General features: G+C 63.8%; 78 protein-coding genes and 6 long non-coding RNA genes across 196 annotated transcripts in view; 39 read left to right on the top strand and 45 right to left on the bottom strand.

Moving 5' to 3' along the window:
• LOC114514591 overlaps nt 1–13,470 on the top strand; it is a 20,480-nt gene extending 7,010 nt beyond the window's left edge. Inside the window, exons 4-5 of the long non-coding RNA XR_004904462.1 lie at nt 3,527–3,535; nt 12,833–13,470. This is a non-coding gene — a long non-coding RNA (uncharacterized LOC114514591). The remainder of the gene's footprint in view (nt 1–3,526; nt 3,536–12,832) is intronic.
• On the top strand, nt 11,875–12,511 carry LOC114514589. 2 transcript variants are annotated; one of them, XR_004904463.1, is made up of 3 exons: nt 11,875–11,947; nt 12,073–12,156; nt 12,431–12,511. It is a non-coding gene; the product is annotated as an uncharacterized LOC114514589 (long non-coding RNA). The 2 variants fall into 2 exon arrangements; XR_004904464.1 differs by having other exon boundaries at nt 11,907–11,968.
• Nucleotides 13,471–19,762: 6,292 nt separating the features above from the next.
• LY6E (lymphocyte antigen 6 family member E) lies at nt 19,763–22,775 on the top strand. Its single transcript, XM_028533800.2, has 4 exons — nt 19,763–19,900; nt 21,382–21,481; nt 21,686–21,805; nt 21,895–22,775. Exons 2-4 carry the CDS (start codon nt 21,430–21,432, stop codon nt 22,116–22,118), a joined length of 396 nt encoding a protein of 131 aa, XP_028389601.1. The 5' UTR covers nt 19,763–19,900; nt 21,382–21,429; the 3' UTR covers nt 22,119–22,775.
• Nucleotides 22,776–33,476: 10,701 nt separating this feature from the next.
• On the top strand, nt 33,477–36,589 carry LY6L (lymphocyte antigen 6 family member L). The gene is made up of 4 exons (XM_036031472.1): nt 33,477–33,702; nt 34,033–34,158; nt 34,276–34,392; nt 36,278–36,589. Exons 2-4 carry the CDS (start codon nt 34,044–34,046, stop codon nt 36,502–36,504), a joined length of 459 nt encoding a protein of 152 aa, XP_035887365.1. The 5' UTR covers nt 33,477–33,702; nt 34,033–34,043; the 3' UTR covers nt 36,505–36,589.
• A 14,836-nt stretch (nt 36,590–51,425) lies between these two features.
• LY6H (lymphocyte antigen 6 family member H) lies at nt 51,426–53,753 on the bottom strand. Its single transcript, XM_036031471.1, has 4 exons — nt 53,567–53,753; nt 52,974–53,101; nt 52,226–52,345; nt 51,426–52,002 (listed from the first exon to the last, which is right to left on the bottom strand). The coding sequence occupies exons 2-4, from the start codon at nt 53,038–53,040 to the stop codon at nt 51,767–51,769; spliced, it is 423 nt and encodes a 140-aa protein (XP_035887364.1). The 5' UTR covers nt 53,041–53,101; nt 53,567–53,753; the 3' UTR covers nt 51,426–51,766.
• An 8,321-nt stretch (nt 53,754–62,074) lies between these two features.
• GPIHBP1 (glycosylphosphatidylinositol anchored high density lipoprotein binding protein 1) lies at nt 62,075–64,809 on the top strand. The gene is made up of 4 exons (XM_036031468.1): nt 62,075–62,591; nt 63,171–63,320; nt 64,195–64,308; nt 64,408–64,809. The coding sequence occupies exons 1-4, from the start codon at nt 62,357–62,359 to the stop codon at nt 64,641–64,643; spliced, it is 735 nt and encodes a 244-aa protein (XP_035887361.1). The 5' UTR covers nt 62,075–62,356; the 3' UTR covers nt 64,644–64,809.
• Nucleotides 64,224–70,170, top strand: ZFP41 (ZFP41 zinc finger protein). Its single transcript, XM_036031463.1, has 2 exons — nt 64,224–64,308; nt 68,562–70,170. The coding sequence occupies exon 2, from the start codon at nt 68,737–68,739 to the stop codon at nt 69,610–69,612; it is 876 nt and encodes a 291-aa protein (XP_035887356.1). The 5' UTR covers nt 64,224–64,308; nt 68,562–68,736; the 3' UTR covers nt 69,613–70,170.
• A 4,174-nt stretch (nt 70,171–74,344) lies between these two features.
• On the top strand, nt 74,345–78,310 carry GLI4 (GLI family zinc finger 4). 2 transcript variants are annotated; one of them, XM_028533769.2, is made up of 4 exons: nt 74,345–74,486; nt 75,273–75,434; nt 76,657–76,761; nt 77,280–78,310. In XM_028533769.2, exons 2-4 carry the CDS (start codon nt 75,311–75,313, stop codon nt 78,203–78,205), a joined length of 1,155 nt encoding a protein of 384 aa, XP_028389570.1. In that variant the 5' UTR covers nt 74,345–74,486; nt 75,273–75,310; the 3' UTR covers nt 78,206–78,310. The 2 variants fall into 2 exon arrangements, with proteins under 2 accessions (XP_028389570.1, XP_035887355.1); XM_036031462.1 differs by lacking the exon at nt 76,657–76,761.
• A 10,891-nt stretch (nt 78,311–89,201) lies between these two features.
• Nucleotides 89,202–90,950, top strand: ZNF696 (zinc finger protein 696). The gene is made up of 2 exons (XM_036031685.1): nt 89,202–89,353; nt 89,801–90,950. Exons 1-2 carry the CDS (start codon nt 89,202–89,204, stop codon nt 90,858–90,860), a joined length of 1,212 nt encoding a protein of 403 aa, XP_035887578.1. The 3' UTR covers nt 90,861–90,950.
• Nucleotides 90,951–113,414: 22,464 nt separating this feature from the next.
• RHPN1 (rhophilin Rho GTPase binding protein 1) lies at nt 113,415–124,575 on the top strand. 4 transcript variants are annotated; one of them, XM_028533611.2, is made up of 15 exons: nt 113,415–113,624; nt 118,091–118,206; nt 119,092–119,223; nt 119,440–119,515; nt 120,090–120,167; nt 120,637–120,761; nt 120,867–121,033; nt 121,158–121,351; nt 121,709–121,865; nt 121,944–122,054; nt 122,384–122,578; nt 122,988–123,064; nt 123,228–123,374; nt 123,455–123,616; nt 124,218–124,575. In XM_028533611.2, the coding sequence occupies exons 1-15, from the start codon at nt 113,544–113,546 to the stop codon at nt 124,428–124,430; spliced, it is 2,031 nt and encodes a 676-aa protein (XP_028389412.1). In that variant the 5' UTR covers nt 113,415–113,543; the 3' UTR covers nt 124,431–124,575. The 4 variants fall into 4 exon arrangements, with proteins under 4 accessions (XP_028389412.1, XP_035887369.1, XP_035887368.1 ...); XM_036031476.1 differs by having other exon boundaries at nt 121,947–122,054; XM_036031475.1 differs by having other exon boundaries at nt 121,709–122,054.
• Nucleotides 121,238–127,209, bottom strand: LOC118501806. The gene is made up of 3 exons (XR_004904465.1): nt 127,198–127,209; nt 124,988–124,993; nt 121,238–121,368 (listed from the first exon to the last, which is right to left on the bottom strand). It is a non-coding gene; the product is annotated as an uncharacterized LOC118501806 (long non-coding RNA).
• Nucleotides 127,210–151,251: 24,042 nt separating this feature from the next.
• Nucleotides 151,252–153,599, bottom strand: MAFA (MAF bZIP transcription factor A). Its single transcript, XM_028533771.2, has one exon. The coding sequence runs from the start codon at nt 153,079–153,081 to the stop codon at nt 152,014–152,016; it is 1,068 nt and encodes a 355-aa protein (XP_028389572.1). The 5' UTR covers nt 153,082–153,599; the 3' UTR covers nt 151,252–152,013.
• A 6,699-nt stretch (nt 153,600–160,298) lies between these two features.
• Nucleotides 160,299–203,498, bottom strand: ZC3H3 (zinc finger CCCH-type containing 3). Its single transcript, XM_028533713.2, has 12 exons — nt 203,394–203,498; nt 200,741–202,034; nt 199,476–199,672; nt 188,474–188,627; nt 172,644–172,831; nt 168,879–168,921; nt 168,632–168,793; nt 168,474–168,543; nt 166,654–166,785; nt 162,724–162,908; nt 161,845–162,200; nt 160,299–160,388 (listed from the first exon to the last, which is right to left on the bottom strand). The coding sequence occupies exons 1-12, from the start codon at nt 203,479–203,481 to the stop codon at nt 160,357–160,359; spliced, it is 2,901 nt and encodes a 966-aa protein (XP_028389514.1). The 5' UTR covers nt 203,482–203,498; the 3' UTR covers nt 160,299–160,356.
• On the top strand, nt 203,471–212,114 carry GSDMD (gasdermin D). 3 transcript variants are annotated; one of them, XM_036031485.1, is made up of 12 exons: nt 203,471–203,476; nt 208,172–208,252; nt 208,999–209,213; nt 209,342–209,534; nt 209,961–210,129; nt 210,251–210,356; nt 210,580–210,632; nt 210,906–210,984; nt 211,118–211,293; nt 211,377–211,518; nt 211,626–211,699; nt 211,832–212,114. In XM_036031485.1, exons 3-12 carry the CDS (start codon nt 209,003–209,005, stop codon nt 212,069–212,071), a joined length of 1,443 nt encoding a protein of 480 aa, XP_035887378.1. In that variant the 5' UTR covers nt 203,471–203,476; nt 208,172–208,252; nt 208,999–209,002; the 3' UTR covers nt 212,072–212,114. The 3 variants fall into 3 exon arrangements, with proteins under 3 accessions (XP_035887378.1, XP_035887377.1, XP_028389413.2); XM_036031484.1 differs by lacking the exon at nt 203,471–203,476 and having other exon boundaries at nt 207,883–208,252; XM_028533612.2 differs by lacking the exons at nt 203,471–203,476; nt 208,172–208,252 and having other exon boundaries at nt 208,928–209,213; nt 210,580–210,633; nt 210,910–210,984.
• Nucleotides 212,115–214,686: 2,572 nt separating this feature from the next.
• Nucleotides 214,687–221,660, bottom strand: MROH6 (maestro heat like repeat family member 6). Of its 4 annotated transcripts, XM_028533722.2 has the most exons (14): nt 220,021–221,660; nt 219,653–219,805; nt 219,321–219,475; nt 218,562–218,679; nt 218,200–218,384; nt 217,983–218,120; nt 217,756–217,870; nt 217,501–217,644; nt 217,258–217,431; nt 216,873–217,040; nt 216,518–216,637; nt 216,173–216,275; nt 216,022–216,087; nt 215,555–215,884 (listed from the first exon to the last, which is right to left on the bottom strand). In XM_028533722.2, exons 1-14 carry the CDS (start codon nt 220,264–220,266, stop codon nt 215,646–215,648), a joined length of 2,124 nt encoding a protein of 707 aa, XP_028389523.1. In that variant the 5' UTR covers nt 220,267–221,660; the 3' UTR covers nt 215,555–215,645. The 4 variants fall into 4 exon arrangements, with proteins under 4 accessions (XP_035887372.1, XP_035887374.1, XP_035887373.1 ...); XM_036031479.1 differs by having other exon boundaries at nt 214,687–215,884; nt 216,022–216,275; XM_036031481.1 differs by lacking the exons at nt 219,321–219,475; nt 219,653–219,805; nt 220,021–221,660 and having other exon boundaries at nt 214,687–215,884; nt 216,022–216,275; nt 218,558–218,641.
• A 288-nt stretch (nt 221,661–221,948) lies between these two features.
• On the bottom strand, nt 221,949–225,206 carry NAPRT (nicotinate phosphoribosyltransferase). Of its 2 annotated transcripts, XM_028533738.2 has the most exons (13): nt 224,941–225,206; nt 224,633–224,760; nt 224,470–224,552; nt 224,188–224,318; nt 223,967–224,082; nt 223,505–223,701; nt 223,291–223,431; nt 222,956–223,040; nt 222,779–222,859; nt 222,579–222,681; nt 222,341–222,495; nt 222,150–222,257; nt 221,949–222,063 (listed from the first exon to the last, which is right to left on the bottom strand). In XM_028533738.2, exons 1-13 carry the CDS (start codon nt 225,161–225,163, stop codon nt 222,001–222,003), a joined length of 1,614 nt encoding a protein of 537 aa, XP_028389539.1. In that variant the 5' UTR covers nt 225,164–225,206; the 3' UTR covers nt 221,949–222,000. The 2 variants fall into 2 exon arrangements, with proteins under 2 accessions (XP_028389539.1, XP_035887376.1); XM_036031483.1 differs by lacking the exon at nt 222,779–222,859.
• A 1,185-nt stretch (nt 225,207–226,391) lies between these two features.
• EEF1D (eukaryotic translation elongation factor 1 delta) lies at nt 226,392–239,059 on the bottom strand. Of its 4 annotated transcripts, none has more exons than XM_028533749.2 (8): nt 239,000–239,059; nt 230,730–230,853; nt 230,368–230,439; nt 227,473–227,572; nt 227,286–227,386; nt 226,974–227,195; nt 226,593–226,787; nt 226,392–226,486 (listed from the first exon to the last, which is right to left on the bottom strand). In XM_028533749.2, exons 2-8 carry the CDS (start codon nt 230,844–230,846, stop codon nt 226,448–226,450), a joined length of 846 nt encoding a protein of 281 aa, XP_028389550.1. In that variant the 5' UTR covers nt 230,847–230,853; nt 239,000–239,059; the 3' UTR covers nt 226,392–226,447. The 4 variants fall into 4 exon arrangements, with proteins under 4 accessions (XP_028389550.1, XP_028389548.1, XP_028389549.1 ...); XM_028533747.2 differs by lacking the exon at nt 239,000–239,059 and adding an exon at nt 232,325–233,470; XM_028533748.2 differs by lacking the exon at nt 239,000–239,059 and adding an exon at nt 232,325–233,469 and having other exon boundaries at nt 230,730–230,850.
• A 459-nt stretch (nt 239,060–239,518) lies between these two features.
• Nucleotides 239,519–242,061, top strand: TIGD5 (tigger transposable element derived 5). Its single transcript, XM_028533721.2, has one exon. It carries the CDS (start codon nt 239,520–239,522, stop codon nt 241,419–241,421), a length of 1,902 nt encoding a protein of 633 aa, XP_028389522.1. The 5' UTR covers nt 239,519; the 3' UTR covers nt 241,422–242,061.
• Nucleotides 242,062–245,234: 3,173 nt separating this feature from the next.
• PYCR3 (pyrroline-5-carboxylate reductase 3) lies at nt 245,235–249,082 on the bottom strand. Its single transcript, XM_028533781.2, has 6 exons — nt 248,945–249,082; nt 247,482–247,546; nt 246,787–246,966; nt 246,268–246,480; nt 245,881–245,973; nt 245,235–245,714 (listed from the first exon to the last, which is right to left on the bottom strand). Exons 1-6 carry the CDS (start codon nt 249,039–249,041, stop codon nt 245,532–245,534), a joined length of 831 nt encoding a protein of 276 aa, XP_028389582.1. The 5' UTR covers nt 249,042–249,082; the 3' UTR covers nt 245,235–245,531.
• A 728-nt stretch (nt 249,083–249,810) lies between these two features.
• On the bottom strand, nt 249,811–256,860 carry GFUS (GDP-L-fucose synthase). Of its 7 annotated transcripts, none has more exons than XM_036031492.1 (11): nt 256,749–256,858; nt 255,792–255,948; nt 255,338–255,452; nt 254,210–254,338; nt 254,049–254,122; nt 253,700–253,833; nt 253,516–253,580; nt 253,100–253,166; nt 252,906–252,985; nt 252,605–252,704; nt 249,811–249,961 (listed from the first exon to the last, which is right to left on the bottom strand). In XM_036031492.1, exons 2-11 carry the CDS (start codon nt 255,935–255,937, stop codon nt 249,861–249,863), a joined length of 1,011 nt encoding a protein of 336 aa, XP_035887385.1. In that variant the 5' UTR covers nt 255,938–255,948; nt 256,749–256,858; the 3' UTR covers nt 249,811–249,860. The 7 variants fall into 7 exon arrangements, with proteins under 7 accessions (XP_035887385.1, XP_035887379.1, XP_035887384.1 ...); XM_036031486.1 differs by lacking the exon at nt 249,811–249,961 and adding an exon at nt 250,449–251,537 and having other exon boundaries at nt 256,749–256,860; XM_036031491.1 differs by lacking the exon at nt 249,811–249,961 and adding an exon at nt 250,449–251,537 and having other exon boundaries at nt 256,756–256,848.
• A 3,339-nt stretch (nt 256,861–260,199) lies between these two features.
• Nucleotides 260,200–270,639, top strand: ZNF623 (zinc finger protein 623). 4 transcript variants are annotated; one of them, XM_036031629.1, is made up of 3 exons: nt 260,200–260,338; nt 267,471–268,229; nt 268,398–270,639. In XM_036031629.1, exons 2-3 carry the CDS (start codon nt 267,547–267,549, stop codon nt 269,056–269,058), a joined length of 1,344 nt encoding a protein of 447 aa, XP_035887522.1. In that variant the 5' UTR covers nt 260,200–260,338; nt 267,471–267,546; the 3' UTR covers nt 269,059–270,639. The 4 variants fall into 4 exon arrangements, 3 of the variants coding, with proteins under 3 accessions (XP_035887522.1, XP_028389545.1, XP_035887521.1); XR_004904499.1 differs by having other exon boundaries at nt 260,201–260,338; nt 267,471–269,378; nt 269,469–270,639; XM_028533744.2 differs by having other exon boundaries at nt 260,201–260,338; nt 267,471–270,639.
• A 6,459-nt stretch (nt 270,640–277,098) lies between these two features.
• On the bottom strand, nt 277,099–279,582 carry CCDC166 (coiled-coil domain containing 166). The gene is made up of 2 exons (XM_028533613.2): nt 278,457–279,582; nt 277,099–278,364 (listed from the first exon to the last, which is right to left on the bottom strand). The coding sequence occupies exons 1-2, from the start codon at nt 278,895–278,897 to the stop codon at nt 277,204–277,206; spliced, it is 1,602 nt and encodes a 533-aa protein (XP_028389414.2). The 5' UTR covers nt 278,898–279,582; the 3' UTR covers nt 277,099–277,203.
• A 5,206-nt stretch (nt 279,583–284,788) lies between these two features.
• On the top strand, nt 284,789–290,623 carry MAPK15 (mitogen-activated protein kinase 15). Of its 3 annotated transcripts, none has more exons than XM_028533752.2 (14): nt 284,789–284,913; nt 286,049–286,147; nt 286,356–286,385; nt 286,493–286,583; nt 287,243–287,373; nt 287,463–287,626; nt 287,798–287,937; nt 288,578–288,635; nt 289,097–289,234; nt 289,328–289,433; nt 289,542–289,737; nt 289,832–289,965; nt 290,086–290,214; nt 290,359–290,623. In XM_028533752.2, exons 1-14 carry the CDS (start codon nt 284,845–284,847, stop codon nt 290,545–290,547), a joined length of 1,674 nt encoding a protein of 557 aa, XP_028389553.1. In that variant the 5' UTR covers nt 284,789–284,844; the 3' UTR covers nt 290,548–290,623. The 3 variants fall into 3 exon arrangements, with proteins under 3 accessions (XP_028389553.1, XP_035887507.1, XP_035887506.1); XM_036031614.1 differs by having other exon boundaries at nt 284,895–284,913; nt 287,317–287,373; XM_036031613.1 differs by lacking the exon at nt 284,789–284,913 and adding an exon at nt 284,938–285,077 and having other exon boundaries at nt 287,317–287,373.
• A 773-nt stretch (nt 290,624–291,396) lies between these two features.
• On the bottom strand, nt 291,397–303,239 carry FAM83H (family with sequence similarity 83 member H). Of its 3 annotated transcripts, none has more exons than XM_036031583.1 (5): nt 302,568–303,239; nt 296,540–297,001; nt 295,687–295,851; nt 295,487–295,611; nt 291,397–295,298 (listed from the first exon to the last, which is right to left on the bottom strand). In XM_036031583.1, exons 1-5 carry the CDS (start codon nt 303,186–303,188, stop codon nt 292,436–292,438), a joined length of 4,236 nt encoding a protein of 1,411 aa, XP_035887476.1. In that variant the 5' UTR covers nt 303,189–303,239; the 3' UTR covers nt 291,397–292,435. The 3 variants fall into 3 exon arrangements, with proteins under 3 accessions (XP_035887476.1, XP_028389508.1, XP_035887477.1); XM_028533707.2 differs by lacking the exon at nt 302,568–303,239 and adding an exon at nt 299,382–299,533; XM_036031584.1 differs by lacking the exon at nt 302,568–303,239 and adding an exon at nt 298,869–299,314.
• Nucleotides 303,240–304,533: 1,294 nt separating this feature from the next.
• Nucleotides 304,534–312,701, top strand: IQANK1 (IQ motif and ankyrin repeat containing 1; the record flags this gene model as incomplete). The annotated part of the gene is made up of 12 exons (XM_028533614.2): nt 304,534–304,651; nt 305,813–305,946; nt 306,046–306,210; nt 306,291–306,482; nt 306,553–306,678; nt 311,170–311,309; nt 311,381–311,435; nt 311,569–311,661; nt 311,761–311,869; nt 311,972–312,065; nt 312,136–312,270; nt 312,362–312,701. Coding segments are annotated over 12 exons (1,665 nt in total), but the record flags the coding sequence as incomplete, so codon positions are not given.
• Nucleotides 312,702–312,971: 270 nt separating this feature from the next.
• On the bottom strand, nt 312,972–328,791 carry SCRIB (scribble planar cell polarity protein). Of its 10 annotated transcripts, none has more exons than XM_036031574.1 (37): nt 328,604–328,791; nt 327,351–327,468; nt 327,170–327,248; nt 326,994–327,083; nt 326,852–326,908; nt 326,689–326,752; nt 326,521–326,595; nt 326,299–326,443; nt 325,940–326,058; nt 325,522–325,721; nt 325,280–325,446; nt 325,067–325,197; nt 324,854–324,976; nt 323,829–324,020; nt 323,056–323,436; nt 322,377–322,439; nt 321,845–321,934; nt 321,382–321,459; nt 320,534–320,851; nt 320,346–320,426; nt 320,003–320,257; nt 319,701–319,811; nt 319,313–319,606; nt 319,041–319,229; nt 317,183–317,293; nt 317,047–317,094; nt 315,610–315,663; nt 315,195–315,278; nt 314,961–315,068; nt 314,707–314,866; nt 314,504–314,633; nt 314,214–314,369; nt 313,990–314,132; nt 313,875–313,912; nt 313,674–313,748; nt 313,437–313,488; nt 312,972–313,357 (listed from the first exon to the last, which is right to left on the bottom strand). In XM_036031574.1, the coding sequence occupies exons 1-37, from the start codon at nt 328,760–328,762 to the stop codon at nt 313,215–313,217; spliced, it is 4,881 nt and encodes a 1,626-aa protein (XP_035887467.1). In that variant the 5' UTR covers nt 328,763–328,791; the 3' UTR covers nt 312,972–313,214. The 10 variants fall into 10 exon arrangements, 9 of the variants coding, with proteins under 9 accessions (XP_035887467.1, XP_035887466.1, XP_035887464.1 ...); XM_036031573.1 differs by having other exon boundaries at nt 314,214–314,405; XM_036031571.1 differs by having other exon boundaries at nt 313,674–313,912; nt 314,214–314,405; nt 322,377–322,421.
• Nucleotides 328,792–329,540: 749 nt separating this feature from the next.
• Nucleotides 329,541–341,576, bottom strand: PUF60 (poly(U) binding splicing factor 60). 6 transcript variants are annotated; one of them, XM_028533733.2, is made up of 12 exons: nt 341,446–341,576; nt 336,947–337,030; nt 334,792–334,887; nt 334,589–334,678; nt 333,711–333,761; nt 331,531–331,692; nt 331,365–331,457; nt 331,008–331,221; nt 330,732–330,922; nt 330,460–330,595; nt 330,033–330,268; nt 329,541–329,954 (listed from the first exon to the last, which is right to left on the bottom strand). In XM_028533733.2, the coding sequence occupies exons 1-12, from the start codon at nt 341,467–341,469 to the stop codon at nt 329,655–329,657; spliced, it is 1,677 nt and encodes a 558-aa protein (XP_028389534.1). In that variant the 5' UTR covers nt 341,470–341,576; the 3' UTR covers nt 329,541–329,654. The 6 variants fall into 6 exon arrangements, with proteins under 6 accessions (XP_028389534.1, XP_028389535.1, XP_028389531.1 ...); XM_028533728.2 differs by having other exon boundaries at nt 329,550–329,954; nt 336,947–337,027; nt 341,446–341,565; XM_028533734.2 differs by lacking the exon at nt 333,711–333,761 and having other exon boundaries at nt 329,545–329,954.
• Nucleotides 341,577–345,395: 3,819 nt separating this feature from the next.
• Nucleotides 345,396–352,466, bottom strand: NRBP2 (nuclear receptor binding protein 2). 2 transcript variants are annotated; one of them, XM_028533754.2, is made up of 18 exons: nt 352,081–352,464; nt 351,586–351,708; nt 351,402–351,503; nt 351,205–351,294; nt 350,969–351,009; nt 350,776–350,870; nt 350,628–350,651; nt 350,474–350,557; nt 350,344–350,399; nt 350,169–350,264; nt 349,057–349,189; nt 348,863–348,965; nt 348,691–348,741; nt 348,482–348,617; nt 347,481–347,534; nt 347,320–347,383; nt 347,139–347,194; nt 345,396–347,057 (listed from the first exon to the last, which is right to left on the bottom strand). In XM_028533754.2, the coding sequence occupies exons 1-18, from the start codon at nt 352,201–352,203 to the stop codon at nt 346,995–346,997; spliced, it is 1,494 nt and encodes a 497-aa protein (XP_028389555.1). In that variant the 5' UTR covers nt 352,204–352,464; the 3' UTR covers nt 345,396–346,994. The 2 variants fall into 2 exon arrangements, with proteins under 2 accessions (XP_028389555.1, XP_035887523.1); XM_036031630.1 differs by lacking the exons at nt 345,396–347,057; nt 347,139–347,194; nt 347,320–347,383 and having other exon boundaries at nt 347,484–347,584; nt 352,081–352,466.
• A 1,468-nt stretch (nt 352,467–353,934) lies between these two features.
• On the bottom strand, nt 353,935–369,202 carry EPPK1 (epiplakin 1). Its single transcript, XM_028533616.2, has 2 exons — nt 369,159–369,202; nt 353,935–364,862 (listed from the first exon to the last, which is right to left on the bottom strand). The coding sequence occupies exon 2, from the start codon at nt 364,805–364,807 to the stop codon at nt 354,569–354,571; it is 10,239 nt and encodes a 3,412-aa protein (XP_028389417.1). The 5' UTR covers nt 364,808–364,862; nt 369,159–369,202; the 3' UTR covers nt 353,935–354,568.
• Nucleotides 369,203–369,534: 332 nt separating this feature from the next.
• On the bottom strand, nt 369,535–371,026 carry LOC118501837 (microtubule-actin cross-linking factor 1-like). Of its 2 annotated transcripts, none has more exons than XM_036031639.1 (4): nt 370,411–371,026; nt 370,238–370,322; nt 369,995–370,119; nt 369,535–369,879 (listed from the first exon to the last, which is right to left on the bottom strand). In XM_036031639.1, the coding sequence occupies exons 1-4, from the start codon at nt 370,663–370,665 to the stop codon at nt 369,763–369,765; spliced, it is 582 nt and encodes a 193-aa protein (XP_035887532.1). In that variant the 5' UTR covers nt 370,666–371,026; the 3' UTR covers nt 369,535–369,762. The 2 variants fall into 2 exon arrangements, with proteins under 2 accessions (XP_035887532.1, XP_035887533.1); XM_036031640.1 differs by having other exon boundaries at nt 370,403–371,026.
• Nucleotides 371,027–371,904: 878 nt separating this feature from the next.
• LOC118501902 lies at nt 371,905–375,049 on the bottom strand. The gene is made up of 8 exons (XM_036031686.1): nt 374,612–375,049; nt 374,408–374,530; nt 374,057–374,178; nt 373,672–373,982; nt 373,296–373,501; nt 372,940–373,132; nt 372,690–372,846; nt 371,905–371,986 (listed from the first exon to the last, which is right to left on the bottom strand). Exons 1-8 carry the CDS (start codon nt 374,840–374,842, stop codon nt 371,905–371,907), a joined length of 1,425 nt encoding a protein of 474 aa, XP_035887579.1. The 5' UTR covers nt 374,843–375,049.
• A 31,304-nt stretch (nt 375,050–406,353) lies between these two features.
• Nucleotides 406,354–457,811, bottom strand: PLEC (plectin). Of its 19 annotated transcripts, none has more exons than XM_036031559.1 (33): nt 457,617–457,811; nt 429,478–429,539; nt 429,208–429,222; nt 429,001–429,090; nt 428,047–428,124; nt 427,862–427,954; nt 426,793–426,959; nt 426,030–426,145; nt 425,840–425,946; nt 425,635–425,754; nt 425,460–425,555; nt 425,158–425,285; nt 424,808–424,901; nt 424,270–424,424; nt 423,837–424,152; nt 423,685–423,762; nt 423,440–423,601; nt 423,156–423,260; nt 422,631–422,726; nt 422,365–422,490; nt 421,553–421,705; nt 421,293–421,447; nt 421,080–421,206; nt 420,808–420,991; nt 420,566–420,723; nt 420,296–420,474; nt 419,099–419,237; nt 418,649–419,005; nt 418,488–418,571; nt 418,236–418,340; nt 418,045–418,143; nt 413,762–417,142; nt 406,354–413,682 (listed from the first exon to the last, which is right to left on the bottom strand). In XM_036031559.1, exons 1-33 carry the CDS (start codon nt 457,807–457,809, stop codon nt 407,464–407,466), a joined length of 13,737 nt encoding a protein of 4,578 aa, XP_035887452.1. In that variant the 5' UTR covers nt 457,810–457,811; the 3' UTR covers nt 406,354–407,463. The 19 variants fall into 19 exon arrangements, with proteins under 19 accessions (XP_035887452.1, XP_035887456.1, XP_035887457.1 ...); XM_036031563.1 differs by lacking the exon at nt 457,617–457,811 and adding an exon at nt 455,706–455,847; XM_036031564.1 differs by lacking the exon at nt 457,617–457,811 and adding an exon at nt 442,594–442,689.
• Nucleotides 457,812–459,488: 1,677 nt separating this feature from the next.
• On the bottom strand, nt 459,489–471,551 carry PARP10 (poly(ADP-ribose) polymerase family member 10). Of its 3 annotated transcripts, XM_036031591.1 has the most exons (12): nt 471,324–471,551; nt 468,219–470,426; nt 467,881–468,062; nt 467,541–467,795; nt 467,232–467,468; nt 466,549–467,150; nt 466,226–466,432; nt 466,007–466,103; nt 465,070–465,684; nt 464,837–464,970; nt 460,230–460,404; nt 459,489–460,154 (listed from the first exon to the last, which is right to left on the bottom strand). In XM_036031591.1, the coding sequence occupies exons 3-12, from the start codon at nt 468,053–468,055 to the stop codon at nt 459,808–459,810; spliced, it is 2,844 nt and encodes a 947-aa protein (XP_035887484.1). In that variant the 5' UTR covers nt 468,056–468,062; nt 468,219–470,426; nt 471,324–471,551; the 3' UTR covers nt 459,489–459,807. The 3 variants fall into 3 exon arrangements, with proteins under 3 accessions (XP_035887484.1, XP_035887485.1, XP_035887483.1); XM_036031592.1 differs by lacking the exon at nt 468,219–470,426 and having other exon boundaries at nt 471,324–471,410; XM_036031590.1 differs by lacking the exon at nt 471,324–471,551 and having other exon boundaries at nt 468,219–470,672.
• On the top strand, nt 470,773–474,067 carry GRINA (glutamate ionotropic receptor NMDA type subunit associated protein 1). The gene is made up of 7 exons (XM_028533770.2): nt 470,773–470,927; nt 471,926–472,307; nt 472,391–472,503; nt 472,576–472,776; nt 472,900–473,028; nt 473,142–473,285; nt 473,364–474,067. The coding sequence occupies exons 2-7, from the start codon at nt 471,950–471,952 to the stop codon at nt 473,511–473,513; spliced, it is 1,095 nt and encodes a 364-aa protein (XP_028389571.1). The 5' UTR covers nt 470,773–470,927; nt 471,926–471,949; the 3' UTR covers nt 473,514–474,067.
• Nucleotides 474,068–484,307: 10,240 nt separating this feature from the next.
• SPATC1 (spermatogenesis and centriole associated 1) lies at nt 484,308–501,034 on the top strand. Its single transcript, XM_028533725.2, has 6 exons — nt 484,308–485,809; nt 493,188–493,514; nt 494,245–494,514; nt 494,634–495,131; nt 495,260–495,399; nt 500,624–501,034. The coding sequence occupies exons 1-6, from the start codon at nt 485,575–485,577 to the stop codon at nt 500,951–500,953; spliced, it is 1,800 nt and encodes a 599-aa protein (XP_028389526.1). The 5' UTR covers nt 484,308–485,574; the 3' UTR covers nt 500,954–501,034.
• LOC118501840 lies at nt 497,863–500,647 on the bottom strand. Its single transcript, XR_004904503.1, has 2 exons — nt 499,523–500,647; nt 497,863–498,793 (listed from the first exon to the last, which is right to left on the bottom strand). It is a non-coding gene; the product is annotated as an uncharacterized LOC118501840 (long non-coding RNA).
• Nucleotides 501,035–502,284: 1,250 nt separating the features above from the next.
• Nucleotides 502,285–505,111, top strand: LOC114514555 (sphingomyelin phosphodiesterase 3). The gene is made up of 7 exons (XM_028533753.2): nt 502,285–503,803; nt 503,899–503,971; nt 504,203–504,343; nt 504,424–504,513; nt 504,600–504,663; nt 504,747–504,882; nt 504,957–505,111. The coding sequence occupies exons 1-7, from the start codon at nt 502,976–502,978 to the stop codon at nt 505,047–505,049; spliced, it is 1,425 nt and encodes a 474-aa protein (XP_028389554.1). The 5' UTR covers nt 502,285–502,975; the 3' UTR covers nt 505,050–505,111.
• On the bottom strand, nt 505,112–515,778 carry OPLAH (5-oxoprolinase, ATP-hydrolysing). 3 transcript variants are annotated; one of them, XM_028533705.2, is made up of 27 exons: nt 515,527–515,778; nt 513,809–514,032; nt 513,544–513,735; nt 512,956–513,055; nt 512,754–512,877; nt 512,436–512,631; nt 512,193–512,358; nt 511,947–512,085; nt 511,802–511,869; nt 511,403–511,668; nt 511,163–511,275; nt 510,904–511,074; nt 510,554–510,691; nt 510,326–510,464; nt 510,097–510,209; nt 509,732–509,883; nt 509,153–509,313; nt 508,961–509,062; nt 508,715–508,889; nt 507,224–507,408; nt 506,950–507,096; nt 506,719–506,853; nt 506,387–506,536; nt 506,107–506,264; nt 505,850–506,010; nt 505,566–505,663; nt 505,112–505,324 (listed from the first exon to the last, which is right to left on the bottom strand). In XM_028533705.2, exons 1-27 carry the CDS (start codon nt 515,768–515,770, stop codon nt 505,178–505,180), a joined length of 4,164 nt encoding a protein of 1,387 aa, XP_028389506.1. In that variant the 5' UTR covers nt 515,771–515,778; the 3' UTR covers nt 505,112–505,177. The 3 variants fall into 3 exon arrangements, with proteins under 3 accessions (XP_028389506.1, XP_035887478.1, XP_035887479.1); XM_036031585.1 differs by lacking the exon at nt 515,527–515,778 and adding an exon at nt 514,514–514,610; XM_036031586.1 differs by lacking the exon at nt 515,527–515,778 and adding an exon at nt 514,372–514,504.
• Nucleotides 515,779–520,492: 4,714 nt separating this feature from the next.
• EXOSC4 (exosome component 4) lies at nt 520,493–522,568 on the top strand. The gene is made up of 3 exons (XM_028533780.2): nt 520,493–520,819; nt 521,842–522,048; nt 522,160–522,568. Exons 1-3 carry the CDS (start codon nt 520,649–520,651, stop codon nt 522,517–522,519), a joined length of 738 nt encoding a protein of 245 aa, XP_028389581.1. The 5' UTR covers nt 520,493–520,648; the 3' UTR covers nt 522,520–522,568.
• A 1,097-nt stretch (nt 522,569–523,665) lies between these two features.
• Nucleotides 523,666–527,023, top strand: GPAA1 (glycosylphosphatidylinositol anchor attachment 1). Its single transcript, XM_028533723.2, has 12 exons — nt 523,666–523,863; nt 524,070–524,249; nt 524,332–524,443; nt 524,606–524,753; nt 524,834–524,935; nt 525,023–525,219; nt 525,292–525,488; nt 525,579–525,732; nt 525,896–525,991; nt 526,145–526,335; nt 526,415–526,585; nt 526,725–527,023. Exons 1-12 carry the CDS (start codon nt 523,790–523,792, stop codon nt 526,966–526,968), a joined length of 1,866 nt encoding a protein of 621 aa, XP_028389524.1. The 5' UTR covers nt 523,666–523,789; the 3' UTR covers nt 526,969–527,023.
• A 4,100-nt stretch (nt 527,024–531,123) lies between these two features.
• Nucleotides 531,124–533,600, top strand: LOC114514573 (cytochrome c1, heme protein, mitochondrial). 2 transcript variants are annotated; one of them, XM_028533773.2, is made up of 7 exons: nt 531,124–531,283; nt 531,900–532,096; nt 532,186–532,312; nt 532,399–532,556; nt 532,642–532,802; nt 533,088–533,188; nt 533,289–533,600. In XM_028533773.2, the coding sequence occupies exons 1-7, from the start codon at nt 531,155–531,157 to the stop codon at nt 533,391–533,393; spliced, it is 978 nt and encodes a 325-aa protein (XP_028389574.1). In that variant the 5' UTR covers nt 531,124–531,154; the 3' UTR covers nt 533,394–533,600. The 2 variants fall into 2 exon arrangements, with proteins under 2 accessions (XP_028389574.1, XP_035887529.1); XM_036031636.1 differs by lacking the exon at nt 531,124–531,283 and adding an exon at nt 531,339–531,742.
• A 1,096-nt stretch (nt 533,601–534,696) lies between these two features.
• On the bottom strand, nt 534,697–538,577 carry SHARPIN (SHANK associated RH domain interactor). Of its 2 annotated transcripts, XM_028533759.2 has the most exons (9): nt 538,344–538,577; nt 537,857–538,031; nt 535,958–536,095; nt 535,736–535,877; nt 535,562–535,652; nt 535,324–535,477; nt 535,123–535,244; nt 534,907–535,035; nt 534,697–534,826 (listed from the first exon to the last, which is right to left on the bottom strand). In XM_028533759.2, exons 1-9 carry the CDS (start codon nt 538,539–538,541, stop codon nt 534,743–534,745), a joined length of 1,233 nt encoding a protein of 410 aa, XP_028389560.1. In that variant the 5' UTR covers nt 538,542–538,577; the 3' UTR covers nt 534,697–534,742. The 2 variants fall into 2 exon arrangements, with proteins under 2 accessions (XP_028389560.1, XP_035887527.1); XM_036031634.1 differs by lacking the exon at nt 535,958–536,095.
• A 60-nt stretch (nt 538,578–538,637) lies between these two features.
• MAF1 (MAF1 homolog, negative regulator of RNA polymerase III) lies at nt 538,638–542,280 on the top strand. Of its 3 annotated transcripts, none has more exons than XM_028533775.2 (8): nt 538,638–539,555; nt 540,294–540,419; nt 540,524–540,652; nt 540,728–540,893; nt 541,028–541,149; nt 541,231–541,350; nt 541,486–541,623; nt 541,754–542,280. In XM_028533775.2, exons 2-8 carry the CDS (start codon nt 540,337–540,339, stop codon nt 541,773–541,775), a joined length of 780 nt encoding a protein of 259 aa, XP_028389576.1. In that variant the 5' UTR covers nt 538,638–539,555; nt 540,294–540,336; the 3' UTR covers nt 541,776–542,280. The 3 variants fall into 3 exon arrangements, with proteins under 3 accessions (XP_028389576.1, XP_028389578.1, XP_035887530.1); XM_036031637.1 differs by having other exon boundaries at nt 539,437–539,555; nt 540,304–540,419; XM_028533777.2 differs by lacking the exon at nt 541,486–541,623 and having other exon boundaries at nt 539,246–539,555.
• A 53-nt stretch (nt 542,281–542,333) lies between these two features.
• On the top strand, nt 542,334–550,952 carry WDR97 (WD repeat domain 97). Its single transcript, XM_036031687.1, is given in 22 exon segments — nt 542,334–542,547; nt 542,739–542,854; nt 543,023–543,651; nt 543,757–543,878; nt 544,061–544,757; nt 544,829–544,971; nt 545,060–545,296; nt 545,372–545,462; nt 545,669–545,801; nt 545,888–546,009; nt 546,226–546,286; nt 546,456–546,605; nt 546,716–546,895; nt 546,959–547,108; nt 547,205–547,288; nt 548,086–548,538; nt 548,612–548,797; nt 548,875–549,072; nt 549,167–549,288; nt 549,362–549,524; nt 549,887–550,330; nt 550,333–550,952. Coding segments are annotated over 22 exon segments (5,115 nt in total). The 5' UTR covers nt 542,334–542,396; the 3' UTR covers nt 550,816–550,952.
• Nucleotides 550,953–555,498: 4,546 nt separating this feature from the next.
• On the top strand, nt 555,499–559,709 carry HGH1 (HGH1 homolog). The gene is made up of 6 exons (XM_028533765.2): nt 555,499–556,880; nt 556,977–557,077; nt 557,174–557,272; nt 557,474–557,565; nt 557,651–557,773; nt 557,851–559,709. The coding sequence occupies exons 1-6, from the start codon at nt 556,078–556,080 to the stop codon at nt 558,028–558,030; spliced, it is 1,398 nt and encodes a 465-aa protein (XP_028389566.2). The 5' UTR covers nt 555,499–556,077; the 3' UTR covers nt 558,031–559,709.
• Nucleotides 559,181–563,581, bottom strand: LOC114514563 (testis-specific serine/threonine-protein kinase 5-like). Its single transcript, XM_028533762.2, has 8 exons — nt 561,518–563,581; nt 561,097–561,204; nt 560,723–560,925; nt 560,580–560,635; nt 560,183–560,315; nt 559,983–560,098; nt 559,528–559,662; nt 559,181–559,452 (listed from the first exon to the last, which is right to left on the bottom strand). Exons 1-8 carry the CDS (start codon nt 561,719–561,721, stop codon nt 559,181–559,183), a joined length of 1,227 nt encoding a protein of 408 aa, XP_028389563.1. The 5' UTR covers nt 561,722–563,581.
• Nucleotides 563,582–564,936: 1,355 nt separating this feature from the next.
• MROH1 (maestro heat like repeat family member 1) lies at nt 564,937–607,529 on the top strand. Of its 5 annotated transcripts, none has more exons than XM_028533700.2 (44): nt 564,937–565,053; nt 572,212–572,316; nt 573,251–573,329; nt 573,422–573,567; nt 574,680–574,811; nt 575,155–575,317; nt 575,538–575,636; nt 576,035–576,186; nt 576,600–576,740; nt 576,951–577,043; nt 579,161–579,239; nt 579,359–579,472; nt 582,034–582,107; nt 582,850–582,972; nt 586,220–586,327; nt 586,509–586,653; nt 586,763–586,803; nt 587,012–587,153; nt 587,469–587,521; nt 587,947–588,054; nt 588,384–588,503; nt 588,737–588,859; nt 589,554–589,700; nt 589,782–589,808; nt 590,818–590,940; nt 591,120–591,199; nt 591,282–591,393; nt 591,501–591,596; nt 592,142–592,246; nt 594,857–594,992; nt 595,099–595,211; nt 595,462–595,614; nt 598,762–598,916; nt 601,341–601,506; nt 602,054–602,250; nt 604,346–604,483; nt 604,943–605,057; nt 605,342–605,488; nt 605,691–605,879; nt 606,241–606,396; nt 606,469–606,603; nt 606,679–606,781; nt 606,847–606,912; nt 607,339–607,529. In XM_028533700.2, the coding sequence occupies exons 3-44, from the start codon at nt 573,308–573,310 to the stop codon at nt 607,422–607,424; spliced, it is 4,923 nt and encodes a 1,640-aa protein (XP_028389501.1). In that variant the 5' UTR covers nt 564,937–565,053; nt 572,212–572,316; nt 573,251–573,307; the 3' UTR covers nt 607,425–607,529. The 5 variants fall into 5 exon arrangements, with proteins under 5 accessions (XP_028389501.1, XP_035887472.1, XP_035887474.1 ...); XM_036031579.1 differs by having other exon boundaries at nt 564,975–565,053; nt 576,948–577,043; XM_036031580.1 differs by lacking the exon at nt 564,937–565,053 and adding an exon at nt 565,123–565,268 and having other exon boundaries at nt 576,948–577,043.
• Nucleotides 607,530–607,645: 116 nt separating this feature from the next.
• Nucleotides 607,646–626,847, bottom strand: BOP1 (BOP1 ribosomal biogenesis factor). 2 transcript variants are annotated; one of them, XM_028533716.2, is made up of 16 exons: nt 626,699–626,847; nt 624,995–625,183; nt 620,283–620,369; nt 610,363–610,517; nt 610,165–610,282; nt 609,987–610,088; nt 609,707–609,919; nt 609,459–609,620; nt 609,304–609,384; nt 609,156–609,225; nt 608,943–609,075; nt 608,682–608,862; nt 608,319–608,607; nt 608,136–608,220; nt 607,947–608,054; nt 607,646–607,865 (listed from the first exon to the last, which is right to left on the bottom strand). In XM_028533716.2, the coding sequence occupies exons 1-16, from the start codon at nt 626,783–626,785 to the stop codon at nt 607,712–607,714; spliced, it is 2,214 nt and encodes a 737-aa protein (XP_028389517.1). In that variant the 5' UTR covers nt 626,786–626,847; the 3' UTR covers nt 607,646–607,711. The 2 variants fall into 2 exon arrangements, with proteins under 2 accessions (XP_028389517.1, XP_035887488.1); XM_036031595.1 differs by lacking the exon at nt 624,995–625,183.
• Nucleotides 611,938–613,784, top strand: SCX (scleraxis bHLH transcription factor). Its single transcript, XM_028533789.2, has 2 exons — nt 611,938–612,654; nt 613,445–613,784. Exons 1-2 carry the CDS (start codon nt 612,109–612,111, stop codon nt 613,481–613,483), a joined length of 585 nt encoding a protein of 194 aa, XP_028389590.1. The 5' UTR covers nt 611,938–612,108; the 3' UTR covers nt 613,484–613,784.
• A 161-nt stretch (nt 626,848–627,008) lies between the features above and the next one.
• Nucleotides 627,009–643,351, top strand: HSF1 (heat shock transcription factor 1). The gene is given in 14 exon segments (XM_028533743.2): nt 627,009–627,301; nt 638,577–638,685; nt 639,008–639,144; nt 639,372–639,496; nt 640,554–640,629; nt 640,709–640,770; nt 640,854–640,950; nt 641,042–641,178; nt 641,262–641,468; nt 641,470–641,532; nt 642,684–642,789; nt 642,865–642,924; nt 643,000–643,069; nt 643,146–643,351. Coding segments are annotated over 14 exon segments (1,572 nt in total). The 5' UTR covers nt 627,009–627,184.
• Nucleotides 643,352–644,691: 1,340 nt separating this feature from the next.
• Nucleotides 644,692–652,847, bottom strand: DGAT1 (diacylglycerol O-acyltransferase 1). Of its 2 annotated transcripts, none has more exons than XM_036031605.1 (17): nt 652,536–652,847; nt 648,547–648,634; nt 647,501–647,541; nt 647,310–647,395; nt 647,171–647,223; nt 646,853–646,958; nt 646,626–646,739; nt 646,451–646,522; nt 646,250–646,353; nt 646,130–646,168; nt 645,998–646,039; nt 645,867–645,911; nt 645,678–645,790; nt 645,514–645,579; nt 645,348–645,435; nt 645,192–645,254; nt 644,692–645,083 (listed from the first exon to the last, which is right to left on the bottom strand). In XM_036031605.1, the coding sequence occupies exons 1-17, from the start codon at nt 652,748–652,750 to the stop codon at nt 644,928–644,930; spliced, it is 1,491 nt and encodes a 496-aa protein (XP_035887498.1). In that variant the 5' UTR covers nt 652,751–652,847; the 3' UTR covers nt 644,692–644,927. The 2 variants fall into 2 exon arrangements, with proteins under 2 accessions (XP_035887498.1, XP_028389556.1); XM_028533755.2 differs by having other exon boundaries at nt 646,451–646,531; nt 652,536–652,765.
• A 2,749-nt stretch (nt 652,848–655,596) lies between these two features.
• SCRT1 (scratch family transcriptional repressor 1) lies at nt 655,597–661,775 on the bottom strand. Its single transcript, XM_028533772.2, has 2 exons — nt 661,102–661,775; nt 655,597–659,203 (listed from the first exon to the last, which is right to left on the bottom strand). Exons 1-2 carry the CDS (start codon nt 661,214–661,216, stop codon nt 658,257–658,259), a joined length of 1,062 nt encoding a protein of 353 aa, XP_028389573.1. The 5' UTR covers nt 661,217–661,775; the 3' UTR covers nt 655,597–658,256.
• A 144-nt stretch (nt 661,776–661,919) lies between these two features.
• Nucleotides 661,920–663,464, bottom strand: LOC114514458 (basic proline-rich protein-like). The gene has a single exon (XM_028533617.1). It carries the CDS (start codon nt 663,462–663,464, stop codon nt 661,920–661,922), a length of 1,545 nt encoding a protein of 514 aa, XP_028389418.1.
• Nucleotides 663,465–672,380: 8,916 nt separating this feature from the next.
• Nucleotides 672,381–674,312, bottom strand: TMEM249 (transmembrane protein 249). Its single transcript, XM_036031688.1, has 6 exons — nt 674,304–674,312; nt 673,710–674,052; nt 673,444–673,538; nt 673,158–673,353; nt 672,916–673,001; nt 672,381–672,635 (listed from the first exon to the last, which is right to left on the bottom strand). The coding sequence occupies exons 1-6, from the start codon at nt 674,310–674,312 to the stop codon at nt 672,447–672,449; spliced, it is 918 nt and encodes a 305-aa protein (XP_035887581.1). The 3' UTR covers nt 672,381–672,446.
• A 237-nt stretch (nt 674,313–674,549) lies between these two features.
• On the bottom strand, nt 674,550–677,563 carry FBXL6 (F-box and leucine rich repeat protein 6). 5 transcript variants are annotated; one of them, XM_036031621.1, is made up of 9 exons: nt 677,124–677,563; nt 676,706–676,864; nt 676,487–676,550; nt 676,060–676,191; nt 675,878–675,985; nt 675,761–675,793; nt 675,380–675,611; nt 675,045–675,291; nt 674,550–674,771 (listed from the first exon to the last, which is right to left on the bottom strand). In XM_036031621.1, exons 1-9 carry the CDS (start codon nt 677,534–677,536, stop codon nt 674,621–674,623), a joined length of 1,539 nt encoding a protein of 512 aa, XP_035887514.1. In that variant the 5' UTR covers nt 677,537–677,563; the 3' UTR covers nt 674,550–674,620. The 5 variants fall into 5 exon arrangements, with proteins under 5 accessions (XP_035887514.1, XP_035887512.1, XP_028389542.1 ...); XM_036031619.1 differs by having other exon boundaries at nt 675,380–675,629; XM_028533741.2 differs by having other exon boundaries at nt 675,680–675,793; nt 677,124–677,562.
• Nucleotides 677,564–677,622: 59 nt separating this feature from the next.
• Nucleotides 677,623–683,815, top strand: SLC52A2 (solute carrier family 52 member 2). 4 transcript variants are annotated; one of them, XM_036031633.1, is made up of 6 exons: nt 677,623–678,181; nt 678,311–678,536; nt 678,647–678,762; nt 679,153–679,517; nt 679,612–679,735; nt 679,837–680,275. In XM_036031633.1, the coding sequence occupies exons 2-6, from the start codon at nt 678,407–678,409 to the stop codon at nt 680,047–680,049; spliced, it is 948 nt and encodes a 315-aa protein (XP_035887526.1). In that variant the 5' UTR covers nt 677,623–678,181; nt 678,311–678,406; the 3' UTR covers nt 680,050–680,275. The 4 variants fall into 4 exon arrangements, with proteins under 4 accessions (XP_035887526.1, XP_028389557.1, XP_035887524.1 ...); XM_028533756.2 differs by adding an exon at nt 683,528–683,815 and having other exon boundaries at nt 677,626–678,181; nt 678,647–679,517; nt 679,837–680,059; XM_036031631.1 differs by having other exon boundaries at nt 677,627–678,181; nt 678,647–679,517.
• A 3,591-nt stretch (nt 683,816–687,406) lies between these two features.
• On the top strand, nt 687,407–697,486 carry ADCK5 (aarF domain containing kinase 5). Of its 2 annotated transcripts, XM_028533727.2 has the most exons (15): nt 687,407–687,676; nt 691,683–691,789; nt 692,094–692,243; nt 694,915–694,990; nt 695,100–695,300; nt 695,406–695,546; nt 695,646–695,759; nt 695,855–695,986; nt 696,064–696,147; nt 696,255–696,336; nt 696,419–696,497; nt 696,574–696,665; nt 696,740–696,992; nt 697,058–697,174; nt 697,259–697,486. In XM_028533727.2, exons 1-15 carry the CDS (start codon nt 687,665–687,667, stop codon nt 697,362–697,364), a joined length of 1,746 nt encoding a protein of 581 aa, XP_028389528.1. In that variant the 5' UTR covers nt 687,407–687,664; the 3' UTR covers nt 697,365–697,486. The 2 variants fall into 2 exon arrangements, with proteins under 2 accessions (XP_028389528.1, XP_035887505.1); XM_036031612.1 differs by having other exon boundaries at nt 696,259–696,497.
• Nucleotides 697,477–708,431, bottom strand: CPSF1 (cleavage and polyadenylation specific factor 1). 2 transcript variants are annotated; one of them, XM_028533704.2, is made up of 37 exons: nt 708,147–708,431; nt 705,434–705,461; nt 705,199–705,341; nt 705,013–705,093; nt 704,731–704,882; nt 704,505–704,651; nt 704,272–704,411; nt 704,081–704,191; nt 703,902–703,995; nt 703,716–703,803; nt 703,503–703,625; nt 703,219–703,270; nt 703,038–703,132; nt 702,893–702,967; nt 702,726–702,806; nt 702,564–702,653; nt 702,244–702,354; nt 702,000–702,141; nt 701,750–701,928; nt 701,529–701,665; nt 701,279–701,453; nt 700,982–701,188; nt 700,792–700,881; nt 700,575–700,718; nt 700,342–700,494; nt 699,643–699,759; nt 699,480–699,570; nt 699,328–699,412; nt 699,114–699,255; nt 698,881–699,033; nt 698,625–698,801; nt 698,463–698,529; nt 698,338–698,385; nt 698,102–698,257; nt 697,892–698,021; nt 697,668–697,806; nt 697,477–697,588 (listed from the first exon to the last, which is right to left on the bottom strand). In XM_028533704.2, exons 1-37 carry the CDS (start codon nt 708,288–708,290, stop codon nt 697,541–697,543), a joined length of 4,335 nt encoding a protein of 1,444 aa, XP_028389505.1. In that variant the 5' UTR covers nt 708,291–708,431; the 3' UTR covers nt 697,477–697,540. The 2 variants fall into 2 exon arrangements, with proteins under 2 accessions (XP_028389505.1, XP_035887475.1); XM_036031582.1 differs by having other exon boundaries at nt 705,199–705,256; nt 708,147–708,258.
• Nucleotides 708,432–710,140: 1,709 nt separating this feature from the next.
• SLC39A4 (solute carrier family 39 member 4) lies at nt 710,141–714,745 on the bottom strand. The gene is made up of 12 exons (XM_028533619.2): nt 714,074–714,745; nt 713,412–713,696; nt 712,710–712,905; nt 712,479–712,621; nt 712,220–712,391; nt 711,804–711,976; nt 711,489–711,635; nt 711,287–711,412; nt 711,041–711,095; nt 710,800–710,952; nt 710,506–710,693; nt 710,141–710,411 (listed from the first exon to the last, which is right to left on the bottom strand). The coding sequence occupies exons 1-12, from the start codon at nt 714,695–714,697 to the stop codon at nt 710,283–710,285; spliced, it is 2,391 nt and encodes a 796-aa protein (XP_028389420.2). The 5' UTR covers nt 714,698–714,745; the 3' UTR covers nt 710,141–710,282.
• Nucleotides 714,746–720,935: 6,190 nt separating this feature from the next.
• Nucleotides 720,936–725,279, bottom strand: VPS28 (VPS28 subunit of ESCRT-I). 2 transcript variants are annotated; one of them, XM_028533785.2, is made up of 10 exons: nt 725,172–725,279; nt 723,591–723,657; nt 723,043–723,071; nt 722,911–722,948; nt 722,676–722,765; nt 722,024–722,129; nt 721,842–721,943; nt 721,444–721,497; nt 721,279–721,370; nt 720,936–721,204 (listed from the first exon to the last, which is right to left on the bottom strand). In XM_028533785.2, exons 2-10 carry the CDS (start codon nt 723,625–723,627, stop codon nt 721,087–721,089), a joined length of 666 nt encoding a protein of 221 aa, XP_028389586.1. In that variant the 5' UTR covers nt 723,628–723,657; nt 725,172–725,279; the 3' UTR covers nt 720,936–721,086. The 2 variants fall into 2 exon arrangements, with proteins under 2 accessions (XP_028389586.1, XP_035887531.1); XM_036031638.1 differs by lacking the exon at nt 725,172–725,279 and adding an exon at nt 724,981–725,135 and having other exon boundaries at nt 723,591–723,663.
• A 263-nt stretch (nt 725,280–725,542) lies between these two features.
• On the bottom strand, nt 725,543–736,861 carry TONSL (tonsoku like, DNA repair protein). The gene is made up of 26 exons (XM_028533706.2): nt 736,786–736,861; nt 736,593–736,688; nt 736,286–736,428; nt 735,663–735,846; nt 735,223–735,352; nt 734,878–735,049; nt 734,685–734,799; nt 734,026–734,171; nt 733,782–733,934; nt 733,510–733,635; nt 733,227–733,410; nt 732,175–732,257; nt 731,992–732,081; nt 731,607–731,679; nt 731,360–731,523; nt 731,153–731,276; nt 730,349–731,046; nt 730,168–730,244; nt 729,654–729,807; nt 729,483–729,561; nt 728,788–729,089; nt 728,446–728,617; nt 727,693–727,865; nt 727,206–727,279; nt 726,747–726,880; nt 725,543–725,794 (listed from the first exon to the last, which is right to left on the bottom strand). Exons 1-26 carry the CDS (start codon nt 736,808–736,810, stop codon nt 725,601–725,603), a joined length of 4,065 nt encoding a protein of 1,354 aa, XP_028389507.1. The 5' UTR covers nt 736,811–736,861; the 3' UTR covers nt 725,543–725,600.
• A 3,193-nt stretch (nt 736,862–740,054) lies between these two features.
• Nucleotides 740,055–751,571, bottom strand: CYHR1 (cysteine and histidine rich 1). The gene is made up of 4 exons (XM_028533766.2): nt 751,027–751,571; nt 743,160–743,398; nt 742,281–742,492; nt 740,055–740,782 (listed from the first exon to the last, which is right to left on the bottom strand). The coding sequence occupies exons 1-4, from the start codon at nt 751,357–751,359 to the stop codon at nt 740,391–740,393; spliced, it is 1,176 nt and encodes a 391-aa protein (XP_028389567.1). The 5' UTR covers nt 751,360–751,571; the 3' UTR covers nt 740,055–740,390.
• Nucleotides 751,572–752,450: 879 nt separating this feature from the next.
• LOC118501838 (cysteine and histidine-rich protein 1-like) lies at nt 752,451–754,027 on the bottom strand. The gene is made up of 2 exons (XM_036031641.1): nt 753,410–754,027; nt 752,451–753,217 (listed from the first exon to the last, which is right to left on the bottom strand). Exons 1-2 carry the CDS (start codon nt 753,500–753,502, stop codon nt 752,732–752,734), a joined length of 579 nt encoding a protein of 192 aa, XP_035887534.1. The 5' UTR covers nt 753,503–754,027; the 3' UTR covers nt 752,451–752,731.
• A 525-nt stretch (nt 754,028–754,552) lies between these two features.
• Nucleotides 754,553–761,862, top strand: KIFC2 (kinesin family member C2). Of its 4 annotated transcripts, none has more exons than XM_036031593.1 (18): nt 754,553–754,894; nt 755,067–755,148; nt 755,330–755,484; nt 755,613–755,751; nt 755,911–756,035; nt 756,114–756,176; nt 756,260–756,388; nt 756,762–756,839; nt 756,955–757,069; nt 757,145–757,254; nt 757,709–757,817; nt 757,927–758,084; nt 759,731–759,835; nt 759,921–760,042; nt 760,129–760,252; nt 760,357–760,486; nt 760,559–760,833; nt 760,938–761,862. In XM_036031593.1, exons 1-18 carry the CDS (start codon nt 754,796–754,798, stop codon nt 761,190–761,192), a joined length of 2,373 nt encoding a protein of 790 aa, XP_035887486.1. In that variant the 5' UTR covers nt 754,553–754,795; the 3' UTR covers nt 761,193–761,862. The 4 variants fall into 4 exon arrangements, with proteins under 4 accessions (XP_035887486.1, XP_028389515.1, XP_028389516.1 ...); XM_028533715.2 differs by having other exon boundaries at nt 754,554–754,894; nt 760,577–760,833; XM_028533714.2 differs by having other exon boundaries at nt 760,357–760,833.
• On the bottom strand, nt 761,856–763,616 carry FOXH1 (forkhead box H1). The gene is made up of 3 exons (XM_028533761.2): nt 763,372–763,616; nt 762,937–763,041; nt 761,856–762,821 (listed from the first exon to the last, which is right to left on the bottom strand). The coding sequence occupies exons 1-3, from the start codon at nt 763,543–763,545 to the stop codon at nt 761,997–761,999; spliced, it is 1,104 nt and encodes a 367-aa protein (XP_028389562.1). The 5' UTR covers nt 763,546–763,616; the 3' UTR covers nt 761,856–761,996.
• Nucleotides 763,617–766,386: 2,770 nt separating this feature from the next.
• Nucleotides 766,387–781,312, top strand: PPP1R16A (protein phosphatase 1 regulatory subunit 16A). Its single transcript, XM_028533746.2, has 11 exons — nt 766,387–766,520; nt 776,055–777,114; nt 778,185–778,255; nt 778,335–778,480; nt 779,365–779,468; nt 779,544–779,668; nt 779,748–779,873; nt 779,966–780,041; nt 780,129–780,258; nt 780,410–780,575; nt 780,776–781,312. The coding sequence occupies exons 2-11, from the start codon at nt 776,856–776,858 to the stop codon at nt 781,148–781,150; spliced, it is 1,578 nt and encodes a 525-aa protein (XP_028389547.1). The 5' UTR covers nt 766,387–766,520; nt 776,055–776,855; the 3' UTR covers nt 781,151–781,312.
• A 777-nt stretch (nt 781,313–782,089) lies between these two features.
• Nucleotides 782,090–785,970, top strand: GPT (glutamic--pyruvic transaminase). 2 transcript variants are annotated; one of them, XM_028533724.2, is made up of 12 exons: nt 782,090–782,200; nt 783,272–783,437; nt 783,558–783,647; nt 783,724–783,832; nt 783,973–784,106; nt 784,256–784,499; nt 784,629–784,708; nt 784,785–784,921; nt 785,009–785,183; nt 785,288–785,443; nt 785,544–785,656; nt 785,732–785,970. In XM_028533724.2, the coding sequence occupies exons 2-12, from the start codon at nt 783,276–783,278 to the stop codon at nt 785,820–785,822; spliced, it is 1,491 nt and encodes a 496-aa protein (XP_028389525.1). In that variant the 5' UTR covers nt 782,090–782,200; nt 783,272–783,275; the 3' UTR covers nt 785,823–785,970. The 2 variants fall into 2 exon arrangements, with proteins under 2 accessions (XP_028389525.1, XP_035887520.1); XM_036031627.1 differs by lacking the exon at nt 782,090–782,200 and adding an exon at nt 782,351–782,826.
• An 87-nt stretch (nt 785,971–786,057) lies between these two features.
• Nucleotides 786,058–788,424, top strand: MFSD3 (major facilitator superfamily domain containing 3). The gene is made up of 5 exons (XM_028533758.2): nt 786,058–787,251; nt 787,606–787,753; nt 787,831–787,955; nt 788,023–788,132; nt 788,209–788,424. The coding sequence occupies exons 1-5, from the start codon at nt 786,234–786,236 to the stop codon at nt 788,380–788,382; spliced, it is 1,575 nt and encodes a 524-aa protein (XP_028389559.2). The 5' UTR covers nt 786,058–786,233; the 3' UTR covers nt 788,383–788,424.
• Nucleotides 788,425–788,553: 129 nt separating this feature from the next.
• RECQL4 (RecQ like helicase 4) lies at nt 788,554–795,010 on the bottom strand. Its single transcript, XM_036031587.1, is given in 23 exon segments — nt 788,554–788,858; nt 788,952–789,060; nt 789,198–789,345; nt 789,419–789,599; nt 789,673–789,842; nt 789,924–790,053; nt 790,133–790,370; nt 790,459–790,721; nt 790,799–790,940; nt 791,013–791,192; nt 791,268–791,447; nt 791,525–791,608; nt 792,047–792,183; nt 792,261–792,353; nt 792,431–792,559; nt 792,648–792,770; nt 792,895–793,021; nt 793,102–793,259; nt 793,262–793,889; nt 794,183–794,323; nt 794,542–794,642; nt 794,745–794,778; nt 794,843–795,010. Coding segments are annotated over 23 exon segments (3,705 nt in total). The 5' UTR covers nt 794,927–795,010; the 3' UTR covers nt 788,554–788,733.
• Nucleotides 795,011–795,123: 113 nt separating this feature from the next.
• Nucleotides 795,124–798,987, top strand: LRRC14 (leucine rich repeat containing 14). Its single transcript, XM_028533745.2, has 4 exons — nt 795,124–795,499; nt 796,658–797,011; nt 797,190–797,774; nt 797,864–798,987. The coding sequence occupies exons 2-4, from the start codon at nt 796,683–796,685 to the stop codon at nt 798,429–798,431; spliced, it is 1,482 nt and encodes a 493-aa protein (XP_028389546.1). The 5' UTR covers nt 795,124–795,499; nt 796,658–796,682; the 3' UTR covers nt 798,432–798,987.
• A 339-nt stretch (nt 798,988–799,326) lies between these two features.
• LRRC24 (leucine rich repeat containing 24) lies at nt 799,327–802,033 on the bottom strand. The gene is made up of 4 exons (XM_028533620.2): nt 801,776–802,033; nt 801,352–801,630; nt 801,030–801,198; nt 799,327–800,374 (listed from the first exon to the last, which is right to left on the bottom strand). Exons 1-4 carry the CDS (start codon nt 801,941–801,943, stop codon nt 799,443–799,445), a joined length of 1,548 nt encoding a protein of 515 aa, XP_028389421.1. The 5' UTR covers nt 801,944–802,033; the 3' UTR covers nt 799,327–799,442.
• A 1,260-nt stretch (nt 802,034–803,293) lies between these two features.
• On the bottom strand, nt 803,294–805,827 carry C7H8orf82 (chromosome 7 C8orf82 homolog). Its single transcript, XM_028533786.2, has 3 exons — nt 805,651–805,827; nt 804,997–805,045; nt 803,294–804,742 (listed from the first exon to the last, which is right to left on the bottom strand). Exons 1-3 carry the CDS (start codon nt 805,810–805,812, stop codon nt 804,297–804,299), a joined length of 657 nt encoding a protein of 218 aa, XP_028389587.1. The 5' UTR covers nt 805,813–805,827; the 3' UTR covers nt 803,294–804,296.
• A 647-nt stretch (nt 805,828–806,474) lies between these two features.
• Nucleotides 806,475–861,920, bottom strand: ARHGAP39 (Rho GTPase activating protein 39). Of its 4 annotated transcripts, XM_028533708.2 has the most exons (12): nt 861,758–861,919; nt 841,924–842,088; nt 838,629–839,060; nt 831,793–831,876; nt 822,411–823,782; nt 820,781–821,342; nt 813,692–813,784; nt 810,909–810,982; nt 809,423–809,622; nt 808,737–808,828; nt 808,142–808,311; nt 806,475–807,971 (listed from the first exon to the last, which is right to left on the bottom strand). In XM_028533708.2, exons 2-12 carry the CDS (start codon nt 842,001–842,003, stop codon nt 807,777–807,779), a joined length of 3,354 nt encoding a protein of 1,117 aa, XP_028389509.1. In that variant the 5' UTR covers nt 842,004–842,088; nt 861,758–861,919; the 3' UTR covers nt 806,475–807,776. The 4 variants fall into 4 exon arrangements, with proteins under 4 accessions (XP_028389509.1, XP_028389510.1, XP_035887482.1 ...); XM_028533709.2 differs by lacking the exon at nt 813,692–813,784 and having other exon boundaries at nt 861,758–861,920; XM_036031589.1 differs by lacking the exon at nt 838,629–839,060.
• Nucleotides 861,921–865,326: 3,406 nt separating this feature from the next.
• ZNF251 (zinc finger protein 251) lies at nt 865,327–873,111 on the bottom strand. 6 transcript variants are annotated; one of them, XM_036031609.1, is made up of 6 exons: nt 872,983–873,111; nt 872,171–872,219; nt 871,796–871,928; nt 871,254–871,367; nt 868,055–868,162; nt 865,327–866,972 (listed from the first exon to the last, which is right to left on the bottom strand). In XM_036031609.1, exons 2-6 carry the CDS (start codon nt 872,201–872,203, stop codon nt 865,516–865,518), a joined length of 1,845 nt encoding a protein of 614 aa, XP_035887502.1. In that variant the 5' UTR covers nt 872,204–872,219; nt 872,983–873,111; the 3' UTR covers nt 865,327–865,515. The 6 variants fall into 6 exon arrangements, with proteins under 6 accessions (XP_035887502.1, XP_035887500.1, XP_035887501.1 ...); XM_036031607.1 differs by having other exon boundaries at nt 871,796–871,967; XM_036031608.1 differs by having other exon boundaries at nt 872,923–873,059.
• Nucleotides 873,112–873,253: 142 nt separating this feature from the next.
• Nucleotides 873,254–874,984, top strand: COMMD5 (COMM domain containing 5). The gene is made up of 2 exons (XM_028533784.2): nt 873,254–873,654; nt 874,112–874,984. Exon 2 carries the CDS (start codon nt 874,168–874,170, stop codon nt 874,840–874,842), a length of 675 nt encoding a protein of 224 aa, XP_028389585.1. The 5' UTR covers nt 873,254–873,654; nt 874,112–874,167; the 3' UTR covers nt 874,843–874,984.
• Nucleotides 874,985–878,225: 3,241 nt separating this feature from the next.
• On the bottom strand, nt 878,226–889,771 carry ZNF7 (zinc finger protein 7). Of its 6 annotated transcripts, none has more exons than XM_036031600.1 (6): nt 889,307–889,771; nt 888,517–888,731; nt 888,371–888,415; nt 887,805–887,931; nt 885,615–885,731; nt 878,226–882,557 (listed from the first exon to the last, which is right to left on the bottom strand). In XM_036031600.1, the coding sequence occupies exons 3-6, from the start codon at nt 888,371–888,373 to the stop codon at nt 880,786–880,788; spliced, it is 2,019 nt and encodes a 672-aa protein (XP_035887493.1). In that variant the 5' UTR covers nt 888,374–888,415; nt 888,517–888,731; nt 889,307–889,771; the 3' UTR covers nt 878,226–880,785. The 6 variants fall into 6 exon arrangements, with proteins under 6 accessions (XP_035887493.1, XP_035887494.1, XP_035887495.1 ...); XM_036031601.1 differs by having other exon boundaries at nt 888,523–888,731; nt 889,212–889,327; XM_036031602.1 differs by having other exon boundaries at nt 885,615–885,728; nt 889,212–889,327.
• A 4,855-nt stretch (nt 889,772–894,626) lies between these two features.
• RPL8 (ribosomal protein L8) lies at nt 894,627–897,188 on the top strand. The gene is made up of 6 exons (XM_028533778.2): nt 894,627–894,726; nt 894,958–895,104; nt 895,184–895,325; nt 895,599–895,817; nt 896,656–896,771; nt 896,991–897,188. The coding sequence occupies exons 2-6, from the start codon at nt 894,967–894,969 to the stop codon at nt 897,147–897,149; spliced, it is 774 nt and encodes a 257-aa protein (XP_028389579.1). The 5' UTR covers nt 894,627–894,726; nt 894,958–894,966; the 3' UTR covers nt 897,150–897,188.
• Nucleotides 897,189–898,003: 815 nt separating this feature from the next.
• On the top strand, nt 898,004–910,039 carry ZNF34 (zinc finger protein 34). Of its 5 annotated transcripts, XM_028533736.2 has the most exons (6): nt 898,004–898,384; nt 903,029–903,126; nt 905,407–905,494; nt 905,803–905,929; nt 906,342–906,461; nt 908,130–910,039. In XM_028533736.2, exons 3-6 carry the CDS (start codon nt 905,462–905,464, stop codon nt 909,491–909,493), a joined length of 1,644 nt encoding a protein of 547 aa, XP_028389537.1. In that variant the 5' UTR covers nt 898,004–898,384; nt 903,029–903,126; nt 905,407–905,461; the 3' UTR covers nt 909,494–910,039. The 5 variants fall into 5 exon arrangements, with proteins under 5 accessions (XP_028389537.1, XP_035887508.1, XP_035887511.1 ...); XM_036031615.1 differs by lacking the exon at nt 898,004–898,384 and having other exon boundaries at nt 902,296–903,126; XM_036031618.1 differs by lacking the exons at nt 898,004–898,384; nt 906,342–906,461 and having other exon boundaries at nt 902,296–903,126.
• Nucleotides 910,040–914,067: 4,028 nt separating this feature from the next.
• On the bottom strand, nt 914,068–922,421 carry ZNF250 (zinc finger protein 250). Of its 4 annotated transcripts, none has more exons than XM_036031625.1 (6): nt 922,349–922,390; nt 920,403–920,517; nt 918,927–919,013; nt 918,576–918,702; nt 918,276–918,389; nt 914,068–917,160 (listed from the first exon to the last, which is right to left on the bottom strand). In XM_036031625.1, the coding sequence occupies exons 3-6, from the start codon at nt 918,966–918,968 to the stop codon at nt 915,845–915,847; spliced, it is 1,599 nt and encodes a 532-aa protein (XP_035887518.1). In that variant the 5' UTR covers nt 918,969–919,013; nt 920,403–920,517; nt 922,349–922,390; the 3' UTR covers nt 914,068–915,844. The 4 variants fall into 4 exon arrangements, with proteins under 4 accessions (XP_035887518.1, XP_035887519.1, XP_028389540.1 ...); XM_036031626.1 differs by lacking the exon at nt 922,349–922,390 and adding an exon at nt 921,483–921,501; XM_028533739.2 differs by lacking the exon at nt 920,403–920,517 and having other exon boundaries at nt 922,349–922,421.
• Nucleotides 922,422–926,570: 4,149 nt separating this feature from the next.
• On the bottom strand, nt 926,571–942,030 carry ZNF16 (zinc finger protein 16). 4 transcript variants are annotated; one of them, XM_036031598.1, is made up of 5 exons: nt 941,887–942,023; nt 940,194–940,335; nt 939,050–939,248; nt 930,275–930,361; nt 926,787–928,635 (listed from the first exon to the last, which is right to left on the bottom strand). In XM_036031598.1, the coding sequence occupies exons 3-5, from the start codon at nt 939,237–939,239 to the stop codon at nt 926,876–926,878; spliced, it is 2,037 nt and encodes a 678-aa protein (XP_035887491.1). In that variant the 5' UTR covers nt 939,240–939,248; nt 940,194–940,335; nt 941,887–942,023; the 3' UTR covers nt 926,787–926,875. The 4 variants fall into 4 exon arrangements, 3 of the variants coding, with proteins under 3 accessions (XP_028389818.1, XP_035887491.1, XP_035887489.1); XM_036031596.1 differs by lacking the exon at nt 940,194–940,335 and having other exon boundaries at nt 941,887–942,026; XR_004904497.1 differs by lacking the exons at nt 926,787–928,635; nt 940,194–940,335 and adding an exon at nt 929,016–929,371 and having other exon boundaries at nt 941,887–942,030.
• A 227-nt stretch (nt 942,031–942,257) lies between these two features.
• LOC118501839 lies at nt 942,258–945,364 on the top strand. Its single transcript, XR_004904502.1, has 2 exons — nt 942,258–942,679; nt 945,060–945,364. It is a non-coding gene; the product is annotated as an uncharacterized LOC118501839 (long non-coding RNA).
• Nucleotides 945,365–945,953: 589 nt separating this feature from the next.
• C7H8orf33 (chromosome 7 C8orf33 homolog) lies at nt 945,954–952,127 on the top strand. The gene is made up of 7 exons (XM_036031689.1): nt 945,954–946,015; nt 949,044–949,155; nt 949,244–949,289; nt 949,389–949,567; nt 949,743–949,827; nt 949,970–950,116; nt 950,672–952,127. The coding sequence occupies exons 1-7, from the start codon at nt 945,954–945,956 to the stop codon at nt 950,809–950,811; spliced, it is 771 nt and encodes a 256-aa protein (XP_035887582.1). The 3' UTR covers nt 950,812–952,127.
• Nucleotides 952,128–966,380: 14,253 nt separating this feature from the next.
• LOC118501807 lies at nt 966,381–978,464 on the top strand. The gene is made up of 3 exons (XR_004904466.1): nt 966,381–966,392; nt 972,950–972,952; nt 978,380–978,464. It is a non-coding gene; the product is annotated as an uncharacterized LOC118501807 (long non-coding RNA).
• Nucleotides 978,465–978,706: 242 nt separating this feature from the next.
• Nucleotides 978,707–982,776, bottom strand: LOC118501903 (histone-lysine N-methyltransferase PRDM9-like). Its single transcript, XM_036031690.1, has 4 exons — nt 981,902–982,776; nt 981,494–981,733; nt 980,858–981,157; nt 978,707–978,765 (listed from the first exon to the last, which is right to left on the bottom strand). The coding sequence occupies exons 1-4, from the start codon at nt 982,275–982,277 to the stop codon at nt 978,707–978,709; spliced, it is 975 nt and encodes a 324-aa protein (XP_035887583.1). The 5' UTR covers nt 982,278–982,776.
• Between the last annotated feature and the right edge of the window lie 1,530 nt (nt 982,777–984,306).

Consider the following 984,306-nt stretch of genomic DNA (forward strand, 5'->3'; position numbering starts at 1 on the left):
AACTTGACAGCACCGGCCTGCTGTGCGTGTGCCACTCAGCCCACCAGGGGACGTGGGGGCTCCACACCCACTTCCACAGGAGGCTGGGCTCCCGCCCCATGTCAGGCCCCAACCCCGAGGGCCTGGCGGGTTAGGAGGGGCCGGGCCCGGGGGAGCCCCCTCTGCAGCCCGTGGGGAGGTGCCCACACCTTCCCTGAAGCACCTCCTCCAGGCCGGCTCCCTGCCCTGCAGCCCCCGCCCCTGGGGGCGCCTGCTGTCCTGGGCCCCTGGGCCTGGAGGGCTGGGACGGGACGCCCTCCACAGGCCGTGAGGTCCATTCCTCCCCTGGGTCGTCGTTGCTCCGTCTTCCCCTCTGCGCACCTGCTCCCTCGAGCCCTTGCTCCCACCACGGGTGGGGTGGCCAGCGCCTCACCTCTCCCCTGGGCCCCCCCCCAAGTCTTCCCTGGGAAGAAGTCTCCCTCCACTCCCTGACACCCTGGGGCTGAGGATGTCCTGGGTGTGCCTCTAGGGCCCCCACAGAGACCGTCAGGGTGGGAAACTGAGGCTTGGACAGGGGACGAGCTCCCACCCTGGGGTGCTGCCCTCACCCCTCAGTTGGCAGGTTGGAGGGGACCCCACGTCCCAGCTCAGGCTTCCTCGGAGGAGCAAGTGCGGACCAGGGGCCTCTCCCACCCGAACTGAAAGGGAGGCTCAGCCCCACCCCTAACACTGAGGCCCGCTCCCCCTCGCCCCAGGCTTTGGGGCAGCTGTGAAGAGGTGCAGGGCCTGGGGCGGGGATGTGCCCCGTGGGACGGCAGCTCTGGGGACAGGAAAACTGGAAGCTCCAGCATCCCGGAGGGAACCCCCTCCTTCCTGCCAGGACTTTGGGCCCACACAAACCTCACCTGAGGGTCCCCCACAGCACAGACACAGGCAGGGCCCTCGGGCACTTGGGGAGCTGTGGGCACAGGCCTTCCTCCTCTGTCCTGCATTCAGTGTCTGTCCTGCTGGCCCTGCCGCACAGCGGGGGGCAGGAGTCCCTCAGCCCCACACCCCGCTCCCTTTTCCCTGCAATGGGGAGGTGCCCCCCTCCCCCCATGGCCCCGCGGCAGGTCCCACCGGAGGGAGGCGCACAGAGGGTCTGGGGTAGAGCCGTGCAGGTGTGGGGGTGGACGCATGTGTGTGGTGTGTGGTGTGCGTGGCGTGCCCACTCTGTGTGAGGTGTGTGCCGTGTGGGGGTGGGCAGTGTGTGCGTGCTGTGCGTGTGCGGGGCGGGGACACGGCACCAATGGAGCAGCCAGGGCTGGCACCCAGTGGGCCCCACCCTGGAGGCCCCCAGGATCCCCTTCCCAGACCGGCACCCTGGGTCCGTCCCTGGGTGGGTCCTGTCAGGAGCAGCTCGAGACGGGGTGGGGGGGGGGGCACCTGTGACTCTGCAGGCCACAGGGCATGGGGCTGGGGTGAGTGGGGTGGGGTGACTGCAGCCCCCCGAGAACAAGGGCACCTGGGGCAGGGAGTCCCCCCTTCCCCGCTGTCCACAGGGAGAGCCCCAAGAATGAGGACAGAAGTCTTCCAGGAAGGGAGAACAACGACCAGAAAACAGATTCCACCCCCCAGTCATGGGGTCTTGCCCCCCCAGCCCCCTCCCCCCAGGTCCCCTCCCCTTCCTGAGTGGGTTGCCCAGCACTTCTGAGAGTGCAGGGTTGGCCAGGGGAGGGCCAGGGTGGCTGGGGAAACCCCTGCTGTCCCCCCCTGTGAGCCAGACCTCGGTCACCCGAGGACCTGCACACACTGGGGAAGGGAGTGGGCAGCAGGGACTCCACTGTGACACAGCAGGGGGCCCAGCCAGGATGGGGAGGGAACAGGGTGCTCCAAGGTCCGGGACCCCAGGGGCTGCATGAGAGCTGTGTCCATGTCCGTGACCATGACCTCTGTGAGGGCGTCACACCCACAGGCAAATTGCTGTGGGGAGAAATATACCTGAGGCCCAAACCTCCACCCTGGCCGGTGTGGCTCGGTGGAGTGAGCACCGTCCTGTGCCTCAAGGTGTTGCCTGTTGGACTCCCCGACAGGGCACATGCTGGGCTGGTGGGCTAGGTCCCCAGTACTGGGTGCCAGAGGGTCAGCCTCACCGGATGTTTGTCTCCCTTCCTTTCCCCCTCCTTCCCCTCTGTCTAAAAAGAAGGGAAGGAAAAAAGATCTCCTGCCAACACAGAAAACCTCTCCACCTGCCCACTGTGTTATTCAATCAGCACTAAAGCAGGTGAGGGCCTCCCAGGCCAGGGGCCAGGAGGTCCCCATAATGGGCAGCAACCAGGGGGCCACCTGCAGCACTCTGGGGCCCCTGCAGAACTCCACCAGCCTCCAGGGCGGGGCCCTGGCAGCGCCACTGGACACAAGCAGTGCCTAGGAAACCCACCTGTAGAAAAGGTTGAGATGTGTCCCAAAGGGGCAGAGAGGAACCTCACAGTGACAGCCTTTCTGAAGGGCGGAGGGAGGGAGGAGGGTGGGGAGAGGGATGTTCTTTCAATCACTCACTCATTCCTTCATTCACTCACTCACTCATTCATTCACTCATTCATCCTGCAGTCCTTCAATCACTCATTCGTTCATCACAGACTCCTTCATTCATTACTAGCTCCTTCATTCGTCACCCACTCATTCACTCACTCTCACTCACTCATTCACTCACTCTCACTCATTCATTCACTCACTCATTTGTTCACTCATTCATTCCTTCGCCCATTCACTCATTCATTCACTCACTCACTCATGCAATCACCCACTTCCTATTCACCCATCCATTCATTCACTCTCTCTCACACCCACTCACTCCCTCAGCTAAGGTGTGCTCTCCACCCAGGACTCCTGTCCCAGCTCACCTGGCCTGTCTCTGCCCCCCTCTGCCTTGCCCCATCTTCAGTGCCTGTCCCACGTGTCCATCCAGAAGGCCTCCCCCACCCCTGCACCATGCTGGCTCGTTGCCTGAGACACCCCACATCTCACGGACACCCGGAATTTGACCAGCGTCTGCCAGTGTGCATCTGCCCCCTGCTGTGGCCCCACCTGGGCCTGAGGAGGGTCAGGGCAGCAGGTGGTTCCCCGAGGGATGCAGGGGCTCCTGAGGGAGGGGGAGAGCCTGACAGGCACGTGGGGGCAGCCTGCCTCCCGGCTGCCTCTCACGCTCCTGTGCACAGGAGTGCAGGCCCCTCGTGTGACACATCTCCTCAGCTCAGGGGCAGGCTGGTGAACACAGGAGGGTCCTAGGGGTGGGTGTCTCTCGGAGAACCCCACATGGGGCTGTGGAGACCCATGGGGCCACCCCCCACTCCACACAGGGGAGAGGGCCCGGGTGGGGGGTGGTCAGATCCTCCCTCCATGGCCCAGACCACTCGTGCATGCAGCATGCAACTCCCGTCTGCCACTTGAGGCTGTTCCTACAGTGGAAGCCCTTTCAGTCTCGGCAGGGAGTCCTGAGAAGTCACCCCAAGGATTAAAGTCCTGGACTGGGGGTTCCTGTGTTGCTTTCAGGACCGTGGACTGTGAGATGGACTCAGTGGCTTCCGATTCGTCTTCTTAAATACAGGAGAGAGTGGGAATGAGGTGACCGGGGTAGGATAGAAAAATACGGAGTAACAGCCCTGGCTGGTGTGGCTCAGGAACTGGGCGCTGGCCTACAAACCAACCAGAGAGTTGCTGGTTGGATTCCCAGTCAGGGCACAGGCCTTAGCTGTGTGCTGGGTCCCCAGTAGGGGGCACCCAAGAGGCAACCACGCGCTCATGTTTCTCTCCCTCTCTCTCCCCTTTCCCCTTTTCCTAGAAATAAAGAAATGACGTGTTAAAAACTAAAAAAGAAAAATACCGAGTAACAATGTACATATCTTGTGCATAATAAAAAATTCATTTCTTACAGGGTGTTTCCTCTGGCCCAAGCCGGCCCCGCCCACAGCCTGAGCCCCACCCACCCGGCAGAGAAAACTGGGTCCAGGGGCCCAGGCCAAGGCAGGATCGGGGTGTGGGGGTCTCAGGGGGACTCCCCGGCGTTGCCAGACCCTTAAGGCAGCAGACAGGTGACAAGGTCAAAGCGCCTCGAGGCAGGCGGGACATTGAAGGTTGTTACCACAAAGCCGTTGTAAACTTCCCACCGTCTGTTCCCCCACATGGCGCCCGGGGACAAGAAGCCTGTGTCAGAGGGATGTACAGCCCCCCCCGCCCCCCGCCCCTTCCCGCCAGTGCACAGCGGAAGGATGCCGGACCCCGCCCCGCCCCTGGTCCTGCCCCCCTCCTTGCAGGGGCGGGGCCCTGCTGCTCAGCCAGAGGCTCCACCCTCTTCAGGGACCCCCTTATCTTCCGTGGGTCCTCCCGCCAGTATGTTCCCTGCACCTCGCACTGTCCTTCGGCTTCTGCCAGGGCCGCGGGAGAGGATCCACAGAGTGTCCGGGACATTGGATGGCCGGTTCGCTGACTGACCACCGCCTCCTGGGTGGACAGGCCAGGGCCACTCAGCCTGCACCAGGGTGCTACTCGCACGTTGGCCTCCAGAGGGCGCGCGAAGGCCGCGGGAAGGGGACTGGCACCAGGGACAAGGGCGCAGGCCCCGCCCTCAGGCGGGGAGCTGGGAGGGTTCTCGGCGAGGCCTCCAGGGCCAGGGAAAGCAAGGGGAGATCTGAGAACCTGGGGACGGGTGGGATCTGCAAGGCCACTGCCTGCGGGGATGCGGGGGTGCGGGGCTGTGCCTAGGAGCTCGGTGTCCCCGTGCATCACCTGACACCTCCCCTCCCACCAAGGGACGCTATTTCAGGGAGCCCCGCCCCGTGTCCCCAACTATCACCCCCCAGAGCAGGCCTCCGGGTCGCCACCTGCCATTCCCAGATCGCTCTTAACCAGGAGAAACGCACAAGGGAGGTCTCCGCGCTCCAGTCCCTTAAGGTCCCACTAGGTCAACCCCTCATCTAGGGAAAGGGGTCTGTGCTGTCTGGAGACCCCGGCGGACAGGAGCCTGCGGTCCGCTCCTCTCAGAGAGCCGTCCCGGGGGTGCGGGCTTCAGAGCCCTCCTCCCCTCGCTGAGCATCCCAGGCCCCCTGCACCCGCCGGCCACAGGCAGCTCTGGGGAGGCCGGGCCCGTGCACACGGGCCAGTGAAGGAGCCGGGGCGCCGGCCCCCCAACGCCGAGCCCCTGCACACTGGCGCTGAGGCTCGCGGTCCCCACAGCGCCGTCCCTCTCGCCAGGCGCATCCCCACTCAGATGCCGTCGCCCAGCTATTTACTGATCACCAAGTGCCCGCCAGGCAGGGTTGGAAGCTGGGCAGATGCCCACGGCTCCATGGCAGGAGGAGGAGGGCCTCCCCAGGTCGGCACCCAGCACAGAGGGGAGAGCACAGGCCTGGGAGGCTGGAAGGGGAGTCCCTGTTCCTGGACTGGGTGCCCTGGGGTGAGTGTGGGTTCCAGGAGGGGCCTGAGGCCCCTGTGTGTGGGGCAGGGGCTGGGGGCTCCCAGCAGCACTTGGGACAGTGATCTGAGAGAGGGAGGCAGGGCCAGCCTGAGAGGAGGGTGCTGAGGCTTTCAGAGTGAGACCTGGGCCCAGGCAGGTTAGGCAGGGGGTTCAAGGTCACATGGTGGGCACGACCTCACCAGCTCCTCAGACTGCTCCCCTGCTCACTGAGCTGCCCCCATGGCCACCCCCCCAGCTAGAGCTCAGGCCAGCACCAGGTCCAGGGTCCCTGCCCAACCAAGGGACACAGCAAAGGAGAGAAGTTTAGGGGCCAAGGGGTCATTCCAGGGCCTCCTGGACCAGCCTGGACAGCATGGGGACCCAGGAGCCGGCCACATGTGGAGGGCAGTAGGTGCTGACACCAGGCAGATCCTCGGTGGGGCTGGGGGCTCGGAGGTTGGGACAAGGGAGGGCTGGTCCCTTTGCAGCCTGGGGGACACCTGCTCCTAGGAAGTGTGCATGTGGGAAAACAGTTAGCCAAGACCAGGGCCACCTCCGCCCAAGGGCCCCGGGACAAAGTGGGGCAGGAAAAGCAAAAAGCACTCCCTGTGCAGGGACAGCCAGCAGAAAATGGGCAGTTCCTTCTCACAGCCAAAGCACCATGGTGACTGCAGAGCTTCCTGGGGCGGGGCTAAAGGAGAGGAGGGACCCCCTCCCAGAGGCTGGCCTCAGAGACCCAGGGTGGGTTGCGTGGTGTCTGTGGCCCTCCCACTGCCCAGCCCCTCCTCCCTGGGGACACCCTGTGGCCCACACAGAGCCATGCCTTCAGGCTCCAGGGAAAACACCCCTGAAGATTTCCCAGGCCCATTGTCCCCTGTTTCTGTCATTCAGGGTCACAGAAGACCACACTGGGAGCTGACCTGGACCCCAGCCTCTGAAGACACACTCACACACACACTCACTCGCACACACTTGCCTAGGTAGGGCCCTCACAAGGCACCTAATGTGCTCTGAGACCCGGCTTACAGGATGGCCAGAGGGTCGGTCTTCTCACCCAGGCCCATCCTGGCACCCTGCCTGCCTGCCTCAGCCCTCCCCCTCCCCTCGTGTCCCCTCCCCTCACCACCCTGTCACTCTCTCTGTGGCACAGCCAACACCCAGGAGGGCTGAGGGAAAGGCTGAGGTGTGACAGCTCTCTACAGGTCCTGTGCTGTGAGTGTGAGGGCTGAGTCCCTGGGCACAGGCACGTGACCTGGACTTACAGACCCATGGAGGGGGGGCCCTGAGGGGAGGAGGGCACCACCGTGGACTCAAGGAGGGGAGGGCCCTGACCACAGGCTCAGCTGCCCCAACCTTGCTGGTCCCTGCCTCCAGACCAGAAAAGAATGTGTCTGTGAGTTATGAAATACACTTGTCAATATAAATAATGCTAATTTCTTTTCTTTGTCACCAAAAGTGGAAAATTCTCATTAACTTGGGAAACAATACATGCTATTTGTAATAAAAGGGGTCAGTTATGGTGTACAAGTGAAAAAGCCAAAAGCTCCCTTTGCTTTTCCAAAACCAACTGTAATTGGCCAACAGAAACCACAGACACAATCGCACAGTGGGAACAAATTAGTTGTTTCCTGCTCTGGTATTCTTTTCTTTGTCATTCTGATTATTGTTTTGAAATGTTGTTACAGAAAAAGCAAATTCCTTGCCATGGCTGGCATAGCTCATTGGATTGAGCGTGGGCTGGAACCAAAGCATCAGAGGTTCAATTCCCAGTCAGGGCACGTGCCTGGGTTGCAGGCCACGGTCCCCAGCAACTGCAGATTGATGTTTCTCATTCTCTCTCTGTTTCTCCTTCCCTTCCCTCTCTAAAAATAAATAAATAAAATCTTTAAAAAAAGAAAGAAAAAAAGAAAAAGCTAATTCCTTTCTCAATTTCACCGTGATCAGGTCTATAAGTGTGTCATTTTGAGTATTTCTTTGTCATTTAGAGAGAGTCATTGTTTCACTCTGATGCATTTGAAAAAAATGTTACATCTTCAGGAAGGTCTGTGGAAAGGACTCTGCCTTATTCTAAAATATGGCTTTCTGAGAATAACTTTTCAGATTATTTCCTTGAAAGAAGTCGGTGTTTGTGGGGCTCTGGAGAAGGACTGAATTCACAGAGATACTGGGAAATAATCAGGCTAAACAGGAATCAATAGTGGGACTGAATGAACTGGGAATAATTACTGTTGTTGTGGCTTTGTTCAAAATATTGCTGAGTTTTACACTGGTTTTCATCCAGTCATCTGGTAAATTCTAGCCATGTTGAAGCAGTTACATTTCTCTCCCTACTGGATCCCTCCAGAATTTGGAAACTGATCATGAGAGAGAAGTATTATTTTCATGGCAGTAGGTTTTCCCCTGAATTGGATAGGAATCTGATTTTCTTCATTTCCAATTGTGGACTTGTTCAGCAAGACTTTGACTGGAATGTTATGTCTCTCTCAAACTCGGGATGTCAACAAAATTCTTTAAAGATGAAAGACTGGAGGTGATAAAGGCCCCCTGGAGACACAGCCTGGTACCGTGCTGATTCATATGGTTCATGGAGGCCTTTCAGGTAAGGAGCAAAGGCTGCTTTCTTGGGAGGTGGCAGGAAAGAACCTCAAGACACTTTGGGGACCTGGAGAACTTAAGGAACTGAACCATAACAGCAGGTACTGCAGGCAAAGTCGGGTGGCAACTGAGTAGCTTGGCTTCTCTGCCCTGTGGGAATAACTCAAGTTCAGTCTGAAAATTCCTGGTAACATTGCTACAAAGTAGACTTAAAGAAGCTCACATGACCACTTGCTGTTCCTGTTGTGCTCACCTAATAATCAGGCCAATTGAAACGGGACTTCCGACTTCCAGCAAGATGGAGGCATAGGTGGACGCACCGTACCTCCACGCACAACCAAGATTAGAACCACAACAACTTAGAGCCAGAATAACACCCTGAATGACAGAGAATTTATCTGAATGGAAGTCTGACAGCCAAGAAGCTGAAGTAGACTCGTTCATCCAGACCAGTACAAGGGGCAGAGAGGAGGAGCCAGAAGGGCGCAGGTTGGCGGCGCTCGGAGATCGGGGAGAACTTGGCACGAACTTGGCCCGCAAGCCATCCGGAGCACGCAAGAACAAAGAGGTGGACCCTGAGTACGCAAGCAGCGGCTTGCCGACCCAGTGAGGCAGTGGTTGCGGACCAGCCAGAGCTCACAACCCAGGATCCCAGAGAAGGGACTGAGATCCCAGGAGAACGGAACTACCGCCATTATTCCCTCCCGCCCCCACTCCTGACCCCCCCCCCTCACATATAACGTCACAATCTAGCGACTGGGGTGCCCAGCCCCGGTGAACACCTAAGGCTCAGCTCCTCACTGTAAGAAGGACGACCTGACAAAAAAAAAAAAAAGGAGGAACAGGGAGAGAGAGATATGTGTCCAACAGAGGAACAAATCAGTGCCCCAGAACTCATCCTTTTGAGCGACCAAGAAATACCCAATCTATCAGATGCACAGTTCAAAACACTGGTGATCAGATAGCTCACGGAATTGGTTGATTTTGGGGCAAATTAGATGAAAAAATGCATGTTACCATAAAAGAGATGAAGGAAGATGCACGGAGAGCCAATAGTAAAGGCAAGGAAACTGGGTCTCAAAACAATAGAGTGGACCAGAAGAAAGAAAGAACCAACCAAGCAGGAAAGAATGAAGAAATAAGAATTCAAAAAGAACGAGGAGAAGCTTAGGAGCCTCCAGGACATCTTTAAACGTTCCAACATCCGAATTGTAGGGGTACCAGAAGGGGAAGAGGAAAAGCAACAGATTGAACATGTATTTGAACAAATAGTAAAGGAGAACTTCCCCATTCTGGCAAAGGAAACAGACTTCCAGGAAATGTAGGAAGCTCAGAGAGCCCCAAAGAACTTGGACCCAAGAAGAAACACACCAAGGCACATCATCATTACATTAGCCAATGTAAAATGAAGGAGAGAATCCTAGAAGCAGCAAGAGATAAGGGGACAGTAACCTACAAAGGAGTTCCCATCAGACTGTCAGCTGATTTCTCAAAAGAGACCTTATAGGCAAGAAGGGACTGGAAAGAAATATTCAAAGTCATGAAAGACAAGGACCCAGATCCCAGATTACTCTATCCAGCAAAGCTTTCACTTAGAATGGAAGGGCAGATAAAGTGCTTCTCAGATAAGGTCAAGTTAAGAGTTCATCATCAAAAAGCCCATAGTATATGTAATATTAAAGGGACTTATCTAAGAAAAGAAGATAAAGAAAAATGTGTATAGCAAAAGGACAGCAAACTCACAATTCTTAACAATCAGACCTAAAGCAAAACCAAAAGAAATTCAGCAAACAACTAGAACAGGAACAGAACCACAGAAACAGAGATCACATGGAGGCTTAGCAACAGGGGGGTGGGAGGAGGAGAGAGGGGAAAAAGGTACAGAGAATAAGTAGCATAGATTGTAGGTTGAAAATAGATGGGGCAGGGTAAGAATAGTATGGGAAATCTAGAAGCTAAAGAACTTATAAGTATGACACATGGACATGACTAAGGGGGGATATGGGTGGGAGAGGGTGTACAGGGTGGAGGGGACTGAAGGGGGGAACACGGGACAACTGTAATAGCATAATCAATAATAAAATATATTTTAAAAAAAGAAATAGAAAGCAAAAAAAAAAAAAGAAAGAAAGAAATGCAGTGATCACCGAGAATAAAAATGTGCGTGTCCTTGCCAGGGGAGAGAGAACCGTTTCTGGAAGTTATGGAATAAACCAGTCAATCTAGACAGTGCCACCTCCTGGACTCCCAGCCCAAGTGGAGGCCTAGGCAGAAACCCTTCACTTCCCCCCACAACCAAAACAAGGACAACAACCAGTTTGAAAACAGAAACAACCAGAACTGCCAGAAACCCGAGCTGTTGGAAGACCAACCCCCGAGGAGTGGAAGCACAAACAGTCCACAGACAGCGGGAGAGGGGGAGGGGCAGCTGGTGCACAGGGGAGCGGGCGAGGCGGGGGCCTGCACAGCAGGTGGTCCCACACTTGCGTGAGGATAAAGCAGAGGAACGACCGGGGAGTGGGTCACATCTGGCAAGGAGACGCACTCTGGACATGTGCACGGGGGACCCCAGCAGCCAGGGCTGCAGAGCAGGGCCACCCGCCCATGGGCTCCTGGGGAGGTTCCCCACTTGCTGCCAGGGGTGGAGGACACCTGTGAGGAGACCCAGAGGGAGGAGTCCACCCCTCCCAGGCACCCCTGAGGCAGGCTCCAGACCTCCCCCGAGACGGCTGAGCTCCAGCCCCAGGGAGCGGCCCCACACGGTGCTGGTGTCCTGGCGGCCCCGCCACCGGAGGTCAGCCCACTGGCCCCGGGGCCCCTCTGCCCGGGAGTGACTGGCTCTGGGGCCTCTGCCTTGTAGGTCTGTGTCGGCTCCCCTGCCCAGCCCTGTGCCCGGGCCCACAGACTGAGACTCTGGGCCTGGGGTGGGTCACCCCCATTCTCGTGTGTGGTGTTACTGCTGCTGCTTGGTCCTGAGTGATGAGTGTTGTCACTAGGCTGGCGTGGGTTTGGCCTCGGGCAGCCATGCCCCCCCCCACCCCGGCCTGACGGTGCAGCTTCTCTGGGCTGCCACTGGGGCCCAGCTGAGGCCGCGGCGGTCTGCAGGGGCCGGGGCTACAGCCGGGGTCGTGCTGCACGGGTGCTCTCACCCGGTGCAGGATGCCTGGCGCTCCACCCAGTGGCCGTCCCCACCCGGCCCCTGCTGCTGCCCCACTCACCGTGGTCGGACCACCCGCCCTGAGGCGGGCTGGGCGTGTGAGACTGAAAACCTTGGTTTCCACCCACACGTGCTCGAGACCCACTGAGGATGGGTTCCGTGATGTGCATGGTTCCCGGCGGCAGTGAAGCCCACGGACAAACACGTGTTAGCGTGTGAGGTGTTTTCTGCTTCTGTGCTTTCTGTGGAGGTCCTTCCTGGGCAGCCCCTGGAGGACCCCGGACAGACCTGGGGACAGGGACTGGGGCCGGGGCAAGGGAAGGGAGGTGGGTCACCGCACGGCTCAGGGGAGGCAGACCCGGGCCACCGAGGGACTGTGTAGAAAGCCACCCACAACCTCTTAGAAATTCCCCAAACTGCAGAGGTTCACCCAGTCTTCCTCGAAATCCTACAAGCACCCATCCATCACCCCTCCCCCAACTCCACCCTGGATGGCTCCACCCCCCCTGCCCTGGATTTGGCTGGCTGACACATGGCTTTGGTGCAGGAATTACCTCCAGGGGTTAAAGCTGCAGGAAACGGCAGGGACGAGCTTGTGGTGTGGCCTGTTGTCAGGCCCCTGGGGCTCCTGAACTTCAGAAATAAACACGCCTAACTCATAATTCCATGGGTGGGGCACAAAGGCTTGAGGGGGCAGGCGGACCCGGAAGTGGGTGGTGGATATATCAGGGCCAGCGGGGAGGTGGGTGCAGATGCTGCGGGGCTGAAGGAGGCTGAGGCCAGCAGTGAGCACACGGCCGGTGCAGGTGGGAGGAGGGGGGGGAGGTGAGCAGGGGGTCAGCCAGGGAGGGTCAGGGCTGTGGAGGGGAGGCCAGAACCTGAACCTGGGACCGCCCCCCCCCCCCCGCAGGCACCCCCCTCGTGGCACAGCATCCAGGAAGCATGAGAGGCCTCCATCTGGTCCTGCTGGCGGTCCTGCTGTGCTCGGACCACGGTGAGTGCCCGTGCCCAGAGCGTGGGCACAGACCTGTCCAGACCCTGACCAGACCTGTCCTGGGAGTGGGGGTGGGTCCTCAGTCCCCTGTTCCTGGGCCCTGAGGGGTCTGTGCTCCCTTTCCCGGAGGGTGGGCTCCCCGGGTCCTGGGCAGGGGCCTGGAGGCGGCTGCCCAGAACCCAGACTCCAGTTCGGGTTGTGGTTGTTGTCGGCGGGAGTCTAAAGCCATCCTTCCTGTCCTCTGAGCCTGGCCTGTGTCCCCACCCCACCACAGTCCTGAGCCTACAGTGCTACTTCTGTCCTGGGGTCCAGACGATCACGCAGTGCGATGCCGTGACCTGTAAAGAGGGACTGAACGTCTGCTTCAAGGGCTACAAGGTCACTACCTGGCAAGGTGGTGAGTTCCCTGTGCCCAGAGCGTGGGGCTGGGTTCAGGGGGCCTCCTGGAAGGGGTGTGGGTGTGTCAGGGGCCAGGTCCCTGTCACCTGGGGCTGCTGCCTGTCCCTGCCTCCCCGCCCCCTGCACTGAGCAGCCTGCAGACGCCTCCAGGGGGAAGGGGAGGGGGCTCCCAGCTCATGGAGGGACGGCCAAGGGGAGCTGGTGACCACGGCCACCCCAACAGGGACAGAGGGGGCAAGAAGCTCCCACAGCAGGCACTTTTTCCCTCCTGCAGGAGAGAAGCTCAGCATGCAGCAAGAGGGGTTGTTCCACTTCCTGTGAGGAGGTTTCCAACAGACTAAGGCAGTACCTGGCTCAGGCCCAAGAGCCAGGTCCACTGGATAAGATATTCCAGAACCTGGGTCCGCTGGCCCCCAAGTCTGAATTGCAGGATGTGTCCTGTTGTAAGACGGACCTCTGTAATGGGGTGTCCCGGGCAGGGCAGAGCCTCTGGGCCCTCGCTGGGGGGCTCCTGCTCAGCCTGGGGCCAGCCCTGCTCTGGGCCCTGCTGTGAGGACCCGCCTCGGGCACAGAAAAGGGTGAGGGCGGCCGTGTCCAGGCAGCACCCACGGGGCCCCACGGCGAGCTGGCTGTCCCACCCACACTGGCCCGCTCAGACCTGGGAGCGCTCGGCCAAAGGGCTGAGCTGCCCTCCTCCCAGTGCAGGGGCCCAGAGAAAGGGCGGCCGGCCCCCCTGCACCGACCCGGCTGTGCCCACAAGCCTGTCTGGTTTGCCAGCAGCGACCGTTCACCTCTGCCCCACGAGGCAGGCACCACCTGCTGGGCAGGGGCCCTGGGAGAGCCGCCCCACAGCCCCTCCTGCAAGTTCCCCAGTGTGCCCCCCGCAAAGAGATAATAAACTTGGCAGCCCCCGCCTGCTGTGCGTGTGCCACTCAGCCCACCGGGGCCGTGGGGGCTCCACACCCACTTCCACCAGAGGCTGGTCTCCCGCCCAATGCCAGGCCCCAACCCCGAGGGCCTGGCGGGTTAGGAGGGGCCGGGCCCGGGGGAGCCCCCTCTGCAGCCCATGGGGAGGCGCCCACCCCTTCCCTGCAGCACCTCCTCCAGGCCAGCTCCCTGCCCTGCAGGCCCCGCCCCTGGGGGGGGCTGCTGTCCTGGGACCCTGGGCCTGGAGGGCTGGGACGGGACGCCCTCCACAGGCCGTGAGGTCCGTTCCTCCCCCGGGTCGTCGTTGCTCCGCCTTCCCCTCTGCACACCTGCTCCCTCGAGCCCTTGCTCCCACCACGGGCGGGGTGGCCAGCGCCTCACCTCTCCCCAGGGCCCCCCCCCCAAGTCTTCCTGGGGGAGAAGTCTCCCTCCACTCCCTGACACCCTGGGGCTGAGGACATCCTGGGTGCAGGTCTAGGGCCCCCACGGAGACCGTCAGGGTAGGAAACTGAGGCGTGGAGAGGGGACGAGCTCCCACCCCAGGGTGCTGCCCTCACCCCTCGGTGGGCAGCTTGGAGGGGACCCCACGTCCCAGCTCAGGCTTCCTCGGAGGAGCAAGTGCGGGCCAGGGGCCTCTCCCACCCGAGATGAAAGGGAGGCTCAGCCCCACCCCTAACCCTGGGGACCGCTCCCCGCACCCCCAGGCTTTGGGGCAGCTGTGAAGAGGTGCAGGGCCTGGGGCGGGGATGTGCCCCGTGGGACGGCAGCTCTGGGGCCAGGAAATCTGGAAGCTCCTGCATCCCGGAGGGGACCCCCTCCTTCCTGCCAGGACTTTGCCTCACAGAAACCTCACCTGAGGGTCCCCCACAGCACAGACCCAGGCAGGGCCCTCGGGCACTGGAGGAGCTGGTGGGCACAGGCCTTCCTCCTCTGTCCTGCCTTCAGTGTCTGTCCTGCTGGCCCTGTCCCACAGCGGGGGCAGGAGTCCCTCAGCCCCGCACCCCGCTCCCTTTTCCCTGCAATGGGGAGGTGCCCCCCTCCCCCCATGGCCCCGCTGCAGGTCCCACTGGAGGGAGGCGCACAGAGGGTCTGGGGTAGAGCCGTGCAGGTGTGGGGGTGGACGCACGTGCGTGGTGTGTGGTGTGCGTGGCATGCCCACTCTGTGTGAGGTGTGTGCCGTGTGGGGGTGGGCAGTGTGTGCGTGCTGTGCGTGTGCGGGGCGGGGACACGGCACCAATGGAGCAGCCAGGGCTGGCACCCAGTGGGCCCCACCCTGGAGGCCCCCAGGATCCCCTTCCCAGACCGGCACCCTGGGTCCGTCCCTGGGTGGGTCCTGTCGGGAGCAGCTCGAGACGGGGTGGGGGGTGGGGGCACCTGTGACTCTGCAGGCCACAGGGCATGGGGCTGGGGTGAGTGGGGTGGGGTGACTGCAGCCCCCCTAGAACAAGAGCACCTGGGGCAGGGAGTCCCCCCTTCCCCAGCTGTCCACAGGGAGAGGCCACAAGAATGAGGACAGAAGTCTTCCAGGAAGGGAGAACAATTACTGGAAAAGAAAACAGATTCCAGCCCCCAGTCATGGGGTCCTGCCCACCCCCAGCTCCGTCCCCCAGGTCCCCTCCCCTTCCTGAGTGGGTTGCCCAGCACTTCTGGGAGTGGAGGGGCAGCCAGGGAAGGGCCAGGGTGGCTGCGGAAACCCCTGCTGTCCCCGCTGTGAGCCAGACCTGGGTCACCCGAGGACCTGCACACACTGGGGAAGGGAGTGGGCAGCAGGGACTCCACTGTGACACAGCAGGGGGCCCAGCCAGGATGGGGACGGAACAGGGTGCTCCAAGGTCTGGGACCCCAGGGGCTGCATGAGAGCTGTGTCCATGTCCGTGACCATGACCTCTGTGAGGGCGTCACACCCAGAGGCAAATTGCTGTGGGGAGAAATAAAACTGAGGCCCAAACCTCCACCCTGGCCGGTGTGGCTTGGTGGAGTGAGCACCGTCCTGGGAATCAAAGGGTCGCTGGTTTGAGTCCCAGTGGGGTCACATGCATTAGTTGTGGGCCAGGTCTCTAGTACACAGTGCTTGACAGGCAATCACACATTGATGTTTTTCTCCTTCTCTTCCTCCCTTCCTCCCCCTCTCTCTAAAAATAAAACCTAAAAAAAAAAAAAAAGAAAAAAGAAATCTCTTCCTAACCCAGAAAAGCTCTCCACACCCACACTGTGTTATTGAATCAGCACTAAAGCAGGTGAGCGCATCGTAAGTGTGTCTGTCAGAGACCCCGCATCGGGCTGTGGAGACCCATGGAGCCACCCCCCACTCCACACAGGGGAGAGGGCCCGGGTGGGGGGTGGTCAGATCCTCCCTCCATGGCCCAGACCACTCGTGCATGCAGCATGCAACTCCCGTCGGCCACTTGAGGCTGTTCCTACAGTGGAAGCCCTTCCAGTCTCGGCAGGGAGTCCTGAGAAGTCACCCCAAGGATTAAAGTCCTGGACTGGGGGCTCCTGTGTTGCTTTCAGGACTGTAGACGGTGAGATGGGCTCAGTGGCTTCCGATTCGTCTTCTTAAATACAGGAGAGAGTGGGAATGAGGTGACCGGGGTAGGATAGAAAAATACGGAGTAACAGCCCTGGCTGGTGTGGCTCAGTGAACTGGGCACTGGCCTACAAACCAACCAGAGAGTTGCTGGTTCGATTCCCAGTCAGGGCACAGGCCTTAGCTGTGTGCTGGGTCCCCAGTAGGGGGCACCCAAGAGGCAACCACACGCTCATGTCTCTCCCTCCCTCTCTCTCCCCTTTCCCCTTTTCCTAAAAATAAAGAAATGAAGTGTTAAAAACTAAAAAAGAAAAATACCGAGTAACAATGTACATATCTTGTGCATAATAAAAAATTCATTTCTTACAGGGTGTTTCCTCTGACCCAGGCGGGCCCCGCCCACAGCCTGAGCCCCACCCACCCTGCAGACAGAACTGGGTCCAGGGCCCCAGGCTGAGGCAGGATCAGGGTGTGGGGGACTCAGGGGGACTCCCCAGCGTTGCCAGACCCTTAAGGCAGCAGACAGGTGACAAGGTCAAAGCGCCAGGAGGCAGGCGGGACATGAAACTCTGTTACCACTAAGCCGTTGTAAAACTTTCCATCTTCCGTTCCCCTGCTTGGCGCCCGGGGAGGTGAAGCCTGTGTCAGAGGGATTTACAGCCCCTGCCCCGCCCCTTCCCGCCAGCGCTGAGCGGAAGGATGCCGGCCCTTGGCTGCCCAGGTCCCCTGGGGCGCCACCCCGGCTGCTCTGGAGCCCCAAGTTCCCCCCCCCCCCCCCCGGCTTCTGCCCTCCCTCCTTGCAGGGGCGGGGCCCTGCTGCTCAGCCAGAGGCTCTACTCTCTTCAGGGCCCCCCTTGTCTTCTGTGGGTCCCCCCGCCACTATGTTCTCTGAACTGCCCACCGTCCTTAGGCGTCTGCTTCCCAGAGCACCCAAACTGACGCCCTCCCCACCCGTCCCGTGCTGTCCTCTCCCCACCCACTTCCTCCATTCTCAGTGGCACGGAGAAGTCAGCCAGGGACAAGGGGTGGCGCACGGAGCCACACGAGGGCCCCGTGACCAGGGACAAAGGGTGTGCAGGAGAGCCCAGAGCTGGCAGCCTCCAAGGCGCCTGAACCCGCCCGGGCCTGTCTCGGAGGGCAGGCCTGCTCCATCCCCATGGCGGCAGGCGGGCTCAAAGGCGCCCTCCCTGACTTTCTCCTCTCCCATCCGGGGTGCGGAGGGCTGCATTTCCCGCCTTACCTAGTAGAGAATTTACAAATCACTGCAAAGGCCTGGTGAAAAACGACCCAGGTGACTTCTCTGAGCCCGAGCTGCTGCCCCCTGCTGGTCGAGTGAGGCGACCACAGAGGTCAGACCGGGCCGGGGCCTGGGCCTGGGGCCGCGTGAGCCCCGCCCCCTCTGCCCAAGAGCGACCCCTACCGACGGGAAACCCGCCGGCCGGGCCGAGGGCTCAGAACTGTGTAGCGGAGAGAGCCTGGAGTGAGGCTGCCCAGCCTCCCGCCCTTTGGGCTCCCCTTGGCCAGAGACAGCTGGTTTCTGCCTCCCAGGTGCACAGGGTCGGTCCTGGCCTTTGCTGGCTGCTCTCCAGCCTAGCGGGGCCCCAGGCAGGGCTGCAGGGTCCTGGGGCCAGAACCGGACCGGGCACGCAGGCCCACTGCCCAGAAGGACAGCTGCGGGGCCTCCACGGCGGGTCTCTTCCCCACTCCCAGGACACCTTGCACAGCTTGAAGCAGATCTGCTCATGAGAGGGGAGGCACCCCAAGGCTGCGGGTTGGGTTTGGGGGCACAGGGACCTGACCGGAGCCCAGAGGAGGAACGGCCTAGAGGCCTCGAAGGTAGAAACAGCTACAGGGAAAGAATGATGCTGGCCAGGCCCCGGATCCACCGAGTGTCCGGGAGATTGGAGAGCCAGCCGGCTGACTGATCACCGCCTCGGGGTGGACCGGCGAGGGCTTCCAGCCCTGCAGCGGGGTGCTACGCGCACTTTGGCCTCCAGAGGGCGCGCGAAGGCCGCGGGAAGGGGAGTAGCACCAGGGACGGGGACGCAGTAGCCGCCCTCAGAAGGGAAGGTGGGGGCCGCCCTGCGAGGCCTCGGGCGAAACGATGGGGGTGCTGGGAACGTGGGGGCAGACGGAAGCTGGTAGACCACTGCCTGCCGAGACGCGGGGGTGCGGGGCTGTGCCTAGGAGGAGCAGGGTCTCCCCATGCATAGCCCCTCCCAGCCGGGGGGCTGCGGTAAGGGAGCCCCGCGCCATTTCTCCACCCACCAGCCGCCAGAGCAGGCCTCCGGGTCGCCACCTGCCGTTCCCAGATCGCTCTTAACCAGGAGAAACGCACAAGGGAGGTCTCCGCGCTCCAGTACCTTAAGGTCCCACTAGGTCAACCCCTCATCTAGGGAAAGGGGTCTGTGCTGTCTGGAGACCCCGGCGGACGGGAGCCTGGGGTCCGCTCCTCCCAGAGAGCGGTCCGGGGGTGCGGGCTTCCGAGCTGTCCTCCCCTTGCTAAAGGAGAGCAAGGGCCTCCGCGCGGAGGGTGACCCCAGAGACTCTGGGCGCGTTGGGATGGAATCGAGGCCCTCCCACTGCCCAGCCCCCCCTCCCCCCGCCAGGGGGAGATGGAGAGAAAGGTTCAGGTCTGAGCCAGCCTCAACACCAAACTCTCCACCTCAAGGAGCCACAGAACTCTGGAGCTTGAGGGGACGGTTCAGTGCCTCTTGTGCCAGCCACACCCCAAACAGCCACTGTCACCAGACCTCCTGCTTACACTCCTAAGGGTGTGTGTGCAGCACCCTGGCGAGTTCACCTGCCTCCCCGGTGTCAGGGGCCCAGGGACAGGGCCCCCCTGCCCAGCAGGGCAGCAGTGGCAGGGGCAGGGCAGACGCCTAGGGTCTGGGGCACAGGCCACAGCGAGTCTGAGCCCACGGTCAGATGGTAAGGTCTGTGTGGACAGGAGGGGCCACAGGGTCGCAGCAGGACAAACTACAGGGCCCGCAGAGGGCTGCGGGATCGGTGGTCCCAACAGCCACCGCTGGGATGTGCCCTGGCCGCAAGCCAGCCCCATGGGGTGCGGGTCAGGTCCGGGCCGGCGGCACACAGCAGGTGTGCCGTGAGTACGCGCTGACAGACAAGGCGCCGAATGGCCACCTGGCCACCGGGGGGGCCTCTGCGTTCTGCCCAGAGAGAGGGTCAGGGCAGGCTGGCCTTGTGAGCGGACCCCTAGCCGCAGACCAGCGAGCACGCAGAAGGCTGGGGTCCGTCCTGGGCAGAGGGTCCTGGCCCGGGCCGGGGCCTGACAGAAGGCAGCCCTGCACCCAGGGGAGGAGGGGTCCACAGCCTGCAAAGGCTGCTTGGGCTGGTGGCAGCTGCTGCCCACACCTCTGCCCAGAAGCCACAGAAACCAGAGGCCCCTCCACCAGCCTCATGCTGTGGGTCCGGTCACCCCCCCCCACCCCACCCGGGGAAGGGCTAACAGCTCCGCTCGAGATGAGCCCTGGCCTAAGGCCTCTCACCTGTCCCTCACCTGTCCCCTCACCGCCCCCACCCCTGTCTGCAAAAGGGAGCTCAGCTACTGCCCGGCCGTCTGCCTTGGACGCATTCCCTGCGCGGTGCTCGGGCCCTCGCGGGTCCGGCCACTTGTGGGTCTTCCGGCTCCAGTGGGAGCACCCCTCCCCCACACCTCCTCCGGGTCCGGGGACCAAGAGGCAGCGAGCATGTGCCCGGAGGTGGGTCCTCTCCAGCCCCGGCCCCCGCACGCCAGCACAAGAATGTCCGACCCCGCCCGCGCCCGCCCTGGCTCCGCCTCCGGCCCTCCCAGCCAACCGCCCGCGCAGCAGCCCGCCTCGGAGTCTGGCTCGGGCTGCTCGGCCGGGTGGTGGAGCTGCGTCCAGCGCGGTGAGTCCCCAGGCCCGGGCGAGGCGTGCGGGGGGCGCGGAGACCGAGGCTCGGGCGCCGCGGAAGGTGCTCTGTAGGGCGCGGAGGGGATTGAGTGAGGGGGCCGCCTGGAGAGGCGCAGAAGAGGCCGGGCGAGGCTGTGAGTCCGGGAGCGGCTGGGCTCAGCCCCAGTGGCGGAGCCTGCGCTCCCAGCCCCCCATCTCTGCCGAATCTTTCCAAAGATCTGAGGCGGGAGCTGGCGGAGACCACCGCCTGGTACCCTCCTTGGCTGGCAGCCCAGGGCTGCGCAGGCACTGGGGACGCGTCACCCAAACCTGGGTTCCCCGTGGCCCCTCACTGGGGAAGTGGGGTGAGGTTTCCTGATCTGGGAAAGGGCTGGGGTCTTGGCGGCGGTGGGGAGAACTGCCTGCCCCAGGGGGTCGGTGACCCCGGGACCGGAGCTCGCCCGGCGGGCGGTGAGGCCCCCTGTTTGACGGAGATTACGCAAGTATGTGAGGCGCCTAGGTGCCCAGGCCCCGTGCGCCCGGCCACCTGGCCCCTCCTCACCCCTGGGGACCAGGACAGACTCCTGCCTCTCCCGCCGACCGGAGTCGCTGGATGATGCCCGTGAGCCTGGCGGAGGGGTTGGGAGTCCGGGCCCCGGCGACCGCGGCCGGAAGCGCACGGCTGCCCCTTCGCCTGACCCTGCTAACGCGGATCCACTCCGGGCGGCCCAACCCGCCTGGCTGGATGCCTGGCTGGGGACGCTGGGGACGCTGGCCATGACTGTGTGTGGCCCCGCATACCAGAGCTTCTGTGAGGGCAGCTCGGGGCCCCTCCACGCCCAAACCTCACTGGAGGGAAGAGGCGGAAACCGGCTTCTTCCTCCCTGCACTGCCTGGGCCCAGCGCTGTTCTGGAGACTGCCGAAGCTCCCGCTGCTGACCGCCCCCGGCCTCGGCCCAGGCCCGGGCTGGGCAGCAGAGCCTGCGGGCCCACCCTCAGAGTCCCCACCAGCCGGCGCGGAAGTCTGTTTGTCCTCCCGCCTGTGCTCCTCCTCCCTCCTCCCGGGCCTGAGAACCACCTCCCTGGGGGCGAGAAACACCCCTCCCCCGCCCCAGCTGCCCCTGCAGATGCCACCGCGGGGCCCCTCCTCCCACCCTGGGCCTCCTTCCGAACAGAGCGGAAAGCCCAGCTCCTCACCCGAAAGCGCTCTTTCCCCCCCACTGCCACGCGCCTCTGCCCAAGGGGTCAGAGGACACAGGGCAGCCCCCACGGACTCACCCGCCGCCGGAGAAGCGCCCGTGCCCACCGCACCCCCCTTAAGCTCAGCCAGGCTCAGGCTCGGGGAGGGCCTCAGCTAGAGGGGTCTGCACCGAGTGAGGGGAGGGGGGAGCCCCACTTCCAGAAGCTGCAGCCTACCCCACCCCCTAAGTGGGGTCGCCAGGCTCCTTGTGCCACTAGGAGCCCGGGTGCCCCCCTCAAGCTGTGTCTCCGAAGCAGGGGTGTTCTGGTCATGCGAGTCGTGGAGGGGAGCCTGCCCCAGACAAGATGAAGGTCTTCCTGCCGGTGCTGCTGGCGGCCCTGCTGGGGGCGGAGCAAGGTGAGCCCCCCTGCCACGGTGCCCTCGCCTGGACTCCCTCCCCACCCTCCCCAGCGGTGCCCAGGGGTCCTTCCAGGCTGCCTCCCAGGGACCCGCTCTGTGCAACCCAAGAGCCCCCACCCCCACCCCACCCCCGCTCCAGGGGTCCCGCCCCGACGCCCTGCCCTCGGGTGCCCCCTGCAAGCATGTCCCCTCCTTCCGCAGCCCACTCCCTCATGTGCTTCTCTTGCACGGACCAGAAAAGCAACTTCTACTGCCTGAAGCCCACCATCTGCTCGAGCTCTGACAACTACTGCGTGACCATCTCCGCCGCGGCGGGCATCGGTGAGTGCTGGCCCGGGCCCCCACCCCCGCCCCCCGCCCCCGGACGCCCGCCCGCCGCCCCTCCACTCACAGCCCGTTTCCTGCCGCAGGGAACATGGTGGACTTTGGCCACAGCCTGAACAAGGGCTGCTCCCCGGTGTGCCCCGCCCCCCCCAACATCAACCTCGGGGTGGCGTCCATGGGCACCTACTGCTGCCAGAGCTTCCTGTGCAACATCAGCGCGGCCGGCGGCGGGCCGCGGGCCAGCGCCACCGTGCTGGGCGCGGGGCTCCTGCTCAGCCTGCTGGCCGCCCTGCTGCGGCTCGGACCCTGACCGCCCGGCCCCGTGCCGGCCGACCCCCACAGCTCAGGAAGGAAAGCCCAGCCCCACCCAGGCCCCCTCCCCAGTCCCTGCCTGGCCCCGCCCCCTCGGCCTCAGCCCCCACCATCAGGCCTGCTCCCCGCACCTGCCGCCGCCCCTCACAGCCCCAGTCGGTGATGCGAGCCTCCTCGGATGAGGGTCCCCTGGAGCCCGCAGCTCCAGGGGTCGGGACTGGTCTTGGGGAACCCACCCCACCTCAAGGGGCTCCTCCGTCCACCCCAGGGCCCGCCCTGCTCTGGGCCCTGTGCGACCCCAGACGGTGGCGTGTAGTCGGTGCTTCGTGGCACGATGTCTGGGAAGGGGGCGCGTGCTGGGACTGAGGGTGCGCCCAGCCGTGTGGAAGGCGTGCCTGTGTGGTCCCGCTGGCCGTGCTGGGGGCGGGGTGGGGGTAAGCGGCCGGGGAGCCCCGAGCTCCAGCACGGGCGTCTGTCTCCGCACCCCGCACCCCACTCACTGCAACCGCGGCCTCCGGGTCGAGGCTGCCAGGCCCGGCACGCGGCTCCTGCCCGAAACCCCGCTGTGGCCCCGTCTGACCCCCACCCTTCACCCCCACACCGGCGCCCTCCCTCCTGCTGCTTCGTGCCTCAAATAAACAGACGCTCCCTCCCCTTCCTGCTCTGCCGTGGCTGCCTGGGAACCCCCATCCCAGCTGGGTCCTCACGCGGGGTCCTTGGGATTCCCCTGCTGTCCTGCTCTTCCCTGAGGCCCACTTGGGGACAGCGGGGGGAGGGGACCCCCAAGTCCACGGCTAGGGGCCTGTGAGGCCTAGAAGGGAACCGCGCCTCGTGGCTTCCACGTGGGCCTTCCCAGCCGAGTGGGGCAGCACGGGGAGCCGCCTCAGACAGGACAGCTCAGGAAGCAGGGAGGGCGCTTCTGGGAGGGAGGCGAGACCCCGCCCAGGGAGGAGCGGGTCGGACGGAAGACAGCGTGAGGGGACCTGGGCCTTGGGGCCAGGGTGCCAGGGCCAGCCAGGCACAGGGGGAGGGGGGAGCCTGGCGGCCAGAAGGGGGCTCGGTGTGCGCTGAGCAGGACCTTCTGCGGGGCCTGTGGGAGCCCTCCTTGGGGGGGGGCGGGGGGGCTCCCCTGGAGGAGGCCTCGGACTGCCCGGGCCCAGCCTCGGCGGCAGCGGCGGGGTCCCCAAAGGAAGTGTGGCTCAGGCGAGGAGACTGAATCCAGACGCCCGGTGGGGTGCCGGAGGACAGCCAGCCCGGCTGACGCACCGAGAACAGTCGATCTTTATTTTCCCAGGGAGGTTACACAACATTCAGTGTGTGGTGGGATTGTCAAGACAGAAACGGTTACCACAGAAGTAATTCCTGAGAACACAGGTTTTACAGACCAGTCACGTTAAACAAAGAAATAACCGAAAAGTACAGGAAGTCCCACAGGTCAACTGTGTTAAACAAAGGTCGTTTTGACCAAGGGGGTCATTAATCAGTTAGCCAACAAAGCTGTACGGGCACAAACTTTCAGGTGCCAGTTAGTAACCAGGTGTCTATCAAGATTCTAGGGAGTGGTCTAAGTTAAAAGGGTGCAAGGGGTGATTTATAGGTTATATAGAAATCAACTATTAGCCATTAAAATTAAATTTATTTCAATTAAATAGCTAATTTTTGGCCTGTATTTTTTGATTTATACATCTTGGGGAGGGCCATGTTTTGTGGTCGTTTCCATGTGCTGAGATTATTGTTCTCAACTGGAACTCCTTGCTTCTGTACACTCCTGTCCAGGGTGTGGGAGGGGCGGTGGCTCTAATAAACCTTAAGCTCTCGGGTGGTGACTTCCTAAGAAACATTCCCAGCAACAGCTTCCTCTGGCAGCTGGTCTGCCCATAGTTTCGTTTTGTCCTTACCTTCCCAGGTGGGGGGGGGCAGGCAGCACTAGGGCTGCTGGGGGTCTCTGTTCCGTGGTCAGCAAGTCATTCCACGCAGAATCCGAGGCATCGTGCAGATTTCTTGTTACAATGCACAGGTATCTGAAACCCCGTCCCCTGTCGCTGGCAGGGACGGGCATGTGGGAGGAGACACACAGGAGCCCCGGCCACAGCCGCCTCTGCCGTGCAGACGTGTCTCACCCCACCCGACTGTGTCCGAGGTCAGCCGTGGGTCGGCTCCCGACATTAGACCCTGGCTAGAGGGCCGGGGTGCTGCCTCCAAGCCCCCAGCCATCCCTGCTGTGTGCCCACGTCCCCGTGGAAGACCTGCTGGGGTCTTCGGGGACCCGTGGACGGAGGCCCTGGGGCAGCAGCCGGTGGGGCGTGCTGTGGGCGATGTGCATTCGAGGCCGGGGGGTGGGAGACGGGGGTTGAGCGGCGAGGGCTCTCAGCGGGGGTTCAGCCCTTCACTCCCCAGGATGCTCTGGGCGGGGGCGCAGTCCTGGTCGTGCCGGGCGGGCCAGACAGCGTGCCTGTGTCCAGGGACGTGGGACAGTTGTCACCACAGAGGGCCAGGATTCTAGCCTGTCTCCTGGGGCCCCCTGAGGTCAGCAGCCAGGGAGGACCTTTGCACAGGGTGGTCACCGTGAAACCAGAACAGCCTCCTCATCGCTACGCCCACCAAGGAGGGCTGGCAGGCCCCCAGAGCCAGAACGAGACACAGCAAACGGCCCCCGGAGAGGCCACCAGGAGGAGGGTCTACCCCACGGCATCAGTGACCCACCCAGTGTGCAGACGAGGGGACGGGGACGCAGGCCCAGCCAGCCTCGGGGCGGCCTGCTTGTGCCAGGGATGGTGAAAACCGGAATCACTGGAATGGAGCCGCGTGAAAACCAGAGGAACTCAGGGGCCACAGGGGAGCCCTGGGACACAGGTGATGTCACCACAGGAGCCGAACGCCTGAGTTCCGGGTCCTCGCGTAAAGTGCGGGAGTCGCACTGTCCACTCAAGCCACAGGCAGCTTTGCAGGAGGGACAGAGGAAGCCGCCCTGGTGGACAGAGAGGTCTCCGCCAGGAATTTGGGGTGAACTCTGGGGGCTGGGGAGCCCGTGGGCGGGGGTAGGGGGCAGGCCATCTGCACAGCAGGACACTCTGTTCGCGCTGATCCCAGCCGGGCGCCGGCTGCTTTCCCGGTGACACTCACCGGTCACCCCTCCTCCCACGACTACAGAGCTGTCCCCGGTTGCTGAGTGGAAATGGGCGCGGAAGTGGCAGCCGCTTGCCCTGCTGGGTCTGCGACCCTGAGGCCCCGGGCTCCGTCCGCTCTAGGGGAGGACCAAGTCCCTCCCTGGGAGGGACCGGAGCCGGTGGGAGGAGACACCCAGGGCTCCAGAGTTTCGGTTTCCCGGGTTCTGGCAGCCTGGGGGAGGAGCGGTGGGGAGGGGAAGGGTGTGGGGGCCCTGGGGGCGGGGCGGAGGGGAAACGAAAGCGAGTCTGGGGCACCGCCCTGGCATCTGCCCAGGTGGCGGTGAGGGACCAGGCACGGTGCCCCCCGGCTGGGCACAGTGCTCAGGGGTCTGGACTCCCTGGTCCCAGGGCCTGGGTGATAGCCCCCACTCCCCCGCCTCCGCCCATGGTGGGGATCTCTGGGAGCAAACGGGCGTGTCCAGTGGGGTGGGGGCTCCCAACAGGCCCAGAGAGCCCCCATCCCTCCCAGGTGGCTCCCCAGCCCTGCCTCCAGGATGAAGGTTGGTCCCCTGGCCCTGCCCAGCGGCCCACTGCCCCCGCGGCGCCCGCACCTGGAGGGGCCGCCCTGCCGGGCGCTGCACGGCACCCCTGCCTGCCAGGCCTCAGCATCTGCCCGGCCCCCAGAGGTGGGCAGTGCGCCAAGACCATGCTGCAGGGGCCCGTGGCAGGAGCGGACCCGCGGGCCCTGCAAGCCCCCCCACCCCAGGGAGTCTCCGGGACCTTCTCTGGAAAGGGACCTCACGAGGGTGCTCTGGGAGGGACAGTCTGGAGATGTCCGGGTGGGCCCTGTGACTCTGGCGTCTTCAGGTGGAAGGCACTCAACACCTACCTGGGCAGGGAGTGGGAAGTCCCCGAGGTGCCAGGCCGGGTGGGGGTGGGGGGCGAGGGCGGAGGCTGAGCGAGCGAGCGAGCATGGCCGCTGTAGCACCAGGTGGGCGGGGACCCCCGAGACCTGCATGCAGGTGGCATCTGCCCTCACCCCTGGGAGACAGCCGCGGGGCAGCGTGGCAGGGGCTGGCCACGGAGCCCTCCCGCCCCACCCGCACCCCTGCGGGCCCTTCAGACAGCGGTCACTGCGCTTCCCAGTCTCTGGCCCCAGCTGTCCTGCTGTTGTGCGGGGCTGGGGGGCACCTGGAACCTTCCGGAGTCTGAGACCAGCCTCGCGGATCCTGGCTCCGCCCCGGGCCCGGCTTCCCCCAGGCAGGGTGCTCCGGGCAGAGCCCCACTGCCCGCCCGCGAGTGTGCCACACCGACCCGCAGCTGTGGGACCGTGCTCCCGGCCCCACACGGACCGTCTCTGTGACCGTGACCGCGACCGCAGAGGGGCACCGTGGAGCCCAGCCAGCGCCCAGGACTCGGGATGCTGGCAGCCCTCGGGCCAGAACCAGGTGGGCGGGGGCAGGAAGAGAGGGCTCAGGGGCGGGAAGGGCGTGTTCCCCGCACTGTTATCTGCTCGGGGATCTGAGCATGAGAGGGGGGGCCTCCTCCTCACAGGGAGGCCTTGAAGAGACAGAGCTCCTGGCCTGGAGAGAGGGGGGGGGGGGGGGGGGGCGGGGGGGGGTCAGACCCCCCAGCAAGTGACCCTCCGCCCTTCCCTGGAGGGGGGGGGGGCAGGGGGGCCGGAGTCCTGAATCTCTCCCTGCTAATACACAGCCTGTCGACCTAAAATGATAAAACAGCCAGTTATTTTACCAGCGGAACGGGCTCACTCAGGAGTAGCAGAGGCGTTGCCGTTCGGACCTGCCGGCTGCAGGGAGCCGCAGGCGTCTGGAGAGCGGGGGCGCGGAGCTCCACAGAGCAGAGGGGGCCGGTGGGGGGGCCGTCCTGAACAAAACGTCCCTCCCTCGCGGATCGGGTCGCCAGGGGGCCCGCCGAGCAGGGGGGCTGCTGTCTGTGAGGCCCTCGGGAGCCAGGAGGCTCGGCCAGAAGTGAGTGTTGACCAGGGTGTCGTCAGGGGCCTGGGGGTCCGCGGCCCAGCCCACCGAGCCCCCGAGGGGAAGGGTGAGCCCGGGGCGGGTGTGTGTGTGAGAAGCACCCGCCCTGCCTTCTCAGCTCCCAGGCTGGTCTGAGAAGGTGGCCTCCCAGATGCCGGGTGGGCTCGGGCAGCCCGGGCGCGGGCACCCGCTTTCCTAAGTCCTGCAGGAGGTGGTCAGAGGGATAGCTGTAAGATGGACGGATGGACGGACAGGCGGACGGAGATGTGCCGGAGCGACTGGGGACTTCGGGAGGTTACGTTCCCCCTTTGGCGAGGTCTGCGTTAGTGGGTCTCACGGGCCCTTCCCCCGGGACTGCAAAAACTGGGCAGGAGGCCTTCGCCCCTGCCTCCCCCACTGCTGTCGGGGCGCCGGGGGGGGACCCTGTGCCAGAGTCTCCTGCCTGTGCCCCGAGGGGGCTGGGCATCACCCGCTCCCCACGCTGCCCTCGGGGCAGGTCCCCTGCTCCCAGACCGGGCCCCTGGCCAGTTGGGGTGGTGAGTCCGGAACAGGGTTCCCAGGGGCCTGTGTGCCCTCAGCCGCAGCTCCAGGGCCCGGTGAGGGGCGTGGTCCCTGTGGGGCGGTGGAAGGGGCCGCCCAGCAGAAGGGGAGACCCAGGCCCCAGGAAGGCGGGGACGAACCCGGCCACACCAGGGGGTGGGCACCGGCCCCACCCCACCCTCCGAGGCCCCACCAGGCCCCCAGGCAGGGGAGGCGAAGGCCCCTGTGGGGGAGGAACACAATGGTCCCTGTGCCCCTCCGGATTCTTGGCCGAGACCCCCACCCAGGTGCAGGGCAGAGCGAGGGGAGGAAAACCAACAGAAGTTCAACGCTGCGGGCGCCTCCCGTGTGCATGGAGAGACCCCCGAAAACCGAGGGGCTCCCCAAAACGGCCACACCACCCCTTCAACACCATCTCCAGCTAAGGGTCCTAGAAGTCGTGAGTGTTGTGGGGGGCCTCAGTCACGGGAAGATGCCTGGAAAGGCACCGTGGAGAGGAGACCCCGTTGCCCCTGGAGACCCCTGCAAACCTGCGTCTCTGGACCCAGGGGCACCTGCACTCAGGGCCTCGTGGGCGTCGGCTCTTCGTTGCAAATAGCCAGACTGAAATGTCGGGGGACGATTTCTGCTCCCCTTCACCCCTGGGAAGCCCAGGACGCATGAGCTCTCCTCCCTTTTCCGGCCGCCCCCCTCTCCCGAGCTGCCGGCCCGGCGCCCGGCACACAGGGGACCCCCCGGCCCGGTGTGCTCATGGGTCCAGGCCCCTCTCTCCTCCTCTTCGTCCAAGAAACATGCTGTTTCCGTGACGCCGTCCACGCGGCCGGAGGCCTAGGGCTGCAGCTGAAGAGCTGACACTCGCTTCGGATCTGCCTAAGGGCCGCGGGAGGCTGCCCCCTCCCCCCCACCCCGTCCACCAGAGAAAAGGGGGCTCGGGCCCTCAGGGAAGAGGACAGGGCTTGGCGGGGGGGGGGGGGGGGGGGCTGCGGTTGCGGGGAGGGAAAGTGAGTGTGGGGAGCAGATTTTTCTGCACTGACTCACACTGGGGGAGGAGGGGTGTGAGCTCAGGGAGCCTCTGGTTTCCATTTCCTGGAGCTCGGGGCGAGAAGAAAACAGGCCCCAAGGCGGAGAGCACCGGTGGCGGGGGGGGGGGGGGGGGGGGAGGGGGGGGGGGGGGGGGGGGGGGGGGTGCGGCTTCTGCAGGAGGCGCTGCCTGTGCTCGGTCCTGCCCACCCCTCGCTCCACGCCTGCCCGTCCCATGCGCCCCGCCCACGCGCCCACCACACCTGCGCCCAGCTCCACGGAGACACCAGCAGACCCGGGACAGCAGCCGGGCACGGCCAGGGGCCACCGCGGGGAGAGGAAGGGCCTGGGCCCAGGGGTGGGGTGGGGTCGGGTGGGCTGGTGAGACGGGAGGGAGAGGTCAGGAAAATCCCTCGGCAGATGGCATAGACCCGAGACAGACGGCGGGGCCGGGCGGCAGAGCAGCTGGCAGCCAGGCGCCGAGGGTCCCCGGGGCGAAGGCCTGCCAGGAGCCGGACTGGGAAATACAGACCCGGCCCCCCGAGGTGGGGGGCCTCCCCTCCCCTAGCAGCCCCCCGCCCCCCCCCCCCAGAGAGAACGGGGGGCCTGGGCGGCGTTTCGGCTGCAGGCCCAGAGGAGCAGGAACCAGGTGGGCCCCGCCAGGACCAGCTGCAGGGACTGAGCACCCGCTCGCCCGGCCCCAGGTGAGCCCGTGGGGACCACGGGAAGGACCCTCCTGGAGAGCCCGTGACTGTCCTGCTGAGACGGCCCCTCGGGTCCCCGCCTGCAGGAAAGAGAGGCCTCCAGACGGGGGACCCAGCCTGCACCACTCCCTCCCCCCCCACCCCCCACCCCCGTCTCTCTCTGCACAGGCAGGTGTCTCCCACCCTCTAGGGCAATGGGCAGCCCAAGCTGGCCCCAGGCTGACCCCCGAGGCCCCCTGTTCTGCCACGGCCCGTGAGCCGCGGAGCCCCGAGTCTCACCGCCCCGCCCCTTTCCATGAACGCGCACCCCCACGGCCACGCAGACTCGGTGTCGGGAGAACGCGGGGGGACTCGGAGGTGGAAGACTCTCGTCTGAGGTACATGGTTAATAAGCCTCGCAGGTGACGCAAGTGTCACAGCTGCCGTGTCAGGGGGTGCAGGGACCTCGCCGACCCGTCCCAGCCCCCCTGTTCCAGGGAGCCGGGCGACCACCCGCCCGCCCGGGGACAGCTGACCGCCGGGGGCGGGCGAGAATGCCGCAGGTTTTTATTCATCTAATTTTCCCTGAATTGCAAACCCCTCACCGCGCTTTGTTCTCTGTCAGCAAAGGGCCGGCTTGGCGGGGACTGCGGGGCGGCCCGTTGGGGCGCAGACCGCCGCCGTCCTCTCGGCCCGGCCGGCCTCTGGGGGGCGCGCCCACAGAGGCTCCGGCGCTGTCACTGCTCGTCGGGTCTGGGGCGACAGGCAGCAGGAGCGCCGCTCGCGCGGTTCCCCGTCCTCTCCCAGCGCGGGCCGGGAACCCGCGCACACACAGTGCCGCCGGCTCGGGCCCTGCCTGCCGGCGGGGAGCCGGGCGTGAGAAGCCGCGTGGGGGCGCAGACCCCACGCCGGGGTGGCGCGCGCGTTGGCGAGCCCGCAGCCGGCACTCGGGCGTCACCGCGCAGAGACGCAAAGACCCGCTCCTGGGGGGCGTGTCCGGTCGCGCCGACAGGTGTCGCCCAGGTGCGGGAAGAAGAAGAAGGTGAATTCCAGGGAGGAGAGAATGACTCTCGCGGCGCCAGGGAGAGGCAGGAGGCGGCACAGGGCGCACCCTGAGGCTGCCCTGCTGTGCGGACCAGCGTCCAGCAACCTGGTGGCCAGGAAAGCCTTCCAGCACCGAGGGGGAGGGAACAGTGAACCCAGGGAGGGAGGGGGGAGGCCTGTCTCTCCCACTGACTCCGCCGTCCAGAGCCCCGTCCCTCGGGCTGACAGGTGCTCCAGCCTCGCCAGAAACACGAGCTCAGCCTGGGGGAGGGAGCCCTGGAAACTCTGGGCGTAGACCCCGTTATCTGGGGAGGAAGCCTTTGAGACTGCTTTGTCCCCAGGCCTGGAGGGCAGGACAGGGTCCATCGTGCCCGGAGGAAGAAACCCGTTCGTTAACACCGTAGGGTAGTCCCGCCCCCAAAGTGGCACCACCTTCACCTGTGAATCAGCAGGTGACCTCCTCCCCCGCACCCACCATCTAAGTCCGCAGAGCGAAGGGCCCGCAGGCCGGTGGATCACACGGGCCCAGACGCCACCCCCCGCCCCCCTGGTCTCTGTGGGGGGGGGCATGGACACTCCACCGCGTGAGGTCTCCTGGACTCGGGGCGGGGCCCCCGCACCTGCGGGCCCTGCAACAACAGCTCCTCACACGCACTGAGTGCCAGGCGCACTAACGACCGCCTGAAACTAGAAGTTTCCAGCTCTTGAGTCCCCTCCCGTCGGAAGACCCGGGTCTCTCCCGGGAACCGAAGGAAACGTGGACGGCCCGGGAAGGGGGCGGGACTGGAGCCGGGAGCGGGAGTCGCGAGTCAGGGGGAGGGCCGCGACGCCACTGGGGCGAGGCAATGGGGCGGGGGGACGGCAAGGGGGGGCGAGGCAGTGGGGGGGTGAGGCAATGTGGGGGGCGGGGCAGTGCGGGGGCGGGGCAGTGGGGGGCGCGGCAGTGGACCCTGGGCGGTGGGAAGGGAGGCGGGGGCTGCCCAGCCCTGGCGGAGAGAGGTGCTTTCCAGAGAGAAGACAAGGAGAAAACTGGGGCGGTGGCTCACTTGGGGTGAGGGAGGCTGGGTCAGAGCTCCGTCTTACTCTAAAATGTATTTTTGTGGCAAAAAAAATAAATAAGAATAAATTTAAAAATAAAAGAAAGGAGGGCTGCGTGGCCACTGGACACCTGAAGGAGGGCAGAGCCTGGGCATGGGGAGCTGCCCCGGAGGGCCCGGCCCTGGAGGACCCGCTCCGGGAGGGGTGGGAGGGGAGGGCAGCGCCTCCAGCCCGGCCCTGGCCCCAGCAGACGCCGGCCCTGCCCTGCCCCGCCCTCGGGGCACAGACGGTGCTGCTGCCAGGTCCGCGGCTTCGTGCTGGGCGGGGACAACGACCTTCTGCTGACCAAACTCCAGTCAGGCTCCGGAGCCTTCTTCTCCGCGGCCCTGCCTCGTAAAATCCAGTTTTGGGGGAAGAGCCCCCACTCCAGCTGCCTGACGGGCTCCTCGTCCCACTGAGGCAGGAGACCGCGCAGGAAGAACCCTGAGACTGCAACACTGTCACCGGCCAGCTGTCGGCGCCCTGGTTGCCAGGCAGCGCCCTTTACCACCTAGGTGGAGTAAGCAGTAAACCGAGGCAGGGAGGACGGAGGAGACGAGCCTCCCATGCTAACTCACAGCCCTGAGCCTGGTCTGATGATATCGCCAGGTGCTCCCACATCACAAGAGACACTGTGTTAGCAGGGAAGAGCCCATAATTCGAGTTTGGTTAATTGTCTACCTCTGGTCACTGTCTTTCTTACAAGGGAGTCCCTGATGCTTACAGAAAGAGCCCATAAGTAACTTTGGAAATTGTCCCCAAATTTAATTAGCTGCCCCCTGTCACATATGTGTTTGACAACAGGATGACCAAATGGGGTCTGGAGCAAGAATTCGGGTGGACAGACCCCCATGCACCCCTAAATTTGGGTGGTCACGTTCCCCCAGGAAAGCTGGTGCCACATTTACCCGTTAATCAATATGTGACTTTTCCCCCTCCTATCCCACCAACTATGTAAGTCCTGAGAACAAAGGACTCGCTCTCTCGCTCTCAGGGGCTCAGGGGGCTCTTGGCTCTCGGGCCACAGGGCCTCTGGCCACAGGCTGCCCAGGGGCTTGCCGCCCTGGTCTGCAGCCTCTCTCACCCTGCTTTGCCCTGAAACTTTGCCTTTCACCCCCTGCTCTACCTGGTCCTGTTCTCTTCCGTGGCAGCGGCCCACTAATACACTGATGACACACGACCAGATTTGCTGACACGTACTTCTGCACACGCGTCGGCAGGAAGAACCAGGTCTCTCCCGTCAGCACCACCCCCACCCCCCGGTGAAGCCGGACACCTGACCTGCCTTCGGTGAGGGTCCTGCAGGGCCCGTTTGGCTGCCCCGCCCCCACGCCTGCTCTCCGTCACTTTCCTTCGCTGACCCCGGGGTCCCTCGGCAGCTGGTCCCCAGCTGCCAGACGGCCTCGCGGGAGCCCCGCCCCGCCCAGGGCAGCAGAAACCCTCTCTGTGCCAGCAGGTGTCAGTGACCCTTCCACACGGGCCCCGTGAGGGCAGGGCGAAGGGGAGAACTGGCGGGGCCTGGAGGGCGAGATGGGAGCCGCGTGCCCGGGGGTGAGGGAGTCGGGGGGCTGCCGCCCCTCTGCAGGGCCCAGCCCCCCCTGTGGCAGCTGCAGGGCCTCGGCGGCACCCTCTCTTCGGGAGGCTGCTGATCGGCCCTCGCCTGAGCTCTGGGCCCCCCCAGACAGCCCCTCCCACAGGACAGGGGCCCCCAGCACTCACCAAGAGTGACAACAGTCAAGATTTCCTCCACCCGAGCCCCCCCCTCGCCGCCTCCTTCCTGTCTCCCTCGCCCCACCCCTCTGGGCCCTCGGGCGCTTCCTTCCCCGGGTCCCTGCTCCAGGTGCCGCTGGTGACGTTTCTGCCCCTGGGCTGCCCTCCGTGTGGTCTCTGACTGCCCCAATGTCACCTGTTCTCTCGCTCCAATGACCCCCTGCCCCCACCCCCCGCCCTTCAGTCTCCCCACCTCTCTCCACCCCCAGCCCCCAGACCGCTTCCTGCTGCGCCTGCGGGGGGTGGGGGTGGGGACCTCTCCGCTCAGCCACCCGTGGGCCCCGGAGGCAGGGACCCGATCTGGTCCCCGTGTCGCCATGGAGAGAACCAGGCCCTGCCTGGAGAAGGTTTGCTCCAGGGAGAGAAGGGTGCATTCTGGCGGACCGAGGGGAGGGTCCCGGCCCTGCCTGCTGCCCAGCTGGAGCCGGCGGGCGGTGGAGGCTGCCGCCCCCGGGACCCCAGGAGGCTCCCCCCAGGGTGGGAGCCGCGGAGGAGGGGCGGGTGGCCCCCACAGCAGGTGCTCCCGGGAAAGGGACAGCCAGGGGGTCAGGAGGCTGGGAGGAGGGCCAGCGAAGGGGGCTGGGACAGGGGGGAGGGGTGGTGCTGTGGTGGGGGGCAGCTGGGGGCGCTCGGGTGCTGGGGATGGAGCCCGCCCCCTCTCTGTCGTGCCCCCGCAGCCCCGCGCGTCATGGAGGGGGTGCTCCTAGCCCTGTGGGCTCTGCTGGTGGGCTGGGACGCCGACCGGCTCTGGCGCGGCCCCAGGGCCGCCCCACAGGGCCTCGAGGGCAGCACCACACAGCCAGGTAAGGGGCGGGCTGGGCGGGCAGAGGCCGTGGGGGGCCTGGGGGGCTCCGGGCTCTCTCCGCCGGAGCTCCGTCCCGGCGCAGCCCTGTTCCAGCGCCGCCGGGGCTGCCCTGCAGGCATGAACCTGACCTGCTACCGGTGCTTCAAAGTCGCCAGCGAGGCGCTGTGCGCACCCACTGCGTGCTCCCCCGAGGACCGCGTCTGCGTCTCTCACACGCTGACCTTCTCTCTGCGTGAGTGAGTCCCCCGGGGCGTTGGCAGGGGCAGCGCGGCCCCTCCCGGATACTGCTGGACCCTCGGGCTCTCTGCGGGGTGTGGGGGGCGGGGGCAGCTCTCCCTGCTACAGGGGCTCTGACTTGGGGCCCCCCACCCCCTCCTCCTCTTGGAGTGCTTCTGTCCTCGGGGTCACTCGCCCAGGATCTGTCGGCTGGGCAGAGGTCCTGCTGTCCCAGAGTGGACGGGAGAGCGGGACAGCCCGGAGGCTCGGCCGTGGGAGCAGACGCTGCCCCCAGGACCGGCCGCCACCTGCCGGCCCCGCCTGCTGCTCGCCTGGCCACCCGCCCGCAGGGCTGGCTGTGCGCACCTGCTAGGACTCCACTTCACAAACAAGCCTCGCAGGAGGTTGTGCACTCAGGCCGGAACGTGCGCCCAGCCCGCTGAAGTGTCACTGGCCAGCCGCCAGGAGGACACGAACGGCCGGAGACAGCGGGAGGGGGACAGACCATCTGGTGCCCGAGAACCAGGCCCAGGGCCTGCTGGTCCTGCGGACCAGGTGCGCAGCAGCCCTTGGGCACCCGCCGGCTGCAGCAGAGCCGCCACCTCCTGTGTGGCTCCGGGTCCCGTGGGCCCGCGGGGGTGGCCTTCTGTGCGCAGCTCCCCCCCCCCCGCCTCCCCCCCCCCCCCCCCCGTGCACCTGGGGCCTCCCGCCGCGCCCGCCTTCCCGGCCAGGGTGCCGGGAAGCACATGTGGCTCCATTCCTGGGCGTCCTGGGGCTGACCCGTGCATGGAGGCCCCGGCTACGAAGGTGGGCACAGCCGAGGTGGCGGCGGCGGCTCTGCCGTGCAGGTGGCCTCTGCCTCGGCGGCACCAGCAGACAGGGCGGCCCTGCCCCGCTGCCGCCACCGGGCCGCGCCCCGGCACCCTGCTCCCTTCCACCTTCGCCCACGGGCCCAGCCCCTCCTCCGGGTCCTGCCCACACGTGCCGACCCACGGTGGCCGCCTGTCCCTGCCCCGTGCTGAGAGAGGGGACATGCAGGCGGCTGGCGGGGCAGGGGCACGTTGGCCAGGTATTGGTGCCTGTCCCCCCAGTTTTGCTCTCTTTACCGGCCGCCCCACCTCAACTGGGGGCCGGAGGCCGTGTCTGGTGCCTCCTGGGAGCAGGGAGGCTGGGGGTCGCGAGGGCTCTCACCCACAGGCCCCTCGCGTACCCCCCACCTCTGCCAGGGGATGGCCCCCTGAGCCCTGGGGCGGGGGTGGGGCAGCTGCTCAAGGTCCAGACCTGGGGGGACCCTCCGGAGGAGGTGCCCGCCTCTCCCCTGAGAGGGGCCGGCACCGTGCAACGGTCCCGTGACACCGTGTGCAGCAGCGTGACTGGCGTGGCCAGCGCATGCGGAGTGGTGCTGCGAGGAGCAGAGCCGTGGTGGCCCCGCCCCAGGCGGCCCTTCCTGCCACAGCCCGGGTCCTGCTGAGGGCCTTGCCCCCCCTGCCCCCCCGAGCTTCCTTCCACACCCCTGCCGCGTCCTTAAGGGAGCCGCCGGGAGCCCGGAGCCCAGGGCTGAGCGCACACAGGGCCCTGGCGGCCCCGGCCCGTCCTCTCTGCTCTGCTTCCCCCTCGAAGGCCCGGGGCGGCCCGGGGGGGCGGGGTTCAGGTCACAGCTGCCCGTGGGGTCAGACCTGGACCCTGCCTTTGCTGTGACTCGAAGGTGACCTTGGGCAGCAGCCCTGTCCCTGGGCCCTGCAGGCTGTGGGCTGCCACCGGGGCGGGAGGAGCGGACTGGCCGTGCTTGTGCAGCCAGCTGGCCTCTGACCGTGAGGGCCCCGGCCGCGGGGCAGCACCCCCACGGGGCCCCAGAGCCCTGCCTCCTGGACCCCGAGACCACCGCCTGCTCTCTTCTGCAGAATCGGGGGTGAAGGTTTCTCTCAGCAAGCGCTGCGCCCCGCGGTGTCCCAACGCCAACACGGCGTTCGAGTGGCTCTCAGACACCCGGGTGCTCGGCCGGATCGACCGGCAGTGCTGCGGCCACAGCCTCTGCAACAGGGCGGCCCCGGCCCCCGGGCGGCCCTGCGCCCTGCGGGGGGCGCTGCTGCTCCCGCTGGGCCTCGCCCTCCCCGGGGCCCTGCTGTGAGCACCCTCCCTCGCCCTGCAGGCACCCCCGTCCACCCACCCTGGCCCGGGCCCCGCCTCCCTCTCAGCCACACTGGGTGCTGGGTGGGACATCCGCTTCCGAGGGGGGTGGGTGCCACCGCCCCCCACCCCCCCAGACCGGGCACGCCTCCTTCCCCGCACGGGACCCGGCCCACACACACTGGAGAACACGCACAGCCCAGGTCCTTGACGGGGAAGGAGCCTTTCCGATGGGAGGCAGCAGCTCCCTGTACTGGGTTTCTCGTCCTGACCAGGCTGTCCCTGGCGCGTGAGGGGCGGGGCGGGGCGGTCAGGGGCGGGAAGAGCCTGGGCAAGGCCGGACGGTGGCTCCAGCCCTGACCCTGGCTCCAACCAGCTCTGTCCCCGGGCCAACCTCCCCCTGGTCCCGGCCACCTGTGTCCAAGGGGAATCGGACAGAGTCTCGCTGTGAGTGGGACGATGACCTCCATTCCTTCCAGAGACAATAAACTTCCTGTTCAACCGCACCCCTTCCTGCTCCTTCCGCCGCCGCTGCTGCCCACCTTCCCCAGACCCCGGCCCTCGCCCCAGCTCTCAGCGGACCTCCGTGCTCATGGGACCCCGCGCCTGGGTCTTGGGCACCTCTGGACACAACCATCAAGCTGGGCCACCAGCAGCCGAGCATGGGGACAGCCCCTGCGTCCCGGCCCCAGCAGAGAGTAGGCAGCCACCACGGGCTCAGGCCCGGGTCCTCAGAAGGGCCCTCGGCAGGGGTGGGCGGGCCCACCTAGGGGGCGGGGATGCAGAGACCCTGGGAGGGGACCATGGGCAGCGGGGCTGGGTACAGGGAGGGCCGATGGAAGGGCTGGAGGTGCCCGTGCCGGTCCGGCACCTGGCCTGGGGGAGGCTGCACAGGTGAGGACCAGGCTGTCCGGCTGAGCCGGGTCACCCACGGGGCGCCCTGGAGGTTGGGGAGATAGAGGGCAGGGGAGAGCAGGGCCCTGGGCACAGGGACCCGCCCGAGGAGCGCCTGGGGGCGGTCTGAGCGCCCCGGAGGCACAGCGGCCCCGAACTGGAGAGGGGCCTCGGGACCGAAACCCTCAGCAGGCAGCCCCAGAGCCTCCGATAGGGTTCCCGTGGGGCAGCAACTCCCAGGGGCGGGGGCGGGGCGGGGCGGGGGCGACCCGGCAGCCTGCACAGGTGGCCTCTGGCACGCGGCCGGTCTGCGCTAACGCACTGTGGCGGCGGCCCGCGGTGACGGACAAGGCGCCGGGGCGCTGGGCGTGGCCTCACGGCGCGTGATGGCGTGGACGCCGGCGCCGGTGTCTGGTCTGTCTCGGAGGTCCCGCCTTCTGGGCCGTTCCCGGTGGGCATCGGCGTGGTTGTGTGGCGCGGGCGTGCAGGGCCCAGCTGACCCGGGCCTTTTCGGTTAGTCGGAGTGACGCCTGAGCGGGGGCTCCCGAAGACGGGGCCAGTCAGTTCGCATCAACCTCTGCCTGGTGGGCCAGGCCGCCCCGCCCCAGTGCACGGGAGGGCTGGGGCCTCACACCTGCCCCCACGCTCAGCTCCCCCGGCCTGTCCACCCCTCAGCCCCGCCCCCCCCCCACCTGCCCCCAGGGTCTGCACCCCTGCCCGACTCCAGGTCCTCACCCCTGCACCTGCAATTGCACACCTGCCCCCAGCCTCCCAGTAGCCACCATTCCCTCCACCAACCGAGGTGGACTGGCCAGCTCCCGGTGCCCCGGGCCTGTGCGGACCAGGACCCCAGGGCCCCTCTGTGCCAAGGAGACGCTGCAGTTGGCAGGGGCCCCGATTCCCCAGCCCAGAGCAGGAGCCCCGCCTCTTCTCTGCGGTCGCCACGGTGTGCACATTCTCCTGCTGAGTTGAAGCCCCGCCCAGTCCCCTGCGCTGGCTGGGCAGGCCTGTCACCATCCTCCACTCCTGTCCCTCCCCACCAGGCACCAGGGAGCTCTGGAGGCCTGAGCTTTGGGCCACAGCTGAGGGGAAGGGGTCGGATTGCTGGGGGCGGGGGGAAGGTCAAGGGTCTTCCCTCAGAGCCATGCTGGCCGGTCAGAGGGGCTTCGATCCCAAGAGGATGAGCTAAGACCCACGGGCTCTTTCCTCCCTGCACACCCCCCCGCAGGAGGGGTCGAGGGCCGCTGGCTCTGTGGAGCAGCTGAGCTCCAGCGGCCGCGCCCAGCGACCGGAAGAGGAGCCCCGGGGGCCCGGGGAGCTCTGGGTGGAGTGTGCAGCCTGGCGGAGATCCTCCTGAACAGCGTCGGAAAACCCAGGCCGCCTTCGGAGCTGAGCGCCCACGGGCGTGGCGTCCAAGCCAGACACACCACGAACTTCAGCATGAACTTCCGCTGATCTGCCGCCTCGACCAGGGTGTTGGGGGGGGGCGGGGGCTGCTGGGGGCCTGAACACCACACACCCTCCGGTCCCCCGGCTGACACAGAAGCCAGAGCTGCAGCCCGGCGTCCCGGAGCACACCGCCCAAAATCCCAGGCTAGAAACCGGACTTGCCGTATCCGAGGACCGTCCGGGAAACCTCAGCGGGGAGCCAGCCACGGCTCCGAGCAGGCACTGCGGCCTCGGTCCACGGGCTCAGGGGCCACTCCCGAGACAAACGGGGAGACGGGTGTCCGCGAGGAGGTGGGGCGTGAAGAGACACAGGGCGGGGGCTGTGGTGACCCAGACAAAACACCCCCCCGCTGTGCTCCATGGCAGAGGGGGGGGCCGAGAGGAGGAAGGCCCGGCCAGCTGGAGAAGTCGCTGCGACTGAGCCCTCTGGACGGCACAAAGAGTAGATATTTGACAAAATAATAAACAGGGCCTCACGGGAAGTACGGAAACTCCCCACACCTGGCGCCTTAGAATGGAAGGGCAGAGAAGTACAGAAAAGGTATTTGAAGAAACAATGGCTGCCAATTTCCTGATTTTTGAAAAAAAAAAAAACCACAAAGCTGTAATTCAAGCCAAATGAACCATGAAATAACATTTCCTGCTCAGAAAAATGAACTTTAAAAAGAAATAGCCCTGGCTGGTGTGGCTCAGTGAACTGAGCGCCAGCCTGCGAACCAAAGGGTCACAGGTTCGATTCCCAGTCAGGGCATGTGCCTGGGTTGCGGGCCAGGTCCCCAGTAGGGGGCACGTGAGAGGCAGCCACACATTGATGTCTCTGTCTCTCTGTTTCTCTATCCCTTCCCCTCTCTCTAAAAATAAATCAATAAAATCTTTTTTAAAAAATAGCTCATCCTCGGGTACGGATGAGAGAGGCAGAGTAGGATGCATTAGAGCCCCAACTAGTCAACGCAGAGGGAGTGAGGAAGCTGCGCCCCCGCCCCCGCCCCCGCCCCCCGGCAAAACCCCACAGCCGCCGCCGACCCGGGGGAAACTCATCGCAGACCCCAGGCATGCGGGCACAGGGAGGGCGGGGAATGGGGCGTGCGCGTCCTTTCAAAGTGCCTCCCCCGAGGCCCGAGGCCCGTGTTACACGCAGCGGGACAGGTGGTGACTTCGCAGGGGAGACGCCTGGCCGGTGCCACCTTCCCACCACCGGGGAGGGGACCGGTGGGCGTCCCCGTCCCGAGGGGACGCCGGGGGCCGAGCAGGACCCCGACGCAGCGAGCGAGGCGGTCGCCAAGATGCCTGCGCGGAACGCGATCGTGAGCACACAGCAAGCCCAGCTGGTGAGATTTTCCGCAAAATAGTCGGCCGTTACTCCCAAAAGGGTCAAGGCCAGGAACCAGTCAAGACAGGCGGACCGCCTGCTGCTGACCGGAGGGACCGGGAAGGTAAAATAGCCGCCTGGGCTGCGACGGGCCGGCGGGCCAGAGACCGCACCGGGGGCGCCGCCGGCGAGGCCGGAAGGGGGCCCGCGGGCCGGACGGTCGGACTGTGTGGGTGCCAACTTGGTGGCGTGGGTCCTTGTTCTGGAGTTACGCATGGTGCTGAAATTCGAGAAGCCTGTGTAAGGGGTTACCTAGAGCGGTTTCTTGCTCTTGGTTGCAACTTCTTTGTAAAGATTTGAAATTACTTCAAAACGAAAAGCCTAGACTATGAGCCTCGGAACAGAACACCGTCTTTGTTCTTCTTTTCTGTACGTTCAGGAGAATCTAAGTTTTGTCTGGACTACCACCCTTGGCGGCACCCCAGCCGTTTCAGGAGGTGGTGTTTTTGTCTGTGCTAGGTGTGTTTAAAAGACACGTAGGGTTCTCTCTTTTTAAAGGCCGTGTTCATTTGAATTGTGCTTCTTGTTAGCTTTTACATGTGAGAATTTGTGTTTATCTTTTGTTTTATTGATTTCTAACTGAATTGCGTCTGAGTCAGAGACTATGGTCCTGAGATATGAGATAAGGAAGGCCCCTGAGACCCTGGCTGGTGGGGCTCAGTGGATTGAGCACCAGCCTGAGAACCAAAGGCCGAGGGTTCGATTCCCAGTCAGGGCACCTGCCTGGGTTGTGGGCCAGGTCCCCAGTAGAGGCAACCACACATCGATGTTTCCCTTTCTTTCTCCTTTCCTCCCTGCCCCCGCCCAAAAAATAAATAAATAAAAATCTTAAAAAAAAAAAAAAAGGCAGGCCTCTGAGCAATGATAAAACCTGGACACCCCGAACAACATCAAGGACCAGGAGGCCTTGCTCATGCCGGCACATCCACGTGCGGCGGCCTGGGTGTCCGGTCACCGCCATGGCGGGAGCCGGAGGGGGCCCGCCGGACCGCTGCTCTCTCGGACCGTGAACGGCACTCAGTGAACTGTCCTCTCTGGTCCCGGTCTTTGGGCCCCGAGAGGGAACTCAGGGGGTTCTGGGTCCGTCCCGCAGCCCCCTGCGGGCCCCCAGGTGCTCCACCGTGTCGAACCCGGCGTCCCGTCCTTGGGTCTGTTATGCGGGGCGGGGGGACGCATCACGGCTGAGGCTGGGGGTGATGGCGCGCAGGTGGGGGGACCAGCCCCCGCCCCCCCCCCCGCTGTGACTCCGCTCCTCCTCCTGCCTGAGGGGCAGAGGCCCCAGGAGGCCTTCCCAAGAGCAGGGCTGCCCGTCCTCCGTGGGGCGCCAGCTCAGGCCTGAGGGGAGGTAGGGACTGGGGGACGGCGGCCCAGGTGCAGGTGAAGCGCCTGAGGGGCCAGGAGCACGAGTGCAAATGGAGCCGAGGAAATGGGGCAGAGGGAGGAGAGGACAGCGGAATCGGGGTGCATGGTTCTGGGGGTCCTGGAGGGGGCTCTGGGGAAGGCCCTTCCTCTGCCTCCTGACGCAGGCCCAGCCGCCCAGGCCCTGGGAGGGGCGCCCCACAGGCCACCCTGGGGTCGGCCCGGTGCAGGCGGACAAGGCGAGGCCGGCCAGGCCGGTGCATCTGTTCAGTGAGGGGCAGAGGCCGCGTGGGGTGTCGGCCCCTCCTGCTCAGGTGCACACACGTTGGGGGGGGCTTCCCTGAGGCCCCCTGCAGTGCTCGGAGGGGGGGGGCACTGTTACGATGGAGGCTGCAGGCGTGAACGTCAGGACCCGGGTGTCACTCGGGGTGCACTGAGCCTGCAGTCACATGCGCCTTCAGTGGGTGGTGGCGGCCAGCCCTGAGCGTGGCCGAGGCCTGACCTTGCCCCGCCCCCCCCCAGAGGGCCCCGGCCACGCTCCCACTGTCCGCAGGCCCACGGCAGCTCCGCCGCAGGCCGGTCACACACGCCGCCCAGAGTGTCCGGGTGTCCCCCTGAGATGGGCATGGAAACGGGCAAGTCCCTGCCGGGCAGGCCAGCGACGGTGGGGGTGCGTGTGCAGCTCAGCAGCTCCCCACGAGGGGGCTCACGCCCGCTGCCCTGAGAGAGGACTGCAGTGCCCGGGAGAGGTGGGGACGGTGGCGGGGCGCCCCCCCGAGCCCCGGGGCCTTGGGGAGGGGGCGCTGGGGCTCGACACAGAAGGGTGCAGCCCCATGAGAGGCGGGGCCCAGCCACCTGCCCGTCTGTCACTCGTGTTGCCTGTCTGTGGAGGGACAGTCACACCTGTTCGTCGCTGAGGCCTCGTTACTTCGCCGGCCGAGCGCCCCTCCCTCACCAGCGCAGGCTGGGCGACCCTCCGCGTCCTCCCGCCGCACCCAGGCAACCCCACCTCGCTCCCCCCTTCACCCCTCCGTCTGCCTGTGGTGCCGACCCCTGCTGCGCAGGGGGGGACGAAAGCCACCAGCCGCCTCGCTGGCGTGGAAGGGGAGGGGCTGACGCTCTGGCAGGGCGGGCCCCCCTTAGAGTGGGCTGAGGAGTGGGCTGGAGCGGACGGACCTGCCCCCCTGCCCCCTGCTCCCTGCCCCCTGCCCCGGAGGGTCGGTTCGGTTTGCTCCTCCGAATACGCCAGGCGAGGATGCGGATGCCAGCGGCCTGTGGCGCCGCGGCCCCTCCTGCAGGCTCGCCCCGAGGGTCAGGGGCGTCAGACACAGCCAGGGAGTGGAGGTCAGGGCGGAGCCCCCCCGCCGGAGCCCGCCCCCCTGGACACTTGGCCGGAAGGACACCCCCACCTCCCACACGGATACAACCCCGCCCGAATGCAGCGGCACAAGCGCGTGCCCTGGCCTGGATAGGGCTGCCCCCCCTCAAGTTCTGGGGTGGGGGCGGTTTCACCCTTTGGCCTCCGGGCAGAGTCCTGCCCAAAGGACGTTGCCAGAAACCCCAGGATGGCGAGAAGGGCTTGCTGTGCCCCGCGCGGACGCCAGAGGGCGCGCTCTTCCCAGGGAAAGGGCCTCGGGGACCCAGCTGGGCGCCTGCGGAGGGGGTGGGCGCTCAAAGGGGCGCGGCCGCCACGCCGGGAGAGGCCCCTCCTCCCCATCGCCGAGACCCCTGAGGCCGCAAAGGTCAGAGGACAGCCTGGGGTGGGTGGGAGGATTTGCTGGACACTGCGGGGAGACTGAGTCACGGAAGGCCGCCGCTGGTCACTGTGGCCTCAGCCGTGACTCTCTAAGGACCGGGGCCACAGCATAAAGGGACGCGACTCTGCTATCCGCCGAGTGGCTGGGCTGAGCGCGCCCCTACGGGAGGGCGGCTGTCGGTGTCCGTGTTCAAACCCCCCCCCAGCTCCTAATCGGCGAGCGCCTGACCTGCGCGCACACCGAGGGGCTGGCGGGCAGGCCCTCTGCGGAGCCCCAGTCGCAGGACCTGTGGGCCCAGGCAGGGGTCATTCCGGGGCAAGGAGGCCGTCGTTTTCAGTGTCAGGTAGTGAGTGTTATTTTAATCTCTCTGCCACAGCTGCGTGGCGTGACCCAGGGTTCACACCTGTACCTGCAGAATTAAATTAAAGAAAGGGGGTGGGGGACGATGCCGGCAATATTTGGGGAGGCTGATGCAGAACCCTGGGCGGCTGCGATGCTTGTGAAAGCTGGTCAGGCAGGAGAAGAGGTGCCTCTGGCCTTTGAACAGCGACAGGATTCAACGCCGCCATCGACGCACTCCAGATCCCCAGATAACCCCGGGGGCTGCGGCGCACGGGGTGCGGTGCAGCCGGAGGACGGACCGGCCGGGCCGCCGGCGTCGCTGGGCTTCCCTGGAGCCCACCGCAGGAGCCCAGCCCGAAGGGGCAACCGCCAGCACCGGGCGGCCGGCAGGCTCCTGGCGCTCCCCCTCCCACACATCTCACTTCGAGCCCGGAGTTTTACGGACTCTCGGTGACCGGCACACGCCCTGAGAAAGCTGACAACGGGTCCCCTCCCGGCCGAGGGAGAGAACCGATGGCCCCCGGCTCAACGCCCAAACTGAGGGTGGTCCTCGGAGGCCTCGGACAGAGCCCAGGTTCCGTGCCACGGTGCCGGAGCCCCGGCCACGCGGGGAGGGGTTCCCGTGGCCCTCGGCTGCAGGTGCGGTGGGCTCCCGTCTGGTGCCGTCACCACGGAAAGTGAAGTGTCGGACAGCGACCACGGACACAGGGTCGGGTGCCTGCCGGCCGGGCCGTGTCTCACCAGCCAGTCCACGCATACATATTTGCACATTACATGTCTGATACAGGGTCGATCTCCACATACATAAGGGACCAACACAACTCAATAGGAAAAAACAAACCAACTTAAAAATGGGCAGAGGATCCGAACAGAAGATACTCGAATGGCCAACAGGTACGCGGAAAGGCACTCGGTGTCACTAGTCGGCAGAGAAGTGCTCGCCAAAGTCGGTGGGATGTCCCCCCGAAGCTGTCAGAATGGCCACTGCCTGGAAGAGAGCTCGGTGTTGGGGGCATGTGGGCCAAAGGGGACCCCCCCACCCCCGCAGTGCTGATGAGAAGAACGTCAGCGGTGCTGCTGCCGTGCAAAACAGAGTGGCCTTTCCCCAAAAACCAGACGTAGAGCTGCCGTGTGACCCAGCAGCCCCATCCGGGTGTTCATCCCAGGGAAGGGGGAACGCCGTGTCACAGGTCTCTGCACCCCGGTTCGCAGCGGCGGCCTGTGCAACAGCCAGCGCGCACACGCGGGGCACGGGAACGCTGCTCAGCCGTAAAACAAGGAAGGAAATCCACGCCGTCGCAACAGCCCGGAGAGACCCTTGAGGATGTTGTGCTACGTGAGACGCATCAGGCGGAGAGAGAGAGAGACGGCATGATCTCACTTACATGCGGCACCAGAAAGCCTCAGAGAAACAGAGATCAGTTTGCTGGCTGCCAGACGCGGCGGCGGGGGGGGTGGGTGAGACGGGGACGGCACAGACGCCCGGTGAGGAGACCGGCAAGTTCAGGGACGTAACCACTGCATGGCCAGCATGGCGAGCAGGGTTAACAACGAGGGTTGATCTTAACTGCTCCCCTCACACGGGAAAAGCCACTTGTCACTATGTGAGGTGACGGATGCTTCTAAACTCACTGTGGTGACCTTTTCAGGTATGTTGCACCCCTTCGACTGATACAATGTTATGGGTCCAGTACCTCAAAACTGGAAACAAAAGTAACCCAGCTTAGTGTCGCAGGTTCGATTCCCAGCCAGGGTACATGCCTGGGTTGCAGGCCTCGGCCCCCAGCAACCGCACATTGATGTTTTTCTCTCTCTCTATCTCCCTCCCTTCCCTCTCCAAAAATAAATAAAATCTTTAAAAAAAAAAGTAACCCAGTTTTACCTGTGTTTCTGTTTAGAGACACACCTTACTTACTTAGCTACCTTGTAGCTTCAGTAGCACAGGGCTCGCCACCATCCGCACCAGGACCCGGGCCCCAAGGAAGCTCACCCAACCTGTGTATTTCCTCCACGGCGCACACCCAGCCCTCTCCCGCCTTGGAGGGAAGCCAGCCAGCACTTCAGCCCCCGTGCCCGGGGGCTAATTTAAACAGCAAAATAACCAGCAAAAATGCCAAAACTGTGGCACCAGGTAACGCATGCAAAGCACACCTGCCTGGGGCAGAGAACGTCTCCTGGTCGGGCTCAGCTGGGAGCACGCGTGTGGGGTGACTCAGGGTTTCTGCCGTGAAAGCCAGGACGGGGCTTGGTCCAGGAGGGAGGCAGTGGGATTCGGTTGCAGGGAGAGTCAAAATATCGAGATGCGCGTCCAGGAGGTGGGGGAGGTGGAGGAGGGGGAAGTAGGGGGGACGGGCAGGATGGCTGGGCGCCTGTCTCCACCCACCCCTTAGCCGCCCTCTCACCCCGGGGGCAGGGTTCTGGGTGTGCAGAGCCAGGCGAGGCCGCTGCAGGCAGGGCAGGGCAGGGCAGGGCAGACGAGTCAGAGCGGGGAGGCGGGCTGGGGCTTGCACTTCGCAGACGGCTGAGGCTGTCACCAGGGCTGGCTCAGGAGCTGGTTCTGGAGCTGGTGGGTCCCCAGGGGCTGCCACTGCAGGTGTGTTCAGGGTGGTGATGCACAGCGTGGAGGCCACGCCCCGTCTGCACCACTGCCCTGAGCCCTGCAGCCCCACCACCAGCTCTCACACACACACACACACGTGAGCACACACCCGGCCAGCCCAGAGGGGCTCCCCACGCCCTTGTTCCAGAGCCTTGCCTGCCCCCCACTCCCCACCCTGGGCTGCCTTTCTTCCCATGTGCTCCGGAGGCTGCGGGCCTCCTTCCCGCCCCCCCCCCCCCCCCCCGTTCTCTAAGGCGCTGCCCACAGGAGCTGCCAGCAGGTCTCAGGTGTGAGCGGCCTCCTGAGGCCCGGCCGGAGTCAGGCGCACGGTGAGCAGGTCTGGCTTTTCTCCAGCTGAAGGGGAGACTCGGGAACGGGGGCGGGGGGGGGGGGGGCGGCAGTGTGGGGGGGCGGCACCCAGATGGAGAGCAGGTTCACAGGCTTAGAGAGGGCGCCAGGGAGTGAGTCAGAGGGGCCTCGCCGGCTCCTGCCCAAGGTGCGAGGCCCACCAAGGGCCACAGACATTTCTAGAACAGCATGAAAGCGAGACAGACACAAAGGAGAGCGTGCGGTTTGGGGTTTTGTAGCCAGCAAAACCGACGAGCTCTTCTCGGCCCCGATGAGCTGGGGAAGTCTGTCCCCGGGAGCCAAGGCCCCGGAGAGCCCGCTGGCGATGGCACAGGAAGGACCCGTGTGGACCGCGAATCCAGAGGGAGGGGGTCGAGGTCCCGAGGACGCTGCTCGGACACGGCACGGACGCGGCAGGACCATGAGGGGGCTCGGAGGCCAATTCCGAGTGTTCTCAGCAGTGAGATCGGGGGTTACTCTGGGGTGCCGTGTCTGGGACGCGGGATGACGTGAGCGATTGTGAGACGCCAGAAATCCAGGCAGTCCCGTCCACCCCCTCCCGTGTCCCGGGGTTCTCGGCGTGGGAGACGGAGGGTAAGAGCCGGGAGTGACCTTGTTTGGAAGTAAGGTCAGGACCGAGGTGAGGCCGTCCTGGATTGGAGCTGGTCCTCCGCCCGGTGAGAGAGTCCTCGTGAGGGACAGAAAAGGGCCCGCGGGGCTCCAGGGGACAGAGGCCACTCGGAAACAAATGCAGAGATTGGAATGAGGTGGTCACGAGCCGAGGAACACCAGGAGCCCCCCGGAGATGGGGGGGCGGGAGGAATGAGGTCAGACCCCCCCCCAGGGACCTCACCCCTGTCCGCGCCATGACCCCGATGCTGGCCTCCCGGACGGCGGGAAATACGGTCCTGTCCCTTCCAGCCGCCGCTTCAGTGACTTGTGGTGGCTCGTTACGGCAGCCCCAGGGGCTCACGCAACGGGCGTCCCCGCGGCTGGACCCCAGACGCTACTGTCCCAAGCCTGTCACGCGGCGGCTGGTCCTCATGCCCGAGGTCCCTGCTCCTCCCCGGGGCCCGTTCCCTGTCTCCAGTCAAAGCCCTGCTCTCCTCCTCCCTGGGGAAGGCTTGGATGGGCAGAAGATAGACAACAGGTGGATGGATAGTAGATAGATGACGGAAGGTGGATGACTGGCAGGTGGAAGGTGGAAGAACAGGACGACACACAGGTGAGAGGTGACACTGAACTCTGCCGTCCGCCAGGCGGCCTTTTCTCCACCACGGCCGTGTCCGACACCAGGACGAAGCGCTGTGTGTGTGGACGCCAGCTGCGTGGCGTCTCCTGGGACCCGTCCCCACGGCCCCACGTCGCCGGCCCTCTCCCGCTCTCCCCCCGGCACGGCGGCTCCTTTGTTGCAGCTGCTGCTCGGAGCAGAGCGCTGGGCCTGAGCCAGGGGGAGGAGGGGGGCCTCTCCCAGGGGTCTCGGGGGAGCTGACGGCACGGTAACCATGGCGATTCCTGCGTGACGCACACTGGGGACATTTTCACCGAGAACGACTTAATTTGCTTAGCGAGCCGAGTCCTGAGGCTCCTTCCCTGCGTGTCCCCCCGGGGGGCCTCCCCTGGATCCAGATCCCAGCTGTGTCACCTCCGGAAGGCAAATGCTGGTCTTTCTGTCCATCCTGAAGTCTGTCCATCTCACGGCCTGGCCGGGGCAAACGTGGTCCTCGGGTCCCCGAGTCTGGCAACGTGGGCCCCGTCCTCAGGACGGGGTGGAGCAGGGACCCCGCGCCCCCCTTCAGAACAGGGAGCCCTGGGGAGCCCAGTGGGGTCGACAGGAAATGCTGACCCCAGGGGCTCATCACAGCCCCTCCCCGCACACGGGCACCTGGCCCCTCCCGGGCACCCAGCCCCCTCCCGGGCACCCACCACCCCGCACCCACCCATTCAGAATCACCGACCACCGGCCGGGGGGCTGGCTCGAGAGGCTGGGTTCCAGGGGTCTCCGTCCAGGGCTGGGCCAACACACAGCCTCCCCCGTGCAGCCCACCCCGGAGAATGGGGGCGGAGGGACGGAGCACAGCCCTTTCCCCCTCAGGCCCGGACAAGCAGACGTTCAGCCAAAACCCTGACAGCGTCATGCCATCCGGGAACTGGACGCGCGGACCCCGACATCCGTCCGCGAGAACCCGTTGTGAGAAGCGATCACAGCCGTTTAAAAAGAAGAACAAGGAGGGGCGCTGCCTGCCAGGTGCTGAGCCTGCCGCGAGCGCGCCGGAACCAAAGCAGCGTGGCGGGGCCCCGGGCAGAGCGCCCCCTGGGGTCCTGGCAGGCCGCAGGTCAGGAACAGAGTGCAGCCCGGGCTGGTGCGGCTCAGTGGACTGCCCGCCGGCCTGCGACCCAAAGGGTCAAGGGTTCGATTCCCAGTCAGGGCACATGCCTGGATTGCAGCCAGGTCTGCACTAGGGGGCGCAATCACTCATTGATGTTTCTCTCCCTCTCTTTCCCTCCTTTCCCCTCTCTCTATAAATAAATAAATCTGTAAAAGAAACCGGCTGCAGACTTGTGAGGGGACACACTGTGTTACCAGGGTGGGCACTTGACACCAGTGGGGAAGGACTGCTTGCAGAGAACTCGGCTTTGGGACGAACGGCCGCGGCTCTGACGGAGGCCCCGCCCCCGCCCCGCTCTAGGCTGCAGGTGGGCGGGGCCCGGGAACGCAGTCCGCGTGTTTGTAACCACATGGGGCGGAAATATTGCCTTCTCGGATGTGAAACCCAGAAACCGTGGAAGGACAACCGCATGCGGCCCCGCGGAGCCTGAGAACGTGCGTGCACCGCGGAGACGCCGAGACAGACACGCGGACGCGTCGGCGAGCGCGCGCCACGGGAAAGGCTGTTCCGAGCGCAGGAAACGGCCGGCCCTCGGGTCGGTGCGGAAGGACAGACCGCCGACAGAGGGCGCGCGGAGGGCGCCACCTGCCGCTGCAGAGGGAACGCCCGGCCGACTGCGGTGGACGCCGCCAGCGCGCATCACCTTCTGAAGCGGCAGTTCAGTGAGGCTCCAGGCTCTGTCGCCGGGTCCTGGCAGGCCTGCCCGGAGCCGGCGCCGCCCGCCTGCGGCTCGTGAGGGTGGGAGGGGCGGGCGGGAACGCGACATCCTTTTGGAGGCGTCTGCTCCGTGTGTGGCAGGAACCCCTTCTGGCTCCTACTGCTCACTTCTGGAAATCCATCCAGCGGAAACAATCCCGGGAGTCCCCGAAGTGGGGAGGCTGGACTGCCCAGAGCGCAGCCCCGGGCCCCAGCGGGGTGCAGGCGGCTGCATGAACCTCCTTAAGTTTGCTCAGGGGACCCTCAGCCTGCCCCACGGCCACAGGTCTCCCCACACGTGCTGACCCAGACGGACGGACGGGCGTCCTTGGGAACTGCTCAGCGCCGAAGGGCGCACAGCTGCGGCGCGCCCCTGCGCCCACCAGACCCAGTGCCTCCCCCGCACTGTGGGCGGCGTCCCTGCCGCCACGGTCCCTCGTGGGGGTGTCGGGAGGTGGGGACACAGGCCCCGCAGCCGGGAAGCGGGAGCTGAGACCTCACCTCGGGGCTCCGTGCCGTCGCCCCTGGAGCCTCTGCTCACTTCTGACCCGGCAGCCTTCACGGAGCTGGGGGAACGTCCTTCCTGGTTGTTTGAACGCCTCCCTCGAACCGTGAATCCAGCTCGCACAGAGGTGGGCATCAGAGCCAGTCTGAGTCCTCAGGACCCCCGGCTCCCGCTGCCCACTGCGGCGCCCGCTCCCAGCCTCTCCTCAGTCACCTCCCTGAGCTCTTCGCCCCACGTCTCGGCCAGCAGCGCTGTCCCGGGCCCCGAAGCAGCGGGCGCCGGTGGGGGGGGGGGGTCACACACTGCTGGGCGCCGGGCAGGGGCAGGAGGGGGTGTCGCAGAGCACAGAACAGACCTCAAACGGAGTGCAGATGACCTGTGGCCATCTCCACCAGCGGGAGTGGACACCACTCTCCAGTGACCCTGCTGTCCGCGAGGGGTCGCTCACCCCGGACCCCAGATGCCCCTCCACGGCTCGTCAGAGGAGCCTGGTGGGGAGGTCAGGGCCAGCTCTCAGTGGGACCGCTGCCCTTCCTGAGGAGTCCAGGGCCCAGAAGTGACCGAGCCCTGGGCCCACCACACCGGGAAGAGGAAGGACTGGCCAGGGACCGGACCCAGAGGAAGCCTGGAGTGGCCACCAAGTGTCACGCGGTGAGCCTGGGCCACAGGGCGGGCCACACGGCCAGCGGGTGCAGGAGGCCTGGCTGGACTGGGGTGCAGGGACAGGACCACAGAGGCCCGGCTGGAGCAGGAAGGGCTCACCTCCAGGGGTCCTGCCCTGCCTTCCGCCACCCAAAGTGCCCCAGCGCCTCTGTGCCATCCCACACGGGGGTGGGCTTCCCCAGCCCCTGCCCAGGCCCTGGCCTCCAGGACCTCCTGGGGGGCAAGGGGTGTCTGGGGAAGAGGGCCCATGAGTGTGGGTACAGGCCAGGGGCGTGAGCATTGGTGCAGACACTGGCTCGGGGGCTGTGTGCGCACCCACCCTGCATTTGTGTGGGCCAGAGTGAGGCTGGGGCGGCAGGGGTCTCGCCCTCAGGCCCACCCTGAGGCCCTGTCCCCGCCCCACTGCTCCCCGCTCTCGCCAGGCCGCAGCCCCCCCGCCCAGGCGGCCGGCACCACAGCCTCACACCCTGGTGCCCCCGAGCCTTCCCAGCATCCCACTCCCACCCCCTGTGGGCGCCCGTGCCCCCCACGCCCGGGCCGAGAGCCAGCTCTCTAGACGCAGAAGCCACTTTATTCCTCAGCAGAAGACGCCCTCACAGCCAAGCCGCTGAGCGGGGCCTGGCTCAGCCTGGCCGCCCCTCAGCGACCGGAGGTCCCAGCCCCCTGCCCTCGCCCCCAGATGTCCGGCCCACCCGAGGGACGCTGGCGTCCAGCAGGCGCCCTGCTGGCCGGGACTCGGAGCCGTAGGGAGACAGGGAGGGGTGAGGGCCACAGAGGGTGGTGGAGCCCGGCCAAGGCTGCCCCTGCCCCAGCCCGACCGGGCAGAGGAGGGGGCAGCCACCAGCCGGTAGCACGCACTCAGAAGCCCGGGGCAGGAGGCAGGGGAGGGACCTCAGGGCCCCGCCCGGAGGAGGGCGGGCCCCAGGCTGAGCAGGAGCCCCCCGGCCAGGGCCCAGGGGCCGCCGCCCGGCCCGGGCGCCCCGTTGCACAGGTCCTGGTCGCAGCAGTCCACGTCCACCTCCAAGACCCCCGAGTTAATGAAGCCCATCAGATAGTCCGAGAAAAAGTGCCGCTTCACGAAGTCGCAGGAGGTGGCACACATCCTGTTCACCGAGTGGTCCTTCCGGCCTGGGGAGGGGGGGACTGAAGTGGGAGCCCCACGCGGGCTCTCTCTGCCTCGTGCCCGGGCCTGGACCCGGGGGCCCTGGAGCAGCAGGTCTGGGGCGCTGTCCCCACCCACACCGTCCCCAGTGACAGGGAAGGGCCACCGTGGGGGGCAGGGCCAGACAGGACAGGCACCGGTCACACGGCGGGCCCCGATCTCCCCCTGCCGGGCCGGGCCCTGGCTTACTGCTGCTGGGGTCGGTGATGCGGACGCTGGCGCACACCCGGTCGGACGGCGGGCACTGCTTCGGGGTGCACTGGCTGGAGTTGGTGGTCAGGGTGCAGTCCTGGCACCACAGGCCGAGAGCTGGGCGGGCCGAGGGGCAGGGTGATGGGAGGGGCCGAGGGCCAGGCCAGCCGGCCCCCCGCACCCTCCTGCCTGCCCGCCGCTGGTGCTCCTAGGAGAACCACGGGGCTGTGGGCGGCCGGGCAGCCAGCCCCCGGCCGGCAGTGACAGGCCCCCTGAGGACGGGCCCTGGGAGCCCCCTTGCCCCTCCCGGGCTTCCTGGGCAGGCGCACCTGCACACGCGAGCCCCTCACACCCAAGGGGCCCTCCTCCGCACTCCCACCCTCCCACACCCCCTCCTCTCTCGGAGTCCTGTTGGCTCTAAGTTTCCAAGGACCAAACAGGACTTGGGCAGCTAGGTGGGGCTCTGTGAGTGGCGGAGCCCAGGTCCCCCTGCATTCTCGGGGTATCCGTGCAGGACCCAAGGAGGGGCGCCCGGTGCCCCCAGGAGCCGGGAGGGACCCAGGGGGCTGGGAGTGCAGCGGCGCCACCTGGGGCCACGCCAGTGAGGGCCCGCTGGGGTCGCAGGGGCCCAGGAGGGGCCGTGGGTTTGCATGAGCGCTGGGGTGGGCGGGGGAAGGCTGGCGGCCCCACAGCCCCGCTGTCTCTCTCCGGAACCGACCCTCCCGGGCGGCCCACCCGAACTCACCGGGCCCAGAGCACAGCAGGGCGGCCAGCAGCGCCAGGCTGAGGCCCTTCATGGCGGCGGGCGGCATGCTCCCGGTGGGCCTCGCGAAGGCACGGGCGCTGCGGGTCGGGGTCCTCTGGGGCGCGCGCCTGGCAGGGAGAAGCCTGGGTCAGCAGACACAGCGCCCGGCCGGGCCGAAGGACCGTCTCCTTTCCTGGCCTCCGAATGCAACCCCCTCCCGGGAATGCGCCGCCGGGGTCGACCCGGAGCTCGAAGAGGCCCACCCCCAGCCCCTCCCCCAGAGCGCCCACCGCCACGCCGTGCCCTCCGGCGGAAACAGGTTTGCCCTCTGGCCGGCGACCGGCGGAGATGCGCCCACCGCACGCCCAGCCCCTGTGGGATAAGGGGTGTCGGGGCGCGTCCTCTCCTCCTCCCGGTGAGCGGTGGGTGCGTCCGGAGAGGAAAGGGCAAGGTGCGAGAGAACGGTACCTGCTGTGGGCGGAGGGGCGCACGCCAGGTCTCCACCCCGCACCCCTGGGCTGGGGGCCCGGGAACCCCGCGCGGAGCCGCCTCCCTTCGCCTCCCCCCGCCCCCTCGCACGCCTCAGCGCTCACCGAGGGTCGGAGGGTGGAGCGCAGGCCACGGGTCGGGGGGGCGCGCTCACATCCCTGGGGTGTCGGCGCTCGGACGCTCAGGGTGGAGCGGGCGGTGCTGGCGGCGCGGGCAGCGGTGTCCTTCGCTCTCCCTGCGGACCGGAACCGGGGGGCAGCCTCCTCGTCTTTCGGGGAACGCAGCCGCAGACGTGGACCCCGCGCGAGGGGCGGGGCGGAGCTGGGCCGGGGGCGCGAGGGGGCGGGGGCGGCGGGAGACCCGCTGCCGGGGCGCCCGGGGCTCTGAGGTCGGAGCCCGGTCTCTGTCCGGCACCGCCCTGTGCCCTAAGCCAGCCGGCACCACTCGCCCGCGCTCCCTCCACGGCCTCCACCTCCCCCTACCCAGGCGCGGGAGGCATCCCTTCCCCCTCTGGTTGGCTGAGATCCCCTTGGAATTTCTCGGAAGAACGTTGACTCTGAAAGGAAGCGAAACGCACAAAGACGCAGGGAGGGAGAGAGGAAGCGAGCAAAGGTACCGGCGCGAGGTCCGGGTTCACAGAGCGGCAGCCGTGCCCCTCCCCAGCCCCCGGCCGTTCAGGGCGCTTCTCCCCTGAGCGTCCCGGCGACCGCCGCCAGCAGCCGCAGCCAACCCCAATCCCCACACCCTGGGCGGGACGGCGCGGCCCTTGGGCTGCGGTCGTAGCTTTGTCTCTGCCCCCACCCCACCCCCAGCCCCAGCCTCACCCCCACCCAGCTTCTGACCTGCTGCGCCCTGGCACCTGCGCCCGCCGGGTCCGGCTGGAGTCGGCCTCGCTGGGCCCCGAATGAACCGCAGCCACGGTGCAGGCGGGGGCGCCGTTGCTCTCCGCCCGCCCTCGTCTGTCCGGGGAATGTGGATGCCGTGCCCGCTGTCGGCCTGGCGCTGCCCTAGGCGCACCCCCACAGCAAGATGAGAAGAGGGTCGCTGCCCCCCGGAACCTTACGCGAGACAAATGATTGTCGCTGCCATGTCGTCGCGAGACGCGCCACTCGTGGCGTTCGCGGAGCACACGGTGTGCGCGCTAAACCCTTGTGGTGCGGCCGCTCGCGGCTCGCGCCCTGCAGGTGAGGCGGGTTGGCATCCGCCTTGCGGATGCCGACGCCACGCGGCCCAGAGGTTGAGGCCCCTGCCCGAGGTCACACGGTGACCCAGCGGCCAGCCACACGGCCCACGCTGGGACCAGCCACCTGGCTCCCCAGCCTGCACACCTCCCCGCTGTCCTGCCGCCGGGGAGGAGCGGGGGCGGAGGAGGAGACGGACAAGCAGCCCCGTGTCCGGGCCGCGGTTCCCACAGACGCGGCAGGGGCAGCGACCCTCCCACCCGAAGTGTCCGGCACAGAGGGTAAAACCCACCTGCTTCACGGCTTCCAGGTGTCCTGAAGGGTGGATCGCTGTCCAAACCGAGCACGCTGACGTGCAGAAAAGGAGGAAGGAAGGAAGGAAGGAACTCGAGGAGGCCTTGCCGACCTCCATAACTGCATGGGCCGATCCTTAAAATGAATGTCTCCTTTGCTTTCTCTCTCCCTCCCCCCTTCTCTCTCTCTCACACACACACGCACACACACACACACACAGGGTCAGGAGGTCAGGTCTGCCTGGAAAATGCCCAGCCATCATTAATATAATGAGAACAGTTTGCATGACATCGATGTCACCTGGCAGCCGAGGAGCGTGGGCTGGAACGCACGTGTGTGAACAACGACGACCTCACTGCACTTGTCCGTGGGGGCGGTAGGTGCCGTTGAGTGAGCGTGTGTACTGTGTGGTTGTCGTAGTCAAAGTGACTGAGTGGGCAGAGCAACAAATCTGCATCTAATTTGCATTAAGCTTGAACATTCCTCCCCAGAAACTATTTGGATGATTCGGAAGGCCGCAGCTCTGGGCAGCTGGTGACAGGCAGCTTCATCACAGCAACGTGCCTGCTCATGCATCCCGTCTCCTGCAGAGAGTTTTGGAGAAACATCCAATCACCCAGGTGACTCAGACCTGCTCCAGCCCGGATTTGGCGCCCTGCGACTTCTGGCTTTTCCCAAAACTACAATCACCTTTGAAAGGGAAGAGACTTCAGATGGTCGATGAGATTCAGGAAAATGTGACGGGGCAGCTCTTGGCAATCAGAACTGTGTGTGGTCCCCAGATGCCTGCTTTCAAGGGGACTCAAGGTGTCATTGTCCTGTGTACAGTGTGTCTTGTATCTTCTTCAGTAAATGTCTCTACTTTTCACGGCACATGGCTGGACACCTCCTGGACAGGCCGTGTGCGCCCACATGTGTCCCCGTCTGCGTCTCTGCCTCTGCACCCGTGTCCCTGGCCGCAGCATCCTCTGTACCGTGGGGACGGTATGGGCCGTCCCTGGCCTCACCCCTTCCGGCCCCATTTCTACAGACATCACTGATCGCTGACCCCGACTTTGTCTGAGACGCTGAGGCCACGGATGGTATTGTTTTAAGCCCTGAAGTTTTGGGGTCATTTGTTATGCAGCCGAAGATGACACAGGCAGGCGGGGCCTGGCGTGAGCCCGGTGGGGGCTCTGGGGGCAGGAGCCCGCCGTCCCGAGAGTGAGGTCTGAGGGGCTGGGCCTCCACCGCCAGGACCGCAGCTGCTCCCGGAGAGCAGAGACCTGAGCGCCCCCAGGCCGGGCTTGGTTGCCGGGGAAACGGAGATGCCCATCCCCGTTTCCAGGCTGCTCTGCCTTCCTCCTGGGGCTCCTGGGGCAGTCCCACCTGCCGGGACTTCGCACACCGGAACCACGGTCCCTTGGGATTAGCGAAGGAAAGGGCTTTCTTCAGCCGAGTGAGTGAGAGCGGGACAAGTCACCATGCGGCCCTGGCCCTACCCCCAGCCTGGACAGCCCCCACAGGGAGCTGGTGACCGCTGGCCTCGCCCTCCCTCTTCCCAGCCTGACCTGGCCCGGATGCCCAGGTCCTGGCGAGGGGGCCCTGGGCTCCTGCCCTGCTGAGTGACGCTCTGGGGGCTTCCTCGCAGCCTGGGGCGGCTCTCTGGCCATGGCCCACGTCTGATGCTGTGCTCAGGGTCCAGGGTGACTGGCAGGCATGGCCCACAGCAGAGCCACCCCCCAGGTGGGCAGAGCCGAGCACAGTGTCAGAGGCCACCGCTCTCCGGCCGATGGCTGGTGCGGCTGGCTCCCAGAAGCAGGGGGCAGGGCCTCTGGGGCGGCCCGGCGGGGAAGCGGGCAAGGTTCGGGTCACGGGGAGAGGTCGAGGGGAGAGGTCACGGGCACAGGTGCCACTGAGCTTCCTGCCGGCGTTTCTAATCCCTCCAGGCCTTTGAGACTGCGGCCGTGTTACAAAGGGGGGCCGTGTCCCGAAAGACCGGCTGCCTGGCCCCCCTGAGGGCCCGCCAAGGGCCCAGGGGACACTGTGTCACTCACACAGTGCATTTCCTGAGACGGAGGCCATCCCTGACCCCAGGGGCCCTCGGAATAGCGAGGGCACAAGGTGTGTGCTTGGCTGAATGGAGGCCCCCAAAAGATGTCAAATCCTGCACCCCCCACCTGGGACTGTGACCTTATTTGGAAAAGAGTCTGTGGGTGGGGCTAAGTTACGGATCTGGGGAGGAAGGGAGGCATCCTGGTGTCTGTCCTCTGAGAAAGGGGAGGCAGCCCTGGGGCGGAGGCTGGGGAGGCGTGGCCACCCCCCAGGACCGGCGGGGCACCAGGAAGGGTCCGAGTTGCTCCACCTCACCAAGTGTGTGGCTCGTCGCTTGGGGGGTCGGGCAGGACAGAGGAGAAGGCAAGGACGCAGGGCGGGCACAGTAAGACCCCCAGACTTGGATGCCGTGCATGCCGTGGCAAAGGGGGTGAGGCCCGGGGAGGAAGGTGCCCCAGGAAGCATTTTGGGGGGAAGAAAACTGAGGGGCACGGGACTGATGTCTGCCGGGCGCAGAGGACCCCGAGCCGTGACAAGGGGCACACCAGGCGGGGCCAGGGAGGGGCGGGCAGGCAGGTGGGAGTCAGCGCTCAGTGAGGAGCACCCCCCGCCCCCCGTGTGGCCCTGGACGCCGGCTGAGGACGGAGCGGACCACAGCCTGCGGGCCCCCGGCCCTCGGCCCTCGGAGGTTTGAGGCCAGCGGGTGGGGTCTGCCGTTTTCCTGGGGGTCCCAGCGACCTGGTGGTGCTGAGCTGGGGGTGTCGCTCACCACAGGAGCTGACTGAGGGGCTGAGCGAGGAGGGGGTGGGCAGTGAGGGATGCCGGAGGGGGGCGAGGTGTCTCCTGAGACCCCCAGGAAGGCAGGTGGGGGCGTGGACAGCAGGGACCTCCCCTCCCCCTCCTCCCCCTGGGTCACAGCCTCACCCCCTAACTCGCAGAGGACACAGCAGCATCTCACAGGCTCCCGGCATCCCCCTCCGGGCCCCACCCCTGAGGGTGGAGGTGTGGAGGCAGAGAGGCGGGCGGCCAAGAGTGGCCGGGCCAGTGTGACCACAGGAGTGGCCGGCGAGCTGAAGCAGAGGGGAAGGCCACTGGGAGTGAGGGTGCCGAGGGCGGGGGCTCCCCCTGGCTGGGCAGCAGAGGGGAGCAGGTGGCCTTGACCCCGATGGACTCCTGTCCTCAGCCAAGGGCAGAGACAGGACCGCAGGGGCGACGTGACCTGGAGCAGGGAGGGTGGCAAGGGGAGGTGCACGAACACCAGAGGAGCGGGCGTTCGGGGGTTCAGGGGAGCAGGCGGAAAGATCTGGAAGGGCCTCTCAGAGCAACGGCAGCGGAGAGCGCCTGCCTTACAATTTCATCAGCGGTTCCTGCGTGCAAGGGGTGGCAGGCTGCCCCGGCAGACAACTGCCCTCCTGGAGACACAGCCAAGGACATGCTGGGGGGCAAAAAGACCTCGCTGGGTCGGAGAAGGCCAGCGGGCACAGCCAGTGCCGCCCCGCAGCAAGAGGCGGCTGCAGACCCCTGCTCTGCGCCCCATCCCAGGCGCCGGAGGGAGCGACGGGAACAGAAGGAAGGAAGGAAACGAGGGCAATCGCAGGGATTCGTGCAGCAGAAACCGTTCGATAGAGCGCGATGGACGCGGGACGCGAGCTCCTTGCGCCTCTCCGGGACCCCTGGGTGGACCGAGAGGGAGTCTGGGGAGACCTGACGCGGGCAGCGGGTCTGCTCAGTGGCACAGCGCCAGCGGCGAGGGCCCAGCTGCCTCCATTTCTCCGCTCTGTGTCGGGGTGGGGGGTGGGGGGGCACCTACCAAAGGTCTTGGAGGCCCCACCAGGGGGCGCTCTGCACACCACCGGGCCCAGTGGGGGTCAGGAGCGCACCCACTGAACCTGCCGCGGAGGCTGGGGGACACCAGTGGTAGCCTCAGACCTGAGTCCCCTCCCCAGAGCCGGCACCCCCTGGGGCGGTGGGTGGGTCCCCAAGAGGAGGGAGGTGGGTGTTTGGGGCACCGCCTCCGTGCTGGCATTCACCCAAAGGGGCGGAAGCTCACGGCCGCAGCACACCTGCCCACGGCCGCAGCACACCTGCCCACGGACGCTTGTGTACAGCCGCCGAGTTCATCCTCGGCGGCGACACTCAAGGCGGCCGCGGTGCCCTTCAGCAGGGGACAGGCGGACGTCGGCATAAACTGCGGCCCGTGCGGCAACGGAACAGGACTCGGGGCTGGGAAGAAATGAGCTGTCAGCCGCGCGACTTGGAGGGCGCAGTGTGTGACCCCGGCTGCAGGGCGGGCCGGGGGCTGGGCGGGAGGATAAACAGGTGAGCGCGGAGTCACGGTTTTATTTTTAAGATTCCATTTATCCGTTGTTAGGAAGATGGGAAGGGAGGGCGAAAGGCAGGGAGGGAAATGTCTGTGCGCCAGAGATGCCCTGACCCTCCGCCTCCCTCACGCCCCCACCTGGGGGCCTGGCCCGCAGCCCAGGCCTGCGCCGCGGCCCGGAATCAAACCAGCGACCTTTCAGTCAGCAGGCTGGCGCTCAGTCCACTGAGCCACACCAGCCAGGGCGCACAGGGGACTTCCAGGGCAGTGAAATGCTCGTGTGACGGGACGACGACGGACATGCGCCCTCGCACACCTGCGCAAACCCACCGAGTGTGCCCCCCGGGGGCCTGGTGTGAGCCGTGCGCTCTGGGCGGCCGCGCCGCGTGGGTGCAGGTTCGTCGTGCGAACGCAGGTCCGGGCCCCGCAGGGATGTCAGCCCTGGGGGGGGGGGGTCCTGTGTGTGGGGGGGGGTGGAACAGGGGAGATATCTGTACCTTAATTTTGCTGGGAACCTAAGATTCCTCTAAAAATGTCTTTAAAAAAAGTTTAGGACTTGGAAAAAGTCAGTGCTGGCCTGGGCATCGGGGGCCGGGTCCGGGGCGGCTCCGGCTGGGCGCTGCTCCCTGGGCGCCGCGTCCCCCACAGGGGACTGTCTCACCTGCCAGCTCCAACGCCCTGGCCCTCCAGCACGTGCCCCCACACCGAGGGGCCTCCATGCGCCCCCAGGGCGGCCCCCCCCAGGCCCTGGGACCTGTGCTGTCTGCCCTGCTGACCTGCCGGCCTGGCCGTGGTCGCCCTGAGGCTGCAGTCTGTCCTGCCCCTACTCGGTCCACGGGGGCCAGGCCCAGGGACGGGACCAGCGAGGACACAGGATGCGACAAGGGCAGGTGGCCCTTGCGGAGCTCCAGCCTGCTTGGGGGGGGGGGGTCAGGAGCCCTGGGTAGTTCAGTGTGGGGCCCCGAAACCTGCAGGTCAGGACACGAGGGGGGAGTACCAGGCCCCTGGGCCCAGCTGGAGGAGGAGGAGCATGGGGCCCAGGCTGTTGGCAGGAGGGTTGGTCCAGCTCAGGGCATAGGCTGCGAGGGGGCCGGCGGTGGAGCCCCTGCGTGGGCACTGGCAAGCTGTGCCAGTGGCCAGCTCTGCGGCGACCCTCCGGTGCTGCCTGTCACACCGCTGGAGAGAGGTGGGCGTGGCCTGGAGCGTCTGGGCAGGGCGGGGCCGATGTGGGCAGCCCAAAGGTCCTGCGGGCCCAGGAGGAGAAGGGGCCTGGCAGGCGGCCTGGAGGCGGGGCCGCAGGCCCAGACGGCGCCCGGAGCTCACAGCCTCAGCACGCAGGGCCCCTTGCTCCCTTTTCACACGGACGGCGGCGTGGGTGCACGCTTGCCAGCGGGGCCTCATCCGTGCACTGTTTTTCTGGCTCAGGACATGAGCTTCTTCCTTCCTGTCCCTGGCTGCGCAGAATCCCTGCATAGAATTTTTTTTTTAAGATTTTATTTATTTTTAGAGAAGGTAAGGGAGGAAGAGAAACATTAATGTGAACTGCCCTGCAACCCAAGCATGAGCCCTGACTGGGAACTGAACCGGCGACCCTTTGGTTCGCAGGCCGGCATTCAGTCCACTGAGCCACGCCAGCCAGGGCCCTGCATAGACTTTTGAGCGTTTTGTCTGTTGTGTTACCGTCAGTTGAGGGAGACTGGTGTCTGGTGCAATAAAGGACACGCAAGATGCATCCTTGCTGAGCAGGGGCTGGTGCCCCAGGCTGCTGGCGGCGACCCGGCACCCCTCGGTGGGGGCTGGGGGCGGGGCCCGTGGGCGGGGAGGGTGCAGAGCCCGGCCACCCTCTGGGTGGGCACTCTGGCTGCGTCCCCACGTGGCAAGCCCAGGCGTGGTGGGATGAAAGTTCAGCCCCTGCCACAGGAGACCTTCCCTCAGGGAAGGGGATGGGGAGGGCATCTCGGTAGAAAATTAAGGAAAGAAAGGGATTTTCAAAAGTTTGCTTTTCTTTTTCTGCCGCAAGACACTCAACTGCCTTGACACGCAGAAAGAGAGGCCCCCCGTGCGGAAATGGAGCCGACCCGCCGTGAGAGCCAGCCGGTCCGCGTGGGGTCTGTCCCCGGGGACCAGAGCGGGGGCGGAAGCGACGCCAGCACCTGCTGCACGCCGTGTTCCCAGCGGCCGTGCCTGCCGCTGAGGGAGGAGGAGACGGAGTGCGGGGGCGGGGGGCACTGAGCCCTGGGGCGGGGTTGCTCAGACCCACGCGGGAGGGTGGCTCTGGCGGGCGCCCCAGCCTGCATGGGCCTGGGAGCCTCCACGCCCAGCGACAGAAACCAGTGCCCAAGGGACGGCCCCCCGTGTTCCCACTCGGTCCCTCGAGTCTGGGGCGGGCGCAGAGGGAGGAGGTGAAACGGTGGCCGTTGCCTCGGGGCTGGAAGTCAGGGCATGACGATGAGTGTGCGGCGCTGACCCAGGCCTGCAGGCGCCGGGGCTGGCGGTCGCCCTGCGCAGTGGCCGGGCTTCCTGCCCCTGAACTGGACGCGTGAAAACGGTGAAGACGGCACATTGTATGCTGTGTACATTTTACCACATTTTTGTAAATTGGAAAAAACTGAAAAAGACCAGGAGGCAGAAGCAGGGCCAGCCTGGGCCTCTCGCCCAGGCCCCTGAGGGCTCACCTGGACAGCCCGGCTCAGAGGGTGCCCCTGGGCAGGGAAGGGTAGGGTGTGGGTGGGCGGCAGAGCCGGTGAGGGGAGCCTCATTCCAGGTAGCCGGCGAGCAGCGTGTGGGGCAGGGCCGCGTGGGGCGGGCGTGTGCCGTGAGTTCGTCTGAAAGGCTCTCGCAGAGGCCGTGGGAGGTCAGAGAGCCAACTCAGGGTGGAAGGGGCCAAGCCCGTGACCTGCAGCTGCGGTGACGCTGAGCTCCTGCAGCTGTGGGGCCTGGGCCCCGGTTCCCCAGCGTCCAGACACGGGGCAGGGCGTCATCAGGGGTCTCAGCAGCCCAGGGCCAGGCTCGCAGGCTGTGCAGCGGGGGCTGGGCCCCCAAGGCCCACGCGCCAGGCAGCTCGGATGGCCGGACTCCCCAAGGCCAGCCACAGGGACTTCCCTCCCCCGGTCCCTCTGGCTGGTCCCTCGGGTCGAGGAAACCGGCCAATTGTTGGAGGCTGGAGCCGGGGGCAGGGCCCAGAGGCCTCCAGGAAGCCCCCAGCAGTGCCCTTTGCCTCACTTCCCACAGGCCCGCACCCCGGCAGGATGAAGGCGCTGGTGGCCGTTCTGCTGGCCCTGCTGCTGTGCAGACAGCCAGGTACCGGGGACGGGGGCGGGGGGGGGGGTGCGCCCTGCAGCAGGGCGGGGACGGGGACCCCCGCCTGAGGACCAGACCTGGTTTGGGCAGAAAGAGGGAGTGAGGCTGCAGTCTGAGGCCAGAGGGAGGGGGAGGGGGGCCGCCCCGGGCTCCCCCAGACCTCCAGATCTCCGCAGCACCCCCCTCCAGGCCCCCCACCGCCCCAGCCAGTCCCAGGGGAGGGGCATGGGCTCCCCTCCCCTCAGCCCAAGGCTCGACCTCTCTGAAACACAAGCTTCGAGGTCCCCTCCCCTCTCCCAGCCTCAGTTTCCTTTCCTGTACCACGGCCGGGCCGGCCGTCCTGAGGGCTGGGGTGGGGCTGCAGGACAGGGCTGGCCCGGCAGCTGGGATTGCGAGGACGGTGCCTGGCCACACGCGGTGAGTCAGCCTGACCGGGCCAGCGGGGACCGGAGACTGGAGACCGCAGCAGCCTGGGACATGGACGGGGAAAGGGGGGCGGGGGGAGGGGACCGGTGTAGGGGTGGGGGCGTGGTGCCTGCGAGAGTGCGTCCTCTGTGCCTGAGGAGTGGGGCTTCACAGGAGCCCCCGTGCAGCCGGGGCGAGGACAGGCACAGGACGAGCGGGACCACACAGACGAGGACGAGGACGAGGACGAGGACGAGCAGAGGGAGGAGGAGGAGGAGGAGGAAGAGGAGGAGGACGGCGCGGCTGCGGGCAGCAGGGGAGGAGGTACCCGCCCCTCCCCCACCGAGGCACGCGCCCTCTCTTTCAGCGCTTCTTGGGAGCGCCCCAGCTCCCCGGCCAGGTCCGGGGCTGGAGTGGTTGATGTGCACCGTCGGGCACAGGCCGCCTGTGGGCCCGCCTCCCCGTGGGGCGGGGGAGGGGGTCAGGCGGGGGCCCTGACGCTCAGCAGGCAGCACCCCTCACCTCTCACCCTGACCGTGACCTTCAGCGGCCGCCCAGAGCAGGCGCCCGGAGAAGCAGCCAGCAGGGGGCAGGCAGTGGCGCTGGGGCGGAGGGGGGTGCAACGCAGCCCTGGCGCGGAGGGGCCAGTGGATACCTAGGCCCTGGGTGTGGATTCCACCGGAAAGATGCGAGCAGTCTGGCCCCGAGGGACTGGGGGGAGGTGGGACCCCCCGGGGCAAGGGTGTGGACGGGCCCCTGCCGGGGACAGGGAGCCAGAGGGAGAGGAGAACCCCATCCCCACCACTCACCCTGCCACCACCCCCGACGGCTGGGGCCGTCCCTCCTCTGTCCCGCCCACGGGGACGAAGCAGGGCCATCGGCACCTGACCTGACCCGCGTGGCCTGCGGCTCCCAGCTCGCCGCCGCCTCCACCCCCGGCAGGCCCGCCCCACAGCCAGCGCCCGCCTCCACACTCCCCGGGGGCTCTCGGCCCCCAGGCCGGGGCCGGGGTGGGCTCTGCTGGCCAGTCCTCGGGAGGGGGCCTGGCGGGCGGGCCCGGCGGCAGGGCTGGCTCTGCGGGCACCAGCCGAGGCAGGCAGGCGGATGGGCCGGCATCGGCAGGTCCGGAGGGGACGAGGCCGGCCCTGGGAGCCGGGGGCCCGGGGACGGTGGCCACAGCGAGCCCGCCTGTCCCCAGGGCTGCAATGCTACAGCTGCCAGAGCCTGCCCCAGCAGGAGCGCTGCCACCAGACGCGCAGCTGCCGCCCAAGCGAGCCCTTCTGCAAGACCATCGTCTCTGAAGGGGACACAGGTGAGCGGCACGCAGGCACCCGCAGGGCGCAGGCCCTCGTGGGGCCTCGCCCCGACCCAGACGTCCGGGGTGACCGCCCTCTCTCCGCCCCCCTCCCAGGATCCGGTCCTCTGACCAGCTCCTCGGGGTGGTGCTCGGCCGAGTGCAAGCCCATTGCCAAGATGACAGGCGGGACCCTGATAACCATCACCTGCTGCCAGACCAACCTGTGCAACGCCCCGCCCTGGCAGAGCCAGCCCGGCACTGGGGCGGGGGGCCCCCAGGGCAGCCCCGAAACTGTGGCCACCGCCCTCCTGCTCAGCCTCCTCCCTGGCCTCGGGGCTATGGGGTCCTGAGCACGGTGGCTCCCCTCCACCCCAGCCTGGCTCGTCCCCGGGGCCAGCGCCGCATCCGAGGCTGTCCTCTGCTGCCCACCTCTCCCCCCCCCACCCCACCCGCCTTGGAGAATAAACTCGGAGATCCGGCCCCCACTCCTCCCAGGCCCTCTGCGTGTCCTCAGTCTAGCCTCCTCGCCCCCCTCTGCCACTGCTTGCGGGCCTTGGGTCCGGGCCTCGGCCACCCCGTGTGCCTGGGGGAGCCCCACGCCCCTCTCTCCCCAGCTTCCTGCCTCCATCCACTCACCTGCCTCCCAACCCCCCAGGGGGCTTTTGGGAGGGAGGTTGCAGAGGCCGGGCTGGGCAGGAGGTGGAGTGAATGCAGGGGAGCTGACAGAGGAGGAAAGGGTGAGACGGGGCGGGGGCTGAGGGAGGACTTTCCAGCCAGCCCCCGAGCCCGGTGGGTGTAGATTGAGGGGAGGGGGGGTGGGGAGGTCGGTGGAGGAGGGGCCCAGAACAGGCCTGGGGGCTGCTGAGGAGAACGGGGAGTGGGAGGGGGTGGGTAGGGGAACCCAGCCCTTCCTGCGCCACACGGGGCGGCTCTGTCCCTGTGGCTCCCTCGGCATCTGCCCTGGCTGGGCTGGGCTGCACGCCGGCCGCTGCGCCCTTGGCCTTGTTGCCCGCACCGAACTCGGCTTCCCCTAGGGGCCGGTGCCAGGACAGAGCCCCAGGGTGGCGGAGGGAGGTGGCCGGCCTGGGCCTCAGTCCCTCCGTCAGAGCAGTCGCTTGGTGGAGCAAGACTTAGCGGCCCCCCAGGCCCTCACCAGCTCAGCCTCCCCGGGAAGTCTGGAGGCCTCTTCTGCCTGCCGCCTCCCCGGCAGGCGGCACGGCACCGCCCCACCGCTGCACTCCCCGCTCTCCCCTTCCCCTCCTCGCTCATAGGAAACTCAGGTCTAGCTGGAGGTGAGGGGCGAACCCCACTGGGTGAAGGTGGGGTGCCTTCTTCCCCTCTGTCCCTTCTGCTGGCTGGAACGATGGCCAGAGCTCAGCATCCACCTTGCACCATGAGGCAGCATGCAGGGTTCCAGGCAGGGCAGCCTGGTGAAGGGGCCGGGGTCACGGGTGACCTGGAGCCACCACACCAGCCCCACACTGCCTGACCCAGGACCCCGTCGCCTGGGAGTGGGTGCACCTCTGTCACGCTGCAGCTGGTTGTTTCACGGGCTCTCACCCACACCCATGCACGTGCACACTCCTGGGCACGCCCTCCCGCACGGCCCCTGTTAAGGCCTCGGGTAAGGGCTCCGCCCTGCCGCTCAGATGCTGCTGAGGCTTCCCAGTGGGACTCAGGCCCCGCAGGGTGAAGGGGAAGGCCGAGAGGCCACGGCCAGGCCTGGGGTCTGAGTTGGCCGTTCCCCCACCGTGTGACCTTGGCAAGCCCATCAGCCCGCCTGCCTCAGGGCCCTGCTCTGCCCCCGGGCCGGGGCTCAGCCCTGGAGTTCTCACCTGCGGGAGGCGTCCTTTCGTCCCTCTGCCCCTCTCCCCAGCATCGGCATCGGCTCAGCCCTCTGGCCTTTCTCCCTTCGATGGCCCCCACCCCACCCACTGGCCCCGAATGAGAAAGAAACAAGCGAGCCCTCTAGGCTGGACTCCTTCCCAAGTTGCCTCGCCACCGCCCCCCCAAACCAGCCCCTGGGGCTGCGCCGGGGAGCCGAGTCCCGAACTCCCTGGCTCCAGGAGGAAGCTCGGGTGGACACTGTGTTCCCCTCTTTTCGGGGCTCAAACGACCCGCCAGCCGGAGCCTGTGGCCTCTGGGGTCCGCCCGCCCGGGGAGCGGACCTTCCTTAGCCCTCCGTTCCATGCAGCCTCCCACCTCCACAAAGATGCCGGGAGATGCCGGGTCCCCTTCCCCCCCTCCCGCCCCCCCCCCCCGCCCAGATCCATTTTGTCCCGGGTGCCTGAGTGCCCCGCCTTGGGTTACCTGCCCTCCTGCGCTCCCCCCACCCCACCCCACCCACTCTTGGCTCCCGGGGAGTTCCTCCTGCCGCAACGGGAAGCAGGTGGCCGCGGTTTCATTTCCTGTCCTTGTTCCAGGCCTTGAGAATGGGGCAGGGATCCAAAGTAGGATATTCCTGAGTACGGAGATTCTGAGTAGTGCCCGCCTCCCTCCCCGCCACTCCGCCCCGGCACCCCAGGAAGACCCGGGGCTGCAGGGGCTGCAGGGCCCAATGGGCCGGGGCAGGTCCGCGCTCCCAGGACCGGGCAGGAGCTCGCCGAGCAGAGGGGAGAACTCAGGCCAGCACGCGTCTCGGAGCAGTGCCCGGGACTGCCTAGCGGTCCCGCCGGGGCGCGCGCGCCGGCAGGCAGGCGCTGTCCAGCACGCAGGCGCTGGCGTCCGAGGCCGCAGGAGCAGGAGGCTCGCGGTTGTGTGCAGGGGCTCCGAGCGGGGCTGCCCGTGGGACCAGGGCTGGGTCTCCAGGCCTCGGAGAATCGGCCGGGGTGGGGGGCGCTATGCACGGAGTAACGTCGGGAAGCGTGCACTTGTGGCTCCCCCTTACTTCACCATTCCCGCCAGAGAGAACCCGAGAGGAGCGGGACGCAGGGGTGAGTGTGCTGGGGTGCGGGGGAGAGCGAGGGCGGGACCCTGGCTGGTGTGGCTCCGGCGGGCGCCGACCTCCGAGCCTAGGATTCCCGGTCCGCGCACTTGCCTGGGTTGGCGGTTCGTTCCCGGTTGGGGGCGCGCGAGAGGCAACTGACCAGTTTCTCTTCCTCTCTTTCTCCCTTCCCCTGTCTGTAAAAATAAATAAGTAAAATCTAAAAAAAAAAAAAAAATATATATATATATATATATATATATATTGAAAAAAAAGAGCGAAGGGGGGCCGCAGGGGTGCAGGAGGGGGCTCGGGGGTCAGTGAGGGATCCCAGGCGAGTGGGAGGAGCGGGTTCGGGGGCGGAGCCCTCCGCGGCGCACCACCGAGAGGCCCGGAGTCCCGCCTCCTAGAGCGGCCCGGGAAGGGGCGTGGCCCGCTGCTGGCCGCTGCGGCGGGCTCGGCGGTCCTGCTGCTCCGCTGAGCTACCGGTGTGCGGCGGCGCTCAGCGAGGCTGGCGCCCCTCCCAGGGAGCCCGCTCTCCGCCTCGGACTCCCGGGGTCACTCCGGCGTGGCGTGGGCCCCGGCGCAGGGCACCGGCCTCCCCACCTCAGCTCCAGGCGCCGCCGGCGGAGGGCGAGGCTGAGCGAGGACCAGCCCCGCGCGGATGGAGGTGAAGGCGTCGCCCCTGGCCCTGCGCGCGCGGCCCGCGGGGCTCTGTCGTGGGCGGGGCGCTGCCCAGCTCGAGGACCTTCGCATCCCCCTCAGCACAACCACTGGCCCCTGCAGGCCGGGGCCCAGCAGACTGGGTGCATGCTTGTCCCTGGATCTCAAACCGCTGGTGATGCGGTCTCTCCGTGAGGCCCAGGCTCCTGCAGGCAGCTGGAGAGGGGCCCGGGCCGAGCGAGGGTCCTGGTCCCAAACGTAGGACGTGGAGAAGGACCGAGCAACTCCAGTTTGGGGACCACAGAGTAGGTGCTGGCGCGTGGCACACGTCAGCCCTCCCGGACACGGGTGGGGAGGCCTCGTGCCCTGGCAGAGGAAGAAAACGCCGCGGTCAGCAACCGAGCAGGTGCCGTGTACAGAAGCAGGGATGCGGTTCGGAGTGCGGGGGGCGGGGTCCCGGGAACCCAGGGTTCCGTGAGGCCTCGTCCAGTCCGAGACGCTCCTTAGGTGTGCAGACTGCAGGACGGGAGCAGGGAGGCGAAGGGGGCTACATCCCCACGGGCCCCGCCCCTCCCTCAGTCCTCCTTCGGGAAAGAGCTCAGTGTGTCTGCCCAGACGCCCGTCTGACGCTCTGGCTCCTGCGGCCGCCGCGGGGTTGCTGCCTCTCCGCTCTCCCTTGCAGGTTCCTGCTCCAGCCGCTGCGTGAGCCCGGAGCAGTGAGGAGCTGTGTCTGGGGCAGGACCTCGCTGGAGACGCGACCACGAAGAAAGGAATTTGTCCGACGGAGAACGGTGCCCCGCCCGTTCCGTTAGCCCTCACGGGCGCCCCACAGCCCTTCCTCCCCGGGGGACGGAAAGATGGAAAAGCGCACAGGCAAAAAGACGACGCAGGGCCTCAGGGAGCACATGGCTGTGCGGAGGGACGCCGCCAGGGACCGGAAGGCGTCGGGGGCCAGAGGGCCCGGCGGGAGGGCCGCCCTGGCTAGAACGCACAGGAAGGCGCTCAGCCTGAGCCCCCAGGCCGAAGCCCACGTGTTCGACGCCTTCGACGCTTCCTTCAAAGATGACTTCGAGGGCGTCCCCGTGTTCGTTCCCTTCCAGAGGAGGAAGCCCCACGAGTGCAGCGCGTGCGGCCGCGTCTTCAAGCACAAGACGGACCACGCCCGCCACCAGAGGGTGCACACCGGCGAGAAGCCGTTCCAGTGCGCCCAGTGCGGGAAGAGCTTCCGGCACAGCTCGGACGTCACCAAGCACCGCAGGGTCCACACGGGAGAGAAGCCCTTCGCGTGCGGCGCCTGCGGGAGGGCCTGCAACTGCGGCTCCAACCTCCTGAAGCACCAGAAGACTCACACGGGCGAGAAGCCCTACGGGTGCGAGGAGTGCGGGAAAACCTTCGCCTACAGCTCCTGCCTCATCCGCCACCGGAAGCGGCACCCCCGGGGGGAAGCACTGAGCGCGGGGAAGCTGGTGGGGTGGCCCCTCCGGCCATGGCCGCCGCTGCCGGGCACCCGCCGTGGCCTCGGCCCTCTCGCCTGCTCCGGAGGACGTTGGCCTGCAGCCCCTTGGCCCACTGGGTCCCCGGCCCGTCCCCGTGCGGGCGGCAGGAGGCCTGTGGCCCTGAGCCAGACAGCAGTCTTCCAGGAGGACCGCTGTCCCCCCTCGGCTGGCCGCGGCGACCATCCTTTTCAGGCTGCGGCACCAGCCCGTGAACTCAGCCCCGTCCCCAGGAACTAGACGCCCTGTGACATGTGTCCTCTCGGCCCGGCCACCATCCCGGATAAGCGGCCTGATTTACACAGACGGGCCACGTGGGGCAGGGCTCCTCGGGCCTGCAGGCTGCTGCGTGGGAGGTCCCTTCCACAGCCACACCCCGGGGCCCCTGTCTGCCCACGGCAGCTTCCCCCCAGGCTGCATCTCCCACGCAGGAGCCCACGGCACACGGCCGCGGGCCTGGCCCCAGGCCTCAGCTCTCTGTGCAGGTGAGTTCTGCCGCTCTGACCTTGGCCCCCAGGTTCCATCCCACCCTCAGTCACGTCCACGTGCTGGGCCCCGCCTGGGTCTCCCTCGGGAGTGGTCTGTGAGGGGCTCCGCTCTCCGGGGCTGTGCCACTTGTCCCAGAACCTCCAGACAGTCTAAGGGGGCGAGGCGACCGTCAACCCGGAGATAACGAGGCTTTTTATTCGGAAAAGGATGGTAGCTACATTTTCACTCCATCGGACCCAAAACCAACAACGGCTTGAGGCTCTGGGGGCTCTGTCTCGTGAGAGGCCTGCGCTCCGGCAAGACAGGCCCCTCTTCCCGCACGGGAGGGGCTCCGGTGGCCTGGCTCTACTCCTGATCTTTCTAGAAGCTGTGAGGTTGTAGCACCCACCTGAGCTGGGCCCTGGCTGGCCCCAGGGTGTGCGAGGGGCATCCCGCCCTCCACCACTCCCCGCCGCCCGGGACGCGCTCTCTGTTCTGGAAATGAGACCTGATGAGGCGGAACTTCGGAAGCAGGTGCCAGAAGCTGGCCTCACGGAGACACAGACGTGCGACCCCACGTTCAAAGCACGTTCCCGGGAGGTTTGGCAGACCTCGGGTCTGGACTGCCCGCCGGGTGGCAGGGCCACGCCCGTGTCGGAGCTCCCGAGTTCGAGCGGGCCAGTGGCTGGCCCACACCACGTCCCGAGGCACAGGGGTCATGGGCCTGCGGCTCATGCTCGGGCGTCTCGTGGAGACCCAGGGGTGACGGTGCAGGTGAGGGCCAGCCCACGCCTGTTCTCGGCGGGCTCTGCCGCCGCGAGGTCTCCGTCATCGCTCAGCTCCGCCATCACCTGCGACGGCGGCCGCCCACAGCGCAGAAGCGGACGAGAGCAGCCGCGCGCCTGCAGCGTGTGCTCTACAGAGCCCGGCGGGGCCGCGTCTGGCCCGCTCTGGACGGAGGGTGCGCGAGTTCGCCCCCCCGCCCCCGGCCGCTGCGTGAGCCGCAGCACACCGCGAAGCGCGCAGTCACGGGCGGCGCTGCTGCATGGCACGCAGCGTGCGTCCCCACCCGCCCCTTACGCTGTAGGAAACCGGTGGTTTCTGTGCTGCGGCGCTGCACGCCCTCGTGCGTGGGAAGCACTGGTTTTTGGGGCTGCATCGTGACCCACCGACTTCACTATGAATAGTGCAGCGACACATGTCTTTTCCACACTCAGGGCCGACAGGAGGGCCCCCTGGAGGGGACTGACGGGCGGAGGCGAGGCTGGCAGAGCCCTTCCTGCAGGTGCACTGCGCAGGCGCCCCGCAGCGCCCAGACGGCCGGCTCCCCGGCCTCCAGCGGCAAGCCGGTGGGTCCCGATCCTCGTCAGTTCGGTAGGAGGGAGGAAACTCGTGCCGATCAGGTGTCTGGTTTCTGGAGGGGAAGCGGGTGGCCAAGGGCAGAAGCTCTCGGGCTGCCAACCTGACCCCGCGCTCTGGAGACGTGGGACCTTGGGCAGGTTGCTTAACCCCCTGTGCCTCAGTTTCCTCGGATGTGAATGGGGCAGCTGCCGCAGCCCAGTGACCTCAGGTGCACTGGCCCGCCCCGACCAGGGGCCTGAGGGCCGTCCGCTGTCAGGGGTGTGCTCCCTGCAGGCTAACGGCCTTCACTGCCTCTCCCGGGAGGGGACGGCAGCTCCCTGCAACCGAGTCAACCTGGGGAGCAACAGGGAGATACCTAACAAGATAATGCCCTTGGAAGTTTTACAGACACGGTGCATGGTGATTAGAGAAAGCACATGCCTCACCCTGAACAGTTCTCGGTCTTTTTCGGCCCCCTGTCGAGTTGGGTGGACAGATGGGCCCTGCTGCTGAGTCGGCGGTAGCGGTGGCGTCGCAGGCCAACGGCCCAGCCGGGCGCCTCGGGGGCGGGGGCCAGGGAGCCGGGTTCTGCTCCTGCTCCAGCTCAGAAGCCAGGGCTGGCACGTGAACCTCTGCTGTCGAGTGTTTTGTTGTGCCAGTGGCACTCAGCCTGCATTCCAGGAAAAGAAAACCCTGTGAGCAACCCCCCTGAAAAAACACTGAAAGTGGTAACATTTATGAGCTTCAGTGACAGTGAAGATGCCACTCACGGGTGCGAGTGCCAGACGGGCCGCTGTCCCCCTCGGCCCCTGTCCCGGGGAGCGGGAGGGCTGGGGGTCAGAAAGCGGGGCGACCTCCCCTGCCCTTCCGAGGGCGACAGGCGAGTGCAGGGGGCGAGACACCGGACAGCCACCCGTCACGGGGACGGGCGCCGCCGAGGGTCAACACGGACAGGCTGGCTCTTCGACAGGACTGAGCGCTGAGCTCGGGCAGTGCGCCCCAGGAGACACCGGCCTGATCTTTACGGTTCCCAGTGCAAAACCGGGCCACACCGAGCGGCGTGGCATGTGGGACATGCAGCAACACCAGAAGGGAGAGAGTGGCCGTCACCAAGCTCGGGGGGTGCTTCCCCGGCGGCAGGCAGGCCCCCCGGGCTCAGGGCCGGCGTGTTGGTCCAGCGCTCTCGACGGCATCGTGCGCACGCCGAGGCTGCGTGTCCCGCGTGTTTCCCAACTTGAGTTCAGAACAAAATTAAGCGCTTTCCTGGACGCCCTCTTGCCATCCAGGTGTGGGGTCTAAGCCACACCTCCCCGCCTTCCCCCTCAGCAGACTGTTCCCTCACATCTGTGGTTGGCTTTTCCCCAATAAAGGAAGCAAATAGTAGTCACACTTTTTTAAAAAAAGATTTTATTTATTTACTCTTAGAGAGAGGGGAGGGGAGGGAGAAAAAGGGAGAGAAACATCAATGTGTGCTTGCTTCTCGTGCACCCCCACTGGGGACCTGGCTGCAACCCAGGCATGTGCCCTGACTGGGAATTGAACCGGCCACCCTTTGGTTCGCAGGCCAGTGCTCAGTCCACTGAGCCGCACCAGCCGGGCATAACTGCACTTCTTTATTCGAGAAGCATTTCTGGTCTCCTCAGGCTGTGAGAGCAGACTGTGTCCAGAGTGAGATGTTCCCGATGAGACGTGCGTGAAGGGGAGCCTCCGAACTCACAGGAGAGCCCCCACGTTCCTGAGCGCCTCCTCCGAGAGGGATAGAGGTCAAGGACAGGAAGAAAGGAGAGCGGGGTCAGCCTCTCCGGCCGAGGGACAGCTGGGGGCCAAGGCATGGAGAGGGCTGTCCCTGCAGGAGGGAACGCTTCAGGGACACGCTGGCAGGCGTGAGCAGGGCAGCGTTTCATCTGGGGGCCCCGGGAGAACTGGCCTTGACTGCAGGGCCTTCCTGGGACCCCAGACCTCTGCAGGGTGGGCGGGCCCACAGCTGCGTGCTCCCCCCCTGCCCAGCAGGCACCTCAGCTCGGCGTGGGCCCGGTGTCCCGGGAACGCTGCAGGCCAACAACGTCCCCGGCCAAACGCCGGCGCAGGGTCCCAGACCTCAGGGTGCCTCCCCTGGGTCACAGGAGGATGGACGGCAGCAATCCCAGACCAACCTCGGGGCACACTGCCGGCTCCACCTCAGTCTAGCGTGGAGGGCACAGGCACGGCTCCAGGGGGACCTGGTGTCTGGGCGCCGCCCACACAGGACCTCGAACAGACATGGGGAGGCCTGCGATGTCCTGGCAACTTGACATCGATGGTCTCTGTGAGCCTCACCCCCCTCGACCTGAGGGCAGGTGGGGAGCCAGCACCCCACTGAGGGGCAGCAGGCACTGAGGGGTAGGGCTCCGGTCCTCTCCCTGCGGGCAGGGGCTCCTCAGCGACCTGGCCCCTGGTTGTCCTTGCACCCGGGCCCACCGCATTCCAGCGGCAGCAGGGCGTCCCCTGGGCTTCACTTCTAGTGACCTCTTGTGTGGGAGCCTGCACACGCCACCCTCTGGGTCCTCCATGCCCGGGAAACTAAGTGGGTTTGCCCGCTGCTTAGTGCCTGCAGTCCTGACTCCCCCGGGGTCGGGGGGGGGGGCGGGGGGGCCCCTCAGGCCTGTTTACTCAGCGTGCACCTGCAACAGGGGCCAGTCTGTCACCCAGAAGGGTTCGCGGACAACGCCCGCGGGCACGTTTGGTTGTCCGCAACTGAGAGGAGGTGCCACTGGCACCTGGTGGGTGGGGACGGGGACGCTGCTGGGTGTCCCACGGGCGAGGGCCAGGGGTTGGCGGGGCGGGATCCGAGGAGACCCGCAGGTCCGGGGAGCTGCCGGCCAGGTTTTGATTTAGCAGCCGGAGGCTGGGAGACGCAGCTTTCGGCGGAAAGCGGAGCACTTGCTCGGCGAGGTGCCCGTTCGGGCGGCGGAGCCTGGCGGGGCCGGGGACCAGGCGGGGGCGCAGGCGGGCCGAGAGCGCGGCGAGCGGCCGCGGGGAGCAGCTGGAGCCCCAGGTCCGCCCTCGCCTCGCCGGAACGAGCCCGGCGGGGCGGCGCGGGGCGGCGCGGGGCGGCCGGGCACGGGGAGGAGAGGGGCAGGCGGGACGCGGGACTCCGAGAGCGGCCGGTCCAGTGAGTCCTCCCATCGCGGGCCTCGGGGCCGCCGAGGCCGCAGTCCTCCGGGCGCCCAGAGCGGCCGGAAGTGCGCTCGGCCGGGGCGGGGCGGGCGCGGGTTCACTTCCGGCCGGCGCGGGCGCGAGCGCGGCGGCCGCCCCGGGCTCCGAAGGTGAGTGGGCGCCGTAAGCCCTCGCGCCTGGTCCCCGCGAACCCCGCCCCGGGGCCGCCGCGGCCGCGTGACCTTGACCCCGGCCGGGGGGTGACGCGGGGTGTCCCAGAGCCGAGAGGAGGCCTCCGCCGGGGCGGGCGCCCCGACCCCTGGCGCGTCTGGAGCCCGAGGACGGGGACCGCCGCGCCCACCTCGCAGCCGGGGAAGCGAGGCCGGGCCCTTTCCCACCGGGCGGCGGGCACCGGCTCCGCCTGCGAGGAGGGGGGCGGAGGCAGGTCTGCCGGGCTCGGACGGGGCGGGCCAGCCCGCCCTCTCCCGGGGAAGCGCGGGGCGCTCCCGGTGCCCCAGGTGGGACCCCGCGCGCTGGGGCCCGCCCGGCTGTCCTGGCTGCAGCCCCGCCGCGCCCGCTGCCCTGCGGCTCCATCTCGGCGGGAGCGTCCTCGCACCGGGACCGGCACCGGCACCGCAGCGGCCGTTCCCGCGGAGCAGATCAGGGGAAAGCAGCTTTGGCCCCGGAGCGGCTGGGGGGCAGGAGGTCCTTCCGGGGGGACGCGCCTGCTTTTGGGGGGCGAGGCTGTGGGTCGGGTGGACGCTCCAGGCCACTTTTGCGGCAGAGCTTTTCGGCGCGGCTCCTACAGGTGCGCTCCTGTGCCCCGGGGCCCGGAACCGCCCTCAACCCCGCCCCACGCGGCACCTGCGGCGCTGCGTCTCCCCGCCCAGCTCGCGGGGCCCTGCCCCCCACGCGCCCCTCCCACCCCTCATGCTGCCCCCGTTTTCGTTCCCCAGGTCCCGGGAGAGCACACCTTCATCAGGCCTTGGGGACGATGGCGGCCCCGGGGGGCTGTCAGCAGCCCCCTCGTGTCCCGTCCCCTGTGAGTCTCAAGTCACCGGGGACCCCTGGAGCCCACCACCCGGAGGCCCAGCTCCGCTCCCACGGTCGACAGCACGGTACTGGTGCCCCCCCCACGCCCCGCCCGCACCGCTGACCCTGGGGGCGGGACCGAGACAGCTGGGGGCTGGGACTGGGGGCTGAGCTTCGCGAGCAAAGGTCCCTCGGGGATGGCCCCTGGGACCGTGTCTCCTTTGCCAGCGGCATCTGGGCAAAACCAAACGCAGCCTCAGTGCCTAGGTCCTCTGTGGGGGCAGCGAGTCCTCGCATCGCCGCCCCCCGCCCCCCAGACTTTGAAAGTCGCCTCCTGGCTCTGGGCAGGCTGGTTTGGGCGGGGGCGGGGCCCCAGGAACCTTGCTCCACCCCCTGGGCAGGGCCTGGGGTTGTCCAGGTGTGGAATTTGGGGGGCGGGGCGGTCCAAGCCCCAAGCTCATGGTACGCTGGGCCCTGCCTGCGCTCAGATGTCAGGGAGGCCCCCGGGGGCCCATGTCCCCGACCCGTCCTCACAGCCCAGGACACAGATAAGCTGAGATCCGACAGGAGGCGGCGGTGCAGGGTGCCAGGCTCTGGGCAGGTCATCCTGGAGGCTGGGGGTGCGGGGAGGGTGCGCTGGGTGCTGCACAGGCCTTGGCCGGGCCAGCTGCCCTCCCTGCACGGTGGTTTCAGCGCCTTGCCCAGGGCCCCCAGCACCAGGGCCCCTGCCCGTGTCCCCTGCCGCATGCAGTCAGGACGTCGAGGCCCCCACGTCACCTTGTTTCTCACATCACTTCTGAAACGTCCTGGCAAGGCAGGACCTCCTGTCCCCATGCTTTCGATGGGGGTGTGGAAGGCCACAGGGCTCAGACCACGTCAGCCTGCGTGCCCTTGGCCCGAGGCTGGGCGCAGCGAGCCACGGCTCCTCCTCTTGGGAGTCAGGCTGGTGGGACAGAGGGCCTGGGAGGGGCCGTCCTGAGGGCCGTCCTGACGGGACCCGCCCCGGGCTGCACCCGCAGAGACCAGCCCTGGACGGCTCCCGCCCGGAAGGCCCTGAGCCACGGCCAAGGGTCTGGAGACATGGCCCAGGGGGAGGCGGTGCACAGAGCCAGAAACAGAGGTGGGGGCGGTGCCTGGGAGCTCCCAGGGTTGGCCCCGAAGGAGAGAGTGTGGGTGGAGACGAGGCCCTGGGGGGGTGCTGTGTGTTGGGGGTCGTGACCTAGGAGCAGGTGGCATCGTGCAGGTTGCAGAGAGAGCCCTGGACCTGAGCGGGTTGGAGGGAGATGAGCCCCGACCCCCAGACCCCAGGCTCCCTCGGCCGAAGCCCTGGGGTGCTCTCCCAGCCCCCGTGGGAGGAGGAGCTGTCAGGAGACACGGAGGGGGTCCAGGGGGGCAGGGACACCTGCCGGCCGGGTGGGGGAGCAGAGGCTGCCCTGCGCCGGGCTCTGTGCAGCCTCACCGCCCCAGGCGCCACCTCTGCTGGGCCCCTGGGCCCCTCTGGTCCCTGCCTCAGTGCTCACCTCTGCCCCCCCAGGCCCCTTGCCTATCCAGACTCCTCACCTGACACTTGTGGGTGCCCCCCAGACCCCCACAGCCACCTGCCTGTCCCGCTGGGGTCCCTGACTCAGCACCCCTGGCCTCCACTTGTCCCCCAAATCAAGCTCCGGTTCCCAACCCCTCACCCCCACCCACCTGCCCAGGAGAAGCCCCTGGGATGTCCGCCGGGCACAGCTCCCCACCCCACCTGGAGACCCTGCAGGGTCCGGGCGGCACCCTCTGGAGCCGAGGCTTTGGCTTCCCCGGGTCTGGGCCCTGTCAGGCCCGTACTCAGCCTGGCCCCAGCACTGGTGGGCTCCTGCAGGTTGGCCCCCTAGAAGGGCAGAGCTGCCCAGTGGGTGGGCGCTAGCAACCTCTCCCAACTGTCTTTTCAGATTCCGAAGCGGAGCCCGAGCAGGCTCTGCCGTCTCCGCAGCTGCAGGATGCCGGACACGAGGTGGACCAGGACGGAGGGGCACTGCGGACCCTTCTGAGGGGTCTGCCCTGCAGACCCCAGTGTGCAGGCAGCCTCGGACAGGAGGCCGGCTCGGAGCAGCGTGCAGGCCAGCCGCCCAGAGCCGGCGGGTCCTGCCTGCCCAAGAGGGGCGCCTGGCGCATGACGACGCTCAGGCCGCTGGGAGCCTCGGGGACGGCGGGCGGCTCGGAGCTGGGGGACAGCTTCGGCCGGGGCTCGGGCCTCGGGGCGTTGCAGGGCTGCCCGCGCAGCGCGAAGCCGCACCGGTGCGAGGCCTGCGGCAAGAGCTTCAAGTACCACTCGCTGCTGCTGAAGCACCAGCGCATCCACACGGGCGAGAAGCCCTACGCCTGTCACGAGTGCGACAAGCGCTTCCGCGGCTGGTCCGGCTTCATCCAGCACCACCGCATCCACACGGGCGAGAAGCCCTACGAGTGCGGCGAGTGCGGCCGCGCCTTCAGCCACAGCTCGCACTTCACGCAGCACCTGCGCGTGCACAACGGCGAGAAGCCCTACGCGTGCGCCGAGTGCGGCCAGGCCTTCAGCCAGAGCTCCAACCTGCTGCGGCACCGGCGGCTGCACACGGGCGAGAGGCCCTACGCCTGCAGCCAGTGCGGCAAGGCCTTCGTCTGGAGCTCCGTCCTCATCGAGCACCAGCGCATCCACACGGGCGAGAAGCCCTACGAGTGCGCCGAGTGCGGCAAGGCCTTCCGCGGCCGCTCGCACTTCTTCCGGCACCTGCGGACGCACACGGGCGAGAAGCCCTTCGCCTGCGGCGCCTGCGGCAAGGCCTTCGGCCAGAGCTCCCAGCTCATCCAGCACCAGCGGGTGCACTACCGGGAGTAGCGGCCGCGCCGGGCCGGTGGGGCCGGGCGGCGCTCCCACCTCCTCGCCCTTCCGCCTGGCACCGTGCACCCAGCGTCCCCAATAAATTCTTTCTAACTGATGGTAGCCGGAGCCACTCCCACCTGGGCGAGGCCATGGGCTGCTTCCGGTCCCCAAGGGCCTGTCTCAGGGAGGAGCGGCAGGGAGCCCTAAGAGCGCCCCCCTCTGGGCTCCCCGGGGGCTGAGGCCCGGAGGTGTCCTGAGTACCTGGAGCCACACCCAGGGCGTGGTCGGGCACCTCAAGGTGGGTGTCACAGAGGCCCCCACTCATCCTGGCGTGGCGGTGCAGTCCCCTCACGAACCCGGGAGAGTGCACGGGGCTCGTCGTCCCCGCAGCAAGCCCCAGGCCCGGTCTGAAGGCCGCCTGTGGGTCTGCCGCGCCCACCTCGGAGCCATCGGACTCCCGGCCCTGGGAGAGCTCAGCCGGGCGGGGATGGCCAAGCCTCCAACAGCCTGTGCCCGCCCCTGTGCTGCCTGCTCCCTCCTGGGCGGGGCGACGCCACCCTGCAGTCAGGAGTTCCCAGCCCCCCACCCCCACTCCAGGCTGCCACTCGGAGCCGCGCCTCAGTGTTTGCCGCCTGCCGGACTTGGCCCGCAGGGCCCTGTGGTTGAGCCACCACCCCTCTGCAGGCCACGTCCCTGGGCCCTGTGGCTGCTAAGTGCTTTGGAATCCCCACTGGGTGAGAGCCACCTTGGGCGGGGGGCTGGAGGCCACGCTGTCCCTGGACATTAGCTTCCGGGGTCAGAGCACCGCTCTGAGCCATCCTTGCCGGTGCGCGGCAGCAGTGCCGCCCCGGCATTAATTCCCTTCGGCCAGGGAGACAGGCGAAGGTAACGGCCTGCCTTCCCCCGGTGCATGTGGCCATGCCGCCAGGCCTCATGGGGGTCGGCGGAGTCAGCCCAAGCTCCAGAAGGGCCCTGTGCAGCCTCAGCGACAGGACCTAGCAGCACCTTCTGCTCCCGCTGAAGTCACAGCCAGGGGATCCCCCCAGAGTGAGGCAGACAGGAGATCCCGCAGGGCAGGGTTTGCTGGGGGTCGTGGTCCGTGTTTTCCTGGAGTAACTCCTGAAGCCTCGTGTGCAGACGGGGCTGCTGGGCACGGCTCAGGGAGGTCTCAGCACAGCCTGGGAGTGTGCAGGCTGCAGAAGCCCCTTGGGGACTCGGGTGAGACCCTGGAAGGGCTGTGTACCTGGCCCACAGGTGGGGCCCGGTGCCGCGTGGTTAGGGGAGGGGCCGAGCCCCACCCAGCAGCCCAATGGAGGTCTTTCCTGCAGGGCCTTCTGACAGCAGGTCCATTCCACTTACCCATTCCATTCCTTGTTCCAGCTCTACCCTGGGAATGCCCGCCCGTGCACCCCCCTGCCTGGGTGTTTGGGGGTCTCCTGCTGATCTCAGCCAACCCCGTGAAGCAGTGGTCTGTTGGCCTGCATTTTTCTAGGACCTTGTGTCATGGGGTGTGGGGCCCTGCCCCGGGGGAGACGTTCAGGGGCCAGTGGTGGGGCCAGGGTGTCTGGGTCTCCTCCCCAACCCCCCAAGGACTTTGACTTTGGTCCCCGCTGGGGGCCTCCAGCCCCTCAAAGCACGCACCCCTTCACAGGCAGCTGTCCTGGCCCCACGCGGACACCACCTGGACAGGCCACTCCAGCCGAAGGGCAGCTCTGGCTGGGGCGGGAATCTGCCCCTCAACCCCTGTTGTTCCCAGCTCTGCCCTCCGGGGGGAAATGGCCTGGCTGTGCCTGCCCGAGAGCGGTAGGGTCCCCAGGGTTGGAAGGTAGCGTCGTCGTGCCCAGTCCCTACCTCCTGCCCCCTCTGGCTCTCTGCTAAGCAGGCAGTTCCTCCAGCTAATGGCCGTGGGCGGTACGGCTCTCTCCCCAGTCCAGACCGTCTTTCGCCGTCCCTCGGGCCACTCCAACCAGCCAGACCTCGCGCCCCGAGTCCCTGCCACTGGAGCCCAGCGATAGCCTCTGGAGCCGTAAGCTGGATGCCCGCCCCCTCCCCGCCTGCCTCCCGAGGCCTCAGAGCCCTATGCGCCTTGCAGGCCCCTGGCTCCTCCCCCTCCCCAGGCTCCGCCTCTCTGACCCCCTCGCTGAGGTGACGCCCCGTCCAGCACCTCGGACAGCTCCAGGGCCAGCCGGGTCGACCGGCCCGCCCTGAGCTCTCCCAGCCCGTCTGTTCCCAGCAGCGCCCCCAGGCCGGTCCCCTGGGCTGGTCCTCCCGATCAGTCCCCCTGGGCCTGGTCTCCGGCGGGTCCTCCAAGCAGCGCCAAGTGCCCTGCGCACCTCAGCTCCAAGCGCCCCCAGCATGCGGGCCTCTGCACGCTGTTGACATGGGGGAGCAGGCTCAGACAGGACTCCCCCAGCGAGATTCGAACCCGGATCTAGGTTGCTGGGGCCCATGCTTTCGTCCTCCCCCACCCCCAGTTGGCTGTCACCATCGTGGACGGACCATCCACTCGCTAAGACAAACTGTCAGCACAGCCGGTCCCCCAGGCCACCGCTTTTGACCCACAGATCCACGGAGCCTGTGCCAGGCGCTCCGCTCCGCGTCCCCACCGGGCTCAGCGGGTTTCCCAGATTCCCCGAACCCGCCCCGCGCGCACCCCCTCCCCCCGCGTGGGTCCCTTTGCTGCTCTGTGGCGCCCCCTGCCTGCTCGGAGGACTGACAGCTTCCGGCCTGTCTCGCTGAGACTGTTTCTCCGACCCCTCATGTGACCGCGTGGGTCGGTCGCCGCCACGACCCTTCCTCCGCCCCTTTCTTGCGGAGAACCGTCTGGAAGTCTCCCGCTTGCGTCCCTCTGCCTCGCGTCTGCCCCGGCTGTCGTCCCTTGTCCTGCCCTCGCCGCTTTGCTGCGCGAGGGGCCCTCGGGCCCGCCCACCGTCGCCCTCGCGCGCCGTAATTCAGCTCCTCGTCGCTCCTGACCCGGCTCTCGCTCCCGACAGCGCCTTTCTTTTCATGGGCTTACGCGCCGCAAACGCTGCTTTTTTTTTTTTTTTTTTTCAAAAACGTTTTAAGGAAGAACGACAAGTGTACAGCGAAATCCTAGTGAATTCTAACTTGCACCTGAAAGACGACTTTAAAATCCAAGTAGCTTCTTGCTGTGAATGTTCGCTTTGACCCCATTTTGAGGCTGTGCCCCTTGGCCACGCGGCCCACCCCCAACCCACCGTGTCCTTTCTCAGCTGCACGGCCGCCCGTCCCGCCGCCCCTCCCACCGCCGGGCCCCGCGCGCGCGCGCGCCTGCTCCTGGTGCTCCAGAGCCCGCCCGGCCTGTGCGCGCGGCCGCTGTCCGGAGGGGGGCAGCCGCCCCTGCGGGTCCCAGGGCGCCCCCTCTGCACCGCTGTCTGTCCGGCCTGCTCCGCCCCGTTCCTGAGCCCTGAGGCCAGCAGCGGTCCTGCCTCCAGGGGATGCGACCTGTGGTCGTTCCTGTAACAGGAAGAGACGCATCTGTGCTGGGGACACGATCCGGAGCACCAGTGCCCGGGGTTTGTTTCATTTTGTTCTTTTGAAAGTTGATGCGAAGTATGATACTTTTTTTTTTAAGATTAAAAAAAAAGGGTTTAGCCCTGACTGGCGTAGCTCAGTGGATTGAGCGGCGGCGGGCTGTGAACCAAAGCATCGCAAGTTCGATTCCCAGTCAGAGCACAGGCCTGGGTTGCAGGCGAGGTCCCCAGTGGGGGCCACATGAGAGGCAACCACACATCGATGTCTCTCTCTCGCTTTGTCCCTCCCTTCCCCACTATGTGGTTGCCTCTTGCGCGCCCCCTACCGGGACGTGCTGCACCTGCGGGCCTACACTGACAACCTTTTAAGTGCAGAGCCAGGAGCTGGCCCCACCTGGCCCAGCCCTGGGCTGGGCTGGGCTGGGCCGGGCCTGGCGGGGGCTGCTGGCCGCCAGAGTGCCTGGGACGGGCTGGAGCCTGAAACGCCGGCAGGTCGGGGGCTGCGGAGCTCCCGCGGAAGCCAGCGCGGATTGAGCTCAGAAGACCGGGTTATGCGGTGGGAGGAGAGGCAGGCCAGGCCCGTGTGTGGAGGGCGCAGTCGGGAGAGGCGACAGGACCCTCCAGGGGATGAAAGCTCCAAGCGCAAGGCCAGGCCAGCCTGTTGAGTGCCTTGTGGGCCAAGCAGCCTTCAGACCTGAGGTATCCCACTGGGCTGCGGGGTGGGGGTGCATTTCCACTTTTTAGATTTAAAAAATGTGTGTGTTTTGCATAATTTGTTACAAATAAGTAAGGCAGCACGTGGAGCGTGCAGACAGAGTTGACCGGAGCAGTGAGCAGTGACGCCAGGCTGCTCGGGCTGGCGGCCAGCTGGGGCAGGAGCTGCGGGGCTGGAGGGTGGGTGCCGGCTTCCGAGAAAGCTGCGGGGGCTGCCCCCCTTCTGCGCCTGAGCGGGGGGCGGCCTCCCGCAGGGCGCGCTGCCCCGCCCACAGCCACCCTTCGAGCCTTGGGCTGCAGGCGGCCCGGGGTCTGCATTTGGTTCTCTGCTTCTGCGGCCTGAGTCTATTTCTGGGCCAAAAAAGGTAACTGCTCCGGCACTGGGTCAGGACACTCAGACCGCCTGGGCCCTTCCCAGCTGGCTCCACCGTTGACCACCAGTAAAGGGCCAGCCCACTGAGGTCTGGCTCCCTCATCTCATCCCCGGGAGGTGGCAGAGCTGCACGCTCCGGCCCTTGAGCCGGTGGTGTCTGAGATGCTCTGGGCAGTGACAGGAGCCCGCAGCCCCAGCACCGACCGTCGGTGAACCCGGAGCTCCGGGGCCCGGTTTTCTGCCCTCATGGCGCAGCCTGGCCCAGGGAGGGCTGTCACTCTCCTATGCTGAGCGCCAGCCCCCGCCTCTTCGTCCTCTGCACAGCAGCACCTGTCTCTGGGGTGCTGAGGTCAGGCCAGGGGATTCACACGTGTGGGGGGAGTGGACACGCGTGCCGAGGGCTGGGCCCCGCGGAAGCACCAGCGGCGTGTGGCTCCCCCACCCCCACCCCTCTTTGCTCCTGCTCCTCTCCACGGAGCAGCTTCCTGAGTCTGCAGCCTCCTTCTCCCTGGCGCTCTCCTTTCTCCACTAGCACCGACTTTGTCATTCGCTCACTCCGCAGTCAGCTCGGTCACCAAACCTGGACCCACTTCCTTCACCTTATCCCTGCACCTGCCTGGACACAGTGGAGCCTGGGCGGGAGACGCTGGAGCTGCGCCAGGTGGGTGTGTGGGAGCGGAGACCGGCAGAGTCAGGGATTCTGGAATGTCTGTGGGAGTGGGAAGGCGGGCGGCGCTGCTATGAAGATCAGGACAACAGCCTGGGAGGGGCCTCGCACTGGAGCTAGGGACCCTGCCTTTAAGAATCTCAAAAGGAAGCCAACATCGGGGGGACCATCTGCCTGCCACCCAACAGCTTCCCGGGGCCGCAGAGCGCCGCTGAGCGCACTCATCAGGTGGTCCAGGTCGTCCACGGAAGTGCCCACGCCGAGGCCTCCAGGGCAGCTAAGCCCCCAAGTCTCCTTTATCCTACAGCACAGGTGGCAAACACAAGGCCCTTGGCCAAATCCGGCCCCAGCATCTTGTTTCAACTCGGCAGCAGTGCCAAGTTCCTTGCCCCTGGTTAAGGAGTAGTTACATGTGTACAGTCCTAAAATTACATTTGGCCCTTTGAAGGCAACCACGAGGCTGATATCACCCCGGTGAAAATGAGTTTGACATCCCTGGCCTAGAGCATCGTGGGAAGCTGCCTAAAATGTCTTTGCAACTGTTCCAGCAGAGGCCTCCAAGGTAGCTGAGAGCATAGTCCTCCAGAGGCCTAGAGCGTCCAGGAAGTGCCCGCGTGGCGGCCTGCAGAGCAGCTAAGAGCACAGTCCGCCAGATGCCTAGAGCGCCCAGGAAGTGCCTGTGTCGTGGCCTCCAGGGCAGCTAAGAGCACAGTCCGCCAGATGCCTAGAGCGCCCAGGAAGTGCCTGTGTCGTGGCCTCCAGGGCAGCTGAGAACACAGTCCACCAGATGCCTAGAGCGTCCAGGAAGTGCCCGCGTCGCGGCCTCCAGGGCAGCTGAGAACACAGTCCGCCAGATGCCTAGAGCGCCCAGGAAGTGCCTGTGCCGCGGCCTCCAGGGCAGCTGAGAGCACAGTCCGCCAGATGCCTAGAGCGCCGAGGAAGTGACCGCGTCGCGGCCTCCAGGGCAGCTGAGAGCACAGTCCTCCCACAGCCTAGAGTGTTGGCGGAAGTGTCTGCGCCGCGAGTGAGGGGCTTGGCGCTAGGGGTTAGCAGCGGTGACTGCAGGTATGGGGTGGCGGCCAGGTGGGGTGGCTGACGTTAGGGCCGTGTCGAGCGCGACCGTGAAGCGGGGTTTGAGGGCCGCGCGTCCGTCCTGGGGTTTCTCTGCGGAAGAGCCGCAGGTCCGCTGAGGACAGTGGAAGCGGGGAGCATGCGCCGCGGCTGCGGTCAGCGTCCCCAGACCGGCGTGGCGGCCGCCAGGGGTCGCTGCGTCCCCAGTTGCTGGCGTGGGTCAAGCCGCCCTGGTCTTTCTGTGAAATGACCCAATTCACACGGTTTCGCCTACGAACTTCCAGATGGAGTTTCCGTGCAGATAAATCACGATTTCGGCGTCGGGAGGTCCCGGAGGGGGGAGTCAGTGTGACCCCACGGCCTTTGTACGTTGTCCCGTGACCGCCAGGCGCGCGGCGATGAACCGAGTGAACCTTTCAGAGTAAAACGGAGGCTTAAAGTGCCTTTTCTAATTGCTAATGAGGCGGGACAGGTGTGGGACTTAGGTTTGAAGACGTGTCGGCCACTGTTCTTTCGTGGGCTGCGTGTTCATGGCTTCCACCAGCTTTTCTGACACGGGTGTGCCTAAGCATTTTGAGTGTATTACAGTTGCCCCACTTCCCCCCTTTGCCCCCTTACTTCGTGTCACAGGTCGTGCATGTAAGTTCTTCCATTCCACTCTTCATCTCCCCCATTTCCCGCCTGCCGCCTGCGCCCCTTACTCCCTGTACTCCCCCCGCCCCCACTGATAACCCTCCGAGTGATCTCCGTTTCTGTGATTCTGTTCCTGTGCTAGTTGTTTGCTTTTGTTTTTGTTTTTTTTTTAGGTTAGATTGTTGATAGTTGTGAGTTTGTCATTTTACTACACATATTTTTAATTGTCTTTTTCTTAGATAAGTCCCTTTAACATTTCATATAATAAGGGCTTGGTGATGATGAACTCCTTTAACTTGACCTTGTCTGGGAAGCACTTCATCTGCCCTTCCATTCTAAATGAAGGCTTTGCTGGGTGGAGCGACCTTGGCTGTGGGTCCTTGCCTCTCCCAACGTTTGGAGAGGCCCCAGAGTGTCCTCATACTCTGGTTTTCCTTCTTGTTGTTCTGGTCAAATGCTTATTTCTTCCTGATGTTGCAAATCGTTGGTTCGAATCCCGGCTTCCTCCCCCAACCCCCGTCTCCCAGCAGCAGAGGTGTCTGTGTGACACTTGGCGGGACCCTCACCCCTTCCTTCAGGCTGTGGCCCCGCTGCATTCTGTCAGCTTCCTGGCCACCCGAGTTGGGAGCCCTGCATCTGGTGGGCTGGTCGTGTCCTTTCCGCGTGTTTCTTTCATTTGGGCCGCGTTTCTCCGTCTCCCCACCGTGGCAGCCCGTGTGTGTGTGTGTGTGTGTGTGTGTGTGTGTCGGGGCTGCTCCGACTCCCTCCGGAGAGGGGCCTGTTGGAGAGAAGGCAGCTGCAGAGTGTGGGGCGGAGCCTCAGGTGGTGGCAGGGCGGGGCAGGCACCTCACCCCTCTGTGGGGGGAGGCGGGGGGGGGGGTCTGCGTTGCAATAAGTCTGTGAGAACCCTTTACACAGAGTCCTCAACACCCAGCAGTTTCTTCCCCTGACCGCCCCCCCACACTAGTTTCTGCAGCCAGAAGTCATGGGGGTTCGTCCCCCCAGCTCTGGAACCCTGGGCTGTGCGGTCTGGCCAGGGGCTGGGACCCCTCATTCCCACGGTGTCCCCCCCGGTTTTGCCCACCACACATGAAGGTGGGGCTGCCCCACCCGCCACCCCTCCACCCACCTGCGTGTCCCTGCCGTCCTGCCCGGCCGGGTGGACACAGCTTCTCTCCATCTCGGTGGTCGGACTCCGTACAGCTCCCCTTTCAGACAGTTCGGGGTGTTGCCTGTTTTGAGGTCTAGTGGTGACTTTTTCTGCAGGTGTGCCAGGGGGCGAAGCATGTTTACCTCCACTTCCACCTTGACGGAAGTCTCCCCCCGCCCCGTTTTTTATTTCCTTTTGTTTTTAAAAGATTTTTATTTACTTTTAGAGACAGGGGAAGGGAGGGAGAAAAAGGGAGAGAAACATCAATGTGTGGTTGCCTCTCATGTTCCCCCTACTGGGGACCTGGCCCACAACCCAGGCGTGTGCCCCGACTGGGAATCGAACCAGCGACCTTTTGGTTCGCAGGCCGGCACTCAGTCCGCTGATCCATGACAGCCAGGGCCAGTTTCTTATTTTTTTTTTTAATATATTTTATTGATTATGCTATTACGGTTGTCCCATTTCCCCCCTTCTCTCCCCTCCCCCCTGTACCCCCCTCCCACCCACATTTCCCCCTTTAGTTCATGTCCATGTGTCATACTTATGAGTTCTTTAGTTTCTACATTTCCCGTACTATTCTTGCCCTCCCCCTATCTATTTTCTACCTGCCATCTATGCTACTTATTCTCTTTACCTTTTCCCCCTCTCTCCTCCTCCCACCCCCCCTGCTGCTAACCCTCCATGTGCCCTCCATTTCTGTGGTTCTGTTCCTGTTCTAATTGTTTACTTGGTTTCTTTTGGTTTTGCTTTAGGTGTGGTTGTTGATATTTGTGAGTTTGCTGTCCTTTTACTATACATGTCTTTTCTTTATCTTCTTTTCTTAGATAAGTCCCTTTAGCATTTCATAAAATAAGGGCTTGGTGATGATGAACTCCTTTAACTTGACCTTATCTGAGAAGCACTTTATCTGCCCTTCCATTCTAAATGAGAGCTTTGCTGGATAGAGCAATCTGGGATGTAGGTCCTTGTCTTTCATGACTTGGAATATTTCTTTCCAGCCCCTTCTTGCCTCTAAGGTCTCTTTGGAGAAATCAGCTGATAGTCTGATGGGAACTCCTTTGTAGGTTACTGTCCCCTTACCTCTTGCTGCTTCTAGGATTCTCTCCTTCGTTTTTACCTTGGCTAATGTAATTATGATGTGCCTTGGTGTGTTTCTTCTAGGGTCCAACTTCTTTGGGGCTCTCTGAGCTTCTTGGATTTCTTGGAAGACTGTTCCCTTTGCCAGATTGGGGGAGTTCTCCTTTATTATTTGTTCAAATACGTGCTCAATCTGTTGCTTTTCCCCTTCCGATTCTGGTACCCCTATAATTCGGATATTGGAACGTTTAAAGGTGTCTTGGATGCTCTTAATCTTTTCCTCAATTTTTTGAATTCTTATTTCATCATGCTTTCCTGCTTGGTTGATTCTATCTTCCTTCTGGTCCACTGTATTGTTTTGAGACTCAGATTCCTTCCTTTCACTATTGGCTCTCCTCCGCGTGTCTTCCTGCATCTGTTTTATGGTAATCTGCATTCTTTCATCTAGATTTCGTCCAAAATCCACCAGTTCCGTGAGCTTTCTGATCACCAGTGTTTTGAACTGCGCATCTGATAGATTGGCTAATTCTTGGTCGCTCAAAAGGATGAGTCCTGGGGGACTGATCTGCTCTGTTGAAAACATGGTTTGTTTGTTTTTTTCCCCCTGTCTCTCCTTTTTTTTTTTTTTTTTTGGTCTGGTTGCTCCTGTTACGGTGGGGGGCGGAGCCTTAGGTGCTCACCGGGGCTGGGCACCCCAGTCGCTAGATTGTGACATTATATGTGGGGGTGGGGCGGGAGCGGGGCGGGAGAAAACAATGGCGGTAGTTCCGTTTCCCTGGACTCAGACCCTTGTCTGGGCTTCTGGGCCGCGAGTTACTTTTAACACTAAATGTTCTTGTGTGTTGAAATCCATCAGATTTTGGCGTTGCACTTAGCAAAATCATTCCTCAGTCCAAAATTACACTTTTCACTTCTTTTATATTAAAAATTCCGTAATTACCAAAAAACTTGAAAACCTGTAGACACCTGAGGACCAGCTGGAAGTGCTGGCTGGGTCCTTGTGGAGTGAGGGGCTGTGGGCGGGTGTGGAGCCGCCACCACGGACTGTCTGTCCCCGGGCATCCAAGTGACAGGCGGGCACACGGGCGAGGGGGCTCCTTCTGGCCCCAGGGGGCTCCAGCCCCCCCCACTCCTCCTGTCACTCTTTCCCCTCTGCCCTTTGCCCACACAGGTGCCCCCACTCCTGGTGTGTCTGCAGGACGCCGCGGAGGGCCAGCCTGATGGACACATGCGCAGGTGAGGGGTGGGCAGCCAGAGAGGTCACAGGTCGGGAGCTGGGGCCCCCGGTCCAGCTATGGGAAGATGGCTGCCCCCACGTTGTTCCGGCCACAGCACCTGTGGGCCCCACCTCCCAACCCCCGTTCTTGGGTCCCCCAGCCAGAGGCTCCTGAGAACAGGACCGGCTTTGGGCTTCGTTTCCTGGCCCTGAGCAGCGGACCTGGGGCGGGGGGGGGGGGGGGGGAGCGCTGGGCCCTCATCGGGGCTGACACAGCCAAGGGCTCGGGGTCGGTTTTCTGCGGCTGCCGTCACTACACCGTCACGTGACCAGTGCTGGGGCAAGACCACCTTCCCTCACAGAGATTCACCCTGCCCGAGCGTGCTCACGGTCGTGTTCCGTGGGTGACTTGTCCTGCACACCCCCCCCCCCCACAAACACTCCACGGTGCGGCCCCCGGTCAGAGGTCAGCGGAAGCCTGTCGGGCGCCTGCCCACCCGCACTCGTCCCCAGGGCTGCAGCAGGCGAAGTGCCTGACCGTGGGGGGAGGTTTCCTCCGGACCCCGTGTCTGCTGGCCCTGGCCTTGTCCTGGGCCACCGGCCACAGGAGACCCTGATGACGCTGCAGGGACTGCTCGGCCTCCCAGTGCCCCCAGCTTGTGACGCCACATCCCAGATGCTCTTGGGCCGAGGGGACCTCGTTGACCTGCTGCCTCCCCGCGGCAGCCCCCCCGCCCCCGAGCTGTGCCCACTCCGGCCGACATCTGGGTCAGCGTCCTCTCCGCACGAACAGAGCCCTCCACGGTGGCGGGTGGGGGCTCATCAGAGACAGTGTCGCTCCAGGAGCCCAGGGTCGCAGTGGTAGGCGGGCCCGGGACCCGTGCTGTCCACCTCAGTGCGTCCTGCTCCGGCCCCAGGCCGGGGGACGGGGGTGCAGCAGAGCTGGGCCGTCCCCTCCGCTCCTGGGGCCGGAGCGACAGAGGCACAGGCTCAGGTCTCCTGGGGTCACCAGAAGGAGCCTCCAGGTTCTGCCTGCCCCGTCCGTCCCCGTCCCCACGGAGGTTAGAAAGGACGGCCGAGCAGGGACCCCACCCAGGCGCCTGGTGCGCTCTGACCTCTGACCTCATGCCATCTTCCCAGCGTAGCCATAGGTCCCCGGTGCCACCTGCAGCTCGCGTGGGGCTGTCCGAGGCTCGGAGTTCCTCGTGTCTGAAGCCACGCCCGGCCCTCTCTTCCAGCTCCGCTCACGCGGGTGTCCCGCGGCCGCCGGGCTGCTGCGCACGGGGCACAGAGCGCAGGGTCGGCACAGCGGCAGGTGGCTGTGGAGGAAGGGGACGGCCACGGAGAGCAGGCGTCAGGACTGTGCCAGGAGCCTCCCCCAGCCCTGGCTTCTCTGGACCTTCGTGGGAACGAGGAGGCCAGAGAGGCCCTACAGGGGCCGGTTGCTCGTGGGGAAACCAGAGGGCGGAGTGGCCGTGAGAGCATGCCAGGTCCCGCACGGAACGAGGGCCCCGCGGCAGGTGGCAGCGGCCACCGGACAGGACAGCCTCACAGCTGCGGCACCGACGCCGCCAGACCCCGGGGGGCCCGCACCGGGGAGAAGCCCTACGCGTGCGGCGACTGCGGCAAGGCCTTCGTGCACAGCTCGCTCGTCGTCCGGCACCAGCGCACCCACAGCGGGGAGAGGCCCTACCTGTGCCAGGAGTGCGGCAAGGCCTTCAGCCAGAGCTTCAACCTCATCCGGCACCAGCGCGTGCACACCGGCGAGAAGCCCTACAGGTGTGCCGAGTGCGGCAAGACCTTCAGCCAGAGGTCGGACGCCGTCAAGCACCGGAGGATCCACACCGGGGAGAGGCTGTACGAGTGCCGTGAGTGCGGCAAGGCCTTCATCCACAGCTCCAACGTGGTGCGGCACCAGCGGACCCACCACGGGGAGAACCCGTACGCGTGCCAGGAGTGCGGCAAGGCCTTCAGCCAGAGCTCCAACCTCATCCAGCACCAGCGCGTGCACACGGGCGAGAAGCCCTTCGCCTGCCAGGAGTGCGGGCGCGCCTTCAGCCGCAGCTCCTTCCTCAGCGAGCACCGCCGCATCCACACGGGCGAAAAGCCCTACGAGTGCGCCGAGTGCGGGCGCGCCTTCCGGGCCCTGTCCGGCTTCTTTCGGCACCAGCGGGTGCACACGGGCGAGAAGCCGTTCCGCTGCGCCGAGTGCGGCCACGCCTTCCGCCTGAGCTTCCACCTCCTCCAGCACCAGCGGGTGCACAGCGGCGAGTGAAGCCGGGACGTGGGAGCGTGGGGCAGGGACATGCGCGCACAGGTGGGGAGGGGCGCGGCCCCGCTGAGCTGGTGCCCACACCGAGAGCAGACCTCGCTCCCTGCGCGGCCGTGGGGCGGGGCCGGGAGGCCGTCTCGGTGGTGCGCGTTGCTGCCACCGGCCAGTCTGCGGCCTCCTCGCCCGGGAGCGGCCCGAGCGGGAAGTGGAGTCTCGGAGGCGAGTTCCTGTGGGCACACTGCTGGCACTCCCGGAGGAGGGGACTGGCGGCGGTGGCCCGTGTCCACCGGCATCGGCTCCGGTCATTTGCGTGGCTCACACTGTTACTTCCGGCTCCATCCGCACGTGGTGCCGCGTGTAGCTCCTAAGTGTTTTGGCTCCGTGGGGTTTAAGAAACAGTGTTCACTTCAACCTCTGTAACCGCCGTGCTGTCGGAACAGACTCTCTGGCACCCCAGGGCGTCCTCGCGGCCCTCCCCGGCCAACCCCCACCCTCAGAGGTGGGCAGTGAGCCCGCCTGCCCCTGTGGCCCTGGGTGTCCGGGCCCCGTGTTACCAGGACGCAACCGGCACCCGGGGGTCCGCACCTCCGTTCCCTCAGCTTCTCTCCGAGACGCAGCCGCGTGGCAGCAGGGTCGCTGCGGCCCCACGCCCATCTTTCTCCCCGTGTCGGAGCGCGCTGCGCAGCGGGGCGGGAGCGAAGTGAGCAGGCTCAGGTGCCGGGCGGAGCAGCAGCCAGCACCCGCTCCCACGGCACTCCGGGGTCTGCGGCACAGGGGAAGACGTGTCAGACCTTAGCACTTTCAACAAACATTTCCTGTGCACCCCCTGGCCGGGCTCCGTGCCGCTGTTCCGGGGACACAGACTCCCCACGCGGGTGTGAGCGAGGAGCAGGGAGCCTGGGAGAGGCACCAGGAGGGCAGGGGAGGGCGCGGCGGGGGCGGGCTTTCCATGACCACGTCAGCAGGCGGATGCGACCCTGCGGAGCGGGGTGCACTGGGGGTGTGCGTGTAAGAAACATGCCCCCCCCCCGACCCCCAGGACTCACGGTGCGCAGCTCCGGCAGCAGCGGCCTGTGACGCAGACCCACATGGCAGGGCGGTGGGGGCGGCACACGTGTCTGACGCACGGGGAAGGGGAGGGGTCTGGGTGCACGTTGTGAAACTCGGCCGTGGTGACCGGACGGGTCCGGGCGGCCGTGCGGCGCTGGTCTGCTCCAGCCGAGCCGCCGGTGGGACTCCCGGGGCAGCGCAGCACAGGTCCAGGGCTCTCGAGGGTGCCTGGTGGACGTGAGAGCTGAGGCTGCAGGACTGTGCGGGGGGCGGGGGTGGGCGTGGGGACTGCGCTCCCCTCAGCGTGGACTCGCATCCACCTGGGGCGCCGGGGGTGGGGGAGGGGGCAGCCAGGGCCCCGTGCTGAGCCGAGATGCTCAGGTGGGCGGGGCCTGCCGGCGCGTGCTGCCTCCCAAGTGCCAGGAGGAGCCAAAGCAGCTGTTCGTCGGAGGGAAGCCCCCGCCCCACCGCCCCACGCGCGCACGCACTTAGACCCTGTCCTGGTCCTGCTCACAGACCGTCGCCAGGCGCCGAAACCGCCGCGGGAGGCCGGGGAGAGCAGTCACGTGCGGGGTGTGTGAGGACGACGGTCACGGTGGGAGCAGCAGTGACCCCCATGCACGGACAGGCAGGGGCTGCGGAGGGGGCCGTCGAAGACGGAGAGCGCGGTTCCGAAGGGGGCGTCAGTGCTGCGGAAGAAGCCCCGAGTCCCAGGGAGGCCGGAGATGGGAAGCGCATCTCCGATCCGGTAGGAAGAGCAGTGCAGGGATTTAAAAGGAACAGGCCTGGCTGGCGTGGCTCAGTGGATTGAGCACGGGCTGCGGACCGAGGAGTCGCCGGTTCGATTCCCAGTCAGGGCACACGCCTGGGCTGCGGGGCGGGTCCCAGCGGGCGGTGTTCCCGAGGCGGCTGACGGACGTCTCCTCCTCCCGTCCCTAAAAACCAACCACAGTGACAACAGTGAAAACACTAGAACCGGCAGGAGGACCCAACTGGGACGCACACACAGCCCCCCGCGCAGAGGAAAGTCGCCTGCAGACGTGAGAGGCCAGGGCGCCGCGCCAACGCGAGGAGGCGCGAGCCCCGGGGAGAATGGGGGCGGGCCCTTCCCTGGAGGCCACGCCCACCCGGAGAGCAGACGGACAGCTCGCACCTCCGCAGCGGCCGCTCCAGCCCCGAGCTCAGCGGCGCACACCGCCTGCCGTCGCCCCCGCTCCCGTGTGGACGGAGAGCCGGCATGCGGGGGCCGTTTCTAACGTGCAAGCAGGCGATCGGGCCACAGAAAAAGCGGTTCTTCCACCAGCCCGAAGGGACAGACAGTGCGGGGCAGGGTCGCCGCGGCCCCGGAACAGGCCGGCCAGCGCAGCCCCGAAGGTGCCTGATTTCCCGCTGCGGGGCCCCGAGCGCAGCCGCCGAACTCACGCGGGAGCTGGCCACCGCCTCCCGCAGCTTCTGAGCGACGAGAAGGTCGCCCGGGCATCGGCGGTGGCCAGAGGAGAGGCCTCGGTGCCCGGAGGCCGAGCTGGGGCCTGGCCCCACCGGCACGCCCGAGGCTGCTGCGGGCCCTCGCCCCCGGTGGGGACGTGTGTGAGGCCCCTCGATCCGGCGGGGTCCCCGGGGACACTGGTCTCGCAGAATGCCGCCTGCCGGCCTCCGTGAGGCTCCGGGGTGCACCCCTCGGTCTGCACGCGAGGCCTCGTGCCCGCTGGGCCCCCGGCAGGCTGGCCTGTCGCTCCCGTGGGCAGAGCTTCCCGGGCTTCCCTCTGCCCACAGAGGGTGGGCTCCGCGAGGTCGCACGGGTCCAGGTACGTGGTCCCTCTCCTCTCTCCTGCTGTCGTCTCCTGCACGGGAACCACAGACACGCGGGTTCTTGGTGTCTGAGGAGCAGCGTGCGTGGTGGGGACGCCGATGTCGTCACACAGGCCACCGCGCCCCCGACCCTCAGGGACGCGGGAACGGACTGAGGCGGCAGGCGGCCCGAGCACACACTGAGGCGCTCCTGGCGGCCTTCCGAGCCGGCCCCGTGCCTCGTCGGAGGAAGAGCCCACCTGGGCTGAAACGGGGGCTGGCGCGGGGACAGGACGGGGAACGGGCCCCTCACCCCCCCCCCCCGCCCCTAAGACTGAGGAAGGGAGCGGGGCCACCGGGCGACACTGAGGTGGTGGCAGAGACCGAGCCACATGTGGGCCGTAGGCACCGACCCGCGCGTCCGACCCAGACACACTCACGTCTGAGGAGGGACCCATGTCCACCACACATTTTATTTTATTTATTTTTGGAGGGAGGGGAAGAGAGGGAAAAGAGAGAGAGAAACAACAGTATGCAGTTGCCTCTGGCTCACCCCCTACTGGGGACCTGGCCCACTACCCAGGCCCCGTGCCCTGGCCGGGAATCGAACTGGCGATGCTTTGGCTCGCAGGCCCTGTGCTCAGTCCACTCAGCCACACCAGCCAGGCACCACACATTTTGAAAAAAACTAAAAGTCACTGTGAAATATGCCAGTAACTCCATTTTTTAAATAGACAAAAATTAAAAGCAAATGTGAAAAACAAGCACGCAAAGACAGCCCACATCTTTACTCTCAGGGAGACGTGAGTTCAAGCCCCAACGAGACCACCTCAAGCTCTCGGCCCGCCAAGCGTGGGAACGCAGGGCCCAGTGCACCCCCCGAGTAACCACGACCCAGCCGCCCCAGCCCGGGCCCCGAGAAGGGGTGAGTGCTGGCGACAGCCCGGCCCTGGAGAGACCGCGCAGGGAGGGGTGGCAGGGCGGGCGGTGGACACCCGGTACGCGCTGACGGGGGGGTGGGGCGGAGTCCCACAGGGGCCTGTGGAAAAACCGCGGCAGTGACTCAGATCGGTGCACACTCGAGTTTCTCAAACAAGAAAAGAAATAAACTTCCTTGTCAAAGAGTTTCCCCTCAAAAGTTTCTGCTTCCCGGCCTCCCACACCCCTCACCGAGTGCCACGCCCCTTTCCTCAGGACGTGCCTGGGTGAGGCCCCGGCTTGCCTGGCCCCATGCCCTGCCTGCGTCTCCAACTCTCCGGACAGAGACGCGACCAGACCGGGAGCAGTGCAGGGCACGGGGTGTCCTGACCGGAACACGGCCACCGAGCCCTTGGAAAGGCCACGAGAGAGTGCGGCCGACAGCCCCAGGACGGCGGGTCGGGGCCACTGCCCCGCCGGTCGCTGAAGTCGTGTTGGGAAACTCCTTTGGTTGCGTATTCGTGACCCAGTGTTTCCCACAAAACGTGGCAACCTCCTCAGCCACTAAGCTCAAGGTCACGGCTTTGCTGGGGGCGGCAGATGCCTGGGGGAGGGGGGGAGCTTGCACCTCGTCCTCCTCACGCAGCACGCCAGGAGCCAGGCGTCCTGGCCTCGTTCAAGGTCAGGGGTGCATCCTCGGTTTAAAAAGATGAACGCACCGGCACCCAGGTGGACGCCCAGAGCGCACCTGGGGGCTCCGGCAGGCGCCACGGCCGCCTCGCTCGCGTCTCCTGCGTCTGCTCTGCTGCTGCCCCGACGGGGAGCCGAGCGGTCAGCGGTGCGTGCAACCGTGAGCCACGCCTCCCACGGGATCGCTGGGGCACCGAGAAAATGACGTTCAGGCTTCAGAGCGGAACCCTGAGTACATGCAGGCGCTGCAGCCCCCGACACGCACACGCACACGGACACACACACGTGTGCCCCGGGGCAGCGCCAACGGCCAGGACGCAGTGTCCCCGGGACGGCCGTCCAACTTGGGGTGTAAGACTTCGTGACCAGATGCAAAAACCACAGCACCCAGATCAGTCACATCGACGGCGTTGCCGTGGTGATTAGAAAAAAGGCGTTCATGAGAAAATGGCGGCCTTCCGCTCGGCCAGCCTCACAGGAGGACAGAGGACACTCCGCAGACAGCCGGGGCCCAAGGGCGCAGGGCAGCGGGTGCGAAGGGCCGGCCGGGGCACAGCAAACCAACACGTGAGGCCTCTGCCCGCAGGGCCGCCGTCCCACCAACTGCCCGTCCCGGAGCTGGCTGCGTGGCTCAGAGCGGCGGGTGCTAGACCGAAGGTCACGTCAGCAGTGCAGTGAACAAGGAAGTGCATGGTTGTGTGAGTCCCAGCTGAGCCCCACTGGGCACGGGGGCAGGGTGACCCCCACCGGAGCCCCAGGAGGTCCCAGGGTCCTCCTGGGCAGTGAGTGGGTGAGGGGTCCCAAGGGGGGGGCCGCACTGTGTGTGGGCCTGGGCTGGCCGAGAGGCGGGCAGCCTGCTGGGGCAGCACCCGGGGCCTGAGCAAGTGAACTGGCCGAGTGAGAACCACGGGGGGGGGCGGGGTCCGGACAGTGGGAGAGGGCCAGGGTGGCTGGGGTCTGAGAGGAGGAGCCCCGACTCCAGAGGAGCCCTTGGGCAGGGGGTGGGGCAGGGCGGTGGCTCGGTCCCCAGCTCAGTTTCTCATTGAGACACAAAAGCTGGGCCCACCAGCAGCACCTGCGAACACAGCACACGCACGGCCCCCACCCGGAGGGCTGGCCGTGGACAGGGCAGGAAGGCGGGGGCAGGAGTCGAGGGGCATGCTGGCCAAGGCCCGCACACACCAGCGGTGTCTGAGGGGACGCCGGCCGTAGGCCTTCGAGGGCAAAGCCTGGCCTGGCGCCACCTCCCGACCGCCGGGGGGCCCCTGCCGGGCACCTCAGCAGAGGTGCAGTTCGGCCCCCAGACGCTGCCGAACCGGCAGCTGAGACCCCGCACAGGACTGAGCAGCAGAGGCCGGGGTGGCTCTGTCGTCGTGGCGGTGGGTGGAGGCGGCCTCAGGACGAGACCCCCACTGCCCACCAGGACGCAGAGCTCCCTGTTGGCAGGAACGCGGGCTGTCGGGAGGGGGCTCGTAGGAGGGGAAGCGCGGCCCGCGCTCCAGCTGCCGCCACGGCCCTGCTCCTCTTCCCACCCGCAGCACCAGGCCTGGGCTTCATCCTCTCCCACCACAACGCCCCCGCCGGCCGGCCGAGCCTTTACCGTGACCCCATGGAGGTGCACACCAGGGCGGGCACCTGCTGGGGGAGCTGGCGGGCACTCCCCGTCGGGGAACCACTCCTGCCCCTGCACACGCTCACGCCGCCGCTGGGACAGGCGGCGGGTCTGGCTGTGTGGGAAGGGGGCGAGCAGGCTCCTCCAGGGGCCTCCCCAGCGGGGCCCTCGGACTCCCCGGAGTCGCCTGGGACATCTAGAAGGCCGCCCAGAGCCCCCCCCCCCCCCCGGGAGCCGGGGCTGTCTGCATTGGGATGGTTCTTCGCTGAACGAAGGCCTCCCTCCCGTGAGCTGGGCCGGGGGGTGGGGCAGAGGGGCCCAGGGCCCCAGCCTGAGGGACTCTCCAGAGGGCCCTGCTGCTGGCGTGGGCACAACTTGTGTGGCCAGCACTGGACATATGTCGCCCCCAAGGCCGCCACTGAAGTCCCCCACCCGTCTGTCCCCAGGTCTCCCCAAGGCAGAGCTCCACCGCAGACAACGGCTGGTCCTGGGACAGACGGACGAGGCCCCGGTGGTGCCACAAGCAGGGCCTGCTCCGGGCCCCTGGCCACAGGGCCTGGAGACGCACACAACCAGCGGGCCTTTCCCGAGGGCCGCGGTGAGGAAGCCGGCCCCGGCTCCAGGAGGCAGGCAGGACACGGGGCACGTTTCTGGAGACACTGATAGTCTCAGGGAGCGCTGCGGGCAGAGCCGAGCCCCAGCGCGGGGCACAGCGGCCCTCAGAGGGGGCTGGATGCCTGGCTCGCGCCGCCGGTGCTCCCGGAAACTCGGAGGAACTGAGACCCCAGCAGGGAGAAAGCACCAGTCTGAGGCGGCCCACGTGAAGTCTAAACCCAACAGACCTCAGGTCCCACCCCCCTACGTAAATGACAACACTTCACAACATGGAAACAGAGAAACCCACAAATAGGGCTCCCCTGGGGGCCAGGACCCGCCCCTGGGGAGCCGAAGTCGCGGGTTAGGGAGCCACAGCGCGCAGCGCTGCCCCCGCCCCGCGGCACGTTTAGGAACCCAGGGATGGCGGCCGTGCGCTCCCACAGAGTGCGGCAGGTGGCCGGGGGCAGCGGGGTGCCCGTGCCGCCCCACACCCCGGCTCAGCACCCTCCGTGCCTGGCCGTGCGGATCCCCCGCGGGGGCAGGGGGCTTCCACGCACCTCTTGGACCGCAGCCCCACGGAGCCCAAGCAACCGCCCATCCGCTAGGCCGGCTCTGGAAGCCCCGCCCGCGCTGGGCGTGCCCTGAGGCGCCCCTCCTCCCGGGGGCGGGGCCTCGCTGTCTGGGCTGCTGCACGCTGTGGGCAGGCCCCTGGTCCCTTCTGCCACTGCGCACAGACCCAGGTCCCGGTCTAGTCCCGGCCTCCGCTCCCGCCCGGAGCTGTCAGGACACTGGCTCCGGCGGGGCAGCGAGGGCCTGCACACGGTAGGCACGGCGTGTCAGCGCTGGCCACCCACGGCCAGGGGTGCCTCATCGGAACCCACTAACACACGCACACCCTGCTGGACACTCAGACACCAGAGCGCGCCCTCACTCGGGCGTGGAGCTGCTCGGGGACAGAGGCCACAAACACGCTGTTCACCCAGCCCGGGCGGCCTCCCAGGGGAGGTGCTTTTGACAACTGCCCGAGTCCCGTAACTGTCCCAGCCGACCAGCCCCGCGCCCAGGGAGGACCCTGGGAGCTGACACTCCCCCCATCCGGGGTTTGACCACCACTGGCCCCTGGCGGCAGGGATGAGCTGCAGGCCGTCCAGAGCAGGTGCTGGTCAGGACAGAAACACACTCACCCGTGGCCTGAGCCAGCAGCGGGCTGCACGGCTCTGCCACTTGTCAACCTTGGGCAGGTGGCCCCACCCCCGAGTCTCAGCTGCCGGCTGTAAGGTGGGGCTGAGGCACTGTGGGGAGGAGAGGAGTGTGCCCCTGCAGAGCCCGCCCCCTGCGCACACAGGGGGCCCAAGCCCTCCAGCTCAACGAGACCACCGGCTCTCACCACCGCCCTGGCTCTCCGGTTCGCACCCGTGTCCAGGGCTGGAGGCCAGGCAGAGCGGGGTGGCCGCGGAGGCTGGGTCTCAGCACTTGGGGCAGCCAGGTGGCAGTCGCTGCCATTCTAGAAGGAGCCACACGCCGGCTGGCTGGCCACCAGCTAGGACCACAGCCGCTGACACTTCTTAGGCTGTCCCCGAGCTGCTTGCAGGTTTGCACACTCCTTGCCCCAGGGTCCTCATAGAGTCGGGAGTGAACTCCGGCCCGGCCCCCGAGCCTGCAGCAGAACCCTGGGCCCACTGTGCCTCCCGGCTCAGCGGGCTCGGCCCGTAAACAGCACCGGTGCCTGCTCCGGTGCTTCCCCCTCCCTGAGGGCGCTTGGCGGCAGGGCCGGCGGACCCCTCCTCGGGGACCACCTCGCGTGCACCCAGGGCAGCTGCAGCCCCCCCCCAGCACCTCCTCTCGGCCTCGCAACCTCGTCCAGAGCAGAGAGCGCACCCACGAGCGGCCCCCCCCCCCCCGTCACTGGGGTGGAGGGGCCCACGACGAGGGGCTGCCTCTCCACCCGGAGAGGAAAGGGACCGGAGGGCGCGCACACCCCCCACCCCCCACAGGGACGGCCTTCAGAGTGGCGCCCAAACCGAGGCTGCTTCTCCGACCAGCCTTCGGCACACAGCCCGCCGTGCCTCAGCCCCACGGCCGGGGCAGGTCCAAGGGGGAACCCACAGCAGCATGAGCAGCCGGGCCGGACCAGACCACACCCCCCCCCACGGCCCCCCAGACACACACGCACCAGGGCAGGGTGCCAGGAGGCTCCGTCCTAGGCCGATCCCCCGCCCAGGCTCTCCCAACTCGTCCCAGAGCAGGCCCCCGAGCTCGCTCCTCGCCGCCCCCTCTGCCAGAGTACGCGCCCTCGCTTTAAAGCTGGCCGGGGCCGCTCGCCCGGCCGTGCCCACTGGCCGGCTGGTCTGTGCGGGTCTGGAACACAAGTTTACGCGTAAATACTCGAACCCGCTGCTCGCTCACCCGGGGAAGGTGCCCCTGCTTTTCACAGGCTTCTCCCTCTTTCTGAAACACGTGCATGCAGCCCGGACGGGCGGTCCCCGTGCAGAGCACACGGCTCGGCCCCGTCTGAGCACAGGCCGGCCAGCACAAGCTGCCGGACCACTCGGTGCGTCTCCCACCCACGGAGCCCGCGGGGCCAGCTCCCCGCGCCCAGGCGCCCGCCCCTACCCCCTGCCGACCCCACGGTGCCCAGGAGTCCCCGACTTAGGGAAGCGGTCCTCAGAAGAGGCAGCCAGCGAGCGAACATACTCAGAAACAGAAGGCAGGTGCCAGAAACCAGGCGTGACTCAGCCCGATCAGGAGCAGAGCGGCCGCGCACGCAGGCCCACAGGAGGCGGGAGACGAGGAGAGAGGTGAGTCTGGAAGGAGGAACCGAGCGTGCGCACCCCCAGCAGACGGCGGGCCAGGCCGGGAGCACTTTCCACTCTCGTCCGCGTCCTGACACACCGTGACAGGCCGGCCCCTGGAACGAGACGCGTCACTCGGCACCCGCCGTCCGTGACCGTCCCCAGCAGCAGTGCTCACAGGGACCCCGAGGGGAGACAGCCCAGCGTGTCCGTCGACGGGCGGGTGGAAAAGCAGGACGTGGCCCCTGCACACGGCAGACTCGGCCCCGGGAGGCAGGAAGCACGGACACGCCCCACGCAGACCAGTCTCCGGCACGTGCTGGGGGAGCGCGGCCGGACAGAGGACCGACGCGGCCGCGTCTCCTCACAGGAGCGAGCCAGGCCAGCGACCTCAGGGCTGGGGACCGCGGCACGCACGGACGGGGGGGGGGGGGGGGCGCCTTCTAGGAGACAGAACGCTCTGGCGCTAGTGGCGATGGCTGCACGACACCAAGCGTATGCGGTGCCACCGAACTGTGTGCCTGAAGTGGCTGAAGTTGTGACTGTCACAGTGTGTAAGCTTTACTGCAATAAAAACACGCAAGAGGAGAGATTCCGAGACGTTCTGACACCGTCCACCAGAGGAACAGCAGGCCGGGAGCAGAACGCCAGGCATGGAGCGGCTCCTGCCACCGTCTGCAGCACGGACGCCGCACACCGGGGGCCCGGGAGTTAGGTCCGGGCCACTCACATTCCTGTTTGGCCCATCAAGCACTTTTGTAAAATTTCAGCAATGTGCCCTGGCTGGCACAGCTTAGTGGGTTGAGCGAGGGCTGAGAACCAAAGCATCGCAGGTTCGATTCCCAGTCAGGGCACATGCCTGGGTTGCAGGCCACGGCCCCCAGCAACCGCACATTGAGGTTTCTCTCCCTTTTTCTCTCTCTCTCTCCCTCCCTCCCTCCCCTCTCTAAAAATAAATAAATAAATAATAAAAATAAAATAATAAATTTTAAAAAGTACACAGATGCTTTATTAAAAAAATTTCAGCAATGTTTAATGCCGGAGACATTTCACCACAAAAGCCCCGACTCCTGCCACCAGAACCACCAGCAGCCTGGAGGGAGTGGGCTCACACACCCACGCGCCTTCTCGGAAGGGAGCACGCAGCTCACCACAGGGCCAGGGCGGGCAGGCTGGGGGCGCCCGAGGCAGCAAAGGGCGGACAGGAAAGGGGCCCACCCGCCACCAGCCCCCCTGGGGGAGCAGACTGTGGACCCTCGTGACCACCACGTGACGTGACTCAGAAACAGCAGCGCAGACGGCACCCGTCACGAGTGGAAATCCCGCTGGGCAGGACACTGCTCAAACCACCCGACCAGGAAGCTTTGAATCCAGTCGCCGGGAAGAAGACGCAAAGCTTGCCACCAAGGCGCGGACTCATTCACCGCATCCAAGTTTTCAAACGCAGAAGCTCCGGGTTCTCCCACCAGCCGGCTCCGTCCTGCGGCGCGAGGACCCCTCAGGCCACGTCTGACGCAGAGCAGGGAGAGGGCGGGGCCGGGGCGGGGCGGGGCCGGGGGGGGGGGGGGTCGGCACAGACCAGCGCCCGGCGCCCTTCCAACTACCTTTGGTTCTGTCCTTTGAACAAGATGCGGTTTCATCGATTGCTACCAAGTTCACAACGGCTTCTGACAAGACCGATTATTTAAAATGAAACCGAACCGCAGGCGGGACGGAGGCAGGGAGGGCGGCCGGGCCCTCGGGACAGGAGCCGCCCACCTCGGCGCTCCCGCGAGTGAGCAGGAGGGTGAGTTCCAGCCCGGCAGATGGCGGGTCACGTGCCCCCCCCCCCCCACGGTTCCGCCGGGTCCCGGACTTCTGCGCAGGTCAGCAGGTGAGCACAGGTATGCAGGTTCGCAGGTCCCCATGGCGCTGCAGAGGCCAGACCCCGAGGACAGTGGCGAGGCCGCTCGGCGTCATGGCCACGCGGCACCAGCCCCCCCTCACCTCCTGCCCGGGCCCGGAGTCTGTGTCCGTGCGGAGAACGCACTCCTTCTTCGTGCGCTGCTACCGTCACGAGAGAACAGAGTTTGCACACGGAGGGCATTCCCACCTCAGGACCCGCAGCCAGACCTGCCGCTGAGACCACCGTCTGTGCGTCCCGCTCGTGGCCCCTTGGGCGGCCAGACGTGCTGTTCAGAACGCGACCAGGCTCGGAACACCCCCAGCCGGGCTGCGCGCTCCCTGTGGTGCGCAGGCGGCAGCAGCTGAGCGCGAGGCGCACCCTCTGGACCGGAGACAGGTGCTCTTCACGTGGACACACAGTACACGTTGTAAAATGGATCGAAATGACCCGGACACTAAGGCAGGTTTATGGGTAAAAATCCGAGGAACGGACTACACTGAAGACTGTGCCTTTAAAAAGGAAACATTCACAGCACAGACGAGACGCAAACCTGGTCTTCCCCACATCTCCCCGAGTTCTCAGTTTGGCGCCTGCACTTTTTGTTTCTTTGCCTTTTCTAGTTCCATCTGCTCAGTATTCTCTCTCTTCCTTTAATTAGAAAAAGAAGTAAGGTGACTCGCAAAGGAGGAAATGCAAAGCCGACGCTGACCTGTGGTCTTTGACCGGTAGAAACACAAACCGCACGGAGAAGCGATAAGGTCGCCACCGCCGCCGCCTCCAGCCTGATACCCGACTCCCTGCGCGCACCCCCCTGCCCCCCCCCCCCCCCCGTCACGCCTTCCTCCAGCTGCGGGAGCGGCGGGGCCAGGCCTGGACAGGCGCCGAGCTGCCGGTGAACAGAAGTCACAACGCCCGCGGCAAAGGCCACTTCTTCCCCACAGCGCTGCTACCTGGCGAGGGCACCGCCGCACACGGGAGCCCAGGCCATCTCCCACCCCTCTTCCGCGTCCTTCACGGCGCGGCCCCGCTGCAAGGGAACGCTCGGGCGGCTGCGGGCAGTCTCCCGCAGGAGCCTGGGCCACGCGGCAGGGACCGTCTGCGCCAGTCCTGCCTGCAGCTGGCGGACTCCCAACCGCAACGCAGCGACAGCCAAGCCCCAGCGCAGCCCAGAGACCCACACAGGCCTGCAGCCCGCGGTCCGCCCTGGCCGACCTACTGACCCCACAGTATGTGGTTCGTGTCCCCGGGAAGCTTAGTGAACGGGTCTGAGCGTTTCCCCGGGTTCCCTCGTCATTAAATATCACATGTACGTTGAACGCAGGCGCAGGCTGAACGTAGCCACTTTGCCAGGTCTAGCTGCGTACTACGGCTTTGGGTGCGTCCGAGCAAAAGAAAAAACAAAGCAGAGCCGTACGCTGAGGGGTAACACACGCGCACTCACGCGCACGGGGACGCGGAGGGGGGAGGAGGACGCGAGCTCCGCGATGAGGGGCGGCTCCATGGCCGCGGAACCGTGCGGGCCTCCGGGGCCTGGCAGGGTCTGGCGTTCCGCGACCTCGCCCAGGAAGCCCTGAGGCGCGGGCATGCGTCCACAGGAGCCCCCGGGGCCACGGCGGGAGGGGGCACCGCGAGGGGACGGCACGCCCGGCGCTGCGGACCCACCCAGGGGAAGGGGTTGGCTGGGAGCAAGAGCGCGGTCGTCAAGGAGGACGGGGCCACCGCCCCACTGGAGCCCCACTCACCCCGCACTGGCCCTGCGACCTCAGGCTGTGTCCCAGCCCCACGGCAGCTGTTTGGGGCGCCCCCGGGACCCGCAAAGCGGCCGCACCGACGCCCGAGACACCGCCCACACCACCAGCAACCAGGGACGCAAGCGCGCAGCTGACGCCGCCTCGTGCCACGTGCGCCTCGAGGGCGCTGCCGCGGGGGCCGCTGGGAAGGTGGCCAGGACTGCGCGTGCGCCAACCTGCGGGGGCGTGTTCAGGGGGCGGGGCCTGCGGCTCCGACAGCCCCCAGGGCGGGCTCACCGCAGGCTCGCTGTGGGGGTGGGAGGTAAGGGCAGAGCTGCAGGGCCGCCAGGTGCGCTGGCCACCCGGGGAGGGACCGCCCCCCAGCACCGCCCACGCTCTCAGGCTCCTGGCTCTGCTGCCCAGGGCTGTTGGAGCTCACGGGTCTTCGGTGACCTCAAGAGATGGGGACATCGCCACACGTTTTGCTATTTTGAACACTCCCGGGTTGTTTGCGTGTTTGTTTGTTTTCAAAAATTTTCTCCTGTGTATTTTTCCTCGAAGTTTTGTGTGTTTTTTAAAATCTTATTTATTTTTAGAGAGGGAAGGGAGGGAGAAAGAAAGAGAGAAACATCAATGTGCAGTTGCTGGGGGCTGTGGCCTGCAACCCAGGCATGTGCCCTGACTGGGAATCGAACCTGCGACGCTTTGGTTCACAGCCCGCGCTCAGCCCACTGAGCTACCCCAGGGCGCTCCTGGAATGTTTTAGAGACGCCGTCGGACAGGAGCTGTTACAGCCGGTTCGCTGCATGTGCAAGTGTTTTCACGCAACCTGAAGGCCGGGCCTGCGCTGGGTGCTGGGTGCGAGGGAAACTCGGCGTGTTCCTCAGGGGGAACGGGAGCATCCTGAACACAGGCGTGTGCGGCACGGACCTCGGTGCCACCGCGACTGGGGACACAGGGGACCCGCAAGCTGCGTGTGGGAGGCTGAGTAGATGTAGGCAGACGGCAGGGTGGAGGCTGGGCTCCAGGCCCTCAGAAAGCTGCGTGGACAAGGGCACGGCGGGCAGGTGGCCCGCGTGTGCGAGGGTCTGAGGCTGCATTCCGTGGGAAGAGAGCCTGCGTTTGGGTGGGGGGCCCGGGAAGCACGGGTGGGGGTGTGAGGAAGTGAGTGAGGCCAGTTCCCAGTGGTGCGGTGAGGAGCGGGTGTGTGCCAAGGGCTCACGCCCCGCTGGGGCCTCAAGGAGAACCTGGAACACACCTCCAGACCCAGTCACCTGCGGTGGGTCTCCATTCTCGCCTCCCGTTGCCTCCGGGCGGTCAACTCCAGCTCTTCCGGCAAGCCCCAGGCCCGGGCCTGCAGGCCAGCACACCTAGGCCCTGCGAGAAGCCCTCTGGGGAGGTCGGCCATGGGCGCCCCTCGAGGAACTGGAGTGGGTGTCGCCGTGGCGCACTGGGGAGCACCAGCCGGGTTAGGGAGACACCGACACGCTTCCGTTGCATTTGGAGATGGCTGGGCCTCAGTGGGCAGGACGGCCACACGTCGGGGGGCCTGTGGGGAGCTGCCTGCCCCTGTCCAGTGGGAGATGGCAGTGAGGACGGCTGGCTGAGGGTGTGGGAGGCGGGGACGGCGGAGTTCTATTGCCGGTGGGTGGGGCTGCCCTCTGACCCTGCAACTCCTCCTCGGGACAGGAAATGGGCTTAAAAGCCTTTGCCGGGGAACACGGGAGTCTGCCCTCCCGAGCCACCCGTGCCCCTTGCTCGACAGCACGGTTGTGTTGTAAGTCCTAGTGCCTTTGTTTGCGGTTATTAAAGATGCTGCTTGCCTGCCTCCCTAACAAATGGGCGGGAGGTACGCAGCGGCTTTCCTGTGCGGGTGAGCGATGGCCCGGCAGCAGCCTTCTGTCACGCGGAGCTCCGTGTGCGAGCTGGGCCGCTTTGCATAAAGATGGCATCTAATCCACAATCGCGCCCCGATTGACGGAGCCCCACGGAGGCCGCACTCATTTTATTCAGAACGCCGCAGGAACAATAACCAAAAAAGGACACCGTGAAGGCAGCATCGATCACAGGCTTCTCAAAAAACCCCATTGTCAGCACCAGTGACGACGGCATTACCGCTCAGTCACCGAGATTAAAAATTAGTCATACGTGGAAAATAGAAACGGGTTTTCAGGGAGAAGGAAGCTTTGGTTCCACTGAATAATGCCCCCTTTTTTGCTTGGTAAATAAATGATGCAAATTCTCGGATGATCTATATTCACGGGGGTGGCTGTGTCTAGGTGGCCCCGGATCTGGGGTACGAGCCTGGCTGTCAGTCAACCGGCTGGGCAGGCGTCGGAAGTGCCTGGCTTGCTACATCCAAAGCCGCCAGGCAGCACGGAGGGTGCTCCGCAGTGGCAGCAGAGCCACCTCCGTCCAGAATCCAGCTCTTTCAGGATTAGGTCACGAGTGGGTGTGTCCTTGGAATTAAGTGTTTTCCTCACCTGTGCCGCAGGCTACCAGGGAGGCACCGGCCCCCCAAACCCCCGTGAAGCCCAGCCCTGTGCCTTCGGAGCGGCCATGGAGCCCTGCCCGCCAGGCCTGAATGCACCCACCTCTGCCCTCCCAGGGCCCCCAGTGCCCCCTCCTAAGTGGGGGCCTTGCTTCCTGTGTCGCCAACACCCAGAAATGGTTCACAGGCAGTAGGTGTGCCCCCTGCCCCTCGCATGCCCTGCCTGCACCCCATTCCTCTGTCTTGTGTTACCGGGGTCAGACTGTTTGCGCCTCTGTGAAAGGCCGGCTGCCCCACCCCCCAGCTCTCCCTGGACCCCAGAACCAGGTGTCACGCCGTTCTGTGCCCGCCCCCCGTGCAGAACTCCCTGGACGACTCCCCGGACACGGGTGGGGTCACTCCAGGAGGTCCCACTCCATCAAAACAGCCCTTTGTCCGCGTACGTGGCTCTGTCTGCGGCTTCACCCCGCTCCAGCTGAGCAGCCTGCCCCCACCGGGCCTCTGCCCCCAAGGAGCGCCCCGCCTCCCCCAGCCCAAGGCGGGCCCTCGGCCGTGGAATGTGCACGGAGGCTGGGGAGGGTGGGACACAGGCGGGTGCCTCCCCCACTCCCCGTGCCCACGATCAGACCAGCTCAGCGCCTTGGTGCCCGGGAGGGTCAAGAGCACAGACAGGGCCTAGGAAGGTTCCAGAGTGGGGTGGGCACTCAAGGCTCTCCGGCCTCTCCGGCCAGGGCCCCTGGGAGGGCGCCCCGGCAGTGGGGGCTCTAATAAAGCACTCTCTCCATCCCCGAGCGGCTTTTTACATGGGGCCCGCTGCCAGCCCGGCCCCTGCTGGCAGCTCCCCCGCCCCCCCCCCCCCCCCCCCCGTGACTGTCAGCTCGTCTTCAAATAAGAACGGACACAAGTGTCTGCACTCGGGGCCCTGGGCCGCCCTGAGCGGCCCCCGGACTCCGGGGGGATGGATGGCCCGTCTCGCCAGCAAGCCAGGTGCATCTTTTACCAAAGGTGGTTTCCAGGTGATGAATGGCTGTCTCAGGAACACAAAATTGTTGATTGTATTTACAAACAATTCATTTCTCACGTGCTGTCGACGCCTCTCCCCGGCTGATGCATGGCGCGCTATTACCGCCATTGATTAAGGCTTCCGCGGTCCCCGGGCCGCCCGGTCCTGCATCCGTCACAGGCGGGCCGCTCACCCGCGGTGCTCTGTCACGGTCTCTTCGTGCCTCGCGGTTATTTATTTTTCAATTTACGTCGTGTGCCCCCGAAGGGCAGGTGCTTTCCAGGGCTCCAGGGCCTCGGCGGGCCGCTGCCGCGAGCGGACAGGTGCGAGGTGACGTCGGGCTTCCCGAGTCCCGCGCCTCGTTCTGAGACCTGCGGATGGAAGCCGCACTGTGGCCTACAGAGATGTGGGACGGGAGGGTTGGCAGCGTGAACCACCGGAGCATGGGGTTGAGCCCGGAGACCTGGAATCGCCGATCCCCGGCACCTCCTGGGGGAGAGGCGGCATCAAAGCGGCCAAGGTCCGGCCTGGGGGAACTTTCTAGAATCGGCTGCTTCCCCCACGTTCTTCTGTCCAGACCCCTCCCCCTGATGGCATTTTTGGTTCCCCTGTGGCGTTCCCGTGGCCAGTCCCTACCGGGAGACGCGCCGGCGTGCGTCGCCGGGGCGCCCTGCCGCGAGGCCTCACCTGTGATCGCTGCCGCAGGGTCTTGGGCACGTGAGCGAGTGTGGGGATGGCGGGTCCTCACCCGGGACTCGCAGAGACGCAGAAAGGAGCCCGAGTTTCCTCCCCCCTCAAGAATCCGGACTCGCACGTCAGCGCCGAGAGACTGGCCGGCTCGTGTTTGCGGCGTTGTCCGGTCAAGTGCCGGGCAGGCCCCTCAGCGCCTACGCCCGCTGCCCGGGAGGCGCCTGCAGCTGCCGCCCCCGCCCCCCTGCCCGGTGTCTGCCCTTGCGCCCCAGGCCCTGCCGCACCGCCGCCCTCTCGGCGCCCCTGGTCTTTAACTGCAAAGCGCGGCAGCGCACGCTGACACCGACAGGCCCAGCAGCACGGAAGGATTGGCCGGGGGAAGCCGGAGGCCGCGGGCAGGGGCGGAGCCGGCCCCCCTCGCCCGCGCTGCGGTGCTTCCAGACAGTTGCATTTGCGGTTTCCTTCCACGTCTTTCTTTTTCTAGCACCAGCCGGGCCTTTCCCCGCGGTGCGCTGTGTTCCTGGCCAGCGCGCGGACTCTGGTTCAGACCCTCGCGCGAAGCTCTGGCTCTGCGGTCACCTCGCTGCGCCCCCAAGCTCGGAAAGGCTGTTGTGGGACTGTCCGGTCCTCAGGGGACGTTGCTGTGGCATCCAGGGGGTTGTTTTGTGTGGTTTTTTTTAGATTTTATTTACTTATTTTTAGAGAGGGAAGGGAGGGAGATAGAGAGAGAGAGAGAAACATCAATGTGCGGTTGCTGGGGGTTATGTCCTGCAACCCAGGCATGTACCCTGGCTGGGAATCGAACCTGGGACACTTTGGATCCCAGCCCGCGCTCAATCCACTGAGCTACGCCAGCCAGGGCTCAGGGGGTTGTTTTGTGTCTTTACCTCAGTTCTGACAACGTGACGTCGGAAGGCTTGGTTCCCACAAGCAGGCTCGCTGGGCTGAGGCCGGCAGCGCCTTCCAGACCGCCCTCCTGAGCTCACCCCGCACACCCCCGCGGCAGCCGCCCTGCCCCGCACCTGCGCAGCGCCCTGCCGGCCCACGGCTGACTGAGGACGCCTCACAAACACGGCCCCTCCTCCGTTGCCAGGTTGGCCTTCCCTGACCCCTGGTGCGGGAGGGCACGTCTTCAGGGGGCATTTTGGGCTTAAATGTCAGAAAGCCTGACCCGAGTGTCTGGGCTGAACAGGAGATTTGCTCTGTCACCGAACCGGTGAGAAGGGGGCAGGGCCAGGGTCCTCCGCCACCCGCAGTGCGTCTGCCGCGTCCCCTGCAGTCACAGGCAAGGCATCAGGGCAGGTCTCAGTGCCCTGCGCAGCCGTGACAGCGTCTAGGGGCAGGGGAGGCGTGGTCTTCCCCTGCGGGACCCTCCCAGGCGCCCCCAGAAGACACCCCTCTTGCCCACCTGGCCAGCACTCGACCTAAGCCCCGGGTGTGGACGAATCACTGGCAAAGGGACGAGACCAAGGCTACTACTGTCAGTCACCGCATCCTGCCGGCGTCGGAGGCCGGAGGGTGGCCGTGAGGGTGCCCACGGTGTCCCGGGTCGTTTTGCACCCCGCCTCCGACACACAGTGGCCGCCCCGCAGCTCCCATGCCCTTGGGGGTCACACTGGTCTGCACCTCTGGGGGCGGAGACGGCACGCCTTCCCAGGAGCACGTGGTGGCGCCCACGACTCCACCGAGGAGGCGCGAGGGGGACTCTGTGGTGACAAGCAGGGCAAGTAGGCAGGGCCGAGCCCCCGACGGGGCCACAGGCTCCCGGGTGGGGGTGGAGCAGGTCCACGGTGAAGACTGTGGCCTCTCTCCGATCCAGGCAGGCATTCTAGCCCGGTGAGCCGGGGGCCCCTCTCCCGGTCGGGCGTTGCCGGACCAGCCGGGGGAGCGGGGAGCATCCATCTCCACAGGTCCGGGCACTCTCTGTGGGACGACCAAGTCTGGTGCCCTCAGCAGTTTGTCCCCCAGCCCGGCCTCGCCCTCTCCTGGGGTCAGCGTGGGCCGCTGCCTTCCTCCCGGTCTTCCAGCCCCTCCCACCAGGTCCTCTGGGTACCTGCCGCCCCCGCCCCCGCCCCTTGCTGGCTCACGCTCTGCCATTCCTGCGTCTGTGTGTCTGCTCCGAGACAGCCCCTCCTCCTGGCCGGTCCAGAGGCACCCGCACCCTCGTTCTCCTGACGGACAGGCCCCCAGCTATGTGGTTCCTGCCCCGCGGCAGCCCCCGGTGGCCACGGGACAAGGTTCCGAGGGCTTCTGGGGGCGTTTATGCCGTTCTCTTTCCCTCTCCGGAACACAGAGCCCAGTGGAGGAGTAACCGCCTCCCCCGAGAGGCCGAAGTCATGTGGAGACCCAGGCCTGGGTGCCCTCGGGGCCACACACCCCCCTCCGCCTCCCGATGGGGCTCTGGAGAAACCATAGACCCCTCGCTGGCCTGGCTGAGCCACCGCACGGCACGCCGGCCACACGCAGGCGGGGCCCACCCTGGCTCCGAGCCTCCCTCGTGTCCCTCCTGAGCCCCTCAGGGGCTCATTCACATTATCTCCCCCCAAGCACTCGGCTTTATTTGCCGTGTGACTGACGTTAGCCCTTAACCTTCAGTAACCTCCTTCTGTGACTTTGTTTTGATTTGGCTAATTGGTTTTATGTGCGTATTTTTAGCGAGAAACTCAGCTGAGTTTACAGAATTTCCTTCTGTTTATTCCATGCATACGTGAGATGTGTCCAGAAAATGTCCAGCCATTGTTAAAATAATGAGACTCATTTGCACAACACCGGTGTCACCTGGCAGACAAGGAGAGTGGGCTGGAATGCACGTGTGTGAACAATGACGACCTCACTGTACTAGTCAGTCAGTGGGGTGGTAGACACCATGGAGTGAGCGTGTGTACTGTGTGGGCGTCACATTCAGGATGACTGAGCGAGGAGAAGAACGAATCCGCATCCGATTTTGCATTAAGCTCAAACATTCCTCGGTGGAAACTGTTCCAATGATTCAGAGGCCGAAGCTGTGGGCAACTGGTGATTGGCAGCTTCGTCATGACAACACACCTGCTCATGCATGACGTCTCATGCAGAGTTTTTTGCAAAAACATCCAATCAACCAGGTGACTCAGCACCCAGACAGCCCAGATTTGCCCTCCTGCAACTTCTGACTTTTCCCAAAACCAAGATCACTTTTGAAAGGGAAGAGATTTCAGACCATGGATGATATTCAGGAAAATTCGACGGGGCAGTTGATGGCGATTGGGAGGACTGTGTGAGGTCCCAGGGTGCCTGCTCTGCTGGGGACTGAGGTGTCATTGTCCTGTGTACCATGCTTCTTGTATCTTGTGTCTTCTTCAATAAATGTCTCTACTTTTCAGAGCACGTGGCTAGATACTTTCTGAACATACCTCTTACAATGTTGTTTATATATTGTTATTTATAATTTATACATTATTTTATATAGTATTATTAAACAGTATTATTTACATATTATATAATGTCATGTAAGATTATTGACTTTCGCCCTGGCTGGCGTAGCTCAGTGGATTGAGCGTGGGCTAGGAACCAAAGTGTCACAGGTTCGATTCCCAGCCAGGGTACATTCCTGCGTTGCAAGCCAGAACCCCCAGCAACCGCACATTGATGTTTCTCTCTCTCTCTCTCTATCTCCCTCCCTTCCCTCTCTAAAAATAAATAAAATCTTAAAAAAATTATTTTAAAAAATTATTGACTTTCTAGTTACTTTTTAGGTAATCCGCTTTGCCTTTTAATTTCCTTTTAATTCACACCTTATTTAGACATACCTTTTCACTTCCAAATGGTTATGTTTTATTTTGGATGTTTTTTGTGGTCAATTTCTAGTCCTCCCGGGATCGCACGGCACTGCTGAGGAAGGTACATAGTTGCCGAAGAGCCGCTCAGCAAAACAGCTACCTCCCCCAGGGCTCCGCCACCCTCCCCGGGGGCAGCCCCTGGAGTAACCCCCTCAGCTGATGACTTAGCACCGGATTCCACCGTTCTGAGCAACAAGCTTCAGCTTCTGGAATTTGACTTTCTAATTTAGGCCTCATCTGTTGACTTAGCCTTGGGAGGATGAAAGTTCATCATCTTCCACCATCTTCCTCCCCCTCACCCCTCCCCTCCCGCTCATCAACTCAGACTGTAATTGTGCTGGGGTCCGGTTGCCCGAACATCTCGAGTCCGTTGTTATGGCAATGAAAAAGAAACACCCAGCTCAGCCCGGTCATAGTCTAGGATTACTTCTGACTTCCTGCACGCCATTTCTGTTCCCCGGAGTTGAAACCCGTCCTGTGTTGTTGCGGCCGGCGAGCCGCGGAGCTCAGCTTACAGGACGGAGCTCTGGGGGAAGCAGGATCGGGGCGTGGGGGGGGGGGGGGGGCAGGAGGCCGGAGCCCGGGCCCGGCGCCGCACCGCGGCCGGCGGGGTTGGAGTGGGAGGGCGGTCGGGTGAGCTGGGCTGGGACTCCAGAGGAATCTGATGGAAGATTGGTTTCTGCTTCTACTCCGGTGTCCTGTCTCTACAAAGGGTGTGTGTCCGTGGGCGAGGTGAGCCCACAGGACGCCTGAGTGGGTTCCAGAGCCTCCAGGAACGCAGGGAAGTTAGGAGAGGGACGGCGCGGGGGTGGGGGGCAGCTCGTTGCGGGGGCAGCGCCGCACGGAGCGCAGGTTCCCGGACGAGCACAATTCTGGAAGCGGGCCGGTTCTGCGGCCGGTTCTGAAGCAGGTCGCGGACACAAAAGGATTCTGGAAGCAGGTTCCGGAGACTGGCTCTGGGCGTGCAGGCGGCACCCGCCGGCGAGGGGCCGGCCGGAGCGCGCGTCCGCAGCACGGAGAAGAAAGCGGGCATTGTTTGAGACCTCGCACAGCGCTCGCTCCTTCGAAACCGTTAAACCCCCATTGTGAACACTTTCGCACGAGCCTCCGGGAAGGTCCCTGTTGCCGTGGGACGGGGTAGAACCGCGCGGCGGTAACCGTGGAGTCTGCCCAGGGGCCGCGCGCCACGGCGCGTCGAGGGGGTCGAAACTGGCACAGTTTGCGAATTTCGCGTTATTTTTTTCCTTTTCCCCAACTCGGAGCGCAGGAGCAGCGCCCGCGCACGCGTAGTGCGCGTCCCGCGGCAGCCGCTCGGCGTCGGGCCGCGCGGTTACCAGGGGTGACCGCATTCCCCTGGGACTTCTCGGGTGGCTGGGCGGGGCCTGGGTTCCCGGAACCACCCCCCCTCTCTTTCTGATTGGCCGAGGCTGCTGTCCGTCGGAGCCGCCGCTGTCGCCGACTGGGCAGAGGAAAGTTTCGCACACTTGGCTCGGGGCGCCGCGCCCCTCCCTCCTGCCGGTCCTGCCACCCGGGACTAGAGGACAGTTCAGGACCCGGCGCGGCGCCCCGGAGGGACTCGCACGGGCTTCGGCTTCCAGGCGGGCGCGCCCGAGCGGCGGGCTGCGATGATCCCCGAGGAGAAGCAAGACGGCCCGAGCTCCAGCGAGGAGAGCACGGGGCTGCAGGCGGCCGGCAGCGTCTGCAAGGTGGGCGCGCCCGCGGGGCTGGGGGGCGCCGGGTGACGGGGCTGGTGGGGGGCCCCGGAGCCGGCGAGCACGCGGGGCTGCTGATCCGGCGCTGCGTCTCCCGTCTGAGGGCAACGCAAGTCTCCAGGCGGCCGCCTTGCACACGCCGCTCGCCCCAAGAGGGCAAGCTAGGCGTTCCGCTGGGGAAACTGAGGCCGGTGGAGGGCCAGAACCCTCAATGTTTGCCTGCGCTGGCTTCTCTCACGTCTGTTCGCGGTCACGTGCGGGGAGGAGGCAGGAAGAGGCCCCTCCCGTGTGGCTCTGGAATGGGGGGTGGGGGGCTGGAGAGCAGTTCTGCTTACTGTTTTCAGGACGCTCTGGGCTCCCTTCTCTGGCAGGTGCTGGGCTCTGGTCTGTGACAGCCGGGGCCCTAGGGAATGTTCTTGGGCTGGTCATTCCACGTCTCCTAAAACCTCCCTCTCCCCAGGGCTGTCTGGCTTTGCCCTGGGCACCCAGCTCTGTATTTGGTGACACTTTGTGCTGCAGGCGGCTGAAGCCTCCCAGATACAGGAAACAGCTGGAGGATTTCACAGCTGGGGAGTTCATCCTCTCATCGCGCCCCCCCCAGCCTGCTGCACACCCACCCCCTCGTGAGCTCCCTAACCCCCGGGCCCTGCCTGTGGACTGTGGACCACTCCCAGGAGTACTGGGAGGCCCCGGGAGGCCCCAGGAGTGGGTAGAGATCTACCAAGTCTGTGTCTGGGGAAGACAGCGTGTCCTGGCTGACTTGCTCTGTGGCCCAGAAGCTGAGTGTCCCCTGGGGTCAGCTTGAGGCTGCCCCCGTGGTCATGCAAAGAGCTGGACTTCCACGCCTCGAAGTCCTTCAGTCTGGTGCTGGCACCTGCACCTGCGACGATGCCTCGCCCCGCTCCCTCTCCCGTGTCTGGCTGTACAGCGGGCCCCACTGCTCTGTTCCGCTTCCGTGTGCCTGGGGCCCAGGCCTCCCAGGGGGCACAGGGGGGTGTCAGGTGGGACAGAGCTCCGGGTTCCTGGCCACGAGATGCTGACCAGACCCTTGGAGGGGCAGGCTCCTCCCTCCTGGCCCCCGGGAGATGCCAGGTGCTGCAGCACCCCAGGGGGAATGCCAGCCCGGGGCCGCACAGCATGGGTGCTGGGGACAGGAGGCCCATCCCCTCGCAGACCTACAGGGCGGGCTGGCAGCGGCCTTCGGAGAGAGTGCCAGTGGTTTCGTTTGGTCGGAGTGTTTGGGAGGCCGCTCACCCAAGATGCTCCGGAGGGCTCTGCGGACACCCCCAGGCTCTCTGTCCCACTGCCACCTGGGGCGGGGGCAGACACTGTTTCCGGCCTTCTCTCTGGGGTGACCCAGCGGTTGGAGCGTTCTGGCCTGTCCTAACAGGGAGACCCTGGGCTGGGGGCAGGCCGGTGGGGTGTGGGCCGAAGCCCAGCCCAGCCCTGAGTGACACCGCAAACCCTCGCACCCCGCTCCGTTATGTGGTCCGGTGGTTCTGGCCCCTTGGGAAGTCTAACCGCCACCCGCCCCCCCCCCCCCGCCAGGCTGGAGGGAGAGGCTGACCCCACGCTGGTTATGCCGTCCAGAGTCAGGATGGGTCAGCCAGCTGGTCTCATGAAAGCCACGCCTGGGTCCAGGGCCGGGGCCCCTGTGGACCAGTGTGGGTGGTGCCTCAGCTCTGCAGGTGTCGAGAGCGGGTGTCCAGAGGGCACCCTCAGGCCCTGGTGTCCAGTGGGGACTTACCAGCACCAGGTTGGGGCCCGCTGAAGAGCGACCCGGCCCAGCCCAGTCAGCGGGGGCCCTGGGAGTGGGGCTGCCCAAGGTCTCCCAGGAGCCGCAGGGCCAGCTCGAGCCTCAGCCAGGGTGCCGTGGGGGTCGCTCGGCCAGCCTGAGGGCCCTGGTCTGCGGTCTATCTAGTCTGCGGGTGGTTCGGCCACCGTGTCCTGGCTCTGTCCCTCTAACCATGTTTGGTGGGTGGCAGAGGTGGAGGGTGGGAGTACTGGGCTTCGCCCCCCTGGGGCGTCCAGTTCTTCTGTGCTCGGAGGAGGCCCCCGAGGCGGGTGGGCGTCGGCAGGCAGAGCCAAGGGCTCTGGGAGGAGGAGGAGGAGGCGGGTCTGCCAGGCCCGGGAGCCTCTCCCTGGAAACCGATGGAGGCAGGGGGGCCCGGGGAGGGCGTGGGGCCCCTGCTGTTTGTCTCTGGCCCGTGTTGGCCTAACTGCCTCCCTCTGGCCGCCGCCCACACCATTTCCTCCTGGGCCGCTGGGGGCCATGGGCCTCAGGCTTCCGGGCCGCCAGAGCAGCCAGGCCTGTCCTGTCCTGTCCTGTCGGGGCCCCAGCAGTGAGGGGTGGGGGGCCGCTTCACTCCTCCCCGCCCTTCCCACCTGAGCTGGGTTTCCGCAGGGGGCGAATGCCGGTTGCCCGGGGCGCCTGCGCCCTCCCTGCTGGCAGATCCCCCCCACGGGGCCCTGGCTCAGCCGGGGCGGACGAGCGTGAGCAGAGCTTTCCAGGGCGTCCGGCAGCGCCCAGGCCTCGGTGGCAGGCTCCCGCACCTCCACACCCAGGCCACGGCGGCCGGCCTGGCCTGGCGGGAGCACTAGGGTCGAGGCTGCACGAGGTGCCGTGGAGAACAGCGTGGACGCGGCTCTGAGGCTGGGGCTCTCCCACACCCAGCACGTCGCTCCGGGGGCGCGAGACAGCACAGCCTCTGCCCAGCACCGGGCACCCCCACCCCAGGCAACGAGCCATGGCCGCTCCCCCAGAACGCTTGGAACCTGCTGGAAGTTTGCAGTGGGACCTTCCGAGGGAGAGGGGTGCAGCTGCGGCTCCCTCTCCTGAGTCTCAGGCCTCCTCCAGCACAGGGGGGCGGCGTGGGGGGGGGGGGCTGGCATGGGGGGGTGCTGCGGAGAAGAGGCACGGGCTGGCAGGAAGACACAGCCGGTAGGGCGGAGGGAGGAGAACCGTGTTCCCCCTTGCTCCCTGCTGGTGCCGCCGTGAGACCAGCCCCCCACCGTCTACAGATGAGGGCCTGCCCGGGGTCGCATGGCGGGGCGCTCTCCGAGCCACCAGTGCTGTCTCTCCTGGGGTTCAGTGGGGGGCGTGTCCCCTCCCCACAGTTATCTAAGGACCGCTGGCTGCCTCCTGACCTTCAAGTGCCAGGACAGTGCCTCCTTCTCCAAGAAGTCTTCCCTGATTGACCTCTGTGGAGAACGCTGGAGTCCGGACACGTTGGGCCGTAAACCAAGGGGGGGGGGGGTGCCAGCAGCAGCCTTCTCTGGGAGGCCGTTTTTAGGGCGCTCCCTTCGAGAGCCGCAGCAAGCGAGAGCCTGTGGGGGTCTGAGTGAGACACTGGGGGGTGCACCCAGGACAATAAGCCACGCCCCTCGGATGTGGGGAAGACAGCAGCCGCTGCAGGGAGCCCGAGGTCTGCGACACGACACGTGGATAGGACCTCCCTCCGGCCCGTGCTGTGGGGCAGCAGTCTTGGGGGCGCTGTGCCTGCACCCTGCTGACAGGTGGACACTGGCCGGGGAAGGTGGTTCTGAGAAGTCCTCCCTGTGTCCCGGACTGGTGACTGACCACGACAGAAGGTCCGTAAATGGCTAGGAAGTGGCTGCGGCAGACACCAGTGGGTCCCCTGGGGGCCCTGAAAGCCTTTCAGGGTCCCGCTCCCCTCCCCTGCCCCAACGGAAGCCTCTGGCTGCCACCCCCAGCTGCAGGGGTATCGCCTCGATGAGGAGCCCACCGAGGCACAGCTTCCAACTGCCTCCAGGGCCTTCACCTGGGCGCCCACACTCGAGCGGGCCGGCACAGTGGCGGTGTGCGGTGAGGGGCGCCGCCGAGGTGGGCAGGGGGCAGCCAGGAGCTGGGCGCCCCTGGGCTGTGGTTTGGGGGTTTGCCAAAGAGTCCCCTCTGGTCATCCGTCAGCGGGGACAGAGCCCAGCAACAGGGTCAGCGTGGGCGCAGCACCGCACAGAGGGGCGGGCCCAAGAGCCAGCCTCCAACAACCTGCAGGCCTGGGCTGCCGCTCCTGCACCCGCCCTCCCGACCCGATGGCATGCTAGGGCGCTGTGTGGGCAGGGTGGGCCTCGGGGGCTCCGGAACGAAATCCCAGAGTGCAGGCGGATGCGTGCGAGCAGCTGGCCACCGCCTGCCCGGGGCTCCCAGAGCCGCCTGGGTGTCTGGGCAGGGCTGAGACCCGGATCCCCGTCACGCTGCCCCGGGCCCCACAGAATCAGCCAAGCCTCTTGCTGGGGCCCCGGCCCAGCTCTGTCCTGTCCCCGCCGCGTCCCTCCTGGCCCACTGCCCTTCTCTCTGGAGTCCCCGCTGAGCCCCGCCCTTCCCCACGCTCACCCACCCTTCCCCACGGGCAGGGGGTCCCTGGCCCAGCCTGAGGGCCGCTGTGCGACTGTGAGCTGCTGACGGGGCGGCCAGCCCATGACCTGTGACCTCTCTGCAGGGCAGTGAGACCGCGGCACAGGCCCAGCGTGGCCGCCTGCAGAGCCGCAGGGCCCGCATCCACCAGCAGATCAGCAAGGAGATCCGGATGAGGACGGGTGCCGAGAACCTCTACAGGTGAGCGCTGGCCCCCCGAGGCCCTCCAGGGGGCGGTGCTGCCCTGCCGGGGGTCCCCCCACCCCGAGCCGGGCCCGTGCTGGGTGACGAGGTCGGGGCGGTGACCCAGGCAGCGCCTGCTCTCGTGGGCAGGTGTGGGCCAGGGGCTCCCGAGCAGGTGACTGTGGCCAGTGCGTCCTGCCGGGACTCGGGGCAGGCCTCCCACCAGGGTCTGGGGTGGACAGCCAAGGCCTTCACCACCCACCCAGGCCCCCAGCTTGGTGGGTCCCTGGCAGGGGCCAGCTCAGGGCCAGCCGAGGTCCATGCTGGGCTGGAGCGGACCTGGAGGGGCCTTCCTGCTGGTGGGCAACAGGGGGGCCTCTGATGTGCCTGTGGTGACCAGCGGTGGCTTCTCAGAAGAGGAACTGTTTAGGCTGAGCTCTGGCAAGCCACCAGCGTCCCACGGTTGGGGACCCAGGGAAGGCCCCTCCCCCTTAGAGCAGGAGAGCTGCACGCGTGTCCTGGCTTCACACGCACCCCCCCACACCCGTGCTGTGGGTGGGGCCCCGGGGTGGCGGCTCCAGGGCGGGGCTCTGCTGGGCCGGAGGGGCCCCTCCTTCTCCTTAGCAGCCTGAACTCTCTGTCCACCCCATCTGTCCAGCCTTCCCAGTGACCCACGGCCCCTCCTCTGGGCACCGAGATTCGGGCACAGAGGGTCAGACCCCACCCGTCCAGGGAGGTGGGCTTGGAGTGTCCGTGGAGGGCGCGGCACGCCTGTGTCCTAGGGGAGGGGGCGGTAGAGGGTCCTGAAGCGGGGCTGGGGCTGGCGGGGGGTGGGGGGTGGGGGTGGGGGGCGGGGGTAGCCCGCCTGCGGGCTGGCGCTTCACCGCAGCCTGGCCCCCCCAGAGCCACCAGCAACAGCCAGGTCAGGGAGACCGTGGCCCTGGAGCTGAGCTACGTCAACTCCAGCCTGCAGCTGCTGAAGGAGGAACTGGAGGAGCTCAACTGCAGCGTGGACGCGGAGGGGCCTGCTGGGAGGTGCGTGCGCACATGCGATCACACATGTGGAGACGTGGAGACGGGGTGTGACCCAGGTCGGCGCCTGTGGGGCGTGCGTGGGTGTGCAAGGGTGCGTCTCGGGGAGAGGTGTGTCCTGTGCGGCAGGAGTGGGAGGGGTGGGCTCCGTGGCCTCAGGGGCCTCCGGGGACCGCAGGGTCCGGCATCAGAGCCTGGACCCGGTGCTTCTGGTTCCAGCGAGGGAGTCGCGGTGCCCATGATCCCCCTGGGGCTGAAGGAGACCAAGGAGCTGGACTGGTCCGCAGCCCTGACGGTGAGTGCGTGCGGGCCGGAGGCGGGGCCTGGCTTCCTGGTCCAGCCGCCTCGTTGAGGTTGAGCACATGGGGAAACAGAGGCCCAGAGGGAGGGAGGGTCTGACCTGAGGGCTCCCGGCCTCCCAGGCTGTAGGAGGGGCTCGGGGGGGGGGGGGGCGGGGCTTTGGAGGAGATCCCCGCTCGGTCGGCTGCGGCGGAGCCGGTCATCCTGCTAGAGACCCCAGGACGGCCACGGGGCTCCCTGACTCACGCTCCGAGGGTCCCGCTGGCTGCGGGCCGCCCCTGCAGTCAGCCTGTGCCCCGAAAACCCACCGGTTCCCCCGTCCTCATCCGGGGCCGGGCTGTCCCGGGCCAGTTGGCCACTGCTCCTTAGGCCCAGATCAAAGGTGCCTCGGGGCCCCTGCCTGTCAGGGGGCACGTGGTGCCTGCCCACAGGGACTAATAAGGGACCCCGAGTCGAAACAGCGCCGAGTCTCTGGGCCTCCCCTTCCCTCCACCCCGCACCCCCACGGGCTCTTCCCCACGTCGGGCTGGGAGTTTCCGTCCCAAGCCAGCGCGTGCCCCTCCCCCCAGGATCTGATCTCTCAGCACTTCGGAGAGGACGGCGCCTCCTTTGAGGCGGAAATCAAGGAGCTGGCGGACCTACGGCAGGTGGGTGGGCCCCGCCCCGCGGCAGGTGGGTGGGCCCCGCCCCGCCCCGCCCCGCCCCGCCCCGCAGGGGGACCGGCCACGCCCAGTTCTCGGAGAGGCTCAGCCGGGGGCCGCAAAGCGGAGTTCAGTGTAGACGTTCACACTGCAGGAGTCGCCCCCTGGGGGCAGCTCCAGGGACAGCGGGGACATGGGCCCACTGTGGGATCCCCGCTCCAGCATCCCGGGTGTGATGTGCGGCCCCGTGGGGGTGGGGGCTCCGTGCCTGTCCCCTCCCCAGGGACCCTGCCTCCCCCTTCGCGCCCAGTCAGTCTTGGGGGCCCGTGCACGGCCCGCCTGGGGAGAGCAGGTGTGCCCAGCGGGACCCTGGCTGCCCCGCGGGGCTGGGATGTCCGAGGAGGTTCCGGGGGTGGTGTGCGTGCGCGTGCGGTGGGACCGGCCGGCTGGGGCCCAGCCGGCTCCTGCCCCGCAGGCCATGCGGACCCCCAGCCGGAGCGAGTCGGGCCTGGAGCTGCTCGCGGCGTACTACAACCAGCTCTGCCTCCTGGATGCGCGCTTCGTCAGCCCCGCCCGGAGCCTGGGGCTGCTCTTCCACTGGTAGGGCTGGCGGGCGCCCTGGGGCCTCCCCGGCCTGCGTGCACCCCGCTCTGCGCCCTCCCCGTGTGGTCGCGGAGCCCCACCCCGCCTGACCCAACCTTGCAGGTACGACTCGCTCACGGGGGTCCCGGCCCAGCAGCGGGCCCTGGCCTTCGAGAAGGGCAGCGTGCTCTTCAACATCGGGGCCCTGCACACCCAGATCGGCGCGCGCCAGGACCGCTCCAGCGCCGAGGGCGCCGGCCGCGCGGCGGAGGCCTTCCAGAGGGCCGCTGGTGAGGGCGCCCCGGCCCCACAGCCACGGCCAGGGTGCCGGCTGTCCTCCGGGGGCGGGCAGGACGGCCCGGCGTGCGGGGTGTGAGCAGCCGCGGCGCACCGCTGTGAGCGCCCCCTCCACAGGGGCCTTCCGCCTCCTGAGGGACAAGTTCTCGCACGCGCCGAGCCCGGACATGAGCCCCGCCTCGCTGTCGGCGCTGGAGCAGCTCATGGTGGCCCAGGCCCAGGAGTGCGTCTTCGAGGGCCTCTCGCTGCCGGCCCCCGCGGCGCCCCACGACTGCTCGGCCCAGCTGCGCCTGGCTCAGGAGGCCGCCCAGGTGAGGGCAGGCAGGCCCTGGTCCGGGCGGACTGTACAGGCACCCTGCGGGGGCTGTGTCTCCCGCGGGTTCCCCAGGCCAGGGTGTCCTCCTGGCGCCTGCGGGACTGGTCAGGACCCCAGGTCCCCGGTCCCTGTCTCGGGGGCAGCGCCAGTCAACGCAGGACCTGGGGGTGCAGACTCGGGGCTGGGCTCGGCCGGGATGGGGGGCAGGGCTGCAGGGACCCCGGCCAGGGCGCAGGGGGAGGGGTGCAGGCCCCAGGGTGGGAAAGGCGGGGCTGAGGCTGCGGGGCGGGGCCTGGCTGGACGCAGCGTGGAGCCCCCCAGAGGCCCCTCCGTCCTGCCCCGTCGCCGGCAGGTGGCGTCCGAGTACGAGCGGGCGCACGGGGCCATGGCCAGGCCGCCCGTCCAAGACTACGTGCCCTTCGCCTGGACCACGCTGGTGCGCGTCAAGGCCGAGCACTTCGGCGCCCTGGCCCACTACCACGCGGCCACCGCGCTCTGCGACGGCTCCCGTGAGTGCCCCCCCCACGGGCGGGGGGGGGGGCGGCGGAGGCCTGGTGCAGGGGGCTCACGGCCCTCTCTGCCCCCAGCGGCTGAGGCGGAGCTCCTGGCGCTGGAGCAGGTCTTTGTGGGGCCCCCAGCCCCATCGGAGCCCCGGCGCCCCGTGCTGCCCCAGGAGCCCGAGGAGCGCAGGAAGCTCGGTGAGACAGCCTCCTACGGGGTGGGGGGCTGGTGGCCCTCCCCACCCCGTCATTCAGAAATCGCCCCTGCTGGGCATGTCTGGTGTCTCAAAGCTGGGGGGAGGAGTAGCCAACCCCCCCCCCCCCCCGCAGATGCCCCAGTGTGGGGGCAGTGCCCCGAGCAGGAGCTCTGGCAGGGTGGGGGCCCACCCCTGCAGCTCCTGCTGGACCTGCTCTCAGGACGAACCCAGACGCCGCCACCTGCCCTCCTCCTGTCCCATCGGGGCGGGGGAAGGGGGGCTGCGTGTGACGTGCGTGTGCCGTGCGTGTGCCGGCCGTGTCCCGTGCAGGCAAGGCCCACCTGAAGCGCGCCATCCTGAGGCAGGAGGAGGCGCTGCGGCTGCACGCCGTGTGCCGCGCCCTGCGCAGGGTGGATCTGCTGCAGGCCGTGCTGGGCCAGGCGCTGCGGCGCTCCCTGGCCAAGTACTCGGAGCTGGACCTGGAGGACGACTTCTTCGAGGCCACGGAGGCGCCCGACATCCGGCGTGAGCGGCCAGGCCCCTGGGGCTGCACGTGTCCCGGGCGTGGGGGGTGGGGGGACGGAGACCCCCTCTGCCGCTGCGGGCACAGATGCCAGCGCCTCCCACACCCACAGGGTTCTGAGCCCGCAGAAGGGGCAGGGTGCCTGGGGCCCCCCCTCATTGCAGCCCCCTCGCTCTGCATCCCCCTCCCTGCACCTGATTCATGCCCCAGGGGGAGCTGTGGCCTGGGAGACACATGCCCCCAGCCAGGGACCCCCAGGGCTCCCCCACTAAGTGGGGGGCGGCCAGGTCCCGGATGTCCAAGAGGGGCCGGTGTCACCCACTCTGCTGTGGCCAAACCGCACCCAGCAGCATCCCAGGGGTCTGGGGAACCTCGGGCTCAGCGCTGCCCCCGTCCCCCTCTGCTGTCCAGCCAGCACGCACGGGAGGCCGGAGGCCCGGGCCCCCAGCTTCTCCCGGGGGAAGGCGGCTGACATCTTCCACCGGCTGGTGAGCGCCCGCCCCTTGTCCCTGCCTGGGGGTGGGGGGGCCCACACGCCCGGCACAGCAACCCCACCCCACCCCACCCCGCTCCTCGGGGGTCTCTGCCCCAGGACGCAGGGGTCGGGGTGAGGGTGCCCCCGGCCAGGCCTCTGACCACGATGCCCCCCAGGGGCCCCTCTCCGTGTTCTCAGTCAAGAACCGCTGGCGGCTGGTGGGGCCCGTCCACGTGACCCGCGGGGAGGGCGGCTTCGGCTTCACGCTGCGGGGAGACTCGCCCGTGCTCATCGCTGCGGTCGTCCCCGGGGGCCACGCTGCGGTAGGGCCACGCCCCGGCCGGCGGGAGGGGCGGGCGGTGTCCGCCCGGTCTCCGGACCAGACTGCCCCATGCCCCCGCAGGCGGCCGGCCTGCGGGAGGGCGACTACATCGTGTCCGTGGACGGGCAGCCGTGCCGGTGGTGGAAGCACGCCCAGGTGGTGGCCCAGCTGAGGGGCGTGGGCGCCGAGGGCGTGAGCCTGCAGGTGGCGACCCTGCTGCCCAGCACCGAGCCGCCCGGCACGGTGAGCCCTGGGGCTGGGAGGGTGTCCCCACACCCTTGTCCCCCGACCCTGGTCCTCCAGGCCCCGGACATCCGCAGGGGCTGCCAGGGCCTTGGGAAGAGGCTGGTGTCCCAGCGTGCTCCCCCGGGTGGCCTGGGCAGCAGCCACCTGTGCCTCGGCCTCCGCCTGGCAGTGAGCCCCTGCCCTGGACTCGGCCCCAGCTCACCCCCCTGTGGGCCCACGCCCCTGTGAGCCCACCCCACTCTGGGCCCACCCCACTCTGGGCCCATGCCCCTGTGAGCCCACCCCACTCTGGGCCCACGCCCCTGTGAGCCCATGCCCCTGTGAGCCCACCCCACTCTGGGCCCACGCCCCTGTGAGCCCACCCCGCTCTGGGCCGACGCCCCTGGAGGCTCCGGGCGGAGGCGCTGCGGCTCTGCCCCTCGGCTTTCACCCACCCCACCGTGGCACACCTGGGGGGACCCCACCGTGGGGCTGCCCTCACCTGAAACCCCGACCTTCCCCCAACACACCTGCACCTCCTCCGTCACACCCACTAGGCCCGCCACAGGTGGGCCCGGCCAGGGCTGCCAACCACCGCCTGTCTCTGCTCCGACTGCAGGGGGACCGCCGGCCGGCCCTGCGGGGGCTTCTGAGGAGCCAGAAGGAGTGCGGCTGGGAGACGCTGACGCCGGCGCCCGCGAGGGCCAGCCCCAGGCCCCTCCTCGGCTGGAGCCGCAAGGCCCAGCAGGGCCGGCCTGGAGGCAGGCTGTGCCCGGCCCCTCGCCCCCTCGCTGCGGCACCCCCACCCTCCAGCTGCCCCGGGAGGCAGTGAGGGGCGGCCCCCCACACTGCTGCGCCCCAGCCCTCTCCAGCTGGCTGGCAGCAGGGCCCCCTCGAGCCCTCCCCCCCGGAGGACCGTCAGGCCCCTGTCTGCCGCCCAGCCCGGTGCCCGAGCTGCCCATTAAAGACAGTGTCAGGAGACAAGTGTCTGTGCCCCGTGCGGGGGACCGAGTCCTGCACCCACGCGGGGAGGGTCACCGTCTCCCTCCTGGACAGAGTCCAGGGGCCAGAAGGCTGCCTCCGGGCCACCCTGTCCCAAGAAGGGCTGCTCCCCAGGTGGGTGGGGTGTCCAGTGGCCTGTCTTGGAGCCTGAAGCAGTGACCCCTGAGAATGGGGGCAGGGCAGGGTGGGGGGCAGCAGTGGGTCCCTGCAGCCCGGACACCCCCTCCCCCGCCTGGCCCGCAGTGACGCCTGCTGGCACCAGGCCCCCCTCCCCCAGCCCACCTGGCACCGCACAGCATGGACAGGGCTCAGCTCCTCCCCGGCCTCTGAGCCGCCTTCCCGCCCTTCCTTCACACAGCAGCCCAGGCAGGGCCCACTCTGCAACACCTGTCCCTGTCCCCTCCCCTGGCTCCGCCCACCCCACAGCCCGGCCTGGGCACCCACACCACTGCCCCGCCTTGAACCTGCCCGGAGGCCCTCATCCCCCCAGGCCCAGAGCCGTCACCGAGAGGTGCCCCCAGCCCCTGTGGGCTGCACACTCACCCCGCCCCCGTGATCCCAGCTGGGCTCCCTGGACTGTGGGGGCTCAGTGTCCCCGAGCTGCACACACAAGGTGGCCAGCAGGGCAACACTACCCCAAAGGCCATCAGCGGACACACCGCCCCGGGTCTCTCAGAGCGCAGGCCCACAGGGAGGGGAGGCCAGCCAGGGGGAAGCCCACTGGCTGGCCCAGCTGCTCAGGGGTCACCGCGGCCACCAGGGGGCAGCCGCTGCCCACGCAATTGACCGCAGGAGGCGGGATCTTGGGCAGGAGTGGGTTTGGGGTGGGCAGGCAGCGGGAGACTGGCCCCTCCTTCCTGCCGCCTCCCTGCGGAGACTTCATCTGTCCCCCAGGTGCAGTCCCCAGACCGGAGCAGCCCGTGGGGCTCGGCCCCTGGTCCACCCCCCTGCCCCCGAGTTCGAGCTGTTGTCGGGGCGGAGGGCGGGGTGGGTGGGAGCCAGCGGGTGCAGCCAGGGCACAGGCATGTCCCCGTGGCCCACCGGCCCCTCCTGGGGGAATCTGCCCCTCTCAGCAGAACCGGCCAAGGTCACCTCGGCGCGTATTAATTTGATTAATAAAACTGTGCGTCAAGGAGGCCATTACCTGCTAATCGGGGATGACAGGGCTGGCAGGCCTGTCCAGGAGAGGCAGCAGCTCCCTGGCCACCCGCACCCCCTCTGGGCCCCGGAGCTTGGGGGCCTGGGGGGCGCTGGGGCTCAGCCGCAGCCTCCAGCCTCTCATGTGCACGGGGCTGTGCAGGAGACTCCCTTCCCGCAGACCGAAGCCCTTCCCACGGCCGACAGCCCACGGGCATAGCCTCCTGCCTGCCCAGCCCTCCCCTGCCCCGCACACCTGGCCTCTCTCCTGGCGGAACTGGCTTCGCCAGCTCTGCCCCGGGGGAGCTGGGGGGTGAGGCCAGGGGCCCTGGGCCTGGAGGAAGCCAGAGCTTCACCCCAGCGGTCAGTCACGGCCCCCGCCCCACCCTGGGGGCAATGCTGCCCCCCTGGGGACCAGGAGTTGGAGCCGAGGGTGGTGGCCTCGAGATGGCACGGTGGGCGACCCCTGCGACAGACCGTCCTCAGCTGGCGGGGGGCACAGTGCCTGCCCTGTGTGCCTGGGCTGGACAGAGGGGGCTGTGCCCGTGAGGCCCTGCCGGGACAAAGGTACTTCCCAAGTGGCAGTGGCCGCCTTGACCGGGGCAGGATCACAGGTGTGCACACACGTGTGGGTGTGCGTGTGTAAGGTCGGACGTGGGCCTGCCCCGCCCACCCGCCCTGCTCTGGTGTGTCGGGGAATCTGGTCTCTTCTCACGGGCCTGTCCCCACCGGGGGAGCTTCCGCCCGACTCCGGCCCCGGCCTGTGCTCTCTGCCCTCCCTGGTCTCCGGCGGGCACCTCTCAGCCTTCCCTCAACGCGGCCACACCTCGTATCTGGGTTCAGCCCCCTCGTCCTGGCCCAGTCACATCACCGTTTGCCACGGGGTCACGATGGGCCACGGGCCACAGGCAGGGACTGCATCCGCTCATCCACGGCCTCCATAAACACCTGGGCAGATTCGGCGACCTGGCAGAGTGTCCCACCCGCGTGCTGCCCGCGGGGGCAGCAACAAGACACTGCCTGGCTGCCTGGCTCCCTGGCGCCGGGCGCGAGCGGGGTCGAGGGAGCGGGGCCAAGGGAGCAGAGCAGAGAGCGCGGCGGGGCGGGGGCCGAGGGCGGAGGGCCCCAGGGCGCCCGCGGGTCCTCGCCGCTGAGCGCACCGCAGAGGCTCCGCGGCCCACACAGGGACTCCTCACTTTCCAGAGCCGTCCGCCCTGGGCGGGAGGTCGGGGGTGAGAGCGCGCTGGGATCCTTTTTGCTTTGCCAACAGAAAACCGCGGAGAGGGGAAAAGGCAACTCCGTTTCGCTTGGGTCAGCAGTGAGCCTGGCGCAGAGATTAATGTGCGCAAAGGCGCTCGGCAGAAGGGAGTCGGAGCCGCCTGGGGGGCGGGGCGGGGCGGGGCGGGGCTGGGGGGGCTGGGCACAGTGATGGACAGGAGGAGCAGGAACAGGGTCCCGACCCAGGGGACCTTCCTCTGACCCCACCCCCTTCCAGTTCACTCTCTCCTGTGCTCGCATCCTACCCACCTCCGGCCCCCCCAACCCTGGTGCCCTATCCGTCCCCCGTCCCTTCCCCCACTGCCCGGCCCAGGCCCCTCCCCCTCAGCAGCCCCGGTCTGCCCTCCATGCCCCTAGACCTCGGCCGCTGGGCTGAGCCCACAGGAGACGGCACTAGGGACCCACGGCCAGTCTGAGGGGGTGAGACGCCCCAGACTGCGCAGCCGCCTGGGGGGTCCAGAGGCGGGTGCGTGGCCGGTGGAGGTGGGAAACGCAGCGGCTCCTCAAGAGCCGGGGAGGCCCTGGCGCCGCATGGGGAGAGGTGGAGGCCAGGTCCGGGCTGGGGAGCGGGCGCCCTGCTGGGGCCTGAGCCCCGGGGCCCCAGGCAGGGGCCCTGCGGGGTTTGCTGCCGGACCGCAGTGGGCTCAGTGGGGCCCCAGAGGCTTGGCCGTTGGGAGCCCAGATGCCCGAGGAATTACGGGTCTGGGGCGGGTGGTCCCGGGCGTCCCCAGGACCCTGGATCCGCTGACAGGCATCGCCAGCAGAGGCAGGACAGGGCGGGTCGGGACAGGAGAGTGGAGCTGAGGAATGCCTGGGGCCCCGGGAGCCACAGGGAGCGTGCGGCCAGGGGCCCGCCCTGGGGCGGCCTCCAGACCTGGCAGAGGGCGTTGCCGTTGTTTTAAGGCTCCAAGTTCATGGGCATTTGTGAGAACAGCTGCAGGAAACCAGCACGCCAACCTCACACATGTCCCTGTGTCTGGGCCTCAGTTTGTCCTTCTGCAGGATGGGCCTAATCAGACGGGACCTCAGGGGTTGGATTAGAGTGCGGGGCTCGGCCCAGGCTGCCGGAGAGACACCCCCTCGTCGGGAAGGCTGCCCTGCCCCCTAGATTCAGAGAGTCCCAGTGGCCCGAACACCTGCATTTTGGGGCTGTCCACTGGAGGCTGACACCCCACCTGCCCCCCTGCCTGTCCCCCGACCCTGGCCCAGAGCCTCCCACGGCATTGTCCAGGGAGCTGCAGGTGTGTCTGGGGTCCCCGAGGAGAGGCTGGGAGGAGACCCTGGAGGAGGAAGGCTGGGAGCAGGCCGGCAGGGCAGGAGGGCAGCGAGGTGCAGGAGATCAGAGGAAGTGGCCACTCGGTGCCCCCACGGCCGGGGCCAGGCCAGCCCTGCTGAGGGCTGGGGGCGGAGCTGCAGGCCCGGTGAGTGGGGGGCCTGAGGTCTCTCCAGAGGATGGGGGTGAGAGTGGGGCCCAGGAGGCACAGGGCTGCCGGCCGGGGGCCTTCCTGCCCCCACGGGACCCCCGAGCTGGGGGGGCAGAGGCTAGACCAGGGATCTGGGCAGCTGGCACCGGAGGTCAGCCCCTCTGGGGTTGGGAGGAAGGCCTGGGCAGGCCCCTGTCCCCCGCCACTCAGGGAGTGAGGTCTCCCTGCCTCAGTTTCTCGCTCGTCCCCAGCTGCCTCTGACCTGGAGGCCGAGCCGTGTCCTCAGGGGCGCCCACACGCCGCAGCCCACACGCCGCAGCCCACATGCCGCAGCGTCCGCCTGGGGAGGCCTGCCAGCCCCTGGCTCCCGCCCGCACCCCCCACCCCCGCCCCCGCCCCCGCCCCCGCGGTCAGCCAGACGTGCATTACGGCGAGAGTGACTTATCGAGCTGTCAGGGGGAGCATTTTAAGACAGAATTATAGGGGAGAGGAAAAAGATTTTTACCAAATTAATGAAAAATCAATCTGGCTTCAAAAATCCATTAGCCTTCATAATGCGTCGGTTACGGGCGGAGCCGCACGATCCATAGTTGCTGTTAAAAACACCCCCCCACCCCCCGTCGTTCATTACCCACCCTGTGTTTACTTCTGAGACCCACGCCTGCCACCCCCTCCCGTCCCCCTCCCAGCCCCCCGCCCCCCCACCCTGCCCCGCCGTCTGGCTGAGTGGGCCACTGGCCCCCAACGCAGCCAGGGCCCCCGGAGGCCGGGTGAGGCCGTGGTGCGGTGGAGCTGCTGCAGACAGGGTGGGGACCTGGGTACCAGTGGTGTGCTTGTTGGCTAAGGCGGTCACAGGGGTGGCAGCCGGGTGGTGGGCGCGTGGCCAGGAGGTCGGTGCTGTTGGTGATGGTGTGGCTGGCCGTGGAGGGGGGCGGGCCCTGCATGGGTGGCCGAGGAGGCTGCGGTGGTGACAGCCTGTGGCCTGCCTGTCCCTCCCTTCCACCAGAGGGGCCAGGAGGGCCGGGTGGGGCCCCGCACTGATCACCGGCACACAGCCTGTGTGCCGGGCAGGCAGGGGCCCGGCTCCGTCGCGGCCTGAGCCCCCGGGTGCAGCACCAGCCTGCACCTCGGGAAGGGGGCCGGCCGGTTTTCCACCAAACTGGCAAATCTCTCCGCGCCCCAGCCTCCGGGACCCCGGTCTCAGCACCCCGCTGCCCGAGGGCCGTGTCCTCAGCAGCGGTGCTCCCCCCAGCCCTCGGGGGGGAGGCCAGGCTGGCACCTCCCATCCCCCCCACACCCAGCTCCCTGGGGGGGCCTCTTCTGGCCCGGACTCGGCAGGACAGCCAGCTCTGGCAGCCCCCTGTCCCCTGCCCGCCCCTGCCCCTGCCCCACTGCGCCCCCGTGTCCCCGCCCCGCCCCCACAGTATTTTACAAGTGGGTTCTTCCCTGAAGCGTCACCCGGAAGTTCCCGTGGGTGTCCTCTGGCCCCACCCCCACCCACCCGTTCATTCACGCGTCCAGAGCCTCTCCGGGGGTCCTGCCCTGCTGGGTGCTGGCTGCCCCGGAGGGACCGGACCGGATGGAGGGGCTCCATCCCAGCCCCGGCCCCCAGGAGTGGGTGGGCTGCAGGGGGCCTCAAGAAGGAGGCGGGGCCTGTAGGAGTGGGGCTGACCGAAGGGCCCCGGATGGGGCAGGAGGCCTGGGCTGGGGCGAGACAGGGGCGAAGCCCAGAGGTACTTTAGAAGCAGGTGCGGCAGTGGCCTGGGGGTGCCAGGGGCGTGGAGGGGGATGGTGCCCGGGGGCCCGGGGTCTCGGCCTTGGGTGGGGCTCCAGCGGGGCCCCCACCCCCCCAGCCCAGCCCTGCTGGAGCCAGGCAATTGTGGCTGCGGCTGCCGCCTGTGGTCCTGTGGGTCAAACCCCAATTCATCAGCGGTGTGGGTTGGGGCAGGAGGGTGGACGCGGCAGGGGCCCAGCCGCCTGCGGTTTTCCAGGTGGCCTGGCTGCCCGGCTGCGGAGGCTCCCAGACCCCACGCAGCCAACCTGCTCCTCACAATCAGCCCAGTGGACGACTCGGGCCAACCGCCCGTCACGGAGGCGAGCACAGGCGGGTGGGTGACGCGGGGTGGGGGGGCCACGTCGCAGCCCAGCCCCGTGTCTCCGGACCCCTGCGCTGCGGCTCCCCACTCGGTCTCCATGGGTCTCGCAGGGCCCCTCCTCCCCACAGCCTCGCCTCATGGTGTACACGTCCCCTCGCTCTGCCCCTGGGTCCCCCCGGTCCTGGTTTCCATGTCTCATCCCCGGTTCCGTCCCTTCCCTCACCCTTGGACCAGCTGGGCAGCGTGACCACTAGGGCACGGGGTTCGAGCCCCGTCCCACCTGGCCGGGGGCAGAGGTCGCCCTGCCCTGGGTGGGGGGGGCCAGGCTGCGTGTGGGGACGCCCACGCAGGCCTGCTGCCCTGGTGCCAGGGCAGTGTCGAGCACCTGGGCCCTTGGGGCAGGCGGGCGTGCCTCGCCAACCCACCCCCGAGCTCACCCACCCACCCGGCTAGCAGGGTGGGGGGCCCCTCCTTCCCCCGGGCCCCACCGGGCCACCAGTGCCGTCCGATCGAAGCCAGGCACATCCTGAGCCCCGGCAGATCTGCTGACCCAGGCCACCGGCCCTGGCCCGCCCTTCCTCGTCAATAGTGGGCCGTCCGGCACCGTGCTGTCCTCAGCTCCCTGGGGAGCCCGGCAGGGCGACAGTGGAGCCCGGCAGCCACACTGGGGTGCAGCCTCGAGAGCACCTCTCCCGGCTCCCCAGTGGGCCGGCCCCTCAGGGCTGCTGGGTGCCCTCCCCAGGCCTCACTGCCAGGACCCTGCATGGCTGTTGGGACCCTGACCTCCGGCCTCCAGGGCACGGCCTGTCCGTGGGAAGGCCTCGGACACCGACTGCACCCTGGGAGAGATCCCCCGACCAGGGCCGTCTCCATCCGGAGAGCTTCCTAGGAGGCCAGGCCACCCCAGCCCATGGGGGCCACGGGCGGCGAGCTCCCACCGCAGAGGGGTCCAGGAAGAGGACGCAGCCCCACCCAGCCAGCGGGCCGACCTCCCCCACCTGCCTGTCCCTGAGCGCAGCTCTGAGGGATGACGAGGGGCTCTGAGGGCTGCCTGGGGGGCTGGGAGCAGGCTGGCACAGGGAGGGGCCTTTGTGGGGGCCGCCGGAGAAGGTCCGGCAGGGCCGGGGCAGCACCCGCAGGCTGCTAGGCCACCTCGGGGTGGTGGGGGGGAGGGGCAGCTGGGACGTGTCCTAGAACCCGACACAGCTGCTCAGGTCTGCGGGGCTGGGCGCGGGCTTCTGTTTTCAGGCCCAGAGAGGGGCAGAGGCCTGCCCAGGGTCACACAGCATCTGCGTAGGGCCTGGTGCCCTCAACGCTCACCTCTGGGCCCCTTCGGGGCACCCTGTTGGGGTTCGACTAGGAGCCCCCCGAGGGCAGGCCCAGCCTCCACCACCACACCCCCCTGCGTGGGTGGCCACCGTCATGTGGGCAGCCCGGCCCAAGCTCCGGGCCCTGGAGGGAGGCTGTGGGGGCGCTGCACATGGCACACCGCCCCCCCCCCCCCGGCAGCCTGGCTGTGGCTCCGGCCGGGACCGAGGTTTACCTGTTCTTGGGGCTGCGTGCGGGAGTGCTCCCGGAGGGGAGAGCCAATCGATCACCTCAGAGCACGGCTGTCTCTCCAGCTGGGAGGACGAGCAGCTGCACACACCTCGGGGGAGCCGGCGGGCCGGTCGATGGCCCAGCGAGCCGCCCTCCGCGTCCTCCGCGGGCTGGCCGCCAACCCTACCCCCCCCCAGGGCCCGCTCCCTGCCCTGCCCGCTCCCTGCCTGCCCTGCAGGGGCTGCGACCCCCGCAGTGGCCAGATGGTCAGTCTCAAGCCCCCGTGCCAAAGGCCCCGCCTGCCCTGTGGCCAGCAGCCACGGGTGTGGCGCCCCGGGGCGGGCAGCGCGGGCACCGGAGCCGCAGGGGCGAAGCGCCGTAACCGGGCCAAGGGCGGCCTGCTTGTCCTCAACGCCCCCAGCAAGAAAGCACTTCCCTCCGTCCCAGCGCGGCCGCCCTCCCACGGGCCCCTGTCCCTGCCGCCCCACTCGTGATGGGCCTGCCCACAGGGCCCGCCAGGACAGGGCAGGAGGGAGGGAGGGTGGGGCCCACGGTGTGGGGCGGGGGGTCTGGCAAGAACTCCTCTGTGGCACAGCACGGGGGGCGTCAGGCCCGCCACCCTGGCCACTCTTCCCAGGGCGCCGGGGCTCAGCCACAGGACTCTGTCGTCTCCCCAAAGGGAAGCCGCCCCATGAAGCATGCCCCCCGAGGGCATCTGCCAGCGCCCCTTCCTTCCCGTCTCTGAGCAGCGGCTCAGGGGACCCTCGGGGGCTCCTTCTGTGGCCGAGTCCGGTCCTCCCGGCCAGCCCCCAGGTGACTGGAGCTCCTGGTTCGCAAGGAGGCCTGGCCCAGCCCAGGGGCAGCGGGGCGGGGGGTGGGGGGGAGCCCCGAGAGACCGGGGGGGGGGGGGGGGGTGCGGGGAGGGCGGGGAGGGCAGCGGCTGCGGTAACTACAGTCCAGCAGCAAATTGACGTCTCCGGGCGGCGGCGGCCGAGAGGGCTTCTAATGGTCCCTGAAGCCCTCGCTCGGAGGCGCTGGGCTCAGCATCCCCTGCGAGGCCCGGGGCGGCCCCCAGGCCTCCTCCCCCACACTCCTCCCCCCCCCCCCCCCCGCCCGGACCACTGGAGCCGTGGACTGGGGGTGAGGGGCTCGGACCGCTGCGCTGACCCCTTCCTGCCCCGGGAGCCGCCCTGCCCTCAGGGCCCTGCTGGGGTCGGGGACAGACCGGAAGCCCGCACCCCTCCATCCCGCTTGTCCCGGGGCCCACCCATTAGGTGCTCACAGCTGCCTTCTGTCTGCCTAGCCTGGGGGGGGAGGGGGGCATAACCCCCAGGTCCCCAGCAATCACGGACCCTGGGGTCTGCAGCCCCTCTGCCTTGGTCAGGGCTGGGGCCTCTGAGGGCAGCCCCCCACTGAGGGGGGGGCGGTTCGCCCAGGAAGACTGGGAGGGGGTGAAAGGGGGCCGCCCCTCAAGCCAGGAGGGACAGCAGCAGGGCAACCACCGACCCCCCACCCCTGCATCGAACCCCCACAGCCCCACGGCAGCCAGAGCAAGTGCTGTGGGGAGCAGACTGGGGGGAGCAGCCCCCCCTGCTGGGGGGCTGGTCGGCAACACCCCTCCAAGGCCAACCCCCCAGCAGGACCGGAGGTGGACGCTGCCGGGGCTCTGGGCCTCTGCGTGCTCATCACGTGGGCCCGAGGGTACACGGAAGGCCAGCCAGGCCCCAGGCGCTGGGAGGGGGGCAGCCCCCGGCCTCACGGGACTGAGCAGTGGGCGCCGGCCTGGGAGGAGGGGCTGGCGCGATCTGGCGGCTCCTTCGCTCTTCCCAGAGGCCATGGGGGGCCCTGGGCGCAGCCTCGGGCCGGGAACCCCCTGCCCCCTGCCCCCAAGGCAGGCACTTAAGGCCCCGCTGTACCCAGGAAGCAGTTCCCTGGTAGCCCCCACCTGTGGGGAAGCAGGGGTCACACGGGTCAGGCCGCAGTGGTGCTGGGCCCCCCCAGTCACGACAGCTGCCCTCCAGGACCACGCGCAGCAGGCACCTGGGCCCAGGCCGGCTCCCCACACTCTCTCTCGGGGGGGGGACCCCCTCTCAGAGGGCGGGAGTGAGGGGGGGCCTGCCTGGCTCTGTGACCCAGTCACGTGTCACAAGACTCCCCCCACCCCCAGGGTCTCCGGACCGGGCACAGACCCCCCCTGGAAGTGCGTCCTGCACGGCCGGGGCCCGTGTCAGGGTGAGTGACCCCAGGTCCAGCGGAGACACAGGCCGGAGTCCCGTGGCTGCGGGTCCGAAACCTGAACACGGCTGGGCCTTGGGCGTGTCCCGCTGGGTCCCACTGCCCTTGTGGGGTGGGGTGTCTGCGGGGGGTGGGGGCCGCACTGAGGAGGAAAGAGCCTGCCCCCACCCCCCATGCCCCCCACGCCCCCCACCCCAGCCACTGGGCCAAGCCCAGGATTGGTCCCTGCCTGCTTCCTCCCATACGTCAACCTCCCACTTGCCCTGTGCCCCCGCCCCCGCTGCCTGGATTAATTTGGGAAGGACAATGTTTATATTAACCATTCATTTATCGATGTCTGCTTGCTGGGTCAATGGCCAAATTTATCGTCTCCCAAGATGGGCCGTATCGAGCCGAGAGCCTCCTCCCTCCCCATCAGCCTGGGGCGGCCGGGGGCTGTCGATAAGCCGCCGCTGACCTTGAGCCTGCCGGCCTCCGCTGGGGGCCGGGGTCCCATGGGGCAGGCTCTGGGAGCGGCGGCAGAGGGTGGGCCGCTGGGGCGGGGAGGGGGCAACACCTCAGGGCTGCACCCTCCCTCACAGCGGGGGTGTCACTGCCCACACCTCGGTCTGACTCGGGCAGTGCAGGGTCAGAGGCCCCAGAAGGTGGGGCACAGGCTCGCTGGGCTCCTGCAGGGTGGGGGGTGGTGACAGTGGCCCCAGGAGTCACTGCACAATTGCAGAGGCGGTTAGTGCACCGGGGGAGGAGCTGTGGAGGAGCTCAGGCCCCTCCCCCACCCCCGCGGGGAAGGTGGGGGCAGAGGAGCCAGGGGGTGCGGAGGCCCCAGGGCTGGCTGTTGCCACCGCTCTCCTGGCCACGGGGAGGGCCAGTGTCCACGCCTGTGTGGACCTGAGCGTGGGCTGAGGCTCTGCGGACTCGGCTTGGGGGTGCAAGGGGCAGCCGTGCCTCTGGGCCGGCCAGCAGGGGGACCCGGCGGGTGGGCGGTCCCCTCCCCGTGTCTGGGCGGACCCTGTGGGGCTGTCGGGGTGGAAGGCGGCATGGGCAGCGTTCTGCATGGGCTGACGCCCCGCGGCCGGGGCCTGTCCGCAGTGCAGGGCGGCCGTGCGGGGGCAGGCTGTGGGGACGAGGGGCAGCAGGTGGGGGGCCAGGCCGGAGCGGGAACAGAGGGGCCGGGCCGGGCTGAGGAGGTGGGTGCGGGTGTCTTTTGAAGGGAGACCGTGTGGGTGGGAGGGAGGCCGGCCCGTGGCTGCTTGTGGGGCTGGCCCGAGAGGGGGCAGGGGTGCCGACCGGCCGACGGACGCTGCTTCCGCTGGAGGTGTCCTCGTGGGCCCCAGCCCAGGTCCACCCCCTCACGGGGCCCCTTCCGGGTCCTCCCTGTGGCCGCCAGACGGGGCCAGGAGCCCGGCAGGCAGGCAGGCAGAGGCCTGGTCAGCGGGCTCATCTGTCCGAGGACAGGCTCCAGGGCAGGCTGTCGATGGGCCCGGGAGAGCCCCGGCGCCGATGAAGATGCCGCACTTGACCTCGAACCCCCACGAGCCGTGCTGAGCGGCTGAGCGGCTTGTCAGGGAGCAGGGCCCAGAGGGGGGGAGAGGTGGAGACGGGGGTGGGGAGCGGGCCACGGACGGTGTGGGGGAAAGAGAAGGGAAGAGAAACTCAGACAGAAGAGAGAAGAGGGAGGGCACCCCACCCCGACCAGCAGAAGGTCCCGCCTGCGGCCTGTGTCCCCACCGGTGACTCAGGGCTGGGAGCAGGGCTGGGTCCCCTCAGGCCAGAGATCTGGCTCCTCCGTGACCCCCCTGCCCTCTGCCCCTCCGGCGGGGGCAGGGGCACCCGGTGGCTGTTCCCTTTGGTAGATGTCAAAGTCACACAGTCGACGGACTTTGAAGCAGTCCCCACGCGCCCCGGCGGCCCCTTCCCGACCGACCGCTCACGTCTGTGCGGCAACGCTGCAGCTGCCGCCGGGGAGCCAGCGCCACCCGGCGGTGCGCACTCCAGCCCATGGTTCCCGTCCAGTGCTGTGCCTCCCGTGGGCCGGCACCTGTGGACGACGGGCGTCCACCGAGGCGTCACAGTGTCCTGCGGAAGATCTTCACTGACCCCGAACCCCCGTGCCCGGGCTGTGCCCGCTGCCCTCCTGCCCGCCCGGTCCCTGTGCCGGACGGCCACCAGTCCTGTCACCGTCCCTCCGGTTCTGCCTCTGCCTGGGTGTCCCACGGGGGCTCTCCCACGGCACGTGGCCTTCTCGGGCTGGTTTCTTTTACGCAGTGACATGCAGTTCAGGTTCCTCCGTGTCTGTGCATGGCTGGGGAGCTCATGCCTTCGTAGTGCTCAGTGACAGCCCTCGGTCCGCCGGGACCACGGTCCGTTTGCCCGTCACCTGCGGGAGGGCGCCTCGGCCACTCCCGCGTGTTGGGGAGTCTGACCACAGACGCTGTGCACGTCCGTGGGCATTTTCTGCGGACGGAAGCTTTCTGCTCCTCTGGGTACACACCCAGGGGCAGCACGGGGGAGCGTGAGGCGGGCAGAGTTCCCGGCGCTCAGGGCCATGGGCTCCTCCGTGTGTCGGAGTAACTGCAGGTAGCTGTTTGTTGGCTGTTCAGCTTCGGTCCGCCCCGGCTGTCTCCTCCGACACGGCAGGGGTCTCTGCCCTCACCCCGGTTTGCCCGCTCCCTCGGGGGTGGGGACAGCCCCCTCCCCCTGCTGCGGCTGCCCCGTGACAGTGTGGACCCCGTGCGCAGCCGGGCCCTGCACGATCCTGGGGCTCCCAGGGCCCGGGTCGCCCCTCTCCCTCTCCCTCTCGGCTTCCGTCTCTCTCTCTCTCTCTCTCTGCGTCTCTCCCTCCTTCTGTGTCCCTCTCCGCGCCCTCCCGCTGTCCCCCCTGCCCTCGGGCTCCCTAACCCTAACCCTCTCTCTCCCATCCCCGCCCTGCAGGACCCCGGCCCACACTTGAGGGCCGCAGCACGGAGCGCCGGCGTGCTCCTGCAGGCCTCACTTCCGGACCTTCTGGCTGCAGTCGGTCCCTCCTCCTGGGACGACCGGCCCCTGTCCCGCGGCCGCCTCCCTGGGCCTCTCCCCCGCACCGGAGGCCCTGGTCCTGGAATCCACGTCTCCCCTCTTCCGGGCTGTCCCTCCCGCCGTCCGCCCACCCCTTCCCTCAGAGAGGACACACGGAGAGCAGCCGTTGGGGGGCTCTGCACCCCTCAGAATGTCCACTCCCCAGCCCTGGGCGCTGGCTGTGGGGGGGGCGCGGGGGGTGCTCTGCTGCCTCTCCTTTCTGATCTCGTCTTTGTGTGTGACCTGCCCCCCCCCAAGGCTTCGAGGGTCTTCTCTTCACCCTCAGCTGGGGAGCTGCTGTGAGGGCCATTCCGCCCCGTGGCCCAGAAGTGGGGCGCGTCTTGGGTGTGAGCAGAGCCTGGCAGCCTTTCCCCTCCTTGGTGCTCTGGGGGGCAAGCCAGGGGGCCCTTGGGGCCCACCAGGGAGGCTCCCACCCCTCCACGTACAGGAAGGGCACCCCAGCCCCAGGCTGCCCCGCCCCGTTCCCGCGCCGGCAGAGGCCAGGGCACAGGCGGACAGCCAGCTGGGTGCCCAGGCAGGGCTGGGAACCCGCTGTCCTGGTGGGCAGGCGGGAGGCTCTGGGGGTGCCCCCACCCCAGGGCTGAGGTCACCTTCCAATCTCAGCCAGCTGCATTATTCATGGCCGGCAGAGTCGCCTGAAACCCAACCCCGCAGCTCCGGTTCCCTGCGCAGAGCCCGGGCGACCGCCAGGCATGCCTCCTCCCAGCCACGCCGCGGCGGGACCGGGGCTGGGAGCGGTGCGCCTCCTGGGGCCAGAGCAGGTGAGGCAGGCGAGGGTGAGGTCCGGCCCCACGGGGGCACTGCCCACAGCCCCCCGGGCAGGGCCCTGCCATCCCCTCCAGGGGCCGGCCTCTGGCTTTGCTGCCCTGGCTGTAGGTCACCTGGGAGGTCATTTCAGATGCCAGGAAGCCCTCTCTCTTGGCCACCGTCCCTCCACCTCTTGAAGGCCCTCGTGATCCAGCCACGTGGTCAGCTTGGCCCTCGCTCCCCCCTCCCTCCCCAAACCACCTCCCCCAGGGCACATTCTGGGCAGGTCCCGGCTTCCGGGCTGTTCCAGCACTTGCCTGCCCCCCTCCCTGTCCGGAATCCCCCGTCGTAGTCCCCTCGTCTGTGGCCCCCGCCCTGAGGGAGAGCAGCGCTTCTGCCCCTCCCGCCACAGCCTGCCCCTCCCGCCCCACCCGCGCTCTGGCCTCCTGCACGCCTGGCCTGATGCCAAGTGTCCCCGTCAGATTAGGTGGCAGGATCTCTGGGTGTTTGTAAACTTCCACATTCTCAGGCCTGCCCCTGGGCCTGGGATGGGGGCGGGGAGGGGCAGCAGGCGTGTGCACCTCTGATTCCTCCTGGTGCGGGGTGGCCGCTGGGCTGGGGCCTCCGAGGGAGCCTGTCACAGCACCCCCAGGAGGCACACAGGGCCAGGGTGCCTGCAGGGCCAGAGCCGCCGGAGGGCAGGACCCGGTGACCGGTGACCCGGCTGCAGCCGAGGGCCCCTCCTCCAGCCGCGCCCTCAGCCCTCAGCAGCGAGCTCGCCCACGGAGGCCAGAAGGCGTTTGCTGCGACCACCGTGCTCTGCTCCGGTTGGATGGGTCTGACTGGGAAGCACTCCGAGCTGAACTTCACTGCTTTGGGAAAACGGGAACTGCGGGCTGCAATCACAGCTATTTGTTTCAATACGAGGGTATTGGCCCGAGTGGTTTTTTAAGAAGGCTGCACCCCAAGCCCCAACTGGCGTAGCTCAGTGGATTGAGTGCGGGCTGTGAACCAAAGCATCGAAGGTTCGATTCCCAGCTAGGGCACATGCCTGGGTTGCAGGCCACGGCCCCCAGCAACCGCACATTGATGTTTCTCTCTGTCTAGCCCTCCCTTCCCTCTCTAAAAATAAATTAATAAAATCTTTTAAAATTTTTTTTAAAAATAAAAAGAAAAAAGAAGGCTGCACTCCAGAGCCTTTCTCGGAGACCCCCAATCCTGGCTGCACCCCCTCTCAACCCACACACCAGCCACTTGCCTCCAGGATGGATAACAAGGGTCCCCACTCAAATGGTCAGACAATTCCCGTCTGGGCTGCCTTTCCAGGAGCCTCGTCCGGAGTGTCCCCATCCCAGCCCAGGGCCGCAGGACGCCCCGCCCAGGGGCGAAGTCAGGACAAGGCCCCAGGCCCCAAGACCCTTGGGCAGTCGGACTTACCCCGCAGCCCAGGGGTGCCCGGCTGCGGCGCCCCCAGGGCCTGCTCCCCGCAGAGTGCTGCCCCCTACTGACACTGTCACCACCTCCTCCAGGCCCCCCCGCCCCCCCCCCTGCGGGCGTACCCCCACGTCCCAGGCCGCGGCCCCCTTCCCCTGGCCCAGCCACTGCGGCTGGGGACCCCCGGGACGGCGGGGGGGAGGCTGGCCTGGCCCCCCGCAGGACGGGGCGGGCGGCTTTCCGCAGCGGCCCTCACTCGCTGCTGCGCCTGCTGCAGGCAGCCCTGCCTGCTCACGGGCGAGGCCCAATGGCCGCGAGGGGAGGTCTCGGGGGAGGGGGGCCTTGGGTTCCGGGCCCTGCCCGGGGGGCGCTCACAGACAAGTGCTCAGCTGCATCTGAGAGTCTGGGGTGGGGGCTGGCTGCCCCCCCTGCGACCCTACAGCCATCACCCAGGAGCAAGGCCACTCTCCTGGGTCGCCCTCCCTCTCGCTCGTCCCCGTGGAGGCCCCTGCAGCCGCACGCTGGCTGCCCGTGCCCACCCTGCCTCTCTCGGCCTGGGGCGCCCCACCCCGCACCCTCCACCCTGGGCGCAGCGGGACCGGGACAGCCGAAGCCTGACTCCGGGCCCCCGCCCCCGCGTCGCAGCCAGCGCCGCCCCCCCCCCGCCCCCGATTGCGCGTGCGCACAGGCGGCCCCGACGCCGCGCCGCGGAGGGGAGACAGCTGCGCCCGCCCGCGCGTCGGGGCCGCCTCGGGCACCGGCGGTGGCAGCTCGGCGTGTCACCTTCCCTGCCAGCTGCGCGGTGCGGCGGGCGCGCGGCCTCTCCAGATGCGCAGAGCCCACGGCCCCAGCCCGCTTCCTCCGCGGCCACGGGGGTCGGCCCCGGGCGACGCTCTCTGACACCCCCTCCACCCACCCCTGCACCCCCGCCCACCGCCATCTGTCTGCCGCGGAGCCGTGCCAGGCCGCCCCACGCCCCGCCGTTCCTGGGTGCGCGGAGCCCCTGCCCTCCGGAGCGACGCGGTGCGGCAGGGGCTGCAGTAGGGAGGGGAGGTGCCCCGACCCCCCCAAGCACGGCCACGGCTCTGGGCCCTTCCCGTCCAGGTGGAGCCCCGACCCCACCTGTGGCCCCGCCCCGCCCCCTCGCCCGCGGTGGACCGGGCTGGTGGGAGCTGGAAGGGGCCCTCGCGCGCCCAGCCCCGGGGAAGCCCTGTCACCACCGCCCACTTCGCAGAGGAGGAGACCGAGGCTGAGACCGAGGCTGAGACAGAGGCTGAGAGGGCCTTGGGTAGTCCCGGGGGGCGCCCCTCCCCTCCTGCGCGTTGGCTTCTTCAGGGAAAGGAGGGGCGTGGTCCTCAGCACCCGCAGGGCGGGGTACCCCCCAGCCTGGCTGGGTCGCAGCCCAGGGAACTGTGGGCTGGACAAGGGCACCGGGAGTGCGGGGGGGGGGGGGGGTGGGGGGGGGAGTGTCTCAGGACAGACTCCAGCCCCTCCCACCGCACCTACCCCCGGCTTCTCCCCTCTCCCGTCCTGCTCCACCGGCCCACCCCTACCCAAGCCACCCAGCCCAGGAGCCCGTGGTGGTGGAGGGCTGCTCGGAGGAAATGGGCCCAGAAGTAGTGCGGGTCTGGCGCCCACACCTGCCTGTCAGGCCAGGGTGTCCAGGTCCCCTCCACTGATCCGTGGCTGCTTGGAGTGGGGGAGGGAGAGCCTGCGTCCAGAGAAGCCGTGGTGGTCAGTCACAGGTGGGCCAGGTCCCTGCCCTCAGAACAGCCCTCAGGCCAGGACCCAGCAGGGCAGGTGGCCGCAGGCTCCAGCTCACGGTGTCCCCCAAAGGGCGTGGGCTCTGTCCCCAGTCCCACCAGTGTCCTTGGACGGGGCTGCTAAGGGGCAGCCAGAGCAATTGGGGGCCGCTTTGTCTGAGGTGGTCAGAGAGAGACAAGCCAGGCCATGGGGCGGGGGGTGGGGGGGCGCAGGGCGAGGAGGAGCCACAAAGACAGAGGGGTGGGGGCCAGGGAGGGGCCAGGCCCGCAGACCCAGCCGGGAAGGCGGCGGCGTGGGCGGGGCGGGGCGGGGGGGCTGTGGGGAGAGCGGCCGCTGGGAGGGGGCTCGCTCACTGCCAAGGTTGCCCTTCACCCTCCTCCAGTCTCCACCGAGCCGCTAATTAGCATCCTGACCACTCGAGCCGCTAATTAGCATCCTGACCACTCCGTTCATTAGGCGGCACGTGCCTAATTATGACAGAATGCGTGTGCGGGGGTGGGGCCGCTCCATCAGCCCAGCCCCCAGCCCCCCTGGAGGCAAGGTTTATTGACCAGAAAAGACATATGCGGGGGTCTGGCCCCGGCGGGCAGCGGGTGGGGTGCAGGCACGTGGAGGGAGCGGGGAGGCAGGCAGGAGACCCTCGGCCCTGGTGAGGGGGTGGGTGATGCTCCCCCGTTCTCCTCCAGCCCCGCCCTTCCGGTCCATGGAGGCGCGTCCCCCTCGGTCCACCTCCGGCCTGCAAGTTTCTCCCTGAGCCCACCTGCCTGCAGACCGCAGTTTGCTGAAGCTACCCACGGCGAGGTGGCTGTGTGGCCCGGACCCCCAGACTGGAGGCCGCACCCCACCCAGCCCCCTTCTCCGGGGGCCAGTGCACCTGCAGGCTCCTTGCGGCCGCCTCTGGCTGGGGCGGCAGCCGTGCCCAGAGCACTGCCCTCCTGCGCGCCCTCCAACCCGCCCAGCCATGCGCCTCGACTCGTTAGGTGTGCTGCCTGCCCCCCCGCCTCGGTGGCCAGGCCCTCGGGAAACCCCTGCGCCAGGGGCGCCTCCCTGTTTGCTGCCTCGTGGGCAGATGAGTCAGCTGGGCACGTAGTGTCCCTCAGAGGTCCAAGAGGTTGTGTCATGGTGGTTGTGGGCATGGTGGTGGTGCTGGTGATGGTGGTGGCAGCTGTGGTGATGGCGGGGACGATGGAGGCGGCAGATACACGGTGCTGTGCCTGGGCATGCTGCTCACAGGCTTGGGCGGTGTGTGTCCCGACCGCAGCCCGGTGAGTCTGAAGGAGGCCCCCTTCCCTGGGGACGGCACGGCGGGGAGTGGGCCCCAGGGAGCCGGGAGGGTGTTGCCGGGGCCGAGGGTCCTCAGCAGCGATTCCACGGACTCAGGGTTCCTGTGCCTCCTGAGACCCCACCCGCACGGGGAACCACAGGGCAGAGCCCTGCTGGGCCCCGGACACCTGCCCGGCTGGCACACCCCGGGCACCCAGCAGGGCCCCCTCGCTGCTGGAGCCCTCAGCGCCCGCCGCCCAGCCGGGCCCGGGCCTGGGGTGTGACAGGGGCCTGGGGAGGCCAGCATGGGGACGGGGAGAGCAGCTCCACGGGGCCGGGGCCAGGACTACGGGGGCAGGAGCCCTGCTGGGGGTCCCTGACAAGGGAGGCCGGGGCCGCAGGCCCCAGGCCCGAGCAGGCCCCACAGTGACGAGGCTCCCCTCTGTGTGCCCGGGTCAGCAGGCGGCGGAGCGGCGCCGGAAGTCCCTGCTGGCGTGGCGTCCCGCAGGAGGGGCCGCCCGGGACCGCCTGTGAAACCAGGGCCCCCACGACAAGGCCCTCTGGGGGGCCGCAGAGTCCAAGTCAGACCCAGACGGGCGCCGCTCTGGGGGGAGGGGCAGGGCGCGCTGTCCTGGGGCGCACAGCCCCACATGGGCTCCGACCGGGGGCCGGAGCTGGTCCTCCCCTGGCGGCAAGCCAAGCACGGCCGCTGCACCAGGGTCATCGGCGGGGTCGGTCCCAGGCAGAGGGCAGAGCTACTTGGGCTGAGAGGGTGGCAGGCCCCGTGCCCCCCACCCCCTCCACGGCGGGCACTGAGTCAGATACAATTACTCACTCAGTGCATCATAATTACTGCAAATAGCCCATTAAAGAGAAATTATCATCAATATGATATTAGCAGACAGCGGGGAAATGAAGAAAGAAAAGTGCTTATTCTCCCATTGTCCCCTTAATGGGGACAAGGAGTGGGGAGGCAGGGCCACCCCCTGCGTACTGTCCCAGCACCTCCCTTCTGCCGGCCGCCACGAGGAAGCCCGCGGCCCCCACAGGTCCGACGGCCACGGCCCTGCCCGGCACAGGCCACCCACGGAGCCACTGCAGCCCCTTGCCGGGCCCTCCCGCCCGCCCCCAGCCTCCTGGACCCCCCAGGGAAAGCCTTGCAGTAGGAGGGGTCTCTGCCCGGGCCACCCCAAAGCCCCCAGACAGAGCGGGGTGTGGAGTGAGGGAAGGCTGTGGGGTGGGAGCAGAGAGGGAGGACCCCCGGCGGCCGGCGTGCCCGTCATGGCGAGCAGAGGGGCCGGACGGTGGACGGCCGGCCCGAGAGGTCCTCGGGACCCAGGGAGGCTCAGCAGTGGCCTGTGGGTGGGTTGGTCGCCTGCGGTCAGGGCCAGTGGCCTCTCCCAGCCCCCGGGACTGGGCAACAGGACGGGACCTGGGCCCGGCTCAGGGAAGGGCAGGGCGGCCGTGGCCGAGTCTTGTGCCCAGGTGCACCTGTCTCTTGGGCAGGACGGCCACGGGGGCCTCCTGGACACAGGGAGCGGTCACTGGCTAGAGGGTCCCCAGTGGGCACAGAGCAGGGAACAGGCCAGTGCTGAGCACCCCACCCGCGTGCCAGGCCTGGGCTGGGCTGGCTGCGGTGGCAGAGGCAGACCCAGGCGTGTGTCTTGCGAAAGGGCAGCAGTGGGCAGGGTCCTCTGAGGGGCAGTGGCTCTGGGAGCCCTGCAGGGGGCAGGCGAGGGCAGGGACAGGGAGGGAGGGTCTGGGTCCACAGGAGCCGCCAGGCCCACCTGGGGGCCCAGGGAGCCTCAGCGGGCTGTGGGGCAGAGGGCCGGCCGCACTGGAAAGAAGGCCCGGAGGGAAGGGACGAGGGCTGGAGGCAGCGACGGTCCGTGCCGCCCCCCCTTCCTCGGTTTCCCCTTTGAGTGGCCGCGTGCCGAGCACCTCCTCCCCACGCACCTCCGTGGCCCCCGGAGCCACAGTGAGGCCGGCAGCCCCTGCCCTCCCGGAGTGGGGCAGAGTGGACACTGCTCGGTGCGTGCTCAGGAGCGGCCAGCACAGGAGGGAGAGGGCAGCAACAGGGGGCCCCTTGGGGCTCTTGAAATGGGGGTGCAAGACATGAGGAGGCCTCAGAAGGGAAGAGGGAGGGAAAGAGGTGAGCAGGTTCCAGGCCGTGAACGCTACTTTCTAGAGCACCCACCTACGCTCTGTCCGCCTGTCTGTCCATCCGTGTGTCCATGTGTCCACCCCGTCCTCTCATCCACCCACTCGTCCACCAGCAGCTGCCACCCTCATGCCTTTCCCCCAAGTCACCACCCACCCATCCCCCCACCCACCTTCCCACCCCTCTGTCCACCCAGTTTTCAGTCCGTCCGCCCACCCACCTCATATTTACTGCCTGTCTTCCGTTCACCCCGGGTGGCCGGTTTTGACTCCAGGTCCCCTCTGCCACCGCCATGGTGACCGGACGGTGGCGGCGGGGCCCTCGGGTCTGGACCTGGCCCGGACACGGGCGGGGGCCCACTGCCCAAGGCTGTGTGTGGTGGTCCCCGGTCACAGTCGCACCGGAGCCTACGGGCCCTGCCTGCACCCCCGGGGTCTCTCTGCTCAGTGGAATTCAGACCCCAGACGTAGCAGGAAGGGCCTGTTCCCTGAGCATGGCCTCCGGTGCTCGGATCTGGCGGGGGCAGTGCAGGGACAGACCCAGAGTGGGGGCGGGACGCCTCGGCCCCCTCCCCCCGCCCCCCCTCCAGGACCAGGAGCCCGGAGCCAGGCTCCTGCAGCGGGTGGCTTCCATGAAGGACGCCTCCCGCCGTGGACCGGGGCGGCCCCTCCCCTGCGCACCCCATGCTGGCGTCCCTGGAGACGCAAGTCCCTCTCCAGGCCCTGCTCCCTGTATAGAGCGTCTCTTCCAGGAAGCCCTCCCAGACTGACTCGGGACTCGCCCTTTCTCATTTGCCTCTCACAAGGACCCTGTTCGGATGTGAGGGATGGCCAGGGGGTGCTCGGGGTCCTTTTTATAGGTGAGGCGACTAACCCCAGGGCAGCCCGCCACCACTGGTCCTCGAGCCGCCCCTGCTCCTGCTGGAAGTGGGGCGGGCTCGGGCTGGTCCCCACTACAGAGCAGGGGACCCAAGGGGAAACCCGGCCCCAGCCACCTGGCCTCCTCCCTACTCCCCGCCCTGCTCCATAGCAGAGGCCCCCACCCTGTTCCCACCCCCACGGGGGCCCCGTGACCGGCCCCAGTCCCACGCCCTCCCCGGTCACCATCTCCCCAGCCCTTCTCGCCACGTGCACCCCACCACCCCCTGCACCCGCCCAGGCCAGGCCGTGCGCCCCGCACCAGGGCGCCCGCCTGCCGCCCCTCGGCCTGGCCCCGCCCACCTCCCCTTCGCCCTTCCTCCGCACCCGCACCGCCTCACCCTTTGACTCCGGCCGCCCTCACTCCCGGGGCGTGCTGACCGTCTCCCTTCGCGGGTGGGCCGGGCTCCCAGCCCCACGCCCCTGCAGGGTGGCACTCACACCTGCCCCGGAGTAACAGGTGCCAGCGCCGCGCCTCCGCCGGCTCGTGGCAGCCCAGCCAGCGCCTCACACACCGGACACACGTCCGCCAGTCACTGGAGTCACGTGCCCCACGCTGGCAGGGCGCGACCCCACCCTTAGTGACACGGAGGAGGGAGCCCCCCAGGCTGTGGGTGCTGCTCCCGCAGCCCAGCCCCCTCTGTCCCCTCCCACCGGCAGGACCCCCCCCCCAAGGTGGCGTCCCCCTGAGGATGGGGAGGTTTCGGCTGTGCGGTGGCCCAAGGCCGTTGGCGGGGGGCAGCTGGGCTGGAACGGACGGGGCTGAGGTGCGGGCCCCCGCGACTCTCCCACCCCTGCCGGCGGGCTCAGAGCAGAGCGCCCCAGACGTGCGGGTTCCGGGCCGAGTTCAGACGAGCCTTGTGAGGGCGGGGCTCCGGCACTGCTCCCTCCAGGGCCCGGGACCAGGCCCGAAAGCCGGCCCGCTTCCTGGAGTAGGGGGTGATGGAGGGGGGAGGGGAGGAGGGAGGGGAGGGGAGGGGAGGAGGGAGGGGAGGGGAGGGGAGGGACAGAACGCGGAGGGTCAGCGTCCCTGCGGAGCGGGGACCGCCCGAGGCCCCGGGCCCTGCCAGCCCCGCCCCTTCCGGGACCTCCTCGCCGGTCGGGGGGATTCCACTCAGCGTGCCGTCCCATCCCCCACTCCTCTGGCCCCCCACTGCCCCACCCGGCCCCCAGCCCTATGGCCGCGGGGCACGAGGCCACGCCGTGACCGGTGGCAGCCGGAGCCCTCCGCGGCTGAGCGAGGTCACCGCGCATGAGGCCGCGCCGAGCCCGCCAGGAGCAAAGGCCTGGCGCCGCCCCGCCGCCCGGGGCAGAAGGGCAGAACCGGGCAGCGGTGCTGTGCCGCGGACCTGGGGCCTGGTGAACCCGGGGCACGTGCCCCTCCCCCTTTCTCTGCCCTCGAGTCTGCCCCTCGGTTCCCCCCACCCCTCCCCTCTCGCCCAGCGCTGGCCCCTGCGCCCTTCCCGCCGGCCCGCGGGCCTTCCCCACATCAGTGCAGACCCCTCCCCCACTCCAGGTGCGCGGACCCCCCTTTCTCGCTTCCCTCCCTCGTCCCCCAGGTCCAGCCTCCTGCACCCGCTCCTGCCGGCTCCTCTGGCTGTCCCTCCACCCACACCCACCTCGATCTGCTTTTCTTTCAGCAAAACTCCCAAAACCTCACCTTTCACCCACCCACGTCCTGGGCCCTGGGGCGGGGGAGTCGCCAGGCGTCCGTCCAGAGCCCACCTTTCCGGTCCTGCCCGTGCACTCACCTGGGGGAGGCCGCCGCCTCTCGGGCTGGTCCCGCTGCGGCCCTGGGGCACCGCCCTCAGCACCCTCTCTAAGCGGGCGAGGGGACGCTGCCGCCCCCACTGGAAGGCACCCCAGCCCCGCCCCGTGCTGCCCACCCCATGCCCCTCCTGCTGCCCCTGCCTCCCCCAGGTCCCCCACCTGCGTCTTCCCCGGGTCTCCCCTCTCTGCCCACCGGCTCTGTCTCCTCTCAGGCCTCCGGGGCAGGGCCGGAGTCAGGGAGTGCGGCGGCACTGAGACTCCTCCCCGCACCCCTTCCGGGGCCTCAGGAGCTGGGTGCAGGGAGGCCGCAGGGCGGACCTGCACCGGAGCAGCAGGCAAGGCTGGGGGGCCTTCACCGGCCCCCAACTGTCCCCTCAAGTGACGGAAGCTCCCACCCGTCAGCTTCCACTGGGGCCGGGCAAAGGCCGTTTGCTTCCCGACGCTCATCCTGTTCCAGTCCCCAGGCCTTGGGCCGGACAGTTCCGTGGTGGCCCAGGCCAGTGGGCAGCTCGGCCCTGCCCCGGGGCTCAGGAGCAGGTGTCGTCCTGGGCTCTGGTCCTGTGTGCTGGGCGGGTCACTCTGCCTGCCCCCCGAGGGCCTGTGCCCGCTCAGGGCTGGACCTGCGACCCGCTGGGCCGACGAGCCCCGGACGCCCGGCTCAGCAGAGTTTCGGGGGCTCCGGCTGGGGCAGGGCCTGGGGATGCGGGGGACACACTCCGTCCTGAAGGGCGTCCGGACCCTCGCCGGTGGCACCGAGGACCCGGGCTCCGAGTCTCCCGGAGTCCCTGCCAGCTGCAGGAGCAGGGAAGCAGCTGTGCGTGCCCGCTCGGGGGCAGGGTGAGGTGAGGCCCCCGCAGATGTGGGAGGTGAGGCCCAGCTGGCGCTGGGCGGCGGCGGGGTGGTCTCCGCTCAGGCAGCCTTCCCGGGCTGGGAGCCTGGCAGCTGGTGCGGGGGGATGGGGGGGGGCTGGCCCCAACTCTGGGAGGTCCGGGCACACTGTGTGTAGCTACGGGGGCGGGGGTCGAGGGCGCGGGAGTGACCTCCCTCCGGGCCAGTGGCCGGGCGCTGCCGGGAGAAGCCTGGGGTCAGGGGCGCACGACCGGTGCGCTGTGCCCAGTGCGTGTGCGCAGCCCCCCCCCCAGACCCCCCCCCCTGCAGGCCGGCCGGGCGGCAAGTGTGTGCCGCCCTCAGGGGCCTCTGAGATCGGCGTGGGAGAGACCACCACTACCCGCTGCCCGAGGGACGGCTCCTGGGAACTGGAGGTCTCCGCGCGGCCGTCCAGGCTGCCCCGTCCCAGCCAACCCCGGGCACGTGAAGCCCCTTGGGTGGGTCCCTGTGGGCCTCCCAGGAGCTCCTGGGGGTCCCTGCCTGCCGGGGTCTGCTGCTCGGCGTGGGGGAGGGAAGGGCGTCGGACTGAACAGGTGGAGTAAAGGGGCAGGGGAGTGAGCGAACGACCCCCCAGAGGCAGGGTGGCAGCTGGGGCGCTGACCTCCTGGGGGTGGGGGGGGCACGGGGCAGCCTGCGGGCTCACAGGGCCCGGGCGCCGGGGCTCGCCCCTGCTGGGAGTGAGCCCCCGACATCCAGGCAGGGGCTGCGGGACCGAGCGGAGGTTCCCCCCGCAGCCAGGACACAGCAGGCACTGCCCCGCCAGGCCCCAGGCCACCCTGCGAGCTCCCTCTGAGACCCGCGGGGCCCGGGGGGCCTCTGCCGTGCACACACCTGCGCACACACCTGCACACACACACACCTGCACACACACCTGCACACACACACACCTGCGCACACACCTGCACAGACACACACACACCTGCACACACACACACCTGCGCACACACCTGCACACACACCTGCACACACACCTGCACACACACCTGCGCACACACCTGCACAGACACACACACCTGCGCACACACACACACCTGCACACACGCAGCCTCACACGGAGTCCAGGGCAGACAGTCGCCCCTCAGCATCCGTCTGTCCACATCCCCAGGACCCCTGCCCTCTGTTCCCCAGGCCCGGTGAGACCTATGGCCTCTAAGTCTCACACAGCCCCTCCCAAGGAGGCCTGGGGCTCGCCCCCTCCCCGCAGGGGGTGGGAGGCACTGGAGGCTCAGCGGGCGCCTGGCAGGGGAGCATGGGGGTGGGCCCCTGCCGGGCAGGCACAGGAGGGCCCGGAGCCAGAGGTGGTCTCCACAGCTGGCTGTTCTCCTCTGAGGCCGTGGGTCCCCCCAAAATGCTTGTGGAAAAGACGCGTCTCTAAACACAGAGTGAGTGCTCGCCATCCCTGGGCCTTGTCCGAGCCCCATCCTGGGGGAGCCTGGGGGTAGGAGGGGCGGGGGGGGGGAGGGGAGGGGAGAGGAAGGGGAAGGAGGCAGGTGAAGAGAACCCACAAGAGGAGAAAGGTGAAATCGAGCCCCGCACGCTGACAGGGCCCAGGACCAGCCCCCTGCCCGCCCCTCTGGCCCAGCCCCACTCTCTCTTGCCCCTCAGGCAACAGGGAGAACTGAGGTGTCTCCCCTAAACCCCAGCCGGTGGCCCTGCTGTGCACGGGCCCAGGCTTGGCCCCTCCCTGGCGCGAGGCAGCCTCCCGGCCAGGACGCCTGGGACCCCGCATCCTGGGGCCTGAGTCCCAGCTGCTGTGCTGCGGCTGCCCCCTCGCCCCAGCCTCCCCATCCGGCCCCTTTAACCCACTGCCGCCCGACCCACCCTCCTCCGCACCAGCACGTTCTCAGCAGACACCCCCCGCCCCCGCACCTGCCCGCCTCCTGGGGGCTGAGGTCTCAGCTGGGGGTTGGGGATTGGGGTCCAACCTTCTTGCTCTAAGTCTTACTCTAACGCGAAGACGCAGCGGCAGCCTCTTCTCCCAAATCTCTCCAGTGGAGACAATGGAACAAACTCGGGGGCGCGCTCTAGCAGAGCCCGGGCGGCGGGGGGGCGATGCCGGAAAGCAGGCAGCCCTCGCGCCCAGAAGAGCAGCCTGGCCCTTCTCTCCACAAGTGCCGGCCACCGAGTCCACCCTCCAGGGGAGGGAGGTGACGGCGCACTCAACCCTGCATCCACCTGGGCCCCCTCCGCTGGTCGGACCTCCAGCGGAGGGGCCCCTCCCCGCTGCCCACGCCGTCCAGGCCTTGGCCCTTGGGCGGGAGACTCTGGGCTGGGAAGAGTCCCGGACGATGCTCGCCATCAGGACGCCGCGGCCCTGCACGGGGTGGGGATGACCACCCAAGACGGCCTCATTCCGCCGCAGTGGGAGCAGGGACCACCCCGCAGCGGCTGGAGCCGCGGTCCTGCTCCAGGGCTGCCTTGGAGGGGCGGGCGGAGGGCGGCGCCCCGCTCCCCGCGCTGGCCTGTCTGTCCCGCGGACGCAGCCGAGGCAGGGCGCAGGCCCGGGGCCTACTTTTCCTCCCCTCGGGGAGAGGCGCGGCAGGAACGAAAGCCACACAACCACCAGCCAGGCGTCAGTGACGGGTTTTGGATCTAAATGGATTTATTGTTTGTTTTCTCCCCCCTCCCCAGTTTCATAGCAAATGAAAACAGGGCCGACACCACAACAGAACTCGGAGCGAGCGAGCGAGCAGCCATGCGCCCTGCTCCCCGGCTCAGCGGGAGCCCGGCCCGGCTGGGGTCCCGGCCAGGGGCCTGCGCGGGCCAGAGCAGGGCCTCCCACCCTCTCCCCAAAAGCGGTCAGGCTGTTAAAAAAGATGCCACAAACAAAACGGAACACAGTTTAAGCGGGAGTAAAAACACTTTCTTTCCCCACCCCCATGCCGGGAGGTTCAGGCCCAAACCCCCCTCTTTACATTGTTTCTTCTGCTAGAAATACGGTGCATACTTGTTCTTCTGTCACGTCTCTGAAGGTTAAAATAAGACCTGTTTCCCCGGAGTCACAAACACGACGTGGTGCATAGAGGAAGCAGCACGGCCCAGGCCCCCGCCCCCCGTCGGTGCGGCGGGGCGGCAGGACCCAACACGGCCGCGGGGACGGGGGCAGGGGCGGGCAGGCGGGCGGGCCGAGGCCAGGCCCCTCCGAGCGGGCGACACATGCTGGGACACGCGGACGTCCAGGGGTGACCCCGGAGGAAAGTTGAGGGCTTCTTCCGGGGCTTTGTTTTCTCATCACCAAGCCAAATAAATATAAATGCTTCGAAAATAAGACCGTTTTAAATCGGGGAAGTAAAAAAGGGCAAGGATGGGAGGCGAAAGGTAAGGAGGGCGGGGTTGCCGGGGACGGGCCCGGCCCCGCGGCGGGCAGGGCGGCGTGCGGACCGAGACCGCGCCGGCGAATGTACACGTGGGCGCCTGCAAGGAAGTTCGACCCGCGGCGACTTTCCCGGAGATCGCTGCGCTCTGAGCGCGGGGGAGTCGCGGCCCGGCAGCTGCGCGGACCAGGGGGCGGCGCCGCGGGAAGGGGCCTCCCGTCTGGCGCCTGCGGACGTGGAGCCGGACGCCCGGCGCTGGCCCGGCCAGAGACGGCGGCGTTGGCTCCGGACGGCCTTGCGTCCTCGTCCCGGGCCTCGGAGTCCGAGCCTCTTCCCGGCGGCGGCGCGGGGCGCGGTCTCGGGTCTGGAGCTCACAGGAAGAAGTCGGGCGCGCCCTTGGCCCCGCCGGGGCCGGCCTGCGGCGGCGAGGACTCCCGCGGGAAGCTGGTCCCGCCCGCGCCCCCGGGGCCACTGCGGCCCGCCAGCTTCTCGTATTTCTCCTTGTACAGGTCCCGCTCCTTGGCCAGGCGCCCCACCTCCAGCTTCAGCTGCTCCACCTGGCTCTGGAGCTGGCACTTCTCGCTCTCCAGAATGTGCCGCTGCTGCACCCGCTTGAAGCGGCACGACTGCGCGTAGCCGCGGTTCTTGAGCGTGCGCCGCTTCTGCTTCAGCCGGATGACCTCCTCCTTGCTGAAGCCGCGGAGCTGACGGTTCAGCTCGCGCACCGACATGGACACCAGCTGGTCGTCGGAGAAGCGCTCCTCCAGGCGCACGTGGTGGCCTGTGCCGCCCACGCTGGGGCCCGGGCCACCGTGGTGGTGGTGGTGGTGGTGGTGGTGGTGCGCCGCGTGGTGGTGGTGGTGGCTGGTGTGATGCGCGCCGTGGTGGTGGCCGGCGCCCACGTCGTCCGCGCCGCCGCCGCCGCCCGCGAAGCCCTGGCCCCGGAAGGCCTCGTAGGCCGTGGCGGTCGCCGGGTGGTGCGCGCCGTGATGCCCGGCGTGGTGGCCGCTGCCAATGAGCGCCTCCACCGCGTCCTCGGGCGTCAGGTTGAGCGCCTCGGGGTTCAGGTGGTGCTGATAGCCGCTCATCCAGTACAGATCCTCCAGGGCCGGCTTCCCCGAGGCGCCTCCGACGGCGCCGGGGCCCCCGCTGGCCGGCCCCGGGGCGCTCCCGGCCTGCGCCGCGCCGACACCACCCCCTGCGCCGCTGCCGCCGGTGCCCGGGCTGGGCGCGCAGAAGCTGGGCGAGGAGGGCACGGAGGAGCAGGGCGTGCTGAGCGGCGTCGAGGACAGCGAGCCGGGCGGCAGGCGATGGCAGAAGCGTTCGGCCTCCGGGGGCTCCTTCTTCACCTCGAACTTCATCAGGTCGAAGTCGTTGACGTACTCGATGGCCAGCGGGCTACTGGGCAGCTCGGCGCCCATCGCCAGCTCCGCGGCCATCGCCCGGGGCCTGGCCCGGTTGCAACCCAAAGGAGGACGTCGTGGGGGGGGAGCCGCGAGCCTCTCCCCCCCCTCCGATCCCCAGGGCGTCGGGTCCCAGCGGGACGGCGGGTGAGGGGAGGCAGCTCTGGGCCGGCGCGCCGAGCCGATCACGGAGGAAAGTTTCGCGCAGTCAACTCAGGGGCGTCCGCTGGGCACGCCGCCGGCCCGGTCTCTCGCGCCGGCCCGGGCCGCTCCCCAGCGGGCGCAGGCCAGCCGCACTGCCCTGACCCCGCGCCAGAGCCGGGGCAGGTGGCCGGGCGGGAGGCGGTGCATGCGCCACCTCTGGCTGCTGCGACTCAGGGCGCCGCGCCCGCGCTCGGCCGGCCCCGCCTCCACCGCCGAGCGCAGCGCCGGGCGCTCCCCTTTATAGAACCGGGCGCCGGGGCCCGCCTCCTCGGGAGGGGCGCGCGCCCCCGGGCCAATAGGATCCCCAGAACCGCCACCCTCATTTGCATATCCCCATGGCAACCCGGAGCCCAGCTGTCAATCTCCTGCGGGGAACAGCTGTGGGAGGGGGTGGTGATGGGCCGCTGGCTAGAGGAGGGGGCAGGGCCCTCTGGTGGCCACCGCCGGGGACTGCAGCCGCAGAGGACCCGGGGGGCGCGGGGGCGCGAAGCAGAGGGGTGCCGGGCCTGGGGACCGGCCTGCGGTCTCCGGTGCCTCGCGTCCGCGACGGGGCGGCCGGAGAGTCTCGGGGAGCAGAGGGCGCCCCTCGGCCCCCTCGCCGCCCCGCTGTCTGCGACCCCGCAGCCCATTCTCCGGCCCTTCCTGGCCGGTGGGGAGGCCACGTCCCGCCCGCCGGTGTGACAGTGCGGGGACCTTGCGGCCTCCCGACACCGTGACACTGCGGCCCCGCCGGCGCTGCGCGGGGCGCGCGGGTTATTTTTAGCGCGCGGTTCAGGCGGGTTCAGGAATTCAGTCAACAAAGTTGCTGGCACCTCGGCGCCGCGGGATCCGAGGCGCGCGGCGCAGGTGGGGCGGGAGGCGCGCGGCGGGGCGCGCAGCGGGGGGCGGCGTCTGGGCTCCGGAGTCGGGACTCCCCGCCCCAGCTGCCACCAGCCGGGCTCCGGCGCGAGGCAGGGGTGCAGGACGCCGTGCCGGGTCTGGCGGGCACGGCAGGCGGAGATCCGAAGGCTCCAGCGCGAGGAGAAAAAAGCCAGAGCCTTGGTGGCCGCCCGGAGCGGAGGCCCGCCTGGTGGCCCAGGGCTCGGGGACGGCGAAGAGGACGGTGAAGCGGAGGGCACCGGAGCGGGGTCGACGGCGGTGGGAGGGGCCCGACCCGGGGCACGCCTCTGGTCTCTGCGCTGCCGTTGCAGGACTTTCGCAGTGTGAAACCTCAGCGCTCCATGTAAGCGTTTATGCGGAGAAAGAGAAGTCTGGAAGGATGTGGGCAGGACGTCGCCAGCGGCAGCCTAGCCAGGGACTGGGGGCACTTGGCTAACAGGGCTTGTGCCTTCTCCCGGGTCCGAATGTCTGTGATTTATACTAAAGAGTCGTTCGCTTGGGAGTGAAGGCCGCCGCCCGGGACGTCACGGGGGTGGGGGGTGGGCACATCTGTCCGTCGCCCCGCCCCCACATCCTGCACTCGGGCAAAAACTCTCACGTCAGACAGGGCCAGGCAGGGCACCGGGACCCACCCTGCAGGGAGGGCCCAGCAACGGGCAGAACTGAGGCCCCAGGCCAGGTGCTCAGCCTCCAGGCCACGCAGGCCGCCCAGAGCAAAGCGGGTTTGAGGCTCCCTTTAAAGCCTGCACTGTCGGCGGGAGGGGGGCGGGGTCCTGCCTCAGGAGTGAGGCCTGGCCTGCCTGTGGGGAGGGCACCTGCCCTGGGCAGCCCGCGCCCCTGGCCTCTGCCTGGGGCACTGTGGCTGCAGCCTGGCTGTTGGACCAGGCGAAGGTGCAGTCCCCAGCCCAGGAGGACGCTGGGGTGGAGGAGCCCAACCCCAGGGGCCAACGTGGGCCTCCTCACAGCTCCTGGCCTCCGACTATGGGGCCTGGAGCCACAGCCGTGCTCGGGCTGCACGGCACCCCCAGTCCTGAGAGGTGCAACCAGGCAGTCAAGGCTAGGACGGCCCGACCCAGCCATTCAAGCCCACCCAGAGACTCTCCCAGGCCCATGCTCAGCCACCCCCAAGGCAGGTGCCCCCACAATCTGCCCCAAAGGGTGAGGCTCACAGATGCTGCCTTCAGCTGGCGTCCCAGGGCCAGCCTGCCCTCCATTTGCGCATGCGTGAGCACACACACCCCCCCATCCACTCACCTTGTCTGTTCACTCACTCCTCCACGGGGGGCGGCACAGCCGAGCCAGGCAGCTGCCGTCAGAGTGGGGGAGAGGCACGGGGGCATTCGGAGCTCAAGGTCCCCGGACCCAGTGTAGCCTGGACACAGGGGCTGCTGGGGGCTGCACCGGGCACTCACGTCCCCCAGGCCTGGACTTGGCCTGCGTTGGAGCGGCTTTCTGGAGGCGCTCCTGGCCCCCACCCCTGGGCCTGGGAGCAGGCGGCCGTGGGGAGGTCCGTGGCCCTCCGGGGCCCCTGCCAGCCTCTGGGCCCACACCCCGGCCTCTGTGCAGTCTCAGACCCTCTGCCCACTGGCCCCGGCCAGCCAGGGTGGAAGACCCTGGGGAGCCCCTGCACCCGGGCCTCACAGGCCCACCCCTCCTGCCTAGCAGGTAGGCGTCTCGGGCTCTCCGGGCTCGGGGCAAGCGCCAGCCTTGGTGGCCTGGTGGCGGGGAAGGGACTGCAAGGGGGTGCTCAGCTGGGTCCTGGGAGCAGCGGCTGGGAGGGCCCAGGTCCCCCTGCCCGCCTGCCAGGAGCGGCCAGCAGGAGCACTGCAGAAGAGGCGGACGGGGGTGCCCTGTGCCCGGGCCGTGCTGGCCCACCTGCTCCCTCAGCAGCCCCCCCGCCCTTGCCCCAGAGGAGGCTCGTTCCCTTCCGGTCCGGAGCAGCGGTGCGACCCCCTGGGGCCCCTCGCAGCCTTCAAGGCCCCGGCCCTGGAGCCCACGGAATTCCTCGGGGACTTCTCTTGCGGCTTGTAGCTCAACACATTCCCCGAACCTTTACTGAGCTCCTCCTAGGTGCCAGTCCACCTGCCCCGGGGCACCTCCAACCAGGGAGGGGGGAACGGCTGGCCCTGGGCGCCGGCAGCTGGGAGAGCTTGGAGGACAGCTGGAGGCCACAGCTGGGGGCCACAGCTGTGGGCACTGTGTGCGGGCCCACACCCGGCAGATCGCGGGGGCCGTCAGCCGGACCGGCTCCGTGCAGTGTCACCACGCGTGGCTCACGAGGGCTCCCCCCAGCATGGCGGCTGAGTGCGCAAGCGTCCGAAGGAGCCAGGTGCCGTGCCTGGCGTTTCTGTGAGTCCCAAGGGGCACTGCTGGCCCGGGCCCGGCAGCGGTCTGCTGAACGCCGACAGCAGCACACAAGTGCCACCCCTAGTGCAGCCTCTTTGGGGGACAGTCCATGAGAGCTGAGGGTCCGAGGGGAGGAAGTCAACCAAAACTAGTGAGTGAGGTTTACAGTGTTATCAGCTTCCTCTTGCTACTTGGTTACCACACTTACCACAGTTACTATCTCCCAGCCTCTGTGGTCTGGGGCCCCCTCACAGGACTGGGGGGGTCCGCCCAGGGTGCCAGGGTCTCCTCTGGACCTTTCTCTGGGGAAGGACCCTCCAGGCTCCCCCAGGTTGCTGGTGGGACCACTTCTTCGAGTGGGAGGCTCCCAGACCCGACTCCTGACTGGCCGGGGGAGGGGCGCCCTTGGCTGCCCCCCCCTTGACAGCCCCACCCCCAGGGCAGCCCCTCCCCCATGACAGCCCCACCCCCGGGGCAGCCCCTCCCCCATGACAGCCCCACCCCCGGGGCAGCCCCTCCCCCGGGGCAGCCGCACGAGGAGTCTGACATCTTTAAGCGACGTGACCCCGTCAGGTCCTATGGGTGGAAGCAGCCCCAGGTCTCGCCGGCCTCAGGGCAAGGGGCCCCGCCAGTGCGGAAGCAGCAGCACAGTGCTGGGGGGCTCGCCATGGGCCGGCCCCTCCTGCAGCATGTGAGGTGAGAGGTCAGCAGGAGCGGGAGTGGCCTGGCCTGATGCGGGATGGGGTCGGAGCTCCAGGCGACCTCCGGCCTGGGGGCAGGGCACTCTGTGCGGGCCCTTGGACCACGGGGGCCAGGCGGGACGGCTCCGTGAGCGCTCTCTGTGGCTCCCCGGCTGCCCTGGCTGCAAGGCCTGCCCGCTGCCTGATCCTCGCGGTCATGCTCCCTCCGAAACCGCCCAGGAGCCAGCGCCGGGGGATGGGGGGTCAGTTTCGTCCCTGGGAGGCAGCTCCTGAGCTGGGGCAGGCGGTCACCTGGCCAGCCCCCTGCGTGGAGAAGAGGAGGGGAAGCTGCAAACCTCCCTCAGCCGGCAGGGCCCAGCTGGCCCCCCCTCGGCCTCACTCCCTGCCCCAGGCCCTGTCTTCCTGGGCTCCAGGGCCCACCGTGTGCCGGCCACCGTTCTGGGGGTGTGCCCGCAGCAGCCACGGTGGGGGCGCAGGGCACAGGTGCCTCCTTGAGGAGGGGCTCCACTGCCACTGGCACCCCTTCCCCTGTTCAGGGCCCCCCAGACCCACGCCTGGGGGTCCTGTCCGTGCCCCCACACCCCCACCTCAGGCCCCTCGCCTCTCTGAGACGGAAGGCCCCAGGCAGACGCCCAGAAACCCACAGGCGTGGAGCTCAGACGTGGGCCCCGGCCCCGGGTCCCCCTAAAGGAGGAGCCCCACCCCAGCTGGAGGGCCGGTAAGGGACGCTCTGCTGCAGCCGGCGCTCAGCCCACGGGGCCCACTCGGCTGGCCGCACGGCCCCGGGCCCCACCCGGACCACGGGTCTCCCCCGCCACACAGGCGCAGGCCCCTCACGGCTCCTGGTGGCCGCCCTCACTCCCCAGTCCTGGGGCCCGCGGCCTGCCACGTGGGCAGTCTGGAGCCCCAGGCAGCCCTGCCCAGGCAGGGGGCGCGTCCAGGCAAGGGCCTGCCCTTCCTCTGTCTGCGGGTGGGAGTGGCCTGCACCTTCTCCCTCAAGGGTCTCCCCAGGCAAGAGGAGCCCGGAGCGGCCAGTGGGCACCCTCAGCCTCCACTGGGAGTGGGGCTGTCGCCCAGGCCGTCTGAATAGGTCCCCAAATGGGTCATGAGGTGGGGGGCGGGGGACTGTGCCCAGGAGCACAGGGCAGTGAGTGGCCTGGCACCTCCCACTTCCAGGTCGCCCAGCCCCTCTGGAACCTTCCACGCCACCCTCCGCTGCCGGGCCACCTCTGGGCTGCAACTCGGGCGGTGGGTCTTGGGCCCACTCCCTCTTGCCGCCAGGACTCGCCACGTGCACCCCGAAAGCCTTGGCCTTGCTGGAGGGGGACAGCTCCCTCGTGAGTGTGGGGCTGGGAGGGCCGCCCCGGAGAGCAGTAGCCGTGCTGGGCGGGAGGGCGGGCGCCCGGCAGGCACGGTCCAGCTGTCCACCGCAGGCACGCCCGCCCCCCTGGTGTGCTGCTGGCGCCCCCCGGCGGCCTGGGGCGCAGGCACCCGCGCTCCCCATGGAGGGTGCGCAGGGAGCGGGCGTCTGCGCAGCCACAGCTCCCGCGGGCGGAGCCTGCGACGGTCCGGTCACCCCGTCGCCTGCAGAGACGCAGTGTCCAGGGGCCCCCGGGAGCAGGGGGCAGCCAAGGGGCCCGAAGGCTCTGCGGCCCCTGTGTGGCCCTCAGCCCAGGGCCCAGGGCTCCCCCTGGGCCTGCAGCGGCGGCGGGGTGCTGGCTCCCACTGGGTGGGGCCCTCGCTCCCCAGAAGCCACTGCCCCGCCCGACGGGCTGCAGCGGGGCCTCGGCCGCTCGTCGGGCCCCGGGGCGTCAGCGAGGCAGGGCTCCAGCGACCACCCCCGCAGACGACTGACCGCTGCGCCCGGGCGGGCGCCCGCTCTCACAGATGTGCCACCAGCGGCCCCTTCGGCTGGTGCAGACGCCTCGTCTGGCAGGCAGGGCCTGGTGGGTCCTCAGGTGGTGGGCGGGGCCGCGGGGGCCAGTGGCTGCGCAGCTCCCGGGCTCCAGGCAGGGGGCGGAGCTGCAGGCCAGGCAGCGGCCCGGCCCACCCCACGGCCCACCCCACGGCGCTCGGCTGGGCAGCGGAGCAGGGCGGCAGGAGGCACCAGGGGAGCCACGCCCCCTCCTCTGCAAGGAGCGAGGCATGGCCCCGACAGCTCTGTGCCCCTCGTCACACCAGACCCGTCCCGGGCCCCCAAGCTGAGGCCTCGGCCTTCAGCCGGGCCTCCCTGGGCCCCTCTGGGGACGGAGACGCCTCGGCACGGGAGGTGCACGCGCCTGGGCCAGCTGCCTCCTCCTGCGGGCTACCCTGGCCCCCACCTGGCCCGAACACCCAGGGGTCTCTGGAGGGGACCTCAGCCTGGGGGATTCTGCCCCAGCCCGCTGCACCCACATCCCCAGGGCTGCCTCCGGGCCCCACAGGCCAGCTGGCATGGCCATGGGAGGCAGGCTGCGCGGCCCCGGGGCCCGGCTCAGGGAAGCAGGGAGAGCCACCACTCCTGCCCAGAGGCACCGGGAGGGGGTGCTGTTTAGGGCCAGAACCACGGGGGCAGTTGGGAGGACGGGGCTGAGGCCACTGCAGGAGGGGGGCAGGGGTGGGCTCTGTGACCCCCAGGTTCCGCAGCCAGCCCACCCCCAGCCCCCGCCTTCTCCCCAGTGCCCCTCAACCTCAGGGCCTCTGGGCCCTGCAGGCGCCTGCAGGCAGCGCGTGCATGAGCGCTGGCGGCCGGAGACAGTCGGGACAGCGTGGAGACACAGGGCAGAACCTTTATTGCTGAACACAGAACGCCTGCCGGGGGGCCTGGCTGGCGGCCCCTCTCCAGGCGGGAGCTGGGGTGAGGGGGCGGGGCTGCTGGGGCTGCACTGACGGCCACCGCCCCACCCACACCCACACCCACAGTGCGGATAGGCCTGGGGGAGGCCCCTGCCCGGCTCCCCTCAGGGCAGGGAGCTGGGGGCAGTCCCGGGTGGAAGGCTGAGGACCCAGAGTGGGAGAGTGAGGGGCACAGAGGGACTGGGGGGCAGCTTGCAGGAGGGGTGGGGCCCTGGGCTCCCGTGGGTCAGGAGGGCCCCGCAGCCCCCAGGGACGGCGTGGTGGCAGGCAGCGCCCCCCGGGGGCGGCGACGGCAGCAGGCGCAGCCTCCTTCCGGTGGGCACGCGGGGCTGAGGCCGGGCCGGGCTCACAGGCGGGGCTTGATGTGCAGCGGCTTCCCTGTGCCAGGAAGGGCAGAGGTCAGGACCCAGAAGCCCCTTGAAGGAGGGGTGCCCCCACCCCAAAACCCCCTGATGGAGAATCCATTGGCGCAGGGTCTGCTAGAAACTGGGGACAGTAGCTTAGGACAGGCTGCCCAGGGCCTGGCTGCCCAGCAGGACGCAGGCCTTTGGGCCAGGTGGGCCTTGGGCAGCGGGCGGGCGGGCCGGCTGGGGCCGCAGCGCCGGGTGCAGACCGCACGCAGACCCGGCCCACGCTCGGGCCCAGGCCCCAGGCCCTGGTCCTGGCTGCCAGATGCACATGTGGTGGCCGCACGGAGCCTTCCAGGGAGGAGCCAGGGTGGGTGCGAGAGGGTGGCCGTGTGGGGACAGGGCCACTGAGGGCCCCAAGCAGGCTGTCGGCAGGCAGGGGCCAGAGGACAGAGAGCCACACCCCAGGGCCCCGCCCTGTGCGCCCCACACACTCAGGGCTGAGGACTCCCCCTCCCACACAGCCGTCTCACAAGCCGGGTTCCCGTGGCCCAGGCGCCTCTGTGCAGCTGCCCACAGACGTGCCCCGGCAAGCCCACCTCTCCTCCTGGGACCCCTCCTCAGGGCCAAGGGCCCCACCCACCTGCTCAGCTGAGTCCAGAAGCCAGGTCCAGACTCGGGGACCCCAGCCTGCGGCCTTGGCCCTTAGTGGGTGGCGGCTGGAGCAAGTGCAGCCCCGCCTCCTGCCCTGGGGCGCCCCCAGCTCCAGGCCCTGGCCAGGCCGGTGCGGCCTGAGTCGCCTCCCTGGGCCCCCCGGCCACGCCCGCCTCCTCTGACTCTGCGGCTGGCGCCGGGGTCTGACCTCACAGGGCAGGGGCAGCAGCTGCCCCAGGACCCCTGCCCTCCTCCTCCTGCCAGGCCAGCCACAGCCAGGTGCAGAGCTGGAGCCCGCGTCTGAGCGTGCTCCACGGGGCCGTTAGACGCGGCTGTGGCAAGCGTCTTCCATTAGCGTTACGACCGTGACGTACGGCGATGAGGTAACGGCCATATGGCCGCAGATTTGCAGCCCGCCGCGCTGCGTGGAGTTTATCGTCGCTCAGACGCGAGGAGAGCTGTGAAATGCGTGCAGGGAGGGTCGTTGGCGGCCATAAAGCCCTCCTTTCCCCCCTAAACGAGGCTGTGTGGGGCCGTTTCCCGGCCCCGAACGCCCGCCGGGGGAGGGAGCATCTGTTCTCTCCAGGCGTGCGCGCCGGTCTTCCAGAACAGATGAGCAGGAATGGGTGCTTTCTAATTAAATCAGCCCTCGCCGGGGCGGTCGCGCACGGACGCTGCTGCGCTCGCTCCGCGCCCCGCCCGCCGGCCTCTCCGGAGGCATCCGCCGCCTGAGGACTCCGACTGGGGGGGGCCGGTTGTCTCCGGGTGGGGGGGGGAGCCGAAAGACACCTGAAGACACCTGGCCGTGCTGGGCTCTGGGGGCCGCCGCCTACCTGAGTCCTTGGTGGGGGGGCTCCTGGAGGCTGGGGCCCCGGGCCGGCCGCCGGGGCTCGGCGAGGACCGCAGGGAGATGAAGGCGGGCAGCCTGGAGAGGCCGCCGGAGCCGGTCCGTGCCGAGGCCGCCTTCTCCTGGAGGGAGGGCTCCTCCTGGTCCAAGGGAAGGAAGGGGGAGGGGGCGCAGGGGGGGGAGGGGGAGCAGGAGGGGGAGGAGGGGGCCTTGGAGGACGAGGGCGGGGCTGCGGCTGCAGCTGGCACCCGTGCGGAGGAGGGCGGGGGGGCCGGGCCAGCGGCCGCAGAGGCGGGGGAGCTGGACGACTGTCGGGCCGGGTGCTGGGCGGCCGAGGACTTCCTGCGGGGGAGGGCGGGGCAGAAGTGGGGGCGGACTCCCCGACACAGAGGTGACCACCCGTGCGGCGCCCCTTCCCGCCCGCCCCTGACCGCCCCAGCACCGCCGGGCACCACCGTCCGGGTCGAGGCCAGCCCTCGGGGCCAAGGACAGGCTGGCGATGTCGTGGGGCTGGTGAGCCTGGCACCACGCTGACCCTGTCCTTGCCTCCCGGGGCCTGCCCCTCGTCCCCACAGGCCCCCGCTCCTGTGGCTGGGAGCACGGCGGGGGCCCCGGTGCAGGCGCCCTGCCCGGGACGGTGGACATGGGGGGCTGATCGGCCCCCACCTTCCTCCCAGGGGCAGGGTGCCTCTGGAGACCACCTGGTCCTCACCTTTGGGCCGAGGTCTCCTCTCGGGTTTGAAGCGGGAAGAGCTGGGCCCCAGGGTGGAGGGGCTCCCCAGAGGGTCCCGAACATCCTGGGATGGGGGAGGGCTGCCCCCTGCCCCCCCAGGGAGCTGCCGCACGATGCCCACTCTCCGCTCACCTGGACCCGTGGCTGGCGGAGGCTCTGCTCCTGGAGGGCGTGCTGCCGGGCCCGGGGGCCGGGGACGCCGCTGCCCGCCGGCCGAGGCGCTTCCGGGTGCGGTGGAGCAGCTGGCACTGGGCGCCCCGGGGGCAAGAGCCCCCGCGGGAGAAGTCGGGGCACAGCAGCGTGTGCTTCTTCTTGCACTGGGGGGGGGGGACGGGAGCAGCTGGGCAGGGCTGTCCTGCGAGCCGGCCGGGCCCCGGGCTGCAGCGGCCCCACGGCCGTCAGAGGCGCCCTGAGCGGCCCCTGGGCCCCACACTGCCCTGCTGGGGCTGCGGGCAGGCGGGCTGGGCCTGGGGTCCTGCCAGGCTGGGTGGGGGTTCCCGGTTGTTAACCTTCCCCCTGACCACAGCTCACCCACCCTGGAGGAAGACGGGGTGGGGGTGGGGATGGGGGATGGGAGAGGTGGGAGTGGGGGGCTCGAGGCCTGGGGGCACCTCACTGGGCGAGGCTCAGGCCTCAAGCCCAGGCTGTGGCAGGTCAGCCCAGGCCACCACACACCCGATCCACCGCACCTGTCACCGCAGCTAATTATACCCTTGGGGGGCAGTGCTGGGGGGTGCACGGCTTCAACGCCTGCTTCTCCTGGGCCTGCCCGCCCGCCCCTGGTGGGAGCTGTGCACCCCCTTCCAGGGGAGGGGGTGTCCTGTACTCCCACACCCTCTGCAGCGGGCTTAGCGGGCAGGGCCAGGGAGAGGGCCCGGGTGTCGTGAGCCTGGGCACCCCGACTGCCCCTCACGCAGGAACGGGGGACAGGCGGCCGGGCGCGAGCCGCAGAGCCTCTGTGAAGCCCGCCGGCAGAGTCGGACTCAGCTGGCCCGGGCAGCGGCAGTGCCCGCGGTGCGCACCCCCACGCCAGAAGCGCGTGGCTGCACCTGGAACACGGCGCTCCGGACCGGGACCTCCCTCCCCAGACTCGGTCCCCAGAGCCGGGACCCTGGCCTCTCGGGGCGCAACTGCCCGTTCTCTGAGCAGGCTCTGGGCGCTGGGCATCCCTGGCCCCACACCTGGCCCCTGGCTGCCACCAGGGGACGAGAGGCCCGTGCCGCTGTGCTGGGAAGCAGGCGGGAGCTGGCAGGGCCCTGGACACCGGACCTCACACCAGTGTGTCCCCGTGGGGCCAGGGCCACCGCCGCCCGGAGCAGAAAGCAGGCTCAGGCTGAGGCTCCCTCCCTCCGGCCGGTGGCGCCAACGCCCCTCTGCCCTGGGCCTGGCCGCTGGCAGCGTCCGGTGGGCTCCGGGCACGGGGCAGGCAGCAGAGGCACCTGCAGCAGGGGGTGGGGCGCTGTGGGAAAGGGGGCGGTGACCGGAGGACCTCTGGGCGGGGTGGGCTTAGCAGCAACGAGGGCAGACCGTGGCCGCACGCCCAGCCCGTCCCACGAGACGAGACCCGAGCTGGTCTCGGCCTCTCCCCTTTCCAGAGGCGGCCACTAGGACACCCTGAACGTCACACACGGTTCGCACCCGGGAGACCTTCCTACTGGACCGTGCTGGTCCGCGCTGGTCTGCGCTGGTCCACACCAGCCCAAGAACCACCGGAAACACTTGGTCGCGTGGAAAGGACCCCTCCCGTCGCCCGAGTGCCATGCGGGGAGTGGAGCGGTGGCAGGGAGCTCCCCAGGGTGCAGACGTGGGGGGGTCCTGAGTGTCAAAGGCCTGAGAGCTACCCCTAGACCAGGCCCACGAGCCCCCAAGACACCCCCAAAGCTCTGGAAGTAGGGGTCACCGGTCAAGAATCCATGGAAACTCGGTGACACTCAGAACCGAGGTGGGGGAGGGCGGCCGACGCAGCCCTCGGGTGAGCCAGGCCCTCAGAGTCGGGGGCGGCGAGAGGCGGCAGAGGAGGAAAAGGGACGCCTCGAGCGGAGGGGCCGGAGGGCCAGGTCACGACAGCGCCCGGAGGGCGGAGCCGGCCCCTGTGGACACGGACGGACACGCTCCACGGCAAGGCGCAGGGCGGCGCAGGGAGGACAGCGGCCGGGGCCGGGGCCACTCCTCGGAGTGCGGGTGCCCCATCGGCACATTCCGGAAAACCCGGCACGAGGAGAAAGGCAGCCGATCGAGCGCCCCCGCGGCCGTAACAAGGTGGGGTCAGGAGTGACAGGCCGAGGCCGGCCGGCTCGGGCGGCTCCCAGCGACGCCAACCTCACACGCCCCCGGATGGCAGAGCCAGCAGCTCGGCTGAGGCTGCGGGGCAGAGCGGTCTCGAAACCAGAACCTGAGCAGAACCAGGGCCCGGAGAACGTCTCGGCCACTTCCACGATGAAGGAGAAGTCAAGTCCTCCCTGGCCGCACAAAGACCGCCCCCAATGGGCCCGCTCTCCCCCCAGGCCCCCTCCGCCACCCGCGCCCTGCAAGGTGGCGAGTGAGCACGCGGGGACCTCCAGGAGCCGGAGGCGGCACCGCCGGCAGGGAGACCCGCGAAGGGTGCACGGGACTCGGCACTACCTCTGCAGGGCGCCGGCAAGCCCACGGCCACGGCGCAGCACAGGTCCACTGGCCACAGGAGCCGGAGCGCGGTCTGTGCCAGCCAGGGCGGCGAACCAGCCCACGCAGGGAGCTGGCGGGGCTGCGGGGCCCCGTCCAGGTGCTGCCTGGACTCGCCCGTGAGGCGCCGGACGTGCGCCTGCAGCTGATGGCAGGGGAGTGACCCAGCGGCGAGAGGGGCAGTCCGGGGGCAAGGCCCGGCCGGCGGCCCAGCGGGGACACGAGCGAGGGCAGGGTCAGCGCAGACGGGGGAGGCCGGCGGGGGGGGGGCCCTCCCCAGGCAGCCGCGCACCCGCAGGCCGGGGCGTCTCAGGCCGCACGCGGACGGCACCGCGGCGCAGCGTCACAGAGAAACCCCGTCGTGTTTTGGGTGGATTTACGAGTTTGCGTTGGGTCGCTCTCCTGCCCGCCCTGGGCAGCGTGTGGCCCGCGGCCTCCAGAAGGCAGGCAGCCCTGACGCCAAGACAGGCTCCCCTGCAGCAGGCGCCACACCCGCGGGTGAGAAGGGGCGCACGTGAGGGACACACACGAGGCAGGAAAATGACACCTGGGGCGCCGCACCGAGCCACCACGGGTGCCCAGGCGTCTCGCGGCCCCCCCACCCCAGGCACACCCCCTGGGAGGAGCCCCAGGAGACGGGGCTGCAGGAGGAGCAGGTCTCCTCCCGGCCGGGACCCTGCCCGGGGCGGGGCGGGCTCCTCCACGGCGGTCGCCCCGGGAGGCACGGCTAACGCTTCCCCTTGATCCGGGCGGCGTCACGAACCCCCGGGGCCACTGGAGGACGCGCACTCCAGGCGGGAGTGCCCGCTCAGCACTTCCTGTGTCATTTAGAGTCGAGTTAACCCTCCCGCGCCCGGCCGCCGCCGCGCCCGCCGGCCGCCTGCTCAGCGCTTTCCACAGACAGTTACGAGCCGCCATCCATCATGCGGCGGCCACGCGGCGCCCGCACGGCGAAAGCGGCTCGGTAAGCACTTCCTCCGACAGGAGCGGAACTCAAACACAGCTCTGACACCGTGTTTACACTGTGGTGTTTCACAGTGACCACCCACGTCCTCCGAGGGGTCCCACCTGACCCCTGCCACCTGGGCCCCACCGTCCTCCAAGGTGACCTGTCCACTCAGGTCAGGTCCCCGGGTCCCGGCCGCCCACCAGCTGCCGCGGGCTGTGCCCAGGGCGGGAGGGCCCGGGGCCAGCCCCGCACTGACGCCTGTGGTCCACCCCCATGCCCCCACGTCCCAGGAGCCCCCAACCCAGACCGCAGGCCCCTGAGCAGGCCAGCGGGCTGCCTCTTGGTGCCCAGGGGCTGGAGACCCCACAGGTGCCCGGGCCGGGGCCACAGCGCTCTCACGGCCCCGCCCTGCAGGCCCCCGGGGGAACGGGCTCCAGGGAAGGCGCCCTCACCTTGGCGCCCAGCGGGCAGTAGCCTCTGAGGAAGTCGGTGCAGACCTCCGCCTTCCGGGACACGTAGACGTGGCTGTAGGGGCAGCTGCTGTTGCTGCAGATGCCCTTCAGGAAGTAGGAGCACACGGGCATCTGCGGGGGGGGGGGGGGGTCAGTGAGGGCCCGCAGAGCCCCCACTGCCGGGCATCGACCCGCCCCCCGGGCGAGAGTGCCGGGACCCCTGCCCTGACGGAGCAGCAGACGTGTGCCGGCCCGCAGGAGGGCGGCCAGCAGCAGCCACGGGCACCCGGGCATGAGGGCCGCCCACACAACAGGATGGGAGCAGGGCAGGTGCTGGCCCCTCAAGGTGGCTCAGGCCAGGGCCAGACCCAGACCCAGACGTGCAGCCGCCCGAGTCTGCCCCCTGCTCAGACCCCAGGCTGCTGGGCCACACGGGAGGGCAGACCTCCCAGCGGCCTGGTGACGGGGCTCAGCAGCGTCCTGGGGGAAGCGGTGGGCGGGGCCCCCAGTGGGCAGCCCCCCCCCCCCCCCCCCGCCGGAAGCAGCCCAGGGCTGTGGAGGCTCGGCCTGTGGGCAGATGGCCCTGCAGGACCGTGTGGCCCCGGCAGTCCCTGGCCCCAGGCTGGGGCCGGGAGATGTGTGGGGGCCACTTCCCCTCCCAGGGGCGGGGAGCCAGGCCTGAGAGCGGCAGACGGCCTCCGGCCCCCTGCCCCGACCTCTGCGGCTGCCGCTGCTCCAGGGGGCTCCTGCTGGGACCCCAGGACACCCTGTGCCCAGCAGTGGCCCCGCAGGGCTCACACACACCTCCTGGGGGCTCTGGGGGGTGCGGGGGGACGCCCCACCGGTATTCTCCTGGGGGAGGCGGGGGAGGGGAGGACGAGGAGGGAGGGGGAGAGCAGGGAAACGAAGGGCGAGGTGCGTGGCCGCGTGCGGGTCGTCTCTGCTCGTCCTCCAGCCGCAGCCCCGGGCGGAGAGGGCCGCGTGGGGCCGGCGGTGGTGGGGCTGCAGACAGGCCCTTAATGTGGCTTTTGATCTAGAGCCCGAATTAGCTCTAATAAAAAGGGTAATAAAGCCAGCCCGACACCACGCGGAGCTGCTCCGTGCTGCCAGCAGGGCCGTTATCCGGGGAAGCATGCTCGTCTCCATTAACCCGCCCGCACCCGCCGCGTCCGTGCCAACAACAGCAGCAGCGGCAGCTCAGGGCGCGGGCGGCGTGCGCACCGACAGCCGGGACGGAGGGACGCACGCGGCTGCGGGGCCGGGAGCTAATGAGCCCGAAACTGGACGTGAATTTCCAAATTGCTCACAACAGAGTTCGGAGGCTCTATTAGGAGAAAAATGCTGATTCTCGTCAAGCTCCTCAAGGGGAAAAGCTGTTGCGGCAGCATCGCCTCCGCCCGACCCCGCCCCCCGGCCTCCTCGCAGCCCCACTCCGCGCGCTCCCAGGGGCTCCCCAGCCAGCACCGAGCCCCGGCCTCAGCGCTCTCGCCCCGGCGCTGCCCCTGCAGGTCTGCGTGACGGGCGGGCCACCCAGGGGCCCGTGGCTGGGGAGCCTCCGCTGGCCCCACGTCCCCGGCTGCCCCTGCCCACCCACCCGGGGACCGCACCCGCACAGCACGGGCACCTGGGGGCCTCCCGTGTGGCAAGTGGACCCCCTCCAGGTTGGCTGGAGCAGGAGCTGGCCGAACGTACCAGCCCCCACGTGGCCCCACCCCCGTCTCCTCACGGGGGACGCCCGGGGGCAGGGGTGTGTGTGCCCCCAGCCCAGGGAGGGCTCCGGGGCACCCCTGCCAGAACACGCCCGCCAAGCCGGCACTCACCTTCTCCCTGGAGACCTGGTGGGAGAAGGGGCAGGTCCCGTCTGTCTTCTTGCACGTGCCCCGGACGAACCTGCGCAGACCGGGGGGCGGGCGGTGAGGCGGGGCGGACCTCGCGGGCCCGGGCCACCCCCCCGCCCCAGACACCCCCAGGGGGTCACCTGGTGCACACGGCCACCTTCTCGGGGTCGTGGATGTAGGGGCAGCGCTCGCCGCGGCCGCACCTGCCGAAGCGGTTGTAGTAGGTGCAGTACTCCTGCCCCGCCCGGCGCTGCCTCTGCCTGGCCTGCCGCACGATGGCCAGGCTGCGCTGCACGGCCCGGCTGTGGGCGCAAGGCGGGGGGTGAGGCTGGGGGCGCACGGGGGAGGGGGGGGAGCCCGTCCGCCCGGCCCTAGGGAGGTACGTACCTGGCCAGCGCACGGCTACAGCTGCTGGCGGGGTCGGACCGGCCTGCGGAGAGAGGGCCCGGGTCAGGCCTGGCCAGCGCAGGCCCCGGCGGTCTCTGCCCTCGGCTCCAACACCCCAGCCCTCGGCGGGGCCCCCCAGGCCCTGCCCTGCGCGGAGCAGCTGTGGAGCTGTGGCACAGGGACGAGGGCTCCTCCAAGGCCACAGCGGTGGCTGTCCCATGGGTTAACCTGGGGCAAGACATCTCAGGGGTGCAGGTGGGGGGACCTCCCTGCCACGCCCCTCTGCCTTAGGCGGAGCCCGGGACATGTGACCTGAGGGCCCTGGAGGCGCTACCTGGCTCCACCTCAGCCCAGAATGGTGCGTACCCGCTTAAAGGGCTGCAAGATCTAAACAAACAGCAGGAAGGGACGCACGGCCACAGGGTGTGGCCTCCTCACGCCCAGGCAGGGGGGCACTGGGCCCGCCGTGGCTGTGGAGGCCCCAGTGGGCCCAGCAGGCAGGTGCCTGCTCCTCGAAACCATGGGGTGCCTTGGAAGTCACCCTCACAGCCTCAAGCACAAAGACTGAGCAAAGCATCTCCAGGGCACTGAGCGTGGCCCGAGGGGAGAGCGGGGAGGAGCGGTGAGAGATGGGGGCTGCGGGGCCAGGGGTGCAGGTGCTCCTGCCTGCGGGGGGAGCGGGGGGGCCCAGCCCTGCGGGAGGAGGGGCCACACTGACCCTGACCCACAACCCTTGCCTGCCTTTCAGACCTGAGGCCACCCCCCAGGACCCAGGAGGGCAGGGCAAGAGCCTCCTCCGGACGGCCACCACGTCCCCAGTTCCACTGGCACACACGCACGCACGCACACACACACACACGCACACACACGGCCCTTCCCAGGCCAGCTCTGATTTCCACAGGCGACTGCTGGAATGGATCCGGCGGCAGGAGGCCGCAGTGACGTCACGCAGGAGCGCTGGGGCCGGGGGCAGTGACAGAGCTTCTGGGCTGTAAAGGGCCACCCAGCCGCTGGCCCCGAGCTGCCCCGTCGTCAGAGCCGCGGGAAGGCCAGGCAGGCACCCTGCCGCACCCTCCCCGGCGGCCTCCCCCGGGGCCCACTGCCCCCATCCTGCACCCCGACCCTGACGCAGCAGCTCTGCCCCGGCCGGCCCCGCCCCAGGCGGCCGTGCCCCCACAGGCTGGACCTGCACACCCCCTCCCCGCGCCCCGCCCGCTGCTGGGCCCCAACAGCTCCCGGGCGGGCCCTGTGCCCCTGCAGGCCTGGCCCTCCTCGGAGCCCCGTCTCCACCAGTCTGAAAAGGGCGTCTGCGGGCTGGACCGCGGGGCCCCGCAGGGGGCGGGGGGGAGCACGCTGCGGAGCAGGGGGCCTTCAGGTGGCCCAGTGCAGCCCCGGTTCCCAGGCCGGGGGCGCCAGTCCGAAGGGGGGGGGCTGCAGGGGCCAATCCAGGTGGCACGTGGTGCCGCACACCTGCCAGCCGGCGGGTGACGGAGTGCAATTCGATAGCTGTTGCTGATCGCGGTTCCCGGGCTGTCACCCAGGCTGCCGTGACGCTGCGGCGCCATCTGCTCCCGCGAGTGACGGCTGTCGTCACGTGTCCGCCTGTCAGACCGTGGCCCCCGGCCGGCCTCTGCGGGGGGGGGGGGGGGGGGGGGCGCACTCCCCACCCCACTCCGCTCCTGGAGAGGCACCGGCGCGGGCTCCCGAGGGAGGGTTGCAGGAGCGAGAGGCACCTTCCCAGTGCTGCGCGGCGCTAACACCTGCGGAGCGCCACCGGCTCCGACGGCGGAGGCCGAGGGGGCTGAGAGGCGCTAAGAAGCTCAGCGGCAACCGCACCCTGGGAGCAGGAGGCGCTGAGCCGGGGAGGGAACTCGCACTTACTTCCCGGGGATCTTCCCAAAATAGCGGCTGCCGCAGCCCGCCCCCACCGCCAGCCCCCAGCCCCGGCAGCCCCTCCGACCGACCGACCCACCAACCCACCGACCCACCGGGCTCTGGGGCGGGGCCACAGGCAGCCCGCCCTCGGGGAGAAGACCGACACCCCCCTGGGCTGGCTCCAGCGCCCAGCGAGCCCAGAAAGAGGCGTCCGGGAGGGAGGGGGGCGGTGGGCAGGGTCTGGGTGGCAGACAGGCTGGTCGGCCTCCGAGCGTGGGGCCGACCGGGCAGCAGCCACAGAGGGGTGGCCCGACCCGGGCACAGGGGAGGAGGAGAGCTCCCGGGGCCTGCCCAGGGCGGGCCCCGCAGCCCAGGGGCACACAGCGGCTCAGGCAGGGGCACTGGGGCTTCTGCTCTGCCGCGGGGCCGTGGCACACGCAAGGCCTGGCACAGTGCCCGCCCCCAGCACAGCAGCCAGTGCACCCAGCCTCCCGCCAGAGCACGGGGGCGGGCCCTGGGCCCAGGAACGAAGCACAGCCCCGAGGCGCCTGACTGGCTCCAGCTGCTCGCCGGAGCCTGGGAGCCCCCGTGGCCGGGAAGGGCCGGGAGGAGGGGAGCCGCCCCAGGAGGCCACGCTCTCCCGCTGAAGCGGAAGTCCCTCTGACACCGAGGAGGAGATTCATTCCTTCAATTACTCCCCACTCAAGGGGGCTGCTGGTCAGTGGGCACAGCACCGGCGGGGAGCAACTGCCCTCCTGGCAGCGAGGCGCCGGCCACCCACAGGGGGCCCAGGCAGTGCCGGCCAGGTGGGCGGGCCTCAGTGGGCCCTGCCCTCCGGCCCAGCCTTGAAGCTGGGAGTCCTGAGCCCCGGGCTGTCCCTTGGAGGCCACCAGGGCGGGGCTGGCTGGCAGGGCGGTGGCTGTCGCCAGCACAGGCCGGTCCCAAGAAGAGGTCTCCTGGGACCTGGGACCCCGACCCCGTCCTCCTCCCTTTACTGCCTGGAGGCCAGCGCTGGGAAGGAGTTCAGGGAAGGCGACTCCCAGAGCACAGCTCTGACGGGGCAGCAGCTGCCCCCGAGCGCCAGCCCTCCCAAGGCTCCCGGCCTCGGGCAGGCCCTGTGGACCGGACCACACGCACCAAGGCTGCTGCTTTCCAGCTCTGGGGTCCGAGGTCGCCGGAGCAGGACCCGTCGCTGGAGGAGGGGCTGTCCTGACCCAGCACGGTGCCCTGTGAGGGGGCGTGGCCAGCCCCCTGCACCTGCTCCTCCCCCGAGCACAGGGATGGAGAAACTGAGGCACATAGGCAGGCAAAACCGGGGCCGCCCAGGCACCCTGTGCTGCTGCCGGGGAGCACAGCGCTCCCTCCAGGGGAGAAGGCAGCAGGCCAGCCCTGGGGCCGGCGGGCAGGGGAGGGGCTCAGGCAGCTCTTCCCCCCTGCTCCTCTGGGGGCTGTGGGGCGGGGTTGGGGGTGCTGGGCCTCCGCCGCCCCACACAAGCCTGCACTCCTGCCCCCCATGTTTGACGGAAGAAGAGGGGGGTAAAACCGGACTGCAACCAGGGCACTCTCCTAGTCAGTCTGCACAACAGGCGGCGAGCCCGAGGCACCGCCCGTCAGCCTGCCTCCCCCGGCCAGCGTGACCCCGGGGGCCCCGGCCCCATCCGCTGCGCCCAGCTGTCTCCTCTGTCCGGGAGCGGGACAGGGGAACCAGGGGCTGCTCAGCCGAGCGAGAGCCACGGCCCGCCCGAGGGGCCCTCCCTGGGGAAAGAGGCCGCGGAGCCTCCCCACGGGTGCCCAGCCCGCTCCACTGCCTGGGGTTGGACCTCAGCGCCGCGACAGAGGCACCGTGGGCACCGGGATGGGGGCCCCGGACGTGCCGCCGGGGAGCCTCACCTGCGCGCAGGAGGGGCCTGCTGCCGCCCTCGCCGCCGGGCCGGCCGTCCGTCTTGGAGAGCTTGTTGGCCGACACCTTGTAGAGCACCCCTCCGATGCAGCGGTAGCCCCTGTCCCGCCACCGCGGGGGGCCGGGCTGGGCTCTCCCCCCGCCACGGGCGAGGCGCAGGCGGCTCAGCATCAGGGACCTGCAGACACGGGGACACGCCAGTGAGCCAGGCCCCAGGGCCCCGGGCAGGAGGCCTCTGTCCCCTCCGGGGCACAGGAGGCGGCACCTCACCGGGGTCTGGGACCACGTGAACCCCTGAAAGGTCAGGGGGAGGGGACACCCCCCTCCGACAGGCACACCCCCGGGACGTGATGTGACTGCTGGAGCCCGGGAGGAGGCCCCTGCAGACGCCACGGCACCCCCACGCGGCCAGCCCCAGGCCCCCGGCTCAGGGCTGCCCGGGGGGCACCCACGGTGGTCCTGAAGGCTGTCCCGGCTGACTCTCCCTCCCCAGCTGTCACATGGGCCGGCGGCCACCAAGATGAGGGGACGGGGGCGTGCAGGACGGCCGGCAGCCTCATGATTCCGGAAGGGCACGCGGGGCTTACCCCTCAGGGCGAATGTCAGCGGTGACTTGTTTGTGCAAATGGAGCTCAACTCCACACCAGCCCAGACTCTGTGCATACGCTCTGACCACTGAACCTCCGGTGCCCCGCCGGCCAGTCTGGACACGGGGCACGGGTGTCCCGCGTCCACGCTGCCTCCCCCTGAAGAGAGCCGCTGCCCAGGGCGCCCCGGGGGAACCGGCCACAGCAGCAGAGTGAGGACAAGGGGTGTGGGCCCTGCCGGGCCTGCCTTGGGCGCTCGCGGCGGCTCCCCCACAAGTCTGCACGCGGGCCCCCAACTCCACCCCAGGCAGCAGGAAGCCCTCTCCTAGTCACCCAGGGACAAGGGGGCGCCCCACACGGGGCTCTGATGAGTGCCAAGGGCACAGGCAGCCCTTGGGGCATCCCAGCCCCCAGGTGGACCTGCCCGGAAATGAGGGGCCGGGGCCGGCGCCCCGCTCTCGGGCGCAGCTGCCCCCCGCCCCATGCAGCCCCACCACCGCTCCGGTCCTTGGTCGCCCCATCGGCAAACCTGGGGTGGCTCGCCAGCCGCAGCCCCCAGGGCCCACTGGAGGGTTAGTGCGAGCCAGGGAGCTGGCTCTGGGCCGAAGCTGCAGGGTAAGTGCAGACACAGGCGGGAGGAGCGGGGCCTCCTGCACGGAAGCACTTGACCCAGTTTCCCTTAATTAAAACTCAGATCCGCAAACACCAGCCTTGGAGGGAACCAGCCGAGCCCAGGGACCTGGCCACACGCGGCCCCAGCCGCCCCTGCACGCACCCCGGCCGCCCCACGCCTGGGGGAGGTGCCCCGACCTCCGGGCTCGCTGCGGACCCCGGGCATCTGCGTGGCCGGGCCAGGCCGTGAGGAGGGAGGGCAGGGCTGGGAGGGGCCCGCCACCTTGCCAGCCCCTCACCGCGGAAGCCCATCAGCCCCGGGGGCCCAGGGGCAGCTCTGGACCCTTGGCAGGAGCTGTGGCCTCTGTTCTCAGGGCGCGGCTTGGCCCAAGTCCTAATCCCCACAAGCCTGAGCTGAGCCCAGGCCGGTGGCCACCACAGCTGGTCCAGCTGGAGCCCAACAAGCACCTGAGAGCCCTGGGCGCCCCGTTGGGAGAACCTGCTGGTGTCACAGGGCGGCCTGGAGGCGGTGGGCAAAGCCCCAGACCTTGGGGAGGGAGGGCCGGCCGGGCCGCAGGGGAGAGCCCGCCTGCCCGTGGGACGCCGGAGCAGCCTGCAGGCGCACAAAGCCCCTGGTGTGCCCCTGCCCCGGCTGGTGTCCGACTCCCGGCCCGCGGCACCCGCGCCAGGGCCCCGCAGCCCCGCACCGCTGTGGGTGTCACGGCGCTCCGGCACGCCGTCACCCTGACGCCGAGGACAGCCCGGGGCATGGAGAAGAGGGGATGGAATTAACGAGATAACAGGGGCCAGGGACCCAGGGAAGGCAGTTCCCCTCGCTCTCGGGCCCGGTAATTCCTTCTCTACATCGGGGGCCTCCGATCTAAAGGCTTCTCCGGCCGTCCGGCAGGCCCAGGCCGCCAGGAAATTTCATTAACGCCGGAAAATAGGAAAGGTATTAAGCGTGGATAATGAAGGCCAGGGAGGGAGCTGTGCCTTAAGATGGTCCTCTTTCTCGCCTTTGTAATGGGAGGCATGAACTTTCCCTTCAAATCCATTTCTAATCCATTTGAAATACTACAGCAAATTATCTTTCCTCCAGCCCGAAAGCGGCCAGCCAATTTACTCCGAATAGAAGTGACAATGCCCCAGGATTTATCACCATAACCTTGACTACACCGGGTGAGGGCTGGGCCCCCTCGCCCCCCGGGGGGCCGGGGGCCGGGTGGGGGAAGATGACACTTGAAAGAGAAGCGGCGGTGATGGGGAGGAAGGCACACACCGGGCTGGCCGGCCAGAAGCAGCAGCTGTCTGTAGGGCCGCTGCGCGGGGGCCGCTGGAGTGCCCCGGCAAGGCCGTCCCACCGGCCAGGGGCTGGGCAGGCCGCGGCCCCCACCTGCCACGCCGCAGCGGGGGTGGCGATGGGGCCAGGGCAGGCGGGGCCAGGGAGTGGAGTGGAAGATGCCGGGGGAGAGAGACCCAAAGGAAGGGTCAGGGCCTGCGCCAGACGGGGGGCTCTCCCCGAGAAGCCGTGTGCGCCCACTCTGCCGGCCCCCCGCCCTCCACGGGTCCGCCCTGGGCCCCCAGGCTCCGCGCGCCCAGTCCTCCCCTGGCACGGTGCCCCCGGGCCCAAGGGCAGCCTGGCACCCTCCTCCCACGGACCCTGCGCCCGACCAGGTGCGCCGCCTCCCCGCACGGAGCACCTGGCACAAGTGTGCGGTGGGCGGGCTGAGGCCCGGTCACCTGTGGGGGCCAGGGCCGCGGGTACGGCTGCTGGCAGGGGCTCCACCAGGCCCCCCGCCCCTGGGCCGGGGCAGGGTTGGTGAGTGGCCGGGAGGCGGGCAGGCGGCCGGGGAGCAGAGAAAACGGCCGGGGAAGCAGTTTTCAGGAAATGGAGCAGGGTTTTGCGCAGCTCGGAGGCGAGCAGGGAGTGCGCTGTCAGCAGAAGGAGCGGGGGGGGGGGGGGGGGGGGCTCCGCGCAGCAGATCCCAAGTAGGTCAGGCCCAGCGCCGCCGCCGTGACGGCTGCACACCGCTTAAGTGCGCTTTCCGCGGAATCGCTGACGGCCGGGCCCCCTCCCGCCCGCTCCCCGGGGCCCCTCCCAGCCCCTGGGCCCCAGCCCCTGGGCCAGCGCAGCCTGCCCGCGCCCACTCTGCCTGGCAGGGAGGTGGTGTGAGCCCCGGGCCCCTCTCAGACAGAGCCCCCAGCTCAGGGCCGGTGCGGCACAGGGCTGCTCGCCTCCGGAGCCCTGGGGCGTGCCGGGCCGTCTGCAGGGCAGGTGTCGCAGACGGTGCCGGAGGCAGACAGACTGAGCCCTCAGGCGCGCAGCCCCGGCGGCCTGAGAGCTGAGTGGCAGCACCCAAGTGCAGAAGGGGTGCGCGTGGGGTGCCTCGAGCAGGTGTCACAGGGGCCCGGGGAACAGGGCCCAGTGGCCAGGGGCCCCGCGGATGGACGGCGCAGGCCTCCCAGCGGCTGGGGCCGTCCGCCCTGCAGCCGCTCCCCTGCAGGCGCCTGGCTCCCTGCGCCCCCCCGCCTGCCTCTTCCGGCCGGCCGCCTGCTGGGGGCTGTGTGACCGACAGAGGAGCCGGAGGGAGCGGGGCTGGCCCCGAGGGTCACCTGAAGGCCCCCTCGGGCGTCGCCCCGGCTGCCCCGGGGAAAGAGCGGCAGCGCCTCGGAAGCCGGGCGGTGCCCGTCACACGCGCTGCAGCCCAGTCGCGGGCACTCGGCCGGGCTGGTTTATGTGCTCGCAGCTGCGCGGCCGGCGCTCCGATCGATGGACGCATTACAAGCTTCCCCTTTAAGAGCCTAATAAACAACAAGATGGAAAGTAAAATTCTCCATAAAATGACACTTTTAAAAATCCATTTCAGCTGAAGCTATTGGTGTTTTGTACGTTAGCTGCAAAAAACAGGGATTGTTGGGTCTTAACGTCCCCACGAGGGAAGGCAGAGTTCAGCCCGAGGGGCAGGGCCTGGGCTCCGGCGCCCAGGCGGCCCCCCCCAGGCCGGGTGCTCAGCCCAGGACCCCTGGCCGGTGCAGGCTGGCCCTTCCCCTGTGCCCTCACCCCCATCGCTCCCTCCGTCCCCGCTCCTGGCCCTGCCTACCCACCTGCCTACCTTCCTTCCGTCTCCCTGCCTCCCACCCCCATCCAGCCTTGCTCACTGCCCATACCCCTGGCCCCCGGGCCACCTGCCGGGGGCTCCCTGCCACAGGGCGGCTGGCTCAGGCGGCCGGCTCCTGCCCAGAGCCCCCCTCCCCGGAAGCCCTCGGGAGGTCCAGGACTCCCTGGCCCCCGGCTCCCTGGGACCTGGGTGACAGTCCCTACAGGCGGTCGGTCTGTCCTGCACCCGCCCCCCCAAGCACAGTGCAGGCCTGAGGGGCCGCAGGGCATCGTCTCCCTCCACGTCCCCGCCCGAAACCGGGGGGCACCTCCTCAGGCTGACCTGCCCGCCCCCCCTGGGGCCCGCACCCCTGCTCCCACGGCAGGCCCTCCCCGGGCCGCCCCCCGGTGACCGCACCCTGCTCTCCCTCTCACTGGCAGGCTGCGGGCACCCGGCCCGGAGCACACCTGCCGCAACCTGCTGGCCGAGGCCGCTGCGAAAGCCCCGTCCCTGTGGCCGCCTCTCGCTGGCTCCGTGAACGTCCCAGGCCTCTGTCCCCCGCTCCGCACGGTCGGCTGAGCGCCCTCCCAGCCTGACCCAGCCAGGGCCGGGCCTTCCGCCGCCGGGCCCCGGCACACGCCAGCTGCCCCGAGTCGAGGGCCCTGGCCACCGGCGCCCCGTCTCTCCAGCCCCGTCTGAGCCGCGCCCTTGCCCCCAGCCACACTGGCCAGGTTCCAGCCCCACGGCCACAGCTGCCGTCTGCTCCGCGGGCGCCCCTGTCCACCTGGAGCAGCGCGCCACCGCCCGCCTGCCTGGTGACCCCGAGGAGAGTTGCATCCTAGCTGGGGGACGCTGAGGGCGCCAAGGGCCGTTCAAACCAGGGGTGTGTGGCCAAGGGGAAACATCGCAACACCCAGACACCACAAGCACTCGGGGGCCCCGTGCGTCCCTGCTACCCAGAGAGACTGATAAAGTGAGGGGCCAGCACCCACCCCCCCGAAGACCCCAGTGGGACGTCTCTTCCTGGGGCCACAGAGCCAGCGCAGCCTGGTCCCTGGGACTGCGGCAGCGCCCACAGCAACACCAGGGACAGGCCCACGAGCGCAACAGCAGAAGCTGCTGGGAGTCGGAGCGGAGAGGGCCAGCTGCCGCACGAACACGCCCAGGCGGACGGAGACCGGGAGCGGCACCGGCCTGGCACCTGCGTGGTGATGCACAGGGCGAGCGGCCAGTTCCAATAAAACGCGCACCTGTGAGGAGGCAGAGGGACCCAGGCACCCACCCCTGGCCACCAGCAGAAGGTCACACTTGTCGCAGGCCGAGTGTGAACGCTGGAGCAGCAGAGTGGCCAGAGGAGGGAATGACTGCGGTGCAGGGAGGGCGCCAGCACCCCCACGAGAAGACCCAGGAGTGGGCGAAAGGCCCCCGCAGCGGTGGCCTTGAGCGTCGGCCGGCAGCGCACACCCGGACCTCGGCAGGCCGCCGCGCCCACCTGCCCTCACCCATAGACGCTGACCTCCTCGGCTCTGGAGGCCGAAAGTCCAAGGTCACAGTGCCAGCTCCCAGCAAGGCCTCTCCTCCCGGCCTGCAGACCGACGGCTGGAGCCTCGTGCCAGGCCGCACGGCCTCTCCTCGGTGTATCTACAGAGGGTGATCTGGCCCCCCGCCCCCCAGGGAGGCACCTGGTCCCATTGGATGAGGGCCCCACCCTACGACCTCAGTGAACCTCCTCGCTGACCTGGGCAAAGGCCCTGCCTCCGAACACAGCCGCCACACTGGGGTCTGGGCTCCACCCCGTGCCGCACCGCGGACAGAAGGGGTCAGATGCCCAGCAGCACCTGCCGCACAACCCCGTTCCCGTGAAGCTCAGAAACTCTGACCCAGAACTAGTCTCTCCTGACAGGAGCGAGAGGAGGGCCCCCTGTGGGGTGGGCCCCCGCGGCTGGGTGGTGGGCGCACAGGACAGGGGCCACTGACCTGACCCCTGAAGACACAGCCGCAGGCATCCTGCAAAGGGAGGCTGAAGCCGGCTGCAGGGACAAGCGCTTGAGCGTGACGACGGCGGCATCTTTGAACAAGGGGGAAAGCCCAACTGTGCCACAAACGGGACCACCGTGCAAAGCTAAGCCTGAACTTTAACCGTGCACCACGCCCCACACAAACCCCAGCAGATCCAAGTGTCAAATGTAAAGCCTGAACGAGAGGCAACGGAGCTCGCGCGGGCTCGGGCAGGGCTGTTCCGGGTGTCATCCTGGAAGAGCGACGGCGGGGGGGGGGGGGGGGGGGGCAGGTGCAGGGAAGCATGGGCTCTGCCGGAGACCCTCGCGGATGGAGTGTGACAACGGCGGCACTGAGAGCGGGGCGAGCGGCCGAGGGCCCTGCGAGCGCGTCAGAACCGCACCAGGGCGGACGGCCAGGAGGCACAGCCGAGTGCTGGACCTGACCGGGACCACGGACACACGGAGACGTGCCTGGAGGGCCTCCTCCGCGGGCGGCGACGGGTGGCAACGGCGGCCAGCACTGCGAGGGGCACGCGGAGATGCAACCGCTCGCCTCGCCCCCCCAAGCCCCGAGGGGCACCCGGACAGCCAGACCCGCGCAGGCCTGCCCTGGACGAACAGATCTCACTGGGAAAGACAAACAGTAATGACAAAGGGAGCGATTTCAACAGCTGGCCCAACGTGGGGCCTAAATGGTGATCACGTTGTGTCTACCCAACCTACAAGCCAAGAGTCTCCTCCTCCAAGAAGTCTTCCAGGCTGCAGACAACACGGAGGGCAGAGGCCATCCGTGGGAGGGAGCAGGTGGAGGCAGGGGAGGTCAGAGCCGGGCGCCCAAGCGCTGCTGCGGGGGGTGAAGTGCAGCCGGCACCTGCTGCACAGAGGACGGCCCCGGGGGGAAGGGCTTGGCCAGGGCCGTGTCTGGGGAGGTGCTGAGTGCGGGGTGGGCGGGAGCTGGAGATGCGAGGCAGCCGGGTCAAGGCAACCCCTCCAGGGCCCGGGTGCCTACTGCAGACCCCGCCCCGCCCCGCCCACACGCAGGCTGGGGGCGGGGCCTCTGGTGGGCGGAGCCTGGAGAAACCGGAGCAGCGCCCCGCCCCTGAAGGAGCCCAGATCGCAGAGAGGACAGAGCCGGGCGGTAATTTACGCTCCCCCACCTATGCTTTATGGCCTTCTTAATTCGGCTCCTGCTACTATTAATGTAGTTAATGCTGAGATTATATCTATTTTCTGGCGTCAGGCAGTGATTTATTCAAGCCATTTTTCCGGCGGAGGCTCCCACGCTGTTAAATCAAGCGCCTTGCCAATTAAGTGCTGACTCGGGCAGCGGACGCAGCCCTAACAGACATCTAACCGCAAATTAAACTGGGGCGCACTCGGGGGAGCGGGCAGGGCCGCCGCGGGGACCTTGCTGACTCGGAGGGAAGTCGGAGGAAAATAAAGCGGCTCTGCCCGCAGCGCCCCTGGCCGCGGTGGCTGCCCTGCCAGCAGAGGGCGGCTGGGGGACCGGCAGGCAGGGCCGTTGTGCCCGTGATCACAGAGGTGTCTGCACCTGCAGCTGCCACCCCCTGGGGACGGACGCTGAGACAAAACACCAGGGCCTGCGCCTGCAGTGGCAGCAGACCCGCTGACGGCCCTTCCGTACCGCGACCCCGGCCAGGGCCCCGAGCGGCCGGGGAGGACCCCTGGAGGGACGGGGGGGGGGGGGGGCTCGCCCAGGGTCCCCTCTCGGAGGACGAGGACACCGAGTCACTCACACAGCAGTGGGGTGGGGTGAGCGAGGCGATTGCAGAAGGCAGGCAGGGTGGGGGAGGGGAGCGCCGGAGCCAGGGCTGGGGACCCACACCCCCCACCCTCCCCTGGGCCCAGTGCCTCCTTGGGTACGCCCACACCCCAGGGGCGCCTCCTGGCCAGAGAACCGCGGACGACACTGGAGAATGGGTCCTGGGGCGAGGCAGTGGCCAGGTCACCGGGGGCTGCCTAGGGCCCGGGGAGCACTTGCGGCTGGCAGTCCGACGGGGCCCATGCGGCTGTGTGCCCAGGCCCCGGGGCAGCGCCCCCCGAGTCTGCAGAGGCCCTGGCCCAGCCCTGAGCAGGGAAGGAGGGTCGGGGTTCGATCGGCCAACAGACAAGCAGAGGCCACCGTGGCACCGGTCACCCGAGCACCCCCACCACCGCCTCTGACACCGGGTCACAGAGCAGCACTCCAGCGGCGTCCCGCGGTGTCGGCCACCAGGTGCGGGGGGTGACGGGGCGTCTTCCTTCTTCCGGGGGCGGTGCTTTCCTCGGCCTCTGCTCGTCATTTCCAGGGACACCCAGGGGCACCAGCAGTCACGTGAGGGCCCACAACTCGGGCAAGGGGTGGCCTGGGCACGGGTCTCCCCGAGGGTGATCCTCCAACCCGTCCCCCAGGGACCAGCCCCCCCGCCCCGGGCCCTCAGAAGGCCCCCTCCTCAGCAGTCCTGCCGTTTGCAGAACAAAGCTCCTCCCGGGCAAACAGAAGGGACCTCCTCCTGGTGCATCAGGAATCGCTCCACCTGGCCCACCCGGGGCCCGGGGCGGCGCCCGGCCCTGCAGTCCCGCCCTGGTGGCGGTGGTGTCTCACAGGCCCCCTGCCCGGTCCTGCCCCATGGGTCTGGTCCACCAGGAGCAAGGCCTGGGCAAGGAGCACGCCTGCCCGCCGGCCCCTCCGGCCGCGACCCCCCAGGGCAGGCCTGCGGGCTGCTGGGTGGGCTGAGGCCACACCGCGCAGCTCGGGAGGGGCCTCCAGATGCTGTGTGCCCCCAAGCAAGAGAGCTGGGCCCGGGCTCACGGCCATGCAGCAGGGGGGTGGGCATGGGGGCTGTGCCAGCGCAGGGGCAGCACAGGGACTCTCAGCACGGCCCTCCCCAGGGGACAGGGGAAGACACAGACGCCCGGAGGCAATGGCAGAAAAGGCAGGGCAGGGCCCCAGGGGCAGACAAGAGCCCGAGGGCCTGAGAGACACTCGCAGACGCCGGAGACCAGCGGGTCTGGGGGCGGGGCCAGAGGACGAGACCACCCCAGCAGGGACCGGTGGCAGAGCCCAGGCCAGGGAGGCAGAGCGCACTGTGCCCTGCCAGTCACCTCCTGCCTAGCAGCACGGCCTCAGGGACACGGACGCCAGGGACACGCCCAGGCCAGCTCACCAAGGGCCCAGAGGCGGGTGACCGGCCCCAGCGACTGGCAGGCCCCGGCCTGAGCTGGCAGGGGAGAGGGCTCTTGTGCCCGGCACCACCTCCCCCGACGCCCCCTGCAGACGGTGCCCGGCCACCCGGGCCATCGCACGCACACACCGGGGCCCCACCAGGGAGGGAGCAGCAGCACAGACCTCTCGAGGGGGGGCAGCTGTCACAGGGCCAGAGGTTCAGACTGACAGAGGTGGTGTGTCAGCTGCCCACAGCTGCCCCCCACTTTGGGAGCACGGGGCTCCCTGGGAGCTGGGTGGCCCCGGGGGCCCAGGGAACAGGCGCCCGCCCCTCTGCAGTGCTGAGCGCCGTCCTCCGGCACCGCACCAGGGCAGCCCCAGAGCTGCGGGCCCCGTGGGGACCAGGGCCGAACGAGCGAGCAGACCCGGGGTGCCCGGCTCCCAAGGCCCAGATGCCAGAGAGGCTGGCAGGGCGTCCACTGGCCGCCCTCCTCGGCGGGTGGCTGACCACCAGCAGAACCACAAGGGGGGAGGGAGGGAGGGAGGCAGAAGGCCCGTGCGGGTCTGTGTGCCAGCGGGAGCCCGGCACACGCAGGGTGTGCGCTGCCGGCCAGGGCCTGGGCCCGGACCTCTGGACCAGGCGCCGGGGGGTGGGGGGGGTGAGGCTGGTCTCTGCCAGCGACGCCTCGGGCCCCTCGCCCACCGCGCAGGCCACCCAGGAGGGTGAGGTCAAGGCCCCGCATCCCCACGCCCCTGCCGAGCCCCGGCCCCTCCCCAGGCCCAGCGAAGGAGCACAGGCAGGTGCCCCCGCTGCCGGGGCTGCCGACAGCCAGGTGGCCCGCCCGCCCCAGACAGACAGAGAAATAAATGAGTAACGGGCCCAGGCGCGCTTTGAACCGGCTTCCAAATTAAGAGTTGCGTCCTCGCTGCCGGGCCCCCGCAGGCAGGCCCCCACCCCCCGCACGGAGCGGCGCCCGGCCCGTCGGTTAGAGTGATGGAGGCAGAGGGGCCGCCGCGGTCCTCCTTCCTAATGAGCAGCCGAAGGGATCGGTGAGCGTAATCTCACAGGCAGTAATATTTTATATAATCGCCAAGTAGTTTAAATTGAAAACCCCCAACTGAATCAATATTTACTGCATTGAAACGAAATGAATAGTAATAAGTCACTAAGCTCCCTGTCCTGTTTCATAAAGTAAAAAATTATAAAAATGAGCCCGGTGCGCGAGGCCGTCACATTAACTGCTACAGCGCTCGGGGAGCGGGCGCCGCGGCCCCCATAAAGCAGGGCCCTCCAACACCTGCCAGAGGAGGCCGAGGGGTCGCCCCAGCCGGAGCCCGGCCACCAAGGGCTCTGGGGCACCCTCCCCGTCATCTCGGGTCAGGCCTCCGCTCCGACGCCACCCCAGCGCGGGCATGGAGGGAGGGCGGGGCGCTGGGGAACCAGTGTGAGGGCGGAGGGCGGGGCCAGCACGGGCCCTGGGCCAGGGTAGAGCCAGAGCCTGCCAGACCCCACCCCGCCAGCCCAGGAGCCCCGGAAAGACCGGGCGCCCCCCCGGGCTCCATCCCCCAGGGGCGTCACACCTGCAGGGTTCCAGGGGCACAGCAGCACGGCCGGTGCCGGCAGAGATCACAGCCCAGAGGGGCCCCGGGGGAGGGGCACTCGATCCCGCCCTCTGACCCGGGGAGCAGGCTGGTGCAAGGTGGCCTCGGCACAAGGGCTGAGCCGCTGCACCCACCAGCAGCCTCCCGGGCGGGAAACAAGGCCCCTCAGTGCAGGAGGCGGAGGGCTCCGCCCTCGCCAGGTGGAACCGGCTCCCACAAGGCCCCGGCTCGGCCCCAGCTGGTGTGGCCGTGCGTCCCCCCCCAGCTCAGGGTGTGTGGGGGGGTGACCGATCGATGTCCCTCTCGCACAGGGCGCTTCCCTCCCGATCCTCGTCCCCCCCTCCCCCGCTCTCTGAAAGTGAACGGGTGCACCCTTTGGAAGAAAGGGAGGCGCGGAGGACCGAGAGTCTCCCACGAAGGGAGACGAGGGCAGGCCGTGGAGAGGCCGCGGTGGGTGTCCAACACCAGCGGTCACCAGGGGGACGCCGACAGAACCACCGCGAGCCACCGCAGGGGGGGAGGTGAGGGTTGAGGGGACCGTGACGCCCAGCACCGTGCCGGGGCAGAAAGGGAGCCGAGGCCGCAGGGACAGGGCTCTACCCGAAGTCACACCCCCCGACCCGAGTCCCACGTACCCCCCAGGGGCCGCCGCAGAGACCAGAAACAGGGGCCGGCAGCCTGCGTCCACCACGGCCCGGGGGGGGGGGGGGCCTGGCTCTGCACAGGGTGCCTGGTGCTGGGCGGGGGCAGGAAGTCCCAGGGGACGAGGGCCCGGGCGCCTTCCGGGGGGGAGGGCTGGAGCCGCTCTCTCGGGGGGGCAGGGGCAGGGGCAGCGGAAGCCCAGCGAGGAGGAGGAGGAGGAGCACACCCAGGCCGGATGCACCTCCCCGCTGACACCCGGGCAGAGAAGCCCGTGGCTGGGCAGCCAGGGGGTCTCAGGGCAGGGTCAGGTGGTCAGGCCCCGGGCAGCAGGCGGCATGGTGACAGCAGGGCCTCTCAGGCCGCCCAGCGCCGCCACCCACAGCCTCCTGCCCTCAAGCCTGAGCCTCGTGGCAGACGAGCCCAGAGACGCTGCGGAGGCGCCCGAGAGACAGGGTGGGTCTGCGTTGGGCTGGCCCTGGCCTCCACGGGGCTGAAGAGGCGTGACCTCAGCCGAGGGGCGGCGCTCTGGGTCGAGGGGCCACACGCATGCAGAGGGCCGAGAAGAGGGGGAGGGGGAGCAGGCGCACCCAGCCACGGCCCCGGGGAAGGAAGGGTGCAGGGCCGCTGCGAGCTGCTCCTGCGTTGCCCCTGGAGACGCCTCTGGAGACGCAGACTCCCATCAGCACAGAGGCCCCCCCCCCCCCCCCCCCCCCGAGGGTCACCGCGGGAGACTGGGGGACAGGGGTGGGCTGAGCCCCAGGCCCGCAGCCCGCAGCGCAGAGGGAGGAGCCTGGGGCCAGGCGGGTGGAGGGCGGCCTCGGGGACCCCGGCCTCCCGGCGGGGGCCCTGCTCGTCCTGGGCTGAGCCCCCCTTTAACGAGCCGTCAGGCGAGAGCAGCGCTTCGGAGCCCTCGGAGCCGCGGCCCCAACCGCGTCGAGCCGCCCAGAGGTCGCTGAAGGTCCGCGGCACGGGCGCGAGCAAGAGATGGGCGAGAGCCTCCGACGCAGCCACTTGGGCACAGGGCTCATCCGTCCGTCCGTCCGTCTGTCCGCAGACTCTCGTGGGGTGGGTGCGGGGAGGGAACCGGGACAGGCAGCTCAGGGGCCGAGCCGCACCCCAGCGCAGCGGGGACACGTGAACCAGACTGACGAACCAGCTGGCCGCCAGGGAGACCACGGGCAAACCAGAGACCTCACGCCAGGAGCCGCAAACCCACGCTCGTCCGGGCCCGGCCGAAGACCCGGAGCCCCGGGGCCGGTCTGGGCGGCACGGTCCGGAGTCCTCGGGCCCTGCCAGGCCCCCTGTGGGCTGAGGACCCGGGGGGTCGCTGCCACGAAGCTCCCTGCGTGCTGGGCCCCAAGGGACACCGGCCGAGAGCCACGTTCCGTGCACGTCCGGAAGGAGCGGCACCCCCGCCCAGAGCCGAGTGGGCGCTGGCGGGGGGTGTGGGGTGGGGGGAGCAGCAGCTCAGAGCGTGCAGAAGGGACAGGCCTTTCCTGGGAGGGGTGCCAGCTCCGTGGGGGAGGAGAGGGGCCCTGACATGGGGTGAGCCCTCAGGGAACGGGGATGGCGGCGACTCTGGCGCCTGCACAGTCCTCCCAAGGCGTGGCGCAGGACCCCACATGGTGACCCCACTGCCACTGTGAGGGGCTGCGCCGTCCCCCAGCAGGGGGCAGGGGCCTGCCAGCCCCTGGCTGTTGGGTGCGACCCCCGACACCGCCCCACTTGCCCAGGGCCACACGGTGCGCAGCGCCCACCAGGGTCCCAGCCCCCCAGGACGACAGCCCCCAGCACACAAGGCGTGCACCCCCCTCCCCGCAGCGACCACACCCCTCAGTGAGCGTCTGCGGGAGATCGAGGTCCAGGGCCACCAGGCTGCCCGAGTCTGCCTGCCGGCCCCCCCGGGGGTGTCCTCCCTCCCTGGGGGCACAGATCCAGAGGCCCGAGAAGAGCCCCTGGCCCCCAGGCTCAGGCCGACTGCCCAGTGGGACAGCCCCGAGGCCCCTCCTGCCTGGGGAGGGCCCAGGGGCCTGCAGCTGCCCCCGGCAGAGGCAGAGGACTCGGCCAAGACCGGCCAGCTCCAGGGCCTCCCCCCGGTGCAGCTGAAGGCCGTGGGTGGGTGGGTGGGTGGGTGGGCGTCAGACTGGCCCTGGCCTCGGCCCCCGCCTCGGGCCCAGCCCCTCCTGCCACCTCGACGGCCGAGCCGAGGTGTGCACTGCCGACAGCGGCCGGCCAGCGGGTGGGCAGTCGCTCTGATGAGGAGGCAGCCTGGCCGGGACACAGGCGACCTCAGCAAAGGAAGCCCAGCCCACTGGCGGCCAGCCAGCCCTCAGCACCCTGCCCCCCGCCCTCCCAGAAGCCACGGCACAGGCCCCAGCCCAGGGTCCCCTCGAGGTCGCTGCAGGGCCCTCCCGAGGTGGGGTCGCCGTGCCTCCCCGGGCAGGGGCCGAGCCTTCCGGCACCCGGCACCACTCGGGGGGGCTGCACGGAGCCGAGGGGCCCAGCTGCCTGCGGGAGCCTGCAGGGGCCAGTGGGCCGGTGGTGATGCCCGGCTGGCAGCTGGACCTCCCCCAAGGGCCCAGCCTATCCTCCTGACCCAAGAGGGACCCGGCCCACGTGCCCACACGGCTCGTAGGCCCCTCTCCGCCCTGCCGCCCCCCTGACCAGGCTGCCCCCACCACACAGGGGCTCCGGGCACACTCGTCCTGCCGGGCCGGCTCCCGCTTCACGCAGTGACCCCACCACCCCACCGGGCCACAGCTGGACCCAAACCCCCACCCTCACGGTTCCTGGGGGAGGGGCCTCGCTGGGGCCACCCTGACAAGTCACCCCCAGCCCTGGCCGCCCCCCGGGAGAGGCGGGGCCTGGCCAGCAGGTGGGACCAGGCCACCTAGGGCAAGAGGGGAGGCAGGAGCAAGAATCCATAAATCTGAACCTCATTCGTGGTGATCTGGGCTCTTATTAAGTAAATTAACTTAAGTTAATTTAGCTCGACCCTGACTCCCGCGCGCAGTGATTCAGTGAGGGGAGGCTGCATTAGGAAGGGCCGCGCTCGCCAGACAGGGGACGGAAGAGGACGAGACCCACTTAGCGCGGCAAATTAATATGGAAATAGCAGGTGTAAATCCAGCCTTATCGAGAGAATGAAATTGTCTTCATAAATTTGTAGAAATAGTCCCCAAGGATCTTATAAATCCATTTAAAACAAAAATATTGCAAAAAGTGCAGTAAAATTAATTTAACATACACTTCCACCAGCTATCGCCTCCGGAGGCTCAGGCGGCAGGACCCAGCCCGCCGCAGCCTGGCGGCGAGGGAGCAGCGGGGCAGGCCGGGCGCCCACACACACTTGGCCCCAGAACCAGGCCGTCTCGGCGGGCGGCAGGGCCTGTGAGGTGGCGGCAGGGCCCTGCCTCGGGCGTCCTGCCGCTCCGCCCCGCGGCCCGGCCTCACAGCCTCTGGCCAGAGGCCGTGTGCCCAGCTGGAAGCCCAGCCTGGACCGAGGGGCCTTGCTCACGCTGCTCCCCGGGCAGCAGGCTCCCGAGGGCGGCTGGAAGGCAGAGGGACAGGGTCTCCCGCCCACCTGCCAGGGCCGCCACCCCTCCCGCCTCCAAGACGGGGCCTCCCGAAGCCCCCTGGCTGCAGCCTCGGGAGAGGGCCCCAACACGGCCACCCTGCCTTCTGACGCCCTCCTGCGGCTGTGCCCAGGGCGCCCAGGAGAGGAGGCGGGGCCACCGCACCCTGCGCCGCCGGCTCAGCCAGAAGCAGCCGGGCTGCGGGCACAGCACTGCCGAGGGGGCGTGTGCGGCTGCCCCCCTGCAGCAGTTCGCGGGTTCCCGGCAAGCTTGGCTCGCAGGGTCCCGAGGGCGCCCGGCCTCTCTCACCACGGGTCTCTCCCTGACAGACGCCACGGCCACACGCGGCCAGCTGCCGGCCGGCTGACAGTGGGGGCGGGTGCCGTCTATCCGCGGCCAAGACCGCTGAGCAGAAAGACGAGCCCGTTCCCCAGCCGGCAAACTGGAGGCCAAGCACCGGCAAGTGGCGAGCTCAGCCCCACGCCGCCCCTGCCACTCCCGCCCCCACCCCGACCCCCGTGACCTCGGGCCCGCTCACCTGGACAGGGAGAGCCGCCGCGTCCGCCAGGAAGGCAGGGACAGGGGGAAGGGGGCCGTGCTGAGAGGCGACGCTGGGGTCTTCTTGACGATGCGGTACCGGGTCCGGATCACCTTGCTGGCGGGAGGGCTCCGCAGGCTGCTCGGGCGGGCGGCTGCGGAGAGAACCCCGGGCGGCGGTCAGCGGAGGCCGGCAGGGACGCCCGTCGCCCCTCACGGCAGCCCTGCGCCCCGCGGCGCAGGCGTGCCCCTGAGCGCCCCGCAGCCCGGAGCCCCCGGAGCGGGCCGGGCCCCAGCCGCGAGGCGGGGCTCTGCTGGGGCACTGAGGACGCGGCCTCGGGGAGCAGAGCAGCGGCCCCCGGCGGGCGGGCAGCCGACCCCCGGACTCCAGGCCGGCCCCCGACTGCCCAGGGCTCCCTCGGGCAGCAGGGGGGTCTCTCGGGCGGCCCCTCGCACGTGCCCCCCAAGCCTTCGCCCTCCCCGGCTCTCCTCCGCCCTGGAGCCGTTCCCACCACTGACGGGCGTCTGCTGCGCCTGAGCTGCCGCCGCTCGGCCGCCAGCACCCCCCCCACGGCCTCGAGGAACGCGTCCCCCCCGCCTGACGTCCACAGCACGCCGCTCCTGCTGCCCGGGTCGTCCGAGCTAACGCCGCCGGGACCGGCGTCCCGGGGCTGGGCTGCCTCGGGCTCCTCCGCACGGCCCCCGGCCCCCGGCCGCCGGCACGACCCCAGGGCCCTGTGCGGAGAGGGACCGCAGCGGGGCCCCACGGGCTCCTCGGGGCTCTGTCCGCAGAGACGCCCGGGCTGGGCAGCTCGGCCAGGCAGCTGGTCGTGGGTGGGTGGACGTTGGGCTTGTGGCCGCCAGCCTGCCCCGAGGCACAGAGCAGTGCACCGTGACCCATGCCCGCTCCGCTGGGCGCAAGGCGACCTCCTCCCAGCACCCACAGGCCCCTGGCCCAGACCCAGAGCCCCCCACTTCCAGACCACGGAAGCCGCTGCGGGTCCAGAGACAGAAGCAGTACCTGTTGCACCGCCGCTCCAGCCCCAGGCCCAGCAGGCCCCCAGCCCCCGGCCGGGCCTCCAGGGTGGCGCCCAGCCCCGGGAGCTCCTCCCCCAAGGGCTCCCCCAGCGCTCGGGCCCCAGGGCCCCTCCGGGACGGCTGGTGCAGGAGAAGCCCGCCCCGCCCCACGGAGCCGCTGCACTCACATCGACCGTGAGGCCCAGGGAATGCTGGGAACTGAGGGCAGAGACCTCTCTTTCACCCTCCCCCCTTCCTTCCCCTCGGTCGCTGTGTCCCCCCCCCCCCGCGAGGACAGCAGCTGGGGGGCCGGGGAGGAGAGGGAAGTTCAGTGGAGCCACAGGCGCCACGGCATCGCCTGGGGGGGGGGGGGCGCGAGCTGAGGGAGCGGCCCCCCAGCCGGGGCCGCACTCCGCACCCAGCACACAGTGGGCGTCAGGGGACGAATGCTCGCCGGACAAGGTCTCCCCGGCCAGGAGAGGCCAACAAAAGTCAGTCACGGCTGGTCCCAACCGAGAGCCTGAGACCACGAGGTCTCCTGTAAGCTGCTGCCAAGTGCGAGCTGACCCCTCGGCCCCCCGGCCCCCTGCTCCCAGGGTCCCCACATCTGGACAGTCCACCCGTCTCTGGCCCCCCACTGGGGCCCACACCCCGTCCCTGCAGACCCACCTGGGCCTGCCGCCCTGGATAGGCCGAGCACCGGGGGGCCACAGGCCCTCGTTCTGCAGGGCCCCGTCTGCGCAGGCTGGGGGGGCCCCCGCTGGGGCCGAGTCCCTCCTTGGCAGCCTCGTCGCCTCCGTCCCCATCACCAGGAGCCCCTCGGGCTTGGCCCCACCACACGGTGTGGCCGTCTCCAGCCTCCTGCAGGAGCCCCGCCCCCACCCAGCTCTGCGCCCCAGGAGGCCCCGCTGGGCCCGGGCCTGGGGACGCGGCCGCACTCCCGGCACAGCCCTGCGCACGAGGGGCCCGCGGGGGAGCCAGCTTCCCATCAACCTCCCGCGTTCCCCTCGTGCACACCCAGCTGTCCCTCCCGAGAGGACACAAACCGAGTGGACGCCCTTCAAAACGCCAGCCTCCGGTCACTTGCCCCGCCCTGGGGGTGCCGGGAGGCAGGCAGAAAGGCCCCCGGTCCACGCCCCCCCCCCCCCCGCCGTGGGGCTGGCAGCGGGTCTGTGCAGGCGACCACGCCGCCCAGGAGGGTGCTGGTGTTCCCCCCCCACCCGCTGCGGACCCCGGCGCTGCGAGTCCCCTCCGGGGCGCGCTCCCCTGGCAGGTCTCACTCACGTGGAGCCCCTCGCGCCTTTACTGCCGGCGCGGCCGCCGCGGCCTTATCAGGCCCGCACACACGGCCCTCGCCGCCCGCCGCGCTGGGGTCACTGCTAATGACTGATCGATCTCATTAGCTTTCCTAATTAAAAACTTTACTGCCGCAGCGGAAGACAAACCGCAGAAAACTGCTGGCATCATATCTGGACGGAATATGAGCCCATCCATCAGCGGGGCCCTTGCTCCCGCACACGGCGGCCGCCCGGCCGCTCGCATCGCCACGCTCCAGGCCGAGGGGCGGCCGGGAGGGCACGCGGGCCCTCCTGTGCACCGAGCACAGGCGCCGCCGTGGGGGCCGCAGCCCAGCGGCACAGCCAAGGCAGGGGTGCGCTCCTGGGAGGACGCCCGCAGGAACGGACACGGAGCGGAGGGCACGGCCCCTGCGCCTGGGAGCCCACCGCGGGCTGAGCTGTGTGCAGAGCCCAGCCTGGCGGGGCTGCGGTGCCCACGGCCGGGTCCGGAGCAGACGCCACGCCGGCAGGACGCTGGCCCCGGGGAGGGCCGCGCGGGCGAAGCTCTGCTCCTGGGCGGGATGCCCCGCGCCAGGCCCGAGGGCCAGGTCCTGAGCCCCTCCGGGAGGCAGGGCCCAGCAGAAGGGCTGGGGAGTGGCCTCCAAACCCTGCCCGCTCCAGCCTGCCCTCCCTGGACATGGCCGTCCACCAGGGCAGCTCTGAAAGTTGACCCCCTCTGAGCTGTCACCTCAGTGACCCCTACAGCCCTGGAGGCGGTGCAGCCAGGGCTGCATCTGGGGACGAAGAGGACCCTGGACTCCGAGGAAGGGGGACAGCCCCAGGGGCCGCCGGGACAGGCTGTGTGGGTGCAGGCGGTCTGCGAGGAGTGGCCAGGAGGAACGCCAAGTGGGGTGCCACAGAGGAGCGGCCCCGGGGGCCCCCTCCCCCACCCTCGCCCAGGCGAGGGCCGCTGCATCCCAGCCGCTGCCGCCGCCGCCAGAGAAAAGCTGGCCAGGAGACCCCACGGCCCCCACTACTGACCGGGGCCGCCCCCACGAGGGCACACCGCGGTCCCTGCAGGTGCACCGGGCCGCTCGCCCCAGACACACGGCCCGTGCGGGCGGTTCCTGCTCGCACAGCCTGGCCGCCCGACCCCCGCCGTCCGGGACTTTCGTGCCAGCACCTGGCCACTGCCACCCCCGGGCCCTCCGGTTCCGCCCTGAGCCAGGCCAGGCGGGTGTAGACGCAGGGCTGGGGGCCCCCGATGCCCCTCCCTCCAGCTGCTGGGAATCGGCAGCTGGCGTGGGACTCAGCCCAGGACCTGGGGAAGGGCACCAGGAGCCCGGTCTGGCCGGTGAGCTGGGTTAGCGGACACTATTCCTGCCCCTCTTGGCTTGGGGAGGGCAGCCAGGGCCCCACCCGGAAACTGAGGGACAGTCCTCCTTGGGAGAGGTGGGCAGCCTCGTCCCCTCCACACCGAAGCACAGAGCCCACCGCACGGTGCAGCTGACAGGGCGCAGAGGCCGCGGGGCACAGGTGGGAGACGGAGGCCCAGAGAAGGAAGGTGACCACCTGCCCCCCTGGGCCAGGCCGGGGCTGCTCCGGGGGCGGGGCTGCTGCAGGGGCGTGGGCTCCAGGCCCCTCGGAAGCAGAGGCAGGGGCTCCGCCCCCACCGACACCAGCCTGGAAAACCACCGAGGAGGCCACGCTGCAGCCTCCGCCACGGCTGCCAGGCACACCCCTGCGGACCCAGCTGCGCCCCCAGGACGCCCGCCAGGCCCCCGAACAGGCTTTCCCCGCGGTGAGGGCTCTGGCTGCGCTCTGCCCCCAGAGCCCCAGCCCAGGGCCAGCGGTGTGCACAGTGCCCCCCGCCCCCAGGAGGGCACAGCCACGACACCTCGGCGAGCCCCTGACCCGGGACAGCCGCTGGCTCCAGCGCTGGCGGCCGGCGTGCTCGGCCCCAAAAGAGCCTCAGCGGGGAGGTGAGCGCCCCGCCCCCGCGGCGGGGGGAGGCTGCCGGGGCCGCGCTCTAACAAGCGTCAGACGAGGAGGATGACTGGAATCGCAAAGTATGAATTTTTATGAGTCTAATAAATCACTCCACTTTCCCCGTGCGCGCCTGACGGTGCCCAGCACCCCGAAGGCAGGGGCGGCCCTGCTGCCGTCAGACACCCGGGCCCAGGGGCCTGGCGGGTGTCTGCGGGGAGGACAGGGCCCACGTGCCCCACCCACCCTCACACCTGCACGTCGGGGACGGCACGGGCTCCACTGGCCACTCCTCCCGCCCGCGGCCACAGGCCCCAAGGCGCTCTCACCAGCCTCCTCGCAGCCGCACCACCCGGCGTGGGGACCGGCCTCCGGCAAACGGTTACCGATGGCCAAACCCCGCGGCAGGGCCACGCGTCCCCTGAGCAGCCCGCTCTGCAGGCTGAGGGGCGCGGGGAGCTCACGATGACAAACAGCCGCTGTCAGCCGCCTGTCCCGCGGCGGCCGCGCGCCCCACTGTCCCGCTCCACCTGGTGGTTGATGACGGCACCGGCAGCCCGAGACGCGGCGCCGGAGCCGCAGGACTGCCAGGGCCCCGTTAGAAGGAGGATTGACACCCGCTCCCCTCAGACTCGCTCTGGCGACTGGAGCGCCGGCCCGACAATCACTGCGCACGAGCATCGATTGCACGCGGACACCCGGCCCGACGGCGGGGTCTGCCCCGCACCACGCGCTGCGGACTGTGGGTGGCAGGTCCCCCGGCCCAGTCAACCTCCCTGCGGGGCAGGAGAGGGCAGAGCGGGGCCCTCCCGTGCGCCCCAGCTGCCAGCCCGGGGGCAGGTCCCCGCGGTGGAGGAGCCGGCCTGGCAGGGAGGGGGGCCCCCGGGCGGAGCGCACCCGGGCCCCGGGCCCCAGAGGTGGGGGCTCAGCGCCCCGCAGGCAGCCCCCCCTCCCCCGGCCCCTGCCCAGAGACCGGACAGGCTGGGGGTCGAGCCCACGCAGACGCCGGTCTGCCCACATGCACGCCGGCGCCCGCTCTCCGCCAGCAGACCCTGAGGCCTGCTGCCCCACCCAGCGCCCCGTCCACCCTCCCAGAGCAGCCCCGGGGCACCCTGCAGCTGGGGCCTCACCGGCTCCGCGTGCCCCTCGCTCCAGGCCCGCCCCGGACACAGGGCGACAGCCACGCCCTCCTCTGGCCCTGCAGCCGCAGAAGCCAGCAGGGGCCTGCGTCCAGCATGGCGTCAGGGTGTGCGTGGATGCGCCCACACGGCCCCCACGGCCCCCCACGGGCCGGCACACCCACCAGGGCACGGGGATCAGCCCGTGGCACATCGTGGGCCCTGGGGCTCCACGTCAGCCGTAACTCAGAAAGACAAGAGCCGGCCCCGGCCTGTGGCTCGGGAGGCTGCAGCACCGTCCCATGCACCGAGGGCTGTGGGGCCAACCCCGGCCGCAGGACGTACAGGAGGCAGCCGACCGGCGCTTCCCTGTCACGCCGGCGACCCTCGCCCTGAAGTCAGCGGGCCTGTCCCGGGGGAGGGCTGAAAACAGAAGACAGAGCTCATGACGGGGGGCCCACCCTGTGCCCCCCGCACTCGAGGGCCACTCCTGACCTCCACGACAGCCAGGACCCCTCCTCAGCCCGTGTGCAGCCAGCCAGCCGTGCCCTCTCACCTGCGGCCCTCCGCCGGGGCGCCACGAGCCCCCAGAACCCACCTCCAGGCCCCGCCCAGCTGAAACGGTGGGCCTTTTGCCCCGAGGGGGGGCCCACAGAGGGGCAGCTCGCCCCTCCCCCCAGACTCGGTGCTGGGCAGGGAGGGTCAGCCCGTCCTCATCCTCCCGTTCCACAGTCCCCTCCGGGGACCTCAGGTCCACTCCGCGCTGCCCCCCACACGAGCACAGAGCCGCCCCTGCCCAGCCCAGGGTGGCTGGCTGGCCCCACCGCCCCCCCCCCGCCCGGCAGCAGGGGCGTGGTCTCAGCCCCCGCCGCGAACAGCTGGCCTGGAAGGAGGAGCACAGCTGGCTCCTGGTAGTGTCCCCCGTGTCCACAGGCAGGCTGGGGGGGCAGGTGGGCAGCACGGAGCACGGCCACGCTGAGCTCCCAGGGAGCGGCCACAAGCACTGTGCCTCCGCCCAGGGGTGTGTCCCTGAGGCCCGCCAGTGCGGGCCGTGCGGCCTGTCCTCGCCCTCCTCCCCGGGGCGCGGTGCATCCAGAGCTGAACCTCACGGCCCGCCGCCTCTGCCCCTTTCGGCCCGGCCACACGCCACACGCGGGGGCCCGAGGGACTCCGACCAAAGCCCTGTCTCCTCTGGCTCCGCGCACCTGCCCCTGCTCTCCACGGGAGTGGTCCCCGCGTCCTGGGGCCACCGCCCAGGCCGGCCCTTCAGCTCACGGCATGTGCGTGCCTCCCGGGGGGCGACGGCATGGAGGTGCGGGGAAACGGCCTCCAGGCCCCGGTCTGACAGTCCAGGCCCCGCGGGCACCTGCCCCTTGGCCAGCCCAGAGGCCACCCAGGACCAGGGCCTCTGCTCCCCAGGGCCGAGCCCTGCAGGAGGCCCTGGGGGCCTGCCGGCTGGGGGACCAGAAACCAGCTGCACACGACCCCTGGCCGCTCCGGCCCCTCCACCTGCGCACCTGCCCACCTGGTGCCGAGTGTTCAGCCGTTTTTGACCAAAAATGGCAGGACCCCCGTGCCCACCCTCTCTCATCACCCAGCCTCTCCCGGAGCAACCTTTTTGTTTGTTGGTTCGTTTCCCCAGGTGAAAGGGGAGTCCTCAGAGAAAACCCTTCGCCGACGTGGAAGAGGTGAGACAAGAAACAGCGGTAGCACGACGAGGCCTCAAAATCGATGCGTTTGAAACTGCCGTGAGCAGCGGGAAGACGTCTCCGGGGACGTGCTGCATCGCACGGGGACGGCCCCGACGGGGACGGAGGCTGGGCCGGGCCGGGACAGACGCACAGAGTTTTGTAGGTGAACCCCGGCCTTTCCCAGCTCCCCGGCACGCACGGCCGGCCCGCGGACACGGGTGACGGCCCTCCCTCAGCCACTCCCGCAAGCTCGGTGCCCAGCCAGCAGCCCAGCCGCTCTGGGGCAGCTCCACAGAGGCTCCCCTGGGGGCGCCGAGCCCCTCGCACACGCACGCCCCCCCCCCCAGTTCTCTCGGGGAAACTGACGCTCGCAGCCCAGGCAAACGCGAAACTGGGGCCTCCATCCAGCGTGTCTGCAATTCACGCGGGGACCGGGAGGGCGGTGCCCGGTGCCCGCCGCCCGAGCCCTGGTTCAGCGCTTCCCTCCCCTGACGGGGGCGGGGCTGCACGTGCAGCTCGCTGGCGTCTGCGCCGCGGACACTGAACAGCCCGCCACTCACGGCGAGCGCAAGGGGCCACTGGCCCCTCAGCGGCAGAGCACCGGCAGCAGCCCGCCCTGACGGCCGCCCCCGAAGCCTGCACAGCAGCCCAGGGAGACGACCCTGAGCCGGGGCACGGACGCCAGAAGTGGGGGGGGGGGGTGGGGGGCGTGAGGCTGCGACAGCGCCCCGGCACAACCTCAGGATGGGTGCAGGGTGCAGGGCTGCTCCCCAGAGTGGAGAGGAACGGGAACACCATGGGAAAGTCACCGGGCTGGCCCTGCACCCTCCCCTGCCAGGACCCCCCGCGGCCCGCCCTCCTCCTCCTCAGCCCCGCGGAGGGGCCAGGGCCCTCCCAGGGCAGCGGCAGAGCGGCTGCAGGTCCCTGCCCACCTCGCCGGCCGGAAGAGACTTCCTTGGGCTCGCTGGGGGCTCCCGCTCCCCACGAGGCCGGGACCGGTGGCCTAGGGCTCCCTCGGAAAAGGACAATGCCGTGCTGTGCTCCAGAGACTGGCCCGGGTGGGCAGGGCCCCCACGCCAGGCCCCCACGCCCCCCCAGTGCTGAGCCCCGGAGTGTGGGCGCCCACGCCGTCCAAGGCAGCCAGCCTCCAGCTCACGGCCCGCCCGGCGGCCCCGCCCGGCCCCAGGCGGCCGGGGGAGGAAACGCCTCTGCCCTCGGACCCTCTGCGGCCCCAAAGCCCACCCACAGCCCCGCGCCAAGCAGCAGGCTCCCGCCTGGCCCACACCTGCACACCTGGTCAGAGAGGCGGGCCTGGGGAGAGGAGGTGGAGGCTGGCGAGACGCGGCGAGGGGCGTCGGGGTGAAAACGGGCCCTTCCTGTCAGCAACAGCCCTGCCCAGAGGCCGCGAGCAGCCCGCCAGGCCCACCCTCACCCACTGCACCGGCCCTCCCGCACAGCCCAGGACTGGCCCAGCAGGGCCCGGCTCAGGGCGGCCAGGGGCAGGCCAGGGAGGGCGGGGGACAGCCACACCCACTGCCCCGGGCAGGGGAGGCAGCGGGACTCCCCACCTCGGTGACTTCTGGGAAGTGCCCACACCACACCCACCTGTGGCCTTTCCCTGGCGCACCACAGCGAACGCTGCCCGCTGGGCACGGGCGTCCTGCGACCTGCTGCCCCAGAAACGCCCGGCCTGGGGCCCAGGCACAGGTGGGCCGCCAGCCCCAGGCAGCAGGCTCCCCTCCCAGCCTGACCCAGGTGCAAGCGGGCCAGACAGCACCCCTCTGCATGTGGGGCCAGGCCCCGGAGCAGGCATCCGGCCTGCCGCTCCAGGGCGGCCCGAGTCACAGCACTGGGGCCCAGGCGGCCGCAGGAGGACGAGCCCCCAGGCCCCCGGCCCCCGGGCCGCGCCGAGGGAGGCCCTGCCGGGGTCGTGTGTGCCATGCACGCCACTCGCTGTGACTGCTGACTGCCACAATCTCACGGCGGCCAGCGGGACACGGTGCCAGAGGTCTGTGAGAGGCCTCCTCCTCTCCTGCCTCCCCTGGCGCCTGTCCGCCCAGAGTCGGAGGGCCCAGGGTCTCTACGCAGCCGCAGCTCAGGAGCCCCGCCAGCCCGCACACAGCGCGCCCCAGGTGGGCCCTTCTGCAGGCGCCCCTCTCAGGCCCCCAGCTGCAGACAGACAGACAGACAGAGCGTCCCCGGGGGGAGGGAAGAAAGGAAGGCAAGAGGCACGGTGACTGCGGGGGTGAAGACCCCAGGGCCCCCACCCCCCCAAAGTGCCTCCGAGCCCCAAAGAGCCAGGCCCCTCGGGGGACGGGCGGCAGGGAGGGGCGAGGGGACAGGGACAGCCGGAGGAGGGCCGGCCGGCCAAGGAGTCGGGCTGGGGCCGGCGGGGCCCGTCCCCAGGGCAGCCACGGCCGGGCCTGCTGAACAATGCAGTTTTGAATTCAATTAAAGCGATTATCTGTTGTGCCAAATAAATTGTGTACAGCATATATCCTGCGGCACGCTGCACCTCCAGGCTCATTATTCCCTAACTGTTTCCTCCTGTTTATGCGCTCTCAAATTAAACTGCTGATAATATGCGCCAAAATAAAAAATGAGCACACCTTGTCCCAGGAAAATTGATTCTCCCTTCCCCTGAACCGGCGGTTGCCAGGTTTTATACACTCTGTTCCTGGTGATCATTAGTAATTCAATTTCCTTTTTATTAGCCCCTTATCTGCTGAGCAATATAGTGGCAGAGCTGACCTCTTTTGCACGGGTAAATGTTTAAAATCTCTTCCCTGATTAATTTTGCCAGTTAGGAAAAAGAGGAGAAATGGCCCGGCGCCCAGCCATCGCGATGAATAAAGCTTAATGCTGATTGTGATGGAATCCCTCACGCCGGGGAAATTGACTGAACGGGGCAATTACACGGCGACACAAGAGGAGGAGCCCGTCCCCTTCTCCCGGCCGCAGCCTCTCGGTTATTTAAAACAATCCAATTTGCAAGGATAATTATGTATTAGCGTTTTATCTGCCACTTGAAACGAACAGGGGAGTTTGGATACTAGCCCCGCATTAGCAGGTTATTGCTGCAAATTACTTGATATCTGCTTTCTTTCACATAAAGAGGAAATTAGGCAATCAATTACCAGAAGGAGATGGGCCGAGGGAAAACAGGAGCAAGTGCGCCCTCTACTGGCCACCAGCCCGCACGGCAGGGCTGAACTGGGGACTGGGGCTGGGCTTCTGCCACCAGCAGCCACCATGGGCTCCCTTTGCTCTGTCACCTCGAGATGGCGTGCACACTCGCCGTGGCACATGGGACGTGGCCACCAAACGAGGGCAGGTGGGCAGCCAGGGCCCTGCAGCCTAACCTCCTCCCGGCCCCAGGTGGCCCCACGCCCGCCCTCCAGGGACCGCCCCTGTGCAGCAGCTCAGCCCCGCGGGGCTGGGTGCGTCCCGAGCCCGCCACACAGCGGTCAGGACAGCCTCAGTGCCAAGCCAGACGGCCCGAGGCCCAGCCTGCTCGGCCCTAAACCCTGTTACCTCCAGGTCCCAAGGCTCCGGCTCGGGGAGCCGCCACCACACAACCCCCCAGGGGCGCACAGGGCACAGGGAGGGGACACCGCAGGGCCAGGGGCACCCAGATGAGTCCTGGCCCCCAGGACAGCGCCACGGTGGTCGCCTGCCTCCTCTCGTCCACTCCCCACTGCCCCAGATTTACGCAGCAAAGCCCCCCCAACACAGAGCCCCGGCTGGCGGCAGCCCCCCAATGTGCTGCTGCCACCTCAGTGGGGCCACAGCCCAGGACGCGGCCCCCACACCACCGGCGACTCACAAAGAGGGCAAAGCCAACCCTCCCAGGCCAGCACAGGCCCAGCGCAGGGCTCCCCAGAGCCAGTCCCCCCGGAGCCCGGTCCTCCTACCTTCCTTGGTGGGGGGGTGGGCCCCGCCAGCCGGCAGGCCGCACAGCCGCTGCCTGGTGACCTGCGTCGGGCCCTTGGTGGGGGTCTTCTTCTGAAGGGGGCTGCTCTTCCCGCGGAGGGTCTGCCTCCTGCGCAGGCTGAACTGGCTCCTGGCAGTGGCGACGGGTGGGGGGCTGCTCTTCTTGTCCCCCGGAAGGCTGTGGAGACCAAGAACGGGCAGCTCTGAGCAGAGCCCCTCTCCCAGCGGGTGTCTGGCCCACCCAGGTCCCAGCGCCGTGCAGCCGGCCCCAGGAGACCAGGAGACGGCGGCCTGAGCCTGGTGGGTTCCAGCCCCGCCCGCTCCGCCTCCCCGCCAACCAGCGGCGGCGGGGCTTTCGGCTCCTAGAGAGTGGGGAGGGGTCCAGGTCCCGGGGCCAGGGCAGGCGAAGAGCAGAGCGCAGCGGCCACCCCACCCCCCACCCAGTTTGTCCAGCGGGCCCCAGGGGCACTGGGCTGGGGGCAAAGGGGACTGGAAATGCCCAGAGGGGGGCAGCCACGAGCACCCCAGCCCCCTTCATGGAAGCTTCTCACACAGCTCCCCTGCCCACCCTCCTGTAGGAGTGTAGGAGGCCACCGTGCAAGAAAAGGTGGGGCCACCCGCACAGGGAGAGCGGGTCAAAGACTGCAGTGGGACGGGGGAAGCACCTGTGGAGGGGCACTCGCAGCGAGGTGACAGAGGTAGGCCCTGTCAGCGGGGCTACCACAGGTGAGTCCCTGGCCCCAGACCAAGCGCCGGGCCACAGCACCAGCCCTGAGCCTCCTCACAGCCCACAGGGGCAGGGGCCGGGAGACACGTGGTCCCTGGGCCGCCAGGGGGCAGCCTTCCCCCCAGTGGGGAATGGCTCCGGCACCCACACGGCACCCTGCATTCGCTCCGCCAGAGCTGGGCCAGGCACGAAGCCTCCTGCCTGTGGGCCCAGAAGAAAAGCCACCCCAGCAGCCTCTCCCAGCAGGAGAAAGGGCGGGCCCAGGTGCACCCGTGCCCCCAGGCCAGGCCCTGGCCAGGCCAAGCCTCCCTCACTCCGCAGGGAGCCACCTCGTGCCGACTGCCGGAACTCTGCTCACCCAGACCTGGCCAGGCGTCGCCAGCAGCTGGCAGGGGACGCTGCGCTGCTCCCTCCCACACCCCTGCAGGCAGGCTCTCCCAGTGGCTCTGCGCAGCAAGAAGGCGTGCCTGGCCCTGTCCCCCCAGCCCAGGACCCTGGGGTGGCAGCTGGGACACGCACTTAGCACTCCCCCGCCTCTTGATGATCTTGGTGCGGCTCTTCACTTTGTAAGCCGAGAGCCCTGGGGTCTCACTGAAGAGCGGCTTCAAGCCACTCGGTCCCACTGCCGGTGTGTCCCCGGGGGGGGACCGAGATGGGACTGGAGAGAGCTGGGATGCCCGGTCCTTGCTGCCAGCCTCCGACTGCCAACGGAAGGAGGAAGACGAGGCTGAGGGGCTGGCGGCCTTCCACTTGTACTTGCTGGGGGGGGCCGACCTCCTGGGCTTCGCGTCCAGGTCCGCTCTGGGCTGCGGCTTCTCCACGCGCTCGGCTGCGCCACAGGGGACCACGCACGTGTTCTCTGCAGCCACTCTGGGGCTGAGGGCCCTCCGGGGGGCCCGGGGACTCTTTGCTGAAGCAGCCACCCACTTGTAGTTGTTTTTCCGGAACTTGGTTCGGCAGGACACAAGCAGTGAGGCCTCCCGGGCCTGCCTGGGTCCGGAAGCCGGTCTGGCGGAGCCCGCCACAGAGCCAGAGGCAGCTGGCTGGTCTGGGTGGCCGGCGTCCACTCTCCCGTCCCCAAGGAGCTGCGCGGCAGAGCGGGCCACAGGGAGAGAGCCCCCCTTCCGGGCCAGGCCCGTGCCACTGCGTGAAGACTGGGTGGGAGTCAGGAGGCGGGCCCTGGCGGAAAGGGCACTCTCGCTGACGGTCCGCCGGGACTCAGAGGGGCTGTCACTTAGGCTGCTCACGGACTTCACCACCCGGGGCTTGCCGGCCTCCTTCTGGCAGACCAGGACGGGGTCCTCTGGGCCGCAGGTCCCCCTGGCTCCTCCTGGCTTCGAGGGCGGCCGCTGCCCACCAGGGGGCTCACCCTCCCCTTCCCGAGGCCTGGGGTTGCTCCAGGGCCGGTCCTCACATTCCTCCGAAGAGCCCCGAGAGGGCCCTGCAGCGCTAGCCAACCCGGCCTTGGATGGCGGCTTGATTTTGATGACCATGCTCTGATCTGAACTGAGCTGGACCTGCCTCTCCAGGACACACTGCTGGGGGTCAGGATCCCGACTGCCCCCGGCCCCGGGGGCTGGCTGCGCAGCACTGTCGCCAGGTGGGTCCACGGACGCCGGGGGCCGATTCACGAGGGAGTACTTCTTGCGCCACGCAGGCCCGTGGCTGGGGGAGAAGCCCCTTCTGCTGGGACGCGGGTAGCGAGCGCCGAAAGTCCTGCCGCCGCCGTAGGACGGTGGCTGCCACCGGGAAGTGGCCGAGGTGCCTGGGGCGGGTGCATTGCCATGGAGGTTTTTGTAGTCATCGATCAAACCTGGGAAGGTAGAATCACAGGTTTCACCAGAGAGTCGGAGCAGAATCAGCAATGGTCCCTGAGAAGGGCATCCGATGACAAGGCAGCCACAACCCCATCTCTCCTCTGGGCCCCTCAGCGTCTGAGAACCACGGACAGCTTACCCAAACCTCCTGGGCCTGTCTCCTCCAGGAGCCCTTCCCCACCCGCCCCGCCTCGCTGCCACCCCCAGCTGTCCACCCCCCCGCGGCATCCTAGTCCCTCTTTGCTGGGAACATTCTTCTGGGCCCACGGTCCTTTGTGAAGCAGCGTCACCCCGTATGGAGAGACCAACCAGGCCCCACACGTGCTGCCTTGGCAGGAAGGAGGCCCTCTGGCTTGCCCGCTGACAGAAAGGGGGCAAAGCTAGACCTCAATGACCTCCCTGCCTGTCACATGGGACACTGAGTGTCACATGGCTGACAGCCCTGGGCATTCAACACTTGACAGAAATGACCCACAGCCCTCCCCCCAGGAGAGAGGAGGGATGGTCTGGAGCCCCCGCTCCAGCGCAGTGGACTGCCGAGACCAGCGCAGGGCCTTCCCGAGGACACCCACGGAGGGCTGTCCCAGCGCAGGACCACCCAGAGGCTCCGGGGCACTACAACCCGGCAGCTAGCAGAAAGCCCGTCCCCCCACGGCCCCCCAGTTACGTCATTCCCCCACCACCACAGGCCCTGCCCCCACACCCAAAGAGAGCCACGTCCAGACCTGGCGACGCCTCAGGGCGAGTGGGACGAAGCCCAAGAAGCGGCCCAAAGGAGGTACCGGCACACCTAGACTCTCCCCTACACCCCTTTTCCAGTCCTTAAACCTTCTCTTTGTAGGAATAACTCTAAAAGGATTTTTTTAGAGTGCAGAAAGCCCAACTTGCGACTAAAAATTGAAAAGTTTGGAAACTGAGGCCTGGGGAGTCTGGGTCTGGAGTACGAAGGGGGGTGTGACTGCACGGAGAAATGGGGCGTCTGGGAAGAAACACCGCCCCCGCCCGAGTGCGCTTCGCCACCTCGCGCCAGAGCCCCCGCCCCCCGTCCGTCCGGGCCGGGGAGCGCGGGGACGCGGAGGACTCGTCCGCCCGTGGGAGTGGGGCGCCGCCTCCGGCCGGCTAGTAAGCGACCGACCCGCCGCGGCGCCGGAAGGGTCTGCGTTGTTCGCCCACCGAAAGCCGGGTAGAGCGCCGACCCGGCCGGCCCGGAAGCCCCTCCGCGTCTCCCACGTCCTGTCTGACGCCACCTGCCTCCCCACCCGACCCCGCCCGGCCGTGGGGACTGCGGGCGGAGAGCGAGCCCGGTGAGGTGAGGGGAGAGGAAAGACACGCGACCCCCGCCCGGCCCGACCCACCCTGCAGGAGGCGGATCTGCCGCCGCAACAGCTCCTTTTCCTCCATCTCCGGAGACCGCGACGCCCGGCCAGCCCTCCGCGACGTCATCGCCGCGCGACCGTTTCCCTGTGGGCGGGGCGGGGCGGGGCGCGGGAGGCTCCGAGACTGCGCACGGGGGCCGGGCGTGGGCCGGGCCCTCCAGGGACGTACGGTCGCCCTGGCAACGCCGGCGGGATCGCGCACGCGCAGAGCTAGGGACCAGGGGCCGTCAGGACGGCGGGCAGAGGAATCCCTGCTCCGCGCTCGGAGGAGCGGGCTGTAGGTGGTCACCTGCTGGAAGGGCTCTGGCGGGCTTCTCCGCCACCGGCTCTCTCTGCCTGCGGGACCGGGCCGGGGACCCAGACCCGGACCCCGCCCCAGCCTAAGTTCCTTCCCCAGTCCCCACCTGCCCTCCATCTCTAAGCCCCCTCCGCCTACCCAGCCTGCACCGCCTTGGGGATGTCTCCCCGCAGGCTCTCCGGTGGGACAGATGATTGGCAGGCTAGAACCACGCCCCCTGGGTGCCCCCTTGCGGTTATCCCGGTGTGGGGGCAGCGGGAAATAACTGGGAGAGAAATTCGAGAAATGCCCTCGAGATCCCGTAGGTCCTTCACCCCAGCATCACATCCCGCGTGGACCCTCAGACCCTGAGACGGATCCTCCCGGAAGAAAAGGTTATGCCTGCCGTTCCCTTCATCAGGACAGTTCCACGAGGCTCTCAGGGACCACGACGGATGGGTGGCGTGACTTTTCACGGCAGTCTTCCACATGCCCTCCTACTGGGCAAAGCTCGGGCAGTATCCCCGCCAGCGCCTGCGTGGAAGAGACCCCAGCTGGAGCACAGGAGCACACTCACGACCCCTGAATCAGGACCAAGGGGCTGCTTCCCCTGCGGAGGCCCAGTGGGGTGGGCTGAGTGCTGTGTCCCCCACCCCCGGCCGGCAGAAAACCCGGGGTGCTAGGCAGGACGCAGCAGGCAACAGGGCCGGGAACCCCAAAAGGAAGCAGGACGGATAGGGTGCGCCGGGGAAGGTCGCCTTGAGGCGGGGCCTGGGCAGTGGGATTTCCAACCAACTGCGCCGGCCCGCTCCTGTGAGCCTCCGGGTGATCCGAGCTACCAGGGTAGTTTCTCCGCACCGCCCCCGCCACCTCTGCCAGGCCTTCCTGCCCTCCACGCTCCTCCGGATTCCCAAGATGCCTCTGAACCTGCTCTGGGGCCGCCCGAGCAGGGCGCCTGCTGGCTGCCGCCATTGCCCAGCGATCTCCGAACGTTGATTGAGCCCCCCACCGGCAGGGCCTGTGGACCAACCGTCGGAGCCGCAGCCCAAAGGGCACCGGGGTCCCGTCCTGGCCGCGCCCGAGGATCTGGGGCAGCAAGCGGGAGGGGGGCCTCGCAGGGACTCAACTCCCCAAAGGAAAGGACTTTACGGACTTCGTCTGCGCTCAGGCCCCGCCGCCGCAGCCGGGCTGGCACCCCTTCAGTCCCGGCTGCTCTTCGCCAGGGGCACGGCACTCTGCAGAACTGTTAGCTGGGCACGAGTGTCAGGTGGCTCGGGGCCCGGCTGACACCTGGGCACAGGCGGGGCGGGGTGCTGGAAGGATGAAGGGGGCGGGGCTGTTCTGGGCGTGGTCTCCCCTCCGGCTCGCGCTCCGGAGGCTGTGCTGGACTCCAGGGAGCCCGCCGTCACGCCCACCCGCCTACCCGGTCTCTCTACGGCCCTAGACCTCCCGGCCTCCCCAGGCTCGGAGTCCAGATCTAGGGCGGGGCCCACCGAGCCCTCCTATAAAGCGTGGGTGTGTTCCTCAGACCCGCTGCCCCTACTCGGTCTCACGGGGACCTGGCCTCTGCTGTTCCCTGCTGGCTCAGCACGCAGCGCCCTCTAACCCCAGTGACCCATCTCCTCCGCAGTATCTGCCGTCCGCTCCCTCTGCTCGCTCCAGTGCGCTAACCGGGTTGACTCTGAGATCTTAATAACCCGCTCCCTCCCTCTCAGCGACCCTGCCTTCCGCAGCTTGCTTGGCCAGGCACTAGACCCTCGTTCAGGTGGGTGCAGACAGGGGCCCAGAGACTTGTGCTTGCTCCTCCTTAGAGCCTGCCCAGCGTGGCTGGCCCCTCCCCCCGGACAGGCAGAGGCCCCCTCCCAGCCTCCCAGCCCTGGTCACAGCTGGCCATTGGGGTCATGGTGTCCTTGCCAGTTTTGGACCCCCAGGGCCTGCTCAGACCTTGTCCAGGGTGACCTCAAAGTTTCTGCCCCACCCACCTTCGTTCTGCCTTTTCTCCCCGGCAGGCACACTTCCTGCCCCTCAGGCTGACCTCTGTCCTCTCTGAGTCAGAGACCCAGGCGACACCACCGCTCTCAGCAGTGCTGCTTGTTTTGGTTCTTGCTAACGAGCTGAAGACGTAACAAGAAATAGCAGGAGCCAGGCGGCGCCCAGCCCCGCCCAGCCCTGGGTCCCTGCCGCCAGGCAGGTGGGTGCAGTGTGCCACGCTGTCCCCAGTCGCCGTGTGGATGGCACCTCTGCCTCAGACTGAGTTCCAGAGCTGTGCCGCCGCCTCCACCCCATTCTCCCATGCAGCAGCCAAGGCCTTCTAGAAAAATAAACCAGCCCTGGCTGGTGTGGTTCAGTGGATTGAGCGCAGGTTGCGAACCAAAGGGTCACCGGTTCGATTCCCAGTCAGGGCACATGCCTGGGTTGCAGGCCAGGCCCCTAGTGGGGGCCATGTGAGAGGCAACCACACATTGATGCTTCTCTCCCTCTCTTTCTCCTTCCTTTCCCCTCTCTAAAAATAAATTAAAAAAGAAAAGCCAGGCTGGTCAAATCCCTGCAGCGAGGTCGCACCCCTGAGGAGGCCGCCACCTCCTGACCTTGGCCTGGAGCCTGCCCGCTGAAGACACGGAGACGGGGAGCAGCGGCACCCGGAGGAGCTGTGGCTGGGGAGGGGGAGCAGGCCTCACTGCAGGGGGAGGGCCCTGAGGCTGGACGGGCACACGGAGGCACACAACACGTACAGACATGCACACGCCACACAAACTGCACACACAGGCGGACACACACACATTTAGCCCTGCTCAGGCCCGGGGAGCCTCCCGCCACCGTGAGCGAGGACGCCCTCTCCCTCCAGCCAGGGCTCCAGCCGGGGGCCGGATCAGACCTGGGAGTCCCCCGCCAGGCTGCAGAGTGCCCAGCCCCCAGAGGCCCTCAGCTGGCGGAGCCCACAGGCCTGCCCACCAGGCAGGGCCCCCACATGAGGGGGGCCGCAGGCAGGCACCAGAGCAGACCTCCCTGCCCTCCCCCGCCCCCCCCTGGCGGGCGGCTCCTGCCTGCGTCTGGCCCAGGGCCCTCAGCTGTCGGGGACTTCCGCTCACATGGGACAACGGTTCCCTTCTGCGGGACTGGACCTTTCTGGGCGCTGCAGCTGTGCCACCAGCACAGCAGGCCGCCTTCCGGGTCACTGTGACAGCCGTGTGGGAAGAGCACTTGGCACACGTGCTGATGGGGCGACTGAGCGTGCAGAACCTTGGGGGTGGGTGGGCGCACAGGGCCAGCAGCTCCAGTGGGGGCTCCACACCCACCGAGAGGCGAGATGAGGAGTGGGAGGAGGGCCGTGGGGCCGCGCTGCCTGGCACCAGACAGGGCTCGCCTGAGGCCCAGGACGGTGAGGGTGCTGAGGGGCCTGTGCGGGACCTGGGTAGTGTTGCTTAGCCACCCGTTGTCTCAATACCCGCCTTAGGGAGACGGAACTCAGCCCTGGCCGGGTAGCTCAGCTGGGCAGAGCGTTGTCCCCACACACCAAGGTTGTGGGTTCAGTCCCAGTCAGGGCACATACAGGAACCAATCAATCAATGAGTGCGTGGATCGGTGGAACAACAAATCCATGTCTCTCTCTCTCAAATCAATAAATTTTTTAAAAAGATGTAACTCACATGCCACATAATTCACCCATTAAAGTGTAAAACTCCATGGGTCTCAGCACGTTCAGGGTTGCGCAACCCAAACCGCGACCGGATAGAAGACTTTCATCACGTCCCCGCCAGCTAACCCTCCCCCTGCGCTGCCCCTGGCAACCGCCTGCGCCTCCTCTCCATCTCTACGGATTCTGCGGCTGTGAACACCCCCGTGCCGTGCGCGCTGGCGTTGGGGCAGACACTGTCTTCCGAGTTGACTTCTTTCACTCGGGGGGACATTGCGCCGTCCGTGGATGCTGTCCCGGCGTCAGGACGTGGCTCCTTTCTGTGGCTGCCTACCACTCCGTGCCGCCCTGCGCCTACGGGTTCCCCGTTTCCTTTCCGCGCATCAGCCCTCGGACATGGGGGTGTGTCCAGGTCTTGGCGGTCACAGGCAGTGCTGTAGGACCCCTCGTGGGCAGGCTTTGCGTGGACGTGTTTGCTCTCCCTGGGGCCCACAGCCAGGAGTGGGCTGGATGAGGCGGTGCTAACGGCTCCCCGCGGTCGCCCGGTGGTCTAGCGCCGCAGGCGCGGCTCGGGGCTCCCTCCCCCGCACGCCTAACGGGTGTGAAGCCGCATCTCACCGTGGTTCGATTCGCACCTTCCCATGTGCTTGTCGGCTGCTCGTACTTTTTCTTCGAGAAAAGTCTGCTCGGCCCCTCCGCTGCTCCAAAGTTTTAGAAAGAAACCGAGGAGCCCGCGCCGCTGGCGGGCCGGCGGCGGCGGCTCAGGCATTTCCGGGAGCGCGGGGAGGTCTCGCGCAGCCTCCTCTGCTTTCACTTTTGGGTCTGGCTTCCTGCGAGCTGAGCGAGTCCGGAGCGCACTCCGGGTGACCCCGGCCCAGGGCTTCCTCGCCTCCTTCCTGGGCCTGGAGCCTCGGCGCCACGGCTACGGTGAGTGAGCTGCACCCCGCGACCCCTGGCGCCCCAGTAACTCCGCTCTTGCTGGGTGGGACGGCGACCTGGCCCCGGCACCGTCCCAAGACTCCCCACAATCGCGGACCGTTTGAGGAAGCCCGGGGCTCCTGGGCGGGTGGCCCCTCCGCCGGCCAGACGGGATTTGGGCTGGAGTCCAGGGCGGGTCTTCCGGGCGCCCCTCGGCCCTTCTCTGACTTCGGGCCGCCCAGGGGCCCAGCGACCTCCTCCCGGAGAGCAATGGGATGGCAGCTCTGCGGCCTGGAGCCCAGGTCTCCTGAGTCCCGGGTCCCCCCACGGTGGTCCCTAACCCCTGAAATCTCGGCCTTGGACAAGTGGCTCCTGAAGCCGGGGCCCAGAGAAGCCCTAGTGGACGTGCCCAGGAGCTGGGCATCCCGTCTAAGTCCTGCTGTGGACCCCTGGGCCGAGTCCCCAGAGGTGGGGGCTGGTTTCTTCCCTCGCCCTCTGGGCGCCGCCTGGGGTGGGGCAGCCGCCACAGCAGACAGAGCATGGTCCTGGGGTCCCTGCAAAGCCCCTGCCTCGCCCCTCCCTCCGTGGTGGCCCTCCGCCTCACTGGGCTGACGGAGTGATGGAGCCCTTGATGGGCAGCCCGGAGCCCCCGGGTCCCGCCCCCCATCACGCCACGTCCGGGACTCGCTTGGACCCGTCGGGCACATGGCCTTCCAGCCCCTCGGGGCAGGGCCTGACCCGTGCGCCCTCCTCAGGAGCATGTCGTCCGCCTTCGAGCGGGTGGTCAAGAGCGTGGGGCTGGAACTGGACCCGGGCCGAGAGCTCGTGCCCATGCACAGCCTGCAGAGCTCCGCCAGCTTCCAGCCCTACCGCCTCCTGAGCAGGAAGGCCAGCTCCAGGTTCTTCAGACGCTACACGCACGTCAACCTGTCCATCAGGGACATCCTGGAGCCCGACGCGCCGGAGCCAGGTACCCGCTGGCCGAGGGCCGGGAGGGCCAGCCTGCCACCTGCTCTGGGCCCGTTCTCGGGTCCCTGTGCCTGGGGGGACGGGCGCAGCAGGCGGGGGGCGGGGGCCTCAGCTCCGGTCTCCTTCCAGCCGTCGAGCACGTCGGCCCCTTCCACTTCCAAGATGCCGTGGACGGGCATCTGGGGGGCAGCGTGGAGGTGGCGGCCCCGGGGCAGGGGAAGATCGCCGGCGGCGCCGCGGTGTCTGGCAGCTCCAGCGCCTCCATGAACGTGTGCAAGCTGCAAGTGCCCCCCAACAGCTGGGTGGCCATGCTCCGAGAGAGGTGAGCTGTCGGGGCAGGGCCTGGGGAGCCGGGGGGCGACGGAGCCCCCGGTCACTGAGAGGAGGCAGGGCTGCTGGGGTGGAGAGGACCCAGGGAGTGGAGGGGAAGAGCCCCCCGGTGCGCAGCCGCTGGGGGTGGGGGCGGCGAGTGCCTCCAGGGCCAGCAGGCGTCCACCTGTCCCTGCCGGGCCCTCGTCCCTTCTCCCTGCACCCCCACTCGCCCACAGACACGGTCAGGAGTGCCTAGGGCCGGAGTGACGGCCACCCCTCCCCACCAAGCTCCTGGTCCCCTCAGCCTCAAGCCCCTGGTCGTCCCCCTGGTGGGCACAAGGACTGAGGCCCGGGGCAGGAAAGCCAGCGCCTTGGTGGGGGGCGGGGGAGGGCGGCGCGCCCCCCGAGCCCCCGACCCACCTGCCTTCTGCCACAGGCGCCTGCGGCAGCCTGAGCACAAAGTCCTGCGGGAGCTGCGGAGCCGCGGGCACGACGTGTTCGTGGTGACGGAGGTGCTGCAGACCCAGAAGGAGGTGGAGGTCACCCGCACCCACAAGCACGAGGGCTCGGGCCAGTTCTCGCTGCCCGGGGGGATGTGCCTCCAGGTGCAAGTGAGGGCCGAGGGCCGGGAGCATGGCGGGGGAGGGGGGTGGGGGGGGGGGCCTGTCGCCAGGCAGGGCACCTCCCAAGCCAGAGCCCAGCTCTGAGCCCAGATCCACCCTTCAGGGCGAGGGCAAGGGCCACCTGAGCCGGAAGAAGACGGTCACCATCCCCTCGGGCAGTGTCCTCGCCTTCCGGGTGGCCCAGCTAGTGTTTACTGGCCCTGAGTGGGGTGAGTCGGGGTTGGGGTGGCCCCTGGGGCCCAGACTCTGGGGCAGAGACACAGACTGTGAGGCCCGGGCAGAGCCACCAGCCGGCTGGGGGCATGCAGGCATCTGGCCGCACGGTGTCCTGGGGGGGGCGTGCGGGAGGCTGGCAGGGAGCCCCACGGGCGAGGGGAGGGCCGAGGGCCCTGGCCGGCCGCCCCTCCATCTCTGCTCCTGCCCGGCCGCCAGACGTCCTCTTTGTCCCAGAGAAGAAGCGGAGGACCTTCACGCCGCCCCAGACAGGTGAGGCCCCCGGACGCCCCACGGGCTTGGCCCTGGCCGCCGGGCGAGCGCCTGACCCCGGAGGCCATCTCCCGCCCAGTGCGGTGCAGCCAGCGGGAGCCTGAGGGCAGTGCACGTGTGGGTGTGTGTGTGTGCTTGTGGGTGTGTGCACCAGCCTGGCAGGGCCGTGCCCCCGCCCCAGGCCACCCGTGTTGCAGTGGGGGTGGGGGGGGGGGGGAGGCCTCAGCCCTCTCGGGCTCGGCCCCGCCCCCACCCTGACGAGCTCTGTTGCCGCAGGCGACCAGCCGCAGCCACCGTCCTCCCTGTCCTCCCTGCTGAGGTCCCTCCGTGACCACCTTGACTTCTGGTCGGGTCAGTACCTTCCTCAACGCCCCTGGGGCCTCCGGGGGGTGCTCCCTCTCTGCCCCCTGGGGATTTCCGCTTCCTGACCAGGACTCCCCGGGGCCCCGCGGACGCCCGGGTCACGCCAGTCCTGTCCCCACAGACGGGGTTGGTGAGGACCAGAGGGTGTCCACGGAGGACTTCCGGGGCCTGCAGGCCGAGGCGAAGGCCTGGGCGGGGCTCCTGGAGAGCATGTCGAAGACCCTGTGTGAGCAGCTGCTGAGGGGCCTGGGGCAGCTGCTGCGGGACGAGCCGGCCCTGCACGGCCTGGAGGAGTCGGTGAGCGGGGCCCCGCGGCCGGGGGCCTGGGGCCGGGGGCGGTGGCCCCGGCCGCCAGGCTCACCGGCCCCCTGTGCCCCCAGCTGGAGCAGGGCCTGTGCTGTGGGCGGGCGGAGCCCGTGCCCGGCCCGGCGGGCCCCGTCCTCGAGTGCTTGGTGCTCCCCTGCCGGACGCCAGTGGAGGAGCTTGCTGGCCCGGTCGCCTACTTACTGGGAGCGCTGGCTGGTGAGGGGCCCCGGGGGGTGGGGCGTGTGGGTGGGGTGCATGGGGGCGGGGCCGGGGGCTTCTCGGCTGGGCCTTCGGAGCCCCCCTCACCCCAAGTCTCTCCCCAGCCCTGAGTGGAGCCCAGCGCCTGCTGCTGGCCGAGGCGCTGGAGGCCTCGGCCCTGCCGGAGCCCCTCGAGCTGGTGAGGAGGCCCAGAGGGTGGGCAAAGGGCTGGGGCCGTGGGCGGGGGCTGGGGCACCCCTGGGAGAGGGGGTGGGGGCAGGTGTTGGAGGCCCAGGGGCCCCGAGGACAACCCTCCACCGTGTCCCGGCAGGTGGAGGAGGTCTTGGAGCAGAGCTCCCCGTGGCAGGAGCGCAGGGCCCTGTCCCTGCCGCCTGGGCTCCTGGGGGACAGCTGGGGCCCGGAGGTGCCTGCCTGGACCCTGCTGGAGGCCTGCGGCCTGGAGCTGCAGGTGGACGCCCCCCAGGTGGGCTGGGAGCCGGCGGCCCAGGGCTGCACGTGTGCGCTGTACGCCTCCCTGGCCCTGCTGTCCAAGCTGAGCCAGCTCTGCTAGCCGGCGTCCACTCGGGGAGCCCCGCCCGGCCCCGAGGCGCCCACCACAGGCTGCGGGGCGGGGGGGGGGGCTGGGAGAAGTCAATAAATGGGAAGCACGAAGGCAATGGGGTCGCTGAGTGTTTGAAGGGCCCTCTCTCTGGGGGAGGGGGTGGGGATGGTTCCAACAGGACGGGTCTCCCGCTGCCTCGGGGACCTTGAGGACACACCACGGTGGGCGGGGGCCGACCCTGGGCCGGCGGGGGCTGGGGCGCGTGTGGCTGGCCAGCACAGGGACCCCGCGCTCCTGGGGCTGCGGGGGGCTTCTGGAGGAGCTGTGCCTCAAACCGGAGCAGCCGGCCTCCTGCCCGTGCCTCGCTTGCCAGGTGCGTCTGCTCGGAGGCCGCAGGACTCGGAGCACCCCGGGGACCCCGTGCCGTGGGGGACACGCCCTGTGCCTGGGGGTGATGGTGACCGAGCAGCAGGGAGTTTTCTCCTCTCCGGGAGCCTGAACGGCCAGGAGAAGTTCGCCTTTCCCGGGGGGGAGGGGGGGCAGAGTCTGCCTTTCTCCCTGGGCGGGAGGAGGAGGCCCCTGGCCTGTCACGGCGCTGACCAGACACACAGCTTCCGGCCTCACTGGAGAGGAGGGACAGTGGGCGTGGCCAGGACACGAGCCCCCACACGAACCCAGGACCTGAGTCCCACAGTGACATCAACTTTAAAACTGGCCCTGGCTGGTGTGGCTCAGTGGACTGAGCACCAGCCTGCAAACCAAAGGGTCGCTGGTTCAATTCCCAGTCAGGGCACATGCCTGGGCAGCAGGCCAGGTCCCCAGTAGGGGGCGCGTGAGAGGCAACCACACATTGATGTTTCTCTCCCACTCTTCCCCCTCTCTAAAAATAAATAAAATCTTTTTTAAAAAGTGGGTACAGCCCTGGCTGGCGTAGCTCAGTGGATTGAGCGTGGGTTGCGAACCAAAGTGTCCCAGGTTCGATTCCCAGCCAGGGTACATTCCTGGGTTGCAGGCCATAACCCCCAACAACCGCACATTGATGTTTCTCTGTCTCTCTCTCTCTCCCCCCCTTCCCTCTCTAAAAATAAATAAATAAAATCTTTAAAAAAAAATTTTTAGCCCTGGCTGGTGTAGCTCAGTGGATTGAGCACGGGCTGTGAACCAAAGTGTCGCAGGTTCGATTCCCAGTCAGGGTACATGCCTGGGTTGCAGGCCATGACCCCCAGCAACCGCACATTGATGTTTCTCTCTCTCTCCCTCTTTCTCCCTCCCTTCCCTCTCTAAAAAATAAATAAATAAAATCTTTTAAAAAAAATAAAAATAAAATTTTTTTAAAAAGTGGGTACACGAGTTCAGCTTCTGCACCCCGGAAAAAAAGCCCGAGAGGGAAGAGAAAGACAGGTCCTGGCCCGCTGCACCCGCACCCCACCTGCACTGTCTGATTTTTGGCACTCAGGTCCCAGGCCCACCTGGGGCCCGGGCCCCCGGCCACCACCGGGGCTGCTTCAGCACCAGTGTGGAGGCAGGAGGGCTGCCCGTGGAGAGCGGCACGCTCAGATCCACATCCAGCCACCGGTGGTGCCGATGGACCTGGTCAGCCTGGGCACTCACAGACCAGAGATGCCCGCCTGGGGCGGGGCTGTGGCATTGTCACAGCCGTGGGGGCAGCCCTGGTGAAGCAGGCCGTGGAGACACCCGGGGCCTTCCGGGGAGCCCAGCAGAGAAGTCCCCCTGAGGGTCCCATGCCCAGGGCCCAGCAATAGTCTGGCCTTCAGGAGCCTCCTTCTGGTAGGCAGAGCGTCCAGCAGCCTGCCACGGACTGGGCGGGGCCAAAGTAGGGGCGGGGTGGACACAAGACCGTGAGCGGGCGGCTGGCTGTGTTGTGCAAGAGGCAGCCTGGGACAGGGCGGGGTGCGGGCTCCCCACAGAAGCAGCCAGCCCCCCCACCAGAGGTGGGCCCTCCTGTCCCCGGGGCACCACCGTGGGGTCGGCCACGGGCCCGTGCGTCATGCTGTGCAGAGCGGATGAGCATGTGTCTGGCAGGAGTGGGCGAGGGCGCTCACCCTGGCTCCCACTCCTGGCCTGTAAGGAGAGGTGGCTTCCACCAGGGCGGGGGGGGGGGGGGTCCATGAGGCTCCTGCTGAGCCAGACCCCGGTCCAGCCTGCGTCGGGGGGCTCCCTGCAGACTCCTGCTGCAGGACACAACCCAGCCCCACGCGGCCCCCGACAGGTGACGGGCTGGCTGGAGGACGCCCGAGGGGAAGATAGGGCACACCCACTGCCTCCGGCTCCCCGCCGGGGGCCTGAGGGTCTCCTGGCCCGTCTGGCATGTTCCCTGCCCCCCCCCACGCACACTCATGTAGTTTAATCTCATCCCGAACTGGTTCTGTGGGACCTGAGCTGACACTTCAAACCTTGACCCTGGTCCCACACAGACCAAGCCCTAGGATGCCCTGCAAGGGGCCCTGACCCCTTCCTTCCGACGGGGCTCCGACGCTGGCACCCCGTGTTCCTGCCCGCACGAGGCCTTTTCTGTAACCCCAGTCTGAGCCCGACCTTGGACCCGACCGAGTATCTGGGCCACACCCTCAGGCCAGACCCACGCCCCAGACAGACGCCGGGCCCCTCTGATCCATGTGCATTTACTTCAGACGCTTCCCCTAGGAGCCGGCAGGACCCCCGGCCTTCCCCAGGGGCCCCACCCTGCAGGCAAAGGGGCTGTGTCCACGGAGGTCTCTCCGAGGCCGCAGCTCGCAGGGAGGGGCTTGAAAAGCAGTTCCAGGGGGTGGGGGTGTGCTGGGTGGAGGAACCCACCCACAGCCCTGTGTGCTTGGTCACAGCTTGGGGGGTCTGCAGGGGGGCTCCTTCCCCGAACGTCCCGTCACACCTTCCTCATTTGCCCCCGCACAGGGTGCTGCGGTGCCGGCGAGCGGGCTCGGCCTGGTGGGGGTGCAGGTGCTGGCCCCCACACGGAACCCACAGGTAGCACCCCAGGCCTGCGGTGTCCAGTGGAGAGGTCAGGGAGGCCCTCTGCAGAAGGCTCGGGTGGGGTCCGGTCTGATGGCCGGGAGTGGGGAAGCGTGCGGGAGACGGTGCCAGGACAGGGGGCGACAGGTGTGGGCGGGAGGTCAGGCCAGGACTCGGGCTGGCGAGGAGTGGGCACATGACAGGGCTGGCAGGTGGCCAGCAGGGTAGGGGGGCCAGCCGGGGGGTGGGGGGGCGGCCCAGGAAGCCGCCGGAGCTCCCAGGGCTTCACAGTGTCCCGCGCCAGACCCCTCCTTGGAAGGTCGGACGTCGCGCAGGCCCGGGGCCGGGAGGCCGCAGGCCTGAGGAGGGATGGGTGCGCCCGCAGGCGCAGGGGCTCAGGCGACATGGTGCTCGGACAGAAGCGCTGACGTCCTCCTAAGGAAGGTGCCGCAGCCGCAGGGCGCTCCCGCCGCCGAGGGGGCGCGGCCCTGGGGCGGGCAACGCCAGCTTCCAGCCCAGAGCCCAGGGCCGGGGCCCCAGAGCGGTGGGGTGCCAGGTGCAGATCCCGAGCCCTCCCTGGGCTGGACCCCCACCCAGGGGACGGCCGGGGCCAGGCTCAGCCGGGGCCGGGGCAGCCCCACCGCCCCGCGAGGCTCCGGCGCTGAAAGGGGCTGTCGGGGTAGACGGGCGGGGGCCGGGCGGGCCGGGCGGGGCTCCGGCGGAGACCGGGGAAGCGGAAGCGCAGGCCCCGCCGCCGACAGCCCTGTGCACGGGCCAGCAGCGCCACCTGCTGGGAAGATACCTGCGCAACGGCGGCCACGGCCGGCTCGGGGTCGCTCTGCAGCTGCCCCAGGCCTGCGGGAACAGTACAGTAGCAGCTCAGGAAGGGCCACCAAGCGCCCCAGGACTCCTGGCGCATGCATTCCCGCCCACGCAGCCCAAGCACCCACCGCCCCTCCAGGACGGCACACCCGGGCAAACTGGGCCCTCACCCTGGCACAGGGAGTCCAGCAGGTCCGAGCTGACGCGGCTGGGGCTGCTGTGATGGACAAGGAAGCCTGGGCAGGGCAAACCTGTGAGTGCCGGCCCCACGCTCCCAGAACTCGGGGTGCGAGGGGCAGCGTGCCACCCGGAGTGCCTCACCTATGAGCATGGCAGCGGCCCGGCGCAGAGGGTCCTCCGGGCTCCTCAGGTAGCCCTGGGTCTGGCTCAGGAAGCGGGGCACATGGCTCGGGTACCACTGAACCTGGGGACATAAGAGCTCACGGCAGGACGGGAGGACCGGTTCTGCGCACAGAGGAGGCGAGCGCCCAGGCTGGTGTCCCTGGGGAGCCTCGAGGGCAGGGGTCAGGGCCTGAGGTCTTGGGCCTGCCACCACCTTGGCTGGGAGGGTGGAAAGACTCGGTTTGGGAGGAGACAGTGGCCCCCGCGTGTAGTGGACTGAGTGGGCAGCTGGCCATACCCCGTCACTGTCCTGCCCCTACTGACCAGGCGCTGGCAGACGCGGCTTAGGGCCTCAGGGCTGTCGTAGTGGGCCACAGTGACCACCTCCTCCAGCAGGCCCCAGCGCAGGGCTCGGTCACAGCGGGCCAGGGTCCACTCTGAGCTCTGGGACACGGGAAGGGAAGAGGGTTGGGGGCCCAGAAAGTAGCAGAGGTGGCCGGAGTGTGGCCAGCACGAGGGTTGGGGAAGTCCAGGGCAGGCATCCCAGGAACCTGAGAGCCCGAGAGGCCTGCCCCTGAGGTCCCCGGGGACGTCCCTGACCAGCCGCTACTTCCGGGGAGGCAGTGGGATTGGACGGGGACAGAAGCGCTGGGGCCACCCCGGGGGGGGGGCGGCTGACCTCTGCGGCATCCAGGCTGGGGTCATGCAGGCGCAGCAGCAGCGGCACCAGACTCTTCAGCACCAGCTTCCGCAAGGGACCTCGGAGCCCCACCCGGAGCCCGCCCTGGCCGCGCCGCACCAGCGTCCCGAGGAGCCCGGTGGCCGAGGCGCGCACTGAGTCTCGGGCCTGCGTGCAAGACCAGCTGTCAGCTGGCAGGGCAGAGCCCGCAGCGAGAGGGGCTCGGGATGTCGGCTGTCTGGGGGCGTGGCCTGGGGGTGGAGCAAGGAAACTGCGCCTGTAGGGGCAGGGGTCTAAGGGGGGGAGCCTGGGGAGGGGGCTGTGCCCTGGAGGGGCGGGGCCCTGGCTCGGGGGCGGGGCCTGGGCGGGACCGGGCGGGCCTCACGTCGTCCAGCAGCGGTGGCAGACGCAGCCCCAGCTCCCTGCTCAGGCGTCGCACCGGCGCCCGCGGCTGCAGCAGTACCTTCCTTAGCGCGCCCAGCGCTGCGCCCACGAGTCGCGCATCGCCTTCACCCAACGCACCCAGGAGCGCGGGCAGCAGCACGGTCACGTGTCGCACCTGCGCAGTCTGGGATTGTGGGCAGCCGCCCTCAGCCCCCGCCCAGTCCCACCCGGCCCCGGGCCTCACCTTCCCACGGTTCAGCGCGAGGTGGCCGAGGCCAAGCAGCCCCAGCCAACGCACTGTGGGCTCCGGGTCGCCCTGCCAAGCGCGGAGCCGCTCCAGGATGACCTCCTCCCGCAGGAGCCGCGTGGTGGGCCAGCTCTGCAACAGCTGGGCCGGGGGACGGGGAAGTCAGCGCGCTCACGTTCCTGGTGCAGGTGGCGACGCTTAGGTGCCAAGTCCTCTGTCACCCTTCACCAGCCATCCCGGAAACAGGCTTACCCCAGTGAAGAAGGCCATGGCCGTAAGGCGCTGGGCGTCGTCGGCGCTGCGCAGCCGGGGCAGCAGGTCAGCGAACAGGCCCCGCAGGTGGTGGTCCGCATGGGCCACCATGGCGCTGGGGTGGGGTGAAATGGGAACTCTCCCTCTGCTTATGGCCTCACCCCTGGAGCAGCCCCTACCTGACCACCCTCCTGCCCCTGCCTCTCCCCCTACTCCCCTGCCCACACCTGGCCAGCAGCAAGACGCCCTCCAGGTGGGTGTGGGCTCCCACTAGCCTCCTCCAGCCTCCAGCCTGCTCCATGCACGTGACCACCATGCGGCTGCCGTCCCCGGTGAGCAGGGCCTTCAGGGCCTCCACTGTGCAGCTGGGTGTGGGGGCGGTGGGGGGAGGCCCATGAGGGGGCGGTGCTGGGCCGGCCCTCACCGCCCCAGTGCGTGCCTTACCTGGTGTGGCTGCGCGGTGGCCCACGGTGGGACGGGGCCCAAACCTTGGGGGTGTCGGGGGAGCGTGGGCCCTGGGCCAGCTCGTGCAACTGTGTGACCAGGGCCAGGAGGAGGTGCGGGTAGAAGCCCCGTGTGGCGCCCACGCAGCCTGACACGGACAGCATCTCCCCAAGGGCGCGAGTGGCCTGTGGAGTGAGGAGCCCCCTCAGGCTCAGACACACCGTGGATGCTTGGGGGACGTGATGGATGGGTGGGACTCAGGCGAGACCCTCCTGCCCCTGGCCCCCATGGCCCGACTCACCCGCCCCCTCGGGCTGGGGGTGGGGGCGAATCCCCTGGCAGTGCTGGCTGGAGTCACCTACGGCCAGGGCCTCCTGCTTGGGTCCAGCCGCGCCCTTCAGAGCCCACAGCAGCTGCACCAGCACCTGCCCGTTCACGCGCTGGTTCCGGCTCAGGCTGCGCCACAGCTCAGCCGCCGTCCTGGGGGTATGGGGCCGTGAGGCCAGGCCCCTGCTGGCATGCCAGGAGCCCCCAGGGTGGGGGGGGGGTGACCACCGGGACTCCAGCAGGGGGAGGGACCGGTAAACCATCTCCCGCCCCCCCACAAGTCCCTCCAGCGCCAGAGGAACAAAGTAAATGGCATCTGTGCAGACCACACAGCACGGGGCCGCAGGGACGGCTGCCGCAGTGGTCTGTCTGCTCAGGCCCCGTCAGACCGGCCACGGCGGAGCACACATGGCGTCACAGTCGGTCACTCGGAGGGTGTGGCCGGACACCCTCGCCTGGGGCAGGTCACACCGAGGAGCCAGGGGTGTCGGGACACAGAAGCCGCCTGGTCGCTGACCCTGCCTTACAGGCCCCCCTCACCCCCCCACCGCGCTCCAGAGGTGACCAGGGGGAGAATTTGTGCCCCACGCCAGGAACCCATCACCAGGGACCTCGAGGTGGGAGGGGTGGGGAAGCAGAGGGGGCAGGGGTGGGGGGAGAGGGAATTGGGAGGTCCCGCCCCCTCCACGGGCGGCCACGCTGGGCCAGACTCCACCGCCTCGCGGGAAGGGGAAGGACGCCGAGTGTGGCGGTGGGGGCGCGGCCCCGGGGGGGGGTGCAGGGGAGCCGGTTACCCGTCCGGGGGCAGCGAGCAGGGCAGCAGCGCGCGCACCACGTCCCGGGAGTGCTCCAGGGCCAGCGAGCTCAGCACCCGCAGGGCTGCCCGCCGGGGCCGCCCCTCGGCCAGGCCGGGCACCTGCGCCAGCAGCCCACGCACCAGGGCGTGCACCTGGCGTGGAGAGGCAGCTGTCAGTGGCCGGGCCGCCTGACTCCCGGGCGCTGCCCTCCGTTCCGCCCGTCAGGGGCCGCCCGGAAGGGGCTCCTGCGTGTTACTGCTCGCTCCAGCCGCCCCCCCGCGGAGGGGAGCCAGGTGGGAGTTTCCGGGGGGCGCAAGGGGGGCGCTGACCTGCTCCTCCAGCCGCTCCCCGCGGGCTTCCAGGGCCGAGGACAGGGCGAGTGCTGCCGCCTGTGTCCCCGCAAGGCCAGCCTCTTCCAGGCAGGCAGCTGTGCACAACGCCAGGTCGGAGAGGGCCCCCTCCTCCCAGGAGCTCTGGGGGGGCTACGGTGGGGAGTGGGGTGCATGAAGTCCCCTTGACTCTCCCAGCTCTTCTCCCCGGGCCCCCTGCCGCCTCCCCAACACCACCGGCCCCGTGAAGCGCTCTGCTCTCGCACTGTGCCCAGCCTGCCCAGCCCCCATGCCTGTCCCCAGCTTCCCCTTTCTTCAGTGCCCCTTCCCCGAGGCCGTCCCCTCGGCCTCTGTTCCCTCCCGCTCACCTGACGGGGCCCCTCGGGGGCTGGGTCCTGTGCATGGGGCGGGGAGCAGGGCTCCCGGGCGGCTGGAGGGACAGTGGGTGCACCTCCAGGTTCTGCCTCGGGCTCCAGCTCCGGTTTGGGCTCAGGGTCCTTGGAAGGAGCTGCCGTGCGCTCTCCCTGGCCTGTCCGGATCCCTTCAGCCAGTGCCGTCAGGGTTAGGGCCCCCACGGGGGCCCCCCGGGCCCGGCCCCACACACCCCCAGCCATGGCCACCGCCACACGCAGCCCTCAGTGGGGCTCAGCCTGCAGCACCTGCCCAGGGTCCTCCCAGGAAACCCTGCCCAGGCCTGACCCAGAAGCAGGCGCTGGGTGGGCGGGGCCGGGGCCGGGTGTGGTCCTGTGTGTCTGCTCCGTGTCTGTGGGGGCTGGGGTCCGCCCAGGGGTGGCCCCAGGCAGGGTGCCGCTGGAGGCTTGGGAAGGACCCTGCTGCCTGGGGTGCTGGTGGGGGGGGGCCAGCCCGAGCCTGCGTGCCTGGGGTCTGGCTCTGCCCCCGCCGCCTCGGGGCCCCGGAGAAGGAGCGAGATCCCCGGGAAGGATGGCCAACGTGCAGGAGAAAGGGGAGAAGGGCCCTTGGCCCTGACCTCCACCCCTCTGGGCAAGGGTCCCGGGGAAGGCACGGACAGCCTGGAGGTGGCCCCGGCGGGGTCCAGAAGTCTGGGCCCGGCCCTGCGCTGAGTCAGGTCCAGGCGGAGCCACTGCATTCCTGTGCAGCCAGACATCCTGGGACAGGGGTGATGGGGTGAGCTGCCGCCACCTCTGAGCCTGGGGCAGCCCTGGGCGGAGCCAGTGAGGCAAGAGGAGCTGCACCTGCTGCTTCCCAGGCACCCTTGCCAGTGACCGCCATCCTTGGGGCGCCCCCACCCCCAGGGCCGGCCAGACCACAAGGTTCCCGGACTCGGGCACCTCGGCAGTGAGCACACAGCTGGGCACAGGGGACCTGCAGGTACCTCGGGGCCTGATTCTGCTGCTGCATCTGCCCGCCAGCCTCCGCGCTCCCCAGGGCTGACCAGGCCTCTGTCCCTAATCTCCTGTCACCCTAGCCCAGTGACATAACAGGCATTGCCCATAGTGACCCCAGGGAGCCGGAAGAGCTGGTCGGGCCGAATACCTGGGCGGGCGGAAGTGCTCTGGCAGCACCCCAGCCCGCCAGCATTCCTGCATGCCCTCGCCCGCCCGGGCCACCTCCTGCTGCCCGGGCAGGACAGGCCCCGCCCCTCCCACCGAGCGCGCTCCAGGAGCCCAGAGCCTCTGCCCTGAGCAGCTCCTCCTGGCCCCTCAGCCTTTTCACTGGCTCTCCCTTCCCAGGGCTGCTGGGCTGGGAGCTGGGTCCCCAAGGCTGGGGCCTGGCTGACCCCGAGACAGATGCCAGGATCTGGAGAGAGCCGTACGGGTGGAGCCCGGGGCACAGGGTCCCCCAGGCAGAGCTGTGCAGGCCTGGCAGCAGCAGGGGACAACTGGGCTTCTCTTTGCCTTGGGAACCCCGAGGTGCCCCTCTGACCCAGGTGTCGTGTCTGGACACAGGAGACCCCCTGGGTGGCGCCTCACCCCCACCCTGTGGCTCCCGCTCCTGAGCCCTGAGCCTCTGGCAGGGAGAGGCCTTCCCAGGAACTCCTGCCACTCCAAGGTGGGCACCAGAGCTATCCCCTTCCCCCCTTTCCCTGGGGCCCCGCCCCCTCTCTGACCCACCCACCCCGAGGCCCCGCTCCCCAGCCTCAGTGGCACCCCCGTCACCCTCGGGGACCGGCACAGGGCAACCTCCCCACCCCGGCCAGGCCTGGGCCTTCCTGCAGGCATGAACCCCCCTCTGATTCCCAGCTGCACCCCCCACCCCCCATGCTGCCCTGAGGGTCAGGGGGTGGCAGCCTGGGGGAAGAAAAGACGCAGACGCATTGTGGGGGGCAGCGAGCAATCGTGTTAACTTCGAGCGCCAGCGGGGGGCTCTCACTGGGGGGCCCCAGCACTCAGCCGGTGCAGCAGGGCCTGCAGCTTCTCCGACAGCGCCACCTGCAGGGACGAGAAGAGGGGACGCTGGGTGGCCGCGGGGGCAGAGGGCGCCCGGCGGCGGGGGCAGAGGCGGCTCCTCCACCCACCTGGTACGGTGCGGGCTGCTCCAGCCGCCTGTGATCGGGGCCGAGACGGCTCAGGCCCAGCTGGGCGAAGGCTCTGGACTCGGCCAGGGACGGGAGGGGCTCACACAGCTGGGGCAAGAGGGAGGGAGAGGGCTGGCTCAGGGCCCGGTGTCCGGGCTGGGTGCGGGCGGCGGGGTGGGCCAGGCGGTCACCTGTCCCTGCTGGACCCAGAGCTGCAGGAGCTGCTCCACCTGGGCCGGCTGCACGGTGCAGGGCTCCCGGGCCCCTCGTGGCCAGACCCGCAGCTCCTGGCCGGCCCGGGGCGGGGGCTCCTCGGCCAGCTGCAGCACGTCCAGCAGCAGAGTCCCTGTGTGCGGGCGGCACCGAGAGTGACGTGGGGGCCCGGGGCGCTGGGGGGGGGGCGGGGCAACAACAGGAGGGGCGCCTCACCGTCGGGGCCCAGGAGCCGGAAGGCGGCCTTGCTCCCCGGCAGCGTCTGCTTCTCGGGGTCCTCAGTCAGCTTCATCCGCGGCTGGCCGCCCACGGACACCAGCTGTGGGGCGGGGTGTTGAGAGAGGAGCCTTCTCCCCCTCCCCCACCCCCGCCCCTGCCCCCCACGGCCCGCCCCCGGGCCCCAGGCCCGTCTCCACCTTGTACACGCAGCCCAGAGAAGGCTGGCGGGGGCAGGTGACCACGCTGGTGCCGATGCCCACGACGTCCACCTCGCTGCCCTGGGGGACGTTGGAGGAGGAGGGGCCCTGAGCTCAGGCAGCATGTGTGGGCCCAGGGACCCCAGCCACCCCCACACACCCCCCGCCCCGCCCCACCTCCTGGGCCAGCCGGGCCAGCTCCTCCTCGTCGATGTTGTTGCTGACGGCGATGGGGACCGACTGCAGCCAGGGTGCCTGGAACCTGTGGGGGGGGGGGGGGTTCCCAGAAGTGCTGACCTCACCTCCTGTGGGAGAACCTGCCCTCACCCACACCAGCCCCCGGGTCTCCACTGAGGGAGCCCCAGACTAGAGCTCCCATGGTGGGAAGGGCAGGGGGCAGGGGGCAGGGGGCAGGGTCCCTCCCTCCGCCCCATCCCAGCATGGGTGCCCCTGCGTGGGTCTCTCACAGGCACAGCACCCCGGCCCCCGCCCCGGCCCCGGCCCCAACCCACTGGGCTGCAGTGGTCCGGAAGAGCCCTCGGATCTCCTGGGCTTGCTGGAGCAGGTCGCCGCTGTCCAGCCGCACTCCCACAGCCCGGTAGCCCAGCTCGCCCAGCGCCAGGGCGACGGCCAGGAAGTTGGGGAGGCCGCTTCTGCAGGCAGGGGCAAGCGGGTCGGGAGGCTGCAGCTGCTCTGCTGAGCCCCCCGGGGGTGCCTGGGCCTCACCTCCTCACACTGTAGGTGTCCAGCAGGCCCTGGAAGGCCCGGGGAAAGGCCAGGGCATAGGCCACAAAGGCTGCCCGCTCCCCCGGGTGTGGCTCCTGCACCCCCAGCCCCAGGTGGGCGCACACTCGCTCCAGCCACGCCTCCACGAGGGTGGCCAGATCCACCCTGGGGCCCTGGCCGGCAGCCGGAGCCAACATCTAGGGAGAGGGATCAGGGAAGGGTTGGGGACCCCGAGTGCAAGGTGGGGTCTGGTTCGCACCTGGCTGAGGGTCTGACTAGGGGCGATGCCACCTGCCTGCCACCTTCCCGGTGCAGCACCGGCTACCTGCCCAGAGTGCCTGGGTGGCCCAGCCCCGTCGTCTGCCCTGGAGCAGAGCAGGGACCGGACCACCCCTCCCCCAGGCAAGGGCAGGCCTTAGAGTCTGCCCTCTGGAGTTCAGCAGGGCAGAGAAGGGTACTGACCGGGTCAGGGGGCACCTCGGTGCCTGAGAAGGACGTGACGAAGGAGTGTGCCAAGGTCCCCGCCACCGGCACCCCCCTCAGCTGTCCCGCCAGCACGTTGCTGCTGCAGTCGAAGCCTAGGCCAGAGCAATGGGCAGGGCTGGGGGACCTCAGGCAGTGGGGAGGCGGGGCTCTCAGGCCTGGCCTCCCACTTTGCCGCCCTGCCCTCCCCTGGCCCTTACCCCCCAGGTAGCTGTAGGTGGAGGCCGTGAGGCCCCCGTCAGGGCCCTGAGCGCGCCGCAGCCCCATCTCCAGCAGCCGCTTCTTTGGACCCGCGATCAGGCGAAGGCGCGCCGCGTTGGTAGCGATCAGGCTGTGGGGAGCAAGTGAGCAGGGGACCCTGCGCCTGAGCCGTGGAGGAGCTCACACCCAGCGCACAGAGCCACACCCACACCCGCAAGGGCCGGCCCTCCTCGGAAGTCCGAGCTCCAGCTGGGTCGCGCCGGGCCGCCGGTGGGCCCCACCTGGCATAGCTGACTAGGCAGAGGAGGGGAGTCTCGAGCAGCTGCACCACCAGGAGCGGTCCCGACACCTGCAGCAGCGGTACCTGTGGGCAGGGGGGTGTCAGCTGGCAGCCGCACGACCTCCTTCAGGTCCACCCCTCCGCCCCGCTCAGCCCGCACTCACACCGGGGAAGGCGAGCGAGCCCTCGGGCAGGGCCCGCACTGTCACCCCGGAGCAGTCGATGGCCCGGAGGTGCTCGAAGAACGCGGGGTCAGTGTCTGGAGGCAACACCGAGGCCAGGAACTGCACGTCTGGGGGCGACAACGGCACGCACGGGCTGGGGCAAGCGTGCAGGCAGACGGGGGGCAGGCTAGGGGGCTTCGTTTAAGCACGGGAAAGGCTCGTCGGGGTCTTGTTGGGGATGGGGGCGCTCGTCGAGCAGGAGGAGTCCGTCTGGGGGCTGGGGTGCCTGGCAATGAAGTAGGGGGTACCTGCGTCGCGCAGGTGGAAGGTGCGCAAGAAGCGCACGCAGTCGCGCAGCCCCGCGGCCAGGGCGAATGCGCCGCCGAACGGGCAGTGGCGGAAAAAGAGCTCAAACTCAGCGAGGTCCTGCGCCCGGCCCGCACGCCAGTAGCCCAGCGCCATGGTGGCCTGGTAGAGGTCGGTGAGCAGCGGTCGCGCCGCCGCGCGCCCCTCGGGCTCCTGCTCCGCCATCTTGCCTCGGCGCCCGGACTCCGGCCTCCCCGCCCCGGCTGGCCCACGTGACACCGCCCAGCCCAATAGAGCCCGTATCCCGAGCCTACAAATCACGACGCGCCGCAACCCGCAATCCGGGAGCCCGGAGAGTGGGGACACCCCGGAAGCAACCACCTTCCCCGCAGCAGGAATGGGCGGGATAACTGCCGACTTCTGGATAGGAGAGGGGCCCTGGCGGCCAGACCAGGGCTGACGTGGTAATGTGTCTGTCGTCCGGGCCACCCCAGCTCCTCTCAGCCCCTCGAGGCACGGCGCCTCCCGCCCCCCCAACTCTGCATCGGGTGCAGGGGGTAAGAAAGTGCAGTGGTAACCCCACCTCCAGCTGCACTTCGCCCTGCTGCACCAGAAGCCGACCCTAGCGGGGGGGGGGGGGGGGGGGGGGGGCAGGAGACAGGAGCGGGTCCACACTGAGCTCCTGCGTCTGGGTGCCACACCCCCACGCCCCCCAGCGGGCACCAAGGCCTCCAAGTCCTGCACGGAGCCCCCCACCACTGAGCCGGGCATCCATCCCTGCGTGGTTCAGGGCCCTGGCCAGTAGTGACTGCAGCCCACTTCCCAAGTGGGGGGTGTGGCCAGCATGCCAGCCGGACTGCCTGGCTGGTGGTCCAGGGGAGGGGCCCAGAGTGTCTTAAGCACTGACAGACAGGGCAGGCAGAGGCGGCAGTGTGTGGGGCAGTGGCATGGGGCCTGCCCAAGGCCCAGGTCCCCAGCAGGTGGAGTAGCCGGGCAGTGTGCTGGGGAGACAGGCCTGAGCGAGGGCCGGAGCTGGTGGGGCAGGGGACTGGCCCCAGTGGCAGGCCAGGCTGGCCCCCGGGAACCTCTCTCCTGCACAACTGCAGGCTGGCACTCGGGCTCCTGGGAAGGCAGCGGGGCCAGGAGAGGAGCAAGAGGCGGCCACGTGGAGGGTGGAGGGCTGGGACCCTGCCCGCCCCCATCCGGCTCCAGCAGCTGGGGCGGGACATGGCACTCCATGGGAGACTGAAGACAGCGGGCACCGAGACAGGGCAGGCGAAGGGCACAGCCACGAGAAGGCTGTGCAGAGGCCAAGACAGGGGGGTGGCAGTGGACCACCGATGCAGGGCGGGTGGGGGCCCAGGCCGGACGCCCCCGAGGCCGGGGCCTGGCGGAGAGCTGCTCTCCGAGTGCCACCCACCCACGGGGCCCACAGCAGGACAGGAGCCCGACAGCAGGGGTCTCAGTCTTTAATAGCAGCAGGGGCTCGTGCGGGCCCAGCGCCAGGGCTCAGATCTTGTTGAAGGCCGCAATGTCGACGCTCTGCACCTGTGGAGGGGAGGGGAGGGGCGGTGGTCACGTGGGGCCCAGGGTCCCGGGAGGCCCCCGCTGCCGCGCCCCCACCCCCACCCCCAGTGCGGGCCTGCCCACTCACGTGCTCCTCGAACTTGGTGATCTCCTCCTCCAGCAGGTCGGTGCCCACCTTGTCGTCCTCCACCACACACTGGATCTGCAGCTTCCGGATGCCGTAGCCCACCGGCACCAGCTTGGAGCCCCCCCAGGTCAGCCCGTCCAGCTGGACGGAGCGCACGCAGGCCTCCAGCTGGGCCATGTCTGTCTCGTCATCCCACTAGGGAACACCGGGGAGTGGAGGCTGGGTCAGGGGCCTGCAGCACCGGGGGCCCCCCTGCCGCGTGCAGCAGGGCACAGCCCTCCACAGAGCCCAGGAGCAGCCCAGGAGCCGTCCCGGCCGCCCCTGCCCGCCCCCTCTAGTCCAACCCCAGCGCAGGGCGGAGGGTGGGCGGGGGCCGCTCACCGGCTTCACGTCCAGGAGGATGGAGGACTTGGCCACCAGCGCGGGCTTCTTGGCCTTCTTCTCGGCGTACTGCCGCAGCCGCTCCTCCCGCAGCCGCATGGCCTCCTTGTCCTCCTCCTCGTCGCTGCCGAACAGGTCGATGTCGTCGTCCTCGTCGTCCTCAGCCGCGGGCGCCGCCTTCCCCCTGGGCGGGGGCTCCACTTGGCGCATGGGGGACACGTGCTGCCGAAGCAGAGGGGGCTGACGCCTGCGCGCCACGGCTGGCGGGCCCGGGGGACACGGGGACCGGGGCCGGGGCGGGAGGGCGCTCACCTGGGTCTGGGGGGCTGTGGCCCGGTGGGCGGGCACGCTCTTCTCCAGCACGCTCAGCCGGGCCTCCAGCTTGGAGACGGCCTGCTGCAGGTCCCGCACCACTGCGGGCGAAGGGGGTGTGGTCAGAGCGCAGGGACCCTCCGGCTGCGCCCCGGCCCCGCCCCGCCCCGCCAGGCCCGGGCCTCACCGCCTTTCAGGCTCTGGTTCTCCACCTCCAGGCTGGCGATCCGGGCAAGGAGCTCACTGTGGTCTCCGCCGGGCCCACTGGAGGCCCCAGGGCCTGAGCTCTGCAAGGCAGGGGGAGGGGGAGGGTGAGGGCCCGGCCCCCACCCGCCCCCAGGTCCCCCACTCACAGCTACTGAGAAGCACAGCCCCGAGCTGGGAGGGAGGCCTGTGAGACACCAGGAAACAGCTGGCGTGAGCCCAGCTGGGTGCACGGCCACGCTCCTCCTGGGAGAGGAGGAGGCAGCCCTGTGAGTGAGCAGGAGGCCACGGGGACACCCCCGGCCAAGCACAAAGCCCAGGACTGGCAGCTCGCAGCCCTGGCGACCACGGCCTGGCGGGGTGCAAGGACAGGACTGACGGTCCCAGGAGCCACCTGGCCTGAAGCCTCGGGGGGGCCGGCAGCACAGCCTTGAGCTGCAACAGGAGGGGAGAGCGGTCGAGGGGCTGAGGGGGCAAGGAGCCGCCTGCACCAGCCAGCACAGCGCCCCGCGCTCTGGGCCGTGCGCCCACCGTCCAGCTCACTGAGGCTCACAGCCTGGGAACCGAAGCCCGGCCAGCTGGCGGGCCCACGGGACGCTGCCCCGGGAGCTCGCCTGCAGGACACCACCGGGGCCCAGGCCTGCGTCACACCCAGGGGAAGGGGTCCTGGGATACTGCAGCTGGCCCCTCCCCCAGGGCCGCCGCCCCTCTCAGGGCCCAGTCGTGATGAAAGCCTTGGGCCGGAGGCCCACCCACGCAGCCCCGGGCCGCACCGCTGCTCTGCACCCCCAGAGCACAGACAGGCACCCCTGGGTCGGCGCTGTCCCGGGGCCCACCAACCAGCCTGGTCCTGGCAGGGCCAGCCCAGGGTGGCCAGGGCACCATGTGGCTAGAGAAGGAGCACTGGCCAGCAGTAGGGACCAGGTGGGCTCTGCTCATACCACTCCCCCCTCAGCTCAACTCAGCGCCCTGCTCCGGTCAGTAAACGACATGCCGCCCGCTCTGCAGCCCGGGCCGAGGGCTGCGCTGGACCCACCCGCGCCCGAGTCCCAGCCACCGTCGTCGTCGGCACTCGGCCCCTCTCTGGCCAGTCTCCCAGGGCTCCTCCCACTGCGGGCCCCACAGCTCCTCCCACGGGAGCTCAGAGGCTGGAAGCGGGCAGCAGGCTCACCCCTCAAGCCTCGCCGTGCCTGCTGCCCGGCGGGCACATGTGGTGGGCAGATCAGGGCGGGGGGGCCCTCACGTGCCACCAGGCCCCCCACGAACTCCTCCCCCAGTAGGGACGAGGAAGCAGTCACTGCCCGGACGACAAGCTGCAGGCAGCCGCCTCTGGGCCTCGGGCAAGACCACGCCCCCGAACTTTGAATCTAGAGCCCTCGTCCCCACCCGACCCTGCGCTTGGCACCGGGCGCAGCTGCAAGGAACCTCCGGAGGTGGAAGTCCCCGAGTCTGTTGGGCTCTGCCCCACCCGGACCTGAGCCTGGGGCTGGGCCAGCCGCTGGCGGAAGCCTGGCCACCAGCACCTCAGACGCTGGAGCTCATCTGGAGGCGGGTCTTTACAGAGGCGACCCAGTCACACTGGGGTCGGGGGGCGGGCGGGGGGGAGCCTGACCTGACAGCTGGTGTGTTCTCGTGAGACACGTGGAGGGCACTGGACGAGAAAACAGGGGAAGAGAACGGCCTTCTGCACGGCAAGGAGCAAGGCCTCACGAGGAGCCCACCCTGCCCCTACGCGGTGACCTTGGACCTCAGCTTCGGGCTCCGGGGTAAGGCGTTGTCTACGCCATGTGGTCTGCGGGGCTGTGTCGCCCAAGCCCTGGCAGCGCGCACAGCTCACCCCAAAGGCTGGGACCCAGGGCTGAGCAGCACAGCCAGGCCTGGGGGGGGGGGGGGGGGCGGTGAGCTTCCTCGGTGCCACCTGGGGCCTGTCGGTGCAGCCCGAGCCCCACTGGGCGCCAGGCAAGGCAGGGAGGAGCACGCAGGGGCCACGCACAGCACGGCCTGACGGGCAGACGGCAGCGGCTCCGCTGCCTGGGGGAGACCTGCCCAGGGCTGCCCAGCCTGTGGCCAGGAGCCAGCACACCTGAGCCACCTGTGCAGGCAGGTGACCTCGCGTGGCAAAAGAGACTGTGCAGATGGTAAGCTGAGGAGATGGGAGACGACTCTGGATGGTCCAAGGGGCCCAGGGTCATCGCCAGGACCATGTGAGAGGGTGGCAGGGAGCAAGACGTGACAGGCGAGGGTGGCGTCCCGACACCCCCGGCCGAGGGCCACAGGGCACGGGATGTGAGCAGCTTCCAGAAGCCGGGGAAGGCAAGGAAGGGGGTTCTCCCAGGGAGTCTCCCGAAGGTGCACAGCTGTGCGGACGCTTGGCTATCGGGGCCAGGACGCCCCCCGCACCCCAGAGGGCTTAAGAGGTCCCAGCCCCCTGGCCAGGCAGGCGGGGCAGGTCTGCCACCTCCCAGGGACACGCCGGCTGGCCAGACCAAGGCAGAGGGGGACATGGCCCTGTCCTCCCCTGATCGATCTCGGACCAGCAAGCCAGCTGGGCTGCAGGGGCCCTGCCGGGGCCACGGATGCAAACAGCTGCCCACTCTGATCTGAACTCCATGCCCCGTGAGCCCGTCTCTCCGGGGAGGCCTCCCCGAGCAGGGAGTAAGCAGGAAGGAGGTGCCCGGGGGAGGGAGGGAGGGAAACCAGGCAAGCGCCAGCAAGCAGCAAGGATGCACAGTGAGCGGCCTCCCGTGGCTGAGGCACAGGACCCGTGCAGGCAGGCGCACAGCCTCGCCCTGGCTTCTCCAAGGGCAAAACGACCCGCAGTCCTGGCAGAAAGCCGGGGTGCGGGCAGGCGTGAGGGCGGCGGCGCCGCGGTACTCACTCCGGCCAGGGATTTCTGGATGTTCTCTCTGGCTCTCGCAATGTCCCGGAGGATCACGCTTGCGCCGTTCTCCTGCAGACAGTGCAGAAAGAACCAGTCTTCCATTTCCATTAAAAAAAAAAACTTAATTAAAAAATAATTAAAAAAAAAAAAAACAAAAAAGAAAAGAATCCCGTGCCCCTCACGTGGGGGACGAGGAAGCGACGTGCGGACCAAAGCTCAGCGGGGCAGCGAGAAGCCCGAGGGCCGCAGCCCTGCAGCTGCGTGCGACCTGGCCAGCCCGCCACCACAGACCCTGCCACCGGCAGCTGGAACGGGGCCCTGGGCGCCGGCGCAGCCAGCAGCCCCCGCGCAGCCCATACCTGGCAGGAGGCGCCGGCCACAGGCCCGTTCATCTGCTCGTAGAACCGCCGTTCTGCATCGTCGTACCGGAACTTGTCGAACCAGATCTTCTCGTGCACAAGGAAGTCCGTGGCCATCTTCCTGCTGGGAGGGACGGGAGCTCAGGCGGCCTGGCCCGCACGGGCGCCCCTGCTGACAGCCCTGACGCCAAGGGTGCAGGGCCCCTGGGAGATGAGGCCTCTGGGCTCTGCGGCAGAACACTGCTGGCCTCCCCGGCAGCTCCCCTCACTCGAGGGCCCTGGGACCCGTCCCCGAGAGCAGCGGCTCTCCAAGTGTGGCCAGGCACCCCGGGGGCTCGGAGGACCCCCGTTGCAAGCACACACCTGCGCAAGGCTGGAACTACGCCAGCCAACACCCACCCACACCTGAACGCAGGAGCAGGGGACTCCACTGCCTCCCGTGGAGCCTGACACTGAAGGTGTCAGAACGCCCGAGAAGGCCGCCCGCTCACTGGGTCTTTTCTCACAGGAAACAACTCCTCACTGTGTGCCATGAGCTCAGCGCTAACATTCAATGAGCACCTCCAGCGTCTCTGCCAACGTGGCACTGACCCACAGATAGAGCGAAAGCTCCCTGGGGCCCGAGAGCCCCCTGCCCCATGACGCAGTGGGGGGCAGCCGCAGCCCTGGCCCGTGGAGCCCCTCCGCTCGACAGACAGAAGCGAACCCAGCCCTGCCAGGTCTGTGCTGAGAGCCAGGCCCAGTGCCCTCTGGGTGACGGGAGGTGGGGCTCAGCGGTGAGAAGCCAGCTCCCTGCACCCGGTTCCACACCCGTGCCCCCCGCCCCCGCCTGGCGGGGACACTCCTCACCAGTGGGGCCTGGGCCCCGTCCAACCCTCAGACCGACCTCGCAGAAGGGCATGCCCGCGGGGCTCCTGCCGGGAGTCTGGGGACCAGGCTGGTGCCACTTCCCCAGAGACCCAGGGAACCTCTTCGAGTGCCGCCGGCCTGGCCTGGGGCACAGCCTCCTGTGCATCTTTTCTCCGGTCCGGCAGGTTCTGCCCACCGGCCCGGGAACCTCCTGTGGCCCGGCCCCCAGGGACTGCTGCCGGCACTGCATGCCACTGTCCTGGGGCGAGGCCCCTGGGTCCCCGGGGAGAAAGCAGGTCTGCCACGCCCAGTGCGTGTCCTCCAGACCTAGGCTGGTGGACTGGCCAGCTGGTGCGCCCGGGACAAGTCCCTCATCTCAGAGGTGGCCAAAGACGGCGAGGGAGGCAGGGGTAGACAGATAGGAGGGGCCGGCTCCCAGGTCTTGCTCCCACGGGGCCCCGGGACCAGGAGCCTTCGGGGCTTCCCTGGGAGCCGCCCAGCCAAGGGGAGACCCTGCCTGGGGCGGGTTCCACCCCGTGCTGCCCCTTTCCGCCCTCAACGGCCCTGACCTCTGTGACCCGAGGGGTGACCCCGGAGCCTGCCCTGACCAACCCACTCCTGCATCCAGCCTAGCTGGGCCCAGGTGTCTCGGGCACGGCCCTGCTGGGGCGGGGCAGGGAGGGGGCGCGTGTGGCCCCGGCCTGGGTGAGCCCAGACCAGGCACCCGCCCAGCATGTTTCTCCTACTTGGGTCTCAGACTGGACACGGATGGCCCAGGCCGGGCGCTGGGTCGGCGAGCCAGGGACGTGGCTTCGAGGCGCCAGGCCACGCGCAGGGCCTCGGCGGCATGGTGGCGACACTCCGCACTGTCGTAGGCGGGCTTGCTGAGCCAGGGGGCCTCGGCGTCCCTGTGCAGGAGGTACCAGCAGGGCAGGGCAGCCGGCAGCCCCTCCCCTTCAGCCCGCCGCAGCCCGGCGCGCCTGCTCCCCACGTTGTTGCGGCACCGCCGGTCCCTGCGGCCCCGCCGGGCGCTCTCCGCCTGGAGGGCTCGCTCCTGCACGCGCACCTTCCCCGGGGGGTGGCCGTCAAACAGGGCCTCATAGAAGCCCCTCTCGGCGGCGTCGTACAGGGGCTTCTCCAGCCACACCTCTCGCACCAGCGCCTGCAGACTGCCCCGTGGGGGCTGGCCGTTGGCCGGGGGGCCGGGCTGGTGGCCGAGGGCCAGGTCCAGGGCAGGGGCCCGCCGGCCTGTGTCAGCAGCGCCCAGCCCGCGGCTGCGCTCTGGGGCCGGCAGCAGAGCTTGAGACCGCTCCACGAACGCCCGCTCGGCCTGGTCGAAGGCAGACTTGTTGACCCAGATGCCCCAGGTCACGTGGTGGCAGGCCACCTGGCTCCCGTGGCTGCAGGGACTCCTGGGAGCCAGAGCCGCTGGCCGGGCTGCCTGGGCAGCCACGTCTGCCAGCCTCTGGCGGTAGGAGCTCTCCGCCTGGTCGAAAAGTGGCTTGTCCAGCCAGACGTGGTCGGCCGAGAGGCCCACGAGGGCCAGGTCCGCCCCGTGCAGCCAGCTCTTCGGGGAGCGCTTCCTCTTCTTCTGCAGGGGCTGCCTCCCGTCACAGCTCTTCCCAGGGCCGCCCCCGCAGCCGCCGGGAGCCCCGGCCTCGTCCGCCTCCTCCGCGTCCTCCTGACCCGGCCCGTTCACGGCTGGCGCCTGGGCCAGGGGCTGCTGGGCGGCGGCCCGCGTGGCCTCCTGCTCACGGCAGTGCTGCTCGGCCTCCCCATACTTCTGCTTGTCCTCCCAGACGGTCTCCAGGGCACGGGAGGCCTTCCCGCTCCTCATCTTCCGCGCAGCGTTAAAAGCAAGCACAAGAAGGCAGTTGAGCACCGCCAGCCCCGGCGGCCAGCGCCCACCCCTCCCGCAGCAGCCGGGCTGGCAGGGCTGGAGGGACCGGGGACGACCCCCGGGGGCAGGGGTGGGGGTGCACGCCGTCAGGCGCCACGCAGAGACCCGAGTCCGACCGCGCGGAGCCCAGGACAGCAGCAGAGGAGGAGCGTGCAGACACGGGCGTGCCGGCACCTGTGTCCTCTCAACTGCCGGGCCGCTCTCAAACCTCCCCCGACCCTCGTGCACCCAAGCCCCTCAAAGGGGACGCTGTCTCCGCGCCCCGGGAGGGTTCTCCCCCAGAGCCCCGACCAGGGGGCCAGAGGAGACAGAGCACGCTCAGCCAACCTCTCTTGCGCGAGCAGCACACGACCCCCCAGCGCGTGTGCCCCACGGGACACGTGGGCCCGCTCCCGCTGCCGAGTCACTCCTCGTCCACCTGAAGGTTCAGCTGGGCGTCCCGCGCCCTTGCTACGTCCGGCCGCCTCTCGGGGCACGTTTTAGAGAGAGCACTCGGCAGGCTCTGAGGTCGGCCCCTCACGGGGCGCCCCCCGCCCCAGAGCAGCACACGTTCTGTGGGGCGCTGCCTCTCAGTGAGCAGCGGGGAGCAGCGGGCAGGGGCCCCACCCCACAGGACCACGCCAGGGCACACGATGCAGAGTGGTGGGGCGGGGAGTTGGGTTGGGGGGGGACCCGGGACTCTGAGCCGCGCGGTCCTCACTGGAGGTGACCTCCGCCGTCTGCTGCCCCAAAGCAGTGGCCCCGCCCCCGCCCCACCCCCAGCGTGGTGCCGTGGAAAGGCTGCCAGCACTCTGCCCCCCAAGCACAGAGTCTGGGCCACCGCAGCTGCAAGCGAGGAGCAGCTCAGGCCCGGAAAGCCCCGTGGCTGGCCTGCTCCGAGGGCACGCCCAGGGTCCCTGAGTGCACACTCGGCGGGCCTGCTCCAGCAGGGTGGCTGCAGCCACAGGGAGTCCTCCCAGCCAGGCCCAAACCTGCTGGCATCCTGACCAGCTCCCAGGGCTGGGCGCTATCCCTGAGGTCACCCCTGCCATCCCCTGCTTCTGTGGGCTGCTGGAGCCTAAGCAGGGGCCGACCCTTTCACCCGGAGGGCAAACCCTCCCCTCACTCACCTGGGCACAGGGCTCCGAGCCGGGCCTCTGGCCCTTCCCTAGCACCCCAGACAACGCCGGGACCTGAGCCCTGCTGCTCCGAGGGACGCGGGAGCCGGTCCCACACCCGCCTGGTACTCCAGGGAGAGGCCCCCTTGTACTCTGCAGGGGCACGCTGGGGGCCTTGTGTGGGACATGCCACGGGCCCCTTCCAAGGTCCCAGCAGGTCCCAGGGAGGTGCTGGTTGACCCCTGGCACACTGCTCCCAGCCCGGGGCCAGCACTTACCAAGGCCAGGCTGACGGCAGGGGCAGTGCCGGGAGGCAGGGGCTGGCGCCCAGGAAGCAGGGCATTGTGACATCACTCACTGTCCCTGAGGGGGCAGGGGACTCACCAGGCAGGGCTTACATGCCCTTTGACCTCTGCAATGCCAAGCCCCCTCAGCCATGCCCACAAGGCTGGCCCCCGGTGCCCAAGCCCTGCTGGACCCCATTGGTCTAAACACTTCCTTGGCTTCTGACACCAGCCAGGCTGCGCTCAGAGGGGCCGCAGCTCAGCAGAGGGGAGCCACGTCTCACAGACTGGCGTGCACAGCACAGGGCCTGGGGCCGGCTGGGGCCGAAGCTCCACCCAGTGAAGCGCCTGGACCCAGGGCATCGGAGACGGAACCCTGTGCGTCCAGCCCCTCGTGCTCCAGAGGAGAGAACCAGCCCAGCAGCCTGCCCCACCCCCAGGGGCACTCCTGGCTACGCGGGGTCCCCGGCTCAGGTGACGGGTGCAGGGGCACGTGGGACGGGAGGTACTTACTTTTGCTCTGACCTCCTAGGACAGCATGAAGGGAAAGCAGCAAGGTTAGAGGCGGTCAGACAGGATGGCCCGGGAAGGCCGAAGGGCCCTTTGGGACGCTGCGTGGTGGGGCGGCGTGCACGCAAGTTCGGAGGAGGAGCCGAGGCAAGCACGAGACGGACCCGCCACCAAAACCCAGGAGGAGACGCGCCCGCCCACCCGCCCCCTCTCGGGCCTGAGTGCCCCCACGGTGCCCTGGAGCTGCCCGTGGAGGGAACCCCCGCCCAGCCCCGCCCCCGCAGTGCCACCCAGTCCGGGCTGGAGAGTGAGGTGAGGACGACGAGGCCACTGCAGGGGCCTCGGCAGCCACCAAAGGGTCCCATCTCAGGGACAGAGCCTGCCTTCCCCCTCTGTGTGCGAGAGGATGGAGCTTTCCGTCACTCCAGGCCCGGGGTGCCGCTCCTCCAGGAGCTGGGGGACTGTCCGGTTCCACAAGGCCCTCTGGGCAGACAAGACCCGGCGCCCCACCCCGCCACCCCCCCCACTCCCCAGCAACTCAGAGCCCTGAGGACTGTCCGCTTCCCCCAGCGGGAGGTCTGCCACCCAGCCAGTCGGCGGCGAAGGAAGACACACGAGGCGCCCCGGGGGGCAGCGACAGAAGCTGGTTCCCAGGGGAGGCAGCCGGCCTGTGCGAGTGCACAGGAGGTCGGGGGCCAGGTCCCGGCAGGACAACACCCACCGCGCACGCAGGCATCGTGGACGCGAGGTTCCCAGAGACCAGCTGGGCGGGAGGTGGGGGGCTCTGCTGCCAGCGGGGTGCTGCCTGGAGGCCAGCCACAGCGGAGGGCAGCAGAGTACCACCTGGGCGTGAAGCCAGTGCTGGGGACAGGGCCAGCAGCACCCACAGAGAGGCTCCCGCCTCCCCCTGCCCTGCTGCTAGATCTCTTGGGACATCCCGACAGCCCGCCCCCCCAGCAGCTCACACACAGGGGTCTTGGAGTCCCCACCCTCCCCGCCTCCCGATGACCTGCTGAACAGGAAACCCACCTGTCCTAGGAGGAAAGCAAGTCGGAGTTTGAACGCTTCCCTGGGAGGACGCAAAGAAAGCCCACAGCCCCCCAGTAAGGGCCCCGTGTCCCTGGGGGGCAACCGGACCCTCCCGTCCAGGGTTTCTGCTGGCGGCAGCAGCGGTCCCAGCCTGGAGCTCGGGGAGGAGTGCTCGCTAGAGCAGGGACAAAATATCCTCGGGGGTCCCCACTGGTGGCCGGCTTGCGCTCCTGCAGGGCGATGAGCCGGACTGCCCCCCACAACAGCCCAGCCCTGACCCACCAGGCACACCCGGCCTCTCAGTGTCCCACGCTAGGGGAGATCCCAGAGGGGTCACGCCCTGCCTGGCCCGGATGAAGGCCACTGGCCCTGGAGGAAGGCGAGGATGTGGCCTGCCAGTGCTGTGCCCATTGAGGTGCCAGGAGATGCGCAGCACTGGGTGAGTGGGCGAGGTTTCTGGGAGGGGCAGCCCCCTGCCCACAGCATCCTGGAAATCACTCCCGGGAGCTGTGCGCTCAGGGGTCAAAATGACATCCGCCTCCCATGGGCAGCGGGAGCGGGCGAGCAGGGGCCAGGGTCCCCAGGCCCTCTGTCTGGTGTGGCCGCGCCCAGGGCTGCCCGGGTGTGTTCTGTCTGCAGCGCCCGCCAGGGCAGCAGCAAGCACGGGGACGCTGACGGGGACAGCCTCACGGACAGGCAGCCCGGCGCAGGCGGGCAGGAGGCCCACTGCCTTCCTGGGGTGGGGGGGGTGCTCCAGAGCCCCCAGGTTCCTCCTCACATGCTCTCAGACCTCCGGCTCCCGGGGAGCTCAGCCCCACTGAGGAGCGCAACTTCTCCTGCGGGCAGCAGGGGCCCTGCACCCACAGGGCGCACAAGGGGCCGCGCAGGTCCCCCGGACCCCGGTCCGGCCGGGGCCTCCCGCCTCCACCAGCACACCCTCTCAGGCACTCGTCGCTTCCCCGGCGGTCCAGGGCTCTCACACAGCCGGGGGGCAGGGGTGGGAAAGCACGTCTCCGAGTCCCTGCGGAGCTGGGGGTCCCTGTCTCCGATGCCTGGACTCAGCAGCATGTCACCCACCGCCCACTTCTCACACCGGTGTGTCATCTCAGAACACCCACCAAGGGCAGGGGGGGCAGGGCCCCACTAACGCCCAGGCCAGCATCTCCTGCCTGCCGCCCCAGACAAGCTGACACTGACTAGCCCACGGTGTGGTGGACTGTTCTTGTCAATCTCATAGAAAAACGGCACCTTCAAGAAACCGTTCACAGAGGCCCTGGCCGGGGGGCTCAGCTGGTTAGAGCGCTGACCCAATACGCCAAGGTTGCGGGTTCGGTCCCCTCCCCGGTCACGGTGTGTACAAGAGTCAATCAATGAATGCACAAATTAAGTGGAACTACAAATTGAAGTTCCTCTCTTTCTAAAAGAATAAATTAAAAAAAAAAGAAACCACTCCCCAGAACACCTGTCATGCGCGTGTGCCCACCTTCACCGAATGCTGCAGCCTCACGGAGCTCCCCAAGACAGAAGTGCAGGGGGCCGGACCCCAGCCTGGCTTCTCCGGGGGCAGCCATCCCGGCCGTCCAGGGTGGAAAGGGGCCAGAGGCAGGGTGCCCGCTCTGCCCAGGCTTCCACAAACTGCACAGCTGCCCCGCTCCAAGGGCAGGTGGCGGCAGCCCCCAACTGGCACGGGTCCCAGAACCCTGCTCCGCAAAGGTGACTCGGGGAAGCTGCTCCCGAGGGCTCGTTCCAGGCGCTCCATGAGAAGGCGCTTTTCCAGGGGACGCTCTGTCCTCAGGGCTGGGCACAGGGAACCGCAGACTTGTATTGGAGCCAGCCCACGTCCTGGCTCACCGAGCCCAGGCTGTCACAGCTGCTCCCGCGGCGCCTCTAAGCTGAGACGCCCTTCCCTGCTCCAGGCCAGGCCCACTCCCAGAGGAGCGACAAGCCAGGGCCAAGTTACGAGACCCCCCGGCAATAGGGAGCAGCCCGACGGCTCCGGGGGGGGGGGGCGGGCCTTCAGTCTGGAGCCGCGGACACCGGAGCCTCCGTGGAGTCCCAGCCTGAGCCTTTCCTTCTTCCGCTGCAAGCACCCATTTTCTTTACGGAAGGCATCACCCGCCCTTCCAGAGCCCGGCTTCAACACCGCCTCCTGTCCGGATGCTCCATCCAAGCCCAGCCCAGACCCCGTCCCTCGGCAGTCGCGTCCCCGTTCCTTTCCCCATTCGGGAGCCGTCAAGCTCCCACGAAGGCTGGGCCGGCAGCCAGAAGCCCAGCGCCGGCGCACACCGCAAAGCAAGACCTACAGGCGCGGGCCGCAGCTGGGCGACATTCCCGCCACCCTCCGAGACCCGTCCGGGGCGGCCCCGGCGCTCCCGCGGCCGCCGCACCGCTCAGCCGGCCACGTGGCCCGCGGGCCCCGCCCCTCTGCGCTCCGCCGGGGAGCCGCACTTGGCCCACGGCCCCTAAGTCGCCACGCGGGCCGCACTTGCGCCCCGGTCCCTGACGGCGCGGAACCGCTAACTCGGCCCGGGCCGCCCGCCCCCGGGTCCCTGAGGCCTGCGCGGCGCGTGCGGCTTCTTCCGCGCGGGCCGCGGTACTCACACGCCTGTCAAAGGTGCGGCGACTGAGCAGCAGGGCTCGGCGGCGCGGGACTGCGGAGGAAAGGGAGGGCCGCCCAGGTCGCGCACGGGAAATGAAGCCGCGGGCTCTACCACGCGACGCGGGCTGGGACGCGGGGGAAACCACTTGTGCGCCCGCCCCGCTCCGCCGCCGGAGCCCCAGGCGCGACCCTCTCCGCTGCTGCAAAGACAGTAGCCACACGGAGAGCCCCACGGGGCTCGTTCTTTTCTGGGGGAACCGGCGCGAACAGCTGCGAACAGCACCGCAGCCCGCTCGGCGCCCCTCGAATCTGCGGGCCCAATGGACTCGTCCGGCTGGGTGGGCGGACGGGCCGGCAAACACGGCCAGACGCACGGGGGGCGGGGCCAGCGCGCCTGCTCCACCCCCACCCCCCAAGCGGGCGAGACAAAGGGGAGGGCCGCGGCCAGGCCCGCCCCCAGCGCCCCGCCCCGCGCGGCCGGCAGGGCGGGCTTATGGCTCCCGCGTCCCCGCTGCCGCTGCCATGTACCCCGCAGGTTCCCCGGCCGGCCCGGCCCCGCGCCGCGGCCGCCACCCCCCGCCCGGACGCCCCGCGCCGCCGCCGCGGAACTCCACGCCCGCCGCGGCCCCTGCCGCGCGACCCCGCGTGGCCATGAAGATGGCCTTCCGCAAGGCCTACTCCATCAAGGACAAGCTGCAGGCCATCGAGCGCGTCAAGGGCGGCGAGCGGCAGGCCAGCGTGTGCCGCGACTTCGGCGTGCCCGGCGGCACGCTGCGCGGCTGGCTCAAGGACGAGCCGAAGTTGCGCTGGTTCCTGGAGCAGCTGGGCGGAGAGGTGGGCACGCAGCGCAAGAAGATGCGGCTGGCCAACGAGGAGGAGATCGATCGCGCCGTGTACTCGTGGTTCCTGGCGCTGCGCCAGCACGGCGTGCCGCTGTCGGGGCCGCTCATCCAGGCGCAAGCCGAGGCCTTCGCGCGCCAGATCTACGGCCCCGAGTGCACCTTCAAGGCCAGCCACGGCTGGTTCTGGCGTTGGCAGAAGCGTCACGGCATCTCCAGCCAGCGCATCTACGGCGAGGCCGAGCCCCCGGCCGTCGGCCCCGCGCCCGGCCCACCGATCAAGCAGGAGCCCACACAGCCCCCTGGCGTCCGCCCCCTGCCCAGCCGCGCCCCGGCCCCGCCGCCCCCCGCGGAGGGCGGCTATGGTGACGAACAGATCTACAACGCCAATGTTACCGGCCTCTACTGGAAGCTGCTTCCGGAGCAAGCTGCACCCCTGGGCGCCGGGGGCTGCAGCCGTCGCTGGCGGGGTGACCGGGTGACGGTGCTACTGGCCGCTAACCTGACTGGCAGCCACAAACTGAAGCCGCTGGTCATCGGGCAGCTGCCAGACCCGCCCAGTCTGCGCCACCACAACCAGGACAAGTTCCCGGCCTCATACCGCTACAGCCCAGACGCTTGGCTCAGTCGCCCTCTGCTGCGGGGCTGGTTCTTCGAGGAGTTCGTCCCGGGCGTCAGGCGCTACCTGCGCCGCAGCTGCCTGCAGCAGCGGGCCGTACTGCTGGTCGCACACCCGCCCTGCCGGAGCCGGGCCGCCAGGTTGCCCACGTTGGAGGAGACCGAGGAGACCCCCAGGCGGTTCTGGCCCGAGCCCCTCAATCCCCCGGAGGAGCTGCAGACCCCTGACGGGGCCGTGCGGGTGCTGTTCCTGTCCAAGGGCAGCAGCCAAGCGCACATCCCTGCCCCGTTGGAGCAAGGGGTGGTGGCTGCCTTCAAGCAGCTGTACAAGCGGGAGCTGCTGCGGCTGGCGGTGTCCTGCGCGGGCGGCTCCCCACTGGACTTCATGCGCAGCTTCATGCTCAAGGACATGCTCTACCTGGCTGGCCTGTCCTGGGATCTGGTGCAGGCCGGCAGCATCGAGCGCTGCTGGCTGCTGGGCTTACGGGCGGCCTTCGAGCCTCGGCCAGAGGAGGAGTGTGCTGGGCAGCATGCTGGCCAGGCGGAGGAGGCGGCTGAGCACAGCAGGGTGGTCAGTGACCTCACACACCTGGCAGCCCTGGCCTACAAGCGCCTTGCGCCGGAGGAGGTGGCCGAGTGGCTGCACCTGGACGACGATGGGGGGCTGCCTGAGGGCTGCAGAGAGGAGACCGGCCCTGGCCGGCCACCTGTGCTGGCTTCTGTGGCCCCTCCACTCCCAGCCAGCCTATCCTCTGTCATGGAGAGTGGGGAGGAGGGGGAAGAGGCTGCTGTGCCCACCGCTGGGGAGGCTGTTCAGGGTCTGGAGACAGCTCTGCGGTGGCTGGAGAGCCAGGACCCCCAGGAGGTGGGGCCACTGAAGCTGGTGCAGCTGCGCTCACTGATCAGCATGGCCCGGAGACTGGGGGGCATCGGGCCCTCGCCTGCAGCCCCTGATGATGGGGTGTGACCAAACCAGCCCTGCTGGCCCCCCAGGGGCCTTTGTCCTGCTGCACCTGGAGGGAGTCTCCCCTTTGCCCTCCTCCCCTCCCCTGGGGTGACCCTCCCAAGGCCAGGGGTTACAGGGATGCCAGCTCAGCCTGGCTTGGAGGAGCTCTGTTGGTGAAGGGTCACCCTGCTCCAGTGGTGCCCCAGGCTCCCTCCCGGGGCAGGGGTGGGGGTGGCTGGAAAGAGAGGCCCTGGGCTCATGCTCCTCCTCCCTGGGCAAGCACATGGGGTCTGTGGCCTCAGCCTGGGCCCCTGCGGTACATGCCTGACTCTCACACACTCCACAGCACTTACCAGCGCCCGGGCCCCACAGGGCTGAGGCCTTCTGCCCACCCTCCTCCTGCCCGGTGGCCTGTTCACCCCAAGTCCTGGTGCTGCGTGGTTCTCGTGCCATCTGACCTCGGTGGGGAAGCACACCCCCGGGGTTCTGTTCCTATTGCATTAAGTCCATTTTTACAGATACTCGGGGGGCAGGGGTGGGTTGGGCTGGGGAGGGAGGATGGAGTCAGCCACACGTGGGCACCTGACGCCAGGGGTGTAGACTTCTGTTCCACTTGGACTTTTAATTTTCCTGTTGAGAAAATACATGTTCTGAACTCTTACTCCATGGGGTTAGCATTGGCGTGCAGCTGGAGCCTAGTGACTTGACCAGTGACTGGACAGGCGCCACAGCCACAGCCCACTAGGTCCAGGCCCAGGGCCCAGGGCCACCTGCCTGCCCACAGCAGGTCCCGTGGCACTGACAGTCCTGTGGGACAACTCTCCCGTGCCTTAGCGCCCCCGGGCTCCTCCCCTCTCTGGCACAGTCAAGGGTGTGCCTGCACGCAGGAGCCAGACTTCTGGGTGACAGCGTGAAAGGGGGGAGAGCCGTCTGTGTTTTGGCCCAGCTCTCCCACAGCCAGTCTGCTGTCCTGTCCACTCTGGACGTGGATCCCTGCTGGTGTCCTGAGGCTTGGAGATGCCTGGCCCTCCTGGGGGCTGCCTCTGCCAAGCTGCTGCCCAGAACCCTCATGAGGAGCAGGGGACGGCCGTGAGGTGCTGCCTGCCCCTCCGCTCTCCCCTTGCCCCTGTGGTCGTAGTGTCCAGGAGGCTGCGCACAGGCGGTGTGGTTGTGGAATGGCCGCACCTCGGGGTGGCGCTAGAGGGCGTCCCTGAGCGATTTCCCAGCAAGTTCAACAACATAAACTTTGGAACCACCACCCGTCAAAACACACAAACACACACATGTAATAATATGGCTCAGATCTGAAAGACAAAGGAAAATGTGGAGAATTTGGAAGCAAGGGACATGGGCCTTGGCTGGCAAAGCCCAGGGCAGCTGCTCCTGCCGGGGCCCACCGGCACCTCCCTTGCCAGTCCAATCCTGGCCCAGGGCTTCAGGAACCTGCCTTTTACACTGTCTCCCAGTCCTGGCTGGGACCCAGGGCTGGGAGCCTGCTGGGTGTGTGGGAGGCAGGCCTTGGCCCAGGTGGGCACCGAGTGGGGGTGCCCCTGAGGCTCCACGTGGCAGCCCCTGGCAGGGGCCCCTCAGGCTGCCTCCGTGCTGCTGGCTCTGGCCAAGCCCCATTTCCGGTGTTCCCCGTCCAGCGATCCGTGGGCCCGGGCGGGGGCGCTGGAGCCAGCAGTGAGGCCCACGGCAGGAGCTGGACCTCCTGCCGCCTCTCAAGCTGCTTCACGTTGCACCAGCCCCTCCTGTCCGGGGACCCAGGCTGCACCCCAAGAGGTGGCTCTGGCCTGTCCCCGTGGCCGTGTGTAAAACAAGGCTGGTCCATGCCAGCCTGGGGCCCTGAGAAGCTAGTTTGAATGCCAGTCCGGTGTGGCACAGGGGCCCCTTGCCTCGTGAGGGGCCCATAAAGTCTTCCTGTCTGGAATGGAGGCTCCGGTGCCGTGTGCGTGGTGGGGCGGAGGCGGCAGGCACCTGGCCCTGTGGGCCGTCCCGCCTGCAGGTCATTGCAGTCCCAGTGCTGCCACTTCGTGGCCACTCGGCTCAGTGTGAGACCATGGGCGGCCGGCCGGAGGCTTCCTGTGGGACCCCCAGGTGTGCCTCTGCAGCAGAATGGCTGGAGTGGACCCCAGCTGGCAGCCTCACTGCTGCCACCTGCTAGGCATGTGGGCATGAGAGCTTGCCATCCTGGTTTGTGCTGACCCGGGAATGAGGAGGTGCGTGCCACCAGGGAGGGGTCTGTGTTGATGCTGCTAGAATTCCTCATCCACTGTCTGCAAGCCCAAAACTAGCCCTGGAGGGCTACCCAGTCCTGGCTACAGTGTGGGGACCCCGCAGCAGAGGTGCTTGGGGATGAAGCCATCAGCCCCTCCCCACCCTCTCTGCAGCCCTGAGGTACACTCCCGGCGGTGACAGTCACTGGTCTCCCACACAGGGGCCCTCAGGCAGGGGGGCATGTGCCCAGGCTGCTGAAAGCACCCCTGGCCTGCATGTTTTGAGGGGTGTGGCAAGACCAGACCACAGAGGGGCCCTGCCTGGCCTGGAGGGGCTGGGTGCCTGGGCCCTGGCCCCCCAGTGGCAGATGCAATCTGATTGAGGGGCGAGAGGAAGGGGTGTACCTTCTAGCTGAGAGGCCCACCATCCAGGGACCCCCACCCGTGGGCCAAGTGCAGGCAGGGAAGGCCGTGGGGAGCCCAGGTGGGAGCAGGGCCCTGGGCATAGTTTGGCCCACGATGGGGGTGGCCACGAGTGAGGCTTGACACCAGTGGAATATCCTGGAAAGGACAGTGGGCTGGGCGCTCTGGAGGGGCCCTCTCACACCCAGCCTTACCAGGGCAGGGGGCCCAGCGCGCTTTCTAACAAAGGTCAGACGTGCCGCCCTCACGTGCACCCCACTGTAAAGCCTCACTGGCACAGCTCCGACCCAGCACATGCACCTGGACTGTCTCGCTCACTGCACACCAGACAAGGCCGGAGAATGGAGAAACTGACCACAGGCCCCAGGCTCTCCCGAGAGCCAGTTTAGCCTCGTGGTGGAAGGTGGGACCTGGCTGGCGAGCAGTGGGGCTGCGATCCGGCCCCTTCTTGGGCTGGGCCCTTGCCCAGGGAGAGGCCTGCGGGCTGAGCCCACACTGCTCCCCCAGGAGTGAGAGGGATGCGACACAAGGACCCACTGCCAGGCGGCTGGCGGTGGACACAGGGCTCTCGGGTGCTGGGCGGGTCCCTTGCCTGTGCTGCCAGGCCCCAGGATCCGGCTGTATCGGCCTGCCATTGAATACTGGCCACTCTGTGCTCCAGGACATCGGCTTTATTCCCACCTCCCAGGAAGGACACCAGGTGTGGGGTCGGACTCGGGCCCACCCAGGGTCAGACCAAAGGACGGTGGGAACAGGGCGGGGGCCAGGAGGGCGCCGTTGCGCAGGGGTCCCCCGTCCCACAGACAGGCTCCTCCCCCCAAGCCTCAGCGGTGGGGGTGGCGGCGGCTGTGCGGGCGAGGCGGCCCAGGGCCTCGTGGGCAGTGCTGGGGACGCAGCTGCAGGCGCCCACCCACCCGGAGGCTCCCCAGCCTTGCTCCGGGCCATTCCTGGCCTACTGGTCCGTCCAGGGACGTGCTGGAGGCGAGGTCCTGCGGTCAGAGGCCAGGCCTTGGGACCCTCCAGGACTCCTGACCGAGAAGGGTCATCAGGGCCAGCTCCACCCGCCACCTGCCAGGGGCTGAGGGTCTGGGGGAGGGGCGCAACCCAGCTGCGGCCAAGGACGTGGCCCCTGCTGGCCGAGGCCCATCCTCCCAGCCCGGGGCAGCCCCAGCCCGGCCGCAGGCCAACCCTTGTCCCCGCCCCCGAGCCGGCTGCGGTCGCACAGCTGCTGCTGCTGCTGCGCCGGGGGCTCCGCTCACGTCTCTGCCAGGGGCGCCCCACGGGGCCGTCAGCAGAGGCCTTGTGCCTGGGTGGCAGGGCGGGGGTCCCCACCGCCGAGGGGCACCCCCAGCTCCCTCGAGTTTTTCGTGCAGGAAGCAGGGTGCATCCAGCGGGGCTCCTGGCGATCGCAGAGAACCGCAGTCTTCCGGGAGGGGCCGGGCTGCACCAGGCACCCCGGGGCTGAGGCCCTCGTCCGTCCGGCACCCGCTCCTCACTTCCTGCTGAGCTCCCTGGCCCGGCAGGTGGCGGCCTCCACGGCGCTCATGGTGGCTGCCCGCAGCCCGCCCCGCTCCAGGGCGTGGAGGCCGTAAACGGTGGTGCCGCCGGGCGTGCACACGTCTGTCCGCAGCAGCGCAGGGTGCCGCCCCTGCTGCAGCAGCGTCTTGGCCGTGCCCTGGGGAGAGGAGCGTCGGGGGCCGTGAGTCGGGGGAGGCGGGCCGCCCCTCCGCTCCCCAGCTCGGCCCCACCGGGCAGCAGCTTTTCCACGTGCCCCTGCCGCTCCCAGGAGGCCCGCGGTCTCGGCCCCTTTCACTGGCTCCCCCGGGGCCAGAGCCACTCACCAGCAGGGTCTGGGCGGCGATGCGGTGAGCCAGGCCACTGGGCATGCCCATCTTGACGGCTCCTTCAGCAAGGGCCTCGGAGAACAGGCACACCTGTGGGGGCCGTGGTGTCAAAGCCGACACTCCCCTGGGTGCGCACCGGCCTGGAGAAGGTCCAGAGTGCTGGCCACCAGTCAGGGCCCAGTGCTGAGGCCTGAGCCCAGGGGTCAGCCAAGGGCCAGCTCCAAGGCCCAGGAAAGCAGGGATGCGGGGGGGAAGCAAAGCTCACAGGCAGCTGAGGACTAAGCTGCCAGATCCAGAGGGTGGGTAGGGGCGCTCTCGGGGATTTGCACAGCACTGCTTGGCCAGGAGCCAGCTGTGGGGGACGGGGAACCAGACAACACTTACGAAGGCCACGCCACTGCCACTAAGGCCAGTGTGGATGTCCACTTGGGCTTCGGGCACCTCCTCGCACTGCCCACAGGCCTCCAGCAGAGACCGCACGAGCTCGACCTCACTGTTCCTGGCATGGCACCCACGGGCCAACACCATGGCCCCCTCCTGGACCACGCAGGGCAGGTTGGGCGAGAGCCGCAGCACCCGTGTGGCCGGGGGCAGCAGCTGGCCGGAGAGAGGCGGCTGTCAGGGAGTCCATGTGGCTGGCCTGCAGGGCAGGCGCATGCCTCAGCCAGGCTCCCACTCCTGCTTCCCAGGGGTGGCGCCAGGAGAAATCCGAACCCAAGTTCCCCCCGCCACCTGGCTGCCTCCACAGGCTGGCCAGGGGGCTGTCTGCCCTTGGTCCCACCCCTGCTGAGCCCAGGGAGGGGCTGGTTTAGGGTGGCAGAGGCTGGAAAGCTGAATCTGGCCAGAACACCTACTCGGGGGGGGTTGGAGCCTCATCCCCACCTCACCCCACGGGCCACTCACCTCCTCCAGGGCGCTGAGAGAGACCCCAGCAGCCACAGACACCACAATGTGCTCGGGGGTGACCGCGTGGGCCACCTCTGCCAGGACGGCCGGCAAGACGTGGGGCTTAGTGGCAAAGAAGACGAGCGAGCAGCTCTGAAGCACCTCCGGGTTGGAATGGGTGGTCTGGCAGCCCAGAGCCTGTACCGGGACGCAGGGACCAGGGCGAGGTGAGCGGGCATCTTCCCAGACCACTGCCCTTCTGGCTGGAGGCCACCCTGTGTTCCCGCGGGTCCCTGTGGGTCCCTCCCATTGCAAATGCCTGCACCACCCCGGGACTCGCCCAGACCACCCAGTGCTGCTCAGGACCCAACCCTGAGCCTCACAGACACCCAACACCAGCCCCTCTGTGAGCCCTCCAAGCCCAGTGAGCACCCATGACCGTCCCTGCCCACCCAACACACGCAGGCATACACACACACACATGTGCAGACTCACGCGTGTACACACACCACACTCTACCCTGCCCTGGCCCTGCACAACCCTGACCTTCCTTCTGGCCTTTGACCTCCCTTCTCTAGCCCAGCTAGTCCCAAACTTGAGCTACATCAGCAGCACTCCCCTGGCCTCAAGAAGTGTCTCAGAGAGACAGGAGCTAGAGCCACCCTAGGTCCCTGTGGGAAGCCTCAATTCAAAAGAGTTGGTCCCCAGCTCACCTGGAAGTGACAGAGGTTCCTGTCGGTTGGTGCGCTGGCCAGCACGTGACAGGCTTCCACTTTTCCTGGAAAGGCAAAGGCCTGGTGTCAGTGAGGAGGCTGGGTAGAAGGAGCCAGCCTGGCCTGCCTCTTACTGATGGCTGTCAGGTTCAGTGTACTTGGACCATCTTGGCCTTTGGCTCCCTGAGAACCCAAGTGCCCAGCAGGGGCACTCCGTACAGCCAGGACCAAGTAGTCAGATCCATTTAATTCTGCTCGGCGGTCACCACCGCTGCCTGCTGCTACTGCCGGGCCCAGAGACCCTGCTGGACGCAGGGGCCAAGAGCCTGCCCCATCTCGAGAGGGCAGAGATCCCCGGAGTCCCAGGGACTGGAAGTCCAGAGAGGAGGGGGACGTGGGGGGTAGGGAGGCTCAATGAGGGCCGAGCGTCCCTTGGAGAGAGTGCGTCTGTGTGGGGATGTCCAAGCAGAGGCAGAACCCAGAACGGATCCATCAGGGCAGCAAGGTCCACAGCGCATTCCACACACATGCCAGCACCGAGCTCAGCACAGAAGCTGGGCAGCGGCGGGGGCGGGCAGTGCTGCCGGGTTCCACAGGTGAGACACCTGAGACTAGCACTAAGCTATTTGGTGGCTGACCAAGACCCCTCTGGACTTTGACGTCCAGCTGCAGGCAGGAAGGCAGACTGTTGCCTACGCACAAAGGGTTCTCGCTGCTGTGGAGTGGGGTTAAGACGGCACTGTCAGCCCTTGCAGGAAACCAGTTTCTTCACAAGGGATGATCTGGCCACCGCGAGTGCAGCTGCCACACAAACGGGAGGAAGAATCGGCGGCTCAGAGAGGCCAAGCCACTCCACCAAGGCCAGAGACGTGGCTGGAGACCCCAGGCTCTGCGCCAGCGCTGCCCAAGAGAAGGTTGCTGGAGACACACGTGTAACTACATTTCCCAGCAGTCACGTGAAACAAGTAAGAAGAACCAGCTGAAGTTAACGGTATATTTTATTTAACCCCCAAATAGTATCCTCCCAACACATAACCAATATTAAGAATGACTAGATACGTCACTTTTCCTTTCTATGTGCTAAATCTTCCAGACCAGATACAGATTTTATTCCACACACTGAGCACTTCTCAATTCGGACCAGCCACATTTCAAGAGCTCTACGGGCCACACGAGGCTGGAGGCTGCAGGCTGCCTGGAGACAGCCGACTCTAAGCCTCCTGCCGTGTTCTCCGAGGGAAGCCGTCCCGACAGCAGGGTCCGCATCCGCCCCGTCCCACACCCGCCCGGCCCTGCACCACGCTGGGACTCCAGCGCGCAGGACCCCGGCTGCCCAGGCTCCGCCCCGGGGCCCTGCAGGATTCCTCCCTCTGGGCTGGAAAGCTCGGGCCAGGCATGCCCGCCCCTCCCACATCAGGCTGGCGTGGGACGCCTCCGTGCGACCCACACCCGCGGCGCCCCACCTGCTCGGATGAGGCCGTGCGCGATGGCCTCCGCCATGCGGCCGGCGCCCACGAAGCCCACGCGCCTAGAGCCCGGCTCCCCAGCCGCCGCCGCCATGTTGCCTCAAGGCGCCCCGACCCCCCGCTCGCCAATGGGCTACGCCGCCTCGCCCCCACCGTCGTCATTGGCTACGGGGGCCGTACGCCCCGCCTCTCCTAGCTACTGGTCCCGCCCCCTCCCTGTTCATTGGTCTGAAAGTCTGCGTCAGGGCTCTGGTGGGCGGGGGCACGGGCGGGGAGGTCTCAGGGACTGGAGCCTCGAGGGGCGAGGCCGGCAGTAGTGCGGAGCGGAACACGTGTCCCGGCTCCGAAGGCGGTGGCGAGCCTTGGCAGGGTTCTGGGCGCACGTGTGCAGGTCAGCTCAGTTTCCCGAAGGGCAGCGTGAGAAGCTCCATTCAAAGCCAGCGGGCGGAAAGGATGGCGTCTCCTCCGACCCCGACCCACCGCGGAAGGTGCCTGGTGGGTGTCCCTCGTGGGGACGCTGCAGAACCCTGGAGGCCACCGATCGGTGGTCGCTGTGCAGCTGACCTTGCAGGAGTGGCATCTTTATTTTTAATAGCTCATTTTTTACTATATTTCTTTCATTACCATGTATCCTCCTTCCACTTCCACCCAACCCCCTTTAAAAAATGGATTTTAGAGACATAGAGGGAAACATCAGTTTGCTATTCCACTTATTTATGCACTTATTGGCTGATGCTTGTATGTGCCTTGATGGGGGATTGAACCCGCAACCTTGGTGTGTCCGGACGATGGAAATTGAGCAACACAGGGCAGGGGCCAAACTCTAGCCTGTCATCACGACAGGCCAGGTGCTGGGATATGGGGTCCTGCCAGCCTCCGCGGGTTGGTCTGGATGGGGGCGGGAGCAGCGTTCTCAGAGTGCCCTGGCTCTGTGTTCAGAGCCTGGGAGTGGTGGGCTCGGGTGGGAAGAACAGGACTGCCTGGTCCGAGCTCCCGCCCAAGCCGCAGCGGCGCCTGGTGGCAGAGTCAAACAAGCACAGCGCGGCCGGTGAAACGTGTGAGCTGATTCCCAGCTTTCCTGTGGGGAACTCCTCTGGCCAGCCCAGATCCCGGTTTCCGTGGGCCTCCCGGAGCACTGCAGGGAAGAGGCTGGGGGCTTTTTCTTCTTTTTAAAAATTTTGTATTTATTTACTTTCAGAGGGAAAAGAGGGTGAGAAACATTGATCAATTGCCTCTCATACTCCCTGACCGGGGGACCTGGCCAACCCAAGCATGCATCCTGACTGGGAATTTTCAGTCCCCAGGCCAGTGCTCAGTCCATGGGGCCACCCCAGCCAGTGAGCTGGCCCCTCTCACTGGTTCTGAGGGAGATGGAGTGCTTGGCCAGGGGCCACCCTAGAGACTGATGGGGAGGGCGGGGAGCCTTCCTGTAATTTTTAATTGACTTGGGAAAATTAAGGCTTGAAGATCCAAGATTGTAGGAGGTTTTGTTTGTTTTTTACTGTTCACCCAGGCTAAAATCACATTTTAAGGATAGCTTACTCTTTTTTAAACTCCACTTTGGTTTTCTAAGCTCTTCAACGACAGAATCAACACTGCCCCCCTTCCCCCGTAGCGTGGGGCTCTGCTCTGGGCGGGGACAAGGGTCACACAGCAGCTGAGGTGACAGCTGCACAGCAGCACTCCGGACCTGAGGATCTGTGCTCCATCAGGGGAGATAGTCCCTCTTCGGTAAACACACACAGGACAGCCAGGGGACTCAGGACAGACGATGGTGTGCCCTGCCAGACGTGTCCCACAGGCCTCTCCACCCTGTGCCGGCCCCTTCCCACTGTTCTCACCTGGCCAGTCCGAGCTCCGACTCAGGTGCTGTGCCCTCCACCCTGCCCCTGCGCCCCCACACAGACGGCTCTCATTCCCAAGGGCTGGCTGCCAGGGGTTACGCTAAAGGGCAGACCCAGGTCCTGAAGCTCCAAGGTGTGGGGAGAGAGGGGGCCCCCAGGGGCTTCCACACAGGCAGACGGGCGGCACTGTGGCCCTCCGTGGCACGGTTCAGAGGGCAAGGGCCACCACGGCCAAGGCCTAGAAGGCTGGGAGGCACTACCTCGAGTGGCCCTGGGGCCAGCCCCCAGGCAGCCGGCAGCATGAACCCCTGGGCTTGCCCTAGAGGGGGCGTGGTGACAGGTACAGCCGGAGGAGCCGTTGGCTGGGCTCTGGGAGGGAGGCGGTGGCAGCCACATGTGGGTCGGGAGAGAGCTGGGCGTCATCAGCGTGAAGGCAGCAGGAGGCACTGGGTGACCGCGGCCCTGAGAAGAGCCAGGCCTCAGGCCAGGGGAGATGCCTGGGTCCCAGGCGAGGCAGTCTGGAAGGGGGCTTCGGAGCTGGGTGCTGCTGGGGGTCTGCACCCCAGCGCCAGTGGCTGGGGGAGGGAAGCTGTCACTCGACCTGTCTGGACTCCGCCCAGCTCCCACTGGGAACGGGAGGTCTACCCACTCACCGCCTGCCCACCAGGCCCAGCGGGGCCCCCGAGTCACTCCTGTCACTGTCCACGGGACAAGGGCAGGCTGGGCCCCACCACCCAAGCTGCCACCTGAGTGGGGGCAGAGAGATGAGGGCCAGGACTGGCCCAGCTCTCTCCTGGGCCCCAGGAAAGGCCAGGGCACCCAGTTGCCGTCGTCCCCTCAGATCCTTACCGCTTGGCCGGTCCAAATCCAGACCAGCCTCCCTCTGCAGAGTCCAGGGGCCGAAGAGCAAAGCCCTTGGGGGCCCAGGGCCCCAGCAGGAAACACTGCCCTGCACCCCCCCCAACAGTCCCCCCTCTTACACCTGCAGGCTGCCTGCTTCCGGCCCACGCACCTGCCTCTCTCCGTGTCTCCCCCTCTGCCCCCCAGGGACAGGTGCCCACCCCGGCCAGCAGGGCACCCTGGGCTGAGCTGTCAGCAGTGGGACGGCGCTCCCCGGAGCCGGCGGGGCTCGAGGAGGCATGCCTGGTGTGGGGGACAGCCAGCACGGAGCTGCCACGGCCAGGTCTGTGAAATGCACTTTATTGGCTCCCAGGAGTGGGAGAGCGAGATCAGGAGTGGGCACCTTCAGGACCCGGGCGCCGGTGCTGAGGAGCAAGGTGCCAGGCCTGGCCACAGGCCGTGGTTTCCCTGAGGAGCAATGTGAAGGGCGGCCCCAACGGACAGCAGCTGGGAGCCCCCCTGGGGGAGGGGGTGGAATGTGGGCCCAAGCTACTGGGCAGCACCCTCGGCTCCTGGCAAGGTCTGAGGGCGAGGGTGCCCGCCGCTGGGCTCTGCCCGAGAGCGGCAGGCCGGGGTCTCCGGGGTGGGGCCGGGGGCGGGGCCGGCGGCCGGCCCGTCGCCGCGCTTCACTTCCGGGCCTGCGCGTAGTTGTCGGCGAACCAGGTGCACGTCTCCTTCACGGCTGCAGAGCGCGGTGGGGGGGTGGCGGGTGAGGGCCAGGCCAGGGCAGCACCGACCTCCGCGGGAGGCAGGGGGTGGTCACCCCTCGGTGCCCTGCCGCCCCATGAGGGTTTGGAGATCCAGCCTGCGAGGTGTCCACCCCCAGCCCGCAGCAGGGGGCGGGGCCCAGGAAGGGGCCGTGGAGAGGCCCAGAGGGGCGAGGGCAGAGGGCCGTGGGGGGCAGGGCGCTCACCCTGCTTGAAGGGCGTGAACCGGAACTCCGGAAGGTAGGCCCGGAGTTTGCGGTTGCTGGCCGTCTTCTTAAACTGCCCGTCTGACTTGGTCGTATCAAACTAGGCGCCCGGTCAAGGCCACAACGGAAAGGGCGGCCCCAGCCTCCTCCCAGGCTGCCCTTGAACCTTCTTGCCTTTCCCTGTGGAGCCTCTCGGGGAAACGCAGACCCGCCCTCCAGCCGCCAGCGTGAGCACCCCCTGCCCACCAGGCCGGCAGCCTCACGCCGGGAGGCCCCGGTGCCCACCGGAGCCGGAGGATACGGTGATCTCCCCGTGGAAGTCCATGGCCTCCACCACGGCCTCGGCTGCCTCCCGGATGGAAACCTCGTCCTCCTCGCCCACTGTGACGACCGAGGGGCGAGGGCCAGGTCACGCCCGCTCTGCCGGGCCCCACTGCCACCCACCACCCAGAGATGCCTGCCCCTGCAGTGGGGGTGGGGCTGCGAGGCACCCACCTGAGAGGATGATGGGCTCCACCTCGTTGTACTCCCGCAGGACCCAGAGAAAGAGCCGGGCCAGGTCCTAGAGCCAGAGGCAGGGCCAAGGGCCCCCGGTTACTGCCACATGGGGCCAGAGGCCGCCTCTCCCAAGCACCCCTATCCAGTGGGGGCGCAGCCCAGAGAGCGGGGTCCCTCCCTTGGGGCAGTCCTTGGCCAGCTCAGCTCCATGGACCAGACCCTTTCTCCTGCTGAGCTCAGAGCTGCCCCCTGGAGGCCGGGCGGCGCCTACAGGGACTCAGGTCCAGCTGCTGCTCAGCCAGGGCGTCGGCCCAGATGCTCACCCACCCCCGGGCTCCCCCATGCCCCCCCACAGCCAGAACCACAGGCCCGGGGGGGTGGGCTGGGGGCGGCGGCACACGCCCTGCACGAACCAGTGAGTAGATGAACTGCCTCCGAGGCTTCCCCGTGCCCCACACCGTCAGGGCCGAACCGCCGCCTGCGGGTTCAGGGACGAGCGTGCGTCAGAGGTTGTGCCAGCCCCGCGCCTCCCAGCTGACCCCCGGGGACCCCACCAGGAGGGCGGCCCGGCCAGCGCGCTGGGCGGCGGGCACTCACGCTTGGCCAGGTGCACCTTGTGGATGAGGCCGGGCAGCACGTGGCCGTCCTCGATGTTGAAGTTGTCGTGGGGCCCGAAGACGTTGGTGGGGATGACGGCGGTGAAGGTGCAGCCGTGCTGCTGGAAGTAGGCCCTGCGGGGGGGAGCGCAGTGTCCCCTCCGGCCCTCGCTCCGGGACCCCTCACCCCGCCCCGCCCCGCCCTGGCCGCCTACACACGGGGAAACCGCAGGCTGGCAAAGGAGGGAGATGGGGCCTGGGAGCCCTGCAGGGGTTACACGTCCCCCCCGCCCCCCCGGCCCTCTTCCCCTCTTCCCGGCTGGCCTCAGCCGGGCAGGCTCCAGGAGGACCTGTTCTGCACGTCGATCATCCTCTTGGCATAGGAGTAGCCAAAATTGCTACTGTGCGGTGGCCCGTTGTGGATCTGGGGAAGCAGAGGAGACCGCTGTGGCCTGGTCCCGCCCCCAGGCCCGGCCCCGCCCCCAAGTCCCGCAGGGCCGCGCCCTCTCACCATGGTCTCATCAATGGGGTAGGTGGTCTTGTCAGGAAAGATGCAGGTAGACAGGCAGGAGACCACCTTTTTGGCTCCCACCTCAAAGGCCGAATGCAGGACGTTGTCGTTGATGTGAACGTTTTTCCTCTGGGGGGTGAGGGGCAGGTTCAGGCCCCCCAGGCAGGACCCCAGCCCTCACCTGCTCCTCCAGGGGCAGAAGTGGGGACACACCTGGGCCTGCCTCTCCTAACGGCTCTGCCCTTCCCGGCCTGTGACTTCCAGAGCTAGCAGCCCCCTCCCAGGACAGTAGGAGGCACTGGGCCTCCCCACCCATTGGCTCGGGGCTAATGGCTAGGCCCTAGCCACAGAGGCTGTGAAGGAGGGCAGGGCAAGTAGCTCAGGGGCAGAAACACACCCAGAAACCCCAACCTGGCCCCGGGGCAGAAGGGACCCATCCAGTCACCACCCCGAAAGGAGCTCACCGGGCTCCACTACCCAGCAACAGGGAAACCTTGGGCGGGCCCCACCCCCTCAGGGCCCCGCCCCCGCTTCTGAGAACTGGACTGGTCAGGGGAGAAGGGAGAGGTGGTGGTCAGGCCTGCTGGGAAGGCTGTGACTGATACGCGGGGCCGTGGCCGGAACCTGGTCTGCATCTCTGCCAGCCCAGTGCCCGGTCTGGGGCTGAACCACACCTAGGCCAGCAGATGCCCAGACACGGTGAGGCCCGCCCTCGGACACAGCCCGGAAGCACCCCATTCTCCTTCTGGTCCTTCCACCACGCCCCACCCCCCGGGGCACAGGCTGTAGCCCAGAGCCCTGCTCACAGCTCAGGGCAGCTGGACGGGAGAGGTGCTGGGTGCAGGCTGGGCCCAGCCCCAGGTCACGTGGCGAATGCCAGCCTGGCTTCTCTAAGCCCCTAACCGGCTGGCCATCTCCATGGCTTTTTCTATTAGGCCAAATGCCCCAGGTCCACCTGCATGCCCCTGTCTACATACAGAGCAAGTGGGGGTCACTGGGGCTCCCCATCAGCCTGTGTCAAGCCCTGATCACCAGGGACTTCCTGAGGCTAGAACATGAAAGTGGGAACCTCCAGCCAGGAGGTTCCCAGAACCCAGCTCCCAGTGCTCGGTGGCGGTCCTCACTTACCCAGAAGTCCAAGTTGTACTTGATATTCCGGAACAGGCCTCCCACCATTGCAGCAAGGTGGATGACGTGCGTGGGCCGGACCTTTTCAAAGAGGGCTCGGGTCTGTGCAGCATCCCTGGGGGTAACCGGACCATCGAGGGTCCCTTGAGGCCTCAGGGGACTGGCACCCTGGGGTGGGGTATGGGGAACGGGTGCTGGGTGGGGCCAACGGCGGGATGGGCTGCCAAGAGGGAAAATGGCCAGTTCAGGCCCTGGCTGCGGTGAGGGCGTGGGCTTCCAGGAGGATATGGGAGGGTGTTTGCCTAGCAGCGGAACTGTGCACGCCCCAGCCACACCAGCCACCTGGCAGGGAGGGCGCAGCCATGAAGCCACCGGGCTTTCTGGGGACAGGCCTCGCCCAGCAGCACTCTGTCTGGAGAGGGTGCGGGGCTGCCCCGGGGATGGGCCCACTCACGTGAGATCGGCATCCTTGGAGGAGACGAACACCCAGTCCTCTCCCGGCAGCCTGGCCCCATCTGCCACCACCTTCTGGATGGCTCTGCCCACCAGCCCAGAGCCCCCTGTCACTAGGATCCGCATGGACCCCTGGGGCTCACCCATGGTGGCTGCACCTGTAGGGCCAGAGGGGGTGAGACTGAGGCCCTTGAGCTTCCATCTGGCAGAACCCTGCTCCCCTGAGACACCCCTGCCCAGAGTCGAGGCCTTCATGCAGGCCAGGCCGGCAACAACTGTCCGAAGCCTGGCCCAGGGCAATGCCCCCAGGGAGGGGGTGGCTGCTGGGGAATGGAGACACCCCGCTGGCCTGCGTTATCCCTCCTCCCAGCCCTCTGCCCAGAGATGCTAAGGTGCCCTGGGGCTACCACCCAGCCAAGAGAACCTGTCCCAAGTTCCACCTGTCCCCAGGCCTCAGGGCGCCACCACCCTCGAGCACCCTCTCTTGGGGGCTGGAAATCTGCCTAAGCCCTATGGGAAGGCTCTGACTGCGCTGCAGGCCCCAAATCGGCCCCAACGGGAGGGAGGGGCCCTGCCCAGGTATCCCAACCACGCAGGCAGCCCAGCAGCAGGCCTGTGGGGGAGACCCCAGTGCAGCCAGCCCCCCTACCCCTCCCTCAGATGTCTCTTTAGGTCCAGGGTCACCTACAAGCCCACGGGTCCCCTCCCAGGACCCTCTCATGCTCAGGATCCCTGCCCGCGCCCACGGGTCTCTTCCCACGTCCCCAGGCTCTTCCCGGCCCCCTCCACGCCCACAGGTATCTTGCAGCTAGGTACCCTTCCACGCCCGTCATTCCTGTCCCATGTCCCCGGAGTCCCGACACCCTTCGGGGCTCTCTGGCTACGGTGGAGTGCCCAAGCCCCAGGCCCCAGGCCCCGGCTGGCCACACCGCGGTGTCCCGAGGGGTCTCTCCTGTACCTCACACCTGCTACGCGTCCAGATTGCTACTTCCGGCGCAGGCTAAGTCTCCAGCCGCCAGCCTGGGGCCAGGTGGAGGGGGCGGGCCCGGGGGGGGAGGTCCTTCCGTGGCCTTCTGGGACGTGGAGTCCTCGCGAGGCGCCCCAGTGATGCCGTGAAGTGCTACCCGGGACCGCGCAGAAGTCTGGGAAATGTAGTCCTCACCGGCTCCTCCTCCGCGCGGCGGGTCCTGGGGGGCTGACCCAGGCGCGTTAACCTCAGGGTGCCCGGGCCACGACCGCCTTAACCTAGCCAAAGGTGCGGGGCATGACCCTGCTGAGGAGGATGCGGGACTACGAGAGGAGAGGCCGCACGTCGCTGAAGCTCTGTAGCCTTAGTTGGGAGGAGCGGCAGTTACCACCCCGCGGTCGCTCTCTTGACTGGGTGGGACCAGGGTCTCGGTGCGCTCGCGCTCTGCGCCCGCAGGCCCGATGGTAGCTGGACGCAGGCTTCCAGAAAGAAGCCGCAGGCAGAGCTGGTGGCTCGTGGGGCTCCCCTACACTGTCGCCTCCCCGCGGTCCTCTGGCCAAAGGCAGGCAGACTTCAGGAATGCCGAGATTTCAGTGGGTGATCTGGGCACGCTAATGCACAACAGTCCCAACACACGACATTCTTTGGCTCCTTGATGCTTGGGCAGCATTGGCCAACTAACTTTCATATCGATCTTACTACCACTAGCTTATTTCATATAACTGATTTCATGTTTAGACCCCGTGTTTTCATAGTTTTTAATGTTATTATTGTACATGAAACATTCATACTATGCAGACTTATTCTTTGTAGAATAACTGGCTGAAAAAAGCAATTTAAATAAAACGCAATCTCTGTGCCCTGGCTGGTGTGCCTCAGTGGATTGAGTACGGGCTGCGAACCAAAGGGTCGCTGGTTCAGTTCCCAGTCCGGGCACGTCTGGGTTGTGGGCCAGGACCCCAGCAGGGGGCGGTGGGAGATGCAACCACACTTTGATGTTTCTCTCCCTCCCCTCTCTCTAAAAAGAAATAAAATAATTTTAAAAAGAAAAAACCTGAAAAGAAACAGCCAGAACCAAATGATGACTAGAATTGTTCTGGGCTGGTCTTGCTGAGGCGCTGCCCAGCTGGCCATGGGCCATCCTCCTGGGGGGCCCTTTCATTTCTATAGAGACCTGGAGCAGGTCCCGCGCCTTCTCCCTCGCAGCTGCTGCTCTCAAAGCTTAACTGGTTGAGGTCCAAGCTGCATCACTGCACAAGTGGGATTTGTGATCTAAAGCTTTATTTCTTGGCGAAACTCTTCCAGCACCTCGCGCACCAGAACGGCCTCCCCGGGTGTGGAACCGCTGGTGCTGGGTGAGGAGGGTGCTGTAGTCGAAGGTCCTTCCACATTGCTCGCACCCGAAGGGCTTCTCGCTTTTGTGGACCCGTTGGTGGCGATGCAGCTTCTGCGTGAAGGGCTTGACGGTGTGGCCGAACTCCCCGCATGCTTGCAGCTCATTAGCAGTTAATTAAGCTGTGGAGCTGGGTCGGCGCCGTGCTGACCCGGCTGGAGAAGCGGAACGACGCCGTCTGGGCCTGGCCGCTGGTGGTGGCCGCAGCGCGGGCCAGATTGCAGGGCAGAGACCTCAGCAGACGTGGAGCCCACAGGCCGGTCCGGGTGCTGCCCGGGTCCAGCGGGCACCCAAGGCGGGCCCGCGTGGTCCAGGAGTCGCATCTGCACTGGGCTGAGCGCATTCCCACGAATGTCCAGCCCAGAGGACCAGCCAAAGTGTCCCTCTTCTTTGTCCACACAGGCCCCACGCCCGGCCACGGCTTGGGCCTCGCCTCTTTCTCAATCCTCCCCTAGAGCGGCTCCACCGGCCCAGCCTCCCTTCCGCTCCCGCGACCAGGCCCCGCCCCTGCGCCGGCTTCCGACCCCGCCTCCCGAGTGCGTGCGCTCAGGCCCCGCCACGCCCTGTCTCTAGGGCCTCTTCCGTCGCGGAAGCGCGCTTAGGTCCCGCCTTCTTTTTTTACCGGCTCTGGGTCACCTGGGATTCTTGCCTGACACGCGGATACGGGTTTGGGCGTGAATGTTCTGGTTCTGCGTGTCTGGGTAGATGAGGGAATTAACTGGAATGGATTCTCCTGGAGGCCTGTTGCGGGCAGGCTTGAGAACCGTGTCCCGGACGCTCCTCTTCCTACGACAGCCCGCATCCCACCGAAGACTTGGGCAGCGGCGCCCCGAGCCCTCCCTGCAGAGGACTTCGAGTAACACACTAACGGGCGCCCCTACCCCCCAGGTCTGTGCTTGGCGCAGCCGCCGATGTGTCTTAAAAAGACAAAAAGGAGGCGACTGGCCCGGGTGCCAGGAGCGTTTGCAGTTGTTCGACCTTGAAACTGACTGGAGTCGGAAACATGCTGCTTCCGGAATGAGTCGGCGCCTTCTTCCTCCGCGTGCGGGTGGTCCTGTACACGGAAGCAGCGGTCCGTAGTGGTGAGGCCGGCCCTCCGTTTCTGCTGCGACCATCCTGCGGGGGCCGGGTGGACCCTCACCCAAAACGTGGCTCTCATGTGGACTTGTTGTGACGCCACACACACGTTACCCCGCACCACTCCGCGTGCGCGCGCGCGCACCAAGAGGATTTGAGAAGGTTTCGTACTTAAGAGAAGCAGGCGTTTCAGGGGGCAGCAGGGCGGTGCTCAGAGAATGGCCCGAGAGAGCGCAGAAAACAGACTGGGGCGGGGGTGGGATTGCCACTTGCAGGCAGGGACTAGGAGGGAACAGCTGGGCTTTTTTTTTTTAATCCTCACCAGAGGATATTTTAATTGATTTTAGAGAGGAAGACACACACACACACACACACACACACACAGCAATCCGGTGCCACCGGGCATCAAACCCGCAACCGCTGTGCTGTACGGAACGACATTCCAGCCAACCGAGCCGCCGGGCCAGGGCACAGCCAGGCTTTCTAATCAGCTTGCCCAGACGAACGGCCTCGGGGAGGGGAGAGCTGAGGCTCCAGAGCCGCCAGCGGTATAGCCGCCGACCAGACGCAGACTGTTACATCTGTATGCAGCAGCTCGTGGCTCCAGAGGTCCTCGCGCACTAGCGCAGTGTTCGTGAAGTTCGCACGTTTTGCGTTACCAAACACTCCGCACTCCCCTCGAGCATGTGTATCTGCAGGTGCAGAGGTCGTGCTTGCAGACTCACGCTGAGCGGGCACGGGCCTCTGCCGCGACGCCCGAGCCGCGCCGGCTTTCGGCGTCGGCACTGACGGCTCACCGGAAGCCTGCCCCCTCGTTTACACTGGGGGGCGCGCCACGCGCCGGTGTGCCGGGTCCCGGCTGCGCCCGCCGCCCGCCGCCCGCCGCTCACTCCCTCCGCGCCCCTCCCGCGCGGGGCTGTAAACACACCGCCGGGACGCGGGCGGGCCTCGGGGCGCCTACGGCGGAACCGGAAGTCGCCAGGGCGGGGCCTGGGGCCGGTTTCCGGCCGCGGCGTGCGGGATGCCTTGCGGGCTTTGTCGGCGGGCCTGCGGGGCCGGCGGCCCGGGCTCTAGGTGCGGCGCGCGCCGTCTCCTCGCCGCTGGGCGCCGGGTGAGTGGCGCGGTCCGGGCCGCGGGCGGGGGCGGTAGGGCCCTCCGGTGGGCGGGGCGGAAGGGCCTGCCCCGCATGGATGTCCGGGTGCTTGAGCCTCGAGGAGCGGTCTCTAAGCAACCGTCACGGCCCACCCGCCGGGCTGCCACTCCGGCCCGTAGTCCGCAGCTTCTCTCTGTAGGGAACGTCATGTTGGTAAACTCCCGGCTCCATTCTCTTGGCTCCTTCCGGGGCTCCAGGAGCACCCACCCAGCCGTGGAGCCTCGCCTCTAGCCTCCTGCCTCCTACCCCGTGCGGTGGCCTGGGGCGGGGGGCAGGGGCGGTAGTCCTGTTGTTCCAAACCAACCCCCTCTCCCTGGAGCCCGAGGGAGCTCTGCAGATGACGCGGGGCCGGGCGGGGGCCTTGAGCTGCTTGGTGCAGGAGGAGGTGCAGAGCCGCAGGGCCAGCTAGGCTGAACAAACTTCGTCCCACCCTCGGGCCTGAAGGGGAGTTGCCAGGTGGGGAGAGGTGGTTTGGCCGCGCGGTCCTAGCTCTTTCCTGAAGGTTCCCTGTCTCCAGAGGTCTTCAATCCCCGTGGCCATCTCTCTGATGTCAGGGACATCACACGCTGGCTGCCTCATGGTCATGGGGACCTCAGGGCCTGAGACTTACTTCCCGAGGATGATAGCCTGAAGCAGGCTTTGAACTCAAGCAGTTTGTCTGCTGAGCTCAGGCTCATCATAATCATCCTGCAGCCCTTCTTTCCCCCTGATGTCCAGTCCCAGAGAGTGACAGAGAGATATCTCTGAGCGATGCGGTCCAACCGAGTTCTCAGGCATGCATGCTCCTATCCGGAGATGGACCTTTTGTCCCTGTTACGGCTGTAACAGTGTAACAGCATCTTAATACTGGCAATAGCCATGTTATCCCTTTATGGGAGATGCGGAGAGGGACTGGGGGAGGGGTTGCTTGTTTTTTCACAAGGCTGCACACCCGCTCTAGTCTCTCTCTCCTGGCCTGACGGTGATGAATTCCTGACTCTCCTGGAAAGTCCTGGGAAGGACAGGCGGAGGGGGCATTCAGGAGCCAGAGATGGAAGTGGTGGTCCGGGATGTAGCTGACCCTGATCTGGGCAGAACTCCTTGGGAGCAGTTCAGGGAGCTGTCAGGCGTGTGCAGTGCCGTCTCTGGTCATGGAAGATGACAGGTGAAGGGACACTGGACTTATCAGGAGAGAAGACTGTTGACGCCCATGGGCAGAGCTGGGGAGCAGGAGGAGACGGTGCCGGCAGCTGGTGTGGCCTTAACCAGTCACCACCCTGAACCTCGTGGATGGCTGTGGGGAGGACGCAAGAAAGCAAGGAAAGCGCAGGCCAGGTCCTCCGTCCCCTTCCTCGAGCAGGGACACAGGCACGGGTTGGTGACAGTGGTGGATGGGCCAGGCTCCCATGCAGGTCCGAGGAGCCCCAGTCCATGTGGCGCTGGGGCCCTGCTGCTTTTATTGTCCGAGTCGGGGCTGAAGCAAGCCTTCCTGCTTCCTTCCTTTAGGCCCCAAAGGACCTGGGGCCCCGGATATAACGCCCTTTCACTGTGGGATTCGGGAGCAGTTTCTAGTGCCCCCCACAAGGCAAGGGTCTCTGGGCTGCTCCTGCAGGTTCCCAGGTTCAGCTCCTCCGTTTGCAGCGCGGGGACTGCCCGCCCCTCCACTCCACACCAGCTGTGCATGTAGGCGCTGCGTGTTACGTGTTATCCCGCAAGCTCTGTGTCACCACAGGAGGGTGGGCCATGTCAGCCCAGTACCTCACGGAACCAGAAGTCTGGTGCATTGTTACTTCCTTTTGTTCATTTTATTTTTACTGTTTTCGATTTTTATCTTATGTTTAGAGAGAGAGGGGAAGGGAGGGAGGGAGGGAGAAAAGGAGGGGAACCTTGATGCTCGAAAGAAACACCAATCACTTTCCTCTCACACCCCAACTGGGGACCTGGCCCGCAACCCGGGCACGTGCCCTGACCGGGAATCCAGCCGGTGACCTTTCAGCTCATGGGATGACACCCAGCCCACTGAGCCACGCCAGTCACGGCAAGGTTGCTAATTTTTAGGTGAATGTTTATTCAAAGCAAGGTATATTTAACTTTGAAAACTTCCTCTGAATTTTAAAAATTATGAAAATAATTGTATCAGATACATGTATATGAAGGTGTATTCTTTTTTAAAAAAAGACTTTATTTAGTTTAGACAGAGAGGGAAGGAGGGACAAAGAGAGGGAGAGAAACATCAATGTGTGGCTGCCTCTCTCGCACCCCTACCGGGGACCGGGCCACAACCCAGGCCTCTGCCCTGACTGGGAATCGAAACGGTGACCCTTTGGTTCGGAGGCCAGCACTCAGTCCACTGAGCTACACCCGCCGGGGCTGAAGCTCTGTTCTTGTGATCAGATGCAAGCTGTTTTCAGGTAGTATAACAGTCATTTTATACACAAAAACCTGAAGACACCACTGACTTCCAGAACAAAGCAACATCCTCTCCCCCTTTCTATCCTCACTTGAGGTTGTATCAGTTGATCTTAGAGAGACAGGAACTTGGACAAGTTACTCCTCAACCAGGGGTCGAACCTGCATCCTTCCAGTGCTTGGGAGAACGCCCAGGCTCGGCATGCCTTCCCTTTTTTGGGGGGGGGGGTAAGATTTTATTTATTTTTTAGGGAGAGAAACATGGATGTGAGAGACGTGAGACACCCTATCAGTTTCCTCTAGTGCGCCCCCTACTGGGGACCTGGCCTGCAACCCAGGCACCTGCCCTGACTGGGAATCAGAGTGGCAACTTTTTGGTTCTCAGTCCAGTGCTCAACCCACTGAGGCACACTAGCTAGGGGATGGTCCCTATTTTTAAATTAAGAAAAATAACAAAGCTTAAAATGCAAGCTTACTTTTAAAAATTTTGTTTATTGGTTTTAGAGAGAGGAAGGCAAGAGAGAAACATCGATCTGTTGTTCTACTTATTCCCGCATCGCTGGTTGACTCTTGCGCGTGCCCTGACTGGGGATCAAACCCGCAGCCCTGGCGTATTGAGACGATGCTCCAGTCAGCTGAGCGCCAGGCCAGAGCGATACACGCTCACCCGAGTACCGGTTTCAGCCGGTCCAGGCAAAGCGTCCCCTGTCGGGGACAGGTCCCACCCGCCCGGGAAGGGAAGCCCCTCACAACGGGAATGTGGGCACTGGAGACAGGCAGGCCTGGGTTCGGACCTTAGTTCAGCCTCTTGCTGCTTCAGTGACCCTGGTGGCCGACTATCTTAGTCTCCGCGTCTCACCTGTGAAATGAAGTAGAAGCAACACCTGCCTCATCCGGTTTGGAGGGGTGGTTGCGCTGCGCTGGTCTGTTGTAAAGCACCGTGCCTGGTCCGGGGTCCGGGGTCCGGGGCGCATGCATGGTACCCGCCCCACCGCCCGCCCAGTTCTGAACCTGGGAGGCTCGTGGAGAGCCGAGTAGTCCCTTTCTGCTGGTCCCAGACCAGGTTGGAGTGGCGAGGGCTCCTTGGGCTGAGTGCGCGTGAGCCAGCCCTGCGCGCTCCCAGGGGCATGGGCAGCTGCAGCCGCTCCCCGGGCACCTGCTCCCCAACACTGCGGGCGGTGTGGGCCTCGGACTGCACCCTGGCGGGGAGGCGGAGCTGCGGCGCGCCCAGATGCCTCCCGCACCTGCCCTCCTCCAGACACAGGCGCCCAGTTGCCAAGGACTCACTGAGTGCCTGTGACAGCGATGCCACCAAGAGCACCCTGGCCACCCACCCATGGGATGGCCCTGAAGGAGGCCGGGGGAGGGGCCGGTGCTGCGGATGCTGGACCGCGTGGGGCCCGTCTGTCTCGGAAGGTTGCGCCTGCGCGTGAGTGAGCCGGCCGCGCGGCACACAGCTAGTGGCCCTGGCCTGTTTCCCTGCTGCGGTCTCTCTCGCTTCTTTACTGTTTGAAACATTTCCACAATATGTAGCTTATGGTTCTAACCACTAAAAAGTGAAGTAAAACAGGACATAAGACTGAGTAATTCTGATTTCATAAAATACAGTGCAGAAAACCAGGGTAAAATGTTAACTGGTCATTTAAAACTTTTCTCAACTAGCATAACATATGTTGAAAGATAACTAGTTGAAAGTAATCCTTATTAACAGGAGAAAGGTTTTCTTCAGCCGGGTTAGTGGGCGTTCACCTCAGAGGGCCACCCTCGGTGAGACGGCGAGGCTGGGGTCGCACGTGCTGTGGGGCACGGGCCCGCGCGTGCGGGGCTGTGCGCGTGCACCGGGGCAGCAGCGCCTCGAGCGGCCGGGTAGTCTCTCCCAGGCTCTAGCCGATTCCCGTCGCTCTAACCCGTTCAAAAATGGTGCTTCCAACGAGAAACTCGTTTCCTCCTGTCCCTTCTCACCGCTGGCTGCTGTGCCGCCTCCGCGTGTCCGCCCGGCCAGGAGACAGGCCATGCACACACCTGCCCTCCGTCCCTGTCCCCTGCTGCACCTCCGTCACGCGGTCCAACCGGCCTCAAGGGACGCTGGGACAGTTTGGCATTGGCTGAGCAGCCTGCACCCCCTCAATTTCAGGCAGGACTGCTGTCACTCAGGAAGCACGGGTGCTGGGCAGTCTGCAGCCTCTGCCACTCTCGACCCCACTGGCGCCCTTCACGCCGGCCAGGCTCCGTGGGGGTGCCAGTGCAGCTGCACAGCCACAGGCTCGACTGTGACGGTCCTGGCTGCCACTCGGACGCGCCCACCTAGCAAGAGGAAGAGCCCGGACCCGCCCGCTGCTGGTCCTCAGCCTGCAGACGTGCCCCGGCAGGGCCCACCACCAGGGGGCAGCAGTGCAGGACCTGTGACCCTGCGGTCCCGCTGCCAGCGGCGCCCCACAGAGCGAGGGCCTGACGGGGAGGACGCTTTACGGCAGCTTCCTTCACAGCCCCTCGTTGAGCCAGGGAAGGTGGCCGGGGGCTGTGGTGGGTCCCCGGAGTGGGGGAGGGACTTCTAGAGGCCCACTGAGTGTGATACTGCTGGGCCGGAATTCAGGATCAGTTGGGCAGTGGTGATGGTTCCACAACCACAAGAACATTCTAGAGAATGCTGAAGTGTGCACTTCAAAGTGGTGAGTTTTATGGTGTGTGAGATGTGCATCAATAAAAAATGTCGGCCCTGGCTGGCGGGCTCAGTGGATTCAGCTCTGGCCTGCGGACCAAAGGGTCTCTGGTTCGAGTCCCAGTCAGGGCGCACGCCTGTGGGGCACACAGGAGGCAGCCACACACTGATGTTTGTCTCTCTCTCCCCTTCCCCTCTGTCTGGAAATAAATACGTGAAGTCTTTAAAATATATTCTTAAATGGGCAGCGTGCAGAGCAGCAGACAAGAGAACGCACTGTGCGACTCCACGTAAACTCGCTTCAGAAACGGGCAGAACCCGCCCATGGCGGTGCGGCGCCGCCCGCGGAGGCGGCCTTTCCCCGCAGGCCTGTTCCGAGCCGGCTGGGCTGCGGCCCCGGGCCGGCGGGGGAGAAGGCAGGGCCGAGTCGTGGGTCCCAGATGCTGCGACCCACCCCGGGGCTGGCGTTGCCCACCTCCCAGCTGCTGCGGACGGCTTCATGGCTGTGATCAAGGTGCCAAGTCGGCCGCCACAAGAGCCCCTGGGCCATGGCCCAGCTGGTTGCAGGAGACACGGCAGAGGAGGGTCAGCGAGTTCCTGCCTGGCAGGGAGCCCTGAGGAGCCAACCACCAGCAAGGAAGTGGACACGGCCCCACGCCCGCGAGGGACTGTGTTCTGTCGACGGTCTGTGGAGATGGGACTTCCCAGAGCGTCCAGATGCCTGGGGGACATGCGGGGCCCAGTGCCCATCACGCTGGGCTGGACTTGGGGCCGCAGCACTGAGGTGACAGGTGTGTGCTCCTTTCTGTCCCTCCACCTGTGGTGTGTTGATACCCAGCGACAGGTAACTCCGTGGGAACTGCCCAGGAGAGGGCATGGTCTTGGGGCTGCAGGCCCCTGCCGGGAGGCCGTTCCCAGGGGAGGACTCCAGAGCTGCAGGGAGGGCGGCCCTCTGCCCCCTGGAGCCACCACTGCCTCAGGTCCCCTGCTGTGGACCAGTTCTCTTGTTGGACTTCACACAAATGGAGTCAGACGCAGTGAACCCTGTGCCTGGCCTCTCTGCACAGCCGCTTGTCAGGGGCTCGTGTGCTCTCGGGGGTGGCAGCCCCGTCTCCTTGCTGTGGGCCACCCCATTCTGGCATCCATCCTGAGAGTCCTGGGTGGTGGTGACCAGTGCTGCTGTGAGCGTCCCTGCTCGGGGCTGTGCAGGGCAGGCTCGGTGTCATCGAGCAGGTGAGGGGCGGCTTTAGTGCACGGCTGGGGTGTCTGCTGTAAGCTGGACCAAGAACACTTTAACCCAGGTCACAGGGAGGGCCAAGAACACTTTAACCCAGGTCACAGGGAGGGCGCGGTGTGGGGGCAGGCCAGGGGGGTTGGCAGGTGTAGGAGAAAGCGAAGTTCTCGTCTCGGTGCTCGTCAGCTGCGAGCAGGGGCCGAGTTGGATGCTTGAGAAGAGACTGAAACACAGGAGTGGTCTCCCGGGAGAGGCAGAGCCCTGGAGAAGCTGCCACAAGCTCTCAGAGCTCAGGAGCGAAGGCGGCACGGAGCAGGCAGCATCGCACCCGCGCCCGGTCTTCCCACGCATGCATGACGGGAAGAAGAGGGTGGGGAGTGCGGACGGATACACGAGAGGGTGGTCTGGATGTGTCGGCCCGAATGAGTGTGACACCGCTGACCACGGCACCGGAGCGGGGAAGGAGGGCGGGGGCACACGAAGGAAGCAGGGACAGTGAGGTGGTTGTCAGATTGATCAGTTTGTGTCTGGAAACACGTCCTGACTTGGATAGTCTAAGACATACCCCGCCCACTGGCCACCTGACCAGTGTCCCCTGGAGCTGGGTGTTGGTGCCCAAGGACGCCTTCCCAGGTGGGGGCAGGGGCTGTCTGGAGGCAAAACAAGCACCGTGGTGGTGGCTGCGCGCTGCGTCACGAGTGTGGACAGAGGACACACTTCCCTCTCCGGGTGTGTTTTGTCCCCTCCTGCTGAGGCAGATTCCTGTCTGTCAACAAGGGGAAAGGTGACCTTACTCTGTTTTATTTCAGGTTCCAACGTAGGAGCTGCTGACAAGAAGATGACCCGGGAGCCGGAGCTTCTGAGGATGGAAATCCACACACAACAATGTCAGAAACAGTGATGGAGTCCCCTGCCCCCGAGTCCGAGTCTGGGGGGGTCTCTGTACCTGGAATAGGGGGGCTGTTGGGAACCCTGCAAGGGCAGAGCCTTCGGAGCTCCCTGTCACGGGAGAGCGGTCTCGGGCAGGTGGCAGTCACGCACTGGGAGATCCGAACCGGAGAGGCCGTCCAGGTGGGCGGCGACGCAGGCGGAGGCCCAGTCCCGGGCTCCGGCCCCTTCGTCCTGCAGAGAGAGCCCGTAGAAGAGGACACCCACCTGTGTGAGGCCTGCGGCAAAAGCTTCCCGTTTACTTCAGACCTAGTCGGGCATCAGGTTTCTCACACCGGGGAGAAGCCTTGCAGAGGCGACCAGTGTGGGAAAAGCTTCAGCCAGAGCCCCCACCTTGCTGAGCACCAGAACGCTCACGCCGGAGAAAGACTCTACGTGTGTAACGCTGGCGGGGAGGACTTCGCTCACTGCGCGGATCTCACGGAACACCAGAGAGCACACACGGGGGGAAAGCCGTTCAGGTGCGCTCAGTGTGGGAAAGCCTTCTGCCACAGCTCAGACCTGGTCCGGCACCAGCGCGTGCACACCCGGGAGAGGCCTTTCGAATGCAAGGAGTGCGGGAAGGGCTTCAGCCAGAGCTCGTTGCTCATCCGACACCAGAGAATTCACACGGGGGAGAGGCCCTATGAATGTAACGAGTGCGGGAAGTCCTTCATCAGGAGCTCGAGCCTCATTCGGCATTACCAGATCCACACAGAAGTGAAACAGTACGAATGCAAGGAATGCGGCAAGGCCTTCCGCCACCGCTCAGACCTCATAGAACATCAGCGGATTCACACCGGAGAGAGGCCCTTCGAGTGCAACGAGTGCGGGAAAGCCTTCATCCGGAGCTCCAAGCTCATCCAGCACCAGAGGATCCACACTGGAGAGAGGCCGTACGTTTGCAATGAGTGCGGGAAGCGCTTCAGCCAGACGTCGAACTTCACTCAGCATCAGAGGATCCACACTGGGGAGAAACTCTACGAATGCAACGAGTGTGGGAAAGCTTTCTTTCTGAGTTCGTACCTCATTCGACACCAGAAAATCCACACTGGGGAGAGGGTGTACGAGTGTAAGGAGTGTGGGAAGGCTTTTCTCCAGAAAGCTCACCTCACTGAACACCAGAAGATCCACACTGGGGACAGGCCCTTCGAGTGCAAGGACTGCGGGAAGGCCTTCATCCAGAGCTCCAAGCTGCTCCTCCATCAGATCATCCACACTGGAGAGAAGCCCTATGTGTGCAGCTACTGTGGGAAGGGCTTCATCCAGAGGTCCAACTTCCTTCAGCACCAGAAAATTCACACTGAAGAGAAACTCTACGAATGCAGTGAGTATGGGAAAGATTTCAGTTCTGCTCCAAACTTTAAAAGTAATCAAGATGTTCACCAAGAAGGACTTCCCTTGAGTAAGACCCCCATACATCTGAGCGAGAAACCTGGAAGTCCGGGGGCGCGTGTGGGCGACTCATAAAGCAGTTACTCTCCAGCACGTTGAGCGACGTTTGGCCAGGAGCGGCGTGAGTCCCCTTTCAATGTCTCTGGACGTGTCAGCTTTTCCCAAAGCCACGGGCGGGGCTGCTTTACACGTGGGCCCCCACCTGCTGTGTGCGGTAGTGCCGGGCTGCTGTCCTCAGCTAGGGACGCCCGTCTTCAGGAGAGCCGCCTGCCTGGACAGCTGACTCTGAGCCGGAACAGTCCGGGGCCAGGAGCTAGGTCTGGAAAACAGTTCTGCGTTGGGCTGCACAATCACAGTTCATCCCTCAGTTAAAGCCCTTTAAAGGAGAGCCGTTTGTCTAATCTTGTTCCTTTAAAGAGTATGATGTAGCAAATTTTGATCTATTGGAAAGGCAAGTTGGAGAATGCTTTCTCATGTAAAACCAGCTTGGTTCCCCATGGTCCTCAGGACACACCCTAGGCCCCCCCACTGCTGCACCCACCCTACGGCCTTCTGCGCCCGGAGCCTCGTCTCTCGCCGCTCAGTCCTGGACACGGAGCTGGCGACACAGCACCGCCAGCGGACACTCCCCTTCTCCCAGCTTCCCCGCCTCCTGGCCTCCGTCCCATGTGACTGCTCGCCTCCCCGGGTTTCTGCCGCATCGTGAGTCAGGGCCCGTCCTCCTCTGTTACTGCACTTACTTTGGTATGTTTTCTATCTCTTTCATTATTACACTTCTGCTTGGAGCACAACTGTCGCATCTGATTGGTTTGTCCCTGGCGTCTAGCACAGGACAATAAAAAGCAAACCCCACATCTGTGTAAGTGGTGCCTCTCATGTGTTTGTCCTTTCCGTCCTGCTATTTCCAAAACTTGGACTTGGTCATTGTTGTCCTGTGATCTACTGGTCTTCTGGAAATACCTTTGTGCTTAGCCTGGTTGACGTCTCCTGCTTTCCCTGAAGCCAGAAGTCTCGGGCGAGGGCCAGTGCGAGCCCTCATTCTTCTGCAGTTAGAGCTCAGCCATGACCACTTGCCTTTGGGAGCACGGTCTTCAGCCAGTGGTCTGTGCATCTTTCTGGCTCACTCCAGTGCACCACGTAACTTCTGTCTGTCTTAGCAGTTCCAGGATTGAAGTAAACCCTTCTTGTCACTGTCCCTGCTCTTCGACTCATTTTATCATTTATTTGGAAATGTACTGGCCTGTAACAACCAGTGTGAAGTCTTGCCACTGATGAGGAAGGAAGACGCCATCCAACCTGAGCTCATTCCAAGTCTGGTGGGGACACTGATCCCCACGCGGAGCAAGTGAGGAAGGAGACGCATGTTCCCAGCTGTGCAGGAGCTTAGGCAAGGAGGGGGCTGGTGCAGCAGGGAGGATCTGGGACAGCTTCACAGAAGAAGTAGCATTTGAACTGGTCCATGGTGGTAAGTAGACTTTGTCAGCTAGATAAGGAATGAAAGAGGAAACAAGCAGGAAAAGTCTGTTGCAACTTCTGCCTCCGGTCGGGCTGTTCAGAAGCACATGTGTTTTATTACACAGCAGGTAAATGCCTAGTAAGACCATTTCCTTTTCCGAACATTAACCAAAACAACTCTTTTCCCCCATGAAAGTGCATTTTGAGTTCCTAGCAAATCACAGAACTCTAGGAGGCTTTGGGCAATAAATCATTCACAGAGGGCCTCCAGCCCTCTGTCGGGAAGACACGAGGCTTGATCTGTGGATGCGGGTGCACCAGACCATCTGACCAGCGTTGCTGAGGTCCAGCTTCCACACACAACACCTGTTCTGAGTGTGCAGAATTTTAACCTACGCCCAAAAGTTCCCTTTTGCCCTTTCTCAGCTAATCCCACCCCAGTCCTAAGTGATCACTGTCGGTGTAGATGAGTTTTGCTTGTTCTAGGACTTCATATAAATGGATGCATATAATATGTAACCTTGTGTGTCTGACTCCTTCCATTCGGGCATGTTTCAAAGACTCAACCCAGTGTGCTTACATGTTGCCGTAGCTCTTTCTCCTTGCTGTGTCACATTCGGTTGTATGGATAAACCACCACTTCCTATTCATCTGTTGATAGAAATTTGTGTTTCGAGTTCGGACTTTCCAGTTTGGACTCATGAATAAAACTGCTATGACCACATACTTTTTCTCTCTTGGGTAAATGACTAAGATTTAATCACTGAGTTAGAAGATAACTGCGTTTCTAACTTTATTAAAAATTGCCAACACTTCCTCCATACTGACCGCACTTCACACTCCTCCCACGGCGCGTCCCAGTTCCAGCTGCTCCGCATCCTCGCCGATGCTTGGTGTTGCCACTCTTCTCAAGTTCAACCCTCTGAGCAGTGCGTGCTGCACCTGCATCTCATGCTGAGTGAGCGCGGACATCTCTCCAAGTGGGGTGCGCTTTGGGACCACCCTCGTGGTGCCTGTTCACAGTCTTTGCCTACTTTAAACTGGGTGGTTTGTCTTCTCATTACCAACTTGCAAGACTTTTTTCTAGCCAAGTTTCTTTCCAAATAGTCTTAGGCATTTTCACTTTCTTCATGATTTTTTAAAAGATCAGATTAAAAATAACACTTATTAAGTCAATTTGTGAAGAATTTTTATAGTTTATGCTTTTTGAGTTGTGTCAATATTTTTAAAGCCATTTTCATATTTTTAAAAAAGATTTTACTTATTTACTTTTACACTTAGAGGAAGGGAGAAAGGGAGCGAGAGAAACATCAGTGTGTGGCTGCCTCCTGGGTCCCCTCTAATTGCAGGCTGGCACTCAGTCCACTGAGCCACATCAGCCAGGGGGAGTTTTGTAAGTTCCTTATAAATTTTGGTGACTAACTCCTCATCAGATTTACAGGTGAGTATGTTCTTGCATTCAGTGGTTGTCTTCTCATTTTGTTGGTTTCCTAGCTGTGCAAAATTTTTTTAGTTTGATATAGTCCCATTTATTTTTTCTTTTGTTTCCCCAAAAGGCACACTTTTTTTTTAACCAAAAGGTTGAAACAACCAAAGTGTCAGCAGATGAATGGATACACCAAATGTGTTCCACCCACAGATGGAGTATTGCTCAGCCTTAAACAGGGAAAAAAGTTCTGTGACATGCCACCACATGGATGAGCCTTGAGGACGTGCTACGTGGAATCAGCCAGTCACAAAGACAGACACCGTGAGATTCCACTTTCGCGAGGCACTTAGAAACATCAAACTCATAAATACAGATGGTTGTCAAGGGCTGAGGTGGAGAGGGCAGGGGAAGTGGTCAATGTTTAATGGGTTCAGTTTCTGTCTTGCAAGATGAAGGGTTTTGAGCTTATGTGCACTGTACACCTAAAAATGGTTAAGAATAAATTTTGTTATGAGTATTTTACCACAATTAGAAGTGAGAACAGGACTTCTGGCCAAGATGGAGGCATAGGTAGATACACTGTGCCTCTTCGCACAACCAGAAGGACAACAAATTAAAAAATACACACACACACACACACACACACACACACACACAATCAGAACTGCCAGGAAATAGAACTGTATGGAAGTCTGGCAACCAAGGCGTTAAAGAAGAAACATTCACCCACACCAGCAGGAGGGGCGGAGACCGGCAGCCCAGCGCAGAGGACAGTGGCAAGGCCAGCTGGCAGAGCTGGAGGTCCCACATTTCCGTCGGATAAACTGGGAGGAACAACTGGGGATCAAGACGGACCGTGCAACCCAGGGTCCTGACTGGGGAAATGAAGCCTCGAAACCTCTTATGAGAAAACTAGCAGGGGAGCCTTGGCTAGTGTGGCTCAGTCGACCCAGCACTGGGCTGCTGTGAACCAAAGGGTCATGGATTCGAGTCCCAGTCAGGGCACAGGCCTGGGTTTTGAGCCAAGCCAGGTCCCCAGTAGGGGCCCGGCAAGAGGCAACCACACACCGATGTTTCTCTCCTTCCTTCCCTTCTCTCTCTAAAAACAAATGAATATTTAAAAAAAAAACAAAACCTGTGGGGGTTGGGGCAGCAGAAGAAACTCCCAGCCTCACAGGAGAGTTCCTTGGAGAGACCCACGGGTTCCTAGACCGTACACAAACCCACCCACCAGGGAATCGGCACCAGAAGGGCCCGGTTTGCCTGTGGGAAGCGGTGGAAGTGACTGAAAGCCGGCGGAGAGCCCGGCAAGCCGCCTCGTTCCCTCTGCCGTCCCTCCCGGACCCGCGGTGTCACAAGGCAGCAAGGGGGGTTGCCCGCCCTGGCCAACACCGGAGGCTCCGCCCCTTGCTACCTAGCAGGCGTGCTGAGACGAATATATATGCTTATATGTATGGCCCAGATGCGAAAACAGATCAGAGCCCCAGAAAAAACACAACTAAGCGAGGAAGAGACGGCCAACCTACACGTCGGGCGGAGGGCAGTGCAGGCTCCCAGGCACAGGTCGAGTCAGGGGCCACACCAGGACGGTCAGGGGGCGGGGAGGTTGCGGCCGGTGGGCCGGACCGGGAACAACACACCCCGCGGGCCCGGGGTGCGACCAAGATGGGCGCCCTGGGGGGGCGATGCTTCTGGCGGCGGCGGCGGGAGACGCACTTCCGCTGGGGAAGTTTGTGACCTGCAGGCCCCACCTGCCCGACGGCACCTGGGGGGCGAGGGTCCCGGAGGATCGTCTTCCGGCCTCCGAGGGCCCGGTCCGTGTCCTCTTAGCCCAGTGGCCTCGGCCACGGCCTGTGACTCCAGCCTGGACTCCTCGGGGGCGACCCCGCCGGGAAGGTGGTTCTCGCTGGGTGGGACCACTTCCGCCTGCCCGTGCAGGTGGGACCACTTCTGCCGGATGTCGGTCGGAGCAGTCCCCCGCCCCCGCCCGCGTCTCTCACCTCCACGACCAGGGGTCGTCTCGCTGCCGCACGCCGTCCTGTCCGGGCCGCCCCGTTTCTAACGTGTGACCACAGGACTGTCCACCCCACGTCCTCCAGTCGCTCGTTTGCAGCAAAGCGGCTGGCTTTCAGCGCTCAGACCAGACCCCGCCGTCCTCCGGGGGCGGGCGGTGCCGCGGAGGGGGCGGGCGGGCGGCGCGGACCCGCGGAGCGCCGGCCTGAGCCTAGCAGGCCGCAGCCTTGCCCGCCCCCGTGGCACCGCCCCTTCCGGCGCGGCGGCACCGCCCCTTCCGGCGCGGAGCGGCCCCCGCGAGGGCGCCAGCCCGGGCGTCACGGGGTGTTCCTGAAGCCCGCCCCACCCCGCCGCCCACTGCGGGCGCGCGGCTCCGGGCTGCGTCTCTTGCTCACTTTGTCTCCTGAGACCGGCTGCTCCTCGGCGCCCTCCCGTCCCCAAAGGGCTCCTCCGTCTCCCCGAGGGCCACTGCTGTTCCCGCGGAGGTGGTGTCGCTGCAGAGCACGGCCGCCCCGTGCCCTGCAGGCCGCCCCGGGACCCGGCCCCGGCCGACCCGCGGAGGCGCCCCGCGGCGGTCGATTCAGCCATCTGCCTGCTTCCCGGTTCTCTCTCACGGGGCGAGGAGAAAAAAGAAAACGTTCCTTTACAGCAAGACCGTTGTAGGTGTCACAGGAGAACTTGGGAGCACACTCCATTCTTAGGTGCCGAGTCTGCCAGAGCTGCCAGGAGCCAACCACGGGCGCGGGCTGATTTATCTTCTCTCGGTGCTGAAGGCCGCGGTCCTCCTGGGCGTGGGGAGTTCTGCTATCATTGGGGCGGGAAGGGCTGGTTAGAGTGCTTCCCAGTTAAGGTCAGGTTAAAGGAGTTCATCCTCACCAAGCCCTTGTTACAGGACGTGTTAAAGGAACTTATCAAACAAGAAGATAAAAACTATGGGCAGTAAACGGGCAACAAACTCACAGTTATTAACAACCGAACTGAAACAGAAAACAAACTGAGCAAACAACTAGAACAGGAACAGAATCACAGAAACGGAGCTCACATGGAGGGTTATCAGCAGGGAAGCGGGGAGAGAATGGGGGAAACGGTTCTGGGAATAAGAAGCATAAGTGGCAGGTACAAAACAGACAGGGAGGCTAAGAACACTATGGGAAATGGAGAAGCCAAAAACTCGTATGTCCGACCATGGACATAAAGTAAGGAAGGGGAATGCGGGGGTGGGGGGTGTGCAGGGTGGAGGGGAGTAAAGGGGGGGGGGGAGAATGGGACAACTGTAATAGCAAAATCAATAAAATATATTTTTTAAAAAATGAAAAAGGACTCATGGGCATGGACAACAGTGTGGTGATTGTGGAAGAGAGGGAGAGGGCTGTAAGAAGACTAAATGGTAATGGAAAAAAAAAACACGATAAAATTATTAAAAATTTAAAACACTGCAACTCGACCAGTACAGACTACACTCTGAAGGTAAACAACAAGGGCCATCAGACCGTGTTTTGAAATATCAGAACCATTTACGCTGGATCTCGGGTCGCGTCGGAGGTACAACGTTGACGCCCACAGAAGGGGGGGTGCGCAAAGGGGGAGCAGCCTCAAGAACAGCGCACAGGCTGTGGGCAGTCAGAGGGAAGAACCCTGCAGGCCAACTCGGGGTTCAGCCCACAGGAAGAGCTAGCTAGTAGTTCAAAACTGGTAGCAACAAATAATTGCTTCAAAATACACAAAGTTAATACAGGACCACAAAGAGAAACTGACAAATGCCTACTTCGATGTTTCTTGGGAACTATTTTAAGATTTTATTTTTAGAAAGAGGGGGAGGAAGGGAGAAAGAAGGATAGAGGTATCAATAACGTGGTTGCCTCTCGTGCACCCCCTACTGCGGACCTGGCCCACAACCTAGGCCTGTGCCCTGACTGGGAATTGAACTGTCGACCCTTCAGTTCACAGGCCGGCACTCAATAATCCACTGAGCCCCACCAACCAGGGCTCAGGCATTTTTTCATGGGAAGCACTGGGTTAGAGGGTGTTGAGGACCCCAAATGGCAGAGTCTAGTGGGGCAGGGTTTGTACCCACTTCCTCTGTGTGGGTACAACTTCCTCTGTGTGGTTCGCCCAGCTTACACTGCTCTTGGCAAAAAGGGGCTTCGTTTTCAACCTGTGCTCTGAACTCACACTACGGGGCCCAGGTCCAGTCCCAGTTCCCCACACCATCCTATCCCACGGGCTGTCCAGTTTGGGCCATCAGGCTCATTGTCTGGGTGCCACAGCGTTGTGGCCACCCGAAAGTACATGCACCCACGCTGGTCCTGCCTCTGGCACTCCAGCTCTCCTCCAAAGACCCAGCCATTTAAAAGCCTGCCCTCTGCACAGAGGAGGGAGTTGCTGCCCCGGCGCCAGCACTCGTGGTCCAGGGCCTGGCCCCCTCAGACAGCTCAACTGGCCCAAGCACGCTGGGACTAACACCTGAATGTGCGTGATCCTGGCAAATGGGTGACCACCCAGGGCGCTGTCGGGACAGCGACATTTTCATGGGAACCGTGGATTAGCTGATGTTGTTTTCTCCACACTGGATTTCCTGACTTGGAGCTTTGGGGTGCAGTAATGTAGGAGAATGTCACTGTGCTCAGGAAACACTATTGGAGGTGAAGGGGCACGACCTAAGGAACCTAACCTAAAACCTTTGGGGGGTGCAGGTGAACACAAGCGCGCACACACTGCCTTCCAAAGCTGTAGAAAGCAAAGTGCTAGTGAATGTCGGTAAATGGTATGAAGGGCTTCCCTGCGCTATTCTTGTAATTTTCTCTAAACTGGAAATTATATCAAAATAAAAAATTACCCCCCCCCCCAGAAGAAGCTAAACAGAAAACCTCCCGTGGCTTCCAGTGATACGCCCAACCGCAGCTGCAGGCTGCCCCGCTCCTCCCTGGCCCCAAGCCCCTTTCCTGCTCCCGGCCATCTGGCCACGGGGGTGACGTCTGTCTCTGCCACCACTGTCACACCTAGGGAGCAGGACGCTGATGTGGCCGACTTTCTCTGCCCCGGTGGCATCAGCTGGACATCAGCCAGGGTATGGAGGGATGCTGAGTCCTGGCTGACTCACAGGGCCAAGGGCATACCACGCTGCCTTGCAGGCCAGAGAGTGGAAGCCAGGATAGGTCGTCCCTGGGCCGGCGGGAAATGCTGGATCAGCAAGGCAGGCGGTGCCTCAGGGGCGTGTGTGTATGTGTGGTCACATTTTTATTAACAATTGCACTCACCAAAAACTCGTCCTGTGCACCAATCTCCCCCACCCTGGCCTTCTGCAGCGTCAGTTCACGGTCAGTTCACGGTCTCCTTCGACTGGAGAACTGCAAGGGCCCCATCCAGGAGCCAGGGCGGGACCCAGTCAAAGACGAGACCCGGAAGTCAGGGCCAGCTGGGACCAAGGATGGGACCCTGGAGTCGGAGCGGGGGCGAGCGAAGGATGGCAACCGGGAGTCAGGGAGGGAGGGGGCCAAGGATGGGACCCTGGAGTCAGGACGGGGGTGGGCCAAGGATGGGACCCTGGAGTCAGAGCGGGGGCGGGCCAAGGATGGGACCCTGGAGTCACGGCGGGGGTGGGCCAAGGATGGGACCCGGGATTCAGGGTGGGAGAGGGCCAAGGATGGGACCCGGGATTCAGGGCGGGAGGGGGCCAAGGATGGGACCCGGGAGTCAGAGCGGGGGCGGGCCAAGAATGAGACCCGGGACTCAGGGCGGAATGGGGCCAAGGGTGGGACCCGGGAGTCAGGGTGGGAGGGGGCCAAGGATGGGACCCTGGAGTCAGGGCCGGGATGGGCCAAGAATGAGACCTGGGAGTCAGGGTGGGAGGGGTCCAAGGGTGGGACCAAGGCCTCCGCTTGCAGCAGGTCCTGGTATGGGATCCATGAACTCTCCTTCAGTGAGACCAGCGACGGGACCTTGGAGCCCACACACAACGGGATCAATGACGGGATCCTGGAGAACGCGGTCAAAGAGAACTGAGACGGATTCTGAAAGGCTGTGTGCGACGGGCCGACGGGGTAGGCAAAGGACCCCGGGCCAGAGGCTGACGGTGGCGGTTGCCACAGCGCCGGACCCCTGGCTCCCCGGAGCAGCCAACCATGCACATTTGCCAGGTCCCATGTGTCCTGGTGCTCACGCCGCAGCTCTTCCCGCTGCTGCAGCAGCTGGCGCTGCTTGTCATGCAGCAGCTGGGCCCGGCTGAGCAGCCGCAGCAGCTCCTCCCGCAGCCTTTCATTGTCTGCCCTGATGGCCTGCGTGTGCGTGACAAGAGCGCGCGCAGCCTCCCGCTCCGCGCGCCGCGCCATGGACTGCACGCGCTGGCGCGCCTCGCGCTCGAAGGCCGCCTTGTCTTCCTGGAAGAGCCGCTTCACGCGGTGAAGCTGCTGAGTATGCTCCACGCTCATGTGCAGCAGCTCGCGCTCCAGCGTCCGGATCCGGGCCAGCTGCTCCAGCTGCAGCTCCTACAGCGTTGGCGCCGGTCAGAGCCCGGGTGCCGCACGCACCTAGGCCGCCCGCACCCGCCTGACCCGCCCACAGGCGCGCGCGCACTGGCCTTGTAGGGCTGCAGTTCCTCCACCCGCTGCGCCATCTGCGCCGCACGCGCCTCCATCTCCAGCAGCTGCGTGCGCACCCCGTCCTCGCGCCCGTGATACAGCGACTCGAGATCGGCCCGCTGCCACTGGATCTGCGTCAGGTCCACGCGGTTCTGGTCCTCAAGTCGGACGATGGCGTTGGCGCAGCGCTGCGCGCGCGCGCTCACGTAGCTGGCGTAGAGCCGGTTCTCCTCGCGCAGGCGCTGCGCCTCGCAGTCCAGGAAGGCGTTCTCCTGCAGTATCAGGTCTACGCGCTCCCGGCAGGCGTCCAGCTGCTCCGAGAGCAGCCTGTACTCGCGCTGCAGGTACTGCGCACGCTCTGACAGCTGCGGCTCGGCGATGTCTTCCGTCGCGACCTGCCGGCTCCCCGCCCTCTGCCCGCTCTTCTTCTTGGGCGCCATGGTCCGGTCCTGGGGCACGGGGACGGGTGAGGGCACAGTCCCCAGCCAGCTCCTCCACCACAGCCCTCCTCCTCCCCAGCCTGAATATTCTAGAAGGGGGAGGAGTTGGGGAGAGGCAGAATCAGGAATATGGGGTTATTCTGCAGTCAGAGCACCGCAGCCAACCTTTATTTACGGGCTCCTTTGGGACCTCGCCGTCCATCAGGCTGGGCCCACCTTGAGTAACGTTGGCATTCAGCCCATACAGTCTCCATGGAGACAGAACTTAGTTGCCCCTCCCCACTATCACACCGTTGCTTGGGCAACAGCCCTATTCCCCCAGCTCCAGTCCCCCCAACTCTCTCACTCAAGGGCGGTGGCCGAGGTCCGTGTGCCCGCCCTGCACAGACGGACCCACATGGGGCGGACTTCTGCTTCCAGAGGACGACGTTGGACTTGCTTCCGAGTCCCACACGCAAAGCAGCAGCCCGAGCAGCCCCCAGCTGGCACGCGCCGGACTTGCGGCAGCAGCCGGCGGGTGTCCGAGCCGCGGCGCTTCACCCACACAGCCTCACCTGCACGAGAGGTGTGGCAGAGCCTCTGAAAATTAGGAACACAGTTAAGGCATTTTCCTCCTTGTAAAAAAAAATGTATTTTTTAATCTTCACCCAAGGACATTTTTTTTTCATTGCTAGAGAGAGAGAGAGAGAGAGGAAGGGAGAGAAGCATTGCTTGGTTCCCTCTGGTACATGCCTGACCGGGGGTCGAACCCACAACTTTGGTTTGTGTCCTGACTGGGAATCAAACCTGGAAACTTTTTGGCTACAGGATGAAACTCCAACCAAACGTGTCACACCAGCCAGGGCAAAAAATGTATTTCATAAATAAAAACAAAATGACATAAATGTCAAGGCAATGCAGAATCTCCATTTTAACATTAAAATATTAAAGAAATGCCTGGCTGGCGTAGCTCAGTGGATTGAGCACGGGCTTCAAACCAAAGTGTCCCAGGTTCTATTCCAGCCAGGGCACATGCCTGGGTTGCAGGCCATGACCCCAGCAACCGCACATTGATGTTTCTGTCTCTCTCTCCCTCCCTTCCCTCTCTAAAAATAAATAAATAAATACATAAATAAGTAAAATCTTTAAAAACAAAACAAAAAATATTAAAGAAATGTTGCTGGCCCTGTCTGATGTGACTCAGTGGACTGAGTGCTGGCCTGTGAACCAAAGGGTTACTGGTTCTATTCCCAGTCAGGGCACATACCTGGGTTGTGGGCCAGGTCCCCAGTAGGGGGCGCACAAGAGGCAACCACACACTGATGCTTTTCTCCCTCTCTCCTTCCCTTCCCTCTCTCTAAAAATAAATAAATAAAATATTTTTCTAAAAAAGAAATGCAGCTTATAAACTAAAATAGCATCTGAATGTTGGTCTCAAATAATACAGGCTTTTAATCTATTGGTGCCTGACTTACAGAAAATTTACAAAGGGCCAAGTATAATCAGGAGAAAAAAAAGCACCTTGAACCTGCAAGCAGGGGCTTCACGGAGACCATTTGGTACATTTTCCTCTAGCCCCCTCCAAGGCCTAGCATTTACATACCTGGGTCCCTGCTCTTAGGGGAGCCGCCTGCACCCCACCTCTCGTCACCCTCGAGGCCTGCTGGGGACGCAGTCCCTAATGGACGGATTGCGACGCTGAGACTGTGGGAGGTGGAGACCTGTTCCCTCGGCCGGTCTGGTCCTTCATGGTCTCACCCTGTGCCTCCCAGGCCACACTGCCCCCGCCCCCCCGCCCCCCCGCGGGCTCCTGGCCGCACACACAACCCTCATGGGAGTGCCTGGGTTAACCTTGGCCTTTTAATTTCTGTTGGCCGCTGAGGGCCTCAATGGACTGAGTTTTTAAGTCCTGCCAGCCTCCTGAATTTCCCGGTGATTTGCTCTCACTTTAAAGGTCATAAATGTCTCCTCCCAGGAGATGTATGGTGAGCGTTTTGTTCTCCTCTGTCTGCAGATTCCTCCAGATTGCTTCTCCCAGTACTGAAATGACCAGTTATGCCATCTCGGTGGAATAGTTTGGGAAGCTGCGTGGAAGCTCCGCCCCCGCCCTTCCCCCAGCCCTGGTCCTGCCCCCACATCTAAACCACGCCCCAGCGTGGCCCCACCCCTCCAAGTCCCTCCCCGGCCCTGGCCAGGCCGCAGGCCCAGGTTTGGCCCCAAGCATCTTCAAGCCCTGCACCCTGGCTCAGCTCCCTCCCCCTTGGCCCCGCCCACAGTGGCCCCGCCCTCAGCAGCCCCCAACTTCGCAGGCGTCTCCCCTGCCCACTGGCGCAAGGCCTCGCCTCTGACCCGCCTGCGTCGCAGGCTTTGGGGAGCCTCGGTGGTTCCAGGCGCAACCCCTCCGGGGAAGAGAAGGGTGCCCCGCCCGCAGCCCAGAGGAAGCCGTCTCCCTAGACCTCCGGAGGCCTCTGTCTCGGTGTGTTGGCGAAAGGGTGTCTCTGGTGCGCACCGGGTCCCACCGCTGCCCAAGGGAGACAGAACTCACCTCCAAGGGTCCAGATTCAAAACCAGACGTTACCTGTGACGTTTCTCCCCATCCTCCGAGTCCCCATCCCCATCCCCCCTCCCAACAGACGGTGGTCTTTGTCCTTCCAGCGACCCAGACTAGGTCTCCCTCGGACTCAGGCTGGGGAGGGTCTGGGGTGTCGCTCACCTCTTGGTGGGTCACTGAGCTGCAAAGTCCCTGGGAGGAAGGGGCGCGAACAGTCTGCTCAGCTTCTGCCACGGCCCCTCCCCCACTCCATACCTTGGCCAGGTCTCCTCCCCACAGAGCTCCCTGCTGGGGGTCTATCTCGGACCCCAGGCTGCGACAGAAGGTCCCACTGCCTATTCCTGGGATGCTTCTCACAACACCCCTCTGGCCACTGAGCTCACCACCCTTCCCCAGGGCCCACCCCCTGCCTCGGACACCCTCCCCACTCAGCCCCTGAGACCCGGGTGAGCTCCCTGTCCTCCTCCTCGGGACTAACCCGCCGGGTCCGGCAGGGCACCTGGCCCTGGCGTGGGCACTTCCAGAGGCTCTGCTCCCATTTGACAGATGGAGAAACTGATGCACGGAGCGACTTGTCCAAGGACTTCCGAGAGTACTGGGCCGTGGCTGGGACCTCGGCGGGCCCTTGCCACTGCCTACGCTGCCTCTGGCCACATCCTCTGCCCTGCCCTTCCCCGTGCCCTGGACAGGGACAGAGCCGGCCACCTCCCTTGAACCTGCAGCCGGAAGCCAGCACATGACCAGTGCCCATGGCCTTTGCACCTGCCAGGGCCAACTGGACCTGTGGCATGGGGGGGGGGGTGTTCAGGTGATGACAGAGACCTGTCCTTGGAGCTCAGCCCTGGGAGCCCAGGCAGGTGCTGAGTGGTGGCCCGACAAAGGGACCCTGAGGGGCCTGGCAGTCGGACACCGCGGCCCCAGCCCAGCACCTGGCCCTTTGGTCAGAAGCGGCACGCTGGTGGTGGGGACCAGGGCAAAGGGGACCGTGAGCAGCAACATGACGAGGTCCAGGGGGACCTGGCCGTCCAGTGTGTCCGTCCAGTGCGTCTCTGGCTGGCATGGAGCCCTTGAGCCCCGAGGCCTGGCTGGCCCTGGGTGGGGCATGAGTCTGTCCCTTCCATGTCCCAGGCTGTGTGCTGCCTGCAGGCTGTCCCCACCACGGCCACCGCCACCACCCGAGCTGGCTCTTGGCCAGGCGTTCAGGCCAGGGCCCTTCCTCAGGCAGCCTCCCCTCCATGGCCCGGTACCTGGGGGCCAGGGCCAGGCTCACAGCAGGCCCATGGACAGCCCCAGGTGGGAGCCCAGGTCCAGGCCCTGGGGTGCATCGGCACCCCAGCCTCGGCCGCCCCCGCAGGAAGCGCTCTGCCCTCCCCGCACGCACGGCCCGGTGTGGGCCACACTGCACCCCCCACTTCCCAGGAGCAGAAACAGACTGGAGCCCGTGGGACCCCGGGGTGCACGCCGGGCGCACAGGAGAGCCGGGTGGGGCTCCACGGCACTGGGGGCAGGCCAGCATGACCTGGGTGCCTGTGTCCATAGCCCACACGGGAGCAGGACAAAGCAGAGGACACCTGAGCACACTGGGCTCCCCCAGCGTGGGGGGGGGCGGTGCACAGGACAGGAAGGGCGGTGGCTACAACCGGCACACAGGTGGGACAGCAGCTGTGCCCTCTACTCGGACTTTGACCCTTGGGGCAGGGAAGGGGTGGGGCCCTCACCTGGGCCTGTGGCACCAGAGGGTGGGGCCCGCGTGTTTGGTCTGGGGCAGTCTTCCGCCTGGGAGGCGGGGCAGGGGACCTTCCGGGTCTGGTATCCTAGGTTACAAGGAGGCTGGTAATGGTTGAGGCTGGAGGTTCCCACCAGGTTGTTTCAGCCTGAGGGGTTTGACCTGCCCCCCCACCCCCCCCCACCACCCTCCTGCTGATTCTGCATCTGGACCAGGGCTCCCCTGCTGTCCGCGGACCAGCCCGAGACGGAACGGGCAGTCCAGCCTGCCCCGAAGCCGGGCTGATCGGTCGTCCGGATGCACCAAGGTTGCGGGCTGCACCCAGGGGCAGGGCCCACAGGGACCAATCCATGATGCACAGAGAAGCGGAACAATAAATCGATCTCTCTCTCGCATTAATAGTAATAAATACACGGTCCATTTTTATCTACTGCGTGGTGAGTACCCACCCCAACTTGATAATGCGCTCGCTCAGAAGAGAGTCGAAGGTCACCACCGCCCGTGACCCAATTTCCTCTCCACTAACGATTGATGAGAAGATAAAACCTTCTCCTCAAGATTGACATCTGCAGGCTATTTGAACAAGGGACAGCCGGAGTTGGTAGAAATAATGGCCCCGAGAAAAAACAAAGAACAGCAGTTTTTAAAACAACTAATGGCCCTGGCCAGGTGGCTCATGTGGTTGGGGCATCATCCGGCACCGGAAAAGCTTGCAGGTTCGATTCCCGGCCGGGCCCCGTGCCTAGATTGTGGGTTCAGTCCAGGAGGCAATGGGGTCGACGTTTCCCTTGCACATCGACATTTCTCTCTCTCCCCCTCCCGCTCTCTCTAAAAGCAATAAAAAATAAAAAATATAAAATAATACAGATAATGGATGAGTCAAGTGTTCACTAAAAATTGACTTGATAATCACCGATGTTGGAATAAGTCTGCTTATCGGCCACATTCTCAGAAGCACAATGGCAGCGTCAACACCCCTTCCGGGGTTCGTGGGGGAAGGTGGGGAAAGGAGGGGTTCGGGTGGGCCCGATCACAGCCCCACTCGGGCCTTGGAGCCTCCGTTAGTGAGCCCCGCGCTCGCTCCCGTCAGTCTGTCCGGATGTCAGGGCTGCGTCTGCTCCCACGTCCTCCCCTGGCTCCGGCCCTCGCCTAGCTTCCTTCTCAGCCCGGCTGACCACCTCCCCTCCTCCAGCTTCGCTCTCCCGGCCACGAGGAACCGCCCCAGCACCTGCTCAGTCCGGCCCCTCGCCCTGGGTGGGCCTGGCGCGGGCCCTGACCCCAAACAGCTCTGCAGTGGCGGGGGCTGCCTGCGAATGACCCCCTAACCATCAGCACCACCGCCCCAGGGCCCGGAGGAAGAGAGGCGGAGCGGGGAAGAGCGTCCCAGGCCTGCGCACCGTCCGTGCCACGGCCCAGAGCTGGCAGAGAGGGTTCTGTGGGATGCGGAGGTTCCTGGGGGCAGAGGGCAGAAAAGGGGCCCTTCTCCGGGACCGGGGTTTGGGGCGGTGCCGAGGGGCGTGGTGCGGGAAGGGGCTCCCGGGTGGCCCTGGACCGGGCGGGGCTTGAGCTGCAGGCCCCGCCCCCTCCCTGCGCAAGCTCCCGGGAGGCGCCGCTGCGGGTTCCCAAGGCAACCGGGTTCAACACTTCCAGGCCGGCTGGAGTGTGCAGGTCCCTTGCGCCCACCCGCCAGCATGCACGCCGCCGAGGTGGATCCTCATGTAGCCCAGAGATACCTGCTGAAGCGGCGGCTCGGAAAGGGGGTGAGCCCGGGAAAGCAACCGGGCGTCCGAGGGACTGGGCCACCTGCAAGGCCAGTCCAGGGTCTGTTTCCTCCGACTCCACGGGGACTCTCAGGCTCGCGTCTCGCCTCCCCCACCGACTGGGGGCGTGGCCTTGGGCAAGGTCCCCGGAGCCTCAGTTTTCTGTCATAGCGCCCAAACAGTGCCTACCCCCCGGAAACTTGTCCGGGGACGTGGCTCCAGGAGGCAGGGGACAGCCAGGGCCCCAGTGGCCTCAGGCGTGATCCTGGAGCCGCGCTCCACCGCCGTCCCCACCCTCCTGCCCCTCCTCCCGGGCTGCGTCTCTGGATGCCCACGGGGACGCCCCCGGAGGCTGGGTCCACCTGCTCCCATCGCTGAGGGGGAGGGCAGGAAGGCCTGAGCTGGTACACGCGGGGGGCGTGTGTGAGTCCGTGTGTGTTTGTGATTGTGAGTGGGTGGAATTGTGTGCGTGAGTGTGTGTGTGAAGGTGTGTGACTGTGGGTGTGCTGTGGGGGAGGGGGGAAAGAGCGGATCAGACAGGGCACGCGTGGCAAGCGCGGAGGCCCTGAGGTCAGACCCTGCGTGGCTTTGGGAGGACGAGCAGCGTCGCCAAGACGGGGGGAGGGGTCGACCATGCGGGACTTTGGGGACTTTGGCTTCTACTGTTAGGGACACAGGCAGCCGTGGCAGGTGGCAGCCCGCCCACTGTTGAGGACGGGGGTGGGGGCCAGGTAGGGCGGTCAAAATGTTAGTCTCCACGAACCAGGCAAGACAGGCAGGCGGCTCAGCCTGGCCGGGGGCAGCAGAGGTGGTGGGAGTGGTCACGCTCTGATGAATTCTGAAGACGGAGCCAATGGGATTTGCTGAGAGACGGGACGGGGTGTGAGAGAGAGGGGTCAGGGGCCCTGCAGAAGGGTCCTGCCCCGGAACCCAGCCCACACGGGTCTCCCGCGCCTTTGCCCTCGGTCACCTCCTCCAGAAGAGGCTGGGCCCCCCGGGCAGCCTGCAGGGGTGCGGCGGGGGCCTCGCCGCACTCCCACCGCTCCCAGCAGCCAGGGGGGGACGGAGGAGCCTGTCTGCAGAGCAGCCAGGTGGGGGCGCCGGTGGGCTGGGAGGCTGACCGCTTCCTCCCCAGGCCTACGGAATAGTGTGGAAGGCAGTGGATCGGAGGACTGGCGAGGTTGTGGCCATCAAGAAGATCTTGGAGGCCTTCAGGGATAAGACGGATGCCCAGGTAGTCGAGGGAGGTGTCCTGGGGCGGGGCGGGGGCGGGGTTGCGAGCTGACCCACGCTGCCTCGGCGCCTGGGAGCCCAGCCACAGCCGGGTTCTGGCATGGCCCTGAGCAGCGGTCCCCACGGGCCAGTGGGTGTGCGGGTGAGGAGCGCCAGCCCCTCTGGGTCCTTCTGGGTCCGCACACACTCGTGTTTCTGTCTCGTCCCAGAGAACGTTCCGGGAGGTCATGCTGCTGCAGGTGAGTGGCCAGGGCATCTGCCGGTTTCCCCAGGTGAGCCCCGGCCCCGGGCCCACGGGAGGCCCGGCCCCTTCACCCCACAGCACAGCCTCCGGCCTTCTCCCCAGGAATTTGGGGGCCATCCGAACATCGTCCGGCTCCTGGATGTGGTCCGGGCCGAGAACGACAAGGACATATACCTGGTGTTTGAGTCTATGGGTGAGCGAGGCTGCACCCTCCCCCAGCCTCCCCACTGCCCTGGCCCAGCTCCCTCTGCGTGTCCCTCTGTGGCTCAGGCCCCTGCCGTGGCCAGCACCCTCGCCTCGGACAGCGCCCCTGCGCCCAAGGACAAACGGCTGGCCTGCGCCAGCCCTTGGGCGGCTCCACCCATCCGCTCGGGGCCCCTGCCTCGTCCCTGTTCCCAGCTGCATCTCCTTTTCCTACTCGTCTTATGAGAAAAAGGCATGAAGTAGAGCATCAGAAAGAACCTCCCAGCCCTGGCCGGTGTGGTTGGGTTGGACAGTCGCCCGTAGCCAGAAGGCTGCAGACTCCACACCCGGTCAGGGCACGGTCCGGGAGCGACAGACGGAGGTCGCTCACACCCCTGTTCTCTCAGGTCCCCTCTCTCTCAAAAGCAATGGAAAGCGTCCTCCCGTGGGGATTGTAGAGAAAGCCCCGACACTTCCTCCTGGCTGATCCCAGACGCCTGTGTGCTCCCCCAGGACGAGGCCCCAAGGGTGGCCCGTGGGACCTGGGACTGCAGGCAGCAGGCGGGCAGAGGTGCCCCTGCCTGCCAGGGCTGGACGTGGGGCAGACCTGCCTGGTGCCCCCGGGACAGCCCGCCCCCCACTCACGGACTTGCATGCCCCCCCCCCCAGACACGGACCTGAACGCCGTCATCCGCAAGGGCGGGCTGCTGCAGGACATCCACAGACGCTACATCTTCCACCAGCTGCTGCGGGCCACCAAGTTCATCCACTCGGGAGGCGTCGTCCACCGGGACCAGAAGGTGCCGCCCGTGCCCTGCCCGCTGCCCCCGCCCCGGGCGCGCCCGCCCGCTGCCCTGGCTCCTCACCACAGCCGCCTCCCCTCCCCCAGCCGTCCAACGTCCTCCTCGACGCCAACTGCCAGGTGAAGCTCTGCGACTTCGGCCTCGCCCGCACCCTCGGCGGCCCCCCCGAGGGGCCGGGGGGCCAGGCCCTGACCGAGTACGTGGCCACACGCTGGTACCGGGCTCCAGAGGTGCTGCTGTCCTCGAGACGGTAACGGTGACGCCAGCCTACTCTGCCGCCACCCCCCGCCGCAGGAGCCCCTGTGCCCTCCTCCTGCCCAGCCAGGCCCCAGGGCCTTCCAGCGCCTCCACACAGTCCCTCCCCAGCCCCCCGGGCCCCGCCCCCTGGCACGCCCCTCCCCCAGCCCCACCTCTGCCCCAGGTGCACCCCTGGCGTGGACCTGTGGAGCCTGGGCTGCATCCTGGGGGAGATGCTGCGGGGCCGGCCCCTGTTCCCCGGCACGTCCACACTCCACCAGCTGGAGCTGGTCCTCCGGGCCGTCCCGCCGCCGTCCGAGGAGGGTGCGTGTGCTTGGGGCCCGCTGGGCAGGGGCACAGGCCGTGGGGACACAGGGCGTGATGGCCCAGGACTGGTGGGGAGGCTGATGGGGAGGGGGGCCCAGGAGTCTCGGGGGCTGCAGGAGGAGGCTGGCCCAGGGTGGGAGAGGCTGTGGGTGTCAGGCAGCAGCCAGACCATCGGCAAGGCGGGCCCAGCCAGGTCGGGACCAGAGCCCCAGGCCTCCGAGTGAGGACTCGGGTGGGGTCCCCACCGCTCTGGGAGCTGGGAGGGGAGGTGGGGGAAGAGGTGGAGGAAGGCAGCAGCGGGGACACGGTGGGGGGGAGGTGGGGTATCCATCCTGTTCCCCGAGGGAAGGGGTGAGGCAAGGGAGAGGAAAGGATCAGGTGGAGGACCCCGTTCTCTCCCCAAGTCTCCACTTTGCTAAGTGGACAGGGCAAGGGGCTCCCCCAAGGGCGGAGGCACGTGAGCACGGCCTCATGTTGGAGGTGTGAGGCGTGCGAGGGCAGGCGCGGGTGGGTGTGGGCGGGTCCACACAGCCCCAGGCCTGGAGCGAGGTCCCTCCGGGGGCAGAAGGGACGGCTGGACCCACACCTCCCCAGCTGCCCCACCAGACCACGCCCCCTCCTGCCCCCCGCCCCACAGACCTCCTGGCTCTGGGCTCCGACCACTGCTCCTCGATCCTGCACCTCGTGGGGGCTCGGTGAGTGCTGGCGCGTGGGGGCCGGGCCCCAGCACTCTGACCCTCTGACCGCACCCTTGCCCCCAGCCTGCCAGGACCCCCATACACACACACACACACACACACACACACACCCTGCCGGTCGTGCTGCACAGGCCCCGGTCAGTGCCCTGGCTCAGAAAGGCCGCTGGTCGGATGCCTGGTCAGGGCACCTGCCTGGGTTTCGGGCTGGGTCCCCAGCTGCTCCTCTCTCCCCCCCTCCCCCGCATGTGGGCGCAGTTCAGGGCAGGAACCTGCAGGAGCTGCTCTGAGTGGGTGCGGGAGGGGGGGCGGGCAAAAGGCCAGGTGGGGGTCTGGTGGCCCCTCCAGGCTGCCTGGGGGCTGCCAAGGGTCGGGGGACAGCCAGTTAGGTGGACGGGGACAAGGTGCGGCTGGGGCCGGAGCGGTGGCTGTGGGGAGAGACCCCCCGCTGGGCACCGCAGGCCTCGCCAGGCGCTGGAGGCCCTCCTGCCGGCCGACACGCCCCCCGAGGCCCTGGATCTCCTGCGGCGACTGCTGGCGTTCGCCCCGGACAAGCGGCTCACCGCGGCCCAGGCGCTGCAGCACCCCTACGTGCGGAGGTAGGGGCGGCAGAGCCCCCGCGGCCCGGGCCCCTGGGAGAGGCTCGCTTGACCTGGGCCTGGCGTCCGCGTGCCCGGGGGGTTTCCCCGCAGGTTCCACTGCCCCACCCGGGAGTGGTCGCTGGAGGCGCACGTTCGGCTCCCGGTGCCCGAGGGAGCCCAGCTCACGGCTGCCGAGTACCGCAGCCGCCTCTACCAGGTGCCCCGCTCTGTGACCCCCGGTCCCCCGTCCCCACACCCCCCCCAGGCCTCCCCCAGCCTCAGTGACGCTGAGCCGCGCCGCTCTGAGCGCTTTCCCCTCCCACAGATGGTCCTGGAGCGCAGGGGCGACAGCCGCGACCCCGCCGAGCAGGGCCTGGGGGGCACGCCCCCGCGGACCGAGCCCAGCGTCCCGCTGTCCCAGGCGTGCGCCCTCAGATCCGCAGCCGCCCCCCAGCCGCCCTCCTGCGGGCCCGCGCGCGACCTCGGACACAGCGCTCAGCACGGCCCCGGCCCCGCGCCCGGTGTGTGACCCGAGCAGCCCGTCCCTCGTTGTGGGGCCGCGTGCCGCCCACGGCCCAGGCTCCGGGCCCGGGGACTGATCTGCCGACCCCACAGACGAGCCCCGCGGAGCCAAGAGTGTTCCCAGGCAGAGCTCGGCTCTCCTGCTTCAGCCTCCGTCCCCAGGAGGCCCGGGGAGAGGGGCGAGGCCCCTGGGGGCGACGGCGGAATCCCCCTCAGCACCCCCGTGGGTAGGTCGTGCAATGGTGGGCCCCGGAGGACCCCCCCCCCACACCGCGCGACACATAGTGCTTTTCCCGGGGCCCCCGGCACCGCGGGCCGGCAGTGACCTTCGGCCGCGTGCTTCCCAGGTGAAGCCCCGCATGCAGGAGGCGGCGCCCTCCCTGACCTCGCAGGCCAACGTCCAGGTGGCCATCCAGGCCCTGATCCGGAGCGACCCGGACCGAGGCCCTGGGGCGAGGCCGGCCGGCGTGGGACAGGTGAGTGCGCCCCCTCCAGTCCGCGCGTCCTACCGCGACTTTGCGCCCCTCTCAGACTCGGGGCCCCTCCCGCGGGGCCCCTCCCCTCCCCGCCTCCGCTCCGCCCCGCGGCGCGTGCTCACGAGGACCCCCGACTGCGTGCAGGTCTCGCTCCCGCGTCCCGGGGAAGCCCGGCTGGAGCCCCGTCCCGGCCGGAGGATGTTCAGAGCCTCGGCCTCGCAGGGGGTCCAGGGGGCCGCGAGGGCCGCGCTCGGGGGCTACTCGCAAGCCTATGGCACCGTCTGCTACTCGGCGCTGGGCCGCCTGCCCCTGCTCCCGGGACCCCACGCGTGAGCCGTGATCCCTGCCTGCTACCCAGCCCCGCGGGGCTCCTAGGCCGCCGCCCAGTCCGGAGTCCCAGGATCTGGCCCCGCCCACTCAGTCCGCGGATGTATCCCCCAAGTCCCGGCCCAGCTCTGCTTCGCCGCCTTGGGTCCCTGGAAGTTAGTCGGTTCCTTTTTAGGGAAAATGAGGTCCCCACTGCGGCCCCAGTTACCTCCTCCGATGGAGTCATGTCTGTCCCCAGCCTGCATGCCTGTCTTTTGTCCTCAGAAGCCACTCCCTGAGGTCCCACCACCCCTCTCCCCAGGAGCCCCCTGCCGTTCCCTCTAGGCCCACAGCACCCAGGGCGGCCTGGGGGACACCCGGTGCTGATGCATGAGGCTGGAGGTTGCGGTATATCATGGGGTGGTTATAGATGACGCATATTTGGGAATGTGTTGGAATATTTTGTTTTGTGTTTTATTAACACCACAATGTTCAGAATCACATTTGAGGAGCTGCGTGTTACTCAGTGGGACTCGAGGACGTGAGGGCAGGGCGGGGCGGGGGCGGGGACACCCAGGGGCCCTGAGGGCCCCCAGCCCATGGTCTCTGGCGACCACAAGGCTCCACTTTCCCCACAGGCGCCGCCCCCATCAGGCCGCACGGGAATGTTTGCCATCCAATTCCAGCTCATTGGGCTCTGCATGACCTTTGCCACCCGGACAAAGGTCCCCGCTGTCACCCCCACCAGGAAGGTGGCTTCAGCGACCAGACTGTGAGCTGCTGGGGTGGACGTGTGCCCCCCAAGTCGGACCTGCCGCCTTTTCCCAGCCCCCTTGCTCCTCACGCCCTTCTCCCTGGAGTGATCAGGGTTCTTGCAATTACAATTTAAAAAGCTATTTAAAAAAATAGAAACACTCGTTTCACAATTGTAGCACCTACAGTGGGGAGACTTTCTAAGCATTGGGTGCCAAAATGTGTCATTTCAAATTACAATTACTCTCTGATGTTGAGAAAGATCCGAGAAAGGTAAGTGGGGGGCATCGGTCGGAGTTTGCGGGCTGGTGACAACGAGGAAAGACTGTGGGACAGAGAGCCTGCAGGACAGGGGGCCCGCAGGGCACGGGGCAGGACCCCTGGGACCAGCGGGCTGGCACTCAGCTGCCACCAGGCCGAGTCCTCTGCCTCTACCTCACCTGCTCAGGTATGAGCACGCCACACCCAGCCCACCCGCCTGCCAGGGTGTGCGGGGCCCTTCACCAGGCTGGGGCCCCACGTCACCCGCCCCTGAGGCCTGGTGCTGTCACTCCTGGCCGGGAGCCTTGTGGGGCCAGTGTGGGGGGCAGTCAGTTCTGCTTCAGGTCTTCCCTAGGGGCAGGGCAGCCCTTCCAGGGCACTCTGCCTCCCTACAGCAAAAGGATGGGCCACCGAGAAAGGGGTCAGGAGGCAGATGGACAGGGCAGGAAGCCCCGAGCTGCCTGAGATGGAGACCGTGGGCCCTGAGGTGGGCCAGCAGAGTGCAGCCACAGTGCAGCCAGGAGGCCCTGGGCAGGGGGTGGCCCTGAGACACAGGCCCCCGAGAGCCGGGGACTAAGGCACAGAGAGATGGGTCCCTGAGGTGAGTGAAGGCCCAAAGGGGACCTGAAACCCAGAGAGAGGCTGGAGGCAGATGCCGCAGAGGGAGGCGGGGGCCTGGAGAGCAGGGTGCTGAGCAGGAGAACTGGGGGGAGTAAGGCACCGGGGCAGTGAGCGACTGCGGCCCCCAAACGGGAGGGCAGAGGTAAGAGGCAGGGCATGCGCCGGGGGCCCAGCGGAGCTGTGCTCAGCCAGGCGCCCAACGCCTGGGCTGAGGGCCGGGTGCTCTGCCTGGCCAGAGGCAGTGACGTGGCTCCCTGGCCGGGGCGGTGGGCCCGGAGACTCACTTCTTGCTTTTGAACGTCCCCAGGATCTTGGGCATGAACTTGCCCACCTTGCTGTCCCTGGCATCCTCCTCCGCCGGGCCGTCCCCGCCCCCGCCGCCGGCCTCCTCCTTCTTGCAGAAGACCTCGAAGCGGCTGTAGACGCGCTTCTCCTTGCGCATGCTCTCCATGCGGCGCAGCAGCCGGTCGCGCTCCTCCATGCTGGCTGGCAGCGTGCGGCTGAGCCGGCCCTGGGCCCCCAGGCTGTCGGAGCGGAAGATGGCCGAGCACTTGTCCTTGTCGGACATGTCGGGGGCCAGGCCGCCCGCGGCCGGTGGGCGGTCCAGCTCCGGGCTGCTGTGGGCGGGGGAGGGGGTGGGCGCAGGCGCGCCGCGGTGCTTCTGGCTGTGCGCGCTGATCTGCTCCAGGATGGCCTTCGTGTCGTCCCGCAGGTTGCTGCTGTACAAGGCGTTGGCCGTGGCGGAGGCCGTGCGCGCCCGGGGGCCCCGCTCCTCCCCAGGGCCGGCCTCCGTGCTGTCGCCCCGGCTCAGCGACGGCCGCCGGGGGCTCTCGGGCCGCCCGTTCTCCTGCGGCACCGGGGAGCCGCCCTCGTCCTCCGAGCGCCGCTCACTCTTGGGGTTCAGCAGCTGCCGGAGGCGCAGGGAGCCCTTGCGCAGGACCTCCATGGGGCCAGTGGGCGCTTCCTCCGCGGAGCCGGTCTTCGGGGACTCTCCGGAGAGGGCAGCAGTGAGGCTGCTCCTGCGCTCCGGCACCGCGGGCACGGGGCTTCCCCTGCGCTCGGGCACGGGGGGCACCGGACTGCCCCTGCGCTCCGGCAAGGCAGGGACAGGGCTGCCCCTGCGCTCGGGGTAGGCTGAGGTGGGGCTCCCCTTCGGCTCAGCGGTGAACCCTGCGGTCGGGCTGCCTCTGTGAGCAGAGAACCCGGGCGTGGGGCTGCCCCTCTGCTCTGGGTAGGCCGAGGCGGGGCTCCCTTTCGCCTCGGGGTGCGGCGCTTCCACAGGGGGGCTGTCCCGCCCTTGTGGGGAGGTGGACAGGCCTTGAGACTGGCCCAGGAGGGCCCGGGAGGGCAGCCTGTTGGTGCCGCTCCGGCCCAGCGTGTCGAGCAGCTGGGTGGCCGTGAGGGCGGCAGCTCCTGGCTGCCGCTCGGCCTCCTGGTGCAGCTGCTGCGCGAAGGAGTCGCGGAGGTCCAGCAGGCAGCTCTCCAGGCTGCGCCGCTCGCTCCCCGCACCCCCGGGCCCGCCTCCTCCCGCCGCCACCTCCTCCCGCCACGCCTGGGACACGACGGCCTTGCTGTGGCTGGCAGCAGTGACCGCAGCCCCTGCGGCGCCAGGGTCGCGAGCGGGGCCCTTGTATTTCTCCAGGAGCTCGGCCACCTTGGTGGAGGCGGCAGAGCGCACGGCCTCGCCCCCAGGGCCCAGAGTCTCGCTGACCGCCTGCTCCTTGTGCAGCACCTGCACCTTCTCGGTGGTGGCCCCCGCGGCCCCGCTGGCGCCCTCAGCCTGCGCCGCGAAGATGAGCGAGGAGCGGAGTCGGGAGCTGCGCTGGATCAGCGGGTTCAGGCGCGAGCGGAACGAGTCCTGCTTGGCCAGGCCCGCCTCCTCCAGGCCCTCGCGCTCGGGGCCCTCGCCGCCGCCGCCGCCAGGGCCGTACACCGGGCCCTTGGCCGTGAAGGGCACGGGCACTCGGAAGGCCGAGGGAAGCAGGTCGCCGGCGGCCGCCCTACCCCCTGGAGACGCCAGCACGTCGTCTTCGTAGGCCTCGGTGTCCATGGGCGCCGGCAGGCCCTCCGTGCCGGCGTCGTCGCCATGGCAGCCGCTCAGGTAGGAGGCGAGGCGCCAGTGCCTTAGCCCTGCCCGCCCCTCCGGCCCGACCCTGCGCTCGGGCTCCGCCTCCGGCCCAGTCTCAGGGCCCAGCCTTGCTGTTGCCTGGCAGGGGAAGCGCTGGCCCAGGTTGGGGCGTGGGGCCCCACCGAGTTCCAGGCCCCGGGGTCCGACCCCGAAGGCCGGGTCCGAACCGTGGCGCACCTCACGCGACTCGCTTGATGGCACGTAGTCCAGCCGCTGGTGTCCCTCCAGGCCACCAAGCTCGGGGAAGCGCGGCCCGGCGCCCAAAGCCATGTCCTCGGGGTCTGCAAAGCCCGGGCGGCCAACGCGAAGCTTCTCGAATAGGCCCTGCGGGCGCATGGGCGCCGACTGCGGGTCCCACTGGTAATGCTGCTGGTAGAGCTGGTCGCGGTGGAAGTGGCTGGTCTGGAAGCGGAAGTCGTCGCCGTGGCTGAGGAACGTCTGTCGTGACACCTGCCGCGCAGCCGCGAAGTTCTCCACGGCGCCGGCGGTGCCGTCAGCGGCCGCGTAGCTGTGCCGCTTGAAGGAGTCCATCTCCAGGTGCCGCGCCTGGAAGAAGCCCCGCGGGCCGGCGAGCTCTGCACCTGGCCCGGCCTCTGCGTCCCACCGTCGTGGCTGTGGCCGCAGCCCCGCGTGCGGCTCCAGGGCGCCGCCCGGCATCCCCCCGGGCATCCGCAGCGGGTCCTCCCGGCGGAAGGCAGACAGGAAGTGGCGGTCAGGGTCTAGGAAGGAGGGGAAGCCCAGGCCCTCTTCCCTAGGCGGTGGGAACAGAAGGTGCGCTCGTTTGGGGAAGGAGAAAGGGGTTGGCGCTCCGGTCCCCGGGCCGCCCACGAGGGGCCCGGCCCCCGAGTACGGAGCCAGGGCGTAAGCGTCCATGCGGGCCAGCGCCCCGGCCGTGGGCACCAGCGGCTCAGACTGCGCGAAGAGGATGCGGAACTCCTCATCGAAGCTGGACACCAGCTCACCCTGGAACACGTGCGCCAGGCTGCGGTGGATCTTCTCGAAGGACCACATGAAGCTGGGGGTGGGGCGGGGCAAGAGTCAGAGGTGGGGGCGGGGCCAGAGCCAGGGGGCGGGACCCAGCTGGCTGCAAGGAAGCAGACCGGGCGGGGCGGGGCGGGGCGGGGCGGGGCCGGAGGACAGAAGGGGCTCTGGAGAGGAGGCCTTTGGGCTGGGAAGTGCTGGGGCTGTGGGGGCTGCGCGCACCTGTAGCTGCCACTCATCACCACGGCACAGTCCACCAGGAGGAACTTCTCCTTGACGTTGCCCTTGAAGGACTTCCCAGTGCGGCAGTAGTAGGTGGGGCCTGCCACAGTGCGCACGCGCAGAAACTGGGGAGAGAGGCGTTAGGTGTGTCGAGGGCTCTTCCTCCCTTCCCTGCACACCCACCCCCGCCCGCCACTCACATCCACGTGGTGCAGGTTGACGCGGCACTTGTCGGCCATGTCCAGGAAGTGCTGTGCGTTCATCTCGTCCAGGAGGATGTAGACGGGGACGCGGCGCGCAGCGGCCTCCAGCACTTCGCTGAGCAGGTCCACGTCGGTGAACATGTCCATCACCACGGCCACCACCTGCGGGGTCGGGCCAGCGCCCAGGGCAGAAACCTCTGCTGCCCCACCGTGCTCCGGCCGTAACTCTGGATCATCCGCCAACTACAAGACGGCCACCAGCACCGCCCCCCCCCTAGGGAGGGCGGGGCCGTCGGGAACCGGGCGGGGGCGGGGCGGGTGGCCCACGCGGAGCCCTAGGCAGGGACAAGGCCGGCCCCTGTCGGTGGAGGGCTGCCCTTCAGCTGGGGCCAAGGCAAGACGAGTGAAAGGCCTGCAACCCCCCAACCCTGAGGACAGAGACAGCGGTCTTGAGCGTCTGGACCTGCGGCCGGTCTACGTGGCGAGACGGCCCGTTTGTCTTGGCCAGCCGCTCGGTGGGTATAAGCAGCCCTCAGCCGGGGGTAGAAGAGACAACCACGGGAACAACGGATCCGAGCTGGGAGCCTGCCCGCCCAGGAGCCTGGGCGACTGAGCGCTGACCCCCACCGCCGCCACCAGCAAGCACACCTGTGCGGAGAGGGCAGCCCGGAGCCTGTCTTGCCAGACCCTCGGTGACCCCGGAAGCCGTCCAGGGAGCCCTTGCTGCCGCAGCCCCGCCCCGGCCCCTAAGCCCGCACACTCTCATCTTGCCTCTCACCACCCCCACCCTGCGTGCGCCCAGGTCCCGCTCAGGCCATCTCCCGCTGCCACCGGCCCCAGGGCAGCGCACCTGCTGGGCAGAGCGGATCATCCTTCGGGCCTCGTCCTTGATGCTGGGGCTGTCGGGCGGCGGTGGCTGCACCAGCGTCGTGACCTCAGTGCCCTGGAAGCCGAAGGTCAGGGGCCAGCCCAGGTCAAGCTCAGGCACTGCCTGGTCAGAGTTCATGGGCCAGTAGGTGCCCGAGGAGCCATCCATGTCCACGTTGGGAGGGCTGCCTTCAGGGGGGTCGTGGGTGACGTGCTGTGGGGGCTGCAGGTGGCGGGTCACGTGGTCCAGTTCCTCGGGACACAGGAAGGCAGGCGCGCCCTCCGAGGCCAGGAAGCGGCTGTAGGCCTCCGGCCCGCCCTCGGCCAGTGCGTCCACCGCCAGCCGGTAGTACTCTTTGTAGTGCGGCGGCAGGTACCCGGGCGCCAACGGGTTGTCCCCCTGCGAGGAGCTCTGGGAGCGGCGGGCCATGTTGGGGCCCGGGGCCTGGGGGGAAGGGGAGACACATTACCAGGGCGGCGGCCCTGCGCCCACTACCCACTCCCCCCACCCCCCGTTCACTCGAGGACACACTGTGGAGAGGCTGTCGGTGGCCTTGGAGCTCCGCCCAGGCCCGGGGGCCTTTAGGGTACACCGCACCCCAGGGTGCCCCCCAGCTGGGCGACCTCAGCCGAGTCCTGTCTCCCAGGGCTCTGGCCACCGAACCTGGGCCCCAGGCCCCAGGCAGAGCTCTGGCTCCACCCAAGCCCTACTCAGGGCATGCACTTCTGCTTTAGGGGCCCCTCCCCCCCCCAGGATGACTGTTGGCATAATGAAAACATAATCCAGGCTGGCTTCTTTATTATGACAGTCACATTTCTCTTCTGATTTTATGACGATGACTTTCTGTGGGCCCCTGGCACTGTGTGAGCCAGACAGGCAGAGTGGCCCGCTGCCTGTCCAGCCCTGACGAGGCGCCCAGGGCCATGCACCCTGCCTCCCCGGCTCCTCGCCTTCACCGCAACCTGCGGCTGGCAGGGCTGCCCCGACGGCACACCTGGCCCAAGGTGCGCTCAGTACAGAGCTCGTCACTACATTCCTCTGGCCGGGGGGCAGGTTGAGCCTCGTCCACGGGCCCTGGCCACCCCTGCACCCACCCTACACGGTCTCCGAGCCCCAGGAGGCAGGCCCCTCCCCACGGGCCCCTCCACACCCCTGCAGGCCCGAGCTGCGGCTTCCTCCCCCGTGAGCTCAGAGTCCCGTTCCAGGTCTCAGCCGAGCCCAGGCCTGTGTGGCAACATCTCCTCCAGCCTCTGGTCACCGCCCTGCGCTCCCGCTGCATCAGCGTGGAGTCGGAGCCCTCCGCCGCAGCCGCCGGGCGTCCAGGGCCCCCAGAGAGCCTCTCCACCAGCCCCTCGGCCTTCACAGCCCTGCCGGCCCGGCGGGGGCCTCGCCTCAGCTCCCGGGGCCTGGCCACACGTGTCCCGTGAGCACGTGGACGCCTGTCCTCCTGCCCCAGGAGCCCCACCCCTCCTGCTCCTGCACGCTGGCCGAGCTGGGGGGCGTGCGCCTCTCCGCACGCAGCTGGGCCAGGCTGACCGGAGGGGTTGGGGCGGGGCCGTGTGCAGTGAGTGACCTGGGGGTGGGAAGTGGGGGGCACCTGGGTGCCACTGGGCAGAGCTGCCACCTGGCCCCAGGGGAACCTGCTGGGACACTGCCGTCTCTCGAAGGCGCACTGTCCCCTCTGACCTCGCTGGGGAGGGGCCCAGCCCGGAGTGCCCAGGTCGCACACTCTGGGGGTCCGGGGGCCCGTGGCGGGTGAAGAGCCTGCGCATCAGACAGGAACGGGTCGGAAGGGGGCCCTGCGGCCTCACCCCGCAGCACCACGGCCTCAGTGCCCTCTCCCTCGCCTGTCTCCTTTTGGGGGTCGGCACCCCCGAACGGTGGTCTGGAAAGTGGCCACGCCCCAGCCCAGAGCGGCCGGCCGCCCCGAACCTGCCCTCAGGCAGGGCAGGCTCTTCTCCCACCCGGGGCGGTGACTCAGCAGGAGTCCGTTGCCTGGTGCTGACCTCCGACCTCTGACCCCAGCCTGACAAAGTGCCCCAGGCCCTCGGGGACTTCCAGGTCGTGGATCTGATCTTTTCCTCGCGACAGTAGGGAGGGCAGGGACCTGGTGTCAAGTATGGCGGGGTGAGGGGCCAGGAGGAGGGTCCCTGAGGGAAGAACCGGGGGACATTCGGGGCCTGCAGGTGGATGGGGAGGGATTCGCCGGATGGGCGAACGGACTGCAGTGCTGCAGTTTTCGGGGTGCGCACCGCAGGGAGTCAGTGCCACCCAGGCAGTCAGCGGCTGCCCGGCGCCGCGTTCCCTTCACCTGTCCCGGCCCAGGGACGTGCGCGCGAGAGAACGAGCCGTGGGCCCTCCCTGGACTACAGGTAGGGAACCAGACGGAGCCCCAGCTCTCATGGCGGCCTGGGCGGGGCGCCCCCGGGGAAGGGTCCGGGCCGGGCCCGGCGCTCTCACAACACGCCAGCTAGGCCGCAGGGGCGGAGGGAGTCAGTCCCGCTCCGGCCGACGTGCCCCGGGCTCCTGCCCACCCGGCTCTCCCAGGGCTGGCTACGTGCGAGGCGGCTCGCCTCCAGGTCGGCTCACGCGGCCGCGGCGCTAACCCCCAGCCGCGCCCGTCCAGGTCCCGCACACGCAGCCGCTGTCGAACTCCCACAGCCGGGCTCAGGAGCGGCCCCGGCACAGGTGCCGGCCGGAGGGCCGCCTGGGTGAGGCCGACCTGGGGGGCACCGCGCGTCGACCCTGCTCCACTCCACCCGCCCGGCCGCGGCCTCCCCGTCCCGCGCGCCCCGCCCCGTCCCAGCCGGGGGAGGGGGCCTACCTGGCCAGGTGCGCGGGGTCTCAAGAAAAGGACAGCAGGAGCCGACCGCCGCCCAGCGGCCTCGCGGTCCGGTCGGTCCGGCGGCCACTCCCTGCCGCGGCCCGCCCGCCGCGCGGCCTGATTCACGAGCCCGCCCCCGCCCCGCCCGCTCCCGCCGCCGGCCTGCCCGGGCAGCACCTGGGGGCGGGGCGGCCCCACCCGCGGCGCGCCTGCATTCCTCCGCCCGCCCTTCGCCGCCGCCCCGCAGACCCTGGGCCGCGACTGCGCCCCCGGCCCCAACGTGCCCCCCAGCGGCGCGCCCTGGCAACCCCGCCGGGCGCGCTCGGAGACCTCCGGAGTCCCGAGCCCCCATCTGTTCACCGAAGACTGGAGGTCCCTGCGCCCGACCCCTAACCCTCGCCCCGGAAGTCGAGGTCACTGGCAAGTTCCGGTTCAGTCGCTAGGAAACGGGCCAGCCGGACGCGAGGGGCGGAGCTTCTGGTCCAGCCCAGGAGCTAGGGAGGCAGGTGAGGCAGGTGAGGCTGCCGGTCGGCGCCCAGCTGGGGGCGCGGCTGGGCCTGCGCACCCTGCGAGCACTAGGGAAGCCCCCTACCACTCGGGACGCCCCCCACTCTGGTGCAGACTCGGAGGACTCCCCGCACACACTGATGCCCGCGAGTGCCCGGGACCCTATGGGTTTTCAGGGAACCTGTGCACACCCCCACACACACTGGTGCCCACGCCTGTAGGGGAGCCTTGCCAACAGCGGAAACCTTTCCACAAAGACGGACCCCACATCTACACCAACTCCCACGCACTCGCCGGCCCCCCACAGGCACCCCCAGACCCACTCGCAGAGGCTGCGCACCCCTGTCAGCACAGGGGCGGGACCCCACACCCACCGGCCCCCACACTCCAGCCCTTCTGCCACGCGCGAGGGACCCCCCGGCACACAGCAGCCCACGCACACGTGCAGGGCCCTCCGTGCACACCAGGCCCCGCATGCGCTGGCACCAGGCACACCCCAACGTGCACGCACAAACACGGGGACCCTTGCACACTGGCCTCCGAGCGGCCCCTGCGCATGCGTGAGACCCCACGGGAACACTGAGAGTCCCCCAGGCCCCGGGGACCCTGACTGCGAGGCCGGGGGCCCACGCACAGCCTGCCCTGCTTGCTCCGTTTCCAGGGTCCTTCCGTCACAAGCCCTCAGCAGCCCCCACCGGGGCCAACACCGTAGAGGCCCGGCCCGGGCTCAGACCGCGGCCGGGCAACGGTGCTGCCGTGGGGCGCCCGGCAGTGGGGGAGGTGAGGGGGCCCGGACCCGGCCTGGGGTAGGGGTGATGTCCCAGGGGCGGGGACTTTGGGGACAGCTAAGCACACTGGGGGGGAAGGGTGGCTTCCAGGTTCTGAGCACACCCCTCCCCCTAGTCTGCGTGGCTGAGCCCAAAGCAGAGACCAAAGAAGGCCGGGGGTGGGGGGCGCACAGAGGCGGTGGCATGGGGCTGGGCTCCGGCGTGTGCAGCAGCGCACAGCTGGCCGGCCAGCCGCCCGGTGCTTTGGGGCAGGGAGATGGACACAGGACACCGGCCCTGGGGGTACAGTCAGGACCTGGGACCGGGGCGTGGGCAAGCCAGGGGCGTGGGGGGGGCAGGCGATGGAGGGCGAGGGGGGCGAGCTGTGGCTGCGTGCTCTTGCCCCGTGTTCGGACGCACGCTGTCACCGCACGCACACCTGGGGGCGGGCCGGGGGCCGGGGAGCCGGCGTGGGGCTGTGTCGGGTGCCCGTGGCCCCGAGTTCCCGCCTGGCACCTGCTGACTGTCCGCCAGACCAGGGCGTGCCTGGTGCTGTCCCCGTGGCCCCTTCCACCCTGAGCCCACCCTCCCTCCCCTTCCCACCACCCTCCAGGAGCATGAGCAGTAAGAAGGGGGGGCCTAAAGTGGCCTCAGGGAAGCGGCAGCCACCCACCGCGGGGGCCCAGCGCAGAGCCGCTGCGGGTGAGTGAGGGGGGCCTTCCGGCCCCCGGGTACCCACTCAGACTCTAACTTGTGAGACACACCCCTCCCCGGAGAAGAGCCCCCTCCTCCAAGTCAGGCGTGGGTACGGTGCACTGGGGACTCAGAGCTCAGCCATGCGCTGCAGGCCCTGGGGCTGGGGGGTGGGGGCCCGGGCCAGTGTTCAGAGGGGCACAGCCTTGCACATGGTGGGGGTGGGGCCTGGCTCCATGTGGGGATTTCATCCGGCTGAGGATGCGGCCCACCCTGACCCTCTGCTCCACCGGGCCTCCCCCCGCCCCCCCCCCCCAGGCCTGCTGCTGCGCCCAGGTCACCCTCTCCACAGCCACTTCCAGCCTGGACGGTGACAGCCAGTCCGCGGCTCAGGCCTGCTGCGGGTCAGGAGGGCACCTTCTGCCGTGCCCCTGACGCTGACTGTCGCTCCCCTTCTCCGAGCCCCACTTTTCTCTGTCACGGTCCTCGTGGAAGGTTTCGCTGAGCCGCCAGCCCCTTCCAGGCGGCAGCTCCGGGCTCCTCAAGCACCCAGGCCTGCGTGGGGGTCTGTGCTTGCCGAGGGAGCCCACCCTGTCCCCCAGGGGTAGCCCCTCTGCTCGGGGCGGGCCTGCCGAAGGCCTGGGACCCCAGAGGGCTCCGAGGTCACAGGACCCAGCTGGATGGCGGTGACTGGTCTCCTGCCAAGCCGGGGCGAGACCCGCCTTCCCTCAAACAGCCCCAGCCGCGTCTGCGGGCCCCCCTCCGGGAACGAGGATGCGGCTCGGGTGCCGCCGCTGGCTTCCGCGGTCGAGCCCGGAGCACGCGCTGTAACAAACAGGATGGGCAGGTGCGCCGGGACGCCGAGCTGGGGGCCTGCCCCCCAGGCCGCCACCCTGTCCGCCCCAGGGCTGCCCCGGACCGCACCTGGTCAGGGCACCCAGGGCCTCTGCAGGAACACCTCCGCCTCAGTTTCCCCGAGCTGGCACCCCGTCCCGGCGCCCGTGGCCGGCCGGCCCGGCCTGGGAAGGTGGGCTGTCACGTGGTCCCCGCAGCGCCCTGTGCAGCACCAGCCTCACTGGGCAGCGATGATGAGGGGCCCACAGCTGTCCCGGGGCCAGCCTGCCTCCCGGGCCCCTGCAGGCACCTCTAGGTTGCTCACGTGGTCACCACACCCCCAGCCTGTCGGAGCCTCTGCCAGCCCAGGCCCCCCAGGCCTTACCTGGCCTTGGGCCGGCAGCGCCTCAAGGCCCTCGCTCCGGAGTCGCTCCAGGGCCATGGCCAGCTCCAGCCCCTCCATGCGCACCCAGGCCTGCTCCTCCTGCAGCTGCTGCAGCCACAGCTGCTCCTCCTGCCACAGCTGCTCTCGCCACAGCTGCTCCTCCTGTAGCTGCTGCAGCCACAGCTGCTCCTCCTGCCACAGCTGCATCTGCAGCTGGACCTGCCGTCGCCGGTCCTCCAGCAGCAGCTGCTCCCGGGCCAGGCACAGTGGGACCTCATGGGGCCTCAGCAGCCCGGGGCCCGAGTTGGGCATGAGGCCCCCGACCCGGCAGCCTTCCATGTCCACAGCGGGGACGAGCGCGAGCTGGGACCCGGGAGCAGCGGCCGGCACTGGCCTCTCTGCTGCCTGTGGCTGCTCTGGCCTGGCTGCCCTGGGGTGTCCCCGGGGAGCTGGCTTGCTGCTGGTCACGTGCCCCACAGGGGCCACCCCTGTCTCATCCTGAGGGCCCTCTGCGTGGGAGGGAGGGGGCTTGGCCTCAGGGCCCCGCTGCCCTGCGGCCTGCTGGGCCCTGCCCGCCCTCCTGGCTCGGGCCCTGCGAGCTCGGCTCCGCTTCCCAGACATGGCCCGGGTCTGGTGTCTGCTCCCGGGGCCCAGAGGGCAGCCCCGCAGGCCACGGTGGGCCCTCGGCCGCCGCTGTCCCTCGTGCCTGCCCTGCCCCTCGGCTGGTGCCCACGGCGCCGTGACTCTGGCCCTGGCTCTGCCTGTGGGCCTCGCGGGCCAACTCGGCGAGCCCAGCCACGCCGCGGAGTTTATAGGGACCTGGCGGCGGCGGCGGCTCGCCCGGCGGAGGCTGACTAACGTGCTGACACAGGGCACAGGACGTTATGGGCCATGGGCCTCGCTCGCCGGCCAGACGGGGAGGGAGACGGGAGAGCTGGAGGAGGTGACGCTCGCCGCCAGACCGCCGCTGTGCGCAGGGCGAGTCCCGTCCTGCCCTGGGCGGGCACCCCACCCCCTCCCGTCCCTGGTCTCAGGGCTCAGATGCCAGCCCCCGGGCCAGGAGCTGCACCCCCGCCCGCACTGGCCATCCTGTCGGGGCCCTCCGTGGCAGCAGGCCATCCGACCCCCTAGGGCGGGGGACTGGCCCAGGGCCCCAGGGAGCAGCAGCCCCAGGCCAGCCGGGCACAGCCGCCCAGCGCTGGGAGCCTAGCGGGGAGGACGGAGCCTCCGGCCCAGCCTGGGGGCTCCGGGGGCCCGCCCGCCCTGGGGTCTGGGGACTGAGGTGGGGCCGCAGGGGCCCTGGAGGCCACCCTGCTTGGGGGTCCGGCTGCTGTGCCCCTGGGGCTGGAGCCCTGAGGAGCACCCCCCCCAGCCAGCCTTTGAGCGTGGGGGACATGGGGCCAGCCTGAGAGTCAGCGTCCCCTGGGCTTCCGGCTGCGAGGGAGGCTCCGGACGGCTTCCGCCCCAGCGCTTCCCCAGCCGGGCGGCTGACTCACACCCACGCCCAGGCCCGCCTGCCGGCTCTGCTGCACTGGCTGGACCGGTTCACCCGGCCCGGCCCGGCCCTGCCTGCGCCCCGGGCTCAGCCTTTGCCCCGGAGGCTGGGGATGGGGGGGGAGTCCAGCTGGGACTCCGGCCCTGCACTGGGTGGACACACAGAAAGGGAGGAGGGTGCCAAGGGCCAGCAGCGGGGCACCCGCCAGAGACCCCGGCACACCTGGGCTCCCCAGCCCCCGGGGGCCTCAGGGCCCAGCTGCAGGGCTGCGCTGCCTCCTGGTGCCTGCCGAGGGCTCCACCGCCCCTGCCACACGTGTGTGCCCTGTGCGTGCCGTGTGGGACGCGGCCTGGCCGCTCGTTAAAGCTGTCCGGGGGGTGGACGCGCCCTAACAGCCGGGACGCAGCAGGGGCCCCACGGGCGACCGTACGTGTCTCCTGAGGTCGGTGGGGGGATGGGTGCACACGCTGACCTCACTCACGTCCCGCACCCCCAGCGAGGCCGGGAGAGAGCCGCCAGCAGCTGCCTGCGAAGACTGGCCCGCGGGTGCTGGGGCCCACCACCCCGGAGCGCCCAGAGGCCCCTGCAGGTGAGAGCCGCGCCCCGCCCCGCTCCGCAGCCAGCGGGGGGTGGGGAGGGCTGGGGGCTGGCTGCTGGGAAGCAGGCTACCCCCCAGGCCGGGTCTTGCAGGGTGTGCGTGTGAGTGAATAGGGGAGCGAGCGTGCACGTGTGTGTGCGGCAGGGTGCGTGCGTGTGCAGACGAGCCTGCGTGTGAATGTGCTGGGGGACGAGCCTGTTGCACACAGAGCTGCGTGCCCCTCCCGGGAACAAGTGGGGAGCCCCGTCCTCTCTGCTCCCACCTCCCCAGCACCTGCTTTCCCCCGGGGGGGGGCCAGCCTCACTGGGAACCCCGTCCCCTCACCCTCCCGCTACCCGGGCTTGGGGGCCGGCCCGGCTTCTACCCGGAGCGCTGTCGCCCCCCTGTGGCGGGAGCCGGCCTTGGCAGCCTTCCCCGGAGAAGGGGGCGTGGTGCCCGGGCCTCTCTCCCCCTCCCCGGGCCCAGAGCCCCCGGCCTGAGCCCCGGTCCTGTCTTCCTGACACGGCCTCCACGGGGCTTCCCGGGCGCCATCGACACCTGAACCCCCCTCCCGTGGCCCAGGCTAGGCCCAGCAGCCCCTCAGCCCTCTCCTGAGTGGCACCCAGCCGGTCTGGGGCGGGCCGCACTCAGGTGGCCGGGCTGCCCTGCGAGCTGTGGGGTGGCGCCCCCGCGGGGGCTCCCTCTCCCGGGCCGGTCGGCTGGTGGCTGAGTCCCCGACTCCGCCCTGTGGGCCAGCCAGCCTCGGGTGCGTTGCTGCAGCGCTTCCCGGGCGCGGGTCCCGTGGGGTCCACGGCGGCTTCCCTGCCTCAGCCTTCCTGGGTGTCCCGCCCGTGTCTGCAGCGTGTCTTTCCCCGGGAGGGGCGGGGGGTGCAGCTCAGGGGGCTGGCGGGGTCCCAGCTGCGCCTGGGGCCTTCCTGCGGAGACCCGGAACCTTCCCGTTCGTTCCCGGGGCCTCCTCGCCCCTGCTCCTCCGCTCCCTGCCGGCGGTGGCCGGGTTGTCCTGGCCGGGCCTGCGGGGCTGGGACCTTCGCCCCTCGGTGGGGTCCGGTGGGCGTGGCCCGCCGCTCCGGCCGCGCCGCTCACACACCCGGCGCGGGAGCCCAGCAGCGGCCTGGACGGGAGCCTGGGTCTAGGAGCCCTCTCCCCGCCCAGGGCCCACCGCGGAGGACCAGGCGGCCACCGTCATCCAGTGCGCCTTCCGGCGGCTCCGGGCGAGGGCGGAGCTCGCCCGCCGCCGCGCGGAGCGCCAGGAGTACCTGGAGCAGATGGAGCGGCTGCAGCGGGAGGTGCGGGCCCCCGGAGCCCGCGCCCCGGGCCTGTGGTGGTGGCAGGCCCCGGGGGTGAAGGCGCGGCACCCTGGCCCCTCAGGGCTGTGTCCTCCGCAGGCCTTCCTGACCCTGGTGCGCCGGGAGCGGGAGGCGGCCCGCCGCCAGCGGGAGGAGGAGGCGAAGGCCGAGCAGCGGCGGCAGGAGGAGCGGCAGCGCCAGGCGCGCCTGCTGGACGCGGCCTTCGACGGCAACCTGGGGGAGATCACCGCCATCCTGCGGGAGGTCAGCGGGGCGGGGGCGGGGCATGGAGCCGGGGCGGGGCGGGCAGGCAGCGGGGCGCCGGTGACCCTGCCCTGGTGCAGGTGGAGGAGCTGCTGACCCGCGAGGGCGTGGGCCGCGACGAGGCCGGCCTGGTGAGGCGGCGGCAGCAGCGCGTGGCGCTGCTGGAGTGCGAGGACGCCCGTGGGAACACACCGATGTCCGAGGCGGCGGCGGGCGGGCAGCCCCTGGCGATCAGGCTGCTGGCGGAGCAGGGCGCCAGCCCCAACTGCAAGGTGGGCGCAGGGGCCGCGGGCAGCAGGCGCGGCTCCCGGGCGGGCCCGGCTCAGGGCACCCCTCCCGCAGGGCGCCTTCGGCCGGACGCCGCTGTACCGAGCCGCCTTCGGCGGCCACCTGGAGGCTGTGGAGGTGCTTCTGGAGCTCGGAGCAGACCCCCGCGTGTACGCGGACGACGGGAGCACCCCGGAGCAGGTGGGGGCCTGGCGTCCACCTTGGGAAGGGGTGTTCCCCTCAGAGGTGGGGAAACTGAGGCCGGCTACCTCTGGGATTGGCCCATTCACGCGCCCCTCACTCTCAGCGCGCCCTGTCTCTGCAGTCCCGCTGCTCTGGGCTCCCAGGGACCACCGGGCAGCCACGCCTCTCCCCGCTGGGGCCAGCCTGGCTGCGGGTGCGAGGGCTCTCCCTGGCCGGGAGGCCGTGTCCCACAGGGCCTGTGGGCGTGGTGGGGAGCCGGGTGGCCAAGTGCCACTTATTTTCTTAAAAAAAAAAAAAAACTTTAAAACAAGATTTTATTTATTTTTAGAGAGGGGAAGGGAGGGAGAGAAACATCAGTGTGTGGTTGCCTCTCGAGTGCCCCCTACTGGGGACCTGGCCTGCAACCCAGGCATGTGCCCTGGCTGGGAATCGAACCTGCGACACTTTGGTTCGCAGCCTGTGCTCAATCCACTGAGCTACGCCAGCCAGGGCTTATTTTATTTTTTTAGTGGTAATCTTTTATTTTTTAATTATATTTTATTGATTATGCCATTACCGTTGTCCTGGTTTTTCACCCGTTGCCCCCCTCCACCCAGGAACGCCCCCTCCCCCAGGCCACCCCCCCACCCTGGCTCATGTCCGTGGGTCATTCGCGTGAGTCCTGCAGCCTCTCCCTTCCCTGCACTGCACCTCACACCCCGAGGCCGGTCCACAACGACCTGCTTGTGCCGCTGAACCCCTCCCCCTTCTCCCGCTCCCCCAGCCCCCTCCCACCTCTCCCATCCTGCCGGCCGTCAGCAGGTTGATTACGACGGGTCTCTGTGTGGCCTCGTTGGGACTCTCTGCCCCCTGCACTCGCGTGTCTACTTCTTTCACCAAATTAGGGGAGGTTTCTTTCATTATTTCTTCAAATTAGTGTCCAGTTTCTTGCTCTCTCTCGCCTCCCTCTGACACCCCCGTGACGGGAACGCTGGGCGGCCCGAAGCTGCCCAGAGGCTGCCTGCGCCGTGCGCCTGTTTCTTGTCTGGGTTCTCTCTTCTCCTTCGCGCCGTGAGGTCGTTCTCTGCTTCCTTGTGTTCCAGGTCGCCGGTCTGCTTCTCGGCTTCATCCCTTTTACTGTGGTTTCCCTGTAAATTGTTCTTCATTTCCGTTGGTGTGTCCTTCCTTTCTGACTGGGTCTTTTCTATGCTGCTGAGGTCCTCACTGAGTTCCTTGAGCATCCTGATCACCAGTGTTTTGAGCTCTGCATCTGATAGGTTGTTTATCTCCTTTTTGTTTAGTTCTTTTTCTGGAGTTTTGTCCTATTCTTTCCTTTGGGCCGTGTTTCTTTGTCTCCTGGTTTGGGCAGCCTCCCTGTGTTTGTTTCTGTGTATTAAGTAGAGCTGCTGTGACTCCGTGTCTTGGTCGTGTCGCCTCATGCAGTAGGTGTCCTGTGGGGTCCAGTGGCACAGCCTCCCCTGTCACCCAAGCTGGGTACTCGAGTTGTGTTTTTCGTGTGGGCTGAGTACACGCTCCTCTTGTGGTTCAGCCTTGGTTGCTGTTGGCAGGTCAGTGGGAGGGGTTTACCCAGGCCAGTCAGCTGCAAGGACTGGCTGTGACCACTGACCACCAACCTCTGCCCTCCGTGGAGGATCAGCTGTGCAGGGGTAGGTGATGGTGCTCCGATGTGGTCTGTGGCTGTCCACTGCGTACACTGGCCCCTGGGGTTTCCCAGGTGGTGCAGGCCAAGGTCAGCCCCCACCTGTGCTTTTCCTGGGGCCACCCTGCCTCAGCTATAAAGCAATCTGAGATGGCTGCTACTTGTGCTGGGCTTGGAGACTCCCAGGTGAGGCCAAGCTGGGAATCTGGGCTGGCTGCTGCTAGTTCCCAGCCCAGGGCTCACTGAGACCAACTGTTGCTTGTTTGAGAGGATTTAGGAAGCTGTGATGCATGAGCCAAGACCCGTCATTCATATGGAAAAGCAGTGTGGGTGGGCCCAAAGGTTGGTGGGGCAGAGCCTCAGGGAATCTCCAGGGCAAGCCAAACAGTGTTAGGCAAGCTGGTGGAGTCTCAGACATGGTGCCAGCCTACAAGGTCTGTGGGGGGAGGGCCCAGAAAAGGGACCATGGCCGCTGGTCGCCCTGACGCCAGACACTTCAGTTCCATCCTTCGCGCCACTGGGGCCTTTCAAGCTGCCACCCCGGTGCTGGAGCCCAGAGGGAGGGAGTCTGAGTGGGTGAGTCTGTGGGTGGGCTCTTTAAGAGGAACTGCTTGGGGCTCCAGACGTCTCCTCCACCGACTCAATCCCCCACTGGTTTCTGCAGCCAGAAACTGTGGGGGATTCTCTTCCTGGCCCTGAAATCCTGGGCTGGGGGGCCTGGTGTGCGGCTAGGACCCCTCGCTCCTGAGATACCCCCCCCGAATTTTCATCCACCACACGTGGGTGAGAGGCCAGCCCGTTCCACATCTGTGCTCCTGCTACCAGTTTGGGTGAATGTGTTTTAACTCCATAGTTGTCCAACTTCTAGTCAACTCGATTTCTGCCATTTCTGAGTGACAGTGGTTCTATATTTTAGCTGTAATTTTGCTGCGGTTTTGTGAAGAGACGAGCCATGCGTGCCCGCACCGCCATCTTGAACGGAAGTCTTCCTCCCTTGAACACCCCTGGGTGGGTGCGCAGGGCGAGTGGCAGGCCCTCGGCCTCACAGACCGAAGGAGGCCGGGAGGTCAAAGGGCCTGGCCGCCTCCTCAGAGGGGCCGGGCGACGGGGGGCTGCTCCAGGGTCCGGGAGGGGCCTGGCTCTCGGCTGGTTGTTCTCCACATACACACTCGGGGGCCCTGGGGGCCCCCGAGAGGTCGAGCGTGCTCAGGGGGCTGTCTGAGGAGTGCTGAAGACATTTCAACACAGTCGGTGCCTGGGGTTGGGGGGGCACAGCAGGCCAGGGAGTAAGGGGGGGTCCCAGGGACAGAGCCCTAAGGAGAGCAGCACACAGGGTGGGGGAGGGGTGGGCCAGTGGCGCCTGGGGGCGCCCTGGGTGCCAGAAAGGACAGTCTTCTCAGCCAGCGGCGCTGGCTGGAGCGCTGGGCGTCACGGGCAGGGAAATGGACCTGACCTCTCACCTCATGAGAACAAGGGCCTCAAAACGGACCACAGGTTTGAGTGTGGATGGCCCGGACTGTAGCAGCTTTGGCCGAACACACGAGAAAATGTCCGAGACCCACGGCTGGCCAAGAATTCTTGGACGAAGGGCACGACCCGTGAAAGAAAGAGTCTACGGGTGGACTCCGTCCAGATGGGAAACCTTCGCTCCGTGAGGAAGACGACAAGACAGGCCACAGCCGGGAGGGCATTTGCAGGCCACGAGTCTGAGAGGGGGTCCCTGTGGGAACGGACTCTCAAAGCCCCGCGGTGACCCGGCCCGCCCCCCGGTCTGGAAGTGAGCAGAGGACGCCAGCAGAAGCGCCACTCAGGGAGCGACGGCGCCGGCAAGCGGAGGGGACACGTTTGGCCGCAGCCCCCGCAGGGAGGGCCCCCCGCCGGGAACAACAGAATGGAGACGGAGCCGGGGAGACACGGGTTTGAAGCCCCGGACATGGGACATGGGAGGGTAGACCGGCGGTCCCCAGGGGGCTGGAGCCGAGCCGCGTGGTGGCCAAGCTCCTTGTGTGAGAGGGGCCTGGGCCTGGGGGGGGGGCGGGGGGGCGAGGAAGGGACGTCAGGACAGACTGGAACGGGCCGACTCCCGCGTGGGTCTCTCTCACGCGTTAATTCCGTTTCACCCGTTCACCCGGTCACTGCGGTGGAGGTTTCTTTAAACCACTCAATCCATCCGTGCCGTCACCCACGCAGGCACGGTCTCACTCCTGTCCGCCGCCACGCCGTGCCCTTCCCCCCGTCTGGCCGCTCGCTTGCTCCGTCTCCTGTGGGTCCCCGCTCTGCACGCAGACCGATCTCTGCAAGTTCTTGGGCTCCCTGCATCTCAGCACCCCCCCCCCCCCCCCCCGCTCACAAGGGGGCTTTCCGGGGCTCCCCGAGGGTGCGCAGGCGACTCCTCGGCTAGGGTTCTGGCGGAGTCCTGCCGGTCGGTCGGTGGCCGCTGCTGCTCTCGGGAGTGAGGATTCCCGGTTTCCTCCGGGCGCTGGCGCTGCCGCTCGCCTGCCCAGCTCCCCTGTCTCCCCCCCCCCGCCACCGCTCGTCTGCCGCCCCCCCCACCCCGTCCCGTGCCCACTCCTTGATTTCACACGTTTTAACCCTTCTTCCGTAAAGTACAAGTCAGAGCCGCACGGCTCAACTGCCCGCAAAGGAAACACTCGTGGAGTTAGCAGCTGGGTCCAGCGCCCCGTCCCGTCCCCCGAGAACCCAGAGTCTGGGTCCCTTCATCACTGCCTGGTGGGTGGCTGGGGGGGTGGGGCCTGGGGGGCCCAGTGGCTTCGGCCTTTTCTCCGGGAGGAGCAGCTCCTCCTCCCCAGGCTCCGGCGGTGCGGACCCTGACAGGACCCTGCCACCAGGTGGCCTCGCTGGACGCCGTGGCCGGCGCGCTGCGGTCCTGGGACCTGAGCCTCACGGAGGCCATGCTCCGGAACATGGAGGCCGAGCGGCAGCGCCGGGCCCAGGAGGCCGAGCGGCACAGGGAGGCGGAGGCCCAGCGGTGAGCCCGGGGAGGGCCCCCCACCCCGTGCCCCGCCAAGGGCTGCTCTGACCCGTGCCCTTCCGCCCCAGCATGAACCTCAAGGTGCAGCAGCTGGCGAAGGAACAGCAGCAGCGCCACAAAGAAGTGAGCTGCGGCCCAGAAGCCGGGGCCGGCCGGGTTTGGAGCTGAGGAGGAGGCGGAAGCGGGGGCGGGGCAGGTGCAGGGCGGCGGGGCGTGGGCAGGACCAGCCTGGAAGCCTCAGCGCCCACCGCCCCAGCTGCAGCAGGCCTACTGCGAGCTGAACCGCAGGATCGCCGAGCACGACAAGTGTGAGCGGAGGCGTGCGGGCCTGGCCGAGCTCACGCTGCAGGTGAGCGCTCGCCCCCCAGGCCAACACGGCGGGGCGGCCGGGGCTCTGGGAGCGGAGGGGTGCAGCTGCGGTCCGAGCGGAGTGTGGCCCCTCCCCCAGGCCATCAAGGACGCAGAGGCCCAAGTGGACAGGCTGCGGCTGGAGGCCCAGAAAGCCGAGGAGACCCTGGCCCTGGCCAGACTGGAGCTGCGGGAGCAGACCCAGCAGGGTGGGCGGGGCTTGGGCCGGCCCGGGGGCGGGAGAAGCAGGGAGGGTGGGGCGGTGCGTGGTTGGGAGCCCCAGGGGGCCGCCTCACCCTCTGTCCCCGCAGGGGAGGAGGAGCCCCCGGGGCTGGCGTGCCAGGTCGCCGAGCTGCACGACGTGCTGATGAAGGATGTGGGCGGCCGCCTCCGCGCCGACGGCCGGTCAGTGGCGCAGCCGGGCGAGGGGCAGGCCGAGGGTTTGCGCACCGGCCGTGACTGTGGCCGCCCCCAGGTGGCCTCTCGTCATCGACCCTTCGGGCCAGGCGGCTACCTTCTTGCGCTATCAGGACACCAACTATTTGGACACCTTGAACCCGGACCACCTGCAGCCCGAGCGGGTCCGGCTGGCGCTGCTGGGAGCACTCAGGTGAGGGGGGGAGGGGCACACGCCCCGCCCCGCCCCGCCCCGGGTCGCCGCCCCCGCCCCCGCCCCCGCTCACCACAGGCCCTGCCTGCAGGTACGGGAAGCCGCTGGTGTTTGACCTGCGGGAGGTGGACCTGTTCCCGGTGGTGCAGCAGCAGCTGGAGGCGGTGCAGCCGGGCCTGGCGCAGGAGCTGCTGAGCCGCCGGCTGCTGCAGCAGGACAGGTACCTGTCTCTGCTCCGGCCCGAGGACGGGCCGGAGTACGGCCCCACCCAGTTCCAGGAGGCGCGCCTGGAGCAGTTCTGCCTCTTCTTCGTCACCAAGGCCCGGTGGCCCCCCGCCGAGCAGCTGCAGGTCCTGCTCCCTGTGCGAGTGCAGCTGCCCAGTGGGGGCCGGTAGCGCCCGGCACCAATAAAGCGAAGCCCTCAGTCGGCCGCTGTGTCTGTGTCTGTGTGTCTGGGCAGGGGTGGGGGTGGGGACTCAGCGTGCACGCCCACAGCCCCCGTCAGGCAGGCGGGAGCCCGGTCAGACACCAGTTTGCAGGCACTGGGGCGGGGTGTCCCCACCCGGGGGCCGGCAGGTAGGCTGGCCAGTCCCCCCTGACATGGAGCGGTGGGTGCAGTGAGGGGCTGGGGCCCCCCACCAGGAGCCTGCTCAGCCTCGGCGGGCAGGGGCGGTGGGTGTGGGTGCGCACTCAGACCGAGGTAAAACGTAGTCAATTTTATTCTCCTTAAACCACAAAATAGAGTCTTTGGTTGTACAAACGTCACTAGTTACAGTCTCGCCAGAGGTCCCGGCCGGGGCGCGGTGAGGGGGCAGGCAGTCAGAGGCCAGAACTCCTGAGGGGTCTTCTTTAAAACGCTAACACCCAGGTTAAAAGACTCGGGGCGAGGGTGGTGCTGGAGCTGGGGGGCCCCCACCCCGAGTCTGGGGGAGGGTCCCTGCCCCCTAAGAGGGCACTGGGCCCAGGCCACGGCGACCTGCACGCATCGGGCGGCGGCTGCTGCACAGCGTCACCTCCTCGGGGCCCACGGCGTCCGGCGAGGGCCTGCCCAGCAGCACCATGGCCACCTCTCCGTCCTCCTGCAGGCCTGGTGGGTGGGGGCGGGGGGAGTGAGGCGAGGGGGCCGGGCACCCAGGGTGCCACCCCAGCCTGGCCTGGCCACTCACCCGGGCTGGGAGACGGTTCCAGGGACCTCAGCTCCTCAGCAAAGTCCGGGGACTGTGGTGGGGACAAGGGCTGGGTCAGGGCTCTGCCCCCGACCCGCCTGACACCACCCTCGCGAGCCGGGCTGGGGCGGCCCCGCACCCCAGGAGCGGTCCGGCCCCAGAGAGAGGGGAAGGCGCTGCAGGCGGGGACGGGGCCGGCCGCGGGGCTGCGGCCCAAGGGCCCGGAGGGCCCGGTACCTGCAGGTCACAGACAGGTCTGGAAGAGGGGAGGGCGGCGAACACCCTGTAGTCGAACTTCCTCCCAGACCAGGCCTTGAGAGGGCAGCGTGAGGGAGAGAGGCAGAGGCCGGCGCTGAGCAGGGGGTGGGGGGCGCGGCCTGGGTCCCCGCCCCCGCGCCGCGGGGGAGCAGTGTGGGCGAGGGGGCCGCTGGTCCTCACCAGGCGTCCAGGGGAGGTGCTGGTCTGGGGGCCGAGGTCTGGGGGGACAAGAAACGGGCGTTGGGAGTGGTCTGCGCTGCAGGCCACGCCCCCGGCGCCCCTCGGAGACACGGACCTTCCAAGGGGGTGGGTGACGGGGTGGGCGCGGGGGAGGGGGCCTCGGCCAGCCGCTCCAGGGGCCCGCGCTTGCTCCGGCCCTCCTGGGACTTGCTGAGAACCATCTGTGCACGGAGAGCATCCTGCTCCAGGGACTTCATCCTGCGGAGAGGGCAGCGTGGCAGTGGGCCGGCGGGGCAGGGGCAGTGGGCGGGGCAGGGGCGCGCAGGCCCCGAGCCTCACCTGGCGGCCCTCCACAGGGCGCGCTTCTCTGCCTCCAGGGCCCGGCGCTCAGCGGGGGACAGGGCCCGCTCGGGCACCGGCACCGGCAGCTCAGGGCTCTGCACGCGCAGCCGCTCCTGATGGCGTCGCTCGGCTTTGGCTGTCCGCACTGGGGCGCTGCTCCCCAGGGGCGGCGGGGACGATGGGACAAGCCTGGGTCAGGGGACAGAACAGGGTCCAGGTGGGCGGGGGCCGGCGGGAGGGGCACATGTAGCAGCAGGTGGGTGCCAGGCCCCCTCCCCCAGCCTCACCCTGCGGCGGAGCCTGCGGCCCAGGGAGGCTCCTCTTCCGGCTCCCCGCTGTCGTCCGGGGCCTCGGAGTCCGGGCCCGGGCCCGCCGCCTCCCGCAGCGTCTGCGCCCTCCTCTGCTGCAGCTTCCGGGCTGGGGGCGGGGCTGCAGGTCAGGCCAGTGGGCGGGCCCGGCCCCCGCCCGCCGGGGCTCAGCGCCGGCTCACCTTCCTCCTCCTGCATCTTCCGCAGGTCGTCAGCACCCACCAGGGACACGCGCTTGGGGGGGCCCTCAGCCTGGGGCACCCGCACCTCCAGCTCGAAGTACTTCTGCCGCTCTCGGAAGGACAGCTGCTCCGGGGAGGCGGTGGGCCCGGGCGTGGGGGGCTGCGGGGGGCAGGGGCGGCGTCTGAGACGGGGGGGAGGGGGGGGGGCGCACGGCTCCCTCCCCTAGCATGTGCCTGGCCAGCCCCGCACTCACTGGGGCGGCCTCGTCCTGCGGGGGGTGTGGGCCAGGCACGGCAGCGAAGGTCCTGTAGGCCCGCTTCACGTCGGAGGGCAGCTCGTCCGGGGAGGGCGGGGAGGGCGGCTGGGGGGCAAGGCTCTGGTTAGCCGTGCGGGGACAGCTGTGGAGACTGCGGCCACCACCCGCCCAGCCCACAGCTGTTCCCGCTGATGGCCCCTGCGCCCGCCCCCCGAGGGTCAGGGCACTCACAGCGAGGGGACTGCCTCTGCCCCTGGGGGCCGGGGAGCCCCTGGGCCAGACCTGAGCCAGTGGCTGGATCACCCCCGGTTTTGTCTGCAAAGGGTGGGGGCCGGAGGGGGGAGCCAGGGGTGCAGGGAAGGGGTGAGGGGATGGAAGGAGAAAGACAGAGAGAGATGGAGCCACGGTGGCAGCAGGGCGGGTGACCAGGGTCCCCTTGCAGCAGAGCCAGGGAGCTTCAGGCCACGGGGAGGGGCAGGGCCAAGTGGGCCCCCAGGTGCTGGGCAGGAGACCTGGACCGCCCAGCCCCGTCTGCCCAGGGGAACCACGGGAGCTTCCGCCCCAGCACTGGCCGGGCCCGGCCAGGAGGGTGCCTGGGGCTGTGCACCGTCAGCATGGGCCCCCATCCCACCCGGTGGGTCCTCACCTGCTGGTGGCCAGGGGAGCAGGGCGCCTCAGCCGGCTTCCCTCGGGGGGGCACCTGGGGGAGCCAGGCGGGTGAGGGTCAGGAGGAGCTGGGGGGCTTGCCTTGGTGGCACAGAGGCATGTCCTCAGTTCCCAGACCCGACCGCAGCCCAAAGGACGTCCCAGGGGCCCTGACTGCTGCTCCGCCAGCACCACAGCCCCTCTCAAATGCTGGGGGGCATGGGAGGCCTGGGGCGTGCTGGGCCCCTGCCCTGCGCCCCAAGGCGCACGTCTCTGATGGGGTGCAGCCCGGAGCTTCCCAGGAGAGGGGGACGCTCAGCTGGCCCAGACTGTGGCCAGATGGGGCGGAGCAAGAGTGGGCCTGTGCAGGGCAGGGGACCGTCCCTGCTGCTGCTGACCGTGCCCGGCCAGGGCCCCGGGTGGACGCCCCACAGGGTCGGGTCTGGGGAGGCCCCATGCCCACCAGCCTCCCCAGAGCTTCGCCAAAAGTTGGTCAGAGGACACCGGGCCCCCACCCCTGCCACACGCCTCCTGCTCTTGGCTGCTCCTCGCCAGCGTGCGGGGGAGGGTGCTGCCGGCCCTTTGCACGTCCGGGCACCCCGTCCGCCCACTACCTGTGCTCCTGTGGGGCCTCCCGGTGGCACTGGCCGGACTGGCTTGTAGGGCTATCCCCGTCTCTGGGGGAGTGAGACCCGAACAGCACCTGCCACCCCGCCCAGCCGTCCCTGCTGCCCCTTCCCGTTCCCCATGGCCCCTTGCCGCCCACTGCTCCAGCCTGTCCTCCCCACAGTGGCAGCGCCCACCCCACCCCGAACCCTCCGGGACCCCCGCTGACCACAAGGGGCTCGGGCTTCCCACAGCCAGTCTGCTGATCCCTAAGTCCTTCACAGGAGCCCCCCATCCCTGCAAACCTCCAGTTCTCAGGGATAAAGAGGCACCAGCAGCACCAGCTGCGTGGCTTGGTTTGGAGATTAGGGGGATGTGACCTGTGCCAGGCCAGGAGGGGGCTCCAGCCGGGGCTCCCCTGGCCAGCCAGGCCCTGCGGGCCCTGATGCCAGTCCCCACCCCGTCCCAGCCAGGGCCCTCCCCTGCAGCCTCGGCCCCAGGCCCGGGGCCCCTGTGGCGCCCACCCAGGAGTTCTGTCCTGCAGGTCTCGGCTGCAGAGAGGGAGCTGAGGCAGGGACGGGGCTGACAAACAGGCGGGCAGAGGCCGGAGCTCCAGTGCCACCCAGGGACTCTGGGGCGGTGAGCCAGAGCCGGCAGGCGGCCGGGTGGTGAGGAGGGGCCGCAGCCCAGCCGTGTCGGGGGTAGGGCTGGGGCTGGGGCCGGGGCCAGACATGACTGCCCCCGCCACGCCCACCCAGTGGCGCCCCGAGGAGGGGCCGCCGGTGCAGAGCCAGGGCTGGCGTGCCAGGCCGGTGCAGAGCCGGACACTCACCATGGCCTCCGGTCCCCACGGCGGCGTCTGTCCGGGCGGCTCCTTGTCCTGTGGGCAGAGCAGGTGGCGTTCAGGGGCCCATGGCGCCTGGCTCCCAGCCCTGGGGCGTGGGCCGCGGGCCACAGGCGGCTCTGACCTTGTGGGGGCCCTCGGGGCTCAGCTCCCGGTCAACGGAGGAGACGCTCTCCAGGCTGCTCCTGCGGCCGACGCCGGCCGCAAAGGGGTTGGCGATGACCCCCGGCGACCCCTGAGGAGGCGGCAGGCGTGCGCGTGGGTGAGGCTGGAGCCCCAGCCGAGAGCTGCACCACGAGGCGAGGGCAGTGACGGCTGGGCTCCCGGGGATGCAGGGTGCCACCCACAGGCGTGCCTGGAGCCTGTGAGGGGAGCACCCGGCGGGCCTGGACCCTGACCGAGAGGAGCCTGGCGCCGTCCGAGCTGGGGAGCGGCGGCTGGTGGGCCGGCACGGGTGGCCACGCGCCCTGAGGGTCCATGTCTGCTCGACACCCCGCAGCGGCCTGGGGGGTGTCCGGCAGCCGTGGACCCACGAGTTTCCGGGGACAGCGGTGGCCGTGTGCACACGGCCGCACCCACCTCCGCTGCGGGGTCCTGACCCGGAACGCCTGGCGGCCACGCACACCCAGGAACCAAGTCCCGGCTCCCGAACACCCCTCCTGGGGGTCCAACAGTGCTCCTCGGGGTGCAGGGACTGTGGGGCCGGCAGCGCCACCCCTAACTCGGAACCCCCTCCCTGCCACTGGCGGGGGGGGGCCTTCCAAGACCCCGGCTTGTCGCTCGAGGCAGTGAGTGAGCAAAGGGGGCGCCCAGGGTGCCGCCTGCAGGGCTGGGGACAAGGGCCGCAGGAGACGTTGTGGACGGACGCCCAGAGCCGGGACCATGGGGCCAAGGGAACGAAGGGCGGGGTGACCGAAGTCCCCAGGCTGGCCCTCAGACCAGGCTGCTGGCAGGCACGGAACCCGGGCAGGTGAGGCGAGGCCAGGGAGGAGACGGAAGGAGCCCGGGTACAGGAGTGCCCCCCCTTGTCCCCGCCCCCTGAGGGCACAACCAGGCCTGGAGGGGGCGGTGTGCCCTGCCGTCTCCCGCTGAGTCGCCCAGCTGCCCCAGGAGGCTGCGACCCACTGCGTCCAGAGAGCACCCTGCCCGTGCCCAGTGGAGCCGGGACCTGAGGTGGCGGCAGCAGGAGGGGCCGGCGGTGCAGACCCCACTCCCCGGGCTGAGCCCCAGCCCCTCGTGCCCAGGCGCGAGGAGACGGTTGCGCCCACGTGCCCGTCCCTGGCAGCTCTCCCGGGCCACCCAGAGCAGCAGTCCCCCAATTCTCAAAACGTCAACGAGAAGCTACAGCAAACGCTGGACCACAGGGTGAAGCAGGGCCCACGGGACAAGGCCGCGGTCCCCGGGGCACCAGGGGCGTGGCTGGGAAGGGACCTGGGACAGCGTGGGGAGGCCGGGCCCCTGCGAGGACCCGCTGTGGCGCACAGCCACCCGTGCCCGTGGGGCCCCAGGGAGGGCTGTGGGGAGAACACGGGGACAGTGTGCCCCCGCCCCTCTTCAGTGTGTGGGGGAGGGGCTCCAGGACCTGGCCTGTTGTCCAGGACGCGTGGCAGACGGGAGGCAGGCCGTGGGGCTGGCGGGGGCCCCGCACAGGCCTCCTCTCCGGGGAAGGCCCGGCAGCGAGCTCCTCGCTAAGGAAGAGCTCAGGGGGGCAGGGGTGCCGGGCGAGTCGCCTGGGTGCCCACGCGTGGACGGCACCCTCCCCACTGCACGCCTGGCTCTAAGCCAGCTGGTCCCGGCCGACAGCCGTGCAGGGGCACCCGCGGGGAGGCAGGGGTTCAGCCCCCAGCCCCCAAGCTCCCCGCCCCGTCCCCGAGCCCCGGAGCCCGACACGTCCGCAGCAGGTGGGCCGGGCCGTGTCCCCCGCCCCCGCCCCGTGCTTGGACCCCTGCGGGCCAGCTCGCCACCCGCTCCCGGCCGCTGACCTCGGAGGGGGCGACGCTGCCGGGGTCGAAGCCGTCGCAGACGAGCACGGTGAGGGAGTCGCCCGCGCCGCGCAGCAGCTGCACGGCCTCGGCGTGCGTGAGGCCCAGCAGGCTCTGCTGGTTCACCTCCAGCAGCCGCAGCCCCACCCGCAGGCGGCCGTCGCGCCCGGCGGCCCCCGCGGGGCTCACCTGCAGGGACACCAGGCCGCCGCCTCAGGACCGGCTGCCCCGGGGCCTTCGCCAGCCCCGGGCCCCGGCAGGCCAGCCCTCACCTTGGAGATGAAGATGCCCTCGTCGGTGGGGTCGCAGGGGTTCCCCGCGTGGCCCTTGGCGCCCCCCCGGATGCTGATGCCCAGCTTCTCCCCGGGGGCCTTCTGGACGCAGAGCTCCCGCAGGCCCGGGGGGGGCGGGTCCCTCCGCACCAGCAGCACCAGCTCCAGGCAGGGCCGCAGCAGGGCGCTGACCGCCTCCTGGTGTGTGGCCTCCCTCACGTCCTGCCCGTTCACTGCGAGGATGCGGTCCCCGACCCGCAGGCCGCTCCGTGCGGCCAGGCCCCGGGGCAGCACCTGGGGGGGCGGGGGGGGCGGGGCCTCAGCGTCACGGCCTGGGGGCCCACCTTGCGCAGTGGCACCGGGTCCCCCTATCTTGGGGCCCCCCTACCTTGGAGATGAAGACGCCCGGCTCCTGGACCCCGAACGGGTGGCTGGAATGGTCGGAGCCCCCGACGATGCTGAGCCCCAGCGGGCCCCCGGCTCGCGGCAGGCAGATCTCCTGGGGACACCGGGGGCGTGAGGGGCGGCAGGCCTGCCAGCGCAGCCGGGGTGTGGGAGCGCGGTCTCTGTGCCGGCCTCCACGGGGGGCGCCATGCAGGGTGCACAGGGTCCCCGATGCCCAGGAGTCCCGGGCCTGAGCACCCCTTCCCTCCTGGGAGCCATGGGGCCTGGGGAGGGCTGGGGTCTCACCTCCACTGGGTACGGCCCCTCTAGGGCGGCGGCAAGCAGGCTGGGAGCCAGCCTCACGGGTCCGGGGTCCCCAGGGGTGGCAGTGATGGTGGTGGCAGGAGCGGCAGTGAGGGGTGGAGGTGAGTGCGGTGAGGGGCTGGGAGGAAGGGGCACCCCAGCCTCGCGCTCCAGCAGCAGGGCGATGGTGGGGGAGGCGGTGGTCAGCAGAGAGACGGCGTGGTCGTGCCGGGCCTCCGCCATGTCCACCCCGTTGATCTGCAAGAGCGGGGCCGGTCAGGGGGTCGGGAGGCCCCACGGGGCAACGGGTGGAGAGTGTGCTGGGCGGCCCCGTGCCCCCGCGTACCGAGAGGACACGGTCGCCAACCTGCAGCGTGCCGGCCCGGTGAGCGGCGCCGCCCTCGGCGATGCGGGAGATGAAGATGCCCTGGGGGGGGGCGGGGGGGGGGGGTGAGCCGAGCAGCTGAGAGACGCAGCGAGGAGGCCGAGGCAGGCCCGGCCCCACGCCCACGCCCACCCCGAGGCCGTGCTCACCCCGTCGCCAGCCCGGTAGGGCGTGGAGCCCTTCCCGCCGGCGATGCTGAAGCCCAGCCCCTTCTCGCTGCGCACCAGGCAGGCCACGTGGCGCTGCCGGAGGGGCCCGGGGGCCTCGGGCTGGGGGGGGCGCGGGCCGCCGAGCCGCCGCTCCCGGGGGCTGTAGTCGTCCTCCGGCCGCAGGGGCGCGACGGTGACCGCGTTCTCGGGCTCCACCATGCGCTCCCGCCACAGCCGCATCTGCACCGCGGCGCCCGCCCCCCGCAGCGCCTCCACGGCCTGGTGGTGCTCGGCCTCGTGCAAGGCCACGCCGTTCACCTGCAGAGCACGGCGCGCGTGAGCTCGGGCCACGGCCCCAGGGGGGTGCCGCACGCGCCCTCCGAGGGGGAGAGAACGGGGCACAGGGGGCAGGGCTCCCTGCGGGGCCCCACCCTCGTCCCCAGCCCAGGAGACGCCCGCCCCAGTCCAGCAGCAGGGCAGTCCCGCAACCCAGGGCACGGGGTTACCGCACATTCACCCCCGGCCCGCGAGGCTCCCCGCCCCCAGCTTTCCCAGCTGCTCGGGCGACGTCGGCCCTGCCCGGGCAGCCCCCTCGTGCTCCCTGCCCGCCCGCCAGGGCCGGGCGGCCGGATGCCCAGGCAGGGGCTCCAGGGTGGGAGGCGAAGCCCCGACACGGACCCACCAGCATTGAGACCACCTCTGGGGTCTCCCCCCGAGCGGCGCCCCCTGCAGAGGCCGAAGACCCAGGTGCGTGCAGCCAGTGCCCACCCGGATGGGGGCCTCCTGTTTGGGCGGCCCCTGTCCCCAGGGGCGCCTGCCTGTGGGGCCCCCGAGGGCCGCTGACTCACCTCAAGGAGCTTGTCGCCCACTCGGACCCCAGCCCGGGCGGCGGGGCCCTCCTCAGACACCCGGGAGATGAAGATGCCCTGGAAGACAGGCAGCCCTGAGCCCAAGGGCGGCGCTCGGCTGAGGCCCCGCCCCCAGGGTGGCCCAGGTGGTCAGAGGCCAGGCCTGGGCCCCTGCGGTCCCCCGAGCTACAGGGCGCAGGCCCACCTCCAGGGGAGGTTCTCAACCCAGACTGGCGCAGAGCCACCCTGTGAGGCCCCCCTCCCCTCTGAGGTTCCGCCTGAGTTCAAGTCCCGGCCCAGGCCGGCAGTCAGGGAGAGGGGGAGGCTGGGACCGGGCGGGAGAGAGACAGCCGGACCGACGGACCGACCCCTGGGGGCAGGAGGGGGGGGCAGGGCCCCAGCAGCCCCGCGGGGCCAGGAGGGCAACAGGTGCTGGCAGGGGGCGGGGGCGGGGGCGCCGCACCTCGTCGTCCCCCTTGTAGGGGGTGGAGCCCTTGCCCCCCGCGATGCTGATGCCCAGGCCGCCAGTCTGCCGCACGATGGTGAGCGTCAGCTGGAAACGGAAGACACGGTGTTGAGAGAGGGTTCTGGGGGGGCTGGTGGGGGCGGGGAGGGCCCAGTCCTTGCCAGGGACCCCTCTGCCCAGGCACAGCAGCAGCCAGGCGAGGCGGGCATTGCCGGGCAGAGGGCGGCAGCCCAGGGCTCGAGGAAGAGCGGCCCGAGGGGTGCCTGCTTGTGGGCGGTGAGGCCCGAGGCGCCCTCCAGACGGGTGGAACGGCAGGAAACGTCCCCCACCCCCGGCCAGACTGGCTGCCCCTGCCTGGAGGCCAGCACCCCGTCCCCGCCTCGCCTTCTGGGCTGCAGGGTCAGCGGGCCCCTCCGGGACACAGTGACACGGGGGAGGCAGCACAGGGGTGGGGGAGGCAGCGTGAGAGCCCGCAGCCCCAGAAGCGAGTGGCAGCGGCAGGGTACAGCGCGGAGCGGCCAGTACAGACCTCTTCCTCCTCAATGCGTGCGGGCTCTATCAGCAGGTTATTGGCCTGGTCAAACGACACCCCCTGTCAGGACAGGACCGGCGAGGGCATGCAGGTGAGCCAGCGCCTGGCCCCGCCACCACCGCGCCCGGCCCCGCGCCAGCAGGAAAAAGAGGGAGACGACACCAAGCCCCCAAAGCCTCAGCACCAGCCCCTCGTCCCCGGCGCGTGTGGCTGCTGCTGCTGAGCCACCAGCAGGGCAGGGCAGGGCTGGCGGGTAAGAATGCAGGCCCACAGGGGGCCGGACCTGGTCCCAGATGGACCCCCAGGACCCCTCCGGCAACCACGGCATCACGTCAAGCTCAGGGACGAGCCGCTGAAGTGTCACAGGTGGGTGCCGTGGGGGGGAGGGCGTCCCCAGGGGGCAGGCAGGACCCTGTGGGCCCGTGAGAGGGCCCGAGGGCCAGCAGAAGGGCACAGCGGGACCCCTGCCCCGAGGGAGCCTGTGGAGGAGGCAGAGAGCTGGGCTGTGAGGCCCAGGCCAGGGAGGACGGTGGAGTCAGTGGTTCCTGGGAAGGGCCCCCACACCGAGCCCAGGGTGCCCCCACGACGACACCGGCACAGACCTGGGGGCCTGGTGAGGCCCAGCGGCAATACCGGCCGGGGCTCTGAGTCAACTGGGGGGAGGGGCAGAACCCACCTTGACAGAGGGCACAGAGACCACGGCCTCTTCCTTCTCCTCCTCCTCGTCCTCTTCCTCAGCCACCGCCTCCTCCTCGTCCTCCTCGTCGTCCCCCTCGTCCTCAGCCCGAGGGACCCAGGGGGTGTGTGGGCCGTTGTGCCAGCCCCCGGCCCCCGCCGGGCCCTCGCCGGCCGGCTGGGCCCCCTGCAGCAGGGCCACCACAGCCTCGGGCTGGGGCAGCCTGGAGACCCGGAAGTGCTTCTTGTAGTGGGGCGTGTCTTTGCGCGTGAGTCGCTGCCGCCCAGCCGGTGGCGCCCAGGGGGCCTCGGCTGGCCCGTCCTCACTCCCGCCGTCGTCCCCCGGCAGCAGCAGCGTGTCCTCCGCGAACCGCACCGTGGGCTGCAAGGGGCAGGCGTGAGGGCGGCCAGCCCGGCCCAGGGGCCAAGGGGAGCGGGCAGGGGGTGCAGACGGGGGCTCTGCGGAGCTCCACGGGGGACCGCGGGTGGGGGACCGCGGGTGGGGGACTGCGGGTGGACTGGGAGACCGCGCCTGCCGCAGGCACGGGCTCTGAGCAGGGCCTCTGGGACCGGGAGAGGCCCGGGGGGCCATCTGCAAGGGGGCCTGTGGGGCGTGCCCCCCGCCCCCCCACCTGCAGAGCTCACCGAGGGAAGCGCCCTCCTGGCACCCCACCTGCCCCCGGCGTCCTGCTGGCACCCCCGCTCTGGAGGGCAGTGGAGAGCGGGCACAAGCAGCGCCCACTCCCGGAGGAGTGGCCTCGGAGGGGGACTCACCTCCTCGTAGGACTCCTCCTCGGCCTCCTCCTGGGCAGCCAGCGTGGCTTCCGGGGGGCGCAGCCCGCCCGCCTCCGCCTCCCGCTCCGCCTCCCCCTCGGCCGGCAGGCCCTCGGGCTCCCCCGGGGAGGCTGTGCTGGTGGACAGGTGCGAGTCCTCGCTCAGGCCGGACCTGCTGCTGAGCCTCCGCTCCTGGGGACAGTCGGGTGGGCGGCCGGTCAGGCGGCGAGGGTTGCCTGTCTGCCCTGGGGAGCTCAGCGCCCATGGCTGCCCAGGCCCCTCAGACGAGGTGGGCTCAGTGCTCAGTCACTGTCCCAGGCAAGCCCCACTGCCGCCAAGTAGAACTGCAGGCACAGAACCCCAGTTCTTCGCCGCCGCCCCCCGAAAGCGTTTCTGAAAAAGCCTGCAAAGCGAGGACAGAACCAGATCCCAAGAAACTGGTGGCTGAGAAAGGCCAAAGGGCCTGCCGTGGGCACACGCCCCCAAAGGGGCCCTGACGGCTTCCCAGGGCAGTGGCTGAGCGCTGCACACGGGCCCGCCGTGAGCCCCCCAGGAGGCGCGGGTGCTGGGCTGCACTCAATGGCCGGAGCTCCCCTGCCTGTTCCCAAACGCTCCTGTGTCAGCACCTCGGGGCCTGCCGGGCTTTGGCCCCAGCCCCCTTCACAGAAGCTGGTAACCCCCGTGCCAGATGGGTGGGCACCCAAGGGAGATACCAGCCCACAGGCCCAGATCCCTGTGCCCCCAAGGGCAGAATAGAGCCTGAACCCCCACCCCCCATGCTCCTCCTACCCTGTGTGCCTCCACCTCGAGCTCCCCAGCACCCAGCCCGGCACCGTCCCCCACCCCGGTCCTGCTCCACAGGCGGGCACATCCCCGGCTCTGCCCACCCCCCTTCCGGGCCAGCCCCCTCTGTGGGCCTCCCGCCGACCCTGGACCCTCGGAGGCCCACGCCCAGGACGGGAGAAATGCCCGGAGCTCCCGGAGGGCGACGGCGGAGTCCCTTCCGCGTCGTGTGCCCCAGTCACCTCCTCCGGGGGCGAGGGCGGCCCCGGGCCGGGCCTGCAGGAGGCTTCGCCGCGCCGCTCCTCCATGCCCCGCTTCATCACCTTGAGCTCGCTGGGGTGCGGCGTGGCCCGGCGCTGCAAGCCCTGCAGTGGGCACAGGGGTGAGGGCGGGCAGGGCAGGGTCAGGTGGGGGTGGGGAGCCGGCCACCGCCCAGGGACCCCACCCCCCCATACCCGCTTCTCAGCAGCGGCCTCCTCGGCCTCCTCGTCGCTCGCGGGGGCCCCCAGGAACTTGATGACACTGACGCGGCCGAGAGGGGCATCGCTCCAGCTCTCCGAGGGGCTGCTCCGCTGCCCGGGACCCTCTGCGGGAGGGGGCGTCAGTGTCCAGCCTGCCCGAGGCCACGCCCACCCCGGGCCTCCCCCGCAGCCCTGGCGGCAACCTACCGAGGCCGGGCGGGGGCTGCTGGGGCAGCAGGTAGCAGGTGAGCACCTTCTCCCCCGTCTGGGCGTCGTCCTCCGTCTGGAACCGGAGCATGGGCTGCGCCTGGTTCTCAGCCAGCCACAGGGCCTTCAGGTTGAGGTGGGTGAGCGCGAACGGCAGACTCTGCAGCCTGGGGGCCGCAACAGGTCAGCTCAGGGGCCGCGGCCGGCCAGCTCCGGGGGCCAGGGGGGCAGCGCGCGCTCACCGGTTCCCGGCCACGTCCAGCACGTGCAGCTCCGTCGTGTGGGCGAGCTCGGGCGGCAGGGCGGCCAGGCGGTTGTCCCTCAGAGACAGGACGCTGAGGGCCACGCAGCCCCCGATCTCAGGCGGCAGCACCTCCAGGCGGTTCCGGTCCACATTGAGGTTGGTCAGCTTGGTCAGCTTTCCGAGGGAGTGGGGCAGAGCCTGGCAGGGGGGAGGGTCAGGGGCCGCTGGGAGTGAAGACGGAGACGACGGCTCCCGGGGCAGCCCGCAGGTGGTCCTGGGTGCCCTCCCCTCCCGTGGGCCTCCCACCCAAGCAAGTGGCCGGCTTCCAGCGCAGGGTGGCACCCTGTCCTTGCTCTCGGCCCCCCCGTGCTCTGACACCGACCCCCCCCAGGGACAGAGCCCCGGGCCAAGCCCACCGTCAGCAGGTTCTCTGTGAGGATCAGCTCAGACAGGTTCTCGCAGTCCCCGATGGCCTCGGTCACCTCACACAGGCGGTTCTGGTCCACCTTCAGGATGGACAGCTGCTTCAGCTGACCTGGTGCCGGGGTATCGTGCCAACAGGGCTGAGTGGGGGGGAGGGCCTGCCCCCGCTCTGCCGGCCCCACCCCCTCGTGTCCGCCACCTCTCGAGGTGACGAGCTGTCAGCTCTGCCCGCGAGCCCCTGAGGGCCGCGGCCCCAGCTCAGCACCCCAAGCACCCCGTGCTTGCGGTTACCCCATCCCGACCTCGGCCTGACCCCTCCTCGGGGGCACCTCCGGGCCCAGCTGGCACTGACCGATGCCATCAGGCAGCCGCTGCAGCAGGTTCTGGGACAGCAGCAGGTCCGTGAGCAGCGCGAGCCCCCCCAGCTCTGCAGGCAGCGCCTCCAGCCGGTTCTCGGACACGTCCAGGCACACCAGGCGCCGGAGGTTTCCGAGCTCCTGGGCAGGGTGCAGAGGGTCAGGGGTCAGGGCGCGGCTGACCGGGCGAGGGCAGGGGTGGTCACCCCCTCACTCACCGGAGGCAGTGCCGACAGCTGGTTCCGGTCCAGCCACAGTTCCCGAAGGTTGGGCAGAGCCCCCAGGGTGTCGGGCTGGGAGGACAGGAGAGAAAGCGTGACCAAGGCTCGCCTGCCGGCCCGCCCCGCCCGCCGTGGCCCCTCACAACGGCCCCGCCCTCTCCGCACCAGCACTTCCAGGTCGTTGCCTCCCAGATCCAGCTGTTCCAGCTTAACCAGGAAAGACAGGGACCTGCACAGGACACAGAGCAAGTTTCCTCTCCGGAGTGGGGCCCGAGCCCCCAGGGCCGCAGCCCCCGCGGCCACCAGTGAGGGGCGCCCGGCCACTCACGCCGGCAGAGACTTGAGCAGGTTCTCCCGGAGCTCCAGAGTCACCAGGTTGGCGAGGCTGGAAGAGACCAGGGTGCGGCGTGAGGGGGGCAGGAGCAGGGCTGGGCCGAGCCCCCCCGGCCCCCAAGCCAAAGGACACTCACTTGCCCACGTCCCCAGGCAGCGCCTGCAAGGACACGTCGTTCAGAGCCAGGTGGGCCAGGCTGCGCAGCTGAGTGAAGCCCTCGGGGAGCCTGTGCCGGGGGGGGGGCTTCAGACGTCTGGGCCGGGGCTCTGGGGCCTCCCTCCCCCACCGCCACCCCCGCCGACCGCCACTCACCTGGACAGGGGGTTCCCGCTGAAGTCTGCGATCTCGAGGGCCTTGCAGAACTTGATGCTCTCGGGGATCTCGGGGATGTCTGCGGCGGGAGCACGGGTCACGGGGGCACCCGCCGCCTCCAGGGGCTCGGAGCCCCTCCGGCCACCCCGGGGTCCCGCCCAGACCCGCCCCGGCCCCACACCGTTGCGGGACACGTCCAGCTCCACCAGCTGCATGAAGTTGGCCACCTCGGGCGGCAGGCGCTGGATCTCGTTGTCGCTCAGGCCCAGCTTGCGCAGGTTCAGCAGCCGGAAGAAGGGCTGTGGGCGGGGGTGGGGCCGGGGGCTGAGCCCTGCGGCAGAGGCCCCTCCGGAGCAGACAAGTTCCCAGACCCCGGGTCCCCGGGGCCTCCGCCCACTCTGAGCCGCACAGGGAGCCGGGGCCCTGCCTCGACACCCCAGTCTGAGTGCGGCAGGGAAAGCGGGAGCGGAAGGCCTGCACACCCGCCTCGCTGCACTCCCGGCTGCTGGTGTGCGAGGTCTCCTCGTGTCACCTTGGACACACTCCCTGCTCCTCGGCTGCCACCTTCCCACGGGGCGGGCGTCGCACTTACAACTCAACAGAGGAGCCACCTCCCTCCGAGTTGGTAGAAAGTCCGTTTCCTACCTCCTGTGTACCCTCTGTGCTCCGCCTGCCCCCTGGACCGCCTGTTTCCCTCCCCCAGCAGGTGACCCCTCCAGTGGCTTCTGCCACTGCACCCCAGCAGCACGCCGGGCCCAAGCGAGAACCGGACAGTCACCCCTGAGAATAACGACAGCAGTGAAGCCCCACGGGCACGCGGTGCTGCGTGCAGAGGTTCAGGCCGCGCAGGGGACGGAGTAACAGCCCTGGCGCCTGTGTCCAGCACAGAGCCACACCCTCCGTGGCCGCCAGCCCCCAGGCACCGGCCCACTCGGCACCCCGTCTCGGAAAAGGAAATCCTTTTGTGACTCGCTTCCTTTAGCCTCCGCTGTAAAGCGGCCTTGTGAGAAAGAAACCGGACTGACCCGAACGAACGAGAATAGCAAGAGACGACAGAGGGCAGACCTGTCAGGGACAAACACCTTAGCAGGGGCGCCCTACCCAACCCGGCACCTAGGAGGAAGAGGAAAGCAATTGGAGGAGAAGGCCCGCCCCCCTTCAGAGCAGCCCAGCAAGGTAGTACCCGCGAGCAGGCCGGCTTCACCTTCCACCCTCCTCTCCCCCTCGGGCTCGCTTCCCTGGGTCTTTCAATCTGCGGCTCGCCCTCCAGGTGGGGAAACCACCCCGGCCCGGGCAGGCACCTAACGACCACGGCCACCTGGTGCCGGTGCCGGCGCCCGCGGCGGGCGAGGCTGGCCGGGTGGGGCCGTGGCCGGTAAAAACCGGCCGGGCCGGGCCCTGCCGGGCCGGCGGGGCTCGCGGGCGGCGGCGCACCTTGGGCAGCTCGCGCAGCTGGTTGGCGTCGAGCAGTAGCTCCTCCAGGCTGCGGCTGTAGCGATAGATCTCCTCGGGCACGGCCTGCAGCGAGCAGTGCCGCTTGTCCACGGACTCCACGTGCCGGTTGCAGCGCCACAGCGGGATGCACTTGAGCATGGTGCGGGCGGGCGCGGGTTCGGGCGCGGGCTCCGGTGGCGGGCGGGGGGCGGGGCTCGGGGCTCGGCCCGCATGAGCGCCGGGACCGCGGCGGCGAGGGACGGAGGGGCGGGGGCGGCCCGGCTGCGGCGGCGCTGGGCCCGGCCCGCGCTCCGGACTCGGCCGGGCAGGTGCTCAGATCCTCAGAAGGCGGCAAAGACGGCGGCGGCCCCACATCCCGCCTCACCAGCTCGCCTGCCGCTGCGCCGCAGCCGGAACCGCCGCCGCTGCCCGCTGGACTGCCCCGCCGACAACCGCCGGCCGCCGCGCAGCCCGCCGGGAAGCCGAGGCCCGCCCATCGCCGCCGGGACCGCAACCCCCACAATGCTGTGCGGCGCCAGCGCCTCCCAGGACCCGTAGCGATTCTGCGCACAGACTGCCGGGAAACCCGACCCCCAACCTCAGCGCGAGGAACGACGGGAACTGTAGTCCGCCGCCGGCCGAAGTGCAGCACCCCGCCCGGACCCTTCGTAGCCGACCCGAGGACCGCGCGACCCAGCCCGCCGCCCCTCTCTCGTTGGGCGGATGGGACACACGCCGAAACAAGGGCCCCGGGACAGCTGTCTCCCATTGCCGCCTGGGAGGCGGACCGGGAGCGACCTAGGCAGGGGGAACAGGCACCCTGCTGCCGCCCGTGCCCAGTCCAGCGAACCTCCCCTCCCTCCCACCTCGCTTCTCAGGGAGCCCAGGCGCTCGCCCCCACCCCCGGAGCCAAGAAGCACAGGACCACCGGCACAGGGGCCTTCAGGGCCAGCAGCATCTGCACCTTTATGCGCACGGGCCGCTGGGCCAAGACACTAGAAAACCCGGGGGGGGGGGGGAGCAAGTACAAGTCCTGGGGGTGGGGCCGCGGTCACGCGGAGAGGTCACTGTTATCAAATCGCTCCTGGTCATAGACTTCGGCCACCACCTTGCGGCCTGCGAACCAGCGCCCGTTGAGCGCCTGGATGGCCTTGTGAGTCTCAGAGGCCATAGAGAACTCCACGAAGATCTTGACAATGATCTCCGCATCCTCCTCCTCGCCCTGCTTCTCCTGGTAGATGATGACGCGGTTGACAGCCCCGAACTTGCCACACTCCTCGGTCACCTCCCCCTCCAGGTCGTCGTCGATGTCCTTGGGGTCCACCATGTTGCGCAGCACCATCACTGTAGACTGGGGTGGGGAGGACAGCTGAGCGCTGGGGCAGCCAGACCACACCCCCGCCCCCAGCCAGCGCACCCCGCCGCCCACCTCCTGCTTGCGGAGCAGCTTCTGCATGACCATGTGGCGGGCACTGCTGCCCGAGATGCTCATGTGCTCCTGCTCACTCAGCATCTCTGGCCGCTCTGACTCCGGAAACAGCTCCTCCTCCTCCTTCTCCTTCTTGGGCTCCAGGAGACCCAGCGTCGGAGGGCTGGCGAGGATGGGGTTGACCACTCCCACAGAGGGGATGGTGACCGGAATGGGAGGCCGAGCCGGGGTCACACCTGCAGCAAACCCACCAGGTCCACCAGTGACCTCCGTCCTTCTCAGGGAGGAGCGCTCAACCTCAGCTGGCCTGCCCTGGGTGCAGCGGGCTAGGCCTGGAGTTTGCAGGGCAGCAAACTGAGGGCGGCTGGAGGCAGCAGCCCAGAGAGGAGCAGGGGAAGGAGGGAAGCCTTGGCCCACCCAGGCTCACCTGTGATGACTCCTGGGGCCTGGGCAGCCATGACTGCCTGGGGCAAAGCCCCCAGGGGCTGAGCCAGAGTCAGTGCAGGGGACACCAGTCCGGGAGTGGCCAGGGTACCCAGCACCGCTGCTCCAGCCACTGCTTCCTGCAACCCAAGAGGCCACCACTTTCAGCCCCCAGTCCGGCTGCCTCCACTCTACCACCCGGAGAGCCAGTCCGTCCCCAAAGCACTGGGGGCCTGTTGCCCAGGATGGAACCCACACAACTGCACCAGCCCTCACCTGAGCTGTAATCTTGGCTGTGGCTGCAGCTGCGGCCACAGCAGCAGCTGGCGGGAGGCCTCCAGGTGTGGCAGGTGTAAGCAGGGGCATGGGGGGTGTGACAGCCTTGCCCACCCGCAAATACTGGCCACCCAGGTCAAAGAGGTTCATGGAGGACACGGCATCCTGAGACGACTGGGCCTTCTCATACTCTGCAGGGCAGGAGCAGCAGTGAGGGCCGGCCACGGTGCGGGCTGGGCCTCGGCCCCGGCCCTGCCTCAGCCTCCCCAAGCTCACCAATGAAGCCATAGCCCTTGTGCTTGCCGGTTGTGGGGTCCCGGGCCAGCGTGCAAGACTTGATCTTGCCGAAGGCCTCAAACACACTCTTGATGTCGTCGTCCGAGAGGTCCTGGTGCACGGAGGCCACGTAGATTCGGTTGAAGGCACGCGCCTCCTCAGCCAGCTGGTCTATGATTGGCTGGGCCTGCCCTATGTTGCTGGGCCTGCCCACCTAGGGGAGAGGCAGGAGATCAACAGCCCCCCAGTCAGCCCAGGCGTGGCCACTTCCTGCCTCCGGAGGGGGGCTGCGTCTCCTGGGCAGCTACACGGAGCATGCCACGCACCAGCCCTCAGACCTGCCGTCCCAGTCCTCACCTTGATGTTCCTGCCACCCAGCATCACCGAGTTCATCTGCTCCAGGGCCAGCTGCGCAGCTTCTGGGACCTCGTACTCCACAAAGGCGAAGCCCTGGACACAGGGGCACACTGTCAGGCCCGGAGAGCCCCCGGCCGGGGGTGGGGCAGGGCGGAACGAATCTCACCTTGTGCTTCATGGTGACGGAGTCCCAGGACATGTCAATGCTCTTGATGGGCCCAAAGGGGGCAAAGGCCTGGCGAATGGTGTCCTCACCCAGCTCATAGTAGATGGAGCCCACGTAGACCCGGCACATGATGGCCAGTGCCCGCTGCCGCTGAGCTGCCATCTGGAGCAGGACACAAGGGGAGAGAGTGCCACTGGCTTGTGACGGGGTGGCAGGAGGCCGGGCAGCCCGCTTCCCTCCAGGCCCACCCACGCAGCACCCTTGTGGCAAGGGCTCCCCACGCAGCAGCATGGTGCAGGCTCAGCCCTTGTAGACAGGGCGGTGAGGGTCAGCAGGACCCTACCCCCAGGAAGGAAGACCAGGCCCAAAGGCAGGACACGGACGCACCCGGGCCCGTCCAGGCCCTGGACAGACCGGCAGCAAAGCTGACAGGTGGTTGGGAGGCAGGGCTGCGTGCCCTCCCACTCAGCCCACCCCTCCAGTCTGGAGGCCAGGAGCCTGGGCCGGGTGGGAGACCCTCCCAGGGTCCTGACCAAGTGTTCCGGCAGAAGAGGGAAGGGGAATCGTCCAACCAGAGGGACCCACTGGTACGGAGGCAAGAGGGGGGACAGAAGACAGGGCAGCTACTGCCCAGAAGAGACCCCGGGGGAGGTCGGGAGCCCAGACGGGGGCTCCCTGCAGAAAGAAGGAGGAACAGCTGCTTGTGCAGGGCCAGCTCAGGCAGGGGCTCCGCGGTCTCAAGAGCCCTGTGCCTGACCCCTCACAAGGAAGAACTGCCGGAGCCCACACCCGCAACCTGCAGGGCCCGGCCCGGGGGCACTCGGAGGTGACAGGCCCGGCGGGCCCACGGCAGACACTGCCTCTGCGCTGGGGAGCTGGCCCATCGTGCTCAGCGACCGCCCCAGCCCTCAGGGAAGGGGCTCCCCTCCCTGCCACCTCACACACAACGTGCCAGGCGGGGGGCGCCCACAGCCGCACGCGGTGGGCCGGCAGGAGGAGCTGGGCCCAGGGAAGAGGCCACAGGCCCAGGCCAGACAGAGATGACAGGGCCCCGGCTCTACCCCTCCACCAGCAGGGCCCCTCGCCCTCATACGGGGCCCGTTTCCTTCTTCAGACACCAGCGAGGTAGGGGCAGGCTGGGCCTCCCCTCCCTGAAGGAGGGGTCTTAAAAATGGCCCATAGCTCCCCCAAAGTAGGAATTCCCCCCAAATGGACTCCCTCCTCACACTGGGCTCTCAATAAATAGGCCTTAGGCTCCTGGTTGAGACCAAGGACCCCAAAAGTGGAACCATGTCCCCTCCCATACTAGGTAGCTGAGACGGGAGACCACCTGCCCCTCAGGTCAAAGTTCCCCAAGAAAGAACACGCCCCTCTTCAGTGGGAGCTGCCCAGGAGCAGGTGGGCCGTGAGCCCTCTCCCGACGTCTCCCCGCAGACAGACGCCTCCCAGAGGGGACACCAGGTCTGCCTGGCCCTGGAGCACAGAACCTCGTCACCCCGTGAGAGCGGCAGGCCCGGGGACAGCTCCAGGAGAAAAGGCCATGTTCCCAGAAGGGTCCCTGGCCTCCTCGGCCTGCCTCTGGGGGATGAAAGGGTCTCCTTCCCAGGCTCCTGCACGTGGCGGCCGAGGCCACGGCCACAGCCACCGCCTCCTCCCTGGCCCATTTTGGCCGTGGTCTCTACCCCTCATTCACAGCCAGGCCCAAGGCCCAAGGCCCAAGCTCTTGCCCTTCCCTCTCTCACTTGCTCGGGTCCCCCAGCCCCCCCGCCCCCGTCCATCCGTCCCCCCTCCAGGGTCTCACAGGGCCATGAGTTAGGACCCTTCTTTCCTCGGGGCCTGACCCCCACCCAAGAGCCGGCAGCCTGGAGACTGGCGGAGCTGGGGGCCTGGGTGGTGCGCGCCGTGCGTGCAGGCGGGCCTGGCGTGGGCAGCTACCCTCCTGGCCGGCTGCCCTCCGCAGTTACCTGGCCCTCAGAGCAGATGGAGGCCTCCCCGGGGCGGTCCCAGGTGGGTGCCCGCCCACACCACTGGCCCCGCCACGCCTGGCGCTCTGCTGCGCTCGTCCGAGCTGGCGGGCAGGGCCGGCTCGGGGAGTAAGGTCCCCAGCACGTGGCCGCACTGCCCCCCTCTAGCCCTGACTAAGGACATGAGCCCCGGAAGAAGTGAGCATTTCTATTGACCGATTGCAAAGGTGAGAGAGGATCTCCAAAGCCCATTGTCACTGCTGCCATCTGAAAGACAGTAAAGACAGAGTTCAGTCTGTTGGAGCCGAGCAGTCTCCCGCTCTCGTCACACCTCACGCAGACAGCGGCCAGGCCCGGAGTCCCCGCCCTGCCGGGAGGCCCGCCTGCCTTCCCACACGGCCGGTCAGTGGCGGCCGCTGGCACCTGCCCGGGGGGCCTCAGAGCCCCAGGTGCCTCACCCCGGAGCCTGGTCGGCCGGGGCGAAGGAAGGGAGAGGGAGGGAGAGGAGGAGGGGCGCGCACGAGCAGGGGGCGCGACCAGGGCGTTACCTGGCAGCGTGCCTGTCTGGGGCTGGGCAGGGGGCAGGGGCTCAAGGCCCAGGCACCTGTCGGCCTCGCCTGGCCTCACCGCAGCTTCTGGCCGCAGGTCTACAGCAGGGCCCTACGTCGGCCCCCCAGCCTGTCCTCTCGGTCCTGGGCCCCAGCCCAGGTGGTCTGGACTCACTGCAGGGGTGGGGCCTGACCGCTCTCAGCCGAGGCCGTGGGGACTGGGAGACACGCGCCCCCCAGGCTGCACCATCGCCTGTGCGGCCGGGGGGCGGGGGGGCAACCTGAGGCGACAGTCTGGAGTCCGAGAAGAGGAGCTGGCTGGGGGAGCGGGCAGAGGCACAGAGGAGGGGCGGGGAGGGGCTGTGGGTGCTCAACAGGCAGGTAAGGCTGAGCCACTGGTGGCTCGGGGAGGAACCCAGGCGTCCCAAGAAGGAGTCCTTGAGAAACTGAGAACCACGACACCTGGTGGGGACGGCCGCAGGCGCAGGAGGAGGAAGAGAAGGAAGAGGCGGTGGGGAGGGGTGGCGAGGGCGGGTGGCGGCTCACCTGCAGGTTGGTGAGCTGCTGCTGCTGGTGTGCGATGGTCTGCTTCACCAGCACGCTCTTGATGCTCTGCTCCATGGCGTACTTCTTGGCCTGCGAGAGAAGGTGGTGAGGAGCACTGGGGGGCCCGGCCTGTGGGGCGACGGGCCTTCTCCCACCGCCCCCCAGCTCCTCGTGCCCGGGTGTCCCGGGAGGTACACTCTCACCTTCTGGAGGGCCTCCTGTTGCTCGGGCGTCAGGGGAGGCAGGCCCAGCTTTGCGGCTGTGTTCTGCCCGTTCTCCATCTTGATGGAGTCTGTCCCCTAGTGGGGGAGCAGGGAGACCGTCAACCTGTGGAGCCGGGAGGCCTGCTCCACCCGTCTTCCCGCCCCTCCTTGGGGACAGACGGACCCTGGCACACGCTCGCCTCGATGGCCTAGAGGCTGGTCTCCCCCAGGACCTGTGACCAGGACACACGCTGTGGCAGGCAGGCACCTCGGGGCCCTCGGCCACACCGGAGCAGCTGCAGGGCCCAGGCCACAACAGCCTCCACAGGAACCACCAAGACAGGTGGCAAGTAGCAGGTGGAACCACCAGGCCTTGTGGCCAGTCTGACCTCACAACCTCTGTCTCATGCTTCGCAAGAGCAAAGCCTAGCTGGCCCCCAAGAGGAGGGGAGGGGCCAGGGCTCGGGAGGGTCCAGGGGTCCTCACTCCAACTGCCACCTTGTTGTGGTTGCAGATGGCCAAACTCAGCTTCCCTGCTGGGGAGGAGTGCCAGGGACCACTGAAGGAGCAGTGGGAAGCCTCCCGCCCCATGCAGCACTCCACCCCCCACCCCTGCACGCTGTGCACACCACCCAGAGAGCCCGAGATGCTCTCCCAGGAGACGCAGCCCCAAAAAGGGCTCTAGCCCCTCCACCGAACACCTCCCCGGTTATGTTCAGCCTCCTGGAAGGAGAGGCCAGGAGCGGACCAGCCATGGGGGGACAGAGGGACCGGACACCCAGCAGAGTCCTTGCCAGGCGCTGCATTGGGAGGGGCGGTCACAGCCCGCCGCAGAGCAGAGGGCTCCCAGAGCCGCGCACACAGAGCACAGCCGCCAGACCGCAGGGCGTGTGGGTGCTGGGTGCAAGGGCACACCTGCCTGTCTGCCAGCTCAGGGGCCGAGGCTGCCCGGGGACTGCAAGGAGAGGCCACCAGCAGCTCCTCCAGAGGGGGCGTTCTGCAGCCCCTCGCACGCAGCCTCGGGGGGGACAGCGGAGAGGAGACGCAGGCCCCCAGTGCAGGAGTGATGACGGGCAAAGGTAGAGAGGGGCCGGCTGACCCAACCCCCCACTGCCGCCATCCTGACCAGCACAGAGTGAAAGGGGGGGAGGCCCCCCCCCCCAGTCTGGCCCCTGGAGCTTTGTGCTCTCCACCCTCCCTGCTGGCCCCAAGCCCAGCTCTCCTCAGTGGGAGAGAGGCCCCGAAAGCCAGGAGCTGCACACTAGAGCAGGCTGTCACCATGGTCAGCAATGCCAACCCCCCCTCAGCCCCTTAGAAACTTTTCAATCTCCTCTTTGTCTTGGTAAACAAAAGGCTCTTCTCCCACGACCGATGGCCGACTGCACAGCCGGCCAGGACCAGGGAGGGCTGGGCCAAGGGACGCCCTGGCCCCCTCGCCCGTCACCGCTGCAGCCCCCACAACTTCCCAGGATCCAGGCCACACACCTCAGCCCTTGCATGATTGTGCCTGGACCCAGAGGAGGGCCCAGCCCCCAAGGCCCACTTGCTGAAGCCCCCTGGAGCCCCCGGAGGCAGGCGCTGCCGTGGCGAAGCACAAAGAGCCCCATCACCCAGCAACAACAGGCCCACTCCCCGCACCCCCCCCCCCGGCCGACACTGCCGAGGGCCAGGCGCCGGAGCAGGACAGGGTCCGCCCACACCCACCCTGACGCCCAGAACCCGCCTCGCCTCGCGCTCTGCCCAGCACGTCGCGCTCCTCCACCACTTTGCTCAGACCCGAGGTCTGGCACGAGAGTGTGTGCTGCTGGCTCTCAACAACACTCTGCGGCATAACACCGATGGCCCAGGGCTCACTCGGCTCAAGGCCAGCCCCCCCGACCATCCTCGCCCTCTGCCTGGCACCTGGACACTCTCAAAGCTGCGACCCACCAAAGAAGCAGGTGGACGCTGAGGGGAGAGGCAGGGACAAGGAAGCCGGAGCCAGGCCTGGGGGCGGGCAGGACAGGCGCTCCTGCCCAGAAGGCAAAGAAGAGTGCCCGTGGCCCCACCCGGCCGGCCCCCAGCCGGCTCTCTCTGGGAACAGGGACACACAGCAGGCGGGCGGGCAGGCGGGTGGACAGGCGGGCCTGAGGGCGAAGATGCTTAAGGTCAGTACCTGTGGCGGTTTCCATTTGTCTCCCGCTGCCACCACTGCCGCCGCCGCCGGCTCGGACCCCCCTCCTTGCTGGCCATTGACCTGCTGCAGGCAGGAAGGAGATGCTGTAACGGACAGTCACGAGACCCACCCACCCAGGCCCTCGCGTCGTCCCTGGCTAGGCTCCGCTCCCCACTGACCAGCGAAGGAGGCCGGGCAGGGGCACAGGAAGGGACCAGCTCTGGCTCGGCCCCTGAATGTCTCTGTCTTTAAATTAAACTGAACTTTACTTATTGACTTTGGACAGAGAGAAACACTGATTTGCTTTGCCACTGATCCCTGCACGCACTGGCTGATTCTCGTACGTGCCCTGACTGGGGACTGAACCTCAGCCTTGTAGTATGGGGATGAGACTCGAACTGAGTGAGCGACCCGGTCAGGGCGCCCCTGACCGTTTCTGTCCCTGCCCCACGCCCCCACCCATCGCTCTAGCACACCCGCAGCCGCCCAGGGCCTGGTGGAACTGGGGCGGCCCCTGGACGGCGGCAGGTCCCCAGAGGACACAGGGCAGAGAGCCCAGGAAGGGCAGTCTCCGGCAGGTCTAGAGTGGCCCTCTGGCCACCCAGCTGAGGTCCCAAGGTCAGTTCCTCCCCCGCCATCCAGGGCCCAGGCCCCTCCAGGAGACACCTCTGGGGAGGGCCACCCTCTGAATGGCCGGGCCAAGCAGGTGGTCTGCTCATGCGGGCGCTCCCAGAGCAGTGACACCGTCCAGGGCTCTAACTCCAAAGAGGGCACCTGGGAGCGTGGTCACACCCCAACCTGCACCCGAAGGGGTCACAGAGCACTGCTAGGCACCGTGGAGGAAGGAGCTGTTCCCCACGTGCGTTAGCAGGGCGGCGGGGCAAAGGCAGCCCGGGCCAGGAGGCAGGCCCCGTCACGGGGCCCCAACACCCCCACCTCCATCTCTGAGGCCGCACAGCAGGGACCAAGAGCCGAGTGCACACACCCAGTACTTCCCAGCCCAAGGACGAGGCCCGCAGATATACCGGAGCAGAGGGACAGCCAGGCCCACCCTCGGGAGCCCTGGGCACAACCGATGCCAGAGGCTGGGGTGACTCAGCCAGAGCACATTTCGGGCTCCCCAGCCCCCAGGGAGGGGCAGCGGCACGAGCCCGGCTGCGCTGCAGACACGGCAGCGGGCACCGGCGCGGCGCCCGTCCCAGCCGTGCACCTGGCCTGGGCTGCTCTGAACTCGGTGCCACCGCTGCTTCGAAACGGTGCCCGAGCGTCAAAGGAGAGGGGAGCCCCTGACAGGGGCCCACCCGTGGGCGCACAGCAGCTGGACACGGGGTCAGTCGGACCTGGCGGCCCCGGAGCGGAGGCTGCCCCTCTAGGCCACAGCAAGGGAGCTCTCCGGCCTCTCGGACCCGCAGCAGGGCTGGCCGGAGGGCACGTGTGCACGCGACTCCTGCTCTCCCCCGGTGCCGTGACGGCCGACACGGGGACAGGACAGGGCTGGGGCAGAGGGCTCACAGTGGGGCCACCGCGCTGTACGGCTCACACTAACACAAAGCAGTGCTGAGTGGGAACCGTGACTGAAAAATAAAAGAAAAAAATTAAAAACAAAAACAAAAACAAAGTGCCTTTGTGTATGTGTATATAAAAGTGTATCTTTCGTGATCACAAGTCAACGAATGTGGTCCTGGTGGTTACACTCCAACCACATACAGCTATTTCATCATTGCTCAGGTATGTTCCAGTTACACATATTACAGGTAAACTGAGTGTCAATGAGGAGGAAAAAGATGGAATAAAAGAAAAGACTTTCTGGGAGAAGTCAGACCACGAGGGCCTCGACCAGGACACCCCACCTGGTCCAGGGCGGACACTGAGAGCCTGGAGGAGATGTCATTTATCACCACAGCTAGTCACGCACTGTCATCCTCTGGCAATGAACCCAGAGGGCTTCGACCCCGGCACCGGACAGCAGCGCCTTGAGGGGGTGAGAACCCCCTCCAGGGGCAGTGCAGCCCCAGGGCTCCGGGACCCAGCCCCCAGCCCTGCCACTGGTCCGCAGTCCAGGCTAACGAGGGTTCCTTCCACCCGAACACCAACCAGGGAGAGCAGCTCCTCGAGGCCTGCAGGCCGCAGGCCCTGGACACGGGCCTGTCTCCAAGGGCCGGGGGGACAGTCGGGGCTGCTCCGCGTGTGTGACGTGCTTACGGAAGTCCCTGGCCACAGCGTCCCGCGTCAGAGCTCAGACAGCACCCACCGCTGCCCCCCAACCCGTCCAACCCTCACCAGCAACACGTGGGGCCTGCGGATGCGGCCCATACAGACGGGAGACAGGGGGCACGCCAGCCGGCACCCCGGGCACGGTGAGCACGCACTGAGAAGAAAACCAGCACAGGCGGGGGCGACAGGGGGGCACGCCCGGCCCACAGTCGGGGCAGGGCGCTCCGTGAGGTGCCGCGCAGGCCGGGACCCGCAGCAGGAAGCAGCCATGCCCGTGGGGAGGGCGCAGCGCTCCTGCCAGGCGGAACCCAAGGACGACGGCTCCAGGCAGCAGTGCCTGGGCTGCTGTGGGAAGGGAAAATGGGGCAGACAGGCAAAGAGGCACCCTGCACCTGAAGCCCTCAGCCTGGCTGGGAAGGGGCTGTGGCCGGCTTCCGCAGCCCCAGGAGGGAGGCACGCCCGAGCAGGAGGCACTCCTGCACCTCCCCTCACAAATCACTGCCGGCCAAGTTCCGGGCCCCCCACCACGCCTCCCACTGCGCCAAAGCCAAAGCTCAAGGCGGCAACCAGAGTGGCTGCGCCCGCCCGCAGAGACCACAGGACGGGGACCAGGACAGCAGGGAAATGGCAACTCTTCCAAAAACCTGTCCGCTCCAAGGGCCGGAAGAGGAACGTGTCAGACCGCAGGCTGGACCTCACTCCCGGAGTCCAGGGCGGCTAGCCCAGGTCTCTGCAGGTCGCGTGTACCTATTGGCCCAGGCCAGCCTCCTGAGATTTGGACTGGCGGCAAACACCCCTACCGAAAACCCCAGCTCACAGGGCTCGGACTTGCTGCCCATGTCCCTCTGCGATGACCCCACCCGTCTGGTGCCCTGCCGCGGCTGAGACAGCCCCAGTTCACACCTCAGCCCCAGCACTGGGCGCTGCTCACACAGCCTCTAGCGCCCCCCAAGGCCGGGGCTTCCAGGAGCCTCAATGCCGTGCCTCAGCCTCCCTCCCCTTCACCACCCAATTCCCAACTGCTGCCCGGGAGCCACCAAGTCCTCGGCCCTCACACCTTCCCTAACTTCCCTCTCACGAGGGTCAGCCGGTCCTGTGGCGTCCACAGGAAGCAGGGCACACTGAGAGGGCAGCGAAGGGAGCTGGGGCCCCTCCCTCCCTCTCTGGGAGTCAGTGTCTGTGCCGGCAAGAAGGGCGGGTCCAGCTCCCTCCGAGGTGTCAGACCCCGCTCAGCGCCTGGCGGGGGCAGCCTAAGTACGCTCCCTGACCCTCCAACGAACCCCCATGAGCCCACCCTCTTCTGGTCACTGCATCAGATGCCTTCCCAAACAGCCCTCACCACGCCCCTCTGGGTGCAGGCCGCGGGGAGGGTGGCAGGTAAATAAAGCAATGAAGTGCTTCTGCGGGGGGTCCAGGAGCGGAGTCAGGTAGGGAGGAAAGAGGGGAAGAGGAAGGGACACGGGAGGCTCCGCCTGGGGGCGCTGTGAGTAGGGCTCCCGTCTGCGCCCCTCGCTCCCCACTGCCCTGCACGCGGCTCTCCCGGGCACCCAGTGCAAAGCGCGCTCGCTGCGTGGGAGCTGGCCTCTGGTGCCCGTCAAAGCCCGATCAGGGCCCCCTTGTGCCTGCAAGTCCTCGCACAGCGCTCGGAACAAATTACGAGAGAGCACGTCCTTCCCTTCCTGAGTGGGAACGGCAGGATGGAGTCCCTGATAGCTGGTGACCGCTTCCCCGCACACCATCAGCGGGCAGCAGGTTCTCGGCTGCGGATGCAAGGAGCCCGGGCCACCCTTCCCACGGGGCCTGATCGCGCCCCGCACGCCTCGCACTCCCCTCCACACGAGCGGCAGAAACGCCACCGTTCCCCGAAGCCCCGCCTTCCAGTCTGGGCGACAAGCGCAACCCTTCGGGAAGGAGCAACGACGGCCGCCTGGCTCCTCCCCGAGACGGCGGCTCGTGGTGGCCCCGCGGGAGCCCCGCGAAGGGGCCGGGCCCGGCGCGCTGCAAGGAACCCAAGAAGCGTCCCTGGCACTCGGCCCGCACCGCCCTCCCGCGCCCGCCGCCGGAAGTAGCCGCCTGCGGACCGGAAGCAGCGCCCGTGGGCCGGAAGCTGGGCTGCAGCCCGGCCCCCCCTTCGCTCCCGCTCCGCCTCTGCCTCACGCGACCCGGGGCCGCGGGGCCCCGCGAGCGACCGCCGCGTCCTCGGGGGTCCCTGAGTGCCCTGGTCGGGCAAACGACTCGTTCCCGCCAGCTGAGCGAAGCCCCGCGGCCGCAGGGAGCTCACTTACGAGAGCTATGGTCGCCGTCGCCATCTTGCATCCGTCGCGGCCGCTGAGCGCGCCGCACGCTCCTGCTCCCTCCGCGGTCTCGCGCGATGTAGGTGCTAGTGGAGATCTTCGGGGAAAAGAGGGAACTATCGCGATAAAAGGCCCTCTTTCCCCCCCAACGACGTGGAAGGAGAAAGGAACACGCTGCCAGGGCGGAAGGGGCGGGGCAGGCGGGAGGGGCGGGGCCGGGGCGGGGCGCTGGTGTCGCGGTCGCCCGCCCCGGGCTGAAGACTCTCGTTCTCCGTCCAGTCGATCAGCCTCGGCTGCTCCATTTCTTTTCCTCCTTCACGGAAAAACTTAGGTGCCGTCCCCCCCATCCCCGCACCCAAGAGCAGGATAGAGGTCGGCCGGGCCCCCTCCAGGGCTGAAGGAGTCCCATCCGCTCCAACGGTCGTGAGAGGTGACAAAATCGCCGTATTTCCAAGTCAAGGGGCACCTTCCAATGGGTAGTGTGTCCTCCTTTAATGGGTGACGTCTTCTCTTCCCTGGTGACTCAAAAACAACGGTGCACCTTACAGCGATGGGGTCGTGGGGTCGGCAACACGCAGTCGGAAGACATGGAACCCTCCGGAAGGGCATGCATGCCGTCCCTTAGTCACTCAGCTAACTCCTGGAGGCTCCAGACGCCCCTCCCTGGCGTGGAGCTGCCCTGGACTCGCACCGCTTGCGGCACTCAGTACCAAGACCCTGACTCTGAAGGACCCACATTTGTAATCTCCGGCCCTGGGGCCGTCAGCCCACCAACGTAAGCCCGGCTGACCCAACCAAGTGTCTTCAGCTAGACAGGCCTCTTCTCAAAGCTGAAAAAGAAATAGAGGCGTGGATAGTTAAACAGGGCAGAATGTTTCCACACCTTCCTCTCCTCCAAAATGATGGGGCAGTGGCCCTGGCGGGTGTGGCTCAGCGGATTGAGCTCTGGCCTGGGAACCGAAGCGTCACTAGTTCCATTCCCAGTCAGGGCACCCGTCTGGGTTGTGGGCCAGGTCCCCAGTAGGGGGCGCTCGAGAGGCAGCCACACGACGTTTCTCTCCCTCTCTTCCTCCCTTCCCCTCTCTATAAAAAAAATAAGATCTGTTTTAAAAAATAAAATGAAATGGTGTGGAAATGACTTGATAAAGGCAAAAAAAACCAACGCTGAAACAAGGAGGTGGAATACTGGGGAGCTGCAGGAAGGTGGACAGTAGTGGGGGCTTTAGGGGGGCTGCTGTGGTGCCAAGGGGCCATGAGCGCAAGTGCAGTTGGTAAAGGAGGAGGCCCCAGACCTGTGCGCCCCCCCGGCAGTGGCAGGGAGGCGAGCCCAGGTGGAGGAGGCCCGAGGGCTGGCCGCGGCGGCAGCTCCCGCTGTGAAGGCGCAGGGGTGAGTGGGGCCCCTGCCCTTTCACCCTCCGCCCGCAGGCCCTGGCTGTGAGTCTGCCCCCCAGCACGTGCCACTAGGACCCTCAGAGAGGAGCGCTCCTCTGCGTCGGGTCCAAGCTCAGAAGAGAAGACTGACGGCTGCACAGGGTGCGGGGTGCTCAGGGGACTGGCCCGGCTGGGCCCCTGGTGTCCGCTCACCACCCAGCAAGTCCCTGGGCCAAGATCATCTCACGCTTGCTTTTTCCTCACTGATTTCCCCAGGTTCCCCCTGCCTCTCTCTGTCTCTCTCTGCCTCTGTCTCTTTGAGTCCTCACCTAAGGATAGGTGTACTGATTTTAGATAGAAAAAGGAAAGGGAAAGAAACATCAGTGTGGGAGACAAACATCCATCAGCTGCCTCCCATCCGTGCCCTGACCAGGAATCGAACCTGCAATCTTGTGGTGGATGAGACGATGCTCCAACCAACTGAGCCACTTGGCCAGGGATCCTCTCACTCTTCAGTGCAACTGGGCAGCCTAGGATCACCCACGCCTGAGGAAAAAGGAGAAGACAAAGGAAAGAGACTCAGAAGGAACAAAGACAAAAAAAGCAAGAAGAAAAGCTAAAATTATATCCTTAGCGATAGGGGAGAGGATGTTGGATCCAAAAACAAGAACTAGAGGCTATAAAGAAAGATCATTCAGCAAATGAGAACACGAACTTGCAAATGAAAAATATGAGAGGAAAATGAACAATTCAACAGAAGGGTTGAAAGATAAAGCTGAAATCTTTCAGAATATATAGCTACGAAACCAGACAGCCAGCAGACAGAAAATGTGGTTGTCATCCAGCCGGTCAGTGCTGTCCAGTGCTTAGACCTGGCCAGGCACCTCTGGCCTCCAAGTGGGGTGACAGATGATGGGGCGGGGGCTGGGATTTGCTTTCTTCCCCCATGGGTTGTGTGGGGGCCACAAGCACCCCACAGGTGGCAGCTTCACTTGTGACACTGATACGTAATGGTGGCATTCAGAGTGCCTCTGTGTGGCTGAGCACCATTCTCATTACACACTTCACCTTGTGTGACCTTGAGAACAAGCTGTGGAATGGGTGCTATTATTGTCCCCATTTTCACAGGTGAGAGTGTGCAGGTGCTGACCAGTGTCACGTGGCAGGAAGCAGAGGGCGCCAGGTCTGGGCCCAGACCACCTGCGACGGCCCCTCTCAGCAGCCAGGCCCCGCCTCCAGGTGACGGGAGTTCCAGGAACGGAGGAGAGGGAGCCATCCACAAAACCCGTGTAGAGAAATAGCGTCCAGAGCCGTAGGGTTGGGGTCTCTGGACAACTGACGGAAGGGGCCTGCACCAAGACATGTCGCTGGGAACTTCCACAGCACAGGTCCAAGAGAAGATGGAGAGACAGAGAGAGAGTGAGACAGAGAGAGAGAGAGAGAACGGACGAAAGGTCAGAACTCAGAAAGGCACCGAGTTCTTGGGATGAGAAGAAAACGACACCTTCCACGTCCTGAGCAGAAAGGACCTTCGGCCTCGCCCGACTTTTGTGCCCGGTCACACGGACAAGCAGGCGAAGACCCCACAACTTTCCATGCGTCCTCTCCCGGGAAGCTCAGAGGGTGTTCTTCCTCCAACGGGGCAACAAGGGAAGGGGGAAGCATGGGGCTCAGAGACCCCTGGAGCCCCAGGACGCTGGGGAAGGGGGACCCCGTGCTGACAGCTGTGCCGGGGGCTCCAGACAAGCAGCCCGGGGCGGAGTGGCCATGGTGGGGGATCTGGGAGAAGGTGACACCGAGCGGGCACGTATGCGGCAAACCCCAGGTACTGAGAAGTCCATCCTTCTGCAGGAGGATGTGAGGATGCATTGAGACATGTATAGAAAACTATTTAAACCTCCAAAAAGGCAATTATTAACTCCAGGGAAAACAAAAGGTTGTGCAAAGGAGCAAATACAGCCCTGGGACACCTCGTTCTCCGCTGAGACCTGTGGTAATGACGCTGTGATGACACCTATCACACCGGACGGTACTGGGTCAGGGGGTTGAGGCCAGTGGCTGTGCCCCCCACTGGAGGACACCAGCAGGCGACGCCTAATGTAGGAAAACCAATAAAGAGCAGTGACAGTGTGCGTGTGGTTTTTGTGAAACATGGATTTTAAATGTTGGAGAAACAGCTAAGAGTGAATTTGAAAAGGATCTGGGTTGGCAACTGCATTATTTATTATTATTGTTATTGGCCTAAGGGGAAAAACCCACTGTTAAAAATAATATGCATATAACTCGGGAAAGAAAAGTTAAGGAGAAAACCCCACATAGGCTTGAGTAAGCGAAGCGGCGGCGGCGTGCGGAGCTCTGGGTCCGGCTCCGGCTCCGGCTCGGTCGCGGAGTGATCTCTCGTGCGTCCGACATCGGGCTGGGCACGTCGGCACGAACGAGTCCGACAGCTGAGCCTCGGGACTCCCAACTAGGCACGTAGGTTGTTTTAGGTTTGCGATTTTAGGTTGAAAGGTGTGAGAATTTGAACAATTTTGCGGAGAGTGGAAACGTTTCCGATAACTCGAGCCATCATACTTGCACACTTAATTTATTCGATGTGCCTTGGTTAGCTCGTCCTGTCTCAGGTTTGGTGAGGGTGATGTGGCGGGTGGAGTAATGGCAGCCCTCCCCCCGAAGCCGTCCCTGCCCTGATTCCCCCGAAAGGGCCTCAACGTGGGGGACTCTCCTGGACTATCTGGGTGGGCTCAACCTATTTACAGGAAAGCTTTTCTCTGGCTGCAGAAAGTCAGACAGAGGGTTCATGGGACAGACTCCACCTGCCAGTGCTGGCTTTGAAATGGAGGGTGGGGCCATGAGCCAAGAAGGGCAGCAGCCTCCGGAGGCCGAGGGTGGCCTTCAGTGTACAGCGGGCCAGGGCCCTAGCACTGCAAGGAAAAGAATTCCTGCCCAGCACCCAGCGCCCGGCGCCACGCCTGACCCCACAAGCCAACAGCCAACCTGAAGGAACAACAGCTGGGTTCCCCCCTGGAACCTCCAGAAGGAAATGCAGCTGGCTGACACCTGGATGTCAGCCTGCTGAGACCTGGGCCGGACTTCTGACTTACGGAACTGCAATACATGGGGAGGGTTTTAAGCCTCTAAGCTCGTGGTAACTTCCTATAGCAACACTAGACCACTGATAGAGTGGTCAGCTTTCTCCGTTTGGCATTTGAAATGCTTTAAAAGAACCCTGAAAGCACTAAATTTGCACATGCAATTTAAACTGTTAAAGAGTGTTTATGTTTGAGAGTGGAGGGGCGGTGGTTCCCGAGAAGGGAGACCAGGGCAGTGGGGGCTGGTGGGAGGGACCCGGGGAGGCAGCTGCCGTGGGAAGAGGCGGGGGAGGTCCCTGCGGGGTGGTCGCTCGGAGGACGCACAGTGAGGAGCTGGGAGGACACCCGACGGACCTCTCCAGGCCCAGGAAGACAGGAGAGGAAGGAGCCCTTGGTGTGGGGGGCTGCAGGGGCCAGAAGAGTGTCCACACAAGGGATGGGGGTCCCAGCCTCAGAGCAGTGCAAAAATCAGAGAGAGGCTCCAGGGCGGGTGTGCGCTGGATGCTGGACGGGGGTGCCAGAGCCACACGGTGCTGGGAACTGGGGCTCCCTGCACTGTCTCTGCTGCCTGCTTCTCCTGCCGGTCGTGGCCCCACTCAGCACCCAGCACCCCGCCTGATGCCTGTGGGTGCTTCACCGCTGCCTTGAGGTGGGTGTTCCTCTGTGCGTCTGTGCTACCCCCCAACCGTGGCTCCCTGCAGGGCGGCCCCCCATTGGGAGGGCCCAGTCACTGATCAGACAGCCTGGGGGGTGGGCGGGGCGGCCAGCTGGCAAAGGGAGGCTGTGGGAAGAAAGGGTGAGTGCCGAGGCAGGATGGGCTGGGGGGTCCTCGACCGGGAGATACGTGCGGCCTAATCACACCTCCCGCCCCGATGATGGGCTCCTTTGTGGGCCCAAGCCCACCACCCTCAACCCTAGCCAGGGCCTCTGAGCAGCTGTGCAAGGTGCAGGGAGGGTCCTCAGTAGCAGGGGTGGGGGCCTCAGCCCCTGGGCACACAGGCAGAGGGCGGCCCCCTGTCAGTCCCCAGACCCTCATGCCCAGCTTCCCGACATGGGTGGCTGGGTGCGCCGTCACGGCTAAGCTCCACGGTGCTTGCGGAAGGTGCTCTCCAGGAAGGCGGCCAGCTTGGTCCGGTCGTCCTGCAGGGCAGGAGGTTGGCATGGGGGACCGGTGCAGCCCCCCCTTCACCCTCCCAGCCTGGACACACCCAGCCTGCGTACCTCGTGGACAAAGCCGTAGTGCACGAGCTCGGTGGCGAGGTCCTGGGCACTGTCGGCTGTGGCAGGGGTGCAGGCAGAGGCATAGGAGGCTAGGCATGAGGCCACGGCGCCCCCCCACCCTGAGCTCACCCCAGCCCACCCCAGCCCAGGGTCCCCAGCCCAGGGTGCCCGCCCAGCCTACTTGGGAGCAGGTCATAAGTGAGCTGCCGGTGCAGCCGGTCCTCCAGCACCAGAAGCAGAGTGAGCTGGGGAGGTGAGAGGGTAAGGTCGGCTCCGCGGTCCGCCCCGCCCCCTGCCCCGCCCCCACCCCCTCTCCGTTCCCCAGCCTGGGGCCCTGCTCACGTGCCAGCGCGCCTTGTCCTCGCTTCTCTCCAGGTTACACTGCATCTGGATCACCTGGGGGTGGTGGGGGCCCAAGGTCACCCACAGAGGCTCACACTCAGCAACTGAGGAGCAAGAGCAGAGGCACCTCAAAGGGGCCCCGAGGGACAGTAAGGACTGGAAATGGGGACAACCTCTGAGGGGAGACTAGAAGGCTCCTCTGGCGGAAGGATGCAGAAGAGTTCTCACAGCGGGAGAGAACACCTGACGATGCGGAAGCTGCGGGACGCGGGGGGCAGGGAGAGGCCCAGGCCAGCAGGCCGCGGCCGGAGCGGCAGCGCAGGACGCCCGCCCGCAGGGCCAGGCCGCAGCACAGTGCTCGCGGTGGGCGGGGGACCCCCGCGGTCTCTGCGGGCAGCTCTGCCTGTCGGGCGGGAATCTGGCTGCAGTGCGGCGGGAGCCAAGAGGCCGCAGGCCGGCGGCGGGGGGCAGGTGGAGCATCCAGGTGGGGAACGGAGGCGGCCCGGGTGCGCGCCTGGCCGTGGAGATCACCCAAGGGCAAAGCTGGGGCCCCTGGAACCCAGGGGGCGTGGCCATGGGAAGGGAGACAGGGAGGCTCCCGGCAGGAGGGAGCCTCGCTGGAGGAGCAGTTGGGGAACTCGAAGGGGCAGGCAGGGGGTGCGGTGTGGAGGAGTCACCAGGACAAATGGCAGGGAGTCAGCAAGCCAAGGTGGATCGGAGGTGGAGGAAATGAGACTTCCCAGAAAGGAAGTGCTCTTGGAGCAGGTGGGCTCAGGGGGACAGCCTGTGTGTGGACAGGCCCAAGGGGCTGGGTGTCTACAGTGGCAAGGAGTCTCTGGGAAGGGGGGTACCCCAGCTTCTCATAACACCCCCAACCTCTGGGTCAAGGGGTCAGCCAGGACCTGGTCTCTGGCAGCCTGGAAGAGAGCTGGGCTGCGGGCACTCAAAGGTAACCATGAGGAGGGTACCCCATTGGGCAGTAGACAGGATGGGGGGCTCACCTTTCTGGTCTCTGAGTCAAAGGGTTCTGGTGTTGGGGTCTTGGCCTTCTGGGCCTCCTCTGGGGGTGGGGCTAGGGCTCGGGGCAGCCCCAGGGGCCGAGCAGCAGCGAAGTTCATCAGCGGATAGATCCCATTTCTGGGGACACACTGGGGTGGCTGGGGGCTCAGGCCTGGCAGCCACCTGTCCCCAGCCTCACGCCAGCTCTCACCTGACATCCTCCAGGAATTTGTCCAACTCCAAATAGGAAACCTCCGAGTACCTGGCAAGGGGCATGAGCAGCACATGAGAGCGGCTGGCCGGCCGGCCAGCCTGCCGGGGGGGCGGGACTGAGTGGGGGCTGGCCAGGTGGAAAAGGAGGCCTTGGGGAGACAGCTGCTCACCGCCACTGCAGGGGGGGCCGGGAGGGCCGGGGGATCTCTGCCAGGACTGCGTGAAGGTCCATCAACTTGGTCTTCTCCTCCACCACGTTCTCAGGCATGAGGTCTACAGGCCACAGGAGCACCAGGGTGTTGAACCCTGAGCCGCAGGGCCCCCCCCAGGCCCCCTGCCCGCCCCCAGGCGGCCTGCCCCTCACACTGGTGCTGGATGAAGCAGTGCGCGGCCAGGAGCTTCAGCGAGTGCACCTCGAAGAGCACACGGTGGAAGAGGAGGTTGTGGGCTGAGGGCCGGCGGGCAGGGTCACGGGCCAGGCAGGAGAGGATGAATTCCTAGGGGCGTGGAGGACAGACTGAATGCTGCCCTGGTCCCACAGTGTGGGGACAGGAGGCCCTGAAATCCCCGGGCCCCAAAGGTCCAACCCCATGGACCCTACGTGCAGGACTGCACAGGGGGGCAGCCTGGACAGGGCCAGGCAGCCAGGGTCTGACCCTGCAAACAGAACAGTCAGGCCCTGAGCCTGGAACTCCTCTCACCCCTCACAAACACCCAGGGGTGGGGGGGGCGTTGGTGCTGTCATCCCCCGTTCACAAAGGAAGCCTGCTCAGAGTGCCGGCAGACCAGCCCAGGCCCCCTGGAGGTCACGTGGCCCTGCATGAACCCGCCCACCACAGCTGGCGCCTCCGCTGCTCCTCTCGGCCAGGCCCAGCTCCGGAGGTGACCTTGATGGGTCCTTACTCCCCACACCCAGGCGTGCCCTGCACAGCCTCTCTCGTCTGTCTGGGCTCCACCTCCCCATCAGCCCATCCGGGCCCATCCCTTCCCTCTGCCATCCCCAGAGGCCATGTGGTTAAGCCGGAGAGTCCCCAGACTCTGGCCAGAGTGGCGGTGGGTGCAGCTCCCATCCCATACTCCCTCTGCCTGCCCTGCTGCTCTCCGTGCCCCCCCCCCCCCCCCCCTGAGCCGGAGCCACGTCACTCTAGCCTGTCCTCTGGAGGCTTAAATGCGAGGCCCTGGAGCCAGGCAGGCCCGGTGCGGACACCAGCTCTACCACTTACTCTAGAGCCGTGGACAAAGGACTCGGCCGCTTTATCTATGGAATGGACGTCACAGCAGGGCCCCCACCTATGTCTCTGCGTCCCCGGTAAGGTGTGCGCCTAGAGCCCTCGGGCCTGGAACTCAGCCTGCAGTCTGGGTCAGGCCTCCTGGCAGGTGGGCTGGCACGGGCCTCGGCAGCACGGACCTGTTGCACCTCCAGGCCTCCCTGAAACCCGCCCCCGGCCCTACCTGGAGGGCAGGCAAGCTGCTTACCCGCATGTTGGGGTCACTCAGCGAGTGCCTGGCACGAGCGATGGCCTCCTCTGTGACCTTGGTGTCTCCGTTGGCCTGGATCTCCAGGACAGCCATCTGGAGACAGGGCCGGAGGTCAGGCCCCAGGGGCAGGGAGCTGGGAGGAGGCCGGGTCAGGAGGCCGTGGGGCCAGTACCTCCAGCGCACACATCCCGAAGGAGAAGATGTCCACCGCGGTGCGGTCGGCCACCTCTGAAAGCCGGACAGAGAGTTAGCACCGCACACAGGGCGGAAGCCGCGCTGGGGGCGGGGCCTCCGGGACTCACCGCCGTACTCCGGGGGGAAGAAGTGCAGGTTCCGCGGTTCCTCCTGCTCGGAGTGGATGGGGCTTCGGAGATCATCAGGGAGCGCTAGGGCAAGCGCAGGGATGAGCGGACCAGACCTCTCCACGTCCCTCCATCCCCCAGGGTCCCCACGCACCATTGGAGAAGATGCGGTGCCACACTGCGCAGGGCACAGGGGAGAAAGAGCGGGGTCAATGTGATGGGGCGTCAGGCGTCCTCCTCCCTCGGTTCCCGCTGGTTCCTCCTCGCTGGTCCCCCAGCCCCGCCCCCTGCCCTGCCCGCACCGGAGCCGATCTTGATGAGGCCGTTGTGCTGTATGAAGATGGTGTCACTAGTCAGGTTCCCGTGGATGATGGGAGGGCTGCAGGCGTGCAGAAAGCTGCGGGCCACGGGAGAGGAGAGCAGGCAGAGCTGGGTCAGGGGGCACCAGGGAGGCGGGGCATGGGGGGCGGAGGCACGGGCAAGCGGGGCGCTCACCTGAGCGCGGACAGGATCTGCGTGCACCAGCGCTTCCAGGCCTGTCGGCGGGCGGACGCACTCGGTCGGACCGGCGGGAGAGGCGGCTGGGCCTGTGGTGCCCCCTGTGCCCCCGCCCCTCAACCCCGTTTCCGTTCCCAAAGTTGCCCCACGCCCCACGCCCGGCGCCGTCTCTGCCCCGGATGGTGCCCTGACCCGGCCCCGTCCTAGATGCCAACCCTGCCCACTCCCCATACCCGGGCGTTCATGGCCTTGTGGTTCTTCTTGGTCTTTTTGAGGAACTGCTTGAGGCTGCCCGAGGACACGTACTCCGTGATGAATATGACCTGTGGGGCGGACGGGGCTCTCCGGCTTGCCGACCGCGGGCAGGCGCCTGCCGCCACCCCGCCCTCCCGCCAGCGCCTCGCCCGCCCCTGCTGTGCCTGGGGCTCACCCTAGCGCCTGCCTCGGAGGCGTCCAGCCAGTACTTGTGCAGTTTGACGATGTTGGGGTGGTCGACGAGCACCAGCTGCTCAAACATGGTCTGGATCTTCTCCTGGGAAGTGTGAGTGGGGGGGGGGGTGCAGTCACGCGGTGGTCACAAGAGGGGGGGTGGGGGGGCATGCCGCAGGCCTCACCTCGTGTGCAGAGAAGGCCTTTCTGTCGCTGAAGTGCAGCTCGTTCCACACCACCTCCACCCCCTCTTCCGTGTCCATGGCCAGGAACGTGCTCTGGACCCCGGGCATGTTTCCCTGGTTCACCTGGTGGGGGGCGGGGGGGGGCGGGCAGAATACTAATGTGCTGTTAGCTGTCAGGGGAGGCAGTGGGGACATGGTCTCTTCGCACAAGCTGGAGATGAAGGTCCTGGCCTGCTCCGGGGGGGAAGCTGAGGGCATCCGTGGATGTGGAGCAGATCACAGGAGGCTGAGGATGGTTCCCTGGGGGCCGGTGGCTGGTCCCAGAGGCATGGGGAAGTGATCCTGCCAGACTGGCCCTTAGGGAATCAGGGCTCCTCACCAGGGCACGGGGGCCAGGCCAAAGGGGTGCAAGAAGAAGGTTGCCCACTCGAGGCTGCAGAGATTTCGGGCCTCCTGCTCCCCAGCTTCTCCCTCAACCTCCCTCCTCCTGCCCACCTGCTCCCGCCGCTTCTGCCAGCGGCCGCACGGGCTTTCCTCCAGGATGTCGCTCTCGTCTTCGCTCTCCTCCTCCCGCTCCCGCTCCCGGCCCCGCCTGGGCGCCGGCTCCGGAGCCGCCATGGCTCGGCGGGCCCAGGCCGCCGCCCTCCGTGCGATCTGCCTCCGCCGCCGATCCCCGCCCGCCCTGGCCCAGCTCACAGAAGCACAGCCGGGAGCTGAGCCTCCGCCGCCTCGAGCCTTGACCCAAGCTCCGGGAATTGGGCGGCGCGGATGCGCGGCCAGGGAGGTGGAGCCTGCCCGGCCCTCCGGAGCCACCTCCTCGGGTTGGAGCCGGAGTGCAGCTTCCCAGCCGACAGCCGAGCCCGCGCAGCGCCCGGAGAAGACCCCTCCTGTCCGCGTCTCCCGTCCCGCCCCGGCGAGCCCCCGCCTCGGAGCCACGCCTGACCGGAGGACCCGCCCCGTTTGAGACCCCACCCCGTTCGAGGCCCGTCCACAGGAACCCGCGCTACTTTGGCCACGCCCCTACGAGGCCACACCCATTCGCTTTTCTGGCTCCGCCCCGCAACCCACACCCAGCCCGCGCCCCAACACTAGACCGGGTTTGATTTGAGGCACCACCTTATATAAGGCCTCGCCCCCGACTAGGCCGCGTCCATTCCTGGCTAAGGCCCCGTCCCGTGACCCCCGCCCCGGAGAGTCCCCATCCGTGAGCTCCACAGGGTCCAGCACTCTGCCTCACTTGGGTCCTCCCGCCATGGCCCCGCCCCTCTCAGGCCACGCCCCGGCTAATGTCTCACCTATCAGCGCCCAGGGCCCCGCCCCATCTAGGCCCGGTCCATTCCTAGCTAAGGCCCCGCCCCTCAATCCCCGCCCCGGACGGCCCCCACCCTCGAGCTCCGCCCGACGGAAGCCCCGCCCACTAGGGGTGGCTGGGAACTGGCGGTGCGGTTCAGGGCGCAGCCTCCCGCTTCTCCAGGCTCAGGGTGTTTTGGAGGACGCCCCCCGGAGCGGGTAGAGCCGACCAGCCCGGCCTCTGGGGGTTCAGCGCCGGCCTGGAGGCGCGAGGCCTGCGCGGACCGGGGCGGGCCAGGGGGCTCCGGAACCGACCCAGCTCAGCGCTTGGAACCGCGCGTACTTCCAGTACCACTTCCCTAGCGCATTCCTGTGGCGTACGTCCCGGAACCCGCAGTGGTCTCCAGGCTTCCCCCAGGGCGGACTCAGCAAGGAGTGGAGTGTGGCACAGCCGGCCCCTCCCAGAGACGAGACCCTAGGGTCTGGGGGGAGGCCTGGGGGACCAGCTCCCCTGTGTGCCCCCTCCTGCAAGAATATGTGTGGAGTCAGTGAAGGCGACATGAAACCCACGGACAGGCTGCCAGGCGATCTGATTTATGACCCCAACCTTCCCACGGGACTTTCATGCTTCCCTCTCCCTGGCACTGGGGAGCCCGGGGGCAGCCGGTTCCTCAGGAGGCTCCCCTTCCCTCTGCCTCCAGCCCCATCAGGAGACAAGCTGTGGAATTCTCACCTAAAATCCCCTCCACAACCCCTGCTCCCCTCCCATGGTTTCCTCCCTGACACCCCTATTGTTACAGTTTGGTGGATGAACCTTCAGATGTTTCAACTAAAAAAAAAAGTTTCATTTATACATAAACACTTCTTTGCAAATTATAAAGGTCCTCACTCCTCCAGGGAGTGGCAGTGGCAGGAGACAGAATCACCCTGTGCCTTCGCTGGACAGGCAGTGGCATGGATGGCTGAGGCAGAAGGACCCCACACAGGAGCAATGAGCGAGGCAACTAAACACAGGAACCGGTGGGGAAGGTACACAAAGAGCAGAAGGACTTCCTGGTCGAAAGGAATGCATTTAATAAAAACTGGAACACACAGAATGATGTATACACTTCAGTGTGATAGGTGGAGGTGCCAAGAAAAAGAGTTCTTTCAAAACATGTTTTGAAATAATTCTCACATGAGGACATTTTTCATTGCTTTCAGAGAGAGGGATAAACCTCAACGAAACAGAAGCACTGACTGGTTGGTTGCCTCCTTCACCCAGGGCACCACAGGTGTCTGGATCGAGGGACGGAACCCACACACAACCCACGCCAAAGCTCTGACCAGGAAGCCAACCACAAGCCCTTGGTTGCAGGAAGACTCTACAACCAAAGAAGCCACAGGGACCAGGGCCAAGGAGAAGAGTCCTTTGATGTAAGGGCAGCAGAGTTTATCAATGCTGACCAACGGCCAATGTTCTGTCAGATAAAAATATGTTGAATACCCAAGGGAGAACTGCAAAAGTACCCAGATGGCACCGAGATGACACATGATTATTTTAATGGAAAGGAAAGACCCAAGCCTCTGGGAGTAGAGGAAAACAAACAATGTCAAATGTACAAAACAAGAAACATTATGTTCAAGGTAATTTTAGACCCCTCTGGGCAGAGTAAGATCCTTTGACAGGTGAAAACTAACACAAACAGTTTTTTTATTTCTGAGAAAGAGAAAGAAATAAGAGGCCTGTTTCAGGGTCAACAGTAGCCTTCTGAAGCAGCTGCAGGTAGGTGAGGTTCTCGTGGGTATTGGGGTCGAAGAAGCCCTTGGTGTCGTCACTCGGGTCCGCCAGGACGCGGTTCATCTCCTCGTCGAAGAGGCCGCGCTCGTAGGCCACCTGCACGGGCAGCCGGTGGCTGTGCACGGGGTCGATGATGCCGCCCGTGGCGATCTGGGCCTCCAGCAGGCGGATGCCGTGGTCGCGGACGATCAGGCCCTTCTGCATGGCCTGGAAGAGGGAGACGGGCTGGCCGGTGTAGGGGTCGGTGTAGCCGGTGACCGCACGCTCGGCCGACAGCAGCTTGTCGCGGATCTCGCCGCCCACCACGCCCGCGGCCACCGCCTCGTCCACGGACAGCCGCTGGTTGCGCACGGGGTCGATGAGGAAGCCCGTGGCCGCCTGGGCCTCCAGCAGCACCAGGGCCGTGCCGGGCCGCAGCAGGCCCTTCCACATGGCCTGGTAGACGCTCATCTTCTCCTGCCTGGCGGGGTCGTCCCTGGCGGGCACCAGCACGCCGGCGATGCAGCTCGTGCCCTCCAGGTAGCGCCGCACCGAGTCCATCTTCAGCACCTCCTGGGGGCTCTTGGTGCCCTGGGCCAGGCCCCGCAGGGTCTCGGGGTCCAGCACCCCGGACGAGCCCAGCTGGGCCGCGGACACATGGCGCCGCAGGCCCCGGAAGGACACCTTGCTCAGGCGCTCCTCCGTCTCCTCCACGACCTGGGCGAGGATGGTCACCAGGCTGGGCAGGGCCAGGGCGCCGGCCTCCAGCTGGGCCAGGAGCTCCTCCCGGCGGGCCTGGGTCAGGTAGGAGGAGCACAGGACGTCCCACACGGACACCGGCCGCCCGCGGAACCGCCCTGCGCACACCTCCATGGTGGCGGCACGCAGCTCCTGCTCCCGAGGGTGCCTGGTGGCCCCGCCCTCACCGTGCCCCTGCTGGCCCGGGTCCCCCTGCTCCCGCCGCTCGCCCTGCGCCTCCTGGGCCTCCTCGGCCTCCTCGATGATGGTGGTCAGCCGGCGGGTCAGTGCGGGCAGCCCCAGCGCCCCCGAGCGGAACTGGGCCAGCAGCTGCTCCCTCCTGTCGGCGCTCACGTAGCCGGACTCCAGCACGTCCCACACGGGCACGGCCGGGCCCCGCAGGCGGCCCACCCTGACCTCCATGGTGGCGGCTCGCAGGGCGGGTGGAGGGTCCGCGGCCGCGGAGGCCCCGGCCAGCAGCGCGGTGAGCGAGGCGCCCAGCTCCTGCGCGCTCAGCCTGCCCGCCCGGTACCCGACCAGCAGCTCCTGCCGCAGGCTCTCGGACACCTCCCGGTAGAAGAGCAGCTCCCAGACGGACACGTCCTGGCCCTCGGCGGCGCCCGCCCCCGGCGGCAGGGAGACGCGCACGTCCCGCAGGGCGCGGCGCAGCTCCTCGCTCAGCTGCTGCAGGGCGGAGCCCTGGCGGGCCAGCTGCAGCACGAACAGCCCCGTGTCGGGGTCCCGCACGCAGCGGCGCAGCAGCTGCAGGTAGGTGAGGTTCTCGTGGGTGTTGGGGTCGAAGAAGCCCTTGGTGTCGTCGCTCGGGTCCGCCAGGACGCGGTTCATCTCCTCGTCGAAGAGGCCGCGCTCGTAGGCCACCTCCACGGGCAGCCGGTGGCTGTGCACGGGGTCGATGATGCCGCCCGTGGCGATCTGGGCCTCCAGCAGGCGGATGCCGTGGTCGCGGACGATCAGGTCCTTCTGCATGGCCTGGAAGAGGGAGACGGACTCTCCGGTGTAGGGGTCGGTGTAGCCGGTGACCGCACGCTCGGCCGACAGCAGCTTGTCGCGGATCTCGCCGCCCACCACGCCCGCGGCCACCGCCTCGTCCACGGACAGCCGCTGGTTGCGCACGGGGTCGATGAGGAAGCCCGTGGCCGCCTGGGCCTCCAGCAGCACCAGGGCCGTGCCGGGCCGCAGCAGGCCCTTCCACATGGCCTGGTAGACGCTCATCTTCTCCTGCCTGGCGGGGTCGTCCCTGGCGGGCACCAGCACGCCGGCGATGCAGCTCGTGCCCTCCAGGTAGCGCCGCACCGAGTCCATCTTCAGCACCTCCTGGGGGCTCTTGGTGCCCTGGGCCAGGCCCCGCAGGGTCTCGGGGTCCAGCACCCCGGACGAGCCCAGCTGGGCCGCGGACACATGGCGCCGCAGGCCCCGGAAGGACACCTTGCTCAGGCGCTCCTCCGTCTCCTCCACGACCTGGGCGAGGATGGTCACCAGGCCGGGCAGGGCCAGGGCGCCGGCCTCCAGCTGGGCCAGGAGCTCCTCCCGGCGGGCCTGGGTCAGGTAGGAGGAGCACAGGACGTCCCACACGGACACCGGCCGCCCGCGGAACCGCCCTGCGCACACCTCCATGGTGGCGGCACGCAGCTCCTGCTCCCGAGGGTGCCTGGCGGCCCCGCCCTCACCGTGCCCCTGCTGGCCCGGGTCCCCCTGCTCCCGCCGCTCGCCCTGCGCCTCCTGGGCCTCCTCGGCCTCCTCGATGATGGTGGTCAGCCGGCGGGTCAGCGCGGGCAGCCCCAGCGCCCCCGAGCGGAACTGGGCCAGCAGCTGCTCCCTCCTGTCGGCGCTCACGTAGCCGGACTCCAGCACGTCCCACACGGGCACGGCCGGGCCCCGCAGGCGGCCCACCCTGACCTCCATGGTGGCGGCTCGCAGGGCGGGTGGAGGGTCCGCGGCCGCGGAGGCCCCGGCCAGCAGCGCGGTGAGCGAGGCGCCCAGCTCCTGCGCGCTCAGCCTGCCCGCCCGGTACCCGACCAGCAGCTCCTGCCGCAGGCTCTCGGACACCTCCCGGTAGAAGAGCAGCTCCCAGACGGACACGTCCTGGCCCTCGGCGGCGCCCGCCCCCGGCGGCAGGGAGACGCGCACGTCCCGCAGGGCGCGGCGCAGCTCCTCGCTCAGCTGCTGCAGGGCGGAGCCCTGGCGGGCCAGCTGCAGCACGAACAGCCCCGTGTCGGGGTCCCGCACGCAGCGGCGCAGCAGCTGCAGGTAGGTGAGGTTCTCGTGGGTGTTGGGGTCGAAGAAGCCCTTGGTGTCGTCGCTCGGGTCCGCCAGGACGCGGTTCATCTCCTCGTCGAAGAGGCCGCGCTCGTAGGCCACCTCCACGGGCAGCCGGTGGCTGTGCACGGGGTCGATGATGCCGCCCGTGGCGATCTGGGCCTCCAGCAGGCGGATGCCGTGGTCGCGGACGATCAGGTCCTTCTGCATGGCCTGGAAGAGGGAGACGGACTCTCCGGTGTAGGGGTCGGTGTAGCCGGTGACCGCGCGCTCGGCCGACAGCAGCTTGTCGCGGATCTCGCCGCCCACCACGCCCGCGGCCACCGCCTCGTCCACGGACAGCCGCTGGTTGCGCACGGGGTCGATGAGGAAGCCCGTGGCCGCCTGGGCCTCCAGCAGCACCAGGGCCGTGCCGGGCCGCAGCAGGCCCTTCCACATGGCCTGGTAGACGCTCATCTTCTCCTGCCTGGCGGGGTCGTCCCTGGCGGGCACCAGCACGCCGGCGATGCAGCTCGTGCCCTCCAGGTAGCGCCGCACGGCCTCGTCCTGCTTGACGTCTTCCACGGAACTCTGTCCCTCCTCGAGTTTCTCCAGCGTCTCCTTGGTGATGATGGCCGACTGGAAGAGCTCGGAGGCCGTCACCTGCCTCCTGATGCCTCGGAACCACAGCTGCCTGCTGCCCTTCTCTTTCTCCTCGATCATCACGAAGATGTTTTCCACCACCTTGTCCAGGGCACGCTTCGTGTCTCTCTTGTAGCTTCCCACCAGCTCCAGTTTTTTCTCCTCGGTGACGTATTCTGAGTTCAGCAGCTCCCACACCGAGGGCCTCTGTCCCTTGTACCGGCCGACCGTGACCTCCACCCGTTCGGTCTCCAGGGCCCTGCGCGTGGCCTCGTCCACGTACGGGGATTCCTTCTCGTCGCGCGTCACGGGGAACAGCGTCCAGCCCCCCACCCCTTTCTGGAGGCTTCTGTCCTGAAGCTCCTTGTACGTCACCTTCTCGTGTGTGTTGGGATCCACAAACCTCTTCTTCATGAGCTTCTGGTCGGACACGAGCGGGTACATGTCCCGGCGCAGACAGCCGCGCCCGCAGGCCGCGTCCAGCGGGAGCCGGTGGTGGTGCCACGGGTCCACAACGCCCCCGGTGGCCACCTGCACCTCCAGCAGTCTCAGCGCCGCCTCCCTGTCCACCAGCTTCCTCTCCATGGCCTGCAGCAGCGGGAGCGTGCGCCCCGTGTCGGGGTCCGGGTAGCCTTTGACAGCCTTCTCGGCGTCCCGGAGCCTGTTCTGCAGGTCCTCGCCCACCAGGCCGGAGGCCACGGCCTCGTCCACGGAGAGCCTCCGGTGGGTGTGGGGGTCCAGCATGAACCCTGTGGCCGCCTGGGCCTCCAGCAGCAGGGCTGCGAACCCCGTGGGGATGAGTCCCCTGGCGCTGGCCTCGTAGACGCTCATCACCTCCTGCGTGGAGGGGACGGTCACGCCCGCGATGCAGCCACTGCCTTCTATGTAGGTCTTCACGTGCTCCAGGCCGCCGAGCGCCTGTCCCCCGCGCAGCGCGTCCAGGCTCTTCCTGTCGATGATGCCCGCGTTGAACAGGTCTGCGGCCGTCACGTCCCCGCCGATCCCCGGCACCTTGATGGCCTGGTGTTGCTCCTCTGTCTCTTCGACCGTGGCGGTGACGATCTCCAGCAGCTGCTGCAGACTCAGGGCCTGGGCTCGGTGCTGCTGGACCAGCTCCCGCCGCCGGTCCTCCGTGAAGTACTGAGAGGACAGCAGGTCCCAGACGGACACGCTCTGACCCGCGAACCTCCCCACACGCATGGTCACGGTCTGCAACCGCAGGGCCCGCCTCGTGGCCTCGTCGATGTACACGTACGGCTCTCCTTTCTTCACAATTTGTAGCATGTACAGGCCGGTCTCGGGGTCCTCCACGCAGCGCTCCAGCAGCTGCAGGTAGGTGAGGTTCTCGTGGGTGTTGGGGTCGAAGAAGCCCTTGGTGTCGTCGCTCGGGTCCGCCAGGACGCGGTTCATCTCCTCGTCGAAGTAGCCGCGCTCGTAGGCCACCTCCACGGGCAGCCGGTGGCTGTGCACGGGGTCGATGATGCCGCCCGTGGCGATCTGGGCCTCCAGCAGGCGGATGCCGTGGTCTCGGACGATCAGGTCCTTCTGCATGGCCTGGAAGAGGGAGATGGGCTCGCCGGTGTAGGGGTCGGTGTAGCCGGTGACCGCGCGCTCGGCCGACAGCAGCTTCTGGTAGGTCTCCTTCCCAAACATCCCTGCCGCGAAGGCCTCCTCCACGGTCAGCCTGCGGTTGGCCACGGGGTCGATGAGGAAGCCCGTGGCCGCCTGGGCCTCCAGTAGCACCAGGGCCGTGCCGGGCCGCAGGATGCGCCTGCTCAGGGCCTCAGAGACGCTCATCCTCTCCTTGGTGGCCTGGACGAGGACCCCGGCGATGAAGTTGCCTCCTTCTAAGCAGCGCCGCACGCTGTCCATCTGCGTGACCTCCTGCACGGTCCTCGCGCCCCGGCTCAGCTCGTCCAGCGTCTTCTTGTCGATCACCTGGGACCTGAACAGGTCGCTGGCCGACACCTGCTTCCGGAGCCCCCTGAAGACAGCCTGCGGGGGCTTCTTCTCCGAGGCCTCGACCAGGGCGGTGAGCGTGCTGACCACCTGCCGCAGGGCCGTGGCCCGCCCGGACTGGCAGAGTGCCGCCAGCTCCCGCCGCCGGTGACCGCTGACATACTCCGAGTGCAGCAGGTCCCAGAGCGACACGGTGAGCCCTTTGAACCGCCCGGCCCCGACGGGCACCTTCATGGCCCTCAGGGCCACGGCCGTGTGCTTGTCCACCTCCAGGGCCACGTCCTGGGGCAGGGGCAGCAGCCACAGGCCGGTGTCAGCGTCAAGGACACAGCGCTCTTTGAGCTGCTGGTAGGTCACCTTGTCCCGCGAGCTGGGGTCGAAGAAGAACCGGCGGTCCTCGTCGGTGCCGGTCAGCGCCTGGCTGGTCCGCTCGTCCAGGAGGCCCAGCTTGCAGGCTGCCGCCTGGGGCAGGTGCACCCCGTAGGTGGGGTCCACGGCACCGCCCGTGGCCAGCTGGGCCTGCAGGAGCGGGAGGCCCTCGCCCTGGGGCACGAGCCCCTTCTCCACGGCCTGCCACAGTGAGAGGCGGCCGCCCGAGTAGGGGTCCGTGTACCCGGTCACGGCCCTCTCCGCCTGCCGGAGCTGCTCGCTCAGCGTCCCACTCACCAGGCCGGCTTTGAGCGCGTCTTCCACGGACAGCCTCTGGCCGGTCAGGGGGTCCACGAGGGAGCCCGAGGCCACCTGGGCCTCCAGCAGACTCTGCCCCAGGCCCTCGGGCAGGAGGCCGTCCTTCACGGCCTGGTCGATGCTGGCCTTGGTCCCCGAGGGCTGCAGCAGCACACCGGCCACGCAGCCCGAGCCCCACAGGCAGGCCCTCACCGCAGGCTCCTCGGCGACCTGGGCAGGCGATTGCTCGCCCCGGGCCAGTGCTGCCAGGGTCTCCGGGGCGATGATGCCGGCGTCCAGCAGCCAGACCGCGGGAACCTCGCCCCGTGGGCCGGGCACAGCGACGCGGGCCTGGGCCAGGAGCTCCGCCTCCCGCAGGCAGCTCTGCACGGCCGTCTGCAGCTGCTGCACGGTGGTCCTCCCCGCCCGGAAGTCCTCCAGGAAGCCCCTCCGCTGCTCCTCCGTGAAGTGGCAGGAGGCCAGCAGCTCCCAGAGGGACCTGCCGTCTGCGGCCCCCGGAGTGGCCTGCAGGGTCTCCTGGACCTGCTCGTCTGTGGGCATGGCAGGGGCGCTTTCCTGCAGGGGCAGGAGGTACAGGCCAGAGGCCTCGTCCTTCACACACTGTCCCAGAAGCTGGACGTAGCTGGTGTGTCCCCGGCCGTCTGGCGTGGGGTAGGTCTCGCAGGAGCTGGACAAGGCTGTCTCTGTCTCCTGGTCAATGTAGCCACGCTCGGCGGCCGTGGACATGGGCAGGTGGTAGTGGCCTGCGGGGTCGACGACCCCTCCTGTGGCCACCTGGGCCTGTAGGAGGCGGGCAGCCTGCTCCTCGCGGACCAGGCCCTTCTTCATGGCTTGGAACAGGGACACCCGCTCCCCAGAAAAGGGGTCCCGGAAGCCGGTCACAGCGTGTTCAGCCCGTCTCAGCTGGGCATACAGCTCGGACCCCACCAGCTGCCTGCGCACAGCCTCCTCCACCGACAGGCGCTCCAGGCTCTGGGGGTCGGCGAGGGCTCCGGTGGCCGCCTGGGCCTCCAGCAGCGCCAGGGCCACGCCCGGCCCCAGCAGCTTCTGCTTCATGGCCTGGTAGAGGCTGAGCCTCCGGTTGGAGGACGGCAGCAGCACGCCACCCACGGCGCCCGAGCCACGCAGGTACCTGCGGATGCCGTCCATGCGGAGCAGGGCCTCGGGGCTGACCGCCCCGGCCAGCAGCCGGTCCAGGAGCTCCTGGTCGATGATGCGGGCCTCCAGGAGCTGGAAAGGGGTGACGCGCCCCCGCAGCGTGGGCAGCGTGACGTCCGCGCAGCAACGCGCCGACTCCCTCCGCAGCAGCCTCGCCACCTGCTCCAGGGAGAGCTCCCGCCGCCGGTAGCGGAGCAGCAGCTGCCGCCTCCGGGCCTCGCTGAAGCACTCCGAGTTGAGCAGCTCCCACGCCGACACCCGCCGCCCCTGGAAGCGCCCGTGGCTCGTGGGCAGCAGCAGGCTCTGGAAGGCCCGCCGGGTGGCGCCGTCCACCAGCTGGGGCCGCTCGCTGCTGAGCGGCAGCAGGTAGAGGCCGGTCTCGGCGTCGCGCACGCAGCGCTCCAGCAGCTGCAGGTAGGTGAGGTTCTCGTGGGTGTTGGGGTCGAAGAAGCCCTTGGTGTCGTCGCTCGGGTCCGCCAGGATCAAGTTCAGTGTCTGGTCGAAGAGGCCGCGCTGGTAGGCCACGTGCACGGGCAGCCGGTGGCTGTGCACGGGGTCGATGATGCCGCCCGTGGCGATCTGGGCCTCGAGCAGGCGGATGCCGTGGTCGCGGACGATCAGGTCCTTCTGCATGGCCTGGAAGAGCGAGATGCGCTCGCCGGTGTAGGGGTCGGTGTAGCCGGTGACCGCGCGCTCGGCCGACAGCAGCTTGGCGAACAGGCTGGGCCCGATGACGCCGGCCTGCAGTGCCGCCTGCACGGAGTGCCGCTGGTTTTCCTTCGGGTCGATGAGGAAGCCGGTGGCCGCCTGCGCCTCCAGGAGGACGAGGGCCGTGCCCGGCCGCAGGAGCCCCTTCTTCTGAGCCTCGTAGATGCTGAGCCGCTCCTGGGAGTCAGGCAGCAGCAGGCCGGCAATGCAGCCGGTGCCCTGCAGGTACCTCTGCACCGAGTCCAGGCTGCCCACGTGCTGCGCCGTGGTCTGTCCCCGCGCCAGCTGCTCATACACGTCCTGGCCGATGATCTCTGCCTTCAGCAGTTCCCCGGGCGACACGGGGACCCTGAGCCCAGAGAAGGTGGTCTTGGCGGTGGCCGCGGCCTGCTCCAGGGTGGCCCGCAGCACGGCGGCCAGCTCCTCCACGGACAGCGCCCCTCGCTGGTGCTGCTGCGCCAGCGCCGCCCTCTGCTCCACCGGGACGGCCTCGGAGAAGAGCAGCTCCCACAGGGACGCGGGCTTCCCCTGCAGCCCGCACACCGAGACGGCGGCCGTGGCCGCGCTCAAGGCCTGCCGGGTGCTGTGCTCGATGAACGGGGGTCCCTGTGGCTCCTCTCCACGGGCCTCTCCTGGGAGGGGCAGGAAGGCCAGCCCCGTCTCCGGGTCAGTGACACAGCGGGCCAGCAGCTGCCCGTAGCTGAGGCTCTCCTGCGTGCGGGGGTCCGAGAAGCCGGCGGCCCGTGAGAGGTGCTGCTGCGTCTCCTCGTCCAGGCAGCCGTAGCGCAGGGCGGCCTCCAGGGGCAGCCGGAGCCTGCGGGCCGGACACATGAGCCCGCCCGTGGCCATCTGGGCATCCAGGAGCCTCAGCGCCAGAGGCCGGCCCACCAGCTCCTTCTTCATGGCCTGGAAGAGGGGGATGCGGGTGCCGCTGAAGGGGTCGTGGAACCCGGCCACCGCCTGCTCTGCCTCCAGGAGCTGCCCGTGCAGCTCTGGGCCCACCAGGCCTGCCCTGACCGCCTCGTCCACACCGAGCCTCCGGCCCGTGGCCGGGTCCACCAGAGCGCAGGTGGCGGCCTGAGCCTCGAGCAGGGGCAGTGCGGCGCCCATGGGCAGCAGGTGCTCGGCGACGGCCTGGAAGAAGCTCTTCTTGCAGCCGGCGGGCAGCAGGACGACCCCGGCCACGCCGCCGGTGCCCTGCAGGTAGCGCCGCACCTGGGGGCGGGCGCTCACCTCCTGCACCGACAGCGCGCCCTCCTGCAGGCCCCGGGCCGTCTCCTCATCCAGGATCCCGGCCTCCAGCAGCTCGGCCGAGCTGGCCGCCCCGCCCAGCGTGCGGAAGGTGGTCTGCAGAGGCAGCAGGGCCAGCCCCGTGGCGGGGGACCGCACGCAGCGGCCCAGCAGCTCACTGTAGGACAGCCGCTCCAGGGTGTTGGGGTCCAGGAAGGCCGGCTCGCGCTCCGACAGGCTGCGCTGCGTCTCCTGGTCCAGGAGGCCCTGCTGGCAGGCCAGCTCTGGGGCCAGGCGCACTCCCCGGGTGGGGTCTATCAGGCCCCCCGTGGCCAGCTGGGCCTCCAGCCAGCTCCACCCCAGCGCCCTGTCTACAACCTCCTTCCCAATGGCCTGGAAGAGGGCCAGCTTCTCACCCCCGTAGGGGTCAGGGTACCCAGTGACCGCACGCTCTGCGGCCAGCAGCTTCTCCTTCAGCTCCAGGCCTACCAGGCCGCGCTGCAGGGCCTCAGACACGGGGAGCAGCTGGCCCCGGGCGGGGTCCACGAGGCCCCCGGTGGCGGCCTGGGCCTCCAGCAGAGCCAGCCCGAGCCCCTCCGGGAGCAGGCCCTGCTTCATGGCGGCATAGAGACTCAGGGTCTGGCCCGATGCCGCCACGTGCACCCCAGCGATGCTCCCGGCCTGCGGCCCGGGGGGCGCGCCTGCTCCCTGCACGGCCTTCGTGGCCTTGGGGACGCTGGCCGGCTTGGTGCTGTCGGTGACCAGGATGTCCAGAGGAGAGGCGTGGCCGTTCATGGTGCCCGGCTGGCTGTGCAGAGCTGACTAGCCCGAGATCCGCTGTGTCTGCTCCCTGCGGAGGGGGGAGAGGGTCCATCAGGGGCCCTGGGATGGCCCAGGAGGGTGGTCAGGGGTCAACCCCAAACCCTGGGCGCCCCTCGGGGGACCAGATCTGCACCCAGGTGAGGTCCCTCCCCTCCCCGCAGCCGGCCCCAGGAGGGACCATTGGGCCTCCCACTGGGACCCCAGGCTGGGCCATTGGGCCTCCCTCCCACTCCAGCACCCCCACCGCCCACCCCGCCCACCTCGCCTTCTGGGGGGGCCCTGTGCATTGGCACCTGACCTCCGCCCTGCACCCCTGCAGTGCCCACGCCTCCCGCCACACGACCTTCCCCTCTGCTCCCCAAGGCTTCTCCCCACCGCCCCGTGCCGTGGACGCCAGCTCCCACCTTGTCCTCCTCCCCGTGATGCCTCCAGACCCGCCCCCCAGCTCCCAGCGGGGCTGCGGCCACACCCCCCACGCTTCCCTCTCCCACCCTGGGGCCCCAGCCTGTGCGACCTGCAAGGTCCCCCCTCGGCCCGGCTCTGGACTCCCCTCTGCCCGCCCTGGCCTGCGCCCGCAGTGCGGCTCCTCTGTGCCCACCGCCGGGGCCCGGGGCCCACAGATTCGGGGCCCGTGGCTGCTCCTGCGGGGCTGGGGGGGGCGGGCAGGCGTGGTTTCCGGCCCTTTGGGCCGCGGTCGGCGGGCTGAACGCCCAGCAGCCGCCCGCTGTCCCCCCTCAGCAGACAGCTGTGCGCACGGTTCCCCGAGCAGCGGTGACAGGTGCCTGACCCCTCACCCAGGCCTGCCTCCTCCTCGCTGGGCTGCACCGTGTTCCCCAGAGAGGCGCGTCCCAGCCCCTCGCCCAATCCCTGTGGCGTGGCCTTGCCCAGAGGCAGGGCTTCTGCAGGTGTCACTGGGACACGGTCACCTGGAGCAGGGAGGGACCTGACCCAACATGCCCGGTGTCCTGGGAAGACAGACGCAGGGACAACGCCCGTGGTGCTGGAGGCTGGCTGGCGTGACGCAGAGCACCCAGGGTTCCCGCCAAAAGCCAGAAGCACCGACTTCAGCCTCTGGCCTGTGCGCTGTGAGGACTCGCCTCCGTTGTTCCAAGCCCCGGGGGCTGTGGTGGCAGCCTGGGGCACGGACAGCAGCCGCCCTCCCTGTCTGTGAGCCACGCCCTCCCCACTTCCCCGGAAGTGTCCCCAAAGCCCCCTCCTGGTCCCTGCCCTGCCTCGCCTGTTCTCCCCTCCCCTCACCCCCCGCCAGCTCCCCAGGACCTACACCTCAAACCCCCACACCCCACACGTGGTCCAGGGAGAGGCCCAGGCCTGTGTCTGCCCCCTGACCCCGCTCCACAGCCTTTGCTGAGGTGACCTTGCACTCGAGCTGCCAAATCTGACAAACCTATCTTGGTTGGGTCTGGAGGCCCCTGACTTCTGGGGGCATGAGGCACGGGGCACCCGGTCCCTGGTGACCGAGCTCTGCTCCGTCTCCGCGCATCTGGTAACTCAGAGGGCCCCTCGAGGCTGCCCCAGCTGCCCGATCTGCCATCGAGCCCGACCTGTCCAAGGCCCGAACCACAAGTCCAGCGGCCTCACGAGCAGCCTCGACCACCTCAGCCCCCAGATCCCTCTCAGAGCCTGAGCCCCGAACCCCCAGCTGGCCCCATGGGGGTGCCCCTCCGCCCCGCCCCACCTCACGTGGGGGCCCTTGGCCATCCTGCAGCCTGGAGCGGGAGGGTCAGCAAGGAGACACGCGGGTGGGGGCTGAGACGGGGGCTGAGTCCTGGTGGGGAAACCGCATGGAGCCCGTCCCCACCCCCCGGTGGGAGCACGGAACCCTGCCCCCTCCCTGCCCTCGCACAGCTGCCGGGCGGGAGGCTCCTGGGGACGCCCTGCCGCCGCCGGCCTGCCGTTCGGGCTCGGGCAGTGGGTGCCAGGACCAGACGCGGGCGGGCGGGGCCCCGGGGGTGCTGCTGTGGCTGCTGCTGCTGCTCTCCCGCCTTCCCGAGGGGCGCTGCTGGGGGGTGGTGGGCGGTGGGCGTGCTCAGGGCACAGTGCCCGGCGTTGGGTCAGATGTGACCCGCCGGACGGCAGGAGCCCATGTGGTTGGTGGCCAGCGGAGAGGCGCGGATCTCCCCGGGGCGAGGCGGGCTGAGGGGTCCCACGGCGAGGGAGCCACTGAGGGTGTCTCGGAAACACGGGCTCACAGGAAGTTCCACCGTGTCCCCCAGGAAGCAGGGGTGGGAGCCGCTCTGCCCCGCCGGGAACTCGGCCCCTCCTCTGAAGCACCCACGACGGTGGGTTCAGTCGTCCTGGTGCCAGAGGACGCCCACTCCGCCGGGGACCCAGCTTTGGTCCCTCCAGGCCGAAGGCCACAGCCTCTAGCAGGGCCCTCAGGCCCCTTGTGTCCAGGGCCAGGAGGCCACAGGAGGGCGACCTGCGGGGCCAGGGAGCTGATCAGACCGCCACGAGGAGGCGGGGCCTGTAGCAGGGTGGGGGCAGGGAGTGTGCCCCAGTGGCCTGCCCGGCTCCTCCCCTACGCGGCAGCAAACAGCCACATGCAACTGCCCGGCCCTGGCCTGAGCCAGGGCCTTGGGGTTGAGCGCCTGGGGTGGCCGAGACCCCCTGCCCACCTCCTCCTCACGCGTTTCCCCGGGAAGAGATGCCCATCGGCACCCTGGGGGTGGACGTGGCGTGACCGTGGCGGATGCAGGGCTGCCCTGACGCCCTCCTGGGGTCCCTGAGAGGGTCCCGCAGCCCAGCTCGTCTCAGCCCATCTGGGTCCCCTCTTTCTGCCCACAGGCCACCTGGAGGCACTCCCTAGTCCTCCCTGCGCAGACTCCGCTCCCGGGGCCCAGCCGGCACGTGCTTGGCTGCCCCCCAGCAGCTTCCTGACGCGCACACGCAGGCTGGCGTGCGGCCCGCCCGGCCTTGGCAGGGGCTCCAGGGAGGTTGGAGCGGCGCTCCTGTCCAGTGTGCCCAGCAGGGACAGGACACCTCTCCGCCCATCAGAGGGTCACCTTGGCGGCAGGGCGACCAGGTGGGCACAGCTGGGTGTGGCTCTCGGCCTGCAGGGAGGAGGGGCCGGGCTAGGACGGGAGACCCAGAGGGGCCCCAGGAGGCTCCACAAGGGGGCTTCTGGGGGGAGGGGGCGCCTGAGGGACACGGACACAGGGAGCGGGGGCTGTGTCTGGGCGCAGGCACCTGGAGCCTGCCATGGGGATCCTGGGAAGGCGGCCAGTCATAGGGGGTTGGGCTTTGCAAGACACCGGCCAGGGCCTGTGAGGGGTGTCCTGAGTCCAGGTATGGGTGCCCCGGAGAGGGGGCCCATGCAGAAGCAGGTGCACTGTGGGAAGGGGCCGGGGCCCTGCGGCCGGAAGAGGGAGGCTGAGCAGGACCCCTCCCCCAACACACGTCACCAGCAACAAAGAGCCGCGGAAACCTGAGACTGGAGGCCCCTCCGCGGCTTCCCCGGAATGGCCCCACCTGCAGGGCCAAGGGCACCCGCGGGGGAGGCCATTCCTGAGACAGGCAGGTTCGCATTTTTGGAGGCGGGGCACCACCCCGGAGCCCAGGGTGGGGGCGGGAAGCGCGCTGGCTGTCCACCTGGTCAGCACAGACCCAGAGGCAGGCAGGGACCTTTGCCCAACTTCGCGCGGCAGCTGGAAGGCCCGCCCAGGTGCGGATGTACAGAGAGCAACAGTTCGATAGAATCTCAGCGTCTCAGCCGACAGTGGGGCACCGGACAGCGGAACCCCTCCGCGTCCGCCCCCCGAGGGTCCTGAGGTGACCCCCGCGAGAGTGTCCCCGGGCAGCTCCCTCAGTGCGTCAGCGCCCAGCCCCTCGGGCAGGAGCCACACCTGCCTCTCAATCTGTCAGCCTAATTGCCTCGGCTCCAGGTGCCCAGGTCCTCTCCCGTCGCCAAGGCCCCCTCCCCCGCCCCCTGCCCAACAAGGGCGGGGGGGGGGGGGGAGGGCGGTGAGGAACCGGACCCGACCGGCAGGGCCAGGCCCGCAGAGGCGCACCCGTTCTGCCGGAATCCGCCAGGCGGGAGGGCGAGACCCCCTCCCGAGCGCGCATCTCCCACGCCCGCACGGGGAACCCCAGTCTCCCCACCTGTACCCCCGGCTGCTCCCACGCCGCGCACGAGGGCTGGTAGCACGGAGCTGTGGCCGCAGCGCCCCGCTCCGCCCGGGCCCCCGTGGGCCCGGGGCGGGATAAGCGTGAGCCCCACTCGCACCCCTTCCCCTGCCTCAGCGGCCGAGCCCGGCCGACGCGGCCCAGGTGTTTCGGTTTCGCTCTCTCGGCCCCGGGGTCCCACCTGCGCGCTCCAGGGCCCGTGCGCAGTCCCTCCGCTCGCTCCACGGCCCGCGCCAGGCGCCGCGGGGATTTAAACCTGCTCGGCCCCGCCCTGCGGCGGCGGCCCCGCCCTCGTCTGCGGGCGGCGGCCAGCGGCCAGGTGGGGGCGCGCCAAAGCCTGGTGGGGCGGTTAGGCACGGAGAGCCGACGCCCCACGGTGACCCTTGGCCGGTGGGGGTGGGCGGTGAGCTCCCGAAGGCAGGGGGCGCCCCGAGGCGCCAGGATGGCTGCTGCCGAGGGGCAGGGGCCTCTCCCTCCTGCCCCGGCACCTTTCTGACCTCTGGCCAGGCACGGCAGAGGAATGCTGGGCGGGCGGGCGCAGCGGCGGCACACGGATGCGTTTCACGCCCGCCAGGACGGCATTTGCCGGCATTTGAATGGAGTTTGCAAGGGAAATACGGACCTGTCGGGACAGGGACACACGGGTTTGCTTTGCAAAACGCGACTTTATTGCCCGAGCAGGACTGGAGGGCCGGGGCGGTCTCCGAGTGGCCCACCCCTCCCCCCTCTCTGTGGCTGTGTGCGCGCCTGCTCACTCCCTTGGGGCCGGCTTCCCGAGCTGCTGCTTAATCCTGAGTGGGCCGAGCCAGGCTGTCCTGAGCAGTTCCCTTCCGTGTGCCCTTCCTTGGCCTTGACCTTGAAGAGCTGGGGTCCCTGTGTCCCCAGCAGGCTCCCAGTCCCGTCTGAAAGGGAGGGTCGGGCCTCACCCCAAGGGTCCGGCAGCTCCCCCTGAGCACAGAGACCTCCTGTCCACCCAGAGGTCCCCAGAGCCCCTCGAATGCCCATTCCAGCACCCACCTTCCTGGGCAGGAGACAGCTGGGGGCTCTGAGGATGGGGGACGTGACCTTGGGGGCCGGCCTGCTGGGGACCACGGCCCAGGACAGGAACCTCTCATGGATCTTCTGGCTGGTCCTTCCCTTCGCTGCCCAGAGACGCCGGATGGAGAAGAGCAGAGCAGGTGCTGGCCCCCCCAGGTCAGGGCCTGAGGCCTCCCTTCTGCCGGCCCTGAGGGCTCAGGTGCCCCCGCCCCCAGCCCTCACCTCTGCCCGGGTCATTCTTGACCAGATACTCATCCAGGGCCACCCAGCCACCTCCGACACGCACCATGAGGGAACCTCGGGGCACCTGCACAGGCGGGGGGTGGGTGCTGGGGTCAGTTCCCGCGGCCCTGCCCCGCGCACCGCCCACCAGGCCCAGGCTCACACCTGCTCACCGAGGCTCCCAGGACGCTGGGCCGGCCCCTGGGCATCTGTGGGCTCCTCGGGGTCCACGTCCCCCACAATGGCCAGGCTGGGTGGCTGCCGCTGTCGTCTGAGGGGCCCTGGCCCGGAGCAGTGAGGTTTGGTGTGAACCCACGTCCCCCCAAAGTATGCAGGGCCAACCTCATCCATCCCCAGCCCTGCTCACCAGGTGCCAGGACACTGTCCACGTTGTGGCCGTGCTGGCCGTGGCTCGTGGCCCGGAACATGCCCTGGAGCTGCTTCCTCCTGTGGCCGAGCCACAGCAGGAGGTGCTGCCTGGCCACGAACCCTGGGTGTGTGCCAGCTGCTCGCTGCGGGGAGGGGATGTGGGGCTGGCCGGGCCTGGGTCTCCCTCACGTGTCCATGACTGGGTGGGCTGTGGGTGGCCGGCCCCCGTCCTCGTCCCGCCGGCTCTGCTCCCTGAGGCTCCAGCTCCCTGCGGTAGCCTCCGGCTCAGCTCTTCCAGGCGCCCGCTGCCCTTCTCCCTGGGCCCCCGGGGCAGGCCCTGGCCGGGGCCCCTCAGAGCCAGCGCCTTCCCAGGAGCTCACCCACACAGCTCTAAGGGCCTCAGGGGGCCGGCAAGGTGAGCCCCATGCCCAGCACCGCCCTCTGCACTCCTTGCCACCACCGGCCAGTGGGTGCCCCGGCCCGAGCTGGCGGCTGGGCACCCTGAGCCCCCAGGAGCTGTGCGCAGCCCTGCGGGGCACTCACAGGGCGTAGTCCCAGGCCCCCCGAGAGCAGGGGCAGCGTGCGGACCCCAGCCACAGCTCCCACCTTCACCCGGAAGGGCTCGGCCTCCGTCAGCCCGTGGGGCGGTGCAAACAGGTCCTGCACAGAGGCGAGCGTCACCGTCCCCTCCAGGACACAGGGCCTGCGGCGCAGAGTGGCAGAGGTGGGCGGGGCGCAGGGCTGGGCGGGAGTGGGTGGGCGCCGAGCAGGGGGGCAGGCTGACCTCTCCATCGAGGGGCTGGACAGCACCGCCCAGCGGCCCCTCGGCTTCAGCAGCAGACCCAGGTGGCAGGTGCGCCCCCGGGGGCTCCTCCCCCCCGGGGCGGGGCTCCTCAGCGGCCAGGGGGACGGGACACTGGCTGGCCCACTCAGTGCGGCCTGAGGTGCCTGCGTGGCGGGGAGACCACAGCCTGGCTGGTGCCACGGGGCTGGGCACTCGGGGCTGGGGTGAGAAAGGCCAGCAGGGCTACCCCTACTACGGGTGGACCCGTGTCCCCCAAATTCGCACGTGGAGGCCCTAACCCCTGAGCCCTCAGGACGTGGCCGGGATGGGAAACGTGGGCACTGCAGGTACAGTCAGCAGGAGGAGGCCCTGCCACGGCGTGCGAGCGAGGGCGGCCCCAAGTGTCCTCGTAAGGGGAGCTTCAGACGCCGGGGCACAGAGGGGGGATGGCGGGAGGACGCAGGAAGCTGGCGCGGCCGTCCAAGGAGGACAGGGGCCCGGGGCCCAGCCCCCCTCACCGCCCTCGAAGGCCCAGCCCCGTGCCCCCTACAACCGCCAGCCGCCAGCTGCCGCTGTGTAAGCTGCTCAGGCAGCCCCTGCAAATGAGAGGACAGTCCCGGGTCCGAGGACTAAGGCGGGCCCGGGGGGCCTCAGGGCGGGAGGCGCGGGGACAGCCCAGCGCCCCCCCCCCCCGTCACTGCAGGGGGAGGGGGGAGGAGGGGCAGCACCAGGGTAGGGCCCACTCGGGGACCCCCGGCCGGACCACGCGTGTGCCCTGGACCAGGAGCGATGCCCAAGCTGCTCTTCAGAGTCAAACGTCCGTGTCGTTTGCTCCCGGTGTGTGTTTGCTCTCCGGTCCGTTCACCAGCAGGGGGGCGGGGGGGGGGGGAGCCCTGAGCGGCCTCACTGTGATCTCCGCTGGGGCTCGGCCCACAGCCCACAGCCGAGGTGGGAGGTGCGCCAGGCCCCCTGGGCCTCTCCGCCCCACCCAGGAGAGCGTGGAGGCTGGGCAACCCAGTCCCCGCGGGCCCTTGGCTGCCCAGACCACCTCTGGGGGCTGGAAGTCAGGGCCCGCCCACCCTGCGGGGGGAGCAGGGGAGCCTTGTCCTGGGGACCTGAGGGCACTCAGGGGATGGGGGCTGAGTCTGGAAGGTGCCACGGAAGTCCTCTGGCCGGCCCTGCCCGCCCAGCCCCCTCCACAGAGGGCGGGTCTCCTCTGCAGGTCCTGCCTAGGAGGCCAGCCCCAGCTCCCCTGTGGTCCCCCCTCCTCCCACAGGACCCCTCCCCGGCCCCCCACACCTCCAGAGCACCTCCAGGGCTCGGGCCCAGCCGCCCTCAGGCTGCAGCCCCTCCTCGCCGGCCGCGGGCTCTGCCAGGCCCCACCAGATCAGCGCTGCCGGCCCCCAGGTGGCCTTCAGCCCAGTGTCCTCCTCCCAAACCTCCGACCAGAACGCAGCTGGGGAGAGAGGACCGCCTGGAGAGCCCGGCCTCGGGCACGGCCCCCACCCCGACCCCAACCCCGACCCGTCTGGCCCGGCACACTGCGCACCTGGAGCCCTAGAACCCCCGTCCTGGGCCTGGTCGCCAGTCCCCACCGCGGCGAGCTCTGAGGGCCCTGGGGCGCCCAGTGGCGGGTGCGGCTCCTGGGTGGACTCCGTGTGTGCCCCCACCTGGCCAGGGGCCTCTGCCCACTGAGCCAGCCGCTCCAGCCGCTCCGCCAGCCCGGCCAGCTGGGCCCGCAGCTGCAGGAGGAGAGCAGCGTCGTCCCAGGCAGCCCGGGCCCGGGGCCCACAGCCGCCCAGCCAACCCTGCGGGAGGCCGGGGGAGAGGGGGCAGGGCGGAGACCCCTCCCACGGCCGGCCAGTGTCCGGCCCACCCCGGGGACCACGGGCTTGGCCCAAACACCTGCTCCTGGTCCTCGGACCCTTGACACTCCGAGGCTGCCCCGGCCAGTTCCAGCGGGGCTCCCAGGCTTGCGGGGGGCGAGGGCTCTGTGGACACTGTGCCCAGGCCACGCAGCAGTGCCCGCTGGGCACGCACGGCGTCCCCCGTCAGCTGCGCCAAACCCTGGAGCCGCTCCAGCTGCTCCCTCGCCGGCAGCTCGTCGTCCTCTGCAGCCACGGGGGAGGGAGGGGCTGGGGCCAGGGGCTGGGCACCGGGGGGCCTCGCTCCAGCACCCGGACCACTGAGTTCCGAGGCAGCGCAAGAGGGACTGGGTCCCCAAGCAGGAGCGCTGAGGACACCCTCGCTGACCTGCCGGCCTGTCCCGCCCACCACTCACCGGCGAGCAGCGCCAGCAGCCTCCAGCCGGCCTCCAGGGCCCTGTCCAGGCCCCCCTCGCAGGCCACGGCCCCCGCACACACCTCCTGCGAACACACGCCCACTGAGCCCGAGGCCGGCGCCCCCGCCCCGCCCCGGGCCCCGGGCTGTACCTGCAGGGGCCCTGTGGCCCCCTCTCCGCCTTGAGGCCCCTCCTGGCCCTGCCCGAGCTGGGCTGGGGGCCGCTCGCCTGGGGTCAGTGGCACCAGCAGTGCCCCTCGGGCCTCCTTGAAGCGCTGGGCGGCCGGCAGCAGCTGCTCCAGGAGCGCACACCTGGGGACCGAGACAAGGTGGTCAGCAGCACCTTCCCGGCACCAGCCCCCACCGCCAGCCCCCCATGGCCTCACCTGGCCTCTGCCCGCTGCACCAGGCGGTCCCACCGGGCCTGCAGCTGCTCCGCCGGGCTCCCTGCCTCCCGCAGCGCCCGCTCCACCTGCAGCGCCCGCTCCCCGAGCAGGCGCCGGAGCAGCTGTGGTGGGACACACAGGACCCGGGGCTCAGGGCTCGGGGTGAGGCGGGGCGGCACCCCTGCCCAGCCTCCCACCGCCGCCCCTGTGGGGGGCGCTGGGGCCCAGAGCCCACAGTCCACCCACAGGGGGTCTGCAGGCCGTCCCTGCGCCGCTGCCTTGGCCGACAGCTCAGAGGGGACTTGGGGGCCCCGAGGTGCCCCCCCCGGGCCTGCCCTGCCCACTCTGTACCTCCTGCTCCCGCAGCTGGGCAGCGGCCGCCGCGGCGTCGGGGGCCGGGGGCGCCTGCGAGGCCTGCAGCTCCTCCATGCCGTCCAGCCAGCTGCGGAGAGCGTCCAGGGGCCCCGGGGGCGCCTGCAGCAGAAGCACACTGAGCCCGCCTCCCCCAGCCCCCGGGCCGCCCCACCTCACCGGGCCTGGCCAGCCGGGCCCCACCTCCACAGCCTCCGTCACCACCATCTCTGTCACCACCGTCTCCGTCACCTCTGTCACCTCGGTCACCTCCACGGCCCAGGGGCCCCAGAAGGCCCGGGAGGTCCCCGGCGGGGGTGGGGGTGGGCCCTGGGGAGCTGCTGGTGGGGAGGGGCCCCCAAGAGCCCCGGGGCTGGCCCTGGGGCGGTGCCCGCCCTTCCCCAGGCAGCCCAGCCCCGAGGCCCGGTTCCCCATGAGCAGCCTGGGGGGCCGGGAACACGGAGGGTGGTGGTCTGCAGGGCAGGGCCGGGGGACCCCAGCAGGGAGGAGCTGGGAGCCCCTGGAGTCTGGGCCACCTTTGCCCTTGGCCTTCCCTCGTGGCACCAAGGGCCCACCCGTCCGGCTGCCAGCCCCGCACTCTCTTCTCGGCCGTGTCTCCCGCCAGCCGCCTGTTTCCTGGGAGACGGGCCCCCAGCCCCAGCCACGAGGGTGGGGGAGGGGCTGGGAAGGGGCTGTGGGCTGGAGCTTCTCACCCCTCCCCCTCGGTCCCCTGCTCCACCCCCCAGGCCTGCCCAGCCCACCCACACTGCTCCTGGGGCCTGCCCTGGTGGTGGGGACCGGGGACAGGAGGAAATGGGGACAGGGCCCACTCTGGGGAGCCCTTGGGGCTGGCTAAGCGAACTAGGGGCTCAGGACCACCCCTGGGCTCTCCGCCTCATCCTCTGCAGCCAGAGACCCTCCTCAGCCAGAGCCTGGCCCCCGGGCTGCCTCCCCCCACCACGTGGCCCCCACTGGCCTCTCCCTCCTCCTCCAGCCACCCCACCCTTGGGACTCAGACACCCCACCCAAGGCTTCCTGGCACCCCAGACCTGTTGGCACACCTCGGCCACACCCACACCCACCCTCCCTGGAAGGGAGCACCCCTCCCCCAGCCAGCAGCCCCTCCTCCCAGGCCTGCCACACAATTGGGGGGGGGCCCGCAGGTGGGGCTCCCAGGTCCCTGTGGGTCCCACGGTCCTCACATTCCCACGGTTCTCCCATGTGCTTCTGAGAGCCGGTGGGCGGCCACGTGGGCCCGCCCACTCGTCCACTTGCTATTCCTCCATCCAACCTGGGAGTGGAAGCTGTGTCCCCCAGACCAGCCACGCAGGGTCCCAGACCCTCCCAGGAGCGCCCCCTGCCCAGGGAGGGGGTGCCCTGCCTTTGGGGGGGCCTGGAGGCGCGGACTGGCCCCCACAGGTGCCAGACAGCAGAGCAACATTGCAGGCCCTTGGGCCCGCCTGCCCCCGCGGCCTGTGACCGCTCAGGCCAGACCCTGCCTGGGCTCATTTTTTCCGGGTTTGTGATGCTGTTGTCTTGGGAACATTCCTTCGGAAAATGTTGGGTGCGGTGGGCGGGCGGGCAGGCCCGGGCAGGCGGGGCGGTGTTGTGTGGGTGGACAGGTGGGTGGTGCCGGGGAGGGGCTCACACTCCGTCAGGGCCCACCCTGCCCTTCTCGGGGCCTTCTCTGCCCCCCCCCCCCCCGCCAGGCCAAGGGGGCTGCTGGTGTGTGGGCCCCTCTGGAGCCTCAAGCATGTGGTGCCGGCCGGCTCTGCCTCCCACACAGGCTGCCTCTCGCCCACCCACCGGCCAGGGTGTCCTCACAGGGCAGGGCAGGTACCAGAGCAGCCACTGGGTCTGGCCTCTGGGCCTCTGCCCTGGGCTGTGCCCTCCCCGTGCTCCCCACTCCTCCTCAGGCCCTCCTCGGGGGGGAGGCACAGGCGCCCCTGACTCCCGACAGCCGGTCCACGTGTGCACCTCCCCGCCCAAGACCGGGCTCTGTCTGGGCCTGCACAGGGCTGGCCGGGGGCCTGGGGCTCAGGAGCAGCCGGCAGGGCAGACGGGGGCCACCCCCTGCCTCTCCCGTGCGGCGGTGGGGCCGGGTCCTACGCTGAGCCGGGCGCCTACTGCACAGGACGGTGACACCCTCATGGCAGGGCCCTGAGGTGGCCTTGCCCTCCTCGGCAGCTGGGGCCAGCCACTGGGTGACTCAGCCCGTCAGGAAGGACAGGAGGAGGCAGAGGCCCTGCCCCTGGAGCCTGGGGCGGTGCGCACGGTCCCCTCGAGGGCTTGTCCTCAGTGCTGCCACGGGGCCTGTGCACGGGCCGTGTGTCTGGCCAGGACTGGCCTTCCCTGTGTCCTCTCCTTGCACATCGAGCTGAGGACCCCTGGGCATCCCTTCCCACGGCCGCACAGGACCAGGCGCCCCCCATGGTCCCCTCTCCCACCCCCACCCGGGCTAGGACCGGCCTGGCCCGCCCTGCACCACTCTCACCCCCGGGCGAGGTGAGGGCCACGGGCGCCACCGACATCTGGTGACGGGGCGGGGCCGTCGGAAAGAGTGTGGTCAGAGCTGGGGCTGCAGATAAAGCCCAAGTGGGTCCCACCGACCCCCACGGTGGCAACCCCTCGGCACGTAGAGGGGCGGCTCTAACTGGCAATCGCACTGCAGCAACGGGCCACGGGGGGCCCGGGGGGCCAGTGGTCGGGCTGGCTGCAGCCGGCGGGGGTGAGCTAGCTTCGGCGGGCCAGCCCAACGTGGCCTGGAGCTGAGGGCAGAGCCAGGGTTCGGTGAGTGAGCCTGTGGGGGGCACGGTGGGGGTTGTGGGGGCTGAGATGGCCTAGGAGGGTCAGGAGGGGGCTGGGGCCGAGAAGACCAGGGCCCAGCTGCTCTCAGACCGGGGGCTTCTCCCACGGGGCGGCGGGGGCGTGTGTGGGGGGGCACACGTGGGGGTACGGAGAGGCTCTGCTGCACCAGACACGGAGACGCCCCAGGGAGGAGCCAGAGCGAGAGCGGCCATCGGCGGGTTCCCCGCGCGAGTCTGTGCGACGGAGGGGCCCCGAGGGTTTGGGGACCTGGGGTCCCGGGGGCCTGCACCCCTGTCCCGGGCGCAGCGGACGGGTCCACGAGGGGGGTCCGGCAGACCCTAGGCCCCTGTCGGCCACCAGAACCCGGCTCAAACTGGCTTCTAAAAAGAGAGACGGAGGGAAAAGGGCCTCCGAAGTGTGGGGAAAGGTGTGGGTTCCGTCCGGGCCTGGGCGTGTGCGGGAGGCGACCGAATGCCATCTCTCTCTCTGTCTCTCAGGCTGATCTTCCTCTCCCTCTCTTTCTCCCTGCCCTCCCCTGTCTCTGAGCACAAAATAATAAAACACTCAAAAACAAAGAGAGTCTGTTGACAGAATACCAGGAAGCCGGGCGGAAGGCCGGGCCCGGATGCCGGCCGTGGTGCCGGCTGCGCTCAGCTGGGCCTGCGGCCTGCCTGTGCAGGCGGCTCCGGGGTGGGGGCGGGGCGGGGGAGGGGGGCGAGAGGAGAGGCAGGCCCGAGTCTGCCTGCCTCTGGCGCCCGTGGAGAGGCCTGCGGCAAGCGGCCCGGCCCGCCCCGGCCTCGAGCAGCACCCAGGACCTCTGCCTGCTGCTGGTCTCCCTGCCAGGGCAGGCCCGGAGGCCCACGGCCCCTGGTCGGCTTGCAGCCCGCCACTCCAGGGCCACAGGCAGGGTCAGAAGTTCGTGGCCCGTCCGCAGAGCCCTCCTGGCCCAGCAGGGACCGACGTGAACCCTGGGTGGTGCTGGGGGCTCGGGCGGTCGCCCTGCACCCCAGCCACGTCCGCCACCGTCTTCCCCGAGCTGGCCTCGCGGGCCCCAGCCAGGCGAGCCCGGTCCTCCTGCCGGTTTCTCCGCAGCCGCGATGGCCCGCGTCGCCGGTGACACGGAATCTCGCAGGGGGCGGTGGAGCAGAGAGGGGGGTGGCCAGCTGTGCCCGGGACGGCCTTGGGGAGTGGTCCAGCGGCCGGCCACGCGGACCGGTTCTGCTCATTCTCTTGGGTTTGTTTCCCGCCGTCTGGCTACATCCTCAGCCTAGAGGTGGGTGGCGCAGGCGGCAGAGCAGGGACCCGGCGGGAGGGACAAACCCCCTCGTCTGCCTCCCACAAGTTCTAGAAAAATCACAGCCACTCTCATTGGGTCACTTACTGTTATGGGTTGAATTGTGTCCCCTGCCCCTGCCCCCAAAAAGTCTGGGGGGGACCCCAGCCCGGCACACGGGGACCTGAGATTGTTTGGAGCCCGAGTTTCTGCAGGCGATGTGATCGCGTTGGGGTGAGGTCACGGGGGCCGTGAGACAACCCAGGGACCCGCCCAGTGGTGGTGGGGGCCGCAGGCGCCGGGGGAGCTGGAGGAGGCGGAAGGACCGGGCCTTGGGGTTCCAGGGGAGCGCAGCCCCGGCCTTGACCCCTGGCCTCCGGGCCTGAGACGGGATCTCGGGGATGGAGTCCCCGCCCGCTCGCCCTTGGAGTGGGGACGGAGTCCGCGCCACCTGGCACCTGGCGTGCAGCCCGAAGGTGGGGTGGGCGGGTCCAGGGATGCACGGGGCGGCTGCCCCGGCCAAGGGGAACTGTGCCAATGGGCCGGGGCAGGCGCGGTCAGGAGCTGGAGGAGGTGGGCCGTGACCTCGGGGGCCGTCCCCCGCCCCTCCCTGTCTCTCTCCCCACCCTCAACGCCTTTCCTGGTTTCACCCTCCCAGAGATAAATCGCTGTCACCCAGATCCTTGCCTTGGGTCAATTACAGGGGCCCCAGCCCAGGCCCAGGGTTTGCCCGGCCAGCAGGACACCCCCATAGGGCCACCGTCTCCCAGCAGTTCTCAGGGGGCGGGGGCGCCCTCATTTCCCCAGCTCTCTGGTAAAACCCGTCTCCCCCCTCCCGAGGCCCCCCCAGAACAGGGCCGTGGTCCCTGCCGTGCCCCCAGAGCCCGTCACAGAGCCACACGGTGTGTGTGGGGGGAGGCACCTGGGCAGACGCACGTCTGGGAGCCAGGACACTACACTGCCCCTTGGCGCCGGCCCCCCCAGGGCCTCCCCCCGTACTCCAGGGGACCCGGCCTGGGCGTCCCCTCGGCTCATGGCGGGCTTGCAGACCGCTGCCCCCCTGGACCCTGGGTCTTCGGGCTGTGGCCCCTTGGCCACCTGTTCCCCTCACACCGGGAGGGACCCTGATGGGGGCCATCTCCCGGGGGGCCCGCACACTGGGCAGTCAGTACCCCCCCACCACCTGGTGGCAGGTGTGGGCCCGAGGCTGAGGTCTGGGCCTCCTGCTCCTGCACACGGGCCGCAGGCCGGGGCCTGCTCGCCCAGGCAGTGCCCTGTCTTCCCAGGACGGGGGCGCTCTGCCGCACACGCCCGGCACCAGGGCCTGCGGCTTGACAGCTCCCAGTGCCTGACGGGGAGCTCTGGCCGCCCAGTGGCTGGCCTCCCTGCCCACGCGCTCATCCCGGCCGGCCCGGGCACAGGCCTCCGAGCAGGTCCTCAAAGGGGCCGGGCGCTTCCCGGAGAGGGCTTGGCTCAGAGCCCCCGCAGGGCCCTCCTGTGGGGCGCACCCCGGGCTCCACGTGGGTCCCTCTGTCCGGAGACACCGCACACGGTCAGAGCGGCCGTGTCCCAGGGCAGAGCGGCCACCCCAGCCTGGAGCCGCTGCAGAGCCTGCTCAGCGTTCTGCCCGAGGGGCCTGCGCGGGGCTCAGCAGGCTGGTGCCCCCGGACTTGGCTGCTAAGGACAGTGGCGTGTACGTGGCAGGGGTCTGTCGTGGCCCAGAAACTGAGTCTACGGGGGGCATGTGAGGCTGGCACGGTGCCCCTCAAAGTCATCAGAGACCCAGGCTCCATCCGTTTCTGCTCGCCCTCTCTCAGCCTCAGCTTCCACCTCATGGTCAGTCGGAGGCTGTCAGGGCTCCGGCTGTCACATCTGCATCCCTGTGGGGAGAAGGGGAAGAAGGCCCAGGGCCACAAGAGACTTCCCTCCAGCTGCATCTCTCCCCAGGTGTGACTTGAAGGAGCCCCAGGAGGGACCACACATCAGTATTGACGGAAGTCCCAAGTCCTTCCAGCTGTGGTCTTACTGGTTCTGGGCTTTTTTTTTTTTTAATTTTCACCCGAGGATGTTGGATATGTTTATTGATTTTAGAGACACAGAGAGAGAGAGAAACACTGATTGGAGAGACAAACGTCGATTGGTTGCCTCCTGCACACACCCCGACCAGGGATCAAACCCACCACCCAGGTATACGTGCCCCGACGGGGGGGGGGGGGGGGGCGCGGGGGGCAAGCCAGTGATGGTTCGGGACACAGGGTGATGCTTCAGTCGGCTTGAGCCGCCTGGCCGGGGCAGCACACCTGGCCGGGGCAGCACACCTGGCCTCTCCAGCTGCGACTCCACTCGACTCGGGGTTGCCAGGGCTGCCTGCAGGGCAGAGATAGGAGATCGGGCAGGACAAGGGCTGATAAGAAGCCGAAGTTCAGGCGAGGGTGCGGCTGTGGGGAAGGAGGGGAGCGGGAGCCCAGGACCCAGAGGGAGGAGGGGGCACAGCGGCCTGCATGCACACCGGTCGGTGCGGGGGAGGGCAAGCATCCGTGTCCTGGGGCCGCTGGGACAGGGACCACCAACATCAGCGACCTGTCACCCAGCGGCCCTCAAGGCCGGAGGTCCGGGGTTGGCATCCATCTGGCAGCGCTCCCTCGGGGGCCGTCCCTCCTGTCTCTCTGGCGCCTGGTGGCCCCGGACCCCCCAGGCGTGTGGCCGCCTCACTCCGTCCCTGCTCTGGCTCCACGTCACCTCTCCTGCGCCCCCTCGGACTGACGGCCCCCCGACAACCCAGGACGGTCACAGGCCCGGACCCTCACCCGCGTATACGGCCAAGACCCTCTCCCGGGGAGGGCACACTCCCAGGGGACAGGGACGAGGGTGCGTGCGACCCCCTGCGGCCCCCGTCCCGCCCTCTCGAAGGAGGGGGTGCACACTGGTGACAGCGGTTGGCTGTGTCCCCAAAGGAGATACGTAGAGGTCGTAACCCTCAGTCCCCGTGAACATGACCTTATTTGGAGACAGAACTTTACCGACTTCGTTAGTTGAGATGAGGTCACCTGGAGCAGGGCGGGCTCTGAGCCCGGGAGGGTGTCGTCCCGTAAGAAGACAGCAACCAGGGAGGACGCCCTGTGACCACAGAGGTGGGGCCTGGAGCAACGAGTCTGCAGCCAAGGGTTGCAGGCACCTGGGACAGGGGCCCTCCCGGCCTCCTGGGGGACCAGCCTCCGAGGGGACCAGCCGGGCTGGCCTCTGGGCTTGGGCTCGTGGCCTCCAGACCATGAGAGCACGAGTTTCTGCTGTTTGAGTCCCAGGCTGTGGCATTGTGTGACTGCAGCACCTGGACGTATGGCACCGCCTGCCCCGTTAGCGCCAGCCAGCACCCCAGGTCTGGGCGTCTGCCCGTCCCAGGCCCCTGGGTGGGTGAGCAGAGGGCCTGGAGGACAACCTGGGGGAGACCCAGGACCCCCAAACTCCGTGGGCCTGGCTCTGAGGGACTGGGTCTGGGACCCGTCCTCAGTTCTCATGCAAACCCAGTGAGACCCCAGGGGCTGCCCATCCGTTTTGGTTCCCGGGCCTCACGGCTGCTGCTGAGCCCACCGCGGGGACCCCGCTGGGCCTGGGGCCGCCAGCACCCCTGTATGGGCAGCAGTGAGAGGCCACGGGGCAGGCGGCGCTGCTGCTTGCTGGGGGCTGCCGTGACGACCGCCCAGGGCCCAGCCGGTCTTGGCAGCCCTCCACCCACAAGGCGCCGCCGCTGGGAGCTTGGGGCCCTTCCCGCCGCCCGCACTTCCCGAGCGCCCCCACAGCCCGGGCTGCCGGCGTCTGCTAGCAACGCAACGGGCCTCTGCCCCGCCCCAGAGCCAGCCGGGAGGACCTCCTGGGGCGAGAAGGCGAGTGTGGCCTCCAGGAGCGCCCTAGCGAGTCCCCAGAACCGCCCGTGGGGGCAGCTGCAGGCAGGGCGGGGGGGCGGCCGAGAGGGGGTGGCGGGCTCTCTGTCCTGGCCCCTCCGCCCCCGCGACAGCAGCTGCCACCGAGGCCAGCGGTGGCTCTGAGTCAGGTCCAAACCCCGCACACACTCGGACGGGACAGCATGTGAGCCCCAGGCCTCTCTCTCTCCAGGGGGGTTGGGGAGCCTCTGCCATCATCTTTCTCCCGAGAGTGCACCCACATGGGGGCGGGGGGACGGGTGGGGCCCCTCCCTGGGGCACACACTTGCCAGGTGAGGTGAGCTCAGGCCTGGCCGGCACATGTCCCCTGCACACCTCCGGGAGACGTGCCCGCTGGCAGGGTGACCGCCACCTGAGAGGCTGAACCCCGGTCACCCAGAGCCTGAGGCGGAGGCACCAGGACAGAGGAGGCAACAAACCGCACACACGCAGGGACAGCCGTGGGAGGAGCAGGAACGCGCTTCGGGGGAAGGGCCAAAGCCAAGCGCCCTGGATCCCGCGGGGCGGGAAGGGGGGGCAGCCAGAGGCCCACGCACAAACACACGGGGACTCGAGTCCCCAGGGTCACGGAGGCAGGAGCGACCTCGACCGCAGGGCTCGGGGAGGGTTCCAGGACACACACAGAGGCGACGCGGCCCTGGCACCGGGCGGTGACAGGGAACAGGACCCAGGGCCGGGGACACAGCGGCGGCGTCAGGTTTCCCGGCAGCCACGTGGGCCGCGGGACAATGGCCCGTTGTTCTCACTCCCTGAAGGACAGAACTCCGGGGCTTAGATTTCCACGTCCACTCAAACACCTTCTTCCGACGGGTCACGCTCAGAACAACGTCCTCAGGCCCCCAGGCCCGCTGTGCTGGCGGCAGGGGGAGGGAAGGAGGAAACCAGACGAGGGACGGGCAGGGAGCGGGGGTCCCAGCCCAGGGACCCCGGGAGGCAGGGCCGGCGAAGGAGGGAGGGAGGGAGGGAGGGAGGGGCCGAGGCCGCACCTGCAGGGCGGAGACGCCGGCCGGCCAGAGGAAACCAAGGGGGACCCAGCCCCGGGGCCAGCCGCGGAGCAGCCAACGCGAGAAGAAAACACGGCGTGTTCCCCGTAGAGTCGGCGAAAGACAACGCGACTCGCCCAGCGGGAAGCGGGAACGGGAGATGGAAACGAGGCGGCAGGCGACAGGCATGCAGGAAGGCGGCGGGGAGCGCCAGGCACGCGGGGCCGCAGACTGGACGGAGGAGACCCCAGACCCGGCAGCAGCCACCCGCTGGGCGCAGCCCCTCCTGTCCCCGCCCCCCCCAGCTCTTCTGGCCGGCCGGCCGGTCCGATGGACATGGGACTGATGGGCAGGACACGTGACCCAGTTAACTGACACGTGTTCGCATGGGGCCCACCTACACCTGAGGCCGAGACAGAGCAGTGAGGCACCTGCGACCTTCTGAGCCTAGGACAGGTGAGGGGCCAGGGCCCCGGGCCATGAAAGTCCCCTCTGGCGAGCACGTGGTCCTGGGCGAGGCCCCTCCCCTAAGTCCTTCCTGGGAGAGGCGGGGGCTCCTCAGGACCCCGCAGGGTCTCCGCTGCCTTCGGCTCAAAATGATCTCTGTCCTGGGAGGCCTGGGCTGAGCCCCAGCGGCAACTCGGACCCTCCCCGTCGGCCGAGCGAGGCCCTCCGCACGCTTTTCTCCCGGAAACGCGTTTTTCCATCTAGGTTCCTTTGGGCAGGTGAGGTAGAAGGGTCAAGGTTCTTTCTGGATCTTTTGTTCCTTAAAACGAGTAGCTTCAAATAGCCAATGTCCCGTAGTTTGGGGTGGCAGACCCTGCTTGCCCTCACCCGAGAGGGGCACTCCTGAAGCGAAAGCCCCACGAACGGAAAGAAAGCCACCCTGACCCGTGGCCGTCCGTGCAGGAGGGGAGGGTGTCACTTACGTCCATGGACGGGGCGACAGGACGGAGCACCCGCCTCTCGCTCTCTGTCTAAGGAAGTGCAGGGCCCCCGTGGCACCCCCACGAAGCCGGGAGCCTCACAGCGCACACGAGGCTCCAGCATGACACGCCTGGGCGTGTCGCCTGCTCGTCACCTGTAGAGCCACGGGAGGCCTCCCGCAGACACGGCACACGCGTTTTGAGGCCACAGGGCACACGTGTCTGCCCGTCGATGGCAGAGGCATCTTGGAATATCCCAAGGGTCACTCGCAGATGGGTGGTCCTCTGACCCAGAGGGCTTGGAAGTCATTAGTTGTTGACGAGTTGGTTCCTCAACCGGCCGATCTCCCAGGACACCCAGAGAACCCCGAGAAGCGGCGGCCACAGCGTTTGTCCTCTCCTCCTTCCCCGACAGGGCGTCCCCAGCCGAGTGTGTGACGGGGACGCGGCGGCCCCACCGAGGCCGACGTCTCCCAGTGACCGGGACAGCGAGCTGTGGCCACGCGACGAGTTTGGGACCGAACTGCGCAGCAGCCCCCCTGCCCTGTCCCTTTCCCCATGGCCCCTCGAGCCCTGCCGGAGGTCCCAGCAGCCCGTGCGCCCCCATGCCGGACATGTCCCGTGGCTGGGACACAAGTTTCCATCCATTTGAGCCACTGTCTCCTTGGTCTCCCGTGAGGATGGCACTAATCGGCGTGTCCACGGGTAACTCGGGTTAAAACAGAAGTTACTGAGCAAACTGAAAGGTGCCGAGAAACGAATGGCGATGAACATACCACCTTCGGCGCGGGGGGTAGGTACAGCAGTCTCTTCAAGGAAAGGTGCTGCCCTGAACGCCTTCTCCGGAGGCGTCGACGGGTCAGACCGGACGCGGTCAGCTTGCAGCTCCAGAACTTGGCACGTGGAGAGCGGGACCAACCGACGAAACACAGAGAAGTAAATGAGAGAGGAAATGGACGAAACAAAAAGTCAAAACCAGCAGCAGGTAACAAGCCCCAAAGCTGTGGTTTTGAAGACTAGTGAGACAGACAGGCTTTCAGCGAGGACGAGAAGAGAGGAAGGACATAAAAGCTAAGATGGTGACAAAGACAGGGGGAATAACTGCAGACATAAACAAGGTTTCCGAAAAGCCACGGCACCTGAACGCCAGGGAGTGGACGCGACCCTGAGGCTCCCCCAGCACCAGGACTGGAGCACGAGGGCTGGACGCGCGCGGGGGCTGGGAGACGCAACGGTGGTGACAGCGATGCCCACCGTGGAAGGTCCAGGTGCAGGTCACTTCGCAGGTAAATTGGACCAAACTTGCAAAAAAACCTTTTTTTTTACTAACTCATGACAGTTGTTCGAAAGAAAGAGAAAAAAAGAAAAGAAAAAAGAAAAGAAAAGAAAGAAAAAGAAAAAACCTACCAAACTCCCTTTATAAGCCCCATGTATTCTTTCAAAACCAAAAGGGAGCCCTGGCTGCCGTAGCTCAGTGGATTGAGTGCAGGCTGCAATCAAAGCATCACAGGTTCGATTCCCAGTCGGGTCACATGCCTGGGTTGCAGGCCACGGCCCCCAGCAACCGCACATGGATGTTTCTCTCTCTCTCTTTCTCCCTCCCTTCCCTCTCTAAAAATAAATAAATAAAATCTTACAGGAAAAAAAAAAAAAAAGGGACAGCGCAGAAGCCGGTGCTGGCCCCACCCACTGCGGACGCGGGCACGCGCACGCTGACGGGCGCGCCCCCGGTGAAAGGGGCCGAGTCTCAGAGAACCGGACTCGAAGGTGCGGGCTGCGGGGAGGGCTCCGCCGCGGAGGCTCTGCGCCCCTCACCTCCTTGGCAGACTTCGGGGAAAACGGACGACCTCAGTTGATAAAGGACAGTATCTGATAAAGATCGATACCCGTTCAAGATTATAAAACAAAAACAAACAAAACTGTTAGCCAATAAGCCCCAAAGCATGAGTTTCTTTCTAACTGGCTTGTTCTGGCCTGATAGGAAACGCGAGACGCCTCCCCTTGGGGAGCAGGAAAGGGGGGGGGGGCACAACCACACCCGGAGGAAGGCCCTGGCCAGTCCTCCGAGGACACAGAGGGAACGAGGCGGTAGAAGAATTGGGAGGAAAGATAGAAACCTGTCTTGATGGGCAAATAATATCATTTCTACCTAAAAGAAAAAAAAAGGGCAACAGACTCTTAGGAGCAGATGGGTCTCAAATACTCAGGAAGAGACGACACCCAGCGGGACGTGGGCCCCGTGAGCCCCGCCCTAGGACTCGGGCTGGCAGATACCCCCACCCCCGCCCCCCATCCCAGCCCTCTCCCCCAGACGGACGGGACCGCACTCCCTCCTGCCTCCCGCGCGCGGCCATCCGCTGGGGAGAGACTCAGAAGCCCCGGGATCCTGAGTCAGGAGCCTGCCCTGGTGAGGGGAGCCCGCCTGCTCTGGGGCCCACGCACCCGTCCCAGCTGTCCCGTTTGCACGGAGTGGGCGGGCATGGGGGCAGCCCCGGGGCGGCGGACTCGGCTTGCTGCACGTCCTGTCACGTTTCCACACGTGCTCTGTGGCTTCCACTTGCGTGTTGCTCGGTGGGGGACTTGCAAACGCAAGGCAGCAATCGCTGGGCGACCCTGAAAACCGTTGCTGTTCAGGCGCCGCGAGGTCCTGGGACGCGGGTCTGGTAGGAGAGGCCCTGTGTCCGGTGGGCGGGCACTGGCGGTGGGGCGCGGGGAAGGACGCGGCGTCCGGAGACCCGGGTCCCCAGCTGTGGAAGGGGTGAGTGAGGGTTCTCCGTTCTACTCTTTCCACTTCACTTTTTATTTTTATGTTTTATTTTTAACATTTTATCTGTTTATTTTTAGGGATGGGGAGGGACTGAGAACGAGAGGGAGAGAAAGGTCAATGTGTGGCTGCCTCTCTTGCGCCCCCTGCTGGGGACCTGGCCCGCAGCCCAGGCCTGTGCCCTGACTGGGAATCGAACTGCCCACCCACACCAAATTTGCGGGCTGGCGCTCAATCCACTGAGCCACTCTGGCCAGGGCTCTTTCATCTTTAGTGTGTGTTTGAATTTTCCACTATAAAACGGTTTAAAATAAAACTGGCTGGTTTCTTGCCCATCCGGTTGCAGCTGCCTCGGCATGCTGTGTCCTCAGACCTCTCCTGGACGGGCGTGGGAGATTCCAGACCCTTCTTTTCTCTGCAAACCCAGCTCTCCTTTACGTGATGGAGTCGGAATGTTCCCGTCCCATCCAGGACCTTCGGAATCTTCCCTGGAGCCATTCTGTTGCTTAAAAGGTTTTACCAGGTGCCTCCTTAATCCGCTGGGGATTTGAGCAGGGTGCGCCGCCCTTGACTTGATCCTGGACTTAAGGCTGAGACACACAGGCCTCTGTCGCTGGAAGTGTTCCTGTCCGGGGTTCAGAGCAGTCACCTCTTCCAACTTAAAACGTCCCTGAGGTGACGGGCTGGCTCCCTGCCCCTGGCTTCCTGCTCCCAAACAAGCCCGTTCTGGTCATTGTTGTCGAGGCAACTCTGCCTATCTCTCTGCTCCATCTACTCCGTCTCTCCGTGTGAGTGAAATGCCGTGAAATCCCCTCCGAAGTGGACAGGTCAGTGTTTTGAAGTACATCACGAGGTTGAGCAACCTGGGCCGCCACCCAGTTCCTCCGTTTCATCATCCCAACAGGAGCCTCACACGTTGTAACTCATTCTCTGGCCCCTGCAAACCGAGAACCTACTCTCCGCCCCTGAGGATTTTCCTGTCCCGGGCGTCCACTCTCCTGGGACCGTGTGGATTTCCCTGGGCCTGGCCTCTCGCACACCCACGTGGCAGAACGTCTCAGTACTTCACTCCCTCGTGACTGAACGACGTCCCATTGTGTGGACAAACCACATCTTCTCCACTCGTTAGTCGACAGACAATTGGGTTGTTTCCACTTTTAAACGATCATGGCCTTGACTGGTGTGTGGCTCAGTGGGCTGGGCGTCATCCCATAAACCAAAAGGTCATGAGTTCGAGTCCCGGTCAGGACACGTGCCTGGGTTGCAGGCCAGGCCCCCGGTTGGGGGCGCACAAAAGGCAACCAATCGATGTGTCTTTCACACCGTAAATGTTTCCCTCTCTTTCTCTCTCCTTCTCCTCTCTCCACAAATAAATAAAATGTTGTGAGCAATGCTGTGAACGCCGGTGTATGATTTTTTGTATAGACACGTGCTTTCGATTCTCTTTGAATTTCTCTTCTGTACCGAGGGATGGAATTTCCGGCTCACGCGGGGGCTCCGTGTTTGACTTTCTGTCTCCACAGTGGTTGTATCATCTCACATCCCACCAGCGGTTCACCCACATCCTCACCAACACTTGGCAATTTTCTGTTTTGTCCTTAGGTTCCGGTCGTCCTACGGTACCCTCGGCGGCCCTGGGATCTGCCTCTTGCTTCGACATCTCTTGCTTCGACAGAGTTTGGGCGGGACGCCCCTTCTTTCCAACTGCCCTCCAGCCTCCTTCCCAGTCAGCACCTGCAGAACCACCTCAGCCTTCCTCGGCCCCCGAGAGCAGCCAACACTGTTTTCTTGGCCCTAACTCCTCACTGCCGGGCAACCGCGCGCTCCCAGATTCCTCGGAATCACTCCGCCCGGGCGGAGGCTGCTGTCAGCTGCCAGGCCACCCAGCATCTGCAGGCCTCCCTCAGCGGCCTCTCCCTGAGCTTCTCTTCCCACCCTGACGACGTGGCTCTGCAGGGCGTGGGCCACCTCTTCCCAGAACTGGCCGAGAGGAAGCTCCAGGGAGCCGAGTGTCTCTCAAAGGTGCAAAACCAGCTCGGTGGCCGGTTCTCTTCCAGGACGTGCCGAAACCATCTGCGATGCGGGGGTGATGCTCAAGTTGCCAGGGAAGCCGCCTCGGCCTTGGAGAAGCGCCTGACCCTGGCCCTCATGGCCTGAGTTCTGCCCACACAGCCCCTCAGCTCTGTGACTTCCTCCAGAACCACTTCCTGGGTGAGCAGATGAAACTCCCCAAGAAGACAGGGTGACGCCTGGCTCACCCAAAGGCTCCCCCTCAGGCTCGACCGTGAGCCTGTGGAGCCTGGAGGCCTTTGAGGGGCTCCTCTGCACTCCCTGGGGTCTGTCTGTCTGAGCCTCTCCCTGCAGCCGCTGCACACCCTCTTAGCCATCTGGCGCCTCTCCCATGCCCGGGACCAAAAGCAAACAGTAAACCTTTTTGCAGACAAAACAAGTTAAAAAAAAAGAAGAAAGAAAAAAAGTTGGGATGTAGAGGTTGCATTGAGCCCACAGATAAATTTGGGGAAGGGCGCCAGTTAATGATGTCATCTTTGAGTCCATGAACAATAAAAGAATCATTTATTCAGACCTCCAATTTCTTTCAACAATGTTTCAGAGTTTTCAGTACACAAGCCTCACACTTCTCTGGTGAAATTTATTCCTGAGTCCTCTATCCTTTGGAGTGTTACGTCTGTGGGATGGGTTTCTTCATCTCACTTTGGCTCGCCCACTGTCGGTGTGAAACACCGCTGGCTCCTGCCCACCGGTCTCATTACACCCCGCAGTCTCGCGGACCCCCCTGATCGACTCTAATAATTTTTCGGTGCATTTTCTAGGCTTTTTTTTTTTCTGTGCATAAGATCACATCATCTGCAAACGGAGACAGTTTTACTTCCTTCTTTCCCATCAGCAGCCCTAGGGTCTCTTTCCCGCCCGATGGCCTGGCCGGGGCGTCGAATGGGAGTGAGAGCGGACGCCTTTGTCTTGCTAGGAGCTTGGGGGGAAGCCAGCACCTCTAGCCACTAGGTAAGATGCTGACTGCGGGCTTTTCTTAGATGCCCTTTGTCAGCTGAGAAAGCTCCCTTCTCTTCCTGGTTCGTTCAGCGTTTTGGTCATGCGTGCTGTCGGACATTGTCCATTGTACTGGCTGCATCCACTGAGGATCACGTGGCTTTCTGTCCTCCCCCTGTTCATGCAGTGTGGTGCGTGACGCCAAGTTCCACGGGTGGAGTCTTACGCTCTGGGGTAAACCCCACTCGGCTGCTGGGCACGACCCTTTTTATATAGACTGGTGGGTTCAGCTGGCTAGTATTTGGCGGAGATTGTTTTGTATCTGTGTTCGCAAGGGATGTTGGCTGGTAGGTTTGCTGTGGTGTCTCCGTCCGGTCTGGGTACCAGGGCGACGCTGGCTGTTAGGACGAGGTAGGAAGTCTCGCCCTTTGGGAAGAGTTCATGACTAATTGCTGTTCGCCCTCCTTTAGGCTTCTGGTGGAATTCGGCAGGGAAGACGTGTGCCTCCGGTTTCCCTGGAGATTCCCACTCTGACCCACTGGCAGTTCCTCCGGGCAGGAGTCTAGATGGCGACTGTCTCTCTCTGCCTGGCGCCGCCGGAGTGCTCGGGGCTCCCAGCCCTCCCCGAGCAGCTGGGGGCGGGGCGGCTCTGGAGTCGCCCCATTTCATGGCGCTGTCAAATTTGTGGGTGTGGGTTTGTTTATAGAATTCACTTATGATCGTTTCCGTTTCTGTGAGGTCAGTCATGTCCCCTCTTTCACACAGGACTTTAGCGATTTGTCTTGTCTCTTTTTCCCCGGTCTGCCCCAAAGTGTTTCCATTCTACTGTCTTTCCCAAGAACCAACTTTGGGTTTCACTGATTTTATTTTTTCTACTGTCTTCCTGTTCCCCATTTCTGCTGTGATCTTCGTTACCCCTGCTTGTCTGGGGTTCAGCGTCCTCCTCTTTCCCAGGCTCCTGAGGTGAAAGGCGAGGGTGCTGGCTGGAGACCGGCCCTCTGGCCGGGTGGGCGCTTGCAGCCACCGAGTCGGAGCCCTGCTGCACTGCATTCTGCGGGTTTGGGCCAGTCGTGGCTTTGTTTGTATTCATTTCAAAGTGTTTTCTAGTTTCCCTGGAGATTTCCACTTTGACCCATTGGCAATTTAGGGGCCTGTTGTTTTTTATTCCTACATATTTGTGGATTTTCCAATTTCCTTATTTCTGTGGACATTTGATTTCATTCTGCTGTGGTCAGCGAGCAAGCATCCTTGCGTGACTTCAATCCGTTCAAATGTGTACTGAGACTTGTTTTATGGCCTGACAGATGGTCTGTCCTGCAGAATGTACCCTGCGCCCAAGTGGACCGTGTATGTCTTGTGGAGCGGAATGTTCTGGAATGTTCTGATGGGTCTACAGGGTGCAGGCAGCTTGCACTGCTCTACAAGCCCTGGCTGTCCTTGCCGATCTCTGTGGTTGCTTCACCCATGCTGGGGGGTGGGGGCGAGTTGCCATTTCCAGCTCCTGGTGTTAAATCGCCACTCTCTCCCTTTAATTTTGCCAGTTCTTGCTTCGTGTATTTTTTTATAAGATTTTATTTATTTATTTTAGAGACACAAAGGGAGAGAGGAAGAGAGGGAGAGAAACATCGGTTGGTTGCTTCTCACAGGCCCCCAGCCTGGGACCTGGCCCACAACCCAGGCACGAGCCCCGACTGGGAACCGAACTGGTGACCTTTTGGTCCGAAGGCTGGCGCTCCCTGAGGTGCGCCAGCCAGGGTGTCACGTCACGTACTTTGAGGCTCTTTGTTGGGGACATTTATGTCCATGAACGTCCCGTCTTCTCCACGACTCTCCCTTTCATCGCCAGCAGGTGCTCTCCGTGTGCAGTGACGGTCTGTTCTGACGTTTGCACCCACGCCGGGTCTCCTTTTGGCAGCAGCTCTCTGGGTGGTTGTCCCGGGGGAAGAAAGACCGCGGTCACCCCAGCTGAGGCCAGTCCAGTTCGCACCATTACCGGCCACACCTAGGCACAGCCACACCTCGGTGCTGGTCACTCCAGAACCCCTCAAACCCCGTTCTCGTCGGCGCTCGCTCAGGCCGCGTGGCGCCGGCCGGAACCTGCAGGAGTCACGACGCGGCCCCGCCTCCTCGCTCCTCGAGTCCCGCGCTCGCGGGTTCGGCGCTGGTCAGGTCCGAGTTCCCGAGCGAACCAGCGACAAGTACGGAGGCTCCGCGGCCACAGGCCGCTCCCGCAGCGTCCGCCCCTCCTCCCACTGATGCGGCCGCATCTGCCTGTGTTTCCGCCCTGAACCTCAGTCCGCTCACGGTCCTGCTCCCGGAGACGCCGCCCCGGTCGGGCACGGGTGGAAGCGGCCACAGACCGGCCCCGCGCTGGCGCTGGCTCCCGCTGGCCGCGTGCCTGCCCTTGCTGCTGCTCCGAGTTTCTCGTGGGTTTGGGTCCGCTAACAACAAACTCCCGGTTTTTATGCGTCTGAGAATGTTTTAGCTTTTTTTCACTTTCGAGGAACGATGCTGCCGTCTAGGCGAGAGGAAGAGGCGTGCGCGCGGTGCGGTCGGTAGCAGCCCACGGCCTGTGCGCCTTCCCTGCACGGGGCACCCTGGTCCCGCGGGCGGGCGCCGCTGACACCGCCTGGCACCGCCGTGCAAGCCGCGTCTCCCGTCCACTGAGGCTGCAGGCGGCGCTGCCCCACCCCCCACCCCGACGGAGAAACAAAAACAGGCCACAGAACCTTTGGGGTGCTGCACGCAACCGGGCTTTAGGGTCCCACGGCCTCCTCGCCGGGAAGAACACACGCGTGGCAGGCTTCCCGCAACTTGCTCCTTCCGACCGCGGCGGCGGAGAGCAGGGGGCCCCCTGGCCGGACCACGGTCCCAGCTCTGGGGTCCCCAACGTGGGGCTTCCTTTACGGCACTCGCCGGTCACTTGTCCGTCAGCGAGACTCTGCCAGCCAGCGAGGCCCTTCGGCTGCGTGGAGTTTCCTTGCTCGGGGCCTCCCCGACCCGTGGGGAAGCCGCGAGCCAGCGCGGACCTTGGCCGAGCGCGGCGCTCTGCCGCCATCTGCTGGCGGACTCGCACATCAAACACCGACCCCCACCGCCCTCGAGGGTGGGCACCGGGGAGCCCTGATCAACACACAACGAAAATGAGAGACAGTTGTCTGGAGTGAGAAGGATGTGCGTGTCAGGACCGGAGCCCCCTGGAGGTGACGCTCTGGCGGTCCCTCGGGGAGCCCAGCCAGGCCCCCTGCCCCGGAACCCGTCCGGGAGGAGGGGCGCAGGGGCGCGCCCCCGAGGGCCAGACAGACCGCGCCCACCGCGCGCGCCCAGGGCAGAGCCAGGTCTTCGGCCAGTCGTCCCCCAGCGCCTGGCCGCCCCCGCCCCCCCGTGGGGGCGCTCACGACCGCAGCCCATCCGCACACTCTGGTCCCTCTTCACAGGCCGCGCTCCAGCCCCGCGCCGGCCCCCCTGGGGCCCTCGCGGCTGTGCGGGTGGGGGGCAACCCCCGAAGGCCCGAAATGGGTCGGAACTGGACCCTGGTGGAATCAGGGGGCTTGTGGCGAGTGGGCCCGCGGCTTGTGCCTCCTCCAGGAGGCGGCGCGGGTGCCTGCGGCCTCTCTTGCCGAGCGTCAGGGTTCGCACCCGGCTCCCCTTCGTGCCCCCCCCCCCCCCCGCTGGACCCCTCTGCGGAGCGAAGCCCCGCCCACCCCCCACCTCCGCCACTGTTTGGTTGCCCAGGGCCCTGGTTTGTCCGGGAAAAGCAGGGTAAATGCTAGATTTCTTCTCCAGTATCACAGTTGATTTCATTATCCCCCAATTCTTGGATATTCATGTTGTTTCCAGTTCGTAATTCTTCCATTTTTTGTTTTATTTTCTTGTTATGGTCATAAAACACACAGAAAGTCATCTTAACCTTTTCAGATGCACAGTTCTGTGGCATTAAATGCGCTCACGACATCGTGAGACTGTCACCGCCCTCCGGATGTTGGTCTTGTGAAGCAGAAATGACATCCCTTAAAAAACGACCCTTTACTCTTCCCCCTCCCCACATCTGGGGGCCACCATTCTGCTCCCGGTCTCCACAGCTCCGCCCACCCCAGGCACCTCACCTAAGAGGGGTCGGGCAGTGTTTGCCTTCAGCAGAGCGTCACAGCGTGCCTTTACTTATTTATTTATTTATTTATTTTCACAGAGAGGGGAAGGGAGGGAGGAAGAGAGGGAAACATCAATGTGTGGTTGCTTCTCTCACGCCCCCTACTGGGGACCTGGCCGACAGCCCAGGCCTGTGCCCTGACTGGGAATCGAACCAGCAATGTTTGGCCCCAAAGCAGGGAAGAGAGGAAAATGAAACAGGGGAAAGGGACCAGCCCTTTAAATCACCTGGGAGTCGCTCCAGCCCGGGGGGAAGGGACTTGCGGTGAAGCAGCAGGAGCAGCGACCGTGGCCACTTGTCTCTGCGCCTCTGTGACCAGAAGCAGCAACCGGGGAGCGGAGCACGGACCCCGATATTCGGAGGACACTCTGCATCTCTGCACCATGAAGCTGTCAGCCGTTGGACACCCCGCTGAGCCCCTGCCAGGGCCAGGAGCCCGGACGACAGGCTCCCAGGGCCCGGCCTCCTCCAGGGGACTTCTGCCCTCGGCCCCAGGCCGCGGCAGCGGCCTCTCCGCCTGCCGGGAGAGCCAGTCACTGACCCTTCCTCCCCCACCCCTGTCCATCCCGGCCCACAGTGCGGCTGCCCACAGGCTGGGGCTGCTGGCAGCTCCGGGGGAACTGCACTCAGGGTCAGCTGGAACCAGCAGGGGCCCCAGGGAAGCAGGAGGCCCAGCCATGCCGAACCGGGGCGGGGACCCCGGGGACAGTGCTGTTCCTGGAGGGCACAAGGGACAGAGATGAGAGCTCAGGGGACAGGACACCCGGGACCTGCCCATCTATGAACAAGGAGACCCGCCAGTGCCACAAAGTGGCACCCCCCCCCCCCCCCCCCCCGTGCTGGGGCTGACCCCGAGTGGCCCCGAGTGGTGCTAGGTGAGCGCCTGGAGCTGCCTCCCGCCCCACGCCAGGCCCCTTGCCAGCAGAGCGCTGGTCCTCAGCCCAGGGCTGATGGGCTCAGCTTCCTGTTGGGGGACTGCGCGGCTGCAGGCCCTGAGCCAGGGACGCCCACGTGTCCTGGGGGCTGCGCCCTGTGTGCCAGCACAAGTGTGACCTGAGTGTCCGGGCCCCCGGAGCCAGGTAAGCAAACAGCAGACAGAACACCCGGGAAACGGGACAGGGCCCGCCCGCCGTGGCACTCCCAGCTGCCCCGCCCACCCGGGACGTGCCCTTCGAGACACTCTCCTCGGCTGCTGCCTCCCGCCAGGACCCCCGCCAGGACCCCCACCGCAGGCACGCCAGCAGGGCATCTGGCCCCCGGCAGGGTGTCCGGCCCACGGCCCGCCCGCAGCCCGGGGTGGCTGTGAGGGCGGCCCAGCCCAACATCACAAGTATACTTACAACATTACGAGATGTTTTGTGTGATTAGTGTTGCAACGTATTTACTGTGTGACGCAAGACAGCTCCCCTTCTTCCCGTGCCGCCCAGAGGCCCCAAAGGCCGCACACCCTGTGAGGTTCCCCTGCGCGGACCCTTAACGCAGTCCGGAGCTGGGCAGCCCGCGCCCTCACCTGAAAAACACGGAGGCGTGAAAACGCTCCAACTCCGGTCGCTCCTCCCACTCGCGTGTTACTGACGCCAGCTTCTCCGTCCTTTCTGTTTTAACCTCACTTATCCCACTATGCGACTCCCTCGCGGGTCGGAGGTCATCGGGGTCACGTGGTTTATGTCCAGCTTCACCTCCTGTTCAAGAACTTGGCAAGGTGGCCGCGTCTCCCCCGGCACACGCGTGCCACCTCCTCAGGGCACAGCCCATCCGTAAAAACGCTGGGCCACGGGGGTCGTTGTAAAGTCGGTTCTGGCGTGCGCTTCCACCGCGAGGCGGCCACCGCGCTCAGGTCCCCGCCGGCCCGCCCTCCCCCCAGCCCCTCCCCCAGCCCCTCCCCCCAGCCCGTCCCGCGCCCCACAGCCCCGGCGACCGTGGGCCTGCTTTCTGTCGCTACAGATTACTTTGCGTTTTCTAGGACTTTGTGTCAATGGAATCGAACAACAACAATTACTCGTTTTCCGGCCTGGGTTCTTTCCCTACGTCGACGCTGCGGCGGGGTCGGCAGCTCGTTCCTTTTCGCGTTCAGCTGTGCCGTGCGGCTGAGTGTCTCACGGTGCGGTGCGCGTCCACGGACGTGAGGCTGCCCCGCAGGCCCCGCAGCGGGAGCCCGTCACAGACCCAGCTGTCTCCGCACGGACCCAGCTCCGTCTTCTCCTGGGCGGGCGCCGGGGGCTGGAGCGGCTGGGCCCCGGGGCGGGTGCCGCCGTCTCCTCTGCAGCGCCCCGGCGCAGGGCGGGTGCAGGCACCCTGACCTCCCCGCCCGGGCGTCCGGGCGGCTGAGGGGAGCAGCGTTCCCGCAGCCCTGCAGGGGCCCGGTGACCGGTGTCCTCACAGCCTGGGGACTGGGCCCGACAAACCGTTCCCGTGACGAGAGGTGGGCTCGCGTGCGCGGAGCTAGTGTGTCATGGAGTGTCCTGGCATCTCGCGGCTTCGTTCCCCCCTGGTGCCTAAACAGGCAGGGACTCCCTGCTGGGGGCCGTGGTGATGAGAGAGAAACAGGGGACAGGGGTCACGCAGGGGGCCACGCTGGGGAGCGGGGGCCACGACACGAGACGTGCAGACACACACGCAGCGTGCAGCCCGCGTGGCTCGCCCTCCCGCGAATGAAGGCGCGCCAGGCACCCCGGCAGCTCCGTGAATCGGACTTTTCCGTCGGCACGAACAGCGTGCACCCGCCTGGCCTTGAAGGGCGGCCACGCCCCGAGCCACCCCTCCCCCCCACCAGCTTCGTCTGCGAGTCCAGTGGCCGCACGGCCTCACCGGCGTGGGACACGGCCAGTCCCTTCCAGGCCCAGCTTTCCGGCAGGTGCGCCGCGTTCTCTCTCCCTGCGGTTGAATTTGCTTCGCGGATGAGTGACGGTGTCGGGCACCTTTCCCTGGGTGGCTCGCCGCCCGCCCGTCCGCACGGGTGGAGTGTCTGCTGAAAACTTCCACCAGTTTTAAAACTGGGTGTTTTCCTTTATTAGACGTTTTCCTCGGTATGTTCCAGATACAGCGTTTTGGGTTTTTTTTTTCATCAGTTATATGATTTGCAAGTATCTTTCCCCAGTCTGCGGCTTGTGTTTTTTTTTTTTTTTTAAGTCCTCTCAATGTGATTTGGAGAAATTAAGTTCTTAATTTTAATGATGTCTAATTCAGCAATTTTTTTTCCTGTGGATCATGCTTTTGGTACGATGTTTAAGAAATCTTTGCCTAACCCAAAAATCACAAAGATTTTTCTCATATGGTTTTAGATTTTTAAAATAGTTTTAGATTCATTCCAATTGCAATCGATTTGAGTTCCTTTTGGCATGAAGTTCTTTTTTTTTTTTTTTTTTGCAGAGATACTTACTCATTCCAACATAATTTGTTTGAAAAGAGGAACTTTGCTCCACTGAATTACCTTTGTACTTTTGTTTAAAACCAAACCACAACACATGCACAGTTCTGCTTCTGGACTTTGCTGATTAATTTGTCTATGCCAACACCGGTCCCACCCTGTTTTGAATACTGTCTGTTAATAGTAAGTCTTAAAGGTGGGTAGCAGAAGTCCTCAAATTTGCATTTTTTCAAGGTTATTGTAGCCATTCTTGGTCCTTTGCATGTCCATGTTAATTTTAGAATTAGCTTGTCCATTCTTTTTTTTTTTTCCTCGCCTGAGGGCATGCTTATTGACTTTAAAGAGAGGGGAAGGGTGGGCAAAACAAAGAAGGAAAGAAAGAAAGAAAGAAAGAAAGGAAGGAAGGAAGGAAGGAAGGAAGATCTACTCGAGAGAAAAACATCAACTGGTTGTGTCTTGCATGTGCTCCACAGCTGGGGACTAAACCCACAGCCTGGGCCTGTGCCCAGACCAGGAATCAAACCCACGCACGGCCTTTCGCTGTGCGGGACGCAGCCCGGCCAGCTGAGCCGCAGCAGCCGGGCCTGTTGGGACTGTGACTGGGCTGCACGGACACTCTCCTTCGACTTCGGGGGCGGGGGGGGGGGGGGGGGGGCGGGTACGTTAAGAATGCCTGAGTTCTCTGAGCCCTTGAACAAGGTCGCCCTCCACTGATTGGATTCAGGTGTTTAACATCCATCAGCAACGTTTTGTGCTTTTCACAAACCTCATGCACCTTTTGTCAGAATTATTCCTCAGTATTTCATAGTGCCGATGCTGTTTTAAAAGGATCTTTTAAACGCCAGCGTCTGATTGCTCACTGTTGGAATGTGGCACGACTGACTTTTGTGTCTGGATCTTGTGCCCCGCGATCCTGCCAAATTCACTCTGCAGTTCTCCAGCTTCTCCGTAGAATCTGCTAGATTTTCTACACAGACAATCACGTCCTTGGTGAATAGAGACAGTTCACTTCCTCCTTTCCAAAATGGATTCATTCTATGTTTTGTTGTTTTACCCTTATGGACACTGGCTAGAACCTCTAGTACAATGTTGCCTTCTTCCTGACCCTCAGGGAACACGCTGTCTTTCACCTTGAAATAGGATATTGGATGTAGGTTTCTCGCAGGTGCCCTTTGTCCAGTTAAGGGAGCTCCCTCCTGTTCAAGCTGGTGTAGAATTGGTGTTATTTTTTCCTTACGTATTTGGCAGGATTCTCCAGTGAAGCCATCTGGGCCTGGCATTTGTTTTGTGGGAAGGATCTTAAATGACGAATTCCATGTTTTCCCCGCATGCAGGGCTGTTCAGGTCCTCTCGCTTCCTGGGTGAACTTTGGTAGTTTCTGTCTTTTAAGAAATTCGTCTCTTTCACCTGAGATGTCGAATGCACGGACACGAAGCTGTTCATGGTGTTGCCTCTTTGTCCGTTTCTGCCTGTGGTGACGTCACTTCTCTCGTTCCCAGTGTCGGTGGTTTTTCTCTTCTCCCTTTTAGTTCTGCTAGAGATTTATTCATGTTATTGTCTCAAACACCAGCCGCCCGTTTCGTTGGGTCCCCGCCCCCACTCCCTGTTGTTTTTGTTTTCCGTGTCATCGCCTCCTACGGTCGTCTCCATCCTTCCCTTCACGTTGGCCCCATGTCGCCCTCGTCCTCCCGAGTCCCGAGGGGCCGGCAGAGGCCCGGGCTCCGGGGCCTCTTTTCTGCCGTCGGTGCTCAGCGCTGTGAATTTCTGCTTCAGCTGCATCTCTCAAACCTGAACATTTTAAATTCTTATTCAATTTGCAATCGTTTCTAATTTCCCCTTGATGCTGCACCCCACAGACTGTTTAGAAACTGATCATTTAGTTTGCACATATCCGGAAATGTTTCCAGAATTAGTTTTTGCTGTTGATTTCTGATTTAATTTTACCGTGTCGGGCAACATGCAGTCACTACTTGAACCCTTTCAGAGCTGCCGAGGCTGATTCTATGGCCCAGAATATGTGTGAGTGGACATCCCACGGGCCTTGGGAAGGACTGCATTCCGCCGCCGCCGGGTGGAGAGCTCCCTAGATGCAGAGCAGGTCAGGCTGCCTGTGACGTCACTAAGACTTCTGCAGCCTCACTGACCTTCCGTCGGCCGGCTCTGCCAGGTGCTGAGGGAGGGCGCTGGGACCTGTAAACGTGGGTTTGCCGACATCCTCTTCTGTCACTCCGGCTGTCTGTGTTCTGAAGCACTGCTGTGAGGTGCACGGGAATTGGGTTGTTATATTCTCTCGATGAGCTGACTGCTTAGCAAAGATGAAATAACCTTGTTTATTCTGGTAACATTCTTTACTTTAAAATATATTTTGAATAATGCTGCTTGAATATGTGTGTACAAATATCTGCTTGAGTCTGTTTTCAATTTTTAAAAAGATTTTGTTTATTTTTAGAGAGGGGAAAGGAGGGAGAAAGAGAGGGAGAGAAACATCAATATGTGGTTGCCTCTCGCGCATCCCCTACTGGGGACCTGGCCTACAACACAGGCATGTGCCCTGACTGGGAATCGAACCAGCGACCCTTTGGTTCACAGGCTGGCACTCAATCCACTGAACCACACCAGCCAGGGTATGTTTTCAACTCTTGTTGGTGTATGTATATACCAAGAAGTGGAATTTTTCTAGTTCCTGTGGTAATGATATTAATTTTTGAGTAGTGTTGTATACATTCAATGATTGGTTAGACCAGCAGTTCTCAAAGTGTGGTTCTTCTATTTCAAAGTTGTTTTAAATATCATGAATTCCTTAATATCTGTGTGAATTTTAGAATTGACTTGTTGATTTTTGCAAAGACTCTAGCTGGAACTTTTATGGGGACTGAGTCTGCAGACCAGTTTGGGCGGTACTGCTGCCTGAGCGCTATCGTGTCTTCCAACCCATGGAGATGGGGCATGTTTCCATGCATTTAGCTCCTTAATTTATTTCAACAATACTTTATAATTTGCAGAGTATGTTATGCACTTCTTTTGCTAAATTTATTCCTAAATTTTATTCTCTTTGAGGCTATTGGAATGAAACTGTTTTAATTTTCATTGCTCATTGCCAGAGTATGGAAACATAATTGATTTTAAAAAATATTTTATTTTATTTTATTTTTTAGAGAGGGAAGGGAGGGAGAAAGAGAGAGAGAAACATCAGTGTGCGTATGCCTGGGGTCATGGCCTGCAACCCAGGCATGTGCCCTGACTGGGAATCAAACCTGCGACACTTTGGTTCGCAGCCTGTGCTCAATCCACTGAGCTATGCCAGTCAGGGCAAAACATAATTGATTTTTGTATACTGATCTGGTATTGGCAAACTTGCCAAACCTACTTATGGGTTTTCATTCAGTGGATTCCTTATGATTTGCTGCATGGAAAACCATGTCGCCTGCAAACACAGTTTACTCCTTCCTTCCCAGCACGGAGGCCTCTGATGCAGCCTCCCCGTCCTATTCCCCTGGCTAGAGCCCCCAGGGCGATGTCGAATAGAGGTGGAAGGGGAGGTATCATCATTCACCCTGCTTTGTAAGTCGCAAAGCTTGGCCTAAGCTCCCCTCAGCGCCCCTCTGGCATTAGTGCGCAGAATACCTGGCCCGGGCTCCTTAAAACTGTCAGACTTTTCGAAACAAGGTTTGAGAAACTGTCACAGCCCAGAGGAGCCCTGGTGACATGGTGACTGTACGTGATTCGGTGTCCTGCCTGAGACCCTGTAGCTGGACAGGAGCAGTAGGTAAACAAGTACGATGGGGAAATCTGAATCAAGTGCAGATTTTAGTTTGTGCAAGTGTATTGGCTCGTTAACTGGGACAAGTTTCCCACGTTGCTGTGCGTGCCGTATGTCAGTGGGGGGACAGGGTACGTGGGAACTCTATCATGTACACGGTTTCCCTGTAGACCTTAAAATATTCTAAACTTTGGAGTTTATTTTAGAACATGTGTGTGTGTGTGTGTGTGTGTTGCTATGATGCAGGTTCTGAGCCACGGGCGGTGGCAGGGCTCAGGATTCTGTGCTTCCAGGAGGTCCAGGGCGACACCCAAGCTCCTGACGCATGGACCCCACTTTCAGGTGGACCCCAGTTCAAGAAGCTTTCGCTCTTGCTAACAAGGCGCCTGCTACAGCGTAAGCGCCCTTCTTCGGTAGGCAACCTGTGTTTTCTCTCTGCTTTACAGTCCAGCCTCATTGTCTTTGGTTTTCTGTGATTTTGCTGAAATGTGTGTTTTTCATGTGGATGTTTCCCTCCCCCCACCGTTGGATTTGATTGTGCTCCTTGGACATGATGACTCATGTTTTTCATGAATCCGGGAAACAATTATCAGCTAGTCTTTCTTCAAAAATGACCTCTTCCCATTTCTTCCAGGGCTTTCCCCCGAAGCCCAAGCACACCAGCGCCAGACTATCTTGTCATGTGCACGCTCGTACCGTCGTTCGCGTCCCCTTCTTCTCGTGTCTCCGGAATCCTGAGTCATTCCTTAGACCTACCCGCCAGTGTGCTGGTCCTCAGCTGAGTCCAGCCTGCCCTTCAGCAGTTGTGTTTTCCGTGTGTTTTATTATTGTGTTTCATGCCCAAAATTCCACTCTGCGGTCTTCTTGGTGTTTTTAGTCTTTTATCTCTTGTATTCCCAGTTCTCTCTTCAACAGACTGAGTGTGTATTCTTTACCGAGTAATTCTACTATCCTACGCCTTTTGGCTTCTAATTCTGCTCCCGTTTATGCCGACTTGCTGGTAACAGCTTGTTTCCTATCGTCTCACGGTTTCGAATTGCGAGACCACATGTTTGAGAGCCTGGGTTTCCCTCCCTGAAAACCTGGTCAGGTGCTGCAGGCACGGCCTCCAGAGACCGTGCCAGCTCCCGCCAGGCCCCAGGCCACAGGGCCACATGGACGCCACATTGACGTGGGTGCTCTGCATGGACTTCCCCAGGACACACGGGGGAGGCCTGGGATTGAATGCCCGGTGGCAGCGTTTTCCTGCGGAGCCCCAACGGAATCGAGGGTTTCCTTCCTGCCGCCATTTGCCAACGGGGGTTCTCCAGCCCACGTTTCCATGGGGTGTGGCCTGCTGAGGACCAGACCTCACACGCAGTCTCTGCCGCTGTGGGTCCAAGTCCTGGTGCCTGCCCTGAGGTGCTGGCAAAGCCCGAGGCTTTGGTGTCTAGGGCCAGCGAGCTGCTGGGGGAGGTGCCAGCCACCTCGGGGAAGCCCTGCTCCTTTTCACCCAAGGATCCGCTGTTCTCTCTGGGACCTTGGATCTGTCTGAGAAGGTGTTTGCCAGGCCTCACCTGGGACAGGCAGAGCGGGAGGCTTTCTCAGGTCACCCTGGTCTGTCACGCGGCTGCTCCCACGGAGCTGTCACCGTGAATGCAGGGGCTGCTGGGCATGCACTCCAATCCCTCTTTGGGGGGCGGTGTCCCCCAGATGTGCACTCACCCCAACACTCTTGGCCGGAGGACTGTCACAGGAGGACAGAGCTGCCTCATTCAGGGCAGGCGATCGGCCAGACCCCTTGTCACTGGAGAAGGAACCGCCGGGTGCAGCTCCTGCTGCTGGGACCCGCGGTGTCAGGCTACAGCTGCCCTCGGCTGAAATCACATCTTTGCCCGGCTGCTCCCCGCACCCCACCTACCCCAGCCTGCCTTTCTCACGCCCTTTCCCAGCAGCGGGCCCTCCATCACCCCAGCTCTCGTGCATCGCCACCGCGGGCTCCGCTCCTGGGGGGCTGCCCTGAGATGGGGGTGCCAGTGGTCTAGGGAAGCGCCCCCTGCCATCGGGGTCTGGAGGCGGAGTGCCTGCTGGCCGGCCAGCAGTGTGCCAGGACTGGCGTGTGGCGGTGGACACAACTGGCACGGTGGTGTGGAAGGCTGACCCGTGTCCCCCAAACCCAGGGCTGAAGCCCCGATCTCCAGGCCCTCAGAGTGCGCCCGTGTTTGGAGACGGGCCGTCACGGAGGCGACTGAGGTAAAACCAGGTCGTCGGTGTGGGGCCCCACTCCAGGGTGGCTGGTGTCCTTATCGGAAGTGGAGATCAGGGCAGACACACACAGAGGGATGGTCACGTAAGGACACCGTGGGGAGACAGACGGCCACCTACCCACCCACCCGCCTGCCAGCGGCCCGACCTCGGGCTCCCCCCCACCCCCGCTGCCAGGGCTGCAAGGAAGCGCATGTGTGGCGAATGTTCACGTCCCTGTGCAGCAGCCAGCCAGCCAGCCCGACCCCGGGGTCTGCGGGGGCGTGTGAGAGCACCGAGCTCCGGGACAGGACGGGCGGGGGCCGGCAAGGGGCCTGTGGGCGATGGCGGCTGGGAAGCCAGCCCGTGGTGGTCGCCCGTGGGGCTTGTTGAGCAGGGTGGCAGGGCCCAGCCTCAGAATCCCTGACTCAGTCGACCTGGGCTGGGGTCAGGAATGTGCACGTCACAAACTCCCAGGTGGTCCTGGTGCTGGTGGCCTGGGGGTCACACTTTGAAGACCATTAGCTTAGTATGTGAGGGGGACCCCAAAACCCAGTATTAAAAACCGTGTATTAAGCCCTGGCTGGTGTAGCTCAGTGGATTGAGCACGGGCTGCGAACCAAAGAATCGCAGGTTCTATTCCCAGTCAGGGCACATGCCTGGGTTGCAGGCCACGGCCCCCAGCAACCGCACATTGATGTTTCTCTCTCTCTCTATCCCTTCCTTCCCTCTCTAGAAATAAATAAAATCTTTTAAAAAAAAGTGTATTTATTCTGACATGTTTAAACGTCAGTCACCTTCCAAGTCCTCTCCAGGTGACTCAATGCACCTTCGAGCCACTTTTCTGCAGCTCAAGGCGGCTCTGGGACTGGCAGGCTTCGAGGTCTCGTTTAGATAGCGCTTCCGCCAGCTTTTCGTGTCACCTCTTCCGCATCCGCAACACGTCACCCTCTGAGGACTTTTACATCAGGGAAGTACAACGTAAAGTTTTTCAGGGGGAGATCAGGTGCACAGGGAGGGTGGGGCACGGGGGTCATGCTGGTTTGGGTCAAAAACTGCTGAATGCTCAGCGTGGTGTGGGCAGGTGCGCTTGTAAATCACCCACCGTGAAGTGCTTTGCATTCAAATAATCACTGAAGCCGAATGCTACCACTCACAACGCCAGCTGATACAGGTGGGTTCCTAGAACACTCACCTAGCAGGAGAGGCCTAGACTATGAGGGTCCACCCTCCAGAGGATGAGCCTGAGTTTTCAGGCCCCCCCTTGTGTAGAACCAAAGAAACTCCAACACAGGTGTGGCCGGGGTCGCTGCCCCCATGGAGAAGGCAATCACCTGGCTGCTTCCCTAGCTCCGCCGGCCTCAGAGCAGAGCCGTGAGGGGAGGCTCTCTCGGGTGCCCCTGCACACGAGCACACAGCAGCCCCGTATGTGGACCACTGCGCACCGGGACACGGGCCGCCCGACCCCGGTCCCAGCTGGACGCCCAGAGCACAGCTGGGCCTCGACCCGGGCCTCCACCCCGTGTGGGCAGGAGTGTGGCCCCTGGCCGGGACTCCCGGCCACCCTGGACCTGAGGACCAGGGCCAGATGACAAGGAGGTGCCAGGAGTGGACAGGGAGAGTGGTCCTGTGCCCTGTGTGCACAGGAGGCACCAGCCACGTGGGGCCGGGCAACGTGGCCGGGGATGCTGGCCCTCCAGTGCCTGCACACAGGCACGGCCAGGGCGGCCCAGGCCCAGGGACAGGCATCCCTGCAGGAGCTGTTGGTGGGCAGAATGCTGGGCAGCCTCACACGGAAGCGGCGGACGCCCTGTAGGACCGTGGCGCTGCCCCCCAGTGGCTGGCGTCACCGTGAATCCTGGCCCTCGTAGGTGGGCACGGAGGAGTGAAGGGAGAGCAGCCCGCCCTCCAGGCCCGCAGCGCCCCCTGGGGGTGCGTGCTTGTCCCTGCACTGCAGGCTCTGAGGACACCATGGTGCTCATCTCAGACGGAGCTCACTGCCGCCTGGGACACAGCGAGAACAAGTCCCACTCCACTTGCAGCTGTGGCGGGCACCAGGGCGGCTGGCGCCCGTCCAGCGGACCAGCAGTCAGCCCGGCAGGGAGGCTGCAGTCCGGCGGAATCTCAGGGTGTCCACACCCAGCTGCCACGGTAAGTGGTCCAGGAGAGCAGAGCCCCGGACGAGTGTGGTCACCAGGACGAAGGCCACAATGATGCCTGGTGACCGCCCACGCCCAGCAAGGCAGACAGTGGTTCCGGGGGGCTACAGTTGCCCCCTCAGCCTCTCTCACAAGCTTCCCGAGGGAGAATCCTGCAGGAGCTGGAATAAATCGCGTCTGAGGGTCCAGGGCACGGGCCGCTGGGGCTCTCGACCGTACCTGTCTTAGGAGGGTCCCCCTGCCTGACAGGAACCAACTGACTTCCACGCAGCAGGTGTAGTCAGTGACCACCTGGTACAGGGGCACATGAAACCCCACCCTCAGAGGGGAGGGCCAACCACAAACCCAGCCTAAGGGGCTGAGCGGTGACGCGCCACCACCTGGATGGACAGCAGGTGATGATGCGGGAGCTCACCCGGCCCGGCCCTGCCCTCCACCTCGTCTCCTGCTCAGGGGCCCGCAGCCTGGGCTGCTCCCGCCTGGGACGCGCGGCCTCAGGCCAGCGTCTGTGCGGAAGCCTGTCTCCTGCGCCCCAGGCGGGACCCCAGCGCACACCTGACTCCAGGACAAAAGAGCACGGAGACCCACGGGAGGGTGGAATTGCTTTATTGAGGCGGACGCCGCAGGCCCGCCTATGGTCAGGTTAGTGTTCTGCCCTGAGGCAGCTGGAAGCCGGGCGCCACCACCCGCCGCCCGCCCAGGTTAGTGGAACATGCAAAGCTCGGTCAGAGGGTTGAGGCAGGGGGGAAAGCCACCGAGGCCAGGGGCTGGGCGGAGCAGGAGGGGTGGCGCCAGGCCGGGCCGCCTGGCTCAGCAGACGGTCCAGCTGGCATCTCCGGGCCCAACAGAGGGCCAAGGCTCCCTGGGAGAGGCAGGCGGGTGGGCACCCTAGGCAGGACCTCAGAGGCTCGAAGGGCCAGAGGGGAAGAGAGCCTGCAGAAGCCGCGGCCACCCCCAAGTTCACCAGGAGGGCCCGTCTCCCACCCCAGGCCTGGGTCCTCGGGGCCCGGGTGTGAAGGGGAACACAGAAGGCACTTACTAGGAGCTGAGGCTGAGAGGCAGGAGCCAGAGGCCTGGGGTCTCAGGGGAGAGTGTCAGGGGGCTGGGGGCTGGAGGTGGGGGACAGAGCCTGGGCCCGTTGGTTCTGCAGACTGGACCCTCCCCTTCCCATGGGGAAGGGGCCTCTCTGGACAGGTGGGCAGAGATGGCTGACCCAGGAACCCCCTCCCTCCACGCAAAGCCCGCTGAGCCAGCAGGTCAGTCCTGGGAACAGATGAGAAAGTGCCGGCCCCGAGGGCCCTGCTTGGGACGGGTGCCCCGCTGCCCAGAGCAGCTAGAGCTGGTGGGGCCAGCCTCGGGCCGGGAGACCTCACCCAGATAGAACCCTCCCTGGGCAGACAGGAGGGCTGGGTTGGGGGCCCGGCTCTGGACCTCCAAGGCACCTGGCTGTGGTGAGTGGCAGGTAGAGAAGAGGAAGGACCAGGGGGTGAGGCGGTCAGTGGGGCTGGACCAGCCCTCTCCCCCGAGACACAGGCTGCCTGGACAGCACACACGTGAATATGTTAGTCTGGTCTTTTTGGTTAAACGTTAGGCACCGCTGAGGAGGAAGACACCTTTAAACATTAAAGAGAGAAAGACCCAGCGCCTGGGTGGGGAGCCTGGCCACATGCAGAGCAGAGGGGCGAGGGGCAGGCGGGCGTCAGGCCTTGGCGGACTCGGGGCCCCCCGGGGAGGTCGGGGGCCCCGAGGTGTAGCGGCGGCCGTAGCCCGAGGAGGAGTAGGAGGAGGAAGAGAAGGTCATGGAGAAGCTGGAGCCAGTGGCGTCGAAGCTGCCGCGGCGGGAGCCAGCCCGGGAGCCGGTGCGCGAGCCGGTGCGGGAGCCGGCGGTGGAGCCGGAGCCGCTGATGCTGTAGGGGCTGTAGTAGCCCTTGCTGGACTGGGCGGAGGCCTCCAGCAGCCGCAGCCCGGTGCCCTCCTCCACCATGCTGCGGTCCAGCGCGTCCTTGTAGGAGATCTTGAGCTTGGTCTTGGGGCAGGTGAGGTACTTGGAGTAGGCACTCACGTCGCGCAGCTTCTGGGCGGTGCGGGCGTCCACCGTGCCGCGCTGCAGGGCCTCGTCCAGGGGCACGCGGCCCGGCGCGTCGGGCTCGATCAGGCCGCCGGTCAGGTACTGCACCTCCAGGAAGCGCTGGCCGGCCTCGTAGTAGAGCCAGCCCTTTTTCAGGGCCTGGGCGGCCGACATCTTGGTCTTGGTGCGCGGGTCCTCGAAGCCGCTGAAGGCCTTCTGGGCCAGGTTGATGCGGTCCACCATGATCTTGTCCACCAGGCCCTTCTCGACGGCGTCGGGGACGGGCAGGCGTGCGCCGGTGCCGGGGTCGATGATGCCGCCGGTGCAGGCCTGAGCCTCCAGCAGCCGCTGCCCGGTGATGTTGTCCACCAGGTTGCGGTGCATGGCCTCCGTGATGGACACCTTCTCCAGCGTCTCCGTGTCCAGGATGCCGGCCACGGGGCCCGTCTCCTCGGTGGGGTCGGACCAGGAGGCCAGCTGGGTCCTGGACACGGCCGGGCTGATGGGGTAGGAGGAGGAGGATCCCACGGAGGACGAGCGGGAGCGGAAGCCGCTGGCGTTGCCCGAGAGCATGTCGGCGAACTCAGTGATGGAGAGCGTGCCGGCGCGGTACTGGTCCAGCACGGAGCGGTCGATGAGGTTCTTGGTGATGGCCTCGTCGATGTCGTACTGGCGGCCAGAGCGGCGGTCGATGATCATGGACTTGACCACGCCGTCCGAGGAGGAGATGGTGATCTCCTCCCACTCGCACTCCTGCTCCGACAGCTCCAGGTAGGTCTGGTGGTCGATGAGGCCCTTGCGGTAGGCCTCGTACACCGACATCTCCTTGCCCGTCTCGGGGTCCACGATCACCACGCGGCGCTTGCGCACCGAGGACTTGGAGGACGTCTTCCGCTCTCGCTTCTTCTCCTTCAGCGGCAGGAGGCACAGGCCCGTCTGGGGGTCGGTGATGCAGCGCTCCATCAGCTGCAGGTAGGTGAGGTTCTCCTCTGTGTTGGGGTCGAAGAAGCCCTTGGTGTCGTCCGAGGGGTCCTCCAGGATCAAGTTCATCTCCTCGTCGAAGAGGCCGCGCTTGTAGGCCACCTCCACGGGCAGCCGGTGGCTCTCCTCGGGGTCGATGATGCCGCCCGTGGCGATCTGGGCCTCCAGCAGGCGGATGCCGTGGTCCTTCAGGATCAGGCCCTTCTTCATGGCCTGGAAGAGCGAGATGAGCTTCCCGGAGTAGGGGTCCTTGTAGCCGGTGACCGCGCGCTCGGCCGACAGCAGCTTGTCCTTGAACTCGGGGCCCACGATGCCCATGCGCACAGCCTCCTCCACGGTCAGCTTGAGCCCCTTGATGGGGTCGATGACGTAGCCAGTGGCCGCCTGGGCCTCCAGGAGCTCGAAGGCCGTGCCTGGGCGGATGATGCCCTTCTTCATGGCCTGGTACACAGACAGCCGCTCCTTGGTGGCGTCGACGAACACCCCGGCGATGCAGCTGGTGCCCTCGAGGAACTTCTGCAGGTCCTTGGTGACCTCCTCCACGGAGGTCAGGCCCTCCTGAAGCCGCCGTGCGATGGCCTCGTCCAAGACCTGCGAGCGCACCAGCTCCTCCACGGTGATCTGCTTGCGCAGCCCGCGGAAGGTCAGCTTGCGGGTGTCCGAGAGCGGCAGGAGCAGCTGGCCGCTGTGCTCGTCGCGGCGGCAGCGCCGGAGCAGCTGCGTGTAGCTGAGGCGCTCGTCCGTGGAGGGGTCCACGTAGCTGCGCACCTCGCTGGGCTCCGACAGCTGGTCATGTGTGTCCTTGTTGAGGTAGCCGCGCTGGTAGGCCACCTCCAGCGGGAGGTGGAAGCCCAGGCGCGGGTCCACGATGCCGCCCGTGGCCAGCTGGGCGTCCAGCAGCCGCAGGGCCTCCTCCGCGGGGATCAGGTCCTTCTTCATGGCCTGGAAGAGCGAGATGGTCTGCTCTGTGTAGGGGTCGCGGTAGCCGGTCACGGCACGCTCCGCCGACAGCAGCCGGTCGTGCAGCTCGGGGCCCACCAGGCCCTTCCGCACGGCCTCGTCCACCGTCAGCCGCTCGCCCTTCACCGGGTCCAGCAGGAAGCCCGTGGCTGCCTGCGCCTCCAGCAGCGAGCGGGCCACCTCGGCACTCAGCAGCCCCTTCTTGAGGGCCTGGTAGATGGTCAGCGTCTGCTGGGAGCCGGGCACGTAGACGCCGGCCACGCAGCCCGTGCCGTAGAGGTAGCGCCGGGCGGACTCCGCCTCGAGCACCTCGCGCAGGGTCTTGGTGCCCTCCCGCAGCAGGCTGTAGATCTCACGGGAGATGATCTTCGCCTCGTACAGGTCCTCGGCCGTGAGGCGGCGGCGCACGTAGTCATAGGAGGCCAGGTTCTGCTGCCGGATGATCTCGGTCTTCTCGATGATCTCGATGATGATGATGATCATGCGCTCCTTGGTCACCCGGCCCGCCTGGAAGTCGGCCATCAGCTGGGCCCGCTGCTCCTTGGGGATCAGGTCTGACTGCATGACCTCCCACAGGGACATGGTGGAGCTGCCCTGGCTGCCCCCGCTGGGGATGTCGATCTGCGTCTCCTCGAACGCCCTCCGGGTCTCCTCCTCTGTGTACACCTGCGTGGTCTCCACCACCTCCGCCTTCTCCGCCCCCTTCAGCGGCAGCAGGCGCAGGCCGGTCTCGGGGTCCTCCACGCAGCGCTCCAGCAGCTGCAGGTAGGTGAGGTTCTCGTGGGTGTTGGGGTCGAAGAAGCCCTTGGTGTCATCGCTCGGGTCCGCCAGGACGCGGTTCATCTCCTCGTCGAAGTAGCCGCGCTCGTAGGCCACATGCACGGGCAGCCGGTGGCTGTGCACGGGGTCGATGATGCCGCCCGTGGCGATCTGGGCCTCCAGCAGGCGGATGCCGTGGTCCCTGAGGACCAGGCCCTTCTGCATGGCCTGGAAGAGGGAGATGGTGCTGCCCGAGTACGGGTCCTTGTAGCCCGTGACGGCCTTCTCCGCCGACAGCAGCTTCTCGTGCAGCTCGGGGCCCACCACGCCCGCTTTCACCGCCTCGTGGACGTACAGCCGCTGGTTCCGCACGGGGTCCACCAGGAAGCCGGTGGCCGCCTGGGCCTCCAGCAGCAGCGTGGCTGTGCTGGGCCTGAGCAGGCCACGCCGCATGGCCTCGTAGATGCTCACCTTCTCCTTGGAGTCCTCCAGGTAGACGCCGGCGAGGCAGCCGCTGCCCCGGAGGAGTGTCCGCACCGATTCTATCTCGGACAGGTCCTTCACCGACGTCTTGCCGTCCTTGAGCTGCTCAAACTGGGCCTTGTTGAGGACCTCGGAGGCCAGGAGCTCGCTGGCCGGCACCGGGGCGCGGAGGCCGCTGAAGGAGAGCCTCTGCTGGCGCGTGGTCTCCACCTCCTCCACGATGGTGACGAGGATCTTGATGATCTTCTCCACGGTGACCTTGCCCGTGCGGAACTGCCGCAGCAGCTCCAGCCGCTGCTCCTCCGTGAAGTACTCGGACCTGATGAGCTCCCAGATGGTCACTGTCCTGCCCTGGAAGCTGCCCACGGGGACCTCCACCGTGGCCTTCTGGAAGGCCTCACGGGCCTGGAGCTCGGAGTAAACCTCCGCCTGCCGCTCCCGGGCGGCCTTCTCCGAGAGCGGCAGCAGGCTCAGCCCCGTCAGCGGGTCTGGCCGGCACTGCTGCTGGAGCTGGCCGTAGGTGACCGGCTCCTGGGTCCTGGGGTCAGAGTAGGTCTTGGCGTCATCCCTGGGCGCCGACAGGGCCTTGCTGGTCTCCTTGTCCAGGTAGCCCCGGGCGTAGGCCACGTCCAGGGGCACGCGGTGGCTCTTGCTGGGGTCCACGATGCCGCCCGTGGACAGCTGGGCGTCCAGCAGACGCAGACCCTGCTCCCTGGGGATGAGGCCCTTCTTCAGGGCCTGGAACAGGGAGACGCTCTGCCCCGAGTACGGGTCCTTGTAGCCCGTCACGGCCTTCTCCGCCGACAGCAGCTTCTCGTGCAGCTCGGGCCCCACCAGACCAGCACGCACGGCCTCGTCCACGGTCAACCGGGTGCTCGTGGCAGGGTCGATGACGTGCCCGGTGCCGGCCTGGGCCTCCAGCAGGGCCACGGCCACCTCTGGCTGCAGCAAGTCTTTCTTGAGGGCCTCGTAGATGCTCACCCTCTGCCCGGCCTCCTCCAGCCACACGCCCGCGATGACGTTGGTGCCCCGCAGGGCTCGCCGCACAGCGTCCACGTCGGCGACCTCGCGCACGGAGCGCTCGCCCCGTTGCAGCTGCTGGTAGAGGTCGCGGTCGATGACCCCGCTCTCCAGCAGCGTGGCGGCGGGCACCAGGGCGCGCAGGCCCTCGAAGCAGAGCTGCCCCTTCTGCTCGTGCTCCTCCACCACAGTGATGACGATCTTGATGATCTTCTCCACGGTGACCTTGCCCGTGCGGAACTGGCGCAGCAGGTCCCGCCGCTGCTCTGCCGTGAAGTACTCGGAGTTGATGATTTCCCAGATGGTCACTGTCCTGCCCTGGAACTTGCCAAACGGTGCAGACACGGTGGCTTTCTCAAACACATCCCGGGCCTCTGAGTCGGTGTAGACCAGCTCACCGCCCCTGGCAGCCTGATCTGTGAGCGGCAGCAGGCGCAGGCCGGTCTCGGGGTCCTCCACGCAGCGCTCCAGCAGCTGCAGGTAGGTGAGGTTCTCGTGGGTGTTGGGGTCGAAGAAGCCCTTGGTGTCGTCACTCGGGTCCGCCAGGACTCGGTTCATCTCCTCATTGAAGTAGCCGCGCTGGTAGGCCACGTGCACGGGCAGCCGGTGGCTGTGCACGGGGTCGATGATGCCGCCCGTGGCGATCTGGGCCTCCAGCAGGCGGATGCCGTGGTCCCGGACGATCAGGTCCTTCTGCATGGCCTGGAAGAGGGAGATGGACTCTCCGGTGTAGGGGTCCTTGTAGCCGGTGACCGCGCGCTCAGCCGACAGCAGCTTGTGGTGCAGCTCGGGGCCCACCAAGCCCTCCTTCACGGCCTCGTTGACAGTCAGCCGCCGGTTGCGCACGGGGTCTAGGAGGAAGCCGGAGGCCGCCTGGGCCTCGAGCAGAATGATAGCCGTGCCCGGGCTCAGCAGCTGCCTCTTCATGGCGGCGTACACACTCAGCTTCTCGTTGGCTGGCTTCAGCAGCAGCCCCGCGATGCTGCTGCAGCCCTGCAGGTACCGGCGCACGTCCTCCCGCTGCGCCAGCTCGGCCACCGTAGTGCGGCCCTGCGCCAGCCGCTGCAGCTCCTCCGCGCTCAGGACCCCCACATCCTGCAGCCGCTGGGCCGGCACCTTCTGCCGCAGGCCGTCGAAGGCGTACTCCGGCTCCACCTCCGGGGCTGGGCCGTCGGGCGCATCCCGGCCATTGGGCAGGGCTCTGGTGGCCGCGGCCTGCGAGACGGCAATCTCCTCCGAGTGTGCCAGGGCAGCCCGGTGCTCCTCCTCCAGCTGCTGCAGCCGCTCACGCAGCCTCTGGTTCTCCTCGGCCAGTAGCTTCTCCTGTGCCTGCCGCTGCTGCTCCAGCCGCTGCAGCTCCTCCTGCTTACGCCGCACGCCCTCCTCGGCCTCACGCTGCCGCCGGCGAGCCTCCTCCATGCTGGCCACCAGCTGCTGCTTCTCCTGCTCCATCTGCTGCTGCTGCCGCTGCTGCTCCTCACGCAGCTGCTTTGCCTTGGCCACCTCATCCTGGAACAGCCGCTCCAGCTTGGCCTTCTCCTGCTCGATGAGGCGCTCCCGCTGCAGCAGGCTGTCCTTCTCGGAGAGGAAGGTCTGCTGCAGGGCCTGCGTCTCCTGCAGCAGCTGCTCCTGCTGCACCGTCTGCATCTGTGGAGGGGAAGGGTGGTCAAGGACCTCAGCCCGGGGCCCCCCACCCGGCCAGCCCACAAGCATGAGGGGCCAGTACCTCCTCCGACTTGAGCTGCAGTAACCTGGCTTCTTGCTTGAGCTTCTCCTTCTCGCGCTCCAGCTCGGCAATGGCTTCCCTCAGGCGCTCAGCGTCTTGGTCGCTCTGCTGCCGCTGGATCTCCAGCGTGTGCACTAGCGTCACTTTCTCCTGCGTGGCGAGCTCTGTGCGGTGCAGCCTGTCCCCTATCTCCTCTGCCTGCTTCCGGAAGCGCTGGGCGTCCTCCTCCGCGCGGGCCTGGGCCCGGCTCATCTCAGCCACACGCAGCTTCAGGCGCTCAGCCTCGGCGCTCATCTCCAGCTGCCGCTGCCGCTCCGCCTCCAGGGTGCGCTGGAAGCCCTGCGTCTCCTGTGCGAGCTGCTGCTCCATCTGTTCCTTGTCTTCCTGCAGCCGGCGGGCCTGCTCTTGCGCGAGCTCCTTCTGCTGCTGAAGCAGCTCCGCCTCTGCCTTGAGCCGCGTGGCCTCCTGTACTGCCTGCATCTTCTCCTTGAGCATCTTCTCAGCCAGAGCCCGCTGCTGCGCCAGGTCCTCCTCCGCCAGCTGCCGCAGCCGAGCTGCCTCCTGGGCGGCCACACTCAGCCGTGCAGCCTCCTCCGCCACCTGCTTCATCTTCTCCGCCTCCTCCTCTAAGAAGCGCTGTGTGTTGTCCTTGTCACGCAGGATGAGAGCACGGTTCTCCGCCTCAATGCGCGCCTTGAGCTTGCCCAGCTCCTCCATCTGCACGCGCACGGAGAAGAGCTCCTCCTCCACCTGGCTGCGCTGACGGGCGGCCTCCGTCACCTCCGCCTTCAGCCGCTGCAGCTCTTCATCCAAGATGCTCTTCTGGTGGTCGGTCTCCTCCAGCTTCAATCTCAGCGTTGTCAGCTCCTGTTCCACCTGCGCCTTCTGCCGCAGCGTCTGCTCCGCAAACTTCTTGTGCTTCTCCATCTCTGCGTCGGCCGCCTGCTTCTGCCTCAGGGCTGCCTGCTCTGCCTGCGCCCGCCGCGCCGCCTCCTGCTCCGCTTCCTTGCGCAGCTTTTCTGCCGCAGCCTGCGCCTGCGCGCGGGCTTGCGCCTGCTCCTCCGCCAACTGTTTCAGTCGCTCCGCCTCCTCCACCTGCCGCAGGGACTGCGCCGCCTCCCGCTCAGCCTGCTCACGCGCCTCTTCCGCCTCCTCCGCCGCCTTGCGCGCGGCCTCTGCCTCGGCGCGCAGCCGATCCAGCATACTTTGTTCCTGCTGCAGTGTCTGCTTCAGCTCCTGTTCCTTTTGCTGTACTGCAAACGCATGTGCCTTCTCCTCTGCCTGCAGCCGCTTCTGTGCTGCGTCCTGGGCCAGCTGCAGCTGCCGCGCTGACTCTTGTTCCGCACGCTCCCGCAGGCGCCGCGCCTCTTCCACCTTGGCCTTGAGCCGCTCCACCTCCTCCAGTGCCGCTTTGCGCTGCCGCGCTGCCTCCTCTTCCGCCGCCAGGCTCTTCTGCACGCGCTCTTCCGCCTCCCGGCGCCGTTGTTCTTCCTCCGCAGCTAGCTGCCGCTGCCGAGTGGCCTCTAGCTCCGCCTGCTCCTTGCTACGCAGCGTTTCCTCCGCATTGCTGCGGATGCGCGTCAGCTCCAGTTCCAACTCTGCCTTGCCTGCGGCCGCCCGCTCGAAACTCGACTTCAGGGACAGAATCTCCTCCTCCACCTGCCGCCGCTGCCGCAGCGTGTCCTCCACTAGCCCCTTCTGCCGCTCCAGCTCGCTCTCTGACGCCTTGCGCAGCTGTGCCAGCCGCTCCTCAATGTCAGCCTTGTGCTGGGCCGCTTGCTCCTCCAACCGCCGCCGCTGGAAGGCTTCGTCTTCTGCCAGCCGCCGCAGGCGCTCATTCTCTGCCTCCTTCTCCTTCAGCGCGATCTCTGCCTCCGTCTTGAGCCGCGTAGCCTCGCTGATGGCGGCCAGCTTCTCTGCAAGCACCCGCTCCGCCTCCGCCCGCTGCCGCGCCGCATCCTCCTCCGCCAGCTGCCGCTGCCTCTTGGCCTCTTCCGCCAGGGCGCGCAAGCGAGCAGCCTCTTCTGCCAGCTCGCGGAACCGACTGGCCTCGGCTTCCAGCCTCTGTTTGGACTTCTCGCTGGTGGAGCGTGACTCCTCCTCGGCCCGTGCCTTGCTGGCCAACAGTACCTCCATTTCCGCCCGCACCTTGGCCAGCTCAGCCTCCAGTTCCTGGCGCTTCTGCGTGGCCTCGGCTGCCTCGCGCTGCAGCCGCCCTAGCTCCTCCTCTAGCAGCTGCCGCTGCTGCTCCCCCTGCTCTGTCTCAGCCCGCAGGCGGATGAGCTCCTGCTCGGCGGCCAGGCGCTGCTGCGCAGTGCCTTCCGCCAGCTGCCGCTGCTTTTCTAGCTCCTGCTCAGCCAGCTCCCGCTGTCGCACTGCCTGCTCCTCTGCCTTGCCACGCCGCCGAGCCTCGCGCTCCGCCTCCTCCTTCTGCTTCTCTGCCTCGGCCTGCGCCAGGCTCTTCTGCTGCGCAACCTCCTCAGCCTGCAGCCGCAGCCGCAGCGCTTCGTTGGCCTTCAGCTGCCAGCGCTCCAGCTCCCGCTCCGCCTCCTCACGGGCGCGCTCCGCCTCCGCCTGCTGCTGCGCGTGCCTCTCTGCTTCCTCCCGCAGCTGCGTCACAGTCACGTGCTCTTCCTGCAGGGTGCGCTCCAGCAGCGCCGTCTTCTCCGCGAAGGAAGCGCGCTTGCTCTGCAATTCCACCTCCGCGCTGCGCTGCGCGGTCTCCAGGGCCACCTGCACCTGACGGGCCCGCTCAGCCTCCGCCTGCCGCAGGCGCCGGTCCGCCTCCTCGGCCTGCAGCCGCAGCTCCTCCAGCGCCTGCAGAGCTCGCTGCTTCTCGCGGGCGGCCTCAGCCTCAGCCTTCACGCGCAGGGCCAGCTCCGCCTCCGCCTGGCGCTTACGCTGGGTCTCATCTTGCACCTGACGCCGCAAGCGCTCCGCCTCCTCCTGCGCCTGTCTCTTCTGGGCCTCGGCCTCCTCTGCCCGGGCTCGCAGGGCCTGCAGCTCGCCCTCGGCCCCACTGCGCTGGCGCTCCGTGGTCTCCAGCTGCAGGCGCACCACACGGATCTCCTCCTCGATGCGCAGCCGGCTGCGTTCCGCCTCCTCCGCCTGCCGGGCCTTCGCCTGGATCTCGGCCTCCGAGCTCTGCCTCAAGTGCTGCAGCTCCTCCTGGATGCTACGCTTTTGCTGCTGCGCATCCACCGCCGCCTCCTCTCTCCGCACCACTTCTTCCTGCATGCGCCGCTGCAGCTCCTGTGCCTCCTGCTCCGCCTGCGCCTTCGCCTGCGCGTGCGTCTCCGCCAACTGCCGCTGCTTCTCCAGCGCGGCCTCCACCTCCGCCAGGCGCTCCCGCTCCTCTGCCCGCTGCTGCTCAGCCAGCCTCTGTGGCCGCGGCAGAGAGAGGGAGAGAACCAGAGAGGGCGGTGAGTGCGGAGCCGCCACCAGGCGCGCACGTGACACGGCACCACCACAGTCCACTCACTGGACAGCACGATGGGGGGTCAGGGAAGACAGAGGTCACAGCCCGGCGAGGGGGGAGCGTGCACCCGCCCAGGGCACTCGGGGCAGCGAGCGCAGCCTGGCCCCACAGTGCTCACCAGCCCCCGGAAGGAGGCTCAGGCGTCCTCCCCTCTTCCCGCAGACAGGCGACGCAACAGACGGGGGGAGAGAGAGAGAGAGCAAAGCAGGAGGCTCGCAGGGCCGGCGAGCCGCACCACCACACAGCCCTGCCTGCTCACCGCGCACCCCAGGGTCCCAGGTCCAGTCCCACAGCCAGGCGGAAAGGGACGGGGCAGCCGCCCCGGGACAAGAGTGCAGACCTGAGCCAGCTCAGAAGAGGCGCAGAGAGCCCGCAGCTCCGACCACAGTGGAGGCTGCAGGTGGGCCAGATGGCCAGGCCACCCGGGAGGCAGGAGGGACAGGACGGCTTGGCACCCCACCCTGCCAAGGCACCTCATGACACCCCTGCCTGGCCCCACAACACAGCACCCCCAGCTCTTCCAGAGCAGTGGCCGCAAGGAGCGACGATGGGGAATCCGGAGGCAGAACGCCAAAGGAGCCGGTGGGGCAGCTGGTGGGCAGGTGCAGACACAGAGGAGAAGGAGGAGGTGCCAGCCACCACAGGGGAGCAGTGCAGCGCCAGCCGGGGGGGGGCAGGCCGAGCTCAGGGAGGGGCACTGGTGGCATCAGGCAGCAGGGAGTGGGGGCTGAGCTAAGTGGTGAGAAATGGATTCCCAAGAGCTGCACCTGGGCAGCAGGACACCCCCCACCTCCAAAGGCCGTACCTCCTCCTCCTCCATGCGACGCAGTGTCTCGCTGATGAACCTGATGTACTGGCTGGTCAGCGTGGTCAGCTCGCTGTAGCGCGTGCGCAGGTCCACATACTGGGGGCGGGAGGGAGGGAGGCGGCCGCCAGGTCAGCCCTGCCCCAGCCAGCCGCCCCGTCAGCCACCCCTAGCCACATTCCTTGCCTTACCTCCTGGATGACGCTCTCAGAGCCCGACTGGACCTTGGGTTTCTTGGCCGGAGAGGCCACCGGCTCAAGCTGCGCCTTGTATGTGACCAGCTGGAGCTCATAGTCCTGTGGGGAAATACAGGTCAGCCACCAGCTTGCCCTGCCCCTGACCCCACCAGCCAGGCCTGGGCCTGGGGCCACCCCTGGGGGTTCAGGTCCCGGGGCACCAGCCTTGGGGGGGGGGGGGGCGGTGGCAGGAGCCCGACGCCTCACCTTGATGGCATTGATGTACTGCCTCGCGAACCTCTGGCACTCCTCCACCTTCTCCTCGTGGCGCTCGATTTCCTCCAGCAGCGCCTGCGGGACGCGGCTGTCAGCACAGACCCTCGCCTACCCCGCCCCGCGCCGCCCCCGCCACGCCAGCCCAGGCCCACCTTCTCCTGCCGCAGCTGCTCCCGCACGGCCCGGCTGTGGGCCAGCGGCACGGCCTGGATCTGCTCCTGCCGCTGCTTGGCGTCCCGCAGCCAGGCGTCCAGCGGGTCGGCGCTCTCCCGGTAGTAGCGCAGCTGGCGGCCCAGCTGGTCGAGCTCGCGCTGCCGCGCGTCGGCCTGGGCCAGCACGGCCTGCCAGCGCTCCAGCAGCTGGGCCACCCGCTCGCGCCAGCGCTCCACCTCCACGTCCCGCTCCCCGTGCCGCTGCTGCAGCCGCTGCCCCACCTCCTGCGCCCCCCGCAGCTCGTCCCGCAGGGCGTCGAACACCGGCTGCTGCGCCTCCGCCTGGGCCCGCAGCTTCTGTTGGGGGCAGAGGGGTGGGGGCTGCTTCAGTCTCGGCCCCACCGCTGGCCCCCGCCGGCCCCCCGGGGGGCGCCGGCCTGACAACAGCACCTTCAGTGCGGCCTTGGTGGCTTCGAGCTCCGGGAGGGTGGCGGGGACGGCCTGGGCCTCCTTGAGCTGCTCCTCGTGGACCCTGAGCACCTCCTCGGCCTCCTGTGTGCTGCGGATCACCAGGCTGATGGTCTTGAGCCTGGGGGAGAGCAGGGCCCAGGGCTGGGTGTTAGGCTGGGCTCCTGGCAGCCGCAGCCCCACGTGGTCAGGCCAGCAGCTCAGTGGTCAAGGGGAGTGAGTGCCAGGGGACCTCTGGGACACAGGGCCCCTTCTGTGCCAGCTGCATTGGCCAGATGAGCGGACAGCTGCCCCTGTGGTCTGGGAGCTCTCGCCTTCCAGCCCCAAGGCCGGGCGAGGGGGACAAGTGCCGGCCTTTCTGAAGGAAAGGGGGTGTGCCGCCTGCCAGCAGCACTGTTGGCAACGATGGAACAGCACGTTGGGAACAAAGGGAAGACAGCCCCAGCCTCGGAGAGAGGGCGAGTCCAGGACGGGACGGGGCGGGAGGAGGTGGGGGGACTTCTCTCTCCGCTTCTGAGAGGGAGCGGGCGGACCCTGGGCTGACACGAGCCGTAAAGGACAAGAGAGTCCCCAGGGCGGGGGGTGGCCCGAGGCTGGTGGCTGCCAGGGGCCTTGGGGAGGACTCTCCTTCCCCAGGGGCAGTGGGGCCCAAAGGACTGTGGGGGACGGGTGTCAGGAGACAGGAGGGTGTAGGTCCCCCAGAAGGGCCGCAGCACAGGCCCCTCTGCCATCTCAGCCACTGCCCCCCCACCCCTCCCCCAAGAAGCCTCTCCCCCTCAAGGTCTCTGGTGCCACCCCCCAACTCACTGGGCAAGGGTCACCTGCCCTGGGGGCATTCCTGACCCCCTGGGCCCCTCCTTCTGCCTGTACTTGGTCTGTACTCTCCTCAGACACGCCCAGCTCCTGGGGGGGAGTCACCCAGCCCTCATTCCCACAGTCCCCCCCTCAGGGAGCCGCCCCCTCACCCCAGGTCCGGTCATCAGGAAGCCTCAGGACCGAACCCCTCCATCCGAGCCCGTGACCCCCACTCTGGTCCACAGCCACCACCTCCTGGCCAGATCCCCCAAGAGCCCGCCCGTCAGCCTGTCCTGAGCTAGCACAGAGCGGTCAGGTCCCCCTCTGCTCGCTGGACCCCCCCCCCCCGGGGATCCCAGCCCTGGCCGCCGACGGGGCACTCACTTCTCCAGGTAGATGGCGGAGAGGCTGCGGACCTGCTCCAGCTTGCCGAGGGTCAGCTCCAGCTCTGAGCGCAGGACGGGGGCAGCGGGCGACGGCTCGGGCAGAGCCAGGACCTTCTCGGCCTCCTCAGAGAGCCGGGCGACGCCCTTGCCCAGCCCCTCCACCTCAGCCTGTGCTTTCTGAGGAGAGAGCGGGGAGGCGGGATTAGCACCCAGCCGCAGTACCCCCTGGGGACCCGGGGGGGCGGGGCGTGGGCGGGGCAGCGCCTGCCTGCTGCTCGGCGATGCGCTGGGCGCACTCCCGCGCAGGCTCCTTGTCCAGCGGCAGCCGCAGGCGGTGCACGGTGCGCGTCTCGCAGGCCTCCAGCTGCAGCCGGATGTCCTTGAGCTCCGAGATGCAGCGCTGGCAGCGGGACTCCTCCTGCTCACCTGCGGACACGACCTGCTTGCTCAGGGGCTGCCCGGCCCCCCGCCCGCCGCCCGCCCCCCGGCCCAGGCTGCGGGTGCGCCTACCCTGCTCCAGGCTCTGCAGCAGCTGCTGGTACTGGTGGCTGCAGGCGCTGTACTCGCGCTCCGCCTGCAGCCGGTCCTCGGGCCCGAAGCTGCTGGCGTCCTGGCTGTCCCGCAGGAAGGCCTGGTAGTGCAGCTCCAGGTTGCGCAGGGCCTGGCGCTGCTCCTCCGGCTTCAGCGTGCGGAACTGCGGGCAGCGCGCACCGGGGCTAAGCACACAGGGCGGCCCGGCCGGGATGCCCCGCCCCACCACGCCCCCTGCAGCCCCATCCTACCGTGACCAGGGTCCAGGAGCGGATGAGCTGCAAGTCGCGGCTGAGGCTCTGCCACGCCAGCAGGCTCTTCAGGTCCACGTGCAGCTGGTGCCACAAGGTGACCAGGGCCTGGTGCTGGGCCTCCAGCCTGGCGGGTCAGGGGTTCGCTCAGAGAGGCCGGGCGCCCACCCCCACCACCCACCCACTCGAGGGACCGGACCGCGGACCACACACCTGGTGACGGCCTCCTGGGCCTCCTGGTTGGGCGGGGGCACGAGGAAGCACACCGAGGGCACAGCGGCCTCGCTGCCGCCGCTGCTGACCACCTTCCAGTGGAACGGCTGCACGGGGCCCACCAGCTGGCACTCGTCACCCTTGTGTACGGTCACCTGGGGCAGCCAGGGCTGTCACGGCGTGGCCACCGCCACCCCCAGCAGCCACACCCCCCCCAGCCACGTGCTCCCTGAGCAAGCCCCCCCGGCCGCCAGCCTCACCTCCACCTGCTTGTAGTCGCACACGGCCAGCAGTGGCACTCGGCCCCGCACGGGGTGGGCGGGGTTGCGGGGCTTCAGCTGCACGATGGCCTTGGCCCGCTTGGCGAGGCCCGAGAGGTGCCCCCTGTACTCGTTCAGCTGCTCCTTCTCGTCCTGCGGGGAGGGGGCAGCGCAGACACCGTGGGCCTGGGCAGCGGTGTGTGGAGACCCGCACGCCGGCCCTGAGATCGGGGGTCCTTCCTGCTGCCCCAGCGCAGGGCGCCACGCACCTGGAAGCAGCAGGTCTGACCAAGGCAGGCCCCCGGGGCTCCAGCAGCTCCCACGGACCCCCGTCCTTCCTGCCAAGGCCCGAGGTCACCCTCCCCCGTCCCAGGTCACACGGCATCTTCCAGGGGAGGGTCCCCAGCAGCACTCTGTCCCCTCCCCCCTCTCCCTGCAGGTCACCCACCTGCTCTTGTTCAGCCCGCCAAGGGGCCCACCCCACCAAGGAGTTCCCAAGGGAGCAGCTCGGGAGTCGAAGCTGCCTGCAGCTCTCAGGGCCTCCTGGACCCCCCACCTCCGCTGACCCCCACTCCGGAGCACAGGAGCCCCAGCCAGCAGAGGCCCTGGCCCCTCAGCCTGGCACTGTGCCTGCCCCAGATGTCAGGCCGAGATGCCAGGGGCCCAGCATGGGAGCGAGCTGAGCCAGAGCTGCCGACCCGGGGCTCCAGGGGAGAAAGGCTCCTGCCTGCCCCGGCCTCTCGGGCCCCCACGCCCCTCCCGCCACCCTCTCCCCCAGACCCACTGCCCTCCCCCCTGCACCGCCGGCTCACCTGGGCGTCCTGCAGCAGGTCCTCGAGGCGCGTGACCGTGATGGAGCGGTCGCAGGTGTACTTCCTGCGCAGCGTCTCCTGCAGCTTCCGCAGCCGCTCCTCCGCCTCCCGCACGTCTGAGAAGAACTGCACAGCGGGACGCGGTCGGGCCGGGCCGGGAGGCCGCGGCCCGGGACACGGGGACGGGGCGCCTGGGCCCAGGGCGGGGCCCCGTGTCTGCAGCGGGGGTCTGGGGGCTGTCGGCGAGCGGGCGGGAGCAGTCTCACCTGGAAGTAGGCGGTGTTCTCCTTCAGGTGCGCCTCCACGCAGCAGCACAGCTGTAGCATCCAGCTCCACTGGGTCTGCAGGGCTGCCTGGAAGGACTGCAGCCCCCGGTCCCCGTCAGCCTCCCAGCCCGCCGCCCCGGGTCCCCAACACCCCGGGTCCCCAACACCCCGGGTTCCCACCGCCCCGGGTCCCCAACGCCCCGGGTCCCCAACGCCCCGGGTTCCCAACGCCCCGGGTCCCCAACGCCCCGGGTCCCCGCCACCCCGGGTCCCCAACACCCCGGGTCCCCGCCGCCCCGGGTCCCCGCCGCCCCGGGTCCCCGCCGCCCCGGGTCCCCAACGCCCCGGGTCCCCAACGCCCCGGGTCCCCCAACACCCCGGGTCCCCGCCATCCTGGGTCCCCAACACCCCGGGTCCCCAACACCCTGGGTCCCCGCCAGCCTGGGTCCCCAACGCCCCGGGTCCCCGCCGCCCCGGGTCCCGCCGCCCCGGGTCCCCAACACCCCAGGTCCCCGCCGCCCCCACCTCCACCGTGGCCCGAGCAGGGTGCTCCTCCCGCAGCAGCCGGTCCCCGGTGTTCTGGATCTCCTTGATCTTCTTCTCCTTCAGCTCTAGCTCGCGCATCAGGGCCTGACACGGAGGCGGCGGGTCTCAGAGGTGGCAGCAGAGCCACGCCGCGGTCTGCCGTCTCCCTCCCAGCACCACCCGAGGCCCCCCCCCCACCCCCCGCCGTGGGGCCTGGAGCCGGACCTGACCGGCGGACCCCGAGGACGGGGCGGCCAGCGGTGGGAGGGCGCGGCCCGCCTCACCGAGTAGCTCTCCTTCTTGGCAGCCATGTTGCTGTTGCGCTCACTCCAGTCGAAGCCCACCTCCTCCTCCTCCTTCTCGCTCAGCCACATCAGCTCCTTGGTGGCGGCCGCCACAAAGCCGTGCAGGCTCTCCAGAGACCGCAGGCGGCCCTTGGAGGAGTTCTGGAGGCAAGCGGGGGGAGTGAGCAGGCCGCAGCCCTGCAGCCCCCCAGCCCCCCGCGGCCCGCCGGCCCCCGCTCACTCACCAGCAGCTTGGCGTACTGCAGGTCCAGCCGGCCCAGGCAGTCACGGTAGGCGCCCCGGATGGCTGGGGAGAGCTGGCCCTGCGACGGACGAGCGGAGTGAGGCCCGCGGGGCCCGGCCCCGGCCCGGCCCCCCCCAGGCCCACCCTGCTCACCTCGTCGGTCCGCGCCCGCTCGATCTTGGCCCGGAACTCCTCGATGGACTGGTGCAGGCCGCGGTGGCTGCCCAGCTGCGCCTCCACGCTGGGCAGGTCCACGCCCCACTCGGCGCTGTCCACCCGGCGCTGGTTGTCCTCCACCCAGGCCAGCAGGTCCTGCAGGTAGCGCAGAGAGGAGTCCTCGAGCTCAGGGCGCCGCGAGGTCTGCACCGTCACCTGGGTCACCTGGGTCACGGGGGCGGGCACGCCCGCCTTCAGCCGGAGGTTGTACTCGGTGCGGATGGCCACCAGGCGCTCGTGCAGGCGGTACACCCTGGGGACGGGGAGGAGCCGGGAGGGTGAGCAGGGAACTGGCCGCCCCCTCCCCCCCCCCACTGGCTCCCCGGGCCCCCCCCCGGGGGGGGCGCGGGGGGCAGCGGGTGCAGCCCACCTGCGGTACATCTGCTCGCCCTGCGGGTGACGCCCGTCCTTCAGGGCCTGCACATCGTTGAACAGCAGCCGGATCATGCCGTCCGCCTTGTCCAGGTCCCACTCCACCTCGCCCGCCCGCTGCGGCCCCTTGCCTGCTGCCAGCAGCCGGATGTCCTGCAGGGGGGTCGCCCGGCTCAGGTCCAGCCGGACCTTTGCCCTTCCCTCCTCCCGCCCCTTCCCAACGTGCAAATCGCCAGCCCTGGCTCAGGGGGCCCGGGGCTCTGGTCCCAGGGCCTCTCTCTGGGTCCAAGCAGCCAGACTCTCCAGGGCCTTCTCCAGGGCTCTTGGCCTCTCCCCCAACCCCGCCACCACACCCTCCAACAGCAAGCCCTTGGGTGTCATCGGCTGCTGCCTGGTACCCGGGAGCCAGCTCAGCCCATAGCAAGCAGCCAGGGCTGGCCACACACCAGGAGGGAGGAGCCGGGGGCGACCAGGCACCGCCCCGCCACCAGAGCCCAGCCCCACCCGCCCCCGCCCCTCGCGGGCCCACCCCTCACCGACTGCAGCAGGGCGTCGGCCTGGTTCAGCTGCTCCTCGCACAGCCCGGCCTCCATCTGCAGTTTGCTGACCACGCGCTGCAGACACTCCAGCCTGCACCCAGCACCCGCGGGGCCAACGAGAGGGGGTTGCAGCCTGGCTACCCGCCGGAGAGCAGCGCACGCCCTGCCGCCCCGGGCCTCCCCGCCAGCCAGCCTGCAGGCCGCTGCCTCGCTGGCCCGAGTGTGGGTTTCCCGGCCTGGGGGGGGGATTTCCTCCCCGGGCAGTGACTCACTGGCGGGTGGCTTCCCCACCGCAGCAGCAGGGCCCCACCCGGCAACCGCAGCCTCCCACCCCCAGCACCGCCCACCTCTCGAACTCGGTGCGGAGCTGCTTCTCCCGCTCCAGGATGGCCACGTGCAGCTTGCCCCACTCCTTCTCCACGTCCAGCGGGTGGTAGCCGGGGGGCACCTTGAGCTGGCCTGCTTGCACGGCCCCCTGTGGGCGGAAGCCAAGCGCTCAGGCCTGGGCCAGCAGGGCTGTCGGGGGCCCAGCCCCCCAGACCCCGCCTGCCTGGTCTGGAACCGTCCTTGTCCCTGAAGGGAACAGCCCCTGGACAGCCTCATTCACCCCCGGGGGCCCCTCCTCACCCCTGACGTGCCCCCCACTCACCTCCAGGGACTGGTAGATGACCTTGGACCGGTTCTTGTCAGCCTCCTTGGCTGGAAGCTCTGTCTCCTTAAACTTCAAGAACTGGCACCACAGGATCTGTGGGGACAGCGAGGTCAGCCACCGGGCCCGGGGCCCCTCGGCAGGCGCGCGGCCCCGCCCGGGCGGACAGGCCCACCTCGATCTCCTCGAAGCTGGACGGGAACCTGCGCTCCTCGAAGGCGGCGGTGTGGTGCCGCACCCACTGCAGCAGCAGCAGCACCAGCTCCCGGTACTCCTGCCAGCGCAGCTGCAGCTCCTGGGGGCGAGCCAGGGCCGTTGGGTGCACCCCGCCCCCCCCAGCCCACCCCACCCCCCGCCCGGGCCCACCAGCCGCCACTCACGTTGGCCTTGACCCCGTCCTGCACGTCGGGCACCCGGGGCATGGCGTCGTACAGCGACGAGACGTACGTGATGATGGACTTCTCGTCGGGCTGGGGGACGTCCACGTCTGGGGGCGGTGGGACAAGGGTCAGGGCACCCCTGCGGACAGCAGGAAGGGAGAAGGGAGGGGGAGGGGGCAGCGGCACGCACCCTCAGGGTCCAGGAGCCGCGTCACTCCCAGCTCCCGCTCCGCCACGGAGAAGGCCTGGTCCAGGTTCTCCAGGTTGGCCTGGGCGTACACCTTGTTCATGTCGATGAGCACGGGCCTGCAGGCAGAGTGGCCGGTGGGGTGGGCGGGCAGGAATGGGGGCGGCGAGGCTCCCCCCGCCGGGGGGGGGACTCCCTGATACCCCATAGGCAGCCCCAGCCCCACGCTCCCCTGGAAAAACGCACGCCCACCCCCCTAGGGCCCAGCTCTGCCCGCCCAGGTAGCCCTCTGCACTGCAGGCCTGGCACTAAAGGGCTTACAGGGGCACGGGTGCAGGTGGGGTACACGGAGCAGAGGGTTCCAGTTGGCCGGGGTTCCCCGCAGCCACCTGTCCCCTGGGGCCCAGGTCCTGGGTGGGGGCTGGGGTCCTCTGAGGGCCTCCCCAGCGCAGCCCAGCCACCCAGACCTCTCCTGGGGCACCCACGTGGGGCAGGCGCTCATGGCTGTGAGGAGCAGCAGCCCACCGGCCCTCTGGCCTTGAGGAGGGGCCCAGGGGAGGGTGCGTAGGGTGCGGGTGGGGCTGGCCTGCACCTCCCAGCGAGGAGAGGCTGGCAGGGGCACTCCTCCCCGCCGGCAGCGGGTTCCTGTCAGTGGGAGGCGCCGCTCCGCCACCCTCCCTGCCCTGACCCGTGTGCAGTCACCAGCTGAGCTGCTCCAGGGCGCCCCGGACCCCCAGCCTCACTCTCCAGCCCCCGGGCCGCCTACTTGTGCCGATGGATGATGGCGTTGAAGAGGCGGCCATCGCGCCAGCTGGAGGTGAAGTTGTCGCAGCGCAGGCCCGGGTAGCCCTCCACCATGCGCTGCGACCACAGCAGCAGCTTCTCCTTGGCCGTCATGTCCTCGGACTGGCCGCTCACCTGGATGTCCGAGATCTGCCCCGCGTGGCGGGCAGGAGGCAGGAGCTGAGCCACGGTGCCCCCCCCACCCATGCCCACACCCACCTGTCCGAGGGCAGGGGCGGCCGGGTGCCCAGGTGGGGGTGCATAGGAGCCACCGGGCCAGCAGAGCCCAAGCAGGCCCTCGGGTCCCCTCCTGCACCGGTGGGGCAGCCAGGACCCATCACACTTCAGCCCCACAAGCCCAGGCCACCCCAGCCAGCAGCCGCCAGAGAATACGTCGGAGCCCCCAGCTCCCCCTGCAGACACGTGGTGGATGCCCTGGACGCCCTGGGCGGGGGCGACGTGGCCTGGGGCACACCCTGAACCCCAGCTGCAGGCTCAGGGCTCGCCCACAAACCCAGGCCCGGAAGAGGCTGTCTGGTGGGGGCGGCGCAGGCCGCCCCCCCTCTGGCTGCAGGCAGGGGTCCCGTCGCTGGGTCCGGGCCCAGCCCGCCCCACGGCTCAGGCCCGGGCCTGCCAGCCTGTCTGTGCACCCGCCTGCCTGCCTCGGTCTGTCTGGGGGCCTGCATGCCCGTGTGACTCAGCTGCCATGCCAGCAGGGCTGTGCCTGCCCAGATCTCAGATTTGTGGCTTCCTGTGCAGCCAGGCAGGCAACGGATGAGTCAGCCAGTGCAAGGGGTGCTTCTCCAGAACTTTCCCCGGCAGGCGGCTATACCAGCGGGGCATGCATTCCTCGGCAGGGCGGCTCTGCGGGCCCTGCCCAGCCAGGGCCGGGAGGCACGGGATAGGCAGGTCTTGGGGAGAGAGACCTGGGCCCTCAGGCCACGGAGCTAGCACGGGGCGGGGGTGTGGGCCGGGCGAAGGCAGCAGAAGGCTGCAGTAGCAGGATTCCCAGGGCCCCGGCTGCAGCAGAAGCCGGTGGGCGGCCACTCTACCTGGAAGTGCAGGATGATGGTCCAGATCAGGCCGAGGGTCAGCTTGGGGTTGCCGTCGGCAATGTCATCGTTCCTGATGTTCACCAGCTTCACCTGCAAGCGAGCAGCCCTCGGTCGCACCCGCACCCACAGGCAGCTGGGGGAGGGGTGGGCCCAGGAGGGGCGGGCGCGGGGGGCGGCCTCACCTGGCGGTGTCGGAGGTAGTCCAGGGCAATCTGCACGTTCTGCAGCTTGTGGAAGCGCATCCTCCCCTTCTCCCGGGGCTGGAGGGGGCAGGCGGGTCAGTGGCCACAGAGTGCAGGTGTGGTCCCCACCCACCCTGGGCACCCCCGAGGCACCCGTGCAGTTGAACCTAGGGTCCTCCCCAGGGTGGCAACAGCCCCTCCCATGTCCTCGGTTCGCCCTCCCCGACTGGGAAGGGGCCCATGGGCCAAGGGGCCAGAGGCCAGGCCCAGCAGGGGCCTGGAAGTCCAGCAGCCAGGCCCAGGCTGTGGGAAGGAAGGAAAGGGCTGGGGAGGAGACAATAGCCAGGAAGCCCCGGGCGGGCGGAGGGCGGTGGCACTGGGGGTGGGGTCCTCCTGCTCTTGGTGGCGGGCCCGGTGGGTCTCGGCCTGGCCCTGGGCAGCACAGCGGGCGGCTGGACACAGGGCCTTCTGCCCACCCGAGCGCCAGGCCCCGGTTGGGCCGAACCGGCCGCCGGTCCCGGGTGAGCTGGGCTCCGGCCTTAGGAAGCCCGTGTGCCGCCGCGGCCAGCGGGCCCAACCACTCACCAGGCGCGAGCTCCTGATTATGTCCCGCTCTCTTGGCTGCCCGGCCAGAGCAGGGCAAAGGGTAAAGGGCAGAGGTCAAGGTTCAGAGTCCAAGCAGCAGAGAAACCAAAGCAGAGCAGAGCATGAGGTTACTGTGTCGGGGTTTCGGCGAGGCGAGTGCAGCAGGGCCGTGCGCCCACAGCACGGGGTCGGGGCCGCTCCCAGGCTGGCCTGGCCGTCTGGTCTGGTCTGGACCGAGAGGCCCAGCGAGGCGCAAGGCTGGGCGGGGCAGAGTGGGCTTGCGGGACAGGCCTCGAGGAGGGAAGGCAGGTGGGGCGTCCAGGTGAGGCGGGCGGGGCCGCAGAGGGGGCGGGCGGTGGGGGCACGTACCAGGCTGTCCCCTGAGAGCACCTCCAGCAGGGAGATGAGGTTGTGGCCATCTCGGAGGTCTTCGTACAGGTCACTGATGTGCCTCTGAGCCTGCGGGGCAGGGGTCCGGGTTGACCTCAGGTCCCCAAGGCCACCAACAGGCCCTGGGGGTAGGGGAGCGTTGACCCCAGAAAGCAAGAGGCAGCGGGCCCCCTGAGAGGCACCTACCTCTGCCCTCCAGTGCTACAGGACAGATGAGGAGAGACCAGGAGAGTCCAGGAGGAGGAAGAAGAGGACAGACAGGAGGAAGCAGAGGAGACAGAAAACCACAGGTGTGAGGTGAGAGGTGAGGTCCCAGGCCGGGAGGACCCTGTGGGCAGGGGCGGGGCGACGTGGGCAGGGGCTGGGCAGCTCCGGGTTTGCCTGGAAGGCCAGGGGCACCTCGGTCACCCCCGGCCGGTCTCCTCGGCCCCCACGTGTGCACACACGGGCACCAACCTTGATGAGGTGCTTGTTGACCCACTTGGTGAAGGTTTTCTTCTGCACGCGGTCCCGCTCATCTGGGGGAGACAAGGCCAGGTTACCTGGGGCCTGGGGGGAGCCCCCAGAGACCCTCGGGGGGACCGCGGTGAAGACACAGTGGCTGGTGCCCGCAGAGGGCCTCGGAATCACGCTGCGCCCCAGTGCCCCCCGCCAGACAGGCAAAGCCCCAGGGCCCAGGCCCAGCCAGCCCTGTTGGGCAGGGAGGCGGCAGGGGCACACTCCATCTCCATCCCCCCATCGTCTCCCTGCTCAGAGGGGAGAGTCCGGAGCTGGCAGCCGCGCCCAGAGCCCGGAGTGCGCAAGTCCCAGCCTGCCCCGTCCCCACACACGCCGCCTCCTGGAGCCCCAAGCAGAGGCTCTGAGCGAGACCCAGGCCTGGGCAGGGGCGTGGCAAGGGGGCGCCATGTGGTCTCGAGAGAGTGACGGGCCTCTTCCAGGGCACAGGGACCCCCCCCACCACAGCCCTAGACCCAAGGCCCAGAGGCCGCTGCCAGACCCCCCCCCCCCCCGCCCCCAGCCTGCACCTGGGCCCAGACAGCTCAGAGCCCAAGGCCCCAGCCCCCGTCTGAGTCTGTCCCCCGGATCCAGACCCTCAGAGTCTGCCCCCCGCCCGGAGCCAAGCTTCCTGCCACAGGAAGTGGGCCCTTCCCGCTCAGCCTGCCCTGCCCGGGAGCAGTGCCCGCTACCTTTCTTGCCCTCCGAGGCCCTGAGCACAGCCAGGTAGAGGTTGTCCTCTGAGCTGGTTCTCTTGTGGCCCAGGCCCTGGGGCTCGGGCACGCGGAGCTGGCGCTGAGACATGGCGCCACCCCCGCCCCTCCGCACGCCGTCCCTGGCCCCCAGGTGCCGCGCTCCGAGCGCTCTGTGCTCCGCGGCGGTGGCTGGCGCTCGGCAAAGGGCGCTCGCTCGCTCGCTCCACAGCCAGCGGGCTCAGCTCCCCGCCAGTCGGTGCGGCCACTCCCTGCCGGCTACACTCCCCAGCACCTCCGTGTCCCCGCCCCGGCAGCCCTGCCCCACCCTGCCCGCCCCCCCAGAGGGAGTGTCCCCCCGAGGGAGAGCGCAGACGGCCCCTCCCCCACCGCCACACCCTCACAGACAGAAACAGGAAACCCAGGGGTTTCCTCACCCACCCGCCCGCCGCAGCCCTCGGGGAGGACGGGGTGGGTGTGAGGGGGCCTGGCACTTCACTGCACACAGACCACATCCCAGAGGACATCCCCAGCCCAGCGTGCGGGGCCTGAGTGGGGCTGGACCGGGGGCACCCCCTGGCCACCCCCTCCTTCAGCGAGCACACGGGCGGGCGGGCCTCAGCCTGCTGCTGGAGGGACTCCTCAGCGGAGGGACACCTGGCCTGGGAGTCACACCCCTCCACGGGCCCACAGGCACTGCCAGGGCCCCAGCCCCCTGCGGGCTCCGTTCTGCCCCATCAGGGTCCCCTGGTCCTGTGCGCGTCTGGCCCTCCCCAAAGCTGCCCGTCTGCAGGCAGAACCACGGTGGGCAGGAGCGCACATAGCTGAGTGTTGACTCACCACCGGGCAGGACCGCCCAGCCCCGAACTGAAGAACTCTGCCCCTTGCTGGGAGGGGGCCGCTGGGGGCGAGCACTGGCCCCCCCCCCCCACCAAGTGAGTCAGGGCCGGGGAAGGGGCTTGGGCAGTGACTCACAGGACAGGAAGCCGCTGCCGGGCAGCGGGGGCAGGATGGGTGGGGCTGTTTGCCTTGGGCAGGGTGCACAGATAGCAGCAGCTCCTGGGGCTGCAAAGGTGGGAGACCTTTCCGGGGGCAAAGGGTGCGAGTGCGGAGCTGCCCAGGGCCGGCACCGGGCCGCGCCGAGGGGAAGAATGCACCACTCAGACCGCAGGAATTTTCCAGTCGGAGCGTCTGGCTTGATGTGATCCAGCTGTGAGCCGCCCCCCTTCCCCGCCCCCCAGGCTCCGGGCCTCATTCCGGGAAAAGCTCCCCCCTCCCCATCCGTGCTGCCCCTCTGTGGCCACGGGAGGGCGCCCAAACCCCACGGGGTGGGGCCCAAGCCCCGAGGAGATGGCTGCGCACCCCCTGCCCTCAAATGTCTCAGTCCCCTCCCCACCGGTGGAGAGAGACCCCTTGGCACCACGGACATAGGCACCCCCATCTCCACACCGCCTACCTGGGCAGGGCCTGGAGGAGCTTGGCCACTCAGCCACCCCACGAACCCCGACATCAGCTCTTCACCCCCCAGCACCTTCCCAACCCCTGTCCTTCCCACTCAGACCCTCAAACCAACGCACACCCTCCCCCAGGCTGGCCCAGCCCCCATGTGCCCCCCAGCCAGGCCGCCGGCTCCCCTCAAGGACACGCTGTCCAGCACTGGCCCCTACACATGTGCCTGACCCCTTAACTGTGTGAAGCAGCTGACCCTCTGCCACCAGCCCAGCGTCCCCTAGAGCGGCCGTGGCCCTGAGGGACAGTACTGTAAAAGCACACGCGAGAGCGGGGGCTGGAAGTCCCACAGTGAGTGAAGGCGCGTCGGGGATGGGAAGCCCCAGCGGAGCTCCACAGCGGCGGCAGGCCCGCCCGTGCCCCCCCACCCAGTCCAGGCTGCCAACCGCCCAGTGCCCAGAGGCCAAGGCCGAAGCCCCGCCAGCTGGCCCCGCCCACCGCCCCCTTCTCCAGAGGAGGGATCCGCTGGGGCCTAGGGACCGTTGCCCCGCCTTCCTCCCAGGTGTTTCCGGAGCAGAGCATGGGGGCGGGGCTGCACCTGGGATGGGTGCCGCCCCCTTCCCCAGGCCCGGGCAGCAGTTCCCCTCCTTCGCCGCCCCCGCTCGCCCCCTCGCGGCCGCACCCACCTACGCAGCACAGCTGCCTGTAGAGGTAGCCCCTGCGGGCTCGCTCACAGCCCCCGTCCAGCCAGCACAGCTGTTGCAGCAGGACCTCCGGCGCAGCGAAGGCGCCGCCCGCCCCCCACGTGCTGGCCCCAGCCATGAGCCCCGGAGCCCCGAGCAGGACGAGGGCGCGCGGCACGCTGGTGCCTCTGCTCCCCGGCCCACACGGCGAAGCCCGGCTCTGCGCTCCGCACCCTCCCCCGCTGCCAGCAGCAGCAGCAGCAGCAGCAGCAGCACGGCACGCAGCCCAGTCCCGAAGAACCTGCCCCTGGTGGGGCGCCCCGCCCAGCGCAGTACCGGAAGCCGCACCCCCACTTGGAGGGCCAGGGCCCTACTTGCCCTGGGGGACTGGGGCAGGGGAGGCCGCCCACGGTAACAAAGAAGCCTGGGAACTCGGGGGCTGCCCAGGCTCCGGAGAAGAGGAGCCCCGGGGGACGCCCAGGAGCTGGGAAACTCCCCCCACCCGCCTCCGAGGTTCCCAGCAGGATGCGCTGGAGAGGCTGGGGGAGGGGCAGGGAGCCACTGGCTGAGAACAGCCCGACCACGACAAAGGCACCGAAGCCCCAGGGGCACCACGGGGCAGTGGAGACGGGGAGCCACCAGGATAGCGGCCGAGTGGGAGCCCCTTCCCCACTCGGGGACCGGGGACGAGACTGGGCTGAGCGAGGGCGGGAGAGAGGGCCAAACCCGAGAGGGAGAAGCGGCCCGTGCAGCGCACCGCAGCTGAGTCACACACGCTCGCTCCCCAGCCGCAGAAGCCACGCCTAGAAGCCCCGTCGGACGCAGACCTCACTCAGGTCGAGCAGGTCTGGCACGAGTCTGAGGCCGGCCAGAGGGCGGCCTGGCCACCCCCGCCAAGGCTGAGGCTCCAAACCCCGAGGTGTGCTGGACGCAGAACTGGACACGGCCTCCCCATCCCCACTGGAGAGTCCTCTGGCCGGGAGCCCGATCCCGGCAGCCCCGCCGGCTCCATTCCCTGGAGCGGAGGCAGGCCCCGCCCCGTCCTGTGTGGGGCTGGGCGGGGCTGCGCTGCGCTGGGCACGGCTGTGGGGGCGGCCCAGAGCGGTGACTTTGAGCAGGGGGGGCAGGGTGCAGCCTGGCTGCCCGCCCCGCGTCCGTCCTGGGCGCTGGCAGAGGGCGCACAGGCACCTGCCTCGACTCTGCAGCTCGGCCTCGAGCCGTGGGTGGGACCTCAGACCTGGGCGGCAGGACACCCACACCTGCGGTTTCTGTGTCAACAGTCACCTGGGCTCACCCTGTGCCTTGCAGCTGGGAAGGGGCTCCCTCCAAAGGGGGCCTCCTGCACGGCTGTGCCCCCTGTGCAGACGGAGCCCCGCTGCAGCCCCTCCCCACGGGTCCACCCAGAAGGGAACCACAGAGCACGCCCCGCCCAGAGGAGCAGGCAGGGTCTCCCCGGCAGGGTGGGAGGCAGGGACCCTGTGCAGCCGCTCAGCTCCGGGACTGGAAGGGGAGGGGACGAGGAAATGCCGGGGTGAGAGGGAGGCGGCCCCTCGCCCCCGCCCCGCCTCCGGCCCCCTTGGGCAGGGGCGGTGTTGGCCGGCGCCAGCAGCCAGCCCAAAGCAGTAGCCGCCAGCGGCTTACCTTGCTCATCCTGCGCCTGCCGGCGCCCCCTGCGCCAGTGCCACACGGCAGCCAGGGTGACAGCGTGGCCCACGACCACCAGGGAGGGAAAGAGGCTGCCTGAGGGCTCCATGGCTCTGGGGCCCCAAGGCTCCGGGCGGAGCGGCCGAGGCGCCTTCTGCACTCCCCTGGAGGCTGGCAGCCCCCTCCCTCCCCTGCGCGAGGGCGGGCCAGAGGGGGCCCGGGACCAGGGACGCCCCGCCTGCCCGCAGGACCGCCCTGCTGCACTGTCGGCCGGGCCGAGACTGGTCCCGTCCCGGGTCCTGTCCCCACACCCAGGAGGCGCCCACCGCCACCCCCCCCCTCCCTCCCACCCGCAGCGGTCCCCCTCCCGGGGCGTGCCCAGCCCAGCTCAGCTGTCCCTGCGCACAGCTATCCAGCTCAAGGTTAGCGGGAGCCTTAACCCCTGCGTACCCACGGCCACACCCGCCAGGAGGAGGAGCCCGAGGCGACTCGTGGCTGTCGCGGGGCCAAGCTGCGGCACCCCCAGCGCAGCCTGGCGGCCTCAGCACGGGCCCCCCGCCCCCACCGGGACGGTGACCCCCATGCCCCACACCCCGTTCTGCCCCCCGGGGTGCCCTCTGGTGACAGCTGCCAGGAGGCACCGAGGGGGGAGCATGCCAGCGCCTCGGCCCTTGCTGGCCCCAGGCCCGCAGCGACCCGACCACACCCAGAGACCAGAGCCCCGCGGAGTCCCAGGGCGCCCACGTGGGACAGCGGATGGGGTCCGAGGGAATGGGGGGACGGCCCGGGGTGGCGGGCCGTGCGGGGGGGAAAGAGAACGGAGCCCTGACCCCGGCCCCCGGCCCGGCGGGCCCCCACCTACCCGGCACGACCTTCATCGGGGACAGTGGCGGGGGCTCTCGGGGCAGACGGGAGTGGGCGCGGGGCGTGGGAGGGTCACGGGCCCTCCGAGGCGGCAGAGCGCGGGCAGCGGCAGTGTCGGGAGGGAGGAGGGCTCAGGGCTCGGCCGTGCGCTGTCAGCAGCAGCGCCTGTGTCCGTGGGGGAGGGGCGCGGTGGGCAGGGGGCCCGGGGATATAAATATCCGGGGACAGCGAGGCCCGTCATCTGTCCAGACTTAGAACATGACGTGCCGGGCGAGGGCACCGGGGCCCTCGGCCTTTCCGCGTCCAGCCCGGCCGGGGGGCGCCCACCGGCATCGCCCCGCAGCTCCCACCGCAGCTCTGAGGAGCAGCAGCCTCCTGGCCCAGCAAGGGCCCACGGAGCGGGGGAGGGGGGCACCCCGCCTGAGCAGCAGTGGGGACGCACGTGGAAAAGGTCACTCAACACCACACCTGCCCCCACAGGCACAGACAGCCCCCCCAAGGCCACGCCCCCTCGGCCCGCAGACCGGGCAGCCCCACAGGGAGCCGGGCCCTGCAAGTGTGGCCGAGCCCCCCATTACCGGGCTGTGCTGCCCCCCCCACAGGCACCCCAGCAGCAGCTGTCTGCGGAAGGCCTGGGGCCCGAGGCCATCCTCGGCGGACGGCCCCGCGCCACTTCCTGGACTGACCGGAGATCCCCGTCCTGCCCCCTCCTCCCAGGCCCCAGCAGAAAGAGGGCTGGGGACTAGACGGGTTTCCGTGGCCTCCTGTGGCGCTTCCGTGGCGAGCAGGACCCTAGTCAGCCCCTCACGGAACCCTGTGGAGTGTGCTGCGGCGGCAGCATCATGCGGACGAGAAACCAGGCACAGAGCAGGCGAGCGGCTGGCCCGCGGTCACAGGGGCGGAAAGGGGGGCCCTGGACGTCCCCCTGGCGTGCCCGGTCAGCCTGCAGGGATGCACGGCAAACCGCACCTGGCCTGTGACCGCCTGCGTCGGGGCAGCCTGGTCCACGCGGGCAGACCCACCCATTGCTTCAGAGACTCATTTCTGAAGGGAGCTGGCCTGCAGTGGCTGGCTCTGCTGGCTGGGGCTGGGCTAGGGGGCCTCCAGAGGAGCCGAGGGGCGTGGGGGGCGGGGGGCTGCGCCAGCTCCTCCAGGGCAGTCAGCAGCCTCCTGCCGCCCCCGCGGAGACCTGGGATGGGGCCAGACGCCCCCGTGGCACACAGGCACGCCCCAGGGCAGCTCTGAGCGGGAACCACGCTCATCCTGCATTCCTGAGGCCCGGCCCCCCAGGGTCCGGTCGGAGGCCTCCCCCACCCTGCCCTGCTGGCCCGCAGCCCTGCCAGGCCCTGCCCTACCTTGGCCCAGCTGAATCAGCTCCTCCATGCTGTACCTGTCCATGGCTGCAAGCACCGGCCAGGCCGTTGGGAGCCCACAGAGAGGAAAGGAAGGGAGGCAGGAAGGAGGGAAGGGTGGGAAGCAGAGGGAGGGCTCCCCACCCAGCTCTGGGAGCCCTGGCTCCACCTCACAGCCACCCCTTAGTCAGAGGGGAGCAGAGCTGAAGGCTGCTGACCAATGGGTCAGGCCAGCCTGGGCGGCTCAGTGGGCCCATCAGCCTGCTCCCTCTGAGCCCTCAGGCACAGCCCCCTCCTCTCCACAGCCCTCCCCCACTCTCACCGCCCCAGCCCCCAGAGTGGGTCCTTCCTGTGCACAGCCCCCCACACCGGCTCCACCAGCTGGGGCAGACGCCACGCCCATGTCCCACCTCCGGGGTCCCCCAGGCCTCGTCCCATCAGCCCCGACAGGACTAGACAAAAGGCAAACCTAGCCCAGCCCCAACCCCTGGTGCCCCACGGCACTCGCGGGACCCAGACGCAGAGCTGGGGACCCTTGCGGGAAGCTGACTGGACCCTGAAGTCCTGCAGCCACACTGGCGAGCAGGGCAGCTCTGTGTGCGGAGTCCGCGTCCCCCAAGGCCCGGGAAGGACACTGCACAGCGGGGGGCGCGCCGGAACCACGCACACGTGCACCTTGGCCCCGTTCCCTAGAACCTCCGGGTTCACAGAGACCTGGGAGCAGCGTTCCTCTGAAGTGCGGACGAAGCCCACGCACGAACACCCACCCCGCCACACACACAGCAGACCCGAACTCCGGGCCAGGCCAGCCCCCACCTCACTGGGCCCAGCAGGCTCCTCTCCATCCGTCAGGGCTCAGCTCAGGGCACCTCCTCAGAGGGGCCCTCCCTGATTGCTCCTAACGCTGCATCCTCACTCAGCTTGCCCCCAGACGGTGGGGGCTCCCCGGGCCAGGGAGCGGGTCTGGATCTGACTAGCCTGTGGGTGACAGAGTTGGCAGACACCTTCCCACCCGAGCAGCAGAGCCCCAGGGCACAGGGCGGGGCCGGGGGCACATGTGACTGTCCTGCAGCGTCCACGGCTCCCTGGCCTGGGCTGGACGGGCAGGGGCAGCCAATTTGACCGGGGGTGTCCTGGTGACCAGCGCAGTTGGCCCCACAGGCTCCTGACCTTGTCCTCCTCCCAGGGGGTAGGGGCCACGCGGGTGGGGGGAAGGCACGTCATGGGGCTTGTTACTTGATCGTCACCCTTAGCGCTCGGAGAAGGAGAGGCTCCGGGTGTCACCAGAACCGCCCCAGCCCAGTGTGGAGCCACCCCAACCCCTGCAGGTGGCGAGGAGGCACCGCACCCCCCCCCCAGCAGCACCCAGGTGCTGTGGGGGCCGAGAGCCGCCCTGGGCTCTTGAGCTGGGCCCCCAGGGAGGGGTGCAGGGGAAAGGGGAGCCCCCACCCGCCGGCCCTGACTCAGCCTGGAGCTGGAGTTCATTTCCTGTTGGAAACTCTGAGCTGCCACCAGCGGCGGCTGCGGCTGCAGCAGGGAAGGGAAGACTGAGTCACCTCTGCCAGGACTGGGGGCGCCCCCCCTCTGCCCACTGCGGCCACACCCAGTCCCCCTCCTGGCCCTGCTGCCAAGTGCCCACCGGGCAGCCCTGCGGTCCGAGGTCCAGCTGCGCCAGGAGGAAGAAGGAAGGAAGGAAGGAGAGAGAAGGAGGGAGGGGTCAAGGTCACCACACCCTGACTGGAGAAGGAGCAAGGGCCGGTGCGAACCACTGAGGGCAAGGGTGTGGTGGTGAGGAAGCCGGGGCCCGGGGCCCCTGGGCCGGGACCTGGGAACCGGACGCTAGTCGGTGCGGACCGGCAGCAAGTGCGAGGCACACGCCTTCCTCCCCTGCAGAAACACGGCCCCCCCACGGACAGGAACCGCAGAGGCCCCGGGAGAGCCGAAGGCGGCCCCTCTGCCCCACAATCCCACCCATCCACGCAGAGGGGCTCCCGGGGCCCGGCCCTAGTGGGCCCCACCCAGACCAGGCCAGGACTGGGGCTCCTGCTCAGCACCTGGGCCCCGTTCACCAGGTAAACTGCTGCCCACCCTGCCGGCTGCACTCCACGCCCCCTCCCCAGCCCCTCAGAGATCACGTTCCTCCCCAGGTGTCAAGACACAGAGCAAAGTGGGGTTCAAGCTGGCCTTATGCTGGGGGGCCTGGGCCGCCTCAAGTCAACGCCAAGGCCGGCGAGCTCCGGGAGTGCACAGGACCCACGTCACCTACCTACTCGGTCCTGCCAGCACAGGCACTTAGGAACAGAAGGATGCCACAGAGAAGGGGGGCAGCGAAGGGTCCCTGGCAACCCCTGGGGCAACAGGGCCTGCCCCATCCTCTGAGACCAGCTCCTACCAAAGCTGGCCTGCCTGGTCTACTCACTCCCGCCACCCAGGGCTGCCCCCCAGGCCACCACCAGCCCCAAGCCAGCCAAGCACCCAGTCACAAAATACCACATCTGAGTCACAAAACCACAGGGGCAGGGCAGGGGTCTCCCCCGTCCTGGGGTACCCCCCTCCCCACTGAACAGACGCAAGGTTCGGAGAGGTCAGGCAGGTTGCCCAGCCACACTGCTGGGGAGCAGCTACACCCCATCCATCCCAGCGCCTCCTCTGAGCATGCCCCCGCCGGGGGCAGACAGGCCACTGGACGAGGGCAGCACTGGGGAGAGGGGCAGGGCTGTGCTACCAGCTGGTCCTGCCAGTCTAGGGTCACAAGCCCCACCCCTAGCCCCAGGGTGTGCCTGGGGATGGGCTGGCAGGGGCCCATGTGCTCCGCTGGGCCTACCCGCCCCAGGTCCTCAAGCCAGGAGGAGGAGCCACGTGGTCCAACACAAGAGCACCCAGCACCCTGGGGCAGAGACAGCGCCACCAGCTGGTGTGAGCAATCCCCTCACCCCCACCGCCGCCCCCAGCCCACCAGGCCTAGGCCCCAGCACTCCCTCCCAATGCCCACAGCTGGGCCAGGATGCAGCTGACCTGTGGCTGGGGCAGGCTCCGGGGCAGGCCTCGCCAGCGTCCCCGCGGTGGAAGCAGGCACCACAGGGGGCTCAGGGGCCCCTTCCTCAGGCTCCTTCCGGCGGTAGACCCGCCGCTCCTCACGGGCAGGGTCCCCAGCTGGCAGCTGCCCCCGCTTGGGCGGGCAGCTCAAGGGACCCTGCACGGCCTGCACGTGAGGGGCAGGGCCGCGGCGCGCCGGCATCACCATGGCGACAGGACGGCGCACGCGCTGCAGAGAGGCAGGCACGATCTCCGGCGGCAGGTGCAGGTACTGGCGCAGGTGGGCCACGCCCTCGTTGGTGAGGTACCAGTAGAAGTGGCGCCAGGCGAAGGTCTCCCGCACGAGGCCGCGCGCCCGCAGGGAGGCCATGGCCCGCATGACCTGCAGGTTGCTGACGCCGGGCACGTGGGGGTGCAGGCTGCGGGGCCGCCGGTCCTTCTTGGCCACCATCACACCCTCCCGGAAGAGCACCTCATAAATGGCCCGCAGCTGGTCCAGGGGCATGAGCATGCCTGCCACCATGGCTGCCTGGCTGGTGAGGAGAGGGCGCGGGCAGGGCACAGGGAGGCGGCCGACGAGAAGCCTCAGCACAGGGAGCCGCAGGGGCCTGTGACAGGCAGGCAGGCGCGCAGGCCGGCCGGGTGCTGCGCTCCAGGGCCTGGACTCGACTTGAGGCTCTGGCGCCTGGCTGCCTGGATCCTGCGATTCCTGCCTGCCGGCACTTGGGCCTGCCCACCGCCTGCGCGAGCCTCCCGCCTGCCCTCCCTCCAGGAGGCCCAGGCCGGCCCCCTCTGACTCAGCAGCAGAGCGGCCCCTCCCACCCACAGCCGCCGGCCCCTAGAAGAAGAGTCGAGGGCACCTCACAGGGGCAGCAACCCCCTCGGCTGCCCCCCTCCCCTCCCAGGCCACTCAGCTCCGACGTCAGAAATGACATCAGTTTCTAAACACTTCCTTCCAGGTTCCTCGGACTAGGGGGAAGGGCACAGGAGCAGCTAGGGACCAAGGATTTCAAAGGTGGCAGGTTGGGCAGAGGGAAGCGGAGGGCAGAGGGCAGGAGGGGACCTCAGGCCGGGGCCCCACACAGGGGTGTGGTCTCAGCGCTTTCGGGGCTCACCAGGATCTGAAGGGGGGTGCTGTGCCCTCTGCGCCCCAGGGATCTGGAGGTCTAAGGGAGGAGGACGAGGACTGGGGCGCTCAAGGGTGGGGACGGGCGGGGCTCGTGGGGACCACAGGGACAGCTGTCACAGCACATGGACAGGAGGGCCACGGGCGCCACCGGCTGCTGTCCATCCAGCCATCGCCACCCCCAGCGCCAGGTCTGAGACAATGGCGGCCCATCGAAACCTTCCCAGGACAGATCAAAGGTGGCCCAGGAACAAGGAGTGTGCTCCACAAGGGGCGGGGGCCTGGAGGGGGCCTCCACCCACCCCACACGCAGGCCAGCTGTCGCAGGCCAGGGCCTCTCAGCTGCCACAGGAAATCAAAGTCACCACGTGTCTGCCTCCCCTGGCCCAGGGCGCGGCCACCATGCAGACAGCCCACCCTGCGGGCCCGCCGGACCCACGCTGGTCAGAGGAGTGCCACCCTGGCAGAGAGGGTGGGGGCCCAAGTGATGAAGGGTGCCAACAGCAGGGCAGAGGGGCAGCAGGGCCCACTAGGAGCCCAGGAACCTGGCCGGCCACACGCATCAGTCACCCCAGACATCCCCAGGCACGGGGAGGGGGGGTAAGGATACCCTGTGCCCCCCTGAGACCACCCAATACCTGACTCCCTCGTGCTTCCGCCCGCACTGACCCACACCCGGATCTGCCCCCCCAAGTGGACACACCCATTCTCAGCAAGCCCTGCAGCCCGGGAACTCATTATAAACTGGGCGGGGCGGGGGATCCCGAAGTGGAAGGCGCCTGCGGCTGAAAGGCAGCACGTGGGGCGGGTTTGTGCAGCTAGTTGCTATGGCACCGCAGAGCTCGCGGCAAACACAGCGCCCAAGCCCACGCTGGCGCAGAGCCGAGGCAGAGGTGGCGGTGGAAACTCGGAGGGGACAGCCAAGCGTTCCCACAGCGCTGCCTGCCAGCTCCCTGCGCCACTCTCCCCCGCCCACCCCGCGGCTAGCCCAGCCCGAAGGCCGCCAGCCCCAGGCGGACCAACTCCGGGAGGGTGGGGCGCCGGCTCCGGGCGGGAGTGAGCGGCGGCACGCCCCCTCAGCCCCCGCCGCAGCGCGGGGGACCAGGGCTGTGGCTTCCTGAGCCTGCACCAGCTGCGCTCCTGGCCCGCGCTCAGGCCAGCGGCCCGGCCCTGTACCCAAGAACGCCCACTCCCCCGGCCTGTCCCATGTCCTCCCACGCGGACCTCCCGCCTCCCTCATGGCCACCCCACACATCCCTGCTATCTTCCCGGCAGGATTCCCCGAGCTAATGCCCCGCCTCCTAAGCACCCCACCAAACAACCCACAGCCCCCTCCCAGGACGATTCCAGGCCACATCCAAGGCTCCCCCGGCGCTTGGACTTAATCAGGTCTCCCTTACACCGGCCAGCTCGGGTCCTGGGCCGACCCACCCAGTTCAGTCACACGGGCGCCATCCCCGGCGGGAGAAAGCAGTAACTTGGGGCTCCAAGAAAGGGGGCGGGGCACGGTGGGGAATCCCCGTCCCTCCGACCAGCCCCGCGCCCTGCGGGAGGAGGGGAAAGCAGCCGGGCCGCCCCTCCCGCTCTGCACTCCTTCCCCGCCCACCACGGACAGGGTAGGGGCACGCCCCCCCCAATTCCCTCCCACCACGGCTTAGAGGACGCCCCTCTCTGCCCCGCCCCCGCCCCCACCGCGCGGACCGCAGCCGCAGTTGCTGATTCAGCACAGCCAGGGCCCAGGCGCCCGCACCCTACCCCTCCAGGTTCCCAAGGCAACCACTCGGGGCCCTCGGACAGCCCCCAGCCACCCCGCCCCAGAACAAAGAACCGCAGTGTGGACTCGCCCGGGGCCAGCCGGCCTGGCGCCTCCCCACAGGGATCCCCACAGCCCCGCCCGACCCCTAGGATGCCGGGCAGCAGGCGGGGCGTGGGGTCCGCAGAGTCCGGGAGAGCCGACCAGCAGCAGGAGCCAGCTCCCATCTCCGCCCCGCCCCGGCTGCAGCCGCCCCGCCCCCTAAGGCGCGCTGCAGGGCTGCTGCAGCGGCTGGAGTCGCCCCGCGGGTCCCCGGCAGACCCCACACCTGGTGGTGCCCTGCCAGGGCAGGGGCGTCAGGCCTTCCCGTCCCCAAAACTGTGCCTGGGAGGCAGCCCCCGACCGCTGCCCCGAGGAGGCTGCGCCCAGCCAGAGGTCACAGCTGGGCCGCGCACCCAGCTCGGTCCCCGGCCTGTACCTTTGAGGGAGCTGATCTCCTGCTGGATGGCCCGAGAGGGGTCCATGTCTCCGGCTGCCCTGAGGGCGTCCCCGCCACGCAGAGTCCAGCCCCGCACCGCACTGCCCGGGCGAGAGCCGCAGCCTGGGGGAGGAGCCCGAAGGCATGGGGCGGGGCTTGCCGGCCTGGGGAGGGGCTTCGGCTGATCGATGCCCGGCCCTGGCGCATGCTCTCGGCCTAGCACCGCCCACCCTTTTCAGCCCCCACCTCCCTAGCGCCTGACCCCAACAACTCCCGCGGGATGGCCAGGCCGATACGCCGGATAAGGACCCACTCAGATGGCCCACCTACCCCACCCCACAGTCCCCGAACGTCCTCCGCTGGCCACCCTCGGAGGGCCTTCGGGGCGCTCCTGCACGTGATGCTCGTGCACGAAGCCACCACCACACACTCCCCGCGGAAGACACCCATCAGCCTGGGCACCCAGGGTGAGGAGGGAAGGCGGACCCCACCGACCGCCTGCCGGAGGTCATGCCCTGGGACCCTTGGCTGCGGCTGTCACTACCACAGCTCGTGTCCCAGCCCCCCCCCCCCCCCCCCCGTGCCCCAGCTCCCTGCCCCTGCGCTCTGCCTCGTCCCTTCCCCTGGCACCCTCCTCCACCCACAGGCTCCCGTGGGCTGCCTCACCCCGTCCTGTGACCCCCCATGCCCTCCATGCTCTGAGACACAGGTCCCTCCCGGCTCCGGCCGAGGCCCCAGCCTCTGCCTCGCCCACTCAGCAATCCCGGCCCTGCCGGCCTTGGGGTCCTCCGCGGCTGCAGCACAGTCACCTCCCAGGGGCTCAGGCCAACGCCCTGGGGTCATCGCCCCCGCAGCCAGCCCCACAGACCCTGGCAGCTCTGCCTGCCAGCCCATCGGCCTGTCTCTGTCTCCACCCCCACCCCTGGTCCCAGCTCCAGCACACCCCCGCGCCAGGTCCCCTCCCCCCACCCCACTCCCATTCCCGGAGGGTGGCAGGGTCAGCCCGCTGAGCCACGGGGAGCAGGGTGCTGGTCACTGCCTGCCTGCTGGGGAGAGTCTGCAATGTCCAGGTGGGGCCTGTGCCGCCTCGCTCCCTGGACCACAGGGAGCCTGGGCCACCCCTGGGGCATTGGCCCCTTCTGCACCAGCCGCTCCCCTCCCACTCTGGCCCTCCCAGCTGGGCTGTGGGTGACAGCCTCCGCCCGAGGTGGCCGGCCCAACTCAGTGTCTGGCCAGGCCCGCCTCCCAACCCTTCCTCCGCCCTCACCCCAAGGCCCCTCCTGGCCTCTCAGGGCCCGCAGCCTGCCCGGCCAGGCCCCTGCTCCAAGCACCCACCCTTTCTGCAGGCAGGCCTGCTAGGTGTCCGGTCAGGGCTGGGGTGGGGGACATGTTGGTGGCACAGGTGGAGGCCAGCAGCACCCACAGGTACAGGTCGGTGGGCAAAGAGGCAGGTGCAGCCCCCTGCTGGCTCAAGCCCGGCGGTCCCCTTGCTCCCCCGGCCCTGCCCCCCCCCAGCTCTGCCAGGCCAGGGCACAGGCAGGGCTCCAGAAAGAATGGTCACCAAACCGGAGTAAACAGTAGGGTGAGAAATTAAAACAGGATTTTGTGGTTCCTTACACCTCAATTCCCATTACTTTTTTACGAGCGGCTTCTGGATAAACCTAAATTCAGCCTCTCCCTGAATAGTACTTCCTTATTAAACTTCAAAAGAAACTTATACTTCAATAAACAGACCTAAAAAACTATGGAAATCTCAGCCAAAAAAAAAATCTGTGCTTGTTCTATTTTGAAACTGTATAGAACTGAATTTTACGGGATCACAGTTTGCAGCTGGTGAAGGTGGGGGAAGGACGGGGTGGGTGGCGAGTGGCACAAGGGAATGGGCACGATGTGGTTTTCCCTGACTTTTCAAAACCACAGGGACAACCGTGTGGAGGAGGCCTGTCCCAGGCCCTTAAATGCCCCCTCCAGGCCGGCTGCCCACCCGTGAGCGGCCACTGCCATCACCCGCGTGCAGCTCCCTGCAACCAGGGCTCTGAGAGGGGTGGTGGCAGTCGGAAGGGCCGGGGAGGAGGGCCCTGACCAACCTGCCCCGAACACCAGCCGTGTGCTGGGGCCTCGGGAGTGGGGCGCAGCCACACAGCCCCCCCACAGGACGTATGGAGCCCGTCCCTCGCTCCCTCTCAGGGCAGGCTTCCCGGAGGAAGGGGCAGCCGAGTGGGGACAGAAAGGCAGGCTGCAGCTGGCCGGCAGAGGAAGGGGGGAGGCAAGAGCAAAGCGGTCTGGCCGACACCGGAGCGCGTGGGGACAGCTGGAGGCAGAGCTGTAGGTGTGGACTCACAAGGCCAGGGAGGGCCCCACTGCCCTGCACGAGGGGCTGGCGGCTGGAGACTCAGGGAGAAAAGGCAGCTCTGGCCTCCCCCCGCAGCCCTGGCTTTCGCCGGCCTCCCTGCCCACATCTCACCTTGGGGCCCCAGAAGACAGGCGGTCCGGCTGCACAGCCCCCTGCCCCCAGCCCCCGGTGCCCAGCTAGGGCCCTGTCAGGTTCCCCGGGGCCAGGGACTCGCCTCCTGAGCTCACACCTCAAACCCTCTGGACACTTTCTGCAAATGTAGGAGGCAGGCCACACTGTCAGGGTCCCCGGAACGGGAGACCAGCCCCAACACCTGCGCCAGGCCCCCCCTTCCCAGTTTCTAAGGGACGAAGCACTGCCCCCCCCCCCCGTCCCAGGAGACCCTGACAGGCGTAGCCTCGACACACCCCACCTGCCACTCGGATGGTCCCGCGGCTCCCTCAGCTGGGTGCTCCCCCCCTTCAAACCTGTCCCGCACCCCTGCCGCAGCTGGCCCTGCTGCTGCGGTTCACTGTGGATGGTGGACATGTGATTCGAGTGATCCCGTGAGGGGGACAGGTGGCAGCTGTGGTCCCCGCCAGCAGGCACCGTCCCTCTTTGACCGCCAGAGCTCAGTGCTGGCCTCAGCCTCCAGGGGGGCCTCCAGGCTGGAGTGCAGGAGACCCTCCCTGCACAGGGAGGCCCCTACACTGGGTGACGGCCATGTGAGCCGGACCAGGCCAGCCACCCTGGGTGGCTCCTGAAAGCCTGTGGCCACCAAGCCAGCCCAGGCCAACCACACTGCCGGGAGGGGCTCCTGGGGGTCCTGGGGACAGCCAGAGGGGCCCGTCCAGCCCCTTGCATGCAGCCCAGTTCTGGAACAGCGCCTGAGACCTTGAGAGGGCCTGGGCCCCCCCCTGCGTCCCACCCACTGGGGGGTCCCATCCCTCTGCTCCCACTTGTCTCTCAAGCCTCGTCCTCCCCCACCTCTGCCACCGCCGTGGGCCTGGCCAGCACACCCGCTCACCGCCAGGACAGCACTGGCCCCGGGGAGCGTGTCCCCGTGGGCAGAGACATCACCCCGCACAGCCAGGCGCCCTGCACAGAGCAGCCAGAAGGCTCCCACTCGCAGACCAGGCCCCGCTGCTGCAGCCCTGCGGCCCCGACCCTCGGCCTCGCTCCGGCCCCCAAGGGGCCTCCTGTCCGTCCAGCCCCTCTGCGGTTCCCTCCCAGCAGAGACAGCGTCTCTGACAGGGCTCTGGGCCGTGGGGACAGCTGTCTCACCCTCGTCCCGCAGGCCTGGGCTGGCCAGCGTCCCCACGGGGAAAGGAAGGGATGAATCCTCGCGGCTCAGGGGCGACACGCTCCCCGGGAAGGCCCCGATGCAGCTCTCCTCCACCAGCACAGGAGACGCCCACACGGCTGCGGCTGCGCTGACACAGACGCATCGGCACTGTGGGTTGCACGGAGTGGCCGGTAAACCGGGAAGGATGGTGCAGCGCTGACCCCAGAGCAGATGTCCCCCCAAAACCCACCGTGACCCCTCCTGAGCCCCCCTGCCTGGGGCCACGTGGGCACTGCAGCCCAGCAAGGTGAGGCGGTGCTGTGGGAACCAGGCCACTGGTGCTCTTCCGCCACGGGGCTGCGGGGCCCTCAGGGTGGCGGTCAGGGACCCGCGAGCCCACTCTGCTGCAGGCGGCCAGGCCTCGGCTGCTCCTGTGTGGTGGGGAGGCTGCAGGTGCGCGGGTGGGGCGGAGGCGGGGCCAGGACAGAGGGGCGCGCCTGTGCGGCTGCCATCAGGGCCCCGGGACGAGACGTCGCCCCTCTCAGCACCTAGACAAGCCGCGCTGACCTCCTTGCACGACCAGCACCAGCGAAAGAGCCCACTTCCGACAGACCCCGGAGACTCCCCTGAGCCAGCAGCAGCATAACGGGGGACCTGCGTCAGCCGGGCGAGACAGGCAGTGCTTGGAACGTGATGAAGGAGAACCAGGCGGCACTGAAGTGCAGCCGGCGCGGAGGAAGACGTCCCAAGGCCCCGCCCCTCAGGGCCGGAGCTCCCGAGGCAACGTTTACTGAAACCGCAGCTCCCATCCACCCGCCCGACCCCCACCACAGCTGGGTTTCTGTCCATCACGGCCGCACCTGCGCACTCGCCCTGTCTGGTGTCGGGGGTGGCGGGGTTGCTGTCCACGGGAAGCTCCAGGGCACGGAGTGGGCGGGCGCAGGGACTGAGCCCACAGGGAGGCGCAGCTGCGACACCCAGCAAGCACCGGAGAGACGTCTGTTAGACCCTGTTGACGGGCGCCCCGCCCACACGCTTGCCGTCGGGGCTCTCGGTCGCCGGGTCCCGGTACCCTCCGGCACGTCTCCGCGGAACATGGCACAACCACGACCACGGTGCTCCACCTCCCCACTTCTAACCCACCGTGTGGCGTCTCGCACACCGGTGCCCACCTCTGCGCACACCCCACGCCGCCCCTTCCTGCAGGGGCTCCTGCCACCTGCGCAGGCGGGCTCGCCTCTGACAGGCGCTCTCAGCGGCCTGTCTCCGGCAGCTTCGCCGACGCCACCCGGAAACCCTGGCGCGGGGACTTCTGCCAGGCCCAGAGGTGAAAAATGGTATCCTGGTGGGGAGATAAAGCTCACCTTGTGCGTGCCACTTGACCCAGAAATTCTATTTATAATAGCAGTTACACACACCTAGCCAGCTGCAACGCTGGTTGCCGCAGCAGTTTCTGATGCCAGAAAGTAAAACAAAATAGAAATAGCCTGAATGTTCTACATCAGGGGACGGGTTTAAATACAACAGGGTCACCGTGCAAGGGGATATTCTATTGTAAACTAGTGTCACAGAAAGATATGCATGTTGTAAGAGTCAGCAAAAAGAAGTTATAGGTGTCTAAAATATCTCATCATGCCCTGGCTGGTGTGGCTCAGTGGGTTGGGCATCACCTGCAAGCTCGAAGGTCGCTGGTTCGATACCCGGTCAGGGCACACGCCTAGGTTGCGGGCCAGATCCTCGGCTGGGGACGCACGAGAGGCAACTGACTGATATTTCTGTGGCACATCGATGCTTCTCTCCCTCTCTTTCTCCCTCCCTTCCCCGCTCTCTAAAAATAAATAAAGACAATCTTTAAAGACAAAAATGTTTTGTTTCTTGGAGTGGGTGCTACTGTCTCTGGGAGTGGGTACACAATACCTACAAGTGTGGAGCGGGCTTTGAAGCTGGGCACTGAACAGAGGGGCTGGAGCATTCTGCGGAACACGAAGAGCCTCGATGGCCTCAACAGACGGTTGGCAGAACTCGGATTTTGGTTGTTTAGCTGTTGCTTAGAAGGAAATGAGGAGCGCACCGCAGGGCGTGGGGGAAAGGCGGCCTTTGTTAAATGGGGCGGAAGACGTGGCGGAACCGGGTGGAAAGCAGAGCTTGTCCGTGACGAACCTGGAGACTTTCAGGACAGTGCGCAGGGCGTCACGGGTGTCCCCTGCCGGCCCACAGTGGAGTGCGGGAGGCCAGGCGTGCACGGCGGAAGGGGCTGGGGAGCCAGAACAGGGCGAGCACAGCGATGTAGGAGGCGTGGCCTGTTCAGACCGCGGAGGACGCTGCCGCGCGGGCGGGCAGGCTGGCTGGCAGGAAAGCGCGCTCCGCGCCTAGGGCCGAGGGTGTGACCCAGCGGCCTTCAGCGGAACAGGTGCAGCTCCGACACCTAGGGACAGACAGGGCTCACCCAGGAGAGACCTGTGAGCACCCTCCTCTAACGGCAAGGGTCCTGCGACACGCCTGGGAGACCCAGGGGGTTGACGAGGGTGCTGTGTCAGCAGAGACACTGCCAGCTTGGACGGCCGAGCACAGAGGCAGGTGAAAGGAAGGAAGGAGGGCTGCGGGAACTCTGGCACCCTATGGGCAGGAGGCGGGGCGATGGAGCTACTCGGCTTCACATGGGTGCTACTTTTTTTTTTTAAGATTTTATTTATTTACTTTTAGAGAGAGGGGAAGGGAGGCAAAAAGAGGAGAGAAACATCCATGTGTGGTTGCCTCTCACGCGTCCCCTGCTGGGGACCTGGCCCGCAACCCAGGCCTATGCCCTGACTGGGAATCGAACCAGCGACCTCTGTTCGCAGGCCGGAGCTCAGTCCGCTGAGCCGCACCAGCCAGAGCAGCACGGCTGCTCCTCTCCAGGAGACAGGAGAAGTGCCTGCAGGGGCAGGGCCTCAGGCGCAGCGGGCGGGGCTGTGGGCACGGAGGGGCCAGGGGAGCCAAGGAGGAGACAGCCAGGGTGCCACCAGCGTCCCGGGCCCCGGGCAGGGAAAACGCCCGCTGGCGAGCGGTACCCACGGCCCGCTTCAGCCTGGTTTAGACAGCTTCGGTCAGCCCCGGGCTTCTGAGCTGACGGGACTCCGCTGAGACTCTGGAGGGGGCAGTGCTGGGGGGGGTGATGCACGTGCCCGTAACTGACAGACCTGCAGGGGACCGGAGGGCGGACTGCGGCGGGCTGCACGGTGCCCCCAGGCGCACATCCACCCTGAGCTCCTGCACGTGCCCTTCTTTGGGAAAAGGTTGTTGCGGCTGTACTTAAGCTAAGAATCTTGAGATTCTGGATGACTCAGAGGAGATGCTACACCCAGCAGCACATATCCGTACAGGAGACGGACGGGAGGACACGGGGGAGAGGCCGCGTGACCACGGACGCAGAGCTCAGAGAGGTGCGGCCATGCCCCAAGGAATGCCGGAGGCGCCAGCAGGCTGGACAGGCAGAAAGGAGTCTGCCCTGGAGCCTCTGAGGGGCACAGCCCTGCCGACACCTTGACTGTGGACTTGTGGCCTCCAGACTGTGAGAGTAAGCCTCTGTCGTTGCAGGCCACCACGACTGGGGCCGTCTGCTGCAGCGACCCCAGGAACGTGGTGCAGGGGGCGCTTTTCCGGGCCGTGTGCGCTCTGCAAACACCACGGGTTCCTACGTAACAGTAACAGTGCAGCTCATTGTGTCTTGTGCTTGTTTTATGAGCTGCCCATGTAGCCATTGGTTTATTCAGAAAAGAGAAAAAAAAAAAGATGCATTTCAAAAGTGCAACAGCCCTGACTGGTGTGGCTCAGTGGATTGAGCACCGGCCTGCAAAACAACGGGTCACTGGTTCGATTCCCAGTCAGGGCACAGGCCTGGGTTGAGGGCTGGGTTCCCAGTAGGGGGCACGTGAGAGGTGAACACACATTGATGTTTCTCTCCCTCTCTTTCTCCCTCCCACCCCCTCTGTCTAAAACATAAATAAATAAAATACATTTTTTAAAAGTGCAACATACATATTCATTTGAACAACAGAAAGAACAAAATAAAGATCATAAAGAGCCACATGCTCAGAGACAGATGCTGGAGATGTCACTTTCTGGATTTCCGCCAGCTGCCCCCTGACCGCCCCCCCACCCCGCACCCTGCAGTGCCCCTGCCCCGCTGTCCCAGGCACAGGTGCTGCTCCAGCCCATCTGCCCCACCGGCACTCCCCAGGCCTCCCAGGCTCCAGACTGGCCACCCCACATGCCCTCCTAGGGCCTCCCTTCCCTGTGGCATTGGCCCTGGGTCTGCCCGCGCCCCAGGGACCAGAGTGCGCAGCCGGCGCCCCTGTCCTCTTTCCTCGTCCCAGACCCCTTTGCCTCGGGGCAGCAGTAGAGCTTCCTGCCAAGAGCTGGCCAACCAGCCGGGGATGACCCTTCTGTAGCTAAACCTCAACCCAAGCCCCCCAGGACAGGAAGGGTGAGGGGAGTGGCCCTGCTGGCTAGCATCCCAAGTCTTCCAACTGGGCACTGTCCTCCCCTCACCTGAGAACACTTCCCGACTCCGCCTCCACCCAGCCCACCGGCACCCACCAGGCACCAGCCCTGCACCTCCCTGCCCACTGTGGGCCTGCCTCTGGGCACTGGCCTTGGTGCCAGACTGTGGTGGGTCGGGTTCCCCACTGGCACCTTCCCTCCCTGGCCTGCCTGAGTCCCTGCTCAGGGCCCCCGGACCCTGGCCCCTGCTCCCAGCTGCTCTCAGGCCTTGCCATGCAAAAGACGGAAGCTGGACCCCCTACCTCGTGCCATGCGCAACTATTCATTCAAAATGGATCAAAGACCTAAAGGGAGGAGTTAAAACTATGGAAATCTTTTTTTTTTTTAAGATTTTATTTATTTTTAGAGAGAGGGGAAGGGAGGGAGAAAGAGAGGGAGAGACACATCAATGTGTGGTTGCCTTTCACACAGCCCCCAGTGGGGACCTGGCCAGCATCCCAGGCATGTGCCCTGACTGGGAATTGAACCAGTGACCCTTTGGTTTGCAGCCCATGCTCAATCCGCTGAGCTACACCAGCCAAGGCAAAACTATGGAAATCTTGAAAGAAAAAAAAAAACATGGGCATAAATCTTCATGGCTTTTGGAACAGCCAATAACACCAAAAGCACAAGCAGCCAAGAAAAAAATGGAAAAACTGGGCCCATCACAATGACAAACTTCTGTGCTTCAAAGGACACCATCAAGAAAATGAAAAGAGCCCTGGCTGGTGTGGCTCGGTGGATTGAGCGCGGGACTGCGAACCAAAGGGTCACTGGTTCAATTCCCAGTCAGGGCACATTCCTGGGTTGCAGGCCAGGTCCCCTGGTAGGGGGCATGGGAAAGGCAACCACACATTGATGTTTCTCTCCCTCTCTTTCACCCTCCCTTCCCCTCTGTCTAAAAATAAAATAAATAAAATCTGAAAAAAGAAAAGTGAAAAGACAACCCACAGAATCCGAGGAAATTTTTGCCAGTCACCTATCTGATCAGGGACTTGTATCAAGAACACACACAGAACACTTACAACTTGATCGTGGAAAGATAACAACCAAATTTTAAAGTGGACAAAGGGCCCTGAAGAGTGTGGCTGAGCGGGCTGGGCGTCATCCCGCAGTCGGGAAGGTGGCCAGAGGATCAGGACGAAGGTTTCCCCAAAGAGGACACGCGACGGCCCACGCGCACGTGAGCACGGGCCCCGCAGACGGGGCGTCAGGAGGCACAGCAGCACGCCGGCACGAGAGCCCACTTCACACCCACTAGACTGGACGTCCGCACTCACCGAGGCAGATAACGGCTACAAGTGTGGGCGGCGGCTGGGGGAACGCCGGGTGGTGCGGCGCTGGGAGAACCACCTGGCCATTCGCCAAGAGCTAAACATAGAATGACCGCAGGGCCCAGCAATTCCACTCCGCGGTGTCTGCCCGAGAGAGATGAAGACGTGTGTGCGTCCCCACGGAAGCCGGGCACCGTGCTCGCAGCACACTGTCCGGAACAGCTGGAAGGTGGAAACAACCCGGATGTCCACCAGGCGGTCTGTGAAGTGTACGGCCGCATCACCCCCTCCCAAAACCAAGTGCCAGCCTTCCTTTATTGCTGAAACACGCTCCCCATCACCTGGCCTGCTGGAAAAATGCCGCCATCCGAGTGGCCAGACACCGGGTTGCTACAACCTTCAATCTGTAAAAAAACGCACCAGCAGCGAATCACGGTGAAGCGCCCGTATCTTCAGTGTCCAGTCTGGGCGCACCCACGGGGGCTGGAGGAGATGGGCGTGTGCCGAGGGCCAGGGGATGTCAACATCCCGGAACTGTGGTAACGGGGCCACAGGTCTATCAGTACTCGAAAAACCACTGAATTCTCTCTCTCCCTCTCTCTCTCCCTCTCCCTCTCTCCCTCTCTCTCTCTCACACACACACACACACACACTCACACACGTCACCCCAGCCAATGAGAGTGGGGGCCAGAGTTGTGACTTAAACCGTTTTTCTTCAGACACTTCCATGGTGCTTGTTCTTTGTGTTTTGAGCACATTTTACTTCTGACAGTAAACACAGACCACAAGCCCTCTCCAAAGAGCCCCCGTTGCCTGGCAGCCTCTGCTCCTGCCAGCGGAGCTCCGGCCGCCAGAGACGATGATCCGTGCCATCACCCACTCACCCATGCGAGCACCCTGCAAATGCTGGCTGAGGGCCTGGGGCCGGTGCCAGGGACACAGATAACGGAGCCCAGAGTCCGGGACAGGAGAGGGTAGGACCTGCAAGGAGGGTACCAGGCACCGTGGCCCGGGGCCTGACGGGGAGCTGGCGCAGCCCCTCCAGCGAGCTTGAAGACCGTCACGCTGCCCCCCAGCACACAGACAGGACGCTCGTCCTGGCCGCTCTCCAACCTGGCCTTCTGCGGCCCCGCCCTCCAATCTGATCTGTACTGACTGTTGTCACACTGCTCCCAGCCCTGAGGGGACAACCTTGAACTCGCTCTCGCACTGCCCAGGCCTTCCTTGCTGGCCCCGCCCTCCGCGGCCTAGGCTGTGCCTCAAGCCCTGACCCCACGGACAGGCGTCCGGCCCTGTGCACACAGCACCACTTGAGGGGCTGGGAGGCTCCTTCTTCGCCAGACACCCTTCCCACACTCACCTGCTCACCTCAAACCCTCCCCAGCTCTAGCACACCTGAGCCCGGCCTGGCCAGGCTCTGGTTGGTGATCTAGGAGTTAGGACACCCCTTGCAGCTGAGCTGGCTGGCCACACACCCCGGTGGCCTCAGCCCCACAGGAATCTGCCCTGCAGAAAAGGCAAGGAGGATGGGGAGGGGCTGTGGCCAGCAGGAAACCAAGAATGTTCTGGAAGGATCAGTGACCACCCAGAGACAACTGGGGATTTTCGAGGGGAAAGCCAGGGGTGATGACGTGTCCAGGGTGGGGCGTGGGGTGGGGGGAGGTCACTGAGGTGAGAGACTAAGAGGCTGGACTTCGGAGGGAAGCCCGGAAGCAGAATCTGGTGAGTGAGAGCAGGGGAGGGTGGGGCTGGGGTGGGGGGGGACTGCCAGCGAGGGTCAGAGGCCAGGAGGCAGAATGCAGAGCCCTCCTGCACCCAGTGAAGGACCGAGAGGGGGCACACAGAACGGGGCAGGGGACCCTGAGGGCGGAGCCAGCCCGGGAAAGGGGCTCCTCCACACCCCCAGCCCCTTGCAGTCACTAGCTGGCCGACATCCGGGGCATGCCTGCCTGCCCGCCCTCCCTCTCTGGGGCAGCCTGGCCCTCCAGGGACAGGATGGGCCAGGCTCTCAGGCTTCCAGGAGGTCCAAGGCGCTCACAGCAGCCGGCCACGCGGCCCACAGCCTGGCCCCCTCTAGCCCGCTCTGGGCCACTCCCGGGGCTTGGCCACAGCCCGGCCATGACCGCAGGCAGCTGCCCAGCCCCTCGCCCACTCCCATGGCTCAGGTCAGAAGGTGAGAGACCGAGGGGTGCCTGGTGCGCCCCAGAAGGTCCCCCCTCCTCCTGAGGGCCCAGGGAGCCCCCAGAACCCGCTCTCCTGCTTGGGGAGTCTCAGCTGCCCTGGGGGCCAGGGCCACACGGGGAGCTCACCGTGACGCCGGCGAGCCCACCGAGGGCAGAAGGAACAGGCGAGAGTCACCCACCAAGCCCAGGACGCGGACGGGGCCAGGGTGCCCCAATGTGTCCAACACAACCCTGGCGACCAGGAAAGTGGGGGTCAGCCCGGGCAGGCTCTGTCCACACACGGTGCTGTGCCCAGACCGGAACTGGGGTCCCAGAGCAGAGCGCTGTGTGGGCTGTTCGGTGTCCCCGGCCCCCAAAGAGTCCTGTCCTGAGGTTTGTCAGGACAGCTGTGGCCCAGATGGGCAGCTGCTTCCCTGCCCTGCGCCCGCCCAGGGGCGCCCTTCCCCGCTGTGGGCGCAGTGGTCAGACGCAGAGCCGCTGTCCCAGGGGCGGCTCTACCTGGCCCAGGTGAACGGGTCACGGAGGTAAACAGCCAGCCACCACGCTGTCAAGGAGAAGCTCGCAGCATACCCACACCGCTCAGGACCCAGGGAAAGCTGTTTGTGAAGGGGGGGCGGGGGGCGGGGCAGAGATGAGCCCTGGGCCCAGCACAGCTGCCCCCGAGGTCAGTGGGTGCACAGGGTTCCACAGGCCCCAGGCAAGGCCCCAGCAGGACGGCTCTCCCTGAGCTGCCCTTGGGGGCAGGGCCAGGAAAAGCAGCCGTGTGGAGCTGGAACCTGCTCCAGTCGGCTCTGCCCAGGGCCCACTCCGACCCTCTCCACCTCTCACTCCCAGGCTGGTGCCCCCCTGGGGGTGGGAAGCTGGGGCTGAGTGCAGACCCACTCAGAGCTGTGAGGGTCTGGGCGGGCGTGAAGAGGCCCTGGGGGGGGGGGCGTGGAGCAGAAGAAGGGGTCTGCCAGAAGCCACAGAGCGGTTTCCTCTGGACAGGAAGAGGGGGCTGCCCAGACGTCCCCAGCCCACAGCTGCCACCCAGGGGACAGAGGAGGAATGTAATGGGGGTCCCTGCCAAGGAAGGGCTGCAGCCTAGGCGCCGGCCACTTTGGGAGGTGAGGAGAGGCCACAACTATGCGACCCACTGCCAAGCTGCCAAGTGGTGGCAGCCGCCCCTGCCCCATGTGGGAGGCACCCAGCTGAGGGGCAGGGAACAGCTTAGCCTTGACCCACGTGTCTGCTGAGCATAGACTCTGGACACTGGACACTGGCCGGGAGGCGCCCCTGCCGCTGCGCGGCCCACCCCACCTACCCGCGCCGCGCGATGTCCTATTAAGGACATACCAGCGGGGTCTGCGCCGAGGGCGCCCGCCGGCCTCTCCCCTAGGCGCCGAGACCGCGGGGACAAGCGAGGCGGGCGGGGGACTGGGCTCTGCCTGGGCCGCGATGGGGACAGCCACTGCGGACACGGTGTCACAGACCAGGCTGTCAGGCTGGAGGACGTGCCAGGGCCGGTGGCGCCGTACCTTTGTACCTCTCCCGCACCTCCTCGTAGGCCTGGATGAAATCCTGCTCGTCAGGTGGCGGGCCAAGCGGCAGCAGGGCGGCCATGCCGGCGGGCGCGGGACGCGGCGGGGCGCTGCGGCGGGGAGGGAGCCTCTCTCTAGCCCTGGGCAGCCACTCTGTCCCTGCGGCCGCGAGCGCCACTTAAAGGAGCCGCCCCCGCCCCGCCCCGCACCCAGGATGCCCCACGGGAGGGGCGGGGCGGGGCCGGAGCTGGCTGGCCTTGGGGAGCTTCGGCCGCACGTCCCGGCGCGTCCTGGAGTGGGCTCGGCTGGAGCGGGCTCCGCGGGTCCCGCGTCTGTGTTCCACCGCGCGCGCCAGCGAGCGCACTCCACGTCCCTCCCCCGACCGGGTCGCGGGCCGCCAACAGCCTGAGTTCTTCGCGTCTGGCTCCCAGCTCCGCAGCAGCCCCCTCCCTCGCCAACCCCGACCTCTCCGGGGACCCAGTCGGATCCAGCGACCTCACCTGGCCGCCCCCGGGCGCGCCCCTCCCTCCTCCCTAGAATGCTTCCCTTGCATCCTGGGAGCCCGAGTTAGTATTATCAACACAAAAAGGACTCTTACGACAAAAAGCGAAAAGTTTATGTACTATAACGGGACTGAAATAGGGACTTTTCAGTAAAAATAAAATGGCACAAATAAAAGCCATTCTTTAGGGAGACTAAACTATAATAAAGATTATATAAAAAACAACAAAACAAAAACCAAAAAAATCCATTCTTTTGCACCCGTCAAACTGGAAATTCTCTCAGCACTGGCAAATGTCCTCCTGCCTAGCACGCCCCCCCCCCCATTCCTCTCTGACCTTCCGCACCGCATACCCGTGGCCAGGGGCCCCTCTTCCAGGGGTTGGTACCAGGAAGGCCGGCAGGCTGGCACAAAGGCCCTGCTGTGGGCCGGCGCAGCCCAGCCCAGCCCAGAGCCCACTGTGGGGCAGGGTGATCAGGGGGAAGGCCAGGGCTCGGAAGGACATTCCTGTTGCTTCCATGCGGAGAAATGGCCGCTTTTAAAATCCGCATGTGATGGGGGGGGTCCGGGGCCCACGCGGCCCCAGGGTGGGGGTGGGTGGCAAGCCTTCACCCCGTCCTGCTGTCCTGCTCCTCTGAGTTTCCCCTCACTAAGTCCCGCACTGCCCACAGCACGTCCTCCCTCCGCAGCCAGCCGGCTGGCCTCTCCTTGAGGGCCTCAGGCGACCCTCCCGGCCTCCACAGGGGCTGGTCTGCCCTCCAGGGGCCTCACCATCGTCCAGTCCCAGTGGTGGTGGGGTCAGCCCTCAGCCTGGGCACAAAAACCCTCAAGGGGATGCTCCCTTGCCCAGCACATCCTGGGGTGGCACCCAGCCCTAGGTCACCCGCTTCCCAAAGGGACAGGCTGCTGTCCGCCTGCCAGCCCTGCACTGTCGGAGGCCTCTCCCCGGCCTTCCCCATCCTACTCCCCAGAAAGGCAACTGCTGGAGAGCGAGACTCTGGCACAGGGAGGGGCCAGGGCTCTCACCCACCAGGTGGGCCCTCCTGACCGGCTCCCAGGTGCTTCCGCCGCGCCCATGGTGGCAGCCAAGACCGGGGGGTCTGGAAGGCAGCTCTGCCCCAGGAGCCCAAGACAGTACCACCATGACATTTGGGCACTGGGCCCTTTCCTGAGGCCCCAGCCGGTGCCACCACAGCAAGCGCTCCCGCAGGCCTCACGCAGCAGGCAGAGTGGGGCCAGCAGGTGGCGCTGTGCCGCCTGCCATCGCCCAGGACGGGGAGAGGCCCTCTCTGACCCGCAGAGGTCTCACCTTTCCTCCCAGTCCTACACCTGCCCGGCGCACACAGCAGCAGCTGGGTCCACCGGCTCCTGACTGCAAAGTGAAAGACAATGCCCTTCCGCATTACCTGCAATTCGGATGACTGCCCGCTCAGCAGGGTCCAGGACACCGCCATTGCCCCCAGAGCCACTTCCGCTCCGCCGGCTCCGCTGCGTCTTCCCCAGGTTCCAGGGCAGTGTGTCCCCGGGGCTGGGGGAGCTGCTGCCGCCGCTGGAGCCGTCCTCAGCCGCCGCCCGCACCTCCTGGTCCTCAGCCGACATGGCTTCCTGGAGCGGGAGCGGGAGGGGGTCACGTCTCTGGGGGGCTGCACATGGCCCGTCGCCCTCTTAACCTAGACACTGGCCCCACCCACCACCCTATCAGCTGAACAACGATGCCCACCCGCCTCCTGAGTTCCACCTCATGCACCTACTGGCCACCCACCCTCTGCACCCAGACGTGGACCACCCTCCCCCCACCCAAGCCGGCCTCACCCTCTCCAGACCATCCCTCGGACACCACACAGTGACCCCCCCCCAAGCACTGACCCCACTCACCCCAGTCTATCACTGGGACATTGACTACCCCCCATTGTTGCCCCTCCCTTCTCTTAGTCACCCAAACACTGAGCCCTCTGTGCTGTCACCCATGGGCTCACTCCATCAGAGCACACAGACCCCACCCTCCACCCCAGCACCCCAAACCTGGACCCTGTCTCCTCTAGTCCTCTGATCACTCCTGACCGCTGCCCCTCCCCTCCAGGACCCTCACCCCATCCCCCGGACCATGGCGCTGTACCTCCAAGCTATCTCAGCCTCTAGGACTCCCAGGGCCCAGCCCCAGCCCCAGCCCCAGCCCCAGCCCCGCGCAGTCCCACCGTGGTCTCCGCAGTGTACGCCTATAAATAGCTGGAGCCGCAGTGCCGTGGGCCGCACCAGCTCGCTGCGGCAGGGCTGGGAGCCCGGGCCGCCGCTCCGGCAGCCCACTCTGAGTGCGCGCACACACGCACCGCCGGCGCTGCCAGAGCGCACGCACACCCACTCGCGCACACTCCTCAGCTACCCATCTCCAAGAGCGCTGGCGTGCGGGAGGTGAATGGAGCTCTGTCCCGGCGGGGGTGGGGTGGCGTGGGGGCACAATGTGGGCTCTGTGCCTCGGCCCTCAAGCTAAGGGCTGGGAAGGAGACAGGGGGCACCGACCTGGGGACCACTCTGCCCCGCCTTCCACAGCCTCCTCCACCCCCTTTGCTTCAGCCCCCCGCCCGGCACCCTGCGGCCAGCCGAGCCTCCCCAACGATCTTTCCTGCCCACACCCTGGGCACCGCCCGACCAGTTCCGCAGTCTCCGGCCCTGAGAGGTGGTGTCCTCCGGAGGCAGGATGGGCCGCGACGCAGCCCCTCGTTACTGAACGCCTGCGGACGGATGGCTCCCAGCCCACCCCGAAGCACCCGCACACCGCGCGCCTCTCCATCCCGCCCCAGTCATACGTGCCTGGTGGCTCAGCTCGGCTAGGCTCGGCCGCCGCAGCCAGACTGCTTGCACCCGGAGAGTCGCGGAGGCGACGCAGGCGGGGCGAGCCCGGAGCCCCGCCCCGGTTCCAAACCGAGCGCCGCCCGTAGGATCCGGGTGCCCGAGTGCGTGAGGGCCAGGGGCTCACGGAAGCGGCGGGGCTGGAGCACCAGTGTGGCTCCACCTCAGCGCTCCCACCGCGCACCCCCCCTATCGCCAGCCCCGCCCCGCCACCTCCCAGCGCGTTCAGGGCGGGTCGGTCGGCAAGGAGACTTTGTTGGGGGCGCGTGCTTGACACTAAGGCTACGTGGGGTCGCTCGGGTGCGCGCTGGGTCGGGCCTCGGCGGGCGGCCCAGGACCTCCCCAAAGGGTCATTGGGGTCTGCCCTTTGGCCCCTGCCACTAGCCACGTAGAGGTCCCTCCCGCCTTGCAACACAGGTCGGACTCCGAGCTCCAGCAGGTTCCTCCACCCGGTTTCTCGTTTATTCAAATTACAGCGTCCCGCTCGGGCAAAGTCCGGCCTCGGCGGGCGGGGTCCGGCCATCCGCCCTCCGCCTGGGCTCTGCTGACCCCTGGTGGTTGGGTCGGCCGCCGAGGGGACCGCGCCCCCGCCCTCCTAGTCGCCCCGCGGGTCGCAGCTCCGCGACAGGAGGAAGGGGCGCAGCAGGAGGCGGGAGCTCAGGCAGCGGAGGGATCTGTGAGGCTGTGTGGGGATGGAGCCGGAGCCCGGGGAGCGGGAGGCCAGAGGCAGGGCCGAGGGGGCCTCTCGGGTTAGGTGGCCGCGGAGTGGGCCAAAGGTCCAGAGGGGTTCCCGGAGGGGGCCCGCGGTATGTGCTCGCACGTGATGAGGTGGGTGGGCAGAGCCTGGGTGTCATGAAAGATGACGAAGATGCTGGGCTGGCGGAGGCAGTCCACGGCGCTGTCGTAACGCGGGAGCACGTGGCCCGGGGCCCGCTGAGGGGGCGCCCGCAGCTCGCGGTTTCCCAGGCCGTAGTCGCCGGTCAGCACCCGCGCCACAAACACTGCCTTGTGGCCGTCGGCACTGGGGGGCGAGTAGCGGTTTTGCACCGACAGGGAAGCGCGCTTGGCGAAGTACACGCCCTTCCCGTACAGCGTGCCTGTGGGCGGGACAGGCTGGGGTCAGAGTCGCGCAGGGCGGCAGAGCCCGCGCCTCTGCCCTACCCAGGCCTCACCGTTGCGGCCGCAGAAGCTGCGATTGAAGCCGTACACGCAGATGTCTGGGACGGCGGCCGCGGACGTGCCGTGGTACAGGACGTGCTCGACCGGGCGCCGCTCGCAGCGCTGCTCCAGGCGCTCTCGGTGCAGCTCGTATTGCTGCTGCAGCAGCGGGTGCAGCACGCGTTCCACCTGCCAGGAGATGACAGGGCTGTTTGCACACACACCCACACCCGGGTCTGGGGCCGACGGGACTGAGCTGAGCCAGGAAATCAAGACTCCCGTGTTGGAGGTCAGGGCCTGGGGAGACGGCACAGCTCCGATCGTGCTCTGTCTAGCAGCAGACATTAGGCGGACATTAGCGACCTCGACGGGGCTCCTAGTGGCACTGGAGGGCTCCCAGGGAGGCCTGCAGGTGAGCAAACCCGACCACTCACGGGATCTCGGCATCCACAGCCGGGCCTCTGTACGGACAAGCTGAGCCAGGTGCCCACTCTGCCCACAGGGCTTTGCTCCCAACACCAAGAGACACACCTGGACACTCTGTGCTGGGGAGCCCAGGTGACCAGACAAACAGTCAGCCGTGGGCCAGCTTCTGGGACTCACACAGAGTTTCTAAAGAAATTCTAACTAGTCTCTGCAGAGGGGATGCAGAAGAATGTTATGTCCATTAAACAAGACTTTCTAATGTGAAAAAGAAATACTCTGAAAATTAGCAAGTTCCTACCTTAAGAATGGAATTGGTGAACAATTAACTTTAAAATACATAAAAATTTTTTTAGCCCTGGTTGGTGTGGCTCAGTAGATTAAGTGGCATCCTGTGAACCAAAGGGTCACCAGCTCAATTCCCAGTCAAGGCACATGCCTGGGTTGCAGGCCAGGTCCCCAGTTGGGGGCATGCGAGAGGCAACAGCACATGATGTTTCTCTCCCTCTCTTTCTCCCTCCCTTCCCCCTGTCTCTAAAAATAAATATATAAAATCTTTTTTTAAAATAATAAAAAATATTAAAAAAATTTTAAAGAACGTATACAAGTCCACACCAGGAAAACAAACAATCAAATTTAAAGATGGGCAAAGGACCTGAACAGACACTTCTCCAAGGAAGACATACTGAGGGCCCATAGACATATGAAACGATACTCAGCATCACTAGCCATCAGAGAGAGGCAAACTCAAACCACAATGAGCCCTGCTGCTGTGGCTCAATGAACTGAGTGCAGGCCAGTGAATCAAAGGGTTGCTGGTTCAATTACCAGACAGGGCACATGCCTGGGTTACAGTCCAGATCCCCAGTAGGAGGCACACAAGGGGTAATCACATATTGATGTTTCTCTCCCTCTTTCTCTCTCCCTTCCCCTCTCTAAAAGTTAATTAATTAATTAATTAATTAATTAAATTTTTAAAAATAAGCCACAGTGAGATACCACTTTACACCAGTCAGAGTGGCCATCATAAACAAATAAATAAACAAGTGCTAATGAATGCAGAGAAAAGAGAACCCTAGTACATTCCCTAGTTGGTGGGAATGCAGACTGGTGCAGCCACTGTGGAAAGCAGTATGGAATTTCCTTAAAAAAAAACTAATAATGGAACTGTCTTTTGACCCAGCAATTTCACTGCTGGAATTATACCCTAAGAATCCTGAAATACCAATTCAGAAGAACCTATGTACCCCAATGTTCATAGCAGCACTATTTACAATAGCCAAGTGCTGGAAGCAACCTAAGTGCCCATCAGTAAATGAGTGGATCAAAAAACTGTGGTACTTTTACACAGTGGGATTCTACGCAGCAGAGAGAAAGAAGCAGCTCCTACCCTTCTCAATAGCATGGGCGGAGCTGGAGAGCATTGTGCTAAGTGATATAAGCCAGGTGGTGGGAGACAAATACCATATGATCTCACCTATAAGTGGAACCTAATCAACAAAACAAACAAGTGAGCAAAATAAAACCAGAGACATGGAAATAAAGAACAAACTGACAGTGGCCAGTAGGGAAGGGGGACGGGGAGAAGGGGGGAAAGAAGGAGAAGGGTCAAGTCCAGGAACATGCATAAAGGACCCAGGGACCAGGACAATAGGGGGGTGATTGAATGTGGGGGGGTGGGCAGGGCAGGGGAGAGCAATAGCAAAAAAAATGGGGACACCTATAATTGAACAACGATAAAAAACTTTAAATTTGTTTAAAAGAATGAAATTGCTCAATCAAATCTATTATGCGGGTAGGCCGAATAGTAGGATCGTGGAGATGGAGTTCAGGAGGGACCCAGAGCTAAAGAAAAAAGACTGAGACTGCCAGAGGGCAGGTGGGAGAGGGACTGTGTGACAGGGACTCCACTGGGACAGGGCAGAAGGTGACAGGAGCAAGGGAGGCACTGACGGAAGACGGTTTCCCTGAGCCCAAGGTGGCATCTTCGGGTGGAAAGGATCCCTGAGATCACAAGGACCATGGGGAGCGACGCATCCCTGGCACCTGCCCGCCAGAAGACACCAACCTTCAAAGCGAAAGACTACTAACACCCACGTGCACACCAACGTCAACGCAGAAATGGAAAAAAGAACGGGAAGTCTCACATTCTTACACCGGGCTACTCGCCGCCAACACTGGGTGCTAAGAGACCGTTGAGAACTTTTTTTTTAAACTTTCCAAGAGCAAAAAAATTTAAAGGAAAAGAAAAAGAGTAATATCATTCCAAGACCCGGAGGAAGACGTATCTGGACCCTGAACACTACACCCAGCCAGACTGTGAGCGGTGAGGACAAAATCAGGACACATGAAGATAGGCAAGAACCAGCCGTGATCAGTTAAGTTGATAGAAACGTCTTAAGTAAACACATGTAACTTTTGCTTGAAAAAGAACAGTTGACACCATTATCAAGTTATAGTTGCAAATTAACCCTAATTGTAAAAGGCAAACTACACTTAAAAGTCCAATATGGGTACTGCCCACTGAAGGAGATACTTCTACTGAACAGAAAAAAGATCTATGCAAGAGGCTGACCGGTGGGAGGGGGGGGGGCGATGAAGGGCGACCCAGCAGCCAAGCCCAGCACAGAAAAAAATGGGGAAAGTGAGAAGAATTGAGAGCTGTTAGTCCCTGAACCCTGGAATATCCTCTTCCGTGTAACCCAGTTTTAATCACCGGGATTCCATTTCCCCGTGGTCCCTATGGCTCGATGGTGTATATCTCCATTACCATTGTCTGCCCATCAGCCTCCCGTCCAAGGACGGAGCTCTGTGGTGGCCACACAACGGGAGGAAGCCCACATGCCCACCTTGACAGCAGAACGAAGAGGACGTGACCGGCCACGTGTGAGAGGGAGGATGGAGGAGAAAAGAGAGTGGAAGGCAGGCCGTCCCTTCCTTCCACCCAGGAGGGCGAGCAATGGTTTCCAAAGCTCAGTGCGGGGGAAACACTCAAGTGCACCCTCCAGAGCCAGACGGTGCTGCCGGGAAGACTCAAAGAGCACGTAGCTGACAACATCGGCTGGGGACTCGGGGGTGTGACTGCCATCACAGCCCTCCTCTCCCACAGCTCGGACAGGACAGCTGCTAGGTCCAGGAATGGAGGGAAATGCTCGGTCCGAAGCTTATCAGTCACCTCCAGGAAAGCAGTGGGGCGGGTGGTGGCGGACGGTGGCAGATGGTGGTGGAGAACAGGGCCAGGCCTGGGGAAGGCCAGAGCTTCTGCCTTTCTAACCAGCTCCAGGTTGCCGAGGCTGTTGGGCCTACCCACAGCTTTTCGCACCGAGAGCCAAGCATTCGCCTGGCACCACTGGCACAAGGAACCAGCTCTCATCGCCCCTTCCCTCGTAAGAACGCAGCCCTGCTCTCTGCTCCTGGCACCCCCGTCCCCTTCCTTCCTTTCACAGCCAGCTCATTTCAGACCGGTTCCTGCCCTCACCTTCCAGTCACTCCTCATCCGCCAGCCCAGCTTCAGCTCCAGACAGCTGAGCGGCCGGCAGAGCCTCCTCCCCAGTCCTTTCCTCTGGCCACGAAGATGTTCTGGACCTCCCTGCCCTCCAACTCCCCTCCCCGCCTCAAGGGTCCCGTCTCAGCCTCTCCTCCCTGCACTCCTGGGGTTTCGCTCTGGCTCCCACCCGTCGGTCCCAGCCTTTCGTGAGGCACCTCGTGCTCGGAGTGGCCACACTTAGCAAGTAAAACACAGGAGGCAGCTGTGGCGCTGCAGTCCCCCCTCCTGCTGGAGCCCACCGGCCGTGGAGGCAGGAGAGCCCCCGGCCAGCACGTGCAGTCCTCACAACAGCCGTGAGATGGCGTCCCCACCCTGTGCTCCGGATGAGGAAACGACACAGAGACGGTCACACCCTCGTGTAAGTGGCAAAGCAGAAACTTGCTCAAACCTTTCAAACCCCGGGACCCCCAACCTCTAAGCCCTCGTCTCCCCAACCCAGACTTTGTGAACACCCTCTGGGCAGGGACCAGAGGGTACTCCCTGCTCCCCACCCCCAGCTTCCAGCCTGCCTCACACCAGGCAGCTCCAGGCCAGCGGACCCTGACAGGCAAGATTGACAGGCAAGATGGACAGCCCACAGGCTCTGCAAGATGAAAACGGTCCCATGAGCCCAGGAGGCCAAGAGGCTGAGGAGACGGAGCCTGGACTCACCCGGATGACGCGGATCCTCCTGTGGAAAGTGTCCAGGGTGTCGTAGAAGGCCTGCACCACCGCCTGGAACTCCTGGCTGCTCTCCGCCAGACACTCCAGCCTGCCCAAGGGCCCCTCCAGCCTCTGCGGTGGCACTGTCGCAGGGGAGAGAGAGGACCTAGGCCATGCCTGGGGCTGGGGGTCCCTGAGAGCTGGCCAACTCCACCCTCCCCCCGTCCCAGGTGCCAACTCACGGGGGGTGCTGGACGCCTCCAAGGCCAAACTTGGATCCCAGGGGCCGGCCAGCAGCGCTGCTAAGTGGCGGGCCGCACAGACGGGCTGGACCCCAAAGCCACGGAGGACAGCGCAGTCATTCTGAAGGGCAACACTCACGCCGTGGCACCGCTCTAGGCGGGCACGCAGGTCTGCGGGCAGCACGTGGCCCCGAAGCCCCACTGTCTCCTCTCGGAGGTGCACCTCCAAGGCAGCTCCCAAGGCCCGGTCCAGCTCTTCCAAGTCCTGCTCAAAGGCCACATGCACCGCCAGCTGGGCCTGGCCCCCCGTGCCCCCACCCTCCAGTGCGGTTGGCTCCAGCAGGGAGATGGCCAGTGCTTTCTGCAGTGCAGCAGCCTCCTCCTGCTCAGCCACCTGGTCTTGCGGCTCCAGTGACCGGTGGAGAGCCAGCTGCAGTGCGGCTTCCTCCTCCAGCTGCCCAGGGGCCCCGGTGCCTGGGGCTGGGAGCTCCTCCTCGAACCCAGGTGCAGGCTCCTCCTCTGGCTGCTCCTCAGGCTCCTCCTCCCAGGGCTCCGGGGACGGCCTGCCCTCCCTGTCCAGGCCCTCCAGGGTGGCCAGCCGCTCTCGAACCTTCTCTGGGGACAGAGAGCATCACTAGGTAAGGGGTCAAGCCCAGCCAGGGTGGGGCTGCAGGATAGGAAGTGTCAGAGAATGGATGAAGATGGGGGCGTTAGGAGGTATGGGATCACCAGACAGGTGGGAGTGAAGAGCAGGGCAGAGGATGAGGTCAAGAAAGGGCCACAACACCAGGTCCCCAGTCGGGGGTGCTTAAGAAGCTACCACACATTGATGTTTCCATCTCTTTCTCCCTCCCTTCCTCTCTTTAAAAATAAATAAATAAAATCTTTTCAAAGGGAGGGGGCAAGGCATATGCTGGGTATCCCCAGGGAGCCCTACCTAGGCTCAGATTCTCCTGGTCACTGCCTGTGCTCTCCGGGGGCCACAGAGAGTGGGGCTGGCCAGGGACGGCCTGGAGGGCCTCGGGAAGGTCCACCTGCCAGGAGAGAATGTTAGGGTCCCCTGGGCCACGCCGCTCCCAGGCCTCTGAGCAGCAGCGGGGGAGGCACCAGGCTGAGGGGTGAGGAAGGGGAGGCGCGGGGCAGGCTCCAACTCTACCTGTGCAGAGTCCATGTCCAGACGCTCCGTCCCAAAGACACACTGGAACCGAGCCTCCAGCTCCTGGAGAAGGTGCTGCCCCTCGGGGCCCAGCAGGAACTGGGCACTGCCTGGGTGCTTCAGGCTCAGCGCATGGCAGCTCAGGCTGCCTAGCAGACTTTGCAGAAACTCCTGGGCTGCCTGGCATGGGGCCTGGGCTCCGCAGAGCTGCAGGACCATTGGGGTGGGGGGCAGTTCACAGGTTCAGGGCATAAGAAAGGTACCCAGAGCCCCCAGCAAATGGGGCCAAAGGTGAGGAATCCTCAAAGGTGAGGAATACTCACCCGAAAGCCAGTCATGTCTGATCCTTCCAGTGGGAAGAGGGCGATGTCTCCCATGCCAGCAAGGAGGTCCCCGTGATAGAGCTGTATGAAGCGCATGGCCCCCGGCTCCATCAACAGCACCATCTCCGCCAGCTCCTCCTGCTCCGGTGAGCCCACCTGCTCCGGAGACCCCATGGAACGCTCCGTTGGGCCCACTGGGCCTGGAGACCCTACAGGCCTCGGGCTTAGCACTCCTGCCTGCCCTGGATACCCCACGGGCTCCAGGCTTTCCTTCCCGTCCTGTTCCAAAGCCCCCGCGGGCTCCAAGATGACTGGCCTGGCCTGGCCCAGAGGCCCTATGGGGTCTGTCCTTAGAGAGGCTCCTGGCTGGCCTGTTGCCTCCTCAGAGCCCAAGGTCACTGTCTCTATACCCTTCAGCGCCCTCTCTGGTCCTCCAGCCTCCAGGAGAGCGTGCTCTGTGGCCCCAGCCCCGAAGTCAGCCAAGTGGTCCCCTCCACTGGGGTCCCCAGCAAGCTCCTCGGGCTCTAGGACGCTGTAGTGGGGGACCAGACTCAGCTCCAAGCCCTGTAGGCAGTGGTCCTGCTGCAGCACCCGTTCAGCCACTGGAGGGAAGGGAGAGGACAGGAGGCCCGTCAGTGGTCTGAGGGAGGGGACGTGGGCCAAGTCCATCTAGCCCTACTCACCCTGCCACTGCTGGAAAGTGACCACGGTGCCCAGCTGCCCCGGCAGGCTGCGCAGGCCCTCCAGGGGCCCCCCGCCGCTCCGGCGCTCGTTCTCCAGGTACAGCTCCAGCAACAGAGGGTCCACAGGCGAGGTGCCCCCCACCACACGCACCGCTCGGGCCTGGGGCACCCTCGCCAGGGATACGTCAGCCCCATCCAGGCCCAGGGCCTGGACCTGCTCCGCCAGCACACGGATGTCTGTGGAGAAGGTTCACGTTGGCTCAGGGCATCTTCCCTAACAGACCCGCCTGTTCCTCTGCCCCCTCTCACCTGCCTCAGAGAGGGGCTTGGGCAGCTGGACCAGGGCCCTGTCTGGTCGGGGACTGGCCAGGACATGGCAGGGCTGCTCTGGGTGCCCCATGGCATGCAGCAGGGCCTGGACGTGCTGCTCCAGGTGCTGGGGCGCAGTGCCAGGGGGCAGTCCTTGGAGCAGGAGGCGTGCAGGGGCACGAGGCGGGGCTGGCCGCACGCTCAGCCGAGCACCTGGTAGCAAGTGCTCCTTCTGGGCCAAGACCCTCGCTGCGTCTGTGGGCGGGGGCGGGGTGGGGTGGGGTGTCAGTGCCGGCGGCCCATGAGGTGCCCAGGCTTCCCTTCCCATCAGCCTCCTCACCTGCAGGCTCTTGAAAAGTGAGCACACCCCCATGGCCAAGTCTCTGCCAGCTCAGCACAGGTCCCCCCCCAGAGCGTCGGTGGTTCTCGAAGTAGAGCATGAGCAACTCATCGGGGATATTGGGGGGCAGCCCGCTGAGCTCCACTGCCGCCCCCGCCTCCTCTGCCTCTGCCATTGCAACCCTAGGGCAAGGACAGGGCAGGGGCGGGGGGTGTAGGGTAGCCACGCCACAGTCCGGTCCCACCCCCTCCCAGCCCCCTCCAGCCCTGCTTCTCCCTCCCCCCACAGCATTCCCTGACACCCCCCTCCATCTTGAGCAGCCCACATTCCACACTTACACTGCGTGGAATGCCTGGGCCTCCCCAGCCCACGCCTTTAGCTAGGACTCTGGATCCTGCACGGAAGTCAGGAGGCCAGGGACCAGAAAACAAAAGTGAAACTGTCTGAGGGAAGGAAGAAGGGAGGGGCCTGACGCACTGGGCGGGGTGGCTGCCCAGGAGGTGCTGCTTCCCTTCCTACCGGCAGGCCCTCCTGCAGAATCTTCCACCCTACCGCAGTTCCTCAGCCCAAAGAGACCCTAGCGACCAGGTGTTGGCTGGGCATGACCTGTTGGTCCAGCCCATCAGCCCCATTGTCCCACCCCAGCCCGGTGACCCACAGGGTAGGGGGAGTGGCCCACTGGCTGTCCTCTGCTCCTGCTGTCCTCTCCCTGTGAACCCAAAAATGGCCAATCACCCTCCCTACTAAATCCACCAGGGGGCTCCAGTCACTGCCTCCTAAGCAGGGACCTCAAGCCTCTGTGTTCCCTCCCCAACAGCAGAAGCATCTTGGGTCTCTAGGCACACCCCTGTCTCAGGCTTGCTTTCAACTCTCCCCAGGAACCTCCCCAGACTTACTCCTCACCCTTCATATCTAGCAGGGGAGCAGCTCTCACACTTGACCTTGTAGGTCAAGTGCTTCCCAGCATAGCCTTCCTCTGCCTCCTCTACCCGCTTCCCTGGGTCTCTCTGCCCTGGTCCATGCACCCACCCAGTCTTCCCATTTGACATCCTCATCCTCATCGTCATCGTCACTGTCACCATGGAGCCCCAGAAGGTGCAGGCATTGTGCCTTGATGCTGGAAATCTTCGTCACAGAGCAGGAGATGGAGGCACAGACAGGCCCGCAGTAGTGCTCACGGCCGGGCTGCACCTTTAGAAGCCGGCTCCCTCTTGGCCCATGCTCCATTTGCTTCCAGCCTCTCAGGGAGGTGTGCCCAAGACTCTGCTCTCTCTGCTCTACCCCCCACCTCCCATTTACCCACCAGCCTCCACCCCTGCTGCTCTGCCAGGGGACTGAGGACCTGCCCAGTCTACACTCCCAGCAGTACACCTGGCTCCGTGGCTGCCCGCACCCCGGTCTGACCGCCATCATCTCTCACCTGGGTCACTAACTTTCTAGCCTTCTAACTAGTCTCCCTCTGCCACACCCACCCTCCCCCACTGTCCCTCCTCGACAGAGCAGGCAGAGTGAGCCTTGTAAAGGGGCTCCAAGCTGCTACAGCTTGGGCCATGGTGAAAGCCAGAGTCACTCACACTAAAAGCCGAAGTCCTTTGGAGGGCCTGCCAGGCCCAGCCTGACAGAGCCCCAGGGCCCTTCGTGGTTCCATCCCCTGGGCTCCCCATACTCAGCCAGGTCCAGCCTCTTCCACCCATGCAACTGACTGCCCCCACCTCAACATCCTTGCACTGGCCTTTTCCACAGAGCCACCTGGCCACGCTGCCCCTTACCCACCCTTAGTTGCAGATTTAACTTGAAGCTAAAAGTCTTTAAGGACCTTATACAGGCCATTTCAAAGGCCCTGACCTCAACTCCATATTTGTCATTTTTTATCATTTCCTGAAATTGTATGAACTTTCAGTTCCACAAAGCACCAATGTGTCCCTGCCTGCCCTATATTTTCTCTCCTCAGAGAACGCTCCACCTCCTAAGATGCTGTGTAATTTCTTTATTATGCTGCTTCCTGCTGCAGAGGGCCAGCCAGGCAGCGGTGCCCTGGGGCAGCTCACGTCACGACCAGATTACTGAACTGTCATGAACCAGTCGTTAGACTGGTGGCAGCTTACACTCTGTCGTGTGGAAGGTGCCAATCAGGGCTTCCCCTCGCCAGACCCAACGTGGAGCCAGCACACCACCGACACAGGACAGAGCCTTTTCCAGACCACTGCGGGGCCTGGGGGAGGACAACCGTGCAAGAGCCAGGAGCACAGCAAGGTCCCCAGGCCCCAGGTGGAGAGGCGCTGCAGCAGGGAGTGTCCCCGGTTGCAGCGGTCAGCACCTGCTCAGGAGGACCGCTGGAGCTGAGGGGAGTCCCAGTCCTGGGACGCCTCTAAACCTCAGCCCCTTCGCAGTGAAACAGGGCTAAGGGTTGAAGCCGGGCGGTAGTGGAGGTGTGGTGAAAACGGTGAGGCTGAAAGGTCTCCTATGGGTCCTGGAGCAGTTTGCTTTCCGTGACTGGCACAGATGACGGAGCAACTGCATGATCAGGCCTCCTGATCGGGGATAGCCTTGAATGAAAAGGGAAAGCGGTGTTTTTAACCCGGGAAAGGATGCAGAGTTCTTGGCACGCTCAGTAATCCCAGGTTTAGGAATAAATTTCTCAGCTCTCTGAACCAAATTGGCCTGACAGACCTCTGCCTCCCGGCGGCTTCAGCCCCCACGGCCCAAGCCCACTCCTCGGCGGACTTTGTGGGACGCGGGTCTTGGGCCTAGAACTCCGAAAGGAGCCAGTACGGCGGCGCAGCGAGTCGAGTCCTCGGAGCAGAAGCCCCACATTAGCCGCGGCGGCTCCGCCCCGCGCCCGCTTGGCCCCGCCCACGCCGTCCGGCCCCGCCCCGCGCCCGGCCCCGCTCCGTCACAAGGCCCCGCTGCGTCTTCCCAGCCGCAGGCGCAGGCCCAGCCAAGCCGGCTGCGGAGCGGTTGCGGGTTTGGGTGCGGGCGCAGCGGCCATCGACCGCGCGGCCGCACAGCGGACACCGTGCGCACCGTCCTGAGAAGCCCCGCGAGTGGTGAGTCCCCGGCCCAAGCTACGCGTCTACCTGCTGAACCTCGGGGTCGGCCGCCCCCGCCCCCGCATGGACCCTGCGTAGCCGAGCGGCGCCACCGTGGGTCAGTCGGTCGGTCTGGCCGGGGCTCGCAGCCCGCTTGGGGCTGGGGCGGTGGCCAGGGGTCGAGGACCCGCGGCCTGGAGCGGGAGGGAGGTGGCGATGCGCTGCGGTGGTGGCGGGACCCGCGGCCCGAGCGCCCGCCGACCGACCGGGCAGAAGGGCCCGCCCTGCCCTCGAAGCAGGTTCGGTGGCCGCCGCCCCCGTTCGCTTCGCCCCCACGCCTGCTTTGTTTCTCCGCACGCCCTCGGGTCCCTTCCATCCCCCACACACCCCCGCACCCCGCTGTTCCTGGCGTACCCCACTGGCAGGCACCCCGGCAGCCGATCCAGGCCTGCTGCCCCCACCCCGGGAGCGAGGGACGGACGGGCCCTGCTCTCCGAGAGGGGTCAGGGCTCTCGCCGCTCACAGATGGCCTGCGGATTTCGTAGGATAGAAATAGCCGCCGGCTCTGGCCCCTCAAAGCGGCTTAAGGGGCGGGATGCTAAGGGGAGGGTCCGGGCACACCCCACACCTCCCGACCGCGCCCCCAGTCCCGACCTGGCGGCTCCGACCGGGAGACCCCAGATCGGTGAGAAGGCCCTTCCACTTGCTTCTAAGAAACAACCGGAGCCCCAAATCCCGAGACTGACAGCTATCTCCTCCTCCACCCCTCCTCCACCTTCGGGATTGGCCTAGAGCAGCCTCTAGCCAGAAGCCCCAGGCCCAGCCGCCCACCTGGTACCACCCCGCCCCGCTCTCCTGGCCCCTCTGTCCCGGGCTCCCGACTGACTGACCGGGGACAAAGGTCATGAATTCCCCTTCTTGAGACCGGTTTCAGTTTCCTGCAGCAGGTGGGGCAGCCCCAGGCTGATCGGGGGACTAGTGCCCCCAGGGCTGACTGTTCTCTCTCTTTCCTCTAGGGGGAGACCACAGAACCTGAGGCCATGCCTCATGAGAAGAGTTTCTTGGTGTCTGGGGACAACTATCCCCCCCCCAACCCTGGATATCCTGGGGGGCCCCAGCCCTCCATGCCTCCCTATCCTGGGACCTCTTACCCACAACCCCCGTTCCAGCCTTCCCCCTATGGCCAGCCAGGGTATCCCCAGGGCCCCTACCCCCAAGGGGGTTACCCGCAGGGTCCCTACCCCCAAGGGGGCTACCCTCAGGGTCCCTATCCCCAAGGGGGCTACCCCCAGGGCCCTTACCCCCAAGGGGGCTACCCCCAGGGGCCGTATCCGCAGAGCCCCTTCCCACCCAACCCCTATGGACAACCACAGGCCTTCCCAGCCCAGGACCCTGGCTGTGAGTAACGCGCAGGGGCTCGGGGCGGGCAGGGGCTCCAGGCGTCCGCAGGTAGCTCTGACCCAGCCCATCCTGCTCCTCAGCACCTCAGCATGGGAACTATCACGAGGAGGGACCCCCGTCCTACTATGACAACCAGGACTTCCCTGCCACCAACTGGGATGACAAAAGCATCCGCCAGGCCTTCATCCGGAAGGTGGGCCTGGGGCTGGGGTAGGGCGGGGCCGAGCAGTGGCGCCGGGCAGGCTCTGAGCAGCCCCTTCCTCAGGTGTTCCTGGTGCTGACCCTGCAGCTGTCCGTGACTCTGTCCACTGTGGCCGTGTTCACGTTCGTCACGGAGGTGAAGGGCTTCGTCCGGGAGAATGTCTGGACGTACTACGTTTCCTATGCTGTCTTCTTCATCTCCCTCATCGTTCTCAGCTGCTGTGGGGACTTCCGGCGAAAGCACCCCTGGAACCTCGTTGCACTGGTAACCCCAAAACCTGCGCCCCTGGCCCCCACGGCTCAGCCTTCCCACCCCACACGCACAGTTTGCACTAACAGGGGGTGGGGCTGAAGCAGCCCCCACACCCAAGGCCTTGTCTCCCCACAGTCCATCCTGACCGTCAGCCTGTCCTACATGGTGGGCATGATCGCCAGCTTCTACGACACTGAGGCGGTCATCATGGCTGTGGGCATCACCACGACCGTCTGCTTCACGGTGGTCATCTTCTCCATGCAGGTGAGGGGTCCTGGTGGTCCCCTTCCCACGTGTGTGAGGGCCCCCAGGTGGGGCTGCTGGCTTGGGGCCCTGCAGGGCGGGCACCCAGGGCCTGCTGTCCCCCGTGTCCACAGACCCGCTACGACTTCACGTCGTGCATGGGCGTGCTCCTGGTGAGCATGGTGGTGCTGATCGTCTTCGCCGTCCTCTGCATCTTCATCCGCAACCGCATCCTGGAGATTGTCTATGCCTCCCTTGGCGCGCTGCTCTTCACCTGCGTGAGTGAGGGGCTGCCCGGGGCGGGGGCGGGGGCGGGTGGGCGAGCCGTCCCCGAGCACTGCGTGCTGTCCCCCCAGTTCCTGGCAGTGGACACCCAGCTGCTGCTGGGGAACAAGCAGCTGTCGCTGAGCCCAGAGGAGTATGTGTTCGCGGCACTGAACCTGTACACAGACATCATCAACATTTTCCTGTACATCCTCACCATCATCGGCCGAGCCAAGGAGTAGACCGAGCCCTGGCTCCAGCGGGGCCCCACGCAGGTGGCGTGGCTGGCACGGCAGTGCCACCTGGACCTCCCCTCTCTCTCCCTGGGCGCAGCCCGGGACAGAGGGAGCCCCTCTCCAACCTTCCTATGTGTACACTGCAGATACTTCTGTTTAGACCCACTGTGGCCAGCATGGCCTCTTCTAGCCCCCCCACCCTGCCAAAGGGCAGCGAGGCTGCATTTCTGTGCCACCTCCTGCCCACTCACTGTTGCATGAGCCCTGTCTGCCAGCCCACCCCAGGGAGCAACACCAGGTCCCAGGGGACAGGGATCGAGCCAAGAGGTGAGGGTGCACGTCTCCCCTCCTGTCCCAGCTCCCCGCCTGGCATAACGTATCCCCTTCCCCTCCTCACACCCACCCTGGAGTGCTGCCCTCTGGGGAGCCTGAGGGCTGAGGGCCTCACCCCTGTGCTGAGGCCCGAGGGCAGGGAGGATGAAATGTTTGGGGGGAGAAGGATGCCTTCCTCTCGTTCTGCTATCTTTAAAATTCCAATAAACGGGACCCTCTGCTCTCTGTGCTCTCCTTCTCACTCTTCTCAGCGCCACTTCTTCCAGGGGACGGGGAGGCGCCTGGGCCTCGCCAGGGTGCTGAAGGCGGCAGGACCAGGTGTTCAGGGTGGGGTTCGCTTGTCCTGGGGGTTAATGGCCGCAGTAGCTGATCCTTCTCTATCCACACTTCCACCTCCCTTCTTGCAATCTCCCCAGCCATGTCCTAAGGTATGTACCAGGATCCCCAGCTGATGGACAGGGACCTCTGAGGCTCCCGGAGGTTAAGCAAGGTACCTGGGTGACATGATGGTAAGTGGCCTGGCTGTATCTGCCACTCATTCCTGGTGACTGACTATACAGTGTGACGTGAGAGCCTTACCATGTTGCCTGAGGGGCAGTGGCCTAGGTTACTGCCCTGCCCTGGGCAGGCTGTCATGCTTCTCTGACTCTCCCTGTCTCTGCAAGGCCCCCAGGGAGCCCACCCTTGGGCACCTGAAGTGCTGCCCAGCATACCCCTCCCCCCTCCCCACGAGAACCATGCAAACTAGAGCCCCCAGTGGAGAGCTGGACAAAGACTGAGGGCTCAGCCAGTTGGTCTCTCAGCCTACCTCCAGCACCTTCCCTTGGCCTTGTCAGCCCTGTGCCGCCCCCCCCACCATCACGTTCAAGGGCTGTCAGACCCAGCTGGTTCTGCATGTCCTCACTCGTGGCTCTTGCCACCATAACTCTGGAGCCGTCACCCATCCACACCCTGCCTCTAGAGTATGTGTTCAGATGTCAGCTAGCTGTCCATAGCCTCACCCTGGCTCCCACGGAGGGGTCCCTTTGCTGCCCCAGACCCCACTCTATCTGAGGACCTCCCTTCCCTGAGCCTTCCTAAGCTAACCCCAGTGGACCCTCCTCACTGCGGCCTTCTCCCTGCAGGACCCTCCCTCCATCCAGCTTGACTTGAGGACCCTCCTGGGGCTCCTCCACCTTCTCCCTGGGAACCCATCAACCTCTCCTCTAACTGGCACCATCACCCCAGCACCTGTGAAGGGACCCACACATTGGGCCACCACCCTGCCAGGTCCATAGGCCCCTCAGCTGAGGCCTGCCCAGAGCCAAGTCCCTCCTCCTTGCCAACCTGCTGCTCCTGCACTGTCTCCACCAGCAGCGTCCACTCCAGACGCTCAGGCCAGGAATGGGGCTGTGCTTTCTCCCCTCATGCATCCTGCCTGGCTACCAGGTTTGTTTCCAAAACACAAATCACACCACCTGCCTACTTAAAACCCTTTGACAGTTGCCAATAAGATGAAGTCCAGATTCCTTGCCTAGAACACTGTCCCTGCCATATGCCCTCTGGCTGCTCCACCTGGCCTCCCCCTGTCCCCTCGCCATCAACCCCTAGGCCGGACCTTGTACACTCTGTACCCTAGGACCTTGTACACTCTGTGCCCTAGGCAGGCCCCACCTCCATGGGCGGAGGTGCACACTGCCTTCCCAGCCACCTGGGCCCCTCCCTGGTGTCCACCTCACCCTTTACAGCCGCTCTCCAGCCGCTCTCAGCCACTCTCCTTTGTCCACAGGCTTCACACTGGCAGGTGATGCAGCCCCCTTCCCCCATGTCTCCTGGCAGCTGTCTCCTTAAGCAGGAGCAGGTCCTCATCCAGGGAGCCCTAAGCTCTAAGCCAGAGCTAGTCACAAGCTAGAGCTCTGTGACTGCCAGAGCTCTAAGCACAGGGCCCTGCTCAGTGGTAGCTCACAGACCCAGCAGGATTTCACACTGAGGAGGAAAGAGAGAGCATTCACGCTGCTGAAGAGAACAGCAGTCACAGCAGAAGGAGCAGCTCAGGCATGAGCATCAAGCAAAATGCGCATGGACAGGATTTTCTCTAGTTCAAGGACAAACTCCGGGCTCTGCTAACCCACTGGGGAGGCTCCTTGGGGACAGCTAGGGCTTGGACCAGGAGGCCCCTACTGCAGGAGGGAAGGCCAGGGCCATGTACCAGTGAGGGCTTGGACCTGTCCTATAGGTGAAGAGGACTCGGGCAGGAGCCACAGCTGGGTTTGTGTTTAGGAAAGCATGTCCAGCAACAGAATGTCCAGGCAATGGTGATGCAGTGTGAACCGGTGAAGAAACGGGGGAGTAAGCTACTGAGGTGTGCCAGAGAAGAGCTGGAAGCAGTATTGGGGGGAGGGGCAGAGGTATCTGGAGGCAGCTTGTAGCACCAAAACGGGATCGGGCTGGGCCCAGGGGAGGGCCAGCAAGGGTGTTGCTGCCAATGGACTGTCGCCTGCTGTCTGCTACAACCCACCCAGAGGGGGGGAAAGGGTCAACTGATCTGACTGGGTGGGTAGGTGAGTGCAGAAAAGGTACACACTCTGGTGCAGGAAGCTGAATGGAGCCGCCGCAATCGTGCGGTTAACCGTGCTGATTCTTCAGGTAAGGGAGGAAGCAGTCCCCAACATCCCGCAGCTGGTCTTGTCAGCTAGGCCCTGGTGTCACTGGGAGCTGGCCTGTCACTCTCAGATACAGTGTTCTCCGGTTTAGAATATAAACATCATACAACACCAGCGTCAGACAACGCCCCTGTGTGAGCTGTCAAGACCAGACCACTCTGACGTCTGAACAGAGAAAACACGAGCCCTGTCCAAGCCAATAAGACCGACGGCACCTGCCCTAACTAATCCAAGTGCCGTAGCCTCTTTAGATAGTTTCAGCCTGCCTCTTGTCTGTCCTCCTTCCGGAGACGTGTCAAGATACCCAGTCACAGAATGACTCCCCTTCCTGACAGCATCCAACCCAGAGCAAATCCCTGCTTCCTTAAGCCCTCTGCAGTTCACCCACACAAGCCAAACCCTCGTGAGACGTTTTAGCACCCATTCCTGAGATTCCCTGCAGACCCCATGACTCACAGCCTCTGTCACCACACTCAGCAATAGCCCAACCTGTCCATTCGCCCGCGTGTCCAGGCCGGGCGGGGAGGAGGGGACTTCTGCTGGAGGGAACTAGTACAGCTAGCTATCCACAAGGCCAAAGAAGGCTTGTTTATTCTTTCACCAAAAGTGTTTATTTGAAGACATAATCATTAAATCCATCCTTGTTTTCAAGATCAACGACACAAAGACCCACACCTCCTCACACTCCCCGCCCTGCAGAGCAGCACTGTCTTCAGCACCACTGATGGGTGCTGATGCGGCAGCCAGGACCCCAGCTCACAGAACACCCAGCGCAGGTGCCCGGTGCCACTTGCCCAGGGCTGCCGTTGAGTGTCTCCGAACTAGAGGTGCCTTCAGAAGAGGGACTGTGACGTGTGCGTTTCAGCACCCAGACCAGCTCCTCACCCAGGGCCAGGCACACCACTGGCATCAACTGTGGTGTGAGTGGCACCAGCTGAACAAGCACTAGCCGTCCCTGGGCCACGGACAGAACGCTGTGGACTTTGGCACAACACTCATGGAGGTGTTTCAGGAGTGGGACAGCAAAACTAAAAGCCCAGGAGAACCATGGCGGCACATCTGCGAGGACCAGGTGAGAGAAAGAGAGGATGGGTGGTGGGGTCAGGTGTGGCCCACTGGGCATGGCAAAGTCAAGGGTCAGAACTCTGTTTTGCAGTAAGTGATGGACCACTGGAATCTTCCAGGGAAAAGTCTTCTTCTTTGAGTAAAGGCAGAAGAAGGTCAGCGAGAACCACAGTGATGGTGCAGGCAGGGGGCCTAGGCTGGGGGGCAGCTCCCAGGCAGCCCCTTCCCCATGGGGCCCAGGTGCTGCATCCCAGGCAGCAGGATGGCTTGGCCTCTCTGCTACCAAAAGCATTCTATGTTTATCGAACGCCGTCTCTGTCTCAGGCTTGTTGGGCACTGGAGGTCTTCCAGAATGCCCAAAATGTAATGCCCACCCCCACCCCCCACCCACTCCAACTTCTCAGCACCCTCCTCACTACTGAAGACTGCCTCTTCTCCTCCAGGTCTTCACTTCACAACACCATCCACATCTCCCTTGTCATCGAAACTTCTAAACCTCCAGGCTCTTGTGCAGCAGCTTCCTCCCTTGAAGCCGTACCCTGTGCTCTCCATTCTGCTCCAGCCTAATTTTCCCCGTTACCCAGCAGCTTCCTGGTTCTGGGAGGACTCTGGCACTAGGCTCAAAACCCGCTGCTCACCCCAGTGGCTGGCGTGACCCTGGAGCATTTCAGATTCTGTCTTCTCTCCCAAGCCAAGGCCATGATCGTCTCTGCAGTGGAGCCCCAACCTGCGCTGGGCTCTGCAGACAGAGAGCTCTGCTTTTGAGGGGTCTTCCATCAAGATGGGCTGAACGGACGACCTGGGACCCTGACTCCCACTCTCAACACATAAAATTGCCAGATAAAATATTTGTACAATTGAAGTATACAAAAGCAGAAATGCAAGAAACAAATGTGACAGGCGACCCTTCAGCTGTGAGGGAAGAGTTAAAGCTATGGGATCTGGAGAGGCTGCACTAAGGAACCAAAACCTGGCACTCAGTACCAGAAGGCAAAGGTCCACCTGAGAGCCCGAGGGACAGAGCCTCACCACCGCCACCACCCAGACTCAACCTGGCTCAGCCCGGTGGTCAGGGGGCAGAGCGAACTACGTCTGGAAGAAGATAACATCAGCCAGAACCTCTATGGCATTTTTACACAGTGTCTATCAGTTTAAAATTGTTAGGCATGTCAAAAGTTAGACTTTGCAACTGAAAACCAAGAGGAAAAATAAGATGACAACAGAGGTGACTCAAAGGTTGGCAATATCAAAAACAAGGACTTCAAACTAAATGTGCTTAACGTGTTATGGAAAATGCAGGGGGGAATGGAGAAACAAGGAAGATACTACGGAGAATTTCCCCCAGAGAGTTGGATTCCATAAAACACATCAAACTGAGTATCCGGAATAAAAAAAAAAAATTCCTGAAACTAAAAATTCAATAGATGGGCTTAAGAGCAGATGAGATAAATCAGAGAAAAGAATTAATGAACTGAAAGGTCAACAGGAAATACCCAAACTCACAAAGAAGAAGAAAAAGAATGGATGCAGAAAAAATATGAGAGCGCGAGGAAAGGTGGAAAACGCACACAGCGGAGCCCAGAGAAGAGGAGACGAAGAATGGAGAAGCAGCATCTGAAGGGAGAACACGGAAACACCTCCAAAAGCAGTGACGCTGACTCACAATCTGCCAACAGTGACGCACGAAGCTTAGGCTGACCTCAGAAACTGCCCAGTCTATCGCACGAGCTCAGTGTTACAACTTGCATCATGTTCCCCAAATTCATATGCTGAACTCCTAACCCCCAGGACCTCAGAATGTGGCCGTGTCTGGAAACTGGGTCATTGCCGTGGGAGTCAGTCAAGATGAGGTCCCACTGGAACCCAATCTGCCCTCTGCTGTGGGGCCAACAAGGGCCTGGCACCGAGGCACCAGCATAGGCCCAGGTGTCCCGGACCTAGGGGAGTCATGAACTGGCAGCGGGTGGGCACCACCCTGCTCAGAGGAGATGCGTGAGGAACAAGGAAGCTTCTGGGGAGGGGCAGCATCCACAAAGGCACTGGGCCCATGGTGAACTGTTGAGGGGGGTGGAGGTGCAGGAGAAGAGAGGGGCGAGCAGGGAGGTCAGCACTTAACCTGGATGCAGAGGGCACAGGGGAAGCAGCAGGGCCAGGCAGGGTCCGTGCACTTGCCGCACAGGGACTCACCGCAAGCCTCCAGAATGCTGTTACTGGACTCAGTGCACCTAATGGAGACGATTCTGCAGCCCCAGGCCTCATATACAATCATGTGAACTGGCTGTTAAAAACAGGACAGATCTTCAGATAAGAGCAGCTTCTCCCTTTACTCAAAACCCTCAGACCTTTCCATCTCACTGAGTATAAAAGCCAAAGCCCCTGTCAGCCTACGAACCCCATCCCACCTTTCTGACTCTCTTGCCTCCTCTCTCTCTGTGGCTCATTCCCCTCCATTTCGCAGGCCTCCTCGATGGTCTTCAAAACTGTGCCAAGCCTGCTCGTGTGCCCCAGGGCCTTTGCACTGGCCGTGCCCCCTGCCTGGAAGGCTTCACCCCCAAACATCCTCATTCCTATTCCCTCCTGTCTTTCAAGTTCCCTGCCAGGCATCATCTTGTCAGGGAGGCGCTCCAACACTCTGCACTGAGGAGTGTGAACCCCTCTCGCTCTGCCCTCTACCCGCTGTATTCCTCCTCCTCGTGCGTGTGTCACCACTGCTGTCACCCGGCCAGAAAGTCAGCTCCATGGCAGCAGGGCCTTTGCCGTGCTCCCTGCAGGGGTAGAAGATGGTGCTCGGTGCCTGCTATGGAGCAAACGGCCACATGCAGTCCTGAGAGTCGTCATGAGAGGGTGTCAGCACCCTGTGCTGAAGAGTGGGGAACTGAGGCGCACAGGGGATCATCCGGCTGTACGTGGCTGAGTGGGGGTCTTCACTCAGGCTCATCAGATCCCAGGCCGCCCCAGTCTCTATGCCCTGTCTCCCCTGAGACTGTGTGATCGCCCCTGGGCAGGAAACGAGGCTGGGGAGCCTGTCCTGCACTGGGCAGCTCCCAGCTGTGTAGATGGAACAGAGAGAGCAGAGGCTCCCTGCTTGTCCCCTGCTGTCCTCCAGGACCTGCAATGATGCCTGGCGTTTGGCAGGCCTTAGAGATCCATGGGCTGACAAGAAGATGCATTTAGCTCCTGCTCTGTGCCAGACACTGCCCTCATTGTTCTGCACACACTGCCTCTCTGAGCCTCCAGAGTAAGAAGGAGGAGCATTGCTACCCCACACGGCAGGTGAAGGAACAGGGGCCTGCCCTGGGCCACACGACAAAGCTGCAGCAAGGTGTGTGACTATGCTGGTGCTACTGACAGAGGCCCTGAGGACACATCTCAGGAGCTGAGGTCTGGGGAAGGAATAGGAGTCAACTGAGGGCCAGGGTTGGGGGCAACACAGGTCTGAGGTGGGGCCTTGGGGTTGAGGACCTGGAACCCCAACCACATGCCTCCTGTGCCCCTGTGCTCATCCATCTCCCCTCCCTTGGGGCTGACCACTCTGCCCTCCATGGCTCTCAACGCCTAGCCTTTATGTGGGTCTCCCAGCCCTCCCCATCCTTGCCACCCTCCAAATAACACTTTGCAAAAAGCAGAGAGGAATTAACTACACAGAGAAGTTGCCCAGACTCCAGAGCTGAAAGAGCCCTTCTGGTCTCTGCCCTGGCCGCTAGTCCCTGAGCCTTTGAGGAGGGGTAACTGGATGACCCCTGGGGTTGGTGACCAAGGTCACACTCCCAGGAGACTCCACCTCTAGCCGAGACCTGCAGAGTCTTTCCTCTGAGGCCCTTCTTCATAGCTCTGGCAGGCAAGGCCCCAGGTAGACAAGCAGATGTCCCTGCTCACCCTGAGGCCATCTGCCTTCCCACAGTCCTCCAGACTTTGAGGGACAACTGACTCACTCAGACACCCAGGCACTCATAGCAAACACTCGGAAGGTCAGTGAGCACCTGGTCTATCTCTACCGCCAGCCAACACATCTTCTCTAGCTTCATGGTGGGGAAAAGAAAGAAACGTTGAATAAAAATGCATTCATATATTTATTGAGCACCTACTATGTGCCAGAAGCTGTACTGGGCTCTGGTCCCCCGAGGTATCACCTCAGCCTTTTCTCTGAGGACTGCCTAGATCCAATGGGGGAGTCAGAAAGAACCCTACCTTGGTAGGTGTGCAGAGAAAGGCTGCAGCTGAAGGGGTGAGGCTGGAGAGTGAAAAAGCAGGCGTGAGACTAGGCTGCCTGCAGCCCCAACCTGAAAAGCTGGGAAAGTACTAGAGGAACAGACTGGTTGTGGGGACCTGTCAGGCACTTGACATGACAGTGCCTCAGTGCCGTCACCCGTAGGACCAGGTATTTGTATTATCTGCTTGGACAGGAAGTAGGAGAGGGTATGGACAGAGGGCTCCAGGTTAAAAGTCCCTGTTCAGCAACTTTATGTCTTGAGAAGAAGGCTTTACAATGAAGCTTATTAAACAAAGAATCCCAAGCCAAGATGGGAGCAAAGATTCCCAAAGGCCTTGCCAAGCCCACACGCTGAGCTGAATCTAATGAAGCAAATGTAAATGGGAACGAACTGTGCACCAGCCAGTGACCCACGACCAAGGGGGAATCTTACTCAGCATAAGCAAGTGGGAAAGCACTGAAGGTTTGCTTGCAGCAAATTCCAACAAGCCCATGAGGAATGCAAGCCTTGAATGGACACCAGAAGGTTCCTGTCACTCCTGCAGGTGTGACCTGGCAGTCGGGAACTGAGGGCCATTCCAGAGTGACACTGTCCCGATGCTCAGAGAGAAGACCTGGGCAGAGGAGGGCGAAGCACAAAATAGTAGCTCTCACTCCCCAGACTCTTTCCTCCATAAACATGGTCCAGACTAATGTAAATAAACTTTCGAATGAATCCTCTGCTTTCCAGACTTCTGCTCCTTTAACCCAAACTCAAACCTGATAGATCTGGATACCAAGACACAGTTGTGTACATGATATAACAACAAGGACAACAAAAAAGGCAAGAAAGTTGGAATGAAGAAGAAATACGAGTAGACAGAGCAGATGAGCCTGGAGAAGATGAATACAAAGAAAGGGCCAGGAGCTGCAACTCAGCGTGCCAGGGGAGCCCGGGCAGGGCTTCTACTGTGCCCTGCAGGTCTGTGGAGCAGCTGGAGGCAGAGGCACCCGTACCGGAAAATGCGAGGCCGTCCTTGCGCTCGCCCACGCCCAGCACCAGTCCAGGTGCAGCCACTACACTTTCATCAACTCTGCCCACTCCTCTCCACCGCCTGCACTGAGCCACCCTCCTAGCTGGCTCAGATGACTACAGTGGCTCTTTCCCCTTCAGTCTATTCCCACGTCCCCTCAAGCCTTTCAAGGGCTTCCCAAGACCCTTAGGATGAGGATCAACATCACCCCCTTGGCCACAAGACCTTGTCACAGCCTGGGCCCTGTATCCTTCCCCTGTATCCTTCCTGTCCCCACCTCTGTCCCATCTCAGGCCAGCGCCTTTCATTTCCCTCAGTCAGGCCCCTACCCCACAGCCTCTGCACAGGCTGTGCCCTCTGCTGGGAAGCTGTTCCTACAATAGAGAGCAATAGCATCTCCATCAACTTCCTCAAGGAAGGAAGGCTGCCCTGCCCTGACCAGTTCTGACCTACCCATGACCCCTCTCCCACCATGACGTGGCCATTCGACATTTACATGTGATGACTCAACTCACGGCTGCTCCCCGCTATGCTGTACAGCCAATAAGGCAGGGACAGTGCCAGATTACAACAAGCACTGAACCCTCAACTAACAAAATGCCTGACACCCAGTTGGTGCTCAATATGTATTTTTAGGAACACAGTACTTTAAGGGAAATGCAGATGGTGTATCAGTCAAAGTTCTTATCAAAGATTTGTTTTAAAGAATTGGCTCATACAATTGTGGGAGCTGGCAAGTTCAAAATCTGTAGAGCAGGCCAGCAGGCTGGAAACTCAGACGGGATTTCTAGGACTGTTGAGAAAAGAATCTCTTCTTCCATAGAAAATCTCAATGTTCTGCATTTAAGGCCTTCAAATGATTGGATCAAGCCCCCACGCACGCGATTGAGAGTTATCTCTTTTAAACTTAATCACATCTACAAAAAACCCCCGCCCAAACACCTGGGCAGCATAGCCTAGCCAAACTGACACATAAAATCAAACCACCACAGATGGCAGAGATGGCAGCAACCCACAGAGAGGAAGAGGACTGAGAAGGATAGATGGGAAGCCTGTTTTCACCTACTGGAGGAAAACCAAGCAGAGATGTTCCATAATGAACAGAAGGTGTACCCTGGCTTGGTGGTTCCACTGGTTGGAGTGTTGTCTATGCACCAAACAGTTGCAGGTTTTCCCTGGCTAGTGTGGTTTAGTGGACTGAGTGCCAGCCTGACAACTGTAAGGTCGCCAGTTCGATTCCCAGTCAGGGCACATGGTTGTGGGCCAAGTTCCCAGTTGGGAGCATGTGAGAGACAAATGATCAATGTATCTCTCTCATATTGATGTTTCTCTTCCACTCTTGCTCCCTCCCTCCACTTCTCTCAAACAATAAATAAATAAAATATATATATATATTTTTTTAATTGCAGGTTTGATTCCTGGTCAGGACACATATCTAGGTTTCAGGTTCAATCCCTGGTTGAGGAGCATACGGGAGGCAACTGATCTATGTTTCTCCCTCACATGGATGCCTGTCTCTCCCCCGCCTCCTCCCTTCTCTAAAATCAATAAACATATGCTCAGATAAGGATTTTTCAAAAGAGCACAGTGTGGAGCGCCGACCTGCTCCACTGAGGACATCTAGGTACTGGTTCCCAGGGCCAGAGTGACTCAGCCAGGATTACAGTCTAGGGCCTCGGAGGAGGGTGGGGGCGAGGCCCCCCATTGTGAGGTCCAAGTAGAATGCTCAACTCAGGCTGACCCCAGCCCTGGCTGATCTTCAACGCTGTCCTCGCCCCCACCCTCCTACCAGGAGTGTGCCCTCTGGCTTATGCCTGGACTTCACCATGCTCTTCTTTTTGAGAGCAGATGCCCGCAGACCCAGCAGAGGTCATGAAGACACAACCTCACTTGACTCCCAAGGTCCGGCCCACAAAGTTCTCTGTGTAGGTAGCTCTTTTAAAAGGGATCACAATCAAGACTCAGATTTGAGTTCTTGGAATCTGACAAGAAATGTGGTCGGATACTCGAAGGTCTACAGTCAGGAAAAATCAAGGAACCAGAGAATGACAGAGCTATGGGTGCAAAGTGGATATTGCCAGAGGATTTGGAAGAGGGGAACTCGAGTCAACAGAAAAGGGAACTCCAGGTTATAGGGAGCCAGGTGCTCGGATAAGGAGCTCCTGGGCTGGCAGTCAAAGACTCTGAGCACCCTGGTGTCAGAAGAAAGCATGGCTCAGTGTCCAAGTGTCCAGAATAGAATCTGGAGAAGGGTGACAGGCTACACCTGGGTGTGCCCAAGATCAGAAGGAAAGGCAGCCTGTCCAGAAAGGAGGGCGATGAGTTTTCATTCATCCGATATTCACTGATTACCTACCTACAGTGCACCGGGCCCTTTGCTGAATTCTGGGGAGTCCCACAATCCCTGCCATCAATGTACAGAGAGTAAAACAGCCTTAAAGAGCTAACCAGACAGAGCCAGGTAAGTGCTATGACAGAAAACGCATCTGTGGGGGAAGCCGAGGTCAGGGATTAGCTGGCCATGGGTGGAAGGAAGCCTCACAGAGGGGGCAACTTCACTCTGTGGACAGAGTGTCAGTAAATTCCAAGCCAAGGTAGGGCCTGCGCACAGGACTGCAGGCACAGAAAGCAGAGCCTATTAGAGCAGAGAGGGCAAGGAGGAGGGCACAGCCTCTGACCTCACAATACCCCCTGGGCCAGCCTTGCCACTTGCAAACTCTGGCGCCCTCCTCCAGCCCGGGCAAGGCCCGGGGCCTTGGGCAGCCTCCAGGTGCAGTGCCCTCCAGTGGGCAGCACCCTGGGGCATGTCTCTGCTCACCAATTATGAGGGGCTTCGGCATCAGATCGAGAGGCTGGTGAGGGAAAATGAGGAACTGAAGAAGCTGGTGAGGCTCATTCGGGAGAATCACGAGCTCAAGTCAGCAATCAAGACACAGGCGGCTGGCCTGGGCATCAGCGGGTTCACCAGCGGGCATGGTGAGACGACAGCTGGCCCTTCTCAACGCCAGGGTAACTATAAGAGGCCCGAATTCAAGGAGGGTGGGAAGGGAAGTGTGAGGCTGCACCAAAGAGGACAGACCGTGTGCTGGGGTCTCAGGAGTCATGGGGAGAAGGGCACAGATAGTAACAAACTTGTAGGACAGTGGCCCCACCAGGTAAGGGGAGGGTGAGGACACAAGACCATTGGAATGAAAGGGCAAATCTAGGCACCAGCCCCATTTACCTGGTGGTAGGAGCCCCAGCCCACACCCTTCTCAGCTGAACTTCCTAGCTCTGGGATCCAAATATGCTGGCCTACCGGGTCTGACATGTTACTTACCCTCAACCTCCCACCCTTCTCCTCCATCCCTCAGCCTTAGCACCCCTGTCCCTCTCCCCATCACTGTTCACTCAGAGATGGCCAGTGGGCAATTGACAACACAAATCTAGAAACCAAGGGAAGAAACTAGGATGGAAGCTGGAGGTTTGGGAATTAATGTGTGGCAGAACCCTTGGGCTGGAGATTTAGAGTATAGTGAGACAAGAATGGGCAAAGCATTTACAGGTGTTTGAAGAAAAGCAGTTGAAGTGACACTCTGTGGAGTTAGACCTGGAGTTGAGGGACTGAGCCAGGCAGGCACTCAGAGGTCCGGAGGCCAAAGAGGCTGCACAGCTGAGTGTGGAGCTGAGTATGCCCTGTGGAGACAGGAACAAGGCAGGCACCTGAAGAATGGAAAACTGGGGACAGAGAGTGGTTGACATTGAAAAGATCAGAGGGAGAATTTTGGGGGGTGGCAAGATCCCAGAGTGCGACTACAGGAGTCACTGGCTACCACAGTGTGTTGGTAACAATTATATAAGGCTAGGAGGTGACAAAATGCAGTGGCTGTTCCATCCACATCCCTCTTCCTGCCTACAAAATCCTTCCTTCCCTGTCACTCTGCCTGCTGGGACCCCACTCTCTTTATTCATGCTTGAAACTATCTCCTTTCCTGAGAGGATTATGTTCTTTCAGTTTCTGTCCCATAAGCCTCCTCTACACAAAGATCATAAGTGGCTTCCTAAGTGCCATATCCTTCTGAACCTCTGTATGGCATTTGGGACTCTTTCTGAGTTCCAAGACCGCCCTCAGCACCCCCGGCTCAACTTAATCACTGCTGGTTTCAGGCCGCTCAGGCTCCGTCCTCCACCCCCAGCAAGCCTGCCCGCTGTGGGTTCCAACCCTCCACTACAAGGGGAGATCCCCTCAGAGGCTCTTGCAGGCCCAGTGAGTCCTTGTAACTTAGGTCTCTCCAAAATAGACACACTTCTGATTAAGAGCTTGCCCTTTCCAGCAGACCCTGAGGTCTGTGCTCCTTCTCCACCATCCCACTTCAAGCTCAAAGCCTTTATTCTGGAAAGTTGCCCGCCTTGCTCCCTACCCACTGTGTTCCCTGCCATCCAACCTGGCTGTGGCACCGGGCCAGTCTAACAGTCCCCCCTTACTGATGACAAGCACACAGGCCCCTCTTTTGAAAGGTTCTACTGCTAAAGACACTGAAACAATAGACAGGGTGACAAAACTAATGCACACAGGGATGTGCGACATTTAAGAAATCTCACAGTATAAGAAAATAATCTCTGGTTTCCTAACCCAGGCTAATCAAGCAAGCCTTCTCTTAGGCTTGATTCATAGAAAATCCTTGGACCACTTCTGGCTTTCCAACTCCTGAAGGGTCAAGTTTAGGGGATTAGGAAAGGCTTTCTGGAGGAGGTGAGCCCACACAGCTGGTGGTGAAGGGGGCAAGGGGAGTCCCAGGAGGAGGAGCAACTTGTGAAAGGCCTGGACCTAGGGTGCAGGAATAAGATATAGATCAATGTGGCCAAAGCCCAGGCTGCTTGTGTGTGTGTGTGCACTGAGTGTGTGGTATGTATGTGAGACAGTGAGGGTGTGGGTATTGAGTAGAGGGGGGTGAGTCTGTATGAAGTGAATCACCTGTCTGTTGTCTCAGTCATTAGCAGGGGTATGTAAGCTTGTGAATGTGGTGTGCAAGTGTGTGTGATCGATGAGTGTGTAGTGTGTGTGTTGCGTGGTATGTGTGGGGCAGGTGTGTGACTGGGATGTGTTGTGTGAGTGGGGGAAATTGTGTGCGGTATGAGTTCGTGAGAGTGCATTGTGTGTGGTATGTGACTGTTGTGTGAGTTGCTGTGCGGTAGCGTGTGGATGTGTTTGTGCGGTGTGTGTGAGTGCACGTGTTTATTCTGCGTGCACAAGTGTGTGTGCGGTGTGTCTGTGGCAGGGGTGTTTGTTTGGGTTGGGGCCAGTGAGAGGTGAGCAACGGGCGGGAGGGCGGGAGGCACCGCCGGCCAAGGCCCGCGAGGGGCGAGGGCCGTGTGGAGGAGTTTGGGCTCGTTCCCAAAGGCCGCGCGCAGACCCTGGCGGCTTCTCGCGGAGAGAGACCGAGTTCGCGCCTCGGGAAGGTCGCCCCAAAGCTCGTGGACGCGGACGGCGGGGCGGTGGTTGCCCGGGTGGAGCAAGCCTGCCCACGGCGAGGAGGGCGGTCTGACGGTGGCCGGGGGGCGCACCGTGCCGCGCACGGATTTCGTGCCGTACACGCGCACGCGTGAAACCTGCGTGGCCCTGTCAGCCCCTGTCACCGCGGTCAGGTAGCAGGAACTCAGAAGAGGTCGCTCCAGAGGCCGCGGGGAAAACGGCCGGAGCGAGGCGGGGAGCGGGGTCAGACGGAGCCGCGCAGCCGCGCAGGCGGAGGGGGCGGCCTGGACGGGCAGCGGGAAACGCGGGCTCGTGCTGTGTGAGGAGAAAAGTAGCTGCCGGGACCTGAGGGACGAAAAAGGAGCGCGGGACCCGCCCGCGCTGCGCCCGGGGCCTTTCTCCGCAGCCCCGTCCCCTGCCCGCTCCGCCCGCCCTCTGCTCTGCCGCGGGCCTTCCTCGAGGGCCGGGCTCTCACTGCCGCCGGGCTCCGGCGAACTGGACCTCGGTCCCCCTTCCGACCCCGGCCGGCCCCACTCGGGGCGCTCGGCAGGGCACGCGGCCCGGCCGGCGGGCGCGCGCAGCAGCGGCGCCCGCTCCTCACGGCCGCCGGGAGGAGGAGGGTGGGGTGGCGGCGGCCGTCCCCAAGGCCCCCCGCGGTGGCCCGGAATCCGGGGAGCCCGGGAGCCCCGAGCTCCGACCTGACCGTCCAGGCCGCCGCAGGGGTGTGCGTCTCCGGCGGGGAGACGGCCGTGAGTGAGCCCCGAGTCCAGTCCGCCGAACCCACGACCTCGGGCCCCTCCGACGGGGGACGGGGCGGCCTGCGACGGGGACGCCCGGGTGGGAGGAGGGGGGCCGTCTTGCGGGCGCGCGGACTTCCAGATGCGCGCGCGACACCGAGCGGAGCGTCCGGGGCCGAGCGGAGGGAGGACGCAGGGGTCCTGGGCGGCGGAGCGCGAGCACCTCAGGGGAGAGACCCGGACCCGCCGCCTCGGGACCCGCCCCCTCGGGACCCGTCTCCCCTCAGGACCCGTCTCCCCTCAGGACCCGTCTCCCCTCGGGACCCGTCTCCCCTCATGACCCCGTCTCCTCTCGGGACCCGTCTCCCCTCAGGAGTCTCCCCTCAGGACCCGTCTCCCCTCAGGACCCGTCTCCCCTCGGGACCCGTCTCCCCTCATGACCCCGTCTCCCCTCAGGACCCGTCTCCCCTCAGGACCCGTCTCCCCTCAGGACCCGTCTCCCCTCAGGAGTCTCCCCTCGGGACCCGTCTCCCCTCGGGACCCGTCTCCCCTCGGGACCCGTCTCCCCTCAGAATCCCGTCTCCCCTCGGGACCCGTCTCCCCTCAGGACCCGTCTCCCCTCAGGAGTCTCCCCTCGGGACCCGTCTCCCCTCGGGACCCGTCTCCCCTCAGAATCCCGTCTCCCCTCGGGACCCCGTCTCCCCTCGGGACCCGTCTCCCCTCAGGACCCCGTCTCCTCTCGGGACCCGTCTCCCCTCAGGAGTCTCCCCTCGGGACCCGTCTCCCCTCGGGACCCGTCTCCCCTCAGGAGTCTCCCCTCGGGACCCGTCTCCCCTCGGGACCCGTCTCCCCTCAGGAGTCTCCCCTCAGAATCCCGTCTCCCCTCAGGACCCGTCTCCCCTCAGGAGTCTCCCCTCAGAATCCCGTCTCCCCTCGGGACCCGTCTCCCCTCATGACCCCGTCTCCCCTCAGGACCCGTCTCCCCTCGGGACCCGTCTCCCCTCAGGACCCCGTCTCCCCTCCGGACCCGTCTCCCCTCGGGACCCGCCCCCATTTCCTCTTTCTCTTGTCCCCCTCCTCCCGCTGCCCCTTCGCCGCCTCTGTTCACCCGTCCACCGCGGTTCGTCTAGCCTCCGCTCTGGGTCCTGAAGTGTCTGAAGCAGGCGTCCCCCCGCGCCGTCAAGGCCCCGCCCCGTTGGGCCGGGCTCCACACTCCAGCCCGGGTCCCGCGCCGGGTCTCTCGCGTCCAGACCCAGCCTAAGCTACCAGCCCGACTTCGCACCTTAGCTCCGCCTCCACTCGGTGCAGCGCGTGCACTGGGCTCCGCCCGCCCCTTACCCCGCCCCCTACCCGGCCCCGCCCCTTCAGGGCCGGTGCCTCACCCGGCCCCGCCCACCTGGCCCCGCCCCAGCACTCTAGCTCCGCCCCCAAACACAGTCCCTGCCTGGAACTCGGCGGGGTCCCCAGGCTAGTAGTCTTGCCAGGTCCGGGCTCGCCCGGCGCCGCGCCCCCGTCTCCCCAGCCCAGCCTCCGGCCGCCTGAGTAGAACCCGGGTCTCCGTTACTACCCGCGGCACTGACGCACGCGCTGCGGACTGAGGGGTCCGAGGCCGGGGAGGCCGGGGAGGCCGCGGGGGGTGGGCAGGCCCGGGAGGGACCCAGCGGTGGCGGAGGCGGCTGCAGCCCAGGGCGGGAGGCCGGGAGAGGGAGGCGGTGTGGCCGACCTCCGCGAGGAGGGTGGGGGACCCGAGGGGCCGCTCTCAGGCCCGGACCTGGGCCTCGGGGTAAGGACGAGCTGCCCCAGCCAGGCACACGTGGGGGAGCGACTCAGTTCCGTGAAACTGTTGAAAACACTGCAAACTACATTTGCAGATCTAAAGCCTTTGCTCTCCTTTTTCACTTCAGTTGTAACAAACTTCGGACCCTAAATAATTCATACATATAAAATAAACATATAAATGCAGTGAGTCTACAGTTATCTTTAACTTTCTGATACTGTACTAAATAAAACCCTGGAAGATTTCAATTCACAAATCTACATCAATGAAATATAAATTACAAAAAGGTTAAAACAGCCACTGATACATTAAGCACTGGAGTACAACGCTGTGGGACTGGAATCTCCTAAACAGAGGTGCGGCCCCCGGCCCCTGTTAGTTCAGAACATTCCTCACACCTGGGGTGCAGTGACGCCCCCAAACCCGTGTCCCTGTCTCCCAGCCAGAGATGGCCACGTGGCTGCCCCGGAGATTCTCGTCAGTGACTCAGACCGGTGGCAAATCCTGCGGACTCTGTGTCTGTGCCTGAGGCCGCACCATGTTGGCACTGAGCATTGGACACGGCCTGCAGTGCCACCCAGGCATGCACTGAATTGGCCTCTGAACCATTAATATGTCCGTCCTGTAACCCTAAATGCCTGTGACCCCAATGAATCCTTTTATATAACAATTTTATTGATATAATTCACATACCACACACGTCACCTAAAGTGTACAATTTTATGATTTTTCATATATTCACAGATATGCACAAACCTTACAATGATTTTAGAACACTTTCATCAACCCCAGAAAGAAACCCAAGCAACCACTAATTTACTTTGTTTTTCTGAATTTGCCTATCTTGGACATTCTATGTAAATGAAATAATATATATGTGGTTCTGTGCCCGGCTTCTTTCATTTAGCACAATGTTTTCAAGGTTTATCCATGTCATAGCATGCATCTGTACTTCTAGGTGGCATTAGGGTTTTTTATGGATGAAGATTATGCTGCTAATGGACACAGCACATTTTGTTTGTCCACTCTTCTTTTGTTTGCTCCTTCTGGCTATTATGAATAACACTGCCATAAACATTCATGTGCAGTTTTTTGTGTAAATATGTTTTAATTTCTCTTGAGCTGATATCGAGGAGTGGAATTGCTGGGTCATGTGGTAACTACGTTTATCTGTGTGAGAAATTGCCAGTTGTTTTCTCAAAGTGGCTGCCCTAGCTTACATTCCCATCCGCAATGTATGAGTGTTCCAGTTTCTCTGTATTCTGGCCAACACTTCTTACCTGACTTTTTGATTATACACATTCTAGGGGGTGTGACCTACTCTCTCATTGTTTTGATTTGCAACTCTCTGATGACTAATGATGCTGAGCATCTTTTCATGTGCTCATTGAACATTTGTATATTATCTTTGAGAAATATCTGTTCAGATCCTTTGCTGATTTTTTAAAAATATTTTATTTATTTATTTTTAGAGAGAGGGTAAGGGAAGGAGAAAGAGAAGGAGAGAAAGATCAATGTGTGGTTGCTTCTCACACACCCCCTGCTAGGGGCACAACTTGGGTCACAACCCAGGCACGTGACCTGACTGGGAATCAAACCAGCGACCCTTTGGTTCACAGGCCAGTGCTCAATCCACTGAGCCACACCGGCCAGGGCTTTTTGCTGATTCTTCAACTGGGCTATTTGTTTTATTTTATTATCGAGCTGTAAGAGTTTTTTATATTTTCTGGATACAAGTCCTTTATCAAATATATGACTTGCGAATATTTTCTCCCACTCTGTGGGTTGTCTCTTCATAATGTCCTGTGGAAGAGAGAAGCCTTTGATTTTGATTAAATACAATTTACCTGTTGTTGCTCAGGCTTTCGGTATCATATCTAAGAGTCTATTGCCTAATCCAAGGTCATGGGGGTTTACTGCTATGTCTTCCTCTATATCTTCCTAGCACTGTATAGTTTTAGCTCCTGTGCCTGCATGCACTGTTCACGGGTAGGCAGGGGCCTCACACAGGGCCAGGCACACCTTTAGCACCACATGAAGCTTCACACCTGTTCTAGCTCTGGCTTCCCTGAGGGTCCCCCACCTGCAAGGACAGAAGTCAGGGACCCACTACCCCCCAGCAGACCACCTGGGAGTGCAGGTGCCAGGAGACTCCTCTCCTCAATAAGAGGTCAGCAGCTCCTGCCGTGAGCACAGTTCAGGGGTGGGCAGCCGTGGAAGGTCCCCGCGGCTGGGGTGCAGGTGTTTAGAGAAGAGAGCCTGGGAGGAGTGAGGCTCCCGCAGAGGGGCCGGCCCCTGGTCTGGGATCCCACCTGAGAAGTGAGGCTCAGAGAGGTTGGTCAGCTCCTCAGAGGCAGATGGGCACCTTGGTCCAGGCCCTGCCACAGTGGGGACAGAGCTCTCTCCCCCAGGGGCCCATCGGGGTCTCAGTGCTTTCTCTGTGTCCCCCAGGTGTCTTCCTGACCCCACCCCTGGCTGCAGCAAATGAACCTGTCCTGGAAGAAGTGGGGGTTATGGCTCTGGCATCCCTGGCGGACATGCTAAACGGCCCACAGCCCAACCCCTCCACAGGCCCCATCGTGAGCCCCATGACAGGCCCTTTCAACACGCTGCTGGCCTCCCCAGGGCCCATAACACAGAACAGTGCACTTGCCAGCCTCCTGGCTGCCCCCATGAACAGCCACCTAGCCAGCCCCATGGCAATGCCCGCAGCGGGCACACTAGTCAGCTCTCTGGGCCTGCCCTCAACTGGACCCCTGACTCCAAGCACATTGTCCAGCTCCATGGGCCTTCCTTCCACCGGCCCCCTGACTCCAAGCACAATGTCCAGCTCCATGGGCCTTCCTTCCACCGGCCCCCTGACTCCAAGCACAATGGCCAGCTCCATGGGCCTTCCTTCCACCGGCCCCCTGACGCCAAGCACAATGGCCAGCTCCATGGGCCTTCCTTCCACCGGCCCCCTGACGCCAAGCACAATGGCCAGCTCCATGGGCCTTCCTTCCACCGGCCCCCTGACGCCAAGCAGCCAGCTGCCTGGCTCCGTGGCAGTGTCCCCAGCGGGCACGTTGGCCAGCTCCATGGGCCTTCCTTCCACCGGCCCCCTGACTCCAGGCAGCCAGCTGCCTGGCTCCGTGGCAGTGTCCCCAGCGGGCACGTTGGCCAGCTCCATGGGCCTTCCTTCCACCGGCCCCCTGACTCCAGGCAGCCAGCTGCCTGGCTCCGTGGCAGTGTCCCCAGCGGGCACGTTGGCCAGCTCCATGGGCCTTCCTCCCACCGGCCCCCTGACTCCAGGCAGCCAGCTGCCTGGCTCCAGTGGCAGTGTCCCCAGCGGGCACGTTGGCCAGCTCCATGGGCCTTCCTCCCACCGGCCCCCTGACTCCAGGCAGCCAGCTGCCTGGCTCCGTGGCAGTGTCCCCAGCGGGCACGTTGGCCAGCTCCATGGGCCTTCCTCCCACCGGCCCCCTGACTCCAGGCAGCCAGCTGCCTGGCTCCGTGGCAGTGTCCCCAGCGGGCACGTTGGCCAGCTCCATGGGCCTTCCTTCCACCGGCCCCCTGACTCCAAGCAACCCCTTGGCAGGCCCCCCAGCCCCATCTCTGAGCAGCCCCCTGCTCACCTCCACAGCTGCCCCTCCAGGTGTTTCTCAGAACCTTCTGGCCAACTCCACGGGTAACGTGGTGCTATCTGAGGCCCCAAGGGTGCGGCTGTCAGAGCCACTCTACGAACACCCCTCCGGACCCCGTCCTTCCACTGGTGTGGGGCCTGCTGCCACCTCCAAAGGTAACTGGTACGGAGGGAGGGGCCCCCTGCCAGGCCAGCCCCTGGTCCTGCCTTGCCAGCCCCTGGTCCTGCCTTGCCCTTATCCTCCTCCCCTCCTCTCTGCCTCACCTTGTCACCAGTCCCACTCTCCACCGAGCATCCCCTGCTGACCCGGGACCCCGAGCCCCTCAGTGTGACGTTCGTGGGTGAGCCCATCCAGACCTCCACCCCTGTCGGCACCGTGGGCAAGCCCGGCTCCACGACAGCCTTCTCCTACAGCACCGTAGGTGCCCGAACCCAGCTGAGCACTTCCCAGGGACAAGCGGCTCCTGTCCCTGTCCCCACTGCCCCAACTGCTTCCCCTGCCGTCTCAGTCCTCTCTTCTGCCCCTGCTCCTGTCCCCCAAGCTGCCACCAACTGCAGCCCCGAAAGGACCACCCACTCCCCCAACCGGCCCTCCCCCACCCCCCACTCCCCTCCACGCAACCCCCACTCCCCACCCCGAACCTCATCCTTCCCGGCTTCTGTCAACAACACCCGGGGCCCACGTGTCCCCGAAGCATCTCGGAAAAGCGCCCTGGACTTGGAGCGGAAGCTGGCCCACCGCAAGACCACCAAGTACCCTGAAAGCTCCCGAGGTCAGTGCTATCATGGGGTTCACTCCGGTCCAGGGGGCACCCTGCTGCCCTCAGAGACCCCCAGGGCACCTGCCTAGGCTGCTGACCACAGCTGCTTACCTACTCCCTCCACCTCTTGCTGTCCCCAGAGCCAAAGCAGCTGGCCTGGGAGAGGTTGGTGGGGGAGATCGCCTTCCAGCTGGACCGAAGGATCCTCTCCAGCATCTTTCCCGAGCGGGTGCGCCTCTACGGCTTCACTGTCTCAAACATTCCCGAGAAGATCATCCAGGTGAGTGGTGTCTGCCTCCCACTCACAGCTGGAGGGCCTGCAGGGGCACCTGGCAGGAATGGGAGGCATGCTGGCACTTGGGGGGCTGCTGGAGGGTCCCTGTGATCCAGCCAGATGAGCGAGGTGGAACCCAGGTGCACCTGGGGACGGAGGAAGCACCGTGCTCAGTCCAAGTGGCCAGCAGTGTCCAGGTCGTCTAACCTCGAGAACCTGTGGTCCCAGCCCCAGCCAGGGCAGGGGGGGGTCCAGGCACGGTCAAGTGTGTAACCGCCCCCCCCCGCCACTGCAGTGGCCTCCAGGGCCCCTCGCCAGACTGGAGGGGTCCTTCCCTTGGGAAAGAGCCCTCTGCGCTCCTGGCCACCTCCTCTGGGCTGCCTGTGCGCGGGTGGCCTGGGTGTGCGGTTGGGCAGGAACGATGTTGGTTATGGTGGGTTCATCCACGCCCAGGCTTCAGCTGGTGAAGCTGCATTTTGTGAAGGTGCCTTTGGTCTTGGGTTTTAATGTGGTCAGGATTACCCGCCGTTTCCTTTATTTCTTGTACTTTCTATGTCTTGCTTAAGCCTGGAGGATGGGGGCCAAGGTGGGCTGTCAGCCCCTTCTCCCAGTCCCCTGCACAGGTTGGGGGCATCCCTGGCCCCCTGCTGTCCTCCTCCCAGACGGATGACAGAACCTAGGCATCTCTCTTCTTCCACATCGTCTCGGCTCCTCTCGGCTGTCACATATTCAATGTGGAATTTAGGGTTAGTCCTTCAAGTTCCAGGAACTGATTTCACATTGGTTTATGGACAAAAGTGGGGAAGCTGCACATCTTTACCGTGAAGGTTATTTCTACACACCCGTTGTTTCTGCTGCTCATGTCACGGGGCCGCCTTGGTCACGTTGGGTGTGGCCACACTTGACTCTTGTCCAGGACCCCCAAAGCCACTGCTGGGTCATGAGCGCCACGGCTGTTTACAAAGCGGGGAACGATGTGGTAGAAGCACAATATGTATGTCTCTAAGATGCTGCGTGGGACACCCGGTTGCAAAGACACATTTGTCTGTAAGCACAGTCTAGTTGTCCGATGGTAGGCACTGACATCTCTGTGTGAAGAGACTTCCTACTGTTTGGAAATGCCCGATTAAGCGGAAGAAGTGAGAGCACGTCGCCCTTCAGGGGGGGGGGCGGGGCTGTGCGAACCCTGCGTTCCCGGGCTCCTCTGAGAGCTACTGCCTGTGCCGCAGAGTGTAAGGCAGGCGCCAAGGGGCAGCTCTTTGGACGGGGGCAGCAGCAGGAGGAGAGCGGAGTGTGTGTAAGGCAATGTTTTCTCTTCTGGAGTTTGAGGATGTCAGGGAGCTCGGCGGCCTCTGAGCCAGTGCCTCCACCACCATGTTGGCGGCTCCTGGGGAGCCTCTGGCCTCGCTCACCTTCCATCAGCAATGACTGGTGCTGCCGGGATCAAGTGCCCGCGCTCCCAAGAGGCAGCTCCACTGGAGCCCATGTGCACAGAAGCTGCCTCCGGGACCCGTGTGGACAGCCCCCTGGCCGGTGACCCCCGAAGTGGGGTGGCATTGGAGCATCGTAAACATGCATCCTGGCCTCAAGGCCACCCTGCCTGCTTGGCTGGACCATTTGTTGTTCCCATCTGCCTCCAATTCCACTCTGCCCAGCCTCTCGTTTCCTTTCAGCAGAGCATCTCGCTTGCTTCTCCACAGGCCACCCCCCAGGGCTTGTGATCGCGGGATTCTTCAACTGCATGCAGACTCGCGGACCCTGGCCAGGCCTGGCCCCGTCCAGGCCAGGGCTGTTGGCTTCGTGAGCACTGCAAGCTTTAGTAGAGTCCTATTTTCAGTGAGGACACCCGGCCTTTTTTTTTTTTTTAACTTTGCTTGTTTTTCTTTTTTTATTGAATTTCTTAGGGTGGCATTGGTTAACAAAGTTATGTAGGTGTCAGATGTGCAATTCTATAACACATCATCTATATGTGATATTGTGTGTTCACCACTCCAGGCCTCCTTCCATCACTGCTTATCCCCCCACACCCTCTTCTGCCTCCCCCCACCCAGGACTCGCTGACTTCGACCACTGAACCCAGCCATCATTTAGTATAAGTTTGCAGACTATTATGCCACCTTTTAAGTCCAACTGAGAGTTGGCCCAGTGCTCGTGCCAGTCAGCTCTTCTCCCCACTTGCAAAGACCTGCTCTATGGGGACACTCCGATGCCTTCCTTTCGACACCCGACCCCTTCCGGGGGGGCGGGGGGCCGAGTCCAGCTGCGCCAGACAATCACGTGATTTCTCTGCAGACAATCACGTCGGGCAGTGTTTAAGAGAGGCGTATGACACGGCCACCGCATCCTGTTTCCGACTGGACTAGGGACGCACACTCCTAGTCTTCCTGTTGAGAATGGTGTGTGCTCCCGGCTTTTTGCTGGATCAGTCTGTTCTCAGCCGCAGAAAACAGAATCCGCTTGAGCCAATGGAAGCAGAAAGGGGTTTTGTTGTAAGTGTTTGCATGGTCCAGAGGCTCCAGGAAGGATAGAAAATTGGGCTTTTTTGCTTTACAGCCAGTAAACATGCCAGCACACCAGGGGCTCTCCTAGTGGACACAGCACGGCAGAAACCAGGTCACAGGCGAGTCTGAAAAAGGGGGCTTTAGCCTCCAGCCTCTGAGAGTTCAAGAAAGCACTAGGACAGGAGCCGGATGAGCGAGGCTCAGTATCTGCCACACCAGGTGAAGAAATTCCCCCCTTCCTGATTTGTTGAGAATTCTTGTTTTTTTTTTTTCTTAATCATGAGCACGTACTGAATTTTTTAGAATGTTTTTCTGTCTCTGATGAGACGATCACATGACTTCCCCCCGCCCCTGTTTCTCGTAACACACGGAGACGCTAGGGAAGATACTCCGATCACCACCCACATCCATCCCTGGTGGTTTTTATTGCACTGGGATTCTGTTCGCTGTTACGTACTTCTGGCTTCGCTGTTTTTTGGAGACCTCCGCCCAGCTGCGGCGGCGTAAACGTAAGAGACTCGACAAGTCAGGCGTTTCTCTCTCCACCGGGTCGCCGGGCCCTGATTCCAACCCCTCCGCCCGTCAGGAAATGGGAGGTCCGGGAACTTGGCCCAGGGGGCGGAGCTGGACCGAGAGGGCGGAGCTCACAGCCCTAGTCTGGTTCCATTGGCTCGAATTCAGTGACGTCACAGCTCGCTGCCGAATGGTGGCCTCGCAGCCTCCGCAAGGAGTCTCTTTACGTAAGGGACAGCGGGGACGCCGTCCTCTTCCGAGGGCTGTGTCCGCTTTGCCCTGCGCTGTCTGGATGGTCCTCTCTAGTGGTCCTTTGGATGCTGTGTCCTCATTTCTGCTCTGTTACTTAATTCCCCTCCTGCTGCCTTCAGATTTGCTTTTTCTTCCTGGGGTTCAGCACTTAAATTCTTTTGTTTTAGGTGGCTTTTGTTTTTAAATAATGCTTTTAGGGCAGGGAGATACTCAAAATATTTACCAACTGGTACAACAGGAACACCAGTCAGAGTGGGTGGTGAGACAGGGTCTGGGGCAGACGGAGAGCGTTCTGTTGTCCCGCGGCTGGTAGGGAACCCAGGGCGCAGCCCCGTGTGTCCTTTGCCTCTCCCGCCTGCCTTGGAGTCTCCCAGCAGGAGCGAGGAGCACAGCCCTGGCCCTCCATCGCCAGACTCCGCCCGCTTCCCCTACAGTGGTCAGCTTGGTCGTTGAAAACCACAAAACCCGCCAGGAGCTTCCAACCCTTCAGAACAGGGCCTCTCGCCGGTTCTCCGCTGCTCTGCCTGTTTCTCACTGCTTGGGCGGGGCCATGCCCCCATGCCCCCACCCAGAGGGCGTGTCCTACTCTTCCCCACCAGCTCCCCACCCCACTCTCAAGAGACCACTTCCTTAGGGCAGCCGTGGCCTTGTCTCTCAGCCCACACTGCTCTCCGGGGGCCAGCACCCCATCAGGGTGGGCACAGTCTGCTCCCCGCTGAACTTCTGGCCACCTCTCAAGATCTGTGCACCAGGCCTGGCACAGCCCTCCCTGGACAGAGCGTGCCGTGGGCCTTGTCCTTGCACAGGCCAAAGCTTAAAGCACAGTGCTCTGTGCCATCCTGGCTCCACATTCGCTTGCCTACCCTCCAGTTTGGCTGAGCTTCTGCAGTCCTTCCCACTGAGGCTTGGGAACAGGCAAATGGGGGAAGAAGACCCAGGAGCCAAGAGAAGGCCCGAGTCAGGGAGGTGGGCCTGTCCTAGCACTGATCGGGAAGTGAGAGACTGAGCACAGAGCTCTGGATGCACCCACCAGAGGTCAGGGTTCACTTCAGCTGCGCCCAGCCCTGAGCCCACCCAGCACTCTGCTCACATGACCCTCTGGGAAGGGGAGGACAGGGTGGCCTTCCTGGAGGAGGTGATGCCTAAGCAGCTTGTCTGGGCATTCACATTAGGTTAGGAACCAGTTTGGCAGGCATCTAGTGAATGGCTGGAAGGCAGCCAGCAGGACCAGAGCAGAACCTTGCAGGTCTGCCCCGGCCCTGAGAGCTGGAGCAGAGGGAACCACAGGAGAGCTCGGGCAGAGAGACACCCCAGCCAACTAACACTTCAGACCCATAGTTCTGCATGCAGGGCCCTCCTGAGCCTGGTGCTCTGTGTGACTACCCAGGTCACATGTCTAGGAGGCCACAGCAGGAGGGGTGGAGAGAAGGGACTGAATTCGTGGTGTGAAGTTGTGTCACTGCCCGGCTAGTGTGGCACAGGTGATGAAGAAGCAGGTGGGGACGACCCAGCCACTGTTAGTCCCCAGATCCAGGCACTGGGAGCAGCACCCGAGAAACAGCACCACCCCCAGGGCTGAGACAGGGCTCAGCTGGCTCTGGCCTGGGGCGGTCAGGCCAGCAGGAGGGGTGGGAAGCGAGTCTGGCAGGGTGTGTGCAGAGCACAGAGGATGTAGGCTGAGGTATGGAGGAGGGGCCTAGAGGGAGGCTGAGAGGAAGCCTGGCAGGGAGCCAGGAGGAGGCCTGGGAAAGTCCCCAAGTGGTGTTGCCTGTGTCCTCAGGTGGTAACCCTGGGGGCATTAGGAGCTCCTTCCTCCTTATCCCTGCACCCTCAGGCTCCCAGCCATGCTCTCTATCTTCAGTTCCTTGTGGCCTCAGCTCAGTCCCTAATCCCTGGTGGTTGTGGAACAGGTGATGAGGCTTCCTCTGTCCGTCACCTACCCTGTCCCTTCCCTCTTCCCCCAGGCCTCTCTGAACCCCAGTAACCACAAGCTGGATGAGGAGCTGTGCCAGACGCTCACACAGCGCTACGTGAGCATCATGAACCGGCTGCATAGCCTGGGCTACAACGGGCGGGTGCACCCGGCGCTGACGGAGCAGCTGGTGAATGACTTCGGCATCCTGCGCGAGCGGCCTGAGCTGGCTGTGTCTGAGGGCGGCTCCTTCACCGTCGACTTCCTGCAGCGCGTGCTGGTGGAGACCGTGCACCCCAGCATGCTTAGCGACGCTCTGCTGCTGCTCTCCTGCCTCAACCAGTTGGCGCACGACGATGGCAAGCCCATGTTCATCTGGTGACTTACGCCTGCCCTGCCAGCCTCGCCTCGCTCTGCCCCACTCCCCGGAGCATTAAAGCTTCCCACATATGCTGGCCGCTGGGCCCGCCCACACTCCTGGCTGCGCTGCCTCCTTGGGTGGCTCCCGGTGCCCTCTCCCCTGCACCCTGTCCTGGGGCAGCTGTCTGGCCAAGGGGGTGTTTCAAAGGCCCCAAGACTCCCCTTGCCTGGCAGTGGGAGAAGCAGGAGCCCTCAAGGCTTAAAGGGAAAGAGCAAGAAGCAGGATGGAGCTGAGCTTGTGGGAGGGGGGGACTCTTGACACTGGTGACAGGCACAGAGCAAAGTGGAAGGTAGATTGGGTGCATGAGACAAGGGTGTGTGTGTGAGAGTTCCTTTCTTTGGACGAGGCACCGGTGAAGGGGGGATCCCAGACCCTCAGAAGGGGCAGGGGGACTTTAGAGAGAGGGGAACCAAGAGAAAGCTTCGCTGAGACCTGGGCAAGGGGAGGCCCGGGGGATGGGGCCCCTTCACGAGGCATCAGTGGCCCAGGAAGCAGAGGTGACTTCGAAGGGTGCAAAAACCAGACCCCACTTGCTGCAGGGGTGGAGCCTAGGGGCACAGGCAGTGTGGTAAAGCAGAACAAAGCTGGCAAGAAGTGGAGGGCGGCAGATAGGACGAGGCCCCAGGAAGTAAGTAACCGGTAGATTCTGAGGGGGAGGGCTTGCGGATGGTGCAGGAGCTGGAGGGTGTAGGCCCCTTCAGGACAGGGCCTCTGCTCCCTGGGAGGACGTGCATGAGGACAGGACTGTGGGAGGGCCCTCTGGGGCCTGAGGCCGGGCAGGAGGATGTAGCTGCGATGTGAGAGGGAAGACCCAGCATCTGGGTTTAAACGGGAACCGTGTCAGCCACCAGGGAGGGGTACAGGAAAGACGGTTTGGGGGCGGGGGCGACAGCTCCGCCCTCCCCACTCCCAGGCCTGCTACTTCAGGGGACCCAGCCAGACCCCTGGGAAAGGGCAGAGGGTTAGAGACCTGTGTGGGTATAACCAAGCCGCCATGAATACGCCCAGCCCCAGACCTTAACTTCTAAAAAGGATCGAGGGAGATTCCTTGGAAAATAGGGATGGCGGCTTATGCCCACCACCTCCCTGCCAGTCCCGGAGAAAGGCAATATGAGAACCCGCGGTGGGAACTGTAGGGACTGGTTCAGAGCCCCAGTTAGAAAGGCGGGGGCGGGCACCGTGGGAGGGAGCAGGAGGCAGCTGTCCTGGCAACCACCCCAGTGAGTGCGAGTGGGCTCAGCAGAAACGGAGCTGGCTTCCCCCTTGCTCGGGTGCCTCGAGGGGAGTGGCCGCGAGGGTGGAGCCAATGGTCCCTCCTCCCACCCCACCCCCAGATTGGAAGCTCCCGGGGCAGGGACACAGACCTATCACTATTGTAGGGAGACCGTTCCTCATCTGGGGACGTGTCTTTTGACTCAAGGGCTGGACATCGCGCTTCTGGGGAGATACTGGGGGTGGGGAATATCCCGAAGTCTGGCCGCAGAGGCGCCAGGGTAATTCCACGCGGACGTGCAGGAGGTGGGAGGAAGCGGAACGCAGCACTCACCGAACGTCCCTCACTAGCGTTGCGCCCGCCCGCACTAAAAAGGGTCGCCCTCCGCTTTGTGCCGGCTACGCCCTAGACCCCATTCCAGTCAGAAGGGTCTAGGGGTTCTCCCTGCGGCCATCAAGGGAGGGCGGGGCGAGGCGAGGAGGATCTAGGGCGGGCCTGCGAGGCCAGTGTCTCTTCCGCTTTCCTTTTGTTCTGTTCAACCGCCGACCAGATTTCACGCGGGTGAGAGGGCGGTTTCCCGGACACATCACCCCCTGCGCCCGTGCCCCCAGGCTCACGGGTACCTTCCTGCGTTACCGCACAGATTGCGCCACGTGGCCTTGACCCCTCTGGCTCCCCACCGGCTCCGGCGGACGCTCCCACAAGTCAATTTGCACGGTGGAAGCGAATGAGTTGCGGGGGTGCCCCGCGGCAGAAGAACCCTGCGCGCCATGCAGTCTCCGCTGGACTGGCCCCCGGTGCCTGGCGCCTTCAGGCCCTCGCCCTTCCCGAACCCTGTGCTGCATGCCCTCCACGGTCTGGCCCGCGCGCTGCTTTTCCCGGCTTACTGGGCCCTGGACCAGCTGCTGGGCTGCTGGGCGCCGATTGCGCGCCCCAGCTGCCTAAAGTGGCTGAGAGCAGCCGCGGGAGCCGGAGGGGCGCTCTTGCTGCTAATGCTCATTGGCCTGCCTTTGGCCCTGCCCGGCCTGCTGCTCTGGCTGCCGCTGCAGGCCTGGCGCCGCCCCTTCTGCTACCAGCCCCCTCCGCAGTGCTGGGCGCCTCCCGCGCCCTGGCGCCCCCCAGCTGAGCCCGTGCGCTGCTTCGGCTTTCTCAGCGCCAACGTGTGCCTGCTCCCCGACGGGCTAGCACGCTTCAGCAACTTGCTGCACACCCAGCGGCGAGCCGAAGCCGTGGGAACTGTGCTACTCGCCGGCCTGCGGCCCTTGCGCTATGGGACTATGGGCTGCAGTCCGCCAGGGACTGGGGCGCCCGGCGGGGTGCTGATAGCCACGGTGCCGGCGGGCCTGGACTTCGTGTGCCTGCAGGAGGTGTTCGATCTGCGCGCGGCGCGCAGCCTGGTGAGCCGCCTGGCGCCCAATCTGGGCCCAGTGTTATACGATGTGGGTACGTTCGGCCTGCAGCCCGGGCCGCACCTCAAGCTGCTGGGCAGCGGGCTGCTGCTCGCATCCCGCTACCCGCTGCTGCGCGCCGCCTTCCGGTCCTTCCCCGACTCTCGTCGCGAGGACGCGCTGGCCTCTAAGGGACTTCTTTCTGCACAGGTAACCGCCCACAGGCAGCGGCGCTCCCGGCCAGGGAGGAGGGGGGCGTGGTGTCGAACGGGCGAGGGTTGTTGGGGCTGTCCGTGGTGTTGCAGGCGCAAGTGGGCATCCTGGACGGGCGCCGCATCGTGGGCTTCCTGCACTGCACGCACTTGCATGCGCCAATTGGTGAGCCCTACAGGTGTGGGCACGTGTGCAGACCGATCCGCCTCTCTGCGTGCGGGCGGATCTCCCTCCCCCACCGTTTTCTTTCACTGCCCCGGACACCGCGAGTTCCTGAGTGCCTGGGTGGGCCCACAGATGACCCGGAATGGCGGGGTGGGGGCGGGTTCTGGTGTGTTCCGGATTGGAAATGACTCCGGGCTGAGCCTTCTTCCACCCCCACCCCCGCTCCCTCAGAGGACGGGCCCCTGCGCTGCAGACAGCTGACGCTGCTGCTGGACTGGGCCGAGCAGTTTGAGGCTGAGAGCCGACACACTGATGAAGTCGTGGCCTTTAGCGTGCTCCTTGGTGACCTGAACTTTGACAACTGCTCGCCAAGTGAGGGGAAGCTGCGGTGGGGCGGGGCGGGGCGAGCGGGCGGCCTGGCCCCGCCCACCTAATGCTGGCCGCCTCTGCAGACCAGGCACTGGAGCAGGAGCACCAGCTTTTCAGCCTCTTCCGGGACCCCTGCCGGCTGGGCACGCGCCAGGAGCAGCCGTGGGCCCTGGGTACGGCGCCCAGGCTGGGGGCGGCCCTAGGGAGGGCTCCGCTGCTGGCGCTCGCGCTGACGGAGTCCACTCCCGCCCTCCCTCAGGAACGCTACTGAGCACTTCCAGGCTCCACCACTCGGTGGCCTGCTCCCCGGAGATGCTGCGGAGGTGAGCGGCCACCTGGGGGCCAGGCACCGCCCGGAACTGAGGGGTGCCCTGGCCTTGATGACACCACACCCCCCCCCCCACAGGGCCCTGGAGAAGGAGGAAGGGCGCCACCACTTCCTGGCAGGCCCTTGCCACGGAAGCCCCCGGGCTGAGCCCTGGCGCGGCCGGCGCCTGGACTACATCACCTACCGGGAAGCTCCGGGAGGCCTGCTGAGTCCAGTAAGTGCCAAAGCTCAGGGCACTGGGCAGGCTGGTGCTGGGACCACCCCCTTAACCTGACTGCCGCCCCCCAGGAAGTAGAACAGGTGACATTCAGCACCGCCCTGGCGGGGCTCACAGACCACCTGGCCGTGGGACTTCGGCTCCGGATTTCGATGCCCTCGTGAGGCACGCACGCACGCAGGCGACGGCGGCGAGGCTGGGTGGAAAGACGGGCAAGGAGGCCAAGTGTGAGCCCGGCGGGTCACAGCGGGAGCAGGACGGCTGAAGGGGTCTTTATTGTGCGCGCCCGCCCTCACACGGCCTCCTGGGCCCTGCGGAACTCGTAGACGCTGCCTCGCTCGGAGAAGGCTGGGGGCTGCGGGGGCGACGCGGGAGGGGAGGCGGGGTCCTCGGGGTCCCCGTAGCCCCCGCCGCCGGGTGTGTGGAGGCAGAACACGTCCTGTGGAGCAGAGCGGCAGGCTCAGCATAGGCACGGCCCCCGCCTACCTCCCGCTGCAGTCCCATCCCCACCGCAGCGCGCCCACAACGCGGGCCTGACGCGTTGAGCCCGGTTTGCCGCCCCCTTTCCTTCGGGAGCCAAATTAAACGGAGTCTCTGGCTATTTTGCAACTCTGTTCCCCTTCTGTGCAATGAGAGCCGCCGGGGGATGGAGGTGGGACGGGACAGATGACCATCCTTACCCCAGGGTACACGGTTACCGACGTCTTCCCGCCCAAATTCACCGTCCGCCCGTCCTTCCGGATCAGTAGGTTTAGGCCGCGGGCACCAGGCTCACCCCCTGCAGTAAAAGGCAAGGCGCGGGGTGGCCCAGGAGGCAGGGAAGAGAGAGGCATGGAGGGCTTGGTAAGGAGATGGGGGGGGGGGGGGGGCCCGGAGGGAGGGAGAAGATGGAGGGGAAACGCGCTGGGCTAGGGTGAGGGAGAGAGACTGGGCCGGTGGCAGGGGGATCGAGGGAGGTGCTCACCGTGGAGGCCGTAGGGCCGGAAGGCGCGGCGTTCGGTCAGTACGGACAGCAGCGCCTCCTCGCGGAACATCAGCTCACGGACGACACCATCGCCGCCTCGGTAGCGGCCGCGGCCCCCCGACCCCGGCCTCAGCTCGAATCGGCGCAGGATGACTGGGTACCTGCGCAGACCAACGGCTCCGCACAGGCGCCCCTGCTCCGCCCCCGGCTGGCTGCCCCGCCCCGCCCCGCTCCCGAGCCCCGCCCACACCTCGCACCTGCTCTCCAGAATCTCCGGATCCGTGATGCGCGTGTTGGTCATGTGGCTGTGCACGCCGCTGCGCCCGTGCCAGCCGGGGCCCGCGCCTGCACCGCCCGCCACCGTCTCGTAGTAGCCCATGTGGGCGTTGCCCAAGGTCACATTGTTCATGCAACCCTGGCAGAGACAAGCCATCACTGCGAGCCGGGGCAGCATCCACTCCCTGAGCGCCCCAGCCCGCAGCCCTCCCCGTCCCCCACCCCCAGCAAACCCTGGAGGCGCCCACCCGCCTGCCGCACCTGGGAGGCAGCGCAGGCTCCGAAGGCGCCCAGGATGACGTCCACCACGCGCTGCGACGTGAGCACGTTGCCGCCCACCACGGCCGCCTCTGGAGACGGGTCCAGGATGGAGCCTTTCGGAATCACCACTTGAACTGGCGTCAGGCAGCCCTGTGCAGCCGGGGGCCAGCTCTCAGAGGCAGTTGGGAGAAGCTCGTCCTCCCACAGCCAGCACCCCTAGGACCCTCAGTCCGTTATTGGGCTGCTGGGCTGACTTCGGCCCAGGCTCACTCCCAGTAACCCGGGGCTTGGGGTCGACCGGCTGACCTCACAGGCAGGACTCGCCTGCGTACCTGGTTGAGCGGGATGTCCCGGCCCACCAGACAGCGCAGGCAGTAGATGAGGGAAGACAGCGTGATGGCCCGCGGTGCGTTGAGGTTGCCCAACACCTCCGGCCCAGTGCCGCTGAAGTCAAACACCGCACTGCCCTGCCCACCCAGAGGGGAGGTCATCAGCCCTGAGGCAGCCGTACCCCAGATACCCCATTCACCCCCTCCCACCGCCCCCGTCCCCGGCAGCCAGACCTGACTCAGGTTTATATGCACGCGAAGTCGGATGGGGGAGCCGTCATCCATGTGGTCTTCTGCAGAGACCTCCAGGGGCAGGCCCCGGGCCTGCCGGGAGGTCCCAAAGGCCCGAAGCATGTCCCGGACAGCCAGCTCAGCGTTTGCCTGGCGGGGATTGTGTTCAGAGGCAGCCATGCCGCCTTCTGGGTGGGCCAGACGCCTCCCTCCCCTACACGCCCATCCACCAGGCGGCTGGCACAGAGTCACCCCCATGCTCTTGCCCCAGGCCCACCTGAATATGGCCCATGTAGGCCTGCACCACGTCCAGACCGTACTGCCCGATCAGCTCCCCCACCAGCTGGATGCCCTTCTGGTTGGCTGCCACCTGGGCTCGGAGGTCCGACAGGTTGTCGTGCAGGTTCCGGGTGCCGCTGCAGCCGGGAATCTTGCCTGGAGCCCGCAGGGCCTCTGTGACCGCTGGATGTGTAGAGTGCCCACTAAGCCACTGTCCGGCCTGGGGGCTGCCTGCTCCACACCTGCTGTGCCTCTGCTGGCACTGTGGGCCCCCCATGCGGGCCCTTCACAGCCCTGCACAGCCCCGCTGACTCCCTCCAGTGCCCTGAAGACCCACAGCTTCCTCCCAGCTGCCGTACCTGCTCCTTCCCACACCTCAGCCGCCCCACAAACAGCCCAGGATGGGGCAGGCAGCGGGGCCAGGGAGGGCCATGTGTGGCGGGCACATTTGTCCCTCGGCAAAGTCCCCTCCCTCCTTCATTTCCTCGTGTCCTGCCTCCCCACCTCCTGGACCCACTTTTTATAGGCTTTCTTCTGGGCCTCCCTCTCTGTCCCCAGGAGAAAAACCACTTCCCTTAACCATCCCCCATTCACACTGCCCTCAGCCCTGTGGCCCCACTGGCTGGCCCACAAGCCAACTGCTTTGAAAGACCATTCGTGTGACCCTCTGTGCAGCAACCCCACCCCCCCCAGACCGGGGAGAAGACTCCAGCGTCCCCCCCAGCAGAGCAGGTCCCAGCCCAGGGGCCGTTCCTCTCTTCGGGAAAGCCCCGCTCAGGCCAAGGTCCTCCCTGAAGCTCCCTCTCTAGGTTCACTGGGCCCTCTGCCAGGTTCCTGTGCATGCCCCTCCCATGCCCCCCGCCCTCTGCCCTCACCCCAGATTGACCAAAGGAGCAGCCAGACCTAGGTCACTCTGTTCGTGTCCTTGGCAGCCTGCGGCTCTATCACACCACCCTCCACCCTGCCCACACCACCTCCTCCGACTCTGGGGTGCCCCCTGGGCCCGCAGAGGCCGACGGCCTCAAGCCTGCCGTGTGTTTCCCGATGCCCCTCCCTCCCGGGCCTCACTGCCGCTCTGTCCCACCTTCCCCGCAGCTGCTGTGTGCCCATCGGAGCCAGAGCCTCCGTCCTCCAGCTGTTGGTCCTCAACTGTCCCCCTCACCCCCGAGTCCCATCAGTACCAACACTGACCTCCAAAACAGCTGTCTCCACCCCACCCTCACTCTGCCCAGCTTGAGGCTCTGCATCACCCAGTGCAGACCAAGTACAGATTGGAAACACCTCGAAATAGGCTCCTCGCCATTCTGCACCCAGTCCCGTCAGTGTCCTGGCCACCTCCACAACCCCAAACCCACTGAGGCCTTCCTGGGCCCAGGCAGAACTCATCTCGGGGCCTCTGGTCATCTCTGAGAGGTGTTGCCACCCGGCCCCCCCAGCTTTGAGCCAGACCGAGGCCGGCAGGCCGCATCCCAGGCCCACTGCCGCTCACCCTCTTCCTGGAAAACTCCTCCCTGAACGAGCTTGAAGGACAGAAAGACAGCACCCTCCTGCTGCAGTGTGGTGGAGTGCGGGGGCATGGAGCCCGGGGTGATGCCCCCGATGTCTGCGTGGTGCCCGCGGCTGGCCACGTAGAATACGGGCCGGGCCTGTCCTGGCCAAAACACCTAGGAGCGGAGGGGCGCCGTCAGCCGCATGGCCTCCCTGCCCCCCAAGGTTCCCGGGCAGCGGCCCTCACCGGCGTGATGACGGTCAGGTCTGGCAGATGGCTGCCCCCTGCGCTGGGGTGGTTGCTCAGCAGCACGTCACCAGGGTGGAGGTCAGCCCCCAGATGCCGGATCTGAGGCCGGGGCACAGGGTGAGAGTGGGGAGGAGATGGGGGCGGGGGGGGGGGGGCACATGCGCAGGGCAGGGAGAGGGGCCCGCAGACCTGGAACTGCACGGTCTCCTGCATGGCGCCCAGGTGCACAGGGATGTGGGGGGCGTTGGAGACCAGCCCCCCGTCGGGCCCGAAGAGGGCGCAGGAGAAGTCCAGGCGCTCCTTGATGTTGGTGGAGATGGCCGTGCGCTGCAGGATGCGGCCCATCTGCTCTGGAGGCACAGAGTGACCAGGCACCGCGGGCCCCACCCCACCCCACCCACAGCTCGCCCTGGGTACGGACAGCCAGGACCAACGAGAACCTGGGGCCCCACGTCAGTCCGCCCTGCCAAGCGCGGAGAGAGCCTGGTGCCCCCAGCGCGACGCTGCTCAGACCGGTCCGCAGGCCGAAGGCAATCCCAGAGCACAGGGCTGCTGGTAGGAGGAGGGCCGCGCTCCTCCCAAGGTCTGCTAGTGCAGGGGCCCGTGCCATCCCAGCGCCAGGGCCACAGCGCCCGCCCTGTCGCCAGCCAAGATTCTGCTTCTGCCCCTTCCCCCAGGGGACACTCTCTGCGCCCACCTCTGCCCCGTAGGCAGAGCCTCCACCGGACACTGCAGGCAGCAGGGCCCAGGGCAGGCGGCGGCACTCACCAGCGATGCTCATGAAGCGGTGCGAGAAGATGGACAGGTGGATGGGGTCGAGCTGGGCGCCCACCGTGCTGGGGGCCTCAGCCCCCACAGAGATGCGGATGTCCCCGGTCTCGGTCACCTCTGCCTGGCAGCCGGGCTCCACCAGAATGGTGCTGGGGGCAAGGCCAGACCACAGTCCCAACCAGGGCGCCCCCCCCAGCCCCAGTCCAGGGCCCATCCCAGCCACGATGGGACCCCAGAGTCCCTCAGACTCCTGCAGCCTTGGGCCAGAACCCCCCGCCAGGGCCCCACAGCCCACTGGGGCCCCTGCAACTGTAGCCCCAACCCACACCCCCACGGCCCCACGCGGCCAGGCCTCAGCCTACCTGTTGCTGTCAATGATGAGGCAGGGCCCCTGAAGCTTGTGCCCATAGGCCAGCTCTCCCAGCAGGTACACGGGGGTCTCCTGGTAGCCCCCCTCGAAGTAGCACTGGGTCATCTGAGGAGGTGGGCGAGTGAGGCTGCAGGTCCAGCACCCGACCCCGGGACTCCCCGTCGAACAGGTGCCTGTGCACCTGGCGGTGTGGGTGGGTGTTCCCAGGCAGGGCCACCAACCTTGTCGACCCGGGGAGGCCCAGTCTGGGCTTTGGGGACGTCCTCCAGGCGAAGGCCGCTGCGGCCGGTGCCCCGCACCCGCACATCGTCCACCACCACCGGCCGGTCGGGGATGATGAAGCCGAACTCCCGCATGTACCTGCACCCACCGACCCAGGGGGCCATCAGGGCAAGACGGCCAGGCCCGCGGGCCCCCCGCCAGGGCTCCCGGGACACGAGCCTGCCTACCTCTCCACGAACGCTGCCCCGAAGTCGCCCGCACGGGGCGAGCGGGCGGTGGCCGGGTGCTGGTGGGCGGACACCATCAGGGCGCAGTCTGTGCCCTGGTAGCGCAGGTGCAGGAAGCTCTCCGTGCTGATCTGGGACCTGTCGTGGTCACCAGGCCCGCCTGTCACACGGGGCACCCTGCGAGGCCGCCCGTCCCGCCTCCCCGAGCCTCACAGGCCATCCTCCCTGAGCGCTGCCCGAGGGCGCCCGGCCCCCTCTGGGGGGGCAGGCATCAGACTAGCCCGCGGCTCACCCGGGGTGCCGCCAGCCCAGCCCTCTCTGCCCCGCCCGGCCCGGCCCCGGAACCCCACCTGGGGAAGCCCTGGGCCCGAAGGGCGTCCACACACTGCTCCTCCAGCCGGCTCAGCCTCCGGTCCAGCTGCACGAAGGTCTCCGGCGCGTAGGGCAGGGAGCAGGGCTCCTGTGCCTCGTGCACCACGTCTGCCAGCGCCAGCCCCAGCGCCGACAGCAGCCCGCTGTGCCTGAGGGCACGGGGCCGCCGGGCGATGAGGGCCGCCCCCCGAGAGGGGTCCCCCAACCCCAGGTGACGTGCCCCACGCCCAGACACACCTGTGAATGTGTACAGTGTCCATGCCCAGGGCCCGGGCGATGGCACAAGCGTGCTGCCCGCCAGCTCCCCCGAAGCAAGCCAGCACATGTGCCGAGGGGTCATGACCTCGTGCCTGGGGAGCCAGAAGAGGGTCAGGGGCTTAATTTACCCTGCCGGGCTCCCAACCCCTCCGCTCCACGGGGCTGCCTCAGTGGGAGGGGTGGGGCAGGGTCGGGAGGCCAGGGCGGAGGTGGGTGTACCTGCGTGAGGGCGCGGATGGGCCGGCACATGGCCTCGTTGGCTACGCGCACAAACCCCATGGCCACCTCCTCCAGGCTCAGCGGGGAGGCCGGAGAAGGCCCATTGGTCAGAAAGCTGTTGATGTCGGTGGCCACAGCCTCCAGGGCCTTTCGGGAGGCCTCCGGGGACAGTGGCTGGTCCTCTCCCGGCCCAAAAATGCAGGGGAAGGAGGCGGGCAGCAGGCGACCCAGCACCAGGTTAGCATCCGTCACTGTCACGGGGCCCCCTGGGAGGTGTGCACGGTGTGGGGTTGGGGGCTGGGATTGGGGACCGGGGGCGGGCAGTGGGATGAGGCTCAAGAGGTGGGGGCGGGGGCCGGGGCAGCATGGAAGGGTCCTGCAGGCAAGTCCGGCTCTTACCTTTCCGGTAGCAGGCAGGGCCTGGGTGGGCCCCTGCAGACTCCGGCCCCACCACAAACAGGCCGGACCTTGGGGGAGGGAGGACTGTAATTGGAGGCAGGTTGGGAGGCGGGCAGGGGGTCCCAACCGAGGTGGGGGAGCTGACCTGAAGAAGAGGCGGGAGCCCCCACCAGCTGCCACTGTGTTGATGTCCAGCTGGGGCGCCTGCAGGGTGACTCCCGCTGTGCTGGCCTCAAAGACGTGCTCAAACTCCCCGGCGTAGCGGCTCACGTCGGTGGACGTGCCTGGGGGTGGTCCGGGGGTGAGGAGTCACCCCGCAGGCCCGGATGCCCAGCGTGGCCCAGCCTGGCTGCAGAGCCCCACCCTGGGGCCCATCCTTCTGCCCTCGTACCTCCCATGTCGAAACCGATGACGGGCTGGCCGCCCTCTGCCTGGTAGGTGGTGGCAGAATAGCCAACCACCCCCCCGGCGGGGCCGGACAGCACGGCCCGGGAGCCGCTGAAGGAGTCCATGGGCGCCAGGCCGCCGTCGGAGCGCATGAACAGCACCTGCACGTCCTGCGGGCGGGCGGGCGGTGGTGAGGGGCCGGGTGCGCACGGGGCAGCGGGCACGGGCGGGGTGGGGGGCTCCTCACCTTGAGCTGGCCCTGGAAGCCCCGGCGGAAGCCCTGCACGTAGCGCTGGATGGCAGGGGTGAGGTAGGCGTCGGCGCAGGCCGTGTGCCCGCGCGGCACGATGCGCACCATGGGCATGGCCTCCGAGGACAGCGACACATGGGTGAAGCCCAGCTCCCGGGCCAGCGCGCCCACCTGCTTCTCGTGCTGGGCCCACCTGAGACAACGGCCCAGAGGGCTGCACCTCCCACCGCCGCCCCCCACTCAGCCCTGGCCCCCGCCCTCGCCCTGGCCTCCTGCCCGGGCGGCTCCCCTGCCCCGGCTCCCGCCCACACTCACGTGTAGGAGTGCATGAGCACCACGGCCAGGCTGCGGATGCCCCGGGCCAGCAGCCCCTCCAGCTTCCCACGCAGGCCCCCCAGGTCCACGGGCCGCTGCACCTCCAGCAGGTCCCCTGTGCGGCCTGTGGGGAAGCCGTCGCCACCCATCAAAGACCCATGAGACCCTGCCGCCCCCAGACCCCAACTCCCAAGGCACACACCTTTGACAGGCGCCCCAGTGCCTGGCTCCCCACGATACAGCACCACACGCTCATCCACCTCCAGCACCTCTTCGTACAGCACCTCAGGCATGGGCACGGCCTGGGGGCGGGCAGAGGCTCAGAGGAGGCCCAGGCCTGGGGGTCCTCGCTGGGGTCCTGCGTGGGTGGGCAGTGCAGGCGAGGGGATATGTCCCAGCAGGCCAGTGGACAGGCCCAGGAGACAGTCAGAAGTGTGGCCCCAGCACAGCCCACCCAGGGGGCAGCTCTCTGCCCCCGGGCACCTGAAGGTGGCCTACTGCCCTGCCCCAAGAGCACCTCCCTCCTCCAGCAGTGAGGTGAGGGGTGGGGTGGACTCCCACCCCTCACCCTGATCAGGCTGGCTTGGGCCGCCTCACACCTGGGGTCCGGGACAGGGCACAGTGGCAGACAGGAGCAGCACAAGTGACCACTCTGAGTGCTGGGGAGGACACAGGGTTCTGCGTCCCGGAACCTCCTCTCTGCCCCTTCGGTGGCCTTGGGCTGGCTCTGACCCTCCAAGGACTGCCCACCTCGGGGGACCCAGCCACCTGCTGGCATAGGTGAGCTCACCAGGTCAAAGAGGTCCTCGCGGGCCTGGGTGCCCACGTGCAGCAGGTCTCGAAAGCCACGTGTCACCAGCAGGGCCACCCGCTCCCCCCGCCGCTCCAGCAGTGCATTGGTGGCCACTGTGGTGCCCATTCGGATGCTGGCGATGCGACTGGTATCCAGGGGCCGGTCCCTTGGCAACAGCATGCCCCCCTCCTGGGAACCACAGGGTCAGTGTCAGGCCTCTGACCCTGGGGTCCCTCCCCACCCCACAGCCCTGCGTGGCCACCTGCTCCAGGATGCGGCGAATGCCTTCAGTGGGGGCGTCCGCATAGTTGGCAGGGTCCTCCGAAAGCAGCTTCAAGACCCTCACATGCCCCCTGGGGCACTGGGCAAAGACATCTGTGAAGGTGCCTCCCCTGTCGATGGCAAAATGGAAGCGCCCCTCGGGGCTGCCCATGGTGGTGGGGCTGGAGTCCAGCAGTGACTCTTCCGGCTGTAGTCCTGGGAGAACTGGGCAGAGGCAGGGGGCATCAGCAGGGAGGTGGGCTCACCACAGGTGGGGTGGGGGCAGAGCTGGGATGGGGGATTCCCCATCAGGCCCAGGAGGGGCTTTTGGAGGAGCCAGAGCTGCAGGGCAGTGCTCAGAGGGCAGCCTGAGGCAGGGCCGGAGCTGCTCAGGTTGGGGCGCCAGGCCTAGGACCCCATTTGGGGCCGAAACCCGGGCCTGAAGCAGGCTTCCAAGAAGGCGGGCGCCGCCGGGAGCCCTGACCTGGGGGTCTGCGTTCCTTTAGCAGGAGGGGGCACGGGGCTGGAGCAGGTGAGGGGAGCTCCACTTCCCAACGGCTCGACCTTTGGGCCAAGGCCTGTAGGCCACGGGACCTGCCGGAGCCTGCGCAGGCGACGGGGCGGGGCCAAGGTCCGGAGCTCTGCGTGCGGAGCGAGGACGCTGCGCCCTGGAGGGAGGTCGCGAAGGTCCAGGTCCCGGGCCCACCTGGCCTAGTGGCTCCGCGTCTCTCGCCGTGGGTGCAGGCTGCACTGCATGCCTGTGCGCGCCCGGGCCCGGAAGCGGGCCCGCCCCCTGCGTGACAAGTCCGGGCGCTCCGGGTCTGGCGTCCCGCTCGGCCTGCCAGGAGCCGCCCCCGCCCTCCGCGCGGAGCCACCCAAGGACAGCTAGTGGGAGCCTTTCCAGCCGGATCCCGGACGGGGCGGGGCTGCGGCGCGGTGCCGGCGCATCCCCTCCCCCGCGGCCCGCCTCCAGACACCTCGGTCGTCAGGCTGTGCGCCGCCTGCCACCCACTCGAGTCTCCCCTTCACTCTGTGCGGCCAGAGGCCCCAGAGCGTGGTGCTAATGCCACGAGGTCTGGGGTCACCTGCCACTTGCCTGTTCCAGGGCAGCTGCCCATTTGCAGCTGCTCTGGCCAAACCTCCTGCGCCCCCTTGGATGGAGTCCCTACTTCGTGCGCCCCACCCCAACCTGCCACAAGCCTCTCATCACTTCAGCCTTCAACACGGCCGTCCAGAGCCCACCGCTCTCCACTGGCCTGCCCTCGGCTCGCCGTCACGTCCACCCCAGCCCGTCCCCCGTCAGTCAAGGAGCCAGGGGTGGGGGACCACAGAGCCTGACCCTCAGGCTCCCTCTGCCCGGCGACGCCCTCCTGGTCCGGGTCTACCCTCCACTCCACCACCACTGGCCTCAGCACACCCAGCCCACTGCCACCTCAGGGACTTTGCATGGACTGCCCACCTGGAAAACTCCACCCCAGCCTTGTGTCTCCCACGCTTCCGTTCAGCTCTGGTCCAGTGCCACTGTCTCAGCGGTGCCACTTTCTCTCGGCTGCGCCTACTAAAGGAGCGGCCCCTTTGCCTGGGCCCCTGCTTTGTTCAAATTCCTCCGGAGTGCACAGCACAGTGTAGCCCCTGGGGCAGGGGCTTCCCCCTCCCTTCCACTGTCTTGGCACAAAGCAAGCCCCTGAGTAGAGCCCCTGCAGGCCCTGTGCTGCTCACCCCTCTCGGCATCCTTGAACTTGATGGTTTTGCGCCGGGGCAGTCGGGGGCCGGAGGCCACCTCGGCCAGGAGCCCAGAGCTGCAGAAGCCCAGGGAGCTGCCCCGGCTCCTGAGCGCCAGCTTCAGCTCCTGGTTCTCCTGGATCAGCTGCACGAGCCGCCGCAGCTCCTCGTTCTCCTGCGCCAGCCGCTGGATCTCGTGCCGCAGACCCTCGTAGCTGCTGAGGAGGGCCATGCCCGGCATTGTTGGGGGCGGCAGATGCCAGCGGCAGCCGGCCGGCCAGGAACAGCAGACCCTGCCATTGTGAGGTCAGCGCTGCCCCTGCCCCCACGCCTTGGCTGCATTCCATTCCAGGGCTCAGCAGTTCCAACCTCTCGGAGCAGAGCGTACAGGACCTCTGACCTCCAGACTCCCCCCAGGACCAGATGATTAGCGAATCCAGCCTGGCCCCAGGCTTTGGGGTCCCTGTAGGAAGGCCCCTCCTGGAAGACAGAAGCTTCTTCATCGCAGCCCAGCACAGGTGTGTTGCAGGGAGGGTGGTCTAGATCCAGGCATCCCCACCTGCCCACCTGGGCGCTCAGGTGGTGGGCTGGGTGGCTGGGCGCAGTGTCCAGGCGGCTAGGGCCAGCACAGCATCTGAAGGGTCTAGAGCAGCAATTTTCAACCGTTTTCACCTCATGGCGTATATGCACCAATTACTAAAATTCTGGAGCACACCCAAAATATTTTTTTACCCATCTGACAGAAAACAGGTGTAATTTTTATTCATTCACAATGGATGGGTATTGTGTTGATTGTTGTCCATTGTATTTGACCATCAGATATGGCATGCCTGAAAAATTCTTGCAGCACACAGGGTGAAAATTGCTGGTCGAGACAGTGGGCGTGTGAGCTGCCGTGAGGGAGGGGCACCGGCGCAGCAGCAGTAGGAGCTGCACAGCAGTGGCTCGGGAGCTGGGCTCAGGGGCAGGGAGGGGTGGGCTGCCGGTCATGTTAGCCTGGAGCAGGAGGCCGAGAGAGGGACCGGGTGGTGCTGGGTGTGTCCAGGGTGCAGAGAGGGGCACTTTCACATGGAGGGCAGGCGCCCTGGACGAGGCCCCGCGCTCAGGGCCTCCTCCTCAGGGTGGGCCGCGGGCAGGCCCATGAGGGGTCTGAGGACGGCAGATTCCTGGGGGCAGAGGAGCCACCCCTAAGGCCAACATTTGGGTTTACAGTTTACAAAATATAAAGAAATGCCCTGGCTGATGTAGCTCCATGGATTGAACCCCAGCCTGAGAACCAAAGGGTCACTGGTTTGATTCCCGGTCAGGGCACGTGCCTGGGTTTCGGGCCAGGTCCCCAGTGGGGGGCACTCGAGAGGCAACAACACATTGGTGTTTCTCTCCCTCTCTTTCTCCCTCCTTTCTCCTCTCTAAGAGTCAATAAATAAGATCTTTTTAAAAATTATGCCTAAAGAAAAGAACTCTCTTCTTTCATGCAGCCTGTCCTGCAACGGGACAGTTCCGCACAGTTGCCCACCGAGAGCCCCCCCCTTCCTTTATGATTACTGTTTATGTCACACCAGCAGCCCCCCTTCGTCGGCCTGCTCGGTGCAGTGTCCACTCAACAACAAGCAGCTTCTGCCGGGGTGGGCGTGCCCCTTCCCCACATGCTTTTGTGCGGCACGGTGACCTCAGTGGGGACTTCTCACGGGTGCTGACTGTGGAGGGGCCGCCTCTGAGAGCCGCGTTCCGGGGGCTAGGAGACAGCTGCACTGAATCTCGATGGAAATAAGGACCATTTTAATGGTGCTTCTAATTAGGAAAGAATCCTATTTCTAGGGGTTGTGGGGTAGAGTCTTTCTTTTGTTTTGTTTTGTTTTAGGATTTTATTTGTTTAAGGTGGGAGGTGGGGATGGGTGAATGAGGGGGAAATGGTGGCAGGAAATTGGTGGTGGGGAAATGGAGATGACTATACTTGAACAACAGGTTTTTTTTCTTTAAAGATTTTATTTATTTTTAGACAGAGGGGAAGGGGGGGAGAAAGAGAGGGAGAGAAACCTGAATGTGTGGTGGCCTCTTGCGCACCCTGCACTGGGGAACCTGGCCTGCAGCCCAGGCATGTGCCCTGACTGGGAATGGAACCAGAGAGCCTTTGGTTTGCAGGCTGGAGTTCAATCCACTGAGCCACACCAGCCAGGGCTGAACAACAATTTTTTAAAAAGTTTGTATTTATAACCTGGCTGGCTTGATTCCCAGTTAGGGCACATGCCTGGGTTGCAGGCCACGGCCCCCAGCAACCGCACATTGATGTTTCTCTCTCTCTTTCTGTCTCCCTCCCTTCCCTCTCTAAAAATAAATAAATAAAATCTTTAAAAACGTTTGTATTTATTTATTTTAGAGAGAAGGGAAGGAAGGGAGACAGAAAGGGAGAGAAACATCGATGTGAGATACATTGATCAGTTGTCTCTCACATGCCCCCAACTAGGGACCTGGCCCACAACCCAGGCACGTGCCCTGATGAGGAATGGAACCAATGACTTCTCAGTTCTCAGGCTGGCACTCAACCCACTGAGCCACACCAGCCAGGGCAACCAACAGGTGTAGTTTTCACTGTGGCCACTTGCTCCACAGCAGTAGGAAACTAACACAGCCTCCCAGGTGAAGGAAGCTCTCAGGACCTGATGCTAAAAGGGGCAGAGCTGATGCACTCTGAGACCTGGGGCGGGGCCTCAGTGACTGCTGGGTGAGCTTGCCCTCCCAAACTCCCACGAGCCCTCTGTCCCGACAGAGGCAGTCCCTTCCAGTTGCCGGAGGAGGTGGCAGAGGCCTCACCCACCTGAGATGTAGATGGCCGCCCGAAGAGGAATGTGCTGCTCACGCCCCAAGGGGGGCCCGTTTCTCATGCCACGCGGTCTGAACTGGCCGTGGGCCTCATTTCGGACCAGAGGAATGTGACGGAAGTGGCAGTGCCTTGACTGTGAGAGGCCCGGCAGGAGCAGATCTCCCATGAGGCCTGGGTGACCCTCTCTCCCTCTGGATACTGACCGAAGGACATACAGCATTTATTCAAGGAGGTCTACTAAGTCTTGGTAAGAACAAGCATCTGGCATTCAAATCAGAACCTGCTTCCTCCCATCCCAAATCCATGTCCTGAAACCTCTACTCCAAGAGGGTTAAGTCTAGATCACGGGACTTCCAGTTGCAGGGTGGAGGGAAGGCCTACCATCCCCCTCAACGCCCACCTGCAGGTCAGGCTTCCGCCCTGCCCCCAGCTCCCCCAGCCCCTGCCCAGGTTGGGAGGCAGGATGGAAGGCCTAGCAGCGCCCCAGCGAGGCTGAGTGTGGTATTGTAGAAGACAGTGGACAGTTTAGTGGTGAGACATTATGAAATTACCAGTTAACAAACTACCACAAACTTGAAGGCTTAAAACAACAGACTTTTATTCTCTTTTGGTTCTGGAGGCCAGACGTCCAAGCTGAGTCTTATGGGCTGAAATCGAGGTGTCAGCAGGAAGGGTTCCTTCTGGAGGCTCCAGAGAATTCACTCCCTGCCTTGTGTAGCATCCAGTGTGCCTTGGTTTGTGGTGACATCCTTCCAATCTCTGCTTCCAAGGGCACCCTGCCTTGTCCTGTAACCAAGTACTCCTTGCTTCTACCTTAAAAAGATACTCTTGATCACACTTGGGGCCCACCGGGATAATCCCAGACAGTCGACCCGTCTCAAGGTCCTAGACATAATCACATCTGCAAAATTCCTTTGCCTTATAAGGCACATTCACAGCCTTTGGGGATTAGAACCTGGATATCTTTGGAGGGTGTTCTGCAGCCTGTTACACTGGCTGCACATGGGACACACTTGAAATCTTTCCCTAACCACACTCTGGTCCATCAGCAAGGGCGGTGCCTCACTGGCTCAGGGAGTTAAAGCACAAGCGTTACCCAACGGGGGGGCTGAACCGTAAGCTGGGCTGACCAACATATGACTTCCAGGACACCAGGCTTAAACCTAAGAACTGGGGGTGGGGGTGAAAGGTGACATCAGAAGTTGCATGCTGTAGAGGAACTGACTTCACAGCGCTGGCCGGGACAAAACAGTAGGCTTGTAAACTGACAAAACAGCAGCACCAACACAGCAAAGGAATGATTGGCTAATTAGAATCCAGAGCCCCTGTAACAGATCATCTAAAATGTCAAGTTTTCAACAGAAAATTTTTAAAAACATGCAATGGAACAGGTTAGTGACAGGGGCACAGGAGATGTCGGCAATTGTAACTGCTATTGAAAGGACCCACCTTTCGGATTTGCACATACACCACTCACCGGTCAGTGGCAGGATGCATCCTGGAATGCCCACACCGTTGGGGTTCAAGCAGCCAACAAAATACTGAGTTCCACAGAATTATGTAGACGGATTTCATCGGGTTATTTTTTTAGTGAAAAACTAAGTGTATGAAATGACCCCATTAAAAAATAACCTGAGTTCCAAAAGCTACTGTCTGCACACGTATTTGCGTATAATTTGTATGTAGTTATGTGAGCACGGAGAAACACATGGAATTCACCATTTATAAGGATAAGTGAAATAGGGGGAGGGGCGTGCGGACAGAAGAACCAAGCCATCGTGAAAAATTAAAATTGCTCTAAAAAGGATGTGACCATGTGCATGCATAGTACAAATGCATGTGTCCATTTTCAAGTGCACAAATGTGAACACTAAATGGTAAGAAAAGAGGAGAGAGTGTGTCTCAGCTTGGGCGAACGGATGCATTTACGCCCGCGAAACTCCAAGGGGACTCCCGGATCCAGAGAAGCAAAGGCGAGCCGGGCGCGGCCGACCAGGGCGGCGTGGGACCCGGGGATTCTGCCCCCAGCGCCTCTCCACCCCGGCGGCCGCGGGGAACGCGCTGTCCCCCGGGACCAGCCCGCCGCGGGCCCCCGGAGCCGGAAGTGAAGGAAGTGGCGCCGCCGGGAACTGTAGTTCTCTGAGCCCGGAAGTTGGGCACCGGGCGGCCTGGAGCCGTCGTTCTAGGTCGGAAGTAGGGAGGCGGACGGCGGAAAACCGTGGACCCCCGGCAGGTCGGAAGTGGGGGCGTCTAGTGTGGATCTGCGGGAGGCGGAAGCGGCTCAGGCTGCCCGGCGGCATGGCGGGGTTGGAGCTCCTGTCGGACCAGGGCTACCGAGTGGACGGGCGGCGCGCCGGCGAGCTGCGCAAGATCCAGGCGCGGATGGGCGTGTTCGCGCAGGCCGACGGCTCCGCCTACATCGAGCAGGGCAACACCAAGGCGCTGGCCGTGGTCTACGGGCCGCACGAGGCGAGTGGACTTGGCGCTAGCCGGGCGATCTGCGGGGTGGGCGGCCGCCGCCGGGCTGAGCAGAGGCTCTGGGGGCGGCCGCCCGCGCACGTCTCCGGAGTGCAAGCCCAGACCCTTGCACTGTGATGCACGGTGGTCCCTGCCTTTTTCATCTGCCTCTGACGCTTGCACCCTCCACTCCTCCCTCCTCTACCTCAAAGTCCCAGGCGCGCTCCCGCTCGTTTCTTCACCTCTCTACTCCGACTTCACGGTCTGGATGGCGCCTCCCAAACCACCTTATCCACGTGCCATGTCCTGTACCCTGCAACTACACGCTCCCCTGCCTTTCTGCACCTGTCACCTCAGACACCAATTTAACTTCTCTTTTCTCATCTTGGTCTGCCCACTAACATAAGCTCCGTGAGCACAGAGACTTGATATAAAATCCCTTAGTTTTATTGCCAGCTTCCAGGGCTGTAACAAAGCCTGCCAACACAGGCACTGAAAAAATGTTGCTCCGCGCATGAGTCTGGGAGCCCAGCTTTCCTGGGGGAGCGAGCTAAGAGAGGACAGACCAGAGGGAATAGAAACAAGCACGGCACCTCTGCAGAGCAGAAAGGCCGCTGGCGGGGGAGATGGAGAATGATTCTAAATGAGCTTGAGAGGTTTCTGGGGAGGCACAAACTTGGGGCTTTGTGACCAGAGGTAAGATTTAGGGTTCTATCTGGTGGGAAGCCTTTGGGAGTACGTGGCTGTGGAGAGGAAACAGACTGGCTCTGGCTACAAATGGAAAACGGGTTGGCAGGGGAGGCAGCAAGGGTGGCAACAGGGAGGCCTGTTAAGAGAGGTAAGACCCAGAGGTGATGGTGGCTTACAGACTGATCAGGTAGCCCTCTGTCAGGCCCTGTTTTGGAGGTAGTTGCACTTGTTGAGATGTTAGAAGGAGAGGAAGGAGAGGGGCAGAGGTTCGGGACCGGAGCCAGAGGAAGGGCCAGTGCGAGCTGAGAGAAGTGGGCCGGGCTCACGTGTCCTTTCTCCCCCAGATCCGGGGCTCCCGGGCACGAGCCCTACCAGACAGGGCCCTGGTAAACTGTCAGTACAGTTCTGCGACCTTCAGCACAGGCGAGCGCAAGCGGCGGCCACACGGGGACCGGAAGTCCTGCGAGATGGGTCTGCAGCTGCGCCAGACCTTTGAGGCAGCCATCCTTACACAGCTGCACCCACGGTCCCAGATCGACATCTATGTGCAGGTGAGCAGGCAGCAGCCTTCACCCTGGGGAGAGGAGGAAGATGGAGGGTGTGAGTGGGGGTGAGGGTAGGCAGCCTAATGGACTGATGCCACTGGGGTGGGGTCCTGGCAGGTGCTGCAGGCAGATGGTGGGACCTATGCGGCTTGTGTGAATGCAGCCACGCTGGCAGTGCTGGATGCTGGGATACCGATGCGGGACTTTGTGTGTGCCTGCTCAGCTGGCTTCGTGGATGGCACAGCCCTGGCGGACCTCAGCCACGTAGAGGAAGCAGCAGGTGGCCCCCAGCTGGCCATGGCCCTGCTGCCGGCCTCAGGCCAGATTGCACTGCTTGAGATGGATGCCAGGCTTCATGAGGACCACCTGGAGCGGGTGCTGGAGGCCGCTGCCCGGGCCGCCCGAGATGTGCACACCCTTCTGGACCGTGTGGTCCGGCAGCATGTACGCGAGGCCTCTATCTTGCTGGGGGACTGAGCACCCTGCCACCCCTGCCCAGAATAAAATGCACACACAGTCCACTGCACTTTGATCTCCCCACAGTAGTTCAGAGCTTGGCCTGGTGCTGGCTTTGGGGGGTGACTAGGACCTTCCACCACACGTGCACTGCCAGCCTCGGGATCATAGCTCTGGAGGAGAAGGTGCGGAGGGTTTGACCCTGGGTGCGGAGAGCGGCTCGCACCCAGAAAGGCTCAAGGCAGCGGAGCAGTGAGGTGCGGCCTGGCAGACGGGGCCAGGCCATCAGATTGTGGAGTCTGTTATTCTCGCCCCAGCCTGTGCGTGGCCCTGAGCACAAGGGCCGAGGTGGCACTCGGCTGGCTGTGGCTACCCACCCTGGAGACTGGGCAGTGGGCCTGTCCCACATCCTGGGGACTATGACTTCGACCAAATGGCCCTTTTCCCCCTAAAAACTCTGGGTCTGTCCTACCTACCTTGGGCCCCAAAAGTACAGACACACCTGGAGTTTTCTCGCTTCAGCCCTGACCCACCCTCAGTGGGACACAGACACCCCCTCCATCTGCTCTCAGGCCTGCCTGAGCCCTGACCGCCAGCCCCTGCGATCTACATCCAGAGTCTGCTTCTCCCCTAAAGTCCTGGGCACCTCCCGGTCTGGACAGGAGTGCTCCGCTGCTTCTCCGAAACCCGTTTTGGCTGGTAGTGCCATTTACATCTTCCTCCCTGCGGTCCTCTGACCCCGAGGGTGGGTTCTTGCTGTGACTCCACTGAAGCGCCCACGGCCATTTTTGGCGACCGACATCCATAGAAATGAGTCTGCCCGGGTCTTGGCCTCCCAGCCCGCAGGAGCCCCCTTCTGACCACTCCACCGGCACTCAGATCTGTCATGTCCAGTAGCAGCACCTTCAGGACTTCCTCCGGGCATCCGTGCTCTGGTCGCTGCCTCCGGCTTCCGCCCACCTGCCCAATTCACCCTCTTCTGATTCGCCTAAGAGCCTTGAGCCGGAGCTCTCCTCGCGCCGACTGGCCGCCACGGCGGGCCGTGGTCCTTACTGCCCTTCAGCACCGCGAACTGCGGCCCCGAGAGCCCAGCCCCTAGAGTTCGCGTCACACCCACCCGCCTCGATCCTGCGCGGAGGCCGTGCCGGGCAGGCTGCTACTGCGCTTGCGCGGCAGCGCGAGGGCCGCCGGGACCGGAACTGCGGGCGGGCGCGGAGCCCGGCGGGCGCGGAGGGGTGCGCCGGGCCGGCCGTAGCTGGCTGCGGGAGCGCGGCCCCGGAGCCGTGCCTCCATGGGCCTCCTGTCGGACCCCGTGCGCCGGCGCGCACTCGTCCGCCTCATTCTGCGCCTCAACGCGCCGCTCTGGTGAGGGCGGGGCCCGAGGGTCTGGGGCTCGCGGGCGTTGCTCGGGGCGTCAGGCCGGGGTCAGCTCCCGCGTCCGGCGTCGCTGGTGCCGGGACTGCGCGTCTAGCTCCCTCAGACGCGCCCGCTCGACCCCCGGTGTGGACGACAGGCCGGGGGCCCGGGGCCGGCTGACGCCCCGCGGTCTCCTCCGCCCCCTCTCCCCGCAGCGTGCTGAGCTACGTGGCGGGCATCGCCTGGTTCCTGGCGCTGGCCTTCCCGCCGCTGACCCAGCGCACGTACATGTCGGAGAACGCCATGGGTTCCACCATGGTGGAGGAGCAGTTTGCGGGTGGAGACCGGGCCCGGAATTTTGCCCGGGACTTCGCTGCCCACCGCAGGAAGTCGGGGTGAGCGGTGGAGCCGCGGGTATCGGGGACACGGGTGGTCAAGGCCAGGGAGCTCTACTCAGAGGCTGTCCCGTGTCTCTAGGGCTCTGCCAGTGGCGTGGCTGGAGCGGACTATGCGGTCAGTGGGGCTGGAAGTCTACACACAGAGTTTCTCCCGGAAACTGCCCTTTCCAGATGAGATCCACGAGCGCTATGTATAGTGGGGGCGAGGGGTGCCTGGGACCCAGAAGCTCCTTGAGGGGGTGGCTTGGGGCCAGGGGAAAATCCTAGTGGGCATTCTGTGGCGGAAGGGGGAGAGGCTCCAGCCAAATAAGGGTGGGGTCGTGCTGAGACTTCCCCACCAATGCTGCTCGCAGATGGTTTCAGGCACCAACGTGTACGGCATCTTGCGGGCCCCACGCGCTGCCAGCACCGAGTCTCTGGTGCTCACCGTACCCTGTGGCTCTGCGTCTACCAACAGCCAGGCTGTGGGGCTGCTGCTGGCCCTGGCTGCCCACTTTCGGGGTGAGTCACAGAGGCTATTCCTAGCAAGGGTGTGTTTCGCCACTGCCTCAGGCCCTGCTGATCCTGCTTCTGGCCTCCAGGGCAGATTTACTGGGCCAAAGACATCATCTTCCTGGTGACAGAACACGACCTGCTGGGCACGGAGGCTTGGCTCGAAGCCTACCACGACATCAATGTCACCGGTGGGTGCTCTTGCCCTTCCCTGGCCCCTCTCTCAGGCCACTGTCCTCACCAGCACCCATTGGCAGCTCAAGCATCTGCTCTTACAGGCATGCAGTCGTCCCCCCTGCAGGGCCGGGCTGGGGCCATCCAGGCAGCTGTGGCCCTGGAGCTGAGCAGCGATGTGGTCACTAGCCTTGATGTGGCTGTGGAGGGACTCAATGGGCAGCTGCCCAACCTTGACCTGCTCAACCTCTTCCAGACCTTCTGCCAGAGAGGAGGGCTGCTGTGCACGCTGCAGGGCAAGGTAGGGCTGCCTGCCTGGGGGGTGTGGGGCCTGGGGGCGGTGGTATCTGACCCTGCCTCCAAACCCTCAAAGTTGCAGCCCCAGGAATGGACATCGGCAGACGGGCCGCTGCAGGGCCTGCAGACGCTGCTGCTCATGGTTCTGCAGCAGGCCTCTGGCCGCCCCCACGGTCCCCACGGTCTCTTCCTGCGCTACCGCGTGGAGGCTCTGACCCTACGTGGCATCAACAGCTTCCGCCAGTACAAGTATGACCTGGTGGCCGTGGGCAAGTAAGTGGCTCTGGTCCCCTCTTTCCCTGCTCAGGACAGGATGGGGTGCCTAGGGCCCTGGCCAGCCTTGACCCTGTCCCTCTCTGGCAGGGCTCTGGAGGGCATGTTCCGCAAGCTCAACCACCTTCTGGAGCGTCTGCACCAGTCCTTCTTCTTCTACCTGCTCCCTGCCCTCTCCCGCTTTGTCTCCATCGGCCTCTACATGCCTGCTGCTGGCTTCTTGCTCCTGGTCCTCGGCCTCAAGATATCCTCTGCACCCCCCCATGCACCTGTGGCTGGCCTCAGGTCTCCTCCACTCTAGGCTGAGGAGAGACCCCGTCCTCGGGGTGAGGGAGTGGGGGTGAGCCCTGGGTCCCCCACCAGGCAGACCCCACCACACCTCTTGTCAGGGTCCTTGACTAGGTAACGCCCTGGAACTGTGGATGCAGCTGCACGAGGCCGGAGTGGGGCCTAAGGATGCTGGGGCGGCCTTTGGACCCAGTCCTCCCCTACCCCCAGCACAGGTGACGACCCCCCCACTCTGCCCCTAGGGTGGGCTTCTAGACTCCCAGGAGGTGGTTGCTGCTGCCACTCAGTCTTAACTGGTGGGGGTGGTGAGGATCCTCGGCCTTGCCTGGCCCCAGGGTCCATCTCCAGCCACCCGTGTGCCCCCGCAGGGTATGGGACTGGCTTCCCTCGTGGCGCCCTTGCTGATCTCACAGGCCATGGGCCTGGCCCTCTATGTCCTACCTGTGCTGGGCCAGCACGTGGCCACCCAGCACTTTCCCGTGGCCGAGGCTGAGGCTGTGGTGCTGACACTGCTGGCCATCTATGTAGCTGGCCTGGCCCTCCCACACAACACCCACCGGTGAGGAGCTGGGCTGGGTGGGCACCGGTAGGGGGCACCCTGGACACACAGGCAGCTGACTGAGCCCCTTGCCTTGCAGTGTGGTGAGCACAGAGGCCCCAGACAAGGGCTGGATGGCACTGAAGCTGGTGGCCCTGATCTACCTGGCACTACAGCTGGCCTGCATCGCCCTCACCAACTTCTCACTGGGCTTCCTGCTGGCCGTCACCATGGTGCCTGCTGCCGTGCTCACTAAGCCCCATGGCCCCCGGTATGTGTTGGTCAGCCCCCTTGCCACCCGCAGGGCCTATGCCCCTCACCACAGACTCACCCTCACATAGTACCCTTCCACCCCAGTTGGTGCCTGTGCCCCCAACTCAGAGCCCACCTGACCCCGCTTCTCCGCCCAGGCCGCTCTATGCTGCTCTGCTGGTGCTGACGAGCCCAGCAGCCACACTCCTGGGCAGCCTGTTCCTGTGGCGGGAGCTGCAGGAGGCACCGCTGTCGCTGGCTGAGGGCTGGCAGCTCTTCCTGGCGGCACTGGCACAGGGTGTGCTGGAACACCACACCTACGGCGCCCTGCTCTTTCCACTGCTGGCTCTGGGCCTCTACCCCTGCTGGTTGCTCTTCTGGAATGTTCTCTTCTGGAAGTGACGTCGGGTTGCCCTATAGCATGAAGACTGCAAATAAACCAGTATTTTGCCTCAGCTGTCCTGGGGCTCCTGGCCTGCTGTCCCTGGTCTGTGTGGGCCCCGGGTCCTGAGGGGGAGAGGCTCTGCCTGCAGGGCGTGGCATTCCCGCACAGCCCCTTCCTGGAGGGCACTGCCCTGACCCACTTCCTGGACGGCACCTCTCCGGCCAGCCCCAGGGGTCTCTGTGCATCCCAGCCCGGTGCTGTGGGGGGTGCAGTGCTGGGGAAGAGGAAACAGTGGGCAGGGCTCAGGGGTCTGACAGGAGCGGAAGCAGGCAGAGACCTCCCGGTGCCATTGTACTTGGCGCTGGGGCTGTGGGGCTGGAGCTGGGGCCCTGCAGGGGAGGCTGGGGTGAGGGATGGGGGCCCAGCCAAGGCCAGGACCTCCGTGTGGACTTGGGATGGAGCAGAGAGGAGCATCCAGCCCAGCTTCCTTGGAGCTGAACCAGGCCAGGTGCCCACTGTGGGCACGGTGGGGGAGCCCACCCGGCACCCCCCAGAAGCAGGCACTCTGTGGGGTCACACGCAGTGCCCCCGGGGAGGACACTGATGGGCCAGCACAGAGAAGTGCTTATTGTTCCGAGACCCCCAAAAGGAACTGGGACAGCAGTGTCATCTATGGAGGGAAGAAAAGCAACATCATGTCAGGCTGGGGAAGCTCTCCTCTCAGGAAGGCGAGGTGTTCCTGCCAGCACCCTAAGGGCTAGTGAGTGTAGCCCTCACCAGCCTGTGTTCTCCACAGAGCTGCGCCTCCTGGGGGATCAACTCCAACCATGTCCTTGCAGTGCCGCCTGTGCCCTGACAAGCCCCCAGCCCCTTGTGGGGCTTGTCTTTCGTCAGCTGCTCCTGGTCCAAGGGGGGGGGGGGGGGGGGCGGGCATCGGCTGGCACAGCCACAGGGTCAGCACCCAGAGGGGTTTTCTTGGAGCCTCTCTCCAGAGGTCCCTGCTGGTCCCCTGTTAAGGGGGCATTTGCACTCTGACCTGCATCGTGGGCATCAGGGTGGGGCGAGGGTGCCAGAGACCCACTGTGACTAGCAATCTGTCTTTGGCCTGCTGGTCCCCGAGGTGCTAGAACCTCTATTCACTTTCTATGTGGAACAAGGGTCCTCAAGCTTCCACCCCAGGAGCACCTCCCAGGCTGGCCTCTCTAGGTCCCTCCCCCAGTCTGCCCAGTGCCACGTGTCTGTGGGCCTCCTGTCGTCCAAGGCAGGCGGACATCCCACTTTGTCAGGGCCTCTTGTAGTAGTCTCTGTCCCTGTGGGCTGGCATCTAACACAAAACCCCTTCCAGCCAGACTTTGGCCTCAATCAATCGCCTTTAACTGGACTTAGGCAGTCACTTGAACACAAGTCATGAAAAGACACTAAGTCATGGAACATACAAGTGGGGACCAAAGCTAAAAGACCGTCTTGCCCTGACTGGTGTGGCCCCGGGGGTTGGGCATCATCCTGCAAAACAAAAGGTCACCCGTTCGGTTCCCAGTCAGGACCCATGCCTGTGTCACAGGTTCAGCCCCCAGTTGGGCGGGTACAGGCAACTGATCCATGTTTCTCTTTCCTCTCCCGCCCCCTTTCTAACAATAATGTAGAAACAAAAACAAAGGTCATCTCACTTGTGTCTGAGCTAACCTGTGCGGGATTCTCCGGGGCTGCACACAGGAGCGGAAGGGGGACCGTGGGAATGACAAAGCTCACCTGTCGGGGAGGCGGCGTTTCTGTTCTGATTTTCATGGTCACCTGGCTTTTTCTTTTTTTTTAAGCCAGGTGGTAAAGATGTAGGTCAGATGTAAAAGGGACGAATATAAAACCCCGAACTTTCCTCTGAAGATGTGTGGCACAGTAGCAACTGCTCCCCCAACACCAGTTCTTAGTCAAAGAGCCCCACTTTTGACTGGAGCACAGGCCACCCCCAAATAAGGACACTCCCAGTCGGTCTGCAGCCAGGTGTCACCGCGTGACTGCGCTGTGGCTGATAGGAAATGAGCAGCAGCTTCAAGGGCAAACTCTGCATGAGACCTCACGCAGCCTAACCTTCCCAGCCCATCTCCCTCCTGCCTGTGGGACTGTGGGAGTGACGGGTGGGACATGAGGGACAGCCCACACTGAGGGTCAGAGGCCGTCACAGCAGCCCCTGGTTGCTAGGCCCCTGAGCTTCTTAAACAGGGACAGGAAAAAGAGAGAAAACTTTACCTTGTGTAAGCCATTGTTATTTGGAGTTTTCTGACACTCTGGTCTGCTTCCAGCCAATACAAGAGTGGCCACTGCTGAACCAGCTCACATGCCGGCCCTTAGGTGGCGCCAGCTGCACAGATTTGCAAGCGTGTGTGTGTGTGTGTGTGTGTGTGTGTTGTGTCGACAACCAGTATCCAATAGGAAGTCCTCCCTCGCCTCCCCAGCCCCAGAAGAGAAGCCCAGTGGGAACGAGCACTTTCTCACTTGCTGCCGCTCTCCCGGCACAGAACCAGGCACACCGCAGAGTGTGGAAAGAAAGAACCAGAGCGACCCGGTGGGCTCCGTCACTGAGTCCAGAAGGAAGCTCCCGGGGTAGACCTGCTGCCTTCCACAGGGGCCTGGAGGTCTGCCCGTGTGGGGTGAGGGCACCAGCAGTCGAGTGCTGAGGCCTGGGGACCTTCAGCCACGTCTCAACACCCGGCCGCCTCTCAACTACCAGGCTGTACACAGATGCCCACCTTGGGCTTGGGGCGCCTCCAGCAACTGCCCTGGGCATCCTGGGTCACTTCTGTGCCCTCTACGACCCTTTGCCAAGTCACCCACGCCACCTGAGGCTTCAGGAGTGCCAGGACCTTAGGGGCTGCTCTGGGCAGCGTTACCTGTGACCTGCTCCCACGGCCTCCAGCTGTCCACACTCAGGTCCTGGCTCCCACCCAGCCCCCTTTTCTGAAGCCCTGTCCACGTCTCCTCCATTTCCCCGACGGTGAAGGGCTTTCTCGGGCTGTCTCCTGGCTGCGGAGCCCGCTCCTCCTTAGAGGTGCCAGCGTCACCTCTAAGTGCGTTGTCCCAACCTGACCACCTCCTACCTGGCCCCAGGGCTCTCCCGCCTGCCTCCATCACTTCGCCAGCTCGGGGGCCCCTGGCCGGCATGCGCACACCGCACGCCGTCGGTCGTAACTGGCGTCCCTCGCGCAGCACAACGCTCCCCAGGTTCACCCTGGGTTTCTTGTCTACGGCTGAACAGTCAGTCCACGGTGTGCACCTGCCACACATTTTGTTTACCCGTTCATCAAGTGACGGACATTTGGGTTGTCTTTTTTTTTTGGCTGCTAGTAGATAATGCTGCCTTCAACTTGCCCGAACTCCGCCAGTGAGAAAGCTTCACCCTGAACTCCCCGTCGCCTTCCAGGGACTTCCGCTGGAAGCCGCCCCTCCCAGCTGTCTTCCTCCTCTCTGCGAAGGTCCTTCCCTTTGTTCCCCGGACTTGCCTCTAGCTCTCGGTACCGCACGCTTGTCCCGAGTGACAATTCGCTGCTGTTCTCGAATAAGCTCCCCCCTCCCTTTTCTATTTTTTCTGGGGAAAAAAATGGATGTTTTATTTGAAGGTCAACTTTACCTTTGGTTAATTCCCAGAGCTCTGAAAAAGTTGACTCTGACAATTGCTGCTAGTTTTTTTCCTTGCTCTTAATGCGGGGGGAAGGGGCAAGCAGACTCCCCGAGGTCCTCACTCCCCACCTTCACGGCGGACTGCCCGCGGTTGCCCGCGGACCCTTGGCTGCCGCGCTCCTGGCGGCTGCGGCGGACAATCCGAGTCGCTCGGACGCGGGAGAGCAGTGTTCGCGCGGGCCCGGCAGCGGTGCGGCGCCTGCCGGCGGCCGAGGGGGCGTGCGGGAGAGCCGGGGCAGCGCGAGGCCCCACCGACCCCGCTGGGCGGCCGGTCTGCCCTCAACCCGGAGGAGCGGGCTCCGCTGCCAGGAGAAGGCCCGGCTAGTTGGCCGTTGTCACGGCAACAGGGAGACTCGACGCGGACAGCCCAAGCGCTCGTCCCCACGACAACCGAAGCAGCGCCGCGAGGACCTGCCCCGCCCCCGCCGGATGGACCCCGCCCCGCCCCGCGTCCCGGGCTCTCGCGAGCTTTAAGCCCCCGTGGCGCCGCAGGGGCCGACGGGAGCGGCGGCCGCGCTGAAGAGGGCCAAGATGGCGGCTGCGGCGGCTTCGCTTCGCGGGGCGGTGCTGGGCCCTCGGGCCGCGGGGCTGCCCGGCGCGCGCGCCCGGGGTCTGCTGTGCGGCGCGCGGCCCGGGCAGCTCCCGTTGCGGACGCCTCAGGTGAGCGCTGGCCCGTACACGCCGGCCGCCGCGCGGCCCCGCAGCCCGTGAAGGTCACGGCGGGGAGGCACCGGGCGCGGGCCAGCCAGCGCGGGAGCGACCTCGGCCACCCGAGGCCCCTGCTGGGCCTCCGCTGCCTGCCTACCTGGTGCCTCCGGGGGCAGGGCCGGGCGCCCACCCCTGCCAGCAGCAGAGGCGCTTCGTGTCGAGCGTGGAGGCGGCGGGGCGGGCTGGCTGTCCTGCCGGGGCTGAGGGCTTTCCGGGGGGGCGCGCTCCGGCCTACTCGCGCTCTGGCCTTCGCGACTGGGCCGGCGTCCTGAAGTGACCTCAGCCCGACCTCGGCCAGCTGTTGTGACCTTGGCCTGCCCCAGCACCCTTGCTCACCTCGGCGTGATCCCCGGCCCCGGACCCGAGAACACGCCTCACACCCAGTCCTCATGGCCGACTCACGGTCGGGGGGGCAGCGGCGCGGAGGAGTGGGGTGGGCAGTGGCGCAGAGTGTGCTTTCGGCGGTCCGCGGGAGGTGGCCAGTGCTGGGTGCTGCGTGGGAATGGCAGGCCCCGAGAATCCGATTCCCAGGTAGGGCAGGGTGGTGTTCTGAGCGGGGCTCTTGCAGGCAATGCCCTTGTCGTCGAAGTCTGGCCTGTCCCGGGGCCGGAAAGTGATGCTGTCAGCGCTGGGCATGCTGGCGGCAGGGGGTGCAGGCCTGGCTGTGGCTCTGCATTCTGCCGTGAGTGCCACCGACCTCGAGCTGCACCCTCCCGGCTATCCGTGGTCCCACCGCGGCCTCCTCTCTTCCCTGGACCACACCAGGTGTGCGGCTGGTTGGCTGGGGGAGTGTCTGGGTGGACTGGGTGGGGCGGGGTCCCTGGCGCCACTAACCCTTTCCCTCTCCTTATTAGCATTCGGAGGGGTTTCCAGGTATATAAGCAGGTGTGCTCCTCCTGCCACAGCATGGACTATGTAGCCTACCGCCACCTGGTGGGCGTGTGCTACACTGAGGAGGAAGCCAAGGCCCTGGCCGAAGAGGTATGCGCCCTGGAGATGCTGCAGAGGACCCAGGGATCGGGGCTCTCAGGACGAAACCAGGGTTGTGACGCTGCTCTCCATGGCAGGTGGAAGTTCAGGACGGCCCCAATGAGGATGGGGAGATGTTCATGCGACCAGGGAAGCTGTCTGACTACTTCCCCAAACCGTACCCCAACCCTGAGGCCGCCAGAGCAGCCAACAACGGAGCACTGCCCCCTGACCTCAGCTACATCGTGCGAGCTAGGTACACCAGCTTCCTGCAGGGGTGGAGGGAGGGGAGGAAGGTCCAACCCATACCAGGGCCTGAGGAGGCATGGATCTGGTCCCAGGCACGGTGGTGAGGACTACGTCTTCTCCCTGCTCACGGGCTACTGCGACCCGCCCACCGGGGTGTCACTACGAGAAGGCCTCTACTTCAACCCCTACTTCCCTGGCCAGGCCATTGCCATGGCCCCTCCTATCTACGACGAGGTCTTGGAGTTTGACGATGGTGAGGCCCCCCACCCTGGGCATGGTCACGCTGGGCCCTGCTTCCCCCGCTGCCCGGGATGCTTCTCTGGGTTCTCCCGGGCTGGGGAACTGTCTGCCGTCTGCACATTTGAGCTTGTGGTCGGCCTTCACAACCCTGTCCAGCTCTGGGCTGCATGCTGAGGCGGTCCCATCCCTTCTGAAGCCTTGGGCAGGAACCCACCTACCATGGGGGGGGTGTTCTGAGGGTCACTGCAGGTGGGGTAGGGACCCCAGCAGCAGCCCTCATCACTTGTCCTTGGCCCAGGCACCCCAGCTACCATGTCCCAGGTAGCCAAGGACGTGTGTACCTTCCTACGCTGGGCATCTGAGCCAGAGCACGACCATCGCAAACGCATGGGGCTCAAGGTGAAAGGGCTGGGCGAGGGGCCTAGTGGGCGTGGGAGAGGCTGGGAGCCAGGGCAGGGCTCCTTTGCACCTCCCTCCTCTGACCTTGCCTCATCCCCAGATGTTGATGATGATGGGCTTGCTGCTGCCCCTGATCTACGCCATGAAGCGGCACAAGTGGTCAGTCCTGAAGAGCCGGAAGCTGGCTTATCGGCCACCCAAGTGACCCTGACTAGTGTCTGCTTGCTGTACTGCTTGAATGGGCCCTGAAGCCAGGAAGCTACCTGGGGCCTCTTCAGGCCCCAGCTGGCCCTCTTGGCAAAGCCCCTCTTCTTCTGGGACAAGAGGGGATGGGGCAGGAGACAGGGCTCGAGCTCCTTGTCCTCCAGCCTCTATCATGGAAATAAATTAAGTTTCTCAGTGGACACATGTGGACCATTGTGTGATGGGAGTGCAGTTTGCAGGGGACACCGAGACTAACTCCTTTGCTCTCAAGAGCTCCCAGGGATGCCCCGTCTGCTGTGGCCAGCATTGCCCTGCAGGGACTGCTGGCTGGGAGCCCACCGAGTTCTGGAGGTGGGACAGGAAGCAGAGGACTTTTAAAGAAGGTGGCCGCACTTGTTGGGGTACTTGGAGAGTACTTGATCACAGGTGAAAAGGGCCTGACTAGACACGGCCCAGGGATCTGCCAGAGTAACAGCCAAATGTCAGTGTCTTGAACCACTCGTCCATCTCCTGAGGGCAACAGGGAGGGAGCCCTGGGGGGCTTCCCAACAGGGGGGCCTGAGCCCAAAGTAAGATTTGCCAGAGCCGTTTGAGGCTGGGAGAGGGAGACCCACCCTGCCCAGAAGCAGAGATAAGCAGGCAAGACTGGATTGTGCTTCCAGTCTTGGCTGGACAGATGGAGGGGAGTGGTGCGGCAGAGTGTCTGGGTGTTTGTCATGGGATGGTGCCTCTGGGCAACCACAGGCAGCTGGGGCTGGGTGCATGCAGCAGCAGGCTGCAGACTGGGGAGGGGTGGGGGCGGGACAGCAGTGGACCTCTCCTTGGTAGGAGGACTACGGGCATGTTGCCTTAGCAGGAGCCCAAGGCCCTGGCTTAACACTCTTAGCTTCTGAGCTTTTTCTTGTTCCCGGGAAGGGAATGTTAAGGCATCATGGCTAGAGCAGCCCCAGAAGCGGGGGGGGGGGGGGGGGCAACTCAGGGGGCAGAGAGCTGAGTGGGAGAAGGGAAGAGGGTACACACCTGAGGGGCTTTGGGAGAATAAGGGGAGATCTGGCTAGCCGGGGCTGGGGCTTACAGAGGGCCCTGGCAGTGGTTGGCAGCTGAGGTGGGGGCTCTGTAAGCCCTTGGGGTGTGGGAAGGCATGTCAGCGCGATGCCCTAGGACCCCCAGAGGTTGGGCTCCAAGTGAGCTCTTCAGTAGCCACCGAGACTCTGCTGGGGAGCCCCAGAACTACCCCGCTCCGCCGAGTGTCCTGGGTGGGACTATGCCCTGCAGCCCAGTCCACACAAAGTGGGGACACTCAGTTGGCTCAAAATGTCTTTAATGACTGGCTCTATCCCCAGGGAGCTGTCAGCGGAGGTCCCCGGAGAGGTTCAGGAGGGCATCCAGGGACCTCGGGCCTGGAAGGGAAGGGCCATCCTCTCCCCTTGTGACCTGGGGCAGGGGGGAAGACAGTTCATTTTGCTGCTCTGCCACCCCTCCCCACCCCCTTCCCTCCCCTGCCTCTATAGTACCATTAGTGACTGCTGGGTGGAGGCCGCAGGAAGTGGGTCCCAAGCACGAGGTCTCTGAGTGTTACACATCTCACAGCCAGGCCGGCTCGGGATGTTGATGAAGGTGCAGGAAGGGCAGGGCCAGCCAGACTGGAGAGGGGGTACAGTTACTGCTTACCGCCTTCCTGCCACTGCCCCATAGCTGCCCAGGCCCATCTTACCTGGTCCCTTGCCTACCTGAAGGGGGCTGGGGAGGCTGGAGCTGGCTGGCTGAGGGGCTTGGGGCAGCCCCAATGACTGAGGAAATAGGCGGTGGCTTAGTTCCCCATCCATCTTCTGAGGACGCTGAGGGCTGCGTCCTATGGCAGAGGGGGTGGGGCTCAGGGCCGAATCAGGCTACACCCCCACTTCCTCATCCCACCCCAATCAAGGACTGACCGGGGGTTTCTCTCGGGGCTGACAGTAGGTAGAGGAAAGCAGGGTCCCTGTCCTGCCGGACTCCGTAGGAAGCAAGGCTGCGCTCTGGCACACACAGGCACTTCCCGATGACCCAGCGCTGCACTGCTGGCGGAAAGCCAAACTCCGAGAACACCTGGAGCCAGAGCATCAGGGCCCCACAGTGTCACCCAGGATCACCGCCCTCAGCAGGGCTCCCCAGGTGAGCCCCTGTGCTCACCTGCTCCTGGAGGGTGGAGATGGTGCAGTGGGGGTAGACTTGCAGCGAGATGTGGGCGGAGGACGCAGCATCTTCAACTGTGACCTGTAGCCTGGGCCAGAATATGGGGAGGGGAGTGAGGGGGTGCTGGGGAGGGTGGGGAGGGTGGGATGAGGACACAGTCCCAGGTCTCACTTGATGGGGCCAGGCGGGAAGCAGCTCTCCTGGAGCTGGACACTGAGGGCCACGTGATGCTGGGCCAGGATGGCTGCTGCTTGGGCTGCCCCCTTCTCATCCCCACCCTCAATGGCCTGGGCCAGGCGCCCCGCCAGCTCTTCTGCAGGGAAAGAGAGAGCACATCATCACAGCTGAGCACATCACCCAAGGCCCCGAAACCCTCTGGCCACCTGCCTTTACCTTTCTCCATCAAGTCTCCAGGGTGTGAGGAAACATCCACCTTGGGTTGGGGGGCCTTGGGTATGTGCACTTCAGAGGGGCCGGGTGGGGAAACAGGGCCTGTCTCTGGGCTCAGGGCTGGAGGCAGGCTGTCACTGCCTAGGAGGGAAAATGTGGGGTGCGCTGGTAGTCTCCCGAGACCCAGCCTCCCCTCGGAGTCCTCACCTAGGCCTCTGCTCTCTGACCTCGGTTTTCCAGGACCTTTGCCTCCTCCCTCCTCACCTCAGCCCATGCCAGTGCCCTGCCTTGACGGCACTTCAAGCCAGGTCTTCCCCCAAGCCATAGCCCTTAGAAGGGTCAAGGGACCTCTGGGGTCCAGGCCGACTGCTCGCAGAGCTGGACCTGCACTTGTGCTCTGGGGAGGAGTCCTCCAGATCCTCTGCCATCCGGTACTGCCTTGTTCCTCCTCCACAGAGGCCAGGCCACTCCCTTGGCCTCCACAGGCCCCATCAACCAGCCAGGGACGCTTGCTCCCTTGACCACACAGCAGAACCAAAAGCAGGTGCTCAGGGGCCTGCCCCTCTGGCTCAGCAGGAGCCCTGCGGTCAGCACGGCCTCTTCTCGGGTGCCTTTAGGCACCTCCGCCCCCTCTCCTGCTACCATCAGCACAGAACACCTCAGGCTGCGCCATTCCAATCCAGCCCTCCCGGGGCCACTGTCCACCCTGGGCGTCCTTACAGAGTGGGCCGCTCTGTCCCCCCGCTTCCCTCTCATGTGAGGCTCGGGCCCTCAGCATTGAGCCATCTGCCCTGTGAGTACCAAGCACCAGGCCTGGCCCAGCCCCGGCTCATGCTCTTGCCTCAGGGCTGTGAACCCACTGCTCTCTGGCCACATGGGTCACAACACCTCAATCTTCAAATTTCACACGGTGTCACTTTAAGGCCTTCACTGCCTCCCTCCCAGCACTACCATCCCTTCCCCCATTTGACAGAACTCTGTTTACTAATTTCATGTGTCTGCCTCACTTCTAACACTGCAAGCTGAGAGGGCAGAGATTTGAAGTTTTATTCACGATAACCTCCAAGGCCTAACGAAGTGCTTAGCCCAGAGTGGTACCAAGTACACCTGGTGAGCGAGAGAATGAACAAAGCCTTTCTTCCTCGGCAAATGCAGTGTTTTCTGGGCCCCCTTTCCATCACCTTGTGTGGTTTTCTTCCTGCCCCTCTAGTGGCACTTGCAATGCACTTGTGGGCTTTTTCCCTGACGTACTGTCTACCTGCCTGACCCTCTCCTCTCCACACTTCTCTCCTGCTGACCTTGATTAACCTTTCCTACCCCAATCTTGACCTCTCCAGAGCCCCAGCGCCAGCCCCCATCCACCTGCTCCCCCTCCCCCCAGATGTGTAAGAACTGGGCCACCTCCATGCCCTCCCAAACAGGCCCTCTCTCTAGGAGCCCGAGGGTATTTGGTCCCCCATCTTTCTGTCTCAATCACTAACTCTTTGATTTAAACAGCCAAAATTCCAGACAGTTCCATCTCCTGAGCATCTCTGGAAACATCCTTCTAGCCAGCCTTGTCTGCACCACACCTGCAAATGCAGGTCCCCACCGATCTTAAGGAGCTCAGATCAGAGCCTGTCATTCTCCCATTGCTCTTGATACGATGTCTTCTCACCCAGGTCGTGAAGGCCTGCTTGTTCTGCCCCTCCACATTTGTCTGGTACTCCAGGCTCAGGCTCTTGGCCTGTTCCTTTTCTCCACTTTCTTCTGGGCGCCTTCCCAGAACGCCAGCAGTGGGTAAGGTAGGCCCGTCTTTCCCCACTACATTCCCCATCCAGGCCTGGGAGGCCTGGGCTACTCCTGCTCTCTCCCAGCACAGTCCCTGGCCAACCAAATGAATCTCTGCTCCAGGGCACTAACCATTCTGTCCCTCCACGGTGGCACCTCGGACCAGGGCTGCCCACCGCTGAGCATCCAAAGGGTTGAGGAAGTGCAGGCTGAGGGTCCCAGGCCCTCCTGGTGGAGGCTGCAGCTCATGCTGGCTGGGACCTCGGACGGTGTAGGAGACTGTCTCCAAGGGCCACTCCAAACTGACCTGAGAATGGGGAGAGTCCAGGCTCAAGCCACCCCCAGCACACGCTACATGATGAACAAAGGCTTATGAAGTAACATTTATAGGCCACTAACATTGTTTTAAGCTCCTTAAGACTCCTTATCTTGTAAAACTCTCATAGCAGTCCTACAAAGGTAAGTGCCAGCGTAATCCCCATTTACACACGAGGAAACGGAAACAAAGAAAGTAACCTGCTACTCGGAACTCAGCGGGCAAGTGGATGGCCCTGGCCTCCAGCTCTGCGCCCTGTCCCGCCCAGCCCCCTGGCCAGGCGCCTGCGCCGCCCTCACTCACCGCCCCGGGACCCGCGCCTAGCAGCTCCAGCCGGAAGCGCCCGGGCCGCTCTGGGTCTGCGCTCAGCTGCAGTCTCCGCAACTGCGCCTCGGCGTCCGGCCCCGCGGCTAGCGGCCTCACAGTGGCGTGCACAGCAAGTAGCACCGCTGCAGAGCCTGGGTCCGAGGCCGCCACCGTTCCGCCCGCCGGCGGCGCCATCTCCGGTCCTGCCGAGACTCGGCCCTCCGAGTCTGCTTCCGTAGGCTGGGGCCACAAAACGCCTGCGCCGGCCGGAAACCGAGGCCGCGAACCTGGGGTTCCGGGCGCAGCCAGCGCGTCGGAGCCCGGGGACGGGCTGTTGTCGAATCTGACCCTTCGGCTTTGTCCAGAATATACACGGTCCAAGGGTCTCCGGACACGGGCGAGCGAGGCTGGTCCTGGAGGCTCGTACGCCGGAGCAAAGTGTCAGGGACTGACGGCCAAGCGCCGGCCAAGGCTAGAAGGCGGGCGCGGTCCCTTCGCCCTAGAGACTTGGGCGGGCGGGAGCTGCAGCCTGGCTGTCCGCATTTACCTGCCGGCCTGGCGAGAGCTGGACGCCGCTCTCAGGACCCTTCTGCTTGTCGCCCTGTCACAGGTCTACCAGCCCTTCTTTGGAGCCCGGACGGCCACTGGAGGCGGAGCAGGCCAGGGGCTGCAACCAATGAGCGCCAGGAAGGAAGACGGACTCGGGCGTTGAGGAGAGTGACGGACAGGCGCCGCAGCCAATAGGTGTGGAAGAAAAGACTGAGCGGCGGGTAACGTCCCCAATGGCTCTCCGAGTTCTCGATCGCGGCGGCTGGAGCCGGCCATTCGGAGGCGTGGGGCCGGGCTTTGCGGGTGCTTGTTGTTGTCCGGACAGAGGAGGCAGAGGTCGCTCGCTCTCTTGCTCGCTGGCTGGGTAGATTGGTGGCGGTCGGCAAGCAGGTCGGTCGCGATAGTCGGGCGCCTGCGGGGGAGAGGCTATGTCGCAGTGGCAGCCCGGATGGGCCGGCAAGGCCGGGAGTAACGGGATGTCGCCGCGGAGCTTCTTCCCCCGGATACAGTGCGGCCCGAGCGGAGGCCGCGGCGCCGCCCTCCGGTCCTGAGGATCCCGCGCTGTCCGGAGCCCGCACCACCTTTTCACCCGCAGCGACGCCAACCGACCCGACCCGACCCGGCCTGGCCCTGCCCGGTCAGAGAGCGCAGCGCAAGCAGGTGGGTGTCCGCCCTGTGCCGTCTCGGGGCCTCTAGAACTACAACCCCCAGCCGGCCGCGCGCCGGGACGTGCGCGCGTCTAGGGAGCACGGCCTCCTGGGATTTGTAGTTTGCCGCGGCTAGGTTGGGGTTCCGCTAGGCCGGGGGTGGGGGACGGGCGCTGCGGGGTGGGCGCCGGAGCGCCCTAGCAGCCTGAGGACAGGTCATTCGGGTGCCGTGGGGCCTCGAAGAAACTAGGCACACTTTTGGAGAAGAACAGAGGAGCCTACAAGTTCCCCGTCTTCGGCTGAATGCCGCTCCTAGAGCAGGGAAGAGTGCCTCTTCCAGGTGACTGCAAGCCCAAACCCCAGGTGTTCCTAACCAGGTGGGGGTCCTTACCCTGGCTGAGGGGTCAGGCCTGAGGGTGGCTGCTGGAGTCAAGTCCCTTCTCAGGCTCTTTTGTGGGATAGGGAGTGTTGAGGGAGATACGAAACCAGCAGCCCTGGCTGAGCAGGATTCCTTGTGGCCCCCCTAAGCCTGGCTCCAGAATGTGAGTGAGGTGCATGGGGCGTGGCTGAACCGGGGCCTGGACTTGCCACTGTCAGGTAACAGGATCTCACTGCCTCTCCTGCCAGTGCTGAGGAATCGGGAGCCGGCTGTGGAAGGGACCCAGCATATTTACTTTGGCCCCATTTATGGGGAGGGCTAAAGGTGTAGGTCCTGGGGCCACATACCCATGGGCTGGCCTCCCGTCCCCAGGCAGCACTAGCCCCTCCCAGCACAGGACCTGCTCCCAGAGGACATGAAGCTGTTGGAGAACTCCAGCTTCGAGGCCATCAACTCACAGCTGACTGTGGAGACTGGAGACGCCCACATAATCGGCAGGTGAGGGCGGGGCTCCAGGGGCTGCTGTCTCAGAGGTCACTCTGCCCTGGCCCTGAGTCAGACCTGGGGCTGGCACCCTCCACGGTTGCACCTGCATCCCGCAGGATCGAGAGCTATTCCTGCAAGATGGCGGGAGATGACAAGCACATGTTCAAGCAGTTCTGCCAGGAGGGCCAGCCGCACGTGCTAGAGGCACTGTCCCCACCACAGACCTCCGGCCTCAGCCCCAGCAGGTGAGCCAGGGCAGGGCCTGCCCACTGGGGGCTATTGGGTGCAGGGCAGTCCTGGGCTGATGCTTCTCTGTGCAGACTGAGCAAGAGCCAAGGTGGCGAGGACGAGGGCCCGCTCAGCGACAAGTGCAGCCGCAAGACCCTCTTCTACCTGATCGCCACGCTCAACGAGTCTTTCCGCCCTGACTACGACTTCAGCACGGCCCGAAGCCACGAGTTCAGCCGGGAGCCCAGCCTCAGCTGGGTGAGGGACCCACGGCCCACAGCTGTGCCCCCCCCCATCCTCCCCCATTGTCAGAGGCCCCATTGTCAGTGGCCTCCAGCCAGTCCATGCGTGCTGTCCTGGCACCTCGTCAGCCCAAGCTGTCACCGTCCTAGGTGGTGAACTCGGTCAACTGCAGCCTCTTCTCGGCCGTGCGGGAGGACTTCAAGGCCCTGAAGCCCCAGCTGTGGGACGCCGTGGATGAGGAGATCTGCCTGGCTGAGTGTGACATCTACAGGTGGGCTGGCACCCCTGCGGGTGGGTCCTGGGTGCGCGTGGCACGTGGGGTCTCACACTAGTCTCACCCCACACCACCCAGCTACAACCCAGACTTGGACTCAGACCCCTTTGGGGAAGATGGCAGCCTCTGGTCGTTTAACTACTTTTTCTACAACAAGCGGCTTAAACGGATTGTCTTCTTCAGCTGTCGCTCTATCAGGTTGGCGGCTGCCCCTCACTGTAGCGCCCTGTTTGGCCCACCCTACTTCCGACTTGGCTCTCCTTGGACATCCTCCCTGGGGTCAGCAGCAGGCCGGGGTGGGCAGTCCTAAGACCAATTCCCCAACTCCCCCAGTGGATCCACGTACACACCCTCGGAGGTGGGCAATGAGTTGGACATGGAGCTGGGGGAGGAGGAGGAGGAGGAGGAGGAAGAACTCAGAGGTGGAGGCAGTGAGGGCGGACCTGAGGAGACCAGCCCCATGGAGGACAGGTGTGTGATGGTGGCGGTGGCCTGGCTTCCTGGAGCCTGGGGTGGGCAGGACAGGGTGGGGCTTCTCTGCCCAGGGGCGTCTCCTGGGTGTTAGCTCCTCAAGGCTGGCTGTGTCTCCCCCTCTGCCTAGGGTCCCGGTGATCTGTATGTGAGGAGGAGGAGCAGAGGCCTCAGCTTCATCTAGCTTCAACCAGTGCCTGGGCCTGCCCACCTGAGGGGCCCCAGGGCCTCCCCAGCTGCTGGCCAGACCCTGGCGCTGCCACAGCTCCAGTGCTGCCCATTTAGCCCTTTGGCTCCAGCCTTTGGATGGCCACTTACCCCACAGGCTCTGCTGCCCACACTGTGGCTGGACTGGACAGACAGCACAAGGCCTGGTGGGCACAGCCACTGCCCTGCCCAAACGAACTGACACAGGCGGGGACAGCTGGACCACAGAGTTTATTTTTGTATTTTGTATGGGGTCAGGCCTGAGCCTGCACACTCCAGCCCAAAGGGCCCGAGACCCAGCAAGCAGGCCCCAGTGGTCATCTGCCCTGGGCTTGAGCTGGCTCTTGGAGCCCACCTATACTCCCCACCTCGCCCAGTGGGCAGCGTGCACTGAGTGTCACTTTGCTGCAGCTTGTTTGTTTCCAATAAAAGTTTATGTGACTTACTGTGGACCTGGGCTCTCTTTGGGGTGGGGTGGGGCGGGGCCTGTGTAGGGGGTGGGGCCTGTACCACCTGGTATCCTAGCAACAGACACAAGAGACTGTTAAGCCGCTTGGACCTGGGAAATGGAGATGGATGTGTTGGATACAAGCAGTCCCTTTTCAGTAGAAGGCGACAGCCTGACTGTGGACTCAGACCTGTATGAAGCTGACAGCTATGACATCCCAGACCCTGGGCTGCTCAGAGAAAATGGTGAGGTGGTCTGGCCTCGCCCTCGTGACGACCAGCCTAAAAGCAGCCCTCCCTCAGGCGTGGGCGCTTTCCACCAGGAATGCAGTGCCCCATGGACAGTCCCCTAGCCCACAGGACCCCCCAGAAGGCCCTGCTGCCCACAGCCTCCGGGTGGGGGGAGCCCAAGGCCACACAGTGACAGTGCTTCCACCACCGGCCCACAGAGCCATCCTCAGACCCAGACTCGAAGCTTTTTACCAGGAGCTCCCGGTGGCACAGTATGAGCCCCAGCGCCCGTGCCCGCAAGCTGTGGGTGCTGCTGCGTACAAGCCTCCACAGCTTTGTGGAAAAGGTGGGACTGGCCCCTGGCATCTGCCTAGAAGCCTCTTTCCTGGTCCAGCTTTTCCCCTAGGGGTCCCTATCATGATCCCAGCCCATCCTCTTGGCTACCCCAGGTGGGTGCAAGGCCTCTCCTGGGTTCCCCCAAGTTGACCGCAGGTCTGCCTGCCCCTGCCCGCAGGAAAAGAAATCCGAGTTGCGTGTGGCTTGCCTGACACACGGACTGGAGCCAGTGCGCCGCCTGGAGGTGGCAGCAGGGCTATGCTCCGTGGCGCAGGACCCAGTGGGTAGACGTTTCGTAGTGCTGGACAGCGTAGGTTGCCTGCACCTGCACAGAAAGGACGGCTGGGCACAGGAGAAGCTGCTGGCCCCCATTGCCCTCAGGGGACTGGTGGCAGTGCCAGGCCCGCTGGACTCTGTGAGCCGCTTTGTGGGCTGGGGTCCCGCAGGGCTGGCCATACTGAGGCCGGACCTCAGCCTGCTGTGGCTGAGTGAGCCGAGGATGGGTCGGGCACCCCACCAAGAGCCCATCTGCTGCCTGCCGGTGCCTAACTTGGGGCTGCTGCTAGTAGCGGAAGCAAGCGGTGGCCTGGCACTCTGGAAGTTCCGTTTAGGGGGTCGCTGTCTGGTGCCTAGTGGGTCACCTCTACATCCCCCGCCAAGCTCCACCCATGCGCTCGCTGGTCTGGCTCTGGGGCCCCCGCTTCCCCACCACCCTCCGCACTGCTTCGCAGCCTACGGCTCAGCCGTAGTCACCCTTGACCTGCACACCTGGGCTGTCGTAGATGTGCACCAGAAGCTGCACAAAACGTAAGGGGGACCCGGGGATGAGTCCTCGTGGGAAAGCCGGTCATGGCAGGGGTGCGGGCACACTTACCTGAAGTGGTGCTGAGTCGGCGTGGCCTTCGTCCCCAGCACCATCTCCGACCTGGCATACTGTGAAGAGGTGGAGGCCATGGTGACGGCTTCCCGAGACAGCACGGTGAAGGTGTGGGAGGCCGACTGGCAGATCCGGATGGTGTTTGTGGGCCACACAGGTGCACCATGCCGCTGTGGCCGCTGAGGCCCCTCCTCTCTCCGCCTTGCCTTAAAGAGTTCTGGGCTGCCCACGGTCCCTGCCAGCTCCGGCCATGCTTCTCTGTGCTGGTCGTAACCTGAGCCAACAGCTTCCCTTTCCTTTGTCCCTCGTGTGCCCCAGTGACCTGCACCCCCCCCACAGGCCCCGTGACAGCTCTGGCCGTGCTCCCGAACACACCCCTGGTGCTGTCGGCCTCACAGGACGGGACGCTTCGCACATGGGACCTGCAGGCGGTGGCACAGGTGGGCGAAGTGATGCTCAACTACTGGGGCCAGGACGTGCGGTCAGGCGGCGTGAACCGCCTACTGGCACCCGCCAGCCCCGGCTGGCCGGTGCTCTCCTTGCGTGCAAGCAGCGTGGAGCTCTGGTGCCTGCGCGAGCTGTACTCGCCATTGGCCCAGCTGTCAGCACCAGTGCTCCACCTGCAGGTGGCGCCCGCGCTGCCCTTGCCCCTGTGCCCGGCTCTGCCTACACGCCTCGTGTGCGCATGCGCAGATGGCTCCGTCTACCTCGTGTCGGTGGTTACGGGGCTTACCGTGAGCGCGCTGCTGCTCGAGCCCGAGGACTGCGCAGCCGCCGTGGCCTACTGCTTGCCGCGCGAAACACTGTGGCTGATAACCCACGCCGGACACCTCGTGTGTGCCAACGCGGCGTGCCACCCCATGTGCGTGCTGTACCGCGAGTGCCCGCCACCATCCCCAGCGCCCAGGCCCTGCTGCCTGCACCTCTACAGCCACCTCATAGACCCCAGCAGTGCGTTTGCCAGCTGGAAGACCGTGTGCCGCCACAGGGGCAAGCTGTGCCACAGCGACATCCAGGCCAGGAAGGATAAGAACCGGTAGGTGTGAGAGCCACTGAGGGCCAGGTGGGCCTACAAAGTCCACGCCAACAGGCTGTTGTCGCCCGTAGGTACCTGCTGGTGCTGGGACACACGGATGGCACCCTGTCAGTGCTGGAGTGGCACACATGGAAGACTGTCTTCCATACACAGGCGCACAGCCCCGGCCCGGTCATCGCCATTTCGTCCACTTGGAACATCATGGTGTCCTCGGGTCAGTACGTCCCACCCACTCCCAGCAGCCTGTGGGGGGAGCCCCTGCCCGCCCTGCCCAAAGGCGCAGCCCTGGCTCCCGCCCGCAGGCAGAGACCTGACTGTGAAGATGTGGCGCGTCTTCCCTTACGCCGAGGAGAGCCTGAGCCTGCTGCGCACCTTCTCCTGCTGCCACCCCGCCCTGGTGCTCTCTGCGCTCGGGGAGCGCGTCACCGTGGGCTTTGAGGACTCGGACAGCGCCACCTACGGTCTGGTGCAGTTTGGCCTGAAAAACAGCCAGCGCTATGATCACCAGCCCCAGGACGACCCCATGGACCACATCACCGGTGAGAGGGCAGGGCGAGGGTGAAGCCCAGGCCACCGTGTGGCTCTGGCTCCTGACCCTGAGCCCCGTGCCCTAGGCTTGTGCTGCTGTCCCACCCTCAAGCTGTATGCCTCCTCCAGCCTGGACTGCACCATCCGGATCTGGACCACAGACAACCACCTACTGCGGTCGGTGGAGCCCCTGAGGAGGGGGGGAGGGAGGGAGGGAGGGCAGGCCGGCTGGGAGCCAGGGGCAGCCCACTGGGCCCCCCCCCCCGCCTCTGCCCCTGGCAGAGCCTAGCGGTTGGATAGGGCCCGGGGAGCCTTGCCCCTCCTGCTGCCTCCACTTCCTGCTGTTTGGAGCAGGGCTGGGCTTTCCCTGCACGTCCCTCCAGGCTCCTGCAGCTGAACGGAGCCCCTCAGGCCCTGACCTTCTGCAACAACGGCGGGGACCTGGTGCTGGCTCTGGGCTCCCGCCTGTGCCTGGTATCCCACAGGCTCTACCTGCCCACGTCCTACCTGGTTAAGGTGTGCAGTGAGGATGGGGTGCGCAGATGGGGTGCTGCAGCGGACAAGCCCCTCAGCCGGGGTTCCAGGCGCCTTTCCCTGCTCAGAAGCTGTGCCAGGAGGTCCCGGACGTGGTGGATGACCCTCCACTGCCACTGACCAGCCAGGGATCGCTGACCTCAGCCCAGCTGCAGAGGCTCGCCAACCTGCATGGGGTTTCCAGTCTCAGGTCTGCGGCAGGCCCGCCGAGTGGTCCCAGGGGCCATCCCCCAGGTCCCCGGGGGGCAGAGTCCAGCTTTGTGCCCCCAGCACAAGGTCCCTGGGCCCCCGGGGCACCTGGGGCCACCTGAAGCCTGTCTCAGCCCTGGCATCCCCGCTCCTGGCCGTCTCTCGTGTCCCGCTGGTAATGCCACTCAGTGACCCCTGTGTCCACCCCTGCCTGCAGCACGGCCTTGTCTTCCACCCATCGCCAGATGGCAGCACCTCAGCAGCCACTGTTGGAGGAGGTAGGGCGGGTCCTGACGCCCCCTCCGCCCCAGTACCAGCCCTTCCCCCTGCCCAGGCGCAGGCCCCGCCCCTTTCGTGTCTGGGGCAGGCCCGGGACCCCTGTGGTTATCCAGGCAGCACGTGGCAAGGCTCTGGGAAGAATCGGCTGAACTCTGACCCCTGCTCCAGGACCTGGAAGCCTTAGTTGCCCGGGACCATGACCTTCAGCGGCTGAGACTGGGGCAGGTGGTCCCAGCAGCTCGGCCCCCACCCTCCGGGCCGCAGCAGCAGGAGGCTTTCACCAACTACCTGCGTCTGATCTACGGCCCGGCCCTGCTGGTAGGTCGGGTGCCGCCCCCCTCCCCGGCACCAGCTCTGACCCAAAGCCTCCCCTCCTCCAGGGCCTCTGACGCCCCAACCTGCCCTTGCTGCCACCCCCTCCCCCGCAGGGCGTCTGTGCTGGAGCCGAGTCCCAGCAGTGGAACACCGGGACCCTTACAGCAGAGAAAGAAACCTGGGGTGTGTGCACCCTGCCCCCACCAGACTGGAGGGCACTCAGCCAGCACTTCCCCCAGGTCGCCTTTCCTATCCTGCCTCCCCTCTGGGGAGCACTCGGCAGAGAATCCCAGGTGAGGCCTCCCACCCCCGCCACCCCTCTGCCCTGCTCTCAGGACCCTGGCCCCCACCCCACCCACCACTCCTCCTCTGCGCCCCAGATGCTGGCCCATTCCTCCCTGAGATCCTCCCTGGGCCTCAGTGTGGACCTTCAGCTGCAGTTGGAGCAACTCCGCCAGGAGAGGCCATTGGCCCAAGACGCACCGTCTTCCCACCTGCAGCACAGGGTGAGGGGCCCAGGCAGGTGGGATGCTGCCCACCCAAGGCAGAGCTGCAGGGGTCCTGAGTCCATGCCTGGCTCTGAGCCTCTGCCCCGCCCCCAGGTCCCCCTGCTGCTGGAAAGGCGACCCAAGGAGCTTCCCTCTAACCTCAGGGGCTTCTTTCCTGCTGCCGTTGAGCCCTACAAGGTGAGACACACACACTCTCCAGAGGCAACTCCTTCCAGGGGTCACCCTTCATGTGTACCCCCTCTTACCTTCACTGCAAACCCTTGTGTCCCTATCTGACCTAGGGCCATGCCCACCTGCAGCCCAGGCCCCACCCCTCCCCCACCTGCCCAGCTGTGATGCCGCTGCTCTGTGGGCCCTGACTGCTTGCACTCTGGGTGTGGCTGCCAGGGGGTCTGGGGCTCCTGGAGCAGAACTGGGCAAGCCAGAGCCTTGTGCCAGTTGCTTGTGCCTGCGTGCCCCTCCCCAGTGAGTGTCTGGGAGACCAGAATCTCCTCCCTTCGGGGGATCAAGATCCATGGGAGCTGGCCCCTGGCAACCCACCGCCTTCCCCCACCAGATGCCAAGACAGGCCTCTGCCCCCAGCAGACCTCTGGCAGGATCACCTGCCCAGGCAGCCAATGACCCTTCCAGCTGCTGCACCACACACCCAAGCCCCGAACAGCCCCCCTCTGGGCTCCTGTCCCCTCCTGCCCCCTGCTTCTTATGGATATCCCTGGTCCAGAGCTGGCGGCCAAGCCCTGTGGAGAGCATGTGGCCCAGACTTCCCTCCTCAGTTACCACAGCCGGCGCCTCCCTGGTTTCCAAAGGCTCTCTCTGCCTGTCTGTGCATTGTGGGTGGCAGGGGTGGGGGACCAGTCCAGTTCTTGGAGACCTGGCAGGGAGCCGGGCTGGTGGCCCGGGTGCTCTGCCAGGGCAGACCCCAGGACGGGGCGGAACCCAGGCTCTCAGCCCGCTGTGCCGTGCCCCACCTCCAGGACCTGCCGAGGCCCATCCACTTCCCGGGCTGTGTCCCCAACTCCATGGTGCTGCAGCACATGTGGCCGGCCAGGAAAGTCAGGGGCCCTGGAGCCCTGGCCCAGCTCGCCAGCCAGGGCTCACTCAAGGCAAGCAGTGGGGCTGGGGGCTCAACCTTGGGCCTGGGGAGAGCTCTGCCCAGGGCCGAGACCTCCCATGCCAGCTGCCGGCTGCTTGCTCTGTCCGCTCCGCAGTCGAGGGAGAGCCAGCAGGACGACTGGTGGGCGTCGAAGAGCAGGCGGCGCCACACCCTGTGGCAGCAGAAGCTGATCCATTGGTCGGACGAGGAGGAGGAGGAGGAGGCCGAGGAGGAGCAGGAGGGGGAGGACGACGAGGAGTGGGCCTCAGACTTCCTGAGCCCCCACCTGGGGCTCTCCCAGGAGATGCTGGAGTACGAGGAGCTGTGGGCCCAGGTGGGTGCCCAGGGCAGGGCTCCAGTGGGAGGAGTGGGTGCACACTCGGGTCCTGACGACTTCCTGCCCCCAGAGCTTGGCGTCCTTGACTCAGAGAAGCTCCAGAGACGACTTGGGGATGGAGGACGACCCCTACCCCCGCTGGTACCACCACAAGCACTCGCTCTTGGAGGAGCGCTATGGGCATCTGCCCAGGTTCCTGCGTTTCTTCGCCATCCAGAACTGGTTCAAAAAGCTGTTCCCCCTCTTCACCCTGGAGGTCCAGGGGACGCCTGGGAAGCGGGCTGGTGGGAGAGAGTCGTGCAGAGGCGGCTCCTTAGCTGGCGGTCCCGACAGGCATACCCCGAAGTGGGCACGGTGGACGGCTTGGCCTCTCTGTTGCTGGACCTGCTGAAGGAGGCCTCCTGGGAGGACCGCGTGCACATCCTGCACGCGATGCTGAGGCTGGTGCCTGACATGAGCCAAGACATCTGCAGCAGGTTGCACAACATCCTCCTGGACCTGCTCAACCAGGACAAACCCCCCAGCCTCCAGGTCTGCCCCAGCCCGGCCCACGTCGCGCCTTCCCCACCCAGCCCCACCACGGCCTGGGCCTCCGGCACCCGTCGCACCACCTGCCTGTGCTCAGGTCCGGATGCAGAAGCAGTTCGTGATGCTGGCGCTGCAGCTGCTCCTGGCCTCCTCCCTGGAGGCCCGCGACGTGGTGCTGGAGCTCATGTCCTACTTCCTCTACTCGCCCGCCTCCTGCCGGTGAGGCCCACTCTTTGCGTGGCGTTCCTGCCAGCAAGAAGGCCTCGGGATAAGCCACCCTCACCTGTCACAGGTCTGAGCTCAAGAAGCTGCTGAACGGACTAGGCCTTCAGGACCCAGAGGACCTCCTGTTCAAGGAGATGATGACCTGGGTCCAGGACCTGGACCTGGAGTCCAAGTCCGTGCTGCGCGTTTGCTGTAGCCAGAAGCTGGAGGAAATGATCCACCACCTGCAGGTCTGGCTGGGGATGGGAGGGGCGGGCCACCTGCCAGTGGAGCCTCTGGCCTCCTCCTGGGAGAGCCCCCAGGTCCAGGGAGGAGAGCCAGGTGAGGCTGCCAGGTTCCTCGCCTCACTCTGACTCCGAGCGTCACCTGTCTCCCGGGTCCCCGTGTCTCTCGGGATCTTCCTGCTCCTTCCTGGGAGGGAGTCTGCATTGGGTCAGGCTGGGATCCAGGAACAGCACCACTCCCTGGGCCCCGGTGTGTCCTCCACTGGCCACCTCCCCCGCAGGCGGAAACCTGGCATCCGTCAGTAGCCAAGTTGTCGGAGATGCTGCCCAAGGTCTCGGAGACCTCAGTGCTTTCGCCCCGGTCCAAGGAGACCCTGTCACCGACTTCCTCAGTCTCCGGGGCACCCACCCACATCTCCGTGACGCCCTCCCTGGTGGCCTCGCCTGCGGAGCTGGGCTTGGCCTCCCGGGAGTCCCAGACCCACGGGCTGCTCTCGCCGATGCACGCCAGGCGCACCTGCCGCACGCTCTCCCAGACGCTGGTGCCCTTCTCCGCCCTGGCCGTGATCCGGCTGCCCTCCTTGGACTCCGACGCACGGCCCAGACACCCACTGTTCCTGGAGCAGACGGAGTGGTCACAGTCGAAGATAATGGACCTGGGGCCAATCGACGCCCTCAACTACTTCTGCGAGCAGCAGCGGGTGCGGCGGCTGAGCTCCCTGCGCACCCAGGAGCCCCAGAGTGCACGCCTACACCCCAGGACACGGGGCCCCAACGCCGTGGTGCCACAGCCCCGCCCCCACCTGTGAGTGGCTGATGGCTCCAGCCATGGGCTGGGGCAGGGCCCACGGGGGGGGGGGGGGGGGGGCGGGCACTGAGGGCCAAGTGCGCACAAACCTGCCTTTCTACCACTCCAGGCCCAACCCCATTCTTCAGCTTCAGGAGACCAACGTCCGGAGGCCTCCACAGAGACAGAGGGGTGAGTGGGGGCAGGGGTAGGGATTGGACTGTGAGCTTCACCCCCACGCCTGCCACAGCCTGGGCCCCACAGGGCCCTGACTCCACCCGAGGCCTCACTGCCCCTCTAGCCTCAGGACAACTGCTGTCCTGGCACCGGGAAGGCCTCGCCCTCGAAGGCCCCATCCGGACACTGAAGCTGCCGCTGCCTCGGGTGGAGGTGCGGCCTTTCCCCTTGGACTGGCCCCGGCCTGCCCGTCCGCTGCCACCCCTGCTCCTGCAGCCCGCCCTGCAGCGCTACTTCCTGCCAGACCACGCCGACCCCCGCAACTACAGCTGACCTGCTGGCGGCCTTGGCCTGACCCCGCTCCCAGCCAGCTTCCTCTTCCCTCCAGCAGGGGCTCGGGACACAGCTCTTCACTGGGCCCTTCGCCCCTGGCCAAGGCGTGGGCTGCAGTAAAGTCCAGCCAGCAAACTGGATGCCACATCTGTCTTTTTTTAATTATTATTATTTTTATTATTTTTAGGGAGGGAAGGGAGGGAGAGAGAGAGAGAGAGAGAGAGAGGGAGGGAGGAACATCAATGTGTGGTGCTGGGGTTATGGCCTGCAACCCAGGCATGTACCCTGGCTGGGAATCGAACCTGGGAGACTTTGGTTCCCAGCCAGCGCTCAATCCACTGAGCTGTGCCAGCCAGGGCCCACATCTGTCTTTGGGGGCTACTGGGGTGGGCAGTGAGGTCTGGCTGGTGATGTGGGTGGGACTGGATCTGGGGTGTGGTCAGTCCATGGGGGGACAGCCAAGCTGGTGTGCTGGACCTGTCTACCCAGGTGGGGTCCCTTCGTGTGGACTCAGCCCTGCTGCTCAGGCACTCAGCCAGGGCTCATCAGTCAACTACTGGGGGCAGGATGGGAGGAGGGACGAAGCAGCCAAGCAGCGGCCAGACACTCTGGGGAGAAGAGGATGTCTCGCAGCCCCAGGTGTGGGTGGGGTTTGCTGCCTTTAGGCCGGAAGGAAGAACCAGTGAAGGGACACCGCCTGCTTCATCCAAGAACCAATAAGGGGACAGTATCCTCTGGACCCCTCAAGCTCAACACCCCCCAGCGACAGACCTTGTCTGTGAAGTGCAGGGTCTGGAGCATCTCCTGACTGCCGTGGCCGCACAGGGACCCACGTGCGCGCTGGCTGCTTGGCCCGCTCCAGGCAAGGGCCCGTCTGGTTTTCACACCCTCCTGCTGGGCCGCCTGAGCAGCGCGCTCGCTGGCTCTCTCTCTCTCTCTCCTGTGAGTGTTCTTCCCCTCCGACTCCACAGGCTCCTTCTCATCAGCTTTATGGTTACCGTTGGCCTCCCGCACCTTCCCCACAGCCCCGGAGCTGGGCAGGAGTCTGGATGTGGGGCTGCCGGGTGGGTGGCTCTCTCGAGGCCAACCAGGGCCAGGAGCGCCCAACCCGGAGAGCCTCGGGGCTGGGCGTTTTCATGAAAGGGGCTATGCGGCCCATGGCGGTCTGCGTCTACAGGTGTTTGTGGTTTAAATTATAAAGCAATAAATGCTTTGAACATTAAAAACATGTGAAAGTCACACAAGTGTAAACAGGTCAAAAACCCACTAACCATAAAGGAAAATATTAATATGGTTTTAATATATGATTATGTTTAAATTAAGAAACCTGTTAACCTAAATATACCATTAAGAGAGTGAAAAACTAAAAGTGGCTCATCTCGCCCTGGCTGGTGTGGCTCAGTGGACTGAGCACCAGCCTGTGAACCAAAGGGTCGCTGGTTCAATTCCCAGTCAGGGCACATGCCTGGGTTTTGGGCCAAATCTCCAATAGGGGCACATAGGAGGCAACCACACACTGATGTTTCTCCCTCTTTCTCCCTCCTTCCCCTTTCTCTAAAAATAAGTAAATAAATAAAAATAGGTCACCTCCAAAATATATAAAGAACTTCTACAGATCAATAACAGTAAGAAAAACCACACAGCCCAATAGAAGAATGTACAAAAATCCGGAATGGGATTTTCACTACAGAAGGAGTCAAAGTAGCAAATACATAACTTCTCAGCAACAAGAGTGGACAAATTAGGGACACACAGCAACCGGAGTGAATCTCCAGCGGATTATGCTGAGTGGAAGACAACCCAATCTTGAAAGATCACATTATGTCTCTATGTATAAAACATGCAGACGAAGAGGAGGTTGTTGGTTGCTGGGGTTAAGGACGGGAGCGCCCAGAGGTCTTTGTGGTGGTTAAACCGTTCTGTTGCTTGTGGCATTGGTTACATAGAAGTACACACTTGTTTTCCACACTGTACTACAGCTACAGAGACTGTAACCATTGAGGTGCCTAAAACAGGCAAATTTATAGAGACAGAAAGTAGCTTAGAGCCCTGGGCAGGCAGCTCAGTTGGTTAGAGTGTCATCCTGGTACACCAAGGTTGTGGGTTTGATCCTCCGTCAGGGCACTTTTAAGAATCAATCAAGCCCTGGCTGGTGTAGCTCAGTGGATTGAGCGTGGGCTGCAAACCAAAGCATCGCAGGTTCGATTCCCAGTCAGGGCACATGCCTGGGTTGCAGGCCACAGCCCCCAGCAACAGCACATGGATGTTTCTCTCTTTCTCCCTCCCTTTCCTCTCCAAAAAAAAAAAAAAAAAAAAAAGAATCAACCAATGAATGCTAAGTAATAAGCATTCTAAATAAGTGAAACAGTTTCTCTCTTTCCTGTCCTCTCTCTCTAAAATCAATACATTTTAAAAATTTTAATTTAATTAAAAAAATGTTTTAGCCCTAACTGGTGTGGCTCAGTTAGGCATCATCCTGCAAACTGGAAGGTCTCAGTTTTGATTCTGCTCAGGGCACATGCCTGGGTTGCAGGTCAGGTCTCAGCTGGAGATGTGCAGGAAGCACTGGCCCTGGGGTTCCCCTGGGTGGTGCAGGCCAAGGTCAGCCCCCACCTATGTTTTGCCCAAGACCACCCTTCATGAGCCATAAAGCAATCTGAGTGGCTGCTACTTGTACTGGGCTAGGAGATTCCCAGAAGCCAAGCCATGAATCTGGGCTGGCTGCTGCTAGTGCTGGTCTGGGGCTGAGTTCAGCTGTTGCTTGTTTGAGATGATTTAGGAAGCTGTGAATGCAGGAGCCAAGACCAGTTATTCATATGGAAAAGCAGCGTGGGTGGGTCTATAAGTTGGGTGGGGTGGAGTCTCGGGGGATCTCCGAGGTGGGGCAAACAGTGTTAGCCAGTTTGATGGAGTCTTAGATGTGGCACTAGCCTGACAGCCCTGTGGGGGGAGGGTTGAGAAAAGGGCCAATGGCCTCTGTTCTCCTCGATGCCACACACTTCACATCCTCCCAGTGTGCCACTGGTGCCCTTCCAGCTGCGACCCTGGCGCTGGAGCTCGGAAGGAGTGAGTCTGAGTAACTCCGTGTGTGGGTTCTTTAAGGGGAACTGTTGGGGCTCCAGCAGTTTCTTCCACCGACTCAATCCCTGATGTATTTTTGCCACCAGAAGCTGTGGGGGATTCTCTTCCTGGCCCTGGAACCTGCGCTGGGGGTCCTGGTGTGGGGCTGGGGCCCCTCGCTCCTGAGATACCCCTCCCGAATTTTTATCCGCCACATGTGGGTGAGAGAGCAGCCCGTTCTGTGTCTCCACCCCTCCTACCAGTCTGGGTGGACGTGGCTTTGTGCTTCTGTAGCTGCTGGACTTCATTCAACTTGATTTCTGACGGTTCTCAGTGATGGTTGTTCTGTAGTTTAGTTGTAACTTTGATGTGGTTATGCAAAGAGGCAAGCCATGTTTGCCTATGCCACCTACTTGACTGGAAGTTTTTGTATCTTTTCACTTAACTTGGGAATAGTTAAGGTTCCCTAGCTGGTGATCACAGTAAATACTTCTGGTCCAGTGGGCTCTGAAGATGCACATTTTTGTTTCGGTCAAAAGTGCCCACCAGAGGGCATCGTTTACCTGGGTTAGCCATAACATTCCAATTCCATTCCTTGAGAAACACTCAACCTTTAAAAAAAAAAAAAAAAAGATTTATTTATTTTTAGAGGGGAAGGGAGGGCAAAAGAGGGAGAGAAACATCAATGTGCAAGAGAAACACTGATCAGTTGCCACTCACACACCCCTAACTGGGGACCTGGCACCCAAGCCAGGCATGTGCCCTGACTAGGAATTGAACTGGTGACCTTTTAGTTTGCAGGCTGGCCCTCAATCCACTGAGCCACAGCAGACAGGGCAAGAAATATTCAACTTTTTTGGGTAGGATCTGTATGTCCTAAGCATGTGCTTTCCTCGGAAAAGTGGGCACTTGCTTGGACTCATCCACCCTCTTCCTCGGTTTCCATGGAAATTTCATACAAGGTGAGGTGGGGATTGAGGCTATGAAGTGCCCTTCCCATGGGTCTTAGCCACAGGCAAACCCCAGCTCTTGGACCTATGACCTACAGACTTCAGGGGCATGCTGTCTCCAGTGAGTGGCTCTCCTGGGCATCACTGCCCCCAGAGGTACTGTCCTGGCCCACAGTGTGAAATAAAAATAATATCAATCTATTGAGGCACTCGGAACCATGTAAAAGTAAAATATATAAATAGTTCACAACTCAAAAAATAAATGAGGAGAGAACGCTAACAGAAAAGATCTCAAATTAATGACCTCAGCATCTACACTAATTAGAAAAAAACCCCAGCAAACTAATCAAAAGAAAGGATATAGTAAGGTCAAAGTGAAAAATCAATGAAACTGAACAAGAAAGCAATAGAAAAAAATTATGAATCCAAAAGGTGGTTCTTTGAGATCAATAATAATTGACAAACCTCTGGCAAGGCCTACAAAAAGAGAAACAAGACAGAAATTACACCTACCAGGAATGAGAGGTGACCCCACTACAGACGCTACATATATTAAAAGGATAGTAAGGGAATATTATAACGAGCTTCATGCCAATGAATTCCAAAATTCAGATGAAAAGAGGACTCATTCCTTGAAAGACACAAACTGCCAAAAGTCACCCAAGAAGAAAATGACGACCTGAATACTCATGCATCCACGAAAGGGATTTAATTTGTAGTCGAAAATATTCCCAGAAAGAATTTTAGGCCCGGACGCCCTCACGGGGGAGTCCCACCAAACCCTAAGGAAATAAGTCATACAACTTTCACAAACTCTTACAGAAAACTGAAAAGAAGGGAATACACCCCAATCCCCCTGAGGTCAACATCACCCCCAAAGACGTTACAAGAAAACTGCAGACAGTATCCCCCATGGACAGAGGCGCGAAAATTCTAAACGAAAATTTAGCAAATTAAATACAATAATATATTCGAATGACACTATATCAGGAGGAAAAGGGGGCCGTGCTAGGAATGCAAGGCTGGCCTGACATTGGAACGTCACTCAATGCCATTGATCATCTGTCTCTTCCAGCGAAGACGGATCTCTGCTCAGTCCGTGATGGGAGAGGGCCGGCGTACTCACTCAGCCACCGGGGGTCACGCCGAGGGATGGGGCCACACAGGGGGGTCAACATTTGTCCCTACGTGACCCCCACCGCCGCCTCTCACCGCACGCGCCAGTCACTTCCGCCCGGCGCTCAGCCCCACAATGCCCCGGGCCTCGGTGTGGCCCCGCCTCCGCATGCTGGTCCCGCCCCCTGCGCCGAGTCCTCAGACTCGGATTGGTCTCTGTGGCTTCCGCCTTTTTGGTGGGCGGGGCCGCCGACCACCAGTCGCCACGGCGCGGAGCGGAGGTACCCTCGCTGAACTGCCCGGGGTTTGCGAAGTGCGGGCGGGCATGGAGAAGGCCGCGGCGGACACTGGCTCGTCGACTGGTGGCGGCGGCCCTGCAGGGTTGCAGACTCTAGAGGTGGAGGTGGCAAAGCTTCTTCCCTTCCTGGCTCCCGGGGCGCGGGCGGACTTGCAGGAGGAGGCAGCGCGGCACGTGCTGGCTCTGACCGGCTCGGGGCCGGGCCGGACGCTGCTGGCCAGCCAGGAGGCACTGCTGCGGGCGCTGGTCGACTTGGCGGCGGCCCCGGCCCCGGCCCCTGCCCGAGACGCAGCCCGCGCCCTGGTCAACCTGGCTGCCGACCCCTGCCTGCACGAGCCGCTGCTGGTGGCCGAGCCTGGGCTGCCTGCCCGCCTACTTGGGCGTGCGTTGGATCCGCAGTGGCCCTGGGCGGAGGAGGCAGCGGCGGTACTGGCCAACCTCAGCCGCGAGCCGGCGCCGTGTGCCTCGTTGATGGAGGCGCTGACGGCCGCGGAGCCGGGGGAGTCAGGCCTGGAGCGGCTTGTGCGCGCGCTTTGCACTCCGGGCTACAACGCCCGCGCGCCCTTACATTACCTGGGGCCAGTGCTCTCCAACCTCAGCCAGCGTCCCGCGGCGCGAGCCTTCTTGCTGGACCCGGACAGGTGAACAGCAGGACGCCCGTGGCCGGGGTGGGGTGGGGTGGGGTGGGGTGGGGGTGGAAGTGAGCAGGGACAGCACTGAGTGGTCCTTTCCTTCAGGTGCGTGATCCAGCGGCTGCTGCCCCTTACCCAATACCCAGACTCTACTGTGCGCAGGGGCGGGGTCGTGGGGACGCTGAGAAACTGCTGCTTCGAGCACCGTGAGTGGCGGTAGGGGCATTGCGGCGGCAGGCAATGGGGAGAGACTGGGCTCTAGAGCACCTCTGGACTGGCCCCCATCCCTGCTTCCCACCCAGGACACCACGAGTGGTTGCTGGGCCCCAAGGTGGACATTCTCCCCTTCTTGCTGCTGCCCTTGGCCGGGCCTGAGGAATTCTCCGAGGAGGAGATGGAACGTGAGTAGTCTGGTTGGGTCTGCAGGGCAGACCTGGCAGGAGGGAAGGCTGATAGTGGTGGCACAGGGAGGAAGTGTCCAGATCAAGCCCCTTCTGAAAACGTTTAGCAGCAAGCTGCTGAGCACAGATGAGGCTTGCAAAGGTGGGGTCTGGCCTGGCTGCCCAGCACAGGGGCCCAGTGACTCCCACATGCACCCCTAGGGCTGCCTGTGGACCTGCAGTACCTGCCGCCAGACAAGCAACGGGAGCCCGATGCCGACATCCGCAAGATGCTCATTGAGGCCATCATGCTGGTGAGCAGAGGTCCTGCTGGGGTAACCCCACCCCCAACGTATGCACGGCCACACTGACACCTGGCTGACCTCTGTCCTCTTTCAGCTGACAGCCACAGCACAGGGTCGGCAGCAGGTGAGGGACCAGGGAGCCTACCTGATTCTGCGTGAGCTGCACAGCTGGGAGCCTGAGTCCGATGTGCGGGTGACTTGTGAGAAACTGATCCAGGTGGGTGCAGGGTTTGTGGGGAACGGGGAGATGTTCACGGTATGCCAGCCAGCTGCTCACCTGCCTCCCTGCTGCAGGTGCTCATTGGGGATGAGCCAGAGCATGGCATGGAAAACCTGCTGGAGGTGCAGGTGCCTGAGGATGTGGAGTGCCAGCTGCAGCGGCTGGACCGCCAGGAGCAGGAGCAGTGCCAGCGAGAGCAGCAGGAGTGGGAGCTGGCTCCGGAGCCACAGGCGGAAGGAGATGCACCCACCTGAGGTCCCTGCAGCCCCAGCACACCTTTACTAGCCCATCGGCCCTGGCCTCCCAGACCAGGCCTTCCTGCAGTTGCCTCCAGGCCTCTGGGTTACCTTGCTGGAAGACTGTGTCCTGCTGAGAAGAAGCAGAGCTACACTTAAGCTCTGGGTTCATGCTGAGGGCTCTAGGGCTAATGCCCTTAAACATGGGAGGGTTGAGGGCACCTCCCTGTGCCCTGTTGCTTCCAGCAACGTTGCAGCTTGTTCAGAAGAGCACTGTTCAGTCCCAGCTGGCCAGGCCCTGGGGCTCGGCCAGTGGAGCCGTGAGGCACTTCTCAAGCATGGTGGCGGGGCCCGACAGGAAATTCGCAAACTGGAGTGACCACTAGAGCTTTCCAGTCCCAGGAGTGCTACAAGGGTCTGAGCCCAGGCACGCACCCGGTGCCAGCACTGCCCCTCCTGCCAGTCCCCCCAAGTCCCTCCATCTGGGCCCTCGGCTTACCCTCAGCCTCAGTGGGCCGACCCCTTGAGACCTTCACTATCTGCAGCCTGTCCTGGGGGTCTCCTAGAGCTGCACCCCTCCCAGCCTGCCCTTGGAGCACTGGCTGGGTGCTGCCTCCCCTTCATCCTCCGCTTTCCCACTTGACCTGTGCCCTGGCTCTGCCTGCACCCCTTGTCTGCACTAGACCCTGGTTCTCCGCAGCGCCACGTGTGGTCCCCCTAACTCTGCGGCACCCAAGCTGCCACTGGCAGGCTGTCTGTGTGGCCCCACCCCCTGTGCTCCTTGCCTGGGCCCCCCACCAAACCTAGTGCCGTCTTTGGTGCAGGGCCTGAGTGTTGGCCTCCCCCCAGGACCTGTGCTGTAGTGCAGGTTGGCTCCCCAGGGGTTCCCAGTGCCCCTGTTCTTTGTCCTCTGCCCTGTTCCCAAAGTTGGAGGTCTGCTCACTTGTGCTGTCCCATGGAGGCTGGGTGCTCCATGGGTGCTCTGCATCTCCCTCCACAGCCCCCCCCCCCGCCCCGCCCCATTAAAGCTCTGGCATGGAGGTGTGTGGACTCATCTTCCTTGGTGGTTCAGGAGCATCCCCAGTTTCCCCAGTGCTGGTGGGTTCAAACCTCTGACTCCACAGAATAAACGGTTTATCTGACCTCCACTCGGCGCACCCGCCTGCCCTCAGTTGACCTGGTAGAGCCCCAGCACATTCTGGGTGGTGCTCCTGGAGCACAGCGGAGGAGGCTGCCGTGAGGCGCCCACGCCCAGGTTGGCCATCGTGATGCTTTGGAGACCCAGCCTGGCAGAGCCCCCACCTCTGCTCCGGCTGGCATCTGGGGGCTCTGGCGCTGGGCCAGAGGTGCTCTTGGGGGTTCCCAGCTGCTGGGGGCGACGCAGCTGCAGGAGTGACCTTGGTGGCTCTGAGTCCTCTCTGGGCTCCCCTGGATTCTCTACTGTGGATCGCATTGGGGGTTCAGTCTGGGCACTTGGGGAGAGCCCACTTCCCCACCCCCAGGGCCCTGCCCCACCTGGCGAGGTGCTGAGCATGGTGCAGAAGGGCGCATGCCCAGTGGGCCGCGTCCAGCGGTGCCTGGCTGCCTGCTGCAGGTCCAGGCGCGCATGCGGGCGCAGCTGGAGCAGGGCCCGGATCAGGTCCTGGCACTCTGCGGGCGGAGGACTCAATGGCTGCAGCCAGTCCCCCCTCCACCTGCCCTCTTGCTTCCCCATCCTGTGCTCACTCCCCATCAACAATTACCAGAGCTTTGAGGGGTCTGCTGGAGGCCCTCCGCCTGTCACCAGTGGGCAGACAGGCATAGAGAGGCAAGGTCTGAGTTAGGTCCCACCTCAGTCCAGCCTCCCCCTCACTACAGTAGGCAGGAGGAGGGTGCCAGGTGAGGCTCCTCTGTTACCCCCTCCATGGCACAGAATGACCCTCTGACCCAGGTCCTCTGGGACTTGGGAAAGACTCGGTGGCGGCACTTACCTGGGGACAGGCCAGGTGGGAAGGTGGGGCCACGGCGCATCAGGAGCAGCATGCGGTGGGGCCTGCATTCCTTGAAGGGCAGCTTCCCGGTCACCATGGCATAAAGGATGACACCTCTGGGGACAGTGGCTCTTAAGGCACACCCCTCCCCCCGCACCCAGGGGCCTTGCTTCTGGGGTGGCTGGTGGGGTGGCACTCACAGGCTCCACAGGTCGGCCTGCTCCCCACTATACTTCTTGCTCATGAGGATCTCAGGGGCGGTGTAGGCCATGGAGCCGCAGAAGGTGCTCAGCAGTGCTTTCTTGACCCCCGACTGGCTGGCGAAGCCGAAGTCTGCAGGGGTGCAGGGCAGGCGGTTCGGCGGGAGAGGCGGCTATGTGGTGGGCCTGGGGTCCACTGCAGGGTGGGGTGGAGGCCTTCTGGGAGGGTTGGAGGTCAAGCCAGGCTGGGATCCCGTCTGGAGCAGAGCGGCGTGGAGGCTGAGGGTCTGGCAGGCATGCCAGTGCCAGCGTGTAGGGGCCTTGTGCAAGTGGGTGGTGGCTGGGGTCAAGAGTCAGGGCAAGCGGGCACAAGGGCAAGGGCTGGCCAGAGACTCACCCGTCAGCTTCAGGAGGCCTCGGTCATCCAGCAGGATGTTCTCACATTTTAGGTCCCTGCACGGGGAAGGGCAGGTGGGGCTGGGCCTGGGCTCGGGTCGGCCTCTCCATGCAGGTGGGGGTCAGGCCGGGCTGCTCCCTCACCGGTGCACGATGCCGGCACTGTGGCAGTGGGCTACTGCACTGACCAGCTGCCGGAACAGCCTGCGAGCCTCCTTCTCCCCCAGCCCCGGGCAGCAGCGGTGGTCCGACACCGAGTTGATGTGCTCCAGCAGGTCGCCACCGCCTGCCAGCTCCAGCACCAAGTAGGCGCGCTGGCTGTTGTGATAGGTCTCATAAAGCTGCACCTGCACGACGCCCAGCCGCCTGCTGCCACCACGAGGAGGGGCTGTGCGGTGCCCTGGGTTGGGGCGTCGGGATGGGGGCGGTGGTGGGCCTGGGGTGGGCAGCAGGTGAGGTGAGGGCTGGCACCGGGGAGGGGCAGGATGTTTGCAGGCTGCTGTGGGGTCTCTGCCTACCACATTCAGGTGCTTGTAGGTAGCGTTGAGTGACGAGATCTCACGGGGCAGGAACTTGCAGGAGAGCTCCACAGGGGCCTCAGCGGTGGAAATGACCTTGATAGCCACCTGCAGGAGCGAAGGGTGGCCGCTGTGTACAGACTGCAGCCCCTTGGGGCAGGGTGGGGCAGGACAGGTCCCTTGTCCTTTGTGCACAAGCCAAACTGGGCAGGGTAAGCAGAGTCCTGGGGGACACTGTTGTCCAGACACTTACATGCTCAGGTGTTCAAGGACTTGAAGTGGTCAGCCTGTGGGAGGGTGCAGGACTGGGAGGGAGCCGGGGCAGCTGGGAGGCACCCCAGTAGGGATGGACAGGGCCCCCTAGAGCTGGGTTGGACGTGTCCTGAGCCCAGGGCTACAAAGAGGAGGCGGGCAACCTCACCATGGTGTGGCGCTTGCCTTGCAGGTCAGAGGCCAGCTTGGGGTTGTGCTGCATGCGCTCCTGTGTGGCGTGGGCCAGGTAGACTTTGGAGAAGGCCCCGGAGCCAATCTTCTTGGCAGAGAGCAGGTAGCCCTTGTCCCTGCACTCACGCGCCTGCGCCATGAAGGTCTGCTGGTCCAGTTTCCGCCTGCCGCTGCCCTTCATGGAGAGCAGGGCACCGCAGAAGGGGCCAGGGCTGTCCCACTCAATGCGGGCTCTTGGGAGGGGGTGGGGTGTGTGGCTGAGGCCTGACTTAGGTCAAAGGGGCAGCGGGGATAGGGCCACAGGAGGCCAGGTGGGACCTGTGCCCCCTCGGGGCTGCAGCCACGTTTTGGAAGTCTTGCTGGGACTAAGGCAGAGACCGGGGAATGACCGAGGCTGAGAGCTCAGGGTGGGGCCTGACACAGTCAGGGACTGGTGCGGGGGCGGGGGGGGGGCAGGCTCCAGGAAAGCAGGGGCAGGTTCTAGAGCGGAGGGTTCTAGAATTGCGCTAGCATTGTGCCCTCAAAGGGAATGCCCGTGTCCTTCCTTCCGTCCCTGGGACCTTCCTGTCCTGAGAAGGTCTTGCTGGAACCAGCCCTTCCCTGCATGGGGCCCACTCTATGTGGTGAGAACCCCCAAATGCTGGAGCCAGGCTGAGGCCCCTGTGGGCCACCCTGGATGTGGCTGAACACGAAAGGCCTTCACGGAAGCTGGGCGTGGGGGGCGAGCCAAGCAAGGGCAGCGGGGTTTCTGCGGACACGAGGAAGGCGAAAGGCAAACGCACACCAGCAACAGTTTCAACTGCACTGCTCGTCCTTTGGGAGGGTCCCAAGGAGGCAGCTGAGGCCGAGTCGGGGTGGGCAGCACTGGCCTTCCTCTGCGGAGGCCTACAAGCTTGTCTTACCGGGGCCGAGGCCTGCTGGAGGACTTTCCCCCGAAGCCCCCTGAAGCCTTAAGGACATATCTCCGAGGCAAGCGAGGCCTCCAGCCTGGGCCCACCCCACACCCAGCAGCCCCAGTGGAGAGCAGCCATGGGGGCCTGCCTTGTCCTGTCCCCGAGAGTCTTCTGTGAGCCCCGTTACCGCGGGGAGCAGTGGGTGACATTCGCCGGGGCCTGCTGCAGGCCAGGTGCTGCGCGAAGCGGCTGTGGTGCTGCAGTTACCACCTCCCGCAGACCCCGCCCGACAGGCCCGTCCCAGGCAGGCAGTGCTTCTCCAGGATCTCAGATCAGAGCACGGCCAGGTGACGCCCATTTCACCGGTGACAGAACTGAGGCCCGAACGCAGTCTCTGCCAGGGGCTGGATAGCCCAGAGGCTGTGGACTGCTGTCCTGGGGGTGTCCCACAGGGCCTGGGTCGTGGTGGGGGCTCAGTGTCCGTCCCCCGCTGGGGCTCGCGGTGGCTGTGGTGTGCCTTGCTGCAGGAAAGGCCCGGGAATGCCCTGCCCAGGATGCTGAGGCTCATTTTCTCATTCCTGTTGGACTGGGAGCTGCTTGAGAGCAAGGCTTGTGTCTGCCCTTCCCTTGCTCCCCCACAGGCTGCGTCTGGCGCACTGCCTGGAATGTGGACAAAGTAACCAGTGTGCTGTTGACCTGCGGGTTAGGTAAAGAGCAACCACTGCAGGTATTCCCAGCAGAGGGGATTCCAAGCAGAGGGGATTTAAGGTGGGGCTGCTCCTCAGGTGTTGGAAGCACTGGAGAAGGGCCCTGTCTAGAGCCAGTACAGCACAAGGGAAAACCGCGGGGGTCTGCCCGAGGGTGGCTGTGCCATTGCCCACACCCCTCTCACTTCCCCAGCTCCCACCGTGGCACAGGCCACACCGGAGGCCGGCAAGTCAGTCACCAGCTCCGGTCTGCAGTCCGTCTTCCCTCCTCTTTCTTTGCACCCTAGGGCGTCCCTCCATCCCACGGGCACACCTTGAGTGCACATCACACGCTGAGCTTGGTGCTGAGCCCTTGGGAGCAAATCCTGGACACAGGCCTTTTGTAGAGCTTACTGTTGGGGAAGGGAAATTGGCATGAATAATTTAGTAAAAGTGAAATGACATCTGTGATGTGTGCTGAGCAGTTTGTGTGCTTGGGGACTGGAGTCCCGCCGAGGCTGGGCAGGGGGCAGGGCCAGCAGGACATGCTGGGCCCTGGCCATGGGGAACATGGTTAGGGCTTTGGCGGGAGAGCAAGCCACCCAGGTGTGAGTTTGGAAGAACCCTCCTGTCTCCCTCCCTGGCAACCTCCACGTGCCCTAATTAACCCCTGCCCCCTCCGGCCTGGTGGGATCAGGGTTGGAGGGCGAGGTTTGGTCTCTTCCCGAGAGGCCAGCTTCATCTGCCAGCCCCTCACTCAGCCACCTGAGTTCTGTCTTCCCCTACAAAAGAAACAGGCTGAAGCCCTTTTCTCTGTGAAGAAAAATGCCCCTCCTCCGAGCTGTCACCCTGCCCTCCTACTGACCCTGGGGTCCCACTCTGCCACCTTGCACCCTCGCCAGCAGCTCCCTGCAGACCTAACCTGCAGCAGGACGCAGACACTTACTACACTGTGGATGCGGTGCTGCTGAACACTTCCTTCTCCAAATGCGCTGTTCACTTCCTGAACGTCACTTTGTTTTCATTTGTGAACACGTTCAGGCGATTTCAGCGTCAGGGTCTTTGCAGGTGGCAGTGTCTCTACCTAGAACGCCGGCTGCTGTCCCAGCCCTCAGCCGCGCCCCCTTACAGCACGTCGTGTGTCCTATGGATCGTTTACCTGCTTATTGTCTGCCCTTCCAGATCCCAAGATCCTGAACGCAGAGACCTGCTCCTCTTCATTCCAAGGTGTACCCGCAGACTGAACACGCGCCTCCCCTGTGTGTGTGTGCACCTGTACGCGGAGGGGTCAGCGGCCCCGGGGTCTCCGGGTCCCTGTTGGGTGTTCACTGTGTGTGTACATGTGTGAGAGAAGTAGAGCATAGTGCCCGTGTGTCCAGGTCAGGTCCACCCGGCGTGTGTACCTGTTCAGGTGTGTGTTTGCAAGCAGGCCGGCCTTGGGCGCAATGGCGCGCCAAGCCCGCGTCTCTGAGGGGTCCCGCCTGTGTGGCTGTGTGGGGCAGTGTGTGTATCGTGCAGATCGTGGGGGTGTAAGTGTCCAATGTGGACACCGGGGAAGGTGAGAGAGGAGACCGCGCGCCCCGCGCGCAGGAAGCCTGAGCGTGCTCCCAGCGCCTGCGCAGTGACAGGCCGAACCCGAGCCGGAGCCCAACAGTCCGGCCGGGAGGTCCAGGGGCGACCCGGGCGGGGCCGAAGGCAAGGCGGAGTTTGCGCACTCCCGCTCGCTGGGGTTCGGTAGCAGTGGGCAGAGAGCGAGAGGGACGCGCCTCCGACCTATCAGCGCGGAGATCGCGTGGGGGCGGGCCCGGGCCGCCGCGCGCCGGGCCGCGGTTGGCCGAGGGCCGCTGGGGCGGGCTCAACGCGTGGCCCCGCCCAGTCCGGTTCGCGGCTGGGCGGGAGGGCTGATCCCGGCCGCTGCGGCGGCTCCCCTTCAGGTAACCGGTGGGCGGGGGCTGGAGACCCGCGGCGCCCACCGGGGCGGGCGCCCCTCGGGGAAGCCTGGGGCTGAGGCTGGACGGCACCGCGCTGGCCAGATCGCGCCGGAGGCTGAGTCAGGGGCGCCTCCCCAAGGTCACCAGGCTAGTGCGGCGAGCGTACCGGGCGTCGCGGGGCCGAGCCCGCCAGCCCGCCCTCCGCTCCCCAAGCTCAGGTGCGCCCAGGTCCCCGCGGGGCCTGTTCGCCGCGTCGCAACCCCGGAAGAGAGGCTCGGGAACCCTGCCGCTCGCCGCTTCCTCACGCCGGCGCGGGGTGCCCGGCCCCCTCCCGGGGTGGACGCGGGGTGCCCGGGCTCGTGCCCGCCTGAGCGCGGGAGGTCCCCTGTCCCAGCGCCTGCCACCTCCCTGGGGGCATGTGGTCCACGTTCCTGCTTCCCCCAAAGGAGACTCCGAGGGAGTTCCAAAGCTCGGGGTCGTTGTACTCTTTCCCTGTCCCTTTGACAGGGAAGGAGGTGAGGCCGAGTAGGGGGGCATTCGTCCGGAGTCACGAGGGTCCTCGGCCAGAGCGTGTAGGTGCTATAGTGGCGGGGCTGCGGGCAGCCCCGATCTCGGCATCGGTGAGAGCCGCGCGGTGCCTGGCCAGCCCGGGCCCCTGGGCCCCTCGGCCTGGATTTGGGTTCCGATTTTCCTGCAGCGCTGGCCCCGCGGCAGCGCAGCGTTAGGACCAGGGCTCCGTGGGCACGGGCGTTTCCCGCCACACTTGCAGAAGTTGCCCTTTTCCGGCGGCGGCGGGGGTGGGCGGCAGGGCAGGGAGAGGGCCTCAAGTGCGGTGAGGCCAGCACAAAGCACCCGGCAGGGTAGGAGGGGCGGAGGGCACAGTGGGTGGAGGAGTGGCCTTGCCCGGGGATGCAAGCTGGCGCTGCTGTCTGGTGGCAGAGCCGAGGGCGGTGGGGTTGAGGCTGTCTCGCAGGGGACAGCCTGGAGGCGGGGGCCACTTTGGAAGGGGATGTCGGTAGGTGCGGTAGAGGCCGCGGAGGAAGAGGCTGCGAGTGCACCGCAGGGTGTGAGAGGAAGGTGAGGAGCCGGAGGGGGTGGTGCTGATTTCTGGCCCAGATAGCGGAGTGCCTGGTGACACAGGAAGAGGTCAGGGGTGACCGGCTTCAGTGGCAGTGAGTGGTCCAGACGAGGAGGCCCAGGGGGCGCTGGGCCCCAGAAGACCACGGGGGATCATTGTCAAGGGGCAGACACCTCGGGGTGGTATGACTGTGACTTGTGGCACCTGCAGTGACAGCCCTGGCAGCCAGGGGTTCTGGGGAGCCGTCCTGAGCAGGTGCGCAGGTGTGTGTGGTCCTCTCTGGTGTCACCGTGGAACCCCATGAAGTCCAGCTGTCTTGGTTTCATTTTGTCTTTTGAAAAGATTTTATTTATTTATTTTTAGAGACAGGGAAAGGGAGGGAGAAGAAAGGGAGAGAAACACCAATCCATTGTCTATCCCTCGCCCCCAACTGGGGACCTGGCTGGCAACCCGGGCATGTGCCCTGACTGGGAACTGAACCAGCGACCTTTCGGTTTGTGGGATGATGCCCAATCCACTGAGCCACACCAGTCAGTGTTACCTTGTTTTGGTTACCTTGGCACCACTGTGTAGACTGCCATGGCTCGTTCAGAGCGGGATCTTGCTGTTCTCACTCCTCCAGGACGCTGGTGGGTCAGAGGGGGAGCCCACGGGGTGCGTGCGTGCCCATCACGGCTGAGCCATGTGACTGGAAGCAGGTATCTGCTCTCAGCTTTCAGACCCAGGGTCCTCTGAGGCCCAGGTGAGCATCAGGTTGCCGCCTGTCTGTGACCAGCAGCCCTGCATCTCTGAGCCCCTCCGCCGGCTCTCACTGGACCTCCTGCAGGTGGGGGCTCTGGGAGCGCCCTGTGGCTTGAGTGCACTCCTGGCCAGTGTGCTGGGGATTCTGGCTGCTGGCTGCCGTGAAAAATGTACCTTCTTCTTCAGGGAGCTGGAGGGCCACCTGGCTTTGGGGGTTTGCCCACGGACTCAGTGACACAGCTCGGTTGGCTGTGTCAAGTGGCAATGCTCTCAGAGTCCTGTGACCCTTGAGCAACAGCCCAGGCTCCTGCCGGCGACTCTGAAGGAGCTTCCGGCTCTGGCTGCCTTGTTGGAGGGCGAGTAGGGGGGGGCCTGCTGTGTGGGTGGGGCATCCCCGTGGCCTGCCCAACTCATCCTGACTTCCCAGCCTCCCTGCCCAGACTGGCCCTGCACACAGACTCTCTCGCCTCTGGTGGGTGTGGCCTCGGGCTCCCGGCAGTTGACCCAGTGACTGTGTTTGCCCATCCCCCGTCCTGGGCAGCGGTAATGTGCTGGGACAGAGCCTGGCAGGCATTTACGAAATGCAGTTCAATGCCCGGCCCAGCCCAGGTGAGTGAGGAGGAAGCCGGTTCTCACTCACGTGTCTGCTGCAGGGAGGGAGGACCTGCCCCCGGGACCTGGCTGGAGAGTGGAGCTGGCGGGGGCGGCGTCCTGCCCCACCGCTAACTAGCTGCTGGCTAACAGTGTGTTCCTCGGAACACACATGGCTTCCCACGTGGCCATGCTGGCCGGACAGTCGGTAGCTGTACCTTCCTGCAGGACACAGGGCCTCCCAGGCCCTCCCCCTGGGCAGTGTGCACCTGGTTTTGCCATCAGCAGGCTCACAGCATGGCCGCGGGGAGCAGGGTGCTGCCATGGCCCTAGTGTCCCGCATCAGTGCACAGACTGCCTGGCCTGGGGCAGGGCTGACAGGACCTGGCAAACCAGCCTTGCTCAGCTGTGTCTTTCTTTCTTTGTTTGTTTATAAGAGATTTTATTTATTTATTTTTAGGGGGATATTTTATATTTAGAGAGAGGAAGAGAAACATCAATGTGTGGTTGCCTCTTGCACGTCCCCCACTGGGGACCTGGCTGGCAACCCAGGCCTGTGCCCTGACTGGGAATCGAACTGGCGACCCTTTGGTTCGAAGGCCGGCGCTCAGTCCACTGAGCCGCACCAGCCAGGGCTCAGCTGTGTTTCTCTCCAGAAGTTTTATAGTTGTTTTTTTTGTTTTTGTTTTTTAAGACTGTATGTATTTATTTCTAGACAGATCGGAAGGGAGGGAGAAAGAGAGGGAGAGAAACACTGACTGGTTGCCTCTCCCACCCCCGCAACTAGGGGCCAGGCCCGCAGCCCAGGCCTGTGCCCTCCCCGACGGGGAAGCAGACCCGTCACCCTGTGGTTCGCAGCCTGGTGCTTGGCCCGCTGAGCCACACCAGCCAGGGCAGAAGTTTTCTGGTTTTACATTTTACACTTAGGTCACGAGTCATTCTGACTTCTTGTGCGTGGTGCAAGGTGCCGACTGCAGTTCGTTGCCTCGTACACGGACGCCCAGGTGTCTGGCACCGTCTGTTGGGAAGTCTGCGCCCTCTCCACTGAGTGGCCCTCGGGGCCCCCGCGCCTTTGCTGAAAATCAATCGTAAGTGAGGTAGCGTCAGTCTTGCAATTTTCTTTTGTCAGAGTTGTTTTGGCTGCTCCAGGTCCTCTGCATTTCCACGTGGATTTTAAAATCAGCCTGTCACTGTCTGCATAAAGCCTGCTAGGGTTCCCACTGGGCATGTGGTCGACCTGTAGATTCCTTTGGGAAGAAGTGGTGTCTTTGCTCCGTGTATCCATTTCTTTTCGTTTTCTTTAGCAGGTTGCATCAGCGTGTGAGGTTGTGGTGCGCTGTGTACCCCACTCATCAGATTTACCCCTAACCATTTCACGGTCTTGCGCCCTGTGACCTCGCCGGCTGACTCACTGACTCCAGTCTCCGTGGTGGACGCCGTAGGGTTTGCCACGTAAATGATCGCTTCACCTGTGATTAAAAGCCGTTGTACTTCTTTTTCAACTCGAATGTCGTTTTTCTTTTCTTGCCTTGTCGCACTGACGCGACCCTCCAGTGTGGGGGTCGGTGGACAGACGGGGCGAGCGGGGACACCCTCGCCTGGGCCCCTGCCGGCAGGGGCGGCGTGTCGACTTTCGCCTGAAGGCCGAGCTGTCGGTTTCCCCAAGGTGCAGCCCGTTTTTATCGTCAGTGGACGTCGGGTTGCGACAAAGGCTTTCCTGCCTTTACCGGACGATTGCAGGTGCCCCTCGACGTACCCAGCAGGGGTTTCGCCCGATAAGCCCGCCGGCAGGGGGAAATGCTGTAAGCCGAACGGTGCTCTGAGCGCCGCACTGCAGGGTGTCCGTGGTTTATCCCTGTGCCCCCGTGGCGGCCCCGGTGCCGGGCTCGCCGCCGCTGCCCCGCACCCCACCAGAGGACTGTCCCACATGCCACTAGCCCCAGAAAAGTCCACCGTGAAAAGTTCTGAGCACCGTTTCTGCTGAACACACGCGCTGTTGCGCCCTCGTAAGGTTGGAAGGTTGTACATCGAGCCGTTGTAAGCCGGAGGCTGTCTGCGTACGGTCTCTCTCTTCCGGTCGCTGCTGCGAGTTGCACCGGCCGCACCTAACGCCGCTGAGCCTTGTGCTCACGGGGCAGCCCCGCTCGGTCACGACCCAGTGTCCTTTCTCGCACGTTGCTGTATGTGGTCTGACAAAGCACTGTTCAGAATTTTTGCATTTGTGCCCACGACGGGTGTTGGTCTACCGTTTTAGTTGTTGTTTCGACATTACCTCATCCCCGGCTTTGTTGTCACTGTAGGGCCGGCCTCGTAGAATCGGCTGCTAAGTGTTCCCTTACGTTCAGTTTTCCTGGAGGAACTTGTGTGGACTTGGTCTTACCTCTTCCTTATGCATACAGGGAGGTGTCGGAATCTCTTACTGTGATTTAGATTTGTGCACTGTCCTTGCATTTTTGTTAGTTTTGGCTCAGTGTGTCTTGAAGCTCTGTTATTGGGTGCATAAGTGTGTGGGGCTGTGCGTCTCTGAGATCCACCTGGTCTGGTGCCAGCGCAGACGCTCCGGCCTTCTTACGACTGGGGCCGGCCGCGTCTTCTTTTCCCCCTTCCACCGCGACCTCCTTATCCAATACAGCCAGTGTTGCCTATGGTTTCTCTTTTTTAAATTAACTAACGAGAGAGAGAGAACAGTGAGTGGTTGTTTCACTTACCTGTGCATTCGTCGGTTGTTCTTGCACAGACCTGATGGAACCCACGGCCTTGGCACGTCGGGATGACACTCTGACGGACTGAGCCGCGAGGCCAGGGCGCCCGTGGGCTCCCGCACACACGAAACACAGTCACAGCAACGGTCCGAATGTGCTTGTCCGCGAGTTCTCTCTTCTGCGTCACCTCTGGTCAGCTCGCACCCCCTGGCTCAGCCTCATCATGGCTTGTATTTCGTTTTATTTTTTGCCTGTTGGACTGCCTGGTAATTTTTAATTGGTTGCCAGACCTTGCTGTTTTACCTGGTTGGGTGTTTCCGTGTTCCTCTCATTATTCGTGAGCCTGGTGCTGGGACGTGGCTGAGTTGCTCGGGAACAGTGGGGTCCTTTCGGGTCTTGCTTTTCGCTGTGTTAGCTGAGGCCAGGACGGCGCTCAGTGTGGGGCTCACCTCACTTCCTCACGAGGCAAATCCCATTTGCACTGCCTCCCCGCGGTCCTGGGAGTTGGGGTGTTTCCCCCTCTGGCCCTGGGAGCTCCAGGGGTGTTTTTCTGCTCACCCGTTTGGGTGGCTCTTTTCCCGGCCTTGGGTCCTTGTCTCCTCCTCCTCCTTCTTCCTCCTCCTCTTCTTCTTCTTTTTAAAATTTTTATCTATTTACTTTTAGAAAGATGGGGAGGGAGGGAGAAAGGGAGAGAGAGAGAGGGAGAGAAACATCTATCGGTTGTGTCTCACGCGCCCCCATCTGGGGGCCTGTGCCCTGACTGGGAGTGACCCTGTGACCTTCTGCTTTGCAGGCTGGTGTCCAGTCCACGGAGCCACACCAGCCAGGGTGGGTGGTTTCTTTTCAGACACGATGTCGTATCAGTTTCCTGTGGCTGTTGTAACCAGTAAGCACAGAAGTGGCGGCTTAAACGGCAGACACTCATTATCTAAAGTTCTTGAGGTTGGCAATCTGCCCTGGACCTCACCGGGCTGAGACCTGGGGCCGTGGGGGCTCCGGGGAGGAGCTGTTTGCTGCTCTGTGGGGCTGTTGGCAGAACTGTGTCCTTTGTGTGGGGGGGACCCGAGTCCCTGCCTGCTGGCCGGCTGCAAGCCGAGGGACGTCCCAGCTTCTACAGGCCCCCCTCCCCCGTCCCCAAAGCCAGCGTGGCCCGGCCTGTTGCGTCCTTCCTGGGCTCCGGACGTCTCCTCCCCCAGCTGGGACAGGTTGTCTGCTCTTGAGGACTCGTGTAATTGGGCTGGCCTCACCCACACAGTCCAGGGAGCCCCACCTCTGTCTGTACGCCGATCCCCTCTGCCGTGCCGCATAACAGCCAGGGTTCTGGAGAGGAGGGCGTGGGCATCTCTGGGAACATGATCGTGCTGCCCCGCCCCACTCTGCCCAGTGGAACCGCCGAGTGGCCGGGGGACCCTGTGCAGGTCGCTGGGGCTCTCTCTGGTCCTGGAGCCTGCAAAGTCCAGCAGGACCTGCGTCTTCCGAGGCTCTCAAGTCCACCTCCTCAACTTAGGTGCTTCGCCGTTGGGCCTGAGTGTGCCCTCCAGGCTCCCTGTCCTTCTCTCCGGGTGTCCGTCCCCTGCCAGCTGCAGTCCATGTGCTCTGTCCGGTCTCCCGGTTGTCTGGCTGGGGGGGCAGACTGGCCCCTCACTCCCGTGGGCAGGGGCGGGGAGCTGACCGCTCTCGGGCTTCCTTGTCCCCGTGTGCCCCTGTCTGAGTCGGGGGCGCGTGGCTGCATGCACCCCCGTCATCCCGTCCGGCTGGGTGCCGCTGGAGCCGGTTCAGCGCCCACCGTGCGGCAGACACTGGAGACAGAGCCTCTGCCCGGGGACAGGCGCCCCCTCCCCCTCCTGGATGCAGGCCGGGGCCAGGGCTCAGGGTCTGGCTTCCGGGCGACGGCGTGCCTGCCTTGGAGAAAAGCGTGCTCTGAGTTCTGCGGGCTCTTTCTGGACCCTCCTGCCCGCCTGATGGCCGCGGCGCCTGGGGCGTTGCCTCCTCCCGGCTCGGCCCCGGACGGAACACGTTCTCACTTCTTGTTTTCCGTGTCGCTTTTAGATGCTTTCCAGGAAGGAGGCGGAAACACCCCGCAGATGCCACCCTCTTCAAACCAGAGCCTCTCCCATCTGCCTCCTGTCTGCCTGGGATTCCTAGAAGTGTCTGGTCTGCCAGGTTTATCCTTCTGGTTTCCTGGGGCTCTCGCGGGCTCCTTCTCCCAAGGCGCGCCCCTCTCCTGTCCTTTCACGGAGTCCACGGTGCGGGGCGAGTGCGTGGGGCCCGCCTGCCCCCGTGAGCTGGGGTGCTCACCTATTTGGAATTCCCCACCGTCGCGCGGTTTTCCGCTCTGCTCTTCCCGGCATGCACTGCCACCGGGTCGGGCGGACCGCGGCGCGTCCCCTGTACTGCCTTGGTCCTCTCGGGGAGGGAACGCAGGGACAGCGGGCCCCCCCGGATTATCAGGGACAGGAGTGTCAGGAAGCAGGTGGCGCCACAGGGAGGGTCCAGGCCCGCTGACCTCACAGCTCCTGGGGGAGCGGAGAGCGGGAGGTGGGCGGGAGGAGGGTGTGACCGCGCAGTGGAGGTAAGAGGCCCTTGTGTGGCTGAAAGCGGTGCTTGGAGGCGCCTGGTGTTTGGAAACGGCCAGTCTCCAACCCCGCGGGCTGTCTGGGCCCGTGGTTCCATGTGCCAGCGCACCCGCCAGCCCCTGTGCTGCCGCTCCAGCCTCGCTCAAACCCCAGAGGCGAGTTTGGCTGCACTGGAATCCTCCGCGGCGCGGATAATCCAGGCCCCGCGGGGCTCGGGGCCCTGGTCTCCGCTCGCGCAGTCCCCGGCCCCCGGGCCCCTTCTTCACAGCCAAGGCGGGTGCTGTGGGTGGAGGCTGTGGCCACGCCCGCCCAGGAACGGGCCCACGGGTGCCGGGTGGGGAGAGCTGGGACCTGTGGAGGGGACCGCGTCTTTCCTCCCTGCCAGCACCCCAAGTGTGGCAGAGACCGCCCCCCGAACGATGACTCTCTGTCGCGTGCCTCGCACAGACGTAGTGACCGCCTTGCCTGCGGAGGCTTAGGAACTCAGTGTCTGCTCTGGTCACTCACTCCAGGTTCGGGAAGGCGCTGTCCATGTCCACACCGGGCGAGAGGATCCCGCGACCGCCACGATGAGCGCGTCCTACGTGAAGAGTACGTGGGTTGGGGGTTGGGGGGCCCTGGGAGCGCCCAGCGCTGCCTCGCGGGGGCTGAGTCCTCAGCGCGCGCGGGCTTTGTCGCCGCAGAGCTGTCCGCCATCCTGCTGGACGCCGTCACCGACAAGGACCCGCTGGTGCAGGAGCAGGTATGCAGCGCCCTGTGCGCCCTCGGAGAGTCGCAGCCGGAGGGGACGCTCAGCGCCTGCGAGGAGCACCTGCGGCAGCACGAAAAGGTGTGGGACCTGGGCCCGCGTCACCACACCGGGGGCGGGGCCTGCGGGTGTGGGGGCGGGGCTTTCGGGCGGGGTCAGTGGGGTCTGTAGGGTGAGGCTGGGCGCAAAACACCCTGCGCAGGGAGCCGCACCTGCAGCCCCTGAGCGTGTGGTGGGGGCGTGTCCAGGACAGATGTCCTGCCCCGTCTTGTGGCTGTGGGTTGGGACCTCCGGGGACGGGGGTTCAGCGCTGCAGCGTCCTGCCGCTGGCGAACTGAGGCCCAGCGTTGCCGTCGCCTTCCACTCAGGGGCTGGCAGTGGGTCGGCTCTCCCTGCCAGGGTCCACACCGCGCCGACCGAGGGGGAGAAAGCCATTCCTCATCAACTGCAGTAACGGGAGGGAGCTGGGCGCACCCCCCGGAGAGGGTCTGCGGGCGGAGGAGGTACCTCGCCGCCTTCCCCTGGACTTGGCTGACTTGCCAGCCTGCGTCAGGCTCTGGGGACCACCCGCTGGCTGTGCAGTGCTCTCCCTTACCCAAGTGGGTGCGTCCCGAGACCCCCAGTGGGTGCCTGAACTCCAGATGGCACTGGACCCTGCACCTACGATGTTCTTCCCTCTATACACCCACCTTCTCACCTAACGGACGCACTCCTGGCTTCTCCTCGGCACACCTGAGGTGTCAGCGTCCCTGCTCTCGCTCTTGGGGCCGTTGCTAAGTAAAATGAGGGCGACCCGAACACAGGCAGTCGATGCCGCGGCAGTCGATCTGGTGCCCAGGGGCTGCTCGGCGGCTCCTGGGCGGGGAGCGTGTCCCTGGTGGTGACGCTGGACAGGGGAGGACTCGCATCCTGGACGGGGCAGGGGGTTCGCCACACCGCTCGGGCCGGGCCGGGGCGGCAGAGGCCGCGCCTGCCATCTGCACGCCAGCAGGCTGCAGGGGCCGCCTAGAAGGTCCGTGTCCCGCGTGTGTGGGAAGCTGTGAGCAGCCCCGGGGGCCAGAGAGGACGCCCCCGTGCGGGGCGGGCAGGGTGGTGGCGGCGTGAGTGGCCCCGCACAGAGCACGCTGGGCTCGGGCAGGGCGCCTGGCGCGCGCCTCCCCTGCCCGCCCTCCCTCGATGGCCCCTCCCTTCAGCTGGCACATCCGTACCGGACGATGATCCTGAGGGCCATGGAGACGGTCGTGAGCAACCACATCAGCGAGCTGGACAAGGACGCGGCCCGGGCCGCCGTCCTCCTGGCCTCCAGCGAGATGACCAGGGCGAAGGTATGCGGGGTGGAGGCCGCGCCGCTCCCCGGCCCGCCGGGCTCTGCAGGTGGACGTGGGGGTGCCAGTGCCCACGGCCCCCAGTCTGGGGTCGGAGCCAGGCTCAGGGTGGGCTTTTTCTCCCACGCTGTGCCCCTTCGCCCGCAGGTGGAGCGGGTGCCGTGGCGCCTGTGGGTGGGGGGGCTGGGCCTGAGGCCGCTGACAGGGCTTGCTGGGGAGCTGGGGAGCTGGAGAGCTGGGCGCCGAGGGCAGGGTGTGTCGACTCCGCCTCCCGGGCCGGCGGGGTGTGGGCCGCGGCCTCCCCCGGCCGGGCCGTCAGAGCGCACTTTCCCCCGGGGAGCAGGACGTCGTCCATGACTGGCAGCAGGCTGCCAGCGGCGTCCTCGTGGCCGTGGGGAAGCGCTTCGTGGGCATGGTGATGGAGGAGCTGCTCAGCAAGTTCCAGCCCGGGACCCTGCCGCACTGCTTTGTGGTGCAGACGCTGGCCAACCTGTCAGTGTCCAATGGTAGGTGGCGGCTCGGCCTCGACTCCCTTCCGCCCGGGGCCGCGAGCTTCTCTGAGCCCCGTGGGCCCCTCGGTTCCTTGTGCTCAGCAGCCTCGCTGCCCCCACACCCCCTCCCCGCCACGGCCGAGCAGGAGGAGCTCGGGCCTGCGGGGTGCGGGAGGGCACGGGGCGTGGGGGAGAGGGGAGGTGACGCAGGGTCCCTGTCACGCGCCCGTCGCAGTGTTCGGCATGGTGCCTTTCCTGACGACCGTCCTGAGCACCATGCTGCCCATGCTGGGCCTGGCCAGGCACGACTCCATGAGGGTGGTGTTCTGCTGCGGTGAGTCGGGCCCCAGGGCAGGCAGGGCTCCCGAGGGCAGGGGCTCGTGGGGGTCAGGGGCCCTCAGGCCTCAGGAGGAGGGCGGGACCGTGAGGGGACGGGCGACTTCTCCCTGTGTCTGTGTCCCGTCTCGTGGGGACACAGCCTTGTTGCATTAAGGCCCACTCCACTCTAGGGACTGCGTTTTAGCTAATTGCATCTTCAAAGACCCTCTTTCCAAGCAAGGCCCCTCCTGAGGTCTGGGAAGGGCATGGACTTGGGGCGGCAGTGCTTACCCCGTGGAATCCCAGGGTGTGCGCTGGGCCGGCGCACTGGGGCGGTCGCGGGTCCGGAAGGGGCAGCACGCACGTCGGGTGTGGAGCCCGCAGCCGCCGGCCACTGACGGCTGGCGGCTGCAGCCCTGCAGCGCTTCAGCGAGAGCACCCTCGAGTACCTGGCCAACCTGGACCAGGCCCCGGACCCCACGGTCAGGAAGGACGCCTTTGCCACCGACATCGGCAGTGCCTACGACACCCTCTTTTATCAGTGGCTGCAGAGCCGCGAAGCCAAGGTGCGCCCCAGCTTGCTGGCCGCCCTCTCCCCCCCCCCCCGCCCCTGAGACTGCCCTCCCAGGCCCCCTCCCACCGCCTCGGCCTCTGTTCCGTGGGGAGGGGACGGAGCCGTCTGCCTACACGTGTCCCGTCCCAGGTCCCCGCGGCCGGGAAGCGGGGTCCTCATCAGGGAGCGGACGTGCCCTTGCGGCCTCCCCTGCAGGTCCCCACAGAGCACGCTGGTCTGGGCCCCCGTCGCTGGGCACATCACCCCCACCTCACCCGCCGGGGGGAGGGCTGAGGCCCGAGGACCCCATCGGGGGCACCCGCTTTCCTCCCATCGGCCCTGGTTCTTGGTGAACGAGCTCTTTGCCTCTCTGTCCCCTGTGGGCCGGGAGCCTGGTCACCGTGGTTTGTGCTGCTGTCCCCTCAGCTCCGGCTCGCTGTGGTGGAGGCCCTGGGGCCCATGAGCCATTTGCTGCCCGGCGAGAAGCTGGAGGAGCAGCTGCCCAAGCTCCTGCCCGGAGTCCTCGCCCTCTACAAGAAGCACGCCGAGACCTCGCACGTGTCCAAGGTGCAGCACTCAGCCTGGGCCCGGTCTGGGGCACCCGCCTCCGACAGGAGCGGAGCCGCCCTGAGACCTGCTCTGGGCAGCAGCTCGGGACCCGCTCCACCCGCCTCATCCCTCGTCCCCTTTCCTGATCCCTCCCGTCCCCTCTGGCTTGCAGAGGGGGGGGGAGGGCTGGGGGCTTCTGGCGGCCCTGACGGCCCCTCTGCCCAGCAGAGCCTGGGCCAGATCCTCGAGGCCGCGGTGAGTGTGGGCAGCCGCACGCTGGAGGTCCAGCTGGACGCCCTCCTGGCCACTCTGCACGCTCAGGTAGGCTGGGGGTGGGTGAGGTCATGGGACCCCTGTGGGGACCGTGGGGGCGTCCTGGTCGGATACGCGGTGTGGGGTCACGGGAACTCGGTGCCGGGGGCTGCTGTGTCACAGGGAAATGGATTGGGGAGATATCCTTGATCTCAGTGGGTGCAGAGAAAGCTTTCGATGCAGTGCCGTACCCGCTCACCCTGGAAACTCCTGGCAGCTGGGGCTGGGGAGGAGTTTCTCTGACTTGGTCAAGTTTATTCACCCTCGGCAGACGCCCTAGCGAGCAGGAGGCGGACGCGGCCCCGATGGGGCTAAGAGCAGGAGGAGCCCCCCTCCCTGCGAACGGGCTCGGGGCCGCTTCCAGGAGGCGGGGGACGGAAATGGGACGTGCGTGGCTTGGGGGCGGGGGGTGCAGTGTCCGTCATCGCTGTCTCCTAGTCCTGGTCCCCCTTTGTTCCCCCTCGGCCCTGGCCTCCTTTCAACGCACAGCCGGCCCCGCGCAGCACAGCGCGAACCGCCAGGCCCACGTGCACGGGGGCGCTTCTCAGTGAACGCCGCGGTTTCTTCCGTAGCCCTCCGTGTTGTGAGGGCACGGCACACGACACACATAACTGACCCAGCGCGTGCTCATGGGCCCTTGATGGAGCTGGTGAGGCTTCCGGTCACAGTGGGCCGCCAGTAGTAAGTTCTGGGGGAGACAAAGTTACACGTGGATTTCTGACTGCTCGGGCTTCGGCGCCCCCGACTCGCCGGTGTTCGGGGCTGCGCTGTGTGAGGGGCTGCTGGCCGCCTGTCCTGCTAGAGGGACCGCTGCGCAAGGCCGGGGTCTGGCTGTCCCGTGCGCGGCTCTGTCCCAGCACCCAGAACAGCACCTGTCGCTTGCCAGCACCCAGTGACCCTTGCTGTGCGGCTGACGACGACACTCACCCAGAAATCACGCAGGCGCCCCACGCGCATCAGAACCAGCTGTGCAGGGCGGCAGGACCCCTCTCCACCCGCAGGGGCGCACGGAGCGGGCAGGGCAAGTCCTTTATCTTGGGGCTCTGTTCGTGACACTCTTTTGCCACACGACATAATTTTCACGCCACCCTTTGTCTTTGATGGTATGGCCCAGGTTCCCTTATGCCGAGAAAGCCCTTTGACCCTGCGCTTGCTCGTCACATCCTCCCGTTTCCCTGCACTTTTTTTTTAAGACTTTATTTATTTTTAGAGAGGGAAGGGAGGGAGAAAGAGAGAGAGAAACCTCCGTGTGCGGTTGCTGGGGGTTATAGCCTGCAACCCAGACGTGTGCCCCGACTGGGAATGGAACCAGTGACCCTTGGGTTCACAGGCCAGTGCTCAGTCCACTGAGCCACACCAGCCAGGACGCCCCCCCACGTGTGCTGTGGCACCCACCCCGAGTTTACTTAGGGAGAGGCGAGCGAGACTCGGGTTTGCCTTTCTTCCACACGGCTGCCCGTGTGCCCTGGCTGCTGCTGCCGCTGCTGCTGCTGGGACCAGTGACCACGACACTGAGCGCCTCCAGCAGAAACGGTCCCGCAGTCCCTGTGGCCAGATGCCCAGGAGCCGCTCCCTGGTGGCTCTGGCGGGTTCCGTGTGGTCGCAGTCACTGTGGGGCTGGAGGCTCCGCCTCGGCGCTGGCTCCCTCGCGTGGCTCCCCATAGGGCTGCTTGGAGGTCCTCAGCACACGGCTCTGCTCCCCCAGAGTGAGCGTCCAACCAGAGAGCAGACAGGAGAGGCGTCTTTTGGGACCAGGGCGGTCTCTACAGCGGGAACCCTGGGCAGGGCCCGTGGGTGCCTCTGCTGCACACGACGGCGGGCTCTACTGGAGCAGCCAGACTCCCTCCCCCCCACCGAGGCTGCCCAGCCGGGTGCCCAGAGGGCTGTCGGCCCTCCCGCAGCCTGTCCAATCACCCGGTAACTCCTGCTCCGGCAGGTGAGGCCTGCCGACACCTGCACTGGCTGCAACTGGCCGGCGCAGGTGGAAGCCGGAGGGCGCCCCCCCTCCCCTGGCAGTGCCTGTGTCTGGCACTCGCCAGGCATGTGTGGCCTGCCCTCTCGCCCACCTGGGACCCAGGGCAGCCGAGCCATGCCCGTCACCTCCGCCCCTCTGCCCTCTGGAGCAGATCTGCGTGCCGGTGGAGTCCTCCAGCCCCATCGTGACCAGCAACCGGAAGGAGGTGCTGCGCTGCTTCACCGTGCTGGGTGAGTGGGGCGGGGCTCCGTGGGCCTCGGCCCCCAGCGCGCCCCCTGCTGGCCGGGTTTGGAGGTGCCGGCAGCGTGCAGCAGGGGCTGACCCTTGCTGTCTGTGTGCTCCGCTGCAGCGTGCTTCTCGCCTGAACGCCTGCTGGCCTTCCTGCTGCCCAAGCTGGACACCAGCAACGAGAGGACCCGCGTGGGCAGCCTGCAGGTCCTGAGGCACATCATCAACTCGGCCGGTGAGTGCGCAGAGCGGCGCCTGAGAGGCGGCGGAGTGAAGGGGGCCCCCCACGCTGAGTTCTTTGTGAAAAGTTTGCCTCAGACACTGGCTGCAGATGCTGGACGCCGCGTGAAGGCGCGCGGACAGGTGACAGAGAGCTCGCAAGGCCCTGCCGCCCGCAGGGGCTGTCTCTTTGGCCCTTTAGGGAGCGAGTGTGCGGATCAGCCCCGAGAGGCTCAGGGGGCGGCACCGGGTTGCACTCGGCACCAAGGATGTGAGGCAGTTTGGGCAGGGGCAGGGGCAGTGGTGGGCTGGACAGAGTGTAGCCCGCTGCTCACTGGCTCCTGAATAAAGCCCCCCCCCCCCCCCCACGGAGCAGGAAACCAAGGCTGAGGGAGGCGCAGGGACCCCGGGGCCCCTTGGGCAGCAGCTGAGATGGAGGCTCCCTCCGGTGCCCAGTGGGTTCTGCTCACTTTGGGGAGAGGCGCTTCCTTCCGCCCAGAAGCTCCCCGCTTTGGCTGCCCGGCGTGCGGGCCTTGCCTGGGCTGCGTCTGCCTTCGCGCTGGTGCTCGCGCGAGTCGGCGCGTGCTCGCCCGCTTCGTTTTCCCTGTAGGCACACACGTGTCTGTCTGGACGTGCAAGGACAGATTTTTTCGTAACCAAAGGCCTCCTTGTCACAGCCTCGCACACCGCGGGTCACTGGTGCCCGCACGCTCGGCTCTGCCACGTGACACGCACAGAAACGTGCACCGTGGTTGCAGCGCAGCGCAGCGACCTGTCACAGCGAGCCGTGTGCCCGCCCCGTGAGGACCAGGCACGCCCGACCTCCGACAGCACTGCCTGACGGGCCGAGAGTGAAGGGCCGTGTCTGCCTTCTCTCCCCGCATCCCCTGTCTGTGGGTTTTGCACGTCAGATGCTTTCATTTTGCTTTGGGGGAGCACCCAGTGCACTAGCCCGCCCCTCGGCCGGCCCTATGCGCTCAGGGGGGCGAACGGCGCAGCTGCGAGAGGCGGACCTATCGCGGCCCCAGCTCACGCAGCTCCCTCCGCCCCTGGGCCCAGGCGGCGCGCACACGGGTCAGTCTTACGTTTCCGCCGCTGGGGTGGGCGTGCGGCGGCGTCTCCTCGTGGTTTCTGTAACACTCAGAAACCGCGTCGCTCCCGACTTAGAGGGGAAGTTCCGCAGTGCCTCGTTGGTCGGTCAGGAGCCCTACATTACGTTCTGTGACATGCAGAGATCGCGAGTGTGACTTGGTGACTTTTGCACGTTGTTCACTTATGTGAGTTACTCAGATCAAAGCGTGGAACGTCTCAGGCGACCCCAGAGGTGCCCGCGAGCTCCTTCCCACACGGCAGCCCCCGCCCTCAGTGGTGACCGCTGTGCTGGCTTCCGCCGCAGCGGGTTAGCTCTGCCCTTGCGGGAGTGAGCTCGCCGAGAGAGACGGTCCCTCGCCGCTGCCTCTTCCACCGAGAGGCCTGTCTTCGGGACTCATACGTGTTGTGTGTGTGCTGTTCCTCCTTTTCTGTTGTGAGCTGGATTCCAGTGTCGTTTGTGAATAAAAATTACCATCTTGACCCTGGCTGCTCTGGCTCAGCAAACTGAGTGCCAGCCTGCAAACCGAAAGGTCGCTGGTTCAATTCCCAGTCAGGGCACAGGCCTGGGTTGCGGGCCAGGTCCCCAGTAGGGGGCGTGTGAGAGGCAAGCACACATTGTGTTTCTCTCCCTCTCTTCCCCCCGCTTCCCCTCTCTCTGCAAATAAATGAACGAAATCTTTTTAAAAGTTTGTTATCCTGGTATTGGAAGTTGAGGTTGTTTCCAGTTTTTGGCAATTTATGAAGAAAACTGATATGAATTGCTTTTTTTTACTTTTCTTAAAATGACTTGGAGGGTTTTTGTTTTATTCCTGCCCTCCAGCCCCTCTCCTCGGGCAGCCGTCAGCTTGTTCTCTGCATCTGTGGGTCTGCTTCTGTTCTGTTGGTTCGTTCGTTTGTTTTGTCCTTCAGATGCCCCCTGTGACTGAAATCACACGGTGTCTGTCTGTCTGTCTCTGACTTACTCCCTTAGAGTCATGCCCTCTGGGCCCATCCATGTCGTCACAAACGGCACGATCTCACTCTTCCTTACGGCCGAGTGATGTCCCATCACGTGTGTGAGCCGCCCGCGCGCCGTGGCTGCCGTGGGCGGTGCTGCGTGGGGCAGAGGGCACACGTCCCGCTCTCGGCAGCGAGGGTGTCTGCCGTCCTGCCTGAGGGGGCTCGTTCCCTGGGGCCCAGGGGAGGCCTGCGTGTTGGGAACAGTTTCTGCGGGTGGTACCTGATGGCCCGTGTCTCGGGTCATAAAATACAAAGTCCTCGGTTCACATCTCCTTGACCGTCCTGTTGCCTTCAACCGCCAGCCTTCTAGCTTTTCAAAGGGGTAACGTGTTATTTGGGATAAAAAATGATTCATCCCCTGGAGAGGAGCGGTGGGCTATGAGTACATGCTCCCCTCACCCCCACACGGAGGGCCACGCCGAGGCCGGAGCCTGGCGGCGGCCTGGGTCCCGTGGGGAGGCTGAGCCGCCTGTTCGTCTCCTGCAGCTGCTCAGATGGAGGTGAAGAAGCCCTTCATCCTCTCCTCCATGAAGCTGCCTCTTCAGGACACCAACTGCAAGGTCAGTCGCAGGGCCAGCTGAGCTGTGCCACCAGCTGCTGCAGGGCGTGTGGCCAGCTGGGACCGGACACCGCCCCTGCCCGCGGCCACCCTCAGCAGCGCAGGGCGTGTGTGCCCGGGAGCCCCCAGGTCTCGTTCCTGACACAGCGCCCAGGCCCACCCCCGGGCCCCAGAGCTCCCTGGAAGGACTGCAGAGCTCGTGAAAGAGGTTGGACTCACAGCTGTGGTTTATGACGGTGAAAAGACACGGCAGCCTCAGCTGTGACTCGGGCCCAGGAGGCTGCGGCGTGGAGCCCCCGTCCCCTCCCTGTGCAGTTGTGGGCAGCGGTGTGACAGCACACAGGGGCTGCCACCCTGGGAGCCCCCAGCCCGCGCCCAGGGTCTTTACCGGGCCCCCATCATGCAGACCTGGTGGCTGCAGGGCTGACAGTCACCAGCCCCAGAAGGCTGAGCTGGTGGGCGTGGCCCAGGGGGAGGTGCCCGCCCCTGGGAGAGGGCGCTGTTCACTGAGTGGGGCTGGTTGGCGGCCTCAGCCTCCCAGGGAGTTTGGGCGACCTCCCCCTGCAGGGTGAGAGGGGCTGGGGCAGGAGGAGCACAGCCCCGGGTGTGGGACGTTTCAGGCTGGACGGGGCTGCCTGTGCCGTGAGGGGCTGTGCAGGTGTGGCGAAGGCACAGCGCGGCCAGAGGGAGGGGTGAGACTTGTGGGTGCAGACTGGACTGTCCGGGACTGTCCCCCCGTGCAGGTGAAGCGGGCGGCGGTGCAGGTGATCAGCGCCATGGCCCACCACGGCTACCTGGAGCAGCCCGGCGGCGAGGCGATGCTGGAGTACGTCGTGCAGCAGTGCGCACTGCCCCCCGACGCCGAGGTGAGGCCCCCGCACCGGCCAGGGCCTGGCGGCTCGGCCGGGGGCTGGCGGGGTGGCTGCGGCCTCGGGCTGTGTGCCCAGCAGACGTCTCCAGTGTCCAGTCGGGGCCTCTGCACCCCGGCGGTCAGTTCCTGGGCGCCAGCACTCAGGTGGGAGAGGCAGAGCAGGCAGGCGGCTCTCTTTGGGGCTCTGCTGTTGGAAACGGTGCTGAGACAACCCCAGCTTCTCCTTGAGGGAGAGCAAGGCAGACCCCGGTGGAGTGGACGTTGCGGGGCGGCCGCGGCATCCCTGCCACCAGCCTGCGGTGACTGTGCAGACTGAGCCGCTGTTCAGGTTCCTCGGGACCTCCCCCAGAACATCCTGTCCCCCGCAGACAGTCCTGCCCTCCCTTTCCCGTCTGCTGCCTCCAGCACAAGGCTGCGCGCGCCGTCCCAGTGCTGAGGGGAGCACGTCCCGCCGTTTACTGTTCAAGGCCCGGCCGTCAGCCAGGCGCACGAGTGCTCCGTGAATGCCGGGGGACCCTCGCAGCCCCCAGAGGCAGCCTGACCGTGACTCACTGTCGGGCTGACCCGTCGCTGGGTGGGAGTTGCTGATATTTCGTTGGGAGATTTTGCGCCCCGTCGGAGGGATGTTGGCCTGTGCATCCCTGGGAACGTCTTTCGCTGCTGCCGCTAGAGCCTCCCTGCGTGTGGGTACGTTCCCTCCTCTTCTGATTCGTGAAAGAGTGTGTGGAGAATCGGTATCATTTTTCCTTCCGTCTTCGGTAGAATTCCTCGGTGGTGCCATGGCCTGGAGGTTCCTTTGTCAGGAAGGTGTTAACTGTGAATTCGGCTTCTTTGATAGACAAGGGGCCGTTTAGGTGATGTGTCCTCCCGGCCGAGCTTCGGTGGTGAATCTCAGGGCCGGCGGCGCTGAGCGCGCCGCCTGCGCGGTGACGCACGGGGCTCGCCGGCCCAGGGCCCCGCAGTCGGACTCCGTTCTGTGCACAGGTCTCCGTGCCTCCCGGAGGGGCCGCAGGGCGCACTCCGACAGCGGCGGAACGCAGCCACACGGGCGGGCGCCGTCTCTGCGCCTTGGAGTTCAAAGTCCCGGGTTTTCGTTGGAGGCAGGCTGCGCAGGCGCTCAGGGCCTCGGCACCGGGACCAGCGAGATCAGTTGGGGGCTGCTTCAAGGCCAAGCTCCCTGATGCATGGAAGACAGTTTGTTGGGTCCTTAGAAAATTTAATGGAATTACCATCTGACCCAGCCGTTCCACTCCCGGGTACACCCCCAAAAGAACTGACAGCAGGGTCTGGAAGACAGGTCTGCACAGCCGTGCTCACGGCGGCGTGATTCGCAACGTCTGAAACGTAAGCGTCCGCCGTGTCCCGCGGTGGAGGGGGAGGGGCGGTACACGCCGTGTGCCAGCCGCGCAGCAAAGGACGGAGTTCTGACGCGCGCTACAACTCGGGCGAACTTGGAGAATTTGCTGATTAAACTTTCACCTAGTTTTAGAATCAGTTTGTGATTTTCCAACTCCATTGATTTTTCTGTGCTTATCGCTTGGCCATTGGCCATAACAAAGGGCTCTCTCCCCATTCTCGCGCTCTTGTCTGTGTGGCCTGTGGATCGCCGGTTGCTGTGCTGCGCGGGGTCCTTAATCCGGTTCCGTCGCTGGTTTGATGACCGGATCGTGCCGCACGTGGCCCATGTCCCTGTGGCAGGGCCTGCGTCCTTCTCTGAGGCGTGACCTCCCCACACCACAGGGGGTTCCAGGCTCACCCCGAGCTGTCCCTGCCTCCAGCTCCCGGCCCTTTTCAGAGGAGCTCCCTTTGCCTTTTACTTGTGCGGGGCCTGCCTCCTTGTGTCTTTGAGTGTTTCCGGCTCTCCGTCTCCCTCCAACTCTGGGGCTTGTGTTGCCTATATGGCAGCACTTCTACCTTTTAGGTCTTTCTCTCTCGTCCTTTATTGTCCCTCCAAGTCTTCCGCGGCTCCTCCGAGTCAGCCGTCCCTTCCTCAGCAATAACCATTTCACTGCTCACCTCCTGAGTTGCATTGTCTTTCAACTGCTACAATGTTTCACGTTGTTTTCCCTCATTTTTGGTTCACGTCCATGTTTCCCGCCTGCAGCATGCTTCTCGGGGCACGTCGGTGTTCTCCGTCCGTGTCCCTCCTACTGCGGCTCCCAGTGGGCTGGGACGGGCCTCGGCGTCACTGTCAGATGGTCTGCAGTTTTTACGTGGGCTCTTTTTAAATTTTTTAAAGATTTTATTTATTATTTATAGAGAGGGGAAGGGAGGGAGAGAAAGAGAAACATCACTGTGTGGTTGCCTCTCGGGTGCCCCCTACTGGGCACCTGGCCCGCAACCCAGGCATGTGCCTCGGCTGGGAATTGAACCCGCGATCCTTTGGTTCTCAGGCCAGCACTCAATCCACTGAGCCATACCAGCCAGGGCCACTTGGGTTCTTTATTAACCCAGAGTTTCTTACAGGACTGTAGAATTTTTCTGGGGGAACGGCTTGTCATGGCTGTGTGGATTTGCCCCTTTACTGCATCATCTGCATCTCTGCATCGGCCCCGGCCGGGGTTGCTTCCGTTCGAGAGTCTGTTTGCAGCCTGCCGGGCGGTCAGGCTGTCAGAGTGGTCTCCGTGTGTCTGGTGTATTTCTAGAGCTTCAAAAACGGTTGTTCAAGGCCTACCCGCCCCTAGTTTTCCCGCTTGGCCTTGATTTCCGAGTGAGAGGTCCGACCAGCGCCCGCAGGTGCTGCAGCCGCTCGGTGCGGCGCTGGCGGCTTCCCGGGCGTGTGTGGGAGGGAGTGCAGCCTTTGCGGAGCCGGCCGCTCCCTCGCTCAGGAGCCGCCGGGAAGCCCGGGCAACGGTGCTGTGGCTGCGCTCTTCGGAGTCGAAGGTGGGAGTGTTGTCGGTGGCCCTCTTCCAGGAAGGCCCGGCCACGGTGGAGGGCAGAGTGCTGGGGCCGGGCGAGGTCTCCGCTCATGCAGTCGGGGGCTTGCAGGAGCGGCCGCGGGTGTCCGTTGTTTCGGAGACCAGAACGAAGCTGGGCGAGCCGCTTTCCTGGCGGATCTTAGTGCGCCGACTGCATTTCCCGCCCGTGGGGACACGGGTGTCCCTGCGGTGGGGGCTGGGCAGGGCCTGACCAGCCTCCATTCAGGCTGGGTCCTGCTGGCCCAGAGCCCGCGGCCGGGTATCTCGGAGAAGGGAGACGCTAGGCGCAGTGACCCACTTGCTTCTGCCTTCCCCACCCCCCAGCCTCAGAAGCCCGGGGGCCCTGCGGCGGAGCCCCCGGCCGACAGCGTGCGCGCCGTCAGCGTCAGCACCCTCTACCTGGTCAGCACCACCGTGGACCGGATGAGCGACGTGAGTGCACGCCCCGCCCCTGCCCTGTGACTGACCGGCCCCCACTGGCCCTGCAGCTAGCGCCTGCTTAACTGACTAGACCTTCCCGGCGCCGCGTGCCTGGGGTGGGGGCTCCTCGAAGCTGCCCCCCACCCTCCCGCGCCAGCTTTGATCCTGAGACCAACCACGGCACCGCCCCCAGGTCCTCTGGCCGTACCTGCTCCAGTTCCTCACCCCCGAGCGCTTCACCGGGGCGCTGACCCCGCTCTGCCGGAGCCTCGTGCACTTGGCCCAGAAGAGACAGGAGGCGGGGGCGGACGCCCTGCTCATCCAGTACGACGGCAACGGTGCGCGGAGCCCCAGCCTGTGACCCCGCCCCCACCCCGCCCCGGCCCCGCCCCGTGTCCGCGCCAGCTGCGCCCCTAGCAGCCACTGAGTGTGGCGTCTCCTTTGCAGTGACCCTGCCGTCTCCCTTCGCCATAGCCACCAGGCTCCTGGTAAGCGGCGCGGCGTCCTCCTCCGAGGGGTGTCAGCAGAGGGGCGGGTGCTCCCCCTGTCCCTGGGCGCCTGTCCTGGCGCTGTCACGGCCGAGGGAAGGACGCTGCCCCAGGCGCTGTCTTCTGGGTGTCTGGGAGCTGTTTTGAGGGGCCCTTGGGGGCAGCCCTGTGATCCTGCGTGGCTGCGAGCGCCCCCTGTGCCTTGCAGACCGTGTCTTCCCGCCCCTACCTGGGGGATGGCCGCGGGGCGGCCTCACTTCGCCTCCTGAGCGTCCTGCATCGGGACATCCACCCTCTGCTGGGGCCGCGGTGGGCCACGACCGTCCCCCTGCTGCTGGAGTACCTGGAGGGTGAGGCCCAGGAGGCGGGTGGGCCCTGCACTTTTGACCCCATTCTGCCGGCCAGGGCGGCGCTGGCTGCGGGGCCAGGGTTTGCAAGCGGGAAGAAGCCGTCTCCACCATGGCTCAGGAAGGGGTCTGGACAGCAGGCCAAAGGGCGCTGCTGCTGGTGTCCCTTGGGGGTGCCTGGGGTGCCGACCTGCTCTGGATTTCCTCTGTGCTCTGGAAGGTGGGGTGTGGCCTGGGCCCCGGGTGCTCTGAACACCTCTCTCTTTTATCTGCCGGGACGGGCCTCCTTGCCAGGCTGATGGGAGACTGTCGTTTCAGAACACAGCGAGGAAACCCTGCCACAGAAGGAGTGGGAGGAGAAGCTGCTGGTGGTGAGCGAAGGGAGAAGGGACCAAGGTGTGGCCTGGCCCGGGTGGGGAGGCCCTGGGGCTGCACCTTCCCAGGGCAGTGACACCTGCCTTGACCTAGTGGTGTGGCTGGTGGCGGGAGACAGGTGGGTGTCTCTGGGGGGAGGACTGTCAGCCACCCTCACAGACTGCCCACTCTGCTGTGACAGCCACTCACGGGGGCTGTGCGCTGCCCTGGCCATGGCAGCCCCCTGGCGTGTCCATTGCCTGGCCCAGAGCTGCCTGTGGCCCTATGACCTGGTGCATGTCTGCCTGGACGAGAAGGTCACCCACCACCGTCTAGAGCCATGGCATGGGACCCCTGAGGTCACTGTGGGCGCCCCTGGGCCTTGGCCCCTCCCCGGCCAGCCCAATGCCAGCTGAGCCCCCGAGGCCGCTCCCGCCCACAGTTCCTTCGGGACAGCCTGGCTGTCGTGTCCGACAACACGTGGACCTGCCAGCTGAGCCTGGAGATGTGCAAGCAGCTGCCCTGCTCCAACGGGACGCCCCAGGAGAAGGTGGGGGGGCACCCCAGGAGAAGGGGTGGGGGGGCCGCCCCAGGAGAAGGTGGGGGGTGGGTAGCCTGCCGGGGTCTTGGGGGTAATGGTCCTTGGGTCCAAGTTCCTGTACTTTGATTCCGTGTCATTTGCTGCCTAAGCCTGCCTGGTGGCCCGTGGGGCCCTGGCAGAACTAGGAGGAGAAGGCCTGCGGGCCGCCTCGGAGTGGCTGGTGGCCGTGCCGTGGCCGGTGCCCTGGGCTCCCAGCAGCCCCCCCCCCCCCTCGTCGGCTGGCGTGCCGGGCCCCCTCTGCCGGCGTCAGCACAGCACTCTCCCCGGCCCTGCCGCAGAACTTCCTGTACAAATGCGTGGGGACCACCCTGGGTGCCGCCTCCAGCAAGGACGTGGTGCGGAAGCTGCTGCAGGAGCTGCTGGAAACGGCCAGATACCAGGAGGAGGCTGAGCGTGAGGTGCCCGCCCGGCCCCGCCCCCGGGAGCCCCGGGCCCACGGCCGGCCGGCTGGCCGGCTGGCAGCGTTCGCTGTCCTCTCTCAGGCTTGGGGCCGGTGAGGGCGTGCGTGCACGCGTGTGTGCTGCACAGAGGCAGCCGTGTGGTGTGGGCTCGTACGTGCCGTGTGCGTGCCCCTCCTACCCCGCTCCTGCACGTCCCCACCCCAGTGTGAATGCTCCGCGCGCCTCCCCAGGGCCTGGCCTGCTGCTTTGGGATCTGTGCCATCTCCCACCTGGATGACACCCTGGCCCAGCTGGAGGACTTCGTGAGGTCGGACATGTCCAGGAAGTCCATGGGCATTTTCAACATCTTCAAGGTACAGCAGCATCCAGGCTCGGGAGCAGCTCATGGGGGCCGTCCCGGGCTCGGGGTGCCCTGCAGGTGGGGGGGCGGGGCAGGTGCTGGAGACGCATGCAGTCTCTGCTTCCTCGTGGGCAGGGCAACCGAGTGGGGGCTCCCTCCCGGCTGGTGACGAGGGGCACGCTGCCCTCCACTGTCCCACCTGCCTCCTGCTGGTCCGCTGCCCCCTGGTGGCTGGTGGAGGCAGCGTTCTTGCCGAAGCCCATTTCCGGGCGGTGCGGACCTCATGCCTCCACCCACGCCCTTGTCTCTCGGGGCTGTGTCTCCCGGTGCCTGTCCCTGTGCCAGAATCTCAGGGCGGGACTGGCTGTGCAGGTGTGAGCAGGCCCCGAGGCCGGAGGGGACCCTGGCTCGGCTCCCCAGCTCTTCCTCCTGCCTGACGCCCCGCCCCTTGGTCCCCTACTCAGATCTCTGGCCTCTGTCCCTTGGTCCCCAAACAGCTTAAGTCTGGCTTGTCCGCCTCTCCCCGAGAGAGGGACAGGCTCTCCTGGGGTTGGGTGTGGTCAGGTCGAGCCGCTGATCGCTGGCGGCTCTGCTCTCCTCCTAGGCGCCCTGGCCAGAGGGCGGGGGGGAGGGGGGGGGGGGGGACGTGCGAGGCCCCCTGGGGGCCTCCCTGTGTAACTGCGCCCCGCTCCCCGCCCTGCCCCCAGGACCGCAGCGAGAACGAGGCGGAGCGTGTGAAGGGCGCGCTGATCCTGTGCTACGGGCACGTGGCGGCGCAGGCGCCCCGGGAGCTGGTGCTGGCCAGGGCCGAGTCCGACATCCTGCGGAACGTGTTCCAGTGCTTCAGCACCAAGGTGGGCGCCGGGCGGGCCCTGGGGGCGGGGCGCCGAGGCCCCGGGCTCGTGTTTTAACGCCTCTCGCTTTTCGTTGTTCAGGTTCTGGGAATAAAGGTAGAGACCAAGGTACAGTGTGTAGGAGATAAGTGCGACTCTGCCTTTCTCTCTCCGCTGGGCGGGCTGAGCTTCAGGGGCAGGAGCCGTGGGACACCCTTGGGGGGCCTCCTGGTCCGGGGCCTCCTGCTCCCGGTCTGTGGGGACAGCGTTCTGGAGCCCCACCCAGGGCCTGTCCTCCTGCACCTCGGAGCGGCCCCTCCTTTGCTGGGCTCGGGCCCAGGCTCCGCACGGTGGGCGGGTGGGAAGAAGGGGGCCTTCTGCCCTCTGAGCAGCGAAGGTGGATCCGGTGGATTCGCAGGCGGGCGCAGGGGGCCGAGCACCGCAGCCCGTCTCCCGGCTCCGCTCCCTGATGCTCGGGGGGCTGACCTTCCGGCGAGCCCTGGGGAACTGGGAACGGGCTGAGCTCTGCAGCCAGTGACGGCGGCCTCCGGCCTCACTAACTCGCTTCCCTCCGGAACCTCTGGCACTAACCTGGAAGCTGAAGACAGACCCTCTGGTCTCCTGGGGCTGGCTGGGGGTGGGGCTGTCCTGAGGGTTCTCTTTTCCTTGTGCCCATTAGAGTCGGGGTGGGGTGCACACCCCCCTCCTTGGCCCCCAGAGGCCAAGTTGGGAGCATCGGCAGGGGCAGCCCCGCTGTCCTGGGGCTCTTCTTGGGTGTGCCTCCTCTGCCTCCTTGTGGGACCCTTTCAGCCACCCCGCGGGGTGCAGGGGGGTGCAGGGGACAGGGCTGCTGCCATTTGCCTGCAGTTACCTGCCCACGGCTGCGACCCAGGGACCCCAGGGCCTGTGCCAGGCAAAACCCAGTGCCTCACGGCTCCTGCGTGGTGCCCTCTTGGTCCTGGTGGCTTTGACAAGCCCTTAAGAACAGGGGGGCGGTGGAGTGTCCAACCCCCTGCTGTGGGCAGCCACCCATTCTGGGCTCAAGCCCGTGGGCAGAGAGGCAGTGGCCACCACTTCAGGGTGGACCCACGCCGCGCAGTGGGCGTTGGCGGCCTCCTGCAGCCGGCCTTCCCCGCAGGACCCGGCCCTGCAGCTGTGCCTCGTCCAGAGCGTGTGCATGGTGTGCCAGGCCATCTGCAGCAGCGCACAGGCCGGCTCCTTCCACTTCTCCAGGAAGGCAGAGCTAGTGGCCCAGATGATGGTAAGGCCACGCAGGGCCTGGTGGGTTCCCCTGGTGGCTGGAGGGCACTGGGGCCAGCAAGGGGAGGTAGGCCTGGGGAGGCTGAGGTGCACGCAGCCAGGGCCCGGGCACAGCCAGGGCAGCTGCTTGGGAGGACAGCCGCGCCCTGGCCCGGGGCTGAGTCGCGCACCGCCCCCCAGGACTTCATCAAGGCAGAGCCCCCGGACTCCATGCGGACGCGCATTCGGAAGAAGGCCATGCTCGCCTGCACCCACTTGGTGTATCCTCTTCTCCGCGCGTGGGCTCCCGGGGGGAGGGCCTGGGGGTGGCCCGGCAGGCCTGGCCCTTGACTCGCCGCTCAGCTCCCTGGAGCCTGAGCTGGAAGAGCAGGTGCAGACGGACATGGTTCACGGCTGTCTGCACAGCGTCATGGCGGTGCCGCCCGAGCCCCAGGGGGAGGACGACCAGCAGGAGGTATCACCGGGCGCCCCTCGGCCCCTGCTCGAGTCTGTGGGGGGCAGGGGAGCGGCCGCTGCGGGCGGAGGGCTCACCGGTGGGGCCGGCACCTGCTCCCCTTTCAGTCCCTGCACCTGGACACTATGCGCGCCCTCGAGGACCTGCTGAGGAGCGTCCTTCGGCGGAACCTGACGCCGCAGGGCCTGCAGATCATGGTGGAGGTGGGCGGCGGGACAGCGTGCACCCCGGCGGGGGGGGGGCGGCAGAGGGCACCTAGCAGCCGACGCTCACTTGTTCCTCAGGGCCCTCCTCGCCTGGGGGCAGCGCAGGGGCCACTGGGTGCTTTCTGCAGTGCTGTGGGGTCTGCGGGCAGGCGTGCATGTGGGGGCAGGCCCTGACCCAGGTGGGGCCTGGAGCCTGTCCTCTGTCCCTTCCATCTCATGCTGCCTGGATGCAGAAATGCTGCAGGTGCTCCAGGTGTGAGCTTCCGACTGTCTGGGGCCATCGAGACAGTGGGATGGGCAGGTGGTGGCCACCCCGTCCCTTCGTGGGCCCGGCCTGCTCCGGGTCCACCTGGGGTGGCCGCACGTGTGGCCAGGCCAGCAGGACAGAGGTGGGGCAGGGTGAGCTGTAGCGGTGCCCTGCCCTGACCAGGCCCTGCCGGGCCCCGAAGGGGAAGGGTGGCCTGGTAGGGCCCGTGGTGCCCGGGCTCCTGGGCCCCACGTCCCCCAGGCTGGCCCCTGTGTGAAGGCCCCTTCTTTCCCAGCACCTGAGCCCGTGGATCAAGTCCCCTCGGGGCTACGAGCGGGCGCGGGCGCTGGGCCTGAGCGCGGGGCTGCTGCAGTTCTTCCTGGAGCACCTGCACGTCAGCGTGAGTAACGGGGGCGGCACGCTGCCCCGCCCCTTCCCGGGTGGCTCGTTCCCGGGCCCCGAGCTTGAGGTCTGCCACCCTCGTGTCACAAAGCGTCCAGCGGGCTTTCTGACTGTCGGCTGGCCATCACCCTGGGCTCCTGTCACAACCCACAGAGAACCCCTGCTCTCCCTGGAGACGCAGATGGAGGGCCGGTCGCGACCAGGTGTGTCCTCAGAGCTGGCCACGCTGAGTCCTGCCCGAGGGGCTCCTTTGTCCTTAGAGCCCGTGCGCCCGCCAGGGCTGAGGTGTGCTGTGTCCCGCCTGAGGGAGAGCATGCTGGGGAGCCGGGCGCAGGAGGAGGAGATGAGGGCGTTGGAAGTGGACGTGGCAGTGTGGGCAAAGATGGAGCCTGGCCCTGCAGGGTGCTGCCAGGGGGGCGGACCCTGTGTGGGTGGCCTCTGCTGGTGGGCAGGGCGGCCCCAGGCGCCCGTGGTGCTGTGTGCTGCGGTGTCGGGTGAGACTCCGGAGCTCGCGCCTGCGCTGTCGTCCCTGCAGGGCCGTTAGTCCAGGTGATGTGGGGCCAACGGGCCGAGCCCTGACGTGCCTGGTGGGGGGGTGACGGGCGCGGGGACTCGGGAGCAGAGCCAGCAGCTCTGTGAGGACGGGTCCCTGTGCCGTGACCGCCTGCTGCTGGCGCCCGGGACAGTGTGGGTTCGGGGTGCTCGGTCACCGGGTAGTTTGTAAGACCCCTTCGTTACTTCTGGTGAGATCTCAGCCAGTGAGTGTCCTTGTGCCGTCCAGATAGGTGGTCACGGGGTGTGCGGACCTGGGGTTTGGCCCTCCCCCCAGCACTCGCAGGCTGTAGCCCCTCCCTTGCCTGGCCCTTCGGGAGCTGTGGCCCCACCTTTGGTGGTTCCGCTGCTGAGCACGAGGAGCGGCCTCCTGGGCCACGTTCACTCTTCCTCGTGTTCCTCAGCTCCTTACTCGTTCTAATGAGGGCTTTTTAAAAAAATATTTTTATTGATTATGCTATTACAGTTTTCCCAGTTTCCCCCATCCCCCCTCCACACTGCACCCCCCACCCTCCAGCATTCCCCCCAACTTAGTTCATGTCCATGGGTTGTACATGTAAGTCCTTTGAGTCCTCCGTTTCCTGTACCATTTTTATCTCTCCCCATCTATTTTATGCCTGACAATTATGCTGCTTCTTCCCTGTACCTTCCCCCCCATTCCCTCCTCCCCCTCCCCACTGAACTCCCTCCATGTGATCTCCATCTCTCTGATTCTGTTCCTGTTCTGGTTGTTTGCTTACTTTTTATTTTTGTTGTTTTTCTTTTCTTTTAGGTTCATTTGTTGATAGTTGTGACTTTGTTGTCATTTTACTGTTCATGTTTTTTTTTATCTTCTTGTTCTTAGATAAGTCCCTTTAACATTTCATATAATAAGGGCTTGGTGATGATGAACTCCTTTAACTTGACCTTATCGGAGAAGCACTTTACCTGCCGCTCCATTCCAAATGAGAGCTTTGCTGGATAGAGTCATCTTGGATGTGCACCCCTTGCCTTTCATGGTCTAGAATACTTCTTTCCAGCCCCTTCTTGCCTGATGAGGACTTTCTTTAAATTTACTGACTTGAGAGAGAGGGAGGGAGGGGGTGAGAGAGAGGTTTGTTGTTCCACGGACCCTTGCACCCACGGGCTGCCTCCTGCACGTGCCCTGACGGGGGTGGAACCCGCAGCCCTGGCGTTGGGGACACTGCTGCAGCGCCCGGAGCCCCAGCCGAGGCCCCAGCGAGCACCGTTGTCAGGAGCACAGACGGGGCTTCGCCAGATGCCTTTTTTTCATCTGTCAGGATAATTGTCAGCCTTTTCTCTTGGTGTTTGGTTATTTTTTAAAATGCACCTGAACTTGCATTCTTCATGTGGCCAGCCCTGCCGTGTGTCTCCCAGCGGCTCTCTGCTTGGGGCCTCCACGGACAGGCCTTGCCCACGCGGGCGCTTCCGTGGCCAGCCCCCCTCCAGTGTGTCTTTGTGCGAACCGTGAGGGACTTCTGACCTGGCCAAAGCAAACCGCAGCTGGTCCCTGGGGTCCTTCTCCCACACTCCTGCCCCCCCTCCTCCTGCCAGTCCCCATGCTGGCGACCCCAGGGCCGGAACGGAGGCGGTGGGGCAGGAAGGCCGAGTGGTGTGAGCCAGGGGTGGTGGCTGGGGCTGCAAGTCCCAGGGCAGGAGGTGGCCAGGCTCCGCGTTCGCGGAGAGGAAAGGCTCTGAGTAGCGCGGCCGGGACCCAGTTCGGATGCGGAGGGGTTTCCCTCACCAGAGGGGTTTGCCTTCTGGGGGCGGGGCCCTGGTGGCCGCGGGGCCCCGGCGGCGGCGGTGGTGGAATCAGCTGCCCTCTAGCTGCCCGTGAGGCTCTCTTCATCTGCCCTCCGACTCTCAGCATGCGCAGGCCCGCCAGCCTGGGCCTCCTGTCCTCTTGGGGGCCCCGTCAGCTGGGCGTGGGTGGGGCGGACCTGAGTGGGGCCCACACTGGGGTGGCAGGGGCGGGCCTCCCCAGGGGCCCTGCGTCCTGCGCTCCCCCCTCCCTGCCCAGGGTCCCCGCAGCTCCCGCCCCCCTGCTCCGATCCAGGCCCTGGTGCCCTTCCACAACTTGGGCCTGCTCGTCGGCCTCTTCTCCCCACGGTGTGCGGACCTGTGGCCGGCCACCCGCCAGGAGGCCGTGAGCTGTGTCTACTCCCTGCTCTACCTCCAGCTGGGCTACGAGGGTGAGCCCCTGGCTGGGCAGAGGTGCCACGGGGATGAGGAGCAGAGTCCGGGCCTCCAGTGGCCAGGAGGCCCTGCCCAGCTCCGCGCTCCGTCCTGTCCCTGCAGGCTTCTCCCGCGACTACCAGGACGACGTGGCCGAGCGGCTCCTCACTCTCAAAGATGGCCTGGTGCACCCCGACCCTGCCATCCTCTTCCACACCTGCCACAGCATCGCGCAGGTACCTGCACGCCAGGCCACGGAGGGCCTCCGGCAGGAGCCTAGTGCCTCCCGGGGCCCCGCAGGCTTGGGGTGCGGGGATGGGAGCAACGTCGGGCTTCGTTCAGAGAAGCAGCTGTGCGGCCCCGCCGCCGGCACCCTGCTGACCCCAGGGTGTTGAGGGCGCTGGCCGCCCTGGAGCCCGCCCCCCGCCAGGGCAGTGCCCCTCCTGGAGGCCCTGCCTCAGCTCTGACGCGGAGCGCTCCTCCTAGATCATCGCGAAGCGCCTGCCGCCGGATCAGCTCATCAGCCTCCTGCTCACCCTGTTTGAGAGCCTGGGAGACCCCGACAAGAACTGCTCCCGCGCGGCCACCGTCCTGATCAACTGCCTGCTGAAGGAGCGGGGCAGCCTGCTCCAGGAGAAGGTGCGGCGGGAGGGGCGGGGCCTGCCCCGGGGCGGGGCCTTCCGGGCGGGGCGGGGCCTGCCCGGGGAGGGTGGGGCGTGGTGCAGGCCGGGCAGCTGCTCCGCCCTGCTCTGGGGGGCGTGGCCCTCACTGCTCCGCCCCTTTCCCTGCGGGCCTGATAGGGACAAATTCTTCTCCTTTGTTCGAAGACCCGAAGACCGAGGTTAGGTTTTAGCAGAGGTCACGCTGCTCAGAAAGTGAGGTGAGGAGAGGAAATGGGAAGGCGCCGGGGCGGACGGCCCGGAGCTGGTGGGGACTCCGGTCCTGAGGGTCAGCGCCAGGTGCAGGGAGGCCTTGGCGGTGCTGCCCACGCCCACCCCTGCCGGGCAGGCCACCAGGCTCCGGTGGCCGCCGGGGCGCCTGGGGCAGATCCCTCTCTAACAGTGTGCACGGCTTCCACACGCGTCGGCGGGCTACTGGGACATCCTCTTTCGTGAGGACACCGGGCTTCGGCCCGTTTTCTCTGGGTTGCCTGTGCCTCTCTTGCCGATTCGTACTTGATGCATTGTGGACACGAGTCGAGCTTGCTGATGGAGGAGCAGTGGCCGAGGGCCGTGTGTGGTGTGACGCCTGAGAGGAGAAGCACCCTCACGGGGCACTGGGGCAGGGGCGGGGCTGCGGGGTGGTGGGGGTCAGGACCCGCGGGCGCTGTGCAGCAGGAGGTTGGGGAGCAGGCACAGGTGTGACAGTCCGAGTTTGCCAGGCAAAGGTTTGGGCTTTACTTAGCACTGGGTGGAGTGACGCAGCGCCCGGCTCCTGGGGGCCGCAGCATTATGGATGAGACAAATTCACACGGACCGCCGAGTCCCGTGGAGGAAAAGGGACGGCGCAGCTTCTCTCTCAAGACGAGAGCACCTCGACCCTGGCCTTGACAGGCTTTAATTGGGTTCAGTTTGCACGGGAACACAGGGCGTCTCCGTGAAGCTCACCCATCATTGTCAGGCAGAAATGATTAAACAATAGATAGCATTCAAAGAACTCTGAGAACTTATTCTGCGTCAGGGTCAGATAGTTAAAGGGCCGTAAAACTCTGGGGAACAAACTCATTTCAGGCTTGGCCCTTTATCATTTAAATTGAGGGTATTAGGAAAGCAGGTTTCACAGGATTTAATGCTTTCTCTCTTAGGCCTGATCGCCCCGGGCAACCCGCCCTTTCCAGCCCAGGGCCGCACCCACCTCCAGCTTTGTTTCAGGCTTAAGTCAGGCAGGGAAGTAAGGCAGCCAAGAGATTAGCAGACTTCTTGCAGCCAGAATGAGGACTCAGGCTATGTCAAAGCTGAGGGGTGAGGGTCCATCACCCCCTTTTACTACAGGCCCCCTAGTCCTTCCCTGGGGGCCCCTTCATGACCATACCTGTCTTAGGTCGTCCCTCTTTTGAGGAATCTTACGTGCCATTGGCTAACCAGTCCTCTGCCCGGGGACCAATCAGAGTGAAGGGAAAGGGGGCAGAGGAGGTGCCCCTACAAGGAAGACAAGCTTTGTCTCCTAAGTGGCTTATGGTCCCAAGGTCCTTTACTCAGCCTTAGCCACGGGGGGTTCCCAACAGTGGGGCTCCCTCCCAGGTCTGGTGTGGGGGCAGGAAGGTGCCCTGTGGCTCTGCAGGAGGAGGGGACGGCCAGCTGCAGGGGACAGCGGCCGCCGGTGGCCCCTGTGTTCACACACGTCTTGTGTGTCCTTTCAGCCCTCGACGGGCACGCGGGGGCTCTGTCTCTGAGCTTCTGTGAGCAAGGCCGTGAGCACGGCGTGTGAACGTCGCCCCGGCACCCTGTTTCCTGTGCCCCTGGGTAGATACCCAGGAGCAGGGTCGCAGGGCCCTGTGGTCGTTCAGCCGAGTCCTTGGAGGAGTGGCCGCGCTGTTTTCCGTGGTGGCGGCGCCAGCTCATGTCCCCACCGACGGTGCGCGAGGCTCCGCCGTCTCTGCTCCGCCCAGCGCTGGTTTCCTCGGGCTTCGTCTCCAGCTGTGCCGGCGGGCGGGCAGCGCGGTGGCCCCTGTGGTGCTGGCCTGCGTTCCCCGCCTTCCCCAGCCTTCCTGGGCGCTCGCTGCCCGTTTGCGTGTCTGCTTTGGAGACACGTCCGTCCGGGTCCTTCTCCTGCCTTTAAGGCAGGTTATTTGGTTTTTTGTTTTGAGCTCTCTGTGTGTCCTGGGCATTAACCCCTGACCAGTTGCATAACTTGTAGGTGTTCCTGCCTGTTCTGTGGGTTGGCTTTTCCCTCCGTGGGTCGCGTCCTTTGGCGCATAAGAGTTCGGTGTAGTGACGTGTCTGTTTTTGCTTTTGGTGTAATGTCCAAGAAATCATCTCCAAATCCCATGTCATAAAGCTTCCCCCCGTGTTGTTCTGGCAGTTTTGTAGCTTTGGGCCCCCCCTCCCTGTTCTTGGTGAAGGCAGGTGCCCCGGGACCCAGGGGCTGGCGGAGGGCACGGTCGGCCCACTGCCTTGTCCTGGGGACTGTTTCCCTCAGCACCGTCTCCTCCGTTTTCACCCCACACCTAGGTGTTCTCCAGGTGTGCAGCATGGCAGTGGGGGTCCCTGCGGTTGGCGCCAGCCCCTGCCTAGGGCACGGGGCCCTGCATGGTGAGGCCATGCCCGCCAGCATTGGACAGGGCCTTCGAGCCGCGCTGGGCTGGCTGGAGGCCAGTCGGGGCTGTGCTGCAGGGCATCCATCCCCTGCCCCCCATCCCCACCGGCCCTGAGGAGGCCCCAGGCTGGCCAGCAGCTACCTACAGCATCGCCCTGGTTGCCCTGTCTGTCTGTGGCTTCTACAGAGGGGGCCATGGCCCGTGCTCTCCCGGCCCGTTCCAGCCTCGGTCTGGGGAGTTGCTCCGTCCCCCCTTCTCTGCCCCTCACCCCAGCCCACTGCCCACCTTCTCCTTGGTCAGAGTGGGCGGCTGGGTGGCACCCGTGCCCCCGGGCTGGGTGCCCCTACGTGGGACGTGCGGGGCTTCGGGGTCTGCTGGCCTCAGTGCTGCATGCCCACCCCGGCCGCGCCGAGAGGCGCTGCAGCCCCCGGGGCTCCCCTCCCGCAGCCCCGCACGGACGGCGCCCAGCCTGGGCACTCCCCAGGGCTTCCCTCCGCCCCCGGCCTGACCTCGGTGCCTGTCGCCCGCAGGTGCCCGAGATTGTGAGTGTGCTGCGCTGCAGGGTGCAGGACACCCAGGACGCGCACGTCCTGCAGGCCGCACAGCACAGCGTGCACATCCTGGCGTCCCAGCACTGCCCGGCCGTGGTGTCCAGCCTCCTGGGCAGCCCCCTGCCCTTCGACAGGTACCGGGCACCGCCAGCCTGCGGGGGCGGGGGGCCCTCCTGCCCCGGTGTGGTACCCTGTGCCCCCAGCCCCCCCTCCCGCCTCTGCTCTGCTTCTCTGCGTGGGGAGCCAAGGGAACCCCAGGCCCTGGGGTGGGGGGGGGACACCCCAGCCCTTGGGTCGCTGTCGTGGGCTGTGCCCTCTGCTTCCCCTGGCCTGTCCCCTGCAGGCAGCACCGCCATCTGTGGGCAGACACTGGGGCATGGCTCTCCCTGGGAGCCAGGAAAGGGCCCCGCCCCCACGTCCCACTCCCAGCTCCGAGCTCCTGCCATGCCCCGTCCTGCCTGTGCACTGCCTCCCCTCCGCCGCTCACTCTCCAGGGGGCCGTTGCCCTGGCCGCAAGCCTGCCTGTGCTGTCTGTCTGTGCTGTCCGCGCTGCGGGTGGGGGCCTGCCGCGTCTGGGCTGCCCCGTGCTTTCGCACAAGCTCCCGGGCTGTCACCTCGCGCTCTGCGTTGAGGCGCATCTTGGGTGACCCTCTGCGGGCGGCTCGTCTGCCACCACGACACGGCCGGCATCCTCGGTCCTCACGTGGTGGGGGCGCCGCTCTCCGGCCTCAGTGCCGGCGTGCTGCTGCTGGCCCGGTGGCACCGGGGCCCGGTCCGGCCTCGTGCCCGTCTGCCCGCCTCTTCTCCCTGTGCCCTTGCCCGTCTCCTCGGCAGGCTGACGGGGCTTCCTCGAGAGCCGACTTGTTTCCGCTCAGTTACTGTGGTGGGAGCCACACACTCTGCTTCTGCCCTTGCGGCGGTCACCCTACAAATGGCCACGTGTGTGCAGGGGGCGTCCCTGTGCGCCCCCTCCCTCTGGGCCCCAGGCCCGGTGCCACGGTGGTCCCCTGGGTGGTCCTTCTGCAACCGCGTCCGCCCACATCAGCCCAACTCCCTGCTCCTCCCTCGGCTTCCGTTTTCTCGGGGTGCCGCTCACCGAGAAACCTGCCCCCGTCACCGGGGCCAGCGGGGACTCTGGGGGCACGATGGCGGAGCCCAGTGGGGCGCTGTTTCGGGGGCATGCGGAGCCACCCCATCTGCCTGGCCTCTCGGCGTCCTGTGGGCACCGCCCCCGCCGCAGCAGGAGCAGGCAGTCCTGGTCGGCGTCTGCCTGTGCGGCCCCGCCCACGCGTGACCTGCCACCTGGTTTTGCACGGCCTGTGGGCGGAGAACAGGCCCACACCTGTCGGTGGTGGGAGAAAACCACGAGCAGGACGTCTCATGGCGGGAAATCACGGGAGGCCAGGTCTCGGTGTCCACGAGGAGCGTGGTGCTCAGACGCCCGCTGACCCCGCAGCGGGTGCAGCTGCCCGGGGTGTGCGCAAGGGGCTGCCGCCGCCCCCCGCCCTGCAGAGCGTCCTCGCCGTCCTAGCAGATGCGCGTGTCTGTCCCAGGGCCGCCAGTGCTCCCCCGCGCCCTCCCCCCACTCGAAGTGCGTCCTCCAGGACGGGCCTGAAGGGCTGCGCCGAAACGCTGCTCGTTGTGCCTGGAACTGATCTGGTGCCGCTCTCCTGCGGCGCCTGGAGCTCTGGTTGAGCGAGTTTTCTCTCACTGCGTGGGAGACGGCGCGTCGCCTCTGGCTCCTGGAGTCGGCCGGCGCCCTGTCTGGGGATGCCGTGCGCCCTGCTCGTTCCCTTGTCACGGGCCCGCGCCCGCGCGGGTCGGTCCGCGGCCCCACGAGGGCGCTGGGACGTGCGGCGTCCTGGCCCGAGTCTGAGTCCGCGTCTCAGCCCGTTGTCTTCAGGCTCCGCCTCTGCTTCCGGATGGGCGGTGCCCGTAGACCCGCCCCCCCCCCCCCCCCCCCCCCCCCCCCCCCCGCTCCGTCCTCTGGCTGCCACCGCGGCCGCTCCCCCGCTGGGTGCTGCCGGGTTCTTCTTCCATCTTCCAGTTCGCCGTCTCTCTCCTCGGCCTTGTCCAGGCCGCCCACGCGTGTCTGCCGAGCGCGGCGCTGCATGGCCTCCCCGAGGTGGCCGCCGGCTCTTCCTCATTTGCTGGGTCCGCTTCTGGAGTCCCGGACGCGGCAGGCGTGGCAGCTTGTCGCTTCGCTCTGTGCGGACGCGGACGCTGAGCTGCGCCGCTTCCTGGGCGTCTGCCGGCTGCGCCTGCTCGTCCCACAGGCTGTGTGCCGGTGCGCCCGGCCTCTGGCCACGCGCTGCTCGCTGCTCTGGGAGGGGGTTTGTAGGCGCTGCCTGCCTCCCTCCCCGCCCCCCCCCCCCCCCCCCCCCCCGCCCCACACTGCAGGCAAGCCCTCCGCGTTTGGGCCCCTGGGCTCAGGGGAGGTGTGAACCCTGGTCCGAGGTCAGGTTGGGCACCGTCTCCCACCTGGCCGGAGCAGAGGTGGTGGGCACGTGGGAGCTGGGGGTCACCACCTTGAGCTGACCTCCCTCGCCCCGCTGCAGCCACACCTGCACCCTGTGGCGGGCCCTGGCCGTGGAGCCCGGGGTCAGCACACAGGTCCTGGGCCTGCTCCTGGAGAAGATGAGCAGAGACGTGCCCTTCAAGGAGAGCCGTGCCTTCCTGCTGAGCAGCTCCCCCGACCGCGTGGCCACGCAGCTGCCCCTCGCGGTGAGTGCTGGCCCCGCGCTCCCTTCGCCCCACCGGCAGGACAGCCCCGCAGGTGGCCTGGGTGCCGCCCAGCAGGCACCTGGCGGCCGCCTAGAGCCCCAGAGCCAGTGAGCTTGGAGCCCAGCCTCGTAAAGTTCCTGCAGGTGTTGGTCCCCAAGGGAGACCACTCTGTTTCATCCTGCGGAAAAAAAAATAAACCCAGCTTGGCAACGCTCTCAGCAGTAAAGCAGCTGTGAGAATTCCCTCCTCCTGCCTGCTAAGGAGGCAAGAGCAGATGGTCAGGGGCCATCCCCGGGTGGCCACGTGCACCCTGAGCCTCCCTCCTGCCCCCAAAGGCCCAGCTGGGCAGGACTGTGCCCCTCACCCTGGCCCCTCAGGGGTCCCCCTCACTGCCCCGGAGTGCAGACCCCCAGGGCACACGGGGGCATGCCAGCTGGCTGTGGGCTCATCTGGGTCCTGGGAAGCAGGGCCCAGACTTGGCAGCGGCCGCCCTCCTTAGACGTGGCTCCAGAGGAAGGGGCGAGCCTGAGGTGGGCCCTGTCCGCAGGCCACCTGTGCGCTGCACGAGGTCATGTCTGCTCCCGCGTCCGGGCCCGCGGTGCTCCAGCTCTACCCCCAGCTGTTTGCGGGGCTGCTGCTGCGCGTCAGCTGCACCGTGGGCGTCCAGCTGCCCCGGAACCTGCAGGCCAAGGAGCGGAGGGCCGCCAGCTCAGCTCCGGCCCCCAAGACCCTGGATCCCTGCAGGTAACAGGTCCCCCGGCCCCAGCGCTGCCAAGTGAGCGGGCTGCACTGCGTGTGCACCGGGCCAGGGCAAGAGTTTGTGCCAGGAGCTGCCCTTCCCCCGGCGATGCCTGAGGGCGCACTGTCCTGCCGGGATCCCAGCTTTCCTGGGCCGTCCCTCCTCACCTCCCCAGGCAGGTGGGGTTCGGGGTGTGGGGGAGGCGGCTGCAGGACGCTGGGGCGGCCCTGGTAGGCGGGGCCCTGTGGGGGCATGGAGAGAAGTTCGAGGTCTGGTGTGCAGGACCTGCAGGGAGCCAGCACTGACCTTTGTGGCCCTGTCCTCTGACCCCGCCCCAGACAGAAACTCAGCAGGGGCCTGCCCGCCTGCCCTGAGACCTGAGGCCCCGGGTCAGCCCCCGGCCCCCGGCCCCCGGCCTGGGCAGGCACTGGGCCTCGGTCCTCCCTGGAGTCCTGTGAAGGCAGCCCAGCAGGCGCTGGGTCCTGGCAAAAGACTGGGCCCAGGCGAGATGGAGCGCCCCTGCTGAGGGTGGGGCCTCAGAGCTTCGGCAGCCTGGGTGTCTGCCTGCCCATCCTAGTCCCTGGGGCACCAGGGTGAGCACAGTGAGCCCAGGGCCACTGGAGCCTGAGTGGCAGCCCAGGTCACCCCTTTTCCACCCCAAGTCTCAGGCTGGGTGTGCCCCATGGCTGGGACGCCTGGGGACAGTGCCCCCCCGCCCCCCAGCTGCAGGGCTGCTCCCTGCAGGACCAACGTGCGGAGTCTGGCAGGAGCTGCGGCCAGGGCCTGCCCGGACCAAGTGGAAAATGTGAACAGACCGGAGAATGCTAACCCAACGGGCCCTGGGCTTGGCGCGCCAGGATGCTGCCCCTGGGCCGTGAGCCGCGGGGACTGCAGGCCACACGCTCCCCCGAGGGGCCCCTGGGCCGCCACCCCTGAGCTGGGACGCGGGCAGAGCCAGGCCCAGGGCTTGGCTGCGACGGAGGCCATCGGCCAGCGAGGCAGACCCTTGCAAGTGCCACATCCACAGACATTCCGGGCAGCGAGCTGACAGGCCGGGGAGGCACCCTCACTGTTCACGCTGCTCACGCTCCCCCAGGCCCCGGCCGCACCCCACAGCCGCCTGGAGTGCTGGTGTCCGCCCGCGGCAGGGTTTGAGGCTGCCCAGGTCATCTGCCCAGGGACCGTGGTGGCTGGTTAGGGCAACCCCCAGTGACTGGGCCCCAACTGGACTCCGGGGACAGCAGGAGCTGCCCATAGCGCTTTCTGTCTTGGGGGGAGCTGCTGAGGGGGCGCGTCCTCCCCATGGACACCCAGTGAGAGCGGCTGTGGGGAGGGGACAGCCCGAGTGCACTGGGCTGTGTCCACGCCATGGGCCGAGGGAGGCCAGGCAGGCACGCTGCCCCCGGGTAGGTGTCTGCCTTGGGCCAGGAACTCCCTGGGACGGCGCCTGGGGGTCCTCGGGCTGGTGTGAGCTGCTGCTGTGCAGGGCAGAGGAGGTCGGGGAGGTGAGGGGATGCCCTGTGTGGGCCCTGTTGTGCTGGCTCAGAGCTGCGGGCTGTGCTGCAAGGTTCTGCCGGGTGCAGGGCCCACGCTGCTCTCCAGACCGCATCCTGAATGCCTCCGTCTGAGCTGGGGGTTCGCCCGAGTGAGAGAGGCAGACACTGAATCCCAGCTGGGTCCCCTGGGCCCTGGGCCCTCCCGCTGGGCTCTGGGCGGGGCAGCAAGCAAGGCCCACACCTGCCGTCCCCCAGGTGGACAGAACTGGGCACTTCCTGACAGGGGCCAGGTGCATATCTGGGAATAGGCTGGGCCCTGCCTGAGGTCCATTCCTGCACGGCTGTGGGGGTCTCCCAGGCGGCTGTGGCTGTGCACATGGCAGGAACAGGCTTTGGGGGGGGAGAGGGCCTGGGCCCGGGACGGGAGCCGGCTCCCCTGCCCACCAGGCATGGGATGGTCTGTAGCCGCCTGGCTGTGCCCAGCACGGGGGAGGGCGAGCTGAGGGCCTGCTGCCCGCCGGGGCGGCCAGCCGGCGTGGGCTGCACAGCTCTGGGACGTGGGCGTGTGTGCGTGGGCCCGGGGCCGAGCTGCGCGTCCCCACAGCTCGGCGGTGGACGCTCTGAGGACGGCGCTGCTCCGGGGCGGCAGCGAGGACGTGGTGCAGCACGTGGAGCTGGCGGGGGGCTGGGCGTCTCTGAGGACCTCCGCAGGGCACGAAGACGGGGTCACCCGGCTGGCCAGGTAGGCACTGTGGGGGCTGCTGTTCAGGCGATGGCCAGGTGCCCTGGGACCCAAGGAAAGGCACCGACAAGGGACGCCCAGGGGCATGTGGGGGGGGGGGGGCAGGCAGAGCTTCCTGAGTTGTGGGCCCAGCCCGGGAGCAAGCGGGCTGGCGAGGGCCGGCTTGGGCCACGGTCCGGCGTGTGGAAGGTGGGGTGGGGGCTCGAAGGGAGCTGTACCCCTTGGGTGGGGTTGACTGTCCAGGGGCGGGGGTGGGGGTGGGGAGAGGTGGCCCCTCGAAGGAGGACTGGCAAGGTGAGTTGGGAGGGTGCACCTGACGGGGAGGGCGTGCCAAGCCTGGCAGCTGGGCACAGGCTCACGGGCAGAGGGTGCTGGTGTGCAGAGCGGGAGGGGAGGTGCCCCCCCCTGCTCTGTGGAGGGGTTGGCCCAGGACGGGCTCCGAGCGGCTTCCTTCCCCAGCGCCATGGCGAAGTTCGCGGGCCCCCGCCTGCCCCTGGTGACGAAGGCGCTCCTGGGCGCCCACAGCAGCGTGTACGAAGTCCAGAGGGTCACCTCCACAGCCTTCCTGGCCGAGGTGGGCGCTGCCTGCTCTGGGCTGCTACCGGGGCCACCACCAAGCGCACAGGCCCCTGGGCCATGCCCGGCGACCCCCCTGCTCTGTGCCCTGTGGAGGGCGCCTGCGGCAGGCCTGGGATGGGGCAGAAGTGGGGGGAGGGGGGATAGGCCACGAGCCCAGCCTGGCCTTCAGCTGGCCTGGGACGCCGCTGCCCCGGTGTGCAGTGCGGAGTGGTGAGGGGGGCTGGCCGGGCGGGCGACCCCTGGTGGGCGGGCGGGCGGTCACAGCGCCTCCACCCACAGCTGCTCAGCAGCAACGTGGTAAATGACCTGCTGCTCCTGGAGTCGCTGCTGGACAACCTGGCGGCCCGGCAGAAGGACCCGAGCGCCAGTGTGCGGCGGCAGGTGCTCCGAGGCCTGGCCAACGTCGCCTCAGGCTCCCCGGACAAGGTCAGCTGCCGGCCAGCCCCTCTGGGGCCCTGACCGCGAGGGCAGTGGAGCCGTGGCTGGGAGGCCCCGAAGGTGTGGTGTGGGGGCAGGGGTCGCCTGGCGAGCACGCAGGGCAGGGCTGGGCGGGTCGTGCTGTGACGCCCCGTGACAGGCCTCAGGGCTGGGTGAGCCGGGGACACAGCTGAGTGCGGGCCTTCCCCAGGTGCGGGCCCACGGCCCTCAGCTCCTGACAGCCATGATCAGCGGGCTGGACGACGGGGACGACCCCCACGGCCTGGTGGCTCTGGAGGCCATGGCGGGCCTGGTGAAGCTGCTGGGCCTGGTGGAGCCCTGGGACCTGCGCGCGGTGCTGCTGCACACGGCCATCCGCATCCGGCCCTTCTTCGACAGTGTAGGCCGGCCTGGGGGGGCGGGGCCTGCCGCCTCACCTCGCCCCCTCTTCTCCGAGCCTCAGCCCCTGCCCTGCCGCCCGCTCCCCGGCTCCCCAGGCCCCAGGGGCCACGTGTGGTCACCGTGGCTCCCTCCCCTGAGCTCCCAGGTGGGCCCTTCAGGGTAGGGAGTGGGCCTGAGGGGGCCCCCAACCCCTGACCCTTCCCACCAGCATGCCTACCGCTGCTCCAGGGACCGTTCCCGGGGCCCAGGGCACGAGGACCCGCGGGGAAGGAGACTGGGGCCGAGTGTCAGCGGCGGGGCGGGCGGGGGAGCACCCTGTGGGGTGACGTCTGCGCCCCGCCCCCCCCCCCCCCCCCCAGGAAAAGATGGAGTTCCGCTCTGTGTCCATCCGCCTCTTCGGGCACCTCAACAAGGCCTGCCATGGGGACTGCGAGGACGTCTTCCTGGAGCAGGTGGTGGGTGGGCTGGTGCCCCTGCTCCTGCACCTGCGGGACCCCCAAGCCCCCGTGGCTGATGTGAGTAGTGGGTCGGGGGCTGGGCGAGCCCGCGGGGGCCCGGGGCCGAGGGCCTGAGCCTCCGCGCCGCAGGCCTGCAGGTTCGCGCTGCGCATGTGTGGCCCCAACCTGGAGTGTGAGGAGCTGGCGGCTGCCTTCCAGAAGCACCTGCAGGAGGGCCGAGGCCTGCACTTTGGGGAGTTCCTCAACACCACCTGCAAGCACCTGGTGAGGGGGCGTGGCGGCGGCGTGCGGGGGGCGTGGCCAGCACGGGGTGCACGTGACTAGCCGGGGTCTCCACAGATGCGCCACTTCCCGGACCTGCTGGGCCGCCTGGCGAGCACCAGCCTGTTCTACTTCAAGAGCAGCTGGGAGGACGTCCGCGCCGCGGCCCCCATGCTCACGGGTGAGTGCCCCCCTCGCCCCCCGCCGCCCGGCGGGCCCTCACCCTGACCGGAGCCTCGCCTGCAGGGTTCCTGGTGCTGCACGCGGAGCCCCAGCATCGGCCGCAGGTGGACCTGGAGGAGCTCACTGCGGGTTAGCAGCGCCGTCCCCCCCCCCACCCCCCCACCTGTTGGGCTGCACGGGGTTCCTGCTGACCCTGTGGGCACCAGGGGGAGACTAAGTGATTTTCCTGGATTTCAAGGATTTTTTCCCTGTCACTGGTGACCTCATCGTCTCTAGTAATTCACGGAAACTTCTTAACTGTTCCAAAAGAGCTTAAAAAACACTAAAAAAGGAAAAACTATCTTTCCGTTGGCTCCCGAGCCCTCCCAGCAGCGGCCTGCTGCAGGAGGGCGGTGGGCGAGCGGCAGCCCCACGCGCAGGGTGGGGAGTGGCTCCAGGGCCCAGGCCCTGCTTCCTGTGCCAGGAGGGGGTGGGACGGGCCCCAGTGCAGCTGTGCGTGGGGGCCTGGCCCAGCGTCAGCTCCGACGGGCCACGGAGTCACCCCCTGTCCCGCAGCGCTGCAGCTCCTGCTCAAGGACCCCGCCCCCGCGGTGCGCGGGAAGGCTGCCGAGACCCTGGGCCGCCTGGTGAAGTTCGCCTGAGGCTCCTGCACGTGCCCCCCAGGCAGCACCGACCAGCGCAGGGCAGCCTGTGCCCCCTCCCTGCTCCCAATAAAGCCGTTCCCGCCTCAGCAGGCGAGGGGCTGCGATGCCTTGGCCTTTCCTTGTGGGACAGGGCGCTGGTCACACCCCCCGGGGAGAGACCAAATGAAGTGTGGTGGGGGGGGCTCTCGAGAGCTCAAACGCAAGGTCACACCACCAGCCAGAGGAGGGAAACATCTCTATTGAGGGTCCTGAGCAGGTGCCCGGACCCGGGGCCACAGGGCTCCCTAGGTGAACAGGCGGACCGTGCCGTCGGCCCCCGAGGAGAAGACCCACGGCTGGGTGGGGTGGAAGGCCACGTCCAGCACGCCCAGGTCGCGGGTCAGCGTGTGCCCCCTCAGCACCTTCACGGGCACCAGCAGCGGGTTCTGCAGCAGGTCGCTGTGGGGGAGGGAGTGGCTCAGACAGGCGTGCCGGCCCCTCGACCCCTCGGGGCAGGGGGCGGGCGGGCTCGGCACTCACTTGTACACCATCCCGTGGCAGACGATGACGCTGCCGTCGTCGGAGCCGGACGCGAAGAGCGGGTACTGGGGGTGGAAGGCCACCGCCCGCAGGGCCTTCCTGTGGTGCCTGGGGAGGGGCCGGTTGAGAGGAGCAGTGGGGAGGACCCCTGCCCCCGCCCCCGCCCCCGCCCGCCTGCAGGGGCCTCACCTCAGCACCCTGTAGGGCTTGGTGGACAGGTCCAGGTCGAACCACACCAGCTTGCTGTCGTAGCTGCCGCAGATGAGGTTGTCCCCTGGGGGCAGACGCCGTGGGACCCGGTGCCTGGGGGCCCCGCCCGCGGGGTGCGTCCCCACAGCCCCACCCCCAGGGTGCACGGGCCCTTGCCCTCACCTGCAGGGTGCACAGCCAGGCTGGACACCCACTTGCAGTTGGGCATCAGCTTCTTGGTGAGCTCCTGGCGCAGCAGGTGGTACAGGCGTACGCTGCGCTGCGAGGCCACGAGCAGGACGGGCCGGACGGGGTGGAAGGCCACCCGCTGCACCTGTCCGTGGCTGCGGCGGAAGGGGCTCTGGCTGCGGCGGCGGCTCAGCTGGTGGATCAGCACCTGGGTGTGGCCCTGGGCGGCCAGCACCACGGCCATGTAGTCCCCACGCCCGTGCCACGTCACCTGGGTCACCGGCTGCAGGAGGCGAGGGTGGCTGAGCGGGGGCCCTCCCCACCCCCACCGCCCCGCCCGGCCCCACGCCCAGTCACCTTGCCGTGACAGATGCGCAGCCGCAGGCCCCCCGGGCGCTCCTCCTCTGAGGCTTCCAGCCAGCGGGCAGGCTGCAGGGCAGGTTCCTCGGGCGGGGTGAAGGCGCCCAGCAGCTGGTCCGTGCTGCCCACCGCCAGCTGGTCCCCCAGGGCCGGATTCAGCAGCAGCACCGCATCCTCCCTGCAGCCAGAGCTAGATGCAGCCCCAAGGCCCCGGCAGCCCCGGCAGCCCCCGCCCCCACCACCCAGCCTTGCACTCACACGGCCACGGCCACCAGACAGACGGTGGGGCAGGGGTTCCACGCGACACTCTTCACCGTGCCCCCCGCGGGCACCGTCCTCACGCAGCGGGCAGTGGCCACCTCCCAGAACCGCACCGAGCCGTCGTCGGAGCCTGGATGCGGCAGAGGAGACCTCAGCAGCTGCCCCCCCCCCCCAGGCGCCCAGCCCGGGCCCCCCCAGCTTCAGGCCTACCTGAGGCCAGCCACTGGCCCCCCGGGGAGATGCTCAGGCAGCGGACGAGGTCGCTGTGGCCCCTGTAGACCTGCAGAGAGGGGCGGTGAGGAGGCGCACACCCGGGGGCGTGCGTGCGTGCCTCCTGCCCCCAGCCCCGCCCTCTTACCAAAGCCTGGCTCGTGGGGAAAGGCTGAAGGTCCCGAGGCCGAGGCAGTTTGGGGATGAGGTCTTCAGGGTCCACGTTCACCTGGGGCAGGAGAGCATGTGCTCAGCTGGAACCCCTGCCGCACACCCTGCCCAGGTGCGCCGCCCCCCGCATACCCGCATCTTCCGCTGCCGTGGACACAGGTAGAGGTCGAGGCAGCGCTCGAAGCGCTCGTGGACGAAGCGGCTGTAGGCGGGCACGGCCCGCAGGCTCGGGAACTTGCGCGGCAGGAAGTTGAGCTTCCGCTCCCCAGGCTCCTGCTGCTCCCACGCCTGACGCTGTGGACGTGGGGGTGAGCCGGGGGTGAGCCGGGGCTGACGTGGGGCAGGGGCCCAGGCCCTGACCCTGCGCAGGCCAGACCCACCTCCTCCTCGCTGGGCAGGTACTCAGGGGGCGGGTTGTAGGACTCCGCGTGGCCGGGCAGGGCCAGCTTGGGGGCAGGCACGTGCATCTTGTGGCGCCCCAGCACGGCACTGGGGTCCTCCTGGGCCCACAGGTCGTAGAAGCTGGGGGTGGGGTCGCGGGGCCGGCGAGGCCGGATCCAGCCCATCTTGATGGCGTGCACCATGCGGGAGACCTGCAGACAGACGCACGTGGTCAGGGCGGGCGGGGTGAGGGCCGCGCCCCGGGGGGGGGGCACCCACCTTCTCCTTCTCCACGAGGGACGGGATGAAGCTGCGCTTGTCGGCAGGGCGGTTGGTCACAGGGTGGATCATGAGGTCCCCGCTGAAGAAGTCCACGGCCGGCTGGGGACACAAGCAGAGGCCGTGGGCCAGGGCCCTGCAGCTGCCCCGGATGCCGGGGCCAGCCACTGCCACCTACCTCGTAGGGGTCGGAGCCCTCGTCCCCAAACTGGCCCCTCTGCAGCCGCCGCACCAGGGCCACCTGCTCGTCCGTCAGCCGCAGGTCGTGGCCCGTGGTCAGGTCCTGCACCGTGCGCCTGGGGGAGGGGCGTCAGAACCGGCCCCGGCCCCCCCCCAGCCCCCCGGCCCCGCCCCCCGGCCCGGCCCCCGGGCGCACCAGTAGTCGGGGTCGTCCATCTTGTCCAGGAACTGGTCCAGCTCGTCCCGGGTCCGCACGGGCTTGTAGATGCGCCTGCCGTCCAGGTCGTAGCCCACGTGCGGGAAGTCGTCGTACCACTGCAGCGGCACGTTGCCCACCGTGTTCCGCACATCCTGGCGGCGGACGGGGAGTCAGCACCACACACCCACCGTGCGCACCCCCCCACGCCCCCCAGAGACACACAGGAGGCGGAGGGGCCTTGAGGCGGGGCCAGGCCCCCCGACACGTGCCGGCCCGGGGTGTGACGTGGCGCGGCGACCGGGCAGCCCCCCCCCGGCCACAGGAGCTCCGAGCCGCACCTCACATTTTCCACTGAAGTGGTGCCGACCCCGAGCACCTCCCCTCCCCCCGGATTCCCTGGCCGGGGCTCTGGAGCCACAGACAAGGGTGAGCTCATCGCGTGGGCTCCCTCCCCTGGCGGGGCCTTGCGCAAAAACAGGCAGCCACAGACGGGGAAGACCCTGCCAGCCCCTCCAAGGGGAGGCAGGAGCCACTGCATGCTGCCCTACAGGCATTCGAAGACCCCCCAGCCTCCCCATCCTGCCCCCCACCCCCGACGGGCAGAGTGGCCACATTCCTGGATACACATTCCTGGTCGAGGCCCCTGCCAGCCACCACCCTCCCTCCGCCCAGCCCGAGGACTGCTGCCCGGCGGCTGCTTCCTGCAACAGTAGCCACAGGGGGAGGGGCTCAGAGGAGCCTGCGCCCAGCTGGGAGCCTCAGGCCCCCTTGCAGCAGGACCCCCCGGGCTCTGGCCCGCCGCACCTGCCCACCCCGAGACCTGCAGATTCGAGTGCTCCCAGCGAGCGAATCTGTGGGACCCGCCCACTGCTAGGCACGCCATTCTCCCTGCATGGGGTGGGGGGGCCCTCCAGTGTCCCCAAGTCTACATGGCCATTTCATACCTGGGCAGACCCTGGTGGGGAACCTAGTGGCAAGGGAGGGGCACGGAAAAGTTTCTCCAGAGCAGAGCAGCAGCATGGGCCAGGAAGGCAGGGAGGGCTCCAGGCAGAGAGCAGGGCTTCTGCCACCCTGGAGGGTGCAGCCAATGCCAGGCGGGGGCAGGTGCAAGACAGCCAGGCTGTGCCCCCAGGGGACCCTGGGTGTAAATGTGAGTGGGGTTTCCGGGGGCACAGCCCCTCAGTGCTCCTCTGTGCACCCCCCCCCCCGCGCCCGCCTGGCACAGAGGAACCAAGTGCACATGGAAGGGAGAGACAGACAGGGTGTGGCTAGGCGCCGAGGCCAGGGCAGCTGGGTGGACTTGGTCATGCCAGAGGAAAAGACTGGGGTCATGGGTCCCATCTGACCCTCCTGCCTCCGCTGAGGGTTAGAGGAGGGGACGGCAGAGCCCCAGAACCAGCCGTAAGGGGGCTCCCGCTTCCCCTGCATCCCCCAGAGACGACGGGATGCTCCGGCCCCTCAGCGTGGCGGGAGAAGGCTGAGGGACGCAGGGCCCCTGCTCCGGCGGCCTCCAGGGGCTGGGAGGCGGGGAGGAGGGCGGGCCTGCGCGGGGGAGGGGCCGCCACTGCTATAAAGGCCCGGCCCGCAGCCCCCGCCGCAGCCCGGGACGCACACGTGCGCGCGGCGCACCGCCACCGTGGGCGCCCCAGACCCGCGCCTCCCCGGCCCGGGCGCCCGCCCCCGAGGCCCGGCGGCATGCGCTGCGCGCGGAGGAGCTGACGGCGGCCGGCCGAGTCCTTCGCCATGCTGCGCTCGGCGCCGCCTGGCCGCTACCTGTACCCCGAGGTGAGCCCGCTGTCGGAGGACGAGGACCGAGGCAGCGAAAGCTCGGGCTCCGACGAGAAGCCCTGCCGCGTACACGCGGCGCGCTGCGGCCTCCAGGGTGCCCGGAGGCGGGCCGGGGGCCGTCGGGCGGGGGGCGCCCCGGGCCCCGGGGGCCGGCCCGGCCGGGAGCCCCGACAGAGGCACACGGCGAACGCGCGGGAGCGGGACCGCACCAACAGCGTGAACACCGCCTTCACCGCGCTGCGGACGCTCATCCCCACCGAGCCGGCCGACCGCAAGCTCTCCAAGATCGAGACGCTGCGCCTGGCCTCCAGCTACATCTCGCACCTGGGCAACGTGCTGCTGGTGGGCGAGGCCTGCGGTGACGGGCAGCCCTGCCACTCGGGGCCCGCCTTCTTCCACGCAGCCCGCGCCGGCAGCCCCCCGCCGCCCCCAGCCCGCGACGGGGAGAACGCCCAGCCCAAGCAGATCTGCACCTTCTGCCTCAGCAACCAGAGAAAGCTGGTGAGTGTGGACGTGGGGCAGCCCCCCCGCAGCACCTGCGACCCCAGGGCGCAGCTCCCAGGGAGGGAGGGGGCGAGGCTGCGGCTGCAAGGCTGGGCCTCCCCCTGACAGCCCCCAGAGCACAGGACCCAGGGGAATGAGAGAGCCTTGCCTAGAACCGGTGGGGATCGGAGAGAGGCTGGCAGGGCAGGCACCGACCTGGAACAGGACGGGGGCCAGAAGAGGGTGGGTTCAGGCAATCCTGGCCCCCACCCCCATAAGGGCAGCGAGGGGGCAGGACGACCCTGCAGGGCAGTCTGCCGGGCTGCAGCCCCCCGCCCCAGCCTGAGTTTTGCCAGCACCTGCCGACCCTCCCCAGCCCGGCCCTGGCCTCAGGGCTGCACGCTCAGACGTGGCTGTGGGTCTGCCCTGGCGGGAGGCTGGCAGGAAACTCGGGGGCTGGGGGCCGCACCACGGGACAGGGGCCACTGTGGTTTGCAGCCCCCGCTGTGCTCGGTGGCACTGGAAAAGCGGGGTGAGCACGGAGAAGCCGCGGCCCGGCTTCTCCCGATCCCCATTTCCTCTCCAGACAGCCCGCGCGAGCTCCTGGGGCCTGAACATCTGGGAAATTTAATTTTACAATTCCGGCTGCGCGGCAGCGTGTGCTCTCCTCCCCGGCGCCCGGGGAAGCGGGGTGAGCGTGGAAGGGGGTGCTTCCCTGGCCCGCCACCTGAGATGGCGTGGGGGAGCCCAGAGGCGCGGGCTGGCGCCGGGTCCCTGCCCAGGCCTGACACTGCCCTCCCCTCCGCAGAGCAAGGACCGGGACAGGAAGACGGCGATTCGGAGCTAGAGGCGGACGCCGCTGGGCCACCCACGGACGGCCCCCATGGACCTGACTCGGGCACAGGCCCCCGCGCAGGAGGGCGCCCCCCGGGCCCAGGCCGCCTCCGGCCTCGAATGGGGTCGATGGACAGACAGGCGGCGGCAGGACTCTGAGCTGGCCACAGCACTTGCCTGGGCCCACTGGAACTTTCCATGCTGGCTTCCTACCGGGGGTTTCTTCTGGTTACTATGTGCTGGCATCTCGTGTCTGTGATATGGTAATATAAAGTCTGGAAATTTTGTATAATTAAAAACAAAACAGTATCTTCCAAAGGTGGAAGCACGCTGTCCGGGCAGAGGGCCCAGAACCCGTTCTGAGCCCGTCCCCAACCCTGAGGGCTGGCTCTCTTCGAGCTCTGTCCTCCCCGGGCCGCATGCACCCCCGTTCTCAGGGGAGACCCCCACCTCCCAGGCCTCGAGGCAGAGCGAGGGGCCTTCTGCCTGGGAGCTGTGGCCTGGGCCCGAGGAGAGCAGCAAGGGGGCAGGAGGGCAGGACTGATGGACACAGACAGCCCCAGGGCCCCGCTCTCAGGACCTGCACGGCACCCAGGCCGCCCCCAACAGTGAGGCTGGCACTGCTCAGGGCTTTGTGCCAGACCTCGGGGCCTTGGCACTGCAGCCTGTGCCCGGGGAGCCCCCAGAAATGGACTTGGGAGACAGCAAGGGGGACTGCCTGGCGTGGGCCTGGAGGCAGCCACCTCCGTGCACCTGGGGGTGTGCCCTGCCCGGCCCCTCAGCATGCGGCCCCTCCGCACTGCCCACACTGGGAGGACCCCGGCCACCTACCACTGCGTCCACCCAACTCCCCCATCTGCTAATGAGGAGGGCAGTCCAGGCCCCTCCCCGAGCTGTGCACAGCCGGCCCACCGTTAAAGTCCCGCAGGTGACAATTCCAGTTCAGCGGTGTGACTCCGCGGGCAGAGAGGGAAGACGGCGCGGCCCCGTGTGGGGCCGGGTGCAGAGCACCAGGTGCTGGCTCGGGGCCCCCGGGGGCGTGCCCTCCGGAGCCCCTGGGAGCAGCCAGGTGCGGGGGCCCGCGGGGGCGCCCCACAGGGCAGGGCCGAACGTGCCCCCTCCTGTGCGAGGACGGGCCCCGGGGAGCTGCGGAGCAGGAAGCGGCCGTGTGATTTTGGAGGAAACGCTCAAAGCCAGAGCCATTACGGGCTAGAGGGGGCTGTGTCCAATCTGGTAGGAACACAACAGGATAGAAAGTCACAGCAGCAGGGCCCACTCAGAGAAACCCAACTCCAAATTTCCTCTCCTTAATCCTGCAGGAGCTACAGCTGGTCCAGGGAGGGGAGGGGAGGGCGAGCTGGTCACTGCAGAAGCCCCCCACCTGCCCGAGGACCCGGGACCCAGGCGGGGGCTCCAGGTCCAGCTGGGGACTGAGAAAGGCCCCCCTTCCCCTCTAGGGACCCTGGGGCACTTTCAGGACCTGAGCCGGGGAGAGGCGCTGGCAGCCCCCACCCCCACCCCCCGGGGCCCCCGGCCCCTCCCGCCGCACCAGGCAGGCTGTGCAGAGGCTCCAGGGCCCACTGGCCTCACCTCCCCCACCTGGGCCCAGGCTGGAGGTGCACCTCTCCCTCACGGAACCCCCAAGATGACGGGCAGCCAGTGGCCACAGGGGGAGAGGGAGCAGGCCCCGAGGAGGGCCCAAGAGAAGGACGTGCAGAGGGAGGGACCCCGCCCGGAGCAGATCAGACGGAGAGGCAGGCGTCAGGGACCCTCCCCGGAGCCGGTGGCAGGCGGAGGTGTGTGGAGGTGGGAAGTCGGCTCGGGGACAGGCCCCTGGGGCAGCCCCCAGGGCGCGGGGGTCAGGCTGTCCCAGGCAGTGCGCACGGGCCAGGCCCTCTGCCGCTGTGCCTGTGGCTCCGGCAGCGGCTGCAGCTTGGCCGGCCACGGGCCGGGCAGGGGGCCCGGCTGCTCCCTGAGCTGCACCAGTAGCAGCGGCGGCGGCGGCGAGGGCCTGGCCCGCCAGCCAGCAGGGGAGGGGAGAGGGGGCAGGGAGAGCACTCCGTCACCCTCCGTTGCTCCAGAAATTCAAACCAGACTGGGGGTGGCGGGGGCGGCCCCACGCAAGTCCACTCGGCTGCTCACAGCCGCTGGGCCGGGGGTGGCAGGTGCTCCCCGCCCACCCCAGCCCCGCTTCCCCCCCCCCCCCGCCAAGCCGGCCCTGGGACAGAGGCCCCAGGCTCTCTGTGCTGTGCCCCACAGGCATCTGGCAAGGAGGGGCCAGCCTGCACTAGGGCCAGCAGCCACCGCCGTGGGCCAAGCTGGGCTGGAAACACTCCGATCAGCCCCGGCTGTCAGCTCCCTGTCCCCGGCCGGGGAACGAGCTGCTGGCGGCACCACATGATTCATCACCAGGCCGCCCGCGCCCGCAGGCCAGCCGCCCCCACCCTGCGCAGCACCTGTGGCTGCCAGGAAGCACATGTGACCCCACGGGCGAGCGCCGCCAGCCCCTCCGGGTCAGGCGCTGTGCTGGGAGCCCTGGCTGAGGGCACAGACGCCCGGCCCCGCTCCCTGGGGCTGCCCGGCCCCGGGGCCAGGCCGGGGAGCAGGCCGGCAGGGTCCCCACCCCAACCGGCCGGACGAGGCGGCCACGAGCGGAGGCGCGGCTGGGCCGCGACGGCTCCACTGGATGAGCCCGCCCCTCCCCCTCCCCAAAGTGGCTGCAGCTGTCAGGCCCGCAGATTGGAACTGCAGGTACGGCCTGGCCCGCTGCCACCTCCCTCCCTGTCTGTCTGCGAGGGAGGAAGCCGGCCCACCTCTGGAATCCTTCACTCGCTCCTCGTTCCCTCTCCACCTGTCCCCCGGGAGCGCGGGGTCAGCCGCCCTCGCTCGGCTCCCTCTCTCCCCGTGCCCCTCTCCGATTACAATGCCGGCAGTGTTCGCTGGCTCCCCAGCACGAAGCTCCCGCCTGTCTCGGAGCGCCCGGCCTTCCTGCACCTCCGTCCCTCCCGGCTCCTCCTCAGGGTCTGCCCCCCACCCCGTGAGCCAGTGCCCTGGCCCACCTGCTGCAGCTGGACCCACAGAAGGTTCCAGCAGGGTGAGTCCTGGCCGTTCGACCGGAGGGGAGAAAGCCAGGTCCCAACCCGAAGGCCAAGGCCAGCAGAGCCCCCGCCCCCACCACCACAGTGGACAGGTCAGAAGTGGAGAGCCCACTGGCTGCAGTCAGTTGGGCCTGGGTGTCCCAGGTGGGGAACTCAGAGCACCCTAACCCCAAACACCTCCGTGGGCACGCCCCATCATTGCCGACTCCGGTAGCAGAGCAGCTCCGCTGAGACCAGCCCAGGTGCCCCCCGCTCCTCCTGCCTGCCCCTGACAAAGGCCGTGCGGGCTGACCAGCCCCTGAGCTGTGGGCGCAGGGCCCCTCCAGGCTCACCGCTGGGCCCCTTCCGGCACCTGCAGGGCTATGGGGGGAGAAGGCACAGAGGCCACTCCTGCCCCCAGGCCCTCAGACACCTGAGACCCCACCCACCTGCCCATCCCCTGGGGCCGAGCGGGCTCCAGTGGGAGTTCCCAGGTGGGTGTGGGTCCAGGGCCCCTGGCCGGGAGGCAAAGGCTGCTCTGAGCCACACTAACCAGAGACAGAGCTGCTGCCTCAGGCGGGGCCTGGTCCTGAGAGCTCGGCGCCAGCCCCCAGGCCCCAGGCCATCTCCTTCGGGTCTCAACCTCAGCCCCGAGCCGGCGCCCAGGCAGCCCTCGTCTGCACTCAGCACCCCTGTCCGCCGGCCCGCGGGCCGTTCCCAGCATCACAGCTCCAGCCCCAGGGCGCACTTCCCCTCCTGGAGGCTCCTGCTCAGCACCCTCCCACCCGCCTGCCAGGGCTCCCGCTGCCATGGAAAGGGGCTCACGGGGCGGCGGGGGGCTCTGAAGCCCACCCCCGCCCGCAGCTGCTGCACAGGCCTGGGCCCAAGGCCCCGCTGAGCCCCAGAATGCTCACTGCGCACCTCCCAAGGAGCAAGGGCCTCCGCCCCTGCTCCCTCCTCACTGACCCCCCCAGGGGGACTCTTCTCTCCCACCAGGTGGCTCCTGGGGAGCCCTACACAAGACGGCCCCCCAGCACCCTGCTCTGAGCTGGAGCCAGGCACAGGCGCCTGGGCGCCTGCAGCCACAGCCATCACGTCCCTCAGCCCTCGTGCGTGCCACCTGCGAGGCCCTGGGTCAGCTCTGCAGGCCAGCGCCACCCCCCGCCCCCCAGGAGAGGCAGGGCCCAGACCCGGGGCCTGGCCAGCGGCCCCACTCGGAGGCTGGCGGCGGGGGCGGAAGGCCGCCAGGGAGGCAGAGGCGTGGGGCGGCCTGTGAGGCCGAGACACCAGCAGGCTCAGCGACGGGCGGGCGTCCCCACAAACAGCTCAGAAACCTGAGCCAACCCGTCCGGCTGCCAGCAGCGACGCAAGCGCTCGGAGTGCGCGCGCGGCTGGGGGGGGGGGGGGCAGGCGCCCCGGGAGGAGCGGGAGGCCGCCAGCGCTGGAGGCAGCTGCCGGTTCAGTAGCTGGGAGAAGCCATTAACGGCGCTTGGCGGGAGAGCAGAGGGGATCGTGGGCTCGGGATGCAGACAGGCCCGCTGTCCCCGTGGGACCGCGCAACCGCAGAGACGAGGGGCCGAGGGCCCGCCGGGCTTCGGCCCCGCCCCCACCCCGGCCCGGGGGCGACCGGAGGGTGTGGCCGGGGCTCCTCCCAGCCCCTCGGACTGGAGTTCACCGTGGCCCTGACCCCCTCGCCCTGACCGTGCTTCCCAGACACACAGCCGCAAGCCTGCGGGGGCCTCCCCCGCCCACTGTGGGCCTCAGTTTCTCCGGCGGCTGAAACAAAGAGGGGCAGCTGCCGTGAAGGCCGCCAGCCCCCTCCCCAGCCCCTCCTCCCCCACCCCGTCCTGGCGGCTGGATGAGATCACGTCTGTGAGGTGCCGTGGAGCGGGGCAGGGGGACACGGGGGGCGGGGCAGACTCCGCTCGCAGGCTCCTCAAGGCTCCCGCGTGCACGCACGCGGGCAGGGCCCCGCCTGGCCTAGCGGTGTGTCCCGGGGCTTCCCCCAGAGCAGCTAGGAACGGAACAAACTCAGGAGGAGGACGAAGGGGGAGCACAGGGAGAGGGGCATGGGGTCTCCTGGGAAGGTGCTGGCCCCGCCCCCACTGCTCGCAGAGGCCCAATGCCCCAGCAGCCCCCCCCACACCCCCAGCCTGGGCCTCAGGTCTGCACCCAGGGTGGGGGCTGGGTGGCAGGGGGTCCCCTACCCCAGGAGCACACACCTGTCAGGACCCCCGCCTGCTGCGGAGCGGGGTCCTGGGGCCCGAGCCCCCAGCACGGACACTGAGGCTGACACTGGGGCTGAGGCCATGCAAGCAGCATGCCCTGCCCCAGGCCCCAGGGGCCAGGCACAGCCCTGGGGGACGCTGGGCTCTGCACCCCCGCCCTCTGGGCCCCTTCAGCCAAAGCCCACCTCACTTTGCTGGGACCCACAGACCCAGCCACCACCTCAAGGTGGGAGACAGGAGCCCCGAGCTGGGAGCGGGGGCAGGGCAGGATGCGTGCAGGCCCGAAAGCTGGGCTCTGCCGCCCCCTCCAGCCGCGGCCCGGCCGTGCTGGCGGCAGAGGGGCAGGCGCGGCGGCTCCTCCTGTCACTCAGCCCACATATGGGATAGTCATCGCGCAGGAAGCGCCCGCAGCCCCCGCAGTGGCTCCGGGACAGGAGCACCCCCCCAGGTGGAAGGCCCCTCCCCCGGCCTGCACTCCATTTACAATCATCATCGATTTCTCAAAATACCAAATACAAAAAAGTGGCCGACAGGATGTGGCTGCCGACAGCCAGAGCCCCGGGGAGGGAGACGGGCCGGGAGCCGCGCTGCGCAGCCCCCCTTCGCAGAGAGCGCCCGCTGCTCCGGCCAGGAAACCAATTTATTTTGTTTTGTCTCTGTTCTCTGAACGCACAGAGACCGGATCGGGCCGGCGGCCAAGGCTCCTGCAGCCGCTGCCAGCAGAGCCTAGGATGGGGGTGGAAGCGAGCAGGGGGGCCACCCTCCCCAGGCCTGGCCGCCCCTGACAGGCGGCAGGAAGCGCTCCCGAGGCCAAGGGCCTGGTCCCCCAGCCCCCAGGCCACACCTGCCCCAGAGCCGCCAGGGAGGGGAGAGGCCAGCCAGCACCAGGGCCACCGCTGGGGCTCGGGGCTCCCGAGTCGCAGCAGGCAGGAGACTGGGCGCCCGCCCGCCAGGACCTCCGGATGCCAGACTGCACACCCTGGCCCAACAGCACGCTGTTCCCGCCCTCCCCTTCAGAACCCGAACGCCCCTGGGGGACACCCAGACTCAGGGGCCCCATCGGCCTGTGCCTCCGGGGGCAGGGCGGAGCACCCCACCACCGGTCTTCCGCAGGATGCTGACAGAGCGGCTGCGCCCGCCACCCGCCGGGGATGGCACCCAGGCCTCTCACCCAGGGAGCCCACACAGGCCCGCTGGTGTGGGGAGCCACCCCCAGTGTCCACCCGGAGCGTGGGCACAGCCCCCACGGAGTGCCCGAGGACCCTGGAGCGCCAGCCACCCCACAGGGCCAAGCCGTGAGCACGGACACTGCGCCGCACCCCCCCGCCCCGCTCCGGGCGATCACACACACACACACACACACACACCGGCACGCACACTGCTGCAGTCACGAGTCCCAGACCCCGAAATCACTCTTCCAGACCAGGAGTGGGGCTGAGGGCCAGGACGCCCACTCAGGCCGCGCTGGGGGCTGACTCCCCTCTGCCCCGGGCAGAGCCCGCCCTACCTCCTCGTCGGAACTGTCCTCTGCGTACTCGCCGTCCTCGCCCCGCGCTCCCGAGACCTCTGTCCTCCCGGAGGGGGTCGTGCTGGCCTGCGGAGGGAGACGGGAAAGTGCTTACGCTGAGACACCAGCATCCTCCAACCGTGGGCAGGTCCCGGGCCCCTCCTGGGCGGCGGGGGTGTGGGAAGGACACGCTGTCCCTCCTGCTGACTCTCAGGCCAAGGTGCGGGCTGCTCCCAACCTCCGAGAAGCTCCAGTGTGGCCTCAGGGCAAGACCTGGGACCCCAGGTCTAAATGGGCTTCTTGGTTGCGGGGGGCGTGCACCTCAGGGTCTCCTGCCCAGGGCCAAGCCCATCAGTGTCCCTGCGCCGGGAGGGGACCTCAGGCAGGGACTGGCACCAGAGGCAGACTGGGAAGGGTGCCACCAGCGACAAGACCTCAGCAGCGCCCGCACCCCTGAACGAGAAAACTGGCTGTGGGGACCCCAGCCCAACGGCTCCACAACCAGCGCCCCCCCCCCCCCGCCCCGGGGCCCCGCACCGGCCCAGGCCCAAGGGACAAGGCGAGGGCCAGGCCGTCTACCTGGGGAAGCCACGTGGGCCCAGTCAGCCACTGTCAGAGGGACCAGAGCTGGCCCACTCTCAGGGCAAGACCCTCTCCCGAAGCCTAGCTGAGAGTCACCTCCCACCCAGCTGGCGGAGGGCACCCAGACCCTCAGAATGCTGCGGCAGGCCCCACCCACCACACCCCTGGCCCCAGGCTGACCCGTCCACCAGGTCAGTGAGTGGGTGTTTCTGAGCATTCACACCTCAACCTGGAAAACAGATTCCAGCCGCAGGGCGGGGGGGACCGGGTGCACCGGAACCGGGGTGATGGGGAAAACAGCCCACTGCTCACCCCTGGGGGCAGTAAAGTGCTCGGAGCAGGAGCCCCGGAGCACAGCACCGCCCCAGCCCCAAGCCCACCCCTGCCCCCGCCCCCGCCCCGTCAGGAGCCAAAGGCCCCCGAGGCGGCTCTTCCTCCGGCCTGTTTTTCCCCTCAGCGTGAGCAGGGTGGGAGACTGAGTTTTTTTCCAGGCCCGGAGCAAGGCAGGATTCGGTTTCCCTGCCTCCCCTGCCTCTGCTCCCGCGGCCCCACCCGCTCAGAGTGGGTCAGCACTGGCCTGGCGGGCGTGGGGCACGGGTGGGGGGCACCGAGGTGAACCCCAGCTCCTGCCACTGCCAGGGCCCACAGCTCTCTGCCACCCTCGCTCCCGCTGCCACCAGCGGGGACGCCCGCCCCAGGCCCCGAGCCAGGCCGACTGTGGGTCTGGGCGAGCACCCAGTGGGGCACCACTCACAGCGGCCCACAGCGCCAGCCGCCGGACCCCCTCCAGGTGCAGCCCAGTCCCGCACCACCTGTGCCACAGGCACGGCCGCGGGGTCCTGGCAGGAAGCAGCAGACGTGCCCCTCCCGTGTGCGGCGCCGGCCTCCCACAGGCATTCCCTGCGCGGCCCTCCCGGGGCGCCGCACCCTCCCGCGACCCGGCACTGTAGGGAAGATGGCAGCCGCCAGGGGGCAGCAGCGCGGCGCCGGCGCCCAGACCTGCTGGGGAACCAGCCGGCCTGCGACTCGGCCCTCCCAAGTCTGGGGACACCGGGGTGGTTCAGAAACGAGACCACGAGGCGTCCAAGAGACAAGGTGCCGGCACAGACACGAAGGTCCCCGCCGCCCCGGCCCCGCCGCCAGCACCCGAGACTCAGTGGGGACACGAGGCCCGAGAGGGCTCAGGCCCCGCCCCCAGGCCAGCCCCCGCAAGCTGCTCAGGGGCCGCAGGCAGGCCCCGAGGGGAGCCCGGCTCCGTGGGCAGCCGTCCCAGGCCAGGGCTGAGGAGGGGCTGTGGGTGGAGAGGCCCAGACACGGCAGGGTCCCCACGCAGCACGCCCCAGGCCTGCAGGCGCCCAGGCAGGACTCCTTCAAGTTTCTGAAAGTGCTACCCACTGGGCTAAAACGTAACTACGTCTCTCTTGATTGTGGCAAGCAAAATGAACTCATGAAAATGGGAACTTTTTCACCAAAGGTTAAGAAGACAGGATAAAAACGGCCCCAGGGAAGCAGAAAGGACAAACCGGAGGCGACGAGCAGGAAAAACGGACACGAAGGAGGAGGAGAGGGAAGACACGGCTCCAGGCAGGGGCCCGCTGGAGTGAGGCCCCACACCAGCACACAATGGGCTGTCGTGGGGCCGCTCACAGGGGACAGATGGACAGGCAGGAAGCACTGACCGGCCTGCTGGCTCCGTCTCCACCCCTGGGGCTGTGGGATGGGGACGGGACGCAGGCGCCCAAGGAGGGGTGTGAGCAGATGTTTAGGGGAGTGCCCAGCTCAGCCCGGAGGTGGCTGCAGATGGCACCTGAGGAGCAGGTGGGGACAAGGAGCGAAGGGGCTTTCCGCTGAGGAGCCGAGAGCACCGGCCCTTCAGCTCACTGTCGTGGCCTGGAGAGAGGGAAACCCAGTCCCTCGAAGACCAAGCCTTGAGACAGAAACGCCTCCCGCAGGGAGGGCTGCACCCTCAGCTGCAGCACGAAAAGCCAGAGACATGACGTCAGGGGCTCCTGTCCAGGTCGGCCCTTGGGGCCTGGCGAGACACAGGAGGAGGATCCCGCTGGCGGCAGCCAAGGCACCGCACCCCCAACGCCGCGCCAGCCCAGTGCGAAGGACAGGGCGGGGCGGAGGTCCCGGAGCAGCCACGCTGCCCACTGCCACGGGCAGCCTCACCCGAAGGGCTGCCTCCACTCCAGGGCCCCCAGGGGCCCCCCCACTGAGAGCTCAGAGGTCACTCCGCCGCCTGAAGCAGACGGGGCAGGTCCTCTCCCCTGGGCCACAGACTCGGTCCCGCTGACCCAGGATGGCAGCACTGCAGACAGCAGCCAGCGACACAGGTGCAGAGACCTGAGCGAGAGCCCAGGTGGACGTGGAAGTCCACGTGCCCAGTGGCTCGGAGGGGACAGGCAGGGGCACGCCTGGAGCCGGTGCCCCTTCCGCACCTGCACACACTACCTGGTTCATGAAGTTTAAATAAAAAATCACTTTTACTAAACAGTTTTGATTTTTAAAAATTATTATGAATACCTTGTTTACGCAAAAGGATAAAAGTTTAACTGCTTAGCTCTGGCTGGTGCGGCTCAGTGGATTGAATGTAGGCCTGCAAACCAAAGGGTAACGGGTTCAATTCCCAGTCAGGGCACATGCCTGGATTGTGGGCCAGGTCCCCAGCAGGGGGCATGTGAGAGGCAACCACACATTGGTGTTTCTCTCCCTGTCTCCTTTCCTTCCCCCTCTCTAAAAATAAATAAACAAAATCTTTTTTAAAAAGTGAAATACAGCCCTGGCTGGCGTAGCTCAGTGGATTGAGCTCAGGCTGCAAGCCAAAGTGTTGCAGGTTCGATTCCCAGTCAGGGCACATGCCTGGGTTGCAGGCCGTGACCTCCAGCAACCGCACATGGATGTTTCTCTCTCTCTCCCTCCCTTCCCTCTCTAAAAATAAAATAAACAAAATCTTAAAACAGTGTTTGAAAAAAGTGAAATACTTAAATGCATGGATCCTTAATTTTTAAAGGGGTGAGGTGCGTAAACTAAACTACTCCATTGTGGCCACCAACTGGAGCAAGTGCAGTGAGTGGCAACTTCCACTCTCTACTGAGCGCTGCTGAGGGGAGATTTATTGCCTTTTCTGTCGAGGAGCGTATGTTCTGTAACTTTAAAAAGTCGGAAAGAGAAAGGAGGACAGGCGCCCACAGCCCTCCAGGCCCCGGCCAGCAGAGCTCAGGCACCCCCCCTCTGGGCACCCCTCTGGGCACCGCAGCTGAAGCCTGGGCGGTGAGCGGTCTAGGCTGATTGCAGGGTTCCTCCTCCTAAGGAAACAGACCAAAGCAGCGTGGCTCTCTGACTTGCACTGCGGGAGTGGACTGCTGTACACTCAAGGTCTTAACTTTCAGGGTACAAACAGTACAAATACGTATAAACTTGCCTCTAGAACGTTCTAACAAATAAACGTTGTACTTCTGTTGAACTAAGCTTTTCTCTCCTTCTAACCCAGAGATAACAGCAGAGTGTACCCTATCTCAGCACCACAGAACAGGTGGCTCTTGGGGTCCTGTGGGGTGACTTGGCTCCCTCGTGTGTCCCCCAGCAGCGCCTTGCCCACGAGGGGCCCCACCTGGGGATTTGCCCCTAAGAAACCCAGCCTATGACTGAGTCTAGTAGCACGGGCTGAGTCCCCTGGAGAGCACTCCACCTTCAAACAGGTGTTCTGCCTAGTCCCAGATGTGCCCTAGGTGCACTGGAGGAAGAACAAAGGCCTGTGGGTTCCTAGAAAAACTTGGGCTCTGGCTGGTATAGCTCAGTGGATTGAGTGCTGGGCTGCAAACCAAAGGGTCGCCAGTTCAATTCCCAGTTAGGACACATGCCTGGGTTTCGGTCCAGGTCCCCAGTAGGGGATGAGTGAGAAGCAACCACACATTGATGTTTCTCTCCTTCTTTCTTTCCCCCTTCCCCCCCTCTATAAATAAATAAAATTTATTAAAGAAAGAAAAGAAGAGAAGAGAAAAAGAACAACTTGGAAATAGCAGTGCAGGGTGCCCCTCCCCAGAGAGCCCAAGGCCTGGCGGGCCTGTTCCCTCCTGGCGAATCCACTGAGACAGGGGAGCCCATGGGGGGTTCCCTCAGTCACCCACCTGCTGCCCAGTGGTCTTCTCTGTCCCACCATGGCCCTTGCCACTGCTGGGCCCATCCTGTCCCTCAGCGGAGTCCTCACTGCTGTCACTGCCAGAATCTTCCAGGCCTGAGAACACACTCTCCTCGCTGTCGGAGAGGCCAGGATCGCTGCCGTCCCCGAGGCTGGGAGCAGGGGCCCAGAGGGAGGGCTGCAAGAAGGACACTGTTAATGACGGCAGACCCCACAGCCTCCCCACGAGCTGTGTGACCCGCCCCCACAGCCATAGCCCTCGGGTCCTAGCCCCCACCTCCAACACAACCAGCCACCCCCCACCCCGCCCAGGCCTTCCTCACTGCCCACCTCCAACAGCAATATAACTACCTGCCCTTGGAAGGGACGTTTAAGTCCCAGCCTCTCAGAAGGTAAGGACTTTGAAGGACAATGTCCCCTCTTTAGCCCCCAGCTCCCATTGGCTCTCCACCCTCCCCATCCACCCTGTCATTCCAGGCCAGGCCAGGAGATGGGCTGGGGCCAGCAGAGGACCATAAGCCCTAAGGAGTTTTTCCAACCTGAATAGTCCCTGTACCTGACCAGACTGGGACAGGCAGTGGGTGCAAATTTTGGCTGAAAAGTGACAAAAATGAAGCTTGGCTGAAAAACGAGATTATGCGCTCAGCCCCTGGTGGTGCAGGAGCGGAGCTTTCCTGAGCAGGCACCTTCTCACCCCAGCTCCACAGCGAGCAGGGCCTGCCACTGCCCTTACATGTGGAACCAGAACTTGTGGACATTCGGGAAGCATCTCAGTGCAGAATCCTAGGTTTCACGGCTAACTGGCTGACCTGCACTTAAAACAGTTATTCTGTAACACTCAACTCAGTCTTCATAGAAACAGCTCTAATAATAGCATGCTCACTCAAGCTGTTTGTCTCCGATATTCGTTAGCTACACAATTGCAGGAACAAGTAAAAATGGCACCAATGGTTTGGTACAAGCAGAGCCAAACGGCGCATGGAGCCAAGCCTGGTGTCCGGAGCTGCCTGACCGCGGGGCGGGGGGGCAGGAGGGAGGACATGTCACAGGGTGAAGGGCAGTCTGGCAATCCAGCTAACTGGAGTCAGCTAAGAGGCTCCACTGCCCAAGCTTCGTATGACCCAGATTTGATGACACCCCCACAACCAAGCTGGGGTTCAGCTGGACAGCATTAGTCACTGTGAGTCCAGTTAAAACTGTGTGTCCATGCGACGGTCACTGGATTCTATTCAGGTCCTCTTATAGCCTCTCTCTTTTTCACAATGTATCTAACATACAAGCAGTGTATAAACATGATGTGCGTATTTACTGCGGATGTAAGCTAAAATCTTTGTAATGGTGGGGGCATCATGCAAAGGGTTTGAGAGGCTGCTGCACGGGGGCCAGCTCCGGTTCCCATTTCTCCGCTACTCAGACGTCTTTCCGTCCACAGCCCCGCCCCTCCCACTCCAGCCACCCTTGGCGCTAGAGGTGCTCTCTGCCTAGGACACCCCCAGGGCCATCTCCAGCACAAGACAGGCAACTGGCTCTTGTGCCCATTCCCAGGCCCACCCCGTGCTCGGCCGGCTCGCCGAGGGTCCGCGGCCAGTACCCAGATCTCGGCCCCACACCTTCGGCAACCACGTGCGGCCCGCGCCGCAGCCCCCGGCCTCGCCGCCCACTCCCGTTCCCGTCCCGCGCAGCCCGCTGTCACCTCCTTCGGCTCCGTCTCCTCCTCCTGCGGCCGCTTCCTGGGGCATGCTCCCGCCGCCGCCGCCGCCGCGCACCTAGAACCCACCATGCTTCCCGGCCGACTCGCACCGACACTTCCGGCAGCGACTAGGTCGCGTGGGCCTGAGGGCGGGGCCCGCGGGGTCAGAGGGCGCGGCTGGCCCGTCCCGTGAGGTCTGATTGGTGGAGAGCCGAGAAACGAGGCTGCGCAGGCGCACGGCGTCCAGGGCGGAGCCTGGGGCCGGCGAGCGGGGCGGGGCCGGCGAGCGCGCGCCTCCTGGACGCAGAAGGGTGGTGTCGGCGTGAGCGCGCCCGTCGCAAGATGGCGGCGGCCATGCTGGGCCCCGGGACTGTGTGTGCGCAGCGGGCAGCTACGGCGCGGCCCGCCCCGCAGACTCGGCGGCGGCGTTAGCTTGGCCTCGGCCTCACTTCGCGGTCGCTACTTCTGTCTCTCCCTGCCTTGTCCAGTATGGATCTGCCCGTGGGCCCTGGCGCGGCGGGACCCAGCAACGTCCCGGCCTTCCTGACCAAGCTGTGGACCCTCGTGAGCGACCCAGACACCGACGCGCTTATCTGCTGGAGCCCGGTGAGGATGGACGCGCTCCCGGGAAGGGCAGTGCAGGCCCCCGCTTCGGTCGCTTGGTGTGGGTGCGGGAGGCCCGGAGGGAGGAGAAGCATTCGGGGCCCGCTCCTTGCTGGCTCCTCTCCGCGCCAATTTTCCCGGGATGGAGAGGGAGGGAGGACCTCTCTTGGGCTTTTGCTAAGTGTTGGACAACTGCGGAGGTGCGCCTATTCTTTAAACGGCACTCAGTTTCGCTAGGGAACGTTATGTCCGAGTGGCCTTCTCTGTCTTCCCAAATGAATTACCAATTGTGTGGTCGGTAGCTATTCGGAAAAATTTAGAACTTAGCCATGGCTTTGAGGGCGTTGGATGAATCTACTGCAAAAAGGAAAGCGAGTGCGAAGAAAGTGAAACATCGTGAAGTTCGGGTTAGGCTCAAACCCATGACCAGATACCACAGCTGGGACTCCGAGAGCAGCTTTGCTTTTCATTCCTCACAGGGCGTCGTTATTCCCGTCCCTGCGCCCAGTTGCCTGGCAGCAGGCTTGTTTACATGGGCTGACCCTGCCAGACCGTGCAGCTCCGGTCTGCAGAGGTAAATCAGAGTCTGTCTGAAGTTGGAGAAGAGAACCTGCTCCCCACATCCTGCTGTCACCGCGAGTCCCCGCAAAGGCCTGAGCCGAAGCCCAGGGCCGGCACATGTGTGGCCTCTAGAAAGGCGGCCCTGGTCGTGCAGGGGCTCCCTGTGCCTCAGACCTGCCCTGCCTCCTGAGGGCCGAAACGTGCGTGCCAGCACGCAGGGCGGGGCTTCTCAGACTCTGCTAAGTCTCAGAGTCTACTTCCCTTCCTACTCTTAAGCCATCAGGAATGAAGGAAAGCCAGGACTGAAGCTACCCTGAGCTGGAGACCAGGCTCTCCCACTCTTAGGTTGTCTGTTTGCTGAAGCTCCGCTCTGCCCAAAAAGTGGAAATGAAGAGACTAGAAATCGTGTGGCATTCCTGGTGGAGACACTTCCGCTGGCCCCAGCGATGCCTGTGTGGGTGTTCTCCATTCCCTGGTACCTGTCTCTTCACTGGCAGCACGCGTCCCAAGGAGGGTCAGGGTGCTTTCCCACAGGCTGTCACGTTACCGCCATCTCCGTGTTCTAGACCTTGAACTTTCCCGACCAAAAGACATGGCCCCAGGCTTCTGTCTTCCCTTATTCTGCCTCCTCCTCCTTTTCCTTTCCCTGAACTCTCAGGGAACACTCTCACCCAGTTTGGGGAGCAGCATCAGAGTTCCCCTGGGGTATTCCAAGTTAAATTCTACTATGACAGTCTGTCTTGTCCCTTAATCTGCTTGCTGTTTCCGCTTGGAGATTGTGGGGCGTGTAGGTGGGGCGCTGCTTGTGTACTCCCTGGACCCACGGTCTGTGTTCCGGGCAAGCCTTGGGTCAGGAAGGTCCAGCACCATCAGACCTGTGACAGCCTCCGCTCCCTGTGGCCACACCAGACGTGAGCCCTGTTGGCAAGTTCTTCATGGGGGAGTGAAGAGCCAGCGGGAGCTCAAGGGTTCGATCCTGCCTGGTCTGTGCACGTGTTGGTGGGGGCAGGGCGCCCTGGGGACTTGTGCCAGAACGAGTGCAGACACCAAGCACCAGCTCGAGGGCAGAAGGATGCCCTTTTCTGGGCCGGCCGGGGGCTGGCTGTGGAGCTGCCGTGCGGGAGGCGGGAGGGGGTCCTGTGCCTGCGGCCTCAAGGATGCCCTCACAAGCCCCGCGGCCTCTGTCAAGTATCTGCACAGGGTCTCCTGCAGGCTCGTGGCCCAGAGTCTGGCTGCCTTCCCCTTTGTGCTGGAAGTTTTCTCACTCTTTTGCCAAGGGAAACCCTCCGGTTTGCTGCAGAAGACAAGGGGAGGTCAGAGGCTGACTCTCAAGGCTGAATAACTGGTGCAGGGTGGGGGGTGCTTCCAGCCCCAGAGACTCCGGCCAGAGGAACTAGGTCCAGATTGCATTGTTTATGCTCTGCCCAGCAGGAGGGACAAGCCAACAGGTCACTGCCCAAATCCTTGTCTGGTTACAGATATACTTGGTGTGGCGCCCCAGCTGAACAGGCCCTTCCCCAGACAGGTCCTGCCGCTCGTCCTGGTACGGGGCTCGATGACATGAGCCGCCACTCTCCCGACCCAAGTGTGTGCTGCCCCCCTCGCCTCCATGCCCCTGCACGTGCCGCCAGCCAGGCCTGTGTCAGCTGGGAAGCAGGGCCAGGGTGAGGCTGGGAGGCACTTGGGCACAGTTTAAGGTCCACCTGCACTAGGAGGCCCTGCTTAACTTTGACCCCTGCTGGCTCTCAGGCCTCACCGTAGTCCCGGCCATTATACTTCTCAGCCCTTCGGAAGCAGGAATGACCCTGACAGTTGTGTGCAGCTGGTCGCCAAGGCTGGGTCTCTGACCAGAGAGAGCCTGGAGCAGACCAGTTCCTGCAGCTAGGTCCCCAGCTCTCGGAGACCACTCCAAGAACTGGCCTAGTCACACCTGGGCACTCAGCTGGCCTTGGGCCATTTCTCACGGCCTGCCGGCCCACCCCACCTCCACCCCTTCAGCAGGTCGAGGCCCGCAGACCTGCCCCGCCCATTCTCAGGCGGCTGGCAGGATCCTGCAGGTCCCATGGGCCCCGCCCTTGGGGATGTGGCGGTTTACCCGAAATGCTGAGTGAGTGCCCCGGGTTACAGCACCCCAGGAACAAGATGTGCGGTGTGCCTCCCTGAGCCAGGGCGGCTTCCGCGATGACCGCCCAGCTGTGGCACAGCTGTCCTCGTTTGACTCCCTCTGTGTGTCGCTCGTCTCCGGTGCCACAGACGTGCCGGCAGCCCTCCAGACGTGCATGGGACCCGCCGGAAGCAGTGCCTGATGGGAATTCGACAACTGTCTTGGGAAAGAAACACCCTGGGCAGGAGATACAGGAGAGCAGCGTGAGCCCGAAGGAAGCAGGAGGGAGGGAGGGAGGGATGAAGACGACAGAAGAAGTCAGTCACACTGAAGACAGAAACACAGTGAAAGGATTCAAAAGCCGGTTCTTTAAAAAGGTCGAGATCGGTAACTTGTCGCGTGACTGGCACACAAAGAAAAGACAGACATGAGCAACATCAGGGACGAAAGGGGACCCGTCCCTGCCGTCCCCGGGCACAGAGGGTGGGGAGGGGACCCTGGGGACAACTCTTCGGCAACGTAGGCACCGGGGACCGGTTCCACGAAAACCACAGCCGGCTGACACTCACCCAAAGTGAAATGTAACCTTAGTGGTCCTGAGTCTACTGAAGAAATTGAATTCCTCGTTATAAACCTTCCTGAAAAGAAATCTCCAGGCCCCAGTAACTTCACAGGCAAACTCAAACGTTCGGAGAAGAAGGAACACCAGCGGAACACATTTCTCCCCAGAAAACCAGAGCTGGGGACTCTGCAGCTCAAGCCGTGGCCAGGCGTTGCCCGGGCACTGAGTCAGGCAGAGGCAGGCCCGGGACCCGCAGACGGGCGTCTCTCACGGCATCTGTCAAGAGAGAGGAGCGAGCCAGGGTAATGTCCCAACAAATGGGGTTTATTCCAAGTGTGGTTCAACGTTTATTTTAATTATTCAATTGAAAAGATCTAAAGAAGAAAGACTGCATGATCATACTATTTGATGCAGAAAAAGCACTTGACAAAATTTGATGTTCGTGGTATTTTTTTAAGAAACCCAGGAGTAGCGGGGAACTTCCTCAGCCTCATTCCAGCAGGTTCCCGAGAGCAGCTGCGCCCAGCCTCAGACTCGGAGGTGGCGTGGCAAGGGACAGCCGCCCTCCCCCGGGGGTCACCACCCACGCGGGGTCTGCCTCCCCCGCTCGTCAGCGTTGCACTGGAAGTCCTGCCCAGGACCTTAGGAGGATTTGAAAGAAATTAAAGATGTGTGTACTATCATGTTAAAGGTGTATGTAAACGGTCTTGATGCACAGATAGCACGAATGTCTACGTAGGAAACCCTAAAAAGTAAAAAAATAAGACGAACAACTTTATTTTCTTGTATTTCTAAACATACAACTTTCCTTTCCTTAAAAGGAAATCGTAAGGAATCTACTAAACACTTATTGAACTAAAAATGAATTTTGTTTATATTTCTGTATACTGGCAATGAGTGATGGGAAATTGACTTTTTAAAATACCATTTACAATTGCTCAAAAAAGGTACTTAAATATAAATCCGTTAAAAACAAGCGAGGATCTGCCTGCTGCAAGCACAGAACCAGAGGAGCGTTTATGAAAGAGAGCATGGGGGGCCTGCGTACGCGGAGCGTCGGGCCGTGTCTGCGGATGTGTTTGAAAGGAAATCTGGGGCGTGTTCAGACCTCACTTCTTCGAATATTCTTTCCGGCGTGCTCCCTCCCCTCTCCCTGTGGAGTGGGCCTGGGCCCACTCTTCTCCGTGCCCGCCCTCTTCCGTCGTCTCTGTCAGCCCGTGTTCCCTGCCGGGTCTTGAGCCTGCAGCTCGCCCTTCTGGTGGATCCTAAGTTGCTCGCTGTACTTTCAGCTGCAGAGTCTCCGCTCGGTTCCTCTCTACACCTGGGACCTCCTTATTGTCACCGTCTGATGAGGCTCTACGGCGTCACCTTTCTTCACAATGTTCTTTTTTTTTTTTTTCCAAGATTTTATTTATATATTTTTAGAGAGAGGGGAAGGGAGGGAGAAAGAGGGGGAAAGAAACATCAGTGTGTGGTTGCCTCTCACGCCCCCTACTGGGGACCTGGCTGGAAACCCAGGCCTGTGCCCTGACTGGGGGTCGAACCAGCGACCCTTTGGCTCATAGGACGGCACTCAGTCCACTGAACTACACAGTTTTCTTTATTTCCCTGAACATGTTGGTAATGTTTTCTTTGAAATTCAAGGTTTTTCCCCTGTGTATGGGTCACACTTATTGTTTCAACTACATTTCAGGCCCTGGCTGGGTAGCACAGTTGGCTAGAGCGTTGTCCCAATACACCAAGGTTGTGGGTTCGATCCCCAGTCCGGGCACATATAAGAATCAACCCATAAACGCGTAAATGAGTAGAATGACAAAAACTGGATGTCTCTCTCTCACTGAAACTATTTTTTAAAAAAAGGGAAAAGGAAAAGAAAAACTACATTTTGGATAATTTAGTACTTCCGGGCCATCTCCCCCCTCTCCCCCTCCAGCAAGCTTGGTCTGTTGTCTCTCGCTGCTGTGCCCTGTGCCCAGGCCGGGCTGTCGGGTCAGGGTCTGCTTCCTCTCTCTCCTGACCTCCGAGCTCGCTGCCTCCTGCCGCCCTCCAGACTCTGCGATCGCCGCCTGACCGCCCTGGGTTCTGGTGGGTCCTGACGGTGTCCTGGGGCAGACACTGCGTAGCAGCCTGATCCAGACTGAGTTTGAGTGGCGGTCGGTTTTGAGGTCAGCCTCTGAGGTTTTTCTGACCCTGGGAGAGCCCTCAGTTGTCTCCTTGCTGCGGGGACAAGCTGGCCCGGTTTGGCTTCTTGCTCTCCGGTTCAGGTAGCCTGTTGTTTTCCAGAGCACCCTTGGGCCTGGACTGTTGCACCCTGTCTTTCGAGTGCAGTGTGCTCCCCCAGCACTGCCCTGGGGGCTTCACAGGGCTTGCCTCCCCTGGCACGGGGGTCTGTACCGCCTGCCTGAGAGCCACCCCCCCCCCCCGTTCCTTGGAGGTGGGGGGGTGGAGACGGGAACCCTGTCTCTTGGTTGCAGCCACCGGGCATGTTGCCTCTTCGCCTTGGAGCTGCCTCAGAGGGAACCTGCTGGGACCCACCCTCTCGTGACACGCAGTGACTGGGACTGGGACGCAGTGACCGTGACTGGGACGTGCCTGGGACCCGAGGTGCGAGGCGTCCCGGGGCCGCGCCCTCCCAGGCGCGGTGTCAGTGGAGGCAAACCAGCGTGGGCCACAGGTCCCCGTGCCTGCAGGGCCTCAGCGGATTTTCGGGAGGAAGTGCTGCTGCTTGTGCTGTGTGCCTGTGGGGCGGTTTCCAAAGACTGGGTTAGTTCAGCAGCCTGTGCTTGCTTCACTCAGACGTGGTTCCGTGGGGCTGCTCTCACTGCCACCCCAGAAGTGGGGCTTGCTCCGTTATTTTCTTTCCTTTCAATTTTTATTTACTTACTTATTTTTAGATTTTGTTTATTTTCAGAGAGAGAGAAACCGCCTCTCATACCCACCCCAACCAGGGACTGTACCCATAGCCCAGGTGTGTGCCCTGACCCCCGGGCCTCTGGCCTCGGTGGATCTGGTAGCAGCCGGCGGCTTGCCTCGTGAGCCAGCGCCCCCGGTGCGCGACGAGCCTGTTCCCTCCTGCTGCTGCCCAGACGCCATCCCGCCTCCGCTGTCTGTGGTTCGACTGTGGCGTGTCTAGGTGTCCGTCTCTGAGTTTATCCAGCTTCCTGGATATTTTTCATCAAACTTGGAGAGTTTGGGGGCTGTTATTTTTTCAAATGTTCTTTCTGTTTCTTTTCTTTCCTCTCCTGGGGTGTCCATTATGCATATCTCAGAGTTTGGTGGCGTATCACATGCCCCTGAGAATCTGTTCATCCTCCCCTCCCTTCCCTCCCCTCTCCTCCCTCCATCCCTCCCTCCCTTCCTGTTTCTTGGCCTGGGTAATCCCAATTGGCCTATCTCAGGGGTATCAAACTCATTCTCACCGGGGGCTACATCAGCCTCAAGGTTGCCTTCAAAGGGCCAAAATAGTTTCGGGACTGTATAGGTGTAACTGCTCCTTAACAGTTAAGTGAGAGCTTGGCGCTGCTGCCAGGCAGAAACAAGGTGGAGGGCCGGATTCGGCCCGCGGGCCTTCTGTTTGCCACCTGTGGCCTGTCTTCACCTTTGCTGATTCCTTCTTACCTGTGCTCAAATCTGCTTTTGATCTCCTCTGAGCAGGGACTCTTATTTTATTTTTTAAATATATTTTATTGATTATGCTGTTACAGTTGCCCCATCTCTACCCCTTTATTCCCCTCCACCCTGCACACCCCCTCCCCCTCCCACCTGCATTCTCCCCTTTAGTTTGTGTCCATGGGTCGTACATATAAGTTCTTTGGCTTCTACATTTCCTGTACTATTCCTACCCTCCCCCTGTCTATTTTCTACCTACCACTCCCCCACCGATACCCCTCCATGGGATCTCCATTTCTGTGGTTCTGTTCCTGTTCTAGCTGTTTCCTTAGTTTGCTTTTGTTTTTGTTTTAGGTGTGGTTGTTAATAATTGTGAATTTGCTGTCATTTTACTGTACATGTTTTTTATCTTCTTTTTCTTAGACAAGTCCCTTTAACATTTCATAAAATAAGGGCTTGGTGATGATGACCTCCTTTAACTTGACCTTATCTGGGAAGCACTTTATCTGTCCTTCCATTCTAAGTGAGAGCTTTGCTGGATGGAGCAATCTTGGATGTAGGTCCTTGCCTTTCATGACTTGGAATACTTCTTTCCAGCCCCTTCTTGCCTGTAAGGTCTCTTTGGAGAAATCAGCTGATGGTCTCATGGGAACTCCTTTGTAGGTGACCGTCCCCTTTTCTCTTGCTGCTTCTAGGATTCTCTCCTTATTTTTGATCTTGGCTAATGTAATGATGATGTGCCTTGGTGTGTTCCTCCCTGGGTCCAACTTCTTGGGGACTCTCTGAGCTTCCTGGACTTCCTGGAAGTCTATTTCCTTTGCCAGATTGGGGAAGTTCTCCTCCATTATTTGTTCAAATAACTTTTCCACTTGTTGCTCTTCCTCTTCCCCTTGTGGTACCCCTGTAATTCGGATGTTGGAACGTTTCAAGATATCCTGGAGGTTCCTAAGCCTCTCCTTGTTTTTTTGAATTCTTGTTTGTTCCTCCTTTTCTACATGGTTGTTTCTTTCTTCCTTCTGGTCCACACCGTTGATTTGAGTCCCAGTTTCCTTCCCATCACTATTGGTTCCCTGTACATTTTCCTTCATTTCACTTGCTGTAGTCTTCATTTTTTCATCTAATTTGTGTCCAAATTCAACCAAATCTGTGAGCATCCTGATCACCAGTGCAGTGAACTGTGTATCTGATAGGTTGGGTACCTCTTCCTGGCTTAGTTGTATTTTTTCTGGAGCTTTGATCTGTTCTTTCCTTGGGGCCTTTTTTTTTTTTTTTTTTTTTTTTGGTCTTGTTACCCCAGTTACATAGTGAGGGGCAGAGCCTTAAGTGTTCCCCAGGGCAGGGCAACCCAGCTCCCTGGGTTGTGACACTGTATGTGGGGGAGGGGTCTGAGCGGGAACAATGGTGCTTGCGGCAACAATGGCAGTTGACAACTCCGGCCTTTGCTTTCTGCTTTTTTAGAGCCCCCCAGTCAGCCAGCGGCGTGAGCTTAGGGCTCCCCAAGGCCTCCCTCAGACGCGCACACCGCCCTGCCCCAGCATGTGGCTTTCCCAGCTCTTCAGATACCTCCGTATCTCATGCCCTAGCTCTTCCTTTCCAGTTTTCCAGTGTGCCTGTTGTTTGCCCCAAAGGTTGTCTGCCCGTTTTAGGCAGCCACAAGGTTTAAAAATTAAACATCCCTAGGGAAAAGGCTTTTAATACAGATAGAGAGCTTCAGGTCCAAACAAACACAGTGAAGCAAACAAAACTTATTTCAATGACTTATTCTCCGGAAATTGTCAAAAAGGCATATAACAAAAGCATTTTTATAAGTTTTTTGTATTAATTTTAGAGAGTGAGAGAGAGGTTGGTTATTCCACTTATTTCTGCACTCATTGGTTGATTCTTGAATGTACCCTGACTGGGAATCGAACCCACAACCTTGGTGTATCAGATGACACTCCAACCAACTGAGCTGCCCAGCCAGGGAAGAAGCAGCATTTATTCAACAAAGTAGGAACAGTGCATCCGTAGCACTTGAGCCACCACCATTTGGTTAATGTAGTTTTATGTGTTTTCCAGAGGGAAGGGAAGTCAGGGAGAGAAACGTCGATGCACGAGCAGTATGTCGGCCAGTTGTCTCTCTCGTGCCTCCACCGGGGCCTGGCCCACAGATGGGGCCGGTGCCCTGACCTGGGTCCACCCAGCAGCCTTTTGACCGTACCAGCCAGGGCCCTTTGTTTCATTTTTCAAAATTTTGAAAAGGTTGGCTGTAACATTTTCTTACCAGTTACTTACTGCTTCTTTGTAAGAGGAAATTTTAAGCCTTCCTCTATATCTACATGTTTTGCTTTTTTTTTTTCTTAAGATTTTATTTATATTTAGGGAGAGGACAAGGGACGGAGAAAGGGAGAGAAACATCCATGTGTGATTGCCTCTTGTGTGCCCCCTCCTGGGAACCTGGCCCACAACCCAGGCCTGTGTCCTGACTGGGAATTGAGCAGGTGACCCTGTGGTTCTCAGGCCAGCACTCAGTCCACTGAGCCACACCAGCTAGGGTGTTTTTGCTTCAATGTCCACATATACAAGGTCTGGGAAAAGTCCAGCCATTGTTAACATAACAATAATGGTTTGCATGACATCAGTGTAACCTGGCAGCCAAGGAGAGTGAACCGGAATGCACATGTGTGAACAGTGACTTCATTGTATTAGTCAGTGGGGGCAGTAGACACTGTTGAGTCAGCATGTGACTGTGGCCGTCACATTCAAAGTGACTGAGTGAGCAGACCAGTGAATCTGCATCAGATTTTGCATTAAGCTTGAGCCTTCCTCTGCGGAAACTTCAGGTGATTCAGAGGCTGCAGCTGTGGGCACCTGGCGATTGGCAGCTTCAGCACGACAGTGCACCCACTCGTGCATCGTGTCTCCTGCAGAGTTTCTTGGTGAAACATCCAGTCACCCCAGCAACTCAGTGCCCCCTACAGCCCACATTCGGTGCCCTGCAACTTCGGGCTTTTCCCAAAACCAAAATCATCTTTGAAGGGGAAGAGAGTTCACACCGTTGGTGGGATTCAGGAAAATACTACAGGACAGCTGGTGGCGACTGGGAGGGCTGTGGGAGGTCCCAGGGTGCCTGCTCTGCAGGGGACCAAGGCGTCATTCTCCTGTGTACAGCGCTTCTTGTATCTTGTATCTCCTTCAATAAATGCCTGTTCTTCCTGCTGCATGACTGGGTCCCTGCTGGAGAGACCACGTACGTCCGTAGACACTGAAAGGTAGCACTCCGGCCCTGGAGCAACACTGCGGGGTCACTGCGGGGTCACTGCGGCTTGTCCTCGCCCGAACAAGGGGGACCCAGACAAACCCAGAACCGTCCCCTGGAGGACAGGCCCCTCGCACTACAGGTTCCCCTGCCGAGTGAGCGTTCTGGGAGCCCATCTGAATCGGCGCACCAGCTGGTGGTGGTGTGAGAGGCTGAGTTCGTTTGGCTACAGTGCTTTTCCTTTTTTTTTTTTTTTTTTTTTTTTTAGGTTCTTTGAGCACATTTGCCCATTTCACGATGGGTGATTTATGAGCGTGCCTGCCCACATGGTGCTGAGCATTCAGCAGTTTTTGACCAAAAACGGCATGAGCCCTGGGCCCCACCCTCCCCATTCACCTGATCTCACCCCAGGAAACTTCTTTTGGTTTGTTTCCTGGATGAAAAAATTCCTCAAAGGGAAATGTCTTGCCAGTATGGAAGTGGTCAAACAAAAAACAGCCGAAGCGCTAACAGACATCAAAACCAATGAGTTCAGCCCCGGCTGGTGTGGCTCAGTGGGTTGCAGGCCAGGTCCCCAATAGAGGGCGCTCAAGAGGCAACCACGCAATGATTCTCTTTCCCTGTAAATCAATCAGTCAGTCCATCTTTTTAAAAAAGCCAATGAGTTCAGAAACTTCTGAGCAGTGGAAAAACGTCCTGACAGGTGCATTGCGTCACAAGGAGAGGACTTTGAGGGTGACTGGAGTTGAAACAGGTCAGACCAAATGCACAGCGTTTTACCAATAAATTCTGGGGGGAGGTTGGGTCCGCTAGTCTACTTACCCCCTTCCCCGGCAGGGGGGGGCCGCTCCCAGTGTCCTTCCTGCCCAGGGTCCCGAGGGTCGTCTGTCCGCGCCGGCACCAGCTCGCAGTCGGCCCTGACCCTCTCGTGAGGGGAAACGGGGGGGGGGGGGGGGGGGTAACACAGGGTCTCAGTGGTTCTCCTCCGGAGAAACTAAAGTTGGGTCCCGCCTTCTTGGCTGCCTAATTTGGGGTCGTAGCTGTTTGTAAACGGTGAGTTTGCCGGTCAGTGTTCACGCAGGGCCCCCTAAAGAAGGGGCCTGACCTTCCCTGGAGCGCCACGAGTGTGAACTTGGCGCTGAAGCAGCTGTGCGACCCCGGGGTTCCCGCCGGCTGAGCCTGGCCCCTGCGTGTCTCCTGGCAGGGCGGGAACAGCTTCCACGTGTTCGACCAGGGCCAGTTTGCCAAGGAGGTGCTGCCCAAGTACTTCAAGCACAGCAACATGGCCAGCTTTGTGCGGCAGCTCAACATGTGTGAGTGCCGCCCCGGGCGCGGAGGGGCGGCGGGTGCCGGCACGGTGGGCCTGTCTGTGGCGGGGGGCAGAGCCTCCGGGTTCGGTCCCTGTGCTGGCCAGGGGCAGGCCTGGTGCCCACGCACCTGGGGGCCCGGGGCCCCGGGAAGAGCGGAAGCCCCAGCCAGGGGTGGCCACACCTGCTGGGGAGGGGCAGCTGCACGGGGCTGGGGTGCTGGGCGTGAGGAGGGCCCCCCCTGGTCCTCAGGTGGGGCTGGGCGAGCTGTCGCAGGGGCTGTGGCCCCTGACCTGAGGCAGGGCTGCCCTCGCCCCACCCCGTGCAGACGGCTTCCGGAAGGTGGTCCACATCGAGCAGGGGGGCTTGGTCAAGCCCGAGAGGGACGACACCGAGTTCCAGCACCCGTGCTTCCTGCGCGGCCAGGAGCAGCTCCTCGAAAACATCAAGAGGAAAGTGACCAGCGTGAGTAGCCGGCTCCCGGCCTCCCTCCGGGCGATGGGGGGGAGCCCCGTCCACCGGCTGTCCTGACGGGCCCCTCCCTGCGCGGCCGTCCCGGACCCCTGGGCACGGCCCCGGCAGCTGCGGTGGAGAGGGCCTGCCTCCAGGCCACGGCCCCTCGGCCCTTCCCCCGTGTCCCGTGCCTCCCCTCCGGGGGGGCCTCTGCGGTGACCCTCCCTGTGGGGACCCAGGTGTCCGCCCTGAAGAGCGAGGACATCAGGATCCACCAGGACAGCGTTACCAGGCTGCTGACCGACGTGCAGCTGATGAAGGGGAAGCAGGAGAGCATGGACTCCAAGCTCCTGGCCATGAAGCAGTAGGTCCCGCGGGGAAGGGGGCGTAGGGGGGCGGGGGGTCGACACTGGGAGCCAGCCCCTCTGTCCAGGGCCTCTCCCCACCACCGGCCTCCTGCAGCCTCTGTGGCAGCTGCCCTGGGCCTCCCGCTCCCCGAACTCGGGAGGAAGTGTGTCGCGCACACCCTCAGGCCCCCGCCCCTCGGCCTCCTGTCCCGGGAGGTGGGCTCTGAGCGCTGGCTGCACCCTCAGGCTGCTCACACCAGCCCTCCAGGCCCTCCCCCAGGCCAGCGGGCCCGGCCCCTCCTGCTGGCTCCCACTGTCCCTGGTCACTCGGCTTGGCTTGTCCCCGCCTCAGGCCTGGGGAGTGAGAATACTGGTGGGGCTCTCTGAACCCCTGCGCCTGGTGGCCCATAACCAGCCCTGCGTCCCCACTTCAGCCGGGACCCCAGGAAGGCCAGCTTGGGTCTCCTCCCGTGGACCTGAGAGCCCCGGGGCCTCCAGGACACCAGCCCGGCGTCTGTCCTCAGCTCAGTGTGGCCTCAGAGCTGCTCGGGGGCAGGTCCTCGTGGCCCCCATGCCCCGGAAGTGGCTGCTGGGCCTCTCAGACTCGGGCACCTCTCGGGGTGCGGCCGGGAGGGTAGACTTGGTGTTGGGAAGATGTGGGGGCTGGGGGCTGGCCCATCAGCACGGGAGCATGCGCTCAGGTGGCTGTTCCCGCCCCTTGGGGCCACCTGGAGCCACTCCCAGGCCCTGAGCCCCGCCAGAGGTGCGGCCGCAAAGCTGGGCTGCCCCTGTCCCTCTGGCCTCCCTGCCTGCCCTCAGGGTCCGTCTGGGTAGAGGTGAGGGGGTGGGGCTGTGCCTGAGGGTCTGCCTCTTGGACTGCCCGGGAGGCTCCCGCAGGTCTCAGCCCGGCCCTAGGTGCAGGCAGCGCACCCGGACCGTGTCTGACCTCAGCCTCCAGCTGACCCTCTGCGCGTCCTCCCCTGGAAGGGCGGCCCAGCAAGGAGGGTGGGGTCCGGCCAGCACTGTCTGGTCGTCCCCGGCAGCCCAGCCCCACCTCGCCCTGCTCTGTTGCAGCGAGAACGAGGCCCTGTGGCGGGAGGTGGCGGGCCTGCGGCAGAAGCACGCCCAGCAGCAGAAAGTCGTCAACAAGGTGCGCGGTGGGCCTGTGGGGCGCCCGCTGGGCCCCGGCCCTGGCCAGGCTGACCACGCCTCCCCCCCACCCCCTACAGCTCATCCAGTTCCTCATCTCGCTGGTGCAGTCCAACCGGATCCTGGGGGTGAAGAGAAAGATGTGAGGCGCCGGGGTGCCCGTCCCTCCGCGCTGGGGCCTGGGTGCCACGTGGCGCAGACAGCTAACCCCGCCCTCCCCCGCAGCCCCCTGATGCTGAACGACAGCGGCTCCGCGCACCCCCTGCCCAAGTACGGCCGGCAGTACTCCCTGGAGCCCCTCCACGGCCCGGGGCCCTACTCGGTGAGCTCCGGGTGCCACCGGCCTGGCGGGGGCGGGCGCGGGCGGGCGCTGCCTCAGCACGAGCCACACGTGTCGCCTCCTCCGACGGCAGGCTCCGCCCTCGGCCTACAGCGGCTCCGGCCTCTACTCCTCGGACGCCGTTTCCAGCTCCGGACCCATCATCTCGGACATCACCGAGCTGACCACCAGCAGCCCCTTGGCCTCCCCCAGCAGGAGTGTGGATGAGGGGTGGGGACCCGGTCACCTCCCCGGGGGTCGGCGGAGGGCTGGGCCCACGGAGGAGCCCGCTGATGTGTGTCCCCGCCCCCCAGGCCCCCGTCGAGCAGCCCCCTGGTGCAAGTCAAGGAGGAGCCCCCGAGCCCTCCTCAGAGCCCCCTGGCGGAGGAGGCGAGCCCCGGGCGCCTGACCGCCATGGCGGAGACGCCCCTGTCCCCGACCTCCCTCATCGACTCCATCCTGCGGGAGAGTGAGCCTACCCCCGCCGCCTCGGCCGCGCCCCTCCCAGATGCGGGGGCCCGGCCCCCCCTCGACCCTGCCCGCCTCGCCCCCTGAGAAGTGCCTCAGCGTGGCCTGCCTGGACAAGTGAGTGCTGCCCCTGCACCCTCTGGACATGCCCCAGCCTCTGGCTGGGACTGTCCTGGGGGGCTCGACACAGGTGCTGCTGGGGGTGAGTCTGCAGACCTGGTCCTGGGCTCAGAGCTGGAGTGGGTGGGGCGGGAGACCAGGGCCACCCTGGCCTCCCCACGGCCCTGTCACAGCCGGAGCCAGGCGTGTGTGGCCCGTTACAGCTGCCTCTGGGCCGCCTTGGACCCAGCTGTCACCTGGTTCTCCTGCCCGACAGAGTCCTTGCCCCAGAGGCCGGGCGTGCGAGGGCGGGGGGTCCAGTGCCCGCCCAGCCCCTGCATGCCATGGGGGCTCTGTTCTTTGTATCTTGCAGTTTGACTCACACTCCACAGATGCCTGGGGTCGCCCGCCTCTTCCCCTACCCCTCCTCCTCCTCTCTGCATGGCCGATTCCAGCCAGGGTTAGCGCTGTCCCCACTGGGGAGGGGGGAGGGCTCTGCCAGAGCTCGGGCCCCTCCCCAGCTGTGGACCGCTGGGCCCTGCCCGGTGGACGGGCACCCCGGGCCCTCTGCAGCAGGAGCGCCCCCCGCCCCCACCCCTCTGGGGCCCGAGCCAGTGCTCCATGTCACTGACTGGGGGGGCAGGCCTCCCAGCCTGGCGTGGCGACTAGCGTTCCTTACTGCCCTGCGGTCTTGCTTTCTCCCAGGGCAGGGCTGGGCCCTGTGGGAGCCTCCAGGAGCTGGCCTGGCCACGTGTCCAATGGTCCAGGAGTGCCAGGTGGCCCAGGACGTTCTCCGTCACGGCCACCGTATTTGGGTGTCTCTCCCCCGTGCGCCAGGGCGGAGACCAGCCCACCGCACACCGAGCACAGCCCCCTCCCCACCCCCACTGTCTTCCTGTGCAACTGCCCCGGCCTCTGACACGGAGCCCTCCGGGCGCCTGCTGCCCTGGCCCAGCCTGAAGGGCTGCTATGGACCTTGCGGGACCCGGCAGCGACGGGAGCAGCCGGCATGGCCCAGGCCACAATCCCCACAGTGGCCGGGCACCCCCGCTCTGTCCACGCACACGCCCCCCCCTCTGGCTTCCAGCAGGGAGGGCGGTGGCTACAGGGGAGGCGTCTGGGTGGGGGTGCCTGGGGCAGGGCCTCGACTGTCCACCCCCTCTGGCCAGGGCCGAGCTCAGCGAGCACCTGGACGCCATGGACTCCAACCTGGACAACCTGCAGACCGTGCTGACGAGCCACGGCTTCAGCGTGGACACCACCGCCCTACTGGACGTGAGGCGCGCCCCTCCCCCTGCCCCAGCCCTGCCCCGCTGTCGGGCGCCACCTGACTGTCCCCCTCTCTCGCAGCTGTTCAGCCCCTCGGTGCCTGACATGAACCTGCCGGACCTGGACAGCAGCCTGGCCAGTGTGTGTAGCGTGGAGGCAGGGTGGGGCGGGGAGGAGGGGCGAGCAGGATCCCTCACCATCCTCCTGTCCCAGCAGATCCAGGAGCTCCTGTCTCCCCAGGAGCCCCCCAAGCCTCTGGAAGCGGAGGACAGTAGCCCCGACTCAGGTGAGGGAAGCCCCCCGCTGCCCCCCGCACCCCCCAGTCCCCTCCCGCCCGCACCCTGACCCAGCCTCGCCCCCAGGAAAGCAGCTGGTGCACTACACGGCACAGCCCCTGTTCCTGATGGAGCCGGGCCCGGTGGACATGGGGAGCAGCGACCTGCCCGTGCTCTTCGAGCTGGGCGAGGGCCCCTACTTCTCGGAGGGGGACGACGGTGCCGACGACCCCACCATCTCCCTGCTGACGGGCTCCGAGCCCCCCAAAGCCAAGGACCCCACTGTCTCCTAGAGGGCCCGGGCTGCTCGCCGTGACTTGCTTGGGGCTTCACAGCCACACTGGACTGACCAGGACTGTGGGTGTTCACAGTCAGATTGTATTTTGGGTTTTTACACGAGTCCCCCTTTCCACTTCTATAGAAATGTACAGGTGTATTCACAGATGGACCGACGGACGGACGGACGGACGAGACAGGCAGAGATCTATAAAGGACAGGCTCTACACCTTGGTCTCCTGTGTCCGCTTCCTCCCAGGGGGCACTGAGTGAGGGCCTGGGCCCACCTGGCTCCACCACACCGGGGCATGCTCAGTTTCAAGGGCCTGGGAGGGGTCTGTGCTGCCAGGCCTCCTGGGCCCCAAGGTGTCCCCGCCGGGGGCCCACCTGCCTGCCTTCCCAGCAGAGCCCCCCCCCCCCCCCCGCCCCCGGCGCCGTGCCAGCGTTAGGGCAGGAGCAGCGCTGGCCGACGGGAAGGGGAGGCAGTCCCAGCCCACTGCCTGTCCTGGGCTCCGCCGGCGGGGGCGGGGGGGCACAGCACTCCTGATGTCTGGCGCCCCAGTTGCCTCACTGTTCACCATCCTCCTCTGGGTGGGGGGGGCCAGAGAGATGCTGCCTCGTTCTGGGTTCCAAAAGGTACCCCCAGCTAGGCCCCTTCCCTCCCCCACCTCTGGGCCAGGCGAAGGCTTGGGGTTGAGCAGCGTCTGGTTGGGGTGGGGGCATTTCCTGAGACAGCAGCCTGGCCTGCGGTGCCCCAGTTGGGACCCCTGCCCCTGCCCCCGCAGACCCACACTGCCTCCCACCCTCCCTGCTGGTGGCAGGGTCCCAAGGGCTGCACTGTGAGGGCCACCCAGCGCCAGGGGCAGGGAGACAGGTGTGGAAGAGGTGGAGGTGCCCCTCCCAGGTCAGTGTGGGCACCTGCTCAGCTGGCGCCTGCACTCCGGCCTCTGCTGCGGACACGTCCACTAAGGAAGAGCCAGTGCTGACCCTTGACTCCTCCACGGCCTGGCCTCCTGCCCCAAACCAAGGTCCGCTTCTAGGAAGGCTGCAGGCCCCACTTGAGCCCCACCCCACACGTGGGAAATGGGCAGGGCTGGACTGGAAGTCGGCCTAAACGAGCCTTTCTAGGCAGGGGGAGCTGCCGCTGGAGGTGTGGCTGACGGTCTGCCCCCCCCCATCCCCCCCCAAGGGCACTGGCCCGAGAGTGAGCTTGGCAGCCTCCCCCTGGGCACCAGCCCCAGGAGGGCCCACGGGACCAAGGTCCCCATCCCAGGAGCATCTCCCTGCAGCCAAGGGCCCTTGGGCCTCGTGGTGTGGCCGTCACCTCCACCAGCCCAGCACCCCCAGCAGGCCAGGGTCACTCTGGAGAGCACTTTATTGAAACCCTCAGACCCTTGGGCAGGATCAGCACAGGTTCTCGGGGTGCCAGCCTGTGCTGGGTCTCCCGTTCCCAAGAGGGAGAGAGGCAGCCCCATAGGGGCAGAGAGGCCTCCTGAGGGCCAGGAGGACGCGGCGGGCGGCCGGCACCCCCCAGCACGCAGGCGGGGGCGGGGAGGCAGGCGAGACGGCAGTGAGGAGCGCGGGCGCGCGGGCTCAGGCGCCGGCCACCGGGGCCTCGTGGTGCAGCACGTAGTAGTCATGCACGTACATGAGCACGGCCACCGGCTGCCCGATGATGAGGGACAGCCACACCGCCGCGTTGCCGTAGTTGCCCCGGAAGAAGCGGCTCACGATCCAGGCCAGCGGGATCTGGGGGCAGAGGGTGCGCGGTCAGGTGGCGATGGCGACCACGGGGCTGGCTGCCCCAGGTGCGGGCGAGAGGATGGGGGTCAGGGGGGTGGGGCCGTGTGTGCTTACCTGAGCCATCATGCCGGTGAAGGCCCAGGGGCGGAACATGCGCAGAGGGATGCTCACCAGGTACTGGGGGGGGGGGGGGGGATGGGCGTCAGCCTGGTCTCAGGACCACGGCCACCCGGCTCCGGGCCCAAGGCAGGACGCCCACAGACCACTGACCTCGTGGAAGAAGGCCGAGGCCAGGAACACCCCAGTGCTGGCCACCCACTTGCTGTAGCCACGCCGGAGCATCGGCTTGTAGAAGTGTCTGGGGAGAGAGGGGTGTGTGGGCAGGCGCCCAGGCCCACCAGGAGCCAGCCCCTGGCCGCCACACCCGCACACCCACCTGAGGCACCACTTGTGCACAGGGATGTTCCAGTTCTGCCAGAAGTAGGTGACCGACTCGGAGTTCCTGGGGTCAGGAGAGCGGGCGGTGAGGGGGCACCTGGACAGGGACCAGCCCCCGCCCCCACCCCCACCCCCGCCCCCGCCCCCACCAAGGTCACCCACCACCAGTCCCGGTAGAACTCTCGGTCTCCGAACTGCATGAGCTCGGCCAGGGCGTTCAGGCAGGAGTGGAAGAGCCAGTAGAAGAAGATGAGCCAGATGAGGTGGTTGGGCACCTGCGCGGGAGGAGATGTGGGGTCCCAGCCCGGCCCCCCCCCGCCCCGTGCCCGCCCCACTGCCCAGCGTGCTCACCGCCAGCTTCAGGAGACGCTCGATGATGCGCGAGTAGTCCATGTCCTGTGGGCACAAGGCTCAGCAGGCTCCCTGGGCCCCCGCGCCCCCAGCCCCCAGCCCCCCAGCCGCAGGGAAGCCTGGCCCCTCACCTTGAAGGGCTTCATGGAGTTCTGGATGGTGGGGACCATCCACTGCAAAGGAGGGCCCAGCGTCAGCTCCTGCCCACGGGGCACCCCGGTGAGACCCCCTCCGCCCACCCCACCCTGCCCTGCCCCACGAACCTGCTGGATCAGCCCCACTTGCAGCTGGGTGAAGAACAGCTGGGGGAGGAGGAAGAGAGCAGCCGGCTGAGCCTCCGGCACCTGGCAGCCCCCCAGCCCCGCGCCGCCCCCCAGCCTCACCATCTCAAAGAGCCGCCGCAGCAGGAAGCGCTTTCGGATGCGAGGGGACCGGGGAAAGTTGAGTTCGTAGCACAGCGTGGGGGCGAAGAGGAAGTAGTACAGATCTGGAAAGGGAGGGCGGGGCTGGCACCGGGGCCTGGCCCGCTGCCCCCGCACTGCCCCCAGCCGCCCTCCCTGGGGCCGGCCCTGCAGGCTCCTCACCTCGGTAGGTCAGGTTGTCCGGGTAGCTCACGGCGCCCGTGCGCTGGGCCGCCGCACCGTTGGCCTTCTTACCTGTGGACGCTGGAGCCAGCGGAGGGGGGAGGGGTATGGAAGGTGAGGCCCCGCCGCCGTCCAGGTCCCACCCCCACCCCCACCCCGCGGCGGGCAGCCTCACCGGCCTTGGCCTTGGCCCTGGCCCTGTGCTCTCGGCACCACAGGTTGACGTCCCGGTAGGAGAACAGCTTGAGGAAGAGGATGGTGTACACGGCCAAGGCCAGCACAGAGCCCACTGCGGGAGAAGCAGGCTCAGGCCGAGGGCCCCGCACCATCCACGGGAGAGCCACCCCGGGTCCCCCCCTGGCTCCCCACGTCAGGCTGGGACAGGGGAGGGGCGGGGGGCACCTGGAGTGATGGACTCCAGCAGAAAGGCCACGGCCGCGGGGAGGCAGAGGATGGTGGCCAGGTTGGCCGTGTGCAGCAGCAGCCCTGCCTGCTCCGTCAGGGCACCCTGGGGGGCGGGGAGCAGCGCTCAGCCAGGGGCCCCACTCCCTGGACAAGGGTCCCCCCAGTGAAAGGCTGTCGTCACACCCAGGGCGTAGCCCCTCCCGGGAAGCCATGCACAGCCCGAAGCCCCGTGGGGCAGGCGGCACCCTGAGCCACGTCCAGGCCCGGGGAGGGGCAGGTCTCTGGCCGGGGCGGGGGTGTGAGGGCGCTGCTTACCACCGCCAGGCGCTTCTCCACCTGGAAGGCAGCCACCGCAAAGGCATTGGCAGCTGAGGACGGAAGACCGTGGGGCAAGTTCAGGTTCCGGTGAGCCCGAGCCCCAGCCCCACCGGAGCCCCCTCCGCGCCCAGCTCACCGATGACCAGGCATAGGGCAGGCCAGCTGTAGGGGTCCTTCAGGAACAGAGACACCACCTGGATGGGGTCCACCAGGATGCCGTACCTGGGGGGCGGGGTCAAGGCCTGAGCTGGGGGAGGGGCCTGAGCTGGCAGTGAGTGCAACTGGGTCCCGGGGCTGGGGCCTGGGGGGAGGGGGCGGGGCACTCACTTGATGAGGTTCTCCAGAAACAGCCGCGCGTTGCTCAAGATCTGCAAGGGAGAGGGGAGGGCAGGGCAGGGCAGCGGCCCTGAGCACAGGGCCCACGGGCCGTCGGGGTGGGGGTGGCAGAGGCTGCAGAAGCAGGGGAAAGGCTGTGGGGCTGCAGGACGCTCGTGCTGCCCGGCTGCCCGGCCCGGCCACACGCCCAGCCCAGGCCAGCAGCGGCCCCCGGAGACGAGGACGAGGACACGTCTCCTGAGAACGTCCGCTCGCCCAGCCGGCCTCTCACCCACCAGGCAGTGTGCCCCCCACGGCTCCCCAGGGCGCTTCCTAGGGCCCCCGACAGGGGGGTGAGGCCGTGCCTGGCACCCCTTCCACGCAGGCAGCCGCAGGACCTTGCCTTTGACCCGGAGGCAGGCGTGTTCGTGTGGGTCAGGGTGAGGGTCGAAGGCCTGCGGCCACATCAGCCCTGCGCGGTGGGGGCTGGGCCCCGGGCAGCCCTTGTCCTCTGCCCCGCCCTGCCCACGCCTCTGCGATCCCCGCCCTCCAGCCGCCCCGCAGCCAGGACTGCGGGTCCCACCCCGCGAGGCTCCAGCAGGACCTGGGCCCAAGGCAGGGGCCTCCACTAGGCCATAGGGCCAGGCAGAGGACCCTTCCAGGGGGGCACCCACGAGCCAGACTGAAGGAGGGAGGCTGGGGGCCCTCGGAGCCAGGGCTGGAGTTGCTGCACCAAACCCCAGGCTGGGCGGGCGAGGGGCCCCGCACCCACGGGGGCCACTCGGGGGCAGAGGCTCCCCGGACCCCGCGCACGAGCACGCACACGCACCGCCGGGGAAGCCCACGCCCGCAGAGCGCCCCCTCCCCGTCTGCAGCCCTGAGGCCCCCCACCCAGGCCCAGCCACCCACCCTGGCCCCTCCTCGCTCGCCCCGTGACCCTCAGCCACAGCTCCCAGCACCAAGGCCTCCCGCACCAGCCCCAGCCCCAGAAGCTCCGTGTGCAGATGACGAGGGCCGGACTCCAGCGACACCCCCGCCCGGGCCACCAGCCTGCTCACCAGCATCACCACACACCAGTTCAGGATGCCGCGGTAGTTGCTGAAGCCGCTGTCCGAGCTGAACAGGGAATCCTGCAGGCGGTGGCACCTGGCAGGGCAAGAGGGAGTGAGGGCCTCGGGGGGCCGCAGGCTGCCCGCACCTGCACGCTCCAGGGCAGGTCGGCACCCTGGCGGATTCCTGGGGGCTCATCCATCCCGGCCCAACAGCGGTGGTCCCACCCCCCACCCACCCCCTCTTCTGCCTGCACTCCCTACGCCCCACTTACAGTCTGAGAGGAACCTCCCAGGGCCTGTCCCTCCACGCGCTGGGCAGGGGCAGGCTGCAGGCGGGGCAAGTTGGCCCCGCCAGGGACTGCGCAGGCCGGAGGGCCCCACACCAGGAGCCCAGTCTCACTCCCCGGAGGCCTCCGGCTGCCGCCCCTCTCACTGGCCATGGAGTGGTGACGGCCCACAGAGGGCCCCACCCCAGGCGTCGGTGGGCCCACCAGCGGTGCTGGACGGAGGCGGGGGCGGGAGGCAGATCCACTTTGCTCGGCCAGCTCCTCCCGGCGCCCAGCAAGCCGAGGGGTCCCCACCGAAACCCGCTTCCTCCTCACACTTGGCCCACAAAGGTCTGAGTGGGCACAGGGACCGGGCCCAGGGCCAGCTGAGCCCCCAGCCCGATGAGGCCCAGCAGCCTCGTGCACTTGTGGCCTCCCCCCGCGTGGAGGAGGGACAGCTGTGCCAGGCTGACCACGGGGAAGCACTGTGTTCCTGATGGACAGGCCGCGGGGCGGCCAGGCGCCGATGGGGGGTCTCTCACAAAAGTGTGCAGAACCCCCACCCCCAGGGCTTGGGAGGGGGACACATCGGCAGACCCTCAGGGGGCCAGCGGCGGAGGAGGGGCCCGGCCTCACCCCCGCAGTGGGCCGCAGGAAGCCCCACAGGCGTTGGCCAAGGCCTGCAGTGTTGTAAGAGGGAGGCCAGGGCCCCCTTCCTCCTGCACTTGTCTCCGTCTCCAGAGACCGGCAGACGGGGGAGTGGGCTCCAGGGCTCCGGTCAGGGCGGGGGACCCAGTGCCGGCCCGGCTGTGGGGGGTCAGCACTCAGCTGGGAGGCGAGGGGCCAAGAAGCCAAGATGCTGGCCGGCCTTCCTCGGCCAGGGTGGTGTGCAGGAGCCACCTGTGCTCCCCAGCCGTGGTCTGTGCCTCGCCCCACCACAGGCCGGGCCCCCTCGCCCCCGCTGCCCAGGCTCCTCCCGGGCCTCCTGGCGAGGCTGGGACCTCCACCCAGGGCCCTCGGAGTCTGGGCACCTGCCTTTCTGTAAAGCGGGAGGGGGGCCAAGCCCCCCCCCCAAAGAGGGTGGTCTCTGAGCTTGTCCCTGGCACCCTCGGCCAAGTTCATGCCCACTGGGGCTTCCACTGGAACGGGCCCAAGGCCGCCTCCGGAGGTGCTGGCTGGGCACGCCCTCAGGCTGTGTCACAACACTGTGACCCCTGCCCCCTGGGCCACCAACACCTCCAAGACGAGGATGAAGGTGGAGAAACGGTGTCGTTTTTCAATCTGACGCGAAATTGCGTCACAGAACTCTCAGACCTTCCCCAGCCGGCCCCATGATCCTCCCCAACCCCAGGCAGCCCCCTTCCCCTTCGGTCAGAGGCCTCGGCCCAGGGCAGAAAGCCCAGGACCCGCCACCACAGTCGGCCGCAGGGAGCCGGAGAGCAGACGGGCACGCCTGCGTGGGCGGCAGGGCCGGCCACCCCCTCAGGGCTGCAGGGGTCACCCTCGCTGCTGCCGCTGCTGCTGCTGGGGCGGCCCGCACCCGAGTGCCTGCGGTGGTCCCGCTCCCCGGGCCCCCGGCCGGCAGGGCCACCCTAACTCGTCACACGTGTCCCCTTGCGCGACCCTCACATCAGCACTGGGAGGCGGGCACACAGGGAAACTGAGGCTCGACGAGGCTCAAATCTTGCCCAGAGGCACGGCCCCCAGGTGCGAACCACGCCTGAGACCACTGGGTCCGGCTCCTGGCCCACGCAGGACACAGAGGGGGCGGGGCGCCAGCCCACCGCCCAGATGCCGCCCCCTCAGCACTTCTCCCGCCCAGCCTCTGGGCCAGGCCCTGGGGCGCCACGTGGCCGGTGGGCACCCCGCTCTCTGGCCCTGCTGGAAAGGGTGGGGCAGAGGACGGCCCAGGAGCACACGCCCTGGGAAAGCTGTGAACCCAGGGGGCGTGCGGCCCTGCTGCGAGGGGGGGAGCCGAAGGCAGGGCAGCCACACCCTAGCCCGGGGCTGGGGGAAACGAACTAGCACACTCACGCCCAGAGCCCGCCCGCCGGCCCAGGCCCAGGTGAGCAGGAAGTGCAGGGCGGGGCGAGGAGGCTCTGGGAGAGGGCAGGCAGGTTGCAGGAGGGTGACAAGCCGGTGTGCCACGGGCCAAAACCTAGGGAGGCAGCCAGAGCAAGGCAGGCTCTGCCACCCCCATGCCCTGGCCACAGCCCCCGGGGGCCCGGACCCGGCGGCAGCTGGTTGGAGGCACAGACACACATAACCCAAAGTCCTGGGCACCAGGAGGGGACTGTGGTCACCAGCTCCCGCTCCGGCCCCGGGCAGGCCCGTCCCTGCCATGTGCTGCTCCTCTTCCCAGGGGCCCAGACTCCCGGGGTGGACGGGCTGGGCTCCTGCTCACCCCACTGGGCGGGAGAACGCACAGGAGAGGCTCTGGCCACCTGGCCCATCGAGGAAGTGCCTGCCCCTCCCGAGTGGCGGCGGGGCCCAGAGCCAGCGCCCCTCTCACGGGGGGGGGACCCAAGTGCCCCGAGGGCGGGGGCCAGGGGGCTGCCGTGTCCCCAGCCCCAGTGAGGGCAGCTCGGGGAGCTGACAGAGGCACCCCAGGATGCGCATCCTTCCCAGCTGGCCTCAGCAGCACCCCCACACAGGGAGCAAGCACCCCTCTCCGTAGAGCGGCCTTCCTCCGGGACCCAGCCTGCGTGAACTTGGAGTCTGACCTTTGCTCACAGGGCTCTGTGCTGAGATTATCTTATCTCCTGGGGGCGCTGTGAGCGCCCCAAGGGCAGGAGCAGCGCCCACACCCGGCCGCCCTGGCCCACCCCTTGCCAGGCGCCCTGAAGAAAGCCTCTGTTCTTGTCTCTAAGAGGACAAATCCTTGCCCACTTCCTGCTCCATAGCCATGCCCAAAGCCAGAGCCCCCGAGGGTCCTGGGGCCAAGTGAAGGCCAGAGGGCGCAAAGGGACCACCTGGAGCCAGGTGGAAGAGAGAGCCAGAGTCCAGGCAGCCTCCGCGTGCACCAACCTCCCCGCCCCCCGCCCCCCCCCCCGCAGGCCTGCCCGTCCCGCACCTGCGGGCAGGCCCACTTCAAACCCCTCTCCTGTCCCCGCACCAGGACCCAAGCTGCCCCTGCGGCAAGCACTTGTTGCGGCAACACAAGCTTGGCCCAGGCCGGCCAAGCGCTGGGGAGGGAGGGATGGAGGGGCCGGGAAAGGAACGGGCCGGGTCCTCCTCTAAGGACCGGAGAGCTTCCCACTGCCGCTGCTGCTCCCGGCCTCAGGCCGCCCGGCCTCCCGCTGTCCCCCTCCCCAGCCGGAACCCCTCCTCCACCCCCAAGGCCCCCCTCACAGCCCTCAGGAGGGACCCCCTTCGTGTCAGAGCGCCCCGTCCGCTCCGTCTCCTTCCGGACAGAGGAAAACTTGTGCAAGCTGGAGCCCGCCCGCCTGCAGCGCCAGCCGCCCCACTCGCCCCGGGACGCGCACCGGACCCACCTGGGGATGTGCGCACGGCTCCCCCCTGCGGCCCCCGCGAGTGCCCTCGGCAGGCGCCCCACCCCCCGGGCCTCAGTTTCCCCGGGGAACCCGAGCGGGGCACCTGCCTACGCCAAGCCCGGGGGCCAGGCTCTCGGAAGCGGAACCGCCCCGCTGCGACCACGCCGGAGGGACTGGGGAGGGTAGCAGGGGCCCAGGCCAGGGGTCAGAGGCTACGAGTCAGCGGCCCCGCTACCTCAGATCTCGGTGGCCGCAGTCCGCGTCCGCTTCTCCGTCCTTGTCCTTCTCTGGGGCCGGGGCCGAGGCCGGCGCGTCGCCCCCGGCGCCCACGTCCCGCACCTCTTCTTCCGCCGCCGCCGCGGGGCCGCCGCCGCCGCCGCCGCCCTGGCTCGAGGGCCGCGACCCCGTCCTCCGGCGCCGGGAGCCACCCGCGCCGCCGCGGTCGCCCATGGTTCAGCCCGCACACTGCCACCGAGTCGTGTCCCGCGGGGCTCTAAGCGCCGGAGGCCCTGGGCCCCGCCTCCGGACCCAAGGCCAACCGCCGCCACCGCCCCCTGCCGGCCGCCGTAGCCCGCGCGCGGCCGGGCCCGCCCACAGGCCGCCGCCGCCGCGCCGCCCCGCGAGCCGCTCAGTGGCGGGCGGCCGGGGCGCGCGCCCGTCCGCAGTCCGCGCGCGCGCGCGGGGCTCCCTGGGAGTCGTGGTCGCCCGGCGCCGCCTGGAAGGCCGCGGCGGCGGCGGGTGGCGGGCGGCGGCCCTGCCGTCCCGGGCGCCGGCGTCTCGGAGGACCGCTGGCTTGGTGGCAGCCGCGCGCCTCCGCTGGCCGCCGGTCTGCCCCACGGCTTCTCCATAAACTCAGGCGCGGAGTGTGGGGTGGAGGGTGGTCAAGAAACGCGTCATGCGTTACCGTCCGGCCGCCGGCCGGAGCCCCGTCCGCGGGGACTCGCCGCGCCCACCACCCAGCGCGCAGTCGCGGAGCAGGACCGTAGTGACCACCAGACCGGACGCCCGCCCAGCCGCGGGCCTCCGCTGTGGCCACGCCCCTTCACGCCCCCTGCAACCGGTCTCCAGCCCCGCGTCCAAAAACCTGCGGGCCCTCCGCGTTTCCCGGCCGGGCTAGTGTAGCCAGGGCGTGGGGAGCCTGGGGTGTCGGGTCACGGACCCAGAGGCTTCTGTGTCATTGCACAGTTCGTGCGGTCTCCCCCGTCGTTAGGTAGAACAACTAATGCACGAACACAGACATGCAGCACGCAGGTGGGCGAGTCTGCGTCCCATCTCGGCTCGCCCCGCATCCTGCACGGGGCATGGCATGTAAGCGGCATGGATCTCGGGGTGCAGGAGCTTCCCGGAGGCTCAGGCCTGGTTTACCCAAGAAATCTGTAGCGGCACAGCCCATCAGCCGTGATGAGGAGAGCACCTCTCCAGAAGCCAATAACCCCAGAGGCTCAGCCTTAGGTCAGTGGCCTCTTCTATGGGCCTGGCTCGCCCCCGCACCACCACCTCTACGAGGACGCCCAGGCTCCCTGGTGACGCATTCCTGCTGCCACCGGCCTCTCTGGAGCCGATGTCATCCTGGTATCCCTACCTGGCAGGCTGGGGCTACCTGGCAGGTTTCCTCGAGCAGCCTGCTTGCAGGCCGCCCTGACGGGAGGGAGAGAAGCCTTCGCGCGCCCACGTGGCCCAGCCTCGACGGGTCAGGATCGGCCCCGTCTCCTATCCAGTCTCCAAAAACGTTCCTCTGTTTGTCAGCCGACCCAGGACAGGCAGGGCACTGATCCCAAGGGAGGGAAGACAAAGGAGAGGGTCCTCTTGGGAGGCCGAAGAGTAAGGGTGAGCCCTGGGAGCTCTGCCGCTCCCTCCTCGCTCCATTTCCCAGGCTGCGAAGAGCGAAGACCTGCACTGGCGCCCACGTGTCCCTGAGCGCCTTCTGGCCTTCTCCTTCCCCAATACAGAGCAAAAAAACCCCAGAAGGATGGGCCGGGCTGGCACGCGGACTGGAGGAGAAGACCGACGGCTCGGGCGGCAGTAGGCTCGCAGAGGCCGAGCACGGTAGCCAACGAGAAGTGCAGGGTCGTGAAGGAGGTGGATGAGAGTGTCCTCGTCCTGGTTCCCAGCGGTCTGCTGGCAAGTGGCGGTGGGCTGACGTGTCCAGAATGTACCGGGGACCGGGCTTAGGGGGAAGCCAAGGTTCCCGCACTGGAGTGGAGAGCAGAAAAAAAAGCAGGGCCGCGCGAGCCAATGGGAAGGCACGGACTGTGAGCGCACCAATGAGGCAGAACCTCGGTACCGGCAGGGGACTTGGGGGGCGGGGCCCATGTAAGCCCCACCCTGAGCAGCAGGCCCACGCGTTCTGACCCGCTGCAGGTCAAGCTCCCCTACTGTCCACCGGATGGAGTCTGGGTGGACCCACCCCCTGCCACGATGGGAGCAGCCGTGCTGCCCTTGTGCTGACCTAGTTTAACCACGTCTCCAGGACTCTGGGCCTCTCAGCTCCTGCCTGCCTATCGGGGTGTCAGGGGGCACTGCTGGGGTGAGGGATCCCTGTCCCTGGGCTGTCCCCACCCATTACAGCCCCACCCCTCATCTCCCCAACTCAACTCATCCTCTCCAGAACCCGAGGGCTGTGGGTGGCTGTGGAAGCCTCGCTGGCCCTAGGCACCTCCTCCCCAAGACCGCGGAGGCCTCTCCTCAGACTGCGGGAACCTATCCCCCAAGTCTGAGGGTCGGGACGTGGGCAGAGGGCTGCAGGAAGGAATCAGGCCTCACACCCTTTTCACCCTGTTCCACCCCCATTTTCTCCACCGGCCTCCAGAGGCCTTGCTGGAGGCTGTCAGTCCCGCTGGGGCAGCAGGAACCCCTCCTGGGATCGTGGGGGCAGCTCGGGGCCATCGCACCGCAGGTGCTGCTGTGCCTGCCCTGGCCATTCGGGAACCGCCTGGAGCTGGGCCTGACCACACGCTGGGTCCCTGGCCCCTCCAGTTCCTGGCACAGAGTAGGTTCGCCTGCCACAGGAGGAGTGCCCAGTGCTTTGCCTCGGGGAGAGGAATGCCCCTGGGGCTTGAAGCCCCCCCACCACCACCTCGGGGTAGACGATAACTGTCTTGCAAAAGGGGGCGGGGGCGTGGGTGCACCCTAGCCAAAGGCAGCTGCGTGCCCCCGGGGCTGCGAGAACGGCTGCCACTCCCAGCACTGGGCCTGTGCCACCCGCACTCCAGGGCACAGCAACGCCGGAACGGCGCCCCCCCAGATGTCCCCTGTGGAGCGGGCCCGGCCCCGGATACACCAGCCGACACTCCAAGTTCTATCAAGAGTGGCGTTTATTCTCCTCGTGGAGGTGCGGTGCTCCGGGGAGCTGGTGCTATTGTGCTTAGGAAGGAGGTCTGTCCGTCCGTCCGTCTGTCCGGCCGGCCCGGCCCCAAACGGGGGCGGAAGAGGGGCGCGGCCCGAGTAAAAATCCCGGCCTGTCCCGGGTGGGAGTATGTACAAGGCGGCGGGGCGCAGGCGGAGGTGGGGGCAGGGCGGGCCGGCGGCCGCAGCCCCCACCCGAGGGCCCCCGCATCTCGGGCCCTACTTGTAGAATCAGTACAAAATAGGTGCTACCTAAACGTTCCTTCTACCTGAATTCGCTAAGTCGGTTATTGTGCTGCTTAGTTATGGGGGCAGGAGGGGGCCCATGGCTTTCCACGGCGGCGCGGTATGGGGAGAAGCAGGAGGCCCTGGCCGGCCCACGGCCCTCCGGCCTTCTCCTTAGGTAGGTAGACAGGCGTGGGAGGGGAGGGGAGAGGGAGGGTGCCTGTGTGTGTGTGTGTGTGTGTGTGCATGCGGGTGTGCCTGACACAGGAGGGCAGGTCCCGGCCTGGGGGCTGTGTGGGTACGGAGCTGGGATGTAGGGGGTCTGGGATGTGGGCCCTGCTCTGCTGGGCCCTCGGGTTCCCCCCCCCCCCGTGCGGATGCAGCTGGGCAGCAGCGGGGCTTGGTGCCCACGGGGAGGGGGCTGACCAAGTCGTAAGCTCCAGCGTGCACCTTTCCATTTGTCCTGGGGCCCTGGCCCAGCAGGGCGGCGCTGGGAGCCAGAGCGTGGAAGTGCTGGGTGGGTGTGGGCGGCCTTGGCAGCCCTGGGCCCTGGGGTTCTAGGTGTTTGCCACCGGGCTGAGAACGCCAGGCCCAAGTCGAAGGCAGAGACCGACTGCGCCCAGCACTGTCCCGGCGTGGGTGGAGAGGGTGGGGCGCGGGTTCGGGTCTGGGGATTCGGCCCCTGTCTGCATCTGCCACTGTCCCTGGTGCACCCAAGAGCGTGGAGCCCCTGTCAGAATATGCACGCCCCCCGCAGCTCGCCGCGGCCCCGGCAGACTCAGTAGTGGGCCTGGCACATAGTAGGTGCCCAATGAACGGTCAATGGGTGATGGACAACTGAAGGAGGGGTTTAGGGGGCAACCATCCCCTCCCCCCCGCCCCTGGAACCGTTACACCGCCGGGCTCTGCCGTGGGAGGGGGGCGGGCGGGGGGGAGTAGGAGGGGAAGAAAGTCTGCGCGTCCGGCCCCGCGCAGCGTCCCTGATCTAGGGGCCTGTGGGGCGTGGGCGGGGCAGGGGGATACCTGATTCTCAGTAACTCTAGAGGCGGCGGCAGCTTCGCATGCAGTGCGCATTATTGCTCTATAGTCAGCATCGGACTAACTAAGAGGGGGAGGGAACGGGCAGCCCCGGGGGGGGAGGGGAGGAGGGTTGGGGCTGCATGCAGTGACGTCACAAAGGCGGCGGCCAATGGGGCGGGCCCTTGGGGCGGAGTCGCCGCCGAGGCTTTGGCATAGACGGGCGAAAGTTGGCAACAGAGTGGGGGAGGGGCCTGGGGCTCGGGGGAGGGGCCGGCCTCCGAGAGGCGGGGCCTGAGGCTCCCAGGAGGTGGGGCCCAGGCGGGGGCGGGGTGCGGGGGCGGGGGAAGTGATCCTGGACATCCCAAGCCCCGGGCGTCGGTGGGAAGGAAGGGGCGTCACGCCCCTTCCCTGACCCGAGTGCAATCTGTTCACAAATAAAACGTACAAATACAGAAAGGAAGAAACCCGACGCGTCCGCAACCCCCCCAGGGGGCTCTACCCGCGAAGCGAATACCGAGAGGTGTGTGTGGAGGGCCGTGCCCAGGCCTGCCTGCCGGGCCCCAGGAATCCGTCCTCCAACGCGGGGCGCCCGGGCACGAGGGAGGGAGCCCCGGGGCTGGGCGGGAGCGGGGGATCGGAGGAGGTCGGATAAGTCCATGCGATTCGATATGCGTCATTATATTCGTTATGGAGGACAGAGCCCGGGAAGCTGGGCTGGAAGAATTCGATTTGGCAGAGGAGGCGAGGCGAGGGCGAGAGAGCGGCCCGGACTGAGGCCCCCGAGGGAACCCGAGGGGAAGGGCGCCGCTGTCCTCCTGCCTCCCCGGTCCTCGACGCGCCTAACACTCCGGGGGTCAGCGAGGGCTGAGCAGTGGCGATACCTCCTCGGCAGGCCGCGCTCCTGCTCCTTCCGGGCCTGTGGCGGGGGAGGGGCCGGCTCCCGGGACGTCTGGGCCGCAGGCCTGGCCCTGGAAGGCGTGGGAAGGGGTGGGGAAGCCCTGAGTCTCTGCGACAAGATCCAGGGGCGCAGAGGAGGGAGGAGGGGGCGCTCCCTACCTCTCCCCACCCCCGTCTTCGGAAACCTAACTCGGAGATGAGGTTCGGTTCCGGGTCTCCTCGACCCTATTGCTGGGAAAAAGCCTGGGGCACCCTGAAGGGGAAGGGAGGGAGCTCGGGGTGGGTCTCCCCTCGGGACCCTATTGCTTGAAGGGGCCGGCGAGGCCCCTGTCGGGCGGGGCGGGGCCCCCTCCCCCTATTGCTGTGAGGAGGGGCCCACCCTCCCGCCCCTCCACCCGAGCGCCGGCGGAAACTTCCCTGGGGGCCCGTATTGCTGCGAGCCGACCCAGCTGACCGAGGCGCCGCCGCCCTAGGCCTGCACGGGGCTGAGCTGCGGCGCGGCCGGCGCGGGGGCCGCGGGGCCGCCGCCGGCACCGCCACCGCCGCCGGCGCCGCCCTTGAAGCAGGCGGACTCGTAGTGCTTGTTGAGATAGGACTTGAGCGCGAAGCTCTTCTTGCAGCGCTTGCACTGGAAGTGCTTGAAGGCCGAGTGCGTCTGCATGTGCGCGCGCAGGTTGGAGCGGTCGGCGAAGGCCTTGCCGCAGTGCGCGCAGCCGAAGGGCTTCTCGCCGGTGTGGGAGCGCATGTGGCCCTGCAGCAGCCAGGGCCTGGAGAAGGCCTTGCCGCACACGCCGCACTTGTGGCGCAGGTCGTGCGTGAGCAGGTGCATGGCCATGGCCGGCATGGACACGTACACCTTGCCGCACGTCGGGCAGCGCCGCGCCAGCTGACTGTCCAGGCTGCGGTGCGTCTGCTTGTGGCGGCTCAGGTTCGACGACGTGGCGTACGTTTTCCCGCACTCGCCGCAGGCGTGCCGGCCCCCTGCGCCGCCGGCCCCGGGCCCCGCGCGGGCCTCGGCGCCCGCCCCTGCGCGTGTGCTCGCCCGGCCGCCGGACCCCACGGCGCGCGCACCTGCCACAGCCCCGCCTCCGCCGTCGCCGTCGGGGGCCGAGGCCGTGGAGGGGGCGGCGGCGGCGTTGGCATTGGCGGCCTTGCGGCGCGAGCGCCCGTCGGTGATGAAGAAGGCGTCGGCCGCGTATCCCTCGCTGACGGCCGCGTCCCCGTTGATGTAGCCGCCCGCCGCCGTGGCCAGCTCCGGGCGCGGGGTGGGCGGCGGCGCCGAGCCCACGGCCGCCGGGCCCAGCTCCCCCCGGACCGCCGCAGCGTACATGGGCTCCGGGGACGGCCCCTTAAGCAAGGCCGCCTCGGTGTCGCCATCGTAGACGGAGGCAGGACCCGCGTAGTCGTTGAGGTATCCTGAGGTCCGAGGCGAACAGACAGGCAGGCAGACAGCGGGGAAGGAACCGGGCAGCGGGCGAGACACACACACACACGGGCGGGCGGGCGGCGGGAGACGCCGGGGTTCGGAAAGAAGGGAGCGGGAGAAGGACAAAGGGGAAGGGGCCGGGGGGCCGCGGGGCAGGAGGGCGAAGGCGGCGGGGAGGGGAAGAGAGGAGAGGAGAGGAGAGATGAGACCCAGTCCGGCCCAGCTCCGCCCCCGCCTCCCGCCGGCCCCACCCTCGCAGAGGGAGGAAGACGCGCATCTCGGCGCGGCTGCCCCCCTTCCGCGGAGCCTCAAGGTCAGGGGGGAGGGGCGGCGCTTCCCTCGCCCTCCTTCCCCTTCCCCTCCCCCTCAGGTTCTCCCCACTTCAGCAGTTTTCTCTGATTATGCAACACACTGCAGACCCGCAGCGCACAAAGCCGGCGGCTCCTGCCCAGGGACCCCGCTGCTGCCGCCTTTCGGGGTTCCCACCGGCTCTCCGCGCGGGCCCGCTCCCGGCCCGGACGCTGCCCTTCTCCGGTGCTCTAGGTCCCACAGTGAGCCCTGGGGACGCGCTCCTCCCGCGGGCCCCGGAGCCCTCCCTGGCCCCACCCTCTCACCTCACTGGGCTTGACCCCTTCTGGTTGCCGACCTCTGTCTCTCCCTCCACTCTGCTGTTCCCTGCACTTTCTCCCGTCACCCTGCACCCTTGGGTCCCGCCTTGTCCCCGTTGCCCTTTTCCCCTGGCCCTAACCCCCGGGGGGGGGACCTTCCCGAGACGGGCCAGGCAGCCAGGGAGAGTGCCAGGGCGTCCACCAGGGGACACCTTCCCAGCGACCAGACGCTGGTCACTGCAGTCGCTGTCCAGGCGCAAGTTGGATCTCTCAGCCTCAGCCACAGACGCACACTCAACACCAGGCAGACTCTGGCTCCTTCAGGGCCACCGCAGCCACCAGCAGCCCTGGAGCCCCCCACACACACACACACACAGGGGGCCACACGCCGGCCCGGGACACCCGCAGCCGCCCGGACCGACTCGCAGCAGGGCTACCAGTCACATGGGCGCACAGTGGCCCCGGAGTCACATGGCCCCATGTAGTGGCACACAGGCAGGCACACACTCACACGGGGTCACACACACGCGCAGTCACATGGCCACACGCAGTCACATGGGCGCACACAGGCGCACACACAGGTTCGTGCTCCTGCAGGTCACACTTGTTCTGCCGCCCTATGTTGCTGGCACTCCGGCACCCTGGCCTGCGAGCTAACAGTTGTCCTTGAACTTGGGTACCCGCACACAAAGAGCTTCCCCCTGCCTCCAGCACTCTGGACCTCCCCTGCCCACATCCTTCTTCCTGACCCTGGCTTCGGGGAGGACCCTGCCGCCGCCTCTGCTGGCATCTTCAGCCTGACAGGTGGGCGGCCCCGCCGGACCCCGTGCCCGCTCCCTGGAGCTCACACCTGCCCCTGCTGGCCCTGGCAGGCGGTCTGGGGAAGAGCAGAGGGTGCCCGGCAGGCCCCGGCTTCTGGGTGTGGGTCTGCATGCAGCACGCGGGCCTGTCACGGCAGCAGGGGTCCCTGCGGCACGGGCCCCCGTGTGGGTCAGTGTGGGTCTGCGGGCGCCCCCTGCTCCCCACCCTCCCTCAGCGCCAACACTTTCGCTGTCCAGCCGTGGGCCAGTTCTGGTCTGGTTCTGGCCTGACTCTGCGCGCCCCTCTCCCTGCCCCCATCCTCATCCACCCCACGGTCGGTCGGGGGTCAGCCACCGCCTCCCGCTGGGTCTGTCGCCTGGGGCCGGGGCCCCTGCCCCTCCCCCGGGCCCGCCGGCTGGCCACCCCTCTCGGCTCTGCCCAGGGCCCCCCGCCGCCCCCGGCCTCAGCCCGGCTCGCACCTTTCTCGTGCAGTCGCACGCCGAGGTCGCCGCGGGCGCGCCCGTAGGAGCTCTCGAGGTCCGCCGAGGAGAAGGTGTCAAGTTTGACCTTCTTGACCAGGAAGGACCTGGGCATGGTTCCTGCGGGGCTCCGGCGCTGCGGGCCTGCGGAGCCGGGGCGCGGGGGGGCTGCGGCCGCGGCGAGGCCCCGTCACCATCCGAGGAGCGGCGGGAGGCAGCGCGGGTCCCCACTCCGGCCTTCGGGTGCTGCCGCAGGAGCGCCTTCCTCTCCGCCCGCCTGCGCCTCCGCCTCCGCCTCTGCCCCTTCCTTCCTCCTCGGCTCCGCTCTTCGCCCTTCGGCTCTTGTCTCTTCTCTTCCTTCCCTCCTTCCTCTCCTCCTTCCTCCTTCCTTCCTTCCTTCCTTTCTTCCTTCCTTCCTTCCCTGCTCTGGTCCCGGCTTCCCAGCCCGCAGTGCCGCCCCTGGACAGGCGGGGGAGGAGGCTGGGGGGGCGGGAGGGGGGAGCGGCTCCGTCCCGGGCCCGGAGGCTGCGGGTGGGTGCAGGGCTGGCCCGGCTCCACGGCCCCCTTCCCCTCCCCCCCGCCGCCGCGGCGGAGCCTCAGTCAGCGACCCCCCATGTCCCCGGGGGTGGCGGCGCCGGGCCCGGCGAACACGGCGGCGGCGGCAGCGGCGGCAGCTTCAGCACCGCGGCCAGCGCCGGCCCGGCCAGCACCTCGGCCAGCGACCGGGCGCGCTCTGCCGGCGCGGGCGGCGAGGGGCGGGCCGCGGGGGCTCGGCCGCCGGGCGGGGGTCCTCGGCGGGGGTCTCTGGGAGGCTCGCTTTATTGTTCTGCAGCCCGAGCGAGCGGCGGCGGCGGCGGCGGCGGCGGGCGGGGGGCGGGGGTCCTCGGGGGGAGGGGTGCGCAGGGAGGGCGGGCCGAGGGAGACGGGGGGAGAGACGGGGGCTCCGGGGGCGGGGCTCGGCGCTCGGACAGCTCCCGGGCCCGGCCTCCTGCGCCCGCCGCCGCCTCTGCCTGCGGCCCGGCCCAGCCTCCGGCTTTTAAAGCCGAGGAGCAGCGGGAGGGGGCGGGCGGCGGGGCGGCGGAAATGGCTGCGCTGGGCCGGGCCCGGCCGGGGTCTCCTGGGAAGGGTCCTGGGGACGCCGCGGCCCCCGCATTCGGTGGTTCCCCGCGCAGCTCCGGGATCGGCAGCCCGCGACCCGCGGCATTGTCGGGGGTGGGGGGAGACGGGGCGACCGGCCGGGGACCCACGAGCCCCGGACTTGGGATCTTTCGGGAAGGGAGCCGGGTCGACCTCAGGCTGGTCCCGCGCGCCCGCCCACATCGGGGCGAAGGCCAGGGACCCGCAGGGGCGGGCGGGGCGGGCGCGGGTGCTGAGGCAGCGGAAGCGCAGTGACAGGCTCCGCGCGCGCCCCGTGCCGCAGTGTCTCCCTGCCCCTCGGTCACCCGGGCTGACCCCGCGCCCGCGGGCGAGGCTCCCTCCGCCCGCCGCTCTCCCCAGGGGCCGAGGCCGAGCGCGGCGGCGACCCGGCGAGCGGCGTGCGCGGCGGAACAGGGGCTGCCGTGCCCTGGCTCCAGAAACTCGGCTCCATTGGTGGCATTCCGCCCTTCCGCGCGGCTGCAGCCCCCACCCCCACCCCGCGGCCTGGTAACCAGGCGGGGAACCCTGCCCGCGGCCGCCCGCCCCGAGATTGCGGCCCCCATGACGTCAGGCCCAGCAGCCAATGGCGGGGCGCGAGGGTGCGGGGTTGGGGGGGCCGTTTCCGAGCCGCACAATGGCAGCACGCGGGGACATATGTCCCTTATTAGGGCTCGGAGCCGCCATTGTCCCTTCTCCCGCCCCCGCCGGGCCGGGCGGCTCGGGTCTCCGCCGTCGGAGCGCGCGCCCCTGCGGCCTGCGGTCGCGGGGGGCCAAGGTCGCGGGGGTGGCTCGCGGCGCGGCAGAGCCGGGAGCTCGGGCGAGGCCGGGGTGCGCGCGCCCCCGTCGCCGCACACGGTGACCTTGTGCGGGGCCCGCGAGCACCGGCCGGGAGCGCGCGGCGGGCGGCCGCGGCGGGGGCGCGCGTGCGGGGGCGCGCGGAGATCGCTGAGCTCAGCGCCGGGTGCAGCCCGCACTGCGCCCCGCTCCCCCCCGCATCTCCACCCAAGAGCCGTGAGAGGGTGGGGGCGAGCCAGCCCGGCGCCGGGACGCGGCGGAGACCGCAGGCCCGCTTTGTGGCCGGCGGCCCGGGCCGTGGCGGCGGCGGGATATTCATCTTGCGTGGCAGGCGCTCCCGAGGGGCGGGGGTGGAGCGCAGCCGCCCCCTTATCGCCGAGCCGCAGCCGGCGAGGTCCGAAGTGGGGGCGGGTCCCGGGATCTTCATCCATCGAGCCGCTGGTCCTCGCTCCCTCCCAGGGGGGCCCGGCCGAGGCGCAGCCGGAGGCTCGGGGCCAATTAGCATTTTGATTGCGGGGCTGGGGGCTCATCTGGACCGAGGCCTCATTACGGGACGAGCCCTCCAGGTGCCAGCGGCACGTGCCAGGCTCCATCCGTCACCTCGCGCCGCCGCCGCCGCCGCCGCCCGAACCACCCGCCCCACGGCTGCTCCCCGACCACACCGCCGCCCCCTGCGTCAGTCCGTCGCCCTGTCGCTCGGGCCCTGACCTTTGTCCCTCCATCTTCACCTCTTTCCTCTGTCGCCCTTCACTGTCCCCCGCCGTCCGCATCCGCTCGCTGTCCCCGTCCCGGCCTCCCTCTGTCAGTTTCCCCAGCCCCTTGGCCCCCAACGCTCTCGAAAGAGGAGGCGTCAGGGCCCTGACACGTGTGCCCCGCCACCGGGTGCTCCCGGGGGGACCGTTCGGACGGCCCTGGCCCTCGCCCCTCTGGTGGAGCTCACAACCCCCTGGGGCGCCCGGCGGGGAGGGGCAGCTGGGCCCAGGCTCTGGCCATCGGTCCGAAGCCCCCTGGGTGCGCAGCGCACATGTGCCGCCTCAATTACTTGGCCTCCTCGCCCCGACTCTCCGCCCCATCCATCCCCAGGTCCTTCGGCCCGGCCCTGGGGTCCAGCGAGGAGGGGCTGGGAAAGGACAGTCGGTGATTCTCGCTCCTTCGGAAGGTTCCAGCCCTCGTCCTCTGGGGCCGTCCTGCATGTCTGCCTCTCAGAGCGGGAGCGTGTGAGGGGCTTCATCGCTGCAGAGGAGACTGGGGTCCCCAGGCAACTCCACTGCGCCCCCAGCAGACCCAGCTTTGAGCCCTGGGGACTCTGCCCCCCAGTCCTGGCACAGCACTGCCGGGCCCAGCCCTCCTCCAGAGGGGGCTGGGGAGATGTCCCTTTGATGCCCCTCTGCCTCCCTCTGCTTCTGGGCGTGCCGCCTCCAGTCCTGAGCGGGTCCCCTGTCGCTGGAAGGTGAGGCTTTAGGGCAGACTCCAAGTGTTGTGTGGCCAGCACCCTGCCCCAGCAGAGCCAGGAGGCCTGCACGTGCCCACCAAGGGCCCTGTTGTCACCTTCCACCCCCTCCCTCTGTCCTAGGCAGCCCCAGCCCAGGCCAGCCTAGAGGGCCCACTCCTGGACATCTCCCTGCCTGGCTGCCAGGACCGGACCTTGGCTCCCTGGCACCTCAGCGGCCCCAGGCTTCTCCTCTTTCGCAGATGGGGGGCGGGGTGTCTTTCCTTCCCGGAAGCACACTGGTGTCCTGGGTGCAGAGCTGTGGCCCCCGGCCTGCTGCTGCGGGCTCAGCCCCTTCCCACTGTGAAACGGCACCCGGGGCCCTGCAGTGCCTCCCCACCTGCAGCCCAGGGCTGAAGGGTTGCTGCACCTTTCAGGCCTCCCTCCCTCTCAGTGATGGGGCCGTGCCCTCCAGGCCACAGCAGGGCCTGTCTCTGGGCTTTGTCGGGGACAGGCCGGGGTGGGGGTGGGTGCTGTCGACAAGAACGTGGAGATGTGGGCACGTCTGGAGCCATTTCTGCCTACACCGCGGAGACCTGCACCGAACTCCAGGCCATGCTCTGCCGGGCAAGGTGAGGGCAGCAGATGCTGGCCGCTGTGCTCCTGGGGCCCACAGGCAAGCCCAGGACGAGAAGCTACTCAGAGTGAAAGGTGGCCCAGGTGGGTGACAGCCGTGGTGGGGAAAGCAGGAGGAGAGGCAGCGGAAGGCTGCTGAGAACCCAGAGTGTGGGGAGAAGTCAACTGTGGCGTGTGCGGCCGGGAGCCCTAGGCCACAGAGGTGCGGGTGTTTGAGGAACGTTCTGGAGTCTGGGGAAAGAGCCACCTGAAAGGATGCGAAGGAGCAGCCCCTGGAGCTCATGTAGAGCGGGGAACTTGCCATCCACAGGCCTCGGGTTGGACACTCAGAAGGGTTTCCTCCACCAAGGGCAAAACTAACCCTACACAAAACCCCACTGTGAGGCCCCTAACCAAGATTAGCAGCAAGGCCTGAAGGGGTCACACGATTTCTTTCTTTTTAAAAATATTTTATTCATTTTTAGAGAGAGGGGAAGGGAAGGAGAAAGAGAGGGAGAGAAACATCAACGTGTGGTTGCCCTGACCAGGAATCAAACCGGTGACCATTTGGTTCACAGGCTAGTGCTCAATCTACCAAACCACACCAGCCAGAGCTTTAAAAATGTATATACGTGTGTGTGTGATTTTATTTATTTATTTATTTTGGAGAGGGGAAGGGAGAGAGGAAGAGAGGGAGAGAGACATCATTGTGTGGTTGCCTCTCGAATGCCCCCACTGAGGACCTGGCCTGCAACCCAAGCCTGTGCCCCAGACTGGGAACTGAACCGGTGACTCTCTGATTCGCAGGCCAGCACTCAACCACTGAGCCCCACCAGCCGGGGCTGGGCGCACACGATTTCTGATCAGGCTGCATTGCAGAGCCAATGTCAGGGTCGTTCGTAGGAGGACGCACCATCTGGAGCCCGACAACGTACCATTCACATCTGGCTGCCAGCGCTGAAACTGCCAGGTGGTCACAGAGCCAGGAAACCACTGCTCAAAACGAGGAGCAGAATCCACAGTCAGCGCTGAGCCAGAACCGGCACAGGGGATGGGGGTTGTAGACAAGGGCGTCGCCATGGTTGGGGCTCCATCCCAGTCCTGGGGGCTGGAGGAAAGACTAAACATGTCCTTTTTTAAAAAAAAACCTCACCTTAGGATATATTTATTGATTTTAGAGAGAGAAGAAGGGGGAGAGGGAGAGGGAGGGAGACAGAGAGAGAGAGAGAGACATCAATATGAGACAGAAACGTTGATAGGTTGCCTCTCATAAGCTCCCCGACCAGGGACTGAGCCCACGCCCTAGGCATGCGCCCTGCCTGCGAGTCCAACACGCAACCTTCTGGTGCAGGGACAGTGCTCCAACCCGCTGAGCCACCCAGCCAGGGCGGGACTGAAGATGTTAAGGGGAGACAGGGAAGGTATCAGAAAGACCCAAGCAGAATTTCTAGAAACGGACATTGCAATGGCTGAGATGAATAAAAACACACAAGAAGGAACGGACACATTAGAGTCTGCAGATGAGTGGAACTGAAGACCTACAACAAAAGTGACCCAAAGTAAAACCCAGCGGGGGAAGGAAAGGACAGAGTCTCAGGGAGCTGAGGCACAGGCTCGAGGGGCCCGAGACACACGCAGAGGAGTCCAGGGAGGGCAGAGGGACTGGAGAAAATACTGGTAGAAATGGTGGCCAAAATGTTTTCAGATTTAATGGGAATGATAACCTTGTGGATCCAAGAAGGTCAACAACGCCCAAGCACACGCTATGGGAGGAAAATCACACCAGGCCACATCCTAATCCGACGACAAAGGGAAACATTACGAGCAGCAGACAGAGGCCCTGGCCGGGCAGCTCGGTGGTTGGGAGTGTCACCCTGATACGCCAAGGCTTCGGGTGTGGCCCCCGGTCAGGAAGACGGAGTGCAAGAATCAAGCAAGGAGTGGATGAATCAGCAGAAACGACATCTCTCTCTCTCTCAAATCAAGTAGATGAAGAGCCGCTTACCTAGAACCCGATACCAGGGGGAATATTTTTCAGAAACACAAGTGGCACGGAGTTTTCAGACACACAGAAGCTGCGAGAGCTCGCCCCCCGGGGGCCTACCCCACAGGAGATCCTAAAGGAAGGGTCTCCCGATGAAAATCTACGTCCTCAGAAGTGAACGGTGTGGAAATTACAAGATGGTGGGTACATGTAAAGACTTTGTTTCTTGTTATTGAAAAGATATTCAATTGCCCTGGCTGGTGTGACTCAGTGGATTGAGCGCTGGCCTGTGAACCAAAGGCGCCCCAGGCCGGTTCCTGGGCAGGGCACGTGCCTGGGTTGTGGGCCAGGTCCCCAGCTGGGGGCCTGACAGAGTCAACTGATCAGTGTTTCTCTCCCTGTCTTCCCTTCTAAAAATAAATAAAATATCTTAAAATATATTTTATTGATTATGCTATTACAGTTGTCCCATTTTCCCCCTTCACTCCCCTCCCTCTGCCCACCCCCTCCCACCCACATTCCCCCCCTTTAGTTCATGCCCATGTGTCATAAGTTCTTTAGCTGCTACATTTCCCATACTATTCCTGCCCTCCCCCTGTCTATTTTCTACCTATTGTCCATGCTACTTATTCTCTGTACCTTTTCCCCCCTCTCTCCTCCTCCCACTCCCCTGTTGCTAACCCTCCATGTGATCTCCATTTCTGTGGTTCTGCTCCTGTTCTATTTGTTTCCTTAGTTTGCTTTTGTTTTAGGTGTGCTTGTTACTAACTGTGAATTTGATGTCTTTTTTTACTGTTCATATTTTTTACCTTCTTTTTCTTAGATAAGTCCCTTTAACATTTCATAAAATAAGGGCTCGGTGATAATGAACTCCTTTAACTTGACCTTATCCGAGAAGCACTTTATTTCCCCTTCCATTCTAAATGAGAGCTTTGCTGGATGGAGCAATCTTGGATGTAGGTCCTTGCCTTTCATGACTTGGAATACTTCTTTCTAGTTCATTCTTGCCTGCAAGGTTTCTTTTGAGAAACCAGCTGATGGTCTCATGGGAACTCCTTTGTAGGTAACTGTCCCCTTACCTCTTGCTGCTTCTAGGATTCTCTCCTTCATTTTTACTTTGGCTAATGTAATTATGATGTGCCTTGGTGTGTTTCTTCTTGGGTCCAACTTTTTTGGGACTCCCTGAGCTTCCTGGACTTCCTGGAAGTCTATTTCCTTTGCCAGATTGGGGAAGTTTTCCTTTATGATTTGTTCAAATAACTTTTCCACTTGTTGCTCTTCCTCTTCCCCTTCTGGTACCCCTATAATTTGGATGTTGGAACGTTTAAAGATGTCCTGGAGGTCCCTAGGCCTCTCCTAATTTTTTTTTTTGAATTCTTGTTTCTTCATTCTTTTCTGTTTGGTTGTTCCTTTCTTCCTTCTAGTCCCTTCCATTGATTTGAAACCCAGTTTTCTTTCCATCACTATTGGTTCCCTGGACATTTTCCTTCATTTCTGTTATCGTAGCCTGCATTTGTTCATCTAATTTATGACCAAAGTCAACCAATTCTGTGAGCATCCTGATCACCAGTGCTTTGAACTGTGCATCTGTTAGGTTGACTATCTCTCGGCCATTTAAAAAAAAACTGACTCTGGAGCTTTTAATTCTGTTTGAGCCATCTTTTTTATTTTATTTATTTATTTTTTTCCTTTTTGGTCTGGTCACGCCCATTACGCATGAGGGGCAGAGCCTTAGGTGTTCACCAGGGCGGGGCACGCCAGTCGCTGGGTTGTGACGTTGTATGGGGGGACAGGGTCCGAGAGGGAACAATGGCGCCCGCTCCGCTCTCTCTAGGACTTCAGTCCCCTCTGCCGCTTCCCACAAGCAAATTGGGCCCCTCTGGTGCCGGGTCCCGGGCGGGTGGGCTTGTGTACTTTCTAGGACTCTGTGGGTCTCCCAAAGGAGCTCTCCTGTGAGGCTGGGAGAGTCTCCTGGCCTCAACCCCCACAGGTGTTTTCAGTCTGTGCCTTCAGGCCTTGTTTCCCGGCACTGGGTCCCTGGGTTGCGCAGTCTGTGTCGCTGCCCGTTTTCGCCTGGTTTATCTGCACGCGAATGTGTGGCTGTGGACAGCCAGCTGCCTTGCGCTCCTCACCGGGTCTGCTCGTTGCCTCCCGTGCCCGGGGTCTGCCACCGGTCCGTCAGCTGCCCCTGTGCTTCTGGGGTCCCCCATCTGCTGCCTGCGCCCTGCGCGCCCGCGTCTGCCAGCCACCGCTTTTTCCTGCCAGGACCCCTCGACCCCTCTCCATAGGCCTCGGACTCCGCCCCTCCTTACTGGTCTGGATGTATGGTAGTCAGACTAACATTCGGTTCATTTCTCTCTGTTCTGGTTGGGTTTTGTTTGTAAATTCTTGTTGTCCTTAGTTTTGGTTGCGCGAGGAGGCACAGTGCGACCACCTATGCCTCCATCTTGGCTGGAAGTCAAAATAAATAAAATCTTTAAAAATAAACAAAAGAGCCCTGGCTGGCATAGCTCAGTGGATTGAGCATGGGCTGGGAACCAAAGTGTCCCAGGTTCAATTCCCAGTCAGGGTACATGCCTGGGTTGCAGGCCACAGCCCCCAGCAACCGCACATTGATGTTTCTCTCTCTCTCTCCCTCCCTCCCTTCCCTCTCTAAAAATAAATAAATAAAAATCTTTTAAAAAAAGATACTCAACTGATTAAATAAACAATAACAAAGTCAGGCGTGGGCTGCCCCCTTCTCATCTTCCTCAAACCCCTTATTTTCCCATGAAGAACATTTTCTTCATTCAATGAGGAACCCTTAAACCTCTGCATTCAGAATCTCCCAAATGCTCCCTTCTTTCCATTGTCTTCCACTGGCTTTTCTGTGAATGGGCTTAGTAACCAGCAGAGAAAAAACAAACAGTAACGCCGTATGTGTGGTTCATAACAAATGCAGGAGCAAGATGCACGCCGGGCGGCACAGGGGCCAGGAGGGATGATGGACGGACGTCAGCGAGCAGTCCAGGCACCAGTCGGCCCGCCGGCGGCAGTTTGTCTGTCTCCCTTCGTTTTCATGGCCTTGGCCGTTGGGAGGAGCACTGGTCCGTTTTGGAGAACGCGTCTCAGCTGGGGTCTGTCTGATGTGCGGGTGACCAGCCGGCCGAGGGTCTGGGTGTGGAGGGGAGGCCTCAGAGGTGAGGTGGTCACCGCATCCCAGCAGAGAGTCCGTCCACGGGACTCCCCACTGCTGACGCCGACCTCGGTCGCTTGGGGAAGGTGGCGTCTGCTGGGAGTCTCTTCTGTAAAAGTACTGTTCTTCCTTTCCCATACCCTATCCCAGCGATTTTCAACGGGTGTGCTGAACCTCCTCCAACTCAGACCTCCCGATTCCTCGGTCTCGCCTCTCCCGACCCCAGCCCCCATGCCCAGGCCAGAAACCCTGGACTCACCCTGAGTCCCTCCCCTTTTCGCCTGCACCCTGCCTGCCCGCAGACCCGGCCTGCTGCGGCCTCAGACCTCGGCCCGGACCTGCCCGGGGTCTTCTCTGTGCCCCTCTGCCCCTTCAGAGTCCCAGCTGCACTTCCCTCCCAGCCCCTCCCCCACAACCTCCCGGCCCACTCCCCTCCCTCCAGGACCCTCGTGCCTCTCTGCTCACAGCTCTCCCCCGGTTCCCGGCGCCAAAGAGCTGCAGCCTCCTGCCTCCCCGTCCTCCCCTTTCAGACCAGGCCATCCATCTCCCTGCAGCGTCTTCGGCCCATCCAGCTCAGTCCTGCATCACACCCTCTGCCCAGGGCTCCACGCGACCCCCAGCTCCTTGTATGATTCGATGTGGCATAGTCCGGGAGACCCGGCCTTGCCCCTTAGCACAGGGACCCCACCACCCAGCAGCAGAGAGGGTCTTCAGTCTGAGCGCTGCAAACCCCATCCCCTCAGATGGCAGGGGGGTTCGGGAGGGCAGGGGATTTGTGGATGAGACCAAGTCCCCAGCCTGAAGCCTTGCAGACCCCTCTGAGCAGCCTCCCAGAGTCAGATGAGCTGGCGTGCCCTTCTTGCCCCTGTCCAAAGCTGCCAGGCAGCCTGGGCACTGGGGGTCTGGCCGCAGGGCATCACCCAGCCAGCCTGGCTGCATGGCCCACACCCCACGCTCCTCACCTCCCCCACCACACGGTCCCCGCACTTCCAGTGCCAGGCTCTGCCCACCCTCCTGAGCCCGTCCCCTTGGTGAAAGCTGGGCACTGCCACTCTTGGGACGACTCAGACCCTATCTTCTGAGGGGCAAGCATCCTGCACTTGTGCCCGGGACGGCCTAAGGCAGTTCCAGCAGCCCCTGGACCCTGCCCAGGTGGGGGTGCTGGTGGGGGAAAGCCTCGGGACGGGAAGTCCACCCTGAGCCACGGCTCTGGGCAGGGCCAGCTGTAGGGGCAGGCGACCTCAGCAGCTGCACAAAGCCCTACGCTCAGAAGGGCCTGTGGCTTAATGCTCTAGTGTCACCTCATGGAAACTCTTCACAACTTTCTAACAAGGGGCTCCGCATTCTCACTCTGCCTGGGGCCCTGCAAATCACACAGCTGGTCCTGGCTCCAGGGGTGCTCAGCTGACACGGTGCGCCAAGACCTAATTCACCGGCGGGGCCACGAGGGAGAGTGTGACCAGGAAAACCAGGCGGACGGTGCCAGGCGTACCCCCTGGGTCCCCGTGGCTCACTGCCTTCTCTGCTGCCCCAGCAGCTCCTAGCACCCAGGGGGCAGGAACACCCACTGGATAAGGGGACAGGCACTGGGGTTCCAGCAGACACAAGGGCCTCCCCCCAGCTGGCGGTGAGCCCTGGCCCAGGGCTCTGCCTCAGGGATTTCTGGGCTGTCTAGTCTGGGACGCACCTCCAGACACAGGGCTTGGACCTGTGGCTGTGCCCGGCCCCACTGCCGAGTGCACCAGGGACAGGCCCCTGACCCAGGCAGGACGCGTCAGATTTGGACTCGGATTCTGCTCACTGGTCAGCGTTGGAGGCCGGGCAGGACTGGCTCAGTGCTGCTGTCCAAGGGGGCAGAGCAGCCCACACCCCACCCCTCTCTGATAACGGTCCCCCCCCCCCCCCCGCCTGGCCGGGAGTCCTGGTGGTCCTCAGCCTTGAGTCCCACCCATACATACCCCCACCTCTCAGCCCGGACTCCCTGACAGCAGCCTGCAGGCCCTGGGAAGGGGGTGCTAGCAGGAGGCCCTGGTGGGGAGCCTTCCCCGCGCCTGGAGAAGAGACCACCGGGACTGAGCGGCAGCTTTACTGAGAGGAGGCCAGGGGTGGGGCGGGGCGGGGCGGGGCTGCGAGAGAGGCTGGAGGGGGAGGGGGCAGGCCACCCCACAATGAGGGAAGGGGTGCAGGGCAGGGCAGGCCAGGCTGCAGTGTCACACGTCCAGGCTCAGGTCCGACTGGCAGCTTTTGTCGCAGGCTTTGGTCTTGCGCTGCCAGACGACGGGGCTGATGGTGGTCCCCATTGGCCAGTGGCGGACCACGTGCCGGTAGGACGTAGTCAGGCAGTCGAAGTAGTTAATGTTGAGCTTCCGGGCGATGTGGCGGCCCAGGAATTCCATTTGCTGGGGGCACGTGTGGCCGTCAGTTCTCGCTGGGACAGGAGAGGCCCCACCGCCGCCCGTCCCCTCCCAAGGGGTCCCCTTCCTTCGCCAGACCGCACCGCCGGGCTTGCGGGTCAGCCCCAGCAGCGCCCACTCGGCCACTGGCTCCAGCGCAAAGGCCAGGCCAGGACCGCCTGCAGAATGGCCTCATCCTAAGACCTAAACAGTGGTCCAGGTCACGTTGAGCCAAGGAAGGAGGGAGGGTCTGTCTGAGCCCAGGGCTGGCTGGGGCCGGACCCACCTCGTAGCGATCGGACAGCTGCACCAGCACCAGCGGCTCCAGCTTGTGGCCGCACAGAACCAGTTGGAAGAAGCACCTTCCGTAAGCTAGCGGAGGGCAGGTAGCTCAGCCTAGGGGGCGTGGGAGGAGGCGGAAACTCGGGGGAGGGGTGGGGTCGGCGGGCTCCAGGGGACTGCGCGGCTCTGGCTTGCCTGCCCCCTTCCCTCGCACGCACTCCCCAAGCCCGCCCCAGCGTGCGTCACCGTCAGAGCTGAGCGCCAGGCGCACGTAGAGCAGGTGCAAGGGGCCCTGAAACACGGTGTGGCCCTGGATGGAGAAGTTGTACATGCCGAGCTCCTGGTTCAGCACCAGGCGACGGCGCGGCAGAGATGAGATCGCGATCCACAGGCCCACGGCCACCCCGTACGCGGGGAAAACCCAGGTCTGCTGCTTCTGCACCTGTGGGCGCCGCGGGGCACATCTCAGCTCTGTTCTGGCCCCCGGGGAAGGTGGGGGGGTGTGAGGGGAGGCGGGCCCAGGAGCTCAGACCTGGTTCACCAAGCCGAAGCTGAGCAGGAAGAGGCCGACGAGAAAGAGCAGCATCCCCTTCCACAGAGTGTCCAGGTAGTACTCCAGCACGAAGACTGCGGTGGCGCGGCCGGGGCGCGTGAGGACAGTCAGCCCCTGCTCTTCGCAGGAGTGGCTGCAGCAGGGCTCCGCCCCGGACACCAAGCATCTGCTGGCCCCACCCCAGCCGCCCCCCACTCAGTCCCAGGCCCCACCCCTGCATCGTGGCCCCGCCCAGACGCGCGCACCGTTGGGCTGCTGCTCCGTGAAAGGGTAGAAGCTGTTGCTCTTGAGGCGCTTAGCCAGGTGGCGCTCGTTGCAAAAGAGTCCTAGGTTCCAGAGCTGGAAGCGCTTTCCGAAGGAAGACCTGGAAAGGCCGCTGACCCAGGGGTTGGAGGCCCGGGCCTGGGTCAGGGACAGGCGGTCAGCTAGGCGGCGAATCGGCGCCACCCACTGCCCACAGTTGTGCTCGTACCTGGAAGAAAGTTTCCAGGGCTGCGGTCTAGGAAGGAGCGGGAGCTCGCAGGCGACAAGCAGGGGAGCAGAGCGACACCAGGTGGCGGCGGCCCAGACTGGGCTGCGGCTCGCGTTCTAGAAGCTTGAGGTGGTGGGTTCTAGAAGGGTCCATACTGTTGATTACCCCTTCTTAGTAGGGTCTCCTGGCCAGGTCACTATGGTGGGCATTCACTTCCCTGCTGGTCCTGCCCCACCCACGGAAGCCCCCCCCCCCCCCCCCCCCCCCCCCCCCGGTAAAGCCTGGTTCAAATCCTTAACTGAAGGATGGGGTGGTGGGACACCTCAGCCCTAAGGTGTACAGAAATCTGTACGCAGGTGTACCTCACAAAACCCATGGCTGAGCAGGCCCCCCCCCCACATCTGCCCAGGCCAGAGCCTCACACACAACCACACACAGCCCACTGAGGCGTCCCCCAGGGCGGACCCCCGCACACGCAGCTCAGGATTCCAGCCCAGCAGTGAGCCCTAGGGTGACCCCCCAAAAACAGTGCAGGCTCCAGGCAGCTCTAGCTGCGAGGGGCTCCCTCAGGTATGAGCCCTGTCCCCTCACCCCAACCCCAAGGACCACACAGAGTTCTTAGAAACGTTTATTGTAACAAAATGTTCCCATATGCAAAACTGGAAGGGTGCAGGGCCAGGCTGCCTAGCTGGGGGAGGCAGGGCTGGTGAGCAGCTGCTCCAGGCACCGCTGGACGTGCTCGGGGCCCCGGTAGGCGCGCTTCAGACCCCGTGGGAGGCAGCGGCAGGACTCCAGGTTGAGGAACCGCAAGCCTGGGCAGCTGCTGATCACAGAGCTGTGGGGCAGGGGAGACCGTGGGGTGAGCCACCGGCCCCCAGGAGACCCAGGCCCCGGCAGGACCGGGCCAGGCTGGGGAGCCCCCTCTGCCCGTGTGCCACAGCTGGTTCTGCCACCCTAGCCACCAAGGTCCAGCTCCAGTCCCCCTGGCTGACCCCAAGCAGAGGCCTGGCCAGTGTGCGCTCCCCTTTGGACCCCTGGAGCTGGCAAGCCAGGCAGGATGGGGAGTGCGTCGTACTGGCTCCAAGGGGCCAGGGGAGGGGGTGCTGACCTGACCGTGCCCGGTGTGACCCGAGTGCCCCTGAGGTTGAGGGAGCACAGAGCTGGCTGTGAGCCCCCAGGGGTGCCTGAGAAGGCAGCCAGGGCCTGCTCCAAGTCCTTCTCGCTGAAGCCCTGGCCACTTAAGTCCAGTTCCCGCAGAGTGTGGGCCCACTTCTCGGTCAACAGGGGGCTGCCCTCCTTGGCTAGAGTCAGCCGGTCAGACATGCCGTACAGGCCCAGATAAAGCTGCTCCAGCTCTGGAGATGAGAGGGGTGGGGATGAGCTGTGGGGCGGGCAAGGGTCCCCGAGCCACCCCTGCCCTGCCACCACCCAGGGAGAGCTGACCCCGACACGGCAGGTCACGCAGGCCAGCAGGTGTGATTCGGGCACAGCCACGGAGATCCAGGAGGCGCAGGTTAGGGGAGCTGTGCAGCAGGCGTCCCAAGGCCTCGTCACTCACAAAGCTGCAGGTGGGGCCGGCGAGGCAGAGCTCCTCAAGGCTGGGGAAGCCTGGGCCGGGCGTCGCCGCTCGCCCAGGAGGTTTGGGCAGCCACCCCAGATTCAGCAGCCGCAGCACCTGGGAGCAAGGCCCAGGCTGCAGGTGGGGAGAGGGGTGACAGGGGGCAGAGGTGGGGTGTCAGGTACCTGCAGCCGGGGGCAGGCTCTCTGCAAGGCCTCCACGGGCAGCTGGAGGGGAGTGTTGTTTCGGTTGATGCCCGTGCTCACCTCAAGGAGCTGGAGCTGGGGGCAGCAGCTGCTCTGCGGAGGTGGGGGTGAAGCGGGTCGGTGGCCTGGCAGTCCCTGGTTGTGCACCCGCTCTGCTCCTGCCTGTCACCAACCTACCAGCAGTGCACCCAGGATGGCTGTTGTCTGGGAGCTGCAGGTCAGCCACAGCTTGCGCATACGGGGCCCCACCTCCTCCAAGAAGCTCACCACGGCCGTGGACTCCACCTGGGGACCCAGCACAGGGTTACCTGTCACCTTGGCTTGGGCTTCCTCGGGGCCCCTGGGAACGCAGGGCTCACCGTGGAATGCTGTATGTCCAGGCTGTGGAGCTGAGGGCAGGCTCTGGCTAGCCCAGTCAAAGTGTCAGGGGTCACACCGTGGCAGTCGGAAAGCTTGAGGAAGGTGAGCCGAGGACAGGACTCGCTTACAAGCTGTCGGAGACAAAGGTCCAGTGGAACTGGGGGAGGGCAGGCTATGGTGACAAGGAAAGAAACCAGGGGCTGGTGCCACTCTATTGCCTCAGCTCTGACTTCCTTTCTGTCCATGCCAAGCCCACCTGGGGCTCCTACTTCCAGCATCTCCCTGGTGGAGGAGACAAGAAAGGAGAACCAGGCAGGTATCCCCATGGAACAGCGGTGGGCCCTGCGGTGCCTGACCCAGTCCCTAGGAATAACAAGCAAGCCCGGAGTGTGACAGCTGATGTGCAGGGAAGCCGTGAGTACTCACCTTCAACACAGCATGCACCTGGGACTTCCAGTGGATGAGCGTCAGCCTCTGGAGCTGCGAGAACCTGCAGGAACGGCAGAAGCAATTCCGCACAGTGTCCCCATGCTGTCTTCTTCTGGGTCCTCCCCACCCGTCACCTTGGTGCAGGAAGGGGCCTGGGACTTTCCACACAACACAGGTGCAGTAAGGGGATAAAGAAAAGAGGGACAGACGCCTCACCGATTGGGCATAAACCACTCCAGGGAAGCAAGGAGCTTCTTCTCAGCCTTGGCCCCCGCTTTTGTAGGGCGGCCGGCCAGTGGTGGCGACAGGGTGACGGTGTGCCAGAGAGCAGGCTGGGAGGCGGCCTCGTGCCAGCGGCGGCACACGCGTGCAGCCCTGGAAGAAAAGCTCTGCTGAAGGGCAGGGCCTTTTGTGGTCGATGCCACCCCCCGGACGCCGCAGCTCCTACAAAGCTGAGGGCGTTTCAGCTCAAAGTCGGGCGCCTGGGGCTCCAAATGGACTCCCGAAGAGACTGTGCTCTCTGGTATGCGTGCGTACGCGCTCACGCTCAGACGTCCCCGCCCCCGCCACCCGCTACAGGGGTAGCAACAGGTCAGCCAGAGCCGGGCCGCGGCGCTCGATGGGTCCGGGGTACCTGCCGAGGAAGGGCACAGGCCCATCGGCCGCCACCAGCAACCCGAAAATCTGCAGCAGGATTTCCAAAGGGATGCGGTCGCCCCAGCCCGGGTCGGGCCCTTGCTGAGGCGCGGGTGTAGGAGCCGGAGCAGGTGCGGGTGCGGATTTCGGCTTGGCCTTGGCCGCCGTGGCGCGGGACCCAGGCAACCGCAGCCGCTGAGCGCGGCGGGCGGCGCGCCTGTGCGCGCGGGCGCGGGCGGGCCCCGAGCCGGGCAGCACCAGCAGCATGCTGTCCGACTGCAGCAGGTGGTACCCGGAGCCGCTCGGCGCCAGCCGGTCCCACCACCAGTCCTCGGCCGAACGGGCCCGCACCCCAGCCGGCGGCGCGCCCCGGACTCGGCGCCGGGCCCGCCGCGCCGCACCGGGCGCCATCGCCAGGAGCCAGACCCAGGGGAGCGGAAGGGGCGGGGCCGGAGGGCGGGGCCGGCCCCTCCCCGCAGACTCGGCGCCCGCTTCCGGGCACGGGACTTCCGGCGGTGGGTTCTAAGCGTGCCGGCCCCCGAGTGCGAGCTCTGTCTCTGTCCCGTCCACACACCCCGCACTCACCGGCTCTGGGCTGGAGCCACGGCCCTGGGCCGGAGGCGGCGCCCTCGCCGCCTGGCCTGCCGGCCTGCCTCCGACCCGGGGAGCACCCGGGCGCTGCACCGGGGGCGCGGGGACTCCGTCGCCCCGGGCTGCTCTCCGCCGCCCACCCGACGCAGCGAGGGCGTTCTCGCTTCGGCTACATCCCTTCAAAGCCCCACCGGTCTCCCGCCTCCTGGGTGTCGCCAAAGCTCCTCCAGACTCCCAGGTGGGCGCGGAAGACGCTGAGGCACGCGTGGCGCCCGCCTGAGGGGTACCCCTGCCACGGAGTCCTGTCCCCGTGTCTGTTTTGGGGTGAGCCTGGCGGCAGTCTCGACCATTCAGACCCGAAGCCAGCTCCCTCGTTACCATCCTTCCTGGGGGGCCGCCAGGAAGTTTGGACCCAGCTGTCCGCTTCTCCACCTTGCGGTGCCGCGGCCCTGGCAGCGGAGACAGGTACCACGTCGTGTATTTTGGCCCCTCCTGCCCACCCCCGTCCTTCCCGGGTCTTGGCTGTCTGGCCTTCTCCTGAGTCCTGCGTCTCTTCCTTGTGCTTTCTTCCGCCTGCGCGTCTGTGTCCTTCAGGCTAGAAACGCTCCTCAGTTTCCAGAAGAGTGGAAGCGCCTTCTCTGGACCGAGGTGGGGGCCCAGCCCTGTCCCGGGGGCTCCAGCCTCGGCTGAATGGCCGCACCTCCGCTGGGCCGTCTGGTGTTGACCCACCTGTTGGTAGCCCTCTTCGGCATGGGCTCCTGGGCTGCCGTCAACGGGGTCTGGGTGGAGCTGCCGGTGGTGGTAAAAGACCTCCCTGAGGGTGAGTGAGAGCGCACCAGCAAGTGAGGGCCGGCCAGCTCCGCCCTGGAGGGCGCGGGCTGCTGCCGCCTTGTCCCTTAGTCTCTGAGGTGGCCTCTCCCTTCCCTGCAGGTTGGAGCCTGCCCTCCTACCTCTCTGTGCTCGTGGCGCTGGGGAACCTGGGCCTGCTGGCGGTGACCCTGTGGAGACGGCTGGCCCCAGGCAAGGGCGAGCAGGCCCCCATCCAGGTGGTGCAGGTGTTGAGTGTGGTGGGCACCGCGCTGCTAGCGCCTCTGTGGCAGCAGGTGGCACCGGTGGCGGGGCAAGACCACTCGGTGGCCTTCCTGACACTGACCTTTCTGCTGGCACTGGCCTGCTGTGCCTCGAACGTCACTTTCCTGCCCTTCCTGAGCCACCTGCCGCCCCCTTTCCTGCGGTCCTTCTTTCTGGGTCAGGGCCTGAGCGCCCTGCTGCCCTGCGTGCTGGCCCTGGTGCAGGGTGTGGGCCGCCTCGAGTGCCCGCCGGCCCCCGTCAACGGCACTCCTGGGCCTCCCCACTACTTCCCAGAGCGTTTTCCCGCCAGCACCTTCTTCTGGATACTGGCTGCCCTCCTGGTCACGTCGGCCGCCGCCTTCCAGGGTCTCCTGCTGCTGTTGCCGTTACCACCGTCCACACCCACAGGGGGCCCGGGGCCCGGCCTGCAGGTGGGAGGAGCCCCAGGAGTGGAGGACGAGGAGGAGGCCTTGCCACTGCAGGAGCCACCTTTCCAGGTGGCGGCCAGCACCCCTGGCCCAGACCCGGAGGCCCATCGGCTGCTCTCGGCCCGCAGTGTCTGCCTGCTGGGCCTGCTGGCCGTCACCAACGCGCTGACCAATGGCGTGTTGCCTGCTGTGCAGAGCTTCTCCTGCCTGCCCTACGGACACCTGGCCTACCACCTGGCCGCAGTTCTGGGCAGTGCCGCCAACCCCCTCGCCTGCTTCCTGGCTATGGGCGTGCTGTGCAGGTGCACAGGGGCCTGAAGCCACTCGGGCTGGGACTCAGGGACGGGGACCCGGTCCCGGGACAGCCGGCCCTGACTTTCTGCTTTTCCCCGGCAGGTCCTTAGTAGGGCTGGGCGGTCTCTCTCTGTTGGGCATGCTCTTTGGGGCCTACCTGATGGCGCTGGCAGTCCTGAGCCCCTGCCCGCCCCTCGTGGGCACCCCTGCAGGGCTGGTGCTCGTGGTGAGTACGCTGGGGACCCTGAGGCAAGCAGGTGGGGAGGGGGGTTGGCCACGGAGCTGGGGGCACCACACGCTCAGCCTGCTGCTGCGTCTGCCCCCCAGGTGCTGTCATGGGTGCTGTTCACGGGACTGTTCTCATACGTGAAGGTGGCCGCCAGCTCCCTGCTGCATGGGGGCGGCCAGCGGGCACTGCTGGCCGCGGGCGTGGCCATCCAGGCCGGCTCCCTGCTCGGAGCGGTCGCCATGTTCCCTCCCACCAGCGTCTCCCACGTGTTCCGCAGCGGGAAGGACTGTGTGGATCTCTGTGGGCCCTAAACCCGGGCAGGTGGGGACGTCACTCCACCCTACCTGCCTTCAGGTGCACTGGCCGCTGCCCGGGGAGGCCCTCCCCATGCAGGGGCACCTGTGCAGGCCCTGCACACTCCACAGAGGGCCCTGGCACGTCGGCCTGAGCGAGGTCCCCACTGGGGCCGAGGGCAGGCCTGGAGCTGGGCCCCGGCCCGGCGTGGGCATTGTGTAGTAAAGCACGTTTACCCTAGGACTCCCTCCTCTCGTGCAGATGGGGACGTCCCCAGAGCCCCTGCGGGGGTCTGGTGGTTCTGGAGGAGCCCCCCACACACACACACTGTGCTGGCGGTTCCTGGGGTTATGCCCTCCGAGCCCAGGCCTCCTGCCTGCCGCCTGCCCCTGACCATTGCCTCTCAGACCCACCCCCACCTGCCCCCTGAGAACTGCCCCGAGGGAGGGCGAAGGCCCACTTCTGGGCCAAGGACCCACGCAGGCCTGGGCGGTCGGAGGCAGCATGGTGTCCACTCAGTGTCAGCCCATCTGGCATCTCCAGCTAAGTGGTAAGGCCCCCTCCCTCTGGGCCCCTGCTCCACAGCCCCCTCTGGGTGTGTGCTGGGCCCAGCCAGCCAGGCACAGTCATCAGGCGGGGGGCTGTCCCCGCTTTGTGACCTGGGCGTGGGCCTCCTCCCCTGCCGCTCTCTGGGGGTCCTGCCTGGGCCTGGCTGCCGCCTCCAGGCCCGGGAGGAGCTCGGTGAGAGGGACTGTCCCAAGGTCCCAAGAAAGGTCCCAAGACTAGCTGGAACCTTTCTTCTCAAGAGCATTGACCCCTTCCCTGAGCCTCCAGCCTCTGGCTTTTTCCACGACCCAACTCCCACATGTCCCAAACCCTTTGTTCAGACATCAGCTGCCCCTTCCTGAGCAGCTCGTGCTGCCCTGGGACAGGCGGCTGTGGGGGCTGCCTCTCTGTGCCAGCCACAGCGCATCCTGGGGGGTGGGCGGGGCTCTCCCGCCTGGACTGAGCACTGGAGCGGAGCCGCAGGGGTGTGCAGGGGGGGGCCGCCGTGGGGCGGGGCCGGTGAGGCCCCACAGGAATCGGGAAGCGAGCGCTGCTGTCCCTGCCCCCAGCTCCTTCCCATGATTGTTCTGGTCCTTGACTCGGCCCGGCCTGTGTGGGCGCCTCTTCCTGTCATTCCTCTATACCCCCACCCCCACCCCACCCGCCTCGGCAGGACCGACAGAACATGAGGGAGTCCCCCATGGACTCAAGGGCAAGGCCTGCACACCCTGGCCGCCAGAACTTCTGGTCCGGGGTTCCAGGAGCCCAGCCGGGCCCTAGCCTCCTGGGGATGCAGCAGGGGCCACTGGGCCTGGCTGCTTGATTTGGGGGTGGGGACTTGGGGGCAGTGAGTGAAGATACAGGGAGGAGGACAAGGCAGGGTGGGTGGCAAGGCCCTGGGTGCGCCCTCCCCACACACCTCATCAGCACATTGCCCCCCTCCCCCCCACATGCATCACCCTGGGGCTGGAAGGGGGTTTGGAGGAAGCCGCTGCCCTTTGAAGTCTGCAGTGCCTCCCAGGCCTGAGAGCCGCCCGGCACACCCTTCCCTCCGGTGGCTGCCCGGAGCCGGGGCGGGAGGCCAGGGAGGCAGGACGGCCCACCATGCCAGGCCCCTAGAGCTGGGCCCTGCCTGCGGGGCCTGTTGGGGTGCTTGAGCCTCCAGCTGGGCGGCAGGTGGTAGCTGCCCTGGGGCTCCCAGCTCTGCCCAAAAGATCCTCTCAGTCTTGGGGCCAGGGCACTTGGAGGTGACCTTGGAGGGAGGCTGTGGCCCAGGCAGGACCTATGGCAGCACGTTGTCCCCAGAGGGCAGGTCTGGGCAGCCGCCACTCCCAGGTGTGGCCGCCTGAGCTGTGCCCGAGCAGGGAGCACCGGGCTGGGCTCTGGGCGAGGGGCTGAGGTGGGGCCTTCACCCTCCCAGTCAGCGCGTCTCAGCCCAGAGCCCCCACAGGTGTAGGTCCTGATGTGCTTGGAGCTGTAGTGGCCCCTGGGTGACAAAACGGTCTAGTCCCCTCATTTGCATCTGCTCGGAGCCCCACCACCTGACCTGGGGGCGTGGGACGATGGTCCTTTCAAGGGGCCCCCCCCCCCGCCCCGTGGAATTCTAAGGGGCCTCCCGGCCTCCCTGAAACACTAGTGCGGGGGCCGCTGGGTCCTTGCTCCTGACCATCAACGGTTCCAGGATCTGCTGCTCTGACCACGCACCCCGGCCCCCGGGAGCCTGCTGCCCACTGCCCTGGGGTCACTTGGGCCTCTTCCAGCCCAGACACTAGCTTGAAGCACGTGGGATGCAGGGCTGTGCTCCATCTTCCCACGCCTGGAGGACAGTCTGTCTTTCTCTTGGTGACTCCCCCGCCACAGTCCCTGGGGTCCCTCTCCTGGCCCCCACCTCCGGCTCCCTAGCAGGATGCGTCCCTGACCTGCTCCACCTGCAAAGGAGAGTCCCCAGGGCCCCTGACCCCAGCCAGGCCAAGTGGGCCGCAGGCAGGACCTTCCTCAGCTGCATCCCCCGGGCGGGGCTCCCGTGTGGTCTCTTGGGGCGTCCGGGGGAAGCTCTGTGATTCGATGAGAAGCTGCAGGCTGACCTCAAAACCCCAGTCCCTTTGCACGGGCAGTGGAGACCAAGCTCACCGAGGAGGCCGGCTGAGGGGGTCCCTGGGGGGCCACCCCGTGGTGGTCTCTGGGGAAATTCATGCCGCAGACACCCCTTCTCAGGAGGCCGTGGCGGACAAGGGAGGAGCGCCAAGTCTAGACGCCAGTCCCTGGGAAGGCCGCCAGCTGCTCACCCCCGCGGCAGCCTTGGCTCAGACACCTGCGAGGAGGTGAGGGTGGATCGGGACGTCTTCCAACAGGGGCCTGATGGAGGAGAGTTCTTCTGGCTGGGTCGACACTAACCGTCCTGCCTCCCTGTGAGGTCTGTTGGCTGAGCGAGTGTGTCCCCTGCTGGCCTCCCAGCTACCCCAAGTGAGGTTCCCCTTCCTGGAGCTCCACAGGGTGGGGGTTCGTGCACCTGTCTGTGTCTGTGTGGTCGGAAGTCTCCGTTCTGCCTCCCAGTGGAAGAGCTGAGTCCCGCAGCGACACTGTGCTGACCGTTTCAAACCCTGCCCGGCAGTTTTCCAGAGCGGCTGCACGATCCCAGCCACGCAGAGGGCTCCAGTTTCTTCCAGGGGGTCTTGGGGAGGGGGTGTCCCCTGCGGACAGCTCAGGGGCCGGCACTCCTCAGGCTTGTTCACAGGTGGTGACCACGGGGGGCGGGGGGCAGCCAGCAGAGGCGCTGAGCCTTCCCCAGGTCAGGGCTGCACCTGCACAATGGTGTGAGTGCCAACGTTTCGGAGGTCACAGGCCCTGCAGGAAGTCCCTGGAGATTTGCTGGTGCCCCACCCCCGCTAAACTCGTGTGGTCCTTCTGTTGTGCTGTCCTCCCGCTGGCCCAGTCCTGCTCTGCCGACAGGGGTGCAGGTTTCCCGCCAAATCGTGTCCTTTGGGTGTTAGCTCAGCCCACCTGACCTGTCCAGTTGGGATCCCGTGTCTTCCAGTCTGAGTTTTCAACCGTCCACACGTGACTCCCCACGAAGCTCCGTACAAACAGGGGTGTCTCGGTGGCCTCCACTCCTGACTCAGTCGATCGCCTTACTGATACCTTTCATGTAGTCTTAGATTTTCTGTGTGATGCCTTAGGATGATTTCATGTTGTATGTCATCAGTTTTTCAATAAGTTTTCATAATTTTTTAAAACTAATTTTGACTCGGGTTTTTTTTTAAGATTTTTGTTTATTTTTAGAGGGGAAGGGAGGGAGAAAGATCAATGTGTGGTTGCCTCTCATGTGCCCTCTACTGGAGACCCAGCCCACAATCCAGGCATGTGCCCTGACTGGGAACTGAACTGGTGACCCTTTGGTTCGCAGCCCACGCTCAATCCACTGAGCTATATCAGTGGGGGCAGTTTCCATAATTTTTAACGAACATAAAAACTATCTACTCATATTTATAAATCAGGTGTCACATTCACTGTTTTCTCTTACATGTAAAAATGTTGGGTAGTGCCCTGGCCAGCGCCCAGGTGGCTCAGTTGATTGGAGTCGAGTGTCGTCCTGCAAAGCGAAAGGTTGCTGGTCTGATTCCCGGTCAGGGCACACCCCCAGGTTGCAGGTTCAATCCTCTGGTCGGGGCGCATAAGAAAAGGCAACTAATGTTTCTCACTCTCTCTTCACCCCTTCCTCTCTCTCTAAAGGATAAAAAAGTCCTTGGGTGAGGATAAAATACATAAATAAAATAGCCCTGGCTGGTGTGGCTCAGTGGATTCAGCACCACCCTGAGAACCAAAAGGTCACCAGTTCAATTCCCAGTCAGGGCACATGCCTGGGTTGCCGGCTGGGTCTCCAGTAGGGGGTGCATGAGAGGCAACCACACATTGATGCTTCCATTTCCCCATCCCTTCTCCTCTCTAAAAGTAAAAAAAATATGTGGGGAGGGGAGCTGGATTGGGAGTAAAAAGGAGAAAACTATTTGAACAATGATTAAAATAAAAAATAAAAGTAAAAAAATACTTAAAACCATCTGTAAATCATATCAATTTACTAGACTCTAAACTGAAATGCAACCTTTTAAAAAGATATTTTATCTTTAGAGGGGAGGGGGGAAGAAAGAAAGAGGCAGAGAAACATCCATGTGTGGTTGCCTCTCATGCATCCCACCCATGTGCCCCAACTGGGAATCAAACCAGCAACCCTTTGATTTTCAGGCCGGCACTCAATCCACTGAGCCACACCAACCAGGGCTGAAATGCAAGATTTTCAAATGACAGCTGATGCTCACTGAATCATCTCCTGACCCTGCTAATCTGACCTTTCCTGAAAGTGTCCTTAGTTTTCCCGGGAACGTTAACGTTTCTGTGGGTTCCCTAGGAGTCTGTCACTCCTTGTACCAAGGCCTACCCAGAAATTGGTGATGAACCCCAGGCTGGTGGACTGGCTGGTGCACTGCCTACTGCTGGGGCTGCTCGTGACGCGGGTGTGATGGGCCACTCTGATGGGACTTGGGCTGGCCACCGGCATCAGTGCTCACAAAGCCCTGCCGTTCTGTGGATTCTGGGCTCTACAAGTGATCAGGATGGTCATTTCCTACTGGGCCCAGGAACTGAGAAATTTGCCCAAATGATAGGAAGTATGTTTCTCACCTTGGGAAAACAAGGAACAGAGCCTTTTGGAAGTCAGTCTGAGGCTTCTTATGAAAACTTCAGCAAAGCAAACTTAGGGCGGTGCAGGTGGCAGGCAGCGGCCGCGCTGGTTAAGGGGGTTCATAGCAGCTGCCCTTGAGGGCCCCGAGCGACCCTTATTGGAACTCTCCTGTGCTACTCAGAGGGCAGCTCAGGTGGTTAGAGTGTCATCCGATACGCTGAGGTCGTGGGTCTGATCCTCTCCCCGGCCAGGGCACACTCGAGAAGTCAACCAGTGAAGGCGTGCACCCACGAGTGGGACAGCAAGTCAGTGGGTCCCTCTCTCCCTCAAATCAGTAAGTAGAGGGTTTTGAAAAATCAGACGGGTAGGGAAGACCGTGATGAAAATTTTAAACTTTGGGGTAAACAGAATATATTACCGATGCTTCCAGTGGGAGCCCTCTCGGGGCCTGTGTCCACCCCTCTGGGTGTTGCAGGTGAGTGACAGCAACACACGCCCTTCCTTTTCATGGGCGTGCAAGTCAGGTTGGTCCTGTGGAGACACTGCTGTTCGTCTCGCCTCTGGAAAAACCATCTCCGTCTTTTAAAAATTCAGTTCAGCCTTCCTTCACTCCATATAAATCCGAGGTTTTGAACTTCTCTTTTGAACTTAGAACCACACTCCTGGCTCTCTCATTAGTTAATGGCTGAAATAAACCTCTGACACACTGCACTAGTTTTTGAGTTGCTGGTGGAACAAATTACCACAAACTTGGTGGCTTATAGTGACCAAAGTTGATCCCACCACAGTGCTGGAAGCCAGGGTCGGAAACCAAAGTGAAAGTGCGGAGGGGGTAGGGTTGCTGGCTCCTGCTGGAGGCTCACGTGGGGGGCACTCTGCTCCGGGTCACTCCTGCAGCTGGCTGTGTCTTCACAGGGACTTTTCCCGTGTCTCAGACCTCCTCCTCCTTGTCCTTGCCCTTTGAAGGGCACCAGTCCCTGGATTTAGGGCCCACCCTCACCCAGGATGTTCTCATCTAGAGAACCTTCATTGTGTCTGTAACACCCCTATTTCTGTATAAAACCACAGGACAAATTCTGGAGCATACTGCTTGGGTATATCTTTGGGGACCGGGACACATTGCTCATTTTATATCTGTGTGAGAGTCATCCTTCTTAATACACTTTTTTTTCTTTAACAGCAGTTTTGGAGACTCAAGGGCTTGGGGACACGGGGATGCTGGGGGATTCTGAAGACGGGATTGGGCATGGGGAATTGAGGTGGGGAGGAGGGCGGAAGTCAGGGGTTTGAGCAGAATGAGCGTGGTGGTCACTGGAGGGACTGTCTTCTGGCTGCCCCTGGGGCCCAGCAGCCCCATTTAGGGGAACTGACTCCACACAGCTCTGTCAGGGGTGGGGGATCCCCATGCAGTCCTGGGGTCTCTGCCCTGCCGTGGAGAGGGAGCCCCGCAGCCTGGGACAGAAGCCAGGCCAGTGATAGTGCCCCTTGATGTAGAAATACGAGAGTTCATTCCTTTGTTCGTGTGGGGTGGGAAACTGCTGTCCCTTGTTTCCCAAGAGTGGACAGGACAGCCCTCCTCCGGCCCCCAACTCCCAGCCTCAGGGCAGTCCACGGTCCAGGCATTCAGCAGCGCGTGTCCTGCACAGCCAGGCTCACGCCCTGGTGTTGCCACTTCTCAGATGCCCGGGAAGCACTTCTGCGGGAGCCCGGCCCATTTCCTGGACCTGTTTCATAATAAACAGATGGGGTAGGTAGGGAGGCCGACCGTGTGCAACTGGGAATGTTGGCGGGACGCCAGGACACAGGCGAAGACGAGACGGTGGGCAGAAGCGCAACAAGGACGGCGTCCGCGGGCAGCCTGGAGGCGGTGGGGGCCCGTAGGCGCTGCGGCACTGGCGGCAGAAGAGGGTGTTGGCTGTTGGGGGGCGGAGGCCCGGCTTCGCCTGAGCCCGGGGACGGGGGAAGAACAGGCTCCTCCGGGATCACCGCGTGGAAGACGGCGCCACGGGGGTTGCGGGGGGGGGGGGGACAGGGCGCCACGGGGGTTGGGGGGGGACCAGACCGCCAGGAGGCTGGTGTCGCCCACCCCGGGGCGTCGCTGCAGTGACGTCAGCGGCAGGTAGACGCGGGCAGGGCGGCGGGTGGCCCGGACTTTGCAGACGGTGCCTGGCAGCGGCGAGCGGAAGCGCGCGAGGGCCGCGAGGACCCGCGACGGCGCGCGGGCCCTGGAGCTGCGCCGCGAGGGGCCGGCAGGGGGCGCTGCGGCGCCGCAGTCGCGGGCGCGCTCGGGGCCGGGCTCCGGGCCCGCGCGCCCTCGCCGCCGGGCGCGCGTGCGCAGTGCCGGCCTCCCGCGGAGACGGCTGGCCGCGGCGAAGCCGGTGCACCGAGGCGGCGCGGAGCGGCGGCCGAACATGTGGCGACCGGTGAGCCCCTTCCCCGGCCGCCGTCGGCCGCCCGTCCGGGACTCTCGGGGCTCCGCGACCCGCTTCCCCGCGCACCACAATGGCGCCTCGTCCGGGCCCCGTCAGAGACCCGGGCGCCCGGGCCCGCGCCCCCGGACCCTCGGGGACCCGGCCCTTCGGACTCCCCGCGGGGCCGAGGCCGGTGCCGCGGCGGAGCCCGCAGGCAGACGCCCCCCGCACCCCCGGGTCCGCGCGGGCCCCGCGGCTTCCGCCCTGGCTTCGGGCTGCGGGCCGTCCCGCCCCCGCGTGTCCGCGGACCCCTCGGGGCGTGGGGCTCGGCGGGACCCGGGCCGGAGGCCTCTGCTGCGCGCGGGGCGCCCCCGCCCCGGCCCGCGCCCTGGCCCGCCGGCTCCGACCCTGGCGCGGGGGGGGGGGGCCCTCCCGTCGGCGGCAGCTCCGCCGCCCGCCCCCCCCCGGGGCCCCGCCCTCTGCCGCCGCGGTTCGGGGCGAAGGGCCGGGGGGGGGGGCCCGCGGCACGTGCACTTGGGGCGTCTGCGGCGCTCGACCCTCCCGGCAAGCCCGGCCGTGCGGGGCCCCCGTGGACCCGGGGCTGGCGGCGAGCGCCCGTCCGCCCGCGGGCCTGGCTCGGGCCGCGATGGGGCGGGCGGCCGCGGGCTCGGCCCGGAGCGGAGCCCGTCACAGCTCGTACCGCGGCTCCGCGCCCCGGATCCCCGGGTGCCCCAGGCCTGCCCCCGGGGCGAGCCTGGGCGTCGGGGCGCGGGGGCGGGGTTGGCCCCGGACTGTCCCCGCGCCCCGCGGGGCTGAGGGTCACGGGCGGCCGCGGCCCTTCCTCCCCGCCCTCCCCGGGCGCGCTTCCCGCTCCCCGAGGACGGGGACGGGTCTGGGCCGGCCCCCCCTGCCCGTGCGGGGTGGGTTGACCCTGAGATTCACCCGCGGGGCTCTCGTCCGCTCTCTGCGGGGTCCTGCTGCGGGGGGCCCAGCCTTTCCGGGCCGCGCATTAAATACACAACCGCTAAGGTTTATACAAAAAACAGGTTTTAAGTGAATTCACAGTGTTGTGCTGGGCCGCACTCACAGCCAGCCTGGGCTGCATGGGGGCCCGGGGCGGACCCCCGTTGACAGCATCGCCCTGAGACTCAGCGGAGGCGTCTCGCGGCTGCGGCCGGCCATCCGTCTCCGCCCGACCGACGGGCAGTGTCCCGCCTAATCTGCCGGCGACAGGGAAGGGAACAGCCCGCCAGCGCCCAGCACGAGGCTGCCTGCTCGTTGTTCCGAGTTAAAGAGCACGTTTATGAGCTTCGTGATAGCGATTGCAGTGTCCCCGTGCCAGCTGGCAGGGGGCCGCGGCGCGGTGGCGTTGTGGGCACAAGGCCTCCCGCTTGCAGTCCTGGCGGGGCTCCTGCAGGGCTGCTCACCTCTGCTGGCCGTGCCCTCCTTGGCCTGCGGCCCACCTGGTGCCCTCCCCTGGGCCCCCGGGATCCGGGCTGCTCTGGGGCAGTCTCAGCGCATCGAGTGTGGGCAGAGCGCGTGCTAGACCCTAGAGGTGCAGACGTGATGGAGGGGGGGCCTGCTCAGGCTGCCGGGGACCCGGAGGCTACGCTGACAGTCACTCCTGTGTGACAAGGACAGTGGAGGAGGGACGCGCCAGGACCCGTGGTTGAAGGCCACTCCCTGCAGGCAGGACAGCAGATCGGAGAACAGGTCTGGGTGGAGCAGAGCCCCCCCCCCCCCCCCCCCCCGGCCCCGAGTCGCAGGAGCCCCAGTGAGGAACCGTTGCTGCAACGTGAGCCAGGGCTCCCGTGAGGTTCCGGGGACCCAGGCCCACTCAGCGCTGTGCTACCTGGTGCTCAGGGGCCTGGGCCTCCAGCCCTCCAGCGTCTGCCCCAGGGGCCCTGCCCCGGCCTGGGGCTTCGCTGTCCGGTGATTCAGACGAGTGTTCTCCCCCGTACAGGGACAGCTCGCTCTGTTTCTGTTTAGTCACTTTACATGCAATGCAGTCCATAGTCGCATAGTCATTCAAACGATCCTGTAGTTACCACCTGGTTGATAATTTATGCTAGAACAGGAAAAAGTTTAAAAATCACTTTATTGGATTGCTTGGGGTGGGATTAAGAAAGCTGTGTGTTTTATTGCATTTTTTCCATTGCCATTTACCCTCCCACCCTCTCCCACCCCTCCCCCTCCCCCAAGAGGGTGTGTTAGTGTCGAGGTGGTGTTGAGGGCTGTCTGTGAGGAGGGGGGCTTGGCAGTTTCTCACCACACCCTCGCCTGTGAGGGGCTCTCCGGGACAGGGCGCTCCACTCCGGCTGCCAGCACCCTCTGCACCGGGGGGTTTCAGGGCGGCCGGTCCAGGACCGGGAAGGGTGCCGCCCGCTGCCGGCTCTGCCCGGAGCCGTGCAGCAAATGCCCTCCCTCCCGCGGGCGCCTGCTCGGGCCCGGCCCGAGTGCTGTGCTGTGCTTCCACCACCGCCCACCTTTCCAGCCTTGCAGGCGGACACTGCCACTCCCATGCAGAGCCGCAAGGTGTCAGGGTGGGCGTCCGCCCGGCCCAGGTGAGCGAGTGAGGCCGCAGACCCGCCCGCCCGTCCCAGAGCCCGGTCTCGCCGGGGTCACCAGGAAGCCCTGGGGGCCACGACCCACTGGCACCGGCCGTAGCCGCGCACGCTTCTCTGGGAATGAGTCCTCTCTGTGCGTCCCTCCCCCAGGGCTGCGGGCTTCTCCAGGAGGGGGGTCCGGCTCCGTTCGCCCCACCCTCCTCGCTGCCGGCAGCCCCCCTCACCCCTGAGCACACGCTGTCCGGCTGCACGGGTCTGTCCCTCAGAAGCCCCGGTCCTGTTCTGGCTCTGGGCCTTCTCAGACACTGTGTCCGCCGCCCACGACCCCCTCCAGTGTCCCCGTGGACGTCCCCTCGCTGCCCGGCCACGGGAGCCCTCCCTCCCTCGCACCTGGGGCTGTTCCCGCAGCCCCGTCTGTGTCTGCACGTGGCCCCTGGCCGCACACGGGGCCCACTGTCAGGCCGGCCCCCGTGGCAGGGCGTGGTGGTGGATGGCACGTGGTCAGGTGAGGGCATGGGGCGGTCTGGATGGGCCTGCGCAGCAGTGTGGGGGGGCCGGGCAGGGTGGACCCCCCCGGGCACTCACTGACACTGGTGCACTCACTGGCCGCCGGGGTGCTCACAGGTCGGTCCCCGGGGCTGCTCTCCCGTGGCGGGGGCGCTGGGGCGCACGGAACGCCTGGCCGCTCTGGCCCTGACTGCGCGTGGCCTTGCTGGCGGAGGCTTAGTCAGCGCCGCCTGCTCTGGGCACAGCAGGTCAGGGGCACTGCCCCTGGACTTCTGCGCGGGCGGCTGTCCTTGAGGCTGTCGTCAGGCCACTCATGGGGAGCGCCAGCCCGTCGGCGCCTCGTCCGGCCCAGAGTCCGGCTCAGGGGGTCCTCGGGGACAGCCCAGTGGCCGCGCCGTGGCCACGGTTTGCCGGGCGCAGGCTCAGGCGCTCTTCTCCCTGGAAACCTCGACTCCGCAGCTCGGGAAGCTGTGGGCGAGGGGCTCTGGCGTGTCACAGATGAAGTGAGTGGGCGACAGGGGGCCTCCCAGGGACCTCGCTCCTCGGCGTCCGTCCCACCGGCGGCCTCTCCGCGCTGCCTCTGGGCTGGGAGGACCGGTCCCCGGGGCACGGCCCGATTCTGGTCTTCGTGATTGTGACGGTCGTGTGGTTCAGCGTTCTTTCTGTTCATCGGTTTAGAGAGAGGAAGGGAGGGAGAGCAATGTCGAGCTGGAGTTCTACTTACTGGTGCATCACTGGCTGCTTCCTGTGTGTGCCCTGACCGCGGCCCCGGAACCTTGGCAAGTGGGGACGACCCTCTGACCGGCTGAGCTGGCCAGCCAGGGCCCGAGTTTAGGCATTCTTCACAGTCCTGTCCGGAGAGCGCCTCCCCGGGCCATGGTCCGGGGGTCTCAGCAGCAGGAGACACGACCGCCCACCAACCCGTGCTGTCGCTCACTTTGCAGTTGCCTCTCTGCCATGTCCGCCGTGCTGTGCTGCAGGGCGGGCCGAGGGGCTGGCCGGTCCCCGCCGCCCGCCTCAGGAGAAGCCTCAGGATCCTGCCTGCCCGAGGGTGAGTCCTCCGCAGCCTCTCCATCTTTGGGGGGCCTGAGGGTGGGCCTTCTCTGAACACCCCCTTCCGCCCAGCCCAAGACAGGCTGCGTCCGGCTCCTGGTGTGGTGGGCTAACCTGGAGCTGGGGTTCAGGGGCAGGTCCCCTGCCACCACATCACTGTGAACAGACGGCAGCCAGAGCCGGGGCTCCCACGGGGGAGGGGGGCCCTGGCAGGGCGCGGGGGCAGGAGGGTCAGAGAGCGCTCTCTGCTGACTGACCACACAGGCGCCCGGACCACCCCACCGTGCATCGTGTCCCTCCAGGTCCTCGAGGCCCCCGCCCCCGTGGAAGAAGGTGCTCTCCGCCACGGCGCTGGGGCTGCCCTTGCTCCTTGGCGTCCGCTACTTCTCGGCAGAGCCGCAGGAGAGGAGGAAGATGCGGCTCACGGTGGACGGCGTCGGGCGCTTTGGCAGGTGGGAGGGCTGGCGCCCCCGCCCTTGTCGTCCCTGCCCCCAGCCCTGGGTGGCCGTGGCGAGGCTGCTCCTCAGGCTCCTCCGACCCCGTCTCCCGTCAGGACGCTGGGAGCTCATCTCTGGGGGCAGCCCTACGGGCCGGGCCGTGCTCCTGCCCTTGGTCAGACCCGGGAGTCCCTGCAGCTGCAGAGCCCTAAGAGCCAGCTCTGGGCCCTGAGTGAAACCTCAGCTGACCCGAACTCGCCTCCCCGCTCCCCCCACCCCCAAGAGGGCCAGGGAAAGGCCTCGTGTGGGGCCGCCTAGGGCGGGTCTGACCCCCTGTGGCTGTGAGTGCCCGCTGCCTCGCAGACCTGGGCCGCTTGAGGCCAGGGCCACTGAGACCTTCAGGCTCTTGGCCACAAGCTTCACTGAGATTTACGCTCAGGCCAGAGGCGCCAGGTGGCTGCCCGCTGCCCGCTCCCGCCTCCCGGGTGAAGCAAGCTTGTGGCTGGTTCACAGCAGAGCTGGGAGTCAGGTCCACTTCTTCTTCTGTGACCACCTCGCCCCCCCACCCGCCCCCCTGGTGCTGTCCCTCTGCCGCTTGGCTCTGCACTGCCTCGTGGCCAGCTGGGGCGCATCTTGCCACCCCTCTGCCGGGGCCAGGCCCCCGTAGTCTGCGCCTTCTCGTCAGCTCGAGGCCTTAACAGCTGCTGGGATGGGCGGGCCTGCTGCAGGCCGGACACACGGCGGGGCCTGGGCATCTGGCAGCGCGGGTGCAGGAGCCCGGGAGGAAGCAGGGTGGGGGGAGTTGGCCCTGAGACGCAGGCGCCCGTCCCCTGGCAGGACAGCTGACGGGGACAAGAGTGGGGGCGTCTGCAGCCGGGCCTGGCCTCTGTGTGTGGTCTCCGGGCCTTCCCCCACTTTCTGGTCACAGCCTTAAACGTCCAGAAAAGTTGCAAGAAGAACAGAACTTTTTGCTCGAAACTTTTGTTGCAAGTGCCTCATCGGCCTGGACTCCCGCTTTCCCCCGTGGGCTGCTCTGTTCGTGCCAGTGCTATTTTGTTGCCGAACTGCTCCGGGGTGGCAAGTCCGCACCGTTTTGACCTAGCTCCTTTTTTTTAAAAAGATTTTATTCTTGTTTTATTTCTAGAGAGAGGGGAAAGGAAGGAGAAAGAGAGGGAGAGAAGCATCAATGTGTGGCTGCCTCCTGCATGGCCCCCACTGGGGACCCAGCCTGCCACCCAGGCCTGTGCCCTGACCGGGAATGGAACTGGCGACCTTTTGGTTTGCTGGTGTAGCTCAGTCCACTGAGCCACACCAGCCAGGGCTCAACTTAGCTTTTATGACCCTTTTTAAGAATTAGCATTTTATTGTAAAACATTTCAAATGTAGGTGGGGATGTGCTTCGGAGAACTGAGATTTTACCACTAACATCTCCAAGTCTTTTGGAGATGTCTCCGTTTTTGAGCATTTTTTTCCCGCACTGCAGAACAGTCCGGGCTCATGTTGCCCCTTCACAGTGCTGGCGTTGGCTGCTGGCCCTCGGGGTGGACACAGGCCGGAGGTCTCAGGGCCGTGATGAGCAGGCCCATGTGCAGCTGCTCGGGCGCTGGGCCCCAGGCCTCCATGGACAGGAGCCCTGTGTGCTGTGGGCGCCCACCTCTGTGTGCACGCGGACGCCTCCCGTCGCCACACAGCCCGCTGTCTCTCTCTCTGTAGCTTATCTTCTCCAGCTGCGAAGCACCTGGCTCCTCTCACCCACAGCCAGGGACGTGCTCCGTGGGCACCCCACCCCTGTGCAGACCATGCCCTGGGTCTGGGGCCGAGTTTCTCAGGAAGGGCCCTGCCCCCCGGTCACGGGGGAGCTCCGAGTGCTCGGCTCGCTCACGCTCGCTTGCTCCCAGACAGCCCTGTCCGCGCCTGTGCCAGCTGCGGTGCTGGTGGCCGGGGCGGGGCGGGGCCTGGTTGGGGCCAGGGCGGGAAGGAGGGGCTCAGCTCCAGACGGCCCCGGGTCCTGCCAGGGCTCCCGCCTTGAGGGACAGGAGCCCCACAACCCTCCTGTGGAGGTCTGAGTGTCAGGAGCCCGGGCTCCAGGCCTGGGTCCCCCTTCCTGTCCGACCCAGTGCTGCCTGTCCGGAGCCTGAGGCGTGGTGAGCGTCTGTGAGAAGCCGCCGACAACAGACAGGGCCTGGGCCTCCGGTGTCGTGCTGGGCTGTCCCGCTGGCAGGAGCTCTGGGGGTCCCCATCCGGGAGCTGACTCCCCGGGGGCCCCTGTTCACGGCCGGCCTGGGAGAGGCGGCCCAGGAGTGCAGAGGGGGCGGGCCGGGGAGTGCGGGTGCACCCGCGGGGGGATGGCGACAGTGGCCCCCTGGCCGGCAGCCGCAGCGGGCCGGGTCGCGGTGGGCTTCCTCTGTGGCAGGAGCTTCCGCCGGAGCGGAAAGACCGCGTGCATCCGGTTGCTCGGGCCTGAGGCCCCCCAGCCCTCACCCTTCCCTTCGGTCTTGGGCACCTGGCAACGGTGTTCGGGGGCCGAGGTTGGCAAGGACGCCGGCGCCTCTTCTGCAGACCAGCAGCCGACACTGAGGCAGTTCAGAGAGCGAGGAGGCAGGGCTGCGCGTCCTCTGTCCTCCCTGGTACACCGAGAGGCCGGCGGGGCCGGGGCCCGCGGTGCTGAGGGAGCCTGTGCCGGCAGGTCCGTGAGGATCGGCCTGCAGATCTCCGTGGACTACTGGTGGTGCACGAACGTCGTCCTGCGAGGGGTGGAAGAGGTCTGTCCGTGTGTCCCTGCTGGTGGCGGGCCCGCCTGTGCCGTGGGGCGGGTGTTGGGTGGACTGAGATGCCCGCCTGTCCCCATCCCCCCCCCATGCCTGTGGTCAGAACAGCCCGAGGTACTTGGAGGTGATGTCTGCGTGTCATCAGCGGGCGGCGGACGCCCTGGTGGCCGGGGCCATCAGCAACGGGGGCCTGTACGTGAAGCTGGGCCAGGGGCTGTGCTCCTTCAACCACCTGCTGCCCCCAGAGTACATCAGGACGCTGCGCGTGCTGGAGGACAGGGCCCTCACGCGCGGCTTCCGGGAGGTGAGCCCCGCCCCTGGGGTGAGCCCCGCCCCCCTGGGGGTGCAGCGCTGGGAGGCGGCGCTCGGCCGCGGCCTCCACGCTGCTGCAAGACCCCGCTCTGGCCAGGTGGACGAGCTGTTTCTCGAGGACTTCCAGGCCCCGCCCCAGGAGCTCTTCCGGGAGTTTGACTACCAGCCCATCGCCGCCGCCAGCCTGGCCCAGGTGCACCGCGCCCGGCTGCACGATGGCACTGCCGTGGCCGTGAAGGTACGAGGCGCCCGCCCCGGGTGGGGGGCGGGGCAGCGGGCTCGGGGGGGCGGGAGTGGGCTAGGTGGCGGCAGCAGCCCGTGCCCCCCGCCCTTGCAGGTGCAGTACATCGACCTGCGGGACCGCTTCGAGGGGGACATCCACACCCTGGAGCTCCTGCTGCGGCTCGTGGAGCTCATGCACCCCAGCTTCGGCTTCAGCTGGGTCCTCCAGGTGCCGCCGCCCGCGGGCCGGCCGGGGGCGGCTCCTGCCTGGTCCGCGCCATGCGGCGCCCGACCCTGACCCCCGGCTGCCCGTGTGGCCCTCAGGACCTGAAGGGGACGCTGGCCCAGGAGCTGGACTTCGAGAACGAGGGGCGGAACGCCGAGCGCTGCGCGCGCGACCTGCAGCACTTCCCCTACGTGGTGGTCCCGCGCGTGCACTGGGATACCTCCAGCAAGGTGGGCGGGCCTCCCCCCCGCCTAGCGGGACTGGGGGCTGCGCGGGCCTGCGCGCTCAGCCTCCCGCTCTCTCCCAGCGCGTTCTCACCGCCGAGTTCTGCGAGGGCTGCAAGGTCAACGACGTGGAGGCCATCAAGGCCATGGGACTGGCCGTGCGGGATGTGAGTGCCGTTCGCGCAGGGCGTGGGGCGAGGGAGGGGCGCGCCCGTGCGTGCGCCCGGTGGGGACCTGGCTGCTGTGTGACGGCGCGGCCCTGTCCTCGCCCCAGATAGCAGAGAAGCTCATCCAGGCTTTTGCGGAGCAGATCTTCTACACGGGCTTCATCCACTCCGACCCCCACCCCGGCAACGGTAGGGAGGGCCCCGGGGGCGGGGCGTGGGGCTGGGGCTGGGGCCAGGGCGGCACCAGTGAGCCCGCGTGCCCTGCCCCTAGTTCTGGTGCGGAAAGGCCCGGACGGGAAGGCACAGCTGGTGCTGCTGGACCACGGGCTCTACCAGTTCCTGGACGAGAAGTGAGTGAGGTGGGGGGAGGCTGGGCCTGGCCTCTCCTGTCCGGGCCTCGGCCTCGGCTCACTCTGGGCCCCGCAGGGACCGCTCGGCCCTGTGCCAGCTGTGGCGGGCCATCATCCTGAGGGACGACGCCTCGATGAAGATGCACGCGGCCGCGCTGGGGGTGGAAGGTGAGTCTGGGGGTGCGCGCGGGAGGGGGGGGGGGCAGGCGGCCGCGCGCACGGCCGGCTCAGCCGCGCCGCAGACTACTTCCTGTTCTCGGAGGTGCTCATGCAGCGGCCGGTGCGCCTGCGGCAGCTGTGGCGCTCCCACCTGCTGAGCCGCGAGGAGGCGGCCTACATGCAGGCCATGGCGCGGGAGCACTTCGAGGACATCATGGCCGTGCTCAAGGCGCTGCCGCGGTCCATGCTGCTCGTGCTGCGCAACATCAACACCGTCCGCGCCATCAACACCACCCTCGGCGCCCCGGTGGACCGCTACTTCCTCATGGCCAAGAGGTGGGTGCCGGCGGGGGGCCCGGGTGGGGGCGTTGGGGAGTCTGGGCTGACTCTGTCTCCCGCAGCGCGGTCAGGGGCTGGAGCCGCCTGCTGGGCACAGCGCAGCCGAGCGTCTACGGCGCCAGCCTCCTGCGCCACCTCAGGGTCGTCTGGGAGACGTTCAAGTTTGAGGTGGCCCTGAGGTGAGTGGGCAGTTGGAACCCACCGGGTGTGGGGGGGCCGGTGCCTGCTCCCCACTGACCTCCCCCCTCCACCTCCTTGCCCAGGCTGGAGACCCTGTCCATGCGGCTCACCGTCCTCCTGGTCCGAGCACTGGTGTACCTGGGCCTCATGCCCCAGACCGAGGGGCTGTACGAGTACCTGGAGACCTAGGCCCCAGCAGCAAGACCGGTGCTGGCCAGGGCTGGAGGCACTGGACGGGGGAGATACCTGGGGCTCTGACCACAGGTGGGGCCGGGGGCCCTGCAATGACCACACACACGTCTCAAACCCAACAAGTCTCTTTTCTGTGTTTTGTACAAAAAGGGGGTGGGGCTGTGTCCGGGGGTCTAGAAGTGGGCAGTGACACGGTCTGTCTCCAACAGGTCGTCCAGGATCTGTGGGGAGAGGGGCGGGTGAGGGTGCTGAGGGCCGCAGTGGGGGCAGGGTGAGGCGCGGGCCGGGCGGGCCACTCACAATGTCCGGCGTGGTGCCGATCTTCTTGGCCAGCTCGCTGCGCTCCATGGTGCTGAGGTACAGGTAGCGGTTGAGCAGCTCTCCGTCCAGGATGTTGCGCACAGCGTTCTGCAGCGTCCGCCGGTCCACATGCAGCATCCTGGGGAGGCGTTAGGTGGTGGGGAGCGGCGGCAGACCTGGCAGGGGGTGGCGGGGAGGGAGGGAGGAAGGGCGGGCGGGCTCACCGGAAGGCACGGGGGTTGAGGCCGGCGTGGTGGGGCAGCATGGTGGTCAGTGCGTTCTGCAGCATCAGCAGCCGCCGGTAGGTCTTCTCCTGCATGGGCAGCAGGAGCCCAATGCCACCGTCCAGTGTGGCTGTGGGGACACAGTGTGACCACAGTGTGACCCCAGCACCCCCGCCCCGGCCCCGTGCCCCCCGCCCGCCCGGCGCTCACCGAACCACGTGATGTGCTTATTCTCCCACACGACCGACTTCTTGCTGGGGCCCTCGGCGGCCCCCCGGCACGGCGTCCGCCAGAAGGTGTTCACGTGGGCACCCACGTGGAAGTCGGCCCGGCGCAGCAGGCGCATGCCACCGAAGCTCTCTTTGGCTGGGCGGAGGGACCTTGGGTCAGGGCCCGCCCCTGCCCCTGCCCCACCCCCACCCCAGCCCCGGGGAGGGCGTGCTCACCCTCTGGCAGGTACATGTACACCATCAGGTTGCGGTCCCGGTCCGACACTGCAAGCAGAGCCCAGAGTCAGCCGGGCCCTCGCCACAGATCCGGGGGGGACCCTGGCCCCAGACCCTGCACTCACCCAGGAAGCCCAGCTGAGCGTTGTCCACCATGAAGTCCACGCTGTACACTTCCAGCGGCTTGGCATCCTGGGAATGGCGGGAAGGGGTCGTCAGGGCCCGCCCAGGGCCAGGGACGCCCCTCCCCCCCCGGCACTGGGTGCCCTCCCCCTCCCCCCGGGTACCCTGGACACGAGGCTCAGCGTCTTGCTGTCCTCCTGGTAGCGCAGCAGCGAGATGCTCTTCATGACGTCCGCAGCCAGGATGAAGTTCTTGACGCTGATCATCTGGTGGATGTAGAGCTGAGTGTCGATGAAGGCCATGCCCGTCAGCTCGCTGGCCCGCAGGCTCCACAGGAAGATCTGGGGGCGGGAGGGAGGGCTGGTCGCCAGCGGCTCGGGCGGGGGCAGGGGGACGGGGACAGGCGGGGCAGAGACACACCTTCTGGCCGATGGCGGACACCAGGTGGCCGTTGCAGTGGCACAAGGCGGTCACAGGCCCCTTCTGCTCCTTCTCGTACAGGACCTTGAACTTGTTCTTGGTCAGGGGCTGGCCAGGCTCGGGCACCACCTCGATCACATCCATGATCAGGATCTGCACGCAGGGCAGGCGGCCGTGACCCGAGGGCACCGCCAAGGGGCTCCGGGGGGCCTGCCCCAGCCCCCGGCCCTTACCCGCCCGCGGCACGTGACCTCCTCGCCCTGCATGAGGCAGGTCCCGGCGGCCACGTAGCCCTTGAGGCCCGACACGGTCTCCTCGCTGCGCAGCGACACTGTCTTCATGCAAGTCACGTGCTCCCACTCCTCCAGCTCAATCCTGCAGGAGCTGGGTCAGGACGCAGACCCGGCCGCCACCCGCCCGCCCGCCGCCCGCCCGGCCCAGCCTTGCCTGGCATTGGGGATGGCCTCCCAGCTGACCGGGGAGATGAGCTGGATGGAGAAGGCCTCCTGCTGGGGGTGGATGTACCGGTCGTCTGCGGAGACAGGGTGCTGGTCAGGGAGGGGCGGCCCCCGGGCAGGCCCAGCCCGGGCGTCCCCTACCTCGCTCGATGGTCTCAAACTCCTTCTCCTCGCCCGTCATGCGTGGGATGCGGGTGCAGGGTGTGTTGGTGCTGGTGGCCACAGCGTACACCTGGGGGGGCGGAGGGTGTCACACACCAGAGACCAGGCTCAGCAGGTCCCTGGCCTTGAAGGGGGCTCAGACCTTGGACTCCACGTGGTAGGCCACGTAGTGGGCCGTACAGCGCAGCGGGATCTTCCTGACGGGCCACGGGGCGTCGTAGGACAAGTAGGCAGGCAGGACACTGATCCTCAGCTCGCCCTGGGGGGAATGGGGGGGTCGGTGAGACCGGGTACCCGCTCAAAGCAGCACAGGTGACTGCAGGCCTGGGGGTCCCTGGGGTCAGCCCTTGGCCCTGCTGGAGCCGCCTGCCCCTCCCCTCCTCTCTGGCTCGTCCAGGCTGGGGTGCTGGCCACGGCTGTGGTTGGGGCAGGGCAAGGGAGCCCCTGCCAGGGCCCTAGGCCACCGCCCCCCCCTCCAGTCCTGGGTGCATCAGCACCATCGTCCCTGGGCCCTCGGAGTGGCCCTGGGGTCACTGCCACCATCTGCCTGACACACATGAGGAAAGCGAGGTGGGAAAGGGGGGCACGTCAGCCAGAGCCACAGCTCCTAAGGGGCAGAGCTGGGGTCCCAGCTCACAGAGCCGTGACACTGACTGTACCCCGGCCACCCGGGCAGGTCCCCTCGGCCTCCGTCCCCCCAACCCTTCCCAGCATTAACCCCCACACTTCACCTCCTCGGCCCCGGCCCCACCACCTCTGGGTGCCCCACCCCAGTCTCCAAGGGCCTCGTCCCAGGCCCCAACACTCGCTCCTGCCCTGGGTGCTCCGGCCGGGCACCTACCTGTCTGTTGAAGTACAGGAAGCCCCGGGGGCAGTTGACGTTGTGGAACGGGGCGAAGGAGTCGATGGGCCCGTCGATGCCCATGGGGTGCAGCCGCAGGGCCCCGCGGCCGGTCACCAGCAGCCAGTGGGGCGAGGGGCCGCAGACGAACACCTGGGGGGCAGCGCCATGAGGGGCCGCGGGACCGGGGCGCCCACCGCACCAGCCCGGCTCCCGCAGGGCCGCCCGCCTACCCCCGAGTAGCCGTAAACGTCCTCGAAGTAGCGGAACCGCGCCACACGCCCCCGGGCCCCGGCCCCCTCCTCGGCGCCGCCGCCCTCCGCCTTCTTCTTGGACGGCTTCGGCCTCTTCTCTCGGAAGTTGATGTTGTGGGGGACCTGGGGTGGGCGGGGCGGCCGTGAGGACCGGCCCCCTGCCCCCGCCCCACCCTGCCCCCGGCCGCCGCCGCACCTTCTTGAAGCGAACTTTCAGGTTCCCCTGGCCGAGCTGCGAGTCGTGGGCGAAGGCCTCGTAGACGAGCAGCTCCTGGTCCACGTGCACCTGAGGACACACGGCGCCGGGCGTCCGGCCGTCAGGAGGCCCGGGCAGGAGGGCATGGGGCTGGGGCGGGGGGGGCAGGGGCGCGCCGGCCTGTGCTCACCAGCAGGTAGGGCCTGCTCTGGCGACTCCCCAGGGCCACCAGCAGCACCTCCTTGACGAGGGGCAGCTCCCCCTGGCGCGTGGCCTCCTCCTTGCGGGCCTCGCCCTGCGTGGTGGGCTGGCCGAAGGAGCTGTCCACCAGGACCCGCTGCCCCACGGGGAAGTTCTTCACCAGGAACACCAGCCGCCAGTCGGGGAGCTGGTAGATCTGTGGAGGGAGCGGCGGTGGGCGCAGGAAGGCGTGGGGGCCGGGCTGGGCGGGGGCCGGGCAGCTGTGACGGCACAGGGTGCCACCCACCTCCATGGTGCCGTTCTCCCGCACCAGCAGGCACCAGTGGGTGGGCTCGGCCCGGAAGGGGGCGGGGTCCCGGTCGGCCGGGGGCTGGCTGCTCCTGCGGGCCTCCTCCTTGCTGGGGCTGAGGAGGGAGCCCGAGTCCCCGTACAGCATCTCCTCCTCGTCGTCCACCGTGGGGCTGCGGGGCACGCGCGTCACGGGCAGCACACCGCAGGGCCCCCAGCCCCCGCCCCCGGCCCGGCCCCCCACGCACCTGGTCTCCGAGCCCTGGCCCTCCGCCTCTGAGCCGCTGCGGCCCCCTAGCTCATCACGGGCCCCGCCCAGGCGGCTCTCGGTGGTGAACATGCCGCTGACGTCTCGGTACACGCACATGGCGATCACCTTGGATTGCTGTGGGGAGAGGCGGGCTGGGTGCTGCGGAGGGGTGGGGGCAGCGGTGCGGGGACGGTGCGCTCGGGGGGCGGGGGGGCCTACGTGATGCAGCGGCGGCTTGTGCAGCGCCAGGCGGTGGTGGCGGCCCCCGTAGGAGTCGCTCTTGAGCAGGAACATGGCGACCTGGCCCTCGGCACTCATGATGACCACGCAGGGGTCGGCCACGGCGCACTGCACGATGGGGGAGCCCAGGTCCACGGGGATGAAGTGCAGCTGGTTCACTGCAGGCACAGGGCGGTCAGCACATGCCGCCCCGGCCCCACCAGCCCGCCCACCCGCCCACTCTGCCCACCTCCTTCCAGCAGGCGGATGCCCAGTGGTGACACTTGGACGATGTAGCGATTGTCCCCGATGTTGCCAGCAAAGACCGTGGGGCCCTGAGTGGCAAAGCCACTGGTGTCCAGCTCCATGATCTCCTGCCCGGTCTGCAGGATCTGCGGTGGGAGACCGTGGTGAGGCGCCCCACACCAGTGGGACCCCGACCCCCCGGAGGGTCCCGCCCGCCAGCAGACTCCCCCCCGCCAGCCGCCCCTCACCATGGTGGAGTCCTCCCGGCTCAGAATCAGGAACCCGTGTCTCCGCCCGTCCTCCTCCGCTTCAGGGGCGCTGGGCTCCTGCTCCGCACCCTCACTCTTGGGGGTCTCCTCCTGTGACACGAGGGCAGAAAGAGCACAAATCCCAGCACCCAGCCGGGGGTGCTCAGACGGCGGGCTGGCCCCACAGCCGAGCCAGGGTGAGCTCTCAACGCAGCCCCCGGGGCCCGCGCAGCAGGCCCCCCTGAAGCCCCCCGGCCTCACGAGGACGAGCACCGGGTCACCGCCCCTCGGGGCCTCCTTGAGGCACTGAGTGCGCGTACCTGCTCCTTGCGCACTGGGGCAACCACCGTCCACATGTCGTAGCAGCCAGGGAGTTCGAAGGTCGTCACCACCTGGGGCCGGATGCTCTTCTGGAAGGACGACAGAGCATGTCTCTCCACCCAGGCCCCCGGGGGACACCGCCCCAGCCCCCACCCACGCACCTGCAGCACGGACAGGGCCCCGTTCTTGCCGTAGCCAGAGCACATCACGATCTCCAGGTCCGGCTCGGGGCTGTTCTGAAACTGCGGGGCCGAGGTGAGGAGGGGCCCCCTGCAAACGGCCCCTCCACCCGGCAAACCGCCCCCGCCCGCCTCCCCAGCCCAGGCACCTCTTCGGACAGGAAGGCGGGCTCGCCCATGGCCGCGTTGGCACAGGGTCCGATGTTGAGGATGCTGTCACACACCTGAGGGCACAGCAGTGGTCAGGTGGTGGGGGGGCCTGCCAGGGCGGGGCCCCTCTGTGCACAACCTCACCTCGAAGGAGTAGGTGGCCAGCTGTGTGCCCGACTGGGCCTCGCTGCCGTACACCTCGATCTCGTCCACCTCGTCCTGCGGCACCGACTGGCCCCCTGAGGCACAAGGGAGCCCTTCTGAGCCACCGGGGTCCCCTGGCCCCGCGCCTCCATCCCACCCCCACCCAGCCCCTGGCCCTCACCTGACCAGCCCACTGTGGAGTCCACTCGCTTCTTCTTGGATGAAGGCTCCTCCTGGGAGGCAGGAGACAGTGAGCAGCCCTGGGCATACCCCGCACAGGGCGGTGTCCCCCAGAGTCAAGGCCGCACGCAGCCCAAGAAGGCTATGCATGCGGTCCAACACAAAACCGTAAATTTACTTAAAACATTGAGATTTTGGGTGATGACACATCGCAATGTATTTACCGTGTGGCCAGGAGACGCCCGAGGGCCGGACACCCTGCACTAGGCAGTCCTGGGCACCCACCTTGTCAGCAGCCTCGCGGGCAGCGCTGGCGGGGGCCTCCTGCAGCTTCTCCGTGTACTTGAGAAGGAGGGAGTTGCCCAGGCGAGAGCCCAGGAACAGGTACCCGGGCTCCATGGTGACCATCTGCGGGAGGGAGGGAAGGAGGGAGGTGGGTGGTGATGGGGCCCGTGCCCTGGCCCAGGCCCACCCCCCAGCCCCCCAGCCCCGACTCACGCTGCTGGTGAGCACGCTGGCGGCAGCCTTGTCGAAGTGGAAGGAGCGGACACTGCGCATGCCGTCGGTGATGAGGGTCAGCACGTAGCTGCGGGAGGGAGGGCACTGAGCTGGGCGCAGGGCTCGAGGGGCAGGGGCTGGGGGTGACACCCCCGAGGGGCACAGGGCTCACCGGGGGAGACTCACATCTCTCCGCCCTTGAGGGAGATGACCATCTTGTCGTAGGAGATGAAGGCCGCCTGGGCACAGTCGAGGGTGATCCTCACGCCCTCCTGGGTGCCTGTTCGGTGGGGGCGTCAGGCGGGCCCAGCAGCGCCCCCACCCCGGCCCCAAACCCACCCTGAGCCCCGCCCCACCACACTCACGCAGGGGGAAGGCAGTGGTGCCCGAGGTGAGGCTGTTGAGGGCCACACCGTACGGGGGGACGCTCTGGTTGAGGTACAGCAGCGAGTTCACAGCAAAGATCACCACCCCACCTGCAGGAGGACGTGCCGGTCGGCGGGGCCGGGGTGCTCCATGCCACCCCCACCCCCACCGCCACCCCCACTGCCCTCACCTATGGGCTTGGGCACAGCGAGGGCCTGGGTGCAGTCGAAGGGCAGGCTGGTGAGGGACCAGATGACGGGGTGGACCTTCTGCGTGATGTTCAGCGAAATGGCCACGATGGAGCATGTGTCCTGCCGCACAGCCACCCGCCTGGGGCCACGGCAGGTGGGTCAGCCGGGGGTCCCCGCCCCCGTGCCGCGCCCCCCTCCCCCCCCCCGAAGAGGCCCACAGCAGGGGCCTCACCCGGGCCAGGTCTGGTTGGGCTCAAACAGGATGAGCAGGGTGGGCTCGTAGTAGCCATGCAGGAACTGCAGGTCGACGATGTTGAGGAGCTTCTCGTCCAGGGCCCGCACGTCGATGATGTAGCTGGGCAGGAAGCTGGACCTCTGCCTGGGAGAGCGGGGGCTTCAGCGGGCGGGAGGCGGAGGCTGTGGGGTTCAGGCACCACCCACCCCGCCCCCGCACTCACCCCTCGCCCATGAGCCCCTCGTGCTCCTCGGCCAGGCTCTCCCTGCGGAAGGGCAGCACCACCAGCCGCGTGCCGTAGATGAGCATGGCGGCGCAGCGCCCGTCGGGGTCCACGCGCACCCGCGGCGTGTGCACGTTCTGCACGAAGCCGTCCTGGGGGTGCAGGGCCGTCGGGCTGACCACGGGCAGGCGGGAAACCCCGAGGGAGGGGAGCAGCGGGGCAAGGGCTGGGGTGGGAGGGGAAGGGCGGGCAGGAGGGGGCAGGGGTGCGGCCGGGCCCTACCCGGAGCTCCGGCTCCTCGAAGTAGTGCAGGGACAGCGTCTTCAGGTCGTGGGTGCCCGGGTCGTACTCCACCACCGACAGCTGGAGACAGCAGGTCAGACCGCAGCCCACCCGCCGCAGCCCTGCCCAGCGGGCCGCCCCCGCCCGCCACTGTGCCCAGGACCTCCCGCCAGGCCCACCGCCCACCTTGGCGTCCTTGAAGCTCAGCAGCAGGGCGTCCCGCTTGGCGCCTGCCAGCTGCACGCTGGCCATGGACATGACGTTGCCGAAGAAGGAGAAGGAGGCCACCAGTTCCAGCTTCTCCCGGTGCTCCCTGTGGGCCTTCCCCTCTGGGGCAGAGGCGGTGGGTACAGGTCGGGCTCCCTGGCCCCAGCCGCCTCGCCCCCAGGCACGTGGCCGGGACAACCACCCGTGTGCTCACCTGTGCTCCTGTCATTCTTGATCGGTGCCTGGGGGGGGGGGGGCAGGGAAGAGACATGCTGCTGTGCTGCCATGGGCGGCCCCACCTTATGGGGGGACAAGGGGAAGAGACCACCCAGGGCCAGCCCTGCTGCCAGCAGCTCTGACCCAACTCTCAGGGTAGTGGGGACACGGGGCCAGGCACTCCTGGAGGCAGCCACGCACGCCCCAGCCCCACTCGCACAACACCACGCTCAGCCTGGGCCCCAGCCCGGTCGCAGGCTTCTCCTGAGGAGCCCGCCCCACGCGGGGGCCTGCAGGGGCAGAGGCGGGGCAGCAGCTCTCTGCACGCCCAAGCTGCCTGGCTTTGCCCCCACAGACATGAAACGCGGGACCCCGGAACAAAGGGTGAGGGCGTGCGCAGGGCTGCAGCGCCACAGGGTTCTGTCCTTCGGGGAGAAAGCCCTGGTTGGAGGCAAACTGTTGCCGCCTAACGTGACTGATAAGAAAAACAACACGGAACACGGACCTGAGAGCCACTAGCGGAAATAAGTGAAATAAAAATACCTGGCTAACCCGAAAGAAAGCCAAGAAGGAGGAAGCAGGAAGAAATAAAGGAACGTGCAGAAAGACACAGAGTAAGACCGTCGCTCAGACCTGGTTTTGCAGGAAAGCGTACCCCATGTAGACAAAAACTCCAATCAGAGGACAAAAGCCACCAGAGTGATAAACAACCATTTGCTATGGAGTCACTTTAAACATCAGGACACAGGCTTTAAAAGGGCGTCCCCCGTAACGGCGTGAGATAAAGCAGGCCGGGGCAGCCACATTACTACTGGACAAAGTGGATCTTAAGGTAAAAAGTATTTGAGATAAAAAAGTCAACTCAAAAGTAAAATAATATGTATGTTTTAAAACTAAAACTAATATCCTAAGTTTGTCTTAAATGTACCTAGTGACGCACCTTTAAAATAAAGATTCTTAAAAATCCTGTCAGGCAGGTGCATCACCTTGTTTATGTTTAAAATTACCTTGGGCCCTGGCTGGTGTGGCTCAGTGGATTGAGCGCCGGCCTGCAAACCAGAAGTTTGCAGGTTTGATTCCCAGTCAGGGCACATGCCTGGGTTGCAGGCTGGGTCCCCAGTAGGGGGCGCATGAGAGACAACCACACACTGATGTTTCTTTCCATCTCTTCCTCCCTCCCTTCCCCTCTCTCTAGAAATAAATAAAATCTTTTTTAAAAACCCACACACTTTAAAAATAAAATTACTTTGGATGTACTTAATTTTTTACTCTTTCATGTAAATTTGAGAATTGGATTACTAAATCTAGAGAGAAACCTTACTGCAACAAATTTATTGTTGTTTGAGAAAAAGAACAATAAATTTATTAATTAACCTGGGAACGGCTGGAATCTCTGCAATGAGACTTCCTGTTTGTAACCCTGATGTGTTTTCTATTTACTGGGGTCTCTTATTAATTTCAATAAAGTGCTACATGGGTTTGCCTCCCAAAGGTCAAGGGGCCTGCCTTGTGGATGGCTGTCACATTACATCTGCCCCTGACAGGGCACCTGCCCGCCTCCCACGCAGCTTCTCCATCCTCTGCCCAGCCTCAGAGCAGAGGCCAGGCGTCCCGCAGTCCAGGCTGTGCCCCATCCCAGCTCCCGACCCACCCACAGACGTGCACGACCAGGACAGGCTGTTTCGGGTCCATGACTGACTAGTGACCCCTCTCACCCACTCCAGACCCCTGTCCAGCTCTCCCTCTGCATCTCTTCCCACCCCACACTTTACTCTCCAATGTGAGAGGTGGCAAACTTTTTGGAAAGGGCCAGACAGCAGGTAACTGACGTAGCAGTCACATCTAGTCTGTTGAGGATTCTTCTTTGGAATTTTTTCACAACTCTGTAGGGTGTACAAAGCGTCCTTAGGGCTCTGTGGGCTGTGCCCACTAACCGTTGATGGAAAGAAACACCAACGTGTGGTTGTCTCTCATGCGCCCCCTACTGGGGACCCTGCTCTCGAGGCTCATTCCCTTCTTGCACAAACCTGCTGCTGTCTGCTCACCTCCGAAAAGAACCTTTTCCTGCCAGTTACTGCTCCATCCCTTCCTTCCCTGTGTACAAATCTCCTTCAGGGACCTGTGTGTGCTCACGGGACCGACTCTCCCCTTCCACTCTACATCCCAGTCCAGTTTTCCACGCCCTCAGCTGCTCCAGCTTCCACACAGGGCGTTCCTACTGCCTGGGGCATCCTCCACTCACACGCTGAGCCCTACGACGAGCTCACTTCACTTCGCTAAAACTGCGGCCAACAGTCTGTCCCCATCCTAAATCCAGCCCGTTCCCTTTGCCGCAATGTTCTCCCCGACAATTTCCTGGTCAGCCCGCTGGAAATACATAGCCTCCTTCCTAACCTGTTTCCGCCGTTGCACAGGCTGCAATCTACAAGTGTGCTTACAGGCGTGTCTTTACTTGGAGGAGTTCCCCTAGCCCGTCTGTTTCAGGTTTTGTACCCCTACTGCCTAGCCCACAGCAAGTGTTCATGTCCTCTAATCAGTCAGATGCACGAGGGCAGGGCTCCGGTCCACAGCAGCGCCGGGGGGGGGGGGGGGGCGGTGCAGAGTCACGCTCCGGCGCTGCAGACCAGCGGGCTTCTGGTGCTGCACCTGGGCACCCGCTTCCGCGAGCGGTGGGAGGTGGAGCGGCGGGAGCCGGCGGGGCTTGGGCCTACCTCGGCGTCGCGGTTCAGGCGGTACACGTACAGCTGCGAGGTCCCGGCCACCACGAGGTTGCGCTCGCTGTTGTTGAAGAAGTTGCAGTACATAGAGAACTCGAGCCCGGTGGGCGGGTGCGCCTGCTTGTACACGGCGTACATGGCGCCGAGCCCGGGCTGCGCGGGGCCAAAGCCGACAAAGTGAGCGAGTCGCCGATGACGGCTGCCCACCTGGCAGTTGGAGCCGGCGCGCGGGGGACCCGGACAGCGGTGAACACGGTCCGGCGGGGAACACGGCCCGGCGCCGCCCGGAAGCTGAGCGTGAAGGTTCCGGGCTCGTGCGTCTGCGCAGTGGCGCCTCGGTGGAGACGCTGGGCGGGGTGTGCGACAGCGTCCCCTGGTGGCCGCGGGTAGTCAGGAGGCCTTGCGGCTCCGCCGCCCGCTCCGCGTCTAGAGCTCCGAGATCCCGAGCTCGCCCGAATTCCCGGCTCCCACTGAGGCGGAGCGCGGCAGGGATGCGAACCTCAGGGCTGGCTGGGTCCCCTGCCTGACCCAGAGTGGGGTCAGCGTGCAGCCTCTCCCCGCAGGAAGAGGCGAGTCTCCTTTCCCAAGGCCTGGTGCGAGATGCCGTGCCAGACGCTCGGCCCCTGAGTGAGCCAGGGGAGCCTCGGACTCGCGGAGCCGGGGAGGCAGGCCCGGCCCGGCCCGGCCCAGCAAGCGCCCCGGTGTGAAGGAGGCCCGACCAGCCCTGGGCTGGGAAAGCTTCCCGGATACATCCCCTGCCCCGTCTCTGCTCTGTGCTCCCTCCCCAGAGCCACCCACCACCGCTACCATCAAAGCCTGGGGCCGAGGGCGCTCAGCCCCTGGCCCCTGGGGACACGTGTTTGCCAGTCTACACGCCCACACCCTCCTACGAACCCCTCTCCCTAGCGCGGCGATTTTCTCCTGGTCTTGCTCGCTCCCCAGGCCTGGCACGGTTGCCCACCTCCAGGATCCTGGAACCAGGACTTCACGCAGCTAAGACTTCTCCAATGCTGGGGAGTCACCCCAGATACACAGGGACAGGCCTGGGCCTTAGAAACAGAATCATAAGAAATAAAACAAGCAGGCCTGGCTGTTGTGGCTCAGTGGACTGAGCCCTGGCTTGCAAGATCAAAGGTTGCCAGTTCAGTTTCCAGGCAGGGCACATGCCTGGGTTTCAGGCCAGCTCCCCAGTTGGGGGCCCACAAGAGGCAACAAATTGACGTTTCTCGCACTCATCAATGTTTCTCTCTGTGTCTTTCTTCCTCCTTTCCCCACTCTCTAAAAATAAGTAAGTAATAAAACAAGCAAGTATAGTGACACTTGAGAAAATGGCACATGAATTTGTGTGCGTGGTGTGCAAGCCGGGCTGCTTGCTCAGGTCGGCAACGAGGCTCTGAGTCTGGGCCGTGGAGCAGAGTACAAAGGGGCCACTTGGATGCCCAAGCAAGTGTGTGACCCCTGAGCCCCTCCCCCCGCCCCGGGCCCCTTCACAAGTCACAGGTCCTGAAGCCAGGCCTGGGAGGGTGTGCTGGTGGGGGCAGCTGAAGCAGAACACTCCTTCTCAGCATCACTGACATGCGGACAGTCAGGGCACCGGCGATAACTGAGTAAGTCCATGCCCACGGGGCTGTCAGACTGGGGACCACCGGCACCTGGCAGGAGCCCCAACACCTGAAGGAGCACTGTGTGTGGGACGGAGGTGGTTCCTGTGCAGAGCCGGAAGCCCTTCAGGAGCACACCCGGGGAGGGCAGCAGCAGGTAGGGCCCGGCTCCAGCCCAGGCAGAGGGGCTGCTGGCCCCAGGGCTGGCAGGGGGGCGGCCAAGGTGGGCCAGCCTGGTGGACCCTCTTTCTCCATCGGTGGAGGAAGGTCTGAGGCTGGGGCGCATGGCTGAGTTGGCTCCCCACGAGGGCCCCCGGCGCTGCCTCACTCATCAGCGTTTCTGGGTGCAGACCCTTCCCTCCCAGCAGGAGCAGCAGGCTGGGCAGCAAGGGCAAGAATGCCTTTATTGAGTCGGAGCTGCTGGGGCCTGGGGGAGGGAGGCTCTCAAAGGCCTGGGGCACTCCGGGTACCGGGCTGTGGCTGAGACAGCACAGGGCAGGAGCCAGGCTCGGGGTCTGGGGCGCAGGCGTCAGAGGATGAAGCTGTCCTCGTAAAGAGACAGCAGCAGCAGGATCGCCCAGCCACCCAGCAGGCCCACGTTGTGCAGCAGGAAGAGGAGCCAGGGCCGCCGGTCCCGCACGCGCAGCATGGCCGGGAGCTGAGGAGGCGGCATCGCGTCAGCGGCCAGCCGGGCGCTCAGCTCCCCGCCTGGGCAGTCCCCTCCGCGCCCTCCGCGCCCTCCGCGCCCTAACCATGTCGCAGAGCGCCACATAGAGGAACAGGCCGATGGCTACCGCCAGGATCCAGGACTCGCTCTCCTCACCGACGCCCATCGCGAGCGCGACATAGAGGCCAGCGAAGGCGGTGAGCGCCGAGGCCAAGTTCAGCAGCAGCGCCCGGGGCGCCGACAGGCCGGCGTGCAGCAGGGCCGCGAAGTCCCCTGGGGCCGCAGGTGGGGGTCAGGCGGAGAGCCTGAGTCCCGACAGGCCCCGCCCCCGCCCTGCCCGCCACACCCTCCACCGCGGGCTCCGCCACTCCTGGCTCACCCAGCTCGTGGGGCACCTCGTGGCAGAACACCGCCAGCGAGGTGGCCAGCCCAGTCTTCCAGGAGGTGGCGAAGGCAGCGCCCAAGGCCAGCCCATCCGCGAAGTTGTGCAGGCCGTCGCCCAGCGTGATCATGTAGGGCAGCAGCCTCAGTTCTGCGGGGGCAGCAGGCATGGGCTGGCGTCGGCCTGGCCACCAGGAAACCGCGCGCCTCAACCCTTCGGGGACCTCCCCAGGGCTTACCTGGTTTCAGTCTCCGGGGCCCCGGGTTCAGCAGCTCAGGGCTCTCCTCTGCCACCTGGGGTGGGGGTGGGGGTGGGGGCATGGTGCACGTGGATGAGCCTCTGGACAGGTGTGGTGGGGCTGGGGCCCCAGACCAGCCTCAGAGGCCAGGGGCAGGCGCCCTGTGGTGGGGGCTGGGGTGTAGGTACTAGAGGGCCCTTGTGGAGGGGGCCGTGTGAGGGGGGGACACTGGGCAGGGAGGCTCACCAGGTCTGCTCGGGAGCCCTCGTGGGGCTGCCTGGGCTGCCGGAGCTCCCTGGGCGCCAGCTGCAGGGACATGCCGTGGCTGTGGCCACCGTGACCAGTGTGGCTGCAAGGCTCGTCCTTCTGGTCCTACCAGGACAACAGCTCAGGGCCTGCTACACGTCCTCCCCACCCACCTACCCTGCCCAGTCCCCACCAGCCTGACCTCTGGGTGCAGGGGCAGCAAGAGGTCACAGAGTTTCTCGAACAGAAAGAAGATGTAGAGGCCCCCGATGGCAACCAGGAGGCGCCAGGTGGGCTGTGGGCTGTGGCTGTCCGCTGCGTGCCAGTCATGCTGGTGCAGCCCCAGAACCTGGGGAGGGAGGGGGCACTGGGCTGGCTGCCTGGGGTACCCCTCCCACAGATGAAGAAGCGGGGTTGGGGTTGGGGGAAGGGCCTCAGGAGGGTGCGCCCCGAAGGAGAACCAGGCAGGGGAGTCCCTGGGGCAGGGGAGGCAGGGTCCCGGCAGGCTGGGGCGGACCTTGGGTGCCAGGTGCAGGAGGGCGTCCCCCGTGAGCGCACCCACGGCCAAGCCCAGGAAGGCCTGGACGACGTAGTGAGCGGCCTCGCGGCAGCCGGTGCAGACCAGGAGCAGGAGGCCGCAGGCCGAGCAGAGGCCGATGAGCAGCGTGGCCAGCGAGCCGTACAGGTACTCTGGGGCGGGGCGGGGGCGACCGGGGATGAGCCACAGCTCAGCAGGGCTGCAGGCAGCCAGGTGCCGGCCGGGCCTCAGAGGTCCTTCCTCCTCCCATCCAGGCTGCCCCCACACCCCCTCACGCCGTCTCTTCCTGCCAGCCCGGCACCCACCCCTCCTCCCTGGGAAGCGCCCCCCACCCCCCCGGCGGCCAGCACCCCCAGGCACAGCCGGGCAGGCAGGCTGGGGGGACAGGCACTCACTCTGCGCCTGGCTGAGCTGGTCCTGGGCCGAGTGGCTGGGCTGGGGGCTGCAGGCCCCGCTCAGCTGCTGCTGGAGCAGGGCGGGGCTCAGCCTGGCCCAGGCGTCTGGGGCCACCCCGTTCTGCTCAGACAGCCCGTACACGGCCAGCACGTCCCTGGCACTCAGGCACACCTGGGAGGTGGCAGGACGGGGGGGTCAGGGACCGGGCAGGCCCGCAGGCCCCGCCTCTCCTCGGGACGCCGGCGCCCGGCTGCTCACCGAGTCCCACACGCTGGAGCTGCCGTTGCGGGTGGCCGGGCCGGCCCTCTTTCTCCGGGAATGGTGGTGATGGTAGAGACCGTGGTCGCTGTGGGGCTCGGCCACGCCGCCCACCCCCAGGTGCTGCATCAAGGCCGCCAGCTCTGGCAGGGAGGACAGAACCGGTGTTGGCGTGGGCCCCTGGCCGCCCCCCAGCTCCGTGCCCTGCCCAGCAGCCTGCCCAGGCCTCACCGTCCAGTGTGATGTTGGGGGAGTCACTGTGGTGCTGCCGGAACACGAAGTCCACAAAGTACTGGGGGGTCGGCAGGGCGTGGAAGCAGGACCCGTTTCTGACGTGGTCCAGCAGGGCAGCCAGCACGAAGCCGGGGCTGCCGGGAGCGCCGGCCCGCGCCGCCTCACCCAGCAGCTGAGGCAGGTCCACACAGGCCTGGGGGGCGGGGGGCTGGGCCTCAGTTTCACCTCCAGTGTGGTCCTCCCGGCCTGCAATGCTGCCACCTCCCCCAGTGCCCCCGAGGTGCCAATGGCCCCAGGATCTGGCCCGGAGTGGCCTACCACCCCTTCCTGCTCACCCAAGACCCCTCCCCTTCTCCTCCCCCGGGGGCCACAGGCCTCCAAACCCCTTGGTTCGCCTGGTCCTGGCTGCGACCCTCTGGGCACTCCCGGTGGCCCCAGGAGCCTCTCAGCCCCTGTCCCCCAGTAAGGGCATGAGGGCACCTCCAGGGCTCCTGACGCCTCCGCCCGGCCCAGGGGTGAACACGCATGAGATGCCCCCGCCAGCCAGGCCCACCCCGGAGTGTGTCCCCAGACACCCTCAGGCGCCCACAAGGGCTGGCGGACTGTTCTCCCCACCACAGCCAGGGCCAATCCCCTGGATGGGTGCCCCCTCAGTCCCCCTCACCCGCCCCTGGCCTGCCCACCTGCCTGGGCCCTCACCTCCTCTGTGGGGGGCTGGCCCGTAGTGTGGACCCGGATCCTGTGCAGCAGCCTGCTCAGGCCTGGGGTCAGGGCCTTGGGGCCCTCGAGCAAGGCCAGGAGGCGGTCAGCGCGGGAGGCCCAGCGGCCAGCCTGGACATCCTCACACGTGCCCTCAGGGTCGCTGAGGTAGAGGACGGCAGCCGCACTGAGGCGGGCGATGTGTGCGGGCTGCAGGGCCGGCCCCGGGCTCGGCCCCGGCGCCGCAGGCCTGCCCAGGGCCAGGAGGTCGTCCACAGTCAGGCACTGTGGGCACAGACTGGTGAGCGGGGCCGCGGCCCTCTGTCAGCAGCTCCCACGCACTCCCCCCAATTACAGGGGTGCATGCACACAGGAGTCCCCCCCCCTTTCGGATAGCTCCTCCCTGGATGCACTTCCTGGGGGCCAACAGGGGGGGCCAACAGGGGAGGTGGGCCTGGCTTCCTGGAGCTGTGGGTCCCCATCATAGCACGCCCACCCCAGGGAGGAGAAGGGTGGGCTTGGGGCCGAAGGCAGGGCCACGGCGCTGGGCTGCTTGGCCTCTGCCCGCCCCCTGGAGTTTGCCCAGGCCTTCTGCCGCCAGCCCTCGGGGTGGAGCAGGCAGGGCTGGGCCCGGTGGGAGGCCTGTCGGGTGGGGCACTCACCTTTCCACACGGCCCTGAGGAGCAGTGCACACGGGCCGCTAGTGTATTTAACAGGCTGCCCAGGGCCACGCGGTCCAGAGCGCCCCGGCCCGAAGACAGCGAAGTCAGCAGGTGAGCAGGCTGGGCCGCCGTCCCGGCCACCACCAGCACAGCCAGCAGCAGCCAAGGCCAGCGGCAGCCCCAGGCCGAGACCGCCATGCCCAGGCCACAGACGCTCAGAGCTGTGGAGGGGAAGCCCGGAGAACAGGGTGGCACGGGAGGGCCGAGGGCCGGGAGGGCTGCCTGGGCCGGACTGGGGCCAGGCCCAGGATCGCTCCCAAGTGTTTGCTGCAGGGCTCTGTGATTGGCTGTCAGCGGAGCGCAGGTTAACCATTCCAGGGGCAGGTCCTCCCCGAAACAAGTAGCCACTGCCTGTGGGGCGAGAGCTGCCTGGGGCCAGGATCTTCCCCAGGTATTTCCTGACTGTCTGACGGGAGGCACCAGGTGGAGCATTCCAGCCACGGATCCTCCCCGAAGCCGGGGGCTATGCTCGCCGGGGGGGAGGGCTCGGCCCCTGTCCCTGGACCCTGGGGCCGGAGCATCCACCTGCCTGCGCTGCCCCGCGGGCCTGGGGCAGAGCCGCATGGACACCACCCCTGTCCTAGGTGGGGCCCACCCCTGACATGCCCCTGAGGGCCCCCTCCCCCTCTCCCAGGGGTCCTCCCAGGCTCAGGCACCCAGAGCCCTGGGCGGCGTCCTTCTAGGCCCCAGGCTGCGGTCTCCCGGCTGGGGGTGGGCTGGAGCTGGTGGAACCACTAACCTGCCTGTTGGCTGAGTCACCTCTCCCTCCCCAGACCCTCCTGGGAAGAGTCCTCACAGGGAGCCCAGGTCATCTCCCCTTTGGCACCTGGCGAGGGGCTCTTGGGTGTGACTCCCTGCCCCACCCCTGCCCGCAGGCTCCCACTCAGGCCTTGGACCCCCTCCCCACCTTGTCTCGGCCTCCTCTCGGCCACAGCAGAGCTGGCACCCGGGGAAGGGGCGGGCTTGCCTTCCGGAGGGAGCCTCTGGGCCACCCCTCTGTTCAGCTGATCCCTGACCCTGCGCCCTGTGGAGTGTGGCCGGGGTGGGGCAGAAGCTGCAAGGCAGCCAGGATCCCAGGTCCAAGGAGTCTGTCGCCAGCGCTCTGTCTCGCCTGGGGGCAGGGCTTCAGGCCAAGGACAGCGTGGGGCCGAGGGGAAGGCTGCAGCGCCTCACCCGGACCCAGATACCACAGGGCGCCGTCTGTGGGCCGGGGCAGACGGCGCAGGGGAAGGGACAGAGAGAGCCTGGAGGGCTGCAGGTGGCTCCTGGACGCCTGGGCCGGCGAGGGGGGACGCTGGGTTCAGGCTCCGCTCACGCACTTCTGGAGGCTGAGCCCAGACTGGCCTCCCCGCCCCCTTCCCCCAGAACCCACGGCGGGCTGGAGTCCTGGGGCCGGGCTGCCCCTCAGGCCCCCCCTCCCCCTCCTGCTCCCACAAGCTCAGGGGCCTGTTAGCTTCTGAGCAAGGTCTCATCCCAGCCTTCCCTCCCTGCTGGCGCCCACCTATTCCCACCATTGACGCCCTGACGCCTCTGCCTGGTGCAGTTGGGGGCGGAGCATCACCAGTGGCCCCCAGGCCTGGTGCTGGGCTGCCCAGGAGGTGCCGGGCCCCCTCCTCTGTCCCCAGGCCCCTCCAGCATCACCCTGTCATCTAATAAACTCGTTGCAGTCACCACTGTCTTCGAACACACACCCAAGCCCACAGCAGGCTGACTGTGGACACGCTGGGTGTCCCCCCGCCGGGGAGTGGACAGTCAGCCGCCACGTCATCTGACCGCACCTCGGGATGGGGGTCAGCCTTCAAAGGAAGAGAACGGTGCTGGGGGAAATAAACCTGCCCTGCCTGCCCTGCCCCTCCCCACGGGCTCCCTCGGAGACCTTAGACCCCGGCTTTATCTCTGCCTAGCTGGCACTTGGGGGAGGGGCAGCCCACACCCCCGCGGGTTTCTGGTCAGCTTTGCCTTACAGAGGGGGCCGCCCCCTGGTTCAATGACCTCCGGACCCCTGGCTCTGAGCCCCGAGGAGGCGGGTGGAGTGGGGCGGGAGCTCATGGTGGCAGGGAGACCAGGCCCGAGGACTCTGTCCCCAGTGTCCTGTGGCGCATGGGCAGGGCGTCAGGCTGAGGGCAGTGTCCTGCGTCCTGTGTCAGGTGTCTCTGCCTGCCACCCACCTCCCCCACACACAGAACGAGGTTCGCCCAGCCCTGGCCGGGGTGGCTCAGTCGGAGCAGTTACCCAGATGGAAAGGTTTTGGGTTCGATTCCTGGTCAGGGTGTGTACAGGAGGCAATCAGTCGTTGCTTCTCTCTCACATCATATTAGTCTCTCTCAATCTCGCTCCCTTCCTCTCTCTAAAAGCAATAAAAAATGTCCTCGGGTGAGGATTAAAAAAAGATCTTTTGCAAGTGGTCTTGATGTTGGAAAACTTTTAGTTTCATGTAATAGCTAATAAGCTGCACTGGCTGGTGTGGCCCAGTGGACTGAGCGCCGGCCATGCGAACCAAAGGGTCGCTGGTTCGATTCCCAGTCAGGGCATGTGCCTGGATTGTGGGCCAGGACCCCCAGTAGGAGGTGCGCGAGAGGCAACCACACAGTGTTGTTTCCCTCCTTCCCTTCTCTCTCTAAAAATAAATAAATAAAACGGGAGTAGGGGGCAGAAAACTGTACTTGAACAATGATTGAAATAAAAAAAAAATAAAAAATAAAAATAAATAAATAAAATCTTAAAAAAAAAAGAAAAGCTAATAAGCTTAGCAACCAATGCGTGTAAAAGCTATTGTTCGAGGAGCTGAAGGTGTGACCCGCCCTGACCCCAGGAGACCACAAGCAGTTCCACGTTGTCCCCAGGAGAGGGCCCCTGAGCCGTCGGGCTCCGGCAGGGAGGGAGCGGGGTGCCCACCACCCAGGGCACAGCTGAAAGGATGCTGCAGCTTGTATCTGGTTAAATTTCCCCCTCAAACCCAAGCCCCTTACCACACTTTTCTCCTCCTTGTAAAAAGGGCTGGTTCAAAATGGGCTCTGAGGCGGTCTGGGAGGGCAGGACCCCCCCCCCCCCCCCCCGCCATTCCCGCAGACTGCCGGCCGTCGAACGCAGCGCTCGTAAAGACACGACCCCCGTCTCTGCTCGGTGGGTCTGGCAGGCGGCAGGAAGGCCGGCTTTTCCGGTTTCCTGCACCGGTTACCCCACACGGGGGCCTGTTTGGGGACCCTCTCTGGGAGTCTGGGTATTTGGCGGGGAGCCCCGTTGGCCGCCTGGACTGGGGGCCCTGAGGTGAAGATCTGGAGACTGCCTGGCAGCTGCCAAGTGACTTCACTCGGGGACTCTGCTCTGACTCTGGGCACTTGCTGCCCCTTCACGTTGGATCGAATCATCGTGCTTTTCAGTTCAGGTTGCAGTCCTGGTCAAGAGTCAGTAATGAGGGTGCTTTCCGGCTCACAGAACTCTGTCTGGTAGAATGGGGGTGGGGGGGGTCCGTTCAGGGAAACAGCCCTTGGGGGCACGTTTGGGCTGATTGGTCGACCTGTGCTGACAGCAAAGAAAGTGGTTTTTACTGTCATGCCGTTTGGCTTATGCGTCGCACAGCCTAGACTCCAGGGAGCCCTGGCCGCTGAACGGGTGGGTCCCTGCTGCTTCTGCTGCAGCTGGAGTTGTTCTGTCCAAGGCGGGGAAGTGGGATGAAATGCCTTTCCTGGGAGCTTTCCTGAGTGTCTACAGTCACGGCGCGGGGCTGAAAGGAAACAGGTGAGTGGTCCAGAGAAGAGGGGGTTTGCCTGTGAAAGACAGCAGACGCTGGGAGGACGGGGCCGGGGAGGTCTGGGCGTCATGGCTGCTGTCAGGGTTCCCACGGCCCTCCAGCCCCCGGGGCGGGGGTCTTCCTCCGTGCTGGGGGCTGGGGGAACCGGGAAAGTGAGCCCGAACTGGTCTCGCAGTCTCGACCCCGTCAAGGAGCCAAATTCAGAGGAGGACAAGCCCCTGCGGGGCCGGGCAATGCCCTGTGTGGAGACTCCCGGTGGCCCCAGGGCCCGAGGGCCAGCCTGCTGGGCGTTATTAGGCACATGCTCTGCTTCTGCGTCAGGTCTGTTAAACTGGAGAAACTCTGGAAGGGCCATGGTGCATCCCTTCAGAACGGAGGAAGGAGAGCACCCAGGCTTCCGAGGCCCTGGAGGCGCTGCTGGCTTCTGCACCGGCCTTGGGGCTTCCAGACCTGCCGGAGCCCTTTCAGTGACACGCATGGGAGAGGCAGGAAGCTGCCCCAGGCGTCTCCACCCAAATGCTCGGTGACGTCACAACCCCGGCATCCTGGTCAGGGGAACTAGGCCACACTGTCCAGGGGCGGCCAGCCCCCTGCGAGCTCTCGCAGGAAGCTGAAGAGTCTTCCCTGGGGCAGCCCACGCCAGCTGCGCGCCCCACCGAGCGCTGAGCCTGCTGGGACGGAAGGGACGTTCGAGGCCCACTGCTGGAAGGAGGGGCAGGTACGAAGCCGTCCTTCCGAACAATTTCATCGTCTCCCTCAAAACTGCAGGTTAGATCCTGCCTCTCTCCTCCCGGAGCCTGGTCCGGCGCAGACGCATGACTGCGCTGAGATCGTTGGTGAGGTGCATCCTAGCAGAGCTGAGTTCCAGGACCACCCTCTAGGAGAGGCGGCCTGGACTCTCTACGCAGATGGAGGTGGTTACTTGGACAAGGGAAGCAGAGAGACTGGGCGTGCAGCTGTGACTCCCAAAGGAGCAGTGGAGGCCAAGGCCTTGCCGTCAGGGGCCTCTGCCCAGAAAGCCGAACTGATTGCATTTATGAGGGCGCTGGAATTGCTGCAGGAAAGGAGAGTGAAAAGTACTGGCTGGTGTGGCTCAGTGGACTGAACACCAGCCTGTGAACTAAAGGGTCACTGGTTCCATTCCCAGTCAGGGGACATGCCTGGGTCCCCAGTAGGGGGCGCACAAGAGGCAAACACACACTGGTGTTTCTTTGCCTCCCATCCCCTGTCTAAAAAACATACTCACTACTTTTTGTTTAACCCCATATTATGGAGAACTTGTTCCTTTCAAGTGAGATAAAAAATATTTAGGTATATTTAACAAAAATGTTCTAAACACCTCTGACTTCTGTCTTGCAGGAGGAACTTATGTCGAACAACTTCTACCACATGTCTTATAGGTGTTTGTACTCCCCTGGGAAGCCGCTGAAATTATTCTTTGTTTCAGCACATCAACAACAAAACACCTTACTTATAACTGGGGACCTGGGATGACTCTGAAGGACAGGAAAATGTTGCCTTAAAAGTCACTAGAGCAGGAACTAGGGGGTAAGGCGCACACACAAAACAGTGACTGATGCAGCCTCAGCCGGAGAGAGCGCAGCTTTTGTCAGTTGTGCTAAAAGCTGTTTTGTGCTTTATCAGGGCTCGTTGCTGCCTGCAACATGCGCTCTTACGTGGATCTGCAATGAAATGTCTTTCTGAGCCCCTACCAGACGGTCTAATAGGTGCTCAGCAGCAAAATGAGTGCTTCCCTGCGGAAGCGATCTCCTAAAAATGAGATGGTAAGCCCTGGCTCGTGCAGCTCAGTGGATTGAGCGCGGGCTGTGAACCAAAGTGTCGCAGGTTCGATTCCCAGTCAGGGTACATGCCTGGGTTGCCGGCCACAGCCCCCAGCAACTGCATGTTGATGTCTCTCTCTCTCCCTCCCTTCCCTCTCTAAAAATAAATAATCTTTTAAAAAAATGAGATTGTGTAAACTAACAGTGGGGGGATGGTAGGGAATTCCAGAGTTGGAAAATTATAGTTTAGGTAATCGCTAGTAAGCTTGGTAATCGATGCAAAAAGCTAACGTTTGGGGAACGGAAGGAGCGACTCCCCCCCCCCCCCCCCGCCCGACTCCAGGAGACCTCGAGCAGCCCCACCTTGGTGCCCGAGAACTGGGGGCAGTTCCAGATGGAATCTGGGCCATCAGGCTCCCGGAGGAGCTGCCCGCCACCTGGACACAGATGACAGAATGCTGCAGCTTTTACCTGATTGGCCTGTTCCCTGAATTCCAAGCCCCTTACCTGCACCTTTCTTTTCCTTACAAAAAGGGCCGGTTTAAAACGGGCTGAGGCGGTGTGTTAGGGGACAAGCCCCCGTCCTCTCAGATGGGTCTGCCAGCCTCCCGTGTCCAGCCGCCCACCCGACAGCTCCCCGGTCAGACACGGGTCCAGCTCGCCCTGTGCAAGCTGGGCTCTGGCCTCCCCGTCACAGCACGCTGTGCCCTGCAGGTGCCCACTCTCCCACGGGCCCTCCTGCGCTGTCGCTGACCCCACGCTGCGGTGCCGGCTCCGACGGACTCTCCCTGCAGCACACACGGGGCGCACCGCCCCGCACCCAGCACTGCCGGCCCTGGCGCTGACCCCCACACAGCCACCCTGTCTCTGCTCTCCGCCTTGCGCAACACCAGCGGGGCCCCTCCTTTCACTGCCTCTAGCCGCCACAGATGTCGAGAAACACCGTCAAGGAGAAAATGCCGATTAAACCCTGGTTCGTCTCTTATTCATCTCCACAGGTGCTTGGGGTGAAACACCTCCGGGGCCCAGAGCCCTGGCCCCGCCTTCCGTCGCCGTCTGCTTGGGTTGCTGCCACGCCTGGCCCGGGTGGAGGCCCGACCGCTGCTTTGCGCATCCAGGCGGCACCCCCAGGGAGGCGGGCGCCCCAAAGTGGAGCCCAGGAGGCCCCTCCCCGACGAACTGCGTGCAGAGCCCCTGGGCCCCAGGGCAGCGGGGCCCCGACTGACGAAGATGCGAACAGGCCCTGGGGGCGGGGCGCCCACCGCAGCCGGAAGCTCAGAAGACATGTTTATTGCGGGGAAGGGGCTCTGGGGCCGAGACCCCGGGGACAGAGGGCTGCTGTGGAGAGTCCAGGGGTCCGAGGGCCGCGGGCCGCACTGGGAGGCCGAGAGGCCCCGCCCCGGCAGAGGCGGGGCCCGGACTCAGGCGTGCAGGAAGCGGTTGAAGGCGTTGTAGGCCGACTCCAGGTCGAACAGCATCTGGCGCACCTGGGAGTCGTCCAGCTCGTCGGACGCCGACATGCCGCTCAGGGTCTGCAGCCTGCGGGGTGGGAGCGCAGGGGTGGGGGGCTGCTCGGAGGGCCCCGGGGCCCCCAGCAAGGGCCCGAGACTCACCACTGGCTGACTGTCTGGCGGCCCTCGAAGTCGGGCGGCAGGTGGCTCATGCGGTGCATGGTCTCCATCAGCTCCCGCAGGTCAGGCTGGATCTGCCAAAGCCACGCGGTGAGGCCCCCTCCCCGGCGCCCCGCCCCCGCCGGCAGGCCCGGGAGCGCCACGCACCTCGTCCATGGCGCGGATCTCCAGGCGCAGCTTGTCCATCACCGTGATGAAGAGCTGGGGCAGGCGCGTGCGTGAGGAAGACCGCCCCGCCCCGGGGCTGCCCAGGCTCCCGCTCAGCCCCTCTCCGGCCGCGGGGACCCAGCCCTTCCCTCCTCAGCCTCCACCCCTGATCACCAGACTCCTCCGGCAGTTGTGTTCCATGGCCCTGGGCTACCCCACGGGGGTCCCGGGCTGCAGGGGAGACTCAGGGGCTTCCTGGACACTGCCCCCCCCCCCGGAGGAGGGGCCTGCCCACCCCTCTCACGGGGAGCCACAGGCCCCCTGCTGTGCAGGGGGTCAGTGCTGTGCAGCTGGGAAGCCCCAGGACCCTCGTCCCCGAGGTGGGCGGGCGGGCTCACCGAGACCACGTCGGCGATGCAGCGGTTGAGGTTGCCCTTGTCGTCCTTGATGGTGATGGGCCTGTCCTCCTTGATCCTCTCCATGGCCAGCGGGCAGTCCAGCTGAGGGGGGCACGGGGGTGTTGGCCAGGCCCCTCTCAGCAGTGCCCACACGCCCCCCTCCCGCCCCCCTGGGGACGCACGCGGAACTTGCGGCAGAATTCGTCAATGGAGCTGATCTCGGAGCCCTGGACCTGCCGGAAGGCAGCTTTGTACTGAACCAGGAGGCGGGAGCAGGCTGCAGTGTACCTGGGGAGAGGGCCAGCCTCGGGCTCAGCACGGCTCACTTGGGTCCCCACAGGAAAGAGCTCTGGTCGGCTGCCCCAGGGTGCCAGGCCTGCAGCGGGCAGTTTGGCCCCAAGCCCAGTGCCGGGCAGAGGCCCAGCAGCGCCCGCTGCCTGCCCTCCCGGGCCACGCTGGTCCTCCGAACCAAGGCTCCACGGCCCTCCCTACGGCACCGGGTATGGCAGGCAGCACTTCACAGCCCCCGGCCCCCAATTCTCCCCCCATCCTCTGAGGCCCTCACACTGCCGAGGACACCTGCACCCAGGGGAGCAGGCTGGCGGCCAGGGCGGTAGATGCACCTCTCCCTGCGGACACTGCAGAAAAGCCAGGACTTCCGGGCTGTGAAGGTGCCCAGGCTGCCAGCGCCCAGGGGTGGCTGCCCAGCCTGACCGGGCAGCGGAGGCCCCCAGCAGACCCCCCTCACTCCTGCTGAGCACCCAGGCCCTAGAGGGCGGAGACAAGCCTCTCCGGAGCCAGGCAGCCGTCGGTGGGCCCGGATAGGACCCTCACTCGTTGGGCGTGACGCAGTCCTTGATGTACGCCTTCTCCAGGGCCTGCATGGTCTTCACGACCGCAAACAGCTCTGCCATGTTGTCATACCTGAGGAGGGCGTGTCCGTCAGGTGGCCGCCAAGGCCCCCAGGACCCAGGGCACGGCTGCGGCAAACCCCGCCCTTGGCCCAGCCCGACCGACGTCCCCCAGACCCTCGGAGCGCGCCCGGGCGGCAGCCGGGTGCCGGACTCACTTCTCCCGTTCCCGTGCGTTCTTGTACAGCTTCACTTCCTGTCGGGGAGAGGGGCCGTGTGGGCACGGGGTGGCCGCCCACCCGAGCGTGTGCTGCTGGTGAGTGCCCTCCAGGCAGGTGCCCGCCACTCACCTCGTACAGTTCCGGCTTGTTTCCAGGGGCTGCAACAGAGCAGGCGTGGAGCTGGCAGGCCCGTCCATCCGCCCAGCCCCTCCCGACACCCTCCCCGCCCCCCGGCCTCTGTCACACAGAGTCTGCCGGGGCCCGGGAATGCTGTCAGCTTGTGGGGAGACTTGGGGCCTGCCCCCCCGTCCCACCACTGCTTGTCGGCCCCCTCACCCTACAGCAGGGCGACCATACCCTGCTCACAGTGCCGTGATGGGGCACACGTTTGTCACATGCACCGTGCGTGATCTCGCCCCTGGCTGGGTGACCCTGGCATGCCCAGGACCTCCTGGGGTCCCAGCCACACTAAAGCTGTCATGTCCGCGTGCACCGGCCCTGCCTGGAGGGGGTCTCTGGGCCCCGGAGATGAAATGCACCGGCCCCTGAGACTGTTATTGCGGGAGACACATAGACACCCCCCTGCAACCCTTGGCCACGGCTCCCATCAGCCGCTGCAGCAGGCACTTTCAGGCCTGGGTGTGCCCCGCCCCTGGGCACAGCTCAGGCACACTCACCTCCCATGCCTGGGGTGGCTGGGATCCCGTGAAACATCCTGGAAGTTCAGGTGGCTGCAGCAGACACCTGCGGAGCAGAACCAGCACAGACTCGAAGGGGGTCCCCGACTCCTCACCAAGAGCTTCCCCACCCTCAGCAGAGACGGATGAGAAGCGGCAATGGACACACAGGACAGCGAATGCTGTGCAGGGCCCCCAGCCTTGCCCTGGACACTGTCAGGGGGAAGCACCTCAGGGGAGCAGTCGCGGTGCGGGGAAGGGCAGGCTGCTCAGAGCCCCGAGACCAGGGGAAGACGGACAACCCAAGGACCCAGAGGGGCGTCTGGGCAGAAGAAACAGCACAGGTGACAGCAGGTCTCCGTACAGGGGCTGACGTGGGGGAGCAGACAAGCAGGGGTTGGAGGGCTTTCTGAGTGAGGAGCATCCCAGGGTCGCGTGGGGTGGAGAGGAGGGAGAGAAGGCGGGGCCACCGAGCACAGAGCGCACACAGGTCAGGGGTCTGAGTGTGAGCTTTGCGCTGACTCAGTGGGAGCCCCTGGAGGGTCCAAGACAAGCTCTGGGGGTTCTGGGTGGGCAGTGGGCTGGAGGAGGGGAGGCAGGAGGCCACCAGGAGGGTCCTGGCCAGTCAGGAAGCAGATGCAATGGCTGGGGCTAGTTCCAGACACGTTCTGGAGACCAACCCCTCCCTCTGAAGGGTTGGAAAGGGGCGTAAAGGAGCCAAGTATGACACCCTTGTTTTTGGCCCAACGGCACCACGACGGTAAGATGAGCTGAGGAGCAGGTTTACAGGCAGGCAGGGGGGCAGGTAAGTGCACCCTGGTTTGGATGTGTTAGCCTTGAGGCTCCATTAGGCACCCAAGACGAGTGCAGAGGCAGGAGGAGGTCAGGGTTGAGCTGGTGCTGTCCCACGAGGGGCAGTTAGGGGCAAACGAAGAGAAATAGGAACCCTGGGCCACCCAGCTGCATGGGGCATGGGGCAGGTAGGGTGAGGGCTGAGAAAGCGCAGCGTCGTCCAAGCCGAGCCGCGCGTCTCAGAGAAGCAAGGGCCAGGACTAAGACGGCTGGTGCAGTGACAAGAGCCCACTGGGTGAGGGCACCGGGACTATGGAGCGGCCTTCCCGGAGGCCCAGGGAGGGGGCGCCCAGGCGGTGTGACAGCCGCATTCCCTTCAGCCACGCAAACCCTAACCCTAACCCCCTGGCCACAAGCGAGTACGCGGCTGAACCTCCCAAACCGGGCCTGAGCCAGAAAAGCGAGTTTCCAGGGAATGCCCGTGATGTAGGTGACATCGGGTCTAGGCCAGCAACGAGGCGCCCAGAGCGGGGGCACACTCGGGGCCCAGGGCCGGCCGGGGGGGCGCTCAGGCGCGGGCTGTGGGAACGTACCCCGGGCTGCTACCCACCACTGCCGGGCTCGGAGACGCCAATCCCGGGCCCCGGGAGAGGACGCCCCAAGATGAGGGGCCAGAGCTCGAGGAAGGGTATCCTCCGCGGGGTGGCAGCGCCCACGGGTCGAGGGCCAAGTTGCCTGTCCCCATCGGGTCAGCCGACCCTCGCCCGCCCGCCCCCCAGTTCGCAGTACCTGGGCAGGACGCACTGGTTGGAGAGATGGCGCTGGGGCGGGGTCGGTGCGGATCGACCGCTCGGCGATCCCTCACGCCTGCGCGGGCGCGCGGCTCCCTACCATCTGCACTCAACTCTCACGCCTGCGCCTGCGCGGGACCACGACAGCCCCGCCCCCCGCGAGGCGGCTCCAGGGGTCCGGCGCTCAGACCCGTGAGCATCCCGCCCGGCCCGGCCCGGCCCGACTGACGCGGGAGGAGCCGGGCCAGGGCTCTGCCGTCGCGCACCAGGCCTCTCGGTGGCCGCGCCCGCCCTCGACTCTGCGGCGGTTTCCCGGCGGCAGTGCCGGCCGAGCGCGTCTCCCGCCCACCCCGCAGGAACAGCCGGGGCGACGCGACAGCAGCATTCTTTATTGGGGGCACGGGGAGGGTACAAGGCGGCGCCGGCGTCAGAGGCACCGGAAGAAGAACTTGGAGCCTCGGTCCAGCGTGCGGGAGCCGGGGCCCGGCTGGCTGGGCAGCAGCTGGCGCAGAGCGGCCCGGTCCTCGGAGGAGAGCCTCCTGCTGCACAATTGCAGCTCCTGCAGCCGCGCGGTGATCTGGTCCCGGAGACCCGGGTCCAGGGGACCCTGGACAGCGCAGCCTGCGGAGGGGAGGCAGGGCAGGCCTCAGGGAGCTGCTCCCAGCTGGCGCACCGGGCGGTGCTCGGGGAAGGACCGCCCGCAGAGAGCGAGGTGGGGAGCACTCTGGGAAGGGGCGTGCTCTCCCAGGGGGCCGGCTGGGTCCCTTTTCGGAGTCAGCGGTCAGGTTAGGGGGAGACGGGCTGGAATAAACGCTGCATTCACAGGTGCGCCTCTGAGCGTGTCTATGCTGCCGCCCAGGTCTTTTCATCTCTCAAGTGTACACAGTAGGGCTGCTGGGGTGGGGCTTGGTCCTCAGAAGCCATAGCACCCTGGGAGGCTCCGGACCCCAGGGAGCATGGTTAGGGTGCAGAGGCCTGCTTTCAGGGCTACCTTCCTGGGGGGGCGAGGAAGAACCCAGGGGCCCCGTGTAAACCCCGCCCCCAGCCCTTGCCCGCCCGCAGGCCAACTGTCCAGCCCAGGCTCCAGCTCCATGCGCTTGGCTACTGGGTGGCCTGCCGGTCATGGAGGTAGCTCCAGCAGGGTGCTGTGGGTGTGTGGCCCGCACTGGGGACAAGCTGAGTCAGGTCCCAGGCTAGGAAGGTAGTCTGTCAGCCCCCGACCAGAACTGGGAGGGTTCCTCGGTGGCAGCTTTCACCACTGTTCCCCTGAGCTCCCTCCCTCCGCTTGACAATGGGAATTGGATGGTTCCCTTGGAAGGGGGTCCCACACCCCGGACCATGATCCCTGAGGGTCTGGCCAAACGGGCCAGAGGCAGAGACCCCATGCTCCTCCTGCCCCATCATTTTAGGAGCTGGGCTCACACCCCTTTCCAGTTACCTGTCCTGCACTGTGTCAGCCTCAGGGGCCCTGCCCACCATGAGGAGGAGGCACCTGGGCCTCAGGCAGGTCCCCGAGGAGGAAGCTGTGTCACCAGCCCTGGTGTGGCGGGACAGCACCATACCCAGAGCTCACCTGCCAGGCCCAGGAAGCTCAGGCCTTGGGGCCGCTCCTGGAGGGCAGACAGGAGCTCCTCCAGGCCGGCACAGCCAACCTCAGGGTTGGCAGACAGGTCCAGCGAGACAAGTGAGGGGCACAGAGGGAGGCATCTGGGATGACGGAAGAAGTGAAGGGGTCAGTTTCCAGGGAGGGAGGCCCCCAACACTGGGGAAAGCTGCCCCAGACAAACCCCCAGTTCGGAGGGCCACCAGCTAGGCCCAGTAGGTCCTGTCCCCCAGCCTGGCATGGGCACAGGCGTCCCCTCAGGGTGTCAGGGGCCAAGATCACAGTGGCAAGGCTTGGGGCGCACTCGGGAGAGAGCTGGCACCACTCCCTGTCCCCTTTCCCCGCCTGACCTAGCACCCCAAAACCCAGGCTCATATCAGGGGCCTCGATATGAGAACCCCCTTCAGGACGTGGGCAGGACAGTGTTACCTGCTCAGTTCTCTCACTGCCTTGTTGCCCAGGTGGTTTGCGGACAGGTTCAAGTGCACCAGAGCGCAGCCTTCCTAGAAAGCGGAGGCCCAAGGCAGGCTGCAGTGAGCGGGCACTTGCCCTCCCCGCCTGTGGTGCTGGCCAGACAGCTTTCCCCTTTCCTGGGGGTGAGGGGGCGTCAGAGGGAAGCGGCGTCTCCTCAATTTCCAGGTGAAGGCCGCACCTGGCACACTGTGACGTGAGAGTCTCGGGCACCCAGCCTCAGCGGGAAGAGAGAGCCTCATCCCAGGAGAGAACCGGGAGGCCTGACGTGTTTCTTGGGACCTGCCTGGGGCAAGCGAGGCCACCCGGGCCCCAGTGTCCTTCCTGCTGGAATTCACAGCCCGAAGTGGGCAGCTTCCCCATGGCGGCTCTGCCTCGGAAGCTGCGACACTCGCCCCTGCCTCAGGCTTCAGCTGTGGGTTGGCTTTTGTCCCCACCCATGTACCTTGGTCAGGTATCTGACCACGGGGTCCATGAGGCCGGCATCGCTCTTGCTGGCCACGGAGCTGACCTCCAGGCGCAGGAGGGTCTGGGCGGGCAGGCTCTGCAGGGTCTGGGCCAGGGCAGTGGTGCCCAGGACGTTGTAGGACAAGGACAGGGTCTTCAGGTGCTTGGCATCTGAACCGGGGGCCGGAACCATGTCAGTGCCACATAGCCACCACCCCAGCTGCGCTGTGGTGTCCTGTGCCCCAAGACTGTGCAAGGGAACAGGCTGCTTCTGCCCAGGGACATGTGGCTGGGGAGGGCATGAGCCAGCCTCCAGAGCCCAGGAACCCAGCATCTCCCCACCCTTTCTGGCCTCAGCCTGCCCTGGGCAGGAACTGGTGTGGTGGGGTCAGGGAGTGCTCAGAGCCCCGAGCCCCACCCCTGAGCCCACCACCTCGGCAGAAAGGCCCCAGTCTCAGTACTGGGGCCATGGCTCTTGCGGCCCTGGGGGCCTGCAGTGGAATGACCGCAGGCCCACGCGTGGAACGGGGCCAGTGGGACTGCTGGGACTGGGGCTCTGTCCTGTGGTATGGCCCTGACTGGGCAAGTCCCAGATGCCCCAGCGCCCAGCAGGTCGGGCACCCACATCTGTCTACCCACGTGTGTCCAGAAGCCGGGCCAATGCCTCTTGCTCAAGGCACAGCCCCTGGATGCACCTCTCTGACTGCAGCTGGGCCCCTGGGGCCAGGGAGTGGACGTGCAGTCAGCTCACCTTGGAAGGCACAGCCCAGGGCTGCCTGGTGGCTCAAGAGGAAACCGGGGCCAAAGCCACAGGCCCGGAGGTGCAGAGTGCTGAGCGCAGGGCAGGCCCGCAGGATGGAGGCCAGGGCCTGGCCACAGCCATCCCCAAGGGGGTTCATGCTTAGGTCCAGCTCCTCCAGGTTCTGAGGAAGACACAGGCCCCAGAGCAGCTGGTGTCCTTGCCGTCCCAGCTCTGGGCCTCAGCCAGCACAGCGCCCCCCCGCTGCACCCTCCCACCGAGGCCTGGCCCAGTGCGGGCAGCCGAGTGTTCCAACGCCGCCCTGTCTCCGACCTGCTGCTCCCCACCCTTTACCTGCAAGGTGGCCTGTCCCAGGAGGCCTGCGGCGAGCTGCCGCAGGCCCTCGGGGCCCAGGTGGTTGGAGGAGAGGTCGAAGACGGTCAGGCCGGGCACAGTGCTCAGGGCGGCCAGCAGCTCAGCGGCGCAGCCGTCCCCCAACCGGTTCCCCGCCAGGCGCAGCTCCCGGAGTGCCGCGTGCAGCTTGAGGGCCCGCAGCAAGGGGGCGAGCTGGGCCGGGCGCAGGGCCAGGCCGCAGGCTCGGAACACGGGCCCCAGGCCCTGGCACTCCACAGCCCGCAGAACCTGCGGGTGCTCCCCTGCGAGGGGCCGGGGCGTCACTGGGGCCAGAGCCCCCCTGTCCGCCAGCAGCCCCCCTCACTTCCCAGCCCACCTTCTCCAAGCCCGTGGGCCCCAGTGCAGGCTGGTGAGCGGTGCTGGCCACACCTGCTCCGTGGGACCTTCCCCAGCGGGGCCCCAGCCTCTGCCAGCCGCCCCACATCTCAGCCTGGCGGCTCCGGGGTCTCTGCCAGGTCTCGTCTCCACACGGAGCCACTTTCCCCACTCGCTGCTCGCGCATGTGGGCAGCGGTCGGGGAGGAAGCCCTGAGGACAGGTGAGCGGGGGACCCAGGGGCCTGGGATTGCCAGTCACGGTGGGAGCCCACGTGCCCAGCCCCTCCACCCAGGCGACTGGGGGCCTCCGGGCCCTTACTCTGCCCCAGGCTCTGGCAGGCCCTGCGGTAGCGGTCTGTCAGCGGGGGGAGGTCCCACGAGGTCACTTCGGCCAACACCTGGAAAGCACCGTCCGGTCGGTGGCCCTGGGAACACCCGGCACCAGGGGTGCCCCCCACTCGGGGCTCGGGGCCTGGCTCCTGCCGCTCACCTCCTCGTTGCTCTGCAGCACATCGGGGATGGGGTCCTGTGGGGCCAGCAGGGCCCCCTCCTTCCGCAGGGTGAGCCTCGGCAGCAGCCCACAGGCCTGGTAGTAGCGTTGGGCGGCCTGGTCAGCCAGCCAGGCCACGGAGTGGGCCTCCTTGCTGTGGGGACAGAGGGCGCACTGAACCCTGGGGGGGCCTGGCCAGGCCCCTGCACACGCTGGGGAAAGGCCCTGGGGTCCAGCCGTTCGTGCTCTTGGGTGAAAACCTCCTCATCTGGCTGCCCCCCCAACCCACCCGCTCAGGATGCCTGCAGCCCAGCTGACCTCCCGCTCCCGGGCCACTCCCAGGGCCGCAGGACCTCACCTGACCCTCCGGGGCCCAGGCTGTGCTTGTGCAGAGCGGCCCGACCTTGCCGCTGCCCTGCCTGATCCGCAAACCCCCGGGCTCTTGGCTCCCACCCCTGGCAGAACCCACCGGGGCACACGGAGCCAGGGCTGGGAAGGACAGGGGGCACCCTACCTGTGTGGAACAGGGATGAGGAAAAGGCTGTCCCGTACTCGAACTCGAACCCGGATGGCAGGGGGCAGGACTGGTCCCTGGCAGAAAGGGGCAGGGAGATGGCGGAGTTACCAACACAGCCCCCTGCCCACCTTCAGCCACCTTCGCAGGGGCCGGCTCTGCTCCAGGCCTGCGCACCCACCGGGGGATGGCCTGCTGCAGGGGTGTCGCCGCCGGGCACCTCAGGGCTCCGTGGGGGCTCCGTGGGTGCGCCGCAGCCTCCGCTTGCTCGGACCCCTGCACCCCGACTGCCGAAGTGGGGCAGCCGGCTCTGCCGAGCCTGGGCCCGCGGCCTGACGGGGCTCTCGTCGCTGCTCGACCCCGAGGCGCTGCGCCGGGCCCTGTACCCTCGGTCCCGGCGGCCGTGGGTCAGCAAGTCGTCTTCCAACCAGGCCCCCGCCGGGCACTCCTCCTCGGGGATCAGCGCCGACGGCGGGGTGGGGGCCTCGCCTGGGCCCCGGGGCGGGTCAGGCCCTAGGCGGCAGCTCTGGGCACTGCCCACTCCCTGATCGGCTGTCCTGCTGGCTGTCGCCGCCTCCCTGGTGCTGCCGTGGCCAGGCACCCGGGCCCTGGCTCGCTGCCCCGGGGCTGCGTGCCGGGGCCTCTTCCGCATTGGCCCGGGCGGGCCTGCGCTGGCCTCACCCTCCGAGCTGCTGCTGCTGGCCAGCTGGTGCCTGCTCCTCCGGGACCTGGCCGTGGCTGGCCCTGCCTGCGCCCCCGAGACTCCGGCGCTGGCCTGCGAGGCCTCTGGGGGTCCTGGGCAGGGTCTCGAGGGAGGGGTCTCGGGGTCAAACAGATGGTCACTTGGGGGGGACCGGGGAGCCAGGGGGCTGTGGGGAGCTGTGGGGAGATGGAAGCTGCCGTGAGGCCGGCCCGACACTCCTGCCCCCCATGTGGGCGTGCCCAGGGGGCCCAGGGGACTCTCGGGCTGGGGGTCCCTCCTTGCCTCGGCCGGAGGAGGACGCCCGGAGCAGCCTCTCCATCACGCTGGCCTTCTCCCGCGTCTCGCTGTCCAGGTCCCTGTGGTACAGCTTCACCCACTGCCGCAGCGTCTCCAGTGGGCTGTGGCCCTGTGCGGCAGCCACCTGAGCAAGGCTGGCAGGAACAGACCTGCCAGCCATGGCCCAGCCCACCGGCCCTTGTCCCCGCTCACCTTCCTGGTCCGGAGGGTGACCGATGCCCCCCGTTGAATGAGCAGCTCGGCCACCTCGAAGTGGCCACAGGTGAGAGCATCGTGCAGGGGAGTGATGCCCTCGCAGCCCTGGCCGCCCGGGTCATCCACCGCGGCCCCGTGGTCCAGCAGAAAGCGGACAATGTCTGTGGGATGGGGGATGTGAGCCGGCTGCCGGAGCCTCCTCGGACCCTCCCCGTGGCGCGACAGCCCCCGGGCCCAGGCTCACCCAGGTGCCCGTAGTTGCAGGCCTCGTGCAAGGGTGTCCAGCCACAGTAGTCCCGAGGGTTCAGCGGGTGGCCCTGCGACCAAGGTCAACAGGAAGGAGCCTCACCACGTCCCCGTGGCCTGACCTCCCCTCTCCTCGGGGCTCTGAGGCCTGAGGAGGGCCAGGTCCCGGGCTGCAGAGCCCAGAGCAGGTCCCGTGGGTCCAGCCACGCCTGACCTGGCCCAGGTCCCACCCGTGTGGAGGAGACGCCCCCCACCGAGAGGCAGAGTCCCTGGCAGGGCCCCACAGGGACGGCACTCCCTCCCACCCCCTCGGCGCAGGCAGCGCACCCACCCAGAGAGCCCCCGCTGTGCCCCGGGGGGTGCGGGGACACGCGCAGGCCCACCTGCCTCACGAGGTCCTGGACGCGGCGCAGCTGGCCCTCGATGCAGGCTCGGTGCAGCAGGGTCTCCCCCACGTCGTTGCGCCGGTTCCACTGGGGGTGCGGTCACCGCAGAACAGGGGCAGAGGGTGAGGGGCCCGGCCACGCCAGTGAGCGCCAGAGGAGACACCCACCCAGGGTCCTCACCTTGTTCACCTGCCGCCGGCCCAGGCAGCCCCGCAGCTCCTCGTCCTCCTCCAGCTGCTGGGACTGGCCATCTGCCTCGCCCTCTGTGACAGAGCCCAGCCGGCACCCCCGGTGAGCCCAGCCCCCGCCCACCCAGCCCCCTCCCATGGCACTCAGGCCTCACGTCCCGCACCCAGGCCTGCTGGGTGGGCAGTGTCCTTCCTCTGCTGAGACGTGTCCTCGTTGGGACAGGTCACACCCATGTTAAGAACAGCTTGTCCTTGAGCCTGGGTGCCCTCTGCCTGCCCAGCCCACTGCGGCCCCTCCCCCAGCTCCTTGCCTGGCCTCACTCTCCACCCCTGCTCCTGCCTCTCCCCTCCTGTGCCTCCGGCCCCTTCTAGAGCCTTTCCTCACTGTGACCACCTGATGAACAGCATGGCCTAAAGTTTTCTCTGGTCCTCTCTCTGCGCCCTGACTGTGGCTCCCTGCACTTACCCCCCAGCGGCATCCAGCTGACCCCCTTTGGCTAGGCCCAAACCTCCCTGCAGCCCCTGGACAACCGCCAAGAGCTTCTGAGGGCCCCTCAAGCCCAAAACTGCACTCCTGGCCCCAGCCCCCCTTCCCTGCCCGCCCCCGCACCCTGCAACAGCTACAGCCCACGCCCACCCCAGACTGCCCCGCACATCCACCTGCCACAACACCAACCACAAGGGCAGGGGAATCTGTACCAGCTCTCAGGGTCTCGGGAAGTGCCGAGCCCCACACCCCCTCACCTGCCTGTGCTTGCAGGGTCCCTGGGCTGCAGCTCTGACCCTGTGCCCCCTCCCTGGGGTGCCTACCCACTCCCATCACCAGCCCTTCTGGGAAGGATCCAGGGCAGCCCCAGGCTCCTGCACACACCCCTCTGTCCTGCTCACTGGCACTGCTCACCCCCCTTGCATGAAGCTGTCTTCCGTCACAAACCTGGGAGCAGGCCCACGAAGGTACCACCCTCAGCAGCTGCAGCCCAGGGCCCAGCTTGAGCAGGTGTCGGGGAGCGGACCCCAGGGCTGTCAGCGACACTCGGGTCTCACCGCTGTCTGAGAGCTCCAGCTCGCTGGCCTCCAGGGTGCTGCTGTCCTCGTCACCCTCCCCGTCTTCCTCATCTTCACCCTCGCTCTGGTCTGCACTCAGGTCCTGTAGCCTGGCTTCCGTGCCCGGGGCCTCCTGGGGCTGCAGCCGGAGCTGTACCGTGTGGAGGTGCTGCAGGACCTGCCTCTGAGGAGCAGAGGACACCTGGTCACGGCCACAGACACAGCAGCCACCCCGGGCGGGGAGACACGGCGCAGGGGGCGGGTACAAGGGTTAGGGACGCACCTGCAGCTGGGGCTGCTGAGCCCGCTGGGCACAGCAGAGAGCCTTCTGGAAGCACGGCGCCAGCTCCTCGTAGGCGTCGCCAGCCTCCTCGCGGGACAGCGCGATGTTCAGCCAGGTCTTGGCTTCCTGGGGCAAGAGGAAGAGTGAGCTCAGCGATGGCCGTCCCCTGTCCCCTCGAAAGAAACGCCCACCCCGCCCACCCCCGGAGCGGCGGTGCCGAGGCCGAGCTGTGGGGACAGGTGCAGAGACCTGGGTGTGCTGCCGCCGCTCACCTCCAGGGCGTTGCCGTCCCGCAGCCTCAGCTCCTCCTCATAGTGGTGCACGGCCCGGCGGTGGTCCCTCATGTCCCCCATGGTGGCGGCCAGGGACACGTGGATGACAGCCAGCTCAGGCCCCGGCCGGCCCAGCTGCTCCGCAAAATCCAGCTGGGGACCAGACAGTGAGGCCAGGGCCCCTGCACACCTTGGGAGCCCAGAGCGCTGCGGTCCCTTCCCTCCCACCTGCCCAGGTGTGCACCTGCTTCTCGTAGGCCTCGGCCGCCTTGGGGAAGTCGCCTGCCTTGGAGAACAAGTCCCCCAGCTGCTCACAGAGGGCCATGGCGCCGCGGGGGTCGCTGCTCTCAGACTCCTCCAGGCGCTGCTGCAGCCGGGTCACCGCCAGCACTGCCGGGAAGAGCCTCGTGCGAGCGGCAGCGCAACGCGGGGTCCAGCCCAGCCCTGCCGCCCGTTAGCTGTACCCCCTTGGGTGGGCCGCCCGCCCTGCCTGGCCCCCACCCACCCGCCCGCAAGACGGGTTAGCCAGAGACTCGGCCTTGTGGGGTTTGTTACAAGGACTGAAAAGAACAGACGACACCTCCGAGCACTGCTGCCTCGAGTCATGGGCAGGCCACTGCCTGCCACTGCTCACGCCGCCCGCCAGCACCCCGGGCTACACACTGCGCTCGCTCTAGGTGGGACGACGTTCGTCCAGTTCACCAAAGATCCAGGCTCCCGGGAAATGTCCAGCCAGGCTCCTGACCCACCCCAGGGCTTCTCTGACACTGAGCTGAAGACTCAGGGAAGCAGGACTCTCCTCCCAGCAGGAAGCGGGGAGCTGCTACCTCCTCAAGGACACGTGCCCGGTCCCCTCTGCTGAGGGAGGGGAGCCCTAAGCCCCAGGGTGCCGTCCGGGCTCACCATGCTTGAGGGCCCGGCACACGGCTGCCTTCTGCGAAGGTTTCTGGGAGCCCAGCCTGTAGGCCTTCTTCAGCGCTCTCTTGGCGGCCAGAAAATCGCCCAGGTCTTGGAGGACCTGGGGATGAGGGAGGTCAGGCTGCGGCCCCGGGGCCCCAGGCTGCCCTCGGCCGAGCCCTCACTGACGAGAGGGCACCTGTGAGATGAGCAGGCAGCACTCGCTCTCCATGAGCCCCTTCTTCATGGCACGCGCGCACTCCCGGGCCCCTTCCAGGCAGCGCATGGCCTGGGAGTGCTGCCCGTGGCGCCAGCGGATGGCGCCCAAGTTGTAGCGGGCGCGGAACAGGTCCTCGTACAGGTGGTTCTGCCTGTGGGGTGGGGGGGGGGGCAAGTGCTCAGGGCGCCGCACGCTGGGCCCAGCCGCCCGGCGGCCCCTCCCCCCGCAGGAGGCAGACTGGCCAGGCTGCCCGCTCTGCCCCACAGCTGCTTCCTCCTGGAACGGGGACTCTGCTCCCTCCTCGGCCGAGCAGGGCAGGCTTACTCAGCGAGAAAGATGCTCTTCTTGAAGTAGTCGTTGCACAGGGCAGCCTGCTGTAGGCTCTCGAAGGTGAGGCCCAGGTTGAGGTACAGCCGGGCTCTCATCTCACTCAGCTCTCGCTTGGACAACGTCCCTGGAAGATGACCTCTGGACACTCAGGGCCTTGACCCCAGTTAGGGTCTCCAGCTTTGAGCCCTGTCCCCCACCCCTCTTCCTGCCTCTCTCGGGGGTCGCAGCAGCCACACTGCGGACAGTGCGGAAGGACAAAGAGCAGAGGGCTGACTTCCAGCGCCAATGCTGCCAGGAGTGTGGGTGATGTGCCCCCTCTTTAGGGGGCTAATGAGAACAGATCCCAACTCCGCCCACACAGGTAGAGCTGCAGTTTCCTGGGCCCACAGCCCTGGACACAGAGGGCGGGGAGGGCTGCACCCCAGGGCACCCACTTTGCAGCTTCTCATCCACAATAGCCAAGCTCTTCTCGAAGGCAGCCCGAGCCTGCAGCAAAGCGTCCTGGGACTGGCAATGGTAATAGACATCCAGGTGGGTGCGGCCAATGGTCGCCCAGGCCCTTTGCAGCTCCGTGTGGTTGGACAGGGAACGGGCCAGCTCCAGGTACAGGTGCTGGTGCTGGTGTGCAGAGGGATAAGTGGCTGTGAGCCAGCTCCTGCCTCCAGCAAACCCCACATTGCAGGAGCTCGCTATCCTTGCACAGGAGAGGCCCTGCTCCCCAGAACACCCCCTCCATCCAAAACATCTCCTGTATGCCAAGGGTTGCCTGTGGGGACACCAGCTCCATAACCCAACAGGTACTTGTCAGGACGAGGGCAGGAGGGGGAGGCAGGGCAGGGTGTGTGGACACAATGTAAAAGGCTGGATTACTACAGCCCCACCCAGAGCCAGGCCACCACACCCTGAAGGTAAGGCCCAGTTGCACACAGCCCGTCACCCTGCTGGCAGAGGGCGGAGGAGTAGAGACTGTGCCTCAGTCCTCAAAAAGGGATCCCCATGAAAGACAGGCCCAGGACGCCTGGGTCCAGCCGGTGTGGGTGTTGGGTGTGCAGCCCACCTGCAGGGCAGCTGAGTAGTCCTCCATCTCCGCCAGCCGCTCCCCGATCTTCCGGTGGGCCACGGCGCAGCCCAGGGTATCGTCCGCGCTCTCCAGCAGCCGCAGCTCCTGCTGATGCTCCTGCAGGGCCTCGAGGTAGCGGCCTGGAGGTCGGGAGGGCCGGCGGGCTTCAGCAAGGCTGGGCAGTCGGCCGGCCGGGGGCCGCGGGCAGCGCGCTAGACAGGGCTACCGCCCCCGTCCTGAGCGTGCCCCCCCCCCCCCACGGCCGTGGACGTCCCCACCGCCGGGCTCCGCGCGAGGCACGCACCATGGCTGGCCAGCAGCTCCCCCAGCTGGTGACAGAGCGCGGCTTCCTCCCGCAGCTGTCCGCTGGTCTGGGCCTTGGCTTTAGCCTTGCTCAGCTCTGCAGAGAGAGAACGAGGCCGGGAAGCTGAGGCCCTCCACCGCGCCGGCCAGACCGCTCCCGGGACCGCGCTCGGGCGGTCGGCTCGGGGACTCACGTCGGAGCTCTCGGTCCAGGCTCATCGTGGTCCGGCCGCCGCTCAGGGATCCGGACTTCCCGCGCTCCCACGGCCCCGCCCCGCGCCCCGAGCGTCGCGGAGCATCCCGGGAAGTGTAGTCCGGCCACCCGAAGCATCCTGGGAGCTGTAGTCTGACCGGCTCTGGACCCGAGGAGCGGCGAGAGGTCTGCCGCCTCCAGGGACCCCCCGAGGCCGTGCGGACGCCGAGGCGCCCCCGCGCCGGCCCCGCGCCGGCCCCCGCCCCGTTCCGCCGCCGACCCCACACTCACCCAGCCTGCCCGCAGGTGCGACTTTTCCGGAGGAGCGTACTGCCGTCGTGTAGGAAGTGACCCGTGACCTCGCCGCCTGGAGCTCTCGACGTTCCCGTGGTCCGTCCCGTCCGGGGACGCAAAGCCAGTGCTGCCGGGGGAGGGGGACGTTTTCCGTTAGAGCCGCAGGCCCACCCTGTGCTGCGAGAGGCGGCAGGAGTGAGTCTGGCCATGAGCGCGGAGACCCGCCGCTCCTGCGTGGACCCCCAGACCCCGGACTCGAGTGCCCGCACCTGCTGCGCCAAGGGCTCCCGGCCCCGGCCGCACGGCACGCCTAGCCCAGGGCGCCGGAGCCACGGCCAGAGTCCCGAAGGCCCCAGAGGAAGCCTGGAGGGAAGGAGCGGGAGATGGACGTTTTTATTTTCTATGGAAATCGAAAGACACCCAGTGGGGTCAGAGCCTCGGGCAGTGCGTGGACGTTAAGGTCTGATAGGGAGGCAATGATGTGCGGGGCGGAGGGGTCCTTAGGTCTGAGAAAGGCTGCCCAGGACCCGGCCACAGGAGCGGCAGGGGGCGGGCAGCTGGGCCCTCGGACCACCCCCACCACCCTGAGGAGTGTGACCCCCGCCGGCCCACTGGGCAGCCAGGCTCAGAAGCAGGCCGTCGCAGCCGAACAGGCAGAAGGTGGAGGGCACCGTCTCAGAGCTGCTGCGGAGATGTGGCCTGGCTTCTCCCACAGCCCCCGCATTCTCAGAGCAGCCAAGTCCTGGGGGCCCCATTCCCCTTCAGGGAGGACCCAGCTGCTCTGTGCCTCAGTTTCCGCACGGATCAGCAGGTGTGTATAGGAGTCGGTGCTGAGCAGAGGCTGGAGGCTGGGGATGGAGAGGCCCCAGGCTGGGAGCCCGCAGGGGCAGAAGCTGAGCTGACCCCCCCCCCCCCCCCCCCGGAGGCCTCCAGAACTCAGGGAAGCCCACCCAGGAGGCTCTCTTCTCATAAAGAAACAGACAAAACATGGTTTGAGATTCTTTTTAAACTACAGTTACATACAAATAATATCCGGAGAACCCAGACCACAAAAGTGACATGTAAGTCATTTCTAACAGCGGTAAAAACACCTCTCCGACCGCTCTTTAAAAAATGTTTATTGTTTTTGTAAATATCTCACTCTGGGTGAACTGAGGATGTAGTGTTCACAGTGTGTGGGGTTGAGAAAGGGGACAGGGCCGGCTCGGGCGCCCCCAGGCCTCCCCACCTCGGCAGAGGTGGCACCCCCACCAGCTCCAGGTCCGGACGCCAAGGTGGCAGGGGTTCCTGGAGACAGACCACGGTTGTTTCCGCACACCAGTAGCCCCCAGCAACACGCCACAAAGTTTGCAGCAACTCCGTGGGGGCTGGGGTCCCCCAGGGTACCGGGCTGCCCTAAGCTGTAAGGTGGCCATCACAGGGCTGGGACGTATCGGCAGTCCTCTTGGGCACCCCAGATGCACACCCATGCCCGGACAGGGAGGGTGGGCCGGCCTGGTCCCTCTCCCACACACACCCTTGGTGCGGGAAGTGTGGGCTGGAAACCCCTACAGCGTGGCGGGGCCTCCTGCCGCACACATGGGGCTGTTCACCCCAGGACTCCCCAGCCCTGTCTGGCAGCCACGTACTTTCACCAGCACACAGAAATCTGCCATCTCCCACCCTGCCCACCCCCCACACTGCCCAGAAGAGCCAATGGGGCCGTCCTCTACTGACTCACACAAGCCACCCAGACACCTGTGGGCCCAGCAGTCCCTGCCCCGCCTGGACCCCTCATGACACCATCTCCTGGAAATCCAGAAACTCTCCAGAGAGGGTGTCAGGCCCGAGAGAGGCCGAGATGCAGGAGCACAGCACAATCTGCTACACACAGGACACCTGGCATACATCTACCTGCGTGCCATCCTCTGCACCCACCAGGCAGGGGCGTCAGCCGAGGGCAGTGGGACTCACACCGGGTTGAGGCTGAAGTGGGGGGGACCTTTGTAGAGGGCAGAAAACCCAACACTGCCTCCTGGTCCCCTCGGTGGCCAGGCCATCAGCCTTGAAGGAGGGGAATCCCCCAGAGCCCCATACCCTGGGCTTGGAGCAGGAAGCCACACAGGATCCTTACAGTAGCTTGGGGAGCCACCCTGGCAGGAAGGAGGAGCCCCCAAAAGAGGCCAGGCGATGGCCGCACTGCCCGTCGAGCCCTGCAGGGCTGGGGCAGTGGGGCAGCTCTGAGGCATGGGGTGGGCCTGGCCAGGGTCAAAGGAAGAGTTCTTTGGTATTGAAGCTACAAAAACCCATCACGGAAGAGCCACGTCTCCTGAGAAAGGGTGGCGGGCGCAAGCTCTCCAGTAGCTCCGGGGATCCCGGGGTCCTCCAGACAGGGCTCTTTTTGCTGAGGCCCCCTTCCTGGCACACGCACTGAGGCCGAGAGGAACAGCAAATTTGAGGCCGGAAAGGGACCACATCTCTCTAGTGAGAAACCATGCTGCCCAGGCACTGACCTCCCCAGGGGGCCCCAGTGCAGGACCAGCAGCTGGTGCCTGAGAGCGTGGGGGCAGCTGGCTCACTCCGACGCTTACCCGGCCAGGCTGGGCCACTGCCAGCAGCCCCCAGAGCTTTCCTCACAGCCTGGTCACAGAAAACAGATTCTCTCTCACTAAGTTTGCATAACTTATAGAGGAGCCTGTAAAGAGTTTCATTTATTTCCTGGGAAGAGACAGAATTTCACCCTGCATTCCGAAACGCCAGCTGAGCCCAGGTGGCCAAGTCCCGCCTCCCTGGAGCAGCTGGGAGGTGCGCCGAGGATGCTGTAAGACCCCTGATCCTGCCCACTGCCCTGCCGGGGCCCATCACAGAAGGGGCAGCATCTCCAAGTGTCTCCCAGGGGGCGCAGTGGAGGACGAGCAGGCTCTGACCCCCAGGCCAAACCAACGCTCCCACACTGTCCAATCATAGCCACGCCTTACCCTTGAACAAGACAGAAAATAGGAAACAAGGGTGCCTTTTTAATTGCAATCAAATATGCTGTCTGAAGCCAGCGCCCTGTGAGCCCGGCCCAGGAGCTGTGTGTGGCCCAGGGCAGGTGGGGCGCCCTGCCGCAGGGCAGGGACCGGCAGGTCTGCTGTGTTCGCCTCGCGGTGTCCCTGGACCAGCTTCGGTGCCCTGGACGGGGGCAGAGGGCGAGGTGGTGAGCGCGCACACCTTCACACACGCATGCAGACTCCCCCCATGTTCGCATGTGCTCCTCCTCCTCCTCCGCTGGAACGGTCAGACAGCACTGCGAAGCCGAGGCTGGGCAGGTGTGGGCAGCGCCGTGGGCGCCTACTTCTGGATCTGGAACAGGAAGAGCCGCAGGTTGATGTTCTTGGCGGCCAGCAGCTTGTTGCACTCCACGGAATCCACGATGGGCAGTGGCACGTAGTCCGTCTCGTTGCTCTCGTTGGTGAAGACGAAGTGGTAGATGATGGGGCTGATCTTCACGTCGTCGTAGGGGCCCTTGAGCAGCAGGAAGGAGCACTCCAGGGGGGCCGTGACCTTGCTCTTGAGCAGCAGCTGGAAGGACAGCGTGCGCTTGCAGGACAGGTTGGGGTTGCGCTCGGAGTCGTTCACGCGCGCCTTCAGGACCCACGTCTGGTTCAGCACCGTGAACCGCGGCGTCTCGTAGTACAGGCGCGTGATGAAGTCGTCCGTGCGGTACGGCCGGAACTGGACCTCTGTGGAGACAGACAGGCCGGGAGGGGCCGGCAGTCAGGCTGGGCCAGGACAGCGGTGGCGCCTTCCCACCAGCTGAGAACACAGGCTCAGCCGGGGCGGAAGGCAACTTACCGGGCGGACACGGGTGCTCTACTTGTCACAAGGCAAACCAAAGGCAATTAGGGCAAACGGAGGCACACACAAGCTTTGGGGGGAGAACTACAAACAGAAGTGACACGCGTTAGCGGCAGGGAGTCCAGAGGCTTCCAAGTGGGCGGCAGCCCGCCCCCTGGCCTCCCCCCTGGGCCCCCCGCCCATCCGCCCGCCCAGGACCGTGGGTAAGCAGACACACAGACAGGATGCAGTTCTGAGAACAGTGCACTTTATTGGTTCCATACACAGCTGCCAGAAAGTCGGCAGGCAGGCAGCCGGCGCACAGCGTCCGGCCAGAGTCGAGCACTGGTGTGCGGCCCGCTGCTGGGCTCTGTGGTCAGTCCTCAGCACGGCCCACACCCAGGGCTGGCTCGTCCCTCCACGGAGGTGGTCAGTCCTTCCTGCGTGGATGGGCTCCCTGCCCTGTCAGCGCCCAAGTCAGGATGCCTTGGCCGCCCAGGCACAGAGGCCTGGCCCGGACTGTCTGTGCCACGGCGCCCACCAGGGAAACTGAGGCTGTAACTAACCGAGCCCCGGGGCCCTCAGCCTCTCAGGCCTGTGCAGGTTCACGCTAAGCCAGGCCCAGTCCAGGCAGCGTGGCGGGACTGGCTGCCAGCGACAGCCCTCGGCGCTCGGAGGCGGCCCCCGGCGTGGGTCGGGCGGTGGAGGACGGGCGTCTCCCCGAACGGCCTCAGCAGCAGCAGGTGCCTCTGGCTGTTCAGTGTCTAGACCAGGCTCTGGCCCGGCTCCTCCTCCCAGCACGTCCAAAGGCAGTGGCCAGGAGAGCCCACGTGATCCAGTGGGCCTGGATGCAGTCCAGCCTGCCTGTGCCTGGGCGTCCACTCCCGGCTCTGTATTTTGAGCTCGGCCCCCTCAGCTCGCTCTGGAGCCCTGGCCCTGAGCATCTTCTTGCTGGCCTCAGGAGGTCTGTGGCCACCGCGGCCTCACACCCACAGGCAGGCCGACATGTCTTCTCGCCTTTGGCTCTGCAGGGCCGGCCACCGGCTCCTGGGCCCCCCAGACACACCCACCTGTGGCTCAGACTGACTGTCCTAAGGCTGTACGGCCCCATGCAGTGAGGACGCCACCTGGCTGAGGTGGCAGGGCTGGGCTGGGTGGGGAAGATGGGTGGGAGGGGCCTCTGTGAGAGCCATGCAGGTGCCCCTGAGGTCCTGCCCCAGCCCCTCCCCTGCTCAGCTTCTGGGCCATCTTCTCTCCCAAGCTGTCCCCCCATTCACCAGGAGCTTGTCCAGAGCCCAGCCGCCTGGCACAGCCTGTGCCCGGTGCTCAGAGCCCGCCGCTCCCCAGGCTCCCAGCTGCCGGCCCCCAGGCTCTGCGGTGGGCCATGGGCGGTGGGCGCCTCACCTGTGTAGCCGATCTTCTCGAAGCTCAGCAGGCTGAAGATGCTGTTGTAGAGCTGCATCTCCTTACGGTGACTCTGGTCCATCTCGTCCAGGATCTCCATCAGCTCGTTGCCCGTCTTGGTGGGGTGGGCACAGGCGGCCTCGTGCACGGTCAGTTCGTGGAAGGGGCCGTGCCACGGGCAGCCGATTCGCTTGTACTTGCACTGGGTGACCCTGGGGGGCAGGGCACCGTGGTCACAGCCTGGACCCCACGCCTCCGCTCAGCCCTGCTGCCTCGAGAGCCACTCCCCGAAGGACACACTCAGCACACGCTGCCCCAGGGAGAGGCCAGCGCGCGTGAGCGGAGGAGGAGCTGTGCGAGCTGTGAGTGCACCAGCCAGCCACACCCACTGCTGTGGGGTCTCCGTCCTGCTCAGAAACAGTGGCTGCTGACCACAGTCCTGGACCCTGCACAGCTTCACCCGCAGCAAGGCCCGGGGCCTGGACCCAGCGGCCAGGGACAGCAGAGCAGCCGGGGTGCCGAGAGAGACTCTCACCGAGGTCCCAGAGCTCCTGAGCCGGCTATTCTCTCCTGGGCCCCGGGGCGCCAAGGACGGCCTTTAAGAGGCCACCACACAGCCAGAGAAGCCTGGAGAGCCAGCCAGGGTGATACGCAGACAAGACAGCCACTGTGTGCAGAGGCGAGCCCCCCACCCTCCGTGGGCCCATGCCCAACCTACCACAGGGCCTGGACCCTGAGCAGCTTCACGCTGGCCCAGCCCTGCAAAGTCACCCGAGGGTGGTGCGTACAGAACCTGAGACCCAGGCGACAAGGGCCAGCCGGCGCGTGCTGCACGCTGGGGCCTTGCCTGCACCGGGGGCCTGCAGCCCGGGCGGTTACCTGTCTTGGCATTCCTCCTTCTGGTGCCTCTCCAGCAGGGAGCGGGGAAACTGGCGCAGGCAGAAGCCACACTCAGAGGGCAGCTCGCTCACGGCCTTCTCCACGGCCAGGTTGCGGCAGCAGAGGCTCTTACTGATCTCGCAGCGGCAGTTGGGGCACGTGGCCTGCTCCTCCTTCAGCCGGGCATCTGCTAGTAGGTGGATAAAACAGCCAGCGCACATCAAGTGACCGTTAGTGCACTGCGGAGAAGGAGAGGGAGACGGAGCTCACAGACCTGCGGGACTCGCACACGCACACGCGCCCCCCACCGGCCCCGGCCCGGGCCCGGTCGGGCGCCCTCGGGGGCTCCAGCTGCCGGAGAGGCTGCCGTGACCAGAGGCGCCGGCGTGCTGGTGCTTCTCGCAGAGGGACACCGCTCAGGAGGGGCGGGCTCTTGCCGGGAGCCCTGCGCGGACACAGCCAGCTGGGCTCCCGTGTGGGCTGCCAGGGCGACTGGCCCTCCCCCACCCCGGGGGTCGGAGACTGTCCTGGGTGCCCTCAGGCCCGATTTCAGGATGCCCACAAGACCTTGGATTCCTGGCCACGCACGGCAGCAGCACCAAACCAGCAGCTGCCGAGGGGGCAGTGGATACTGCTCCCTGGCCTTCCGGAGGGCCGCTCACACTGGGGGTCGGCCCCTCCCCTCCACACCTCCTCGACCAGCACAGGTGAGAAGGCAGCTGTCGCCCACCCAGCGAGGACAGCTACCCTCGGGGCTGGTGCAGGTGGGGAGACCTACTTGGCCTGGCACAGGGTCCATGGGCAGCACATGCCAAGGGGAGGTGGGAACGGGGCAGGGAGGGGAGAAGCGGACACGCTGATGCCTGGGTCAGGGAGAGCCAGGCCTCCACCCCTTTCTGAACCTGAGGATCGGAGGCCCCGGGCGCTGCCTGTCACCAGCCGGCCCCTCCTGCTGGGAGTCTCTGCCTGTGGACGGCAGGCCACCAGCTCAGCTCCTGTCCGTCGGCTCTCACTGGGCCCACACACACCACCCGAGCTCCCATCTGGCACCGCGGAGAGTGCCTGGGGGCTGCAGGCCCCCCACCAGGGGCTCAGCGTTGGGGGAGGAGAGACCCACAAAAGAGCCAAGAGGTACAAGAGTAAAGACTGGAGCCAAACTCTGGCCTGCAGCTCAGTTGGTTGGAGTGTTGTTCCAATACACCAAGGTTGTGGGTTCAATCCCCAGTCAGGGCACATACAAGAACCAACCAATGAATGCATAAGTGGGTGGAATAACAAATGGGTGTTTTTCTCTCTAAAACCAATTAAACAAACAAAAAAGAAGAGTTGAGCTGAGCGTCCCCTTGGGGCAAACAGCTCCTCCCAGGCCCAGGTCAGGGGCAGGTGCAGGGGCGGTGGTCGCACGGAGCCCAGCAGGGCCCAGCGAACACGGTGGGCAGTCGCTGGCTGGTGCAGGCGGCGCACCGGCTGCGGCAAACCTCCGAAAGCCACTGGCCACAGGATTCCCTTGGGGTCCAGGTCCCTTTTGAGAGTGGGGGCAGCGTGGCAAAGGTTTGCCGGGCCGTCGCCCGGCCTTGCCCACACGCGCTGGGTCCCAGGCAAACACTAGCTGCCATCCCACTGCTTCAGGGGTCTACGCACCCCGAGCTGAGGAGCGATGAGACCTGCGCGCCAAGGACCAGCACTGGGGGCACCGCGAGTGGGGACGAAGGCCTCCTTTGCAGAGTCCACGCCATACACACACCGCAGATGACCTGCACCTGCACCTCGATTCCTAAGGCGGGCCGAACATCAGAACGTGCAGGACGACGGGGAGTCGGCCGGGCTCAGGCTGGAGGAGCAGGGTGGAGAGGCAGTCTGTCCTGCCCACCCTCCAGGGGTCAGTGAGGCCCAGAGAGGCAGCGAGTGGGGCAATGGGGGGGGGGACACGTGCTGTGGCCGTCCGCTGCCACGGCCGGGCCTGAGCCGGCACAGCCTGGAGGCCTCGCTGCGCCACAGAGTCCGGAAGAGGCCTGCCACGGCCTCCAGAGGCCTGCAGGGAGGGCAGCGACATGCCATCTGGCCACTTGCTCACGTTAAGAAACTTCAGGCTGAGCCCCACAGCCCCAGGCTCAGACACACCAGCGTGGAGATCCTGGGGCCTGGCCCACACCTCTCGGGGCCCAGAACCCCCTGCTGAGCACTCTGGCAGGGCAGACGGCACGGCTCGGGGCCCACGCCCAGCTTCTCTTCTGTCTCTGGGGGCCCAGTCAGGGTGCAGGGCTGAGGAGGAGACTCAGGTGGAGTCTGGGGAGTTTCTGGGGGGGTCACTCGAGGTGGCCAGGTGTGACTGGCCTACCTCCCAGCATGGCCCCTCCAGGCAGGCCCTCCCTTAGGTCCAAGAAGGGAGGCTACAAGAGCATCTGAGCTCCTGGGTGGGCCCCAGCCCCTTCCCCCCAGAGCCCCAGACCCAGGAAGCCTCAAGTGATGTGGCAGCTGCGCTGGGGAAGACGCGGGGTCAATGCTCTCTCACCCCAACAGCTCAGCTGTGAGGAGGGGCACGGCAGGCCAGCCAGATGCTCCAAGCGCTGCTGGTCCCGCCAAGGGACCAGCCCACACCCACATGCAGCCAGCCTATCACTAGCTGCTGCCCAGGGGACGCTCCCTGGTGGGCACCAGGTGGCTGGCCTGGGCCCAGCCAACACCCAGCCCAGCTTGGCGGTGACTGCCCTGGAGTGAGCAGGGCGGTCACCACGCTCCCCCTCACCCAGGCCTCCCCAGTCGTGCAGGCAGGCCAGGCTACAGGGTTGCAGAGACCCAGTCTCTGCGACAGATGGGTTGGGCTGCGCCTGCCCCAGAAGCCAGGCCCCAGAGGACTCTCCACAGTGCCGGCCACAGGCCAAGCCTCTGACGGACAGTACTAGCCAGCAAAGTTCCGAGGGCCCCACCTGACATGCTAACAGCAAAGCCCCCGAATCCTGGGTGCCCCAAGCAGCAGCTCCTGCAGTGCCCAGGCCAGGCTGCCTTCCCACCACCCACTCGGAAGCCCCTGGGGGCAGGACGGGAAGAGGAGAGGAGACCCACAGCCCAGAGCCCCAGGCCCTCCAAGGACAGACACTGGTTCAGACCCTGGCCCAAGGTCCATGGCAGCGTGGCCTGGGGCTGGTCACTTCCCTCTCTGGGCCTCCATGTCCTCAGGCACAAAAGGCACCAGGACAGGACAGGCCTCGTCATGTGTGGAAGAAGCGGTGTGGCTCAGCCTCCAGCACACGGTGGGTGGGTGCAGAACGCACCCCCCACAATGGCTGTCGTGCAGCAGAGCTGGGACAGCCCCCCTCTGCCTGGCCACAGGCAGCTCACTGCATCCAGGCTGCACAGGCCAGGGCCTCCGCCTGGGCCAAGGGGGTAAACGGACCGTCTGGACTCACGAGGAGGAGCCCTGACCCTGGGACTTGGGTCTTAAGCAGGTCCTAGAAAATCCCTCCCCTCAACTCCCCTGAACCACGCCCATGGTCAGCAGGCCTTCTGGGCCCTCTTTCAGGCCTGCGGTGTGCGGTGGCCTGAAATGCTGCCCCCGCCCGGCCACACTACACTCTCCCTCTAGAGGAAGGCTCCGCACGCAGCCCCAGGGGAGCAGCCCCAGCCACAGGCCCCGAACGGACAAGTGCCACTCGGCCCAGCAGGGCCTCAGGCACCCCACGTGCTTGGCCCAAGGTGTCCACCTCTTCAGTGGAGGGGCCTGGGAGGGCCGTGCAGCATGTGAGGCCCACAGCTGTTTCGATGGCAGCCACACCTCAAGCTCGGTCTGCAGCGCTGAGCCAGCGGCTCCTGCTGCCCCGCCGCCCGGACAGCCAGGATGCAGGCGGGGACCGTCACTCCCAGAGAGTCGGGCTCTTTGCCGCGAACACACGTGCTGCCTGGATCACGAGTCAATCCAAACGACAAACCACGGCGAGCACCCAACCTCCCGTCTAGGCAAAGCCCAAAACCCCTCTCTCTGCCCTGGCTTCCTTCGGATGCCTAGGCAGCTGTGCCTCCAAAGCTCCCCTCTGCCACCTCTCTCGCCTCAAAGCACGAGCTGCCTGCAGCCCGAGAGCAGCCCAGGGGCTGAGGAGGACCCCAGGCCACGGGGCAAGGCGCGCCCACTGAGACCCGCTTGGGACGGCGCCTGCAGCCCCAGGTGTGCCGACAGCTGCTGAGGAGGTGCGCCTGGTGCCTGAGGCCTGTGCCATGCCCACCGGCGCCCAGGCAGAGAGGGAGCCAACCCTGCCTCTGGGCCCCTCCTTGTACCTGGACCTGGGCTGAGTTCTGGCAGAGACAGGAGGCCTTAGGGGTGGGAGGTACAGCAGGATGTACCCAACTGTCACACAGCACAGACAGGTGCAAGTGCCCCGGCCTCCTGTAGCAGGGAGGGGGCAGTTGCAGCAGGGGGCGCTGCTCAGCAGGGCCCATGAGGATGAGCAGGAGGGGCACCCAGGCAGAAGGGGTGCAGGGGCAAGAGGATGGAGGAGAGGCCCAGGTCTGAGGCCAGGAGTCGGAAGCACAGGGGTCAGAGGGCCAGCTGGGGCCACGTCCCAGAGGCTCCTTTTCCCTGAGGAGGACCCCAGGGAGCTTCTCTGGCTGAGAGCCGGTGAGGAGGGGAAAGCTGTGCGGCCCCTCCCTCCAATGCCACCCCAAGGCTCAGGGCTGCAGCTGCACTCAGCAGGACCAGACAGAGGATGAGCTGGGCCTCGTGCGAAGGGCCGGGGGAGACCCGGGAGGGCGGTCAGGGATCGGGCCTCCGCTGCCACGCTCCAGGCACCTCCGAAGCTGTTTGTCCCCAGGCAGGCACTCTTAGGGCAGAGGGTCCCGTGGCTGTGACCACACGGCTGCACCAGAGCAAGTGCTGACCGGAGTTTGGGGCCATCCACCGCCACACGGAGCAGCTCCTGCAGCCCTGCGGCCCCCCACGCCAGGCGCCCACCTGCAACTCTGGAAGGTGGCCGCACACCTTGCCAGGCCAGTCACCAAGGACACGCCTAACACCCACACACCGAGAACGTCAAAGCCGGCAGCTGCTGTACCTGCTCTGGCCTTGACCTGACCTGACGCAGGCCATGATGAGAGCGCCGAGGGCCTCTCTGCTGTCTGTGGTCTGAGGCCCGAGCAGGTCCCCCAACCCAGGCACGTGGCATGACGTGCCAGGACAGCCAGCCCTGTGGGGCCGAGGGCTCAGACTCGAGAGCAAGTAGACAACCCCACCCGATCGACCCATGTCTGCCCCAGGCGAGCTCTGGCCGCCATCGAGGCTTCCCCAGTAAAACAGGGGTGGGTGGGGTCTGATGGCCAGAGTTCAAGCTCTTGAGTGACCAAGCACCCAGCCAGCTCGAGGCTCATAGAGTTGTTTTTTTTTTTTTTAATTTTAATCTTTGTTCAAGTACAGTTTTCTCCTAGGCTCATAGAGTTGTCCCCATGCCCCAGTGCCAAGTGCAGCTCACAGGGACACCGTCTGAGACAGCCCTCAGAGGCACAGCCTGGCTACTGCCCACCCCGAGCCATGGGTCTGCAGGGGGTCAGGCAAATGTGGCCCAAACTAGTTCACTGCCAATGGCCTATCAACACGGCTCCCCAGCGAAGGCCAGCAGAGGGGAGAGGCTACGTCCAGGCCCACAGATGGTGGCCAGCAATGACTCTGGACCCAGCATTTCAAGGCAGCATGTGGAACGCAGATCCTCCCAAGAACAAACCCAGTGCTGGTGCTGACCAGGCCCACCTGGACTCCTGCCCTCAACATCCCCATGCAGGCTCACTGTGAGGGTGAGATGGGGCTCTACACATAGCAGTAAGCCACCAAGAAGCTTTCCCTTCTCCCCCCACCCCTGTCTCAGGCCCCTCCCACCCCAGCTTCAGCACCAGCCCTGCTCCAAGCCCACACCCCCACAGCAGATCCTCCAGCAGCCACAGTTGAGTTCCAACCAGGGCAGGGCTCCCATCAGCCCCTCTAGAGCCAAGGGCTCTCCCAATGATCCCACATGCTGGGGCTTTCTCCAGGCCTCTTGTGGCAAGAAGAAAACCATCCCAACCAGGCCCAGGTGTCACTGGGAAGCACGGGGCTTGCGTGGGGTCCAGTGCCGGAGCCGGAGCCCAGCGTCTGTGGGCTGCCCTTGCTCTGTGAGCGTGTTCTCAGGGAAGCCACAGGCAGAGCCCACTGGGCCTTGGTCAGTGCCGCCCCAGCCCCTTCACTCCGCATCACAGCTGCTCAGCTCCCAGCACCGTGCAGGCCAGTTGGAACCGGCCAGGCTCAGAGGCCTGGCCGTGGCATCTCTGGCCACAGGCAGAGCTGCAGCTCTCTGTGCTGAGCGGGCCAGGAGCCGGCACCCTGGGTCCTGTCGTCCTGCCAGGTCCAGCTCCAACCCACTCACTGGGGAAGACGTGAGGAGACCCCCAAATCCCCCTGGGGCACTCCACCCACTGGCTTGGCTTCCTGGGCTCTCACCTGAGGCCCAAGGAAGTCCTCCCACCTGGGAGGATCCAAAGATCCTGGGCAAGGGAAAAGGGGCCAGACAGAGGACACGTCCTGAGGAGCACCCCCGAGGCTGAGGGGTTGTGAGATGTGCTCCCCAGTTGGCCCCAGGCCAAAAGGCCTGCAGCATTCCCGACCTGCGGCCTCTGGCCAGGAGCTTCCCAAGGGCCAGGAGGCCGGATGGAGACCTGGACCCACTTCGTCACCAATGCCTTCTCTTCCCATCACTGGCATGCCTCGGTCCTCCTAAGCAACCTCCTAGCACAGCAGAAAGGATCTGGAGATCCAGGTGCCGGAGAAGTGGCAACCCAGATGAGCCCCGCACGGCTTACTACAAAAATGGCCTTCTCGCCCACAGTCTCCAGACGGAGGAGAAGCAGGTGCACAAGGCCCTATCAGCTAAGCCCAACACCTTAGTGCAAAGAAAAGTGACAAGAAACCTGTTTCATTCCTCAAAGGGACTCAGGGGGCGGGGTGGAAAGGTGAGGGGCTTGAGGTAGAGAGATATATGGACACAGAAGGCAGGACCTTGTACACCAACTCTGGGGCAAGGGTGTGGTCCCTGCTGCTCCGTGGTACGTGGTTAAGACCCACCTGGGCCAGTTCTCCTTGGGAATGGCCCTGAACTGCTTAAGGACTCTGACAACAGCCACTCGGAGAGTGAGGTGGACAGACCTCCTGGAGTGCCTGGAGTGCCGGTAGCCTAGGAAGCCAGGCCTGGCGTGGGTGAGGCAGGCTGGGCTGGGGAGCCTGCCCTGAGGCACAGCATGTCCACAAGGTGCAGGGGGTCAGACTGGGGTCCCGGACTGTGCGGCTCGATGCAGGTGGTTCAACCCAATCCAGGAATGAGGGGAAGGGAGGAGGAGAGGACGGACAAGAGGCGACCCCCTCTCTTCTCAGTGTTCTTCCGGAAAGAACAGGGGGCCAAGGGGGTTCTTCCACTCAGGAGGGAGGAGGGACACAGAGAGAGCCTGAGGACAGGTTTGGTGTGTAGCGGGCGGCAGCCAGAAGAACAGAGGAGCCCTTGAGTGAAGAGGGAGCTCAAGAATGCGGGAAGCAAGCTCTGGGGTGGGGGAGGGGCGTGGGCATCTGTCACCAGCTTTCTCTGGTGTCAGCTTGGGAGGGTGGGCCGGGCAGTGCAGAGGGGGCAATCGGGGAGCTGAAAAGACAAGCACCATCTAGGTAGGAAATAGCAGATTCGGGTCGTGAAATAAGGGGAGTCGGAACAAGTCAGAAAGGGTCTCGGAGCAGGAAACAAAATCCTGAGAGTATGAGCAGCTTCCGAAGAGACGCCGGAGTCCCGACCGCTGGGCCCCGGGGCTCGGGCCTGGCCTCCAAGGAGACGCGGTGCCCGGGGCGCCGGCCGGATCGGGCCGGCGGCCCTACCTGGTACACGGAGGCCTTGGGCAAGTCCAGGCAGACGGTGCAGCACAGAACCGAGTAGAGCCGCTCCTCCAGCTTCCCGCTGCCCGCCGCCGCCGCCTCGGCTGCCTCGGCCGCCCGCAGCCGCTTCTTGGGCGGTGCGTCCGGGTCGCCGGCTGCCTCCTGTAGCTGCCGGGCGCCGGCCAGGCCCGCCTCGTCCGGGAGCCCAGGACCTGCCGCTTCGCCCAGCGCCGCCGCCGCCGGCCCCGCGGCCGCCCCGGGCCCGGCCCCAGCGGGCACGGCGCCGGCAGACCCCGTAGCCGGACCGCCTCCGCCGGCCTCCTCTGCGCCGGACATCGCTGCCGGCCGGCCCGGCGGGCGGGTGCGGGCGCGCTCCCGCGGCTAGAGGTTAGAGGCGCCGCGCGCTGCCGCCGCCCCCTCGCCGCCGCCGCGACCCCGCAACCCCACTCCCTGTGTCGCTGCCTCAGGGAGTCTGGCCCGCGCGCCACCCTGCAGCAGCCGCGGCCACCGACCCCAGGGCGGCCGCCATCTTTGTTTTTGCTGCGCTCTTCCCCACCCCCACCGCCCCCCTGGGTCTCCCCGGTCACGGGACACTCTCGGGCCAATGGGAGGGCTAGACGGCGCTGCGGCCAGAACCAATCGACGCGTGAGGGCCTGCCCCTGCAGAAAGTGGGCAGGCAGGAGGCGGGGCCCAGGACTGCCCGCGGAGGGCGCAACTGGGGCGCCGGGAGCTGGTGCTGCGCTTCCGGTGGGTCCACAGCGCGGGCCCCGAGGACGCAAAGAGCAACCGTGGGCGCTCATGTCGGGGTGTGCCCGAGTCTTTGTCTCTCCACACTCGAGCTCGAGTGCACAGGGTCCACGGGAGCGAGAAACTCCGTGCCCCCCCCCCCTCCTGTGTGGGACCAGCTGTGTTTACACAGTACGCAAGCAGAGGGGCTCCCAGAGGAAGCACTCAGGGCCCCGGACTCTAACTCGCTGCTCGGCCCAATCTCGTTTCCTACCCCTGGGGCAGGTGGCTGAAGAGGGGTGCATTGAGGAAAGTGAACGTCTTAGAAAATCAGGACTTGCCTTGCATAGGCTGGAAGGCAGACAGGCAGAGGGCGAGTCAGCCCTGGAAGGGCCTGTTCGTTTCCGGGAACAGCTGTGATACAAGCCTCCCTTGTCCCCACCCCAGCCAGCAGCCCGTGAAGGTCACTGTCTCAGAGGGCCTCTTGCTAGGCTGTGCAAGTGTGTTCAGAACTCCACCATGTCCCCAAAGAGGAAGCTCCCAGGATTACGTCTTCTTAGTCCAGGGGCCAGCAGGAGGACAGGCTGGGTGAGGACCCAGACTGCTGCCAGTACATTCCCTTCCTTTGCTCAGGGAATCCACTTGCTGACCTGGGAACCTTAGAAAGCTCAATCTCTCTCAAGAACGGGCAGATCCTATATTCTTGCTTAATCCCTAAGGTTTATTGGAGACCAAGCCTCTATTTGGATCCACAACCATGGCCTGCTCAGTATCAGGTTTCAAAATGTGCCTGAACCCCACTCCCTTCATTCTGGTCTAGGCAGGTCCCCATACTCCACCAGAGGGACAGTGCCCAGACTCTGCCCCTGACCAGTCATCCTGCAGCAAGCCCACTGTGGGAAAAAGGAGATCTATCTCTAGGGAAGGAAGCTCCAGGAGGGGAAGTGGTAACCGGGTCACCTGCCTTGCAGTCTCCAAACATCACTCCCACTGCAGGCGCTGTGTGTGCAAGGCCCGATGGTAGGCCCAGCTCCCTGCAGCCAGGACCCAGCGACAGACGTCCTCCTTCGGCATCAACAGCAGTCTGTCCTGCTCTAGCCGACTCAGGAGGCCTGCAGCACCCAGCATCAAGCCCCCCCACATTCCATAAGTGTTGGTCGTGAAAACGGCCACAATAAGAATGGTTACTGCCACCACGAGCACCACCGCCTGACCAGCCACAGAGCGGCCCTCCGCGCCAAGGTGGTCACCAGCCACTGCCAGCACCATGCCTCCTCCCAAGAGCAGGTTTGCAGAGGAGCGGTCCCCATTCACCCAGTGAAAGTCGAAGGCCAGAAGGGGCAGGCCAATGACAGTGGCCACCCAGGCTCCAGTAAGACAGTCTTCATCTGTGCCCTGCCCTGAGGCCAGCGTGGTGGCAGCAGCCAACGCCTGGAGCAGGAAACCAGCGGCAGCCCCTCGACTTGCCTGTCAACACAGGGAGGGGAGATGTGGGAAAAAAGAGGACAGGACCTTACTCTAAACAGGGAAAAGTCTAGGGGTCTCATGGAAGCCTGACCCCTACACTTGCCTCCCACCACCCTCCCTGATCGAAGGCACTGGATAGGCCCTTGGGTTTGGGGAATGGGATCCTCCCCTACCCAGCCCCTGTGTACTCACCTGGGCAGTGCTCAAAGCTGCATGCAGAGACACCACTCCCAGTGCCAGGTGGGACAGGGCCATGCTCCACTCAACCCACGGTTTGGGTGCCATGGCACCTAGGACGGTAGTAAGTTTGAGGAGACCGGGAGGGGCTCGTCAACTTTGGAGAGGACGAAGGAAGCAGAAGCCGGGGACCGGGATCGCTAAGGGTGGCTCTCCAGGACTCCCAGTTTCCAGAGCCTCATTTCTGAATGTTGGGATAGGCTCATCAGAAACTTTCTGTAGCTATGAGGTCACTGGACACAACTGTGGGGAAGAAAAACTTATCTGGCCGGGAAAAGAAAAGAGAAGACAGAGGCGGGCCTGTGTTAGGCGGGAGTGAGCCCTGGAATCCAAGTGGGGGCGCCGGGCCTGGGGGAGAGCGGCGCTGGACGTGCGCCGGCCCACTCGGCCTGGCCCCCGCGCTTTGGAAGGCGTCGTCTTCAGAACCCAGCCCCGGAGGTGCGACAGCACAGGCCCTCAGGGGCGACCCCAACGCAACGGAAAGCGGGAGGCCGGAATTTGTCCATCGCAACGCCCGCCCGTCCGTGGCTGCCCCGCCTTCCGCGCCCAGCCAGTGGAGACTCGAACCAACGAGAAGAGCGGAGGCTAGAGCGTCGGGGGTGGGGCCAGGGCAAGGAGGGCTGAGCCAACGGGCCGAGGGGAGGGCGGGGCTTGAAGGAGGGCTGTACGAAAATAGGGTGTTATTGCCCAGTGATTTGCAGGGATATGCGGAGAGGGGAGGGGCCTGAAGAGGGGCTGCGGGCGGGGGGGGGCGGGGAAGAGTCTGAGGGCGGGGCAGGGAAGAGGGGGGAGGGGCAGTGGGAGGAGCAGCGCGCGGCAGGGGAGCGGGCCTAAGCCTGGACACGGTGGGTGGGGCTGTGAGGAGAGGGGCGGGGCGCGGTTGTCCGGGGCAGGTTTCTGGGAGGGGCTGAACGAGGAGGGAAGGGCGGTACGAGGTTGTGATGGGTGTGGCTGAAAGAGACAGGGGGCGGGGCTGTAAGGGGTGTGGAGGCAGGATACCGGGGGCTGATGGCTCTCAGGGGCGAGAGCAGTGGAAGCTTCCTCGGAGACCTGGCAAGGATTCCGTCTAAAGGAGGTGCGGGGTCGTGGGTGATTTCAGCCTGGGGTCTCCGCGAAGTAGGGGTAGGGGCGGAGGGCAGGTGTCCTGGCGTGGGCGAGGGGACACCTGTCTCTGCACCTCTTTCCTCCGCCGCGCATCCTCCACCCGCAGGAGCGGGGCCGTGGGGGCGGCCGTCCCGAGCATGCGCACCGGGTCTGCTGCGGGCAGGCGAGCGGGCACGGAGTCCGGGCGCGGGGACGCGGGGCGGCGCGAAGCCGGGCCCTCTGCCGCCCCGCGCTCCCATGTACGCCTTCTACTCGCTGCTCATCTACATTTTCTACAGCCTCTTCCGCAGGGATGGTGGGGCCAAGGCGACCGCCGACCCCAGGGACCCCAGCCAGGTGAGCGGGGGCGGGTTGTGCAGGCCCGCGCAGCGTAAGTCTCCAGGGCTGGCGCTGCGGAGAGGACTGTGCTGAGGATCCCCGTGTCTTCTCTGGTGTTGCCATCAGAGACCTCAGCCCCAGAGGGAGGCTGCGGGCCTCTCCTCAGGCGCCCCCCGTGCTCCCTTCGTAGAGTGCCAGCTGCAAACCCGAGGGTAGCCACCGCCCTGACCAGCCCCCTGCAGAACTCTGGACCGAGCTGACCGGCCTGGTCGGTAGGTGCTATCGTGCAAAGCGAGCGCTGCGTCCCCGGGGCCATAAGAGAACCCCACCGTCCGAGAGAGGGGGAGGTGTCTGTGACCTCATTGGGAGCGAGACCCGACAGGTGCCATCTGGCTGTCTACCCTTCACCACGTGACCCAGCACGACTTCCCTTCCCACTGTCTGGCCTCGCAGGCCGCTCGGAGTCAGAAGATGATGGGCCGGGAGGGGGAGCCGAGGGCCGCCCGACCGAGGTCTCCCTGGAGGAGGCTCTCGTGCGCCTTGCTGAGTTCCTCTCAGTCCAGCTGGGGGCGGAAGAGAGCTGTGGCTATCCTCCTGATCTGAGCAAGGTGAGCCGGGCTGTTGGGTGAGCGGGCTGGCGGTCTTTCTCCAGCAACCTGCCCTCTCCCCCCAGTCCTGACCTCCACACCCCGGCCCGCCTCAGTCTCCTACGTTCTGATTCTTCTCTCCTTCACAGCCTGGTGATGTCCCCCCACTGTTGACTGTAACTGGTCAGCTCTTGGCCCTCCTGGCATGGATGCGGAGCCCCAGGGGGAGGCAGGCCCTGCCCCAGGGGACTCAGCCTGCCTCGGGGGTGCAGCCCCCTACTCCAGCTGGTGCGTAAGAAGCAGTGAATTGAAAAGAGTGTGTGCATGGAGTGAGGCCTACCAGAACCTGAGTGCCCTGGAGTGCAGGGTCCTAAGCCCTGCTCCCAAGGTGCCTCCCCTTCAGGGCAGAAACCCCAGTTAGTCCTAACTGGGTATGCCCCACCCCAGGACCCACACCCCCAGAAGAAAGCCCTTCCTTTTCACTGAGGGGTGAGGCCCAGGGGCAGCAGGCCTCGCAGTTGGAGGAGGATCAGAGGGCTTGGCAGCGGCTGGAACAGCTCATCCTTGGACAGGTGAGGGGCCTAGAAGGTGGTGGGCAGTGGGGAGGCTGGGAGGAGTTTTGCCACTCCAACCCCCTTCCTCCATGCCAGCTGGAGGAGCTGAAGCAACAGCTGGATCTGCAGGATGGGCTGGGCCAACTGCACCTGGGAGTGGTGAGCTGTGGGGCTGTGCACGAGCAGGGGAGGGGAGGGGGCCAGGGCTTTCCAGTGAGTCCAAATGACTTCCTCTTCTCCAGGGGGCGACAGATTCCGAGAAGAGGGTTCAGCATCTAACCCTGGAGAACGAGGCCCTGAAACAGAGTCTGATCCTCACTCAGGACCTTCTGAGGCACTGGGGTCCTGGCCCCCATACCAGGGCCCCCCAGGTATTCTCAGCTGCTGCTGTCCTCTGCAGGCTGGCTTTCCTGCACACCTAGCCTTCCTTGGGACCTGGGGCTCTGGGACAGAGGCAGGGGGTTCTCTGACTTGCCAGGGCCAGGGCTAGTGCTGTGGACAGGCCCAGTGCCATCAAGGAGGCTGATGCCCATGGGAGAACAACCGCCTCACAACCTCCCCGCCCCCATGGCTCCTCCAAGTGACTGACCCCAGGGGAGCGAGGGACTTGGGGGAAAGCCCTGCATGGATTCATGACTGGCTCTCTCGACCTGACGTCCCCTCACGTGAAACGGGGCTGTTAGAATGCCCCTCCCAAGTTTCCTCCTGGCTCCACAGTTCACGGGGCTCCCACCCCTCCCGCAGGAGGAGGCGGAGGCCCTGGTAGAGCTCCAGGGCCAGCTCCAGGAGGCCCAGGACGCCACAGAAGCGCTCCGAGTCCAGGTGGGCACTGGGCCCAGGGGCTGGGAAGACTGGGAACACTGGCAGGGGGAAGGGGATGCCTGAGGCAGGGCCTGGTAAGTGCCTATTTCCTCAGTGACGGGGTGGGGCGGGGCAGCTGGGGGTCCAGGAGGTGCAGCTACAGGGCCTTCAGGGGGCCCTCCAGCAGCTCCAGCAGGAGACGGAGCAGAGCTGCAGAAGGGAGCTGCAGCAGGTGCACGGGCAGCTGGCAGGTAAGGCCTGGGGCAGTGGGCCCCTGGGAAGCCTGCTGGGTCTGGCTTCCCCTCACAAGCACTTTCCCTCGCCAGGACTTCGGGCACGCATGGCCAGCCTCCGTCAGGGCTGTGGGGACCTCCGAGGCCTGGTCAGCACCTTTACCCAGAGCTGTCAGGGTTCTCTGAGCGAGGCCCGGGGCCAGGTCAGGACCAGCTGCTCGCTCTGCAGCGGGTGCTCCCTGGTCAGCCTGGTCACTGTTCTTCCCTTGGGGAGGCCCTTTCTCCCATCCCGCCCCTAGGGAGCTGCCTGCTCTAATGGAGGTTGTAGGCTCTAGACCCAGGACAGCTCCCGTGACCCAGGGTGTGACCTCACTTCTGGGTCTCATTTTTGTCCTGTGCAAAGGAAGGTGACAGCGAATCGCTGGCAGGATTGTCAAGAAGCCCAGAGGAGACAGATGACGCCCTTGCCCATGGTCCTCCTGATTGTGGGCTCCACCCCAGGCCCACCAAATGATACCCCCGGGTGCCCTAAACCCCTGAAAGTCGTGGATCACCATAGCTGGTGGCCACACAATGGCTCCATATTGCCCTTAGCACCCCACCCCAGCTACCTGGCTGCTCCCGCTGGCTGGTTTGCTCACATCTTTGTTCCTCCAGGTATCCTGGGCCCTGGGGGCACTGTCAGACAGTGGGGCTGGGACTCAGCTCCCTGAGGAGCAGCTGGGGCCCCCAACTGGATGCCCAGGGCGGCTGCTGGAGCTCAAGGGTATGGCCGCTTGGGGAGCGGAGGAGTGGAGCCGGCGGACCGGAGCAACTGCGGCCTCCCCGTGCCTCAGGGCTTGGGAGGCAGCCCAGTGACCCGATCTCCACCCCAGGAAATATCCGTGTGCTGTGTCGGCTGCGGCCAGGGACACCCTCCAGCCTGGTGAGCTCGGAGCCCGGCCCAGGCGGCACGGTCACCACCTGCTATCGTGGGCACCAGCGTCGATTCCGCCTGGACTGGGTGTTCCCTCCAGACGCCAGCCAGGAGGAGGTGAAGCTCCACCCTCGCACCTGTGCTGGCTTCCCTCAGAGTCCCCAGGAGTCCCCAGGGGCTCTGGTCCCCTTCCCTGCCCTTACGCCCTCCCAGGAGCAAGACTGGCTAGATTCCAGCAGGGAAGGGGAAGGCAGTGGATGCAGCTGAGCTGGGCACTGCTGTTCCTTCCAGGGTTCTCCCTGTGTCCACCCCTCCCCCCAAGCTCTGCAGGCCCAAGGGAAACATCTGGTTTAGACAGGAAGGTTAACATTTTCAAAAATAATTTTTTTTACCGGGAAACTAAGGAACATGAACCTGTGTGAGGTGATGGGCACTGTTCACACAGGGCTGGCTGCGGAGCACAGCGTGATGTGCTGGGACCATCCCCCAAGGTGTCGCTGGCCGCAGGGTCCAGAGCCTGGCCACTGTGAGGACAGGCACCTTTCCTTGCCTTGTGACCAAGGGCACAGAGCAGGGCACTGGTGAGCAGGCCAGCCTACAGCCTCAGCCCCAGCCCTCTCCACTGCTTTGTGCTGGTGCCGCCCTCCTTTCCTGCTGGACCCAGTGGAAAAACGGAGGCGCAACCCAGCCCCCCACCATCTTGCTTCACACACGCCAACTGTTACACACACATTTTGCTAGTAGAGCGTCCACAGTTCAGGAAATGGAGGCAGACCCAGGAGGGGATTAGGCCAGGGGCAGAGCTCAGACCCCTGTCGGCCTCCAAGGGTGGCCAGGTCTCCCTCCCCCCACTTTCTGGGGTCCCACGGCTGTTTCCCACCTGCCTCTCTACCCAACGCACTCCCCAGGCCTCAGCCCCACCGTGCAGCCCTGCACGGGCCCCTGGGACTGGACAGGGCCCTCCAGTGTAAGTGACCCAATGAGAGAGGGGAAGGTGCCCGTCACTGTTCTGCAGGTCTGCAAGGGCCCCACTGTCCCCCCCGGGGCTCCCTCCCAGTCGTGGAATTTTAGGGACCCACCTGCAATTCTGGATTCTGCCCCCATGGCTGGCAGCCCACACCTCCAGCGGAACTGACAGTTCATTCCGTTACTAGCCTCCTGTGCAGGAGAGCTGGCCGTGCCACCACTCAGAAGACCGCGGTCGCTGGTTCTGGTGCTGGTGCTGGTGCTGGTGCTGCAGCGGGACACAAGCCCCAGCCCCATCCGCCCGCCACCGCCTCCCTGCACCCTCCCTGGGCCCAGGTCCCAGCAGTCCTGGCTGGCGGCCATCCCCCACACCCCACCCACGGGGCGCTTTCTGGAGTCGCCCTCCGGGCACACGTGCCCCCTAACCCGCACAACAGGTGCCACTATAGTCCCTGCCCCCCGGGCGGGGGCACCTCGGCCGCCGTCCACCTCGGATTTGAACCGGGCAGTGAGCCCAGTGTCTGGGCTCTTGACTGCCAGTCCCCTTGGCCTCCCGAGTGGTGGCCGGGACTCCAGTACTCTGCAAGTCTGTTCCCTCTTCCTGCCGTGGCTCTCTCTTTGCCCAGAAAACTCTCGCAAATGACAGCTCCTTCAGGGGGCCTCTTCTGCCTGCCAGGAGACCCGCCCTTCCTGTGGACTGCGCCCCCCCCCCGCCCCCAGCGATCCCAGGGGAATCAAGCTTCACTCACACCTTTCCCCAGGCCAGGGGCTCAAGACTCCTCCCCCCACTGCCCTAGGTCTTCAGGGAGCTGGAGCCCACTGTGCTGTCCTGCCTCCGAGGCTACAGTGTCTGCATTTTCACCTATGGTCAGACAGGGACCGGGAAGACCTACAGCATGGAGGTGGGAAGGGAGGGGGGAACTCTGGGTGGCTTCTGGGGCCAGGTGCTGGGATGTGAGCCCAACACGGCACCCCACCCATCTCCAGGGCCCCCCTGAGGACCCCGGCATAGCTCCTAGGGCGCTGCAGTCACTGTTCCGGGAGATGAGGCCGGGAGGGCGGCACTGCGTGACCCTCAGCATGGTGGAGATCTACAACGAGGCTGTCAGGTCAGGGCTGCGCCCTGGCTGCCTCCCACTGTGCCCCGCCCCTCAAGCCGAGAACCCCAGAACCAAGCCCTCACCTTTCTCACCAGGGACCTTCTAGCCCCAGGGCCTCCCCAGCGCTTGGTCGTGAGGCAGGGCCCCGCAGGCCAGGGGGGACTCCAAGTGGCCGGCCTCACGTACTGGGACGTCCCCAACCTAGAGACACTGAACCAGGTAAGGCTACGGAGGGGGCGCGAGGTCCTCCAAGGCCCTGTCCTGTGCTCACACCTGGAGGTGTGCTCCCTACAGCAGGACAAGCATTGTCCTGCGTCCTCCAGATGCTGAGCCTGGGGAGGAGCAACCGGGCGACCGCCGCCACCGCCATGAACCAGCACAGCTCCCGCTCGCACGCCCTGGTTACGCTGACGCTCCGAGCAGCGTCCCCAACGCGCGGTTCAGGCACCGCAGGTACCACGCCGGCCAGCGCCCTGCCCTGCGAGGAGCCTCACCGCACGGGAGATTGGAGTTCCCTCCACGTAGGCTCGCTCGCCCCTGCAGGCACGCTGCACCTGGTGGACCTGGCGGGATCTGAGCGTGCCTGGAAGGCGGGGGCCGCCTGCAGGGCGCGGGGAGACCCTGAGGATGCCCAGCGTTTGCGGGAGGCCCGAACCATCAACCGCTCGCTGCTCGCGCTGGGAGGCGTGATGGCCGCGCTGCGGGCCCGCCGGCCACACGTGCCCTTCCGCGACTCGCAGCTCACGCGTCTGCTTCAGCCCGCGCTCGGCTCCGGCGCCACCGTGGTGCTGCTGCTGCAGGTGGGCGCCCGGCGCAGGCGTGGGGCAAGCTCAGGGCGGGGGAGAGTGGTTTGCATGCAGGCGCCGCCCACTAGGGGCCGCTCACCCGCGCTACTCCCCGGCAGATCTCCACGCGGCCCGAGGACCTCGGCGAGACCGTGTGCTCACTCAAGTTTGCTGAGCGAGTGGGCCAAGTGGAGCTGGGGCCAGCTCGGCGCCGTAGGGCCCCGCGCTCTGGGACGCCCTCCTCCCTCAGTACCGACACACCGTTCACTGGGACTCCCTGCACCCCAACACCGTCCCCGGGCAGCCCTCCAAGCCCCAGCCCCGACAGTGGCTCCAGCTCGGCTCGTGCGCCCCCAGGGAACTTGCTCTTTTAGCCTGGGGTTGCGCCTCTGCCGGCAGAGGCGGCAAAGCCCCTGCCCCCCAAACTCCCAGATTTGTCCCCTCAGCCCCTCCTGGCGAGGAGTGTTCCGCGTGGGGGCTGGAGGGGGAACAAATGCCCGCCCCTGGGCCCCGGCCCGGCCCCCTCCTTATCACCATTTGCTGCTATCGCTGCCCGCACAGCAGGGGGCCCCAGAGCAGCCGGCCCTGGCCTACTGGTCTCCGAGTCACGATGTCACCACCCCGCCACCAAAAATCAGACTTGGCATTAAAGTGTGGTCCATTCCTTTACTGTTACCTCTCCTGCTCCACCACCAAACCCAGGCAGGGCCCTGCTCCCTTCGCCCTTCCCCGAAAAAGGTGCTACCTCCTTCCCTGACAGTTGAGGGAGGACAGGACTTCAGGCTGGAGGCGCCATTAAGGTCTCCCTCCCCCACCCCTGGAGCCAGGCGAGGGGAGGTGACAGATGGTGATGGATAGATGGACGGATGGACAGAGGGCCGAGGAGGTGGGAGCAGGAAGGGGACAGGAAAGGGTACTCCCAGCAGCTCCTTTCCCCCCAGCGTTGCTTCTGGGGGTAGCAGAGAGCTGTCTGGCCATCAGGGTGGTGCCCAAGGGGCCACAACCCTTGGTGGGTCACCCAACCAATAAACATTGTGGACTCTCGGCATGGCTGGGGCCTGGTGTTTCAAGGCAACCGTGGCCACGCTTCTTGGTCCTCTTGGCCTTGGTTCCCCTCACCACGTCAATGGCAGGAGGGGGTGGGGCTGGGAGAGGGAAGCAGGCCCAGTGTGGGAGCCTCACAGGCTGTACCAGGAGAGGAGCCAGCCTGGAGTGGGGGCAGCCAGCTCCCGGGGGTGGCTGACCCACACATCATAGATGCTCTTGTTGGGTGGCACCCCCTGGAAGAGGGCATCTAGGTCCCACAGCAGGCCTGGGGGGCCATGTGTTTCAGGGGCCACTCCCCAGTAGGCTGGGCTGGTCGAGGGTGGGCATTGAGGGCAGGAGGTAGGTGCTAGTGGGGCCAAGGGCATTACCACGTTGGGGGTGTAGATGGGCAAGTAGGAGGTGGGTAGCTGCCCCCACAGTGAGGCCCCGTGACCCCCACCAGACAGTCCCCCAGGGTCGGGGGTGCCCTGCAGCAAGTGGAGAGGCCAGGCTCTGGGCTCAGGGGAGAGGGGTGAAGGCCGCCGGCTTGTTCCCCCGTGGGAAGCCTCCCCTTCCACCCTCACAGTCCCGGGGAGGGCGCACAGGGGCCACGGGGGCCTCTCAGAGGGCAGGGGCGGCGTGGGCACCACTTCCCGTGTATTTGGAAGGGAACCTGCCGGACCTGGGCTGCTCCGAGGCACTCCCTTCCCGGGGTCCCCCAGCAGAGACTTTATGCTGAAGCCCTCACTGGGGGGCGGCTGGGGGGTGGGCGGACTGGACAGCTTGGGCGGTCGGTAGGGCCGGCCGTGAAGCACGTAGGGGCCCAGGTCCTTGGCGAAGGCGCCCCGAGCGCCCCTGCTCTGCCAGCGCCGGCACAGGGCCGTGTTCTGCAGCCGCAGCGCTTCGGCCGGGATCAGGCTCACGTCGACAGCCCAGAAGTTGCCCTTGGCCTTGGGTTTCGCAGGATCCTTGGGCACCTGGTGTGCATGGAGGTGGCAGGCTTGGTGGGGCTACCCGACCCCAGATACTCCGGATTTCTGCCCCCACCCTGCCTCCGCCCCGGCTCGCGCTCGGACCCTCGCCCTGCCCCACCTTGCGGAAGCATCGGTTGGAGGAGAGGTTGTGGCGGATGGAGTCCTTCCAGCCCTCGTAGTCGTCCCTGAAGAAGGGGAACACGGCCTGAACCTGACGGATGATCTGAAACCGCGGGAGCGGTTTCAGCAAGCACTGTAAGCCAGGGAGCGGACGGGGGAGCGCCGCCCCTCCCCCACAGCCAGGCGTAGGGGCGCCGGTGCGCGGTCCCCAACACCTGCGCGCCGCAGGGAGGAGAGGGCACCTCATGGGAAGGGTTCTTCTGAGCACCTCAGCTCTCTTCCTCAGGGCTCGGACTGGGACTAGCCCCGCTGGCATGGCTGGGTAGGGCCAGGTGGGCTTGGAGGCCGGAGCCTTAGCCTGGGAGTAGGTGCGGGGTCGGATCTGGGAAAAAGTGGGACCACGGAATGGGAGGGAGAGCGGGAACCCTCTCACCTGGGCCAGCTTCAGCCTGCGGGAAGGTGCGGCCTGGATCACCAGGGCGATCATGGCCAAGTAGGTGTAGGGGGGCTTGTCATGCCGCAGGTATCTCTTCTTCCTCCTCTTAGGGGGCTGGGGGGGCAACTCTACCCCGGGGAGCCCCAGGCGTGGGTTGCTGCAGGGCCCCATGAACAGGAGGTCGGCAGCGTGGGCAGGGGCCTGGCCGGTAGGAGGTCGCAGGGCAATGGGGCAGGTAGTGAGGCAGGGCCAGGGCCTGAGACCGGGCGGGGGCAGGCAGGCCGGGCCCTTTATCATTCGGATGGAAGGGGGAGGGGAGGGGAGGCAAAGGGAGGGTGGAATAGGCAGTGGGGGAGGGGAGTAGGCAGAGGGCTGCCACAATTAGCAAGTTTCAGTTAATCTGGAAGGGAGGGGCAGAGAAGATTCCAGTGGGGGTTGCCTGCGGCCACCCAGGCCTGGCTTCTCAGTCCTGGACTGCCTTTGGCAAAGTCTGCGAGCTGGAAGGAAAAGCCCCTGGAAGGGGCCCATGACTCATGGATACTTATCAGTCTGTCTGGGCTGGGTCTCAGGCTCCCATTTAACAGATGGGGAAGTGATTTGCCCCGGCCGAGCTGCCAAGAGGGGGTCAGCCAGCCCAGAGTTCAAGGCCAGTCCGCTGGAAGGACCTGAGTGGTGGTCCGGTGGGTCTTTGTGGAGAAAACCTCAGGAAAAAAGGGGGACACAGTTGATTCAAGGGATTTTTCTCAGGGGCTGCTGCAGGACCTCAGTGGGCCCCTCGAACCCTGAAGACCACGTTGCTCCCCCTCGATTCCTGTTAGCCACCGGCCTTGAGAGCCGGCTGCCCTCATTATTTAATTGGGCGTCTCCCTGGCCCTGAGCGAGCGAGGCCTGCCTGGCCACGGAGGACTCCTTGGAGCCAGGTTTGCCTTGCTTCTCTTCTCGTCCTTTGGGCTCAGGTGCTCCGGGGTTGCTGCTGGGGAGGATGCCTCTCCTTCCTTGGGGGCACTTGGGCAGTGCTCTTGGCTGGTGTGCTTGGAGGGAGAAGTCTCCTAGGTGTAGGGGTTTACCGGCCACTGGGCAGGACAGACCTTGGGTCACAGTCCCTGTCCAGGAGAGTCTTCGAGGACCGCCTGGCCTCACCCTGGGTGAGAGTGAACACAGGGATGTGGTGTGTGGGTGCCTGGGGAGGGCTTCCCAAGCAGCCCCAAGGCCCTGCGGCTCAGCCTGGAGCAGTGATTTTCTACCTTTTTCATGTCGTGGCACACTTAAACTAATTACTAAAATTCTGCGGCACACCAAAACATGTATGTAGTCAGAGGTTGCAGCCCCTGACTGAGTGGTCAGATATTACATGCTTTAAGGATTTTCAAACACACTGGTTGAAAATTGACGGTCTAGAAGGAGGGAGATGCTCTCCAGGCTGCTGGGGGCTGGCCTGAACAGAGGAGGCGTTGCCTTAGGAGACGCAGTGGAGGCTCAGGCTGGGGAAGCCCACGACAGCCCCCACATGGCCCTGGTCCCCCCTCTGAGGGCTTTGCAGAGACAGGACCTGGCCCAAAGGTATGGGCCTAGCAAAATGCCCCCCGGCAGCTATCCAGAGACTCACCAGTCCTCTTAATCCCGAGATCCTCTCCTGCCCCTCACTGTGTCTTCCTTGGCTCTCTGAGCTGTTGCTCTGCCTCTCAGTCAGTCACGGCCTGTGTTCTCCCTCAGAGCCCAGGTTTGGCCACACACACACACACACACACACACACACACGCCAGGCAAGTTTGTCCCAGGAGACATCACAGGCAGTGGTGGCTGATGTTGGTTCCAGGGCCCCCAAGCCCCAGGGAGGCCACAGAAGCTGAGACACACTTTATATTCGTTTACTCCGAGAACTCAGCTTTTGTATAGTCCCTGCCATGATTTCCTTGAACTGTTGAGGATCTGCGGCGTGCAGTGGTGCCTGGCTCATGGTAAGGAACCAAGGGAAGGGCTGAGCGGTGGATGCACTGGAGGAGGAAGCCTGGGCTGAGAGGGAGGGTGCATGTGGGCGCCACACTGCTCCCACCCCCTCAGGCTCTCCCTTCTTGCTTCCTCTGGCTTCCTCTGAACTCCCACTTTCCCAGCTACTTTCTATGTCCAGGGGTCTAGTTGAGGGTCTCTTGTGTCTCACCAGTCTCAGTACTTATGGCCTCCTAGCCTCACTCCAATCGCAAATAAGTCTTTTTCTCGTCCACGTCTTTTTTAAAAAAGATTGTATTTATTTATTTATTATTTAGAGAGAAAGACAGGGAGGGAGAAAGGGGGAGAGAAACATTACTGTGTGAGAGAAACATCAGTTGGTAGCCTCTTGCCTGCCCCCAGCCGGGAACCTGGCCCACAGCCCAGGCATGTGCCCCGAGCAGGAATGGAACCCGGCCCTTTTGGTTTGGAGGACACGCCCCACTCACCGAGCCACACCAGACAGGGCCCCTCCCCGTTTTAAGTCACCCCCTCTCCTCCAGAGGTCCTCCCTTGCTTCCGGCTTTTGTCCTGACCACCCCCCCCCCCTCCTAAGCCGTCATCCCGCTGCTCCCCATGGCCCTGGTGCGCCGGGTCCTTGCGCGCGGCACAAGGTGTCCCCTCCGTGCGGGCAGTCTCTGCTTTGCCAGCGGAACCTCTGCCTTTCTTCAGAAGCCCAGCCCACCCCTGGCCCGGTAGCTCAGTTGGTTAGAGCGTCGTTCCCATGGGTTGCAGGTTGGGCTCCCCCCTAGGTTGATCCCGGTCCGGGCACAGACAACCTATGAATGCCTAAGTGCGTGGAGCAACAAGTCGATGTTTTTTATCCCCTAAAACCAATAAATAAAAATAAAACCCCAGCCTAAACAGGTGACCACCCTCCTGGGAGCCTTTTGACTACTTGCCCTCCCGCCCACTCCGAGGACGCCCCGGCCACAGAGACTCCCGCGGCTGCGCTCCACAGAGCGTCTACCACGCGCTCCTGGCAGGCCCCGCCCCCGGCTCCCACGCGGCACAGCCGCTTCCGGCTGTGGGCGCCGCCAGCCGGAAGTGTAGCGTTGCCATGGCGAGGGTGCGGCGCCGGGCCCGCCCCTGCGGCGCCTGGGGAAGCGCGGGGCTGACTGACCGGTGGACCGGATCCGGTCCACTGCACGAGGGGAAAGGTAAGGCTCGGACTTCCGGGGCCTGCGGCGGGACCGGAGGCCGGGCTCCCGGGAGAGAGGAGATCGGGCCCCGGGAGAAAGGAGACTGGGTGCCCGGGGAGAGAGAAGGCCGGGCCCCGAGGGAGAGAGGAGATCCGGCCCCGGGGGAGAGGAGATCGGGCCCCGGGCAGAGAGGAGGTCGGGCCCCGGGAGAGGGGAGGCCTGAGGGCAGGCTGAGCCGAGCTGAGAGAGGGAAAGAGGGGGACCAAGTGGAGAGGGCGAGGAGGCAGGCAGGCAGGAGGGTCTCCAGGCCCGACGGAGGCACTGGCCCCTCAGGCTCCAGGGGGCGTGGGCCCCTTGCTTTCCTGGAGCAGAGGCCGAGGGGACCGTGAGATTAGTTTCCATGGCTGCAGAGAGGGCGGTGTGCGTGGGGGGAAGCCAGGGAAAGGCTGGTCCTCCCCGAAGCGCTGCCTGCCGTTTCTCCCTGGACCCTCACCTTAGCTGGGCGGGGGCAGGGGGGCACCGCACTGCTCTCAGTCTCTGTCTTTGTGCCCCAGGGGCTCCCCTGGCCGGCTGGGGGTTTCCCTGAGAGACGTGTGTCCGTGTCCAGCTCGCCCACGTAGCCCACCGCACTGGCTTCCCGCATGGGTAGGCCCCTCTCTCCGAGTGGGGTGCCCCATCGTGTAGGTGGACGGCCGTGTAGCCTGGCCACACACCTGTGCCCAGGCCCGCCTTTGGCTGTCGGGAATAACGCTGCTCTGCGCGTTCACAGACGCGATTCTTCGTGGGACATGGGCGTTCTCTCTCTAGGTCTGAGAGGACAGAAAGGGTGGATCGAAGTTTGTGGTTAACTTTGTTAGAAAGTGGCGGACTGTTTTCCAGAATGACTGCGCATGCACCTCACCTTCCCAGTAGTTACAGCCTCAGTGCCGTCAGCCTGTTCGCGTGCAGCCATTTCCGCGCCGTGGCCCTCGCGTGCGCTTCCTCCCAATGAATGGTGCCGAGCGTTTTTCCACGGGCGTACCCTCTGTGCTCTTTTGGTTCACGTGCTTACTTTCTTGGCCATTTGTATATCTTCTTTTGTGAAGGGTCTGTTCAAGTCCTTTGCCCTTAAAAAAACTGGTTTTGCCTTGCCAAGTTTTAAGCATTCTTTGTACCCTTAGGGTGCCAGTCCTCTGCCAGACATGCACTGCCAGTGCGTGGTCGCCGCCAGTGTGTCCGGAGCAGGGGGCGCTCTTCATTTTGACAAAGCCCGGCTTGGTGGTCTTTCCTGGACGGTGTTCGCTTTCTCCCCTGCTGTGAGGAGGAGCCGAGGGTCCTCGTTTCCCATGTGGACGCCCAGGCATCCCGGCACCACTCTTTGAAGACCGTCCTGTCTCAGGTGTATTGCCCAGCACCTTTGCCGAAAATCAGGGGACACTCACGAGCGGGTCTATTTCTGGATTCTCTGTCTCATTCATTAACCTTGTGCTGCGACCCCATAGATTTGGAGGTTGTAGCTTCGAAGCCTTGAGATCAAGGACTGGGAGTTCTCCAGCTTGGTTTCTCTTTCTCATGCCATTTTGGCTCTTCGAGATATTGTGCAGTTCTTCATACATTTAGAATGAGCTTGTGACTTTCTACAAAAAGGCTGACTGGGGTTTTGACTGGGATCATATTAATGCTGTAGCTCTATTTGGGGAGAGTTGACTTAGCAACATAGAACGTGGTATTTGTGTATCTGCATCTATCTTCCCTTAGGTAGGTCTCTGCACTAATTGTCTGTTGCCAAGTAGTAAATAACTCTAAAACAGAATGGCTGAAACAATAAACACGTTATCTCCCGGTTGCTGTGGGTGAGGAATTAAAAAACGGCTTAGCTGGGTGGTTCTGGCTCTAGCTCTCCTGCGGTTGCAGTTAGGGTCCTCAGCCAGCACTGCATCGTCTGGCGGCTGCACTGCCAGCTGGGGAGCTGCCCACGGAGTGGCTCCGTCACGTGGCTGGTGGCGGGGGGCACCTGCCTCACCGGTGGGGGCGGCGAGGAGTGTTACAGCCCCTCCGGGAGAGGTGGAGACGCTGCTGCACTGTTTTGTGATGTCGCCCCTGAAGTTAGGCGTCGCCATTTCTACTTCATTGTTGTGAGAAGTGGGTACTCCAGGGGAGGAGGTATCAAAGTATTTCAGGCTTCATGATACTAAGTTTATAAGTGACACTTAACACTTCGCATTTTCCAAGCACAGAGGCATACGGTTGAATTTAACACACTGTCCTTTTGTCCTGCAACCTTGCTGTTCATGTTAGTAGCCCTCTCCTAGATTCCTGCGGTATTTCTGCATGTCTGCTACACGCCTTCCGCATCTTTTCTCCAATCTGCGGGCTTTTCGTGTCTCTCCTGAGTGCACTGGCTGGGGCCTCTGGCACAGCGTTGCCAGCCTCCCTGGAGGACCCTCCCTTGCCCTGGGCTGGGCCCTACCCAGGGTTAGTGATCCGTCCAGACTCCCGGGGCTGGGGGCTGGGGGTGGTGCATTCTGACGTGGAGCAGGCGAGGGTACGTGACAGCCAATCCCCATTCTGCTGCCGGAACGATGCAGGTGGCTCCCCGTGGCCAGCCAGGCCAGGTGCTTGGAAGGCCACTCCTGCCCTCTGCCTTTGGGCGTGCACTCCCGCTGCGGTGACCCAGTGCAGCTGGGAGCCTCGGGGGGCTGACGTCCACCGTCTGCACTAAAGCTGGCACTTCGGTTTCCCGCCCCGGCCCCGGCTGGCCGGCTGTCCTGGGAATGTCTGTTACAGCGATGGCCCAGGACAGGTCCAGCGTGGGAACCCAGCGCGGGAACCCAGCGCGTTTCCGTCTCCGCCTGGGGCAGTGCCGGGAGCGGGACGTGAGTCCTGCGTCGGCCGGTCACGTGCTCCCACTCCCCTGAGCCGGCTGCGCAGGGGGGCGTGTCCGGTGGGTGTCGGGTTTCCAGTGCGTCTCCCTGATGACTAAGGGCCTGGGCACCTTCCTGCGTTTGCTGGCGTGAGGTGGCTGTTGAAGGCTTTGGCCTATTTTCCTGTTTGGTGCAGCGCTTTTATTACTTGTTTTGTTGTTTTATCCTCACCTGATACGTTTAGTGGCTTCAGAGAGCGGAGGGAGAGAGAATCATCAACGTGAAAGACAAACATCAATGGGTTGCCTCCTGTACGCGCCCCAACTGGGGATCAAACCCACAGCCCTTTGGTGTACGGGATGGCCGGGCTTTTTTTTTTTTTTAAGATTTTATTTATTTACTTTTTAGAGACAGGGGAAGGGAGGGAGAAAGAGGGAAACATCAACGTGTGGTTGCCTCTCACGTGGCCCCCCTATCATAACCCTAACCCTAACCCCAGGCCTGTGGCTTGACTGGGAATTGAACCTGCGACCCTTTGGTTCACATCCGGGCACTTGGTCCCCTGAGCCACAGCAGCCGGGCCTGCCTTTTAGTAGTTCTTTTTATATCAGTTGTTGGTTATGTATTGCCAGTATCATTTCCTACTCTGTGACTTGCTTTTTCACTCACTCACTCGTTTTATTTTTAAATTCTCTTTTGGGATTGTTGTAGATGCACACAGTTGTAAGAAACAGTTCAGGGAGACCCCGCCTCACTCTCAAGTCCCCCAAAGGCACATAACTGCGCTCAGAGCCCCACCTGAGACACCGACCCGCGGGTCGCCAGCTGCTCAGGCGCCGACGTGCGCGCTCACGTCTGTGCAGCCTCATCACAGCCACGTGGTCCTGCGCCGGGCCGCCGCGCTGGGGGCCGCCCTGCCCCAGCCCCAGCCCCAGCCCCAGCCCCACCCCCACCCCAGGTCTGGCCTTTCGCTGGGGTCCTTTGACTGCACCCAGCAGATGTGGCTGTTGGCGGTGAGCCAGCGCCCGCGGGACGCCTGAGCTGTGTGCACTCGGTGCGGGTGTACCCACGAGAGGCAGCTGTCTCCCGCTGGAGGCTCCGATGGCTCGAGTCACCGTGAAATCCACACACAGGTTTTTGTGTGAACTTAGATTTTCATTTCTCTGGCATACGTGCCCCGAAGCACAGCTGCTTGGTCTTGTGGTTTAGTTTTTTAAAAGAAACTGTCACTGTTTTCCCAGTGGCTGCACTGCCAGCACCGTGGGGGACCCCTGGCTTCACTCCGGCGGGCTGAGGCTGTGGGTGGGCTCGCTGTGGCCGCCACTCGTGTCTCCCTGCGGGTGAAGCCGGCCAGCGCCTTCTCACCCTGGGACCTTGTCAGGGAAGCGCCTGCACACGTCACGTGCCTATTGTCTGATTGGAGTGGTTTTATTTTTTGCTGAGTTTTGGGAGTTCCTTGTGCTCGCTGGACAGAAGCCCTTTGTTGGGACGTGGTTTGCAAATATGTTCTCAGGTCAAGAGCTTGTCTTTCTGGCCTCTTCACGGGGTATTCACCCGAGCAGAAGTTTAACATTTTGGTGCATCCAGTGTGTCCTGTGCCCTCGGCTTGCTTCTGGTGTTGCCGCCGCAGGCGCTGGGTGGCTGTGCCCTTTGCACTTGACGGACAGTGTTGTGCCCGCTGCTGAGTGCGGAGCTGGGCCCTCGCTCGTCAGTGGAAACACTCCCGGTCCAGCGGCCTGGGCCGGGCTGCCCGCCCCCGCGGTTCTGAGTCTGCTCCTGCAGGCCCCGCCTCCCCATCCGCCTGTCAGTGCCTCAGCGTCTTCCTCACCAAACTTCACAGTAAATCTGGATACCCAGACGTGTAAGGACGTGCTGTCTCGTTGTGTGCAGGATGGTCCCTGCTGTCCTTGACCTTTCGCATTTCATGTAAAGTGGAGAATTAACTGGGAGAGAGAACTGAGTTGGAGAAGGGGAGCTCTGATACAACTGCAGGGTTTGCACTGCAATGCGTGGAGTGCGAGCTCAGTTCCGGGGGAGTGACGCGTCCGGGTGGTGGGCGCCCTGGGCGCTCCTGTCTGCCTGGACTCGGAGTGGGGCTGCGGCAGCGAGGGCCGGGGAGTTCCTCTCCCCCTCTTTCTGCCTCCCTTCTCCTCTGACTATAAATAAAATATATTTTTTAGATTAATTAAAATTAAATAAAACCTTTATTTTCTTTTTTAAGATTTTGTTTATTTGTTTATTGGGAGGGGGAGGGAGAAAGAAAGAGAGGGAGAGAAACATCGATGTGACAGAGAAATAGCGATGAGTTGCTTCTCATAGGTGCCCTGACCAGGAATCACCTGCGACCTTTCACCTTGTGGGCTGATGTCCACCGCACTGAGCCATACTGGTCAGGGCATCCTTTTTTTTTTTTTTTTTAAGATTATTTATTTTTAGCGAGGGGAAGGGAGGAAGAGAGGGAGAGAAACATCAATGTGTGGCTGCCTCCCACACGCCCCCTGCTGGGGACCTGGCCTGCAACCCAGGCCTGTGCCCTGACTGGGAATCCAGCCAGTGACCCTTTGGTTGGTTCACAGGCCGGCACTCAGTCCACTGACCACAATAGCCAGGGCCCTCTCCTTTTAAAAAGACAAGGAGGTTTGTTTTCTTTTGGGAAGGACCACCCGTGCAGGCGCACCTGCAGGGCAGGTACGGGGAAACAGCGTGTGGGGTCGAAGGCCTGGCGCGTCCCCGTAGGTGCCTCAGGGCCTCCTCTGCGGCTCAGCAGCCGGCCACCTGAGCGGTCCCAGCGTGTCCCGCTTCTCGTTTGCGTGCGCTCACTGTCTGGGTGTTTTCGCCGTGATCCGTGTCACTGTCCTGGGAGCTCTCTTGCTCCTTGCCCACCGTGTGCGCCCCTGACGACGGGCCCGCGACCACTTTGCTTGTTGTAAAGTTTTTGTAAATGTTTTGGCGCAGTTGACTGTCTCTTCTGTTGTGAGATATATATATATATATATATTTTTTTTTTTTTTCCTCTAAAAGAGAAAGTTTATTTAGAAAGTCATAGAGGGCCCTGGTTGGTGTGGGTCAGTGGATTGAGCTCTAGCCTGAAACCCAAAGGGCCGCCGGTTCGATTCCCAGTCAGGGCACGTGCCTGGGTTGCTGGCCAGATCCCCAGTGTGTGTGTGAGAGTCAGCTGCACATCGATGTTTCTCTCCCTCTCTTTCCCCCTCCATTCCCCTCTCTCTAAAAATAAATCAATAAAATCTTTAAGAAAATAATAATAACAAAAAAGAAGTCACGGGGGTAGAGGAAGTGACCAGTAGAAGAACTGGGCTCAGGAAACCAGCCACAGAGGAGACTGAGACCGAAGGGCCCTCGGACCTCAGGAGAGAAAGGTCGAGGGGACGGGGTCGGGGGGGTGTGGGGCTCCTCGGGGTGGGGGGGGCGCACTGTAGGTCTGGGTTTGTTTGCTCAGTGCAGACATTTTTAAAGCCTAATGTAATCGGATTAATCAGTTTTCTTTGAGGTTTTTGGGCTTTGTGTCTGGCTTAGAAAGGCCGTCCCTCTGCTTGTTCCTGCCCGTTTGTGTCTGGTGTGTCTGTGGCAGGGGGTGGGCCCTGCCCTGTGTCCCAGGCAGCCAGCCCCTACAGCGGTCACTCTGGTCTTCCTCTGGCATCTGCTGACCGCTGGCTCCCGGGCTTCCCGGCCCCGCCTCACTGTGGTCACTCCTCAGTCCCACTCCTCAGGGCCCTCCTGCGTTCCCTAGGCTGCCCCCTCGGTCCTTTCCGCGCATCCCACAGCCCTCCCCACCCTTCCCTTGTTGCTGCGCCCTCTGCTGCCCATGCCTGCCGGTGGGTGTGCGGGTGCCAGCATCTCTCCTGGGAGGTCCCCCCACCCCGGATCTGATCACATCGCTCATTTGTCTGAAAGCCTCTGGCTCCGTCGGCCTGCTGGGCAGAGGCCAGCTCCTCGGCCAGGGCCAGAAGGCGGAGTGCACTGTACACCCCTGCCCTCCCAGCCCGACCCGATACCTGGGCAGGCAGATGCGAGGCCCCCGCTGCTGCTGGGAGGTGGACGGGCCCTGGGCTCGCAGGACGGGCTGCGCCCTCCCTGGGCATCTCTGTGAGGCTCTGCCTGCCCCACCCACCCTCCCCAGCCCTGTCGCCTGCGCCCACAGGTGCTGCGAAGGGGGCTTGAGGGGCAGTGTGGTGTGACGGCTACCGGGGGCTCTGCGTTTAGGCACAGCCTCAGTTTCCTCACATGGAAAATGGGGACAGTGACAGGGACCAGCCAGGGGAGGACCTGCCAGGACATGGCCTGGGCTGGGGTCTGGAGCCCAGGGCCTCCCGGCCCCACGGCCAGGCGTCTGGCAGTGTGCTCCGCAGTCTTGGGGACTGCCGGAGGTTCAGGCTGAGGGGGAGGGGCAGTGGCCACTGTCCCTCCGGCAGGCTCCTCCCGCCTGGCTCCACACCCGACACGGCTGGCCTGGGCACAGAGCTGAGACCTGGGGAAAGTCGCCGGATAATCTCTGTGTGACATTCCAGGGAGGCTTGGGGAAGCTCTGTAGACGGGGCGGAGCTGCCCTGCTGAGCCCCCTCAGCCTGGGTGTGGTGTGGTGGCCACTTGGTGGGACCCCACTGGGCTGGGCTGGCCTCCCTGGCTCTGCCGGGGGCCGGGCTCCTAGGTCGGCGGCTGTTCTCCGACTGTGGCCCGAAGAGGAGGCTGAGTGCGGTTCGGGCAGCAAGCAGGATTCAGGGGCTCCTGCTGTGGGGAGCCCGCCCCGGGTGCTTCAGGGCACCTCCCTTCTCCCAGAGGCTGTGGTCCAGCTGCCCGGGGCCACGGCAAGGAGTGCGGCCGAAGGGCCCAGAGGGGATGTTGGCTCAGTGAGGGGCCACCAGAGTTGGGGGCAGAGGGCCCGAGAGCCGCCTGGTGCCGGGGGCTGGCGGGGGCCAGGTACACGGCCTCAGCCAGCGCCCTGCGCCCTTCCCCCGCTGCGGGGCGGGGGGGGGGGGGGCTGTCCAGAACCTGCTGCGAGGAGGCTCCACAGAGAGACGGCCTTCCAGCGAGAGAACTGAAGGCAGCGTGTGCCCCGGGGGCAAGGCCAGTTGCTGCTCTTTCCTGTGGGACCTGGGCGTTGGAATGTGTGTTCTTGTGCAAAGTGGTGGTGTCTCCGGGGTTTTAGTAAGTGTCACAAGGTCAGGCGGTGGCTCTGCCGTTGGCAGTGTCCTGGGGAGTGGGAGCCAGCCCCTCGACCCTGCGCTGTGCTCCACGGGGGCGCCGCGGCCCTGGGCTGCGTTCCCGTGGGTCCCGCCGGGACCGAGGCTGAGGCCTGCGCGCCCCGTGCAGAGGGCAGCACGCCCCACCCCCGGCTCCTGGTGCCTGGAAGGGAGGGGGCTCAGAGGCTGCCCGGAGAGGTGGAAGTCCTGCCTCACAGGTGTGTGTGTGTGGGGGGGGCGGGCAGCGGGTCCCAGCTCTCGGGCGGAGACGGGAGCTGGGAGTGGTGTGCAGGGTGTGAGGGCTCTGCTGTGTCCCGGGATTGTCCGGGGCTGGCCGGGGCCACGGGAACTGGCTCCCGGCCCCTCTGCCTGTAGAGGTGGGCTGTGTTTCCGGGGGCAAAGGCAGGACTTGGGGGACAAGCAGCGAGTCTGGACGGCTTGCCTGTCCCTGGTCCCCGGAGTCTGCAGAGGTGCTGCCCAGAAAACTCTGTCCTGGGCCCTGTCGGCCCCAGTCCCGTCCTGGAGAAGGCACCGAGGCCAGGCTTGTGGAGGTCGGGGGCACGGCCGGGGGCAGGCTGGCCCTGTTCAGTGAGGTGCCAGGTGTGCCAGAGGCCCTGTGGCAGGAGGGACAGTTCCCGTCTGGAAATAAGGGGGTACGCACTGAGTATTCTCCACGCAGGTGTGGCCAGAGGACGCTGTGTTGGTGTCTAGGTGTCCCCAAGGTCTGGCTGGGGGAGGGCCGGGACCCCTGGGGAGCCGTGGGCCAGCGCCTTCCGGGCAGAACACGGCCAGGGCCTCCGGGGGGTGTGTCTCCTGACCACACGCAGCAGCCACACCAGGGGTGCTGGGCAGGGCCTGCCACGGCGGACTCTCCGTGGCCGTGCCCCAGCCTAACTCCTGCTTGTCCTGGTGCAGCAGATCCCCGCCCAGCAGGCGACCTGGCCCGTGTCCACACGATGGGGACTTTTATTGCAGCCCGGGATGGCTGGCCAGGGCATTGGCTGGACTGAGCTGGGGACTCGTGGAGGAAGGGGCCCAGCTGCTGGGCAGTGAGGAGCCGGGGCGTCGGTCTGAACGGGCTGGGCCCTCCTTGGCCTGAGGCCCGGGAGGCAGGGCCTGCCCTTGGGGCAGTTCCCGCAGAGCCCAAGGAGAGGGCGACCTTGCCCGGCCCAGCCTGGGGGCAGGCAGGTCAGAGTTGTGGGGACCAGGCCCTGGGGCACCTGGGGCACCTGGGAGAACAGCTCGCTGCAGCAGGTGCCTGGGCCCGGAGGGCAGCCTCCTGCTCCCGTCTCAGTCCTTTCCCGGTTCCCGCGACGCGACGTGAGTCGGGATGGGGCAGAGCAAGCCCCCCCATCCCTGCCGGGACTGTCGTGTAGCAGGGCTTACTGTGGGCACCGGGGAGGGGGGCCTCCCACAGGGCAGAGCCTGGGCTCACCTGCGAGCCACTGGGAGCCCAGCCAGCCCCGCCCTGAGCCAGCCTCCGTGTGCCTGTGCTTCCTCTTCCTCCTCAGGCCCCTGGAGCCGCCTGCCGCCTGCGGCCCGGCGACCCACCCAGGACTCCTGCAGAGGGGCAGCGCCCCTGGAGACAGCCGCCAGACCGGCTGTGCTGCACGGTGCCCTGGCTGCTCGGAGCCTTGCCCCGGGCACCGGGCCGGGGACCCCAGGACGCCCAGCACACACCCTGCTCTGGCCTCGCTGGCCGTGGCGCCCGCCCTCCTGCCACACCCCCTCGCTGGCGCCCACACACTGACCCTGGGAGGCAGACAGGAGGCGGCGGAGGGCAGGGAAGGCTGGCCCATGGCTGCTCCCAGGCCCCGCCCGGGCTCCTGAGGCCCGTAAGGAGAGGGGGCTTCTAGGACTCCCGGGGGCCTCTCTGCCCATTGTCCTCCCCCCCACCCCCCGCCCCGTCCCTTCGGCGAGGTGCCAGGAAGCTGCAACTTTATTATCGGGGCAACTGGCTGCAGACCCTGGACTGCGGCGGACAGGCCCTGCGGCTCCCTGCCGGCTGTGCACCCTGACCCCAGGAGGGCGGGCGGGAGGCCCTGCCCTCGAGCAGCTGAGCTGCCGGGGCTCCGTAGAGGCAGCTGCCCTTTCTGCCCAGAGCCTGTGCCCCTCGAGCTGCCCGGCCCAGGGCCTGGTCTCGGGCTGGAACCTCCTGACCCAGCCTTGCCAGGGGCAGAGGGTACCGAGCCTTGAGGGGATGCCCCCAAGGGTGCCAGTCCAGCCAGCTGCCCCACCCCTCAGGCCCAGCCTGGCCCCCTCGTTCCCCCGCCTGGTGCCCCGAGCAGCCCCCCTGGCAGGCAGCCCCCACCATGGCCGAGCACCTGGAACTGCTGGCGGAGATGCCCATGGTGGGCAGGATGAGCACGCCGGAGCGGCTGAAGCACGCCCAGAAGCGCCGGGCCCAGCAGGTGAAGATGTGGGCCCAGGCTGAGAAGGAGGCCCAGGGCAGGGAGGGCCGCAGGGAGCGGCCGCGGAAGGAGGCGGCTGCCGGCAGGGCCCGGAGGCGGGTCCTCTTCCCTCCCAGCGTCACCCTGCTCGAGGCCGCTGCCCGAAACGACCTGGAAGAAGGTGAGTGTGGCTGACCCCAGGGGCGTGTACCGCCTGAGCCTCGTCCTTGTCGCCCTCGCGCGACCTCGAGAGACCTGCCAAGGACACGGCTGCATCTCATGGGCGCTCGGGGTCCGGCCCGGCCGTGGGCTGCAGGCGAGGGGCAGCATGCAGGGCCCCTGCCGCAGGGTCGGGGCCGAGGTGGGTGGGCTCCCAGGAGCCTGAAGCGCCCGGGGTGTGGCCCCCGCGGGCTGGGGGCAGCCCGGTCTGCCTGCCTCTTGCCGGGGTGCGGCGTGCTGGGCAGGAGAGTCTCGCCGTCAGAACCTTCCTGGCCCGAGCTTTGGCAGGCCCCTGCCCTCCCTGGGGCTCCTGGGGGTTCTTCTTGCCTCCCCCAAGGGCAGGGTCCTGGGCCGCAGAGGCTGGGGTGCGGGAGGCCGGGGTGAGGGAAGTGGACAGGGTGTGGTGGGTGTGCCCCGGGTCCCGTGGAGGAGGGGCGCCCGTGTGCGGACTGTCAAGCCCCTCAGGGAGGTCCAGGCCACCAAGGGGGTCCCAGGGGACCTTGGCAAGAGCCTGGGCCCTGGGTGGGACTTCTGAGCGGTGAGGGCGGGACCACTTCTGCTCATGGGGAGACCCTGGGGGGCAGCCTGGGCGCCTCAGGCCCCCCACTGCAGGCTGTGGCAGCCTGGGGCGGGCAGGTGGCTGCCGGCACCAGGGAAGGGCGGTGTGTGGTCTGCCGGGCGGAAGGCTTAGGGGAGATGTGGGACATGGTGGGGGGAGGGTGCTAGCACCCAGGCCAGCGGGGGACGGTGGGAGCCCGGCAGGGCTGTTGTCACTCTAGAGGGGGTGTTCTGGGAGCCTGAGCGCTGGAGTGCCAGGTTCCCGGGGGCTGGAGGCGGAGGGCCGCCCTGTGAGGCCTGCTGGGACAGGGGGTCTCCTGCCACCTGCACCCCTGCCGTCCTCACCCTCCTCGGCCCCCCAGCTGCAGCACCGCGGGCGGCCTGGGCCCCTGCCAGCACGGGCCTGGCCAGGGCGGTGCGGGCCCGTGGCAGGACCCGTGTCCCTGCGCCCTGAGCACGCCTCCCCTTTTGCAGTCCGCCAGTTCCTTGAGAGCGGGGTCAGCCCTGACCTGGCCAACGAGGACGGTCTGACGGCCCTGCACCAGGTCAGTGCCGTGGGGGTGGGCGGGGAGGGGTGTGGGGCGGGCGCGGGCCGGCCCGGGGCTCAGGCTGCCGGGTTTGCAGAGCTGCATCGACGACTTCAGGGAGATGGCGCAGCAGCTCCTCGAGGCCGGGGCCACGGTCAACGCCCGTGACAGCGAGTGCTGGACACCCCTGCATGCCGCGGCCACCTGTGGCCACCTGCACCTGGTGGAGCTGCTCATTGCCCGGTAGGACCGGCCAGGGGCAGGTGTGGCCGGAGCGGCTTTTGTGTCGGGGATGCAGCGGGCGGGCAGTTCGTGCTGAGCCGTAGCCCAGGGTCTCGCCCTCAGGAAGGGGGCCCTTGCCTCTTCTGTCCCCACTCACCTCTCCTCACTGCCCGCGTCCTGGCAGGGAGAGCTGGGCCTGGGCAGGGGCCACAGGCACTCAGGATAGTGAGGTTGTCTGCCCCCGCCCCCCCACCCTGCGCCCACTGGCTGCCTCCTGCCAGGTGCCGTTAGGAATCTGGGAGCTCCTTGAGGGTAGGTCTGGACCTCCAGCTCCTTGCCTCCCAGCCCCCCAGGGTCTGTGTGGAGAAGCACCATTCTGGTCAGTGAGGGGGTGGGACTGGCCAGAAGGGAGGGAGTGTGCGGACTCAGGGGGGCCTTTACCACTGAGAGGTGGGCTGGGTGCGGGTCAGCCTCACCAGGACCCAGGAGTCCCCTGCCATGGCCCCCAACTCTGACCCTCTGGTAGGACAGAGGGCTGGGCGCTCAGACAGCCTGAGGACCAGCCCAGGCTTTGGGGGGGGTGGGGCCGGTGGGGGCGTGAAGGCAGGTGGTTTCCCCCTCCTGGCAGGTGGGCCCACTGTGCGTGTTCCCAGGGGCTGATGGGTGCCAGTGACCTGGAGACACGGGGGAGACTGCAGGGCGCCTCGCCTGGCTTGAGGCGGGACCCAAGGCTGAGGGGCCGCCTCTCCCAACAGTGTCTGGGGCCTGGGCCTCCTCCGTGGCAGCCTCCCGGTGTCCTGGAGCGCAGCCCTGGGCTGGGAGGGGGCTGGAGGCCTCTCTGGGGCGGGGGTGGGGGGGAAGGTAAGAGGAGCCCTGTGGCCACGCCCCACCTACCTTCCCTGCAGGGGTGCTGACCTCTTGGCGGTCAACACGGATGGGAACATGCCCTACGACCTGTGTGAGGATGAGCAGACGCTGGACTGTCTGGAGACGGCCATGGCGGACCAAGGTGTGTGCAGCCCCCCGTTGCCAGGCCGGCCCGCGGGCGGTGGGGGGCACGAGCCCTGAGCCTGTGGCCCTGCAGGCATCACCCAGGACGGCATCGAGGCGGCCCGGGCCTTGCCGGAGCTGCACCTGCTGGAGCATATCCGGAGCCTGCTGCAGACAGGGGCGGACCTGGATGCCCCTGGGGACCACGGGGCCACGCTGGTGAGGACGCGGCCGGGGGATGCGGGAGGAGGGGCGGCCGCGGGAGGGAGGAGGCCGGACTCGGGACGTCTGCCCGCAGCTGCACGTCGCCGCGGCCAGCGGGTTCGGCGAGGCGGCGGCCCTGCTGCTGGAGCACCGGGCCAGTCTGAGCGCCAAGGACCGAGACGGCTGGGAGCCGCTGCACGCCGCGGCCTACTGGGGCCAGGTGGGTGTGGGGCCGGGCGGGGGGGCCAGGCGGGGGGCCCGGGTGGGCCTGCCACGCCGGAGCACTCAGCAGCCCGGGCTCGCCGGCCGCAGGTGCACCTGGTGGAGCTGCTGGTGGCACACGGCGCCGACCTCAACGGGAAGTCCCTGCTGGAGGAGACGCCTCTTGGTGAGAGGGGGGGCCTGCGCCTCCTCCCCCCGGGGCCGGGGCCTGGCAGAGGGCGCCCCTGAGCCTCTCTCTGCACCCCCCCCCCAGACGTGTGCGGGGACGAGGAGGTGCGCGCCAGGCTGCTGGAGCTGAAGCACAAGCACGAGGCGCTCCTGCGCGCCCAGGGTCGCCAGCGCTCGCTGCTGCGCCGCCGCGCCTCCAGCGCCGGCAGCCGGGGGTGAGCGCCCGCCCGCCCCACACCTGCCCACGCCTTGCCGGCTGTGCCCGGGTCTTTGCCCTCGCCGGCGTCAGCCCTGTGCCCTCTGGAGCTGGGACCAGAGTCCACGGGGCGGGCGGTGTCCTCCCCCGCTCACGCTGCCCTCCCCCAGGAAGGTGGTGAGGCGGGTGAGCCTGACCCAGCGCACCAGCCTGTACCGCAGGGAGCACGCCCAGGAGGCCATCGTGTGGCAGCAGCCGCCTCCCACCAGCCCAGAGCCTCCCGAGGAGGACGAGGATGGCCAGACAGACACTGAGCTCAGGCCACCGCCCCCTGAGGTGAGCGCCTCCCCACCCTCCCGCGGGGCAGGCCGCCACCCCAGGAGCCGGTGGGATCTGTGACCCCACACCACACTCGCAGCAGGCACCCCCCCAGCCCTCGTGCCGCCTCTGGACCGCCCCACAGTGGGGGCCCACGGCCGGGGGCAGCCGGGCAGTGCCCTCCTTCATGGCCTCTGGCGCCCACGTTCCCCTCACAGGAGGACGACTCTGAAGTGTCCAGGCCACACAACGGCCGTGTGGGGGGCCCCTCCGGGCGGCACCTGTACTCCAAGCGGCTGGACCGGAGTGTCTCCTACCAGCTGAGCCCGCTGGAGGGCACAGCCCCCGACACCCTGGGCCGGGCCAAGGCCCACCACACCCTGGCGGAGCTCAAGCGCCAGCGAGCGGCTGCGAAGCTGCAGCGCCCCGTGCCTGATGGGCCTGAGGCCCCAGTGTCCCGACCGCCCATGGAGGCCACGGCGCCCTTGCCCGGGTGCAGCTCCGGGGCAGCGGGGGACCCGCCCCTGCTCAGGCTCACGGCCCCCTCAGAAGAGGCCCCCGCGGAGAAGAAGCCCTGCTGCCTGCTCATGTGAGGGGCCGGCGGCCCAGCCCGCGCCCTGGGCCCCCTCCCAGGGTCAGGGTCTGCCTCCTCGCTCAGGGACAGACCTGTGGCAGAAGCCACATCTGGGGGCACCTGGCTCCAGAGACCTTGTTTCACTCTGTGACTCTTGATAAAAAGCCCTTCTGCCACCTGCCTCGTTGTGTCTCAGCTGGGCCACCGTCCCCATGGTGGGGGCGGCCGCGTTCCTGGGCCTGGGTGCGCTGACCCTGTGCGCGCTGGTCTGGGCCCTTTCAGTGCGTGCTTGGGCCGGTGGCAGCCCAGCCCTTGCGTGCCTGCTAGTGAGGCCTGCAGCCTGGTGCCGCCCACCTTCCCAGCATCCTGCAGGCTGCTCTGAAACTCGACTCCCCTGAGGGGAGAGAGAGCTGGGGAGGACCCTCCCCTGGGACCAGTGGTCCTGGTTTGGGGAGGGAGGGGCCAGAGCCAGATGTATTGTGTGCGGCTGGCATCAGGAACGTGCGCAGGGGGGCAGCTCCCCACTCCTGGCCTGTGGCCTGATCCTGGAGCCTGGCTGCCAGCTTTTCCCTGGGCTGGCAGAGGGGCCAGCAATTGGCCACTCAGGCTCCAAGCTGGCTGGGCACAGGGTGACAGGGGCCCCTTAGGGGCCTCGCGTGGGAGGGCTGAGGGCACTGTCCACTCATCTTCCCCTGGAGGGCGGTGTCACATGGCCCCCAGCACTGGGTGGTATGGGGTCAGGGCACCTTCCCCTCCTCACCGGGCAACCACCTGGTCAGTCCAGTGTCGCAGGGGACGGCCCATCCTGAGCATTGGTGGTGGGAGGGGTGTGCCCTGGGGAGGGCTAGGCTGCTGGTTAAATTTAGTGCGGGGGCCAGTGCGGCTGCCCAAGGTCCGCCTGCCACCGGGCCTGCTGCTCGGGCCCTGCTGCCAGGGGGCGGGCGGGGCCGGCCCCGCCCGGGGCTGGGCCCACATTCGCCTGCACTCTGCCCCGGGGGCCAGAGGGACAGGCCTGCATGCTGGGCGGCTGAAGTGGCAGCAAAGTGACAGCAGAGCAGAAAGGCACAAGGTGAGGCTAGGCCAGCACCCGGGCTCCCGCCTGTCCTCTCCGGCCGGCCAGCGCAGAGGAGCCGAGGCTGCCCCCTGGCCCGGCCAGCGGCCCGGAGCCTGACTCCGACCGGGAGGGTGGACGCCCTGACCCTCGGGCTCCTGCCGAGGCTGCCTGGCTGCCGTGGCAAGGGGGCAGCCATCCCTGGGCAGGGCCTGTGGAGGCGGGGCCCTGAGGGCCTATCACTGCTCACTCCCCACTCTCCACCAATCAGCAGCGACTGGGAAGCAGAACGGAGGTCACCCAGCCTGTGGTGTGGCCCAAGGGCGGCCCCAGGCTGGCCTGGTGAAAGGGCACCCCATTGCAGGGCAGCGGGTGTCCAAGGGCCCCTGCTCAACACCCCGGCCCAGAGACTCTGGCCTCCCAGTCCCGATGGCCACCAGGGTCTGACCAGGGGGCCCTTGCACCCCGGTCATGGCCACCAGCCCAGGAGGGGCCAGATGGAAGCCCCCTGTCTGTGCACCTCGGCCCCCTCCCCCGACACTCCAGGGTTCCTGAGGCCTGGCCCAGTTACCTGGGAGACAGGCCTGCTGAGCCGAGAGGATGGGGGCCCCGAAAGGGCCAGGCCTCCTCCGGGGCCTGCTGGGGTAAAGCCCCCTTCCCCCCTCCTTGCCCAACTCTGCCAGCCCCCGAGGGGCACTCCGCCCACCTCCCCTCCAGAGCCAGTTCCTCAGCGCTTCCCCAACCGTCTGTCCCTGCCCCCCACGAGGGTCTCCTGCTCCCCTGTGGCTGGGACAGGGTGCTGGGCAGAGCCCCAAGCCCCACCCACCTCCTCACCCACTCCCTAAGGCTCCCTGGGGCAGAGCTCTGCCCAGTGGGCAGGGCGGGGCCCCCGGGGCCCCAGCTCCTCCTCCAGCCTGTCCTGCCCCTTTCAGTGGGGCTGGGAGGCTGCAGTGGAGAGGGTGCCCTCTTACCTGAGCCCCTGCCCAGGCCCACCCTCGCCAGCCCCGGCCCACTGAGGGGGCTGTTTCCCTCATCCCAGCTTCGGGGTCCTGCCACCTCCTGAGCCGCCTCCTCGCCTGGTGTGAGCAGGGTCATGGCCTTGAGGGCAGGAGAGCACAGCCAGGCTGCCATGAACGGGCCGAAGGAAAAGGTGCTGACGCTGGACACCATGAACCCGTGCGTCAAGAGGGTGGAGTACGCTGTCCGCGGCCCCATTGTGCTGCGTGCCCTGGAGCTGGAGCAGGAGCTGCGCCAGGTATGGCCCGGAGCCCACCCTGCCCTCCAGGCCGCACCTGGGCCGTCCAGGGGCACAGGAGACTAGGGTTTTCGGGATCGACGAGGCCCATTCTCAATGTCCCTGCCTCCGTCCTCCCAGGGTGTGAAGAAGCCCTTCACCGAGGTCATCCGCGCCAACATCGGGGACGCACAGGCCATGGGCCAGAGGCCCATCACCTTCCTGCGCCAGGTGAGACTCTCGCTGCCCTGGCAACCCCGCCCCACCTGCAGCCTACCTGCCCCCGACTCAGCACTTGCTCTCTCAGGTCCTGGCTCTCTGCGTCCACCCAGACCTCCTGAGCAGCCCCGACTTCCCCGAAGACGCCAAGAGAAGGGCGAAGAGCATCCTGCAGGCTTGCGGGGGCCACAGCCTCGGTGAGCACCAGAGCCGGGCCCCAGGGAGGCGCAGACACTGGGGAGGCTTCCAGGGGAGCGGTGGGCCCGCCCACTGGAAGGGGAGGATCTTCTCCGGACCTCACCCGTCCTCTCGGGTCCTGCCCCACCCCGCGGCACAGGGGCCTACAGCATCAGCTCCGGGGTCCAGCCGATCCGAGAGGATGTGGCTCGCTACATCCAGCGGCGCGACGGAGGCATACCCGCGGACCCCAACAACATCTTCCTGTCCACGGGGGCCAGTGACGCCATCGTGGTAGGCAGGGGCCAGGGCAGGAGGACGCCGAGGCTGTTTGTGCGCGGGCTGCCGGCCAGGCTCCTCCTGGCACGGCAGCGCGTGCTTGGGGTGGAAAAGACGGGTGTGGCCCCGGCCCCGCCAATGCCGCCTCCCCACCCCACTCGCAGACGGTGCTGAAGTTGCTGGTGTCCGGCGAGGGTCGCACGCGCACGGGCGTGCTCATCCCCATCCCTCAGTACCCGCTCTACTCGGCCGCGCTGGCAGAGCTCGCCGCCGTGCAGGTGGACTACTACCTGGACGAGGAGCGTGCCTGGGCGCTGGACGTGGCGGAACTGCGGCGCGCGCTGCTCCAGGCTCGCGACCACTGCCGCCCCCGCGCGCTCTGCGTTATCAACCCCGGCAACCCCACAGGTGCGTCCCTCACCCCGCCCCGGCCCTGCCCCTCTCTGCCCCGCCTCCCCGACCCGCGGAGAGCAGAGCGCGCTCTCAGTTAACCCGGGGCTTGCCGCGTCTCCCCTCCATCCCCTGCCCGCGCCCCAGGGCAGGTGCAGACCCGCGAGTGCATCGAGGCCGTGATCCGCTTCGCCTTCGAGGAGCGGCTCTTCCTGATGGCTGATGAGGTGCTGGCAGGGGCGCGCGGGGTAGGGGGTGGAAGGGCAGGAGTGGGCGCCCCCAGTGACCCCCTCGCTCGTGCAGGTGTACCAGGACAACGTGTACGCCGAAGGCTCTCAGTTCCATTCGTTCAAGAAGGTGCTCATGGAGATGGGGCCTCCGTACGCGACTCAGCAGGAACTCGCCTCCTTCCACTCCGTCTCCAAGGGCTACATGGGCGAGTGCGTGCGGGCCAGACGGGCGGGGGCTCTGTGACCCCGGCCGCCCGCCTCTGTCGGCCCTGCCTGGACGCCCGCCCTCGCCCCCAGGTGCGGTTTCCGCGGCGGCTATGTGGAGGTGGTGAACATGGACGCGGCGGTGCAGCAGCAGATGCAGAAGCTGATGAGCGTGCGGCTGTGCCCGCCCCTGCCGGGCCAGGTCGTGCTCAACATGGTGGTCAGCCCGCCTGCGCCCTCGGACCCCTCCTTCACGCAGTTCCAGGCGGTGAGCAGGAGTGGGGCCTGGAGGGGCGGCTGGGGCGGCTGGGGCGGCGAGCGTGCTGGCCTGCGGGGCACTGCTCCCCCACCTGATGCGCCCTCCCTCCGCAGGAGAGGCAGGCGGTGCTGGCCGAGCTGGCGGCCAAGGCCAAGCTCACCGAGCAGGTCTTCAACGAGGCTCCTGGCATCCGCTGCAACCCGGTGCAGGGTGCCATGTATTCCTTTCCGCGCATACAGCTGCCCCCGCGCGCGGTTCAGCGCGCTCAGGTGCTTCGCGGGTCGGGGAAGGCAGGGCAGGTCCGCGGGGAGGGCGGGGTCTGCGGAGCCCCGCCCTGATCACGCCCACCGCTCCCGCCCCTCACTCCAGGAGCTGGGCCTGGCTCCCGACATGTTCTTCTGCATGAGCCTGCTGGAGGAGACCGGCATCTGCGTGGTGCCGGGCAGCGGCTTCGGGCAGCGGGAAGGCACCTACCACTTCCGGTGAGGTCCCACCGCACGGCCCCTCCTCGCGGCCCCCACACCCTTTGCCCGTCGCTTATCTCCCTCCCCTTTTAGGATGACCATCCTGCCCTCCATGGAGAAGCTGCGTCCCCTTTTGGAAAAGCTGAGCCAGTTCCACGCCAAGTTCACCCGCGAATACTCCTGAGTACTGCTGGGGACCAGGCCTGGCGGCCCCGGACTGACAACACCCTGGGGCCCGAGGGCCTTGCTGCCCGTGGGGCTGGGCCCCTGCCTCCCTGCAGGCCTCCAATAAAGCCGAGCCTCTGGCTGTTAGGCGGAGGCGTGCTCACCTGTGTGCGCCTCCCCCGTCTCCTGATTGGCCTTCTGCGCAGGCCTGGTCTCACTTCAGGAGTGGTCGAGGAGGCCTCCCAGAGGAGGTGGCCTTCTTGCCTTCGCAGCGCCTCCGGTGGGCTCATTCCCCGCCGTGGGGCCTCAAGGAGGAAGCCTGGGTTTCCTTCCTAACTGCCACCTGGGGCTGCTGTGCAGCGCAGGGACCAACGGGTCTCGCTCAGCCTGGGTTGTTTGAAGAGCGGGGTGAGAGCGTGTGACACGCAGAATGGGTCGCCTTACCGGCCCCTACCCCGGAGGCCAGCCCCTGTCGGCGGCTCGCGCGCGCAGTACCCAGGGTGGCCACCGGGGGCGCCTGCATACGGCCGGCGCTCTGGCCCGCTCCGGCGCTCTATGGCCCGCGTCTCCGGAAAAAGGGGACCGCTTGCGGCTCAGCGGGGTACGGACGCCAGCCAGTCCAATCCTAACCCCCCTCGGCGCAGTCCAAAGGTCATGCCGCCGTGTGACCCTGGACCCGGCCAGACCACCAGCGGGACCGCTCCGCCCCGTTCCACCGCAGGCCGGCCTTGAACTCGGCCCCAGCTCCCCGTCCTCTCTCCTGGCTATGCGTGGGAAGCTGCTGCCGCTGGCCGGCCTCTACCTGGTGCAGGGCCTGCCCTACGGGCTGCAGTCTGGCCTGCTGCCCGTGCTGCTGCGAGCAGGTGGCCTCTCCCTGACCCGCGTGGGACTGGCCAAGGTGCTGTATGTTCCCTGGCTGTTCAAGCTGGTGTGGGCCCCACTGGTGGACACACGGGGCTCCCCCAGGGCCTGGCTGACGCTCAGCACGGCGGCTCTGGGCCTGGTGTGTGGGCTGCTGGCAGCCTTTTCTCCCGCCGAAGATGGCCAGGCCGAGCTGCCCGTCATGGTGGCGGCACTGCTTCTGCTGCTGAACCTGGGCGCAGCTGTGCAGGATGTGGCCCTGGATACACTGGCTGTGCAGCTCCTAGAGCCAGCGGAGCTGGGACCTGGCAATACCGTGCAGGTGGTCGCTTACAAGCTGGGGTCGGTGCTGGCGGGTGGTGGGCTGCTGGTCCTTGTGCCCACCCTCTCCTGGCCCCGGCTGTTCCTGCTCTTGGCTGCCACCTACTGGCTGGCTGCTGCCCTGGCTTGGAGCGCACCCGCTCTCCAACAGCTGCCCTCTCCCAAGCCGTCAGGACACCCGCCCCACACCCTGCAGCGTCTGCGGGACTTGGTGGCTGTATCTGGGACCCTGTGGACCGCGGGCTTTGTGCTCACTTACAAGCTGGGTGAGTGAGGGCTTAAGTCAGGCAATAGCAGGGGCGGGGACCTCAGGGGAAGCTCCAGGTGGGTCCCCAGGAATCCTGGGATCCACCTGTAGGGCTGCCCTGTCTGGGGCATGTATGCCTTGTGGGCTGGAGCCCGTCCAGTCCTGCAGCTTGCCTCCTGTCCTCCAGCTCTAGCTGCGCAGCCACTCTGAGCTCTAGCCACAATCCTTTGCTCATGCTGACCCTGAGCTTGGCTGATGCGGTTTCCTCGGTCCCTCAGCACCAGAGGCAGGGGTAGCAGCCTAGCTGGGGAGCACGACCAAGGCCACAGGTGGACAGGGAGGCAGGTGACACCTGCTCACATTCTCCCCACAGGTGAGCAGGGCGCCAGCAGCCTGTTCCCACTCCTCTTGTTGGACCGAGGCCTCACCGCCCCAGAGCTGGGGCTGTGGAACGGTGTGGGCGCTATGGCCTGCTCCATTGCTGGATCATCCCTGGGCGGGGCCCTGCTGGCCAGGCACTGGTGAGCTGTCTTCAGCCTGCCCCCCTCACCCTTCGGCACGTCCCACATCCCTGACCTGCCCAACCTCACCACCACAGGAAGCTGCTGCCCTTGCTGAGATCAGTGCTTCAGTTTCGCCTCGGGGGTCTGGCCTGCCAGACCACCCTGCTCTTCTACGTGGACACCCTGGGGGCCAAGCTGGGCCCCGGCACAGTCCTGAGAGGTGAGGGGCTGGCCATGGGGGGAGGAACACGGTGCAGCCTGGGCCCCACTGACCTCCACCTTCCCAGGGGCAGCTTTGCTGAGCCTGTGTCTGCAGCACTTCCTGGGGGGCCTGGTCACAACGGCCACCTTCACCCTGATGATGCGCTGTAGCCAGTTGGCACCGAGTGCCCTGCAGGTGAGGAGGCTGGGACACTGCGGGCATGCAGGGCTGGGGTCCGAGCAAGTCCTCATCTGACCCCCTGCCCCCACAGGCCACACACTACAGCCTCCTGGCCACGCTGGAGCTGCTGGGGAAGCTGCTGCTGGGCTCGCTGGCCGGAGCCCTGGCTGACAGTCTGGGGCTGCACCTCTGCTTCTCCTTCTTCCTCGCCCTCTCCGCCACACCCATTCTGGGCCTGGGCCTGGCGCCCAGAATCCTGGCCTGAGCTGGGTGGCTGGACGGGTCAATAAAGCCAAATCTAAGTGTGGCCTGTTTGTGTTTTTCTGGAGTGTGTGGTACCGGAGGCTGTCCCGAGGCTGTGGCACCACCCCACCCAAAAGGAGGATCGCTAAAAACTTCAGCATCATTTGTTTTTGCTTTTTTTTGGGGGGGGGGGGGGCGGGACTGCTTGTGCCCACAGTCCTGGTGGTATGCTTTGCCCAAGGTGCTCAGTCACTGTCCTGGCCGCTGATGTTCCCTTGTCTTTGTCTGACACCTGCCACTCTCTGAGCGGTGGGACATCCCTGTCCACACCCCCGTCGGACGTGGGGAACAGGGCCTGCCTGGGGCAAGGTGGTCAGCGGCCCCACAGCAGGATCTCCTCTGTGGCCAGGTGCATCAGGGCGTGGAAGCTCAGGTGCAGGTACTTCCTCCAAAAGCGCCGGTCTCGCCCATACACCTGGGCTGGAAAGCAGGGGCTTCCTGTGGTGGAAGGCGAGACATGGCCCTGACGCTGTGTGCTGGGTCCAGCCCCCGCCCGCGCCCGAGTTGGGGCCCAGCCTCCCGGGCCCTCACCGATGCCGTGGAAGATGCGGGCCACAGCCCTGCCTGAGAACTGCTGCTCCGGCCACAAGGACAGGAAGTGACGGACCTCCCTGCGGACCTGGTCCTCCCAGTCCTGGAGCTGCGGGTGGGGGCATGTCCAGCCAACTTGAGCTTCCTGGGCCCGTGGCTCCACAGGCCCCAGGACAGAGCAGGAGGTGGGCGTGTGCATGTGGGTGAGGCTGCCTAACTCTGCCCCAGGGGAGCGCCAGCACTTACCTCGACCTGCCCAGGCTCTGGGCCCTGGGCTTCCTCCGAGACCTCTGGACTCTCTTCCTCAAAGTAGTGGCTGAGCAGGGCCTTGAGCCTGGCGCTGCGGTCCTCGTCTGGCTGGTCCAGGCACGGCCCGCAGCTGGGGAAGGCTACACTGGGGTGGGATGAGCCCGTCAGAACCTCCCTTGGGGGTGGGGTGGCCGTGTTCTGCCCGCCCTCCCCCGCACCTGTGAAAGGCCTGGAACACAAGGCGCAGGCAGGCCAGGGCCTCCTGCTCTCTGGCCCGCACTCGGTCGTACAGGAAGTCACAGATCTGGTCCTTCTCCTGGGCCGTCAGGTCCCCGGGGCTGCGCAGGTGGAAAGCCAGCTCGCTGAACTCCACCAGCACTCCCGTGTCCCGAGGCACACCTGCCGCAGAGCGTGTCAGACGGGCAGACGGGCGGGCAGGCGACCGGCAGGCAGGGCGTGGGGCGGGGCACACCTGTCCTGGGCTCTGGGTCCCACTGCAGTTGGCGGAGCGCCTTCCGCACCGGGGCCAGCTCCCAGCCCATGGAGTCCACCAGCTCGACCACGTTCAGCTCCACAGAGCTGCCTCCCCCATCCGTGTCCTCGGGGGGCTGCTGAGCCAGGTATGCAGCTAGCGGGGGACACCTGTGCCGGGAGGAGGGACAAGTGGTTGGCAGCCCCCGTCCTCGGTCCCCGTCTCCACTCGGGGGCGGGACCCGTGCTCACCTGCCGGCCAGGGCCTGCAGCTGGGTGGGGCCCCCGGGGAAGCGCAGGCGGCAGCAGGCGTAGGTGGGTGTCAGCAGCTCCAGCCAGTGCTGTGGGTGCAGCTCCAGGTAGCACAGCAGGGTCTCAATGACTGGGGACAGGACTGCGCTCAGGGTACCTGGGGCTGGGCAGGGTCCGCCCCCCCCACAACACCCGCCCCAGCCCCTCACCCTCTTCAGGCATGTCCAGAGCCTGCACTGTCGGCTGCACCGGGAGTGCCCGCACATGGCCCGGGCACCGCACCGCCTGCTCACGCAATGGGCCCTCCTCCCTGCTGCCTCCCTGCTGCTCTGGCGGCCGCTGGGCGCAGGAGCAGGGCGGGAACACACGCTGCACCAGCTTCTTGACGGCCAGGAAGTCGGTGGCGCTGGCGTGCACGTGTCTGCGCAGCTCCCGGAGGTCCTCGCCCTGCAGCAGGAGGGCCCTGAGCGTGTGGCGGTGGCGCCGGGCTGGGGGTGGCGGGGAGGCGGGAGAGCTCCCGCGGGTGGGCACCCACCTGGGGCTGGAGGAAGAGGTGGCACTGCGCGGGCTGCCCGTCACGCCCGGCCCGGCCTATGGCCTGCACGTAGCTCTCGAAGCTCGGGGGCAGCCCCAGGTGCAGCACAGCCCGGACATCCGGCCGGTCCAGCCCCATCCCGAAGGCCACCGTGGCCACCACCGCCCACAGCCGGCCTGCCATGAAGGCCTGCTGCACCCGCCGCCGCTCCCGGCCGCACAGGCCGGCGTGGTAGGCTTCGGCCACGGCCCCCCGGGCCTGGCCTGCAGGGGCGACACGGACACTCGGTGGAGTGCGTGTGTGGGCGGGCCCTCGGGGCACGGACCTGCCCCAGACTCACCTGCACGCCCCGGGGCCCGGGCCTCCGGGAGGCGGGTGCGGAGCAGAGCGGAGACGCGCTCGGTGTCCTCCCGCCGGGGGCAGTAGACGATGACCGAGTCCAGGGCGCGGAAACGGCCGCCCTGCAGCAGCGTCACCAGGGCCTGCGGAGACACGGCGGCGGCCCAGTGACGGCCACCGGGCGTCCGGCCTCTGCCAGGTGTGTACGCACCCACCTGCTCGGGGTCCCTGTCCACGGACACGGAGAGGTGCAGGTTGGCGGGGATGGTGGCGGGTCCCCTGAGGACAGCCTCCTCGGGCACGCCCAGGTGCTTGGCCACGTCGAGGGCGGTGCTGCGCGTGGCCGTGGCCGTGAGGCCCAGGAAGCAGCGCACCCCCAGGTGCTCCCGAAGCACCTGCGCAGGGACGGCTCGGTGAGGACGGCCCCCCTCCCTCCCGCCCCTGCTCACGGCACCCAGGACAAGGCTCACCTTGCATACGCGCAGGTAGCAAGGCCGGAAGTTGTGAGCCCACTGGGACAGGCAGTGGGCTTCGTCGACGCAGACAAAGGCCACGGGCGGCAGCCGAGAGAGGCAGCCGAGGCCCCGAGCCCCAGCCCCGGCCACGGCCTCGGGCGACAGCATCAGCACTTGCACCTGGGCTGCCCGCGCCTGCGGACCAACGGTTAGGGCCGCCGCCCAGGGCCCCGCCTGCCACCCCCAAGGGTCTTGCCCCACAAGGCCCTCACCCTCTGCAGGGCCGAGTCCTGCTGTTTCCTGGTCATGCCTGAGTGCACGCAGGCCGCCTTCAGGCCTGGGGGCAGGCCAGACACCTACAGGGACGGAGCAGAGCCTGTCGAAGGCCACTCCGTCCTGGCCCTGTCCCAAATGCCTCTCCAGGTTGCTCAGCTCCAGCTACCACTGTCTCTAGCCCAGGCCCTCCGAGGAAACGTCCAGACCCCGTGTCCTAGAACTAAGTCCAGAGCCGCCTGTGGGCCTGGGCTCAGGAGCATGGGGGAGAGACGGGCCCACTGGGGACATGTCCCTTCCCCATGGCTCCTTTCAGGGGAGGGTCTGGCCAGCCCTGTCCCTGCTGTCCCTGGGTCACCGCCAGGCCAGGGGACTATGGGCAGAGCAGGTGGGCTGACAACTGTCGAGATGCCTGCAGCTCCGGGACTGGGTTCGGTAGGAAGTGGCAGTGCAAGGGGACAACGAGGCCACGGGTGCCGGCGCCTGCCTTCTGCCCATGCCCGAGGGTCCTGTCCACATACCTGGTCATCCATGAGGGACAGGAGAGGAGAGATGACCAGCGTGAGGCAGGGGCTCCGCCGGGCGTAGAGCAGGGCAGGGAGCTGGTAACACAGGGACTTGCCAGTGCCCGTGGGCAGCACCAGCAGCGTGGACAGGCCTGGGTGGGACGGAGGTCAGCAGTGGTTCTACGTGGCCTGGCCTCACCCCTGCGTGTCCCCCGGCAGCCACGCTCACCAGACAAGATTCGCATGATGGCGTGCTCCTGCCCGGGGCGGAAAGCTTGGTGCCCCAGCTGCTCCAGGGTCTGAAACACCTCAGCTGGCGTCTCTGTGGACACAGGTGTTGGTCAGTGTGGCCCCAAGTTGCCCCCACCCCTCACTAAAGGCTGGTAAGCTTCCACTCACCTGCCACCTGCCCCAAGGGCCCCGGCAGGTAGAGTGGTGGCACAGTCTGGGGTGGACAGGGTGGCCTGGGCACAGGCCCCTCCGTGGGCACCAGCAACTGAGGCCCAGCAGGCTCTTCATCGCCCTCACCTGCTGGGGGCAGGAGAGGGTGGTGTGGGAGCCCAGACTGGGCTGGCGTCATTCTACCAAGAAGGCCGCCGGCCACACCTCCTCTCACCAGGGTGCTGGCGGCAGGCAGGGCCTGTCCTCTGAGCTACTGCTTCCAACACGGACAGTGCTTGTACGTCATCTTTGTCTTTGCCACCCTCCTCCTCCTGGGGGGCCAGGGCAGGTTTTGGGCCTAGGACAGGGAATTGAGAGGGCTTTTGCTGAAGCCAGGCTGTCCCCACCCCCAAAGGCACAGCACCCTCTCCAAGCAGCATTGACCCAACACGCTGTCCAGGACGGGTGTGGCGAGGCCTCACCTTGTTGTAGGCACTGGGATGCCCAGTGGCCGAGCTGCCCACATCGAAAGCAAGAATCCTTGTCTGTGGTTCTGGGCTGGCCACCCCCAAAACATTCCCTTTTCTTCTTCCACTTCTGCTTCCACGCCTGGGTTGGGGCACAGAGGACAGTCACAAGGGGAGAGACGGGGGGGGGGGGGGTGAGGGGAGCACCCGCCGCCTTCTCACCTGCTTGTGGAGCAGCCTGCCACGCAGGGCCGGGCCCCGCACGTAGCGCTTCTGCTTCATGTTGAGCCGGACGTAGTTGCCCCTGTTCCGCACCGCTGGCCTAGAAGCGACACGCAGGTGCGCTCTGCCCATGGCCCTCCCCACCCTGGCCCAACTCAAGGCGACCCTGCGGGGAGGCTGTAGTACCTGGGGGCCGACGGGCTGCTGAGGGGCTGTGCCCGCGCGGGCTCCCCTGGACCGTCTTTCACCCGCACTGCAGCCCCAGCTCCCTCGGAAGGGGGGCCCGCCTGGCTGCTGTGCTGCTTCTCCTGTGCAGGGGGCGTCTCTGGCTGCCCGCTCTGTCTCCGCTTCTTGCCTTGACTGCTGCCCAGTGAGGGGCTCCCTGCACCGACTCCAGCTGCCTGAAGACCTGGAGCCTCCGGGCTCTGTGAAGGTGCCTCCAGGCCCGTGCCGGGGCCGAGGACAGACGGGACACCTGAGGTCGGGGGCTGTGGCTCTTCTGCACCCAGGGCAGGTGGGCAGGCCTCAGATGCCCCCGGAAAACCTAGGGCCACTTGGTGACACCGCTGCAGCCAGTCGGGGTCCAGGGAGCCTAGCCGCAGGCTCAGGGACTCCTGCAGCTGCTGGAGCCGGCCTGGCCTCGGCAGGGGCCTGGGAAGCTGCAGAGGCACCTCACTGACCTCTTCAGGAGACACGGGGGCAGCCCCTGCAGCTGGTGGCCCCAAGGAAGGCACCTTGGGTGAGGGTCTTCGTGGAGTCCGGGGTGTGCGGCTCAGGGCCGGCCCAGCCTGGGAGGGGTTGGACAGACAAACAAGTGGGAACCAGGCCCTGGGCTGCTGCAGACTCTGGAACCTGCCCGAGTCCCCCTAAACCGCCCGCAGTGAGGCTGCAGAAGAAAGGAAGATGAGAGCAGGAGCTGGCCCCAATCTCCTTTCAGAAGTTGTGGCCTGATTAATGCTGGCACACGTGTGTGTACTCGTGCACGTGCATGCACGTGGAGTTTCTGGTGCTCCTGCCCCAGGGACAAGGGCAGTTCTGGCCCAAGGTCTGACCGTGTGCATAGCGCCTTACTTCTCCTCACCTGCAGAGTACCCTTTAAGTTTGCCTTAAGCCTCTCCCCGTAGTCCTGCACAGACCCCCGGGGGCTTGGCCTTGGAGTAGGATGGGGACAGCGGGTTACAGCCCGATTCAGGTGGGAGCCCCAGCAGCTAGGCTCTGGCGTCTGCAGGAGACAGTGGAGACAGAAAGGTTGGTGTGGGGGACAAAGGTGTCTCCAGCCCACCTCCCCAGCCCCTCAGAGACCTGAAGTGGGGTCTGGATCTCCACCCAGTCGAGCCCTTTCCCCAAGTTCTGTGCCCTACGGGGGTTGGGGCACGACTCCTCTTGGCGACGCCAAACAGAAAGCTAAACCGGGAGACTAGAGTATCGGGGCCCGGGTACCTCCTCCGCTGCCGCTGGAACCGAATGCTCGGGGCCACGGGAACCGACGCCGCCGGCCTGTTCCAGGGCCTCCTTCAGAGCGCGATACTCCCGGTAGAGCGCTGGGGGCGGGGTCAGGGGTTAGGGTGGGTCCCGCTCGGCTCCCGCACTCCCCGTCCCTCTGACCCGTCCGCCCCGCACTCCTCTCCGCCTCGCGCGCTCACCGCGGGTCTCCTTGGGCGCCGCTTTCACGTCCTCCTGTGAAGGCAGTGCATCAGCCCGGGGCCGCGCCCTCAGCCCCCCCGCCCCCGGCAGCCCGCACCTGGCCCGGCCGCCGCCCGCGCTGCTGCCAGAACGCGCGCTCCCACGCCTGCAGCTGCGCCCGCACGTCCCGCAGCCGCTCCATGGCGCGCGAGTCCCACGGGCTCCGCGCCCCGCGAATTTCCCGCGGCGAGGGCGGCCCCTCGGCCAGGGCGGCCAATCCTCGCGGCCCTGGGGGGGCAGCCAATAGGGGGAGACTACGTCATCGCGGCGCGCGGCCGCGCTGGGCGGGGCGCGGCGCGCGGCGAGGCGAGGCGGGGCTGTCTGCGGTGGAGGCGGCTGCGGGGCCGGCGAGCGCGGGCCGCCTGCCGACGACGGAGCGCGGCGGCGTGCACTCCCGGCCCTGCTAGTCCACTCGAGGCGGGCGCGTGAGCCCGGGTGGTGAAGCTGTGGGGCAGGGACGGACCCGGATTCCCGCGCCCGGCTGAGCGGCCTCGGGTCTCGGGGGCGACGCACCGGGGGGAGGAGGGCGTCAGATTGAGCGCCTCCCACAGGGCCGGGAGGAGCCTCGCCGCGGCCTTCGAGAAACGCCGGGAGCCGCGGGTCGGCGGGAGGGGGCGGCGGCTACCGCTCAGAGGCTCCTCCCTCGGTGACCGTACTGGCTGCTTTCGTTTCCTCTCGTGACAGGTGCTCGGTTGATCTGTCCTGTCACAGCGAGGTATGAATCGTCCTCGCGAGATTTGTCCACAGGCAGAGTGAGGCTGAGGCTTGGCGGCCGGGACTTCTCGGGAACCACTGCCCTAAGGGCTCACGTTGTGTGCGAGGTCCGCGGCCAGACTTCCCCTCCCCCCGCTCCTCGCTCGGGCTGCAGCCCTGCGGGGAAGGCCGAGTGCTCAGCGCTCATCCGTTTTCAGGGGGATGATCGGGAGGCAGTTCGGGAGATGAGAGACTCTAATTCAGCAGAATAGCCGACTCCCAGGTCCCTGTGCCTTCAGCCTCTCCTTTGTGCCTCCTGTGAGCCTGGACGCCACTCTGGCGGCTGCCTGTAGCCGTTTGAGCTCTCTCTGGCCTGGGTCTTCTGAATCCAGTGGGTTCGAGATCTGCTGTCTCAAGACGGTTCTTCAGCAAGGAGGGAGATGTTTAGATAGGTGACAGGGCCCTCGGTGGGTGACAGTTGCTGTCCGTGCCTAACGGCACTTCTGGACACAGAAGTTAGGACTGGGGGTCATGTTGAGGGCTTGGATTACTCAGGCCATCTGGCCTCTCTTTGGGTCCTGGTCCTTTCTGCCTGCCCTGGTGTTTATTGAGGTGCATCTGTGTGCCTCCAGCCGCTCTCTGCGACTCTGCACAAGGTCGGGGGCAGCCTGCAGGATCCTCTGAGAAGGGGAGGGGAGGGAACTGTGATGCAGCCTCCAGCCCCTCCTTCCAGGATCCCACTCCTGTAGTGCTTACGAAGTGCGAATGGCCGGGACTTTTTTCTACTTTTCAGGAAGAGAGGATCTCTAACAAACAGCTTTGTGGTTTGGAAGGCCCAAAGTACAGATGGGGGGCCCTGCAGGCAGCAGCTGTCAAAAGCACACCTAGACGGGTGTGTCCTCTTCGGTGCCATGCTCTCATGTGCTGTTTGATGGCTTTGTGTTCCTGAAGAGGTCCCCGGTTTCTGGAGGGTGGGAACTAGGGGGTTGCCTTGTTCCCCTTTGCACTCTGCCTGGCTCATTGCTAGATACCTAACATTTGCTCTTCAGGGCTGTGGCCCCACGGAGCACTGACTCTGGCAGGCACTATGCTGGGCTTTCCTACTACTAGTGTGTGAAGGAGTCTGTGGCAGGTGGTGGCCTATGGTCTGTCCTCCCCACTGAAGGTCCCTTCCCTGCAGGTGGCTTGCTCTTTGGCCCAGCGCCATGCACACTCTTGTGTTCCTGAGTACACGGCAGGTGCTCCAGTGCCAGCCCGCAGCCTGCCAGGCCCTGCCCCTGCTGCCTCGTGAGCTCTTCCCCCTGCTGTTCAAGGTGGCCTTCATGGACAAGAAGACCGTTGTGCTGCGTGAGCTGGTGCACACATGGCCCTTTCCTCTGCTCAGCTTCCAGCAGCTTCTGCAGGAGTGCACCCATTGCAGCCGGGCGCTGCTACAGGAGCGGCCCAGCACGGAGAGCATGCAGGCCGTGATCCTGGGGCTCACAGCCCGGCTCCACACCCCAGAGGCTGAGGCCGGCACACAGCCCTTCTGCAGGTACGGGCTCACCCCGGGGGGCCCTCGGGCTTTGGGGGGTTCAAAGAGGATCCCCTGAGGTTTCAGGCTGGTGCAAGAGCTCACTGCAGGAAGAGGCATGTTGCTTCTGTCCCAGGGTGGCTGGGGTGGGTGTGGGCTCTGCCCCCTGTCACCTGCCTCAGCCTTCCCATGCTCCCAGGAAGCACGCACTGCGGGTGCTGGACATGACGGGCCTCCTGGACGATGGTGTGGAGCAGGACCCCGGCACCATGAGCATGTGGGACTGCACGGCAGCTGTGGCCCGCACGTGCATCGCACAACAGCAGGGGGGCACCGTGGAGCCCGGGCCGGCCCCTGTTCCTGTAGAGGTGCGTGTGGACCTTCGCGTGAACCGGGCCTCTTATGCATTCCTGCGGGAGGCCCTCCGTAGCAGTGCAGGCAGCCCTCTACGGCTCTGCTGCCGGGACCTGCGGGCTGAGGACCTGCCCATGCGCAACACCGTGGCCCTGCTGCAGCTTCTGGATGCAGGCTGCCTGCGCCGCGTGGACCTGCGCTTCAACAACTTGGGCCTGCGTGGCCTGTCTGTCATCATTCCACATGTGGCCCGTTTTCAGCACTTGGCCAGCCTTCGGCTGCACTATGTGCACGGGGACTCACGGCAGCCCTCTGTGGATGGCGAGGACAACTTCCGCTACTTCTTGGCCCAGATGGGCCGCTTCACCTGCCTGCGGGAGCTCAGCATGGGCTCCTCTCTGCTCTCGGGGCGGCTGGACCTGCTGCTCAGGTGTGTGGGCCCCGTCACTGTTCTCCTCCTCCTTTCCCCGAGACCCTCCTTTGGCCCTGCCTGTTCACAACCCCTTGTTTTCCCTACAGCACACTGCAGAGCCCTCTAGAGAGCCTGGAGCTGGCCTTCTGTGCTCTGCTGCCTGAGGATCTGCGCTTCCTGGCACGAAGCCCCCACGCTGTCCACCTCAAGAAGTTGGACCTAAGTGGCAACGACCTGTCTGGCAGCCAGCTGGAACCCTTTCAGGGTCTGCTGCAGGCGGCAGCAGCCACACTGCTGCACCTTGAGCTGACTGAATGCCAGCTTGCTGACACCCAGCTGCTGGCCACACTCCCGGTGCTGACTCGCTGCGCTAGCCTCCGCTACCTCGGCCTCTATGGCAACCCGCTATCCATGGCAGGCCTCAAGGAGCTCCTTCGGGACTCGGCAGCACAGGCTGAGCTCCGCACGGTGGTGCACCCCTTCCCTGTGGACTGCTATGAGGGTCTGCCCTGGCCGCCACCTGCCTCTGTCCTGCTGGAGGCCTCCATCAATGAGGAGAAATTCGCCCGTGTGGAGGCTGAGTTGCACCAGCTGCTTCTGGCCTCAGGTCGTGCCCATGTGGTCTGGACCACGGACATTTATGGGCGCCTGGCCGCAGACTACTTCAGCTTGTGATCTCTGGGCTTCGGGTGAGGAACAGGCTGTCCCGGAGTCCAGGGCTGCCGGAGGCCCCGCCCCATCCTGGGTAGGCAGAGCCTTTGCTGGGACCCTGCTGGAAGTCTGACACAAAGGCACTGGTCTTGATTTCCTTGCTTCTTGGGTGTACCTTGAACCTCCCTGCGCATTCTGCGGGGCCCTGCACAGCTGGCCCTGCACCTGTTTCTGTGACTTGCCTACCTGTCTGTGGGCCTGGGGTCTGGATTCCAGGCCTGCTCACTCCTGCTTGGTTTGGCTGTATTTGGCTACCCTCTGCTGTCCCAGACCTCTTCAGAATATTCCTTGGGTCCCAGCTCTGAGAGAGAGGGCGTCTCTCTGGGTCCTTTTCCAGAGAAGACTGCTCTGGGTTGTGGCTGGGACAGGGACCTGCCTCAAGGGGCGGGTTTGGTCCTCCTGTACTTGGGCCTGTTATGGTTTTCTGTGCCCTGGCACTCTGGAGACTGCCTGTGAGCTGGGCTTTGGGGCCAGAGGGTGTCATTAAGGTACAAATGTGCAGTGTATTTGGAACTTAAAATTTGCGGCTGTTCTTTCTGTTCCAGTTGGTTAGAGTGAGTTGTCCCTGACTCTGCTGTCATCCTGGCATGGCCTTGGCTAGCAGCTGCCTCCCAGTCTGCTCTCTCCCTCCGCTGGGCATGCCCGCCACCTCCACAGTAGTCCGTGGCTCGGGCCCTGCAGAGCTGGAATCTGGTGCGATTGTGGGAGGGTTTTCTGGAGGACCTCAGTCGGGTGCTGGGAGCCTCCCTGACCATCCGACGGTTACCTTCCAGTGCTTCTATCAGCAGAGCTGGGGGTCTTCAGGTGCCTGTGCCCCACCCCACCCTCGGGGTCCCCAGACCTCACACACAGCTCGCCGCACAGTGCGCAGCATCCACCCTTTACTGACCGCGCAGGAGCATGCGCGGAGCCAGTCCCCTAGCCAGCCAATCCGCAGAGCTCACGTCATCAGAGCGCGCCGCCCCCGCCCGCCCTTCAGCAGTGGATCTCGTAGGCTGTGGGTGGTTGCAGCGGGAGCCCCTGCGCGGGCCCCAGTCCGGGCTCTGCGCCCTCTGCCGCCTCCGCTGGGCCTTCGGCGAAGAGCGGCTTAGAGCGGTCGATGACGAACATTTCGTGGCCCCGCTCGTCGCGGAGCTCCTCGAGCTGCGCGAAGGTGCAGGGCCCGTCCGAGTAGTCGTTGACGAACAGCGCACCCTCCCCCGGCGGTCCTGGTGCCTTTTTCCGCCTGCGGCGCCGACGACAAATCAAGGTGGCCAGCAGCAGCGCTGTGAGCGCCAGGAGCGTGATGGCCGCCGCAATGGCCGTCTGCGTGGCCAGGCCCAGAGCGCGGAAGGCCATGCTGCTTTCTTCGTGCAGGGGCTCGTGGCCGCCAGAGCCTGCGGCCAGGGGCGGCCGAGGTGCTAGTTGCAACTGCTGCTGGGACAGGTTGACCAACAACTGGAAGGGCATGCGAGCGGCGCCGCCGGCGTTCGAGGCCTCGCACTCGTACTTGCCTGCGTGGGCCAGGGTGATGTTGGTGAGGAAGAGCATGCCGCTACCGGTATCAGAGGCCGCATTTCCACCTGAGCCCGGCGCCCAGCCTTCTGGCTGGGCCTGGGCCCGCGGTTGTCCCTCGCGAAGCTGTGCCACCTTTCTCCAGGTTACCAGAGGCTGGGGGTAGCCGGAAGCCTGGCAGGCAATCCGCAGGTCCTCGCCTAGGTTGGCCGTCACCTCCAGCGGCTCAACGTGCACAGAAGGCGGAATGCAAATGAGGCTACTACCAGAAATGTCCAGGAGACTCTGAAGTGCCAGGCGTGGGGGCTCTGCACACATGATTTTCTTGTCCCTGGAGCTGAGCAGCCTCTGACCCCCCTCCTTGATCCAGGCTCCCAGCCAGTGCAGGGCACAGTCACAGCGCCATGGGTTCTCTGTGGACAGAGCAGTGATGGGCAGGTAACTCAGGGGCTGCGGCAGATCTCAGCCTGTGCAGTTGGGGTTCTTTTAGCTACAGCAGGAGCCCCTTTGCCACCCCTCAGTGTCAGGGGCCCCTTTCACCCCTTCCTCTGACCCTGAGCTCCTCAGAGTGTAGACAGGCTCTTCCCTCACCCTTTCAGTTCTGTGCACGTTCCTCCTGTCTTTCCAAAGTATCTCTCTGCAACAAGTCCCACTATTTGGGGGGAACCCTGGTGTTCACACAGACATCACATCGTTGCTAAAACCTCGCAAGTCCTAGCAGCCTTGTCTCAGGGGCTTTCCTGGAAATGCCCCCAATCCCGGTCTCATCTTTTCAGTTTCTGCCTGCCCACCCTCTTATGGCCCCAAAGTGTACCAGTCCCTCAACCATGTCTAGTCCGTTTACAGCCTTCTACCTTTTCTGTTCTCCTTACAAAAGTTCCCTAAACTCTGCCCCTACCAGCACCCCCTTTCCTAGCAGCATTCTAGTGGCTTCCTAGCAGGGCTGCCCGAGTCTGCCGCTCAGAGCCACTGCTACTGGAGCTTCCTCGACACCTGAGCCTACTCCCTACTGCCAGCACTGTGGTCAAGGAGGATATCTTTGCATGAGACCCCTTGCTCAAGAGGTACCTGTGAGGCGCAGGACCTGCAGGCTGGCCAGGGGCTGCAGCGTCTCACGGCTGATGGTGCCTAGCTGGTTCCTGCTGAGGTCCAGCAGTGCCAGTGAGGAAAGCCCGGCCAGGGCCTGGTCCTCCAGCAGCGCGATGCTGTTTTCCTGCAGGTGCAGCTCCTGCAGGCGCTGAAGTGAGGACAGCAGATGGTCAGGGACAAGGGCCCTAGGGAAATGCCTCCTTCTTACCAGGCTAGGCTGGTTGACTTGTCCCCTTCACCACTCCAGTCCACAGAGCAGCTGGCAGCACAGGATGACCCTTTTCCCCCCGCACCCTCTCACCGGCAGATGCAGGAAGGTGAAATCCAGCAGCTGCACTAGCTGGTTACCAGCCAGGTAGAGCACACGCAGCTGGGCCAGGCCAGTGAAAGCACCGAGGCGCAGGCCTCGCAGACGGTTGCCTGTGAGTGCGAGCTCCAGCAGGCGAGACTGTGCACGAAAGGCACCCGGCTCCAGGGCACGTAGGCTGTTGTTGTGCAGGTACAGGTGACGCAGGGCAGCAAGGGGCGCCAGGATGCCCGGCTCCAGGCCCGTGATGCTGTTGTCCTGCAGGAACAGTGTCTGCAGGCCAGAGGGAGGGAGGACTGGCAGGTGTTTACCGCCCTGAGGGAGTGTCCTTCTAACAGAGTCCCCATCTACCCACCAAATACACATCCTTCCCTCCTGTCGTGGGCATTCCTAGCCTGCAACCCCATGCAGCTCCCACCTGCGTCCCAGGCGGGATTCCGGGTGGGACCACGCGCAGCTGCAGGGCCCCACACTCCACCGTGGTGCTGTAGCAGCGGCAGTCAGCGGGACAGCCAGCGGTGCAGGGCGGGAGACTGAGCAGACGCAACAGCAACAGCAGCAGCAGCGCAGGAACCCCCTGGGCCATCTCCCGAGAGACACGCTGCGGACCACAAAGTCAAAGCGGCAGCCTCTTCACCAGCTTCCCTATAGTCAGGGCCCGGATGGGATGCACCTCCTGAAACATAGTTTGGCGGGACTTCCCCTAACACTTAGGAGCCAGTGAAGAGCACCATGTCTAATGTTTGAAAAGTTATCAATTTAAGAAACTGATAAAATATTTCTTAACAAAAATAGTCAAGGATCTGCAGCATCAAGTTCCAATTTAGAATTTCTGATGTCCTCTGTCTCGCACGCAGGCTACATGGGGAGAGCCGCCCCCCTCCCCTCCCCATCCCATCTCTGCTGGCTCTGTGAGGCTTCTTGTTCAGGTGTGTGGACACCTGGGTAGTGCTGTCCTCTACACCCTGGCAACCAGCCACTTTCTGGATCTAGGGTGCAAGAGGCTGGTGCAAGGCACGGGTTCAGGAGCCTGTGGATGGTGAAATCCAGGGCCCAGTTACCCAAGCGAGGGCGACGTAAAGCAGGCTTAGGCCGACATGTCCCCTTGTGCATGTGGACTCCTCACTCTGGGGACTGGGTGGGAGACCCTGTGTGGTGCAGAGCACAGGCCCCTGTTGTGCTCCCAGAGTCCTTGTCCTCACCTCCACCCTGCCTCACTCAAGTCCTTTATCCCTGAGCCTCATGCTCTGTCCCTTGATGTGACGATTCACCTGTTGCCACTTCACAGGAGACAAGGGTGGAACTGGTCTCAGGGGAGCCACCAGCCACGGAAAAATCAAGGCACTGCCTTGTCCTGTCCCTGCCCTGAGGGTGGGGTGGGTGGAACGGCTTACTTGGAACGAAGGCTTGTTCTCAGGGAGCGTGTTAGAGAATGGGGTGATGAGGCAAACAGGGAAGACCATCATCTCAGAAACTATGGGCCTGTGTTCTCCATGCTGGCTCCCCAAAAGGTGCCTCTTCTGGGGGTTGGTGGGGCCCTGGAATGGCTGGGGTGTGAAACAGGGCCCTTGGGCCACCAACTAGGTTCCCAGTATAGTTTCAGTAGCGACCTGGGCTGTGAACAGACGTGCAGTGTGCCGGAGGGTTGATTGTACACATGCAGCTGCGATCCCAGGGCCACGGGGAGGCCTGGGTCTGCCGTCAGGCACGAGGAGTCCAGTTCTAATGATGGCGGCCTGGGCTGAGAAGCCAGCCAGGGATGGCACTCAAGCCCCACTTCAAATGGTTGCCACTGTGAACCACCCCCCCACGTCGATCACCAGGTCTCCCTGCTATCCAGAGTGAGCCATGTAAAAGGTACCAAGTAGCCTTGGTGTTTGCTTAAATCTTGCCCTAAGGTGTAACTCATAGTTATTTAAAGTCAGTAGAGATGAGGTAGGCACAGCAAAAGTTTTAATGGAATAGGTTTGGCCCAGGCAGAGGCAGTTCCCAGGTGTCTCAGGGTGTGTGAGAACCCCAAGAAACTGGGAGATTTCTCTGGGCTCCTGGCATTCATCTCCTTGAGCAAAAGGGAAGGTTCTTGGCTTTCTCCTCGGGACTCAGGGTACTGCTGCTCACACGGACACCCTTAGATGCGGATCCGTGTCGATGGGCCAGCGGGACAGGGATGAGGGCGCAGGCGGGAGGCACCGTGGAGGCCCGGCCACAGATTCTTTTACCCAGCGGACAACCCCTAATCCGGCTGGGCAGGGGTGAAGGGTCACGCCTACGCTTCGGAATAGCTGTCACTGCCTCCAAGACGCCGATCTGTGTGGGGCTGGGGGAGAGGGGAGGAAGGCCCGCGACCCGGTCTGGCGCAGTGCAAGCTGCGAGCCAGGAGCCTCGTTCCCCACGGCGTCCCCCGTGACCCCTCGAGTACAGGGCGTGGTCCCGCCAGGTCTCACGTCCTTCTTGGAGCGTGTCCTGGAGAGACCTGGGACAGCCCCAATCCCGCCCCCACGCCCGCTGACCTTGGGTCGGGCGCCCCCTCACCTGACGCTCCCGCGGCGCAGCTCCCCCGCGGAGCCGGAGGCGCTTCGGCCCACCGAGCAGCGCTGGGCGGGGGAGGGGCAGGCGCCGCTCACGCACGCGCACTGGAGCCCAGCACCTCCCGCCCGTCTCCCAGGCCTGTCGTCGCGAGTGCGGTCGGAATCAGAGGACACCCCAGGCCCGAGGTGTGGGGAGAGAAAAAGGCCCGGGAGTCCGCCCCTTCCCGCCGTCAGTCGGGACCGCCCGCGGCAGCACCTTGGACAGAGCCGGGAGGGGCGGGACCGAGGTAGCTCTCCGCGCACGCGCACTAGGCCAGCGCGCGCTCCAGGTGGCGCGTGCGCAGCGACGCGGGCAGGAGGCGCGGGAGGGATGCCCGAGGCTCTGGGGACCCGCGGCCTCCCGCCGGATGCTCAGAGGGGCGGGCCAGCAAGCAGCAGCGGAGCCAAGTCCATGGTGAGGGCGAGGCGGCGGCCCTGCCAACGCACGTGCGAGGGCAGCGCGGACTCGCCGGGCGAATACTCGAAGCAGGCGCTGAGCTCGAAGGCCAAGGCCGAGCGCACCAGGCCCACGCCGCCCGCGCGCTCTGGCGCCGGGTGATAGAGGCGCCCGTTGGTGGCCAGGGGCATCAGGCGTGCTGGCTCGAAGGGCACGGCCAGGGCCTCGCCGCCGCCGCAGTAGGAGAGGCGCGGAGCCCCGGGACCCGCTGCTAAAAGATGCGTAAAGACCACCGGCCGGTCCTCGCAGCGCAGGAAGTTGCGCTCCCTGCCGCAGGGAGAAAGGAAGGGGAAGGAGGCCTCGTAGCGCCCGCTGCGGTTGGGTCTCAGCCGGGTGAAGAAGGTGACCAGGAACTGCGGGTCTGGGGAGGCGAAGGACAGGGACTGTTCACCATTCCAGGCCCCGCCACCCCAGGCAAGCTTCTCGCCCTGGGCCACCCTAAGGGCTGGCGCCAGCAGTCGACGGTCGGAGGGTTGCCCTGGCTTCACTCTAGATAGCGGGGTTCTTGAGCTCAGGATGCCCATTCCCATGCTGCGGGCCGGGTTGGGGAGCGGAGCCCTCCAAAAACCTTCCCCGAAGGGAGAAGGGAAGTGGGAGAGGAGGGCACAGCAGTACCTTTGAAGCAGGTGATGAAGTTCTTCATTTTGGAGTCATCCAGGAAAAGCTGCAGAGAGGGACAGGCCGTAGCCCATGAATCCCGGCTGGAAGCCCTTCCTAAGGCGGGGAGGTCCGGGCTGGCCTGGGCCCAGGCCTGTGACTGCTTTCTTTGCTCGTCCGTACACACCGTATACAGAGAGGCGCGTGGTAGGTAAACCTACCCTTTCAATGTCCCCGTATCTACCCCGCACCCCGAGCCGTGCTTCCTCGAGCACAGGTTCACTAAAGTGGCAAGCCTTTTCCGTCCCTCTTCTCTCAGGTTTCTAATCAGATGTGCCACCTCCTCCGCGGAGGCTGCCTCCTGGAAGTGGCGATCGTCTCCCTCAGGGCTTCCCAAGGCGGAGGCAGGGCTGGTGGCTGAAAGATGGGGAAGGGACTGGGGATGCAAAGCGCGCGAGGCGCAGCCATGTGTGGAGCTGGCAGCTGGGGACCAGTCTAGGTTTGGGACCAGGGCCCCAGTCTCTCCAGCGCGTTGTCGTAGCGCAACGCAGTGGGGTTCACTAACTTGACAGACTTGGCCCAACCGTCCGGGCTCGCCCCGCCCTCAGGGGTGTCAGCCCCCGGGCCCCGCCCCTTCCCGCCCGGGTCTCCCCGGCCCCGCCCCCAGCCCACCTGGCCCTGATGATCCACGTAGTAAAAGTACTCGCGAGTGCGGGGCTCCGGGCTTTGGCCTTGGGTGTAGGAGACGCCCCCGCCCCCGCCGCAGGCCCGGGCCCCGGGGGACCGAGTCAAGGGCAGGGCCCAGGCCCGGAGCGCCCTGCACACTGGCCACATCTTCCTCCGGCCCCGGAAGCAGCCGTGGCGTCAGGTGGTGGAGGCGCTGCGGTAAAAGGCGTCCGCCCGCGGTCAAGGCCTCGCGATTTGGGTTCCGGCAACGGCGACCGGGCTCGGCCAGCCTGGTCCCCCTGCCTCCCAAGGCTCCTGGGCTCCGGGCGACCCGGATGCTCTTCCTTTGCTGGGTCCGTGGGGATGGCCTGCCCTGCCGACGGGTGCGGGTGTGAGGCGAGGGTGCAGTCGGGCACCCCTACGTGCTTGTCTTCTCGCCGACCTCCTAGGAAGCCAGTTCCGTACGGCAGCCGGCTGTCCGATTAGGTGCTGAATAAAGAGGTGGTGGATCAACTGTCTAGAAGCCTATGCCAGGTTGGGGGGAGGAGGGGCCACAAAAAGCTCACGCCCGGGCTGTCCCGCTGGGCATTTGCGGTCAAGTCAGGTATCCCAGGTGGCCGAGGCCGGCCCCAGGTCGGAGCCTCCTTCCCGGCTCGTCACCTCGCCCCGACCCCGGGAAAGCAGCCCGCTCTCTCCCAACCCGCCCCCTATTTGCCGCCTCCCCCAGCGTCCCTCCAGAGGCCCGTATCAGCAGCCGGCTGGGGACGGACTGCCCACACCCCCACAGCTACCGGAAGGAACGAGAGGCGACAGGCAGCGACCATGGCTCGCAAGTTTCCATATGTACTTTATTCACACGAAGTTGTCACCTCTCGAGTCCATGCGTCAGAGCAAGAGTCTGTGACCCTAGTCGCCACCGCCCAGGCCCCAAGACCATCCGACTGAGGACCCCCCTGCCCCGCACCAGGGTCACGGGGGCCTCTGCAGGGCTGGGCTTTTTTAATAAATAAAAACTCAACTCTAAAAATATATATATATATAAAAAGTAGGGAGAAATTAAGTCTTATAACTGGAACTGAAAATTCCAAAATGGAAAATGTACAAACTGAAAGTGTAGGTGTCCCCTCTCCCCAGCTCGAGCCCCCAGGAAGGGCAGTCCTGGGCCCCCCTGTTCCCCCACCCCAGCTCCTCCCCTCTCATCCGATGCAGGTCCCCTTGGGGATGGGGCAGGGTCTGTGTTTTGGTCAGAAGCCAAGAAGCGGATAAAAAAAGAAAGGAGTGACAACTTGCTCCGCACAGAGGATGGGCTAGGAAGGCTTGGAGATAAATAGCATTTGGGTTAAAACTATGTCGTTAGCAAATTTAGTTCTTATATCTTTCCCTCTATTTATATCTCTATACACAGGCGGGTTGGGCTGCAGGATAGATTCTAAATTGTAGTTACACCAAGAAAAAATACTCTCGTCCCTCCCCCACCCTGCCCCAAGAATGCCTGCCCAAGCCTGCCCCCCCAAGAGGACTTTGGTTTGGGGGCCCCTCCCCACCCCAGAGATGCTCTGCCAGGCCCTGGGCTAGCTGGGCCTGGCTCTGATGGTGGACAGCCCAGTGCCCTGGAGCCCCCAAGTTCCCGTGCAGTCACTACGGTGGAGGCCACAAGTGGCAGGGGTTTGGGAGGGAGAAAGCTGCAGACCAGGAGACTGAAGGAGGGAGGGGGAACCTGGCAGGGCTCTGGCCAGGACCAGGCTGAGCAGAAGCCCTGGGGAGGCAGCTCTGTGCCCTACGGCTCGCCAGGGTGGGGCAGTGTCACTTGGCTCCAGGAAACAGAAGGCACTTTCTCAGGGCTGACCGGTGGCTGGCTTTGCGGGGCGGGGTATTGGGGGCCAAGCCCAGGAACTGGCCACGAGATGGGTGGGGCCAGAGGCACCCTTCTGGCAGTCCCTCTGCCCTGGCTGAGCCCTCAGGCCTGGAAAAGGGAGATGGGGGGCAGATTTCCAGGGCTGGGGCGGGCATGGGCGGAGCCTGGCATGCTACCTCCGCGGCTGGGGCATTCCCTCCCCCCTCCCCGCGTGCTCGCTGGCCCGGGTGCCCCCGAGCCTGGCTCTGTCCCCACCCTCAGTCCCTCAGCCCACGTGCTATAGCACGCCCTCCATGAAGCTGGTGTCCAGGTGCTGGATGAGCACACGTAAGAAAGACATCTCCTTGCGAGTGTTCTCGAAGATGACACGCGGGTCATCTGATCGGCAGCGAAGGCAGTTGGGCGCCATCACCATAGCCAGATTGCTGACATCCATCTTGGTGATGGCCACGTTGGCGGGCTGCACGAACACCTGTATGGGGCAGTGGCTGGTGGGCCGGGGCAGGAAGTGGGACGTGCCTGGGGGTCGGGGATGCGGGCAGTATGATGGTGGGGGCGGGGCCTGCCTGGAGTGTAGGGGTATGGCAGGTGCAAGGTCAGGGATGCAGGTGGGACGTGTCCAAGGAGGGGCCAGCCACGCACCTGGAGGAAGCGGATGAGGTAGCACAGCACCAGGCGGTTGATGCGCGGCAGTGCATGCACCACGGCCACGGCTGCCTCGGGGTTTTCATAGTGCGCGATGCACTGTTCGTAGAACTCGTGCGGGATCAGGGGCTCCTCCAGCTCTCGGTACCACAGCTTCAGCAGCGACGCTGCGGACACAGCGTGGGCTCAGCCCTGGGCAGAGCGCAGTGTGGAGGAGCGCCCTCCTGACCCCGCAACGGGGACATGAAAGGGGCTGTGTGGGGGCGGGGCAGCAGGCCACTCCAGGGGCTGCAGGGTGGATCAGACTGGCAAAGGTCCGCCCGGCCAAGCCTGTGGTGGCCCAGATCCTAGTGAGGTCAGGAACCTGAGGACCTGGACTGATCCCAGAGGCCTGGAGGATTATGCTAGGATTGCCCTGCAAACCGGGACCTCTCCAAGGGGTGCTGTACAGCTGCTGTGAGCAGGCCAGGCTGGAGAGACGGCCGGGGCAGCCTCCGGTGGACAGGATTGCTGCCGCATTACCAGCAGAGCAGGAGCATCTGAACTGCATGGATTGGGCCTGCTCCTGCTACCACAGGGGCTGGGGACTCACCAGGGACGTGGGGGTCCTCCAGGCCTGTAGGCACCTTCCACTGGTCCACCTGTAGCTTCAGGGCATTCACCTCATCGATGTCCCCAGGGACTCTACGGAGTAAAGTGAGGGTGTCAGGGAGCAGGAACCCTGCTTCCTCAGTCAGGGCCGCTCAGCCCCTCTCCGTATGACTGGCCTCCTTCCCACGCCCTGCAGACCCATTCCTGTGCAGGACCACTGAGGCCCAAACCCACAAGCCTCAGTTTCCCCAAATGTCTTTCTGGGGGCCTGGGTAGGTGAGTCACGACAGCAGGATGGGACAGGGTGTCACCCCCAATCACAGGTGAGGACCGACCGCTGGGCTTGCTGCACCTCTCCACCTTCCTACCTCAGGCTCTGCCCGCGGGTGGAGTCGGAGCACCCCCTGGGCCCCAGGCCGCTACGTCTGCAGGGGCCCTGCCTTGCCAGCAGCTCTCCTGCCTGGGCCTGGGAGTCCGCCGTGCAGCGGACCTGCCTCTTAAGGAAGGCCCCCACCCTGCCTCTCCTGACCACAGTGGCCTGGGCCTCCCGCTTGCTCCAGGGTTCCTCTCCCCACCCTTATGCTAGTGCCTCTGCTTGCTCAGAGGCCCGGTGCCCCATGGCCCATCTGCCGAGACGTGTGGTGGAGCCACTGAGGCTCTCACACCCCGGGCCCAGGTTTCCGGCACCTGAAGATGCCTTCCGTCTGGTCACCGTTGAGCGCCAGGACCTCCTCAGACAGCCGTGTCTGTACCCAGGGCAGCTGTCGCTCAGGGTAGCGCTCCTTCTGCATGCTCATGACCTCCTGCAGCCCACTGCCAAACATGGACGGGCTGAACACGGCGTTCTTGGCGTGCCGGATCTCCTCCACGTTGGGCTTCTTCAGCCCCTGCAAAGACAGCCCCACTCTGTCCTGCCTGGCCCAGTTCCCGACTGCCCCTAGCTTTGGCTGCCCCCTCCTTTGTCCTCTCGTCCCCCTGAAATTCCAGGTTTTTGCCCACCCAGAGCTGGGGACACCCCAAACCCCTGGCCAGAGTCACCAGGGGTACTCCTGCTGCACTGCCTACAGCACCCGGGAGGACGAGAGTGACCCCTGGGCAGGGCAGTCCAGGAGCTGCCAGGAGTGAGAGGGACCAGGCTGGACAGGTCTAGGCCACATGTGGTCACCCTGGGGTGGTGGTGCAGAGAAGCCTGAGTGGGTGCTGGCAGTGGCTTCTGAAGTCTGTGTCAGGGCTGGAGCAATGCATTCAGCGGAGAGAGGAAGTGGGAAGGGGAGACCAGGCTCTGGGACAGTGGGAGGCAGTTGTGCCCTCAACAGAGGTGGGGGTGGGTCAGGCGCAGGAGAACTCCGGGGCTTCCTGGGTGGGCAGTGGGTTGAAAGGGAGGATGGGGATGGCTGCAGACACTGCGCCCAGGAGGGTGGACGGGAAGGGGGGATGGCCGAAGGTCCCAACAGTCCGGGGGATGAGGCCCAGCTGCGTAGTGTGATTAAGGCGACTACAGCCTCCTACCTGCTAGGAGCCACAGAGGACAGGATGGGTTGTGGAAAGAGGTGTGGCTGCCAAAGTCCTCCAGGTGGCAGGTGGTCCCCATGATGGCCAATGTCAGGGAATCAGTAGTGGAAGGCACTGCTAGGACCACCTGCCCGTCTGCCCGCATGGGAGGGGCTCACCCCTCTGTGGGGGTGGGAGGCTTCCTTGGCAGGAGCCCTGTGATGGATCTGGGCTCTCAGACCTCCATGGCTGGTAGGTGGCCCGGTGTGAGCAAAGGAGCATGTGGTGGTCTTCTGAGCCCACCTGCCAAGGGTGAGGGTCCTCTCTGGAAAGGGTGGTCCCGGGGCCTGCCCTCTGCACCTAATCACATCAGCCAAATGGTGGCAGGCTCAGGGCAGCTGGTGCTGCTACCACCCTCACTAGGCTGGCTGCCTGACGCCCTGGCCCAGCTACACTCCCCTTTGTCCGCAGTAGTTCCTGAGTTGAGGGTGCGTCCTTGCCTGAGGCCTTCCCTGACTGCCAGCCCAGGGGGCTCCCTGTGGCACCCTTTACACTGTGGGCTGCTACTGCCCCTCCCCGAGTGCAGGCTGCCCAAGGGTCCCCGCCTCCCTTTGTACCCTCTCTGGGAGTCTCTGGCAGAGCCCCCCCGCCCCTGCCCAGCTGTCCTGGGGGATGCTGATACCTTCTTGGCCCCAGTCAGGGCTGCCTTCTGCAGCTTGTGGTAACAGTACTTGGCATATGTGCTTATCGCCACCCCTGGAAAAGAACGGATGCTGGTCGGCTTGGCGTGGATGTATGGGGCGCAGGGGCTGCTGGCCAGCCAGCAACTAAGAGAGGAAGCAGCAAAGAGGGTGAGAAGAGGCAGCCCTACCTGAGCCCTGGGCATCCTGGCTGGCCTACCCCTGCCTACCCCTCGCCCAGGGCAGTGGGTCCTCATTCTCCAGGGCTGTCCTCTGGGGCAAAAATCCACATGGAGAAGCAAGGGGCACTTCTCTCACCTCCAGAAGAGCTAGGCTGGAGCAGGCATCCCTCTGCCAGCCCCCAACGCCCCCTCCCCATGGTCCAGGAAGAGCAGTCTGGGTATGAGACCTACTCTTCTGGACGAGTCAGACAGGATGGGGCAAGGCCTGGGTCCCAGGACCTCCAAACTTCCAGCTCCCTTCCCCAGCTGGCCATTTCGATGTGCAGCAAGCATGGAGGTACTCAGAAGCCGCTGCCTTGGGCCAGCACTGAGGGAGGGTTGGGGCTGGCTGGACAGCAGGCCCACCTCTCCTGCAACCCTGGCCCCCATCAGAGACCCTGGGTGAAGGCCTCAGCCACTAGGACCCCCTGCCTGCTAGGTCTAGGGCTGCCTGGGTGGGGTTCAGGAGAGGGACACCCAGGCCTGGTCCATGGTGCAAACGGGATGAGTGTGGAGGGCGGCCTGTGTCTTGAGCCCCGGTGTTGTGGGGAGGGCAGACTCCGGGCTCTCTGCAACTCCACCCTGGCAGCACAGCTTGTCCCTGGGGGTCATCAGGGGGTGGGGGGCTGCGCCGGCATCCTGAGGGCAAGGACCTCAGGAACCTTGGCCGGGGGCTCTGCAGATACAGAGGGGAGAGGGAAGAGGGAGAGGGGAGGAGACCCTACTCAGGAGGGTCTCGAACATATGGCGCATCTTTCCTGGCCCAGGAAAGGGTAGCGAAGGGGAGGCAGCAGCAAGACAGAGGACACACAGTGAGGCCAAGCCCAGGGGGCCCATCTGCTTGCCCAAGGGAGTCTTCTAGACCCAATTCTCCAACCTACAGGTCTGAGTCTTCTAAAGGAAGCAGTTTTTTGTGGGCATAGGGATCCTGGGACCCCAGTATGAAAAACACAAACATGTTTCAGTCATGAAAATCTGTTCATTTCTAACTTTCACAAAAGTTCTGTTGTTATAACCCGTAAGGGGACTCTTTTAGAATCATCAGAATAAAAGTAAACATTTCCTGGGGAGGGCTGGGTGGGTGGGCTGGATTGGGAGTAAAAGGGAGAAAATTGTACTTGAACCATGATTAAAATAAAACAAATGATAATAAAAAAATAAATAAACATTTCCCTTAGATGTTTAGACCCTGGAGAACCCATTTCAGGTCCCCAGGGACCTGGACCCCTGGCAGAGGAGGCTGCCTGCAGCCTCTGACCAGGCGGACGCAGCCCCTGGACCCCCCACCACAGGCTGGTGTGGCCCTCATGGGTGAGCTCTTGCTTTAGGAGAACGGACGGTGCTTCCACAATGGGGCCTGGGCTGAGCTCCGAGCACTCAGAGCCCTTCGCAGCAGGGACTCGCTGTCCCTCACCCGGGGGGACAGCAGGCCTACCTCTCCCTCAGGTGAGTGACACCTGTCCTAGTCTCGGGGACTGGGGGAGATACGCCCTGACCTCTGTCCCAGGGCCTCCTGGATCCCAACCTGGCTTCTCCAACAGACTGGGGTCTGAAGACCCTGCGGCTGCCCCCTCTCAGCTGGTGACTGCTGCCAGGTGCAGCCGTCTGGGCCCGAGCTTCCTCCTCTGCGGGGCAGGGGCAGGAATGCCTGTCTCCTACACGCTGCCAAAGGCTGTTCTCTGGTCCAAGCCCACTGCCCCGTCTGGCCTTGCCAGGGCACGCCCATCCTGTTTTACAGGCAGGGAGACAGAGGTCTGCAGAGGAGCAACAAAAGCAGCTCTCCCAGAGTCCGTGCTGTTGTGCGAGGGTCTAGACCCTCCCCCGCACCCAGCACCATCTCATGCTGCAGGGTCCTGCTTGGCAGCTCCAGGCCCACAGGGGACCGGTGGCTGCACCCCTAGCTCCACTTGGCTGCTGCTACTTGACTCTCGAGAAATGGGCTCAGGCCGGAGCTCAGGGCTCCTTCCCCTCCTGTCCCAGACAAGAATGGGCCAAGGGCAGCCAGAAATCCTGGGTCTCAGCTGCCCCTCCTCCTGAGGATGGAGTGGCCTCAGGGGAAGAGCAGCAGGTTAAGCAGAAGTGCACCCAGGATGGGGAAGAGGGGAGGTGGGGGGCGTTGACCTGACAGCAATAGGACTCATAGTTCCCCCTGCAGAGGGGGCACAGCCCCGGGTAGATAGGGCTTCCCTAGAACTGGGACAGGATGGGGCTCCTGAGCCAGGGCTGGAAGGTGCTCACCCCCAAGGTACTCCTTCACCAAACACCTACCTAGGGTGCCTCTTGCAGGCCCTAGCCACCTAATCCTCACAACCCCTCCCTACTGAGAACCCAGCATGCAAGCTGAAAACTACCGAGCACCACGGAGAAAAGCACAGGGCTGGTGCGGCCTCTCCCAGGAGCCCGTCAGGGACAGGGCCCCCAGCCTGCTCAGGACGAGGCCACAGGCCTGAAGGTTAGTGCCCCGCCCTCAGCCCAGAAGCGGTTAGAGAGAGGAGGTCAGACGGCCGAGGCCGGAGAGCAGAGCTGTGCAGACGCAGCGCATGGGCTGCAGAGAGAGGCCCTACCATCCGGCTCCTCAACATAGGGCTTGGGTTTCTTTCTCAACTTGGACTTCTTCTTAGTGTTCCTTTCCAGGAGTTCCTTCATGTGCTGTGTCACTGGGGAGCAAACAGAGCCGTGAGGACCACGAACACAAGGCTGAGCGAGTGCCCACGCGGTCCCCGTGGGGCTAGAGGAGGCCCCCGGGCCTGCGGAGGCTCCGCCTGGTTGGCTGCCAAAGGGCTGCAGCCCATCCCATTCCTTCGGGAAGGTGGGGCCACCAGCCAGTGCCCGGCTGGGGGCTGTGGGACCCCAGCCCAAGAGTGCTGATGTGGACGAACATCCTGTTCAGTGACTGTTTCCTGCTCACACTCTGGGGACAGGGCATGTGCTCATACAGACGTGAGGTGGTGTGTTCAAGCCGGGCCGTAGGGCTGGGGAGGTGCCAGAGGCCCTCTGAGCAGGTGTGGGAAGGGAGCACAGTCAGCTCAGGACCCGAGACCCGCCAGCACAGGAAGGCAGGGGTGCACCCCTTAAGTGGCTGTACTCTAGGCCTGCTCCTGAGTGGCTCTGGACATGCCCCCACCCCGCCCCGCACAAAATACCTGCAGTTGAAGTGGACCCTTTGCTCCCTGTCCATACGCGGTATCTAGAAGGAAGTCTCAGCAGAGGCCACTCTGAAGGTCAGAGTTACACTCCACTCCCTGACAGTGCGCCACCCACCTCCTGCATGGGAGACAGCTATCTAGTCATTTTTTGTATCAGAATGGAAATACAGATAGTTAACATTTCAGGTTATAATCTGACACAACTTTATTTTGTTGCTAGAATGCTCCAGCTCTGAGCACTGGGAGCTCTTTTAGTGGCTCCTGCGTCCTGCGATACACCCGGTGTCCCCCTCACCCTCCAGCACGTCCTTGCTTTGGCACCGTGTACGTTCCCTGCACCAGCCCTGGAGCCAGCAGTTGCTCCAGGGAGCTCTGGTTCCTTTTGATATAAAATGGTATTAGAAACCAGGATCTGGGTGTCAGATGTGCTCACTGCTCTTGGGGTGCCGCTGCTTCTGGGTGCTCTTGGCTGACACTCCAGAAAAGATGTGTTACGTCCCTGTGTATATTCGTCTCCCAGTATCTCCATCCCGAGCCTCCCACTCTGACTCATCGCCACACGGATCCCGCCCGCCTCCTTGTCCTTGCTTGTCTGCGACTTTGTTCATCTTTTCATTCTCCTAACAGTGTCTTTTGAAGAGCAGACTCAATTATGGTGAAGTCCAATTCATCAATGTTTTTTCCTTACAGTGTTTTAGATGTCACATATCAAAACCTCTGCTTAACTGAAGAAAACAAAGATCTTCTTCCGTGTTCTGTTCTAGAAGTTTTATAGTTTTATATTTTGGCTTATGATCCATTTTGAGTTAATTTTTGCATATAGTACAAAGTATGGGTTAAAGCTCGTCTTTTAGGCACTTGTGTGTCCAACTGCCCCAGCGCCACTTGAGGAAAACACTCCCCCCTTTACTGTGCGCCTGGGTCCACCTCTGCCTGCCCCTGTGCCCTGCTGGCCCTCTCTCTGCCTTTAGCCAGCACCACACTCTCCGCATTGTTGCATCTTTAAATCAGTCCTGCAGTCAGGTAAAGGCAGTCCTCCAATTTCATTCTTTTTCCCCAAAAGTATTCTGCCTATTCTAGGTTCTTTGCATTTTCTATGAATTTTAGAAACAGCCTGTTAATTTGTAAATTAAAAAAATTAAAATTTAGATTAGCATTGAATCTACAGAACAATCCGGGTAGAAGTAATGTCTTAACAGTAAGTCAGTCTTCTGATTCATAAACGTGGTATATCTCTTCATTAATTTAGGTCTTCTTGACTTTCAGCAATGTTTTGTGATTTCAGCACGAAAGTGTGATACATCCTGTGTCGGATTTACCCATTTATCAATTTTAAATCTATTGCAAATGATATTTTAAAACATCTATTTCCAATGGTTTGTTGCTAATACATAGAAACATGATTTTTTATATCGTGCAACCTTGCTGAATTCACTTGTTAGTCCCAGTAGTATTTTTTATAGATCCCATAGGATTTTTTAAAAAAGAATTTATTTATTTTTAGAGAGATATTTTATTTTAGAGGGGGAAGGGGGGAGAAAGAGAGGGAGAGAAACATCAATGTGTGGTTGCTTCTCATGTACCCCGCACAGGGGACCTGGACTGCAACCCACAGGCATGTGCCCTGACTGGGAATCGAACTTGTGACCTTCCGGTTCACAGGCTGGCACTCAGTCCACTGAGCCAAACCAGCCAGGGCAGAATTTTGTACATAGAGACTGTGTTGTCTACAAATACAGACAACTGCACACTTGCTTTCCCATTTGGATACCTTTTGTGTCTTTCTCGTGACTCTGCCCTGGCCAGACCCTCCAGCACCAGGGGGCACAGAAGTGGGGAAGGGAGGTCTCTGCTTTGGTCCTGATCTTAAAGAGAAAGCAGCCAGTCTTTTACCTTCCATGGAATGCTGGCTAGAGGGTATCTTCCTGACACTTTTTAAGTGTGCAATTCAGTGGAATTAAGAACATCCACAATGGCCCTGGCTAATGTGGCTCAGTGGATTGAATGCTGACCTGTGAGCCAAAGGGTCGCTGGTTTGATTCCCAGTCAGGGCACATGCCTGGGTTGAGGTCCAGGTCCCCAGTAGGGGGCATGTGAGAGGCAACCACACATTGATGTTTCTCTCCCTCTCTTTCTCCTTCCCTTCTCCTCTGTCTAAAAGTAAATAATAATATCTTAAAAAAAAAAAGAATTTTTGCTCTAGGTTCATGCTAACAATTTGTACTTTTCTCTTTTGTAATTTTGGTGTAGAATGAATTGGGAAATATTCCCTCCACTTCAATTTTCTAGATGAGTTTAGAAAGAACTGCTGTACAAACAATAAAATGTTTGGTAGAATTTACCAGTGAAGCCATTTGGGCCTGGAATTTTTTTGTGGGAAGACTTTTTAAGCACTGACTAAATTTCTTTAATATACGAGGATATTAAAAACCATAAAAACCTTAAATAAATGTCTTTAGATATTTGACTTTTCTGGTCATCTATTCTTTTTCCCCGTTTTCCTTCCTGCATGTAGTTGCAGTTTGGTTATCTATTTCTTATTGAGAGGACTGAGTTTATTACATCCAAGAAATTTAAGTTACTTATAACATTTCCTTAATATGAACATCTATTGACTCTGTAGTGATATCATTTCCCATTCTTGATACTGGTAATTTGTGTCTTCTCTATTTTTGTTCTGATCAGTCTGGTGGGTTCATCAATTTTACTGATTTTCTCAAGAATCAGTATTTTATTTCACTGATTTTCTGCATTATTTTTCCATTTTCTTTCTACTCTGATCTTCATTATTTCCTTTCTTCTCCTTATTTTCAAGATAATGGTACTCTTTTTAAAAAATGTTCCTTAAAGTAGAAGCTGAGGTCACTGACTTCAGATCTTATTTTCTAACCCAGGCTATAAATTTCCCTCTAAAAACTGCTTTGGCTGCATCCTATATATTCAGAATGTTCTGCTTGCACGTTCTTTCAGTTCAAAACACTTTCTAATTTACTTTTTGATTTTTATTTGACCCATGGGTTAGTTAGTAGTACATACTTTAGTTCCCAAATACTTGGGGATTTTCCAGACATCTTTGCACTACTGATCACCACTTTAGTTCTGTCGCGCTCAGAGAGCACACTTCCTACGGTTCACGTTCCTTAACATTTACTGATGCTTATTTTACGGCTCAGAGTATGCCCTGCTTTGAAAATGTGGTTGGGGTTTGAGTGCAGATGCTCTGGGTCCAGAATCCGTGCTCTTACTGACTCTGCTGTAGCTGCTTTTTTCCCTCAAACAGACTTTCAACTAGTTCTTTTGTTTTCAGCTTCGAGGTCACACCCTTTCCAAACCATTGTTAGAGGGAAATGGCTCCACCCGCTACTGAGCCTTCAAGGGATTTCTCCTGCCTCGGCTTCTGCGCCTTCCTTGGCCTGGCCTGCCCGAGGCCCCCTGCTCTTGGCCTGCCACATCAGCTTCCTCTGACGGACGGGTCCACGCACTCTGCTTCTCGGCTTCCAAAACATAGTTCTTCCTTTTCCATTCTCTTTGTCCTTGTAAGTTTTATTTCTTTATTGTGCTAAACATACATAACATAAAATTTATCATTTTAATTGTGCAGTTCAATGGCATTAACTACATGTATTTGTTGTGCAACTATTACATCTGTCTCAGAACTTTTTCATCTTCCCAAGAGGAAACTCTGTGCGCATTAAACGACTCTCGGTTTCTCCCTCCCCCAGCCCACGGTAACCGCCCTTCTGATTTCTGTCTCTATGAGTCTTACTGCTCTGGGGGCCTCGGAGCAGTGCAGTAACACAGGACTTGGTCTCCTGTGACTGGCTTCATTCACTTCATCCATATGGCATTAGTATAATTCATCCATGCTACAGCATGTGTCAGAATCCCTTCCTTTTTGAGCTTGAACAATGTTCTACTGTCCATGGACACTCGGGCTGCTTCCACCTCTTGGTGTTGTGAATACGCTGCTGTGAATGTGGGCGTGCAAATATAACTTCGTGTCTCTGCTTTCAGTTCTTTTGTGTCTGTACCCAGAATCGCTGGATCTTATGGAAATTCTACATTTAATTTTTTTGGATGAATTGCAACTCTGTTTTCCACAGTGGCTGCACCAATTTATATTCCCTTGTGAGGTTTTTTTTTTCCTTTTAAAAATTTCTTCACTGTTCTTTTACCAGGAGTTCGAAATGGAATACAAGTAAGTGCAGGTGTCCAATCTGTCTTTCCCTGGAAGCCCGTAAGTGCTGGGGAGGCAGGAATGGGTGAGCAGTAAGTGAAACCGCAGGGTCTGCAGATCTGCAATGTGCTGCCCTGCAGAGGAGATGGCAGGGCTGCAGTGGGTGTGTCTGCCACCAAGCGCCCTGCAGTGTCTGGGCGAGCACCTGCTGAGGGCGGTCCCCAGGAGACAAGCTGTGAAGTCACCCTGCTAGTGAGTGGCATGCAGGCGTGACCATGTATGAGACGAAGCTAAGCTGGAGGTGGGGGAACACGTGAACCAGGGTTCACTGTGTGGTGCCTTGGTTCCTGACCGTGGCGACCACACAGTAGATACCACGCACACGCTGGCAGGTGAATCAAAGGCTTCTGAGGCCACAGCCAGCAACACGGTCCAGGGTGAGATGCCCCACATGGGAGCAGACAGGTTCAGCTCTGTCCTTGCTGGCACTCCCGACATGGGCTGCAGTTCCCTTTTTCTGAGCAGAGGCTGCATTCTCCTGGGCCGATGGGGCCCACCTTACCGATCAACCAACACCCATGGTCTTGACATGAGCTCTGGGCTCATCGCTCAGCGGGACCTGTGGCAGACACCCACTGGGAGTGGGTCTCGGGGCTGGGGAGGGCCCTGTGCCATGGAAGTGAGACCAGACCCCACGGCCCAGATGCAGATGTCTGTCAGCGTGACCACACAGGCCCCGTCTTCCTCTGTGGGCTCAGGGCCCACGGTACCCCGAGACCACCTGGGCCTCACTCGGCCAGGGCTGCCCAGGCCAATCTGACTCCCTCTTACGGGCCAGCCAGGCTGCCAGAGCACAGACACCAGGACAAAGGCACACAAACTTCTGTGTCAAAAGAAGGTCCTGCTGGACCCCAACTGGGGCCTGGAGGCCAAGCTCCCAGAGGAATCCCTGGCAGGCAGGAACGGCCCCGGAGGCCTCTGACCTGTCCGTGTACTGCTCACTCACACCTTTACCATGGTGGGCCCTCCCTGGCCCCAGGGCTACATGCTGAGCAGAGGACACATTCCTGTAAGGTTTCAGCTCAAAGTAGTGACGTTGTAAAGCCTCTGGGAGAGGGTGAGCCGGACCAGGAGCCCACAAGGGCCCACTTGCTCCTGGAAAAGCCCAAGAAGCCCTACACAGAGCCAGGCTGCCCACCAACCAGCATGGCTGCATGTGCAGGGAGCTTCCCAGGGAGACCTGTCTGCTGTGGTCAGGGTTTGGCTTCAAAACCTGCACACCTGGGTGAAAACCTCATGGTTCCCATGACCTGCTTCTCAACAACTGACATGCTGGATGATGCCTGCGCTCCCTCCCCTGCCCCAGGACCCGGCACTGTCCTGCCCTGAGGCCCCATCACTGTGTACACACACATGCTTGCCCGCCCCCCCCCCCCCCACACACACCTGGACTGGGTACACGGTTACTCCTGCAGAGCAGGCTACGGTATGTGTGTCTGACTTACAGGGCACGTGTGAGAGTGTGAGCGTGTGCGCACACATGCACCCACTGTTGATGGCACTCACTCTGCCTGGCCCCGGACTTAGCTCAGCCGCTTGGCTGGCAGCATCACGGCCCCGAGTCCGGGCCATGTCTGCATCCAGAAGAACTCAGTTTGTGGCCTTTGGGAGCCTGGGGTGGGAGCTGGCCCTGCACTTGGCCCCAGGCAGCTGTCAGCAGGTGGCTACCTGGGCTGGTCCCAACCTCTGACCACTCTGGGCAGCTCAGAACCAGCTCAGCCGACAGCACCTTCACATCCTGCTGGTGACGGGCCAATTCACGCTATGGCCGCCACGCTCCTCCCTGCTTTCAGGAGCCCTCCTCCAGGACCCCCGTCTTCTCCCCAGAACAGACCGCCTGAGCCAGGCCAGGGTGGTCACACCCTAGGCTGAAGGAGAGCTGAAAATGAATACAGTAAGAGCACATGGGCTACTGTGGACTCCCTGTCCTGGTCAGGCAGGGCAACTGGCCAGTGACACCAGCTGGCTCAGACACAAAGGCTGTGCGTCCTCGTCCTGGCCCCCACCTGTTGGCCTGCGGCCACGGACCGTGCAGCACTTCTCAGGGCCTCAGTGCCGAGGACAGGCTCCCCGAGGACCCCGCGCCCTAGTGGAAACCCAGGATGTGGCCTCTGGGGGACACGTGTGTTTGCTTGGAGGTACTGCGCCCGCCCTCACACACCTGCTGCCTTTGAGAAGCTGCCCGGCGCAGGCCAGGAAGCTCTCAGTTTCTCCCTTACCTGGCCGGTGGCACAGCCCGGGGTGCCAGGGGCCCGGATGCTGGGCCTTACCTTTGGTGTCGTTGACGGGGTCCATGTGCCGGTAGATGTAGCCCTCCAGGTAGGAATGGAACTTGGGTGTGGGTGGGAAGAAGGCCAGGCAGATGGCCATGAGCTCCCAGCCGCGCGCCAGGCTCTCCAGGCGGAAGTTCTCAGTGGTCTGCCGGCACAGCTGGATGTACAGCTCGTCCCGCAGACCCTGCATGCTCCAGCCCTTGGTCGCAATCTCCAGGGCCACGTGCAGCGGGTCTGCCTTGGCGCGCCGGTCGCCCATGTACATCTGGATCAGCTTGAAGATCTCGCATGCCTCCTTCTTCACGTGGCGGTCGCTGGTCACGATCATGGGCTTCTTGATGGACTCGCTGCTCCAGGCCAGCATGTTGGCGATGGACACCTTCCGCCGGAAGAGGCCCTGCGTGTGCTTGTTGAAGTGCTTGGAGGCCCAGTTCTCGATGTCGGTCTCCGAGGACGGCTTGCGCAGAGTGAACGTGGGGAACACGCAGCTGGCGCTGGGCATCACGCTGCGGGCCTGCCGGCTGCTCTCAAACTGGGCACAGGTGCCGAGGTCCTCGGACTGGGGAGGACAGACGGGCCGTGAGGGGGTGGGGGCCCTGCCCAACCAAGCCAGGGGAGAGGCGTGGCCCCCCCTTCCTGGCCCCAAGGTGCTGGGCAGGGCTGTCAGGTAACCTGCTGGTGGGGGAGGCGGAGCGGGGACACTCGCCGGGTGTCCCTGGGGTGAGGCCACGCCCGCACCTCCAGCTCTGTGCCTCTTTGCCTTCTGCCAGCCTCACAAAGGTGCACGAGCATCCTCCCCATGCAAGGCTGTGCAGGGATCCAGAGAGGCCCCCTCCCAGTTCCAGAGACCAAGGGATGGGGGGCAAGAGGAAGCCCCCTGCGTTACAAGCCATGGACAGAAACTGAGCTCTCCAGGCTACAGGGCCACTGAGGCAGCCTTGTCGCCGGGCACACTGACCACCCAAGGTCACTGGGCCATCGGGCACATTCTCCCTGGCAGGCTGGGTGTGGGCACGACAAGCCTAACACCGAGAGGCATTCTGTCCACTACCGGCTCTGAGCAGGTGCCAGCGTACACCCTCCCACAGTGGTTTCATGAGGTGGGTCAGGAGGTGAGAGCCAGAACATCCGCCCGTATCAAGCTCTAGGCACCGAGTTCCCAGCATGCGAGCTGGACAGGTGCACGTAGGCCCCGAGGGCCCGACCAGGGTCCATGCCTGGTGCTACCTTGGGTGGACACATCTGGCCAGGCATCTGCTTCAGCCCCAGAGCCAGTGCTGGGCTCCCTGGCGTAGGAGCCTTGTTCAAGAAGGGCTCTGAGCACCCCGAAGAGCACCCAACGCCCCACCTGCACCACTCCTCCCCTGAGAGCCTGTTCGTTCACAGGTGGGAGAAGGCTCAGGCTCAGGGGTGGGCATGCTCACCCGTCTCCCCTGCCTCCATGGTCTGGAATCAGGGAATGGCCTCTGGTCCCCAGGTGACTTGCCAGATCCTGGCCAAGGCGGCCCTGCCTTGGGGACGTCCCTGTGGGTATCCGCTGCCTGTCTACGTGGCCACCAGCAACATCTTGGGGCTACGGCCTGCCCCACCCCTGCCTGGGGCCCCGGCACCAGCTGCTTGTCCCTACCTGTGAGGGGTGGAGGTAGGGCTCAGGTGAGGCCAGGTTGGTCTGCACGGAGACACTTTTCTCGAGCAGGATCTGGGGGAAGGCGAGCCTCTCCAAGGCGCCCCTCTGCCAGTGCTTGCTGCTCTCCTGCTGGGCCAAGGCCTCGTCCTCGCTGAAGGCGCGCACCACGGGCCCGGGCATGGGCAGCGGCACGGCCCCGTCGCTCTCGTAGCCCGAGCCGTCCTGCTGGGAGTCCCAGCTGCCCCGCTGCTTCATGTGGAAGTGGGCCTGCTGCGCCTCCCAGGCCAGCCTGGCCTGGGCCAGGAAGGGCTCGGCCCCCCCCCGGGCCCCGTCCGCCTCGCCTGCCTTGGCGTCCGTGTGCTTTGGGGCCACGCCGGGCCCACACTTGGGCCGCTCCTCAGCCAGGGACTGCGGGAGCAGGTCGCGGTCCCCAGGGCCGTCAGTGGACGAAGCGCTGGGGGCATGGCACAGGGAGGGGTTCCTGCTCTTCCTCTTGCGTGTGCCCGGGGAGTAGCCTGTCGAGGACATGGTGTCCTGCTGGCTAGACCAGGACATGGCATCGTCCTGGGTCTGGGGGAGCGGTGAGGGCGGGGGGCCATGCCGCGGCTCGGGCCCCTCCATGCTGCTGTAGTCCCCGGACGTGATGCCCAGGCGCTGGTCCCGCAGCAGGCAGGGACTGGGCTGCAGGGAGAGCGAGCCCCCTCCGGGGTTGGGGGTGTACTTGTGCCGGGGGCCTGCCCGCAGCCTGGGGCTGGAGCCGGCCTGCTCCACATAGACGAGCTGCCGCACGTACTCCTTGCCCGCGGGGCTGTACTCCAGGCTCAGGAAGCGTTCCGGGCACTTCTGCCGGGTCAGCACCAGCTGCTGGAAGGGGGAGGGCGAGGTCTGCTTGGGCGACTGTGGGAAGGGCACCGGCTTGCGGCCTGGAGACCGCTGGGGTGAGCCGGCCTGGCAGGCCCCACCAGCCTCACACTGTACGTCCATGGGGGGTTCGTCGTAGATGGGGGCCTGGTACTCGATGGGGGGCTCCTCATAGAGGGGGGGCTCGTAGGCATAGCGCGGGGAGGAGGGCTGTGAGTCACAGGCGGGCTTGCGGGGCTGGGCCAGCAGCGGAGAGCAGCTGCCCAGCTCAGCCCTCTTCAAGAAGGGCGACGGCCTCCGCTCGGGGAAGAAGACCGAGCCGTCCGCGTCCGGGGTGAATGTCTGCAGGCTGGGTGAGTGCTGCCCACCCGAGGGTCTACGGGAACGGCCCCCTGACTGGCTGTCCAGGGGGTACCCATTGCCCTGAGGGGAGAAGAAGCTGGGCTCCCGGTCAGCCACTTTGATGAGCATGCGCTCCTTGGTGCCCGAGTTCCACCGGAGGGAGGAGGTCCTGGGGGAGGGGACAGGCACAGGTTACCTGGGGAGGTCCTGCAGGTGTCAGACGCTACCTGGCGGAGGCAGTCTGGCCTTGCTTGCCAGGCTGGACCCATGACCCACCCACCCTGGCCTCATGCGTGTCTGGAGTCAGGGCCCAGAAGGCGTGGTCACTTCTGATCCCCCCTCGCCACCCCTCAGTGGGGGCTGGAGTCTGCTCCCTGTACAGGAGGGCTCCCTGTAAGCGACCAGTGCGCCCTGCCCTTCGTTGCCGGAGCCCCACAGGGCTGCCCTCCGTCCTGGGAGCTCCCCACACACCACTCCTCACACAGCTCTGCAGCCGTCCCTTCCAGGAGGGCTCCCTGCCAAGGAGCTCCCCCCGGGCCCCTCACTGGACTGCTGCCCCACGCGGCCCTCCCTGCTTCGGTCCCAGCCAAGCCCCATGCACAGCGCTGCTTGTAGAATGGGGAGCAGGGCCAGCCTCCCCGACTCCCCGCATTTCTCTGCAGCCCTCACTCAGCACTGCCCAGGCTCCTGCCCGAGGGAAGCCGGCACGCCTGCCCCCGCCCTGTGCGCGGGCACCTTGGGCCCTGTTGTCCACCACACAGGCTCCTGCGAGCTACTGCAGGCTGCGTCCCCGTGACTGCCTGCACCGTCGGTGGCATTGTGCACCTGGACGGAGATGACAGACCGCTCCCCAGCGCCTGCTAAATCCAGATTGGACTAAGGGCACCCGCAACCCCAGGGGCCACTCTAGGCCTCGGGGCCTCCCTTGCTTGGTAACGACACAGGCGACGGTGCCCTTGGGACGTGGAGGTCAGGTACCCAGACCGGACGCCCACACTGCGCTCCGCCTGCCCACGGTCAGCAGGGCAGCGCTCCAGGGACGGCACCTGGAGCCCAGGGCAGGTGGCAGGGCTCACCTCTGGCCACTCCCTCGGCCGACTCTGGGCTGCCTCAAGGAAAGCTGCGTTCCCCTGATGACAGACGACGGGGAGCGCCCTCCGTGTGCTCGTTTGCCATCTCTCTGTCTTCCCTGGGGTCTAAGTCTGGCCCATTCTTGAATCTGGTTCTTTTCTTACTGGTGAGCTCTAAGGTCTCTTGGACAGACCCTTCATCAGATGGGTCTTCCGCAGATACTTCCCGTCTGCGACTTGTCTTCTCAGACAACGTCGGCCAGAGAGCAGAAGCATCTCATTTCAACAAAGCCCAGGGTATTAGTTCTTTCTTTCACAGGCTGTGCCTTTGGTATTGTATCTAAAAAAGCCACCGGCACATCCAAGGTCGCCTAGGCTTTCTCCTGTGTTGTCCTCCAGGAGCTAAGTGTAGTGTTTTACATTTAGGTCTGTGACCCATTTTTAACTGATTTCTGTGAGGGGTCTAAGGTCTGCATCTAGTTTCTTTTGTTCTTTTTCTTGCATGTGGATGTCCCATTGTCCCAGCGCTATCTGTTGAGAAGACAGCCTTTGCCCCTTCTCAGAGATCAGCTGACTGTGCTTAAGAGGGCAAATGTCTCAGCTCTCTTGTTCTGTTAACCCTTCTGTCTATTCTCTTTCCAGTAACACATTGTCTTCATTATGGAAGCTCTGCAGTAAGCCTTGAAATCAGGGAGTACTGATCTTCCCACTTTGTTCTCCTTGTATATTGTGTTGGCTATTCTGGGTCTTTTGTCTCTTCATATAAATTTTTGAATCAGTTTGTTGATATCCATGAAATAACCTGCTGAGACTATTTTTTAAAATTTACTCACTTTGAGAGAGAGAGAGAGAACCATTGATTGCTGTCCCACTCATTGATGCATTCACTGGTCGACTCTAGCGTGTGTTCTGACGGGGGGTGAAACCCACAGCCTCGGTCTATGAGGACAACACTCGAACCAACTGAGCTACCCACCCAGGGCCTTGCTGGGATTTTAATGCAGATTACATCGACTCTGTAGATCGAGTTGGGAGGCAATGACATATTAAAAACAGTGAGTTTGCCTATCCATGAACACGAGCCACCTCTTCATTTATTTAGCTTTTCTTCAACATCTTTCATTAGAATTTTGCAGTTTTCCTCATATATAGTTTGTACATGTTCTTAGATTTATACCTAAGTACTTCATTTTGGGGGTGCTAATGTAAATGGTATTGTTTTTAGTTTCAAATTCCACTTGTTCACTGCTAGTATACAGGAAAGCAATCGACTTCTGTACATTTACCTGGTACCCTGCAACCCTGCTACAATCACTAGTTCCAAGAGGTTTTTTGGTCAATTGTTTAGGATTTTCTACATAGATGATCATGTTATCTGTGAACAAACAGAGTTTTATTTTTTCCTTTGCAATCTGAACACCTTTTATTTCCTTTCCTTGTGCTGCATTAGCTGTGGCTTCCCACATGGTGTTGAAAAGCAGAGGAGAGAGAGGACAGCCTTGCCTCACTCATGGTCTTAATGGAAAAGCTGACCGTTAAGCATGGTCATTCTCACCATTAAGCATGATATTAGCTATAGGTTTTATGCAGATATTCTTTTATTAAAAATATTTTATTTTTTTTACTTTTAGAGGGTAAGAAAGGGAGAAAGAGAGGGGGAGAAATATCAATATGTGGTTGCCTCTCACGCAACCCCCACCAGGGACCTGGCCTGCAACCCAAACATATGCCCTGACCGGGAATCAAACGAGTGACCCTTTGGTTCTCGGGCTGGCACTGAATCCACTGAGCCACACAAACCAGGGAGGTTTTATGTAGATACTCTTTATCAAGTTGAAGAAATTGTTCTCTAGTCCTACTTTATTGAGAGGTCACGCCTCCCCATCAAGAATGAGTGTTGGATTTCGTCAAGTGATTTTTCTGCATCTGTTGATATGATCCTGGATTTTTCTTTTCTGAACTTTTGATATGATGGATTGTATTAATTTTTGCATACCTGGGATAAATCCCATTTGGTTGTGCTTTATAATTCTTTTTAAACATTGCTGAATTTGATTTACTGATGTTTTGTGGAACATTTTTTTATCTATGGTCACGAAACATGATACTGCTTGTATCTTCCGAAAGAGACTGTAGAGAGTTGGTGCGATTTCTCGCATAGACGTCTGGTGTTGAACTCTACCAAATGTCTGGCCAGTGAACCAACCTATCTGGACTTGGTGCTGTTTTGGAAGATTAATTATTTATTCACTTTCTTTAACACATATAGGCCTGTTCAGACGATCTATTTCTTCTTGTGTGAGTTTTGGCAGACTGTGTCTTTCAAGGAGTTAGTTCATTACACCTAAGTTTTCAAATTTGTGTCCACAGATTTGTTCATAGAATTATTTCATTATCTTTTTAATGCCCATGGGCTCTGTAGTGATGTCTCGTCTTTTGTTTCTGGTATTAGTAACTTGTGTCTTTTTTCTTAGCCTGACTAGATGCTCATTGATTTTACCAATGATTACTGATTTTTATCAATTATTTCAAATAAACCAGCTTTCTGTTTTGTTGGTTTCCAACCTGATTTCCTATTTTTAGTTTTATTGATTTCTATTCTGATTTTATTATTAATTTTATTTTGCTTTGGATTTGCTGTCCATCCTCTCAGTTTCCCAAAATGAAAGCTTAGATGGTTGACTTTAGATCTTCCTTCTTGTCGCTGATACAAATTTCCCTCTAAGTACTAACTTTGCTGCATCCCCAGAATTTTGGTAACTTGTGTTTTCATTTTTACTTCAAAATATTAAAAAATTTCTTGAGTTTTCTTCTTAATCTATGAGTTATTTAGAAGTGTGTTGTTTGATCTTCAAATATTTGGGAATTTTTCAGTTATCTTTCTATTACTGAATTATAGTTTCATTCCATTGTGGTCTGAGAGGAGATATTGTGTGATATCTGTTCTTTTAAATTTGTCAGTATTTGTTATATGGCTCAGAATGTGCCCTATCTTGGTAAAATCATGAGTTTTTAAAACTGCCACTTAATATCTTATATATACGAACCATATTTATTAAAGCCAGTGCCTGATAACTCCAACATATACATTCCTCTGGGTCTGTTTCGGTTTTTAATCAGTTCTGCGAATTTTAGACTGAAATTCCGGTGGCTGCGTATGAAACACTGCAGAGACCACCTGAACCTCGCGGCCTGCCTCTGCCTCTGCCTCTGCCTCTGCCTCTGCCAGGCAGCCCGGTGTGTGCAGACCCCCGGGGCCCATCTGGGGCTGAGCTGGCCGGAGGTCGGGCTGGTCCCCTTCCTCTCACCCTGCTCCTCGTGCCAAGGCGAAACGTGGAGTGTCCGCTGGGGCTCTTCTCTGGGCTGCCAGGCTCTGTGTGGATTCCCAGCCCCGTGGGACCAGCCACAGGGCTGCTCAGTTCTCGGCCTCTGGACTGTCCTGAGGGGCAGGCAGTGTTGCTGGGCCGGGGTGCACTGATCGGCAGACCTTGGCCCTCGAGTCCTTGCTGCTCAGCAGATCTCCGAGGATTTCAGGGTGATTTTGTCTCTTTTGTTCTTGTTGTGCAGGTTGGCTTCAGGTAAGTTAATCCACCACCACAGAAAATGAAAACCCCAACGTCTTTAAGACACCAGTTGTGCAGTTTGACCCCTCTACCTCTGTCCTCCAATTGTCACTGGGGCTTTCACGGCAAGGCCCAGGTCCTGACTACTGGGAGCGAGTGAAGAGGCTTCTGGAGAACAAAGGCTGGAGATAGGTGCTCAGGGTGAGGGAGGGCCCCATGCCGCCGTGGGGCAGCCTGCTCCTGGACACCTGCACATGCCCCGCCCCGAACAGACAAGAGTGGACCTCGAGGGTCAGTGCCAGTGCCTGGCAACCTGGCCTCACCACCTGAGGAGCCAGAGAGGGGCAGGGCTCAACATGCAGGTTCCTGTTCCTGGGGGCTCTGCTCCCGGCCTGCCGCTCACACCAGCCGGCGGAGCAGAAGGTGGCAGTGTGCTAGGGACCAGCACACCCTGAGGGCTGGCTCTGGAGCTGAGAGATCTGGGACTGAACTCCACCCACCGCTCCCTGGCTGCAGGACTCGGGAACACCACTAGCCCCTTGCCTCAGTGTCTCCCTCAGCTCCTCTGAGGGTTGAATAACACACTGTGCAAAGTCCTCAGTCCACCGCCAACACAGGAAGCACCAGCAAGGGGAAGCCGTTACTTTCCGAATCTTCTCACCGCTCAGCAGATTCGGCCCCTGCGTGAGGCCTTCCACGGCGGCCAGTGTAAACAATGGCCCCTGCCTGGTGAAGCGTGCTGAGGGCCGTGGGCCGCCCCACTGGCCTGTCAGTCACAAGCGATCAAGTCACGCTGCGGGATGAGGAGGGCGGACAAGACTGTCAGGCAGAGTCTAGAGCACGCGAGAGGCTGCTGGTGAGAGGGCACCCACCCCAGGACCTGAGAGCAGTGACACCTGGTCCAGCAGAGACGGGAGAGAAACGGCAGGAGGCAGCCCCGCAGCCTTCCCTTGCACCACGCACTCAGCACCACGGGGCTGGGGGCGGGGGCCAGCACGGCACCCCTTCCATGCCCAAGTGCCTCCAAGAAGTCTCTCATTTGATCTTCCAGACAGGCCCGAGGTCCCTGTAGGCTCCACATGGCAGATGGGGACGCAAGCCCCGGAGAACCGGAGATGGCCCTTGGTCCCCGAGAACCATGCCGCAGCTGAGCACTGCCCGCCCTTGACGAGGCGTCTCTCCCAGCCTGTCCCTCCACGTGTCGCTGCACTGCACACCACGGCGCAGGCAATGTCACCCGCCTGGTGATGGGCAGGGCCACGGGCCCCTCCACAACACCAGGCTCTGCACGCCGACCAGTCCCCACTGCTGTGTCCACCCCTCAGGGCTCCTCCATGAACCCCCATGGCCGGTTTCCAGGCCCCGCTATCTGCCTTTCACCCAGAGTCTCTCTCTCTCCAACCTGCCCCTGCCCCTTGGGCCACTGAGCAGACCCTTTGTCCAGCCCAGTCTCTCTGGCCTGCCCTCGGACCTCCATGTCTTTACAGCTCCCCCAACCCAGGGGGCCTATCCTTCTCATTCCCTAACTCCCTGCCCTCCCTGCCACTCTGCTGGCGTGGAGGCATGCAGGCAGAGAGACACCGCCTGAACAGAAAGGGACGACTGCCCGGCTCTCCCAGGGGAACAGGACCACCACTGGCCCTAGAGATGCCGGGAGCCAGGTGACAAGGATGCCGGTGGGTGTTGAAAAGGCAGCACAGGGACACAGGTCTCCGTTTAGCACGGGGCACTCTCCCCAGGGGCGGTTTCAAAGGCAGAATGGAGAGCCCCCCACCAAACCAAAGCCCTGAAGGGCTGCTCTGCAGCTGCCTCCTCAGCGACATGGCTGTTCTGGGAGTGACACCTGGACCTGACTCCCCCACGCCTCAGAGGAAAACCTCTGTACCAGGGTGCAGGCATGGCTCCCAGAGGAGGCACACTCATGTTCAGCGCGAGAAGCCACACATAGGAAGCAATGTTGGAAAACACTTAAACCTCGACTGCCCGGCAAGCCTTCAGGCGCGGGGATGCCTCCCCGTGTCCAGCGGGGCGGGTCTGTCCATCGCCACCCCTGCCCTGCTCAGTGCGGAACCTCGGCGGGTGGAACGGGCTGAGCCTCAACAGGCTCCTCCCCACTGGCCCTTCGCCTCGCAGGCCTGGTGCACAGTGCCAGGGGCGGTGGTGGTGTCTCTTCCCCACTCCACCTGTAAATGTCAGCTTCCCCCATTTTTCCTGCTGTAAACGACTGCGTCCACTCTTAAAAGAACGTGCTGTTCCCATGCCAAGCCCAGCTGGGACCTGGGATGGCAGGGCCAGGGCAGCACTTGCAAACACCAGGTGGACAAGTCTGGGGACCCGGCCTGACCTGCCTCTGAGGCAAAAAGGTTTCTAGTGCTTGACGCAACCAATACCATCTTAAGAAGCAAGTTGCTCTCAGTGACAGCCTGTTCATCCTGGAAGAGATGGACCCATATCTCCTGAAAGGAGTGTCTTTACAGAGATAAACGAGCTCATTACGTTCCACGCCCCCTTGGAATACACAGCTCTTAGCAAGCACACGCCACTCAGCTGCAGCCACCCGTGTTCCTGGGGGCCACGTGTGTCAAACCCACATCTCCTTTGGGGTGTGAAGATCCAAGATTCAGCTTCTTAATAAACGTCTGTTTAATTCTGGACTTGTCAGCCTCTTCAGGCCATCGGCCCCATCCTCCAGGGTGGGGTGGTGCCCAAGCAGCTCTGGAAGTTCTCCTGGCCCCGCGGTGGCACGGAGGCCCCCTGCCATCCGCCGCCCACGCCCCGTTTTACTGAGGGGGACGGGAGGCACAGGAAGCTGGGAGACAGTCCCACAGTCATGGAGCCACAGGGCTGGACCCAGAGCTGGACCCAGAGGCAACTCGGATCCCCTCCTGACATGCTGATGTACAAGCCCAGTTACCACGTCTGAGCTCAAGATTTAAAACTGTCTGAGCAAACTGCCAAAGGACCCTCAGGTCCTGAAATGCATCTCCAACATTGGGGTTACTCTGGTCTGTGCTGGGGGCACTGAGGCTGCCCAGAGGCACACACCTCCCCGGCCTCCCACGGCCGGGGCGGAAACTCCTGCTACAACCTGGACTCACGAGCTGGCCAAGGGATGGCCCTGCCCAGCCTAATGGCTATTGCACCCCAGGGTCCTGAGCGTCATCTCTAGTGCTTTCCAGCACCTTGGAAGGCCAGAGCCAGGGGGCTATGAGAGGCCCAGTCCTCCTTCCTGACAAATAAAACCAATGTCCCCCTTCACCTGGGAAGTGTTTGGTGCACGGCTGGGAGCTCCCAGGAGGACTCCATGCTGAGGACACGCCAGGGCCCGGTTCCCTGGCCAGGGACCAGGAGCAGGGCCACTCCAGGAGGCCTCTGCCCAGGCACCAGGGGCCCCACCAGCCACTCACGTTCCACCGGCTGGTGCAGAGCCTGCCCGCCCAGCTAGTTGCCTCCTGCTGAGCCAGACCCTTCTCTAACTCCCCCAAGAGCTTCTAAGAAACCACCCTTGGTCAGGAGACAGGGCCGAGCCTGAGACGCGGGCCCTACCTGTAGTGCAGCAGCTGGCCGTCTGCGCTGTAATCCCGGTAAATCTCATAGTCCTTCTCAAGGAACACTCCTGGTGGGGAGGAGCTGAAACACAGCAAAGGGAAAACAGGACACGAAGGTAGGTGCGGTACTCTAGAAATGCGGCACTTTCAGAATCGCACGCCCCTCCCTGTTAACAGGGTGGGTGTGGCCTCGTTTCTCAGGAACGACCTGTGTCCTGGCTCCCGCCCACAAAACTGTCCCCTTCATCAAAGCCTACTTCCTCTGCCCGAGGCCCGCAGTGCCCGGACACGGAACGCCACTCTGGGTGTTAGGAGCTCAGACGACTGACCGCCACTGAGCCTCCTGTTCCCTGGGACCAGCAAGGTGGTCCATGAGAGGCCGAGCTTCGACCAGACAGGAGCGGGTGACCTGAGTGGGAACCAGGGTCGGAGGAACCCCGATGGGGACGGGCGCTTCCCAAGGGCGGGGACCCTGGACACACCAGGCACCCAGCACCTGGGCGGTCAGTGAGTGGGCATATGACCAAATCGATACGTGTTTACGACTGTAAGAACTCTCAGCAGCCCAGAAACAGAGGAGAGTGTGCCTGACGCGAATGTGCACACCAAGCCCCGGGCCAGCACAGCGTCCAGCCGCGAGAGGCTGAAAGCAGGCCCATCGGTGCCGGGAGAGAACACCCGTGCGCAGCACCCGTGTGGGGTGGGGTGGGAACACCAGTCAGTGCCGCAAGGGTTTTTAACGAGCAAGAAATGTAAATATTTGAAAAAAGAGATAAAATTATCATGACTTGCCAACCCAGAAAAACTAAAACAATCAACTGGAGAGCGATTAGAAGCACTGAGAGAGGCTACTAATGTAGTGCTCACGTCTGCAACACCCTTGACCTGTGAGCAGCGTGGGCCTGGCCTCCCCACCCCCCCCCACACACCCCCACACACAGACACTCGCAACTGCAGAGGACAAAGGGAGACGTCAGCACGTGGGCAGTGCACTCCCAGGGGCTCGGCGGCCCTGGCGCGAGGACAGACAGACGGCAGTGTCGTCCAGGGGACAGAGTCCCTGTGTGGTAAGGGGACACACGTCACGATGCATTGTGGGGCCAAGGGGGTGGCGTGGGAGATGAAGCCTGGATGCTCCTGGCCCCTCACAAAGGTGGCTCCACACAGATCCAGGTCTCAGTGTGGAAGACAAAGCTACAAAGTTAACATAAGACACGTAAGAGGGTATCTTTGGACCTAGGCCAAGGAAGGACTTTTAAACAGAACATTAAAAACATAAACCACAAGACAAAAACCCTGTGAACTTGGTTGCATCAAAATCAAGGACACTGGGACCAGACAGCAGGCAGGTGACGGAGCGGAAGAGCCCCACGCCGTGGGGAGCCAGGGAGGAATGGGTGTCTGGAGTGTGCGAGAAACTCCTGTAACACAGAAAGTAAGACAGCAACCCCAGAAGAAAACTGAGTAAAAAAAACTTCAGCAGGCAATTCACATCCGACAGAACTCAGAGGCCAAGTGCTCCAGAGACGAGAACGAGAATCCTGGAACCAGAGATGAAAGTGAAAGGGCCAGCGAGCCCCTCACTGACTAGATCGGCTGGCGAAGCCCAGTGCCGGGGCCACCCTGCTGCCCACTCCGGGCGGCCTCGCCAATCCCAGCGCCGCAGGCCCCAGGGCAGAGGTGAACGGAATGCAGGGATGGAGCAGAAGCGCAGGACACCAGGAGGAAGGGGAGCCCCAAAGGACACACCCCAACAGCGAGACGCAGGGGAGCCATGGCACGGGCATGGGCCTGGGAGGACGAAGGGACGCCAGACCAGGTCCGTGCCCTGTGCCAGCCGTCAGTCCCAGGAAGGTACCTGCAACCCTCACGCTCCACGGAAGACAGGTGTTCAGACGGGTGGGGAAGAGATCATCTGTGAGAAGTCGCAAATACAAGCAGCATAAAGGACGGCAGTTTGGGAAAGACATGGAGAGGCAAACACCACCCAGAGGGAAGCAGCAGCAAGTGCCGAGTCAGCACCAAACCAGGCTGGCTCCAGGGTGACTGCCAAGCGAGGGAGAAGGGGACTTGCAATGACAAAAGAAATGACTCACCGGAAAGCCACGGTCATTCCACATTTATGTGCAGCCAGCCCGTGGCCTCAACACACAGAAAGCAGTAATGGGCAGATTTAGAGGAGAGACAGGCCAGTTCCATGGGAGGCTTTACCTCTCAGAATCCGTAGATCAGGTGGACAAAAAATTTGTAAGAAACTTGATACAATTAACAGATTTGCTCTAACAGACACAGAGAGGACCCTAGACCTAGCAAACAGAAAATATAAATTATTTTTGAAGCAGTCATAAAATCGTCTACAAAAATCCAGCACAAAGAGTGGTGGGACCAGGCGCCTGAGGCGTCCCGGGCGCACAACACCACAGCGGGCGGACCCTGGGAGTGCAGGCGGCAGCCGGCAGGCCCTGGGCTCAGGGTGGCAACTGTCAGGCCCAGCAAGGCAGCGACTGTGAAGCAAGGCACTGTGTGCAACCCAGGGTCCCACGGTGGGGGAAACAGAGCCCCGGGGCACTGACTGAGAGCACCTGTGGGGGCTGAGGTGCTCCCAGCCTCACAGGAGAGTTCACTGGACAGACCCACCGGGTCCTAGAACGTACACAAGCCCACCCACCCAGGAATTAGCACCAGAAAGGCCCAGTTTGCTTAGGGGAAGGGACTGAAGTCTGACGGAGAGCAGAACAATCGCCATTGTTCCCTCTCGGACCCCGCCTCCACATACAGGGTCACAACCCAGGGAGCTGGGTTGCCCCGCCCTGGTGAACACCTAAGGCTCCACCCCTCATACGTAACAGGTGTGATGAGACAAAATAAAAATGGCCCAAATGGAAGAACAGATCAAAGCTCCACAGCAAATACAACTAAGCAACCAAGAGATAGCCAACCTATCAGATGCACAGTTCAAAGCACTGGTAATCAGGATGCTCACAGAACTGGTTGAATTTGGTCGCAAATTAGATGAAAAAATGAAGGCTACACTAAGTGAAATGAAGGAAAATGCACAGGGAACCAATAGTGATGGGAAGGAAACTGGGACTCAAATCAATGGAGTGGGCCAGAAGGAAGAAACAACCAACCAAACAGAAAAGAATGAAGAAACAAGAATTCAAAAAAATTAGGAGAAGCTTAGGAACCTCTAGGACATCTTTAAACATTCCAACATCCGAATTATAAGGGTACCAGAAGGGGAAGAGGAAGAGCAACAAGTGGAAAAGTTATTTGAACAAATAATGAAGGAGAACTTCCCCAATCTGGCAAAGGAAATAGACTTCCAGGAAGTCCAGGAAGCTCAGAGAGTTCCAAAGAGGTTGGACCCAAGAAGGAACACACCAAGGCACATCATAACTACATTAACCAAGATTAAAATGAAGGAGAGAATCCTAGAAGCAGCAGGAGATAAGGAGACAGTTACCTACAAAGGAGTTCCCATTAGACCATCAGCTGATTTCTCAAAAGAGACCTTACAGGCAAGAAGGGGCTGGAAAGAAGTATTCCATGTCATGAAAGGCAAGGACCTACATCCAAGATTGCTCTATCCAGCAAAGTTTTATTTAGAATGTAGGGGCAGATAAAGTGCTTCTCAGATAAGGTCTAGTTAAAGGAGTTCATTATCACCAAGCCCTTATTTTATGAAATGTTAAAGGGACTTACCTAAGAACAAGAAGATAAAAAACATGTATAGTAAAATGACAGCAAACTCACAATTATTAACAACCACACCTAAAGCAAACAAAAAACAAACAAACAAACAAAGGAAACAACTAGAACAGGAACAGAACCACAGAAATGGAGATCACATGGAGGGTTAGCACCAGGGGAGCGGGAGGAGGAGAGGAGGGAAAAGGAACAGAGAATAAGTAGCATGGACAATAGGTAGAAAATAGAGGGGGGGGGAGGGTAAGAATAGTATGGGAAATGTACAAGCTAAAGAACTTATGACACATGGACATGAACTAAAGGGGAGGAATGTGGGTGGGAGAGGGTGTGCAGGGTGGAGGGAGGTGAAGGGGGGAAAATGGGACAACTGTAATAGCATAATCAATAAAATATATTTAAAAAATTTACAACTAAACTACAGAACAACCATCACTGAGAACCGTCAGAAATCAAGTTGAATGAAGTCCAGCAGCTACAGAAGCACAAAGCCACGTCCACCCAGACTGGTAGGAGGGGTGGAGACACAGAACGGGCTGCTCTCTCACCCACATGTGGCGGATAAAAATTCGGGAGGGGTATCTCAGGAGCGAGGGGCCCCAGCCCCACACCAGGACCCCCAGCCCAGGTTCCAGGGCCAGGAAGAGAAGTCCCTATAACTTGTGACTGCAAAATTCTGCAGGGATTGAGTCAGTGGAAGAAACTTCTGGACTCCCAAGCAGTTCCCCTTAAAGAACCCACACACGGAGTTACTCAGACTCACTCCCTCCGAGCTCCAGTGCCAGGGTCGCAGCTGAAAGGGCACCAGTGGCATACTGGGAGGATGTGAAGTGTCTGGCATCAGGGCAAGGGCTGGGGGGCAGCCTTCTCCCAGAGAGAAAGGCAGGCAGAGGCCACTGTTCCTTTTCTGAACCTTCCCCCCTAACAAGGCCGGCAGACAGGTACCATATCTGAGATTCCATCAACCTGGCTAACACTGTTTGCCTTGTCCTGGTGATTCCCTGAGGCTCTGACCCACCCAACATCCGGGCCCACCCAAGATGTTTTTCCAGGTGAATGGCTTATCTAAGTTCATGCTTGGCATCTTCCTAAATCCTCTCAAATAAGCAAGAAAAATACAAGAAAAACTAAAGGAGTTCATCATCACCAAACCCTTATTATATGAAATGTTAAAGGGACTTAATTAAGAAAAAGATCAGCTCTGTCTGGTATGGCTCAGTGGATTGAGCTCTGGCCTGTGAATCAAAGGGTCGCTGGTTCTATTCCCGGTCAGGGCACAGGCCTGGGTTGTGGGCCAGGTCCCCAGTAGGGGGCACGTGAGAGGCAAACACACATTGATGTTTCTCTCCCTCCCTTCCCCTCTCTAAAAAGAAATAAATAAAATCTTAAAAAATAAAATCTTAAAAACAGATCAAAACTATTAACCATAAAATGGCAAATAAATACATACCTATCAACAACTGAATCTAAAAAGCAAACTAGACAAACAAGCACAACAGACAGAACCATGTCTACGCAGACCATTCTATGGCTGCCTGATGGGAGGGGATGCAGGAGAATGGGTAAAGAGGTGAGGGGATGGAGAGGTAGTTACGGAACAGCCAAGGGGGTATACGTTATAGAGCAGGGAATGGAGAAGCCAAAGAACTTGTGTGCAGGACCCACGGACAAGAACAATGGTGGGCGGGGTGGCGGCTACTTGAGGGAGTGGGGGCTGCTGGGTGGAGGGGGACAAAGGAGGAAAAATGAGGACAACTGTAATAGCATAATCAATATAATACAATTTTAAAAAATGCCAACTGCAGTAGGGTCCAGGGGCTGCAGTCACACAATGCCACAGCCTGGGGCTCAAACAGCAGAAACTCGTGCTCTCACGGTCCAGAGGCCACAAGTCCAAGTTCAGAGGCCAGCCCGGCTGGTCCCCTCGGAGGCTGGTCCCCTCGGAGGCTGGGAGGGCCCCTGTCCCAGGTGCCTGCAATCCTTGGCTGCAGACTCGTTGCTCCAGGACCCACCTCTGTGTCACAGGGCGTTCTCCCTGGCTGCTGTCTTCTTACGGGATGACACCCTCCCGGGCTCACAGCCTGCCTTGCTCCAGGTGACCTCATCTCAACTAATGACACAGGTCAAGTTCTGTCTCCAAATAAGGTCACGTTCACGGGGACTGAGGGTTAGAACTTCTATGTATCTTTGGTAGGGGGACAAAATGCAACACCACTATCAAGATTCAAAACATATCCTTGATAAAAACACTACATCTATTCATGGTGAGAAGCCTAGCAGTAGAAAGGGACTTCCCAAGACAGTGTCACCAAGTTACTGGGCTAGCAGGTTTGCAGCCTGAGCACGGGACAAGATTGCTGGCCCTCCCAGGTCCAGTCCCGGCCACCGTGGGGCAGATGGCCAGCATCACAGGAGACGGATGGTGAATCTTTAATGAGACTAATGAGCTCAAACAAAAGTGTAAAAGACAAGACTGACATAAAAATCAATGTCTATTTACCAGTGGCAATCATAAAACATGACTAAAAAAAAAAAAAAGAGATATAACATAAAAGCCAGAGCTATAAAATTGGTAACATGCCTAGAAATAAACCTTAAAAATATGCAAGTCCTTTGTGGAGAGAAGCATAAAACCCACCATCCTCGTACACGGGAGAAGACAACCCAGTGAAGGCATCCCCGGCACCCGGACTGATGCACACATTCAACACGGTTGATGGCTCCTCCCGAAGAGAAGGTACGTTCTCTGCCTGGCTCCCAGCACCCACTCAGACCTGCCCCACAGCAGACACCTCCCGGTGTTGGTCCAGCGTCCACACTGATCTCATGCCTGTGCATGTCCATCTCCTCCACCCCATGAAGGCGCACCGGCCAGCTCTGCAGCCCCCAAGTGCGCAGGAATCTGCCTGAGCCCACACACCACGGCACACACACAGTATGCGCTGGCCCCTCCCCTGGCGGCAGACCTGCCCCGTCCTTTCCAGGTGCTGTGTGTTGCTCTCAGAGGATGAAGATGGGCCCTACTGTACACACCAGGTATCAGCGGCTTCGTGGTTTCTGCTGTTCCTGCTGACACCCAGCCTGCCCCCACCTGCAGGGCACCACCCACCGGCCCCACTGCCTCACCTGCCGGTCTCCTCCTCTGCAGCCCCAAATGCCATCTGCCGGCTCCTCCCCAGCGGCTCCTGTGCCTTCCCGCAGGCGTCCGGTTCGGGATCCAGGGAGGAGCTGGTGCTGCCGTCGCGGCTGACACTGCTGCCACGCCCCGGGCTGTTTTCCGCTGAGGCCCGGGGGGACTCAGTGTTCTGCTTCAGGGTCTGCAGCTTGGCCAAGGGGATGATGTCACAGCCCTGAGGCCGGTGCCACACGGTGCGCTGCGTGGTGGCGCTGTAGTAGTAGAAGCGCGACGTGTTGGGGTCGAAGAGCTCCCACCACTGGTTCTCGCTGGTTCGTTTGATGCGGACGCCCGCGGGCGGGTCCCACACGCACTCGCCCGTGACGAGGTTGGCATACATGCGCTCGCGCGTGCGCGGCTCAATGATCTCCACCCACTCCAGCCTGGGAAAGAGGCAGGCAGTGTGAGCACAGGGCCCGTGGGCCTTCGCCCCAGTCCCTGCGCCCCCTGGGTACGTCTGCAGACGCTGCGTCTGGAGTCCGTCAGCTTCAGAGGCGAGACGTCCGGTCCCTTCACAGTAAGAACCTCCAGAAGCTTCTTAGTGTTTCCTCCCCGCTAGAGAAGTCCGGTTGGGGAGGAACACAATCAGTTCATAACAGAAACAATGTCAGGTTTATAAAGAAGTTGGGAAAACAGGCTTCCTCCCGTCTGCCCAGTCAGTACCCCCAGACTATGTGCCAAGGTCAAGGTCCAGCAGGGGGCGCGGGGCACACGGGCTGGCTCCCAGCCCCGACACTGCTGCCCTTTCTCCCGGGCTGGAGCGCACCCACTTCTCATGGCCTCACCCACCGACGGCTTCAGCACCCTGAGGACTTGTGCCTGCACCCACCACGAGCGCCAGCGCAGGTGGGTGCGGCTCCCGCCCCCCCCACCCCCCCCCCGCTCCGGTGTGGGGTGGGCTTCTGCCCTCCTCTGGTGGTGCACACTGTCATGGCAGCACGGGCAGCTGCACGTGACATGCCGCTTCCTCTTCTCTTCCTTTCTGTCCCTTCTTCCTCTCCCCCTCCCTCTCCTTCAACAGTTGAGAGGACCTGTGAGCCGAACGGACGACACCTGGAGGGGATGCTCCCAACACCTACTTTGCTGTAATTTCCAAGTTTTCTACAATGTTCAGATTACTTTTATTACTGGACAAAATTAAGACACATTAGCTTCTATAAAATAGTGTTTTTCCTATTGCAGTGTGCAATAAATGAGACCTTCAGTGTCAATCTTTAAAGTTTTGGGGGTGTCTCTCCCTGGGGGCGTGGTCAACAGGACCTCCTTGGGAAGATGTGAGTTTTAATGTGAATCCAAACTTAATGACAGGGATGGTCTTGCACAATAACTGAACACAGTTATACACACTTTTTATAAAAGCGTGTTTAAACACTTAGCGACCTAAGTGTTTATACATATGTATTTGTGTAGAAAACTCTGGAAAGGGCATTAATAGCAGTTACCTTTTGGTGGAATGTGCCACAATTTTATAACTCCCCTTTTACTTACCTAATTTTTTTCATTTTTTTAATAATGGAAATTTTAAAACATGCACCAAAATAGATTAGTATAATGAATTCCCATGTATATGGCTTTAAATTTTTCCTGATCATTAGTGCAATCAAGCATCTTTCTCATATTCACAAGCCATTATTATTTCTCCTTCACTAAAAACACATATGACTCTTGCCCTGACCAGTATGGCTTGGTTGGCTGGGTGTTGCTCTGCGAAGTGTTGCCAGTTTGATTCCCGGTCAGGGCACTTGCCTGGGCTGCAGGCTGTGGCAGGCAGCCAATCAATGTTTCTCCCCCTCTCTTAAAAAAAATAAATTAAATAAATAAATAAATAAATAAAATCTTTAAAAATTGTTTTCTTACTGATTTGCAGGAGATGTATTTTAAAAATGCAAAGATATCTTTTTTCAACAGTAATCTCCCTCAATTTACACGCATTACAAATCTCTCTCCTGCTTGATGCTTGCCTTTTCACTCTTTTTATGGTACCTTTGCCTTTTGGTGTAAATCTTTTAATTTCAATATGTAAATTGAACTTATAAATCTTTTTCTTCGTAACTTCTCCTCTTTCTCTCTTGTGTAAGAAACCTGGCCCTGGCTGATGTGGCTCTGTGGACTGACCGCCGCTGGCCTACGAACCGGAAGGTCGCCAGTTCGATTCCAGGTCAGGGCGCATTCCAGGTCCCCCGTTGGGGGCGTGTGAGAGGCAACAGATCAATGTTTCTCTCCCTCTTTCTCCTTCCCTCCCCCCTCTAAAAAAATAAATGAAATAAAATCTTGCTTACTTCAAGGTCAAAGATATTCTAAGCTGACTTGCAAAGTTTTATTGCTTTGCCTTTCATGTTGAAGATCTTAATCCACCGGGATTGATTATTGTTTAGTGTGTGAAACTTTATTTCCCCCGTGGACAACCTGGGGCCTCCACAGCAGGCAGTGTCAGGGCACCCGTGTCTGAGCGCCCCACTGGCTCGCTGGTCAAACCTGCTCCGACCAGTGCCACACGGTCTCGACAACAATAGCTCTGCACTGCATGCACAGTCTCCTAAGACCCCACGTCCTGCTTCTTCACACACCTTGGCTATCGCTGACCTTGTTTTCCCCCATGAATGGTGGAATCAGCCTGTCAGCCCCACAAACTCTGCTGGCACCTTTGCTGGATCTATTCCAGGAGAAAACAGAAGGCTTTGTGATGACTGTCTTCCACCCAACTGTGGCGTGACCCCTCATCTAGGTCTGCTTTGTAGGGTCAGGTTCACTCACGACGACACCTATCCTGGGTGACATTAGCCAACACTGGGCCATGACGCCTATGGCCCACCTGACTGTGTGTGGAGAGAGGAGGAGCACACAATGGTCACAAAAGGTCAGTCTGGCGGGGGACACATTCCTGCTGTCAATACTTTTCTGTAAGTGTACAGTGATTTCTAGACATAGTTAAAAATTAGGAAAATAAAAATGAAAGAATAAAGAAAAAGAAACATGATGAGCTGTGGCCACCTGCTTTGAGGCAGACTGACGTCCAGCCAGGGCACAGCACTTGGGCCCAGCTGCAGGGCCGGCAGGGTGTCTGGTCCAGGGAGCCAAGCGCAGCTGCATGAGGAGCCCCTCCGCCTGCCTCACATCTGCGGCAGGAAGTGGGGCTAAGCCTGGGGCCCAGGCTTCCACAGGAGGAAGCAAGCACACATGGGCCTCGATTCCTCCCCGCTGAGCCAGCCCTCTGAGCACCTGCAACCGCCGCCGGCTCCTCCTCACCTGGTGCTCGACCCTGAAATCCGAGGCTCCTGCGCGCTGGCATTGTGGCTCTCGCATTCGTACTCCTGCGCCTGTGACATTGCCGTCTCTTCTCGAGGACCCAGGTGACTCGTCTCAGTGGATCATCGGGATGCCCCCTCCAGCATCAGTCGGGAAGACGTTGCCCTGTGAGAGAGCATTACTGTCTAAGCACATCCATTTAGAACACGTCGCACTATACCTTTGGGTCTCGGGGAGCAAGAGCAGTCCACCTAGTCCCTCACAGCCCAGCACACTGGCGAGGACGAGGAAGCACCCAGTCCTGAGCTGGTTTCTGGGCTCCCTGGGCCCGGCCCCTGAACCCCTCACCTGCTGGACCCAAGGAAGCTGCCCACTGCCTCTGAGACGTAGTGCCCTCGGTATCAAACAGGGGCGGCCCCACCCACCTGGCACTACTGCAGCAACCTGGCCGAAGCACACCTAACAGCCCCTAACAGGGCAACACTCAACAATATTCGGTGTACCTAATTTGACAAAGATGGACTTTTCAAAAGTGTTGTGTTGACTACACATAAACAGAAAAAAAAAAAAAAAGAACCTTGACCCAAAACTCAATTCTAGATAAATTGTAGATCTAAGTGTTAAAAGTAAAACAATAAGGCTTTTAGAAAAAACATATAAGAAAACCTCTGTCGGCTTATAGAAGATACGGGTATCTTAATCAGAAAAATTAATAAACTGAACTGCAGTAAAATTAAGAACTGTGAATCGACATTTCATTATGAGCAAAAAGCAAGGCCAGCCCTGACTGCTGTGGCTCAGTGGGTTGAGTGCCGGTCTGCGAACAGGTCGTGGGTTTGATTTCTAGTCAGGGCGTGTGTCTAGACTGCAGGCCAGGTCCCTAGTTGGGGGCATGTGAGAGGCGACAGATCCATGCATCTCTTGCCCTCTCTTTATCCCTCCCTTCCCCTCTCTCAAGTTAAATAAATAAAATCTTAAAAAAAATGGTAAGCCCAGGATTTGAAATATTTGCTACACAGAATACATTACATTGGTCCCCTTGTTGGCTAAGGGAGAGAAATCCAAGAAGGATGTCACTTTGGCCAAGTAGCGTTCCACGTTTATTTTGCAGCAAGCGAGCCGTTGCAGAGGCAGCAGCGCCCTGAGGGGGGGGTGGGGGCTTGCTGAGCTCCTTCCCGGGAGCCCCGCACAGCGTCTCGGCATCGAGCCTCCAGAGCTCCGAACCGTCTGTGAGTGTGCCCTTCGTCGCGATTCAGTCTGTGTGTCCCTTGGCAAGACGTGTCCCTAGGTGACTGCTTCTTTGCTTTACGCCCTTCTGGCTCACGGGAGGGCTCACAGTCACACTGTGCTTCGGGACAGCAGGGGAAACCACTGTCTTTCTTTCTGGCTGCTTTTAAGGCATTTCCCATCATCACTGGCTTTGAGCAATTTGATGATGACGAGCCGTGTACAATTCTATTCATGTTTCTTGAGCTTACAGTTTGTTAAGACTGTTTGATCCCGTTTATAGTTTTTGTTGAATAGTTTTTCCGTCCCTTCCTTTCCCCTTGGGAACTCCAATTATACAAACATCAGCCCTCTGCCAGGGGCCCCCCACCTCAGTCATGCTCTGTTTTGCTTTTTTTTAATTTAAAAGTATTTTCCCCTCCTTCTTTTAGTGTGGATTTTCCTTACTGTTTTGTCTTCACATTCACCAGTCTCTTCTTCTGCAATGCCTATTCTGCCATTAACCTCATCCAATGTGCTTCTCGTTTAGATAATTTAGTTTCAACTGTGCAAATGTAATTTGGATTTTTAAAATCTTAGTACTTAATGTGCCCAACATTTCCCTCAGGTTTGAACATATGGAACGTAATTATAGCTGCTTTAAGGCCGGGTCTGCTCAGCCTACCGTCTGAGGCAGTTTGGCATCAGTTTGATCGACTTTTCACTGCATTATGGGTTGTATTTGCCTGTATCTTTCCATGCCACACATTGTGAATTTTACCCTTTGGAAACTGTGCATTTTTGTGTTCCTATAAATATTCCTGAGCTGTGTTTTGGGACATAGCAACCTGGGAACAGTGTGAAACGTTGGGATCTTGCTTCTAAGGTTGGTTGGGGCACAACAGCAGCATTTATTCTGGGGCCCATTGTTCTCCTCTGCCCAGGGAATTAAGAAGGTTTTCAGTCTGCCCGGTGACAACACCCTGTTCACACACCCCACCCCTGGCCTCTGGGAGTTCCCTCAGACCCACAGCAGCCAGCACCCCTGCAAGGTAAGGCAGGTCCCGTGCCCATCTCCATGCTGTTTGCAGCTCTCCGCTCTGTGGTGCATCCCCGCGCAGTCTAGTCACCTCAGTCCCCCGGACGCTGAGCTACATCTCCTAAACTCAGGGAGTCTGCCAGGCTGCTTGCGACGCAACCTAGAAACTCCCTAATGGCTGGGCTGGGGAAACAGTCAGCCTCCTCTTGTTTGATGTGTGTCATCACATCATGCCCGACGTTTAGGAAACCAAGGTTCCACACACACGGTCCAGCTTTCCATTAGCTCCTGGGGGCTGACCAACCTGTTCCTGTCACTCCATCTTCTGGGTGATGGATGCTGTTGCTTCCCATGAGCACGGTTCCCAGTTCTGACACTGCCATGTGTGCACATGGGAACTGAGCAATTAGGCCAAAGGCTTGTTGTCGCTGGCGGAGTGGGAGGGTTCGGACCAGCATGGGAGGAGTCTAGAGCAGCCCAGGTGGGAGCCATTAGTAGGGACTTGTGCTCAGTGCAATACAGACACTGATGGCTACATCTAGAAATGTTTACAGGTCAATACACACAAATATATTTCCTTACTGTGGCCGTTGAAAAGGCTTAGACACCAGCCCATAGCAACTAGCACACCCTGCCCAGATCCTGGCTCTAGCAGCACTCTACAATGACAGGGGCTAGGAACCCCGGAAGAAAGGGCTGAAATGACTGGGGCAGGACACAAGATGCAAAGGAGAGCCAAACAAGAGCAAAGCCCCACCACAACGGGGTCCAAAAGTGCTCCCAATGACCAGAGCTGGAGCAATTTGAGCAACAAGAAAAAAATGTTAGATTAAAACCCAAACTATAAAATTAATATCCAAAGCCCTGGCTGGCGTAGCTCAGTGGATTGAGGGCAGGCTGCGAACCAAAGAGTCGCAGGTTTGATTCCCAGTCAGGGCACATGCCTGGGTCGCAGGCCACGGCCCCCAGCAACCGCACATTGATGTTTCTCTCTCTCTTTCTCCCTCCCTTCCCTCTCTAAAAAATAAATTAAATCTTTAAACAAATAAAAATTAATATCCAGAAGTCCATACTGATGTAAGCAAACCACTGCGTAAGTAAAGCCGGGAGAAGAGAGCCCCCGACGCAGAACAGCCTGTGTAGTTCCTCTGCCCTCCGGCAGGGGCGCACGACAGAAACCAGCTCCAGCGGGAGACACCGCGCCCTGCGCCCCCACCTGTCGGGCGACTCCAGGAAGGCCTGCAGCTGCCTCCCCTCGGGGCTCGGGCACGCTGCACTCGCGGGCCAGCTCTGTCCACCACACACGAACACCCCATGCCCTCCGGTTCCAGCAACAGTCCTGAGGGTCCACCAAGGACCAGAAGGGCCTCCGTCGTGGCTGGTGCTGCAAGGTGGGCAGACGGGAGCGTGGCCCCACCAGCACACAGAAGGGCCCCTAGCAAGGACTCCTCCCGCGAGATCATCGACCTTCCAGCTATGTCCTTGGGAGCCACGTCCCAGGAGCGCACAGGCCTCTCTTCTCAGCCAGCACCAGCAGACCTGAGGAACTGCCAGGGGCCCACAGCCGCAGAGCGATTTGCATTGTCTCTGCGACTTCCCCATCTCCCCCCGTTGGGGTCTCTAGAAAATGCAGACGAAGCGCCTGCACCCTCCTGTGGCAGCTCCCCTCCCTCACCAGACCCCTGCACCAGGCTCTCCACGCCCACCCGGGCCCGGGGCCAGCTCGGCCCAATCCACATCATCCCCAGAGTCCCCGTCCCCGAAAGTCCTTCTCAGCAGCACAAACAGCCCGCTCCAGGCTCTGCCTCTCACTCCTCCCGGCTGGCTGACATCCTCCTCTGACTTAAATCTCGTTCCCTCTTTTTCACTCCTTTTGTTCATTTCAGTGAGTTTCAGGGAAGGAATAAACAAGCGTTGACTCAGCCTCGGGCTCCAGAAGGCCTGAGGTCCACTCTCAATGCTGTTTTCATGAGCTCCCCCGCTGCGAACAAGGAGTGGTCTCAGTCTCCCGGCTGCGCGCGGGGCCCCGGGCAGCAGGCACAATGCCCCATTCTGCGCCGGGCGGGGCGGCTGGCATTTCCGCATCACGCCTCTGCCGCAGCTGCTCTCGCCGCCTGGGCCGCCCTGACCATGGAAACTGCGACGACCCATTGTCAAGTCATGGAACACCCGCAGGTCAAGACCAGCTTCCAAACCTCCCTGGGGGCTGCGCCACACCCACCCACAGAGCAAGGACACAGAAGATGGGCCTGACCGGGAGCAGCTCCTGGGAAGCGGCCATTCTGGGAATGGCCCTTGGCTTCTGCCTGGTGCCCGAGGTCCCAGGACAGGCAGTCAGGGTAGACGCAGCACTGGGCCCACAGCCAGGCCCCTGCCACCCATGCCTTCCTGGACTTCTCTCCCCAACGAAACAGCAGCAGAGGCCCCTGTGAGACTGCTGAGAGAGAACAAAATATCCGTCCACAGGCCAGTGGTCGGAACAGAGAAGCTGGCTCGTGACTAGGAGCAGGGGACACCAAGGTCCCTCCAGGAGAGCACGGCGCCGTCCCACTGGGCTCTGAGACACACAACAGTGGCCAGGAGCGGCTTGTGACGGAAGACACAGCAGCTCTCAGCCTGCAAGGCTGTGCTGACGCAAATACAATCACACCTTCTAGTGCCCACAGGGTCGGAGGTCACCATGCCACCCTCCCCACAGCCCTCCAGCTTGGCTCCCCCACCCCACCTGACGACTCAGGGACTTCGGCACGGGCACTGAGGGTGGCACAGTGACCTCAAACACCAGGACAGAGGGAGACCTGGGTCCCCAGGGGAAAGAGTCAGCAGCACTTTGCGTTAGAGGATGTTGTTACTGAAATCTCACTGTGACTGTTTAAAAATACCCACTCTGGGGACAGTGCCTCCTGCTCACGACTGCATCCTCAGTGCCCAATCCTTTGCTCAGTGAACCAGCAAACACCAAATGAAATAACTGGCTGATTTCTCAACAGAAGGCCCCTTTAGAATGAAAAAATGGCTTAAGAGAGTGGCAGGCAGAGGAAGGTGAGAAACACACAGGCCAGGCCGAGGGGGCTGAGTTCCCCCTGGTTGCACCCTGGGGCCAGGGCAGAGGAAGCCCACAGGGCACAGGGCAACGCAGCAGCTGGGCTCACCTCAGGCCACGGCGGCCAGAAGGAGGTGCCCAGGACAAAATGAGGAGTCAAGAGGAAAAGAAAAGCCCTAAAATCACATAGAGAAACTGAAAATACAGCTCTGGCTGGTGTGGCTCAGTGGATTGAGCACCTGCCAGTGGGCCAAAAGGCCCAGTTCAGTTCGATTCCCAGTCAGGGCACATGCCTCGGTTGCAGGCCAGGTCCCCCGTTGGGGGGGTGTGAGAGAGAAGCAATTGATTGATGTTTGCACATTGATGTTTCTCTCCCTTTCTTTCTCCCTCCTTTCCCCTCTCTTTAAAAATAAATTTTAAAAAATTTTAACTTAAAATACAGAGAAGGTCCATTATCAGACAGCTCGCCCCACCTCCCGCACCCAGGCAGTGCCTGGTCTGTGACCTCAGGTGACCCGAGCTTGTGCTTCCTGACGGCGGGGGCTGAGCCTTCGTCTTCTCGTGCCCGGTCCACTTCCTTTCTATGGTTTTATGCTCTGCTTTTGTCGTCTGCATTTACTTTTTAAATTGTATTTTCAATAGAGTAGTTTTAATTTCTATCAGTGGTCACTACAACTTTTCTCATGAAGTCCTGAAGCCTGCATTTTTCCACTTCTCAGCTGTTTCTTTTTTTATTATTTATTATTTTCTTTATTTTAAAGGTTTTATTTATTTATTTTTAGGGAGGGGAGGGAGGGAGAAAGAGAGAGACAGAGAGAGAGAAACATCAATGTGCGGTCATGGCCTGCAACCCAGGCATATGCCCTGACTGGGAATCGAACCTGCAACACTTTGGTTCACAGCCCACGCTCAATCCACTGAGCTGGGCCAGCCAGGGCTCTCAGCTGTTTCTAGGTCACTTCTCATCTGTCTGTGCAGGAGGGAGGCAGGCTCCTGGGGGGGGGGGGGTGCAGTGTGGAGAAGACACCTGCCACTCTCCTGACCCTCTCTCCTGCTCAGTGACCTCGTATGAGCCTTTGAAACAAAACTGAGCTGCGGGTGCAGCATCTCTGTGGACTCTTCCCACCGGAGGTGTGTGTGGCCACCCTGCCCTCCGCCTCAGTCCTCACCTACAGATGAGCAGAGAGTGGCCCGGGGTCACTCGCTGGCCAGACGTGGCCTGTGCTGACACTGGGAGCCTCAGGCGGGAGAGCAGGGCAGATGACAGTTGAGGGCACAGACAGAGCAGGACAAGACGCTGCTGCCTGCACTCCATGTTCTGAGGCCGCCAAACCGCCATCTGGGCCTCCTGCCATTCCCCCGTCCCCACTGTGGGAAAGTTCCAGTCGTGAGTGGGCGAGAAGGTCTTTGATGCCAACTTCCCACGCAGGCTCCGGAACAGAAGACGCTCTGTGCCGGCTCCTCACAGGTCTGTGCTGAGAACGAGCCCCTGGAAGCTGCAATCTGCTCCTGGAACCTGGCAACGCTCCTCCCACGGAGGAGGCAGCGCGTCTGCTCCTCTCACCCTGGTGAACATGTGTATGTACACACACGGCAGCATGTTGTGACTGTGCACGGACACGTGTGCATAGACCATGCACGACTCACACGAGAACACGTGGCCATGCACGGACACGTGTGTGCAAACACGTGTGAGCCTGGTGTAAGTGACCATGTGGGTGGGTGTGAGCACACACAAGCACATTGTGGCCGTGTGTGGACATGTGTGTAGGCACATGCAAGCGTAATGTGCTGTGCCTGGGCATGTGTGACCAATAGCCACGGGCCCAATGGGTCCTGAGTGGCCCTCCCTGCATGCTGTTCCTCACTTGCTTGGGGTCATGCTTCACCACAGTGGGGACCCCTGCACTTGGCCCTGCCTCGGATATCTCCAGGAGCCCCTGCCACACCTGGAGAAGGGGGATGAATGGGGCCATGGCAATGGCAGGGCATCCTGAGGCTCCCCACGGCCACCATGGATCACTGAGGTGGGGGAGAGCAACTGGAACATTAAACAGCACCCATCAGAGACGGGCCACCCCCCGGGAGGCTGAACCCTTACATTCTGCGGGAGATCTGACTCACTCTGGAAGGCAGTGCTCCAGAACACAGCCCAGCACCCGCCCCCATGTCCCTGTCCCCCAAGTGGGGGGGCACTTCTCAAATGCAGTGGACAATTCCCACAAACACACAAAACCATGCAGGTGAGCAGAGCCCAGCCGAAGAGGCAACTCACAGCAGCCCCGGAGAACACGCAACCACATGCTGAAGACTGAACCCAGAGGCAGAGCTGAGAACAATGACCAGTGTTGGGCCTAAGGTCGGCCAGACTCCCTTTCAGAAAGAGGAGTGAAATAAAGTTCTTTTCCAACACAGCATCAAGAGCAGAACTTCCCACCCCCAGACCCTGGGAGCACGAAGGAGGGAGGGCTGGGAGCCGGAGAGCCCAGTATTTTCAAGCCAGTAAAAGAACATTTTCAGTCAAAACTACATAGACAAGCTGGTTCAGTGAGCAGTTACACAAGGTGTTCTCAGGTCCAAAGGAGAGCAGAGGCTTTGTTAGGACTCACTGTGAAATCTCATCAGTACTAGAGGAAAATAAAACAAAATAGAAACTTTTAATGCAACAGAAAGCAGCGCAGAAAAACGTCAGGAAGAGCACATAATCAGAAAGCACAGGTCTTGGGTGGTGGACCACTGGGTCTGCACAGCGCCCCAGGCACAGCAGGGCCTCGGGGGGCTGCATCCTCCACCAGCAATGGGGTCTGAGGGGCTGCTGCCGCCTCTGGGGGAGTCCCTTCCAGTTACTGCTCGAGTTTCCAGAAAGCTGTTCATAAGCCCGAGAAGCATTTCGCCAACTCTGACTGTCACAGGATTTTCCTGCCAAGTCCCAGGTACAGAAGGGCCAGTGCTGTCCCAGAAGGGCCAAATGCCGGACCAACGGGAGGACCAGGAGCAGCCCCGCTGGCCGGAAGCACCTACTGGAAACAGGTGGGAGTAAACATGTCCATCTCTATCACAATAAGGAACAAGACAGCTTCGACAAGCCCTCTAAGAAAGAACGAACAAACAAACAAACAATATGAGAGTTTTAAACTATTTTTTAAAATTTCAAATCTAGTGATGAGCAGGGAAGAAAGTTCAGAACCTCAGAGGGGAAACAAACAAAACCAGGAGCAGGCACTCGAAGGCCTGGCCAGCAGCAGTTCTCGAAGGTCTGAGCAGACAGGAAGCAGGGGAGGACAGAAAGCCCAGGACAGGCCCGGTGACAAGCCCGGGAGACAGCCTGAGGCTGAAGCCCAAGGCAGCGAGGTGAACCTGGCAGGAGCTGGGACAGGAGGGGTCAGCCTAGGGGAGGGATAGAAGTCACCATTCACAGGTCTAAGGTCTCTGAACTGTCCTGAGAACAGTAAATATAACATTTAGTTTGGATTTTGATAAGTGATTTCTGCACGTTAAGACATCTGGGGCAGCCACTATGGAAGCTGAGTGAATGAATTCCAATCCAACAAAGGAGAAAAAAAAATCAATCCAAAAGAAGTTAAGAAAGGAGAAAAAAGCAACCTGTCCCAGACAACAGGAAAATCAGAATACAGGGACGGCAGAGTAACTCAAACATGAGAATCGCACTAAACGAAATGGACCAGTGGTCCGATGAGATAAACACCGTCACGCAAGACTTTCAAAGCCCCAGACCTGTGCTTTACACCAGACACTCACAACGGGGTGTGAAATGCTGGGAGTCAAGAGGGGACAAGCTGCACTGACGGGAAAAGGCAGCTCCGTGAGCGCCGGGCAGAGCACTGCCGCCAGCAGGCCGCACTCCCCAGGAGACGAGAGCGACAGCAGAGAGGCTCGGCCAGCCAGGCTTCCTCCCTGAAAACTCACCACATAACAAGGACGCAGGTGGGTGCCCAACAAGTGGCCAAGGACGGGCTGTCCCCTGCAGTCCCCGTCCCCGGGGCAGCCGGCGGAGCTGCAGCAAGAACCGACACCACGCTGCCAGGCAGCGGCCCGAACCCAGCGTCTGCGCTCACGGAGGCGGCCTGCCCGAGGGAAGAGGAGCGACACGGACGGCGTGCTCCCAGAGCCAGCAGCCTCGGGCACCAGAAGGCTCAAAGGACAACCACGAGTCACCCGCCGGCGAGGCTGCAGCTGCCTGGCCGACAGGAGCGCAGGCCCCACCAGCCCCGCACCGTCTCTGCAGCACGCGGACCTGGGGGCTGACCAAGGCGCTGCACCGCACCGCACAGGGAGCTCGGAGGCAGCTCTGAGGCAGCGTGTCCTCATCGGGGTGGGGAGTTGCGCTCTGCGTACTGTGTGTGACAGCGCGGCTGAGTGGCTGGAGAGAGTGAACCACCACAGAGACAGCCGTCACGCGTGCACAGTGACGCCGCCGAGCCAGGAGGGGCAGCCAGCGCCACACTCACAACGCACTGGGCTTGGGCTGGAGCGTGACCCCTAGGTCCCATTTTTAAAATGCGAGTGTCTGAACTTGAGCTCCACAGCTCCTGGCTGCTCCCCCCGGGCCCAGCCAGAACCACAGGGGCTGGCACACCTGTCTAAGCTTCTGTCACCTCCCCTCCTCTCGAGACCCCCTGGCCTGGGCCCCTCCAGGTGTCTGAGTGCCCCCCTGCAGCCCCTCACCAGGATGGGCACAGAGCCAAGGCAGCGAAAGCAGCCCCTGCCTGCTGAGAGCACCAGCTTTGGGGCCACTTTGTCCTCGGTGGGGAGAGACTTCTCCAAACAACACCAGGAAGCAGAAATAACACGTGAGGCACAGGAGGGAGGCCACTCGGCTCTTGGATCCAGTCCCCCTGCAGCCAGTCCCTCCCGAAGGAGCCAAGTGAGGGGACAATGGACCCCTTATCACTCAAGCTGGCCACAGCTGGTAATCAGCAGCGCCTTCCCGCTGTGTGGCCACCACAGCTGCTGCTGGGAGGGGAGGGGAGGGGAGGAGGGAGGGAGGGCGGCAGGAGGGAGCAGGGTACATGAGAGTCTCCAATTCCGCCCCTTCTCCAACTGAGGACACAGACCCACCTCCTGGGCAGGTGCTGCCCGCGCTCGCTCTAAGCCCGACTCCCACTGGGGTGCACGGAGCCCTGCTTCCCTGCACCTCAACACCCTGCTGCCGGGTGAGGGAAGCACAGACACGGGCCCACCACATCTCAGCCACACTCCGCGTCAGGCACCCTCCCTGGATGCCTGGGCGCACTCTGGGCAGCTGGTGGAGGCTGTGCACAGCGTGTGCGTGTCATCCGCTGCACGGGTGCGGCCTCCCGAGTCAGTGTGGTGTCGCATGTGACAGAGCCCCCCCTTTCGCCGCAGCCCACGCGCAGCCCCTAACAGGTGGCAGCTCCAGTGGCAGGCACGGGGAGGTGGGAGGGCTGGACTGGCCCTGTGAGGGGAGGTGGCCCAGGCACTTCCTCCGCAGGTCCCACGGTGCGTCTGCGGCGGCGGGCTCTGCGGCAGCTCCGGAAGAGGCCCAAGCTCTGGATACAAGTTTAGAAGAAATCAGCATACGACGGGAATTCCACTTTCCTAATCAGCGTGTTCACAGGCACGAGGGGATGGGCTCCCCAAGGGGACCGGGCAGCAAGCCAAGGCGAGATGGACGCGCAGAGATGGCTGAGGGGGGCAGAGGGCGCCGGTGGCCTGGAGACAGGCAGTGGGCACCGCCTCGAGAGAGCAGGCAGGAGGGACAGCAGGTGGAGCGGCAGCCTGGAGGGGACAGGTCAGAAGCCAGCTGTCTCACGCTGTGCAACGTGCAGCAGGTGTGCGCTGACAGGCAGAGCTGCCCCGGGGGACAATGGGGGGCACCGTGGGGGGCAACAGGGCCTGACTTCTCACTGAGAGGCGAGAGCTGGAGCTCTGGCAGCCCCCAGCCTGCTGCAGACAACGGCCAAGCATTGCCCCCTGCCCCGTCCCCCCCGCCGCCATGGGCCCAGAAACTGCTTGGCCAAGCTCTCACCACGCTGGCGACCCCTCTCCCCACCAATACTCGGAGAGCAGCCATCTGGTCGGAGCGCTGTCTAGAAAACAACCGGGCTCCGTAAGAACTGTCTTCCAGCGCCCCCAGGTGAGCCCAGGTGTCCATCCTCCCTGGGCCTGACCACTAAGGCGGCTGTCAGCACACTCGGAGTGAGCAGTGTGGCTGGAGGGGACAGCCGGAGGGGACAGCCAAGGTGACCGAGAGGCTGGACACAGGTGCGCAGGTGAGCAGAGTGCACAGGGCCCCCGGACCAGCAGCGGAGCAGCGGTGCCTGGTGCTCTCGCTTCTGCCTGTGGGGGCGCCACCTCTCCATCTGCGAGAGCCTTTTCCTGGCGCTCATTTCTTTCTTTTTTTAAATCCTCACCCGAGGATATTTTCACTGATCTTAAAAGAGGAAGGAAAGAAGGGGGAGAGTGGGAGAGAGACACACACACACACACACACACACACACACACACACCCCCATGTGAGAGGAACACCGACTGCCTGCCTCCCGCGCATGCACTGTCCGACTACGGGCCGATGCGCCAACCCACTGAGCCCCCTGGCCAGGGCTCTTCTCCCTTCCTCCTGAAAAAGGGTAGGTGGGAGGTACATTTGAAAACACCTTTATCTATTTGGCAGCTGGCTCATGATTTGTGGGGCAGAGGGCACGTTCTCAGGGTCTGGACAGTGCTTCCCAGGTTCCCTGCTGGTGGTGCTGACAGGAGTCCCCCACCCTGCTGGGCCGCTGCCCTGAACCTCCCAGACCAGCCTCTGCCGGCTCCTTTTCGTTCCTATTGTCCACCTGCCTTCCTGCTCCTGCTGTGGGCGATGGCACCCACGTCATCTACCTGCACATCGAGCCTCATTCCTGCTCTGGGGTGCTCCTTCTGTTCTCTGTTCCCTTCTTCGCAGCGCCCTGCCCCGAGAGAGCTCCCTGCACAGCCCCGCTCCCTGCAAGCTGGTCTGTGCCTGCTGGAAGCAGCCTCCGGCTCTGGTGGAGTCGCAGGGTGGAACATGACAGCGGCTTACACAGAGCCAGTCCGACACGTGCTACAGCAGCGGCACCTGTTCCCACACTTCTGCCTCCTCTGGTTCACCGCCGACACTCCGCCCCTGTGGTCAGCGGTCAGCCTGGCTGGCCCTGCCTTGCTCCAGGCTCACACCCCGAGGGCCCTGCTGCATGTGTGCTCCCTGCCCCGACTCGGCTGCAGGAGGCAGGCGCCTCAACCTACAGACCAGGCCCAACACCACCGCCCGGAGCTCCGCAAGATGAAGGACTGAGAGACACAACCACCAACCACACTCCCACCGCCCCTCACCACCAGCATGCGTCCCCTCCTACAGCAGACCCCCAGCCCTGGTCCTTCGCTGGCTCCCTGGCTGGCTGGGGAGGCAGCGCAGGGTCGCCAAGCACAGGGCCCTCAGACCAAGCAGTGCCAGCTCCAGTGTGAAAGTCCCAGAAGCTGGTGCCTGCTCTTGAAGGACCCCCAGCCAGGGTGAGGTGCGCCCTGCCTCACCCCCACGGGGGCCACCACACAGAGCTCGAGGGGCACTGATTGAGGCCCTGCCCACAGTGTTTCCCAGAAGGCTCTTGCCAGGGATTTCTGTTCTGGCTGAAAACAGAATGGCTGAAGCGAGCAGCATCTTTGCATAAGCTCTCGTGTGTTCCGGAGAGGAGAGGACGGGGAGGGCCGGGGCCTCTCACAGAACCACTGTCTGGGCCCCGGCATCCCCGGTGTCACCGGCGGTCTGACTACGGCGGGCAGCTGTGCCAGGCGAGGGGTGCTCCCTCCAGCCTTGCACTCGCCTGCCGACCTCTGACCTGCCCATCCCAGCCTCACTGGGCACGCCAGCACGAAGTGCTCCGGCAAGTTCTGCCGCCCCACGGCCACTCCTGCTTCGTGCAGCCCCTTCCACCTGAGACGCACGGCCCCTCTGCCTGGTTAGCGCGCTGAACAACTCAGTCACACATACCCCACCTTTCTAGACGAGACACCCCCTCCCCCAGAAAGGCCACTTAAACTCCACGTCCCCAGCTGAGGCTAGCAGCCACTCTAGTGGTCTCTCTAAGACCCCCAACACCTCCACCTCTGCTGTTCACGGGAGGTTATCGCAGTCCACTCCTGTGTGCCCCCACCAGGGGCCTGGTCTGTCTCCCTGTCAAGACACCTGCCGGCGAGTGGCCAGCAGGAGACGGCAGGAGGAACGTGGGCAAGGCTGGAAACACGGACCGGATGTCAAGTCCTGCCAGACCAATGCAGGCAGGCTCGACTCCACCCTGTCCTGGGCCCCAGCAGCCGTGGCAGGAAGGCTGCACCAACAGGAGGCTGCTACTTCTTAGGCTTCTCAGAGTCCGAAGCACTAGGAATCCTACTAGAACAGCTGCATTTTAAATATAAAATAAAAGGCTGACACTGCAATGAAGTAGAAAAACGGCTTCTAGAGTCCAGGTGCTGCTTCCCCTTACTGGTGACCCGCAGGGCCCCATGCACAAACACCACGAGGTCTGTGGGGAGGCCTGACAGTGCCCATGTCTCGTCGTCATCCGCACTGCCAAGAGGATCACGCTGGCTGCCACAGAAGTCCCCAGAAATGGCTGAAGGGGCCTACCAGAGAGCCACAGCAAGTGTCTGAGGGACAACCCTGCCGTGAAGCTCCATGGCGACCTTTCTGTCCACACACCAGGGCTGTTTCCGCGCAGCTGTCGACACTCGGGGCTCGTCTCGTCTTCCACAAGCCTGCAAGAGGACAGGAACGTGCTCTGCTGGCTGTCAGCTCCTCAGTGTGGAATCAATGCTTTAAAACTTCACGCACATCTAGCGTCCAGTATTTCACAGGCTCCTCTGAAACTCAGCCTGGCCTCAGCCTCACGACACCCCTGGAAAATGCACAGGACAGACATAACCGGGTCCGCAGACAGGGCTGAGGCTCAGGGAGTCATGTTCACCAGCCAGGGCTGAGGGCCCACTGCTGCACCACCACACCCGGCATCTGAGAAACCGATCAGGGACCCGCCACCTGGCTCCCCCGCCGCCCACGGGGCTTCTCACCACAGTCCCAGGACTGCGTCGGCACCTGGGCCCTCTGCAGGCTCGGAGCACCAGGAGTGCAGGAGAACTTTGGGGCTAAGGAAAGGACCAGGATGGAGTTCTTGCTGCGACAGGCCCAGGGAGGGTCAAAGGCCCTGAAGGGGATGCCTGAGCTTTGCTTTTTTGTGGGGGGCATGGAACACGGAGCAGGGCTGGGCTTGGTGGCACTCGGCTGGCGCCGCTGGAGAGCAGAGCTTGAGTCAGAGCATGCAGGGCCTTGGAGAGCAGCCCAGGAGGCATGGGGAGCCAGGGAGGACGGCAGGGCAGGGGAGTGACCCGCAGAACACGCTCTGGGCCCGCTCCTTGGCCAGGCAGGCTGGCCGTGGGGCTGTCCTGCGCACTGAAGGGTGCTGAGCAGCACCTCTGGCCTCATGCAGACAAGGCCAGCGGCACCCCTCCCAGCTGGAGCCACCACAAGTGGCTCCAGACAAATCGCCCCTGAGAAAGAACCACTACCCCGCACACATCGCCTGCTCAGCTCTGTGGAGCAGAGGGAGCCTGCCCAGGAGGCACGGCCATGATGCCGAGTGGACTAGCACAGCCGCTGCTTGGCCAGTGGCCCTGGTAACAGAGGGACAATGGGTTTGGTGACTGCTTGGGAGGTGCCTGAGCAGGACCCAGAGCAACGGGATGTGGCAGCCAGGGGAGAACCCAGGATGCCAAGCTTGCAGGCAGTAACCAAGCAGATGATGGTCCCCAAGCACCGAAGGGCAGAGCCCGAAAGTGGAGAATGCAGGGCCTGAGAAGCATGAAGGTCTGAGGCTGGTCCCAGGATCCCCAGCTGAGCAGGGAAGGCTGCTCAGAGCACGGAGCAGGCTTGCCTTTTCGGGGGTGGAGGAGGGGCCACCGTATGGTCTCCACTATTTGCTCAGTCCTTCCCCATAAGAGGGCTGTACCTCTTCCATCCTGCCCCTGGCCATGGGACTTCCTGCTCCCTCTAGGGAACCTGCATCCACCCCTCCCCCGGAGGTGGGCTGGGCTAGGTGGCCCGATCTGGCCTGTGGAAACTGAGCTGTTAGCTATAAAGCTCGAAAAGACAGTTCCTGCCACTCTCTGGCATAAGAACAGCGTTGTCCACGCAGGGGCTTGTTCTAGGTCCAGGAATGGACTCTCGGAAAAGAGCCACAAGCAAAGGGAATGTGAGCAAGAAGTGGTGTTGTAAGCTACTCAAGTGTGGGGGTAGTCTGTGACCTTGGCCTTCCCCAGAGGAAGGTGTCCAATACGCCCCCTGAATCAGGTCTCTCCCTTCTCCGATCCATCCTACACGTCACCACCAGTCGCGTGTTCCCCCACTTCGTCAGGATTCCCCTGCTCACAGACCTGAGTGGCTCCCTATCAGCTGGAGAACTACAGTATAAGGTCTGTCACCCGAATTCAACGACATTCACATTATAACCCTTGGGTCCTCTTATTCCTTACACAACCTCTCACCCCTCAAACCACACACAGACCGACCTCACACCTTTGCCCCCAAACCGGAAACACCTTCCTCTGTGGTGCGGCAGTGCCCCCGACTCTCCTCCCGCTGCGCAAGGTTTGGCTGGAAGATCATCCCTTACTTGAAACTTCCCCTAACGCTAGAGCTCCACCTGTACTCACTTCCCCCCTGCATTTCTAGAGCAGGGGTGGCAAACTCATTTTCACCGGGGGCCACATCAGCCTTGCGGTTGCCTTCAAAGGGCTGAATGTGATTTTAGGGCTGTATAGATGTAACTACTCCGTAACAGTTAAATGAGAGCTCAGCACTGCCACCAGGTAGAAACAAGGTGCCAGGGTGGATAAAACAAGGTGGGGGGCTGGGTTCAGCCCACAGGCCTTGTGTTCTAGAGCCTTTTTCTGTAAATGGGCCACACAGCAGACAGTCTAGGCTTCGTAGGCCGTAGTCTCTGAAGCAAGCAGTCAGTTTTGCCAAAGCAGCCACAGGCCAATACAAAAATGCAGGGGGTGGGTGTGTTTCCATAAAACTTTGTTTATAAAGCCAGGCAGGGGCCCGCCAGCGGCTGCAGCATTGGGACTCTGGTCTAGAGCACTGCGTGAAGGGCTCACAGTCTCAGCTGACTTCTTCGCAAGCTCCTTCCAACAGCAGTGTGCCGCAGGCCTGTGGGGCTACAGGACACACACAGCTGACTGAGCATATGTTAGACATTCAGTTAGCAAGTACTGAATTAATGGCACTTAGGAAACATTATAGAATATTAAAACCCATTCCTAATACTGTATAGCATGGTTTTTCCAAAGACTTCAAAGTAGAAAAAATCCACACCAATGATGAACCAAGAAAAACTCCACCAGGTGGAGCAAAATAATGGCCCAAAAACTCTTTTCACAACACACAAACTGCGTCAAAGACCGTTGTGAGTTGGAGGTTAGCAACAAGCTTGTGGATGGTGGGATGCAACTCCTATTATCTAAGTTCTCAGACATACGATGATAAAATTCATTTATGTCACCACCACATTTTGGGGGCCTGAGCAAGAGGGCAGGCACTGCTGAGGAACTCAAGTTTCAGGGAAATACGAAGCCCTGCAAAATATGGGTCCCAGAAAGCCCGAGGCAGGAGCACGGCAGAACGGGAGTGGGCCAGGCTGTAGGCCCCGGTGAGGAGGTCCATCGCAGCAGGTGAAACAGTGTGGCCAGAGGATGGGAGTCAGAGTCACTCATGACCTTGGGAAGCAAGGCAGAGCTGCCCGGTAACATCAAGGACAAGTCCCAAAGGCTGGAAGAAGGCACACAGAAGCGGGTACAGGAGGCAGCAGAGAAGGCCAGTAACTGAGGGCGTGGACTTTACTTCGGGGCGCAAGTCAAGTCACAGGAGAAGGAACATGGGGGCAGGCAGGCAGGCGGGCAGGCCAGCTCATTCTGCCAGAGGTGCCTGCCAGTCCCAGCACGGCACGTGGGCTGTGCACCAAGCCTGCGCTTCCAAGACAGGACACTCACATAGCCACCTTTGGGACAGAAGGCGTAAGACCCACAACAAATGATCCAACGACCACTGGTCATGAAAAGGCACAGCAAAGGGGTTTTGCTAGTAAAATTAGGTATCTCAATACGAGAATATATCATACAGACATCTTTTTCAAGAGCATAAAGAACCTGGAAGAAGCCTAATAAGACACTGTATTTGCTGTTATGAAATTGTTCAAGGACAGTCCACCCCAGCACACACGCAAAAGAGGCAGTTTCGGCAGATACTTTATTTTTATTTTTAAAAATATTTTATTTATTTTTAGAGAGAGGGGAAGGGAGGAGAAAGAGAGGGGGATGAAACATTGATGTGGGACAGAAACATCCACAGGTTGCCTTTTGCACACCTCCAAATGGGGACCTGGCCTGAAACCCAGGCATGCATCCTGACCGGGAATGGAACCCACGGCCTTCCATTCACAGGTCAGGGTTCGGTCCACTGAGACCTACCAGCCAGGGTGCGACGGACACTTTAAAATCTAGAGATATTTTAAAGTTTGCCCACAAACCCTGTTTCATTACCATTTGTTCTGAACATCAAAGCTTCTCACCGTAAACCCCGCAAACGCCAAGACTCCAAGTGGAAGGGTCTCTGCTTAGCCTCAGTGCCACACCGATAAAGGTGATGACGTGTGGTTGCAGAGGGTAAATCCGAGATCCTTTCCCTAGACCTGAGAAGGAGAATCAGCTCCTCCGGAAACAGAAGTCTAATTGCTTCCAACAGTTTATTTAGCAAGACAGAATGTTACAGCACTGGCAAATCCGAGTTCTCACCTCCTGTTGCTTATGTCCTTATTGTTACTCAGAGTTTGTTAAAAAGTTGCCTTTTCTATTACAAGGATAACACTGTGAAGTGTAACTATGGCTTGGGTAGTTTAATTCCAACACAGAATCACCCAAGAACTGCTCTAAAGTTCATCTCTGTCAACAACAATCCCATCAATTCTCCAGGACAGTAAGAGCTAGATATTCCAGTTGCTCACTGGAAGCTTTTCCTAAAGACACTTTTAAACAGTTCTATATAATAATTTATCTAAGTACTTGAAATTTGATCCTCGTATACCTTCAAGAAGACTTGTTTCTCTAAATGCGGCCCCACCTTGTGCGTGTAAGGAAGGGGAGCCGCAGACTTGATGCTAGGGGACCACAGCAAATGCACCTGGAAACCACACCTTGGCAGTGGTAACACCCTGAATTTTTTTAACGCTGGCAATGCACCAGGTACAAAGCGTTTTACAGCCTCTGGGATGTGCCGAGTCCCCAGACCAACCCCTAGGAGGCCAGCAGGGCTGGTGCTCCCATTTCACAGTCGAGGAACCAAAGGCACTGAGTACAAAGGCAGTAAACAGAAGAGTCACGACTCAGAGGCAGGCAGTCTGGCTCCAGAAGCCACGCTCCTCTCCACTCTCCTCCCGCCTCTAGGGAAAGACGGCTGATGAGACGACCTGCAGGCTGGGAGACTGGCCGGCGGCGTCTGCTCATTCACTGAGCCGGCGTCTTCGGGTCACCCGGCCGGCCAGGACGCTTTAGGGAATGAGTCTCCTTGCTTTACAGTCACACCTCCTATCAAATCTCCTTCCCCTTCCCCCAGCGAGGAGAAACACACCTTGCTCATTGTGAATGGGGAGCCGCCGACCGGGAACCACCTGCTGTTTGCAGAGGCACCCAGGACCTACAGGGCTCCATTCCCCTCACTGGCTTCAAAGACAAATCTCCTATTGTCTGCCCGGAGGGAGGAACACGAGCCCTGCAACTGTAGGTTTCTGCAGAGGTCACTAGAGGTTCGGTTGAACCACGCGACACTGGAGGGTTGGGGGGGATGGGGCGCCGCATTTTCGCTGGTGAAGGCTGCGCAGCGCCCACAGCAGCTGTGGTGGGAGCCGCACTTTACACACCCACAGCTGCCGCGGCCTCGCAGCCCGGCCGCGCGTTTCAGATGAAAGACGTCCTGACCCCCAAGACCGCCGCCTGCCTCGCGAGCGGCCCTCGGCGCAGAACACCCTCCGCCCACTTCGCAGCCGGAGGGATCCCACTCCGGAGGGCGGCCGGGAGGGAGGCGGGGCGCCCCAGCCCACCCTGCTGCTGCAAAGGCCGGGTCCGCGGGGCTCGGCGGCCACGGCCAGCACCCGCGTGTCCGCCGAGCCGGACAAAGCCGAGCGGCCCCGCACCCGCCCCGACGGCACCCCGGAAGCCGCGCCGACGCCCCGCGCTCAGGCCCTGCAGTGCACTCACGCCCACCCTCGGGCCGGGCGCATTCACGCCCACTCGCGCCCACCGCACACGCCTGTCCCGCGTGGCCCGAGACCCTCGCCTCCCGCGCACGCCCGCCCCCGCCCGGCCTCTCCCGCGCCCAGCCGCGGTCGCACCCGTCCCCTCAGTCGCCGCGGGTCGGGATCCTCGCGCGGTCGGGCGGGGGCCGCAGCGCCGGCCTCTCCGCCATCTTCCCGGCCCGCACCGCCCACCGCCCGCGCTCTCACCAGCCGGGTGCGCGAGAGCCGCGCCGCCACAGACCCTCATCCCGGCCCGCGTGCAGCGAGGCAGCTGCCCGCGGCTCTCCCGTTGCCGCCACCGCCCGGTCCGCGTCCTCCGCCGCCGCCGCCGCCACCGGCCCAGTGAGCAGCGGCCGCGCGTCCTCCCGTCACCAGCGCAACCCCCCGCCTCCGGCCCCGCCCCCGTGCCGACCCACGCCCGCCGCCAGGGGGCGCCGCCGCCTCCGGTCCTGTGCGCGTGCGCCGGTGCGCGGCCTGCCGGGAGCCGGGAGCTCGGGCGACCTCGCCCCGCCCACGAGGCCGGAGCTGGTTGTGGCGGCGGGAGGAGGGTGCAGCTCCCGGGCCCACACCCGCTCGGGTGCCGCGGTCGGCAAGCTGGCCTCTCCATTCTCTGCTGTCTCCTTTGAACCGTCCCACGGGAAATTCCAGCGGCCGGAGCACTGAGCGGACCGGCAGCCGGCGTGGCGGGGGCAGGAGCAGGATGAACATCCAGGCGGCTATTGCTGCATTTGCCTGCAGAGAACAACCAGGTTCCATCGGACCTGCGCTTCGGTCACGCGTGAACTTTCCAGACCTGGCCCCCATCACTCCCCAGGAGCCAAGCCTCCTTCCTCAGGGACTGCTCCTGTCCCAGAGCCGGCCCTCACCTTCCCCACCTTCTCTGCAGCCAGTGTGGATTCTTTCTAAACGAGTTCATCTCAGACCCCGACTTCAGGTACAAGAGCCTGTCGACTCCAGGACGGCTACACCTGGTTCTTCTCCACCTGGCGCTGCAGCGAGGCCGGGGCGGGGCGGGGGGGGGGGGGGCGCGGCGCGGAGCGCCGAAAAAGGGGTTTAGACTCCCGCACCAGGAGCCGGTCTCCTCTTTGTAGCTGGAAATGGCCCAATAAACCCTTTCTTCTAAAACGGCGTTCAGCCCTGGAAGTTAAAATTTTTGTTTTACACCTATAATTTGTTAGACAAAGTGGGCACTCTGTGTCTTCCATGTCTATCATTTTTTTTTCTTGCTCTGTCATCTTAGCCCTTGGTAATTGCTCACCACCGTCTTTACTAGTGCTCTCTTTAGCACTTTCTAATCTGCATTTCGCCTGTTCTTCGGTCTTTTTAACATTGTTACCTACATTCATTTCCAGAAGGTGTATTTGACTTCCAGTTCTAGGCAGATGGAAGCTGAGCAGCCTGAAACTCACGCAACAGAACACTGAAGCCCACACCACTCAACCTGTGGCCACACCCTAGACCCTGTCATCACAAGACACTTCAGAGCTAAAAGCTCAATTTCAAAAGCCTTGGGTTGAGTTCCCCATCCTGTCCTGCAGCTCACCTACCCCTTCCCTGTGGCCCAGCCTCTCACTTCTTGCATGCACATGGACAGGTGGTCTCTGCTCTCCATTGCACCCACTCGAGAAAACCCGATGGGGCGGGGCTGTGGGGGGCAGGAAGGCAACCATTGTCCATCATGACTGCAGAAACATAACATAGTGAGACTGGCTGGCTTCATTTTAAAAGGTGAAAGGAGCACTTTGTGGCAATCTTGTGATTTTCTCCAGGAGGATAAATCTACCACTCTCCAAAGTGACCATCAGAATTTCTCATGCCTCTGTAGTTAAGCCTCCCAGCTGAGACCAAAACTCAAAGGCTCAGCCACATCCACCCTGACCCTTCACCGACCCTCCTGAAAATGCATACACCATTCTTTCTGGCTTCTAAGGCAGTCCCTTAGGAATGGAACCCACTCCGTCTACTGCTGTCAAAGACTGTACTCAACCACCTCCTCTCCTGAATCATCTTTCCTGCCTGCACCACTGCTTACACCAGACACAAGCACAGGATGTGGGTCTTCCCAGGAGAACGCTCTGGGGACCTCCAGGAGCTTAGGAGTGAAAAGGGCTATTCACCCCCGTGCTTCACAAACAAAACAAGCAAAAACTTACTGCATCAGTGCTCCACATTCATGCACTGCTTTCAGCTGGCAAAGTGCTTTCATGAGTTCTTTCTTTGTCCTCCTTTTCCTCCCTCCCTTCTTCCTCTCTTTCTACCCAAACATGTCTGAAGCACCTATCTGTGTCACATGCTGGTGATAAAAGTGCCTAATAAAAGTCTCTGACAGCAGAGAGCTCCAGTTGTAATGTACAAGTACTCGGTAGAAAGGGAACTAAAGCATGAGCTGTGAGATAGTGTGGCTGTGAAGGTCGTGCTGTGAGACACGAGGGTAGGAGACTGACTTTTTCTGAAGGATGTACATTCTGTGGACAAGGATTTTCATCCCCATTCTAGAGATGAGGGGAAAAGCCACAGAGTAAGCCCCACACAGAAGACAAAAGGAGGCCTACAGACCCTTCCACACAGACCACTCTGGGGCTGGCTGAGCTCACATTTAAAGAATTCTGTGATTAAAAATCTTTTTTAGTTTTTATTTATTTGTTTTTAGAGAGGGAAGGGAGGGAGAGAGAGAGAAACATAGATGTGCGGTTGCTGGGGGCCGTGGCCTGCAACCCAGGCATGTGCCAACTGGGAATCGAACCTGTGATGCTTTGGCTCACAGCCCATGCTCAATCCACTGAGCTACACCAGCCAGGGCTTGGGATTCTGTGATTAAGAATCTTAACACTGATGGGAGAGGCAGAACATGAGCAGGGCCAAGTAAGTCAAGCAAATCCTGGGACAAATGTTAAACCAAATGCAGAAGTGATCCCAAATTCCTTAAGACACAGGAAGGGTGGGAGCAGAGACTGAAAAAGCAACTTGAAGGGGTCATATCTGAGTTGACCTGGAGGGAATGAAGAGTGGATTTGACAAAAGATTCCACACCCTGGATGGTGTGGCTTGGTTGATTGGAACATCATGCTATATGCCAGGAGGCTATGGGTTTAATCCTCAGTCAGGGCGAATATGGGAAGAAAGGGATCCATGTTTCTTCCTCACATTGATGTTTCTCTATCTCTCTCACTTCCTCTCTAAAATCAATAAACATTTAAAAAGTAAAAAGACTCCCCCAGGTAGAGTCTCATAACTAAGTCAGGACGGCAGGGTACTCGCACCATAGAGATGAAACTGGTCCAGTGTTTTGCAAACTTCCCAGTAAAACTCTTTAAATGTAAGCGCGTGGCTCAAATAACAATGAATAGGGGAATTAAGATTAGAGTATCGGATACTGTGACATCCCGATCAAGATGGTTAGAATAAAAAAACTGGTGAGGGTTTTTTTAAAGTATTTTATTTATTTTTAGGGAGAGGGGAAGGAGAAAGAGAGGGAGAGAAACATCAACATGTGGTTGCCTCTCGCATGCCCCCCCACCAGGGACCTGGCCCACAACCCAGGCACGTGCTTTGACTGGGAATCAAACTGGCGGCCCTTTGGTTCACAGCCCGTGCTCAATCCACTGAGCTACACCAGTCAGGGACTGGTGGGGATTTAAATTAACTAAAGGCATGTTGCCAGTGGAGATACAAAAAAGTCTTTCAGCTCCTGAAAGTTAAACATAGCTTACTATGTAGCCCAACATCACTCTCCTATCTGTGACCGAGGAGAATGGAGAAATTATGTCCACAAAACAGCCTGTCTTAAATGTAGCTTTATTCATACTTGCCCCTGATGGAGCAACCGAAATATCCTTCAGTGGGGAACAGATAAACAAACTGCCACATCCGTACAATGGATGCCACTGTGCAGTAAAAAAGGGGGAACCATTGGCACACGCAATATCATGATGAGTCTCCAGTACATTACATAAGAGATGCCAGCTTCAAAAGGCAACCGACTCTGAAAACATGAAACGTCTGTGAATTGTCCAATGAAGAACAAGGTTTGTGCCACGGCTGTAGGCTCGGCTATGTCCATCACACACGGGGTGTTTCTCTCCGGAGTGCATCTGTCTGTGTGACCTGAGGCCAGAGCCAGGAACAAAGGCTGGACCACACTTTCTGTATGCACGGGGGATCCCAGCGTGGACCCTCTGATGCTGAGTGAGGGTCGACCTCCGGCTGAAGGCTTTCCCACAATCACCACATTCGTAGGGTTTCTCTCCAGTGTGAACTCTTCGGTGTAGGGCAAGTTGTGAGCTCTGACTGAAGGCTTTCCCACATTCCATGCACTGATAGGGTTTTTCCCCAGTGTGAACTCTTCGATGCTGGACAAGAGTTGAACTCCGGCTAAAGGCTTTACCACACTCATTACACGTATAGGGCTTCTCTCCTGTGTGGATCCTCACGTGCTCAGTGAGGTGAGAGTTAAAACCGAAGGCTTTGCCGCACTCACTACAAACGTAGGGCTTCTCTCCAGTGTGTACCCTGTGATGGAGAAAAAGGCTTGAGCTCTGGCTGAAGGCCTTCCCGCACTGGTCACACACGTGGGGCTTCTCTCCAGTGTGGATCCTCTCATGCTGAATAAGGCTTGAACTTCGGCTGAAGGCCTTCCCACACTGGTCACATTCGTACGGTCTCTCGCCAGTGTGGATTCTCTGATGCTGTGTTAACTGTGGGCTCTGGCTGAAGCCTTTCCCACATTCATTACACTTGTATGGTTTCTCTCCTGTGTGAATGACGCGATGCTGAATAAGAGTTGAGCTTCGACTGAAGGCCTTCCCACATTCACCACATCTGAAAGGTTTTTCTCCAGTGTGAAGTCTCTGATGGAGAACCAGGTGGGAATTGAGACGAAAAGTCTTCCCACAGTCATTACATTTAAATGGTTTGCTTCCAGTATGAACTTGATGGTGCAGAATAAGGCCTGAGCTGAGAGCAAAGCCTCTCCCACACTGAATGCATTTATAAGGTTTCTCCCCACTGTGACTTCTCTGATGTCTCCGTAGGTCTGAATTGTATCTGAAGGCTTTGCTGCATGTATCGCAGGTAAAGGCCTTCTCTCCTGTTTTATTTCTTGGGAGTCTAACAGCACTTCGGTTCGTATTCAAGTTTCCATCAAATGCACCACAATCCTGGACTGTTTCTCCTGGGGACCTTTCCCTGAATGTGGCAGTTTCACTCCAAAAAACACTGTTGTGAAGATGGAGTTTCTTCAAACTCTGTTCAGAATCCCCCAGGTGTCCTTCTACTTTACCCTCATGGTCCCAAGCTTCCTGTAACTCAGGTGCCTGTGGATTACACCCTGAAAATCTTCTTGACATCAGTTCTGGGGTTTTCACTTCTTCAGAGCATTTCTGGTCTAGAATGGGTAGTTTCTTCTCGTTCCCAATCTCAAAATCTGTTACATAAAAACAAAAGGGCATTATTGGAGAAAACCATCCATTACAGATAATAGCCATAATGTCTCAAAAGCCCCCATAAAGCATTATGTAAAAAGTAAATATAGGTGACAGGCAGAATTCAGAAGTAAAGATAGCCAATCCATAGACTAAAAATATTTAAGTTCATTAGTAATCAAGGAAATGAAAATTAAAACAAATTATAACTTTTCACCCATCAAACTGGCACCCATCAAACTAAGTATTCAGTAAATACTCAGAAGGCCAGGTAAGTGCTAGGTAAAGAATGTAACAAGAAACCTGCAAAGCAAAGAGTCACAGGTTTGATTCCCAGTCAGGACACATGCCTGGGTTGCAGGCCAGGTCCCTAGTGGGGGCCAGATGATGTTTCCACACATTGATGTTTCTCTCCCTCTCTTTCTCCCTCCCTTCCCTTCTCTCCAAAAATAAATAAACAAAATATTTTAAAAATACATTATCTTAAAAAAAAAAGAATGTAACAAGAAGGTAAATATAGTCTCTGACCTCAGGAAGCTCACATTCTACTCAGGCACACAGATAATTACGCTAGTAAATTTTTAACAGGGGCGACAAACCACGTGCGGGGGAAACTGTAAGACATGTGGGAAATACATCACAGCCTCTGAGCTGGTCTACATGGTCAGAGAAGACCCCTGGGAAGAAGTGAGGTTCCACTGAAACTGGAAGATAAAAAAACTGCAATGGCAGATGAGGGCCTGGATGTGAGGTATGAGAGCTCCATCAAGTTCACGGTATTTGGAAAGTGAAGGGACTGAGCAAAAAAGGGGGGGGAAAAAGAGAAAATCCTCGTGGACACAGAACAGTATGGTAACTGCGGGGTGGAGGTGGAAGTTGAGTATAGGACAAATAAATGGTGATGGAAAAAATAAGTAAATAAAAATTATAATAAAAAAAGAATCTCACTGAGGCTACAGCAAGAAATATGAGGAGGAGAGAGTGGCAAGACAGGACAGGTGCCTTGGCCTGTGCGGCTCACAGGGCTGGGCATCACCTTGCAAACCAAGAGCTCTCGTGCTCTGTGCCTGGCCAGGGCACATGCCTGGACTGAGGGTCCGGTCCCCGTCCGGGGCGTCTGCAGGAGGCAGCCGATTGGTGTTTCTCACGTCGCTGTTTCTCCCCCTGTCTCTCCTCCTCCCTTCCCATCGCTCTGGAATCAGTAAGAGAAAAAAGAGAAAAGGTGGGACAGGGAACTGTCGTGGCAGCACCAGAAGCTCAAGACCCTTAGACTTTATTCTAAATACTTAAAAAATTATGTATCTAGTGTTGATAAGAACTGAAGAAACAATCTGTCTTTTACTATTGGTGGAACTGTAATTTAATGACTTTTTAAAAGGACAGTTGGAAATATATACCAAAGATTTGATATATTATATATATGTAAAACTGTCACTATTTGCAGATGACATGATTTTGTGTGTGGAAAACTGTAAAGACTACACCAAAAAAAACTATTAGAACTAATACACAAATACAATAAAGTTGCAGAGTACAAAATCTATATACACAGAAAGCTGCATTTCTATATAGTGACAATAAACTATTAGAAAAAGAAATAAAGGAAGCAATCCCATCTATAATCACAGCAAAAAGAATACAATACCCATGAATAAACTTAACAAAAAAGGTGAGAGACCTGTACACTAAAACTGTAAGACATTATTGAAAGAAACTGAAGACACAAACAAATGGAAAGATATTCTGTATTCACATATTAGAAGATTTCCATATTTAAAATGTTCACATTACCTAAAGCAATCTACAGATTCAATGCATTCCCTATCAAAATCCCAATGGCATTTTTCACAGAACTAGAAAAAATAACCCTAAAATTTATATGGAACCACAAAAGACCCCGAATAGCCAAAGCAATCTTGAGGGGAAAAAAACAAAGCCAGAGATATCACACTCTGTACAAAACTATAGTAATCAAAACAGCATGGTGTTGGGGAAAAACAGACACAACAACCAGTGGAACAGAATAGAGAGCCCCAAAATAAACTCAAACATATATGGGTAACTAATTTGCAACAAAAAAAGCCAAGAATGTACAATGGAGAAAGAAAGTGTCTTCAATGAATGGTGCTGGGGAGCTGGAAAGCCACATGCAAAAGAAAGAAACCACACCCTTACCTTACACCACACACAGAAAGTAACTTAAAATTGAAGAGCCTGAATGTAAGACCTAAAACGATGAAATACATAAAACATAGGCACTAAGCTTCTGAACCTTGGTCTCAGTGATGTTTTTGTGAACTTGACCTCAAAAACAAGGGAAAAGAGCAAAAAAAAAAAAATGCAGAACTACAAGAAATTAAAAAAGCTTCTACGCAGTAAAACAAAAACATTCCACTGTGACATGGTCTCAACTCCATGTGGACAGAACTGCTTGCCACCGTGTGGGTGATCACCGTCCTCGGCACTGATCTGACAAAATGTGCCAAAACAAACCCCACAAAACAAAGAGATAGACCTACAAGCAGAGCTTAGTGCACCTGGCTGCCAGACATCAGGACAATCACCTTGGCCACAAAGAGCAGCAGGGGTGACGCTCTGCTGCCTCCCAGGGGTCAGCCATGGCAGGACAGCACATGCAAAATGACAAATCACTAGAGTCTCACAGCCCACGGCCTCCCAAGGATACTGAGGCCATTCACTGCAACCACAGTGTCATGGCAACCACAGCATAATGGCAACCATGCATGACAAGAGAGGTAGGCTGCTGGAGCCCAAACAGCAAGATCAGAGAAATAGAGGCGCCTTAGGCCTCAAACCACGAGAAACATCCTCTCCCTCGTCCAGTGCTTGCCAGGTTCCACCTGGGCACCCTGTCCCTCTACATGGGAAAACCCCAGAGAAACAAAACCACCTCTTCCCATCCAACTGAAAGGCCTGGACACCCAGCCACTCTGTGAGGACTGCCCCTGTAAGAACTGCCATGGTCCCCACACTGTCTCCTGGGCAGCCCACTTTCCCACCACCCCCACCAGGGTTTCAGGTCCCTAAATAAGGACTGTTCTGGTGAGCACTGCAGGGAGCCCCTGGTATCAGAGCTCACCTGAAATAACCCATGTGACAACTGGACAGAGAGCTAGCCCCACACTGGGCATCTGTACAAAATGTGGCACTAACTATACAGAACAGCATAATTACAAGTTTAGAATAGCACAATCAACACATTAGTCAAAATAACCACAAAACAGTGGCTATTAGACCGTGGTTTTTAAAAGTATCCAGCTCTTTAATTTATCTCTAGCCAAAAAAGGCATGTATGTCCTCAATAACATGTACCACACACCCCGGAAATCTTCTGGGTTATGGTGATGTTCTGTATCTTGACAGAGATTTAGCTGACAGAGTTCTGCCTCTTTATTAAAACTCAGCAACTTGCCCTAGCCAGGTGGCTCCGTTGGTTGGAGCACCATCCTGTACACCAAAGGGTTGTGAGTTTCATTCCCTAGTCGGGATGTGTGTGCGGGAAGCAACCAATCAGTGTTTCTCTCTTTCTCTTTCTCTTTCTCCCTTTCTCTCTCTAAAATCAATAAGCACATCCTTGGAAAAGAACTAAAAAAAAAAAAAACCCTCAGCAACTTTATGCTACTAGAGGTTTAACTCCATCCAACCAAGAGATGAAAGAGAAAACTTTGGAGAAAGGATGGGAGTGAACACTTAACACAGTTCATTACAGATCTGGGGCACACTAACAAAGGTGGGGACACGAGTGATGACGTGCTGTGTGCTTCATCATTTGACCAAAAATGGGAGGATAACGGGGAAAGGTGGGAACCGGAACACGTCACTGGTTGTCTCAGTAGCTGGGAGTCAGAGATAATGCTTAGAGTTGACAAGTCAACTAATAAAAGTATGTTCGACAGAACCAGGTAAACACTTAGAAATACTACTAAGACTAGGACATGCAGCAGAAAAAGGATAGAAGTTTGTGTAATAGGTGAACCTGGTAGATAACCAATAGTTACTGTGTGAAAGAGGGTACCAAGGGTATGATATAAAGGAGGAACAGGGCTGTTGTACACCTTTCCATAGAGATAATTACTAAATGCAAACTCCCCTGATTACCAGAAGAACCGTGCATTTTTGAAAGGAGTACAAATGAATCAGTAAAATCAGAGCCGTTGAAGCATGCGCAGAAGTCTGCAGGAGTATCTGCTGCTGTCCGAGCCCGCCCCCAGGAGCCCATGGAAGTGAGCCCCATCACCGAACCCGCCCCAACCCACTCTCACCTGTGCTGCAGCTGCTCAAGGGCTCCAGGTCCTCAGGTCCCATAAGATCCAGGACCCACAGCTCTTCACCTTGCTCCAGCTGGGAGATCAGCTCTGGCTTAGGGACAGGGAGTCCTGTTGAGGTGAGGGCCCTGGGTGAGCTAGCGAGGGGAGAGCTGGAGCAGAGCACCGCCCACTGGGCGCTCCAGGCCAGGCACGAAGTACAGTTTCCCAGGAGACACCCCCCACCACACCCCTTCTCCGGGAGGTACGGGTGGAATGGGGGTCACAGAGTGTCTGTATTTTGGGGAGTGGAAGGGGTTGGTCAGGGGGAGCAGGGGCAGAGAGTGAGCGCTGAAGGAGAATAACTCATCAGTTCTCCTGCCCCAGGGGAAACACAGGTGGGTGCGGGCATTCGAAGTGCATTCCGAAGTGGGAGCCAGGCACAGACCAGATTGGTACCTGGGGACAAGTGGTAGGACCCTCCTCTCTAGGCTCCAAAGTTTGGAGGCAGCCCCTGAGCTCCCTAAACGCCCCCACCGAGAGTCCAGGGAGAGCCGCACCCAGCGAGGCCACGTGCCCGTAGTTCTCCAGCATCACATCCCTGTACAGCGCCCGCTGGTCTGGGCCCAGCTGCTGACCCTCCTCCTGAGAGAAGTACACCGCCACATCCTGGAAAGTCAGTGGCACTGCCTCCTGAAACGACAGGTGGCCGCTGCCCCGAGGCTGCGCCCACTGGGCAGACGTGCTTCGCTCAGCCCGTGGACGAGCCTCTCTCTTGGGCCAGTGGGCCCAGACTGAGACCCCAGAGTCCGTCTCCCTGGGGAGAGCCCGAGTCCAATCCCAGAGCCCTGTCCTTGGGTGCAGGACACCTCACTTCTGCAGAAACTGGGCTCACCACCTCGGAGGATGGAAGGCAGGGAGGAAGGTAAACTCACCTGGGGCACTGGAAGCCCAAGTGCAGCTGCCATCCTGGGGGAGCAGGATCTGAAGAAAGACTCAGGACCTGAGCGGGGCTGACCTGGCCTGGACCTCCCCCAGCTCACCCTTGGAAGGAGGGGACCCACACTCAGACCCACTCAGTGTCATTAACATCCAGGACCCAAGGGGTGTGAGGGGTAGGCAGGTGGCATTCATTGGTTCCTGCAGCGGCCCCTGGGGCAACGAGCACAACCCCTTGTGGTGGTCAAAGGCAGGTCACTGGACAGCAGGACTCAGCGTGTGCCGGACTGCCCAGTGACACGGAAAGTCCCCAGAACTGGCAGAGCCAGAGCCAGGTGGGGCGGGAGCTGCGGGGTGAAAGCTGGCAGCCCCAGGGCCCAGCTGCTGGAGAGCCGCACCTCGCACAGGCTGAGCAGCAGCCCCCAACCGCAGGGCAGGCGAGCAGACTGCGCAGAGGCAGGTGGGGCTGAGCTAACCTGGGCGAAGCCCGGGGCCTGCCGCCCTTCCCACCCCTTCGCCCCCAGACCCCTGGGTCGCCTCCAGTATCCTCACCGGCCCTCAGGCCTAACTGCAGTCCTCATTTTCCCAACAGCCCCCCCCCCCCCTCCCCGCGGCCTCCTCGCGGCCCGCGAGCTGTGGCCACCCGAGGTTGCAGACAACGCCTGTTACGTCTCCCTCGCGCCCAAACCGCTCGGGGCCGACCCTCCTCCCAGCAGTCTCCCCTTTCACCTCCGCGCGGACCCCCTACCCCGTCGCGACCTCGGCCGAAACCTCCCGACGCTCCGCCGGGCCCGCCCACGCCTCCTACCGAAACCACCCCCTCGGCCGGACCTTCCACGGTTGGCAACCTGCCCCCGTGGCTCCCGCCTGCCGCAGGCCGACTGTCCCGGACCCGGAGCCAGCGCGGAGGGGGCGCTGCACACCTGGGAGTAGCGGGCCGCCGGGCGGGGGCGGGGCCACACGGAAGAGGCGGGACTGCGCTGCGCGGAGCAGGGCCTCCCGGCGGCGTCTCGCCCTCTAAAGACCGAGGGGGCCGGAAACGGCTGCGCCGCTCCGCCAGGCACTTCCGGGGCCGCTCTAGGACCACAGAGGACTCCTGCGGCCGCGGTCGCCCGGAGAGAGGCGCGGCGCGGGAGGGCACTGGTGGTCGGCCGCCGGCGGCAGCTGGAGCTCGGCCTCCCGCCGACGCTCCGTTCCAGGCCCCGCGTTGCCGTTCGAGCGTAGCTGGGCCCACCTCACGCGCCTCTCTCTTCCCGGGCCAAGGCTGCACAACCCTGTCTTTATTTCCTTTTCTCTCCGTGACAAAGAAAATACCCTGTGGGGGAATGCGTGGGGGCCCGCGGATCACCGACGGCCGTCTACTCCCGGTGTCCTAGAGCTTCCCGGAAATCTTTGTAGTCGCCTCCCGGCCGGGCCCCGCTTCCGGCCGGCCCATTACTCTCCGCGGTCCGGCCGCTCTGCTCCAGAGCGCGCGTTGCAGGTGGGGGGCGCCTCGGGCCTGGGGACGCAGTGGGTGAGGTTGGGAGTGGGGGTAGCTGACCTGGACGCGGACCCTTGGTCACCGCGCCCGGGGGCTCTGGAGGCAGGAAACCTGTCCGCGACAGTAACGCGCGGGCCCGCGCAGCCTGGGCTGGGGCCGCAGGGCGCTGTCCGCGACTTGCGCGCACTTCGGGTGTCCAGGGCGCCGCAGCGAGGCCGTGGCAGGACTCGGAGCGGGTCCGCCTCTGTCAGCTCCTTTCTCCGGACCCGGTGGCCACTCTTCTCCCTGGCTCTGCGCTCCCTTCCCTGTCTCCCCTGCCAACTCCTGCCTCCCCTCTTCCCGGGACCCCCTGCTCCCAAGGTGCCTCCCATCACATGGGCTGTCATCAGTGGTTCACACTGTCAGTGTCTTCAAGGTGAAAACTACTCAGTCACTGGGCTTCTCTCCACCCCTCCAGGCATTTGCATCTGGGACCTGCCTCTGGGCTAGCTGATCAAAAAGGAGGCAGTAGCAATGTCTGCTGTGGGGGCTGCAGCTCCATACCTGCATCACCCTGGTGACAGTCACAGTGGCCAGGTGAGTTTTCTGGGGGCCCAGCCCCCCCCAGAGGTGGCAGCAATGCCCCGGCTCTTGGGAGACCTGGACAGGGGCACATTCAGGAAGTTGCTGAAGCTGGTGGTCAGCAGCCTGCAGGGAGAAGACTGCCGTGAGGCTGTGCAGCGCCTCGGAACTGGTGCACACCTGTCAGAGGAACGGCTGGGGGCCCTGCTTGCTGGCACCCACACGCTGCTCCAACAGGCCCTCCGGCTGCCCCCGGCCAGCCTGAAGCCCGACACCTTCAAGGGCCAGCTCCAGGAGCTCTCCATCCCCCAAGACCTGGTAACGGACTTGGCCAGTGTGGTATTTGGGAGCCAGCGGCCTCTCCTTGACTCTGTTGCCAGGCAGCAGGGGGCCTGGCTGCCCCATGTTGCCTACTTCCGTTGGAGGGTGGATGTGGCAATCTCCACCAGTGCCCTGGCCCGCTCCTTGCAGCCAAGCGTCCTCATGCAGCTGATGCTTTCAGATGGGTCAACATACCGCTTTGAGGTCCCCACAGCCAAGTTCCAGGAGCTTCGGTATAGCGTGGCCCTGATGCTGAAGGAGATGGCCGACCTGGAAAAGAAGTGCGAGCACAAACTACAGGACTGACCCGCGTGCCCGGTTGTTTTGGTCACCTGGGGACAGCTGCTCAGATATCTCCAAGGTGAAGCTCACCCTGCCCAGGAGGCACTCTTCAGTGAGAGCGTGGGACTGCAACATGTCATTCTCAGTTTGATGGAAAAAAACAGCAGTTTCTCTCCCCAACTTGGAAGTAGAGCAACTATAAAGTCGTATCTTCCCAACTGCTGTCACCTGCACACCTGCCCCCTGGCCACTGGCATTGTTGCTAGGTGAGGGTACCCACTGCTCCAGGCCAATGCCTCGGCGCAGATGCCGAGCTCCTTTTGCAGGTCTCCATGTGGAACCTGATCACTCTGCTCATTTGCTTCTGTGAACGCTGTGTTTCAGTGTGGACATTTCTTTCTCCTGTCTTAAATCCTTGACCTCATGGAGCCAACACTGTAATGGGGAGGGGAAGACATTGTAAAGCACATAACAAATAAATGGTATAGCTCGTTAGTGGATTGTAAAAGAAGCAGAAAATAGAAGCCAAGGGATGGGGGCTGGGCCAGGGGAGAACTGCACTGTCATTTCACAGTGGGTCATAGGGTGGGCCTCCTGGAAGATGCGGTGTGTGGGCAAGGACTTGAAAGGGGCAAGGGAGGCCCACCTCTGGCAGAGGGCAACTGAGGTGGAGGGGAGTGAGGGGCACTGAGGGCAGGCCGCACCCTGACAGCTGTTTTAGAACGATCCCACTGCGTGCTGTGTTGAGAGCAGGAGGGGAGCAGGGGCCTTTCCTGGCACCTCGAGGGCAGGTGTTTTAGGCAGCTTGGGCTGCTCGTTCCAGAGGGAGGACACACATTTAGTGTTGAAAGCTACTGCAACTCGGGGGCTCCTGGTGTGCAACATTACTAGCCACATTCATTCGGTGCAACCAGAAATGGAGACCTGGGGTTGGAACCTGGCCTGTGTACCCCAGAATGGTGCTCCAAGCTTCACTGCCACCGAGGGGCCTTGTGGCTGGGGCTTTGTAGTTCTAAATCATGCACCTGGTGACTGAGGAGAGGTGCCTTCTAGGCCACCCAGGTGTGAGGGACCTGATGGAGGAGGACGACCTGTCTTTCAGAACCCACTGTGAGCCTCTCAGCAGTACCTGCAGCAGAAGGTGGGCAGGCAGGCAGGCAGGCTGAGACCCCTTGTGTGCCCAGCCAGGGTTGCCGGCCTGTTTGCATGGCTGTGTTGATGTGTCCACTCTGGTAATCCACTCTGAGGGCCCCTGGAGAGTCAGCACACTCTTCTGGGTTGGGTCTGGGCCCTTCAGAGACACATCCGGTCACATGCTATCTGTTCCCATCTCCACCCCCACCAGGTTCCAGGTAAGTGGGGGGATAGTGCTCTGCTAACCCACTAGCCGCCGGCCCACCAGAGGGCGTTGTTCCCTCTGTCATGTGTTCAGGAGCAACAGCTCAGGACGTGTGGCCCTGATTGCTACCCACAGCAGCTCTGGGGCAGCCCTTCCCTCCAAAGCTGACACGCAGCCTGGAGCTGCACAGACCTGTACCTAGTCTTGGGATGAGCTCTTCCCTTTCTGATGCGGAAATTCCAGGTTTGTGGAAGCAGCTGCAACCCGACTTGAGAAGGGCCCTTTCAGCTGTAGGCCACAGATTTGCAGGCCAGCAGGGTGGGCCTTCTCACCCATGTGCTCTAGCTCAGGGCTTGGAGGGCATTTTTATGCAGGGCCAGACAGTGAGTACTTGAGTGTTCCAGGTCATGACGATTCTGTAAGCTCTGACACCATAGGTTGTGAGCAGAGACAGTAGGCTAATAAATGGGCATGATCATGTTCCAATAAATTTTTCACAGGCATTGAAATTTTCATTTCAGGTGTCACAAAACACTTGTTTGCAACCACGTAAAAACCGTTCTTACTCTGGCTGGCGTGGCTGTGGTTGAGCACTGGCCTTCAAATCAAAGTGTCGCTAGTTTGATTCCTGGTCTAGGGCACATGCCGGGGTTATAGGCCAGGTCCCCAGTTGGGGGTGCACAAGAAGCAACCACATGTTTCCCTCTCTTCCTCCCTCCCTCTCTCTAAAAAGTACGGTAAAAATAATAAAAACCATTCTTGGCCTTGGCCAGCTAGTTCAGTTGTTTAGAACATCCCAATAAACCACGGATGTGGGTGCAATCCTGTAAGGGCACCTACAAGAATCAACCAATGAATACCTAAGTGAAAACAAATCTGTTTCCTCCTTAAAATTATTGGCATTGTTTTTTTTAATTCCTCACCCACTATGTGTGTGTGTGTTTTTTTAAGATCTTTATTTATTGGCCTTGGCTGGTGTAGCTCAGTGGATTGAGCACAGGTTATGAACCAAAGGGTCACCGGTTCGATTCCCAGTCAGGGCACATGCCTTGGTTGCAGGCCAGGTCCCCAGTAGGGATCATGTGAGAGTCAACCACACATTGATGTTTCTCTCCCTCTCTTTCTCCCTTCCCCTCTAAAAAATAAATAAATAAATAATTTTATTTACTTAAAGAAATAGGAAGAGAGGAAAAGAAACATTGACATGAAAGAGATACATCAATTGGCTGCCTCTCACACCCCCACTGGGGACCTGGCCTGCAACCCAGGCATGTACCCTGCCTGGGAATTGAACTGGCAACCCTTTTGGTTTGCAGGACGGCACTCAATCCACTAAGCCACACCAGCCAGGGTCCAAAGACATGTTTATTGCTTTTAGAGGAAGGGAGAGAGAAACATCTATGTGAGAGATACATTGATTGGTTGCCTCCCGTATGTGCCCCAACCAGGGATGGAACCTACAACTTAAGATACGTACCCTGACCAGGTATCAAATCCACAAATGTTTGGTGTATGGAACGATGTTCAAACCAACTGAACCACCTGGCCAGGGGGAAAAAAAGAAGCCATTCTTTTAGCTCCAGAACCACAAAACCAGGTGGCAGGTGGGTGGCAGCTCTTAATGGGAACACCTTCCTGGGCCCAGTTCTTGCCATGCTGGGGTGAGATCCTGTGCACCCATGACTACCCCAGGCTGTGGAGGGGACTGTCCACCCTCTGGTGGTAGGTAAGTAGGTCACCATGAACCCAGACTTGGGGCAGGTGCTGGCCTCATCCACCTTTGTACATGGGCCTTGCACAGAGAGCAATGTGATTACCTCTCAGGAAAATTACCTCTCAGTTGTGTTGACCTTATTAGGTCTCTGTGAAAGCTCTTAATGGTTAGTTGTCTTTCATGGGTCTCTGACTTGATCTTAAAGCTGAATACTTCCCAAATGCATCATTCCTTCCTTCAACAAACATTTCCTGAGCTGTGAGGGACACGGGTGTGTAAACCCACATGGGCTCTGCTCTCCCTCTCAACACTCGAGGAAGCTTCAAGAAACCTCAAAATAGTTACCATCCAATGTCATAAATCAAAGTTTAATAAATGAGAATGAAAGCAATTTCGGGTCAAAATTGTGGGTTTAATTTATTGACTCCAAAAAGAGAAGTTCAAAATATTTTAAAACCTACTCTGAAACAGTTCTGGAAATCCTTAAAATGAGTTTACTGTTATGTTTACTGAAGCCCAATTTGGGAAACGTAGATTGAAAGCAGGACAGAATATTCCAAAACATACATGGCCCCACGGCAGCCCACAACCCTTCTGTCCGGCCCAGCGACCCAGTGCTGATGCACACCCTTTTCACACGGACACAGCTAAGACGCTCCTCCTCCTGCACTGCAGCTGGTATTTCCCACTGGAGTGCAGGGCTTGGGGTAAATGCTGTTGAATTCTCAGTTGTACTGCAACATTTAAGTAAACAAACCACACACTGAAATTTAACTTCAACAGAATTTTCAAATGTCACAAAAATTGCATTTTGTTCCCCCGTCACTTAAAAATGTAAAACCATTCTTAGTGCTGCTAAAAGGTAAACTGAGGTACACCACAATTTTGAAGACTTTCCTTGAGCAAACGTGGGTTGGAATCGACCAGTGCCAAACCAAGCACTCTGTGGAGGGATAGGGGGAGGTTTTCATGAAGATGGAGGCAAAGCACGGAAACTGGCTGACCACAGCTCAAGCAGTTGGCTTACTTGGGAAGCCTGGCTGGCTGTGAGAGGTGCATTTGCAGGAAATGACTAGCTGAACTTCTAGTCTGCTTGGCAGAGACTGAAAGCATTCAAGCCACCCAGTCTTAATGGCCTCAGTGTTTGGTTAACACACCACACAAAAGCAGAACATGGACTGGGTTTGGCCCACAGGCCACAGTTCACCAGCACTGGATCCAGGATCGCACTATCCAGAGAGACGTAGGTGCTGAAGTAGATTTAAGGTGGAAGGCTCTGCCTTCTTGCCTGTCCTGTGGTTACTGTTCAGAGAAAGAGTATTGTGCCCAGGGAGGAGTCTGTAAAACCCGTCTTCACCCCTTTGTCCCTCATCACTCAGAAGGAAACCAGGAAAGTGGGGTCTGATGGAGAGGCCCTCCAGTGTGTGACAATGCTAAGTGCCAGCAGATGGCAGGAGTGTGGCCTGTCCACTGAGAACCTTGGCTCTCATCCTATTGTTGGCTGGCCTAAAATATGTAAGGCCCTTAAATATTTGGCCCACCTGTCCAGATGTGCCAGCAGTGACCACCTGGCTAAATACGGTAGCTGAGGCAGGGACACAATGACCCTAACCTCTGAAAAATACACAGAAGTGCCAGATGCTCTGGCACTGACCCTTCCAGGTACAAGTCCTGGGCAGAACAGGAGCGACTGGAGAGGGAACCACACTGACTTCATGCTGTCCTGGCACCAAATGGGGGACAGCATCGGCTGGCAATCATGCTGACCAGGTGCAGGGTCAAGACCCCCCCCCACCCCCCCCCCACGTATTGGAGAAACAAACTCCCATGGACTTGACCATCTCCAACTCTGCTGCTCCCAACTTCACAAGAAAGCTCTGGAACCTCCTGATGCAAACACACAGGAATCAGCAAGCATTTCCTTCACCTAACACAATCCATAGTCTGCTACAGGCTCTGCGGTGCATGGTGATTGAAGCAGCAAGGTCCTGGGGCCCTGCCCATGGGCCGTACCAATACCATACCAATGCAAATCAAGTGACCCAAATCAAGTGTTGCAAGAGATCGTCAGGTGACCTGTGCTCTCTGGTCTATCTGTCCACATGTGAGATAACTGAGCCTCTCTGCTGGGATGGGGGTCTCTCAAATATCACTTCTGTGACTATAACAATGACTCCAAAGGTCAGCAGGTCTCAAGTGGGTGGCCCTGGGCAGCAGCTTCTCTGAACGGGACTCCTAGCCCCAGACTCATTCACAGCTGGTGAATCCAGGACCCTGGGCAGGGCTGGAGTCAATGATGCAGGTCTGCATTATCCTATGGCCCCCGGGGCCTTAATTAAATACTCTGTGAGACAAAGTGAATGGACATGGTCCCAGCCTGTTGGTCCAATTCACGAGTGGCTGACCCATCTAGAAACTCAACTGGATGCTGGGTGGCTGCCTGCCTGGGCTGCTGATGCAGGAAGGAAAGGACTTAGGTGAAGGCAGAAGGAAATTCCGGTAATGCCTCTTCTGGACTTCTGTGCACGTGAGCTCACACATCCTTGCTGCTGAAGCCAGTCTGAGTAACTGGTGCTGAAGACACTGAGCATCTCACATGGCGGAGCTCACGGGGCTCTTAGGCCTCGGCCACAGAACCCGGTCTTTCCTCTGTGTACTCAGAACTCTATGTGTGGGCACCCTGATGCGAGGGGCACAGGCTTTACTGAGTGGGATAAGGTCAAACACTCTAGCAAATACAACACATACTTTGTATGAACTTGGATGTCCTTTCTTAAAAGAACAATTTTAAATCTTTAAAACTTGTCAATATCATTCCAATTTGTCAATATCAATGATCCCATATAAAACAAGTATGTTAAGGCTGTGGGTTTATTCTCCCTTACATACAAGTGCATTTACAGAGGTGTGTGGTCTATTCTGTGTGAGTCTTCTGATGCTGAGTGAGCCTAGAGCTCCGATTAAAGGCTTTGCCACATTTGGTACATTTATAAGGTTTCTCTCCAGTGTGAATCCTCTGATGTATAATTAGATGCGAGCGCCATCTGAATATTTTCTCACATTCATTACATTTGTGTAGTTTCTTTACAGTGTTAACTTTTTTACGGCTCACATGGGTAGGACCCTCCAGGGTGCCCCCGTATTCATGGTACCACTGGGCTCGTGTGTGAATCCTCTGGTGCTCGATGAGGTATGAGCTCCGACTGAAGGCTTTCCCACACTCACTGCATCCATAGGGCTTCACTCCAGCATGAATTATCTGGTGTTGGAAAAGGGTTGAGTTCTGACTGAAGGCTTTCCCGCACTCACCACATTTATAGGGCCTCTCCCCGGTGTGAACCCTCTGATGGATTGTGAGCTGTGTGCTCATACTGAAGGCTTTTCCGCACTCCAGGCACTCGTAGGGCTTCTCCCCTTTGTGGATCCTCTGATGGTAAATGAGGCTTGAGCTCTGGCTGAAGGCTTTTCCACAGTCACTACACTCATAGGGCTTCTCTCCTGTGTGAATTCTCTGGTGCTGAATCAGGTGTGAGCCCTGAACAAAGCCCTTCCCACACTCATCACATTTGAATGGTTTTTCTCCAGTGTGAGTTCTTTGGTGGCGAATAAGCCGTGAGCTACAACCAAAGGCTTTTGCACACTTGTTGCATTTATATGGTTTCTCTCCGGTGTGAGTTAGCTGATGCTGGCTAAGGCGAGAGACCCACCTAAAAGCCTTCCCACACTCATCACACTTGAACGGTTTCTCTGCAGCATGGGTTCTCTGGTGAGCAACGAGGCCGGCACCATCCAGTGTTCTTGGAACTGAAGGCTTCTCCCCAGCATGCATCCGCTGGTGCTGGGCCAGGGTTGAGCTCTGGCTGAAGGCCTTCCCACACTCCTGGCACAGGTAGGGCCTCTCTCCAGTGTGAGTCCGCTGGTGTCTGACCAGCTGAGACTGCTGGCTGAAGGCCTTCCCACACTCACGACATCCATAGGGCCTCTCTCCCGTGTGCACCCTCTGATGGTGGATGAGGCTGGAGCTCTGACCAAAGGCTTTCCCACACTCCTCACACCTGTAGGGCTTCTCTCCAGTATGAATTCTTTGATGCTGAATAAGTTTTGAGCTCAAGCGAAAGGCCTTTCCACACTCAATGCATTTGAATGGTTTCTCTCCTGTGTGGATTCTCTGATGCTGATTAAGCTGTGAACACAGCCTGAAGACTTTCCCACATTCCTCACACTCATATGGCTTCTCCCCATGGCAGTTACTTTGATGTTTCCCCTGTGGACAATCAGATAACGTTTCTCGGCACTCTTGACATCTGTTCAGTTTCCTCTGTATGTTAACTTCGTGAAGCAGAGTTGTGAATATGAAACCCCTGCCACACACATCGCATCTTAGGGATATCCCATCTGCAGCAACCCCCTGACTTTTATCAGGCTGACAACCCATGCTGCCACAGCCCTGCACATCCTCCTGGGTGGAGATCTTCCTGGCAGCCACAGTTCCTGTGTGCAAGTGGTGTTTCTGGAAGAGAGAGCTCGGTTTACTCTCCAGCCAGACCTCAGAAACAGAAGTATCTCCGAAGCAGGGACTCTGAGGAGAATCACGTGGTGGGGTTTTGACCATTGCTGCCAGGGACTCTGATTTCAGTATGTATACATCCTCATGGGCCTGCCCACCATCAGTGCTAATTGCAGAATCTGAAACATACAGGAAGAATAAGGCTCTTTCTCCTGAGCTCAGACAAAGGACAAAGGCTTGGGGGGAGGTCCTCCCCAGGAACTGAGTTCCCTCCCAGGCCACCCCACGTGCAAAGACACCATGGAAAGTTGACACCTTTGACAGTTCTCAAAATTTGGTTTCATTCATACTTTTTGCTTCACAAATTGATTCAACCACAGTGTACTCAGGTGAGTGCTAATAGCCACCCTCCCACAAGGGGGCTATACCAGCAGAGGTTCATCCTATGGGGAAACTGTGAGGAAGTCCACAAAAAAGAAAGTGAACCTGAGAGGGTGGGGGGTTTTGTGAGAGGCAGGATTAGCCTGAGAGGTCAAAGGAGGTGGAGAGTAAGGAAGAAAGAGGGAGTTTGAGCTATAAGCAGAGGGATGAGCAGGTACTGAGATAGTCGAGGCAGGAGAGCTATTAAGGGTCATATAATGGTGAGCCCGAAGGGCTGGGCCCCGGCCTGTCTCCTGGGTGGGTTTCTGAGCAAGACCCAAGGGCTGCACTTTGCTTCCTCCAGCAGCCAACAGGCCACTCCCTCCACAGAAATCACACCTGATCATGTCCCTGGTCAGTCTGCCCCTTACCTTCCCCATATGGACATCTGCTTCCTATGTGTTTCTGGGGGTTCTGCCTACCCCGTCTGTCCCTACAAGGCCCTCCTCAAATCCACTTTCCCTCTGGATTCTCCACATAAGTGTCAGCCTCTTTCCTACTCTGCAATCCCAGGAAGTGCCTTTGCTGAAGTCAGACCCTGTTGTCCCTAATCATATCCAGGGCCATCATTAGCCCGCTGCTGTCCCACAGTGAAGCCCAGGGCCCAGTGACAGGGCTCCGCTGGCTCCTCACACCAGTGCTGTCTCCACCCAGCCGCAGCAGCCTACGTCTCTGTCAGTCCCAGCGCGAGGAAGGGGCTGCCACACTGTGCATCTGTGCGCAAGGACAGCTCCTGCTCCCTCCTGCCACTGGTCTTCACAACAACCCAGTGGGGTCAAGAGTGGATAAGGGGCTCACGGCTCAGAGAGATTAGGTTACTCACCCATGGTCACGCAGCTAATGACACACAGGAATGGACCAAGTTCTGTTTCCCTAAACACACACCCTCTCAATATCTCTGTACCCTTAAGATGGGGGACATCTCCTCCCTGGTCCTCACTTTCTCTTTCTCTGCACAAACACAACCTTGGCAAACCTGCTCCTTCAACACGGCAAGAGCAGCCACAGAGATAGAAAACAGACAAGCACTGCTGCCCTCCGCCTGCCGCTTCAGTGCAGAGGCCCCTACGAACAGCCGTGAAGGAGGAACAGCCATGACGAGCAGCCAGGGACAGCTGCACTGCCAGCCCAGCCACGAGCCCTGGGCCTCCTGCTGTGCTTCAGCAGCCACAGCCTCAGCGACACTGCCAACCAGCTGCTCTGGAGTCCGCCTCCCTCTCTCCTATAGTCCAGTCAGTAACCGGCAGTTACATCATGAAGGTCTTGCCACGTCCCCAGCACCAGCCTTCCACAGTCACCGGCCTCCTGTCTGGCTCAGAGTGCACATGTTCCCTCCTTTCAGGCCCTTGTGACACCTGCACACAGCACGGCCCATCTCTTCCTGTCCCCACTTACAAGGGACCATTCCTCTGACAAAGACCCAGCCCAGCCAGTCTTCTCTGAGCCTTCCTCAAGCAGGCCTCTCCCTGGGTCTGTAAGGAGAAAACACTAATGTGGCTTCTAATAACTCAAGGCCACACCTGCAGGATGACCTCACCCCAATTTAAAGCACCTGCCAGAGAAAACGGAAGGATGCGTGTTCCACCCATGCCCAAGAGCAGGGCTGGTCAACACGCTCAGGTGGTGTCACATGGACCTGCCTCTACTCTTCTGGGATCCATCAGGCCCCTGACTGCTCTATCACCTCGGGGCAAGTGGAAGCTGGGTTAGTGCTCGTGAACTCTGACCTACTGTAGTCCTCACTCCAACTGAATTCTGTGCTCACCACAGCAACTATGACTCATCCCAAGAAGCCCCCAGGGGGCCTCAAGTCCTGGGGCAGGAGTGGTGGTGTCGGGGCAGCTGCAGGCCCTGGGGAGGATCCTGGGATATCAACTGCACCAACTGACTTAGGCAACTACACTTGCTAACACATTCCACAAATTTTCATCCACAGGCTGTCCTGTGTGCTCAGGCCCGCAAGCAGCTCTAGGTCTCACTGCAGGAATGCCTTCCTGTCACCTAACCACAGGAAGGCCATCCACTGCATGGGAACCACTAAGGAGCTCAGCCCACTCCAGCTGGCTCTCCTGCCATGGTGCCCCCTTTGAAATCTGCCCCTCCTTGGAAATGTTTACTGGGGGCTGGGTTTTAACCAGGCTGGTCTGTCCCTTTACTCCTTCCCAAGAAGGGTAAGAAAGGAGCCTAAATGGGAGGTCCCTGCTATGGTCTGACTGTGCCCCTGAAAGGTGGGCTGAAGCTCCAGCCCACGATCTCAAAACATGAACTTACTTACAAACGGGACTGTGCCGATGAAGTTAGTTCTGATGAGGTCACACTGAAGTACCCAGGGCTCTCACCCAATGTGAGTGGTGTCCTCAGACAGAGAGACATGGGGACAGTGCACTGTGATGGCAGAGGACCGAGGTGGTGTGGCCACACCCAGAGAACACCTGGGGCCACCAGAACCTGGAAGAGGCAGGAAAGAGCCTCCCCTACAGATTTCAGAGGACCCAACACTGCCAACGCCTTGAGTTGGGCCTCTGGCCTCTGGCCTCCAGCCCGTCATGCTTTGTCACAGCAGCCCCAGAGCCGGATCTCAGAAGCTGGCATCACCCAGGGCCCCGAGAAGCTCTGGAGGGAGTGCAACTGTCCCTGGGAGGCTGCTCAAAACCAAGTTCACTGCTTCCCTTGCACCCATGTTTACATCTCTGATTGATAAGGGTATTGTTAAGATTAGAAACTGAATAAAATGTGGTTTTGAATCAAACTTGCATACTGAACCCTGGAGTCCACCTCCCCAGGCACAGGTTCTCTGCCACAGGCCCATACCTCACCTGTCTGAGGGGTCCTTGGCAGCTCTCTCCCCTCAGTTCCCTGCAGGTCAAGGACCCATGGCTCCTCCCCCTGCTCCAGCCGGGAGATCAGCTCAGGCTTGAAGAGCAGAAATCCTGCTGTCATGGGGACAAAGGAAAGCATATTGGCATTGCTGGGAACACGGCTCAGGGTCAGTGCCCCCCGGATTCCAAGAGTAAAGGGGTAGGGGGCTGCTTGGGCGCAGGCAGGGTCTATGAAAGCATCACAGGGTGAGGGTCTAGGCACAGGGACTCTCTCTGTCTGGTTTAGCCCAGCTCTGGGGTCTGGACACTGAGGCATGCCTGGACTCCCAGCTGATTCCCTTCTGCTTCAAGGCCCCAGGACACCTGTCACCCAACAGTTTGCCAAGAACAGGCTGCTCTGCCCCAGGAAGAGAAAAGCCAGGCACGGCCACTGCACCCCTCAGTTCAGGCACAGTCCAAGAGATAGGGGTTAAGAAACAAGGCAAGAACATGTGAAATCTTGCTGCCCAGCATATGACATCAGCTTGGCCTAAATTAACTGTCATTTAATTAAAAAAAAAAAAAAAAAAAAAGCCCTGGCCCGGTAGCTCACTTCGTGAGAACCTTGTGCCAGTGTGCCAAGGTTGTGGGTCCAACTCCCAGTCAGGGCACATACGAGAACAACCAGGGAGTGCATCAGTAAGTGAAACGACAAATCCGTGTTTTTCTCTCTCCCTCTCCCCTCCTTTCTCTCTCTGAAGTCAGTAAATAAAAAATCTTTAAAAGAAACAAAATGGAAGAACAAAAATAAACCAACAAATGAACCCGTTTTAAATCAGAAGGCACTCAGGTCCAATCATCACCTGGTGGCCCCCAGTCTTGCACCCTTCCACAAAGCGAGGGAGCCTAGGTAGCCCGGGGAGTGGCAAAGGCCTGTGGGCCCTCACCTGGCACCCCCCTTCCGGGGCCACCAGCCCCAGGCTATGGGGCAGCAGCATGGTGAGCTCCCAGCCCTTCTCAGGGCCCAGTGGTTGGAGCTTCCCTCAGGTTTCTGGCCATGGGGGTGGAGAAGGGCAGGCAGAGAGATCCCAGATCAAAGGCCTCAGGTTCAAGCAGGACCCCACACTGAAGCGTGTTGTCTCCAAGCACACGTGGAACATTCAGAGAAATATCTGTGGGCCAGCCATGAACGGGTCATGATGCAGGCCACAGAGCCTCAGAACACAGAACCAAAATGCAACAGGACATGAAAGTTACCACAATAGGCAGTTCAAATCTTTTTGCCACTTGGGAATTCAGTAAGGAGTTACTAACTGGCAACTGAATTTACTGAGTCAAAATGTGTAGGATGCAACGGAAGCAATACTTAAACATACCTTTAAATACATTTACTAGAAACAAAAACAATAAGAAACAAATGAGCTAAACATTAAATTCAGTAAGTTGAGAACAAAACCACATAGCAAATACAAGCACAAAGGAAGGAAATACTTAAGGCAGGGCAGGATTCAATGGAATAGAAAACAAGGACTGCCCCCCTACACAAACACCATTCCCCAAAACTGAGCAGAGCCAGAAGCTGGCTGTTCGGAAAGATGAACAAGCAATCCTGAGGAAAACTGATCCAGGTACTGCCAAAAACTCACATAAGGGAACAGCTGCAACACCAGAGATTAGAAATAAAAACAAAGAATATTACTAACAAACACACGCTAAAAACTGAGTATCCAAATGAATACACTGACTTGTAGAAGAACTAGAAAAGACAGAAGTGGCACAAGCAGAAATTCAGAGGCTTGTGAGGCCATCAAGCATGAACAAAAAGGACGGGCTTCCCCTGGGGCCCAGGAGCTTTACAGGGAGTTCAACCAAAAACTTGTAAGGTTCCATTAATTCCATTCATGTAAATTCCTACCAAAGTAAAAAGACAGTGAAACACTTATTCCTAGTGTGGACTTTATCTCCTTATATGTGGACTAAAGCCTCCTTATAACAAGGAGGCTTTATTACCTCCGGGAAGTCCACGCACCCTGTGAGGATTAAACCATGTGACAAGAGCAAAGCTGGGAGCCTGCCTGGGTCACCACGACCCGTCCCAATGGGGTCAGGGCCTGACCACATTGCCTCCAGATCCCCAGCTCGCACAGAGGCCTGGCTTGGTGGGTGCTGACCGATGACTCGGGGGTGGGTCCCAAGCTACAGCCTCACCTAATCCAGCCACACTGCTGTGGTTCTCCAGCATCACCTCCTTGTAGAGGGCCCTCTGGCCAGGATCCAGACACTGCCACTCCTCCCTTGAGAAGTGCACAGCCACGTCACCAAATGTCACAGCCTCCTGGAAGGACACACACCAGCAGCTCAGGGACTCCTGGGTGCCAGCCCCAATCTGGCACCACCTCATGGTGTGTCTTAGGTACATGCACCACAGGGTTGACTGAGACAGTCGCCAGGCCCCTTTGGCTCTAAAATCAAGGGGAAGGGGGGGAGGGAGGGAGGGGAAGGACCCAGACCCTGGACATCTACAGCCCTCCCCTTGAGAGCCTCAGACCACCAGGCACACCCCAATCTGGGCAAACGTCTGCCCTCTACTTCTGGGATGGGCATGCCTGAGTCTGACAAGGGCCACCAGGTTGGGGCCGGGGGGAGGAGGGGATGGCGCCAGCAGCATTGAGGCAGGGTCTAGGCCCAGGCCCAGTGGGCAAGGTGGGAAACCAGATGAGGTGGCAGGGCCCTCATAGGACAGGTGATGGAATGGAGAGTACTCAGACTCCTACCATGAGGCTCCGTGAGTGAGTATCGATGTGTCCTGGCTGGGAGACCTGTTGACAGTTTAAAAAGGATCAAAGGTCAGGATGCTGGAGGCTGCCCACCCCTGATTCCCAGGCTAGTCCAGGGAGCCCAGTGTTCTCCTGTCCTTTACCTCTACCTCCAGATATTCTCCAGCAGGGATACTGAGCAGAATCAAAGCTGCCACAGCACTTGAGCATCTGCCCCCAAGGCCTGGGTCATGTCTCAGTGTGAGTGGCAGCTGTGAGTTACCCACGAACACTTAAGGGATGGTTGCCGTGTGGGCTTGAGCCAAGCAACGGGATGCGGCATGAACAATGCACAAGGACTCTGCCTTCACGCAACAGTCTAGTGGAGGAAAAGTTAAATAGACACAAATAAATGCAGAATTACAACCGTGATGGCACTAAAGCACAAGGAACTCTGAAAGCATTTAAACTAGGAAACCCTGACTCAGTCTGCGGGGTCACTTTCCCTAGGAGCTAATTAGACCAAGACGATGGAGGTGGGGAAGGCACTCCTGGCAGCAGGTACAGCGTGTGCAAAGGGGCTGGATCACAGGCAGCAAGAAGCGTGTGACTGGAGATCGGAGTAGCCAGGACCCTAACAACGAACCTTTGGGAAAAGAGGGATGGCTACAGGAATCCCCTCCCATGCACTTGGCTCCCTCCCCTTTGTCCGCCTGGTAGGTCTGAATGAGGACTGGTCTTCCTAGTGGAGCTTCTGGGTCAGAAAGTGCCTTGTAGGTGGGCGTCCCAGACCGTGGGCACAGTGAGGCTGACGGGGCAGAAATGACCACCGTCGGGTGGGCCCCCTCCTGGGCCTTACCGGAAGGAGGCAGCTGCCAGCGCTGGATCCCGGTCTCCGCACAGAAGGGTAGGCCCTGAGCGGCAGCCAGAATTCTGAGAAGGCAAACTTCCTACCCACGCAAGACACAGCCCTTTCAACCACTGTCACTGAGTCTAGATCTTCCAGGGCCGTAAATGGAGGGAAAGGGGGCTCTCGGCGAGGATGGTTATTCACGAAGGAGGCCCAAGATCCCTCTGGAGCCAGCTGGTGGGAAGGCCGCAATAGAGGCTACGGGAGTCGGCCAAACGCCTCCCGCCTCCGCGGACAAGGCGGCCGCGGCTCCACCACCCTCACGGCCCTTCCAAGCTGCCCACTCCTCCCGAGCTTCCTCGACTAAAGGCCGGGGGAGCGCGGGGCCCGCTCTGCCGTAGACTGGAAGACTCGGGGGTCCGCCGAGGGCGTTCCGCCTGAAGGTGCGACCGCCGCCTTGACTCACTCTTCCAGAGCACCGCCGACGGATCCAAACGCGCGACGCCGCTGGAGACGGGCCTAGACGCCCGCGCCCCCTCTGTCCCACAGACTTCCGGCCCTTCTGGGCGGCTTGGAGGCTCGCCGTCTCGTCTCGGTGGTTCCAGCCGGAACCGAGGCGCCGGAGAAGGGGCGGGACCAGATGGAGGGGAAAGGTCACAGACTGCAGGGCGGAGCATAAGTCTGAAGAGGGGCGGGGCCACAGTCCGGGAGGGCAAACCCCTGGGAAGGGGCGGGGCCTGAATCGTTGGGGATGGGGCCGGGCCCGTAGGATGGGGCGGGGTCGGAATCTAGGGGGAGACGGAGCCCGGGAAAAGAAATTCTCTTACACCCAAAGACTCATTCTACTCTTTGGTTTAAGGAGAATGAAATTGACTGGTTTTTCTTTTTCATAGTACGTTTATTAAGGCTGGGGACAGTGAAACAAGGAAGAAGCAACAGGAGAGAGCCTTGGCGGGGCTGCTTTGGCTTACTGGAAAGTCAGAGAAAAGGGGGTCTTGGGGACAGGTTCAGGGAGTTAGCCCTGCACGAACTTTTGCTGCCCATTGTTCCTCAGGTTACAAGTCTTGTAGGGTCCTAGAGTTTAGCAGATGCATTCCTGAGAGGGAAGAAGAGGGGTAAGGGAAAGGTCTGGGCGTGCTCCCTGGACGGAGAGTGCACTAAAATGGACTGTTAAAAAAAAAGTCTGTCACGTGCTACAACATGGATGAACCTTGAGGTCATTATGCTAAGTGGAATAAGACAGTCACAAAAGACAAAAAGACAGTCACAAAGTATGATTCCACTTATATGAGGTATCTGGAGCAGTCAAAGTTATAGAGACAGAGAGTAGGAGGGTTGTTGCCAGGCGCTGGGAGAGGGGAGGATGGGGGGTTATTGTTTAACGTGGGCAGAGTTTCAGTTGTGCAAGGTGAGAAGAGTTGTAGCCCTGGCTGATACGGCTCAGTGATTGAACACTGGCCTGTGAATGGAAAGGTCTCTGGCTTGATTCCCAGCCAGGGCACATGCCTGGGTTGTGGGCCAGGTCCCCAATGGGGGCCATTCAGTGTTTCTCCCCCTTTCTTTCTCCCTCTATCCTTTCTCTCTAAAAATAAATAAATAAAATCTGGAAGAAAAGGGTTCTATAAATTATTGGTATTGATGGTTACACTACCAATATGAATGTACTTAGTACCACCAAAATGTACACTTAAAAGTGGTTAAGATACTCAGTATAATGCTATGTGTATTTTACCACGATAAGAAAAATTGGGAAGCCCTGGCTGGGTAACTCTGTTAAAATGTCATTCTGATACACCAATGTTGGAGGTTTGATCCCTGATCAAGGCACATAAAAGAATCGACCAATGAGTGCATAAATAAGCTGAACAACAAACTGATGCTTCTCTCTCAACCTTTATCAGCTTCCTCCAGGTCCATATGGTAAGAATAGCCCTATCGATGGAATGAACCTTTGCTGTGTGGCATGTTTGTCCTCAACAGCCCCATGAGATGAGGGGCACAGCACTCAGATTACAAGGAGGTAGTACTAGAGTTCCTCCTGCATGGGCCTGAACTGAAGTCACTGTGCCTTAACCTGACCCTGCAGGTGACCCTCAGAGCCTCCAGATCATTTCCATCCCTTCTGAGGAGGCTGATCCCTTGGTCACAATGCACAATGCACTTAGCCTTCCTGTGGTCATGTTACCACCCATAATCCCTAACCTCTCTTCTTACTTTCTTTTTTCCTATTGCTTCAAACTGAGGACGACTTGAGGACTTTCAAATTCACAGACATTGATAAGAAATTTGAGTGAAATTCTCCACTACTGAAGAGGGAGCAACTCCAAACATTGTGAGCCTGTACAACTAACTGGGTGGGGGCAGGTCTAGAGGGAGAGCCTTTGGAGCCTCTGGTTGTTTAAGTGCAGGACCACGAGGGCAGTTCCCAGGTGGGGGACCTCCTTAGCAAAGCAGGAGCCCTTCCCAAGAATGAAGAATGATGAAGTACGGACACCACTGCAGGACAGAAAGTCTGGGAATTGAGACAGTCGTCATTCTTTGTCACCTATTTGATCACATTATGGGGAGGTGTCCAGGAACATGGTTCGTGGGCCACAATGTTCAGGATATTCAGATGTAATGAAACCCAGAAGACTTCGTGTGTGTGCAGCACAATGGCACAGCTTGTCTGTCAGCTACAGGTTCCAAAATCCATCACTGGAATCCACAGGTAGAGAAAGACAAGGAGGTCATGCAGAGTGTGGCTGCACCACAGACTGGCTTGGAGGTGACACTGGGAACAGAGTAATGGGGGGGGAGGCGACGCTGAGTCCCCGGGGCTCTTCCCTCCTGGCTGCAGCTGGAGATGAGACCTCCACTCTCCCAGGACCGTGTATGAGCACAAGGAAAACCCAGGGTCAGTTATCTGCACTCACCCTTATCACAGAATCACCGGAATCCTGTTCACTGTGGACCAGTCAACAGCGCTGACATATGGTGGAGCGGGGGGATGAGGTGGCCTGAAGGGGTTCAGCACCAAGGACAGCGCCAGGCGGCCTCGCTTGAGGACGTGGGAGTGAAAGGAACACGTAGTCTTGATCCAGCCCCATAGGCAGTGCAGGAACTTGGGGGACACGGGGAAAACGTCAGGGCAAGGGCTATTACCATCCAAGTAGGCAGTGTGAGAGGAGCAGTTCCAAGTGAATGAGAGCACAGCGAGCAGCGTGACAAAGAGCTCATTGGTCAGGCGAGGGGCTGTCTCCTGCTCACATTTGCTCCTCCCATCTCCTCCTCTCCAACCCCTGCACCCTGTCTCCAGGGCTACTGGCTTGTAGTTGGGCTTGGCCAATGGAAACCTCAACAGGAGATTGGACTGTGGAAAGGGAGTGAGGCCAGGGACCTGGAATCTTCTGGACACTGAAGCCTTGCAAAACCTCCCATCCTGGGCTCTGGCTGGTGTGGCTCAGTGGACTAAGCGCTGGCCTGTGAACTGAAAGATTACCGTTTAGATTCTGGGTCAGGTCACATGCCTGGGTTGCTGGCCAGGTCCCCAGTTGCAGGTGAGGGAGAGGCAACCCAACGATGTTTCTTTCCCTCTTTCCTTCCTTCCCCTCTCTTTAAAAAATGAATAAAATATTTTTTAACACAGAAAGAAAATGTTCTTGCTGCATTACTACATTAAACAGACTGTAAGCAGAGAAATAAACTTGGGAGCACATTCCCTAGCACATTAACCTTAGTTTCTTTCTGGGTCCTAGAATTATGGGTGGTTATTATGTTTCTTCTATTTTTATGATTTTGCCAAGACTTATTATTTATTTACAAATGTGTGTTGCCTCTTTGTTTGAGGAAAAATTATTTAAATACCAACACATACAATCTTGATTGAGCCAGGTGTACGCCCCTGCCTGGACAGACACTTGACCTCCTGTGTTTGGTGGAGGTCTCTGGGGTATCCTTTACTGTGGGGCTTGAGCTTCCAAAGTTGCTGCCACTGTGTTAAGTGGTGACCCCTTTAGGCATCAGTTAACAGTAAGCCTGCAGTCATACTGTGAGGTGACATCTTGCAGGAGAGCCTTTGTAGCATGTGAGAGTATGAAGAGCTACAGAGGGTGATCTGGGAGGCTTGATGGGTCAGTTTGCTGCAAATGCACAGAAGAGCAGAACCACATCACAACCAGCCAGCCCCCATTGGGATGTTGTCCAGGGCAGTCTGTAGGCAGGACCTGTCTGCACCATTGCTGCTGGCTCATCTGATAGAGATGCTGTCCTCCTTACCCTGACAAAGCAACAGAGAATCTCAGAGGATGGGCATCTCAGGGAAAGACCTGCCCCCACTCCTCAATACACACTCCCTCCACTGCTAAGAGGGGTAAGTCACCACACTGATTCTTGTTTACTCCTATCAGGGGAGAGTGTGTCCTTGGGGAGGGGCCACCAGATTATTGGGGAAGGGGGACCTGCTTGTAGTTCTACTGTTGGAGCCAAGAAATAAGTCTTCAGTCAGATTAAAACAGTGCTGGGTGGAAAAGATGGAGCAGTGAACATAATGATAACAAAATATCAGGTTTTTGCTCAGAGTGACAGGAGAGACAATATCAAGAGGAGTGCTAATGTAGCTGAAGCATTGGTCTGACAGTTCTCTGCAGAAAACAAGGTTGCAGGGGTACTGGTCAGCCACCACCTACTGCTCTGGAGCAGGTGTATTCAGATGCTTGCAGGTGTGAGGCTCAGGGGACGTCAAGCGAACACTGACAGGCTGGTCCTCCCAGGGCCACCTCCTTTGCACCCTCAGCTCTGTACAAGCATCCCAGGCTCCCTGTGACAACACTGAAAAAAAAAACATTTTTTTTTTAGCCTTGGCTGGTGTGGCGCAGTGGATTGAATGCCCACCTGTGAACCAAAAGGTCACTGGTTCAATTCCCAGTCAGGGCACATGTCTGGGTTGCCGGCCAGGTCCCCAGTAGGGTGTGCTCCAGAGGCAACCGCACATTGATGTTTCTCTACCTCTCTTTCTGTGCCACTTCCCCTCTCTGAAAATATAAGTAAATTAAAAATTTAAAAATAACACTTTAAAAAATGTCATTGATTTTAGAGAGAGAGGAAAGGAGAGAGAAAAACATGGATTCGTTGTTCTACTTATTTATGCATTTATTAGTTGATTCCCGTTTGTGCCTTGAATAGAGATCGAACCCACAGTCTCTGCGAATCGGGATGACGCTCCAACCAACTGAGCAACCTGGACAGGGCCAAGAGTGGTTTTTAAAGGGTTGCAAACCCACCTCCCGGGCTCTGCCCTCAGGACGACCCCACCGCGGGAGAGCAGCCCGCAGGCTAAACATTCTGGACTCCTCTGACGCCGCCAACGCCGGGCTCCAGCTCCGAGTCCCCGTCGATAGGAGAGGACTACAAGTCCCGGCGTGCACTGTGCTCGCGGCCGCTGCCGCGACGCCTGCCCGGAAGTGAAAGTGGCTTGCAGCTTGGCCCCGGAAGATAAGGCAGTTCCTGGGCCCGCCTACTTTCTTTCGGCCGCGCTAGGCAGCAGGTACGTTGTGTTTGCGGCGTGGCGGTCTCAGAGTCATCCGGTGTCATCCGCCGCCATCCGCCACCCTGGGGTCCGCAAAGGGCTCAGGCCAGCTTCTGAGAGGACCCGGTTCGGGGATGGGGGCGCGGAGGGGGTCGGGGGCTGGAGGGAGGAGCCTGGGGAAAGGGGGCCCTGAAGCCGGGCAGCGGGAGTCCCTGGGCTCCTTCGGCGCTGACCGTGAGCTTCCGCTAGACTGCCGTCATGGGCCGCGTCATTCGTGGGCAGAGGAAGGGCGCCGGCTCCGTGTTCCGCGCGCACGTGAAACACCGCAAGGGCGCCGCACGTCTGCGCGCCGTGGACTTCGCTGAGCGTCACGGCTACATTAAGGGCATCGTGAAGGTGCGAGGCGCCGGTCGGGAACGGTGGGGGCGCGGGGCGTCCTACCGGGACCCCACACTCACTCTGTCTCGGCCCACAGGACATCATCCATGATCCAGGCCGGGGCGCGCCGCTCGCCAAGGTGGTCTTCCGGGATCCGTACCGGTTTAAGAAGCGGACGGAATTGTTCATCGCAGCCGAAGGCATCCACACCGGCCAGTTCGTGTACTGCGGCAAGAAGGGTGAGCACCGCTGGTGTTTGTGATGGGAGGACGGGGTTGGTTGCATGGAGAGGTACACACCCCAAGTCGGGCAGGGGAGGCATCCAGGAGGAAGGCTCACCTGGTGAGTCCTGCTGGACCGAAGGTCGCCAGGGCATGCCCGGAGAGTGAAGGGGTGTTGTGATTATTTTGGGGTGGTGTGCCGAGCGGGTGGCTTTATGGTGCCCGTGGTTAGCAGTCGTTAAGACACCACCTCCCCGTGCTGACTTGTGCACCGTCTGCTCGTCCTTGCAGCTCAGCTGAACATTGGTAATGTGCTCCCGGTGGGCACCATGCCTGAGGGCACCATCGTGTGTTGTCTGGAGGAGAAGCCTGGTGACCGGGGCAAGCTGGCCCGGGCCTCTGGGAACTATGCCACCGTCATCTCCCACAACCCCGAGACCAAAAAGACTCGAGTGAAGCTGCCTTCAGGCTCCAAGAAGGTCATTTCCTCTGCCAACCGAGCTGTGGTTGGTGAGTGACTGGCAGCAGTTGAATGCTGTGGGCGGCTTGTGGACAGCCAGCGAGTAGACCTGGGCTCTGGAACCTAACTGCTCACTCCACTAGAGTAGGCTCTGTGAACTTGAGCGTGCACGTAGCCTGTGAGTCTTAATATTTGTAAAGTGAGTACAGTGGTACCTGTACTTGCTTCACTGCTGGTTGGGAGTTGAAGGAGACTGGGCTTAACTGCCTGGGACTTGTTTACAGTCTCGCATAACCTGGACTTGTGTGATTTCTGCCTTATACCCACTTGTTAACTACCTTCTCAGAGATGTACAATTTCCTTAAAATCACCCAGTAAGTAAGATTTGCACTCAGGTTTGTTCACTGTGCTGTTGAGTAACACCTTCCAGTTCTGTGGCAAACCCAGTCCCGCGTGGGGGAGTCTTTTGTGCGCGTGTTCACAGAATAAGCAGAACTGGCTGAGATGTGGGAGGGTGGGTTAGCCGTCCTGTTGGGGTTGGGGTTCCGAGGTTGAGTAACCTGCCCCATGTCGGACACAGTGAAGGGCTTACCTGGAGAACCCTGGATTGAGATAGGCATTCCAGATGATGTGGGCAAAGGCCTGGCTTGGCACCCCATGGAGCCTGAAGAAACTTTCTGTCAGGTGACAGGCTGCAAAGGTGTTCAATGCTGGGTGGCCATTGCACAGTGTTAATGGGGCTTCTGTCGACTTTGTGATGATATATGACAGTACAGAGAGAGTGTGATTAGTGCAGGTGGTGGGGTGGTGACAAGGACCCAGCAGGGTATATTCTCTCTGATGAGAGGATGGGAAACACTTTTCTGAAATGCCTGATCTTCCTAACAGGTGTGGTGGCTGGAGGTGGCCGCATTGACAAGCCCATCCTGAAGGCGGGCCGTGCCTACCACAAGTATAAGGCAAAGAGGAACTGCTGGCCACGTGTGCGGGGTGTGGCCATGAACGTAAGTAGCCCAGAAATGGGCAGCTGGGTATCCCAGATACAAGGATCGTGAGACTGGATGGGCAGGCCCCTTCCCGGACAGTCTCCTCTGGTGGGGTCTCCGGTGTGAGCCTCTGGGTGATGGTTCCTAGGCGCAGTCTTGTTGATCCTGCCCTTCCCTGGCCCTCCTGGGGTAGGTTGGGGCCACCACCATATTAATGCCACCTCCCTCTGCCTGCAGCCTGTGGAACATCCGTTTGGAGGTGGCAACCACCAGCATATCGGCAAACCCTCCACCATACGCAGAGATGCCCCTGCTGGACGCAAAGTGGGTCTCATCGCTGCCCGCCGGACTGGGCGTCTACGCGGAACCAAGACTGTGCAGGAGAAAGAGAACTAGGGCTTGGGGGCTCAATAAAGTTTGTCCTTCTGCCACAAAGCAGTTCCTGCCCGTGGTTTCAGAGGGAAGGGTCCTGCTGGGAGGGCCACTGCTCTCCAGCAGTGGGGGTGCTGGTTCCCATCACACCTTGGTTCCTGGAACCCCACCAGCACCCAGCACATGGAGTGGAGAAGCCCACACTGTGTTTGAGAGAGTCTAGATGAGGGTGTGGATGCTCTTGGGTAGGTGGTGTTCTGAATCCACAGGTTGGACAGCAGAGGGACGGTCCTGTGATGAGAAGACCTGGAGTTTCTCCAAACGGGCTTCCTGTTTGGCCACAGCTGACGACACCTTGTCCAAACTTTGTCCTGGTTCTGTCAGAGATGACAGAACCATTTGGGTAGGCGCTCACTGCGCAGATCTTGGTGGGAAGGCACTGGCCGGGAGTCTCCACGATGACCACTTACCTGCACGAGGCGACCACAATGAGTCCTGTGAGAACTGGTCACCTGGTTCTGAGGCTGTATTGCAAGGGCCCCTCCTGGATGATCAGGCCTTGCTCTCATGGTCCAACCTCAGACCCAGTTCTCAGCCAGCCTTCCCCTGCCCCAACTGCCCTGGGCAGCGAACCCAGCAGGGATAGGCTCCGTCACGGGCAGAGAAGGCAGGAGGGTAACGTTTCCTGAGGAAAAGCACAAATCTTGTAGAGTGGGGTATTGCGTGGCCAGGAGACAGGCCGTGATGGGGGGTTGCTGCAGAACATTCGGGCGTGGAAGGAAGCCCTTCGTCTGTGAGTGGACACGGGTTAGCTGGCTCGGCCAACCAGAAGAGCCTCCCGTGCACTTCCTGGGCATCCCGGGAGCCTGGTGAACGGCCTGCTTTCCTTCCCCCCTCGTTAGAGGAGGGCCTGGTCTGGTCTGGTCTGGGTTGCAATGCCTTTAGCGGCTCTCCAGAGGGGGTGTCACTGGAAATTACTGGTATCTGTTAGTCTTTGAAATCGGTCGCCAAAGCCTCACTCTTGCCCCGATTCTGAACCCCGAGGATCCAGACTGCACCCCCAACCCCCGTGGCAGCGTTCCTAATTTGTTGGGCTGTTCCCCGGTTCCTCGAAGGATTCTCGCTACCGAGACGTAAACAGTTCCCCCGGAGCGGTCCGGAAGCAAGGGGGAGGGCCCTACGTCACTTCCGGCTGGTTTCCATTGGCGGAGCGGGTGCGGGCGGTCCCTGGCGGGGCGGTGGCTCTTCTGCCTGCTGAGGTAGGTGTGGGGCCGACGGGCGGGCTGCGGCGGGGCGGGGACGGTGGCTGGCCGCCCGCCCGGGCGCGAACCTCCGGCGGCTGCGCCTCCCCTCCTCGGCTCCCGAAAAGCCGCAAACCCTGACCAACCTCCTTCGCGGCCCGGCGTCCCCGTACCTGACTCCCCAGATCCGCTTCCTGGGCCCTCGTCGTCCCTGCCCCCGCCCAAGGTAACCAGCCCCCAGGGTAGCCGACCGTTCCCTCCCGAAAAATTCCTCCTCGTCCAGGGTACCACGCCAGGCCCTCCCGGTTCCCGGTCCTCGCGTGTACTTCCTCACTTAGTCTCCAGCTCCGCGCACTCAATGCGAACACACTGCCCGCCCACCACAGTGCCCCGCGCGCCCCCGTTGCCCGCCGTGAGCCTCCCGTGCCGCCCGCAGGCAGTTCCCTAGACCCTGCTCTGCGCCCCCTTCCCTCCCCGCTCGGCCCCAGGCCGGTCTCTCTCGGCCACACTTTTGTTTCTTTTCCTCCTCTAGTGTGCTTCATGGTTTCGTGCGTTTAATATATGCATTACACATTTTAATTTTTTTCACAAAAACTGTAAAGTAAGTGGAACTATGGAATGCTTTAGCAAACACCCAAGACTGGGGTTGCCAGCTAACTTTTTACCACGTTCGGTCAAGCCCCCTCTTCTCCTTCTTCTTTCTTTTTTAAGATTTTATTTATTTTTAGAGGGAGGGGAAGGGAGGGAGGAAGAGGGAAAGAAACATCAACGTGTGGTCGCCTCTCTCGCGCCCCCTACTGGGGACCTGGCCTGTAACCCAGGCCTGTGCCCTGACTGGGAATCGAACCAGGGACCCTTGGGTTTGCTGGCCAGCACTCAGTCCACTGAGCCCGGGCCCCACCCTCCCTTTTTAATTTAGCAAAACTATTAAAGTGAAATTACTCGGAGACCCAGGGTCCTAGTGCACAGCTCCCTTGGGCAGCTCCCTTGGGCAGCTCCAGCTTTGAACGATAGCCTTTCTACCTTTCTGAGGTGTGACTGAGAAACAGGAATTGTCCATGTGAAGGCGCACAGCTTCATGTCCTTATGTGTATGTACCCGTGAAATAATCACATCCAACACACGGGTACCATTTTCTTTCTCTTTGTGGTGAGGACACTTAATAGTCACCTCGTCACAAGTTTCGAAGGACAACGTGTAGTGCTGTTGTCACCGCGCTGTAGCTAGGTGTCCACAGATCACCTCACACGAGCGAAAGTTCGACCAGCAAACATCTCCCCATTTTCTCTCAACCCCAAAACCTTGGCAACCACTATTCTCTCTGCTGCTTGGATACAACTTTATTTTGTTTTTTAAAAAGACTTTATTTATTTTTAGAGTGAGGAGAAGGGAGGGAGAAAGAGCTGGAGAGAGACATGGTTGGTTGTCTCTTGCACCCTCCCACCCAGGGACCTGGCCTGCAACTCAGGCATGTGCTCTGACTGGGAATCGAACCTGCAACCTTTTGGTGTGTGGGATGACGCTCAACCTGCTAAGCCACACCAGCCAGTGTGGATTTGGACAATTTTAGACTCCACTTATAGGTAGAGTCATGCAATATTTGTCCTTATGGGTCCAGCTTACCTCATTTAGCACAATGCCCTCCAGGTCCATCCATGTTGTTGCAAATGGCAAGGTTTCCTTTTTTATGGCTGAGTAATATTCCATCGTGTGTGTGTGTGTGTGTGTGTGTGTGTGTGTGTGTGCGCGCGCGCGCGCCAATTTATCCAGTCATCCATTGATGGACACTTAAGCTACACCCATGTCTTGGCCCCCGTGGATAATGCTGCAGTGAGCCTGGGGTGCAAGTATCTCTTCAAGCTCCAGATTTCATTTCCTTCAGATATACACCTGGAGGTGGAATCGCTGGGTCATCAGACAGTTTTATTTTTAATTTTTTGAGGAATTGCCATACCGTTTTCCACAGTGGCTGCACCAGTCTGCATTCCCACCAGTAGTGCATGAGGGTTCCTTTTTCTCCACATTCTCATGTTGTTTGTGGGTTTATTGATGACAGTCTGACAGGTGTGAAGTGATAGCTCACTGTGCTTTAGATTTGCAATTTTCTGATGATTAGTGATGTCAAGCATCTTTTCATATGCCTGTTGGTTATTTGCATGTCTTTTTGGAAGAATAGTCTATTCAGGTATTTTGCCTATTTTTAAATTGGGTTATTTGGTTTTTTGCTATTCAGCTGTGTGAGTTCCTAATACATTTTGGAGATTCACCCCTTTATCAGGTGGATGGTTTGCAGCTGGTTTCTCCTGTCCCCTAGGTGCCTTCTCACTCAGTTGATGGTAGTTTCGCTGTTGGCACATTTTCTTAAACCTCTACACATCTAGTGGTGTTTTTGTATTTTAAAATCTACATATGCCTTGGCCGGTGTGGCTCGTACATTGAGTGCCGATCTGCGAACTAAAAGCTTGCCAGTTTGATTCCTGGTCAGGCCACAGGCCTGGGTTGTGGGCTGTGTCCCCAGTAGGGGGCATGTGAGAGGCTACTGTGTATTGATGGTTCTCTCCCTTTCTTCCTCCCTTCCCCTCTCTACAAATACATAAATAAAATCTTTTTAAAAATCTACATACATGATATACTATTGATACTCTGTGTTTAACAGTCTTACTAACCCTTACAGCTCTGCTCCATCTTCGCGATGATGTAGCTCGTCCCTTTCAAGCTGCCTGCTCCCTGATAATAGATATTGAGGTTGTTTACTTTTTCCCTTGCAGACAGGCGTGTGGTGGGATTCTTGCATGTCACCTTGTGTTATTAGGGCACATGCCTAGAATTAGGTTTCCTGATGGGTTTGCAGGCTTGGAGCTCCCCTAGGTAGTGTCAGATGGGTTTGCAGAGTGGCGGCATGGGCTGTACTCCGGGTACGGGACTCAGAGTCCCCATGTTTCCACATATCTGCAGCATGTGATATTGTGAAGTCTTTGTATAGTGTGGGGCAAAAGTAGGGTTGCAGCTTTAGTACATGAAGCAGCTTATTCTTGTGTTAATGCTTATTCATTATTACATTGTTTTCCATATGAACAATTGTAGGTATACCTACTTTTGCTCAACCACTGTTATTTCCCCGATCAATGGAGAGAGAAGTCTGGTTTTAATTTGCATTTCCCTCATTTTTACTGACATTGAAAATCTTTTCAGGTGTTTATGGACAGTTTATTTCTTTATTTGCAATTTAGTAGGTCCTGTCCTGTGTTCACTTTTTAAGTTGAATAGGGTTTTTTGGTTCTTTGAATATATTTTCTGTATGTATCTTTGTTATGTATGTTTGTGAACATTCTTTCACTTGACAATTGTTTTTTTAATTTTTGTCATGTCTCCTACCAAAGTTTTTTTTTTAAGATTTTACTTATTGAAGGAAGTAGGGAGGGTTGGGTGGGGGGGGGGGGCTGGAATGGGAGTAAAAGGAAGAAAACTGTACTTGAACAATGATTAAAGTAAAATTTAAAAAAAGATTTTACTTATTTATTTTTAGAGAGAGGGGATGGGAGGGTGAAAGAGAGAGAGAAACACCGATGGGCTGCCTTGCAACTGGAGACTTGGCTTGCAACCCAGGCATGTGCCCCAACCGGTGACCCTTTGTTTCATAGGTTGGTGCTCACTGAGACAAATGAGGCAGGGCTGAAGTTTTTATGATGAAGTAAAGCTGAACATTTCCCTTGATGTGTTTTTTGTATATTATTATAATAGCTATAAACATTTTTAAAAAAACTCAGGTCTTCAACCTACCTGAAATGTATTTTTTTGCATGCTGTGGAAGGCAGGGCAGTAACCTGGTTTTCCTCTGGACACTTGTGCCAGCGCCACGTATGGAATGCTGCCTGGCTGCTCATGTGGCAGGTGTGCCGTCTGCGCATTCTGTCGTGCTCCCACAGCCTGCAGGAGGTCCCAGTCCCTGGAGGGCGTGCCTCTGGCTGCCTTACTGCTTTTTTGGCATTGCCGTGGTTAATCGTGGGTCATACTCTTACGATATTTGGAGTCATTTTGCTTAGGTTTCATGATATGTCCTGTTGTAATTTTTTACAAAACATTCTTTTTATTTATTTTTAGAGAGAGAGGGAGGGAAGGAGAAAGAGAAACATCTTGATCAGTTGTCCCTCACACTGCCCCAACTAGGGAACTGGCCCACTACCCAGGCATGTGCCCTGACTGGGAATCAAACTGGAGACCTTTTGGTTCCAAGGCTGGTGCTCAGTCCGCTGAGCCACACCAACCCGGGCTGTCCTGATGTAGTTTTGATTGCACAGAATTAATGGATTCATTCAGGGAGAGTCGACATTTTTATGGTATTGAGTCTTGTTTATGAACATTGTCTATTTCTCCACAGGTCTTTTTAATGTCCTTTAATAAACTTTTATCATTTTGTTCATTAAGGGCTTACAGATTTTTCATTAGCCTTCTCAGATGCCGTATAAGTAAGTGTTTGTGGCTGTTGTGAATGCTGGCGTCTGCTTGCTGATTGCGAGTATATCAGAGCAGTGTTGACTACTTTGTACTGACCTGTCTGTGGCAGTCCTGTCAAACTCTTACCATCCCAACAAGGGGCTGGTGCTCTTGGATTTTCTCTGTGGATGATCTCAAATAACGGTGATTTTATCTATTCTCTTCCAGTCCTCATGGCTTGTGTTTCTTTTTCCACTGTATGGAAACAGACTCGAATGCTGGGAGCCCAAGGTCTCGGGCCACGCTGGGAACCACTGCTGGGTGTGGTATGTACTTAGTCCCCTCTTCTGTTTTCCACAGCATTTCCTTTTCTTCCTTCTCTCTGCGGCCCCTGCAGGCCCCCACATTGGACGTACCAGATGTTTGTGTTTTATTTTTAAGGAACCAATGCTGGGATGATTTTCTTGTTGAGATTATATTTTCATTCCTTTCATGTTATTTCCTTGAACTGCTTTCTTATTCTGTGGCTGATTTCTTGTTGAGTGTTTAGATCATTTATTTCTGTTTCTCTTGTGGTCAAATTTGTGCATTAATGATGCATTTTACTATGAAAGAATTCACAAAGAGAAGAAAGTATAGAGAGTTTTATTTTATTTTCCCCAGAGAGGGAAAGGGCTAGGTGCAGAGAGATGCACCAGCCCTGAGGAGCTTTGGGCTTTGGGCTTTTGTCAGGTAATGGGGTGGTTGTGGAGCAGGATGCTTCAGTTGGGCTGCAGCTTGTTTCAATGTTACCTTTGGGTGCACGGTCTGGTCCAGTTGTTGTGGTCTGCCATGTCTTGTTTTGTAAGTTCCCAGGGCCTTTGCACCTTCAGGGTGCTTCCAGTAATTGTCTAGTCCTGAGGGTAAAGGCTCATAAAAAAATTACAGTGCCTTAGCTCAGTGGACTGAGCGCTGGCCTGCGAACCGAAGGGTCACTGTTTTGATTCCCAGTTGGGGCACAGGCCTGGGTTGCGGGCCAGGTCCCCAGTAGGGGGCGTGCGAGAGACAACCACACATTGATGTTTCTCTCTTTCTCCCTTCCTCTCTCTCTACAAATTAATAAATAAAGTCTTTAAAAAAATTAGGGTCAGTGATACTTTATGGGGTTCAGACAGCTCTGGAAAAGAGGGCATTAGAAAGTGGCTTTTGTCCTATTAATGCCCATTTTTCCTTAGGGAGCTTTTGTTGCTATTTTTACCCTATATTCCATTTTTGTTTTTCTTGGAGGGGGTACTTTTAAAACCATGTATTTGTAGTATAACAACAGTATGGTCAGAGAATGTTTTGGCAAAGGATGCAGCCATTGGAATTTGTTGACTTTTTTTGGGGGGGCCTGGTATGTGGTGTTTTAAAAAAAATATTCAATATACATCTTGAAAAAATGTGTGTTCTCTATGCTTTAGGTAAAAATGTCTGTTGATCCACAGGTTTCTCAGGGAAGCGTGATAAAATCTGTCATCCCAGGGAGGGCTGCCACCAACTCTTTGCTTAGTCAGTTAGCTCTGGCTGTCTGCATTTTGAAAGTTTGTTGATAGATACACACGTTTGTAATGACAGCTTTTGGGTGGGCTTTATCTTCTTTAATACACAAGGTTTGTTTTTGTTGCTATAATGGTTTTTGCTTTCAGCTCTGTTTTGGTTGGTGTAGACATCTCTAAACCATACGCAGCAATGCGCAGTACACTCAGCAGCACCACGCCGCGGCGGGAGCCAGCACGGAGGAGTGCAGCTGCGCAGTCCCTGGGTGAGCAGGGCAGAGGCACGGTGGTGCTGCTGGAGTCTGGGTGCCCCCCGGGCGGGGGGCGAGGTCTGCGTGCCACTCTGGCACCGAGCTGCTTTCCTTTCCCCGGGGCTTGTCCGCTGTGCCTTATACTCATCCTGTCTGTGCTGCTTCAATAGGTACATTTCATGTGTCTAATCGAAAGGTCTCGTGCTTCTCTTGAGCGAGTTTAATTCTTTTATTTCTCATCATCTCTCATTCATGGGACTTTTTTCTACTAATTTCTTATTCTTACCTTCTATACTTTGTCTTCATTATGTGCCTTCTGTTGATTTCTGTAAAAGGTTTTATTTATTTATTTTTAGAGAGAGGGGAAGGGAGGGAGAAAGAGAGGGAGAGAAACATCAATGTGTCAGAGAAACATTGATTGGTTGCCCCTCTCATGCCTCCCAACTGGGGACCTGGTCTGCAATCCAGGCAGGTGCCCTGACCCAGGAATCAAACTGGTGACCTTTAGGTTGACCCGATCATGTCCATCCAACCCACTAAGCTACACTGGTCAGGGCTATTGATTTTTTTTTTTTTACATTTTTCTCCTCCTGAACCTTTAATGTGTTGTCTTTATCTTTTCATCTAAAGGGAATGAGAATCTCTGTCCTCCTCCTGAGTGAGACAACCTAGTGTGCCAGGGAGGAGGAGGGGCAAGTTACCTGGGCAGCCCTGTGTTCATCTGGTGGGGGTGGGGACTTTGCTGGAGGCCACCTGTGTCATCGGGATGAGCGAGCCCTGAAGCCACATGCAGGAGGAACCAGACTGGGCCTCCATGTGTTCTTCTGTCTTCCCTCAGCACCTGAGTGATTGGCTAATGCATACCTCCCCTGGGAGGCCCAGGGAATCACGTGATGGCAGCTCTGCACCTGTCTTCTGCTTCCCAGGTGAGCCTTATCCTCCCTGGGTGATGTGAGGTCTCCACCCAGGGCTTCTCCCTCCTGCTCTACCTCAGCAGGTGCTGTCAGACATCTCTGGTCTGGGTGCTGAGCAGTGGAGTGGTGACCTTGGGATTCACCCAGCCACCCTGAGTTGGCTGGCTCAGCAGCCAAATGGTCAGACCACCCGCCAGGCAGTGCTAGGGGATCAGGCCTGCAGACACCCTGTGCTGTGCACTGAGCATGCCTCTGCTGCCCCTGCCCCCGGGGCCCTGTCTGAACCTCACCTAGTCCTGCAGCGGCCCCTGTCATTCCAGGCCAAGGTGACTTTCGAGGATGTGGCCGTGCTCCTCTCCCCAGAGGAGTGGGGACATCTGGGCCCTGCTCAGAGGGGCCTCTACAGGGACGTGATGCTGGAGACCTACAGGAACCTGGTCTCCTTGGGTAAGGCCCCTCACTAGGACGAAGCTCAGGGACTAGCCCTGGGCACTGAGGGCTCACAGGGGCTGGGCTGGGGACCTCATCGCTGGGCCCAGAGACAGGTTTGGTCTGTCTGACCCAGGAGGAGCCCAGTGGGGCTCTGTCAGCCTCTCTGCCCTCCGAACTCCTGGATAGACTCTCCCTGCCCCCAGCCCAAGGCAGATCGTTTCCCAGGGCAAGCTGGGAGCTACGCAGTACTGGTGGGGCAGGCCCCTTGCCCTGCTGTCCCCTGTGCTCAGATCTTCATCTCCACAATCACCCTAGCCCCCCAGGGTGTTCTGACTCCCCTTCACTCCTGCATCTGCCCTTCCCCTCCCCCTGCCGGCCCCCAGCCCCATCTCCTTGGCACCAACCCCAGGCCCCATCTGCTTCCCAGGAGCTGGACCTGCAGGTCCCAAGCCTGGGGTGATCACACAGTTGGAGCAATGGGATGAACCGTGGGTCCTGGACACGCAGGGTGCCGAGGGGAGAGAGCGGCTGGGAGTCGATGGCTCAGGTGCGCGAGGGGCTGGTTCCCTCACTAGTCACTGCACAAGCATCTGTGGGGTCCCGGGTATGCGGCTGATGACTTAGGAGTCTGGGGGAAGGTGCCTCTGGGCCAGCACAGCAACTCCGGGAGTGGCCTCCGATGAAGCCTCCATCCGTCCGAGTGCCTCGGTGGGATGGCCCTGGAACTGAATCTTCTGGGCAGTGAGAGGGGCGGCGCCACCGAAGAGGGAAGGGCATTGGGGTGTACTGTGAGGGAGGGCCGGGCCCACAGGATCCTGGGGAGCCCCGCTCCCAAGAGCACAGCACTAGGAGTGAGTGGGGTCAGATGGGCCTTGTCGCTTCCCTGTTTCCCCGTTCCCAGACCGTTTGTTCCAGGGAAGTGAGAGAAGGCACGTCACGTCGCCCCATGTGCTGCAGTCCACACCTGCTGTCTCTGTTGTAGCCCTGTGTGGGCCACGCTGGTCACTCAGTGCGTGTCCATTTCTGGGCCTAGGGGGCTCAGTCGCTGCTGTCGCTGGAAGGCCAGCAGGAAGGGTGTTCCCTGGTTTCACTGAAGTGGACTGTGCTGCCTCAGTGCTGCCTGTCTTGATAATGTCCTAGGAAGAAACCCCAGGTTCAAAGGACTTGAATTTCTCTTTCGTAAATTTATGCATTTGAGTTTAAATACAGAAATGGGACAGGCCCTGAGTTTATACAGCTCAGTAAATTTTTACAAAAAAAAAAAGTCCTGCAGGTCAACATACAGCATGTTTCTGATTGCCTGGGAGCCCGTGGGGCCTCCTCCCTCATTTCCTGTTGTGCCCTGAGGTCCCTTCCCTCTGAGGCCTGGGCTCGGTCTGCTGGATGCGTGTGGGCCTCAGAGCTTTAGGAGGATGTCTGTGTTGTGTGGAGTTTGTTCTGCACTGTCGCGGTAGTGTTCTGTTGTGAATGTACAAGTCATTTTCTGCCACATTGTTGAGGTCATTGAATTATCCCCATTTTGGGGTTGTTGTGTCTCTTGGCTCACTGGCAACATGTTTTTGGTGGGTGTGTTCCTGCCCAAGGAATCGCTGAGTGTCCAGTCGAGGGCAGGAGGGGCAGCCTGCTTGAGGGCATCAGGAAGCATTCTGGTCGGCATCTTGAGTTTAAGGTACTGGGGCTCACTGGTGGCTTCTCATGCCCCAGGAAAGAGCTCTGGAGTGGGAGAGGCCTGCAGAGAGAGCCAGGGAACCTGGCCTCAGGGGGCACTGCCCTCCTTCGAGGCTGACACAGGCTTGGCCCTCTGCTCCCCTTGGGAGACAGCTGGTTTTCCTAGCATGGATTTGGGGTATTTTTAGGTGACCTCAGACTTGCTTGGCATGAATTTCTTTCTCTTTCAGGTGCCCCCATGACCTTGGGCCTCTCTGTTCTCTGTAATGAGGACAGACATCCCACTGTGCCACTCTGGCAGGTCTTGGAGGCAGAAGGCAGGCAGGAAGGGCATGGGTGCTGATCAGATCTGGGTTAAATGCTTGCACTGCCACATGACTGTGGCCCTAGGTGAGATTTTAAGCCTCCAAGTTCCAGGCTCTTACCTCTAGAAGGTGTGACTTCGGAGACAGTGGAATTTGTGCTGCACAAGTGATCAGCAGCATCTTCGTATCTTCCTTCCAGAGTGAGAACAGGTGACCCTGAGATGTTCTGTTTGTTTTCTCAGCTTATGAGATCAGCACTGAGTGCAGGGAGTTGACTTCAGGGGAGATGCTTGATGGGGCAGAACCGGACCAGCTCGGGGGACCTGTTCCCCAGGGAACTGAGCCAGAAGAAGCCCGCACACCGGTTGGGAAGTCGGAGGGGAGCCCAGACAAGCCCATGGAGCAGGGAGGCCCTAGGCTAGTCACACTGACCAGCAGGGAAAGCAGCCAGGAGCGTGGGGGAAGCCTCCAGCTGGGGTCAAGCTCTATCCCCGATCAGAGACCTCACAAATGCGATGTATGTGAGCAAAGTTTTGAACAGAGATCATATCTAAATAACCATAAGCGTGTACACAGGTCAAAACGAACAAAAATGGTTCTTGATTCTGGGGAAATCTTCAGCACTAATGCCGTTGTTAAAGAAGATCAGAAAATTCCTGCTGGCAAAACACTCCATTACTGTGGTTGCTGCAGGAAAGCCTTTAAATACAGTGCTAACCTCGTCAAGCACCAGCGGCTCCACAGTGAAGAGAAGCCCTACAGGTGTGACGACTGTGGGAAAGCCTTCGGCCAGAGCTGTGAGTTCATCAATCACCGAAGGATGCACTCGGGGGAGATCCCCTACCGGTGCAGTGAGTGCGGAAAGACGTTCAACCGGAGGCCCAACCTAATGAAGCATCAGAGGATCCACACTGGGGAGAAGCCCTACAAGTGCAGCGAGTGTGGGAAGCACTTCAGTGCCTACTCTTCCCTTATTTATCACCAGCGAATACACACTGGAGAGAAACCCTATAAGTGCAGCGACTGTGGGAAAGCCTTCAGTGACAGCTCAGTCCTTATCCGCCATCGTCGGACCCACACTGGAGAGAAGCCATTTGAATGTAAGGAGTGTGGCAAAGGCTTTACCCAGAGTTCTAACCTTATCCAGCACCAGAGAATCCACACTGGAGAGAAACCCTATAAATGTAATGAATGTGAGAAAGCCTTCATCCAAAAAACCAAACTTGTTGAACATCAGAGAAGCCACACTGGAGAGAAGCCCTATGAATGTAATGACTGTGGCAAGGTCTTCAGTCAGAGCACACACCTCATCCAGCATCAGAGGATCCACACAGGGGAGAAGCCCTACCGGTGTGGTGAGTGTGGGAAGGCCTTCCACAACAGCTCCAGACTCATCCACCACCAGAGGTCACACCACGGAGAGAAGCCGTACAAGTGCAGTGATTGCAAGAAGGCCTTCAGCCAGGGTGCTTACCTCACCCAGCACCAGCGGATCCACACCGGGGAGAAGCCCTACAAGTGCAGCGAGTGTGGCAAGGCCTTCCGGCACAGTTCCAATGTGTTCCAGCATCAGAGGATCCACCTCCGGGAGGACCTCTCCACCTGACGCTGGAGGCCCGGGAGTTCTGCCAGGCCCCTCCCACAGCCCTGTTATTTATTGGCTTCGCAGGGTTGCCACAGGTGACAGGCATTTCTGTCTGATTTTTACGGACCTTTTAAACCAAGGCAGTGCATGCTCATTTTAGAGAATCTGAGGAAGGCAGGCAAAAAGGGAGCCACTCCTGTAATCTCTGCCTTTTAGAAACAGAAAATTCATCACCGCTGACTTCGAGTGCTTCCTTTGAGGAGGGCTTTGAGAGGCATGCAGATGTTTTGAAGAAAATACTGGTAGGCTTGTTACTGCAGCATCCAGGACCATTCCCTCTGCTCTTTCCTCAGTGCCAGAGAATTCACACTGCACAGAATTTCACATATTTACATATTGCAAACTTTTTAAAAATTAACATCATTCATACTTTTCTGTGTACTTAATAGATGATTGTCTTTTTCATTGTGCTAAAATATACATAACATAAAGTTTACCATTTTAACCATTTAAAGTGTACAGTTCAGTGGTATTAAGTACATGCACAATGTTGTGTCATCATCACCACTATCTGATTCCAGAACTGTTTTATTATCCCAGACAGAAGCTCTGTGTCCATGAAACAGCGACTCTGCCCTCCCCTCATCCGTGCTGCTGGCAACCTCCATTCTATTTCCCATCTCTGAATCGACCTGTTCTAGGTACCCGTACAAGTGAACTCATACAGTATTTGCAATTTATGTCTGGCTTATTTCACTCAGCATAATAAATGTCCTCAAGGTTCATTCATGTTGTAGCCTGTATCAGAATGTTATTCTTTCTTTTATATTTTATTTATTAGAGGGGAAGGGAAAGAGAAAGTGAGGGAGAGAAACACTGATCAGTTGCCTCTTGCATGCCCCCAGCTGGGGACCGGGCCCACAACCCAGGCATGTGCCCTGACCAGGAATCGAACTGGCAACCTTTTGGTTTGCAAGCTAGTGCTCAATCCATGGAGCCACACCAGCCAGAGCCAGAATGTTATTCTTTTTTTATGGCTGAATAATATACCATTGTTTGTGGCCACTACATTTTGTTTTCCATTTACATGTTGATAGACACTTGGGTGTTTCTGCCTTTTGACTGTTGTGCATAATGCTGCTGTGAACACTGTTGTGTGGGTATAACACTTCCACAATAGCTACTTCAGGTGGTTTCTGCTGCTCAGTGGTACTTTAGGTGGAGGGACAGGTTCCTGGGCTTCTTGTTCTGCCATCTTCTGTGACTCTCTGGTAATTGCTTTAATTGATTAATTTTCTGGAATATTTATCGTGCGACTAATCACTGGAATCCTTAAGATGAACTAGATGCTGCGACAGCTGCCCTCTTGGGTTTAGGTGTTGTTCCTTCACAGAATCCATGGCTGAATCTATGGGGTATGATTTTCAGGTGCCTCATGGGCCAGTCCCAGTGACATTTTGTTATGTAGACCTGGCCCTCCAGTTATACTACTTCTGCTTGGCGAGGCGGTTCCACTCGCCACAAATGGACTTCTGAAGGTGGCAGGCCTTCAAACCACTGCGGCATCTATAACAATTGACATGAGTTATAAAATATCATTGGGACATATTCCACAGTGACTAGTTTGACCTTTAACTTAATTTTTTTTAATTGTTTTTTTTACTCATTTTTAGAGGGGAGGAGAAGGAGAGAGAGGGAGAGAAATATCAATGTGTGGTTGCTTTTCACTCGCCCCCTACTGGAAACCTGGCCCGCAATGCAGGCATGTGCCCTGACTGGGTGGGAATCAAACTGGCAACCCTTTGGTTCACAGCCCATGCTCAATCCACTAAGCTACACCAGCCAGGGTCCTTTAACTTAATTTAAAAAATTGTGTCTTTAGGTCCTAACTGGCATGGCTCAGTGGATTTAGCACTGGCCTGTGAACCAAAAGGTTACCGGTTTGATTCCTCTCAGGGCATAATCATACCTGGATTATGCGCCAGGTCCCCAGTACGGGGTGCATGAGAAGCTCCCTCCCTTTCCCTCTCTCTAAAAATAAAAATAAGTAAAATCTTTAAAAAAAATTATGTCTTTAGGATATATTCCTAGGAACAGGATGAACTTTTTAAAGGACGTTGTATATAATCATGCAAATGTTTTCTACAGTGTTCATACCCAATATATAATGTCACCAGCACAGCCTTCCAGGATGCACTATTGACTAAGAACGCTCTGATCACACAGCCTCCCTGCACTGCACGCCATAATTTCAACCTCCGCTTGCTAACTGAATCGGCACAACTCTGTGGCTGGTACTGCGTTGGACGGATGACTCGGGTGACCTACATTTCCTCATGTTAGCTTCAGAGGGAGTCGTGCCCGTCACTGCTTTTGGTCCAGATGCTCTTCCGTTGGGTTGTTTGTTAAGAACCTCTGTTCTGGGGCCCTTCATCCCTCAGCCTAGATGTTCCCTGAACCAAGGGCACCCCAAGTGACTGAGACCTCCTTGAAGGGAGCGCCAAAGCTCTGGGTGGGAGGACTGCAGAGGGGGCAGGGTGGTGGGGCAGTGCAGTCTGAAGCATATTGAATGGTATAGTGTACCTGGAAAGTGCTGGTGGTTTGCATTGTGTGAAACTAGAGAACACGTTTTGACAAGGTTTCTGGGCTGCTTGTTTTGAGTTTCAGGAGGTTTGTAACATGAGTTTTTGATATTTTTATAGGGGCCCGTCTCAGGAGGTGGACAGTATGGGCAAAGGGCACCGTGGGTTCTAGATGTTTCTGCTGGGCTGTTGGGCAGTCATTCCTCAGTGACTGGTGGGCTGACTCCTTGTAGTTGTCCTGTTGCCTCTCAGCACACAGAAGGGCCTTCAGGAGCAATGTCATCCCAGACTGTGGGCTGCTTGTTGATGAATAATCGTGGATGGCTCTGGGCAGCTGGCAATGAGCCAGAGCAGCTGGTGGGGTCAGAGGGTCAGATAGTTGAAGCCCTTGGCACATCTCAAGTCAGCATCCCCAGATGAGAGGTAACAGTACCTATCCTGATGGGCACAGTGAGGCAGGTGGGGTCGTGCTCACAGCATGTATGCTAGGTGCCCATGACCTAGATCTTGTGGCTGACCCTGAGTACATCCCTGGACAGAGACCCAGGCAGGACATCAGATTTGAGCCAGGTCACTGGAGCTGGAGCTGGGCCCTCCCACCCCTGTCCTCAGGGCTGGGACAGTCCAAGTGTGTTCACTAGGCGGGCTTTGAGTCCCCGCTGGAGATGGGTGTGTGGCCTCCACACCCTGACCCAGCCTGTCCCCTTTTCCTGCATGCTTCCTGTAGCTGAGGGCTGAACCTCTCCAAGATCCATTGGGGATTGTGGGATGTTTGGACAACCCCCTCACAAGGGTGGGTGCTCCCTGGCTGCTGCACCTGTGCAGAGTCCCACAGAAACTGAGTGCTGGGCTGGTCTTCCTGCAGTGATTTCATTTTCATGGTGACCCTGTGACATGGATGAGAACCCGAGGCTCAGGAAGGGAAGTGACTGGACTGAGGTCACAGAGCCGTTGGAGGCAGGCCTAGGCTCCAACCCACTCTTTACCAGTTGAAGAGAGGACTAGCCTGACCCCAGGAGAGGGCTGGCTTTTGCCTAATAAATGTTTACCTGCTAACAGTGTGGTTTTACGGTGGGGGCATCAGTTTGACCCCTGTTGGGCTGGAGTCCGAGCTCAGTCAGGCAGACGGTCAGCTATGCGGTCATCACCAAGCCAATAAAAATCCTGGATGCCAAGAACCAGGTAAGCCTCACTGGTTTGGCAATACCCATGTACACTGTCACACATCAGTGCCAGGGAAGAAAAGGGGACCGTGACTTCCCACGGAAAGGACAACAGAATCTCTGCATTTGGTACTTGTCCTGGATTCTGCCCCATGTGATCTCTTGGCTGACTGATTTTAGTGTCTGTTCCCTGTAATACATGGTCATCATGTATCAGCTTTCAGGGTGAGTTCTGAGTCAATGTAGCAAATTATTATACTTGAGGGTGATGTTGGTGACCTCAAAACTTGTGATGGTGTTAGAAGTGAAGGCAAGTCTTGGGGACCTCTGAAGTTCACACATCTGTATTTCTCAGCTTAGGAACTTTTATGCACAAAACCAAGTGTTTCCCAAAGTCACTCAGGTGGGCCATAAGAGACCCCCAGCACCACCCCTGTGACCTCCCTCTGCCCTAGGTCAAGTCCACACTTGGGAAAGCTCCTCCTGGGCCTCCACCACCAGGCCCCCTGTGTGGAGTGTCCTGTGGTGGCCTCGCTTCCCCAGCCTGTCCTGCAGGAGTGCCCCTGCTTCTCTCAGGCTGCCTGGCACCTGTACAGCCATCTTCCTCCAGAGATGGGCCGTGCATTGTGCCCCACACTAGGTAAGTTGGATTGTATTAGTGACAGCAGCAGCCAGCAATCAAAGCACCCCCTCCCCATGCCTTCATAGCTCCATGTGCTACAGAATACGCATTCCTAATTGCTTCTGTTTGGAGTTGGCACACAAGGCTTTTTCAGACTTTCCTGGTTGTATTTTCCTTTATTGTAGGAGACACTTAAGCCAAAGTTACTGTTTTTCCTTCACCCACAAGTGTGTTCCACTCATTACTGTTTTTTTTGGAAGGTACATCAGGTTATACAGTTACACAGAAAAAAAATTTCAGGTGTACTAAAATGTTACCCGGATAATAAAATTTTGGAAAGAATTGTCAAACTCTTGCTAGTTTTAAGGAGAAACACTATGAAGATATTTAAATACCTAAAGAGTGAAGAGTTCAAAATAAAAGTATTGAATGCTGCTGACAAGTCAGAGCTGGGAAGTAATGGCCAAGAAGGCAGTTAATCAGGGTGTGGGGACCCCAAAGGTCATTTTGGCTTCTGATGCCCACTTCCAACAGTGACCACGATATGGATCAGCAGGTACTGTGCTACCTCCTGCTCCTGGGGCAGAACTGCACAGTCTGCAAGCCTCCCCAGACACAGGGCACCATGGGCTCACCACCCAGCTCCATGGACACCAGGCCAGATACTCACCAAGGGGTCCACAGCAGCTGGTGCAAGAAAAGGCATAACAGTATTCTGTACACTGAACAGCATGATTTGATGTAACTCTTATTCTCATTCTGCCAGGAACATGACTAGTTCTGATTCTCCCATGGGATTAGGATTTGTGCCCAGAGTAGTGGTGGGCTGTGGGCGGCATGAGTGAGGGCCACAGCTGCCCTCTATGGGACGGGTGACTCCTCTGCTCAGGGGGCTTGAGCTTTTGTCTGCACCACAGCACACTGCTGTGGGCCTAAGGGTCAACCCCTAGTGCTTAACTTCCTGAGAAGTGGATAATGTTTTAGAGAAAAGTTTAAAAAATTAATAAACCAGGTCCATTATAGCATATGACAATTGATAATACACTCTTGGAACCAGGAATTAAAAAAAAATGAAAACAAAATCCCTCAAATTTAGAAATAAAAATATTTGATAGGAGAAAAGAGCTATTTGAATTTGAGAACTTTGTTTTGAAAATAGACACCAAGTCTTTTTTGTAATGTCTTTTGGAAACACCTGTGTGTTGAGGCACCCACTGGGTGTTGTAGCCATGACACCTAGGACTGAGTGGAGCTCCCCGCCTACACCCAAATGGGGCCCAGATGCCCAAGACATCCCATGATTTTGGGGGCACAGGGTCTGTTGGTCACAAGGGTGAGTTTTGAGGAACAGATCCATTTTTTGAGTTCATTTTTTACTAAAAAGTTAGGACATCCTTTCTGACCTTGAATAAAGGTAAAGCCCCAGATAAGGGTTTTATAAATTTACATAGTTTGTAATGTTTACTTTTTTCCCCATACAAAACAGGGGGTTCCACACACTTAGGATTTCTAGCCATACTACATGATGCTACTTCATGACACTTTTCAATAGCATTTCATCCACACAGTAGTTTAGTGGTTTAACAAGATACTGAAAATAGTCCAATATCCTAATTCTAAGTGCAATAATTAGGGTAGCCATCGTTTTTCGGAAAGGCATAAATGTTCTAAGAAACCTTTATTTGGAATGTAAATAAATGTTTTGATTGTGACAGTAATCCTTATGCCTTAGCTTCCTTTAGCTTCTCGTTGAAACTACCTAATGTTAAAGAATTATGGCTGTCATTACCAAAATTCACTATAATTGTGATTACTCTCCAATATGACTTCCAAGATTTTGAAAAAATTAAACAGGCACCCTCTGAAGTTTTCCCACAGGAATAACAAGCTCAGTGCTTTACCCTGGAGTTATTTTGTGACCCTCAATTACCACAGGGCTTCTTCTGAGCTACAGGATTCCCGGGTCTGTGTGCCTCAGTGGGAATGACTCTTGTGGCTGCTGAGGTCACAGCTTCCGGTGCACCTTCTGGTGCTGGATCAGGTGTCCGTGTTGGTTGAAGGCACGGCCACACTCACCACACTCATAGGGCCGCTCACCCGTGTGGATCCGCTGGTGCTGGATGAGCACGGAGTATTGGCTGAAGGCCTTCCCGCAGCGGCTGCATTCGTAGGGCCTCTCGCCTGTGTGTGTCCTCAGGTGCACAATCAGTGTGGCTTTCAGGCTGAAAGCCTTGTCACACTGTGTGCAGCGGAAGGGCCTCTCACCTGTGTGGATTCTCTCGTGTTGGACCAGAGACCTGCGGGCGCTGAAGGCATGCCCGCATTCACTGCATACGTAGGGCTTCTCTCCGGTGTGCACCCGCTGGTGCTGGATTAGGTGGGAGTGTTGCACAAAGGCCTTGCCACAGGCATAGCAGCCGTAGGGCTTCTCCTCAGTGTGGATCCGCTCGTGGTTCATCAGCGTGGAGCGGTGACTGAAGGCCTTGCCACACTCCCCACACTCGTAGGGCTTCTCGCCTGTGTGCACATTGTGGTGCTGGATGAGGACTGAGCGGTCACTGAAAGCGCGCCCACATTCGCTGCAGGAGTACGGCTTCTCCCCGGTGTGCACCCGCTGGTGCTGCAGCAGGGTCCTCTTCACGCTGAAAGCCCGACCACACTCTGCACACTCGTGCGGCTTCTCCCCCGTGTGCACCCGTTGGTGGCTGCGCAGCACAGTGCTGTGGTTGAAGGCCTTCCCACAAAGCGGGCACACATAGGGCCGCTCCCCAGTGTGGATCCGCTGGTGCTGAATGAGGTGTGAGAGCTGAGTGAAGGCCTTGCGGCACTCAAGACATTCGTGGGGCTTCTCTCCTGTGTGGATCTTGTGATGCTGGGCAAGGTCTGAGCTCACACGGAACGCCTTCCCACACTCGTTACACTCGTAGGGCTTCTCACCCGTGTGGATTCTCCTGTGTTTGCTGAGGACCGAGCTCTGGCTAAAGGCCTTCCCACACACCCCACACACGTAGGGCTTCTCTCCCGTGTGGGTCCTCTGATGCTGGAGAAGGTGGGAACTCCGACTGAAGCATTTCCCACACTCGATGCACTTGTAGGGTCTCTCCCCACTGGGAGTGGCCGGCTGCCGAGTGAGGGGCTTGCTTGGGCTGGAGAGCTGACCTTCAGGGGGGCCCACGGGGCTTGGACTCAGATGGAAGCTCTGCTCAGGTTTGTCACTTCCTTGATCAATCCACCCGGGGGCTGTTTTCCCCAGAATTGTGGACACTTCCTCTGAAATGAATGGCTTCAGATTATTTTGGTTTTCTTCCTTGTTCTCACATTCTGAAACAACATATCCAAAGGAAAATATGTTGAATGGCAGCCTACTCAAACTGCAGCTCAGGTGCCCCCCTGTAGGTGGCTTTGCTGCCAAGGGTGGCCAGAGGTGCGGTGCACTCGCCTGGGTGAGCCGAGAGGATGGGAAGGCATAGCGGTGCAAAACAGGAAATGTGCACAGGCTGAAAGGTCCAACCTCTAGCCTGAGGTCACTCCTGTGTGAAGTGTACCCATGAGCATGGCATCAGGTGACAGCTCAGTGCGGCCTAAGCCCTGCCTTCCCTGGAGTCCTCTGTGCACTGGGCTCCCAGAGGCCATTTGGAGCAGCAATAAGTGCAGGACCACCCACAACTGCGAGGAGCCCTGTCAGGCGGACACAACACACACACCACTCGGCCTAATCCCAGAGACACAGGAACACACACTCGTGTGCGGGGGGGCTATGAGCTCTTCCTTGTATAGAGTGCACTGCAGGGGAGACAAGAATCAAGTCTAGGCCAGGGATGGGGCCTCTGGGGAAGCCATGAGGATGGCAAATTTTATCTCAATAAAACAGGAAAATATCCATCCCATCTTTGTTGCTGATGAATAGAAGTAAAAATGTGTCTTCAGCAACATGGGTAATCGCTCTTGTGAATTCTAATCAATCTTTTTCCAAGTAGACAATCATATCAACTAGAAACAATATTTTTCTTCTTTTCCCCCAAATCTTTTAGCTTCTCTTGTTTTGTTTCCCATGTATCTTGCCTTGCTTAGTGTGTGAGACCCCAGGACGCTGTACAGACATGGGCATGGCAGGCTCCCTTGCTCATCATCTTAAACAATGTGCTTTCAGCCTCACCACAGGGTCAGGTAACCTCCCTTCCACACTAGGGTGCTTTGCTCTTTTCTGTACAAGCTAGGGAGCCCTCAAATTCTGTACATCCCAGAAGGATAGGGACCTGGCAGAGCATGATCACCACAGGTGTGCACTCACCAACACCTGGCCTCTCCTGGCTCAGCCCTGCCAGCCCACAGGCCCCTTTCCTGGGAGAGGCCCAGGAGGAAGCCACTCCTGAAGACTCCTGGCCACTGGGATGTGCTCAGCCCTCAGTGCAAGAGCGCCAGCTCCTCTCACTCACCTGGACCACTGCTGCCCAGACCCTTGCTCTCCTTGGCCCCATGCCCGTCCAGGACCCAGGGCTCTTCTCCTCGCTCCAGCTGGGAGATCACGTTGGGCTTGGTCCCTGGAAGTCCTGCTCATGGGGAGGGAAGGCCTTTTGTTTAGAGCGCCCCCACCCAACCTGAGGAGTCTGTGGGTGTGAGACAGAGGACCAAACTCCCTTTGGAGCTGAGCACCCATAAGGAGACCGCAAGGCCACTACCGTATAGCCCCACCCCCAGGGAGCCCACAGACAGGCTGGCCTGCTAAGGGACCTTACCCAGCGAAACCACGTTCCCATAGGTCTCCATCATCACATGTCGGTAGAGGCCCCTCTGAGCAGGGCCCAGCTGGTCCCACTCCTCCTGGGAGAGGAGCACAGCCACATCCTCAAAGGTCACCTTGACCTGGAAAGACAGGGGCTGCTGCAGGTCAGGCTGTCTCCACATCCAAGACAGAGTAGGTGCAAGCAACGTGGGGTGAGGTATACCCCGAAATGGGGAAAGCCTGATGATACCTAGGAGTTGATGGGGTAACAGGAAGGGGCCACAGACTTCAGGGGATGTGCTGATGCCCAGGCTGCCACTGGGCACGGGAGGAAATGCAGCTACACAGGCCTTGGGCAGCTTACCTGGGGTCTTGCCGGTGGTGGCAGGAGCCTGGCTGCCGCCATTGCCAGTCCCCTGTTGTCTCTGAGGAAGATGGAACTCAGAGAAGCCTGTGAGGATGAGGAAGAGGAGGGGGCACATGAAGAGCCTGGTCTTGTGGCGCAGACCCCGACTTCCCAGGGGAGCCCTGCCCTCTGCAAGCTCCAACCCTGCTGCTCAGGAACCACAGAAACACACCGTTCCTAGGCATGGACCCAGGAGGTCACAACTCTGGGATGCCTGGGGACCTTTGTACACTCGAGGGTTCTGGGCCATCTGCCCTGCTCACCTGGCCTGGCCTGGCCCACAGTCTGCCCACGAGGGCCCATGCGAGGACACTCACACAGGTGCCAGGTAGCCATCAGGTCTGGTGGGGGCGCCAGGCCAGGCTTCCCCAGAGACAATCCCCCAAAGAGGAGAGTCTGGGAAGGGACAGCTTTGCTGCAGGCACACTCTCCTGTGGGGACCCCACCCCATGCCCTGCACGCTTGGCCTGACCATGACCCTCCATGGCTACTCTGACACCTCAGCTACACCTGCCTGGTCGTGCCTGGCTGTCCCAGTGCCTGTGGGGGGCTGGGTTGTGGTAGAGTGAGAGTTAGTGCCCCAGGAATTTGATCTAAGCATCTGGCAGAGAGGCCTGGGGGCAGGTGGATTCTGGACAAGTTAAGCTGAGGAGTCTGTCCCACCAAACTGCTGGAAAAAAGGGACCAGGAGCTGTTCTGACAGGAGGAGGGTTCCCGTCTTCTGGAATGCGGAGGGGCATCTGCAATGGGGCAAGAAGCCCAAGAGGCAGATCACCTCCGAGAATTTCACAGTAAAGAACAGTCACCCTTCTGGAGAATGCTCCGTGGGCCAGCCAGAAGGGGTGCCTTTACCTTGCTTTCTCTGTAGAACACCTGGTATGTGGACGTTTGTCCAGAAGGTACACACTCAACTCACTGCAGCTGCCCCTCTGTTCACCAGAAATGCCTGTTTTCCCCAAACTTGTGTGTGCGTGCAATACAACTCTAATTAGAATGCCAATGGGAGTATTTTGCAGGCTGAAGAAAAACAGATAGGATTTAAAGAAGGAACTGCAGAGATGCAAAGAGCTTAGAATTTAACTTTTATTATTATTATTTTGCTTTGTAAGCTAAGTTTTAGGAACACCCTTGTTGGAGTTCCTGATGGGTCTTTTTTTTTAGTTTTTTTTTAAAGGGAAAAAGTGAGTTAGTGAAGCACTGAGATGGAGAGCAGGATACTCCACAAGCAGAGCAGTCATTTCTGATGGTCTTGATGCCTGTCCTTCCAAAGACACCACCCACAGTGACAAGCTGCGACAGAGTCCCTGGGCTGGGCAGCTGTATGGCTCCTAGATTTCCCTCCCTTCACCCACAGCCCCCTCACCCCAGGTTTCCCTGCTGGAATGCCCTGCCCCCTCATGTCCACTGAGCCTGCCCTCCAGAGTACAAAACCACCTTAAGAAGATGTAGGGCTCAGCCAGGTGTGAGCACCAAGTACAACCATCAACCTTCTGGAGTAAGTGACCACAAATAGGCATCCAAGCTGCCAGCTTCCTTACATCAGCAACCCCTAATCAGAAAACACAGGGAAAATGTTCTAGTAACAAATGGCGAAGAAACACATCGAGCATACACTTAGAAATGTGATGTCAATCCTGCCCACCACAGCCACAAAGCCTGGGCCAGAGCCAGGGTGGCCTAAATGGGAAGAGGGCTCAGGGACCCAGCAGCAGGGCCCCATCTACGGTCCAAATCGCTGTAACGGAGATGACTCAGTAAATGTCACCAGGACAAACGGTTCAGTGCCTTGGGAAAAACAAAATCACCTTTACATAAAGCTCAACAAATCTCCCAGAAAGTAAGTAGAACAAAGGCAAACAAACAAACAAAAAGGACAAAAAAATTAGATCATCTTTTATCTTATACAGAAAGTCAAATGAATCCATTAAGCTAGTTAATAAATAGGAATTAAAATTTAAAATGATAAATAACTTGAATAAAAATACGGGTAAATTTTCATTAATTTCAGGAAGAAGGGCTTTTCTAAGCCAAACAGCCAAAGCAGAAAGGCTTGGGGGAAAGACCTACTTCATGAATTCAGACATCTGTGTACATCAAGGACACCACGAAATGCAGAAATGGGTCCAAAGGCACGTAAGAATGTAACACACAACAGCGGCAGTTTGCCAAATCAATGAGAAGATGAATTACTCAATAAGCAAACTTAGAAATAACATGATTTAGAGGAAAGAAAGCAAGCTGGCTTCCCAGTTCACTCCACACCAAACCAAATTCCAGACGGATCCAGAGAAAAACAAGGATTTATTGTAAAAATTTTGGAGTGGGAAAAGCCCTTAAAACACAAACCCTTAAGGGTCAGTATTTGACCATGAAATAGCTGAAGTTTTCTACCTCAAAAAACCCCAAACCAGAACCAAACCATCATTTGAGAAGAAGGTTTCCAACGTGTACGGGAACTGGGAACTGGCAGATCACAAAGGAAACACTGCGGCTGAAACACACCGACGAGCCGACCTCGCCGACGCTCCGAACGCAAACTAACAGGCTGGCGAGACCGGGGCTTCGGGCGCGAGGCCCCAGCTTCGGCCGCGTCCGCGACCTCCCAGTCGCCCCGCGCGGGGCCGGGCGTCGCAGCCCGTCGGACGCGCGGCCGACCAGGCCGTTCGCAGCAGAGAAAGCCCAACAAGCGCCCCGAACCTCCTTTTAGGTTGGAAACAAAAAGAGCACGTAGATCCGGAAACAGCACAAAGCAAACCAGCCGGGGCCTCCTCCGCGCGCACTGCCGCTCGTCGCGGAGGGTGACTTTCACTTTTTATATTTTCTGACATGCTCGTATTTTTTAGAAAAGTATTACATATTGTCGACTACAATATTAAAAAGCAAATGAAAACGAGCAAAACATTTGCAAACTGGGAGGAGAGGTTGGTCTCATTCATTAAAAAGGGCTCTTACAAAGTCACAGGGAGAAGACAGCGTCGGTAGGAAACGCACTTCTGCTCACCCGCCCCCGAGGCGGCTTCCGGGGGACGCTGGGGGCGCCCCCAACCCCCGAGGTTGACAACCATCCCCGGGCATCCGCGCTCGCCCTCCCAGCCCAGACCTTGCGGAGACACCCCGCACCCCTCCAACCCGCCAGCGCTGGCGCCCGCAGGCGGCGGACGGAGCCAGGGAGAGGTTGTGGGGCGGAGATGAGGCTCTGGGGGCCGGGAAAGGGGCTACTGCGCTTCTTAGCGGAAGGATACCGGCGAGGACGGGAAGAGTGCGTGCTGGAAGGGAAGGACCAGATCCGGGCGGAGGCCGCGTCGGCGCCCGCGTCAGTGAGGGGAGAGGGTCGTGGCCCGCAGGCGCTAACCGGCCCTGACTCACCGGCCCTGACTCACCGTCCGCACTGCAGCCTCACGCGCGAAGGGGCGGCCGGCAGCAGCGCACTCGGACAAAGGGGACGCACCGCCTCGTCTGCGCAGCCACCAATCCCTGGGGACCCCGCCTCCTCAGTCCCCGCCCACTCACCTGGACCACCAATCCTAGAGCGCAACATCTCCCAGGCCGGCTATCGTCCCCGCCTCCCCCTCCGGCGCCTCTGCCTAACGGACCGCAGAGCTGCGAGCTCTGGAACCAAGGAAAACCGAGGCCTCCGCGCCGCCTAGAGAGGCCACACCGCGCTCAGGCCTCTCACTGGCCGCACTTCCGGCGGTTTATAAGAGCTTCCTGCGCCCCCCCCTCCCCGCCCCCCACCACACCGCCGGGCGCCAAGCTTGAGGGTGGCGGAGCACTCGTCTCGTAGAACTTCGGGCCTTCGCGCTGGCGGGTCCCTCCTCAGTTGGTACAGGGTCCCACTTCCTCCGTGGGACAGCTTTTGGTTGCTGCCCCGACACCGGCGAGGGCCTGACGGTGGTCGTCATGGGTGACAGTGACCGCCTCGTAGTTACCCTCGCTGGTGTTTTTTGCGGGGCGGTGGGCGCACCGAGACGCAGACGCGCCCTCCGGAGCGGCGGCCCGAGGCTGCTGGGAGGAGCCGTGGGCCTGAGATCCTTCACCCGACACGCGTGTCGTGGGGCTCAGAGCGCTCAGGAGGAACCACGGAGACAGGTTGGTGCTGGAGGGCTTCGGTCCGCCTGAGGACGAGGCAGGAGGTCAGTGGGATGACGCGCGCGGTTCCGCAGGGAGGCAGCCGGGGACGCCGAGCCGGTCCTGCGCCAGCGTGAGCGGCAGCTGTCTCCGGGGAACTTCGTATATCCCATGCCCCAGTGGAGCAGGGTCCCCGCAGCCAAGGGACTGAAGCTTGGGGACAAGGAGGGCTTTGCCAGTTGACAGTGTTCAAGTAGACAAGGAGGCCATTAGTCTTGAGTGGTTCTTATGCTTTGGAACCTACGTAAGCAAACTCCAGCGAAGCTTCCCAGATGAGGCAGCTGCTTGAACTGTAGCCAGTCAACAATTTCCGTGCTTTGCCTCTGCATCTTCTCTATGAAAACCTATTCCCAGCTCCCCTCCGCAGAGCGCTCGGTTTGGCGCTGCCTGGTTCCCACATAACGTTTGCTCAAGTAAACGCTTCTAAATTTTAATGGAAGCGTTTAATGGAAGTTTAAAATGTACCTCAGTTTGTCTTTCACTACAGAGAGTGAGCTCTGTCCCAGCAAAGTCCAGATCCACAAAGACTTACAGATTGCTACAGATCCAGCCCTGCTCTCCACATACCACACTCCAGGGTTTCCCTGCTTTGCCCGTGTAAAGGGAGCCAGTAGGTTTTTGGGGAGACTATTTCCCCACATCATTCTGACTCCAGGACTCTACCAAGAACATGAAGATCCTGGCACACAGCTGGTACCAGGCCAGCTGCTAGCTGTTAGGGCTGCTTTGTAGTTGTCCTCAAAGGAATTGGGTTTGTTGGTTGGAGATAGGAAACCTGTCTAGAAGTGGGAGCAAGGAGCAAGAGGAACACCCTCACTCCCAGTGGTGCAAGGGGAAGGGAGGCTTCAGAGGGACTGTGTGGTCAGTAGGCAACCAGGTGTTAGAACAAGAATTTGGAGGGGCCTTGGCTGGTGTGGCTCAGTGGATTGAGGGCCAACCTGCGAGCCAAAGGATTGCTGGTTCAATTCCCAGTCAGGGCACATGTCTGGGTTGTGGGCCGGGTCCCCAGCAGGGGGCGTGCAAGAGGCAACCACACATTGATGTTTTTCTCCCTCTCTCTAAAAATAAGTGTGTAAAATCTTTATTTTAAAAAAGAAAGAGAGCGCCGGCCTGTGAACCACAGGGTTGCTGGTTTGATTCCCAGTCAGGGCACAGGCCTGGGTTCCAGGCCAGGTCAGGCCCCCAGTAGGGGGCGTGTGAGAGGCAACTATACATTGATGTTTCCCTCTCTCCTTCCCTTCCCCTCTATCTAAAAATAAATTTAAAAATAAAAAAAAAAAAGAAGAAGTTGGGAATTTTCAGAGAAGTCACAACACAGAGGGATTTATCTTAGCCCTTTTCAAGAATACTGTCCTGAGACAGGAGCAGGGCTCAGGCAGGTGGGCAGGGGCCCGCACACCACAGGAGGGGACGGGCTGGCTCTCTAAGAGATCTGGGCACCAGTGTGCAGCTCCCACTCCCCAATGGGCAAGGCCATTGTTTTTCTCCTTCTGTCTTTTTTCCCACTTTCCTTTCTCATCTCCCCAAATGTCTCTGTGCTTCTCTGCCATATAGACTAGTGATTTAAATAATTAAGGCTCTTTTGATAAAAATAAGCTATCTACCAAAATTAGAAAGGAAACAAAGGGCCTCTCTACTGCCTTGGAGTGGCCCCCGCCGTGCAGATGGGCTCCAGCCACCAGGCCTTGCGTCAGGGACAGGGATGTCTCAGGCTTTCGGTCACACGGGATCCATTGTTCCTGCGAAACACATTTCCAAGGACATCATGAAAGCAGTAGAAAACAGGTTGTGGTTGACAGACATTTGCTCTTCTAGACCATTTTCCTTTGGAAGCGAAATGTCCTGAAGTTAAACTCCCTCAGGCTGCAGATGGTGTGAAGCAGGTCAACTCTGCCCGGATGCCTGGCTGGGCCTGGGACCGGAGAAGCCCGACATGCACGCCTTTCTGTGGACCACTCGCTCTGGCCTCCCGCAGCTGCTGTGCCCAGCACCTGTGCCTCGGCCCCAGGGACCTCCCAGCAGTGTGGAGGCTGGGCCGCCAGAGGCCAGTGGGAGTTGAGAAGGGAGTGACAGAGGTGCACGCGCTTGCCCCACAGTCCCTTCCCCACACAGCGTGTGATCTTGTTAAAATGTCAGATCAAACCCTTGTGACCACAGGCCCTTCGTGGTGGCTCCCCAGTTCTTACCTCATCTGTTACCCCTTTGCTCACTCCACTCCAGCCGCACTGCCCTGGCCCTCTGATGACCCTGGAAAGGTCTAGGCGCACTCCCAGCCAGGGCCTGTCACCCGCCTCATCTCTGCTGTTCTCTCACTCGCTTCACGTCCTTGCTCGGAGGACATCTCAGTGCAGCCTACTCCGACTGCCCCCATCTACAGCTGGAGCCCTCGCAACACCCCTGCTTCACGTTGTTTCCTAGCCACGGAGCCAGTGTGTCCTCTCCCCGCACGCAGGCATCTCCGCCTCGTCTCCTGCTGTCCCCAGGGAGGGCCAGCAAGGACTCACAGACAGAAGCGGTGACCGAGTCCAGGCAGCACAAGGAGAAACGTGAAAGCAGGGGGAACACGAGGGCCAGCAGACTGGAGCGAGGGAGCGAGCAGTTTGCAGGGCAGGCTGCCACCCAGGCTGCGGGTGTGGCGTTCTCTCGTGTAGGTGCGCCCTTGGGAACAGAGCTTGGGGGGGGGAGCGGGGGGGGAAGGGGGCGTGAAGCAGCCTGACGGTGGCTCTGAGAAGAGGACAGGCAGCCTGCTGTGGCACCAGCCCATGAGACGGGCCTTTGCCAGCAACGCTTCCTCACTTTTTCACTCTTCCGGCTCCCCTCAGCCTGCCAGTGAAAACACAGAAGCCAAACCCTGACCTTCCCACCGTAACTACACACCTGACTACACCTGTCCATCTCCTCCTGGACAGTGCAGGAGGGGCCTATCCACCCACCCCGCTTCGACACCCCAGGTGAGACCTGCTGGCTGCTGACCGGGGGCTCCTGGTGGCAGAAGTGGTGCTGGTGGACTGAGCTGACCCTGCCAGGGAGCCTGGGCACAGCTCTGGGGAACTGAGGCGGGCTAATTCCCACCTTCTGGGGGCACCTAGCAGGTGCTCCATAAACGTTGGGTGAGGAATGGACCTGGAATCCCCCCACCCCCCACACACACCTGGGAGCTTGCAGGGAGAACCAGGGATGAGGGGAACACAGAGAAAGCTGTCCTCTGTGGGGCCAACAGCCAGGACCGTAAGGCAGGGAGTGGAGGCTGGGAAACAGCCCCCTGCCATTGTGCAGCACCCCGAGCGGGGACCCAAGTCTCCGCGGGCTGCGAGGAGGAGGAGGAGGAGGGATGGCGTCGGACTGCCGCGGGGCCCAAGCAAGGGGCCGGCGCTGTGGAGTGCGCGCCACACAGGTCCCCACACGGGGAGGGCGGCGGCAGTCGGACCCGACTCTCCACCTGGTTCCACGTGCACAGGACACGAGCCACCGAGCAGAAGGACTGTTGTCTGGAAGCAAACGTCAGTTTACTCTTTCGGTTATGTGTGATTACAGCAATAAACGCCATTCATAAATATGCAGTCTCTGTGTCCTCTCCTGACAAACGTGGCAGTCTCACAACGAAACGGAAAAACCAGAGAGAAACGAGGTCACGTGAGGTGGGTGCAAGGGCAGGAGGGAGGGGCTGTGACCTGCCCCCCCAAGGGGGGTCCCAGGCTGTGTGAACAGCAGGTTGTGGGAGGAGGGCAGGGGGCGAGCCCCACTGAGAAGCGGGGGTCAGAGGGCCGCCTCGCCCGCTCTCAGTCCCTGGTGTGGGTCCGCTGGTGCTTGAGCAACTTCGAGCGCTGGCTGAAGGCCTTCCCGCATGCGGCGCAGTCATAGGGCTTCACCCCAGTGTGGACCCTCTGGTGCTGGATGAGGACTGAGCGCTGACTGAAGGACTTCCCACACTCGGTGCACTTGTAGGGCCTCTCCCCGGTGTGGATGATCTGATGCTGAATGAGGTGTGAGCTCTGGCTGAAGCCCTTACCGCACTCGGTGCATGTGTATGGCTTCTCTCCAGTGTGAACTTTCTGGTGGTGGATGAGGTTTGAGCTTCGGTTGAAGGCTTTACCGCACTGGTTACACTCGTGGGGTTTCAAGCCGTTATGGATTCTCTGATGCTGAATGAGAGTTGAACTCTGGCTGAAGGTTTTCCCACACTCGGTACATTCGTAGGGCTTCTCTCCGGTGTGAACTCGCTGGTGCAAGATGAGGTTGGAGCTGCGGCCAAACGTCTTCCCACACTCCCGACACTCGTAGGGCTTGTCGCCCGTGTGCACGCCCTGGTGCTGAATGAGGGCTGAGCTGTGGCTGAAGGCCTTCCCGCAGACGCCGCACTCGTAGGGCTTCTCTCCCGTGTGGATTATCTGGTGCTTTCTGAGCACTGAGCTGTAACTGAAGGCTTTTCCGCACACGTCACACACGTGAGGCTTCTCTCCAGTATGAATCCTCCGATGCTGAACCAGGCTTGAGCTCTGACTGAAGGCCTTCCCACAGTCGCTGCATTTATAGGGCTTCTCTCCTGTGTGCACGCGGTGATGCTTAATGAGGTTGGAGACCCGGCTGAAGGGTTTGCCACACTCACTGCACTCGTAAGGCCTCTCTCCAGTGTGAACTCGCTGGTGCTTCCTCAAGTGTGAGCTCTGGCTGAAGGCCTTCCCACACTCGTGACACTCGAAAGGCTTCTCGCCTGTGTGGGTCCTGCAGTGTTTGACGAGGTTGGAGCTCCGCCTGAAGGCCTTCCCACAGTCCGCGCACACGTACGGCTTCTCCCCAGAGTGGATTCTCTGGTGCTGGATGAGGTTGGAGCTCCGCCTGAAGGCCTTCCCACACTCACTGCACTCGTGGGGCTTCGTGCTCATGTGAGACTTCTGGTGCTTCTTGAGGCTGGAGTTCTGGCTGAAGGCTTTTCCACAGTCACCGCAAACATAAGGCTTCTCTCCACCGTGGGTGACCTGAGGCCGGAGCAGGTCCGAGTGTGCATGGGAGGCTTTGCCACACTCGCTGCACCAGGAGGGCTCGTGCACAGGAGACCACTGATGATTTCGGAGGACTGAATTCTGGCTGAAGGTTTTTCCACATTCGTTACATATGAAGGTGCTTTCAGCTGTGGGGAGCCCTTCCTGGCTGGTGAGATCTGCACCCTCTTGGAAGCTTTGGCCACACGTGTAAGGAGGTGGACTCTCTTCCACAGAAGTTCCCGGACATGCCACTGGGTCTGGGCTCCGACTGGAGCTTCTCTCGAAATCACCACGGCCCAGCTCTCTCTCTCCTAAGGGGCTGTCGAGGAGCGCTGCCACCTGTGTGAAGTCCTCCTCTGGGCAGAGGGACGGCCCCTGTCTCATGTCGTCGGGGACACCCCAGTCTCTTTCTAACGTGTCATCGCAGAGTTCTCCGAGCTCAGGTGCCAGGGAAACATCACTGGTACAGTTTTCTGATATTTCTGACTGTGAGTCTAAACCCGCAGAAACGTCTTCCTTCTGAAGAAACTCCTTGCCCTCAGCCCTCGTGTTGCGATCTGAAATGACAAACAGAAAGTCCCACTTGGAAGAAACAGGGAAGTGAAGACAGCAAATCTGGGAGTGTGGGACCCACTGGGGGTACAAGTCCCCATCTCTTGTCCCCCAGAGGGGGCCAGGGAAGCTCCGAGGGGACAAGGCAGCACGGCAACAGAAGACTGGCCAACCTTTAGCTCTCTGCCCCCCCTCCACACCTCGGGAAGTTGTCTGCCGTCTACCTGCCAGGCAGGCCGAAGTCCCAGGCGCCCCTTGACTGCCCTTCCTCTCACCCACGGCAGTTTGTTGGCAAGGCCTGTCGACTGCACCTCGCCGTGTGTCCCAAACCCAGGTGCCACCCCACCCCCAGAAGTAAACGTGACGACGCCCTGTGTGGGTTCTTCCAGGCCTTTTTTCCATGGTGCATGCTGTCAGCTTCTTGGGCCATCTGTGTTTGCTCAGTGCCAACTAAGGGCTCTTGGGCCTCACTGTGGGAGTGACCGAGGCAGGAGGTGGGCCTAGAGAAGCAAAGTGGGCTCCACCTGGGTGGTGGGGACGTCGGATCAGTGTCAGGTTCTGTCCTGTTCAACACAGGCCTTCAGAGACCTGCCGAAGCCACCTTTACCTTCTACAGCCTGCACGTCTGGGGTCAGACGAACAGTTCTTGCCCTGGTGCAACACTTAAGAGACTGGGCCCATCTTTCTGAGAGTTCCCTGTCATACCGAATGGCTCTGGCACCTCCCCTTGTCTCCTCACGCCTGGAAGAACAAAGAAACCCCCGTTCCCCCGTGTCTCATTCACACTGTGACACCTGGGCCGTGCTGCTGCCGTCTGCTCCTGCCTGCCCTCCCTCCCACCTTCCCCTCCTGCTCACGGGTGGCCTGCTGACAACACAGCAGTCCATGCTCCCAGTGCCCCCACCCCCCAACACTGCTCCCGACATCTCCTGAGCAGGGCAGATACACCACCCTTTGCCTTATGTGGAACACCCCCCACAGAGGGTCCTGTGCAGCCCAGACCATGTCCTGGGACTGGGCGACCCCTTGTCTGGCCAGTCAGTGGTGCCAAGTGGACAGGTAAAGGGTACCCTCTACCTCCCAGCCTCCTTGGGCCCATCACCCTCCAACCTGCCCCTCAGTTCTGGCCAAGACCACCTAGAACTGCAAGAATCTGCCACAGCAGGACTGTCTCCCTGCCTGATGTGGTTGCTGCTGTTCTCAACACGGACCTGGCTGGGCCACAGGCTCAGCTTGACTCCCACCTCAGCCATGCATCTGGTTGCAAGCTCACACTTGTCACCCGACTTGTGGTCCAGACACACTATGCAGGGTGGGAACCCTGGCCCCGGGATGTGCAGGGAATGTCCACTTGCTGCCGGGTCCCAGGAGTAACAGGAGGAGGACACAGCAGGGGCCACATGAAGCTGCCTGAATGGCCCAGGGCCCACGGCACCCCCACTGCCCCCAGTAACTGACCCAGGGGCGGGCAGAGCTTTTCTGTAAAGGACCAGGGAGAATCCATTTTAGGCTTCATGGCTGTGTGGTCCCTATTGTGTGGTCTGCTTTGTTACAACTGTTAAAACTTGGAAACTGCTCCTTGCTTGCCGGGCATAAGAAACCACTGACTGGCTGGATCTGGCCTGCGGGCCACAGTGTGCTGACCTGATGGAGACAAGGTCACGGTGTGGCTCGGGCAATGGTGGCAGTGGGAATCCGGGTTCGGACACGAGGCCCTGGTGCCCTGGAAGTCTTTGAGGTAGAAAACAGAAGTGAGTCCTGTGGGTAAGGATTGTGAGAGGACCCTTTGGATTTGTTAAATTTGATTCTCTGTAACATAAGAACTGTTGGACAAACCAATTGAAGTTTCACTTTTTTTTTTTTTTTTTTTAGAGAGAGGGGAAGGGAGGGAGAAAGCAAGACAAACATCCATTGGCTGCCCTCCATACATGCCCTGACTGGGAACCTGGCCCACAACCCAGGCATGGAATCGACCAGGAATCAAACCAGTGACCTTTTGGTTTACGTGACGACACCCAATCTGCTGAGCCACACTGGCCTGGGCATTATTTTTAAAGGAACTATAGAATTAGAAACGTCATTTCCCTTAAGAAAATCTTTTTGTAAAAAAACCCCAAACAAGTAAAATGTGGGTTTAAAGCAAAGGAATGCCTGGAAAGCAAACGCAGTGGCTCACAGTGCCATGCGGCCTGCAGGCCTGACGGCCGGAGGAGAGGGTGAGGGCTGAGTCCTCCCAGCAGCCGGCAAACCCACCAGCGTTCCCCACAAAACCACTCAAGTTCTTCGTGGTCGTCGCCTCGGGGTCTGTGAAGAACAGCGAAGTCCACATCAGGGCCACAGCCTCCTGGGCGCCACACGAGCCTGGGCTGTGCCGGCTGCTGCTGGCGGCACAAGCACGACCCACCGGGGCCTCACCCGCCGCCTGACGGTCCCACACGTGGGAGGTGAGGCCCCACCTGTCCCCCATCTCCCACAGTGGCTTCCGTCCGCATCTTCCTAATTTATGGAGGTGAAGTTCACAGACGTAAGTGTCTGTCTGAACTGAGTGATTCATTTGGCCCATTTGCAGCGGTGCGCAGGCACCGCCTCTGCACGGTTCCAGAACATCCTCATCACCCCAGAGTGAGGCCCTGGCTGGACTTGACTGCCTCCGCATCTCCCCCACCCCCGGGGCCAGGTCCTGGCAACCGCTGGTCTGCGTTCTGCCACTGAGAATTTACATGTTTCTGATGTCTCAGGTGAGCGGCACCACGTATGTGACTTTGTGTGGCTGGACTCTTCCCTCAGCCTCATGTTTTGCAGGTCCGGCCACACCGTCACATGTACTGGTGCTTCTTCCTGCTTCATGGCTGAGCACTGCAGTGGTCCTCCCTTACCCACTGTCACTTTCTGCAGTTTCACTTACCCGTGGGCAACTGTGGTCTGAAAACATTCAATGGAGAATCCCAGAAGTAAACAAGTTAGGTTTTAAATTGCACACTCGGTAGCGCGATGAAATCCTGCTCCATCCCACCAAGGGCGGTGAATCGTCCCTTTGTCCAGCACACCTGAGTGCACACTCCACCCACCCGGAAGCTACTTGGGGACCATCTCAGTGACCAGATCGCTTGCGGCAGTATCGCAGTGCCTGTGTTCAGGTCACCTTTATTTTACTTAGTGACGGCCCCAAAGCGCAGAGAGCAGCAGTGCTGACACTTAACGTGTGCCAAAGAGAACCTCATGGTCTTAAAAAAAAAAAAAAAAGGAAACTGTATGTATAGAAAAAAAGTAGTATACAAGGAGGACCCCCAAAACCCCGGAATTACCTTCTGGAGGGCGGGCCCCTTGTAGTGCAGGCTTCCCCCACCAGGTGAGTGTTCTACGAACCCATCTGCATCAGGGCAACAGCTGGCCTTGTTGTGAGAGGCTGCGTTCAGCTTTAGTGATTTTTTTTGGGGGGGGGGGGTTCTTTCAATGTGTTTGCCCATTTGATGATGGGTGATTGAGGAGCACACCTCTCTACACCATTCTGAGTGTTCAGCAGTTTTTGACCAAAAATGGCATGACCCCCATGCCCCACCCTCCCTATTCACCTGCTCTCACCCTAAATGTTTTTTTGTTTGTTTCCCTAGATGAGAAAAGACCTCAAAAGTGAAATGTGTTGCCAGTGTGGAAGAGATGAAACAAAAAACTGCAGAAGCACTAAAAGGCCTCAAAATCAATGAGTTCAAAAACTTGTGAGTAGCAGAAATAACGTCTCGATGGGGGTATTGCATCAAATGGAGAGGGCTTTGGACGTGACGGAAGTTTACACATGTACAAATAAATACACGAGTTTTTATAAATAAATTCCGGGGTCTTGGATCCCCCTTAGTACACAGGGTCAGTACTACAGTTTCAGGCATCCACTGGGGGGTCTTGGATCATATCCTCCATGGGCAAGGGGGGCCGCCGTACTCCACAGCACGCGCATCTGGCCTGCTCGCCCCGCTGGGCGCGTGTGAGCAGTGCTGCTACGAGCACGCCCGCGTCCTTGCGCCGACGCCCGTCGTCAGCTCTGCGGGTCTGTGTCTGGCTGTGGGCTTCCTGGGTCGTACGGTGATGCTCTGTTTAATCTTCTGAGAAACTGCCAGATTACCCTGCAGTAGCCGCACCATTTTACACTCCTACCAGCAGTGTGCCAGGGCTCCGACTTCGCCACACGCTGGAAACACTTGCTACTTATTAACTTCCTTATTACACCCACCCAGTGGGTGTGAAGGGGTCATCTCACTGCAGTCTTGATTTGCGTTTCCCAAACGGCTACCGAATCGGAGCCTCTTCCCACTTGTTTGTTAGCCGCTTCTATCCTTTCTTTGGAGAAATGTTTACTCGGGTCCTTTGCTCACTTTTAAACTGGGCTGTTTGTCTTTTGCTGTTGGATCATTAAGAGTTCTTTACAGATTCTGGGTATTAGACCCTCGCCAGATACACAACTTGCAGATTTTCTTCCCTTCTTAGGGTGTTTTTACTTTCTCGACGTCCTTTAGTGCCCACAACTGTAAAATGATGATGAAGTTCAGTTTACCTATGTCTTTCAGTTGTTGCTGTTTCTCATGGTCTAGGTGTTGTATCTAAGAACCCAGTGCCAAACCCGACATTATGCAATTTACCCATTTTCTTACAAGACTTATGATTTTATTTCTTTTTTCCCCTTTTTTTCTCCCTCCCCTCCATGACTTTAGTTCTTATATTTAGGTTGTTGGGCTGTTTTGAGTCAGTTCTGCATTCAGACGGGATAGGGGTCCAAGTTCATTCCTTCGCATGTGGAAGCCCACTTGTCCCAGCACCATCTGGTGGAACTTGCGCTCTCCTCACTGAGTGGCCGTGGCGCCCTGCTGAACATCAGCTGGCCACAGATGTGTGGGTCTGTTCCAGGCCCCCAGTTCCTTCCCACTCGTGTGTCTGTCCTGATGCCGGTGCCGACCTGCTTTCGTCACCGCGGTTCTGTGGTTGGTTGAGAAATGGGGAAGTGCACGTCCTCGGACTTTCTTCTTCTGAGATTGTTTTGGTCGTCTGGGGTCCCTGTAGGTAACTACACACGAACTTTTTTAAAAGGTTTATTTATTCCCTCTAGAGATGGGGAAGGGAAGGAGAAAGAGGGGGAGAAGCACTGATGTGAGAGAAACACCGACCGGCTGCCTCTCACACCCCCAGTCCGAGGACTGAGCCCGCAACCCGGGCACTGAATGCCCCGACTGTGCGTTGACCCGGCGACCTTTTGCTTTCTGGAAGGACTCCCAACCAAGTGAGCCACTCCTGTCACAGCGACAGTTTTACTTTTTCCTTGCAGATGCAAATACCTTTCATTTCTTTTTGCCTGTTGCTCTGGTTAGAACCTCCAGTACAAGGCTGACAAGCCGCATGGAAAGCAGGTGTGTTTTCCTGATCTTGGTGGATGAGCTTTTACGCTTTTACTGCTGTGTCTAATGTTAGCCGTGGTTTTTTTTTTTTTAAACGATTTATTTATTTATTTTTTACAGGGGAAGGGAGAAAGGGGGAAGAAAACATCTCGCACACCCCCTACTGGGGACCTGGCCTGCAACCCAGGCATGTGCCCTGACTTGGAATTGAACCATTGACCCTTTGGTTTGCAGGCCTGGGTTCAACCCACTGAGCCACACCAGCCAGGGTGTGACAGGTTTTCCTATGATGAACCACCCTGCAAAGGGTGAACATGGGGATATAATACTATACTGCTGAGTTTAATTTGCTCATGTTTTTTTGAGAGTTTTATAGCCATAAAAGATCTTGATATGAATTTTCTTGTGATGGCTTTATTTGGCTCTTCTTTCTCTTCCAGTATTTGGAAGACTGTGAAAAAAAAAAAACTGGTATTAATTCTTCCTTAAATGTTCAGTAGAACTAACCAGTAAAGCTGTTTGGTCCTGACCTTTCCTTGGTTAGGAAGTTTTTAAATTGTTGATTCAATATTTTATTGTTAGGGTCTATTTGTTTTTTCTACCTTTTTTTCATTAAAAAAATTTTATGGACTTTAGAGAGAGAGGAAGGTGGGGAAGGAGAGTGGAGAGAGAGAGAGAAACAAAGAAAACCAAACACTGATTTATTGTTCCACTTATCTGTGCATTCATCGGTTGATTCCTGCATGTGTTCTGACCGGGATCAAACCCACAACCTTGGGTCAATGTTCCTCTCTTTCTCCTCACTCCAACTTTTCTCTTTGAAATAATTTTTTAAACATAGGGGAGGAATGAAGACATTCCAGATAAAGGATGAGGAAGTTTACTGCTGATAGACCCGCCCTTCAGGAAGTTCCGCAGGCAGCCCTGCGTGCAGGGCCAAGGGCCGAGGGCCGTGTCAGGAGAGGAAGGTCTCTGGTGGAGGTGACTGCACAGGCATGCACAAAAGCTGGTGCTATTGCATTTTTGGTTTATAATTCCACTTTCTATTTCCTACATGATTTAAAAGACAAATGCGTAAAATAATTATAAATTTTTAAAAAGACTTTTATTTATTAATTTTAGACAGAGGAAGGGAGAAAAGGATAAGGTGAGAGAGAGAGAGAAACACTTTCTTGTTCCACTTACACATTCAGTGGTTGATTCTTGTACGTGCTCTGACCTGGGATCGAACCCCATAACCTTGGTGTGTCAGGATGATGCTCTAACCAGCTGAGCTGCCCAGCCAGTGCTATACAACTCTGTTTTTGAACACAAAGTAGAAGATGCATCTGTGACACCAACAGCACAAAGAGGGTGACAGAGCCGTATGGAAGTGGAAGTTTTGTGTGCTATTGTAGCTAAGTTAGTGTCAATTCGAACGTAACCATTTTACTCTGGGATCTGATACAAGCATGGTGACTGGAGTTAACAACACTGCACTGTACACCTGAAAATGGCTAAGAGAGTAGATCTTAATCACCGCATCAAAAACACGGTAACCTTGTGAGGTGATGGATGTGTTAACTGAACTTATGGTGATGATCATTTGCAACATGTACATACCTCAAACCATGTCATGGCTCACCTTAACTCACACCATGTCCTATGTCAGCTGTATCCCAGTAAAGCCTGGGGTGGGGGGGACAAGCCACAGAAGGAGGAACAAAATGACTGCTTTGGGATGTGAGGATGTTAACTGTAACCCCCCCTAAGAAAATGTTTATAAAATAAACGCAAAAGAAGAAGAAAATCTAGATGGTGCACTACAAAAAATAAACTAAACACAAAAGAAGACAGTTACAGAGAAAATGAGGGACATAAACGGTAAGGGGTTTAAACTCCTGTCAAAAGGCATTTATTGCTGGAATAGGTTTGTTTTGTTTTGTTTTTTTAAAGATAATCCTACGACATATGCTGTCTAATGATGGGCTTTAGATCCAGTGACACAAGTGAGCTTGAAGTGAAAGGCGAGCCCCGGCTGGTGTGGCTCAGCAGGCTGAGTGCCGGCCTGCGAACCAAAAGCTGTTTCGATTTCCAGTCAGGGCACATGCCTGGGTTGTGGGCCAGGTCCCCAGCAGGGGGCGCGTGAGAGGCAACCACACACTGATGTTTCTCTCCCTCTTTCTCCCTCCTTTACTCTCTCTGTAAACACAAATAAAACCTTTTATTAAAAAAGTAAAAATATGAGCCCTGGCTGGCATAGCTCAGTGGATTGAGCGTGGGCTGGGAACCAAAGTGTCCCAGGTTCAATTCCCAGCCACGGTACATTCCTGGGTTGCAGGCCATAACCCCCAGCAACCGCACATTGATGTTTCTCTCTCTCTATCTCCCTCCCTTCCCTCTCTAAAAATAAATAAATAAAATCTTAAAAAAAAAAAAGTAGAAATAAAGTGAAAAGTGAAAAACGACATCCCCTGCAAACTGTAACCAGAACAGCTGGGGTGACTGAATATCAGACACAAGTAAAATAAGTCAAAAACTGTTTTAAGAGAAAAGAACATTATATATTGATAAAAAGATCAGTTCTTCAAGAAGATAGAAAGTTATAAACAAACTCACCAAAAAAGAACCCTAAAGTATATGAAGCAAACAGATTTGAAAGGAAAAATAGTTTTATAATGATAGTTGGAGACTTCAGTACCTCATTTCCAAACATGGACAGAACACCCGGACAGAAGATCAATAATGAAATAGGGAACAGCACTACAAACCAGCTGGGCTTCATAGACATACACTGCACCCAAAGGACCAGGTACACGCTCCTCTCCACTACACACGGAACGTTCTTCAACATAGATTATGTTAGGTCACAAAACAAGTTTCAGTAAATTTTAAGAGTCTGAAATGATGTAAAGTTTCATCAATGTCCAACCAATGATAGCAGGAAAAGTCACACATATGTAGAAATTAAACAATATACTCCTAACCAGTGGATCAAGGAAGTAGTCACAAAGAAAATTAGATAATACCTACAGACAAATGAAAACAAAAACACAAAATGTCAAAGCTTAGGGCATGGAAGGAGGGTAATGTGAAAGGGAAAATCTAAAAAGATTTCAAGTCAGTAACCCAGTTTTACACCTTCAGGAACTGCAGAAAGAGCAAAGCATACCCACTGCTGGGAGAAGGAAGGCAGTGATAAACATTAAAGCAGAGATCACTGAAATAGTAGAAAAACAACAGAGAGCTAACAAAATGAAACGTTTTGTTTTTGAAAAGGTGAACAAAATTGACTAACCTTCAGACTGAAATAAAAGAGTAGACAAGAAAAATCAGAAATGAAAATGGAACATTAGTGCAAACCCTACAAAAGTAAAAAGGAGTATGAGAGCACTGATAACAGCTGTACACCGACAAACTGGGTGGCCTAGATGACAAAGATAGATTCCTGGAAAAAGCACAGGTGACTGAAAGTGACTCAAGAATAGGGAGAGGCCGGGCGGCTGGGTTGCATGGAGCACTGTCCTTGTCGCCAAAGTTGCAGGTTTGATCCCTGGGCAAGGCACACACTGGGATCAGCCAGCGAATGCATAAATTAGTGGAACACCTGAGATTCCGTTTTTCTCTCTCTCCCTCCCTCTAAAAAAAATTCAATAAATAAATATGACCTGGCTGGTGTGGCTCAGTGGGTTGAGTGCTGGCCCGCAAACCAAAAAGTTGTCAGTTCAATTCCCAGTAGGGCACATACCTGGGTTGTGGTTCGGGTCCCTGGATGTGGGTGTGTGAGAGGCAACTGACTGATGTTTTTCTTGCACATCGATGTTTCTCCCCCACCATAAATAAATAAATAAATAAGTAAAATCTAAAAATAAATAATCATTAAAAAATAAACATCACAGAGCTTTCCTACCATTTTAAGTTGTCTTTTCCTTGATTCAGCATTGGCTTGGTTGCTAAGAAGTGTATTTTCCAGATTCTGACAAAGTTGGTCGAAACAGTTTCTGCTTATATCTATAAAATATTTCTGTGGCCCTGGCCAGGTGGTTTAGTTGGTTGAGGCATCGTCCCGCACACCAAAAGGTTGTGGGTTTGATCCCTGGTTGGGGCAGTTAGGGAGGCAACCAATCAATGTTGCTCTCTCTCTCCCTCTGTCTCTCTAAAATCAATAAACATATCCTTGGGGAAGAATTAAAAGTAATAATAAAAAATATTGATGTGGAAAACAGGTGTTTGGAGCTGCCTACTCCACCATTTTCTACACTGTGGCTTTTTGAACTTGAGCGGCCTCTGACCTGGGTGTCTTCTGGAGCAAACGTCCGAGCTGCCTTCCCCTCTCTCTGCACAGCACACCCTCGGCCTCTGCCTGGGGCAGGGAGCAGGCCTCTATTTCAGAGCCGCCTCTTGGGAGCTCGTTACGTCTCTCTTCCCCCCCCCCGCCCCCGTGACACACATCGGACGACTGCCCCACACCAACCTTCTCTGCCCCCAGCCCGGCCTTCCCTGGCCACACGGTTCTGACAAGGGCACTCTGCCCAGTTGTCCTGAGTGAAACAACAGGTCCCTGTAGGGCACACGTGTCTTCTTGTCCGACAGCTCCCGTCAGACCCCAGCAGGGAAGGCTAAGGCTGAGCAGGCAGCCTGAGCGCCGCTGAGACTGTGCGCAGGAGAGGGAGCTGTGACGCCTGAGGAAGGACTCTCTGGGAGGGTCCTGAAGGGCATGGATGCAGCGGGGCAGGTGAAGGAAGGCAGAGGGAGCCAAGGCCTGATGAGGCCAGAGGTGAGGGAAGGGGAGGCCACTCCGGGTGGCCGGGCCGGGCAAGGCTCAGCTGGCAGCCGTGTGCCAGGTGGGGAAAGCAGAGCATCACACTCAGGGCACCAGGGCCTCCAGGGACCAGGCCAGCTTCCCCTCTGACGCCCAGCCCCAGCCCCTCCAGTCCACAAGGCACCCCACCCCTAAAGATGACACAGACAGCTAATGAACTAATGGGGGTAACTGCAGGGTGACATGGACAGAGCTCCCCCAGAATGAGGGCACCAGGGGAGAATTCAGTCCTAGTACCTGGCTGCTGATGGTGCTGAGGGGCGGCTCCCTGGTCAGCGTCGCCACAGCAGAGCGGAGCACACCGTGCAGACGCAGGGCGGGTCACGGCGGGCACATCGCTCACACGGGCTGCAGGGGTCCACGGGGATGGTCCAGGAGCTGAGGGATCCATTTCCGCCTCTTTGGGGCGGGCTCTGGGGCTGGGCATGCCTGGGGCCTGCAGGCCAGAAAGGGCACTGGTAAGTGTGCACAGGACTGGCTGCAGGGACCCCCCCACCCCAAGGGGTTTCTTCCCCCACCCTGCAGCCTGAGGCTGAGCAGAAAGTGCTGCTGAGCCTCAGGGGACCTCCACCACTGATCCAGACCCGAAAGGAGGGTCAGCCAGCCATGGGGACACGGAGGGTAAGGAGTTCATGGGGCCCTGCAGGCATGCCCTGGAAACACCCAAGCCTGCCTCAGCAGGAGAAGGGCAGCCCCACAGAACCTGCACCCGCTGTGGGCCCAGCCCTCACTCCTGACAATGTCCTGAAGGTGGACCCCTGAGCCACTCACAGGGGGACCGGCAGTTCCAAAGTTTGGGTAGCCAGAGGCAGCCTGTGCTGGGGACATGTCCATGGTCACCTAGTGGCCAGTCCTGTGTGAGCTGCACCCTCATCCACAGACGACCTCCTCATCCCCACGCCTGGGCCACCCTCCCCCTGCACCAGCAGTTCCCCCCCAGGCCCTTCATCCCCCTCTTCGTGTTGGTGTCCCAGGCTTCACTACCGCAGAGGAAGGGCCCCGACACCAACTTCCGTGGTGGACGGTCCAGTCCTGTGGCATCAACAGCCCTTATCCTGTGAATACTCCTAAACCGGGCTCATCTCCAGCCCCAACAGCTCCCCTTGAGTGGGGATACACCCCTCAGTGCTTCATCCACACAGTATCAGTGACAGGTCCACTGACCCCTCCACCTTTCAGGGGTGAAGATGAGGTCGGAAAGTTGGCAGAAGCCCAGTGTAGACATTGCCTGCCAATCTATGGCCTGGATTTTTTAAAAAATGTTTATAGATTTTATAAAGAGAGGAAGGGGAAGAGACACAGGGGGCGGGCGGGGGAGAGAAGCATCAACTCGTTCCACTTTTTTCTGAATTCATGGGCTGTTCCTTGTATGTCCCCTCACCTGGGATCAAACCTGCAACCTTGGAGTACCAGGACGAAACTAATTAACTGAGCTAGCCGTCCAGAGTGGATTTTTCCCCTTGGACATGTGTTTTCAGTGCTTCCCAAACACCCATCACATGCCTGGGCCTGTCCTGGGGACGCTGTGGAAACACAGCAGTGACTGTGGCACTCACAGACTTCAGCGGGGAGACATCACGGCAAATGCATCGGTGAGGTGGGCAAGCGTGCTGGGTAGAGGCAGCAGGGAAGGGCTGCAGCCCTGGGGCTGGGGGGCATTTAAACTAGGCCCAGAAGAGGCTTTAGGCCACACTGGCTAGAAAGGTGGAAGAAGGGGGGGGTTGAAATGGGGCAGAGCTGTGGTCAGAGCCCAGAGGCAGGGTTACTGGGAGACAGACCCAAGAAGCCTTGGCCGCCTCCTGAAGGTGAGGCGCCAGCCACATTCCTACGTTAGGAGAGAGACAGAACAGATGGACCGCGTGGGGAAGGCTGGCCTGGCCCTGGTGGCAAGTGGGCAGCGCAGACGCAGTGTAAAGTAGGGAGACCACTGGTGTCCATCCCTGTGGCAACAGAGCAGAGCAGAGGCGCTTCCACGGGGCTGGGGGGAGGGGCGGCCTCACTCTCCCGCTCCCGAGGGGAGACTCAGTCCTGTGGGTAGTTCAGTTTCCTTTGAATTTCTTGAAATCATCATCGCTGTAACCAAACAGGGGCACAGACATACGACTCAAAATTCAAGTTAAAAAGTATCTCCCAGCCAGCCACTCATTTCCCCTTCCAGAATAAGTTTCACAAGCGAATACGTACACTTTTTCTTTGCCTCTTCAATATAAAGTGTGACAAACTATGGTCGTTCAGATCTTGTTTTTCTGGATCTTGCCCAGGAGGGCACAGACCCAATCGGTAGTAGAGAGAAGGCCCCTTCCCACCCACATCCACATGGGATCACCTGAGGTCTGTGGATATGCTACACTATATGTAAAACATACTTTGCATAGGGAATTAAGGTTTGGGCCCAAGGGTATCCTACTGGAAGCCAAGTAATTATAGGAGTCGTTGCTGACGATCTGAGACACAGGTCAAGTGCAAGGACTGGGGCCTCCAAGAGATAAGGACAGGAAATCAGTCAGTAAGAAAACATGCACTTCAGTGCAACGACCTCAAGAAACTGGATTATGCCAAAGAACCTGGGAGCAAATTCTCGTTCTTTAGTGCTCAACCTGGCGCTGAGAAAAGAGGCAGGTGGAGCGCCCAGCAGTCACCAGGCAACGGCAGGCACCCACGGGATGGGCACGACCCACCCCTCAGACTCACTCTGAAGGCCCCGGGTTCCTTCTCCACCCTGAGCGCGAATCCGCCGCCGGCGGGGCCTCCAGGCGGGACAGCGGGGGACTGCGAGACAGCCCACCCCTCACAGCCCGACGTCCGCGCCTAATTGCCGTGACCTTTCCTGAATCCGCACCGCCAAGACGCCACTCCCCGCACACCTGTCCCGTCGCTGTGGCAGCTGCGCCAGGCCCCCCCGGTGCCAGGCCCCCGGGCTGGGGCAGGTCGGCCACTACTGTGTCCCTTCCCGAGGGCACCACCCAAGCCCCCAAGGCTCGGACCCCACCCAGGAGGAGCAGCGCTAGCCCCTGCGCCCGCGGTTCCCACGGCCCCTGCCCATCCGCCCTAGACAGCCCGGGGCTGGCACCCACCGCGGGGCCAAGGGCATCACGCGGGAGCGCGGTCGGCACCGTGGAAGTTTAACCCTCGCGAACCCCCGCCCCCGGGGTCGCTCCGGGGAGGACGCGAAGCCACGACGCCCAAGCAGATCGCCCCGAGGCGGACTCCGGAAGTCCCGCCCCAACTTCCTCTCCGAGGGCCCGCCCGCCCTGGCCCGCGTGACCGCTCTAGGCGGCGGGAGGCAGCTGCGACTCGGTGGGTCCGACCCCCACTCCCCGCAGAGGCAAGTTCCCGCGGGGTCGCAGCTGCAGAGCCCGTCCGTGTAACTAACATAAAAAAGACAGCCGGTTAGCCCTGGCCAGGTGGCTCAGTGGGTTGGAGCGTGGTCCCGTACCCCAAAGGGCTGGGGTCGGTCGCGGTCAGAGGTCGTACTTCGGCTGCGGGGCGCGGCGGGGTGGGTGGATCCCGACCGGCCGGGCGCGAACTGGAGGCGACCGAACCCTGTGTCTCTCGCCAGTCTTACTGTGACAGGGCCCTGAGCGACAACTTTGTTACCACTAGACTCTGTAAGCTCCTACTCTGACTGGTGAACAGCCGCGTTTCGAATTAACAACACTTCAGAGCGAGACCAAGCTCACCCCGCCCCGTCTGCAGGAACAAGCCTGGATGTAGTCCGGCAGTCAGGGGTGTGGAGCCATTGCCACGAGGGGGACGGGGACCGCGGGTGCCTCGCCAAAGTAACAGCGGTTGCAGGACTGCGCGGAAGCATGCAGGCAGGTGAGACCCGCCTGAAGCCACGGGTGCGCATCAGCGCTGCACTGTGAGGTAGAGCCGGGCTCACCTCCCGGGACGTGGAATGCGGTCCCCATCGCTCCTCGGGGGCAGCTTTAATTAAGGCTGCTTCTTCGTGTCCAAGGAGTAAAAATGGGCGTTTCATTCTTGATGCAACGTCTAACACAGTTCCGTTAGTGCAGGAGAGCGATTTTCAAGGTGTGCCGCTGCGGCTTTTAAGACATACAACACCAGCAGTCCTGGCTGGTGTGGCTCAGTGGACTGAGCGCCGGCCTGCGAAGCCAAGGGTCGCGGCTTGGATTCCCAGTCGGGCACATCCCTGGGTTGCGAGAGGGTCCCCAGTGAGGGGCGCGCCAAAGGCAACGGCACATTGATGTTTCTCTCCCTCTCTTCTCATCTAAAAATAAATACATAAAATCATTACCAAAGGGGAAAAAAGACATGCAATGCCTGACTAGTCAGTGCCTTAGTCAGTTCGATCACCCCTTTTCCCTTATATTGTCAAATAAACAAAGGACAACAGCCAACACAATGTCCGGTGTGAACGACTCAAAATTATACCTATTTTTCTGTCAGGTGAGCAAAAAAATATATTTTTAGTAATAGTTTGTGTGTGCCATGAGATGAAAAAGTTTGAAAATCGCTGGTCTGTGACATTAGAAAACCAAGTTCCTCCGCAGGAAAGCAGAGAGGCGAAATGTCGACATTTTACAGTGGCACATCTGTTTAGGAGAAATATTGCCTCCTAGTAAATTTGAAGCTGGTTTTAGCTGCGTCTGCTATTCCAGTGCAAGGAGTAACTTCAGAGATTTTTTTCTTTCTGAGCTAATTTGTATTTCCTCATCCCTGAAAAGTGTATTTCCTGTCCTCTGACATTCCATGTATGGAAGGGGAAAAATATATTGTTTTTTGTTTTTTGTGGTTTTTTTGGAGAGTATCAGAATCTTTCCTCATGGGGAATCTGGCCTCTTCTTTCATAAGGTCCAGGTGTCTCTTTAGCAGATTTAATGGCTTTTCACTTGCACTGAGAAAGACCAGAGCAGGCTGTCTACCTATTTCACCCTACAGACGCCATCAGCATTATTCAGGGGCAGAATGTCTGTCGCCACTCTCCTGATTACCATTCTGGGGCTGGGCCTTCGACGATGTACAGCTTTTGCCTTTGAAGGGTTGCCTGCTACTACTGAGTTATGGACCCGTTTTCATGACAGCCTGCAGGAAACAGCCACTGGTGGCTGTTTCGCAGACATTGGTGCCCCCTCCGCAATGCCCCTCTCAAAGCCTGGGTGAAAAGAGTGTGTGCGACCCCTCCGGGGGGCTGTGAGCGGGGTGGGTGAGCAAGTCCCCCATCCACTCCAGCATTCCCATCTCCCCGAGCCTCTAGTCTCCGCTGTAAACTCCTGCAGTTCTGGCACACCTTGGAAGGAGTTACTAGAAAGGTACAGTGTCCACAGAGCAGAGCTCAGGTTCCTGGATTTCAAACTGTCCTGGCTGATGTCGTCTCCCTGTGTCCAGGACGGCTCAGGTGATGAAGGCCTGTGCCATGGTGGGCTGCTGTGTGTCTGCAGGCACTGGTCTCACTTTCCTCCAGAAGGTTCTTTCCATCCACGGAGGAAATTCAAGACCTTCTGTTCTCAAGCGTAACTGATTTACTTGGTTTGGAATGCGAGAGGCACCAAATAGGCGCCTGCTCTGTGCTAATTATCACACGTAGCACCAACAGGCTGTGGTACCATGAGTCACGACAGCCTGGCTCCCGGCCAATATTCAAGGCACCTTCAAAGCATGCAGCCAAGCCCTGGCCAGTGTGGCTCAGTTCTTTGGAGCACTGTCCCATAGACAGAGGGTTGTGGGTTCAGTCCCTGGTTCTGGTGACTCTGCCTCACCTGGAGTCCTGTCCTCTGCAGCAGAAGGGCCAGCCAGTCCCCCCACCGTCTGCTCAGTGCCAGGGGCCCTGTGGATGGGACCTGCTGCTCACCTTCTCCTCCCGAGAAACCGCCGCCTTGGTTTTAAAAACAGAACCTGTGTGTTGTGTCCCGTGTTCCCATGTATCTCCTTTACGCCCGTTTTCCTCACAATTCACGGAGTCTTTTATTTCCAAATTACAGAAAAATCCAATTTACATGTTTCCTTTGACTTCTCGGTGGGATCTCGAGTTTGATTCTACATACGAGCCTCAACTCATTCCTTAAAAAATGTTGCTTATACTTATACTCATGAGGTGCTCTCCGGTGTGGGTCACCTGACTTTTGAGGTTAAAGTTACCATATCCGTCTCAATAGAACAGAAACATTTTGAAGAGACCCAAACAAACAAGCAAAGAAACAATGAAACAAGAAAATGGCAGTGGTGTGTGGTTTTCTCAGACTCAAAACTGCAAGGATCCCCGTTACTTTTCTGTTTTCTTTTCCAGTTACATTTCTTGAAGCTGAAATAGAGGAAGAGGAAAGAATAGCAAGTGGCCAAATGAAATGCCTGCGGGGGCAGGAGGGCTGACACCAGGGCAGCAGGACCTGCATAAATGCATGTGAATTGCGCGGGTGTAACACACTCAAGCAGAGGGCCAGCCTTTGAGCTGGAGGGAGGGTTGTCGCCTTGGAAATTTTACCATGTAGCTGGGCAGCCTGTCTTTCATTAGCAGCTCACTAGGGAAGAGTTAAATCCCTTAAGAGCTGAATCTCCAAAAGCACAGTGATAAAGTGATGGCTTTCTTGCTGACATGACTCTCCTGATGTGAGACACTGGAGAACTTATCAAGCGAACCGGCGTGCTGCACTGCGAGCATCCCGATGCTGAGTGATGGCGGCAGGTGCAGGAGAGCTCCCCACAGTCACTGCGCTCCCCAAGGTGAGTTGTGTGGATTTTCTCATGACCCGTGAGAGTTCCTCTCCAACGGAAAGTTTTCCCACGTTCATTACACGTGAAAGGTTGCTCCCACTGTGAATTTTCTGGTGTTGGATAAGGTGGGAGCTTCCCCTGAAGGCCTTCCCACATGCACAGCACTTGCAGGGCCTCTCTGCAGTGTGACTCCTCTGATGCCGAGTCGGTCGTGAGCCCTGGCTGAAGGCCTTCCCACAGGTGTGACCCACACAGGACATCTCTCCATCACATGTCCTGTGATGCGGGACAAGGAGGAGACACACGGCAGGTGCTCTCACAGTCATGGCTCCGATGAGGCCTCTTGTCACTGCAGGTCTCTGGACCGAGGTGAAAACTCTGGCCGCGGGCTTTCGCACACTCCTGACACTCTCACGGCTTCTCTGCAGGGTGACTTCGCCAACGCTGAGCAAGCTGTCCCTTTGCCTGCATGTTTGCCTACGCCCACGCCATCCACCAGGTTTTCCTCCAGTGTGGGGTGTCTGGTGGCAGGTGAGGGACAGGTGAGCGCCCAGGGCTTTTCCACACACTGCAGACACAAGGCTTCTCTCCGGGGTGAATCACCAACATTGAGTAACTCGTGAGCGCTGACTGGAGAATTTTCCACATTCCTTATACCGATAGGGTTTCTCCCCACTGTAAATTCCCTGATGGACAATAAGGGAGCAAGCAGTTCAGGCGAAAGGATTTTCCACACACATGGCACTCATAGGGTTTTTCTTGTGTGTCAATCCCCTGATGCAAAATGAGGGATAATTGCGCACCAACAGCTGTGCCGCAGCCAGCACAGGCATGCGGGTGTCTCCAGAACCAGTTCTCCGGCGCCACATGAGGGGTGACTGTCGACCGGAGGCTCTCCCACACTCCCTGCACCTGTGAGGTTTCTCTCCACCGAGGCCTCCCTGGGGACGAAGCCAGTCGGGCCAGAGTGGCGGTATCAGATGGCAAGTGGTCAGATTCTAGGTTCATGTCAAAGGGTTTGCTGAATTGGATGTGCGATGAGACAGCAAGACTTTTGGCCCAAGCAATAGAGATGATGAAATTTGCATTCATGCAGAAGGATGAGACTGTAGGAGTATATCTGAAGGGTAAAAATGGAGGGCTGTTCTGTACATATCTGTTTAAGATGCCTGTTGGACTTAGACATGGAGGGTTAAGCATCTGGGTGTACAGTTAACCCTTGACCAACACAGGTTTGGACTGTGCGGGGCCACTGGTATGTGGATTATCTTCCATAAGCACATGAACCGTTTTTGCTACCCAGTTGGGAGTCAATGGGTGCGTTTCACGTGGGAGTTCGAGCTTTGCAGATTTTGGTACTTGCTGGGGGAAGGGGTGCTCTGAAACCAACGGTCTGTGGATACTGAAGTACAAGTTAATTTGGGGGCAGTCAAAAGTTATACGCAGATTTTCCACGGCGGGGGTTGTGTGAGTCAGCGCCTGACACCGCCGCCGTTCAAGAGTTGAGTGCACAGGTCCAAACTCCAGGAGACAGGCCGCAGCTGGCTGGGCGCACGCCGGGAACTGTCAGCGCGTGTGACTTTCAGAACCACAGAGCTGGTTTTACTTTAGGCTGAAAGGTAACACGAGGTTTCACTCTCAGGAAAACCTTCCCCGCCGGCCTCTAATACACAGCCTGCCTCCATCCCCACAGCACCTCCGTGCAAACAAACCCATCAGTTCAAGTGGAAGCGAGCCCCTTTCCCCTGGTCCAGCCACTGTGGCCCTAGGGGACCACAAGGCCCAGCCCTGGTCAACAAAACACGAAGGGCAGTTTGCTAAGAGGCTTCCAGGAAGGGCTTCCCTTCCCCAGTCACAACAAGGAAACAATGAGAAACACCTCTGTTGGGAGTGGCCACAAGGGAACACCAGGAGAATCTGGAAGACACGTCCCAGGGGAAACCCTGGGCCCGTCTTCATCATGGAGGCCTGTGTTGCGCAGGTTTTCCCGAAAGGCAGGTGACCCAGGCACGCGGATGCTCGAGTCATTCCTCAGGATGGGACCTTCCCGAGTCTCCACCTGAGCCCAGTGGGCCTGTGAGCAGCGGCCCCTGGTGCTCATGCCCTCTGCGTGTCTCTCGTGGTCGGCCTTCACTTCCGGACTCATCCAGGGAAGCACGGGCTCTGGGCTCCAACAGGACTACGTTCCCATGAGGGGCATCCACCTCTGAACACAAAGGTCTCAGGTAAGCAAGCACCTTGGCTTATCCACACACATCTCTGAGGTGACTATTTTGAGAGTTCAGTAAGAAAAAAGTAAAAAGCTCTTCGCACATTGTCCACCAATCACACACAGTGGGGTCCTCACGAAATCTGACCACAGCATCCAGCGGTGTCACTGCTCATGCACGGGAATGAATGGCTCGCCTGGGACGCCCTGCACAGCCTCCACTTTCCGCTGCTGAATCTGCTCCTGTCCGGACGCACCTGCCCCCTTCACCCTGTTCCCGGGCTTCAGCCCCTCTGTGCCCGCTGCCCCCTACCTCCCGGACTCCCCCAGCACTGCCACGGAGGGGTCTGGTGGCTGACACCCTCCCCCCCAACCCGCGCAAGACCCAGGGCTGTGCGGAGAGCAGGGCCAATGAAATGGCATCGGTCTGGTTAAGACAGCACAAAATATACAAACAGAGCGGCGCCTCTCTTGTCAACCAAAATGGCTGCGAGTCAGCCATGACACTTTGGTTCCAGAGGGAAGGCAGGCAAGTCAGAGCAGACACGTCTGGGAAGGAGACAAAGCCCAAGACACCTGCACACGTGATCAGAACTGCAGAGCGGGACCACCCACAGACAGGCTCCTGGGGAAATCCCGCACTTGCCGGGGGGGGGGGGGGGGGGGGGGGGGGGGGGGGGGTCAAGATATTTACTGAAAAGACCCGGAAGGTGGGGCAGGCTCCAGACCACTGCGGAGAGAGCCCAGCTCCGCACGCCAGAGGGCTGCTCCACGCCACGCTGGCCTCCCTTGGCAGCGGTTGCCCGAGGCTCTGCCCTGCTGGGCTGAGGGTTTTACCTGCCCTGCTGCCCACCTGGCTCTGGAGATGCTTCCTGGCAAGATACATCAGGGCGTGGACTGGGGCTGTCCCTGGACTTCCTTCCTTCTTAAAGTTACAGGTATTTTTACTGAGATTTTGTTAAGTCTAACAGCTCCCAGCTCAGTTAGCGGGAGAAAATTTAACTCCCTTACAATATTAAATCTTCCGATACAGCAATATACACTCTATTTCCTTTTATCCAAATCGCCTTTCGAGTCTCACGCAGTTTATCACCAGATGCTTGGCCCCAGGGGAGCGCTGGCCGCTATTCACAGCGCTTCCCGGCCGGACTGCTCTTCACGTTCGTGCGCCTGCTGCGCTCGCGCCCCTGCACCGTGAGCTCCGAAGGCTCTCTCCTGGGTTGCCCCGCTCCGAGGGACGTCTGCAGCGCGGTAGGCAGCCGTGACCACGTGTTCCCGAGGTCCTCGCCGCAGCCGCCGGCCCCGCCCACGCGCACGCCCCGCCCACAGAGGCGCACGCCCCGCCCACAGAGGCGCCCGGCCCACCGCGAGGCCGCCCTGCACCCCGCCCACGCTGCTGGCGGAGGGAAGACGCCGGGGACTCCGGGCGCTGCGTAGCTTCCGGCGTCGGCGGCGCATGGCGGTGAGCGGTGCCTGGAGGGTGCGCGGGTGGCGGGTCTTTGGGCCGTAGGCTGCCCTTCGTGACTCTCTTGCTGACTGCCTTTCTCCAGGCCCTAGGACATCCTGCCCGGGAGACACCGGCGACTCCAGGCCCAGGTAGCGCCCGCGCGCCCCGCAGCCCCTGGCTCCCCGCGCCGCTCCCCTGCGCCCCGAGTCCTTCTACTGCCCTGTCTCATCCCATCCGTCTGTGTTCAGTGCAGTCCACGGGCAGTGACGCCGCTTCCAGGGCGCATCCCGTAGGCGGCGAAGGCGACGCAGCCTCTAGGAAGCAAAAGAAGAAGAAAGCCAGGAATAGGGCCTCTGCGTCTAATGGAGGCGGGAAGGCCTTGGAAAAGCCAGTCCCCGAGGGTGCCCCCCTAAGCAAGGAGGCCCAGGCAAGGACGGTCCCGAGTCGGCGAGGGTAGAGACCCCTGGTGCATTCCGGGTGAGGGTCCGCCAGCGGTCGTGGTGTCGGATTTGCGGAGTGAAGGCAGGGAGGGCGATGGGATGGGGGCGGAGGCCACAGGGTCCTCGTAGCCTCTTACAGTCACTGTCTCCAATCCAACGCAGGCGGAGCAGCTGGCTCGGGAACTGGCCTGGTGCGTGGAGCAGCTGGAACTGGGCCTCAAGATGCAGAGACCCAACCCAAAACAGAGTGAGGGGCCCTCGCGTACAGTTGGGTGGAGGTGAACCGTGGCAACAGTTTGGCCTGCAGATGCTGCCAGGGGTTAGACTTACTGCTTTGGCGTAGAAGGTGAGGTTAGAGGAGGTTTCTAGCTTTTCATTTTCATCTGCAGAAGAGCAGGCTCTAGGGGCCATCCGAACCCTGCGCAGTGAAAGAACCCCTCTGCCCCGGAAGAGGCAGCTCATGCGCTCCTTGTTCGGCGACTACCGGGCTCAGATGGGAGCTGAGTGGCGCGAAGTCCTGCGAGATCTCAGGACTGGTGAGGAGCTGAGAACTTGGAGGACTGCCTAGCTCAAAGCGGGTAGGGAGGAAGAGCATAAGGAGTGAGAGGAAGAATCCCAGGGCAACAGGCCTGGTGAGGGAAAGCCTGGACCTCGGGTGCACAGAACGCAGGCCTGTGTCGGGAGCCAGGGGTGGGGAATCTGAATTTCTCTGTGGCCTAAGTGGTGTGTGATGATAATGCCTAGCTTATAGAAGCAAATCAGTTAATTAATGTACATTTTTAAATATTTGATTTATTTTTAGAGAGAGGGGAAGGGAGGAAGACAGAAATATGGACGTATGAGAGACACATCCATCAGTTGCCTCTTACGTGCCCCCACACAGGGACCTGGCTCATAGCCCAGGCACCTGCCCTGACCAGGAATCAAAATGACAACCTTTCTGTTTGCAGGACGACACCCAACCCACTGAGCCACACCAGTCAGGGCAGGAAGCAAATCAGTTAATTTATACGAAGTGGTTACAGTTGTATGGGCAGAGTTGGCATCAGCCCTCATTACCCAGTTCTGACACTCTGTCTTCTCTTCCACAGCAGCCCGCTCAGCCCAGGTGCAGCCTGTAGGTGAGGCCACCAGAAAGAAGAGCGGAAGGGTCTGCAGGCCTCGCCCAGCAAGGGCAACCAAGGCCACCTCGGACACTCCTGAGGAAGAGTTTAGGTTCAATTTCTTTTAGCCTTCTCCCCACCCCAGAACTGTGCCCCTCCCCGGAGGTGTGGGGGTCTGTCTTGAGTGCAGAGCCTTACCAGGAATGCTCTGTCAGACAGATGTGGGGTCGGTCCATCCCTGGCTGGCCAGCTCATTCGGTGCCGTGGCTGTCAGGTGTCTGTGAGACCAGCATATCAAGTCCTGTGCCCCAAGCAGAAGACCCCATTTGTGGGATTTCAGATGAACGGTTCCTGCTGCTGGAAAAGGGGGTCCTTTCAGAAAGGCTCCTGCAGTGCAGGGAATTGTGAGCATGTGGCAGGAGCAACGTCTTGCCCGGAGTTCAGGGTTAGACCGAGTGGCTGAGGGTGAGTGGGGAAGCGGCGTGATTGCGCATTGGCTCTCAATGCGGAGAGGGCGTGTTATCACTCACTGTGGTGCTTTATGCTGCCTTGTCATGGTGCCGTAATAAAACCGTTTCATAAAATCGGACGAGTGAGTGTGTGCTAATTGCCTGTGGCAGACAAGCTGCGGACGATGCAAACATCGGGCACTGTGGGTCCAGGCTCTCTCCCAGCACATGCTCTTTGTGTTGCCTTCATCCAGAGCAAGTGTCATCCTCAGGGACCAGTGTGGCCCCGCAGCCTTTGTTCTTAGGTGACCTCTTGGTGTGCTGGCTGCTACAGGCGAGAGTCCCAGGTCTCGTGCTGTAGAGTCGGGGCTGGCAGGGCTCTCAGCCCTCCCCAGGGGCTTTGATGCCATGTCTGCTGGCGCCTCCCAGACTTGCGTCCCAGACTAGATGGGTATGTGGCGCTCACTCACCTAGTCAGCATGTCTACCTTGACTGTCATAGACATTTCAGACTAATCCAGAACATTCCATTAGCCCCAAAGCCTCCCTTTGTTTTCTGATTTTGGGTTTGGCAGTACTGCCCGCCCAGTGGACTAGGGCGGAACCTGGGCCGTCCTCGATTGCTCTGTCTCTGACGCACGTGCTCAGGGCCTCACTGGCACGGGAGCTCTATCTTCAAAATAAAGTTCAGATCTTCCGTGCTTTCTCTGGTTTCTCTGTTTGACCTTCTTGCCCTGGCCCTCTCTTACCCTCACTGATGCATGAGCCTCCAGGGTTCATGCCTGACGCCCACTCTCTCGTCCTGTCTGTAGCCAGGGTGGTTGATCCTCCATGCGTGTCCGGTGCTGCTTCTCTGACCAGTCCCTTCCTTGTACCCAGGATACAGCGTGAGGCTGGTGGGTGGGGCCTTATGTCAGGCCCACCTGGTTTTAGGCTCCTGACAGCCTCTGCAATGTGGCCCCCTCCCCCTGTTCCCATCTTCTTATTGTTGCTTTTTAAAATATATATATATTTCATTGATTATGCTATTAAAACTGTCCCAATTTTTACCTTTTGCTACCCATCCACCTGGTACCCCTTTCCCGCCAGCAATCCCCCCCTTAGATCATGCCCATGGGTTGTACATACAAGTTCTTTGGCTTCTCCATCTCATACACTATTCTTACCCTCCCCCTGTCTGTTTTGTACCTACCAATGGGTGCTTCCTAATCCCTGAACTTTTTCCCCATCCTCCCCCCTCCTCCTCCCAGCTGATAGCCCTCGAAATGATCTCCATTTCTAAGATTCTGTTCTTGTTATTTGCCTAGATTTCTCTTTAGATTCAGTTGTGTATAGTTGTGTATTTGTCTCCATTTTAATGTTCATAGGTTTGATCTTTTTTTTATTGATTATGCTATTACAGTTGTCCCATTTCCCCCCTTCTCCCCCTCCTGTACCCCCTCTCCCACCTACGTTCCCCTCCTTTAGTTCATGTCCATGTGTCATGAGTTCTTTAGCTTCTACATTTCCCGTACTATTCTTGTCCTCCCCCTATCTATTTTCAACCTACATTCTATGCTACTTATTCTCTGTACCCTTTCCCTCTCTCCTCCTCCCACCCCCCTGCTGCTAACCCTCCATGTGATCTCCATTTCTGTGGGTCTGTTCCTGTTCTAGTTGTTCATTTAGTTTCTTTTGGTTTTGCTTTAGGTGTGGTTGTAAATAATTGTGAGTTTGCTGTCCTTTTACTATACATGTCTTTTCTTTATTATCTTTTCTTAGATAAGTCCCTTTAGCATTTCATAAAATAAGGGCTTGGTGATGATGAACTCCTTTAACTTGACCTTGTCTGAAAAGCTACTTTATCTTCCCTTCCATTCTAAATGAGAGCTTTGCTGGATAGAGCAATCTGGGATGTAGGTCCTTGTCTTTCATGACTTGGAATATTTCTTTCCAGCCTCTTCTTGCCTGTAAGGTCTCTTTGGAGAAATCAGCTGACAGTCTGATGGGAACTCCTTTGTAGGTTACTGTCCCCTTATCTCTTGCTGCTTCTAGGATTCTCTCCTTCGTTTTTACCTTGGCTAATGAAATTATGATGTGCCTTGGTGTGTTTCTTCTTGGGTCCAACTTCTTTGGGGCTCTCTGAGCTTCTTGGATTTCTTGGAAGTCTATTTCCTTTGCCAGATTGGGGAAGTTCTCCTTATTATTCAAATAACTTTTCCACATGTTGCTCCTCCCCTTCTGGTACCCCTATAATTCAGATGTTGGAACGTTTAAAGGTGTCCTTGATGCTCTTAAGCTTTTCCTCAATTTTTTGAATTCTTATTTCATCATGCTTTCCTGCTTGGTTGATTCTATCTTCCTTCTGGTCCACTGTATTGTTTTGAGACTCAGATTCCTTCCTTTCACTATTGGCTCTCCTCCGCGTATCTTCCTGCATCTCTTTTATGGTAACCTGCATCCTTTCCTATAAATTGCGCCCAAAGTCAACCAATTCTGTGAGCTTTCTGGTCACCAGTGTTTTGAACTGTGCATCTGATAGATTGGCTATTTCTTGGTCGCTCAAAAGGATGAGTCCTGAGGGACTGATCTGTTGGAAACATATCTTATGTCTTTCCCTGTCTCTCCTTTTTTTTTTTCGGTCTGGTCGCTCTTGTTATGGTGGGGGGTGGAGCCTTAGGCGTTCACTGGGGCTGGGCACCCCAGTCGCTAGATTGTGACGTTATATGTGGGGGCGGGAGCGGGGATGGGAGGGAACAATGGCGGTAGTTCCGTTCTCCTGGGTTCAGTCCCTTCTCTGGGCTCCTGGGCTGCGAACTCTGCCCTGGTCCACAATCGCTGCCTCACTGGGTTCCCCAGCGGCAGCTTGCATACTCAGGGATCACCGCTGCGTTCTTGTGCCCTGGATGGCTGTCGCGCCGATTTCGCGCCAAATTTTCCCCGACCTCCGCGCGCCGCCGACCTGCGCCAGCCCTGCACCTGCCCGGCTCGTCGTCTCCTACCAGTCTGGAGGTACGGGTCTACTTCAGCTTCTTGGCTGTCTGACTTCCATTCAGATAAATCCTCTGTCAGTTCTGAGTGTTATTGTCTATAAATTATTGTTGTTCTGTTCTTGGTTGTGCGAGGAGGTACGGTGCGTCCACCTATTCCTCCATCTTGCTGGAAGTCTCTGATCTTTTTCTTATATAGTTCCCTTTAACATTTCACATAATAAAGGCTTGGTAATGACGAACTCCTTTAGTTTTACCTTATCTGGGAAGCACTTTATCTGCCTTTCAATTTTAAATGATAGCTTTGCTGGATAGAGTAATCCAGCTAGGTTGTAGGCCTTGGTTTTCATCACTTAATACTTCTTGGCAGTCCCTTCCATCCTGCAAAGTATCTTTTGAGAAATCAGCTGACAGTCTTATTGGAACGCCTTTGTAGGTAACTCTGCCTTTCTCTTGCTGCTTTTAAGATGCTGTCTTTATTTTTAACCTTTGGCATTTTAATTGTGATACATCTCGATGTGGTTCTCTTTGGGTCCAACTTGTTTGGGAGTCTTCTCTGGCACCCCCGTGATTCAGATGTTGGTATGTTTGGAGATGCCCCAGAGGCTCCTTATTCTATCCTCGTTTTTTAAAAATTCTTTTTTTTTGGGGGGGGGGGGTGGGCTGGGCTGGGAGTAAAAGGTAGAAAACTGTACTTGGACAACAATTAAAATAAAAATATAAAATTAGAAATTCTTTTTCCTTCTTGCTGTTCTGATTGAATGCTTCTTTCTTCCTTATGTTCCAAATCGTTGGTTTGATTCTTGGCTTCATCCTCTCCACTGTTAGTTCCTTGTAGATTTTTCTTTATTTCACTTAATGTAACTTTCATTTCCTTCTGGGTCTTTTTTATGCTGTTGCACTACCTAATGAGTTTTTTGAGCACCCTGATAACCTGTGTTTTGTCCTCTGCATCTGATAGGTTGCTTATGTCCATTTCATTTAGTTGTTTTTCTGGAGTTTTGTCTTATTCTTTAATTTGGGCCATATTTCTTTGTCTCCTCAATTTGGCAGCCTCCCTGTGTTTGCTTCTGTGTATTAGGTAGAGCTGCTTTGGCTCCCTGTTTTAGTAGCTGGTCTATTGTAGAAAAGGCACCTGTCTGGATGAATGTGACTTTTTAAAGTCCTTGGTTGTTGGACTTCCATACAGCTCGATTTTCTGATGAATCCGGGTGATATTTGTTTTGTTGTGTAGTTGTAAGTTTTGCTGTTGTGTGAGTTGTACAAGGAGGTGAAGCATGTTTACCTTTGTACCTTCATCTTGACCGGAAGTCCTGCTGCTTTTGAAGGAACGACCTAGTCCTGCCTCAAGGTCTGCAGTGGCCTCTGGGAGAGCAAACAGCTCTGGGAAAGTAACTGCCCTGCTCTGTCCTTCATGGGTTTGAGGTGGGAGGAGGGGTGCGCTGAGGTGAGCTCTGCGTAATGCCGCCAGGCCTCACAGCGCCCTGTGGCAGGTCGGGAGGTGGGCCGGCACAGCACGTGGGGAAAGAAGCCTGCCCTGGGGGGGGCAGCTCTCTGCCCGGGACACACCTCCTGTGGCTGCAGCAGCTGCTCTCTCACTCTCAGCGGTGTTTCCTCTGGGGCCCGTGGGTTGGGGGGCCCCTTCCCCTGGCCTCAGTCCACCCGTCTGTAAATGGGGCGGGTGAAGGTGGTGGTGGGCAAGAGTAGCTGGAAGCCCTGCCCCACCTGCTCTGCCTGGGTGTTCTGGTCTGGGCAGCAGGCCCTGATGTGTGGGGGGAGTCTGAGGCCAGCCCTTTTGCTGGGAGGCTGTGGGAGTCCAGATGCTCTCAGGGGCTGTGACCCGTCAGCAGCAGCAGTGGAAGCATCCCCGTGGCAAGGGTCAACGGTAAGGAAGTATTTCAGTATTTTACAACTAGTGTGATGGTACTGGTATGTACTAGCTGAATATCATTTTTATTGACATTTAAAAATTTTTTAAACTTGTGTTAATTCCATAAAACTCAAGTGCTTTTAGCCCTGACTGGTGTGGCTCAGTGCATTGAGCCCTGGCCTGCAGACCCAAAGATCACCAGTTCCTTTCCCGGTCAGGGCACGGGCCTGGGTTGCAGACCAGGTCCCTGGGTGGGGCCTGTGAGAGGCAACCAGTCTATGTTTCTCTCTCACATTGATGTTTCTCTCCCTCTCTCCCTCCTTTCCTGTCTGTCTAAAATAAATAAATAAAATCTTTTAAAAACCTCCAGTGTTTTATAATTGTTATTTATTTATGCAACAAGCATGTATTGAGCACCCACTCTCCATGAAATCTCCTGCTAGACACACTAATGAATCAAGTGTTTTCTCTCTTACAGTGTTTGCAGTTTAATGGGTACTAATAAAAATTCGTAAGATGCTGAGGGTTTGTGCTCTAGGAATTCGGGGGAAGGGAACTCCCCTCCGTCATGGGGCGGGGAGAAGACCTGGGGCTGGGCTCGGGTGGAGGGGGCCCGGCCCGCAGGGAAGAGCGTGCTCACTGGCACTGCTGAGGAGGGCAAGGCTCCAGGGCCAAAGGTTGTCTCCAGCTGGACCTGGTTTTGAACCAGGGGAGCAAGTGGTGAGTGATAAGGGTGGTAGGCAGGCGGGGCGCCGAGTCCAGAGGGTCTTCAACTCAACGAAGAAGTTCGGACTTAACGTGACAGGTGATTAGAGGCTGTTAGCGGGTCACAGAGGAGAAGGAACGTGCGGTGGTGCTTCGGTGAGGTGGGTCTGCTGGGGGCTGGAGCCATGGGCTGGAGACTGGGTGGCAGGGAGGGCGGCCAGGTGGTCACGGCCACTGGAGCCGTGTGGGAGGAGACGTGGATGTGGATTGCGAGAGAAGGGTGCAGGGAGACTCCAGTGGCGATGTGGGGAGTGAACAGGGTGGGTGTTAACGTCCCCATTTTACAGACAAAGTGGCTGAGGCCTTCATGCAGCTAATGAGTTGTTCAGGATTTCATACTTCGGTGGCAGAGCCAAAGGTTCCAGCATGAAATGTGGGTAACTTCTTTACTAATTTATTTTATTGGAAAAAATGAGCCATAAAACATTAAATTAACTTGCCATAACAAAGTGTCACAAATGGGTGGCTTAAAACAACAGCAGCTTTTTTCTCACAGTGCCAGACGCCCAAAGTCTGACATCAAGGTGTCAGCAGCGTCGGCTCTTTCTGGAGCCCCAGGAGGAGGGTCTGTGCCAGCCTCTCTCCTGGCCTCTGGCCGCACCGGCAGCCCTGTCGTGCCTTCATCCTCCTGTGGCCGCCTTCCCCGTGTGCGTACGTGACTGTCAGCGAAGGACAGCAGCCCCCGGGTCAGGGCCCACCCTAATCCAATGAGACCTCACTTTCACCTGGCTAATTACCTCTGCCAAGACCCCATGCCCAGTAAGTTCCCGTTCTGAAGTTCCAGGTGGACAAGAATTTTGGGCAGGACACTGTTCGATGCAGTAAACGGTGTGTGTTCCTCTCCGCCTCTTATGTGCATTTGCTTACACCCACATCACAGCCGTAAGTAAGTGTTAAATGTGTCAAACGAAGTCGAAGAGTCTGGAGGCTGAGCCAGAGACGAGTGACAGAGATTCCTTTCAGAGCCTTAGCATTTGCAAGCAGAAACACAGCATGCAAGGGAGAGAAGAGAGGAGAATTCTTACAGTAAAAGGCACCTTCCTGAGAATTATTCGTCCTGCATTCTCAGCCTTAGGATTGGTTCCGGATGGTTATCAGCCACGATGACCGACGACGCCAGGTGGTCCGGAAGGTGGACACCAGGAGGTGTGGTCACGCTCAGTGGTCTGGATGATGGTCGTCAGGGGTTGTACGTGTGAGACCTTCAGGAGACAGCTAGAAGCTTACCTGCAGGCAAACGGCTTTGTAATATCGTAATATAGACTATATTAAACAACTTTGGGAAATGACATCTGTGTATGATTTTTCTAACGAGAACGTGATGTTACTTTTCAAGTTTCTTTCATGTGGGTCATGTGTAAAAATGTTGTTCATGCAGATCGTGGATATTCTGGTTAAGTTTATTCCCAAGCACTTTATTGGTTTTGTTGCTATTGGTTCTTTTCTTTGATTGTGTCTTTAAATTACTCTTTGTATATATAAAAGATATTTATTTCTGCATATTCAACTGTAAAGCATGTTTATTTTAACCAGTGAACTGAAAACAAGTGTTTTAGTTTTAAAGATGTTGATGATACTGTAATCTGTATCACATTAAATTTATAAACAACTTTGTGAATTGATATCTTACTGTGTTTTTTTATGCAAGAATACTATGTTGCTTTCCAGTTGTTGGAGTGTCTTTCATTGGGCATCATGTTAACATGTTGTGCATATAGATGTTGCACATTCTTGTTAACGTTCGTCTTAGGTATTGTATCTGTTTTGTTGTTATTGCTTCTTTTCTTTGATGAGATCTCTTTTTTTCTTGTTTTGTAAACTTATTTTCTGGAAAATAAATTGAGTCACAGGCATTTCCAAATTTATCCCCAGAAATTGCATTCCCACAAAAATTTGTTTCAAAATTCATTAAGAAATTGTGAGCACACACATACTACAACTGTGTTATCTTCAGTTTGTTTTATGTTCGATCTCATTTCTTTTTTTCTTTTATGATTCTAATCTTTTTTCTCTTTTTTTATTGTTGTTCAAGTAAAGTTGTCTCCATTTTCCCCCCATGATTATATCTTTAACTCACTGTCTCTGCATACATCTAAAGGATATTTATTTCTGCATGTTATTCCATCTCCCTGAAAGAAATGATATTATTTGTATTAGTTGCTTTTCATGATTATCAAGGTAAATAAGGTATCATAGAATAATAAAATTGTGTAACTTTAGCTATGTAAAAACGTAAATATAGATACAACTTGGAAGAAAACTTGAAGAAGTGAGGAAATGTGAGGAGTTAGAAAAATTTTGTGGGTGGCAAGTTCATTAATGATTCAATAAAACAGGAACAGGAGACTTATTTTTAAGTGAGTCCAGGGCTTGGACCCCTGGTCTTGTAGAAAGCAGAAGTGTTTTGTAGGTGAAATGGCGCCCCCTGGAGGTTACCCGAGGAACTCACGATACGCGAATGTGCACATTTTCGATAAGGGAGATTTTAGCTGGTGAATTTTGGGAAAGCCGTCATCCTCGGACTCCTGCAGCGCTTCACCGCCGTGACTCAGTCTCCCCGGTTGTTCGGTCCCTTCCGCCTGCTGCGCGTGGGCAGGTGTCCACACAGCCTGGACGCTTCCACCGCGTCTGGGCCGGATGCCGGGCCCTTCGCTGCCACGCAGGTCCCGGCGTCCACGCCGCTTCTTCAGAGACGGGCTCTTCCCGGTCACTCATGCTTCTGCCTGCGCGTCCTGTTCTCTCTCTCCACAGCAGCTGCCGCCATGTAAACCAAAGTATCTATTTCCTCATCTCTGTGAGCAGCGGCCCCGCGAAGGCACGTGGGTCCCTGTCTGTCACCAGTGTGCGTCCCGCAGTGCGCACGAGTTGCCGGTCCCCGGGCCTGACACCAGTAAGCGCTTCACACGCACGTAACCACCGAGTGAACCCACCGAGTGAACGCGCTCCCTTCTCGGGAGGGTGCGCCCTCGGGTCCCCGTCCTCCGCGCCCGGCTGGGCTCGGTCTCCCTGCGCTTCTGACGGACCTGTGGGTCGGGTCCCGCCCTGGAGCCCTTCTCAGACCCAGCCTGTCCCCACCTTGGCCGGTCCTCTGTCTTCCCTCCCCGCGGCCCCCGGATGGGGATGGGGACGCGCGGGGCGCAGGCCTCGCGACGCAGCCGTGATGTCTGCCCCGGGAACTTTGAGAACTTCGGGAAGGAGGAGCGACCGGGACGCTGCCCGGTGAGGGACTAAGGGGCCGGTTGGGCTGCGATCCCGGCGGGTTGGGGTTTGGGGGCGAAGCCCGGGTGAGAGCAGGAAGGGCAGCGCGTGTCTGGAAAGACTGGACCCTGGTGCTCGGTGCTGACAAGCCGCGGGTACGGAGAGGGTGGACCGGAGCCGCCTGGGGGCGGTTTGGAGGGGGAAGGGCCCGCGAGGTATTTGGTGGAAGGGAGAGAACGGAGGTTTGGGGATGGGACCTGCGGGTGGGCGGAGGTGCCGGAGATCGTGAGAGACCCCTGGAGGGGCTGTGGGGAGAGCCATGGGGTGGGAGATGGGACAGGGGGCCGCGCGCTCGCACAGCTTTGGGGGTCCCTGTCCCCCATGGGAAGGAGGAGAGTGGAGTGGAGCGGCCTCACCGCGAACGACTCTGGGCCCCAGGCCCCCAGCCTCTCACGGGCGAGCGGGGTGCAGGAGGGGGGTTCGCGGAGCCGGAGCGGGCTGAGGCTTCACATGCACGCGCTCTCCAAGGTCGCCTCTCTCTTTCCTGGTTATGAAAAGAAGAAACGACGGGAAAACGGGCGACCGGAGAGCGCGGTGAAGGTGCGAAGGACCTATCCCATTTTCCGCCGTGCGAGGACAAGGAGCGGGTAGCGTTGCGTGGATCCCACGTGCCGACGCGGAGGCTCCGGACGCCTGAGCCAGGGACCCACGCCCACGGGCGGCCTCCGGGCAGCAGGCTCATTACACTTGCGCTTTTCTCTCCGGACCTTCCTTTGGCTGCTCGGTTGCCAGTAGGGAGGGTCAGCGTTCATACATCGGAAACGTCCCTGGTGGGAGAAACGTCCCTGTCCGAGCGCACGCCGCCGCAGGGGACGCTTGGGGCTCACTGTGTGCTCGGCCGGGGGAAGGGCCGAGATAGAGTTCGGGGACAGTTCTGGTCCGATCAAGTGACATGATTGACGGAAAGGGTCTTCTTTGCTGTAGCCACGGTGACCAGTTCTCCCTGAAGACCAAAGTCAACGTTGATACTGTAACCAAACTGGGCGGGTCCCGCATGGGCTTGAGAAGTCAGGTAGAAGGTGTCGGAGGCTTCTTACGTTTCCCTTCGGTCGTTAAACTCGAACCTTTCTTGCCCGGAGCTGCTGCATCTGGGAGTCCTCGGAGCTGGTGCTGGTCTGCGACTCGTCGTTACCGCGTAACTGGGGCCGCGGCGCCGGCTGCCTTCGCCTTATTTCCCAGCGGTGAGCGACGTGGAGACGAGACGCCGCTTTTCCCGGGGGCTGCAGTTTCCAGTCCCAGTGTAACTGCTTTAGGAGGAGTCGCTCCGTTGCGGCTCCGTTTCTGCCGGAGTTTCCCCAAGTGTAATGGGTTCAAGCAGGACGGCTGGAAGGGGGCCGGGGGCAGCCCCTGAACTGTGGGGTGCGGGCTGCAGGGTCCCTCCGGGGCCCCCGCCGCCTCTCTGGCCCACGCGGCCCTTGTTCACCTGTAGGGGTCGTGGCCTCTCCCGGCGCCCAGGACAGGTCTGTCCTACCTGGAAGCCACCAGAGAAGGTGCCTGTGGCTTCCCGTGGCACCCTTTTGCTGAGATGGTTTAAGTGGCTGCAGCAGCCCCGCAGGAGGGCGGCGTCTCCTGGGACCTGGGGCGCTGGAGGGAGCATCAGTCTGCAGAGGGCCAGCAGAGGTCGGCTGGGTGAGGAAAACCGGGTTGTTGTTTTTTTAGGTTTTTGTGTATATGGTGTAAGGGAGCCTTTGGGTGAGGGTTAGGCTGATGGAACACAGACAGGGTTTTTTGTGTTTTGCCGCAAATTATAGAGGAACTGGAAATACTTGACACTATTGGTAAACTTTGTGAAACATTAAAATTTTTGTGCTATAAATAAATATTTCTGTAGAAGTGATTGAATTTGTTTATAAATGTCAACAGAGAACTCACAATTTCTTACTCTTAGCTTCAATGGAAAATTAAGATTTAAAAAAGTTAAGAATAATTAAAGGTACAGCAAAAAGCAGCAGAGAAAACAACAGTGTTTTCTCTTTTTTTTCTTTTTTAATTTATTTTTAGAGAGGGAAGGGAGGGAGAAAGAGAGAGAGAGAGAGAAACATGAATGTGCGGTTGCTAGGGGCCATGGCCTGCAACCCAGGCATGTGCCCTGGCTGGGAATCGAACCTGCAACACTTTGGTTTGCAGCCTGTGCTCAATCCACTGAGCTACACCAGCCAGGGCAGAACGGTGTTTTCAAGAAAAACAAGGTATGTTGTGACTGAATAAAATGGTAGGAGGCCTGGGCTTGTGTTTCTTTGAAGAGAAGGGGAATTCAGAAAAAGGGAATTAGTTTTGTCCTAAGAGAGGCTGGTTGCTCTAGAGTGAGACAGAGGGAAAGCAGGACCACAGCGGAGTGTGAAAAGGAAAGTGGCAGAAGATCTGTGGAGGGAAACGCAGAGAGGGGAAGTTTTTTATATGGCAAAGCTGAACGTGATGGGAACACATTTCATTAAGTAAATGGGTGCAAATGTGAAAGGTCAGCTGATGTAGAAGCGCAGTTTGGTTCTGTTTCACTTTGTTAGGAGGACGAAGTTTCCCTGTGTCGTGCCGCACCAGATGAGATGGTGTGAAACATTTTCTGCCCGTAAAGCACAGATACGATGTTTCCTTGAAACATGTTTCCGTTTCCCATTGTTTTAATCAGGTCTTTGATGACTCAGGAAGACAATCGTGTCGGTCCTAAGAACCAAAGACGAGACAACCACATGTGGGCCCAGAGCCGATATGGCTGGACCCTGCTCTCCCAGGGGAGACCCCTCCCAGCACTCACAGGACTCAGAGCAGCAGTGACTGGACCCCCCACCCTCACGCACAGGACTCGGCGCTGACATCCCAGCACCCCCAATCTCTCAGGCTTGACCCCTCCACATAGTCCCATGAACCGATGTGACAGGACCCCTGCTCTTTCAGGGGGAGCCCCTCCCCCCATCACAGGGCTCCGATACGAGGTGGTGTCAGGGCTCCATACCCTCTCTGGTGAGACCCCTCCTCCCACTCAGAGAACCCAGAGCTGATGGGACAGGTCCCTCTGTGCTGGCAGAGTGGACCTGCTGGCTCTCAGACGCCCACTGCCTGGAAATGCTCTGCTCTGCTGCCATCTAGTGCACACCCTGGGGATGGCACCTATTTACTCAGCAGCTGCTCGGACCGTTTGGCGAGGACGCTTTGGATCCTCAGGGCACCTCACTCCATTCCCCTCCCCCCCCCAGCAGGTCTTACATGCCCATCCTTGTTGGGCCCAAAGCTCAGGTGACAGGGCCCATAACTGCCGCTGGGGGGACCTTTCCCCAAACTAATGTGACAAGACCCCTGTTCTCCCAGAGAGGGACCCCTGTCCATAACCACAGAACCCAGAGCTGAAGTGACTCGACCCCTTACTCTGGCAGCCGGGCCCCTTTGCATACTCATAGTCCCTGAGCTGATGTCATGGGACCGCTGCTCTCTCTGGGGGAAACTCCGCCCCATGCCCCCTGAACCCCCTTAACTGGAGCAGATGTGACACCACCCCTGTTCTCTCTGATGAGACCCCTCCCAGCACTCGGACGATGCAAGCTGTGACCACAGGACCCCACTCTCCCAGGTGGGCTCCCCACTCACACACAGGACCCAGACCTGGTGTCACAGGCCTCGCTGTTCTCTTAGGAGGGACCCCTGGCCGTACCGATAAGACCCTGTGCTGAAGCAACACAGCTCCTCACTCTCTGGTAGGACCGACACCTTCTTACAGCCACAGGAGCAAAAGCTGCAGCTGTCGTGCCCTCTACTGTCTCCAGTGTGACCCAGCCCCCGAGTCACAGCATCCAGAGCCTATGTGACAGGACCCCCTGCGCTCCCTGGGAGGGACCCTGCACACACTCGGGGGCCCCAGAGCCAAGGGGACGGGAACCACTCTTCTCCCTGGTGGGACAGTTTTCCAGACGCACAGGGGACAGAGCCTGTGTGACGGGCTCCCTACTCTGTCAGGTGGGAGCCCTTCCCACGTCCACGGGTCTCGGCTGTCATGCAGGACGCCTGTCTTTCCCAGGTCTGGGCCCTCTTCACTGTGACAGGACCCCACTCCTCGCAGGGAGAGGCACCTTCCCACACACTCAGGACCCAGAGTTCAGATGGCAGGGCCCCCTACTTTCTCAGTGAGGGGCCCACCCCACATCCACAGGACCCCAAGGTGATGAGACAGCACCCCAGACTATCTCTTGTTGGACCCCCACACACTCTCTGGGACCCTGGCTGATGTCAGAAGACCAGGTGTCCTCTCGGGTGGGGCCTCTCCTCCTGCTCACAACACCCAGTGCTGACTCGGAACCACAGCTTCCTCTTCCTGGCGAGGTTTTCTTCCTGCAATTCTGGGACCCAGGGCTGAAGTGACAGCACCCCCAGCTCTCTCTGCAAAGCCCCTGTTCCCGCACCCACAGCGCACAGGCGATGGGACAGGACGCGTCACACCCACAGGCGGGGATGTTCCCCGAAGTCACAGGGCCGGTGTGGCCGAGCCCTGTGCTCTTGGAGGGGGGCTGTCTTCAGCCTCCCAGGACCCACAGCTGAAGTGACAGGACCCCCTGCTCTCTCAAGTCAGACCCCTCCCTACAGTCACCGGGATCAAAGGTGAAGGGTCAGGACACTTGCATTTCACAGGGAGGGGCCTTTCTCAACCCTCACAGGACGCAGGTGTGCAGTGACAGGACACTCCCGTCTCTCCTGTAGTCCTCTCCACACTCAAGTGGCCCAGGCCTGAGGTCACAGGACCCTTACACTCTCAGGTGGGACCCCTCTCCTTGCTTATAAGACCCAGAGCTGACTTGACACGACCTCTTATGCTCTCTGGTGAGGACCCAGAGCTCATGTTATGGGGCTCCATCCTCTCTTAGGAAATAGTACTTCTCCCAGCAGTCAGAGGACCCAGGACTGACTTGTCAGGACCCCTTTTTAACACTCTAATACACACCTCCATCTAGGGAGCATTTTTGGAATAGCATCTGAGTTGAGGCCAGCAGGAAATGCTACTTTTGTTGCCGCCTTGTGGACATATTGGGAACAGCACCTTTTTCATAGCATCTGCTCGTATCATTTTGCAAGGTCACTTTGAAGCCCCTCTGACCCTCGCGCCATCACAGCCTCAGTACATTGTATGTGCCCACGTTTCCGTTCTACGTCTAACGCTGTTCTGCACGTGGGGTTCCTGACTCTCTCATGTGAGTGAGGTTCCCATGCCTGTGCATATCTCAAAATAGGTTGTTTCATTTCCTGATCTGTGTTATACCTGTTGGATTATTAGACGAGCCCAAAGATTCTTGAGGCTAGAGGAAGGATTGTTTCTCCACCACATAAGCAAACAGTCAGATATTTAAGAGGAGGTGAATTTGGGGAGTACATGTTCGTAACCATTTACTTAAGTAAGATTTAACAATTTAACTGGAGTAACTTCTTCTCAAAACTGAGTGATTATGTTGATGAAGCATGGAACAATGTACTAATGTAGCTTGTTGATATAAAACTTCTATGTAAAGTTTCAGAGGTGGTCATGAAGAGGGCCAACATTTTGCACTTGGCACATTGATTTTTAAACTGGGTGTTAGGAAAGGGAAGACTGGGAAATTACGTAGGATTGTCATCTCATTTATTCCTGAGAGATTTAGTTTCCAACACTGGGTTTAGGAAGAGAGCTTCAGCACAATCACCTCAGCTTTAGACAGTAAGACTTCCTAGGAAGAGCTTGTCGATCCTCTTACCTTACTCCCTGTGTCTTAGAGGTTTGGGGAGATAAAAAAATCTCATCACAAGTGGTGAATGTGTGTGTGTGCTCCTTTTCCCACTGAAGATGCATGAACATAAGCAACATTTTCAGCCCCTTTGGCTTTGTCACTTCAAGAAACATACAAGCACAGCTGCAGGGCAACAAAAGGTTTGTGGTGTGTGTGGAGATGTTGCTGTGAGTGATGGAACATGTCCAAAGTGGATTGTGAAGTTTCATGATGGAGATTTCTCACATGCAGTTGCCGCTCGGGTAGGCAGACCTGTGGCAGGGGAGAGCCATGGAGGGGAGACATTCACTGAGGACAGACCATGTAATGGCACGTGGGAGACACGTGACCTACTCAATGGATCGAGATCGAGCATCAAGAATTCTTTGCACCAGCACAGTGCCATTCATTGCTTTGATGCTGTGTTCCACAGAAGTTAAATGGGGTGCTGGTGGGCCCTTTTTGACTGCATTTCTGCAAGCCGTTCTCCACCAAAACCTAAGGAAAACATTCTGCTTCCAAGACAAATTTTGAGAGGGGATGCACTGTTGATATGTTAGAATAACGTGGAACAGGAGAGTTGAGGGAAAGAAAGGAGCCACCACCAGCAGCCCCTCCAAAGGGTGGTCTTCATCCAAAGGAGGTGATGTTGTGTATGTGGTGGATTCCCGAGGGTGTTGTGCAGTGGAAACTCCTTGCAGAAACCTAGTGGATTACTTCCATCAGAGCAACTGAAAGCTGCCTGTGGGAAAGTGTTCAGAATTTGTCAGCAGAAGACGCAGAAGGTGCATGAGCATTTAGTTCAGTCTTTCCGAATTTCTCTTATTGGAGAGAGAATTCCATTCCCTGGGAGACTGCAGAAGGCACCTGGAAGAGTTCTCTGCTCCGAAAGAGAACAATGCTGTGGGATGATGGAATGAATGGTGAAGTTGCCTGAAAAGTGGCAGAGGGCAGTGGAACAAAGTGGTGACTGCACTGTCCAGTCATTGTTCAGTCACGTTTTTTGGGGAAAAGGAAAAGTGTGCCTGTCATGGCACCTGATGGTAAAAAGTGAACTAACCTTTCTGCCAAGCCAGTAAGTGGTTTGGTGTGTTCCAAGTGTCGGTCTCTGCTGCCATCTTGTGGTAATTGTGGGGAATGATGCCTCAGTACAGGTCAGCAGTGAAAGTGGTTGATTTCAGTGGAATATAAATGACTTTTGATGGCAGGGGTTTTCACAAGTACATTTGAAAACGTGTAAATGTCAGGGCTGTCCATTTACCTTGTCACTGGTTTCCAGATTAACGGCCAGAAGAGCAATTAGTATGTTTTGTGTGACATTTCTTGGATCTGGCTGTGTAGTGTGATGGAGTCGGGTGTCTACAATTTCCAGGTGTGCTTGAGAATTGTAATTTGCTTTGTTGCAGCTTTCTTAAACAACACGGAGGTAAAATTCATTTAAAGTTCTCCACCAAGAGTTAAAAGAAAGTAAAGTAAAACACAAGCACCCTCATTTTATGTATGTGCCCCTACAGACATGTTTATGGGCTCATTTCCTCAGCTTTGCCTAAATTGACTTTACTATTTTAGGTTCATTGTACCCGTAAAAAGCAAAGGAACCTTTTTGTGAGGGCAATGCTAACAATGTGTTTCCAACTGTCGGTCTCTGCTGCCATCTGGTGGTCATTTTTGAGAATGACACCCAGTTCAGGTCTGCAGGAAAAGTGGTTGATTTCCGTGGAATATGAACGGCTTTTGATGGCAGTGGTATTTACAAGATCATTAGAAAATGTCTAAATATCAGCACTGTCCAGTTACCTTGTGACTGGTTTGCAGGTTAAGGGCAAAAGGAGCGATGAGTGCGTCTCATGTGACGTTTCTTGGAACCAGCTTTGTTGTGTAATAAAGTCAGGCTTTGATGAGTTGCAGGTGTGCCTGAAAATCTTTTGTAATTTGTGTTGTCTCTTGCAGCTTCCTTAAACAATGAGAAAAGTAAACTTTATTCCATTTTCTTTACCATGGTGTAAAATACAAAATAAAATGCATAAATAAAATAAAAGTGTCACCGTTTTGTGTATGTGGCCTTAGGGATATGTCTTGGGGCTATTTTTCTCTTTTTTGTCCGGATGTCTTTTACTATTTTAGTTTCCTCACATGGGGCAAAAACTGGTACATTTCTAGTTTCTGTTTCTAACGTGTATTTCTGCGTGAAAATTTCTTTCTGAAGTTTCAGTGTGTAGTATGTTAAGCATATTTCAGTTAAAGTTACTTTGTATCTCAAATGGTGATTCATTTTGGAGATTATTTAGGTGTCTGTTTCATAAATACCAAACAACAGAACTTTTCAGCCACCAACTTTCAGTGAATTCTAGCTTAAATGATATGAGAGCAAGAAACTCATTGTATATGATTTCAGTGCTGCGATGCTGGTTGAAGCTTGCTTTATACTGGGTTGGCCAAACACTCAGTTCAGTCCCTCACCATCCTCACCTTCACTCTACCGTCATGTGACTCTGGTTCACTCACTAGTCTTTAACTGTATTTGAAACCCTTTGGTTAAACTGTATCATGACAGATGTCCTATCAGCACGTGTTTAAGAAAAACTCATCAGAACTAATGAGTGTGTGGTCATTCTCATATTGGAGATGGACGAATAGAAGTAATATTTTCAGTACATTACACTGTGGCACATCAAGAGGGTTAAAATGCCAGTTAAATGGAATATAAGATTTGTGGCTTGTGGAAGAAGGTGGTGTGATGGATTGAACATGTCAGAAGTGGTTTGTGAAGTTTCTCATTGGAGATTTCTTATGTGAGGGCTCCCCACCTGTTGGATGGACAAGTCACAGTCAATAGCCATCCAGTCCAGACGTTCATCAAGGACAGAACCCAGTATGCCACGCGGGAGACAGGCGACGTACTCAAAAAAACCAAATGAAGCATCAAAAATCATTTCCACCAGTATGGTTACATTAATTGCTTTGATGTTTGGGTTCACAGAAGTTAAGGGGGGAGGAGGAGGGATCCCTGCCTGACCACATTTCCACATCAGATTGTCTGCTGATACACAAGGAAAATGTTGTATTACCAAGACAAACTGTGGAAAGGGGGATGAATCATTGATATTTGACACCAATGTGGATTGGGAGAGATCGTGGGCACATGAAAGGAACCACCAGCAGCCACTCCAAAGTGTGGTCTGCACCCAAAGGAGGTGATGCTGTGGACATGGTGGGATCACTGGGGCATCCTGTAGTAGGAGCCGCTCACCGGAAACCAGGCAGTTACTTCCACAGTACTGCTCCCCATTGGACCAACGGAACTGTCCCAGGGAAAGAGTCCTGAATTTGTCAGCAGAAGACGCGTAACTGTCCATCAGGAGAAGGCGAGAGAGCACGTTTCTCTTTGGTGACCAGGGGAAAACAGCTCCAGCCTGGCTGGTCAGTCCCGATTCGTCTGCAGTACTCATAAGACGTTGTATCCTCAGACTGCCAGGTATTTCAGCCTTTCCTAAATTCTCTTAGTGGAGAGAAATTTCTGGTCCCTGGAAGACTTCAAAAGGCACCTGGAAGAGTTCTGTGCCCCAAAAGATAACAATGTTGTGGGCAGATGGAATCGTGAAGTTGGTCGAACGATAGCAGAGGACAGTGGAAGTAAACAATGAAACTGCTGTGCAGTCATATTGTTGAGGAAAATGAAAAATGTGCCTGTCATTGCATCTTAGTGGAAAGCTGGGAGGAACCTTGTGGCCAAGCCCATAGTACACTATGTGTTCCAAGCTTTGGTCTTTTCTGCCATCTCGTGGCCATTTTGGGGAATGACATGTTAGTTTAGGGCAGCAGGGAAGTATCTACGACTTTTTTTTTAAATATATTTTATTGATTATGCTATTACAGTTGTCCCATTTCCCCCTTCACTCCCCTCCCCCCTGTGCCCCCTCTCCCACCCACCTTCCCCCCCTTTAGTCCATGTCCATATGTAATACTTATGAGTTCTTTAGCTTCTACATTTCCCGTACTATTCTTGCCCTCCCCCTATCTATTTTCAACCTACATTCTATGCTACTTATTCTCTATACCTTTTCCCCCTCTCTCCTCCTCCCACCCCTACTGCTAGCCCCCCCTTGTGCCCTCTATTTCTGTGGTTCTGTTCCTATTCTAGTTGTTTACTTAGTTTCTTTTGGTTTTGCTTTAGGTGTGGTTGTTAATAATTGTGAGTTTGCTGTCCTTTTACTATACATGTCTTTTCTTTATCTTCTTTTCTTAGATAAGTCCCTTTAGCATTTCATAAAGTAAGGGCTTGGTGATGATGAACTCCTTTAATTTGACCTTATCTGAAAAGCACTTTATCTTCTCTTCCATTCTAAATGAGAACTTTGCTGGATAGAGCAATCTGGGATGTAGGTCCTTGTCTTTCATGACTTGGAATATTCCTTTCCAGCCCCTTCTTGCCTGTAAGGTCTCTTTGGAGAAATCAGCTGACAGTCTGATGGGAACTCCTTTGTAGGTTACTGTCCCCTTATCTCTTGCTGCTTCTAGGATTCTCTCCTTCATTTTTACCTTGGCTAATGTAATTATGATGTGCCTTGGTGTGTTTCTTCTTGGGTCCAACTTCTTTGGGGCTCTCTGCGCTCCTTGGATTTCTTGGAAGACTGTTCCCTTTGCCAGTTTGGGGAAGTTCTCCTTTATTATTTGTTCAAATAACTTTTCCACTTGTTGGTCTTCCCCTTCTGGTACCCCTATAATTCGGATGTTGGAACGTTTAAAGGTGTCCTCGATGGTCTTAAGCTTTTCTTCGATTTTTTGAATTCTTATTTCATCATGCTCTCCTGCTTGGTTGATTCTATCTTCCTTCTGGTCCACTGTATTGTTTTGAGATTCAGATTCCTTCCTTTCACAATTGGCTCTTCTCCGTGTGTCTTCCTGCATCCCTTTTATGGTAATCTGCATTTTTTCATGTAATTTGGATCCAAAAATCCACCAGTTCCGTGAGCTTCCTGATCACCAGTGTTTTGAACTGTGCATCTGAGATTGGCTATTTCTTGGTCACTCAAAAGGATGAGTCCTGGGGGTCTGATCTTTTCTGCTGGAAACATATCTTACGTCTTTCCCCGTCTCTCCTATTATTTTACTTATTTATTTATTTTTTCTCCGGTCTGGTCGCTCTTGTTACGGTGGGGGGCGGAGCCTTAGGTGTTCACCGGTGCTGGGCACCTCAGTCGCTAGCTTGTGACGTTATATGTGGGGGCAGGGGCGGGAGTGGGGACAGGAGGGATCAATGGCGGCCCTTCCGTTCTCCTGGAGTCAGACACTTCCCTGGGCTTCTGGGCTGTGAGCTCTGCCCTGATCCCCAGTCGCTGCCCCACTGATTCCCCCAGCCGCTGCTTGCGTACTCAGGGATCACCGCTACACCGCTGCGCTCGCTCCTGCGTCCCGGATTGCTGTCACGCCGATTCTGCGCCAAATTTCCCCCGACCTACACGCGCCTGCGACCCGCGCCAGCCCCACGCCTGCTCGCTCGGCTCGTAGTCCCCGTCCCCTACCAGTCTGGATGTACGGGTCTACTTCAACTTCTAGGCTGTCCGACTTCCATTTAGATAAATCCTCTGACAGTTCTGATATTATGACTGCAAATCATTGTTGTAAATTATTGTGGTTCTGTTCTTGGTTGTGCGAGGAAGTACGGTGCACCCACCTATTCCTCCATCTTGCTGGAAGTCCTCGTATCTACGACTTTTGATGGGAGTGGTATTTACAATGATGGGAGTGCATTCGAAAACATCTAAATGTCAGGACTATACAGTTACCTCATGATCGGTCTCCAGAGTAATGGCCAAGGGAGCAATAAGCATGTTTTATGTGACATTTCGTGGAAGTGGCTTTGTAGCATAATAGAGGCAGGGTTTTACAAGTGCCAAGTGTGCGTGAAAGTCATTTGTAATGTGCTTTGTCTGTTGCAGCTTCCTTAAACAATGCAAAGGTAAAACTTATATATAGTGGTTCTACAAGAGATACAAAAAAGTAAAGGAAAATACAAGCACCATCATTGTATGTACCTGCCCTTCAGGATGCGTCTATGGGCTCGTTTCCTCCACTTTGCCTGGACTTTGTTTACCATGTTGGGTTCCTCGTATGGTTGCAAAACTTGTGCATCTCTAACTTTGTTTCTGACCTGTGTTCAAGGGTGAAGATTTCTCTCTCAAGTTTTGGTACAGAGCATCTTTACCATCATTTAGGTCCAGTTATTCTGTAATTGAAACGTGATTCATTCTGGAGCTTCTGTAGGAGTCTATTCCAGAAGTCCTGAACCACAAAACTTTCTCCTCACCTATTCTTGGTGAATGGTAGCTGAAGTGCTATGAGAGCAAAAAACATATTATATAGGATTTCGAGGCTGCAATGCTGTTTGAAACTTGCCTCAAATCGGTCTGGTAAAAATGTCAATTCAGCCCCCAACCCTCTCCCACCGCTGCCCCATCACCTCGCTCTGGTCCCACATACTTGCCTTTAACATCCTTTGAAACCAGTTTGTTAGACTGCTTTATGACAGCTGTCATACCTGCCTGAGTTTAAAAAAAATGTGAACACAACTGGTGAATGTGTGTGTAGCCATTTTCCCACTGAAGATGCATGAACATAAGCAACATTTGCAGCCCTTTAGGCTTTGTCATTTCAGGAAAGGTAAAAGTGCAAATATAAGGCAAGAAAAAGGTTTGTGGTATGTGTGGAGATGTTGCTGTGAGTGATGGAACGTGTCCAAAGTGGATTGCAAAGTTTCGTTCTGGAGATTTCTCGTGTGCAGTTGTCCTATGGATCTGGCAGGCCAGTTGCAGGGGAGATCCTTCGTGGGAAGATGCTAAATGAACACAGACCACGTTATGGCATGTGGGAGACAGGCAACATACTCAAAGTATCCTATAGCATTGAAAATCATTTGCACCAGCACAGTTAGGTTAGTTACCTGGACATCTGGGTTCCACAGAAGTTAAGCAGGTGCAAGGGGGGACCCATCTTGACCGCACATCCACACGTGGTTCTTTACTGAAACGTAAGGAAAACATTGCATTTTCAAAATGAGTTGTGAGGGGAGGATGAACTGTTGGTATATTAGAATAATGTGGAACGAGAGAGATTGAGGGCCAGCGAAGGAACCACCACCAGCCACCTCCAAAGTGCATTCTTCATCCAAAAGAGGTGATGTGTATGTTGTGGATTGGGGAAGGAGTCCTGCAGAAGGAGCTCTTTGTGGAAACCCAGGGGGTTACTCCCAGCAAGTACTGCTCCCAGTCAGACCAGCTGGAAAGCACCGCCTGAGGGAAAGAGTCTGGAATTTGTCAGCAGAAGACAGGATAAGGGGAGAGCACACATTTCTGTTTGGCGACCAGGGGGAAACGATCCAGCCTGGCTGCGCAGCTGTGATTCATCCACAGTGCTCACCAGGCCTTGCACCTCCCATAGCCATGTAGTTCAGTATTCCGAGTTTCTCTCGGTGGGGAGAAATTCCCATTCCCTGGAAGACTGCAGAAGGCACCTGGAAGAGTTCTCTGCTCCAAAAGATAAAGTTGTGGGACCATGGAATGGTGAAATTACCTGAAAGGCTGCACAGGGCAGTGGAAAAAAAATGGTGTTAACGTTGTTCAGTCACCGTGTTTGAGGGAAAATGAAAAGTGTGCCTGTCATAGCATCTCAGAGTAAAAAGCAAAGGAACCTTTCAGCCAAGCCATTAGGTCTCAGTTTTATGCTGTCTGTGCAAAGAGAGAGGCATTGTTTCAGATCTAGGGAGCAAAGTGATGTGCGGTGTCCATTCTCCTGGACTCTTCACTGAATTCCACCCAGAGCAGGGCTTCTCATTCCCAGCACTGCTAAGCAGCATAGGTAGCAAACCAAGGTGGGGAGGGGGAGGGGGACACATCCCACCCAGTAATTCAGCAGTCCTAAGCAGGGTCAGGTAAGGTTTTCAGAGGTTCCAAGGTCACAAGAGAGACCAGGATGAGCGCACCAGCAGCTGGAGGGGAGCCTTTGAAATTCTATGTACCATTTTCTCTATTGGGAAAGGAAGCCTTTGAAACTGTGTGTTAATCCCAAGGTCGGGAGAAGGACTGGGAGAAGGGCTGCAGAGGGGAAGCCTGGAGGCTCGCTGCAAACATGAAAGCCCTGAAACCCCAGCAGGTGGGGCACTCAGACTAGCTGGGTGCAAGCTAGCAGGTTCCTGTCAAGTGCATGTCACAAATAAACCTGTTAACTCACTTTCACTGTACCTGTTGTCCCTTGCCTGAACCCATTCTTTCAGGCAGGACAAGAACTGAGGAGGGGAAGCCCCCTAACTCCCCTAACTTGGGTCTTCCCAGTAATAGTACTGCTGACCTTTTCAGTCAATAATTTTTCCTCCTGGTTTTTTTTTTTTCTGCATTGTAGGTGCTTGTTAGCATCTATTACCTCTATTCACTGCTTGCCAGTTATATCCTCCCTCACCTGCACCCTCACAACAATCTGAAATGTGTCCCTGCTTTACCTAATGTCCCCCTGGGGGCAAAATCACTGTGCTTGAGAAACACTGACCTAGGCCGTTTGTGGAACCTCAGTGATCTGGCGCTGGTATGCAGTATTTTTATTATCACTCAGTTTATTTCTAACTCCAATTGTGTTTGTTTTGGGGAGTTATTTAGAAGTGTATTTTGTAATATACAAATAAAAGGATTTCTAGTTACCCTCTGTTTCTGATTTCTAGATTATCAGCAATGACAGTAACATACCTTATATAATTTGATTGAATTGAAATTTTTTGGAACTTGCTTTATAGCACAGTATGGTTAATTTTAAAATTTGTGTTATTTTATTTTTGCTCTTTGTAGTCCAAAATTACAACCATGGGCATTTAGAGTTGTTACGGGTGGGCACTGGTAACCAGGTTCTTGGTGATTGTGGACAAAGAATTGAGCTGAACACAGAGAGTTATAGCAGACAGACAGAGAGAGAGAGAGAGAGCAGATTTATTAAGCAATAATACACTCCACAGAGCATGGGAGTAGGCCAACCCTGAGCAGAGAGATTGACCTCAGGGGCCAGAGGAATTCAGTCCTTATGAGGGTGGATCCTTCCTGGCTAGTTTTGACGGGCTTTTATTGCGCATGTACAAATAGTTGTATTGTTTTAAAGCTACTGTGCATGTGCTCTCCCATGATTTTCCTCCATTGGCCACTGCAGAAGGAGGTTGCACAATGTTAATTTATTATAATGCTATTACAATGAAGCAGGGGTCGTGTAGCATCTTCTGTGCAGGTGCATTTATAAATCACCATGATTCAGTGCTTTTCCAGAAAGCATGAACAGCCCATCTTAGAACAGGGTCTCTGTCCTGTATGGATGTCCTTTATCTCAGCCCTGGGGCACCTCCGGAGTTTCCTCCTTCCTGACTATCTCCCCCCTCAGAGTTTTACAAATGATACTGACAAAGAAAACAAACAGCCCTGGCTGGCATGGGTCAGTGGATTGAGCACGGGCTTCGAACCAAAGCATCGCAGGTTTGATTCCCAGCCAGGGCACGTGCCTGGGTTGCAGGCCATGACCCCCAGCAACCGCTCATTGATGTTTCTCTCTCTCTCTCCCTCTCCCTCCCCTCCCTCTCTAAAAATAAATAAAATGAAATCTTAAAAAAAAGAAAAAGAAAACAAACAACAAAATACCAAGACACCCAAGTGAGATGCTTGGCAGAGAGAACCCACAGTCAGGGGCATTGGCAGGGGCAGGGCTTGGAGCCAGGGCTCAGGGGCTGGGTGGCTCCTCACAGGCTCCTGGCTGACAGTCAGCTTCATCCCACCCCAAGACCCAGAGTCCAGTCAGGCAAGGAGCACCGATCCTGCCAGCAGGGGCCCGAACACCTCACAGCCCTGATCTCAGGTGCTCCACTCTCAGGAGGAGGCTGCAGTGGCCGTGAGAGGCTGTGCCAAGACTGCAGACCCGCAGGCCCTGAGTCTGGCTGTCAGCCCTACAGGGCTGGGAGTGGAGCCAGAAGTCAGGCCTGGAGTGTCCTCTGCTGCCAGTGCCCCTACCACCGCCACTACCTTCCTGTCACAGCCCCTCTGACTGTGTTTCCAAGGGGAGCAAAGTTCTCCATCCTGAGCCAGGCCTGTGCAGTCTTCAGGAGAGTCCAGCTGGAATGCCCAACAGCCCCAGGTGAGACCCTGACATCTGCCTGTCACCTTGGGGGCAGAGCTGGGTTTACTGCTCGGGATCATTTAGACAAGAGAGTTGTGTCCAGATGTGCTTTTGCATTTCCGTCACTGGAACAAGGGCACAAACTCCTGCCATTCTCTGTCTGTGTCCTGGCATCTCTGTCTTGGGATCAAAGGACACAAACTATGGCTTCATCCAGAGTGGGGAGGGCTTCCCAACTGTAACAAGCCCAGCAGTAGTGGCCTCTCAGTTCAAAAGAAACTGACTTCCGCTCTCCTACCCTCCTCCTGGTCTCTGGGACTGGACGAGTGTGATGCTGGAAGTGCAGGAGTCCCTTGCTACCAGGAGGACAAAGCAGGCCCATGAGGACAGAGCAGAAAGAAAGCTGAAGCTGTGTGCCTGGTGCTGCTGCTGGGCTGCCTGGCAGCTGGGCCTCTGCACCTGGACTGTGTGCCAGAGCCATAGTGCAGTTGTGCTCTTGAACCATGTTGCTAACATTTCCGGGCAAGTGGCTGAAGGTGTTTCTGCCTCATAGACTTGAGACCACACAGGTAAAACATGCAGCACATGCTGCTCAGTAACCTGGAACTGATAGTTCTTGGTCAGCCAAGGCCCTGAGCAGAGATCTGAGATCTGGTCTGGCTGATGTCTGGAGAAGCACCGACCACAGGGAGGCTCACGCGTCACAGTGGCTGGACTGTCACAGAAAGGATGCCTGTGCCTATCTCTGATGCCACTGTGATGGGAATTTGTGGTTTAGAGTCAGAGCCCCTCCCCTGACCCCAGAGCAGCCACATCCGGATTGTGTCATGGACTCTGCCTGCCTCACTTGTCTCCCCATTTGAGTCACTGCCCAGGCCAGAGATGGCTGCCCCTACCCTGGGACAGAGAGTCGGTTGGTGTGTCCCAGTGAGGCCCAGAGGGTTCTCATGAGCCACCTGGCTGAGGACCACAGGCCCAGGCAACACTGCGGCCCAACATAGTGACACACAAGCCACCAGTGAACACAGTTCACGGGACGTGTGCTGGCTCCTGAGGACATTGTCAGGCTGGAGACTGGGGGGTGGCTGTTGCTGTCAGTGAGTGTGTCCAGCTGTCACTGCAGAATTTAACTTGTCCCTTTGAACCATCAGTCTGCCCACAGGCACTTTCTGCAGACAGACACACGGTGCTCCACCATGGGGATCAGAGGCTGGTTGGGCTCATCCACCCAGGGCCACCCAGGGAGCAGATGAGGAGCCCCTGAGGCACCCACCTAGAAGGACCATCCTCTCCATTAAACAACCAGCTTCTGGGCAAGGGCAAGAGGCTCAGAATCCAGCAGATGTCAGGCTGCAGTCACTTCTCGGAGCCTGCACTTCAAAACAAGGATGGTGGCTTACAGCCACTGCCAGGTGGGCAAGGGGTGTGTGTGTGTAAACACCCAGCTCCCTGCACAAGGTGGTCTGAGATTGTGTGAACTATGCAAGCAAGGCTGAACCAAGAGTCTCTCTTTCTCACTTAGCTTTGAGAGCCACACACCACTTTCACAACACAGATCAGCTCGGTTGTGTGAAGGAGGGAGTGTACAAGGGCATGTGCATTTGGTGGGTACCTTGGAGGCTTGCAGCTATACTAGGAATGTGGTTTGCTGCTGAAGGGGACGGAGAGGGAACAGACCTCTCTACTCATCTTGAATCACTAAGCCTTCTGGGAGAACTCCAGGGTCTGTCCTGGTGGGGTGTCATGGTGAGCATCACGTGGCAGTCTGTGGGTTCCCCTTCCCACTATATTCAATGCCAGCCCCTCTGCCACCATTACACCAGGACTCTGCCCCTCTCCCATGGCCCATGCTGAAAGCCACAGAATATTGAGTTTATGGTGTTCTCTCTGGGCTGTGGTGGTGGGGGAGAAACAGGGAAGGGAAACAAAACCCAAGAAATACACCTTCCTTTAAAAAAGCATAAAAGAACATAATAGTGGGTATTTATTATTGAAATCCACATAGTTTATGTAGACACTCTTCTTCACAAGCCTGGCACTGGGAGGACAGAAAGGTCATCATTCCAGGTCATGGGGGTGGGTGTCCCCCTTTGGTGAACCCACCCCAGCAGGAACAGGGTGGGTCATGCTTAGGTCTCCCTCATGCAGGAGAGGGTATGATGGGGTCCTCACTAATTGCCATTTCTCTGTATTGAACTCAGCTGTGGTTCTAAGAAAAGTGTGACCTCTGGGAGCTGCTAGCACCCTTCCTTATGCTTGTGCAGATGCAGATGTTTACCCCGTTCTCACCTTCAGTCTTGCTGGACTCCCACCAGGAATTTTGTCCTCCTGGGCCATTGTGGACATTATCTGGGAAGGGGTGGCCAGGAATGAACAACATTGTGCATGTCCATTATCCCATCTGGCTTGACCTCACAAACAAAAGTTTAAAGATACAGTAAGTACTAATTTCAAGATGGTATCAGTGGTGTATTAAGCCCTGTGGGGCCCAGGAACAAGGAGAGTGCATTACAGAAGCTGTTGCATTGTGAGCTTCATGAATGACATATGCAGACTGGGTGCACCTGTCACAGGAGAAACTCGGTTCTTCTTGCCAATGCAGTGAAGGATTACAGATCAGCAAGTGTATCAGTGTGCAAGCAGGGTTTGTTAGTGATACGTTCTCATGGAAGAGGATAGGTCTTGCTGAGATGGGAGTGAAAGGCAAGAAGTTGGATGGCAAGAGCACCAGGTCCTTTGTCCTGAGGACTTATATAGTTGCTGGGATGGGGGCAAAGAAGCTGCATATTGATTAACAGGTAAAAGTTGTGTCAGCTTCCACGGGGGATGAGACCACTCAAACGTAGGTATGTGTGGGGGTTAGTAGCCCAAATCCTTATCTGGCTTCAGACCCCATTTGGTTATCTTGTAAAACAGATCTGTGACAGGAGACAGTGAAAGTTAAAGCAGTCACCCAAAGTTATCTATGGGCTCTTTCTGTAAACATTAGGGACCCTTCATAAAACATAGTGGACAGGGGCAAACAGCCAGTTTTATGGGTCCTTTCCTTGAGTGCTGTGGACCCCCTCCCATCTTCTAGGCCTTGGGATGAATAGTTTCAAAGCCTTTCTTTCCCAGATGGTGGAAATGATACCTAAAATTTCAACATGTTGGCATGGTGTTTCTGGTGATGCTGGACCATCTGGCAATAGAAATGGCCCAAGGTCAGGACTGCTGAGTTAGTGACACATGTCTTCCTCATCCTCCCTGCCTTGGCTTACCATCTATCCTAACACCAGTGTGGGCAGATGTTCCTCCCAGTGTCAGTTCTCAGCAAGGGGTGGGTGAGGGTTTTGTTTCACAGGGTATTTTCAGTACCACCTGCCTGTGTTGAGGCTCTGAGGGTGCACAAGTTCAGTGAGAGGGTGGTAATCTGGAGGAAGGCACACCCCTCACCTCATGCCTCCTTCTCAGGGCAGTTGAGTCTATGTGGGGAAAGCAATGGGGTCTGCTCAAAATCTGAGTTTGGCTACAGACCCCTCCCCTGTCCTTATCTTCCTTTGTCCAATGCTAAAGACCTGGAAGACATGGGCACTGAAGGCTGTTCAGCAGGACTTGTGATCTCAGTGATCCAGTTGCCAGATTCTGTCTGTGCTCACTCAACGTTGAATGTCAAACTGAAAGGCTGGAGTTCCCATTTCCAGTGTACAGACTAGGAATCAGGCAGAGAGAAGTTGAGAATCTTGTCTTAGGTCACACAGCTGGAGAAGACAGAGCTGAGACTCACACCCACTATGGACTGATGTGGAACCTGTGTGCTGTGCACCAGGAAATGCTGACCCTGAAGGGGCAGCAAGGAGAGTGAGGAAGACCAGGTGCCCAGATTGAGCCAGGCTCACTCCTGTGCATAAGCATACATCCCTCCCTGCCGTTCACCTGAGGCTCTGGAGGTTGTAGAAGCTAGAAGAGCCAAGAGAAGCCAAGGGAGGAGGGTAGGGAGCCTAGTAAGAGAAAAGGCACCGCTTCCCAGGAGTCCGGGGAATTCCCTTCTCTGGTGAGTCTGTCTCAAATCCCTCCCTCTGGGCAGTAACCAAAGTAGACTGAGCTCAGACTCACCCATCTGTAGGGGTTGATTTTCTGTGGCTGAGTATGAGTTCTTTGTGGCTCTTCCTAAACTCTGCTTTCAGTGATGGGGGAATGAGGGACGTGGGCTTCATATTTGTATGGAGACAAAACTTTTTTTAATATTCTTTTTTTAAAACATTTTATTTATTTACTTTTTTAAAAGATTTTATTTACTTATTTTTAGGGAGGGAAGGGAGGGAGAGAGAGAAAGAGAGAAACATCAATGTGCAGTTGCTGGGGGTTATGGCCTGCAACCCAGGAATGTACCCTGGCTGGGAATCGAACCTGGGACACTTTGGTTCCCAGCCCGCGATCAATCCACTGAGCTACGCCAGCCAGGGCTACAAAACTCTTTAGAAAAGGCCATAAAAAAACCATGAAAGAGATTGGTGCTGATATCCCCATATTACTCGTGGAACTATTTGTCCATCTCATCTCTTGTCATGAAACTGGAGGATTTGTTTAATCAGTTACTTCTGTACTTACAATCTTGGGGAAAGTAAGAGGCCATAGACTTCCTATGGCTGCTGACATGCAACTTAATGCTAATGACTCATTCAGTCAACGCGCAAACATAGGTCTTCTCCCCTGAGTGTGTCCTCTGGTGTGTGATGAGATGTGACTTCCGTGTAAAGCCTTGCCCACACTCCCTGCAAACATAGGGCTTCTCCCCAGTGTGTGTCCTCTGGTGTGTGACGAGGCCTGACTTCTGTGTAAAGCCTCGCCCACACTCCCTGCAAATATAGGGCTTCTCCCCAGTGTGTGTCCTCTGGTGTGTGATGAGATTTGACTTGCATGTAAAGCCTCGCCCACACTCCCTGCAAACATAGGGCTTCTCCCCAGAGTGTGTCCTCTGGTGTGTGATAAGACCTGACTTGTATGTAAAGCCTCGCCCACACTCCCCACAAACATAAGGATTCTCCCCAGAGTGTGTCCTCTGGTGTCTGATGAGATTTGACTTCTGTGTAAAGCCTCGCTTGCACTCCTTGCAAACATAGGGCTTCTCCCCTGAGTGTGTCCTCTGGTGTGTAAAGAGATCTGACTTCCAGGTAAAGCCTCGCTTGCACTCCCTGCAAACATAGGGCTTCTCCCCTGAGTGTGTCCTCTGGTGTCTGATGACATGTGACTTCCGTGTAAAGCCTCGCCCACACTCCCTACAAACATAGGGCTTCTCCCCTGAGTGTGTCCTCTGGTGTGCGATGAGAACTGACTTCCAGGTAAAGCCTTGCCCACACTCCCTGCAAACATAGGGCTTCTCCCCAGTGTGTGTCCTCTGGTGTGTGATGAGAACTGACTTCCAGGTAAAGCCTCGCTTGCATTCTCTGCAAACATAGGGCTTCTCCCCAGTGTGTGTCCTCTGGTGTGTGATGAGAACTGACTTGTATGTAAAGCCTCGCTTGCACTCCCTGCAAACATAGGGCTTCTCCCCAGAGTGTGTCCTCTGGTGTATGATGAGACCTGACTTGTATGTAAAGCCTCGCTTGCACTCCCTGCAAACATGGGGCTTCTCTCCTGAGTGTGTCCTCTGGTGTGTGATGAGACCTGACTTCTGTGTAAAGCCTCGCTTGCACTCCTTGCAAACATAGGGCTTCTCCCCTGAGTGTGTCCTCTGGTGTGCGATGAGACTTGGTTTCTGCGTAAAGCCTCGCTTGCACTCCCTGCAAACATAGGGCTTCTCCCCTGAGTGTGTCCTCTGGTGTGTGATGAGATGTGACTTCCAGGTAAAGCCTCGCCCACACTCCCTGCAAACATAGGGCTTCTCCCCTGAGTGTGTCCTCTGGTGTCTGATGAGACCTGACTTCTGTGTAAAGCCTCGCTTGCACTCCCTGCAAACATAGGGCTTCTCCCCTGAGTGTGTCCTCTGGTGTGTGATGAGATCTGACTTCTGTGTAAAGCCTCGCCCGCACTCCCTGCAAACATAGGGCTTCTCCCCTGAGTGTGTCCTCTGATGTCTGATGAGATTTGACTTCCGTGTAAAGCTGCTCCCACACTCCCTACAAACGTAGGGCTTCTCCCCTGAGTGTGTCCTCTGGTGTGTGATGAGATGTGACCCATCACTGAAGCCTTGACAACACCCTCCATGCTGGGTTGTTATAATTCTTGACATTCCAACTTTCACAAATACCTTGCCTGTGTCCTCAGGACTCTCTTCCTGGCCTCTGTGGGGCTCTTCCTCCATCATTCTCTCATGCTCACTAGAGCTCATTTGTTCTTTGGAAGTTTGGAAAAAGGGTCTTGAGATTCTCCTCTGACTGATTCTTTTAAGCAAAGGTTTGGACCTTTCTTTGACCTCTTGACCTTCAGCTTTATCATTCCAGCTGTGCATGCTAGTCTGTTGCTGCTGCTGATTCTGATCCTCTGGACAGGGCTCCTCTGCTTGGAGGTGTTTTCTTGCAGATGTTCCTGGGAGAATCTGAGAGGGATGATTGAGTTTCACGTGTTGGCTGAGGAATTTCTGACTGGAGAAGGCCAGAGAGCAGGAGGGACATGGGTGCACCTCTGGCTTTGGTTCTGCTGAAAGAGAAAGGTTTGGTCAGGGCAGATGTTCATGAGAATGCCTGGGCCATATAACTTGTCTCCTGGTAAGACCTGCCCCATGAATCCTTCTTACTGTGGTGACAACACAAGTTCCATCTCCCACAAAGTATCCACTCGCAGTCTATTTTCCTTTTTATTTTTATGCAGTGCATCTTCTTCAGAAATCCAGAAAGCCCACATCAAAGGTCTTTTCTAATATTGCCCAGACTAGGGATTTTCGAGGAGCATCAGAGGCCATTTTACTCCCTGTGTGGATGGAACTGCATTGACCTTTCCCTTTCATAGGTATTTTCTAAGTCATGTGAAAGAGGAAAGCCACAGGCCCCAACTAGGAACTGCTCCTCTGTTTTCCAAAACAGTAAAATAAAATGTCCTTCCTGCCCTTGCTTGTGCGGCTCAGTGGACTGAGTGCCAGCCTGCTAAGCAAGGAGTCGCAGGTTCAATTCCCACTCAGGGCACGTGTCTGGGTTGTGGGCCAGGTCTCCAGTAGGGGGCGTGTGAGAGGCAACCACACACAGATGTTTCCCTCTCTTTCTCCATCTTCCCCTCTAAAAATAAATAAATAAAATCTTTAAAAAAATGTCCTTCCTCAAGCCTAATACCAAATATTTGTGCTTCATTTCATTCAGTGTTAGCTCATTTCAAATACACTGAGAAATCCTGTTACAAAATATTTCTCCAACCACACGTCTTATACACCTGACTCCTGTTCCTCTCTGGCCAATGCACCATGCCACTTGGAGATGAAGTGATCTCGGAGGGGATACCCCACCAAAGTTTATTTTCTAAAAATTAACAAAGTATAATCAGAACAGAGAACACACTTTCACTCATGAAAGTCCCCAGTGTCTCAACTCGGGTCATCGGCACTGCATTTCCAAGCTGCTAAGCACCTATCTGATCTCTGTTCTTACCCTCTATGCTGAGAGGAGACCTGAGTGACCCTCAGCCAATCCAATGCTACACTTCTTTTCTTCCCTGCACTAGCTGTTCCCTCTGCCTGCAGGTATTTTTGTAAATGTTATCTCCTGAGGTGCCCTTCCCAGACCACCTGCCATACTGTACCTCCTCTCACACTGATCCCTAGGCAGTTGTCCTGGATTAGTTTTCTCCAAAGCACTAACTGCTGTGTACTGTTATGCACATGCAAGCATGTGGGCCTGGGTTTCCCTCCTTCACCCATCAGCTCCTCAAGAGCAGTGATTCTGATCCTCATGTTAATCTGTATTTCTAGGTCCCAGGACCCTGTGCCCACAGAGTAGGATCTCAGCTGACAATTCACTGAAATAATAAACGAATGTGCCCTGCCTGAATGGTGTGACTTAGTAGGTTGGGTGTTGTCCAAAAACTGAAAGGGTACAAGTTCAATTCCCAGTCAGGGCACATGCCAGGGTTGTGGGCCAGTTGGGGACATACCACAGACAACCGATTAGTGTTTCCCTTGAACATTGATTTTTTTTCTCCCTCCTGTCTACTCTCTGTGAAAATAAACCAAATCTTTTTTTAAAAGATTTGATTTATTTTCAGAAAAGGGGAAGGGAGGGAAGGCGAGGGAGAGAAACATCAATCTCTGGTTGTCTGTCACCTGCCCCCTACTGGGGACCTTGTCTGAAACCTAGGCATGTCCTACAACTGGGAATCAAACTGGTGACCCTTTGGTTCACAGGCTGGCACTCAATCCACTGAGCCACATCAGCCAGTGCAAAATTTTTAAAAAATAATGAATGCCTATAAGAAATGTTTTATTTAGAAGTATGCAGGAAAGTTAGGAAGAAACAGCTATGAAAGTGGCAGAGAAACTGCCTTGGTGAGAGAAC

The sequence above is a fragment of the Phyllostomus discolor genome, chromosome 7 (genome assembly GCF_004126475.2).
Source record: "Phyllostomus discolor isolate MPI-MPIP mPhyDis1 chromosome 7, mPhyDis1.pri.v3, whole genome shotgun sequence".
Classification (NCBI taxonomy): domain Eukaryota; kingdom Metazoa; phylum Chordata; class Mammalia; order Chiroptera; family Phyllostomidae; genus Phyllostomus; species Phyllostomus discolor.

Bases quoted from the DNA above. Each gene is read 5' to 3' on its own strand.
- BOP1 (XM_028533716.2), bottom strand. From the start codon at position 626,785: ATGGTGGGTTCTAGGTGCGCGGCGGCGGCGGCGGCGGGAGCATGCCCC. The intron at 609,226-609,303 runs GTAAGAGGGCGG...CCCTCTCTGCAG, and splicing joins TCCCCACGAGCCAGGCTTTG to GTCTACAGGGGCCACAGCGA. The intron at 608,863-608,942 runs GTGAGTGCAAGG...CTCTGGCTGCAG, and splicing joins TGTCTGGTGGCCGTGGCCGT to GGAGGATGCGGTGCTGCTGC.
- LOC118501903 (XM_036031690.1), bottom strand. From the start codon at position 982,277: ATGCACAGCTGGAATGATAAAGCTGAAGGTCAAGAGGTCAAAGAAAGG. The intron at 981,734-981,901 runs ATCAGAGGACAC...GTCTCATCAGAC, and splicing joins GAAGTCAAATCTCATCAGAC to ACCAGAGGACACACTCAGGG. The intron at 981,158-981,493 runs GTCTCATCACAC...CCTGGAAGTCAG, and splicing joins AGGCTTTACACAGAAGTCAG to TTCTCATCGCACACCAGAGG.
- HGH1 (XM_028533765.2), top strand. From the start codon at position 556,078: ATGCCCCGGGCCTCGGTGTGGCCCCGCCTCCGCATGCTGGTCCCGCCC. The intron at 556,881-556,976 runs GTGAACAGCAGG...CCTTTCCTTCAG, and splicing joins TTCTTGCTGGACCCGGACAG to GTGCGTGATCCAGCGGCTGC. The intron at 557,774-557,850 runs GTGGGTGCAGGG...TCCCTGCTGCAG, and splicing joins CTTGTGAGAAACTGATCCAG to GTGCTCATTGGGGATGAGCC.
- RHPN1 (XM_036031475.1), top strand. From the start codon at position 113,544: ATGATCCCCGAGGAGAAGCAAGACGGCCCGAGCTCCAGCGAGGAGAGC. The intron at 120,168-120,636 runs GTGGGTGGGCCC...CCTGCCCCGCAG, and splicing joins AGCTGGCGGACCTACGGCAG to GCCATGCGGACCCCCAGCCG. The intron at 122,055-122,383 runs GTGAGACAGCCT...TGTCCCGTGCAG, and splicing joins CGAGGAGCGCAGGAAGCTCG to GCAAGGCCCACCTGAAGCGC.
- FBXL6 (XM_028533741.2), bottom strand. From the start codon at position 677,536: ATGGCGCCCGGTGCGGCGCGGCGGGCCCGGCGCCGAGTCCGGGGCGCG. The intron at 676,865-677,123 runs GTACCCCGGACC...CTTTTCTTCCAG, and splicing joins CCTGTGCCCTTCCTCGGCAG to GGCTGCACGCGTGTGCCGCC. The intron at 674,772-675,044 runs GTCAGCACCCCC...CCTGCCCCACAG, and splicing joins GTCACACCGGGCACGGTCAG to CTCTGTGATCAGCAGCTGCC.
- ADCK5 (XM_036031612.1), top strand. The intron at 694,991-695,099 runs GTCTGTCCGTGT...GCCTGTGGTCAG, and splicing joins TCCTGCGAGGGGTGGAAGAG to AACAGCCCGAGGTACTTGGA. The intron at 695,547-695,645 runs GTACGAGGCGCC...CCGCCCTTGCAG, and splicing joins GCACTGCCGTGGCCGTGAAG to GTGCAGTACATCGACCTGCG.
- ARHGAP39 (XM_028533708.2), bottom strand. From the start codon at position 842,003: ATGTCACAGGCGCAGGAGTACGAATGCGAGAGCCACAATGCCAGCGCG. The intron at 839,061-841,923 runs GTGAGGAGGAGC...CCTCTTTCCCAG, and splicing joins ATTTCAGGGTCGAGCACCAG to GCTGGAGTGGGTGGAGATCA. The intron at 823,783-831,792 runs GTAGGGCCCGCG...CCCCTCCCCCAG, and splicing joins GGCCAGCTGCTGCACTACAG to GACCTCCTCCCTCCGGTGGA.
- TIGD5 (XM_028533721.2), top strand. From the start codon at position 239,520: ATGTACCCCGCAGGTTCCCCGGCCGGCCCGGCCCCGCGCCGCGGCCGC.
- LOC118501837 (XM_036031639.1), bottom strand. From the start codon at position 370,665: ATGTTCCGGGCCACGAGCCACGGCCAGCACGGCCACAACGTGGACAGT. The intron at 370,323-370,410 runs GTGAGCAGGTGT...CCGCCTGTGCAG, and splicing joins CCAGCGTCCTGGGAGCCTCG to GTGCCCCGAGGTTCCCTCAT. The intron at 370,120-370,237 runs GTGAGGGCTGGG...GTCTCTGGGCAG, and splicing joins CAAGAATGACCCGGGCAGAG to CGAAGGGAAGGACCAGCCAG.
- SLC39A4 (XM_028533619.2), bottom strand. From the start codon at position 714,697: ATGCGGCTCTGCCCCAGGCCCGCGGGGCAGCGCAGGCAGGTGGATGCT. The intron at 711,977-712,219 runs GTGAGTGCCTGT...GCCCCGCCCCAG, and splicing joins CCAGCTCAGCCAGGCGCAGA to AGTACCTGTACGGCTCGCTG. The intron at 711,636-711,803 runs GTCCGCCCCAGC...CTCCCTCCCCAG, and splicing joins TCCTGCACCTGGCACCCAAG to GTTCTGGGGCTGCACCAGCA.
- CPSF1 (XM_028533704.2), bottom strand. From the start codon at position 708,290: ATGTACGCCGTGTACAAGCAGGCGCACCCGCCCACCGGGCTCGAGTTC. The intron at 701,666-701,749 runs GTAGGCCCCCCC...CTCTCCCCACAG, and splicing joins ACAAGCCGCCGCTGCATCAC to CAATCCAAGGTGATCGCCAT. The intron at 698,802-698,880 runs GTGTGTCTCTGC...TCCCGCCCCCAG, and splicing joins TGTCCGCCATCGGCCAGAAG to ATCTTCCTGTGGAGCCTGCG.
- ZNF696 (XM_036031685.1), top strand. From the start codon at position 89,202: ATGACGCTGCAGGGACTGCTCGGCCTCCCAGTGCCCCCAGCTTGTGAC. The intron at 89,354-89,800 runs GTCAGCGTCCTC...TCGTGTCTGAAG, and splicing joins CCACTCCGGCCGACATCTGG to CCACGCCCGGCCCTCTCTTC.
- LY6H (XM_036031471.1), bottom strand. From the start codon at position 53,040: ATGCCGCCCGCCGCCATGAAGGGCCTCAGCCTGGCGCTGCTGGCCGCC. The intron at 52,346-52,973 runs GTGAGTTCGGGT...CGGCCCGCCCAG, and splicing joins CCTGCTGTGCTCTGGGCCCG to CTCTCGGCCTGTGGTGCCAG. The intron at 52,003-52,225 runs GTAAGCCAGGGC...CCCCCTCCCCAG, and splicing joins CATCACCGACCCCAGCAGCA to GCCGGAAGGACCACTCGGTG.
- ZFP41 (XM_036031463.1), top strand. From the start codon at position 68,737: ATGGAAAAGCGCACAGGCAAAAAGACGACGCAGGGCCTCAGGGAGCAC.
- ZNF250 (XM_028533739.2), bottom strand. From the start codon at position 918,968: ATGGCGGCAGCCAGGCTCCTGCCACCACCGGCAAGACCCCAG. The intron at 918,703-918,926 runs GTAAGCTGCCCA...CTGTCTTTCCAG, and splicing joins CACCACCGGCAAGACCCCAG to GTCAAGGTGACCTTTGAGGA. The intron at 918,390-918,575 runs GTAAGGTCCCTT...CCCCATGAGCAG, and splicing joins TGGGAACGTGGTTTCGCTGG to GACTTCCAGGGACCAAGCCC.
- LOC114514563 (XM_028533762.2), bottom strand. From the start codon at position 561,721: ATGAAGGGCAGCGGCAGGCGGAAACTGGACCAGCAGACCTTCATGGCG. The intron at 559,663-559,982 runs GTAAGTGCCGCC...CTCCGCCCGCAG, and splicing joins CCCACCTGGCCTGTCCCCAG to AGTGCCAGGACCTGATCCGG. The intron at 559,453-559,527 runs GTGGGGCAGGGC...TGCGATCCACAG, and splicing joins CATGCTCAGCACCTCGCCAG to TAGAGAATCCAGGGGAGCCC.
- TONSL (XM_028533706.2), bottom strand. From the start codon at position 736,810: ATGAGCCTGGACCGAGAGCTCCGAC. The intron at 730,245-730,348 runs GTGGGTGCGCAG...CCTTTCTGCCAG, and splicing joins CTGCAGCAGGCCATCCCCCG to GGACCAGTCCTGCCCCCTGC. The intron at 728,618-728,787 runs GTAAAGGGTGGG...TGTCTTCCTCAG, and splicing joins TGGGACAGGCCACCTTGCAG to AACCTGGAGGAGCTGGACCT.
- EEF1D (XM_028533747.2), bottom strand. From the start codon at position 233,415: ATGAGGAGCGGGAAGGCCTCCCGTGCCCTGGAGACCGTCTGGGAGGAC. The intron at 230,440-230,729 runs GTATGGGCTGCG...CACTGTCTGCAG, and splicing joins TGGCCGGCGCCTCCTGCCAG to GAGAACGGCGCAAGCGTGAT. The intron at 226,487-226,592 runs GTGAGTGGGCAG...TCCCCTCCACAG, and splicing joins TCACCAAGTTCGAGGAGCAC to GTGCAGAGCGTCGACATTGC.
- MAPK15 (XM_028533752.2), top strand. From the start codon at position 284,845: ATGCACGCCGCCGAGGTGGATCCTCATGTAGCCCAGAGATACCTGCTG. The intron at 289,738-289,831 runs GTGTGTGACCCG...CCGACCCCACAG, and splicing joins CGGCCCCGGCCCCGCGCCCG to ACGAGCCCCGCGGAGCCAAG. The intron at 290,215-290,358 runs GTGAGTGCGCCC...GACTGCGTGCAG, and splicing joins GGCCGGCCGGCGTGGGACAG to GTCTCGCTCCCGCGTCCCGG.
- PARP10 (XM_036031591.1), bottom strand. From the start codon at position 468,055: ATGGCAGAGGCAGAGGAGGCGGGGGCGGCAGTGGAGCTCAGCGGGCTG. The intron at 467,796-467,880 runs GTGAGGAGGCTG...CCCCGCCCACAG, and splicing joins CACTTTTCAAGAGCCTGCAG to ACGCAGCGAGGGTCTTGGCC. The intron at 466,433-466,548 runs GTGAGTATTCCT...ATGGTCCTGCAG, and splicing joins CAGACATGACTGGCTTTCGG to CTCTGCGGAGCCCAGGCCCC.
- LOC114514573 (XM_028533773.2), top strand. From the start codon at position 531,155: ATGGCGGCTGCGGCGGCTTCGCTTCGCGGGGCGGTGCTGGGCCCTCGG. The intron at 531,284-531,899 runs GTGAGCGCTGGC...GGGCTCTTGCAG, and splicing joins TCCCGTTGCGGACGCCTCAG to GCAATGCCCTTGTCGTCGAA. The intron at 532,557-532,641 runs GTACACCAGCTT...ATCTGGTCCCAG, and splicing joins AGCTACATCGTGCGAGCTAG to GCACGGTGGTGAGGACTACG.
- LOC114514555 (XM_028533753.2), top strand. From the start codon at position 502,976: ATGCAGTCTCCGCTGGACTGGCCCCCGGTGCCTGGCGCCTTCAGGCCC. The intron at 503,972-504,202 runs GTGAGCCCTACA...CCGCTCCCTCAG, and splicing joins GCACTTGCATGCGCCAATTG to AGGACGGGCCCCTGCGCTGC. The intron at 504,344-504,423 runs GTGAGGGGAAGC...CCGCCTCTGCAG, and splicing joins CTTTGACAACTGCTCGCCAA to ACCAGGCACTGGAGCAGGAG.
- C7H8orf33 (XM_036031689.1), top strand. From the start codon at position 945,954: ATGTTTGCCTACGCCCACGCCATCCACCAGGTTTTCCTCCAGTGTGGG. The intron at 946,016-949,043 runs GTGAGGGACAGG...CCCCGCCCACAG, and splicing joins TGTGGGGTGTCTGGTGGCAG to AGGCGCCCGGCCCACCGCGA. The intron at 949,568-949,742 runs GCAAGGACGGTC...AATCCAACGCAG, and splicing joins CCCTAAGCAAGGAGGCCCAG to GCGGAGCAGCTGGCTCGGGA.
- MAFA (XM_028533771.2), bottom strand. From the start codon at position 153,081: ATGGCCGCGGAGCTGGCGATGGGCGCCGAGCTGCCCAGTAGCCCGCTG.
- SCRT1 (XM_028533772.2), bottom strand. From the start codon at position 661,216: ATGCCCAGGTCCTTCCTGGTCAAGAAGGTCAAACTTGACACCTTCTCC. The intron at 659,204-661,101 runs GTGCGAGCCGGG...CTCGGACCTCAG, and splicing joins CGTGCGACTGCACGAGAAAG to GATACCTCAACGACTACGCG.
- SLC52A2 (XM_028533756.2), top strand. From the start codon at position 678,407: ATGGCCGCACCTCCGCTGGGCCGTCTGGTGTTGACCCACCTGTTGGTA. The intron at 679,518-679,611 runs GTGCACAGGGGC...TTTCCCCGGCAG, and splicing joins GCTATGGGCGTGCTGTGCAG to GTCCTTAGTAGGGCTGGGCG. The intron at 679,736-679,836 runs GTGAGTACGCTG...TCTGCCCCCCAG, and splicing joins CTGCAGGGCTGGTGCTCGTG to GTGCTGTCATGGGTGCTGTT.
- ZNF251 (XM_036031607.1), bottom strand. From the start codon at position 872,203: ATGGCAGCTGCACTTGGGCTTCCAGTGCCCCAG. The intron at 871,968-872,170 runs GTGAGTTTACCT...ACGTCTGCCCAG, and splicing joins TTGGGCTTCCAGTGCCCCAG to TGGGCGCAGCCTCGGGGCAG. The intron at 868,163-871,253 runs GTGAGAGTGGGT...TACTGATTCCAG, and splicing joins CTTGAGCAGCTGCAGCACAG to AGCGATGGGAAGGGAGGAGG.
- NAPRT (XM_028533738.2), bottom strand. From the start codon at position 225,163: ATGGCGGAGCAGGAGCCCGAGGGGCGCGCGGCGGCGCGACCGCTGCTC. The intron at 223,041-223,290 runs GTGGGTTGGGGC...CCCCCCCCACAG, and splicing joins TTCCGGACCACTGCAGCCCA to GTTCCAGGCACCCTGGCTGC. The intron at 222,258-222,340 runs GTGACCGCCTGG...CTCTTGCCCCAG, and splicing joins TCTGGGTCCAGCAGGGACAG to CTGTGTGAGCCCCTCCCGTC.
- SHARPIN (XM_028533759.2), bottom strand. From the start codon at position 538,541: ATGGCGCCGCCGGCGGGCGGAACGGTGGCGGCCTCGGACCCAGGCTCT. The intron at 535,478-535,561 runs GTGAGCACAGGG...CTCTGGCTCCAG, and splicing joins TCTCCACCCTCCAGGAGCAG to GTGTTCTCGGAGTTTGGCTT. The intron at 534,827-534,906 runs GTACTATAGAGG...CCCCTGCCCCAG, and splicing joins CCACCCAGCAGTCACTAATG to GTCACAAGGGGAGAGGATGG.
- EPPK1 (XM_028533616.2), bottom strand. From the start codon at position 364,807: ATGAACGGCCACGCCTCTCCTCTGGACATCCTGGTCACCGACAGCACC.
- LY6L (XM_036031472.1), top strand. From the start codon at position 34,044: ATGGAGGGGGTGCTCCTAGCCCTGTGGGCTCTGCTGGTGGGCTGGGAC. The intron at 34,159-34,275 runs GTAAGGGGCGGG...GCTGCCCTGCAG, and splicing joins GGGCAGCACCACACAGCCAG to GCATGAACCTGACCTGCTAC. The intron at 34,393-36,277 runs GTGAGTGAGTCC...TCTCTTCTGCAG, and splicing joins CACGCTGACCTTCTCTCTGC to AATCGGGGGTGAAGGTTTCT.
- KIFC2 (XM_028533714.2), top strand. From the start codon at position 754,796: ATGTACGCCTTCTACTCGCTGCTCATCTACATTTTCTACAGCCTCTTC. The intron at 756,389-756,761 runs GTATTCTCAGCT...CCCCTCCCGCAG, and splicing joins CCCATACCAGGGCCCCCCAG to GAGGAGGCGGAGGCCCTGGT. The intron at 756,840-756,954 runs GTGGGCACTGGG...GGGGCGGGGCAG, and splicing joins CAGAAGCGCTCCGAGTCCAG to CTGGGGGTCCAGGAGGTGCA.
- FOXH1 (XM_028533761.2), bottom strand. From the start codon at position 763,545: ATGGGGCCCTGCAGCAACCCACGCCTGGGGCTCCCCGGGGTAGAGTTG. The intron at 763,042-763,371 runs GTGAGAGGGTTC...CCGCGGTTTCAG, and splicing joins GCAGGCTGAAGCTGGCCCAG to ATCATCCGTCAGGTTCAGGC. The intron at 762,822-762,936 runs GTGGGGCAGGGC...CATGCACACCAG, and splicing joins CCAACCGATGCTTCCGCAAG to GTGCCCAAGGATCCTGCGAA.
- PPP1R16A (XM_028533746.2), top strand. From the start codon at position 776,856: ATGGCCGAGCACCTGGAACTGCTGGCGGAGATGCCCATGGTGGGCAGG. The intron at 777,115-778,184 runs GTGAGTGTGGCT...CCCCTTTTGCAG, and splicing joins CCGAAACGACCTGGAAGAAG to TCCGCCAGTTCCTTGAGAGC. The intron at 780,042-780,128 runs GTGAGAGGGGGG...CCCCCCCCCCAG, and splicing joins GCTGGAGGAGACGCCTCTTG to ACGTGTGCGGGGACGAGGAG.
- ZC3H3 (XM_028533713.2), bottom strand. From the start codon at position 203,481: ATGACGTCGCGGAGGGCTGGCCGGGCGTCGCGGTCTCCGGAGATGGAG. The intron at 172,832-188,473 runs GTGAGCGGGCCC...CCGTGTCTGCAG, and splicing joins CGGCGGCTCTCCCTGTCCAG to GTCCCTGATGCTGAGCCGCC. The intron at 168,922-172,643 runs GTGAGGCTCCCC...CTCTCTCCGCAG, and splicing joins CAGGCCCCTCCTGCGCGCAG to GCCGGTCCGACCCCGCCAGC.
- MFSD3 (XM_028533758.2), top strand. From the start codon at position 786,234: ATGGGTCGCCTTACCGGCCCCTACCCCGGAGGCCAGCCCCTGTCGGCG. The intron at 787,252-787,605 runs GTGAGTGAGGGC...TTCTCCCCACAG, and splicing joins TGTGCTCACTTACAAGCTGG to GTGAGCAGGGCGCCAGCAGC. The intron at 787,956-788,022 runs GTGAGGGGCTGG...CCACCTTCCCAG, and splicing joins CCCCGGCACAGTCCTGAGAG to GGGCAGCTTTGCTGAGCCTG.
- FAM83H (XM_036031583.1), bottom strand. From the start codon at position 303,188: ATGTCTGGGAAGCGGAGCCGAGCTCGCAGGGCCCGAGCCAGGAGGGCG. The intron at 295,612-295,686 runs GTGAGTGGCGGG...CTCTCTCCCCAG, and splicing joins TCAACCTGCACCACGTGGAT to TTTCTGCGCGTGCGCACTGT. The intron at 295,299-295,486 runs GTGCGCGCAGCC...CCCCACCCCCAG, and splicing joins GTGATGAGTGGCAGCTACAG to CTTCATGTGGTCCTTCGAGA.
- GRINA (XM_028533770.2), top strand. From the start codon at position 471,950: ATGCCTCATGAGAAGAGTTTCTTGGTGTCTGGGGACAACTATCCCCCC. The intron at 472,777-472,899 runs GTAACCCCAAAA...GTCTCCCCACAG, and splicing joins CCTGGAACCTCGTTGCACTG to TCCATCCTGACCGTCAGCCT. The intron at 473,286-473,363 runs GTGAGTGAGGGG...CTGTCCCCCCAG, and splicing joins GCGCGCTGCTCTTCACCTGC to TTCCTGGCAGTGGACACCCA.
- LRRC24 (XM_028533620.2), bottom strand. From the start codon at position 801,943: ATGGCCCAGGGGGTTCCTGCGCTGCTGCTGCTGTTGCTGTTGCGTCTG. The intron at 801,199-801,351 runs GTGAGAGGGTGC...TCCTCACTTCAG, and splicing joins TCACCTTCCTGCATCTGCCG to CGCCTGCAGGAGCTGCACCT. The intron at 800,375-801,029 runs GTACCTCTTGAG...CTCTGTCCACAG, and splicing joins GCAGGTCCTGCGCCTCACAG to AGAACCCATGGCGCTGTGAC.
- GSDMD (XM_028533612.2), top strand. From the start codon at position 208,949: ATGGCCTTCCAGCCCCTCGGGGCAGGGCCTGACCCGTGCGCCCTCCTC. The intron at 209,214-209,341 runs GTACCCGCTGGC...GTCTCCTTCCAG, and splicing joins GCCCGACGCGCCGGAGCCAG to CCGTCGAGCACGTCGGCCCC. The intron at 210,357-210,579 runs GTGAGTCGGGGT...CCCGGCCGCCAG, and splicing joins GTTTACTGGCCCTGAGTGGG to ACGTCCTCTTTGTCCCAGAG.
- GLI4 (XM_028533769.2), top strand. From the start codon at position 75,311: ATGGCGGCCCCGGGGGGCTGTCAGCAGCCCCCTCGTGTCCCGTCCCCT. The intron at 75,435-76,656 runs GTACTGGTGCCC...CCCAGACCCCAG, and splicing joins CTCCCACGGTCGACAGCACG to GCTCCCTCGGCCGAAGCCCT. The intron at 76,762-77,279 runs GTGGGGGAGCAG...CTGTCTTTTCAG, and splicing joins CAGGGACACCTGCCGGCCGG to ATTCCGAAGCGGAGCCCGAG.
- EXOSC4 (XM_028533780.2), top strand. From the start codon at position 520,649: ATGGCGGGGTTGGAGCTCCTGTCGGACCAGGGCTACCGAGTGGACGGG. The intron at 520,820-521,841 runs GCGAGTGGACTT...TTTCTCCCCCAG, and splicing joins TGGTCTACGGGCCGCACGAG to ATCCGGGGCTCCCGGGCACG. The intron at 522,049-522,159 runs GTGAGCAGGCAG...GGGTCCTGGCAG, and splicing joins AGATCGACATCTATGTGCAG to GTGCTGCAGGCAGATGGTGG.
- ZNF623 (XM_028533744.2), top strand. From the start codon at position 267,547: ATGTCAGAAACAGTGATGGAGTCCCCTGCCCCCGAGTCCGAGTCTGGG.
- LOC118501838 (XM_036031641.1), bottom strand. From the start codon at position 753,502: ATGGCACCCAAACCGTGGGTTGAGTGGAGCATGGCCCTGTCCCACCTG. The intron at 753,218-753,409 runs GTGAGTACACAG...CTGTGTTGACAG, and splicing joins CAGCTTTGAGCACTGCCCAG to GCAAGTCGAGGGGCTGCCGC.
- RPL8 (XM_028533778.2), top strand. From the start codon at position 894,967: ATGGGCCGCGTCATTCGTGGGCAGAGGAAGGGCGCCGGCTCCGTGTTC. The intron at 895,105-895,183 runs GTGCGAGGCGCC...CTCGGCCCACAG, and splicing joins ACATTAAGGGCATCGTGAAG to GACATCATCCATGATCCAGG. The intron at 896,772-896,990 runs GTAAGTAGCCCA...CTCTGCCTGCAG, and splicing joins TGCGGGGTGTGGCCATGAAC to CCTGTGGAACATCCGTTTGG.
- DGAT1 (XM_028533755.2), bottom strand. From the start codon at position 652,750: ATGGGCGACCGCGGCGGCGCGGGTGGCTCCCGGCGCCGGAGGACGGGG. The intron at 646,169-646,249 runs GTGAGGCTGGGG...CTCCTCCCCCAG, and splicing joins TGCGGCGGCTCTTTGAGATG to CTGTTCTTCACCCAGCTGCA. The intron at 646,040-646,129 runs GTTCGTGGGGCA...CCTCCTTTGCAG, and splicing joins AAGTGGGGCTGATCCAGCAG to TGGATGGTCCCCACCATCCA.
- VPS28 (XM_028533785.2), bottom strand. From the start codon at position 723,627: ATGTTTCACGGGATCCCAGCCACCCCAGGCATGGGAG. The intron at 722,949-723,042 runs GTGAGTGGCGGG...TCTCCCCGACAG, and splicing joins ACAAGCCGGAACTGTACGAG to GAAGTGAAGCTGTACAAGAA. The intron at 721,498-721,841 runs GTGAGCCCGCCC...CGCCTGCCCCAG, and splicing joins GCATCGCCGACGTGGTCTCG to CTCTTCATCACGGTGATGGA.
- TMEM249 (XM_036031688.1), bottom strand. The intron at 673,354-673,443 runs GTCTGAGCTCCT...CGGCGCCCACAG, and splicing joins GCTTCGGCTTGGTGAACCAG to GTGCAGAAGCAGCAGACCTG. The intron at 673,002-673,157 runs GTGACGCACGCT...GCCCTCCGCTAG, and splicing joins CCTGGCGCTCAGCTCTGACG to CTTACGGAAGGTGCTTCTTC.
- PUF60 (XM_028533733.2), bottom strand. From the start codon at position 341,469: ATGGCGACGGCGACCATAGCTCTC. The intron at 334,888-336,946 runs GTACTGACCTTA...CTCCCCCACTAG, and splicing joins ACAAATGGAAACCGCCACAG to GGGACAGACTCCATCAAGAT. The intron at 330,923-331,007 runs GTGAGCTTGGGG...CCTGCCCTGCAG, and splicing joins CAAGGGCTATGGCTTCATTG to AGTATGAGAAGGCCCAGTCG.
- C7H8orf82 (XM_028533786.2), bottom strand. From the start codon at position 805,812: ATGTGGCCAGTGTGCAGGGCGCTCCGGGCCTGGGCCCTGCCCTTGACT. The intron at 805,046-805,650 runs GTGGGCTGGGGG...CCCTCTCTGCAG, and splicing joins ACGTGGATCATCAGGGCCAG to CTTTTCCTGGATGACTCCAA. The intron at 804,743-804,996 runs GTACTGCTGTGC...TCGCCTCCCCAG, and splicing joins CTTCATCACCTGCTTCAAAG to ACCCGCAGTTCCTGGTCACC.
- GPT (XM_036031627.1), top strand. From the start codon at position 782,783: ATGGGGGCCCCGAAAGGGCCAGGCCTCCTCCGGGGCCTGCTGGG. The intron at 782,827-783,271 runs GTAAAGCCCCCT...TGGTGTGAGCAG, and splicing joins CTCCTCCGGGGCCTGCTGGG to GGTCATGGCCTTGAGGGCAG. The intron at 783,833-783,972 runs GTGAGCACCAGA...CCCGCGGCACAG, and splicing joins TTGCGGGGGCCACAGCCTCG to GGGCCTACAGCATCAGCTCC.
- SCX (XM_028533789.2), top strand. From the start codon at position 612,109: ATGCTGCGCTCGGCGCCGCCTGGCCGCTACCTGTACCCCGAGGTGAGC. The intron at 612,655-613,444 runs GTGAGTGTGGAC...TCCCCTCCGCAG, and splicing joins TCAGCAACCAGAGAAAGCTG to AGCAAGGACCGGGACAGGAA.
- MROH6 (XM_036031479.1), bottom strand. From the start codon at position 220,266: ATGGCTGGGGGTGTGTGGGGCCGGGCCCGGGGGGCCCCCGTGGGGGCC. The intron at 218,121-218,199 runs GTAAGGCACGCA...CCCCACACCCAG, and splicing joins CCACCGCGCAGCCACACCAG to CTGCACAGTGGAGGCCCTGA. The intron at 217,432-217,500 runs GTGAGGCCCGGG...CAGACTGCGCAG, and splicing joins TCGCGCTGAACCGTGGGAAG to GTGCGACACGTGACCGTGCT.
- MAF1 (XM_028533775.2), top strand. From the start codon at position 540,337: ATGAAGCTGTTGGAGAACTCCAGCTTCGAGGCCATCAACTCACAGCTG. The intron at 540,420-540,523 runs GTGAGGGCGGGG...TGCATCCCGCAG, and splicing joins GACGCCCACATAATCGGCAG to GATCGAGAGCTATTCCTGCA. The intron at 541,150-541,230 runs GTGGGCTGGCAC...CACACCACCCAG, and splicing joins GCTGAGTGTGACATCTACAG to CTACAACCCAGACTTGGACT.
- PLEC (XM_036031558.1), bottom strand. From the start codon at position 439,759: ATGGTGGCAGGCATGCTCATGCCCCTGGACCAGCTGCGGGCCATTTAT. The intron at 427,955-428,046 runs GTGAGGCCGCCC...GCTCGCTTGCAG, and splicing joins ACTACCTCCGACACCGCCAG to GTGAAGCTGGTGAACATCAG. The intron at 419,238-420,295 runs GTGAGTGCCCCG...GCTCTCCCCCAG, and splicing joins TCCGCCATCTACCTGGAGAA to GCTCAAGACCATCAGCCTGG.
- GFUS (XM_036031486.1), bottom strand. From the start codon at position 255,937: ATGGGTGAGCCCCAGGGGTCCATGCGGATCCTAGTGACAGGGGGCTCT. The intron at 253,167-253,515 runs GTTCGTGCAGGG...CTCTGGCTCTAG, and splicing joins GGCAGTTCATCTACTCACTG to GACCTGGCCCGGCTCTTTCT. The intron at 251,538-252,604 runs GTGAGCGCCCTG...GCCCCCACTCAG, and splicing joins GTTCACGCCCTTCAAGCAGG to GTGGCAGCTTGGGTGGTGGG.
- GPAA1 (XM_028533723.2), top strand. From the start codon at position 523,790: ATGGGCCTCCTGTCGGACCCCGTGCGCCGGCGCGCACTCGTCCGCCTC. The intron at 523,864-524,069 runs GTGAGGGCGGGG...CTCTCCCCGCAG, and splicing joins CGCCTCAACGCGCCGCTCTG to CGTGCTGAGCTACGTGGCGG. The intron at 525,220-525,291 runs GTAGGGCTGCCT...AAACCCTCAAAG, and splicing joins TGTGCACGCTGCAGGGCAAG to TTGCAGCCCCAGGAATGGAC.
- ZNF7 (XM_036031600.1), bottom strand. The intron at 885,732-887,804 runs GTGAGGCTGTAG...TCCCCATGACAG, and splicing joins CAGCAGTGTGGCTGGATTAG to CAGGATTTCTGCTCTTCAAG. The intron at 882,558-885,614 runs GTGAGGTATGGG...TGTATGTTTCAG, and splicing joins GCCAAGGACCCCTCAGACAG to ATTCTGCAATTAGCACTGAT.
- COMMD5 (XM_028533784.2), top strand. From the start codon at position 874,168: ATGTCTGCTGTGGGGGCTGCAGCTCCATACCTGCATCACCCTGGTGAC.
- SCRIB (XM_036031570.1), bottom strand. From the start codon at position 328,762: ATGCTCAAGTGCATCCCGCTGTGGCGCTGCAACCGGCACGTGGAGTCC. The intron at 326,753-326,851 runs GTGAGTGGCCGG...TGTCCTGTGCAG, and splicing joins CTGCTCAAGTCTCTGCCGGC to GTCCCTGTCTTTCCTGGTTA. The intron at 319,812-320,002 runs GTGAGACCCCAG...CGGTGTCCCCAG, and splicing joins AGGGGCCGTACCCAGTGGAG to GAGATCTGCCTGCCGCGAGC.
- OPLAH (XM_028533705.2), bottom strand. From the start codon at position 515,770: ATGCCGGGCATGGCCCTCCTCAGCAGCTACGAGGGTCTGCGGCACGAG. The intron at 511,276-511,402 runs GTACACCCACCT...CTGGCTCCCCAG, and splicing joins CCATCCGCGCCCTCACGCAG to GCACGAGGTCATGACCCCTC. The intron at 511,075-511,162 runs GTGTGTCTGGGC...CCGTGCCCTCAG, and splicing joins GACACTGTACACATTCACAG to GCACAGCGGGCTGCTGTCGG.
- GPIHBP1 (XM_036031468.1), top strand. From the start codon at position 62,357: ATGGCCGGACTCCCCAAGGCCAGCCACAGGGACTTCCCTCCCCCGGTC. The intron at 62,592-63,170 runs GTACCGGGGACG...GGGGCTTCACAG, and splicing joins GCTGCTGTGCAGACAGCCAG to GAGCCCCCGTGCAGCCGGGG. The intron at 64,309-64,407 runs GTGAGCGGCACG...CCCCCCTCCCAG, and splicing joins CGTCTCTGAAGGGGACACAG to GATCCGGTCCTCTGACCAGC.
- CCDC166 (XM_028533613.2), bottom strand. From the start codon at position 278,897: ATGGCGCCCAAGAAGAAGAGCGGGCAGAGGGCGGGGAGCCGGCAGGTC. The intron at 278,365-278,456 runs GCCAGTGCGCGC...CCAACGCTGTAG, and splicing joins AGGAACTGCAGCCCTACAAG to GAGCTGCAGCTGGAGCAGCT.
- SPATC1 (XM_028533725.2), top strand. From the start codon at position 485,575: ATGTCTCTGCTCACCAATTATGAGGGGCTTCGGCATCAGATCGAGAGG. The intron at 485,810-493,187 runs GTGGGAAGGGAA...TGTGTCCCCCAG, and splicing joins GAGGCCCGAATTCAAGGAGG to GTGTCTTCCTGACCCCACCC. The intron at 493,515-494,244 runs GCTCCATGGGCC...CAGTGTCCCCAG, and splicing joins GACTCCAAGCACATTGTCCA to CGGGCACGTTGGCCAGCTCC.
- PYCR3 (XM_028533781.2), bottom strand. From the start codon at position 249,041: ATGGCGGCGGCGGCTGGGGAGCCGGGCTCTAGGCGCGTGGGCTTCGTG. The intron at 247,547-248,944 runs GTGGGGCGCCGC...TTGCCTTTCCAG, and splicing joins GCACGGCCTCATCCGAGCAG to GAAAAGTGGAAGCCTGTCAC. The intron at 246,481-246,786 runs GTGAGTGGCCCG...CTCTCCGGCCAG, and splicing joins CTCTCAGCGCCCTGGAGGAG to CTGCTGCCCCCGGCCACACG.
- LY6E (XM_028533800.2), top strand. From the start codon at position 21,430: ATGAAGGTCTTCCTGCCGGTGCTGCTGGCGGCCCTGCTGGGGGCGGAG. The intron at 21,482-21,685 runs GTGAGCCCCCCT...CTCCTTCCGCAG, and splicing joins CCTGCTGGGGGCGGAGCAAG to CCCACTCCCTCATGTGCTTC. The intron at 21,806-21,894 runs GTGAGTGCTGGC...TTCCTGCCGCAG, and splicing joins CTCCGCCGCGGCGGGCATCG to GGAACATGGTGGACTTTGGC.
- LOC118501902 (XM_036031686.1), bottom strand. From the start codon at position 374,842: ATGGGGAACCGGGCCTCGGGGCTGGGCTGCCTGGGGAAGGGCGGGCAC. The intron at 374,179-374,407 runs GTACAGAGTGGG...GTCCCACCACAG, and splicing joins CCCAGCTGCGGGAGCAGGAG to CTGCTCCGGCGCCTGCTCGG. The intron at 373,502-373,671 runs GTGAGTGGTGGG...CCGTGGCTGCAG, and splicing joins GCTGCTGGCGCTGCTCGCCG to AGGACGACGAGCTGCCGGCG.
- MROH1 (XM_036031579.1), top strand. From the start codon at position 573,308: ATGAGCGCGTCCTACGTGAAGA. The intron at 591,597-592,141 runs GTGGGCGGCGGG...CTTCTTTCCCAG, and splicing joins GCCTGCAGATCATGGTGGAG to CACCTGAGCCCGTGGATCAA. The intron at 592,247-594,856 runs GTGAGTAACGGG...GCTCCGATCCAG, and splicing joins TGGAGCACCTGCACGTCAGC to GCCCTGGTGCCCTTCCACAA.
- LOC114514458 (XM_028533617.1), bottom strand. From the start codon at position 663,464: ATGGATGAAGATCCCGGGACCCGCCCCCACTTCGGACCTCGCCGGCTG.
- LRRC14 (XM_028533745.2), top strand. From the start codon at position 796,683: ATGCACACTCTTGTGTTCCTGAGTACACGGCAGGTGCTCCAGTGCCAG. The intron at 797,012-797,189 runs GTACGGGCTCAC...CCATGCTCCCAG, and splicing joins GGCACACAGCCCTTCTGCAG to GAAGCACGCACTGCGGGTGC. The intron at 797,775-797,863 runs GTGTGTGGGCCC...TTTTCCCTACAG, and splicing joins CGGCTGGACCTGCTGCTCAG to CACACTGCAGAGCCCTCTAG.
- CYHR1 (XM_028533766.2), bottom strand. From the start codon at position 751,359: ATGTCCGGCGCAGAGGAGGCCGGCGGAGGCGGTCCGGCTACGGGGTCT. The intron at 743,399-751,026 runs GTAGGGCCGCCG...CCTTCTCCGCAG, and splicing joins CCAAGGCCTCCGTGTACCAG to TGCACTAACGGTCACTTGAT. The intron at 742,493-743,159 runs GTAACCGCCCGG...CCTGCCCCCCAG, and splicing joins AAGGAGGAATGCCAAGACAG to GGTCACCCAGTGCAAGTACA.
- NRBP2 (XM_028533754.2), bottom strand. From the start codon at position 352,203: ATGGCGGCTCCGGAGCCGGCGCCCAGGCGGGGCCGGGAGCGGGAGCGG. The intron at 348,966-349,056 runs GTGAGGGGCAGG...TGTGGCCTGTAG, and splicing joins CTGCTTCATCCAGCACCAGT to ACCTCATGCCTGAGAACGTG. The intron at 347,195-347,319 runs GTAGGCTGGGCG...CCCCTGCCACAG, and splicing joins CACTTATGACCTGCTCCCAA to CCGACAGTGCCCAGGACCTC.
- ZNF34 (XM_028533736.2), top strand. From the start codon at position 905,462: ATGGCAGCTCTGCACCTGTCTTCTGCTTCCCAG. The intron at 905,495-905,802 runs GTGAGCCTTATC...CTGTCATTCCAG, and splicing joins ACCTGTCTTCTGCTTCCCAG to GCCAAGGTGACTTTCGAGGA. The intron at 906,462-908,129 runs GTGCGCGAGGGG...TTGTTTTCTCAG, and splicing joins GCTGGGAGTCGATGGCTCAG to CTTATGAGATCAGCACTGAG.
- ZNF16 (XM_036031596.1), bottom strand. From the start codon at position 939,239: ATGCCCAGCCCCAGAGCCCGCCCCAAAGAGGCGGAAATGGATCCCTCA. The intron at 930,362-939,049 runs GTACTAGGACTG...TCTACCTCAAAG, and splicing joins TCAGCACCATCAGCAGCCAG to ACTTCCAGGGCACCAGGGCC. The intron at 928,636-930,274 runs GTCAGCACACTG...TTGTCATTTCAG, and splicing joins CGTGACCTTGTCTCCATCAG to ATCGCAACACGAGGGCTGAG.